Source organism: Pleurodeles waltl, chromosome 1_2 (assembly GCF_031143425.1).
Source record: "Pleurodeles waltl isolate 20211129_DDA chromosome 1_2, aPleWal1.hap1.20221129, whole genome shotgun sequence".
Lineage (NCBI taxonomy): Eukaryota > Metazoa > Chordata > Amphibia > Caudata > Salamandridae > Pleurodeles > Pleurodeles waltl.
Genome location: NC_090437.1, coordinates 984,090,230 through 985,243,662, shown reverse-complemented (window position 1 = coordinate 985,243,662; position 1,153,433 = coordinate 984,090,230). Strand labels below are relative to the sequence as shown.

Sequence of the window (1,153,433 nt, the reverse complement as noted above, 5' to 3'; positions counted from 1 at the left end):
CGACCTGACAAGTGTACCCACTTTCCAGGCCTAAACCTTCCTTTTTACTACATGTAAGTCACCCCTAAAGTAGGCCCTTGGTAGTCCCATGGACAGGGTGCAGTGAAATGTAAAAGGTGGGACATGTACTGATGTGTTTTGCATGTCCTGATAGTGAAATACTGCCAAATTTGTTTTTCACTATTGCAAGGCCTATCTCTTTCATAGGTTAACATGGGGACTGCCTTTAAATATCTTTTAAGTGCAGTTTCCCATTGGAAGCAGATATAGATGTGGAGTTCGGGGTCTTTGAATTCACAATTTAAAAATACATCTTTTGGTAGAGTTGTTTTTTAAATTCTTTGAAAATTACACTTTTAGAAAGTGGGCATTTTCCTGCTTAAGCCATTCTGTGACTCTGCCTGCTTGTGATTTCTCTGTCTGGGTCAGACTGACAGTTGGGCTGTTTGTGAATCCCTTCTAGACAGTGGCACAAAGGGAGCTGGGGTGTAGCTTGCATATCCTGATGGGCCATCTGAGCTAGAGTGGAGGGAGGAGTAGTCATTTACACCTGAATGGGCTATGCTTGCCCTCACACAATGCAGCCTCCAATTCCCCTGGTGTGAATCTGGAGCCAGGCCTGGGCAAGGCAGGAGCTTGTGAACAACAGAAACTTCCTTTGAAGTTTGCCTACTTCAAAGGCAGAAAGGGGTATAAGTAGTGGACCCAAAACCGCAGATTTTTAGATTACTTCTGGAATCAAGAGGAACCTCTGCCAAGTAGAAGAGCTGAAGAGCTGGAGGGAGGTGTATTGCCCCTTTGCCTGTGACTATGTTGGTCTGCAGTTGCTGTTTCTGCCTGAAAGAGGACAAAGACTGGACTTTGTGGTATATTCCTGCTTGTGAAGAATCTCCAAGGGCTTGAACTGATCTTACCTCCTGTTTTGAAGTCTCAGGGCCATCAAAGACTTCCTCTGCCAGCACCTGGACTCTCTGCTGAGACTCCTGCCCTGCCAAGTAGTGCCCCATCCTTGAAAGGTGAAGTTGGCAGAACAGGGACTGAAATCCATGCACAGAACATCGTGCAGGCAAATTTTTGATGCACCACCTGCAACGCAGCTCAAAAACAATGCTCCACCTGCATAGTGGCTGGGAGATCGATGCATCAAGGCTGGAGAAACTACGCAACAACCGCTTGCGGCTGCTGATAACCACGCAAACCCCACACAGGGTAGTTTTCTAACACCATTCGACTGAATTTCTCACGTATCGTCGCTGGGCGTCAAAGTCATAGTGAACCTGTGCAGATCCATAGTACCCTGTCCGGAAATCGACGCATCGCTCACTTGTGGGACTGAAAAATGACACATCTCCGACCGGACCAGAGAAGAAATGACTTACGGCCTCACTTGCGAGTAAGGAATCGATGCATCGCTGACTTTTCCAATGCACGCTCGCCCGTGAAGCTTTATTTCTGACACAAACCAGGTACTTTGTGTAAAATAAACTTTTCCATAGAGTCTATGGTGTAAGACTCTTAGGTGGTCATTATGAACATGGCGGTAAACACCATACCACCGGCGGTGGCAGTAACTACCACCAACAGGCTGGCAGTCAGGACCGCCAAATAATGAAGCACATGAGAAACACGTAGCGGGCCATCCACCCACGGCCATCTTTGTAGTCCCGACAAGGACGGAGGAGGCCGACCATAGCCCGGCAGAAAGGCCCTAACCGCCCACTAAATAATAAAACACCAGACCGCCATCAGTTCCGGGGTGCAAACTACCACCAGGCAAAATGTGGTGGAAACGAACAATATAAAAGGAGGCACACAGAAAATGCCGATGCAGAAATGGAGCGAGAGTTGGAAATAATGCCAGTGCTGCTCCTTGCCATATTCCTCTAGGACCATGACCGACGACGAAGATGACAACGGTAAGTACCGCAGCCTAGCACACATGGGAAAAAAGGGCACAGTTACACAACCCACCCCACCCACCCTGCAATGCACTCCCAACTCCTCTCACATCCCAAGCCAAACATAACATAACAAAATGTACTTACCTGACACAAGCCAACAAAGACCTGCACTAAAGGACACACGTGCACACCACACCCCTACAGTGAAATGCAAACAATGTCACTATATTGTGTCAAAAGCACTACTGGGCACTGAAATTCATTTGACAAATCAAAACTAATGTCCAAATAAGGCCATTGGCCAGTCCATCGGTAAGTCCCTGTAGGGTTAATATAGCCCAAACTTGACTCCCACCTGAGCAAAGGGTACTCCAATGGAAAGGGGCATCAATGGGGCAGCCAGGCACCTCAGGGAACAGGGGCAGGGGGTGGCAGGGTGGTGACTTACGTCTGGAAGGGGGGCTTGGGCTCAGTTTTTGGATGTTTGGGCTTCCCCTCGGAAGTAGAGGGAGTGGGCTTGGACCGGGGGTTGGCAGTGGGACCTGGTGCAACACAGGACTCCTTCTTCTGGGGAAGGGGCTTGGGAATGGGAAGGTCAGGCTGGGACAGACTTGGACGAGGAAGGAGTGGACTGGGCAAGGACATGGGCATGTTTAGGGTCAAGACGGGGTGGGCCAGTGGGTTCAAACAGGTCAACACCGGAGAGGAAAAGCTTCTTAGGCTGGGAGGACTTCCCCAGCTGGGCCTCTCCGGTCTTCCTGACCCAGCGCCTCAGGTCCTCCCAATGCTTCCTGCAGTGGGTGCTTTGCCGATTGTAGACCCCCAGGGTCCGCACCTCCTTGGCGATGGCTTGCCACAGGCCTTTCTTTTGATGGGAGCTGACCTGTATGGGACACACAGAGCAAATCAACAGACGTCAGTATGTGTGCACCGAATACAATTTCCATGTTGTTCCATATGGAACACGCATTGCTAACAGGCATGTTTTCAACTCACAGGCAGGATGTGACAGACAATCTACGGCTGGCCAGTCACACATCGGACACACATGCATACAGGCATCCACCACAATCACACACATCTAAGCATGTCAGATTCCAACTCACCTGCTCCTCTGGTCGCCCATACAACTTCGCATACAAGGGTAGGACCCCGTCCACCAGCTTCTCCAGCTCCTCCGCTGTAAAGGCCGGGCCCGTTCCCCTGTAACTCATGCCATCTTAGGGACCAGAGTCAGGTCACAGCAGCACATGCAGCGGAGTACTACCCTTCACAGGAATCAGGAGTCAAGTGTCAAGGGTTTGACAAAATGGCGTAGGTACCGCAGCGGTGAATTCCGTCACCGCCGGCGCTCATGATTGGCCCAGGTTCCCCATTGACAACCATGTAATCCAATGATCAGGTGCACGACGGTGAATACCGCCTTCCGCCATGACGACTAACGCCAGCGGAATGAAGTCACTTCCACTCTATCATACCTGGATGGCAGGAGGCTGCCATTTTGCTACCACAATGTCTCCATAGCCTGGCCAGGGCCCTCATCCAGGGACCCAATCTCTCTCCCCTTCATCGCTTGCTGACATGAATCTACAATCCTCACATGTACCCATCTTTGGAAGTGTGTCCACACTGTCATACCATTATGACAGAGTTAACCTAGCCTACATTTGCCTGATGGTGTACCTCATACATTCCGTTTGAGTGTGTTACCTACGTGTCGCACATTTTAAAATACAGTGACATCATGGGATGCAAGTGTAAGTTGACTCCAGAATGTGTTTCTTTACTCCCCCATAGGTACAGACCCATGTGGCGAGGGAGGGCCCCATCCGTATACAGACCCATGGTAGATCTAGAAACTATGGAGGAACGTCACATCGTTATTACCTACAGACTCAATAGAGCTACAATCCATGACCTCTGGGCATTAATGGATCCTGTACTGAAGCCAGGCAATCGAAATCAGCATGCCATCCTTACAACTGTGCAAGTGCTATCGGTGCTCCATTTTTTGGCTACGGGCTCATTTCAGGTGATAGTGGGCATAGGTGCTGGGATCTCACAGCCAATGTTCAGCCTCATCCTGTCCCAATTCCTGGATGCATTCTTTCAACACTTGCAAACAAATGTCCAGTTCCCCCAAAGGGCTGCACTTCCCACCATCAAATCAGGTATTTATGCTTTCGCTAATATCCCACATGTGATAGGTGTCATTGATGAAACCCACATAGCTCTCATACCCCAAGGATTGAATGAACAGGTGTATCGGAATTGTAAGAACTATCACTGCATGAATGTATAATTGTTGTGTACAGCTGATCAGGGCATTTCACATGTGAATGCCAGGTTCCCGGGATCAGTCCATGATTGATTTGTCCTAAGAAACAGCAGTGTGCCATACATGATGGAACAACCACAAGGGGATGGAGGATAGCTCATAGGTGAGTATGTATGAAACTGGATTAGTACATAGGTAACAGCCAGGCTGTAAGTAAAGACAGTTTGTTCAAGTCCTCTTTCACACACTTTTGTAGGTGATTCTGGCTACCCAAACTTGCAATGGCTCCTGACACCTGTGAGGAATCCCAGGACAGATGCATAGAGGAATTATAATGAGGCTCATGGACGTACTAGGAGGGTGATTGAGCGCACCATAGGTCTCCTGAAGGCTAGATTTCATTGCCTTTGGGGGATCCCTGTGCTATGTCCCTGACAAGATGTTGTGACGGGCCGGACTGGGCCAACCCGCACAATGCCCCTGCTTGTGCTGGCGCTTCTTCTGTTGACTCGGATGTGTCTCTGGGTTCTACCAATCACGTTGGCCGGCGTCCGCACCAGCGGAAACCTGGACATTTAAATGGCCAGGCATCGCGTCTTGAGGAGGGGAAGGCGATTGAGAGGGAAGAGGACAAGAGCAAAACGACGGAGGAGACGGCAGAGGAGGACAAGGACGGGAGTGAAACCTGAGACGAGAGCGGAAGACCCAAGGATCTCACGAAGCCATCCGCTCCACTTGAGTTCGGACGAAGAGAGAAGACCAGGAAGTCGGCTGTCCCAATCGGGGACGAAGAGAGCAGGCTCCGGGGAGCAGAACGCGACTACCCGCCACGCTTCAGGAGAAGCGTGGCAGAGTCAGGTACGTGGATGTGGACGTGGCCTGAGCAGGGTTAGGGAGGTTGGGAGGGGGAATTTGTGTAATTAAATTTAGGGCTATAAGGCACGTAACATTCAGGATTAGCGCGCAAGGGTTGGAGGGCACGAATTGTGGAGGACCAAAGGCACGAGGGAGGGTGCGTGGGATTGAAAATATAAACAATGATAGTAGTGCAACAAGAACCATGTTTGTGAATATAAAAGATAAAGAAGTGCCAGTACTAAAGGGACAGTATAATCAAGAAATGTAAGAGAAAACACAGAGAAAAAGGGACAGAGGAAAACCCAGAAAAAGCCATCCCAGAACAGAAAGGGGAAGGAAAACAATAGATGACAGAAAGAGAGAGAGAGAGAGAGAAGAAATAGTGCACCAAAAGACCAGGAAGTAACAACAAGCGGAAAAGGGAAAGACAGAGGCAGGAAGAGAAACCAAAAACCACGAACACTTACTGAGACTATTCTTCTTCTTTCCACATGTGCTTCCCTAGAGACCTAATGGAACAAAGAGAAAAGAGGAAGAGACCATGAACCCCTGCCTGGAACAGAGACTCAGAGAGTGGAAACAAAACAAGACATCCATCCATCACAATAGACTGTTATAAGCAATCAATAAATACCACTTACCTATACATCCGACGAGTCCTGTGTGATTACTAGCACCAATCCTGCAACAAGTGGCGTCAGAAGTGGGATTAGAGACACCCCATAATGGAGGAGAAACCCACTATGGCGGACATAATTGCACAGCTGGTGGAGGGACAGCGACACCTGCAGATAATGTGGGAGCAGCAAATGAAGGAAGCCAGAGAAGAACGAGAGGCCCTACAGACCGCTCTCAAGAGCCAAGCCACAATAATGGCGAACAATCAACTGGTACATGAAACAGCCTTGGGAAAGCTTACCGACACCATAGCACACACGAAGGTGTATCCCAATTTACCCAGCAGCGTCTTGCAAAGGTACCAGGAACATGAAGATCCTGATTCCTTTTTCACCAACTTTGAGAGAGTAGCAAGCACTGCTAGTTGGCCGGAGGAGAAATGGGGACATTATATCGCACCTCTACTGATGGGGCGCCTACAAGCCACCTATCAAGCTATCAACCCCAGTGGTACTCTTCCCTATAAAGATATCAAGATAAACTATCATCCAGGGCTGACCAATGAAACAGCTATCGATCTCGCTTGTGCATATCACAGGGACCCTGATTTCAGAGCCAACCCTAGTAGACACCCAGCCCCTTCCCCTGTGCGCCCGACTGTAGGAAGAGGAACAACACCAAGACCAATGGTAGACCAGGGACAAGAGCATACCCTATCGAACAATCCCGCTCCCCCCACCTATCCAAACATGGGTCCTCAGTGTTACAACTGCTCTGAGTGGGGTCACATAGCACGATATTGCCCGCATAAAAAGGATATGGAGGAACCTATGGAGATCGGAGTCGTAAAAGGAAGAGTCTTCTGGGCTGGTGGAGACAAACCTACCTACACTCTCCCTATCGTTCTCAATGGCGTGAAGAGGACAGCACTAATCGATTCCGGGTGTAGCCAGAGCGTCATACGACAGGAGTTGTTGGAACACGGACAGGGTCTACCCCAGGCACAAGTTTTGATCGCATGTGTACATGGGGATCAAAGATATTACCCGGTAGCTCTAATCCAAATACAGTGGAGAGAAGAAAAAGAAACCCTCAGAGTAGGGGTGCTGCCTCACCTGGAAGAGGACATTATCATAGGAACCGACTATAGGGATTTTCCCATGTTGTTAACAAAAGCAGGTCAGGAGCACACTCTTAAAACCTGGTGGGAGGAAGTTCCCTTCAGAGCGGGCGAAGGAGTGAGTCGAAGCCCAAAGGTACCCCTCTGCAGACGACAAAAAAGGATACAGCGACAACAGTATGTGCAAAACCCCAGTACAGTAACCCCGTCCTAGCCCAGAAGTAGCAAGCAAGGTGTGTACCGTTTCAGGGGACTTCCGACAGAGTCAATGAGACAACCCCTCATTGAAAAATGCGTGGCAACAAGCCCTGAACCCAGAGGAACATGCGGGAGGTCCAAAATTCATTACACACAATCATCTCTTATATAGAATCCCAAATACAGAGGAGGGGCGGCAGAAACAATTGATAGTTCCCAGTAGTCACAGACAGCAGGTCTTGCATCTAGCTCATGGGGACAATGGAGAGGGACATCTCGTAAGGGAAAAAACAGAGGAGGCAGTGCTCAGACGTTTTTATTGGCCTGGAGTTTTCGGGGACATACGTAGGCACTGCTCTGACTGTCCAAAATGTCAATTGTACAATCCATCTCCACACCCAACCGCTCCGCTCCAGCCCTTGCCAGTCATAGGGACCCCCTTTTCCAGCGTAGGCATGCACATTATCGGTCCCCTCACCCCGTCCAGTAGGGGACGACAATATGTCTTAGTATTGGTGGACTATGCCACCCGTTATCCAGAAGCTATTCCCCTCCCTAGTATACACACTAAAGTGATTGCACAGGCAATGATTGATTTCTTTTCCAGGGTAGGTTTCCCCAAGGAAATATTAACCGACCAGGGGACCCCTTTTATGTCTAGACTCATGGCCGAAGTAAGCAAAACACTAGGAGTGAAGCAGATCAGAACCTCAGTGTACCACCCACAAACAGACGGTCTCGTGGAGAGGTATAATAGGACAAACAAATCCTTACTCAGGAAGAGTATTACCGAAAGTGGTAGGGATTGGGAAAAAAAATTGCCCCTCCTACTTTACGCTATTCGCACACACGTTCAGTCCTCTCTAGGACACAGTCCCTTCAAATTATTGTTCGGGCGACCTCCTCGAACTCTTCTCGAAATGCTAGCCGAGCAATGGGAAGAGTCCGATGACGAGGTAAAACCTCTTGACTTACACCCGGGAGTTGAGGGATACTCTCCATACAGTGTGGGGAAAAGCCCACAACACCTTACGGGAATCACAAGAGAAACAAAAAAAATTGTATGATACTAAAAGTGTACTCCGTAGTTCAAACGTACGGGACAAGGCTTTAATTCTCCTTCCAAGTTGTGAAAACAAACTACTGGCCCGATGGCAAGGACCCTACGAAGTTATTGAGCAGGTTAATCCTTTCCCTCGCAACATCATACTGAAGAGTCTTTTCCTCAGACAAATTCCACCCTCACAGACGCTCATCTTGAACAACTAATACACCTCATTGAGATGTACCGTGATGTCTTTTCCAAACACCCTGGACGAACGCAGTTAGCAGAACACCCAATACAAACCAAGAATGAGGCTATCTCCCGACAATGCCCCTATCGTGTCCCAGAAGTAAAATAATCTGTTATAGAGCAAGAGATACAATCAATTTTGGAGGCTGGTATCATATAACCCTCCAACAGCCCCTGGTGTTCCCCAGTAATGTTGGTACCAAAACCGGATGGGAGTACTCGTTTCTGCGTAGACTATAGACGAGTCAACGAGTTAACGTATTTTGATGCGTATCCCATGCCACGCATTGACGAGCTCTTTGAGAGATTGGGCCAAGCCCGATATATGTCCACTCTAGATCTTACAAAAGGGTATTGGCAAATCCCGTTGCGAATAGAAGACAGGGAAAAAACTGCATTTGCAGCTCCATCAGGTCTCTATCAGTTCACAGTCCTCCCTTTCGGGCTCCACGGGGCCCCTGCCACGTTCCAAAGACTTATGGATAGGGTTTTACGACCCCATCGGCAATACGCGGCTGCATATCTGGACGATATCGTCATATACAGTAACACCTGGACTGAACACCTAGAAAAGTTGAGGGAGGTCTTACAGGCATTACGAGAAGCCCATTTAACCGTGAACCCAGAAAAATGGAAGTTGGGTTATACCAATATCAGATATCTTGGTTATGTATTAGGAGAAGGACTGGTTTGTCCTCAGGTTGAAAAAGTAGATGCCATCAAACAGATGCCCGTACCACAAACAAAGAAAGATGTAACGGCCTTCCTCGGCATAGTTGGGTACTACAGGCGGTTTATTCCTCAGTTTTCCACAGTAGCAGAACCACTCACCAATCTGCTCAAGAAGTCCTGTCCCAATACTCTAACCTCCCTCTCCGAAGCTGCACGACGCAGTTTTGAACATTTGAAAAGTGCCCTGACTACAAATCCTGTATTATGCTGTCCAGATTTCCAAAAGCCTTTACTTTTACAGACTGACGCCTCTGATGTGGGGCTTGGGGTGGTCTTATCCCAAACTCAGGAGGATGGATCCATACACCCAATACTGTATATTAGTCGAAAGCTCCTCCCGAGAGAGGCCCACTATCCCACAATTGAGAAAGAATGTTTAGCCATTAAGTGGGCTGTGGAGTCCTTGCGGTATTATCTCACTGGTCGGACATTTACCCTTCTCACAGATTATGCGCCCCTCACCTGGCTTGCTCGCAACATGGACTCTAATGCTTGTGTCCTGAGATGGTTTCTTTCATTGCAACCCTTCTCCTTCCAGATTATGCACTCAGCTGGCAGCCACATGCTGAATGCTGATTTCTTGTCCCACTATCCGGCTCCTGAGCGTCATCGGCTGCCGCTCTCTAGGGGGAGTGTCTGTGACGGGGCCGGACTGGGCCGACCCGCACAATGCCCCTGCTTGTGCTGGTGCTTCCTCTGTTGACTCGGATGTGTCTCCAGGTTCTACCAATCGCGTTGGCCGGCGTCCACACCAGCGGGAACCTGGACATTTAAATGGCCAGGCATCGCGTCTTAAGGAGGGGAAGGCGATCGAGAGGGGAGAGGACGAGAGCAAAACGATGGAGGAGACGGCAGAGGAGGACGAGGACGGGAGTGAAACCAGAGACGAGAGCGGAAGACCCAGGGATCTCACAGAGCCATCCGCTCCACTTGAGTTTGGACGAAGAGAGAAGACCAGGAAGTCGGCGGTCCCAATCGGGGACGAAGAGAGCAGGCTCCGGGGAGCAGAAGGTGACTACTCGCCATGCTTCAGGAGAAGCGTGGCAGAGTCAGGTACGTGGATGTTGCCTGAGCAGGGTTAGGGAGGACGGGAGGGGGAATTTGTGTCATTAAATTAAGGGCTATAAGGCACGTAACATTCAGGATTAGTGCACAAGGGTTGGAGGGCACGAATTGTGGAGGACCAAAGGCACGAGGGAGGGTGCGTGGGATTGAAAATATAAACAATGATAGCAGTGCTACAAGAACCATGTTTGTGAATATAAAAGATAACTAAGTGCCAGTACTACAGGGACAGAACAATCAAGAAATGTAAGAGAAAACACAGAGAAAAAGGGACAGAGGAAAACCCAGAAAAAGCCATCCCAGAACAGAAAGGGGAAGGAAAACAATAGATGACTGAAAGAGAGAGAGAGAGAGAGAGAGAGAGAGAGAGAGAGAGAGAGAGAGAGAGAGAGAGAGAGAGAGAGAGAGAGAGAGAGAGAGAGAGAGAGAGAGAGAGAGAGAGAGAGAGAGAGAGAGAGAGAGAGAGAGAGAGAGAGAAGAAAGAGTATACCAAAAGACCAGGAAGTAACAACAAGCAGAAAAGGGAAAGACAGAGGCAGGAAGAGAAACCAAAAACCACAAACACTTACCAAGACTATTCTTCTTCTTTCCACATGTGCTCCCCGAGAGACCTAAAGGAACAAAGAGAAAAGAGGAAGAGACCATGAACCCCTGCCTGGAATAGAGACTCAGAGAGTGGAAACAAAACAAGACATCCATCCATCACAATAGACTGTTATAAACAATCAATAAATACCACTTACCAATACATCCGACGAGTCCTGTGTGATTACTAGCAGGTGTGTAAGATAGTGGTGGCCTGCTGCATGCTGCACAACTTGGCTTTGAGGAAAGCTACCCCCCTTCTGGATGAGGAGGGTGCTGTACAACCAGCCCTGCGACCTCAGAGAGGGGATGAGAGTGATGGTGAGGAAGAAGAGGGGGAAGATCTCAACTCAAGGACCCAGCTAATCCGCCTATACTTCCAGTGACTCTAAGGTACTGTTCAATGATGCTGATTTATTCACTGCATAGTTTCAGTCTGACTCAAGTGATAAGTAATGTAGTGTCTATTGTCAATGACAATGCTAACTTATGACTGAGGTGGCATGTCCTAGGAAACCCAATATTGTGTACAGTGTGACATACTTTAGACGCTATAGTCCGTTGGATTTCCTCCTGCAATAAAGGTGTGATTATGATATCTGTCTAATGCATCATATTGACGAGGGACATACTATTTGGGTGCATAGGTGTATTTATTGAATGGCAAAATATAGATAAGTTTTGGGACAGTGAAAGGGGTTGGGTACATGGTGCAAATACATACTCAGGTACATATGCTCAGTTGTTGGTAGCACTGGGTTTTAGTCCATGTGGCCATTGGAAGTTGGTGTGATGGCAGTGGCATGTCAACAAGCTAGCTCAGTGGCACACAAGGGAGACAGTTCAGGGCAGAGTCACTTCCTGACGCTGGGCTGGGTCTTGGCTGGTGTTTCAGTGGCATATCTGGGTCTGAGGGCACATTTGCAAAGGTGAAGCTGGGCTGCAGGGTTAGGGGTGCTGGTTTCCTGTGTGTCCTCTGGCAGTGCCACTAGTCAAGTAGTTGCTGCAGATGTAGTAGGCAGGGCAGTGTCCTGACTAGTGGTCGGGGCTTGCAGGTGGGTTGAGGTCTCAGACTGGCTGTGGTACTGGTGCTGCAGCACCCCTGCAATGGAAGCCATGGTGGCATTGAGCTGTTTCCATTGCTCTGTGGCCTCCTGGTGGTGTTCTACCTGCAGCCTCTGATTCTGCTCCAAGGTGGCGAGGATCTGGCCCATCCTGTCCTGGGCATGGTGGTATGCTCCCAGGACCTCGGATTTCACCTGTTGCATCCATTCTTTGGCCACCCACCTGGGTCACTGATGCCCTCCCACTGGGCCTAGCTCCCTGTGCCTGTGTCCCCTCCACAGGTCTGGCAGTCCCACTTGCACTGGGCCCTTCGTCATCCTGCCTGTTGGTGGGTGGAGACTCTGGCCTCTGTACATGTGGGCCGCCAGTCCGTGGCCGGGAGACACTGGTGTGGGGTCATTTGGCCAGAGTTAATGATGGCAGCTGGGTGGTAGGGGTGTCAGTGGTTTCCTGGGTGGGGCTGCTGGAGGGTGACAATCCAGGACTGTGTGATGGGACAGGGAGTGCCTCTATTTTAAGGCATCCGTCAGCACTCTCCTGAGTGGGGCCTCTGTCTTCAGGCGGGGCACTGGCACTTGTTGACTTCTCCATCCGGGTGGCATGGGTGGTGGTGCTTGTGTGTGGGGGAATAGACAGGTGGGTGTCAGGTACTTTATCGGCAATTGCTGCACTGCTCTGCACTATTTGATGGTTCTATTCCCCTGTTGTGGCATGCAAGGTCCCTTTGTGTACATTTAGTTGCATTTTATGTGGGGGTGGAGGTGCATTGTGGGTGCTGTAGTGCCACTGGGAATCTATGCAGGGGTAGGCTAGTGTGCCTAGGGGGCTGGATGGTGTTCTGTTTGTGGGATTGTTGGCATGCAGGGAAGTTGGATGTGGGTGTTGGGGACTTGGAGGGGATTGTCTCCTGGTGGCAGTGAGAGGGATGGGATGATACATGCATTACAGGTGTGGTGACTGTTAAGCTATTGTAGTTGACTTACCCGAGTACAGTCCGTTGAGGCCCTCTGGGTGCAGGATACCCAGGACCTTCTCCTCCCAGTCGGTGTATTTGGGGGGTATAGGTGGGGGACCACCACCAGTCTTTTGTACTGCGATGTTGTGCCTGGATGCCATTGACTGGACTTTTCCGCACAGGTCGTTCAATCTCTTCCGAATGTTGTCCCTTGTGCGTGGATGGTTTCCCAATGCGTTGACCTTGTTGACTATTGTCTACCATAGCTCCATCTTCCTGCTGCACCTGTGCCCTGAATAGTTGTGGCTCGACCCTGAGTATTTCGTCCACCATGGTCCTTAGCTCCCTGTCTGTGAAGCGGGTGGTGCTTAGGGGATGCCATGGTGTGTGTTGTGGGTGGTGTGTTGTAGGTGTGCTGGTAAGGGTGCTGTTGCGTGGTTGTGTGTGTGGCTTGTGATGGTGTTTGGGGTATATATGTGTTTTGGTGGTGTGTCTGTTTGTGTGACTTGTGTGATGGTTAGTTCAGTGTATGCATGTTATGTTGTCACTATCTATCTTGCTATTGTGATGCAAATGATTGTGGTGTGTGTATGTGAGTGTTTTTATAGTGTTGTGGATGTATGTCAGGTGTGTGGCTTTCAAACTTGCCAATCTGTGCATTTGTTGTTGGTAGGTCCCATTGTTGACGGTGGCGGTCCCTACCTCCAATGGTCATTTGACATTTATTATCCGCCACGCTGATTTGTGCATCATTATTTGGTGGGAGGATTTGTCTGCATGGCTGTGGCGGGGTGGGGTGTACTGCCTTTCTGCCATCGTAGGCCCTGGCGGTGGGAGGAGGTTGCAGGATATTTGGAGGTTTGAGTTTTTTACTTCATTATTCAGCGGTGTGCAGTCTGCCACCACAGCGGTCTTCTGCTCACAGTCGCTATGGCAGTCGGCAGTGATTCCCGCCAAGTTCATAATGAGGGCCTTATTCTTTTGAAAATTCATATCTTGACTTGATTTTTGTTGTTTTAGTCTTGTTTGATGTAGATAAATATTACCTATTTTTCTAAACTGCTGTGGTATCCATTTTGTATTGTTTTCACTGTTTTACTGTGTGTGTTGGTACAACTACTTTTCACATTGCCTCTGAGATAAGCCTGATTGCTTGTGTCAAGCTACCAAGGGGGTGAGCAGGGGTTATCTTGAGTGTGTATCTCCATTACCCTGATTAGATTGAGGGTCCCTGCTTGGACAGAGTGCAAACTGAATGCCAACCAGAGACTCTATTTTTAACAGGTAGTGAGGTAACAGATTACCAGGGACTTTAGAATTTATTTGTATGGGAGGATTTGCCTAGTCTGTGGTTTCCAGAGCTGCGGCAGCGCATGATTGACAGCAGGCTTACTGAACCCAGGAAGCTTGCTCAGGAGGTGGACCATTGGGTGAGTACCAGGGTCCATAAGAAGTTGTATGAGGGAAACTCTGTCAGTGATGGGCAGGGTCCCCAACAAAAGAAGGAGGTGGCGACAAGGATAAAAGTAAGGAGTTCTCTAAAGGGCCCCAAACTAGTTCCCAGGATAAGGATTCCCAGACCCATGTTAAGAAGAAGAGTTGGTTCCCTTCAGGCAAACCTGCAGGGAAGCGACCCATCAAGTGCTTTGCCTGTGGTCAGGAAGGGCACATTAGAGGGCGTCCCAAATGTCCTAAGCGGGCACAGCCCCCCACCGCTAGGCAGACACATGGGGTGGCCAGTGTGCACTTGGGGAGGAATTGGCCCCAGTTAGTGATGGGGAGCCAGCTGAGTTAACCCTAGTCTTCCTGTGTAATGGTGCGGTGGTCCAGAGAACCCTGATAATACAAAGAAGTACAGGCAGTGGGTGACCATCAATGGGAGGTGGGTGGAGACTCTTACTGACAGAGGAGCCAGTATGACAACAGTTCGCTGTCATCTGGTGTCTCAAGAGCAGGCAGTCCCTAATGAGGTCCACCAGGTTGTAGCGGTAGACAACAGTGAGCGCCAATGCTTGGTAGCTCAGGTTCCTTTTGAATGGGAGGGGTCTAAGATTCCTTGAGGGTAGCTGTGAGTCCATCCATGCCTGTTGACTGTCTGCTAGGGAATGACCTAGAGCATACTGCCTGAAAGGAGGTGGGGCTCAGGTCCCACTTGGAGATGTTGGGATTGCCAGAGTGGGTGTGCGTGACCACACTGTCACTGGCCGCCAGAGAGGGTAGTCAAGAGTGTGAGAAAGTAGCCTCTTTCTAGCCTTGTTACCCCCACTTTGGGCCTGTTTGTGAGTGTATGTCAGGGTGTTTTCACTGTCTCACTGGTATCCTGCTTGCCAGGGCCCAGTGCTCATAGTGAAAACCCTATGTTTTCAGTATGTTTGTTATGTGTCACTGGGACCCTGCTAGTCAGGACCCCAGTACTCATAAGTTTGTGACCTATAGGTATGTGTTCCCTGTGTGATGCCTAACTGTCTCACTGAGGCTCTGCTAACCAGAACCTCAGTGGTTATGCTCTCTCATTTCTTTCAAATTGTCACTAACAGGCTAGTGACCAATTTTACGAATTTACATTGGCTTACTGGAACACCCTTATAATTCCCTAGTATATGGTACTGAGGTACCCAGGGTATTGGGGTTCCAGGAGATCCCTATGGGCTGCAGCATTTCTTTTGCCACCCATAGGGAGCTCAGACAATTCTTACACAGGCCTGCCACTGCAGCCTGAGTGAAATAACGTCCACGTTATTTCACAGCCATTTTACACTGCACTTAAGTAACTTATAAGTCACCTATATGTCTAACCTTTACCTGGTAAAGGTTAGGTGCAAAGTTACTTAGTGTGAGGGCACCCTGGCACTAGCCAAGGTGCCCCCACATTGTTCAGGGCCAATTCCCCGGACTTTGTGAGTGCGGGGACACCATTTCACGCGTGCACTACATATAGGTCACTACCTATATGTAGCTTCACAATGGTAACTCCGAATATGGCCATGTAACATGTCTATGATCATGGAATTGCCCCCTATATGCCATCCTGGCATAGTTGGCACAATCCCATGATCCCAGTGGTCTGTAGCACAGACCCTGGTACTGCCAAACTGCCCTTCCTGAGGTTTCACTGCAGCTGCTGCTGCTGCCAACCCCTCAGACAGGCATCTGCCCTCCTGGGGTCCAGCCAGGCCTGGCCCAGGATGGCAGAACAAAGGACTTCCTCTGAGAGAGGGTGTTACACCCTCTCCCTTTGGAAAATGGTGTGAAGGCAGGGGAGGAGTAGCCTCCCCCAGCCTCTGGAAATGCTTTCTTGGGCACAGATGTGCCCAATTCTGCATAAGCCAGTCTACACCGGTTCAGGGGACCCCTTAGCCCTGCTCTGGCGTGAAACTGGACAAAGGAAAGGGGAGTGACCACTCCCCTGACCTGCACCTCCCCTGGGAGGTGTCCAGAGCTCCTCCAGTGTGCTCCAGACCTCTGCCATCTTGGAAACAGAGGTGCTGCTGGCACACTGGACTGCTCTGAGTGGCCAGTGCCACCAGGTGACGTCAGAGACTCCTTCTGATAGGCTCCTTCAGATGTTAGTAGCCTATCCTCTCTCCTAGGTAGCCAAACCCTCTTTTCTGGCTATTTAGGGTCTCTGTCTCTGGGGAAACTTTAGATAACGAATGCAAGAGCTCATCCGAGTTCCTCTGCATCTCTCTCTTCACCTTCTGCCAAGGAATCGACTGCTGACCGCGCTGGAAGCCTGCAAAACTGCAACATAGTAGCAAAGACGACTACTGCAACTCTGTAACGCTGATCCTGCCGCCTTCTCGACTGTTTTCCTGGTGGTGCATGCTGTGGGGGTAGTCTGCCTCCTCTCTGCACTAGAAGCTCCGAAGAAATCTCCCGTGGGTCGACGGAATCTTCACCCTGCAACCGCAGGCACCAAAAAGCTGCATTACCGGTCCCTGGGGTCTCCTCTCAGCACGACGAGCGCGGACCCTTGAATCCAGCAACTCTGTCCAAGTGACTCCCACAGTCCAGTGACTCTTCAGTCCAAGTTTGGTGGAGGTAAGTCCTTGCCTCACCTCGCTAGACTGCATTGCTGGGAACCGCAACTTTTGCAGCTACTATGGCCCCTGTGCACTTCCAGTGGAAATCCTTTGTGCACAGCCAAGCCTGGGTCCACGGCACTCTAACCTGCATTGCACGACTTTCTAAGTTGGTCTCCGGCGACGTGGGACTCCTTTGTGTGACTTCGGGTGAGCACCGTTTCACGCATCCTTGTAGTGCCTGTTCTGGCACTTCTCCGGGTGCTACCTGCTGCTAAGAGGGCTCCTTGTCTTGCTCAATGTCCCTTCTACCTCCTGGTCCAATTTGCGACCTCCTGGTCCCTCCTGGGCCACAGCAGCATCCAAAAACGCTAACTGCACGATTTGCAGCTAGCAAGGCTTGTTGGCGTTCTTTTGGCGGGAAAATACTTCTGCACAACTCTCCACGGCGAGAGAGATCCGTCCACCAAAGGGGAAGTCTCTAGCCCTTTTCGTTCCTGCAGAAACCTCAGCTTCTTCTGTCCAGTAGAAGCTTCTTTGCACCCACAGCTGGCATTTCCTGGGCATCTGCCCATCTCCGACTTGCTTGTGACTTTTGGACTTGGTCCCCTTGTTCCACAGGTACCCTCGACTGGAAATCCATCGTTGTTGCATTGCTGGTTTGTGTCTTTCCTGCAGAATTCCCCTTTCACGACTTCTATGTCCTTTGGGGAACTTTAGTGCACTTTGCACTCACTTTTCAGGGTCTTGGGGTGGGCTATTTTTCTAACCCTCACTATTTTCTAATTGTCCCAGCGACCCTCTACAAGGTCACATAGGTTTGGGGTCCATTCGTGGTTCGCATTCCACTTTTGGAGTATATGGTTTGTGTTGCCCCTATCCCTATGTGTCCCCATTGCATCCTATTGTAACTATACATTGTTTGCACTGTTTTCTAAGACTATACTGCATATTTTTGGTATTGTGTACATATATCTTGTGTATATTTCCTATCCTCTCACTGAGGGTACACTCTGAGATACTTTGGCATATTGTCATAAAAATAAAGTACCTTTATTTTTAGTATAACTGTGTATTGTGTTTTCTTATGATATTGTGCATATGACACTAAGTGGTACTGTAGGAGCTTCACTCGTCTCCTAGTTCAGCCTAAGCTGCTCTGCTAAGCTACCATTATCTATCAGCCTATGCTGCTAGACACCCTATACACTAATAAGGGATAACTGGGCCTGGTGCAAGGTGCAAGTACCCCTTGGTACTCACTACAAGCCAGTCCAGCCTCCTACAAAGAGGTCCTGGAGCCTGAAACAGTGGCCCATGTGCCTGCCAAGAAAGGAAGGGGCAAGGGGCACAGGAAACTCGCTCCTGAAATTCCCACTGTCCGGGAGGAGGCTGAACCTGAGGGTGGCGCCCTGTAACCTACGTGAGAACTGGGGGACCTGCCTGAGCTGACCGGTTGGCAGCAGGAAGGAGGCCCCACCAGGGAAGAGTTCTGCACGAGGCAGAAAACATGCCCCACCCTTGAGGGCCTTCGGAAACGGGCCGAGGCCCAGGCAGTTGGTGACACCACTGGAACTCACCTACTTTACTGGGAGAATGATCTCCTGTATAGTGAGCCTAAGGTTGATGAACCTGGGGCAGTCTGTGTGTTGGTGGTACCCCAGTGTTTCAGAGCCTTCCTACTGGGTCTGGCTCATGATGTGCCACTGGCAGGTCATTTAGGGCAGGACAAGACCTTTAACAGGCTTGTCACACCACTTTTATTGGCCTCAGATGCGTTCTGCAGGACTTGTCAGACCTGCCAGGCAAGTGGCAAATCTGGGAAGAGGTGCAAGGCTCTTCTTCAACACTTTCCTGTTGTGAGCACCCCTTTTGAGCTGGTGAGCATTGACATTGTGGTGCCTCTGGATCTCAAGACAGCCATAGGCAACAGTTTTATCCTGCCTAGGTGGACCATGCCACCTGGTACCCGGAAGCAATCCCCCTAAGGATTGTTACTGCACCCACAGTGGCCAGGGCACTGATGGGGATCCTTTACCCGTGTGGGTTTCTCCAAGGAGGTGGTATCTGACTGGGGTACCAATTCTATGTCGCTATACATGAAGGCTATGTGGACGGTGTCTGGTGTAACATACAAGTTCACCACACCTTACCACCCCAAAGCAATGGGTTGGTTGAGACATTCAAGCGTACCCTGTGGGGCATGATCATGGGTCTCTTTGAACCCATGAGACATAAGTGGGACATCTTGTTACCATGTCTGTTGTTTGCCTACAGGAAGGTACCATAGAATGTGGTTGGCTTCAGCCCCTTTGAACTTCCGCATGGGCACCCTTTGGGAGGGCCTTTAAGTTTGGTAAAGAGGGCTGGGAGCCAGCTCCAAGGAAACCCCTGCAGAATGTTTTCAGTTACATGCTGGCCTTCAGGAACCAGACAGCCCGCTTTCGGAAAATCGCACAAGAGAATCTGGAAGCAAGCCAGGAAAACATTAAATGCTGGTATGACCAAAATACCACTCTGGTTGAGTTTCAGCCTGGCCAGAAAGTGTGGGTGATGGCCGCAGTAGAGCCCTGTGCTCTCCAAGACTGTTGGTCTGGGCCAATTGAGGTTAAGGAGCACAAAAGTAGTGTCACCTACCTGGTGGACATGCAGACTCCTAGGAACTCTTTAAAGGTGTTACACGTGAACTGCCTCAAACCGTGCATTGAGAGGTCTGAGTTGTCCATGCTCTTGGTCTCGGATGATGGAGTGGAAGAGGAGAGTGAACCTCTCCCCGACCTCCTGTCTGCCAAAGAGCAGGATGGGTCAGTAGAGGGTGTGAACCTCTCCCCTACTCTGACCCCAGAACAGCAGAGGGACCAGTTACTGGGTCAGTTTGCCTCCCTGTTCTCACTCAACCCTGGGATCACCCATTGGTGCACCCACAATATTGACACTGGGGATGGTCTACTTGTCAAGCACTTGTCTTACAGGGTGACTGACAGAGTGAGAGACAGCATCAATGAGGAGGTCTCTAAGATGCTGGAGTTAGGAGTGATTGAGCACTCCAACAGGCCTTGGTCCAGTCCTGTGGTTCTGGTCCCCAAGGCTGCTCCACTTGGTGTCACACCTGAACTTAGGTTATGTGTTGACTACAGGGCACTGACACACTCCCATCCCCCGAGCTGATGAGCATACCCTATCCGCTGAGCTGATGAGCTCATTGACCGGTTGGGATCTGCCCAGTTCCTTAGCCGTTGTGATCTGCTGTCTGGGTACTGGCAGATCGCCTTAACCGGGGGTGGGGGGCAAAGAGAGGTCAGTGTTCTCAACAACAGAGGGGCACTACCAGTTTTGGGGCATGCCCTTTGGGTTGAAGAACGTCCCTGCCACCTTCCAGAGACTGGTCAACAAGGTCCTGGTGGAGTTAGAGAACTTCAGTGCCGCCTACCTACACATTACTGTTTCAGCTCCACCTGGGAGGACCACTTGCACCACCTCCAGGAAGTGTTGAAGGCCCTGCAAAGTGCAGGCCTCACTATTAAGGCCAGTAGGTGCCAAAAAGGGCAGGGGTCTGTGGTGTACTTGGGACACCAGGTAGGGAGTGGCCAGGTGGCACATCTGCAGGCAAATATTGACACCATTCTGGCTTGGGCACCCTCCAAGACTCAGACTGAGGTGAGGGCCTTCTTATTACTAACCAGATATTACAGGAGATTTGCCAAGGAGTATGCCACCATTGTTGCTCCCTTGACAGAGCTGACTTCCAAGAAGCAGCCACATCAGGTGATCTGGACTGAGGTGTGCCAGGCTGCTTTTGACACCCTGAAGGAGGCCATGTGCACAGCACCAGTGCTGAAGGCTCCTGGCTTTTCCAAAGAGTCTGTGCTGCAGACAGATGATTCAGAGCATGTTGTGGGAGTTGTGCTCTCACAGCTGAACTAAGAGGGCCTAGACCAACCTGTAGCCTTCATCAGTAGGAGGTTACTTATTAGGGAACAGGGGTGGAGCGTATTCGAAGGGAAGCTTTTCCTGTGGCCTGGGTGCTGAAAAAGCTAAGACCCCACTTGTTTGGGACTCACATCTGGGTTCAGACAGACCACAGGCCCCTCAGATGGCTACTGCAGATGAGGGGTGAGAACCCAAAACTGTTAAAGTGGTCCACCTTCCTACAGGGAATGGACTTTATGGTGGAACACCGCCCTGGAACAAACCACGCCAACACTGATGGTCTTTCCAGATTTTTCCGCCTTAGTGAAGAGAACTCCCAAGGGGTTGGGTAGTTCTCCCCACTTTCAGCTGGAGGGGACATGTGTTAGACCTGACAGCTCTTGCCATGATTTCCCTGTACTCTATGCTTCTGACCTCCTGTTTTTTGACCCTGTGCTGCAATTAGTTTTGACTGGTTTTGATACTCTGGACACCGTACTACTCCTAACCAATGCTAAAGTGCAAGTGCTCTCGGTCGAAATTGTATTGGGATTGGTTATCCATGATTGGTATATTTGATTTACTAGTAAGTCACTAGTAAAGTGCACTAGAAGTGCCCAGTGCCAGTAAATCAAATGCTACTAGTGGGCTTGCAGTACTGATTAAGCCACCCACATAAGTAGCCCTGTAAACATGCCTCAGACCTGCCACTGCAGTGTCTGTGTGTGCAGTCTTGCACTGCCAATTCGACCTGGCAAGTGTACCCACTTTGCAGGCCTAAACCTTCAATTTTACTACATGTAAGTCACCCCTAAGGTAGGCCCTTGGTAGCCCCATGGGCAGGATGCAGTGTATGTAAAGGGTGGGACATGTGCTGGTGTGTTTTACATTTCCTAGTAGTGAAAAACTGCCAAATTCAGTTTTCACTTTTGCAAGGTCTCTCTCTGTCATAGGTTAACATGGGGACTACCGTTAAATATCTTTTAAGTACAGTTTCCCATCAGGAGCAGATGGAGATGTGGAGGTTGGGGTCTCTGAATTCACAATTTTAAAATACATCTTTTTGGTAGAGTTGGTTTTTAGATTCTGTTTGAAAATACTTTTAGAAAGTGGGCATTTTCTTGTTTAACCCTTCTGTGCCTCTGCCTGCTTTTCTATTTCACATCTGGGTCAGACTGACAGTTGGGCTGTTGTGAATTCCCTCTAGACAATGACACAAAAGGAGCTAGGGTGCAGCCTGCACATCCTGATGAGTCTCATGGGCTAGAGTGGGGCGAGAGGAACTGACAAGAAAACACCTGAAACACTGTGCCTGTCCTCACACAATGCAGTCTCCAACCCCCTGGTGTGTGTCTGGGGCCAGGCAGAATCTTGTGAACAATGGAGACTTTCCTTTGCATGATGCCTTCTTCAAAGGGAGAAATGGGTATAAGTAGTGGACCCAAAACCCCAGAATTTCAGATTACTTCTGGGTCAGGAGAAACCTCTGACAAGGAGAAGAGTGTGATGCTTGAGGAGGACCTGCCACTCTGCCTGTTGCTTTGCTGTGCTGGCCCACTGCTGCACCTGCCTTAAGAGGGAAAGGACTGGACTTTGCTTTCTGAAATCCTGCTTGTGGAGTTTCTCCAAGGGTGAGTTTGCCGCCTGTTAAGAAGTCTCAGGGACATCAAATACTTTATCTACCAGCACCTGGGTACCCTGACTTACCAAGTCGTGCCACTCTAGTTCCTGGGCCCTTGGAAGTGAGTTCTGGTGAGAAAACAAGAAGATCCAGGCACACCGACTCTGGACAACTCCAGAACCGGCACCGCTGCATGATAACGCGCCGCTGCCTGCAACCCGAAGCCGTGCATGGTCCCCGCTGGAGTGCGACAACCCTGACCAACACCGCAGGCCCGACGCCAATGTAGCCTTGGAGAAGTTCTGCAACTCTATGGGCTCCTAAGTGTTGTGTCACCGACGTCTGTGACATCTAACTCTGCTGTGGCACCAGCAGACCCGTCGTGTGACCATGACTCCATGAGGATGCCCAACGTGTCTTGACTGCCGGATTCATCAACCCCTCCGGATAATCAGGGACCGAAGCCTCACACTGAATCTAGGAATGCCTCTCCTCCCCGACTCCGTGCACTGGCTTGTTTCTTTGTTACCAAAGGTACTGTACCTGGGGGTCTTTGTGACTCCATGACCGGCACCATTGGCATCAGATTGTTGGGAACAACTCTGTCACTACCCCGCGATAACTCTAAATTGAAGCATTGGTGTTCCTAAGCGCTAAATTCAAGTTTCATCTTTAAAAATGTATAACTTTGCTTTTGTATGTTGGATGTTTGTTATTTTGGTCTTGTTTTACTCAGATAAATATTGGCTATGTTTCTAACCTGGTGTTGAGTCCTTTTGGGGTGTTTTCACTGTGTTACTGTGTGTAATTGTACAAATACTTTACACACTGCATCTGAGATAAGCCTGACTGCTTGTGCCAAGCTACCAAGGGGGTGAGCAGGAGTTATCCTAGGTGTGTATCTCCCTTATCCTGACTAGAGTGAGGATCCTTGCTTGAACAGAGTGCATACTGACTGCCAACTAGAGACCCCATTTCTAACATGACCCCTGAGTCTGACAACGAAAAACATAAGTCCCAACCTTCCACTGCAGATTGGTAGGGCAGTTTTAAACTGCTAATTGGACTTTGCCATTTAAATCAATTACATATTCCAGACCACCTGTGTTAATATGTATGTCACCCCTACAGCAGGCCTATCGAGTCCTAAGGCAGGGTGCTGTCAATTAAAAAGTAGGACATGAATTCTAATGTGTCCTAACGGTAAAAACTCCATAATGTTGTTTTTTACTGTAGAAAGCCTAGTAGACCCACTGGTGAGTGCAGGGTTACACGCTGATAACTCAGCTGCACTAACTTCTGCATGGGGTTAGTAAAGTTGATACTTTAAGGTATCAAAGTAATTGTTGCAGCGATCTCAACTTGATGCCCGAGCCAAATTTGATGTAATGTAACTTCTAAGTAAAAGCAACTTTTAGAAAGTTGGCACTGTGTTGCCTAAGTCTACCAGGAGCCACGTTTAGATTTTGGCCACAAGAGAGCCTTCTGCCCTCCTGTGGAAACATGTGAATGAGTCCCAGGAAAGGAAACAATAGAGGCTTGCCGTTGGAAGAGGTGTCACCTCTCCATGGCAGGAAGCCACACAGGGTGGGAGCCCAAAAGGCAAACTTCAACGGGTAGGCCGCCTTTGAAGGGAAAATGGTGGGACACACGAGAGGGCCTGCTGTTTATTCAGCTTGCAGGGTTGGCACCAGGGATGGAAAGGGGAAATCAGCTGCCAAACTGTTTATTCCGTGGGCGTGTAGCCCTTGGGTTGGAAGGGTGGGCTTCCGAGCTCCACACACAGGGAGACGGTTCTGCCATCTTGGGAATTAGCCAAATGTTGCATCCTGCGATAGCCGGTGCCACACATTGCAGGAAGTTGTCAGAGGGCAGGGAAGGACCTAGTAGTCCATTGGCTAGTAACTGCCACATCCCCTGAGGGTATTTTCTGGGCATAAACAATAATTCCTGGTACCCAGACAAGAGATCACATGTGGAGTGGAAGGAGGACCAAAGAAGGAATCCTCTGCTGTTTCCTGGACCTGGCAAGAGTGACTGCACCAGCCACTGGACTGCACCTGCTGATTTGTGGGCTTGTAAAAAGAGGACTTTGCCTGTGGTGTCTCGCTCATGGAAAAGTCACTTCTGGGTCGCAGTTAGAAGAGATGAACTACTGGAGAGTTGGCTGAACTCCGGTTACTGCACCAGGGCCACGAAACCTGAAGAGGCCTGTCTTGGCAAGTCAGAAGGCACCATTGCTTGACTACCACTGCCTACTGACGTACAGCACACATGACTGACACTAGCCTTCTCCAAAGAGAATAGATGGTTTTGTTGTGACTGGGGACCTGTAATCCAGTGGCAATTGGACTTTTGGTGGACAGGACTTCAAGGGACATCTACCCCTGTGGCCAACGTCACTCCACCAAGACTGTGGACCAAGGAGTAGCTCCAGAAACCCTCTGTCGACTACACAACACCCTCAGAATCTTACAGCATCTTTGGCATCCTGTATTCCAGTGGAATTTGTTTTGGTGTCTAAAAATTCATGAAAATAAGATCTATTTTTATAAATTGGTGTCGGATTTTCTTTGTGTTGTGTGACTTTATTTAGTTGTTTGGGTACTTCTAAATGCTTTACACTTGTTCCTTTATTTAAGCCTGACTGCTCAAAGCCGCAACTACCCAGAGTTGAGATAAGGTTTCTACAAATGAGCTTGACTATACCCAAGATCGTATTGTGAGTGTATTGCCTATTGCGGTCTCCCAACCACATCATATAATACACTACTTTCCTCACAATACCTGTTTTATATAGTATGATAGTTCTATTTCATCCATTACATAATCTTAACCAGTGAGCTGCCCGTTGAGTGTAGATAAGTAGTAGAGGTGAATGTAATAATTTGTAGGGTTAGGTAGGCAATATGTAATAATAACAATGCACTTAATGTGACAGTGTAGTAGAAGGCAATGTACCAAATGTGATATTATAGGAGGTGGATATTTCGACATCGATGAAGTGTCATACATCCCAGACAGGCCACTTCTTTTAATGATAAAAGGAGGATCGTCAGAGCTTCTCTAATGAAAGATATTTAAGTGTAAGCAAAGTTGACTGTATTACAAGTGTGGCTCACCCTCATCGACTAAGGACTGTGATTACTAAGAAAGACATTCATAGATGGTCATTAATGATGTTGATTGCCGTCTAAAACCATAACTCTGAATTTACCCAAAATGCACTTCAACCTAGGCCCTCGGTATCTGCTCGATCATTCCTGGACTGCCCCAAGGCAAACGGGGCTCTCTGGGCAAGTAGGACTTTGGCTTAGTCCATCTGGGAGTCGAATAAAGCATCTGTCTATAGAATGTGCAGTGCAAGATGCAAGATTAACACACATTTTAAGGCAGGTTACATGGAATCAAATGTTAACGCTGATGACACTGGCTTGGGTTTTCATTAAGCGTTTTTTCATCCAAGACGACACTGAGATTGTGTATCTTGGTCTCAAGGTTAACTTCCCGATTAATATCGATCTGACAATGTGCATCCCTCACCTGGCACACATGACATATCAGCCATCGCCCCTAGATAGAAGGAAGAGGGGTTTCAATAAAGCACACGATTGACTTTTGCATGGCTCCTCGTCTGTCTCTGGAGTCATAAAGGATCTGTTCCCCAGAGCTAGCACGAGCATTGATGATTGCTGAGCAACATCCACTGGAATGTGTCTAAAGGCTCTTGAGATCAGCGTGCCTTCAGTTCAAGGCACTTTGCACTACTCAGAAGGCAGGATTCAGAAAGGCCCCAGTGCTTAATTTGTGCTTGTTGTTTCCGGTGCTGAGCACCAGCACTTATTTTTGAGGGACGGGGCTTAGTTGTCTGCCTGAGGCATTTGCAGCGAGCAAAAGACACATATGGGAAAGCCGGAGGAAGGGAAAAACAAAAAATCGTCACAATGAGAGAAAGCAGAAAACTGCAGGAGTGAGCTGAAGAGGCAGGGAGTGGTTTTAAATGGATTAAAGGGGCCCGAGATGGCTTTGGGATTACAGTGCCTCAGTATTCAGTGATCGCACATTTCATTGCTGCAGCCGGGTGTTTAAGAGGAGGGCTTTGAGCACCGGCACGTTTTTATCTACAAATTAAGGACTGAAAGGCCCCCATCTGTCCCAGCCAAGGTACTAGTGGTCCCAAATTTGATGCCGCTACCCCTTTTAATTAAGGGGGTCATTACAACATTGGCGGTAAAAGCCGCTTAGAAGACTGCCAACACACCACCGCGGCTGCAGAATTCCACCACGGTCATTATGACCCACAGCTCGAAATCCGCCAAAATCCAGACACCCACACAAGTCCGCCACACCAAAGGTCAGTGATAAACTGACGATAACAAAACCTCCACCGTCACGCCAACAGGAATACGGCCACACTATCACGACCCACGAATCCACGCGGCGGTCTTTCAACCGCGTTATTCCATTGGCGTTACACACCTCCGTGCTTAAAATACACACACATTTACAAAACACATCCACATTAGACAATTCGAAATACACACACCTGATACACATACACACACCACTCCCACACATCCAATACAATATAAAACACACACCCAAATCACCCACAAACCCTTACAACTGCGACAGAAGGCCAGAGAGAGACACCACCAGAAAGTACAGTATCATCCACAGGCACCCTACACCATCACTCACACAACATCCAAGCACCTCACACAACACACCTCTAAATATCACCCCACACATCACAACACACACCACCCCACACATCACCCACACCACCCCACACATCACCCACACCACCCCATGGCCCCGCAAAGACACCCCAGGTTCTCTGAGGAGGAGCTCAGGGTCATAGTGGAGGAAATCATCCGGGTAGAGCCATAGCTATTAGGATCACAGGTGCAGCACACCACCATAGCTGGAAGATGGAGCTATGGCGAAGAATCGTGGACAGGGTCAACCCAGTGGGACAGCACCCAAGAACAAGGGATGACATCAGAAAGAGGTGGGATGACCTACGGGGGAAGGTGCATTCCGTCGTCTCAAGACACCACCTTGCGGTTCAGAGGACTGGCGGCGGACCCCCACCTCCTCCCCAGAACTCACTACATGGGAGGAGCAGGTCTTGGCTATACTGCATCCTGAGGGCCTCGCAGGAGTAGCTGAAGGAATGGACTCTGGTAAGGCAAATAATTTACTACTTCATCCCCCATCCACCTGCATGCTATCACATAACCCCACCCTCACCCCCATCACGCCAACTCCTCACGTATGTCCCAATATCACAAACCACACATCCTAAACCCAAGCCCTGCATGTAACACCAAAGCCTGGACACCCATCACCAAAGCATGACCACTGCACATACCCATACACCCCCCTAAACCATTATCACACAAGGTCCTACACAGGAATGCAAGCACTGGGGTACAGGGTCACCCACCCATTGCACACCATGGCACACACAGATGCAATAATCATGCCTTTACACCCCTGCAGGACCCCTACCCAACGTCACCGGACAGGAGGGTCCAGACATGTCCACTCCACCCACAGAAAAGGCCCACAGTGATGACAGCAGATCTGTCCAACTGGATCTAGATGACCAGCCCGGCCCATCTGGGACCTTGGGACAATCGGTTCCCCTCACACTGGCACAGGCCACTACAGAGCTTCCCCCCTCTGGAAACACCAGCACAGCACTCACCCAGCGGGCCCATCCCTCTGTCCCCATGACACGTCAATCAGCAGTGTGTCCACCACTACAGGGAACCCAGGCTAACCCACCATCCCAACAACACCAGGGACCTGGGGGCAGTGGTAGTGGGCACACGGTTCAGGGGACAGAGGCCCAGGAACACAGGGGAACTGGGAGGGCTGCTGTGCGACAGGGGGAGGACAGGCCCAGGAAACCCACTCTCCACGAGGCCCTCTCCAACATCATGGGAGCCTACCACCATTCCCAGGAGACTATGGCAACGGTACTGGCCAAGTTTCAGGAGACCCAGCGGCTGCAGGAGGAAGAGTATCTGGGCTTCAGGGAGGAACTAAAATCCATCAATTCCACCCTGGGCACCATTGTAGGGGTGCTGAAGGAACACGTCAACACCAGGAGGGACACTGTGGCACAACAAGGGGCCCCTGACACTAGCCTGGACGATGAACTTCCCACCACCTCTGCCGGCGCTAGTGGACAGGAGGCACCGCCAAAGGACCACGACACCAGCACCCCACCCCTTGCAGATGGAGAACCACCCCGCAAGCGGTCCCTGACATCCAGGACAAAGACAGAAAACAATGCCAAGACCCCCGCCAAGAAATGAGACCACCCTGAATGTCATCCTTCTTTCCCACTTTGTCACCCTGTCCATCCTTAAACTGCCTCTGCTCCACTTCCTATGACCCTTTGGACAATGCACCTGTGAGACTAATAGACTGGACTCTGCCATGGACATTCCTCCACCATCACCCCTGACCATTTACCAACCTCCTCCACAATTTAGCACTTAAGTAAACACCCTTAAATCACAAAACAATCTGGAGTCAGTCTGTGCTTTCACAATTGTGTATTTGCAATAACTGAGGGAAATAGCAATGTCCATTGTATTGTCAACATACCAATGTCACACAGCTCTAGTCCATGCGGAAACAAAGCAGATGTCACACAGTGGGACCCACATCTATGAAATCATAAGGGAAAGTGACAACTCAGTGACCATACACTGGGTGAAAATGACAGACAGATGAGAGGTAGTAGAATTAAATCAGATGTAGCAGGCAGTGTTGTCTTCTTACCTGTGTCTCACTAGAAGTATTGGTGGATCATCATGTTCCTGTTGTCCATGTCCTCTTCTTCTGCTTCCTCGTCTTCACTGTCCACAGGCTCCACAGCTGCCACAACACCTCCATCTGGACCATCCTTCTGCAGAAAAGGCACCTGTCGTCGCAAAGCCAAGTTGTGAAGCATACAGCAGGCCATGATGATCTGGCATACCTTCTTTGGTGAGTAGAATAGGAAACCACCTGTCATATGGAGGCACCGGAACCTGGCCTTCAGGAGGCCGAAGATCCTCTCTATAATCCTCCTAGTTCGCCATGGGCCTCATTGTAGAGTTCCTCTGCCCTTGTCCTGGGATTCCTCAAAGGGGTCAGTAGCCATGTGAGGTTGGGGTAACCAGAGTCACCTGCAAATGGCGAGGGACAACTGTTAGACACACACTAACTCATAGGGACATCCCCAGACACCTATTCACACTGTATAGGATCCATGTCCTCACCTAATAGCCACACACGGTGCCTCTGGAGTTGCCCCATCACATAAGGGATGCTGCTATTCCTCAGAATGTAAGCGTCATGCACTGAGCCAGGAAATTTTGTATTCACATTGAAGATGTACTGGTCGGCCAAACACACCATCTGCACATTCATCGAATGGTAACTCTTCCGGTTACTGTACTCCTGTTCACTCCTGCTTGGGGGGGGGCAAGGCTACATGTGTCCCATCAATGGCACCAATGATGTTGGGGATATGTCCCAGGGCATAGAAGTCACCTTTCACTGTAGGCAAATCCTCCACCTGAGGGAAAACAATGTAGCTCCGCATGTGTTTCAGCAGGGCAGACAACACTCTGGACAACACGTTGGAAAACATAGGCTGGGACATCCCTGATGCTATGGCCACTGTTGTTTGAAAAGACCCACTTGCTAGGAAATGGAGTACTGACAGCACCTGCACTAGAGGGGGGATTCCTGTGGGATGGCGGATAGCTGACATCAGGTCTGGCTCTAACTGGGCACACAGTTCCAGGATTGTGGTACAATCAAGTCTGTAGGTGATGATCACATGTCACTCCTCCATTGTCCACAGGTCCACCAGTGGTCTGTACACCGGAGGATGCCGTCATCTACTCACCTGCCCCAGCGGACGTTGCCTATGGAGGAGAACAGCGAGCAGAGAGTCAACCAACTCTGAGGTACGTAAACACAACTTAATCGAAAAAAAATTGCAAATCGACATATGGCTGTATGAGTGTTTAAGCAAGGCCTACATATGTGTGACACAGTCCAAAATAATGCCATGTGGGCCCCTGAAATGGCGGCTGCCTGACCTGTAAAGTGGGACAAGGGGATATGAGGTAACTGCGCTGGCGTTGTACACTGTCACGGTAGGCAGTCAAATACCGCGGCGCAATCCTGCATTGGTTAACATTGGACCCTTTGGGTCACAGGAGCCAATGATGATGTACGCCGGCGGTGACAGTACGCACAGCCGCGGACAAGACCGCTATTTTCTCTCTGTTCTATCACGTGATACCTGATCTTCGACAGGAGAGGACCTACACTGCAAGTGCTGCTGTGACCTCAGTCTGGAAGAGACAATGGCTCGTGTGTCTGGGGAAAGAGCCCCTGCCTTCAGCACGGAGGAGTTGGAGAAACTAGTGGATGGGGTCCTCCCCCAGTACACGCTACTCTACGGTCCTCCAGACAAACAGGTGAGTACACTGTGAGCATGCTGTATGGGCAATGGCTGTTTGGAGTGGTGTGGATGAAAGATAGGGGGGGAGAATGAGGCGTGCATGAAACGACAGTGAGTGCATGTGCGTCATGGCAAGGGTAGGGATGCGGGCCAATGACTGTGACAGTGTGGACGGTTATATCTTCTCCTTTTCCCCTGTACTATTCCTGTAGGTCAGCGCCCACCAGAAGAACGACATTTGGCGTGCCATCGCCAAGGAAGTCCGGACCCTGGGGGTCTACCACAGACGGAGCACCCACTGCCGGAAAAGATGGGAGGACATTCACAGCTGGAACAAGAAGACGTTGGAGGCCCAGCTGGGGATGGCCTCCCAACGTGGGCGGGGCGCCTGTCGCACCATGACCCCCCTGATGTTCCGGATCCTGGCGGTGGCGTACCCGGAGTTGGATGGGCGCTTGAGGGCATCACAGCAGCCACAAGGGGGTGAGTACACTCTAATTCAGCTGATTCAGCGTGCATTGTAGGTGTCTGGGTGGGGGAGGTGGGCTGTGGGTTCCCCTAGGCCAGTGCAAGTTTAGGAGGTAAGGTCCCTTCTGAAGGCAGGCCCTGTGGCACCCCACCCCACCCCACCTGTGTACAGAGCCAACTACACCTAGTCAGGCTCTTGTGACATCCATGTGTGCAGCAATCGGGCATAGCTTTGTAACCCATGTCCCTGTGATTGATTAGGGAACTCCAAGTGCACGGCGTAGTGCAGGGGGCTTCTGTGTCTGTAGTGTCCGCCAGCGGTAGCGGTATTGCATGCACTCAACATGTCTTTCTTGTGTCTTCCCCCCCCTTTTTGTGGTCTCCCTGTTCTTGTGTGCATTAGCATCATCAGGCGGAGGAGCAGTGGCACAAGCGCAGGAGGGAGCTGCATCCCACATGGCCCTTGAGGGCGACACAACGGAGTCTGAATTCATCAGTGGGACAGAGGTCAAGGGGAGCTCCACGGCGGGGACAGGAGCTGAGACCAGCGATACGGACTCTTCCTCTGATGGGAGCTCCCTTGCTGTGGCGGGCCCACCTGTGCCCCCGCATCTACAGGTACAGCCGCCACCCCCCCTACCAGCACTGCCCTTCCAGCAGCCCCTCAGCGTTTGCCCCGTGGCCGCTCACCCAGGAGGGTGGGCATCTCCTTTGCCCCAGGCATCTCAGGCCCTGCCCCTGTCACCCCTGCTGCCCTCAGTGAGGAGGCCATTGACCTCCTCAGATCCCTCACTGTTGGGCAGTCTACCATTTTGAATGCCATCCAAGGTATAGAGAGGCAGTTGCAACAAACCAATGCATACCTGGAGGGCATTTGTTCTGGTCAAGCAGCCCAACAGCGAGCTTTTCAGACTCTGGCCTCAGCACTGATGGCAGCCATTGTCCCTGTCTCTAGCCTCCCCCCTCCAACTTCCTCCACCCAGACCCAAACCCCTGTACCTCAGCTTATTCCAAGCACACCATCAGACCAGCATGCACACACGTCAACACACAAGGGAAGCTCAGGCAAACATAAGCACCACACATCCCACAGGCACTCACGCAAGCATCATACACATGCAGACATACCAACATCCACTGCCTCCAATGTGTCCCCCTCCGTCCTCCCTTCCTGTCTCATCTCCACTCACACCTGCATGCACTACATCATCACTCACCACCCCATTTCCATTCACACATCCCCTGTGTCCCCTCCCAGTGTGTCTGTGAGCCCACCTCCCAAGGTACACAAACACAGCCACACACCCACCCAACAGCCATCCACCTCACGACAGCCTCCAGCCCATGCACCTTCACCCAAAGTCAGCACACATACACCTCCTACAACCACTACCTCTTCCTCCTCTCCCAAACCCCCTCCATCTACCCATCCCAGTGTGCCCCAAATACTTTTCCTGTCCAACCTTGACCTCTTTCCCTCACCTCCCGCACCCCTGCAGTCTCCTAGGGCCCACCTCTCCAGGTCCCAACCCAGCACCTCAGCCACAACATCTGCGGGAACAGTGGTGCCAGTAGTTACCGGCTTCTAGAGTGCGCCAAGCAGCAGGGCAGCCAGTGTGGCAAGGAGCCAGAGCACGGACAGTCCCCCCCACTCAAATGCATAAAAAGTTGGCCAGTGCCCGGCGGGAGAGAGGAAAAAAATCTGCCACCAAAGCCGCTCCCAGGAGTACAGTTGAGAGTGTGGAGACAGCTGCTCCACCATCCAAAGTGGGGAAGGGGCACAGTAAAACCAGCAAGTCTGGGAAAACCTGCACGGCGGACAAGACCGCAACAAGCACCGCTGCCAAGGACACCGCCGCCACCAGCACCACTGCCAAGGACACCGCCGCCCCCAGCACCGCTGAACAGGACACCGCCGCCACCAGCACCGCTGCCAAGGACACCGCCGCCACCAGCACCGCTGAACAGGACACCGCCGCAACAAGCACCACAGGCCAGTGAGCGCCAAAGATTCCAAAGCTACTGAGGCCGCCACAAGCAGGATGAAGCACTCTGGGCACAATGCCCCCTCCAAAACCAGTGGAGGATGACATCCACTACCTCAGTCCTTGGCAGGATGAAGCACTCTGGGCACAAAGCCCCCTCCAGAACCAGTGGAGAAGGGCATCCACTACCTCAGTCCTTGGCAGGATGAAGCACTCTGGGCACAAAGCCCCCTCCAGAACCAGTGGAGAGATCCATCCACTACCTCAGTCTTTGGCAGGATGAAGCACTCTGGGCACAAAGCCCCCTCCAGAACTAGTGGAGACTGTTATCCTCTTGAGAGACTGTGGCTTTGCACTCCCCAGGATAAAGCAGTGGACAAACCACCCACTGGAGAGACTTCAGAGACTGTGGCTTTGCACTCCCCTGGATAAAGCAGTGGGCAAACCACCCACTGGAGAAACTTGAGAGACTGTGGCTTTGCACTCCCCAGGATAAAGCAGTGGGCAACCCACCCACTGTAGAGACTTGAGAGACTTTGGCTTTGCACTCCCCAGGATAAATCAGTGGGCATGGAGCCCCCTTGTGGATCTGGCATTGTGCACTCATCCGGCTGAGGTGTCCCCCCTTCCCTTCCCCCTGAGGTGCCTGTTTTATTTATATCTGATGCCCCAGCAGTGTTCTCTCCGTCTTGTTCGGGTATTGAGTGTGGGCCTCGTCCATGCATTTTGGGCCCAGTGGTCCACGGACTATGATGGTGGAATCCCTTGGACTTGTATTCTTGGTGTATATATTTGTTTATAGTGTGAATATCTTTATATATATATGTATATATTTTTTATTCATGTATTTGAGTATATTACAATCATTCGACTCATTTCCTTTTGTCCTTGCATTCTTCCAGGGGGGGTTTGGGGGGTGTAACTGTAATGTATCATGATGTATTAGTGTGTGTGTTGTCATGGGTGAGGGTGGGGGTGTTGCGTGTTGCGTTTGTGTGTCTCTCTCTTTTCCCTCCCCCCTCCCCTGTGTCATAGGTGTAGTACTCACTGTGGTCTTCTCCGCCGTCTTTGTTGTTCCTGGTATAGAAGCAGGAAGATAAAGGCTGGTAGTATCTGGAGCTCGGGTTCCATGGCGTCCTGATTCCTCGTGGGATGTGTAGAGGTGAGCGTTTTCCCTTCCAAGTCCTGTTTCCGCCGTGTTTTTGTTCGTGGTGAATCCACCCCGGAAAGGGTGGAGGATTGGACTGTGGGCGGTACATTGTCCTCCGCCTGTCTGTTGGCAGTTACTGCTGCGGTGTTTGTTTGTACCGCCTTGGCGGTCGGAGTGTTAAAGTGGCTGTCTATGCAGGCGGTTTCCACCACGGTTGTGATACCAATTTTTTTTCCGCCGCCCAGTTGGCGGTTTTACCGCCGCTTTAACACCGACCGCCAGGGTTGTAATGACCACCTAAGTGTCTCCACGTGGTGATTGTTTCTGTACAGGTGCAGTTTAAGTCCTAGGTTTACCATACATTCTTGAGTGCATTCGCAGGACGAAAGGTAATGTAAAACTGCACAAACTGCTGCGCTGATTAACTTTAAAGTGCAAAAACTATTTTGTGCCAAACGTTGATGCGAGTGCACTGCAATAACTTTGCATTGCAGATCAGCAAAGCCCCTCATTATCCATGTAACGGAGTGTAACAGGCAGGGACAAGGGGAACACTCTTTGGTTTCCATACAAGGCCAGATCTACTAAAATAGTGTGACGTTGGTTTGTGTGAAATGCTACAGTCATGTGATGTAAACATTGCATCATATCTCTGCACATAAGATATATAATTAACGGGGGCGTGGCCGAGGCGTCAAGATGGCGGATGCACTTCTGTAGTGCTTCGGACCCCTCCATCATCCGCCTCTAACTGACACACCATCCAGCCCCATCGGATGACCCTCTTGGTCCCTGTGACCTCGCTGTAACGGTGCCGCTGCTCCCTCTGTGGGGTTGATGGGCTTTTCGGCCCGAGATTTGCGGGCCGCGAGACCGGGGCCGGAGGGACCCAAAATGGCGGACGACAACTGAGGCCGCGCTCCTGGGCCTTCGGAGGAGAGACGAGCGGTGGTGACTGCCCGCCACAGATCGGACTGGGGCCGGGGGTCCGCGTCATCTGGTGCCGCCCCGGCAGTTTGGGGGTGTTGAACCTTTTCCCCCCCCTCCTTTGCATCCCACCCGAGGCCGCGGGCGGCCGGGCCGGAGTTGGAGCGATACTCCTCGGAGGCCCCCCCGTCTGGACGGGCACTGTGGACGCTCAGCCCGCTGCGCCCTGGGGCCCTGTCGGAGGTCCCCCGGGGTGGACTTTGCGGCCCGGAAGAGCATCGTGGGACCGGAGCCCTCCTCCCCCTCTCCTGTTGGACGTGACATCGGGGAGAGGACCCGTCGGGGGACGGACGGTGAGTCTCTTGCCGGCCCGGCCAGCAGTAATCAAAGCTGGGGCCGCTGGGGGCATCGGCGCACACCCGCTGGGCCCCAGGTGGGGGCCGGCCCGTGCTTGCCCTGCCTGCTTGCCGGATCTGTGCCGAGGCCAGAGACTGATATCCGGAGACAAACTGAGCTGAAATCCTCCTTCTCCCCCCCCCGCTTTGGGACGGTCCCATGCTGGCCCAACCGGCGGTACGCAAGGCCGGAACGACGGGAGGCGGTGGCATACAAAACTGGGCCCGGAGGGGAGGATCGGGATCCGGCCTATTGCCTGGAACTGCTTTGGGCCCAGTAGCTGATGAAGGGAAACAGTTGAGACCAGGTCGTGGGGGCCAGCCTTAGATCCTGCTAATATTTCACGGAGGAACCCCACAAAATCACGCTGCGCATTCAGATATTGAAACCTCAAACCGGGGCCACGCCAGACTTGTAATGGGCAAAGACAGACCAGCACGACAAACGATGGCTCAGACCCGCATGGACCAGTTTACCACGGGTGCCACCGGGCCTCGAATGGAGGACCAGACCCCGGGCGGGGGCAACGAACAACAGATGGCATCCGGGGATTTGGCGACAATACTCCAGGCAATCCAGGCTTCCCAAACAGCCGTCGAATCCAAAATTGGGGAGGTTAGAGTGGACGTGGCCCTGGTCAGACAAGACCTCCGCAACGCCACATCCTGTATCACAGAGGCCGAATCTAGGATCTCCACGGTAGAGGACGACTTAGCCGCCCTCAAGGCCCAGGTTTCCGCGCTGACGACTCGTACCTCAGAGCTGCATAGGAGAGCCGAAGACGCTGAGAACAGGTCAAGACGAAACAACCTTCGCCTGGTGGGCCTTCCTGAAAACACAGCCGAAACATCTCTTGTCCAATACCTAGAGGACTGGCTCCGCTCCTGGATCCCCACGGATTGTCTCACACCATGGTTCGCTATCGAGCGAGCCCACAAGGCCTTACAGGTTAAACCCCCGCCGGGCGCCTCACCCAGGTCAGTGAAACTACGCCTCTTTAACTTCAAAGACAGAGATGTGATACTACAAGAGGCACGTACAAAGGGAGACCTCACCTGCAACGGAGCTAGGGTTCTTCTGTTCCCAGACTACACGCGAGAAGTTCAACAACAACGCCGCTCATTCACGGAGGTGAAACAAAAGCTGAAAGCCATGGATATCCAATATCGACTCTTGTTCCCAGCGCAATTCCGTCTGGTCTATAACAACCAAACCCAATTCTTCGACCACCGACTGCTGCCTGGACTTGGCTGACAGAGGAGATCCCCCTGGGCCTCTCCGGGGGTGGCGTGGGCCCATCCCGGGGTCTGGGACCAGACCGACCCGGGGGACGGCGGCTGGACTGACGCCGCTGCACACGATCTCGACGGCATGGGGCGCCGATGGGATCCCCTGCAAAATCACCCACAGGATCCCACCGGGCAAAGCTGCGGGATCTACTTACGGACCGCAGCCCTGGAAGCTCCGGTGACAGCCCCGTGGTGGCGGGTGATGGGCGAGCCCGGCCCGGGCCCCTGGAGGACTCAGACTTATCACACAGTCCGGTGCTGTGAACCCGCTGGCGCCGGGAGACACTTGGAGGGGAGTCCCTAGCGGACTAACGGGGCATAAAAGTCAAGACAATCTTATTGTTACTTATCGCAATTCTAGACTTAATCCTAAAATGGATGGGTCCACCATGACTATAGTTACCGCTACCTCATTAGTTTAGAGTACACCTCACCAGTTCCAGACGGGAGGTAGTTATATGGGCGACAGATGCTTCTGGGGGGAAGTATGGGGTGGGGAGGGAGTTGGGGGGCAAGGGAGTTCAGGCCGAGTTGTACAGGCCACCGGTACCGCGTTTAGGTCACCAACACGTTTAATTTGAATTTTTAGGTCTAGCAGACAGAACAAGAACTATAGGGACTCAAATGGCCATGGGAAAACAGGCACCCCACAAAACCAAGGACCAGGCGAGGGCTTCCCAATATTTCAGGGTCCACTGGAGGTAGGCCCGAACGAATATGACGAACACCTTTTAAACACTCACCCCCCATGAACCAAATACAGGTTATCTCATGGAACATCAACGGGCTCCTAGATAAAAGAAAACGCACCGCCGTACTCACGTACGTACACAGACACAGGCCAGACGTGCTTCTGTTACAAGAAACTCACCTTCAGGGAGATAACTGTCCCTTCCTGGCTCGCAGGGGCTTTGACAGAATCTACCACGCCAGGTTCACCCGTGGCTCTAGGGGAGTTGCTATACTTCTTCATAGATCCTTCCCCATAACAAATATACAAGCACAAAGAGATCAACATGGCGATACATAGCTATCACAGGGAAAATTGAAGGGAACACGATCAATATGGTCAGCCCCTATGTCCCCCCCACATTGGTTCGAAAAACTTTAGATGATCTCTCCCAGCTGCTTCTAAATCTACCACCAGGGCTCACAATGATAGGAGGGGACTTTAACTCCACCCCAGACCCAACAATAGACGTGACCGGCCCAATCTCTGTGCATAGACACACAATGGCAACGGGGCTCAGGGGGTGGCTCTCGGCGAAGGGGCTCTGTGACGCCTGGCGAGTATGGCACCCAAGATAGCGTCAATTTACCCACATGTCAGCCGCTCATGGTTTACAATCCAGGATAGACCTGGTCCTTCTTCTGAGCACCGACTGCGCAGCTCTCTCCCACGTTGAACTGTTGCCGAGGGGAATCTCTGACCACGCTCCACTCCGATTCATTATGGGTCACACCCAATCCCGGATTTGTCCAATGTGGCGACTAAATGCTTGGTACCTCCAAGAGCAAGGTTATGTGGAACAGATACGTGAGGAAATAAAAGAATATTTTGAGCTGAACGAAGGGTCTGTGTCATCCACAGGTATTTTGTGAGCGGCGGGTAAGGCGGTGCTAAGAGGTAGGGCCAAACACCTGATACGGATCCAAGAACCTACTCGAACCCAACATATCGAAAAGTTGGAGTTAAGAGTCAAAGCCCTGGAAAATGAAAATGAACTAAGCCCGACAGATAAAACAATAAGACAAACAAGCTTACTCCGAGAGGAAATAAGAGACCAATCCCTAGAATCGGCTAAATACATATGGAGAGCTAGCACTGCAAAAATCTACGGCTAGGGTGACAAGACCGGTAAAATGCTACATTGGCTGGTATCTCATCACCAGGCCTCTAGGATAGTCCCCGAAATTCGAGATGGGGAGGGAAACACTGTTGTTAAACATGCAGAAATCGCAAATGCCTTTGCCACATACTACCAAACTCTTTATCAAGCGTCGGGACGGGTCAATATGAGTGTAGCCAGACAGTTACTGGACGAAACCCCCCTCCCGCGGTTGTCAGCGATAGAGGCAAAGGCCTTAGACGAACCGGTTGACACAGAAGAAATCCAGATGGCCATTTTGGCCCTGGGCACTGGGAAAACGCCAGGACCCGACGGACTCCCCGCAGAATACTATAAGGTCTTTAGAGAGGAATTAACACCGCACCTGTTGAACCTCTTCACAGAGGTTGATAGCAGTGGTGTCTTCCCCAGAGAAATGGATACAGCTACCATTGTGGTGATCCCTAAGACCCAACCCCCCTCATTACTCTGTGCTGATTACAGGCCGATCTCACTTATCAATACAGAGATAAAAAAAATTGCAACCATCCTTGCCACCCGTCTTAAAAAGACTCTTCCCCAACTTATAAACCCAGATCAATGTGGCTTCATGGCCACTCGCAGCACTCGGCATTGCATCCGCCGGCTGCACATAGCATTAGCTGAACGCGGCCTCTTGACCCGGGACCTTGCCCTTTTACTCATTGACTTCGAAAAAGCCTTTGACTCAGTTGATTGGGATTTTCTCCGTTTGGTACTCCGATGTGCAGGCCTGGGCCCTAGATTCTGCCGCTTGGTTCAGGCACTATACATCAACCCCACGGCCTGGGTGTAGGTTAACGGTTCTCTGTCGTCAACCCTAGAGATTCACAGGGGCACACAACAGGGTTGTCCTCTATCCCCCCTTCTATTCACCTTAGCCATTGAACCCCTGGCGCAGATGGTGAGATCCGACCCAGTATATAGCGGCTGGCGATGGAAGCACTCCCAGGAAGACAGAATAGCGCTTGCTATACATGGAAGAACCTAGGGGGTCATTCCGACCCTGGCGGTCCATGACCGCCAGGGACGGGGACCGCGGAAGCACCGCCAACAGGCTGGCGGTGCTTCCTGGGCCATTCTGACTGCGGCGGTAAAGCCGTGGTCAGAAAAGGGGAACCGGCCGTTTCCCGCCGGTTTTCCCCTGGCCCAGGGAATCCTCCATGGCGGCGCTGCTTGCAGCGCCGCCATGGGGATTCCGAGCCCCTTCCCGCCATCCTGTTCCTGGCGGTTTTTACCGCCAGGAACAGGATGGCGGGAACGGGTGTCGTGGGGCCCCTGGGGGCCCCTGCACTGCCCATGCCATGGGCAGTGCAGGGGCCCCCTAAGAGGGCCCCATAATGATTTTCAGTGTCTGCTCTGCAGACACTGAAAATCGCTACGGGTGCCACTGCACCCGTCGCACCCCAGCAACTCCGCCGGCTCCATTCGGAGCCGGCTTCATCGTTGCTGGGTCTTTCCCGCTGGGCCGGCAGGCGGCCTTTTGGCGGTCGCCCGCCGGCCCAGCGGGAAAGCCAGAATGGCCGCCGCGGTCTTTTGACCGCGGTGCGGTCATTCGGCGGTGACCGCATGGCGGGCGGCGACCGCCGCCCGCCGCGGTCAGAATGACCGCCCTAGTGTAACGGGCCCGAGATGCCTCAGACTGCTGGAACGCTATGAAGTGGCTTCGGGTCTGAAAATTAACCCTGCTAAATCCATACTAATTCCGCTTGCACTCTCACAAGATTGCTTTGATTGGCAGGAGCACATACCATTGCGTAGACTAAGCTTTAAATATTTGGGCATCTGGGTATCACTACTGCCAGAACTAACATGGGCCAAAAACTTGACTCCCTTGCTCTCACGCATAAAAACCGATCTCCAGAAATGGCACACTTTACCATTAAACGTAATGGGCCGAGTGGCTCTATACAAGATGATGATTCTGCCGAGGCTCCTCTACACTTTTCAAAACTTCCCCCTACCCATCCCCCGCTCATGGTTCAAGGCCCTTGAAAGAGCCACAGGGATATTCTTCTGGAAGGGTTCCAGACACCGCGTAGCGGCCCATCATTGCAAAAGAGGGATTTACGATGGAGGTCTGGGTGCCTCCGACCCCTACCTTTACTATCTAGCCTCCCAATTAATAGTGATACACGACTGGTTTAATAGGGGATGGGGGGAACCAGCCTACCGAGTAGAACTGGAGATCCTAGGGTTTTCTCGCCTTCTAGACATAATGTACGGGAACACCCTGCCCCGAGAAATGAGAGAAATTACCAAAGTGATTTTTCAGGCATGGCGAGCTGCCCTGAGATATACCCACTGGAACACCACTGTTACACACCAAACACCACTGTGGAGAGGGAAATGGCTAAGCGCAACTGCAGCTCTGGAAGGATTCCGGGAATGGGATCTGGTAGGCATCTCCCTGGTTGGAGACGTATGGGCAGGAGACTCCATGAAATCTTTTCAAGACTTAAGGAGGGATTTTCAACTAGCCCAAACACAATTCTTCCGATATCTCCAACTCAGACATGCTTTAAAAACCCACATACCGGCAGCAAGTTCTATACCAGACTTTAACCCGCTAGAAGCCAAATTACTCATGGGGAACCTGGGAGGGAAAGGGGTTTCCCAAATTTACAAAACACTAATCAACAATGCCCCCGGGGACGTGAACCTCATTAGATCCAGATGGGAGACATGGTTGGGAGCCCTAGAGGACACAGAATGGAGAGAGGCTCTGATGGCACCCAGGTCCTTAGTAGTGTCGGCCAGGCTCCGCACGGTGCAATTCTATTACTTACACAGCGCGTACTTATCTCCTGCTAGGCCATTCTACGCAGGTCTAAGACGCTCAGCCCAATGCCCAAGATGCTTGCTCGAACCTGCAGATTTTTTCCACATGGTCTGGTCATGTCGAGTGGTTCAGTCCTACTGGGAATCAGTGTTTCGAGTGCTAGAGAAAGTCTTGAATGGTGGAATACAAAGATCCACCAAACTGGTCCTACTGGGTGTGTTGGAGGGCATGAGAGGAACACGGGCTCATCGAGCTCTGGTGGCCACAGCCCTGCTGATAGCTAAAAGGGACATAGCAGCAACATGGATCTCCCCCTAGGCCCCAAAGCTCCATAAATGGAAGAAAGGGGTAGACTGGTGCGCGACCCAAGAAAAGGTGGTGTACGACTCTAGAGGGTGCCCGGGGAAATTTGAAAAGATATGGGGAAGATGGATAGACTTGCTGCCATAATAGAAGATGGGAACCTGGCCGAGACGGCAGCACTGGTAACAAGGCAATGGTCCAACCCCACAGTTCTAGACTTTGATTTCCCACTTGGTATCTGTTTGGAATATACAAATGTCCTTAACTCTGTGTGCAATGTTATATGGAATAGAACTGTAAATGCTCCCTGCTTGACCTACCACAGTTCTTTGTTCCTTGTTGCTGTTTTATCATTTTTCTCAAAAACAATAAAATATGTTTATAAAAAAAAAAGATGTATAATTATCACAAAAGTACACATTAGGTAGCATGCCCTTGAATGGTTGTCCTTAAGTTTAGAGTTTTACTGAGAGAGTACTTCAATATAAACATCACATAAGGCAGCAGTGGGTCGTCTTCACACTGTAGCTCAATGCCTAGAGTCACAATAAAATATTGTTTTTAACTCGAGCACAGCTGATGATATTTTTGGTGCATGACTTGCTAAATATAGTGCTGCACATATTTCCACATTTTCACGCAGCACTGCTGATCTTCATGCAACACCCTAATGCATGAATACTAGTAAATCTGGGACTAAGACTCTCTGAAATGTATTATTTTTGGCCTTACCACTACTTTTTGAAGTAAACAGTTCCATTAGTTGTCCTGGATCTGCTAGCTTTTACTGTTTGAGGTTTCTTCCTTTTGCAACAATACAATGGTGACCTTGCTTTCTGGAACAGGCCTCATCTTATTCTTTGGAATAATCTTGAGATCTGAGAGACGGAGAACTTCTTAAGGTCTGGATTTTGTTATTGACTCCTGTAGTAGGCCTCGTTGCATGGCATGGTGGTGATCGTTCACTGCCAAGAAACCTCACAGACACACCAACGCTCTAAAGATGTTGCAACACGAATACATACATGCCAACCTTTCAGGGCGACCTGATCCAGTCAGCCATATCCCACCACTAAGAAATCCCATCCTGGTGGAAGAAGAACTGCTACGGGTGATCTAAGGCTCTGGTACTCCCTACTGACATGCATCATGTATATTAGAAAGCATCCATTTTCAACAGCATTCTCCTTTGAGAGAGCTCAGGACTACCTGCTTGTGGCATCAAATTTCTGATCCCTCCTTATACCGCACGCACCCAGGGCTGGACTGGTTATTGGACCACTATGTTGTTTTCCAGGATTACTGTAGGCTACCGACTCCTTTCAGAGCTGGATGAACAGCCATGAGTCAAGCACTCAAGCTCTCATGACCCATTACAGTTACGGTCTCCTACAGAGTAGGGCTGGTGTGACTATTACTGACCGGCTGGTTTTGGTTTCCAGTCCACCCTGCCTTTTTCCATCCCTGCACTTTTGGATCCTGTGCCTTGTTGGTTGTATGGCACATGCTAATCAAAATAATGCACAGCACACAACCTGGAATGGCATTCAGTACCAATAGTTTCCTGCTTCAGGTGTTTAACAGTACCATGGGTAGGGTCTCATTGGTGGTTAGTCTGGCACCATAAACAACCCATTATTAATTGACTATAATTCTCAGCCGACTTAGCTCAGGTTGTTTTTTTGGAATCGACCAGCTAGGCATGAACCCACTATGGAGTCAAACATAGAACGTTGCCTGGAAGAGCAAATATTGGTGGAGTAACTTTAGTATTATTGGAGACGCAAATCGACAAAAGGGCACTTATTTAAAAAAATATACGTTTTATATCAAAAAGCAAAACCAATTTGTGTTCTGTTTACAGAGACGAAGCAGAGAGGACTCTTTCCTATAGATGCCTAGATACCTTGACAATGAGTCTGTAATGTCTACTCCTCGTGGCTGAGCCTCACGCTACACACACGAGGAGAGATTCTATTGGAGAACGGTGCTGATGGCAGTTGCTCTCAGCCTCCCTCCTGGTCGGACGTACACAATTAACCTTATGTACTCACCGCTTCTGCTTCCTGCGGTTCTTTTCACTGGCAACAAGGGACTTCATCTGCTGACTTCATCGACCGGGAGGAGAGGCGACTCCGGACCCTGTTTATTCCATGCAATGGATTCCGAGGAGTGCGGCGTGCCCCACGTTTCAGCTGCGCCGTGTTGGACTTGGCAGCGTCGTCATCTTAAAGTTGTTGGAGAACCTCTGTGTCAGTTCGGCTTTGGGTGTGGTTTCTTTCCCCGCAGGGGGTTTCCAGCAATTGGGAGCTAAGTTTGTTTATTTTGCTGCATCCCATACACATGTTATCAGCTGTGTACCTTGTTGCTAGGCAACCAACACGTCTCCAGGGATCCACGGACTGCCTGCTTTGTATCAAGTTTTCACCAAAGCGTGTGTGCTTAGTTGGGCACTTAGAAGACATCCTCAGTTCTGTTGCTTCTGCTATATAAAAACTGTGCGTTTTTGTGCCTACATTCAGATTTCAGCCATGATTTAGTAAAAAAAAAAAAAAAAATGATAAAAATAAATAATCTGCCATATATTATAATATGGAGGGATTTGCAGCTCCAACATTTTTCCTTAATTCTCCTGGTGAACCTATCACATTTGGAAAGAGGGTTTTGAGGCATACGTTTTGGCTGTTGGTGGTGATATTTTCACATCATCTAGAAAACTTGCCATGTTAAAACACTGCTTAGGAGCTGAGGGCAGACACATTTTAAAATATTTGCCTGATCTGGGGGATGAAGACTCAGAAGACAGAGACGAGTATGACCTTGCTATGGAACAGTTGGGTGAAAATTTTGGCAAGAAAAGGAATGTAGTGGTGGAGTGGTTTAAGTTCTTAAAGAGATCTCAACTTCCTGGTGAATCGGTGGAAAGTTATGTGGCTGGGTTTAGAGCCTTGGCATCCTCGTGCAACTACAAATTTTTCCAGGAAGAAAAGCTAAGGGACCAGCTAGTTCTAAAGGCTCACACCAAAAAAATCAAGGAAAAGCTACTTAACACACAAGATTTAACTTCACAATTAGCAATTTACATAATGAAAAGAGCAGAAATAACTGATGAAGGTCTAAAAGAATTGTCAACTCCGTCAGGAACATTGAACTCTATTTATCTAGATGGAGCCAAATCTCAAACAAACAGATCAGCCGCATGCATTTTCAAAATCAATTGAAAGGGGTGACTTAACATGCTTCAAGTGTGGCTTAAGGGGACATTTAGCGTCTGACCCACGTTGTCCTGCAATGGGCCAAACTTGTCGGAGGTGCAAAGCTAAGGGTCATTTTGAATGTGTATGCAAGCAAGACAATTTGCTGATAGGAAACCTAACGGGGTGGCGAATTCTGTGGAGGGTAACGATGTTGAAGATGTTGGTCAAGAATATATTTTGCAAATTGTGGATGTTGGTTGTGTGAGGAGGAATGGTCCTCATTGTGTCAGTATCAATGGTGTGGATATAAGAGTGATGGCTGATTCAGGCGCACGATATACCTTAATTGGGAAAGAGCACATGTCAAAAGTTCCAGATCGAGAAATCAAACCTCCTGACGTGACCTTAGAAGCCTATGGAAATAAGCCTATTGATTTGGTAGGATTCCTAGAGGCTAGTCTGGTGTTGTAGTGTGTGAGTGCTACATCCAAAGCATATTTTGTTGAAGATGGCGCAAGTCTGTTGGGTTGGCCACAACAAAAGGAATTGGGAATTCGCCTGGATCCTAACCACCCCAAACAAGTTCTTTGTATATACACGGAAGTTAATGCTGTTCAGAATCACACCTTTGTGGAAGAGTACCCACAGGTCTCTAGGAAGGGGTTGGGCAGACTAAAGGGATTCATGCATAAGATTATTTTGAAGCAAAAAGCCATTCCCAAGGCTCATAAGCCTCGTCCCGTTCCTATTGTTATGAGAGAACCATTGCGTCAAGAACTAATTAAGTTGTGTGATCCGGATGTTATTGGAGAGATTGAAGCATCCGAGTGGCTGGCTTCAGTGGTTATTTTGAGGAAGGGTAATGGGGATTTGCATTTATGTGTGGATCTCAGAGATCTTAACGCAGCCATCTGGGTTGATAGGCACCCCTTGCTAAATAATGGTGAAATGCTGACTATGTTAAAGGGGGCCAAGGTGTTTTCCACTCCTGACTTATCATCTGCTTACCATCAGATAGTACTGCACCCTGATTCTCGAGCACTAACATCCTTTATTACTCCCCAAGGTGTGTTTAGGTTCAAGCACATGCCTTTTGGTTTAGCCTCTGCGGCAGCCGTCTTCCAGAGGGCCATGCATCATCTGTTCAAAGATGTTCCGTCTGTGACGTATTTCCAAGACGATATTTTAGTGTTTGGAAGAGATCGTAATGAACATGATTGTACCATGAGAAGAGTGCTTGATATTTTGAGAGATGGTGGACTATCTATCAAACTGGAGAGGGGCAAAATTGGAGTACCCGGGTTGGATTATTTAAGTCATTGGATAGACCAGAAGGGCATATCTCCTAAATTGAAGTTGGTGTCGGCCATTGAGAATGCACCTTCTCCAGGTAACAAGGATCAGCTTAGATGATTTTTGGGTTTGGCTGAGTACTATTCGAGATTCATTGGTATGTTTGCTGATAAAACAAAGTGTATGAGGAAGTTGATTTGCAACAAGGAGCGATTTGTGTAGACTGAGGAGTGTGAATCAGAATTTGTGGAACTGAAAAGGTTGATGGTGGTTGCACCTGCACTCAAACCATTTGACACGAAAGATCAGAGCATTATCAACACAGATGCCAGTTGTGTTAGTCTAGGCGCCATATTGCTACAGGTGAGAGAGGGCAGAGAGGTAACCATTGCGTATGCTTCCAGACCTTTGAAAGATGCAGAAAAGAATTACTCCACCATTGAAAGAGAAGCTCTTGCTTGTTGGTGGGGTGTTAATTATTTCAGAAAATATGTATGAGGTATAAGTTTTGTGATTAGGACTGACCATCAACCCTTAATTGATGTACACTCACGAGGAAGGAACGGTGCTGACCGCAGTTGCTGTCAGCCTCCCTCCCGGTTGGACGTGCACAATAAACCTTATGTACTCACCGCTTCTGCTTCCTGCGGTTCTTTTCATGGTCGTTTTACCTGATAGTTTCAGCCCATGTTGTATGCGTGGCAAGGCCTTTAATGGCCAGACTTGTAATGTCCCTGTTCGAGTGAAATGGCGCTTGCCCCATCCCACCGGCCCCTCCTTTCTTTCCCTGCACTCCTGCGTTTATTACCACTTTCACTATGGGTAACGACAGCAGTAAAAGATAAGGTCAGCTGGTTACCTCCAGTCGAGGAAGACAGGATGGTTTCACTGCTCTGATGTAACATCACCAGTGCCTGACGCTGACTATCCTTCGACCGAGAGAAGCTGCCGGACACTCCCCGGTGACAAGCTGCTTCCAGGGTGCGACGACTGATACCTCACACCTCACCTAAGAAGTTTCCTCCTGCTCCTGTCCACGCGAGCCCCGCCCCACGTGTACGAGTCTCCGGGGAGGCGAGACGCCGAGGAAACTTAGTGAGCGCGATTCTCCGAGCTGCGCGCAGGTGATCACCGGGCTGACAGGGCGCGAGCGACGCACTGTAGCGCTTTGTTAGCGAACAGAGTCAGAAGCCCTTCGAACCACAGCACTGCCTCTGAAGAGCTGTCCGACTCCCAATTACAGAGGAACATTTCTCCATTGGGCGGCATGGGGCACACGGATCCGATCATACTGTCAACAATGAACAGCTGTGAAAAAGGTGAGCCACCTTACGCATTACAAAGTACACCTGTGTGAACCTATCGCCTGCGACTTCGCAGATATGTGGGATAGTATCTCTGTAGGCAAAATAGCTGCTGAGATAATCTGCTTTTGAATGTCCAACGCTGTACAGAGATTACGAAAGGAAATGCTGTGATTTATATAGATGTCGTTGTACAAAATACATCACGTTTCAACCATTTCATCTTTACTTTTTATATTGCTGACGTTATTTATGCTCTACGTGGCTTTGACGCAGACGCCACGAAGGAGAAAGGGTGATTGATACTTACTAACCCTCAAAATATAAACTCTAAAGAAAAACATTCTGAAATAGCCGCTGTCCTTCTCCTTCTAGATTACTCGGGTTCTTTGGGACACGGAGTTGTCTATGGAGGACTTCTGAGCAAGAAGTAGTGTACGCAACAAGGATGTAATGTAGCCCCTGCCGTCCCTGCTGTGCGTGGTTCCCATCTCAGCCCATCGGGGGCTCCTCTGACCCAAAGACCCTTGTTCATGTGTGATACCAGGTCACTAAGGGACATTTCAGGTGCTCCCCTTTAATATATGCAATTTGGGGGTAGTGGCATAATTTTGTGTCACGCCAGTATTGCGACAGCCACAGTTTAGCACACACTAAAGTTTACGCTGAGGAAGCAATATATATATATATATATATATGTATATATATATATATATATATATATAAATATGTAAACAGAAGACTGTCCTAAGTAATACCTCAGTGGATTAGGGTATTTCGAAGAATAAACAAGTAAAAAGGGAACATTAGGAAAAAAGAAGCATTCCAATTGCCTGTTTTCGGTGACAGTACCTGGTGCAGAAAGTTAAAAAAACACAGGATGTCAGTATGCTGCTCTTTTTATTTCAGGTGGCAGGGAAGGATGTACAGTCGTATTGGAGGGATGGGAAACATATTATTTTAGGTTGGTGACTATTCTGGTGAAAGAAGTCTTCTCTCATTGGGAAAGGACTGCGACTGAGAAGGCAGACAAGGGGTTAATGGGTGGTCCACATGGCATGTCCTGGGTGGCAGTGGTTGGTCAGAAGATTGAGGTGAAGAGGTGGCTTGCAAGTCTAAGAAGTATAGGCTTTTGTACAGAGGTTTTTGTTTCGGACCTTCTAACCGACTGGAGGATGCCAGTGACCCCAGTTCCAATGCCAGGATGCCAAGCACATGAACTGAGACAAAGGCAGGTGGGTTATAGAGGCCAAGCAGTTTTTGGGCTACTGCGTGTGGTAGTGTGATCGAGTATGAGGAGGTGGGTTGGGTGAGACGTATAGTTGCATACTTGCGATATCAAGGCACTTGAAGAGGCCTCGTTTATTCCTTGAGGGCTATGCGCAGTGATGGGGCGCGGGTGAAGGTAGAAGGTTCAACAAAGTGCACTGGAGAACACGTACACAAGGCTGTTCTTGCAACTCTAAACTACAACATGATAATCAGGCTGCCCAAAAAACGTGGATGGACTGGAAAATCAGGTTGTCGATTCTTGAAGCAAAGCAACACAAAGTTTGAAAGCGCCCACGGGTCCTCAGAGAATATTGTGGGCGCTGGAAAGGCACAGTTAATAATCTAACTCCAGCCTGACAGTATTTCGACAACTTTCCCCCAAGCAGTCTAAGAGGTTTATTGACTATTCTAACTTAAGTCCTGGAATATTTTCGTGAAATTTAAAAACTCCTCAGTTATTAAAAACAAAAACAAAAAGGAATGAAAAGATGTAATTTTGCACCACCGGAAGTGCTGCCCCAGAGGCATCACTCAAGGGATTTAACTAAGAAAACCGACATAGCTGGTCCATTAGTGTAGCTTAGAATGGCCAACAGTCAATCTATAGATACTCGACTTGCAGGGAGAATATTATGCAATGAAACAGTTTTCGCGTGAAATTTATTCTTCTGCTAATCCTGCTTTCACTGTTCTTTACAGGTTGTAAATTGATATTGACACCCACTGAAAGGTTACCTGTTGTCTAAGTAACAAACAAGCACTGTAGAGATTGCTAGACAGGTAGTTCTCGCTGTGTACATCGTAAATGTCCTGTCGTGCCAGCCACGCCTTTTTGATGTGGACTGTCTGGTTCCAAGAACATGTTTTCTTTGATTATGTTAGTGTTGGGATCCACCTCATGTTTTCCATGGCAGCCAGCAGTGTTGAAGCTTGTTGTGAGAAGAAACTAAGAGGTGGCAACTGAGAATGCAGAGCCAATGCTGCAAAACGTTCTGAAAAGAAATATACATGCACAGTAAACAATTAAATTAATTAAACTGGCAGTAGCAGAAGGGCTGGTCTGAGAGGTCAGGGTGAGGGATGTTTTTTTGGCAGTTTGTTGGCCTGTTCTATGATCTAGCGGCCCAGTATTTACTATTTATTTCCCGGATATTACTACAGACATTTCCTGCATCAAGCACAAATGCGAGCAGACCCTCACACCTTGCAAAACACCTGTGATATATAGCTTGTTTTCAGAAGTTCAAAGCTTCCCCGATTTGCCAATGTGGGTCACTTGTTATAGCTATGTAATTCCCTAGTCGGGGATCGCTTTTATTTTGGTGCACGGGACTATTTTCTCTCCGTGTCCGACCCTGTACGTAAATATGACACTATTGTTTTGTGAGTGTGGCCAGTGGAGAATGAACCAAAAACGATAATGTATGGTGACATAACTAAAGATGTGGGCAGAGACTGGAGATGGCGGCTTTTTCCAGGGCAGGAAACTGACTTGATTTGGCTTATTACAAAGCATAACAAACATCACCTGAATGATCTCTTGGCACTTTTGGCTCTGAGCTCCACCAGAACTGACTACAGAAGTAAAAGAACATTCGGGTTCTTATAGAAGCGGAGCAGGACATCTTAATCAAACAGGAACGATTTAATTGGTGGTACACAATATCTATCTAGAAGTTTGCCCTCGCACGAGTTTGGGCAACGTTGGGATTCTGAGCTGTGGCATAGGTACTGTGTGGAGTAAGTACTCCACGGCCTCATTACAGCAGCCGCACAATTTTCCTAGGCTATTTTGCCACTAAAATCTGGCAAAATTACCCTGGTTGAAATAGTCAGAGAATGGATGTCACATACCTTAATGGTTGCAGTGTTGAAGTGTAGTTTTTATAATCAAAATGAACGTGAAATGCAAATTAATGTGTAATGATGCCGCATAGAAAATGTTTTAATATGTTTTCAATCTACGTGTGTGAAATGTGCCCACGGGGAGTGGCCACCAATGTATACGATGATAATTGAAATTAACTAATAATGAATTATTAATGTTCTAATGTGTGATTCTGTATTAGCATTAAGAGTTATATGTTAAGGTTTTGCTAAATTAATCACTAGGCCTTAGTTAGCATGAGTCGGGCCTAGCTGCCCGGTTTCATATTAAATGTGTTTTTCTAACGTGCAATGTGCTGACTTGCTGAAGGACATGTAGTCGTACTTTTCCAGAAGCTATAAGATGTGTGGAACCATAGTAAATTCTTTCTCATGAGACTCGACTTGCTCAAGGAGACATTCTTGCCGAATGCAACAGTGTAAACTTGCAACAGGTACAAGGTCGCCTGAACTGGTATAGACAATGGGACTACAGACTAGGACCGGAAGAAGAAAAACTTTGTACCTGACATTCTACCCTTTGGAGACGTCAATTACAGGAGCCAATGAACTACGTGAGAACTGTTCTAAAGTGACAATCCTAATAAGGTGACGAGCAAATTATTGGATGGAGATAATGATGCACCAAAATGTAACCAATTGGAAATTAGGGGACTGTACAGCAAGATTGAAATAATCTTGTGTCACAAGGAGAAATCAGCCATTATGTGCCATTCTTTCCGGTTACCGAGCCACTCTGTCACTCTGTCTTAAAGACTTTGCTGTTTTACTCTTCAAACCATCCTTACTTTTGCCTTGCCCGATTCATACTTTTCCTCCTTATGAGGGAAGTGTCCCTTATTACTTATCTTGCTGAACTTTGCTGCGTTTCCTGGCTGATGGCGAATCAACTGATGTCCTGAGGATGAAGACTGACTCTGAATGCTGACCCATTACGGAGGGTAACTTTATAATGATGAAATTGTGATTGTCTGTTTGCCTTTTCTTTCTAGGTACCAACTGCTTCTTTTTGGTAGAGACCATAGTTAGATGTTTTCTAAATTTGTGTTGCTAAAATTGTTTTGCATGAAGCCCAACATGCGGATGCTAATTCGAGGATAGTTAAGGGGTTTACTAAGACTGACGCAAATAGACAAATGACTGAATCAATGCTTTGTTGAATACTGCCCTAATGATACTCTGCTAAAATTAATCCATGTTGACGTCGTGCTTTGTTCTAATGTTTATGATTTTTGCTTTGATGAAATCTTATTCGAGTTGCCATATTGTGACATTGCTGATGTGTCTTCTGGTGTTGAGACTAATAAACTTACTAGTAGAAGTGTAATCAATAGGGAATACATATCATAAATCTTACTAAACTGTGTGTGGTTATTCATGACCGAAAGGTTATGGTGTGCTTCAGTTCTTATTGATGTCATCGATTGAAGAGATTAATTTGCTATTGTGAATATTGATGAGGTTATTGATCTATTGATTGATATGTTGATTAGCTATCAATTGTTACAGGTAAATTCTGTTTTCATATAATAGGGAAGAAATGGGCTGTTAAATACCAGGTTATACCGATTTGTGTTCAGAAATCTTCAAAATCCGCATGTTATGCCCAATTTTTAGGGGGGAAAGTTGTAGTTGGTGGAACTCATTGCACCTGTTAAAAACCCCGGGGTATTAAATTATACCAGGTGCAATAGACACCTTCTTGCCGCCTGTAATCAAGGCCTAAATATTGTGTTTCTCATTAGAAGTATAAACTGCACGCATTTTTTTCTTTCCTGATTGCTTCTGAACTTTGCCTTCTGTTTATGAATGTCTTTTTGACAGCGCGAAAATGGAGCACTTTTTTCTCTACTGGCTTGTTTTCTTTATGTCTGGGTCCCATCCCTAACGCTGGGACCTGTTGCTGCAGCTCAATCCAGCAAGGCCGACACTGGCTACTTATGGAACAATAGCAAACCAACAGGCAATGGGGGTTGTGGCACTACCAAAGATAAGACATCTAGCACTGGGAGTAACTTCCCACAGAGGATCAACAGCTTGCAAAAACATTAGCAAAGCCAATAGTTCTGACTTTCATGTGGTAAAACTAGACAACAGAAACGTATGCATGCTGTGGTGGCAGTAAAGAGGTTAATGATGGTGGGGGCAATGTTGGTGGTAGTGATGATAGTAGTAATGGTGGTAATAATGGCTTGTACTCTAATACTACAAAGAAAAACGTAAAAAAAGCCCAGTACTAAAAAAATTCAAAAGGATTGCTTTACATATACAATGCATTTATATGAGATGAAAAATGAATGTGTGATGACTGACTGTATTTTTCATATGTAAAGTGGTCCTTTGCCAATAGCAATACAAGCCCTCCATCGGATGTGGAATGATACTCCATGGAGGCAATGACATGAGGTGAGAGAGTCGTACCTCTCTGGGCGGTACTAAAGCCATATCTGGTAACTCTTTATTTTGTTTACAGCTGAGCTGTCAAGCTAGCAAGCGTGGCCCATCCTAATGGGAGAAGGTGTCATGCCCCTCATTTTTTTGCCCAAAAAGAAGAGTGTCTGTCAGGCTCAGCAAGGGTCAGCCTGACAGACACTCTTTATTTTCAGGTCAGGCACCCAAAAACTAGACATAAGTTAAATGTGCAGGCTCCTGGCTCCCTGAGCTGAACTTTGCTGGGCTGAAGATGCCCCAGCTCCTGTGGGCGTGACATCTTCAGCCTGGCAAAAAACCTCAAGGCCCCCCCTCTTGTGACAAGGAAGACTGTTACTGATTGCCTTGGACCTGGGCATTTCAGTTCTAAACCCTGAAGTGCCCAGGGCTGAATATCAAACACTGATACCTCGTCTCAGAGTAGGTTGGGGTCAGCAACTCTCACTGACTCCATCTTTCTCTGTGATGAGTAGGGACTGCTGCCTCCATCCATTGGCTGACCTAAAGTCAGCAGTCCCAACCCTCCTGGACCTCTGAGACAGAGCTGCATAGGTGTTACTTTTATTTTTTAATGTTTGGTGCTTTTGTGCATGAATATATGGGAGTGTGTGTTGTGAATGGATGTGTGTGTGTGCATGTGTGGGAATGCATGTGTGGGATTCAGTGTTTGTGCCCTATCCATCCCCCTCCCTGCTATACGTACCGTCCTGCTACTGCAATCTAGATGTGAAGATACCCCTGCACAGCCTAATGCTAGGGCACTTAAAACAGACGTCTAGTCTTCTTCACTGCAGTGGTTGTACTAAAACTAGAAGGTCTGCCTCTCAAAACGGCCAGACATTTTCCTATTCGAGGCTGACCAAGGAAAGCAGACAAATACCTGATCCGTCACCCTCGAAAGGCAGCCAGGTCACTGCTTGTCCTATTCAGAAGTGTACAGCAGAAAGACGAGATTTTGACTTTTTTTGCACACTGGCAGGGAGCCAGATGTCTTTCTTATAAGTAGTTTCAGCTCTAGTACTAAATATGGATATTTTTGGCAGATTAACTTCTTCTGGCTGGTAATCTCATGGAGAAATCGGAAGGCAGGATTGGTGCATTCCTGAAGTCCCTGAAAACACCAGTCATGAAGGTACTCAACCCAAGACAAAAAAAATGTGGACCGCAGTGATTCAGACACAGCTTTAAGATGGACCAGTAAATGCAGACCAAGGTGCTAATCTCTTTAACATTCCCAACCTGACCTGCATAAACATCCAAAAAGGTGAACTGAAACACCACTACTCCCCCAGAAACATCAGAACCAAATTCCGATCTGTCCTCTGGGAAGAAAATATTGGTTAAATTGAAAGAAGGTTCTCCCTACATTTGTGACACAAAAAAATCTCCTTATGCCCACCATGCTTACATACTTCAATTTACTGCACAAGAAATGCCCTTGGCCTTCTGTAAAGTCTAATGACACCTGTGCTTACCAAGTCTGGATTCGTATCACATTGATCAATGTATAGTTAGTTAACTAGAATCCCTTCCCTAGAAACCTGGAGGCCGAGTAAGTAACACATATGGTTTTCTACTTGAAAACACTTTTGCTAGTAGGACATTCTTGAACTATGATGTATATGTGGTTAACACGGTTGACCTGTAATAGTATGGCAGCATTCGTTGTTCAGTCTTAAAAAACCATAATGTGTCATTCCTAGCTGTGGGGAAGCCTTACTTATACAGGCTTTGGTGTCTGCAGGTGTCCCCTCTCTATGTATGATGCTTCAACAAGTCTCACCCTTCACTGACATGACTATTAGTATGGCATGTTCTGTCAGGTATGTAGCACTTGTTATATGTTCAGTTTTCTCACAGGCTTGTAGTGTACTTTCATGAGCATTGGTGTTGCATGTATTCCATTTGAATGTAATGTGAAGCGTCCACATACTTACACAGATTCCAGAGATAGGAAATCACATGAGTTGGCGATGCCAAGACTTCAAGTAATGGAGATTGAAAATCCTGTGGAGTGCCTGGATTGACTTGACCACGCCAAAGGTCTCCAAAAGCAAATTCGTACGTCTAGTGTCCTCCAACAGCATAGGTTGAGAAGGGTGAGCTAGATTAGGGGAATTGTATGAGCCTTTCATATCTGGAAGCAGAGTCCTAACTAAACCTCATCATAATGGAAAGAGAGCCACACTCCCCACAAGAATACCTCGCAAGACCGTTCTTTATCAATCACACTGGAGTTATTCCAGACGTTGAAAACAGGCAAGGATTAATCGAACACCAAGAAGAACATGCCTTTGTTTTATCATTAAGCATTATTAGGAAGCCATAAACAAACTGTGTATCAGTTGAGTAGTAGTAAAGGAGTCAAAACCAGGAACAAAGTACCTATGTGACTTGCACATCATAAAGACAGGAAAGACCATGGGAACTGCTGGTCATCAAAAAGCAGCTTTTTTCCTGGAGGCGTTCAATTACATTTCAAACAAGGAGAGCAAATGCCATGTTTCCAGTCCACCTAACCCCCCATATTAATAGTCAACTTTAACTTTTGTGTCTGTAATAATGTATATTGATTCTCCCCATTTGCTTATTTTTCCAGTTTTTACTGAGTCTTGCTAGTGCTTGTAGGTTCTTCCATAGACCTACCAATTAACCTGCCACAAACTCTATGGGATGCTGCTCTGGTTGTCTTTCACCATTGCCTGTGACAGCCACGTGAGACCCGTAAAAAGTGTTTAAAAGAGCCACTCTGTGGTTTTGGCATCCCTGCTGTGTACAGCAGCAGTTTACTTGTGCATCAACCAGCAGGTATGTGCTTTTCTCCAGAATGACAACATTTACACGTTGTTATGGTCAGTTTGACAGTGCAGCTGTCGCCCGACAATTATGTGAAAATCACTAGAGAGGGGCTTTGGATCTACCCACATGCTGGTACCCACCACTACATGTGTTGATTGGACAAAAGTTGTATGCATCCACTAAAAAGTGCTTGCCCTCCATGCAGCTGTGATCATTTTGTTTATTTATTTATCCAGCTACCTAAGCTTGAACTTTCAGGGGCACACACAAAACATTGGAATGTTGTTAAAGTGTGTTAGACAACAAGATCATTTATGTTGGTTTTCTCTGGCAGCAGCACAGATGAAAGGAGGGCAGTCATTAACCTACATGGGTTTTTAGGTCTGGCTTGACAGAGCAATTGTTACCTGACCTATTAACCTACATTGATATTATTCTAAAGTTATTTGCTTCCACATAAATATATATTAATCCTCGAGCTATTTACATATAAAGCTTTACATTAGTATACAGCATTCCTTTTAAGTCAGACCTTTTGGCATTGCCAATGCTTGTTTAGTCGCTTAAGAAAGATGCCAGGCATTAATGATCTCTCAGCTCTGTTTTCTACTTGAAAGAAGGTAAGGCCTTTTCTCCCAGCGTAAAATATGAAGAAGGTCTATCCTTGGATAGAATGCTGTAGAATCTGAGTAGGACTTTTTAGACACACTTATCTAAAGGTACTGGTCAGGTTTTAAGAATCACTCACACACTCATGACATGCAGAGAAATTTTATATAGCGCCAGCCAAACATTATTTTATAACATTATAAATCATCCTTTGATCCTATCAACATTATTTTTGGTAATAATTATGCAGCATTGTATGTCATCAAACGAAAAGGTTCAGTGGTTTTACAGAAAGTGTGCGCCAATTTTTAATTTATTTGAAACGAGGTCATCTACTGTTTTTAGCCACTGAAGAAGCAGGGCGGCGCTTCAATACAAAATGGTAACAGTAATTTATCTCACCGGCCTAGCATATGGAAGTAATTTACATTCTGGGGAAAAATGTGTACAAGACTTGTCACATGATCTTTATTTGCCCAGAGTCAACGATGCACACTAAAAATATTTGTGACCATTGTTTTTAATATAAAATCGACATGGCTATGACTTTATTGTAAGAGCTCTCTTTCAGAGTATCAGTTTTAAATTGTATGTGTGGTGATTGTATATGTTTTTAAATCCATTTTCTAAAAATTGTGATGTATTATTTTAAGTGTTGTACATTAAAAACAATTAACAAAAAAAACTCTACCTACCTCAGGGTTTTTTCTGTAATTGAAAAACATATATAACCAACAGGTGCCAATATGGGATCTCTTGCAATTAAAGGGAATATCTAGGTTAGAAATACTTCACTATGTAGGAAAAACAAATGGATATTCACTTGGTGATAGCTTAGATTTCATATAAGACAAGCTGCCAGTAGGCTGAGGCTGTTATTTGATGATAAAATCAATTGCAGAATCTCCCCTGAAATTCGAGTGTAACCTGTTAGGCATCTTGAATTACGCCAGCGTGAGAGCAGGAGAGTTGATATTCTACATACGACTTTTCTTTAAAAAAAAAACAACAGCAACCCAAGGTTGGGTGGGTATGAAACAGTCTTCGCTTTCGGGAGGATTTGCTAAGTTCGCAGGAGAATACACAAGTGGAATTTCCTCTATATAGTTTGATGGAGGAAATCCCACCACTAGATTTCCCTCCATATTTGGTGCTTTTTCAGAAATCTGACGATTGAAGTACCTATGTGATACTCTTGTTTGACTTCACTCTTTACTGTTCATCATTACACACAATGGCTTCCAGGGTGTGCACCTCAATATCCCAGTTTTGGTTTATTTTAACCACCGTAACAAACTAACGACCTTTGTGCCGAAATTGATTTCTGTACAGTATTTCTGTTTAAAATGATGTGGCTGCTAATAATAAATATCTAATTAATACCTTTACTTTGAATTCGAGTTAAGCTATAGCAGCAAAAATAATTTGAAACCCTGTAAATGTTTTTGCACCTCTGCCGCAAGGGCCTAAATAACAACCTGTTAGGTTTCTAGGCGCTGGCCTTCTGCCAGGGCCCAATTGGTCCTTGGAGAAGCCACGCGCCTCGGCAGCCTTGCCTTCTGCAATGCTGTCTGTACTATTTTATTAACACCCCCTCTTCTCCGTAGTATGCCCGCCGACCTGCCTCCCTTCACTCCAGCCCTGCATGATGTAGCTCTACCTCCAGTATCCTGTGGCTTTACAAAGCTCTGATGCTCTGATACTGCCATCTGGTAAGAGTAGGGCTATCAAAGTGAAGCTCGGGTCAGGCACAAGGGACAGGCAAGGCTCGCATTTTCCTGAAGGTTTAGGTAACTCCAACTCCAACTTTACATAGAAAGAATACCAGAGCGATGGGAAAGTAAGCAAAGAAAAAACGCGCACCAAATGCCCAAACAAAATTGGCTTATTCTTAAAATTGTAATAAAAAAGAGACTTTGCCTTGTCTTTCTACTGTTCCACGTGTATAAATGTTGTTAGTCACCCTGTGACGTGCACTCAACACGTGAAATGAGTGCCAAGCAAGATGGCCATGCCTCAGATGCAAGGGACACAGACATGCAGTTATGCAGAGCAGCAGGATGAATGGAGGCATCCATCCCAATACTACGACAGGGGTGTCCAAAGTAAGCTTTTCTGTGGGAGTGGCGTGCTACTCGCCAAAAAGTGTTTCAACACTTCTTCAGGGATAGTAAGCACTATATAAATACAATTACAATTACATATCCCGTGGAGTGTATGAGATTGGGTTCATTAAAGAAAGATCCCAAGAGAGCCTCTGAAAGGTGGAGGCTGCCCCCCAAACACCTCATCACAACTGAGAGAGCGAGCCCACAACATGCGTCACAAGACCACCTCTTTTCAACATGATCTTCAGCCTGGGGCTCTTTGTCTTTTAAATTCACACTGGAGCTATTCCAAATGTAGCAAAACGCAAAGAGTTCTGATTAAAAATCAACACCAGTGAAGTGTTTTTTTTTGTGTCAGAACGGCGCTTATGCACATTATTATGCATTGTTTAAACATATAGACAAACAATATATTGGTCCATCAATATTGGGGAGGCAAAGCGAAAATGTAGTTACACGTAAGGAATTATTAGTTTGGTGAAAGTGTAAAGAAATGTCACAGTAGAACACAAAACACCCAGAAAAAACGTAGGAACTACATAAACATGTAATTCACTTCAATCAATTAGCACAGAACTCCTTGGTGGTTTCAGGCAAGCGTCCTTTGCCGTTTCTTTAGTTTCCGGATTTGCGATCACCCTTCAATCCTATTTGCTTTTCTTTAAGTAAATAATAGGTATTTGCTTTGCTACAAGACGTAGAAAGTAGTTTGTAGCAGAGACGCCATGGCACGTCTATCAGATGCCCTATAGCTGTTGCATTTGCTGCAGTACGTCTCTAGGACTGTATAAATTACCCAAGGGTTTCCTACAGAGAGAAGGGCATTTTTTAATTCTTTTCATACTTTCTTGTGGAAAACGTTCCAACGACCCACAAGGGGAATCTCTTCCTGAGCTACAATATCCATCAAATAATACAAATAACAAACCTGTTCGAACCTTTATTCATAATGAAAGGACCAGAATGTCAATTCCCTAAAAGTGAGCAGTGGCAGGACTCAAGTAAAAAGGCTATGCTCCAGGGGATGGACAACCACAAGATGGAAAAGGCAAGCCATTGAAAAAGAAGCAAGCAAACGAGAATGCCAATAACCCAGCCAATGATAAGCACTGGGTGGGCTTTATGCCTACTGTACTTTCATGGTAAGCTGAAAGTATGTCTTTTGCAACCAACAGCCTGCGCTGTCTGGTAGGTACGACCTCAAAAAGAAGACAATTCCAAGCAGTAGGTGACTACAAAAGCAAGACAAAACTTGCCAGAACCATCTATTAAATCAACACCAAAGTGTTTTGTAAGGAAACAAATATAAGAGTCAAGCAGTAAATGTAATTTATGAGGATAGGTAAGTTAAATTTGCTTGTAAGGAACATTTCTAAATTTCACTGAAATTGACAAGTTACATCAAATCTATATGATTTAACAATGCAGTTGATATCTATTTTCAATTACACTATAATAAAGCCTATCTTTGGTATAATAGTCTCTGGCTCATGTGCTGTCTTTTGGGCGACATATTGATATTTTACAGTGGGCTTAGAGACTGCCCGTTGCTTACCATTGGCTGGCTTCAATGTCACTCTTATTTGTTTGCTTCTTATTTGTTAGAGTGTGTGGCCTTTCCTTCCTCTTCTTGTATTTGCCCCTCTCCTGGAGCACAGACACATTTCTGTGTCCTTACACTTCTCACTTTTTCAGGAGCTACTTTTTTCTTTTTGTTTGCACACTCCACAAAAGTGCATGTGTTTTTTAGCTGTCTTCCTCCTGTGCTTCGCTTCCCCTCTCTGCTCTCTCTCGCCTGTGAGGGTCTCCCCTGCCTGTTCCATGATGTGCTTCCCTTCAGGTGCTCTCCTGCACATGTGCTTCTCCTCCCTCCCAGCTCCACGTTGCTCTCTTTCATTCTCTCTCTTGGCTGTGTGATGTTCTGTGCAATGCTCCAAAATGGTCCCCCTCTCGACTGCTTGCTCTTCTTGCACCCTGTGTATAGCTTCATCCCCACACAACCCTCCATGTTGCATCCAGCTCACTGTGTTGCTTCAGCCCCCACTAACTCTCTGTGTTGCTTCCAAACCCCTGGCAGGTGTTACCTGCACATTGCTTCCAAGGCCTGCATACACATTGTTTCCCTCCACCCACATTCCAAAAAAAAGCATTTGTTTTTTCTTTGTGTTTGCTGATCCGACTAGGATGAGACAAATAAAAAAAAAAGCAGCTGTGTCATTTTGTAAACATGTCCATGCGTGGTGCACATGCCTACAAATTGACACAATGGACTGTTTTTTTTAATTATATAGCCATTCTGCACAGCTTCAGAAAAATAACTGTACAGAATGGCTAAAAGGTATTTACAATGCCAAAGGAGATACCTGTTGGCCTAACCTATACTTGTTTTCTTAAGTGAGATGGATTTCTTTTAATATATTTAATCCTGATGTGCAGCCCTATGGTGGTTTTGGAGCAGATGGCTGGAGAATACCAACCGGCAACAGTGTTGTTTGTGGCCCAGGAGGTCAGTAGTAAATTGTCTGGGACTGGAGTGTCTTGAAGGGAAGTGTGAAGCTAACAAGTGTAATGCTTAATTTGAGCCGATAGTTGCAGGTGGGATGGGTTCCTTAAAATACTTTGATTCAGACCAAGAAAGGGCAAAATACAAAAAGGGGAAAAGAAGGAGGAGACAGTGACAAAGGGAGAAATCAGGTATTAGGAAAACTTGCAAGACTTATATAAAGAGGCTGGGTGTATCTGGTGGTGCATTAATTACCCCCAGGCCCCACCAGTCCTCTTCCCATTCATTACATATGGAGAAAAACCTCTCTCCGTGATAGAGAAAAGAACACAGGGAATGCTATAACCCTTAGCCCACCCCTCCCAGCAGGTGTAGATAATATGTACCTTCCCGTGACGACTGGGCACGAGGATTGAGGTGAGCTGCTTCTGCGCAGCTGGAGTGGCGTTGTCGTTCTCCTGTCCATCCTCCAGCTAGGTGGGAGGTTGGTTGTGCTGATGGTGCCCTCCTGCATGCTGAGCTCGCAGGAAGTTGCCTTCTTGCTGAGAACCAAACAGCTGTTTGTCGGACCTGTTGTTCCGGCACTGTGTTTCACTTCTCTGGACCTTTGCGATGCACATCTCCAAGGTTGCATGGCGGCTTGTTGGAGACATGTTGTTGGTGCTGCTGCAGGAGTCTAGTTTGGCAGAAGTGGGTCTCTCCCCTCACCCTCCTTATGGGCCGGCCTTGCTGTTTGGAATTGCCTGGCTTCCAGACTCGTCAGATCAGGCCCATGCCAGTGCTGCAGCTGAGGCATTTTCTGCCATACCCAGATGATTTGGGCAGCTTTATAAGGCAGGGAACCTGGGGGTAAGTACCACATAGCGGAAACTTCTTTTTGACATTATTGGCAAGGAGGCTCGTACTGCTGTTTAGGCCTGTTTTGTGGTGTGCTTATGTGGCTGTGATGGGAAGCCTATGCATAAGAAGAAGCATGTGCTGTGTTCTCTTCTTCCTCCATTACTTCCTCAGCCTCCTTCTCTTTTCCTCCTAGATCTAAAAGGTGCAGAGAAGCTGAGGATGCACAATTAAAGAGACTGATTATGGAAACCCTGCTGGAGAGTGGAGGACACCCGCAGGCCACAGGGTGCTGTCCCGGCAGTCACTTCTCCTTCCTCAGGATCAGATAAGGAGGGGCCAGGTCCTGAGTAGCAGAATGGGAAGTATGTTTTCAAAGGGATGTTGCCTGACCTCAGTAGGCATGTTAAGGGTAATATGGGGTTCCCTGAGTAGGAGATGCCTGAGACTTCGTCGGGGTCCTTGCTGCATCAGTTTAGGAGCACCACTTCTGTGGATGTCCCCGTGCACTCCTACATTCAGGAGGTTCTTAAGCGTGAGTAGAGGGATCCTGACAAGATTCTGTTGACCTGTTTTATGGCCAAGTTGTATCTGCTGCAGGATATGCAAAGGGACTTGCCAGACTCCATCCCTATTGACTCTTTTGTGGCCAGGTTGGTGGGCAGGACATATTTGGCTCAGGATGCACTTGTCAAAGACCCTGTAGACAAGAGGGTGGATGGATCCCTTAAGAAGGTGTATTTAGGTGACCATTTGGTCTTTCTGGTAAGCATCTATGGCACATATGTGGCTCAATCCAAGATTTTGGATCTGAAATCCCTGTATCAGGCCTTGGATGCAGCCTCTGAGCCTCAGGGTTGCTGGAGCAGATTGAGTGCCAAGTGGAGTATCTTTCAGATGTTTCCATTGATGAGGGCTTCTGCTCTCTCTGGTGGGGCATGTGTGGCGGTCCATCAGAACCTGGTGTTGAAGAACTGGTGGACAGTCTTCTGCCCTGTGGCTGCCCTTTGAGGATAATGTGTTTTTTGGGGCTGAGCTGGAGGAGAAGCTGCACAAGCTGTTTAAAGAAATTAAACATTCCTCCTCACTGAAGACAGTCTCTGGTGACAGGCAACCTTCCAAATGCAAGTCTCCTTTTCGTCCACCTTCTCAGCAGCAGTTTGTCCGGTCCCAAGGGTGGGTTCCTGCCAATAAGGAACAGGATAAGAAACCCAAGTCCCCACCTCCAAAGCCTCATTCCTGACTACATGTTGGTGCAGGACGGTGCAGTAGGTGGTCGCCTTTAATATTTCCTCCAGACTTGGTTGGAGTGTACTTCCGATGTCTGGATGTTGAACTTCTTGAGCCACAGCTACAAGGTTGAGTTTGGGGAAGTTCCTTCTTCTTCATAAGGGCATACGACTCCTTGGCCCTCCGCCTCTGTCAAATGGGATGTTTTGTCACACAGGATTTGTTCGCTCTCAGAAGAAGGCCTCTCTGGAGGTTCCTCCTCTGGAGCAAGGCAGAGGGTTCCATTCCATCATCTTCCGGGTAGCAAAGTCTACTGGAGGTTTCCGGCTGGTTTTGGACTTGAAAACCCACAGCAAAGTTTGCATCATGTCCCCTTCAAGATGGAGACTTTGCAGTGGATGATTCCATTGGTGGTTCAGGGCCATCTGATGTGCACCTTGAATCTGCAGTACGCCTATTATCATGTCCAAGTCTATCCACACTCCCACCATTTTCTGCAGTTCTGCGTTCAGGGAACTCATTACCAATTCAGAGTTCTTCCATTTGGCCTCCAAAGGTTTTTAACAAGGTGGTGGCTCCCCTGGTTACTTCTCTCCATCTCAGGGGAATCCATTTGTACCCTTATTTGGGCGATTGGCTGGTTCATTTCTCATCAAGGGAGCTTCTTCTTCAGGATCTCCTGGTGATGTGTGCCTCGTTCAAGGATCATGGGAGCCTGGTGAACTGGGAGAAATGCCAGATGATTCCATCACAAAATCTGAAGTTTATTGGGGCACAATTTCGCACTGACCTCAACAGGGCCCTGGCACCGCTGTCTCTGGCTCAGGAGGTGATGGCTTTGTCTTCGGTTCCGGTCCGAAGGTGGTTCCATTTATTGGGGTACATGGCAGCTGCAGTTTTCACTACACTCTGAGCTCGGTTTAATCTCAGGTCTTTGTGGCTTCATCAGCTGTTGTTTTGGGATCCACGATCCAGGGACTTCGAGCAGTTGGTCCTGGTGTCTCCAGCACTTCTTCCCAAGTTGGAGTGGTGGTCAATGTCTCCAAGCTGGTTCCAATGCATGGTTGCATTGCAGCCAGATCCTCCGCTAGTCCTGATCATGGATGTCAGTGCTTTTGGGTGGTGAGCCAATCAGCGGGGCTGGTCTCTGCAGGCTCAATGGTCCTTCCAGGAGGAAACTAATGGTGGTCTTCAGGGCAGTCATGGAATTCCAGCATCATCTGGTGGGGCACAACTTGGTGGTGTGCTCACACAATCAGGTGACTGAGTTGTATCTCAACAACCATAGGGGGATACGTTCCTAGTTCCTAGTTCCTCAATGGTGTGGCTCTGCTTGTTTCCCAGTGGGAGGAGAGGCATCTTCAGTCTTTAGTGGCAGTTCATGTGAGGGGTGGACAGTGGAGAATCGGATGTCCTCAGCCAGTTCTTCCCTCCACGCACAAACTCTCTCTCTCTGGAGGTGTTTCTTAAGGTTGCAGATGGTTTGGTGTACCTTTCCTGGACTTATTTGCTTCCTGGCTCAAAGCTGAGGTTCCTAGGTTTTGTACTCCCAGCTGGCAGGAGGGTGTCTGGGGGGTGGATGCACTGACAGTTCCACTGCTGCGCTGACAGTTCCATTGCCGGTTGTCTTTTGTATCTGTTTCCACCGTTTGCTCTCACCCCCAAGTTTCTGGCTCAGTTGATGGGGGAGTCTGGAATGGTGATTCTGGTGGTGCCATTTTGGCCACATCGCTCTTGGTTTCCCACTCTCAGGCTGATGGCTGTTCAGGGCCAGTGAATGGTTCCCTGCTCCCCTTCTCCTCTGCGGCTGTTTCCCTCTCGAGCTCTTTGGGGGCTTTGGCTTTCGTCTGGAAGTTGAAAGGAGGGGGATGCATCGCAAAGGGGGTCCCTCATCCCTTGGCCATCCTCATCCAGTAGTCCTGTAGGCCTTCCACATTAAAATCTTATGCCAGGCATTGGGTTAATTAACAATGTTGGTGTAGGCCTTTGCAGTTGTCCTCTTCGGAGTGCCCCTTGACGGCTGTTCTTCACTTCTTATGTGAGGGTTTTGAGAAGTGCTTGTTTGTGTTTACCTTTCAAGCCCAATGGGCTGCCATAAAGGCATTTTGCTCTCCTTGGAGTAACCTGGCTGATGTGGATGATCTAGTGTCTAGGTTATTGCAGAGCTTTTCCCTTGGTGGAACCCTTCTTTCCCTTTTGGGACTTGCCTTTGGGGCTGCATGCTCCTGCCCCTTCTGAACCCCTTCTGTCTGCCCCTTCTGAGCCCCTTGATCTGGCGGACATTAAGGGCCTGATTTAGAGTTTGGCGGATGTTACTCCATCACAATTGTGACAGATAACCCGTCCACTGTATAACTGTTTCCTTAGGCTATAATGGGATTATAATATGGCAAACGGGCTATCTGTCATGTTTGTGATGGATTAATCCCCTCTGCCAAAATCAAGCCCTAAGTTTGCCACCTTCAAGATGGTTTTCTTGGGGGCAATTACTTCTGCCAAGCACATTGGTGAGCTGGGGCCCTGATGGCTAGGTAGCCCTTTCTGTCTTTCTGTGAGAATGGGGTTGTGTTGAGGTTGGATTCAGATTTTATTCCCAAGGTGGCTTACCAGTTTCATCGTTCCCAGGAGGTGGTTTGTTGCCAAGTCTGAGAGGAACTTGGCATGGTCCTTGTTAGATGTGAAGCAGGCTTTACAGGTGAAAAGGAACATGTCCTTTCAGAGGACTGCTTCTTTATTTCCTTTGGTACCTCCTCAGGGGGGGGGCAAGGCCTCCTCTTTGTCTATCAGTGAGTGAATCAAGCAGCTTATTGAATTGGCATATTCTTTGGCGGGGGTTCCTCCTCTGGCGGGTGTACAAGGGCACTCAACGGGGGTGGGCAGCTTTCTGGGCTGAGCTTCGGTGGTGTCCATTTCAGAGTTTTGCCAAGCAACCACCTAGCAGCCTCCAATTCTTTTGTTAAGAATTGCCGTTTCCAGAATGTGTTATGTGATGAGACAAAGTTTGGGTTGGGTTTTGCAGACTGTATGCTCCTTTATCCTTGTAGTGTAGTCCTTGTCCAATTCATTATTCCTCGCCCTCCCACTCAGATGGCCAGTCTTCAGGTTTGACAGCTTGGTAGTTCAGAACAAAAACTAGGAAGGTACGTATTTATGTACTCCTGGTGAGAGGAGGTGGTGTAGGGGTTACAGCTTCCTTGTGTTCTTTTTCTGTCATGGAGAGAGGTTTCTCTCCATATGTAATGAATGGGATGAGGACCACAGGACTAGGAGTAATGGAGATTACTAGTAAGTAATAGGACAGTACTCATAAGGTGGAAACTCTGTCCTCATGAGAATCCAAGTGAAGAACGCTCCCAACTCACAGCCCTAATGCCAGCACTCCTACCAGTGACACAGAAACTGCAGATGCTCACTCATTCAGCAAGATCAGCTTCTCCTTTGAGAGTGGCAGGAAAATGTGCAATGTAGAGAAGAAAAACGTAAAATGTCTCCATTGGAAAAGCTTGCTGGTCTTGGTGAATGGCTTTGTGCTGTATTCGTTTTTCCAGGCCTAGGATGGAGGGTCTTTATCTGCAATTCATGTCTATCACAAGATTATACATTGTTGAGACATGCAGATCACAGCTGGTAATGTAGTTGTATGAGTTGAGCATTTATAACTCTGTGTGCTACCTACAAACCACAGAAGTAAATTGTACTAAAGGCTGAATCTGCCTTCTGTACAATGGTTAAAAAAGAACTATTAGTAACTCTTGTTCTTACAGTTCTATGGAATGACAGAGGCCAGCTAGCAGTAATAGGCAACTTGTAATTCAGATTTGTGACATTGACACTTTCACAAATGCTTATTAATTTTCTTTCATTCTATCAAAACCTAATAATTACATTTTTGCTGCCTTGTGGTGGTTTTATTCATGCATGTTGATCTGTTACAGTGTCATTGATAACAGACATCTGGGTGGGTGAGCGCCATTCAAAACAGACATAAAACATACATCATAAAGTTACCTATTTCTCAGTAGATACTCTAGTCCCATTTTTCACATGGGCATGGTTTACTACTGAGGAAGGGAAGAAACAAAATCTAAAGTGCATTACATTTCTAAATCCAAAGTAGGGCTGTAAATTTCATACAGTGTCATAGAAGAGGGGTACTAGAGAAAACGTAAGAGTGCAAGGGAACTAGCCTGAAACACCTTAGCTACTCTAGAATGAACCAGAATAATGTTCTTTTTGCTTTGATCCAGGGAGATCCTGGCAACTTCACCCAGGTGGATGTGTCGCTTTTCTCCTGAGATGTTACTTTTAACTTGACCTTGTGTGATAGCAGCATAGGCATCTTCAGGCAGAGGAGCTCCTTTCTTATCTATAACCATCCTCTTCTCCACACTTGCTATTGTGTCTTAAGTTAGCAAATGCCAAGATTTTCTTTGCTTTATAAATATGCTACTATGGTTCACAGGTCTCATTTTTGGCGGCTATTGGAAAACTTGAGGCTCTTACATTGGGCATTAGCTCACCATTGTTGAATAATGTCCTCCATCAGACCGGATTTATGGCTACATATCATAAAAATCTGCAACACTCTTCTGAGCCTCTGCTGGGTTGTGCTCTTTAGTCTTCACTGATACTGTACATTATTTCAGTGCCTCTTTTCGGCGTAGCCATGAGGGACTCCATAGCCTTAAGTATGGTCTTCACGGGGCGGGCACTACAGACATTTACAATCCGTTTATGAAGATCACTTCTAAGGATGATACCATCTGCTTCTGGTGTATAAAAAGAGTCGTGGCAGGCTTTCTTTGTTAGTTCCTCTCTTCCAGTGTTCCCAGGTTCTCAAACATTGGTACATTGGGGAAAAGGCCCTGCTTACTTTTTTTCACTCTTGTGTTGTTCATTTCAGGAGAGAGTGGGGACCAGCTCCCCCACCCCATTTCTCGTCTTGCTGTTTGCCAATGTGAGAGAGTAGAGCTTCTCCAAGGCAAAACCCGAGTCTCACATGTCCTGATGGGATCATCCAAAAAACCCTAGGCTCACATGTCCTGATGGGATCATCCATAAAACCCGAGGCTCACATGTCCTGATGGGATCATCCACAAAACCCGAGGATCACGTGTCCTGATGGGATCTTCCACAAAACCCGAGGCTCACATGTCCTGATGGAATCATCCACAAAACTCGAGGCTCACGTCATGATGGGATTGTCCAACTCTCCACTGTTTCTCCCTTGTTCCAAAGCCTATTGTACTAGGATGCTTAGATTGGTACCTTTATGGGACGCAACAGCTTCATTAGTGAATGACCATCTTGGCCTCTGATTCGCTCTTTTCCCTTATCCCACCTATTTTTGAGTAATAAGAGACCATGCATTGACAAACATGCAGCGTATTTATGTCATTATTTATAATTATTGTATATATTCGGTGTTCCATTTCTAAACGGGTCAGAAGGAATTTGCATGACTATTTTCCCAAATATAATTCTTTAATGCAGACTTAATTTTCTCTTCATCTCGTGCAAGAATGAACCTATCATACCATAGCCATACTAGTGTGTACTGAGGAGACTTAGGTCGCAATGCAGTGAAGTGTGTTGTTTTGTGCTTCAGTTCGTAGAACAAAATCGTTTTTAGATGGGATGCCCTAAAAGTTTACAGCTGAATATCCAGCCCGCGCCAATGTGCGCCTGCGCTGAATATCCAGCCCACACCAATGTGCGCGTGCGCTGCCCTGACCTTCCCACAGCCGCACAGACCAGCTAAATATTATACTGACTGTAAATGCTCCCTCTCCGTTTGTTGGCATCGCGGGCTGCCTGACTCAACTCGCATTACAGTTCTAAAGTCCAGCCGACGTGGAGGCCTGCTTTGATAGCACTGATTCAATCAGGGATAGTGACCCAGTGGACTGTGTGTTCTCATTCCTTTTTTCAAGTCAGATTGGCACATAGGTCTGCTACTGTGCATCATTCGGGACTTTAGATTGTAATTATCCGTCCAAGAAAGTACTACACCAGTTCTTATGTTTTTTTGGTGAGCCTGGCCCAATTCATGGTCAGGAAGTTCTCAACGAAATGATGTATCAAATCTATGCATAAGGGGATCTTAGGGTGCTTTACATTCTATTAACCCCTTAGCTGCTGGGCCGTTTCCCCCCAGTGCTGAGCCCTTTTTTGGCTATTTGGGGTAGTTCGCGCTTAGGCCTTCATAACTTTTTGTCCACATAAGCTATCCACGCCAAATTTGCATCCTTTTTTTCCAACATCCTAGGGATTCTAATGGTACCCAGAGTTTGTGGTTTCCCCTGGAGGAGACCAAGAAATTAGCCAAAATACAGTGAAAATTTCGTTTTTTCCAAAAAAATGGGAAAAAAGGGCTGCAGAAGAAGGCTTATGTTTTTTCCCCTGAAAATGGCATCAACAAAGGGTTTCTGGTGCTAAAATCACCATCTTCCCACCTATCAGGAACGGGCAGACTTGAAACCAAATTTTTCAACACAAATTTGGCATTTTACTGGGACATACCCCATTTTTACTATTTTTGGTGCTTTCAGCCTCCTTCCAGTTAGTGACAGGAATGGGTGTGAAACCAATGCTGGATCCCGGAAAGCTAAACATTTCTGAAAACTAGACAAAATTCTGAATTCAGCAAGGGGTCATTTGTGTAGATCCTACAAGGTTTTCCTACAGAAAATAACAGCTGAATTTAAAAAGTATTGAAATTGAGCTGAAAACAACAGCCATTTTTCTTTATATTTTACTCTGTAACTTTTTCCTGCGATGTCAGATTTTTTAAAGCAATATACCGTTATGTCTGCTGGACTCTTCTAGTTGCGGGGATATAAAGAGCTTGTAGGTTCATCAAGAACCCTAGGCACCCAGAGCCAATAAATGAGCTGCACCCTGCAGTTGGTTTTCATTCTATACTGGGTATACAGCAATTCATTTGCTGAAATATGAAGAGTGAAAAATAGGTATCAAGAAAACCTTTGCATTTCCAAAACGGGCTCAAGATAAGGTTTTGAGGAGCAGTGGTTATTTGCACATCTCTGAATTCCGGGGTGCCCATACTAGCATGTGAATTGCAGGGCATTTCTCAAATAGACGTCTTTTTTACACACTCTCTTATATTTGGAAGGAAAAAATGTAGAGAAAGATAAGGGGCAATAACACTCGTTTTGCTATTCTATGTTCTCCCAAGTCTCCCGATAAAATGATACCTCACTTGTGTGGGTAGGCCTAGCGCGCGCAACAGGAAATGCCCCAAAACACAACATGGACACATCCCATTTTTTGACAGAAAACAGAGCTGTTCTTTGCAAATAGCCTACCTGTAGATTTTGGCCTCTAGCTCAGCCGGCACCTAGGGAAACCTACCAAACCTGTGCATTTTTGAAACTAGAAACCCAGGGGAATCCAAGATGGGGTGACTTGTGGGGCTCTGACCAGGTTCTGTTACCCAGAATCCTTTGCAAACATAAAAATTTGGCCAAAAAAACACTTTTTCCTCTCATTTCGGTGACAGAAAGTTCTGGAATCTGAGAGGAGCCACAAATGTCCTTCAATCCAGCATTCCCCCAAGTCTCCCGATAAAAATGGTACCTCACTTGTGTGGGTAGGCCTGGTGCCCGCGACAGGAATAGATCACACAACGGTCAATGTTGGTCCTTACATGAGGCAGCTGTTGACCATGGGGTGATCCATTCCTGATGCAGGCAGTAGGTGTAGGCACTTAAGTGGGGTAGTGTTTTTATCAGGACAGGTGAGGAATCACTGGGTGGTAGGAATTTTGTGGATCCCAGCATATTCCTGTAGTTTGTGTGACAGAAATGCGAGAAAAATAGAGTTTTTATTCAACATTTCAGCTATTGCAGGGTATTCTGGGTAAGAAAACTTTGGGGAATCCACACAAGTCACACCTCTGTGGACTCTCCTGAATGTCTAGTTTCCAGAAATGTTTGGGTTTAGTGTGTTTCTCTATATGGCCGCCGAACCCAGGACCAAAAACACAGGTGCCTGCCTTACAAAACCAGTTTGTTTTGCAATAGATAATTTTCCTGTCTCCACAATACGATTTGGGCGGTGGAATTTGGGGCTGAACTAAATTGGGGAGCTCCCTAGAGAGCACTCTCTCTCTCTCTGCTTACCGCCGCATTCATCTGCTCTCTGGGTTGGGCTAACCCACTATTACCCAGTTGCACAGACTGCTTGCGAAGGGACAGCAGGACTGTCCTCATCACCTCCCTCATAATGTACTGGAAGAGGAGTTATCGAATGGGACTCCTCCGACTGAAAAATCACTCCCAGAGTCTGCGCCATTGCCCTATCCCTCAGATGCTGTCTCAGTATCTGATGTCTCAGTCTCTGATCCTATGTCAGAGCTGTCCTCTATAACCCGAGTGACGGCAGCAGTCATCCATCAAGATGCCATCTCTGCTATTGGCTAAACTGTTGCGCTAAAACACTAGCCTACGTAGACAGTCACAAAATCGATGGTGTGTGTGAGATACGTGCAACAGTAGAGGCCACCTTACCTGCGCTTCTTCCCTCAATCAGCACGTTCTTTCAAGACACTCAAAAAACACCTTGTCACATACCATTCATCACAGTCTTTTAGCACCTCCTGCGCCCAGTCCAACAATCATTATTGGTGCTCCCACTCCCTCCTCCTCGGATTCCCTCATTACCACCCAGCAAAAGTGCCCTTCATCTCTCCATAGCCGCCCTCCACCCCGCACATACATTTCATTTGTATTATAGCGCAGGTAATGGCTGACTTTACTAATGTACTCAGCTATTTACATAAAATACAGATTTGCTCTTTGCAGAAGGCATATAAACCTTCTGCGCTTCTTTATGGCACTAAAACTGCCACTAGAAAAGTCTGACCCTTTTGTAGCAGAAACATAATCACAATACTTCCCTCACTTTTTTGTTGCTACCTAAAAGCTACAGTTGAAAAGCGTCAGTTGAAGTATGTGCATTGTTTTGAAGACGCAAGCTGCAACTCCAAGACAACTGGAGGCAAATCTATATATAGATATATATATCACTTTTATATGTGGGTCGGGTTTTCCTGGGGGCCGATCGCAGCCCCCAGGGAAACCACACACGTATTGACAAAAGTGATATATATATATATATATATATATATATATATATATATATATATATATATATATATATATATACACATATATCTATAAATCTATCTATAGATATATCCATGTAGATAGATATATCTACATAGATATATCTATATAGATCTATATAGAGATATATATATATATATATTTTTTTTTGTTGTTGTATGGTTTCCTTGGGGGCCAAAATGGCCCCCAGGGAAACCCTACAACAACTATAAAAAAAATATTGCCCCCACAGGGGGTCGCCCTGCCCACGGGCAACCCCCTGTCCATTTATTTTCTTTTTGTTTAAAAAAATAAAAATAAAATTTAGCCCCGGGGGGGAGGGCGCGATCGTGCCCCCCCCCCCCCCAGGGGGCACCTACCTTATTTTAAAAAAAAATATGCCCCCGGAGGGGGAGGCCCGTTTAGTGGTGTTTCCTGGCCCCCAATTGCAGCTGGGCTGCGATCGGGGGCCAGGAAACACTTTCAGAAGGCCTCGTAAGAAAGGGGAGACTCTCCCCTTTCTTACGAGGCCTTCCTGAAACTGTTTCAGGAAGGCAACTGTTTCAGGAAGGAAACTGTTGCGATCGGGGGCCAGGAAACCTGTAAGTGTTTCCTGGCCCCTGATCGCAGCACAGCTGCGATCGGGGGCCAGGAAACACTTTCAGGAAGGCCTCGTAAGAAAGGGGAGACTCTCCCCTTTCTTACGAGGCCTTCCCAAATGTGCTGCAAGCTGCTTCCTGCTCCGATGGGGAAATCAACATTGTAACGTCTGGAGACACAGAAGAGCTTCTGTGTCTCCCAGGGACAAAAAAAATAAATAATAAATCCTTGGGTGCGACGCACCCGAGGATTTATTAACCCCCTCCCTGGTGTCGGCCACTGGTCGTGACCCGCACCAGGGAGGTAGTGTGGGCGTCGGCCAGTGGCCGACGCCCTCACTAAAGCGGTTAAAGAAGTTGTCGCCCGTGGCTAGGCAATCACCACCACTGTCTCTACGATGATAATTGCCACCAGTGCCTTCACCAGGACCATTGCTATCACTGCTTACATAACATCACCCCTGAGGAAGGGGCCTTGTCGCTGTGCCTCAGGCAGAGAAAACGTTCTCCACACAAGCAAGGTCCACATTTGAGTGAAAGACACAATTTCTGCCCTTTACGAAATGTGGAATTTTGTATTTATTATAGAAAACAATATATCATGTTATTGATTAGCAGTTTTTGCTATTATGCATTGATTGTCCACTAGCCCCTGGTGAAAACAAACAAAAGTTTTTTCGAGATTAGCGAGATAACCTCCACTGCACCAAGCTCACACTTCCCCTGCCTCATTTAAGGGTGTTGGTACTGATGATTGACTGTCAGTGGAGCCTACAGTCAATTATAGGAAGTGACCCAGCAGGGTTGCCGTCTGATCTTTCATGCCTCACGCTTTATTTAAGGCGGTCCTCTGGTTGCATAGTTTCTTTTTCCATGTCCAATATGAAAGGTATGGAGGTCCAGCCAGAGAAACCAAACAGTGGCCCCCACACTTAAGGAGAAATCATCCTGCACAACATAGCCATTGTGGTGCTGTTTTTCACAAATCCTCACTTTGTAAGCTTTTTTGTGAAAAACAATGAATGCCAAGCTAGCCAAAAAGAAAAAAAGAAACAACGGCAAAGCAAATAGGTCTCTGCAATCCAAGAGCTATTGGTGCTGTCAATGTGTTTTAGTCATGTTGAATAGCATCACAGCTGCTGTTCAGCATAGCTGAAAGACATGGAAAAAAGGGTTCTGATGTATCCAGTGCTGGCAACACCAAAGCACTACTTTTTCATAGCGCTACTATTTAATTTGGGAGTAGCTATGAAGTATAGAACAACTACCTGTGCATAAACTCCTGACACAAACTAGCCTGGAGTGCAACACAGACAGCTCAAGCAACTGGATGGTCATGAATGCCAGACAATGAGCTAAGATACGTTTGAAGAAAAAGAAGCTACATCGGGCACTCTGGGGAAAAAAGGGCATGATATAGTGACATTTTGAGGTAAATTAAAAGTTATTTAGAGTGCCACGTCTCTAATTTACTTTTGTGAAATCGAGCACGATTCCCAGTGGGCAATAACTCTTTACTCCCGTCTCTAATGTTAGCAAATCGGGGGACTAAAATGGCTTCTTTTTGAGTCGCAAGCAACCTATGTAGGAGGTGCTATTTTAAGCACATCACAACTTCTCCCATTTGGACTACACAGGAAGTCACTGTGACAGTTTGCCATCAGAGCAGTGCTTAATTTGTGCTTGTTGTTTTCGGTGCTGAGCACCGGCACTTATTTTTGAGGGCCGGGGCTTATTCTTCTGCCCTAAGCATTTGCTGCAAGCACAAGACACATATGGGAAAGACGGAGGAAGGGAGAAAACGAAAAAGCGTCACAAACGGAGAAATTAGAAAGCTGCAAGAATGAGCTGAAGGTGCAGGGAGTGGCTTTCTATGGATTGTAGAGGCTCGAGATGGCTTCAGGATTACGCTGTCTCGGTATTCCGTGTTCCCACATTTAATTGCGTCAGCCGCGTGTTTAAGAGGAGGACTTCGAGCCGGCACGTTTTTGTTTACAAATTAAGCACTGCATCAGACATGGCCAGTGTTGTGTATAACATTGGACATTGTATAACACTAGACATTGTTTAGGTGTTCTTGTATGTGCACCTATGCTGTGTTTGTAGTGTTCGCATCTTTGTTATGCATGCATCTGGATGTGTATATGTGTTCACATCTTTGATAAGTGTGATAAAAGGCAAATGGACGGGGAAAAACCGAACACGATCGAGGGCAGGGGTGGTATGGGGATGATAGAGAAGAAACAGACAGGGCAGAGGGATGCAATGGAAAAGCAGCAACACAGGTACGGGAGATGGCCTGAAAACACAAGTACTCCTATGGAGAGCTTGCAGACAAATTCAAAAATAGCTCCAAAAAACGGGAGCAATAGGAGACAAGTACTTAGGCCGTGCTCTATGGGAGGGCCAAACTCAAGAAGAGGACATGACTCCCGCAAGCCATGATGAATGGCAACAAAGCAAATGAGAGTGGGGCTCAAGCTCACCAGTGGTAAGAAACCAGCGGACTGTAAGCCCACTGATTAAAAATAACATGTCTCGAAGAGACAGCTCGTGCGGTGTCTAGCCGAGACCTAAAAACAGCGCCTGCTCAGCATTCTTTTCTGACAATAGTGCTCCTACCTTCTCATTAAGACCACTTTCACTAGAAATAGGGCACTGGTGTGGCAGTCAATTGAAATTAGGGTAGCAGGTCGACCAGGGGGTGGGTAGAGCAAAGGCCTCTGTCAACCTGATGGTCATGCGAGATGTCTGCTGGGCTGTAAATCACCTAAGAAGCTCTTTTTGCACAAACCATACTATGAGGTAATCATTTGTTGCAAAGTTAATGGCCACAGACATTCTCTATTTTATAGCTAGGCTCTTTGTGTTATCACCGTCCTCACATTACAGGTATATCATGCATTGAGGCAATTGTAAGCAAGATAAATAAACTATTCAGATAGTTAAGCACAGTAAACAAATTAAAAATGCATGTTACCTGTATGGCAATTTCAATTATTTTTGCCAAAAGGCAAACATTTATTTCACGTGAAAGCATCATGTACACTAGGTACATTTTCTCTTCCTGGGCTAGGAGTTTTAGTCTTGGTTTGGTTCAGTCCATCATCCATCCTATAACAATGATATTAAGAGCGAAATACCAAGACTAGAAGCGAATATTTCAGTGTCCATGGAGCAATCCGCCAAAGTAAAGTGTGTTATATCACAGTATTAAAGTTAATAAGTTACTGAATTCCAGTGTACCAAAAGCAAACACGCCATGGATGGAATGGGCATGCAAGAGAGTACTGCATTGTTTTCATGAACTGATATTCAAATAATGGATCAGCCTACAGTTCGCATACATTGATTGGGGCAAATGTTCAGCAACTTTCAGTCATTGGCTTTGCTGCCTGTGTCATTCACTTTTGGACCATGCTGCACGACAGCTGTTCACTATTTAAGGTATCAGACAGTGTCAGTAATGGCATTTTGCCTGTTTACATCTAATTCTACTTCTTGACAGAATAGACAGTAAGATACAATGGAGTCCTCTCCAGTTATCATCACCGTGCATGACATACCATCCCTAAATGGAGTTGTGTGCAGCACATGGTGTTGGGAGACAGCAGTACCTCACACATGCTGCAGCAAATAAAGGATAAACGTATCTAGCAAAACCCAGTAAAATTGCCCCTCGAGTCCAATGTACTTTAATGGGATTAAATCCAAACTAAGATGTCCAATATGATCTTGCATTAATTCTCGCAAAATGCCAAGATTATCTTGCATGAGACATAGATTTTGAAGAAACATGCTGGCGCAACAGAAATACTTCCTTGGTAAAGCAATAATATGCCCAATTTCTCCAACTCACACAGTAAATAAAACGAAAATGCATTGGAGCATGAATGTCATTTGGGGGTCCCAGCTGCGACCCATGGCTTGTCCCTTGCGACCCCTGGCACTACCTTTGCGACCTTTAGCCTCACAGGAGGCAAAATCAGGAGGTAAACCGCGTTTACTGCTAATTTTTATTACACTAATAGTGAATAATAGTTTATTATTCACTATTAGTGTCGTAAAAAGTGGAGCAGCAGGATCTGGAACAGACCTTCACTGTTGTTTAAGGTAAGGGAAAAAACTGGGTTTAAATGTATGTTGTGAATGTGCATGTGGGTGAGAGTGAATTTGTCTGGGAGAGTGTGTATATGTGTGAGCATGTATGTTTGCATGTATGATTGTGTGTGTGAGAGTGAGTAAATGTATGTGAGTAAGAGTGAGAGAATTCAAATGAGTGAGTCAGGGTAAAAGTGAGCTCAAGAAACTGAGTGAAAATTAAGTTGTGCAAGGAGTGCTAATGAGTGAGCAAGACTGAGTGTGAGTGAATGAGTGTAAGTGAATGTAATTACGTATAAGTGAGAATGTGTTATGCTTGCAAGTCTGATGTTGGTCCTGGCATGTTGCTTGGCAAAATGCTGACACTGGCATATTGAAGGCAATACTTTCATATGGCATACCTATGGCAAATGCTAGAGCTAGCCGCAATATAGGTACATTTTGGCATAGGCCCCAACGGAAAAATATCAGCACTGACATACTGGAGACCATTCTTGGCATAACTGTTACTAGTGGCAAATAGCTGACACAGGCACACTGGAGGGGATTCTTGGCATATGGCAGGACAATGTGGAATATGTCAGGGGACCATCCTTGAAAAAATGTGGTCTTCAACATATTAGAAGTAACATTTTACATAAGGACCACCGATAATACATGGTCAGCAGTATTAGCAAAATTCTGGCACTGGGAAATTGAATGTAATGCTCCGGCAAAAAGGGCACCCATTGCAAAATGCTGGCCCTGGCAATGAAGGTAATGTTTGACATATGGGGCCCACACAGGACATTTTAAAAACATAACTGGAACTGTCTGAGTTCAATAGCTTGGCACACCACAAAAGGACTTCAAATGCTGTATTAGAGCCCATTTTTTTTCAAAATGTTCCCTGGGAAAGAACACCCGCCCTCCAGTGTCCACTAGAAGACATCATACTCACCTTGCTTGTTTACAACAATTCAAGTAACTGTTCACTTAAGTTATTATAGCTGCACTTTTATGTAGATGATAACCAAAAACAGACATTTGTTTGTGCTATATTAATCAGGCAGTTATTGTGGAAATTCACCAATGTTTATTATTGTGATTTCATTGGGATTAAGGTCATATGACATAACTGTATAGGAAGATTCAAAGTCAAAGGTCATCATCACTTCCTGTGACATCCTTAAGGTCAAAGGGTATATGATGTCACTTCCGCTACCCCTAACATTTTGGTGACTCGACATCCATGCATAGAAGTCCACCAATCATGAGTAGGCAATCAGTGTGAGCAGTTACCCCTGCAATTTGGGGGAAAACACAATTAATGTCAAATTTTATAAGTCCTGGGCAGTCAGAATGTAAAATCTATACAGTCAGTAAAAAGCACAAAAACTGAATCCCGTGAATACTTTTTTCCTATATTCTCTCTGAGCCTACCAAATGGCAGCATGCATAAGTTTCCTTTAAATCCACCATTGCATTCTCCTCTTCACTAAACAAGCTTTGTCTTGTCTTGAGTCCCTCCTCTCTCTAATCTGCAAAGTGCAACACCAACTCTGTGGCTTCCACTCTACTCCCACCTAATAGACGCTGACACCATAATCACTGTGCGTCACCTTCTCAAGCCTAGACCTGCACATCCTTGAAATCCCAGAGAGAAGGCCTATTTGCATTGCCAATCCTCACCACTCACCTGAAAAAACACCTGGCCCAATGTCCTCAGTATAGCAATTGAATTCAACTTTTGACAGAGCCCCGCAGAGCCGGGAAAAAGATTGTGGCAGCCAGTGCCACACACTTGACTGTTTGGGAATAAACCCATACTCCAGGATCTCATGTTCATAAGACAGACATAAACCTGGATGTGTTGGGGTGGGTGGTCCTATTTTATAGTCCATGTGCTACAACAGGGGAGGACCAGTGCTTAATTTGAGCTTGTGGTTTCTGGTGTTCGCCCCAGCACTTAATTCTCAAAACTGGCACTAATGACAGTCCACCACGTGTTGTGCCTTCTGTCTAATGTTGAGATGAGCACCACAACAGTCTTCACTAATTCAGTATTGTAGGAAAGTGCCCTTGTTGGCATGGTTACCCCCCTACTTTTTGCCTGATATTGATGCCTACTTTGACAGAGAGTGTGCTGGGACCATTGGCTACTGCTCTCTGACTGCTGTAACTTCCCTAAATCCAGGATTTAAGGGCTCCCCTGAACCTAGTTCATCAGATTCCTGGCAACCTCACAAGAAAGAAGAAAGAAGGACTGCTAAGCTGAAACCCCAGCAGAGAAGAAGGAAGATGAAAACTGACTTGGCCCGGTCTCACCGGCCTGTCTCCTGCTTCAAAAAAGGCCCTGCAAAAGAAAGTGATGCATCCAGAGGACCGCCTTCATCACAGAGGACCAAGAACTCCCGTGGACAGCGGCCCTGTCCAAGAAGAAACTACACCTAAGGACTCCAAAGCCTCCCAGCATCTGCGAGTCCTGATCTCTCTACACCTGACGCCCATGGCCCGTGTTCAGGTGGTCCAACTGAGTAGGGCGATACCCAGGTGATTCCGAGCAAGTGCCTACCCTGGGTTGGCCTCTCCTGTCCCCCACGCCGCCGCCTGCAGTGTGAATCCAGAGGACCCCCCCCGACCGCAACAGCACCGGATGAAAATACCCATTGCCAAAAGGTACATTGCACTCACAGCCCCCTGGCCTTGGGGAACCCGATCTTCAGTGCAGCAATGTTCAGCAGGCAGCCCTCCTACTTGTCCAGTCTGTGGTTCTCCGGGACCGACCCCTGGACCCAGCCTGCAGCATCTAGGTCACCCCCGGGGACCCCTCATAGGAAAGCATTGGGAGCCTGACACTGTTTGCACCCTGCTGCCTCTGTACCGCTGAGGGTGTGTGATTGGTGTTAACATGTGCCCCCCCCCCCCCCCCGGGTGCTCCTCTAAACCCGCCAGGTCTGCTCTCCGAAGACACGGGTACTTACCTGCAACTAGGCCTGATTCCGAGTGCCCCCAGTCTCCATAGGAGCCCATGTTAAATTTGTCTCCTCTTTGAACTCTGCACCCGGCTGGCCCCATGTTGCTGGCGGTGGGTTAACTTGAACCTCAACCTGTGGACTTCCTAACCCCTGGAGACTGGAACTGTAAGTCTTGTACTTACCTGCAAATCGTGCTAACTTTTCTGCCCCCAGGAACTGTTCTGAAAATTGCACTGTCAACTTTTAAAACAGATTATTGCCATTTATTCAAAAACTCTATAACTTGACAATTCTAATCAAAGTGGTATCGATACATGTGTGGAATACTTATTTATTGCAACTTGAATCTTGCGGTTCTAGAAATACATTAACAAAAGATATTTTTGCTATATGAAAACCATTGATCTGGAGTTAGTCACTAAGTGTGGGCTTCCTTTATTGTCTGCGTGTACAACAAATTCTTTGCACTACCCTCTGATAAGCCTAACTGCTCGACCACACTACCACAAAAGAGAGCATTAACATTGTCTACTTTAGCCTCTGTTAAGCCTCTGGGGAACCCCAGGACTTTGTGCACACTATATCTCATTTTGATATAGTATATGCAGAACCAGCTTCCTACAAATATAAATTAAAATGAGTAATACTTGCAGCCCACCCCATTCTTATACATTTGGGTGACCTTGAAGAGTCTGACTAGGAGTGCAATGGTTATTAGTTGTTTGATACTGTTATAAGCAGCGCTGGCAGGCACAATAGGTGATGCAGGCTGCAGTAGCCTCGTGAGAATGGCCCTGGCACTTACATTTTTACAAATTATGCACTGGGGAGGACAGGGGAAAATAAAGATTTCAGGAAGCAAAATAAAAAGACATCTGTCTTCATAAGACAGTGCTTTTACTCTAGCCAGGATTGCACAGCACAAAGCACATCACTTTCACTGGACAGCAACTGTATGCAAGAGGGAGTTCTGACATGGCGGTGCCGGTTCGTAACACCTCAAGGCCACTCCATCCTTGCATCAGATAAAGGCTGCAGAATTATTCTCAAGGTGCGCTTCTGCCCATTGTCCTCTCGGGAAATGTGTGCAGGCAATGTTTACATGCTTGTGGTCAGCAAAATAACGTCAGAACGTGGCCCCTGGTGAATAATTACCCACCTTCTCTGTATGTCCTGTTTTGTTAATTGAACTTAACACTCAGAAGCAAAACAAAGAACTATTTCCAGCAGATTCCGATGCCTTTATGCCATTCATTAGTCATCTGTTTTAGTTCTCGGCTGGTTTCCGTGACATAAAATAAGTGATATATTTTAAACATTTTATTATGTGTGCCTATGCCATTTATTAGCACGTTCATGGTTATTTAAATTAGACACAGCTCTGAGATTTGGATAGGATGACGAGATCTCTGTACGCGAAAGTAGCATTTCAGTGAAAACTGAGATGACTGCGGCAACCATACACAGGCTCCCACAGGTGTGTATAGGTAACTAAAATTAGATGTGAGTAATATTAGGCAAGAGGATAATTAGGCGTGGAAAGTGGTTGTTTGCCAAGTTAATCTGAAAGCAGCGCTCTATATTAAGAAAACATAAACAAACAGTACTCCTGTTATTATGTTTCAACGTGTCCAATTTATTAAGGCACTTTTAACACTGCTTATAACAAAGCTAATAGGCTTGGCTTTTGTATAGTACATGCACAGAGTCGTACACACACAGCACATACAGTCACAAATAGAGAATGCACACATATACACACAGCATCACTTCTAAAGATATGTATTTTCAATTCACTCAAAATGCATACGTAGCCCCGTGCGGTAGGAGGCATAAGCCGATGTGCACCAGCAGAGCATGGGATGATGTACAACAGGGGGCACAGGATGATGTAAATCAGCAGGCCATATATTTATGTTCAACAGCAGGCTGTGATAGAGGGTATAGTGTGATGTGCAGCAATGGCGTTCCGGAGAGCACTGACTGCTGTGCATCGGGGTGCACTAGGTTTTATCAGGAGGTGGACATGAATTACTGAATAGCCTGGAAGCGGTGGGCATTGCATATGTAAGGGGAACAGGGCTGTGTGCATTATGGAGGCACGTGGTGATGTACAGTAGAGAGCACATGTGTGACAGGTGGGCACAGGGGGTGCAAGGATGGTCTCAAGTTATCCCACATCAGATTTGAGCGGCTCAGTTCTTAATTTGAGCCGGCGGTGGCTGGTGGGGGCCACCAGCACCTATTTATGAAATACACAGATTGGTAAAATGGAGAAGTGAAAGATGGCAAAACCTTCAAAAATGGAGAAAGCAGGAATTTGCAAGAGTGAGATAAAGGGGCAAAGAGTTTCTGATAGTGAATTAGGAAGACATGAGGTATCTGAGCTTCGGCACCGGCACTTTCTTTAAAAAAATAAATACTGGAGTGTCTAATTCCGTTTTGTTTAGGTCTTGCTTGGAGACAACTTGAATTGTGTACCACACGTCTTGCCATTATGTTGATGAGCTATCATTCACATTCTGTATCAGCCCAGAGTTACCGTCTGTTGGACCTGGCCCTTTCTACAGGGTCATTCCCCAAACTTTTTGCCTTCCTCCTCTTAATTTTTCTGACCCTTTTGCTGAGTTATGACTCTGGTCACTTTATCACTGCTGATCAGTGCTAAAGTGCATGTGCTCTCCCTTGTAAACTTGTTATGATTGACATATACCTGATTGACACATTTAATTTGCCTGTAAGTTCCTTGTACAGTGGCATTCCTATACCCAAGGCCTGTAAATTAAATGCTACTAGTGGGCCTGCAGCACTGCTTGCTCCACCCACAGAAGTAGCCTTTCAAACCTGTCTCAGGCCTGCTAGTGCAGGGCCTGCATGCATTTTTTGTCTGCCACAGGAACCTTGCATTTAAATTTACTTGCCAGGCCTGTAACTCCCCTTTAACTACATGTAAGTCATCCCTAAGGTAGGCCCTAGCTAGCCCTATAGGCAGGATGCGATGTATGTAGGAGGCAGGACATGTGCCTAGTTGTGTGGCCTGTCCTGGTAGTGACAAACAGCCTATTTGGTTTTTCACTGCTGTGAGTGCTGCTTTCTCATAGGATTGCATTGGAAATGCCCTACCTTATATCTGGGTGGTACTCTCTGGTTCTATGGGGGGTAGCATAGGCAGGTTTGGTATGGTTGCAATGGTAGTAAGAAATGCTGCTTACTGGTGTAGGTGGGTTTTTTATTACCATTATAGAAATGCCACTTCTAGAAAGTGGGCTTTTCTCTGTGCGTATAACTCTAGTGTTTTGCAGCTTGACTCCAATCCACGTCTGGGGCAGAGTGACAGGTGGGCTTTGTGCATACTTTTCAGACCGCCTGTCCACAGGGAGAGTGGAGGTGTCACAAAGGTACATCTGCTTATTGAATGGTCTTCCTGGGCTGAGAGAAGGAGAGGTGGGGCACATCTGCATTTGTCAAGGCTGTGTCCTGGCCTCACACAAAGGGCTCATTTACCCCCTACTTATGTCTGGAGCCTGTGCTGGAGGAGAGAGGGGATACTCCTAGAACTAGTTAGAACTGGTTGGATCCCCTGCACCCCCTTTCGTGGAGACTGTGCAAAATGAGTACAAGTACAGGGGGATTTCCCCCACATTTTTAGACATTAATGGACTCCTGAACCATATACAGAATTATGCTGGAGGGACTCACTAGGAATTGCCTTGGACTGCTGCTGTTGCGCTGACCTGTGGCCTGCTGGGTCAATAGGAGAAACTGCCACTGTCTGCAACTTTTATGCTGGCCTGGTTGTTGAGCCGTGCAGCCCTGTGCTCCCCCTTTCTGTCTCCGGGGCTGGGTCGTGTGCCCCCTGTTCTCCGGCCGTTCTCCCTTTTACTTGCAGCACATAGAAGCACTGCTCCGGTTAGCACACGAAGAGTGCTTTTACCTAATTTTTCTTCCAAGCCATGGAGAACATCCTGTGTGCCCCCTTCTAAGCGCATCCACATTGCTTCCCCTTGTCTCCTCAGGCAAGGAAAAGTCTGTGTCACCAGGTGTGCCTCCCCACAGTGTGGATAGGTCGCCAGGAGCAGAAGAGCAAGCGCAGACAAATTGGCTGCTAGTGGTGCCCCCGGGGCACTATTGGAAACTGCTTTCTGGCAGCCCATCACTGCTGTGGCCCGGGCAGGTACAACAGACCACCTGGCCAGGGCTCTTTCTCGGAAGAAGGACACCTGCTGGTCGGGCTGGAGAAAGAAGACCCCTACTGGCCCGGAGGCCGTCCCGGGAGGAGGCGCTCAAACTCCATAAACCAAGTCTGGCTGCCTTTGTATGGCAGCAGCCCCCTCCCCCTGTCCCGGTGCTGCTATAAATGGGGCACCCACGGAGGGCTTCCCCTGGCTCCCCACCACTTGGGAGCGTGGAGGACCTCAGTGGCAGGACGCGAAGCGGACTCCTCATTGGAGGACCCATCCCTGCCAAGCTTCTGAGGGGGAGCCGTATTTTTCTTGCTGCAGGTGTGCAGCAAGATTGGCACCCTACAGACTTTATCTCCCTTTCCTGGGACATAATTCTTTGGGGAACTTATAGGAATGGCAGTCAGGATTGGAGAGGGAAACCTCATCGGAGGGCCCGTCCCTGCCGAAGCCTGCCATTACCATAAGTGCGGTAGTAGCAGTCCCAGAGCTTGCGTGGTGAGCAGGGTTGAAAGAGATCCACCATATAACCCTTTATAGGAGCCCAGGAGCACTGGCCCTATACGATTGAGCTATGCTTGGGGCCGTCATGATAATGTCTTATCCTTCCTGAAAGTATGTTCATTCTGACATGTGCCTATTAACAGATGTTTTCACTCGTTTTCACATCATAATGATGCCTAGGAGTTCATGAGGGTATGTTTACTATGACATGCATTTTTGACATGGGCCAATCAGGGAATGTTTCACCTTGTGCGCATTCATAGTGATACCTAGGCATTCCTAATAGTATGGTTATTGGGATGTGTATTCTTGTAACAATGACAACCTGACTACTGCTTATGTTGCAGAACAACCAGTAACCTATTTGTTTTATTATGACTACTGTTGGTTTTCACAGAGTAATAGTACCTGGGTAATGTTCTGTCAACTGCTTGTATAGCAGGGTATTACTGACACATTGTGTTTGGTCTAATGATGTTTTGTGCAATACAGTTTATTGTTACATAACTTGGTGTTGTTTCCTTTGTGGTGTACATATTGGGTCAAGTGTTGGGTGTGTTGTGCAATTGCTTTACACATTGTCTCCAGGTTAGGCCTGACTGCTCGTGCCAAGCTACCAAGGGGGTAAGCAGGGGTTATTCTGGGTGTGTAACCTCATCACCCTGACTAGAGTGGGTGAGTTCTGCCTGGCTTAGGTGCATATCCTAGCCAACCAGAAATCCCATTACTAACAGCATCCATTGATTAGGGAAGTGGCTCAGCCCCCTTCAGTCACTGGCTTTGTTGCCTGTGGTATTCCCTTTTTGACCAACCTCCACAACAGCTATTCACTCTTTGAGGAATATTAGGCAGGGTGAGTGATGGCATTCTGCATGTTTACATCCAGTTGCACATTGGAACAAGACAGTAGAAGACAATGGTATCCAATCCATTCACAATTTTTTTTGTTTTAAATCTTTATTGGAAATTAAAGGAAATTACAGAGTACATTGCAAGATATCGCCCATATGCTTCATAACAGGGCTAGTTTTACGGTTAACATATGAGGGTTAATTACCATCTGAGGCGGTTTGAAATATATTGAGTAAGATAGACTAAAAGATAATATGAATAATATGATATGAAGTGGGGGTAGATAGGGATGGGTAGAGGTGGGGTTGGTGGAAAAATTTATTAGAGATGAAGATAGGTAAGGGAGAAGGGGGGAGGGGAGTGGTAGAGGTGGACAGAAAGAAAACTCAGGGGGGAGGGGGAAGGTTAGGTCAGCGAGCCAGGGTGGATTAGAGAGCATGTTGATAATTTCCTTCGTATCATGAAATATTATGTGAGCTTATGTATATTGTTAGAAATGGGGTTTTTGGTTGGCAGTTAGGTTGCCCTCTGTCCAAGCAAGAACCCTCACTCTAGTCAGGGTAAGTCACACACAATCCAAAATCAGCCTGTGCTCACCCTCCGGTAGCTTGGCACGAGCAGTCAGGCTTAACTTAGAAGGCAATGTGTAAAGCATTTGTGCAATAAATCATACAACACCTAGCATAACACCACAAAAATACACCACATGGTATTTAGAAAAATATATAATATTTATCTGGGTATCTTCAGGTCAAAACGATCAAAGTTGCAATATGAATTTGTAAAGATATCACTGAAAAGTGATATAAAGTGTCTTAAGTCTTTAGAAAGTAAACAGAGTCTCTTTCAAACACAAAGTACCTGGTTTCTGGTGGAAAATCTCCTCAGAGGGCCACAAAGGAAGAGGTGCGTGGAAAAAGGGTGTGTGTGTCGATTTCTCCCCAGCACACACGGACTTGCGTCGTTATTTTCCACGCGGGGAAGTCGGGCGTCGTTTTCCGGCGCGCGGACAGTCTCTTTCTGTGGGTCACGGGGATTACCAGATGTCCCGGGTCTGTGCGTGGATTTTCCTGCTTGTTTTCCGGCTGCTCGTCGTTCTGCGGGGCTGCGCGTCGAAGTTTCGATCTCACGGCAGGCGTCGCGTCGATTTCTCCTGCGGAGTCGGGCGGCGTTGTCCTTGCGAGGCCGTGCGTCAAAGTTTTGATCTCACGGCAGGCGTCGCGTCGATTTCTCCTGCGGAGTCGGGCGGCGTTGTCCTTGCGAGGCCGTGCGTCAAAGTTTTGATCTCACGGCAGGCGTCGCGTCGATTTCTCCCGGGAAGTCGGGCGGCGTTGTCCTTGCGAGGCCGTGCGTCAAAGTTTCGGTCGTCCCGAAGGCGTCGCGTTGATCAGCGTCGGTGTGCGGCGTTTTTCTTGCCGCGGAACAAGCTGTGCGTCGAAAAGTTCGGCGCAAGGAGCGTCCAAGAGGAAGAGTGAAGTCTTTTTGGTCCTGAGACTTCAGGGAACAGGAGGCAAGCTCTATCCAAGCCCTTGGAGAGCACTTTTACAGCCAGGCAAGAGTTCAGCAAGGCAGCAGGCCAACAGCAAGGCAGCAGTCCTTTGTAGAAAAGCAGACAGGTGAGTCCTTTGAGCAGCCAGGCAGTTCTTCTTGGCAGGATGTAGTTTCTGGTTCAGGTTTCTTCTCCAGCAAGTGTCTGATGAGGCAGGGCAGAGGCCCTGTTTTATACTAAGTTGTGCCTTTGAAGTGGGGGTGACTTCAAAGAGTCTCTAAGAAATGCACCAAGTTCCCTTTCAGCTCAATCCTGTCTGCCAGAGTCCCAGTAGGGGGTGTGGCAGTCCTTTGTGTGAGGGCAGGCCCTCCACCCTCCCAGCCCAGGAAGACCCATTCAAAATGCAGATGTATGCAAGTGAGGCTGAGTACCCTGTGTTTGGGGTGTGTCTGAGTGAATGCACAAGGAGCTGTCAACTAAACCTAGCCAGACGTGGATTGAAGGGCACAACAAGATTTTAGTGCAAAGAAATGCTCACTTTCTAAAAGTGGCATTTCTAGAATAGTAATATTAAATCCGACTTCACCAGTCAGCAGGACTTTGTATTACCATTCTGGCCATACTAAATATGACCTTCCTGCTCCTTTCAGATCAGCAGCTGCCACTTCAACAGTGTATGAGGGCAGCCCCAATGTTAGCCTATGAAAGGAGCAGGCCTCACAGTAGTGTAAAAACGAATTTAGGAGTTTCACACTACCAGGACATATAACTACACAGGTACATGTCCTGCCTTTTACCTACACAGCACCCTGCTCTAGGGGTTACCTAGGGCACACATTAGGGATGACTTATATGTAGTAAAAGGGGAGTTCTAGGCTTGGCAAGTACTTTTAAATGCCAAGTCGAAGTGGCAGTGAAACTGCACACACAGGCCTTGCAATGGCAGGCCTGAGACAGGGTTAAGGGGCTACTGAGGTGGGTGGCACAACCAGTGCTGCAGGCCCACTAGTAGCATTTAATCTACCTGCCCTAGGCACATGTAGTGCACTCTACCAGGGACTTACAAGTAAATTAAATAGTCAATCATGGATAAACCAATCAGTAGTACAATTTACCCAGAGAGCATATGCACTTTAGCACTGGTTAGGTGTGGTAAAGTGCCCAGAGGTCAAAAGCCAACAACAACAGGTCAGAAAAAATAGGAGGAAGGAGGCAAAAAGTTTGGGGATGTCCCTGTCAAAAAGCCAGGTCCAACATATATGTATGTATGTGTATACTTATACTGTGGGGCGCGAGGTCCAAGATGTTAAGTGTGGAGTATCCAGGATGTGGGTGTGGTGGAGGGAATTGAGCGGTAATTCAGGACGTAATTGCCACTTTTATTCAAGTGACCAGGGAGGGGGGATCAAGACGGGTAAGCTCATAGAGGTGTCTATCACGGGATGTTTAAGGTATGTAACTCCAATTTATAAATGTTTATGCGCGCTGTTGTTGGCCTGTAGTACAATCCGACAGGAGAGTGATGCCCCGGCGCATTCGGTTGATATATTTCCTGATGGTTAAAAGATAGCCGAAAGGGGCAGATATTGTGTGGGTCGGTTGTGTATAGAGTACAGTATGGGTAAGTTATCTGCTGTTGCCTCTCCCGTACCTTGGGGATCACCCCTCGTTAATTGGGAGGAAGCAGGATCGAGGGAGGTCTGGGTGGGTGTCCCTGACAGCTTTAACCTCTTAGGAGCGGATCTAGTAATTCTGCACTGGTCGGTCTAATGTAAGCTGGATAGAAAACAGGGAGAGGAAACTTCGGCTTGAGGGGGGATTAAGAAGAACGAGGCTATAGAAAAACTGTGGGGGGCCAAGGGGTTCTGCCAGAGATAGGTGGTCTAGGAGTCGGAGAAAAAAGGGTGTGCGTTGACACAGGAAGTGAGAATGGAGGTGGAGATTGGCGAGATGGGGAATGAGAGGAAAGGAAGAGAAGAGGGGGGGACCAGGTTGACGTCCGTCGGCTGACCACCAGCTGATGTGGAATGGGGGGGGGAGGGTGGGTGGTAGAGGTGATAGCTGTTAAGAGGGGAAAGGCTTTTGTCAGTTACGGTCCTACTAGGAAAGGTCCATTCACCATTACTGTGCATGACACACCAGCCCTGTAGGAAGAAGTTGTGTGCAACGCAAGAGGTGGGGAGACAGCAGTGCCCATGCATGACTGTAAATAGAGGATAATGCATGTCAGTGCCTGCTTCCTTCAATTTGCTTCAAAGTTGTATACTTTTGGAACTGTTTTCTTTTTATGGCCATTTACTCTGACTCTATTGACTCAAGGACAGGCCTGGAAGTGACTGTTTGTTGTGAGGCTTGAGCCCACCCCTCTCCTGGTTCTCTGCAGCCATGAAAGTCCTATGCACTATATTGTGTTTCCGAATTCTCTTGAAGTTCTCCATGGAAGCTCTGTTTACATGCTGGGTTGTGAAAGCTGAGCCCAGCCAGAGTCTGCAGGCAAACCAGTTAGTCAGACATGGTATGGCTTTTTGGACAACTGAGGGCTTGTAAATGGTCATTAACACCCATCCTTCCCGGGTGCTCTCATATTTCATTTCACCTTCTGCTTTCCATGCGGTTTCTGTGCATTGCTATAGGTTGAGTCCCTCAGTCATGGGCATCTGAGGGGGTCCCACTTCCGCAGCACCTGCCACCTGTGCTTGTTTTGTGTTGCTGTTATTGGAGATTGAAAGGAGGTTGTCAGCATGCCTTTAAGGAGTAAGGTGTGTAGGGGAGACGACACCTATGGACTGGGGAAAGCAGGGGTTCCTCATAGAGCCCCATCACGTCCCATTGGTTCACTGTGTTGCTTTCCTGACATTGCCGTAGTTTTTCACAGCCTACCCATTATTTACTCCTTCATAACATTACACTCATTGTGTACTCTTTTGTTGCTAATTCAACCCTGTGCCTGATTTTCTTGATGAGTTTTGGCCCTGCAATGTGTAGTTTTTATGTTCCTTTTATCATTTGTGTAGCCCATTTCTGAGTGTGTTACTATCATTGCTGAGTGCTGTCTTATTCCTAGACGTGTGAGCCTCTCGCCGACAGTCACACCCTTCCTTTTCAATGACACATAGGAGATATGCACTACATACAAACAGGAGATCATTATGAAAAGCATTTCATTTTAAAAATGCTAGACCTATTGGCTTTGACAAAGGTTGTTTTCTTTGCATTCTTGGACTAGCAATATTTTTCCACCTTAAAATAATCTAGAAGGGAAAAGCGAGGCAGTTAAAGAAGTTGAAGAATACATTCCCGCCTTTCTTTCTAATTCCTTGAGTGGTTTGGTTCAGATAGGACACGTCTTGTGAGTAGATACACTATTCATATAGACCCTTTGTACGGGCACCAATTGGTACCACACACGGGCACACGCACATGCCCAATTGAAGTTCAGGCATACATGTCCTTTTACAGTTGTAATATGAGATTCTTTCCGCCAGCAGTGAGTGTCTGGCTACACGCATCTCGAAATGTAAGCCTTTATTTGTGATGGTAAACGATCAACTAGGCCCAACTTGGCTGACTATCTAATGCGTTATGTGGGTCGCTTGCTAGTTATGCACATGGCAAATGGACAGAAGATACATAACACATATTCTTCCATTTTGTACTTTACACTTTTGCCTCATTTTTTTATTTCACTTTTTTGTCTACTTTCTCTGTGTCTAGATTCTGACCAGAAACACGTGCAACAGTTACATTTATCTTCATTTACGCTGTCCCTCTCAAACGTTTTTATGAGCCCTATTTACATTTCAGACTCCGTTTCAGTCTCCAATGCAATAAATCTTTGTAGGGGCGTGGATCGATATGAAATTTAAAGAGCTACGCAATGTTCTGGTCATATGATTGTTGTGAAGACTGAACTTCACCTACATTGATACATAAACTTCATTTCTGAAGTAAAGCATTGGCCACTCAAACAGCCACAAAGCCCATATTACCTCCATTATGCGTTTTTTCATATGAATCAGGTAACAGGCGCATTTGTATAACGCACATTCAGCCATTGGCTCTCTTGACAGATAAGGGACATTTAGCATTACCCAGCTCAGTGGGACACATGTTATCAACCTCAGAAGGATGAAATGCTGAGTGACCCCACAGGGATTTGAAGCTGCGAGCGTGAGCTCAAACGCCAATCTCCGCACAGGATGCCTTAGGCCCCTGAGCAACCTGACGTGGCTGGGATCTAATTGTCACAGCGAGAAGATCTGCAAGGTAGGCCCTGCTGATGGCGAATACGCCATTCATTGTGAGGTCCAGGCCTAAATACATGCAGTTATCGGATTTACACGTGAAGATATAGCGTGCACAGTATAACTACATGCCAAAACAGAAAACTACCCCGGTGCTCTACGACCTCACTGGGGTGAGCTTAAAGGCCTCCGAAGTAACTGGATGTGTAAGGAAGGTTGCGGCGCAGGAAAGGGAGCTGGAGCCAGTGCGGTGCGATACAGGTATCCTGGTGTACGGGGCAGAGTCCATCTGGCTGGAAGTAAGCAACTTACACCGTCATGATTTTGACAAAATAAAGAAAACTAGAGTTCACAGCCCCAGAACTTGATTACTTGACAACGCGGGAATTGGTAAACATGATTGTTTGTATGTCTGGTGGCCAGCAAAGTGAACCAGAAACAAAATCAATGCAGTAGTGCCAGTCAAAGATACACAGAGGTTTTGAAAAAGGCGGAACCTGCAGGGCCACGACCATGCACCAGTAACAGACCTCAACCAGGTCAGGCAACGGTTGGTGGCTGATCCCATGTTCTCAAACTGCGTCACACTTTAGTGAATGTTCTCTCTTTGGTGGCCATCCATGGACATGACAGAAGCAGAAGGTGCATAGTAAGCTAAACACACCATTATAACTTCAGGGTAATACACACAGGCATGCAGCACAGAGCAATTCCATTAGCAAGAGGCTGGCGACAGATTTCTCTCATCATTAGAGGTAGGAAGAGCAAGAAGTTAAAGGGTGGCAAGAGAAACGCGCCCTGCATAAAGGAAAAAAACTGACTGCAATGGCAGCATCTGCAGATGGTGTTTCAATGTCACACAGACAAGCAATCAACAGACACCCGCTTGCCCATACAGCACCAGCATTCCTTGTGCCATCAAACCATGCCCTTCTGGGTTGGTGATCTCATTTTCATCATCAATGTCTTCCTCTCCTAGGAATGTTATGTTACATCTGATCACTGTGTTGTGCAGGAAGCCACCTCGTGGCACTCTGTCACAAGAGAATATAACGTGGTACCACTAGTGATATGCAAACCCTGGAATCTAGAACTCCAAACTAGAATGGAACACTCGATGATGTTCCTAATGTGGATGCGTCCATTGTTGTTTCTTGCTTCATGTGGTGTGGTTGGATGTCATAACGGATATGTAGCCATCGATGCAATGGGTATCTACAATTACCTGAAAGTTTGTAACAATGTGTTGTTGCCCTGATCAAGAGTATTTGCATCATGTGTGCAGGCACTGGTTTGTGGTGACAAATGCAGCAATGTGGGTATATTGTGGCATGTGTACTTGTTTTTTATGTGTGAGTATTGCTATATGTTTTTGTTTTTTTACATGATGTATATTTCGCTCCTACGTGTTAAGGATAGTGTGTCATAGTATTTTGGTGTACTTCATCTAAGTGCAGTTATGTGTAGAAACAGGAAATCATGCGCACACATGGGTGAAACTTAGATCACCATTGCAGAGCATTTGGGCACTTACAGAGTGGTTTTGTTTCCTGATGTGGTACAGCCCTTCCCTAAGTTTTGCCAGCACAAACTCGATGTAGGTGCGTCCAGTGGCGCTATCCATACTAAGGAAAATTATTATGTACCTTCAGTGAATTCACAGTGCATCTGTCGGTGGGAAATTAGATGTGGCATCCTTTTTGCCTTAAGAAAGCATTCATGACTTTTTGCAGGAGGTGGCTAAATGTCTGATTGTGAAATACTATTCACTGAGGCAACAGTATGGCGGCAGGCAACAGTGGCACAGTAAAGTAGGTCACCTAAAAGGTTCATGTGCATTTGTGTGTCTGTGTTTGTGCGTACAGTGAGTTGAGGGTCTGATGTAGTCTGTGTAAACATGTTGGCTGTGAGTGTGGGTGCTACTGGCATACTTTGTGGGTTTGTTCTATATTGCAACCTCACATTCGTTTATCCCCTATTGCTCCTCCTGCTTGGATTTTGTTCAGGATTCTGGTCACTTTTATAGTACTGGATGGCAATTAACAGCTGTTCCAAGTGTGCTCACTGTAATCACCATCTTCTCTCAGGCTGTGCCTAATTTTCATACAATGTAACCACAACCTATAGAGACAACCCTAATTTATATTAGAACACTGGAATGTTGGGAGCTCCATTGGAGGCAATGGAGTGCTCTGGGCTTTTCTGGCTGGCCGTCACAAGACAGCCGGCCAAAAAGACATGCGCCCTTTAAACTGTGCACAGCTCATTGCTGCCACTCAGCAGCAGTAGCCCCGTCCCGTCCTGAAACTCAGTTAAGGATGGAAAATAAAATTGTAATAAATGAACTTTATTGCCATTTCTTCATCCCTGAGGCGTATCTTAGGCAGAGGGGTGACGCTCCTCTGCTCAAAAGGAGGACCCACTGCTGATACTCACCAGTAAGCTGAATAGCTCTAAAAGAAAGAAAGAGAGGTATCTCACTAGATTTGAAAGGGATAGCCTTCTTTGTACCTAAAAAATAGAGTTACCATGCATGGTGTGGAAATTAATCACGGGGCATGGAAGTGGAAAGTAATCACAGGTCAAGGACCTGACTGACTGGACCTCTGCTGAGATGGTGATCATGAAAAACTTGCTTTACTCTGATCGTTCTTCAAGGATAGTGTGAGAGCAAGGCACGCTGAAGAGAATAATGAGTGAACGTCCTGGTTGGTCAACCTTGTGGTGTGATGGGCAGTCAGTTGAAATGAGAAGTGAATATGTGTAGATGGAGTAGAAACGAGCTTCTGGAGTATTTGGAAAATTGTGTAACACTATGTCCTAGTGATGATGTGTCGTTTATTACCTCAATGTGGTGCGTACTTAATAAGATGGAAAATTCATCAATATATTGTTTAAACGTAGATCTCCTTGGTGGCATTATAAAATCTGATAGCCTACAATTACTCTTAGTTAATAGTATTTCTCAAATAGTAGAATGGTACTTTGCCCACTGCTACAAAACAGTATACTTTACCCTACATATCATAAAATGGATTGTGAAGCAGAGTAAATTAGGTACAGTGTTGAATGAATGACACATCTACTTTAGTAGTTCCTGTTGTAAGCTATACAGCTATTCATCCGCAAAGCTTCCTGTTCTGCTGTTTCCATCCTGTGCACTCATTCAACTGCCGTGGGTGCTCCTCTGTGCCATAAAGTTTTCAGCAAAGTGGAATGAACCTGCCATAGAAGAGACACTGCAAACAAAAATATTAAATATATTCCATGCTAGTAGAAGTGTAGGTACTTCTTTTTTGGTATAGCTACTCCCAGATAAAACAACAATTGTCTTTTGAGGTCTAGTTACCAGGAGTAACCATTGTCTTATCCTGGTTTCACTGCTTTGCTCTTCATAGCACACAAATTATGTGACCGGAAGTCTTAGGGTGTGTTGTGTTTGCATTAGCGCACTGTATTACTGTGCCTCCACCCTTCTAATTACTAGACTGTCCACAAGCAGTTATGGCTACATCACAACAAGAGAGGCTGTCCTCATCAATAGCTAAGTGATCTAAGCTTTCTCGGTTACAGAAATCAAGAACATTGGCACCATCGGATGGATACAGTTACAATCACAGAACAATTGTTTTGCACAAAACGTCTAATAGTCAAACAGAAACCGGTTACACGCATGTGTTTCACAACAAATCAGTTACAGAGGCATGTGTACTGCTTTAGAACTAAATAATTGTTATCCTTCTTGGGTGTATGATGCTGGATGCAGCCTACTGCAGGACAAGGACTGTAGTTGTAAGATTGGGTTACAGGTTCAAGGGGGTGGTAAAACCCTTCTCAAGCAGCAACCACAATTCTTCTCAGGGTGAAGTTACACACAAACCCTAAATTAACCTGGGGGCAATGTCTGCCAAGATGGCCGGCTAGATGTGCCTTGCTCCTGCTCCTACTGTGGAGAATAAAAACCTGCCTCATCCTGAGACCCATGTGCATATTGCACCCCAATATGACGGGTGCTTATGCTATTACTAGACTAGATTGCTGAGGACCTGAAATCAGTCAGTCACAAAGCAGCGTAGCTGGGCTCTGTAAGGTGGGAGGAACTGGTGGCGGTGCGGCCTTCAGAGACACTGCGGCAGAAAAATGGAAACATGCCTTTTATCCGGATATGGAGGTGCCCACACAGCGGTGACAAAAGTGCAGCCCTCCCCCTGACTGCTCCTCCCTTGTGGTGTGAGGAGGTGAGCCTGTGAGGAGCTGGACCTTGGCCGCCGACCCCCTTAGAATGGGGACTGCCCAGGGAGGGGCGGATGGTGGGTGGTGGATACCTCTGGCCTGAGGACTACCTGACCCCAAGCATACAGACACATCTGGACACTATATGAAAACTGCCCCCAGTGAAAGGAGCAGAGGTATGTTTTCCCTGTCTGCACGCCTGAGGTGGGGTTGAGATGCCTAGCTGAGGAGTATGTGCTCAGACGGGGAGCGCCTGGTACGGCTGACACACCCGACGTGGCAGAGACTGGATTGGGCTGAGGAGCAAGGCTGTCTGTATGGGTGCGGGTGGTGTGGCCTTAACAGCGGTGCGGTTGGCACCTGAAAATTCTGGAGATCTGATTAGCAGGGCAGCGAGAACCTCAATGACTGCCGTTGATACCTGCATGGCCCGGGTGGGCATCTGGGGCTTAGGACACCGCTAATGGCTGCTGGAGTTTGCGGATATGCGAGGTGAAAGTTGACCAGCTAAGCCACCTGGGGAGCTTTTGATTGGGAGGACTGCAATCTGGGCCTACATGAGAACTGGTGTGGCCCTTGTGGAGGGGCTGATCTACCTTTAGCCGTGACTGCAGTGTTGTCGGCAGGTTCTGACTACCAGCAGCTGGCAGCATGCAGAGGAGGAAACAAGAGGCACAGGATGCACTCTTAGGGTGGCAGGAGTGGCTGAGACTGTGAGTGACCGACCCCCTGACTCCCCAGGGATAGGACTAGATGACTTGGCTTTCTCAGACACTGAGAGAAGTTGGGAGGTGACAGCGGAGTGCCACTGTAGGGAATGGCATCATTGTAATTGCAGAGCTCTGGATTGTTGAGTTGCTCTCATCTGGGGCCTGGACTTGTGGAGCTGTACTCATATATACCTGAAGAATTCTGGTGGAGAACAGTGATGCACAGAACCCCTGTGGTCCCCTGATAGCTGTTCCAAGTAATCCTTGTGGGGAGGGTGAGGTGATCCCCTGGTGTGCTGTGGTGACGACTACTGGGAGATGAAGAACTTTGACCTGCCAGTATCACACAGTTTTACAGACATTGAGCACCTAAAGGTGACTGTACACCTTTGGGTTTTGGGACTCCCCTCATGGTTGTCTGATCCCCGAATGTGTACTGTGACACTATGGGCAAAGAAAAAGGACAAAAAGATACGCAAGCGAATAAAATTGACCAATAGACAATCCAGGATCCAGGACCCAATGAGCAGTTGCAGGGGGAGGGCCCATTGATGATTCTAGTAACCAGTCCTGGGCTACTGCCGAAATCCTAGCGGCCATCCAGAGCACTGGAGCGTTGTTCGATTCCAAGATAGAAGCAATTGTGATTGACTTCAGGCATCTGTGATTGGATCTGCGAAAAGTGACAGAACGACTAACAAGTACAGAAGATGATATTAATGCTCTCAAGAAAGGCAAAGGCGGCAGGACTCAAATGCAGTGCATCGCAGGTAGAGGAGCGGGTGGAAAATGTGGAGGGGCACTCACACCAAAATAGTTTTTCTGAGTTGAATTTGAGGTAACTTGGGTTAAAGGGGTGGGCGATTGGGTGGGTTTCAGGACCCAGTGACCGCAGGTTGTGTCAAGGGATTTTCCCCGTACTGCCTGAGGAAGGGCTGGGAGAGGGAACCATGGGGGAACAATAGCACTTAGCACTGTTGTTTTACTGGGTGCCTCCTGCTACTTATTGGTGCAATAATGCATTACTGTTGTTTTACCAGGTGCCCTCTGCTACTTATTGGTGCTGTAGGAGAATAATGCAGTCTTGTGCTCGATCTAGAATAGCCAGGTTACTGGTGTATGTCTGTCATGCTTGATAAAGGGACAAAATGCAGATTCCTCACATGGAATGTGAGGGTACTTAATAAACCTGAGAAAAGGTGTATGATGCATGCCTACCTAAGAAGATATGGGATGGTTATAGCCTTTCCCCAGGAGTCCCATGTCTGGGGGTATTTTATTAAATGTTTAAGGTGAAGGTGGAGGGGGCAGGTGTTTGCCACATCTTGTTAGGGATATGCACGAGGTGCCCTAATATGGATAGTCCCAGAGTTCCCTTTTTGAAGTCACATGTGCAAGTGGACCCAGAAGAGAGATATGTCATACTGATGGGTGAATTGGATGGACAAGGGCTGTGCTTAATTAAAGTATATGCACTGAATGTTGATTGTAGTACATTCTTTGGTACGATGATGACAGCGACGCATGACCAGTTCAACACAATAGTCCTAGTGACAGTTGATTTTAATTGTGTGATGGATGGAGCGATTGATAGATCCCCCCTCACCAAGACACCAAACCAAATATGAGGACAGTTCTTGCACAATTGCAGTTGAGTGTGGGCATGATCAACATTTGGTGCATGCAACATCTGCACATGCATGCCTATTCATGCTCTACCCCTGTGTCTGGCACCCACAGTAGGCTTGATTTTTTGTCTTATTCAATCCACAGCGTTGAAATCTGCGTTAGATACATCCTATGTAGGACCTTACATAGCCAACCATTCACCCCTCTTGCTAACATTCTTAATATCATGCACACCTCCCGCAATACCCCTCTGGTGGCTTCGGGCAGAGGCATTGATGGACCCCATTTTCCATAATACTTTGTTAGAGGCGGTGGGCCAATACTTTGATACTAACTGGGAAAGTGCATGCAGTAGGGCAATAGAATGGGATGCACTAAAGATTGTCCTCAGAGGTGCGTGCACGGCTTTGACGGTAGGCATTAGCTAAACATTGGAGAGAGAATTGACTCAAGGCGAGACATTGTTGGCAACACTGGAAAAGGCACTGCCTGATTCACCAGGGGCACTAGCTAAATGGAATAGACAGCGCCACTGAGTGTGCAAATTATGGAACCAATTGGGCAAACATGTTCGCCATACTAGCCACTGAAGGCTACATATGGAAGGGAATAGGATGGGTCAATTATTGGCCCCACTAATAAATCAGAAACTATAATACAACCAGTACTAATGCTGCATGATAAAGTGGGCCGGATTATCACCACTCAACAGGCCACCAATGCGCTCTGTGCTGACCACCTTCGGTGCGTATATGCAACACCCCACGCCATGGACTTCCACTTACATTCAGGTTATTTAGCCATGCTACAGCTCCCTCAACTAATGTCCGAGGTTTTTATTGCGGTGGGAGCCGCAATGACTAAGCAGAACTTATTAGGTGCCATTGATGCACTAAAAGTGGCTAAGGCGCCTGGGGGGACGGGGTACTGGCAGAGCTTTACAAGTCCTTCACAGGACCCTTTTCTAGATAAATTACTGCTGGTGTACACAGAGGCCTTAGAGAAGGGGGTACTTCCAGATTCTATGCGAGGAGCACTCCTAGTACTGATTCAGAAACCAGGAAAGGATCCACTGGCGGCGGGATCTTATCGCCTGCTGTCTATGCTAAATGTGGATCAGAAAATTCTTAATCATGCATTAGCATCAAGACTTTTGTCATATTTATTAAGTTTAGTCGTTACAGATCAATCTGGATTTATTCCTCGCTAGGACACATTGGGGGTTATTCTAACTTTGGAGGAGGTGTTAATCCGTCCCAAAAGTGACAGAAAAGTGTCGGATTTACCACCAGCCGTATTACGAGTCCATTATATCCTATGGAACTCGTAATACGGCTGGTGGTATATCCGTCACTTTACCGTCACTTTTGGGACGGATTAACACTCCTCCAAAGTTAGAATAACCCCCATTATGCTTTATCTGACATTTGAGACATGTCCTCCATACCCTTGAATTAGCAGACAACTTCTATGCGCTGGTCTTTCTGGACATCCAACAGGTGTTAAATTGGGTAGACTGGGACTATATTTGGCAGGTGCTTATTAGGGCTGGGACAAACTCTGCCCTCCCATTCTGCCAGTGATGCCCATCTAGGCACCCTAAGTTCTGTATTGTGTGGCTGTCTGGGAGCCATTCACAAAGCCCAACAGTCAGCTACACCCAATCATGTGACCCAGAGACAGGCTACAGGCACTAAATGGCTAAGGCAGGAAAATGCCAATTTTATGAAAGAGGCATTGGTAAAAAATATATATATATTTAAATCTGACTTTAACATAAGTTAGGACTTTTTATTACAATTCCAAAGACACAAAACAATAACTGTTTAACTGCTCCCATTTGTAAATTACAGCTTATTAAATGTAATAGGGTAACTCCAATGTTATCCTATGAAAAAGATAGGCCTTCCAGAAGTGAAAAACAATTTTAAGAGTTTGTCACTACCAGGACATATACAACCTAGAAGTATATGTCGTACCTTTTAGGTAATCTGCCCCCTGTACTCTGGGCTGCCCAGGGTCTTTTCTAGGGGTGACTTATATGTATTAAAAAGGAAGGTTAGAGCCTGGCAAAAGGTTTATTTTGCCAGGTTGAGGAGGAGGAAAGCAAAACATTTTGGGGGAAGACCACCCTGAGGCTGGCAGGTCTAACAGTGTACATATAAGTGAATTGCGATCTGTGCTCTCTGAAGGAGGCTACCTTATTTTGTAATACATTGAGAAACTCTGGATACCTTTCAGTTTTTCTAACCTAGTATTCTCCCAGTTGACTCTCAAGCATTGCAATAGACCGGGTTAACAAGAGCAGAATGGGGTTAATTGTTCCTTTGAAGATGTTCTCACGTGGTGAAATCTCTTCTCAACAAATGCTTATACAATCACTAAATGTATGGAAAATCCATTACAGATTATTTGAATAGAAAATGTCTAAACAAAGTAAAATGTATTTTCCTTATGACAAAAATCTACAAACATTTGTTTGTGAGAAAGAGGGAATACATGCAGTGATTGCACCCCCAAGAACTGACCAACTGATTTCACTGGATAACCGCTGGAATTTTCCTTCTCTATTTAGACTTTTTGCTAAAATACAGTAACACAGAGCCCTGGGTGACAAGGAACAACGGGTTCAATTTACTAACATTGTAAATTATGATAACTGAATCTCAGATCAAGAGGTACAATCAAGATGTACAAAGAAGCAGAAAGTAAACATATTAATTCCATTTTACACAATATTCATGGATGGCTCTTCATTTAATACGTAAATAGAAACTTGCAAAGCTTAAAAACATGTTTATACTTGTAGGACTTGTCATTTTAACATTTTTGCACTACTCTCGGTGTGGATTGCACCAATATATTTTACAGGGGTTAAGTAAGAGGGTCTCTTCAAAGTCGAGGGGCCACATGTACAAAGATCCAGTTTTGCGACTCTGCCTGCTCTGACAAACTATTTTCGCTGCCATTCACAAAGGGGAAGGGGTGCCATGGGGACCCCTTCCCATTTGCGAATGGGTTAGCACCAGTTTGAAACTGGTGCTAACTGTGATTGTTTTGTGACCGTGCTTGCGGTCACAAAACATTCATACACACCATTTTGATTCAGAATTAGGAAGGGACGCCCTTGACACTCCCCTTCCTAATACCAAATCGCAAACCCCAAACTGCGATTCAGTAACAAGTTACCGAATCACAGTTTGGCTTTGTACATCCCAAAAATAATTTTTCAAGTCGCAAACGGGCCAATTCTGCGAATCGGCCTCTTTTGCTACTTGAAAAATGCTTCGTACATCTGGCCCTCGATCTCTATTTTTCCCTATGTAGGTATCCTGAGAAGGGGGTTATACACCACCTGGTAGAAAATCCAACATATCTCTCTTACATGATTTAGATTTACTAGGAGCTGCAAGTCCACACATTTGGAAACTTTAATCCATTACCCAGATCCCTACAAAGAAGACACATTTCAAATCCATATCATTTATTTGACCAAACCCCTCAGTGTGTAGGTGCGTGCCTGCTGCTTTTGTCTTCCATCATAAAATGTAAACATCTCAGTGTATGCACACCCTCTCGAAGAAAGCTGTATATTTCATTTTTTCGTGTTCAGTATTTGCTTTTCTCAAGTCTGTGGTTTCGGTTCAGAGACATGTTGTGAACTTGGTTATTCACCCAGTGCCAAGGAAGCGGTTTCATTCAGTGTTACTCAAAAGTACCTGCTTTGTGGTTGCTTCTGTAGGACACAGGTACTGTTTGTGGCTGCTGGGCAGATTACCCGTCAAGATGATGCCTCGCTTAAATACTTACACCTCATCCACTAGCTGTCCTTAATTTCCAGACTGGATCTGTTAGAAAAATATTACAAACTATCTGTGGTCAGCCTTCTTCATTTAACTGCATCCTGCTTGTGTTTTATGGTTTAAGCAGTGGAATACCACAGTAGGATGTCAGGTCCTGACCATAAATCGGGATCACATTCCCACACTATAGTCATCTTCGGCTTCATTAAAATATAGTATATGATTGATTGATATTAGATGTGAATCATAGCCCTATAATCATATATGATATAACCGGTGACAAAACACGTCGTCGGCAGTCACTTGGTACGTAGCTGAAAGAAAAAAACAATACTTAAATACTGTCTTGTAATTTAAAAAAACAAGAAATTTTACCTTTTATATTACTTGGTATTCTTTGGTTTAGTGTGGCATGAATAGATATATTTGAACTGGAAAATATTTATTAAAACCAGTAGCTCGAAGTTCATAGTTTACTGTACAGACGTCTTTACTAAAAGGAATAAAACAAATTGAACTATTCATGTTAAAGTCAGTCAGTGGAAGTATTCTTTAATAGTTTTTTGTAATTGCTGTTTTAAGAAACAGATTTTGTCTTCTTTAAAGGGGTTTAGAGCTACTCTTTGTACTTCTCAGCTAAGCGGAACTTAATACATATACATGTGAGAGTGAGGCATTAATAAAGATTGACTACTTTGAGGGGTTTCTTTTGTTCATTCAAGGTGAGTCATGCTAGGGTGCATAAGAGGCTTAGTTGACCAAAAACAAAAAAACTAAACTGAGGGAAGTAATTGTTTCGAACTGGATGGCATGTGTAATTTATTGTCAGTAGTATAAAAAGAAGCACACTTTGCTGACTTCCTTGGACTTAATAGCTGTGTTAATCCTTTCTGGATCTAGCTTTGCAGATGTAACACATTTGAAACAATTGATTTTGAGGTGTGAACTTGCAAATGTAAATACTGTTCTGTTGTTTTATACTGCGAGATAACTGACTGAAACCTTTTTATTTCAATATTGACATATCTGCAAATGAGTGACACACTTGACAATGAAACACTCACTGTCTGTGAGAATTTACCTGCTTTATAGTGGTGCTTTCTTGGTCCTGTGGTACAGCACACAAGGATATTAAGGGCTCTTTAGTGTTTCATAGTTATCACAAAAATGAGTGACAATTGTGTTACTGTCTTTTCTTATGCTGCCACCTATTAAAAGTGTGTTAGACCTGTCAGCCGTTGGTGTGGTCTTCCCCCAAACTTTTTGCCTTCTCCCCTCTTGTTTACTGAAATTCTTTTTTTGTTTGTTTTGGGACTCTGTGCACCTTACCATTGCTAATTAGTGCTAAAGACCTTGTGATCTGTCCTCTAAACATTGGAAAATTGGCTTACATCCAGTTGGCAGCTTTTGCCAGGCCTAAAGTTTCCTTTTTAATAGATATGTCACCACTATGGTAGACCCTAAAGAGTCCATAGGGCAGGGTGCATTGTGTTTAATAAATTAAGACCTGTGTTTTTACATTTTAAATGTCCAAGCAAAGACCCTCACTCTAGTTAGGGCAAAAGAGAAACACACCTGGTTAAACCCCACTCACTCCCTTGGTAGCTTGGCACGAGCAGGCAGGCTTAACTCAGAAGCAATGTGTAAAGTATTTGTACCAAAACACACAGTAGTACAGTGAAAAACTACAAAATGGACACCACACCACTTTAGAAAAATAGGCAATATTTATTTAAATCAAACATGACCAAAACAACAAAAATCCAACATATGAATTTTCACAAGAATAAGAGTCTTACTACATAGAAAACAATGGAAACATTTATTTTGCACAAAGTACCTGGTTAGCGTAAAAAATAAAGCAGCCCGGGCAAGCGTGCCTTGGAAAAGGCAGCGCTGAGTCAATTCCTTCCTCGCAGGGAGGCCGTGCATCATCTCTTTTCTGGTCGGGTTGGCGTAGCATAGTTTTTCTACCTTGCAAGAGAGCGATGCGTTGATTTCTGGGCGGGGCACCTCGGATCTGCGCAGACTCGAGATGACTTTGACGCCCAGGGACGATGCGTGGAAAATCCAGTCACACTGTTAGAAAACTGTGCTGCGTGGGGCTTGCGTCGTTATCAGCAGCCGCAAGAGGGTGTTGCACATTGTTTCTCCAGCTGATGCGTCGTTCTCCTAGCTGCGATGCCGGTGGAGCAGCGATTTCAACCGCAAAGCCAGCGGTAAGTCGTTTATCAGCCACGTTGCACATGGTACACTGAAAATGTCCCCGCACAGCGTTCTGTGCGTGGATTTTCAGCTCTTGTTCTGCCAACTTCACCTTTCAAGGTCCAAGAGACTGAATAAGACACCACTTGGCAGGGCAGGAGCCTCGGCAGAGAGCCCAGAGGTTAGCAGAGGAAGTCTTTGATGGCCCTGAGACTTCAAAACAGGAGGCAAGCTTAGTTCAAGCCCTTGGAGATTCTTCACAAGCAAGAATATACCACAAAGTCCAGTCTTTGTCCCCTTTCGCAGGCAGAAGTAGCCACTGCAGGATAGCCCAACAAAGCACAGTCACAGGCAGGGGCAGCACTTCTCCTCATATCTTCAGATCTTCTCCTTGGCAGAGGTTCCTCTTGGTTCCAGAAGTGATCTAATTTTCAGGGGTGTTGGGTCCAATACTTATATCCCTTTCTGCCTTTGAAGTAGGCATACTTTAAAGTAAATTCTCTGTTGTTCACAAAATCTAGCCTTGCCCAGGCCAGGCCCAAGACACACACCAGGGGTTTAGAGAATGCATTGTGAGAGGGCAGGCACAGACCATTCAGGTGTAAGTGACCACCCCTTCCTCCAACTTACCACAGATGGCTCATCATGATAAGCAAGCTACACCCCAGCCCCCTTAGTCCCGCTATCTAGTGTGGATTCACAAACAACCCAACTGTCAAACTGACCCGGACAGGGAATCCACAACCAGGCAGAGTCACAGAATGATTTAAGCAAGAAAATGCGTACTTTCTAAAAGTGGCATTTTCAAACTAACAATCTAAAAACCAACTTTACTAAAATATGTATTTTTAAATTGTGAGTTCAGAGACCCCAAACTCCAGCTTTCTATCTGCTCTCAAAGGGAATCTACACTTGAATGATATTTAAAGGCAGCCCTTGTGTTAACCTGTGAGAGAGATAGGCCTTGCAACAGTGAAAACTGAATTTAGCAGCATTTCACTATTAGGACATCTAACACACATCAGTACATGTCCCACCTTTAACATACACTGCACCCTACCCATGGGGCTACCTAGGGCCTACCATAGGGGTGCCTTACATGCATAAAAAGGGAATGTTTAGGCCTGGCAAGTGGGCACTCTTGCCAAGTTGAATTGGCAGGTTAAAACTGCACACACAGACACTGTAGTGGCAGGTCTGAGCCATGTTTACAGGGCTAGTAATGTGGGTGGCACAACCAGTGCTGCAGGCCCACTAGTAGCATTTGATTTACAGACCAAGGGCACCTTTAGTGCATTTTACTAGGGACAAACTAGTAAATCAAATATACCAATCATGGATAATCCAATCAACATTACAATTTACACAGAGAGCATATGCACTTTAGCACTGGTTAGCAGTGGTAAAGTGCCCAGAGTCCTAAAGCCAACAAAAACAGGTCACAAAAAATAGGAGGAAGGAGGCAAAATGTTTAGGGATGACCCTGCAAAAAGGGCCATTTCGAACAATACTTTTTTCACTACTGTAAGGTCTATCCTCCACATTGTTTAACATTGGGTTGCCTTATTATATTTAATGGGATAACTCTTGATTTTGGAGTTGGGTATCAAGTCACAATTCTGAAAATAGAATTTTTAGAAATTTGGTATTTTCTTGTCCTAACCGTTTGGTGCCCGCAGCCAATATCCTGGGTCACCTGACTGGCTGTAGTTAAACTCTGGATAAACCTCCCAGACAGTGAGATGACAAAGGGGGAGTAGATACTGGCAGGATGTGCCATCCTGCCAGAATGGAAGGGGTCAGTCCCCTGTCCCAATTACATTTCAAAGAGGCTTCCTCCTGCACACTCAGGAAGAACGTGACACCAGCCTATTGTCACCCCAGGCCTAATGGAGCCTGGGCAATGGGAGGGAAGACAATGCCAGAACCAGATGTTGGAGAAGTCTAGAAGTTTCTCCCACTTCAAAGGTGGCATCAGTATAAAAACTGGACCCTCAGACCAACTCTTCAGTACACTCCTGGTCCTGGGCCTGGACACTATCTAAGAAGGACTGCTCTGCTCTTTGAGGCCTTCCCTGCTCTCAGAGAAGGAAGACTGTCTCAAGGGTCAGTTGGCTGACCTCCTGTTCTGATCTACAGGGCCCCAAAATCTCCATAGACTTCCCTGCAACTACCCAGCTAGCCTGCTGCAGTGGACATGCCTGGACCTACAAGTAGACCTGCCTGAGTCCTGCTGCCCTGTGCCTGATCCCCAAGAGGTGCCTCCCCAGGTTCTGGACCTTTGGCTGGATTCAGAGACAACTCCTCCTGGGCTAACTGAAGGTTTCACCAAATCTGGTGCAAAGGGAAGTGAAGCAGGGACGTGAAGCCATGCAAAGCCTTACCGCACAGCTGCAAGCTTCATCGGAACCAATGCTGACCATCATGAACCCATGCAAAGCTCACAGTACAGCTGAAAGCTTCACCCGAACCAATGTCAAGTGAACCAAAACCCTGCAATACCTTGCCAAACAGTTGCAAGCTTCATCGAAATGAACACCAAGTGATGCAAAGCCCTGTAAAGGCTTGCTGCACAGCTTCATTGGAGCCAATGTCAAACCATGTGAAGCCTTGCACAGCAACGCCATGCAGACTGTGCACCAAGGACATAAGGTCAATCCTGAGAGGGTCACAGTTGGTCCTGTGCTCGGCCTGCACTCCATCCTGGTTGGCCTGAACTTGTGATTTCGGCCTGGTCCAGCATGACCAGAAACTCTGAGTTGACATTACTTTTATCTAAACCTTTAAAATTCAATATCTCCAGTTCTACTGATTGGACTTTTGTAGTTGTGGTCTCAAATTATTTATTAAATCATCATCTGTTTTTCAAAATTGGTGTGGGATTTTTCTTGTGCTGTATTTGCATTTTATTATTGTTTGTGTGCTGCATAAATACTTAACAATGTGCCTCTGAGGTAAGGCCGACTGCTTTTGTGCCAAGCTACCAGAGGGTTAAGCATGAGTTAATTTTGTGGTTCATCATGCCAGGAATTGTGGTTGTTGCTTGAGAAGGGTTAACCACACCCCCAACCAATCTCACAAAGTGATATTCAAATACTGTATCACTACCTTGAATTTGCCCTGCCCATTTTCCAACAGTCAAAAGCTTGTCATAAGAACAGAACTGAGTGTTGTAACTAACCCTGATGAGGAATGACTTCTATAGGAAAGTGCTTTCATGTGTTTTTTGATGGGCTTGTCGTAGGAAAACAACTACTGTGGGCCAAAGAGATTAAGGCTGTTCTTGATAAGATATTTATTCCATTGACTTGTGTTTCTGCCACTGATTTTTGTTTTCTATTATCTTTGTGGAAATGTTTCATTTCATGATGGTGTCTGCTTTATTTGTAATTCAGAAGGCTAAAGTGTTCTCCATAGCAGCTTAGCTTAGAGTTGGGGAGTCGAAGAAAATACTCCAACAATTTCCTGTACTATACTCTGGACGCATACTTACTATCCCTGTGTGAATATACTTCCTTCACTGGATTCTCCTCTGGATATAGCATACTCCCCACAAATTAGAAGATTTTCAATAAAGACTCAACTCTAACTCCGGCGATAAATCTCTGGAGCGTTTTATGGACTAACAATTGAGTGCCCATTAATACTGATTTTCCTCACTGTATACAGTGGGTCTGGTGTCTACCAATTAACACACTTCTTTCAAAGAGCAAAAGGCTAAGAAGACAGTAGAATGACTAGACCTTCATTCTTGAGGCATTGAATGTTTTGTCTCAATACTTCATTCAGAATTGCTCCAAGGACATGTAAAATCCGTCATCAATTGACAACTGGAAAAGATGCATAAAGACACGCAGAATTTTAAAATTAATTGCTAACCTCTTTCAAAGTCAAAGCAAACTGAGATAGACGTCTAAGCCGGGGATTTTGAGATAAAGACATTCCCTAAGCCTCTAGAGTCATTAATCACCAATGAACTGAGGGCAAATCAGTAATGTTATTTTAATTAGATTATTGCAAAGCAAGCGAGTAGTGAGAGGTGTTGTGTTTAAACATTTCTCATTGATACTAAAAAGTCCATTATGTAGATGGCTAGAGGGCGGAGAAGCATTATGGCTACTTTTTGTCTTTATATGAAATCTCTTAAATATAGAGAGAAAGACCATGCTAGTACTTTTAAATATTTAGTCTTTCTACTATATTTATGGTGGTATAGGGAATGGGTAACAAAATGCACAATGGGTTAGTTTACCCTGGTTTAATTGCCCCCTCATTATAATATTCTGAAATACCGAAAATTGGAGTAAACATTATGCTTTAACACTGTCCTTTAAATTATCCAAATTATTATGGTATAAATGAAAGCTATAATTAACCTTTGAACATTGTGGCATTATTAATTATACATTCATTGGTATCCAGGATAAAATGGGGGAAATGAGTGACGTGCCACACCTCAAATGTGTTTCCTGTCTTTGGTTTGCTCAATGTCAACCTCAAAAGGGATTGTAGGTGCTAAAAATACATTAATTTTCTGAACTTGACATTTTGGGAATGCTGCACGAGTCCCTTGATGCTTGCCTGTTTGCATTGTATTGTTAGTTCAAACAAGTGAGCAGAAATATATTCTGAGGTTTACTTTGTCTGATGCTGTGATAAGGTCAGGCTGTGAAAGCCACGCCCATGTCATCCGCTCTACGAAAAAAAACTACGGAACGTTTTTCTGCGTTAAGCATTGCTTGGGTGGACAGTCAGTAAAATCTGAGCCATTGGTTGATGTACACAATGTGCCATTGACTTTACATTTCAGCTTGGTGATGGGGCCTAACTTACTCATACCGCAGCTGTTAATGCGCTAGGAGCAGTGGCAGCTTCTTTGGCCCTGTGGGGTGCCCACCTCCCACTGCTGTGCGCTGTCACACCAGGCATTTGCTTTAGATTGGCATTGCTATATTCCTCCATCTCAGGCTCTGACCAGGTCTGTACGGAGGCATCAGCTGATACTTTTAAAGTGGCACAGACCCGCCAATATGCATCCCTCAGCACCGGGGGACACTGGTGTTTTTGCCATTTTTTAGTATCTTCACATATGCCCACGGACATTGTCAGTTTGCTCCCACTGGTTTTTTCGTTGACTTCTTTCAATATATGGTTCTGGAAGGGGTATTGTAATTTCTCCGTTTTCTTGAGAAATGAAAAAAGGATAATATTTCTGGTGTTGTAAAAGGTGTAATTATTCATTCCCTGATTGTGGTGTTGTGTTGGGTCACAGTGCTGCGCGCTGAGCACTGTGTCTGGATTCCTGCCCTGCCATAGGCTGCATCTTTCATTCAGTGCTGAAACAGAGGCAGATCATGGGCAAAGTCGGAGAAACTAGCAGTGGCCACAACAGGCCCGAGGAGAGGGGCGCTCACCAACAGCTAATGATTTGTCTTTATTGGGTCACAGGGAGTATCATTCGTATAACGAGATGTCTTTGAGTCCTGGACATCGCAGCTTTCATTTAAAAAGGTGCAACTTAGAGCAGATGTATTCCATTGTAACACCACTCACCTTTTGGGGGACATTGTGCATGCATTATGTAGGCGTTTTACAAAGCAGCACCCCACATTACATCGGGCCAAAATAAAGAGATGTAACATGTTTGGGACTCTTCCTCATTGTGATTGTTATCTTGAAATTACCTCTGCTTTTGAGAACACTAAAGAACAGACATGGGTTCATGGACGAATGGATGGATGGATTGAGTGAGCGCACAAGTGAGAATGCATACAGAATGGTTCAACGAGTGAGCCAATTCGCAGGCAAATGGCTGGATGAATCAATAAGTATTTCTGAATAAAATGGATGTGTTGTTGCATTACCACTTTCACCTTGCCAATCACTTATTCATTCATCCATCCTTGTGCTTAGTCACTGACCCATTTATCCATCTGTATTCACTGTCATTCACCGACTCATCTAAAGCCTGCATTCAGTCAGGCATTCATTAATTCAAACCTAAACAAACAGACATACAAACTCTTCACCATTTAACAAGCATGCTGACTAATACAAAGCTGCAGTTGTTCGTTTTGCCAATGGTTGTTTAGACATTTTTCGCATAGTACATTGACTACGTGCTTGATTTAGAACTCAGTGGACCGGTTACTTCATCACAACGGTGACAGATATCTGTCTGCCAAAATCTAAATCACATAGGCTAAAAGCGTGTTAATTGGCAGACACCAGCCGCAAACCGGACCCACAAGTTCAAGTTATAGTGAGGCTAGAATGGGATTTAGATTTCAGAGGACAGGATATCCGTCATCATTGTGACCGAGTAACCCGTCTGCTGAGTTCTAAATCAGGCCCTATATCAGCACTATAGTTTTTTGTATAGAATGCGTATGTTACGCTATAAGCGATCACTGCAACAGGTAACCTCTGCAGGTGTATGTTTTACTTGTTATATGCAGTTTGTTCCATGGATGTCTGTTCCTTTTCCCACAGGAACCGTGCTGCCGCTGACCTGCCCTTCCAGTTCCTCATTAAAGATTCTGTGCCAGATCATCAATGTGTCAGAACTCCAGTCCAGCGATGCTTCTTCAGTAACCAAGAATGCCACTAAAACCGCCCTAAGCACTGTGGCATCACTAGAAGGAAAGTACAGTCTTTATATAGGGCTTGCACTTGCAATAAGTTCTAGCATCTTTATCGGTTCCAGCTTTATATTGAAAAAGAAAGGACTGCTAAAAGTGTCTGAAAAAGGAGCGACTCGAGCAGGTAATGACCTTACCTATTATTTTTGCATAGCACATTGCATATTAGTATTGAAAAAATGTAAATAAAGTGCAGTTATATTAACAGTGTAAAAGATAAACCCTTGAAAATACAAATGTTGGAGTAGAATGTAATATGTACCCAGCAAACATTCCTTCATGTATGACACTTAAACGATATACCTCGTCTTCTAAAAGGCCAGAATACATAGCGTCAGTATTGGCAGGCAAGGACTTAATCAAAGCTCTGAAAAAAGAGGATGGACATTGTAAGAAATGAGGAGGCAGTTCATACACAAGTCAGAGTCAAAGAAAACTCTATGGGCCTGATTCAAAAACAAATTTTTTTTGTATGTTAAGTAGTTCTACAGTAGCACTACTTAAGCACTACAAAATGCAATTCGAACACCTACAAATGAATGTATACAATTCCATGTTAAAATATATATATATATATATATATATATATATATATATATATATATATATATAAATATAAAATAAATAATTTGATACAATGGTTTAATAACTTTTTTATTTAAAAATAATTGCAACTTTAATTTAAAAATAAAAATAAATGTAATTAATTTAAATGAATTTATGATTTGTTTTCTAATGTTTAGTACATAAATAAGGATAAACATTTTTCTTGAGGTGTGATTTTTTAAAATATAATTATAAAAAAATATATAAATATATTCAAATTAATCAAATGTTTGATTCAGAATTAAGCTACTAGTGTTGTAACTTTTTTTTATACTGTGCTACTTTTAAAATAAGTTTATAAAATTAATTTATATTAATATTTAACAGAAACATATTTTTACTACTTTCTTAAAAAGTTTATTACACTCTAAATTTCCTATACACTTTTCCCACTCCACTCCTGACGGCGGCGAACTCTGCCTACATGTGAAAATATGGTTCCATCCACTGTTTTAGGCTTTGTAGTAAATTCACCCTCAGAAATGATGAATAGCTAAAATGAATAAATGTACTGAAATGTTTAAGAATAAATGTCCACAGGTGGATTTACTCATGTGTAATTTTACGTTCGTGAATAGGCCTTGTGAGTTTAAGTAGGGGTTGCAAATGAGATGTCCTGATCAAATAAGGAAGGAGGTGCCAAGAGGATGAGTAGAGATCTGGGAGTGAAACAGGTGTTTAGGGTCTAGAATCAGTTTTAGAGCTGCTGGCTGCCTACATCTATTCTGTATGGCAGAGTACCAGCAGCAATTAATGACGGTGTTAAAATTAGTGCCATGAGTATAATAAAGCCATTCTGAATCTTGGAAGGTCATAAATCGTGGAAGCAGGATAAAATGATATCTTCAGCCATGGAAATAAAGCTGAGAGAAATTGGCATGGACAGAAGGAAATTGGTGGAAGCTATAGTAGGGTAGAGGGTCTGGCTATAAGACAATGTGTCAGAGTGCAAGGGATTGGATGTCACTACCTTTGCACAAACACCTTTGCTCCACTTAGAGCATGGTTTACAGAAATTAATGGGCCGTGAGAAATGGTTCATTGTCTATTAACGGTGCCTGATATTGTTCAAGCAGGTAAATCTCGTTTGAAATGATTAATGCTTTTTCCAGTAAGAAGGTAGGCAGATTGTGAGTGGAACTTGAATACAAGTCACAGAACATGCATTTCAAATGTTACACAGTTAACGAATGCTTACTTTTTGGTATAGTGGATCTAGCCACATGGACAATGTAGTGCTTCCCACAAAAACTGGACAAGTACATACATGAGAGACGTTTGAAGAGGGTGAGAAAAATAGGGAAAGGGAACAAGTTAGACCATTACAATGCAGTCTGAACAGATGCATGTGTAATCCTTTCCAGAAGGACTGCAAGTTATTTTTAAGTCCTAGATACTCTGGAAAATACGTTTAGTGTCTTTGTGCTTGGCAAGGAAAGAACTAGTACATCATTTTGGATATTTTTCAGTTGTGTAATTTCAAGGATTAGGCGGCATTTACTTCTAGTGCTTGTTTATCATCCAGAAAGGTGTAACTTACCTTCAAGTTCCTGGGGAAGAAAGGATAGAGAACTCTGCGAGAGACGCATATTGCTTTGAAGTGATTCTAAATTGCAAAGGCTAATTCCCGTTGTCCTCTGCACATAGCATAAGATGAAATAAGAGTGAATGCAGGAGTTTTTCTTCTTGTTCATTTTGAATTACAATTGGACATAGTCTAGCCTGTAGCATGGCCAGAGATTTATAACTGTCTGTACTTCCTGTACTGGAGGTCCTCAGTGAAGGAAACATTTTAAATAGTAATTTATAGAGCCAGTGCGAAGCACAGTGCAGATGACGCCAGCTTAGTGAATTTGAAGTAGCCCAATACCTCTTGGATGTACTCTTGTACATAGTAGCTGAATGCAAAGTCAATAACGTTGTTGTGACTTGCTGTTTATTGTGAGTGTGCCATTGGCATGTAGCACCCTAAAGCAACAAGTTGGGATTGCATGCAGCTCATTTCTTCATCTAACCCAGAGATCCCTGGAGGCGGAGCAGACCAGTCTTCTTTTGCTCTTGGCTGGGGGATTGTCACAGCACAATGACCTTGGACTGGTGGCAAAGGCCTGTGGAAACTTAGGGCCTGATTTAGAGCTGGGCGGAGAGGTTACTCCGTCTGACAAAATCTTATTGGATTTAGATTTAGGCGGATGGGATCTCTGTCACAGTTGTGACAGAAGAATATATACAATGTGTTAACAAAAGTATCAATAACTCCCATTGATCATAACGGATAAGTATTAACATTTAAAATGTCAAGATACATTGAGAGAGTAAATTCTGAATAGTGTTTACAGGAGCATGGTGTATCTGGATAATCGGAGGATAAGCCAATAGACATATTATTCAACATAACAATTTAACATTACAACCGTGTTCCAACCGTGAAACAACACACCACCAATAAGCCAGGAAGACTCCCTTATATTATTCCTGGAGATAATTCATGAGGCAGCCTGTCCTGTTTTGAAATCTATTTTCAGATAAATGGGAATTCTTGGAAAGGCAGAAAGCATGTGAGCTCAGTGGGGAATTGGCTTCTCCAGTTCATGTTTAATGAGGTAGTTCACAGCTTTGCATTATAAAGGGAAATCCCTTAATCTAATTGATGGGATTCGAAGCCACTAATAATTTGAAATCTTCCTGAAAATGACCATTTCGGCGTTAAATTCCACTGAGATGCCACAGCCTATTAGTCTCAGAAACATACGTGCTCGCAAGACATAGTGAGAACATGTTTAACCTATGTTGAAGTCTTGCAACAACTCATAACTTCTCTGCCCAGGAATCTGACTGTAGGTTCAATGTGTCTAACAATAGATCATGTTTCTCTAATACAAAAGGGCACCTTTGACTCTATTGTGAATAAATAAATGTTTGACCTTTAAGGGGAAATATCCAGTGTGCTTGTGTTGAGGGGAAAACCTCAGGCGGATCCAGTACACAGATGCTCAGGCTTTACTGAAAAGCTTGTTTTAGCAGCATTTTAGCATACACTGCAAATGTATGCAGAGTTGTAGTATCATTTGTTGTTGCATTATTAGTTATCTGAGGTTCCACCTTTATGATATAACAAAACAAGCACTTGAGGTGATTGGGCCCATGCACACTTCTATGTATATGTTTATTTTCTGCATTGTTAGCAAGCAGCACCTGCACACTTGGTATTTGCCTTAAAGTAATAGACTCTATTTCGTAAAGGAATGGAAGTACGATCCTGAGATCTTGAGGGTTTACCTGACATCATCCTTAAACAACACCCCTTCCTCTGGCAGTTCTGCGAAAAATCTTGGTTTCCAGCTGAATCAGGGTCTATTTAAGGACCCGTAAATTGATAAAACCTGGACTACGTGTCTTGTTATGCTAAAAACATTGAGGACAATCATTCCATTTCAACCGCAAGACAATTGGGCACAGGTCCTCAGCACTACCATCTTTCTCTGGTTCAGATTATCAGAAAACCGTCTTCTTGAACCTGCCAGAATATCACAAAACTGAATGCACCACATTCAAAATATGACTGTTTAGCTTGCTACTGGGCTCTATGAATTTAATCCTGTGTCTGAAACATGTACATCTCTCTACTGACTTCTGGTAAAAAAAAAATTCAAGTCCTCTGTATGATGCATCAGGTGCACCATAACACCAGCCCAAAACCATAACACTTACCAGCCAGAGCTTGGAGTCTAGACCTCCGATGCTCTTCAAGGTGCTTTGTTACTAACACTACCTTGGAGGCAGACCTTTAGCATTCTGGGTCCAAGCTTTAGAACTACTTGCCTTTGAAACTACATTAAATACATTTCCAACCTGTGTCCTGTAAAAATAAAAAATCAAGTCTGCAGGCATGTTCCATCGATGCACCCAGGATCTAGAACAACATCCACGTGATTGAGCAGGATTGGCAAAAAGCTGCTCCAATTCAGGAAGGAGTTGCAGACTCACCTCTCTAAAGAACACTACATCTCAATGCATTAACTTCCATAATCCAGCTTCCTCTCCTATAAATCGTTGACTTTATGGCTGTCTTTAATCATGCTTTTTGACTAAGTTTGCACATTAAAAATACCATTTGCACACATACGTATATATATATATATACAAACATGTACATGTTTTGCAAACAATTGAAGACACTCCTGTTCTGCTAAACATTGCCTACTCTTTCATTTCTTCTTTTTATCCAGTCCCTAGTTGTCCAAGCACGATGATACCAGTGAGCCAAAGTGCCCTTTGGCAATAAATACTTTGTAATATTAAAGAGACCGTAATGGCAGACTATATTCTTGTCTTAACAGAGGTGGCATACGCTTTATTCAGAGGATTTCATTTGGCTAAAGTACATAGGAGCCAGGTAAAAACCACACATACATAGATCCCCCCATTTTGTATCAGGTGTACAGCAGCACATCTCTATGTGAACAGGAGAATCGTCTGCTGTTCAGTGGTACATGGGCTTTTTTTGGACGATGGAAGCCCAATATGCACTAGCTGACAGTCACAGCAATCAAACTGCATTCCGCAGTTCTAAGTTGCATAATCACCGTGGAAACATAGACTTGTTTACATGCCACATGCACAGCGTGCAGGACAGGAAAGACTGGCTGCAGGACTTGCCAAAGGTGACAGTAAGCACGCACAGCCCATGCAGCAAAGCCAATAGCTGTGCTCCGTGAGATTTGAGGGTGTAGGTTAGGGCACAGAGCACTGTCATTTTGAATGTTCAGAGATCCGTCTGACTCCAGTAAAATATGCTGTTTGTCCCATGTAATTTGCCAACATAGGGACACAAATTGAGCAGTACCTGCTTGTTGTCTGCGTGTTGTCTGCTTTCTGTTCAGGGCAGCAACATCCAGGCAGCCAGGAGGGTTTCTTATTTTAGAATCTACCTGAGCCCAAAACAAAGGCCAAATTTAAAGGGCCATCTGTCCTTCTTTTGTTCAGCTATGATCCTGGCTGGGAGCTATCTGGAGCCTAATATCTACACGCCAGTACAATGAAGGGAAAACGAAGGCAAACAGCCTGTTACCACGTCACAAGTACTTAACAGAAACTATAATTTCAAGGCAAGATTTTGACTTTGTTCCATCACCGTATATAAGAGATATGCATGCACTGTAAGAAGATGAAATGTATCTCTCTGAGTACTTACACAAGTAACAATTTTTTTGATTTCATAATTTTTATAGCACTGCTCATTCCAATGAAGGGTGTCAGAGCGCTTTATGTCAATCATACACATTATATATTGACAATAAATTATACATGTGTAAATCAGTGTACATGGTGTTACAGAAAACAATGACAGTTTCAAGGTGTAGGAGTCACACATCGTAAGAAACCCTTTTATCAGCCTAATAATAACAACACATTGAGAAGAAACAATAGGATTCCAAACTCATGCCTTCGACATAAATACAAATCTGTGATCTGCATATTACATGGTGTGTTTTGCATGAGGCACCACATTAACTCTGTATGGGCCAGATGTAGCAAAGGTTTTTACCCATTCTGTGTCTATGGGAAAAAGTGTTTGTACATATGGCCCTATGTTACTTCACGAGTCAAAACTGTGTCTGCGCAAAACACAGATCTCTCGAGCAAGTGCATTAACCACCAGAGTTATATTTCCATTATTATTATTATTCCATGAGATTTTTCGTGATACCTGCAGCAGGTGCCTTAATTCGATAAGATATTTAAAAATGCAGCCTTAAAAATCAATAGCCAATTTCTCAGTGGTAGAATTGAAAAGAAATAAACTTAGTAGTTGACAGGCTGCTTTGTGTACCCCCCCCCCTTGTGACTCCACCCCCTTTCTGGAGCCATACCTTGACCCCCAATTTATGGGTTCTCGGGAAAAAGTTTTTTTCCAATTCAGCACTGCTCATACCTCTTAATTTGAAGGCTGCGGTACAACTTTCTACATTTCGATTTCCCTGCAACGTGTATCGTGCCCCTGTAAAATATATGTTCTCCTCATGCTCAAAGAAGTCAGGAACAGCTGCCACTCCCTTGCTTTCCACCACCTGCTGTTTGTGTGAGTGAGGAAGACGGGCAGCTGACAATCCATCTTCCCAAAGGATGCAGGCATAGCTGCCACTGACTCCCAGCAGCAGAGGGAGGAAGGAGGGCTAGCGCCACACACCCAGTTCTCCCAGGCCAGTGGCCAACCCTGAGGATTGACTGACATGGAGCAGTGAATACAGGTCCCACTACATGGGGTTCTGTCACGAGGTCCTGGCTCAGGCGGGGGAGCAGATCAGTAACTGACAGGGCAGGGAACAATGATATCAGCTCATATTTGTACCCCCTTCCCTCTTGCTCTTTTATGACCAGAGTTGGGCGGGCTCAATGGAGGTTAACCAAAAGTGCTTTATAGGAGCTGGCTAGGTAGGGAGCCGTAGAAATCTTGTCCCCATCACTTGATTTTTGTTAAATGACTCTTGAGTTAGTTCCCTCCACCCAAATTGTTGTATTCTCTCGTCAAAGGTACAAATTTAGAGGGATATGTGCACATTATGGTTTTTCAGCATGGTTTTTTATTCAGGAGCAGCTTTTTGTGAGCTGACAAATAGCTTCTGATTAAATAAACGCGCCTCCTAATTGGATTTGCTGTTGCATCAGGTCCTGCATCGATTTACAAATCAAGCTGTCATTTTTTCCAAATTTCAACCTTTTGAAAACAGCAGGACAAATGAACACCAAACCACAAAAAGCACAGCAAAGGCAATGCTCTCTATCTACTCCAAAATGTAGTGCAAAGTCGTCCAGCGACCTTTTATGGTCTTTCAACAAATATTTTGTGTATTACTTTGATTGGGGACACACATTTTGGGATGCTCTTTATACATTTTGCTCCTTTGACCAATCTTTATGTAACATTCCAAGATCAATCTTAAGTGAACAAAAACAGGTAGAAAATGTAATGCAGATTTCTCCAATCAGACAATAGTCGTTAGCTCAATAAGCTTTTCGTGTGGACTAGATGCTTCAACCATAACTAATTGTTCCCGTTCAAGGCAAATGCTAGCACGGATCAGCTTATGGAAAAGGAAGAGGACATTATTCTGTTACATTTTTAAATGTCCTACTCATTTTCTGATGAGACTTATTCATTCTTTTGCAGGACAGGGCGGATTCACTTACCTGCGGGAATGGATGTGGTGGGCAGGACTGATCTCAAGTAAGTCACAGTATCAATGAACAGTTATCCAAGGATAATTCTGCTAACACGGTATCTGACCAATGCCCCCATCTCATGTGTAACAGGCCCAAACATTCTGTCTTTTGTGGCAACAACACTTGACATGTGGGAACTTGTAAGCACTCAACCTCATTGGGAAAATACTCATAGGTCCAGGGTGAAAGGTTCTTTTAGCTAAAAAGTGAGGTGACCACAGCATTTCTCTCTATAAAGACTAAGGGAGGGCCATGCTAGTTGGGCAATAATTCAGCATGGGTGGCTTTAGGGGTTCTGTCATCACATGTATTTGCAAATGAGAGGCTGAGCACTGTACCCACTGTCCCCTTGAGACACCACTCGTGTCCAATGCAAAAGTGTATTCTGAAATTTTGTGTCAGTAAAGAATCCAGGTGCCTAGTATGAGATTTTCTCTATATACAAGGGGCGGAATGAGTCCATTGTCTCAAAATTAACGTGGACTAAATTATCAGCGCCCTTGGGCCAGCTATACAATTACTTTAATATTACACCATTTGTGGTCAACAGGAGTAAGGATCTAATTGGCATCAACCTTTTTTCATCTTTCTGTGTCTACCTCTCCTTTACTTTTCAAACAATGTTTCAATATGAAAAAGTGTGTACAGTGTTGCACGTTGGTATACTGCATGCTTTCAATTGTTCAAAATGGTACAACAATCGCATTGTTTCATAAACGTGTAAATGAGTCCACTCAGTTCCTCATTAGATCAGTGCAATCCCAGTGCTAATTGAATATGCATTAAATAATATCACCATGCAGCGGGTGGACTTAGGAATAGGGGATAATTACGCATATTTTAACTACTTCCAAGTTGCACAAACTAGGATTTTGCATAGTTTCCCACCATAAATACCAAAAGGTTCTACCAACATCATAAACCTGATTCGAGTGCAATTTGGAGTGGGCACCAAACAGAGAATTCTGTGAAACCCCCACTCAGCCAACAACCACATTCCATGTGAGGATGGACGACAAAAAATCACTAAATTAACCTGTGCTTAACTCTCTAGTAGTTTTGCACAAAAGCAGTTAGGTTTAACTTAGAGATAGTGTGTAAAGTACGTTTTTAGAACACAAACAGTAATATAGTGAAAACATAACACAAGAATATTCCTAAACCCAGTTAGAAATATAAAGTGCATTTTAATTAATGCAATGACACCAAAACAAATTAAATCCAGTCAGTAGAACCAAAGCTATTAATTTATTAATGTTTTTAGTGCAAAATATCACCTAGAAGATCAAAGCGCCAACTGGCTTGTTGTGTAACACCGGGCCAAAGTCAAGAGTCGAGGCCAACCGCGATGGAGCAAGGGCCAGATACATGGGGTGGATCGAGCCCTGTGTTGGCTTACCTTCGGACTTAGACTTTTTTTAAAGAAAAGTGCCTGAGAAGATTGGAGCAAGACAGCAGACAGGGTTGAAGGAGGAAGCACTGTCGTTGGGGAGCCGCTGGATTGAGTTGTGGTGAAAACTTTTACCTTCAGACTTCCAGCAGGATGAAGCTGCATGCTGTAGCCAATGAGGGCTCCACGTGGCTGGATACCTTTGCCGAGATTTCCCACAGTTGAGGAGAGGGACATAGAGGGAGCTACAGCGTTGTCAGGCGGACAAGAGTTGCCTTGGGCGAATCGGCTGGCAGGCAGGTCCTGGTCTGCTGTCGGTTCTCTGGGCACTTTTGGATGAAACATTTTCTCAGTCCTAATTTTTAGGGTTAGGCAGGAGTAGCACCTCTATCGCTATTTCCAAGGGTCCAGTACCTGAGGGGTACCACTATGGTGATTAAGACTCACTCCAGCAGAGGCCAGGTGTAGGGTTCAAGGTCTCTGGAGCTTGGTATGTCCATTTTGCTCACACAGGAGGCCAGCCAGCTAGCCGCTGGAATCACTTCTGGTGGTTCTGGGCTCATGTAGCTGGTCCAGTTCTCCTTCAAGAAGCAAGGCAGGACTTCAAGCAGCAGGGCAGTCCTCTAGCAGCAGCAGGGCTGTCATCTGAGGGTCCAGACAGTCCTTCTGAAGTCTTCCATAGGTCCAGGAGTGCACTGAAAAGTTGTTCTAAGGGTCCAATATTTATACCTGATGACTGCCTTTGAAGTGGGAGAACGTCCTGGACTACCCCCACATTTGGTTTTGGTAAGTTCTTCCCTTCCCTTGCTAAGACTCCAAGAAGTCTGGGGTAATAAAAGGCTGGTGTCATATTCCTTTGTGCATGCCGGATTCTTTACCTTTGAAATGCAAGTAGGGCCCTGTTTAGCAGGAATACACAAACCAGAACAGGTGAGCCATTCACAGTCATGTGACACATGGCACTGGTAGCAGTATCCAAATGGTTAGGGCAGGAAAATGCCAACTTCCTAAAAGTGGCATTTTCGAGATTATAACTAAAAATCTGACTTTACAATTGAAGAGGATTTTAAATTACAATTCTTGAGTCCGAACATGATATTTCTACCTGCTTTCAATTAAATGTAATAAGGTAAATCAATGTTTTTCAACATGAGGGATAGGCCTCACCTTAATACAAAAATACATGTGTGAGTTTTTCACTACCTGAACATGTAAAACCTACACCCACATGTCATCCTGTTTTAAATACAATACACCTTAGCCTATGTTCCTTTAGGACTTACCTTAGGGGTGACCTATATGTATCAAAAAGGAAGGTGTAGGCCTGGCAAAAGATATATTTTGCCAGGTAAAATTGGCAGTTTAAAACTGCAGTACAGGTTGTAGTGGCAGGACTTAAGAAAGTTTTAGAGTGCTAGTTTTGTGCTACTTTTGTGGGTGGCACAATCAATGCTGTAGTCCTACTAGTAGCATTAATTGTACAGGCCCTGAGTAGGTATAGTACCATATATTAGGTGCTTATGTGTAAATTAAAGGTGCGAAGCAGATGTAGGCCAATGTTACTGTTAGACCTGGCATCCTTGGTGTGGTCTCCTCTAACGTTTTGCCTCTACTTCCCAGGTTGTTGCTGTGTGCTGGACTCTGTTTTTGCTGTTTTGTTACTCTGGGCACTTTACCGCTGTTGACCAGTGTTAAAGTGAAAGTGCTCCCTATGTGAAATTGTGTGTGTAATTAGCTTTTTCATGATTGCCATATTTGATTTACTAGTAAGTCCCTAATAAACTGCACTAGAGGTGCCTCGAGCCTGTAAATCAAATGTGTCTAGTGGGCCTGCAACACTGATTGTGCCACCCACTTAAGTAGCCCTGTAAACATGGCTCAGACCTGTCACTGCAGTGTCTGTGTGTGCAGTTTTTAAACTGCCAATTTGACTTGGCAAGTGCACTCACTTACCAAGCCTAAACCTTCCATTTAAATACATGTAAGACACCCCTAAGATAGGCCCTAGGTAGCCCCATGGGCAGGGTGCAGCGTCTGTTAAAGGTAGGACATGTACTTGTTTGTTTTTACATGTCCTTACAGTGAAATTCTGCCAAATCAGTTGTTCACTGTTACAAGACCTATCTCTCTCATAGGTTAACATGAGGGCTGCCTTTAAATATCCTTAAAGTGGAGTTTCCCCTTGAGAGCAGATAGCAATTTAGAGTTGGGGGTCTCTGAACTCACAATTTAAAAATACATACTTTAGTGAAGGTGGTTTTTAGATAGTCAGTTTGAAAAAGCCACTTTTAGACAGTGAGCATTTTCTTGCTTAAACGATTCTGTGACTCTGCCTGTTTGTGGATTCCTTGTCTGGGACAGACTGACAGTTGGGCTGTTTGTGCATCTCCCCTAGACAATAACACAAAGGGTGCTGGGGTGTAACCTGCATATCCTGATGGGCCATCTGGGCTAGGCTGGAGGGAGGAGTGGTCACTTACACCTGAAAGGGCTGTGCTTGCCCTCACACAAAGCAGTCTCCAGCCCCCTGGTGTGCATCATGGAGCCAGGCCTGGGCACAGCAGGGTCCTGTAAACAACAGAGACTTTTCTTTTAAGTTGGGCAACTTCAAAGGCAGAAAAGGGTGTAAGTATTGGACCAAAAACCCGAGACTTTAGATTACTTCAAGGATTTAAGAGGAATCTCTGCAGGAGAAGAGCTGAAGAGCTGAGAAGTGCTGCCCCTGCCTGTGACTGTGCTTTGTTGGGCTATCCTGCAGTTGCTGCTTCTGCCTGTGGAAGGGGACAAAGACTGGACTTTGTTGTGCATTCCTGCTTGAGAGGTATCTCCGAGGGCTTGGACTGAGCTTGCCTCCTGTTTTTGAAGCCTCAGGGACAGCAATGGTTTCACCAACCAGTCTCTGAGTCTGCATGTTGTGGACTCTAGGTTGTCAGATGGTGCCATTCCTGTTCCTGGGCTCCTGGAAGTGAATTTCTGGTAAAATCCAGTGAAACGACGGCGAACTACTCCGTGCAACTTTGCTAAGGACGCCGCTGCATGAACCCCGTGATGCCGCCTACACCTGGATCCGTGGTTCTCACTGAGATGGGATGACCCCCCCATCAACATAGGCCCAATGTCATTGCAGCCTCTGATGTCCACACAAACTCGTAAGTTGGTGTGTCGTACACCTGACGTTCATGACACCCAACTCCATTGCAGCGCCTGTGACCCTGTGATGTGATCGTGACCCTGTGAGGTCGCCCCGCAGCATCTTGACTTCACTGGACTTCGACTTTGCCAGAGGTTCCCAGTGACCGACTTCTTGCAACCGCCGCCGCCTCTACTGCAACGCTCCGCAGCAAGGACCCGACGCCTCTTCCTGACACCACATGACACGCTACATCAGATCCAGTGACGCCTCGCTCCCCGACCGGCCTGTTTTCCACACATTTTTTGCTAAGGTACTGTACCTGGGGGTCGATTTGACTCCGTAAACAGTGCCAGTGACATCGCATTGTGGGAAACGACTCAGTCACAACGCCGTTTTAACATCTCATTGCAGCATGTGTGCCTTCAGTCACTATTTTTGTGGATTTTAATTGTATTTGGTCTTGTTTTATTTATATGAATATTTATTATTTTTCTAAACCTGTGTGGTGTCCATTTTGTAGTGTTTTCACTGTATTACTGTGTGTGTTTCTACAAATACTTTACACATTGCCTCTGGGTTAAGCCTTTCTGCGCATGCCAAGCTACCCAGGGTGAGGTTAACCGGGTGGGTTTCTCCTTTACCCTGACTAGAGTGCATGTCCTTGCTTGGACCGGGAGCAACCTGACTGCCAACCAAAGACCCCATTTCTAACAGTTGCCATGTTTAGGGAGAGAGCATGAGCATGTTTGCACTGGTAAGCAATGGTAACATACACAGAGTCTTTATGCCAACAAAACGAATTCTGAAAAACAGGAGGGGTGAAGGCAAAACATTTGGGGTGACACTGCAGAACTGGGCCTAGTCAAAACAGTTCATACACTCGAGCATAGAAATGTTCATCCTTTTTTGCTTTAGTGCCTCACTCAATAGTGAGTTGGCACCTCTCCCTTCAAGTCATCGTGATCCACAATCCCTATCGGGGAGCAGTAAAGGTGTGTATCAAATAATGTTAGTAAAGTACTCCCTCCCCCTTAAGATCAAGTGCACCTCTGGTGCTCAGGCGCTTCTCCATGGGTTGCTACCCAATTTGTGGTGACTGTCTGAGTATTGTCCACACCCCATCTAGCAAAAGCAGTGGATCTGGGTTCGTCAAATCCTCTCCACTTTTGTGCCTGGTGAAAATGAGCTTCAAACCTCATAGTATTTGATATCTTCCTGCCAATAGCTTAAACATTCATAGTACCTGGCCATCCAACTTTTAGGTCAGCTTGGATCATATCCTTCTTGTCAGGCTAGGTATCCTGGCCTATCGGGGTTCATGCCTCTGTTTTGGATTGATGTCAGGTCTCTATCACCCTTGTCAGACAGAGCAAGACAAAGGCCCAACTGGGCTACCCAACATACAGCACCTATGTATGCCACTCTGTTCTTTGAGAGACTAGTTCATCTCTACATTTGACTCATCTCATCTTTGTTCTCCTATTAAACACGAGCGCACCTGAGGTCAGTCACGCAGCAGTAGTACACTCCTTCGCACCAGAACCAATAGCCTTATTAGCACTTGCATTATTCTTCCTTCCTGCATGTGATTCATTGTTAGCCACTCCTAGGCTTTCAGCACCAATAACCTCATCATCACGTGCATCATCCTTTCTCACATGGGTTCAGCAACAAGGCATTTGGTGCAGCCCTGAAATATCTGTGGGAACGGTGAGTCAGCAAAGGCGTGTCTCAGAGGCAATAAAGAATTGTTTTTTGTTGCTTAGACAATAACAATTTTGATTAGTGCAATGACAGTTTGAAACAATTATGTTTCAATTAATGTAACTAAGTTAAGGAATATTTAGCTCGACGTAAATAGGTGTTAATTATGTGTCCTGAACTTGTGTCTTTTCTTACTTTAAACATGTAGTTCTTTGTGATTGAAATTAGATGAGTTTTGGTTGGGTTAGGGTAGAATTAGAAGCTTAGATTAAAATTTTACACATCAAAATTAAAAACAAATAATTAAGAGTTGAGTGGTTTGTTTTTTTTTTACATTAAAGAGTTATAATTCATTGCTATTAGAAAAATATGTGTTTTTGCAAATAGTTTGAGAAATGTGGTTAAAATAAATTAGAAGACTTTTAACGTTTAGTGTGGAAAGGTGACTATAGGGACAAGATGGCAAAAGCCATACTATTTAACATAGGATGATTAATGGGAGAGAAGGCAATAAAGATAGAGTGGTCTAGGACTGCAGAAGACATGTCAGAGGAAGTTAAAGAGAGGAAATAAGTTCAAAGAGAAAGCCAAATTTCAGTTCAGTTTCATGGATGGGTGGGCCATCTTTTCAAGTTTACAGAGCTTTCTGTTACGTTCTTCTTCGAAGTAGGAATCGGGTACAGTCCTGTTACAGTTGATGTGCTCTCCCATGGGACTTTGAAAGTGGTGTAGAGTCCTCTCTCGGTAGACAGGAGCCAGTACTTGTATTGGATCTCATCTTTGTGGATAAGTATGTTCCTCGGTGGTCACATTGGGAAGGACTAGATTTAGCTTTTAAAAGTTTCGGATGGTTTTCAGTGTCTTTTATCATTGCTGGGAGGGAGTTCCATGATTTAGGCATGCCTTTGACATCCGAGCATCACCTCACTGGGCAGGCTTGTGTGCTGATCGTGCTGTTGATTGTATAAAGTAACTCCATTCGCTTGCGTTGGCTCCCAGTATCATTTGACAGCAAAACTGTAGTCGAAAATAGCTGACACATGCGAAAGTCCCTTTTGTGTTGTCCCCAGTGAGGTTCAGTAGGGGTGCTTGAAATGATGACAGATTGTATTTATATATGCATTTCCCTTGAAAATGTTTGTTGCTCTTCTATTTTGTATTTGAAGAGTGCTATTTTTAATGTTTTTAATACGCAATGTTTTACGAGTAATTATTTATGATGTTGTGGGTTGTGCAATACAATATATTAAATGATACATATATTTTTTTCTAAAACCCGTGTGATATGGGTATATTTTGAAGTGGAGAGTGTGGAGAATGAATGAGTGTGTTGAACACAGGAGTGGAAGCTGTATATGGAGTAGTGGTATCTGGGAAAATCTTTGTTTTGCTGTTCATACAACTCTGTTCCCTTGAAGTTGAGGGGTTACTCTCTAGATTTGTCAAAGGAGCTTTAGCGCAGAATGCCTTTCTGGCAAGAGGGTTACTGCCAGAATGATATTCGACGCAACTGAACCATAGCCAGCACTGCATATGAAAAAAAATGTTTCCAAATACATCATTATAACAGTGTTTCTACATTAAATAGGCGGGCTACCACTCGTATGGCTGTGTTCTGATGCAGCCTTCTCTTTCTCGTTTCTGTTGCTTACATTGAGTGGAGACCAGGAAGAGAAGCGTACCAGTGGTCTCAAGAGGACCAGACCCCCAACATGCCCTCGGTAGCGTGTGAAAGGATAAAATACACCTCAAAATCCTTATTTGCAATGTGTTATTCAGGTTTCCTTCAGTCTCCTGAGAAGTAAGGGCACCACACCAATCAAGCTAGCTCGTCCTTTAGTTGCCCTGGTGGGTTTTGTTAAACTCTTTATTTAGGTTGATTAGTCACATTGTACAAGGGCGCATCACTGCACCTTTCGGGGTTAAAGAGTGAGTGGATTGCATTAGGGCGTGTGAGTGAGGACATTGATGATGCTCTTTAAATGCTGTTCCTTTTTTAAACTATGAAAACAGGTAGGTTTCAGCACTTGCATAAATTGTACATGGTCTGCTCAAGGCGAAGCAGTGATGTAAGGGTCTTCCCACGGATGATAGGGTTCTAACGTCACTCAGAGCTGCACTACATATTCCCCATCTTTAGTTACCGCGTTCATGAACACAGTGCTGTGCATATATCAATCAAGGAACTTCCGACAGCAACTACTGAGCCATATAAATATGCAGGGCCTATCAAACCCCTTTCCTGTCGCTCACTGTTTACGGTGCCAGTAACAGTATCATATCAACTGCTTCAAGCATAACATTCCAGAAAAGGCTTTTTGCAAAGACATTACAGGCAGTGCTTAATTTGCAAATTAAAATGTGGCGGTGCCCTAAGCCCTTCTCTTAAACACGCGGCTGCTGCAATTAAATGTCAGAACACGGAATACTGAGGCAGCGTAATCCTGAAGCCATCTCAGGCCTCTTCAATCCATTTAAAGCGACCCCTTGCCCCTTCAGCTCACACTTGCAGCTTTGTGCTTTCTCCCATTGTGACGCTTTTTCATTTTTTTCTTCCTCCTTCTTTCCCATATGTTTCTTTTGCTCGCAGCAAATGCTTGGGGCAGAAGAATAAACCGGCCCTAAAAAATAAGTGCTGGTGCTCAGCACCGGAAACAGCAAGCACAAATTAAGCAATGATTGCGGGTGAACAACAATTACCTGTGATTCCCGGCCTTTGGGTGCTCCTTTTGTCCTAGCCTGTAGCAAAAAAAAAGATTGCAGGTGCTTATCAACATTGTTTGTGGCATGCCAAGAAGTGAGGCAACAGTCTAGCAGAGAGCAAGCAGATTTTAGTGAACTCTGTGGTGACTTCCTGAAGGCAAACAAGCACGTGCAAAGTCCATTGTTCAACTGTTAATTATTGCCTTCCGTGGTTTTGAAAACTTGCTATCTAAAATGGCCCAAAACCCTTCCTCATTGGCCTTTCGCCAAACCGGAGTGGCTTAACTTGTAATTGTAATTTTATTTATATAGTGCTTACTACCCCTGATGAGGCATCAAAGAGCTTTTCGATGAAGTAGCACGTTACTCCCGAACCCAAAAGGATTAGTGGTGGATTAGTATAGGGAAATATGAGTACAGTATTAGTATAGGGAGGTATGAGTTAATTTGAGCAGAGGACATGTGAGTTTGTTAGTTGGTTTGAATTGAATAATGGAGGGATAGAGGAGGGGAGAATCCAGAAGTGTTAATTGGGAAATCATAGTAGTAAGATGAGGTTTGAGGAGAGGAGAGGATGGAAGAGTCTATACAAAGGGGTTAGGGAGATCATAGTAGTAAAATGGGGTTTGGGATGAGTCAAAGGAAAGATAAATGAGGGAGAATGTAGTAGAATTGTTTGGGAGATCATTGTTGTAAACTGAGGTTTGGGTGAGCCAGGAGGGACAGAGGAGGGAAGAGTCAGGGAAGGGTATTTTGAAGATCATAGTAGAGGAATGGGCTTGGGATGAGTCAGAGAGTGCAGATAGAAGATTGATAGAGGTATATGGTGATGGTCAGACAGAGTAAAGCTTTCAAGAGAATACTTTTTTTCACTATACAACAGGATTAGAGAAGTAAATATATAGATACATGATCACATAATTAAGGGAATAAATGTGTAAGGAATATAATCTATTGAGATTTAAAGTTGTATCATATAAACACAGGCTTTCAAGAGTTACAGTATTTGAAGTTAATTTATTTGTGTACTTTTATAATATAATTTTATCTTTCTCAATATTTCAATGGTGAAACACTTGTAGATAAATAGTTAAGATAATATTTTCCTATTGTGATAGTTAAAATAAAAACGAGATTTATAAGCATCTAATCAAGCAATTTACATAAAAATGATGCAATGATCTATGAACATGTCAAGTGTACAATAATATACACATATATACGCAGAGATACATGTACATAATATATATACACACATATACCTACACATACGAATACTTATATTTAACTGAAGTAAAAAATACATTTGTTAAACAAGCCTAAAGGGTATGTATATATTTTAAGATAACATAGTTATTATACATATTTGTACAAAGAATACACATATCAAGATATATACACACAATCAAATTATAACATGTTTACATACTTGGGGATATGAAGTCCATTGCTGTTTGAGTATGGTGGTTATGTAGGAAAGAGCCAACTCTTGGGTAGTCTTCTGAAGATAAGATAGTTAACTGTGGATCTTATATTTGGGGGTAATGAATTCCATAGTTTGGCTGCTTGAACAGAGAAAGATGTACTTGATATTGTCTTTTTCTTGTACAATGGTGTTTTGAGGGAAGTTACCAATCTTGAGTGGAAGTTTCTTTGTTGAATGCATGTGGTGATTGATTTGTGATGAAAAGCAGTCCTGTTCCATGTATTGCTTTGTGGATGATACAAAGCAGCTTTGAGGTGGATCTTTTTGCAGCCAGTGACCAATGGAGGACCCTCAAGGCAGGGGAGGTGTGGGCTAGTTGCTTTACAGGTAGGAGTAGTCTGGCAGCTAAGTTCTAAATGTGAAGTAGTTTTTCATAGTAAATAGAGATGATCCATGGTAGGGAACATTGGCGCAATCCTGTTAAGATAGTACAAAACAGATAGTAGCCTGCACCTTGTGTGACATTCCGAGGTGAAGAAAGATGCGACCCAGAGTTTTCATCTTGATGAAGCTTGATCTTGCTAATTTGTCCACTTGAGCATTCATTGATAACTTGGAATCCCTGGTAATTCTGAGGTTTCTTACATCCTTCGATAGTTTAGGAGGTGGTCCTAGATCGGCAGGCCAGTTGCAGAGTGGGTCATAATTTTTCCAATCACCACATGTGAGTATTTCCATTTGGAAGCAGTTTGAGATGGCTCTATGTCATCTACTGATCAAATGCTCTGAGGCATCTGAAGATTTTTGAGTTTGTACTGTATTTGGGGCATTCCAGTTTAAGGAGTATTTGTGTGTCATCTACATAGTTGTAGCATGTGAGTTGAAATTCATTGATCTTTGTCGGTAATGGCATCATGTAGATGTTGAAAACCATGGGTGAGATGGTTGAGCCTTGAGGGGCCCCAGCTTTTGTGAAGTAGAGTTTGGATGAGAAAGGGGGGCACTGAGGACATTAGTTTCGTTTTGAAGATAGTGTGTCAAAGGAAGCTGAGATGTCCAGGAGAAATAGTGCAGCAAGATCATCCCAGATGGCGATGAGGGCAGATTCAGTGCCTCTTCCTGGGTGGATTCCAGTTTGTTAGTCTGAAAGTATGGAGTTGTCGTCAATAAATTGCGACATCTGGGCGAAATCTGCTCTTTCTATCAGTTTGCCCAGGAAAGCGCCATTTGTGATTGGTCCGTAGTTGTTGGGGTCATGCAGGTCCAGGTTTGTTTTCTTCAGTAATGGGCTTATGTATGCCCTTTTAAGATCTCCAGGAAAGATTCCTACAGTTAAAGAATTATTGATGATTCTTCATACTGGTGTGGCAGCAGAGGTAGATAAAAGAATATTCTTGAAGATGTGTGGTGGACAAGGGTCAGAAGGGCTGGGTTGGCTTACTCTTGGAGGGGATTTGTGGTTGGTGCTGGTGGTTTAAATAGTAGTCCAATGTGCCCGCCTTGGTTGTGTAATGATTTGCCAGTTTGTCTGTGAAATCTTGAGTCATGGGATGAGTTCCTACCATTCATTTAGGTTTTCGAAATTTGTTGAGCATTCTGCATACTGTCTGAGTATTACCTTTTTTGAGCTTTTTGATTGTTGATTTGTATATTCTGTTAAGTTTGTGTAGTTGAAATTTGTCTTGAATGTTATTTGATTTAAGCCATGTTTGTTGCAGCCTTCTTTTTTTTTTATCTTTGTATTTCTCCAAGGTCGTTGGTTTCTTTTGTCGTGTTTTGTTTTTCTTAGTGGTGTTAAGATATCAAAAACTTCCTGTAGCCACTTGTAAAGTTTTTGAAAGGAGCTTATTTATTCTAGATCTGTGTTGGCTGTTAATTGTGTTTCTAAGAGTTAAAAACTCAGTTTGGTCCATTGTCGATTGATGGATGTATGTAAAGCGGTCTTGGGTGTGTTGATGTGTGGTGTATCTACTGTATGTTGAAAAGTTAGCAATGTGTGTCTGACTATGTGACTGGTGTGATGCTTTAAATGGTAACTAGTCATGGGTTTGCAAAAATGACATCTAGGATGTGTCCAGTGAGATGTGTGGGATTATGTACAATCTGATGTAGGTTCAATGTGACTAGGCCAGTGATTATAGCTTTTGGATGGGGCATATTGGGTTTGTCAGACCAAATGTTTAGGTCTCCACAGATGCATAGGTTGAAGTATAGTGTTATAAGGTTTGAAACTGTGTCTAAAAATGTGTCTGGGAATGTAGAATTGCTAGGTGGTGGTCTGTAAAGGAGGAGGAAGTTACAGGAGTTAGTTGGTCTAGGGTTGCATCTGCTGAGGAGGGCCTTACAACCTTGTATGGAGATGTCTGTTTTGCTGAGATTTATTGCTTGTTTGAATATAAGCGTTAGTCAACCTCTTTTGCCTATACTGTTTTGAGTGATGGTTTGATAGCCTGGAGGAATGGCTTCATCCAACACTGGGGCCATGTCATCTCCCAACCATGATTCAGTTATCAAGAGTAAGTCAGATTGTGTATCTGTTAGTAGGTCGTAGATGTGGTTCTTGTTTTTAGATGGTGATCAAGCTATTATGAGTAGAGTTTAGAGATTTTGTTTTGGTGGTGGTGTGATTTTGTTTTGTAGAGGAGTTATCACATTTTTTTTAACTTGTAGCAAGTGTGTTATTAGTGCTGATATTAACTGTATAAGGGTCACAAAAATGTTGTTTTTCTATATCGTTTTCCTCATCCAGCAGGCTTAAAAGGCATTTTGTTGGGTCTGATCGTGTCGGTGGTAGAGAAGGTAGTTGAGAGTGAGACAGTGAGTTGTGTTGTTTTTGTAGAGTAGCCTTGTTTTGTAATAGACATGAGTATGCAAAATTGTGAAGAATGGCATGTTGTTTAATTTGCTTGCATCTGTTTAGCGTGGAAGGAGTATGGGGTAAGGGTGGTGGTGGAGCATATGGGTCATATTGTAAAGCTCTAAATTGTGCAATGAATGAGAGGCAGGTGAATGAATGTTGTTGTGTCGGGGTGTTTGTGGTAGATGTTGGTGAAGAATGAGAGTTTTGGAGTAAAGTTGGTTACGGATTTGTATTATTTGTGTAGCCATGAGGGTGTGAGTGGGTGTGATGGAAAAGGTTTTGAAAGTGTATGCGAATTTGATGTGTTGATGTGTGTGTAGTTTTGCTTTTGTGCAGTAGTGGGAAGAGATATAGACATAGTGCTGTTTTGTGAAGGATTTGTATGTGAGTTACTGCTGGTGAGTGGTGTTTGAAAAGTACAGGGGTGGTGATGTGTTTTGGAGAAGAGTGTTTCTTGTGAGTATGAGGGGATTGACAAGAGTTATGATTGTTTGTATTACATTAGATCACTGGAAGAGGTAATATGTGTGGTGGATTAGAGTGTACGGAATCTATAGTTGTGTGCAATTGTAAAAAGAGGAGGAGGATGTTTGTGGATGGTGTGATGGAAGACTGAATATAGGTTTTGTCATGATAAGAAAGGGGACTGTTATGAATAAGTGGAGGACAGAGCTGGTATTTTGTATGAACAGGGAGTGTGTCTGGATGTATAAATGTTTTGTATAATGTGGTTTTATGTTTGTTTGTAATGTGTGTCTATGTTAGTGATATAGGACAGAGTTGTGTTTTGTGTGAGAAAGAAGGTACCATAGTGCTGGAGTTAGGGTACAATGGTATATAGGTCTGGTTTGTGTGGTTTTGTAGTGAATGTTGAGACATTGAAATCTGTGTGAGGTTTGCGGTGTATGAGTAGAATGCCTTTGTTGATATTGTGTTTGGGTGTTGGAGGATGTGGCAGGATCACATCCTTTCTGCAAAATTGAAAAGTGGGCAGCATCTCTGGCCCTAGGGCTGGCCCGAACATGCCGAAACAGGCAACTGCCCTTGTCCTCTCCATCCTTGCCCAAACAAGCAACTGCCCTTGTCCTCTCTGCCCTTAGCCTCGGCGCCCAGGCTGAGATGCCCTGAGACCTAGCCTTACATAGCCCTGTTGGCAATGGAACACTACCCCTAACCAATCAGAATCCAAACTGTAATCCCTAGAACCAATGGGAGACCTAGCCCTGTTAACCAATCACAGCCCTAGCCTAACAGCCAATCTAAACCAAAGCCCTAACCCTAGGTCCAATCGGAACCCTAGCCCTAGCACCAATGAGAATGCAAACCCTAGACTTTTACTCACATAGTAAACCCTAGCCCTAAAGAGCTGATCAGTACATAAACCCTAAGCTCTTAAGCCAATAGAAATACCAGCCCTAGCAACTAATCACAGCAACAGATGCAACAACCAATAGAACCTTATATAAGGAGCAAGTTACCTTAAGGCCAGGCTCCTGTGGCAGAGAGGAGGGAGCTGCTCCTCTATTCAGAATCTTCTTGGATATAGACACGCACAATCCACACTTCCAAGCTAGCAGATTCTACTTATCAGTTAAGGGGCAATTTTGAAACCACTAAAATACTGCTTGTCGTGATCTCAAATACATCACTTTTTCAAGCAACAAAACAAGTGGTGCATAGCCTTTCCAAACATAGTTTAAACCACAGAGCAGATTAAGCAGTCTCCTAAACACTCTTATTAGCCACTGAGGTGCATTTAACCTTTTGTAAGCCTGAGGAAGGGGGTAGCCTAATGCAGTCTTTGTGAAAAAATAGGAAGGAAAATTCAAACAGTCACAAGTAGAAAAAACAGCAGTTTAAAGGCACCAGGTTTTGCAGAAAAACAGGGAGCCGAATATTAACAGACACGGGTAGGGAAAACACTTTTTTTTTTTTTTTTTTTTTTTACAAATAAGAAGAGTACATAGAAAATCTGTGATCTTACCACCTTCTTTGACTCTTGCGCACTGTTCTATTTAGGTTACAGGCAAGCTGGGCTCACAAAATAGAGGTGGCTGTCTTGGGGTTCCATCCACAACCTTAATACACTAGTTCACATAAATAAGGCTGTGTATATTTTTGCAAAGCATGTTTTTTTTATCAGGGAAACAGAAAAAATGACCACAAAGAGTAGATCAAAACATTTTTCCTGTAAAATTTCAAAATAGCACAAGTATACACAATAACTAAACAATCAAATTAATTGTTTTCTTCACATTTTAACTAAATAAACACATGCTTGCACTCGGAGTCAATAACATAAGATCAAAGGGGAAGAAGAGAAGTGTTCAAAAGTGAAATGCACACTAGAAAGAAAGGAGGGAACATAAAAAAAAAGAAAACTCCCAGAAGACATCCCACCTTCTGAAGCATCCTATCTATTTCTGAGCCCAAAACATCAAAATAAAGATACTTTGTATATCCTGTACATCCGTTTTGTAACAAAAATAAAACATTTAGGGGGTCATTCTGACTCCCGCCGGCGGCGGTAACCGCACGCCCGGCGGGAGCCGCCGAATGACCGCACCGCGGTCAAATGACCGCGGCGTCCATTCTGGCTTTCCCGCTGGACTGGCGGGCGACCGCCAGAAGGCTGCCCGCCGGCCCAGCGGGAAAGCGCCTTCAACGAGGAAGCCGGCTCCGAATGGAGCCGGCTGAGTTGAAGGCGTGCGACGGGTGCAGTGGCACCCGTCGCGATTTTCAGTGTCTGCTTGGCAGACACTGAAAATCAATGTGGGGCCCTGTTAGGGGGCCCCTGCAGTGCCCATGCCAGTGGCATGGGCAGTGCAGGGGCCCTCAGGGGCCCCACAACACCCGTTACCGCCATCCTGTTCCCGGCGGTGAAAACCGCCAGGAACAGGATGGCGGTAAGGGGGTCGGAATCCCCATGGCAGCGCTGCAAGCAGCGCCGCCGTGGAGGATTCCCTGGGGCAGCGGGAAACCGGCGGGACACCGCCGGTTTCCCGTTTCTGACCGCGGCTGTACCGCCGCGGTCAGAATGCCCATGGAAGCACCGCCAGCCTGTTGGCGGTGCTTCCGCAGTCGTTGGCCCTGGCGGTCGGTGACCGCCAGGGTCAGAATGACCCCCTTAGTGATTTATTTTCACTCTTGATAGTGTAGAGGACGAAAACAGATAAAAAGCTTTTATTTGCTGTAGTAGTGTTCTGCAAAGCCAAAGTAGTGATGATCTAACAAGAAGCATCAGTAATATATTATTTACATATGTATTTTTAATTCTGAACCTTTCCGGCCATAAGAGGAAGGGTGCAGTGCATTATGGGGCGCACCGTGTAGTATACTTAATTTGTAGACATCACCTTCTCAAGAGCACTCGCACTTCTGTTTGCATCTAAACGATTATCCCACCAAACGAGTCAATAGCCTTCATCACAATTTTTTGTGGACAATCTAAGTGGCAGTACAGCACTGAGAAGTGATGGCACCTGTAGGTGCTGTTTAGCACTTGTGTTTCAATGGCTGAGTGAGTGCTGTATTCTCAATGGGTATTACACTACTGATGCTTAAGAATGGAGTAGGGGATTGTTAAGAATACGCTTTTCACTTCAAAGATTCTTCATAAACCTTTAGACCCCAGAAGCTTAAAACTGCCTGGAATTAATGTGACTTCGAAGTGATTGTCACCACAGCCAAGTGATCTAGTGCCAACCACAACAAATGCTGGGATTTCTTGTCTGATTGGGGGGTGGGTGGGGCAGAGAGACATGAAAGGAAAGGCTTTTCCATTCTGCAGCCCGATCGCATAGTGATCGGGCTGCAGGAATGCCCACTAGACACCATAGATATTGTTTACATAAGGTAAACAGTAAAGGGGAGCGACTCCTTGGGCAAGGGTCGCTCTCCTGGGTAGCTTTTTTTTGTTAGGGCTTTTCTGCCCAAACCCCTCCCTCCCCCCCCGGGGGCAGATCAGCTTATTTTTCTTTTCTAGGGGGGGCAGAAACCACTAGACACCAGTTTTTTTTTTTTACAGTTTGAGAGCAACCCCTTAGGCAAGGGTCGCCCACCTAGGGGCAAATGTATTTTAGGCCATTTCTGCTCATCTTGGGGGTGCAGAAACCACAGCGGGGGCAGAAATCCCACCTGAGACCAGGGAAGAATTGTTTTAAAAAAAGAAGGTGAGGGTATGGGGACAAAGCTGTTCTGCCCCCCCGGTGGGCAGATGGGGCAATTGTCCTCGATCCACTCCCCTGGGGGCAGAAAGCCTACTAGATGCCAGGGAATTGAAAAAAAACAAAAAAATAGTGGGGGGGTGGCTACCAACCAGTACGGGCATGATTATGCCCCCACCAACTGAAGGGGGTAACAGTCTTTCAGCTCTCCCCCACACACTAAAAATATCTTATCCCAACGGGAAACAGGAGGACATTTGATTATTTTGGGTTTTGATTTTACATTTGGGCCATGGGAGCTTGGCTAATTCTAAAATAGTCCCACTTGGAATGGTGAGGGCTGCACTTTCTACGAGATCTAGACACATCTGAAAACTAAACATCTGGGTGAGTCCAGGGTGGTGTGCTTCACATGCCCCCATACCATTTTCTTCCCCACAGTGCCCTGCAAACCTCCAACTTGGCTTGAAATCACACATTTTCACCACATTTTTGTGATGGATACTTCTGGAATCTGCAGGAATCCTCACAATTCCTACCACCCAGCATTGTTGCACATATACCAATGAAAATTCTGCCCCTCTTGTGCCTAAGAATTTTTTTTTTCAAACTGCCTTTTTGGACCAGCTTTGGTTCCCCCTCAATTTTGCCATGTTTTTGGCTCTTCCCTGTCACAGGCGCTTAGCCTACCTACACAAATGAGGTATCATTTTTATTGGGAGACTGAGGGGAACGTTAGATGGTGGGAAAGTTGTCATGGTCACTGATTCCACACAGAACTGTGGGGAAAATGTGATATTTTAGCTACACTGGAAGTTTGCTGAGGAATCTGGATAAGAAAACACTGGGGGAGCCATGCAAGTCACAACTCCATGGACTCCCTCGGGTGTCTAGTTTTCAGAAATGTCTGGGTTTGGTAGGTTTCCCAAGATGGCTGCTGAGCCCAGGACCAAAATGGCAGGTGCCCACGCAAAAACTGTTTTGTATTTGATAATTTTGATGTGTCCTTGTCTTGTTTTGGGGCATTTCCTGTCGCGGGCACTAGACCTAACCACACAAGTGAGGTACCATTTGTATCAGGAGATGTGGGGGAATGCTGGGTAGAAGGAAGTTTGTGGCTCCCCTCAGATTCCAGAACTTTGCAGCAACGAAATATGAAGAAAAAGTGTTTTTTGGGCAAATTTTGAGGTTTGGTAAGGATTCTGGGTTTTAGAACCTGGTGAAAGCCCCACAAGTCAACCCCATCCTGGGTTCCCCAGGTATCTAGTTTTCAGAAATGACCAGGTTTGCTAGGTTTTTCCAGGTGCTGGATGAGCTAGAGGCCAAAACCACAGCTAGGCACTTTGCAAAAAACATGTCCGTTTTCTTTGGGAAAATGTAATATGTCTATGTTGTGTTTTGGGGCATTTCCTGTCGCGGGCACTAGGCCTACCCACACAAGTGAGGTACCATTTTTATCATGAGACTTGGGGGAATGCAGGGTGGAAGGAAATTTGTGGCTCCTCTCAGATTCCAGAACTTTCTATCACCGAAATGTGAATTGCACATTTTGAGGTTTGCAAAGGAGTCTGGGTAACAGAACCTGATGATAGTGCCACAAGTTACCCCATCCTGGACTCCCTTATGTGTCCAGTTTTCAAAAATGCACAGGTTTGGTAGGTTTTCCTAGGTGCCAGCTGAGCTAGAGACCAAAATCCACAGATAGGCACTTTCCAAAAGACACATCAGTTGTCAATGTAAAAATTTGATGTGTCCATGTTGCGTTTTGGGGCATTTCCTGTCGCGGGCACTAAGCCTACCCACACAAGTGAGGTACCATTTTTATCATGAGACTTGGGGGAATGCAGGGTGGAAGGAAATTTGTGGCTCCTCTCAGATTCCAGAACTTTCTATCACCGAAATGTGAATTACACATTTTAAGGTTTGCAAAGTATTCTGGGTAACAGAACCTGGTGAGAGCCCCACAAGTCACCCCATCCTGGATTCCACTAGGTGTCTAGTTTTAAAAAAATGCACAGCTTTGGTAGGTTTCCCGAGGCGTTGGCTGAGCTAGAGGCTAAAATCCACAGCTAGGTACTTTCCAGAAAACACATCAGATTTCAATGCAAAAATGTGATGTGTCCATGTTGCGTTTTCTGTCGCAGGCATTAGGCCTACCCACACAAGTGACGTACCGTTTTTATCGGGAGACTTGGGGGAACACAGAATAGAAGAACAAGTGTTATTGCCACTTGTCTTTCTCTAAATTTTTCACTTCCAAATGTAAGACAGTGTGTAAAAAGACATCTATTTGAGAAATGCCCTGAAATTCACATGCTAGTATGGGAACCCCGGAATTCAGAGATGTGCAAATAAACACTGCTTCTTAACACCTTATCTTGTGCCATTTTAGAAACACAAAGGTTTCCTAGGTACCTATTTTTCACTCTTTATATTTCACCAAATTAATCGCTGTATAGTTGGTATACAATGAAAACTCATTGCAAGGTGCAGCTCCTTTATTGGCCCAGGGTTCCTAGGGTTCTTGATGAATCTACAAGCCGTACATATCCCCGCAACCAGAAGAGTCCAGTAGACGTAACGGTATATTGCTTTAGAAAAATCTGTCATAGCTGAAAAAAGACATAGAAGAAAACTTGGACAGAATTTGCTCTTTTTCCACCCCAATTTCAATATTTTTTTATTTTATCTGTTACTTTCTGTAGGAAAATCTTGAAGGATCTACACAAATGACCCCATGCTGAATTCAGTTGTGTCTACTTTTTGGAAATGTTTAGCTGTCCTGTGTCTACTTTTTGGAAATGTTTAGCTGTCCGGGACTCAGCATTGCTTTCACATCCATTTTTGTCACAAACTGGAAGGAGGCTGAAAGCACAGAAAATAGTAAAAGTGTGGTATGTCCCAGTAAAATGCCAAAATTGTGTTGAAAAATGTGGTTTTCTGATTCAAGTCTGCCTGTTCCTGAAAGCTAGGAAGATGGTGATTTTAGCACCATAACCCCTTTGTCGGTACCATTTTCAGGGGAAAAAAAACACAAGCTTTCTTCTGCAGCCCTATTTCCCATTGTTTTTACAACAAAAATGTAGCTGTATTTTGGCTAATTTCTTGGTCTCCTCCAGGGAAACCCACAATCTCTGGGTACCTCTGGAAAACCTAGGATGTTGGAAAAAAGGACGCAAATTTGGCATGGGTAGCTTATGTTGACAACAAATTATGAAGGCCTAAGCATAAACTGCCCCAAATAGCCAAAAAAGTCTCGGCACCTAAGGGGAAAGGCCTGGCAGGGGTTAGGTGAAACAAATAGAGATATAGATGTTACGCTATTAGGAGTGACATGGTGTGCCCACCAGGTTTCTCTCAACATTTCATTCAGGGCTGTCTTATTCAAGAGCGCACACTGTGGATAATTTGTATCATCTTATTCATATTCTCTGCTACACCATTGGCTTGAGGTGAATAGATGGCTCTCTTGAAATGAGTTATTGACAATTCCTTATGAACATTTTTCATTTCACGGATACAAATTGCACCCCAATATCAGTTATAAGAGTTTTCGGACAACCCCTCCCTAGCAAATTGTCTTTTTAAAAATGTGATTACTATTTTAGTGTTTATCATAGCCACACACTTCGTGACCACCAACTTAGAAGTATAGTCTACCAGCAGCAAAAAATATTGTTCATCATTGGCTAGCAGATCAAATGGCCATGCTATATCAGGACTTAGCTTAGTCCATGACTTCACTTGAACCTCAACAGGTGAGAGAGGAACTGTGTGAGTTTTCTTTGTTTTGTCATTATTCGCACAATGCCAACAATCCTTTACCACCACTTCAACCTCTTAATCCATTCTTGGTCACCATTACCATTCAGGCAAATGAGCCTTGGTCATATTTCTCCCTAGATGTCCTTCATGAGTCAACTTAATTAACTTCTATCTCAAAACATCAGGAGGTACGACCCGTTCCCCTTTAATACTTTCCCATCACTAATGCTAAGTTTATCTTTTACACAAAGAAATCCTAACATATTAGTTGGTATATCTTTCTTGTTTGGCCAACCATTTAAAATGAGTTATTTTAATGTGGATAGTTCTAAGTCGTTTGAAATACCATTATCCCACTCACTTTCCTCCAGGGCTTTCTTACATACCCAATCTACAGCTACTTCTTCACACACATCTACACTCTGGTTGATTGGCAGTCTAGAGAGACAAACTGCCATTGCATTTCCTGCTCCAGGTATATACTCAACTGTAAAATTATAACTGGTCAATCCATCTGACCACCTCCTGATCCTAGGGGATACATTCTCCATCTCCTTACATAGGAACATATGAGTAAGTGGTCGATGATCCGATCTGACCACAAATGGTATTCCCCATTAACAAAACTTAAAGTAGATAATTGCCCAATATACAGCTAAGGTCTCTCATTGAAAAACTGAGTAATACTCTTCAGCTCCTTTTAGCGAGTGAGATGCAGAAGCTATCACTTTCATTTCACCATCCACCATTTGGGCTAAAACTGCACCCAAACCCTTCAGACTGGCATCGGTCAATAAAATTGTTCTCCTGTGAGCATCAAAATGTCTCAAAGTTGGTAATCTTCCAATGCTGCATTTAATACTGTTGAAAGACTGATCACATTCTTCAGTCCAGTTGAACTGGGCACCCTTCTTTAGCAGAAACCTCAATGGTCGAGAAACACTAGCAAACGTTTGGATACATTTTGAACAAAATTCTGCCAAACCAAGAAATTATCGTACTCTGTCTTTGTTTTCTGGTTTGGGAGCTTCCACAATACTGTTTGCCAAATCAATTTTTGGACTTATACCTTCACCTGAGATAATGTGCCCCAGATAAGTTACAGTGGATACGCTGAACTTACAATTTTCCTTTTTTATCACCAAGCCTGCATTCTACAAGTGCTCCAGCACCTTCCACAATACTTCTTCATGTTCACATTGGCTTCGTCCATAGACCAAACTATCATCCTGGAAAAACAAAACCTTGTCCAACCCTTCTAACACTTTCTTCATGACCCTTTGGAAGCATGCCTCTATAGAAGCCAGTCCAAAGGGCACCTGGATTAATCTAAATGCTCTCAAAGAGGTTACAAATGATGTTAATGGTCTAGAATCAGGGTGGAGCATAATCTGGTGGTAAGCAGAGGACAAATCCATCACAATGATTAAAGTCAGAGTTTCAGAGATATTCGGTAATGGTTGACGATCAACCCAGATGTGTTTATTAGATCCTCTCAAGTCAACACACACACAAATCCTTTGGTGCTAGAACTATGGGGATCAACCACTCTGAGCACTCAATTTCTTCAATAACTCCTATTTCCATTACATTTTTAGATTCTTGTTTGAGTGGTGCTAACATCATATGAGGAACTATCCTTACTTTAGATACACATGGTATTGCACTGTTGTTTAGAACAATTCTATGTTCAAAATTCTTTAGTAACTCTAAATCATCTCCAAATATTTTAGAAAACCTAGAAACTATCTTATCTGAGAATCCGTCATTCGCCACTATTAACACTTTCTGTTTGGAATTTGGATTTAATATTATCCCCATGTCCCTTTGATGCCTCCAACCTAAAAGGTTTTCACACCTTTTAGCTATATACACTGTACAAGTTGTTTCACGCTCATCCAACTGAATTCTCATCACTGAATAACCCAAAACATATTTTTTCTTTCCTCCATACCCAACAGGATTTATATTTGGTAGTAGTAATTCAATTTCTCCATTCCCAAATATTGAGTTCCATTTCTTGTCACCAATCATCATGTATGGTGTTCCAGAATCAGCGAGTACAACAACTTTTTTCCTCCCACTACAATTTCACATTCCAGCATTTCTATTGCATCTGCGCCCACACATCTATCATCCTTTGTACGGAAAATAATTTTTTCTTCAAATTGTTTTTCTTCTTCTTCAATACAACTCACTACCTGTTGTTTATTCCATCTACTCCATAGTTCCCTTTCTTACCACATCTCTTGCAGACTTCTAACCTTGCAAACCATTCAGGACTATTAGAAATATTCCCTTCCGTCCCACATCTAAAACATCTCACACCTCCACTTTTGTTGATGTTAGACTATCATTTTTAGAAAATTCCTTCTCAAATTTTTTATCTCCCTCCTTGCTCTTCATTCTCTCATGTTTGTCTACTTCCGTCTCTATATTTCTACCAACTCCCCTTATTTAATTCACAGACTCATCCACAAGCATGTTGCCTTTTTCTTTTTCATCATGCATTTTACACACCCACATACTAGTATTCTCCATTCCTTCAACTATAGATATTGTCTCTTATCCCATCATGCTAGACAGAACGTCACATGCTCACGATGCCATCATTATTCTCGCAGACAGCAACAAGAGCACATCTCTCTCCCGACTCAGTGCCTTCAACCAGTCTCACACATACCAAAGTTCACTCATGCCGCGGCTCAGTTCACTGCCTTTAACCGGTCGTAACACACACCAAAGTTCTGCCCACACCTCTGGTCACCAAAAACATACACAATGGTTCCACTCTCTCTTGGTGGCTCCCCACTCACCTCAGTGTCCACAATATCACTTCATAAGACGCTTAATATGTATTGCATGGGTTCCGATTCATCTAGGATTTTGGCAACAGCTTCTCCCTCATTGCCAGTGTTAAGAATACACTTTTCAGTTGAAAGATTCTTCATAAACCTTTATTAGGTTTGTAGCATGTTTATTCAACCTCCTCAGGCAGCGAACCGATCGTAACTGACCACATTCAAATTTCCTCCAGAAGCTTGACACTGCCTGGAATGACGTGACCTCAAAGTGATTGTCACCACATTCCAGCCAAATGATGTAGTGGAAACCACAACAGGGATCTCTTCTGAGGGAAACACCTTGATGAGATCTTAATGAGGGAGTTGGATGGCTGACCCAGGGATGGGGACTGGCACTGACAAATATCTGTCTTCTCTGGCCATCTATCTGGTGTTGGAATTTCTGAATTTGAACAATAACTTTTTTTTAGATCTTCTTTGGACATTGGCAGAGAGCAGGTGTCTGTTTCGCGCCTAGGTGACAAGTTTGAAGTGGAAGGCTGTAGCATCACTAAAGAGGCAATGAGCCATTAAACTTCATATGTCCTTTCGCGAAGATCCTGTTAAGGTCTTTCTGCGGCCAAGATACTTTATTTTACTAAGAATATGGGTCACAGATCACCTCCCTTTAGGACTCTGCTAGGCTGAGCAGAGAGTATTTCTATGATCAATAATCATGAGGGGGGCGCAGTGTGGAATGATGCTTGTGGGAGATAGTGGGGAGACGTTTCTTGAGTACCCTGAGGTGCAGAGGGTCCCATTGGCACGTCATTAAATTAGCTAGGCATACTGAGGTCACAGTGAAAGAATGCTCTAAGTACCTCTTGCATTTGTGGTGAACATGGAAGAATAATGCAAGCACATTGGGGTATGCAGAAGCGTGCATCTAAGTGCACATGGGTGGAGCATAGCATCAAGATTACAGACAATGGGTCATTCACTTGTAGATGCACTTGGATACATGTTTGGATGGTATAGGTCAGAATAAAAGCAAACTCAGGTTGAAATCAAGTGACTTCAAATTTGAACCAGTTTTAGGGTGAAAGGTCATTGAGTTTTTTTGATCTCCATTCAGGTAACGTATTTGGGCACATGATTCATAAGTGCTACTTAGGGACTGCCAGGTGTACAAGCTGCCATCCGTGTTTCCCTCTTTTTACACCTGGCACTGTCTTTGGTACCACTGGTCGCAATGGTAAAAAGGCAGCAGGAGGAACAGAATACAAACACCCTGAAGAACTCTGTTTTATTTCTGTATGTTCGTCTGCATGGTAGTGCCGTAAATCGTCAGTACAAACCAAGAGGCTGTTGATGGGCTAAGAGTGGAAAAAGAAGAGAGACGAATGTGTATGTCATCTGGGGTGAAAGGGTGCATTATGTCACATTCTATACCCCTGCCATTTTGGCTAATCAGAGTCCATTTTGTAAGGCAAAAGCCTGAAGTAACAGCAACTAAGGCTAGCACCTTGTGGTTAAGCGTCATCACACTCAGCCTAGCAGATCTACCTTTGTTAGTGCTGTCGGGTACAACTGGCCTCTGGAAAAAAAATGTAAATTCAACACCTAAATTGTATCTGTTGTACACATGAGCCGGTGTTGTGTAATATTTGGTATCCCCTTTGAATCGTGTATCACTTGGTCTTCTGCTGTTTTCGGAAACAAAACTCTGCCAGAGCAGGATCAGACAGAAGCAGCAGATCTCTTCTGTGGTACCACATTAGCCTGCAGGAAGAGACACTTCAAATGTTTTTCAACTGTTCTTGTTCTGTGACAGAAGTATTTACTCAACTCTGCTTGCAAAGGTTCTTTTATATGGTGCATGTACTTGAAATGTCCATTTGATGACAAGCACTCTGTCCAGGCGTCTATCTGTTCTTTCTTCTTTCATTATTCCTATTTTCTAATCTCAAGAAAGGTATGGAACGCTGCACACCTTTGTAGTCTGGCTTCAAAAGTCTTTCTGCATGCTAAGGTATCCTGTTTCTTCCGCTACTACATTCTTTAAAAAGAAGAAAGGTGCAGAAATGTGGCTTAACTAGATGTACAACAAATCACATGGGCACCTACCAATCAACACACTTTTCCAGTTTGCATGTGTTTTTTCCATGCAAAAGTCAAATCAAGGCATGAGATGTGTATATCCAGATTCTCAAAGTACTGCTGTGCTAGCACAGTTTGTGCTGCATTAGTGCAATGTATACTATGCCCATGTTGTAGGGGAAGAGTGCAATGGACTCTGGGGTTATTTTGCTATGTTAGACCTGTCAGCTCATGGCATGGTTTCCCTAGCCTTTTTGGCTTGTGACCTCCTGTTTTGATCCGGTGCTGAATTTAGTTTTTGCTGGCTTTAGGACTCTGGACACTTTACCACTGCTGACCAGTGCTCAAGTGCAAATGCTCTCTGTCTAAATATTATTGGTGATTGGTTGATCCATGATTCACATATTTGATTTTCCAGTAAGTCCCTAGTATAGTGCACCAGATGTGCCCCAGGCTTGTAAATCAAATGCTACTAGTGGGCCTGCAGCACTGATTGTGCCACCCACGTTTGTAACCCTGCAGACATGTCTCAGGCTTGCAATTCCAATGTCTGTGAGTGGAGGTTTAAACTGCCAGTTTGCCTTGGCAAGTGCACCCACTTGCTAGGACCAAACTTTCCCTTTTACTACATGTAAGTCACCCCCATGATAGGCCCAAGGCAGCCCCATGGGCAGGGTGTGATGCATTCAAACGGTAGGACATGTACTGGTGTGTTTTACATGTCCTTGTAGTGAAATACTGCTAAATGAGGTTTCACTGTTGCAAGGACTATTTTTCATGGGGATTGTCTTGAAATATATTTTAAGTGTAATATACCATTGGGAGAAGATAGATATGTGGAGTTTGTGGTCTCTGAACTCACAATTTAAAAATGCATCTTTTGGTGAATTTGGCTTTTAATTTGCAAGTTTGAGAATGCCACTTTTAGAAAGTGAGCATTTTCTTGCTTAACCATTATGTGCCTCTGTCCGGCTGTGGAACATACGTATGGGTCAGGATGACAGTCTGCAGTTTGTGAATTCGCTTTAGACAGTCACACAAAGGGAGCTGAGGTGTGCCCCACATATCCTGGTGGATCTTCCTGGGCTTCAGTGGTGAAAGAGCTGGCACTTGCATCTGAATAGGGCTTTGCCTGCCCTTACACAATGCAGTCTCCAACCCCCTGGAGTGTGTCTGGGGCCAGGGCACTACAAAGACTTTCCTTTGAGGTATGTGTACTTCAAAGGCAGAAATGAGTATAAGTATTGGACCTTTGAGTCCACAACTTTAGAACACTTCTGGATTGAGGACATTCTGCCAGGAAGAAGAGCTATATGCCGTAGGAGGGACTGCCACTCTGCCTATTGCTTTGCTGTGCTGGCTGCTGCTTGCAGCTTCTGCCCTGGGAGTGAAAGGACTGGGCTTTGCTTTCTACACCCTGCTTTCTGTGGTTCTCCCAGGGCTTGAACTGAGCTTGCCTCCTGTTAGAAGTCTCTAGGACATCAAAGACTTCACCTGCCAGTGCCTAGATTCTTCTGCTGAGACTCCTGACTTGCCAAGTGGTGCCAACTCCAGTCCCTGGATCCTTGGAAGTGTAAGCTGGAGACCTAAAGAAGAAAAACGATGCACCAATGCGTTGCATCAGAAAAATTGACACAGAGTCTGTCCTGTGGCTGAAGAATCGATGCAGCACCTGTCTCTCGGCTGCAGAATCAATACAGCGCCAGTTTACCCACGGTTTCATCACCACAGCTTGTCTGGATTTTTCATGCATCGGCCCCGGGGTGTCAATTTCTCATCGACCCTGCACAGCAGTAAGGAACCAAGGCTGTGTGTTTGGAAATCAATGCATCTCCTTTCCTGTGAGGAAAGAATTGATGCATCACTTCCCCTGCCAGAAAGGAACCAAAACATCGCCTCTCCTGCAAGGAAACAATCAACACGTCACCTGTCCTGCACAGTAAGGAACCAACGCATCACTTTGCTTTTTGGCACCTCATCTCCCCTGCGGTCCGCATTATCTTTGTTGTTGACGCATCCCAGGTACTTTGTGCTAAAAAGATACAACCATTGATTCCTGTGGATTAAGACTTACTAAAACCTTTAAAAAGTGATATCTTTACTTGTGTATGTTGGAATTTTGTCATTTTGGTCTTGTTTTATTCAGATATATATTGGCTATTGTTCTAAACTTGTGTGGAGTCATTTCGTAGTGTTTTCACTGTGTTACTTTGTGTGCATGTGTGTACAAATACTTTACACATTGCCTGTGGGATAAGCCTGACACCTCGTGCTAAGCTACCAAAGGTATGAGCAGGGGTTATCTTAGCTGTGTGGCTCCCTTGCCCTGACTAGAGTGAGGGTCGCTGCTTGGACAGGATGCAAACCACTGCCAACTTGAGACTCCATTTCTAACAGTATGTCAGATGTCAGGACTACTTACGTTAGCAGCTCTTCATCCCTCCAGACATGCATGAAGAAATAAATAATAAATACCCAAAAAAGAGGCTGACCGGATGCTTGAATGCTGTGGCTGAAGGGCCTGACATCTCTGATGCATGTGATTTAATGGAAAAATGAAAACTGAGAAAACACTTTGGAGCAAACCAAATCAAGGAAAATTAATTTTAAGGAAATGCAAATAAATAAAAAATGAAAGGAAACATTTTAAAGGAAAGACTGTTTTAAGGCAAAATCCACAATTATGTTAAACTTGGCGGCAAATAGGACCAGTGAGGAGCTCTTCGGTTCAGGGATGAATAATGTTTAGGAGTGATGAGGGTTTTTAGGGTTCGGGAATGAGTGGAGTTCAGTAACAGAAAGGGGTTTTTAGGTTCAAGGATGGGTGGAATTTAGAGGAGGTGACAAGCTTGTAGAGTTCACAGATGAGTGGAGTTTCCACGTGTGATGTGTTTTTAGGGTTCAGGGATGGGTAGAGTGTAATGGGTTGAGAGGTTTTGGGGTTCATTGATGGGTAGATTTTAAGGGTGGTAAGGATTCGGGGATGGGTGAAGTTTCGATAGAGAAAGGGGCTCTTAGGGTTCATAGATGGGTAGAGTTTATGGGTGGTGACAGCTTTTTAGGCATCATGAATGGGTGGTGTTTATTGAGGATTGGGTTGTGAGGGGTCAGGGATTGATGATGTTTATGGATGGTGAAGGGTCAGCAAGTTAAAAGCATCCAAAGTAATTGTTGGACATTCTAAAATATATAAATCAGAAATAATGCCCCATGAAGTAAAACACAGAAATAAATACCTCAGATTAAACTTTTTCTGAAAGATCTGTAACCTTTGTGTTTATGCAGTAAAAAATAGGTATGCAAAACCCAATTTCGAAATAGACATTCTATGAATTGGTTTGTCTGAAATAGTAAATGCCATTCATTCTGAAAATGTCCATTAAACAGTTTGGATGAAATGGTTTCTGAGTAATGGTTTTCCATCAAATTGTTTATCTATGAAATCACATACCACCGACAGTACAGCAGGTGGCCTTACCTCTTTGTCCTCTCAAAATACTCATGTCTCCCTTGTGACTATAGAACCTGTTTGTTATAGGCCACTAAACATTAACCTGTGTATGTTGCACATCAATGATATGTGCTTCCAGCTTCAGAAATTGGGTATATGGATACTATTTCTGTGTTGCAGGATAAACATTGTCTGTAGAACACAGGGCACAGAACAAGCTACTCATACTTTATAGGTTAGCAGGATTATTATGGAAGTTTTCTCATGACTCACAATATGTTTGAGTGTAAACAAATATGGGGCCAATAAGTGACGCTTTATAAGTCTGAGAAGAGCCAGTGAGCTCCTGCTTTTTTGATACATACAGAAAATGGTCTTAGTGCCAGGCTCCTTCAGCCATTGGCCTGTGTAGGCTAACGCCTTTCAGTCTTTGCATGTCCAATATGTCTATCATGTTGTGGGTCTGCACACTGCATTTTGCAGATGTTTGCATTTTCTAGTTAGCAAAGAAATAAGTTGTGGGCTTTTTTTAAATCTGTCTTCTTTTGTGCTCACGATTTCTTTAAATTTGTTATATTTTAATATCAAAAATATGTCTTTTCCATTTACCAAAACCTCAGAGGACGGTCAAGGACATTCTCATTAGTCTCGAACTGGTTTGAGACTGAATACAAACCTCTGTAGAGTACATTTTAGCACAGAGAACTGGATCTGGATGACTTATCCACGCTGTGCAAAAGAAATAAAGAGACACATTGTTATTTTATTGTCCTGATATTCTAGCACTGATTCTTTTCTATCTATTTTGAACATTTATACTCTTATTAGGTTTCTGACCTAATGTTGTATTAGAGAGATGTTAAAGAACAAAATGTAGAACTAGAGTATTTCCTTTTTGTTATTTCTGTTGTGAATGAATTGTTGGTCTTCGTTCTTACATAGTTTCTTCTTTTCCTACCAAGGGGCCAAAATGGCAAGGGAGATCTAAGCACTGAGACTGAATGAAGAAAGATTCTTATAGTTATTTAAGAGTTGAGCTATAGCTTATGGAAGGAACACAGAATTTAATTACTTTTGTGTTAGGTGCCCACTAATGTTAGGATTTGCATGTATGTTGCCCTTGTTGTATGATGTGCTGGAGCTGTATGGTGGACTTTGGCGCAAATTGTGATGTACTTTAGCTCCACATCTCTGAATGCAGATGACTACACTTATAGTTTAAGTACACAGCATTTTCAATACACAAATGTATCAAACTATTTGCATTACACAAACGTATCAAACTATTTGCATTACACAAATGTATCAGTTTACTATGGTTTTATTCTCCTCTTTTTCCACAAATAGTGTTTTTTTTTTAGCTGCAGGGATAAGTACCTAAAGCTATAGGATACCACAGTCGCAGTCATTGTGTAATGTGAATCTTAGCTGCAGCTCATGATAATTCCACTCACTCCATGGTAGCTGAGCTGGCATGTAACAGAGTGCTGGAGTACAGGCTGTGAACAGACTCAATATCACTTTCGTAGTTGACAGTTTTTCTCAAACCTTCATCTCATGAAAACTTGTAATGCTTTTAACCATAATATGAAGTGAATATCACCCTCGGTTTTTAAAATCCACTAACACAGACATAAACGTGTACATACTTTTTGTGTTTATAGTGGGAGTTGGAGAGGCCGCCAATTTTGCAGCCTACGCCTTTGCACCTGCGACTCTGGTCACCCCTTTAGGTGCCCTCAGTGTTCTTATCTGGTAAGTACCTACTTTCAGAATGTCTTTTCGGAAATTGCTTGACAGCAGCTCAGTTCAGCTCATCAGATTCTTATTTTCGTTTTGCAAGTGCTCACAATCTTTAAGTTTATTGGGAAGTGGAGGATTGGGCTGGTTACAACATGGTATCAAATTGGAGTTTGCTTGAAGATGCACAAAGCTCAGGCATGTGTTTAATACAAAGTCAATGACTGAGTTTGTTACTTTCTTGTTCTGATGACGATATAGTGTTAAAGATACAAAGCAATGATGACTCAAAACTTTCACTTAGGCTGCATCACAGAATGCATCCAATGTGATTTCCTGTCTCAACATAGATGATGTGTTTATGTTTAGGATTTATAAAATCCCCCTACTTTTGAATCACTGCATATGAGAACATCCTGGCGTGGGTTATGTACCTGTCAGTGTTACATTGATCCAAGTCGGATGATGAGATGGGAGCCAGACACATTTCTGTGACGAAGAGGCACTTATGATTGTCTTGTGCAATGAGGTTTGCTATGCTTTTATATATATATATGTATATATACTGTAGATTGCTGTGCTTATATGTATATTGGCATATATAGATGCTTGTTTTGGGTATTTGTATACAACAAATCTAGTCAAAAGGCAGTGGAGCTCTGTATAGGCTAAAAAATAAAAGACAAAGGGGGTTATGCTAACTTTGGAGGAGGTGTTAATCCATCCCAAAAGTGACGGAAAAGTGACGGATTTACCACCAGCTGTATTACGAGTCCATTATATCCTATGGAACTCGTAATACGGCTGGTGGTATATCCGTCACTTTACCGTCACTTTTGGGACGGATTAACACTCCTCCAAAGTTAGAATAACCCCCAAAGTCATCTACTGATTCAAGCGGTGGCTGGATTCTAAAAGCAGAAGTGGACTGTTACTTCATCATGATATTTTGTTCTTTAGAGAGGTTTGTGTCAACTTTTTGAACTGGAGCAGTAGTAAGGGTGGATTTCTATATCCCGGGTGCATAAATAGAGTAGGCCATTAGCCTTGTCTAGATAGGTGGGGGTCCCAGCAGTGAGGGTTTTGTACATAATGCAGCTGCTTTTGAAGATGGTGGGGGCATCCTAGCTTCCATCCAAATGCCCAAGGTGTGGTAGCCATTGGCCCAAACACAGAGGAGCCAGAGTGTGAAGAACTATACGGATATGGGTGTCTGATGTGGGGCGAGTGTGACCTGTGCTAATGTAAATGAGGGTCAAACAGGGAAAATGGGCCTCCCATCACCCGTTTGGTTAGGAAGTAGTAGGCATAATGGAAATACATTGGCAGCCTTGCACCCCTGGGCGCTGGCGTTACTGCACCTCCTGCACTGTGAATGACTATGCAGGTTAGTGACTAAAGCTTTGAATGATCAGCTCAGTGTGCAACCTCAAGTTACAGTTAAATGTTGTGTAGAATTGATTCAACCTTTCATCCTTCCGAGGTCAATAAAAGAATGATTGTCAGTTGAGCAACAATAACATCTGTCATTTACAAAAATATGAAATTCAAAAGTCTATGTGAGTGCTTTGTGGAAAGCAAATTGTTACATAGTAACAACATGGAGGCATGTCAAAAAAAATTGTACAACAAAGAAGCTGGAGCGACCTGTCACTGGGGTCAGAGGTGGTGTGATGTCACTTCACCAAGCCCTTATATGATTTTGATGATATACCGCCGGTATCTGTACCTCTCGCATGGGGCATACATTCAACTTTACAACAGAATAATTATTAAGGACCGTATTTGTATTTTTTGCCTCAATCAGCTCTGTACTCTCATCATATTTTCTAAATGAGAAGCTTAACCTTCACGGCAAGCTGGGCTGTGTCCTGAGCATTTTGGGATCAACAGTGATGGTGATCCACGCTCCCGAGGAGGAAGAGGTCACATCCCTGCACGACATGGAAATAAAGCTGAGAGACCCAGGTATGTTTTGTACACCCCTAGACGCGGTTGGTAAAAAAATGCCATGCGTCTCTTTGCTTTTCCTTCGCTTGCAGGACTTTACTTGCCAACCCTAGTGGCTTAGGAAGTGGGCTACTGCTACAGCCTGCAGATTGCTTTTGGCAAGCTGTTGAACCTGTTAGGCTTCGACTACAAGTGCCTCTGTAACTCATTTAGGGCCATATGTATGAACACATTTTCCCATAGACATAGAATGGGTAAAACCCTTTGATACATCTGGCCCTTAGTGCCTTTAATGGATGCAGCCTGCTTGTAAAACAAAACGTTTCCTATTTGGGAAAGCTAGTGTAGTGATGGAGGAATGCTGTGCTTCGCCAACTATATTCTGAGCATTCACATCCAACCACAGAGGGTCGCAAGTTGTGATCTGCCTGACTAATATTCATTACGCTTTCTTTTTGCAGTGCCCTGTGAATGTACCGTTTGTGATGTAACATATTGGTCCATAGGTGGCATCGAGGATTCGATTTTGATTTGCAAAGCAGTCAGTGTGCAAACTGCACTCCCCTGGCTTTCTAATAGGAATAGTACATATGGTCTTAAGTCCTTTCCTTTTATGTATGTGTCATAGTATATAATGGACCGTGCCCCCCCTTCTTCATTTTTCTGGCAAGTTCAAGATTCATGTCGGATTCTCATTCTTGTTTGTGACTATCAGTTTTAAAGTTAATTATTGCTGAGTGTTATTGTTGCACCCATCGTCCGTTCCTTTGCTTGCAGTGGGTACATACAGGTACTATCCACAAACACAGCCTGCACTGGAAATGCATTTATCAGGGAAGTGAACTTGTTATTATGTGCTCTTTGGAAGGGAAAGCACCTTTTTACATCTACTGAAGCATGTATTTCAATGTCCAAACAAGGTTTCATATTTTCTAAACAGCTTTAGTTAAAAATTGTGGTGTATTATTAGAGTGGAAGTGTGAGGATTCTAACTCATTGTTTGAAACAAAATATCCAGGATCATTTGATTTGGGGAGCATGTCGTCCAATAATATAAAGTGGAACTAGTGGAGTTGGTTCTCAATCCAGATCATAAACATTTTGCAGCTTCCTGCACACAATGCATTCTTATTGTTTTTTTATTATTTGCACTATTTACTACAATGTGTATTTGAGACTATCAGTGGTAAATAATATATCCTACAGCACCATGGGTCAGGATCATTTCTCAGAACTTGATAGAATTTTCACAAGAACTGAAGCCAAGGGTACACCCTTTAGCATTCCCAGGAAATTTGTAACAAATGGCATATTTTGATGTACATTGAACCAGTACTTTTTGCCAAACTAAGAGAGACTTCACAGTTTTACTGTGGAGAGACTGCAGGATCTCGCCTAACACATTATCTGTGAGGTAAGCAACAAATAGATATTTAACAATATTCAACATTAACATTGGTGAAACCTAAACAAGCATAAGAATAATTTTAAAGGCAGTTCTAAACAATCAGGGACACACAACTGAACACAGAGGAACAATTAGTAGTACTGGTAGGCCATAAAGACAATGTGGAGAGGAGCGGGGGCAGTTAATCCTGCGACCATAAAAGGGGCGTTAATGTTATTTTCTTACCCAGTCATTGGAGCAGTACCTGACTGGGTGACAGCTTTTCCCTCGTCCAGGAGCATCCGTCCTGAGTGCACAGATGGGCATTTGAAATGCTTTTTGGCCCAGAGACAATAGCAAATCACTTATACATCACTTAAAGGATTCCTTTCCCCTTCTCTCCATGTGTCTACCATCACTCTAACTTTGTCCTTCCACGTTCTATATCATTCTATACGGGCCTGTCCACTCGCTACTTCTCTCACATTCTTCTCTCTGTATCAGTCTGCCTCTTCTGTTCATACTCTCTTTTCTTGCCTTTTCTTCTTTTCGCACCCTAATGTCTTCCCTTCTTTCTCTCCTACATGTCTGTCCCCTAGTCCTATCCCTTGATCCTCCTCTGTCACTCACTTCTTCTTCCTCCATCTTATTGCCCTCCATCTCCAATCCTCTTTACCTTAATCCCGTTCACAGTTTTACTGTGTATCCCTTGCTATTTCATCTCTTCGTTTATGTATTTACCTCTTTTGTCACTCCCTCCCTCTATTTCTCTCTCTGTCTCTCGTTATATGTCTCCCTCTCTTTGTGTCTCTCTCTCACACACACGCACACATACACATGTTGTTTGCAGAAGACTAGAATCCTTTTTGGTCAGTTATATAACATAATCGTTCGGATTGTCATATAATGCGCATATGCAAAGTACAGCTTATGTTATTGAGAATGCAGCCATGTATATGTTTTTGTCTTGTTTCTCGTCTGGCTCATCAGAGATAGTGTTCACCACCTGACTTGACTAATTGAAGCCCAGTAAGTTCCAGATTCGTGGTGCAAAGCCTGAGAAGGATTGTCTAAAGTTTGAATTTTCCCAAAGATTGGAATTCTCTCAGCTGAGGTGCTCTTTTGGTGCACAGGTCTCAGATTCCAGCTGAGATGGCAAGACCAGGCTTTATCTAGGCTTTATAGGTTAGGGAGGCAGTCATGAATACCCAAGATGCTTCTATCAGTGGGAGTAGTCATAGGATACTATGGTAATGGCTATGGGTAATGGATGTGTGAGTTTTTGACAAACAACCAGTTTGATGGGCTTAGTGCGATAACCTTTATTTTTGTAATTTTATTTATTTTATGAACCAATGAGTACATTATAAACACTGTACCAGTAACAAATTCAAACAAATGAGCCATCATCTCAGACATGTTGGTAAACAAAAAAAAAATCACAGCTATAATGCCATACAAATGGATTAATATGTGTAGTAGAGTACAGTAGGAATACATGTCTGCTAATCCTTCTCTCCGGTGCCATGCACCTCACCTCATAGCCGCCTTTTTATCCCTGACCCCCAGAGTCCTATCGAGCCCCTTAAGGATCACTCTCCATGTGTGCAAGTCCTCCTCAACACGTTCATCCCTCCTACACTGACAAAGCCTGATTTCCTCCGCCACCACCCATTCCTTCACATCTTTGATCCATCCCACTCCCCAGGTCCCACCGGGCTCATCTATTAGATGGCAACACACGGTCTCGCTAACAACATGGCCAGTTGTACAAATTTTCACTCCATTTTCCTACCCTTTTGTTTCCTGACAACCCCCAATAGACATGTAGTTGGCTGCTGATCCACACTAGCTTTCAACACACTGCAATCTCTGGACCACTAATCCCCGCTAGGGGTACACTGGAGGACGATACAAGGCTAAGTGAAGGAAGGTTGCAGGTCCCCACTGACATGGGTGACAGCTATCTGTTTTCGTGGGGACAGCTCTATGGAGGCACACCAGGGTAATATATGTGCGATGTATATAGTTAAAGTGTACTATTTTGAACTGTGCATTGCACGTACCCTGCTTGACTAGTGCGCAGATACCCTTCCAATGGTCATCTATTGGTGTGCCCAAGTCTGCCTCCCAGGGTGCCTTACCCCTAAATATGGTCCTAGGCATATCTGCAATCATAGCTCTAGATAAGTGATAACCAAAATGTCTTCCCCCACCAAATTCCAGTAACATCTTAAACAATTCCGGATATGTGGGTCAAATGTCTCTCACTATGTCCACAATACATGTTTGGATTATACATGTATATAATAAGAACTGCCCTCAACCCACTCCAAAGGTCTCCTGTGCCGCTCCAAAGGTAATGAACATCTCACTGGGGTCGAGGTCACCCAGTGTTAAACACCTGCCTGCTCCCCAGGCACTAGTGTCAACCACAGAGGTCAACTGACGGAATACTTGGAGATCCCAGAAATTGAACTCCTGTGCAAAGAGGGCACATTTCAGCACCACTTTCACTGTCCGTTCGAACAGTGACGCTGTATGATTAATTAAATATGGCACCCAGGGGGCACCTCTCCCACCCCATGGAGTAACTTCAGTAGGGTCCCTTCCCTTGTGTCGTCCTTTTCCCAACTGTCCACGTCGGACAACAAATGCACTGCATGTTGCACCTGAGATGCTAAGTAGTACATTTCCATATTTGGCAGTGCTAATCCCCCATCCTCTAAGGGTAAGTGAAGAATATTGTGAGTCACCCTACAGTGACCTACCGCCCACACCAAAGTTGCCAATAATGAGTGTAGACATTTAAAGACTGCCCATGGTAGTGTGTCTAAGGAGTGCTGCAGAGAATATAGGCAGCTTGGCAAAAACACCATCTTTGTTACAGCTACACGTCCCATAAGGGACAGAGGGAGTTTATTAAAGGATTGCACAGACTTAGTTAGTCCTTTTGTTGCCCGATCACTATTGTCTTGGTTTCATTTTGGACAGTATGGGCCACCATAGTTCCCAAATAGCGGAAACTATCAGTTTCCCATTGCAAGGGCAAACCTGGCAGTGTGATGGTGCTCCGCCCAACAGTAGTATTAGAGACTTAGTCAAATTAATATGCAGTCCTGAAATGTCCCCAAAGGTATCTAGGTTTGCTAGGAGCAATGGCAGTGAGTCCCTCGGGACAGTCAGCTAGAAAAGTGTGTCATCCGCGTAGAGCGAGATTAAGTGATTCATACCACCCACTCAGATTCCCTATCTCCCCATGTCCTGTCAGAGTCTCAGACCAAGATCTCCAACACCATCGCAAACAACAGGGTTGACAATGGGCACCCCTGCCTCGTACCCCTTCCAACCCCTAGCCTGGGGTTCCGTGTAAAGCAGGCTCACCCAATGTTGGGGTCCTACCCCCATTGCTTCCAGGACCGCCAGGAGATACCGCCAGTTCATGGTGTCAAAAGCTTTTGGCAGTATCAATGGATACCAAAGCTAATTCTCCCTCCCTGTCCTCCACTTTATGCAGGACATGCATTAATCACTGATTATTCATTGTGGATTTTGCACAGAATGTTCATGTCTATATTTATCATCATGAATGGATGGTAGGAGGTTGGGTCGGATGCCACTGCACCGGGTTTCAATAGCATTGCACTGGTATCCTTGTGCATTGATGTCCAGAGCACTTTCTTCGTTAGGGCTTGTACATAAACCTCAAGTCAATGGGGAGCCACCTCTACTATAAACCAGATAAAATTTGACCATGAAGCCATTATTTTCAGGTGTCCTCCCCATAGTAAGCGACTTTATAGCTCCGCAAACGTCTTCCAATGTGAGGTCTGAGTCCAGTTCCTGCTCTGCCACTGTACTCAGCCATGGAATCTGTATCCCTGACATATAGTCCATGAGACGTTCACAGTCCGGGTCCCCAGTGCTTTTATAAACCCACTGCAGCTGCTCCTGAAACACCTCCAGTATGGCACTTTGTGTCCACACCTCCCACCCAGGCAATTTGAGCACCGGGGCTCGGGGCACTTTGCGATGGAGGAGCCAGGCCAAGAGTTTTTCCGATCTATCTCCTTCCCGATGAAGCAGCTGTTGCTATGTTTTCAATGTATATTGCTCTAGTCTGTCTCTAGTTTTCGTCAGGTGCCTTAATAGTTCCGTCTCAGTTTCCTGCCTGCTTTCTCACCTGTCCATCTACCTCTGCAAAGATACCAATGCTTCCTCCTGATGAGTTCAGCTTGTAGGGTGCGTCACTTCCAACAAAAAAGATCCAAACATCTATCCCAAAAGAACTGCTTTCAGAGCCTCCCATTCCATCATGCGGCTCTGGGTAGTCATCAATGTCACCTGTCAGGTACTCTGCCACCGAATCCCTGCCCACCTGGAACCACAGAATCTCAAAGGGGAGTCTCCATGAATAGGGAGATTGTGGGCTACCCCTCCATTGGAATTGACATGCAATCAGTGCATGATCAGACAAATAACGTATCAGATGTACCACCTCCTGTACTCTAGTAGCAGTGTGTTGCTTTACTAATATTCGGTCTAGCCTGCTAAAGGTACTGTGTGTGGCCAAGTAACGTGTACTCCAGGCGCCCCAGGTGAGTGTCCCTTCAGATGTTTCTGAACCCCATGTGTGTCATAATTTCAATAGGACTGTTTGTCATCATAGGTTTAGTGCCCTGTCAAGGGGGATGGCGGTCTATGTCCCCATGCACCACCCAATTAAAATCACCCACCCAGATCCTTTCCCACTGGAGGCGACAGTGCATCTGTCAATGAGGGGAAAAAGGAGTTGTCATCCATGTTGGGATCATATGAATGAAAGAGTACCAGTTCCTTGCCATCTAATGTACCCTGTACCATTAAGTATCTGCTCTTCACATCAGCCTCCATGCATGTTAAGGCAAATGGGACCCCGGGAGCTATCCACACCAGCACCCACCTAGCAAACGATAAGAAAGTAGCACTGTAAGTTTGTCCCCTCCATTTTTTGGCAAGTTTTGCAGTTTTGGGCTCCGTTAAATAGGTCTCCTGGAGATATGCTATACTAGCTCTGTGGCATATGAGAAGCGATAGCACTTATTACAGGTGCCAAGCCCTCTTACCTTCGAGGGAGAAAGTTTATAGGTATTATTAAAAGTCATTATGTTATAGGTTCTGATGTCCCCATTGTTTAATCACCCATATGTTAAAATGGCTATTACCCCACCCGGTGTAACAGCACAAAAAAATTCTCATATAGAACTTGAGAAACAAACTTCCCACACCCCTCCCATGGGCAACAATAGTATCAACATATGACTACAGGAGCCAACCCTCAGTCATGTCAGGACAAACACGACACCCTAGTAAATCCTAGGTGGATCTACTAAATGAAACAAGGGACTAGCTTCCTCCCCAGCCAGGTACCCTTACTATCCCCCTATTGGAAACCTCAGGTAGTAGACACACCTATGTGTGTCACATTAAAACTACCAGAAGCAATTGTGCCCCAAACACAAGGACAATTTTTTCACCCCATTGTGTACAATGAGAATCAACAACGATTTTGTCATACAAAACCTTTTCTGTGATACTGTCTTTTGTTTCCTGAATAGTTCTCCAACTGTGCAAGTAATAAATTACTACTTAACAGTCCCAAAACAGTTCCCCTTAACCCTCCCAGTTTCTGCCCTCAACAAAGGCCATATCTGGGATCATGTCAGATGTGGGTCTCGGGACCCCCATTCTGAAGTCACAGACGATGACCCCTCCCCAGAGGATGCCTGTATTGTCAAGTGCATTGCACCATGTTTCCCTGTTCGTATTCTGTCTGAGCCTCTTGGAGACAAGTTTAAATTGTCCGAGCTGGTGCATGTCTTTGCTGGAATAGCACGTGGGTGCGTTCCCCATTCCCGTCAGCTATTAGTTCCACTATCTGGAGTAGTAGCAACTTTCTTAAGTTCAAGTCACTCCCAAACATCTTCATGTCTGTCAGAAAAGTGGGCTTTATCATCGTGCAGGACTTTAAACTTGGCCGGATAAGTCCATAGCTCTCAGTTTCTATTTAGCGGCCATGAAGGATTTGCACTGTTCCTGAACACGTTTTGTGTAATCCGTAAAACTTGCTGTGTTACAGTTCTCAAATCGAGGGACTTCTTGTTTCTGAGCTGCTTTCAAGATGCAGTCCCTGTCCCTATAATTGTGTACTTTAGCTATGATGGCCCTAGGAGGGGGTCTGGGAGGCGGGACCAAGGTTCAGTGGGCTGATTCGATTACAAAAATGTCCGAAAGACCCCTTGGTTTTAGAGTTGATCTGGTCCATTATTCTAAGAAGCGTTCAGTGGACGAGCCCTCTGCTTTTTCTGGGAAGCCCAAGTGTGATGACGTTTATGATTTTTTGATGTTTCATTATTTTTCTGCACTTCAATTATAACATTCATTATTTTCTCATGATAAAATGTGACTTTTAACTCAATAATTGGGTTTAAAGGTGGATAGATAGAGATTATATATTGTAATTTCTTTATTGTTTCCATAGTCGTCATACTTGAATTTGACACATAGACTAGCATATATTTTTGTCTGTACTAGGTAGCTGAGTAGAAACAACTCAATAGTTTAGTGTTTAATTTTCTCTCTTCCTTTTAGTTTCCAACGTGGAATTTAGGTAGTTAGTCAAGGGACCATTATCTTTATCAGATCTAGATAGTACCGAAGGTTCTATCACCTATTGTGAGTTAGTTTAGGGGGTTACAATTGTAAGCGTCTTGTGAGCCCCTGCTGAAAATAGGCCACTTGTTTATTTCATTCATGCAGAAATCTAGTTACAACGTTTCCACTATGTGGTCTTTCCATTCTGTGCTAGAAACTATTTCTAGTGTCATTCCCACAACACCAAGCGCTAATGTTGAGTTCAAGATTGGTATCAGGAGAAGAGCAGGATTTAATTCTTAACAGGGTGAGATGAAAATAAAAAGATAGGATCAAATTCTGTACTTTTCCTCGATGTATGAGTTCTTGCTCCACCAGTACTATGGGACTGAGTGCTGTCTCAGAATCGAGGTACGGTCAGCCTTGTGTTTTCATTTTTAAGTACCAATGGCTCCCTACAGAAGCTGAATAACGTTGAGAGAGTTGAGCATTGGGGACTCTGCAGGGCACTGGGATACGTCCAGTTTCACAGAAAAAAGTTGAACACCTCGATTATTTTTCCATCTGTATGTATGTAAGTACTATGTGAGATTTGTATAACCCAAACCTAACTGAAAGAGGAGCACTGTTCAGAATCAAAGGTAAAGATGAGTCCACGTGTGACTCGAGGAGTAGCTGGTGTCTAAGAGTAACGGTGGTCTGTTACTTCATCATGGTGTAGTGTTATTTAAATTTAACAAGTGGCTCTTCAGCTTTTTATCAAATTGCAGCAGGCCTAAAGTAGGCCTTATGGACACCGGGATGTCGTTCCAGATCCTGGGTGTGAAAGTGGACAAGGACTGTTGCCTTGTTTGTTTTTCACTTCTTTATCTCTAATTTGATAGTGTCCTGCTACCGGCATGTAGATAGCCACCAGGGTGTGTGGGTTTTACAGCCAGATAGGCATGGATGACAATCGTTATTACTGCAGATGGTGGGGATGGATCTGAAGATAGTGCTGGAGTGCAAGAAAAACCAGTGGAGTTCTGTCAGAATAGGGGTGATGTGGTCATATTTCTTCAGGTCCTCCATGAGGTGTGCAGCTGTGTGTATGGTACCATCAAGTGAGGCCAATGAGAGGTCTGGGAGGCCTTGGAGCAGAGCATTGCCAACATCCAGATGCAAGAGTACAAGGAATTGAGCAGCAGTTCTGATGTTGCCTCCTTGGAGCAGATTTTTCAATTTTTGTAGCAGAGATAGCTGGTCTGAGGTAGTCTTGGTTTTATTGTTGTTCTTTGAGGTTAGGGTTGTGATCAGAGTGAACCAAGTGACTTGACCTTCTGTGAGTGCTGTGGTTCAAATCTGTCCAGGAGCATATAGCTAAGGCAGCCTTTGATTATTTGTTGCTTGATGCTCGTGAATAACAGGAATTCTGTTTAGGTGGGGATAAGCTTCAAGTATGTGCTGGACATCCAGGCCTGGGTGAGGAGCAGGTCATTTGCTCCCATGCAGGTTTATGTTCAAGGGGTCAAAGATAGTGGTAGGAAGTCTTTCTTTTGCTGTAGCATATATGAATCATCAACTAGTACTTACTGGCATGTGGTTTCAGTACTGCAGCCTGACCTACTGACCCAACCAGTAGTCCTCTAGCAAGCTGGTACCTGTTATGTGTTTCCATGAAATGCGTGAAAACACAGCTCTCCTAATTCATATTTTAGTAATTAACATGTGTTTTGTCAAAAACTGTTGCGACTTTCTATGCTGGCTTCTGGACTCTTTAGAAGTTAAAAAAGCAAGCCCCCTTTTTACTCTCTTGGGAAAATTTAAATAATGTGACTGGTCAAATGACATAGCATCTTGTGATTATTAATTTCTTTTAGATCATTATGTCTAATAGTAATAATTTAGATATATTCACTTGTGATATCTTGGTTTGTGGTAGATTGTGTATGTTTATGGTTCTTTGTTGGAGTTCTGTACTTTTATTAAATAAGGTTATTTTGTAGAGTGTTTCATACCTTAAGGCACTTGAGTGATAGGAAACCACAAAGAACTAGAACTGTCATATCTCTGTTGTCTCGAGACAGATGAGTGCTGCATTTTGTAGAATCTGCATTTTCCTGATGTTCTGAGTTGTGGCTCGAAGGAAGAGGACACTCAGGGCTGCCAAATAAGGCAAGACGGGCATAATGCCTGAAGACCCCGTGCTTTTCCAGAGCCCCAGCGTCCTGGTTCAAAATATATTTCTAGATTTACAAACCAATGCCTTTTATTATTTTATATATTTAGAAAGCAACGCTATTTTAGTATTAGTAATGAGGAGCAATGTTTTTTTTTTATTAGTGATAATGATGAGGTTGCCACTAGATGGCGCCAGATGCTGAATAAATAAGGAAACACCTCTTCTAGTTCCCTAGAAGACATTTTTCCCTGGGCTCTGCAAATATTTCTGACATGACTGAGGGCATTGCCATGGTCTACTGTTGCTCCAGCTATTGCTCTGGCTAGCCTCGGCTTTCCAAGCTGTTCCATGAGAATTCTGCCTATCTAAGGAGATTAATTCGCTAGCACGAGGAACATACGATAGAGGTGATATTGTCATCCAGGACCATCCTTTGGTCAAAAATGGGGCCCATAGGTTAACGTTCTAATTAAAATGCATTTCTGCATTAACCCACTCAACTTAAAGTAACTGTTTTTCCTGTTTTAACTTGGCCATTGCCTACAAGAAACATTACCGTCTCATCTGCCGTCCCTGTCCCAGACCTAACATTTTATTTCGTGTCCTCACTCGAGGACCTGCTTCAAAAACGTCTCCCTTAGAAGCATTTCTTCAAAGCCTATTCTGCTTAGCCCCACCCCTTGGCTTTAACCTCACATCAGGCTCTGCACACACCATGTAGTGCCAAGCAGCCAGGGAGTCTCAAGCCGGTGGATGGTGGAAAGGACTGGGGCTGTTTCCTAACTCTTAACATTCTTACTTGAGGATTTGTTTCTTCTTACCTATGATATTTGCGTAGAATGTTTGGAATTAGTCCATGATACATGTGATTTGAATTACAGTGTTGTTACTTGGCTATATCCTTGTAATGTTTGCCTTGGGGATATTTATGGGGTAGGTAAAATGATTATGTGAATTGAGAGGAAGCCACGACCTTTGCATTTAAGACTGTGTTGGATTACGTGCATGGGGCCCTTTTGTGGGGTTTGTTGCAATTTTGATCCTGCTCTATTTGCTGTTTTCAAGGTTTTGTGGTGAGGCATCATGGGCAGCTGAAGAAAATCAGGGTTGAGAGTCTTGGGCTGTGTGAAACAAGCTGAGCTTCAGTTTGGGTGGGCATTCAGGTCAGGTTGCAGCGTTTAGGCAATACAAATGTATGTGACTTATTTTCTAGCACCGAAAGACATGGCTTGGTCTGTGTGTGGAGAGGGCACATAGCTGGAGGAAGTAATTACCTGGTGCAGTGAGAGATCCAGCATCGAGTACTTCAATGCTCTTGGGTCTGAGAAAATCAAAGCACTGAGTGTCTGAGGAGGTAGATCTAAACTTTTTTCTGAGTGAAAAACTGAGCAACTGAAGAGAAGTGTGAAGAAGCAGCAGGCATGTAATGGTTTGCAAATGTTCTGCCCTTATATATGTTTTCTATATAGTTAAAACCAAATGAACGCATGTAAAGTTAGCCTTTATATATTTCGAACGTCCCTCTGCTAGGTGAGCAGTGAATCCAGTGGTGTGTTATTTTGGGCTAACTGGAAGCAGGTGGCTTCGCGTCAACACACTTCATCACCGTTGCCTTTCACGACCATTCATTCAATTTAGTAAAATAACATTTAAAGGGAACGTGGGGGTAATACGCCAGCGCGTGACGACGGGGGCAGACTAAGATGATCCTTTTTCATAGTCCTTATAAACGGAAGTGGGAAGGGTTTATTAATGAACCTTTGCTTGCTTTATAGTTAGTTGATCGGCTGTGCTCTATAGCCTTTTGGAGGCGACAGTACAAACACAATATTTTAACCACAAAGGTAAAGTTGAAGAAAACCACACCTTCAGCTCTAACATAATAGACAGAAAATAAAGGATATATAAAAAAAAGTCCCATTAGAAAATGTAGTGAAATAAAATATACATGCATAAAGGTCGGGATATAAACGCTGTGATGTACATGCATTTCAATTAGAAAAAAGAATGTGTAGCGGAAATGAAGTTGAAATGTACATTCTATACTACCTGGCTACAAATGAAACGCTTAACCCTCTTCTCAGTCCTTCACTCTGGGCTGTCTTAACCCCAAAGCTAAACCTTGTCCAGTGCCTCATCAAACCTGCCTTATTCAAATTAACACCATACCTAAACCTTTGAGTAAACACGATCCATGAACCTACAAATGATCTCACACAGCTTCTTTACTCCCCCACTCCTTAGTCAGACTCTAACACTGTACCAAAACTTACCACAAGCACTTGTTAAGTAAAAATTACCCTCTCAGCCGTCTCCAAGTCTGGAACATGTTTATTAACTAAAAGCAAAGTTGGTAAGCAGGAAACAAACCACTGTAGCTTCACCCCCACCAGGTTACTGAGCATATAATGCTAATATGTCTAGAAATCACATTACTTTTTTATATAAAGATGAACTCACATGGTTAGCAGCGAAACTACAGATAACAGAAACTAAGGCAGGTGGCCAGGATCCTACTGAGAAACAGTGGAAAGACCTTCAACGAAAGTAAAAGTAGAGGCTTCTCTACTGAGCTAACAGGATTCTACCCTTTTCACTTATGAGTACTAAGGTGAAAACGAGACGTTGGTACTTGCAGACAAGAAGACCTGCACATTTTGGTATAACACAGGAGTATATTATGAATGTGGCTTAACAACAAGACTAATGTAAAATCAGTAGTTAAATAGGTGTAAAACTATGCTCACATTACACACTTACACACCCTAACCTTATCCATTGCCTCACCTCGAATGTCCCATTCTTCATTCAAACTCTTTACCCTATAAATAAATGCAACAGAAATACTTCCTTTAACACCATTCCATAACATAAACCGCACCATAACCATCAATCATATCCCAGATTTTTTAGAACTAATCAATAACTGTTTTTAATTTCCGTTACTTTATACACTCTCAAACATTTTAAAAATAATTAGGCATTTCCATTTTAACTTGTTACATACCTTGACTTCATAGCTATATTTAGACTTCAAATCCAATTACAAACCTCTGTTTTTGGTGCCTTTATTGCCACGCATAAGGGCAGAACTTTTAGACGGGACAGTAGGGTAGCGCATAGCAGTAATTTAATGTACTTAGGCCCATATTTATACTTTTCTAGCGCCGCATTTGCACTGCTTTTTGACGCAAAAGCAGCACAAACTTACAAAATACAATTGCAACACAATTGTATTTTGTAGTTTGCGCCGCTTTTGCGTCAAAAAATGATGCAAATTCAGCACTAAAAAAGTATAAATATGGGCCTAAGTGTAGTAATAATTGAATAGCCTGAATCTAGGGTGCAATAAACAGGGCGGTGGGTCAACTATGGGGGTTTTCGTGAATGATACAACATGATGTACATCAATGGGGAATTTATGCATTTGTAATACACATCACATATCTTCAATGGCTTTTCACATATTTTCAATTTAAGGCAACTTAAAATCAAATCTTACTTAAAGCCATGCACATATACACTCATTGTGGCTCTCTGTCATTCTTCCATTCCTTTTCCTGCTAAAACATACTCACTACATTAGTGAAACTATTTCCCACCTACTCTACCAACCAAACACAATGACATTTTGGTAAAGCAAATAGTAAGAAATTACCCACTTTATCGTTGAGGGCATTGATCCTAACAGAAATGCTTTGAAGTGTTGGAGATCACTAGTAGCCTGATGTTTGAATTGTTTTTTTTGTCTTCCTTGCAGCTTTTCTTGGCTTTGCAACAGTCATGATTGTGGTTTCATTGGTGCTGATTTTCGCAGTGGCTCCGAAGAAAGGTCATGCAAACATATTGGTCTACATTTCCATCTGTTCAGTGATTGGTGCCTTCTCTGTTTCATCTGTCAAGGGCTTGGGCATCGCAATAAAGGAACTGGTCGACTTGAAGCCGGTGTACAAGGATCCGTTGTTCTACATGCTAATGGTTTCTTTAGTGATCTCTGTCAGCACTCAGATCAACTACCTTAACAAGGCACTGGACATTTTCAACACCTCCATCGTGACTCCTATTTATTACGTGTTCTTCACCACCATGGTGGTCACCTGCTCAGTCATCTTGTTCAAAGAGTGGAACAGCATGAGCGCGAGTGACATGATTGGCACCCTCAGCGGCTTCCTCACCATCATCACTGGCATTTTCCTTTTAAACGCTTTTAAAAACACCAACTTAACTTGGAGCCAGATCAGCACCTCTATCAAAAAGGACAGAGCCGAGACCACGCTGGAGCATGAGGACCAACATAATCTGCTGGAGAACATTGAAAGTTCGCTCCTAGTATACGAAGATGACAACCTGTTTTTCAACAAAGCAAATGAAATTCACTAAGCTAGCCTGCCTAGCCAGGAGCAAGACTGCTTATTGTTCCACAAAGGAAATGGCAGCTGTCTTTGCTTGTACTTTGGACCCTGCGGGTTTGGCATCCTGCAACATTGCTTAGTAATGAAGGCTGCTTGTACATGTTCCAGACGTTTTCATAAACATCATGTTATGTTTTCAAAAATGACACTACTGAAATACACATTTTATTAAAATACCCAAAAAACATAAGGATGTGGCACGGAGATTCCAAAAACTCCTAATTCTGCTCGACATGTTTTTAAAGTAAAATATGTTATGCCTCGGGTGCAGAAAATGTACCGACTCTTGTTTCAGAACTGCCTTAGAAACTGTATAAATTACTAGTGAATTGCAGCCAGATCTACTTTTTATTGCACATATCACTTGTGGACTGTTTTTACTAACCCTTAATCACTTGACTTGAAATTCGACAGCGTTTTGGAACTTAACAATAAGTCGAATCTCTGCAGAACTTTTGCCAGAAATGTTTGTATGTACCTAACATTAATAACCGTGGTACTCTTTGCGCTGACTTAGTGCTCTCGGTTTTTCACAAGTACTTCAGGTTTTTCACAAGTACTTCCAGGCACTAAATATTCTATTTAAAGCGGTGAGCTATTGTTATTTGACTGTTTCCTTCATAGTGTACACTTTGGCAGTTGTAGGTGTGTGTACAGAACTGCTGTGGAACTTTCTTCTCTGAAGGAAAACGTGGTGCAATCTGCAGCTTTGTCTTAACTTTTTAACATGAGCCTTCAATGTTAGAATGAGACTTAATATGCTACAGACACAGTTTAACTATTCATAATATTAAAAGATGTGTAAGTAAGAGGTTATATATATTTTTATGAAATGTTCAGTTTTATTTTTTACGCATGGAAAGTAATGTGACTTTCCAAGGTTTCAAGACCTTACATCAAGTAATATATGTACATAAACAAATGACTTGCATCATTGAAATAGGACCTGGGTCATTCACATCAAATTAGAAACAAATGAATTTTTTTTGTTAATGTGAATTTGTTTTATAGGAAGTAAGAGGTACCCAAGTCACACTGAGAAAATAGGACCCCTTTGGGGATAAAATGAAATAAGCTGACTAGACTGTTCATTGTGGTGGACAGACTGGGGAGGCCAGGGATTCAGAACCTTAAAGATGCAGGCAGTGTGTGCAAACATTATATAATTCCTCAGGGTAAGTGCAAAGTGTGCGTTGTTAATAATATGAATTACAAAATTGAGGTTGGTCTGCCTCTGTGCACCTTAGTTGACAGCACTCACTTAGAGAGATAAAGAACATTGGCCTATGTAACAAATGAACTATAGTGTCTAAATAAAAGCTAAATAGCTCACTCTTGTTGCCGGGGTTCCAGCATGGCACCAATAAAGTTTGAGTTCACAAAGGCACTCGGTTTCTTGTCACACATTGCTGATGTGAATAGTTATTTTGCAGCCTAAGGACCTGATGTGGAGGTGCAAATAATATATTATGACTTGAATGCAGAATCTGGCATACTTAGGCATTTTCTCCTCTGAGGTGACTTGTCTTCATTCTCGTTCATACATCTCCCTCTGACAAAAATGGAAAATATGTACCTGTAAAAATGGCAAAAACAGTACACTTGTATGCTCCTCTTCATCACATCTTGCAAAGTGCTGTAATTGAAACATTACATACCATGTTGTACTATACAGGGAGTGCAGAATTATTAGGCAAATTAGTATTTTGACCACATCATCCTCTTTATGCATGTTGTCTTACTCCAAGCTGTATAGGCTTGAAAGCCTACTACCAATTAAGCATATTAGGTGATGTGCATCTCTGTAATGAGAAGGGGTGTGGTCTAATGACATCAACACCCTATATCAGGTGTGCATAATTATTAGGCAACTTCCTTTCCTTTGGCAAAATGGGTCAAAAGAAGGACTTGACAGGCTCAGAAAAGTCAAAAATAGTGAGATATCTTGCAGAGGGATGCAGCACTCTTAAAATTGCAAAGCTTCTGAAGCGTGATCATCGAACAATCAAGCGTTTCATTCAAAATAGTCAACAGGGTCGCAAGAAGCGTGTGGAAAAACCAAGGCGCAAAATAACTGCCCATGAACTGAGAAAAGTCAAGCGTGCAGCTGCCACGATGCCACTTGCCACCAGTTTGGCCATATTTCAGAGCTGCAACATCACTGGAGTGCCCAAAAGCACAAGGTGTGCAATACTCAGAGACATGGACAAGGTAAGAAAGGCTGAAAGACGACCACCACTGAACAAGACACACAAGCTGAAACGTCAAGACTGGGCCAAGAAATATCTCAAGACTGATTTTTCTAAGGTTTTATGGACTGATGAAATGAGAGTGAGTCTTGATGGGCCAGATGGATGGGCCCGTGGCTGGATTGGTAAAGGGCAGAGAGCTCCAGTCCGACTCAGACGCCAGCAAGGTGGAGGTGGAGTACTGGTTTGGGCTGGTATCATCAAAGATGAGCTTGTGGGGCCTTTTCGGGTTGAGGATGGAGTCAAGCTCAACTCCCAGTCCTACTGCCAGTTCCTGGAAGACACCTTCTTCAAGCAGTGGTACAGGAAGAAGTCTGCATCCTTCAAGAAAAACATGATTTTCATGCAGGACAATTCTCCATCACACGCGTCCAAGTACTCCACAGCGTGGCTGGCAAAAAAGGGTATAAAAGAAGGAAATCTAATGACATGGCCTCCTTGTTCACCTGATCTGAACCCCATTGAGAACCTGTGGTCCATCATCAAATGTGAGATTTACAAGGAGGGAAAACAGTACACCTCTCTGAACAGTGTCTGGGAGGCTGTGGTTGCTGCTGCACGCAATGTTGATGGTGAACAGATCAAAACACTGACAGAATCCATGGATGGCAGGCTTTTGAGTGTCCTTGCAAAGAAAGGTGGCTATATTGGTCACTGATTTGTTTTTGTTTTGTTTTTGAATGTCAGAAATGTATATTTGTGAATGTTGAGATGTTATATTGGTTTCACTGGTAATAATAAATAATTGAAATGGGTATATATTTTTTTTTGTTAAGTTGCCTAATAATTATGCACAGTAATAGTCACCTGCACACACAGATATCCCCCTAACATAGCTAAAACTAAAAACAAACTAAAAACTACTTCCAAAAATATTCAGCTTTGATATTAATGAGTTTTTTGGGTTCATTGAGAACATGGTTGTTGTTCAATAATAAAATTAATCCTCAAAAATACAACTTGCCTAATAATTCTGCACTCCCTGTATACAGCATCCCTCAGTTGTGCAACATCACTGTTGTTCCTCCTGCATCACTGCTCTGCTTTATTGAGAGAAACTGGAACTATATTTTGTATATACAGTAAAAATGAAAGTGGGCCAGACTCTTTCTATCCAAACAATTGGGTGGACTAGAAACATTCCCGTAATTAGGGCACATGCTTTATAAAAAGAATGATAGTATTGCCATATTGCCATAGGAAATCCATATTGGATTGATGAGTATCTCTAGCTCCGTCAGCATTGTTTTAAGCTCTAATGTGGAATCTGTGGCATTAACAATTGTTAAATAAAAGTACAAATGCATTGCAAATCCACCGCCTACCTTTAAGGATGTGATCCATATTCAGTTACGTATATAGCAAATGATCTGGCATTGTTTTTAACTGTTCGTTGTTTATATCCTTTAATGTTGTACATGTTTCTCTAGAGTACAATTTCAGTGAAAAATCCAACACATTATTGGTAGGCTTGTACACCCTTTTGTTTGGTGGATTTGGACCTCAATGTCTGTAGGGGATTTACAATACATTCTTGGGGTAAAAGAGGGTGGACTGGTGGTGTTTTCTTGAATTGTTCAATCTGCCTGTCTTACACTCCTGACACAAAATATGTTTGCTCCGATATTATTTTTCTAAATCAGGACCGCTGTGTTAATAAGAACTTAAAATAACTTAGTTTATGTTGTTAAATTGTGTGTTACTAAGATAAAACTCAAAGATTAAAGCAGACTTTTAAAAAATAGATTTTTTAAAAATTTATATATGTATATATAGGCTTTTTATGGGCATTATCCATTTTTAAATGTATTTATGGTAGCCAAGAGGCAAAGTATAATGTTTCCTACATGGCACATATTAATATCCTACAGAAAATGGTGCAGGTTTGGTTACAGAACTTTTTAATGTACCACTACTGTCAATGCCCCCTATAGACCCATTATTCCAAACACGTTCCCTATGGTTTTTCTGAAATCTATGCTTGTCGATTAACTCCTGAAAAATGGTGTTACTGTCTTTAGGTTTTCAGTTCAGAATTTAGAACATTTAGAAGTAGCAATTCTTTGATGTGCATTAATGCAGTTTAATCTTAACTCACTCTATTGACCCTAGGCTCAGTTACTTAAAGCTGAATGGTGTCTGTTAAAGAACGTAGGAACACTGGTCTCCTTTCAAGATGCTTACTCTCATAGGTGTTAATTAATGTTAAATTCACTTCTAAGCCTAAATTCTTTTGAGACAAACTTGCCTCTTACATTTCAGCAACAATATGTTCCTTGTTCTTGCTTAATCGTGTTATGCCTCCTTTTCCCTAGTATGCCTCCATGAATCTTGGAGCTTAGGCAATGCCAGTTTCACTTTGGCTGGGGTCACAGGATTGTGAAATTAAGTAAAGCCTTATATTGAAAAGTAAGAGACTAAAATATTAATCCAAAGCAATGTCGTTTCAGGAAATGTACAGGAAATTGCAGTGGAGTTGGGAGAAAGTTAGCCAGTGTCAAATTGTGACCCACAGCGAAGTTCAAACACATTATGCAAACCCGAAAATGTATTGTTTCCTAAAAATAATTTCTTGTATGCATTACTTTAAAATATAATCCACAATATCAATATGTGGTAGAATATTCTTTCACATGTTACCTCTTTATACTGGAAAATGTTTGATTGTTAAGAATTCTACTTCCAGTTTTTTTCATACTCAAAAGCATTTTGTAAAAATACAAACTCGTTGGAGAAAAATGTTGGCCTACACCTGTAAAGTTTCTAGGAATGCAAGATTAAAGTATACCCAATTCAATTATTTACACATGACATACTTAATGCCACACAGGCTGCAGGCCAAATATGGGGGCACACTAAACAATGTCCGAGGTGTTCTTCCCTGGAGTTTGATTTTGGCCATATGCATGGAGCTGTCCTGTAATTCATAAATTCTGGGAAACAGTTGTTGACATGTTGAATGAGGTACTCTGTCGTAGTCTTACATGCATACTAGAGACCTGCTTGATGGGACTGTGTCCTAAGCCTAGACCGAAAAAAGTAGGCAATAGGTTTGTTGATCTGGCCATGGTAATAGCCAAGCGATGCGTTGAGAAACAATGGAAATCAGGGTTGGGTCAGACAGTGTCAAGCTGGAAACAAGAAGTAACAAGCTGGGCTACGGTTGAGGAACAGGCACTAGTTCAAGATGACAAACAGGGGATATGGAGTCAGCCACTGGCAGGGCCTTGGTCGGACATCTTGGGAACCTGGAACACCGGTCTGAAGATACTGAAGCAGAAACAAGTTCAGTTGCCCCTCTCACTTAAGATTCTAAGGGTCACTGCTAGCTGATAATGCTGAATGGGACCAGTAGGCCTTGGGACCTATATCTACAGCCTGACAGTTCTAAGAGAATTCGTAGATGAGGCTGACTTTAACTGAAGGCAAGGGGTATGGCCTCTATCTTCGGGACCCTCCCCCACACATAAGCTCCTCCACACTGGCGCAGACAGATGATAACCAGATCAAGCCCTCTAACAAACGTTCACAGAAAATGCACAATAATGATAATAATAGACCCCCTGGAAAGACCATAGTTTGGTTTGAAATGTTATTGGTTTGTAATACAGTTTGATCCATATTGGGCTGCCATTGAACCTAGTAGATCAGAATGGCTGAACTGGATGGCAGACAGGGTGTACACTCGCTATTGAGCTGTTGCATAGTTTCTTATGGTGGGATACGAGAGGTCCCCAAGTGTGACTTATGCTTACGTCGCAGCAGAACTAGAACTGATGGTGTTTACAGGTAATACTTTTGCTTGGCGATGTACAAGGTTGCAATGTGTATGTTACAAGTTAATGCAAATTAAAACAAATATGGATTTAAAAAAACTTTACACTGTTGCATTTGTTTCAGTGCTCTTCCCTCAGCTCCACAGATGTGTTCATCGCCTTCACTGACACTGAGGTCATTTTCCATAGTGCCACAATAAGACATGCAAAGGACAATTATCATCTTCACTTGGGAGGTTTGATAATACTTGAATAAATAGTTTTATGTGATAGTATATGTCCAAATAATAGAGATATGAGCTAAAATAAAAAGCTAAAAATAAAATACCACAATGCCAAACAAAAAATTAAATCAAGTTGAGAATTATACATTTCAAATGAAATTCTGTACTTCTAAGATATCCATCGTTATTTAGCTATGAAGATTAAATCATGACATTCTTAACCCAGTTACAGAATAAAGCCACATTTGTCCCACAGCCGGATGGCACTATTTTCAAACTAATACTCCAGTGATGACTCTATAGCAAATGTATAGAGCATCTCTAAAGAATTTGCCCCAGGGTATCCTCAATTAGAAACAGCCTTTGTGAAAATCAGAAATAATACAAAAACAAGTTTTGGAATTGCTAGTAAATCTCCCATTTTCAAAGCAATGGAAAACCTTTGACTTTGCTAATGCTTTTCGTGGATGCTGTTGTACAGCTGCAAAAAAATGTTTGTTTGAAAATGTGGAGCACCACTGGCAAATAAAGATGATGATATATACGCATGCACGTGTCACCATGCATCTGTGTGTAATGTCGTAGTTTTAACTCTTGCTCTAGGCAAGACTGCTGGTTAAAGGATGACAGTACTTTTGCTTGTAGGCAACAATGCCTATCCTACAACAAGTCGCAACTGTTGTCCCAACCTTACCTGCTCACTATGCACCTCACCAGAAACACAATAGTAAAAGGTGATTTGTGGCAGCCTTTATGCATGGACTTGAGAATATGACATCTCAGGGAGTATCTTGGTTAAACGGAGATTACCCCTTTCTCCCAGATATATCATGTCTCATACAAACACAGGCAATGACAAAGATGCAGTAAAGTTTCAATTGTTTTTATTTAACACAACTGCAGTTTGCGATATAATGCATGGGCTGCAATGATTAGGATAATGAATTATGCCAGAAACGGAATTGTGAAGACGAGAGTCATTATTACAAAGACCTCCACCATCTTGCAATGCATGTAAAAGACATACGAGATGTAATATGCCCTAATACACTAATGTGATAGGCCTAACCTCCTGAGCTGGGTTTCCAAAACCTAATCTGCCAATGCCATGTCCATAAGAGGAGCCCCCAACCCTTGTTACCGTGGAATGAGGACTCTATCTCAGACTCTGCAGGGACACGAAGACTGGGTCAGCGTCAAGACGACGTGCTGCATCGGTATCAGCGATGGTGGCGATGCCCTCTAGTCAGAATCCCTCTGATTATCTGTCTAAAGTGCGATGTATTTATACAGATCTACCAGGACCCCTGACGTAGCTGTGTTCCCAAACAATAGATAACAGACACGCTTGGGGCGGCAATTCTTATAAACAATCCCTCAAAAGTATAGAGAGGGAAAATCCCTAAGTGTGAGCACCTACTGTTTGTCTTTTTTGCTTGATCTTGACGCCTTAGCGCGGTGGCACTGATAATGCAAAACATAGCAAGTGGCCTAACTATAAACAAGGCAGCCATCTTAGATGAATTAAATAATTAAATGGGCTAAGACAGAGCAAGCTAAGTAGGTTAAAAGTCACTAGGTGACGGGGGCACGAGTCTGCAAGCCAGAGGCTAAGCGAACTCCTGTTATCCCATCAAAACAAACTAGGATTCATTACACTAACTGTTATAAGGCTGTGCAAGATGGATGGTATTTAAAAAGTAGTACATTTGTACTTAGGTTTTACATGTCCTGGCATGAAACCCCCCAAAGTTATTTTTCACTGCAGAAAGGCTAGCTCTCCCATAGACACTGGGTTACCATAGTATAGAAAACGTATGTCCTGCATCTGAAGAACACCTTCTCCATCACAATGTTTCTAGCAATTCAGCAAGTATAACTGATGTCTGAATGAAGCCCTCCCTCCTTGTTATGCATGCACCCTCAAGATATTTAGAAGAGCATTGTGACTGCCAGGAATAAGCCAGGAATGATCCCATAGTCAGGTGGCCACTATCCAACGCTGAGATTGAAGATAGGCATGGCAGTGTGACACTTCGGCCCTTATTTTTGGGGTTTTGACCAATGGCAGAGCTGCAAGTCACCCGGATGCACTGCCCTGTGTCAAATAGAAAGGGCAGGAATGCATTGTGTCTATGCAATAGGGCTCACTCCTGCACTTTCCGAATGCACTGGCACTGTTTTGGCAGCCTAGTGCCAACGCAGGTACCCTTGCACCATGGTAGAAGGATATCTGCATTGTAGACAAGATTGTTTTAGACAGGAGGGGCACCTTCCTGCACAAAAACAATCCTGGGGGGCTTTTCCCTCTTTCTATGTGTGCTGCAGAATGCAGTGCTCGTAGAAAGAAGCGAAAACGAGGAGGAATAAAGACATTTCACCTTTTTGAGCCTCCCCTGGGGAGACTTAAGGTTTTGGCGCATCCCCAGGTTTACAAGGTCTTGTAAATATGGGGATGCATCAAAATCCACACGTCCCTAGCGCAGAGTAAGGCAACTCTGCGATTTGCGCTGCCTTGCCTTACTCCTTATCTATGAGGCCATTCAAAGTCACGCAGAGGTGGTGCCTGCACATCACATATCTCATCACTGCCTGGCCCTGACACCAGAGCAGCGGAGTCAAGAAATACGCACAGTAATAGGTGCACCTGTAAGAATGTACCATAGAACTCTGCAAAGAATAACAAAAGTGGCAGGATGAATTATAGGTACGTTGCCCTTTTATGGGCTTTGGCAGGGGCGATTGGGCACAAAACAAATTATACGTATTATGGAAGTGGATGATCCAGAAGCAGTGCCATCTCATTAGCAAAGATCTGGGCCAAGGAAGAACGATGAGATAATCTATAGTTACATATGTTCCACACGCATGCACCAGGGATACTTTCAGGTCTTGTGATTCTGTGCCTTTCATTCAGTACGTTGACATTAGAGGAAGCGCCTCGGTTCCAATGGAGGTTTCCAGAGCTTTTGTTTGCTGGGCCTACCCTACATCCCAGCCTTTGGAGAAGCAAAGAGAGGCAAAGGAATGCACAAGAAAAATGTCTTTTCTCATTGAGAAAGCGAAAAGAGTACCATGGGGCGGATGAAGACACGTCAGTGTATGGCTGAAGCAAGACACATATCCTGCTGTACATTCGAATGAATGAGGATGTGGCAAACCATTAATCCCATTAGATCCGCCTGCAGTCGTTTAATGTCACAAAGTGCCAAATGAGGTGTGAGTGATTTGTGTCCTTAGATGAAGAAAGGAATGGGTAAATAGGGACATCATTTTTTAAATACACTCACCATATTTATACTTTTTTAGCGCCGCATTCCCGCCGTTTTTTGACGCTAAAACGGCGCAAACCTACAAAATTCAATTGTATTTTGCAAGTTTGCGCCGTTTTTGCGTCAAAAAATGACGCAAATGCGGCGCTAAGAAAGTATAAATATGGGCCTTTTAAGTGCCTCCCACAAAGACGTCTCAATTGGTGCAGCTGTGACTAAAAGCAAACTCAAGACATTTCAAAATAAAAAGATAACTGTGCTGTATCGAGCTCCAAATCTATCTCACACGCTTATATTCGCTACCGCTGGACCAAAGAGTGCTTCTGTAAATAGGAGGTGCAGACACACTTCCTGTGAACCTAGAGAGTCGGAATGAGGCAGCACAACCTATCCTGGGAGATGCACATAGTTTGTGCTGTCCTCAGATGACTATTTTCATGCAAATCCCCCTTTAGCATTTAATCCACACCAAAGACTTTCGCTCCCTACTTCAACAGCCGATTCTACAGAAAGCAAGCGAGACCGCAGGGACTGTAAGTATTAATAGCCTGAAAACCCTGATTAAAGCAAGTGCCGACCTCTGGAAAAGTAGTATATTTATACAGTTTCATCCCTGTCCAGAATAGTATACCACTTGTTTCTTTCATAAAGGGACACAGGCTCTTATCACGTTTTGTTTTTGTTTAACAGTTGCCTAGTATATGTGTATGTACTTGTTATCCTGAGGTAGCAGCAGCTCTATTTTTAGTGCACAGAGTGTTTTTTTTTTAAAAATGTACGCCCATCAAGAACTCTTTAGAAAAACAGAAAAGTATGGATGGAGATTTAGGCCTTCACCAGAGTTTACTTTTACATGTTTCCCAATTCGACGGGCTCAGGTTTCTAGGCGCACATCTGGTAATATCATTTGACTTTTTTTTAAAGTCTCCTAGTCGCCCCACCCCCATCACCACCCCTCAGAGTTCCCCACAGCAGAAAAGCCCGCACAGGGGGAAAGGAGCCCTCTGTGCAAACACACGCTTATTTTTCCTCAGAGTGGAAAGATTTTTTCCCATGAAGAAAGACGTTCTCCTACAGCTCACCAAATGTGGGGGTGACCACCTGTTCTCCTTTCGACCCTGGAAAGGTCCAGCTGTGTGCTAGAGATAATCTCTTACCATTTCCAGGATGGAAGGGGATAGAGAGGAGTTTGCAAAGGTCCACAAACACACACATTTGTGGCTGTTCCAAAATTTACAAGGCAAACCACAACATGGAACACTCTCTTTCCAGTGCTTGAGTGGGATTTATGAGTGTAGATTTCACCACACTTGCAGCAGAGAAATCTGCACTCATAAAAACTTTGAATTCCTGGCAGGGCAAGAGAGTTAAATTAAATTGTAATCTTAAATTACAAACACATTTATCTTTGCGAATAGGCCGTATATCTTTGAGGTTCCTGACCTCATCCCTAGCTTCTGAGTAGAAACTATATGAGAAGACTAAGAGGATATAGGTTGTGTGTCTCTGTACCAATGTATTGTAGAGAGACATTAGCTTTTTTGTACCCCATCCCAGTATCTTAATTGCCGCATAACGTCATGATAGAAAGTCTGAGTCCATTTATCCAGATACAACTACCGTCCATAGTAGGGTTCATTCTCCTTCCTCCCTGTCGATGCTCCTCCAGATCCAAGAGGTGAAATTCGTAATCAGTACAGAAAAAAACATGAATTTCTACTTCTGAATGAGATTCTGGTATCTAGTCAGGTTTACAATATCAGTAAAGTTCACTCGATAACTGAACAGTTCTATTTAGAGCTGCATAGGATTTCAAAATCCTTTGTGCAAAATATTCAGGAAGAAGAAGGTGCTTTACTGAACCAACCCTCATGTCATATAAAAACGTTTTCTACAGCTACTTTAGAATGAAGACCTGCCTTCAATACTTTTCCAGGAATACTGTTTGACTATAGCGCTGCTATTGAATTGTATTGTTTACTATTCTGTGCATTTCTAAAGCTTGGAAATCACCCGGAAGTGAATCCTGGCACTGACGGAAGCTGGAAGTCTGAAGCCAGCAGACTTTAAAGAGCTGCATCGAGGAGCAAAGTAAAGAGCTTTTCAGTAGTCGAGGTGGTTGTCATTCGGATGAAGTTTGGCTGGAAATGAGTTTCAAAGCCTAGAAGCAATTACTTGAGAAGGCCCGCCCTCTGGCCGTACGAGCAAATGGAGCACGTAGTAAGGAGACGTATAACTGAGAATGTGAGGTTTGCAGCACAGCAAGGCAGAAATTTAACTTGGAGATATAAATGGGCCTAGTTTATGGCAAGCTCAAGGACAAAGTACAGTGACCTGAATGCAATCCATTTAGGAAGAGGGAATCAATGCAGAGACCACCTGTGAGCATTGACAAGGTCTGGTTGTGTACACCAAAGATGAGTCTCAGTGCTCCATTTTGAATTCTTTGAAGATGGGCAAGAAGACAAGCAGAAAGCCCTGGATAAAGTGAATAGTGGTACTCCAGACATGCTCATTTAATGACATGTTAAATTAATTGCCTGACCTCCATCCGACAGTATGCCATTGGAAGAAAAGGAACAGTTTTATACAGCAGTCAGAGGTGGAAGAAGGAGGGTGCAGAGAGCTTACAGACTAGCCAAGACAAAGAAAGATCATTGTGAACGTGAATGCCTACTTTTCTGACCTTGAGGACTGGAGTGAATTCACAGCCCAGGGGAGAGGGGTGATGTCCAATTTGTTGAGTGTATGCAGACTAATAAAATCTCAGTTTTGTGGTTGTTAAGTGTAAGAGTTTGTAGTCATCCAGGAAAAACACTAAAAGGCAGCTCTGGGAGTTAGAATAAATTGACAAGAATTTGTCTTTAAGATGAACAATCAACTGTGTATCATCTCCGTATGTCATCGTGGTGTACTCAAAAGATTAAAAAAGTGGATCCAGGGGCAATAAATAAACATGGAATAAGGAGGGGTTAAGGGAAGAGCTCTAGTATTCCACAAGCTAGATGTTCAAATTTAGATTTGTAGGGGGTAAGATAGGCAGTATAGGGGCTGTCTTGCAAGTAAAAAGATTTTGCAAGTAAGAGGATTTTGATCAGATCCTGACCTACTGTATGAGAGCTAACAAGATGTGAATCACTGTGCATAGGTCGCTGAAAGATCTGTGATAATCAAAGCTGCTGATCTCCCTTTATCTACTGTAGGTCTAGGGTCATCCAGGATTGAGACTATGACAGTTTGGGTGCTGTCAGAAAGACTAATTACACTAGATCAAGGATGTGATTAGTCTCCAGAAATGTGGAGAGCTGACTCTTACCTTTCTTTTCAAACATCTTGAAAGACATTGAAAGAAGGGACATAGAACTAAAGTTGTTAGGAGTGAAAGATTTAAAACAGGTCTCTTAAGCAGCAGTATTACCAGCACTTGTTTAAGGCAAGGAGGGACTTTGCAAAGTGACAAAGAAGGACTGCAGAGCTCAATCGGAATCAGACTACTAGAGCAACAGCAAAGTGTAAGATATGGGTTGGGAATGGATCTTCAGGAGAGCCCAACTTAAAAGAACAAATCAAATTGGGCAAGCGTGCTGTTGAAGAGCAAAGTATTCGGGAAGACAGGCAGAGGAGGGAGGACTTCTTCCCAAACATAAGTACAGTTAAGGGCTGGGAGGAATTATATATGGATACAACTTTGCCCTGAAAAATGTGAGAGTTACAGTGGACCTCTGAGGGGGAAATTGGCAGTCTGCAACAGGAAAGGAATGTCAAATAAGAGACAATTTGAAAGAGTTCTTAGGAGGCGTTTGCTGTCTCATCTGTCATGGTTGCAAAATAGATGGCTCTATTTGATTGTAGTGATTTATAAGAGTATAAGGTTGTCTGATAGACAAAGCATTTCCCAATCTGCGCAATCTGTACACTCTAATTTTTTTATACATGACCCTGGCTTTTAAGCTCTGGATTGTACAAATGTGCAGAGGAAGTAAGTCTGGCTCTGAGAAGGTTTCAAAGTAGCTATGTAATTGAAGACATTGGTGATCCAGCTATTAAAATCAGAAAATGAATCAGAAAGCGAAACAGAGGGAGTGCGAAAAGCTTGGCTGAGAGCTGTTCGATGCTCATCTGCAGGAATTTTATTTTAAGAGTGTTTAAGCGCTAGAAAGTCAAAAGCTGTAGAACAGAGCAGAGGACAATGATAGATCAGTCAAAAGGCCTTAGAAAGTGATCAGTGCAGGGTAACGGTAAAGGTTGCGAACAAAGTTTGAGAAGGTCCAGGGAGTGGTCAGCCAGGTAGGCGATACTGCTAGGAAGAAGTGAGAGACCTAAAGAAGAGCTAGGCCCAGATTTACTAATGCTTTGCACAGGGTTTGAGTTACTTTTGTATTGCTAATCCTGCACAAATTGTTATGCTGGGATATACTGATTTGCATGGGGTAGTTTCCCAAAGTAACACAAAAATGTGCCTTATGCTGCTTTGCATTATTTTGCATCAAGTGGGCATTCAGTGAGTGGTCCTTGGTAGTTCCCATACTACCACCATGGGTTTTGATGAAAATCCTTATCTACAAACATTTGTGGAGAGGAATGTCCACCAAAATCTTACACCCCCACAAGCAAGCATAACGTGGAAAAATGTTTTAATTTCTCTGCATTTATACTACTTTGCATGTATGGTTCATTGTACAGCAGACACAAAACGTTTTAAAGACATTTTTGTACTGTAAGAGTGACCTTCCAGTACAAAACCTCTTCCTTACAGAATGCAGACACCCTTGCTGTATGGCACAAGTGCGTGTGTTTTGGCCAATGACAGCCTAAAGAGCACCATCACAGGAAAATAGGAAAAAAACACCATATCTTAGTAGATATGACACTGTTCTGCTCTCTCCTTTTCACACAATTCAGCATAGTAACACCAGTTGCTATGCTGTGTTGTGTGAAATTTTCATTAAGTTGGGTCCAAGAGTCCCAAGAAAATATGGTGAATATCTAGGTGAGAATCAGTGATCAGTGCTGCAAGTCCTAGAGCATTATTGCAGAGTGAGCTGGCATTGATAAAAGTGCAATTAAACTCACAAGACGGGACATAAGGTGTAAGCTTAGGACCAGGCAAGGAGTGGGAGACAAAGCAGGGTAGTTATGGACTGTCTATTAAGTTGCTGGGGTGATAGAACAAAAGGAAGCATTTAGGGTTAGGAATTAAGAATGAGAGTAGAAAATGTGCTTAGTTGTTATCTTCTTATGTTAAGGACTACAGGCAGCATTTCTGGTGTAAGGCATAGCCATCACATATATGGATACAGATGGGCTTGTCTTTAGCGCACTGTTAGACCTAACAGCCTTAGGGTGGTCACCCCCTAACTTTTTGCCTGCCTCCCTCCACTTTTCTGACACTGTTGTTGCTGGTTTTAGGACTCTGCACACTTTAACACTGCTAACCACTGCTAAAGTGCATTTGCTCTCTCCACGAAACATGGTAACATTGGTTATTCCACAGTTGACATATTTGATTTACTTATAATTCCCTAGTAAAGTGCACTACATGTGCCAAGGGCCTGTATATTAAATGCTGCTAGTGGACCTGCAGCACTGATTGTGCCACCCACAGAAGTAGCCCCTTAACCATGTCTCAGGCCTGCCATTGCAAGGGCTGTGTGTGAAGTTTCACTGTTCCTTCGACTTGGCATTTCAAAGTACTTGCCAAGCCTTAAACTCCCCTTTTTCTACATATAAGTCTCCCCTAAGGTAGGCCCTAGGTATCCCATAGGGCAGGGTGCTGTGTAGGTAAACTGCAGGACATGTACATATGTGTGTTATATATCTTGGTAGTGAAAAACCCATAAATTTGTTTTCCACTACTGTGAGGTCTGCTCCTTTCGTAGACTAGTATTAGGACTGTCCTCATATACTTTTTGAGTGGTAGATTCTGATCTGAAAGTGATAACCAGGTCATATTTAGAATGGCCAGAATGGAAATAGAAAATCCTGCTTATTGGTGAGATTGGATTTTATATTACTATTTTAGTGAGCAATTCTCTGCACTTAGAACCATCTGTACCTTACAGTCTGTCTCCAATCAACGTCTGGTCTGTGCTGGTTTACAGCTTCCTTGTGCATTTCACCCTGACAACCACAAACACTGGACACTCAGTCACATCTGCACTCATCTGCATACTGAATGTGTCTTTCTGCGCTGGAACAGTGAAGGGCCTGACACTTACATTTCAAAGGCCCGTGGCCTGCCCTCAAACAAAGGACTGATAACCCTCCACTGGGACACTGGCAGACAGGACTGGGCTGAAAGGGAAACTTGTGCACTTCAAAGTGAGCCATTTAGCATCACAGGAGGGCCAGACGACTCCGATTCCGTCGAAGCATGAGCTTTCTCTAATCATTATCTCATGTGACCCTTGCTTTGATGCCAGAGAGTGGGTGACTTGTTTAGCTGCTTCCCCAGCAGCTTCTTATCGGCAGGATGGGCAGGTCGCCAGTTGTCAAGATCGTCTACAGGACTGCAGGATCACCCCACTAACCAGTCCCCCGGCAGCACAATGGACCCATAGATTAACTGGAAGCATTTGTCCGATGTTACCCACGAGGTCATCTAGTGGGGCCCGTGACACCAGCTCTCAAATTGAGCTCAACAAGGGTGAGCTTAATCGCTTTTTGATCCTCGTACCTTCAATCTGAAATTACGGGTGGCGCCGAGGTGGAACCCAATTATGTGATTATCTCCAAGACCACTGTAAGTGGCTCTGCTTGGCCACAGTTTTTGAAAACCCTCCAATCCACTGTGCTGACTTTGAACTGCTGCAGCACTACGGAATCCTGGCTATTACTTAAACTGAAAAGTGGATTCTGCACAAGAGGTCAATGGATCGAAGCGACATATATTTGAGGGGATGTCATCAATGTGGAATGTAATCATTAACAATAATCAATATAATCAAAGATCTCGAACCTCAAACAATAACCACACTAGTTTATTAAGAAGAATTTTAAATTTTATTTCCCTAGATTAACAACGCTAATGTCACGAAAATAACTCTCAAACACAAATGGTAAGCATATAAAATTAATAATGGTTGATCAGAACGTCTAATATATCTAAGTTTAATCAAAACAATCAAGCAAATAATCTCCAAAACAATAACACTGATTAGCAACACCAAAATTGGTACTAAGGGCAATTTATGCATTAGTACAACATTCAAATGTGTCAATATAAATCTTGAGCATTCAGTATTAATGACCTTACTAACCACAAATTAGTATCAACATGTTGGGCTTCAAGTAAAAGAATTTAGAAACACAATTTTGGAAAAATCTCTTTAACTCAGGTTATTATGAAAAAACATAATTAATATGCAGCAATCAGATTGCAAGTTGCAGCTGGTATCTGGCAAACCAAAAGAGACACTAATAACAAACAGTTGCATACTTTACCCAAATCGATAACAACATGCAGACTACTTCAGCAAGGGGACACCATCAGGTATGTCTTCAGAAGAATCGGGCCTAACGACAGCTAAACCCACACTGCTAATACGACTTGGATCATCAGTAGGAATTCTGGAATTTAACGACTTCGATCTAAAGACTAGCATCTTCTAACTTCTAAAAATCCTACTCAAGTTGTTATATTAATCTTCAAAAAGCTTTTGATTGGTCAGTTCATGGGGTGCTTACGTTTCAACCAATAGTAATTTTAATTGATAACCTAAAAATGACGACATCACATGTTTTCTCAACAGTAACTTTTCCTCTTCCGTCTTGTTTGTAGCTCCATTGTACAATTTCTTCTAAACTTCTCTTCTCAGGAAGAAACTTTCTCACTTGCTACGTCCACTTCCTTCCTCGAGGAAGAAACCACATATTAGTAACATTCTCAAACAATAGAACACTCAACTTATTCAAGAATTCAGTTTAACATGACCTTGTAAGACGTAATGCAGCAACCCACTAGGGGTAGCTGTGGACACATCTATTAGGGCATTGAATACACTTTTATGTAAGCATTGAATTATGACCAATAACTATAACATTTAATTAGAATTTTACTCAGTTGAGAACAGAAAAATGAACTGTGGCGACCGTTTTCTAAAGTCACCCGTTTTCACATGTTAATTCAACATATAATTAATATGCTAAAACCATGAATAAACATATTAAAAAATTCACACTCTCGCAGAACTGTCACTCTGATAAGCTGGACGTCCAAGTTGATTTGTTGAACACATTGGCCACTTATGTAGTTGGGATTGACCACAAAATAGAAAATCAAAATCAGCTAATTACTAGAACCCAAACAAGCTCCAATTTTGTTCAAGCAACATGCTGCTGTTCCTCAATTATTGAAAGTTTATCATCTCTGCCTACCTTTTTGAGTTTGGTTCTATCTCAAATTAAGAGGTTCTCTGCAGCTCCTGTGCCTCTGGTGCCCCAGCCGAAGGTCCTATTCCAATTCGGCTCGGAAATGAACCAAACTAAAGACATTGGACAACTATTTGTTTTCAGCAAAGAGTGAAACAATCACCATCCCCCTATGCCCCCCTCCCGGCCTGCTATTACTGGAGTCTTGGAGCATGACACTTCAGCCAACTGTGTTTATAAGGACTCTCTTCTGCCTAGAATCGATCCTATGTAGCCTGTTCTCTCACATTATTCTTGCACTGCACCACAACCTGATTCAACACATCCAACTTCTCCAGGAGCTGATTGTGCAGTTCAGCACCTGTTGAGTAAGAGGGAGGGAAAAATAGGCTCAGGAAACAACGGAACAAAAGGCAGAGCCTACCTCCCCAAGGGTCCCCAAATAATGCTCAACTGTTGGTTCGACTTGTTGCACAGCAGCCGCTGCAGTCGCAGGAGGTCTCTAATGTGACTTCGCTGACTAACCCTCTGAAGGCCATAGAAGGCGGCTCTTTACCATCTAGTGAGCATATGCAGGGCCCTTCGGCCAGTACTATTCTGCAGGAAACAAACTTTCCTCTCAAGGATCCTTTGATTCCTGCTGAGGAAGGCAAAATTGGCAGTGTGTCTGATCCTACTGTCTCACGCCGGGGGGGTGGAGTGCCCTTCCATACTGCAGTTATTCTGTTAAACTTCAAAGCAGCCTATGGAATTACAGATGGTGAGGTTTTAGGCTCTGGTCCCTCTATTTCTTATAAGTTGCCTTCTGATAGTAACTGTAGCCAGTCTTTAAGCCTGCTATCAAGCCACCACACGTCTCCTATTGACACCCCGGGGCTGGGGGTCCCTCTGGGCCCGTTCCACACAGTGGAACAGTTACAGCCCAGGTCTTTTTTGTGTCCCTCAAAGGCCTCATTGGAGTGTACAACCACTAAACTTTTGTTTATACCAGAATATCGCTCAAGGTGCCCTCACGATATTCATGAGGGAACATCTTACGACTCTTCAAGGCAATCTCAGAACTGAGTAATATTGGTTCTACTGACATTGTCTCTATTGAATTTCTTGATTCAAGGGAGTCTCAAGCTGAGGAATCTACCCTGGTTTCATTATTCTCCGCCCCAATAGCTCAGTCCATTCTTGCCAAGAAAGACATATTCCACTCTTGGGATATTATAATTATTCCCTACAAGGAGTCGGGCCATCCTGTGCTCTTATCTGAATCCCAAAGTTTGACGGCTCCTATAGCACTGAAGCCTTTTTCAATTTTGAAAATTGCTCTGGGCAGCACCTCTACCATCAATGGCACTAGCAGCACAGGTTCCAGTTCCCAGGGGGTGATCAATTGGGATTGGTTGCTCACTGCTCTTTTCTATGGGCGCTCCCAATGACCCCCAAGGGTGGAGGGATTAGCGTCAATGTTTGAATGTTTGCCCTATGTTCGTGGAATATTAATGGGGCTGTGCATAAGTTTGAATCGGCTGATTTAATATCTTTTTTAAACAGTTATGATGTAATCACCCTTCAGGACACCTGGGCTGAGATCAGTTGCCCATTGCCGGGGTATTTAGAAAAATGGAAACCTGCTCATAGAAAGAGTTGAATGGCCGTGCTAAGGGAGGGTTGGCCACCTATGTCACTGTTAAACTAAAAGGGTGTATTTTGCCATTGTCTTGGGATTACAATTGGATTCAGGGGATTGTGATTAGGAACAGGAGCTTGCAGCAAACCCTCATAGTAATTAATGTTTACATTGCTCCTGGTACAAAGGAAAAAAGAGGGGGGCTGCATCTACTGATGGAGATTCTGGGTGATCTAGCTGGGGAATATCCATGTGCTGATTACCTTATAACTGGTGGTTTTAATACAAACCTGTTTCAGAACACTATAGAAGCTCTTGAAGGTCCTGATCTTTGTAAACGCCAGTTAGTCCCTGAACAACTGAGGCCCCAAGGTTACCCACACTGTCCATTGCGAAAGTATGTAGAAATGCATTTAAAAAGCATGGGCTTTAAAGTTCTGAATGACTGTTCACATCATGATGCCCCTCCATGTTGGAAAGATCGGACGAACGACCCCACTCTTACTTGTACTACACCATTTGTAAAAACAAATTGTTTCCCCTTATTGAAATGTTCTTGATATCCTCCCAGAGTGAGAGTGATCACCGTCCCCAAATTGTAACAATAAAATCTAGTTTTAATTTTCATGATGTCATGCAGGCTGTGGGTGGCAGCGTTTGTTCCGAGTCACTAAAACATATAAAATGGAACTCTTCTATTAGCGTCACAGTATTGGTTGAAAGTGTTAATTTTTTAGATTCTGAAGGATCTGGTTGTATGTCCCCAATTAAGTTATGTGATAAATTCTCTTCCTTCCTATGGTCAAGTTTTCATCAACCTGCTCGTAATTGCACCTCATTCTGGCCCTTCGCTATTTTTAGGGAAATTAGGAGTTTAAAGAAAGCGTGTAACAGATTAGCAAGGCCAATTAGGAAGGGCCCTGATTCTGAGTGTCTATTAATTAGATATAAGGAAATGAGGAAAGACTATAGGAAGGCTATTTATGATGACCATCAGAACCATCTCAATCAGTTTTGGGCTAAATTTTTAAGTGCGAGTAAGGATCAAAATTCTAAAAAGATTTGGTCCCTTATTAATATCCTATAAAGTAATCAAAGGGGTATTGGCACTGTTAATATTTCTGTAGGGGTTTGGACGTCCTACTTGATTAGTCATTTCTCTGCAAGTGAACAGGATGGGAAATTGTTGAATGAGGGGGCTTATTGCACCATCGCTGCTCTGGTCAAGTCTCGTTAACAGTCCGCTGGGTTTGTGTTTCCCCCTCATGGAGAGAAGGCTTCTTTTTAATTTTTAATCATGTCTCCCTCGTATCATCTCAAGGGCAAAGCAAGATGGAGCCCAAGGTCCCAATGGCCTTCCTCAGAAGCTGTTCAAACAGGATTCTTCCTTTTGGGCAATTCTGACCTCAAGAATTCCTGAGTTCTGGTGCTGTGCCATTCTTCATCTGCTATATCAAAGCGGTTCAAGGTTGGATCCTGCTAATTTTAGGATGGTAGCCCTGCTTGACAATGAGGCCAAGTTTTATGCCAATCTTCTGCTGCAAGATCTTTATGCCTGGGATGAATCGAAGGGACTAATCCCTATTGTTCAAAGAGGGTTCTCCTCTGCTTACGGCACATCGACAAACCTATTAGCCCTTTCTATTTTGTTTGATAGGACGATTCCATCAGGCTTTACTGTATTGTTCATTTCAAGGCAGCATTTGTCCCGATCCCTAGGAGTGCCCTCTGGGCCAAACTACAAAACTGAGGTATTCCTTCAGTGGTCGGGTGCCATTATGGAACTACATACAGATACCAGGGTCCGTATTAAATTAGGTGGTGGTTGCTCTCTTTCCAGAAAATATTTCACTGGTCGTGGTGTGAAACAGGGTTGCGTGCTTGCGCCCCTACTTTTTAATCTGTTTATTGCAGATTTGTCATCATCTCTTGACGCTGTTAAGTCTCATCCTGCCAAGATTGGTGGTCTTAGGCTTAGCTTTGCTTTATGCTGATGATCTTGCATTGTTCAGTTATACTAAGATTGGCCTTCAATGACTACTTAACCAACTTGCATCTTATACTCCTGTGAATCAATTAGAAGTCAACTTGCTCAAAACTAAAGTGGTCTCCTTAGGAAGAAAAAAGCATTTGGGACCCAGTTGGTATTACAAGAGTAGTAAACTCGTTTCAGACCAGTCTTATAAATATTTAGAGGTGTATTTCGACTCTAGAGGTAGGTTTGCCAAGCATTAGAAGGAGTTTGAACTTAAAGCTGTGGCATTGCAGGTGGCCTTTTCTAAATTATTAAAAGTTTTAAAGGGGCCGAACCTTCTCCCGCTAATGGAAGTTATGAGCGCAAAGATTATCCCCTCATTGTCTTATTGTCAGGAAAGTGTGTTGGGTAAAGGCTCTTGTTTATTAAAAAGGGTGGTCAATAAGATCTACAAGAGAGTTTTCCATGTATCGCATCTCGCTTTCCCCGTGCAGGTGCGGTTGGACCTTGGGCTTCTAGATCAGCTGAGAGTCGGTGCCGGAGGATTCCTGAAGCTTTGCCATAAGCGCATCGGGCCAAGGAAGGTAGCTTGGAGGCAGTTCTGTGGCAAGAAATCAGTGCGTCAAAAACGAAGGGGTCCCATTTTCATTTTTTGGTTGAATGTAAACGGCGATTGGAAGCCGATGATCTCTGGGTAAGCAACCCCCCATTTCTTGCTCAAACTGGGTGTCAAAAAGATTATACAGTTATACTCGTACCACTTGAATCACTCCCTACTTGCCAAACGTAAGCATGTATGGTCGGTAATCAATTCCTTTAAGCCAGGCACCCCATCTAGCTATTTCTCTTGCTCTTTTGGGTTTCATTTGAAAGAGGCCTTTATGGCCTTAAGGGTGGGCGATTGTTTTTTTAAAAAACATTTACCCCTATGGCGGTTAACCCCAGGAGAGGGGGTGATGTGCAGGGGTTGTGGTAATGTGGAAGTAACAATTGAATATGTGGTATGCTTGTGTCCACCTCTACTTAATAAACATATATCTCTGCTTCGTAGTAAGTGGGAGGAACTAGGGATTCGCTCCTGTCGACAGGCCATTATTAAGTCCTTGGATCCTGCAAATTTAATGTTGAATGTGTTATTGACCAAATTTATTAAAATCGCCCAAACCAAATTTAGGGGTACTGGGAGCAGTGGATAATTATGTTTGGAATTTTCACCCACTCTTACATCTTTGGTTTGTGTTAATTCATCAGGTTGCTGAGCTTCAATGTCACACTTTGGGGTGTGATCCTTATTGGTATCTAACTTAATGATCATTTAACACACTAAAGCACTTTAGGGCTTTAAGCCCCTCTGATTATTATGCATCATGTGGGGTTCTGGGCTGTGGCTGTCCGACCCTATTTTTTTTAAAGGTTTTATATTACTATGTAGGAATGTTTCTTACTGTGCTATGTGCATTTAAAGTATGGAGTGTTTTAGTATGTATTTAACATTCAATTGCAAATGTATTATTGATTGGTCTTCTTTTTTGTTTTAATTGTATTGGATTTTATTATCTGTACAATAAATTATTCGTTCATTCATTAATTCATTCAGGTAAAATCTTTCTAAGGAATCACTCGGTAATGGCATTGTGGGGACCAGCGGGGTATCTAACTTGTGAATTATCCGAAGAGCTTGTGATGACCAGTTGTGTCTAGGGTCTGCATCTTCTGAGTGTTCCACATGTTCTACCAGAGGAGGCTGTTATCTGTCTACTTGTCACTCTTGGTGGGGGACTGTCAGTTGGAGCAGTTCATTTACAAGGCTAAGCGGTGATCCACCTTGCTCCATGTGGGTAGTTACTGATGATAGTTCTGGTCTTACCATAACCTACATCTATCAATGAATAAAAGAAGCAGCCTCCTAAATGTGTCCAACGTTGGTCCTGTGCACACACCATAAACCATCCACGCCGTCATAATCAATCAACCCTTTTCTGAGGATACTTTTAAACAAAAATGTTCACAGAGGAAATAATTTACTGTGTATCTGATTACACAATTTTCTTTTGTACTAGACATCTGAAAGTATCTTACTAAGCAGGGGAATCATCCACTATGTTGGTAAATACTTTCATATAAGGTGTAGTCCATCATGTATGGTGTATATACTGATTGGTTCTTCAGCCATTTTGGTCTCAAGATTAACTGCAAAAGCAGCAGACTGCAATTACCAATGCTTCTACGACATATCTCACAAAGTTACTGTTTATCTCACGGCCTGATCATGATCAACAATTTTGGTTCACAGTTAAAGGTACCTTACCAGTTAGTCTATATCCGAATTTACTTTTTTAAAATTATTTTATTTCACTTATGTTGATTTAAATGTGGGTAGTGTGTTGTAGGGGTGGTTAATGGATGCCTTTTAGGCTTATGGTTCTTTAAGGTATGCAAGTGATAGTTGATCAAGGGATCTTTTTAATGTTTTGATTGTGTTGTGATATTTAACAAACCAGTCCACCTCTTCTTAGTGAAAGCATAAAATTCTCCTACTACCACATTTGGAAGTTTGCCAAATAAACTGGACATTGTTCTCCTTCGTTCGTAGTTACCACAGACTGACATTGGCTAGAGCCTCTTTCAGAATGCACAAGAAACCATTCCAGCATTCTCATTTGCATAAAGTAATGACAAAATTATCACACAATCAAAAAATAAAATTGTTTAAAATGTACGTACATTGTTGACGTGGTGAGGTGCTACTTTTCAAAAATGTACATCATTAGCTGAAAAATCATTAGCAATGCTAGGCCGTTAATAGTTACTGTTCTTAACCTCGTCCTGAAAAGATTTGGGTCATTATTTGGAGATTGGGTGAAGGGAGAACTGGCATAAATTCATGCAAACCTGTCCCCTGTATGAGGATGAATCTTGGGGTCTTATGGCAGTCAGAGATTAATGGGCATGACTTGTAATAATCATTTAACACTGATGACCTGGAGCCATAATACTGTTGCACTCCAAGTGGATGATCAAGAACTCCCTTTTAGTACACGGCTCTCTCCTTGTGGGCCTCTTATATTATGTCATGCAATATATATTAAGCATCTGCTCTAGGAAGGTAGACGCAGGGTCTCTTCCTCAATGGTGAGCCTTGTAGTAGTTCACTGAAGGCCAGAGAATTAAGTGAGACACACCTTGGCTGGAGAACATTGATTCTCAATTTACTTTTGCTCGATAGTAGTAATAATTATTTACAGTGGACTACATTTAGAGAATTAAGCACTGCAGAAGTGAAACTGAGCTCTGTCACAAGATAGCTAAATAGCAGTTCTCCATTTTTGTCTTTGAGGAACTTAGAATTGGTGGTTTGGTGGTGTTATTCTTCTGTCAATTTTAGATGTTTTTGTACATTTTCCCTCTCTGTATTCCTAAATGAATCTGCATAGTTACTGTTGTCTTGAACTATTACTCAAGGCCTCGGTTAGGGTAGCTTCCTGTACTGAAGGGTTTGATTAACAGTTGCATTCCATAGGGAATTTTATCCCTCACAAAATGACAAAACAGCCTAATTTTCACCATTGCCCTCTGGATCGAAGGAGTGAAGGATGGTCCTATTGGTTGCAAACAACGTTTCACAAAACCTGGAACATGGGATCCAAGTCTTCAGACAGCCTCTCATGATTTTCTGCTCTCAGTCATGGATCTAGAGAGTAATGCAAAAAAGTTTCCTGTGCAGAAAACTCCTACATCTTTACAAAGGCACATTTCTGCAGAAGCAGACAAATGGCTCCGGGTATCCTCTTCTGGTTAAAGCCTGCAGAAAGACAATCTGTGATGCAGAGCTGCTTGCCAGAAATGCTGTACACTTGAAGCTCCTTCAGAAGTTAGTGTGAGGCATGGGGCCAAGACTTAATGCTGGGCTTTCTAGATGTTTCTTCCATTTTGGCCAGGTCTGATAAGCAGCACCTCTTAATAATGAATGAAGGCTGCTGGCTTGCTTCTATAAATAAATGTTGCCAAAGGAGCTCAATTCCATTGTGTGCACTAGACTAGAGTTTTAATTTTAAAACACAGCTTTAAAATGTATTCCTCATATACTAGTGTTCTTGAGTGTGCCAATCATTAATGAAAGAGAGTCTGATGTTCCACTAACTACCCCTGTAGTGTCTCATGGAATTGATTGCTACCTAACACACATCTTGCTCACATATCCCTCAGTGGGTTGTTTGCAATACAACCTTTTTTCAGATTTTTTCTGAACCAGGTTGGCACATTGAGTTTTTGGTGCCACAGGATCTAGACAACTGAACACTTTATTTCTAGAAACTCTACAAAATGTATCAGACTGGATGTACAACATTGGTTTATAAGTTGAGAAGAGTGGAAGCCCCACTTAATAAATAAGCACAAACATTGTCAAGGTGAACCACAAAGTCACTAAATAAACCTGTGCTTAACCCTCGGGTAGCTGAGCACAAAAGCAGTCAGGCTTAACTTAAAGGCAATGTGTAAAGTATTTCTTCACCATTCAAACAGTAGTAAAGTGAAAACACAAGACAAGGAAAATGTATTAGAACAAATTACATAAAAACTACAAAAATCAGTAGAACTGAGTTATGAGTTTCAGAAGTTTTAAGTGAAAATAGCACCAAAAAGTCCAAAGCGCCACATGTGGATATCTGGTCATGCTGGACCAGATCAAAGTCACAAGTTCAGGTCAACCATGATGGCGAGCAGGTCAGATACAGGCACCAGATTTGCCCCGGTGAGGAGTCTACCTTCTCAAAGTTCAAATCCACATGAGGAGCTGCAGATGGAGTTTTGCATTGGAGGGGACCCCAAGGAGATCGTTGCTGATGCAAGGAGCAGGTTGGGCATCGCAGCTGTTGTGCTGTTGTGGTGCGAAGAGTCAGTCGTCACAAGAGCTCTGCTTTGGCAGTCGACACAGAATGTCACTGCCGATGTGGGCTGTCATGGCTGAGGGGAAGAGTAGGCATCGCTGTGATGTGCGTCAGACAGGGGCATATTGTCATGGCGCTGTAGCAAATCCTGAATCAGCCTCTATCCCTCCCACCATTTTACAGAAAGGGTATCTTTGATAAATGACACACCTTTCTTTAGCTGCATGGCGGTTTGCCACATTCTCCTTTACGGTATACTTGGCAGTGGCCGACCCACAGATGCTGTCCTCCGAGGCATTCTTCTCTTTGGGGCCTTCTTGCAGGTAGACATGTTATGCCATGGAACTGCTTGGCCTTTCCCTTCCCAGGGTTCCTTGGTGAGATCGTTGGAGAACTGAAGATGGCCATTGCTCTGCAAGTTACTGAAAGTCTTTCGCAAATTAATATGGAGACTCTATAGCTCCATATTGATCCAAGAGTAACTTAGAAGACATTAAGGTGGTCATTACAACCTCGGCAAGACCGCCGAGGGACCGCTGTGCTGAAGACCGCCAGTGCAGGTGGTTTTCCGCCCAGCGAATTATGACTGCTGGTAACCCTCTGTCCTTTTCCGGATGGAGAGCCGCCAGCAGCCATACTGGCGGTCGGCGGGGAAGTGGAGGTTGCTCTGCCACGTCAACAGAACACCGCCCACCGAATCACGTTCCGTGATTCGGCGTGGCGGTGTTCTGTTGACGGGGTGCTGGTGGCGGAGCAACCCCCATGGATCCCGTCCCCTCCCGGAGGATCAACGGACCAGGTAAGTTGATCGTCCGTTAGGGGAGGGGGGTTGGCGGGTGTTGTGTGTTGTGTGCGTGAATGGAGGTGTGAGTATGTAGAGGGGGGTGTGAGCGCGGGAATGCATGCAGGGTGTGTTGTGTTTGGAAATGTGTGCGTTTCTGTCTGTATGTATGTCTGAATGGATGTGTACGTGTATGTCTGTATGTGGGTGTGCATGTATGATGGTGTGTGTGGCTGTTGGCATGTTTGGTGATATGTGTGCGGGTATGTGTGTTGGTGGTGTATGCATGCGTATACGGTGTGTGTCTGGGTTGCAATGTTGGGTGTAGGGGTGGGGAGGGGGGTCCTGCTACCTTTGGGGGGTGGCAGGGGTGTGTGGGGTGTGGGGGGTATGGGGGAGGAAGCGGGGTGGGGGAGACCCCTATCAGTGCCAGGGAAGGAATTCCCTGGCACTGACAGTGGTTACCCCCATGGATTTCATGGAGGTTCCCAACCCCATGAAATCCATGGCGGTCAGCCGGGTCGTGATACCACCGGCGGTCTTGTGACGGCCGCCGGGCTGGAGACCCAAGTCTCCAGCCCAGCGGTCGTCTCCGCCCTGGCATTCGGATCAGAGAAGTGGCGGATGACCATGGCGGTAACCGTCATGGTCATAATTCCAATTTTTTACCACCAGCCTGTTGGCGGTAAGAACGCCACTTCTCCGCCAACCGCCAGGGTCGTAATGAGGGCCAAAGTCACTTTTAAACTGCAATATGGGTTTGGGCTTCTTGAGATTTACTGCTGTTGTATACATTCCACCAGCGAATATGGAATATGGGTTGGTTCCTGTGATCTGAATGCTACAGTCCAAATGTTCTCAGAATAATCCAAGAGCAGTTCTTTGGCATAGTGGAATGGAGATTTCAGAAGTTAGTCATAATGCTTTACTATTTCTGTTGGTAGTAAATAATCAGCAATAAAATGTAGCAAAAACATGGATGAGCCCACCTAAAAAGGGGAATTTTCTCACAATTATGTACCAGGGAATTGAATGTGCCCCAGTCAGGCTGACTGTGAGAAATTGGGTTGTTGATTGACCAGAGTGTGAGACCTGGTGAAGCAACAGCTGCAATCCTTTGCAGGGTGAACCACAAAAAGTCACTAAATTAGCTTGTGCTTAACCCTGGGTAGCTTGCCACAAAAATCAGTCAGGCTAAATTATAGGCAATGCGTAAAGTATTTATGCAGCACACTCACAGTAATAAAGTGAACACACAACATAAGAAAAATCCTACACCTATTTAGAACTATAGGGTAAATGTTAATAAATTATTTGACAGCAAAACAACAAACATCCAGTCAGTAGAACCAGAGTAATGCATTCTTAAAGTTTTAAGTAAAAACTAGTGCCTAAAGATCAAAGCACCAACAAGGAACATTTAGTTGTGCAAGACTAGGTCAAGTAAAAAAATATGAATGACTGCGATAAAGCATGGGTCAGATGCAAAAAGTGGATTGGCCTGGTTAATGCGTTCATTCGGACTTAGAAGACATTTCAAGGACAATTTTCTGAGACGGCACAGTTCAGAGGGTAAGGCTGCAGGCAGTGTCAGAGGAGGGAACATCGTCATTGGGAAACCCTGGGTGGAAGCTGCGGTGAAGATTTCTACATTTAGATTTAGGCCCTCATTCTGACCTTGGCGGTCCGCGGAGAGGCGGCGGTCGGACCGCGAACAGACCGGCGGTCAAAAAACTGGCATTCTGACCGCGGCGGTCACCGCCGCGATCGACCGCCACTTCCCCACTCCGACAGCCACGGCGGTCCTGACCGACAGGCTGGAGTCTGCGCACTCCGGTCCGGCGGTCGACCCAAGACCGCCAACGGTATCATGACCCTGCTTACCGCCGCGGTTTCTGGCGGTCGGGAACCGCCATGCGAACCATGGCGGTAGGCACTATCGGGGCCAGGGAATTCCTTCCCTGGCACTGATAGGGGTCTCCCCCACCCCCCACTGCCCCCGAGTCCTCCCCCCACACCCTCCACCCCCCTGCCACCCCCCAGAGGTGGTACGAACCCCCTCCCCACCCCCACCCCGACATGCACATACACGCACCCCGACATGCACACACCCCCAACATGCACATATACACACCCCCTACACACACACATACACAACGGGGACACATACCCGCACACATACATGCCGACATGCGCACCCGCCGAACTACACACATTGCCCATAGGCACAGCAGCACTCCCGCCCGCATGCACGCACTCACACACACCCTCTACACACTCACACGCACACCCCCATGCACGCACACATCACACAACACCCCCCCACCCCCTCCCCTCACGGACGATCAACTTACCTTGTGCGTTGGTCCTCCGGGAGGCGACAGGAGCCATGGGGAGGTGACCGCCAACAGAAGACCGCCAACAGAAGACCGCCACACAGAAATGTGGGTCGTAATTCTGTGGGCGGTGTTCTGCTGGCGTGGCGGTGGAGGTTGACCAGTCTCCACTTTCCCGCCGACCGCCAGTGTGGCTGCTGGCGGTTTTCCGGCGGAACGCTCCCAGTGGTCGGAATGCGCACAACGGCATACAGCCGCGGTCGGCGGTCTTCACCGCGGCGGTGACTCGGCGGTCTTGCGAAAAGACCGCCAAGGTCAGAATGACCCCCTTAGTCTCCTTTTAGGCAGTCAGAAATCTCCAGCGGTATGAAGCAGGAGGCTGTAGCTGAAGGCAGTTCCAGGGGCTCGAATACCCTTTTGGTGAAGTACCGCTAAAGAGGAATTGCTGCTGTAGAGAAGAACATAGCAGGAGGAGCCACAAAGTCAATCTGTCCAGTGTTGCACTTCAGGCGAATAGGCGAGCTGGCAGGTCCTGGCCTCCTCTCAGTTCTATGAGCAGTTTTTGGCCAAAAGGTCCTAAGTTTTGGATTTTGGACATCTGAACACCTTTAGCACCACAACCAAGGGCTCAAGACTTGTGGGATACCACGTGAGGTTTCAGGACTCACTCAGGCTGGGACCAGGTGCAGGTTAAAGATGGTGGGAGCCTTTTGTGTCCCTGTGGCTATGAATAGGAGACCCGCAAACTAGCCCATGGAGTCACTCTAGTGGTCCTGGGTTCAGGTGAAGATGCACTTCTCAACAGCATGGCTGGCCTCTAACTGTTCAAGTCAGGCTCCAGCATCAAAGCAGTCCTTTCAGGTACAGCAAAACAGCCTAGCAGAGTGCATAACAGGTCACATCAGCAGCCAGTCGTCTGAGAATCTTTCTGCAGGTCCAGGAATGAACTGAAGAGTGGGTTTCAGGGTCCTATTTTTATACCTGGTACCCCTACTTTTGGAAAATGGGAGAATCTTCTAGAAAGTGTCTTTGGACTGCATGATAGAAGTTGCTGACTCATGTGCCATGGCTCCAAGCTGACTGCAGTAACAAGGTGGAGGTGATAAGTTGCTTGCGTGAAGGAATAACCCAGGCTATCTAGTTGCAAGTGGGGCTATACTTAGCTTCACCCCTCTCCCCCATCCTGCCAGCAGATGGCCTAGTCAGGCACACCTAATCCCTCTATTGTGTGACTGTCTGGAAGGAATTCACAAAGTCTGTCAGTTACACCCAGTCAAATTACCCAAGACAGGCTGCAGGCACAAAAGGGCTAATGGCTGTAAAATACCAACTTTGTAAAAGTGGCATTTTCAAACTTCTAATTACAAATCCGACTTTACCATTAAAGAGGATTTTTCATTACAATTTCATAGATACCAAACATGACCTGGCTACCTTGCCCCAATCAAAAGTTAGCACCTATTAAATGCAGTAAGGCAACCTAGTGTTATCCAGGTAAGCCTCATGGTAGTGAAAAGGGAATTTAGGAATGTATTTACCACCAGGACATGTAAAACTAAAAAGTATATGTCCAACACTGTAATTAAAATGGCCCATGCCCCATAGGCTGCCAAGGGCCTATGCTATGGGTTAAGTATATGCAATAAAAGAAACATTTAAGGCTTGGCAAGTGGGTTGTATTGCCAAGTCGAACCAGCAGTTTAACCCGTTCTGTGCCTTGGACGAGGTGACCTCGTCCAAGGCTACAGTTCCCGTGTGCCTTGGACGAGGTCACCTCTTCCAAGGCATGGGAACTGAGGGGAGCGCTAGCGTGCCCCCCCTGTGCGCCCCCCCACGGCGGGGATGGAAGGGGAAGACCTTCCCCTTCCACCCCCGAAACCCTCCCCCCGGCAATCTGATGACGTCAGCGCGCGCACAGCGCGCCGACGTCATCAAGTGTTGCCGGGACGCGCTGGAAGCCAATTGCTTCCAGCGCGTCGAGGGGAAAGGACTGTAAAAGGTGAGTCCTTCCCTTTTTTGGGGTTTTGGGGGGGGGAAAACAGACACAGGGGGAAAGGAAAGGGTTTTTCCTTTCCCCCTGTGCCTGTTTTCACTAGATTCCTGCTCCACGATCGCGGGCAGGGCCCGCGATCATGGAGCAGGAATCTCCACTAGACACCAGGGATTTTTTTATTTCTGTTTCTTTTGGGGGCGACCCCTTGGGCAAGGGTCGCCCTCCTGGGGGGGCTATTTTTTTTAGTATTTCGGCCCCCCCTGGGGGCAGATCGCCGATTTTTCGGCGGATCTGCCCCCTGGGGGGGCGAAATCCACTAGACACCAGGGATTTTTTTTTATTGTGTTTTTTGGGGGCAACCCCTTGGGCAAGGGTCGCTCTCCTGGGGGGCTATTTTTTTTCTGTTTCGGCCCCCCCGATGGCAGACCAGCCATGTTTTTGGACGATCTGGCACCCGGGGGGTTGGAAGCAAACTAGGCGCCAGGGATTGTGTGGTGTGTGTTTGGGGGCACCCCTTGGGCAACGGTCGCCCCCCCCAAAGTGGGGAAAGTTCGTATTGGCCATCTCTGCCCCTTTTGGGGGCAGATGGGCCTATTTTTGTAGGCCCATCTGCCCCCAAGGAGGGCAGAAACCACCAATACGCCAGGGATTTTTTTGTTTTCCCTTTTTTTTGTTTTGTGCTGGGGGTGCCTCCTTTGGGAAGGGTCCCCCCTAAAGGGGGCACAGAGGTGTTGCCCATTTCTGCCCCCCTTGGGGGCAGATTGGCCAATTTCTTTACGCCCATCTGCCCCCGAGGGGGGCAGGATCCACTTAGGTACCAGGGACAACTTCTAAGTTCTTGGTGGTGGGGTGTTTGTCAACTGGCGAAGTATTTGTATTTGTGATTATAACAATTTATTTCTTCTTTTTCTTCTAGTTCAACGCTTTTGCTTCCTTTGCTGTGGATCCTTGCGGTTTTGGCAGTAGTTGTCCTGCGGTTTGCATAGTTGCATGTTTTAGGTAAGTGAAAGCAATTTACTCCAAAGGAGTATTGTTGACATGCATGAATGACATGTTTGTAGGTGGTGTACTAAATGCAGTATTGTGTGTTTGAAATTGTCCTTAGATTTGAGCACAATGATATTTGTGTTGTCATATGTCTAATTTTCTTTTTTCTTTTTTCTTTTTAGTGGGATATCATTGGTGATTGCTGTGTCTGTGCAGAGTAGTTGCTTGGTGAGTAGCTTTTTCAGGCAAGTGAGTGGTATAGTTTTTTTAGTACATAACTCTTTGTGATAAAGCTACACTTTGTTTATTACTTATTTTAGTGCTAGTTGTTGTTGGCAATCCATTTGTTGTTAGTGAGGATCATGGCTAGCCGCAGAGTGATCGCTCAGCAGGTTGTTCGCATGCTCTTTGAGTCGTCTTCAGACCATGATTACGAGACTGACTCTGCATCTGAGGCAGAGGAGGAAGCAGGAGATTCTGGAAGTGAGTTTTCTGTCCGAGAGTATTCTTCTGATGAGGAAGCTACTCTCAGTGCAGATGAAGGGCCTGTGTTAGAGGAGGACATTGATGTGCCAAGAGTGCAGCAGCCTGGGGCTGAAGGGTTTCCCATTAGAAGACCTGACACCTGGATTGCCCCAAACATGGAGCAGCCACAATTACCTGCATTTACTGGTCTCCCAGGGTGTAGAGTTAATACGGAAAACTTAATGCCTGACCATTTCTTTCACTTGGTTATGGACGATGTATTTTTGGAAGAGATTGTGGAGCAGACAAATGTGTATGCAGAGCAATATTTGCGGGACAACGCTGCCAGACTTAAGCCTCAGTGTAGAGCTACTCAGTGGGTTCCCACATATCTGGAAGAGATGAAAAAGTTTTTAGGTTTGTCTTTTTTGATGGGGTTGATCAGGAAGCCGTCTCTGGCTTCTTATTGGTCTACTAGTCCCTTGATGGCAACGGCTATATTTCCTGCAACTATGACACGTAATCGGTATTTGCTTCTTCTTCGTATGCTGCATTTTGTAGACAATGCTTTAGCCTTGCCACAAGATCACCCTGATTGTGACCGTCTTTTTAAGATTAGGCCTGTCCTTGATTATTTTGTAGATCGGTTTTCAGAGGTCTATGTTCCAGGCAAAGAGATAAGTGTGGACGAGTCTTTGGTCCTTTTCAAGGGGCGTTTAGTTTTTAAGCAGTACATTCCTAGTAAAAGGGCACGGTATGGGATTAAATTGTATCTGCTGTCAGAAAGCAGTACAGGATATGTTTATAATTTCCAGGGTCTACACTGGTAGGGATTCCAGTATTGACCCTCCTGGTTGTCCGGCCACTTTTGGAGTAAGCGAAGAAATTGTGTGGGAACTTGCTAGACGGCTGTTTAACAAAGGTCACCATTTGTACGTAGATAATTTCTACACTGGAGTGCAGTTGTTCAAGGAGTTGTTTAGAGTGGACACTGTTGCTTGTGGCACAATCCGTTCTAACCAGAAAGGCTATCCAAGGGAGCTTGTCTGTAAAAAACTTGAGAGGGGACAGTGCAGTGCCTTGCGGAATAATGAGCTGCTAGCTCTGAAATTTTCAGACAGGAGGGATGTGTACATGCTATCTACCATCCATGATGAGAGTACTTCCCCTGTGACTGTTTGGGGTCAGGTTGCGGAAGTGCGCAAACCTGCGTGCATTTTGGACTACAATAGGCACATGGGTGGTGATGATAGAGTAGATCAGAGGTTGGAACCTTACACTGCTCTTCGTAATTCTTACGTGTGGTATAAAAAGTTGGCCCTACATTTATTTCATTTGGCAACTTTTAATGCCTTTATTGTATACAAGGATTGTTCACCTGAGTCAAGGATGACATTTGTTAAATTTCAGGAGTCGGTGATAGAAAGCCTTATTGTGGTGGAACCGGCAAGAGTTCCTAGAGTAGAAGTGGTGGAGGATGTGGCTAGATTGAAAGATCGGCACTTTCCAGATCACATTACTCCAACTCCCAAAAAAGACTTGCCCACAAAGAAATGTAGAGTATGTGCCCGGAGATTAATCCGGAGGGAGAGCCGGATGTACTGCCCCGAATGCCCTTCAAAGCCTGGGCTGTGTGTGCCCAGCTGTTATAGAAGTTACCACACAAAGAAAAACTTCTGGGAAATACCGTGAGCGTAAACTGTCTGTTTTATATTTTCATATGTTTCACGGTTGGCATCTCTGTCATGTTTTTTGTTAGAGCTTTTGTGTTTGTAGTTTTGTGCCTATTTTATAATTAGCTAGTGGTTTCTTTGTTGTTTATAAACAAAAAAAAAGTGATGGCGGTGTGCGTGGGGTGGCGCTTGGCTGGCGGTGTGCGTGGGGTGGCCCTTGGCTGGCGGTGTGCATGGGGTGGCGCTTGGCTGGCGGTGTGCTTGGGCTGGCGCTTGGCTGGCGGTGTGCTTGGGGTGGCGCTTGGCTGGCGGTGTGCTTGGGGTGGCGCTTGGCTGGTGGTGTGCTTGGGGTGGCGCTTGGCTGGCGGTGTGCTTGGGGTGGCGCTTGGCTGGCGGTGTGCGTGGGGTGGCGCTTGGCTGGCGGTGTGCGTTGGGTGGGGCTTGGAAGGCGATGTGCTTGGGGTGGGGCTTGGCTGGCGGTGTGCTTGGGGTGGCGCTTGGCTGGCGGTGTGCATGGAATTTGGCTGGCGGTGTGGGTGGGGTGGCGCTTGGCTGGCGGTGCCAGCCAAACGCCAGTCCACATTCTCATCAGCTGGTGTGATTCTTGTATCAGGCATGTGGGCGTATGTAAGTGAGGGGCCCTTGAGTGGTGCGGTCTGTCGCAGTGTCTGGCAGTGTGAATGGTCTTGTGCGTGTCATGTATGAAAGGTGTGTGAATGGACTGTAAAGTGGTTGGTGCCTTCTCACGGCTTTACAGCTCACGAGCTGTGAGTCATTGGTTCAGTTTTTTGCCTTTCAGTTATTAACAGTGCATTTCATTTTTGTGAAATCTCTTGTTAATAAAATTTGATCCACTGAACCATCACTCACCCTCGTGCTAAATCCAACCAGTATGTGTGGTAAAAATGACAAAACCTGCTCCGCTGTAATCAGGCGTCGCAGCACACCTGTGACACGCTAGGTGCCTCGGGTGGGACCCCGATGATGAAGCATGCCACCAACTTGATTGGTGGGTGAGGGGTCTTTTTCACATAACCTAAGTGCGTTTCTTTTCACAATTTTAGTGTTTGGCACATCACGGACGTATGTGGACACATCAAAATGATATATTACAAAACTACCTGTGTTTGGGGGGGAGGGGCCACATATGTTTTTGGTCCTGGGTGCAGCCTTCATCTAGGGAAACCTACCAAACCCAGACATTTTTTAAAACTAGACACCCCAAGGAGTCCAGGGAGGTGTGGCTTGCGTGGCTCCCCCAACATTTTCTTACACAGACTCCTCTGTAAACCTCAAAATTTGCTTAAAAAAGCATATTTTCCTGACTTCTTAGTAGGATCACCATTCCAGCACAAAATTCCTACTCCCCAGTTTTCCCCTCAGTCTCCCAAGTAAAATGACACCTCACTTATGTGGGTCCCCAAAGCAGAGTCAGTCTAAAGATGTATAAAAGAATATGTCCTTATAAACTCGCTGTGCTATCCCCTCTATCTCTACAAGTTTTGGGCCTTATTCTGTTGAAGGCACCTGGTCCACCCACACAAGTGAGGTATCATTTTTATCGGGAGACTTGGGGGAACGCTGGGTGGAAGGAAATTTGTGGCTCCTCTCAGATTCCAGAACTTTCTGTCACCGAAATGAGAGGAAAAGGTGTTTTTTTAGCCAAATTTTGAGGTTTGCAAAGGAATCTGGGTAACAGAACCTGGTCAGAGCCCCACAAGTCACCCCTTCCTGGATTCCCCTAGGTCTCTAGTTTTAAAAAATGCACAGGTTTAGTAGGTTTCCCTAGGTGCCGGCTGAGCTACAGGCCAAAATCCACAGATAGGCACTGTTTTCTATGAAAAAATGTGATGTGTCCACGTTGTGTTTTGGGCCATTTCCTGTCGCGGACGCTAGGCCTACCAACACAAGTGAGGTATCATTTTTATCGGGAGACTTGGGGGAACGCTGGGTGGAAGGAAATTTGTGGCTCCTCTCAGATTCCAGAACTTTCTGTCACCATAATGTGAGGAAAATGTGTTTTTTTAGCCAAATTTTGAGGTTTGCAAAGGATTCTGGATAACAGAACCTGGTCAGAGCCCCACAAGTCACCCCATCTTGGATACCCCTAGGTCTCTAGTTTTAAAAAATGCACAGGTTTGGTAGGTTTCCCTAGGTGCCGGCTGAGCTAGAGGCCAAAATCTACAGGTAGGCACTTTGCAGAAAACACCTCTGTTTTCTTTCAAAAAATGGGATGTGTCCACGTTGCGTTTTGGGGCATTTCCTGTCGCGGGCGCTAGCCTTACCCAAACAAGTGAGGTATCATTTTTATCGGGAGACTTGGGGGAATGCTGGGTGGAAGGAAATTTGTGGCTCCTCTCAGATTCCAGAACTTTCTGTCACCATAATGTGAGGAAAATGTGTTTTTTTAGCCAAATTTTGAGGTTTGCAAAGGATTCTGGGTAACGGAACCTGGTCAGAGCCCCACAAGCCACCCCATCTTGGATTCAACTAGGTCTCTAGTTTTAAAAAATGCACAGGTTTGGTAGGTTCCCCTAGGTGCCGGCTGAGCTAGAGGCCAAAATCTACAGGTAGGCACTTTGCAAAAAACAGCTCTGTTTTCTGTCAAAAAATGGGATGTGTCCACGTTGTGCTTTGGGGCATTTCCTGTCGCGGGCGCTAGGCCTACCCACACAAGTGAGGTATCATTTTTATCGGGAGACTTGGGGGAACGCTGGGTGAAAGGAAATTTGTGCCTCCTCTCAGATTCCAGAACTTTCTGCCACAGAAATGTGAGGAACATGTGTTTTTTTAGCCAAATTTTGAGGTTTGCAAAGGATTCTGGGTAACAGAACCTGGTCAGAGTCCCACAAGTCACCCCATTGTGGATTCCCCTAGGTCTCTAGTTTTAAAAAATGCACAGGTTTGGTAGGTTTCCATAGGTGCCGGCTGAGCTAGAGGCCAAAATCTACAGGTAGGCACTTTGCAAAAAACACCTCTGTTTTCTGTCAAAAAATGGGATGTGTCCACGTTGTGCTTTGGGGCATTTCCTGTCGCGGGCGCTAGGCCTACCCACACAAGTGAGGTATCATTTTTATCGGGAGACTTGGGGGAATGCTGGGTGGAAGGAAATGTGTGGCTCCTCTCAGATTCCAGAACTTTCTGCCACCATAATGTGAGGAAAATGTGTTTTTTTAGCCACATTTTGAGGTTTGCAAAGGATTCTGGGTAACGGAACCTGGTCAGAGCCCCACAAGTCACCCCATCCTGGATTCCCCTAGGTCTCTAGTTTTCAAAAATGCACAGGTTTGGTAGGTTCCCCTAGGTGCCGGCTGAGCTAGAGGCCAAAATCTACAGGTAGGCACTTTGCAAAAAACAGCTCTGTTTTCTGTCAAAAAATGGGATGTGTCCACGTTGTTCTTTGGGCCATTTCCTGTCGCGGGCGCTAGGCCTACGCACACAAGTGAGGTATAATTTTTATCGGGAGACTTGGGGGAACGCTGGGTGGAAGGAAATTTGTGCCTCCTCTCAGATTCCAGAACTTTCTGCCACAGAAATGTGAGGAACATGTGTTTTTGAGCCAAATTTTAGGGTTTGCAAAGGATTCTGGGTAACAGAACCTGGTCAGAGCCCCACAAGTCACCCCATCGTGGATTCCCCTAGGTCTCTAGTTTTCAAAAATGCACAGGTTTGGTAGGTTTTCGTAGGTGCCGGCTGAGCTAGAGGCCAAAATCTACAGGTAGGCACTTTGCAAAAAACACCTCTGTTTTCTTTAAAAAAAATGGGATGTGTCCACGTTGCGTTTTGGGGCATTTCCTGTCGCGGGCGCTAGGCCTACCCACACAAGTGAGGTATCATTTTTATCGGGAGACTTGGGGGAACATAGACTAGCAAAACAAGTGTTATTGCCCCTTGTCTTTCTCTACATTGTTTCCTTCCAAATATAGGAGAGTGTGTAAAAAAGACATCTATTTGAGAAATGCCCTGTAATTCACATGCTAGTATGGTCACCCCGGAATTCAGAGATGTGCAAATAACCACTGCTCCTCAACAACTTATCTTGTGCCCTTTTTGGAAATACAAAGGTTTTCTTGATAGCTATTTTTTACTCTTTATATTTCAGCAAATGAATTGCTGTATACCCGGTATAGAATGAAAACGCACTGCAGGGTGCAGCTCATTTATTGGCCCTGGGTACCTAGGGTTCTTGATGAACCAACAAGCCCTATATATCCCCGCAACCAGAGGAGTCCAGCAGACGTAACGGTATATTGCTTTCGAAAATCTGACATTGCAGGAAAAAGTTACAGAGTAAAACGTAGAGAAAAATCTATGTTTTTTTCACCTCAATTTCAATATCTTTCTTTTTCAGTTGTTATTTTCTGTAGGAAAACCGTGTAGGATCTACACAAATGACCCCTTGCTGAATTCAGAATTTTGTCTACCTTTCATAAACGTTTAGATTTCTGGGATCCAGCATTGGTTTCATGCCCATTTCCGTCACTGACTGGAAGGAGGCTGAAAGCACAAAAAATTGTAAAAATGGGGTATGTCCCAGTAAAATGCCAAATTTGTGTTGAAAAATTGGGTTTTCTGATTCAAGTCTGCCTGTTCCTGAAAGCTGGGAAGCTGGTGAGTTTAGCACCGCAAACCCTTTGTTGATGCCATTTTCAGGGGAAAAACCACAAGCCTTCTTCTGCAGCCACTTTTTCCCATTTTTTTGAAAAAAACGAAATTTTCACTGTATTTTGGCAAATTTCTGGGCCTCCTTCAGGGGAACCCGCAAAGTCTGGGTACCTCTAGAATCCCTAGGATGTTGGAAAAAAAGGACGCAGATTTGGCTTGGTTAGCTTATGTGGACAAAAAGTTATGAGGGCCTAAGCGTGAACTGCCCCACATAGGCAAAAAAAGGCCTGGCACAGGAGGGGGGAAAGGCCTGGCAGCGAAGGGGTTAAAACTGCATTCAAGCTGCAGTGACAGACCTGGGACATGATTACGGTGCTACTTAAGTGGGTGGCACAATAAGTGCTGCAGGTCCACTAATAGCATTCAATTTACAGTCCCTAGGCATATGGTATACCACTCTACAAGGAACACATAAGAAAGTTAAGTATGCAAATTAGGTGTAAGCCAATCAAACCATGTTTAGGGGAATGAGCACAAGCATGTTAACACTGGTTAGCAATGGTAAAGTGCATAGAGTCCTAAGGCCAACAAAAACCATTTTCAGCACAATAATGGAGGGAAGTAGTCAAAACGTTTGGGGGAAGACCAACCTAAAGCTAACAGGTCTGACTCCGACTAGTTAGATTATGTCATGGCTGAGCAACCCCAGGAAGGCCAGAGGTTGCTAACATCCACAAAGCTCATCTCCTCCCTTTGGACCCTAAAACACTTGTAAGCAAGCAATGCCACCATTAGTTTCCCTCATGCGGCTCTTACTTGAGGGCAATGGTAGCATTAACTCACACACATCTACATTTTAATGTAACACTTTATTGTAACACACAGTGGCATACATTGCATATATGTGTATAGTAGTTGTGGTCAAATTATGGTCAACCTCCTTCATGCTCATTAATTTATATGGTCCCTATGTAGGCATACCCAGCTTTCATTTCATGATTATCCTATATAGATGCTCTGTGATCAAAATGCAGATATGACAGGAGGAGATGGTCTCAATCCTACCATGAATCTGGTGTTGTACAGAGTTCAGCAAAGAGTTAGACACTGGACCCTACCCCCTTCTGTGTATCAATGGTATAGATAGAGAGTGGACATGCGTAGTTTAGCTCATAGTTGGATGCAAGGATCTGAGAGAAATGTTACAAGTTACTCATTGATTCAAAAGATCTTCTTGCGCATTGATGACTGGTTGATATCTTGGGCTGTAACAAGATGGGTGTCAATGGAAAAATTATCCTGATGACCTTCTCACGTCAATCAGTGATGGCTAATCAGTGAGATTTTTAGGTTTAAAGCTGATAACTTAACTAATTAGTCCTTAAAGTCAGAAGCTAGGGAAGCAAACGTTAAAAAAGTTTTCAAATCAGTTTGGTTTGAGAAACTTCTGAGGTTTCCATATGGGGAGAATGTATTTCTAAAGAGAACAGATGTTGTACGTTTTAGAGGTAGAATATAGAATTGGAAGAGCAATACAAAAAACTCTACATGGTGGCATACATTTGTGTGCATTGGCTGTTTTCATTTGATAGCAGAGGTGACAATGAACTTTATAGGTAACAATGTGCAGTTTACTAGATACGACGAGAGAGGAAAAACAACAAAACAAATTTAAGGCCACAGTACAATACTATTAGTAAACAGTTTTCTGATGGGTCAATGTTCTTTCAATGGTAGGATATTCTAGATACTTTTAATATTCAGTCTTCTGACCTAACCTCGTCTAAAGCATGATTAGCAATAGCTAGGGCATAATCCATATAATGCCATGAGTGGATAGATGATGTAAGTGGAACATTACCAAGGCCCATTACTGAAGAGGACGTAATAAATACAGTGAAATGTTTTGGTGTTGAGAAGGCTCCAGATGTGATTGAACGTATGGATGAATATTTGAGGAGTATCAAGATTTAGCTCCTTTCAAAGATATCAAAATTGGCTCCCTTTGATGTATGGCAATGCAGGTTGTTATAATGGCACACTTAAAGCTAGGCAAAGATAGGCTCTTTGTATAGGGCTCTTTTCCCTGAATAAAATGGATAATAAACTCCCTGCTAAAATAGTAGCAAATTGACATACAGCCTTATGGTTTCCTTAGTACTGCCAGTCCAGGTGAGTTTTAATCAGGAAGATCCACATTGAATCCATTATCACACTATTCATTCGATGCCTTCAATTGGTCCTTATTAACTGGAGAGACTTGCTATGTGCATTTGATTCTATGAGGTAGTCATACCATATATAGGCCCATATTTATACTTTTTCATGCAAAACTGCGCTAACGCAGTTTTGCGTGAGAAAGTATACCACCGGCTAGCGCCATTCCAAGATGCCAGCCGGGCGCCTTATTTATGGAATAGCGAAATCCATCGCAAAAGGTGGGCTAACTTCAAGGAAAATTACGTTAGCCGGGTGGGGTGGCGGTATGGAAGAAGGGGGTTTTGCACCAAAAATGACAATAGGCTGGTTAGAGTAAAAAAAAGATGACTCTAACCAGCCTAGCGTCATTTCTTGATGCTAGACCTACCATACCACATGACTCCTGTCTTATATAATACAGGAGTCATGCCCACCACCCCAATGCCCAGCACAGGGGACAAGGGTCCTCTGGGCATGGCCATTGCACCCAGTGCCATGTATGGGGACCCATTTCAGGGCCCCCAACGGCATTTTAAAAAATAAAGCAAAATACTTACCTCTGCTTACCTATACTTACCTGGGATGGGGTCCGCCATCCTCCGCTGTCCCTTAGGTGTGAGTAGGGGTGTCCCTGGAGCCTGGGGAGGGCACCAGGTCCCCTAGTGCCTGCCCTGACCCAGGCGTTAAATAATGGCGCTAAGCAAGGTTAGCGACATTATTTAGGCCCGCCTCCCTCCCGCGCACAATTTTTTGGAATGGCGTTAGCCGACAGTGTATTTTTTCTTGCAAAACTGCGTTAGCACAGTTTTAAGAGAAAAAGTATAAATATGGGCCTTAGAGTCATTTTTGGCCAGGGAACGCCTACCTTGCATCTCATTGGCACAAGGTAGTTTCCTGCTAGCAAACAATTAGGTTAACTCTATAACTTTGGCGCTTGACGGGTCTAGTGCCAAAGTATAAATATGGAGTTACGTTTGCGCTGAATTAGCGTAAAATAAATGGCGCTAATTCAGCGCAAAGCTAATATGAATATGCCCCATAGTGCTTTAAAGAACAGACATACACAAAAGCTTCCTTGACACAGCTAAGCTATACATTGTCTCACAAATGGGGGGGATATACCGTCTGTCATATTACAATCCCATAATAGCCTATGGTGATCGTAATACGGTAGACAGGCTATCCGCCATGTTTGTGATGGAGAAATGCAATGACATTTGTAACAGAGTAACCATCCACCAAACTGTAAATCAGGCCCTAAGTCCTCTCAGCAAGCATCTGGGAAAGTGTGGGGCAAGGGCAAAGAGGTATGTACCTCTCAAAGTCCAAAGGAATCTCCTAGTGCAACAAACTGAAATCAGTTAAAGTCCAGTGGTAACGCCTATGGATCTGAAGATTTCATTGTCCAATCCCTTTGCATCACATGACAGTCATCTGGAACATGCTTGGTAGTTACCAAAATAGTCCCGGGAAGGTATCCGTTCTTGGTGTCCTGTACGACTTTGCAACAATATGAACAGGGCTAGTCTTCACATTCTCAGCCTCTAAGTGTACCGACCTAAAGGTTAATTTCTTAGGCCCTCAATGAGTAAAACAGTAGCACATCTATTTCCAAACCAAAATTTCATATTAAAGGCCCCTGAAAAGAAATGACAAGTTAGCAGAAAAGAAATCAGTTTCCCACATTAATGAGGGTTTGGGCCTATCATGCCTAGTGTGGCTAAACTAAGGCAAAATTAGAATTGGACACTTTATTCAGATTAATCATAACGTATAAACTTTTCAATTATAAAACTGTCAGTAATAATTCTCACTTAAACTTCATGTTTCACTAGATGCAAAAGAAAGATTTCTTCAAAATTGGCTTAACCATTAATACATACATGTTATGAAAATCATTATCATTTTAAGGGTAAATACTCTAGTAACATCAAAATTAGTGTAAAATCTTAATCAATAGCTACATTTCAATTAATATGGTTATATCACACACATTTTTTTTTCTCTACTGCAGTGAATGCACCTCGATATGGTCTGTAAGTGCACCACTTCACATAATTAGCTTGTTGTAAATTCACACATTATAACCCCTTCGCTGCCAGGCCTTTTCCCCCCTCCTGTGCCGAGCCTTTTTTTGGCTATTTGGGGCAGTTCGCGCTTAGGCCCTCATAACATTTGTTCACATAAGCTACCCACGCCAAATTTGCGTCCTTTTTTTCCAACAACTAGGGATTCTAGAGGTATCCAGACTTTGTGGGTTTTCCTGATGGAGACAAGAAATTAGCCAAAATACAGTGAAAATTCAGTTTTTTTCAAAAAAATGGGAAAAAAAGGGCTGTAGAAGGCAGCTTGTGGTTTTTTCCCTGAAAATGGCACCAACAAAGGGTTTGTGGGGGCAAGATCACCATCTTCACAGCTTTCAGGAACAGGCAGACTTGAAATGGAAAACCCAATTTTTCAATACAATGTTGACATTTTACTGGGACATACCCCATTTTTACTATTTTTTGTGCTTTCAGCCTCCTTCCAGTTAGTGACCAAAATGGGTGAGAGACTAATGCTGGATCCCAGAAAGCTAAACATTTCTAAAAAGGAGACAAAATTCTGAATTCAGCAAGGGGTCATTTTTGTAGATCCTACAAGTGTTTCCTACAGAAAATAACAGCTGAAATAAACAAATATTGAAATTGAGGTTAAAAAAACAGCAATTTTTCTCCACGTTTTACTCTGTAACTTTTTCCTCCGATGTCAGATTGTAGAAAGCAATATACCGTTACGTCAGCTGGGCTCTTCTACTTGCAGGGATATATAGGGCTTGTAGGTTCATCAAGAACTCTAGGTACCCAGAGCCAATAAATGAGCTGCACCTTTCAATGGGTTTTTATTCTATACCGGGTATACAGCAATTCATTTGCTGAAATATAAAAAGTGAAGAAAAGGTATCAAGAAAACCTTTGTATTTCCAAAATGGTCACAAGATAAGGTGGTGAGAAGCAGTGGTTATTTGCACATCTCTGAATTCCAGGGTGCCCAAACTACCATGTGAATTACAGGGCATTTCTCAAATAGACGTCTTTTTTACACACTGCCTTACATTTGGAAGGAATAAATGTAGAGAAAGACAAGAGGCAATAACACTTATTTTGCTATTCTGTGTTCCCACAAGTCTCCTGATAAAAATGGTACCTCACTTGTGTGGGTAGGCCTAGCGCCCACGAAAGGAAATAGCCCAAAACACAACGTGGACACATCACATTTTTTCACAGAAAACAGGGGTGTTTTTTACAAAGTGCCTACCTGTGGATTTTGGCCTCTAGCTCAGCCGGCACCTGAGGAAACCTAGCAAACCAGTGCATTTTTGAAAACTAGACACCTAGGGGAATCCAAGATGGGGTGACTTGTGGGGCTCTGACCAGGTTCTGTTACCCAGAATCCTTTGCAAACCTCAAAATTTGACCAAAAAAACACTTTTTCCTCTCATTTCGGTGACTGAAGGTTCTTGAATCTGAGAGGAGCCACAAATTTCCTTCCACCCAGCGTTCCCCCAAGTCTCCCGATACAAATGGTACCTCACTTGTGTGGGTAGGCCTAGCGCCCAAGAAAGGAAATGGCCCAAAACACAACGTGGACACATCAAATTTTTTCACAGAAAACAGGGGTGTTTTTTACAAAGTGCCTTCCTGTGGATTTTGGCCTCTAGCTCAGCCAGCACCTTGGGAAACCTAGCAAACCAGCGCATTTTTGAAAACTAGACACCTAGGGGAATCCAAGATGGGGTGACTTGTGGGGCTCTGACCAGGTTCTGTTACCCAGAATCCTTTGCAAACCTCAAAATTCGACCAAAAAAACACTTTTTCCTCTCATTTCGGTGACAGAAAGTTCTGGAATCTGAGAGGAGCCACAAATTTCCTTCCACCCAGCGTTCCCCCAAGTCTCCCAATAAAAATGGTACCTCACTTGTGTGGGTAGGCCTAGCGCCCACAAAAGGAAATGGCCCAAAACACAGCGTGGACACATCACATTTTTACACAGAAAACAGTGCCTTCCTGTGGATTCAGGCCTCTAGCTCAGCTGGCACCTGAAGAAACCTAGCAAACCAGTGCATTTTTGAAAACTAGAAACCTAGGGGAATCCAAGATGGGGTGACTTGTGGGGCTCTGACCAGGTTCTGTTACCCAGAATCCTTTGCAAACCTCATAATTTGGCCAAATAAATACTTTTTCCTCTCATTTCGGTGACAGAAAGTTCCGGAATCTGAGAGGAGCCACAAATTTCCTTCCACTCAGCGTTCCCCCAAGTCTCCCGATATAAATGTACCTCATTTGTGTGGGTAGGCCTAGTGCCCACGAAAGGAAATGACCCAAAACATAACGTGGACACATCAAATTTTTTCACAGAAAACAGAGGTGTTTTTTGCGAAGTGCCTACCTGTGGATTTTGGACTCTAGCTCAGCCGGCCCCAGGGGGGGCAGAAAAGGCCTAAAATAAATTTGTCCCCCAACTCCCCCGGGGAGCGACCCTTGCCTACGGGGTCGCTCCCCCTGCATGACATTGGCGCAAAAAAAAAAACGGTGCCTAGTTGTTTCTGCCACCCTTGGAGGCAGATTGACCTAAAATCCACTGATCTGCCCCCAAGGGGGGCAGAAATGGTCTAAATACAATTTGCCCCCCCAGGGGAGCGACCCTTTCCTAATGGGTCGCACCCCATCTCTAAAAAACAAAAAAAAACAAAAAAAACACAAACAAAAAATTTGCCCTGGCGCCTACAGGTTTCTGCCCCCCACGGGGGCAGATCAGCCTAATAACAATAGGCCGATCTATGGCCTAAAATAAATGTGCCCCACCCCGGGGAGCGACCCTTGCCTACAGGTTCGCTCCCCTTGCGTGACATTGGCGCAAAAAAAAATCCCTGGTGCCTAGTTGTTTCTGCCCCCCTTGGGGGCAGATTGACCTAAAATACGCCGATCTGCCCCCAAGGGGGGCAGAAATGCTCTAAATACAATTTGCCCCCCAGGGGAGCGACCCTTGCCTGTTGGGTCGCTCCCCATCTCCAAAAAATCAAACAAACAAAAAAAAACCACAAAAAAAAACATTCGCCCTGGTGCCAATAGGTTTCTGCCCCCCCGAGGGCAGATCGGCCTAATAACAATAGGCCGATCTGCCCCCGGGGGGGCAGAAATGGCCTAATAACAATAGGCCGATCTGCCCCCGGGGGGGCAGAAAAGCCCTAAAATAAATTTGCCCTCCTATTCCCCCCAGGGAGCAACCCTTGCCCACGGGGTCGCTCCCCTTGCGTGACGGCGCAAAAAAAAAGATCCTTGGTGCCTAGTGGTTTCTGCCCCCTTGGGGGCAGATTGACCTAAAATCGGCCGATCTGCCCCCAAAGCAGGCAGAAATGGCCTAAATACAATTTGCCCCTCCAGGGGAGCGACCCTTGCCTAAGGGGTCGCTCCCCATCTGTAAAACAACAACAAAAAATCCCTGGTGCCTAGTGGTTTCTGCCCCCTAATTAAAATAGGCTGAAATGGCCTAAAATAAATTTGCCCCCCAGGGGAACGACCCTTGCCTTAGGGGTCGCTCCACTTGCGTGAAATTCACGAGAAAAAAAAAAACTCCCTGGTGTCTAGTGGTTTCTGTCCCCCTTGGGGGCAGATTGGCGTCATAAAAATAGGCCAATCTGCCCCCAAGGGGGGCAGAAATGGCCTAAATATAATTTGCCCCCTATGGGAGCGACCCTTGCCTAAGGGGTCGCTCCCCACCTCTAAAATCAAAAACAAAACAAAAAAATATTTTTTTTTTTATGCCTGGTGCCTAGAGGTTTCTGCCCCCCCTGCTTTACAATCCGGCTTTTGAAATGCTCAGAGAGACTTCAAAGGGAAGGAAATACATTTCCTTCCATTTTAAGCCTCTCCAGGCCTCCTCCACATGATCAGAAGAGAAATGCTTTGCGCTAGCTCTCCCTCCGGGCTCTGTGCCCAGGACGTAACCAGTACGTCCTGGGCACAGAAGGGGATAATTCAGTGATTATCACATATAGATCAACATTGTGACATCAACGGTAGCTGCCAAATTTCTGCTGCACCACCCATTGTAAAAGAATTACCACTTTGGATGCATCCCTATCACCTACTCTGTTTGTGAACCACCATCCAAATTCATCTACAGCAGCTGCCATTCGGGGACACAAGATATGAGCCTCCTGTACATGGAAATATATTGGGCAGGCCAGAATGGGAAAATCAGGGGCAGGTTGTCATATGGCTTCAGTTACAATAGATCCAGGTTAATGGAAATTATTTTGTAACTAATAAGGTCTCCAGAACGACATTGCCACCAGTGCTTATTCCCATTGCCATTGAGCTATTGGCCTGCTTGTTGCATGAGTTTCGCGTGTAAGGAGCCTGGAGTTACAAAATAGGAATTCGCTAGTTTATTGTCAGCTGACTAATTTTGCTCTTTATCAAGAGCACATTTAAAACAATGAAATTAATTTATATTTATTTCATTTATACCTTTCACAGATTTTACAATGCTCAACTGAGATAGAAACGAAACCTAACAGAAAGAGAAACCTCTCCTAATATCTGTGGACTAAGGAGAGCACCAACAAATATAGAATGTACAGGAAGAGCTTAAAATATTAATTAAAAAGCAGCAATGGTAGTGCAACCACTAATAATGATGCTGTGGAGAATGTAAAAAACATACCACTTTCCAAACATAGTAGATATCCAAATTTGAGATAAAGAGCAAGACTTAAAAGACTTAAAAGAAGCAAGAACTAGCTCTTCAACACCAAGAGGGATAATATTAAGAGACTTAGGGCCAGATGTAGCAAACTTTTGCGAGTCGCAAATGGCCCGAATCGCTATTTGCGACTCCGCAAAATCGGAAATGGGATGCAAAAATTTGGGGATGCAAAATTTGCGACCCCATTTAGCGACCCGCTAATAGGAAGTTGCAATTTGCGAGTCGCTAACCATATGCAATAGCAACGCGCAAATTGCGACTAGTCGCAAAAAGCCCAGTTTGCATGTCCAATTTACCACTAACTCAGAGCAGGTGGTAACCATTACCAAAGTATAAAAGGAGACCCAGAAGGCATCTGGGTTACTCAAGATGGCGGAGATATACCTGATAGCAGTGAGGAGGAGAGCCGACGCAGCCCAGCAGAGGAGGAGGAGGAACCAGAGACAGGAGAAGATTTACAGAACAAGACTCTTTTCCAGCAAACTGAGGAGGAAATCTATGATAAATATAGACTTAGCAGCGCAGCTATACTAGATTTAATAGATTTACTCAAACCACAGCTAGAACGCCAGACTGTGCGCGGCTGCGCCATCCCTACGCATGTGCAAGTGCTATGCTCACTGCACCTCTTGGCCTCGGGGAGCTATCAGGGGGTCATTGCTGTGGCAGGTGGGGTATCCCAAAGGGCACTATCAAGGTTCTTCAGGGCATTCCTAGATGCCATACTCACATACAAGTCCCGATACATATACATACCCAGGAATGAGGCAGAAATTAACAGCACCAAGTTGGACTTTTACCGGATTGCACACTTTCCCCATGTCTTAGGGTGTGTAGATGGGACACATATTCAAATATGTCCTCCTGCAAACCTGGAATATCTGTTCTGCAATAGAAAGTGTACCCACTCACTCAATATTCAGGTGGTATGTGACGCCCATTATGTCATCACTGACATGGTTGATAAATTTCCAGGCAGTACTCATGACTCCTACATTTTTAGGCACAGTGGGATACACCAACGCCTGGAACGTGGGGAGTTTGGAGACGGATACCTCCTAGGTAGAGCTGCATACACCTTGTAGACATGCACACAGACCAATGTGCAAACCAACCATGACTTGCTAACAGTGTACGTTTTGTGTCCAACAGGTGACAGTGCATATGCACTACGGCCATGGATACTGACTCCTTACTTAACACCCAGCAATGAATGTGAGAGGCGATACAACAGTGCACATAAGAGGACCAGGAACTTGATTGAAAGAACCTTCGGATTGCTGAAAGCACGGTTCAGATGCCTCCACCGAAGTGAGGGTTCCCTCAGTATACCCCCAAAACAGCATTCAAAATAGTTGTGACATGCGCTATCCTGCACAACATTGCCACCCGACGTGGGCTACCTCTCACCCCTGCAGACCCAGATTCTGAGGATGAAGAACTTCCTAATAAACAATTGCCTATTAACTGCATACTTGACTACATTGCCCATAATGCATCATGCTGGTGTTTGCTACTCTGAAATGGAGCTATCTTGGTTGTGCATGCCCCTGTGTACATGGTGGGTGGGGGTATGGCATTGATGGGGGTACAGGTATATCACATGGTACTCACCGGTTGATGGTCCGGGCTCAGAGGTGTCCAGTTCTCCAAATCCAGTTACAGACTCTGGCTCCAGGGTCTCCTCCACCCTTTCCTCCAGGGGTGTGGGTGGTGGTATGGTAGATGGTCCCCCTCCTGTGCCTCTCATCTCCCGGAGCCTTTCTGCCACCCTCTCCTCGGTCCGGGAGCGGAGGTCGTACCACCTCTTCTTTAGTTCATCCACACTCCTGTGGCTGACCCCCAGGGAGTTTACCTTCTCCTGGATTTCCTGCCAAATTCGTTTTTTGGCAGAGTCTGGCACATTGAGGGCTGCCTTCCCAAAAAGCTCATCATGGTGCTGACAGCACTCATCTGTGAGCACCTCCAGCTCCTTCTCTGCAAACTTGAGCTTTCTCTTCCTGGGAGTGTCAGCCATTGTTGCTGGTGCTCTGTTTGCTGTGCTGCAGTTAAAATGGGTGTGGTCCTCCCTCCTCCCAGGTGTATTTGTAAACTTCCTGGCTGTGATGTCATCATCATGTGCCAGGAAGTGTTTTCCTGAGTGTTCTGGAGTGGTTTCTGGAGTGTTCTGCAGCACCTGCTTTCAATTTTCAGCACAGTCGCAATTTGCGACACCCACTCGCAAATTGCGAGTCCGTTTTTTGCGCGGTCGCAAAAAGCAACCTCGCAAACAGCGGACTCGCTATGTGCGGTGCGACTCCGGGTGCGAGTCGCAATTTGTCCGCGCAATTTCTACCTGCATTCCAGTTAGCGACACGTAAATTGCGAGTCGCACATGCTCGCAAATTGCGAGTTGCTAATTTTTTTTTACCTACATCTGGCCCTTATTTCTCACTTTTGTTGAAGAAGTCATGAGACAGTTGCCCTAGCTCTTAAATCTAAAGAGAATAATTACTGGAAACATTAAAGAAGAAAAACGAGCCACTGCTGCCTTTGAAAGATGCAGTGAGCTAGATATACCTAACATCCTGAAATTAGCTCACACAAAGGAAAACCTTATCCTGTATGATACAGGATAAAATAGGAGTAATAGGTTTTAGCACTACTAGCAATACCATTATATACACAAGGCACAACATAGTAAATGGAAGGCACATTCAGTTCAAGTTGTCCAGCATCCTTTGGACAGATCTATACAATACATTGATAGTATTGTACTATCAAACTACAATTTTACAACTAATTTACTCTTATTACCAAGCAAACAAAACAGGATATACATATATATAGTAGTAGGTAGTTATAGTTAGAACCTAGTTTCCATAGGAAGAAAGTTTTTTGTTTTGTTAATAACTTTCATGCCGCTTGTCGAATCTTCACGAAATTTTCAAAACGTATATTTCAGTCAGTTCAGCTGCTGTCTTAAATGTTTTGGGCTGATCCGTGGAGTGGGGGCCGAGAAAAAGGTGAGTCCCAAAACGTGTTTTCCCCCATGCATTTTACCATAGGGATTTTAAACAAAACTACAGCCCAAACCGCTGAACAGAATTACACCAAATTTGGCAGAAAGCTTGCTCTTGGTTCGGAAAGCACACTTGTTGTGATTTGGTGTAAATTTATTCAGTGGCTTGAAATACATAGAAACAATTTTTTTATGGTTTCCGAGATCCGCTGATCCATCCGTGGGGCTCAGCAAGCCATAAAAAAATTGTAATATATATATATATATATATCTATATATATATATATATATATACACACACATACGTATGTGTATATATATATATATATATATATATATATATATATATAAAACAATCACACATCCACTGAAACAGTAAGGCAAACACTTGCACAGTCACTAACACACTCAGGCAGACAATCTCACACCTACTCTCACATCCAGACAGACACTCTCACACCCACTCTCACATCCAGCCAAACACTCTCACACCCAGATGGACATTCTCACATCTACTCTCACACCCATACAGACTCTCACACACTCACTCACTCACAGATGAACTCAGACTCTGATGAATCCATTTTACTTCTTATTGGGACTCCGGAGTTTAGCTTAGCCGTTGGCTTGCAAGCCTGTGCCCTATCACCTAGTGACTTTTAACCTACTCAGCTTGCTCTGTTTTATTTCATATATTTTAATATTTCTTCTAAGATGGCTGCCAGTGTTTATATTTTATAAAGATGTTTTGATTTGCATTATCAGTGCCACTATGAGAAGGCGTCATTATCAGCATGATGTACATAGGTATTGTTATCATGTCCCTTTCTCACTTACACTTGCTGGGGATTGTTTATATAATTGCCGCCACAGGTTTGCCTCCTTATCAGTTGTTTAGGAACATACCTGTGTCAGGGATCCAACATGAGCTGTATAAATACATTTCACACAGAGAAGGCCATTGGAGAGTTCCTTCCAGATGACATCTACACTGCACGTCACCTTGCTGCAGAACTCAACCTTTGTGTCACCACTGAGTCTGACCTAAAGACTTCGGGCCATATTTATACTTTTTGACGCAAAACTGCGCTAACGCAGTTTTGCGTCAAAAAAATTAGCGCCGGCTAACGCCATTCTGAAGCGCCATGCGGGTACCGTATTTAATCAATGACGTTAGCCGGCGTTAACCGCCGGCGCTGCCTGGTGTGCGTGGAAAAAAACGACGTACACCAGGCAGCGCCGGCGTAGGGGGATATGGAGCTTGGGCGTCAAAAAATGGGGCAAGTCAGGCTGAGGCAAATTTTTCGCCTCAACCCGATTTGCGCCGTTTTTTTCGACTCCCAACCCCCATAGAAATGGCTCCTGTCTTAGCAAAGACAGGAGTCATGCCCCCTTGCCCAATGGCCATGCCCAGGGGACTTCTGTCCCCTGGGCATGGTCATTGGGCATAGTGGCATGTAGGGGGGCACAAATCAGGCCCCCCTATGCCACCCAAAAAAATAAAAAAAAATACTTACCTGAACTTACCTTAATGTCCCTGGGATGGGTCCCTCCAGCCTTGGGTGTCCTCCTGGGGTGGGCAAGGGTGACAGGGGGTGTCCCTGGGGGCATGGGGGGGCACCTCTGAGCTCCTTCAGAGCCCACAGGTCCCTTAATGCCTGCCTTTTCCAGGCACTAAAAAACGGTGCAAAAGCGGCCGTACGTCATTTTTTTGGACCCGCCCACTCCCGGGCGTGAATTTTGCCCGGGAGTGTAAATACGGCGCACATGCCTCGGAGTCAATTTTTTAGACGGGAACGCCTACCTTGCATGTCATTAACGCAAAGTAGGTGTCCACGCTAAAAAATGACGCAAACTCCATGGACTTCGCCGCTAGACGCGTCTAACGCCAAAGTATAAATATGGAGTTAGTTTTGCGCCGGAATTGCGTCAAAAAAAACGACGCAATTCCTGCGCAAACAGAGTATAAATATGCCCCTTCATTCCAAGGTAACAAGGGTTGGGGATGCTTCTCATAGTCATGGTACTGGCAGATTAGGTTTATTATGCCTAGCTCTCATTAGGGTAGACATTATACTTTCTATTCTAGGAATTGCATATCTCATGTTTATTGTAAGATGATTGGGGTTTTTATATTCACAACTCTCATCTTCACAATCCTACTTCTTTTACCGTTCATTTTCCTAATCATTGCAGCTCATGCAATATATCACAGATTACAGTCTTTTCAATAAATATATTGAAAACCTTCCTGCATCCCCTTCATTGCCTGTCAGTGACTGAGACTTGTTGCTAATGAGAGAAAAGGGTAACTTCCGTTTCACCGCGACTTCCTTGAGAGGTCTTATCTTAAGTCCATGTGTAAGGCTGCCAGAAATCACCTTTGCTTTCTGAGTTTTGGTAAGGTACTGCTTGTGAGCCGGGAGAGTTGGGCCAACAGTTGTGACTTGTTGTAGGAGTGGCTTAGATGCCTACAAACAAAAGTGCTGTCTCCCCTAGGAGTGAGAGTTCAACTACGATAAGACACTCATTCAAACACTAATGCACCCACTCACAGATTTACTTAGACATTCATACACTCACTCACAGACCCCCTCAGAAATTCATGCACCCACTCACAGACCGACTCAGAAACTCATGCACTCACTCAAAGACGCCCTCGGAGACTCATGTACCCACTCACAGACCTACTCAGAAACTGACACACCCGTTCACAGACCCAATTAGACAATAACTCCCCCATTCACAGTCCCACTCAGAGACTCACACACCTACTCACAGACCAAAACTGACCCTCAGGCACCCACTCACAGAGCCAATCAGAGACCTACGCACCCACTCACAGACACACATAGATACTCATGCATCCACTCACAGAGACACTCTCACACCCACTCTCACACCCAGCAACTCCCTCTCACACCCAGACATTCTCACACCCACATAGACCCTCTTACACAAACTCTCACACCCAGACAGACAATGTCACACCCACTGTCACACCCAGACACTCCCTTTTACACCTATTCTCACATCCATAGGGACAGTCCCTGAGGCCAACCCTTAACACGCATGGCTGAATGCCATGCGCAGGGGTGGTTGGATTAACGTATAGTAATTAAAATTACTTAACATTAAAAAAACATTGAAATTCACTGAATAAATCAAAGGTTACATTAAGGTTATAAGTAGGAAATAGAATTTAAAAAACCTAGAAATTCACTTTAAAAAACAAAGATTACAGGGACGTTATAGTTAGATTCCAAATTTATTCACCCAAAACCAAAAAAATTTAGCAGTAATAGTTATAGGTATTTCAAGTAACTATAATTTACGCCCTAAGGTAACTATAGCTGGCGCCCTCGCCAGCTAATTACCCCAGACATTACAGCACCCATGACAACTTTTATAATGTCAATAAAAATATCAATGAAACATTAGCAGTTATAGTTACTTGAAATATCTCTAACTATAACTGCTGAATTTCTATGGTCTTGCATGAGTAAATTCAGAACCTAAGTATGACGTTCCTGTAACCTTTAGTTTTTAAGTGAATATATATGCACACACATATATACACATATACATTTGTATATATATGTATTTACTCAAAAAACTTGCGCACAGAGGTAATTATAACTCACGCCCCAACTATGCACTGTTTTCTCATCAATAATTTATTGTAAATGTTGCAGTGATATTATCAATGATGGCATAGAAGAAGTCACAAGTGATGTAATATGTGAGCTATTTAGAAGTGTGTGATGAGGGTGTGATTGATAGTTACCTTAGGACATGAGTTATAGATACTTGAGATAACTGGAACTATAATTGGTGAAGTACTTTGATTTTTAGAGTTCAAAATGTTACATTGTTACTGAACATTTCACTTAACTATCATGTTACTTTGACCTTTGTTTTTTTCGGGTAATTTCTAGGGTTTTTTAAACATATTTTATTTCTATAAGTAAAGCCTTTGTGCGGTTATGGTGAGGGGTTGGCTCAGGGCCTGGCCTACAGCCAGGCCCGAAGGCCATCCACCTCAGGCAGCCAACCCCATGCTACACCGGACCTTCAGGCATGCGCAGCAGGGGATTGGCCACATTACAGCCCGCCTCCTCCACAGGCAGTCAAAACCTCCCCCCTTCCACACCCAACACCCTATATATAAAGTAGATAAATTATCTTTATCCCAAAAGTACCACTAATTGTAATCAAATGTATATTTTAAGAATGCACACAGTGAAATGTTTATTATTATTGATTACTTTAAAACAATTAAGAAAGATTTATTAAACTTCATGTCTGCTACTGTTTATTTTTACATAGTTTTTATTATTACATTTTGGGGTTGAAAAAGTGAAAATATATACAGGTTTCTTAGTCAACATTTTAACATTTTACTCCCCAAAACATGCAATTATAAAAAAAAACTACATAAAAGCTTTATTTTGTATGTGATATTTCTTTGTGGCACACAAAATGCAACCAGCCCCTAGGTGGCACTGCAGTCTATGCTGTAGAGAAAATGCTCCAAACTGGGAAATACTTTAAAAAAATATGATAAGTTCTCCTGAAGCCAGAGACTTTAGTTTTTTTTTCTAGTGCTGTTGGGGATGTGGGGCTGCAGAACTCCCTGCAGCTCTCCCCAACAACATAACAGATCCCTGCCCTTTCCAGGGACATCACCAAAACAAAATGTAAGAAACGAACCCTCCCAGATCATTATGGGGTGCTCCTTGAAGGGGCAGTGAATAATGAATGAGGGGTGATGGTGTCCCCAGGGGTTGGGGACACAATCACTGAGCTTGCCCTGGGAGATGGGGTCCCTGAAGCCACTGTATGACTCAGATAGGGGGCTGCTTGGCCTCTCCAGCTTAAGATACCAGCCCCAGTAGATGGGGTCCCTGTGGCCTAGTAAATATATATATACATATAGCAATGGTATCATCAATTACACCCTGTACCAATCGGTGTTCAATGGAGCCAAGGGAAGCACATATTTGAGCCTCTGTCTTGCCCTGCTCCTTCCTCTGATATGAAGAGTATTTTAATATGTGCCCTCTACAAAAGTCTTTGGGTGCGTCCTGTACCAAAAGGGTAGAGGCCGAGCTGATGTTTAACTTCAAATAGTCCCTCAATTCCCTATTCAAGGAATGGATGTATTCAACATCAAGGACGAGTCTTCTGTCAAAGGTCCACGCACAGGAGTTGAGTGGCAATTAATTATGATTGGAAATCACCCTCGAGTTCAACTGTATTTTGAGAAGTGATAGCAGAGACTGAGTGACAAGGAAAATATCAGTCCGCAATAGCGAATTATGTGGCATCAAATAACAAGTAAACTCAAACTCCGTGGGGCGACAGTTCTGCCAGACATCTACAAGGGCAGAAGAAGCCATTAATTGTTTGCCTCCAGTGGGTCTCCTGCAAGCAGGCAATATGCAGGTGTAAATTATATAATTTTTCATTAGTTATTTTGCATTTATGGGGCACCTTAATACCATTCACATTCCAAGAGAGGATGTGTATTTGCTGATGATGCCACACACAATTCACAATTGTTGTAACCTGTCCAAGACCTGACGCACCCTAGAAAAAACACCAGAAGGCATCCTCAAATTCCACCAGTGACCACCACTCATGATCACACAAGTCTTTAATGTCTCCAGTTTTTGTTTTTTCCTACAAACACTTCCCAAATTGTGCTCCTTTTTTAAAAGGAAAAACCTGTGTAAACATCATAGCTTATTCCCCCCCCTGAAAAACCCTCCCACCGGCCCCACACCAACCGGATCCATACCCCACCAAGCCAACGCACCAAACATGGACCATTCCTCACCCATATGAAGCACAGAAAAGATATCTGACCCTGCAAATTGCCATACAATTCAAAACCCTCCTAAAGAGCTTCAAAGCCTAGTTTACAGATGAGAAAAAAAGAAACAAAAGGAAAACAAATGATGTCAGAGAGAAGCCACAAATTAGAAAATCAAAAGAATTGACCAAAAAAAAAAAGAGAAAAAAAAGACAATAGAAGAGAGGAAGATGATCCCCCCTTACTGTGAGCTACAAGTGAACATAAGAGTAAAATAAGAACATGAATAGAAGCAGGAGGACTATTATAAATCAAGTGTCTGCTCGAAAAACCCTCTAGTAACAGATCAATGACCAACCAAAAAGGGTAGATCTAACAACATGTTATTTTTGCAGAATTAAAGCAAAAGTACATTTGGCCCTTGTACTTAATACAGACAGTAGTAGGTCCCATTAACAAGTCTGTAGCCCCATGTTTTTGAAGAGCTGGGGTATGTTCACAGAATTGCCACCCCTGACTATGATCTCATTAAAAAAGTCAGAGCGAACAAAAACCTTCCACATGCTTTGATTGGTGACCTTGGTCACGCTATCCAGAAGATCTCCTGCCGCAATAAAAAGTTGCTGACATAGATTAAGATAGCCCATGGATAACGAGCCGGCTGACCATCCTTAGGCGGGTTGAATGGAAAGCAATGAGCCCTTTGGATCATACTAGCCATGTCCCATTTGTTAAGGAGCGGGTAAAGACTTCCTGAAGAGAGGAACAATGTGTCCTATGGGTCATCCCTTTGGCCCCTTCAGGAATACCAAGGAACCTGGGATTATTCCTGCAAGATATATTCCAAGTCCTCAACCCTAGACCAGAGAATAGCCAACTGAGATTACTGCTGCAAGGAGTCTAATTTTACTTCCCCGTCTGCAACCTACATGTCCGCCTGAGTTGTCTTATCTTTGCCAAGACGTTTGGAGAATGTCCATATTCCCTCAAGAGTTTCCTCAATACAACTTGTGTCTTGAGATCTGTAGTTTTTAGTGTGTGAGAGTCCTTGCAATACTCCTCTCTATGCTGTTGTAGGAGGTTGTAGATAGCACATAAATTAGGGGAGCCAGGCTCAGCAGTGGCAGTAGTTGAAGTGATGGGGGGGTGTACCCCTTACCCCAATGGCTGGTATTGGGGGAAGAGTGACAAGAGAGGTTGAAGAGGTGATTATCTTTAAGGCCGGAGGAGAAGTATTTGTTTGTGGGGGTAAGATCCATGGCATCAGGTCCCACAAGAGTTCATCCACAGAGCCTGATGCAGAAACCACAGGATCGAGGGCCCCCTGCAAAGGCGATTGTGACCAATTCTTCGATTTGGGTGGTTGTAGTGAAGCCAGACCTGGCCTCTGATCCAATGTTGTTTGATGACAGGCTGCCTCCTTTATCTTTAGCACTATCTTTTGCTTTAAAAGACAACCAACCCTTAAGACTATCTGTAGCAGCAGTACATCCCGGTTCGTAATCCTCTGAGTCAGAATCAGACAAACTCCCAGCATCTGATAATGAGAAAAAGGCCTCAGGGGGCTCCTGTGGAGCAAAAGCCTGAAATGAGGGTTGTTATGCAGTGGCAACAGTGTCTGTGTCAAGACCACCCGGTGCTACTGTATCTGCAGGGTCCACTGATGTACCAGAAAAAGTACGGTAGCAGGCTTTTGTCTTCTGGGGCCCTCTTTGATAAGGCCCATGCTGAAGCCCAGGATCAACTCCAGTAGGGATTGTGGCTGGGGCTGCCGCCCCTGATGGCAACTCTTTTGGGCTGGGAGCAGGGGTCCCAGACACAGCGTCCCCAGAAATATTCAGGGGAGGCACCATCCTACACCCAGTCACACGGGCTGCCACATGAAAGGGAGAACTATAGCAGTCTATGGTTCTCTGAGAGCATGTGATAAAGTTTACTTCAGATAGAGAGACTGCATTCATATTGACCAATAAATACAAATTGGCACCCAGAGTCTTGTACTGATTTTGCAATGTACAGGTCTCACCAGCAGGCTGCATGGCAGATGGCTTTACCCCTCTCCATAGCAGAAACTCCTCGATTAGTTGCCTTAGCAACCAGGGCTTTAACAAGCTGGAGTCTCTTCCTCCCCATCCTCCATGGACTGGGGTGCTAGAGAGATTCAGCCAACAATACCTCCAATGGCCAATGAGTTGAGTCCATTTTCACTTTCATTTATATACACTAACATCCGTCTTTCCCACAATGAAGCATTTTGGGTGCTGTAGTCATTAAAATATATAGGACCAAGACATTACAAAAAATTTAAAGACTCACACATGAGTGTCTGAGACCCTCTGGCCACTGACATCACAATATGTTACAATAATGTTAATATAATGTATTTGCAAATAAACCATGCAGAATATAAAGAAAATGATAAACAATCAAGCTACTACATGGTTGTTAGTAAACTCAGGCCTCAAGGCACCAAACATGTACAACTTATGACATTATGGTTGAATATTACACAAGATTATCAGGATCCATGACGGTATAGTACCATTAGCTAGTGCTGTTTTTAATCACATTCGACAAATTGGATCCTACAGTATATAGCTTGAAACCATGTTTATCAAGCAGCATATTTCGATTTAATATGATGAGGTTTGTACATGGAAAGTTTCAGGGTGATCGTGAACAAGGGGCTGAGAAAAAATGGGGTTCCAAAATTCTGTTGGCAGTGCTACCAAAAAAACTGCTGAACCGAATTACTCCAAATTTGGCAGGAAGCTAGTTCTTGGTTTACAGATTGTGCTTTTTGTGATTTGGTGTAAATCCATTCAGTAGTTTTTGAGAAATTAAGCTCCACAAATATTTGTATACCTGAATGGTTGGCTTTGATGCTCCAGTGGGAACCTGGGCTCTGACTGGCTGTCAGCAACATGAGAATAATATTGCTGGCAGCCATTACACGACCCGAAGCCAAAATACAGATAAATTCAGCACTTTGTGCTGCAATCCAGTGAGAGTCCTGCATGATCGCAACACAATATATATATATATATATATGTATATATATATATATATATATATATATATATATATATATATATATATATATATATTACTTAGTGCCAGTTGCCACTAGGTAGTTATAGTTAGGATCATGTTTACAATTGCCACTAGGTAGTTATAGTTAGGACCATGTTCCCATAGAAAAAGCATTCTTTGAATTGCCTATAAATTTGATTCCGTTTGATGAATCTTCACAAAATTGGCCAAAAAACATATACTAGTGATTCTTGCACAAAAAGGTTTGGGGTGATCCGACAAGTGGAGGCCAATAAAAAGGAAGCGTCAAAAAGGTGGCGTTTCCCATGTTAATTCCCATAGGTCCTTTAGACACAACTAAAGCCCGAACTACTGGACGGAATTACACTAAATTTGCCAGAAAGCTAGCTTTCAGGACGCAGATTACACTTTCACTTATTGGGTGTAAATCCGTCCAGTAGTTTTTGAGATATTAAAGGGAAAATACATTTGTATATCTCTGGCCTTGACAACTTCGCAAAAAAAGACAAGCTTGTGCATGGAAATGCATAGCTCTGACTGGCTGCCAACACTTCAAACCAGGAAGTGTTGGCAGCCATCTTGGAACAAGGGGGCAGGGTAGAGTCACCCTGACCGCTTACCTCTGGTTTTCCTTGGCGGATCCGGTGAACATTTAAAAAAAAAAAAAAAACTGGCTTGTGGCTCTATAACCAACCAACCCCACACTACGCATGGCCAATGCCCATGCGCAGCAGGGGTTGGACGCAGGGACGCTTTTTTGGAATATTTCAGATTCTTCAAATGGCGCCAAAGATAAAGGCAAGTAAAAAAACTTTTTTTTAATAGAAACATGGTCCTAACTATAACTATCTAATTGCAGAACCCCCCCCCGCAGCTTCCCCTGGACTACCATCTCTCTGGGACAAATAGTGAAAGAAAAGAAATGCAGGGGGGCCATGTGGCTCTCCTGCAGCCATGGGGACTGCCACCTCCCCGGGGCTTATGTATTGATGAATGAAGGGGTTCACATGCCCCCTCCACAGCACCGGGACAACCACCACCCTGGGACAATTTATTTAAATTTTGGGGGGCCGCACCCTCCCCAGCCCGGAGGACCACCACCTCTCCAGGGCTAGTTACATGAAGCCTATATGTTTGGGCATGTTTTTGACTTGCCTATATATTTAGAACTGTGTGACGAATCTTCATAACATTTTCCAAAAAAAGTATCAAGTTTAGTCTTATTGTGCATGGAAGGTGTCGGGGTGATCCATCAAGTGGGGGCCGTGAAAAAGGGTGGTAAAAAAACGTGTTTCCCATGTTAATTCTCATTGAGTCTTAAGACACACCTGCAGCCTGAACCGCAGGACAGAATTACACCTAATTTGGCAGAAAGGTATCTTTTGGTCCGGAGATCACACTTTTAGTTTTTTGATGGAAATCCATTCAGTAGTTTTAGAGAAAATAAAGGAAATCCAAATTTGTATAACTAGACAAAGTCTAAGCACAGATCTCATGGTGAGATCTGTTTCGCTGTCAGCACTTCAGCCAGGAAGTGCTGGCAGCCATCATGGGGCCAATATACATGATAGCACCCCATTGAAATTCATTGTAGTGAATGGCAGGTTCTGAGAGTCACAAAAATGAGAACGTATACAGTGTGATACATTTTAATTACAATATAAATCATTTGTTGATGGTACCATAGTAATTTTCGGAATTGTTCTAAGGTGATTTTAGCCGGCTGGGATTCCATGAATCATGTTTGAGAGAAAACAGTTTTCTCAAGATTTTCCATTAGAGGTGTTCAAAGGTACTACAGAAGCTAAAATGAGAGCATTTTTTTCTGTAAATTCACACTATCTTGCTCAGCCATATGAGAATGAAGTCTGACATGTAATTTCAGCAGGAGCAGCCTGTCTGTTGATTGCCTTGTGTTCTACTGCAGCCTCCCAGAGTGTTCTAAAGAACAACTGGAGCGCTTACAGTCTTACTTATGACAAACGCGTGGCACACCTGAAGCCATTTTGATTGAATCAAACTCGTAAAACTTAAATAATTTAATTTAGAAAGGAACAGAATAAGGGTGTTCATTTTATCATAGAAATTATGGGTAGTGCTGTAGAAAGAAAATGTAGGGCATATTTAAAGTGAGTTCTTAAATATCTTTCTATTCTATTTCATTAAAACATTCTCGAATGCGGAATGAAACATGCACTTTCAACATCAGCAGCAGACTGCCAGTTAACTCCCTGGTGATCAGCAACTTACAGTGTTCTAATGAGCAATTAGAGTGCTAATATTCTGAATTTATGCCAAAAATGTGGAATCAGAGTGGAAAACTAAAAGCATTTCTACTGAGGATACAGCAGTTAGAGAGGAAATTATGGAGCTTCATAACAAACAAGTCTTCCAAGATGGCCACCAGAGAAAACAAAAGAGTCCAAATGTAGCACACATACCACCCAAATTTAGCCCAAGTGTAGCCCAATAGCAGCAGTGGGCAAAACACTTAGGTGGTCATTACAACCCTGGCGGTCGGTGTTAAAGCAGCGGTGAGACCGCCAACAGGCCGGCGGAAAAAAAAAATGGAATCATGACCGTGGCGGAAACCGCCAACAAAGACAGCCACTTTAACACTCCGACCGCCAAGGCGGTACAAACAAATAGCGCGGCGGTCACCGCCAACAGACAGGCGGAAGACTTTGTGGCGCCTACACTATTACAACATACCAATCCGCCATCTTTTCCGGGGCGGATTCACCGTGAACAAAAACACAGCGGAAACAGGACTTCGAAGGGAAAACGCTCACCTCTACATACCCCACGAGGAACCAGGACGCCATGGAACCAGAGCTTCACATTTTCCCTGCCCTTATCTTCTTGCTCCTCTACCAGGAGCACGAACGCTGGCGGCGAAGACCACGGTGAGTACTGCACCTACGACACAGGGGAGGGAAAAGAGAGTGATACACACACACACACGCAACACGCAACACCCCCACCCACGACAGCACACACACTAATACAGCATGATACATTACAGTTACACCCCCCCACACCCCTCAGAAGAATGCAAAGACAGAAAGGAAATGAGTGTAACCATTGTAATATATTAAAATCCAGTACGCTAAAATATATATACACCATTAACAAATATATACACCAAGGATAGTAGTCCAGGTATTGCTCCATTGAAGTCCGTGGAACACTGGGCCCACACTGCATGGGCGAGGCCCACACTCAATACACGAACATGACGGAGAGAACACTGCAGGGGCATTAGATAGCAATAAAACAGGCACCTCAGGGGGAAGGGAAAGGGGGGGCACCTCAGCCGGTTGAGTGCACAACGCCAAATCCTGGGGAGTGCAAAGCCACAGTCTCTCAAGTCTCTACAGTGGGTGGGTTGCCCACTGTTCAATCCTGGGGAGTGCAAAGCCACAGTCTCTCAAGTCTCTACAGTGGGTGGGTTGCCCACTGTTCAATCCTGGGGAGTGCAAAGCCACAGTCTCTCAAGTCTCTACAGTGGGTGGTTTGCCCACTGTTCAATCCTGGGGAGTGCAAAGCCACAGTCTCTCAAGTCTCTACAGTGGGTGGTTTGCCCACTGTTCAATCCTGGGGAGTGCAAAGCCCCATTCTCACAAGTGGATAACAGTCTCCACTGGTTCTGGAGGGGGCTTTGTGCCCAGAGTGTTTCATCCTGCAAAGTACTGTGTGAGTGGATGCCTTTCTCCACTAGTTCTGGAGGAGGCTTTGTGCCCAGAGTGCTTCATCCTGGTCGTGGCGGACTCAGTAGCGTCAGTGCCCTTGGTACTCATGGCCCAGCGGTTCTTGTGGCAGAGGTGTCCTGTTCAGCGGTGCTTGTGGCGGAGGTGTCCTGTTCAGCGGTGCTTGTGACGGCTGTGTCCTTGGCAGCGGTGCCTGTGGTGGAGGTTTCCTGTTCAGCGGTGCTTGTGGCTGCAGTGTCTTGGCAGCGGTGCCTGTGGTGGAGGTGTCCTGTTCAGCGGTGCTTGTGGCGGCGGTGTCATTGGCAGCGGTGCCTGTGGCAGAGGTGTCCTGTTCAGCGGTGCTTGTTGCGGCGGGGTCCTTGGCAGCGACTGAGTGAGTGGAGACGAGACTGGGAGGGAGGAGGGAGACAAGGAGGAGGGGGACACAGTGGAGGCAGTGGATGTTGGTGTGTCTGCATGTGTGTGATGCTTGTGTGAGTGCCTGTGGGATGTGTGGTGCCTATGTTTGCCAGAGCTTCCCTTGTGTGTTGAGGTGTGTGCATTCTGGTCTGAGGTACAGGGGTGTGGGTCTGGGTGGAGGAAGTTGGAGGGGGGAGGCTAGAGACAGGGACAATAGCTGCCATCAGTGCTGGGGCCAGAGTCTGAAAAGCTCGCTGAAGGGCTGCCTGACCAGAATGAATGCCCTCCAGGATTGCATTTGTTTGTTGCAACTGCTTCTCTACACCCTGGATGGCATTCAAAATGGTAGACTGCCGAACAGTGAGGGACCTGAGGAGGTCAATGGCCTCCTCACTGAGGGCAGCAGGGGTGACTGGGGCAGGGCCTGAGGTGCCTGGGGCGAAGGTGATGCCCACCCTCCTGGGTGAGCGGGCACGGGGCAAAGGCTGAGGGGCTGCGGGGAGGGTGGTGCTGGTAGGGGGGGTGGCGGCTCTACCTGTAGATGCGGGGGGCACAGATGGGCCGCCACCACAAGGGAGCTCCCATCAGAGGACGAGTCCGTATCACTGGTGTCAGCTCCTGTCCCCGCCGTGGAGCTCCCCTCGCCCTCCGTCCCACTGGTGAATTCCGAGTCCGTAGTCTCGCCCTCCAGGGCCATGTGGGATGCAGCTCCCTCCTGCTCCGGTGCTACTGCTCCTCCGCCTGATGATGCTAATGCACACAAGAACAGGGAGACCACAAAAAGGGGGGGGACGACAGAAGAGAGACATGATGAGTGCATGCATTACCGCTACCGTTGGCGGACACGACAGACACAGAATGCCCCTGCACTACGCAGCGCACTTGGGGTCCACTGTTCAATCCCTGGGACATGGCCTACAAGGCTATGGCCGACATCTGCATACATGGATGTCACAGAAGCCTGACTAGGTGTAGTTGGCACTGTACACAGGTGGGGTGGGGTGCCACAGGGTCTGCCAGAAGAAGGGGACCTAACTAGCACACTCGCCCTGGCCTAGGGAAACCCACAGCCCACCTCCCCCACCCAGACACCTCCACTGCGCACTGAATCAGCTGAATGAGAGTGTACTCACCCCCTTGTGGCTGCTGTGATGCCCTCAAGCTCCCATCAAACTCCGGGTACGCCACCGCCAGGATCCTGAACATCAGGGGGGTCATGGTGCGACAGGCACCCCTCCCATGTTAGGAGGCCATCCCCAGCTGGGCCTCCGCTGTCTTCTTGCTCCAGCGGCGAATGTCCTCCCATCTCTTACGGCAGTGGGTGCACCGTCTGTGATAGACCCCCAGGGTCCGGACGTCCTTGGCGATGGCACGCCATATGTCCTTCTTCTGGTGGGCGCTGACCTACATGAATTGTACAGGGGAAAAAGAAAAGTTATTACCAACTCCATTGTCACAGTCATTGGCCCCCATCCCAACCCTTGCCATGTGGCACATGCACTCACCATCGTTTCATGCACGCCACAATCTCCCCCCCCATCTTTCATCCACCCCACTCCACACAGGCATAGCCCATACAGCATGCTCCCAGTGTACTTACCTGTTTGTCTGGAGGACCGTAGAGTAGCGTGTACTGGGTGAGGACCCCATCCACAAGTCTCTCCAACTCCTCCGTGGTGAAGGCAGGGGCCCTTTCCCCAGACGCACGAGCCATTGTCTCTTCCAGACTGAGGTCACAGCAGCACTTGCAGTGTAGGCCCTCTCCTGTGGAAGATCAGGTATTGAGTGATTGAACAGATAGAAAATCACGGTCACGTCCGCGGCAGTGCGTACCGTCACCCCCGGCGTACATCGTCATTGGCTCCTGGGACCCATAGGGTCCAATGTTAACCAATGCAGAATTGCGCCGCAGTCTTTGACCGCCTACCGCAACGGTGTACAACGCCAGCGCAGTTACCTCACATCCCATTGTCCCACTTTATAGGTCAGGAAGCCGCCATTTCAGGGGCCCACATGGCTTAATTTTTAACTGCGTCACACATACCTAGGCCTTGCCTCAACACTCATACATGCAAATTTCAGATTATGAATCGTGTTCTGTGTAAGCTGTGGGTACGTACCTCTGAGTTGGTTGACTCTGTGCTCGCTGTTGTCCTTCATAGGCCCCGTCTGCTGGGACATGTGAGGAGATGGCGGCATCCTCCAGTGTACAGACGGCTGGTGGACCTGTCGACAATGGAGGAAAGGCATGTGATCATCACCTACAGGCTTGATCGTGCCACAATCCTGGAACTGTGTGCCCAGTTGGAGCCAGACCTGATGTCAGCTATCCGCCATCCCACAGGAATCCCCCTCTAGTGCAGGTACTGTCAGTGCTCCATTTCCTTGCAAGTGGGTCATTTCACACAACAGTGGCCATAGCCTCAGGGATGTGCCAGCCTATGTTTTCCAACGTGTTGTCCAGAGTGTTGTCTGCCCTGCTGAAACACATGGGGAGCTACATCGTTTTCCCTCAGGTGGAGGATTTGCCTACAGTGAAAGGTGATTTCTATGCCCTGGGATATATCCCCAACATCATAGGTGCCATTGATGGGACACATGTGGCTTTGGTACCCCCCCCGCAGGAGGGAACAGGTGTACAGAAACCGGAAGAGTTGTCATTCGATGAATGTGCAGATGGTGTGTTTGGCAGACCAGTACATTTCCCATGTGAATGCCAAATTCCCTGGCTCAGTGCATGATGCTTACATCCTGCGGAATAGCAGCATCCCTTATGTGATGGGTCAACTCCAGAGGCACCTTGTGTGGCTATTAGGTGAGCACCTGGAAGCTAGTCAGTGGGAATGGTTGTCTGGGGATATCCCTAAGAGTTAGTGTGCGTCTAACAGTTGTCCCTCGCCATTTGCAGGTGACTCCGGTTACCCCAACCTGTCATGGCTACTTACCCCAGTGAGGAATCCCAGGACAAGGGCAGAGGAATGCTACAATGAGGCCCATGGGCGAACTCGGAGGATTATAGAGCGGACCTTCGGCCTCCTGAAGGCCAGGTTCCAGTGCCTCCATATGACAGGTGGATCCCTATTCTACTCACCAAAGAAGGTGTGCCAGATCATCGTGGCCTGCTGTATGCTTCACAACTTAGCTTTTCGACGACAGCTGCCTTTTGTGCAGGAGGATGGTCCAGATGGAGGTGTTGTGGCAGCTGTGGAGCCTGTGGACAGTGAAGACGAGGAAGCAGAAGAAGAGGACATCGACAACAGGAACTCGTGATCCTGCAATACTTCCAGTGAGACACAGGTAAGAATACAAACCTGCCTACTGTATGTACTTTAACACTACTACCTCTCTACAGTCTGTCGTTTTCACCCAGTGTATGGTCACTGAGTTGTCACTTTCCCTTATGATTTCACAGATGTGGGTCCCACTGTGTGACATCTGCTTTGTTTCCTCATGGACTAGAGCTGTGTGACATAGGTATGTTGACATTACAATTGAAAGGGCATTTTGCCACTGTAATTGCTAATACACTATTTCGAAATCACAGACAGACTCCAGATTGTTTTGTGCTGTAAGGGTGTTTATTTAAGTGCTCAATATTGGAGGGGTCTGTAAAATGGTGAGGGGTGATGGTGGAGGAATGTCCGTGGTAGAGTCCAGTCTATTAGTCTCACAGGTGCATTGCCCAAATGGGCATAGAAAGTGGAGCTGGGGCAGTTTGAGGATGGACAGGGTGACAAGGTGGGACAGAAGGATGACAATCAAGGTGGTCTTATTTCTTGGCGGGGGTCTTGGCATTGTTCTCTGTCTTTGTCCTGGATCTCAGGGACTGTTTGCGGGGTGGTTCTCCCTCTGCAGGGGGTGGGGTGCTGGTGTGGTGGTCCTGTGGCGGTGCCTCCTGTCCACTATCGGCGGCGGAGGTGGTGGGCAGTTCATCATCCAGGCTAGTGTCAGGGGCCCCTTGTAGTGCCACAGTGTCCCTCTTGGTGTTGAGGACTTCCTTCAGCACCCCTACGATGGTGCCCAGGGTGGAATTGATGAATCCGAGTTCCTCCCTGAAGCCCAAATACTGTTCCTCCTGCAGCCGCTGGGTCTCCTGAAACTTGGCCAGTACCGTTGCCATCGTCTCCTAGGAATGATGGTAGGCTCCCATGATGTTGGAGAGGGCCTCATGGAGCGTGGGTTCCCTGGGCCTATCCTCCCTCTGTCGCACAGCAGCCCCCCAGTTCCCCTGTGTTCCTGGGCCTCTGTCCCCTGGACCGTGTGCCCACTGCCACTGCCCCCAGGTCTCTGTTGTTGTTGGGGTGGTGGGTTAGCCTGGGTTCCCTGTAGTGGTGGACACACTGCTGATTGACGTGTCCTGGGGACAGAGGTATGGGCCCGCTGGGTGGGTGCTGTGCTGGTGTTTCCAGAGAGGGGAAGCTCTGTGGTGGCCTGTGACTGTGTCAGGGGAACCGACTGTCCCGAGGTCCCAGATGGGCCGGGCTGGTCATCTAGATCCAGTTGGCCAGAGCTGCTGTCATCACTGTGGGCCTCTTCTGTTGATGGTGTGGACATGTGTGGACCCTCCTGTCCGGTGACGTTGGGTAGGACCCGGCAGGGGTATCAAAGGATGTTTATTGCATCTGTGTGTGCCATGGTGTGCAATGGGTGGGTGACCGTGTACCCCAGTGCTTGCATTCCTGTGTGGGACCTTGTGTGATGGTGGTTTAGGGGGTTGTATGGGTATGTGCAGTGGCCATGCATTGGTGATGGGTGTCCATGCTTTGGTGTTGCATGCAGGGCTTGGGTTTGGGATGGGTGGTTTGTGATATTGGGACATGTGTGAGGAGTAGGAGTGATGGGGTGAGGGCGAGGGTGGGGGTATGTGATGGCATGCAGGTAGGGTGGGGGATATAGTAGTAAAGATTTGACTTACCAGAGTCCATTCCTCTATCTACTCCTGCGAGGCCCTCAGCATGCAGAATCGCCAAGACTTGCTCCTCCTATGTTGTTAGTCGTGGGGGAGGAGGTGGGGGTCCGCCGGCAGTCCGCTAAACCGCGATGTGGTGTCTTGAGACCACGGAACGCACCTTCCCCGTAGGTCGTTCCACCTCTTCCTGATGTCATCCCTATTTCTTGGGTGCTGTCCCACTGCGTTGACCCTGTCCACTATTCTTCGCCATAGCTCCATCTTCCTAGCTATGGAGGTGTGCTCCACCTGTGATCCGAATAGCTGTGGCTCTACCCGGACGATTTCCTCCACCATGACCCTGAGCTCCTCCTCAGAGAACCTGGGGTGTCTTTGCCGTGCCATGGGATGGTGTGGGTGATGTGTGGGGTGGTGTGTGTAGTGATAAGTGGGGTGATATTTTGTGGTGTGTTGTGTGAGGTGCGTGGAAGTTATGTGGGTGATGGTATTGTGTGCCTGTGGATGCTTGGTAGTAGTTTGTAGTGTCTCTCTCTGGCCTTCTTTCGGTATTTTGGTCGTAGGGGTTTGTGGGTGATGTGGGTGTGTGTTTTATATTGTAATGGGTATGTGGGAGTGGTGTGTGTATGTGTATCAGGTGTGGGTATTTCGAATTGTCCAATGTGGCTGTGTTTTGTAAGAGTGTGTGTATTTTGAGCGTGGATTCGTGGGACGTGATAGTGTGGGCGTATTTCTGTTGGTTTGACGGTGGAGGTTTTGTTTTTGCCAGTTTATCACTGACCTTTGATGTGGCGGACTCCGAGCAGTGGGTCATAATGACAGTGGCGGAATTCCGCTGCCGCAGCGGTGTGTTGGCGGTCTTCTGTACGGCGGTAAGCAGCATTTACCGCCAATGTTGTAATGACCCCCTTAGATTTTTAGCTTTTTATAGCAGTTTTATGTAGCACAGACTTGACCTGAAGGTATTGGAGTACTTTACAGGAGCATCAGTTACATTACACAAGGACACATTAATTGTGATACATAAAGATAGCAAATCATTTAAAAGTGCTTTGTCGCTATTTGAGAACTCAGAAAATATGTCCTCATTTTAGTTTTTTAGAACACCAACCATAATTCCTATGGCAATAAGACCCGCTCATTTTTATAATTTCTAAAGTAAATGATTTAGGTATTACAGTTTCAATTACATCAAGATGACGTCAGGCGTACTACACCTTTGTGATAAGTATAGAATGTTAGCAATCTAGTTGTTCATTAATATATTGTGGAGACGCAGAGGTCAGAGACACAGACTCAGATAATTGAGGGCAGAGAGGAGGGTGCAGAGGCAACAAGTTGAGCACCCTGGGCAGGTGGGAGGGGCAGTGGCAGTACAATGAACCATGGAGGGCCCAGGAAAGGAGGGGCAGGAGAAACAAACCAACCATGCAGGACATGTAAGAGAGGCTGTGACAATATAATAGACCATTGAGGAAAGGGGCTTTAGCAGTACAACCATTCATGCCAACAGACCCCATTCAGGCAGGAGACCTCTGATGCTTTTAAGCCAAAAGGGGCTTTATGTAGCTGTCTACTGCCTAAATCTCCTCTTTTTCAATGTAAGTCAATGGTGAAAATCAATTCCCCAGGTTTTTATTTCAAAGTCTCCTTCTCACCAGTTCAAAATGTGAGGCTGGATCTGTACCTGTCACCATTGGCCCAACTGTACCTTTGTTTGCACAAGAGAATAACAGTGCTAGTGGACAGGGAGTCCTGAGTCAAAATTCAAAGAGGGGAGGAATCAATGAGAATACCCGAATAGTCTCTCTTGTGGGACAGACCTTTGACAGAACAAGATCATTGATAGAGTTTAGTCCATTCAGAGTTCCTCTGGATACAGCAATAGGGTCGAACATAAGTCATAGCCTGAAATTACTGACACTGCAGTCTCTGAATGTAGTTGTTCAACCGTTGCCTAATGATCAGCCTAACAACGTTTTGTAGCAGGCTTTAACTGCCTAACAATTGACTGAATGGTTAGACAAGCTGAATACCTCGCAGAGTGCTCCTAGGGGAGAGGAGTACTTTGACTATACAGTATAAGACTAGGGATAGAACTGTGTGAGCACATTGAAGGAACTATGGGTGTGAGCAGACTTGAATCCTATACTGAATCAGAATTGAGATATCTGTGCCCGAAAATTACGAGGGAAGTGAGCAATGTGCATCAGAAGTTAGCATATTTGGCAGAGAAGTACAGCATAGAAATAGAGAAAACAAAACATTTGAAAACGAGTTACAGGTTAGATTTTGACTCAAAAGATTTTGAACACATGAGATCTGCCAGAATGGAGGCACACCTTAGGGAGTTACTCCAATGTATCCAGACATGAGGGGCATTAGACAAGTGGGAAGACAGATGGGTAAAGAAGAGAGATAAAAGAAAAAGAGATTAGATGGATCCTACTGCAAATGTGCAGCAGGGTAAGGATCTGGTGAAAATGTTACCAATGAGAGAGATTTCAGGAGGGAATTTTGTCCAAGTCCCTTGGAGCGAAGTGACATTCTATCCTTTACAAATTATTATCCCAGGTTGAAAGAGAAACCAGTAGAATGGTACCAGTAGACAGACAGGTTTGTAAAACTTGCAAAATGCCTGTGGGAGGATTTGAACACTCTATTAGAGATAGTAGTCCCAACTGATTTGTGGATGGAATGCAAGAGGAGTATAGATTGGCCGACAAAAGAACCAGAGAGAGATCTGACTACAGGTGCACCATCTCCCGAGGTAATGAAATATTATTACAAAGTGATTGAATTTTTGAAAACGAGAATTTTGCCCAAAAACATTGACTGGCAGAGAATAGACAGGACAGGCTCAGGAAGCAAAGGAGTCGATACATGCATATTATGAGTGATTGTTGCAGGCATTTAAGCATTACAGTGGTACAGAAACAATTGAGTCAAAGGACATGATTCATTTTGTGTTTAGATTTGTAGAAGGATTGAGACCTGAAATTAGACAGATGATTAAGAGTCATTTGATTTGCTGGCAAGCAAAGCCGATTGATGAGGTATTGCAGTATGCAAAATATTGTAGTGACGAGATTGAGTTGAGAAGAGAAAGTTGAAAGAGGGGGCGATGGTGAAGCAGATGAAAGCGGCACAAACAGGCATGCAAGGGAAATTTTCCACAACAACAGCAGAATTGGTAATGGAAACTGTAGCCCCGATTTGAGTACTGTAGTGGTTCAGAATGATGTGCAGGGTTAAAGAGATTGTTGCATGTCACTCTTGTGGAGTGGTCGGACATTGGAAGCAGGAGTGTCCGATGATGGTACAGGAAGGTGTTGTTCAGCAAACAAGTGACATCAATTTGTTCCAGAATATGAAGACTCAGAATGAGAGGTCATAATCCAAATTTTCATAACAGTGTGAATCAAATGCAAAATGTTCAACCCATGCAGCAGGTGCAAATGCCACATGTGCAGCTGGCACAATCGCAGCCAATGCAACAGCAGGTTCAAATGGTACCTAGACAGCAAATCCAAATACCGCAAGCCCCAATGGAACAGGAGCAAGTAATGCTTCCTCAACAGGTCACAGGTCAGAAGCTTAACCAGAGTAATAACACAGTACAGCAATTCCTGTTACACAGTGAGAATGGAATAAACTATGATTGGGTGAATGAGAGTTCGGATGATGAGGAATGTGTGCTTGCAGCTTCCTTAAAAGTAGATCAGAAGGTTCCATATGTGAAGGGCAAAGTAATAGGTCACAAAGTCTCATTCTTGGTTGACACAGGAGCTACATGCTCTATGGTGAGAACTGCAGAAGTTCCAAACCTGCCACTTTCAGGAAAGACAGTCCAGATTGTAGGGGTAGCGAATCAGTATTTGGCTAATCCAATCTCAGAACTGGTTCAGGTTAAAATTGGCAACTTTAAGGGATCACACATATTCGTAGTCTGTGACTCAAGTCCAGTAACCCTCCTGGGGAGAGACTTGCTGTGTAAAACCGGGTGCTCAATTACTTGCTCAAATGATGGAATGGAGATACAGATGAACAGTGATGATGAGAATGACCCAGCTCCAGAGGCAGAGTGTGAAGTAATAAATGAGGAGTACCCCCTGATTAGTTTCTTTCCAGTATTCACAGTAAAGGACATTCCTCCTGACTTGCAAGGAGCAGTTAAAGAGAAAGTGTGGGATTTGACAGGGAAAGAGATTGGCCTGATAAAGGGAGTTGAGCTAGTTAAAGTTCTGATAAAGCTGAACCTAATGTTTCCCCAGATTCCCCAGTACCACATGCCACAGGATATTATTGAGAAGGTTGCTCGCATAATTGCAGAATTTGTAAACCAAGGGGTCTTGAAAGAAGTGATGAGCAGCCCATGTAATTCACCGATAATGGGATTGAAACCTGTGGGAAAGTACGGATTGTTCAGGATCTGAGAAAAATAAATGACATTATGATCAAATGTTTCCCCGTAGTACCAAATCCAGACGTGATTTTGTTTCAGATTCCATGTGATGCTGAAAGGTTCACCATCATAGACTTGTCATTAGCCTTGTTTTCTGTGCCTCTTCATGAAGATAGTGAACTCTTTTGATTAAAATTTTTAGATCGAGTTTGCTGTTGGTGTATAATTCCTAAAGGGTTTTCAGAGTCACCTTCCATATTCAACCAGATCTTGAAAAAGAAACTGGAGTCACTGGAAATGCCTTTCCAATCAACATTGATACAGTACATTTATGATTTGTTGATTGCATCCAAAACAAAGGAAGAGTGCAAGTCTGACACGATTGTCTTACTAAACCATTTGGAAAAAAATGGGCATAATGGCCCTCATTATGATATCGGCGGTTTTTACCGACGAGATTCGCGCTGGTAGTCAATAGAAGACCATCAGCACGACTACCCCCTTCCGCCGCCCACATAATGTTTTTCTGCTGGGCGGAAACAGTGTTTCCGTCCGCCAGCCCAGCGGTGAAAAGGGCCGTAACATTGACAGCGGCTCCAAATGGAGCCGCCGCCAATGTTGGTGTGCGGTGGGTGCAGCTGTACCTGTCGCGCAGATCACTGCCATAAATCGGGCAGTGACCTGTGCAATGGGGCACTGCACGGGGGCCCCAGCACTGCCCATGCCAAGTGCATGGACAGTGCAGTTGAAGCAGCTTTACCAGGCTGTTTGCGTGCAGTTGTAGCGGTTGGACAGAGCCCTGCACAGTGTAAAGGCATTGTGATGGGACATCCCTTGACTATTATAGTCTCCCACTCCATTGAAGTTTTACTTACCTGGGACCACAATGCAGTACCTGACAGGTGCCAGATTGACTCACTATGAGACAAGCATCTTGGGGTCACCTAATGTGTCATTGAAAATACATACAGTACTTAACCCGGCAACCTTACTTCCGAATGAAAATGTTGAAATTAAAAAACTGGAAGACATTGAGCATGATTGTCTTGAAGTAACTGAGTTATGCACAAAACCGAGACCTGACATTAGACACCCGATTGGAAGAAAATGACCAAATTGTCTTTGTTGATGCTTCCTGTCTAAGGGACAATACGGGAATACTGAGAGCAGGATATGCTGTGTGCACAATTTCTTACTATACTTGAAGCATCCTGGCTTTGAGGAGTATACTCTGCACAAGTAGCTGAACTGATAGCCCTTACTAGAGCGTGCCATGTTTCTGCGCAGCTTAAAGTTACTATCTATACGGATAGCCAGTACAGATTTGGAATAGTACACGGTTTTGTCCAGTAGTGGTCACAGAGAGGTTTCCTGACCTCTTCTGGTTCACCAGTGAGAAATGGTGAGAGAATTCAATAGTTGTTGCAAGTTATCCAGATGCCTGAAAAGATTGCCGGAGTGAAATGCAGTGCACATCTGAAATCGCAAGATTTTGTGTCAATGGGAAATGGATTTGCGGATCAAGTTGCAAGGTTTTGTGCATCGAACTGTATATCGTTCAAAGATAAGTGGGAATTGTTACCTGAAGAAGATGAGACATGTCCAAGTTATGCATTACATGTAATAGATACTTTGGAAGAACTGAGAACACTGCAGAATAATGTTGACAGGGAGGAAAAACGGTCATGGATAAAAATGAAATGTGTACAGCAACAGGATGAATTATGGGTTTCAGAAGAAGCTCAATTGGTTTGCTGAACATTTTGTTGACTCAAATGGCTAGATTTTATCATGGTGAGGTGCATGTTGGGAGGGATGCCATGATTCGACTGTTCAAGCAAAGTTGGTTCAATCCAAAATTTAGACAAGTTGCTGAAGCACTTTGCCATTGTTGCATCGCTTGTAAACAAAAGAACGCGGGAAAAGGGACAGTGGTCAATTTGAGCCACATTGGAAGAGCAGGAGGTCCATTCAGCAGAATGCAGATGGATTTTATTGAGATGCCTGTGTGTGGAGGATTGAGATATGTCTTGGTGATTGTCTGCATCTTTAGTCATTGGATTGAAGGTTACCCCACACAAAGGAATGACAACCTCACATTAGCAAAACTACTGGGTATGGAACTGATACCATGTTTTGGGTTTCTGATCTCTTTCAAATCAGATAGAGGAAGTCACTTCAACAATGAAGTAGTCAAATTACTATGTGCAGCCCTAAACATTGAGCAGAAGTTGCATTGTAGTTACGGCCCTGAAGCATCAGGACTTGTGGAACAGATGAATGCTACCTTGAAATCAAGAATGGAGATAATGTGTGTGTCCACGAATCTGAAATGGCCAGATGCACTACAGTTACTTATGATAACAATGAGAAACACACCTGACAGGAAGACAGGATTGCCACCGCATAAGATCCTCATGGGCAGAGCAATGAGGTTGCCACCGGTTCCTGCAAATGCTCGTGTGAACCTAACAGATGATATTGCTGATGTGGTTTGCTCTTTCTCTCATCAGGTGGAAGCCACCACACTGCAACCGTCTCAAGACCAAGGACACAACGTGAGAGCTGGTGACTGGGTTGTGAACTGAAAACAAGTGAGGAAGATGTGTTTGGAACTACCTGGAAAGACCCTTTCCAGGTAGTTCTGATCACTACCACAGCTGTGAAGTGCACTGGAGTTCCAAACTGGATCCACGCAAGCCACACGAGAAAAGTGGCCTGTCCTCTGGACAATGAAGAGGAGTTGTTGAGAGTACCAACAATGACCAGACCGACCTCAGAGCCGGAAAGAGAAGAAAGAGGAACTGAGACCAAATCTGAGCAAATTGAGAACAGTTCAGCCACTCCTGTGAGAGATGAAGGAGAAGACCTCCAGGAGAGTTACAGTGAGCCAATCTCAATTGAGGCAGCAGGAGAGTCAAGTCAGAGGAGGGCTCTCCCAGAAGTAGACGATTTTGAGAGACAAAGAGAGCAAACGCCAGACACTGAGGGAGAAGGAGTTGAGGCGGATCAAAGCCAATGTGTTCTGACTCCCGCTCAACCTGTTGCAGGTCCGTCAAGAGAAAATCCTGCAGAGCAAGAAGAAGTTTCAAGTTCAGCACTTGAAAGAGCATTGACCAAGGGTCCACTGAAAGGAGATAAGTGGCCGGAGTCACAAGCAAAGAGAAAGGAAGCAACTGTTGTGACAACAATTGAGGAGGAAGTAGATACAACAAGGAGAGAAGATCTGAGTGAAGGAGAGTTGAATGGAGATTGAAAGTTGAAAAGAAAGAGAATGGCAAGTCGAAGGTACGCTGGTCCTGAATGGGTGTATGCAACAACAAGTGAATGGCAAAGATAATTTTTGTCTTTTTGTTTTGATCGAGACATTATAGGTCAACATTTTGGCCCTTGAAAGAAACAAATGAACTGAACAGTTGAAATTACAAGCTGAGAAAAGGACAAAGGAGAAAATAAATTGTTGAAAGTAACTGGAAAAGACTTTTGAAAATCTGATTTGACAAGATAGCCTGATTTGACAAGCTGCTAAACCGATTTTTGACAATTTTACTGACTTTGACAAAGGATCCTGGAAGTGATACTGAAAGCTGTAAATAATTGCTGAAAGAAGATTGAAGATTTTGTTTTGTTTTTGATTTTTGCTGCATAGTTACTACTTTTCTCTTCTGCTTTCTGATTCTTCACAGACCATGAGTACCGTAGCCAGCAGGGTAGGAAGAATATGTGCCTTAAATACATGTGTTGGTTTAGCAATTGTGTACGTGATATTGTGCTTGATATTGATTTTCTGAATGAGTGTTCTTGACAAGAGTGAAGCCAACCACACTTCAGCTTTAGGGACAACTACTGCTCTAAAAATAGAGAAGTTCAGGCTAAATGAGAAGTATCTGCACGTAGACAATGCACAGGAGAACTTTCTTCTGTTTTCTATTGCTTATTGAATGAGTATATTGAGACAATGGATGCGAGAGATTGTTATGTATGCACGCAGATGTCTTCATCAGTCGAAAAAAGGAGTTACCTATCATAGTTTGCCCCTCACTTATGGGATAAGTTGTAGTCTGTTACTAACAAGATTCTATAAACAGGAGTATATCCAGTATTTCTGTTCTAACCATGATGTTGTTTTAATTTGTCCCCATAATTAAGTACCAGAGTAGAGTAGCTAAGCAGAACAATAGGAGTAGTGAGAGGATTCTTTGAGCCTACATTAACTTTTGGCACAGCATATGGGCACAGGAATAACCTGACATGCTTGCTCACGCCACTAGAAAAGAGCTTCTTAGATCAGGCAGATGACAGGAGAAAGGCATTAAAGGAGAAGTTAGAAAAGGACTTTCAGAAATGATTATGCTTTTAGTGATCCTAATGGATACAGAAATGGCTGCGGTAAGATATATGACTCTTCAGAACCACCTTGCGTTAGGCATTCTTTTAGCAAAGGATGGCGGAGTTTGCAAAATGCTTAATTCGATGCATTGCTGCTCGTATATTCCTGATAATAGCAGAGAAATTAGAAGCTTATTTACTAATCTGACTAATGAAAGTGCTAATTTGAAAGAATTGAGAGAACCAGGTGTTTGGGAGAAAGTTGGTAAAGGTTTTCCTGCAGTGGGAAATTGGTTCAGCAACATTGGGAGCGGGATAATACTCAAAATAATACAAGGGATATTGATTTTTGTTATTTGCATAATTGGAGCATGGGGAATATGTAAATTGTGTAGCATGATTAAATTAAAGAAAATGAATAATGGTCAGAGGAGGGGAGAAATGAAAAGGAAACATTTGTTTAGGGAAAATTCAAGGAGGGAACGAAGATCAAAAGGGATAGAAATGACACATTTTAGCTGAAGCAGAAAATGTGTGTGGAAAGATGTAGATGTGATGACATATTTAGTTATCAGAGGAGGGATTATTAATACTGAATTTTACTAATGAATATTCATGTATTCTGAGTGTTGAATTTGCATAGAAAATGAGTTAACGTAGAGAAATAATACACACATTTGAAATTGTGCCTACTTGAGTGATCGTCAATATTCACGAAGTGTTCTTTTGAACAGCTTATTAATGTAAAATGTTGAGCTTACATTTGGATTAATGTAGTAGTATGTCATATTGAAGGTTATGCATTATGTATTTGCTTTATTAATCGTAGGCCTTAATTTAGCGAGGTCTTCGGCCTAGTTGCATGGCCTCATGTCAAGCTGCAATTCTTAGGCGAATTATAAAATGGCTGCTTAGAGAATTAAATTGTGATTTTTCACTGCGTTGACCAAATGCTGGTAACTTAAATTATTTCTCATGAGAACTGCTTGCTAGAATATGCTGTTCTAGCTAGGGATACATTGTATAACTTAGTGTGTGTAAAGAAGACCTTCCCAGGAGCAGACAATGGATGCACTGACTGGAGTATAATCAGTAACATCGTCTTATACCTTGCCTCAGTATGGTTCAGACAGTCTTCATCAATTGGACATCAGTTTGGTCAGCAAAGCATTGGAATTCAGTATTAAAGTTCAGGAAAAGTAAAGTATTTTTGTGCAGTTCGGAAAAGAATAATAACTAAATGCTCAAGAGGAATGGGGAGAATGGTGTATCTCCTCTCTGTGAAGTCTGGCTAAGTTAGATTTCCTAAAACTACTTCCCTTTTCACCATTGGTGAAAGAATCGTATGTTTAGATTTAGTGCAATGAAATTAGAACCCCAAATCTAAGAATTTGATAGTACGCGGTTCACATGTCGATGACTGGCTCCTCTTCTCCTGTTCCCATCATTGAGCTTCTCAGGTATCAATATTGTATCAGATTGTTATGTCTATTTGCTTTTGTCCCTAGGTATCAACCGCTAATTTTGATAGAGCCGTAGTTAGAAGTTTTTCCAAATTTGTTTTGACTAAATTGTTTTGCATGAAGTCCAAACATGCTATTCTAATCTGAAGGTTAGTTGGGGAACTGACTGAAGATGCCCGCTACATGTAATAACAGTTGATGTATTTTCGTCACTGAATCTAAATGTATGCCATTTTGTTTGCACAGTTATTCTTGCTATTGATATATACTGTAACCTTGGAATGTGTAGTGGTCCAAGCTTTGATTAAATTGAGATTCATTTGGAGAATTTGGCAGCCAGTATTGTTTCTGTATGCTTACCATTTGATTTCGAGATTATGTTACATGACTTTAGCATTGTAAATATAGGGAAATAAACATTCAGGGGGTTATTCTAACTTTGGAGGAGTGTTAATCTGTCCCAAAAGTGACGGTAAAGTGACGGATATACCACCAGCCGTATTACGAGTTCCATAGGATATAATGGACTCGTAATACGGCTGGTGGTAAATCCGTCACTTTTCCTTCACTTTTGGGACGGATTAACACCTCCTCCAAAGTTAGAATAACCCCCTCAATCTTTTACATAAAGGTGTGGTTATTCATGGCCGAGAGGTTGTGGTGTGTGGAAATTACTGACTCCTATTGATTATTGATGTTATTGATTGCTACTGATATTGATTTGTATTGGTATGGGGTTACCTGGTGGGAACTATTTGAAGCACAGTCAAAAGGTCCATTGACCTACAATACGTCCCCTTATAAATTAACCCAATAAGGTCAGACGCTCTAACAGAGGAAACAGGGCCATGTGCATGAACAACAGACAGCAGAGGGGAAAGAGGCAAGGACAGCAAGCTGACCATACCGGACAGACAGGAGGGACAGCAGCAGCGTAACGGGCCATGAAGGACACAAGGGCAGGGGTAGTGGCAGCACATCGGACCATGCAAGGCAGGAGGGAGGGGGCTGGTGCATGGACTCGGACAGCAGAGGGTAAGGTGGAATTGTAAGGGCAGCAAGCTAACTGTTTAGGGCAAGTGGGAAGGTCAGCGGTAGAAAAACAGCCACACAGGGCTGTAATGAGGGAGCAGGGGCATGGACTTGGACAATGGATGGCAAGGAGGGGAGGCACTGGAGCAGCAAGCTTGGCAGGACACTGTCAGGCCAGGGCCTGCATCCAACACTCTCCCACTGTGCATTGCGATGTGCATCTTACTAACGTTAAAAAAAAAACTAGAAATTCACTGAAAAAACAAAGGGACGTTATAGTTAGGAATAAAAAGAATTTAAAACGTAGAACTTCCCAAAAAAAAAAAAAAAGTCTACAGGGACGTTGTAGTTAGGTTCAGATTCTACATGCACAAAACCAGAGAAATTCAGCTGTTATAGTTAGATTTATTTCAAGTGAGTATAACTCGTGCTCTAAGGTAACTATAACTCTCACCCTTGCAATGCACTGCTAATTACTCCAGTTGTTGCATCACTCGTGACATCTTCTTTGACATCATTGATAATATCACTGTAACATTTGCAGTGAAATTACTGATGAGAAAACTGTGCATGGCAAGGGCGCATCTTGCCATGCACAGTTTCTTATCGATATTTTTATTGCAAATGTTGTAGTGATAATATCAAAGTTGTCATACAAGATCTTGTCAATGACATAATATGTGGAGTAATTCACTGTGCATGGGGAAGGCGTGAGTTATAGTTACTTGGAAGAACTCTAACTATAACTGCTGAATTTCTATGGTTTTGTACGAGTAAATTCAGAACCTAACTATAATGTACCTTTAGTTTTTTCAGTGAATTTTTATGTTTTTTGTAATATAAAGTAATTTTAATTACTATATGTTATTCCAACACCCGCGACGCATGGCCTTCGAGTGCGGTGGGGGATGGACGCAAGGCCTGGCCTGCAGCAAGGCCTTGCAGTCAAGCCCTTATAACCACCCAACCCCACGCCATGCATGGCCTTTGGCCGTGCGCAGCCCAGGTTGGCCACAGGGCCTGACTCTGTCAGTGGATCTGTGAGTGGGTGCGTGAGTGTCTGAGTGGGTCTGAAAGTGGGAGTGGGAGTCTATGCTTGTGTCTGAGTGGGTGCATGAGTGTAAGTGCATGTATGAAAGAATGAATTAGTGTATGAATGAGTCACTGTTTTTTTCTCAAACGTTTATACATTTCCAAACAGTTTGTGAAAATTCACAAATTTTCACGAATACCATGCATGGTGATGCAAAATTTGTTTAAACCCATAATTTGCTCATAAAACACACCTATATCACACCACTAGGGTCAGGGTACCTTCCCCCCTTATGTCACTTTTCACCACTGGGGACCGTGTCCCGTGAAATAAATTGGCGGCCGCAACTTTCTAGTCAGGTTGCGGTTAGCCAATTACAGCGCTTCTTTTCACATGTGCATTCTTGAAAGGTCACAAATTGTCACGATTTATTCATGAGATAACCGCAAAGTCACTGGGGCCAGTGATATACACATTTGTTTTCCTTTTAATTTCTCATAAACTACTGAACAGATTACACCAAATAAGCGAAAGCACAATCTGGGTGCCAAATTTGCTGTAATTCCGTCCAGTGGTTTGGGCTGTAGTTGTGTTCAAAGCTCCTATGAGAATCAATATGGAAAACACACTTTTCTTTACCTCAACCCCTTTTTTTTTGGCCCCCGCTTGATGGATTACCCCAAAACTTTCCATGCACAACAAGAATCTCTGAAACACTCTGTTTGGAAAATTTCGTGAAGATTTGTCAATCAGTGCCAAAGATATAGGCAAGTCAATAAATGCCTTTTGTATGGAAACATGGTCCTAACTATAACTACCTACTGGTGACGAGAAACAGTACAGTAGCCACTCTGTAGTTAGAGTTACCAGAAATATGAAGTTTTCTGATTACGTTGTTTGATGGATCATCATGAAAATTTGCAGAACTTTGGCTTTTTCTACAGTGATCCAAATTTGTGTGGTGATTCATCAAGGGGGAGCAAAAAAAGGGTGGTCTGAAAACACATTTCTCCCCAGTGCATTTTCAATTGACTTTTTGGACTTTTTAGACAGATGTATCACCAAAATGGCTGTTCCGATTTCAATTACGTTTGGTAGGAATATAGACTATGGTGTGAAAAGGATCATTTTAGGTATTTCAAGTTGATTGGTTAAGTACGTTTTCAATTATAAGGAATAAAAATATAGTGATATTTGTGAATACAGTATACAGCAGAAGTACTACAGTACTACCACGGTACATGATGATGAAAAAACACAATATGATTGGTTAATGAAAGGCTTTCCAAAATGAAAAAGCAGTCATTTTGTTTACTCTACACTTTAGCTTTTAAGATGTAAAAAGCACTTTAAAATTGGAGAATAGTGTACAGAAGAAAATGTGTATTTAGCGCAGTCTGAAGTGTTAGTAAAAAATAATTGTATTCATATATATTATTTTTAAAAGTGGTTATGGGGTACTGCTGTACTACTGTGTAGTTTATAGGAAGAACATGCAGGAAAAAAACAAACTAGACAGCAATAATGCTTTTTCTGAAGTATAACAATTACATTAAAAACAGCCATTTATGGTCACATGACAATGTGAACCAATAGATAAAAACATTAATAAATACATTGAAGAAGTTCATCTTCCTATCACTGGTTAATACCAAAAAATGGCTATACCCAAAGCCCAGTAACAAGACAATTATAACCACATGACTATAAAAACAAACAGATAACTGGATAACACACACAATTAAAAAGTAAAACAGGATCTCATTGGGTAAAAAAACATTGAATTTAACGAAAAACCAAAGGCTAAAGCTTAGTTATATTTGGAAATATGTTATTTATTGTAACTATAAAAAACTAATTTAAAATAGTCAAAATAGTCAAACTTTAGAAATTGCACAGTGATAGTTATAACAATAGATTTTATCTTCTACCATCTACAAATAATAGTATAACTTTAAAACCTCACCATTTAGTGCTAACAAAAATAAATTACATCCCACATGAACTATAGCCCTTCCTACATTCAGTGGTTATACTATTCTGCTAGCTAGCTTATTTAGGTGGTCCTGTCGCTAGCGCAGGGATGTTCCTTCTGAAGTAGTCGCTCACTTTACAAATGTTGTTGTTGTTGTTATATAACATTTCCCAAGTAACTGTAATACGAGCTCTAAAGTAATTATAACTCATGCCCTCGCCAGTGCTAATTACCACCCATATTACATTACCTATGACACGTTCTGTGGCATGATTGATAACATGACTACAGCATCTGAAATTACATCATTGATAACACCACTGTGAATGGCAAGGGCTCAAGTTATAGTTATTTACTTTTACTATTTTATTTCCCCACTAGATATGCTTCCTTTCAGCCCTGAAGCACCTTTCTGGGTGTTTCAATTATAGTTATAACTTTAAGTTACAATTTATACACCACACCAAACCACCACCATTTAAAGTATTTGAAAGATACTTGTCAATATCTATGATGATACTCCATGCATTCAAGCCCCATATGATGGTCTACTGCACTTAACCTCAAGGGCCATTTTATTCCTCCTCAGTGGTTAGTGAATTATCTTATCAATAGCATTGTTCTCTGTTTTCCTTTTTCTGCTGTCCATGCCCTAAATCGAGGAGTCAGGATATGCAATGCAGAAACCACTTTTTAGGTTTGGCCTTAGCCAAGACACTCTGACCCTCATTACGAGGCTGGCATTCTTAAGACCGCCATCCTCGTGTTGGTGGTCCAACCGCCGCATTTAGACCCTGGCGGTTAGACCACCAGGGTACCTCCAGCACTGCCGGGATCCATGATCTGTGGTGGAGATCATGCAGCGCCGTCCTGCTGATTATGACCTCATTCTCTGCCAGCCTTTTCATGGTGGTCTTACCACCATGAAAAGGCTGGCGGAGAACAGGTGCCGGTGACCACAGGGGGACCCTGCACTGCTCATGCACTTGGTTTGGGCAGTGCAGGGGTCCCCTTGCCCAGCGCCATCGCAATGTTCACTGTCTGCTATGCAGTCAGTAAATATTGCGAAGGGTCTGGTGCACCCTGCAGCAGCAGCATTGCCGCCGGCTCGATTACGAGCCGGAGACAATGCTGCCGCCTGTTTCCCACTAGGGTAGTGGGCAGAAACCTTGGTTTCCGTCCGCCAGTCCAGTGGGAAACTCTTACTGGGTCCAGCGGGGAGGTAGCCAAACCATCCCCCGAACTCCTAATGAGGCCCTCTATTTTTCAAAATAAATACTGATTAAAAATACGTACATATACATGGTATATAGTGGGGCTTTCAATCCGTTCTCTTCAATCACTGATGTGGTTTAGTGTCATTTACATTTTGCTCCACCATCTACATTGTACAGCATAGGGCAATCAATCAGCTTCCTTCAGCCACTGGCTTTCCTAATTGTGAGTCACAGGATTTTGCCTAGGCACAAAGTTGTCATCCCCACAATAAGCAGTGCACCACAGTGATAGAGCGCCTTAGGCTGTTGCAGACTCATGATAACTGCAGCAGTGAAGACTAAGCAGTTGAAGCAGCTAGGATGACTTTTTTCAACCTGTGTTGATTGTCGGAGCTTCTGAAATACAGGAGGTTTCTCTGAAGTTATGTTCTAGGCAGAGCCCCCCTATGGGCACAAGCACACACTTGCAAGGTACCTAAACAACCTTATCTGTAAGTCTGTCCCCACCGAGTTCCACACTGGTGCTGATCTCTTACATTAATACCTGTTTTTCCTTCTTTTGTCTTTACACAATCCTGCCCATATATTATTCCTGTATGTCACCGTAGCGTCGGATGATTTTGTTAATTGCACCACTTTTCTGTAGGGAGAGCAGCCCTACTGTCTTTTGTAATTTGATTTACTTTGTTGTACTTTAGTTAGGTATTATTAAAATTGATTAGATTGGCCTTAGCTCATGCTGTGCATTTTACATGATGCATTTAGTTTGATCACAGCAATCTTGACTTGCATATTCTCTGTGACCAACACGCTCGTGCTCCACTGAATTCCTGCCCACCAGCTTTCCCAGATGCACGTATTATAAAGGAAAGCTAATGTCTATCTGTTTAAATAAATACTCACGCAGATCTCCCAGGCTTATGCTCTGCACCCATGGCATTGTACTCGCTTGGTCCTCGTCTCATGCAATAATTTGACTGCTTTGAAGTTTTTTTGGCAGTTCTGTGTAGGGATACAGCCTCTTTAAAGATGTTTTCTTGCTAATAACATAGCAGTGCCACCCCTATTCCTTTATGGTGTATGCCAAAGTGTGATGTACAGCACGCTACCTTTAGCCAGAGTTCTAATGATGCAAAAAATGTGTTGTGTGATTATATATGCAGAAAAACATCTCCTTGCAGTCTTCACAGCATTGAAAGTTTCAGAAGGTTAATACGAAAACACCTACTCATAGATATTGTAAGAGGGCATGTGAAGAGAGACTAAATTAAGCCAAATGAGTAGTTTGGAAGTTGAATTGACATTGTTGTTAGGGGTTTGCTTTTTATTTACTTATTTGATTATTTTATTACATTTTTTATTTTTTAATATTTTAGTGCAAACTCATTTAAGTCAACATCTGAGCACTTTACAGACTGTGTTGATGTCAAAAGTAAAGGCTGACCAGGATGGAGAGCGGTTTGGATACAAGAAAGGGACTGGGCCTGGTCAGCCCATACCTTTGGACTTAGAAACATTTTGAAGCAAAATGTATGAGAAGATAGAAATTCAGTGAGGCAAGGCTGCAGGAATGTCCTTGGAGGGATCGTCATCCTTAGACGGTCGTGAAGCGAAGCTGCGGTGAATATTTTTATAATCGGATTTAGTTGCCAAAATGGAAGTCAAAAATCTCCAGTGAGATGAAGCAGAGGGCTGTAGCCAAAGACAGTCCTCCAAGGTTGGATACCCCTTTGGACCGCAGAAATGGATTTGCTGCCGCAGCGAAGAATGTAGCAGGAGAAGCAATGAAGACAATCTGACCAGTGATGCACCTTAGGCAGATAGATGAGGAGGTGGGTCCCAGTCTCTTCCTGGTTCTCAGAGGAAATTTTGGCAAAATGTTGTCTTAGTCATCAGTTTTGGAAAATGGCCATATGGGCACTATTAGCACTGTAACCAAGGGTCCAGGAGTGGATGGAGACCTCTTGGGGGTACAGGAGTCAACCAGGCTGGGTCCAGGTGCAGGTTCAAGATAGTGGGAGCCTGTTATATCCCTATGGCTATGAACAGGAGGCCAGGAAACTAGCCCTTTGAATCACATCTTTTAGTACTGGGTACAGGTGCATATGTAGGGCTTCACAGTAGGACTAACCTCTGATGGTTCAAGGCAGGTTCCAGGCAGCAAAGTAGTCATCCAGGTACATCGGGAGTCTGGCAGAGCACATAGCAGATTACGGCAGCAGGCAGTCCCCTGAGAGTCCTTTAACAGGTCAAGAAGTGAACGGAAGAGTGAATTGAAGGTTCAAATTTTATACCCTGGTGCCCTTCTCCTGGGAGGTGGGAGAGGCTTATAGGAAGGTTCTTTAAAGTGCATGGTATCTCCTGACTCCCCTGCCATTGTTCCAAGCTGGATGCAGTGACAATACCGGGTTGTTAGGCCTTTTGTGTGGAGACAGGACACAGCCTATTCAGGTGCAAGTGAGGCTGTGCTCAGCTCCACACACTCTCCCATCCTGCCAGTTGATGGCCCATTGAGGCACACCTAATCCCTCTATTGTGTGACTGTCGGTGGGGGGATTCACAAAGTCCAACTGTCAGCTATACCCAGTCATGTGATCCAAGACAGGCTGCAGACACAAAGGGCTAAAAACAGAAAAAAGCCAACTTTATAAAAGTGGTATTTTCAAAATTGTAATTGTACCATCAAGTAAGGTTTGCCATTACAATTCCTTAGGTACCAAACATGGCATATCTGCCTCTTCTCAATTGGGAATTACAGCTAATTAAATGTAATAAATATTCCCCAACGTTATCTTACGGGATGGTTAGGCCTCACAGTAGGAAAAAAGCTAATTTGGGAGTTTTTCAGTAAAAGGATTTGTAAAACTTAAAAGTACATACCCTACCTTTTAATTACGCAGCACCCTGCCCTATGAGCTACCTGCGGCCTGCCTTAGGGGTGACCTATATGTAATAAAAGTGGAGTTTAAGGCTTGGCAAGTGGGTTTCAATGCCAAGTGGACATGGCAGTGGGATACTGCCTTCAGGCTGCAATGGCAGGCCTGGGACAAGTTTTAAAGTGCTACTTAAGTGGGTGGCCAATAAGTGCTGCAGGCCCATTAGTATAATTTGATTACAGGCCCTGAGTATATGATATACCACTCTGCAAGGGTCTTCAAAGTAAATTAAGTATGCCAATTAGGTATATGCCAATTAAACCATGTATAGGGGAGTGCGCACAAACACTTTAGCACTGGTCAGAAGTGCTAAAGTGCACAGAGTCCTAAGGCCAACAGACGCAAAAAAACAGCAAAAATTAGAGACTAGCAGACAAAACATTTGGGGAAAGACCACCTTAAGGCTGACAGGTCTAACAGTATTGAATGAAGAACATGTACAAGTTTCATCATAGTAAATATGCTAATCAGTTCAGCCTTGACCCTGATGATTTTAATAATTTCACCCCTACAGTTAATAACTTCACCCCTTATAGTTTCTAGTGTGAAGAGACCTGAAAATTTTGAGAAGTCAGCGTCAGCATTTTCTCCATATGGAATAGCGCACTATTTGTTTATGGGAATGCTTTATCAGTTAGTAAATAAATGAGTCATTCGTCTCTTAAAGGATATATGTATGATACCTATTATGGGACTATCCAGACCCTGAGAGATCTTGTTCCAGTATTCGAGGTGCTGCCCCCGAAAAGGATTGGTTGAGTTTGTAGTTAAAAAATATTGTCAGGTCAGCAATAAGAATACATCCCTGTCTCCCTATTAATTTAAAGATATTGAAACCTATAATGCACAAAAGAACGAATGAGCTATGTATCCATTATCCCTCAATGCTGACTTCTCTCTAATCCTATCAGTTATCAGGTTTGGCCAAAAGACAACTTTGCTTGGGTGAACAGCCACATGGTTTCCAAAATATCCTGGTTAAAAAAAAAAAAAAAATATATATATATATATATATATATATATATATATATATATATATATATATATATATACACATACTACCAGGGGCGTTCAGTCCCACCACTTCATCACCTGGTCTTTCTGAAAATCTCCAACGGCTCCATTAACAGGGGTTACCAGGCCTTTCAGAATCACGAGCAAAATTGATTGTCATAGCAGCTCAATTCACGGGTGAAAATCCAAATTGGAATGCGGAATAACGAGTGGATATAATGTGTTAAATTCGATTCCCCCATTATTCCCTATTGCTAAGTGGAACGTCTGGATTCCATCCTTAATGCCTGTAGGGCGGTTTTAAGGCCAGGTGGGGTGGTTTTATTTACGGTTGAGTTCCCTGGCATTACCACTATTTCATGCATCGATTTCGCTAATGAGGGGTCACTTTTATTTTGGTGCCTGGGCCTATGTTTTTGTCCCAGTCCGACCCTATATAGAACAAATCTTTCAATAAACACTTGCAAAAGCATATCCTTCAGCTGAGCACTACGGAGCTTGGTTGCCTTTCAGCTCATTTAACATGGGCGTGTTGAGGTTCTCAGTTCTTCTTTTCAAAACACTCATAAATGCAGTCACACATTCAACAGGCAATCTTGAGGTGTCTACTTTTATCACAGAAATACATGGGAAAGGAGCAAAGCATGGTCCAGATGCTTAACAATTTAGTCACAATTGGATGCCCTTCAATGTATTTCAGACTGCCGTTTTCCCACTGGTTACCAAGCAACAACGAAAATAAAGCCTGTAAAAGTAGGTTGCTGAGATAAATAATACACTTTCGTTTGCCTTTTCATCAGTCTTTGAAAGCAATGCTGTGCTCAAAGGCTTAGCACACATTGCACCTCCTGCCTCACACACTTGCCATCTAACTACTTAGCCATACTGTAGTACTTCAGCCCTAGCAACAAACCTCGCTCAGCATGCACAACTTGGTGAGTGGAGTGCAATGTTCGTCTGTAGCCTACATTTATGGCAATAGCTACCAATTAAATTTTCCAAAGGCAAATCAAATATCACTGACCACGCTGTTAAAATTCTAACAGTTTACTTTGAACACGGATTTTCTTGCTACTAAGTGCACTCTGGTTTTTCATTCTGTCACTTATAAGTGGGTGTGTGTGGCTACTGAAATTTGTAAACAGCTAAGATCTGCAGCTTTGTCTGCTGCAAGAGTGGTTATGTTGCATGTTTATTAACTAAAGTCCAAGATTTGCTGTAACATGTACCATTTTTCGTTTTGTTCCTGAAGTTTGTCTGTATTTTTTTGTGTTTAGCAACAACCAGAGGGGCCCCAAGCCAACAGGGACTTCCCAAACTGCAGACTGGGGCCTTTCAGGATCACTCTTGTGTGAACCCTGTGCCTGTAGACCCAGCCCTCTTAATGTTAAGGCTGTGGCCAACTGGCCCCTTGTTGGTTTCAGCATGAATACTTAAAGCCACCCAGGGAAGCCGCTCATAAATTACGCTGAGAGGCTCTGGAATATATAGCCCCTTAGGCGCATATTTAGCAAAGTCTTACGTTGCCCTTGCACCACGCAATGGAGAGCAAGAGCAGCACAACTCCTAATTTAGAGTTATCAAGCCACGCAAGGCCACTTCTACCCTGGGAATGCATTCCATTGGTGGAAAGTGGGTGTTCCACCCATAGATTTTGACGCACTCCCAGATTTACCATTACTGGCAAAACCAGGAATGCGTTAAAATGCTACTCCTCCCCAGGTGAGGCATAACAAAGAGAAATATCTTTATTAATAAATGCCTCTTAGGATTGTTATTGTGCAGGAAATTGTTCCCTTCCTGCACAAAACAATTCTGCATACGATGCAGGCACCCTTGCACCATGGTGCAGGGACGAATGTGTTGGCGCTAAACAGCATATTGTGCCCCATCGCAGGAACAAGGCAGGGATGCACTGTACTATGTTAAGTGCAGTGCATTCCTGCTTTTTCCCTATCACGTAGTGCTGTACTGTGCAACTTTTTAACAAATATGCCCCTTAGTGTTTATCTTTTTACTAAATATATGGACCCTGGTTTAGAGTCTGGTGAATAGGTTGCTGTGCTACAAATGTAATGGATATCCCCGCCACCTTATTACGAGTGCATTATATCCTATGGTACTTGTAATAAGTAGAGCTGGATATCCATCACGTTTGTGATGGAGAAGCCCTCCACCAAACTCTAAATCAAGACCAATCGAAAACATTATACACAGTTAAAAATGGTCTAACCCTTTACATATTAGTACGAGTGTATAGCGGTGCAAGGGTTTTGTGGCAATAACCGGTGCACCTCTGTGTAGGATTACCTGTAATCGTGAATATTAATATTCATGTAAAAAGAATAGCTTTTGCACAGTGAGGGATGGGAGCATCCTACAGTGGGCAACCCATACATCACTTCTTCTTCCTGCTCCTGTTTTTTGCTTAATGCTTATCTGGACGAAATGTAGTTTTGCCACAGAGGCATCCCTAAAGAGTTCACCTGAGCCTTTGCAGGTAGGCGGAGGCACGTGCTATTCTATGCTCCTCTTTGACGCAGGAAAGACCAGGCAAGTCTGGCTCAACTTTTGAAATTGTGAGGGTGTATTAACACTGCATTATATTGATAACCCTAATATCGACTTTCTTAAACCTCTATATAAATAACAAAAATATTGACAACAAAATATTGCAGTTAGAAATATTGTTAAGCAAAGATTATCCAATACAAAGATATATATAAAAAGTCTCTAGTACACAGTAAAAGTAGTGCAACACTACCTAAATTTCGATAACAAAATTAACGAACACTGAGATATTTGAAAAAATCCCCTAAAAGTAACGCATATAATAAACTACTATACCATGTAATAAAACTTACATAAAATATTACCTTTTTAAAAATAATATTTAAATAATATATATGCAGATAAAAAGAACACATGAGGAGTGTATCAAACGGAGATAATTTAAATTAATCAATCAGAAACTAGTTTACAAGAACCAGCCAATTGAGTTAGTAAATATTCATAACAGGCAAACAAAAAAATTCTCAATCCTTCAGACAGTTATAAAATGCATGGTGGTAAAATAACAAAACATGTGATGTGTCCAGAGCCCATTCAGGAGTACCACCTACTGCATCAGAATAACCCCAAAGTGCATGACATACAGAAATAATGTTATCAATGTATTGTGCAAACAAACCTCCAGAACCTGGTTCACTTACGATGTCCCTCCCAACAATAGCAACTCTCCAGGAACATTATAACCTGGGCGTAACTGCTGCGCCAGTCTACGAATGGTGCCGAAACCTGTTTCCCTTTCAGACTAGGTTGCTTACTTCTTTTTTTGTACAGACCTTTTTCCTTATTAAACATTACTAACAATCGCGCAAACCACTGTTGAAACATTGGAGGGGCATTATCTAACTAGGATGATGCAATGCACAAGCCAACAACCACCATGGAGATAAATACAAACCGCTGGGCAGGGCCAGGAACTGCATCATCATGTACCCCCACCAGCATAAGCTGAGAAGTTAACACAATCTTCATACACAAGCAAGAATCGAAAAATGTAGGAATCTCATTCCTTAGTGGTTCCAGGGAGGGACAGCTACAAAACATTATGTATAGCGTCAGCCTCAGGGAGCTAACAACATGAGCAAGAAGTACCTGCTGTCCCTCCCCACCTAGCAGTTTTCCCCGCGTATAATACAATTCATGAATGGTTTTTATAATGTTGTGCTTGTAAATTAGGTGATGAAGTAATGTGGTACGAGGCAACTTTAGTGATTCCAAGAAAGAGCAATTAGCCATCCCAGTTTGCTTTGCCATTTTTCTGATTGTGTTTCTAGGTCGTCCAATAGGGCATTCAAATCTTTATAGAATTGAGTAATCGACCCCCAAAAACTGTTCCAACAGCTCTACATTATGGAAACCCCAAGACCCCCACCTTCAGGAATTAAAAAGTCTCGGATTTGAAGTTATGTTAAAAAAAAATTCTGGGGCACCTCATACCTATCCTGCAGCTCTTCAAATTAGATTAGTCCAACCTGCGTACCGAAATCACCTAATCTCGTAACTCCACTAGACTCCCAACCGGATACTGGACATCCCCGGAAGATATCTGGAAATACTGGGTTTCTTTGCAGCAGGGTATAATGATCTAAGTGCCCTAGCCCCAGCTTTTTACAAAATGAAATCCAGATCCTACGAGCTCCTTGTAAGGTCTTAAACCGCACTTTCTTAAAGTAGCAGGGCTCGACTTGTCGCAAAAACAGCCTCTATCTTTGTTCCCAAGCAGTATCTCAAACATAGGAGGGAAACAGACCCCCGTCTGACTGTACCTTGATCCCTAAAAAGTGGGCACATATATTGAAGAGCCACTGCCCAATAATAAAGTTTTAAGTTCGGTATTGCCCAGCCACATCTTTCCAAAGGGATGGTAAGATATTTGAGCACCCTTCTAGTTTTGGAATATGCCCAAATGAACCCTGAGATCATAATATTCATGACCTTAAACCAATGATTACTAAACTCAAGAGGAATGGCCCTAAACAAATACAACACTTAAGGCAGAAAGATCATCTTAATAATATTGCTGCGGCCCACTATAAACATATGTAAATTGTCCATCCTATGCAGATCCCTATTTACCTTCCCAATGGCAGGAGCTAGATTAAGTTCAACCAAGTGACCTGATTCGCTGTCATGGTAATCCTCGGGTACACAGCTCTTTCCACTACCCTGAAATCATCAAAATACAAATAGCTATTTATTACTACCTGGGTTTCACTTTAATTAAGTCGGTAGCCTGAAAAAAGCCCAAAGGCCTGCACCTCTCATTCAATTTCCAATGAGGCCCTACTGGGTTAAGTGTAACAATAGCCACATTGTCTGCATAGACAAGCACCTTAATGTCCCAGCCTTGATTTTGCATAAGTGTGATCAAAGGATTCAGATGTAATTTCCAGATAAAGGGGCTAATATATGGCACAAACAGTAGAGGGGAACAAGGACACCACTGTCTGGTACCTCTTCGTATTTGAATTTCCCCTGACTGCCCTCTCATCAATTGTAATCTAGCAGTTGGTCTTTGATACACTGCCCTCACCTCTTTTATGTATCCAGGTCCAATTCTAAATCAGCCCATAACTGTCTACAAAAATGTCCAGGATACCCTATCAAATGCCCTTTCTGCATCTAATATTATCAAGGCCAGGGGATCCCAGACACAGCTGAGGCGTCAAAGAGTGTAACAACACAACAGGCATGATCTGTAGTTCCCCTCCTGGGTATAAACCTGTGCTGTGCTGGCAAAACTAACTTAGCTATAACTAGACTAAAGCGTGAAGTCAAGATTTTAGAGTAGATTTTTGTATCACTGTTATTACGAGTTATTGACCTAGACAATCCTGGCTCCTGCAGTGATTTACCCTTCTTTGGAACAACAATTACATTTGCTGTAGACCTTCAGTCTGGAGCTGGCAGACCCTATTGAATCCACTAAAATGTAAATAGCGGTCCAACTTTAGCTGCAGAAAAAACACCTTATAAACTTCTAAAGAGATCTTATCCACTCCTACTGCCTTTCCCAAGGCAAGTTCTTTTTAGCTATTTTCACTTCTTCCAGCGAAAAAGGGGCTTTATGAAATTCCCTATCATCTGCACTAAGGGGCATATTTAAAAGCCCCTAGAACCACGGAGCGTCACCAACATTAAGCCACTTTTTGTGGCTTAGCTCCACCTTGTAAATATGGGCCCTTCACAAGCAGCACTTTGTGTGGAAGGGGTGTTCAATGGGTGATGCTGTGGGCGTGCCACAGCAACACCCATTGCATTTTGATGCTGCCTCAAATTTATGAGTTTTCATAAACCTGAAGCAGCGCCAAAATCCAACGCCACCCTGGGGGTGGCGTTAGCATAGCGCAAGGAGGAGAAATGCTTTCATTTCTCCTAGTTTTTTGCTCTTTCTATGTGTGCTGCATCCTGCAACACACATAGAAAGAGCAAATCGCAATTTAAGATTGTTTTTGTGCAGGAAGGTTTTCCTTCCTGAACAAAAACAATCTCCCCCTCAATTAAGCTATCCTTGCACTATGGTGCAAGGGTGGCTGCGTTGGCGCACCGCAGCAAATTTAGTGCCGGCGCAGGGGTAAACACATGGGTGCGTTGTATTCTTTTAAATATGGCACATCCCTGCATTTTGAAAATGATGGTGCGTGACAATGTCAAATTTGGCGCAGTCCCACATATTGTCATTTTCTGCTAAAAAGTCTCCCAAATGGAACAGAGTCAAGACAGTGTGCTGAATCTTCTTCTACGCTATTGCTTTCCACCTCTTCTTTGTATAGCTTCTGGTAGAACCCCCTAAATCCATCTCAAATTCCATTGGAGTCAGATACCAGGCTACCACAAGAGTCGGTTATCGCCCTTATTTCAGACAATGCATGTTTTTGCTTGGTCCGAACCACCAGCAGGTGGCCCACCCACTCACTGTATTCATAGAACTCTCTTTTCCTAGTCATGTTTTATCAGTGACTTTCCTTCCTGAAATATAAGTAATCACTGCCCTAGCTAGTGCTACCTTGCACTGAGCCCCATCAATATCCCCCCTTTTGGAGGCCACTAAAATTCACTGCAATTCGGCTTCCTCAAGGGCCCTGTAAAGCTCAGTGAGCTGCCGCCTTTCCATCTTTCGGCAACACAGGCTAAAGCTGAGAGTTTCGCCTTGTATTCCAGCCTTGAGGGCATCCCACAATGCCCCAACTGATGCACTCCCTTGATTAATATCCATACATTCTGAGATCCAATCACTCATATGCTATATATAGTTATCATCTAAAAGTAGTGCCCACTCAAAAGTCCAATACTGTGGCATAGACCAGAGGCGCGCCCCACCTAGCTCAAAGACCAGTGGATTATGGTCAGACATGACCCTGGGGAACTTTCAATCTGAGACGCCTGCAGAGTGAGATGTGATACAAAAAATAGCCCAAATGAGCTTGAGAACTGTGTGACGCAGAATAAAATATATGCCCCGGGTCTTGTGCTCTGAGTTTATTCCAAGCATCAATTAACCCATGCTTTTCCCCTAGATGAATGAAGAACCCTAAAACCTTTGGCTTACTACCTTTATAGAACCCTGTCGCTTACTCTTGCCAAACCCCACTTCCATTAAAATTAAAGACTCCACATAATATTATTGGCCAGACTGCCAGTTCGGTATTTAACCAGTTGAAAACTGATGGGCCATTAACTACTGACCTGTATACTGGTCCTAAGGTATATATACCATTCAATTATAACACTCTACAATCTATCACCTTCCAAACCTATCTGATTTTGTGTGGACAAATCTACAGAAATTTCCATAAGCCATAATAGCAACTCCTAGTGTCTTCCCCCCTTTGTTGCACACCCAACCAGTCTAAAGCCTAGAGTTTCCAGCAGGTGTTTCCTTGAATCTTCTATATACGTCTGCTTTAACAAAGTATGTCCTCCTGCCATACTTTTAAATCTTGAGCAACTTTCCTCCTCTTAAAGGTATTGTTCAACCCACAGATGTTAACTGATGGTCTCCATCCCTTACTCATGCCCCTTGAACCAAAAGTGATACCGTGATATGGACCTTCTGAATTTCAGTTGTGGACCTACTTCCCCCCATATACTGTCATGACCGGTTAAGTATTAACACTTCTCCTTGTGTGTTGAACGTGATACATTTCCTAATCCCAATTCCATTTGGCAAATTCAGGAAAGGTCCTTCTCAGAAGGTTCACCATAAAAGCCCTTATGTCACTGCCTTCTATTCCCTCTGGCAAGCCCAAGAATCTCAAGTTATCTCTCCACTCTGTTTTCAAAGTCCTCCATCTCCCACATCAGGTCACACATCTGAACCTACTGCGTTTCCGATTGGCCTCGCAGAACCCTGACGTCTTGTTCCAGTGTCGTGGCTCACTCTTCCACAAAGACGATCCAATCCCCTATCTTGACACAAGTCATATTGATTTTCTAATGGCCCCTTGGAGTTTCTTAGTGTCAAGACATGCCCTGCAGCTCTCTGTTATGGTCTCATCTTACAGCTACGTAATAGAGTTATATATAAGACCCAGTGAGGGCTCACCTCCGACTACTGAGGCCTTGCGATCACTTTCCTGCAGGGATGGGCTCTTAAGTTCAGAAAGGTCTTCTGGATCTATGTAGTTTCAGAATAATCCATCTCATCTTTTTCCCCCATTGTTTCATTTGTTTGACAGTTCTGCATGGATCATCAAGAGTTCTACTAGACCTCTCCTCTGAGCTTTCTGAGACCTCTGAAGCCCCTGAACCCCCTGATGTCCCAGACAGAAAGTCTTTATCTGGTTCACAGGAGCTTTAATTAAGGAATTTAGGGCCACATGTACGAAATATAGGATTTGTGACTCGCAATTTGCGAGTCACAAAACCTTATGTTCAGCAGTGTCAATGACACTGTTTGCTATTCACAAGGGGGTCACAAATTACCTACCTCATGAATATTCATGAGGTAGGTCGCAATTCGTGACCCCTTTGGGAATGGCCGCCCTCACAGGGATGGTGGACTACCGGAGACAGCAGACCACCATGTCTGTGACTGCTTTTAAATAAAGCATTTTTTTTTTAAATGCAGCCCGTTTTCCTGAAAGGAAAATGAGATGCATTTCAAAAACAAAAAATGAAACGTTTTTGTTTCATTTTTTCAGAGCAGGCAGTGGTCCATAGGACCACTGCCTGCCTTGAAAAAGTGTTCTCAGTGCCATTCACAAAGGGGACGAGGTCCCATGGGGATCCCTTCCCGTTTGCGACCGGGTTAGCACCAGTTTGAAACTGGTGCTAACTGCAATTGTTGTGTGACTGCATTCGCGGTCACAAAACAATCATACATGGGACTGCGACTTGCAATTAGGAAGGGAACACCCCTTCCTAACTGCGACTCGCAAACCCTTTTTGGGATTCGGTAAATAGTTTACCGAATCACAAAAATTGGTCTGTACATCCCAAAGTGCATTTTGCACATCGCAAACGGCCCGATTCGCCGTTTGCGACGTGCAAAATACTACGTACATGTGGGCCTTAGATCCATCAGTTAGTGAAAAACATTTTCCCCGTCCTCGGGGGAATCCACCATATTACTGCAAGTTTTAAGAAGCTGGTAAATGGGCCCTGGTTCCCTCTGGGCTTTAGGGGCCCTTAAGTGGGCATTTGAGGGCAACAGATAATCAGCTGGCTAGTTGGCCCACAGGGATTAACAGTAGCCAAATATGGTGTGTCAAGAGAGTATCACCCTGCCAATTCTTCCCACTTCCCTCGCTGTTTTCTTTGCTACCAAGTCCAGTGGGACCAGTACCACTACCCCAGTAGACTTCATATTAGCTGCTTCTGTCACATGTAAGGTGACCCCTATCGTGGGTGAGCCCCCCAAATTGACTTGTTGGATAGCTGGTGCTGAGGCCTCCTGAATCAATGTGCCTTCCATCATTCCTTCCAGGCTTCACTGGTTCTCTTTGTCAGCTTCTTGTGGCAGCGGCATACAATGAGTCCAGTCTGATCAACAAAAAGTGCAGAAAGGTCAGAGCCCTCATCCGCCCCCCCCCACTGCCATCATTTGCTTGCCTTCTGTTCATTCACACAGGCACTTACTCTACAATACAACCACTCACATACCAACTCATTTACACAAACATCCACTCAAATAGCGACTACCTCACCCATACAGCCACTTACACAGCCAGTCATTCACTCATACAGCTATGCAGACACCCACTCACTCACTCATACAGCCACTCTCCAAGCCACTCATATTCCCATACAGCCACTGACACACCCACTCACTCACCATTATAGTCACTCACACAGTCACTAACTCACCCACACAGTTACTCACATACCTACTTATAAACCCACACAGCATGCATACACCCACTCACACACCCATACATGTACTCAGACACCCACTCACCCACGGATACACACAGCCACACAGCAACTCACATAAAATATGTTAGAAATAGTATCACTTATTATTAGTACAGAAAGTATACTATTTTAACTCTTGTAGTACCTTGGTCTATGTGCTTAACACTCATAACCTTTTAGAAAACACTCACACTCACTGGATAATTTTATCAGTGATGTCATCAGTGATGTCATTTGAGATGTCATTTCAGATGTCATCAGTGATGTCACTGACCATGTCACGAGTGATGTAATATGTGAGGTCATAAGTAGTGCATTGTGGGGGCATAAGATATAGTTGCTGATTAGCTCAGGTAACTATAACTGCTGAATTTGACTGGTTTTGTACGAGCAAAATGTGAGCTTAACTATAAACCCCTGTAACCTTTGTTTTTTCAGTGAATTTATGAGTTTTTTAAATTCTCGTTCCTAACTGTAACGCCCCTGTCACCTTTGTTTTTTTTCAGTGAATTTCTAAGATTTTTTTAATGTTGTTTCCTAACTATAACATCCCTGTGACCTTTGTTTTTTTAAGTGAATTTCTAACGTTTTTTTACTTTTATTTCCTAAAAGTAACCACTAATCTTTGACACTGAGTGTGTGAGTGAGTGCATAAGTATCTCAATAGGTCTGTGAGTGGGTGTGAGAGTGTCTGAGTGGGTCTGTGAGTGGGTGCATAAGTCTCTGAGTGTGTGGTGAGTGGATGACTACTACCTACTACTTTATATATATATATTGTTTTCTATGCTTGGTAATAGGAGTAAATTAGTTGTAGAATTGTAGTTTTATACTATGATACATCCATGTAATATACATATATCTATATATATATCTATATATATATATATATCTATATATATATATATATATATATCCTCCTGCGATGGTGAAACTCACATCAATACAATATTCTCCAGCAAGTCCTGGACTAGTGTTCATGGGGTGGTGAAACGTTTATTGACATATCTAAAATGACAGATGCATTTCGGCTTTCTGCCTTCTATAAATGTTGCGATTTTGTTTTAAAGGGACTTTTTTTGGTAAAGAAAACTGGTGATTTCACTAGCACAATATTCATTATCACAGTAAATGGACAATTGTACATATCCCCCCTGGAGTTACTTCAGAACATGGCGGCCATCTTTGCCTCACTTTGTTAACGTAGTAATATAGCATAACATGCAAATCGTTTGCCAATCAGTAAAAATTCATTTCAATATCTGGAGTGTAAATAAAATCTATAAACCATATTCCAAAATTTCAAAGGGAACTTACATCAAGTACAATTGGATTCAAGGATGTATTCATAAATTCAGTGCCTCCTTTTCATTACATTCAGAACAAACAAATTATTTGACAGTGCCATGAATTAAAACATTGGGCAACTTCATTCTTGCCCTGAATGGGCTCATTCACACATTCTGTTAGTGTCCCCAGATGCGCCCAGAAACATGAAAATGATATTCAATCAAATCTTGCACAAATGATAATTACTTACATTTCAAAACATGATTCATTGTGCAACTGCAACCTTGCCTTGATTGGGCTCCAATTATATAAACTGGTATTGTCTCCAAATGCACCCAGAGACATCAAAATCATATTTTTCAGTCAAATCATATTAAAATAATAAATACTTTCATTTAAAAATATATTAGTCTCCTAAGTGTGAAGGCAACTCCTTATCTCTATTTAAGTCCTTCAGTACCTTTGTTTGGAGATCAATAATGAACCTTGACTCCTCAGAGTCTGAAATGGCACAGACGCAGATTTCTCTGGAGGGGAAGAGTCAGGTGCACATAGTGCAAGTAAAATCCAAGACCCTTTCTTCAATGAATACTGTCTAAACAGACAATCGTGGCAGCAGACAGCACAAAGCAACAGACCACCATAAGGAAAGGGAGCAGGAAAACAAGATGGGGAAGAAGGAAAGGTTGGAAACATAGTTTCACAGTTACAAAGAGCAAACAGGGAGGAAAGAGGAAACAAGTTCAGAGAATCTCACTATTGTGAACTTCATCCCTCAGGAATTGACAAAAAGGGAAGAATTGGTGTTCAAGCTAAGTCTAACTTTCTACTCCACGCTGAAATTCAATTACACACAAACGCACATCAATTTATTTAAGTTTGTAAGAAAGATTAAAGCTTCATAAACATTTTAAATCGAGAGGAGAAATGGATATGAGAACAATTATGAATGTTCATAATTCAACAGATGCACTAACAGAAGAAGATTTGAGTGCCCTTCTGATATTGTAGAATCTTCAAAATGAATTGCCCTTTTCACAGGATGAGCAGGAAATGACAGCTGAATCATTGGAACAATTGGGGATCAAACAAAGTAGAGGAAAAAGTAAATTAAAACCCAAATAAAAATTTGCACCGCAGACCCCAGTGGTAGCAGTGGACATTTTTCACGAAATTGTTAACAAGAAATTGATGGATTTGAGAAACAAAGGAAGTAGGAACAGAAATGGCAATATCTCCCAGTATCAATGGAGGGCATTGGAGAATCTGAGAAAGGATGACACAGTGGTCATTAAACTCTCAGATAAAGGGGGTACCATTGCTCTCCTTATGAAAGACTATTATGAACAGGAGGCATTCAGACAACCTAATGACCGGCAATGCTATCTACTAAGAAGGAGAGAAGAATACTTACAGAGCATAAAATAATTCCATATTATGCTAGTGAAGTGGTGAGACAAAGGAATGTTGGATGTAGATGAGTTCCTGTATTTTGAATGCCAATACCCTCAGACTCCAACTTTTTATCATCTTCTAAAAATTCACAAACATGCCACATGTTCCCCTGGGGTGTCCAATAATCTCACTGAAATCTAGTTTATTAGAAAAAGCATCAATATATGTAGATTATTTTTTGTTTCCTTTTGTGAAAAACATTAGCTCATATATAAGGACACAGAGGACTACCTGCAGCAGATTGAAAATGTACCATGGGATGATGAGTTCTTAGTGATCACAATAGACATAACACGCATATACGTGAGCATAGCACATGAAGATGGTTTGGAAGTTATATACTTCTTCCTATGAAATGAGCCTTTAAAATTTTATGAACATAACAAAATGTTGATACAGCTTATAGAATTTTGTTTGAGAAATAAACCTTTTTTGTTCACAGGCCAGTATTATAGACAGATACAAGGAACATCAATGGGTACCTGCTTCACTCCCAGCAATTTATTCATGGGCTGGTGGGAGAAGCAGGTATCCTGGTCGGAGGACAATGATCACTGGCTAGAAAAGGTCAAAATGGGGGTCCGATATATCAATGACCTCTTTATTATTTGGAGGGGAACCAGAGAGTCAGCCCAAAAATACATTTTACCCTCAATTCCAAAAGTGAAAATTTGAGATTAACAAGTGAAATCAGTTCAGAGCAAGTAACGTTCTTGGACCTGCAGGTATTTGTTGCAGATAAGAAGATGTGTACATCTTTATATAGGAAGTCTACTACAGGGAATTCCCTAGTACATGCCAGAAGTAATCACCCTAGTAAGTTGAAATGGAGCATCCCCTTCAGGGAGCTCCACTGCACAAAGAGGAACAGTAGCCGGGAACAAGAATATGACCTAGGGATGTGTGAGGGAAGTGATGGAGAGGTCTGAGGTCAGGGGATATCCCGAAACATTATTAAGGACAGCAAAAGCGAAGGTACAAATGATTAAAAGAAAGGACGTCTTAAGAGAAAAACCCAAGTCGGAGGGGGATCAGAACTGAGATTCATAACAGATTTCTCAGAAGACACATCTGAGATCGATCAGATACTCCATAGATATTAACATATCTTACAGGGTGATTTGATACTAGGTCTTGAATTACCATGTCACCCAGCAGTGTCCTATAGTCAAAGCACATTTCTTAGAGATTTGCTGGTGCATAGCCATTTCAGAAACAGGTAGTAAATCCAAGTAGAACAGGGTGGGAGGTGGAAATCCAAAACGGATCTGTCTTTTTAGTTTTGTCAATAAACTTTTTGTTACCCTGTGAGTGCTGGTCCCCATCTTGCTGGAGAATATGTTGTCTCAAGTAACTATAAATCTTGCCCTACAGTAACTATAACTCATGTCCCGGCAATGCACTGGGTTGCTATCAAGTATGTAATTTCAGGACTCATTAGGGATGTTATCAGTGCAGTCACTGACATGTCAGTAATATTGTTGGTGTAAGGAATGCATGCAATGATGTGAGTTACAATTACTTTAGGGTATGAGTGAATTTCGGTGGTTTTTAAGTTTGAAATGTACACTTTTCCTAACTATAACAACACTTTAACCTTTGTTTTTTTTCAGTGACTTTCTCCATTTATATGTGAGTACCAATTTAAAGAGGTGTCATTTTAAGTAAGGCAGACTTACTGGCTTTGTCAAAGGGTCGGAACACCAAAATATGAGAGACAGGCCCTTTGGCTTTATCAGGAGGTATAATATATATATTTATACATATATAAAGCAGGTCCATTGACTTTGTCAAATGTATATTTTATACACAGACTCATTGCAATTGTTTTTGAGTCTTTTTAAACATTGTTTCAGACAACAAAATGCAGCCATAGACCCAACCACAAAAGGTCCCTGCACTTTAGCTAAAGAGAATGCAGCTCCAGCTAGGAGTGGTTTGAAAGTAATGGTAAGCTCTCCTGGGTCTCTCTTTGCTTTTTCAGTTCCTGATTAAATGCTTTTGGTTCAATGCACTTAGTAAGTGTCTCTTATCCTGCCATTTTGTTCTTCTCTGGCTGTTCCACACTAGAACAACTATTTTGCTGAGTGTATATGTAGGAAAGTACCATCTTTCTTGCCATTTTTACCTGTATGTCAGTATGTTTGTTCCTGTCTCACTGGGATCCTGCTGGTCAGGACCCTAGTGCTCATAGTTTATGGCCTAATGTGCGTGTCTGTATAGTGCTTGACTGTGTCACTGAGGCTCTGCTAATCAGAACCTCAGTGCTTATGCTCTCTCTGCTTTTAAGTGTGTCACTATAGGCAAGTGACTTCATTTATCAATTTCAATTGGCACACTGGACCCCCCTTATAAGTCCCTAGTATGTGGTACCTAGGTACTGAGGGCATTGGGGTTCCAGGAGATCCTTATGGGCTGCAGCATTTCTTTTGCCACCCAAAAGGAGCTCAGACAAACCCTTCCACAGGCCTGCCATTGCAGCCTGCATGAAATAGTGCACACACTATTTCACAGCCATTTTTACTGCACTTAAGTAACTAATAAGTCACCTATATGTTTAGCCTTCACTTGCTGAAGGTTAGGTGCAAAGTTACTAAGTGTGAGGGCACCTTTGCACTAGCAAAGGTGCCTGCACATAGTTCAGGGCCAATTCCCGGGGCTTTGTGAGGGCGTGGATGCCATTACACATGTGCACTACATATAGGTCAATACCTATATTTAGCTTTACAATGGTAACTCCGAATATGGCCATGTAAGGTGTCTAAGATCATGGAATTGTACCCCCATTCTAAATCTGGTATTAGGGAGCCAATTCCATGCCTCCTGGGGGCTCCACTATGGACCCACAGTACTGCCAAACCAGCTCTCTGAGGCATGCAATGCAGCTACATCTGCTGCCACCTCACAGACATGGGTCTGCCCTCCTGGGGTCTGAGCAGCTCAGTCCAAGGAAGGCAGAACAAAGCGTTTCCTTCAGGAGAAGGGTTTTACACCCTCTCCCTTTGGAAATAGGTGTAACAGGCTGGGGAGGGGTAGCCTCCCCCAGCCTCTGGAAATGCTTTGAAGGGTACAGATGGGACCCTCCTTGCATAAGACAGTCTACACCAGTTCAGAGACCCTCAGTTCCTGCTCTGGTGCGAAACTGGACAAAGGAATGGGGGGTGACCACTCCCCTGCCCATCACCACCCCAGGGGTGGTGCCCAGAGCTCCTCCAGTGTGTCCCCGACTTCAGCCATCTTGTTTTCCAAGGTGTGCGGACACTCTGGAGGCCTCGAAGTGGCCAGTGTCAGCAGGTGACGGTAGAGACCCCCCCGATAGGTCCACACCTGATAAGGTAGCCAATCCCCCTATCATGACTATTCAGGGTCTCTCCTGTGGGTTTCTCATCAGATTCTGCTTGCAAGTTTCCATCAGGAATCCTCTGCAACTACTACTTCATCCTCTGACCTCGGATCGACTGCAGACTGCTCGAGGATACTCTGTAACAGCAACAAAGTATCCAGAAGGACTACATTTCCTCTGCAACTTCAGCTCCAGCCAGCAACTGCAACAGTTTCCACAGTGTGCACGCTCTGGGGACTGGGGACTCCCCGTCTTCACCCTGCACCAGAAGGACTGAATAAATCTCCAGTGGAGTGACGGAGTAACTCCCCTGCTGAAGCAGGCACCTTCTAAGTCGATGACCGGTTCACTTGGACTCCTCTCCTGGCGACGAGCATGCTCCTTGGAAACAGACTGTCCTGAGGTCCTGCTGTCCCAATTTGGAGGAGGTAAGACCTTGCCTTCCCCGAGAATGACAGTACCCCTATGCACCACATCTTCTTCACCTCCTGTGGCCTCTGTGCACTATTTGCAGAATTCCTTTGTGCACAGCCTAGCCAAGGTCCCCAGCACTCTATCCTGCGACGCTCAACTTTGTTGTTTTCTGGTGGCGTGGGACCTTCCTTTGTAGTGCTGCACCAACCACATTTTGCACCTCCTTTGTCCCTGTCTCCTGGGACTCCCGTGGGTGCTATCTGTTGTTCTTAGGGCTCTCTGAAGTGCTGAGAGCCCCCTCTTCCTCCTCACACAGAGTTGAGGCCCCCAGGTCCCTCCTGGGTCCAGATAGCACCACTTTGATGCAAAACGCAACTTTGCTGGAAACAAGGCTTGTTGGAGGAATCCAGCACCAAAACTCGCCTGCATCCAACTTCTCTCCGTGGGACATCCAGTGCATCATGCAGTAACCCGCTGACATCTTCTTGGGTGCATTTCTGCAGTCTTCGTCCAAACTGGGACTCTTCTTTTGCACCCTCTTCTGGGTTGGCAGGGGCTCCTGTCCTTCCTGGAACTTCTTTCAAGTTCTGGATTTGGTCTCCTTCCTTTGCAGGTCTTCAGGTCCAGGAATCCACCATTTGTTATTTGCAGGTTTGCTTGGTTCTTGCAATAACTCCAAACATGACTTGTAGTGTGTCCTAAGCAAACTTGCAGTACTTTATTCCTGCTTTTCTGGGCTCTGGGGTGGGGTAATTTAGTTACCTTTACTGTATTCTTACTCTCCCAGCGATTCTCTACAAACCACACTTGTCGAGGGGAAATTCGTGATTCGCATTTCACTTTCTTAGTATGTAGTTTGTGTTGCCCCTAGACCTATTTTCTCCCATTGCATTGTATAGCATTTCCTATAGTTTGCACTATCCTGTGTCTAATTACCTACCTTACTTTGGTGTCTGGTGGATATATTGTGTATAATATTTACCTCCAGAAGGAGTATTGCCTCTAAGATATTTTTGGCCTTGTGTCACCCAGATAAACTACCTTAATTTTTGGTAACACTGAGTATTGTCTTTACTTGTGTATAAGTACTGTGTAACTATAAGTGGTATTACAGGAGCTTTGCATGTCTCCTAGTTCAGCCTAAGCTGCTCTGCTATAGCTACCTCTATCAGCCTAAGCTGCTAGAACACTACTACATTTCACTAGTAAGGGATAACTGGACCTGGTATAAGGTGTAAGTACCCAAGGTATACACTACAAGCCAGGCCAGCCTCCTACAGTATATTATCTAGTGCTTGGGCAAAACAATGCATAGACAATCCTTCTGTTATTTAAGGATGACTGCATCACAGTCTTGCAGCACCAAAGCTGTCCACGCCCACCACGTGCCCAGGGCCCAGCATGCTGCCCTATCCACTCCTCACATGGACTGTATTACATTGAGTCATGGTTACGGTCTGTTGGTAAGACACTGTCTGTCTTTCTGCTCTCCTAACTTTAGGGACTACTGCTTAACACAAACTTCCAAATTCTATCATTTTGTGTGAACCACAAATAACTCATAGTTGAAAACTTCATAACTTTCCAAACCTGTGTACTCGTAGTTGACAAGGCATCAAATATGCATTGGTTAATACAAGTTCTCTGATTGCTCATGCAGTTGATGTCTGCACTCAGCTGGAAGAGTCTAAGCTGGATTTCCTGTTTGTAACTGAAACCTGAATAAAAGAGGGCTCGTGTCCTGAGATTTCATAGCCATTCCTCAGGGTCATTAGCACAGTTAACTGCTCTACTAGAATAGGGGGAGGAGTATCATTGGTACAGAAGGAGACTTTCAATTGGTCTCTCTGGAACATACAGCTTTTGTCGGATGCTGAATTCCAAATGATTTAGTCAGTCATAATTGTTCAGTTAAAACATTGATAATCTACAGAACCCCGGGCACAGGAAAATACTTTTTGCTCTCACTGTAAGAGTCAATTTCCTCTGCTTATCTTGAAAACAAATGTCCTGATCGTACTTGGTGGTTTCAATACAATTTCAATTAATATTATGGATACTAATAATATACACCTTACAAATGTGTTCTCAGTAGTCATACTAAACCATGCCCAGCCACCCACACACCAGGCAGGGCATACTCGACCACATTTTTCAAAAATCTAATCATATTGTTATTGACTCGATCATGGAAGTTTTCTGGTCGGCTAAATAAGGTTGACTGTTGCAATTCAATTCAAGTCAATTAATACCGTACGTCCATAAAAGTTTCAAAACAGAAGAACACAATATTATTTTAAAAAGACACAACTGTTAAAACACATAAAAAATACATTTAAAAAAGCGGTGCATATTCCGACCAATATATAACGACCCCGTCAAAACACTCAATAAAAATAAGAACATTATGACTAAAATCGATATGGGCCATACATTTAGGTATGAACGCATCATCAGCTCTAGGGGACACAGATAAGCACAAGCGAGCAAGGTTAATTCAAGTCAGCATAGTGTTAGGTGCCTTCAGTTTAACTTTTTAGAATGAGCCCACATGCAAGACAGTTTCAAGATCAGATAGTTGGAAGGCTAATCTCACTTGTCTAATGTCCCATCTCTTCTTTCTTAAAATCGGCATTATTTTTATTTTATTGTATATCTATCATAAAACATGCAGAAAAACGCAAAGTGCAACATGGTTTGACCTGATGTACCAGCACAGGTTCATGAAACATCATCTAGATGATATGAAAAACCTAATGGAAAACATACCAAATTTTTACGGTATCTGCCATAAAACGCACCTTAAGTGAGCGCTCCCAACGCCCACGCACCTGCAATAAATAGTTAAAAGTGTAGTTTGAGAAAATCCCACTCAAATATCCTGTTACACTTGACTTAATTTTCATTGCTTCCCTGTTGATTTTGTGACACCTCATTTGATAAAGCATAGCGAACGTGTGCCTACTGAGGCTATTACAGAATTCAGGCTTGGCAAAAGCACGCAACAGCCCAATCCAGCAGAAAGCAGATTTTACATAGGCGAGCCAAGGAATACACATAGCTCTCTCACAGGAGAGACAGTCTCTAATGACGTCCCTTGTCAGACTAGCCTGTTCGTTTTTCCAAATAGCCAGCCACAATAATGCCGGTCGTACGCTGATGAGATCTTCCAGAAAAGGCAGGCCCATCTCTTCATGACAAATAAAGCTAGATGATGAAATGGGGACTGCAAGAAGCCCCCTGGAAAAATTATTTTCTTTGTGCTGAATAGCTGCGCAGACCGAGATGCCCCAGATTTCTGCCCCATACAAAGCAACAGAGGTACATTGAGATCTGTAGATCTGCAACAGTGGACCGAGCAGGCCAACTCCCACAGGTTGGAGGAGGCTAGATAAGGAGCTAATTGCTCTTGACACTTTTGCTCTATGTTAAGAGATTATGATACCCAAAGCCCAGAGGGAAAAAAAAGTAACCCCTAGGTAGCAAAAAGTGCCAGTGCAGCTTATCTGACTACTCCCGATAGAGAGGCTAGCCAGCCAGCTACATTTAGGTCAACGTGCCATAAGGTAAGACTTAGAGAAATTGGTGCGCAGATCTAAAGTAGCCATAAAATCCACAGACGCAAACACCAGGAGATGCAGTGCCTTTGACATACGAGCCATAAGCACAGTGTCATCCGCATACAAAAGAGTAGGTCACAATGGCCCTTGGGTTTAGGTCTGATAACGCGTCCCAATCTTGATAATTTTACTTACATAGGCATTCGTTTTTAGGCCAATGAATCTTTTGATCCTGGTTGGGGACTCCTCAAGACGAGATAGCTCATGAATATCTCATAATAAGAATCAATAACCTAATCAATACTGGCAATAACTAATCAATTCAACTAATCAATAACATTTAATAAGAACCAAATGCACCAGGACCTCTCAGCCATGAATAACCACACAAATCTAGTAAGATTTTGTATATTTATTCCCTGTTTGTTACAACCCACTAGCATATTCATTAGCCTCAGTACCAATAAACACATCAACAAAACTACAATATGGCAACTCAAATAGGATTTTATCAAAGCAAAGATCATAAACATCAGAACAAAGCACGAAGTCAACATGTATCAAACTTTTAGTAGAGTGTCATTAGTACATTATTCAACAAAGCAAAGATTCAGTCATTTGTCTATTTGCACCCGATTTAGTGAATTCCTCAACTAACCTCAAATTAGCATTCGCATTTTGGGCTTCATGCAAAACAATTTGGCAACATGAATTTGGAAAACATCTAACTATGGTCTTGATCAAAAGAGCAGTTGGTACCTAGAAAGGAAAGGCAAACAGACAATTTCAATTTATCATCATATAGTTACCCTCCGTAATGGGTCAGCATGCAGAGTCAGTCTTCGTCCTCAGGACAGCAGTCGATCCGCCATCAGCCAGGATAGAACAGCAAAGTCTCAGCAAGGTAGGGCAAAAAAAACTCTTCCCTCGTAAGGAGGAGAAGCAAGTATCGGGCAAGGCAAGAAAGGTGAGGATGGTTTGAAGCATCAAACAGCAAAGGCTAAAACTGGATATCAGAGTAACAGCAAGGATGTCCCTCTAATGGCTGATTTCTCCTTGTTCCACCGTGTTATATCAAATTTGTCGATCGAGTTCCTAATTTCCAATTGGTCAATATTTGGTGCATCATTATCTCTGTCCAATAGTCGATTGATCACCTTACTAGAATTTCCACTTAAGACAGTTCTCATGCAGTTTATTGGTTCCTGTAATTGACGTCTTCATCGGGTAGAATGTCAGGTAAGAAAAGTTACACTCGTCGCTCCAGTCAGTAGTTCCATTGTCCTTACCGGTTTAGGCGACCTTGTACCTGTTACGAATTACACTGTTGCATTCGACAAGAATGTCTCCTTGAGCAAGTCAGGTCTCATGAGAAAGAATTTACTACCGTTACACACACATTTCTCTAGTCTCTGGAAAAGTACAGTTTCATGTCCTTCAGGAACGCAGCACATTGCACGTTAGAAAAATCACATTAATATGAGACCAGGCAGCTAGGCCCCCACCCTCGCTAACTAAGGCCTAGTGATTAACTTAGCAAAACCTTAATACATAATTCATAATGCTAGTACAAAATCATACATTAGTACAGTATTTAATTCATCACTAGTCAATTTCATTAATCATTGTATACATTGGTGGCCACTCCCTGTGGGCACATTTCAAACACGTGTATTACACTAACACATTTTCTATGCGGTTTCAATACACATTATCTTGCAAGCTTTTCACGTTAATATAGATTATAAAAGTTACACTCCAACAGGTCCATCCTGTGTGACACAAAGTAGAGATGGTTAAAGATCATTTATATACAGTACAAACAGAAGGGGAGCTAGGACACACCCCTCGACACACATTTATGTCCCCAGAAACCCGCTGCCCTTTGTCTGCTGATCCTTATTCTTGCCCTCATGTCAGTGTGTAAGTAAGCCAAGAAACTCACTAGGACATCATCTAACCCACACAAGATGAGCATGTGCCAGAGCTTGGAACTGTTAACACAATCAAAGGCTGAAGATAGATCCATGAATGGCAAATAAAGTAGAACTTGTTTGGCAACAATGTATTTCCCAAGGGCAAGATTTAAGTTCAAGCACTGCACAATTTGCCCAGTTTACTTCTAAACCCATACTGACACGGGTAAAGAACCACCTGTGTCTGAATCCACTCTTGGATTCTATTATATATAACCCTCCCCAGGGTTTGTACAGTAGAAATCAAAGAGATTGGTCTACAAGAACATAGAAGGGAACGATCACCTGTCTTAAAGATGGGTACAGTGATTGATGTGGACCATGAGGGGGCAACATAGAGTGAGCGAGATTTTCAAAGACATTGGCTAGCAAGGTAGCAGGAAGCTGGGGTAACAGGCATATATTTACATCTCAGTTCAGCCACTGTAGACCAAAAGGACTTACCATCTTCCACAGCAGCCGCATGTGCCAACGGATCTCAGTGCTGGGTGCAGACTTCACTCCATCATTTCGTGGTGACCTCCTCATAGTAATTCCTTGTGAAAGCAACATTGACGCAATCTCTAGGTTTAGCTGCAAGTGCCTGTCGCAGCTGACAATTGGCTAAGTAGCAATCATAGTTAAACCATGTCAGGGAGTTAACAATAGGCCAGTAAGGCTTCAACAGAGCCTTCCTGATGCTTGGTTATCTGTGGGGCGTTAGCCTTTCCTGCAAGGCATACATCTACCAGTTCTCGATTTTTTGCTGATAATAAGACCAAAAAATCAAGAAGGTTTGTGGAGTCACCATACTAGCCTAAGATTATCTGTAGAGAGCTAGAGACTACTTGCCCCTATGTCCACCCTAAGTTTTTCTCATGGGGCCACAGAAAAGGGTACTGCCAGTGGGTTATGGTCACCATAATTAGACTGTTTCACTTGCTCATGAAGAAGGGTAAGACACTTGGCTACTAAAACCTCTTACCATCCATGGTTCAAACCCAATATTGTAAAAAATAAAATGTAAAAAAAAGTACTCACTCAAATGTCCAGTTAGACAACGATGTTAATAGATATAGAAGTTATTTCAACAATTGGATTTCCAATGCTCATTTGAGGTTTTACCTCTAAAAACTGGCAAATCAAATCATAAAACTCCATTGGCACTATGATATTCTAAAGAACTGATGCTGGATGAAAGAAAATGCAAAGACTTAGAAAGGATTTGGAGGCTCAGCTATGCCGAATCTGAGAAGTCTGCATATAAATTAGAACTAAAGGCAAATAAAGCACTGATAGAAGCCACACAACATATTGGCCAACAACCCCACAAACAAATTTATCTTTCTTTATAAATCCCTAGTTAATGGCAAGGCTCATAGGCCTAAAATACACCATACCCAAAAGCTTTGCTCAGAACTGACTGCTCAGAAATGACCACGTTTTTCCAGAATAAAATATCCTCTTTGACTTGGGTCTACAGCGGAATCCCAGGACTATGCACTCATTCTCTTTACATTCTGGACTGACTGAATGTTCCCCATAAGATCCTTGTCCAGCAAATATTTTAAAATTATTAGCCCCAGCTCTCATACCCATAATAATGACCATTTGCAATAGATCATTAGCTAATGGGATTATCCCCTCATTTTGCAAAACAGCAGCTGTCACCCATATTTTAAAGAAAAAATCTCTAGATCCCACCATTCTGGCAAATTATCACACTATCTTCCTTTTTTCACCAAGATTTTAGAGAGCTGGATGAATTCCCAGCTATCCAATCTTATTGAAGGAAACATTGTCCCTAATAAATCTCAATCTGATTTTAGGACAACATTTAGTACCAAGACCATGCTCACAGCTGCTTCCAATGATATTTGAATTATCTTGGAAGATGGCAGCACAACAGTCATCATCCCCCTTGAGTTCTCCAGAGCATTTGATATGGTCTCACATACTACTATCTTCGATAGACTCAGCTCTGTTGGTATTCATGGAAATGGTCTTCAATGGTTTGAATCATTCATGAATGACAGATCACAGGCAGTCTAATTAGCACTGTGTGTTCCATTCGGATTTAAAAGACCTACTCTGTGGGGTCACGCAGGGCTCTGTTCTTAGCCCAACACTTTTTAACATTTACGTAGCTCCACTGACCAAATTGATTATGTCTTTCGTTTCTCAGTTCTATGTCTATGCGGCTGATACTCAGATCATAATATGGATGGCATTCCAGCTCCCTACAAGACCAATTCAGATGATGTCTAATGGCCGTAGCTAGCTGGATGAAAGCTAACTCCCTTCATTTGAACTCTGAATAAACGAAAGTTTGGTGTTTGGTGTTTGGCAGCCTCTCCTGTTGGTCTACCTCTTGGTGGATTCAGTCACTAGGGACCTGTTCCAGCCTGCAATGTTCGTAATTTGCGAGTCATATTTGATGCCAAAATGTCTTTAGAACCTCATGCAGAAAACTCAGATCTGTGACTGGCGGGGGCAGTGTTTGAAAAGTTTCAACACTCCACACATAATTTTATTTTTTGATGTTGCTATGTGTGACCTAAGTGACTAGGGTATGCCTAGATATGGGTCCCTTGTTTGCTGCGCCACTTGATTCAAGCAAGCCTGGGTAATTAAAAGTGATACTCTGACACTGGTCCCAGGATGCTTGTATTCTGTCCAGGGAGGACCTGGCTTGGCAGTTCAGGCTGGACTGCTCCCATAGGGAGCAGGGTCAAGACTGATTTGCATATGACTGGGTCCAAATTGGGGAGATGTAGCAAGCAAAATAACGATGGATTAAACCCATATCTGTGACTGGAGGTGAGTGTTTGAAAAGTTTCAACACTCTGGCCATCATTTTGTTTTGTGATATTGCTAGGAATATTATGACCACTTGTTACCTGGTTATGAAAGTGCTAAAAATATCTTACAGTTTATTCCACAAACTAGGCAAATATTAATACAATTATTGATTATTAGCAGTCTAGATTACTGTAATTTACTGTATGTCAGCCTCCCAGTTTACTTGGTACACAGGTTGCAGGTAATTCAAAACACCACAGCTAGACTTGCATAGGCCTTCGTAAACTTGACAACAACTGCACTCATCTCAGAAAACATCATTGGCTCCTAATAAAGAAACAATCTTGGTATAAAGGCCTCTGCTTCTGCCATAAGACTTTATATCCTGCACACAACTCTAACTACATTTCCTCCATGTTCAAAAGATACACTCCTCTTAAGTATCACAGGAAAAGACTTGGTAGATGAGCTTTTTTCAGGTATGGAACAATCACTCTATTGAGAAACGTTCGAAGCCCAACCTTCTAAAATTCAGCAAGTCTCTAAAACACTTACCTACTTGCAGTGCAGAAATTCTGAAATTGTAGGCAAACGTTTGCAAGCATTTGGGCTGTTAGTAGATTGCCTATGGCTCGACAGTGAGCTAATGCAGAAAGCAATCAGTGGAAGAGTTCAGAACAAAGCATCTAGTGCCATTAAAGTTAGTAGGTTACAACTCTGAGTGGGGTTTGCAAAATAATTGACCCAAAAATAAGCCATTTTCCTAGGTAAAAGCATTGATGCCACAACTGAAGACATTATTATTGAAGTTGCAAGTTTATGGGTCCTAAGAAAAGACTCAGGCATCATTACGAATCTGAAGTACAAGGACCACCAGACTCACGGTGGCGGTCAGACTGCCGCACTCCAGGCGGTTCGACCACCACATTAGGACTCTGGCGGTCGGACTGGTAGGGGACCGCCGAGCCCACCAGGAACATAGTTCCTGATGAGCTGACAGCAGTCGGAGCTGTGGTCAGCTATGGCAGTGCTGAGTTCAGTACTGCCGCGCTGATCACAAGTCCAGTTTGCTCTTGCTTTTTCATGTCAGGGACACTGCCATGAAAATGCTGATGAGAACACAGTGCAGGGGGCTACAGGGGGTCCTATGCACTGCGAATGCCCACTGTATGGGCAGTGCAGGGGGCCCCCTGCCCAGCACCCTCGGAAATCGCATTGTCTGCTTTGCAGACAGAGTGGGTTCCGAGGGTACTGTAGTGCTGCGGTATTGGCCTCAAGAACAATTCCCTAGTACCTTTCCCTCCGGGCAGACTGGTAGGAATGTTATAATACAATGTTTCCACAGGTCAGCCTAGCAGGAACATCGTAATATGACGGGGAGGTGAAGCAGTTGGGTTGACGGTCGCCTCATCCCTGTGAGTTTGGCAGGCAGATCGTCTGACCGCAAAACTCATAATGATCCTCTCAGAGAAATTTGTTAGGTTTCAGAGAAAGTTATTGAAAGAACTGATCTCTACAGTCCAGAGAGCCCCGATGGTAATGTTGCAAAGGATGTGTGACAGAATAGCAGAACAACCAATATTGAGATACACAAATATCAAGTCAAAAATATTGATTACAAAACTATTGTCTACTTATACTTATAGTGGTAAATACAAATGTCTCGGAACATAAATATTGTTTACACTAATATCATTTAAAAAGGTACAAAAATAACGATTTTGATAATGTGTATAGTATAAAAGAGTAAATCTTAAATATTTTAACATAAATGTAAGGTCAATTAAATCATTTGAAATAATATTTTAAAATCTGCATATATAAATTAATACTCAAATAAAAACACACGTATATATGTTTATATATACATATATAGAATGTAACACTTAATAAAAATATATATTTTAATTTATTGGTACCGTGCAACGGTAGAGATAGTGTTGGACTTCGGAGGGGTTACATTTACTATTCCCTCTCCAGTCTGCTGTACAGTAGGGAAAGCGTTGGACTTCGGAGGAGTAAAATTTACTACTCCCACTTTGGTGTGTGCAACAGTAGGGAAAGTGTTGGACTTCAGAGGGATAGAATTTAATATTCCAACTCTAGTCTGTGCAACAGTAGGGAAAGCGTTAGTGTTCAGAGGGATTCAATTTACTATTCCCCCTCCAGTCTATGCAACAGTAGGGAAAAGCATTGGAATTCAGAAGAGGTACATTCACTATTCACACTCTAGTCTGTGTAGCAGTAGGGAAAGTGCTGGACTCCAGAGGGATAATATGTACTATTCCCACTCCACTCTGTGCAGTAGTAGGGAAAGTACTTCACTTCAAACACATAACATATTTTAATAGTTTACTGGAAATACATAACTCTAATTAGGAAAATGACATATATAAAAATAAAAAACAAACAATTTACATAATTATTTTTTTAAAATATGACTTAAGAAATGTTATTAATTCATCATTTAATTAATTCCCACTCTATACTCCCACAAACCTAGAAGCCCACATTTAAAATATAACTAAAATAAAGAAGTATAGCATGATTAACATATTTAATAATCAATTAAATAATTATTAATAAATGAATAATTCATTGTTAATGAATTATTACTTATACTTAAATGACTTACCCCATGCCCCTAGAAACACAACATCCCTCACTCAATATATACTTTAAAACTATAATTACATTTGCAATTTGCATAATTAATCATCAGTTAAATGATTTATAATAAATAAATAATTGTTAATTTATTACGACTTAATTTCCCACTCTATACCCCTACAAACCAACAACTTGCACCTAATATGTAACTTAAAAAATAAAATTACTTCACAATTTACGTAATTAACCTCTTGTATGTGTGTGTTGGTCAAAAGCTGACACACGCACACCCTCCCTGGGTGTGTCTGTGGGCCATTGACTGACACCGAGGAAGGATGAAAAGGATCCTCTGGTGCTTTTTTCTTTAAAGCAGGGAGGGATACAGAATCGTTTCTGCATCACTCCTCGTCCCCATTCATTTGTGACGTCGGCATGGAGTGAGCGTGCTGATGTCACAAATTTCCCCACCGGAAAGAGGAAGGAGCAGGTAAGCCCTCTCTTCACTATGGTGGGGAAAAAAGGCCCAAAAAGGCTTCCTCACGTTTCAGAGAGGCCCTGTTTCAAAGGGGAGAGTCTGTCATGAATGTCAAACAGTGGTCAATTATATATACAGCAACATACAACCTTGGAATCTGTTCAGTGTCTTGTTCTATGTTGTTGTAAATGCTTGTTCACTATCTGAACACTGCGTTGTCTCCACTAATTTGGACATGTAAGAAGATGTATATTGTCCTTAAACTAAAGATGTAAAATAAATCATCATAGAAGACATTGGGCCCCACTATGAGTTTGGTGGTCGGAAAACTCTATCTGCAAAACTCCCGACAGGGTGGCTGCCACCTATGTGCGACCTCCCCGTTGGAGCTATTATGGGTTTCCTGCTAGTTAGTTGGGCAGAAACGTAGGTTACAGTATTGTCTCTGGCTCGTAATTGAGCCAGTGGCAGTGCTGTAGCCTGCAGGGTGCACCAGGAAAGCAGACTGTGAACATTGCGAGGGTGCTGGCCAGGGGGGCCCCTGCACTGCTCATGCCAAGTGCATGGGCAATGCAGGGGCCCCTGCACCTGTTCTCCGCCAGATCTTACATGTCGGTGTTACTGCCATGAAACCGCTGGTGGAGAACGAGATCATAATCCCCAGGGCAGTACTGCTTGCAGCGATGCGTAAGTGGATTAGGATCTCTGCCGCCGCCAGACAGCCAGGATCTGAGATCCTGGCAGAGCTGGCAGTCTGACCACCAGGGTTGCAATGTGGCAGTCGGACCACTGCATTGGAGGCGGTCCAGACCGCCACCGCCAGTGTAGCAGTCTATAGACAGCCACACTCGTATTGAGGCCCATTATTTCCTGTACCCTTTTTCAATGCCTTTGGGCATTACACATTTTCATCACATTTCTGTGACAGAAAGACAAGGAATTGGTGTGCAGTCACAGGTTTCCTACCACCCTGAGTTCCCAAATGTCTCCCGATAAGAATTGTACTCCACTTGTAGGTGACTCAAGAGAAAATGACTCAAAAGGCTCTAAATCGCTATGCTGAGACATAAGGAGTAGGTGCGCTATTTGGGCCCGTGATGTGGTGCCACCTATGCAAACCTACAAACCACAGACATTTTTGAAAACTAGACAACCAATAGAGTCCAGGGTGGCATACCTTGCATGGATCACACAAGGTTTCCTTACCCACAATGCTCTACAGACCTCAAACTCTGGCTGATATCATATATTTTCCTTCCTTTTCTGTGGTGGAAACTTCCAGAATCCAATAGAATCCACAACATTCCTACCACTCTGCATTACTTGACTTGTGCCAATAAAATGATGCCCCATTTGTGTTGCTGGGCCTCGTGCCTGATAAAGAAACAGCTCAAACCAAGATCAACAGGAGTCCTTGCCAGGGGACTCCAATTGACCTTGGTTTGATCTGTTTCTGTCATGGACAATAAGCCTACCCACAGAAGAGAAGCAACATTTTTATTGGGAGACTTAAGGGAATGCTGGGTGGGTGGAGGTTTGTGGTGTCCCACAGATTACAGAACTTTTCATCACAGAAATGTGGGGAAACCATGTTTTTTCAGTCAAAGTTTGGGATTTTGGGTAAAAAAAAAACTGGTGAGAGCCAAGCTAGTCAGCCTACCCTGGACACCCCTAGGTGTCTAGTTTGAAAACACCTACAGGTTTGCTAGAATTCCCTAGTGCAGACTGAGCCAAGTTCCAAAATCTACAGCTACCTACATTGGGAAAAAAGGGTCAGTTTTTGGTGGAAAAATGTGATGCACCCCTGTTGAGTTTTGGGCCATTTCCTGTCACTGACACTAGGCCTGCCCACTCAAGGGAGGTACTTTTTTATCTGGAGATTTGCGGGAGCACAGGCTGAATGGAGGTTTGTGGCTCCTTGCAGATTCCAGAACTTTACATCACAGCAATGTGAGAAGTATATGTCTTTTAAGTCAAAGTTTGAGGTTTGCAAGAGATTCAGGATAAAAAAAAACCTGGTGAGAGCCAGGTCTTAAAATTAATTTTAAAAAAAATCTTACCTGCTCCTTGCACGCAGTTCCTCTCCTCTGTCTCCTCCCTCAGGCACAGGCTCCCAGCCTGCCCTGTGGCCAATCCTTATGCTCAGAGCAGCATCAGAATTAGCTGGGAGTGCCCTGGCTGGGCATTCCTAGGCAGACGGGGAGCCTGTGCAGGCTCTCTCCAGGCCAGCATCCGTGTTGCTGGGCTGGAGAGAGCCTACAGCGCATGTGTGTTTGGCCGGCCCCAGACAGCCGGCCAAACACACATGCGCTCTGAGGGGAGTGCACTCCCCTCGGTGCTCGTCACCTCGTGGCCCCGCCCCTTCCACCACGAAGGGATAATAAACATATTATCCCTTCGTGGTGAAAGGTTTGTAGCTTCAGCTCCTGGCGGAGGGGGGCGACGCTCCTCTGCCCATATGGAGGAGCCCTCCTTGGATATAAGTAGTGGACCCAAAACCACAGACTTTTCGAACACTTGTGGATGAAGAGGAACCTCTACCAAGGAGAACAGTTGAAGAGCTGGAGGAGGAGTACTGCCCCTTTGCTATGTGTGCTTTCTGGGTTGTCCTGCAGTTGCTGCTTCTGCCTTAGAGGCAACAAAGACTGGACTTCGCTGTGTATCCTGCTTGTGAAGTTTCTCCAAGGGCTTGGAATGAGCTTGCATCCTGTTAAGAATTCTCAGGGACAGCAAAGACTTCACCTACCAGCCTCTGGGTTTACTTGCTGTGGACCCTAACTCACCAGATGGTGCCTATTCCAGCTTCTGGGCCCTTGGGAGTGAAAGCTGGTTGAAAATCAAGAAAAACCAAGTGCACAGACGCTGGACGATGCCCTGAGTGACCCCGTGATGCTGCCTGAAACCAAAGCCATGGTCCCCTCTGCAGTGCAGTGACCCCGACTGACATCGCAGGCCTAAGGCCGTTGCAGCCCTGCTAACGTCACATGACTTCATGAGTCCAGAGTGTTGTGCCAATATGTAAACCCGCTGGTGCTAAATAGGGAGAAGCAGAAATGAGAAAAAGTAAGGTGTTCCCCTTTGTTTGACAACCTATACACAACTATAAATCAAAGAGAAACACCACAAGTGTGTGAGGTGTTAAATTTGTATAGTCAGATGTCCAGGGTACGAATTCACTATGTGACAGCTGATGCCATGAGTTCTATTATTCAGATTTTTAGACAGGTGTATTACTGTCTAGTATATAAGTAGTATACTATATAGTACAATATTAGTATAAAGCAGACTGGTTAACTGATGTCTTTTCTGGTGTTATGCAGACCATAGTCACTCTTCTTTCTTATTTTCCATGCTTCATTGAGGTAGTCATCCATACTCTCTTGGTGATATATGGATTTTGATCTTGAGATACCCTCTTTAATAAAATAAAATGTAATGGCAGCAGAACACACAGTGAGGTGCACTGCATACTAGTGGTTCCAGATGCAAGCAGCCTCCAACAGTCAGTAAACTACATATTTTGAGACAAACGCTAACTAAAAGCACTCCAAAAGAGGCCACTTGAAAGCCACATCAACACATCTACCTATTAGGGAGTCAGCCCTTTGCAATGATCTTATAGATAGCCATCAGGTCCTGAGAGCTCTAATTTGCTATGTCTTGTTTGGCTATTGTCCCAGTGTGGTGATCCCAACACAGAGCCTTTGCAATCTGGCTTCCACATGCCCATTTGCTGACTCCACTGAATATGGCACCACAGTCGGTGGACATCCAGGACATCCTTGCCTCATCTCTAGCCCATTCTCATTCCTACCTGCTCAAGCTATCTTTTTGATAGCATATTCCCAGCTGCTTTTTTAATATGTTGGTCCTATCTGGATAGAATGTGCTTTAGAGATTCAATGGTAATGATGTTAAAACACTTAACCAGGTTTTTACCTTTTGACAGCAGCTTGAACACACACTTTCTGTTGATATTTCGCTAACAAACATTTAGTAGGACTAACTTTCTAAGAGGATGAGGCATTGCCTCTAAATTGCAATTCTACTAAATGAAAGACGGTCAGGAGAATACTCTTCCTGATCTTCAAGGTCTTCGTGGTTCTATCTGGTGAGGCATTAGTTTAGCTGATCACCTATTGTGTTGATTGGTGGTTTGGACAGTAAGGGAAGAAAAATTGACTATCATCAGAAATTGCCATCTGGCCAATAAGTGGCCTGATAACAATATGGAAATTTCCAGGAATTATACATTTATACAATTTACACCTATACATTTACACATTTGGCAGCACACAATCTTAGGAGTGTAGCTTGTTCAGTTTAGAGTAAAATGAGGTGGTAATAATAACCCTGCACTGGCAGATCAGCAGCTAACACTAAATGTAAAAGCGACCTTTGTAGTGGTGAATAAGTTCTGACCTGGCTAAAACATTTGTTTTATATAAATACGAAAACCTTGGCATGTTTAACACCCTTTTCCATTAAAGCTTTTTTGGGTGTTAGCTCATGTTTCCTTCAGGTAGTTATTTGTAAATGTTCTAATAGTATGGAAATGTTTTTGTAAGGAGTCCTAGATGAACATTATTTCACCAACTGCTGTAATGACCAAGCATTGGTCTCTACTGCTCACGGTTGCTGCTGCTTCAGAAAACTTTGCTTGTTCTGCAATTATTCAACTTCATCCTTTTTTTATTTGCAGTTTTATATAGCACCAACTTGATCCAACATTACAGTACACAAGAACACATTAATTTGTTAAATGCACAGAGGAGATTTTGGGTCTGATTATTACTTTGGCGGTCGAACGAGCCAACCACCAAAGCTGCGGGGAGGAGGCTGCAGTCATACCAGCAGCCTCCCAGTAGTCATATTACAATGTCGTATTATGACATTTGCGCTGGTTAGACCTGTGGAATGCTGTGGCACAACCGCACCCTCGGAATGCCCACTGTCAGCATTCCGAGGCTGCTGGTGGAGTACCTCTGCCCTGCCCATGCCACCGGCATGGGCAGTGCAGGGGCCCCCCAATGGCTCCTAGCACTGTCTTTCCACCAGCCTTTCATGGCAAGGATCCCTTCATGAAAAGACTGGCAGAGAGAGGACTTGTGATCACCACCACACCACTGAACCCAGCGCCGCAGTTGCTGCCACGATTCCAACTGCCCACCAACCCATCGGGATTCATGATCCTGGAAGTGGCATGGTCCCCTGGCAGTGTATCCGCCAGGGTTTGGCCTTCCTCAGAGTGCCAAACTCATAATTAGGCCCTAAGTGATTTGCTCAGAATCAGAGGATGTTTAGCCGACGCCGGGAACTGAACTTGGTTCACCAGCTCCAAAGTCAGAAGCTCTGGCAGTTAATCCACATACTCTCCATCATTGTAATCTTCATCAACATCCTGAGATCGGACTTTGCCTTCTCTTGCTTCCAAATACAACCAGGCCCTCATTTTGAGTTTGGGGGGTGGTAGAGGCCGCCCGCCAAACTCTTTAGGGCGGAAAACAGTCACTCCGGTTTTCTGCCCGCTGGCCTTATTATGAGTTTCCCGCTGGGCCAGTGGGTGGAAACAGCATTTCCACCCGTGGGCCCAGTGGTAAACAAGTCACAACATTGTTGCACACAATGTTGCAGTGCGTCGGGTGCAACAGCCTGGCAGTGAAAAGCACAAAAGAGCTGTCCATGGTGGCCCCTGCACTGCCCATGCAACTGGCTAGGCAGTGCAGGGGCCCCCATAGGGCCACGGGCACCCTGTCTCCGCCAGCCTTTGCATGGCAGTGGAATGGCCATGCAAAAGCCGGCGGAGAGGGAATTCGTTTACTGGCAGATAAGGACTGCCAACACTGGCAAACTGTCGACCGGCAGCAACCTGATGGTGAAGGCGGTCGGACCTGGGTGGCTCTGCCATGGCCATAATATGGAGGCCGGACTGCTGTTTTAGCAGCGGTCCCAGGACCGGCAGATTCATAATAAGGACCTCAGTGTCTTATACATGGTGAGAAATACCCCCTGTTGTGAAAACAAAGGAAATCGGAAAGTGTGATTGCATGTTTCCAAGTGCATTTTTACACTGTGTACAATTATTCATTCTAAAACTGAAAATACACATCCATGCTTGGAATTACATATGCCGATATGCATTTTTAACAGTGGGGCTCAGAATGCGGATGGATGTTTTGAATTTTTTTAGTATGCCTTTTTTTGTGATCACACGAAAACTATTAAAAACTGCAGTTAACTAGACACAAAATAAATGTTAGTCCCTCATGTGCATCTATATTTCTTAGGGCCCATGAGTATCCTGAGTCACAGTACATTTGTGTTTTTAGCTTTTGAGACAATTCAAGAGGTCTTACAGATAAAGTAGATATTTTTAAGAACTTTCACGTGGTCCCTTGTCTCTAGAGAAACCAGTTCTAGTACCTGAACAAAATGTACAGCAATTGCATTTTTTCTTCCCGTATTACAAGCATTGCATGAGCGGATCGGTCTAATTTACTAACAACAACATAGTAAACATTTTCTCTCTAAAAATCAGAATGACTGTACATAACTTCAACTCTAACATGGTCATCTCTTACCCTGAACATCTTACTAAACCTATTCTTACACCGCTTTCTATTTGTCGCTGGTCTATGATCGTGTACAGGTTGTGACACCACAGTGGAAACCGTAATTCAATTTATTCCTCAGTTCTACTTTTCTCCATTAAGCACCTGCTGGTTGACGTTTTTGCCAAGAAGAGGAAACTCGATTTATCCCCTGAAATGAAATAAAACAGAATGGTAGCAGAACACAGCGTCCTGAACCGTATACCAATGCTTCCGGCCCCAATCAAACTCAAGCAGGCAGCGAGGAATGCTGAGACATGGAAGTAAATAAAGTTGTCAGACAGTGTCTACAGGTATAAATTCATTCCTTCCCAAAAATTCTCAACAGCCATAGGGCCCTATTACGACATTGGTGATCCAAGGACCGCCAATGCCGTTGCGGTGGTCCGACCACCGTATTACAAGGTTGGCCGGCAGACCCGCAGACCCGCCAACCTACCGCCGGCCCTGCTGACGATGGGCTGACGACGGCCGCAGGTTGTAATCAGCCAGGGCGACGCTGAGCGCTGTGCCGCCCTGCTGATTACAACCTTGTTCTCAGCCAGTCTTTTCATGGCAGTACCACTGCCATGAAAAGGCTTGCGAAGAAGAGATGCAGGGGGTCACAAGTGCAGACAATGCACATTTTGAATGTGCTGCTGCCGCCACTTTCCCTCTGGGCTGACTGGCAGAAACCTTGGTTTCCGTCGGTCAGCCCAGCATCAAAACCTTAATGGGGCCGGCTGGGAGGTTGACAGCTTGGCGGCGACCATCCCGTGGGGAGTTTGGCAGAGTGCCCGTCTGCCAAACTTGTAATAGGGCCCATAATATGCTCTCCAAGTCATGCCTTTCATTTATGAGCATTCTAGATGGACCTAGAGGTCTGCAGAAGTCATCAATAATAATGTATTTTAATGACTGATTACTGGAAGCATTTCCTATTGTTGAGTGACTACTTTTTTCTACAATTTACACTGAAAACAGAATATCTTTTGCTATAACTTAGGCTCGTCTTTTTATTTTGTGGATGCTTTTCACCTTTGTTTATCCAGTCTCCCCTCTGGCCATTGTCAGTATCTATGTCAGTATCATTCAAAAACAAGCAGTGACAAAGGCAATTGGTGAAGCATCTTTATAAGTGGTAGTGCTTCTCCATTGATTGGTAAGTTTGTGTGTTTCTGCAGATGCATACTTGGACGGATGTGAGAAACAACAGTGGATTGATGAATGGGTGACTGAGTCCATGGACTGACGAATCGTTCATGCACTCAATTAACCATCCATCCATCTATGTATTCATCAATCCAAGCATTCACCCAATCCTTCCATGCACTTCCATCCATTTATGCAATCAAATATCAATGGACTCACTAACCCAGGAATCCAAGTAAGCACTACGGGCCAGATGTATCAAGCCTTTTTGCATTTGCAAACGGTGCGAATGCCCGTTTGCGAATGCAAAAATGCCTTTCAGTATTTATGAAAGGCATTCGCAACGCAAATTTAAGGCATCGCTAAAATAGCGATGCCTTAAATTTGCGAGCCTGTTTAGAGAATCGCAAATTGAGATTCTCTAAATAAGAAATCGCAAATAAGGAATCCTTATTTGCGATTTCTAAACCACATGTAACAAAAAATTCCTTAATGCGAATACGGCATTAAGGAATTGCTATTACCACCAAGTTGAACTTTTTGCATTTTTAAAATTGACATGTAACGCACACATGCCCCTTTGTCATGTGTGCGCCTTACATGTCCTGAAATATTTTATTGGGGTGCAGCAGAGGGGGCCTTAGGCCCCCAGCACCCTGGGGTTTTGCATTTCCTAAATTTCCAGTTAGGAATTTGCAATTAGGGAAATGCAAAAAATTAGCAAACATGGGCGTACAGGCCCATAGGTGCGAATGGGGTCTGTATCACAATTTGCGATTTGGTAATAGCATTTGCGATTTTTAAGAAATTGCTATTACCGAATCGCAAATATGATACATTGCATTTTGCAAATCAGAAATAGCAATTTCTTAAAAATCGCTATTTCCAAATCGCAAATGCCTTTTTTGTTACATCTGGCCTGTAAATCACTCACCTCTGCCATTCTCTGATCCATCCTTGCTTCCAACGGTTGATTCATCCTTGCACTCACTTATTGACCCATTGAGAAAACTACACGTATGGATATGACTCTCCATAAAATAGTGCTTCCACTTTTTAAACAAGCATAGGCCTCGCTCGGGACACCCAGTGTCAACCTATTGGTTTCATTAATGGTTTCTTTTCCCCAGGTGGTCCAGTGCATTAGCACAGGTAGCCATCTGGAAATAGGTTTTCCTTAAGCTTAAGAAAAAGCATTCCAAGAAGTCCGCGGTAGCACTGACTAGCAGTGATCATGGAATAGTTTTCCTTGAAGTGAAACCATTCAAAATTGGCTACTGTGCATTGGCATATGCACGGGCTGCCACATGTCAATGTTTTAAAGCAATTCAAAATAACCATCTGCTGATCTAGTGGCATGCTTTGAAGAAAGTGAAGAGAGTGAGGAGAGGTAAGTGGGCACTGGGAGTTAAATTTTACTAATAAGCAGCCCTATCAAGTACCACACATCAGGGGTTAGATTAACTCACTTTAGTGCTGGTGTCCGCAATCACAGCACTAAAATGCATTAGTCACAAACATTACATCTCCTGGTAATAAATTAAATGTACAACCAGGAGCTGCTTATCAAAAGTAGTCAGTGTGTTACGGCTTGCTCTGTGCAGCCCTAGTTAGAAAGAGCTTACTCGTCCCAGACTGGACCTAAGAGAGAAAACTGCAGGTGTGGCCCATCCTTTAGGGCAGAGGGGCCACACACCCCTACCTTTTGCCCCTCATGAAGAGTGTCTGTCAGGCTGAGCAAAAGTCAGCCAGACAGACACTCTTCATGTTCAGGTCAGGCAGCCAGGAGCAGACATGCACGATTTGCACAGACTCCTGGCTGCCTGAGCTGAACTTTGCTGGGCTGAAGAGGTCACAGCTCCTATGGGCGTGACCTCCTTGGCTCAGCAAAGGTGCCTCGAGGCCCTCCCCTGGGTGACGAGGTAAGCGTCACCCATTGACTTCGACCTGGGCGCTTCAGGTTTAAGCCCTGAAGCGCCCAGGGTGAGTGTCAATCAGTGACACTTCGTCACAGAGTGGGGTGGGGTCAGCAGTCTCACTGACCCCATCCCACTCTGTGACAAGGCTGGGACTGCTGCCTTTCCTTATTAGCTGACCTAAGGTCAGCTAGTGAGGGAAGGCAGCAGTCCCAACCCTCCTAGGACCTCCTAGGCTGAAAGTAAGTGTGTGTGTGATCGTTTTAAATGAATGTTTGGTGTGTGCGTGTATGTTTGAATGTTGATGAGTGTTATAATGGATGTGCGTGCTTGTGTGTGTGTGTGTGTGAAAGTGTGAGTGTGCTTCCCGCCCCTCCTCCCTGTTAAAACTGCCAGCCGCCACTGCAAAACTGTCAACTTAGAACAATTTGGCTTATTCAGATTTTCCTTTGTTTCCAGTAAAGAAATTGAACAGCGGCCAGGTCTGGCCTCTTTGGCCACATGGATCAGGTGTCAGTGAAAACAACTTAAGCAAAATAAAGACTGGATCCTGACCCAGGCTGCTATGGATCCGGCACCAACAGCTGTTTTCTAGAACACCGCAAGAAATGCTTGTCCAGGGCGGCAGCCCTTTTTTCAGGGACCCAGGACTGTCTCCTCAAGGTCCACAGTAATCAGCAGATACTCTAGCGGAATGGCCCATTCTCTCTCTGGCTTCACTCAGCTCCCTGACACACACAGCCAAATGCTTTCATCAAGTATGGTGAGTCACTGACACCCGTCGGACAATGGAAAGTCTTTGTAAATAAGTAACAAAGTGTGGGGAGAAGGCTATTGAAAGGGAGAGGTGGGGCGACCTGGCACATTGTGTCTTCTTACCTTGCATGTTTGGGGCTACCCACACGCCCCATAAGAATAATCTATCCTGTGAGCCTCTAATGAGCCTCAAACGGAGCTGCTAAACCTCACACCCCTCTGAGACTCCTCAACAAATAAGTGCTTATGTGGTCTTCAAAAGTCTGTGACCAAGAGACCTCACCTCTACCACATACATGTACAATCCAGACGTGATGCTGTCAGTGAGACGTCTGGGACAGGTCCAGGGTGGGAAGCAGTAGACCAGGCAATGGCATGATCTGTGGCAGTTTCTCTGAGAAGAAGATGAACAATTTCAGGCCCTGGGGGAGAAGAGCTGAGAAACATCCTCAATGCAAAAATGACTTGGAATACAGGGCAGGCTGATAATTGACCAGGAGGAGGAGAGTAGCAGATCAAACATTTGGTTATCAAATAGACGAGTACACTATCACAATCATGTTTAAAACCACATTGTTTATTTTTCCTCTCCCAACGTCATGGGCTGAATGACAGACAATCGTGTCCTGATCACAACTTCTGTGCCAACTTACTTCCTAACCAACACTAACAGCTCAGCAACAATGTTCAAATCAGTTCTGTGTAAAGAGTTATCACCAAATACTTTCAAAACAACAAGCTTATCTCTTCCAGCGCTTGGGCACAAACCAGCAACATGGGGGCCCTTCTTTGCTGATTTAAGAGTATACAACACAGGCTGATTGGGCCTGCAGCATGTTCCTATCAACGCTCTCAATTACTAATTGAGAATGTTGATGCACAATATCGGGCCCTGTCTGAGTCATCGTAAGATCTTGTGAGTCTTCCTAAGAACTAATCAAATGAACATAAATCTGCACAAGACCAGATTCCAGATTAAAATTTCATGAGTTTATTGAAAATTATGATAATTACTGAAAGCAAAAAGTAATTAGTTAATTAGTTTTTCCAAATCAAATAGTCAAACTCATAACATGCAATAGGACTAACGTAAGGTTAGCCTTTGAAGAAAACCCAAGGAAAGAACTAAATTCAAAGGAAATATACAGGCTAGCACACAGTTTGCTCATTTAAAATTCAAGGAGATCTCTAAGTATAAATTAATAAACAGACTAGAGCAGAGTCTGCCTTCTAAGAAATAAGCCTAAGGACTGAAATCTCCAAAGTAAATCATTTTTATAGGATACCCAGGCAATAAAAGCACAAACATTCACATTGTGACAATATGCAAATGAGCTGTACTAATATGATTATTTTCCATAGCTACCATCCCATAATCACCAAAGACATCATCTACTTCCAAATGGGAATGATTGGATAAACGAGTACATAATCTAACTCCAAAGAGAAAATAACTATTAAACAATAAGTGAAACATTGGACAATGACATTCTTTTGCACTTTCCTAATAACGAAAATAACCTTGCAAATTAATACTCTTCATTCTACTGGAAAGAAGCTGGATAAGTGTTACTTAACACGTTTAACACACAGATACCATGAATTGCCTCTGAATTAAAATGATTTTCTGAAATAAATCAAACTCCGAGGTATGCTGAGTTTGAGTACAGCAAATTAGGGAAATGATTTCACATGTTTATATAACACAGCTTTACAATTGTCTGTTCAGCTAATAAATAAAACATACACAACACACCAGCAGGGAACCTTGAAAAGTTACAAATTAAAGACATTCTGAACAGTGCATCCTTTAGCTAGCTAAACACAACTATTACATTTCAGACACCACAATATAAGCTTCGTTTGCATAGGATAAACTCTCCCAAAAAAACCCAGCCCGGTGATGTTATATTAAACTACTATGGCATTTCCTTCATCATTGCTGTTTTTGTCTACTTCTTCTGTAAGGCTTCCATTCATCAAAGGCTTGTGCTTTTACATCATCAAGCAAAATTTCTCCTTTCTTCCTTCATATTGTGGAAATCCTCCTTCTTCAGTGATTATACTTCAAACCTCTAATACAAATAGGTTTAACCACTTTAAACAATAGTGCTATTTGTGATTATGATGAATACTATTATTAACCCTTTAGCAGCTGAGGCTTTCTACACCAGTGCTGAACCATTTCTAGGCTGTTTGGGGTAATTCCCTCCTACACCTCCTTAACTCAATAACTATTTTGCACATCAGGTATTTATGCCAATAAGAAGTCTAAGGGTATCTAGCGTTTGTGGTTTCCCATGGAGAGGACCACGAAAATAGCCACAATATAGATAATTTCTTCTGAGGGGTGGAGAATGGAAAAAAATGTTGCACAAGAAAGTGTTTGTTTTTTCCCTTAAAAATGGCATAACATTTTTTTCCTGTGCTAAAATCACCAACCTACTTCCAGTTTGTGGTAAAAACAGTGTGAAACACATAGATGATCCTAGAAAGCTACACGTTTCTGAAAAGTAGATACAATTTGGAATTCAGCAAGGGGTCATTTGCGTATATTACTCAAAGTACTACCAAAGAAAATAACTGTTGAAATAAAGAAAATATTGAAAATGAATATGAAAAATCAGGAATTTGTAACAACGTTTTCATTTACAACTATGGTCAATTCGCAAAAGCAATCTACTGTTACATCCACTAGATTCTTCTGGTCGTGAGGATATATAGGGTTTGTAAGTTCACCATGTACCTGAGGTACCCAGACCCAGCACCTGAGCTGTACCTAACAATGGTTTTTCACTGTTTACCAAGTAGAGAGCAGTTCATATGGTATTCATGTGGTAACAATATCAAGAGTAAAAATAGGTATGAAGGAAACCTGTGTATTTCTGAAATGAAATGTACACCAGGTACTGAGTTTAAGAGCAGTGATTATTTGTACATCTCTGAAATTATGGGTACCCATACTAGTATGTGATTCAGAAGGCATTTTGCAAAATGTATTTTTTCTTGCACACTGGCTTTTAACTGGAAGCCACAAATGCTGAAAAATTCAATTAGTAATAACAAATGTTCTACTATTATATATTGCCACACATCTTCCAATATAAATGATACTCTACTGGTGTCGCGGGGTCCAGCACCTGTAACACAAGATGTCCCAAAATGTCTCACATTTATATAAGGATAGGTCTGAAATGTATGAGGAGCCATACATTTCCTACCACTTAGGACCTAATTAAGAGGCTGGCGGGCCAACCACCAGCCTCGTGGGGAGTAGCTGGTGGTCTCCCACCTGGCCCTATTACAATGTTTCCACTGGGCAGACCAGTGGAAACCTCCATATTTGGAGGTTTCTGCCGGGCAGTCCAGTGGAAACAGTATGGCGCCATTGGCCTGGGATCCACATGAAGCCAAGGCCAATGCCGTTGCACAGAGGGGGCACAGAGGGGGTCTACTGAGCACCTTCTGAATGCCCACTGTCTGCTGTAGCAGACAGTGTGCATTCTGTGGGTGCTAGGCAGTAGGCCCCCTGCACTGCCCAAGACATGGTCGGAAGTAATGCAGGGACCGCCCCTGTGGCACCCAGCACTGCCTTTCTGCCAGCCTTTTCATGGGGGGGACCCCACCCTGAAAAGGCTGGCGGAAAGAAGACTTGTTATCATCATGGTGGTACTGAACTCAGTGCCGCCGTGTCTGATCATGACTCTGACCTCCGCCACACCATCGAGAACCAAACCATTTTCTTGATGGCAGTCCCCTGGCAGGCCGAGTAGCAGGGTTGTAATGTGGCAGTCGGACCACCAGGAGTGCGCAGTCCAACTGCCACCACAAGTCTGGAAGTCTCAAGACAGCCAGACTCGTAATGAGGCCCTTAGTGTTCTGCCATATCTTACAACACAAATGGTACCTCAATTGTGTGGATGGGACTAGTGCATGCAACAGGAAAGGGCCCACAATACCACATGGACAGTTACATTTTTTCCACTGAAAACAGATAATTTTTTGCTATTTTGGTAGTTGTGGATTTGGACCCTGGCTCAACTGTTATCTAGGGAAAGCTAGTAGACACACAAACTTCTGTAAATTAGACACTCAGTGGAAGTTCAGGGTGGTGTGACTCATGTTGATCTCACAATATTTTCTTACCCACAATAACCTGCAAACCGTAAACTTTGCCTAAAATAATGATTTATTTATATTTGTCTGAGGGAAATTTCTGGAATCTGTTGTAATCCAGAAATGTACTATTCCCCACAGTCTCCCAATACAAATGCTACCTATTCTTGTGTGGGTTGGCTCAGGGACCGTGACAGGAACGCTCCTAAAACTTTATAAACATCAAGATTTCCTGTCCCAAAATGACCTGATCTGGCAAAAGGGACAGCAGCTGCATTTGGACTCAGGCTTCACCGCTACCCAGGAAAACCGACCAAACTCAGATATGTCTTAAAGCTAGACAGCCGGGGGTGTCTAGAGTGATGTGCGTCATGTGCTCACAATGTCCTTCAAACCTCAAACTTTGCCTAAAATTGTGCATTTTCCTAGCATAAACTTCTGCAATATACAGAGATCCACAATATTCCCTCCACACAGCTTTACTCCACTTGCCCCGATAAAAACGTCAGCCCACTTGTGTAGCTGAGCCAAGTGCCCACAACAGGAACAGATCAAACCAGGGTCAATGGGAGGTATGGGTAGCATTAGCCAATCACCAGGGGAGCTGTTTCCACCCTTTCAAAATAACTCCCCACGGTGTAGTGGGCAGTCTGTCCCCGGGGTCAGATTGGATATGAAAACTACTTTTCTGTCCTTGAGGGGTGCAGAAAGTCTGTTGGTGTAATTGAGAGTTGGGGTCTAGGCCCAGGTCCTGGGTGGGCCACCCTTACCCCATTTTGAAAAAAACAAAACTCCCTGAGGTCTAGCAGGTTTTCTGCCCCTTGGGGAGCAGATTGGAGGTACAATAACTCTTATCTGCCCTCTGGGGGCGGAAGAACTGTTGGGGTTTTTTGGGGCTGGGTACTCGGCTCAATGCCTAGGTGGGCCACCTCCACTACTTTTTCTGCTTCCTAAACAAACCTCAGTTATCTAGAATGCTTTCTGCCCTCAGGGCAGATTGAAGGTAATTACCTTCTAGCTCCCCCAAGGTGGACAAAAAGACTGTTGATGTTACCTGGGACATGCCATGCACACTAATCATCATTCCACAAGAGAAAACAACATGCCATACACGCTAATCATAATTTCATAAGAGAAAACAAAAAGCTCTTCCCTACCACTCCATCCTGACATTTAAAAAAGGAAACCCTCTGCTGTGAACACCAGAGCTTCATTTACAGTCCTTCACAGCGTCGACCAATGGCAGATGCACACACTGGGAAGTGAGTGCAGGCATCGACTGGTGGCTGATGCCCATACTTAAGAGATTAATATTATTATATTTTTTGGTAAACTACCAACAATCTCACTAAACCATGCAGTTATCTTCTGAAACCATGTACCCATCCTTCCCCATATTATAGGCTATCTTATAGTATTAATCATAGTCACCGTGTTATGTTATCAATATTTTTATTAACTTCTCTCTATTATCTGGAATACAGGTGCAGCAATGTTGCACCCTAATTGCACAATAAACATCACCTTCTTTTGCTAAAAGTATATCTAAAGCAAGATGGTTTTAAATAACCATGAAATAGATAGCAAACATCTGTTCATTAAGTTGTCAGTACACCAGCGCAAACAACAGCCAAATGTTCCACAGAAGTAGATACTTGTCTAAATTTAGCATCATTTAAACTTACATCAAACACCTGTAATATATAGGCCCTCATTACAACCCTGGAGGTTGGTGATAAAGTGGCGGTATTACCGCCAACAGGCTTATAACCATGGCGGTGAGAACTCAGATAGACAGCCACTTTACCACACCGACCGCCAGGGCGGATACAACAGCCACCACGGCGGTAGACGCCTACAGCCAGGCAAAAGTCAATGTCCCGCCCACCGTGTTAAGACACATCAATCCGCCACCTTTTCCGGGGCGCTACCAACGACATCAAAAGCCTGGCGGAAATAGACCTCAGAAGGGAAAGGGCTCACGTTTGGAGACACAGGGAAGAACCACACCGCCATGGAGCCTGAACTTCAAATATTCCCTATGATATTCTACGTCCTGCTCCACCACGAACAACAGCGCCAGCGAAGGCGACCACAGTGAGTACAGCCACCTAGCACACAAGGGAGGAGGGGAGGAAAACGAGAGTGACACATACATGCAACACACAAACCCCCACCCCAACACCATACACACAACCAGCTACAGTAATAAAACATATTTACCCCATACCTCTGAGGAATATTGCAAGGACTACAGGAATGTGATAAAGTGACTGTAATAATAACAACACAGTAGAAATACGAAAAGTCAGTCTCATGGTATATACATATGTACAGTTCAAGGGACACTGCCCAGTCCTCATTGTGCGTAGGCCACAGTGCCACAGGCCAAAGTCCAAGGCCCCACTTGTCACCTGCACCAACACAGAGAGAACCCTGCAGGGGCATCAGTTGGAAAATAAGCAGGCATCTCAGGGGGACGGGGGATAGGAGGCACATCAACCAGCAGATGGAACAAAACCACTGGTTCTGGAGGGGGCAACATGCCCTGTGCTTGGTCCTGGGGAGTGCAAGGCCACAGTCTCTCAAGTGGGTGACTTTGCCACTGGCTCTGGAAGGGGAAACATGCCCTGTGCTTGGTCCTGGGGAGTGCAAGGCCACAGTCTCTCAAGCGGGTGAGTTGTCCACTGGTTCTGTAGGGGGCATTGTGCCCTGTGCTATTGATCTGGGGGAGGCTAGGGTTGGTGGGTGGCTTACCCACTGGTTCTGGAGGGGGCATTGTGCTCTAGATCCTGGGGAAGCTGGGGTTGGTGGGTGTCTTACCCACTTGTTCTGGAGGGGGCATCATGTCCTGTGCTCTTGATCCTTGGGAGGCTGGGGTTGGTGGGTGGCATTGTGCCCTGTGCTCTTGATCATGGGGAAGCTGGGTTTGGTGGGTGTCTTACCCACTGGTTCTGGAGGGGGCATTGTGCCCTGTGCTCTTGATCCTGGGGAGGACGGGTTTGGTTGGTGGCTTACCCACTGGTTCTGGAGGGGGCATCGTGCCCTGTGCTCTTGATCCTGGGGAGGCTGGGGTTGGTGGGTGTCTTATCCACTCGTTCTGGAGGGGGCATCGTGCCCTGTGCTCTTGATCCTGGAGAGTGCAAGGTCACAGTATCTCAGCTGGGTGCCATACCCACAGGATTTGCAGGGGGCAGGCCGCACAGCAGCCCATGGAGGCAGGACTGCATACCATCCGCCGGCGGTGATGGCTGCTCAGTGGTGGTGGTGCTGCTGCTGGGGGTGGGGGGAGTTCCAGCCCATCCCCTGCAGCCTCGAACGACTGCCCACTGCCGGTGGTGGTGCTGCTGCTGCTGCTAGTGGTGGGGGAGCTCCAGCCCATCCCCTGAAGCCTCAGACGGCTGCCCACTGCTAGTGGTGGTGCTGCTGCTGCTGCTGGTGGTGCCAATTGCTGGTAGTGGTGGTGCTGCTGCTGCAGGTGGGGGGAGGTTTCAGCCGATCCCCTGCAGCCTCGGAAGGCTGCCCACTGCTGGTGGCGATGCTGCTGCTGCTGTTGGTGGAGGTGGGGGAGGCTCCAGCCCATCCCCTGCAGCTTCAGATGGCTGCACAACCATGGTTGGTGGTGGGGGCTCTGTCTGAATTCCTGCACCAGGCCCCTTGTCCTTCCTGCCTACTGGTGTATGCCCCTTGCCCTTCCTGCCAGCACTTGGGTAGACCCCTTGCCCTTCCTGGCAGCACTTGGGGCAGGCTCCTTGCCCTTCCGGGCAGCAGCTTGGGCAGGCACACTTTCTTTGAGGCTGGCTGGTGCCCTGGATCCTTTCCCACCACAAGTGAGTGTGGAGACTACTGGGCCCGTGGACTAGGTGGCTGAGGTGCTTGCCTGGGTTTTTTCCACCCTGGCCAGATGTGAAGGACGGGGGGAGGGGTAGGGAAGAGATCAATGGTGGAGAGGAAAAGCTTCTTAGCGACACTGGGGCGGGAAGAGGGAGAAGGTTTGGGAGTGGAGGAAGAGGGATTGGTTGTAGGAGGTGTCTGTCTCCTGTGTTTAGGTGCAGGTGCATGGGCTGGATGCTGTTGTGAGGCAGATGGCTGTTGGGCGTCTGAGTGCTTGCGTTTGTGTACCTTGGGAGGGTGGGGTGACAGACACAGTGGGAGAGGACACAGGGGACGTGTGCATGGCTTTTGTAGAGGTGTCTGCAAGTGAGGTGTGTGTTTTGCTAGGTGTGGTGGTGATGCTGGTAGTGGCTGAGGATGTAGTGCATGCAGGTGTGAATGTAGACGCAACTGGAAGGGAGGTGGAGGAGGAGGGGGACACAGTGGAGGCAGTGGATGTTGGTATGTCTGCATCTGGATGGTGTTTGTGTGGTGTTTGTGTGAGTGCCTGTGGGATGATGTATGGTGCTTGTGTTTGCCTGTGCCACTCTTGTGTGTTGTCCTGTGTTCATGCTCGTCTACCTGTGTACTTGGGATAGGTTGGGGTTGAGGGGATTGGGAAGAGGAAATTGGAGGGGGGACGGTAGAAACAGGGACAATGGCTGCCATTAGAGAGGAGGCCAGAGCCTAGATTGATCTCTGTTGGGCCGCCAAGCTAGTGTGAATGCCCTCCAGAAATGCATTTATCTGAGTCCGAACTGTCTCCTCCAGTCTCCACCGTGGTGCTCCCCTCGCCCTCCATCCCACTGGTGCCCTCAGCGTCGGTGGACTCTACCTCCTGGGTCCTGTGGGATGCAGCTCCCTCCGTCGCCGGTGCCTCTGTTCCTCCGCCAGATGATGCTAATGCACATAAGGACAGGATGACAAAACAGAAAGGGGGTGGGAAGAGACAAAGGATACACTTGGTCAATGGCTGCACCAACACTACCATTGGCGTACACACACTGTCACACCACACTCAGGGAACAGCCCTACGCACTATGCAATGCACTACCTGTGATAATGCTAGCCACCAAGGCATGGAGAGGGGCACATATCACCAAATTCAGCACACCTTGGACCCACACAGCCCTGACCAGTTGTGGATGCCTACAAGCTGGGTAGCAAGATTATCACTTAAGAACTCTGCCCACCATGGGACCTACTCTGCAATGTCAGGCCTGGCCTAGGGGCACCCACAGACACACATCCCCCACCTGGGTACCCCTCTACCATGCATAAGTAGTGAGGATGGACACTGTACTCACCCCCTTGTGGCTGCTGTGATGCCCTCAAGTGCCCATCCAAATCTGGATAGGCCACCGCCAGTATGCGGGCCATCAGGGGGGTCAGGGTTTGACGGGCACCCCTTCCACATTGCAAGGTCATCCCCAGCTGGGCCTCCACCGTCTTCCGTGCCCAGTGTCTCTGGTCCTCCCACCGTTTCCGACAGTGGGTGCTCCGCCTGCCGTAGACCCCCCGGGTCTGCACGTCCTTGGCGACGGCACGCCATATACCCTTCTTCTGATGGGCGCTGACCTACAGAAAAATACACACAGGAAATGGTATCAGTCAGACCGTCCTGCCTGTTACACTTATGGCCCACCATACCCCTTCACATCGCCATTTGCACACACAGGGCCCAGCACACAAGCTACCCCAGCAGACATCTAACCCCCCCCACATGAGCCCTTCACACAACACTCCATGCATTCATGCCACATGCATCGTGCTCACAGTGGACTCACCTGTTGGTCTGGAGGCCCATACAGAGTCCGTACTGAGGTGAGACCCCATCCACCAGTTGCTGCAACTCCGCCCAAGGTGAAGGCAGGGGCCCTTTCACCAGTCACATGAGCCATGGTAGGTTCCAGACACAGGTCACAGCAGCACATGCAGTGTAGGTCCTCTCCTGGTGAAGGTCAGGTAGCAAGTGAGTGATCAGATAGGAAATGGCGGTCACGTCCGCGGTGGTGCATACCGTCACTGCCTGCCTACATCACCATTGGCCACTGTACCCCATAGGGCCCAATGTTATCCAATGAGAAGTTGCATGGCGGTTCACGACCACCTCCCACAACGGCGCAGAACGTCAGCAGAATTACCTCACTTCCACCTGTCCCTCCACACAGGACAGGCGAACGCCATTTCGGGGGGGGCAGGCCATGGTAATAACTGCATCACAGTTAAAAATAAGACATACAGGACAAATACCACTTACCCATTACAAAATAACATCATGCATTGTGCTGTTGTGGATACAATGTTCAGTTTGTGACCAGCTCCTCACTCTTTTGCCCCATAGATTGCTACAGCTGCGGATTAATAGGAGATGGAGACATACCCCCATGTACAGACCCCTGGTGGCTGGACATGGCAACTGTGGAGGACAGGCACATTGTCCTCACCTATAGTCGTCACAGAGCTGCGTGCCCAACTGGGGCCTGACCAGATATCTGCTATCTGTCACCCCACTGGGATCCCCCCTCTTGTGCAAGTCCTATCTGTGCTCTATTTCCTGGCAACTGGTTCTTTCCATGTGACAGTGGGCTTGGCAGCAGGAATGTCACATCCAATGTTCTCAATAGTACTGATAAGAGTGTTGTCTGCCCTAATTAAACACATGTGCAGCTACATTGTTTTCCCCAGGTTGAAGATTTGGCCACAGTGAAGGCTGACATCTATGCAATGGGACATATCCCCAACATAATTGGGGCAATTGATGGAGCACATATTGCATTTCCCCCCCGTCAAAATGAACGGGTGTTCAGAAATCGAAAGAGTTTCCACTCCATGAATGTGCAGATGGTGTGCTTGGTGGACCAGTACATCTCTCATGTCAATGCTAAGTATCCAGGGTCTGTGCATGATAACTTTATCCCGAGGAATAGCAGCATCCCAAATGTGACAACCCAACTTCAGAGGCACCGGGTGTGGCTAATAGGTGAGCCCTGGTTCCCACCCAGAAGATGTTGGTGTATGGGTATGGTGTGGGCCATATAGGATCGTGTGTGGCTAAATGATGTCCCTCGATATTTGCAGGTGAATCAGGTTACCCCAACCTATCATGGCTACGGACCCCTGTGATGAATGATGCCAGGACAAGGGTAGAAGAACGTTACAATGAGGCACATGGGTGAATAAGAAGGAATATCGAATGTACCTTTGGCCTGCTGAGGCCAGGTTCCGGTGCCTCCATCTAACAGGTGGATCTCTGTGCTACTCACCCAAGAAGGTCTGCCAGATAATCATGGCATGCTGCATGTTGCACAACCTTGCCTTGAGATGCCATGTGCCTTTTCTGCAGGAGGAGGAGGCTGGAGATGGCTGTGTGGCAGCAGTGGACCCTGTGGACAGTGAGGATGAGGGAGCAGAGGATGAGGACAACAGAACTGCAGTGATTCAACAATATTTCCAATGACACACTGGTAAGAAAGTGGTACTTCACATTTCATTGTCATTTTTTGAATTATCTATGGCACTGGCATGCTGTTAATTCCCACTTCTTTGCCCACTCACTGTACCCTTTGGCATCTCATTTTGCAGATGTTGGTGCCCCACTATCAATCCTGGTGTGATCACTGCAGCCAACTACAGGTCTTTACTATGTTAACATTGCTGTACAGTTGAATTGCAATGTTTGAACCTCGTTAAACGAATACATACTTAAAACATTTGACATACTCCATTCTTTTTTTTTTTCAAAGTGTGTTTATTGAAGTGCTAAGAAGAAGAGGGGCATATGCACTGGGATGCGGTGATGATGGAGGAAAGTCTAGGGTATTTTTCCAGTCTTTTTGTAGCACAGGTGCATTGTCCAAGGGGACATAGGAAGGGGAGCAATGGCAGTTCAAGGTGGACAGGGTGATAGAGTGGGACACAAGGGTGACAATCAGGAGAGTCTCATTTCCTGGTGGGGGTCTTGGTAATAGCCTCTGGCTTCTGCCTGGATTGCAGGGAACGTTTGCGGGGTGGTTCTCCTTCTGCAGGGGGAGGGGTGCTGGTGACCTGTTGGCCCTGTGGTGGGGCCTCCTGTCTACTAGCAGCAGCGGAGGTGGAAGGCAGGTCAGATGTCTGGCTAGCGGCAGGGGCCCACTGGTGTGAGACTGCCTCCCTCATAATGTTGGCCATATCTGCCAGCATCCCTGCAATGGTGACCAGGGTGGTGTTGATGGCCTGCAAGTCCTTCCTGATCCGCTGGTACTGTCCCTCCTACAGCCGCCTGTTCTCCTGCACGTTGTCCAGGTTCTGACCCAGCGTATCCTGGGAAGGTTGGTATGCTCCCAGGATCCCTGTAAGTGCCTCCTGGAGAGTCGGTTACCTGGGCCTGTCCTCCCCCTGGCGCACAGTACTCCTCCCAGTTTCCCTGTTGTCCTGTGCCTCTGTCGCCTAACTGTGTGCCCACTGCCACTGACCCCCGGTCCCTGATTGTCTTGGGTATGAGGTGTGCCCTGGGGTCCCGGTAGTGGTGGACACATAGCTGATTGGCGTGTCCTGGGGACAGAGGTATGGGTACGCTGGGTGGGTGCTGTGGTGGTGTTTCCAGATGGAGGAGGCTCTGTGGTGGTGTGTGACTGGGCCTGGGTAACCGGCCATCCAGAGGTCCCTGATGGGCTGGGTTGGTCATCCAGATCCAGGCGACCAGAGTTGCTGTCATCACTGTGGGCCTCTTCTGTGGGGGGGACTAGATAGTGCTGCCACCTCTTCGCCGCTGACATTGGCTGGGGTACCTGTGGGGATGTAAATACAGTGTTATTGTGTTTGTGCATCGGTGGCTTGCCCTCTTTGTTTGTATTTGCCCTGGCATCTTTCACTTGTGTACCTTGGTGTATGGTGGGATGATTAGTTCTCTCTAGTGTGCATGCTTTAGTGATGGTTTTCCATGCAGGTCTGGTGGTGTCCATGCATTGATATGGCATGCAGGGCTTGGCATTGGGATGAGTGAGATGTGATGGTGGGGGTTGTGTGAGGTGGTGGAGTGATGGGAGTGAGGGTGAGGGTGGGGGTATGTGATGGCATGCAGGTATGGGGGTGATAGTAGTATAGAGTTGACTTACCAGAGTCCAGTCCTCCTGCTACTCCAGCCAGGCCCTCAGGATGGATGATTGCCAAGACTTGCTCTTCCCATGTTGTTAATTGTGGGGGAGAAGATGGGGGTCCACCGCCAGTCCTCTGTACAGCGAGTTGGTGTCTTGCTGAACGTACCTTCCCCCGTAGGTCGTTCCACCTCTTCTTGATGTCGTCCCTTGTTCTGGGGTGCTGTCCCATGGCGTTGACCCTGTCCACACTCCTCCGCCATAGCTCCATCTTCCTAGCAATGGATATCTGCTGCCCCTGTGCTCCAAATAGCTGTGGCTCTACCCAGATGATTTCCTCCACCATGACCCTTAGCTCCTCCTCTAAGAATCTGGGGTGTCTTTGTGGTGCCAAGGGTGTTATGTGAGCTGTGTAGGTGAAGGTGTGTAGGGTAATGTGTTGGGGTGTGTGATGTGGGGTGCATCGGTGGTGTATAGGTGTAGGTGGGGTGTGGCTCTGGTTTTGTCTGTAGTCGTGGTGTCTGTCTCGTGCCAATGGTTTGTAATGGTAAAGGGTTGTGGGTAATGTGGGTGGGTGTTTTATAATGGTGTGAGTGGGTGGGTGTGGTGCATGTATGGGTGTCAGGTGTGTGTAGTTTGAATTGTCCAATGTGGTGTTGTTTTCTATGTGTGTGTGTATTTTGAGCGCGGTGGTATGTATCGCCAAAGGTTTACCACTGTTGAATGTCTGCTGTGGTGATTCGTGGGTCATAATGTGGTGGGCGTTGTTATGTTGGCATAACGGTGTGGGTTTGGATACCACCAGTTTATCACGGACCTTTGGTGTGGCGGATTTGTGTCTGTGGCTGAATAGTGACAGATTGGTATACATGTGTCATATTATGGTGAACAGATATCCGCCACTGCGGCAGTATGTTGGCGGCAGTCAGCATGTCGGTAAGTGGGTTTTACCGCCAATGTCGTAATGAGGGCCATAATACTTTCACATATCACTCTTTTATAGTTCACTTTAGTCAAAAACAGGATATATTTTGGGATATAACGATGCTAAATAACAATAACCTATCCAAGCGTTAGGAATACTTAAATATGTTGTTTTATTACAAATGTAATAGATTCCTCCAAATATTCGATTTTTACCTAACATATGCTAAATGTTTTAGCTATGAAAATAAAAGTTCACACGCTCATAGTTGAAATGCCCCAATAATCAGACTTCATTCACATCATACACACAACTGCTTTCTTCTAAGTCTAGGATGTATCTTTGAATTTTTAAACATAGCTTTATCTTTCAGGGGAAATTCCATTCCATCAGCACAAGTCATCCTAAATTCTGTAATAAAGTTACGATCTGCATCACTCAGCTTACATATACTTTTTTCAATTGTATCGTTTGTACATGCACTATAAAATAAAATGGGATGATTAAATATATTAGTTATATCTAGTCTTAAGTCCTCAGATATTTTATCTATGGTAACATCATAGTCTACTTCATGTTCATCTAAGTGATTCTAATTCACTATTAACAAGTCATAAATGGAAGATGACAATCCACACCTCAATGGAAGCTGGATATACGTTACACCTTCAGAAACAGATGTTAAAAGCTATAACAATAACAAACATTCATTATATCTTGATATGTCCTCAACAAGTATGCATAACTATTTTCCCCAATCTCTTCACTATAAAGATCTCAATAATATACTTTAGGAATGTCAGTGTCATTAATATGTTGTGAAATATTTGTCTGGTTTAAATATATCGAGCAGAGAAATGCAGGCTCAGTGGATACCAACTAAGATTATCAAAATGAAAACCATAAGAACTGTTTTGAAAGCCAAACAAAATATTTCTTTACATGATGCTATAATCTTCTGTTTAAAAAATATATAGCCTTTCAATCTCAAAACCAAGGTACAAAATTAAAAGTCTTCAGGTCTTGTGCAGTAAACAATTCTAGGAGCACGTAAATATTTGTTCAGCTATTAAAAATTAAAAAAATTAAAAATGTCTGGGAGACAGTTTATATGGGCATAAAGGAAAACAGCTTAAAACAGAGTTATAGAAATATTATTCTGATTACTAAATATGTGAATGGATCATTAGATGATAAGTACAGGCACAAAACTTTCAGAAATGTTAAATGCTAGTAAATCTTAGACTGCAGCTAGTTAGAAAATGCAAGCAAATAGCAGGAGAGTTATTAAAGGCGGTAGCTGAAATCCCTGTTTTCGAACAAAAACTATACAAGGATAAAATTAATCTCAAAATCAATTCAGTCTCTTCAAAACTGAAATTAAAAACAGTTTTCACTCTTACATCAGGAGGTTACTTAGCATCCGTTATTTCAGTATTCAGTTAAGATGTCTCTTCATGGGTATTCATCAAACAATCAAGTAAATGTTATGTTATGTCAATTTCTATAGCGCGTAAATGATCCGTGAGTGTATGCAGGTGCTTGAGCAAGTGTAATGTGGCCCCCGTACAGTTATTCGAAAAGCAGGTCTTCAACTTCTTGCAAAACTCCAGTGAGGAGGAGGCTCTGATGTTTTGTGGGAGGTTGTTTCATGTATTTGACGCAATGTAAGAGAACCAGTGACCTCCTGTTCTGCTTTTGTGAATGCAAAGGTGTGCATGAGTGAAAGTGAGGCTGAGCGTAGGTGTCTCAAGCTGGTGAAAGTGTATGCGGCTGTTCAGGTGTTCTGGAACAGTGTTGTGCAAGGCTTTGTATGAGGGCATCAGGAGTCTCAATTGGCTGCGTTTATGAAAGGGTAGCCGGTTTAGCTCTCTGAGGTGGGTTGAGATGTGGGTGCAGCATGGAAAGTTGAGTATGAGTGTTGCTGTGGAATTCTGGATGGTCTTAAGTCTGTGTAGGAGCTGCTTGAAGATTCCAGCATACAGTGCATTGCCATAGTGGCACCTGTTGTGATAAGCACTTGCATGGTGGTGTGTCTGGTGTTCTGTGACAGCCACTTGAGGATCTTTTGTAGCATATGTAGGAGGTGGAAGCAGGTAGCACTAGCTGAGTTGACTTGTGCTGTCATGTTGAGCTTATCATCCAGCATGATTCTCAGATTTCTAGCGTGGTCTATGGGTGCTGGTGTTTGTCCTACCTCTGTCAGCCACCAGGTAGTGTCCCACGGAGAGGTCCTGCTTCCGAAGACCAGTACTTCCGTCTTGTCAAAGTCGAGCATCAAGCACTTGGCTCTCATCTATTCTGCTACCATGATCAATCAACTGGCGAAGTTAGTTCTGATGGTGATTGTCTTGTCTGTCAGGGAGAGGATGATTTGGGTGTTGTCGGCATAGGAGATTAGGGTGATGCCTTAAGATAGGATGATGTTGGCAAGTGGTATATTCCTTTCAAAATTCTGACATTGCAGGAAAAAGTTACAGAGTAAAACGTAGAGAAAAATTGCTGTTTTTTTACCTCAATTTCAATATTTTTTTATTTCAGCTGCTATTTTCTGTAGGAAAAGAGCAATGTATACATCAACAGACTAGTGCAGAGTCTGCCTTCTACGAAATAAGCCAAATGACTGACTCATCTCCAAAGAACAGCATATTTTATAGGGTTTTCCGTAAATAAATACATACGAATTCAGAACATGAAATTATGTCCAGGGGCTGCACTAATATGATACCTTTGCATCACCACCAACCAAATTATTAATTTGCAATCACTAAAGAAATCAAACTTCCAAATGAGTATGAATGGTTGAACAAGTACATAATCTGCTCACCCTTCATCCAATGAGTTTGAAAGTCCGGTAAAGGCCATTCCCACTTCTGTGGACATTGTATCATTTGTGACATAGCCAGTCCTGAGTCTCTCTTGTTTCCCTCAAGCTCTCCTACACAGTCCAGTCCTGTTTTTCTCTTCCTTCCCTAAAAGGTAAGTGTTTAGTAGCATTGCCAAGGCCAGTCTTCTCTCTTCTCCCTGCCAGCCGGAATTACCTTACTTCTCAGTCCAGTCCTGCTTCTTTAGCCTATCCTTTTAGAGAATGTCAGTCCTATCAAGGCGAATCCTGTCTCTTTAAAGAGTAGTTATGCCCAGGCCAGACCTGCTTCTATCTTCTACCCTTCAAAGAGCTTGCGTACTTCAAAGACTAGGCCGGCTCCATACCGGAATGGTGAAACAGCACAGTGCAAGCAAATTGTGACAAAGACTTCAACAGCAACTAGACATTGTATAGGGTATTACTTTATTTTGAGCACAAGGTGGGAGTTTTGGTAAGATTGTTCCATATGTTTGCCTCCGTAGCTAGGACTAACAATGATGTAGGTCCCGAAACGTACCCTTTACCAAAGGCCACAATAACCACAGCTGATTTTCTAGTAGGTCTCCCAATGATCCAAAGTTGTGTGTATTTTGTATCCAAAGATTAACATAATATTGGATCAGTATGAGATCTAGTATGTAAATCAATTGATAGATCAATCAGAGAAGATTCCATTCCAAGAAAGATATATTAGAGAATATACATTGTATGGTATGTGACATAAGTCCCTGTTCTTTGTCCATGTACACCTGTTTCTGAGGTCTGCTTGAGGATGGCTTGGTCTTTCTGTAATGGGTAGAGTAAAATCTTTAAATGAGACTCTGCTCAATGGGATCAGAAATTAGAGCAGAACCAGGCACTGCCACTGCTCTCCATGTCTTTCTAAGTAACTAGTCAAATCATTAACAGCTTAGTCAGAAAATGAAGATTCCATCCACTCATCTAGGTTTTCTAACACAACTAAAATAATTAGGTGTACCAAGTCTGTCAAGAAAGACATAGGATAAGTAGTAACAATCTTTCTAACTGAAAGTAGTAGAGGAGAGAACTGAAGGGTGAGGAAAGGACTGTACCATAATGGCAGGAAGTTTAAACGGGCAGGAGAAAAATGGAGAAGTGGAGAATGTTCTCCCTTTCTCACTGAACTAAGGAACCCTTGTTCTGATAAACTGACTGACAGTAAGTGAGAAGGAGTGAGTGTAAGAGTGAATGCAAGTGATAATGAGTGAAAGCAACAATTAATGTGAGTGAGAGGGAATGTGAGCAAGAGCAAATGAATGTGAATGAATTAGTCAGAGTGAGTGAGTATGAGAGAGTGAGAATAAGAGTGCAAATGAATGTGAGTGAATGAGAAAGTATGAGGGACTAAGAATGAGTGAGAGTGGGTGCAAATTAATGAAAATGAGTGAAATTAAGAGTGAGTGCAAGAGAGTGAGTGAGAATGAATGAGTGCAAGTGAGTGCAGACGAAGTGAGAGCGAGTGTGGGAATGAGTGTTTATTACTTATTGTAAATGAGAGCAAGTAATAATGTGGTGTGATGCTTGCAAGCCCGCAGATGGCCCTAATATTCTGAAGGCAATTTTTAGCTTATGGAGGTACCCATGGCAATATACTAGTGCTGGCAATTCTTAGCTAATAAAGGAGACTTGGAAAAATACAGCCACTGGCATACTGGAGACTATTCTTAGCATTACAAGCACTAGTATACTACAGGTATTTCTTGGCATAATGAGCACCCTAGCTAAAATACTGGCACTGGTATAGTAGAGGATATTCTTGGTATACAGGGTAATTGTGAAAAAATGCTGGTGCTGGCATACTTGAAGAAATGCTTGGTATAGGGGACACCCATGGCAAAAAGTTGGTAGCACATTAGAAGTAATCGTTGACTTAAGAGGTTACCCTTAGCATATTATGGAAAAAGGCTTCTGGGGAATGTCGTGTTCCATTTGTTTGACACAGCATGAAAGGGCCTTCTTTTAATTACATCCTTTTTTATACCAAATGTATGTGAAAATGGTGATTTAAAATGTACTATTTGACTCTTAAAAAATGGTTTGTTCCATACTCACTAGAAGAGGTCTGACTAGTTCACTGCAATTCAGATCAAGTATTACCACCCACGCCTACACTTTCAAAGATCATGGCAGCACCGTAAAATAGGCGGTGTTTAAAATAAACATTTGTCTTTGCTGTGTTGTATATTAATCATGCGGTGATGTCATTCAGGATCAAGGTCATGTGGCTTCACTTCCTGGGAAGATTGAATGACATAGTCACCTCCCATGATGGCTTTAAGGTCAAAGGGTGTGTGATGTCACTTTCGTTACCTCTGACATTTGATGTCCATGATTACAACCAAATTTATTTTATAGGTTGTGTTGAGCTCAGCATAATAATATGTAGTGGTTCTATTATTTTGACAGTTTTCCCTGGCTGAAGCTCTGCTGGGTTTGTTGTTTTGGGCATCCTCTTTCCCATTGTGTCATCCCTTTGAGCTTGTTGCATTTTGTGAAATTATTCTGAGCAATTTGTGAGCAAAGCAGAGTTTGTGAAATCCATCAGGCACTGTGTGGCTCAGATATAATTTGTAAAACCCCACGAACATTCTGAGAACAAAATGCAATTTTCAGTGCTTTCCTTTATTACATATAATGTAAATGGTTCAGTCAGGGCTCTCCTGGGAAACTGTCGATAAAGCATATTTTGCCAAGTCTCACATGAATAGAAGCAATTCTATGGAGACCATTAATGTAGCTTATAGAAAAAATTAAATGTTCATAAGAAAAAGCAAACGCTGCCAATAACATCTCTTATGGACTGAAAATTCCAGCTGATCTGGGGCAGAAAACCAGTAGTTCTTACGTGGTTCACCAAGTAGAGACAAGATGTAATTAAAAAAATCCCCGTGCATAAAGAGAAGAGATATCGCAAATATTGTGATTTATATGAAAGGCAAATACTGAATTGAAAGCCACATTCCAACTTGAATAGAAATATTGTGAAAGGTGAAGGCGGTTTTCTGCTTTTCAATTGGTTGCTAAGTACTGCTGACATTCGTACTGCGCGTGTGAGCTTTGTAGGGACAAACTAGACAGAAATGAAATATAAACATATTCAGGTATAAAGCGCAGCACAGCCTGCCCGTGCATAAATGATTTCAACCTGACGGCAGAGACTATTTGTTCGGCTTTCCAGGGGAAACTTGCACAGTGTGCTGGCGGATTTGAGGAGGTCTCCCTGCGGCACACAGGCTGCCCCGTTCGTGATGTCAGCACAGCCAACTCCTTCTTATTAAAGCGCTGCCCCCCCCCCCCCCTCCTCATAGAGAACACGAGGAATCTGTGGTACAGGCAGGAAACACAGCTTCACCCAACTCTGAGGGCGAGGAGAGACAGCTCAAAGCCAGGGATCCTGCTGTCAGGACTACTGCTAATATTCGCAGCGCCTCCATCAGACATTTAGCGCCTGCCGCACAGGATCTTTGGGTAGGTATAACAGTTCAATTTATTTTACGTATACTTGTATATTTTCGTGTTTATCCTTCTGAACTTCCTGCTCTTGGTAAATATGTTTTATTTGCAAGAGGAGTATATCGTAATGGATCTGGAAATAATAGTGAAATCAAGACCGGTTTGTGATATCGGGTGCGGACAGCAAAGCTTTCAGAAGCGGATGGGTGACAGAAAATCTTCCGCGTCCAGTTTTAACACATTCCTTGCACTACCATGAGCAGAGGCGTAGCTTAGTCAATAAGATTGGGGGCTGGGGGGAAGGTGGTGAGCTTCAGATTTCCCGAAAGTCACACTGGGATTTCTTGTTAAAACACATTATGGGCCAGATTTACAAGAAAGTGCCGCATCAGCTGTGATGCACAACTTTTCTTGCAACCCCCTAATGACCCCATGTGTGCGCCACATTTACAATAGGGCACACCCTGGCGCATGATAGGACAAGCATCAAAATTTATGACGCTATTGTGGTACTTTGTATGATTAGCGCCTTAAATTGTTGTGCTAATCCTGCAAAGTAAAGGGAGGCCCATTGAAAGTAGCGGGCACATTATTTTAATGTCTGCTCTGAGCAGGCTTTAAAAATGCCGCTAAAAATGCTGCAGTGAAATGTTGTAAATTTCACTGCACCTTTTTTATGGGCCTCCATGGAGGGGAGCACCTCCCTTGCATACATAATGCTGGCACAGGCATAATGTGGCGCAAAGTGGCACAATGCAAGCATTATGCCACTTTGTAAATATGGCAAAGGAGAATGGCCTCCTTAACGCCACATTAGTGTAAAAAAAAATGTTGTTAATGTGGTGCCAAGAGGCGCTAGGGCCTTGTCAATCTGACCCGATATGAGAAGCAGGACATGACTAAGGAATTAAGGGGCAGTGGAGAGAGGAGGGCGGATTGTTAGGGTGATTACAACACAACATTTTTCAAGCTCACATTTTGTAAGGCCTTCAAAACAGAGACAAGATTGTGTGTATTGTTGTCAGTATGTGGCATGTAAAAGTCCCAGGTGAAATCTAACAGACACTTCACCATACCCGACTGAAAGCCCTTGTACCCAGCTATTTACTACAGAATAACATTTTTAGAAGGGTGTAACACCACAAACACCCTACATGATACGACACCCCCAGGCCGTGAGGTCCCTGTCCATCCTTGGGGTGTGTGTGTGCGTGTGTTTCTCTGTGTGTTTCTGTCTCTAGTGCTGAGCAGGTGTGTGTGCCTAGCTCTGTCTATTGTGGTGTGGTTAATTGAAATACTAGGGCTTTAGCTTCATGTGGAATTCAAGAATAGAGGAGAAGACTGATGTGGAGTGGGAGGCCGTTTCACCCTTTAGGAGCGATAAAAGAGAACGCCTGTCCTCCTAATCTGGTTCTGTGCATACATGGGATATGCGCAAGTAAGATTACTGCAGAGTGGAAGTGTCTGGGTGATTGGTGGAAGGAGATGCAACTGTTGAGGTAGGTGTTTGAATTGAGCATGTTTATGTATTAGGAGCCAGTGAAGCTACCTGAGGTGAGGTCTGATGTGAGTTCTGTGTGGGAGGTTGAGGGTGAACCTAGGTGCCAATTTCTGCATGGGTTGTAGTCTTCTAGTAAGCTGCTTGGTGATTCCGGCATAGAAGGTGTTCCTATAGTCCAATCTGCTGGTGACTAGGGCATGAGTGCCAGTATTTCTAGTGTTACCTGGGAGTGATTTGAAGACCTTCCTCATCATCTTCACGGTGTGGAACCAGGATGCAGTGATGGCGTTGACTTTGCGGTCATGTCCAGTTTGCTGTCAGTGATAATACGGAGATTCCTGGCGTGGACTCTGGGTGTGGGTACAAGTTCAGCCAGGCACCAGTTTGAGCCCCATGATGAGGTGTTTTTGCAGAAGATCACTACTTCTGATTTGTCAGTTTTGAACTTGAGACAGTTGGCTTCCATCCAATTAATGACTTTGGTCGTGCAGGAGAAGAACATGTTCCTCGTGTTGGGAGTCTTGTCTGAAAGGGGCAGTAAGAGTTGTGTGTCAGTGGCGTAGGAGAAGATGTTGATGTCATGAGTGTGGGTAATGTTGGCCAGAGGGATCACGTACGCATTGAAGAGGGTGGGGCTAAGTGAGGAACCTTGAGGAGGTCCGTAGATGAGTTTGCAGGATTCTGAGTAGTAAGATGCCACGCTGACAGCTTGTATTCTATCCATTTAGCAGGAGCAGATCCAACAGAGAGCAGGTCCTTGAATGCCAATCTTGTGCACATGCTTGATGAGGATTGGGTGTTAGATCATGTCAAATGCTACTGAGAGCTCCAGAAGAATGAGGGCTATTGTGTCTCCTCTGTCAAGGATGATGCGGATGTCATCTGGTCATAGATAAGTGCTGTTTCTGTAACGTGGATGGGCCTGATTCCAGACTATGTGACATCAAGGAGCTGGTGGTTGCTGAGGTGGTTGGTGAGGCAATGTTTGATTAGTTTCTCTGAGATCTTTACAGGGTGTGGTAAGAGGGAGATGTGTATGTAGCAGTGGCAGAGGGTCGTGGGGAGCCACACGCACACACACACACACATTCACTCACACCCATGCATTCACACACACACACACCCATTCACAAACCACACTAACAAATGCACATATGCATTCAAACTCTACACACACAAATTCACCAAACATAAAAATGACATAAAACATACCTTCACTGTAGAGAGGGAAGCCTTGGAGCCTTCAGGGCTCAAAACTGAAGCACCCAGGTCATCAAATGGGGAGGGCCGCAAGGCTCTTTTCAATGGCTGAGAAGGTCACGCCCACAGGGCTGTGAAATTCCCAGTGTGGCAATGTTCAGCTCAGGCAGTCAGGAGCATGCACATTTAGCGCATGTCTATCTCCTGGCTGCCTGACCTGAACAAGAATAGTGTCTTAGGGATAGACTTTTTTTAAAGTGACAGATACTCTTCCTGCCAGGAAAAAAGTGAGGGTGTGGCCCCTCAGCCTATTTGGATGGACCACTGCTGGTCCTTAGTTAGAACATGTGTTTGGGTCAGAGGATGGTTTCTTGATTAGGGGAATGATGATGACATGTTTCCAGGTGTCCTGAAATATGGCTAAGTTAATGGAGGCGTTGAGGATGGGTGTTAGTGCTTCTCTCATCACTAGGAGTCACTTGGTGAAGGTGTGGTGGGGCAAGGGTCAAATGGAGCACCTGAGTAGATGGTCTTAATGGTAGCTGCTATTTCGACGGTGGTGACAATGAGCCACATCTTTAGGGTTTGTTCATTGGCCATGATAGAAAGTTGAGTTGTGATGGTGACAGGGTCCGGTTGAGGGTTGCTGTATTTGGAGATGATTTTGCTACAGAAGAATTCCAAGAGTTTGTTGCAAAAGTCTTGTGAAGGAGTTGATGTTGCTGGATCAGCAGAGGCACAGTGAAATCTTTGATGATGGTGACGTTTTCCTTGCTGCTGTTAGTGCTGGCGTCAATGCAAGGTTAGGTTTAGCCATGGTTCCTTGAAAATGACAAGGTCCAGAGCGTGGTCGTGCAGTAGGTCTCATATCTCCCTGGCATGTTTAGCAACCAGGTGTTGAAGAGCATGCATGAGAGTGTGGCATTTTGTCTGAGTGGTGTTTGATATGTGTGAGGTAAGCGGGTGGCTGGTTTGTGTCAGTGTCAGTGAGTGGGGTAGTGGGTGCTGTTGGTGCTGAGTGATGGGTTTTATCAACTGGGAGTGCATGAGATCTTGCAGGAGTCATGAGTGAACCTTCCTTCTTTGTTGAGGGGTGCAGTGTGGCTGCAGTGCAGAGAGTGGCAACCAGGGTTAAAAGCACAGAAGAGCGCAGCAGGTTAGCAGTGGGTAGCGGGTGAACTAGGGTTCCTGGAGCTTTGTGCAGTCCTTGCTCAGATGGGCACAGATGGGCATGCCCCAGCACTTCACTGGCACGTCAGGGACATTACCACTGTGCATGTGTGCACTGTAGCCACCATTAAATAGATTGTGGGAGGAGGGAGGCACATGAAAGTAATGTGGGTGGAATGCTGCGATGTCACTTCCTGCATAGATGGATCATGAAAAATCCAATTATGCCACTTTTTGTACAGATGACTAATGGAAAATCCTGTGATGTCACTTCCTGTGCAGATGGGCAATGGAAGTAAACGTGTTATTTAATTGAGCAAGAACTTCACTGCCAGAATGCATGGTGGGATCTTAATGGCACAAACATTTAGGTGGTAATACTGAAATGCTTACGTTTTGCTTCTCATGAATTTTAGTGTCCCCTCACCTGTAGGGTAAACAGATAGCTCCATGTCACTGTGACACCACTTTTCCATTCCTGAACTTTGTTTTTTTTTGGTGGGGGGGCTCAAGGGGATTTTGTATCCTCACAAATTTTATTTTTGAGTGTTAGTATGATGTGGTCCCACTGCCAGACTCTCCGCTCTGCCAAGTGCAGGATGGAGGTGAGCTACTGACTAGTAAATTTCCGGTTGGAGGTAATTGCTCTTTTGGCAAGCAGTAGTACAATAACTTTAAATTTAGATTCCACTTTATTATGGTTAGTGTGTTTAAAAAGGCGAAGGAGAAGGTACTCGGGGAGACATATATTGTTACAGTCAGTGATGTCCAAAAAAAGACTAGAATACATTGCTGCAAAAGATTAGTAAATATTAACGATCCCATAGCATGTGGTTTATTTCTGCATACATGCCAACATTATAGAGGGGGAAAGTGGGAGATTTATACAAAATAATCGGGAGAATACATTTCTCCCATTGACTTCAATTAAAACAGAGACAAATTCAGGTGGGAGACAGCCAAAATAAAGCCATTTTTGTCTTAAAAAATCTGTAGTCTTCCACCTGTCATGGGTCTTTTGGCATCTATGTATCTGTATCGGATTTCTAAAATCTAACATCTAGGGAATTCGGAGCTACAGTTTAGGAAGAACTTGTTACTGGAGTTAAGTATTCCCGATCCAGGATATAACATTTTATTGGTGCAATGCAGGATATTTTGTGCGGGTATTTTAGGGGTTTGTCCTACTCTTTATCACAGAGGGGCCCGCCTAAGTCAGTCCCCCAGCCTTCCCTTAGTGTAGTCAGGGAGGGACAATAATTTGATTTTAAGGCTTTCCTAAGCCATGTTATCAGCAGGCCTCCTGAGCCAATGGTGTGTAAAATCTGTATTGGTTTATGGACAGGTGGTTCTGTGCTAGTGATGCCCCAGTGAGTGTATTGTGCCCCAATTAGTCTCCTGTAAGTTAAGAATTGCCCGAAGTGCAGACCGTACTGATTACACCATCCTGGAATAAGTGGCCGATTGATAAGAGTCCAACAGTTTTTCAGCTTTTGATGACATTACTGGAAAGGTAGCCTTTAAATTCCAGGATACTTTGCAAGGTAACAGTTAGGGCGTACATGATTATTTGTCTCATAATATTTAAGCATCTCTTAAAGCAGTGGAGCCACACACGATAGACAGGATATATAGGCAGAATCGTAAAAAAAAGTGCAGAAAGGGAGGAAACATTATTATCTGAGCAAGAGTAATTCTGCTGAGTACAAAAAGTGAGAGGGATTTCCAGAACGATTTCTGGGGCCTAAGTGATGTTACAACTTTGGATAAATTACTGTCAAGCAAGTCTTGATGTGTGTGGTGTATTTGAATACCAAGGTACCAAAAGTAATGGGTTTCCATTTAACTGGTCTGCTACCAATGTATATAGTGTGCGATGTGCACCCAGAATGTAAGGGGAATAGAGAAGATTTAGACCAATTAACACCCAAGCCAGATGCCACTTTCGATTCCTGTAATACCCATGCTATTGAGGAGATATCTATGTGCATCTCTCTGATACACAACATCACATCATCCACCTACAGCGAAATGGTAAGTGTAGCATCTGCCAACACAATGCCCTAGGTGAAACCCAACAATCCATGTTTTGCAGCCAGTGGTACCATTGCCAAGATAAACAGTAGATGCAACAGGTGGTAGCCCTGCTAAGTGCCACTGACAACCTTGATCACCTCAGATATCAGCATACCCATCATTAGTCTAGTTGTGAGCTCAGCATACAACACTAATCCATTGCATCATATTTCTGCCCAAACCAAACCCAGCCAGAGCTTCAAGCATCTACGGCTACTCATGCCATAAGGTAACTATAACTCGTGCCCCCGCCATGCACAGTTTTCTCTTTATGAATTTTACTGCAAGTGCTACTTTGATATTATCAATGATGTTTTCAAAGATGTCATGAATGATGTATTATGTGGGGTAACTAACAGTGCATGGCGAGGATGTGAGTTATAGCTACCTTAGGGCACGAGTTGTAGTTACTTGAGATAACCATAACGCAACTGCTGAATTTCTATGTTTATGTGCATGCAAATTCAGAACTTAACTATAACGTTCCTGTAACTTTTGGTTTTTAAGTGAATGTCTATATTTTTTTAAATTCTATTTCCTATCTATAATGTCTCTGTAACCTTTGTTTTTTCAGTGAATTTCTATGTGTTTTTTTAACATTAAGTAATTTTAATTATTTTACGTTAATCCGATCACTGTTTCGCACGGCCCATGGCCGTGCGCTGCGCGGGCTGGCCGCAGAAGCTAAAATGAGAGCTTATGTTCTGTAAATTCACACTATCTTTCTCAGCCATATGAGTCTGACATTCTCAGTAATACATGTACTTTCAGCAGGAGCAGCCTGTCAGTTGATGATTCCTGTGTCCTACTACAGCCTCCCACAGTGTTCTAAAGAACAACTAAAGTGCTAATAGTCTTACTCATGACAAGTGTGGCACACCTAAAGAAATCTTGATTGAATCAACCTGGTAAAACTGAAAACATTTAGGGCCTCATTACGACCCTGGCAGTCTAATGACCGACAGGGTCGTGGTGGCGGTTGGACTGCTGCCAATGCGGCGGTCTGACAGCCATATTACGACTGCAGCGGTAGTGCTGCGGTCGGACCGTCCGCACCGCCCTATTATGACTTGCAAGCAGCGCTGCCCTGGGGATTACGACAAAATGCTGTACATTTTATACTGAGGAATGTGTAGTATTGAGGAACTAGTGAGCTTTATAACAAACAAGTCTCTCAAGACGGCCACCAAAGAAAAAAGAGCCCAACTGTAGCTCAAATATCACCCAAATTTAGCTCAGAAGTGACAGAAGTGTGCATTTTTTTTTTTTTTTTTTGTTTTGTAGTTTATATAGCTCAGAATTGTCCAAGGGGTACTGGAGTGCTTTACATGAGCCCCTAAATGTAACAAATAATCAAGTGATCAACTGGATAAAAAAAACATAAGGATAAGAAATCATTTATACGTGCTTTGTCGCTATTTGAGAACTCAGAAAATATTTCCTCATTTTAGTTTTTTGTAGCACTAACCATAACTTCTATGGGAAGAAGACCCTCTCATTTCTCTAATTGCTTAAGGAAATGATATGGGTATTACAGTTTTGGTTACATCAAGATGATATCCGGCATGCCACACTTGTGTAATAAATATTGAATGTTAGCAATCTAGTTGATCATTAGAATGCTGTGGAGAGGTAGAGGTCAGGGGCACAGACTCAGATAATTGAGGGCAGGGAGCAGGGTGCCAATGCAACAAGCTGACCAGTCTGGGCAGGCGGAAGGGGAGAGGCAGTGGCAGCACAATAGACCATGGAGGGCAGGGGAAAACCTGGCAGGTACAACAAACTAACCATGCAGGACAGGCAAGAAAGGCTGTGGCAATATATAAGAGATCATTGAGGTCAGATGGAAGAGGCAGTATAACCATACATACCAACAGACCCAATTTAAGCAGGAGATTCCAGATGTTTTAAGTTTATCTGCCTCCTGCCTAAAATATTCTCTTCTTCAATGTAAGTTACTGGGGATAATCAATTGCCCAGGTTTTTTTTCAAAATCTCCCAGAGCAACTAAATAACGTTGCACTCACGGGTTCCACAATTTCCCAAATTGTTTAGTGACAATTTCCATCCACATCGCGCCAAACACCACCATCGATGCATTTAGAAAATCACATTCTTGATCACGGTAGCTCATGGTGAAAAGTGTTCTCTCTGTTAATTGGTAATTTTATGCCTTCATTTCTAACAATGCATTAAGGGAATGGAAGTCCAATATATATTAAAATATTGTGGCCCTCAATATGACCTTGGTGGTGAGTGATAAAGTGGCGGTATTACCGCCAACAGGCTGGCGGTAATCACTGTCAAATTATGACCATGGCAGAGAAAACTCCCATAGACAGCCAATGTACCATACCAACCGCCAGGGCGTTAACAACACTGATAATGGCGGTAGTCAACAACAGCCACACAGAAGACAAAGTACCGCCCACCATATTTTGACCCTGCAATCTGCTAGGATTTCCGGAGCAGTACCAACGCCATCAAAAGCCTGGCGGAAACACATCACAGAAGGGCAAAGACTCACCATTGGAGACAGAGGGAAGAGTAACGCTGCCATGGAACAGGAACTGCAAGTCTTCCGGATGCTCATCAACGTCATGCTCCACCTGGAACACCAACGCTGACGAAGACGACAATGGTGAGTACAGACGCCTAGCACACGAGGGAGGGAGGAAAACGAGAGTGACACATACGCACAACACACACCCGACACACACACACCATACACACAACCAGCTGCAGACGAAAAACAATGGCACACAATACATGGCAGAATAATGCAAGGACAACAATAATACAGTAATGGGAATGTCTTGATATAAACAATGCACCGATTGTACGAAAAACAGATATGTACAAATGTACACAAAGGGCCAATGCCCAGTCCAAAGTACTAAGTGCCCACATGGCCACAGGGCACAGTCCAAGGCCCAACTCGAATCCTGACTTCATTCGAATAGAACTCTGCAGGGGCATCAGTTTGCAAGTGGGCAGGACCTCAATGGGGTGGGGGGGCACCTCAGCCGAATACGGGAACAAGCCCACTGGTTCTGGAGGGGGCTCCATGCCCATTTCTCTTTGCTAGGGAGTGCAAGGACACAGTCTCTGGAGTGGGTGACTTTCCCACTGGTTCTGGAGGGGGCTCTGTGCCCATTTCTCTTTGCTGGGGAGTGCAAGGCCAAAGTCTCTGGAGTGGGTGACTTTCCCACTGGTTCTGGAGGGGGATCCGTGCCCATTTCTCTGTCATGGGGAGTGCAAGGTTACAGTCTCTCAGGTGGGGAACATGCCCACTGCTTCTGGAGGGGCGCCTTGTACAGCAATCCCTTGAGGGGCCTACATGGCTTCCACTTGTGGTGATGGCTGCACTGTGTCATCTGCAGTGAGGGCTGCACATTGTCAGCAGGTGAAGGTGCCTCCTGGGCAGCCTCTGCTGGAGGTGAGGGCTGCACTGTGTTGGAAGGTGGAGGTTCCTCCTGGGCAGCCTCTGATGGAGGTGAGGGCTGCACTTCCTCAGCTGGTGGTGAGGGCCCGTGACAACTGGTGGTGGCAGTGGTGGTGTCATCCTGACAGTCTCTGTTGGAGGTGAGGGCTGCACTGTGTTGACAGGTGGAGGTGCCTCCTCTGGAGGTGAGGGCTGCACCGTGTTGGCAAGTGGAGGTGCCTCCTGGGCAGCCTCTACTGGAGGCGAGGGATGCACTTCCTCAGCTGGGAGTGAAGGCCCGTGACCACTGGTGGTGGTGGTGTCACCCTGAGTCAAGGGCTTCTTCCCCTTCATGACAGGAGGCGTGGGATGCTCACCCTTCCTGGCAGGGGTTAAGGGCTGCTTCCCCTTCATGGCAGGATGTGCGGCCTCCTTAGCCTTCCTGACAGGAGTTGAGGGCTTCTTCCCTTCATGGCAGAAGGTGCGGGCTCCTTCCCCTTCATGGCAGGCGGTGTAGGATCCTTAACCTTCCAGGCTGGTGGAATGGAATCCTTCACTGACTTACCACCACTGTCCACGTGGACTGTTTGGCTGAGGTGCTGGGCTGGGCCGTTGGGACCTTGCTCTTAAGGGCAGGACGGTGGGGTAGGGGAAGAGAAGAGGTCAAGTTGGGCAAGGAAAAGCTTCTTAGGGACTGTGGGGCAGGATGAGGGAGGAGGGATGGGAGTGGAGGTTGAGGGAGTGGTTGTTGGAGGTGTATGTCTGCTGGACTTGGGTGCAGGTGCATGGGCAGTGTGCTGATGTGAGGTGGATGGCTGTTGGATGTGTGAGTGCTTGCGTTTGTGTCCTTAAGGAGGGGGGATGGACAGGGTAGAAGAGGACACAGGGGGCGCGTGCATGGATGTTGTGGAGGTGTCTGCTAGTGAGGTGTGTGTGCTGCTTGGTGTGGTGATGCTGGTGGTGGTGGATGTTGATGCAGTGCATGCAGGTGTGAGTGTGGACGTGACTGTGAGGGAGGTGGAGGAGGAGGAGGGGGAGACAGTGGAGGCAGTGGATGTGGTTGTGTATGCAAATGTCTGGTGTTTCCATGAGTGCTTGTGGGATGAAGTGTGGTGCCTGTGTTTGACTGTCCCACTCTTGTGTGTTGTCTTGTGTGCATGCTCAACTGTATGTGTGCATGGGGTGGGTTGGGGTTGAGAAGACTGGGACTGGGAAGTGGTAGTTGGAGTGGGGTATGTAGGAACAGGGACAATGGCTGCCATCAGAGAGGAGGCCAGAGCCTGACTCGATCTCTGTTGGACTGCCAATCCACCATGGATGCCCTCCAGGAATGCATGGGATTGCTGCATCTGGAATGCCAGCCTCTGGATGGCATTCACAATGGTTGACTGCCCTACAGAGATGGATCTCAGGAGGTCAATAGCCTCACTTAGGGCAGCAGGACTCACTGGGGCAGGGCCTGAGGTGCCTGGGGCGAAGGAGATGCCCACCCTTTTGGGTGAGCGGGCACGGGCAACTCGAAGAGGGGCTACTATGAGGGCGGTGTTGGTACAGGGGTGGCGGCTGTAACTGCAGCTGGGGTGGTCACGGAGGTGTCCGCCACCACCATGGAGCTTCCATCGGAGGAGGTATCTGAGTCTGTGTTGTCGCCTCCTGTCTCCGCCGTCGGTGGACTCTGCCTCCATGGTCCTGTGGGATGCAGCTCCCTCTGTCGCCATGCCCCTGCTCTTCCGACAGATGATGCTAATGCACACATGGACAGGATGACAGAAGAAAAAAGGGGGTAAGAGAGAAAGAAAACACTGGGTCAATTACTGCACCAACACCACAGTTGGCATACACAGCACCGTCACACAAAGGGATCAGGCTTGAGCACTATGCATTGCACTGCCAGTGATTTGGCTAGATGCCACAGCAAGATGAGGGCCACACACCGCCAACTGCACCCCTCCGGGGACCCACAAAGCCCTGACTGACATGGAATGCTAACAAGCTAGGTTACCTGCATTTGCCAAACACCCATTACCCTTGAGCTGGATCATGCTGCAATGTCTGGACTGGCATTAAGGGCACCCACCACCCCGGTCCCATGCCACCAGCCAATTTTTGTAGTAATGCCCACTGTACTAACCCCCTTGTGGCTGCTGTGATGCCCTCAAGCACCCATCCAGCTCTGGGTAGGCCACATCCAGTATGCGGGCCATCAGGGGGTCAGGTTCCGACGGGCACCCCTTCCTCGTTGTGAGGCCATCCCCAGCTGGCCTCCGCGGTCATCCATGCTCAGGGTCTCAGGTCCTCCCACCGTTTCTGACAGTGGGCGCTCCGCCTGCCATAGATCTCCAGGGTCCACCCATCCTTGGGGATGGCCCGCCATAATACCTTCTTTTGATGGGCGCTGACCTGCCAAGGTAATACAGACAGGAGGACACAATTACACATACAATCCAGTCTGTCACACATATGGCCCACCGATCCCGTTTCCGTCACCATTGGCACACACATCGGCCGGCGCACACTATGTACACCACCACAAGACATTCCCCCCAATGACACGATGCTTGCACACACATCTCCATGCATCCTTCCCACATGCATTGTGCCCAAGGTGTACTCACCTGTTGGTCTGGAGGCCCACACAGCAGTCCGTACTGGGGTAGGACCACATCCACCAAACGCTCCAACTCCTCTGAAGTGAAGGCAGGTGCCCTTTCCCCAGTCACAGGGGCCATGGTAGGTTCCATACACAGGTCACAGCAGCACAAGCAGTGTAGGTGTTCTCCTGTTGAAGGTCAGGAAACAAGTGAGGAATCAGATAGAAAATGGTAGTCACGTCCGCGGCGGTGTACACCGTCACCACCGGCGCAGACCCCCATTGGCCACTGTACTCCATAGAGCCCCATATTATCCAATGAGGAACGCCCAATGTCGGCGGTGGTACCTCACTTCCACCTGTCCCTACATACAGGACAGGTGGTCATCATTTCATTTTTGGCCGACAACGGTCATATCAACCTCAACTGCATCACAGCCTATATTAGCACAGACCTTGTTTCCCACTGTCCTATCACATAAATGCACTATGTACACTGAGGTTGGGGTTCCATTGTTCAAATTGTGACAGCCTACTCACTCTTGTGTCCGTTAGATACCTACCGCTGCGGGTAAATAGGAGGAGGAGACATACCCCCATGTAGAGACCCTTTGTGGACTTAGCTACACTGGAGGACAGGCATGTTATACTCACCTATAGACTGGACAGGGCCACAATCACATAGCTGTGTGCCCAGTTGGAGCCTGACCTGATATCTGCTATCCATCATCCGACTGGGATCCCCCCTCTTGTGCAAGTGCTATCAGTGCTTCATTTCCTGACAACTGGTTCTTTCCAAGTGACAGTGGGCTTGGCAGCAGGAATGTCACAGCCAATGTTCTCAATCGTGCTGGCAAGAGTTTTGTCTGCCCTGGTGAAACACATCTGCAGCTACAGAGCTTTCCTCCAGGTAGAAGATCTGGCCACTGTGTTGGCCGGATTCTATGCAATGAGACATATACCCAATATTGTTGGGGCCATTGACGGGACACATATTGCGTTAGTTACCCCCCACCAGAATGAACAGGTGTTCCGGAATCAGAAGAGTTTCCACTCAATGAATGTGCAAATGGTGTGCCTGGCTGACCAGTACATCTCCCACGTCAATGCTAATTATCCTGGGTCGGTGCATGATGCCTCTGTTCTGAGGAATAGCAGCATCCCAAATGTGATGGCCCAACTACAGAGGCACAGGGTGTGGCTAATAGGTGAGCCATGGTCCCCACCCACTGTATGTTAGTGTATGCCTTCAGGTGTCATCCCCAAATCATTGTGTGAGGCTAAATGTTGTCCCTCAATACTTGCAGTTGGCTGCTGACCCTTGTGAGAAATGCCAGGACAGGAGCTGAGGAATGTTATAATGAGGCACATTGGCAAACCAGAAGGATCATTGAAAGGACCTTTGGGCTCCTGAAGGCCAGGTTCAGGTGCCTCCATCTGACAGATGGATTCCTGTGCTACTCACCCGGGAAGGTCTGCCAGATAGTACTGGCATACTGCTTGTTGCACAACCTGGCCCTCAGACGGCATATGCCTTTTCTGCAGGAGGAGAAGACTGGAGATGCCCCTGTGGCAGCAGTGGACCCTGAGGACAGTGAGGATGAGGAGGCAGAGGATGAGGATGAGGACAACCGAACATCAGTTATACGTCAATACTTCCAATTACACACAGGTGAGACAGTGCAACTGACCATTCCTCTAACTATTGATGTTTTCTGTGTGGCTGTAGCATGATGACATTAACTTCCATTGCATCTCAACTTACTGTCAACTATGGCTTGTCATTTTACAGATGTTGGTGAGATAACAACTGTGCACTGATGTGATGATTACAGACAGCTACAGGTCATTATTTCTATGCTCTCACAGTGTTCAGATCATTTGCACTAGATGTGACTGTTTCCATAAATGCACATTTTCAACACATAAAATACTATTAGTCAGGTTGTGTTCAAAGGTGTTTATTGTAGTGCTATGAAATTGAGGGAAAATTGCAATGGAATGGGGTGATGATGGAGGAAAGTCCAAGGTATTGTTCCAGTCTGTTTGTAGCACAGGTGCAGTGTCCAAGGAGCCATAGGAACAGGAGCAAAGGCAGTTCAAAGTGGACAAGATTACAAGGCGGGACACAGGGGGGACAATCAGGTGAGTCTTATTTCCTGGCGGTGGTCTTGGCAAGTGTCTCTGACTTCTGTCTGGGTAGCAGGGAATGTTTGCAGGGTGGTTCACCTTCTGCAGGGGGAGGGGTGCTGGTGGCCTGTGGGTCCTGTGGCAGGGCCCACTAGCTGCAGAGGAAGTGGAGGGCTGGTCAATGGACTGGCTAGTGGTAGGGGCCCGCTGGTGTTCTGTTGCTTCCCTCATGATGTTGGCCATGTCTGCAGCAGCCCTGCTATGGAGATCAAGGTGGTGTTGATGGTCTGCAAGTCCTCCCTGATCCCCTGGAAATGTTCCTCCTGCAGCCGCCTGTTCTCCTGCACATTGTCAAGGATCTGGCCCATTGTGTCCTGGGAATGCTGGTAGGCTCCGAGGATCTCAGAGAGTGCCTCCTGGAGAGGCGGTTCCCTGGGCCTGTCCTCCCCCTGGTGCACAGCGGTCCTCCCAGTGTCCCTGTTGGCCTGTGCCTCTGTCTTCTGAACGGTGTGCCCACTGCCACTGACCTCAGGTCCCTGATTGTCTTGGGGGCAAGGTATAGCCTGGGGTTCCTGTACAGGTGGGCACACTGCTGATTGGCGTGTATTGGGGTCAGAGGTGTGGGTATGCTGAGTCGGTGGTCTGGTGTTGGATAGTGATGTGGGAGGGTCTATGGTGGACTGTGAGTGGGCTTGGGTGACTGACTGTCCAGTGATCCCTGATAGGCCAGGTTGTTGGTCCAGATCCTGAAGTCCAGAGTTACTGTCATCACTAGGGGCATCATCTGTTGGGGGACTGTATAGTCGTGGTACCTCCTCTCCGCTAGGATTGGCTGGGGCACTTGTGGGGATGTAAGTGATGTATTATGCTTCATGTCTGTGACATATTGTACATCCCTGGCTTCCCCTCTATCGTTGCTGTTGCCCTGTCGCCTTTGTTTGTGTATGGTAATGTATTGTGGGATTGTTAATTTCCCTATGCTGTGCATGCTTTAGTGATTGGTGTCCATGCAGGGTTGGGAGGGCTGTCCATGTATTGGTATAGCACGCAGGGCTAAGCATTGGGGTTAGTCACATGTGTAGGTGCATTGTGTGGGATGGAGTGGAGTGATAGAAGTTGGGGTGAGGGGGTGTGATGGCATGCAGGTATGGGGGGTGATAAGTGGTAAATGTTGGCTTACCAGTGTCCAGTCCTCCGGTTACTCCAGCGAGTCCCTCAGGATGCAGTAATGCCAAGACTTGTTCCTCCCATGCTGTGAGCTGCGGGGGAGGAGGTAGGGGTCCACTGCCAATCCTCTGTATGGCGAGATGGTGCCTTGCTGCACGGAACGTACCTTCCCCGTAGGTCGTTCCACCTCTTCCTCATGTCGTCCCTTGTTCTTGGGTGCTGTCCCACGGCATTGACCCTGTCCACGATTCTCCACCATAGCTCCATCTTCCTGGCAATGGATATTTGCTGTACCTGTGTTCCAAACAGCTGTGTTTCTACCCTGACAATTTCCTCCACCATGACCCTTAAATCGTCATCAGTGAAACGGGGGTGCCTTTGTGGGGACATGGGTGTTGTGTGGTGTGTGTTGGTGACAGTGTGTTGTGTAATGTGATGGGGTGTGTGATGGGTGCGTGAGGGATGTATGGGTGTATGTGGTGTGTGTGTCTAGTTGTCTCTCTGCTGTTTGTGTCAATCTCCTGGCAGTAATTGTTGTTTATAAAGAGTTGTGGGCAATGTTGGTGTGGGTGCTGTGGGTGGGTGGGTGGGTGTGGTGTGTGTATGAGTGTCAGGTGTGTGTTTTTAGTATTGGCCAATGTAGTGTTGTTTTGTATGTGGGTGTCCATTCTGAATGCGGCAGTATGTACCACCAATGGTTTACTGCCATTGAATGTCAGACGTGGTCATCCGTGGGTCATAATGTGGTGGGTGTTGTTCTGTTAGCGTAACGGTATGGGTGTTGTTATCGCCACTTTAGCACTGAACTTTGGGCTGGCGGTTTTGTGTATGTGGCTGTATTCTGTTGGATTGGTGTGTGTGTGTCATAATATGGGGAACAGATATTTGCCACTGCGGCGGTATGTTGGCAGCCGTCACCCTGGCAGTAAGCGGGATTTACCGCCAATGTCATAATGAGGGCCTGTGACATCAAATCCAACATCTGTAAGCAAACCTGGCTTTCCTCCTTGCTTACTCCGAGTCTTCATTTAACAATTAATGTCCTGTTTCATGTCAGCTGTCAATATAATTTGGCCACAGTTGGTTATGTTTGCTCATAATATTCAAAATTCTCTACATTCCCAATGTTAACTTGCTTGCTATTAAAATGTCCTTACATCAAATTAACAAAGTGGTGTGGCTCCCACGCCCATTTTACTGATTAGGGCTGCATTGATATACATACTGCTTATTTCAGGACTCATGCTGACCAATACCAATGGGGAAATTGATCCCACTATTAACAGTCCGTGACAACAAGGAAGTGTTGGCAGCCCTGTTGGGATCAGCTTCAGGCGAGTCCCAGACAAAAATGTAAAAAATAAGAAATGGGGCAGGATAGGGACACCTTGACCCCTTAGTTCTGATGCTGGGGTACCAGAGGGATCACGTCCCCAGAACAAACAAATATTATTTTTTTGTCATTTTTAATGGGAATCGCAGCAGATCCTGTGCTTGTTTCACTAAAGCCCACGGGTGGGCCAGGTCCTGGGGCATTTACATTTTGAATGGGGGGCTGCCTGTTCCCCCCCTCCGCAGCGCTGGGAACCGCCACCTCCCGGGGGCTTTATAGAAAATGGATGTGGGGGGACACCCAGCCCCTTGCAGCCCCGGGTACTGCCATCTCCCCAAGGCACAAGATTAAATCCAATGTGGGGGGGGGGGTGCACACACACACAATTCTGGGAACCACCACCTCCCTGGGGCCCTGTAGAAAACTATAACTTGCACCCTGTCATGCTCAGTTTTGACATAATCAGTGATGTTATCAAAGATGTCATGAGTGCTGTAATTTGTGGGGTAATTAGCAGTGCATGGTGAGGGCAGGAGTTATAGTTACCTTAGGGCACGATATAGAGTTAATTGAGATAACTGTAACTATAACAGGTGAATTTCTATGGTTTTGTACGTTTAAAATGTGAGCCTAACTATAACGTCCCTGTAACTTTAGTTTTTTTCTGAAAATTTCTGGGTTTTTTTAAATTCAATTTCCTAACTATAACATCCCTGTACCCTTTGCTTTTTTCAGTGAATTTCTATGTGTTTTTTAGCATATAGTAATTTTCATTACTATACATTAATCCAACCACTGCTGCCCATGGCCAAAGGCTGTGCGTGGCGGCAGTTAGCCAGAGGGCCTGGCCTGTGGCTAGGCCTTGAGGCCAACTCCCTATAAGCACCCAACCTTGCGCCGGGCATGGCCTTCACCCAACCCTACTCTGCACACAGCCCTTTGTTGTGCGCAGGGGGAATTTCTGAGTGTGAGAATCAGTGTAAGTGGGTGTATCTGGGGGCGAGAGTGGCTGTGAGAGTCTGTCTGCGTATGAGAGTTCATGCATCAGTTTCTTAGTGGGTGCGTCAGTGTCCGTGCAGGTCTGTGAGTGGGTGCATGAGGGTGTCAGTGGGTCTGTGAGGGGGTGTGTGAGATTCTGAGTGGGTCTGTGAGTGGGTGCGGAGGGTCTGAGTGGGTCTGAGAGTGGGTGTTTGAGGGTATGAGTGGGTCTGTGAGCGGGTGCATGAGTTTCTGAGTGGGTCTGTGAGTGGGTGCATAAGGTTCTGAGAGGGTGTCTGAGTGGGAGAAAGAGATCGAAAGAGAGAGAGAAAGAGAATGAGAGGGAGAGAGATAGAGATAGAGAGTTTTTTAGGCTTTGATGAATGATGTACTTAAAGTGAGATATTTTTGGAGAAATTGAAAAGAAAAATGTATTTGACAATTAAAAAGAGTGACATCACTTTTTAGTATGAGCCTTAAACTTAAATTAAAGGAGGGAAATAATCCCGGACATACCTGGAGTATAACTCCCAACTTTCAGTGTGAACGTCTGAGACCTTAACCATTAGGCCATAGGTGACACCTTATATATGTTTTTTGCCCTTTACAGGCCTGTTTGACAGATCTCACTGTCAGAAAGCAGACTTTGTTTGCTTTGGCTTGGTGGGAGCGGTGGGCTCCCACCAAGCAAAAGCAAACAGCTTTGTTCGGGGGTGGGCTGACCGGGGATGACGGTCCCCAACGCCACCAGTGGCTCCACGAGGGAGGCTGCATAGCCACCCCCCAACAATCTGTTTCGCCCCAGGGAAGTGGTGATCCCCAAAGCTGTGGGGGGGGGAGGGGCAAGCACCCCCACCACACTTCATTGTAATTTGTGCCCCAGGGAGGTGGCTGTCCCTGGGCCTGCAGGGGGGGGTCGCTTGCCCCCCCACATTCAATCTTAATAATGCCCATGGGAGGTGGTGGCTCCCAATGAAGCAGGGGGCCGCGCAGTCTCCCCCATTGAATTAAACATGCCATGAGGAGGTGGCGGTCCCCGGTATGTAGTGGGGGGGCACGCATTCAATCTTAATTATACCCCAGAGAGATAGCGGTCCTTGGGATGTGGGTGGCCACATGGCCTCCCACACATATTTTATGTATCACCCTGGGGGCCCCAGGGCAGAGGAGGAGGCCATTGGCCTCCCCCACACATAAAAAGCATTTTGCCCTGGGGAGGTGGTGGTCCTCAGGGCCGGGGGGGGCACATAGCACCCTCGCACATATTGCAAAAATCTCCACCTGGGAGGTGGTGGCCCGGGGCTGTGGGAGGAGTCCGGGAGACTCCCACACATTAAAAATTTTAAATGTCTCCAGGACCTGGCCCACATGGGACTTTAAAAAAAAAAAAAAAAAAACAAGCACGGGAGCCCACTCTTGTTTTTTTTTTGCTGCAAATTTCAGAAATCACGAATTCACTGCAAATTTATTTTTTGCATGATTTGTTTGCTCTGGCGGGGTTCCTTTGGGACCCCACCACCACCAGAGTTAACGGGTTAGAGTGTCTCTACTCTGGCCCTTTCTCCTTTTTTTGGTGTTTTCTTTCTGATGGCTGCCAACACGTTCTAGTTTGAAGTGTTGGCAGCCTATCAGAGCTGTGGTGTAATTCTGTCTAGTGGTTCGGGCTGTAGCCTTGTTCAAATGTCCTATGGGAATTAACATGGGAAACACAACTTTTTTTACCCCCCTTTTTCTCAGCCCCTGCTTCACGGATCACCTGAAACTTTCCATGTGCAACAAGAATCACCAAGGCACTTTTTTGGATAACTTTGTGTAGATTTGTCAAATGGTGTCAAAGTAATAGGCAAGTAAGAAAACTAGATAATATATATATATATATATATGTATATATATATATATATATATATATAAATTTTTATATATATATATATATATATATATATATATGTTTATATATATCCAAGAAAGAAGTGACTCAAACAGATGATCTCATTAAAGAACAAAAATATATTTCTACTACAACGTTTCAGCTTCCGCCTTCCTCAGGTAGTACAAGATGGTTTGCTCAGTGGCTTCTTTCTTGGATATTACATTTTCTTGTGGCTCTTTGTATCCTTTGGGATCCAGATTTTTGCCCTGGCTGGCTGTTGTTTTCTTGTGATCCTGCATCTTCCAGTATATGTTTATATATATATATATATATATATATATATATATATATATATATATATATATATATATATATTGACTGAAAAACGAAGGTTACAGGGACGTCATAGTTAGGAAATAGAATTTAATAAAAACGTACAAATTCACTGAAAAAAACAAAGGTTACTGGTGCATTATAGTTAGGTTCTGAGTTTACTCATGCAAAACCATAGAAATTCAGCAGCTATAGTTGTAGTTTTTTCAAGTAACTATAACTCACGCCCTAATGTAATTATAACTTGCACCCTCACCATGCGCTGCTAATTACCACAGATACTACAGCAGTCATGACAACTTCTATAAAGTCCTTAAGAGTATCAGTAAAACATTAGCAGTCACATTTTTGAAGAAAAAGCTGTGTATGGCGGGGTGCAAGTTATAATTACCTTAGGGCTCGAGTTACTTGAATGAACTCTACATGTAACTCATTTTAGTATTCATGCTAATTTTGATGTTTCATGATTGTAATTGATATTTTATTATATCCATGAAATAGAATGTATCATTATTATTGTCATTAACTCCCCAAATGCCACACCAAGTTTGAACTTTCCTCAAAGTATAGGCTTTACCCATAAAGCAAGCCACATAATCCACACTCTGTTTAGGGCAAAATGCAAACTATGCAAACTATGCCCTCTCCCACATTTCAAGCTTAATGATTAGCCAATTCAGTGACAGCATTTGATCTGTCATTATAAACCAATGCTCATTTGGCTTTACGGTCCTTCACAGATGATTTTAGTAAATCTTTTATGCTAAACCCCACAACTTATTTAAGCAATAATGACCCCAGTATCTTATTGTGTCTTGTTTCCTTTTCTCCTAACCAGGACCCTCTTGAAGAAACATGTAACATCTTTTGCATTTATATTAAGTTCAGGGTGGCACTATATTTACTGAGAGAATTTGTCCTTTCTTCAGGTAATCAAGAAGGGAACCCAAGTGACCTACACTAAATACAGCTCTTAACACAGTTCAAGTAGATTATCTGTAATACAATGCAACTTTGATTCTACTTGTATGGCTTTTAGTGAAGATATAAAAAGTGGTAGTGTTAGAGAGGTATTCTTACAAAATACAACATAAACAATGTTGCTAGACACAGATATTTTGTTGATGTCAAGAATATCATAGGGCAGAATAAAGAAGGTAGGAATAGTGTGTTCTTAGTTATTTATGGCCTCATTACAAGTGTGTGTTCCAAGGACTGCAACATTCACATTGACAGTTGGGCCACTGAACTCCAGGCGGTCCGACTGCCAAATTACAACCTTGACGGGTGGTTCTGCCTGAAGACCAGCGTCCCTGCCAGGAACATTGTTTCCGACATGGTGACGGCATTCGGGGTTGTACTCAGCCAGAGTGGCGCTGTCTCAGTGCCACCTTGCTGATTATAACCCCACTTTCTGCCAGCCTTTTGATGGCAAGGACCCGCCATGAAAAGGCTGTCATAAAGCCAGTGCTGGGAGCCACAGGGGGCCCCTCCACTTTCCATGGAAGGGCAGTGCTGCCCCCCCACCCTGGTCCGTCAGAATGGGCACTCTGCTTTGCAGACAGTGCGCATTCCGAGGGTGCTGGTCGGTCCCCTCTGTGCTAGGGTTATAGGACTCGGCTCCCTATGTGCCCAGCGGGAATATTTTGAAACACTCGGAGGACCTCACCACCATGGTAGTGGCTTCCTTCCCATGAGTTTAGCGGTCCCGTGGAGAGACCACCAAACTCATAATAAGGGCCCTTAATGTTGTTTTTAAATAAAAGTGTATATAATATTGTTTATTAAATATTATTGTATAAAATATGTTTTTTTTAAAGTAGTGTGATACATTTTTTTTTTAGTATTATAAGTTATTAGCATTGGAATAATATTTGGTTTTAATTTATTTTATATTTAATCAGAAATTGTTAATTTTGTCCCATGTTGTTGGGTTTGTAGGGAGTTAGGATGGGATGCTTTTTTAATTGTAAATTATTACTTTAAATCTATAATGATCTTTAATTTAATTTATATGTTTGTGAAAAGTAGATTAATAGTCATTTTATCTATTTGTTGTTTTTAAAATAATTGTTAATTGGGCAATCAATGTATTCATTTTTTATTTCAGTTAATTGTTATTTCTTAGTTTCGTAATTTTAATAGATTTATTTTAATGTCATAATTTACTTTTTGTATTAGTTATGTTTCATTAATGTTAATTGTCCCTCTGTGTTTTAAAGCATTAGGGTAGCAAGTGCTTTCATTGAAAATATTTTTCATTTGTTTAAAGAAGTGTTGTTTGATTTGTAATATAACCTTTATCTTTATTACATTTATGGTTATTTGTTTTATATTTAATGAATATGTTTATTGTTTAAGTTTTAGAATTGTATCTTTTGTCTATATATAAATGTTGATATTAAAAAAGCATGAGTGGGAGTAGTAAATCTGACCCCTCTAAAGTCCAACACTTTCCCTACGTTTGTATACTTTGGAATGGGAATAGTAAATTTGACCCTTCTGAAGTCCAATACTTTCCCTACTGTTGCTCATATTGGAATGTAAATAGAAACTCTTATTCACTCCCCCAAGTCCAATACTTTACCAATTGTTACTAGGATTGGAGTGGAAATAATAAATTTGACCCCTCCAAAATCTAACGTTAGTCCTACAGTTGCTAAGACTGGAGTAGGAATAAGAAAATTGAGCCCTCCAAAGTCCATCACTTTACCTAATTTGCTTACGCTACTGTTGGTCAGGTTGGAGTGGGAGTAATGAATTTGAGTCCTCCAAGTATAACATTTTAGAAATGTTTTTAAGAATTGTTTCTAGAGTTATACATATTTGTTTGAATTGTTAGTTTAATGTAGACTTATTTATTATTTATTTTTGGTAGTAATATATGTTTTATTAATTTATTTTAATTTAAACAATGTGATTCTATATTGTGTTTAATATTTTAGTAGCTAGTATTTGGAATAATAGTTAATTATTAGTACGTTTTATTAATTATGTTTATATAATAATGTTATTTTTAAATGTTATATATATTTTATGGGATTATTTTATAGCTTTCTTGCAACCTCAATTTTGCTTTATAAATTACTGTAAGAGTAAGACAATCATCTGCCAAGCGAGGAAAGTTAAAACATTAGTGATTGGTATATGCATCATTATTTAATGTTGTAGTTTTAGTATAACAGTTCGGTTAAACTATTTGTAGTGCGTGAGTACTACAGCAGTAGTTCTAACATACTAAAGAATACTATTTGCAGTACTACAATCAGTGATCTCAGCCTCTTTCCTGCGTGCCGGAGATTTCCACTCATGTAGTTATATTTGTTGTAAATTGGAGAGACATAGGGAAATTTAAAAAGAGGTCTATGGGGGGACTTCTTAACACAAAGACACGCCCACAAAAGAGGAAGAGCATTGCTATTCACAAATTACACTTCTAAAGTTACAACAGCCGTACAAGTGTCAAAATGTGCTCAGGTGTCCAGCCCAGCCTTGAATTAAGTCATGCACCGCCCATGAATACTCACAGGTACTGCAACACACTTCCATAGAAAAATGGAGGCAGGGAAATAAAATAAAACACCATAGGAACAAATGGAAAAGAATAAATTATATCAACTTTTAAATTATAAATATTTTATTAGTGTTAATTATATATAATTATCTTCATTCTAAAGCATAGGCAACGTTGCCAACAGGCTACTGCCGACAGTGGCCGGTAACATACACTCAGACCAAAGTAGGTTTCTGCCCAATCACATCAACTCCCTTAACCCAATACAACTCTTTGATATCATGAATGTCATCACAGCAGAGGGCCCACTTCTGTGGTGGCCTCATTAGATATAAAGAAGATGGCCTTCAATACTTTTGAAAGGTCGTATCTCTTGGCCATATTGCTAAACCTGAGAATTGGCCTGGGCAGTTACTAAATCTCCTGTCCATTGCTCTCACTGGGCATGTCATTTCAGAACAGTGGTAAATAGGCAGGGTTAGTAGATTAAGGGCATTGAGTAGGAAATACTGCAAATGTATATAGCATATTAAATGGCAAATAATATCCATCTATGCGGAAGATGCACTATTCTATCTGCACAATGGGGAATCCAGTTTGGGCGAGGTCATGACATTATGAGAAATGTTTAGAAAGATGCCTGACTTAAATATAGGCTGGTCTAAATTGTACATCTTCCTGCTTAGCCCCCTATTGGACTTGAAAACCATGTCAATTTCCCCCAGTGGAGGACTGACAAGTTCAAATACTATAATGTGTATCACTCGTTTAGACGTGAACTTCATCGCAATCAATTTAGACAATTCAGTTACGGTTGCGCATTATTCCAACGCAATTTGGAGCAAGTTCCCACGGTCGCAAAGGGAACGGTTAGTGACAGCCAAAATCTTAATATTGTCCAGCCTATTGTCACTTTTCTCTGCATTCTGAGAAGTGCCGGAAAGGGCATTTTTTACCATCTGCACAGTCTGTTGGCAGTGTTTATATGAATATCCGGAAGAGAAGGTTGGCCCAACATGAAGCACAATGGCCCATATACAAAGGAGGTCTGTGTGCACTCCACACTATACAGGCAATTATATTGTGAATCACTTATAAAGGCTTACAAGGTGGCTTGAAGATGGAATCAACTCAGAGAGAGATGATATACTGGCTGGGCTGTAATCTGATACCATGCTCGAGTACATAATGAACATCAAGAAAACTCATCCCCTACCCTTGAAATTACTAAGGGCCTGATTGCGAGTTGGGCGGTTGAACCACCACAACTCCAATATGGTGGTGGTGTGGCGGCCATCAAGGTGGAGGCCTCACCACCGTGGAGTTACGATGTTTCCCCCGGGCTGTCTGGCAGAAGCAGTGGATTACCACATTTCCACCTGTCTGCCCTGTGGAAACACTGAGATGATCTTAGGCCAATGCTGCCTGTAAGAAATGTGGTCTTTGGTTGTCAGTCAGGTTACCCCCTGTCCAAGCAAGGACCCTCACTGTAGTCAGGGTAAAGGAGAGTCACCCTCAGTTAACCTCCACTCACCCCCTTGGTAGCTTGGGATGAACAGGCAGGCTTAACTTCAGAAGCAATGTGTAAAGTATTTGTACCAACACACACAGTATCTCAGTGAAAACACTGCAAAATGAAACAACACAGGTTTAGAAAAATAGGTAATATTTATCTAAATAAAACAAGACCAAAACTACAAAAATCCAACATACACAAGTCAAGTTATGAATATTCACAAGAATAAGAGTCTTAATCCTTAGAAAACAATGATAACGCTGTTATTTCATAAAAATGCCTGGGTAGCATCAAAATACAGCTTCACGGGCGAGTGAGCATCGAAAAAGACCAGTGATGCGTCGATTTCTCACCTGCAAGTGAGAATGTGCGTCATTCCTCCTCAGGTCGGGTTGGTGTGCATTGTTTCTTCCTGCCCGCAGGAGAGCGATGCATCGATCTGGACGGGAACTTGGGTTCGGGCAGGCTTTTCGTTGATTTTCTGCACCCAATGATGTTACGTTGAAAATCCGGTTGCACAGTATCACAAAATCGCGCTGCGTGGGGTTTGCGTCATTATCAGCCTCTGTTAGTGGGTGTTGCAGATCGTTTCTTCAGCAGCATTGTGTCGATCTTCCAGCCGCGATGCAGGTGGAGCATTGATTTCAGCAGAGAAGCCGGCGGTGTGTTGTTTATCAGCCGCGTCACGGAAGGTGCGCTGAAAATGTCCCTGCACGGTGGTCTCTGCGTGCATATTCAGTTCTTTTCTGCCAACTTCACCTTTCAAGGGCCCAGGAACTGGATAGGGCACCATTTGGCTGGGCAGGAGTCTCAGCAGAAAGTCCAGGTGCTGGCAGGGGAAGTCTTTAATGGCCCTGAGACTTCAACAACAGGAGGCAATCTCAGTTCAAGCCCTTGGAGATTCTTCTCAAGCAGGAATGCACAACAAAGTTCAATCTTTGTTCCTTTTCACAGGCAGAAGCAGCAACTCCAGGATAGCCCAACAAAGCACAGTCACAGCCAGGAGCAGCACTTCTCCTCAGCTCTTCAGCTCTTCTCCTTGGCAGAGGTTCCTCTTGATTCCAGAAGTGATCTAATTTTCAGGGGTTTGGGGGCTCTTCTTATACCCCTTTCTGCCTTTGAAGTAGGCCTACTTCAAAGAGAAGTCTCTGTTGTTTTCAAGATCCTGCCTTGCCCAGGCCAGGCCCCAGACACACTAGGGAGTTGGAGACTGCATTGTGTGAGGGCAGGCACAGCCCTTTTCAGGTGTGAGTGACCACTCCCCTCCCTCCTAGCACAGATGGATCACCAGGACATGCAGGCTACACCCCAGCTCCTTTTGTGTCACTGTCTAGAGAGAGGTGCAAACAGCCCAAATGTCAAACTGACCAAGACAGGAAATCCACAAATAAGCAGAGTCACAGAAGGGTTTAAGCAAGAAAATGCCTACTTTCTAAAAGTGGCATTTTCACACACAATCTAAAAACCAACTTCACTAAAAGATGTATTTTTAAATTGTGAGTCCAGAGACCCCAAACTCCAGATATCTATCTGCTCCCAAAGGGAATCTGCGCATTAATATTAATAATATTTAAAGGCAGTCTCCATGTTAACCTATGAGAGAGATAGGTCTTGCAACAGTGAAAAACAAATTTGGCAGTATTTCACTGTTAGGACATGTAAATCACATAAGTGCATGTCCCACCTTTTACATACTCTGCACCATGCACATGGGGCAACCTAGGGCCTATCTTAGTGGGGCCCTACATGTATAGAAAGGGAAGGTTTAGGCCTGGCAAGTGGGTGCACCTGCCAAGTTGAACTGACAGTTTAAAACTGCAGTCACAGACACTGCTGTGGCAGATCTGAGTCATGTTTACAGTGCTACTAATGTGGGTGGCACAACCAGTGCTGCAGGCCCACTAGTAGCATTTGATTTACAGGCCCTGGGCACCTCTATTACACTGTACTAGGGACTTACTAGTAAATCAAATATGGAAATCATGGAAAGTCAGTTACACATACATTTTACATAGGAGCAATTGCACTTTAACACTGGATATCAGTGGTAAAGTACCCAGGGTAACAAAAGACAGCAAAAATAGAGTCCAGCATACATCAACAAACTGGGAAACAGAGGCAAAAAGTTAGGGGAGCCCACGCCAAGGATGCCAAATCTAATTCTGCCACACACAGTACCCTTGGAATGCACACTGCTTCCGTAGCAGACAGTGTGCATTCTGAGGGTGCTGGCAGGGGTGGCCCTACACTTCCCACAACGTGGTTGTGGACAGTGCAGGGCTCCCCCTGTGGCCCCCAACTTTGCCTTCTGCCAGCCTTTTCTTTGTGGGGACCCTGCCATGGAAAGGCTGGCAATAAGGGAAGTCGTGATCAGCATGCCGGTGCCGAACTTGGCACTGCTCTGGCTGACCACGACTGTGACCACCGCCACCCTGTCGGGATCCCTCGTAATCTGGCAGTCAGACTATCAGGATTGCGGCGGTTCAAGCACCACCACAAGTGTGGCGGTCCGTGGACTACCAAACTCATAATGAGGCTCTAAGTGTGCCTAATCGTTGTTAGCAATACTGCTTGAGAAAAATTAAAGGCAATGTACCCTTCTACCTAGACATACCATTGTAGTGCCAACCTAGATTTTGCCAGATCATAGAAGCTCATGACGAGCAGCCTTAGTTGGAAATGGGTTTTGCCACATTGGGGATTTGTATGAGAACAGATTGATATGCTCCTTTGATAACACAATCAAGTCAGTAAAGGCCAAATTCCGATTATGTCTTTCTTGTTGGAGCCACATTGCAGAGGTGCTCAAGAAACAACTTTCCCCCCAAGGTCCAATTTCCTACACATTATTCTCACACATGGGCACAATCACAAAATGATAACACTGCTACACAGTGCATTACTGCCCCATTTCTTGTCAGATAACCTAGAACTAAAACCAAGATGGGAATTCCAGACAGGCCAGGAGATCACTCACACAAAATGGGAGAAATGTTTAGGATGCAAAAGACTAAGGTGCACAAAATTCAATTACTTTAATTAAGTATACTTGGTCCCCTGGCAGATGGATCAAAAGTATGAGGGAGCAACACTAACTGCCCCGGGTTGCCCAGCTAAGATTATGATATGCTGTGGGAGTGACCAGTGATAGTCCATTAATAGGAAGATATGCTGAACTCAATTGTAGAAATTACTGGGACACATATTGACTTTTGTTCTCTCACGTTTATTAGGTTTACTGACAAGATCAAAGAAACTAAAGCATGTGAAATAATTCATATTTCTGGCTTTGGTGCTTGCAAAGAGACACATGGCCATGGCACAGAAATCCCCAGTGGCCCCATTGATAAAGATGTGGTTGGATGAAATTAAAAGATTAATTGTACTCAAGACGTGCACGTTCATTACAAGTCTAAAACAGATGTGCAAAGGCACATCTTACACTAGTTGGGACAGTATTTTATTAGCAGTGGAGGAGAACACTTGACGAATGTGACTATTACTACTCCGAACTCTAGAAATGTGAAATGCTGTATGCTAGATGCCAACTTCAAGCAAACTCACTGTTAAACATTGTACCGCTTAAGAATGTACACCAAACCATGACATGTTACTATGGTCTATTTTATCAAATGTAAAGATGAAAACGCTAGCTAAAAATATATATAATATATTTTTTAAGTATAACAATAGATGTGTTTTTTAAAATAAACTTTTAAACCAGCTTTTATAAAATCAAAACAATTTAAATTAATTCAATAGATCTTCTAACAAAATTTACTACGTATGATTAAAAACTATAAATGCTAGTGCAATTAGGATTTTTAAATTAGTGCTTAAAATGATTTATAAATTAAATTAAATTATATATGTAACTGGATTACTTAATACGCATTTTAGTTGTTGAGTTAATACCTTTTATTACTTTTAGGTTAATGATGTTTTAAATTGAACATTAAACTTTAATAATGTTCCCTCTTCTTTGAGGAAGATCTTTGCCATGGTGCCGTAGCTCTCCACCTAGGTACTCAAAGTTACTAGTAGTAACTTTACACTCATAAACCCTTTATAGGATTCTCTGCTTCCCTGATTTCAGGGGGTAGAGACATAAGTCTACACCTAGGTGTAGCTCTGCATTCACAGATGATGAATAGAACACACGTGTAGAGTCACATATAGCTATAGTAGAACAATATACGCATGAGTAAATATACACATGAATATTTACCTTTCTGTAAATGCCTTTTTCAATATTAAAGTATACTGCAGGTGTTTTGTGTTTTATCTTCAGGTCTCTTAGTTTAGAATTGCTACTGTAATAGCTGATGATATATGTATGTATATAATCGGCATATAATTCACACACATAACTGTAATTCTTGCCTGCCTTAATTAGGATGTGGGGTAGTTAAGAAACATTAATTTGAGTCTAATACTGCACACAGCCAGGATGTAGGGAGCACCTATGTGGTATCACTAGGTTAATGTCCCTTCTGCAGAAGTCTATATAATGCATGCAGATTCATGCACTTAGCCTTTCATTCTTCAGGAGTAGGTTGTAGTAACGGATGGGTTCGGCTAGTGACGCAGACGACTTTACTTCTGTATTGTAGTCCCTGGCTGCCCTTGCCGAGAGGCTGTGATATATATGTCTATATTATTTTGTCGATGACAGCATAAAAGGTAAAGCTGTACGCAGTTGAATTATTCTGAGACACTCCAAATTCTTTTGGAAAGGAATTATTCTATTCCTTCGTTTTAGCTTATTTCCCTACAGTAGTGAATGATCACACCCTTTTGTTAAAAGAGATGCGTGATGCATGTCTTGGAAATACAGAGACACAAAGATGATTTCGTGGCTAAAAGCACATATATATATCACAATACTGAACTCAAACAGTGCCAAGAGGTTATTTTTTTAGGATGTAATTTATTCTCCCGTTTAGTCTAATTTCCCATCAGGTCGTTTTGGCGTTGTTACCTTGCTTCTTACCTACATTTTATAAATTCATGATTTTGCTCTAAATTATTTTCGAGTTTATTTATGGGGATGTGAATTGAGGTTGTTCATATGTTAATATTAATAAGCCACTCCGACAGATCGAAGGAACAGATACCATGAGCTACATCTTTGGGGTCCTGGAAACGCAGCTGCGCGTGTTGATAAACAGATGGGACGCTTCAGGCCCTAAATTCAGAAGATGCCACAACAGGAAAGGAGCAGAATCTGGCCTGTCCTGAATTTAGAAAACCACGTTTTCTCACTCTGCCTAAACCTGCAAATATATGTAATGCAAATACATATAATACAGCAGTAGAATTTACACACTTTGCATCTGAATGCCCTGTACCTCATGTTGAGGTGACGAGATACAGTAAAAGTATTTTTGTAAAACATGTTGCTGTTCCTTAGGTGCTAGGTCTTCACTATATGAAATGTGGGTTTTTCACATACAAGGCCAAATGTACTGAGATGTTTTGTGGTCGTAAAGCCTGTGTTTCTCAAAATCACAGTATTTCTGAATCACAAAATGGCTTTTGTGACCCAATCAGAACTGCAAATAAAAGGAGATTTGAAAGAGGCTGATCCTCCTGTTTGTGAGTCACAGATGTATGTATCAGTGGATTGAGACTGGAGTCTAGCTTGCAAACCACTGATCGGTTACAACCCCGCACAACGGGGTGGAAATTGATTTTCAAGGGGGAATTATTGTGAGTGGCCTCGGAGGAGAGAATGGACCCCCTATGTCTTCCCTACCTGGAAATATTTTTTAAAGTACCACCTTCATGGGACACAGGACACTTTAAAAAATGTCTATTCAGAGGAATTGATTATAGTGATGGCAGTCAGATGTGGTTTGAATGTCGGAATCCCTGATGTGCAGCCATTCTAAAGGGTCACGAAATGCTTAGGGCATATTTATCGTAGTTTTGCATCACCCTTAAACCATGCAAGAGGGAGACACAAAACCTATATTTACCAAGTCACGCAAGGAAACCTTGCATGGCCCTGCATGGCTTGTTAAATATGGAGTACCGCAAGGCAGTTCAAGTCAATGCCTTGTGTTACTCTGACCTGGGAAAGGTCAAAACAATCCAGCCTACAATGCAGGCACTGCCTTGGTGCTAGGCAGCAGTTTGCATGCCAGTGTAGGCAGAGAGCAGGAGGGCACTGTATAAAGTTAAATAAGGTGCATCCTGCCCGCTCCCTTTTACGCAGAGCAGCAACATGGCTTCCTGTGCTATATGAAGATTTGATAAATATGCCTGTTAGACCTGTCAGCCTTGGGGTGGTGTTCCCCCGAACTTTTTGCCTATCTGCCTCCATCCTTTCTGCTAAGCAGTGCTAAAGTGCATGTGCTAACTCCCCTAAATATGGTTTGAGTAGCCTATACCTGATTGGCATATTTAATTAACATGTAAGTCCCTTGTAGAATGGTATAGCATATACCCAGGGCCTATAAATTAAATGCTACCAGTTGGCCTGCAGCCCTTATTGTGCCACCCACTTAAGTCGCAGCTTAAAACTTGTCCCAGGCCTGTCATTGCAGCCTGAAGGCAGTGGTCCACTGCCATGTCGACTTGACATTTAAAACCCTTTCCCAAGCCTTAAACTCCCCTTTTATTACATATCAGTCAACTCTAAGGTAGGCACTAAATAGCCAAAAGGACAGGGTGCTGTGTAATTAAAATGTAGGACATGCACTTGTTAGTTTTACATGTCCTAGTAGTGAAAAACTACAGAATTCGTTTTCTTACCACTGAGAGGCTTACCCCTCCCATAAGGTAACATTGGGGATTCCTTATTAAAATTATTAAGTTGTAATTCCTAAACCACATGTGGTAGATATATCATGTTTGTCACCTATGAACTTAGTGGTAAAGTCAGATTATCATCACAAATTAGAAAATACCACTTTTAAAAAGTTGACATTTTCTTGCCCTTAGCCCTCTGTGCCTGTAACCTGCCTTAGGTCACACGACTGGGTGCAACTGACAGTTGGGACTTTGTGAATTCACCCCAGAGAGTAACACAATAGTGGGATTGGGAGAGCCTCAATGGGCCGTAAACTAACTTGAAGGGGGGCAGAGCTAAGCACAGCCCCACTTACAACTAAATAGGCTGGACTCTGCCACTAAACAACAGACTTACCGACCCTGTATTGTCAGTGCAGCCAGCTACAAGCCAAGGCAGGGGAAGCAGGCAATTTCTGAAATTTCCAAGAACCTTTCTGAAAACTTCACCCAGCTTCTAGAAGGACACAAGAGTATAAAAATAGGTCTCTCAGACCTTCTCCTCAGTTCACTACTGGAATTGCGGAAGGACTCTCAGAGGACTGCATGTGCACTCTGCCAGACTGCTGCTGTCACTGGAAGGTCTTCCATGCTGCTTGGAGACTGCTTGAAACTTACAGAGGCCAGCCCTGCTGTAAAGCCCTGCATAACCACCTGCACACAGGACTTCAAAATGACTTCAAGGGCTAGTTCAGCTGGTCTCCTGTTCTGAGCCATAGGGACATAACAGGCTCCCACCATCCTAAAACTGCACCTGGACCCAGACTGAGTGAGTCTTGAACCCCCAAGATGTCTCCATCCATTTCTGGATCATTGGATGTGGTGCTAAATGTGCCTAGGTGGCCATTTTCCAAAACTGAGAACTTTCTATTTTGAACCTTAAACTTAAAAAATTCAGAACTCTGGTTCTACTAATTGGATTGTCATAGTTTTTATGTCAAATAATGTATTAATATTTTCTCTATTGTTTTAAATTGGTTTGGGATTTGTATTACGTTGGAGTTTCACTGTATTGCTGCTTGAGTACTGCATAAATACGTAACACATTGCCTAGCTACACCGGGTTGAGCACAGGTTAAATCAGTGACTTTTTGTGCTTCACCCTGCAAGGGACTGTGGCTGTTGCTTGTCCAGGGCTCACACCCCGGTCAACCAACAACCCAATTTCTCACAATGCCCAAAGTCTCACGGCAAAGGTTTAGCAACCTGCTGGGGGTATGCATTTTGCCACTGATTAGTACACCAGTCACATCACAAAATTCAGCCCTTTTCACAAACTTATCAAAGTACAATTTGCATATTCTTGTGTCCAAACTTGGCTTTATACATTTGACCCAGATGATTTTTTTTTACATATACAAGGTAAGAAAGAACTGTGAAAACAAAATATAAGCAGCATGGTGTGCATTAATGTTTTATAAAGACTTCATGTGATAAGCCTTGCCCCGGTCAACCTCAACGCAAAAACAACAAGGGTTCTCCATAGTACTAAAAGCATTCTCAGATACTGTTGTCAAGTCATTCAATAAGGTAGAACAACGTGAAGAGTTTGGATTATTTATTTTTTTGCACAATGGAGGCCATGAGTGTTTGTCTCAAGGCAGAAATTCCAGTTAACCAGTTGGAAAATGGTGTCTACTGGATCTAGTTATGGCTAAAAGGATTTTGTACACTGGGCTATATGCGTCCAGGTAGAAAAAGCAATGAGACCTCTATTCGTCACATAACAGTATTAGATACCCGCAACAGTTCCAAGGTGCATCTGGAATGTTCTCTGTTGCAGTACAAACATAAAAAAAAATACGTCAGCAGCTCAATTGAGTACAAGACATGTATAGCGGCAAATTGGATTTACCTTCTGAATCTCTGTCTTTTTGATCTGAAATTCTGCACTTTGGCACTTTATTCATTCACAACTCTAAGCAGTGTGATGGATGAACTAGAGTGACAGAGAGATGTGCATTTTATAGTTTTCAGTAAACTAGCACCTTAGAACAGCTTCTTCTTATGATCATGGTCCATTTAGCTGATTTCTGAATTGGGATATCCATTCTAGATATTTTGTTTAAAGTTTATGTTCCATGGTATAGGTTAGAGAAAGATAAGGGGCCAGATGTATGACGATTTCATTTTGCAGGTCTCTAATTGCAATTTTCTGCAAGTCTCAGACACATTTAGCAATTCCCAATGGGGTCGCAAAGACCTACCTGGTCAATATTCATGAGATAGGTCGTAATTTGCAACCCCACTGGGAATGGCCGCACTCACAGGGATGGTGGCTTTCTGGGTACAGTAGACCACCATGTCTGTGACTGCTTTTTAATAAAGCAGTTTTTTTATTTATATGCAGCCCGTTTTCCCTAAAGGAAAACGGGATGCATTTCAGACAAAAAAATGAAAAGTTTTATTTTCTTTTTTTCAGAGTAGGCAGTGGTCTGTGGGACAACTACCTGCTCTGAAAAAATATTTTCGCTTCCATTCACAAAGGGGATGGGGTCCATTCGGGACCCCTTCCCGTTTGCAAATGGGTTACAACCCACTTGAAGTTAGTAGTAACTGCGATTGTTTTACGACCACATTCACGGTCACAAAACAATCTTATATTCCCCTCCGACTCGCTACGAGGAAGGGACATCCTCAGCACGCCCCTTCCTAATAGCGACCAACTTTCCTATTCTGCGAGTTGGTAACAGGTTACCGACTCACAGAAAAGGATTATTACATGGGGAAAAGCCTTTTTCCAGTCGCAAAAGGCCCCCTAACTTTGTGCCCCCATTTTTCACTTTTTGTTGGTGTTTTCCTGACTCTGATGGTGCCCTAGGTACTGCTAACCAGTCCCAGGGCATGTGCTCTATGTAAGATAAATATGCAAATTAGGCTACTTATAATTGGCTATGTCAACCTACCTATAAGTACCTAGTATATGGTAGGGCATGTAGGTTTAGGGACCTCAGCATAGGTAATGCACCCATAGGTAAACCGCTGAGGAGCCCAGGGTCATTTTAAAGGCAGTCTTGCCTTGCTGGCTGCTTTTAAAGTAAAGTTAAATACATATTCAAATTTGGAATTAAAAGTACTTCCAAAGTCTTAAACTACCTTATTTTTACATATAAGTCACCCCTAAGGTGTGTCATATGTGCCCCTAGGGTTGGGTGCCTTGTAACTATAAGCAGGGACCTTATAATGTTTTTTATAGGCCCTAGTGAGGTAAAATAGCCAAATTACTTTTTCCCTCACTGTAGTGAATGGCCTTCATAGGCTAAAATAGGGAGACTTTATTTTAATTAACAAAGTACCCTTAAGTGTCAGATACATCGAGTTTGGTATCAAATTAATTTTTATAATAAATCCCACAACTTACAATTGTTGAATTTAATATAACTAGTAAAGGTAAAGAGTTTTAAACTCTACCTGAAAAGTTCCCAACTGGAGCTCTGTAGTGCCCTTCTCTGATTGGCCATCCTCTGGCAGCCTGGCCAGGTTGCCTTGATGAGGTGTGAAATGGCCTGGGCTGAACACAAAGAATGTAAAGAATGTGCCTCAACAGATGGGGAAGCAGGAAGGGGGAGGGCTGCCACACTGGTCATTTAAAGACATGGGAAGGACATTTGGAGCATCCCAGCACCTCCCTCACATCCTGCAACACCAGACAATTAGGTACCCTCTTGATTAGATTAGGAGAGGGCAGGAAAGGGTTGTGTTTAGGATTTTCTAGCTACACCAGTGGGTGGCCTCAGCCAGGTGTAACATCCACAAATCTGTTTCACCCATGATGGATTTTTGAAGAATGTTGCTCCCTGGGATTGATTTTTGCCACACTTCCCAGGAAGTGGTCATCACAGGGAGAAGGACCCTGCCCCCTGTTTTTCACCCAGAAGCAAGGATAAATATAGCAGAGCTACACCCACTCTTCAGACCCCTACCTCCTGGACCCCTGACCTGCACCTGGACACTGCACTCTGGAGGACTGCACCAGCTGCACACTTGGGCTCCACCACAAGAAGGACTTAGCCTGGCTTCAGCTGGTTCAAGGAGGAACTACCTGTTTGCTACAGGTAAAAAATTGCTAACCAGAGTCCACTGTCTCAGATCCTAAAGAAACTGACCAGCTGACCACTGTCCAGTGGCCAATTTGGAGTTTGAGCTAGGTGCATTCTGGGAGTTGTAGTCCTCACCCTAAAGGAGCAACTCAGAGCTTCTGGAACCTTGGGTTGAGCTGTGGACTTCTAAAAGACCTTAAAAGACCTTCTGGAAGAAGATCCGAAAGTTTGGATAAAATTGAAGAACATTTTTGAAAAACTACATAGAGGGACCTACCCGCCACAGGGACTGTAGCCGGCTTGCCTCAACCACAACCCGGCCTGACTTGCAGGTTCGTCCCGCTGAAGAAAATCTCAGAAAAAGTGACTAAGGCCCAAACTTATACTTTTTTAGTGCTGCATTCCCGTCATTTTTTTACACAAAAGTGGCGCAAACTTGCAAAAATACATTTGTATTTTGTAAGTATATGCCATTTTTGCATCAAAAAGCAGCGCAAATGCAGCGCTAAAAAAGTATAAATATGGGCCTAAGTCCGAATGTAGAAAGTTGACCAGGACATCCCGCACAGTGTATCCGATGAGGGCTCCAGGGATGTCGGATCAAGATTCAAGTTTGCCCGGTCGACAGATTTTCATCTCAAAAAGTCATCTAAGTCAGAACGAAAAAATCCTAATTGAATTCTCCTACAACACGTATCCGAGGAAGGGCTCCAGGGAGGTCGAATCGGACTGGTGACTTCATCCCACTGAAGAAAATCTTCAAGAGAATGACTAAGTGCGACCCAAGGCCTCCCGTTCGCTTTAGCCGAGCAGGGCTCCATCACAGTCGGCCTTAAATTTTGACTTTGCCCCTGTCAAGGTGTGACCAGATGACCAGATTAGCGCTATTCGTTTCTATGTGCTAAAAACACTAGCTCTTTAAAAATTCATATCTCCGGTTCCCTTTGTCCGATTTTATTTGTTTGGGTATCATTTTAAAGATAGAAATATAATCTATTTTCATAAATTGGTGTTGGATTTTTATTGTGTATTGTGTTTTACTTATTTACTGTTTTCTGATTTTTACATGCTTTACACACTTGTCTCCTAAGTTAAGCCTTGTCGCTCATTGCCAAGCTACCAAGGGTTAAGCTGGGTTTGATTTATTGAGACCTAACTGGACTGAAGTGGAGGATAGTGGCCTATTGCTAAGTGTAGGTACTTACCTGCCCTTACCAATAATCCACTTTCCAACACATCCCTAATCTCATTGTAATTGTCAGATGTCAAAAATCAGTCATAGTATGTAGTTTGTTGGAATCTGCAATGGTGGACTAAATTAAAGTCCTGCGTTGGCCAGTGGCACATGGCAGATCTCTTCAGATATTCTTGGCATGTTCAGTTGGGGATGGTTGGTTTATTGCTGTGAACTGGTACAGTACTGGATGATTGACATAACCCGCAGCAGTACCGTTTTCTGTGAGTGTGAGAGTGTCATGCGATTTAAGCACATTATTATGCAGTCTGTATGTACTACATTCATCTGCTTGACTGAGTGTTAGCCTTGTGAGCCTTAAAGTTCACCTATTTGCCCTGGGTATAAGAGGTAGCAGGTCCAGTCCCTTGGGTGACTGCGCCTTGCATGCCACACACAGGAGAGGTGAATAGGGATACAATGGACTCTGAATCCAGTAACATTTTAAATCCCTAGAAATATCTGATGGTCTGCAGATCAGGTATATAGATTGCTGAATGCTGGTATCAAGATGTGAACAAAAATAGTGATGTCACTCCTTGAAAACATATGAATAATAGTAAGAAAAAAAATCTAAAAAAAACATAGACAAGCAATAAATAGTATTTATTTGGCCCTAAATCTCAATGACAGTGTCACACCAGAAAATGTACAGATGGTCTTTCTCTCACATGATGTGGAGAAGGTGTTTGATAAAATTGACTGGACATTTCTAAGTAAAACACTCAAAAGGTCATGATATGAGGAGTCACAGATAATGTGAAAAAGTAGAATGGCCATTTTTAGCCAAACCTTTATACACCCACCATGGCTACGACTCTGAATGAGGAGAGAAAATCATTTCTTATATTTTAGTCATATTGTACTAAAACACTGAGGCATGTTAGAAGGAGCGTGGTTGAGGTTACATATTTTCCTTCACCAATATCACTTATATGAGATAATCTTGATTTTGACCCAGGACATCTAGACAAGTGCTCAGATGTACGGAGGCAATATTAGGAGATATATTTGATAATGGACACCAGAGAAATCAGACTCCCTCCAGGCTATTCACAAAGGTAATGTACACTTGTGAGCAAGTTCATTCTTACACGTTTGAGCAGGTCTGCTACTTTTGGCTATTTACAAACTCTTAAGTGTAAAGTTACTCAAAAATGTAGCCGTACACATTTGCATTCCTTATAAAAGGGGTTAAAGTCAAATTTACGAGTGTAAGTTGCCACTGCTAAAAAAGAAATAGTAGTAAGTCAAGCACCACACATAGTCAACCACTGATACTGCAACACCCTTCCATAGAAACTATTAGAGACCAGGGCTTAAAATAAAACCCCACAGAAAATAATGTAAAATTAATTAAAACATTTTAAAATAGGTAGACATATAAATAGATATAGTTTCTTGTTTTATAAAAATATAAAAATGCAATATTTGTATTATTTAAATAGTAAATATTTAGCAACCTTTCTTTAACCTATAGGTTATTGTAACATTAACTTGTATTTAAATGACGTTAACCTACTTCTAATTAATTCTGTACATCAATTTTAATAGGTATTAGTGTATAATAAAAATATTATATTTGTACTTGAGGTGAGAATTTGTTTTTTAATTTAAATGTCAGAAAAATAAACTGTTTAATTTAACTTAGTAACATGATTTAACCGTTTAATTCAAAATTAATTTAATAGTGCTGTACCATTTTTTTCATTTTGTACTACATTTAAAGAAAATATATAAAATTAATGTGCATCAATATTTAACAAGAAAATATTTTTACTCATTTATTATAAAACGTATCATACTTTCTAAAAATGTTTCTATACTTTACTACTGGCAGATCTCCCTGTTGACTGTGCAGTAGCCCACTGGTAATGTGTAGGAAACATTTAAAATAATTAACTCCAACAAAAAAGGTAAACATATTTTTGCACTAGATATTCATTTAAATTAATATAGGACATCTGTTTTAAATGTACAACAATACTAAAAATTCTACATCACTATTAACCTAGTTTTGAATTAAACTGTTAATTAATATAAATATATTATGTTAAATCATAATTATTTTTCTAACGTTTAAATTGAAAAATAAAATTATAAATTCCCACTTATAGTAAAATATAAATTTTATCAAACTTTAATAATTATTAAAAGTGATGTATAGAATTAATTAAAAGTAATTTGTTTATATATATTTTTTTTAATTACCTTAATTTATAAATTCAAAACATTTTGTTAAAATATTTTATGTGTGGCAGGAAAAAGACTGTCAAACTTATAGAAAGTTAGTGTAATTTGAAGATGATGAGGAAGGGAGGACAGGGGACGACAATGTAGATTTTCCGAGTATTTTATGATGGAAAGTCTTAATTTTAATAGACACGGAGGCGAGTATTATGCTTTCTTTTCCTGCTTTATTTCAAATAGCAGCCAAGAGAAAACACCAATCCCAGAGGTTTGCATAACAGGCAACCAATGGGAGATAAGATCAATAACCTTAACCAATCAACACACTATACAACATAAGATATACCAATCCTCACTGCAGGCAGCCCTCTTTTCAGCTGCGAGACTGTCAAGAAAATGATTTGAATAAAGGTACAATACAAGAAATTAGGCATATTGCGAGAACCAGTGCATAAAAGTCTTGAATTCTGTCCAGGTTGGGCGAGTAGGACGACTTGGCAGGATGGTGAACTGAGAAATCCATCTTCGATGGAGATTGTGCTGGAGGAGAACTTTGGGTAGAAACAGCATCAAATGAATTAGTTTGAAGAGGATGCTGGAGTGTTAGTAGTAACTAAAAGCGTGGGAAAAGAACAACATTAGTACAGTAAGCGGTGGATAATACTCGCCTCCGTGTCTTTAATAAAATTAAGCCTTTCCATCATGAAATACTCTGAAAATCTACATTTTATGACAAGACCGGAGGCTCCTATTATGCTTGTTTAAAGCATGTTAATTACTACAGAAGTTGCTGTATTAACAGGTTTACAATAAAATGTGCGAAAAGTAAAATCATTTTACCAATCTGCCGATCTTAGAATATCTTCTAAACGTGATCCAGCCCAAAAGGCTTTTGACGCCATAGCCCCTCTAGCAGAATGGGCTCCAAACTTTGATGTGTCAATGCCTGCTAATGACATTACCCATTTGACCCAACGGGCTAAGGTAGGGGAAGATACAAGTTTGTAAGGTTTCCTGAAGGAGATTAAAAGTTGGAAAGCCGAAGATGTTCTAAGATCTGCCATTTTTTGTTCATAAACCTTTAAACAATTTCCCACACAAAGTTTCGGATGATTGGGAAAGAAGGGGTAGAACACAGAAGTAATGTTGGTTTTTGTACGACGAGAGACATTGAACAGTACACCAGTAGGAGTGAAGTGACAAGCTGAGATGTCCAAGGCTTTCACATCAGACAGACGTTTGATAGAAACTAGACAAAGTAACATTGTTAGTTTGGCTGAAAGCATTTTCAAAGACAATAAGTTATTATCCTGCCAGGATACAAACATTTGTAAGACAAGATTGACATCCCATAGAGCGGTGTATTTGGGAATTGGAGGATTGGAGAATTTTACTCCTTTCAAGAGGCGACAAATGATAGGATGTTCTCCTACAGGTTTTCTGTTTATAAAAGGATGATGCAGTGAGATAGCTGACCTATATATATTAATGGTCCTGTATGATTTGCCGGCGCTAGCTTGTGAAGCAAGAAAATTAGCTATCAGAGTGAGATCTGCTGAAAAGGGATCACATGCTTTTCTCAAATACCAGCTAGTCCAGATGGACCAAACTGATTTGTAAGCCTTGGAAGTGCCTGGAGCCCAGGAATTGTTGATGTAGGTTGAAGCTTCGAGTGAAATTCCTGGATAAGATGAGGAAGACCTGAAACTTTCGAGGCGGATAGGAGAAGGGACGCGTTGAGAATGAGATCGTGAGGGAGACCTTGTGGATTGAAAAGGAGAGAACGGAAGTAGGGCAGAAGTACAGGGAAGTCGATTGATAATTCGAGAAGTGTGGGATACCACACTTGGGTTTGCCACAACGGAACAACTAAAACTACTGTGGCTTTTTGACGACGAAGATGAGAGAGAACTCTGTTTATCATGATGAAAGGAGGAAATGCGTAGTTTATTGAATGGGAACACTGTTGAAGGAATGCGTCGGTCGCTAAAGCTTGAGGATCTGGCCTCCAACTGAAGAAACAAGGGAGTTGAACATTTAGACGGGATGCGAAGAGGTCTATATGGAAAGGACCCCATTTGCGATGAATAGAGTTGAAGACCGAAAAGTGAAGCTGCCAGTCGCTGGAGTCGGAAAGATGACATGAATACCAATCTGCAACTGAGTTGAGTGAACCTGGCAAGTATTCTGCTCGAACTGAAATTTTTTGTTGAAGGCAGAATTCCCAGAAATTTTTTGCTAGTTCTGCTAGAGGTTTGGATTTGGTACTGCTGAGGTGATTGATGTATTTTACTGCCGTGAGGTTGTCCATACGCAGAAGTACGGAACAACAGACTCTGTTTTTGGTGAAGCTTTTGATTGCAAAGGAGCCTGCAAGCATCTCTAAATAGTTGATGTGCAATGAAGACTCCTGCAGAGACCATGTGCCTCCAGTCGATATTTCCCCACACCTTGCACCCCAGCCGGTTAGGTTTGCATCGGATTCTAAGACAAGATCTGGGGCTGAGGCAAAGATGGTCCTGCCATTCCAAGCTTCGAGATGGTCGAGCCACCATTGAAGTTCTGTACGGATTTCGAGGTCGAGGGGGATGAAATCTGAATAAGCAAGACCTTTGCGTAAATGTCGAATTTTCAATCTCTGAAGAGCCCGATAGTGAAGAGGACCTGGAAAAATTGCCTGTATCGAGGAAGAAAGAAGACCTACAATCCTTGCAAGAGACCTTGGGGAGAGAGAAGTCTGCTGTAAAGACAGGGTTATCTCTGATTTGATACTTTTTATTTTTGAATTCGGAAGTTGTAACAGGCCTTGAGAGGAGTTGACTAGAAAGCTTAGGAATTCCATTGTCTGTGACGGAGTAAGTATCGATTTCTCGTTGTTGAGTAAAAAACCTAGATTTGAAAGGAGTGATATGGTGTAGGACAGTTGAGACCGAAGGATAGAGATGACTTGATGCATAAGAAGGATATCGTCTAGATAGATTATCATTCTGAAACCTTGAGATCGGAGAAGATCTACTATAGGTTTCATTAACTTGGTTAAACACCAAGGGCCGATGAAAGCCCGAAGGGTAGGCAAGTAAATTGATAGGTTTGATGTTTCCATTGGAACTGGAGGAACTTTCTGTGAGAGTAGTGAATAGGAACTGTTAAGTATGCGTCTTGAAGATCCAGACGGACCATCCAGTCGTTTAGAAGAAGCAAGTCTCTTAAATGAAGAATTGTTTCCATCTTGAAATGTCGATAAACAACAAACTGATTGAATTGTCTGAGATTGATGACTGGCCTGATTTTTTTGTTTTTTCTGATTACTAAGAACAGGGGGCTTATGAAACCGGATGGAAGAGGACAAGCAGGTTGTATAGCTCGTTTTTGAAGGAGATCTTGAATTTCGGTAGAAATAAGATTTGACATTTCTTCTGCAAAGCTGAGGGGAAGAAGGGGAGAAGGTTGGAAGGGAGTTTCGTAAAATTCTATTAAATAGCTTTTGACTGTGTTGAGAACCCAGGGGTCTGAGGTAATCTCTTTCCATTTGTGGAGAAACTTTTTTAGACAACCCCCTACAGAAGGATGGCCAGAAGATTGGCTTACCTGAATTGTTATAGGACCTGCGTTGGTTCCTGCCTCTGAACCCTCTGGAATGCTGGGGGTAGAATTGTGGCCGAAAGTCTTGTTGTTGTTGATAGTTGTAAGACCCTCTGAAGCCTTGATTCCTGAAGGACCGGCCGGTGGAGCGGCCTCTTCCTCTACCGGCCCTGGCAAAAACCTGTGAGTTAAACACCTTTTTAAGCTACTGCTGTGCTTTGTCCAGTGAGGCAAAGGTGGTAACGTATTTGCTTAATTCCTTGATAAAATTATCTCCAAAGAGCAAGCCGTCAGCCTTAGCTCCTGGATCCATAGCTGCTAGATTCGCTAGCTTAGGATGTAGCTTGAGCAATAGTCTTTTTCGACGCTCGTGCGTCATAGCTGAGTTTGCGTTACCAAGCAGACAAACGGCTCTCTGAATCCAGAGGGACAGTTCTTCAGGATCAATAGACCCTTCATTGATTCTTGCGGATTCTGCTATGTCAAAAGTGCGGGATAAGGGACCGACCAAATCAAGGACTTTATCCTGGCAGAGGGCCCAGGCTCTGTCTACCCCTTTTCGGGGGTCTTTGCCGAATTTAGAGAAAAAAGTTAGTAGGGACGGATCTATAGAAGGGGTAGCAGTAATGTGAAGGGGAAGAGAGGGTCTGGGACACTCAAAACGCAGTTTGGCCCGTACTTGTTTATCTAGGGGAAGACGTAGTTTTGCTAGAATGTAACTCGCAACATGTTCTGAAGGTAGCCATTCAGTAGAATTGGGGTGGTGAATTAAGCCAGGATCAAACATGGGATTGCCATCGGAATCCAATAGTGGGGCGTGAGCTTGGTCTGCTGATGCTGATTTAGACTTTTTTGGAGGAGGTCCAGTCCAAAAATCAGAGGTATTAGCATCCTCATTGTCTGAGGTAGAATCATTGTCGTCCTCATCATCATCAGTGTCTCTAATGTCCGCAATCAAAATATTATGGGTGTTAGACACATTTTTTGTTTTATTTTTATTTTTGGTACCCATAACTTTATTCCCTCCGTACTAGGAGGCCTGTGAGGAGCTTCGCCCTCTATCCTAAGTGAGTTTGACTCACCACCTATTAGTTCAGACGAGGCGTTAGCCTGATTAAAAGAAGCCTCTGAGGCTTTGCGCTTTCTGCTTTCCCCTGCAGAATGGGCCACATGTGATTGGGATAGACAGGAAGACACAGTAGATTGAATTTGCTTGGAAATTTTTCCCATATAAGCAGAAACTGCTTTTTTGACAGAAGATTGAATACAATTATTAAAGTTGTAAGAAAAATTCTCTTCAGAATCTTCATTTGCTGAGAAGAAATCTGAAAAATCAATTTTTTTCTATGGAGAAAAAATAAACTGGTAAATAAGGGGTTAAAAAATTTGAAGGGCAGGGCTTTAGAATAACAACGTGTGACTCACCAGGAAGCTAATGATTGAGAGGCCGGAATAACAAGCCACGCCTCACCAGGAAGTATTGGAGGTAACAGTCGACGAGATGCAGAGCGAAGGTAAGGGCTGTTGAGATGATTAATTGAGCAAAACCAGAACAGTGAAACGAGCGCTTCAACACGAATGCGCTCGGGCTGCTGAAATGTTGAATTCAGCTGAAACCGGTGAAGAGAAACGAGCGCTTCAAAGTGAATGCGCTCGGGACTGAATAGAGGGATTTTTAATGCTTGCGTGAGCCGGCGTTCAGAATAGAACGTTCACGGCTCCGCGAGTAAAGGCGCCTGAAGAGAAAGCTTGGTGCCGCGCGCGTGCTGTTATTTTAAGAAATACACCTTAAACAGAGTTAACTAAAACACGCGTAATACAATAAAACATGTCATTAGTATAAAATGAAAATAGAACAGTAAACGCTATCGAAAATTGAAAACTGTATGGAGCAACAAAAGATATACTTATCTTGACTGCGAGCAGCAAGAAAAGAGGGCTGCCTGCAGTCAGGATTGGTATATCTTATGTTGTATAGTGTGTTGATTGGTTAAGGTTATTGATCTTATCTCCCATTGGTTGCCTGTTACGCAAACCTCTGGGATTGGTGTTTTCTCTTGGCTGCTATTTGAAATAAAGCAGGAAAAGAAAGCATAATAGGCGCCTCCGGTCTTGTCATAAAGTTAACAACGGAACAGGACAACATTGCAGAGGAAAACAGAGATTGGTGGGGGAGGAATAATGGGAGGAGGGTGCAGGTGGTAATAATCCCAAGAGCAGGATGATGTCCCAAATACCATTTATTCCTCATAACAAAAATATGTTTCATTACCAAAGAGAACCAGCCGGCAACTCCAGGACCTCATATTCCATATCCCCACATCACAGAAAGCTAGATATGTGAGGATCCATTCAGAATTACAGTACAACATAATAATTTCATGGAGACAGTTACTCTACAGCAGATTTCCACCAGTCCATTTTCAACCTGCAGCTCGTAGACCCAGCAAGGTAAAGGAAGTCTTGTCTATAAACATGGAGTACAACAACATCGGCCCTGGAAGCCAGCAGGATCTCAGGGGCTCGAGACAAATCCTCATTCTAGGGACATAAGCTTACATGATGACTGTAAATGCCACTGTGAAACAGCTGTTAGAAAAGTACGCGAGTTGGGATGTAAAGGACCATGTTGCAGGAAAGATTTTTCGTGGTTCTGGTTAAAGTGCTGTGGCAACAATAAATCTGATAGAAGTCTGGTCACAGAAAATAAGCAATGCACAATAGAACCCAAATTAGTGTGTAAAGGAGGTATACCGGCCAGTTCTGTGATTGAGGAAGAAGATGGCTGATTTGTTTCTTTGGGTGAGCTGGGAAATGCTGTTATTTTTGCTGAATCCCACTTAAAATGTCTTTCACTCCAGTACAAGCTAATGGGGAAATTACATTCCTCAGATTTTTTCTCTAATTCTTCTTCTTAAATGTAGGAATGTACAAAAGGTAAGACCTAGAGCGAATATACACTATGCTAGATTCATGTTTAGGGTCATATTTGTGTGTATGGCAAAGTACCTGAAGATGTAGCGACCTTATGTCAATGTACATGTATGTCAGTGTATGTCACTAACACTCCGCAAATACCTATAATGCAGTGCTTAATTTGAACTGGTGGTTACCGGTGCTAGGCACCAGCACTTAATTGTGAACACTGCCACTTGTTACACTCCACCAAATGGTTGCTCTGTCCCTCTCATTCCGAAATGAGCACAACAGTTATTTAAAAACTTAATATACATCATAAGTGAGTAATACCTACCACCCAAGTCAATCTTAAAGCTTTGGGTGGTCTGAAATATTCAGAAGTGTCTCACTTGTAGGAGTGTGATGGTAAGCATTTGTGTTGGTATTGTGTTGGTAATGTTATTGGAAGTGTTGGAGGCAGTGGCTGGTGTAATGCAAGCTGCAGTAGCCTCGTAACAGTTCCTGGCGCTTTCTCACAAATTAAGCACTGCTGTAATGTAAAATGGGACTATTTAAGGGCGAATTTGCTATGTATTTACACAAGGCCCATGAACTGCGCTATGGCAGAAATGTTGCGTCAAGCAACTTGCCCCACAAATTATTTTGATTAGTTGATGAAAGTTTATCCCAAATAGCTTTGTGCCAGGTATCACCAAACTACTGATAATCAGTTCAAATAAAGCATAATGGAGTGTAAAGCCAGGTCTAATAAAGTGCCAAAAAATGGGGAAGCATAACATTGCTTCAATTGCCCAAGTACCGATCAATTTCTGTGTAATGACATGTTTTATGTGGTTTATCCTGAGCAGTTGTCTGTTGCTCGATTTTGTACAACGGTGCAATGCCTAGCACATTTACTATTATAATAAGGGAACTTACTGCATTGTTCCAAAAGGAGAAAGCTGAAAAGTTCCATATTTAAAAAGATATGGAGCATTTCTGCTCTCTTCTTATAATGGTGCACTGTGTGTTGCCTAACGCCAATGCAGACACCCTTTCACCACAATGCAATGGTGCTTGTGTTATGGAAGGATTGTTTTTGTGCAGGAAGGAATTCCCCTCTGTACAAAAACAATCCAAAGAGGCATATTCTTCTTTCAATGTGTGCTGCAGCACACTTGGAAAGCAGAAGTAATGAGGGTAAATAAAGATATTTCTCCCATTATGTTTCCCATTATGTTTCTGTCTGGTAGGCACACCATTTTGGTGAAAAACATCCATGCTCCACACATGCCAGGCCTACCCGATGCAAAGTAATACAAGGCAGCTCTATGTGTTGCGTTGTGTTACTTTATACTAACTAAACCACATAAAGCAGTTTTGCATAGCTAAGTAAATGACAAAAAAAATTGTGCTGGGTTGTTCCACAAAAGTGATGCAACCTTGTTGCAAAATCATAGTAAATCTGGGTCTATTTTCTTTACGTACATGGCTGACTATATCATTAAAATGTGACACTTTGGAAATATGAACATTTTTACCACTTATTCAGTCAATTTTCACACTGCTCTACCTTTTTGTGATTTTGAGCCTTAGCTGAGCAAGAGTAAATGGGACAGAATCCTCTGGGTCTCAGCCTCGACATTACTTTAAAGCAGACATTAAAATGGGTCACTTTTGAGCCCTGGATTCGGGTCCTTAACTTTTTCATACAGAAACAATGACAGATTTCTGAACAATGAGTGTAAAATGAGTGTAAAAACATGTTGTTCTTGTGCTGCTTATATTACACATGATTGAGTTAGTTTGGAGGTCCGTGGACCCCCATGGCAGTAGCAGTGGTCCAACCACTGTTGGCTTGGTGGTCGAACCACCATATTACGATGCATGCAGTTCCATAGAGTAAAGACAGCCGTGGAGCGCCGGCACCGCCATGCAGGGCAGACTGCAGCGGTGGCGAGATAGGCCAATGAGGCTGTTGGTGCCAGTGTTTCCGCCAGACACATCATGATGTTGACTTCTGCAGACTTGACTATGGCAGTACAGCTCCACATCCCAGCTGGCAGAAACAGAGATATTAAAGGAAGGGACTCTCCTGAAGGCAGCGTCACACGTCCTGTGCTACCCCAGATACCACACCCACAGAGATAGCCACAACTCACACCATACCCCCATACACCACCCGAGCACCCACAGACAAAGGCACCACATCCACCATACATACCCCAGGCACTACTCCAGCACCCACAAACACATCCACCACACCCCCAGACACCACCCCAACACCCACAAACACAGCCACCACTCCCACATTACCCGGCACATCCATCTCACAGAACCCCAAGAAATGCAACAGACACCACCCAAACCCAAGCATACCTCAGACATGCACACACCAGCAGCAACAACACCCACAGGCAAGACAAGCACTCCCTCAACTTCCCAACCCCTAATCCCTTCTGAAGACCCTACCTGTTTTCCCAAAGAATGTTTGCTATTGACATTGCCCTTTCCCCTGTGATCCCCACCCCCTCCCAAAAAACAAAAAAAAAACACCCACATCTCAACCTATCCCTTCCACATCAAAGTCCTCCCCTGTCAGACCTGCCCCTGCAAGCAACCATACCCCTGCCACCCAAAGAAGGCCACCCCTCCAAAGGAGAAGACCACCCCTCCTAAAAAGAAGTCCTCCCCTCCAAAGGTGAAGACCGTCCCCCCAACCCCATCCACCTATTGCCAGTCTGACCCCACCCCACCCAAGAACTATCCCTGAAGTGCCTGTATGCCAACTTGATGCCCCTTCCTGTGGAGGTTCTTTGGCAGTGATCAGAGTCAAGCTGGTGCACAGAGCCTGGACTTTGCAATGGACTGGCCAGTTGGTCTTTGATCCTCATCATTATTTCTAATAATAAATCCAAGGTTTTTTTTAGTACACAACAGCCCTGTTGTGTAGGTTTCTACTACACAATCAACAGTGCTGTGTATTGTTGGTCACAGATGCCATAAAACAGCGATTTCTGGCTCACTGCTGGTGCCGGTATTTTTGGTGGTCAGAACGGACCATCAAAGTTCGAGTGGCATATGAGGAGCAGATAGTTGGGTGATGCTCAAATGCATGTTGTTGACGCATGTGTACACAGCCATGGGGGTCACATTTGGCCCTTGAGTAGCAGACAGCTCTAATGGGTGTAATGTTTTTCCAGTCATTCCTGCTTTGTCACATGGACTTATGTCCTATACACACTGTATGTTGGCGTGTACACATTGACTAATGCTCCAACACATTTGATGTCACAAATAGGTAACCTGGGAGAGGGAGGAGGCAACAAGCTCCAGTCTATTGTCCACTGCCAGACCTTCAAACCCTGGAAGAACATCACATCATCAAACAGTTCTGTCTGAATTATCAAACTACTGCAGAATTGTGTTGTCAGTTGGAGTCAGATCTAATGCCTGAAAACACTAATCCAACATGCATACCACCCATTGTGAGACTCATGGCAGTATTATACTTCCAACATACAGTGGCCAAATCTGGTGGCATGTCCCAACCGATTATGAGTGGTGTGTTAAGAGATGTGCTATCAGCACTGATGAAACACGCTGACAGCTATTTCAGGTTTCCCAGATGTGAAGATTTGGCCAATGTGAAGGCTGATTCCTACGGTTTTGTTCACCTCCCACATACGGTGGGAGCCTTGAATGTCACACATTTTGCCTTTATGCCACCACAGGCCAGTGAACAATTCTATCAAAACAGGAAGAACTTCCATTCCATCAATGTGCAAGTTGTCTGTTTGTCAAATCTCTACATCTCTAACGTCTGTGCCTGGTTCCCTGATTCAGCCTATAAATAATTTGTAATGCGGAATAGCACCATACCCCAGCGGATGTCACACCTGCATCCGAGAGGGCCTGGCTGGTTGGTAAGTCATATCTGTCCTGATTTTGTGTGCGCACTGTAAGATGCACACAGTCATGAAGTGAGTGACTTATTGTGGCACCCCTCTCTGATCCCAAAACAGGAGAGACAGCATATCCCAACTGTCCTTAGTTGTTAACACTGGTAAGGGATCCAACTACGCCAGGGGAAGTCCTGACGACATCAACCATATCCAATTTTGCCTATGCTACAGTACACTGTCTGATATGTCCATTCCTACAGGGTTCTGGGTGTCTGTACCACTATAGTTTCTGGCCTACACAGTCTTATATGCTCATGTCTCACTTTCAATGTTACTGACATCTTGACAGCCTATGTGGTGAACAATGTAACAAGATGTCTTCTTCAGACACTTGTATTTATGTGTTAGTGTGTCATGGTTGTAATCCTGAGCTGGGCACTGTGTACATGCAACATATCCTTGCTTGCACAAGTAGCTTGTTTCTTTACCGTATGGTTCACGTAGTCTTACATATCTACATAGCTAAATGTAAAATTAAAGGCATCAGACAATGAGTTTGTGACGGGTGTTTTTATTTCATTGCTCATACATACAATTAAAATTGGGACATAAAGAAAAATAAGAGTGAAGTGAAGGAATCACTTATAGTAGATGAAATCATTGGAGTAGATGCCACACCATTGGGAGTCGAATGTCCAGAGTAGTCCCCCCATTGGAATTAGAATGTTGTTCAGGATCAGTCCACAGAGTAAATGTGTGGCACACAAAGGAGGACATTGAGTAAGAGGTCACCTACTATTAGTGGTGGGCGTTTTGCCATCTGCACTTCCTGGATTCTTTGCTGGGCATCCCCACTTGCGGGAGGCATCAGCTGTGGCAGAGACAGGGGTGTCTGAAGGTGGTTGTGCCTCTGGTTGTCATGTAGCTGGCCCACAGGAAAGGGTAGATGATGGGGTAAAAGATCTGCTCAGGGTGGTGTTAAATTCCCTCAGTACCTCTGTTAGGGTGCCCATGTTGTTGTTATTGGCATACATTTTTTCTATCATGACCCTCTGCAGCTGCTTCATTTCCCCGAGTTCAGTTAACACCTGGCCTATCACACCGTGGGACCCCAAGACATGACTGATATTGTCACGGCAGATAGCACCCACAGTGACCTCACTCCGCTGACCCACAGCATCCCTCCTATTAGACCTGGCATCCTTGGTGTGGTCTCCCCTAACTTTTTGCCTCTACTTCCCAGGTTGTTGCTGAGCACTGGACTCTGTTTTTACTGTTTTTGTTACTCTGGGCACTTTACCACTGCTGACGAGTGCTAAAGTGCAAGTGTTCTCTATGTGGAATTGTATCTCTAATTGGCTTTTCCATAAGTGGCATATTTGATTTACTAGTAAGTCCCCAGTAAAGTGCACTAGAGGTGCCTAGGACCTATAAATCAAATGCTACTAGTGGGCCTGCAGCACTGATTGTGCCACCCACATGAGTAGCCCTGTAAACATGGCTCAGTCCTGCCACTGCAGTGTCTGTGTGTGCAGTTTTAAACTGCCAATTCAACTTGGCAAGTGTACTAACTTGGCAAGCACAAACCTTCCCTTTTTATACATGTAAGGCACCCCTAAGGTAGGTCCTAGGTAGCCCCATGGGCAGGGTGCAGTGTATGTTAAAGGTGGGACATGTACTGATGTGTTTTAAATGTCCTAAAAGTGAAATACTGCCAAATTTGTTTTTCACTGTTGCAAGGCCAATCTCTCTCATAGGTTAACATGGGGGCTGCCTTTAAGTATCCTTAAAGTAAAGTTTCCCTTTGAGAGAAGATGGAAATATGGAGTTTGGGGTCTCTGAACTCACAATCAGTCGCGGTTCGCACTGCGTGAAAGGGATGGGGCGGCACGGGGGTGCGGCAGGGGGGTCTGGTGAGTATAAAAATGTAATAAAAAAAAACCAAACACTTACCTTTTCCTTCGCGCCACTCCTCTCCTCCGACACTTGCAGGATGGCACAAGCTCCCACCCTGCCCTGCGGCCAATCCTGATGCTGCTCAGAGCAGCGTCAGGATTGGCTGGGAATGCCCAGCCAGGGCGCTCCCAGGCAGACTGGAAGCCTGTGCAGGCTCTCTCCAGCCCAGCAACTGTGTTGCTGGGCTGGAGAGAGCCTAATGTGCATGTGTGTTTGGCCGGCCTAAGACAACCGACCAAAAACACATGCGCTCTGTGGTGGAGTACTCCTCGTCACCCCTGTGGCCCTGCCCCTTTATAAGGAAACAATAATAAACACTGCTTATTATCGTTTCCTTGTAAAGGTTTGCCCCTGCCGCCCTAATGGAGGAGCCACACCTGCTCACAATGAAAAAATACATCTTTTAGTGAAGTTGGTTTTTTGAATGTTAGTTTGAAAATGCCACTTTAAGAAAGTAGGCATTTTCTTGCTTAAACCATTCTGTTACTCTGCCTGTTTGTGGATTCCTTGTCTGGGTCAGACTGACAGTTGGGCTGTTTGTGCATCTCCCCTAGACAGTGACACAAAGGGTCTGGGGTGTAACCTGCATATCCTGATGGGCCATCTGGGCTAGGCTGGAGGGAGGAGTGGTCATTTACACCTGAAAGGGCTTTGACTGTCCTCACACAAAGCAGTCTCCAACCTCTTGGTGTGCGTCTGGGGCCAGACCTGGGCAAGGCAGGATCTGTAAACGACAGAGCTGTTTCTTTGACGTTGGGCAACTTCAAAGGCAGAAAGGGGTATAAGTATTGGATCCAAAACCCCAGATTTTCAGATCACTTCAAGGATTCAAGTGGAACCTCTGCCAGGAGAAGACCTGAGGAGACAGGCTGCCCCTGCATGTGACTGTGCTTTTTTGGCTATCCTGAAGTTGCTGCTTCTGCCTGAAAAAGGCAACAAAGACTGGACGTTGTGGTATATTCCTCCTTGAAAGGTATCTCCAAGGACTTGGACTGAGCTTGCCTCCTGTTCTGAAGTCTCAGGGCCATAAAAGACTTTCTCTACCAGCACCTGGACTCTCTGCTGAGACTCCTGCCCTGCCAAATGGTGCCTATTTCAGTCCCTGGGCTCTTGAAAGAAGAAGGTGGTGGAAAATCAAGAAGAACGAAGAGGCCTTCATCCAGGGTGGTAATAGGAGTCTGTTCAGTGGCCTTGATGTGCCGAGTGGCAGCTCGACCTGTTGATGAAGTACATTGTTACTGGTTGAAGTCTGACATCTACCTTCAAAGGTTTTGTGTTACAGTAAGCAGAGACATTCGACATTCTTAAGTGTTAGATTAACCTATTGTACCATGTCACCATGGTACTGGAGTATTTGACATGGCATGTGTGCAGCTTGCCTAAACTATTAGACTCAAGCTGCTCATGGGATGTGCAGATCAGTTGCACTTTGGATGATGGAATGAAAATTACATCTTAGCAACAGTGAAGCCAACACAGTGGACAGCCAACATCTGCCTTTGACCATTTTGAGGCCAAATTGAGTGAGATACAGGTAAACACAGAACTTTGCTGTATATGTAACTTAAGTCATCATGTGTGCAGCGCTGTGTCACTGTGTTTGCTGCCACTACCAATCTGATGATGCAGCTTAAGGCCTTCAGAATACTTGGTGTACACACTTGGTAAGGTGTCATTCCTGTCCTCAATAGTTTAATCTTGGGATAGCAGGTCAAGATGGAGCTAGGTAGACAAATAAGTCTCTGAGTTGAGCATGATCTGTATATCGCTCAGTCACAGGTGAGTAAACTTCAATTGAGAGTTACCAAACAGGTGCATTTGGGCAAGTGAACACTTGGCTGATGTTTAGAGTTACTGAAACAGGGCCTCCTGGCCTTAGAAGTCACGTCACTTCCTCTACTTCACACAATTGACAAATGGTGTCCTCCGAGGTGAGTAAACTTCAATTTAGAGTTAAAAAACAGGGGTATTTGGGCACGTGAACACTGGGCTTATGTTTGGAGTTACTGAAACAGGGCCTCCTGGGAGTTGCAGTCAGGTCACTCCCTCTGCTTCACACACTTGACAAATGGTATCCTCCCAGGTGAGTACACTTCAATTGAGAGTTAACAAACAGGGACATTTGGGCACGTGAACACTGGGCTGCTGTTTGGAGTTACTGAAACAAGGCCTCCTGGCCTTGGCAGTCAGGTCACTCCCTCTACTTCACACACTTGACATATGGTATCCTCTTAGGTGAGTAAACTTCAATTAAGAGTTAAAAAACGGGTATTTGGGCAAATGAACACTGGGCTTGTGGTTGGAGTTATTGGAACAGGTCCTCCTGGGAGTTTCAGTCAGATCACTCCCTCTACTTTGCACACTTGACAAATATTGGGTATTACATATCTGTAGGCAGACTGCATTTAGGTTGGAGCATACATTCCCATGTTGAGACATACCATGAGCCCTGGGATGGCTTTATGTTATTGGAAGACTTACGGGCATTATTTCAACTTATGATATGTGATTGACCTTGGTAGCAGTGATGTTGGGTCCAACAATGTACATTGACAGTGTTACACCTCAGATATAATGGGTATTGAATGTTGGTGAAGTACATGAACAACACAGTGGCAAAAGCTGAGCTGTGAGCATGCAGAACATTGCAGTTTTGCAACAGGTTTTGTGTTGTAGCTTACTAGACTCCACTCCCCTCAGGTATTCCTGCCAAGCCCTCAGGATGCAGGATGGCCAAGACTTTCTCCTACCAGGGAAAGAATATTAATGGAGCACTGGGAGGACTACCGCAAGTCTTGTGGGCCTCTAGTTGCTGCCTGGAGACCAGGAAAAGCACCATGCCTCTCAGGTCACTTCACCTCTTCCTAATGTCCTCCTTTGAGTGCAGGGTAGTGAATAAAGCATTCACTCTGTTGACTATCCTTTGCCACAGTTCCATATATACTGAAAGAAGTATGCTAGAGTTGGACTCCAAACAACTGTGGCGCTACTCTTGTGATTTCATCCACCATGACTCTCAACTCGCCTTCAGAAAAAGAGGGATTTTTGGGACGTGACATGTGGAAACCAAAGTGGGTGACAGGGACTTAATTTACAGGGGAAGTGAAATAGGGAGTGAATGGACAAAAGTTAGTGCAAGGTGTTAAATGGGATGGGATGGTGAAAAAAAAGGGTGCCTTCACTATGAAAAATTCAAAAAATTCAAAAAACTGTAGTTGGTGTTCTTTGTCTTCCAGTGGAGATGCAAAGGATTGTGGTCTGTGAAGGGGTGTGTTTTATAATGTGATTTGCAGTTGTACCCACTGGGCCAATGTGTGTTAGATGTGCTGTTTTTGAATTCATGCAATAGGCACTTGTCTGTTGCATTGCTGAGCGCATACCGTAGCTGTCAGCTAGCTGGCATTGGCTTGCCGCCGCAAGGGGACCTCCACAGCGACTGTTTGGTTGTAATAAGCTCGGCCGTTGGTTATTGCACTGATGGTGCTGGAGGTTGGACTGCCTACATAGCAGACTGTTGTGCCGCTGGCAGTCTGCCTTTTAGCTTGGCGGGCAGCAGTTCTGGCTGTATATACGGCAGGCTAGGGAACACCTGCGCAGGGGTCTTTATAGGACCACCAACATTGTTGTCATGTGGTCTGACCACCAAACTCGTAATCAGGCCCATAATCTTCATTCAAAATGAGTGGGTTTTTTTCCAGGATGTTGTGCCACCATTTTTTTGAGGCAGCATGTTATTATTGTTTAGGGCATAATTTGAATTAAGTTGCATCCAGGTGTTTATAAGGGGTCACACGTGAGTTGTGGCTCAAGGCAGTGAGTTTCTCTCAGTGCTTTTCAGTGGGGCAAATGGTGTTCAGAATACGTGATCATCCAATCCATGGCCTGTCTGAAAAGCACACAGAGGAATGGTCATGTATGCCAGTTGCAGTTGTGATTCTGTGTGAGTAGGATGGTAAACTTTAGTTTATATGGTCAAGCCGTTGCGTTAGTTATATAGGCCCCTATCCCTTCCAGGGGGCCCCTCCCCACACACACTTTTTTCATCCCACTTAAATCCCTGTGAACTACCAAACCACTTAAAAACAAATACTAGGTAATATGATGTGTCGTGCTCAATCACATTTCTGGTCACTATTTTTAGAAAAGTACGTGGTGTGTCTTCGTGGTTGGGAACAAACATACCGTGCGGAATTAAATGAGCGCAGCTCTATACATCTAAATACAAAAAGCTGAATTAAAAATGAATCCTATTGTGCCCTCTTGTGTTCATTTTTAGAACATAAGTGTTCTTCGTCGGTTTTGGTACATACTAGCCATACATTGAAGCATGTATCATATTGGTAATTACCAGATAATAAAAGGCAACAGAAAATACCTCAACTTCAAGTATTTTGTGGGTGATATCATGTCTCAACAGTAATAATATATAACGTAAGTATGTAAGGAAACAACTGTACCTGGCGTCTTTTCGCACTGTATCGATTACACTCACATCCTGTTTGTGACACTCAAGTGTTTCAAGTGCGGTGCATGTTTTGCATGCACAAATAAAATACAAATTGTTCTCTGTAAACTGCTCTACTGCTTCTTACTCATATATCCGCTTTAGATCAAATTCAGTGCTTAATTTGTACATGAATGAGTGCTGGTGCCCGAGGCTCTGCTCAGAAGCTCCCTGCTGTGCAATTAAATGTCACACACTGCATACCAAGGCTGTGCAGTTTTAAATCCACCAAATGCCTTCTTAATCCACTATTGGACACCGTCTACACCTTTATCTCACTCTTGTAGTTTCCTACTTTCTCCCTTTTGACGTTTATTGTCTTCCTCTTCCTTTGTCTTTAAGCTGTGTGTGCTTTTTCCTCTCTTGCTTTTGGGAAATGTCTGATGCAGGAAAATAAGTGCTGGTCCCTAAAAATGAGTGCTGGTGACCCCCACGGGCACAAATTGAGCACTGCACAGCAGAGATAAGATGGGTTTCCAAAGCCTTGCAAAAGGCCAAATGGCCATCAGTTAGGTGCGCAATAGTGAATTTTTCAGGTGCAAATAAATACACTTTTTAACTTGAAATACGCAAATGTTTAAGTTTAAATAGTATACATAAAATAAGCACAGGTTTGTAGTAGTAATCATATTTAGATATTATAAGCCTATGAATGAAGTGAACAAGTGCTAATTTAGATTAGCCTAATTTTTAACGTTATATTAATGGAAGCTTCACGCTGACATTGAAAGGCCTGTTTTTCAGCGTTAAACTGTTGTTTGCACAAAATGTTATTTTTCTCTTTTGCGGCAAGCTGTACATTTGCAGGAGCCTTCTGTTAGTTAACTTATAGGCGTTTGCTTTGTATTAGACAACTGATAGTGAGGTTCTCACCGGGAGGGGAGGAGAGGAGAAAACAGGAAGAATGATTCATGGGAAGGACTTACTAAACTGCGCAATGTGGACAATGTATCTTTTCAAGGACTGTCTGTAGATTATTGTGCAGTCGAGAGAAGATAGGGAGTTTACCTCTTCTCAGAATTTTACTGAAATCCTATTGAACAATGCAGAAGAGAAAAGAAAACATGTTACCCCCTAGAATATTGTGTGTAAGGGCCTGTTCCTAGAGCAGGACAGGGCTTTTTCCTTTGAGCTTTTCTCTTAGAGGAAAGGTTTATTTTTTCCTTTTGATATTTTCTCACGTGGACATGCTGAAAACTCATCTCTATGTTTCCCTTATACCTCTCTACATGGCAGGCTGCTTAGACCATTTCTTTGATGTCTTCTGATTTATAGCTGAGAATACTTACCAGCTTCACATGCAAAGGCTTTATGCTTATGCATTGATTTTCTCATTAGAATCCTTTATTGGTAATTTGAACTGACATCTTATTCTACCTTATTCCAATTTAATTTAGATTATGGAACTTTCTTTATGGAACGTGCTGTATTATTACAATTTTAACTGTGATTTTCACCAATATTTACTTTCCCTTATACTAAAATATTGATTATTGGATTATATTATCTATCTGCTAGAGACACCTAGTACCAGATTCCTTACCTTAGAATTTCCCAGCCATTAGACTGGAGCCGGAAGATTTTTTGTGGGCAGTACCCCTGCGGTTCGGTAGGTGGCTTCCTTCGGGTTCCGCACGTCATCATTGTTCTCTCCGGAAGTGACATTGCGGTCATCTATATCGGCACCACCTAGGCACACAAGCGTCAGTACTTTTCTTTCTGTGCCCGTTAGCACTGATCGGGAGAACAGCTACCCCTTTGTTGATTTTTGACAAAAAAAATCGACATTTTGTCAAATTCTTTTTTGAATGTGTCAAGGAAGACAGGTTTTAAACTGTGTGGTGCCTATCACTGCACCATGTCAGTTACAGACCGCCATCTGGTCTATTTGTGGTGTCTCGAGCACAACCACAACTCCAATTCATGCTCAGACTGCCAGGCCATGCCACCAAAGCCTTTGAGGGAGTGGTCCCTAAAGCTGCCTGCTACCTGGCAGGTAGTGCCACATCACAATTCTCCTCGGAGGTCTCGGTCCCGATCGAGAGGAAGGTCGCAGGACCGATCAAGGAGCCTTAAGTCCCCTTTGTCCCACTCGTAGGCCTCAGAACATTCTGGGAAGAGACACAAGAAGTTGAAGCGTGCTTTGACTTCTCTTCGTCTGTCAGTCAACGCAATGACAATGGAACATTGGTGTTCCAGGCACGGTGTTCTGGAGCTATTGACAGGTTTGACTCTGCCTCCCTGCTGCCAGAGCAACCCCAGCTAAGGTGAAGGAGTTCTACAAGGCTAAGTGCCACATATTCAAGCGGGCCGACCCCTCCGGAGCACATTTGGGCCCCACGGGGTTGGAGAATGCCCCATCAGGTTCCGTGCTCACAGCTCCGGCCTCGGCTCTGATGGGCCCCCGTGGATCCAATCATGAACCGGGAACATCGTCGGTCGTACCAACGCAACCTTCCCCACACTGGTTCTGACGCCGATGCTCTCGGAGCCACCGGTGCCCACCAGAAGTGCCAGCCCTATTCTGATCTCCGATGATTTAGAGTCAGAATGACACCAATCATTGCTGAACAGGACCCTTGTGCCTAGGTTGCTACCTGAGCCATTTTGTGAGGTGCGGGCAAGGGAGAAGAATAAGGAATACTACTTAGAGGGACATGCCTGTGCACTGGATACCTCTCCAGATACTGGTTTGCTCTCTCCCCCTACTGTGGCTATGGAGGAGGGAGCATCATATGCCATGGTCGTGAAGAGGGAAGTGGAGGTCCTTGACCTCGAACTACCCTTGTTGGCAGTCAAGACTACCATCTTGATGGAAGTGCTATAGCCAGGAGCTTCCTCCTCCAAACTCCTGCTCCCTTTTAATGAAGCACTTACTGATGTCCTGCTGGCAATCTGGTCAAAGCCCGGCACAGGGGCTCCTGTGGCCAGGACAATTGCCTACAACCATCGCCCTGCACCTGGGGACCCATGTTTCCTCACCCAACACCCCACCTCCCCTGGCACATTCACTGCCGCTCCCCCAGACACAGGGAATCCAACAGGCTGGATACCTTAGGCAAGAAAATGTTTTCTTCCACCAGCCTGGCATTGCAGTCGTGCCTTTACAGCAGCTACTCCTACACACTGTGGGACACGGTTGCGCAAGTGTTGCCACAGGTCCCAGAGGAAGCCTGGGCCATTCTCTTCCAAGAGGTCAAGGATGAGAGAGATGCAGCCAAGGGCATCATTTGGTGTGGTTTGGATACGACTGATTCACTAATTCACTGGGCAGAGTGGTTTGATCACATCACGCCTGGTTGAGTACATCTGGCTTTTCAGTGGATTTTCAGACAAACCTTATGGACATGACCTTTGATGGTAGACCTTTGATGGTACCTGTCTCTTCGTAGAGAAGGAACATTCAGAACTGGAGTGCTTCAAAGACTCGCAGGCTATGGCCAAGTTCTTGGGCTTCTCAGTGGCACCACGTACCAGTCTGCTTTTTGTCCCTTTCATGGATAGGGAAGTGACGTGCCACTGCGCCAACCCTATGCCAGCCACTATCTTGCGCAAGCTCCCCGCGTTATGTGTGGGCACAACATATACTGACCTCGCGGATCAGGCAAGCCAGAGGTCTGCCACAAGCATCAACCCCCTATCACTCCTAATCTGACCCTAAAAGGTCATGGGGGTCCAGTTGGTGGGAGAATCCAACATCATCTCCACCACTGGCAGCCCATATTATGTTTCAGATGGATCTTGCAGATCATTCAGAGGGGCTACTCCCTCCCCGTCAAATCCTCCCCTCCTCCTATTCTGCCACAACACGACCAGCTGATGGAGGATCATCTATTGTTGTTCCATGAGGAAGTCACAGCTCTCTTGGCCAAGGGAGTCAAAGAGAGTGTTCTAATATCAGTAGTAGACAGTGGTTGCTATTTCAGCTACTTTCTGATACCCATCAAGAGCAAGGGTCTTGGGCCTATTCCAGACCTCTGAACCCTCAATCTCTTCCTCAAAAAGGAGAAATTCAAGATGCTCACTTTGGCTCAGGTCTTGCCTGCCCTAGATCAAGGAGACTGGATGATAGGTTTGGACTTGCAGGATGGGTATTTCCATATTCCCATGTTGCCTACCACTGGTTCAAGTTAGGTCACAAGCAGTTTCAGTTCACTGTGCTCCCCTTTTTCCATACCGGTGCCCCTCGGGTGTTCACCATGGTGATGGTGGTGGTCGCAGCTTATCTGCAGAAATTAGGGGTGTCAGTCTTCCCTTATCTCGACAACTGGCTGTTGAAGGCGGGCTCGCTCCAGGCTGTTGTCTCCCACCTCTACACGATGGCGGACCTCCTGCATTTGCTGGGATTCACAATTTTTTAAAAAAACATATTTTTATTGCCATTTGAATAAGACTGTAGGTCATCAATATTACAACGACTATCACTTATTATTGGCACCAAGATTGTAGTCAGCATTTCATTCCAAAGTAATACCACTATATTAAGGTGAAATTGTTAAAGAGCAATGTAGCATCTGTGTAAAGAGAGTCTAACAATGTGTGATAGCCTGTACAATATATGGGGAGGGCTGTAGACATATAAGAAACCCCGAAACCAGGGGCAAAGAGGAAGAAATAAAAAGGGGAAAGTGTATGGACTATAAAAAAAGACAGTCATTTGCAAAGCCAATAGGTTTCGCTTTTGCCTTTTTTCCATGTAACTGGCTTTCAAATATTAGAAAAATGTTATATATGTTTGTTTAATTAAATTAAAAACAAACATTATTATAACATTTTCCTAATATTTGTAAGCCAGTTACATAGAAAAAAAGAGAAAGGAGAAACATATTGGCATGCACGTTAGAAGAAAGAAGACGAAAGACAGCAGAAGACAAAAGATGGCAGAAGGCGGAAGGACACAGAAGACGGCAGAAGACAGAAGGCGTGGGAAGACAGAAGGCAGAAGAAGTCAGAAGACAGAAGATGGAAGACGGCAGAAGACAGAGCCATGAGGAGACAGAAGGCAGAAGAAGACAGAAGACAAAAGACAAAAGAAGGCAAAAGGTGGAAGGAGACAGAAGACGGGAGAAGGCAGAAGGTTGAGAAGATAGAAGATAGAAGATGGAAGAAGACAGAAAACAGAAGATGGCAGAAGACTGATGATGGAAGACGGCAGAAGACAGACCCTTGAGGAGACAGAAGGCAGAAGAAGACAGAAGACAACAGACAAAAGAAGGCAAAAGGCGGAAGAAGACAGAAGACATGAGAAGACAGAAGGCATGAAAAGACCAAAGAGGTGAGAAGAGTGCAGATGGGAAAAGAGTGCAGACATGAGAAGACAGAAGTTGGCATGCGGCAAAGAAGACAGTGAAAACAGAAGATGGCATGCAGAAAGAAAAAATAAGACGAACGGCACTGAAGAAAGAAGACAAAGAAGAAGGCATCAAAGAAAGAAGACGTCAGCGAAGTAAAAAGATGGCATGCTGGATGTAAAAATAAGACAGCAACGAAGAAAGAAGACAGAGAAGATGGCAGTGAGGAAAAAAGACGTCAGTTCCTTCAGTGTTGCAGCCAGAGGAAGGACACTGGGCAGTGTCCAATGAAGTGACTGGAAGGAGTACTTGGTCCACAGGCAAGTCGACGGCAAGGTCGACGAAGAAGATGAAAACGACAACAGGAAGTGATGTGAAAACAACTTGCTGGCCAATCCGAAGCAGGTAAATCAGAGCGACGTTGTAGTAAGCCAATGGTAAATTCAGGTAAGTAAGGGGCTGGTTCCAAGCCCCTTTTAAGTTTTTTTTTTTTTTTTTTTGCTAACAAAAGATTTTTTTAAGCAAGCGAGCAAGAACACGTGCAGGCAAAACCTAAAAAACAGTCCCCACTAAACCGTCAGAACCTACGTGCAGCCTATTTCTAAGAAAGGTAGAGAGGAATTACCTATCTAAAGGAAGGACGGAAGGGACATGGTCACGCCCTTGTTAACAAACTTGCCATTCATGTGGGATCGTGTCTTGGTGTATCAATGGATGGTGGGCCATGAGATGCGATTCCCGTCTCCACCATGATAGGCGCAATTACAGATTCCATCGGGCAGCACCGCCTCTATTCCACATCCCCTGGGGTGGGTTGTGTATATCCTCATCTGGGACGCTCTTCTGATCAACAGAGCTGTTGGTACCAGTCTCTTCCAGGTGCTCCCAGGAGTCCAGAACCTCAGACCATAGTCCCACTATCGGACATCTCCAAACCCCACTTAGTCTCCTCCCTGAGCAGTGCCCTCTCCTCAGCTATTGCCCATTGAGTAATATCTACAATCCATGTGTCCACCGCTTGTCCCATCCTGGATTTTCAAGCCATAGCAATTTGTCACTTGGCTAATACCAGAGCGAGGTCAAGAAAACCGGGTGTCCACCCTGCATTTGGGGGCAGTCTATCAAACAGCCCCAGCAGACAGACCTCCAGAGAGGGCTTAAGAGAGCATCCCAGGGAGTTATCCTGTGTGTTCATTCCCGCATTTCAGAAGGAACGGAAACCAGGACAGTCCCAGGTCCTGTGTATAAAATAGGCATCCAGTTAGTTGCATTTGGGACAACTGCATGGTTCTCCACCATACACTACTTGAAGTCTATGTGGGGTCATATATGTCATATGTACATAATTAAATTATGTGTATTTTAACCTTGTATTCCGCAAGACTTTTTAAGGGTCGGCTAGAATTTTATGCCAATCAGAGTCAGAAAGTTCCTGTTCAAATACACCTTCTGATTGTCCCCACAATGTCAGCAAAGGCCTCTGGGTCATCTCAACAGCGATCTATAAATCCATGCCACTAGATGTCTGGAGTTACCGAAGGAGACCAAGAGTTGAAGAACTACTTAGGTGATTGGCTCTTTGTGGTCTCTAGTCCATAAGTCTCTGAAAGTATGGATCAACGCTTCATATAGGAGGAACTGTCCCTGTGGCAAGCCATAGTCAGAAACCAAGTTTTCAAATAGTGTTAGAGTCCCCTGTTGGAAGCAGTCACCTACAGTCACAACGCCTGCATCCATCCAAGTTTATAATTGTCTATCTGTTAAAAAGGTGAAAGGGTGTCCCTGTAGGAGACTTACCAATGGCAGCACTGGGGCGTAGCGGCACCCCAGCAGTCTTTTGCATGCAATGTCTCCAGCAATGTATGGCAACTGGATTGAGAATTCCGGTTCTCAGATGGAGCAGTCGGCCCAGCAAGGCGCCCAGGTGGGCAGATGATCCCATCGCACTCAATTCATTCAGGGGTGTCCCATCAAGCCATAGCATGATCCACTGGAGTTGGGAGGCTAGGAAATACAACTCAAAGTTCGGGGCACCAAAGCCCCCTTCATCTATTTGGTGCTGTAGGGTCTCCAAGGAGATCCTCTTGCAACCTCCATCCCAAACAAGGTCCCTCAGAAAATAGTTCAGCTGGAGAAACCAAGACGCCGGGACTGCAACCAGGAGGTTGACAAAAAAATAAAGCAGTCTTGGTAACATAACCATCTTTGATGGGGGCAATCCTGGCCATAAATGGCAGTTGGAGAGGATGCCAGAAGGGGACACAGGATGTAAGAGGCTGGAGAGCTTTTCCGAGATTACCCTCCTGCATATCTTCCAGTGAATGGAAGATCTGGATACCTAAGTACCGGAAGGAAGACTGGACCACCCTAACTCAAGGAAGAGGTCCCAAGGCTGTTAGACATCTGGAGTTATGGGAAACAGGTGTGTTTTAGTCTTGTTAACCCGAAGTCTAGAGAGCGACTCAATGTCTTGAAGGAGAGTCAATGCCCATGATGAGCCTGCAGTCGCATTGGAGAAAAACAGTAGAAGATCGTCGGCATAAAGTGAGTCAATGTGTTCACGGCCTTCTATCGTCAGGCCTCTTCCTGCATCTTTGAGGTGTGAAAGTTCAGCGAGCAGTTCTATAACTAGTGCAAACAGCGGGGGTGACAGAGGGCACCTCTGCCTGGTACCCCGATCAACCCTGTATTGAGGTGAGACAACTTTTCCTGTCCTGACCAGGGCTGTCAGGGCCATATAAGGGTGTTGGATCCAACTCATCAAGTGTTCTCCCACTCCCATCTGTCCCATCACTGTAAGCAGGAAATCTCAACGAGCTGTGTTGAAGGACTTTTCAAGGTCTATTGACATCAGCACAGCCCGGGGAGAGGAGCGTTAATCCAGGTTATGAAGTACATGATAGAGCCTCCTTAGATTAAGAGAGGTATTAAGGGCGGGGATAACCTGTTTTGGTCGTATGAATTAGGGCAACAATATGGGGAGAATTCTCAAGGCAAGGATCTTGCTAAGTATTTTAAAATCCATGTTTAACATAGAGAGGGGTCTAAAATCAGACGTTTGGGCCCCCGGGGTACAAGCCTTGGGGAGTGGGATCACAACTGCATCACGGACAGAGGCGGGCAACTCTCCCAGCTAAAAGAACTCCACGTCCATAGCTTCAAGCCTGGGGGCAAAGGTCCCGGGAAAGGTGGAGTAAAACTCTGCAGGCAATCCATCTGGCCCTGGCATCTTGGCCAATGCCATTTCTTTAATGGCAAAACGGATCTCTACCCAGTTCTTCCTGTGCCTCCCGAGGAAGCGTCCATAGAGGCGGTCTCTCCAGGAAGGTCCGTTGAGTCTCCAGCGATACCTGGCCCCGGTCACTATACAAGGTGTCATAATATTCCCTAAAGAGGGAACTGATATCTTCAGGGGAATAGAGGGGGTTTCCCATGACTGTTCTTATATGGGTGATAGGGGCTCCCTGAGACTCTGGTCTGATAAGCCATGCCAGTAGCTTACCCAGTCGGCCATCTTCATCATGCACCCTAGCGATATAGGTTTTATAATCATGGCAACGCAGCCACTCCAGAATGGCCTTGTAGCAGTCCTGGGAATCACAGAGACTCCCAGGGGCAGTGGTCACTGCTCCCAGAGCATTATCCAATTTGTGTAATTTGCTGTCTAGGGTTTGAAGTTCATTGTGGAGTTCCAGCTGAACACCAATTGAGTGGCCTAAGCAGCTTCCACAGACCACCACTTGAAACCCATCGATGTTGAGCCTTGATTTTTACTAAAATAATCGGAGATCACTTCACCCAGGGAGTGTCGGAAGCATGTGTCTTCCAGGAAAAGTGGATTAAGGTCCACATTTTGACCTCGGCGGTAAAACCCGCCTACCGCCGTGGCGAAGGCCACCAAAAGACCGAAGTTTTAGATTTTTATAGTGCCAAAAAGTGCAAAGGGCCAATTGTGGGAATCTGGTCGCACTAGACTAGATCAAAATCAAAAGCTAAGGCTGACTGCAATGGAGCTACAGGATACGAGAACCAGGTTTCCCCCAAAGAAAAGTTTAACTTCTCACATAGGGCATGATTTATATTTTGATGAATGAGCTATCCGTCACAACCATAATGTATATCTCGTCTGCCATATTAAAAGTGCCATAGGATATAATACACTTGTAATATGGCAGGCAGGATATCCGTAATTTTTGTGATAGAGTATCCTGTCCGCCTAAATATAAATCAGGCTCTTAGGCCCTCATTATGAGTGTGGCGGTCTCAAGACCGTCACATTTGCGATGGTGGTCGGACCGCCGCAGACAGGTTGGGCCGATCGCCCTACTATGACTGTGGCAGATGGGCCACGGTCCGACCGCTAGCACCGACAGGTTGCCACCTGTCTACAGCCTTGTGGTCTCGGCAGTTACAATCCACCAGGGCAGCGGGCTCACCACTATGCAAAGGCTGGCAGGAAGGAGGTATCGGGGGCCCCATGGACAGCCCCATTGTGCATTTCACTGCCCGTATTATGGGCAGTGAAATGTGCGACGGATGCCCCACAACCTTGCCGCCGGCTCGACTACGAGCTGGCATCAATGTTGTGGTGAGTTTTCCGCTGGGCCAGCACACGGAAATGCTGTTTTTGCCCGCTGGCCCAGCGGAAACCTCCTAATAGGGCGGGCACCACACTGTCAGCACTGGCGGTATGCTGGCTGCAGCGGCTTTGGTGGTCACTTAATGAGACTGCCAAAGTCGTAATGAGGGCCTATGTCTTTTTTTCTGGAGGAATTGTTGCACAACCTGGGACTCTCTAACCCAGTTCTACAAGGTTTGGCTTCCCAATCTACTTGTGTCTAAGTTCAGTGCACCATCGCTTGTACAGGGGAGTCCAGGTTATTGTAGCTCCACACAGCTCACTGTGCATACCTGCTGGTGTGGTGTCCCTGCTTTCTGGGTTACTAACAGTCCCGTATAGGTTCAGGTACGCTGTGGCAATTCAAACCTAATTTAATTCTTTAGAATAGCACACTCAAGCACTGCTCTAAGAAAAGGTATTATATACATTTACAAGTGTTTTATTTCAGCAGTCTCATTCTGTTGCTTAGTACATGAGTAATAACCTCATAGAATATAAATAAAACAACATTTATGCATGTTATAAGCAGCGAGAATAACATTAACAGTTCTAACATGACTAGAATGTTCCTAGCACCCTATCACTCTAAAAACTCTTTCTATGGACTAGACTATAAAAGCATGGGGTAGCTAAATTGCCTTTAAAGTGTCTTTGGTCCCAGCACACTGCATAGAATTCAGCTGGAAGAAAGTGTTTTCTTGGAAGGGAAATACCTGCCCAGCTTTGCCCAGCTCCTTTCAACTCTGTATGTATACTCTTGTCATAAGAGTGGATGCTATGGCAGCCTGGCAGGACCTCTCAAGTTAACCTGGTGGGAAGGCCTCTTGATTTCACTGGTCAATTCATGGGGTTCATAAAGGGCTGAACACTGACTTTTACCCTACATTAGGGTACTTTCCACTTATCCAAGACATAACTGGTCTAAACCAGCATGATGAACATATATCAACTCGGACTACATGTTCATTTTACATATCTCATGTGAAACCTTGAAATGTAGATATCACGTAGCTTGTAGCGGACCTGTGTCGTCTTATCTGATAGCAAAGTCATTGTTTAAATGAATTGACATGCTGAATGTAGACCAAAGGCTGGCAGGCTTATTTAATATACTCAAAATGGAGGTTGGCTTTGGGATTTTATGACAAAATATTTTCAGAAGCAGGGTGAGCTGCCAGCTGGACCTAAAGGAGGGCTTGACGTTGGTGGGGTAATGTTGGTCCTGTTGAAATTGTGGGGCTTAGGAAGTTTTCTGGAACTTGAGCTGCTTCCAACAAGTTGAATCCAACTGGTGATGCAACGTCAGTGGCTGCATTCTGTCACCGGTCTTAGGGGTTAGGACACAGTCTCCCAAAAACCACCACAGGGTCCAGGACAAAACTAAATGGAACTTCTCAGTTGAACTCAGAAGTTTCTTGTGCTTCTCCCAGCTTTTGTGTTTCTAGAGCTTAACAGAGGACTAGCCATCTAGCCCTTGGAGACCACTCTTCAGTCCTGGGTACAAGTGAGAGCGGGTCCAGATGTTGGGGTCACTCTCCACAGGTTATTGTATGTGCGGCCCTATTTCTGAAGTCAGCTTTCAGCATGTGCAGTCTTTGTTCTGTCTAACACAGGTGTTCTGACAAGGTTATGCAGGGGTGCCACTTCTGTGCCAGTCACAAGTATATGAGTATAGAGGACTCTCTAAGTGGCAGCCCTAGGGTCATGTTTTCACTTTGTCACTGTAGTAGGGGCATACTCTGTGTTGCAGTTAACTAGGTACAGGTCCTGGGTATACTGAGTGCCATATACTAGGGACTTAAAGGGTAAGTTAAATATTGCAATCAGGTTTTAGCCAAATGTCCATATACTTTGGCAAGAGCACATCTGTCCAGTACTGGACTTCCGCACCTTACTGTTCAGAGTCAGTAAATATAGCAAATAGTAGGAGTGATCCTGCAAAAAGGGCCTTTCCTTACACAAGCCCACTACAATTCAAAGGCAAAGAGCAACAGCTATAATCTTGGGAGTTCTACTTGAATTGTCAGTGGAAATAATATGCAAATCCCTTGGCATGTGTAGGTGTAATTTCCAGCCTCACATCCTTCTGTCTGGAGCAATACATGTGGGGTTTGGTCTCCTACAACACTGTCAGGCCTTTGTTCAAATTTTACCTTGGACTAGACTGGGTCTCAATCCAGCTCTTCTCTAACTACAACCTAGGACATGAGGGCACTTCTTCTGCCTTGACCTGGAATAGGCTAACTCTAGCCTACCCATAGAGTCACCCCAGCAGGAGTGTAGCAGGAGTGTAGCCTCCCGCTTGACCAGCAAAGTCAGATGGCCCATCTTACCTTCCAGGGCAGACTTTGGTCCTCATGAGAGGGCCAGTGCTGCCCCAAAGGCAAGTAGCCAACAGAGACCGCTGGAAGATACTGTTCTGGGGAAACCAGCCTGTCCACCACTGGCACCTGTACCCCTCAGTGCAGTGGCAGGGACCTCGTTTTCTGTGATCTGGTGGATCTGGTGAATTCTACCACATTCAGGGATCACCAGTTCACCAACTCGGCCCACCTCCTAACTAAAGGCTACTAATATTTTTGCATCTAGAGACTCTTACCCCGGCTACACTAGTCACCCTAATGGTAGCCTTCCTTTGAGGGTATGAGGCATCCTCCTTTTTGGACCTTGACTGTTTGCAGTCATAGTGCCTCCCCTTCTGAAAGAGGTTCCATCCCTCTGGGTTACGAAGTTTCTGCTTGCCTGGAGTGGGTTGGGTCTGTTCCTCTTCTTCAGGCCTTTTGGGGTCCTAAGGAGGTCTCTTTTGGAGACGTGTTGCTCCACTCCTTTATGTTTTATGGGCCAATCCCCCAACCTTCTTGGGCTCACCCTTGTGGGATTTTTTGGTCACACTGGTGCATCGTCACTCATCAGCTGTATAAGTATGTTCTTTGAAGTTAGACAGCTTTGAATCTATTAGATGCTGATGTAGCTTCACTAAAAACAATAGCTCTAGATGTGCAATTTTGCAACCAGATTGTACGGTGCATCAGGATGAACCATAAAAGTCATTAAATTAACCTGTGCTTAACCCTGTGGTAGCTTGGCTCAAAAGTATGTTAGAAGCACTGTGTAAAGTATTTATGCAGCATACAAAAAGTAATAAAGTTAAAATACAACACAAGAAAAATCTCAACTTGTTGCAAAAACACAATACATTTCAGTGAATATTATAACACCAAAACAACTTAAATCCAATCAGTGAAACCAGAGTTATGAATTTTTAGAGGTTTTACTAAAATCTAGCACCTAAAAGATCATAGTGCCAACTGCTAGCATCTAGTCCTAGTCACACAAGACCAGGTCAAGTCAAAAGTAAGGCTGGCCATGATTGAGCATGTGTCGGATACATTAAGTTGATTGTGCCCGGTCTCCTTTGAACTTAAAAGATATTATTTAAAAAAATCCAGTTGAAGGTAGAGTTCAGCTGGGCAAGGCAGCAGGCTTTGTCCGAGGTGAAGTTGTCGCCATCGCAGAGCGCTCAAAGAAGTCTCTGTGAAGCTGTCTACATTGGCTGTTTTTTCAGGCTCAGGAGGTCATCGTTGATGGGGAGCCTGATGCTGTCAAGCCCACTGAAGAGTTTTACCTTTAGATTTAGACAAGTTTTTGAAGTCAAAAACTTCCAGTGCGACGAATCTGCAAATTGTAACTGAAGAGGACTCTACAAGGCCAGAGACCATTGCTCGGAGGTCCTGCTCAACATTATTTGCTACTTTGGAGAAGAACATAGCAGGAGCTATGGGGGGATGTGGTGTGGCTTCTCAAGATGGCCGACCATAGCTATTTTATCGTTTGTGACCTGTGGCAAGCCCCCTGTCCAGGGAAGGGAAAGGTGACCTTAATCAGGGTGGTCTCATGCTGGGGCTGCAAACTCCCAGAGAGCAATGAGGAAGAGTCCATGAGGTGCCCACTGGCCTGGGCCACTCTGCAACTAATGGACCCTGTCGAATTGGCAGCAGTGAATCAGTGGCCCTTCGGGGGACTTCAGCACCCCTGAGACTTGCCACCCGCGAGAGCTGCACAGCGCATTGACACAGGGTAGGAACTTGCAGTATCCCGTACAGTGCTGGACTACTCTGCCATCAGCGACTCCTATCGGCCTAGCGTCGGAGGCCTGCACAGAGTGAGTCCTGCACCCCCATGCACTGAGGAAGAGGCTTCGGTGCGGCAGACCCCAAAGGCACCCAATCTCCCCCAGCCATTATCTATAGCATGCAGGTGAGCCCTAAGCTGAAATTCACTCGGCCCGCATCATGGAAATCTACCCTAAGAGGTGAAGGAGGGGCCAACAAGTGGCTCTGCAGCATTGCCGGAGGCTGGGACTTTACCACCTGCCTGGTTGCGGGACAGCTCACCCCTCTCACTGAGAGTGAAGAAAGGTGAGGTAAGAGGTCCTGCTCCCCCACAGGGACATTTGCCACTGGCGAGGCCTCGGGCATGACGCACGTGCCAAGAGCAGACTCCATGTCTCTCAGGGTGCTGGGAAGGCCAGAGATGGGCCACCGCTGACATGAAGGCTGGCACGCCTGTAGATGCCAGATGGCAATGGCGGAAGAGAACCACATGCCTGGAGGACCACAGGAACAGATGGCAGACTCCTCCACCTCTGAAGGAGAGCCACTTGTAGCCTGCAGTATCCAGTATGAAGTGGGGGCCCCAAAGACCTTCTAGGCCCTCAACTTTGGATAGGGGTCCCGCCTCAGAAAAGCTAAGAACTGGCTCATGGTGAAAATTGACAGGGGGCTCCACAGCAAACCACCACTTCATAAGCCCTTTAACTGCTGAAGTCAATGAGGGGCAGCCTGCCCAGTTTTGCGGGGCATGATCATACAGGTACTGAGAAAGGAGAAGCAATCAGCCATTACCACTCCCCTGGTGTTCCACCAGTTAATGTCTGCATCCAAATCAGACATGAACTCTCTCGCCAGCGAGGACGACAATGCCTCAGCCTCTTGCCATCACTTGCAGACAACACCTGTCCCTTGTGCCACCCTACAGATGGCAGATGAATACTATAGGGGAATCTCTCAACATGACTGTCTGATTGCTGGCCAGGGGACTGGGGGGTATTGAGGTGGGGGGTCCCTGCCCACCCTGGGTGTGGGACACCTCCTGGCCTAAGGGATTACAACTCTTCCACCACCCCCAAACACTGGACAAATGGCACCCATACAGGGGTCTCCCTAGAGACCAGCCAAGGGCCCAGTAAGTCATGAGCAGCAAATCCTCGTCACCAATCCTCGTTAACATTGTTGTCCCATTTTCTCCATGACCGGGAAACCACTTCACACACAAACCTACTTCTTCACCTACAGTGTTTCACCTTTGTACATCAGATTATATCAGTGCATTGCGAAGTAATATTTTAAAATTTATAGTTTTCAAACATGAATTTCGAAACGTTAATTCTTGCCCCAACCCTTACAATAATACCAAAGGTGAACCAAAGAAGCAAGTCAGTTGTTATGTGAACTCTTTGGGTGACCTGGGTTCCTAATACAAATTAACAACATTGTACTTGATTACATCAAACACAGGAGAAAGTCTTGCATAGCACACATCCTTGAGTCATTTATTTCGAGGTCCTCTTATTTGTGATAATGAAGAAAAATGAGAGGTAGTGAAATAAAGTAATTGCCTAGGATCACACAATTTGAAAAAGTGGGGAAGCTGGGATTAATCCCAGATATTTTGGTTCCACATTGTGAAATTCAGCCACTAGAAGTACATGCTTCGCTTCCTCTACGCCCACCTCACCGCCAGCTTCCCACACTCCGCTGGCATCAATGCAGCCCTTAGTCACATCACAGACCAAACTTATTGGCCCCTGGGTAAATGTTAGAGAGTACCCATGGTCTAGTTGGTACTCAACTGACCTGGTCTGGAGAAACAGTTTGCTATATTGGGACCCATATTTGTCATTCCCAGAGGGACCTATTCGAAGGGAACCTAAAGAGGGCTCTCACAGCCATTAAATCTCAGACTAAATTCTGGAGGTGCTTGCTCCTGGCCCGTACAGGGTGAATCACCCTCTCAAAATAATAATCCTCCCCCAATTATTGTACTACTTCATCAACATACCAATATACCCCCCACAACAATTCTTCTGCAAGCTGAATTGCCTGCATGGGAAACTCTATTGGGACGACAAGCAACACCATATTACCCTTAAGAAATTCCAATCTCCAATGGGGCAGGGTGGATGAGAAGTCCCGTAATTCGAATCAATCTATCTTGCAGACAACCTTCAGTGGGTGTCTCACTGGCTGGCTAGCATTGCCCTGTATGAAAGCAGTGCTAGTGGAGGGCCCCTATCGCTTGATGTCCTCAACTAGCTTGCCCAGTTTGTTCAGGGTAGGGATCTAGCTGCATAGGACAACAGGTCGACTAACGCTGTGGGTGATCTTTTTCAGGACTGACACTTACTAACATTCGATCAACTACAGCAGGATCAGGGCCTCCCTCTAGGACAATTCCTCATCTATGGCAATTATTGGCTACATGCCAACAGCCGTGGCACAGGATGTACTAGGAACACCCCCTTGCCATGCCGTCATACACATGTCTTACCCCATGGGTAGAGGGCGTCATTTCATAACATGTAAATAAGATAGTTCTAGAAAACGTAGAAATCCCTTTAGCAACCCTTCTGAAATAAAGAGAGGATGACATTGGGCGCCCCCTCCACAACACGGAGCGGACAATGGCACTTGAGCCCCCACAGGGAATATGATACAATGCACAACTCAAGAACATCCAGTAAATGAAATTACACAAGGCCTTCCTCACCTAGTCAAAACATATCTTTTTATTGGTTTTTGAAATGCAATATAGAATTCGATATACAAAACATTTCCTCCCAGGGAGGGCATTTAGAGTCAATGATGGTAAATTACAGCAGTTTGAAGGTAGTGTATCTAATCGTTAGATGTTCTAGTCATCATCCGGAGTGACAATCGCAACTGCCATGAAATCTTAAACTGTACATGAATTTTCAGTTAAGGTAAGGCCAGTGATGAGTAATAGTATATAAAGCCTTCCGCCTGCTGCTATAGTGTATTCCACTCCCCAAGGGAATCAAACCTCCCCGCTCCCCCCATCTTTCCCAATTGCCGCTCGAGTGCCTGGTGAGTGCTGATTATCAGTAAATGTCTAGGAGACTGTAACTCCTTGTGGGGTGACAGGTTATATGTTCCGTTCATGTATATGGTCAGTATGTCCCTGTCTGAGTGTATTATTGCTTCCTTACAAAGTGTGTGGTGTCGGGGGGTTGAGCTGCCAGGTCAGTAGTCCTTCAAAGCAGTCAGGCGTCCAATGCTTCCTCTCCTTGCTGTACCCATTCATTCACCAGAGTGCTCCAAGCCCCGGCCCTTTCCATGGGGCCTTGGCCCTTCCGTGCCTCCCTGTGCATAATGGTCTCTTCTGCTTTAGCCCACTTAAGGACTTCCCTTCTCCACATTTGTACGTGTGGTCCTGCTGCTGCTTTCCATGCCATTGCAATGGCCAAAACTAGGGCTAAATCTGGGAACTGATTAGTATATTTATGTTTGGGTTGGTGTCAATATCCTCTCAGCAAGCAGTGTCTGGGGTTATCAGGCACTTCTCGGTCAATAATGTCAGATAGGAGTTGTGTTATCTTGCACCAGTATTCCCATAGGGTTGGGCAGACCCAAAACATATGTATAAATTCCGCACCCTCCTCATGGCATCTGGGGCATCCAGTTCCCAGGGCCCAAAGTGCCTCTTGATTCTGCCAGGGGTCAGATATGCTGTATGTAGGACATATGTGTTAATCAATTTAAATCGAGCATTCCTATAGGCCCTCGGGATCCAAGTCAGTATTTCCTCCCAGTCTCTGTCCTCTATGGCGACCCCCAGATCAGTTTCCCATTTTAGTTTAAGAACTGTTAGTGGGAGTGTCAGTGTGGTTCTAATTGTTCTGTAAAGGTAGGTCACTGCTCTATTTGTCCCTGTTGCGCTAACGAGGTATTGTGTTATCTCTGAGATAGGTGGTTCCGAATTATCAGTGTGCCAGTGTTTACTCATCGGATTTGTGATTGCTCTGTGGAGCAGGAAGTTCCCCGCTGGGATCTGATATCGGCTTCGAAAGTCCTCGAAGGGCAACAGGGAGTCTGCCTCGTACAGAGTGCCCAGGGTGGTGGCTCCTGCCCTCTCCCAATCCTTTATTCCACCCTAGTTGCCCTTATGTGGAAGTGCTAACAGGCATCGCATCAGCATCTCGGGGGCATAGGGCCGGGGACACTTTGGCGGTCATTCTGACCGCGGCGGGCGGCGGTCGCCGCCCGCCATGCGGTTACCGCCGAATGACCGCACCGCGGTCAAAAGACCGCGGCGGTCATTCCAACTTTCCCGCTGGGCCGGCGGGCGACCGCCAAAAGGCCGTCCGCCGGCCCAGCGGGAAAGCCCCTGCAACGAGGAAGCCGGCTCCGAATGGAGCCGGCGGAGTTGCAGGGCTGCGACGGGTGCTGGCGGGAAGGGGGTTGGAATCCCCATGGTGGTGCTGCAAGCAGCGCCGCCATGGCGGATTCCCTGGGCCAGGGGAAAACCGGCGGGAAACCGCCGGTTCCCCTTTTCTGACTGCGGCTTTACCGCCGCGGTCAGAATAGCCCAGGAAGCACCGCCAGCCTGTTGGCGGTGCTTCCGCCGCCCTCCGCCATGGCGGTCATGGACAGCCAGGGTCGGAATTACCCCCTTTGTCTTACGGAGGTGTTGTCTCCAACATTTATGGATTACTTCCAGTGCCTGGGATCTAGGAGGCACAGGTGGGGCGAGGCCTAAAATGACTCTAGTCAATTTGGGCAGTTCGGGGGTAAATGGTAATATTTTGTGACCAGGCATCATACGGTCTGCCATCCATCTGGTTAGCCATTGCAGTTGGCCTGCTAAGTAATATGCCTCAAAGTCCGGGACAGCCAATCCTCCCTCTTCAATAGCCCTTCTCATCACTGTAAGTGCTAGTCTCCTCCTGCCCGTCCCCCAGATAAATCCCGTTATCAGAGTCCCAGTCCCTAAAGAAACTCTCTGGAATCCATACCGGCAGGGTTGTGAAAAAATATTATAGTCTGGGGAGGGTTATCATCTTGAGAAGTTCAACTCTGCCCGCAACCGAAATGGGCAGTGTGGTCTAAAACCCCTTTGAGCCCTTAATGCCCCTCAGCGCACGCTGAATATTACTGTCGAACAGGATATGGCAGTCATGGTATACACAGACTCCTAAATACTTTAGACACCTGGGTTTCCATTGTAATTCTCCTATATTCAGGGGAGGGTTCCTCCCCTCCTCAGTCGGAAAGAGACTGGATTTCTGCCAATTCACTCTCAGCCCAGACAAATCACCAAAGTCTCTTAGCAGCACCTGAGCGCCCTGCAGATCACTCTCCATATCCTTCAAGAAGGGCAGGAGGTCATCTGCGTATAATGCTATATGATGGGTCTGATTTGCCAGAGTGATACCCCTGTATGTTCCACTCTCCCGAGCCTTGCAAGCCAATGGCTCGATTGCTAATGCAAATAGCAGAGGGGAAAGGGGGCAACCCTGTCTAGTTCCCCTCTCTACTCTATAGCTATCAGAGATGGTGGTGCCTGTTCGAACTCTAGCCGTCGGTCCAGCATACAGTAGTTTTGTCCAGGCTATAAAACGGTTTCCCACCCCAAACCTGCAGAGGACCTCATATAAGTATCGCCACTCCAGACTGTCAAACGCTTTTCCAAAATCAATAGCGCAGACTGCCGCCCTACTTTTATCATATCCATCACCCTGTATTAAGGCTAGGAGGCGCCGTATATTCTGTGCTGTTTGGCATCCTGGAATAAATCCAGCCTGATCTGCGTGTATTAAATGTGGCATGTGTCGCATGAGTCGAACCGCTAGTATTTTACTCAGTATCTTATAGTCTGTTGCGAGCATCGATAACGGGCGGCAAGAAGCCACATCCGTCGGCACCTTCCCCGGTTTTAAGAGCGGTATTATCAGGGCTTCTTGAGCAGACACAGGTAATGCCGGGCTCTCAGCTGCCGCCTCAAAAACCGCCACTAGTCTAGGTCCCAGTTTGGATAAATAGGTCGAGTAAAATTCTATTGTGTTTTATTACGTGCCATAGAAGTGATAGCTTCTCTCATTTCCGACACCGTAATCAGCGCTCCCAGCTCGGCCGCATCCAAGGCCGACACCTCAGGGAGTGGTAAATGTTGTAAGAAGGCCCGTATTTCCTCAGGGGGGGGGATGTGTCTTGCTAGTGTATAGATCCACGTAATATTTCCGGAATTCGTCATTAATAGCCGATTGGGAGTTAATACAAACACCTCCGGGTTGTGTAAGTTCGACTATTACCTAGCCCCTCTTTGCTGGGTTCGCCAGCCATGCCAGTAGTGGTCATCCTCCGCATGCGTTCGTGCTAGGAAGGCTATATAGTCGAAACAACGCAGCCTGTCAGTTGCTAATATAGGGCCTGATTACAACTTTGGAGGACGGTGTTAATCTGTCCCAAATGTGACGGATATACCACCTACCGTATTACGAGTTCCATAGGATATAATGGACTCGTAATACGGTAGGTGGTATATCCGTCACATTTGGGACGGATTAACACCGTCCTCCAACGTTGTAATCAGGCCCATAGTGTTTTTGCGCGCTGATACGAGCAGTGCTCGCAAGTCTGGAGTTTTGGGGCATTGTCGATCTAACTCTCTCTGGTTGCTTTCAGTGTTCTCTATGTCACGCAGCAGCGCACGTCTCTCCCCGGCTGCCGCAGAGAGACACCTCCCTCTAATGACTGCCCCGAATGCGTCCCACTCTACCAATGTGGAAGTAGTCGATCCCTCAGTAGTTTCGAAGTAAATATCTATTGCCAGACCAATGGTGTGCTTAAACGCCTCATCCTCTAACATAGAAGGTTGAAGCCGCCAAGTAGGTACTGGTGTCTTTGCCCAGATCCACTTCAGGGTGAGGAGAAGAGGATTTTGGTCTGAAAGTGTGCGACTGAGGTATTCGCTCGTATGTGCTGGTCTATGTATCTCTGATGAGGAGAGAAAAGAGTCTAATCTGACGTGTAAATCGTGCATGGGAGAGTAATATGAATAGTCTCGGTGCATTGCGTGTTGGACGCGCCAAGTGCCTACCAATCCCCAGTTTTGTTGCCATGTCCGGAATGAGTGGGCCGTTCTAATGGTTGGGGAAGAGGGCAAAGGGGGGTGGATCTATCCAGTGTTACATCTGCTATGCAGTTGAAGTCTCCGCCCAAGACTATCGGCCCGCTAGGTGTCTTGCCAGATTTGTTGACAGGGAGGTCAGATAGGCTCCTTGATCAAGGTTGGGGCCATATATACTTCCCAGTGTTATCTCCCTACCATCTAGTTTTTCTGAGATCACAGTGTATCGACCCAGTGGATCATTGATGGCTGATGTATGTTGGTAAGGTACCCCTCCTTTAATCCAGATCAGTGTCCCCCTAGCAAAGGCCGAGTAGGTAGTCAGAAGATTCGACCCCTCCAGCGCTTTTGGAGAGCCTGACTTTCTTTAACATCTAAATGTGCCTCCTGGAGCATCGCTATATGGATTCCTCGTCGAGCAATAAAGGAGAATACCTTGTGACACTTGGCCATAGAGCGCATACCCCTAACATTCCATGTGAGAAATGTTATGTTCAATGCACCATTCATCAGACATGTAGTAGTCTCCCCTTGATTTAAAAATATGCATCTTGCCCAGGCAGCTCAGCGTATTTTGTAGAATAACTGAATAACTGGTTCCCCAACTTCCCTTCCCCAAGGCAAAGGACATAGGCCAAGCGGAGGTAATACCGCCAACAGGCCGGCGGAAACAAAAATGGGATTATGACCATGGCGGAAACCGCCAACATAGCCAGCCACTTTAACACTCCGACTGCCACAGCGGTACAAACAAACAGCTCGACGGACACTGCCAACAGACAGGCGGGAGACAATGTACCGCCCACCCTATCACAACACGCCTATCCGCCACCTTTTCCGGGGCGGAACCAACGCGAATAAAACCACGGCGGAAACAGTACACAGAAGGGAAAACACTCACATCTCCACACCCCACGAGGAACTAGGACGCCATGGAGCCAGAATTGCAGATAGTGCCGGCAATGGTCTTCCTGCTCCTCTATCAGGAGCTCCAACGACGACGGCGACAACCACAGTGAGTACTGCACCTACAACACAGGGGAGGGGGGAGGGAAAAGAGAGTGACACACACACGCAACACGCAAAACCCCCACCCCCACCCTCACCCACAACACCATACACACAAATACATGCAGCAACATTACATATACACCCCCGCCCCCCCTTGAATAACGCAAGGACAAAAGGAAATTATTATAACGATTGTAATCAATAAAAATCCATTAGTCAAAAGTCAAAATCCAGTATATACAAATATGTACACCAACTCCGGATAGTGCACCAATCATTGTCCGTGGACAACTGGGCCCAAAATGCATGGGCGAGGACCACACATGATACCTGACTCCAACCGGAGAGAACACTGGAGGGGCATCACATAGAAAATATACAGGCACCTCAAGGAGAGGGGGAGAGGGGGCACCTCAGCCTGATGAACGCACAATGCCACAGCTCCATGCCCATTGATGTATCCTGGGGAGTGCAAAGCCACAGTCTCTCAAGTCCTTTCAGTGGGTGGTTTGTCCACTGCTTTATCCTGGGGAGTGCAAAGCCACAGTCTCTCAAGTCTTTTCAGTGGGTGGTTTGCCCACTGCTTTATCCTGGGGAGTGCAAAGCCACAGTCTCTCAAGTCTTTTCATTGGGTGGCTTGCCCACTGCTTTATCCTGGGGAGTGCAAAGCCGCAGTCTCTCAAGTGGATAACAGTCTCCAATGGTTCTGGAGGGGGCTTTGTGCCCAGAGTGCTTCATCCTGCCAAGGACTGAGGTAGTGGATGAGATACTCCACTGGTTCTGGAGGGGGCTTTGTGCCCAGAGTGCTTCATCCTGCCAAGGACTGAGGTAGTGGATGCCTGGTGGTGTTTGTGGCGGTGTCAGTCGCAGTGGTGCTTGCAGCGGTGTCAGTCGTGGCAGTGCTGGCGGCGGGGTCTGTGGCAGCGGTGCTGATGACGGGGTCTGTGGTGGCGGTGCTGGCGGCGGGGACTTTGGCAGCGGTGCTGGCGGCGGGGTCTGTGGCGGGGTCTGTGGCGGCGGGGTCCATGGCGGCGGTGCTGGCTGCGGGGTCTGTGGCGGCGGTGCTGGCGGCGGGGTCTGTGGCGGTGCAGGTGGCGGTGTTCTCCGCCGTACAGGTTGGCGTCGACGTGGCTAAAAAGGTGTGACACTGGTCCCTCAGTCAGTGCTACCATGCCCTCTCCTGACCTGCCCTTCAGTTTTTGGCCCTTCCCCACCTTTGATGGTGGCGCAGCTGTCTTGCCACTATCCCCTTTTGTTTTTCCTGACCCCTTGGTGGCAGGTGTTTTTGGCTTCTCCCTCCGGGATGTGGGCACCTTTTTCACCTTGGCAGGTGGCGGAATGTCATTGCCCTCGCTCCGTGGCACACTGGCAGCCCTGATGGTTGGTGCACTCCATGACCCCGCAGTTTCTGGCACCACTGTGCCTGGGAATGTGGTGGCTGAGTTGCTGGGCTGGGACCTGGAAAGCCTGGGCCTAGGGAAAGGACGGGGGGAGGTGTAGGGAAGAGGTCAATATTAGCCAGGAAAAGTATTTTAGACACACTGGGATGGGTAGATGGAGGGGGTTTGGGAGTGGAGGTACAGGTAGTGGTTGTAGGAGGTGTACGTCTGCTGAATTTGGGTGAAGGTGCATGGTCTGGAGGCTGTTGTGAGGTGGATGGCTGTTGGGTGGGTGTGTGCCTGCGTCTGTGTACTTTGGGAGGAGGGCTCACAGACACACTGGGAGAGGACACTGGGGATGTGTGAATGGTAGTGGGGGTGGTGAGTGCACGTGAGCGGTGTGTGGTGATGGGCGTGCTTGTGATGGAGGTAGTGGCTGAGGATGTAGTGCATGCAGGTGTGAGTGGTGACGAGACTGGGAGGGAGGAGGGAGACGTGGAGGACGGGGACACAGTGGACGCAGTGGACGCAGTGGATGTTGGTATGTGTGCATCGGTATGATGCTTGTGTGAGTGCCTGTGGGATGTGTGGTGCTTATGTTTGCCTGAGCCACCCTTGTGTGTTGATGTGTGTGCATGCTGATCTGATGGTGTGCTTGGAACAGGCTGAGGTACAGGGGATTGGGTCTGGATGGAGGAAGTTGGAGGGGGGAGGCTGGACACAGGGACAATGGCTGCCATCAGTGCTGAGGCCAGAGCCTGAAATGCTCTCTGTTGGGCTGCCTCCCCAGAATGAATGCCCTCAAGGTATGCATTTGTTTGTTGCAAATGGCTCTCAACACCCTGGATGGCATTCAGAATGGTAGACTGCCCAACAGTGAGGGAGCTCAGCAGGTCAATAGCCTCCTCACTGAATGCAGCACGGCTGACTGGGGCAGGGCCTGAGGTGCCTGAGGCGAAGGAGATGCCCACCCTCCTGGGTGAGTGGGTACTGGACACACGCTGAGGGGCTGCTGGGAGGGTGGTGCTGGTAGGGGGGGTGGCGGCTGTACCTGTTGATGTGGGGGGCACAGAGGGGCCCGCCACCGCAAGGGAGCTCCCATCAGAGGAGGAGTCACTGTTACTGCTGTCTGCTCCTGTTCCCGCCGTGGAGCTCACCTCGCCCTCCGTCCCACTGGTGGCTTCAGACTCCATTGTTTCGCCCTCCAGGGCCAAGTGGGATGCAGCTCCCTCCTGCTCCGGTGCCAATGCTCCTCTGCCTGATGATGCTATTGCACACAAGTACAGGGAGACCACAAAAAGGGGGGGGGACAGAAGAAAGACATGTTCAGTGCATGCAACACCACTACCGTTGGCTGACACTACAGACACAGCAGCCCTCTACACTACACCATGCACTTATAGTTCCTAGATTAATCACATGCCCATGGAGTACAAGGCCTAAGCCCAATTGCTGCACACATGGAAGTCACAGGAGCCTGACTCGGTGTAGATGGCACTAACCACTAGTGGGGTTGGGGTACCACTGAGCCTGCATCACAAGGGACCTGGCCTACCAAGATCACCCTGGCCTAGGGGAACCCACTACCACTTCCCCCACCCAGACACCTCGTAATGCGCGCAGAGTCAGCTGAATGACAGTGTATTCACCCCCTTGTGGCTGCTGTGATGCCCTCAAGCGCCCATCCAACTCCGGATACACCACCGCCAGGATCCGGAACATCAGGGGGGTCATGGTGCGACGGGCTCCCCTCCCACGTTGGGAGACCATCCCCAGCTGGGGGCCGCTGTCTTCTTGCTCCAGCGGCGAAGTCCTCCCATCTTTTACGGCAGGGGTGCTCCATCTGTGGTGGACCCCCGGGTCCGGACATCCTTGGTGATGGCACGCCAAATAGCCTTGTTCTGGTGGGCGCTGACCTAGAGGAATAGTACAGGGGAAAAGGAAACTCTTTACCCGTCCGGACCGTCATCTTCTTTGGCCCACGTTCCCTTGCCCTGACTCATATACACTCACCGTACGCACATGCAGGCCTCAGTCCCCCCCCCATTTATCTTCCATCCACACCACTCCAAACAGGCATTGCCCATGCAGCATGCTCACAGTGTACTCACCTGTTTGTCTGGAGGACTGTACAGTTGTGTGTTCGGGGGAGGACCCCATCCACTAGTTTCTCCAACTCCTCCGAAGTGAAGGCAGGGGCCCTTTCCCCAGACACATGAGCCATTGTCGCTTCCAGACTGAGGTCACAGCAGCACTTGCAGTGTAGGTCCTCTCCTGTTGAAGGTCAGGTATCAAGTGAGTGAACAGACAGAAAATGGCAGTCACGAACGCGGCGGTGCGTACCGTCACCGCCGGCGTACATCGTCATTGGCTCCTCGGGCCCATAGGGTCCAATGTTAACCAGAGCAGGATTGCGCCGCGGTCTTCGACCGCCTACCGCAACGGTGTACAACGCCAGCGCAGTTACCTCATATCCCCTTGTCCCACCTTACAGGTCAGACAGCCGCCATTACAGGGTGCCACATGGCATTAATTTTAACTGCGTCACACCAATGTAGGCCTCGAATACACACAGTAACAGGCACATTGCAGATTAATAAATGTGTGCAAATGACATTTTGTGATACCTCAGTGTTGGCTGACCCTCTGCTCGCTGTTCTCGTCCATAGGGCACGTCTGCCGGGGCAGGTGATGAGATGGGGGCATCCTCCGGTGTACAGACCGCTGGTGAACCTGTCGACAATGGAAGAGAGACACGTAATAGTCACCTACAGACTTGATCGTGCAACACTCCATGAACTGTGTGCCCAGTTGGAGCCAGACCTGATGTCAGCTATCCGCCATCCCACAGAAATCCCCCCTCTAGTGCAGGTCCTGTCAGTACTCCATTTCCTGGCAAGTGGTTCCTTTCAAACAACAGTGGCCATTGCATCAGGGATATCCCAGACAATGTTCTCTACCATGTTGTCCAGAGTGTTGTCTGCCCTGCTGAAAAACATGCGCAGCTACATCGTGTTCCCTCAGGTGGAGGATTAGCCCACAGAGAAAGATGACTTCTATGTCCTGGGACATATCCCCAACATCATAGGTGCCATTGATGGGACACATGTGGCCTTGGAACCCCCTGCAGGAGTGAACAGGTGTACAGAAACCGGAAGAGCTACCATTCTATGAATGTGCAGATGGTGTGTTTGACCGACCAGTACATCTCCCATGTGAATGCCAAATTTCCTGGCTCAGTGCATGACGCTTACATTCTGAGGAATAGCAGCATCCCTTATGTGATGGGCCAACTCCAGAGGCACCGTGTGTGGCTAATAGGTGAGGACAAGGACCCTATACAGTGTGAATAGTTGTATGGGTATGGGGTTGTCCCTACGGGTTAGTGTGTGTCTAACAGTTGTCCCTCGACATTTGCAGGTGACTCTGGTTACCCCAACCTGTCATGGCTACTGACCCCAGTGAGAAATCCCAGGACAAGGGCAGAGGAACGCTACACTGAGGCACATGGGCGAACTAGGAGGGTGATTGAACGCACCTTCGGCCTCCTGAAGGCCAGGTTCTGGTGCCTCCATATAACAGGTGGTTCTCTCTACTACTCACCAAAGAAGGTGTGCCAGATCATCGTGGCCTGCTGTATGCTGCACAACCTGGCTTTTTGATGGCAGGTGCCTTCTCTGCAGGAGGAGGGTCCAGCTGGTGGTCTTGTGGCAGCTGTGGAGCCTGTGGACAGTGAAGAAGAGGAGGCAGAAGAAGAGGATATTGACAACAGAAACAACATAATCATGCAATACTTCCAGTGAGACACAGGTAAGAAGATGTCACTGCCTCCCACATCTCATACTATTGTTGGAGCTAGCATAAGTATGTAATTTTCACCCAGTGTATGGACCCTGACTTGTCACTTTGCCTTTCCATTTCACAGATGTGGGCCCCACTTTGTGACCTCTGCTATATTTCCTCCAGCCCTACAGCTGTGTTACATTGGTATGTGAACAATTAAATTGACATTGCAATATTCCATGGTTATTGCAATTACACGTTTGTGAAAGCACAGACTGACTCCAGATTGTTTTGTGATTGAAGTGTGTTTATTTCTGTGCAAATAAGTGGTGGGGGTTGTAAAATGGGCAGGGGTGATGGTGGAGGAATGTCCATGGCAGAGTCCAGTCTATTTGTTTCACAGGTGCATTGTCCAAAGGGGCATAGGAAGTGGAGCAATGGCAGTTGAAGGATGGACAGGGTGACAAAGTGGGACAGAAGGGTGACATTCAGGGGGTCTCATTTCCTGGCGGGGGTCTTGGCAATGTTCTCTGTCTTGTTCCTGGACCGTTTGCGGGGTGTTTCTCCATCTGCAGGGGGTGGGGTGCTGGTGTCGTGTTCCTGTGGCGGTTCCTCCTGTCCACTAGCACCGGCGGAGGTGGAGGGATGTTCATCGTCCAGGCTAGTGTCAGGGGCCCCTTGTTGTGCCACAGTGTCCCTCCTGGTGTTGACAAGGTCTTGCAGCACCCCTGCAATGGTGACCAGGGTGTTGTTAATCGACTTCAGGTACTCGCTGATCCCCAGATAGTGTTCCTCCTGCAGCCACTGGGTCTCCTGGCCAGTACCGTTGCCATAATCTCCTGGGAATGATGGTAAACTCCCATGATGTTGGAGAGGGCCTCGTGGAGAGTGGGTTCCCTTGGCCTGTCCTCCCCCTGTCACACAGCAGTCCTCCCAGTTTCCCTTTTTTTCCTGAGCCTCTGTCCCCTGAACCGTGTGCCCACTGCCCCCAGGTCCCTGATTTTCTTGGGTTGGTGGGTTTGCCTGGGTTTCCTGTAGTGGTGGACACACTACTAATTGACGTGTCCTGGGGACAGAGGGATGGGCCCGCTGGGTGGGTGCTGTGCTGGTGTTTCCTGAGGGGGGAGGGTCTGTGGTGGCTTGTGCCAGTGTCAGGGGAACCGACTGTCCAAGGTCCCTGATGGGTCAGGCTGTCATCTTGATCCAGCTTTGCAGAGCTGCTGTCATCACTGTGGCTCTCTTCTGTGGGGGGACTGGATATGTCTGGTACATCCTGTCCGGTGACATTGGGGTCCTGCAAGGGTGTAAAGGCATGATTATTGCATCTCTGTGTGCCATCGTGTGCAATAGGTGAGTGACCCTGTACTCCAGTGCTTGCATTCTGGTCTTGGTCCTTGTGTGATATTTGGTTTGGGGTCTGTGTGAGTATCTGTAGTGGACATGCTTTGGTGATGGGTGTCCATGCCTTGGTGTTGCCTTGGTGTTGCATGCAGGGCTTGGTGTTGGGATGGGTGGGTTGTGATAGTGGGGCATATGTGAGGTGTTGGAGTGATGGGGGTGAGGGTGAGGGTGGGAGTATGTGATGGCATGCAGGTAGGGTGAGGGATATAATAGTCGAGTCCTCCTGCTACTCCTGCGAGGCCCTCAGGATGCAGTATTGGCAAGACCTGCTCCTCCGATGTTGTTAGTTGTGGGGGAGGAGGTGGGGGTCAACCGTCAGTCCTCTGTACAGCAATCTGGTGTCTGGAGACCACAGAACGCACCTTCCCCCGTAGGTCGTTCCACCTCTTCCTGATGTCATCCCGTGTTCTGGGGTGCTGTCCCACTGCGTTGACCCTGTCGACGATTCTGGGCCATAGCTCCATCTTCCTTGCAATGGAGGGGTGCTGCACTTATGATCCGAATAGCTGTGGCTCAACCCGGATGATTTCCCCCACCATGACCCTGAGCTCCTCCTCAGAGAACCTGGGGTGTCGTTGAGGTGCCATGCTGTGGTGTGGGTGATGTGTGAGGTGGTGTGTGTTGTGATGTGTGAGGGGATGTGTTGTTGTGTGTTGTTTGAGGTGCGTGGATGTTGTGTAAGTGATGATGTTGTGTGTCTGTGGATGCTGGTGTTGTTTATGGTGTCTCTCTCTGGCGTGGTATCAGAATTCTGGTAGTAAGGGTTTGTGGGTGATGTGGGTGTGTGTTTTATATTGGATTAGGTGTGTGGGTGTGGTGTGTGTATGTGTGTCAGGTGTGTGTATTTCGAATTGTCCAATGTGGTTGTGCTTTGTAAATGTGTGTGTATTTTGAGCGCGGCGGTGTGTACAGCCAATGGAATACCGCGGTTGAAAGACCGCCGCGTGGATTCGTGGGTCGTGATACTGTGGGCGTATTCCTGTTGGCGTGACGGTGTCGGTTTTGTTATCGCCAGTTTATCACTGACCTTTGGTGTGGCGGACTTGTGTGGGTGTCTGTATTATGGCGGATTCCGAGCTGTGGGTCGTAATAGCTGTAGTGGAATTCCGTGGCCGCAGCGGTATGTTGGCGGTCTTCTGCACGGCGGTAAGCAGCATTTACCGCCAGGGTTGTAATGAGGGCTAAAATGTCTTCGCTCAAACTTTTAAACAACAACAGTGTTTCAACCATGATCATAGTCTCCGCTGTGTGGCCCACAGCGGTTGTGGAGGTGGTGCGCTCAGTTCTCCTCAGTCGGAAGGCCCGGGATTCCTCCGGGCTCGCCCTTCCCGCCATCCATTAATGTACCGGGTAGTGTAAGGGAAAAGTTTTCTATGTAGGATGTCGACCTTGAGATTATAGGCAAGATGCGTTTCGCCTGCCAAGCCATCTCATCATATGGAGTTTCTGCTAAATGACTGTTAGCGGCGGTGTGGGCAGTCTGTACCAGTGCTTCTTATTCAGATTATTTCATCCGCTGTTCCAGGGGTAATCATAGGTAGGATAACACTCAATTGGGTGGAGGTCGCAGTCTTGTTATCAGAATCCAAATGGTCATCTTCTTTCTGTGAGCTCAAGGGTGAAGCCATGTTTGATCTCCTAGTTCCTTCACCCAGCATTGCCACCGCTTCCACCACACGTCGTCTTTCTTTTTGTACTTCATCTGGGTTAGGTGGGTCACTTCTTTGTGTTACCTGTCGCCTTCTCAATCTAGGACGCCTTTGTTTCTTGCGAGTTGTTAGTCGGGTCTGGTGTTGTTTGAGATTCCAACCAAGACCAAGTATCTTCCGGTGTGGAGAAGAATTCTGTGCCAGTCGGGGTGACCACCCGAAGTCTAGCCGGATACAGCATTGAATAAGGGATCTCCAGGTCGCAAAGTTTGCGCTTCACAGAGTTATAGTCCGCTCGTCGTCGTTGCACGTCCCGGGAGAAATCTGGGAAGATGGATACTTTACTGTTCTCAATTGTCAGCGTACCCTGCTGCCGTGCTTGACGCAGTATGTGATCTCTGTCTCGAAAGTGGAGAAGTCTAGCTATCACTGGTCTCGGGGGAGCCCCCGGAGGTGGCATTCTGCTGGGTACTCTGTGAGCTCTCTCCAAGGCAAAAAATGTGGACAGCCCCTCCAGGGCAACAACTGACTGAATCCAGGTCTCCAGGAACTCCACCATGTCAGGGCCTTCACTTTTTTCCGGGATCCCCATGATTCTGATGTTATTGCATCTCGCCCTGTTTTCTGCGTCCTCCGCTCTACTCTCCAGCGCTTTGACCAGGTTGTCCATTACATTCAGCTTGTTGTTTGCTAGCGGCAGGTTGGGGATTGCTTCTACCAGGTCTCGTTCTGTCGTGGTGACTCTTTCTGCCAACCGCTTATGGTCATCCCGTAAGAGGCCCAGATCTATGCTTAGTGTGTCAATCTTGACTTCCAACGCTGTTCGGGATGCGGCTATGGCTTGAAGCACATCTTGGAGAGTCGGTTCAATGTTTTCCACCTCTGGTACATTATGTGTTATCGGGCTGTGCTCCCTGCGCGCAGTCTGGGGTGTAGGAGTCCTCCCATGTCGCTTTCTCTTTTTTTTTAGCATCTTCCCCATTGTATGGCAAAGCTTATTTTCCCAGTGCTCGCTCCCCTACTGTAAGTCCGACTTATAAGGTGATTTATTTTTGCAGAGAAGAGCCAGTGTTCGGTTTTAGTTAGTTGTTCACACCACTGTGCTATTGGGAGTTCAAAAGCTCTTCTTATTTGTTCTGTGACATCACCCTTCAGGGCCCTTGGCTGCGTCTCATGCGCTGTGTTTATGTCTCAGCTACTGGTCCGATTATTGGGCTCGCCAGTCCCTTTTTAGTGGAATCACATGCGTTGTTTGCTTAGCGTGGGCCCAGGGGTTAGTATCCTCCCTATTGCTCTAATCTGTCATTACCCCTGACCTTACCGATACATCTCGCTCCTACCGGCCAAGTCGACTGAAATGCTCACTGTCCATTGCGCCCGATGGTCTCTCACTGTCTGCCAGGTTCCGCGAGGCAGCATCGCCCCAGTCTTGCCGGGGCTCCGTTTGGTAGCGAGTCGCAATCTGTGTTGGATACCTCTCCGGCCCGCTCAGTCGCCTTTTCCCTCCTAAGCGCGTGAGCCCTCGTGGCCCTGAGTTTACACCCTGGAGCTCCTGTACCCCTTTCCGGGAGTCCCACAGCTTCCTTTCCCGTCCGATTCCTGCGCCTGATGGTCCCTGCTATTTTCGGGGCATGCTGTCTTAAAACGTCGCTGTTAATTCTCGCTCTCCGGAGCCGGCTGCCATTTTGGATGCACCGCGAGACGAGAGTAAAATAATTAGTTTAAGGTTTTATTTCCAACTCTGGCGGCTCCTATCAGGGTTCCCAAGGTCTTGGGGAAGTCAGCAGCATATTCTCTGCTTAAATCCGGTTCAGGATGGGTCAAGGACGTGGGTAAGCGGCCCGGGTCCCAGAGCTCCCTAAACTTGCGGCTTACTCCATGCAAGTCCTGGCCACCAGCCCTCACCTAGTCAAAACATAACCACATTATCCCAGTTACCCAAATCAGAGATGCCGGTCCAACACAGCGGACTTCCAAAACATGCTCTGGTTCTGCCTTACACTGATGCATTACTGGCAGGTCGTCCACAACGCTCCTGTCATGATCACAGAACTCCCCCCACTTGAATATATGGGCAGCAGCTTCCTTGGGGATTTATAACAGGGAAGAATCAAACAGTGCAAGCTTGATTTGTAAATCTGGCCCTCCTACTCGTGAAACACTCCATCACACTACACTGGTGGAATCCCCAATCCCCTACACTCACCCAACCGTGTAAAGCACTACTGAGATGGGGAGAGGCCGAAAGTGCTAACCTTCACCATGAAGAGGCACGGTGCCTTCACATAAAGCCTACTGCTGCAGCATGGGACAAAATGCTAACACAATTCTGAAAAATTATATAAGAGGATGAAACCCCCTTCAAGACAGCCAATAAGGCACTCATACCTCTTCCGCCCACCCCGTCCGTCCTGACCCTGGACTATGGGGCACCACTTGAGAGGCTAGGACTCATTCCAGCAGAGGCCAGGTGTAGTGTTCGAGGTAGCGCTTAATTTCAGCTGGTGGTTTCCTGTGCTCAGCATCAACAATTATTTCTCAGTACTGGAATTAATGACAGTCTACCACATAGTGGTGCTGTCTGATTTTGAGATGAGCACAACAACAGCATTTAACAATCTAATAGAAATTAAATGTAGCTTTGGGTGGCCTGGACTAGTCTCAATAGTCACACTTGTTGGAATCTGTGTAATGGTTATTAGTTGTGTTGGCACGGATATTGGCAGCACTGGCAGGTGCAATGGGGTGTGCAGGCTGCAGTGGCCTCCTGAGAATTTTTACAAATTATGTGCTGGTTCAATGTCTCTAGAGCTTGTTATGTCCCTCTACCTCCCACAGGAGGCCATTCAACTAACTCTTAGAGTCACTCAGGTAGTCCTGTGTTCAAGCAGCAAAGCAGGCCTCAGGCAGCAGGGCAGTCCTCTGGAAAGCAATGCAGGCCTCAAGCAGCAGTGTAGTCCTCTGGTAGCAGCAAGGCAGGTCTCTGGGGAGCAAGGCAGGCCTCAAGGAGCAGGGCAATCCTCTGGGTGTCAAGGCAGCCCTTCAGAAGAATTCTACAAGTCCAAGAATGTACTTTTAGGATACAATATTTATACCTGGTCCCAGCATTTGAAGTGGGTAGAACATCCTGGGCTATCCCCACATTTAGTTCTGGAATGTTCTTCCCTTCCCCTGTTAAGGCTCCAAGACGTCTGGGGTAACAAATGACTAGTATCAGGTTCTATTGTGTGCTGCATTCACCCCAAGTGTCAGTGGGGAAGGAAACAGCTCCACTTCCAGCCATGCTGCCAACACCTAGGGGGTGATTCTAACTTCGGCGGGCGGCGGAGGCCGCCCGCCGAAGTTCCCCCACCAAAATACCGCTCCGCGGTTGAAAGACCGCTGAGGGTATTTTGGGATTTGCCCTGGGCTGGCGGGCGGCCGCCAAAAGGCCACCCGCCAGCCCAGGGCAAATCAACCTTCCCACTAAGATGCGGCTCAGAATTGAGCCGGCGGAGTGGGAAGGTGCGACGGGTGCAGTTGCACCCGTCGCGTATTTCAGTGTCTGCTAGGCAGACACTGAAATACTTTGTGGGGCCCCCAGGGGCCCCGCGGCACCCCCTAACGCCATCCTGTTCCTGGCGGGCGAACCGCCAGGAACAGGATGGCGGTAGGGGGTGTCAGAATCCCCCATGGCGGCGCAGCAAGCTGCGCCACCATGGGGGATTCTAAGGGCAGCGGTAAACCGGCGGGAGACCGCCGGTTTACCCTTTCTGACCGCGGCCAAACCGCCGCGGTCAGAATGCCCTGCAGGGCACCGCCGGTCTGTCGGCGGTGCTCCCGCCGACCCTGGCCCCGGCGGTCTGAGACCGCCGGGGTTAGAATGAGGGCCCTAGTCTCCTTTGTCACACTGTCTGGGAGTAATATATAACACAAATAGCAGAGCAATTTACAGTCAGGTACCCTGGGACATTGGCAGTAGGCACCAAATGGTTAGGGCAAGAAAATACCAACTTTCTAAAAATGGTATTTCCAGAATTGTGACTTAACCTTTCTTAGCATTAAAGAGGATCTTAAACTACAATTCATTTGAGTCAAAACATAAAAATTTCCACCTGCTCCCAATCCAATGTTAGCATTTATTAAATATAATAAGGTAACACAATGTTAATCTATGGGTGAGGTAGGCCTTACAGTAGTGAAAAATGAAGCTAGGAATTTTTCTCTACCAGGACATGTAAAACCTAAAATACATGTCCTACTTTTTTTTTCTAATACAATGCACCCTGCCCTATCGGCTGTCAAGAGCCTACCTCAGGGCTAACAACATATTAAAAAGGAATGTTTAGGTCTGGAAAAAGGTTTATTTTACCACATCAAAATGGTAGTTTAAAACTGAGCTACAGGTTGAAATGGCAGGCCTAATACATGTTTTAAAGTGCTACTTTAGTAGGTGGCACAATGTGTGCTGCAGGACCGGTAGTAGTATTTCAGTTACAGGCCTTAGGTACATGTAGCACCTCTTTACTAGGGATGTACTAGTAGATAACATGTGAAAATCAGATGTAGACCTATTTTACTTGTTTAAGGGAGAGAGCACGTGCACATTAGCACTGGTTAGCAGTGGTAAAGTGCACATAGTCCTAATGCCAACAAAACTAGTTCAGAAAACATGAAACAGGAGGGTTTAATGCAAAATGTTTGCAGGAAGAACACAACAAGGATGTCATGTCTAACAGTAAGTGGTTACCTTGAATCCAGCCTTCTAGTGCCTTAACTGAGACATCCACAAAATCTACTCAAGACTGCTGTGGGTCTTTGGGAGAGTTTCTGAATTATTATTTATTATAGTGTTCAGGTGTGAAACCCAACTTCTCTATCTGGGCACATTTCATGTGTGAAATGTTGCAGCCTCTCTTCTTTAAAGTCAGAAGCCTTATCTATATATGCAATAGGGGACAATACCCACAGTAAAGCAACCCGGTTGTGGACCCACCTTGCATATCCTGCAAGCCTTTTAGAATAAAGAAAACCATTTATCAATGTTATTTCCCTCCACAAAGCTAGGAACAGTGCCTTTGGGCATGTGAGGGCAATGAGAGCCTCCTGAAAACATCTTCTGTTCCGCTGTAACCATTTACTTTGGGCGTCGAGCCCAAGCTGACCCGCATTTTTTGAGGGCCAGGCTCTTCTCCTTAAGGGCAGGGTTTTTTCCTTCAATTCCTGGGCTTCTATGCCAGCTTCTAGCTTCCTTTGGTGGAGAACACTTTGAGAAATGCTAGTGCAGCTGAGCTTCTCTCACTCCCAGTTCTGGAGGGTACTCTTACAAATGTTTGCTGAGACATGTTGTCCCCTTCCTCATTCTCCACCTCTGAAGTGTCCTCTGTTTCAGAGGTGATCCTGGCTAGTTTAGCTTCCCCTAGGCCTTGAGGGCCTTGACAAAGTCTCCTTCCTCTACCTGATGACCCAAGTTGAGTTGCCTGCCCCTGCATAAGGACTTCTACTCCACCACTGTGAGGGTGGGCAACTTAGTCAGATTGAGCTTCCTTTGTTCCCTTTACAGTTTAAAAGGTGCAAAAACTTGAATCAGTAGAATTATGAAAAGTCAAAAAATGACCCAATTAATGACAATCTAATTTGCTTTGTGTCAATTTAGGGATTTTTAATCTCCAGATTACAAAATGATTGGTACTGCTAAACACAAGTACTGAACCTCCCCCAACCCCAGCTGGAAAATCAATGTGAGAAAGTGGATTATTAGTTAGAGTGGTTGTGGGACTTTTTCAAGTAATAATGTCCCTATTCTGTATCAGATGCAGTTAGGTTACCTTACTTTAGAGTTCAGCTCTGTCCTAGGCAGCTGAGGCACTGAGAAGTCAGGCTTAACTCAAAAGATACAAGGGTAAAGCATTTACTTTATCAAAACAATGAATAAGTCAAAGACACAACACAATAAAATTCCCATTCTTCTTTATAAAAATAGTATAAAATGAAATGGGCAAATAGACACTGAAACAACAAAAACTGGATCTAGGGAAGCAGAGATATTATTTTTATGTGTTTTACTGTTTTCTAGCACCAAAAAGTGCAAAGCGCCAACCATGGGTATCTAGTCACACTTGACCAGGTCCAAGTCAAAAGTTAAGGCTATCTACAATGGAGCCCAGGTCAGCTACAGACACAAGGTTGAAACTGGTAAAAATTTACCTGCTGACTGTGTTTTTTCTGGAGGAATTTTCTTGTCTGCAGGGTGGGCTGCCTGCTGGATCTAATGGAGGGCTCAGCAACAGTGGGGTGCTACTTGGCATTGGTCCAGGTGAAATCCTCCGCTTTGGGATTTACAAACTTTTCTGGAACTCCAGTAGCTTTCAGTGAGGCAAGCCAGCAAGTTGAATGACCAGTGATGCAATGGTGACTGTAGTTTGGCAGTGGTCAAACAGTAGGCTCTGGTTCTTATGGAAAGAGTTCTAGGTGCCTAGTCTTGCGATCTTAGGAGGAAAATAAATACACTACGATACCAGCCAATAGTTCACAACCTTTGAGCACCACTTAAGGGTTAGGTCCCAGTTTCCCAATCGCCACCCACTAATTCCAGGGAAACTGCAGTTGGAACTACTCAGCTTGAACCAGCAGTTTTGGGGTGCTTTCCAGCATTTAGGGTAGTTAGCCAACTGGCCCTTAGAAATCACCCCTGGATATATGTGGAAGCAGGTCGAGCCCCTGGGGTCTTTTACCACAGATTACAGTAGGTGTAGTCTTATTTCCGAAGCCAGGTTTCAGCAGGTGCAGTTTGTGCGTGGGGAGGACTCCCTAACCAATTTGAGTAAAATTCCCACAGGCAACCCTGCCCACTCTTATATCGTTTCCTGTGAGTTTCGCACCAAACAATCCCACAGTGCATATCTCTTCCCAAATCCAAGATGTTAGAACCTTTCTGCCATGGGTCAGAGCTATGGGCACACCCTGAAGTGTTTCCATTATAATTAGCAAATTCTCCTGCAAAACCAGTTCTGGGACAAGTTTCCCCTTCCCTGGGAGTGGTGACACACTGGCTACTTAGACAATGGTAGTGTCAGGACTAAGTTGGTGGGCACACCTCCAGGCCATCCTGCCAGGAGGAGGTCAGACCTCCTCCCAGCCAAGCCTTTTTGTTAATTTTTCTTAAGAACACTTCACACCACCCAGCAAGCTGCCAAGTAATTATCTCTGAAAGGGCTACGAGAGGCTTTAAGCAGGAAAATGCCAACATTCTAAAAGTGGCATTTTCAGTATAGTAATTGAAAATCTGAGTTTACCATTGGATTGGATGCTACATTCCTATTGGTTTGAGTCCTTGAATCATGGTGCTAGCTATTCCTAAACTGAAGTTATACAATAGAAGGTGCTTGGAGAACCTTGCCACAGTGAAAAACGACTTTGAAGAGTTATCACTGCCAAGACATGTAGAACTTGAGTACACATGTCCTACTTTTTAAATACTGTGCACCCTGTGCTATCAGCACTTAGGGCCTACCTAAAGGGTTATTTATAGGAATTAAAAAAGAAGGTTAAGCCCTGGCAAGGTCCCCCTGCTAGAAATAAACCTTCCCCTTCTCACCCTTACTCCCCTCCCTCGTCCACCACCTCATCTGTAGGCTTGTGCACACATTTACAGCTGCTCAGAGACGGTGGCACGTGTATGTTGCAAAGCTGTATGGGATAAGGAATTCCACGTGGTTTTAAACTGGAAAAGTCAGTCTCACGCAGAAATTCCACATTCTTTTGGGGTTTACCCATAACGGTAAAAACGCATGCGGTTTTACCATGACCACAGAGTTGAGCAACTCTGAATCACAACTCTAGAACTCTCTGAAGAATACTCCTCCATCCCCATCCCGTTTACTTCTGCACCACCCCATGCTCTGCCAACCTCCCCCAACCATCTTCCTCCACTAACAGCTCCCTCCCGTCCATCTTTTACCACGGTGTCCAGCACCAACGTGCAGAACTCCTTTGCTTTGTAGCTAGGTGTGCACTCTATAAGCCTCATACATACATAATACCTATATTTATGCCACTCTTTCTCTTCTTTCCAATATAAATACATCCCAAGCGCCCTCTTTAGACTGAATGGGCTGTGTGTCTCCTGAAATTCCTGGATTATGCATGCTTTTTCTTTTACAATTCTTCCTGGTTCAGGAATCCTATTCTTTCTAGTCTTCTAAACAGTCTCTAACGCAATCCAGTGGTATAACTAGTGTAAGAAATTGAAGTGTTAGACAATGGAGAAGGCAGGCTACAATTTTGATGTGAGCTTTGATTTAGCTCCCATGAGACAGCACATTACCACACAAGGTAAAATGGTGGGTGAAGAATCTCTAGTACTCTCTTGATAGGTTGGCACAAGTGTCAAAGTCGCTCAGAGGAAATAAATGCAGTACATACACAAGTCTTCTATATCCATGCTCCTCGTCCAGTCATTACCTATAAGGTGAATCTCACCTATGATCAAGGAACTCCAGGAAAATGCTGTGAATGCAACTATGTCCATACATAACTGGGTGTTGTAAGTGGGTTGGCATTCGCAGCATCCTCCTGTTTTATTCTGACTCTCAGAATACACAATAAGGTCTCAGCAGGGTTTATACATCCAACATTGGCTGGTTTGGAGCACGTCTTTGTATATCAGAGTTTCCATGTGATTCATTTAAGGCAGTAGGGGGATTAGTTTCATTTACCGAAGGATTCACTGCGTAGCACACATGTAAATTCAATCTCCCAGCACTGGGTTCTGCATCTGGGGTACTTTTAGCATCCATTGCTGCCAAGAATCTACAGATCGCAGCCTTGGCAGTATGCGCATACATGTTCACGTCTAGAAAGATTACTGTTGCGGATGCGCACACCATCACTTTTTCGGACAATGGTGTGTTTTTCTACAGTCACCCTGGGCAGGTAAGTTGTACAAGAGGAGCATTGTTTTGTGTTTCTGTACACTCAAACACACTTATCGTTTGATGGTGTTTATCTCGCTTCTAGTAGCCAAGGGGAAACTTGACAGGAAGTGTTAACATCTAGAGGCCTCTTCCTGTTCTTTCCATCCCCCATCCTAAACCACAGAAAGATAATCTGAGGACGAGAGGATAAAGCGGTTAATTATGATAACTTCTGCTCTCTTAAAAGATAAATTACTCCCTGGGCATTTCATCAAGAGTATGTTTGTCCTGAAACAGTGGCTAGTTCAGAATGGTTTGATTCAGAGAGTAAAGACGTGGAGGTAAACCCTGCAGAGTGTAGGGGAAACTATATTGGAAAAGACTTTCCAAAATATTATCTTATCTTTGCTACTTGTAGACTTTTGCTGTGAAAGCAGCTGTCCAGTTCACTGTGTGAATCATTAGCAATTCTACTTGTCAGTTGGGATCTAATTTAGTTTTGGGAGGTAGAATACTAGATTTTGGTCAAGACTGCTGCAGCTCTGCCTTGGCCTTAGTGAGCTGCTCCTCTTAAACCTATAGCTGGCAAGGAAACTAGGTCGACAAACCTAGCATTAGCACAGGAGCTACATTGTATCAAACAATAGCTTAAGCTGCAATTGATACATCTGATACAGTAAATTCTCTGAGAACATACTGGTGAACATCAGAAGGCTGCCAGCAGTCATGATCATTGTTACATGCAAATGCAAAATGACCTTTAGAATAACTCCTGATTCATATTGATGTGGTTTCTGAGCACGATAAACTATTCTGTGTCCTTTCTTGGCTTCAGAAAAGGCAAGGGCTGTCTAGTCTTCCTTTTTAACATCCCATAATTTGCCTACTTGTAAAGAAAGATCAATTCATTTTAACTGGAACAGCTACTGGACACTTAGGCCCTCATTACAAGAGGCCAGGTTAATTGTAATATATGTGGCAGCTGTTCTTACTGCACCTATCGTAATTACATGCTTTTTAATAAATATTAGGCAGGTCAAGCCTAGCAATATAAAAACACCCAGCATTTACCACAATATGCAACTTTTAGTGCAGTAAGCATCACATTCCACATGGTTTTCTCCAAAGAATGAATCATAATCAGGTACAATTTCACCCAATAATTATTTCAGCAGAGTCGGATTTTATCAGATGCAGCAAATATTACACCAACTACTGGGCTACTCACAATGAAGGCCATAGTGTACTATGTGATTTTACTGTGTCATCCTGTATCTTCTTTCCAAACCTACATCCACATCCTAGAGTACACCATGGTTATAAAAGTCACCCTTGAGAGACTATTATACAGTGCAAGTTCAGAGTAATCAATTGGAGAGCAATAATGTTTGAGGTCCAGGGACACCAGTGGTGAATGGCTGACCCCTGTGTAACTACTGTTCTTAAATAATTAGTGTGACTGGAAACAAAAAATTCTTACATGTAGTGTGTGCATAAAAATTGTTGTGCAACTTTGGAAGATCCTCTACACTACCATTCAAAATTAGTAACAAGTCATCAAGGTAACAGAAGTTAGGGGGTGATGTGGCAGGTGGTAATGTAGTTATTCTATGAATTGGTATCGTACAGCAGTGCCATCCTTGTTCCCATTATTGTTCCCGGTCTATTGAAAAATGGGGCTTACCAACAAATGTAATATAAGGCATTTCAATAAAAACGTTTCAACAGTGGGTATAACATGACAACTATTTTTTTCATTACAGGTGACAGTTTCAGCAAAACCTTCAAACATGAACATCGTCATTAAGAACATCGCCGTCACTACAGCAATGGTGGCCTGGTCCCCAAAACAGTATGCCTGCCCAGACAATTTTTACAGGGTACTTTATCGCACCACCTGGAATGGTATTTTATCTAGTTTTTCAAAACAGAATTTTCACCGTGAAGAAATGGTGCCTGTGGGCCACCGTTCCCTTTCCCTTCGGAAGTTAAGCCCCGCCACAAGCTATGTCCTCTGTGTCACGTGCCATGGGACTCACCCGTCAAGGGACCAGTGCACTGTGTTTCAGACCTTAGCCCGGGGGGCTGTATCACCAGCCAACAAGAAGGTAGATCTGTCTTTGGTGATCTGGCTCTTCAGCAGTGCTCTTCTCATCATCATAGCAATGATACTGCTCTATGGGTGCATCCGCACCTGGTGCAGGAAGAGGAAAAGCAGCGCAACGGATTGTGGGTTTCCGAAATCAGACAGCGAAGGGAAACCCAAAGCATGGCACGCCACTGAGGCTGAAACAACACTCACTGAGGATATCTTTGAAGTTCCAACAGTGACTGTACTGGACAAGATTTCAGAATCAATATCAGACATCTTGCTGCAAAAGACACTGGAAGGAAAGCACGTTTTACTGCCTCACCGAGCTGATGCAGATACTTTGGCAATCCTGCCCCAAATTGTTTCTGAATGACCCAGTTCTCTTCACGAAACATGGTGTTGGCACTTTACCTGATAATATTTGGATTACTAGATTTATGTTCTGCCTATTAGCCTTTCAGCTGTTTTCATTAATATTTTTCTTAGTGGTTATATTCACTCTTAATTAAATGGCTTTCTGGGTGCATCGGAGTATGCTGTACTACGCATTCGTTTATATAAGAAGTTGAGAAATGCCCATGCACTTAATATGAAAACTTTCTATACATTGAGATAGACAGATATGTTTCTCTACACGTACAGTCTGGGTTACTAACCGCCATACTTTCCTTGAAAATCATATCTGTTAGAAATGGGGTTTTTGGTTGGCTGTCAGGTTACCCTCTGTCCAAGCAAGAACCCTCACTCTAGTCAGGGTAAGTCACACACAATCCAAAATTAGCCTGTGCCCACCCTCTGGTAGCTTGGCACGAGCAGTCAGGCTTAACTTAGAAGGCAATGTGTAAAGTATTTGTGCAATAAATCATACAATACCACCATATAGCACCAAAAAAATACACCACACAGTGTTTAGAAAAATATATTTATCAGGATAATTGTAGGTCAAAACGAATGAAGATGCAATGTGAAATTGTTGAGATATCACTGGAAAGTGATATAAAGGGGGTCATTCTGACCTTGGCGGTCCATGACCGCCATGGCGGAGTGCGGCGGTAGCACCACCAACAGGCTGGCGGTGCTTCCTGGGCGATTCTGACCGTGGCGGTAAAGCCGCGGTCGGAAAAGGGAAGCCGGTGGTTTCCCGCCGGTTTCCCGCTGGCCCAGGGAACCCGCCATGGCGGCGCTGCTTGCAGCACCGCCATGGGGATTCCGACCGCCTTCCCGCCAGCCTGTTTCTGGCGGTGTCCACCGCCGGAACTAGGATGGCGGGAACGGGTGCCGTGGGGCCCCTGGGGGCCCCTGCACTGCCCATGCCACTGGCATGGGCAGTGCAGGGGCCCCCTAACAGGGCCCCACAAAGATTTTCACTGTCTGCTTAGCAGACAGTGAAAATCGCGACGGGTGCCACTGCACCCGTCGCACCCCTTCAACTCCGCCGGCTCCATTCCGAGCCAGCTACATTGTTGAAGGGGCTGTCCCGCTGGGCCGGGCGGCGGTCTTCTGGCGGTCGGCCGCCGGCCGCGCGGGAAAGCCGGAATGGCCGCCGCGGTCTTTTGACCGCAGTGCAGTCTTTCGGCGGGAACCGCTTGGCGGGCGGCGACTGCGGACCACCGCGGTCAGAATGACCGCCAAAGTGTCTTAAGTCTTTAAAAGGCCAACAAAGTCTCTTTCAAGCACAAAGTACCTGGTTTGGAGTGGAAAATCTCCACAAAGGGCCGCAGAAGAAGAGATACGTGGAAAAATTGGGTGTGCGTCGATTTCTCCCCAGCACACACGGACTTGCGTTGTTATTTTTCACGCGGGGAAGTCGTGCGTCGTTATCCGGCGCGCGGACAGTCTCTTTCTATGGGTCGCGGGGATTACCAGATGTCCCGGGTCTGTGCGTGGATTCTCCTGCTTGTTTTCTGGCTGCGCATCGTTCCGCGGGGCTGTGCGTCGAAGTTTCGCTCTCACGGCAGGTGTTGCGCCGATTTCTCCTCTGGAAGTCGGGCGGCGTTGTCCTTGCGAGCCCATGCGCCGAAGTTCCGGTCGTCCCGAAGGCGTCGCGTCGGTCAGCGTCGGTGTGCGGCGTTTTTCTCGCCGCGGAACAAGCTGTGCGTCGAAAATTTCAGCGCACGAAGAGTCCAAGTGAAAAACAGAAGTCTTTTTGTTCCTGAGACTTCAGGGAACAGGAGGCAAGCTCTATCCAAGCCCTTGGAGAGCACTTTTACATCCAGACAAGAGTTCAGCAAGGCAGCAGGCCAACAGCAAGGCAGCAGTCCTTTGTAGAAAAGCAGACAGGTGAGTCCTTTGAGCAGCCAGGCAGTTCTACTTGGCAGGATGTAGTTTCTGGTTCAGGTTTCTTCTCCAGCAAGTGTCTGATGAGGTAGGGCAGAGGCCCTGTTTTATACCCAAATGTGCCTTTGAAGTGGGGGAGACTTCAAAGAGTGGCTAAGAAGTGCACCAGGTCCCCTTTCAGTTGAATCCTGTCTGCCAGGGTCCCAGTAGGGGGTGTGGCAGTCCTTTGTGTGAGAGCAGGCCCTCCACCCTCCCAGCCCAGGAAGACCCATTCAAAATGCAGATGTATGCAAGTGAGGCTGAGTACCCTGTGTTGGGGGTGTGTCTGAGTGAATGCACAAGGAGCTGGCAACCAAGTCCAGCCAGACGTGGATTGTAAGGCACAGAAAGATTTAAGTGCAAAGAAATGCTCACTTTCTAAAAGTAGCATTTCTAGAATAGTAATATTAAATCCGACTTCACCAGTCAGCAGGATTTTGTATTACCATTCTGGCCATACTAAATATGACCTTCCTGCTCCTTTCAGATCAGCAGGTGCCACTTCAACAATGTATGAGGGCAGCCCCAATGTTAGCCTATGAAGGGAGCAGGCCTCACAGTAGTGTAAAAACGAATTTAGGAGTTTTACACTACCAGGACATATAACTACACAGGTACATGTCCTGCCTTTTACCCACACAGCACCCTGCTCTAGGGGTTACCTAGGGCACACATTAGGGGTGATTTATATGTAGAAAAAGGGGAGCTCTGGGCTTGGCAAGTACTTTTAAATGCCAAGTCGAAGAGGCAGTGAAACTGCACACACAGGCCTTGCAATGGCAGGCCTGAGACATGGTTAAGGGGGCTACTTAAGTGGGTGGCACAACTAGTGCTGCAGGCCCACTAGTAGCATTTAATCTACAGGCCCTAGGCACATATAGTGCACATTACTAGGGACTTATAAGTAAATTAAATAGTCCAATCAGGTATGATCCAAAGTTACCATGTTTAAAAAGGGAGAGAGCATATGCACTTTAGCACTGGTTAGCAGTGGTAAAGTGCGCAGAGTCTAAAAGCCAGCAAAACAGGGTCCAAAAAGTGGAGGGAGGCAGGCAAAAAGTTAGGGGTGACCACCCTAAGGCATGTCAGGTCTAACAATATCCCATACTAAAGTATGGGCAGGGTCGGACTGGGACAGAAAATAGGCTGAAGCACCACAATAAGAGTGGCTGTCCGATTAAGGAATCAGTTAGCTAATAAGTACCCCAATTTTGAAAATAGGGACAGTATTGAACTTGTACACACACACACTCTACATCTGTGTTGCAAGGTAATGGAGAGTGCATGCATGTGTGCTTGCTTCTGGCAGGGTTTGAAGTAATACCAGGGCAATTACTAAAAAAGGCCCACCAGACCATAACACAGGCCCAAAAACAGGCACAAACCTGGCCCACGCCCTGACCTGTAAGACCAGCCATTCTGGCACTGCCCTATTGACCAGCACGACCTTGAATTTGGGTTTCTGCTGTAGAGGTGCTACTTTCTTGTACATAATATTTCGTAATTAGTTTCTAAGTCGAACATTCGACACAACACATCAGTGAAGATATGCAAAATACCTTCATTGATCGTGTCAGGAGCGATGGTCACTAGAACCAAAGTGGCCACACCAGAATTATATACAATGAAAAGCATCATTCGCAGGACACAAGTCGGGGGTACACGCAAGTACGCAGCACCCTCCCACTATTTTCACAAGGTGGACACTGTCCACCCGGCCAAGTAGTTGTGCCACATTGTGATATGCTGAACTCGTCTTGGTGTAATGTTTTAACACCGCAAAGCATTCAGCAGTGCCTGCACGTTGTATGCTTTCCTTCTGGGCAGCAACGTGCAGGTGGCAGTGGGGGGACTTTTTTATTTTAATTTCGAGCTGGGGCCACAACAAAGGCCAAACTTAGGTGGCTGTCAGGACTCCTTTTGTTCTCGCTGGAGCTATATGGAGCCTCACACATTCCTGCAAATGCAATGGAGGGGAAACAAAGGCTCACAACTTGTTGTCACTTCAGAGGTACTTAAGAGAGACATGATTTTGACTTTTAGCAGTCCCTGGATATAACAGATATGCATGTACCGTAAGAATGGCAGGTATGCTAGTCTGTTCCTGTATTTACATAAATACCAATTTAAATATCAATATTATGTTTTATTTCTTTTATAGCACCACTTGTACCAAAGCAGGGAGTCAGAGCACTTTACATCACATGTACACATTATACATTGACAAGAAATCATATACATGTAAATCTATGTACAGGGTGTGTTACATAGGATAGTCAGGGTTACAAGGTGTAGGAGTCACATGTCCTTCATAGCTCACTGTGCTATATTAGAAGGATTAAAATTTATGAACTGCAATTAGCAAAAGGATCTCCGTGTTAACAGCAATAGCCCACTTACCTTTCCACATAAAATAAAAATCTGTCATGATGCGCTTTAGATGAGAGACGTTAAATCTCTATCATACTTTGATTCAAAACTGGAACTAGACATGGCACACATCTCTTCAGTAAATGTGTTAACCACCAGAGTTATCTTACCATTATAATTATTCTCTGAGACTTATGGGGCATACAAAGCTCTCTGCAGCAGGTGCCTTAACCCCATAAGTTTTTTTTTTTTTTAATGCTGTCTTTGCAACCAATTAGGCTGAAGAGGTCTATTGCCAAGTTTCTCCTTGTTTCAGATTCTTGGTGGCAGAGATTTAAAAAAATAAATGTTTGCAATTGAGGCCCAGATTTTGCATCAGGTTGTGTCACTTTTTTGGCACAACCCTGACGCAAAATCTAATTTGTTAAATCTGGTAATTCACTAAAATGTACTCCTTATAGGCCTGCTAAAAATGTGTGAGGTCTAAAGGTCAGATGTCACTTCCTGTGATGACACTTGTGACGTCACGATGTCACATGCTGTGATATCGTGTGCCATGTCACTTGTATATAGTCTAACTTGGTTAGTACCCCCACTTCTTTTTTTAGGACTAGTGCCCTGAACAGTTGTTTAACTTTAGAGGCAGCCACATTTGATCATAAATAGGGATGAAAAGCATTGGGGTGTTGAGCTGTCCGCACTTCGGTGCAGCAAGCAAGCAGGTTTAGATTTAAAATTTCTCCGTCAAAGTAATATAGTTCTCACTCTCATGATCTTGGATATCACCACTGTTAACCCAGACGTTCCACTGATAAATGACTCCGTTGACTGGCCAAAAAGGGTGAAAAACTCTACGTTGAATAAGAACGATTTTGCCAAGAAATGAAACAGATCAGAATCCAAAACAACTTGAAACCCCAGTGGAGGATTTAACTAAACAGTAACAGAATAGATCTTGTTCGGGTCGCATCATATGTTAGAGAAGCTCATTACCAGACGGTGAACATGCTTCGTGGACATTTGCAGGTCTCTTCGTTATCTTTCCTTTCTCTCCCGGTGGTCTTGAGGCACTACGCACCTATGTGCCTTCGAATCCTTGTGTTAAAACACCAGGGATCACAGCTCTGTGAAAGAGGGCGGAGGATGGAGAGTCGAAGAGAAAGGAAGAAGGACTCGAATGAGAGAAAAGAGAGAAGGGAAAGGCATAGCCCGAGAGAGTGTGCGTGCACGCGAGCGAGTGTGCGCGCCCGAGCACTCACCAAATAATGAGAATCTCACTTCCACGAAGAAAGGGGTAACATAGGAAAATCCCTTAATTTTTTGACAAGCAAAAGAAGCGGTGTGTGTGTGACAATGACGGGAAATTGATTGTTGAGGTCGTGCTGAAGGTGACAGGTCGATGGTGCTTTGATAAAGACAATCTAAGAACTACCATGAAAGATCGAGCATATCAGGTTTGTATTGAATTTCCAGGTAAAGCGTTCATACTCGCTGTAGGGAAGAGTAGCGGGTTTAATTTACCACTTAAGGCTCCTTCTGTAGGAGGCCATTTCTATCCGTCGCTATTCGGAGGTTGGTGTTAGGGCTAGATGTACCAAAGGATTTTAACCATTCTGTGTCTATGGGAAAAAGCTTTCGTACATATGGCCCTTAGTCCGGGGAAGTAAGGCAGGGTCCAGACACCATGGGCCAGATGTAGAAAGCATTTTGCATGGCGCAAACGGCAAAATTTGCAGTTTGCGCCATGCAAAATGCCGTTTGCGATGCACATTCACAATTTGCGAGTCGGTACCGACTCGCAAATTGTGAATGCGACTCGCAAATAGGAAGGGGTGTTCCCTTTCTATTTGCGACTTGCATCGCTATGCTAAATTGCTTTGTGACCGCGAATGCGGTCGCAAAGCAATTCACAGTTACACACTGGTGGTAACCCATTCGCAAAAGGGAAGGGGTCCCCATGGGACCCCTTCCCCAACTGTGAATGTTGCCAAGAAGGGTTTTTCAGAGTAGGCAGTGGTCCAAAGGACCACTGCCTACTCTGAAAAACCGAAACCAAAAGGTTTCGTTATTCTTTTTATTTTGCAACTCGTTTTCCTTTAAGGAAAACGGGCTGCAAAATAAAAAAAAAACTGCTTTATTTAAAAAGCAGTCACAGACATGGAGGTCTGCTGACTTCAGCAGGCCACCATCCCTGTGAGTGCAGGGACTCGCTATGGGGTCGCAAAATGCGACCCACCTAATTAATATTAATGAGGTGGGGCTTTGCGACCCCATAGCGACTCGCAGAAGGTGTCTGAGACACCATTCTGCATATGGTTTTGCGACTCGGAAATTGCGAGTCGCTCCGAGTCGCAATTTCCGAGTCGCAAAACCTAGCTGTGCTACATCTGGCCCTAAGTTATTGACCTTATCTAGCTCAGTAGACGCACGTAGGTGTAGTCCAGGCAGCAGAGGCAGAAAAGGAACCAGTTGAACGCCTCGCTGGATATTCCAAGATTACAAAGATGCGAATAGCGTCGTGTGGCTAACAGTACTGAAAGTTACTGAGAGGCGAAGCAAAACGAGTATCAATGACAGCCATTCATAATATATAAAAGGAATGACGGGAGACATGTGAGATCGAAACGGTGGCCTCGGGAGCCATGACAGACTGTCAGGTTGACAAACACCAAATGCTCAAGGATCTGGGACAAAAAACAGAAGTTGAGCAAATGGGTAATGTTTGTAAGAGTGGTTTGTTTGGTGGGCCCCCAAACTTTTTGCCTTCACCCCCTCCAATTTTGCTGCATTCATTTTAGTTGAATTTAGGACTCCGTGCACTTTGCCACTGGTAACCACTTGCAAAGTCTTGTGCCCTCGCCTTCAAACATGGTAAAATTGTTCTACAACTAATTGGCACATATAGTTTACCTATCAGACCCTAGTAAATGGTACTCCATGTGCCCAGGGCCTGTAAATTAAATGCTACCAGTGGGCCTGCAGAACTCATTGGCCATCCCTAAAGTAGCCTTTTCAAAACATTGCTCATGCCTGCCACTGTTGCATGTAGTGCAGTTTTAAACTGCTATTTCAGTCTGGTAAAATAATCTGCTTGTCTTAAGCCTTCCTTTTTAATACTTATAAGTAACCCCTAAAGTAGGCATTGTATTTAAAAAGTAGGACATGTGGGGGGGAGCCAGAGAGCCCGGCCGAAAAAGGACCTCCACTCAGTAAGGGTCTTACAGGCAAATTATTTTTCCATCTACTATCCTTCGTGTTTCCTCCACACAGGCTGGTTGCGACCCGTTCTGGGCCTAGCAGGTCTGCTTGGGAGTATCTCAAGGCTCCTTGGCCGGCTGAGTGGCTGTTGACCCACCGGGCCTGCCTGCTGGTGACTGTGCCTCCTTGCCCAAGTTGGGCAGCTGGCCAGGATGATTGTGACCTGCTGTGGACCTGCCCAAGAGCCGGCCATCCGCCTGACCTGAGTGTGGCTGACAGAGAAAAGGACTGGGGAGGCCTGATCCACTAGATGAAGGAAGCGACTTCATAGGGGTCTGGTACGTTGAAGTCAAGGGAGTGAGGACTGTTCGTTTTCTTTAATCTCACTACAGAGACTCCAGCAAGGCTGCCACCTAAACCAATGACGGCTGTGGTATGTGGCAGGACCTGAGTCCCGTGTCATGAGACGCACGCCAGTGAGCCACATTCTGGTCGGCAGACCACACAAATTCAACCCCCTTTGTTTGTGGCTGAGTTGGCTCTGTACGAATGGCAACTAACTCCTTCTGTGGGTCCCTGCCTCGCCAATTGCGCCTTCTTGGTAGCTGGGGCTGCTACCCCTGGTGTGCCTGCTAAGCTGAGACTTGAGGCAGGAGGCATTGCACAACGCTGCTTGGGCCTAGTTTGGGGCCGATGTGACCTCTAGGACCATGTCGGCCTGCTTCGTCCCCCCCAGTAGTCCATTACTGGGGCTTCGTGGGGCCTAGAAGGTACCCTGGGTTCACCTCCTGTTTGCTTCTGATGTGCGCCACAATTGAATGTAGAGATGGCTCATGCTGACCTGCGGGATGGTCAGCAGCCAGGTAAGGGGGCCAGAGAGGGTACATTCATACTATTTTTTTTACCTTAAACATATTTTAACTGCCACAGACATTAAAATAGACCTGCTGCAGAGATAGAGACACAGTTCTGAGGCTGGCAAGGGATCAGCAGTCACTCAACTACAAGGAATTTGCGATTTCCATCTTCCCCGCCTTCACCATTGCTGTGCAGGCCGCTAGGAGAGACTTTCTACCAATTAAGTGTACGCTTCAAACAACTGGCAAAGTAGTCACTGCTTCACCCAGCCAAACTGCGAATCCACCATCAGTGGCGGCTTCTCCTAAGTGGGCGCTGGGGCTCCGCTCCATTTATTGTTCAACCAAAATGCTTTTTCATTTTTTTAGTAACTGTTAAAAAATAACGATAAACTGAGGGCAGCTCTTCAACAGTACTTATCTCAGTCGCACTCGCCTCATGTTGTAATCCTTATCTGATGTTGCAGCTATCAGCAGGCTGCTCAGCCTGCCGTTAATCACAATTTGCCGGGCTGACGAGCTCACAGCCCTGAGGCCTGTGAGGTCATCAGCTCAGCAAAATCAATGTCCCCGAGTCTAAGCTCCACCTCCTGATGATGTGGGTGGAAAGTTAGCCCCGGGCGCTTGAGGGTGAAGCACTGTAGCACCACAGGCTACACGTCAATCAGGAACTGGAGCGAAGCCACCCCACCCTTTTTACCAATCGTCACAGGGTGGGGTCAAGCCTCACTGACCCCCTCCTCGTCCTATGACGAGTTGGGAGAGGGTGGAATTAGAGGCTGCAGGTGCAAGCAAGGCATTGGAGTTTGCGCAGAGTTTTGATTATACGATGCAGCTGCGCTTGTTCCAGCTTCTTGCTTTCTGCACTGGCCCTCGAGTGCATTGCTGTGCCTGTGCTGGTGACGGAGACTTCAGGGAGTGTGACTCGAGTTTGCCTCAGGTACAAGAAAAGAGTCTGGCAAACCATATGGACTTACTGCTTAGCCCAAGCTCAATACGTGTAGGCATGTGGGGTGGATGGAGGGGGGGTGCCTAAACTTTATTTGCCCGTCACCTCAAAGTAACTGCAGATAATAAACATGCCTTAGACGAAAAACAAATGCATATGTCTTTATCAAGTGCAATATTTCACCTCCCCCTCTCCTGGCTTACAAAGATGTTTAGTCATCCTACTTCCCAGACACCCTCACATTGTTCTCAAGTCTGCTCCCCAGTGAGTGTCTCCCGAATGCATGCCTGCACTCCTTCACATCCACATGGTTAAACACCAATGGCACTGGACCCACCAAACCTTCCTGTCCCAGCAGAAGATCGAGTGCTTCGAGAATATAGAAAGGGCATAGGGAGGGTTGCAAAGATTGGTCTCAGCAGAGCCGGACATCAGGGCTGGGCATAGAGCATTAAAGGTGAAGAGGAAGTGAGAAATGGAGAAGGACCACTCCCAAGCTAGAGAGGCAGCAAACTGGAAAAGCGGGAAGTGCAGGAAGCCTACCTGTAGGGTGTTCATGGGTGTCTGGAAACACGGAGAATTGCCAGATGATTCCATGCTATAGGAAATGTAAAGTTTCCAATGCTGGATATTTGCAAACCATTTTCACATGAAGTGTACAATGACTACACGAGCAAAGGATGCATTATGTTTCAGAACGCTTTACTGGCATGACAAGACAGACACGCAGTGACAAAGTAAACACAGTACCTAATATGCTTTACAGATTACACTTTTAGGGCCAGATGTATCAAAGGGTTTTACCCATTCTGTGTCTATGGGAAAATGTGTTTGTACATATGGCCCTTAGTGTGTTATTTATTTTTATTGTTGTCTGTGGGCAGTGTGGTTTTGATACCACCATAATTTTGTCTTTGTGCGACTGATGTTTGTCTGGTCTTTGCTGGTTCCTGTCACTGTGGCCGATGTTTTCTGCGTGCAGCACTCCTTCGGGCTTGTTTCTTTGCAACTACTATTGTACTTCTAATTTCTCCTCAGGCTACAGCATAGACTTACTACATAAACATAGTTTCTTTGCTCTTGCACACGTTTGTGTGCTTCAAGCTTGATCTTTTTTTTCTAGAAGTGGGAATTCCTGTCTGATCTTCAGATGACATTTATATGAGCAGTGTGGGGGTGAAGAAGAGTGTGGGTGATATGAATGTGGCTGTCATTATGGGGTTTAAGATTACCATTTCTGACTTGGCCTGAGTGGTGTACTTTTGTTTTAGTAATGACGGTTCTGGGTGCGTGTGTCTGAGATACAGAGGTTACGTGTGAAAAGAGGGGGAGCTGTGAGTGACTCCATCTTGTATGTTTGTGAGAGGGCTGTTGGCATGTTTGGTGACTCTTGACGGGTGTGTTTGTGACGACATGGGCATGCTGGCCTGAGTGAGGGAGTGATCCCAGTGTGCTTATGATGATGGAGAACATGTCACTCTGTTTGTTTTTTATGTTTGTGACTATTTTGTGTCTTGTCTGTTTAATGTGTTCTTTAGAGGTTTTATGTTCAACCTGTCTGTGATGATTGTGCTTTTGGGAGTTTGAGTTGTGCTGGTTCGTGTTTAATGTGTGCGTCTGTGCTGCATGTGTTTGCGGTATGCCTCACTGATAGCTCGAGGTCTGGCCTGCAATGTGCATCCATAGTTTGCAACATCACGCTCTCTCCCCTGGAGAGATTTGGAACACTAAAACCTAATTGTGTATTTACTTGCTGCAGAGGAAGATGGTAGCAAAAACACAGGTCACAAGTGTACCTAAATATATATATTGTTTCTAAACAAATGTGATAAGGGGAACACATGCTTCGAGCGTAATCATCTGAAATCCCTCTAGGTAGGGTTCAATTTCATTGTTTATTAGCTTGTCCAAGTCATTACAGAAGGTAACTAATAAATTACTGAGCAAGTGTATACCCACATCCAAATGCCAGCCATGTGCAAATTTTTTCCTTTTTAATTTCAAACTCAATCCCGACCAGTAAGGTCTTGCAGGCAACACAATGACATGTAGGTAATAAAGATTGTTCTATGATCAAAATCGTCACTACCTGCCCCTTGCACAGAGAGTTGTCAGGGCTATGATAAAGCTGAGCTCAGGTAGTTTCTGGGCTACCCACAGCAGGGTAGTTTGCATCCCGGGGTAACCACAACAGAGACAGAAAGAGGTGCAAACTTTCATCACCTGTCTATGAACAGCCACATTTAAGTGATCAGGAAAGAGCCAAAAGGATGGCCTCAAGTGAAGGATACTTCTCACCGTGAACAGCAGACTGCAGTCCCAAAATGTACTCACCCCCATCCATACTATCTTCTAAGTGTCTGTGCTTCCGGAAGACTTGCTAGCAGCCCCTCTCAGCAAAAGGACCTAATTGAATTTCTAAAGGTGCCATCTACTCTCTCCCTGCTTCCCTGTCTAGATCTCCTTCCTTATGCCTCCGGAATATCAGAAATAGATTTCCACCTTCTGCAAAAGCAACCTCATCCCCAGCTTATGCACATGGACAGGCCATAGACTTTCAAATAGAGCCCACAGGCCTCCATTACTCTCTTTAAATTATACTTATCCATCTACCACACTGATAACATACACAATAATGCATCACATACACTTGAGAAGTTAGCACTAGGGAGCTTCTTTAGCTTGTTCTCTTCTGATTATTAAAACTAATGATTTTAGTCTGCACCAATGACACTAGGCTTGTGTGAAATTCCGTTTATGTGGCATGATATTGAGGATTTCACATTACACTGTTTCTGTGAGATTCCCAAAATTAGACCATTAAGCCATGTTGCGTAATTATGCTGCACTTGCAGCAGAATTATATAGCGGGAACAACACAGAACAATGAGAATGCAACCTGCTTTTGATGCAGCACTTGTGTTCTTGGTCCTTTTTTTAGCATGAAATGTGTCATTGCATTAAAACGGGACGTGGTGATGCATGTACTAAATGCGTCATTTGTGTTATATGCAGTTCTGCATATTTTCATATAATTTTCCCATAATTGTGCCTAACTATATAAAAGCAAATTTCACAAATTTCACTCCTCCCTAATTGTTACTAGCCCAGTCCTGTCAAGTCACCATGTTTCCCTAAAAGTCTTGCCCTCTTGCATTACAAAGGCTGCAGCCGGCACATGCATCTTTAGGCTTTCCTTACCCTGAAAGCCTGTTTGCTCACTAATGGAAAAATGATGGTTTTGAGAGAGCGTATTTGATATTACATATTATAGACGTGAAATGCTTATGTCTAACAATGCTGTATTAATAAAACATTCATTAAAAGCGTATTCATAAAAAAATTGAGAATCGTTCATATGTATAAACTAATGTCAACTGTAAGGAATAATCGTTTATAGTTTGCCTAACTGAGCACATTAAAACGTATAAAACTGCATTAATTAAAACTCGTATATCTTAAGTTAGCATGAGCCAAGCAGGAGCTGTGTAGCTCTCATATTAAAAGCGTATTTTTCCTGTCTCTTCAGTGTGCGGACTTGCAAACGACCATGACCCAGCTATTGTTCTTTCTGTATTAGTTTGAAACATGGGGACATTTTCCCATCCGCATGCTAGCATCTTTTAGTATAAAATGATTGTGCTTCGAAACATTTGTAGACACTTCCAAGGACAATGAGACGAGGGAAAGAGAACTTTTAACCTGAGACGTGTGCCAAGCTGATGAAGTAACCCCGGATATGCCACCTACGGAAAGTCGATTATGAAGACCAATCAGAAGACCAAACATCATCGAGAGATGACAAATGCATTACTTAATGTATAATTTGATAGGTTAAAAATGATGGGGTGTATTGACTATCCAATAGAATTTTGGGGGAATGAATTACTAGAAAGGGATAAAAACCCATGACACAGGAAATAATCATCCATTAGGTAGGGAATGATATTGATTACATCCCGAAACTCTGTCACACTATTCTGTGACTTGAGACTTAGACAAACCATCCTTGCCATACTGCTGCCCCTTACACTTTTCTCCTTACGAGGAGAGTGTCTTGCCTCTAACTTAGATAGACTGACGGCGATCTAACTGATGTCCTGAAGACGAAGACTGATCCTGAATGCTGACTTAATCAGAGGGGGGTAATTATAAAATTGCTAATGGAAATTCATTTTGCCTTTCTTTCTAGGTACCAACAGCTGTATGTTTTGATAGAGAACTTAGCTAGAAGTTTTCCAAATTGGTGTTCAAAATTGTTTTGCATGACGCCCAACATGCTAATGCTAATTAGAGGTTAGACGAGGTATTCATTCTGACTGACAAACTGACGTGACTGACGTGGTGCTATGCTGAACTAGTATCTTAGAAAGTTTCATGTGTTATAATCCGCTTATATCTATCTGATTGTCTATGCTAGTGATCTTTGCATTATCGAAAGCTTATTGTGGTTGTCATCTTGTAATCGTGCTTATATGTTTATTGACTTTGAGATTAATGCCTTTGCTACTAGATTGTAATCAATAGGGAATAAAATGTATTAACTCCATTAAGGTGTGGTTATTCATGACTGAAAGGTCATGGTTGCGCCGAATGTTTATTAATGTCTAAAGTAAGAGATATTTTGGTGTTAAACGTTGACAATGTTATTGACATATTGATTGATATTTTGATCAGTTATCTCGTCCTACGGTGTCTCACCACTGGGCCCAAAGATTCATTGGCCTAAAACGAGTCCTGATGTGTATAAATTGACATAGACGGACGCGTTAACAGTTTCATTTTACGCCCCGCCACTTTCAAATTTCACCAGCCGCCACTTTCCACCATTCTGGAAAGACTCAATACTTTACAGATGCAAAAGAAGCTGCCAAATTTGTTAAAACTATTCCACCGGCTAGGGCAGGGTCCTCGCCTAGCGCTCGAGACTCGGACTCAGGACATGTGAGCGATAATGATTGAGTAGGCCTCTCCCCGCACAGGGCAGGTTGATTTGCACTAGCTAATGGTTTGAAGTGGGAGTCCCTCCATGATATTCTTCCAGTGTAATCACCTGCAACACTGTGCACCACCGGTGCTCTTAGCACTGTGAATTGCAATACGTCTATAGAGGAGCCTTGCTGGGCGGGCTCTGGTTACCCTAACATTGTATTCTATGGGATGATTCCTGAGTTGATTATTATGTTCTTAAAATGTGGAGAATGTTTTGAGTGGGCTGGTGACATTTGGCCCGATTGGGGGGCTAAATTGGGAGGTGGAGGTTGGGGAGCAAGTTTATTGAGGTTGAGAAACGCATTGTTTGAAAATTGTTCCGGTTCATCTTTACCTTCCTTGCCACTCAGTACGCAATTGCTGGCTCACTTGTATGTCAGCCTCACGTGTGTGATCAGTGATAGCGCACTTATACATAGCTTCAACTGCCGACACTTAGATGTGTAACTTGGAATGTACCGGGCCTTAACGATAGGCGAGAGGTGAGACATGCTTTGGCTTACCAGCAGAGACACTGTGTAGACATGTTCGTGCTGCAGGAACTTCATTTGACAGAGGGAACACAGGCGTGTCTGTGAACGGGGTGGGCTGGGGAGTGACATGTTCCATATTATTCTAATTACGCATGAGGGTAGCCATAGTAATCCGCAGGGGCTTCTCTTGGAACACACGCAGAGTTCTCTGCGACTGACATAGGTGATATGTTTTACTTTCCGGCACATTGTACGGTCGCCCGTTAAAGCTCAACTCCATCTATGGTCCAAACACGGATGATCCCCATTTTCCGTTAAGGTCTGGAGAATGTCAGACACGCTTGGACCGGGAATGCTTCTCTTGGGGTAAGGGGTCTTCAATGTGGTTTTGGATCCCAAAGCGGGTAGTTTTAGTGACTCTAGGCACCCACACTGGAATGCTGCTGCGCAACTGCGTCCTATAATGGTCTTACTGACTTATGGCACTCCTGCCACAGGGACAGCACGGAGGGCACATGTACAGCCATTGCTCACGCAACATGGTCGCAAATTGACTTTGGCTGGCCACAACCGATGCAGCTGCATGGAGGATTCATGTCGCACACCTTCTGTAGATATTATTCGACCATGTCCCTGTCCTGCTGGAGGTAGCCCTTCCGACTATAAAACGAATGACTTTATGTGGTGACTTCTGGCTGAAGTGCTGCAGGATTAGATGTTTCGAGATGAGGTCAGGACACCCATTGTGGAGTGCTTAAAGCACAATGCTGGTTTGGCGTCATCTCAGTCTGCCTTGTGGAGACCGCTGTTGTTCACGGGGTATGCATAGCAAAGGAGGCAGGCACGCTGCGAATGCTACACGGGGACCATAAGCATCTTGAAGACAAAATCAATGTATTGCAATTACTGTATTTTGCAAATGGCAGAGCATCTACGGTAGCAGACATCTGCGGCAAACTCAATGAGTTCAAAGAGGTGGCGAAAAGAGAAACCCTTTACTTAGGTAGAGAGGCTTGCGATTGGTGGTACGGTGAGGGGGAGAGAGCTGGGAAAACATTGGCTAGCCTGCTAAGCAAGCTGTCAGCAAGCAATTATATAGCGTAATTGCAGGACGATAACCACTACATGCAATTGGGGTTGAGGCCATACAAAGGGTGATGTTCAACTTTTATTTTACACTATACACAACTATATAACATTACAAAAGAGGCCCAGCTAAAAGAACTACCACAGGATGGACAGGAAAAAGGATTTTCCTGTTAGAAAAACCCTCACCCACCAGGTATACCCCTTGGTGGCATGCTTTATCACTGGATTTCTTCCCGTTCTGCTATGGAGCGGGGTGTGCTACGACCTACGGGATACGTGGGAGCACTGATGTAGTCTCGTCAATGTGAATCACAGGAGGGATAGCAGTGGTGGGGTCTTGGGTGAGTTAAAAATACCTGTCTCCTAGTAATTCCAATGATTTAATAGATCTCTTTGGAGGCGGTATGATTAAAAAGGGGCTGTGGAAGTGGGCGATGTAATGTACCTGACTTCCTAGTCTACATGTTTCGGAGCCTTAAGCCTAGGCTCCTCTTCAGGACCAAGGTGGACTCCTGGGTGCCACTCCTTCTTTGACTACCTCTAATGAAAGCATAAATAATAGATGATCTGTGGTATGGTACAATTCACCTTACTAATGTGGTGTCATAAGATGATACCTATCGTTTATGGTGTCCGTCATTGATACCTGTGGAAATACAAGAGAGGCATAGTTATCATAGCCCCCATTTGTAATGGGCCGCTATATATGTTGTTTGTGGGTGTGGTGCCACCTATTTGCAAACTGCACCCCACTCGTGGGAAACGGCACTCGTGAATATCAGGACTGAGAGACTAAAGTACTCTCACAATCAACGGTACAGGACATACTACATTTAAAACTTTTAAACATGTAAACACCTGAAACACACCAAACAGCACACATGTGGTGGATGCGTAACCTACTCAGTAGCATTTGGATTCTCAAATCATAGCTACTCTGGGAGGGGTGTGTGCTTGTAGTCACACTCTAAAGAATTGGCAACGTTTTAGAATTGATTCATCTTACCGTATCTGTAGCGCCATGTAAATAATGTTCAAAAGGCACTTACTTCCTCAAAGCGAAACTCCTGCTCTGTACTTAATGTTCACCTGCCCGGGGTCTGAAACCTGAATGCTCACATGGGGAGCCGAGTTTAAATGTGCATCTCGGCATGCTAAAGCGTGCAGCACTAGACCGCTAACTTCCCCAAGATGGCGGCTTCCCACAGAACGAAGGGGGGTCTGCGAGGAACCTAAAAGTAGGTATCCCTTGTGGGCGCCTGTAATTGAACAGAGGTCATTGGGGCTTCATGGGCTTACAGAGGCAGAACCGGGGATTCCCATATTGTTTTGATAATTATTTTGGAGTTTATTTCTTGTGTTTAATGAAGGGTTACTCGTTCCCTTCTTACTGTGATGTATATATGAGTGGCTAATATTTATTGTTGAGGGTTTGCTCGTTGTGACACTATGGAATGTAAAGGAATGAGATGGACATAGGACCTTTTGTTCTGCCTAGGTGTACCATTCATTTCAGGAGATGTGTATCCGAATAATGATTAATGTGATGTTAATACTTTGTCAGCTGGCTCCAAGATATGTTCTCATTGAGGCCAAATTGGTGTGTCCATAATTTATAAACCCATCGTTGTTCTTTTTCGAACAGTGTAGACTCACAATTAATCTCTTTATGGTGTTCTAGGATAACCCACTGGTAATCCTCCACTGTGTGTGCTTTCTCTTTGAAATGAGTGGACATTTTAGTCGTAGCCCGTCCACATCTTAGGTTACTACGGTGTTCGCAGATGCGAGTCTTAACTTTGCGGGTGGTCATCCCCACATAATGTAGGTTGCATGGACAAGTGATCATGTATACTGCTCGTCGAGTATTACAAATGGAGAAGTCTCTAATGTCTCATGTTGTGCTGTCATTAAAGGTGACCTGTTTAGTGACCTTTGTTAGATGGCACACTCTACAGTTCCCACATGGATAATGTCCCTTGGTTAGTGGTAGGTAGTTGATATCTTCTGGTTTACTACGGAGATGGTGTGGGCAGGTGTGTACAAGCATGTCTCTAAGATTCATTCCCCGTTTATGTGAAAACATGAGTTTAGGAATATTTAATGAGCCACTATTGAGGATGCGCCAATGTTTGTTGATGATCTTGCTTTCTTGATTGGAGACTGTAGGAAAGTACCATCTTGTCTGGCATGTTACCCCCATTTTTACTTGTATGTATTTTTTTTTTGCCTGTGTCACTGGGATCCTGCTAGCCAGGACCCCAGTGCTCATAAAGTGTGCCCTGTATGTGTTCCCTGTGTGGTGCCTAACTGTATCACTGAGGCTCTGCTAACCAGAACCTCAGTGTTTATGCTCTCTCTGCTTTTAAAATTGTCACTGCAGGCTAGTGACTAACTTTACCAATTCTGAATGGCACACTGGAACACCCTTATAATTCCCTAGTATATGGTACCTTGGTACCCAGGGTATTGGGGTACCAGGAGATCCCTATGGGCTGCAGCATTTCTTTTGCCACCCATAGGGAGCTCAGACAATTCTTACACAGGGCTGCCACTGCAGCCTGAGTGAAATAACGTCCACATTATTTCACAGCCATTTTACACTGCACTTAAGTAACTTATAAGTCACCTATATGTCTAACCCTCACTTAGTGAAGGTTAGGTGCAAAGTTACTTAGTGTGAGGGCCCCCCTGCGCTAGCCAAGGTGCCCCCTCATTATTCAGGGCAATTTCCCCAGACTTTGTGAGTGCGGGGACACCATTACACATGTGCACTACATATAGGTCAATACCTCTATGTAGCGTCACCATGGTAACTCAGACATGGCCATGTAACATGTCTAGGATCATGGAATTGTCACCCATTCTGGTATTGGGGGGACAATTCCATGCATTCCCGGGGCTCCAGCACAGAGCCCGGGTGCTGCCAAACTAACTTTCCGGGGTTTTCTCTGCAGCTACCGCTGCTGCCAACCCTCAGACAGGTTTCTGCCCCCCTGGGGCCTGGGCAGCCCAGTCCCAGGAAGGCTGAACAAAGGATTTCCTCTGAGAGAGGGTGTTACACCCTCTCCCTTTGGAAATAGGTGTTAAGGGCCTGAGAGGAGTAGCCTTTCTTGGCCTCTGGAAATGTATTGAAGGGCACAGATGGTGCCCTCCTTGCATAAGCCAGTCTACACCGGTTCAGGGATCCCCCCAGCCCTGCTCTGGTGCAAAACTGGACAAAGGAAAGGGGAGTGACCACTCCCCTGACCAGCACCTCCCAGGGGGAGGTGCCCAGAGCTCCTCCAGTGTGTCCCAGACCTCTGCCATCTTGGATGCAGAGGTGTGAGGGCACAATGGAGACCTCTGAGTGTCCAGTGCCAGCAGGTGACGTCAGAGACCCCTCCTGATAGGTGCTTACCGTTCTCTGTAGCCAATCCTCCCCTGAGGGCTATTTAGGGTCTCTCCTGTGGGTTTCTCTTCAGATAACGAATGCAAGAGCTCACCAGAGTTCATCTGCACTTCTCTCTTTGACTTCTGCCAAGGATCGACCGCTGACTGCTCCAGGACGCCTGCAAAACTGCAACAAAGTAGCAAGAAGACTACCAGCAACATTGTAGCGCCTCATCCTGTCGGCTTTCTCAACTGTATCCTGGTGGTGCATGCTCTGAGGACTGTCTGCCTTCACCCTGCACTGGAAGCCAAGAAGAAATCTCCTGTGGGTCGACAGAATCTTCCCCCTGCCAACGCAGGCACCAAAATTCTGCATCACCGGTCCTCTGGGTCCCCTCTCATCTTGACAAGCGTGATCCCTGGAACACAGGAGCTGGGTCCAAGTGTCCCCGACAGTCCAGTGGCCCTTCTGTCAAATTTGGTGGAGGTAAGTCCTTGCCTCCCCACACCAGACAGCAATCATGTGTACTGCGTGAACTGCAGTTGCTAGGGCTTCTGTGCACTCTTGCAAGGATTCCTTCATGCAGAGCCTAGCCCAGCTCCCCAGCACTCTGTCCTGCATTGCCCAACTCGCTGAGTTGGATGCCGACTTCGTGGGACCCTCTTTTGTTGTGCTGAGTCGACCGTCATGCTCATATGTTCTGAACGCCTGTTCAGGTGCTTCTGTGGGTGCTGCCTGCTTCTGCATGGGCTCTTTGTGTTGCTGAGTGCCTCCTCTGTCTCCTCTTCCAAGGAGCGTACTCCTGGTCCTTCCTGGGCCCTGGCAGCACCCAAAACCTTCATCCGCGACTCTTGCAGCTAGCAAGGCTTGTTTGCAGTCTTTCTGCTTGGAAATAACTCTGCATCCTCCAGCACGTCGTAGGACATCTTTTGACCAAAGGAGAAGTTCCTGGCACCTTCTATTTTTGCAGAATCTTTGGCTTCTTCCACCCGGACGCAGCCCTTTTGCACCTTCATCCGGGGTTTAGTGGGCTCCTGCCCTCCCTGGACACTTGCGTGACTCTTGGACTTGGTCCCCTTCCTTTGCTGGTCATCAGGTCCAGGAATCCGTCTTCAGTGCTTTGCAGCCAGTTGTTGTCTTTGCAGAATCCCCTATCTCGACTTTACTGTCTTTCTGGGGTAGTAGGGTAACTTTACTCCTACTTTTCAGGGTCTTGGGGTGGGGTATCTTGGACACCCTTAGTGTTTTCTTACACTCCCAGCGACCCTCTACACACTACACTAGGCCTGGGGTCCATTCATGGTTCGCATTCTACTTTTGGAGTATATGGTTTGTGTTGCCCCTAGGCCTATTTTCTCCTATTGCATTCTTTTGTGTTCTACAGTGTTTGCACTACTTTTCTAAGTGTCTACCAGAAGGAGTGTATTTTATTGGGAGAAATGGCGCACCAAGGAGAACTAGCTTATACTGAATTAATCTAACATCTATATCTGCAACGGTGCACTACAATGAGTAATACACCCAAAAAACCCAAACAATGACTAAATGAACAGTCAATTATCCTTATGCAAATACTGAGGCACCCGTTGAACAAGTGAACAATTGTACCAAAATTACATGCTTTCACCCCTGTGGTAAAAATAGTATATATATCAAACGATTTTTTTAAACAAATATTGTTATAGTACACGGCTCAATGAAAAGCAGTAAAACTAAAAACAGTAATACCTTAAAAATTACCTAGTTTTTTTTTAATTTCCAAACCAATAATTATATGCTCCCCCTAATAATACATTGCACAATCCCTAAAACAACACAAAAGATATATGTAAGTCCAATGTCTCTCAAGTTCACTGAACGAGCAAATCGTAATCCATATTAACTTCCAAGTCCATTATATTTGATCTTGAGTGTTCCTCCAAATTTGTTTACGGCCTTAAATTTAAGCGTAGCATCCAATAGTCCTTATAACGACACCTCAGCCAACGCGTGTTTCGTCGTTTGACTTCTTCAGGGCTGGAATGTAGTTGCTTCTTATATTTGCATATCTAAGTCCCAAAATCATCAACAACCAAAATTACCTTCAATCAAGTAATATTTAAATCACTCAAGACGTGCATCATCAGTGCATAGTGAAAGCCAGAAAACAAAAACCTGTTGAGTGAATTAGTATCCAACGTCCCAATCAAAAACTCAAAAAATCACCCTATTAAACCGTGCAAGTATCCACAGTGATAACATTCCCTATACAAGCTACCATAATCACCTGTGTACATGCAAAATAATTGATTAGAGTATGAAGTATAATAGAGAAGATGTAAAGTAGTACAAATGAGAATATAATGTGACCCTTGTGTACTGTCACGTTATAATTAACAAATCACCTGGTAATATCCCAATTTAATATGTGCCATTAGCACTTTACCTCCAGATACACTGTATCACAAACTCCATTAAACTTCATATGACTTCGAACCCACAGTCAAAATGTTTCAAAGGACTGCTGCCCCAATACACTGAACTTCAAACGCAGTCCACTTCCTACAAACAAATATATCATGAGCCATTTCCTCATCTTAGTACGTAATAACATTGATGCCATATCTACATCTTAAATATTACGTAATGTCGCTCCTCCGTGCAGCCCAAATTTAATACCTTATAGAGAAATAGTTGTTCCTCCGGCCGCTGCCGAAGTAGACACCACCTCCGTATGAAATTGCAGAGAGACGCGCACCCGCTATATGCGGCGTGTCCCTGTAGCCGGCATATTTAAATCTTACGTACTCAGAGAAATAGATGAAGGACCAAGAAACCTAATCTTAGTCACTAAAAATAAAAGAGGGACTATGCCCCACATTCGAGTACTAAGGCCCATATTTATACTTTTTTAGTGCTGCATTTGCGTCATTTTTTGACGCAAAAGCGGCTCAAACCTACAAAATACAATTGTATTTTGTAGGTTTGAGCCGCTTTTGCGTTAGAAAGCGGTGCAAATGCTGCGCTATAAAAGTATAAATATGGCCCCAAGTTTCTCTCCACATCCAAATAGATGATGGACCAATCAACCATTGTCCTTCATTATAAATAAACACAATAGAAAAAGAAACTGCCCATCATTAACCCAGTATAATTCCTAAATATCCCCAAGCCACCATAATTATAACGTGACAGCTATAAATTTTAGCAAGGAGAGAAAAATTATAAATTAAATATAAACTGAGACCCAGGAAGATATATGGGTGCAGTACTGTCCATATAAAAAGAAAGAAATTAAACAGATCTAACATCTGATTATTCAGCCATCCCAATATGTATAATATAATACAAAATAAATATAAGCAATGTCAATACATGACAATTTCAATCCCACAGAGGTCTTGATGTTAGTATCTTTCTTCTCCCATGATAACCATCATGTACACAAGAGCTTCCTTTACCATATTAAAGAGTACATAGTGAAAACATACTTTAGATTTGCTGTTAGATTCATTTCCCCACATACTTTCATTGGTACCACCAATACCAACCATAACACAGTCATTTTGATAAAGTTCTTTGTTAAATGAAACAGAACATGACAAACCATGGTATCTATAAACTTAATTTGTGTCAAAATCAGATTCCTAACACTAAAAGTAAAACCCATTTACGGGTCAGTGATTAAGGGGGTCATTCCGACCCTGGCGGTCCAAGACCGCCAGGGCCGGGGACCACGGAAGCACCGCCAACAGGCTGGCGGTGCTTCCCAGCCCATTCTGACCGCGGCGGTAAAGCCACGGTCAGAAAAGGGAATCCGGCGGTTTCCCGCCGGTTTTCCCATGCATGGGCTGAATCTCCATGGCGGCGCTGGAGATTCCGACCCCCTTCCCGCCATCCTGTTTCTGGGCAGTGCAGGGGCCCCCTAACAGGGCCCCACCATGATTTTCACTGTCTGCTTAGCAGACAGTGAAAATCGTGACGGGTGCAACTGCACCCGTCGCACCCCTGCAACTCCGCCGGCTCCATTCAGAGCCGGCTTCATTGTTGCAGGGCCTTTCCCGCTGGGCCGGCGGGCGATCTTTTGGCGGTCGCCCGCCGGCCCAGCGGGAAAGCCAGAATGGCATCCGCGGTCTTCTGACCGCAGAGCGGCCATTTGGCGGTTCCCGCCAGGCGGGCGGCTCCCGCCGCCCGCCAGGGTCAGAATGACCCTCTAAGTCCCCAAAAAGTATTCCAATTCCCTATCCGAGTTCAATCCGTCTTCTACTGCCCTTAAGCGCAGTATCCACATTGCTTCTCTTCTACGTAAAGTCAATTCCCTATTCCCCCCTCTCGGGTCTTTCAATATCTGTTCGCACCCAAAAAATGTAAAACCAGTTCTTGCGGTCTGAGACTCACAGTTCATCATATGTACCACTAAAGGATATCTAGTATCTTGTTGTCCTAGGGCTCTTGCATGTTCACCAATTCTCACTTTTAGAGGTCGAATTGTACTACCTACATAATATCGCTCACATTTGCAAACAATTATATACACCACAAAAGAAGTGTTGCAATTCATACTCGACCTAATATTAAATATTTCACCTAGTGAGTTAGAGAATTCTTTCTTTCCAAGACAGGCCCATTTACAGAGTCCACAATCTCCACATTTGTAAAAGCCTACTCTCTGTGCTGACAGCCAGTTAACCTTGGAAATGGTTTTTGGAAAGCTAGGACTTAAAATTTCTTTTAGTGATCTACCCTTACGGAAAGTGAAAGTTGGTTTATTAGTCAGAAACTCAGTCATCATTTCATCTTGGAGTAGAACATGCCAATGTTTAGTGGCATATTAATTCAAAATCCCAGTACAACCTGTAAAATCCGTTATTAATCTCACTTTTCCTCCATTGTCCTTCTGTTCATTCTTATTTTTAGATTTAAGTGTCATCTGCCATGGAACGTGTCTTATTCTGTCCTGTGCCTTTTTAATTATGCCTGGCTGATATCCTCTTACTATAAAACGATTCCCCATTTCCTCAATACATTTTTCAAATTCCACATCATTACTGCAATTTCTTCGTGCTCTAATCATCTCACCATAGGGAATTGACAATATTTGGTGTCTAGGATGTGCACTTCCCGCATGTAACACTGAGTTACATGCAGTAGATTTCCGATATAATTTGCTCTCTATACGACCCTCATCAATATACAGTTCTACATCCAAAAACTCTATGCGTGTTGCACTATATTGGCATGCAAACCGAACATTCATATCGTTAGAGTTTAGGTAATTGACAAAGTCCAATAATTGGTTAACACCTCCTGTCCATAACATGATACAGTTGTCTATATAACGACCCCAATAAAGAATGTGTGTCTGCCATTGTGCGACTCCTGAACCCCAGATCCACCTCTCCTCATACAGGCCCATGAAGAGCCCTGCATAGGAAGGGGAGAATCTGGAGACAATAGCCACCCCCTGTTTCTGTCTGAACCAGTCATGTTCAAAGATAAAGAAGTTATTATCAAGAATCATAGATATCATATCTAGTAGCATCCTAGTGTGTTGCCACCAATTTGCAGGTTGATTATTCAAAAAATACTCCATGGCTTCCAGGCCTACATTATGTTGAATACAGGTATATAAAGACATCACATCCAAAGTAACCAGTAACATAGTTTCCTCTCATTCCACATCATTAAGAATACTCGAGATGTGCATTGTATCCTTAATATATGAAGGTAAATTTTGAACTATGGGTTTCAAAAATACATCCACAAATTCAGATCGTTTTTCAGTTGGACCACCAATACCTGAAATAATAGGTCTGCCTGGGGGAAAGGGTAGGTTTTTGTGAATTTTATGTAATGTGTAAAAACATGAAAATCTAGGTTTCACCACCTTCAAGTACAAGTATTCATCCCTGCTCAGTAGATTAGATTGATACCAAATCTCCAATTGTTTATTAATATCACCACACAATTTTGGTATTGGATTAGAGTACATCTTTTCATAACAATGTTCAACCTCCAATTGGGATCGTATCTCCTGAACATAGTCTGTCCTATTCATTATGACAACATTACCTCCCTTATCGGCTTGTCTTATCATAATCTGGTCATTCTCACTTAGCTCCTTAAGTGCTCTCAATTCCCCTTGATTTAGATTGCTTTTAGATCTAGGTGAACCCTGTTTAGATTTGTGTAAATCCAAGTCCCTACATACTAAATCAAAAGAAATATCTACATTTCTATTGTCAAATGACTTGGGAATCCATTTTGACCTATTGTTTAGGCCACTCCTTCCACCAATATTACAGGTAATGTCTAAGGGCCAGATGTAGGAAGCCTTTTGCGCCTCGCAAACGGCGAAAAACGCAGTTTGCGAGGCGCAAAAGGCCTTACGCGATGCAGAGTCACATTTTGCGAGTGGGTACCGACTCGCAAAATGTGATTCCGACTCGCAAATAGGAAGGGGTGTTCCCTTCCTATTTGCGACCGCATCGCGATGTTGAGTTGCTTTGTGACCGCGAAAGCGGTCGCAAACCAACTCGCAGTTACCATCCACTTGAAGTTCAGTGAACTTGAGAGACATTGGACTTACATATATCTTTTGTGTTGTTTTAGGGATTGTGCAATGTATTATTAGGGGGAGCATGTAATTATTTGTTTGGAAATTTAAAAAACTAGGTCATTTTTAAGTTATTACTGTTTTTAGTTTCACTGCTTTTCATTGAGCCATGTACTATAACAATATTTGTTAAAAAAAATAGTTTGATATATATACTATTTTTACCACAGGGGTGAAAGCATGTACTTTTCTAAGTGTTTTACTTACCTGATTTTGGTCTGTGTGTATATTTTGTGTATATTACTTACCTCCTAATGGAGTATATCCTCTGAGATACTTTTGGCATATTGTCACTAAAATAAAATACCTTTATTTTTAGTAACTCTGAGTATTGTGTTTCCTATGATATAGTGCTAAGTGATATAAGTGGTATGGTAGGAGATTTGCATGTCTCCTAGTTCAGCCTAAGCTGCTCTGCTATAGCTACCTCTATCAGCCTGAGCTGCTAGAACACCTCTAATCTACTAATAAGGGATAACTGGACCTGGCACAAGGTGTAAGTACCACAAGGTACCCACTACAAGCCAGGCCTGCCTCCTACAGAGACTATGTTAAATGTTGTGATAGATATCGGTCTTTCCTCCTTCTCTTTTTGGGGAGGGGTGTCCAGAAGGGCTTCTCTGTTGTTAATGCGAGCTCGCTTCATGGCTCGGTTGATTATTCTTGGGGAGGTATTTCCAAGCCTCCAGTTTAGATGCTAAGCTCTGGGCTTGTTCTTAGTAATCTGATATCTCTGAGCAATTCCTTCTCAATCTGAGAAATTGTCCAGACGGTTGGTTCTCTCTCAAATGGTGGGGGTGAGCACTATCAAACAGGAGTAAACAGTTTTTGGCTGACTAAACAAGGTTGCCCTTAATACCCATTTTCTTCGCTATAGCCATGGAGCTGATTGTGACTTGCTCACACAACACCACTCCCACCGTGGCCTGACCCGGCTAGGTATTAGTTTCCATATATGCAGATTATGTTATTCTACACGTCAGAGATCCACAAGATAACTTAGATGTGCTAAATGGAGAATTTATTAAATTTAGAGGCATAGCCAGAAGCACTATAAACTGGGCAAAGTCAATATTATTTTTTCTTACAAATGCGACAGAGGAATGCTTGTCTGAGTTCCCACTGCGTTTGGCAAGTGGGCTTGTTCGATACTTGGATGTCTGGCTGAGCAGAGATCTAGATGAGCTTTGGAAGGTGAACTGTGGCCGCCCGATGACCTGGCTGCGGAGCGAGTGGAGGTCTGGACTAAGCTCCTACTGTTGCTTACTGGAAGGCTGCCCATTGCTAAAATGGTCATACTCACTAAATTTTTCTACCTATTCCTTAATCTGCCATTACCGTTGCCAATGTCTTTTAGGACACAGCTCCGGTTGCACTTGGTGGCCCCAGCCTGGGCAGGGAAGCAGCCTAGGTTAGAATGGGAGATATTAACCCCTCCTTTTGAACATGGGGGATTGAGAGTGCCAGATATGGATCTGTATTATTTGTACGCCCAGGGATAGTTCATGCATTAGTGGCACTATCCCACTCAGATCCAGGCTCATACTGTGCCTAAACATCATCACATGGCACCTTGCCCTCGACTAATGGGACTTTATCTTGCTCCTAAGCAACAAAGGAAGGAGACTGACACTGTGACCTGCGTAGTGTGGGCATAAAATGAACTGAGGTGGTGTGCGCGATTTTGCTGTGTATTTGCCCCCTCTATCCCGCTCATAGGGCACCCCTCCTTCCCTATCACGCTGGATGCTGGCACCAGTGGTAGAATGCGTCACTTACAGCTGACAGTCAAGGAAGCCATACACCCGAACAGCACCTTCATCACGCTGTTGCAGGCCCTGCACGATGCTCATATTACGCAGCTGGACATGATCACATACCTCCTGACAGCCGTATTTGACCTCAAAGAGCTCCCTTCAGCTACAGCCTGCAGGTTTGTCCTGCTGCATAAATTTAAGCACCAGAAAAACTTCTGAAGGTAGAAATCTTTACGAGGTCGATGATGATCATTGACAACAATGACTTTCTTGGCCTGAAAATCCAGCTTTTCTCTCCCACAGGTTTTCCTACCATCGTCCATGGCTTAACCAAGACTCCATTCAGCATCTCCCTGTTGTTGACAACCTCCTCTCAGGTACTGCCTGCTTCCTTGCCCCGCTGAAGGCTCTACCTTCAGGAAATCTTCATGATTTTTTTCTTAGTCTGAAAGTAACTCTTTCACCAGGTTGAACTTGGTGACTGGATTCGGCCCACTGTCAGCCTTAACTTGTGACATAGTCCCAGTCTTGCGTGACCAGTTGGCATATTGTTCTTTTTGGAACTATTTTTCACCAAAAAATCGTAAAATTCATATTGTTAGTTCTACTGATTGTATTTAGTTTGTTTTCCTGTCATTTTATGTATTTAAGTTTACCAGTTTTTCTAAATTGGTTTGGGATTTTCTTGCATTGTGTTTTCAATTTATAACAGTTTGTGTGCTGCATAAATACTTTATATGTTGCCTCTAAGTTCCGCCAGACTGCTTTTGTACCAGCAACAGAAAGTTAATCATTAATTTAGTGAGTTTTTGTGGTTCACGCTGACAAGGATTGTGGTTGTTGTCAGGGAGGGGGCTTCCACCCATGCCATGCTCTCATCAATCAAGAACCCAATTTTTATACTTCCACCTTAGTTTTCTTTAGGTGTGGCAGGATGAACTAGTTTTCAAACATGGACAGTGGCACTAAGTCCATAGCTGAGTCTTTGCTTTATAGGAGCTGAAATAATCTAAAAGTGAGCATAAAGGATTGACAGTCTGTAGCATAGATATAAACACTACAATGGTACTTGGGAGAAAGATGAATGTCAGGCAGAATGGAAGAAAGCAGCTAGGCATACAAAAGGATTAGAGGTGAAAAGAGCAGCGCTGTCAACGTGCAACAATTGACTTTGCTGTCAATGATTAGCATGTGGCAACCTCTAAAATGGAGAGGTATGTTTGAGTAGAAGAAGGGAGCTAAATGTGTGAGCTAGTTGTTGCATTTGCTAATAATATGAAATGATGAGGTCTTCAAAGCACATTTTTGCAATGCTAAGCATACATGTGCAGGCAACAAATTGTGGTTTTTAGTCTGCAAGATTCTCTGGGTAATATATTTTTCTCTTTGTTTGTGGACGAGTGAACACACTGTTTGTAAGTAAAGTGGGTTCTGCCTGTAAAAAACATAGGCGGTCATTACAACATTAGCGGTAAAAGCCGCTTACCACTGTGCAGAAGACCGCCAACACACCGCTGCGGCCGCGGAATTCCGCCACAGCTATTATGACCCACATTTCGGAATCCGCCAAAATTCAGACACCCACACAAGTCCGCCACACCAAAGGTCAGTGATAAACTGGCAAAAACAAAACCTCCACCGTTACGCCAAAAGAAATACGCCCACACTATCACGACACACGAATCCACGTGGCTGTCTTTCAACTGCGGTATTCCATTGGCGGTACACACCGCCGCGCTCAAAATACACACACATTTACAAAACACTACCACATTGGACAATTCAAAATACACACACCTGATACACATACACACACCACTCCCACACACCCAATACAATATAAAACACACACCCACAACACCCACAAACCCCCACGACAAAAAATTCAGAAAGAAGGCCAGAGAGAGAGCACCAGCAAGAACAACAGCATCCACAGGCACACAACACCATCACCCACAGAACTTCCACGCACCTCACACAACACACCACTACATATCAGCACACATATCACCACACACTCCACCCCACACATCACCTACACCACCCCATGGCACGGCAAAGACACCCCAGGTTCTCGGAGGAGGAGCTCAGGGTCATGGTGGAGGAAATCGTCCGGGTGGAGCCACAGCTATTCGGAGCACAGGTGCAGCACACCTCCATTGCAAGGAAGATGGAGCTATGGCGAAGAATAGTGGACAGGGTCAACGCAGTGGGACAGCACCGAAGAAATCGGGAGTACATCAGGAAGCGGTGGAACGACCTACGGGGGAAGGTGCGTTCCGTGGTCTCAAGACACCACCTGTCAGGTTCAGCGGACTGGCGGCGGACCCCCACCTCCTCCCCCACAACTAACAACATGGGAGGAGCAGGTCTTGGAGATTCTGCATCCTGAGGGCCTCGCAGGAGTAGGTGGAGGAATGGACTCTGGTAAGTCAAATCTTAACTATTACACCCCCCACCCTACCTGCATGCTATCACATACCCCCACCCTCACCCTCACCCCCAGCACCCCAACTCCTCACATATGTCCCAACATCACAAACCACCCATCCCAACACCAAGCCCTGCATGCAACAACAAAGCATAGACACCCATCACTAAAGCATGCCCACTGCACATACCCATACAACCCCCTAAACCATCCTCACACAAGGTCTCACACAGGAATGGGAGCACTGGGGTACACGGTCACCCACCCATTGCACACCATGACACACACAGATGTAATAACCATCCTTTTATACCCCTGCAGGACCCCTACCCAACGTCACGGGACAGGAGGGTCCACACATGTCCACACCACCAACAGAAGAGGCCCACAGGGATGACAGCACCTCTGTCCAACTGGATCTAGATGACCAGCCCGGCCCATCAGGGACCTCGGGACAGTCGGTTCCCATCACCCAGTCACAGGCCACTACAGACCTTCCACCCTCTGGAAACACCAGCACAGCACCCACCCAGCGGGCCCATACCTCCGTCCCCAGGACACGTCAATCAGCAGTGTGTCCACCACTACAGGGAACCCAGGATAACCCACCACCCCAACAACAACAGGGACCTGGGGGCAGTGGTAGTGGGCACACGGTCCAGGGGACGGAGGCCCAGGAACACAGGGTAACTGTGAGGGCTGCTGTGCGACAGAGGGCGGACAGGCCAAGGGAACCCACTCTCCACGAGGCCCTCTCCTCCATCATGGGAGCCTACCACCACTCCCAGGAGACGATGGCAACGGTACTGGCCAAGTTTCAGGAGACCCAGCACCTGCAGGAGGAACAGTATATGGGCTTCAGGGAGGAACTCAGAACCATCAGCTCCACCCTGGGCACCATCGTAGGGGTGCTGAAGGAACTTGTGAACACCAGGAGGGACACTGTGGCACTACAAGGGGCCCCTGACACTAGCATGGACGGTGAACTGCCCACCACCTCCGCCGGCGCTAGTGGACAGGATGCCCCACCACAGGACCACCACACCAGCACCCCACCCCCTGCAGAGGGAGAACCACCCTGCAAACGGTCCCTGAGATCCAGGACAAAGACAGAGCACGATGCCAAGACCCCCGCCAAGAAATGAAACCACCCTGATTGTCATCCTACTGTCCCACTTTGTCACCCTGTCCATACTGAAACTGCCCCAGCTCCACTTCCTATGCCCATATGGGCAATGCACCTGTGAGACTAATAGACTGGACTCTGCCATGGACATTCCTCCGCCATCACCCCTCACCATTTCACTACCCCCTCCAATATTGAGCACTTAAATAAACACACTTAAAGCACAAAACAATCTGGAGTCTGTCTGTGATTTCGAAATAGTGCATTAGCAATTACAGTGACAAAATGCTCTTTCAAGTTTAATGTCAACATACCTATGTCACACAGCTCTAGTCCATGAGGAATCTAAGCAGATGTCACACAGTGGGACCCACATCTGTGAAATCGTAAGGGAAAGTGACAACTCAGTGACCATACACTGGGTGAAAACGACACACAGTAGAGAGGTAGTAGTGTTAAAGTACATGTAGTAGGCAGGTTTGTATTCTTACCTGTGTCTCACTGGAAATATTGCTGGATCACTGAGTCCCTGTTGTGCATGTCTTCTTCCCCTGCTTCCTCGTCTTCACTGTCCACAGGCTCCACAGCTGCAACAACACCGCCATCTGGACCATCCTCCTGCAGAAAAGGCACCTGTCGTCGCAAAGCCAAGTTATGAAGCATACAGCAGGCCACGATGATCTGGCACACCTTCTTTGGTGAGTAGAATAGGGATCCACCTGTCATATGGAGGCACCTGAACCTGGCCTTCAGGAGGCCGAAGGTCCGCTCGATCACCCTCCTAGTTCGCCCATGGTCCTCATTGTAGCGTTCCTCTGCCCTTGTCCTGGGATTCCTCACTGGGGTCAGTAGCCATGACAGGGTGGGGTAACCAGAGTCACCTGCAAATGGTGAGGGACAACTGTTAGACACTCACTAACCTAGAGGGATATCCCCAGACCCAGACAACCATTCCCACTGACTTGCTTCCAGGTGCTCACCTAATAGCCACACACGGTGCCTCTGGAGTTGACCCATCACATAAGGGATGCTGCTATTCCGCAGGATGTAGGCGTCATGCACTGAGCCAGGGAATTTGGCATTCACATGGGAGATGTACTGGTCTGCCAAACATACCATCTGTACATTCATCGAATGATAACTCTTCCGGTTTCTGTTCACCTGTTCACTCCTGTGGGGGGGTACCAAAGCCACATGTGTCCCATCAATGGCACCTATGATGCTAGGGATGTGTCCCAGGGCATAGAAATCCCCTTTCACTGTAGGCAAATCCTCCACCTGAGGGAAAACGATGTAGCTCTGCATGTGTTTCAGCAGGGCAGACAACACTCTGGACAATACGTTGGAAAACATAGGCTGGGACATCCCTGATGCCATGGCCACTGTTGTGGAAAGGAACCACTTGCAACTTGAGGGTGGATTCCTGTGGGATGGCGGATTGCTGACATCAGGTCTGGCTCCAACTAGGTACACAGTTCCTGGATTGTGGCACAGTCAAGCCTGTATGTGATAATCAAATGTCGCTCCTCCATTGTCGACAGGTCCACCAACGGTCGGTACACCGGAGGATGCCGCCATCTCCTCACATGTCCCAGCGGACGGTGCCTATGAAGGACAATAGCGAGCACAGAGTCAAACAACTCAGAGGTACGTACCCACAGTTTACACAGAACACCTATCATACACAAAAGGTGGCCTGTATGTGTGTTGAGTCTAGGCCTAGGTATGAGTGACGCAGTTGGAAATGAAGCCATGTGGGCCCCTGAAATGGCGGCTGCCTGACCTATAAAGTGGGACAATGGGATGTCGAAGACCGCGGCGCAATGCTGCATTGGTTAACATTGGACCCTATGGGTCCCAGGAGCCAATGGCGATGTACGCCGGCGGTGACGGTATGCACCGCCGCGGACGTGACCGACATTTTCTATCTGTTCAATCACTCAATACCTGATCTTCGACAGGAGAGGACCTACACTGCAAGTGCTGCTGTGACCTCGGTCTGAAAGAGACAATGGCTCGAGTGTCTGTGGAAAGGGCCCCTGCCTTCACATCGAAGGAGTTGGAGAAACTCGTGGATGGGGTCCTCCCCCAGTACACGATACTCTACGGTCCTCCATACAAACAGGTAAGTACAGAGGGAGCATGTTGTATGGGCTATGCCTGTGTGGAGAGGGCTGGATGTAAGAAGGAAGGGGGGAGAGTGCTGCGTGCATGAAAGACGGTAAATGCATGTGCCACATGGCAAGGGTAGGGATGGGGGCCAATCACTTCGACGGTGCAGTTGGTAATAACTTCTCTTTTTCCCCTGTACATTTCATGTAGGTCAGCGCCCACCAGAAGAAAGATATTTGGCGTGCCATCGCCAAGGACGTCCGGACCTTGGGGGTCTACCACAGACGGAGCACCCACTGCCGGAAAAGATGGGAGGACATTCGCCGCTGGAGCAAGAAGACGGCGGAGGCTCAGCTGGGGATGGCACGGACTCGTCCTCTGATGGGAGCTCCCTTGTGGTGGCGGCAACATTTGTGCCCCCCGCATCTACAGGTACAGCCGCCACCCCCCCTACCAGCACCGCCCTCCCAGCAGCCCCTCAGCCTTTGCCCCGTGCCCGCTCACCCAGGAGGGTGGGCATCACCTTCGCCCCAGGCACCTCAGGCCCTGCCCCAGTCACCCCTGCTGCCCTAAGTGAGGAGGTAATTGACCTCCTCAGGTCCCTCACTGTTGGGCAGTCTACCATTTTGAATGCCAACCAGGGTGTAGAGAGGCAGTTGCAACAAACCAATGCATTGCTGGAGGGCATTCAATCTGGTCAGGCGGCCCTTCACCGAGCTTTTCAGACTCTGGCCTCAGCACTGATGGCAGCCATTGTGCCTGTCTCTAGCTTCCCCCTCCAACTTCCTCAACCCCGACCCAATCCCCTATATCTCAGCCTATCTCAAGCACACCTACAGACCAACATGCACACAGGTCAACACCCAAGGGAAGCTCAGGCAAACATAAGCACCACACATCCCACAGGCACTCATGCAAGCATCACACACATGCAGACACACCAACATCCACTGCCTCCACTGTGTCCCCCTCCTCCTCGTCTCCCTCCTCCCTCCCAGTCTTGTCTACACTCACACCTGCATGCACTACCTCTACAGCCACTACGTCCCTCTCCAGCACACCCACCACCACACCCCGCTCACCTGGAGTCACCACCCCCACTACCATTCACACGTCCCCTGTGTCCTCTCCCAGTGTGTCTGTGACACCCCCTCCCAAGATACACAAACGCAGGCACCCACCCACCCAACAGTCATCCACCTCACGACAGCCTCCAGCGCATGCACCTTCACCCAAAGTCACCAAACGTACACCTCCTACAACCACCACCTCTTCCTCCACTCCCAAACACCCTCCAGCTACCCGTCCCAGTGTGTCCCAAAAACTTTTTCTGTCCAACCTTGACCTCTTTCCCACCCCTCCCCCACCCCGTCCGTCTCATAGGTCCCGAACTAGCACCTCAGCCACAACATCTCCGGGACCAGTGGTGCCTGTAGTCACCGGAATGTGGAGTGCACCGGCCACCAGGGCAGCCAGTGTGGCACAGAGCCACAGCACAGACAGTCCCCCACCTGTGAAGCATCAGAAGTTGGCCAGTGCCCGGCGGGAGAGGGGGAAGACTCCAGCCACCAAAGCCGCTCCCAGGGGTACAGGTGGGAGTGTGGAGTCAGTTGTGACACCTTCCAAGGTGGGGAAGGGCCACAAGAAACCCGGCAAGTCTGGGAAGAGCTGCACGGCGGAGAAGACCGCCATCATCCCCGCTGCCCAGGAGGCCACCGCCAGCACCAGCCCGGCTGCCCAGGAGGCCACCACCAGCACCAGCCCAGCTGCTCAGGAGGCCACCGCCAGCACCAGCCCGGCTGCCCAGGAGGCCACCGCCAGCACCAGCCCAGCTGCCCATGAGGCAACTGCCAGCACAAGCCCAGCTGCCCAGGAGGCAACCGCCAGCACCAGCCCAGCTGCCCAGGAGGCCACCGCCAGCACCAGCACCAGCCCAGCTGCCCAGGAGGCCACCGCCAGCACAAGCCCAGCTGCCCAGGAGGCCACCGCCAGCACAAGCCCAGCTGGGCCATGAAGGACCGCCAGCAAAAGGCCCTCTGGGCCATGAAGGACAGCCAGCAAAAGGCCCGTTGGGCCATGAAGGACCGCCAGCAGCTGAGACCCTGCAATGGAGACCGCCATCTCAAGCAACGCTGAACAGGGCACCGCCATCTGAAGCACCGCTGAATAGGGCACAGCCATCTGAAGCACCGCTGAACAGGGCACCGCCATCTGAAGCACCGCTGAACAGGGCACCGCCATCTCAAGCACTGCTGAACAGGGCACCGCCATCTCAAGCACCGCTAGCCCATGAGCGGCAGGGGCACTGACGCAACTGAGTCTGATGCACTCTGGGCACCATGCCCCCTCCAGAACCAGTGGAGACTGTCATCCACTACCTCTGTCCTTAACAGGATGAAGCACTCTGGGCACCATGCCCCCTCCAGAACCAGTGGAGACTGTCATCCACTACCTCTGTCCTTAACAGGATGAAGCACTCTGGGCACCATGCCCTCCACTACCTCTGTCCTTAACAGGATGAAGCACTCTGGGCACCATGCCCCCTCCAGAACCAGTGGAGACTGTCATCCACTTGTGAGACTGTGGCTTTGCACTCCCCAGGATTGAACAGTGGGCAGACCACCCACTGTAGAGACTTGAGAGACTGTGGCTTTGCACTCCCCAGGATTGAACAGTGGGCAGACCACCCACTGTAAAGACTTGAGAGACTGTGGCTTTGCACTCCCAGGATGAAACAGTGGGCATGTGGCTCCCTCGTGGATTTGGCATTGTGCACTCAAGCGGCTGAGGTGCCCCCCCTTTCCCTCCCCCTGAGGTGCCTGTTTTCTTGGTATCTGATGCCCCTGCAGTGTTCTCTCCGTCATGGTCAGGGATCTTGTGTGGGCCTCGCCCATACCGTGTGGTCCCAGTGTTCCACGGACTATCTTAGTGCACTACCTGGACTACTATGCTTGGTATTTATTTTGTACATGGTGTATATATATATTTCTGCCTACTTGTTTAATATATTACAATGGTTACACTAATTTTCTATTGTCTTTGCATTCTTCGAGGGGGTTTGGGGGTGTAACTGAGATGTATTGATATGCATTTGTGTGTGTTGTAGTGGGTGAGGGTGGGTGTGTTGCGTGTGTATGTCCCTGTTTTTTCCCTCCCCCCTCCCCTGTGTCGTAGGTGCAGTACTCACCGTGGTCTTTGCCGCCGGCGTTCGTGCTCCTGGTAGAGGAGCAGGAAGACGATTGCAGGGAGAATTTGGAGTTCCGGGTCCATGGTGTCCTCGTTCCTCGTGGGGTGTGTAGAGGTGAGAGTTTTCCCTTCGAAATTCCTGTTTCCGCCGTGTTTTTATCCGCGGTGAATCCGCCCCAGAAAAGGTGGCGGATTGGCCTGTCATAATAGTGTGGGCGGTACATTGTCTCCCGCCTGTCTGATGGCAGTGATCGCTGCGCTGTTTGTTTGTACCGCCGTGGCGGTCGGAGTGTTAAAGTGGCTGTCTTTGTTGGCGGTTTCCGCCACGGTCGTAATTGCAATTTTTTTACCGCCGGCCTGTTGGTGGTTTTACCGCTGCTTTAACACCGTCCGCCAGGGTTGTAATGACCACCATAGTATTTTCACTTTTGGGCCTTTGGTTTCTGGACCTGTACTGTGGCGTGAGACTCCCCAGTGGACTCTTACTCAGTGACTCTCCTAGGTTTGTGAAGAGTGCTGAAATGCGCTGAAAGAGGGCGCACTGTAGGCCCATGTTGAAACTGGAACTGCCTGACTTCCTAATAAAGTGGGCACTGTGGGCTCAGGAGGCGGAAAACACTGGGTGGCTGAAGAACGCAGGTGTAGAGTGTGGTTTTCTGTACAGGACCTGTGGGGGTGCTGCTGAGCAGCTGAGGAATCCCAGGTCAGTACACCACTGGTCTGGGCTGGAGGACAGGCCCACAGCCAGTTTAATATTAATTCATCAATTATGTCTAGGATACATCATAAAAATAATTTGTACCCAAAATAATTTGCCACTCAAAATTGCACTGTTTAAAAACAATTCAACACATTTAAAAGAATAAGGCGTAGAAATTGTGAGGGGTTGATTTGTTTGTAAGTGATTTGTTGAGGGGTCCATGATGAATACTGTGCATGGATAACTGTGGCAGTGTCTGCGTGGAGAGACACTGCTGTAGAAGTATCTTTGGGAGTAGTGTCTTTCAGTGTTAGACTGGCCTGCTGGTCAGTCGGGCACTGCCATATGGGCCAGCTTGAAAGGTCAGTATGTGGGTCTTCATGTTTGGTGCCATGGGCGTGACAAAACCAAAAAACAGCCCGAATGGCTAGTCCAACACTGGTGTCTTTTAGAATTCTGTAATGCTGGCAAACTAGAGGGGTGGATTGTGGGAGGCAAATTAGTTAGTAAAGAACGTAGCCATTACGAGTGCGGTTCTAGAAAGCAGAGCAAAGTGGGAATAGTAATATTTTTGTTATCATCGTAGACATTTGTTTGCTGCATTAAGTCATGGTGGAAGGACTTCATTTTGTGAAACTTGATGGCGTGGGTAACATTGGGAGCAAAGGAGAGTAATAAGGAGATCTGTTTCCCATCTGTAGGTTTGGTCTTAAGGCTGGGATTTAATGTCAAGTCTAGGTCATGTGACCAAGTGGTATAGTTCATAAAGCCCAGGGGCACTAAGCATTAAGACAGGCACCTCTCATTTTGTAGGGTACATGTGTCAAAGGGATGCAGTTAATACAGGATGTAGGCTATAAACAAAATTGGGACTAAGGCACTTGAAGGATATAGGTACCAAATGGGCCCAGTTCACACTAGGAAAGTAGTAAGTCCCATGAGCGAACCCTGACAGATCCCCAGCACATATTGGCCTTGCAGTGACTGCCCACCCCAATAATAAGGAGCAATATCTTAATGAGCTAGCACCAGGGTTCCTTTCACATAACCTGCAGACACTGCCCAAAGGAGCCTGTCATTATGCAGCTGTCTTTGGAAAATGGTTGTGCAATGAGGACTTAGTAGCAGTAAGCAGTGCGTGGTAGATGATACAAAAGAGTTTTAAGCAAACTATACTTGTAAAATGAAGCACATAAGATCAGTGAATATGTAAATACTGTACGTTCTCTACAAAATATGCATATTTTTTATTTTATTTTATTGTTTCTGTATGCAAAGTATTTAGGCTTTTTCCCTGTGGGCTAATGAAAACTTTTAGCGTATTTTTATTTTACTATGTGAAGCCGTTCGAGTGTGTGTCCAACTTTGAAATTAACAGATCTGCTCTTGGAAATCCCTGTTCTTCAGTAAGCATGCATTCCTTTCTTTTATAGTATTTGTATACCATGCTTTGTTTTGGTCTGTTACCTGTTCAAAATATGCAACATGATCAGCCACATTAAAAAATAAAAAAGGAAAATGACGTAGCGGTAGTTCCACAGCAGGTGACGTGGCTTCCACCGTGTTCTTGCTGTGTTACAATAATTTTCAAATTCAGTAAGTGCACAAAGGGCCTGATCACGTCTGGCCGGTGTTACTGCACCAGGATTTCTACCGTGTGGGAACACTGGATCTGATAATATTGCTTGAAGCTTTGGATGAAATAGCAGCCAAGTCTTTCTCAATTTCCTCCCTGTCCTTTTGCCACAGCAACCGGCAGCATACAATGCAGGATCCTAGTCTATTGCTGAGGTAGGAGGTTCCCCCTCAGGAGTAGGCAATTCAAAGGGCAAGTGTTCATACTCTAGAGACCACGGTGCAGTGTAATGGCCCAAGCTTGGACTATCAAGATAGCATGGGCCTCGTTTGTTCTAACTTTCGTCAGAACTCGAGGCAGGAGAGTCAATAGTGCACATATATACACACAGACTGCGTTTCTTCGCTGGTAGAATACATTGCCTAATTGCCTACCTGGTGGAATGTCTAGCAGGCAGCAGTCTCAACACTCAACATTCTTGGCAGTTGTGAAAACACCCAACCAGGGCATATCCCACTGGTGGAAAATGTTCTTAACCACCCCAGGATGAAGATGTGATTCATGATTAGTCAGGGAAAGCATGCTCAATTTCTCTGTTCTAGCATTCTGAGACCCTGACGGTTGGTTGCCAAAAAAATCTCCTTTTGATCCAGCCACTTCCAAAGCAGCAGGGCTTCCTGGTACAGGTTCCAAGACTTAACTTTGCCTTACTTGCTACAGTACCACAAAGTGATTGTGTTGTCCATGAGAACCTGCACCAGCCTTCCTTTGATAGTAGAAAGTTGGGCTTTTAGAGCCAGCTGGATTGCTCGAAACTGCACCAGGTAATGTGGAGCTGTTTCTCTGCTGGAGACCACAGACCATTGATTTCTACCTCTCCCAGTTGACCCCTTTTAACCAGGAGATGATGCATCCATCATTACTGTAAGCTCTGGGTCGGGAAAGGAGAGAGATATGCCAAAAGTTAGGTTAGTGTATGTCTGCCAACACTGAAAGTCCCGGGCCATCTCCTCCAATACATGGATAGTGTCAGACAAACTGCCCTAATGCTGAGCCCATTGAACATTTAAGTTTCCACTATAAGGCCTGCATGTGCCGTGTGGCACATTGGATGAGGACGATTCCCGAGGCTAGGGGACAAAAATACCTCAAACCATCCTCACAGAGACCCATGGAGTGAGTCTGGAACATCGAGATCGTATCCTGAATGTCCTAGACTTGCTGCAGATGTGGAAAGATCTTGAATGCCATTGTGTCTAGGACAGCCCTTAGAAAGGTTAATCCGTGCTTCCCCCAGTTTCCCGGAGCCGGAGCGACCCGCCCAACTTAAAGAGTTCTATAAGACCATGCGCCTCATCTTTGGGTGGACCGACCCCGATACAGCGCCTTCGGGCCCAAGGGGTTCGGTTGAGGAGCCTTCAGTTTCCGCGCCCGCGGCTCTGGCCACCGAGGTCCCCTCTGGATCTGCACCGGCGCTGGTCGCACCCTTGAGACCTTCCCCAGCGCCGGGTCGATTGTTGACACTCCTGACATCGGTAGTGGCCACTATCGGCGTCGACCTGATCCTTATCCCTGACGACTTGGAGTTGGAGCGGCGTCGGCTGACGCCACCTTTGTCTTTGATGGAGCCTATTCACCCCAGGTCAGATTCAGACCCTTTTCCCTATGGGTACGAATTCGGGGAGGGATTGGGGGGGGTCCCTGGACCCTTATGACTGGGCTCAGGAATTGAGCGACACCACTGGTCTGGATACTTCTCCAGGTGCTGGCATGCTGTCTCCTCCTACCAAGGCTACAGCGGAGGGAGCTACTTATGGTATGGTGGTCAGTAGGGCAGCTGAGGTCCTTGGCCTTGAGCTTCCTATGTTAGAGGTCCAGGCCAATCTCCTGACGGAGGTGCTTCAGCCTGGGGCTTCTACCTCAGAACCCCTTTTGCCATTCAATGAAGCCCTCACTGATTTTCCTTTTGGGTACTTGGTCCAAACCAAACACAGGAGCTCCTGTGAATAGGACTATTGCATGCCACCATCGGCCTGCTCCGAACGACCCTAAGTTCCTGTCCCAACACCCCAGGCCTGAGAGTCTTGTCATCCAGGCTTCCTCTTCCTCAGGAGCAAAAACAACAAGTGATGGACGGAAAGCTGAACATTGTCAAACACTCACCCCCAGTCATAGATCTGGGTTTAATCCATCGTTCTTTTGCTCACCATGCCACCCCAGTTTGGACCCAGCCATATGCAAATCAGTCTTGACCCTGTTCCTCATGGGAACAGTCCAGACCGAACTGCCAAGCCAGGTCCTAACTGGACCGGAAACAAGCATCCTGGGACCGGTTTCGGGGTTTCACCCCTCATCAGCCAGGCTAGCTTGAATCCAGTGGCATGGGAAGCACGGGACCCACGTCTGGGCATACCCTTCCCACTTAGGGTGACAAAGCAAAAACAACAAGTGATGGACGGAATGCTGAACATTGTCAAACACTCACCCCCAGTCATAGATCTGGGTTTAATCCATCGTTCTTTTGCTCACCATGCCACCCCAGTTTGGACCCAGCCATATGCAAATCAGTCTTGACCCTGTTCCTCATGGGAACAGTCCAGACCGAACTGCCAAGCCAGGTCCTCACTGGACCGGAAACAAGCATCCTGGGACCGGTTTCGGGGTTTCACCCCTCATCAGCCAGGCTAGCTTAAATCCAGTGGCATGGGAAGCACGGGACCCACGTCTGGGCATACCCTTCCCACTTAGGGCGACAAAGCGAAAACAACAAGTGATGGACGGAATGCTGAACATTGTCAACCACTCACCCCCAGTCATAGATCTGGGTTTAATCCATCGTTCTTTTGCTCACCATGCCACCCCAGTTGGGACCCAGCCATATGCAAATCAGTCTTGACCCTGTTCCTCATGGGAACAGTCCAGACCGAACTGCCAAGCCAGGTCCTCACTGGACCGAAAACAAGCATCCAGGGACCGGTTTCGGGGTTTCACCCCTCATCAGCCAGGCTAGCTTGAATCCAGTGGCATGGGAAGCACAGGACCCACGTCTGGGCATACCCTTCCCACTTAGGGCGACAAAGCAAAAACAACAAGTGATGGACGGAATGCTGAACATTGTCAAACACTCACCCCCAGTCATAGATCTGGGTTTAATCCATCGTTCTTTTGCTCACCATGCCACCCCAGTTTGGACCCAGCCATATGCAAATCAGTCTTGACCCTGTTCCTCATAGGAACAGTCCAGACCGAACTGCCAAACCAGGTCCTCACTGGACCGTAAACAAGCATCCTGGGACCGGTTTCAGGGTTTCACCCCTCATCAGCCAGATTAGCTTAAATCCAGTGGCATGGGAAGCACGGCACCCACGTCTGGGCATACCCTTCCCACTTAGGGCGACAAAGCAAAAACAACAAGTGATGGACGGAATGCTGAACATTGTCAAACACTCAATCCCAGTCATAGATCTGGGTTTAATCCATCGTTCTTTTGCTCACCATGCCACCCCAGTTTGGACCCAGCCATATGCAAATCAGTCTTGACCCTGTTCCTCATGGGAACAGTCCATACCGAACTGCCAAGCCAGGTCCTCACTGGACCGGAAACAAGCATCCTGGGACCAGTTTCGGGGTTTCACCCCTCATCAGCCAGGCTAGCTTGAATCCAGTGGCATGGGAAGCACGGGACCGACGTCTGGGCATACCCTTCCCACTTAGGGCGACAAAGCAAAAGCAACAAGTGATGGACGGAATGCTGAACATTGTCAAACACTCACCCCCAGTCATAGATCTGGGTTTAATCCATCGTTCTTTTGCTCACCATGCCACCCCAGTTTGGACCCAGCCATATGCAAATCAGTCTTGACCCTGTTACTCATGGGAACAGTCCAGACCGAACTGCCAAGCCAGGTCCTCACTGGACCGGAAACAAGCATCCTGGGACCGGTTTCGGGGTTTCACCCCTCATCAGCCAGGCTAGCTTGAATCCAGTGGCATGGGAAGCACGGGACCCACGTCTGGGCATACCCTTCCCACTTAGGGCGACAAAGCAAAAACAACAAGTGATGGACGGAATGCTGAACATTGTCAAACACTCACCCCCAGTCATAGATCTTGGTTTAATCCATCGTTCTTTTGCTCACCATGCCACTGGGACCGGTTTCGGGGTTTCACCCCTCATCAGCCAGGCTAGCTTGAATCCAGTGGCATGGGAAGCACGGGACCCACGTCTGGGCATACCCTTCCCACTTAGGGCGACAAAGCAAAAACAACAAGTGATGGACGGAATGCTGAACATTGTCAAACACTCACCCCCAGTCATAGATCTGGGTTTAATCCATCGTTCTTTTGCTCACCATGCCACCCCAGTTTGGACCCAGCCATATGCAAATCAGTTTTGACCCTGTTCCTCATGGGAACAGTCCAGACCGAACTGCCAAGCCAGGTCCTCACTGGAGCGGAAACAAGCATCCTGGGACCGGTTTCGGGGTTTCACCTCTCATCAGCCAGGCTAGCTTGAATTCAGTGGCATGGGAAGCACGGGACCCACATCTGGGCATACCCTTCCCACTTAGGGCGACAAAGCAAAAACAACAAGTGATGGACGGAATGCTGAACATTGTCAAACACTCACCCCCAGTCATAGATCTGGGTTTAATCCATCGTTCTTTTGCTCACCATGCCACCCCAGTTTGGACCCAGCCATATGCAAATCAGTCTTGACCCTGTTCCTCATGGGAACAGTCCAGACCGAACTGCCAAGCCAGGTCCTCACTGGACCGGAAACAAGCATCCTGGGACCGGTTTCGGGGTTTCACCCCTCATCAGCCAGGCTAGCTTGAATCCAGTGGCATGGGAAGCACGGGACCCACGTCTGGGCATACCCTTCCCACTTAGGGCGACAAAGCAAAAACAACAAGTGATGGACGGAATGCTGAACATTGTCAAACACTCACCCCCAGTCATAGATCTGGGTTTAATCCATCGTTCTTTTGCTCACCATGCCACCCCAGTTTGGACCCAGCCATATGCAAATCAGTCTTGACCCTGTTCCTCATGGGAACAGTCCAGACCGAACTGCCAAGCCAGGTCCTCACTGGACCGGAAACAAGCATCCTGGGACCGGTTTCGGGGTTTCACCCCTCATCAGCCAGGCTATCTTGAATCCAGTGGCATGGGAAGCACGGGACCCACGTCTGGGCATACCCTTCCCACTTAGGGCGACAAAGCAAAAACAACAAGTGATGGACGGAATGCTGAAAATTGTCAAACACTCACCCCCAGTCATAGATCTGGGTTTAATCCATCGTTCTTTTGCTCACCATGCCACCCCAGTTTGGACCCAGCCATATGCAAATCAGTCTTGACCCTGTTCCCCATGGGAACAGCCCAGCCCGAACTGCTAGGCCAGGTCTTCCCTGGACTGGAAATAAGCATCCTGGGACCGGTTTCAGGGTTTCACCCCTCATCAGCCAGGCTAGGGCTAGGGCAGCAAAAAAACGATGGATTTAGGCCCAGATCACTGTACTGGGGGTGAATGTTTGACAATGTTCAGCATTCCGTCCATCACTTGTTGTTTTTCCTCTTCTTCAGGCACATTCCCTTCTGCACCCCTAGACAGGGAATCAAAAAGGCTGGAACAGAAGTTGTTTTCTTCCTCCAGTCTCGTGCTGCTGTCTGTAAACACCGCATGCCTTTTGGGCCGCTATATCCACTCTTTGTGGGATACGATTGCACAAGGCCTGCTGCAGATACCGGAGGAGGCCCGTGCTATCGTCTCCTAAGCTGTGAATGATAGGAGAGATGCAGCAAAGTTCACGATCTGTTGTGGGCTGGACACAACCGACTCTCTGGGCAGATCGGTTGCTATGACGGTGGCCTTGAGACGCCATGCCTGGTTGCGTACTTCTGTTTTTTCAGGAGATGTCCAACAGTCCCTCAGGGACTTGCCCTTTGATGGCTCCCGTCTCTTTGGAGACAAACCGGACTCAGCCTTAAGAGAGATTGGAGGATTCCCGGGCTACGGCTTGGTCCCTTGGTCTTTCCTCTGCCCCCTGCAGTCCTCTTTTCACCCCTATCATGGCCACGGAAGTGGCTCCCTGTCACGTCCTCCACCCAGCCACCGTGCCACCCATGCTGTCCAGACTCTGCGTTGCCGAGAACGTGGAATCCCACGTGGGCGTGGGACAGGGAACCAGAGGTCTGCCCAGTCCACCTCTCCCCCCGCTGCAGACTCCAAACCCTCCTAGTCCATTCACCCACTTCCATCCAGTTGGCAGCAAGATTCACCATCACCTGCTTCACTGGGAATCCATCACTATGGACAGGTGAGTTTTGCAGATCGTTCGAAAGGGCTATGCCCTCCCTTTCAAATCTGCTCCACCAGCCATGCCTCCATCCTTCAGTCACCTTCCAGAGGATCATTTGGCACTTCTCCGCCAGGAAGTCGCAGCTCTCTTGGCCAAGGGAGCTACAGAAAAGGTCCTTGTGCCCGAAGTTGGTCGTGGTTGTTATTCCTGCTACTTTCTGGTGCCAAAGAAGGACAAGGGCTTACGTCCTATCCAAGACTTTCGGGACCTGAACTACTTCCTCAAGGAAGAGAAATTCAAAATGCTCACCCTGGTTCAGGTTCAGTCTGCCTTGGACCCAGGAGACTGGATGGTAGCGTTGGACTTTCAGGATGCGTATTTCACATCCCCATCCTGCCTGCCCACAGACGTTACCTACGATTCGTGGGAGGTCACAAGCACTTTCAGTTTACCGTGCTCCCCTTCGGCCTTACCAGCACCCCTCGGGTGTTCACGAAAGTGATTGCGGTGGTTGCAGCTCATCTGCGCATGTTAGAGGTGTCAGTCTTCCCCTACCTCAACGACTGGCTGTTGAAGGCGGACTCGCCCCAGAATGTCATCTCCCACCTTCAGACTACGGAAAACCTGCACATGCTGGGTTTCACTATAAACGTGCCAAAGTCACTCCTGACTCCCTCTCAGACGCTCCGCTTCATCGGAGCTGTTCTGGACACAGTGCAGTTTTGGGCTTACCCTCTCGAAAATTGAGTCCAAGACATTCAGGCTATGATTCTGATCTTTCGGCCTCAGTCTTGGGTTTCAGTGAGACTGACTCTGAGGGTGCTGGGCCTCCTGCATCCTGCTAGTAACACATGCCAGATGGCATATGCAGGCTCTGGAGTGGGACTTGAAGTTCCAGTAGGCGCAGCATCAGTGGAATCTCTCCGAAATGGTCCAGATCTCAGAGGGGACTGTGAAAGACCTGCAGTGGTGGCTTTCGAATCCGCATTGGGTCCACGGCAGATCCCTCTCCCTTGCCCAACCAGATCTATCTATAGTGACATATGCATCACTTCTGGATTGAGGCGGCCACATGGGAGAGGTGGAGATCAGAGGCCTCTTGTCTCCGGCGGAGTTTGGGCTCCATATCAATCTTCGGAAGCTCTCTCAGAGGGAAAGTAATGCAGGTGTTCATGGACAATATTACCGCCAGGTGGTACTGCAACAAACAGGACAGAGTAGGGTCCTGGACCCTTTGTCAGGAGGCACTATGTCTCTGGACATGGCTGGCACATCAGGGCATTACCCTGGTGGTTCAACATCTGGTGGGCTCTCTCAACGCCAGACCGGACAAACTCAGCAGTCACTGCCAGCCAATCACGAATGGCGTCTCCATACAGAGGTGGCACAAGATCTCTTTCAGTAGTGGGGAAGGCCTTGGTTAGATCTGTTCGCCTCTGCAGAGAACGCGCAATGTCAGCTGTTTTGTGCGTTGGAGTTTCCAAGGCGGCACTCGCTCTGAGACGTTTTTTGTATCAAGTGGAACTCCGGCCTCCTTTACGCCTTTACGCCTGTACCACTTCTGCCCAGAATTCTTAAGACCATTGGGGATGACCGGGCCCAGGTCATCTTGGTGGCTCCGGATTGGGCACAGAGAGTCTGGTATCTAGAGCAATTGAGCATGTCCATCGATCCTCCACTCAGACTGCCTCTTCCGGCGGATCTTCTGTCGCAGCAACAGGGGACGGTTCTTCACCCGAACCTGTCCAACCTCCGCCTTCATGCATGGAGCTTGAGCGGCGACAGCTGACGACTTTTGATCTTCCACCCGAGGTCTGCAATGTTATCTTGGCAGCCAGGCGTCCCTCAACCAAAACTGTATCCGCCTGTCATTGGAATAAATTTGTGGCATGGTGGACCAAGAAATCTGTTGATCCCCTCTCTGCCCCTCTATCTGAGGTTCTTCTGTTCATTCGTTCTTTGGCCCAGCAGGGCTCTGTTTTGGGCACCCTTAAACGATATTTATCTGCCATTTCAGCCTTCCTTAGGTTACCTGATCAGCCCTCACTTTTTAAATCTCCTATTGTGAGTAGATTTCTAAAAAGCCTCACCAATTTATTTCCACCCACTCCATTTATCATGCCTCAGTGGGACCTCAATCTTGTCCTTACTTATTTAATGTGTACTCCCTTTGAGCCGATGCACTATTGTCCCTTGAGGCTCCTCACCTTCAAAACTGTCTTTCTTGTTGCCATCGCCTCTGCTCGCAGGGTGAGTGAGCTTCAAGCCCTTTTGTCTAAACCTCCATACTTGACTGTGCACCCTGACAAAGCGGTATTGCGCACTAAGGCTTACTTCCTTCCAAAGGTGGTTGCACCTTTTCATGTAGGCCAGTCCATCACCCTGCCTATTTTCTAAGCACTCCCACATCCCTCTCATGAGGAGGAGAGACTCCACCGTCTGGACCCAAAAAGAGCGTTGGCGTTCTATCTTAATCATACTAAAGATTTCTGAGTGGACGACCAACTCTTTGTCGGATATGTGGGTGCAAAAAAAGGCAAAAGCGTACCATCTCTCGATGGGTGCTTCTTTGCATCAAAATGTGCTACGCTTTGGCGAAGAAGCAACCCCCTGAGGGCTTGCGTGCACATTCCACCAGAGCAACTACAGCTTCCACTGTGTTAGCATGCGGAGTTCCTGTCCTGGATATCTGCAAGGCAGCTATGTGGGCGTCCCTGCACACCTTTGCTAAACACTACTGCCTGGACAGTCAGATCCTATGGGACGGCTACTTTGGTCGTTCGGACCTGCAGGACTTCCTAGTATGATCTTGGTTCGCAGCCCACCTCCAAGGATGGCATTACTTGGGTATCTATTCTAAGGTAAGGAATCTGAAACTAGAAGTCTCTGTCAGATGTACAAGTTACTTACCTTTTTGTAACGAAATGTCTGGTAGAGACATATTCTAGTGGCAGATTCCTTACTGCCCACTCATCCTCCCCGCTTGCAAACTGATTTCTAGGGACAGGGATTCCCCTTTCAGGTCCTTAGCTCTGGCGCACCAATCCCAGTGTTCTTAGCGGCTCTGCGCTTTGGCATGGAAAGTCGTTTAAAGAAACTGATGTCACTGAGCGAAGGCAGCGTCTATATACTACTCCCAACATCATCACAGCGACTACGACGCCAACAATGCCCACGGAGTCAACCGATGCCACCTACTGACGTGCAAGGGTATTGCTGGAAGAAAAATCTCCGGATGCAGTCTAACGCCTGGGGGAAATTCTAAGGTAAGGAATCTGCAACTAGAATATGTCTCTACCAGATATTTCGTTACCGGAGGTAAGTAACTTGTACTTTTAGATGTGAAGCACCAGATACACTAATGCATATTAGAAAATTGGAATGTTTGGAGCTCCATTGGATCCAATGTAGTGCTCTGGGCTTTTTGAGCATCAACATTCCATTGTTCTTTATTCACAGCAAGAGTTGTGAACAAAGGCCTCACGGAGCCCGAAGGGATTTTGTTTTACTTATTAGAACATTCTGCCCTCTGGTGGCAAAATGTTCTAATAACCTTATAGCCCTTCATAGTGCGCTCTCGGCTTTTACTGGCTGGTAAAAGTCCAGGGCATCAACCTTCAACTGTTCTTTGTTCACAGAAACAGCTTTGTTTTTTTTAATTAGAACATTCTGCCCTCTAGTGGCAGAAAGTTTTAATAGCCTAATAGCCCTTCATAGCTGGGCTATACCAGCAATTACTCCTGCTCCCCTGTTTGAGGCCCTTGCCTTCGGCTCGAGTCTTTAACACTGGAGCGGGCCTTTAATTAATGGCCGGTATAGCCTGCTACGGCTGGCTCTAAGGCTATAATAGTAAGCACGCAAACTGTACATTCTTATGTCTGAGAACTTCTGCACATCAAACTGGTTGTTTGTATTCATTGCAAACAAAGCTAGACCACTTGTGTCTAGTCTTGAAAGACACTGCTACGTCAGTCTAGTGCACTTTGCTGAGACATTAAATCATACTTTATACCAAATTAAACAGTAGAAATATATATTGTACTAATACATATTATCTTACCAGAATTAGGTGTCTGACCTCAGGCGTCTCTTGTGGCCCTACTAAACTGATATATGCTGTTTACAGTTTTGTTCACTCACCATTATGCGTGTGAAGATGGTCTCAAATCAATGATTCACAACCAATTATTATAGTCTAGACTGGCCCACCCACCAACATTTTTTCATTTCTTATACAATAATGTATAATGAACACTAATAATGATTTATTTCCTATTGGAACAGAAAAACTCTATCCTAACTAGAATCTGGCACAGGGTTGTACAAGTATAATGATGTTCAGTTGGAAGGAAATACGTTTTCTCTTTAATGACAGCATTTATATTTCTCATATAGTGTACTTATTTTTAGCTCTCATAATGCAGCGGGACGCGCGTTACCTTGGAAGGGGGACTCTGTGTCCCAGAAGCTGCCAGGAGGAAGGGGCGGAGCCAAAGTGTTGGACTTTTTTGCTTATGCAGGGTCATCCCCAATCTTTTTGCCTCCTGTCTCCTATTTATTCTGACCTGTTGCTGTTGGTTTTTGAACTCTGGGCACTTTACCACTGCTAACCAGTGCTAAAGTGCATATGCTCTCTGGGTAAATTGTATTGTTGATTGGTTTATCCATGATTGGCATATTTGATTTACTAGTCAGTCCCTAGTAAAGTGCACTAGAGGTGCCAGGGCCTGTAAAACAAATGCTACTAGTGGGCCTGCAGCACTGGTTGTGCCACCCACATAAGTAGCTCTGTAATCATGTCTCAGACCTGCCACTGCAGTGTCTGTGTGTGCAGTTTTAACTGTAAATTCGACTTGGCAAGTCTACTCACTTACCAGGCCTAAACCTTCCCTTTTCTTACATGAAATACACCCCTAAGGTAGGCCCTAGGTAGCCCCAAGGGCAGGGTGCAGTGTATGGTTAAGGTAGGACACATAGTAATGTGTTTTATATGTCCTGACAGTGAAATATTGCTAAATTCATTCTTCACTGTTGCAAGACCTGTCCCTCTCATGGGTTAACATGGGGGCTACCTTTAAATCTGATTAAAGTGTAGATTCCCTTTGGGAGCGGATGGGCATGTGGAGTTTGGGGTCTCTGAGCTCACAATTTAGAAATACATCTTTTAGTAAAGTTGATTTTAAGATTGTGTGTTTGAGAAAGCCACTTTTAGAAAGTGAGCATTTTCTTGCTTAGACCATTTCTGTGACTCTGCCTGTTTGTGGATTCCCTGTCTGGGTCAGTTTGACAGTTGGGCTGGTTGCACCTCACGCTAGACAGTGACACAAAGGGAGCTGGGGTGTAGTTTGCATTTCCTGATGAGCCATCTGTGCTAGGAGGGAGAGGAGAAGTGGTCACTCACACCTGACAGGGCTGTGCCTGCCCTCACACAATGCAGTCTCTAACCCCCTGGTGAGTGTCTGGGGCCTGGGCACTGCAGGATTTCACATTCAAGAGAGACTTTACTTTGAAGTAGGCCTACTTCAAAGGAGAAATTGGGTATAAGAAGGGCACCCAAAACCACAAACTTTAGAACACTTCTGGAAACCAAGAGGAACCTCTGCCTGGAGAAGAGCTGAAGAGCTGCCCTGCCTGTGCTTTGTGGAGCTATCCTGCAGTTGCTGCTTCTGCCAGAGTAAGAGGGCAAAGACTGGACTTTGTGTGCCTTCCATCTTGTGAAGATCTCCAAGGGCTTGATTTAGAGCTTGCCTCCTGTTGTTTGAAGTCTCAGGGACAGCAAAGACTTCTCTCTACCAGCACCTGGAGTCTCTGGAGAGACTCCTACTCTGCCCTGTGGTACCCATCCATTTCCTGGGACACTGAAAGGAGAAGCTGGCAGCCTAAGAGGAAGAAATCCACTCACAGAACGCCGTGCGGGGAAAAGATTGACGCAACTCCAATTTGCGGCTGAAGAATCGACACGTGACCGGCTTCGTGGCTGAAAATCAACACTCACCTGCAACGCGACCGAAGAATCGATGCACCGAGCTGGGAAAACGACACGCAGCATCGCTGACGGAGGCTGGGAGATTGCAACCCGCGCTGCGTGGTTTTCGGATCACCATGCGGCTGGATTTCCGATGCTGCCACATCAGGGCTGAATTTGTGTTTGCTGATTCCGGTGCTGAGCACCGGCATTTATTTGTGAGGGCCGGGGCTTATTCTTATGCCTCAAGCATTTGCTGCAAGCAAAAGACACATATGTGAAAGACGGAAAAAGGAAAAACTAAAAAGGTTCATAAAGGGAGAAAGTAGAAAGTTGCAGGATGAGCTGAAGCGGCAGGTGTGTCCGTAAATGGATCGAAGAGGCCCGCGATGGCTTCAGTATTACGCTGCCTCAGTATTCAGTGCTGGCAGATTTAATTACAGCAGCCTTGTGTTTAAGAGAAGGGATTTGAGCACCGGCACCTCTTAATTTACAAATTAAGCACTGTGCCACATACTACTGATATTGCAACACGAGCTTCGCCTGGTTACGGCGTTATAGGTAAGATTTAGCACCCCGATTTTCTTGATCACTGCAGCCTGTTTTTTATTACTTGTCACATAGTCTCATAGTCTCCTTGTCTCTTGCGAGTCTACCTATTTCCTCATTACCGGCTACGTTAATTGCCAACACGCTACCGCCATTATTACTCTGCATTCGAGCTTACTGCTTGTTATTTAGGGCAGCTTATTTTACTTTGTTTTTACTTCACCGCTTTTTAATATAGCGTTTATTTCACATTTTTACTTGTGCGTTTTTTCATGTGCGTTATTCCTAGCGTTTTATGCTTTTACACGTACTCTCGCACCTTGCCTTACCCACTACTACCGCTGTAGCCCCTATTTTATGTTTTACTTTAATCTATGCCTCCCCTTGCTTTCAGGACTTTACCAGGACTTACCATGGTCCTGTGAAATATATTACCTATTTTATTTTGGACACAACCTTTCACTACCATGTGATTTTTTAATTTAGCTCTCTTTCTCTACACTGACTGGAATCTCAGGTAACTCTACTATACCTTACCCTTCCCTACATCCCCCTTTAGTTTAATTGCCTGCCTTTCATTTACCTGACAATTTTTTGTCCTCTCTCTCTTACTTTCCATCAGTACTGTCTGCACTTTCCTCTAATCAATATCTTCCCTAATTTGCAGTTATCTTAGGTAGGTCCTAGTCCGTCTGTTTTCCTTACCGTACTCACGCATGCGTACTTTCTTTCACTTCTTATTAATGTGACGGCTTTTACATTAGTTATGGGCACTGTATATATTTTTTCCAATCTCAGCATACCTCATGCCTACACCTTTCATCTCACAGGCATGTCTTATCCAAATTCATGAAGTGGGGATGTGTGTGTGGAATTCTTTTCTGATGCTTTTTCTTAAATTCGACTACTTCGCTTTCAATTCACGATGGTGATGGCTCTTTTTAGTTAAAATCATTGTACTTCCATTGCCATGTCTGTTTACAACTTAATTTTACACTACTTACCTGGATCACTTACCAACACTTTTTGCACATAGTTCTATGTTTACAATTGACTAGTCGAACAAAATATATATTGTAGGTACATCTTTTACAGCCTTGAAGAAGTCACGGTGTGACGAAACATGTGTTGGCTGTGCTTGATGGAGCTGTTATTCTACTCTCAAGACTGTTGTTCAAAATAAAGAAACAGTGATTCACTTAATTTACCGACGGATTCTTCATCTATCTTAATTTACTGGTTTACTGCATTACTATTTTATACTTTGTGTGCTGTGGTCTGCTTTGTCTTTTGTCGCTTGTGTATATGGATACACATCATTTGTGCTAATAGGTAGTGAGGCACTTGACCACTTGCACCATCTGCTACTTCTAAAAAACAGATTCACTTATATCATTTGGTTACCTACAGGAGGTGCAGTACTTTATACCACCACTACCCGTATATACTCGGCAGACTGTTGACTTTCCAACTAGGAATCCTAGGAATCCCAATTTAGGGCATGATATGGGTAATGGTCCTATTATTATGCCAGATTTGGAGGGGGGGGATTGACGTTATGTATGGAGATCTTTAGTGGGTGCAGTAGAACCCCCAAATGTTATTATAAACATGAAATATCAGGGTGGAAAGACCACAAAGTGCTGTCTTATTTCATGGAATGTAGCAGGGTATGAGACTAAGCTATCATACCATAAATGGATAAAGTTTTTGGTACATTATGATTTTATTTTACTTCGAGAAACTTGGTCGGATGGGCTGGCAGCCTGGGATGGATATCAAGGGTTTGCAATCCCGTCTGCACAGCTCAAGGAGGTCGCCCTAAAGGGGGTCTAGTTACCCTAATCCAATTCTTTAAAATAGCGAGAGCGTATCAAATTACCTGCAAACATCAGGGTATATAAATTGTTTGGGTAGTTTTTCCACAAAATTTAATGTCCTGCTGGCAAATTTTTATAATGCTGTCTGGGACTCTGGATGTCAAATTAGGGTCCTTTTTTCAGTTCTACAGATATTGAAGTGTAGATTGGAGGGATTTGGTTTGGAGTTCCGTGGTGTTGTGTCAGGGGATTTTAATGCCAAGATAGGGCGGCATAGTATATTGGTGAATCCTTTTGAGCAGGATTATGAGGTATAGATAGCTGATGGATCACAGGACCAAGGGGCAGGGACCTGACTAAGGGCCTACGGAGTCCGGGTCTTCTGAATACTTGTGACATGGAAGTTGTGGGTACACATCAGGCCCCACCTTTTGTAGGCAGAGGGGCTGGAATGACAATTGATTACATCTTTGTGTCCCCATTTCTAAAAAAAATTGGTTATGCATGGTGAGGTGGTAGAGAAGCATTTTAGTGATCATAACCCCCTCACGATTTTCTTTAATTTTCCTGAGATCTTACGCAAACTAGGGTGGGGAGGGCAATTTTTCGGTGAGGACTAAGGATCAGGGTAGGAGACATGGCTGGAAATAGGTAGAGAGGGTGGTGGGTGAAAATATAAATCTGATTACAGGTACACTTTTGGCTGAATCACCTAGATCAGGGGAAGTCACGGATGCCATGCTTAGAGTAAATGTAGCTTTTGATGGAGCAGATATGTTAATTAAGAAATTTCTAATGATTAATGTGTGTTTATTAATAAGAAATGTTCATAGAGAAATTAATTTAAGAAAATAATGTGAGCATTTGAAAATGTGCCCTCGGGGAGTGGTCACCATGTGTATTAACAGATGCAAAATAATGGAAAAATGTATAAGAAAATGCACTAATATGTCATAACGAAGCGTATAACCTATGTTTTATATTAATTCATATTCTTAAATTAGCCGGACTAAAGGCCTAGTTCCACTGGGCCTTGCTTGCTCTGAACATGAAGAATTCGAGTGTCTTGCACATGACTGGTAACTGGGGATGCCAACCTTGAACCGCTCAGAGTTCAAGCCGCTCAGCTAGAACATTCTGCAAATGTACCGACGGACAGGAGATGATGAAGACAATTTGATACAATTATGTGTAATGTAGACTAAATGCACTTTCCCAGGACTTGAACAATAGGGGCACTGACTAAAGACTCGTATTCAACAATTTAGTTACCAGAAGAGCTGGATGATGTTCTCATCGCAAGAAGAACCAATCAGTTTTATGGGACACAAGACATATGCAAAATCAAAGATTTGGTAAACAAAAACTATAGGTTAGAGTCATAACTTCCGATAGACTGACCAATTAGCAATTAGTGGGATGAACTGGGAGACCCTAATAAAAAGTCATGACAAGGGGTGAGAAATCAGAACTGCGAGGAGAAAGTTGATGACGTCAGGAGACGTTGTCCGAGGTGTTGACATTGGGCTCATACCCTGTGAGCCTGATCCGTAGCTGCCTATTGATGACCTGAAGACGAAGACTGGCTTGTTGCTGATCCATCCTGGATAGGTAGCTGTGAAAATGCGGCTGACAATTTGTGCATTTTCTTCTAGGTCCCAACTGCGCTGTTTTGTAGAATTTCTCTCTTTTAGGTAGATTTTTCCAAATTAATGTTTTTCACTCAATTGTTTTCGCATGAAGACCCACATGTTGGTGCTAATCTTGGTTAGGTAGGCTGATAGGGGAGACGCTGACAAATGACTGACAAATTAGTTTGCTGAATTGCATCATTATTGCTGATATTCATTGACATTGCTGCTCATGTTTACCTTGGAGAAAATGTTTTCTTTTTGATGAACTAATAAAGATTGATTAATAAAGACATAATTAACAATTGATTAGAATTGTAATTAATAGGGAATAAAAAGTTGTTAACCTTTTCCATGAGTGATGGTTATTTCTCATTGGGGGGGTGTTTTTTCTTGTAGTTTACTTGAGGTGGTTAGCGTGTTCTATTGATGTTGATTACTGATTTAGTAATTACTGCATGACTAAAGATTCAATGCGATTCAAAAGATTCAGCGACCTATACGCGTCCCCTTGTAAGTTTACTTACTAAGGACCAGGCGCGCTAGCAGTTTTTGGTAGCAGCTTGATGGTTAGTTTCCTTGGGGAACTAGTTATGTGGTGATTACTAGTTATGGTAGTAGTTTAAGTTAGGGTTAGTTGTTCGTATTTTATGAAGTTTGAAATTTTGTTTTTCTGAAATGGCAATTGTAGCAAAGATGATGTCCCCTTAAGCCCAGAAATGTTAGTGCGAAAGTGGTAGGTTGCGCTTGCACAGGCTTAAGCAAATTGCAGGTGAATTGTGAGGTATGGGAGGTATAGTAGTGAGTCTGCGTACTTCAATTGAGGTTAGTAGGGGTGTGTGTGTACTCCGTAGTATGAGTAGGAAAGTCATCGAATTTCATGTGTGTGTGGTGCTTTGTGCTAAAAAATTATCCACGTGGTTGTTGGTAATGTACGGACCCTACGTGGTCTAAGACTCTGGAGTATATTGACAAGTGTAGGAGACACTTGGTTATATGTTGTAATATGTCTGGTTTAGTAGATTGACCGGGTGTGGTCAACAAGTCGGTGTGTGTGATAATTGGGCAAAAGATATTTGGCGAGTTCTATGTGCACCAGGGGAGACCCATTGATCAGTTGAGAGTAAAATTTGCAGGTCGAATTTTGCTTGTGAACGTGGGAGGCTGAGAAAGAGGAATAGCTAAATGAGCCAAGAGAGCCATTAGTGAAAATCTGTAAGGTCTCTGAAGCGATTGTGTCCCTTCCTATAGTAAACCAGCAGGTTTGTTTTTGTTATTGGGTTTTGGTAAGTGCTCGGAATAATTTGCATTAGTTGTGTGAATCGAGTCAAGGAGACCCACTCAGCCGCTGTGTGTGAGTGTGACGTCAGAGTGTGCCGCGCTGGGATAGGTCAGTTACTGAGAAGAGCCACAAGCGGATTGGCAGCAGTCCTTAAGAGGCAATTGGTTGAGTAAGCAGAATAAGGGAATCTTGGGAGTAAAAGTCATTTCATTATTGAAACACAAGTAAACAAAGCAGGCAAAATTAAGTTTTTTAAGGCATTTAAGAGTGTGATGAAGGGTAACACTTACATTAAGGCATCAGTGGGGGAGCTGACCCCCCCGGAAGATTCTCCGGCTTATATTGTGATGGCGGAGCGAGGTGTAGCACCGTGTTTATGGTTAAAGCAATGGTGTAAGTTAACAAAAAAACAGGGGTCTTTAGCGTTTCCAGAGCATGGAACCTTTAGTTTGAGAATTTTGGATCAATTGCGAATGTCATTGTACGACATGAAGCCATTACCGAGACCAGCACAGTATGAAGCCTTAATGGTCTGGGAGCTAGTGGCCAGACAGCAACAAGAGATGAAGTTCAAGAGGAGGATGAAGCAAGTAGAAAAATCATTAGCTGAAGCTAGATGGGATTGGGAACAAAGAGATGGAGAATGGCGACATTACAGGATGTCAAATTGTTTCCTGCAATTACAGAGGGAGACGAGGCAGAGAAGGAAGATAGTGCTAAAGAGGATGAGAGTGGAAGAAGAAAGAAAAAGAGAAAGTCTTATGTGGACGATGACAATTCTGATGTTGAGGATCTCATTATGCAGCTGTTATGAGATCGACCTCCACCTTTAACAACCTATGCGGGGGTCCAGGCACTAATGCTACTGCCCCTACAGCTGCTCCGGCACAAGCCCAGGAGGCCAAGGGAGATGTACAAGCAGAAGGCGGACAAATACCAGGGGTAGTACAGAGTACACCTAATGCAGGAACTACTACTGTAGTTCAAGCACAGATACATCCACCTTCGGTGCAGAGAATCTATCCAGATGTGCCAGTTCTTGAGACGGTATTGAATATTATGGTACCAAGGGAGCAGGTGCTCCTGGAGCCAATGCTGATTCAGACAGATCCAACACCAATTTTATTGCCTTCAGCTCAAGCACAGGGTCTACCGAAGTTTACACCACTGACAGGAATGCAATCAGATATCACACCAGTCATGAATCAGGCAATGGGGGTAACATTCCCACCATGTGCAAGTGTTAGGGCATCTCCAGATGCAATATCGCTACCAATTACTGTTGGTCCAGCTGTACCCTTATTTGCACAGAAGAAATCAGATGCAGGGGAGCAGAATGAATTGACACAGAGCCTTGTACGAGGGGAGTGAGTGATCCTGTGCTGATAATGTTGTCTGCAGGACAAACTTTCAATGGATCTAGACCTTTAATGGATCTTAGTCCACTTGTAGCCCTTCTGGATGCAGTAAATGGCCCGAATGTGAGTCAGAGTTTGAGACTTCTGACACCGCAAGCTTCAAGTACGGTGGTGCAACAGTTACCAGTGCCAAATGCAAGTAACATTTCATTACAGGGATTGTCAGCTCAGCAATTAAGTGAGTGGTTAGGCAGTCAAAACACTCCTCAAAATGCATCCAAGGGCGAAGACCAGATAAATCGTGTAGGGTTGAATATAGAAGCAACCAAATTAGTCGAAGGAACAATGGGTGTGAACAGATTAGAATCTTACACAGAAGAAGAGCTGAGGTACTTATGCCCAAAGATTACAAGAGAAGTGAGTAAAATACATGAGAAATTGGCAGAGCTAGCAGAAAAACATGACATTGACATTAAGAAAACAAAGCATTTGAAACGCAGCTATAGATTAGATTTTGAGGCGAAGGATTTTGAACACATGAGATCAGCTGGAATGAAGGCACACTTGAGAGAATTGCTGCAGAGTGCACAAATTTGGGGGGCATTAGAGAAGTGGGAAGGTTGATGGACAAAGAAAAAAGATAAACGAAAACGGGATTCGCAAGAAGGGGCTGATGGTGTCGATAAGGGAGAATCAATTAAGATGCTTCCGATGAGAGAAATTCCAGGAGGGCAGTTTGTTCATGTTCCATGGCACAGGAGTGATATATTATCATTTACAAATGATTATCGAAAATTGAGAGAAAAGCCGGTTGAGTGGTATCAACAGACAGAAGGATTTGTGAAGCTTTCTAAATGTTTGTGGGAAGACTTGAACACGCTATTGGAGATAGTGGTGCCGGCAGAATTGTGGGTTGAGTGTAAGAGAGCAGTAGACTGGCCAGCAAGTGAACCAGAAAGGGATAAAATAACAGGTGCACCTTCACCTGAGGTAATGAAAAATTATTACAAGGTGATTGAGTTCCTGAAGACGAGGATTTCTCCAAAAAACATTGATTGGCAGCAGATTAATAGAACGGTCCAAGAGTCTAAAGAGTCAATACATAACTACTATGAAAGAGTGTTGAAAGCATTCAAGGAGTACAGTGGTAAGGAAGCAATTGAGCCAAAAGATATATTGCATTTCGTATTCAGGTTTTTCAAAGGTCTGAGACCAGAGGTAGGGCAAATGATTAAGAGCCATTTAATTTGCTGGCAAGCAAAGCCGTTTGATGAGGTGTTGCAATATGCAAAGTACTGTAGTGACGAAATTGAATTGAAACAAAAAGAGGTGAAAGAGAAAGCGATGGTGATGTAAATAAAGGCAGCTCAAACAGGAGTGCAGGGAGCTATAGTACTGCCTATACTGCCGCAGCAGAGAGCTGTTATGTTTCAACCTCAAGTGAGGGGTAGAGGGCGTGGAATGGACATGATGCATTGTCCGGACTTAGGGACTGTGGTTGTTCAAAATGACATGTAAGGAATGAAACAGATGTTACCGTGTCATTTGTGTGGAAACGTGGGACACTGGAAGCGGGAGTGTCCGATGATGGCGCAGGATGGTGTAGTTCAGCAAGATGGCGTCAGTACATTTCAAACTGTGAAAGTCCCAAGAATGAAAGGATTTATTCCTAATGCTCAGAATCGAGGACAGAATTTCTTACTGGTGCTGCAAATGCAGGTGCCACGCGTACAATTAACACAATTACAGCCAGTACAGCAGCAGGTCCCTATGGTACGTAGACAGCAAATGCAAATACCTCAAGCCCGGTTGGAGCAGCAACAGGTGATGCTTACTCAGCAGGTCACAGGTCAAAGACAAGACAATAGTAATACCACAGTACATCAGTTTACATTTTATAGTGAGGATGAAATAAACGAAGAGTGGATGAGTGGCAGTTCGGATGAAGGAGCTTGAATGCTTGGTGCTTACCTAGATCCCTAGAAGTAGATCGGAGAGAGCCTTTTGTGAAGAGGAAAGTGATGGGTTACAAGGTCTCATTTTTGGTGGATACAGTAAGAAGCATAGAAGTCCCAAATGTACCTCTTTCAGGCAGGACAGTTCAAGTTGTGGGTGGGTGTGGAGAATAGACAGTTGACCAATCCGATCACAGAACCAGTGCAGGTTGAAATTGGAAATTATCAAGGATTGCATAGATTTGTGGTGTGCGATTCAAGTCCTGTATCCTTATTGGGAAGAGACGCACTGTGCAGGACAAAATGTTCCATCAATTGTTCAGACACAGGTATAGTCCAGACAAATAGTGATGATGAAGAAGAGCAGGCAACAGAAATGATGGTTAACAATGCCTATGAAGAATACTCATTGATTTAATTTTTCCCAATGTTCACTCTGAAAGAATTGCATGCAGATTTACAGGGAACTGGGAAGGAAGAGGTCTGGGATCTGACAGGAAAAGAAGTAGGTCTGATTAAGGGAGTAGAGCCGAATAAAACCACTTTGAAGCCCAATGCAGTGTTCCTGCAGTTACCACAGTATAACATGCCACAAGATGTTTTAAAGAAAGTCGCACAAAACAAGGAGTGTTGAAAGAAGTGCTGAGCAGCCCATGTAATTCACCGATAATGGGTTTGAAAAAGCCATGTGGGAAAGTACGAATTGTACAGGACTTGCGAAAAGTGAATGATATGGTGGTTAAATGTTGTCCGATAGTGCCCAATCCTTCATTGATACTGTTTCAAATTCCTTGCGATGCAGAATGGTTCACAGTGGTAGGTCTGTCACAAGCTTTCTTTTCTGTGCCTCTCCATGAGGATAGTCAGTTTCTTTTTAGTTTCAAATTCCTGGACAGAGTCTACAGCTGGTGTAGGCTTCCACAAGGGTATACAGAGTCACCATCACTGTTTAATCAGATTCTGAAAAATAACTTGGAGTCGTTGGAATTGCCATGCCAATTGACTCTTGTGCAGTATATTGATGACTTACTAATCGCATCCAGAACAAGGGACGAGTGTAAACATAACTCAATTGCCCTGTTGAATCATTTGGGAGAATTTGGACATAAGGTTTCACCTGTGAAATTACAGTATTGCCAAAAATCAGTAAAATATCTGGGACATCAGATTGAGAAGGGACTAAGGAGAATCTCCAGGGAAAGAGTTACCATGATTCTGCAGAGAAGTCCTCCGACTTCACAGAGAGATGTCAGAATGTTTCTGGGAATGATAAGGTACTGTAGACAGTGGATTCCAAATTTTGCTGAAATTACCAAACCCTTACAGCAGTTGACACATAAGGAAGTTGCAGAGCCCATTACCCTAGATGAGGACCAGATGAAAGCATTCACCGAATTGAGACAGAGTTTGTGCAGAGCTCCAGCGTTGGGAATGCCTGATTACACAAAGCCTTTTACGTTGTTTTGTCATGAACGTGATGCTTGTTCTTTGTCTGTCTTGACACAGGTCCATGGAGGTGCTTTCCCCCAGTAGCTTATTTTTCAGCTACCTTGGATCCGGTTGCAGCAGCTTTACCAGGTTGTCTGCACGCATAAGCCGCAGTTGGTCAAAGTCTTTCCCAATGTGAGGGGGTAGTCATGGGATACCCTCTGATGGTAATGGTACCACACTGTTGAGATTTTACTGATGAGAACAAAAACCCAATATTTGACGGGAGCAAGACCGACAAGGTATGAGACGAGCATATTGGGTGCTCCAAATGTAACATGGAAAAGATGTTCAGTGCTGAATCCAGCAACATTACTTCCAAGCGACACTGTTGAAATTGAAAAAGAGGAAGATATTGAGCATGATTGTCTTGAGGTGACTGAGCTGTGTACAAAACCGAGGCCTGATATTAGAGACACGCGTTTAGAAGAAAATTACCAAATTGTCTTTGTTGATGGTTAATATATCAGAGATGGGGCAGGAACCTTGAGGGCAGGGTATGCTGTGTGCACAAATACAGGCACACTAGAAGCTTCATGGCTTCCAGGTGTATATTCAGCACAAGTAGAAGAATTAGTAACTCTTACTAGGGCATGCTATGTTTCTGCAAGATTAAGAGTCACAATCTACACCAATAGACAATATGGATTTAGTATTGTTCATGATTTTGGCCAGTTATGGTCGCAACAAGGTTTTATGACCAACTCCAGTGTGAAAGGGCGACCGAATAAAAGAGTTGTTGTATGCAATTCAGTTACCTGAAGAAATTGCTGAGGTAAAATGTAATGCACATCAGAAAACACAGGACTAAATTTCCTTGGGAAATGGATATGTGGATCAAGTCGCAAGGTTGTGCGCATTGCATTGTATATCATTTAAAGACAAGTGGGAACTAATGCCAGAAGAAGAAAATAATTGTGCAAGTTTTGCTTTAAAGATAATTGACACACTAGAGGAATTGAAAACAATGCAGGAAAATGCAGACAAGGAAGAGAAAAAGCTTTGGGTAAAACTTAAATGCATTCAAAGACCAGATGAGATTTGGGTTTCTGAGGAGGGCCAGATGGTAATGCCAAACAGTTTGTTGACTCCGATGGCCCGTTACTGTCACGGCCAAGCACATATTGGAAGAGATGCCATGGTTAGATTGTTCAAGGTTGATTGGTTTAATCCAAAATTCAAACAAGCAGCAGAGGCAGTATGTCATTGGTGTGTAATCTGTCAGCAACTAAATGCGGGAAAAGGGACAGTGATAAATTTGAGCCACACTGGAAGAGCAGGAGGACTATTCAGCAGAATGCAGTTAGATTTCATTGAAATGCCCGCATGTGGTGGATTGAAGTACGTGCTGGTTATTGTGTGTGTGTTTAGTGATTGGATTGAAGCATACGCCACACGTAGGAATGACAGTCTCACAGTTGCAAAGCTGTTGCTTAGAGAGTTAATACCATGGTTCGGATTTCCGATCTCTTTAGAATCAGATAGGGGAAAACACTTCAATAACGAAGTGATCAAACTCTTATGTGCAGTATTAAATATTGAGCAGATGCTGCACTGCAGTTACCGCCTAGAAGCATCAGGACTTGTAGAGCAAATGAATGGTACACTAAAATCAAGAATTGCCAAAATGTGTGGCGCAACAAATCTGAAATGGCCAGATGCATTACCTTTGGTATTGATGTCAATGCGAAACATACCTGACAGAAAGACAGGACTGTCACCCTACTAGATTCTCATGGGCAGAGCAATGAGGTTGCCAGCAATTCCAGCAAATGCTCTTGTCAATATTACAGATGATATGGTGTTGGACTACTGTAAAGGTCTGGCTGATGTGGTACGATCTTTCTCTCAGCAGGTGTAGGCTATCACCCTGCCACCCATCCATGACCCAGGTCTCAATCTGAGAGCTGGAGATTGGGTAGTCATCAAAAAGCATGTTCAAAAGACTTGCCTAGAGCCACGTTGGAAGGGCCGATACCAGGTGGTGCTGACAACTACGACAGCTGTGAAGTGTGCAGGACTGCCGAACTGGATACATGTGAGCCATACCAAGAGAGTGGTGAGTCCGCAAGAGCATGAAGAAGTGCTGTTGAGAGCACCAACAGCTGCAAAACAAGTGGCTCTTCCTGAGCCAGAACTGGAGCAAGCTGAGCCTGAAATTGACCCAGACCTGGTGGAAGATGGGTCAGTCACCCCAGTGAGAGACAAAAGTGCAGAAATATAAGAGGGTGAGCAAGAGTCTAACTCAACTGACACAGCAGGAGAACCAAGCATAAGAAGGGTTCTCCCAGAAGTAGACGGTGCTGAAGCACAAGCAGAGCAAGTACCCGATCAACAGGAGGAAAGAGTTGAGACGGATCAAAGCCAAAGTGGTCCGACTCCTCCTGAACCCGTTGCAGGTCCATAAAGAGAAAACACCATGGAAAAAAGAAAAAGAAAAGAATCCAGTTCTGAAAAGAATATTAACAGAAGGGACAAGGAAAGGAGACAATTGGCATGAATTGCAATTTGGAAAGAAGAAAGAATTGGTTATAAACGAGCCAATAGAGGAAGAAGTAGATACTAAAAGAAAAGACGAACTAAGTGAAGGAGAATTAGGTGGAGAACGAAGGTTGAAAAGAAAATGAGTAGCAAGTCGAAGATACTGGAGTCCTGAGTGGGCATATGCAGCAACAAGTGAATGGCAAAATGAGTTTATGTCCTTTTGCTCTGACAGAGAATTTCTGAATCAGTATTTTGATGCAACCTTAAGGGACTTAATAGACTGAGTTGTTGAGCTAATCTGAAGAATTTAAAAAAAGAGACTGTTGAAATAAACCTGGAAAAGACATTGATGACCTGATAAGACAATTGAGAACTCTGATGTGACGATCTGCTAACTGATTTTTTGACAAAGGTTTTTGACAAAGGAGAGAAGGGTTCCTGCATGTGAAACTGAAATGTGAGAAAAGAACCATTTTTGATTTTTTTCTGTTGCATTTTTAATTAAGAGTTATTTCTACTTTCTGATTCTTTACAGATCATGGCTGAATTAAATAATCACGTTAGAAATATTAGTTATTGCAGGTATTTGAGTGTTAGAGTGGCAATTATGTGTGGAATTATGTTTATAATAATGATTGTGGGAATGTATATTCATGAGATGAAAGAAGCTGCTATCCTGTTCATGAAACTACTACACTAACAGCTTTACAGAGGCTCAAGCTAGATGAAAATTATTTGCATGATTATACTAATGCACGAGGAGAGCTTTCTTCTAATGTTTTCTATTGGATGTTAAGTGAGTATGTGGAGACAATGGATGCAAGGAATTGTCTTGTGTGTACGCAAATCCCTTCCTCTGTGGAGGAAGTGGTTACGTACCGTAGTCTACCTCTGACGTACGGCATAACTTGTAGTTTGCTATTAACCAGATTCTATAACCAAGAACATATTCAGTATTTCTACTCCAATCATGATTTAGTATTTTCTTTTGTACCCATCATTAGATATTTGAGTAAAATAGCTAAGGAGCATGATATAGTATTAGTTAGGGGACTCTTTGAACCAACACTAACATTTGGAACTTCTTATGCTCACCGTAACAATCTAACCTGTTTATTAACTCCATTAGAAAAGAGCTTTATAGGGCATACTAATGATAGAAGGAAGGCATTGAAGGAGAGACTAGAGAAAGGGCTGGAGAAAAGGACTTATAAAAATGACTATGCTTGCATTGCTATTAAAACACAAGGGAGATTAGACTTAGATGCATTACACGTAGGGAAGCTTTGTGTATATATAGGCCAAAATCGCACACTGACACTTTGTTTGTGGGAACGAGTGAATGTAGGCATGTCTTTTTGTTTCAGAGTAAATGGACTTTTATGCTGAATGGTCAGGACCCTGTGATTCCTGGAATTTACTATATTTGTGGACTAAATGCTTATTACCGTCTTCCTAGAGGATAGTATGGAACATGCTATTTGGGGATAGTTTTCCCTAAGATATATCAGATAGAGGATCTAAAGAAGATACCGAAAGTGACTGAATTCCATCACGAGCGACAGAGGAGGGAAACTTCTTCTGCATTTGTAGGGGATATTTTTGGTGCAAAAATTCCTTCTGTAGGAGTTATTTTGAATGCAAACAAGATATGAAAATTGTCTACTATAGTGGATAATATACTGACGAACTTTACAGGGGCAATACTCCTGTTAAATACTGAATTGGCTGCGGATAGAGCTCTGACGCTTCAAAATAGGCTTGCTTTAGACATAATTTTGGTGAAAGACGGTGGAGTCTGTAAAATGATTAATGCTAGGCATTGTTGTTCATTCATACCTGAGAATAATAAGGAGGTAAGAGACTTAGGGCCATATTTATACTTTTTGACGCAAAACTGCGCTAACGCAGTTTTGCGTCAAAAACATTAGCGCCGGCTAACGCCATTCTGAAGCGCCACGCGGGCGCCGTATTTATTCAATTACGTTAGCCGGCGTTAGCCGCCGGCGCTGCCTGGTGTGCGTGAAAAAAAACGACGTACACCAGGCAGCGCCGGCGTAGGGGGATATGGAGCTTGGGCGCCAAAAAATGGGGCAAGTCAGGCTGAGGCAAATGTTTCGCCTCAACCCGATTTGCACCATTTTTTTCGACTCCCAACCCCCATAGAAATGACTCCTGTCTTAGCAAAGACAGGAGTCATGCCCCCTTGCCCAATGGCCATGCCCAGGGGACTTCTGTCCCCTGGGCATGGTCATTGGGCATAGTGGCATGTAGGGGGGCACAAATCAGGCCCCCCTATGCCACAAAAAAATAAAAAATAAAACACTTACCTGAACTTACCTTAATGTCCCTGGGATGGGTCCCTCCATCCTTAGGCGTCCTCCTGGGGTGGGCAAGGGTGACAGGGGGTGTCCCTGGAGACATGGGAGGGCACCTCTGGGCTCCTTCCGAGCCCACAGGTCCCTTAACGCCTGCCCTGACCAGGCGCTAAAAAACGGCGCAAAAGCGGCCGGACGTCATTTTTTTTGACCCGCCCACTCCCGGGCGTGAATTTTGCCCGGGAGTGTAAATACGGCGCACATGCCTCGGAGTCAATATTTTAGACAGGAACGCCTACCTTGCATTTCATTAACGCAAAGTAGGTGTCCACGCTAAAAAATTACGCAAACTCCATGGACTTTGGCGGTAGACGCGTCTATCGCCAAAGTATAAATATGGAGTTAGTTTTGCGTCGGAATTGCGTAAAAAAAAACGACGCAATTCCGGCGCAAACAGAGTATAAATATGCCCCTTACTTACCAATTTAACCAATTCAAGCAAGGATTTTAAAAAATTGAAGGAACCAGGGGATTGGGAGAAGGTTGGAAATGGATTTGCCTCTGTGGGAAATTGGTTTAGTCAAATTTGGAATGGGGTATTATGGAAAATTGTCCAGGGGATATCAATTGTGATTGTTTCCATATTAGGATTATGGGGTACATGCAAATTATGGCAAAAGATATAATAGAGGAAAACTAGAAATGATCAGAGGAGGGAAGAATCACCTAGGAGACAAATTTATAGGGAAAACTCAAGAAGAAGGCAAAATACATTTGAGACAAATTTGTAAAGTGTTGGCAAGAAAGGTGTGATGACATATTTTGTCATCATAGCAGAGGGACTGATGGAGTAGATGTGTTAATTAAGAAATTTCCAATGACTAATGTGTGTTTATTAATAAGAAATATGCATAGAGAAATTAATTTTAGAAAATAATGTGAGCATTTGAAAATGTGCCCTCTGGGAGTGGTCACCATGTGTATTAACAGATGCAAAATAATGGAAAAATGTATAAGAAAATGCACTAATATGTCATAACGAAGCGTATAACCTATGTTTTATATTAATTCATATTCTTAAATTAGCCGGACTAAAGGCCTAGTTCCACTGAGCCTTGCTTGCTCTGAACATGAAGAATTCGAGTGTCTTGCACATGACTGGTAACTGGGGATGCCAACCTTGAACCGCTCAGAGTTCAAGCCGCTCAGCTAGAACATTCTGCAAATGTACCGACGGACAGGAGATGATGAAGACAATTTGATACAATTATGTGTAATGTAGACTAAATGCACTTTCCCAGGACTTGAACAATAGGGGCACTGACTAAAGACTCGTATTCAACAATTTAGTTATCTGAAGAGCTGGATGATGTTCTCATCGCAAGAAGAACCAATCAGTTTTATGGGACACAAGACATATGCAAAATCAAAGATTTGGTAAACAAAAACTATAGGTTAGAGTCAGAACTTCCGATAGACTGACCAATTAGCAATTAGTGGGATGGACTGGGAGACCCTAATAAAAAGTCATGACAAGGGGTGAGAAATCAGAACTGCAAGGAGAAAGTTGATGACGCCAGGAGACGCTGTCCGAGGTGCTGACATTGGGCTCATACTCTGTGAGCCTGATCCGTAGCTGCCTATTGATGACCTGAAGACGAAGACTGGCTTGTTGCTGATCCATCCTGGATAGGTAGCTATGAAAATGTGGCTGACAATTTGTGCATTTTCTTCTAGGTCCCAACTGCGCTGTTTTGTAGAATTTCTCTCTTTTAGGTAGATTTTTCCAAATTAATGTTTTTCACTAAATTGTTTTCGCATGAAGACCCACATGCTGATGCTAATCTTGGTTAGGTAGGCTGACAGGGGAGACGTTGACGGTGACAAATGACTGATGAATTAGTTTGCTGAATTGCATCATTAATGCTGATATTCATGGACATTGAGGCTCATGTTTTCCTTGGAGAAAATGTTTTCTTTTTGATGAACTAATAAAGATTGATTAATAAAGACAAAATTACCAATTGATTAGAAGTGTAATTAATAGGGAATAAAAAGTTGTTAACCTTTTCCATGAGTGATGGTTATTTCTGATTGGGGGATGTTTTTTTCTTGTAGTATACTTGAGGTGGTTAGCGTGTTCTATTGATGTTGATTATTGATTTAGTAATTACTGCATGACTAGGATACTCCATGTGACTCAAAAGATTCATCAACCTATATGCGTCTCCTTGTAAGTTTACTCACTAAGGACCAGGTGCGCTAGCACTTTTAAAGAATGTTTGATTGTAGCTACTGAGTCCTCTTGTAAGTACAAGGGTGGAGGGTTTAGCAAGCCCTGTTATGAGGCAAAGAAATCCCTGAGGAAGGCTCTAAATGAACATCCAAGAGATAAGGCCCATGTAAGAGATGCGAGGACTCATTATAAAATTGTTTTGAGGGCGAGAAAGCTACAGCTCAAGGAGCTTTCCTGGAAGAAATTGGAACATGTTTTACATCATAAGAGCCCAGGCCTGTCCTGGAAGGTTGTAAATAAGAGTTCCATTGAGACAGAACCATCTGAGGGCCTGGGCTGTGATATTGCCCCTGAGGTTGGGGTGAGCCATTTTTGTAGGATTTTTCAGGGGAGCCCCTTAGGAGAGAAAATGGGAAAACAGTATGGTGATCCCCCCAATTTAGCTATTAGGTTTACTCTCTTAGAGGTAAGGGAGGTGCTGCACAGCAGTGCTAGCAATAAAGCCCCGGACCCTGATACTATCCCAATGGAGCTCTACAAATATTGTCCTCAATGCAGCAGTTAGCGTGGGAATCCCTGCTACTTGGAGATCGGCATGTATTACACCTGAGTATAAAAAGTCCAATCGAAATGATCCAAAGTCATATCGTCCAATCTCACTTCTTGATTCCTCAGCTAAAATTCTGGGTCAGAATATTTTAAGGCGTATTGAGGATTGGATGGCTGAAAATGCAATTCTGAGCAGGGTGCAATATGGTTATAGGGAAGGGCTTGGTACCCAGGAACAGTGTTTAAATCTGCTCCTGCTAAGAGGGGCACTTTGTATCTTGCATTTATGGATCTTAGTTGTGCCTTTGATAAGGTTAATCCGAGTAAGTTGTGGGAGAGGCTAAACTGGTTGGCATGGATCCCCAAATCGTGGAGCTGCTCAGTTATCTCCACCTAGGAACAAACGCAAATGTGAGGGTTGGGCCAAATGGGGAATGCACGGAATCGTTTGAGCTTAACAGGGGTGTACGCCAGGACTGTGTCCTGGCTCCTACCCTTTTCCTTCTGTACACAAATGGGTTGTATGATTTGTTAGCTCAACGATGTAAGGATGCTCCTAAAATCAATGGTAAGAGTGTCCCGGTATTGATCTATGCTGACGATACAGTCCTTATAGCCCGCACCATGAATGGTCTTCGTGAGGCGGTCAAAGCTTTCGAAATTTTTATGTCAACTCTAGATTTAGAGATAAATTGTAGTAAATCACATTTTATGGTGTATGGCAAACCGTCCAGTAGGGCGGGAGGGCTGAAGATAAATGAGCAAGTAATTAGTAAGGTTCAGGAATTCCCCTATATAGGAGTTAATTTTGATGATAAGGGCACCTGGAAATCCTGTATCTCTAGGAGAGGGGTGCTTTTTAATGCCACAGTAGGTGCCATGTTTGAGTTTGCTGTAAGGGTGGGAAATAAACCTATTAAGCCCCTGTTTGAAGTTTACAGGCGCAAATATCTCCCAGTTCTGTTGTATGGGGCTCCACTTTGGGGCTATATGGAAAATAGAGCCCCTGTCATAGAGGAAAATCGCTTCTGCAGAAGGCTGCTAGGAGTTGGCCAAAATACCTCTGGTTTTTGTTTGCATGCTGAATTGGATCTAGACTTCATAGAAGATACCATCAAGATTGCTCCTTTCTTGCTGTGGATCTCTATCTGGACTAATGACTTTGCCTCCTTACACAGAAATCCTGCGAGATTGCATGTTATGTGATCATGCGAAGGATATTCCCTGGTTGATGTATATAAGAAAAGTAGCCATTGCACTTGGGCGTCTAGATATGTTTGAGGCACCAGAGGGTCTAATTATCTCTGACAAACGTTGGGCAAAGGAAAATGTCTTTAAAATCTCAGGGGACAAGATGGACGAGGAGGAACTAAGTTAAAAATCAGTGAGGGATTTTATAATGCTAAAGATGGGGTGGGCCCAGAGGCATATCTCTTGGAGATAAGAAATGTTAGGGAAAGGACTCTTATTTCGCAATTTCATTTGGGGATAATTAGAAGTAATTTGTGTTATAAAACTGTGCCCCTGTGATGGTGTGTCCCTACAGACCTAATTAATTTTACTCTGTTCTGTGATTTTTATGCTCCCTTTAGGCGACGTTATTTACACTCCTTGCTGAGGTCCGGGGGTTTTGTGCAATATTGCCCAGCTTTTTTGAGGTTGTGTATGGCTTCTGATGTGCTGGTGTGGCTGGGGTAGCATCTTTTCTTAAGGGAGCTATAACCTGGCGGAACAGCCTAAATTATTTTTAGGTGTTTTTAAAAATGTGTATTCTTATTCGAATATTATGTGTGCAATGAAATTTTGAATGTCTTTTTTATATGTGTTAAAATTATCAGCAGTCCATGAGGTGACAAACCTGATGGTTTAATGCACTTCTTTTTACATTTTGTTTAAAAGTATTTATTGGGTAGGTTCTTTTTTCTTGAATAATGATTGTTAGTGTTATGTGATGTGTTGTTTATTTTTTTTTATGGATGATAATTTTGAAGCCGAATAATTATTATTATTTTTTTTTAATAATGAACACTTTAATAATGACTTATTTCCCATTGGAACCGAAAAACTCCATCCTAACTAGAATCTGGCACAGGGTTGTACAAGTATAATGATGTTCAGCTGGAGGAAAATATGTTTTCTCTTTAATGACAGCATTTATATTTCTCGTATAGTGTCCTTATTTTTAGCTCTCATAATGCAGCAGGAACCGTGCTATTTCATGAATTATGAGCAGCTGTTATCAATGCACTCAACGGCAAGCTACACAGTGCCTCCTCCCAACAAAATGTGTAGCAATCCTAATGAGGATGCGATTACTTCAGTTCATGCCAATAGTTTAGGGTCAAGATTATTATAAATGGTAACCATTTGAAATAGTCCATATATTATCTGTACAAGACGATTATACCACATACTTTTAGGCACAACATCATTGGCACTGCATTTCCCTATATACATTTAACTAGTTTTCATTCAAAGCCAGAATGCATGCTGTTTAACATCAAAAGTTTTTGGAGTGCCATCATCCAATGCTTTGCCACACTTATAGGTGCCACAAGACATATTCCCAGTACAGACGCTAAAGTCCCATTTCCAACACTGGCATCATTATTTAAAGTTAGAAACTCAGCATTTCTAGCTTACATCAAAACTGAAATAAATTTGCGCACTTCTGGCCTCTAACTTACATGGTGATTTTGTGAACACTCACGGAGTACTGGAAGCACACTACATATCATGTGTAAAACACAAAGGGGGTGATTCTGAGACTGGCGGGCGGCGGAGGCCGCCCGCCAGTCTTCCCCCGACAAAATACCGCTCCGCGGTCGCAAGACCGCTGAGGGTATTTTGAGATTTAAATCTACCTTCCCACGAGGACGCCGGCTCAGAATTGAGCCGGCGTAGTGGGAAGGTGCGACGGGTGCAGTTGCACCCGTCGCGTATTTCAGTGTCTGCTTTGCAGACACTGAAATACTTTGTGGGGCCCTCTTACGGGGGCCCCTGCAGTGCCCATGCCATTGGCATGGGCACTGCAGGGGCCCCGCGGCACCCCCTACCGCCATCCTGTTCCTGGCGGGAGACCCGCCAGGAACAGGATGGCGGTAGGGGGTGTCAGAATCCCCATGGCGGCGGAGTGCGCTCCACCGCCATGGAGGATTCTCCCGAGCAGCGGAAAGTCGGCGGGAGACTGCCGACTTTCCGTTTCTGACCGCGGCTGAACCGCCGCGGTCAGAATGCTCGAGGGAGCACCACCAGCCTGTTGGCGGTGCTCCCGTGGTCGGTGACCCTGGCGGTCATTAGGATGAAACAGCTCCCAAAACTCAGCTAAACATTGTTACGGCATTACTAGGATTAGATAGCTCAAAACTGGCTAATTGTTTATGTATAATTTATTAGAAAAACACAGTTTGCATTGTATCAGTCAAAAACAGAGAAACATTACAACAGTACAGTGTAAATATTATGTGACATGCACTAATATTGCTTGAGCAAGTTAGTTAGGAATCCCTATGTGTTGGACCTGGCTTTTTGACAGGGACATCCCCAAACTTTTTGCCTCCTTCCTCCTATTTTTTCTGACCTGTTGTTGTTGGCTTTTGACCTCTGGGCACTTTACCGCTGCTAACCAGTGCTAAAGTGCATATGCTCTCTGTGTAAATTGTACTACTGATTGGTTTATCCATGATTGACTATTTAACTTACTTGTAAGTCCCTGGTAGAGTGCACTACATGTGCCTAGGGCAGGTAGATTAAATGCTACTAGTGGGCCTGCAGCACTGGTTGTGCCCCCCACCTCAGTAGCCCCTTAACCCTGGCTCAGGCCTGCCATTGCAAGGCCTGTGTGTGCAGTTCACTGCCACTTCGACTTGGCATTTAAAAGTACTTGCCAAGCCTAGAACTCCCCTTTTTCTACATATAAGTCATCCCTAATGTGTGCCCTAGGTAACCCCTAGAGCAGGGTGCTGTGTGGGTAAAAGGCAGGACATGTACTTGTGTGGTTATATTTCCTGGTAGTGTAAAACTCCTAAATTCGTTTTTACACTACTGTGAGGCCTGCTCCCTTCATAGGCTAACATTGGGGTTGCCCTCATACACTGTTGAAGTGGCAGCTGCTGATCTGAAAGGAGCAGGAAGGTCATATTTAGTATGGCCAGAATGGTAATATAAAGTCCTGCTGACTGGTGAAGTCGGATTTAATATTACTATTCTAGAAATGCCACTTTTAGAAAGTGAGCATTTCTTTGCACTAAAATCTTGTTGTGCCCTTCAATCCACGTCTGGCTAGGTTTAGTTGACAGCTCCTTGTGCATTCACTCAGACACACCCCAAACACAGGGTACTCAGCCTCACTTGCATACATCTGCATTTTGAATGGGTCTTCCTGGGCTGGGAGGGTGGAGGGCCTGCCCTCACACAAAGGACTGCCACACCCCCTACTGGGACTCTGGCAGACAGGATTGAACTGAAAGGGGGCTTGGTGCATTTCTTAGACACTCTTTGAAGTCACCCCCACTTCAAAGGCACAACTTAGTATAAAACAGGGCCTCTGCCCTACCTCATCAGACACTTGCTGGAGAAGAAACCTGAACCAGAAACTACATCCTGCCAAGAAGAACTGCCTGGCTGCTCAAAGGACTCACCTGTCTGCTTTTCTACAAAGGACTGCTGCCTTGCTGTTGGCCTGCTGCCTTGCTGAACTGCCTGGCTGCTCAAAGGACTCACCTGTCTGCTTTTCTACAAAGGACTTCTGCCCTGCTGTTGGCCTGCTGCCTTGCTGAACCCTTGTCTGGCTGTAAAAGTGCTCTCTAAGGGCTTGGATAGAGCTTGCCTCCTGTTCCCTGAAGTCTCAGGACCAAAAAGACGTCTCTCTTCCTCTTGGACGCTCCGTGCGCCGAACTTTTCGACGCACAGATTGTTCCGCGGCAAGAAAAACGCCGCACACAGACGCTGATCGACGCGACGCCTTCGGGACGACCGAAACTGTGATGCACGGCCTCACAAGGACAATGCCGCCCGACTTCCCGGGAGAAATCGACGCGACGCCTGCTGTGAGATCGAAACTTTGACGCACGGCCTCGCAAGGACAACGCCGCCCGACTTCCCAGGAGAAATCAACGCGACGCCTGCCGTGAGATCAAAACTTTGACGCACGGCCTCGCAAGGACAACGCCGCCCAACTCCCCAGGAGAAATCGACGCGACGCCTGCTGTGAGATCGAAACTTCGACGCGCAGCCCCGCAGAACGACGGGCAGCCGGAAAACAAGCAGGAAAATCCACGCACAGACCCGGGACATCTGGTACTCCCCGTGAACCACAGAAAGAAACTGTCCGCGTGCCGGAAAACGACGCACGACTCCCCGCGTGGAAAATAACGACACAAGTCTGTGTGTGCTGAGGAGAAATCGACGCACACACCAGTTTTCCACGTACCTCTTCTCCTGTGGCCCTCTGAGGAGATTTTCCACCAGAAACCAGGTACTTTGTGTTTGAAAGAGACTTTGTTTACTTTCGAAAGACTTAAGACACTTTATATCACTTTTCAGTGATATCTTAACAAATTCATATTGCAACTTTGATCGTTTTGACCTGAAGATACCCAGATAAATATTATATATTTTTCTAAACACTGTGTGGTGTATTTTTGTGGTGTTATGCTATGGTGTTGTATGATTTATTGCACAAATGCTTTACACATTGCCTTCTAAGTTAAGCCTGACTGCTCGTGCCAAGCTACCGGAGGGTGAGCACAGGCTGATTTTGGATTGTGTGTGACTTACCCTGACTAGAGTGAGGGTTCTTGCTTGGACAGAGGGCAACCTGACTGCCAACCAAAAACCCCATTTCTAACATTGGTGATCAGCGGTGAGGATAGGACTTGTGTTTGAGCAGTGACATACAGTAGCGAAGTATTTCACTACCTACCCACAGTTGAAGGTCAACTTGATTTTTCATCTTTTTTGGCTTTTGATTCTCTGATGTCCTCCTGGATATACTATTGATATTGTGGACTTTGGATTTTGGTTTTTGCTGGTAAGATCTTATCAGAATGGGATTGCTTACCTACTCATTCTTTGTTCGTACTGACCACCTCACTAAGGCTGACCTAAGGAAGCTTTGCAGAAAATTGGGCCTTCCTGTAGCAAGGAGATCTACTAAGGCGGAGATGCTACATAACTACATAGTCTGGGGGGAGGAAAGATGGGCAGAGAGAGAGGCAGCAAGAAACCAAATGACTAAGTACCCCTCAGATGAGGCGGAGGACTACGCACATGAGGAGGAAGACTGCTCACATGAGGAGGAAGACTACTCAGATGAGGAAAGAGACCCAGAGATAGATGAATGGCTCCGAAGTCAAAGGCGACAGGAGCAACAATTAGAGGAGTATCTTGCAGGGGTTGAGGCAAAAAGACTCTTAGCCCTGGAAGAAGAAAAGATTGCAGCTCAAGAGCTGAGCTGTAAAGAGCTGAAACTGGAGGCCGGAAGGGCTGAGTCCAGTTCAGATGGTGGCAGCAAAAATCTTGCATCTAGTACTGCTGAAGAAGGGCACAAGCCCAGAGATGTGGTGCCCAACTTGAAGAAGGGAGTTGACACACCCCAGGCGGTTCAAGGGTATGAGGTAGTTCCCGTTATGCACAGGGTCCCTGAGAAGGATTGGGGAACTGGCACAGGGAGTCATATTCCTACTGGGGGGAGGGACACTTTACTGACTCTAGCAGAGAGTGACAGAGAAAAGGGTTCCCCCCCTGGTGGACGTCCTGGATATAGAGTGTAGAGACATCCCAGAAGAGTATGGGTTGAGTGTCAGGGACAGACAGATACTGTCTCACCAGTCTCAGGAGGGTGAGGTGGAGTGCTTTTCCAAGGTTGAGTTACTGGGTGGTTGGGTGAAGGGTACTGTGGTTAATACATGTGAAGGGCAGAGTGATGTAATTGCTGGAGAGCATATGTCTGGTCCTTATTTTCCAGAGCTACGCCAACACCAGGTGGAGTGTGAGTTCTCTGACCCCAGGGAACTTACCATGGAGGCAGACTTCTGGGTGAGTACCAGAGAGTCTGAAGAGGCATTTGGGGGTGCTCCTGAAGGGAGTGGTCTAGGTGGTTCCCAACCGAGTGAGGTGGGAAAGGATTGTAGTGTCCCAGGTAGGTCCCAGGTCCTAGAGGGTTCCATGAGGGAACACCAGGAGGGAAGCCTAGCCTGTACCGTAGGGCCACCTTTTGAGGGAAGCCCCGCAGTGTCAGAAGAAATTGGGGGGGTGACTGTAGCCAGCATCCCAACAGTTCTGGTGTCTGGAAGTACCCCTCCTAGTGAGGGGGTGCAGAAGTCCAGACTTAGGGTTGAGAGGGGGTTGCAGACCCCAGTGGAGGACCTTGAGAGTCAGGGGTCAGCTCTGAGAGCAGAGCCCCCCAGGAATGACCCAGGTGAAACCGTTTCTGGTTTGGGGGAAACCCAGACTCTGCCGGATGGGCAGAGGTCGGGAGACCTGCGCCAACCAGACTCTTGTGTGGCCCTTGGGGACTGTGTGTCCCTTGTGGGGGGTGGGAGTGCCCCCCAGGAAGTCCTGGCATGCCAGGCAAAGATTCAACCTCAGGGTGGTGACTCTGGGTTGGATACCCAGGTTCAGAGGTTAAACTCTGACCTGGTGGGAGGTAGGTGTGCCTCCCAAGAAGCCCTGCTGTGCCAGGCAATTGTCCAACCTCAGGGTGTTGACTCTGGGTTGGATGACCAGGTTCAGAGGTTAAACTCTGACCTGGTGGGGGGTAGGTGTGCCCCCCAGAAAGTCCTGGCGTGCCAGGCAATTGCCCAACCTCAGGGTGGTGACCCTGGGTTGGGGAACCAGGCTCAGAGGTTAAACTCTGACCTGGTGGGAGGTAGGTGTGCCTCCCTGGAAGTCCTGGCCTGCCAGGCAATGGTTCAACCTCAGGGTGGTGACTCTGGGTTGGCTAACCAGGGTCAGAGGATAAACTCTGACCTGTTGGGGGTTGGTGTGCCCCCTAGAAAGTCCTGGTATGCCAGGCAATGGTTCAACCTCAGGGTGGTGACTCTGGGTTGGATACCCAGGTTCAGAGGTTAACCTCTGACCTGGTGGGAGGTAGGTGTGCCTTTCAGGAAGTCCTGCTATGCCAGGCAGTTGTCCAACCTCAGGGTGTTGACTCTGGGTTGGATAACCGGGTTCAGAGGTTAAACTCTGACCTGGTGGGGGGTACTAGTGCCCCCCCAGAAAGTCCTGGTGTACCAGGCAGTTGTCCAACCTCAGGGTGCTGACTCTGGGTTGGATAACCGGGTTCAGAGGTTAAACTCTGACCTGGTGGGGGGTAGGTGTGCCCCCAGAAAGTCCTGGCGTGCCAGGCAATTGTTCAACCTCAGGGTGGTGACCCTGGGTTGGAGAACCAGGTTCAGAGGTTAACCACTGACCTGGTGGGAGGTAGGTGTGCCTCCCAGAAAGTCCTGGTGTGCCAGGCAGTTGCCCAACCTCCGGGTGGTGACCCTAGGTTGGAGAACCAGGTTCAGAGGTTAAACTCTGACCTGGTGGAGGGTCAGTGTGCCCTCCAGGAAGTCCTGGCGTGCCAGGCAATTGTTCAACTTCAGGGTGGTGACTCTGAGTTGGATGGCCAAGTTCAGAGGTTAAACTCTGACCTGGTGGAGGGTCAGTGTGCCCTCCAGGAAGTCCTGGCGTGCCAGGCAATGGTTCAACTTCAGGGTGGTGACTCTGAGTTGAATGGTCAGGTGCAGAGGTTAAACTCTGACCTAGTGGGGGGTAGGTGTGCCTCCCAGAAAGTCCTGGTTTGCCAGGCAGTGATCCAGTCTGAGGGTACAGACCCTGGGCTGGAAGACCAGGTTCAGGGTGTCCTCCCGGACCTGGAGGGAGGGGCTACTGATAACAGTGCCCCTACCATGTTGTCTTCTGAGGAGGCCACTCCTAGTTGGAGGGTGCTGGACCCCAGAAGGGAGGGCAGGGGGAGGGAAGCCTCACCCCGGGCCCTAGTCCAACCTGAAGGTACAGACCCCAGGTTGGAGGACCAGTTGCAGGTTAACAGCCCGGCACTGGTGGAGGAATGGTACAGGGCGACTTCTATAAGCACCCTGACCATGTTGAACTCTGGGGGTACCGCTCCAGGAGGGAGGGTACGGAGCCCTAGAGGGGAGGACCAGGTTCAGGCTGTCATCCCTGACCTGTTGGAAGGGAGAGTGGTTAAAGGGTGCCCAGCACCTGGGGCTACCGCCCCCCACTCTCCACAGCCACAGTGGTGGGAGAGCTTTGAGAGGCCTGGGGCCTGGCTCTCATCCCTGGCAGCTGTCAGTAACCACTGTGGCTTACTGTCCGGGTGGACAGAGTTATCCCTGGGGAGGGGACAAGTGTCACACCCCGGGGGTAGAGTGGGCAACACCACTGTGTTGGTCATGGTGGTACTATCCTGCTCCTGGGATACATCTGTGAGCCATGTAAGGTTAGGTGCTGCACAGATGGGATCCGCAGGTAAGGAGAAAGGTTCCCCATGGGTTGGCTTAGTGGGCCCTGAGAGTATGGACAGAGGGATCCAATTGGAGTCAGGAAGGTGAAGAACTGGAGCATGCCCCTGCTGTTGTGGGCCTGGGTCCTTGTTCTGTCGCCTCAAACAGGGAAGTACATCAGGATAGTGATTGTTCTCCCCTGGCTTTAGGCTGGTAGAGGGTCATGTTGGACCTGGCTTTTTGACAGGGACATCCCCAAACTTTTTGCCTCCTTCCTCCTATCTTTTCTGACCTGTTGTTGTTGGCTTTTGACCTCTGGGCACTTTACCGCTGCTAACCAGTGCTAAAGTGCATATGCTCTCTGTGTAAATTGTACTACTGATTGGTTTATCCATGATTGACTATTTAACTTACTTGTAAGTCCCTGGTAGAGTGCACTACATGTGCCTAGGGCAGGTAGATTAAATGCTACTAGTGGGCCTGCAGCACTGGTTGTGCCCCCCACCTCAGTAGCCCCTTAACCCTGGCTCAGGCCTGCCATTGCAAGGCCTGTGTGTGCAGTTCACTGCCACTTCGACTTGGCATTTAAAAGTACTTGCCAAGCCTAGAACTCCCCTTTTTCTACATATAAGTCATCCCTAATGTGTGCCCTAGGTAACCCCTAGAGCAGGGTGCTGTGTAGGTAAAAGGCAGGACATGTACCTGTGTAGTTATATGTCCTGGTAGTGTAAAACTCCTAAATTCGTTTTTACACTACACTGAGGCCTGCTCCCTTCATAGGCTAACATTGGGGCTGCCCTCATACACTGTTGAAGTGGCAGCTGCTGATCTGAAAGGAGCAGGAAGGTCATATTTAGTATGGCCAGAATGGTAATATAAAGTCCTGCTGACTGGTGAAGTCGGATTTAATATTACTATTCTAGAAATGCCACTTTTAGAAAGTGAGCATTTCTTTGCACTAAAATCTTGTTGTGCCCTTCAATCCACGTCTGGCTAGGTTTAGTTGACAGCTCCTTGTGCATTCACTCAGACACACCCCAAACACAGGGTACTCAGCCTCACTTGCATACATCTGCATTTTGAATGGGTCTTCCTGGGCTGGGAGGGTGGAGGGCCTGCCCTCACACAAAGGACTGCCAACACCCCCTACTGGGACTCTGGCAGACAGGATTGAACTGAAAGGGGGCTTGGTGCATTTCTTAGACACTCTTTGAAGTCACCCCCACTTCAAAGGCACAACTTAGTATAAAACAGGGCCTCTGCCCTACCTCATCAGACACTTGCTGGAGAAGAAACCTGAACCAGAAACTACATCCTGCCAAGAAGAACTGCCTGGCTGCTCAAAGGACTCACCTGTCTGCTTTTCTACAAAGGACTGCTGCCTTGCTGTTGGCCTGCTGCCTTGCTGAACTGCCTGGCTGATCAAAGCACTCACCTGTCTGCTTTTCTACAAAGGACTGCTGCCTTGCTGTTGGCCTGCTGCCTTGCTGAACCCTTGTCTGGCTGTAAAAGTGCTCTCCAAGGGCTTGGATAGAGCTTGCCTCCTGTTCCCAGAAGTCTCAGGACCAAAAAGACTTCTCTCTTCCTCTTGGACGCTCCGTGCACCGAACTTTTCGACGCACAGCTTGTTCCGCGGCAAGAAAAACGCCGCACACCGACGCTGATCGACGCGACGCCTTCGGGACGACCGAAACTGTGACGCACGGCCTCGCAAGGACAACGCCGCCCGACTTCCCAGGAGAAATCGACGCAACGCCTGCCGTGAGATCAAAACTTTGACGCACGGCCTAGCAAGGACAACGCCGCCCGACTCCCCAGGAGAAATCGACGCGACGCCTGCCGTGAGATCGAAACTTCGACGCGCAGCCCCGCAGAATGACGCGCAGCCGGAAAACAAGCAGGAAAATCCACGCACAGACCCGGGACATCTGGTACTCCCGCGAACCACAGAAAGAAACTGTCCGCGCGCCGGAAAACGACGCACGACTCCCCGCGTGGAAAATAACGACGCAAGTCTGTGTGTGCTGAGGAGAAATCGACGCACACACCAGTTTTCCACGTACCTCTTCTCCTGTGGCCCTCTGAGGAGATTTTCCACCAGAAACCAGGTACTTTGTGTTTGAAAGAGACTTTGTTTACTTTCGAAAGACTTAAGACACTTTATATCACTTTTCTGTGATATCTTAACAAATTCATATTGCAACTTTGATCGTTTTGACCTGAAGATACCCAGATAAATATTATATATTTTTCTAAACACTGTGTGGTGTATTTTTGTGGTGTTATGCTATGGTGTTGTATGATTTATTGCACAAATGCTTTACACATTGCCTTCTTAGTTAAGCCTGACTGCTCGTGCCAAGCTACCGGAGGGTGAGCACAGGCTGATTTTGGATTGTGTGTGACTTACCCTGACTAGAGTGAGGGTTCTTGCTTGGACAGAGGGCAACCTGACTGCCAACCAAAAACCCCATTTCTAACACTATGCTTATGTTTACACGTTCCACTAGCAAAAGTGTTCTGCTACCAGCTTCCTCATTTTAAGGTACGTAACTTCAGAGAATAGAATTTTAAGTCCGTAATATAAATGGAAAAGTTTAGAATTTCATCATACAGGAAAGCTTTGCAGAAAAACGTTTTGTATTTTATGTGAGTGAAAAACACGTATATAGACTTTTTCAGTATCTTTATTTAATAATTACACACATTCAACATCATGCATAAAGTTGGTTCAAACTAAAACGTGAGAGATGCCACGGAGAGAATGGTAATTGTAAATATTAGAAATCTGAACAAACCAAAAAACATTCTCAGAAAAAGTAGAAAAATAGAATGCACATTTTGACAATACAAATTAGCGAAATACAAGGTCTTCAACAATAATTTAAGTGGCTATTGAAGTCCTCCACAAAAAAATAACATACTGCTAAGTAATTAGATAATCACATTTCAAATGTTATATAGTTGCTTCACAATGAATTCCACTGCAGTTTCACCGATTGGCACAATAGCAACGTGCAAACAATAGAATATAATGCCAAAATCATGATTTAGATATGTGTTCTATATGCTGTTTCTCGCTCAGCCAGCCCCATAAAACATTTAGACACGTAAGAAAAAAAAACAATATATGATTAGCAAAAGTGTGATCCAGTGACAAATGCTGATAATGATTTGAAGTAACCATACTTCATATATATTAATCAGTAAGGCAAATAATTACTATCAGTATTGCGTAGACTAGAACTTTTTATAACAGAAATTTAAACTATTTTTTAATCGCTTTCCACCCACTTTAACATACATGGGTGTCAGCATGTTTGAAGTATCTGTCAGATGTTCTGATTAAAGATACGCAGTCCTGATTTACAAAAAAGTTGTGAATTTACTCCTGTAAAGTTAGTTCTTCATTTGGAGCAACATCTAACTTTCTGTGAATTCCCCCAAAAAATGAAAGATGTACTTCCACAAATAAAACATTACAAATTCAGAAATTTAGCCGATGTACATTTACAAAAAGGAAAATGTAATTAACAAGAGCATGAAGTTGCTGACATATTTCACATTTTATATTGGTTCCCAAGCAAAACACTTTTCCCAATGTAGAAATCTCTTTTCAGACTCCCAAACAAATTCTATGTGCTCTCCTTTTTACCCAACTAGAGAACAGATAGTCTGCTTTTCTTGTCAAAGGTAAGTAAGCAACCATTTTCAGGAAGAGGGAAAAAAAAAGAATTGTGACTATCCACAAACCTGCCAGTTTATGGGTTTTACACTCTTTTGGCAGGTATCCTCACCCTGGAACATATGTCTCATAAGGCAATTTTCTTACATGTAAACTGAAGAATATAAAAGAGCAAATTCATGTTTTGTGAATTCCACATTTTAATTTGTGTTCATGAATGATGATAACTGTCTACTTAATGTCTCTTAGAAGCACAAATATCTTTGTGCATGGGGTACAAAACACCTAATTTCTGAAAGAAACATGAGAAATGTGTTGCTCAGAGCATGAGTAGGAATCCACATTCATGATATCTTAAAAAAACACAATTATGCAGTACTGCCGGCAGCATCAACAGAAAAGTCAAGTAATGTGTGGCATGGAGACAACACTGCTGTCCCGGAGGTGATCCTGGTAACGTCGGCAACAGATTGCAAGCAAATGAAGAGTAACTGCATATTCCCCTTCAAATATGATTCCTGTTCGGTAGAAAGTGAACCTCTTCCTTTTCCTTTACTGTCAGCTTGGTCATCTCAAAGACAAATACTTTCCAAATAATATTTTAGGAAAAAAACATGAAATTAAGAAGAAATGTGCATTTAGCGTCCTTCTGTGAAAAGAATGACCCTAACAAAAAATATGGTCCATTTGATATACATATTCTATATGGTAACATGAAAAGTACTACCATGCTAAATAAATATATTTACATTTACTTACAATATAAATATGTTTTTCGATTATAAAACAAATATGTTTTGCAAATAACATAGGAATCTAATAGTCTTCATTGTCTTATTTCAAAAAGTAATAATAAATCGTGGTCTGCAAAACATTAGGTGAATGTCTCTGATAGGGATGGATATGTGAAGGAAACCCTTTGTGGTCAGATTAGTCTCCGCTCTCCAAGACCTGTCCTATCATCTGCAGCAAATCTCCAAACGTGGGTCGCCCTTCCGGCTTCTGAAAATAGAACATTTTTTTGTGAAACAAAATAAATCATTTGAATTAATGTATAAAAAACTGAAACTTAACGAGAGTTGTTGTACTCAAGAAAGTAGGCAGTGTGCATAATAAATTCTGGGTATTATTAGCTTGGACAACATTAAGAAAAGGGCTTCAGTCCAATTCTTGGAAAAAGGGTCAACAGATGAGTATTCAAGTAAAATAATATTCACTCTGAAGATGTGTCTGAAAACCTTCAAGATTGGGTGGCATTGAACTTCCTGCACTCAACCCTCATAAAGTCGAACTCATTCTCATTCGAAGACAGTTTGGTACCATATTAATATGTCCAAAATGCTATCTGACATAAATATGGTGTTCTGTATAACTTTCACAAAAGTACAGCTCCAATGGAGTTAATGATATAAAATCTATACTTGATGAGACAAAACATTTGTATACAATTTTTAGAAGATAGCGTTTCTGTCAGGTGATATTTTTGCATACAATATTCTCACATGCAACCTGAAAAAAACAGGAACACGAATCTTATAATGGATAGCTAAATTAACTGCAATCCAAGGGCTCCAACCCATTTAGCAAATTAAATAAAATTCCTTTAAACCTGGGCGCATTTCTCTGCAATTAAGTCCTCACCAAACAATCACATTGCTAAGATTGTCAAATCAAAAATATTCTCCATAAAAAACGAAACTCATTTTCACATAGTGATTCCAACTTTGGTATGTAATATTACACATCGACTATGGAAATTCCACACTTTCAAGTGTAAAGCATTTATGTAGCAAATAAACAGCAATAACGTGAAAACACAACACAAGAAAAATCTAACACCAATTTAGAAAAATAGAGTACATTTTAACACAGTGTTTGACACCATACTTAGTAAAATATTTAACACCAAAACAACAAAAAACCAATCAGTAGAACCAGAGCTCTGAATTTTTAAGGGTTAGAGTGAAAACTAGCATCTAAAAGATCAAAGTGCCAACCGAAGACATCTAGTCGCATGAGACTGGACAAAATCGAAAGTTATAGTCGACCACGATGGAGAGCAGGTTGGATAAAAGAAGTGGATTCTGCATAATCTCTGCTTATCTTTGGACATAGAAGAAATTTTGCAGAAAAATGTCTGAAAAGGTAAAGTTCAGCGGGGCAAGGCAACTGATCATGTCTGAGGAGGAGGCATCGCTTTCAGGGAGCTGCTGGCTGAATTTGCAGTTTAGACTTTAGGAAGTCTGAGATCTACAGCAGGAAGAAGTTGCAGGCTGTAGCAGACAAGGGTTTCCTTGAGGCCAGATACCACATCTCTGAAGAGCCACTGAACAGGATTTGCTTCCGTAAAGGCAAACGTAGTGGGGGGTGCTGTGAATTTAGGCCAACTGACGATGCACCTTGGCCAGATCAGCAAACATATCACCAGTCTCCTCTCAGTTCTCAGAGCCTTCTTTGGTCAAAAATTTCCTAAGTCCCAAGTTTTACATTTGTACTTTCCGGGCACCTTTAGCACCACTTCCAAGGGTCCAGGAATGGAGGGGAACCACTTGGAGGGTTAGCACTTACTCAGGCTTTGTCCAGGTGCCTGTTCAAGGTGGCTAGAATCTTTTCTGTAACTGATTCTCTGATCAGGAGGCCAGCCAACTAGCCCGTGGAGTCACTCTGATAGTCCTGGGTTCAAGGTGAAGTGCAGGGCAGACCTCTCGGGCTCATGGCAGGCTTCAGGCAACAAAGCAGTTCTTCTTGGCGCGGCAAAGCAGTCTTCTGAATCACTGGAGTCTTCTGAGGCCTCTGCAGCAGGCAGCCCTGTCAAAGTTCTTCCGCAGGTCCAGAAAGTGAAGTGAAGAGTGGGTCTGAGGGTCCTATTTTTATACCTGGTGCCTCCTTTGAAGTAGAAGCGTCTAGAGATTTCCCTTTCAAAAGTGCTTGGAACTGCTTGCCCCTGCCCTGGCTCCAACCTGGCTACAGGCACAAAAGGCTAATCTGAAGTTCTCTCAGCCTACTGACAGGACTCTGCCCAGCTCTGCCCTCATCCTGCCTGAGATAATCCAGGCACACCTAATCCCTCTATTGTGTGGCTGTCTGGGAGGAACATACAAATTCCAACTGCAACTCACACCTAGTCATGTGACCCAGGAACAGGATGCGGGAACCAAATGGTTAGGACAAGAAAACATCTGCTTTCCAAAAGTGGCATTTTCAGAACTGTGACTTAAAATCCAACTTTACCATTAAAGAGGATTTTAAATAACAATTACTCACATGCCAAACATGACTTGTCTACCTGCTCCCAATCTAAAGTTGAAAATTTGAATGCATATGGCCAACTTTGTAATAACAATGCACCCTGCCCTATGGGCTGCCCAGAGCCTAACATAGGGGTGGCGTTTATGTAATGAAAAGGGAATTGTAAATTTGGTAAGGGGGTTATTTTCCCAAATCGAATTAGCAGTTTAAAACTGCTTACAGGCCGCAATTGCAGAACTGGGGCATGTTTTGGGATGCTACTTCAGTGGGTGCCACAATAAGTGTTGCAGGCTTGCAAGAAGCATTTAATTTACCAGCCCTTTGTATACTGTATACCACTTTACTAGGGATATTAAGTAAATTAAATATGCCAATCGGGTGTAAGCCATTTTTATCATGTTTTATCAAGTGAGCACAAGACCTTTAGCACTGTTTATCAGTGACAAAGTGCACAGAGTCATAAGTCTACAGACAACGAATTCTATAAAAGTAGGAGGGTGAAGGCAAAACAATTGGAAGAAGACCACCCTATGGCCGGCTGGCCTAACACTCGCTTTAGAATTAAATTATTTAAAATAGTTAAAAATATAAATAATTATACATCATCGTTAAAAATAATACATATTTAATTGTTGATTATATATGATACATATATTTAAAATAATTTTATTTAATGTATCTTTATTCCCAATGGGGTTTTATCTTAGGCCCCTACCTTCACTATTTTACATGGGAAAGCGGTGCAGTGCCAGTGGGTGTGTAGTGTGTAAAAGCGTGAGCTACTATAAAAGTGTAAGTTACTACAAAAGTGCAGTTTGTGAATACTGAAATGTAGTAACCTTACTCAAGAGTGTAACCTTACTCAAAAGTATAGTCTGTGAATCAAGAACTCAGTTCTCTGCCCAGCTCATTGCTAGACTCTCCAATCTTGGAATATTTCAAAAGTTGGATCAGTTTCAAAAGAGTCATTTCCTGTCTTTCAAGTCTAATAAAATAACTGCACTCTAAGTCCATAAGACAAATATTCTAAGAGCTAAATGGGAAGCTAATTCATCAAAGCACTATCCATAAAAGGACACCATCCTGGGATTCCTTGCGAGAGTCCTACAAAATCAGTTTCTTTAAGCTGCTACATGACTGGCACTGGTCACCGCTAAAACTATGTTTAGCCAATCTTATCACTGGCCAGACTGCTGGAAATGCGGAGAACCCAGTGGGGGCATGATGCATTTAAAGTTGTCATACAATGCATTACAAGTATTCTAGCAAAGCCTGGTAAGTAAAATGTGCTGCTTCATTTCTCCCCAGCACTAGTCATACTACATGACACCTGAGAGTACACAGGAAGTTCCTACCTAGAAAAATGGGTCAACACTTGCTACGTAGTAGCAAAGATAACCATCTTGAGAAAGTGGGGACAACAATCTCAACTCAGCCCTGAAGACTGGATGAACGAAATGGCGACAACAGAGACAAACAGGTCATCTACATATTGTAGAAGCAATCCCATAGCTGTAAATTTCTTTGACACGCTTTCCTCCCATCTTTGATTGAGTAACACCAGTACAGCTAAGGACCTCAGTACGCAATTCCTCTTCTTAAGACTTTGAAAGCTGCATTACCTATTGCGCTGAGCTGCTGAATTCGTATTTTAATTGTTTTAAAACCAAAACAATGTTTACAATTCTAGTGACAACCTATTGACTGAAGATGCACTCATTATGGTGTCAGTTTCTACTTCCCTACTTATATGGTTGGATTGCCACATACATGCTAATTTTACTTACTGTTAGATTGGCTGTGGCTAATGCTCAAAAACTGACTTTTTTTTCCTAAGCCTACAAATGTTTCTATCTATAGCATTTCTTCTCTAGGTTTTTCTAATATTGCACAAGCACCCTAGGTTGTCTCTTTGCAATTAACGTTTTATAAACCATAATAAAGGAATGATATGCATTGTATTAATCACACAATGCAGTGGATGATTGTGGTAATCTATGGCACAAGCTCACAGCCTGTTTGTTTCTTACTGCTCTTCGAAATGGCCTAAGAGCAGCACAAAGCTCTGTATGAAACCAGTATTATTTTCCCTTTGTGCGTTTTCTTTTGGAGATATGTGGTTTAGTAGCAGTATTTAAGAGCTCAGTGTTGTTGCATTCAGTGTGTTTTTGAACTGCATTCAGTATGAACTACTTTTCTTCTAAGCCATGTTGCTTTCAACCTCTCCAGTGTTTGTACCTGTGGCCTGGCTGTAGCCTGCTGAATCTGCTGGTCTTCGGTGCCTCTCGTCTCTGTGGTCCTCCTACAGCTCCCTTCTTCAGCTTACTGTATCTGTGCTCTACGAAGTCCCTTTCCTCCTGTCCTCTGGCTGCAACTCCTGTTCCTGTTCTCTGGTGCTCATTCTATGGCACTTGGCTCTGTCATTGTCACTTCCCCATTCAGAATGTTCAGACCAGAGTCTGATCCTGCTTTTATACTTATCCTTTTTACAGCTCTGCCGCTTACATTCCTGTGCACTCTTCTCATAATAGAAGTGTTCAACTCCAAACATGCTCTCCAGTCCATGACATCAATCAATAGCATCTTGGGCACTGCAGTAAGTAGCACACTAACCATTAGAGTCAGTACCTGCCTGAGAATTCCCCTCTGTAGCACCATGAATGTTCAAGACCACAGCACCCTGAGCACACCATTCTAGAGTGCTCTGAGCCGTCTGGAGCTGCTTGAGCAGTACAGTACAGCCCATCCTGAGCATTCAGGAGCTTCCTGAGCAGTCCACCACAGAGTACCCTGACTATTTCAGTCCACAGAACTCTGACCTTTCTAGTTTGTGCATTCCACTCCAGAGCACACAGGCCATTGTAGTCTGCAACATCCTGTGCATTCCAGTTCAGTATCTACAGCATTCTGGTCTACAGCATCCTCAGCATTCCTTTTCAGTATCCTAGGCATTGCAGTCCGTAGTGCCCTGTGCAATCCAGTCCATAGCACTCTGGCCATTGTAGTCCACAGCATCCTGCACATTATAGTTCAGTATCCTCAGCATTCCAAGCCATAACATCCTGATCATTCCATTCAATAAGGTCCTTAGTACTTCAGTTTCTTATATTTGTCTTTTGTACCTGTTAACTAACTGCAACGTGCCCCGCTTTTATCAGGATTTGCTGTATAGGTTTGTGGTTGTCTCTTATCATTCTCTGTGCTACGTATACAATATTTTGTTTCGAGTTTGGCCATAAATTTCTCTGGAGCTAAACTCTTCATTTTCTTATCCCCACATATCATCCTTTGTGGCCTGTTTCTTAAAATGTACTGGTTGCTGTTATATTATGCAGATTTGTGGAGTGCACTATTATCCGAGAGGGTATCCTGGAGTTGAGCAGCTGTGATTCTAGCCAAACGAAGGCTTAGTAGTACTCAAGAAGCCAGGTCTTCAAATTCTTGCGAAATTCAAGAAGTGAGTAGTTTAGAGGCAGGTCATTCCATGCTTTAAGAGCAATGTAGGAAAAGGCTTGGCTAATGCATCCGGTGCATCTGGGTTTCAGTATACATGGCATGTGTGCAAGTAGCAGTCCGGTCGAGCAGCAGCATTTGGATGGTTTGTGAAAGCACATTTGAATGTTGAGTATGCTGGGCCAGAGTTATGTAGTGCCTTGAAAGTGTAGGTGAGGAGTTTTAACTGTGCTCATCTGTGAATGGGGAGCCAGTGGTGTCCCTTCAGGTGTGGTGTGAAGTGAGTGCGGTGCAGAAGCTTAAGAGGAAGTCTGGCTGCTGAGTTCTGAATGGTCTGCAGCAATCTGGTGAGTTTTCTATTGATCCTGGCATACAGGGGGTTCCTGTAGTCCAGACTGCTTGTGACCAGGGCGTGTGTGGCAGATTTTCAGGTGCTGATTGGGAACCATTTGAAAATCTTCCTCTGCATCGTCAGGGTATGGAAGCATGAGGCATTGACGGCGATGACTTGGGTGGGAATGTTGCATTTTCTGTCAATAACAATCCTGAGGTTTAGACAAGGGTGGTGGGTGTTGGTCCTAGCTCTTTTGGCCATCAGGTAAGAGTCTCATGGTGAGGAGCATTTACCAAAGATCACAATTTTGGTTTTGTCTGTGTTTTCAGACAGTTGGTCTTCATCCAGTAGGCAATGTCACTCATACATGCACTGCACTTGATCCGGGGACTGGTCGTCTCGTTCGTGAGGGAGAGAATGAGTTGTGTGTCATTGGCGTAGGAGAGGGCGTGGATCTTGTGAGAGCAGATGATGTTGGTTAGAGGGATCATGTATGCATTCAAGAGGGTCAGGCTCATAGAGGATTCTTACAAAACTCTGCAGATGAGGTTGCTGGCATCCAAGGTGCACAGTCTCAGTCTGACAGGAAGGAGCAACTCCATTGGAGTGCATGCCTTGGATTCTGATATCATATAGGTGATAGATGACTTTGGGGTGGGAGACCATGTCAAATGGTGGGGAAAGATCCAGGAGGATGAGGGTCACTGCACCTCCTCTGTCCAGTAATGTGGATGTCATCTAGGACAGCGATGAGGGCAGTTTCTGTACTGGGGTCGGAGCGGTAACCACACTGATTGTTGTCTAGGAGTTGATAGTCATTGAGGTGTTTGGTGAGGCATCTGTTGATGATTCTCCTTAAGACTTTGGCCATGTTGGCGAGTGTTTAATAGTCTGCAAAGGGTTTCTTCAACAATGGGAGGACAGTTGCGTGTTCCAAGCGTCTCCAAAGGTCACAGAAGAGGTGGAGGCATTTGGAATGGGTGTGAGCATGGCACCAACGGGGTGCAGTCCTCTGGTGTAGGCGTGCTCGGGCAGGGTCCGATGGGGCCCATCAGTTGATGGAGTTCATGGTTGCGGTGGGCTCCTTTGATGTGATGATGAGGCATGTAGTTTGCATTGGTTCTTTGGAAAGAACTGTAAAATATTTGGTGAGATCTGTTCCAGGTTTGAAATTGCTGTACACGGTGGTGATTTTGTCACTGAAAAATTGAGAGAGAATGCTGCAGAGGTCCTACTACACGATGATTGAGTTGGAGGGTGCCGCTGATGAGGGGAAATCCTTCACAATGGCAACAATTTATTTGCTTCTGTTGGCGATGGCGCTGATGAGGTCTTCCAGCATGGCATGTTTGGTGGCCGAGATCATTTTGTGGTGGCATCTCAGGGCAGGTTGGAACATGCTCTAGATTTATTGTCCAGGCTTATTCTTCATTTGTGCTCCAATTGTTTGCAGTGGTGTTTCAGCAGTCTGAGATCCTTCGTGTACCAACTTCCCTGGGGTCTAGATATTGTTGTACTTCTGTGTTTGAGAGGGGCCAGGTAGTTGGTGCTAGAGGTGATTCAATTGATGAAATTCTTGATGGTTTAGGGGAAGCTGTTGCTGTGTTCAGTTCAGTGGGTGTTCCAGCTCTTGTCAGTGATACTGTTCTAGTTTTGATGGGCTGGTCTTGCGGTGGTGCGTGCACGTTTGTTGGATTGGACTGGGATGCTGAACTTGATGAGGCTAAGGTCTGTCAAGGAGTCTGATGAGGGCTTGTTGACTCTAATATTGTCAAAGGTGGTGACATTAGGTTCCAGACGGGGCGGGCAGGCAACGTAAATAGATCCCATTACTCAATGAGTGAGGCCCAGACTTCAAAGGTCTTCCATGAGTGATTTTAAGTCTTCCAGATGGGGTGACCTTAGCTATGACATGAAACTTGAGTGACAGGCGTTTCATACTGGAGGATGACATGCCCATGGAGGTGGTGCAGCTGATGGGGTTCTTGTGTATGATTGTGATATTGCCTTTGGATTTGGGAAGTCTGTCTAGCCTGGAGACCTTGTAGCAGCCAGGGGGTGGCTGTGGCAATGTCAGGTGCTGATGCAGGGTTCAGCTAGGCTTCCATGAGCAAAAATAGGCCAGGGAAGTTGTTGTGCAGCATGTCCCAGATCTCTGTGGCATGTTTGGTGGGTGAGTGGGTGTTGAGTAACATGCATGTGATTGTGGATTGTTGAATGGGTGGTTGCATTTTGTGTGAGTGTGAGAGACTGGGGTGTTGGGTGGTGTTAGTGCAAGTGCTGTGAGTGTTGGGTGTGGGTAAGTACATGATAACTTGCAGGAAGCACAGGAAAACGCTCCTTTGGCATTGTGTAGAGTGGGGTTGTGAGCATTAAGGGTCACAGCAGGGTAGCAGCAGGAGAACCAGGGTTCCCAGTGCGGTGTGAAGTCCAGCTGTGGACATGCGCGGTTGGGCTTGTCTTTGGCACGCCAGCGGTGCATCTGCAATGCAGCCTCTATTATCTAGGTCCCATAAAGGGGAAGAGTGATGTCACTTTCTGTGCAGAAGGATGATGGGAAATCCAATGATGTCACTTCATGTGTAGATCGATGATGGAAAACATAGCAGACACTGTATTCCTCCTGATACTTCCATTGTCATGAGTATTGTTTACTGCTCCTTTCTATAATAACCATTTACTTGTATTTATTAATACAGTAGGCAGAACCTCAACATTAAAAGAGTATCGGACAGCACTGGTGTGTCAACAATCTTTCCTAGGCAGTGAATGAGTGATTGTATTCATACGAAGTGAGCCTACTCTGGTAACAGCCCATGTCCTCTTCGATTTAGTGCACAGCAGCAGCCAGCTCTTCAGTTGGATAGAAAATGAATAGAGTTTGGGATAGCCAGACTGGGTTCTGAAGAGCATCCGAGTGTTGTACACAAGAGTTATTCCTCCAAATGTGATACAGAAAACTGGTGCTACAACAAGCATAGCAGTACGTGCTGTTGAATGTTTTGTCAATATTTTACCCATAATTGAGGTGACAGAGCACACATTTCAATGTGCATATAAATGTTCAAATTCTTTAATTTGGCGATTGTCAGAATAACAAGTATACTTAATATGCATATCAATCTGAGGAATTAGTCTCTTCACTCCAGATATTTGCAAAACTGTTATCCTAGGTCATCAGAATTTTATAATGAGCTGCACGCAACCAACTTCGCATCAAGGCACATATACAGGCATTTTGCGTCACTGTTATTGCATATTCAGTGGGATTTAAACCAAAACGAATCTTTACCAACCAATAATACAAACAAATGCTACAGAAATAAAATGGAAAACACATTGCACAGCAAACAGAACAACAATACCAGTTTGTTTCATTTCTTCCAAAGCTTCTTTGTGCTATTCTGTATGGCACCAGACGCACAATTAGTGCAACTCAGATTTGCCACCAATGGCCAATAGATTTTACAACAGATTTAATAAACACTAGAAACGTGCTGAGCTAGTTGTGGGAGTTTACCAAACAGTACTTTTTTCCCAATAGTCTATTCTGCTGCAATTCATACAGCTGGGTCTTTGCACTGCCGGGTAGAACCTAAGACATAAGGCTAACCGTCTGAGCAGGGAGATCATGATGGGATCACTCACATATTAATCCCTTCCCAAATGGTGCCTTATGGATCAGCATTTTGATGCTGTACACACCTTGATGCATATGTGTGTCCAGGAATAGTTCATCTTGCATGGGAGGCGGGTGGCCTTGTGCCATCACAATGTTGTAAGCTCATGCCAGACCTATGTCAATATGACTGGAAAAATCAGCACCTGGGTTATGTTGTTAACTTTAAATGCACACAGTACAACCTTACCTCATGCCAGCAACTCATCATTATCTGATATACGCTGTTATCTGCCAGCTTTGGACGATATAGCCTCTGCCCGTGTGTCACCCTGGTCACCACTTCCAAGTTGGTGTTATTCTCAAAGGGCATCTTGCCCTCTGTAAAAACCTCCCACATTAAAACTCCTGGAAAAGAATATACAGTGACGTGAAAAAGAGCTGAGGTGATAGTTATCTGGTCAAAAAGACATCCAACCCACGAATTAAAGAACAAAAAATGTTTCATATTTCCAAACATGTAGACTCGTTTTTAGCAATCATGAGAAACAAACTTACCAAACGACCAGACATCTGATTTGCTGCTGAATCGGCTATAATTAAAAACCTCTGGAGGAGACCACTTCACAGGAAATTTTGCCCCTGATGAACTTGTATACTGGTTATCGATGACGTACCTTTAGAAACAGAGAGCTCTGTTAGAGACTACACTTTTAGATTGCAATACAAACTGATTAACTGGGGACATGAAATATCGGGCTAATGGTCTCTGATATACAATTCCCAGTACTTTAAAAATCGGAGTTCAGGTGTATGAGAAAGTGATTCATTGGTTTGGACTCCTCACTCATTTAGTCTCAATTAGCCTTTCCGAGGATGCCCATGCCACTGTATATTCCTCCCTTGGCACCTTTATAATGCTGGAGTCCTCTCAATAATGTGTGCTATCAGAAGGCATCACACCATCCTTATCCAGGCCTACTTCGATGGCTTGCCTGGCCTGCCAATAGGCAGGTTCAGTTGCAAGCCCTATGCTTTAATCACAGAGTCGTTGCATCCCTTTCACTAGCCACTTTCCTGCTAATATCGACTCCCATATTTTTCACTCATCAAATAACTGCTTCTTAGCATTCCCAGAATCCACTGAGAAACTGAGGAAGAGATTTGCCTTTTCAGCTTTAGACTTCTCTGTTTTTTGCCTCAAAAATCTTTCCCAGCCACAAGTAACACACTCACCTTTCACAGTGAGTTACCACCCCTGCTGCCTAACCACACAGTGGCAAGCTCCTACGTGTGTTACACAAGCAGTAAACTTCTCATCAGTAACATCATTTTCACAAGAGCTATGCACTATTGTTCTGAAAAACACTCAGTAGGATTCTGACTTCGTTTAAGCAATCATCCTATTTTTACTATTTTTTCATGAATGGCTCACACACTAGGACATCTGGGTGCTGCTGTACACCGCCTAGTGCACGTGCTCTTCCGTAAACACTTGGACAACAAAAGGGATTGCTTCGAGGTTATTTGTAATAAGAATGAAACAGGTCGGGATAAAGTAATGAACACCTCAATGTTCAACAAGCAGCTCCTTATAAGAACGTTTATTTAAGCAATTATTTTACACAGGAAGGAAATGCGGCAACACAACACTGAAATGTATTCCTTGTTTGTATATAAGGGTGTAGGAGAGGATACATTTATTTCACAGGATAATCAAAAAAATCGTAACTATCAAGAGTGCTGGTGCTGTTGATGAGTTACCTGAGCAGCCTCCTGTGTACACAAATCACACACAATGCACACATTATGTGCAGGAGCCATGTAGGAAAACTACACAAAAGTTTTGTAACAAGAGAAAAAGATGCAATTCAAATGTGTCTGTTTGGGAACTAAAGTGAAACGTGACATTTACAATATAGGCCCACGGAATAACCCCTACCTTGCCATCCCAAAATCTGACACCTTCACTTCTCCCGACTCGTTCACTAAACAGTTTCTGGCAGCCTGAAAAACAAATCAAAGTAATTTTAACAACTGGTCGAAAAATAAACTTCCTGCGTAATAAACTGAACAATGCATCTTATTCATACAAAGACATACAGTCTTTGTATAAATAAATCCATTAGGGTGGAGGAGCGTGGCCCTCCCTGCCAGCAGTAGCCGCTGCAAATCCTTTAACAAATGAAACGATAATAAACCATTTTTATTATCGCTTCTTTTGTTAAATGGGGGGGGCATTGGGGATGACGAGATGATGCACTCCCCTTACTGAGCATGTACATGCGCAGTAGGCTCTCTCCAGCCCGGCAACACAGTTGTCGGGCTGGAGAAAGCATGCACAGGCTCCCAGTCTGCCTGGGAGCGTCCTGGCTGGGCACCTGTGTCTGCCTGCAGCGACTGGAGAGGAAATAAAATGTTTTCTTTAAATTAATTCGTCCAACCCCCCTTACCTCCCCTGCGCTACCCCAACAAAGCCCCACGAGCCACTCCTGATGACATGGGCACAATTGTGAGCTTGTTAAATAAGTTTAGCTTCTCCAATACCCTCTTCCCCGTCAACACCACCCTTCCTCTAATCCGCATACCTCGGCGGTACCCAGATCTAATTTACCACCAGCTCAGAGCAGGCAGTAAATGGGAGTGTTAATTGACACAGAAATGGGGCTAACGTGCTGAATTTTACTCAGAAAACCGAGTCCATGAGGTTATTCTCTATTCCCTGCGGATTATTTCACACTAGGTGGTTTTAGCTGTAATGATATTAGCAAGAATTGATCATTAATTCCTACCACCTGGTGTCAGTACCTAAATCTGCCTCACTTGCACATGGGGGACTCAGTTGGCTTATAGATATCAATCTTTCAGTATTAAAACCAGGTAGAGCCTGCATATCCCCACAACCTTAATGATGAAACCGAAAAGGGCTGTGCATTTAATTACTAAATCTGAAGGTGATGCAGGTGAAATAGCATCTCTTATTTACGCAGGTTGTTTCCCCCCCCCCTAGGTGGATCACATCATGACAGAGTGTATTTTTCTGATAATGAGAATCCAACAGAGTTGTACTATTTTCATAGGGAAAGAATAAAGGCCTTAATAATTATGTTATTCAATATAATTTTTTATATTTTCAGGTCAGAGTCTGGGAACTGCATCCTACTTAAAATGGGCTGAAACCAGTCACTTAACCCAATCCAAAAATATAGGCCAGGAGACTGCACTCACTGGATGTCTTAGAGCTACAAAATTCTATTCGAAGCAGAAAGTTAACTCAACCGGAACTACTAAATTGCTTGAAAAAGAGTGGCAATCCATACATTGTATATAGAAGCAAGTTGACTGCTGTTAGACTAAGGGCCTGATTTAGAACACAGCTGATGGGTTACTCGGTCACAACGGTGACAGATATTCCGTCTGCCGACATCTAAATGCATAGGATACAATGGGATTTAGATTTCAGCGGACGGGATATCTGTCACCGTTGTGACGGAGTATCCCGTCCACCAAGTCCTAAATCAGGCCCTAAATACCATGGCAAGCCACAGAGCAGAGCTTTGCTGGAGAAGCTGCGGAGAAGAGCACAAAGTCACACATACTCTGGCACTGCCTACAATGGAGGAGTGCCTAGAAGCAGGTCCTAAATGAAACTATGGTGTCCTGCCTGTCAATCTTTTATAGTGCCTGCAGCAAGGCGGTGTTGGGCCAAAAACAAGATGAAAAATCGAACACACAACAGTTTTGTCAGGCTTGTCAAGGGTCTGTCTTGCAGACTCCGCATCAGGCCACAAATTTTTACCAGCGCCTGGTATAAATGAACTTCATGGAATGGGACCTGTGGCTAGGAAGATATACAATACTTCAAGTGATGGATCAAACACAGTAACCTGCTGCAACTCAATCTCCATGCATGAAGGTGTAAAGTGGGCTGTTTATGATGAAGGAGCTTGCCCTGCTGCTGCGACAGATGCTCCTTCCAAAGCCACAGCCTGATCGGCAGGCAGATGAGCATGTCCAGAAGTTCTGGGTACTGCATTCTCCTGGCTCAATCAGGAGCCACCAGGGTGACTTGGGCCCAGTTGTTCCAGACCTTTTTTTTTGTTTTAAACTGCGTTGAGGGGGGCAAGGACGGGAAGTCATACTGAAGTCCTGTGTTACATTCCAGCCAGAATGCATCTCCTATTGAGTCTTTCCATCGAAACTCCAACAGACAAAACTTTCAAGACTGCGTTTCTCTACTGTGGCAAAAAGACCTATCCAGGGTTCTCCCCCATTGTTGAAAGATGCCCTGTGCCACCATGGAAAGTAGAGGCTATTCATATTTTGCACATGTCACCGGCTGAGCCCGTCCAACATGGCATTCAAGGATCCCATGACATTCAAGGACCTTGCCAGGTGGTTCACAAAAAATGCCGATGCTCCAGCCAACCCTAGAGATGCAGAATCTCTTGGCACAGTACTGAGGACCCCACTCCACCCTGCTTGTTGCAGTAACACATGGCAGCTGTGTTTTATGTGAGAATCTTCAGCACCCTCCCCTTGATGGATGTCAGGAAGGCTTTCAGCACTAGATGAATGTTCCAAAACTCTAACAGACTGATGTAGAGCTGAGTTTTCACCAAACTATTATAGTCCTCTTATCTCACCCTCCCTTTGATTAGCCCCTAACCAAGCAGTGGCATATCCATCAACACCACAGCTCTGGGAAGGGAAGGGAAGGGAAAGGAACCTGTCACTGGTCCAATTATGGTTGAGTGTCCACTGCTACAGATCATGTGCAGTCTCCTCCGAAATTTGAATAGCATCTGATGGGCTTTCTTGGGCTGGACTCACTGGAACCACACATTCCAGCATAGAACCCGCATATGCAAAGTAGGATGCAATGGGCTAAAAGGTCAAGCACCATAAGACCTGCTCTCAACAAGAGCCGGGATCATAGGCCAAATATTCTGGACTCACTGCAACAGAAGGAAGACCCGGAACTTTAGAGTATCCAGGACAGCTCAAATTAAAGGAATCTTCCACAAAGCAGTCAGGAACCCCAATGATGTCAGGAGGTATGCCATCCTGTGGAGTTGGTCTCTGACTGACTTTGGTGAGCCCGCCTTTAACAGCCAGTCATCGATGTAGATGAAAACTGGTATCCCTGACCACCAAAGAAAGGAACCGATCAGGATTTCCAGGCAGAAGATTTCTCACCTTAGAATAATCAGTCCACACAGGGCTACATGTCACCACCTAGTGGCACAATGGAGCGTTGGCGGCAAAAGCTTTCTAGATCCAGTCTGATGCCTGGTGAATATTCTAAGGGGAGGCATCTGTGGTTAGAAGTATCGCTCAGAAATTTCAGTCAAGCTTTCTGGATGCAGTCTGATGTCTAATGCATGTTTTCTAGTGAAAATCTGCGGTTAGGCGTATCAATCAGAAATATTTGTTTCTATATCAAGTCTCCTTAAAAAAAAAGCAGTCAAGCACAGCAGCAGGCACATAATATGCTGCTTTGCTTGACTGCTTTCTTACAAGACTTAATAAAGTAACACGTATATTCTTGATATTGAATGCAGCCTCCAGTGAATTGCTGATGAATCCATTTAAAATGTAGTGCTACACTATGGAGTGGAACTTTTAGTTGCTGAGAGGATATGTCTGCAGCTTTGTTTGGAATTTATTGACTAGGTTTGATTATAACATGGAATAAATACGGAGAAGAGAGATTACAGTACATGAGAGAAACAGAAGATGAGACAATGTATAGAGTGAAATACATCCTACTAGAAATCCATCTAATACATAATAAAAAAGGGATACCTTATTTTATATTACATTTGTGTGAATTTCTGATACTAGACATAAATCAACTAAAAGTGATAGGCAACAAAAACGTTTGGGCATAACTTATCTTACCAGGTCTCTGTGGATGAAGCTGTTTTCCTCCAGGTAGTGCATCCCATCGCAAACATCAAGGCACATATTAAGCAAAATGTCCTTATGGAATTGCCCATGTCTTTGTCGAAGATAGTTCAAGAGACAGCCATGATCCATAAACTCAGTAACTATGTACAGAGGTCTTGATTTCGTACATACACCATAAAGTTGGACTAGTTTAGGATGTGTAAGACGCCTGAAAAAATAATATTGAACAGCATCTATATAGCTGTCTTTACACATGTATACAAAATCCTCTATCGGAGGGACAGAGAGTTAAATCAGTTGTTTTTTCGAACTACATGAATTCACAAAAGAATGTGCTCAGTATTGGAGCCAATATCTCTTATCAAATGAATAAATTACTTACCTCCAAATAAAGCATCTTTCAGAAATTAATTTTATACAAAAACATCTGATCAAGGTGTTCCAACACATTTTTGTCTTTTAAGACATTCATGATCTTGACTTGTGCCGTGCCGAAGGTCACATGACTAGGCTTCCACCACTGTATGCTTGCTTAAAATAGTGTTTTCCTTCATCAGTACTGAAGTTCCATTTAACATGAGATTGGCCTGACATCGCAACAGGGGCTGCTCCTCCATTAGGTCAGAGGAGCGTCTTCCCCTGGCCAGCCCCGGCAGCTGCAAAACCTTTAAAAGAAAAGGATAATAAAGATTGTTTATTATCCTTTTCTTTTAAAGGGGCAGGGCCACAGGGTTGAAGGGCAGCGCCCAGCACTTCCCCTCACTGCATGGTATGTTTGGCCAGCCGTCTTGGGCCGGCCAAACACACATGCACAGTAGGCTTTCTCAAGCCCAGCAACATAGTTGCCGGGCTTGAGAGAGCCTGCACAGGCTCCCAGTCTGCCTGGGAGCAGCCTGACTGGGCTGTCTCAGCCAATCCTGATGCTGCTTTGAGCAGTGTCAGGATTGGTCGCAGGGCAGGCTGGGAGCCTGTGCCTGCAGCAGCGATGAGGGACAAAGGAGCGACGAGCGGTGGAGGAAGTTAAGTGTTTTTATTTTGATATTTCTTTTTTATTTACACCCCCCGTGTGCGTGCTGCCCCGCCCCTTCACATTATCGCCAGCCACGACTGGTTGCAAGGACGAGAATGGGAGGTATCAAACATTAGTACACAGTCCAGTACACCCTAAGCTGCCTGTAACAGCAAGTATCATCCCTGTCTGGTCACATGTATACTTGTGTTATGTGGCTGATGAAGTTCACTTATTTCCCCATACCACAATGCGTCTTGCTATCTTTGAATGCCACATGAACAGCAGCAGAGTGGTTCTGCCTGCAGGAATCCCTCTGCTAAACTACATTTTGCCCTTTCAGTATCTATGGAATAGTTGTAGCTAGTTACATAATATTTACTAACTGCATGTATTGTCCGTCAAACCCCTCAAATTGGGGGCAGATATTAATACTTTAATTTGTAAATGGGATTAGCAATTTAAGCTTTTCTACTGTCCTTCCATGGGTAATTACAAGCTTAATAACACCTCTGGACCATGGAGGGAATCTAATTAAGATATGCAGATGGGCATATCAATGCCCAATTACCAGCCCAGCTTCAAATTATTCTCGCATGATAGAGGGATTAAGTGGAAGGAGATATTATGGGTCTTATATGGAAAAGTTACACAAGTTATGAGCTGAATTAACATTAGCCTTCTCACTACTAGAGCTTTAAAGGACCTAGCCCTGATTCATTGTTATCTGGCAGATGGAGTCATCTATGTTGGCAGGGCAGAGGAATTAAGGTGTGCCAGGCCCAGACTATCCACCCATCAAATTTAGAAATGACCCCCAAGCTGGCAGTCATTTCTAAAGCACTGGCGGGAACCACTGTCCCGGTGGTTCCTGTCAATGCTTTTTAAAGTTTGCCACGGGCCCTATGAACATGACGGAGCCCTCTGTTTGAATTTATTTTTTTTTCAAATAGAAAATACCCCCATTGTAATGGGAATTTTCTCCTGTGGTGAGGGGGGCATTAGACAGTTTTCACTGCCTCTTTCTGCCAGGGTTTTCCTGGCGGTGATAGGCAGTGAAAACTGACCTCTATGTCCAGCCATCATAGTGGTGTAACCAAAGTAGACACGCAGGACTCTCCATCATAATTACACCTTGGGTCTGCCCACATCTAAATTTGATAGGCAGACCATAATCTTGGCAGTAAGGAAAAAAGGAAAATACGCATCCAGCTTATCATTTTGACATTTTCATCTCCTTAAAGGCTGATCAAAGAGACTTTAAACCAGGACAATTGTTCTTCAACACCACTTTGCGCGACACAGGTTTTGTGTTGGACCTGGTGTGCTGATTTTTCATTTGAAAATGTTTCCAAGCCTGAAGATATAATCCCTGACTGGATTAGCATTTATTTCAGCACTCACTCGATGGCCTTACTTCGGCTTTAGGTCCGGGTGAAGATAACTGAGGTCCCTGGCATTGTGCTATTTTCACTCAAATTTAAAAACTCGGATAGATTTTTATTACGATGACCTTATACACTGTTCCTTATGGAAGAGTTAGTTTTTTTTTTAGTAACTCTTATACATCTTTGCTTATTATTTTTCTTTTTTTGGTACCCTTGTTTATTCCATGGGAGACCATGGGCAACTATTTAAAATTATTCATGAGCTGTCAAAGAACATAAGAATAGCATTTAGCTGGTTTGATAATAAAAACAGGTCGTGGTGTACATTTCTCCCACAAGCTTATTTTCAGACTTGTGTGAGATGATGTACAAGACTACATGGTAACAGGCATTCCTAAATGCCTTTCATCATTTTACAGTCAGATTTAAGGTGAAACCCAAGGCAAAAAAGATCACAATCCAGTTCTTTTTATTTCCTATCCTGTCAAGCGTTCACTGAAAGAGCTAAAAAGGGACGTTCAGTAGCTGTGGATGTAACTACAACAGTTGCTACTATGAAGGAACTATAATAACCAAACTAAATTGTCAAAATATTTTTCCATGAGAGATGCTGTAATTTTACCTGTCTTGATATGGGAATATCAAATAGTATCATCACTAGCAGGGCATTAACAGGAGTAGCTACAATGGTGCTGTCATTAGCAGCGTGTCAGACTCCAACAATAGATCCTGCGGAGGAATGGTAATAACCAACCTAAAACGACAATCTAGCTTTTCAAGGAAAATATAGCACTTTCTGTGGCTGGCGCAAAGGATCATCAAACTCTATCATCACCATTTTTATTATTCTAAATGTGATTTTCATATCAGATGGACTTTGGAAAGGAACAAATGACAGGCTAACATTGGGAGCAAAATATTAATTCCATGGGTGGTCCTCAGCATGCTCATTTGGATTATGAGTGTCCTCAAAAAGAGGATGTGACAAAGCACTTTAACCTCTTTTCCATGCCTTTATATTACCCGGGATCTTCCTTCAACTACTGTAATGTTAGTTGTTTTAGTTTCTGTACTTTTCCTGTCCACTTGCCAAATGTCAAAATTTCAGAAAACAATTTGTGGATACCGGGCATAATAATAATAATAATAATAATAATAATAATAATAATAATAGTGAAGCTTGTAAAGAGCATAGCTACTTCAAGGTGAAGTGTCCCAGTGCTGGGGCCCAAGATCCCATGTGCTACACACTCACAGAAATTAACAGATCAATTCTACCAAACAATAAATCATTGCTGGCTATGAGAAAGAGGGTGGCTAGTGCTTCCTTGGTACAGACCACTGTTATTTAGCTTTGAACAAATGAAACATTATGCCATTTTTTGACAATCAGTCTGTGCAGTTGATGATGAGAAATAAGTTGCTGATGGAGACAAGACTATTTTTTAGGGTCGAGCCTGTGATAGCATGCACTAGCACATGTGCTCACTTGCGAGACGCTGTAGTAATCAGTAAAGGGCTTCCAGATTGCCCTTGCTTACTATTTGTTGGTTGCGGTTTCAGTCTTCCTTTTCTGCTTTCTAAATGGCCGGTGCGGGCTTAAGGTCACTTCCACTCGTTCTGTGGAGCAGGGACCAGGCACAGATTAATCAAACTTAATCCATGCATGTCCGCTGCTCCCGACATGATTAAGGTACTATTTCTTATCTGTGTGCTCTTGCCCTATGCCAGCGATGGTGTACAAATAATGCGAAGGGAGGGATTAGCTCCCAGGCTCCGCTCCCCGCCGACGAAGATATGCCTGTGTCACTGCCAGAAGAAACATGCTTTAGTTGAACTTGTTTTTTTGACAACAGCTAATCACTTTCCACTATAGCAGCGTCAGGAATTCCCAGTTGGGCGCTCAGCTACAAGTTCCTCTTGAATCACCTGAGTCACCTAATTCAAAGTAACGGCCAGGATGAGTGGGTGTGGAGGCAATACATAAAGCTTGCGTGCCTCATAGGCCACACACTACCCAAATGGTAGTGATAGGGTACCTCACTACCAGGTGCAGGACTGGACGGTCTCCTTCACCCTTCTTAGCCAGCATGTCTGCCGGAAGGCCGCAGAGCAAAAACTGTGCCCTCCTCATCACCGTGACGTCCTTACACAACTGCAAACTCTTCAGAGACCTCTATGGCCTGGGCTTCATGCTGATGGAGCACTTTGACTTGACAGTGCAGGAGGTTATGGACACCTATCACGAGGGTATGCTTTAGGTCTGCTCATTCCGTGGCTGGAACTGCTCCACTGATTCTGTAGTGTTGTGCGAGCCAATTAAATAACTGGGAAAGGTGAGGGTCTGGCTTGGATCTAAGAACGCTCGCACTAGTGGAGCCATGGCAACATTTGCATGTAAAGGGTGCAACAAACCTCATGTAAAAATCTGGAAAAGTATTTGCAGAATTCAAAAAACGTGTATTTCTTAAACATAAGGAAACGTTTCACCTCAGTATATCAGATTGTATTCGTGCATTTAAGGATGTTTATTAACGCGATACGTTTTAGACATGAACTTGGAAACATTCACGCCTCACTTCACATTGATGACAATGTCATTAGTTGTCATCAAGAGCTCATTGAAAAATAATAAACAAAAAATAGTGCACAGACACATCAAATTCCACTTCATCCAAAAATAAAACAAACAATCATGTAGGACCAAAGTCAGAAGTGGAAAATGATCATCTAAAAATCATGCACTACTTCTAGTGTCCATCAAACAGAAAGTGTGTGACTGGCAAAATCGTTCCCAGCAGGACAAAATAAAATTGCAAAGTTTTAGTTTTTAGAGTTAACTTTATTTTATCTTCCCAAGTTTTCTTTTCTCACTTAGCAATTATGTTTTGTTTTTGCTTGTAGGCACTGCTATCAAAAGATGACGATTATCTTGTTCTAAATATTGCAAAGCGGCATTGTTTCTTTCCTATGTGTAATTTCCAAATGTATGCTTCAACACATAATCGCGCAGTATACCTCAATCCACCCCACTCCAGTACACCCAACACACCTCACCCCAACTCACACCAATCCATCCCAATCCAATCCACCCCGCTCAATCCAATCCACCTCATCCAAACTCTAATCCACTTCAAACCACTCACCCAAATCCACTCACCCAATCCAATCCAACACACTCCAATCCTCCCAATCCACTACAGTACAAACTACCCTACTCCAATCTGTCTCAATCCAATCCAACCCACTCCAATCCAGTCCATCCCTTCCAATCAAATACACCCAAGTTCAATCCACCCCATCCCACCCCAGTTCAAACCAGTCTAATCCATCCCCACCCCACTCCATACCAATCTAATCCACCCCACTCCACTCCACTGTACTCTAATGCAATCCACGGAGTCCAATCCATTCCACTCCAATCCACCCGACTCCAGTCCAATCAATTCTAATCCAATCCACTCCACTCCAATTCATTCAAGTCCATTCCACCCCACTCCACTCCAATCCAGTTTAATCCACACCACTCCGATTTACCCCACTGTAATCCAATCCACCTCAACCACTCAACCCACTCCACACTATTCCACCCCACTCCACTCTACACCACTCCAATGTACAACACTGCATCCTCCAACAATCTCTACCACTGAACTCTACAACACTCTACTCCTCCTAATCCACTCTACTCCAACAAATCCATCTATGACACTCTACTCCCCCACTCCACTCTATGACACTCTACTAACTTTTAGCCATGGTGAACAGCAGCCACACTGGTGTACAACATGGCAAAACACACTGCCAAAGCCAATAGCAATAGCTTGTATTGGAAAGACCTATTGGCTTTGCCAATGCTTGTTGTCAGCGCAGCAAGAATTGTCCATGATCAGAGCTTTGACAGCAGAGGAAGAGAGTGATTTCACTAAGACAACGTAAAACTTTACATCCCTAGAAAATATTCAGCTTTACAATGGACTTATAACAAAAGGATCACATTTTTATCACAAGTCCTCAGGGGATTCGACTTGTATCCTGAACCACTAATGTTGTTGTTCCTGGTGACGTCATGGGAGAAGGGCTTACTATCAGGAATTCAAGTGAACATTTGAATGACCATCTTTGTAACCTCTTTAATTATTCTGGCGTTGAAACTCCAAACAGCGGGAGTATTTGAGTCTGCTGCAAGCATTCATTATCTGCCTTCCCACTGTGTTGTATGCCTTTCTGTTCCGGATATTTCATCCCCTTATTTCCTCTGCCTCCCCTTTATTGAATTTTCACTATCTCAGCTCTCCTATGTTAGTTTGGTTTTGGGGACTATTCCTTGTTAAGGTAAATTGTTTGCACTGTCTATGCTTAAACCATCATAGGCAGTCTAAGATTTGCTCAGTTGCCTGAGGTTCCTCACGTGTCTTCTTTGTGTGGGGATTTATAACAACCCCATCTGCCAAGGAATTCGTAAGCAAATGCTTATAATAGTCAATGGTCATCTGTCTGCTTTTACAAATCCGACAAATGTATGTTTATTTGCACAAAGACTGTATACCTGCCATTTCTGCCAACACAACTGATGTCCCAAGAAGCAGACAAATGGCGCCTGTGCCTCCCACTCTCTCTCACTCTCAATTTTCGCCTCATTGTTTCTGACTGATGTGCATACGTTTAAGCATAAACAAGGAAGGAGCAATACCAGTGGGATTCTCCACAATACGCCATTGCTCTGTCATCCGAGGTTGACACTCAAGTCTTCTAAATGTTTGCATTTTAAGAAAAAGAGTTGTGTCTTCTTGTGTCTTGTAAAGGAAGAGCAGAATACAGAATACCACATCCAAATGTCCTTCTTCCAAAGATTTAAACTCCTTACCTGATGAGTTGGAAGTATGGTAGAAAGAATAACTGTTCTACTAATAAACTTACAACAGCTATGTTATGTCATTTGTCCCTGGATCAACAGTGTGACATCGCAGAACATGCACAAAGAAAGATGTGAATGATCCATTAAATAATAGAGCTGCATTTGAGGCAATTATGAGTTAAACAGGCTCTAATCTTTAGAGAATGAGTCCAGAATTGGCATCAAAATAAAACAGTCCAAGTTTTGCATTAATACATAACAATTCTGAGTGTATTTAACGGTACGTTAACATTTAAAAAAAAAAAATAGTATATTTATGTAAACCTCAACATTATAATTTTTAAACTAGGTTATAAAAAGGCTTCTAAAGATTTTCCATAGTGTTCTGTATGTGTTTTTAGCTTTGCTTGATTTCTCATAAATTAAAATAGAAAGGACTTACATCATCACTTTAGCTTCTTCTATGAAGTCTTCCTCATGCATGGCCCCTTCCCGAATTGCTTTGATTGCCACCTTGTACTGAGCCCTCCATTTGCCCAAGCGCACCACTCCGAACAGCCCACTGCCTACTTCTTTCATGAATGTTAATTCTGATGGGTTTATTTCCCATTTGTCTAAAAGAAGGAAAATACAGATTAGGTATCATAAATGTGTCCTTGAACGATGTTTTTATAATAGGGAATTGGGCACAATGCAGTCTGTCTTGTGCCACACAATCAAGTTCACAAAAAAAGCCCTATTTTCCAGAAAGGGTTGCATGTTCTACTAGTGTTACAGCTTAAGGGCAAATGTGGTAAACAAAACAACCCCAGAGCTGATGCATCCTTCCCATTTGTGTTGTAAAAGTAACTTACTGAAAAAGTATGATCTGGGCATTCTCAGAGTGGTCAGCAACACAAATACAGATATCAGTGCCTTGTAAAAGGGAGCAATTATCAGAGAAAGGTTGACAAATCAGGAAAGAAATGTGAGCAGAACTCTGTGCAACCTGGATGTTCTTCTCTGGTGTTGCAGGGCCTCTCACTGTGCTTTTATCGTCAATATCATTGTGCTCCCAGTTAAAGCTCACCGATGAAGGCACAACCCAAAGCTGGTGTCATCCGTGTTCGTGGCCATAACCTGGGAGCACAACATGCTGGCATAATGACCATACATTGCTTTACATGTCAAGATTCTAGCTAGGATTATTTCCCTTTGATTCAATACAATGATGTTGTTGTTCTTAGTGTGTCGTGTGTGTGTGTTTGTGCTGTCTCAAATCACCGTTTCAAAAGGACAGTAGTAAATTGTCTCTTAGGGCCGGGATAAGTTAGAGCTAGAAAACAAATTGAGATAAAAGGAGAAAGGAAAACAACACTGTAAAATCCTGATCTAGAATAACTTTAATGTTTGTGTATGCAAACAAATCCAGTCATTTCCATAAAGGCCTTGCTATCTTAGCTGTTTTTTATGGCTGCACAAATGTGATATACTTTTTCATTAATAAGTCCTAGGCTTGAATTTTAGACTTCAATCAAATATTCTATACACGCTGAATGTTTAACAGCCAAAATCTCTTATTTTTTATGAATGGAAATAAATTAGTCAAGCAAATCTTTTGACAGCATTGCGTCTGACAAAACTGTATAAGGTGTCATTACCATAACTGAACCCAGCGGTTGTAGGTGCAGCCTTCTTTTTTGGACACACTGGATACCGTAATCTTGTAACAAGACCTAGGGTAAAACATATTTATGATTAACTTTTATTGTACAAGTTTAATTTAAAATACACGTGTAGTTTTTATGCCTGAATATCATGAGGACCAGCCGAGCCCCAGAATACCAATGTTTTGGGAGCCAATACTCCTATGAAGTATTTGGTTTATGATTTTCATCTTGCTCAGTAGCCAGAGGCAGGTGTACTCAAACCTCCTCGATCTCTTGCTTAAATGCATGTTTTGCTGGCTTATTTGACAATCTTAAGTACAAGGAAAAATACAATAAATATCTTCATTTAAGCGCATTTTCTCAAGGCGACTGGCAAAGAACGCCGTGCGCCACGTTTTGATTAATTTATGTAAATAGGCTCTTCAATTTGAATTGTTTATTTGGTCATCTTCAAACCTAGGAACGTATAAAATACAGATAGGGTGGAATACGAAATCCCTTAAGAAGTAAAATATTAATAGTTTTAAACCACAAGGGTTATCAGGATCTTGGCTGCCTGTGAGCGCTTCCAGACAACCGGATTCTGGAATAATTTAATCAGTGACTTCGTTATTTCACAAGTCTGAAAGCAGACAGTGGGGTGCAGTTGTATCTCAGGCAGGCAGGGTATGTATGAAGAAGTGAATGGTAACACAGTGACGTCACATACCAAACTCTCAGCAAGATGGAGCAGAAACATGGTGGCCCAGGACTCAACACTGTACTGGCACACTCTGCCACGGTACTGGGTGGACTCATTTGTGCACTGTATTGCAGGGTGAAGCACAGAACGTTTGCTAGAAAACCGAGCAGTTCCCAGTCAATGGTCAAGTCAGGCAGTAGCTAGTTTGTATGCTGTGGAAGACGCACGTTTGTCCTGTTATTGCTGTGATGGTAAAGGCATTAGACATTGCTCTGCTACTCCACAAAGCACCACTCGGTGCTTCTGCAGCATCGATGGATGACAGACCATATCAATGGGAGGCAAAGAAACTCATCATGTGGAAATGCAGGTACAAATTTTATGCAACAAGGAGAAACTGACCTCACGCTTCCTTGGGGACAGATGTGCTAAGGCGTCGCTGCCAAACCCAATGGGATGTTGTCTACACAATGAACATTAATGCGTGAATGCGCCCATTAAACGCAGGAACACTCCTAGCATGTAGATACTTTATTGAAGGTCATCGTTTATAATGAGAGGTAGTGGGACTTAATCTACCTGCGAACTTTAAGTTACTTTAGTTTAAATATATAGTTTTCTATCTACAGATACCCATAAAGTGGCGGACTGCACGTAATCAACTCCAAATTGGACTTTGGACAGACACTTTTTGGGGATGGGGAACTGCCAGAAGCGCAACGAAAACAAATGATCAAGAATGCAACATATTAACTAATTTTATCGGTTGAGAAAATGAATCATGCTCCTGAAGTTAGTGGCATGGCAAAGCGAATTACAAACGTCCTACGTAAGTACATCTGAGAATTACATTTAAGATGAGGAAGATGATGAAGCATATCACCTTGCATGAGTGAGGGTTCACTTCGTTTTTTGTTGTTGATGAAAATTACTATTCCAATTATTCTCTCCTAATGTTTGAAATAGGGTGTATATGTTTATGGTTGTTATTACACTCTTGTTTTACTCGACACACTATCTTTCTTTCATTCTAGTGATCCTTGAGGTTAGCTGAGTTATCCTCCTTGCCATTCACCACAAAAAGTGAAAATTGTGGGAGGGCAGAATATTTGAGGTTCTTGGCCCAAAGGTCTGGAACCACCAGCCAACTCATGCTCAGTAGGAACAGTCTCAGATATAATTTCGGGAAGCAGTAATAAAAAAGGCTCTTTTGATGATCAGCCAGGAGCGGCTAGGGCGGAGGAGCATCCCCCCCCTCACCCCACGCAGCAGCAGCAGATGCAAACCTTTTACTACAAAATGATAATAAGCTATGTTTATTGAACTATAGATAATCGTTTTGTAGTAAAGGGGGCGGGCCACGGGTGTGACGAGCACTGAGGGGGAGAGCTCAGCACTCCCCCTCATTGCGCATGTATGTTCGGCCGGCCGTCTCGGGCTGGCCAAACACACAAACCCACTTTGTCTCTCCAGCCCGGCACTGTGTTGCCGGGCTAAAGAAAGCAGGCACAGGCTCCCAGTCTGCCTGGGAGTGCCCTGGCTGGGTGCTCCCAGCCAATCCTAACGCTGCTCTGAGCAGCGGCAGGATTGGCCGCAGGGCAGGCTGATAGCCTGTGCCTGCAGCAGAGGAGTGGTGGTAGTGGCAGCGGCGACAATGCAGGTAAGTGTTTTTTTTTTTTTTTTTAATTAATACCCCTCCCCGTGCGAGCCACTCCTGTGATCAGCTCTTTCACAATCTGCTCTTAGACATAAGGCGATTTGTGCGATGTGTGCTTTAAAAATAAAATAAGCATATAAATGCTAGAGAACATTATAAAAAAGTCCTGGTGATTCGGGAATTTTAGGAGGAAAACTGTATGGAGATGGAAAAGACAGACAGGAATGGGCAGAAGATAGGTAAGGTTTTCTCTGTAATAATATTCAAAAGGGGAAACAAGAAAAACACTAGCCCTAGGAGTCCCTGTGGTTAATTCGATAATAGTAATTCTTACAGCAGAATTAAAAACAAGTTATTAAAATACACTGCAGCAACACCGCTACTCTGTCAATGTTTTCACCATATCAATCTCAATTTTGCCACACAAGATATTGCTTTGTCCTCCTCTCCCTTTACACCTGATAGAGCGTTCCGTACTAATAATTTACCTGTATTTTGGACGCTCTTTAGGCCGATGAATCTTTTGGCTAAGTGAGACTCTCTTCACCCGAGATCAGTCAATTTGGTGTAATCAATAATCAATAACGAACATAAGCAATGCCCTGATCAACATAACACTTAACAATTAATCCAGAATACATTTCGGCGAACCATGACCTTTCGGCCATGAATAACCACACCAGTTTATTCAAAGTTAGTGAATTTATTTCCCTATATTAACAAAGCTAGCACAATATAGATGTGTCTCAACACCAAATGATAAACGTAAATGAACATTAATAGCTGTCCATACGACGAAAAAGATGCAATCTATGCAGCATTTGAATAACGAGGCATTCGATAATAGCAATGCAAATCACTAAAACTATAATCTGTAATGAGCTAATTGCATACATTTAGTCAGCATAACAAGGTCTCAAATTGCATCGTGCAACAAAAGGAATCCTCATCTAACCTCAAATCAGCATCGGCATGTGGGACTTCATGCAAAACAATTTAGCAACATTAATTTAGAAAAACTCCAACTAGGGCTCTTATCAAAAATCAGCAGTTGGTTACCTAAAAGAAACACAATGCAATTGTACAATTTCCTTTCATATTTACCAATTACAATCAGCATTCAAGGAAGTCTTCGTCTCACAGGTACCGTTTCTCGATCAGCATGGGACGGGGCAAAGGGGCAGGGGTGGACGGGGCAGTTGCCTCACGGCGGCAAGATAAACTACTACTACATGCAAAGGGATAGATCAAAGTTAAAATCTCTAGGGTAAGAATCATTTAAGTCTCTTTCTCTCGATTAGAGAAAGCATCAAAGTCTCTTTCAAAATGGCGTCGCAGCAAGGTGGGCCATAATAGCTGCAAAATGGCGGGTAACGGCAATAATGGCTGCAATGGCTATAATGGCTGTAATAGCTGTAATGGCTACTTTCTTCTCGTGCACCTGGTTTAAATAGACAACAGTTCAAATCCAGTAGGGTCTTCCATTGGAGGGTTCATAGGTTGGCTTCAAATTGTCCAATCAAAAACAACAGTTCTCAAGCTTTTACTTAAGCATACATTATCCTTGGAGACGGGTACGTAAGTTGCAACATTTTATACCAATTAACTCATTTTCAGAGCTTCCATTGTCCGCACCTGCAGATTGACCTTGGAGCAAAGAGAAAAATGCCAGGCTGGCACGAAACCTTAAGATAAGCATGTGAACGATCTCAGTGGAAAAGTACAGCTTCAAGCAGAAATACACGTTTAATAGCACATTGGAAAAATACGAGCATCACGGTTTGTGAGACCAGGCAACTAGGCCGAAGCCTCCATTAAAGTAATGCTAAGCTAAAACATTTCAAACAAGCAAATCATAGCACACGTTTATGATTATGTCGGATTAGTGCAATTCTAATACATCACGTTATATAAAGCACGCTTATAAATGTCGGCAACTACTATGAGGGCACATTTTGTCCCCGTGCAATCTTTATTAGTTCGGTTAAAGTCACTCTTGATTATTGCAGCACTACGTTTAAGCGTCAATAAATGAAAAACCTTTATTTCTGCGTCATCAATCCCTCCTCTGATGACTACTTGTCATCACACAAAACTATTCCCACAAATTTTATTCCATTAAAATTCTGTCAGTTCTCTTTTCCTTTTAGTTCCCCTAGTTTTCGCTTTATATTCTTCTGCCATTCTTTTCATCATTTTCTCTTCCTTCTTTTAATTCTTGCCATAATCATTATTATTCCCCTTTTTATTCCCCAAATTCCAAATATGCAAATTAGAACTATTAGAATTCCCTGTATTATTTTTAGCAATATTCCATTCCAAATGCCACCAAGCCAATTTCCCACTGAAGCAAGTCCCTTTCCAACCTTCTCCCACACTCCTGGTTCTTTCAATTCCTTCAAGTCTGCACTCTCTTTTGTTAGATTAGCAAGCATAGTTTTAATTTTCACACTGTTGTCGGGAATATACGTGCAACAGTGGCGCGCACCAAGCATTTTGCAAACGCCGCCATCTTTTGCTAAAAGAATGTCTAAGGCAAGCCTATTTTGAAAATTCATAGCTCTTTCCGCTGCAAGTTCAGCATCTATCAGGATTATAGCACCTGAAAACTTTGTCAACGTGTTATCCACTATAGTAGACAACTTTCTTATTTTGATGGAATTCAACACAACTCCCAATGAAGGAATCATGGCTCCAAATATATCTCCTACCACAGCAGCTGCGGTCTCTCTTTTCTGGATACGATGGGATCCAGATGTCTTTGGAATCATCGATAGGTCATCCAGTTGATAAACCTTTGGGAACACTATACCCAAATAACATCTTCCCCACCATCCCTTCGGAAGACGATAATAGGCATTATACCCACAAATGTAATATACACCTGGTATGACAGGGTCAAGTCCGTTCATCATGAATGTCCATTTGGCCTTAAAGATAAACGTATGTTTACACTCACTCGCTCCTACGAAAATGTTATCATAATAAGATTCACCTCGATATATACAAAATTTCCCTACATGCCAAGCATCTAAAGCTATTCTCCCTTGTATCTTTATTGCGGCAAAATCATAATGATCTACTGAAGTCCTCTTACTTAGCTCTTTTTCTAATTTCGCATTCATTTGTGCCCTTCTATCATCTGTGCGATCTAAAAAGCTTATTTCTACTGCAGAGAGCGAGCAGGTAAGGTTTTCCCTATGAGCGTGAGCCGTTTCAAAAGGTTGCATTGGCTCGAAAAATTCCCTCATTATTTTAGCATCCCAATCTTTAGCAATCTGGCTTAGCTGCGCTATTATAGGAACATATGCAAAGGTAACATCATAATTCGAGTAAAAATACTGTATGTTAGTTTGACCATAAAATCTAGAAGTTACTATACTACATGTAATCCCGTATGTAAGAGGCATGTGGTGATAAGTCACCCCTTCCTTTACTGATGTCGGTATCTGTGTACTCACATAACAATCTTTCGCATCCATAGTCTCAACATATTCTGTTAGCAAGCGATAGAAAACATTATACGAAAGTTCTTTCTTATCATGCAAGTGTCTCTCATCTAATTCTAGTCTTCTCAATGCAGTTAGTTCAGTGACAGTAACAGGAGCAAAAGTAGAAGCATCAATTTTCTCATTCTCACCCTTACCATGCATTCCAAGCACAATTGCCATTATTATTAGTACACATGCAATTACCAAGCCTATACACGCATATTTACAATATTTCTTTCTACTGTTTTGTGTAGCCATGATCTGTATAGAATCAGAGAGCTAGAAGCACCTATAAAGAAACTATTTAGCAATTCAGTTACAAAGCTGAACGAGCTCAATGTTCACACAGTTTTCTTCAAGAGGCCAGTCACTTATCGGTTAGCAGCATTTGTCTCAATTCGGCAATAACTCAGTCTTTTATCAGTTCAGCAAGTGTCTTATCCGGTTTAGCAATGTCTCAGCTGGTTGTTTGTATCACGTTAGATTGTAGCAAGCAATATCATTTATTACCCTTTCAATCGACAGAGTCCATAAAACTTTTCTTTTCTATTGGTATCTCTTCTTCTTCGTTCTCGAGGCTAAGAGATACGAATTCGTCAGTCCAATCGTCATTGACTACATATGCCCATTCTGGACCGGAATATCTCCTGTTTGGTATCCTTTTCCTTTTCAATTTTGCTTCTCTTTTCGATTCTGCCTCACTGGTACTCTCCTCTTTTGCCAAGTCTTTTCCTTCAGTTGAGGATGGTACCACAACAGTCACTTCCTTTCTTTTCTCTTTCACTTTTGGCCTTTCTCCGTCGTTCAAATTTTCTTTAGTCCTTTGTTTTATTGGTGATATACTTAGTCTCCTCTTCGCACCGTGTCCATTTGATGGACCTGCGATCTTTTCTGTGGGAGCTTGAACTGTTTCGTTCTGTTCTGCCTTGTCCCCTCCTTCTGGGGAATCAATCACGTTCTCCTTTTCTTTTTCTCTATCATCTGCTTCTGGGAAAGCCCTCCTCTGATCAGGCTCTCCTTCTTTTTCACCTCTTTCGAGCCCTTTGTCACCGTTACTTTCTTCAGACTCTTTATCACTTTCAGCTGCTTCAGGCTCTTTGTCACCTTCAGCTGCTTCAGGCCCTTTGCTACCCTCAGCTGCTTCAGGCTCTTTGTCACCTTCAGCTGCTTCGTCGCTGTCTGAGGTTTCTCCTTGGTCTTCCCCAAGTGAATCGGTTGCTTCGTCCTCAGAGAATATTTCTCTCTCTCCTGTTTCTGCCTGTTCACTTTCAGTTCGTGTTTGCTCTGTCTCGGCGCTCAGCACTGTTTTATCAGGCACTGGCAGTTTCAGCGCTTCAACTTCCTCATCTGTGGGACACAACACTTTCTTTGTGTGACTGGCGTGAATCCAGTTGGGAACTCCCGCACACTTCACAGCGGTAGTTGTCGTCAGGATCACTTGGAAAGGGCCTTTCCAATGGGGTTCCAGACACGACTTTCTCACGTGCTTCTTTACCACGACCCAGTCACCTGCTTTCAGTGTGTGTCCTGGACCTTGGATCGGTGGCAAGGTGGTTGCTTCCACCTGGTGAGAGAAAGAGCGAACCACTTCAGCCAGACCTTTGCAGTAGTCTAACACCATATCATCTGTAATATTCAAAAGCGCGTTTGCGGGAACTGCAGGAAGTCTCATAGCCCTGCCCATGAGAATTTCGTGCAGAGACAATCCAGTCTTTCTATCAGGGGTGTTTCTCATTGACATTAACACCAAGGGCAATGCGTCAGGCCATTTCAAATTTGTCGATGCACATATTTTCGCCATTCTTGATTTCAATGTACCATTCATTTGTTCCACCAGTCCTGAGGCTTCAGGGCGATAGCTACAATGCAGTTTTTGCTCAATGTTCAGCGCTGCGCAAAGTAACTTTATCACCTCGTTATTGAAGTGACTTCCTCTATCTGATTCTAAAGAGATCGGGAATCCGAAACGTGGTATTAACTCCCTCAACAATAGTTTTGCAACTGTAAGGCTGTCATTTCTACGTGTGGGGTATGCTTCAATCCAGTGACTAAAAATGCACACAATCACCAACACATACTTCAGACCTCCATGCACAGGCATCTCAATGAAGTCCATCTGCATTCTACTAAACGGGCCGCTCGCCCTACCAATGTGGCTCGCGTTCACAACCGTTCTTTTCCCTGGGTTCATCTGCTGACAAATGACACATCGATGGCAAACTGCTTCTGCAGCTTGACGAAATCTGGGGTTAAACCAATCAGTTTTGAACAATCTTATCATGGCATCTCTCCCTAGGTGAGCCTGCCCATGATAGAACCGCGCTAGCTGCGATAAGAGACCATTTGGCAAAACAAATTTTCCCTCATTTGAAACCCATAACTCATCTGGTCTCTTTATACATTGTGATTTAATCCAGGAATCTCTTTCATCCTCCCTGACATTATTCTGTAATGCTTTTAGTTCATCCATTGTATCTACGACCTTCAAGGCAAATGCTTCAGCTGGTTCGAGTTCTGGTTCACTTATCGAATTCCATTCATCCCTGAGTAATATACAGTTCAAGGCACAAAATCTTGCGACTTGATCCGCATATGCATTTCCCAGAGAGACATAGTCCTGTCCTTTTGTATGAGCACTACACTTTACCACTGCAACTTCGGCTGGCATTTGAATGGCGTGTAACAATTCCCTTATTCTCTCCCCGTTTTTCACTGGGGACCCTGAAGAAGTCAGGAAACCTCTCTGTGACCATAGTTGTCCAAAGTCGTGCACAATTCCAAACCTGTACTGACTATCAGTGTAAATGGTGACTTTCATCAATGCAGACAGTTGACATGCTCTTGTAAGGGCTACAAGTTCTGCTACTTGTGCAGAATAGACTCCTTGAAGCCAGGACGCTTCCAAGACACCTGTTACAGTACATACAGCATATCCTGCTTTCAAAATTCCCATCCCATCTCTCAGACATGAACCATCAACGAAAACAATTTGGTCATTTTCATCAAGCTTAGTATCCTTAATGTCAGGTCGAGGTTTTGTGCAAAATTCAGTCACCTGAAGGCAGTCATGCTCGACGTCTTCAGCGTTCTCAACTTCAGCATTTTCACCGGGAAGCAAGGTTGCTGGATTCAACGAAGTGCACCTTTTCAGCTGCACATTCGGTGAGCCCAGAATTATTGTCTCATACCTTGTGAGTCTTGCTCCAGTCATGTGTTGCGTTCGGGAGCGGGTCAAAAGTATCTCAACTGAGTGAGGGACCATGACTGTTACTGGGTGTCCCATCACTATTCCTTCACTCTGAGTGAGGCTGATACCAACTGCTGCTACGGCGCGCAAACACCCTGGAAGTGCTGCTGCGACCGGATCCAAAGTAGCTGAAAAATACGCTACTGGTCTGTTTATGCCACCATGAGCTTGAGTCAAAACAGACAAGGAACATGCATCACGTTCATGACAAAACAATGTGAAAGGCTTTGTGTAATCAGGCATACCTAAAGCTGGAGCCCTGCACATGCATTCTTTCAATTCGATAAAAGCATCCATCTCATCTCCTTTCAGCTCAATTTGATCCAAGGCATCCTTCTGGGTCAGTTTCAGTAAAGGCTTTGCTAGAGTTGAGAAGTTGGGAATCCACTGACGACAGTAGCTCACCATTCCCAAAAACTTCCTCACCTCCCTCCTTGTCTTTGGTGGACTCATTTGAAGTACACTTGTTATTCTTTCCTTCATTATTCTCCGTGACCCTTTCTCTATCTGGTGACCCAAGTACTTCACTTTCTTCTGACAGAACTGCAACTTTGAAGGAGACACCTTGTGTCCATTCCTTCCCAAATGGTTCAACAGAGCAATGGTATCGGCTGTGCAGCCACTTTCTGTCTTTGATGCAATCAGTAAGTCATCGATGTACTGTACTAGGGTTGACTCGAATGGCAATTCTAATGCTTCCAAGTCTTTCTTTAGAATCTGATTGAAAATTGACGGTGACTCAGAAAACCCTTGAGGAATTCGACACCAACTGTAAACTCTGTCTAAGAATTTGAAACAAAAGAGAAATTGGCTGTCCTCATGAAGAGGCACCGAGAAGAATGCTTGGGACAGGTCGATGACTGAGAACCACTCGGCATCGCAAGGGACTTGGAACATTATCACAGCTGGATTTGGTACGACAGGGCAACATTTAATTATGATGTCATTTATTTTCCTCAAGTCCTGTACAATTCGGACCTTTCCACTCGGCTTTATTAATCCCATGATTGGTGAATTACATGGACTGCTTAACACTTCTTTCAGTACTCCCTGCTTTACAAATTCGTCAATGAGTTGGGCAACTTTCATGAGGGTGTCTTGTGCCATGTGGTATTGTGGGGTCTGGGGAAAGGTTACATTGGGTTTTACAGTCACTTTCACTGGTTCCACTCCTTTCATCAATCCCACCTCTTTTCCTGTCATATCCCACACTTCCTTTCCGACTGTTTCCCATAATTCAGTTGGAATATCTTCTTCAGTTATCATCGGGAAAAGACAAATCAGAGGATACTCTTCATCGACAGTTTCCATCTCATCCCCCTCTACACTGTCCTCTTCTTCCCCATCACTGCTCGTCTGAATTTTTATTCCATCGTTCGAACACATAATCGAACAACCCAATTTGCACAATAGGTCTCTCCCTAACAGTGCTATCGGGCTTGAGTCACATACCACAAACTTATGTAACCCTTGATAGTTACCAATGCTGACTGGTACCGGATCTGTAATTGGGTTTGTCAGGTGCCTGTTTGCTACTCCCACCACTTGAACTGTTCTCCCTGAGAGTGGCAAATTTGGTACTTCAATGCTCTTAACAGTTGAACGTGTGGCTCCTGTGTCAACCAAGAATGAGACACAATGACCCATTACTCTTCCCTCCACGTACGGACCCTTTTGATCAACTTCCAAGGATGCTGCAAGCACACAATCTCCTTCCTCTCCTGAACTTTCACTCTCCCATACATTGTTTATTCCACTCTCACTGTGTAATGGGAACTGTTGTACGGTGCCATTTATATTCATTACCTGACCCGAGACCTGTGGAGGAACCATCACTTGTTGCTGACTCATTGGTGCCAAAGGTATTTGCATTTGCTGATTAGGTACCATGGGAAACTGCTGTTGCATTGGCTGCATTTGCGTCATCTGCATACGGGGCATCTGCATTTGCTGCGGCTGCATGGGCTGTAATCCCTGCAGCTGATTTATGGTCTGAAAATTTGGGTTTGGACCTCTCATTTTTGGTCCCCTCATTGTCTGGAATGCATTGACATCATTGTTTTGCTGACCAACACCTGCACCTTCCTGCACCATCATTGGGCACTCGCGTTTTCAATGTCCGACAATTCCGCTCGCGTGACACGGCATCACCTTTTTCAATGCCTGCACACCATTCGGAGTCACAACAGTGTTCAAATCCGGACCATTATTCACAAAACCTCCTCTGCCTCTGCCTCTCGCCTGTGGCTGAAACATCATATTTCCCTGCAACTGCGGCTGCGGTTGCGGTACCTGCTGTTGGAACCCTTGCAACCCTTGCAAACCTTGCAGACCTGTCTAAGCTGCTTTAAGCTGCATCATCATCACTTTCTCTTTCAACTTTTTCTGTTTCACTTCAATTTCGTCACTACAGTATTTCGCATAATTCAACACCTCATCAATAGGTTTCGACTGCCAACAAATCAAATGCGACTTTATCATCTGACTTATCTCTGGTCTCAGCCCTTCCACAAATCTAAACACAAAATGAAGCATGTCCTTCGCCTCTATTGTTTCCGTGCCACTGTAGTTCTTGAACGCTTTCAACAACCTCTCATAGTAACTATGAATCGACTCTTTAGCCTCTTGGGCAGTTCGATCGATCTTCTGCCAATCCACATTTTTCGCGGCAACCTTCGTCTTCAAATGCTCAATCACCTTATAGTACAGGCTCCTCACCATAGGTGATGGTGCACCCGTATCCCTGTCTCTCTCTGGTTCACTTGTCGGCCAACCTACAGCTCTTTTGCAATCCTCCCACAAATCTGCCGGAACCACAATCTCAAAGAGAGTGTTCAGGTCTTCCCAGAGACATTTTGCAAGCTTCACAAACCTGTCAGTCTGTTGATACCATTCAATCGGTTTCTCTCTCAGTTTAGGAAAATCATCCGTAAAAGACTGAATGTCGCTTCTGTGCCATGGTACATGTATTAATTTTCCCCCTGCTGTCTCCCTCATTGGTAACATGGTTACTGCATCACTACTCTGTGGTCTTTTCTCGTTGAGCTCTGGAACACTGTCTTTCCTCTTTTCCTTTCTCTTTACCCATCTGCTTTCCCATTTGTCTAAGCACCTCCACACTTGTGCACTCTGCAACAATTCTCTAAGGTGCGCCTTCATGCCTGCTGACCTCATGTGTTCAAAATCTGTGGTCCCGAAATCCAACCTGTAGCTCCTGCTCAAGTGTTTCGTCTTGTCTATATCAACCCCGTTTTTGTCAGCTATTTCTTGCAAGCTTCTATGTACCTTGTTCACTTCTCTCGTAATCCTGGGACATAGATACCTCAGCTCTTCTTCCGAGTAGGACTCTAACCTATTCACTCCCATAGTCCCTTCCACCAATTCTTGTGCTTCCATGTTCAACCTGACCCTATTCAGATAGTCTTCTCCCTTCCCACTGGCTGAGCTTTGTGTGGAATTCAGACTGTTGAACCACTGTGTCAGCTGTTGCGCATTCAACCCCATCAGTGTAGCATTCACATCGACTGCCATTGATGGTTGCGGCAACTTTTCAGTGTTCGATGATAGCGGTATCATCAGTGGGGGACTCGACCTCACCCCTGTTGACTGAGCACATATGGGACTAAACTCCATCAAGGACCCAGATCCAGTTGGCAGAGCCGCTATCGGAGTTATCCCTGGAGTGTTTTCTATGCACCTCCTTTCTGTCCCATTCTGCAGCATTGATCCCTGGCCGCTCATACCCAAGTTAGGCTGACTGTACAAAGGTACCGGTGGACCTACAGTAATGGGTAGTGATATCGCATCTGGGTTCTGTCCATTTCCCATGTTCTGAGACATGTTCATTCCCACACTATGGGTCATCATTGCCGGCATGCCCATCTGACTCCCCGTCATCTGAGCATGTGCGTTTCCCCCCTGCATCTGCTTTTGAGGCATCAAAAACTGGGTTGATTCAGCTTGTGCCAGTGTTGGGTTGTGACCATTCTGTCCTCCCATTACGGTTGGATCTAGAACCATTCCCGTACTGTTGTCACTGCTGTAGTACCTTGGGACCTGCGGCTGATAATTTTCTGCTGGTTCCAGTATGGGCACATCTGGATATATTCTCCTAACCTGCGGTATCTGCGGGGTGAACAGTAAACTCGGGTCCTTAGATCCCGATGATGCTCCTGAACTCTGAGTTTCACTGTTCTGTACCGGTGCCGGAGGGGCAGAACTGGTACTTGGACCTTGTCCACTCTCTGCATAAGGTGGTGGACGGTCGTTCAGCAATTGCATGATTAACTCCTCATCCTCTAACTCCTCTTCTCTTCTCAACTTTTCCTCGTCCTCTCTATCCTTGGAACACCTCCTGTTTGTCTTACAGGTAGCTTTCTTACCTGTCTCCTCTTCTTCCTTAGTAATTGCGGGAAACAATTTTATCCCCTGCAATACATCTGACCTCCACACCTTCTGTGCATTATCCCACCTAGCGTCCGCTAGTGTCTTTTCTACCTTCCTTATCCTAGTCTCGAACTTATTTTGCTGCTGCTGTCTAGCCATTAGTTCCCAAATCGCTAGAGCCTCAAACTGTGCTGGCCTTGGAGGTACCTTCATGTCGTACATCGCAAATCTCAAATTCTCTAGGATCCTTATATTGAATGTCCCATGGACCGGGAACGCTACGCTCCCATGTTTCTCTGTCAGCTTGTGCCATTGCTTTAGCCAAAGGCACGGAGCTACCCCCTTTTCCTCCATTACAATGTAAGCTGGTGTACCTTCGGGTGGCGTCTCCTCTCCTACGCTCGCTTTAATGTAAGACTCTCCCTTCATCGCACTCTTTAATGCTTTAAAAAATTTAATTTTCTCTTCTTTTATTTCACAAAATATGTAATCAATAGGGTGACTTTAATTCCCGGAATACTCTTCGCTTGCCTTTCCCCTTCCAATCGAGTCTCACGGACTGCGTCCAATCCGTGCGCGACCCTTCTCTGCAACCAACCTATCCCAGCGCGGCTCCTAGTGACGTCACACACACACACACTGCGGCTGACAAAGCCTCGCGGCTCGTCCTCCTTCACTCAGCTCCTCTCGTAACAACTTCTAGAATGTATCGCGAGCAACCAAAATAATAATAAAACAGATCTGTCGGTTTACTACAGGAAGGGTAACACAATCGCTTCAGGACCTTAGGGATTTTTCACTAGCCTCGGCAGTTATTCCATCTTTCTCGGTCCCCACTTTCGCAAGCAAATCTGACCCGCAGACTGCTCTCAACTTGTCAGTGATCTATTCTAGTGCACTTAGAATTTTGTCAAAGCCCGAAGTCGAAGTTTCTTTCACTCCCTTAACACACGTACCGACTCGTTGACCACGCCCGATCAACCTACTAAACCGACCAGACCACAACATAAACAAGTGTCTCATACACTTTTCAACATACTCCGGAGTCTCTTGACCTCGCAGGGCCCGTCTCAACAACAACAACCACGTGGACCTTTTTATGCACGAAGCGCGACATGCACATGAAGTTCGACGACTTCCCTACTCTCACACTCGGAGTCGCACCTCCGCTATTTCTATGAAGTTCGACGACTTCCCTACTTCTACACTCTGAGTCGCACCTCCGCTATTCTCTAAAATCCTCGCAACCTTTTCACACAATCTGCGGCAATAAGCTGTGCAAGCGCAAAATCCTAACTTCTCTCATACCGTCACTAGTACCACCAACGCCGATCTCACACCTCCATTCTCTTCATTCGCAAGCTCCGAGATCCCGGGAAAGTCGCGGTGGACTTAGCCCATCATCATTTTCTCAATCTGTTTTACCCAAGAAAATCTAATTCAACTTCTCGAGTGGGATCTCAAAAGTCGAAACCGTTAATTCAACACCATGTATGTCTCGAGTGGGGTCCCAAAAGTCTAAACCGTCAATTCAACACCATGTATGTCTCGAGTGGGGTCCCAAAAGTCTAAACCGTCCTCTGCTACCATCTACTGATAGAGCGTTCCGTACTAATAATTTACCTGTATTTTGGACGCTCTTTAGGCCGATGAATCTTTTGGCTAAGTGAGACTCTCTTCACCCGAGATCAGTCAATTTGGTGTAATCAATAATCAATAACGAACATAAGCAATGCCCTGATCAACATAACACTTAACAATTAATCCAGAATACATTTCGGCGAACCATGACCTTTCGGCCATGAATAACCACACCAGTTTATTCAAAGTTAGTGAATTTATTTCCCTATATTAACAAAGCTAGCACAATATAGATGTGTCTCAACACCAAATGATAAACGTAAATGAACATTAATAGCTGTCCATAACGAGGAAAAAGATGCAATCTATGCAGCATTTGAATAACAAGGCATTCGATAATAGCAATGCAAATCACTAAAACTATAATCTGTAATGAGCTAATTGCATACATTTAGTCAGCATAACAAGGTCTCAAATTGCATCGTGCAACAAAAGGAATCCTCATCTATCCTCAAATCAGCATCGGCATGTGGGACTTCATGCAAAACAATTTAGCAACATTAATTTAGAAAAACTCCTAACTAGGGCTCTTATAAAAAATCAGCAGTTGGTTACCTAAAAGAAACACAATGCAATTGTACAATTTCCTTTCATATTTACCAATTACAATCAGCATTCAAGGAAGTCTTCGTCTCACAGGTACCGTTTCTCGATCAGCATGGGACGGGGCAAAGGGGCAGGGGTGGACGGGGCAGTTGCCTCACGGCGGCAAGATAAACTACTACTACATGCAAAGGGATAGATCAAAGTTAAAATCTCTAGGGTAAGAATCATTTAAGTCTCTTTCTCTCGATTAGAGAAAGCATCAAAGTCTCTTTCAAAATGGCGTCGCAGCAAGGTGGGCCATAATAGCTGCAAAATGGCGGGTAACGGCAATAATGGCTGCAATGGCTATAATGGCTGTAATAGCTGTAATGGCTACTTTCTTCTCGTGCACCTGGTTTAAATAGACAACAGTTCAAATCCAGTAGGGTCTTCCATTGGAGGGTTCATAGGTTGGCTTCAAATTGTCCAATCAAAAACAACAGTTCTCAAGCTTTTACTTAAGCATACATTATCCTTGGAGACGGGTACGTAAGTTGCAACATTTTATACCAATTAACTCATTTTCAGAGCTTCCATTGTCCGCACCTGCAGATTGACCTTGGAGCAAAGAGAAAAATGCCAGGCTGGCATGAAACCTTAAGATAAGCATGTGAACGATCTCAGTGGAAAAGTACAGCTTCAAGCAGAAATACACGTTTAATAGCACATTGGAAAAATACGAGCATCTAAACCGTGAGACCAGGCAACTAGGCCGAAGCCTCCATTAAAGTAATGCTAAGCTAAAACATTTCAAACAAGCAAATCATAGCACACGTTTATGATTATGTCGGATTAGTGCAATTCTAATACATCACGTTATATAAAGCACGCTTATAAATGTCGGCAACTACTCTGAGGGCACATTTTGTCCCCGTACAATCTTTATTAGTTCGGTTAAAGTCACTCTTGATTATTGCAGCACTACGTTTAAGCGTCAATAAATGAAAAACCTTTATTTCTGCGTCATCACACCCTTGTCTCTCGTTATCCCCATCCCTCATCCAAATGCTAACTGGGAATAGTTCTGCTGCTGCTTGCTTTGACATGTTTGAGAGCCAGTGCAGATCATTCACATATAGAATGCTGTGACCTATTTTATTATCAAACACAACCAAATGTATTGGCATATAACGTTCTAAAACAGGTTGCCTCACTCTTCAGATCAATGCAGTCGCCAGTAGCACAAACAAACAGCCAAACATGTTACCGAGGCTACTGAATTCCAGCAGCTGGATCGAAGTAGCAAATATTTTGTGCAAACCCCATCAAACTGCAAACTCTGCTGTGACGGCAGCATGAAAGCTGCCTTAGCTCGGACAAAAAAGATATTGCAAGGTTTGAAAGCACTCACTTGGTGCTCAATCAACGAAAGATTAAAATTGAGCTTCCCATGCATTATTCCCAGGGAATCCTGTAATACCGAAGAGGCGTGGAATAAAATGGCTGTCACCTGTAGTGCTCTGGTTCGACCTACAGCTGTTTTGACTCACCCTAGTGGCGATGGGTTCCTGAAGATCACCAATTACCCACTCATCCACAGCCGAAACAGTCACACACTGGCGGATGGGAAGCCATCAGGATTAGTCAGCGCAGAGGCTGCCACAAGGCGAATGTATGGAGCAGTTACTGGCCACAACCGAAGCACGGCTGCCTCTGAGTCGACACCTTCACTAATGTACCCGATCACTGAGGCAGCCCAGCAACAGGCTGAATGCGGCAAGCCACAAAGAGAGGCCAGGACATCGGCGGCAGTGGTGACACTCGTCCTATGGGCTGACTGCATAAATGAGTCCACACTAGTACCGTATGGGCTGACCTCTGCCTTCTCCATCCCTTACCTCCTACCCAAATATCTTGTGCCTTTGTGGTTAATAAGTAACTTCCAGTGCAGTTGGGACTCATTTTGGCACTCAAGCTCTCCTCACCTCCTTTGCAAAGGAGGTACCGCTGTAAGGAAAAGATCATCACTGCAGGTAAACAATGTACACAGACAAGCCCACCATGAAGGGGCGTGAAAACTGGTGTTTAGTAGCAGCATTTGATATTTCAAGTTGACCACTCTTGCTGTGCCGTTGCTGGGACACAGGCAACTCCAGAATTTGATATAGTTCACATATGTCCCCCTCTTGTGGTCCTCTGTCACCTGGCCAGTGTTTCATTCCCCCATGGCACAGTCATTGCAGTTCCACAATCACATACAGGAGTGTACAGTTCAAGCCTTCTAATAAATACTGCAAACACATTTGGATCTTCACTGTCCTGTCTGTGGTGCACTGCAGAAAGAAAAGATAACTTCTATTCATAGAAACAACACAAGGTAAGCTAAACAACAAGCAATTGATCCTGCTATCATCGCAACCATACAGCCTATGGACGAGCTCACATCTATAAAGTTGTCTATTGGGAAAGTTAAAGGAGTATACTGGCTAGAGAAATTAAGTCCATTTATTCTGACATACCCTCATTTAAAATCAGATTAGATTCGATTCCGCTAAAATATAAAACAACACTTTTGCAGCAACTGTTAACGCCTCTTCTAGTTTGGGCTACTGCGAGATCACTTACAAAGAATAAGGTGTTCTGTTTACAAGGCGAGGTGAAGCCATGGCCAGTACCCATCACACAGCATTCCTGCTTTCCATTATGATTGGCATACTTCTGCTGCTATTTGTGTACATCTGTTGCTGAACTACCTCTGCAACACCCTAACTAAAGGTTGCCACAAAGGCATAGTCCCACTGACGAGGATCCGGCTGTGCATCGTCTGCTCGTTAAGGGGCGGAGTCTCAAAGTCTCAGAACCCCCGGAGCTGCTGCCGGAGCGGTGAGCGGTGTGGTGCTCCCTTCACTGTCAGGGATCTCGGCTGACTCCCGGTCCATGGCCCCAGAATTCCCTGGTTTCACTCGCCGCTCCCCCTGTTGGAGCCCCTGCCGGAGCCCCTGCCCTGAGTCGGAGTTGGAGTTGGTGCAACCGTGTCAACATCGCGGCTGCGGCCGAGGTTGCACTGCAGACGCATAGCTGTTAAGCTGCACTGTTGAGCTGCTGTAGTGCCTTGGTGGCCCTGGACAGGGCAGGGGCCGGGGGCACGCACATCTTGCCTGCCCTCCTGCTGCTCGTGGACCCTGTTGAATTCCCGGATTTTGGCACAGGGGCTTCAGCTCCCTGCTCGAAGAGCCCCAAAGGCCCTCAAGGCACTGAAGGTCTGGACAGTTTTTTGTTGTTGTTGTTGTTGGTCCCAGCCCCTGGTAGCCCCAGCGTTTGGCAGCCTCTGGTCGGGCTAGCGAGGGCCCTGCGCAGGGTCACACATCCCACGACAGATGACCCTGGGTGGAAGCACCAAGAGAACCCCTGAGAGAATTCCTGGTTGCAGTCTATCTCGAGCCTCCTAGGACTCCCAGAACTACCCAGGACCGGAATTCATAGAGGACGGCGGCCTAAGGCAAGTGCACAGCATTCTGCAAGCAATGTCAAGGTGTTGGGGCTCCAATAAACTGAAGCTAGGCTGCAGGCAACCTGTCTTTGACGGAAGCGGCTGGTGTTAGGCCAGTGCGGCTTGTCTGGACCGTGTTGTCGTGCTTCTCCTGCTCCCCCTGTCTCTCCTGCTCAATCCAACTTAATGGGTCTCTACTATTCCTTCTCTTTCACCATAAGCTGCAAGTCTTCAAGTGGAGTACTGACACCCCTCAAAAGGGCTACAAGCGTTTCTAAGAACGTATTACGCTGAGTTACATCTCCCTTTGACCCGAGCTTTGCCAGATAAGAAAGGACTTCTGGAGTCTGCTTTAACATGAGGTCTTTCAAAGTAAGGAATGAGCTCCCAAACTCTCAAAAACACAAGAAATGCTGCCCCAGTAATGCTATTTTGCATTTTCCATCGACCCCTGAAAAGTGGACTCATCCTCTTTCACCTACCGCAATTACAGCGGCCACTTCTCCACTGGCTGCCGATCCGTCCAACCCAGTCACTTTGAAGTCTCAACTCTCCGTTGTTCACATGCCGCATCCATGTCCCTCAAAACTTCGTGAATCTTCGTTTCTGGATTATTTCAAGAAAAAACCTAGGCAGGATCCTCCGGCAAACGCTGCGGAGAATGCGCTGGTGCCAGGCTGGGGCGTCTCTTCGGAATCTGCAGTCATTGATGCCCTACCTATGGCTTGTGGTTATTTTACAAGAGTGGCTCAAGTTCATTGTCCTGCTTTATCCGCCTTCTCTCAGTCAGGATCTCAGGATGAAGTATGCCATTCGCCACCCTATGAGGGCCAGCCGGCCGTGTCCTTGTCAAAACACAATCTTTCGCCAATTATTATTTCCAGCGATCATTCTTTCAATGTTGGAGAGTGGGAGTCCCCCTTGGTAGTCTCTCTAGCTGTCCTCCTTCGGCAAGGCGGGCTGGCTCTGAGTTGTCACGTTCCTCCACAGGACTGCAGTATTTCTACATCATCTAGTCCACTGGCAGCCCAATGGATTCGTAGTTCAACTGGCAGTATTCGTCCAATGTTACCAATAAGGTCCTTTAGTGGGGCAGGTGACCCTAGCTCTCAAATGGAGCCTATCAAGGGCGAATTTAAGGACCAATCGCTCCTTGATCTTTCCTGTCTTCAACACGATTCTTCGGGAGGGGCTGGAAGGGCACCCAACCCTGTGCCGTCCTCTTTGGTAGCAGCAACTGACTCTGTTTGGCCTCAGCTTTTTCTAACTCTTCAATCCACTGTATTGGCCTTGAACTATCATTGCGATAAGTTGGATGTCCAAGTTGATTTTCTGAATACACTGGCCTCTTACGTAGCTGGTATTGATCAAAAAATAGAAAATCTTAACCAGCTTATTTCCAGAGCTCAAGTGAGCTCCAATCTTGCACAACAAACATGCTGCTGCTCTCCAATTATTGAAAGTCTTTCATCATTGCCCACCTTTGTAAGTTTGGTTTTATGTGAAATTAAGAGGAAATCTCCAGCTTCTGCTCCTGTGGTGCCTCAGCCGAATTCAAGCTCCCATTTTGACTTGGCTCAGGATCCTTTCAAACCAAAAACATTGGATGACTATTTCCTTCCAGTCAAAAATGCAACCTCTATCAATTCTTCTCGGGTAGCTGCTACGGGAACTTTGGAGCATGTTACTTTGGCCAATTGTGCTCCCAAGATCTCTCCCTTACTTGAACCTGAGTCTATGGTGCCTGTCATCGCCCACCCCCCCGCATTCTTGGTCAACCAGCTTCAACACATCCAACGCCCCTAGGAGTTGATCTTGGGGCTCAACATTTGCTGAGCAAGACGAAAAAAAAAGACTCCGCAAATATCGGAATAAAAGGCGGAGCCAATCCCCTCAAGGATTCCTAACTAAGGCTCAACCGTTGGCCAGTCTTGAGGCGCCGCAACTCTTGCAGCCGCAGGTGGTCCCCAGGGTGTCACGATTGCCCTGTTCTCCGTTAACCCCATTGGTTGGTCCTCCTCCCTCGATTGAGCTTGTTAAAGATCTTTCAGCTGCAGTCACAGTGCAGGGAACTGAACTCGCCTTCAAGGACCCTTTGACTTTGGTTGAAGAAGGCAACTTAGGTAATGCATTGGATACAGTAGCCTCACTTCGGGAGGTGGAATGCCTGCCTGCTCCACAGCCACATTGTTTGAACCCAAAACTGTCTATGGAAATACCGGTTAAAAGGGCCCTGGCCCCTGGTTCTCCTAATTCCCTTAAGTTGCCTTTTGATAACATAAGATGCCTTCCTGCAATCCTGCCATGAAACCTTCAGTCAGTTTGTGCAGACATGCCGGCCCTGGGGGGTCCTGTAGGCTCACATATTGTAACGGATCAGTTACAGCCCTTATTCCCCCTGCACCACCCAAAGGCCTTTTTGGGGGGTATAACCTCAAAACTTGTGTTTATTCCTGAATATTGTTCAAGGGGGCCACATGACATTTTGAATAGGGGAACATTTTGAGGCTCTTCAATGCTATTTCGGATCTTAATTACATCGGCTCCAAGGACATTGCATCTATTGAATTTCTGGACTCAAGCGGGTCTAGTTCAAGAGAGTCCACACTGGTTTCCTTATTTTCTGCCTCAATAGCTCAGAGAGTACACAGTAATGCACCTAAATAGTATGGGCTTTAAAGTCCTGAATGGGCGCTTATGTGACAATGTGCCTCCCGGGTGGACAAGATCGGATGGTTGATCCTACTCCTATTTAGATTATACTGTTTGCAACAGTGAATTGTTTCCCCTTATCGAGAAGTTTTCGATTTTGCCTCGAAGTGAGAGCGACCACTGTCCACAAATACAAATTGTATCCATCAAATCCAGATTTCCTTTGCATGATGTTATGTGGGCGGTGGTGTCTGCTCTGAATCTCTAAAGCGCATAAAATGGAATTCTTCTATTGGCAGCATAGTGTTATCTGAATGTATTAACTTTTTTGATTCTGAGGGAGCGGGTTGTGAGTTTCCAATTCTGTCTTGGGCCAAACTTTCCTGTCTTTTGTTGTCAAGGTTTCACCGACCTGCGCTTAATCATGCTCCACCTCGGTCCTTGGTCATTTCTAGGGAATCCAGGAATCTAAAGAAAGCATGCAACAGACTAGTAAGGGCACTCAGGAAAAGTCCTGACTCCAAGTGTTTACTTATTAAATATAAACAATTGCGGAAAGACTACAGGAAGGCTGTTTATGATGACCACCAGTCCTACCTTAATCAGTTTTTGGCTAAACTTTTAAGTGCAAGCAAAGACTCAAATCCTAGGAAATTTTGGTCCCTTATTAACAATCTAAATAGAAATCAAAGAGTCATTGGCATTGCCAACATTTCTGAAGGAGTTTGGACGTCTTATCTGACGACCCATTTTTCTGCAAGTAAGTCGGATGGGAAATCATTGAAAGTGGGGGCTTATAGCCCTAATTCTGCTCTGTCTAAGATGTTTCCCATGCCCTTTCGGTCACCAGCTCCAATACAGGGGGTGAAGAAGTCCTTTCAGTTACGCCTTCCTCATATTATTTCGAGGGCTAAGCAATTTGGAGCTCTCGGCCCCAACGGTCTCCCGCAGGCACTGTTCAAACAGGATCCTCTCTTTTGGGCTAACCATCTTGCCCATCTGTTTGAGCACTGCCTTTTGACTTCAACAATTCCTGAGTCTTGGCGGGGTGCCATTCTTCGTCCCTTACATAAAAGTGGTTCAAGGTCAGATCCCACTACTTTTAGGATGATAGCCCTGCTGGATAACGAGGCAAAGTTGTATGCCAGTCTTTTGTTGCAAGATCTTCGTGCCTGGGCCGACTCAAAGGCCCTAATTACTGCTGTTCAAACAGGGTTTTCTGCTGGCTCAGGCACTTCGACAAATTTGCTAGCACTCTCTATTTTGATCGATAGGATGATCTTATCAGGCTTAATGCTGAATTGCTATTTTGTTGATTTTAAGGCGGCCTTTGACTGAGTCTCCCTGAGGGCTTTGTGGGCTAAACTGCAGAAGTGGGGTATCCCCCCAGTACTCCTTGGTGCCATCATAGATCTTCATACAAATACTTGGGTTCGTATTAAGCTCGGAGATGGGTGTTCTCTTTCTAGAAAAATCCCCACCTTTTGTGGTGAAACAGGGCTGTGTGCTTACTCCTATTCTTTTTAATTTGTTTATTGCAGATCTATCAACGTCTCTCGATGTTATGTTGTTAATTCTCATTCCCCTAAGATTGGTGGCCTTAGGCTCAGTCATCTGCTTTATGTACTATTATGTACTATTTAGTTATACTAAGATTGGCCTTCAATGGCTGCTTAATCAACTTGCATCTTATACTTCTGAGAATCAACTGGAAGTTAATTTGCTTAAAACCAAAGTGGTTTCCTTTGGAAGGAAAAAACATTCAGGTTTCAGTTGGTATTAAAAAAGCTGTAAACTTGTCTCAGACCAGTTTTACAAGTATTTAGGGGTGCATTTTGACTCTAGGGGCAGTTTTGTTAAACACAAGAAGGAGATCGAACTCAAAGTTGTGGCATTGCAGGTGGCCTTATCAAAATTATCCAAAGCTTTATGGGGGTCGACCTTTCTTCCCTTAATGGAAGTTATGAGAGTAAAGATTATCCCTTCATTGATCTATGGTCAAGAAATTCTGTTGGGCAAAGGTTCCTGCCTTTTAAATAGGCTGGTTAATAAAATCTATAAGAGTGTCTTCTATGTTCCGCGCCTTGCCTCACCTGCGCAGGTACGGTTGGAATTTGGGCTTCCGGATTTGGCGGCAGTTGGTGCCGGTGCTTTTTTGAAGCTCTGTCATAAGCTGCGCAGTGCCATAGACAGCCGTTTAGAGGCAGTCCTGTGGCAAGAAATCAGTGAGTCCAAATCGAAGGGATCATACTTCCATTTTTTGGCCGAATGCAAATGTCGACTTGGCGTTGATGTTCTCTGGGAAAGTAACCCCTCCCATTCTCTTTTCAAATTAGGCGTAAAAAGGCTTGTTCAACAGTATTCGTATCACTCAGATCATTCCCTCCTTGTTCAACGGAAGCATGCCTGGTCAGTAATTAATTCCTTTAAGCCAGGTATGCCTTCTAGCTTCTTTTCCTGTTCTTATGGTTTTTGGTTGAAAAGGGACTTTTTGGCCTTAAGGATGGGTGATTGGGATTTTTTGAAACATCTACCTCAATGGCGGCCATCCTCTGGGGAAGGGGTGATGTGCAGAGGCTGTAATAATGCGGAGGAGACTCTAGATCATGTGGTCTGTCTGTGGCCAGCTTTACTTAATAAGCGTAGATGTTTGCTCTGACGCAAATGGAATGAATTGGGAATTTGCTCCTGTCGACAGGCTATTATTCAGTCTCTGGACCCTGCTAACTCAATGCTAAATGTGTAAATTTTTTAAAATTGCTCAATCTAAATTTAGTGGTACTACGAGCAAATGATAGGCAAGACTGGAATTTGCTTTTGCCACGCCGTTGCTGTTGGTTAAGTTGTGGATTTTAATGGCATATGCTGGCACTCATTGTAGTCTTTTTTAATGTACTTTGCACTTTAGGGCCTGAGCTTATGTATTTTATTTTGTTACGCATTATGTAGAGTTCCGGGCTTGGTGGTTTATTCTATTTTTATATTTAGGACTGTTTTTATATTTTTAGGTAGGAATGCTTTCTTCTTATAATGTGTGTTCTAATTATGATGTGTTTTAGTATGTATTTAGCTTCCGCTTGTATTTGTATTTCTTTTTCCTTCTGTCCAATTGTATTGGATTTTATTATCTGTACAATAAATATGTTTACACACGATTCCACTAAAATATAAATCACAGATATTGAGGATCAACTGCAAAGTGCACCTGGTAATTAAGAATCAACCGCAAACTATACCAAATAAAGATCTGTTCATCTGGAAGACAATACCTGGAAAGAGAACATTCATTTTTTTGGGGGCCCGAAAGAAACATGAGGGTGATGGTATGCATTTCTTTTTGGTGTAAATTCTTCCTGATCTACTGGATGCCTCTGTTATACCACTACTGGAATTCCAAAGGGTGCACAGGTTGCACTCCTGCCACTCCGAGAAGAGGAGCAACACAAGACCAATTATCATTTATCATCTGCATTAGCAACAGGATATAACTGCAGTCAAGCAACATGACCCATACAAAATTGAAGAAGACACCACAATTGACTTCTCACAGTACACCTACCTCAATAGGAAGGAGCTCCTGACACCGTTGTTCAAGCTATAAGAACGGGACACACTTGTTGGCCTCTAACAACTGGTCACCATGCTCATTTCAATTGATAAAAAGGCTGGAGAACTTTATGATTCATCGGATCTAGAAACATTTCATGGAGTGCTACAGATATGTCGTTCATACCATCATCTTTGGATGGTAAAGCCTGTGAATGGAAAAGCACTCCTTGTCGCCTTTCCAGATCCACAATTCGGCTAATCCAAGGCATACAGGGCCAGATAGGGACTTAACCACTGATCGTAATCCCTTTGCACTAAAAGACAAATCCAGGTCACCACTGAATCACCAGGAAACTGTAGCCATTACCATCTCTCATACACAACTGCATGTACAAATCCCCCTGCAGACCTCATCATTGCAGGCCCTTTGCCCTCTTTATTCTCAACTTCTCTGTCCACCCACACAATAGAAGACATTGTATGTCTCTCTTGATAAGATGTAGTATTCTGGACCAATGCTTTTTGCCCAACCACTGTTCTGTCTTGATGTGAGTGACAAACAGTCTGTGGCCCTCCTACTTTTTCTTGTCATTCACTTGAATCAAGTCGTTGGGCTGCGTGCTTTTAGTTCTACTCCTCAACTCAGCACAAAAGCAAATGATGTTGATAAAAAAAGTTTTGACCACACTCCTTCCTTACCCGATCTGCAGTCCCATTTTAGTCTCACTGCAGCACTACAATAGAAAAGAATGACTGTCCCCACCCTTGGGCACTATGTGCACCATGTACTCCCTATTAGCTCACCACTCCTCTACTCACCACACATCCAGTGGTCCACACAAGCTGACCTCTGACATGACGTGCATCGCATTGCTCACTGCCCTCAGGTGTGCACAAAAAAGGATTTTACACAAGGCGTGCCTTCAGCTGGGTCCACTACTTGAGTAGAGTGGAGTAGAGTACAGTGTAGTAAAGCATTATATAGTGTAGTGGCATGGTGTGTTATTTAGTAAAGTATCTGGAGCAAGTCAAGTAGACTGGAGCAGCGAGTTGTAAAGTGAAATGGTGTGTCAAACAGTACCGAAGGATGTTGTAGACTGTCACAGAGTTGAGTAGAGTGTTTTAGAGGGAAGTACAGTGTCACAAAGTGGAGTATTATCAAGTGGAGTGTCGTAGAGTGCAGTTGAGAAGAGTGTCGTAGAGTGGACTGCTGTGTCATATAGTGGAGTGGCATAATTTAGAGCGAAGCTGAGTGGTGTATCCTCGAGTGTCATACAGTGTAGTACACTGGCGTAGAGTGAATGGGCATAGAGTGAAGTACAGTGGCATAGAGTATAGTACTACGTTGCAGAATGGACTTGCATACAGTGGAGTAGAGTGTAGGACAGTGGAGCAGTGTAGAGCAGAATATAGTACAGTGCCGTAGAGTGGAATAAAGTGGAGTATAGTGTAGCGGAGTCACTGGAGTGGGGTAGTGTGCAGTGGAGTAAGGTGTCATAGAGTGGACTGGTGTGTCACAGACTACAGAGGCGTGGAGTGCAGTGGAGTGGAATTGTGTAGCATACAATCGAGTAAAGTGTCATAAACTGGAGTACTGTGTTGTACAGTAGAGTGTAGTGGTGTGTTGTAATGTGTTGAAAGTGATGTAGACTACGGTAGAATAGGTAGCATACAGTCTAGTTGATTTTTGTAGAGTGGAGTTGTGTACAGTACAGTATTGTAGATTGTGGTGCAGTGGATTAAAATACAGTGTTATAGAGTACAATGGCACTGAGGGGCATAGAATAGAGTGGCATACAGTGAAGTAGTGGAGTAGACTGGAGTACTGTGACACAGTAGAGTGGAGCAAAGTAGCTTACAGTGTCATATACTTGACTAGAGTATCGTAGTGTAGAGAGTGTATTGGTGTGTCATAGAGAAGAGTGGCATGGAGTGGAATGTACTGGTGTAGCATAGGAAGTAAACTGTTTTAAATTGGAGTGGAGACTCGTACAGTAAAGTGGAGTACTGTGTGATACAGAAAAGTGTCATATGGTGGACTACAGTGCTGTACATTGAAGTGTACGGGCATAGAGTGGAATATAGAGTTAGACACTGGAGTGTATGGGGATAGAGTGGAGTAGCACGTCGTAGAGTGCCATGAAGTATGGTAGACTTGTACAGAGTGGAGGTACATGTGGTGGAGGAGAGTGTCATAAAACGGAGCGGTGTGGAGTGGCATGACATACAATGTAATGGCGTAGAGTGGTTTACTGTAAATTGGAGTAGCATACAGTGGAACAGGGTACAGTGGAATACTATATAATGGAGTGTACAAGAGTGGAATGGCATAAAGTAGAATACCGATGAGTGGAGTGGTGTACAGTGGACTGGTGTACAGCGGAGCAGGGTACAGTGGATTAGCCTTGAGTGGGGTGGAATACTTTGACATGGATTAGCGTAGAGTTGAGGGAACTGTTATAAACTGTGCCATCTCATACAGTAGAGTGGAGTACTATGTCGTACAGTGCTGGAAACTGTTCTGGAGTGGAGTGGAGTGTTGTACAATAGAATATATGGGCATATATTTGAGTGTACATTTAGATGGATTGTACGGGGATAGAGTAGAATTAAGTAGAGTGGCATAAAGTGTAGTAGAGTTTTGTAGAGTGGAGGTATATAGAGAGAAGAAGAGTACACTGTAGTGGCCTAGAGTGGAGTAGCATACAGTGGAGTGGCATAAAGTCGAATAGCACAGAGTGAAGTAGCAAAGACTGGAGTGGCATACAATGGAGTGGTGTACAGTGTAACAGCATATAATAAAGTAGCGTACAGTGATGTGACAAAGTATAATAGAGCATAGTGTAGTAGCATACAGTGGAGTGGCGTACAGTGAAGTGGTTTAGACTGGAGTGGTGTACTGTGGTGTGGGTACAGTGTAACAGCATATAGTGGAGTGGAGAACAGTGGAGTGAGGTAGAGTAGAATACCATACAGTAGGAGAGCAAATATTGAAGTTGCGTAAAGTGTAATTGCGTAGAATGGAGTGCCGTAGAGTGGAATAGCGTAAAGTGGAGCACAGTGGAATAGCGTAAAGTAGAGTAGCATAGAGCGGAACTGCTTAGAGTAGAGTGGGAGGGGTGTAGAGTGGAGTGGTGTACACTGGAGTTGCAAACAGTGGATAAGAGTATAGTGGATTGTCATACAGTAGAATAGTGCAGAGCGGAGTGGTGTACAGTAAAGTGGCATAGACTTGATTAGTGCTTACTGGAGTAGAGTACAGAGCAGTAGACTAGAGTGGTGTCCACTGGAATGGGGAAGAGTGGAATAACATACAGTGGAGTGACATACAGTGTACTGGCATCCAAAGGAATAGCGAAGAATGGAGTGGGGTAGAGAGGAGTGGCATGCACTGGCATCACGTCGAGTGGAGCAGCATAGAGAGGAGTGGAATACAGTGGAATAGCACTGAGTGGAACGGCGTAAAGTGGAACAGCATATACTGAAGTATCATATAGCAGAGTTGCATACATTGAAATGGCGTACAGTGAAAAGGAGTAGATTGGAGTTGCATACAGTGTAATAGCGTAGAGTGGAGCTGTGTACAGTGTAACAGAGTAGAGTTCAGTGGAGTAGAGCATAGTGTTGTACAGTGGAGTGGCATAGATGTAACAGTGTATAGTGGAGTAGTGTGGAGTGGTGTATAATCGAGTGTTGTAAACTGGAGTGGCATATAGTGGCATGGGGTAAACTCTAATAGCTTACAGTGGAGTAAGATCCAACCAAATAGCATAGAATGAAGTGGCAAAGAGCGGAGTTCCATTCACTGTAGTGGAGTAGCATGCAGTGGAGTGGCATACAATGAAATAGCGTACAGTGGAGTGATGTAGACTGGAGTGGCATACAGTGACGTTGCGTACAGTGCAATAGCTTAGAGTGGAGTGGCAAAGAGTGGAGTATCCTTCTTTGGAGAGACAGAGTGGCAAAGCGTAGGGTGGAACAGTGTATAGTCGAGTCGCTACAGTGGCATGGCACACGGATGTATGTGAAATTTAGCAGTAATATAGATTATGGTGTTCAGAATAATGCAAAACAGGGAATTGTGCGGCCTTGTGTTTTTCCAGAATTATCAATCAACGCAGGGCCACACATGGTGGCCTTGCATTCCTTTGAAAATCTGTCTTACGTATTGTATTGCCCAAGTAACACCAAGAGTAAAGCAAGGGTATCGCAATCCAGTAATGCAGCTATGCTGTAGTTATATTTTGAACTATGGTATAGAGTGATAATTTTGCAGTATACCGTGGCACGTGGAGATGACAAGCCAGTATATAATTTCGAAATTACTGTTTTTTTAAAATGAAACGGCAGCCATATTGTTTTTACTAAATTTTAGATATGTTCAGTGTTAAGACCTTAGATACAGTTTAAGTAGTAGGTCATTACCTAGTACCACTTTATTAAAGTAGTAATAGGTATGGAAATGTATTTGTATACCTTTTATACATTGTTAAATAAGATTCTGGCCATGTGCAATGGTAGTTTCACAAAATTTTGAGAAATTCCATAAAAGTACTGCTGTGACAGATGTTACTAAGTTTAACTGCCTTATAACTTAAACAATACTTGCTCTAGTTAACTGCAGCAATCAAAAAGCATAATCTCTGCAACACAATGTTTAATCCTACCAAATTTCATGTAAATCCATTCAGCTGTTTTTGCGCTACGTCAAATACAATGTAAAATGTATTGGTGGAAAAACACGTTTTGGGACGCCCTTTTATCTTTACACCCCCTTAACGATTCACCACAAAAATGTACATTATCCCAAAATGTAGAAAATGTTATAGGTCTGGAAAGTTTTGTGGCGATTCGTCAAATAAGTGGAAAGTTATTAAGGAGGAACTATCCAAGGAATTTTTGCCTTTGGAATACTAACTATAAGTACAGATTGGCAACCAGAATTAATGTTATTTCTTTCTTTTATCTACTGTATTTGTTATGCATTTGTTTATTGGTTTACATAATCATGTGACCATAAATGCATCTTTTAGTTGGCATGTAATAACTCTAAACCTTTACATATGTAGGCTAGTTTATGGTTTGGACTCCTTGCTACTTTTAGTGCGATTGTGCTACAAATCAAGCCCAAATTACATAAAAGACAATCGGTGTTATAAAAATTAAGATTATTTTTTGTTTCCGAATGGCCAATTATGATATCTTCCATGTAGTATTTTGTGTAGCTCACTGCTAGGTCACTTTTCTGTTTTGTTGCACAGGAGTACATAAGGAAGATGGGTTTTTTGGCTTGTTGGACACAGTTGGATTTTGTGAGCCAGAGAGCATGCAAAGAAAATTTATACAGATTAAGAAGTATTTTGTTCATACATGGGTCTTTCAGTTGGTCATGTTGTAAATCTGAAACTTTACATATGCAGTCTAGTTTACTCTTTGAGTTTCTTTGCTATTTTTAGAAGGATTGTGCTACATGTGAAAACCAAAGTGAATGAAAGGCAATTATTGTTATGGTTATAAAAACTGAGATTTTATTTTCCTAGTGGCCAATAATCATGTCCTGCAAATAGAAGTTTGTCTGGCTCACTGCTAGGGCAATTTTTTATTTTGTTGCACCGGCGTGCATAAGATAAGATGGTTTTTGTTTGGCTTATTGGGCCAGTTTTATTTTTTGAGCCAGAGAGCATACAAAGAAAGCATATGTAGATTAAGATACATTCTATTCTTTGTGTATTTGTATATAGATGTCCATTAGCATGGGACCATAAATGAGTGCTTCAGTTGTTCATGTAGACTCTTTACAGATACAGTCTAGTTTATTTTTTAGGAATTCCTTGCTACTTCTAGCAGTATTATGCTACAAGATATTCCTAAATTGAAAAACTGTGTAACTTAACATTTACTTACTCTACTTACCTGCAGTACCCCCACAGAACCATCTGTGCCCCCTAACATGTAATACTACAGAATTTCATAAAAATCCAGTGGGCGTTTTTTGCGCTATGAGAATATAAAAGTCTATCGAAAATGCATTGAATATGAAGCCCATTTTGAGTCTCGCCCTTTATTCTTTGCACCACCTTGATCAAACCCCACAAAAAATTCAGTCGTCCCAAATTGAAACAGGGGCAAACGTTTAAGGCACATTCGTTTAACGGGTGCAAAGTTATAAAGGGACAAAAATGTAGAAAAGTCCTATCTCTGGTAACCCTAACTATAACTACCACTCTGTATGTTTATTTAAAAAAATATATATATATATATATATATATTTATATATATATATATATATAGTGGCCATTAGGTAGTTATAGTCAGAACCTAGTATGTGTTTTACTTGCCTATATATTTGGCGTCAGTCGATGAATCGTCACAAAATTTCTAAAAAATGTTGATGCTCACGAAAGCACTGTCTGGGAGGTTTCTGGGTGATCCGTCAAGTGGGGGTCCTAAAACAGTTTTTCCCCCATGCATTTTTCCATAGGGATTTTGAACAGTAATAACGCCCGAACTACTGGATGGAATTACACCAAATTTGGCAGAAAGGTAGCTCTTGATCCAGAAAGCAACCTTTTTGTTATTTGGTGTAAATCTGTTCAGTTGCTTTTGAGTAATTAAAGAAAAAGCACATTTTTATATATAGGAAAGAGAAGGCTCCGCAAACCTTCCCAATCTTGTGCTGAGATATGACTGGCTGCCAACTCTTCAATAAGGAAGTGTTGGCAGCCATCTTGGGGCTCGGCTTCACCTGAGTCCCAGACAAAAATATAAAAAATAAGAAAAGGGGCCAGGGTAGGAACATCCTGAACCCTTAGCACTAGTTTCTGGGCTCTTTTCTGGGAAAATTTGTAAGCATAGGATTCACTATGCTAATCTATATATTTTTACATTTGGATAAAAACAAGTGTGTGTGTATGTGTGTGTGTGTGTGTGCGCAGGTGTGTGTGTGTGCAGTTGGTTATTAAAATTATCACAGTAACTGAACTGTTTTTAAACAACACTGTCAAAGTTTACCTATAATAACAACCCCCAGCATCTGGTACCAGACAGCACAATAGTTCATAGTTTGCCTTCACCCAGTATTGCTGCTAGATCAATTAAGCTTCTAACTGAAATCGGGCAGTCGGAAATATGTGAACCCACATCGCTTGCTTAGGTATGTCCCCACTACTTTCTGATGCATCAAATAATTGAATTCAAAATTATTTGTCTCATTCACAAGGCTTTCAATTGAAAAAGCCCACAAGGTGTATAGAACCTAGCCAATCTTTACCGTTCCACAAGAAACCTAATACTTTTCCGCTCAACCAAGCCCAAAAGAATAAAAAACTAAGGAATAACTGTAAATTTCTTTGATCAGCACCTTGGGAATGATCTTGACCTAATCTTCAGAAATCAAGTGAACTACTGAATCCACAGAAAGGATCTGACAATCCTCCTATTAAGACAAGCACATCAGTGTGGACAGGAACTGATCAGACAACGACCTATGTTTTCTCAATTTAGCTCACTTATCTTTATCTCTGGCACTTTTCTTCTTTTGCACTATAAAAAGCTCTTAAATAAAGAAAAAAGTACTATATAACCCCCTTAACAAATATGTTTGCTTCAATAATTATTAAATGCTCCACTGTGATGTGCGCCTACTCCCTGAAACTTCCTCCTGATTGATCTTCTCAATCTGCCTCACCTGTAGATCGACCTTCTTGGGGAGGCATAGTGACTGGAATAGATATGGAGCTTGTAGCAAACTGCTACAGTGCTTTCACTCACATCTCCAATCTCCATCAAAGATGAGGATTCCTAAAGGGCTTCCTTTTGGCATGTTTCTGCTTTCTCATGACTGACTCCAAGGATTACTTGGTGGACTGTTTTGTTGAAGCAGGTTTTAATGGCTGGTGCTACAGTACTGGTGTTAGGCTCAAACATAGTTAGAGTTTACACCAGCATGTAAATCCTTTCACACTCTGTGCTAAGTTTACTAGTATGCCATTAAGGCATGCTCCCCTCCCTAACTTTTTTGAGGCATAACATACAACATAAAAACAGTGTTTTAAATCAAGAGAACTTTGAAAAGGAATCTGACAATGGTCACTGCCCATTTCATGTTATAGTAGCTTAACAGCCGCAATGTTATGTTCTAGGCTTTTTCATAGGTCAGCTGGAATAGATTTAAGTATGTCAACGTACCTGCGGCATTGTGCTTGTGATACTCAATCATCTCTGGAATGGATGGAAAGGTGTGTTTTTCTGCAAGGTAGTGCTGCTTTGGAAAGGTCGATGTTTCTTTTATGTGGTAATGTCTTACTGCAGAGGAGCCATCTCTTAAAATTAGAAACACATTGAAGGACAATGAAAATATATCCTTCGGTACATTTGTGACATAGCATCAAGAGAAATAAGAGTTTGATGATCATACGTGCTAATTTCATAGCCAAATCTGGAGTCAAGGAAACCTATGAATTTTTTAAAACATGAACTTCATGTAACAATGCGAAAGCAACCTCGACCTTGTTGAGGACAGCTTGGGGAATTTTGTGTCAAAGAAAATTTTGAAAAACAGGGCCAACCCATGCATTTTATAGTACGATTTTATTAGCTAGCAGTAAATTCTGAATAACATCAAATATTCCAACATTTTAAAATTGTAGGAGCTAAAAAATATTATTTCTCTACAGCAGCAAACAATGCATGTGCTGATAACCAAAAAATGTGTCAGAACAGGGGCACTGTAGGGACACTAGGTAATATTTGCGACAGAGGAGAGGCAGCGCCCATCTGACATTGTCTGACTCATCCTAAATTCTGTGCGAGAGAAACTACATCCAGTTGCGATTGCTGCAAATCTCAAGGAGAGGGGTGGGGAGAAGGGAGGGATAAAAATAATTACCAGTTCCTGCCGCTGCCGACCGCCTCGCTCTTCTTCCGATGGTGTTGGTGTCCCAGCAGTCCCTGGGACACCAGCACAGACTCCCCCATACAATCCTGGTGCTGCTCTCATGCTATACCTAGCATGAGAGCAGCATCAGGATTGGGCTGAGTGGCTTGGTCTGCCGCTCAGAAAGTGCAGTGTGTGCAGTTTCGCCAACCCGGCTGTGCAACACAGCTGGGTTGGAAAAACCTAAGTGTGCATGTCACTTTGGCTGGCCTAAGACAGCTGGCCTAACCAACATGCGCATTTAGTGCACTCACTCCACTCCTCCTCCACTCCCCTTCCCTAGCCTAGCCCCAGCCCTCCCTGCACATGCTGGCCGAGCCAGCAGCTGAAAAATAAAACAATAGTAAAATATTGTTTTATTTTACTGCTGCTGGCTCAGCCAGTGGGGCAACGCTCCTTTACCTTTGCCAAGGAGCAGCCCCTGACTACACCAATTTTCAGGACAGTGACAACTGTGTGCTCATCCTTCCTTATGTGCCAGTTAATAATTTACTTAAAATTGCTGCTCCAGAAAATAAAATCCCACTAGAGTCAATGTTATTACATGTTGTTTCCATCAACAGGATGCCTGGGGCTAGTATTGTATGTCACAAGTTTGCCAATAAAAATTGATGCTCAAAGATTCAGGAAGCTAGAGCTGATTAGAGGACACTACTCAAATTTTGATACAAATTAAGAAATACTCAATGAGCAAGCAGGAGGGGAGTGATGCTGAACTGTGTCAGCACAGCAAAATGCTTAAAGTTTAGCTCCCAAAGACGTTGTCTAATACAATCACACTGACTACAAAGAGCCCATTATAGCAACACACTGAAAATTAAAAGCGATTCACAAACTGCACTTAGCAGTATGTTTTGCAGTACTACAGTAGTACTACAAAGCGTACTACAAAGTGCTACTCACAAACTGCACTTTCAAGTAAGACTACCACTGTTCGTTATTCACAAACTGCATTTCTGTAGTAACATGCACTTTTGAAGTAACTTACATTTTGAAGTAAGTTCCTTACTTCAAACCGCTGACCCCAGGGGGCTGAAGGGAACTGAAAAACTACAGACCCATCCCTCTGCTCCTTTTCCCAGTCAAAGTAATGGAAAAGGCCGTCAACCAGCAACTCACCAAATTCCTCACGACACAACAAATCCTAGACCCATCCCAATCCGGATTCAGAAGCAACTAAAGCACCGAAACAGCACTCCTAGCAGCCACTGATGACATACGCATCAGACTAGACCACGGAGTCATAGCCGCACTCATCCTCCTCGACCTCTCTGCTGCGTGTGACACAGTCTCCCACTCCACCCTCTGTGACAGACTACACAATGCTGGCATCTGAGATAAAGCACTGGACTAGATCAGGTCCTTCCTCACCCGAAGAACACTTAGGGCCTCATTATGTCCTTGGGGGATATCCCACCCACCATTTTGCAAGTTCCATAAGATATAATGGAACTTGTAATACGGGGGACAGGATATTAGCCAAGTTCGTAATCAGGCCCAGAGTGTCAGATTACCACTGTTTACATCTGAACCCAAAGACATATGCTGCAGAGTGCCCCAAGAATCATCACTCAGCCCAACTCTTTTCAACATCTACATCTTCCCCCGCCAAGATCATCAAAAAACACGGGTTAAACAGTCTCCTACGCCGACGATGCCTAGCTGTCGCAACTAAAAGTAGTTGCACCTGGATGGAAGCCAGCTGCCTCAAACTCAACTTGAACAAGACAGAGATCCTCGTAATCGCCTCCACTCCTTTCCCCTGGAACGACTCCCGGTAGCCCACCGCACTGGGAAACGCCCCCGCTCCCACGGAGCGCACATGTAATCTGGGCATCATCCTGGACTCCTCTTTATCCATGACCTGCCAAATCAACGCTGTCTCGTAGTCATGCTTCCACACCCACTGACTCCTGCGAAAGATTTTCAAGTGGATCCCTTCTGACACAAGGAAGACAGTCACCCACGCAGTCGGCACTAGCAAACTGGACTTTGGCAACACACTCTATGCTGGCATCACCAAGAAACTACAATCAAGACTACAAAGAATTCAGAATGCAGCAGCCAGACTCATCCTGGACATCCCCCACTGTCACATCTCCTCCCACCTCAGAGACCTACACTGGCTCCGCATTACATACAAACTACTGATCCACACCTACAAGGCACTACACAACATAGGACCAGCACACCTCAACCGTTGGCTCGCCTTCTACGTTCCCAACAGACATCTCTGTTCTTCCCAGCTTGCCCTTGCAGCTGTTCCCAAGATCCGGAAAAGTGCAGCAGGAGGAAGATCCTTCTCCTACTTTGCTGTCCGGACATGGAACATGCTAACTCTCAAGCTCAGGCAAACAGCATAATTGAAGCAATTCAGGAAGGACCTCTTGACTTGGCTCTTTGATTGAGCAGGGCACCCACAAACAAAGCCTTGAAACCCTAGGGGTGATTAGCCACGCTTTAAAAATCACTGATTGATTGGTTGATTGAGAGGGTGTTAGAGTACCAGTAGTAGGCAATATGTAGCGCTGACATTACTACAAAAATCGAAGTTATTACAAAAGTGCAATTTGTGAATACCAAAAAGTAGTACATTTACTCAAAAGTGTAAACTTTCTCAGAAGTATGTTACCTTTGTGAACCAGGCCCAAAGTCTTCATAGGTGCAACATACACATTTGCCCAAGTACCCTTCCTGCGAGTTGCACTGCACAGCAACTGCACTTCATAGTTAGAATTAACCAAACAAAAGCATATCTTGCATGCACCAATAAATGTCATTGTTTCGGAAAAAAAAAGGCATGAATCTTAGCAATTTACCTATCACCTACAAGAATGTGCATAAGAAGTGAGCTTGCTCCGAGGGAGTCTGCGGTAACTCAAGTAGTCAAACAGGCACAACCATTTGTCATGGTAGAGGTTACTTTGTATTCTTTGCACTACTCCTGGCATATTAGGATGCCATACCTATTATCTTTGCTAAAAGGAGTACATGTTGCCAAGCTACTTCTCTGGGGCCAAATAATCTCAGGAGAAAAAGGGGATCCTCGTCACAAAGATTGCCTAGTATCCCTTGAACCAGATGCTATTGCGAATTCTGATGCTAAATATCTTCTTTTAGGGCTGTCATATTCAGGGAGTAGTCGGGCTGAACAAAAAGGACTTGCACTTGAAGGCTCGTCATGATGTAGAAACTTTGAGCCAGATGTAGGAAATTGCGTGCTTGCAATTTCCTAATTGCGAATTTTAGGGATTCACTATTAGGAAATCGCAAACTGTGATGTACAACAGTGTGTTTGACACTATTAGCGATTCACAGGGAATCGCAAATGGACCTGCCTCATCAATATTCATGAAACAGGTCGCACTTTGCAACCCACTGTGAATGGATACAATCAGAGGGACGGTGGCATGCTGAGCTCAGCAGACCACCATGTCTGTGATTGCTTTTTCAATAAAGCAATTGTTTTTGTACTGCAGCCTGTTTTCCTGAAAGGAAAATGAGATCCATTACAAAAACAAAGATGAAAAGTTTTCTTTTCATTTTTTAAGAGTAAATGGTGGTGATTGGGACCACTGCCTGCTCTTAAAAATGTTTTCACACACATTCAAAAGGGGAAGGGGTCCCTTGTCGACCCCTTCCGCTTGCGAATGGGTTACTGTTAGAAATAGGGTTTTTGGTTGGCAGTCAGGTTACCCTCTGTCCAAACAAAAGCCCTCACTCTAGTCAGGGTAAGTCACACACTATCCAAGATTATCCTGTGCCCACCCTCTGGTAGCTTGGCACGAGCAGTCAGGCTTAACTTAGAAGGCAATGTGTAAAGTATTTGTGCAATAAATCATACAATACCACCATATAGCACCACAAAAATACACCACACAGTGTTTAGAAAAATATATAATATTTATCAGGATAATTGTAGGTCAAAAAGAATAAAGATGCAATGGAAAATTGTAGAACTATCAAAGGAAAGTGATATAAAGGGTCTTAAGTCTTTAGAATGTAATAAAGTGTCTTTCAAGCACAAAGTACCTGGTTTCTGGTGGAAAATCTCCTCAGAGGGCCACAGGAGAAGAGATGCGTGGAAAAAGGGGGTGTGCGTCGATTTCTCCTCAGCACACCAAGACTTGCGTCGTTCTTTTCCACGCGGGGAAGTCGGGCGTCGTTTTCCGGCGCGCAGACAGTCTCTTTGTGTGGATCGCTGGGATTACCAGATGTCCCGGGTCTGTGCGTGGACTCTCCTGCTTATTTTCCGGCTGCGCGTCGTTCTGCGGGACTGCGCGTCGAAGTTTCGATGTCACGGTAGGCGTCGCGTCGATTTCTCCTTGGAAGTCGGGCGGCGTTGTCCTTGCGAGGCCGTGCGTCGAAATTTTGGTCTCACGGCAGGCGTCGCGTCGATTTCTCCTTGGAAGTCGGGCGGCGTTGTCCTTGCGAGGCCGTGCGTCAAAGTTTCGCACTCACGGTAGGCGTCGCGTCGATTTCTCCTGGAAAGTCGGGCGGCTTTGTCCTTGCGAGGTTGTGCGTCGAAGTCTCGATCGTCCCGAGGGCGTCGCGTCGATCAGCGTCGGTGTGCGGCGTTTTTCTCGCCGCGAAACAAGCTGTGCGTCGAAATTTTCGGCGCACGGAGCGTCCAAGTGAAAGGAAGAAGTCTTTTTGGTCCTGAGACTTCAAGGAACAGGAGGCAAGCTCTATCCAAGCCCTTGGAGAGCACTTTTACAGCCAGACAAGAGTTCAGCAAGGCAGCAGGGCAACAGCAAGACAGCAGTCCTTGGTAGAAAGCAGGCAGGTGAGTCCTTTGAGCAGCCAGGCAGTTCTTCTTGGCAGGATGTAGTTTCTGGTTCAGGTTTCTTCTCCAGCAAGTGTCTGATGAGGTAGGGCAGAGGCCCTGTTTTATACCCAAATGTGCCTTTGAAGTGGGGGAGACTTCAAAGAGTGGCTAAGAAGTGCACCAGGTCCCCTTTCAGTTTACTCCTGTCTGCCAGGGTCCCAGTAGGGGGTGTGGCAGTCCTTTGTGTGAGAGCAGACCCTCCACCCTCCCAGCCCAGGAAGACCCATTCAAAATGCAGATGTATGCAAGTGAGGCTGAGTACCCTGTGTTTGGGGTGTGTCTGAGTGAATGCACCAGGAGCTGTCAACCAAGCCCAGCCAGACGTGGATTGTAAGGCACAGAAGGATTTAAGTGCAAAGAAATGCTCACTTTCTAAAAGTGGCATTTCTAGAATAGTAAGATTAAATCCGACTTCACCAGTCAGTAGGACTTTGTATTACCATTCTGGCCATACTAAATATGACCTCCCTGCTCCTTTCAGATCAGCAGCTGCCACTTCAACAGTGTATGAGGGCAGCCCTAATGTTAGCCTATGAAGGGAGCAGGCCTCTCAGTAGTGTGAAAACGAATTTAGGAGTTTTTACACTACCAGGACATATAACTACACAGGTACATGTCCTGCCTTTTACCTACACAGCACCCTGCCCTAGGGGTTACCTAGGGCACACCTTAAGGGTGACTTATATGTAGAAAAAGGGGAGTTCTAGGCTTGGCAAGTACTTTTAAATGCCAAGTCGAGGTGGCAGTGAAACTGCACACACAGGCCTTGCAATGGCAGGCCTGAGACAAGGAAAAAGGGGCTACTTAAGTGGGTGGCACAACCAGTGCTGCAGGCCCACTAGTAGCATTTAATTTACCAGCCCTATGCACATAAGGTGCACCTTACTAGGGATTTATAAGTAAATTAATAGTCCAATCAGGTAGGATTCCAGGTTACCATGTTTTAAGGGAGAGAGCATATGCACTTTAGCACTGGTTAGCAGTGGTAAAGTGCGCAGAGTCTATAAACCAGCAAAAACAGTGTCCAAAAAAATGGAGGGAGGCAGGCAAAAAGTTAGGGGTGACTACCCTAAGGCTGTCAGGTCTAACATGTGTCCCCCCCAGCTGAAAGTGGGGAGAGCTACCCGACCTCCTGGGAGCTCTCATCGCTAAGGCGGAAGTACCTGGAGAGACCATCAGCATTGGCGTGGTCAACCCCTGGGCGATGTTCCACCGTAAAGTCCATCCCCTGTAGGGAAATGGACCACCTCAAGAGTTTTGGATTCTCACCCCTCATCTGCATGAGCCATCTGAGGGGCCTGTGGTCTGTCTGAACTAGGAAGTGAGTCCCAAACAGGTAGGGTCTCAGCTTCTTCAGTGCCCAGACCACAGCAAAAGCTTCTCTTTCAATAGCACTCCACCTCTGTTCCCGTGGTAATAGTCTTCTGCTAATAAAGACTACCGGTTGATCTCTGCCCTCCTCATTTAGCTGTGCTAGAACTGCCCCTATGCCATGCTCTGAAGCGTCTGTCTGCACGATAAATTCCTGGGAGTAGTCAGGGGCCTTGAGCACGGGGGCCGTGCACATGGCTTCCTTCAGGGCGTCAAAGGCTTTCTGACAAGCCTCTGTCCAATTCACCAACCTAGGTTGCTTCTTGGACGTGAGTTCTGTCAAGGGGGACACAATGGTACCATAGCCCTTGACAAACCTGCGGTAGTATCCGGTGAGGCCTAAAAAGGCTCTCACCTCAGTCTGGGTTCGAGGTGGTTGCCAGGCCTTGATAGTTTCGATCTTGGCCTGGAGTGGCTGCACCTTGCCACCACCTACTAGGTGTCCCAAGTACACCACGGAACCCTGCCCAATCTGGCACTTACTAGCCTTGATGGTCAGGCCTGCCTGTTGCAGGGCCTGAAGCACCTCCTTGAGGTGGAGCAGGTGTTCCTCCCAGCTGGAACTGTAGACCGCTATGTCATCCAGGTAGGCTGCACAGAAGGCATCCTTGCCAGCCAGGACCCCGTTAACCAACCGTTGGAAGGTAGCGGGGGCATTTTTCAATTCAAACGGCATCACCCGGAACTGGTAATGGCCGTCAGGGGTGGAAAAGGCGGACCTTTCCTTAGCCCCCTCAGTCAGGGCGATCTGCCAGTACCCTGAAGTAAGATCAAACGTACTCAGGAACTTGGCAGCGCCTAGCCTGTCCACGAGCTCATCAGCTCGGGGGATGGGGTGAGCATCAGTCCGTGTGACTGAGTTGAGACCCCGGTAGTCCACGCAGAACCGGAGTTCTGGCTTCGCGCCTGGGGTAGTAGCCTTAGGGACCAACACCACTGGGCTGGCCCAGGGACTACTGGACTTCTCAATAACCCCTAGCGTCAACATCTTGGAGACCTCCTCCTTGATGCTGGCCTTCACCTTATCTGACAACCTGTAAATTTTGTTCTTCACAGGGAGACTGTCACCGGTGTCAATATCATGAACACAGAGGTGGGTCAGTCCAGGAGTAAGGGAGAAGAGGGGGGAGAACTGCTCCAACAGCTCATAGCAGTCTCCTTTCTGGTTTAGAGTCAGGGAGTCAGACAGAATGACCCCGCTTACGGACCCATCACCTACTTGGGCAGAGAGGAGGTCAGGGAGAGGTTCACTCTCCTCTTCCATTCCTTCATCTGTGACCAGAAGCATGTTGATCTCCGACCTCTCAAAATGAGCTTTTAGTCGGTTCACGTGGAGCACCCTTAGGGAGTTCCTAGGGGTTTGGAGGTCCACTAGGTAAGTGGCCTCCCCTTTCCGCTCCTTTATTTCAAATGGGCCAGACCAGCGGTCCTGGAGAGCTCTGGGCTCCACTGGCTCCATTACCCACACTTTGTCTCCAGGTTGAAACTCTACCAGAGTGGCCTTCTGGTCATACCATTGTTTCATCACCTCTTGACTGGCCTCCAGGTTACTTTGGGCCTCTTTCCAGAAGCGGGTCATCTGATTGCGGAGGGCCAACATGTAGCTGACCACGTCCTGAGGGGGTGTCTTTGGAGCGTTCTCCAATCCCTCCTTGACAATGCTTAAGGGTCCCCTGACGGGGTACCCATAGAGAAGCTCAAAGGGACTGAACCCTACCCCCCTCTGGGGGACCTCTCTGTAAGCAAAGAGAAGGCATGGTAGGAGGACGTCCCATTTACGCCTCATGGCCTCAGGGAGGCCACCAATCATGCCTTTCAGGGTCTTGTTGAATCTCTCCACAAGCCCATTAGACTGGGGGTGATAGGGTGTGGTGAACTTGTAGGTTACACCACACGCATCCCACAGATGCTTCATGTACGCGGACATGAAGTTAGTGCCTCTGTCAGACACTATCTCCTTGGGGAATCCCACACGGGTAAATATCCCCATCAGGGTTCTGGCTACCACCGATGCAGTTACGGTCCTCAGAGGGATTGCCTCTGGGTACCGGGTGGCATGGTCCACCAAAACCAGGATAAACCTGTTGCCTAAGGCAGTTTTGGGGTCCAAGGGGCCAACAATGTCGACGCCCACCCTTTCAAAGGGGGTGCCAACGACAGGAAGTGGAATCAGGGGGGTTTTAACCCTCTTTCCTGCTTTACCACTAGCCTGGCAGGTAGGACAAGCCCTGCAGAATTTGTCTGAGTGTGTCCTCATTTTGGGCCAGTGAAAGTGGGTGACAAGCCTGTTGAAGGTCTTGTCTTGTCCCAAATGTCCTTCCAGGGGAATGTCGTGAGCCAGACCCAGTAGGAAGGCGCGGTAACATTGGGGGACCACCAGCACACGTGCTGCCCCAAAGACCGGAACCCTAGGCTCACTGTAGAGGAGATCATTCTCCCAATATAGGTGGTGATTGCCAGAGGCGTCACCTGCTGCCTGGTTTAAGGCTTGTTTCCTCAACCCTTCTAGAGTGGGACACTCTTTCTGCGCCTTGCAGAATTCCTCCCTGGTGGGTCCACCCTCAACTTGCCAGCCAGCAAGCTCAGGTAAGTCACCTAGGGTGGCAATGTCTTCCCCAGTTGGCTCGGGAGTCTCCTCCTCAGGAGCCCCGTCAGCCACTGTGGGAACTTCTGGGGCCGGTTTCCCGCGCCCCTCGTCCCTCCTCTTGGCAGCTCTCTGGGCCATCGTTCCAGGCTCCAGATGCCCTTGACTTCCCTCTCGGTCAGCCATGGACCGGGTGGTCATGCAGACCCACTCAGGTAACCCTAACATCTCCAGGTGAGATCTGAGCTCTACTTCTTTCCAAGCAGTATGCTCTAGATCATTGCCTAACAGACAATCTACAGGCATGGCAGGACTCACAGCTACTTTCAGAGTACCAGAGACCCCCCCCCACTCAAAGGGAACCCGAGCCACCGGTAGGTGACTCTCGCGATTGTCAGCGACTATGACCTGGTGGAATGTATTAGGGATTATCTGCTCTGTGGACACCAGCTGACTCTTGATAGTAGTCATACTGGCTCCTGTGTCACGCAGAGCCTCCACCTTCTGCCCATCAATGAGGACCCACTGCCGGTACTTGGAAGTATTTTTAGGCATGTGGACCTTGGACATCATTTCTCCTTCTCCCAGGGACACTAGGGAAATCTCTAACTGTCCCCCACAGCTATCTGGGTCCATCTCCCCCCCGAGCGCTACACTAGTCAACCCAGGGACCTGTCCAGTAGTGGACGGTGCCCTCTTGGGGCACTGGGGATCGCCTTTATAGTGACCATATTGGTAACACTCCATGCATTTGGGGCTAGATTTTCCTGACCTGTCAAATGTCCCTGGCTTTTTCCCAAATTTGGAAAAGGAAGGGTTGCCACCCCCTCCCTGGGAATTCTTTTGGGGGCCTTTAGAGAGTTCCTTATCTGTAAGTTTATCTCCCCCCTCTTTCTTCTGTTGGGAACCCTGACCACCTTTGTGGGAGTCCCCCCCCAGGTACCTTTTTGGACACTCTGGTGCTAACCCAGAGGTCCGCCTCCTCAGCAAGCTTCCTGGGATCAGTCAGCTTACTATCCACTAGGTGCTGGCGCAAATCGGTATAAGTAACATTAAGCATATGCTCTCAGGATCAAGTCATATAAACCTTTATAATCTGCTACTTTGTTGCCCCGCACCCATCCATTCAGTGCCTTACTAGAGAAATCAAAGAAATCTACCCATGTTTGTGTGGTTTGTTTGGTGCTGTCCCTGAACCTCTGACGGTATCCCTCAGGGGTCAGCCCAAACTTGGCAAGTAAAGTGGCTTTCTGGAGTGGGTATGTGTTTTGATCCGGTGGATCCAATGTGAGAAGTGTGTCCCTCCCCAATGGCGGCACATAACCCCACATAGCTACCCCCCATTGCCCTTCAGGAACCTCATGAGCCCTTAGTGCAACTTCATAAGCAGCTAACCATTTATCTATGTCATCTCCCACCACAAAACTGGGCACCACATTTTTGGGTATACGAACCTTCTTTTCTCCAGCAGGTCCTGTCTGTATGCTGCCACCATTATTGCTGGATTCAGACTGTCTTGCCTTGATCTCCAGCTCCTTGAGACTCAGTTCATGAGCCAACAATAGTTTCTTTTCAGCCAACGCTCTTTCAGCTTCCACTTGTTTGGCTGCTCTTTCAGCTTCTGCTTGTTTGGCTGCCCTTTCAGCTTCTGCTTGAATCTGTTTGGCTGTTCTTTCAGCTTCAATCTGTTTGGCTGCTCTTTCAGCCTCAGCTTGTTTGGCTTCTCTTTCTGCCCTCCTCTCCTCCTGTTGTGCCTCAATTTTCAGTTTTGCCATTTGCAATTGGAACTCCCTTTCCTCTCTCCTTTCCTCTGCGGTCAGGCTTTGCATGGAGACACTGCTCCCTGGTCTGGAAGGGTGCACAATTGCAGTGGTAACACCATCCATAGATAGTGAAAATCCTTCTGAGGGGCCATTTTCCGGCTCCTCTTCCTCATCATCCTCTAAATGGGCTTCTGCCCAGGCCCTCAGCGCCACTTGAAAGTCCTCCTTTCTGGAGGCCCCTTGGGTGGGTACCCTTAATGCCCTGCAGAATCCTCTTAGTTGTTTGACCGTGTATGTATCCAACTGGACTAGGTCAAAGTCCCCTGTCTGAGACCCAGTCAGAGACATGTTGAGTGAGGATTTAGTTTTTGAAAATTGTCAGGAAAAAAACTGATTTTCAAAAAGAGATAAAAACCAAGTTGACCTTCAACTGTGGGTAGGTAGTGAAATACTTAGCTACTGTATGTCACTGCACAAATACAAGTCCTATCCTCACCGCTGATCACCAATGTTAGAAATGGGGTTTTTGGTTGGCAGTCAGGTTACCCTCTGTCCAAACAAAAGCCCTCACTCTAGTCAGGGTAAGTCACACACTATCCAAGATTATCCTGTGCCCACCCTCTGGTAGCTTGGCACGAGCAGTCAGGCTTAACTTAGAAGGCAATGTGTAAAGTATTTGTGCAATAAATCATACAATACCACCATATAGCACCACAAAAATACACCACACAGTGTTTAGAAAAATATATAATATTTATCAGGATAATTGTAGGTCAAAAAGAATAAAGATGCAATGGAAAATTGTAGAACTATCACAGGAAAGTGATATAAAGGGTCTTAAGTCTTTAGAATGTAATAAAGTGTCTTTCAAGCACAAAGTACCTGGTTTCTGGTGGAAAATCTCCTCAGAGGGCCACAGGAGAAGAGATGCGTGGAAAAAGGGGGTGTGCGTCGATTTCTCCTCAGCACACCAAGACTTGCGTCGTTCTTTTCCACGCGGGGAAGTCGGGCGTCGTTTTCCGGCGCGCAGACAGTCTCTTTGTGTGGATCGCGGGGATTACCAGATGTCCCGGGTCTGTGCGTGGACTCTCCTGCTTATTTTCCGGCTGCGCGTCGTTCTGCGGGACTGCGCGTCGAAGTTTCGATGTCACGGTAGGCGTCGCATCGATTTCTCCTTGGAAGTCGGGCGGCGTTGTCCTTGCGAGGCCGTGCGTCAAAGTTTCGCACTCACGGTAGGCGTCGCGTCGATTTCTCCTGGAAAGTCGGGCGGCTTTGTCCTTGCGAGGTTGTGCGTCGAAGTCTCGATCGTCCCGAGGGCGTCGCGTCGATCAGCGTCGGTGTGCGGCGTTTTTCTCGCCGCGAAACAAGCTGTGCGTCGAAATTTTCGGCGCACGGAGCGTCCAAGTGAAAGGAAGAAGTCTTTTTGGTCCTGAGACTTCAAGGAACAGGAGGCAAGCTCTATCCAAGCCCTTGGAGAGCACTTTTACAGCCAGACAAGAGTTCAGCAAGGCAGCAGGGCAACAGCAAGACAGCAGTCCTTGGTAGAAAGCAGGCAGGTGAGTCCTTTGAGCAGCCAGGCAGTTCTTCTTGGCAGGATGTAGTTTCTGGTTCAGGTTTCTTCTCCAGCAAGTGTCTGATGAGGTAGGGCAGAGGCCCTGTTTTATACCCAAATGTGCCTTTGAAGTGGGGGAGACTTCAAAGAGTGGCTAAGAAGTGCACCAGGTCCCCTTTCAGTTTACTCCTGTCTGCCAGGGTCCCAGTAGGGGGTGTGGCAGTCCTTTGTGTGAGAGCAGACCCTCCACCCTCCCAGCCCAGGAAGACCCATTCAAAATGCAGATGTATGCAAGTGAGGCTGAGTACCCTGTGTTTGGGGTGTGTCTGAGTGAATGCACCAGGAGCTGTCAACCAAGCCCAGCCAGACGTGGATTGTAAGGCACAGAAGGATTTAAGTGCAAAGAAATGCTCACTTTCTAAAAGTGGCATTTCTAGAATAGTAAGATTAAATCCGACTTCACCAGTCAGTAGGACTTTGTATTACCATTCTGGCCATACTAAATATGACCTCCCTGCTCCTTTCAGATCAGCAGCTGCCACTTCAACAGTGTATGAGGGCAGCCCTAATGTTAGCCTATGAAGGGAGCAGGCCTCTCAGTAGTGTGAAAACGAATTTAGGAGTTTTTACACTACCAGGACATATAACTACACAGGTACATGTCCTGCCTTTTACCTACACAGCACCCTGCCCTAGGGGTTACCTAGGGCACACCTTAAGGGTGACTTATATGTAGAAAAAGGGGAGTTCTAGGCTTGGCAAGTACTTTTAAATGCCAAGTCGAGGTGGCAGTGAAACTGCACACACAGGCCTTGCAATGGCAGGCCTGAGACAAGGAAAAAGGGGCTACTTAAGTGGGTGGCACAACCAGTGCTGCAGGCCCACTAGTAGCATTTAATTTACCAGCCCTATGCACATAAGGTGCACCTTACTAGGGATTTATAAGTAAATTAATAGTCCAATCAGGTAGGATTCCAGGTTACCATGTTTTAAGGGAGAGAGCATATGCACTTTAGCACTGGTTAGCAGTGGTAAAGTGCGCAGAGTCTATAAACCAGCAAAAACAGTGTCCAAAAAAATGGAGGGAGGCAGGCAAAAAGTTAGGGGTGACTACCCTAAGGCTGTCAGGTCTAACAGTTACCATTTACTCTGCAGAGTCGGTAGAATATGAATGCTTTGCAACTGCATTCCAGTGGCAAAATATTCATACTAGTGCTGTTTGTTTTAGGAAGGGACAAGCTAAACACGATCCTCCCTAATACCGAATCACAAGAGCAAAATGTGATTTGGTAACAAATTACAGAGTCACATTTTGCCTTTGGTACATTTTGAAAAGTATGGGTCATTTGTGACGGGAAAAATGCTTTATAAATCTCGCCCTTAGATACAGGAAACCATTAAAAATAATCAACGCATGGAAGGTCCAGTCAGTACTTTTTAAAGCAAACACAGCTTTTATTCTCTCCAGATACAGTAATTTGTAGGTAAAAATAATTCTTCCTTGGTTAGGGACTACATGGTTTTCTAGATATAACAGCAACTTTTTTAAATCAGTTACTTGTGGAGGTGTGTGGTTTCACGGCCTACCTGTGGGGAGACTGGCTATATGCAGTCTGATTACAGGGATGGAAAGTGCAATGATGGGAGCTAGGGGTATCATGCGTGTCAAAACACTGGAGGAGCACATGGCAAGCTTCAAAGGCTGCAGACTGGAGATGAGAGGCTGACAAACATGAGTGGTGAGTCATCGACTAGCATGCATGTGAAAATATTCAATATAGATAATATGCCGCCATACTAGGACACTGCTCAGGATGCAACATTTCAGTATTCTGAGCACTTCCAAGGACCGCTGCTTGAACAGAAATGATTTGGGAGAGGACGGGGCCAACAAAGGACAGTATCCAAATGGAGGACGGGCTCAACACATTTCCTCCTAAGGTTTTACAAGGGGCAGAGCTGGTGGACAAGGTTAGGAGTTTCAATGCCTATTAAAAGAATGTTAAAAACCTAGAGTCTGACTCTTTTCTTCAGTAACAGGCTCCTGAGAAGATTGACCATCTACTAGAAACCACATAATACTATTTCGTTCCTCACGCTAGGATGGATATGGTGTGTCTCATGAACCCACATAACCTCTGTGCCAGAAATTCTACGAGCTCTTTGACCAGTCAATAAAAATTGCACTGAGTGGAACATGTTCAGTCTATGCTTGATTCCTTGATGACTTGCGTAATGTAGGGCACAAGGAACTTCTGGGCTCCAAAAAACACATCTGCCATTCAAGACAACTCAGATGCGGCTCTACACGAACAACCTATCCCCTCTCTGCAGCTGCTTCCTCATATCAACATCAGGCCAGACTCGTAGAATGCCCGTGCTCCACAGTCAGAATCCCTCACTTATCAGCATTTGAGCACTGATCTCCAAAGCAGAGTGTGGACCCTTGCCCATTGAGTTCATAAACTGAGTTTTAAGGGCAGAAATATAAGAAAACTGATGGTATGGAAAGCATGCCAAGGCCCAGATGCTTTACTCCTTTCTATGTCTGTTCTAAGACATCAAACTCTGCCAACTCTTTCCTTAATTCTTACATTATGAAAAATGTGCTCTCCTGTACTTTAAGCCTCTTTCAATCCTGTAACTACTCTCATCACTTGTGAGTTTTCAAAGCCTTCCAGATAAAGGTTTTATTATCAAAACCTGTCAGTTCGGAGTCACACCATATCTCATCTACTTCCTTGGATTTATTGCAGTATTGTATTTGGATGACCGCCATGTATTCAAGATCTCAGGTAATGGAGCCCTCTATTCTCTCGTTTCTCAATTTTTTTGACGTCGAGCTTGCAACATCTCTGCTGCTCTTCACTGAGCTGTTTCACGTTGTCTTTATCTGTTTAAAGACTGAATCTGATATGACAAGAACTTATTTGTTTTGAACGTTGTGCCTCTCCTTATCAGTCCCCGAATTCCTCTGTATGTCCTGTGTTGCCTTGTCGCATCTTTAGATTACTGGATAATAAACCTCAATGTTGGTTTCCCCAGTCTTGAGCTGCTCCTAGGATTTCCCCTTCTCAACTGCCTGACCTTTCAAAACTTGCACTCTGCTGCATTGAATCTTAGTTGCCACCTGTCTGACCAGTTAGTCAGGTTTCTTAGCAACTTTACTCATTCTTTAATTGCTATAGGGCATCAGGTACATATTACATCTAAGTGTGACTTTCAAAGAAGCATACCTGTCTTTACATCCATGAAAAGGAAGGGCTGTGGTACCTTACAGGTGCCACTCCACTGGTCACACCCCTAACAAGGCTTAACTACATTTACTAGCACAATTTGTTTCTGATCACAGTTCTTCAGCCAGCTCAATGAAAAAAACAAGAGCTAGGAAACATCACTTTTGAAAGAGGTCTCCTCCTTGACCTCACTTTTCGCCCTTCCTTCAACCTACTTCCTAAGCTACTGGTCAAGTGACTAAACTATATATAGGTCGGTAAACAAACAGAAAAGAAGTTAGATATTTGCTGCAAAATGACATTAGAATCAGTTTAATACAAATCAAATTAAAATAAATAAAATGCTATAGCTCGGAATGTGTAGAAACATGGACAGGAAGGCTATCTTTCCTACGGTGCATGTTGACAAAAATGTCTCATTCCCGCCTATGACTGGTCATCTAAAGAAAACAGAGCAGAAGAAGGAAGGCCAGGTTTCTCATTTCTCAAATACAGTTTTAACTATGCTCCATGACCTGTCTTTCCTCTTGGCTGCTGGTTCTCGAGCTTCCACAATGACGTCTGAACTCAACTGGAATAAATGATTACAGTTGAGCAGCACCGTCACTTTTTAGGGGTTGAGCGCGCAAAGCGCTCTGTCCCTGGTGTAATCTCTCTGTGGGCTTTTAACCAAGCCCATGTCACACCCCTCAATTTGGTTGGTTCGTGGGCTTGCCTTTTAGAATTTGCTTGATTTAATTAGTGAAAGGCATGCATACGTCATGCCTTTTCTGGTGTTTAGTCCGCCTCAAGCGCACCGGCCAACTACTGAAAAATACGAGGCTCCATGTTTTCAGTATGGTTCCTGGACTACTTTTTCTCTTTATTTCATAGGCAGAGCGATCTCCCTGGGCAGTAGTTGAGCGCTTTGCATGACGTCAACCCTGTTACATGGATATTTGCACTTTTGCCAAGTACATGGATGATTGCACTACTGCTGATGCATTTCACTACGAGCCAACTTCTGTTTCCTTTACTGTGTCTGCTTTGCACTCATGGTGGGTCACTTATGTGAAACTGTTTTACTTTTCATTTTCAGTTTATGTGGCAAGAAAAGTCCGGTTAGGAGTTCACAACGCTAATACCTTTAACTTGAGCAAACGCAAGACGCATTGCATTGCAAATGCTTGTTTATTACAGAGACAAGAGACTCTCTTTTTTCCACGGATTGCTGCTCTCATGTATTAGATTCATGATACATTTTTTTCCCACAAATTGGATCAAAAAGATCATGTCTGGAAACAATCAGCACTGCCAAACATGCCAGAAACCAGCAGCACTTTGCAAGACATGAGGACCAAAATGCGGCCCAGGTAGTATAACCGCCGTACAGCTCTGAAAGCAGCCCCCCAAGCCTGCAGCCCACCCGGAAAACCGAGTGGCACAAAGGCCACCCCGGCCCTGGAAGACATGGTGTTGTATGCATTGGAAATTCTTGGGTTGAAAATTTTCCACTAGTCTTACTTCCTTAAATGTAACCTCCTCTTCGCTTTCAAGGAGGTTCAGCTTACAGGCCTCTTTTTGGCAGCCTCCTTCCGCCTTCTTCCTCCAACATGCGGTTCAGATCAGTCCTTCAGGACAGCACCCGCCTCCAGAGAGCGGTTCACCAGGGCCCCCGCTAATCTCCCTGCGTGTTCCTACCTAGCCTCAAAGCACCTTTAATTTAGCTGGTTCCGGTTAACTTCGTCTAATGTAAATGGATATAAAGCATACTTTCTGTGGATAGGGATGGATGCAATGTGCATGACAGTCTTACACAGTCTGCTTGAATGTTGTGAGCGAAAAGTCAATTTTGGAACGTAGTACAGTGACAATAAATAGTGTCTAAGTATGACCTGTATTATTGTGCAAGTCATCATACATGTGCATTGGCTGCTTCCTTTAACCCTCAGCTAATTTACAAGCTTGAAAAAAATGGACAGCGCCCACAATGTCACCACAAAGGCCCCTTGTTTTTGCCCATCAATAAAATCCTTTTGTTTACACAAAGATCATCAGTTCTGTGTTTTAGGGAAATGAAATGCAAATCAGATGCGAAACTCACCCTTTAAACTTTGTATACAGAGACACAGTGTACATTCCCATTTGGCTGGAGTCTCTCACCATGAAACCACCTTCCTTGTCCTAGAATCCAATCACAAAGAAAGTTTTACATAGAAGGACAAGCATATTGTCTCTAATTCTATTTGCATTCTGGTCATTTGTTTTCCACGCTGATAATATCTACTGCTTACCGGAACACACACAATATCACACGCTTCACAAAGGCACCAACGCTGTATATGAACACCTTCGCAGTCTCGAAAATACGGATCACATTAATGCTATGCCACTGCGCTATTCACGTATCTCTAATTTGGTCTAAAACGCTTTCTGTTTTTTATTTTATTCGAACTCCACTTTCGTTTTGGTATCTTCCGGTGCATTCAGTTTTTCTTGCACTAGATATTTTACTCAGTTTCGGTGTCTCTACTTTTTGGTCCTTTGTGCGACTAACTTTGAAGAATGTTTCGTGGGCGCTATTGTATCACACCGCTTCGGCAGTATCCATTTACTCACACTCTTTCTACTGCCATTGTTATTGTGTTTTTCACGCTGCCAGTCTGCCTGGTTTACTTTACAGTCTCCCTGTGTATAACTATGCTGCTGTCATATCTTGATAGGAACAGCCAGGTCACATCAGATACTAAGGGCCCGATTCGCAAAAGGAATCTACGACCTGTAAAGTTAAGAGTGCAGAGTCGCCACACCGGGTAGAGATTCCACCACTAGTGTGGCACTCATAACTTTACGAGTCATACATACGTCCCGCTGTGAATCGGGCTCCATGGAGCCTGAATGAGTCTCATGCTAAGCAATATTTCCAGAGGAGATACCATACCACATGATTCTGAGTTGTCCGAAGGTGACCGAGGTGTCCGAGGGGACCCAAAATCTTCAGGAGCAGAAACACCAGACCAGGTTTTACTGAGTGTGAATCGTCATCTGGTAAGACCTAACTGGAGATTGCACAGAGGCAGGGACTCTAGGCGGAGGAGAAGCCCACTCCCGCACAACTACTGCAAGCATCCCAGGCAGAGTTCACATCAAACAGGACCGCTTTAGTGCTGGTGGCGCCCAGTGCAACAGTCTTGTTTGGTGCCCCTCCCTCATGACCTCCTCCTTAGATTCCCTCACTACCCCCTGCAAAAGTGGCCCCCCCACCTCTCCATATTACCTCTCTCACATACATTTAATTTGTTTTAAAGCGCTCGTAAAGGCTGGCTTGACTTACACACTCAGCTATCCACATAAAATACCGATCTGTTCTGTGGAGCAGGCATATTACCCTCTGCTCTACTTTGTGGCGAGTCAAAACTGCCACTAGACAAAACTCAGATCGCTCTCTTTCTAGCAGGAACATTAATCACAAGAGTTATCTTGACATTATTATTGCTGCCTGAAAGCTGGACGCACAAGGAATACTCTGCACCAGGTGCTTTTAAATGGTAAGTTAGTGCTGAACACGGCATCCCCTCCCCCCAGTAGCCCCCCTCAAGGTCACCGCCCAGTGTGTGTCAAGTCTGAGTGAGTCTTAGTGAGTCTGAGAATGAGTGGGACTGAGTGAGTCCTTGTGAGAGTGATTCAGACTGAGTGAGAATGATTGTGTCTGAGTGAGGCTGAGTCAGAATGAGTGTGAATGAGTGAGTCCGAGTGCCTCAGATTGAATCAGAATGAGTATGACTGAGCAACTCAGTGAGAATGAGTGAGATTGAGTGCAAATGACTGAGGCTGACTGTGAATGAGTAAGACTAAGTCACAGTGAAACAGAGTGAGTCAGAATGAGTAAGAATGAGAGAGACTGAGTGGGACTAATTGTGAATGAGTGAGACTGATATGGGAGAGTCATAGTGAGATTGAATCAGTATGACTACAACTGAGTGAATCAGGGAGGACAAGTGAGTTATGAGGAGAATCAAGGAAATTAGGTGAGCATGAATGAGACTAAGTGGGAATGAGTGAGTCAGAGTGAGGCACAGTGAAACTAAGTGAGTCTCAGTGAAACTGAGGGAGTCGGAGTAACATTGTGTGAGTCATAATGAGTGGGGCTGACTGAGAGTAAGTGGAACTGATTGAGTATGAGTGAGTCACAGTGAAATTGAGTGAATTGGAGTGATAGGGTGTTGGACCTGGCCCTTTTTACAGGGTCATCCCCAAACTGTTTGCCTTCCTCCTCCTATTTTTGTGACCTCTTTTTGATGGCTCTAGGACTCTGGGCACTTTAGCACTGGTGATCAGTGCTAAAGTACATGTGTTCTCCCTTCAGAACTTGGTATGATTGGCTTACACCTGATTGGCACATTTAATATACCTATAAATCCCTTGTACAGTGGTATCCCATATACTCAGGGCCTGTAAATTAAATGCTACTAGTGGGCCTGCAGTGTAGCTTGCGCCACCCACAGAAGTAGCCTTTCAAACCTGTCTCAGGCCTGCCACCGCAGGGCCTGCGTGCGCAGTTACTGCCACAGGGACCTGGCATATACATTTACTTGCCAGGCCTGGAACTCCCCTTTTACTCAATGTAAGTCAGCCCTAAGGTAGGCCCTAGCTAGCCCTATCGGCAGGGTGCTATATATGTAAAAGATAGGACATATGTCTTTATATACTACATGTCCTAATAGTGACAAATTGCCTATTTAGTTTATCACTACTGTGAGTGCTGCTCCTCTCATAGGATAGCACTGGAAATGCCCTAACATGTCTAAGTGGTATTGTCTGATCTATGAGGGGTGTTGTGGGCATGTGTGGTATGGTTGGAATGGTAGTGAGAAATGCTGCTTACTGGTGTAGGTGGATTTTGTTTATTAACATTGTAGAAATTACACTTTTAGAGTGAGCATTTCTTTGTGCTCACAACTCTTGTGTTTTGCAGCTTGACTCCAATCCATGTTTGGGAAAGGGTGACAGCTGGGTTTTGTGCATACTTATCAGAAAGTCTATACATATGGAGGGTGGAGGTGTCACAAGAGTGCATCTGCATACTGAATGGTCTTCCTGGGCTGGGAGAAGTAGAGGCAGGGCACACCTGCATCGGTAAAGGCTGTGCCCTGGCCTCACACAAAGGGCTCATTTACCCCCTACTGATGTCTGCAGCCAGTGCTAGAAGAGTAAGGGGACATTCCTGGAACTGGTTAGTGCTGGTTGAAACCCCCCTCACCCCTTTTGTGGAAGCTCTGCAAAGTGAGTACAAGTACAGGGGGTTGTCCCCCACATTGATAGAGCACTTTTGAAACTAGGGCGGAACCTCTGCCAGAGGGACTGCTGGACTACACAAAGGACCTATCTGGACTGCTGTTCTTTTGTTGCCCTGCTGCCTGCTGGGTGGCCCAAAGGACGCATCTGGATTGCTCTTCTGTGTGTTGACCTGCTGCCAGCCGCTCCCTGAGTGTAGAGTCCCTAGATTCTGTTGGACTGCCAGGAGGAACCGCCAGAGTGACTTACATGTGCTGGCCTGAATGCGTTATCCTAACTACAAGTGTTCTCCTGGGAGTGGCTGGCATAGGTCAACCAAGCCGCTTCACTCTCACTTTTAATAGCGGGTGAAAAGCACTTCATAAGGGTGGTATAAGTGCAGGGTGAGAGCACATTGTAATTTTAACCTTGGTGAGCACTTCCCATGGTGCAAGCGGACCAGAGAATGACTCAGCGAACTACGCACCTCGAGAACCCCCCTCAAGGGGGGCCCCATTTGTCTGCCTGGAGCGCTGCTCCAAACGAAGCGACCACTGCACCTGGAGAACCCCCCCTAATGGGGCTCTGCCATCCAGACCGGAGTCCATCTGCCAGAGAAGCGCCCGCTGTACCGTGAGGACTCCGGCCCCAGCACTGCCCTACTCCTTCTGCATGCTGAGGGATGTCGGGGGAGTCAGCGCGAGCCAGGCGCTGGTAATTGGAGTGTAGCTGAGGACCCGTCTGAGGTGGTGACGGCGGGGAGAAGGCACTGTCTGGGGCACCGCATGGCTAGAGGACGTGGGCAGCAGCCCCCATCTCCATTGTAGGGAAACCCTCTCCCTGTGGCAACTGGCCTGGAGAACAATCTGGACTTCGGGAGGAGGGGAAGGACATTCGCGATCTCCCTACAGTGGCTGCGCCGCATGCCTGTGGGCAACAACACCAACACCGCTCATGGGGAACACGTGACTGGGCAGCGGTCCCTGTCTCTTTTGGAGGAGGGCTCCCCAGAGATACCTATCCCTCGCAGGGCGGGAAGGGAACCTCAACGGAGGCACCGTCCTGCTGAGAAGGAATAACACCGCTGGTTGGGCACGACAACAGAGCCAGGAGGCTTGTCATCGGCTACCATATACCCTCTAGTGAGGGCGCCTGCTGCAGCCACGTGGCCGGTCAACTCTTTCAGGGAAGAGAGGCTCAGAGAGACCCCTTCGCCGCACATGATAGGGTGGGTGCCCCCCTCCTATTTTGGAACAGAATTCTGGGGGCATCAGTAGCGCGGCCCACAGGACGGTAGGGAACCCTTGACGAATGCCCCATTCCTGTTGGGCCAGCTCACTACTGCATTACCCCTTAGAGGAGAGCAGGAGCTCCTGGATTGGAACAGGTGTGTCTCTGATTACCGTAACATGTGCAAAAGGAGTGCAGGAGCACAATTGCCCTCACAGGAGACACTCTTACAGGGGGAGATTAACTTGTCATTGGCAGGACATGCCTACATCTCATTCTTGCCCTCGTTCTTCCTGCTGCATTGTTGCTCATGACCTGAAGTTTTTCTCCTGCCATGTGCCAGATGGGAATGTTTCATTTTATGGGCATTCATGACTGTGTCTTGGCACCTCTGATGATATGTTTATTCTGACATGTGCATTTCTGGTGATAATGATGACCTGACTACTGCTTATTCTTTCACAGTACTAGTAACCTGTATGATGTTCTGACAACTGCATGTGGATCAGGGTATTACTGATACATGCCACGTGTGGTTTAATGATGTTATGCAATACAGTTTATTTTTATATAACTTGTTGTAGCGTGTCCATTGGGGTGTATTTATTGTGGCACATGTGCTGTGTGTGGTGTGCAAACGCTTTGCCTCTGGGATAAGCCTGACTGCTCGTGCCAAACTACCAAGGGGGTGAGCAAGGGTTATCTTGGGCATGTAACTCCCTTGCCCTGACTAGAGTGGTGGGTTCTGCCTGGCTGAGGAACATATCCTAACCAACCAGAAACCCCATTTCTAACAGAGGGACTGAGTGAATCAGGGAGAACAAGCAAGTCATGGGGAGACTCAAGGAAACTAGGTGAGAATGAGTGAGACTGACTGAGCCAGAGTGAGACTGAAACAGTGAAACTGAGTGAAACTAAGTGAGTCAGAGTGAGATTGAGTCAATCTGAATCACCTAGAATGAGTGGGATTGAGTGGGTCTAAGTGAGAATGGGTGCGACTGCATCAGTCAATGAAACTGTGTGAGAGTAAGTAAAAGTGACTGATGACTAAGTCAGAGTGAGAATAAGTGAGAGATTAAGACTGACTGCAGCAAGTGTGAGCAAACCCCTCAAACCTTACAAGTAAGTGAGCCAGTCTCATTCACTGGAATTCAAGCCAAGGATTACGTCCCACCACTTTTAATGGTCACCATCCACCACTGGTTGTCTGCTATTTTCTACATGAGCCCCCTCGCCAACATCGTACGCAAGCACGACATCATCATCACCTCCTACGCCGACGACACCCAACTTATACTCTCCCTCACCAAGGACCCCGCCAGCGCCAAGACCAACCTACAAGAGGGTATGAAGGACGTCGCAGATTGGATGAGGCTCAGCCGCCTAAAGCTGAACTCTGAAAAAACGGAAGTCCTCATCCTCGGCAACACCCCGTCCGCCTGGGACGACTCCTGGTGGCCCACGGCCCTCGGCACCGCACCGACCCCCACAGACCACGCCCGCAACCTCGGCTTCATCTTGGACCCTCTTCTCACCATGACTAAGCAAGTCAACGCCGTGTCCTCCGCCTGCTTCCTCACCCTCCGCATGCTCCGTAAGATCTTCCGCTGGATCCCCGCCGACACCAGAAAAACCGTGACCCACGCCCTCGTCACGAGCCGCCTGGACTACGGCAACACCCTCTACGCCGGGACCACAGCCAAACTCCAAAATCGCCTGCAACGCATTCAAAACGCCTCGGCCCGCCTCATCCTAGACGTACCCCGCAACAGCCACATCTCCGCACACCTGAGACACCTGCATTGGCAACCAGTTAGCAAAAGGATTACCTTCCGACTTCTCACCCACGCACACAAAGCCCTCCACGACAAGGGACCGGAATACCTCAACAGACGCCTCCGCTTCTACGTCCCCACCCACAACCTGCGCTCCTCTGGCCTCGCACTCGCTGCTGTCCCTCGCATCCGCCGCTCCACGGCGGGTGGGAGATCTTTCTCCTTCCTGCCGGCCAAGACCTGGAACTCCCTCCCCACCTGCCTCAGGACCACCCAGGACCACTCCGTTTTCCGGAGACTCCTAAAGACCTGGCTGTTCGAGCAGCGTTAACCCCCCCCTTTCTTTTCCCCTAGCGCCTTGAGACCTGCACGGGTGAGTAGCACGCTTTATAAATGTTAATGATTTGATTTGATTTGATAATTGATTTCTTGTAGTTGTTAAATGTACTCACATCTGAATTTGACTTTGATCACTTCCAATTCAATTTTCTATCCAACCAGTGAGTAGACATAATCAGACTTAAAAGGGGAGATGGAGGGTCAGATACTAACTGGTTAGAAGAGGGACACTCTGATAAACTAGGAGTACTGATATCACTATGGAACCATTTTGTATATATGGATATAATCTTGCATGCATCTTATCTTACTATATGGGAGCCTACATGGGTCCCCCTCACTGTGGTGTCACACCCTCCTCTTCTGGGTGTCATTTAGACAGTTAAGGTGTGATTCACAAATGTAGTATATACTTTTGATTAACTTTACTCTGTTTTGCTTATTCAAAAAAATCTGAGTGTAAGTTGCTACTAAAATATTTCCACACACACATGGCCAACCACTGGTACTGCAACATCCCCCCACAGAAAATAATGGAAGTAGTGAATTCAAATAAAACCCCATTGGAAATAATGTTACATTAATTTACTAAAAATGGAAAATAAATAAATAAATATAATTACATGTTTTTTAATGCTGGTTAAACAAACGGAAAAATTCTACATATTTATTAATGATAAAATACCCTATTTTTTATTCAACAATTAATGTAACAAAACTACATTAAATTGTAACTAAATTAAGTTTAATTATTCTATGCACCATTTATATTAATTATTAATGCCTACAATAAAATACTTTTTTTTCTTTAGGTGTAATTTTTTTTAAAATTTAAACTACAGAAAGATACTTTTAATTGAATGTAATATATTTCTACTAATCAAATATTTATTTCATAATTAAGTTAATAGTGTTGTGGCGTTTTTTCTTTATCTACATTTAAAATAGATATCTAAAATGAATTTACATTAATATTTAACATAAAAATATTAATATTTATTTTCTATTTAAATAAACTTTGTCCCCTGGACTTTACCTTATAGAATTCATTTTACAAATAAGATTTTCAGAAAAGACCTCTTTACTGTCTAGCTATTATTTAACCTTACAATGCTGAAGTAATGTTAATGACTGACCTTTGTGGATGCCATGTGTACACTGAAGGGTCTCTAAAGAGACTCTTCTATTTGTATATGTGTTTCTCGCTGTGCCTGCACACAACTTTGAAGCGGAATGGAGTTAGAAAACACAAGTATTAAATGCTAGTTTGTAGAGGAAGACAAAGTGTGAGTGCAATATGGCCAACGTTTAACATAAGATAGTCCTGGAATGCTCATCCTAAATCACAAGTAAGGCAATCTCTTTTAATTTGCTGATTAAAAGAGGCACAGGGATTAGACCAGATTGAAGCCATAGCATCATTAGCAAGAGTTGAAGTGTGCCCTCTTTGAATGTTAGGCCAAACTCTTCATGACAGGTACAATAGGGACATCTGAGGGGCTGGGATAACAGTCACCAATAAAAATGGTTCTCTTTAATTTAAATGCACAGAGCTTGGGCATAATACCATACACCAGACCAATAGGTGGCTACAAGCAAATGTTGAGTTTTACAGATCTCTAAACATTAGAACATGAACGATCACTAGGCCATCCTGCCCACATTCAGTCAAGTAGGTGTTCAAATTGTTAATATAGCAAATAAAAAGTATCAGTGCTAAGATCCAGCTCTGTCACACCCTCATTCTAAACCAAATGCATTACAGCATTCACCTTACGTGCCATATCTTACTCATAAGCCCATCTGCAGTATCATAAACCACAACCTCGACCTGTTAACATGATCTAACGTTCTAGACAGGTCCTTGAAGGCCAGGTACAATGAACTGCGCCTTGATACTACATATTTCCCAAGAATAAGTTTGGGTTCAGTCACTGCTCCATTATACCTAGGCATTCTCAAAATCATACTGACAAACACTAAGGATATTTTGATAACTAACCCAAGGCCCTATTGTAATAAAGACCACTCTTCCCAAACCTTTAGCTGATGAATCAATAAGCAAAACTGTCCTACAACAGCAATGGTCATGACGATTGCCCCTTTTAAAGATGGGTACAATCAAGGAGCTCGATCGTGAGGATGGTAGGTTACAAATGCTCAAATTGTTAAACAAATTAGTAAGCAAGGGGGGCATAGATCATTGTTCCATTGTTGTTAGGAGTAATATTTTAATTCTTTTTAGGGCAAATCTTGTTAAATTTACATTTGTTTATCTTTCATATCTCTGTATCAATATATGGACATTAAGATATGCGTAAAGCTCACCTCATTTTTAAGGAGTTGTTCTGCCTTACTTCTAATAATATTCCTGCAATACCATCTGATAGAAGTGAAAAAAACAAAAAAGAAAAAGGTTAAACATTAATAAATGGTGGTAAGGGCAAGCTTTTCCAATCATGCATACTCAGGTGTGACGTAACATTAAACATATAAGACTTTTATCTGGGTAAAGTCAACACAGTATTTGTTTATCACTATTAGCTTCCACATAATATTATGTACATCTAGAGCATAGTTCAAGCTTGAGGTGTCAATCAAAACCTCCATATGGAGAACATTTGCTAGTTGACACTTAGCCAATGTACACAATATGTAAAACATGGCCCCCACCCACACAGATATCTTTTTAGACAAGCACAAAATGGGGTATAAAGAGGTGGTGCAGGACAGCAGTATTTAACATGGCAACTATGATGATGCTGGCCACCCAAAAAACATAGGCCTGGCCCTCTGTCACTCTTGTCCTCTTCCCTCAGTATGCCAGTATGCTTCATGGAAATACAAAGTGCCCCAAAAAACAAAAACACAAAGGCCCAGTCCATAAAAGCTGGAGGCAGACCTTACTTGCAGTATCACTGCCATCCAGAACCTCCAACCATCCCTGCTAGTGGCCTGCCCATTAGGGGTCCTGTCAGCTTGATGGATTAGCAGCATGCAGACCAGCAGTTGCAGACCTTGTGACATCTGACCAGTTGACAAACTCAACTGGTAGTTAACTGGCATGGTGTCAAAACAGTTGAGAAATGCTACCATAAATCTTCAATGTGTATAATAGCTTAATATAGAAATCACATAGAACTGATCTATGTTTTATACAAATGGTAACAAGATGAGCAGTCCTAATTCTTGGTATTCACAACCTGAATATTCCAACTTGAGCCCAGCTGTTAATGGTAGATATTTACAAGGCTTTGTAAATAGTTTAGTATGCAGCTCATAATATTACGCAGGTACACCTTCGTAGCGAGAAACTGTCACTGTGGTCCGTGCACCACTATCAGTTTGTCTTGTGTGTGACAACTACTTCCTTCCTGCTTGCCTGGTTTGCAAAAAGATCTAGGACCACAACAATTAGATGTCTTTGCTCAAAACCTGCAGTAATTTCACTCTCTGAGCTTTAACTTCACAAATGACTGGGGATACATCTCCTGTATTCAGAGGACTTTTCATGTAGCACTGACAGCATGCAAAGTCCTCAACAAGTTACCTTCAATACCTTGAGAAAGCTCCAATGCATAAGAAGCCTGAGAAAAACACGTAAAGAAGAATTTGAATATCCTAATTGTGGACTTCACATATGCAACTACAATAGAAATGTGCTATGGACGCCAAACACAATCAAAGCTTTCACTTATATCGCATAGGAAGGTCACTCCAAAGCAGATGTCAGCAGCGACCCATAACCTAAAATATAGCTACCATATTTATCTAGGTAGTTCTAGCCTGGGCCACCCATACACCCTATTTATTGTAGAAACAAGATGAGATATCTTTGGTTCACATGAAAATTTGATAAGACTTGTGGTGTGCATTTTGGAGGGGTCCGGAAAAAAACTCTTCCATATTCCAAATGAAATCCACAAAAAATCCTAAACTATTAGGGAGGCCAAGGAGAAGGGGTGTTAATGGACAGTATGAGGGCTTTAATACCAGTTCTGAAGTCACTTTCTGGGAGAATTTTGAGTCCAGTAAAGAAAGTTTGTACCACACTATCTTGATTTTTCCTGGTGAGGAGTTTCTTGATGAATAAGTGGGTGTCCAGGATGAATCTGAGTACGAATTCTGTTTTGCTGTGCTTGAGCTTCAGATCTGCATTCAATTCTGGTTTGGAGATGACTTGTGCATAATCAGGGTATTGATACATTTTTATGTTGTTATCAGAGGGTAGAGTTCCAAGGGGGTCATTGTAAGAGGCTGAAGGTGACGGGGAAGAAGACAGAATACTGGAGGACTCCACAGGAGGAAGGATCTTCTGTGCCCTGGAGGTGCCCATGTGAACAATCAGGTCAGGAAACCGTTTATAGCTTGGGTTTTTGCCTGAAGCTGCTAAAAAATCTGTCATCCAGGCGTTAATATTGCAGTTAGATTACTGCAAAGCTCTGTATTTAGGAGTAGCGTAGTCTCGGCTGAAGAGGCTCCAACAGGTACAGAGTTCCACAGCCAGGCTGCTGCTCAATCTTCCTAGAAGAGTTTCAATGGGCACGGCCCTGCAGAATCTTCACTGGCTCCTGGCTGAGAAATGGGTGTACTTTAAGGCACTGCGCTTTTGCTATTGAGTATTTAATTAAACCTTATATTCTGTCAAGGTGTCAGAGGGCTACACTGGTGGAACTTCTGCCTATAAAGAGAGTTTGGATTGGAGGCTGCCCCTTCAGCTGGTTGACAAGCAAACTATGAAACTCTTTGCCATTACATATCAGAAAAGCAAAGTCAGAACTGTCTTTTCGGAAAAATCTAAAACCATGGCTGTTCAGATAGGAGTTTGTTCTCTGAGCGTGTTCTTTTTCCTGTTCCTGTGTTGCTTACCTGGTTGTTTTTGACCTTTTCACCCCTGGGACACCTCTTCGAGGGAGCCATCCATGCGCTTTTTAAATTGCTTACTATTACTGTTATCAGAGGTAGTCTCTCCATTGAAGCAAGAAGAAATAGTAAACACAATCCCCCCTGAACTGCTGCTTTCTTGTTTTTAAAAAACACAATTGTAGCAAAATGTGTTGTAAAAATGTATTTTCTATACCATCACTTATTATAATGTAAACAATATAAACATTTTTACTTCTTAAAAATTATACTACACTTTTCTTTACTCCAATAATATTTTTATACAGGACCTTGGTGAATTGAGGTACATTTACCACAGTGGTGGAGCACTATGCTCTCCCACACTCTTCAAATCATCTGCACTAAAGAGAAAACAAAGACATGCAACCCATTCGCACCTTGTCCTTGCAAGAGTCTTCCATTCATGGTAGGCTGGTTCCCAGGCCATCAATGCCCATCCACCATTTTGTGGTGGACGCTCTTACTGCAACTTTCATTCCCTTAGCTATCAGAACCCCTATTTGAGCCCTGGGAGCTGTAGGGCAACAGAGACAGAAGCAAATAGAGGAGAGACAAGAACAGAAACAAGCACTCCGTTCAGTCTAAGCCCTCCAGTCATCAGTACCACTGAGGAGAAAACAGCAGCCACGGCCCGAGTCAGCTGTGATCCTTGAGCCTTTCACAAGTCTTCCAATTTAATGTGAGCTGATGACCACTAATACCAGGCACTTACCTGCTATCACAGCAGACTTCCTCCTCCCACTACCAGTACTGATGCCCTTGTATGTGCCCAGCACGTGATGCCATGCATGCAAGGCTTTATGGTCAAGCTGACTGACTTAATTATAAACCCAAAAGAAATTACGTACTCCTATCGTACACTGTGGGCCTGATTATAAAGGCAACTTACACTTTTGAGTAAGTGTACACTTCTGAGTACATTTACTGCCTTTTGGCATTCAGAAACTGCCCCTTTGTAATAACGTCCACTTTTGTAGTAATTTCAGCACTACACATGGCCATCCACTGGTACTGCAATACCCTCCCCTAGAAAAGAACAGAGGTAGGGACTTACCACAAAAGAGCAAGTTACAACAAAAAGTGTAAGTTACTAGAAAAGTGCAATTTGTGAATACCAAAAACTAGTAAACCTACTGAAAAGTGTAAATTACTACAAAAGTGCAGTGTGTGAATACTACTTTGTAATATGTTTTGTACTACTGGCGGTACTACAACATATAAGGCAAAGTGTACTTTGTGAATTAGGCCCATCATGTTTACTATCTACAGCATTTCTGGTAGAAAAGCTCTTGCTCCTCAAATACAAATCATTTAAAAAGGACTCCTCTCATGTTGGCGGGGCGTAGAATAGGGTTGGGCGGGAACTGTATTATGGTATGATCTGACATGAGGATTTTGATGTGCACCCTTTTACACATGAAGACTAGACAGGCGCCTAAGTCTGCTCATTGTCATTGGGGCAAACATAACAAGGAGCTACTTTACACCCATTAAAACTTGCTTCATTAAGTTTAATGTGAGTAGAATCCCATGGGATCTTTGTGTTTACAATGAGTGCAGACTCAATTATTTGTGAAGCTCATCAATTCAGGCTCATCGTTGTTGACCTTGTAGACTTTCATTTATTTAAGGGGAGACTCTTTGTACTCCCTGTTCTATTCTTCTTTCTTTCAATTACCATTCCACACCCCTTCCGAGGACTTCTTGAAGTCTATCCCTTCTTTACAAAGAGGCTATCCCAGGTGTTGCATTACTTTTCTTCCTTTTCCCACTACATCTCCACTCCTCCTGCGGTCTCCTCAGTGTTTTTTCCTTTACGTTCTTTAATTGTCCACTCTTACCTCACATCTTCTGCAGTGTAACATCTCTCCCTTCTTGTTATCATTATATCTGGCTGTGGCTTCCAGAGAATGCTCCATTTTGGCTCACCAGTGGCTACTGTAATTATTCTGCCTTTGTTGTTTCACTTCCTGCTTCTGTCTCCGTCTCCCACTGCTCATCGATTGTATGTACGAACAATTTCCTTTAACAAATGATTTCAACCTGCACTATACTGCTGTAGTACCAAGATAAAACATTATTCTAGAGGATACACAATGGGATGTACTTCATGTATTGTCCCCTCAATAAATCAGTAACTTGAGTAACAACAATGCACCATCTACAGCATGACCTGATACAGGGTACCTAACACTTAACTAATCAGTGGAAAAAGACATTTAGGGATGCCGTCTTTGAGAAATCCCTCATAATTCACTCATAACATTTATGTACCAGACCTTTAAACCTTTAAGGTATAGCACAGTATTTCTCAAAGTTGCCTGCTGTGCAACAGTGGCATTTTATACACTACATGGTTAACTGGGGGATGATTGTGCGTGGTATGTCATTAAAGTCACACTCCTTTAATACTATTATGGTTTTCTTCTCTTTAAGTAACAAAGAGTTTTTGATGAAAAAATTATGAAGAACAATAATACAATTTTCTAAACGTCCAATTGCTTTGCCGAAGTTACAATGGAGTGGCCTGCAAAATTTGGACTTAGAAAGTTTACACAAGCAACAATGCTACTTACTCATATTGGTCTAGGTTGTTTGATTTTTTCTCTGTTACATAATTACTTGGAATATATCCTTCCATTCTGAAAAAGAATAAATACACATGTTGTCACTGTCTATAGAAGAGAAATATAACTATTTTCATGAATGGGCATAGCATAACTACATATCAAATGTTGAGTGTATAAATCAGTAATTCTCATTACAAAAGACTAGTTATTAACCATCAGTGTCCATGTCCCAGTGGAGTGACAAATTCTCAAAAATTCTCAAAAATGGAAAGCCCTCCTTAGTTTTAGTTTCACATTAGTATGACACAATATAACCACCTGCCCCTCAAACCCCTCTACCCGCTTTTATATTATCTGTGTAGACACACACAGTAGGCATCAATGTATTTATAGTTATTGAGGATTTATAACCAATAATCATTACAGGAAGGATATCCAGTAACACGAGTTACCTGTACATAATTTAGACATTACCATTTATTTCACTCCTCTTCATTCCTTTATTTACATAGATTACGGAACCAAGGCCCTGATTTATACTTCTTTTGCGCCGCATTACCGTCATTTATTGACGCAGAAGCAGCTCAAAGGTACAAAATACAATTGTATTTTTTAAGTTTGCGCCGCTTTTGCGTCCAAGAATTACGGTAAGGCGGCGCAAAAAAGGTATAAATCAGGGCCCAAGTATTTTAAAGGGCAAGAAGATTTTTTTTTATTTTCTTCAATTTTTACTGTTCGCTTGATACACTCAACTCACTCCACCTCTGTTCAAGACCATTTTGGTGGTTCATATACTTTGCAGCAATACTGTGCAGCAGTGTCAGAAGAAGAATTACAGTGCAAACGGGCTATGGGGATGCATACCCACACCCCGGAAGTACTTGTGCAACACTGCTGGAGAAAGAAGAATCCAGCAGAAAGGGATGGAAGACCCAGCTCTACACTAGCTATGACTGGTAGGGAGCGGGAAGAGACAGGTCCTGGAAAGGGTAGGTCACCGAGAGAAGGTATGTATCATTGGCAGCACGGATGGGTGGATAGGGTTTATTTGTAAAGGGGTATCTATTTCTAAAGAAGCTGAAGAACTATGGAAGGACAAATATTCAAAAGAAGCACTTTCACATAACCATTTCTTCAGTAACATTTGTAGGAATAGGTAAACATGCTGGCAGATGACTCTGATTATTATCCTTACACCACGTTACAGCATCTTCCCACATGGGGTACAGTCACTGAACGATCTTTATTTCAATGGACATATTGCTGTGCTTGAATGCTGTAAGGCACTGATATATTTGCAGTCACACTTTTGATCACCCGCGTTTAACCTTATCAAGGATTCCACGGATATTCAAAGACATGATGCGAACATGCCCCAGCGGGTCATCCTGTCTACCTAAACTCATAACGTTTTAGGGTGTGTGTAGTGCGTGTCTTCACATAAACAGGTGCAATGGTGGATGCTGTGATAGTGCCAACATATAAAACAACTAGAAGAAACTTTCCCCAAAAACTTCACCCCACCCACATACTTCACCAACCAGTAGGTATCTATTACGGACAGCGATAACACAGGCCCCAACAGGGGACCCAGTGGTTCACGTCCAAGTGATCCCAATGCCCCATGAAGGGTAATCACCAGTGAGCCGGCTGGTACTGTCACTGGTGGGAATGGGCGCTCACGGTGTTGCACACACTGCAACACCTGCAATACAAAACATACGTAAGCAAAACTCCATGTTTTCCCGCCATGACTGCGGGGAAGTCGGTGCAACCCCAAGAGGCGTCCAGTTTCTAAGCGTCATGTGCCCTTCTCTCGCCTGCTGCTACTCCAGGAGAAGCAGGATCTGTCCCTCCACCTCAATGTGAATTTCTTGGGTCGATTCTTCGCCACCCTGCGAAGAGTCTGAGTCAAAACGCGGCGGGGGCATCATGAAGGCTTTAGGGTCACGTTTTCATCGGTCCAGCGACCAACATCGCATTTTAATTAATTATTTTACACGTCTGTATAAACAAGAGCTAGCAGAATATACATTTGGGAAATTACACTCAGTTTCAGATGAATAAGCAGAGTCAGACAGACTTCCGTTCAGCTCAACGAGCAACTTAAAAAAAATATCTATTTTCAGACAGCAGTGAAGTTTGTCTGCAGACACTTAGGACTACAATTAATTGTCAGTGTATTTTTGTGATTTTCACATTTGTCTCTCTGGGGGATGGGATGAGAATCGACCACAGCAGAGTATTCCTTTATTATAAAAGCATTAACTCCCTGAAATGAATTTAAAACCATGGTCTAGCCACGGTGGTTAGGCCTGTAGCTAGGGACTAAAAATGGGCCTACTGGTATTTGGAGAGTGTTGGGCTGGTGGTTCTGCCTCTCTTAGGTTACATCTCTGGGACTGGCTTTAACAGAGACAATAGAAATCTGCATTCCAGATCAAGATTAAGAAAATAAACTACCAACATAATAAAATAGATTATTACCATGTGAATGTGTAGGGGGTTTTCATTAATGCATTCTAAAAAACAGGTCGCCAGCTTGCCAGTTATCAAATGAATTAATAGAAACTTAGGAATATCGCCAGTGTATTCCTAAATGTAAAATGGTCTTTCTGTGCACGTTGATACTTATAAAAGTGTGTGTGTTGAAAGTTTTCAATTTTTATAAGTTCTGGTCTCAGATATAAGGCTAAGGGATTACTTTCCACTAGATAGTCTCTTGTAAATAAATAATATGCATTTCATTCACACACTACGGCATCCCCGCTGTTTAGTGTTGTGCACAAATATAGCTGCCCGAGAAGATTCTTGCGATAGTTTGAATTTTGTTATGTTTACTGAGGTGCAAGATGAGAGCAATTTAAATTTAGTATTGTAGATTGACATGGCCTTGCGTGTGACAGCTGAACACAAATGTGACTCTGCTTACTGACAGAAAGGCAGAACCGCTCTGGCATTTTCGTGCTGGAGATTAGCACAATAACATGTACTGCAATTTGGATGTTTTTTTTTTAAGTTGCCTCGTGGAAAAATTGACTGCATATTCCAAAGGCATATATTTTGGTCTTTTGCTTATTGAAACTGGTTAACCTACTCAGGACTCTCATTTATAATGAACTTACTGTATTTTCATTCTACTGATGCTTGAAAGAGTACGTGCATTATGTTTCCATCCATGGTATTTAAGTGAAGGATTACAATCAGCGAAGGAGTTCATCTTTATAAGCGCTAAATACGAGGGAAGTAAAGGCCATTGCCATTGACAATAATGCTTACATTAAATACACTCTGGTTTCTAATTTCCCATACATTAGTAGATTACTCAGAAAGATCGGATTTGTCTAGTGGTTTTGATTCTGTGCCTCTCGTACGTTCATGACCTGATGTTGAACCTGGAAAAGATTATTAAGGTAGCAAGCTGCCCCAGTGACACTAAATCAGTGCTTCCAAAACGTTTTAGAACCATGGTCCGCATTTTAGAACAAACTTATGCAACCCACCTAGCTGTGATGGGCATGATTTTTTTTATGGCAAAGCATTGTGTGCTAGTGGAGCACAGCACAGTTTCCACTGAAATGGTCACTAAATTTGCACGACATACTGATAAAACTATACTGCATACAAATTACAATGTGTGTAAATAAACATTACACAGTGAATATTTATCATTTGTGCATCACCAAGTAAAGTGTCTGGATTGGTTTAGATCCTATTACAATCTATATTCCCAACACACCTCAAAATTACAAAAAAATGTGCTTCACTTTTGCTTTCCTAACTGCTGAAGGTGTACAGTTTATTTTCGTGTATTTACATGTTGTTGTGTGTTACACAACACAGCCATTCCTTTAACACTTCCTGTTTGCTAGCACGATTGTCACATCATTCACTTCACTTTACCTTCTCTGCCTGAAAAGTGAGAAAGTTTGTAAACCCTAATCCCATTGTTAAACATAAGCACCAATGTGTCAGAAGACATACCCTGACATTTTACTTGTCTTTGAGGTACAGCAAATGTGACAAGATAAACACAGAATTTTAAGACATCTTTACTTATTGCTTGGACTTACACAACTCACCAGTTTGGGTGACCCACGTGACTATCATTTACTTCCTTCTCATTGGTCAGTACCTCCTTCTCACACTTCTCTTTGTGTCTTCCTGTTTTCCATGAAGCATTGACCAAGTACTGCTCCCTGTTTGCGGCCAGTGTCCTTCCACTGGCCACAGTTTTGCAGAGGTACTCTTTTGATTTTGAGTCTAGCACTCCTCAAGATTTTATATGTTTGTTGGCTCTCTCTAACACCCTCCATGCCTCCCACTCACTCTTCTGTCCCTGTTGATTGCCCCCATTCCTCCCACCACCTCATGCAACCTTCTTCCTTGTCCTGTACCTCCCACTCCCTCTCGTGACCTTGTTGCTTGGCCCTGTCCTTTCCACCCCCGGCTTTGTCATTGCTTGCCCCCATCTCTCCCACACCCTGCTATGTCCTTCTTTCTTGCCCCCCATGGTAAAAAAAGTCCATGACACTTTTTGCGATAGCCAAGCCACAGTGCTTTTTCCCTAATTGTTAGCCAGAAGATAAAAAAACATAATAGCACTACCTCGGGTCGACCCAATTCTTTTCTGTATTTTAAGCCATGTTGCACAGCATCTAGAGCAGACAATTGAACAGAGGCTATGATCAAGAAAGTTCAAGGCAATGCAGCAGAAAACGAGAGGGGCTTTGGGGTCAAAAAGCAACAACACAGACAATGGGAAGAACGTCAAGGGCAGAGCAACAGAGCATACTACATGGAGAGAGCGAGATGGTGTGGGCAAGCCCACAGGGAAGGAATAGGCAGGGGGAGAAGTAAGTGAGGGAGCACGCTGAAAAAGACATACTCTGATAGAGTGTTTGAATACATAAAAGTAGCCCATAAAGGGAGAGGAAACAAGTAATACATTCATGCGTCAGGGGAGGGATACACACATAAAAAGGAAGGAAGTCTACAGCAGCTGACGAATAAAAAGCAAGTAAATGAGAGTGACAATGAAGCCAACCAATGGTAAACAATGGGTAGTCTCTAAACCCACTGACAGAAACAAAAGGTCTCAATGAAACAGGGCATGAGCTGTCTGGGCAACACCTAAAAATGTGATACAGGGTGCTTGCTTACCCATATTTATCTCTTGCTTTCCACCAGTGAAGGTCATTCTTTTCAAGTATGGTATATTCTTCTCCGGTCACCAGCTTCAGATCATGTGATTCAGTAGCAATGAAATCAAACAGTGCTATTACAACAACTTCTTCCTCTTCTTCTTCCTCCTCTTCATCTGGTGGAGGGGGTGGAGGAGGTCTTGGCTGAAATAAAAGAGTCCTATGTTTATAAAAGTGTGAATTACTCTGAATTAAAAAGCTCAAACATATAAGCAAGTGGTTCTTAACCTTTTGACTTCTGTGAACTCCAACATAATCATTACAGGAATCCAGGGAGCCCCACTGAATCATTATTGGAATCATGGGACCCTTAATGAGTCATTATTGGTACCTTATAAACCGTTTTGATAGCTTGAAATGCAAAACAATGCACAAAAAACAATCAAACGCACTGAACAAATACACAAGTGAATACATATTTTATTTGATTAACAAACAAAGATACAGAAATCAAAATGTTTAACTTAATGGGCAGGCTGGGGCTTTTCTAAATTCAATTAAGTTCAATTAAGGCCACCCATTGTCTATATTATATTCGTTCTGATGCACTTGCACTGCTCCCGTAAATCAACCTGAGAATTTCAACTTAATTTTTAGTCTCCAGTTTCAAATTCCTTCACAGTTACAGAATATTTTTTTAAAAATCTATTTTTACAGTTTGCTTGTTAATTTATTTACACTTTTTAAATTTGTTAATATTATTTCGTTTTTAAGCAGTAGAGGACCCTCTAGGAAGGCGTCACAGACCCCCAGGTGTGCCTGGACCACACGTTAAGAATCACTGATAAACCATAGTGTACTTGAGTTCCGAATCCAGCAGCTTTATTTTGCTTGGAGCGGCCTTCAAAATCATGGTTTGTAGGGAGAATAAAATGTTATTTTTTCTTATACTGTATATTAAGAGAAGATACCAAACAGGCGCTCACTCTACCACTTATCGATACCGCACATGCGTCTTACTAACTTTCAGTCTGTAACATCCAGGAAATTGGACAAAGTAAAAGTAGAATGTCAGAAGACTAATATAGCATATGAACAATATGGCAAACGGAACACAGCAACGAGAAGGATAAGAACTCATGCAAGGTATTTATCGGATGAAGATGGAAAATAACAAACTAACCTTCAACTGTTACATCTGTAGCAACATAAGATTGCTGGTAATCTGGTGTGAGGTTGCAGGGCGGAATACGCTTACCTCTGCAGGTCCTGACCAATGCCTTACGCAGATTCTCCTGAACATACGTGTCTTTAAGAGCCAAAGAGACTGGCGATGTGCGCAGTGTGCTCGCCGCCTGGACGTAAGCCTCACATCTCATATTGGTGCACTATGGTAAACACCTGAGAAAAGATGAGAAGGACTACACGTCTCATGGACTCATAGGAATCTCACAAGACTTGTAAATGGCAGAGGTCATCATCCATATCTGTGCACTGCTCTTTGGTAGTTTTCACAAGTAAACTTCGATCAGGAAACTCATAATTTGCATTTTGTTTACTTCACGAGGAGATATTTGTTAGGATTAGGATTTCAATATTCATTTGCATTGCTTATACAAGAGGAGCCAAATAAATCTTGTCTTGAACAGATTTAAGATTGTTCTTAGAAAAAGTATGGTTTCAAAGTATTGATTAGATCAATTAAATGTCTACTGAGTGTGTAGGGGAACCACGTGATATTAATGGACGCCTTTCATGTTACAGTTGTCAACTCACTACATTGAAATCAATCAATACCAGGGAGGTTTAGGCTTATTATTTATGATAGCTCTCTTTAGAAAACAATATATAATAGCTCAGCATGTAGTTTGTAGTTATTATATCAAGTTTAAATTCATTTTAGGTCGGAGAGAATATTGATTTTTGTTCCGGAAAATAGTGGAAAATACAGCCAATTTCAACAGGAATGTCTGTTATAATATTAGATATCAGATGTCAACGTTTTTTAATTTAGTTTTAACCACTTTTTTTTGCTTTTAATATCTTGAGCAGAACTTACAGCTACCACATCAAGTGCCACATGAATGTACACAGTCATGGAGTGTTACCTTGGGAACACAGTAAGCTGCATTTCGAGTTCAAAAGTACGAGGTTCATATAGCATTAGTGTTAACCACCAATAGACAATAAAGAACAGTCTTGTGATGCCATTTTTCAGAAGATAAGAACGCTTTGCTGATATATGCCTTAATTCAAAAGGCAGGGTCGCTGCAAGTCCAGTAAGAGCATAGGCTGCTCATTAGGCTAGGCATGTTAGGTTTGTAAAGCGGGTCAGCTTCGAGATCTATACCAGTATGCTTGGAGCTCTATGAGTAAAGTCTCCCAGTCTGTTGCTATTGGGTATTTGCGAAGGCCACGTGCTTCCTCGTGGTGCAGTGCTACTGCCTCTGCTCGGCCCCATTTTGCGCACCAGTGGGTAACGTCAGGTAGGAGTGAGGCTTGCCAATGCATGGCGATTCATCGACGTGCTATGAGCAACTATAGGTCTATAAAACGAGTTGTGGCCTTCACAGTTTTTGGGTGGTGGAAGAGTCACAGTAGAACTCCCGGCTTTGTGCCAAATTTTGCATTTCGGAAGACTTTCCTATGATATAAAAGTACAGTCTCCCATTCTTTGTCAGTAAAGTGTTGTGTATGCAAGGGCTCCGGTGAGCCATGTGACAAGTTTCTTACCACCTCCCATAAGGTGTAGTGTGTGAATCAAAGGATGTTGGACAGTTTCTGAGTTTGAGATACCCCACAGCATTTCAAGTTTTGCCATTAAATGGCCGTAAGCTAAGAAATGGCCTCTTGGTAGCCCATATGCTTCACACCGTTGTTCAAAAGGCGTACGCACTCCCTCCTGAAAGAGGGCACCTAACGTGTCCACTCCTGCTTCTGTTAATCTTTCCTCAAAGACGGATATAGCGTGTATTGGAATTTCTGATGAGTAGGGTGGTATTTGTAAAAAGAACAGATGATGGACGGAATGCTGAACAATGCAAACATTCACCCCAGTCACAAAGATCTAGGTTTAATCCATTGTTTTTGTGGTATTTGTGGCAGGAGACGTAAATTGCGGAGAAAACTGTTGTTAGCAGCTCGCAGTAGCCCCTTAGTCTCTCATGGGACACATGCATATGGGAGAAAGGACTGGAAACTACATTGCTTGCCTGTGTCACAGTAGGATAACTGGCGTCTTCCAAGCCAGTGGGCAGGCCACTGCAGCTGCGCAGACCAGTAACAATGTTCACAATTAGGTGCACTTACGCCTCCCATGTGCACTGGCAATTGTAGCTTGCGGAGTGCTACTCAGCATCATCCCTTATTCCTTAGGAAGCTCCCCGGCGCAGGGTGTAGGGCATGGAAGGTGGTCCACGGGATGCTAACCAGTGAATTCTAGAAATGGTAAAGTAGTCAGGGTAATATGACTATTTTAGCCAGTGACACCCGACCCTGGATTGCAAGGGGGAGCGAGTTCCAAAACATCATCTGCGACCGCAAGGACACAATAGTTCTCATTAGGTTTCCGTCTATCAAGACTTGCATGCTATAATAAACATCAATTCCGAGATATCGGAATGTGCAGGGTTCCCAACAGAGCAGTCACTTATCCACTGCAGACTTGTGTGGGGGGCAATTATAGTGTTAAGGATATAGACACAACTTAGTCCAGCTTACACGCAGGCCAGACGCTGCCGAAAATTCCTGTACAATTTTCTGTCTTTGCATAATACCTTCTAGTAGGTCCCCGACATAGATACATTGTTCGCATACAGAGAGACTATATGGCGGTCCTCTCCTACCCTGATGCCCCAGTCACAGCCTTTTTGCCCCAGTTGCTGCGCTAGAGGTTCCATAGTTAAAGCAAATAGCAATGGGGATAATGGTTATCACAAATGCATGCCGCTACTCACTTTAAGGAGGGGACGATATACACTGGCCAATATTTACTCCAGTTGTCGGTTTAGTATAGAGGAGGCGTGTGAGTGCCAGTATATGCCCTGTAATACCAAGTGCTGTTAAGGTCGAAAACAAATATTCTCAATTGACAGAACTGAATGCATTCTCCAAGTCCAGAACCAGGCATGCGACATATGGCCACTGTTCCGGAGAAAGCTCAATCACTTTTCCAGTGTTTACGTATTTTTACGTATTTTTAAAGAGGTGGATTTGTCAGGTATAAACTCATTTTGGTCTGTGTGTATTAGACGCATCATTAGCCCATAGTGGTGGTTTGCCAGGACCTTGCTCAGGATTTTAAAATCCAAGCCCAACATTGATAGGGGATGGTAGGAGACCAGTTCTTAAGGGTCTTTCAGTGGCTTTAAGATTGAAATTAATAAAGTTCCTGGAGGGACAGTGGGAGTCGGCCTTCCTCAAGTACCGTCTGGTAGAGCTCTAGTAATGAGGGAGCTAATTGACTTGCATATGTTTTATAGAACTCTATAGGGACCGCATCAATCCCTGGTGTTCTGAGAGTGGATGCTCTCCTTATGGCACCGGAGATTTCTTTAACCGTGAGGGTTGCGTTGAGGTCATTTCTTTCCAATGGGGTGATTGTCGGGAGTTCGACAAAAGTCAGGAATTCGGTAATTACAATCTGTCAGTACACAAGCAGGGGGTATTATAAGGCTTGATAGTGTGTTGTAAATGCTGCATCTATCTCTGCTTGAGTTAAGACAACATCTGTAATAATTGGCCTTGAGGGGCTCGCACTCCACAAATGCCATGCTAGTAAGCGGCCTGTGTTTTGTCTTGGTAAGTGCAGAAGTCAAAGCTGCATAGTTGTTCTATTAATTGTGCGTGTGTGGGGAGGGCTTTAGTCAGGGTTGGTCATTTCGTTGGGTTGTGTCTAGCCATGGACTCTAGCACTCCCAAGGTAGACTCAAGTTGTGACAAGTCGTTATGCAAGGTCGTCAGAACGCCGACCGTCGTTCGGATACTGTGTCCCCTGATCACCACCTTCATAGCCTCCAAATCTATTAACTTAGAAGTGGATGTGCCCCAGTTGGCTGTAAAGTAATTTGTGAGGGTCTCATCCACTGTCTCCCAGAATGCCGGGTCTTCAAGCAAGGCAGGTTGGAGTCTCCACGTAGCTACTAGGGAGTTGTGGGGGGTCCCAATTCTAGTTACAGCTGCAGGGCATTATGATCTGAGAAGGTTTTACCCAAATATTCCAAATCCAGTGCCGTCAGGTAGCCGGGTCGCAGAGTATGCGATCTAGATGGACAAATAAGTCATGAGGGGGAGAGTAATAGGAGAATGCCTTTGCTAAGGGGTACATCGATTTCCAACAGTCCAGAAGGGACCAATGCTGGAGACACAGAGAAGTCGGTTGCAGTAATTATTACTCAGGAATATGGGAGAGGCAGATAGGACCGGTCAAGGCTGAGGTCAACTATACAGTTAAAATCTTCTCTAAACATCCAAGGCATGTGGGACTACTTAACCAATACGGTAGGCAGGTGTGAGAAAAAGACCAACTGAGCCGCGTTAGGGGCATATATGCTACCTTGAAGAATCCTCCTCCAGTCCAGTAGTCCCTCTACCAAAACGTATCTGCCCTCAAAGTCAATCATAGTATCGAGGGAGTGAAAAGGTGCTCCCGGTCTGACCCAAATAAAAGTACCCCGGGTAAAGATGAGTATGTGGCGCAAAAGCATTGGCCCGCTAATGCTTTTGATGGCAAATTTCTTCTCCTCGTATAATATGAGTCTCCTGTAGGAGCACTATCAGTGCACCTCGTTGTATTGCTGTTCAGCGTGTCTCTTCCAGGGAGTGCCTATACCCCAGACATTCCACGTAAGAATGTTTAAACGTGCCATCGGAGCAATTTGTGTGTAGTAACCTTCGCTGTAGCGCACGCAGAACCTAACATGGCAAGAACAAGTTGCACAAGAAAGGATAGTAAGCCTGGAATGAAAGGAAATAGCAGCGCACAAAACATATCTAACTGCAAAAACAATAACCCCAACTCCCAACACAGGGTCACTCGAAATCCTTCAGTCGCCCAAACAATTAGCAATTTGTCCCATAAACAGGGAGCTCCAGTTTGTGCACTGGCATGCAGCGTACTCGCCTCAGAGCTAGGTGTTGGGTGGGCAGAAGCATCATATTTCCATCATTCTTGTTAAGGGGACCTATATTAGACTCTGTCTGAGGGACCCATTGTTGGTGGTAGGGAAGTCATTTATTCAATATTATATCCATCATGGATGGGTGTATAGCATCTTAGTGGCCATTATCATAAGAGGTCATCGGCTGTCTAAGGAGCCACCTCGGTAGCAGCACTGAGGACATACTACTGGCGGAAAGCATAAAAAACATTGTCCTGTATCTCATCTTTTATCCGGCAGGCTGACTGTGAGCGTGACTGTCACGGACAGGGCTCGGGCCTGTGCTTCCTTCGTTTGTTCAGGTATGAGCACTTCTCGTTGGTGCAGCGTTCACGGTTCCTGTGGCGCGAAGTCCGGCCTTCGCAGCATGGCTTAGGAGATGGAGAAGATGCATTAGGGGTTTCAAAGCGGCGTTGATCAACCCAGTCCGAGGCATTCGTTGGCTCCGTGAAGAAATATGTTTTGTTATCCATAATGACCTCGAGCTATGCTGGGAAGAGGGGCGACTACGGCAGCCCCGCTTGCTGTGGTTTGCACTTCACACAGAGAAACGACGCCCTATGGTGCTGCACCAAGATGGTGCAATCTGGGAATATGAACACTCTAGCTCCATCGTATTGCAGTGGTTCAGATGTCCAGGTGGTCTGTAGTAGAGCTTCCCCGTCTCTATAGTTAATTACCCTGGCCAATATGGGTCTTGGGGATGGTCCCAGTGGTGGGCGGTGTGCCAGGACCCTATGAGCATGCTCAAGCAGGAAATGGGCAGATAGTTGAGGAGGCGCCACTACCATTGAGGAACTGTACTGGGTCAGAGCCCTCAGGAAATCCCACGATTCAAATGGTATTATGATGGGAGCGCTCTTCAGAATCTTCCGCTTTGGTTTCAAGACTGTCGCGGGTCGCAGGTGTAACGGGGCCGGGCCGGCGCGCGAGAGGGAGAGCACAGGGGAAGGGGGAATTAATAAAATATATTTGAAAAAAAATAACTTACCTCTTCCATTGGGCCGCAACACTTCTCTCCCTCGTCGTCACCGCAGGCACAGGCTCCCAGCCAGGGTGCTCCCAGGCAGACTGGGAGCCTGTGCAGGCTCTTGCCAGACAGCCTATTGTGCATGTGTGTTTGGCCGGCCCAAGACGACCGGCCAAACGCACATGCACTCTGAGAGGAGTGCACTCCCTTCACTGCTCGTGACCCCAATCCCTCCCCCGTTTTACAAGGAAAGGATCAGAAACATGGTTTATTATCCTTTTCTTGGGAAAGGAATTGTAGAGGTTGCTACTAGAGGGGGGCGACGCTCCTCCGCCCAAGCGGAGGAGCCGCCACTGTTTCAAGAGTTTGGACCTTAGCTATGAGGGTGCGGAATTGCTCCTCTAACACGTGGACTGCTGGACGAGTTTCTTTAAGTTCATGTTCTGCATGTGTGACTCTGTCTGTTAGTCTGCACTGGTCGGCTTGCAAAAGTCCTAGCTCCACTCCTACAGCATCAACTTTAATGCTAAGATCCTGTGTAGTACTCAATATGGCTTCAAGTTTAAGTGGCGGAGTGGATTCTGGGGGACCTGTGATGTCGTCAGTGCGCTGCTATGAAGATCGAAGGCCTGATCTGCCTTTACGCTCTAGCTGTTTTTGTTCTGAGCTTAGGAGGGACTCCCAAGCCTCGAGTGCCAAAGGCATTGACCCGCCAGCCCCCACAGGCCCCATCAGGGTTTATATTAGGGCGGCACGAACAGTCCCGCCTATGGCAAAAGACATTAGGTAATGCTGTGTTTTCGTACCCGCTCTACTGAGGCACAATAGAGGTTGGTCCAGGTGCTTAGGGGCTCAAACGCCTCTCACTGATTGCACACTACAGTGATGGTGGCACAAGCCAAGTCCCCCTGGTCGACTAATGGCCACCCACCTCTCATGTGGTGCTGTGGTGCATGGCCTGTAGGAGTCAAAAGGGAGATGACTGGTGGGGTTAACTTCAGCTCTCAATGTGCCGATAGAGAACTGTAAGTGTCTCTCAGTAGCGCTTGTGCAGGAGGTCCCTGGGGGTGTGCTGTAAAAACAGTGCCAGCCCAGAGGGCAGAGATCAGACTGCCCTCACTTCTCTTCTACAGGTGGCATCAAGTCCTGTGCCACTTACCACACCAAACAAACAGCACTGGGGTGGGAGGGCAGGCTCAAGGGAGATAAGAGATAGCAGGGGAGAAAAACTGGAGGAGTAAGAGGGCAGGCAGTGGCTCCAAAGCGGCTACAGCACTTACAATGTTATTCACCTCCCAGTGACTTGGTCGCATGGGCACAAGTCCGATTCAGCACTCCCAGCGGCTATGGAGACCGCTGGAGCCGCGTTCTCACCAACCAGCAAATGCCAGCCTCTTCCACACATCTGCCGCAGTCCCAGGCATCACAGGATCAGAAGGGTGTTCGCACACCGCAAAGGATCGGCTCTAGCTTCAGGCCAATATTTTCTTGTGGTCCAGCCCACAGCAGGGTCGCCACTCTAGGTGAGGTGCAAACCCCTGTCACTGGTAGGTGAGTTTGTCCCAAGTACTTGTGGGGCCCAGGCCGCGCTACAGGCCCGCTGAGCTCCTCAACAGTTGCGGCACCCAGGGGACTTCGGGAGAGTGCAGAGCCAGCAATTCAGGGACTCTGCAGCTCTCGTGGCCTGAGGCATTGGGAAAACCGGTCTTTTAGAAGATTGTGGCAGGTATATTAGTCGATTCTTGGCCACCCCAACAGAGCCAAATTAAAATCTGTCTGCCATCTTGTGGTGTCTAGCCATGCCCCATCAGATGCTATAGTTAAAACCATAACAATGCTACAAGTATTATCTTATCTTTAGATATCAACTCTCTTGCAGTGCAGATCAAGCTCAGATGTGCAATCAGGCAGTGTTACATTATGTAGTGTCTGTGTTTCTCTCTCTTATCCAGTTTCCTCTCTGTGTTTCTTATTCTAAATTACGTGTTGCAAGTGTGAGGTTGGTTGTAGGTTTGGAAAACGCCAGTTGCTCTCATTGCTCCAATCAATCCTATACTTTTATCTCCTTACCAGGTTTCTCCCTCACTCCGACACTGTTCAATATGTATGCCACCCTATTGGCCATGCTCATTGGCTCACACAGTTCTTCATGACATATGCTGACAATGCTCAAATTCTAACCTGTTGTGGCACTTCTCAGCCTCAACATCACCTCGTTAGTTTCTCGTCTTTCAGAAGTGGTAACATGAATCCAGAAAAACCTACTGACAATCAATCCTGAATAAAGTGGAGACCTTCATTATCCGAAAATTTGATTTGATCACCCGATCTTGCACCTTGTCTTATCCCTATTTCTTTAGTTAGGCCTCTTGGTCTGCAATTCAACTAGTTGGCCTGTCTTCCACCTGAAATTGTTAAAGTCCTTCTTGTTTCCATCATCTTGATTTACTTAGTAAAATCACTCCTTCTCTTGTGCTCCCAGAACATCAAATCATGGTGCCAGCTGTTATCCTGTGATGAGTTGAAGACTGCAACTCTTTGAATCTTTGCCTCCCCATTATTAATATTTGTAAGCTGTCCAGAATTTAAATACTACAACACAAGTAATGTCATTTTATGCCTATGGCAGCTTATATATTTGTCATGACCAGTGGAGTCAATATCATATCTAATCAAACTGTTGCATAAACCACAACTCTGGTGTAGCTCTACAAGATTTGCTTTCCCACCCACAGGTGACATACGTGAACTTAGTTCAATGCACCAGTGCTGAATGCTAAGGACAGGTTATTGTAGCCCCGCAGAACCCCACCCCATACATTCTTGAAGTGGGATCATTGCTTTTGGGTTATTAACTAATTTCGCTCTTTACTGTATCACACACACAAATGGAACTAAGAAGAATGAAAGCATTTAACTAAAAGCATGTATTACAACAGGGTGAACCGGTTTCTCAGCACATTTAAAATAACCACACAGAATATCATAAAAACAGCAAATAGGCATGTTGCGAACAATGAAAAAGAATTAACATTTCCAACAGTTATAATCTCATTTAAAAAATAACTCCCTAAAATCTTGTTCTATGTGCTACACTGGGAAAGCATGGAAAGTAGGACTTGCAATCTACACTGCAATGCAATGCATACCTTGTTGACATCTAAAGCTGTGGTTAACAGACCGGTGTGAGAGCAGTGTTCCTCGCAAAAGTTAAACACACAAACCAGCAGCATCCCTTCTTCTGGCCTCAGCTTGTTAGCATCAAGTGCAATGTAGTATCTTATTGGAGAGCTGGCAGCAGTCAAGATTGTCTCGGGATGCATCTTGTGCACTAATCTGGGTGAAGGACCTCTCCTCCCAGGTGGTCAAGGGGCAGTCCTAATATATTAAATCTTATCTGAATTAGAATTTCTGACATAAATTTAGAAATGTGTGACATAGATTATGGGTATCAAAGTGAGCATCCCAAATGCATCCTTATGAATATATAAGGTAAATGGATGTCAATTCACAATATACTATTTGATCTATACGTTTGGGCTTGTGGTTATTTGACCTCGACATTGTGATAACTAGACTATCTGAATGACTTGACAGTTCTTGGAAAGATAAGGTCGGACGACATATGCGTCAATGGCAGGCATGACAGTAATAATGCATAAATTGAGCAAAATGACTACTCCCTTTACCTCAAATTGAGAAAACAGTAACTCTAGTTATGTAAGATGGAGTCAGGTCTACTTAAAATGGAGTCTGACTTTTAAGAAGACATCTGTAGGCAATAGTCTTCAAGTATTTATTACACCAAAGTTAACATTCACAGCACAGCCTCCCAGGTTTCACCTCCCAGTCCAACTTCCACCTAGTTGCTCCAGGTTACCCCAACATTCACCCGATGACACTGCAATGAACAGAGCACCATGGGGCAATTTACAACATATCTTCCCCTTAATAATAAAAAGAAAATGGAACTAAATATGAACATAATTAGAAATAATCAATATAAAGTCTGTAGTGCCTAAATGTCCTGTAGCCGGTACAGTTTTTTCATCATGCCCCTGAAGAAGATAGTGCAGATGGCTGAAAACATGTCTGCATTGCAACATCATAGGTTTATGCAAGATGCAAAGATTGGTAAAGATTGTGGTAACTAGGCCGTATGGTCTAACCACGTGGACAATGCATATGCCGGCCGCTGCTTCTGTCAGCAGGATTCCCACTTGTGACGTAGCCACATGATTACAAAAACAGTGAATTACTGCGGGCACTACAAGCTATCGAATGAATTTTACATGCTAGGGATCGCAAGCTGTTGAAAGCACTTCTCGTGGTGGGGACACCCTCCTCGTGCTGGCAACAATCGCAGCACAAGAATGAGCAATGTAACCAGTAAATTATTTTCAACTTTTTTTCTGAAATTTCTTCTTTATAAGAGTACGGTACATGAGCAGCATGGATAAGTATTAGACTCGCAGATAAGGGATGCATCACCCAAACTTAGCTTCTTTCTATGAATTCCAACTTCCCCATTACCAATGGGTTTAAAAAGCAGAACAGCACGCGGGGTTCTTTAACACAGATGGATGCAGTCACTCTTCACCACTGTTAAAAAGACATCTGTAGGCAATAGTCTTCAAGTTTTTATTGCATCCACCAAGGTTGACATTCAAAGCACAGCCTCCCAGGTCTCACCTTCCATCCAACTGTCACCTAGTTGCTTCAGGTTATGCCAACATTCCACCTGATTACATTGCAATTAAAGGGGCAGTATGAGGCAGTTTACAACACAGACTTTAGGGACTTTACATCACAACATCTGGAGGAATACCATGTGGAATCAGGGCTGAAGACGATTTGGGCAAATCTTTGCCTTTCTGCCCTCTGAGCCATGGCTGGTGTTGATAGAGACGCTTTAACAGAATTGGGAATAACATGGCAACCTGAAGGCGTGAGCTACTTAGGCATTTATGTATCCCACACAGAGGAAGAAGCGATGCGAGAGAATATCACACGAGTAGTAGAAGGAATACGAGGATCCATAGGATTTTGGATTAGGTTGCCATTGTCATTGACGGGCACTTATAAAAATGGTAGTCCTCCGGTTAATGTTCATATTTGGCGGATAATGCACTCTTTGGTCAGTGCCATGATGGGTCCACCCTGTATTTTGACTATTCATAATTTGTATATTGGAATATATGTCCTGACCACTACCCACCCCTGAGGCTGGTACTCTGTTACTATCAAAACATGCCAATGTGAATGATGCTGAATTGACTCCACTGTAAATTAATCTCACCGTTTTTTCAATAAAAAATACATTTAAAAAAAATGTTTTTTCAAAAATATACTTACAATTACTTACAGGTAGTACATAGACTAAAAAAGATCTTTGCTGCAATTTTTGGTTTTGATAACCAATCATTCTCCCCATAAAATAAAGAGGATAGGATGGATGAGTTTGGATGGGTTCTGAGGGTGATACGATATCTGACTAGAATGGAAAAGCAAGGGCCAATGAAACTCAATCCCTAAAGTTTCCACCTACATAGATGAATACTTGTAGTATTCCGTGTATTCGCATTATTCGTATGTCAGAGCTTGTGTCTGGTATGCTGATGGTGAATGATGTAACAGCATATTGGTGTGTAGTACTATGTAACAGAATATTGGTGTGTGGTCTACAAAGGTAGCTAGGAGAAAGGGACAGCTAGAGGGAGTTCGGAGCCCTGACAGGAGCTGACTGCTATTACTGTAATCCGAGGGCCTAACGTGAAATAAAGACCTTACCTCCTACTTTAAGGGCTCAGACTCTTCTATGAAGACCCTTTCCTCTAACTTTAACACTACTCAGGGCCAGGTCCAGGATATTCAATGCTGTCGTCAGTGAAAATATCGGAAGGATCTCTGTGAAACCTGGGTATTTTATCCACAGGTAAGAGGATCGATGAAAGTGTCTATCTCAAAAATGACATATAGAGAAAGTAGAGAGTACCAGCATCTCCCCATAAATCATGTTTTAGGGCAGTTATTCATCTAACCAACATATGTGGATAATCCACAATGAAGCAATCGCTTCTTCAAGCCAACTTTCCACTGTTAGATGCTATCAACTCTTGGTAGATTGTGCCCAAGATGAACAGGAGAAGAGGTTTCTGTGAAAATATGCAACCAATGCCCTATTTCCTTTTAGCATACATGCCAATAGACGCAATTCGGGCCGGACACTCCCAATTTTTTAAGACAAAAATGGCTTTATTTTGTCTCTCTACTGCCTGAAATTGCCTCTCATTTAATAGAAGCCCTGGGGGAAATACATTCTCCCGATTATATTCCTAAAATTTGCCACTTTCTTCTTCTAAAAAGTTAGCATGTATGAAAGAGGAAGCTCCAAAGATTAGTGTTTGCCATAATTTTTGCTGAAATTGAATCACAGCTGAGACAAGTGTTCATCTGGTGATTAATACAAATGCATTGTAAGCAAAACAAGTAAGTAGTCACAGGAAACTATCAAAAGTAGGATCAGCATTCTTGAAATCAGATAACATGTTGTGTAGACAGTAGCTGAGGCACACGCATAAGGAAACTGAAGGGCAAGCAAAATCCCCTTTCCAAAAATATATGTATTCTGAGCTGCATCTGCAACTGAGATGCAAACACTTCATTTCCTTCTAGGGAAGAAAAAAATTGCACATCTGAGAGTAATCCTGTAGAAAGAAAGGGACTCGGAATGGCATAATGCGTACCTCAGCTATTTTGTTCTGCAAAAATATTACAAAACCATACCTGACTGAGAAGGACCAGCAGTCTCGAGGAAGAGAGGTTAAGACAGAGCATAAAAATGCATATATAAATGAAATTTTCCATATAAACAGAATGTTATAGAAATACATTTTAAAAACCGAGGATGATGGCTGTAAAAGAATGTTCAGGCCAAGAAGGGCAAAAAGAAGCTAGACAACAAATTACTGAATTTTTGAGATACAAGTTCGACTTCTTCCAAAGTATCTTACAGCAGCATTATATTGTTAATGAACAGTTTTACAGATATTTCACGTTATAAAGAAATAGCCAAAATTGCAAAAGTTAACATCCATAGTCATCTGAAGATATAAAAGTTGCATGTGTAATATAATAAATTGTCAAAGAAAATTTGTTCTCACAAACCCACTCTGAGTCAGCAAAATTCCCCTAAGAGAGATCACAAAACAGAGAGCAAATAACTGAGTTTCTCACAAACCATAGTGTTTTGCCAAGGTACTCAAATGTTCGTATGCTTATGTGGATCCCCACGGCCTTCATTGGTGGGTTCTTTCAGAACCATGTACTTATTTGTAGGTGGATTCTTTCAGAATCACGCACCTACTCATGTCGTGGAACTAATTCTCAATCAGAAGCAGCTAAGCCGCATGCTAGTTCTGCGCTATGTTGCACTAGGCCAGACACAAGTATAAATTAATAAATGATTTTATGTATCTATTGGCATCCAAGTCCTACATAATAAGCTACAACGCCAACATATGTCCTCTGTATGAGTTGGCTTAAATTTGGTGCGGAGATACTGAGGGACTGAATCTCTGATTCTGACGTGTAGCCCCAAAGCAAAGTCTGGTGATTATGCTCTTGTCTCCAGAATGGGACAGACGTGCTTGGACTCAGCAATACCATATTCTTTACCTGGCAGTTTTTCCAGATTTTGGTGAATAAAGTACTATGAGCTGGTGAAAAAAGTGTCAGGATTAGGACCACAGGAAGGGGGAGTGAGGTTGATAATAAATACCTATACATATCTCCCCCATAGTATGCCTCGTAGCCCACAAAACAAAAAAAAGGGTGCCTAGTTTTTCCAAATGGTACATGCAAGAATTCAGTGTTGCATGTACTTACAGTGACTAGCCCACAAAAGCTATATTCAGCTGTAAGAGCAGTAGCTGTCCTATGAGGAAAACTAAAGTTCAGAATAAAATCATAACTCTGCCATCTTTGGTTAGGGACTAGCTACCGGAATAATTCTGACACAAATTTTAATATTTATGGAAAATTCAAGTCAGTGGTGAAGTCACTTTTTAATAAATATTTAGGAACTTTTAAAAAGTTAAGACTTTTTCTGTCTGAACTTCCAGTAGGTTATGTAGCATTACCCAGTTAGCTCCTGTCAGTGTTTTCCCTAAATAAGATGTGAAGACTGTTCTCTTAGCAGAAATAATATATTACACCTTTTAGCAGGGAGCCCTGGGTCTGAGGTAGGACACTCCTATCAGCCCAGGAAGGGCAGCTGGGCAGGGTTCAGGAACATCCTTAACTTGAAAAAGACCATGGTGATGCTTGCCCCTTCATAGTTAAGTGTAAAGGGAGACCTGTGGAAGAAACAATTTTGTGTACTGGGCCATCTGTAGCAAGTTTGGCACCAGATCTGTGGGTGGGGGAGCTGGCCCCATAAGCATTTGGTGTAGTTGAGGAGGAGGGGACTACTCATTTCCCTAAACACTGGTAGCTTGGCAGCAACCTCCGAGGGCAACAAAGTGCAACCATGTTGGATTTGTCCAAGAATAATGCACTTTGGGATACTTTGCAGTAAAGCAGACATGAAGTGCTGCAAATGTGGTATGGGTTGCACTTGAGAAATTTTTCTCACTCTTAGGGAGTGTCTGAAAGTCATCACCAACCACTGGCTAGAAAATCTTAAAAAGGTGGAACCTTACCCACACCTCTTCAGAACACTCTCTGGACCTGTAGATCAACAGAAGAAGACGGGACTTGCCTGTTTGAGATCTGTCTGGATGCCTGAAGGAATGAACCTGCTCCCTCTTGTACCCAGGACTAAGATGTGGACTCCAAAAATTCTACGGGGATACAAGAAGTTACAAGAAGCCTTTTTCTAGATTTGCCCAACTGCCCAGGAGTAACTCAACCTGGACTGGACCTTGCTGGTGGTCTCTGGTGGAGTACGTCCTGTTCCCTTACTACTGTCCCTGATGCCTTGGGAGCATTAGAGGTGACCAAATAAAATTAGCTGCTCCGGAAGTCTGAAAAGTTAGAAACATTTTTGGACTTTGGTAATTTATAGTCAAACTTTAAAAGTAAAGAGGATTTTAAATTACAATTAAAATGAGTGAAAGAAGTATTTTTGACTGATCCATAATGAAAGGATCACTTACTAAATGTTATAAAGTAAACCAGTGTTACTCTATGGGGGGCTAGCTTTGACACAATGAAAACAACTTTGGGTGTGGGGGGGGGGGTGTTTCACTGCCAGGGCATGTAAAACTTAAGTAGACATGTCCTAAGTTTTAACTACCATGCACTTTCACCCTTGAACCATTAAGGCCTACCTTAGAGGTGACGTATAAGCATTAACAGGCACTGGCAAAGCCAACAGGTCTCACTATGCAACAGCTATTGGTTTTGCCAATCTGTTTTAGACGTGTTGTACACCAGTGTGGCCGCTGTTCAGCATGGCTAAAAGTTAATGGCGTAAAGGAGAGTGGTGTGGAGTGTCATGGAGTAGAGTAGCGTGGAGTGGCATAGAGTGGAGCTGAGTGGCGTGAAGTGGCATATTGTGTTGTGGAGTGTCATTGAGAGAGTAGAGTGTCGTAGAGTGGAAGAGTGAATAGTGGAGTTAGTGTCAGGGTGGAGTAGAGTGCCAGAGAGTGGAGTGGCATAGAGTGTCATAGAGTGGAATGGTGTAGAGTGGGGTGCAGAGTGGAGTAGAGTGCTGTAGAGTAGAGTGGCATAGAGCAGAGTAGATTACATAGAGAGGTGTGGCATAGAGTGGAGTACTGCTGTACAGTGGAATAGCATAAGGTGCAGTAGAGTGGAGCTGAGTGTTGTAGAGTTGAGCAGATTGTCCTAAAGTGGAGTGGAGTTGTGTGCCAGAATAGAGTGCAGGAAAGTGGTATGGTGTGTGTAGAAGGTGTTGAGTAGAGCATCTTAGAGTGGAATAGTGTTTCAGAGTGGCACAGAGTGGAGTACAGTGCTGTGGAGTGGCACAGGGTGAAGTAGAGTGTCAGAGTGGAGTAGTGTTTAATACAGTACAGTGTCAAGGTGGAATATCGTGGAGGGGAGTGTCGGAGAAGAGTGTCAGAGAGTGGGTTAGAATGAAATGGCATAAAGTACATAATAGACTGGATTAGAGTGCAGTGGCATAGAGTGCATTGGTTTTGAGTAATGTGGTGTACAGTGCATTGGCATGGAGAGCAGTCATGTAGAGTATCATAGAGTGGTGTAGAGTGGCAAGGCATGGAGTGCCACAGTGCAGAGTGGCGTAGAGTGGATTGTCTCAGAGAAGAATGAAGTGGCATAGAGTGGAGGGGTGGAGGGTAGAGTGCAGAGGTGTAGAGCGGAGTAAAGTGCAGCGGAATACAGTGGTGCAAAGTAGATTAGAGTGATGTAGAGTGCAGTGCCGTAGAGTGGAGTGATTCAGAGTAGAGTGGCATGGAGTGCATTGTCGTAGAGTGCAATAGAGTGGCATAGAGTTGAGTGGTGCAAAGTAGACTGACAGAGTTCAGTGGTGAAGAATGCAGTCCTGCAGAGTAGTGCTGTAGAGTGCAGTGTAGTTGCCAAAGAGAGCAGTTACATTGAATGTGCTGGTTCTGACTAAAGTGGTGTAAAGTGCATTGGCAGAGAGTACAGTGGTTTAGAGTGGTGTGGAGTAGAGTGCAATGGTGTAGAGTAGGATGATGCAAAGTAGAGTAGAGTGGAGCAGCATAGATAGTGGTGTAGAGTGCAGGTTCTGACTAAAGTGGTGTAAAGTGCATTGGCAGAGAGTACAGTGGTTTAGAGTGGTGTGGAGTAGAGTGCAATGGTGTAGAGTAGGATGATGCAAAGTAGAGTAGAGTGGAGCAGCATAGATAGTGGTGTAGAGTGCAGTGGTGCGAAGTGACTTACAGTGCAGTGACAAATAGTACAGTGCCATAGAGTAGATTGTTTTAGAGTAGAATAACATGACGTGGAGTGGTACTGGGTAGAGTGCAGTGGCATAGCATGCACTAGCATGGTGTGGTACAGGGTAGAGTGCACTGGCATAGACTGCAGTTGCACAGAGTGTTGCAGAGTAGAGTGGAGTGGCCAAGACCGGAGTGGTGTAGGATGCAGTGGCGAACAGTGCAGTAGTGCATAGTAGAGTAGAAAGGCATAGTGTGTAGTGGCGTGGAGTGCATTGGTGCAGAGTGAATTGACATTGAGTGCAGTAGAGTACAGTGTAGTTGAACAGAGTGCAGTGGCGCAGAGTACAGTGATGTAGCATTCAGAGGCTGAGAGTGCAGTATTGCAGAAAAGAGCGGCGTAGAGAGCAGTGGCATAGAGTACAATGGTGCAGAGTAGAAAAGAGTGGTGTAGAGTGCAGTGATGTAGAGTACAATGGTGTATAGTGGCACAGAGTGCTGTGGAGTAGAGTGTTGTAGAGTAGAGTATAGTGATGTGTAGTGTTGTAGCGTAAAGTGGTGTACAGTGCATTGGCATAGAGTGCAGTGGTTAGAGTAAAGTGCAGTGGCATAGAGTAAAGTGGTGTAGAGTAGATTTGAATGGCGCAGAGTAGACTAGAGTGATGCAGAGTATAGTGGCACAGAGTAGATTGTTTCAGAGTAGGTCGAAGTGGTGTAGAGTGGAGTGGCATATGGTAAAATGCAGTGGAGTAGAGTGGTGTAGAGTGCAGTGGCGCTGAGTGCTGTGATGCAGAGTAGATTAGAGTGATTTAGAGGGTATTGTCATAGAGTGCATTGCCATGGAGTGGTACAGAGCAGAGTGCTTTGGCATACTGTGAAGTGGCATAGAGTGCAGTGTTGCAGAGTAGAATGGCATAGAGTGGAGGGACTGTGGAGGTGTAGAGTGTAGTGGCGAACAATGCAGTGGTGCATAGTAAAGTCGAGTGAGGTAGAGTTTAGTGGCCTGGAAGAGAGTGGTGCAGAGTAGAGTAAAGAGATATGGAGTGAAGTGGCGTAAAGTGAAGTGGTGCAGAGTAGAGTGCAGTGACGCAGCGTGGAGTGGTGTAGTGTGCTGTGGAGTAGGGCAGAGTAGAGTAGAGTGAAGTGAGGTAAAGTGGAGTATGCATGATGTGGTAGTGCGCTGCCATTAGATACATCACATCTTCAATTGAAATGACCATTACATTTGTACAAACAAGAAGTGTTTCTAATAAAACTATACAGCACAAAAACGATAATTTTTTGGCAGTGTCATCACCTAGCACATTGATTTGTTTTGATTGTATTAAAATGTTTATTTCCACCACACTTTAGAATTACCCAAAAAATTGCTTTGTTTGTGCTTCCCTAATTCTGGAATATTGTGAAATATCTGTGCAGTTCAGATAGAGACATTTAAATTTTGTTGAGTGCTGGCAAAAAAAATACATTGTACGACCTTCCGTCCAGCACACCCTGAGTAGCCAGCATAATTGGCACATAAATCCTCTCACTTTGAAGTCAGAGAAAGAAAAGGAAACACCAAGTTCCTTCAGAAGATAGAGCCTGATGTTTGATGTTTTTCTTTGAAAACACAGCAAATGTAACAGATACGAACAAGATCTGAAGGCCTGTTTACAGGAACCGAGCACTGGTGGAAGAATACCATATATAGGCTTTGGGCCAAGAAGGGACAAACTCAAGCTCGACAGCCAAAAACAAGACAAAAGACAGTAAATAGAAAGCAAGCAAGTGTGAATTAGAAAACACCAATCCAATGGTAAGCAAAGGGCAGAATGCATTCCCAGAAAGTCTTTCTGAATGTCTCCAAGATGCTGACCTAATAACTGGGCGAAGAGATGTGACCTATGAGCGAAAGCTGTGGACTTTGGAACTGGGAATACATGTTTGAGTGTTGAGTCCCGGAATCATCGTAGCATCCTGTGACACTGGGCAAATCATGTAATATCCCTGTGCCTTTAAAAATGAATCTGACCTTCTGTGATATAATCTGGAAAACATGGATACAAAAATTATGCAAAACGTTAAATGGTACTCTTGGTATCTACCATTTTAGGTGGGGATCTTAGAAAGGAAACATGTCAAAGGAACTATTGCAATCTTAAATAACAGGATTCAGTTAAAGTCTTTAGACATTGACTTAGCAGAGTACCATGAAATGGATGTTTCAGGAATCAAGAATTCTGACCTCAGTACTACTAACCTTTACGGTTGCATGCAGATGCAGTCTCCTTGAATAGTTATATACAAGTGTAAGTATATGTAAAAATACAAAAATGTAATGTGATGCATCCTATAAGTGCTTACGGAAACCAGGATGAATTTTTGGTTTATAAGTAAAATGTTTGACAACTTATCTGGCTATTTTTATGTTCTCGACAGGCCTGACAGTTCTTCTAAAGCAAATATTCACTTGTTAACTTGTAAAATTATACACGGCCAGTTTTATCATTTCTTGGTACAAGAAAGTAAAAAATACAATAGCTTTCCAAGCCCATGAACCCGTGTGTTTGCCAGGAGGTAGTAAAGTGGCGCGACAGCAAGACTTCACAAAAGGAGGAGCAGGGGGAGAGCAGACCGAAGGACCCTCCCTTGATGAAAGGAAAAGCTGGTGGATGAGAGGGCAGACTTTAATCATGTAATGAAAGGGGAGTATAAGAGAGACAGTGAGCATGTGATGAAAGAAGGAGAGGAAGAGAAGATGCAGTCTGTAATGAAACAAGATATAGGGGAGGAGAAGAGGGGCAGGGCTGTGATTAGAATTAAAGCATAAAAAGAAATGTTAAAAAAGAGAGAACTGTGTTAGAAATATTGCCTCTGGTTGGCAGTCAGTGTGCACTCTGTTCAAGGAGGGACCCTCAATCTAGTCAGGGTAAGGGAGGTACACAATTAGGATAACCCCTGCTCACCCGCTTGGTAGCTAGACACAAGCAGTCAGGCTTATCTTAGAGGCAATGTGTAAGGTATTTGTACCATCACACAGAGTAACACAGTGAAAACAACACAAAAGGACTCAACACCAGTTTAGATAAATAGCCAATATCTATCTGATTAAAATGAGACCAAAACAACAAAATTCCAACATACATCAGCAGGGTTATGAATTTTCAAAGATTAAGCTTCAATATAGCACTTAGAAACACAAATGCTTCAATTTGGTGTTATCATCGCGTTGTGTCGGAATCCTTCCCAACAATCAGATGGCTATAGCGCAGGTCACCGAGTCGCACAGACCACCAGGTACAGTACCTTTTCAGAGTGAGGAAACAAGTCGGTGCACAGAGTCGCTGGATCTGGTGCGGTGTCGGTTCCGGTGCTGCGGAGCACTGGAGCAGAGGCATTGGTGCAATGCATCAGGTCCTTGCTGCAGCACAGTGGTGATGAGGCGGGATCTGTGCGAAGCGTCAGTTCCTGACGCAACGGCAGGGTCGAGGTCCATCGGGTCAAGACGCAGTGGGGTGACCTCATGGGCTCGTCGCACGCCAGAGGGCTGCAGGCGCTGCGGCGGAGTCGGGTGTCACTGTCGTCGGTGACATGGCACTCAGGACTCCTGTGGTCTCGGTGCGTCAGTGAGGCTCCAGTGGCATCAGGCCTGCGAAGAGAGTCGGGATCGTCGCACTCCAGCGGAGACCACGCCTTTGGTTGCAGGTGGCGGCGCAGGGTCAGGCAGCTGTGTCAGTCCGGGCATCGTCTGAAGTTGGTGCACTTGGTTTTTCTTGATTTTCAACCAGCTTCTACTCCCAAGGGCCCAGAAACTGGAATAGGCATCACCTGGTGAGTTAAGAGTCCACAGCAAGTGAACCCAGAGGCTGGTAGTTGATCTTTGCTGTCCCTGAGACTTCTTAACCGGCAGCAAGCTCAGTCCAAGCCCTTGGATAAACTTCACAAGCAGGATACACAGAAAAGCCCAGCCTTTGTCCTCTCTAAGGCAGAAGCAGCAACTGCAGGCCAACCCAGCAATGCACAGCAAAGGGGCAGTACTCCTTCTCTAGCTCTTCTCCCTGGCAGAGGTTCCTCTTGATCCAGAAGTGTTCTAAAAATCTGGGGTTTTGGGTCCACTGCTTATACTCATTTCTGACTTTGAAGTAGTCAAACTTTAAAGGAAAGTCTCTGTTGTTTACAAGATCCTGCCTTGCCCAAGCCTTGCCCGGACACACACCAGGGGGTCAGAGGCTACATTGTGTGAGGACAGGCATAGCCCTTTCAGGTGCAGGTGTCAGCTCCATCCTCCCCACTCTAACCCAGGAGACTCATCAGGATATGCAGGACACTCTCCAGCTTTCTTTGTGTCACTATCTAGAGGGAATTCACAAGCAGCCCAACTGTCAGTCTGATACAAACATGGATTTCACAAGCAGCAAAAGCCACAGAATGGTTAAGCAAGAAAGTGCCCTTTTTCTAAAAGTGGCATTTTGAAACTGATAATCCAAAAACCAACGCCCCAAAAGATGTATTTTTAAATTGTGAATTCAGAGACCCCGAACTCCACATCTCTATCTGCTCCCCATAGGTAACTACACTTACACCTTAGGGGTGCCTTATATGTACAAAATGGGAAGGTTTGGGCCTGGCAAGTGGGCACACTTGCCAGATCGAATGGGAAGTTTAAAACTGCACAGACAAACACTGCAGTGGCAGGTCTGACCCATGTTTCCAGGGCTACTCGTGTGGGTGGTACAGTCAGTGCTGCAGGCCCACTAGTAGCATTTCATTTACAGGCCCTGGGCATCTTGAGTGCACTTTACTAGGGACTTACTAGTAAATCAAATATGTCAATCAGGGATAAACCAATCACAATTACAATTTAGTTAGAGAGCATATGCACTTTAGCACTGGTTAGCAGTGGTAAAGCACCCAGAGTCCCAAAGCCAACAAAAAATGGTCAGAAAAATAGGAGAAAGGAGGCAAAAAGTTTGGAAATGACCCTGCAGAAAGGGTCAGGTCCAACAAACTGGATCTTGTGGTGAAAGGAGGAGCAGGTGAGATCAAACGAAACAGGGAGCCTTTTGAGAAAAGACAAATAGAGAGCGTGTGACGTCAGCCAAGGAGCCTATAATGAAAGGAAGAGCAGGGGAGAGAACAGACTGAAGGACCCCCTTGATGAAAGTAAAAGCTGATGGATGAGATGGAAGGCTGGACTCATGTGATGAAGGGGGAGAATGGGAGAAACAGGAAGCACATGATGAAATACAGAGAGTCTGTAATAAAAGAAGATGCAGGGGAGGAGAGTACAGGCAGTTGTGAAGGAAATACAAGCATAGAGACAAAATAAGAAAAAAAGAGAGAAATGGATCTTGTGATAAACGTTGGAGTAGGTGGAGGACAGACGATACAGGGAGCCTATTGAGAAAAGACAAGCAGGGTAAGTGGGAATCAGACAGAGAGCCTTCAATAAAAAGAGTGGCAAAAGGGCAGTTGAAAAAGAGGGCCAGGTGTGAAAAGGAATGACAAAAGGAATGGGGGGGTAAAGGGGGCAGAAGGTGAGAACCAGGGAGAACATAATGAAAGTGGGGACGGAAGGGAGAGGATGGGGCATTTGTTCAGTGTGCTGGTTTGTTAAGGGAGAATACACAAAATCCATTATATTTCAGGGACATCTGCAGTGAATCAGTATCTGGGAAACTGCTCTCCGCTCTGACAATATGATATCATGTTTTATTGTGTGTTCTATATGTTATCCTATGTGGTTCCATGATATGTTAAATTTTACTGAGTTACCTTAGTTTGTATGACACAATACTTTGTGCTGTGTGTTTATTGTATGTGGTGTGCTTTGTGTAGTCTTATGCTGTGTTTGGTTGTGTTCTATCAGCTCTATATATTGTGCTTTCTTGACGACTGTGGTGCAGTGTAGTTCCTGTTGGGCTACTGTGTGTGGCATGCCGTCTTACGTTGTGTTTTAATTTGGGCCACATTGTTTGCAATAATTTGTTATGGTGTATAGTGCTGCTTTCAATTTGTTGCTTTACACTTTATTATACCTTGTTCATGAGTGCTGTGTTAGTGGCGATTGCTGCATACAAAGAGAGCCCAAACAGCGGACACTCCACAGACATAAAAGCAGGAGTAGACTCTTGAATCAACCGAGGGTCACAGATTACTGTCTAATGAAGAAAACACATTCAATGTGTAACTAATAGGAATTAAATGCATCTATTTCATACAATCATTTGTGCTAAATAAAATATTTCCTGCTTGTGACTGTTGACAAATACTGTGCTGGAACAAATAAAGTCTTGTCTCCAGCTGTGTTCAGTCATCCCTGTCAAAAAAGCATTGATAAAGCCAATAGGTCTCAGCTACACAAGTGCTATTTACTTTGTGAATGTCTTTTAGCTATGTTGTACATCAGCGTAGCTGTGCAGCATGGCTATTATTAAAGTTGTCAAAAATGTGCAATGACACGGCCACCGCAGGTGCCACGTCATAGCACTTTTTATTTTTGGGTAGAAGCCCGGGACGGCCAAGCATGGTTGGACTGGGGGGGGGGAGAGTGGAGTGAGGCTGGTATGGGAAAGCGAGAACTGAAGGGTGGGGGCAAAGGGGACAGCAACATGAATAAGTGGTGGGAGGGGAAAGCACTTCAATCAAGGCCCGATCAGCGAACGGACACCAATTAAATGTAATCAATCTGTGCTCGGTCCCTATGATAGAGATGGGAACAGAAGTGACGCATGGCCTCTGCTGGCCAACCAGATTGACATGGGCTCTTAACAAATGGTAAGCAGCAGGCAGGCTACAAGCCCTATATTGTATACAACTGAGTCTCGCAAGCAAGAGCGCATATTCATGCGCTGTCGCAGGTTCAACCCTAAAAAGGAAGGTGAAGGCCTACTGCGCACACAGGTTGCAATGGCAGGCCTCAGACAAGTTTTACAGTGCTACTTTAGAGGGTCGCACAGTGGGAGCTGCAGTCCACTAGTATCACTTAAGCTACAGGCCTTGGCTACATGCAGTAGCACATATTAGGGACCTAACAGTAAATTAAATGTACTAATAAGGTGTACAGGAATGTTACCATGTTTGGAAGGGAGAACGCAAGCATTTTAGCACTGGTTAGCAGGAGTAAAGTGTGCAGACTTGTAAAGCCAACAAAAATGGGTTCAGAATAAATAGGGTACTGAAGGCAAAATCTGGGAAATGCCACGCAAAATACTAATATTGTCATCAAAGAGTGCCCATGCATGAAGCCGGTCTGGGCATAATGGATAGAAGTACCAATGACTTGAAGAAGGCTATTTGCTATAGTTTTAGCAAGTATGTTTATTTCGTTATAAATAATGGAAACTGGTCTGTATGATGTGCATAGATGGCCTGGATGTCCACGCTTCAGGTGTGCTGAAACTATGGTCCCTCGCAGATCAAAAGGTAATTCATCATCAGGAGCGATCTGTTGTACATAGTGAGCCAGAAACATGAAGAATCAGTTTCAAGAATTCCATTGGGAAAGAAGTCACTAGAGCCCGGGGTGTATGCCCAACTAGACCTCTTTCATAACTGCACTTATCTTCTCCAGCGACCTAAGCATCCCCAGAAGATCTCTCTTCCAAGCACAGCTTCTTCACAGCTAAGTAAAGTTCTCTAAAGACATGATGCAGTAGAGGGTGTGGGGGAGGCGAATGGGATTACACATTGCCAATCAGAATGAAGAAAATACATTAGCAGTGCATGAAGTTTCGTACCTAAAAGACCTGCCTCACTTTTAATTATTCCATACCGAGCACACTTGCTTTCAAGAGTGCCGAAACCTCCTGTTCCTCTTTTTAAATCTCAAAACGTAACCCATCACCAAATCAGGTTTAAAAGTCTCTAGAAGCAATATATTGTTTTATTGGTACATATGATAAAATGTCAGTTAATATTTAGACTGTTTTACATGCATCAAAAACTAGAAAAAAATTACTACAAATTCAAAGTGAGTCATTATTTATATACATTCATATAACAATACGTATTCAAAGCACTATAAATAAGTGAGCTTATATGTACAAGTAGGAAAATGCTCCTCACCCAAAACTGCACACTGGGACACTACTGTCCAATGTCTAATTATGTGGTGTGACCCCCTGAAAGCATGCCAAATTGGCTCTGCTTCTAACTGGCATATTTAACTTGCCTGTTGGCCCTTAGAATATGGTTTAAAGTGTACCCATGGTCTAGCGAACTGCTGCACATATTGTGCCACTACTAAAGTGGTAATAGAAAACATGTCTCAAGGCCTTTAAAACTAAAAATTTGACCTGACAAAATAAACCTTTTGCCAGGCTCAAACCTTCATTAGTAATACTTAAGCCACCTCTAAGGTAGCCCCAAAATGCCGATAGAGCAGGGTGCATGGTATTTATAAAGTAGCACATGTGTATATTATTATTTACATGTCCTCACAGTGAAAAACCTCCGAAGGCATTTTTCACTGTGTCAAGGCTAGCTCTGCTACAGCAAAGCACCAGTTTACATTGTAACACCATATAATGCCTAGTTTCAGTTTGAGAGCTCCTTTAAAAACAATTCAAGGACTCATTTAATAGTAATTTAAAATTCAACTTGTGGTCAAGTTGGATTTTACATTACTATTTTTAAAATAAAAATTAAAAATAATAACAATTAGGTTGCTCCAGCTTGGAGTTTTTCCGCAGCAACAAATCCATTTCAGCTGGATGTTGTGGAGAAGGTATCCGGCCTCGTGGCCTTGTACTGCTGGAGAAATTCAAGCTCCAAAAAAGTGACTACTTGACCTCTTCACTGGACAAAGGCACGAAAAATATCTGGCCGGTCACAGATCTTCCTTGTCACTGAATTGTGAATGTCACCGGCTTGGAGCTTTCCTGCCAAGCTTCACTATGACTTTGCTGATGACTCTCCAGTCTTGGGGAACCCATCTTGACTACAGTCTGCTGCCTTGTCTCGCTGAGGATTTTTGACTTCCATTTCAAAGACTAAGGGCCTGATTTAGATATTGGCAGAGGGGTTACTCCATCACAACGGTGACAGATATCCCATCTGTCGAAATCTAAATCCCATTATGTCCTATTGGATTTAGATTTCAGTGGATGGGATAACCTTCATCCTTGTGAAGGAGTAACCCCTCTGCCAATATCCAAATCAGGCCCTTAGTCAGAAGGTCAGACTTAAAACCGAGACGAACGTGGTCTCTGTATCCAACCCACACTCCATCGCGATTGGCTTTAAACCTTACCCATGTCGTGGTCTAGCGTGACGAGTTTTTTTGCGCTTTTTAGCACTACGTTCATCTATAACTTTTTCTAAAATACACACATTGGCTTTTTTTTTTTTTTTGGTGTCATTTTGTTTATTAATATTTTCTATTTTTATAAATTGCAGTAGGATTTCTACTGTGTTGCGTTTTCAGCTTTTTAACTGCTTTCGTACTTCTAAATATATTACATAATTTCTTAAGTGGAGCCTGTCTTTTCTGTACCATAACTACCAGGGGTTGAGCTCAGAGTTAAATTACTGAAACCTTTACTGGACCTAAGTATTGTGCCATTATTACCCGTGATGGACTGACAATCAGCAGATCCACTGCCTCACAGTACTGAATGCCTTAACTTTAATACTTTTTTTGGTGATTATCGCCATTCACCAAAAGATACACATGTACATATATAAATTAGCAAATAAAATACAGTAGAATTAGGAACCAAGTACTCAGCGAGGATATATTAAAATGTATAAAATACAGTCAGATAAAAGCAAAGTCAAATTTACACCAACACTTAAAAAAGAAGCATTACAGTTTAGTTACAATAAAGAGATTTCTCTTGATCATTCTAGTCCTTATCCTCCCGATCGACACCAAATACTTCGAAATTGCAAAAACAACAGTTTGTCTAGTGTCCATCTGAAGAATTCTAGAAGCTTCTCCACAGTCCTTAATTCCCAGAAAGCGACATAAGGGACCTATCCATTTCCTTCCCTGGCTTTGATACATAGGACATGAAAACAATAGATGTTCTACAGTGTCTCCCCAAATATTGCAAAAGGGACAATAACTAATACTAGTATTCTTTACCCCAGCCCATCTTGCAGTATACGGGCTAAGGGGAAGAGTCCCAAACCTGAACTGTAAAAAAAAGCTTCCTTGCCACAAAAGGATCAATTTCATCCATAAACACCTCACATTTATTTTTTTCTTCAAGAGACATGTCTGTGTTATGGATCCCAAATTGGGTTGTCCGCACAATAAACCCTTCTGATGAGACCAGTATAAACATTTTAGCTACCCTTTAGGAATTGCATTTGCCTCCTGTGGTGAGTCCAGAGACACTCGAGGCCAATATTTATCAATGTTGCACGCAAATACTTAACCCAGTAGATGTTATCCACTCCGAGCAAGCGCAAGACCTCTAGCAATACCAGCTTGTATAAATTCAGTTTTGGGGTTGCCCACATACTCCTCCAAAACAATAGTGGGCGTAATCATACTTTATCAAGAACCGGTTTCAGGCCTAAGTCCATTTGTAAAGGGAGCAAGGGTGTACTTATTGGTTGATCCACCCTTTGCCACATAAAGCAGTTCTCAGTTTTAGTCAGATGGAGCATCCCCGCCCCCCCCCCTCCCCCCCAGAGCTCGGCTCGATACAGTGCACTTCCCAACAGGTGACGATTATAAACCTGTAAGACTCGGGAGGCTAGCTGAAATTGTGAGGCAAATAACACCTTCAACAGGCCCCCAACTTTTTCATCTATCCCAAGGCCACACCTTGCAATATGAGGTTGCCACTTTAGATGCTCTGTTAAAATGATGCCCGATACTCAAAAGTGCTAACTCTCTCAGGAGGACTTACTTTGAGGGTAGGATTTGGGCACGTAGAATCAATAGAATTAAAAACCATATATTTTGTCTTGCCAATAATAATGTTGAGACTTCTTAGCCTACAGAAATGAACAAATCTATCAAGGATTTTCTGGAGGCCCATAGAACTTTTGCATATTAGCAGAGTATTGTCGCAAACTTTAGGGCAGGGATCCTAATGTTTGCAAGAGAAGGGGCATCAGATTCACAGTGATCCACATCCTGTATCAAATCATTCATAATCTATGAAAACAGGAAGGGCACCAAAATGCACCCCTGACTCCCCTTGTCACCGGGAATCCGACTATCATCTGTCCTCTCTGCCCACACCGAACTTGCACATAATTATTAGTATGCAACCTGGTGATTATATTTAGAAGATAAAGTGGAACCCCCATATCAGCAAGGGTTTGCCACAGTATGGGGCGGGAGACTAAGTCAAAAGCTGACCGGTGATCAACAAATACTACATAAAGCTGCCACCCCCATCTGCACAAATTTCCAATCAAGTAATATAAAATGAAAAACCTGGTCCAAAGTACTGATTCGCTCCCTAAAGACTGCTTGCAATGGGGTCAATATATCTAAGGCATTCATCCATTCCTGAAGCCTATTCAGAATTACCCTAGCAAAGAGTTTCTGGGCATTGTCTATTAGACTGATAAGCATGTAATTTGATGGATTCTCTATAGGGCCCTTCTTATATATGGGTATAATTGCAGCTTCAGTTCAAGTTGACAGAATGGGGCCCCATTGAGAATAGTGTTAAATAAGACAGTGAGGTAGTGATGACGCAGAGAAAGAAAGTCCTACATATATCCACATATTTCATAACCAAATTCGTATAATGTAGTGTGATTTTAGTGAAGAAAATAATGTACGAGGGAAATTGGGCCCTCAGAGTCGTTCGCCAATATTATAATCGTGCTTTATTAATCATGGAAAATTGAAAAATGTATTAATCCGTCATAATTGCAAATGTGTGTTATGATTTCTTATTGAAACTGTTTGTGCTTAGCTTAAATTTAGTAGAGGCTTTGGCCTAGTTGCCTGGTCTCAAATTCTAACTGCGTGACTTTTCCTTGAACTAATGTAACATATATTCACGTTTAAAAAGTTGTATTTTTCCAGTAGAAGATGACTAATACACTTATCTCCAAGGTTTCGTACTAGGCCAGTTTCATCCCCTTTGAAGCAAGGTCAGTCTCTGCAGGTGCAGACAAAGGAGGTACAGATATCAAAATAATTGGCAACCCATATTGCAACTTGTGTTCCAAGGCTCCAAGGACAATCTATGCATAAATGAGTGCTAGTAGAAAGGCATTTTTCATTGGTCAATTTGAAGCCACTCTATGAACTCTCCAATGGAAGACCCTGCAGAATCTGGAATGTTTCTTATTTAAACCCACTGGACAAAGAGAAGTCAGCCATTTTTTCCTCGATGCCATCTTTGAAGCCGAATGCCAGACGCCATCTTAGACGACATCTTGATGCCCTTTTCTCTATTACTGAGAAAGAGACTTTGAAAATTCTCATCCTAGAGACTTTAACTTTGAATCGCCCCATCTTGCCTATGCAATAACTTTGCCCATTCTCCTTGCTGCTGCAAGGAAACTTGCCCTTAACTTTGCCCCCTTGAAATTCTGCCCCATGCTGACCGAACCGGTACCTGCAGGATGAAGATATTCTTGAATGCTGATTGTAATTGGTAAATATGAAAGGATAATTGTATTATGCATTGTGTTTTTCCCCCTAGGTACCAACTGCTATTTTGATAGGGCCCAAGCTAGAAGTTTTCTAAATTCGTGTTGATTAAATTCGTTTTGCATGAAGCCCACACATGCCAATGCTAATTAGAGGTTAGTCAAGGTATACAATTAATGCACCATGTTGAATTGAAATCTTGTTATGCTGACCAATGTACGAGATTAGTCAAATACAGTTACTCATATTAGTGATTTGCATTGCCATAACTGAATGCACCATTATTCAGATATTTCGTAGATTGCGTTTCTTCCGCCGTTATGGACAGCTAGTAATGTTCGTATACATATATCATTTGGTTTTGAGACTTATATACATTGTTTTAGCTTTGTTAATATAGGGAAATAAATTCACTAACTTTTAATAAACCGGTGTGGTTATTCATGACTGAAAGGTCATGGTGTGTCGAAATACCAACTGTTATTGATTCCCAATGTGTTATCTCGATCTATTAATTGAGTATTGACTATCGCGTACGACAGTTATTGATTATTTATTTAAATAACCCGACTATTCGAGGATGAGAGCCCAACTTGGCTAAAAGGTTCACCGACCTCCAACGTGTCCAGGTACAGGTAATTCATAAGGGCTGGATGCGTTATCAGTAGGAAGCCCATATATCAACCTGATCCATGAACAAAATCACCAGGGATTTTATCCAAACCAAGTACTTTATGACGCAAAAATTTTTAAATGGCCAGCTTTACCTCTTCGGAGCTAAAATTAACATCTTCTTCAGCGCCATAAATTCATGGTAACAGTCCCTGGGTGGAATAAGCTACTTCACAACTAATCAAGGAGCTATCACCAAAATGCAACTCCGACTGTTCTAAACATTCACCCACTGAACATAAACTAGAGAAGTGAGCAACCCAATCCCCCATAGCGATATTATTTTCCACCGGTATAAACCCTGCATTAGACCCTCTAGCTACTATATTCCCGAAGCTGGAGAAATCTTTCATCTGCACTGCTACAAGGAGGTTTTCCCAACTCTTAGTTTCCCATTCTCTTTTAGATTTCCATACAGTCTCTTTATACGCTCTTCTAGCTCCTTGGATTGAGGGCCTAATGGATGTTTTAACCGCACCCATTAGTATCTCACAAGACACACTACAGTGCACATTGAACCATGTCGGAGTACAGCACCTCTTATTGGTGCCAATAACCTCTCTAAAAAAATCGGCTCTTAAGGCTCTAAAACAGTTACACATATGGCCTAGTAAGGGTATTTAAGGTTAAACTATGAATCATAGCCAAGGGCAACATTTCACTCATCGCCTCTGAGACCACCTTGTATATGTTACCAATTAGTTGTTTCAAGAATGACTATGTGCTTTACTTATCCCTATGCCTGCTTGGGGCCACCACCAATAATCTATCAAAAGGGTCATTGGCATCTGGCTGCAAAACTGAAAATAAGTTCCTGAGTGTTAAGCTAACACATTGTGATCACTGTCCTGGAGAGTTAGAACTATCATATTTATAAACCTTGACCACAACTGAACATCAAGCAAGAAGTAATCAATCTGGCTTGTGTGGTGCACTCTATTTTAAGTATGCCTGCCACCTTTGCCATTACATGCTCTTAGCGCACCTTTTAATGCAAAGGGATTAATCTGCAAATTAATCTTCAAGATCAGAGGAGTCCATCTTTTTAAAGGGGAGATAGATAATGCGGGAATCTCTCAATGTAGATCGTCCTTAGTTGAGGAATATTCCACATGGGTGTCCAAGGGTACAAATTGGAAATTAAAATCACCCCCTACTATTTTTACAATGTGGCCCGGAAGATCAGAGATATGGGCTGAAAACATTTGCAACACTGTTGACTCTGTCTTACTTGCTGTAGGTCCACAGTAGATGTTATAAATACAGCAAGCAACCTAAGTTGGCAACATAAGCAAAATACACAACAAATCCAGGCTAAATGTCACTTAACCAAGGCGGAACATAGGCAACATTGACCATGTTTCCTGAAATATACAGGCGTCATATGAGTCAACAAATGTGCACCACTCAGAGCAAGCCATCTTTGATGACAGTCCTACTAGGTTCCAGACATCAACCTCTTGCAAGCCCCAGTCCAGGCTGTACTCAGATTCTCATTATCGAGGGTGGTTAATATATCATCCCCATTCCCTGACAAAGAATCACTGTCTCAGTTGTCTCTCTTCTTGTATCACTTCAGGGTTGTCCTCAGAATCAATCTCCCTATTTCCACATATCTGCCCAGATGTTACAGGACTAACAAGATCAAAGGAGTACACTCAGAGGGCGTATGAGGGGAGCCACAAATAGTTAAAGGCCGGGGCATAGCCATACCCACAGATATTCTTCCTGACTCATTGGCTTCCTTCTCCCTACTAAATGCCACACCCATAAGTTCACTCTCTTGGCCGACTTGTCAATCATTCTCATCCAGTCCTGTAAGGTATGGAACCTATTTTGGAGAGGTGGGTCGAACTGTGCTTGTTGCCTAGCCAAGGGCTGACCTGGAATGTAGGCCCTACTACTGATAGTAGACTGTGTTGGATTCCTATAAAAAGATGCAAGCGGGAGAAATTAATTAAGCTTGATCTGACCACACCAGCTCTAGCCATGGATAGTATTTCCCTTGCTACCGCATGATTGCGAACGTTAACTACCACTGCATCGCCCTGGAGCTGTCTTCTCAAATGTCTTATTCCACCCAACCTTCGCACAAAAATGATCTCATTTTTAAAATCCCATTTGCCACCTACATTATATTTTAACCAGTAGGTGACCTTACTTTTTAGGGCCGATACTGATTCAGTTGCTCCAGTCTTTAAGCAGGGCACATTAGTTAAAACAATTACATAAGGCAAGATGCGGTGGGAGGAGGGGATCAATGACTGGAAGAACGGTTGCTTTAGGAGAGAAGGGTTTAAGTTGCCTAGTTTCAGGAACACAACTTCCAACCTCCCCGATCACTAGATTTACATCCCCTCTTGGTGCCCCAGCTGAAGTCAGTACCTAGTTCACATCCCCCTCACGTCACTACCCCTAAGATTTAGACACGGTTTTAAATTTGCGTCTGAAATAATAAGAGGTCTATTTGTGCCTGCAGGGTTTGCGTTGGTTGGCAATGAGCATAAATTAGAGGGCAATAAATTTGTTTCTAAAACATTTTGTCTCAAAATGTTACCAATGCCCCCAAGTAGCATCAATACCCTCAATTTGTCCTCAATGTCAGATAACCTCTCAAAAACCGGTCGCAGCTTAGCGTCTAATAATTCACTGAAATCTCCACATAGCCTATCCCACAAATCCACGCTAGGTGCACCCAAACTATCTGTATTACCAAGCCCAGCTACCACCAAATTCTGTTTTGATTTAGTCTGCTGTGATATTTGCAATTTTTTCAATCTCTTAACCATGGGTTCTAAAACGGGGGAACAGACATCATTAGAAGCATTATTGACAGTACTCCCTGAAAAATCTGACCTCACTTCAGGGCTATTACGTGCCCACCTGGCATTTTGAGTCTGGCCTTCCCCAGTTGGGTCCACTGGTTTCTTTCTTGTACTAAATTTGCAGATGATTCTTCAGATCTCTGAGGGGGGCGAAATAACTAGCATCGGAGAGGTCATGGCTTCAGACGCAAGCGCGAGCCGTCACTCTGCCAACTGAATTTCATGTGAGACCAAATCAACAGCTCGAACCAAAAAATGATCTATAGTGGAACGTGTTTGAACCCTAGTTCCTCTAGTAGCACCTAAATCCACCTTTTTTTTCCCAATGGCCTTAGATACAATGCATAAGAGCAGCTGTCAAAATTAAATAACAAGCCTCAAATGGCATACCAAGTTCGTTTCGGACCTTTAAAGTGTCCAAAAGACAATGACTATCAGAGGGAGGGCCCAGCAACCGCCTCTAACAGGCCTGTCTTGGCCCTGTCCTCACACGGGCGCAGTCTGGGTGCATCCTGCGCAGCGGGCAGCCGGCGACCAATTTAAAGCACCTTTTGGAGCAGTGCATGTTGTGGAATGAAGTCCCACCCCAACACGTGTGAAAGTTCAAGTGTGGGCCGGTTTGCAGAACACCAGTAAAACACCAATAAGAGCTCCCCGGGCAGCTGGCGTCCAATTTAAAGCACCTCTTAGACCAATGAATGCTCGGGATGAAGTCCCCCCCAGTGCGCATTGTGGTGCAAGTACAGGCCGGTTTGTAGAACACCATTTAAACACAAGTAAGAGCTACCCGTGCAGCTGGCGTCCACTTTAAAGCACCTTTTGGAGCCATGCACGATGGGGAGGAAGTCCCACTCCAGTGCATATGATAATTCAAGTATGGGCCGGTTTGTAGAATACTAGTGAAACACCTGTAAGATCTCCCCCCAGTACTGAATGCACATCATTCATTTTCTAGAAGAAAACATTTACTTAGCTTCCTATAGTGTGTTAATGGATCCTAAACACTCCACCCTATATTAATTGAAACTCTGTCCTCTGCATTCATGTCAGATACAGAATCCACTGGTGCTATTTAGAGTCTTGCTTCATTTTCTAGTAGTGGGATCTGAGTCTCGCCAGTAAAGTAATCAAAATAGATACCCCTTATAGGTTTCACTCCAATAAAGATCCTAATGAAAATTCCAGCGTCACTATTGCCAGGACCAGCATTATGGCCCTCATTCTGACCCTGGCGGTTTGTAACCGCCAGGGCAGAGGGCAGAGGAAGCACCGCCAACAGGCTGACGGTGCTTCCGGGACAATTCTGACCGCTGCGGTAAAGCCGCGGTCAGAAAAGGGGAACCGGCGGTTTCCCGCCGGTTTTCCCCTGCCCCAGGGAATCCTCAGCGCCGCCATGGGGATTCCGACCTAAACCGCCAGGAAGAGGCTGGCGGGAACGGGTGTCGTGGGGCCCCTGGGGGCCCCTGCAGTGCTCATGCCACTGGCATGGGCACTGCAGGGGCCCCCTAACAGGGCCCCATTAAGATTTTCAGTGTCTGCAAAGCAGACACTGAAAATCGCAATGGGTGCCACTGCACCCGTCGCACCCCAGCAAATCCGCCGGCTCCATTCGGAGCCGGCTTCATCTTTGCTGGGGCTTTCCCGCTGGGCCAGCGGGCGATCTGCTTGAGATCGCCCGCCGGCCCAGCGGGAAAGTTGTGATCACCGCCGCGGTCATTTGACCGCGGTGCGGTGTTTGGGCGGTTTCCGCCCGGCGGGGTCGAAATGACCCCCTATATCTCTTAGCCTTTTCAGGATTGAATTAGAAACGTTTCACAAAATATTACCTAAATTTGAGCAAAGGCATACTATGTCCTCCCATGTCCCTACCATGGTGAAGCAGCATGTACACCAACATCCTTATCCATGAAACATTTTGCCAGCCATTTGGAACTACATCACAACCTATACTGAATTCTTCTCTCAGTTGGCCCTTTTGCGATTGAGAGACCTATGGCACATAGATCCTATCACTTGGGGTACGGAATCTGCTAATAACCTACCTTTTCTAAATGAAATACGTTTTCCTTTCCAACCCAGATGCATTAGGGGTTGTGCTTGTAATAGAAGTTTGGGTTCCTCGTTTACAAAAAGACCACACTTTGCTGACCTATCTGGATTTTTCACAAATTTCTTCTATAAAGCTGTGAACATGATAGAATTAAAAAAAAACTCTATAGAAATGCCATACCGGAGACGTATTTAGCTCTATTTTCTGTCCAAAATGGTACATGTTTACGATTGCCCTTTCTCCTAACCATTTACCTGGCAAATTTGGGTTCTCCAGATTAGTTGCAATTGCAGTTGTACCATTCCGACATTTTGAAGACTGATTGTGTTAACTATATGGAAACTGTTATTTTTTTAATGAATTGTGCTGTTGAAGAAAATTCGAAATAATAAATACTTAAATTGGATTGAAGATTTTCATTAATTACCAAAATCTATTATCGGATTACCTGAAAACTGGAACAAAGATGCAGATGCCAAATAGTAACTGACAAACACATCATCAAACCGTATATCAAGATATTTCTAAGCCATCCAACTATTTAACCAACTCAAACGAATATATTCATTATCCTATTTAGGTCTCGAAAGACCCTGGGATTTAAATAATACAGTAAACTTCAGAAAAAAAATCCTTTTTAGAGTAAACTCACATTTCCAAACGCAAAACCAATGTGTTCACCCACTGAAAGGCACCCGAATTCAATGTGATAATGATTTAAAATATAAACAGTGTGTGGTTAGCCCTCTCTGCTCATAGTCAAAGTCTGACATTGATAGAGGGGGCATTTCCAGTTGCACACATTTGGCTAGTTTTTGCTGTTCGTTCTATTCTGGTCCTTGTGTTGCATCTGAGATAAAATATACTGAATACAGTTTAAGGGCTGTGAATATTTTGTTAGTAAGATCTTATGGCTGTCCCAGGAATGCAGTCGTTACCAGTCTCGGAAGCTGGTGGCTGCTGGTGTGCTCTTGTTGAAGCAGATATGCTAATTAAGAAAATTATTAATGTTCTATATGTTATTACTAATGAGAAAAATGTGTAGAGGAAATAATCTTAGAAAATTAATGTGCATGTTTGAAAAATGTGCCCTCGGGGTATGATCACCATGTGTACTAAAACGACTGAAAATGTGCAAAATAATGAAAATATTTGAGAAAAATTTAATAATATGACATAATGAGACATATAGCCTATGTTTTACATTAATTTATAGTACTAAGTTAGCTGAACTAAAGGCCTACTTCCACTGGGCCTCACACTCTTGAAACATGGAGCAACCGGACGCCTTGCAAAGGACTGGAAACCGCTGTATGCAACCTTGACCCGTTCAAAGTTCAAGTTACTTAGCTAAAATGTTCTGCAATGTACCGGCAGACAGGAGATGATGTAGACAATTTGATACACTTATGTGTAGAGCAGGCTAAATGTACTTTCAAGGACTTGAACAATAGAGGCAATGACTGGAGAGCCATTTGCAACAAGTTTGATACCTGAAGGGCCGGATGATGAGGACATCGCATGAAAAACCAATCCACTTCTTGTGACTTGGGACATATGAAAATTAGTAGATTTGGTAAACAAAAACTATAGGTTAAAGTCATATCTGCTGACTGACTGACCAATTAGCAATTAGTGGGATGGACTGAGAGACCCTAATAAAAAGTCATGACAAGGGGTGAGAAATCAGAGTTGCGGGAAGACAATTGATGACGTCAGGAGACGCTGTCCGAGGTGCTGATATTGGGTTCACACTCTGTGAGCTTGATCTGTAGCTGACTAATTGATTACCTGAAGATGAAGACTGACTTGTTGCTGATCCATCCTGGATAGGTAGCTATGAAAATGTGACTGACGATTTTGTGCCTTTTCTTCTAGGTACCATCTGCGCTGTTTTATAGAGATTCTCAGGTAGAATTTTCCAAATTGATGTTTTCTCTAAATAGTTTTTTCGCAAGAAGACCCCCATGCTAATGCTAATCTTGGTTAGGTAGGCTGTTAGGGGTGACGTCGACAGTGACAAATGACTGACAAACTTAATTGCTGAATTACTTTTTTAATGCTGGTATTCATAGCTTATGGTATTGTATTGTCGCACATGTTTTTTCTTTAAGAAATAATGTATTTCTATTAATGAATTAATAAAAGTTTGATTTGAATAAAGATTGAACTAACGAGTGATCTAGAATTGAAATCAGTAGGGAAATAAAAATTGTTAAACTCTTTCCTGCATAGTGGTTATCCTTGATTAATATGGTTTATAGTTGTTTTTCATAGAATGTTTCTTGATTATTGATGTTAGCTACCGTTTCAGTAGTCACTGCATGACTAGGATACTCCATGCGATTCAAAAGGTTCATCGACCTATACGCTTCCCCTTGTAAATTTGCTTACTAAGGACCAGGCGCACTATTACTCTTAATAAAGGCACTATACCAATAATAACTGGGGTAATACTTCAGGAAACCTCACAATCTGACGCAGAGATACTGTAATTTTCAGATTTCAAATATGAAGTAAGGTTGTTGGTATGTAATCCTTTTCCACAGCAGCATTTTGTACCTCTGTCTCATATATGGATTTTCCTGAATTTGAAGGGGAGGGTGTATGATCCGCAGTGCAGAAAAGAGGGAGATGGGCACGCCTGGTGCGACTGCACTTAGCAAGGACGTTATCACATGTGATCTCTTAATCAGCACATGATCTAACAACTCTATGACATAGTAAGCATTTGTGCTGAGTTGCCTACCGGGAACACATACAGTTGGTTCCTGTCTTACATAACAAAGTACCCATCTTTTATAAGAGTTACATGGTCAAGATTTTCACGTTAATTCTGCAATCCCTGGTGAATGATGGGTTACTCTTAAGAAAAGAATGTTAGTATAGTGTGGCATAATGCTTTTGGCCATCCAATTAAATATGTTTTACTGCGGTACAAAGATCCCTACAAATGCTACTGTGGGTGATTTCCCCTTGACTAAAAGCTTAATTGTGAAAAATACTTATTTTTCCACTATCTCTTAATTCCATTCAGGGACGTATTAAGCAGTTTGTGTGATTTTTATACCTAAGAGTTAGTTATAAGAACTGCTCATAAAAACTTTAAGTACTGAGCTGCATACACCGGTTTCACAAGATTAAATGAGGTACATATGACTAATAGTGAGAAACATACTGAAGAGCTCCCTAACCTCTGTCCCCCTGGAGAAAGAAGCAGGTATTTCTGAAAGGGTTTATTGCGTCCTAGCCAACAACCGGCGCTCTAAGAGGCACCTGCCCCACAAAAGAAAGCTGCATTCAAACACATCTTCAAGCACCTGGAGGCTGCAATAAAATAAGGAAATCCCACAGACTGTCATTCCAATAGTGACTTTATTAACATCAGACACTTTCTCTGTCTGCTTTACATAGCTCTGATAATGTTCACTGTCCTCGCCTTCACTAATGCACCTTCTTTTCCAACAGTTTAACTTTTTCAGTCTTTAACTGGTGTATGTAAATACCGCAATTTAAGAAATAACCTAACTAACACTAATTCCCTCGTGTGAAATCGCTCGTAAAATAACCTAGTCTAGGGAGCACTTGCTGGGATCCATGGAACCGCACTGTCTGCTCAAGACTGAATTGGTTCCCGTTCTCCAATCTTAAGTAAAGAAAAAGAACGTTTTCGAACAATCAGCCAGCAGTTTGGAACAAAAGACTAGGAACATGGACACTTCTGGGAAGCACTTTGCAGGCGAAAGGAATTGCACTTACGGACACCCTTTCCAGGAAGAGCGGGGCCTGCGCTTCTCTTCTGAACTTGGCGACACAGAGCTTGCCTTTGTCTCACCATCGGCGAGGCAGCTCCAGAACAATGTAAAAGGAACACAGACACAATACAACTAAATATAACCTTAGGGTGACCAGATTTTGAGGAGCAAAAACCGGGACATGTCAGACATAAAAGAAGGATTAAAGACTTTACACTCCCTTTTATTTCTGGCCTGTTCCCTTTTTTGCGTAGCTTTGTGAATGTGTGCCTATACATGTGTGTGTTTACATATGTATATATATTATATATTAATATATATATATATATATATATATATATATATATATATATATATATATATACACACACACACACACACATTTACAACTCTGCTGGGAGCAGACAGGGTACTATGTTGCCTGACAGTAAGGGATAAATTACTTTAATCATTTCATACTTTGTAGGCGTCTGTTAAAGGAGAGCATACCTTTAATTTATTTTTCCCTAGATAATCTGACCTTTGCCCCAAAAACCGGGACATTTATGTAATGATCTGACCTTTGTCCAGAAAACAGGGACATTTTATTAAAATTAAAAGAAGCGTCGGGACACCGGGACAGTCCTCTAAAAACCGGGACTGTCCGGGGTAATCCGGGACGTCTGGTCACCCTACCTTCAATATAAACGGACCGAAAACAAAAGGCAGTCGGGTACAGGCACGTGCTAGACAGAAATCCTAGCAATATTTATAAGGATGCTTGAATTTCTTGCCAGTATTTCATTTTGTTCAAACCTTATGTATTATTTAATTTTATTCCCCAGTGTATTATTTATTAATCCGCAATCTCTCTAGGAAACAAATGGTCAGGGAACTCTAGGGATCTAGACTGTAGTACCACATTGTGAAGGCAGAAAAGTTACAGGGAAGTGAAATACGATGCATAAAGAACAGGAGGCTACAGATCAAAAAGTAACTAGTGACACATACCGGGGATACGAGAAAGGAAGTGGGACACAATAAATGGAAACAGCATTACGACAATATGTTTTTAAAACCTAATTCAGTAACAGCGATGTGCTTACCTTTGGTTGAGGTGTTGGAGGAAGAGGTTTTCTTGTAACTAAAACAGAAAAATTGAATAATTTGGTTGGTCCTAGTTTAAAAATATAAACATTCCTTTGCTTGCCAGCCCTTAGTATAGCTGCTCAACTGAAATACAATGGTTTTCAATGAAACATGAAAAATAATGGCTACGTATTCAACAAGCAATTGCAAGTCAACATATGGTCTATAAAGAGCAGCACATTCCTCAGATATAGCACCTATCTAGAATTGCATGAAGTATTAAGCAATTGACACTTGTCAGAAGAAATTTTGGGACTGATTTTCAAAGGAAATTGGCAAATCTGCTCTCCCATGTTTGCAACCTTGGCAGTGGTGAGCATTTACAAAGTGTTGGAATTCACAAAGGTTTCCAAAAGCCATCCGGGAACTCTTCAACAGTTGACTAGGGGTTCATCCAATTCTGAGCCTGCCGAGGTCCTCCCTGCAGCATTTAAACTCATGTTGAGAGTAGCTGGAGCTCACTTCATGACCTCTTGGGCAGTTGGGAACTCAGGAACGGACAAAACACTACCTCAGGCACCAAATCCGCACAGGTGACAGTGCTTGGCAATTTGTGTATGGCGTCTAGGGCAGCTGGGTCGCTGCACGGTTTCTGCCCCACCAGTTAGTGGTCCCACTACAGCTGCTGGAGGAGAGGGTAACCACGGTCTTAAGGAAGGATTGCAGCTTAAATCTGGAATCTGTGGCTCAGGCCATGGCAGGCTTGAGAATTGTCTATGTTTAAAGACACTCTGTACCTTTCTCCCTTGAGGTACCACTGCGTCCACTTGGATTTTTGAGCTGAAGGGAACAGCTAGCCATTCCTTGATGACAATTAACACATTTTGCCAGTTCATTTTTTAGTACTTCCGTGTCCTGGCTGGGCGTAGGCATGAGAGACCACAGGCAACACAGTCAATTAAGGGGATTATGGGATATGAAACAACATACTTTCTCAAGCCCTCTGAAGATGTAAGCAATTGCTACACTCAAGTTATGAAAAAGGTGCAGATTCTAACAAAGTCAGGCATTTACTGCAGTATTTTATTTCATCATCACTAAACTAAATTTCATACGTTATTACAATTCACAGAACATTCCAGGAATACTCATATGAAGAATCCCAGCAGCAGTTTTAGAATTGTTTCGTGCGTTTAAAAACATGTGACATTTACTTCAAAGGCAGGCATAAGCCTGAAGCCTGCTGTGGTATATCTATAGCGTTTTACATGTCATGAGATGCCTAAATTATTTTTGAAGGTTTGCACTTTTTATAAAATGCTTCTTTTCTTCTGCACAAATACGTATCCCCATGAAGAAACTCTTTTATTCCTGGATGGAGATTTAGTCCCACTCTGAACAGGAGTAAATCTCAAGCCATATCAAGGGTGGGAATGTGCTTGGCAGGATTAGATGTTTGTGGTTGTTCAATGTCTTATTCTTGATATCTCTTGCTAACAATGCCACAAAGAGTTCGTTCCACACAATCAAAACACTACATCGCATCATCCCATACCTTCCGACATAAACATAAACTACAAGTTATCCTCACACTCGAAATTTCCGAGCATGACTACACCAACGGCCTATACTTTGGCACACATCCATTTTTTACAAAATACAACTCATCCAAAATGCTTCTGCATGGCTTCGTCGCTGCCTTCACCCAAGAGAACTCATAACCCTAGTCCTGCAATCATTCCACTGGTGACCTATAGCTATGTTCAATGCACTCTGCACTGTCCACAGGGCCGCCCAGAAAAAGAACAGCTATACCTACAAGTTAATTACAAGTAATACAAACCAAACAGAACAATGCACTCCAGGCTTGCACCACTTTTCCTCGCACCACCGTACTATAAGAAATCTGTAGGAGGCATTGATTTATCAGAACAAGCTATGAACATTTGAAGCTCACTACTACCCAGCATTAGAGGCTCTCAGGAGCATATACACTTTGAAAACTTGGCTGTTTCCTAGATAAATGAACCTCCTGCAGACAGAAAACAGAAAACTGTCACAAACTCCAGCTCAATCCTCAGCTTACAACCCATGAACTGGAAACAAGTCAACCAGCAAACGGCTTTCATTATGCAGGTAAGCAAAAAAGGGCTGACCTAAGAGTCACTGTAACAGTATATAGTTATGGACTTCCATACATACCTGTTATGGGCCACAATAATAATAAAAACATATTATGCAGCGGTCAGCAACAAATTGTAACTTATACCGATTAAATTCATATAAATACATATCTGCTATAAGGATTGACCATCACCCACAATGTAGAACCAAAAAAATCAAACATAACCAAACAAACAGACATGGAATAACTGAAGAAATCAGTCACACATTATTGGACTTTTTTTGGAGGAATTTTTTATAGTTCATTCACTGCATCACTGTGGGTCTCAAATATATATACAATCTGATCGCTTCTTTGCACTTTTTATCTTTTATCATCGGATAAAAGATGATAATATAAATGCCAATGCGTACAGTTATTTCCACTTCTCTTTCCCTCCAACCATGCAAGTAAGGAAACACAACTATCCATAAAATCTCAAACTGGACAACCCAGTGCAGTAACCAGCTAAGCAGACCATATTGTATGAAATACCATAAAGGGACCTGCAGAGCGGTTCAAAGGTAACAGCATAATAAAACTGCACACCTCTCTCTTACACTTCATCATCCAACACACCACTTTGCGCTGAGTCCAATAACACAATAACAGTACCTCGGTGGTCATCACACATGACATGGAGACAGTTCACAAATAGGATACAAAAATAGCATCCTTCCAACTGCACACCCTACATGGGGTACCATAGTACTCATGTAGGCAAGTGCTACAGCGTCCCATGTAGGGGTAGTAAGAGCAGCCTCTAACCGCAGGATGTGATGTGTAGCTTGGTTTTCTCCTCGTCTATGGCAAGGCCCTTTCTCGTTTTATTATTTATTGCATAATTCATACATTAATACCAGACAATCACCTGTAATGCAGTGCACAGTGCCTCATTGACTACCCTTAGTAATTACCTCTTAGGTATAAGCCTAGATGTTTCTGTGGTATATTGTCATAACAACATAATGCTACTAAAATAAAGTTTTTTCATGCAGAAGTACCTACACAAATCGAGCACTACCATAACAATCAACATGAACAGAATAGATTGGGAGAAGCAGTCAGTAAGTCAAATCACAACATTTTAAATTCTCCCCAAAAAAGAGATGTAGTGCATTTAATAATCAAATATAAATGCTTCAATACACTACAATATGACGCATTAGGTCTCATAGGTGGGTAAGGGAACTGATGTCACATTAATGTACAATATGTACAATCAATTGGAAGTCTAAATTAATAATTATTCAAATAATTCCAAAGTACATAGCACATAAACACATAAATGTGTTTGTATAGTGCTAAGTGACATACAATACATGGGATTCTGCAATTCCATATAAAAATATGTTTCTAATTTTCTTAGAAACAGTGACTTGTGAAGAACTTGTGTCAGAACTCAACTATGATAACTTATTATAGCTGAGTCCTGACCACAATGTCTCCTGCCACAGGCAGTAGCTGATGGGAAAAGTGGGTCAAGTCACAGGCCAAGTCACGGAGCATAATTAAAACAGCTATTTAAAGGAAAACAAATTGCTTTTCTTTCTTGTGCTCTGTTTTTCTAGCTGCCAATAGATAAGAAGAAATTAGATATTTATGGTACTATGTTTATTTTTTGCACTCCTCGTGTAATTATTGAAAAGTTTGAATCTTTCTTCATGTTTTGACAGCTCCCTTTGAAAAAAGAAAAAAAAAAAAAACTTGTATTAAGCTGCTTATTATATCTGTTTGTAACAAATATCTACCAGCTCTTTTCATGTGTTTAATTTTTCACTAGATATTCTATTTGTATCATTTGTGTTTGCAAACATGCGTTCTCTTTCATTTGAAAGAGCTATGCACCAAACCAAGGATTTAAGTGGTATGGGGAAATGTGATGGTGTGACCATGTATTTTAAAGAAGAAAGTACCTCCTGCCATACATGATATTGATACCGCAGGTCATCTTGGAGTTCCATGATCTTCTAAAGGACTTGGCCTTTGGCCTAGTTCTTGTAAATGGTCATAGAACTACTTGGTTACTTGAAATATCCTTATAATGTATGGCAGGGGGTATTTTATCCCATAAATCTTAAATACTGTCCATTCCAATGTTGCTCACCATATCACATATAAGCCTTTTTAGCAGTTGCATACACCACTAAGAGTTCTCACCAGAACTAAAGGTGTGACCTCAAGCTATATCTGATCTCTGTAACTAAAGCATGAACCTACTACACTCCCTTTACTAGGCATTGTGAGAAAGTCATCCTTTTAGCAGCATGTTCACCCCAATGTTCCTGACTAATGCTGGTGGTAACTGACCCTGTCTGTGCCCTGGGCTCTTCTAAACAGACCTAGGCCTTAAATTAAAGGTATGTGGTAAAATGGTACAATTATCATTGGCAATTACAGGCCCCTGTAAGTCCCTAGTAGATAATAGGGCACGGGGGGTTCAAACTACCTATATGTCCCTAGTATACAATAGGGCTTGGTGGTTTAGAGGCCCAGTAGATTTCCTGCACTGGAGTGTACACTGCTGTGTTGCTGTGTTGCCTGACGTCATTTTCAAAGGCAACCCTGCCTTGCAGCCTGTCTTTACAAAGCAAAATGTGTGCAAATTTGACTTTGGAATTAAAGGTACTTCCAAAGTGACAATCGACCTTGTTTCTACATATAGGTCACCCCTATGGTCTCCCATAGGTGCCCCAAAGGCAGGGTGCCATGTAACCATAAGCAGGGACATTATAAAATATGTTTTATATGCCCTAGTAAGGGAGAAACTGCACCTTATACTATTCCTCATTGTAGATACTTTGCTCCATAGGCTTATATGGGAATATTTGCCATAAGCATAAGTATCGCTAGGAAGGAGCTCAATGTCTCATGAAAGGACTCAAAAGAATGGTAATGATAAATCCAACAACTTACTAGTTTTGAATTTATCATAGATAATACAGAAAATAAGTTATAAGACTTTATTTTCTGTAAGCAAAATTCTAGCCTGTTAGTGGCCTCTCCTGATTGGTCAGCCTTAACAGGAATAGCCAGGCTCTTTAAGGAGGTGATAAGTGGCCTGCACTGAGAAGAGGCTATCTGATGGGGGGAGGTTGGCAGATGCTGAGGCCAGGCCAAGAAGGGGGCTTCAGGTCAGAAAGGAATGCCAGCCAGGCCTGCCCTCTCACCCTGCACCCCACAGATAGATAGCAGACCCAGGAAAGTGCAGATGTCCAGAGGTGGGTGTTAATGGAAATGAGCCACATCAGTAGTTTGGTTTAACCAGGTCTTGCTCATGTGAAGGAAAATTGCCCATCTTGGAATTTTAAAGTGTGGTACTTTATGGAACAAGACAATGCCACACTTTTGAGGAAGCTATTGTGCTTTTAAGTGGCACCCTCATTGGACAAGGGTGCTTCCCTGCTTGTCCCCCATGATGATTAAATAAAAGTGGCTGATCTGCATTGCAACTCACATCTGCTGCCCGAAATCACAAGAAAAAGAAGGAGCCTGGTCTGCAAACCAGAGGACTGCGCTATGAAGTACTGCTCCTGCTGCACACAGGAACCACAACCCTAAGGACTTTGTCTTGCTTCAAAAAAGACTCAAATGTGGACTCCCTGAAAGCAACGGGTTAACAGAGCTTCACCTGCACCATCTCCATTAGGAAGACCCCAGCTGAACAGCCTCCAGGGGCCTTTGAAGGAATTGGCTAAGTGCATTCTGAGAAATGTAGTCCCAGGGAACATCTTAGAGCCTCTGGACCCTTGGATTGATGTTGTGGACTCCCAAAGAACCCTGCTGGAAACAGAAAGAAGAAGGACTGCCATGCTGAACTCCTAGTCTGCACTCACAAGGACAGCATTGACTGTGTCCCAGTCCAGTACACCCTTTTTGTTTTTACCCCTTGAGCGATATTTGCTTCTAAGTGCAAGTTTTACTTTAAATCTCCCAAAATTAATATCTCTGGTTCTCTATGTTGGATTTTTGTCATTGCTGGTGTCATTTTAAAGATAAAAATATTTCTTGTGTTTATAAATTTGAGTGTTGGGTCATATTTATTTACTGTATTGGTGTGTTTAAACGCTTTACCTACCTGTCTCCTTAGTTAAGCCTGTCTGCTCGTTGCGAAGCTACCAGGGGGTTGAGACAGGAGCTGATATTTTGAGACCTTGACTGGACCTAACCCCCTTCCAACAGGCATCAAACCAGAAGACTGATTAAACACATGGATATTTTACCAGTATTCTAAGCTGAATCCATCTGAATGCAAACCGATCTCTGTCATAAGTGCCTTCACCCACTGAGCTATCTAACGAGCTGATATCCTTGGCTTGTTCACATAGTTCTTATGCGAGCTCAGAAGATTAATGTCCCTATGGTGGGAATCTGTGGTGCAACCATCATTTCTGCTTGAGTAAAGCTGTCGTCATTTGGAAGCTCTGGTCAACAATTCGGTTGTTGCAATGTACTGACCTAAAGCAATAATTAGGATGATCACAGCTGGAAATCAGTCTAATTAAGCTTAAAGATGGTTGCGAAATGCACAACTTGACCAGCAGCTTGAACCCATTTTTTAGTTGAAAAAATGTGACCATTTTCTTGCACTTAACCTCCAGAATTGAGCAGGGTGGCTCTTTCCCTCCACAAGAGGGACATAGAGGATGGCGGTTTGGCCCTCCTGGATATGCAATACTACTATTTCGCCACACATTTGCAGTATGCCGCTCAATAGCTTGCCGTGCCCATTAATTGGGAGAAGCGATAGAGTCAGACATGTTTATGGCCCAATAAAGGATGAGTAGTTGTATCCTAGCAAGGGTTTGTTTCCCAGAGGTGGAAGAAGCCTTTAAGGGAGGGCAGGGGTACTTCCTACACTATGCCAAGCTAGAAGGTACAGCGGAGGTGGTATGGAGTGGTTCCCGCCTTCCCAGCTGTTGGGTGGCCTACTACGGTGGGGTGAGGGTAGGCATAAATCAATCACAGTCTTGTAAAGGGCACTACTCACCCAGAGGGACTCAAAGCGCTGAGGGGGGACCTCAGAGATCAGTTGAAGAGCCATGTCTTGAGGTTCTTCCTAAACTGAGGCAGAGATGGCGACTGCCTGGGGTGCGGTGGTAAGGTGTTCTAGCTATTTGCTGCCAGGTATAAAAACGATCTTCCTCCAGCTGAGGACTTCTTTATTTGGGGTACACTGGTGAGTGACCGATGGGACGAGCGGAGGGGTCTGGGAAGGGAGTACCTGTTGACGGGGTTTTTGAGGTAGTTGGGTCCGTCATCGTGGAGGGCTCTGTAGACGTGTATGAGGAGTTTGGAGTTGACCCTTTTCTCGTCAGTGAGCCAGTGGAGGTTCTTCAGGCTGTCCTCGATATTCCACTCTACGATGACTTGAGATGCTTGTAATTGGAAACTAATATACTGCTTACTTTTGTTGTGCAACGTATGTAACTGGTTTTTTTTTGTCCTCTTGCACTGCTTGTGTTGTTTTTTAAAACCAACTAGATTAACCCTTCACACAATGCATGTTAAAGTGTGTGTATGGTCAGCACATTCTTATCAGAGCAAAAAACACTCATTAAAACTTTGAAAGGTCTTTGTAGCAGGCACTGACAAGAGTGAAGAGGGGTTGGTGGGTCTCATGATATGGATGCGTTTGTTGGCCCAGTGCTGGAGTGTCTGGCTCAGAATATAGTAGCAGTCCAGTCTTCTGAAATACAATTCCTTGTAAGGAGAAAAGTAGAACATTAAAGGCCTAATCTAGGTTAAAATGCACCATTTGTCTCAACATTTTTTTTAGTACATATAGGGATAGCCTTCCTCTTCCTATGAAATTCTTTAAGTCCTCTTTTGGCTTTATCTAATTTTTATGATCCTTAAAATACACCTTCAGACATAAAGTTGCTTGACTATCTCTTGAAGAACATACTAAAAGGTATGCAAGCCCAATACAAATAAAACTGAGCTGTTGAGTGCCTGGAACAATTCAAATCTTTGGAACAATGCCCTGTGGACCCCGTGTAAGGGGGCACCTTTTGTGCCAACTGCCAAAGTCAAGTCTTTGAGAGACCTTTCTGGGTGGGGGAGGTGGGGTTCTGAAAATATGCAGTTTGCACAGTCTCTATTTCTTGATTCCACCTGCTTTACCTTCTTCTAAAAAACATACCACCAAAGCCGCCTAGTCTATTTTCAGCAAACTGAAGTTAATATCTTGTATCACACTGCCTGAATACTTTATAATCCACAGTTACTGACAAAAACCTAAGAGAGAACCTGTAAAACCCAGCCAGCTTCTATCACAGTCCCTCTAGGCACACCCAGGAACAAGGTTTTATTGAAGGTAATCGAACCTCAGGTATCAAAGTTCAGTCCATAAGAGGCATTACTGGTTAACACTCCGACCCTGACTTTCTGGTTAGGCACATTAGGTTAAAGCATGCTCGGTGGAATACTTACTGTCTCCAAACAGATTGTACTCTTCACAGCCCGGTGCTAATTTGTCAGTTTGTCTGCAACATTGGTAAATGCCTTCTGTCCAAACCTGAGGGTGGTACTTGGCCAATATGTTATTGTTATTCTTTATCACTGCAATTGAGAAAAACAAGTCTTATCAATAAAATATTTAAAGACATACAAGCGTTTAGCAAGGCACATAAAACTAAGCGCACACTGCAATGTATTCAATTTTTGTAAACATGAATTGTACGTCTTCGTGGCCTTTGGGCATAAGGGATAAGCCCGGTGTCTCTAGCAAATAAAGTTGTACGAGTCCTCGTTTGTTTGAAGTAAATTTCGGAGTTTCATACAGGTATCCAGGAGTACACCTCTGAACCTGCAACAGTCACCGGTTTCTAGAATTACCTGTGTAAAACACTCGTGCGCTCCTATTAAGTCTCAATAGTGAAGGCACCTCCATTTGCGCAACTGGATATTTATAGATGCTCCCAAACTTCTATGGCATTTTAACCCACTACATTTCTTACTAGAAAAATGATGTGAATGTAAATATTTGGACATGCATAAAACGCGTAGTGTGAATAAATTGGATTTAGACTGCTAAAAAGGTGGCTATTTGTGTGCCTAAACTGAATTTAAATATGTAAATGAAGCCTATTAATTGTACTTCTCGCGATCAAGGACCTGATTATAATCAGGGCCATTGGAATTATGTGATTTGGTGGCGGCGGCGTTCCCCACATATTTATGAATTTGCTGCATTTACCACATAATCCGTCATCTACTGCATAATCTGCAGATTTAAAAAAAAAAGCTTTTGTTTCTAGCCAAAACTGATCAAATGTTACTGAAAACGTGCCAACGCCTGTTGGAGGGCAGAAGGCCCTTACAAAGACGGACCGGTCCCCTCTCTGTTAGTTATGTATTAGGCGGGAACTAAAGAGATGAATCCTTTGTCCAATCAGTGTTATCGTGTAAAAATAACACGATCGGACTATAATACCAGACCACATCATTTGCCTTTTCTAGTCACATAACTTAGTACCCCTCTGCCATATAATTTCAGTGGCCCTGACTATAATATAAATACAGAGAAAGCCAAGAAAAAGACCCAGGTGGCGGTAAGCAAGTGGCAGATGCACTTCAGACACATTTTAATCATGAACTTGAAGTTTTTCACAGGTCATTTACCTTCTTTTATGTTCTTCACCCACTGGTATCTGCTATCTGCATTAGGAGCAAAAATATACAGGGTACTGGAGTCGTAAACAACCTGAAAATAAAAAAACATAGAACAATCAAATAAACGGCCAATAAAAGAGAAAATCATTTTATCATCCTCACTGAAAAGGATCAAATACATTTGTGTTAAGATTACAGTAGTGGCCTCGATCGTCTGCAACAGTGTAATGTTTATTACAATTATTGTATTCACTTTCTACGTCGTCATCTTCGTCCTCCGCTGCACCTCCCACTGGCTCCAGATGCCCTTTTTCCAATGAGTAACTATTTCCTGTCCACAGGCTCACTGTATAAGATTTCTATTCTTCCTGTCTATTGGAGAAGGTTAGAAGAATGCAATCTGTGGGTGTCCGGAGGCACCCGAATATATTCAGCGAGGAGTGTCAATGGTGCACTTTGTTCTTTGTAACTGCTTGAAAGATGAATATGCCACGTCCACAGATTATGAGCCACCTCCCTTCTCCCACCAGCTACCAACAATCTGGCCACCACAGGGTGAGTGAGCAGCCTCTAACGCCAGGATGTCATCTGTGGCATGGTTTTCTCCTCGTCTATGGCCCTTTCTCATTATATCATTTATTGTGCAATTTGTACATAAATAACACATGATCACCTGTAATGCAGGGTACAGTATCTCATGAATTACCATTAGTATTTACCTCTTAGGTATAAGCCTACATGTTTCCTGTGGTATATTCTCATAACAACATGACGCTACTAAAATAACACTTTTTCATACAGACGTTCCTAAGCAGACTGAGCACAACTATGATAATGATCATGAACAAAGTGGGAGAAGCACTTGGTAAGTCGAGTCACAACATTTGAAATTCTCTCAGGAAAAGAAATGTAGTGACATTTATCAATCAACTAAGTCCTCAAAATAGATAACTCTTCTTGCCTGATAAAAATCGTATTCTTTATTTTCATCTTGACAAGTTCAAGTAAAACATGGACACAGCCAAATCGGTTCATCCCAAAGATGCTAGAACTTCTTCAGGGTACATATTTTGCATCCAAGCACTTAATCCATGCAAGAGGAGTCTAATCCTCAAAAGTTACATTGAAAGAGTGCGCTCGTGCTTCCAAGCAGAGGTGTCAGAATACGACTGTGTTCTATTTTCAGGACTTCATCGATTGATAAATACCACTACTTTCCTTTTGCTGAGAGAATTTCAAATGTTGTGATTTGCCTTACCGAGTGCGTCTCCCGCTATGTTCTGTTCATTAGCAATTTGGGTGTTTTTGGAATGGTAAACCCAGAGAGGATAGCACCGGCGTTCAGGAACAACCTTGAGTGTGGTAACTTTTACCACAACTGTTGTTATCGAACCTATTTATATAATAATCTTCATCACTAATGTGGGATTCACTAACCGCTTCTGTGCCTAGGTCTTCAAAGAACTACTCATGATTAGTGGTCACCATGCCACCCTGCTCAGCAATAGTTCACTAAGCAACCAAGCCCAGCATTTGGGTTGCTGAGGGCTTTCACTCATCAATGGGTTATTATGCACCTACACCGAGCAACAAATAGCCTTACCAGACAAACACCACATCCAGGCACAAAACGATGAAACCCTGTCTCTCCTTTGAGAAAGGACGACCATCTACATGCCAGGGAGATATACCCATCCCAATGACATTTCCTGCTGACAAGTCAGTGGCTAAGCCACATGTAGTAATGGTATTTAGTCATAGTAACCTGTCACTATCAACATCAGCCTGATTCACCAAATGTAGTTATCAGCCAGTTTCCGGCTACATTTTGAGGAAGTTCAGCCCAACAAGGAAATTGTAAGAATTTGAATTACTGCTTGAGAGTGGTGGAAGCCCCACTCAAGAAACAGCCACAGTCCATGTCAGGGTGAACCACAAAAGTCACTAAATTAACCTGTGCTTCATCCTCTAGTAGCTTGCCACAAAGCAATCAGTATTTATGCAGCACAAAAACAGTAATAAAGTTAAAACAAAACACAAGAAAAATGCCGAACCAAAAATAAAGTACATTTTAATACATAAAATATCAGAATGAAATAAATCCAATCAATAGACCAGAGATATTGCTTTTTAAAGTTTTAGGTAAAACTAGTGTAAAGAAGCAGAAAGCACCACTCGTGGTTATCCGATTGCACTAGACTGGGAGGGAAAGTCACAAGTTCAGGCAGGTTGCAATGGAGTACGGGTCGGATACAGAGACCAGGTTAGTTCCGGTGAAGAGTTACCTTCTCAAGTCCATCGTGAAGAGTTCTGATCACATTGGAGGGGGCTGCATGGAGGAGGCTTTCGGCATGAGGAGCAGGTTGAGTGTTGTGGACGTTTGCTATTGTCGGGCAAAGATTAGATAGTCTGGAGTTTTGTGTTGGCGGTCATCACCAGCAGTCACTGTTCAGCATCAAGAGCAGGTATCATGTTGCCGGCCACTGCAGACAATCAGTGACAGTACAAAGAGCGGGTCTCACTGGAGCGTTACAGTTGCAGTCATTGTGGACGGTTACCTTTCGACATGAAGAGGTCACTTTACAGTTGCAAAGAACCCTAAACGTCTGTATCTTAACTTTTCTTCATGAGGAATTTTCACTGATGCCAGCCAAGGCCCCAGGACTTGGGGGCCCTCTTGGGGATCAGGACTCAATCCAGCAGAGGCCAGTAAGAGATGCAGGCAAGTTCAGGGAGGTCCAGTTGGTGCTGGCCAGCTGGGGAGTGGTGGGGCAGGCCGTTGGAAGCTTGTTGTGTCCCTGTGGCTCACACAGGAGGTCAGCCATTGAAGTCACACTCATTAGCCTGTGATCAAGGCAAGTAGGTGTAATCTTCTTCCTTCAGACAGCAAGGCAGTCTCTCCAGCATGAGGACAGCCCTTCTGGTAGCAGGGTAGTCTTACTTCTGAATTGTCCACAGGTCCAGGAGTGTTCTGATGAGTGGTTGTGATGGTCCTATTTTTATATGTAGTGCTAGCCTTTATTTGAGGGGATCCTTGCTCTACCCCCAAAGCTGGATCTGGTCAGTTCTTCCCCTCGTACTAACTCCAAACGGTCTAGGGTGACACAGGGAAGGGTTATGTTTGGTGTCAGTTTTCCTTGTGCGTGCTGAAGACAGGGTCCTTTGAAACTGAATCAGGGCAGGGTACAGCTTCTCCCTAGCCATCCTGTCAGGAAGACCTTCTCCCCTCATACCTATGGTTCCTTTGTCTTACAGTCTGTAAGCAATAAATAAACCCCAACAACAAAGTCATTCACAGCCATGTAACCTATGACACTGGCAGAAAGACACATTTGGTTTAGGCAAAGAAATGCCAACTTTCCAAATGTGCCATTTTTAAATTATAACTTAAAATCTGACTTCGCCACTAAAGAGGATTCTAAATTACAATTCATTTGAGTGTAAAAAACACTTACTCTTAAAAATACCATTCACCTGTCTGATGGGCTTTAAGGCCTACCTTACTAGTAACTAATGAATAATAAAAAAATAAGGTTTGGGCCTAGTAAAAGGTTTATTTTGCAAGGTCTAATTAGCAGTATATGACTGCACTTCAGGCTGCAGTGACAGGCCTGGAACATTTTTCAAAAGACTACTTTAGCAGGTGGCCCAAGAGGAGCTGCAGCCCACTAGGACCACTTAATTTACCGGCCTTGGGTACATGTAGTACTATACACTAGTGACTTAAAAGTACATTAAATGTACCATTCAGGTGTAGGCCAATTTTACCATCCTTTCAAAGGACAGCACAAGCACCTTACCTCCGGTAAGCAGTGAAAAAGTGGACAGATTCTGAAAACCAAACAAATAGAGATTCAGAGCAGGAAGGCAAAAATCTGGGATGACCCTGCAGAGTGGTCCAGCTCCAACAGAAATTACAAATGATTCAAGGAGTTCTGCCTTGAATCTGTGCAAGTTGCAGATTTCCTACTGTTGTTCTGTAATTCTTTGTTAATTTCAAGTTACGCCTATATGTAATGAGCAATCTATGTATGGCATAGTGATATCTGAACTTCTGAAATATTTTTTTATGAAAAAACACTTCTACAACTCCACCAGTTTTGGAGGACATTGCAGCAGTAAATCTGTGGCCAATTTAATGGAGGAAAACGACCAACAAAAGGTTTGAAAATACCCACAAACCTGTGAGCCTGGGTACTCGCCACCATCTGCTGGAGTCCCAAGCCTGAAACTCCCAAAAGCGATTCAATTGTACAAATGTAATTACCCTTAATTTAATGTAACAATGTCATATAGAGAGCAAGTGAAAAATCGCCTCTGTGCATCACAAACGTGAATTTGCCTCTGGAAAGATGCTATTTGCATACTTGACTCAGACTTAAGTTCCCACCTTTGGATCGCAGGATAGCACAGGATTGCTTGGACCTAATCCAAAATTTCAATGCAATTTTTCACCAGTCCCATAATACGTCACGTTTATAGTTCACTTCTCAGTTTAGCACGCATGATTTACGGTTGATTTCCTCAAGAAAATTCACGAACGTGCTCACTATATACCTTTTTAAAAATAAAAATAAATGCTCCACATGAGACAGATCACTGTGTGGTAATGGATGACTATGCGCATCAAATAAAAAAGTTCACTCGGGTCCAGGCTCTGTGATACGATGAATACTGTAAAGTCACCCTTCGCTATTCCATGTGGCTTAAAAGGTTCCGTCATGGGACTCCAATGCAGGAATGGCGTGGTCTCAGCACTGAGAACCTCCTGAAATGACTGCCTGCCCTCCTCGTCTAGATTATTTCGGACACTGCGCAAGGCTCTGTACCTTATTGATTTTATCTTATATGTTCTTGGCACCATGTTGGGTGTTATTTTAATTTATGGCTTCCATGGTGATCTGATAGTCATGTTAGACAAGAACAATACTTGGTAGAAGCACTGTGCGACCTGCTTCAAGATTAGACATTTCTCGGGTGCAGTCGGTATAAGAAGAGGACAGAAATAATCCTAGCATTTGCCGACTAATTCTCTTAACATATGTGGTTTTAACCTTCAAACTTCGCTCGATTTCTGAGTGGTCACCCACTGTAGGAGCTTTGTGCCATTTCCCCAGAGGCAATTAAGCAGCATTGAGCCATTTTCACTGGGCATCACAGGAGCCTTTGCCATTTCCACATGGCAGCAAACGAGCCTACGCCATTTCCGCCGTGGCACAAAGCCTTGCGCCATTTTCAATCGGGCAGCGCAAGAGACTACGCCATTTTTCTCAGGGGGTACCAGAGGAGTCTACGCCACTCCCGCCGGGGCAATACAAACTTTCCTAAGCGCTGAAGTGGAAAGATAGGTCGAAAGGCAGCCTCTGTAAACGTGCCAACTGCAAGCACACAAGTCAGACATAACATAACCAAAGTTTAAACGTATTTTTTAGCATGTCAGTGGATGTATTGCAAATAAAGGAGAATATGGTTCACTGTAACCTCCTGAATTATAATGTGAAATAGATATTTACAATCAATCTATTCTGCCCAGATGCACCCTTTCGCCTCAACGTTCACCCTCATAGGCACACGCACTCCATTCATTCATTCAGCCTGCCTGGGTTCAGGCCTCTCCATCACTCAGCCTGGCTCCACGCCGCCTTTCCACCTGTGCCAATGCCCAGATTGCTGTGGGTATTGTGTCAGTATCCTGTGGTTGGTGGTTAAGTGTTTATTCAATAAGTGCATAAACAGTCGGAGCGTCTTAAAAAAGCGTCTAAGTTGCTTTAATCGAGTTTTGTTATAAGAAATGACTGCTAGAAAAACAGTTTTTAGAAGCTGCAACTAAAAATCGGTTCGAAAAGATGCGCTTTAAAAACAATACCGGGAGAAAATCAGACCTAATGGGAGGAGAGCTACTGTATTCTCGCCAAGGACTTCAACTGTGCTAATAAAATGCATACGTGAAAAACGTTCTAATCCCCTCCGAGCAGCCGATCAGACCCACAGTCGAACATTCTTTTTTTTAAAACACTATTACTGCTTTTTCAAGTAAAACAGAGAAATACAATAACAAACATTACACGTGCCATCTGTCTATAAGTCTCTCCCCCGAGTTCCAACATTATCGTTCACAAAACCACAGTCGAATAAACCACAGTCGAATATTGAAAGCAATGGAGATGAATGAATATGGACCCAAGCTACTGACCCTAGACCCAGAATTTAACTTCTGGTAAAGCACGAAAACGCTGAAATGCAAATGTTAAATGTGACATTGCGGCGCATGAAGGCTTGATGGAAAACAACATATTAAAGCAGCACCTCAAGTGTGGTAAGGTTTGGGCAAACCAAAGGCTAGGGGAGTTTTCAGGTGTCTTTCAAGGAATAGACACGGACAGAACCGATGGTCCAAGTAGTAAGCTTCCGCTGCCCCGTTGTTTTTATGTATACCACAATTCAGTGGTACTCTTGTTTCATCAGTGTTAGAAATGGGGTCTTTGGTTGACAGTCAGGTTACCCCCTGTTCAAGCAAGGACCCTCACTCTAGTCAGGGTAAAAGAGAATCACCCTCAGCTAACCCCTGCTTACCCCCTTGGTAGCTTGGCAGAGCAGTAGGCTTAACCTCAGAGTGCTAGGTGTAAAGTATTTGTACCACCACACACAGTAACTCAATGAAAACACTATAAAATGACACAACACCAGTTTAGAAAAATAGGAAATATTTATCTAAACAAAACAAGACCAAAATGACAAAAATCCGACATACACAAGTCAAGTTATGAATTTTTAGAGATTAAACTCAAAAATAGCGCTTAGAAACAAAAATGCTTCGATGAGATGTTAACACGGCGTCGTGACGTCGTTCCCAACAAGCCGACACCAGCGGCCCCAAACACGGAGTCGTGTAGACCCCCAAGTACAGTACCTTTGGTGAAGAGTGAAAACAAGCCGATGCGCGAAGTCGGGGATCGCGGCGTCTGTGCGAAACGTTGAATCCGTGCACTTCAAGCGGCGTTGGTCACGACGTGGTGCGGCGACTTCCACGGAGTCGCGGACTTCAGCGGGGCTGCAGTGGCGTCGGGCCTGCGAAGAGCGTCGCGTTCCAGTGAAGGTCACGGCGTCGGGTGCAGGAGGCGTCACCGGATTCAGCAGCGGCGTCGGTCCGGAGTCGTCCGAAGTCGATTTCCACCAGCTTTCCTTTCAAGGGCCCAGGGACTGGATAGGGCACCACTCGTCAGAGCAGGAGTCTCTCCAGAGGCTCCAGGTGCTGGCAGAGAGAAGTCTTTGCTGTCCCTGAGACTTCAAACAACAGGAGGCAAGCTCTAACTCAAGCCCTTGGAGATTTCTTCACAAGATGGAAGGCACACAAAGTCCAGTCTTTGCCCTCTTACTCTGGCAGAAGTAGCACTGCAGGAAAGCTCCACAAAGCACAGTCACAGGCAAGGCAGCACTTCTTCCTCAGCTATCAGCTCTTTTCCAGGCAGAGGTTCCTCTTGGTTCCAGAAGTGTTTCTCAAGTCTGTAGATTTGGGTGCCCTTCTTATACCCATTTTAGTCTTTGAAGTCACCTTTCTTCAAAGGGGACTCACACCTACTTGTGAAATCCTGCCTTGCCCAGGCAAGGCCTCAGACACAAACCAGGGGGTTGGAGCCGGCATTGTCAGAGGCAGGCACAGTCCTTCCAGAGGAGAGTGACCACTCCACCCCTCCCTCCTAGCAGAGATGGCTAATCAGGAAATGCAGGTTACACCCCAACTCCCTTTGTGTCACTGTCTAGTGTGAGATGAAAAAAAACCCAACTGTCAAACTGACCCAGACAGGGAATCCACAAACAAGGCAGAGTCACAGAATGGTTTAAGCAAGAAAATGCTCACTTTCTAAAAGTGGCATTTTCAAACGCACAATCTCAAAATCAACTTTACTAAAAGATGTATTTTTAAATTGTGAGTTCAGGGACCCCAAACTCCACATGTCCATCTGCTCTCTAGGGGAATCTACACTTTAATCATATTTAAAGGTAGCCCCCATATTATCCTATGAAAGAGACAGGCCTTGCAACAGTGAAAAACGAAGTTGGCAGTATTTCACTGTCAGGACATATAAACCACATTACTATATGTCCTACCTTATCCATACACTGCACCCTGCCCTTGGGGCTACCTAGGGCCTACCTTAGGGGTGCCTTACATGTAAGAAAAGGGAAGGTTTAGGCCTGGCAAGTGGGTACACTTGCCAAGTCGAATTTACAGTGTAAAAATACACACACAGACACTGCAGTGGCAGGTCTGAGACATGATTACAGGGTTACTTGTGTGGGTGGCACAACCAGTGCTGCAGGCCCACTAGTAACATTTGATTTACAGGCCCTGGGCACCTCTAGTGCACTTTACTAGGGACTTAACAGTAAAACAAATATGCCAATCATGGAGAACCAATTACGTACATATCTTAAACAGGAGCACTTGCACTTTAGCACTGGTTAGCAGTGGTAAAGTGCCCAGAGTAACAAAAACAGGAAAATCAGAGTCCAGCACACATCAACAACCTGGGGAACAGAGGCAAAAAGTTAAGGGAGACCACACCAAGGATGAAAAGTCTAACACGTGTCCCCCCCAGCTAAAAGTGGGGAGCAACTACCCAACCTCATGGGAGTTCTCATCACTAAGGCGGAAGAACCTGGACAGACCATCAGCATTGTCGTGCTCTGTACCAGGACGGTGTTCCAGCGTAAAGTCCATCCCCTGTAGGGAAATGGACCACCTCAACAGTTTTGGATTCTCACCCCTCATCTGCATTAACCATCTGAGGGGCCTGTGGTCGGTCTGAACTCGGAAGTGAGTCCCAAACAAGTAGGGTCTCAGCTTCTTCAGTGCCCAGACCACAGCAAACGCTTCACGTTCTATGGCACTCCACCTACGTTCCCTGGGTAGTAACCTCCTGCTAATGAAGGCTACGAGTTGATCTAGGCCCTCTTCATTAAGCTGTGAGAGTACTGCTCCAATACCATGCTCTTAGGCGTCTGTTTGCACAACAAACTCCTTGGAGTAGTCAGGTGCCTTCAGCACAGGTGCTGTGCACATGGCAGCCTTCAGGGCATCAAAAGCGTTCTGGCAAGCCTCTGTCCAGATCACTTTCTTGGGTTGCTTCTTAGAAGTCAACTCAGTTAAGGGAGTAACAATGGTACCATATCCCTTAACGAACCTCCGGTAATATCCTGTGAGACCTAAAAAGGCTCTCACTTCAGTCTGGGTCTTGGGAGGCTCCCAAGCCAGAATCGTGTCAATCTTAGGCTGTAGGGGTGCCACCTGGCCACTCCCCACCTGGTGTCCTAAGTACATCACAGAACCCTGCCCTATTTGGCACTTGCTCGCCTTAATAGTGAGGCCTGCCTTCTGCAGGGCCTCTAACACTCTCCAGAGGTGTTGCAGGTGTTCCTCCCATGTGGAACTAAACACAGCAATGTCATCCAGGTAGGCGGCACTGAACTCATCCAGTCCTGCCAACACCTGGTTCACCAACCTCTGAAAGGTGGCAGGGGCATTCTTCATCCCAAAGGGCATCACGTTGAAGTGGAAGTGCCCATCTGGGGTAGAGAATGCTGACCTCTCCTTTGCCCCCTCAGTTAAGGCAATCTGCCAGTACCCAGATGTTAAATCAAACGTACTGAGGTACTTGGCAGCTCCTAACCGATCAATGAGCTCATCAGCTTGGGGGATGGGGTGTGCGTCAGTCTTGCTGACCGCATTGAGACCCCGGTAGTCCACACAGAACCTAAGTTCTGGAGTGGCACCAGGAGCAGCAGCCTTTGGGACCAATACCACTGGGCTGGCCCAAGGACTGCTGAAGTGCTCAATAACCCCTAGGGTTAACATTTTGGAGACTTCCTCCTTAATGCAAGCCCTGACCCTGTCAGTCACTCTGTAAACCTTATGTTTAACAGGTGTACTGTCCCCAGTGTCCACATCATGTGTGCACAGGTGTGTGACTCCTGGGATCAGGGAAAACAGCACGGCGAACTGTCCCAACACGTGGCGACAGTCCCTCTGCTGTTCCTCAGTCAGGGAGGGGGAGAGGATCACTCCCTCCACAGACCCATCTTTCTCTCCTGCAGACAGGAGTTCAGGAAGAGGCTCACTCTCTTCCTCCACCCCGTCATCTGTCGCTAGGAGCATGGATAGCTCAGTTCACTCAAAGTGTGGTTTGAGGTGGTTGACATGTAGGACCCGCAAAGGTTTCCTGGGGGATTTCAAGTCTACCAGATAGGTGACCTCGCTCTTTCTTTCCACCACCTCAAAAGGCCCAGTCCACTTATCTTGGAGAGCCCTAGGCTCCACTGGTGCCATGTCCCACACTTTTTGTCCAGGCTGAAACTCAACCAGAGTGGCATTCTGGTCGTACCACCGTTTCATATCCTCCTGGCTTGCTTCCAGGTTCTCCTGAGCGAGACTCCTGAAGCGGGCAGTCTGGTTTCTTAGTGCCAGCATATAGCTAAATACATCCTGGGGTGGTTTACTAGGAGCTTTCTCCAAAGCCTCCTTCACCAGACTGAGCGGTCCCCTCACAGGGTGGCCATAGATGAGCTCAAAGGGGCTAAAGCCAAGTCCCTTTTGAGGCACCTCCCTGTAAGCGAACAGAAGGCATGGCAAGAGGACGTCCCATTTACGGCTCAAGGGCTCTGACAGGCCCTGAATCATGCCTTTCAAGGTGCGGTTGAATCTCTCAACCAGACCATTACTTTGGGGGGTGGTAAGGTGTGGTGAACTTGTACGTTACCCCACACACCTTCCACAGAGACTTCATATAAGTGGATATGAAGTTTGTACCTCTATCGGATACCACTTCCTTGGGGAACCCCATGCAGGTAAAAACTCCCATCAAGGCACGTCCCACCACGGGGGCAGTGACCGTCCTTAGAGGAATGGCTTCTGGGTACCGAGTGGCATGGTCCACCAAGACCAGGATGAACCTGTTGCCCATGGCTGTCTTGGGATCCAGAGGCCCCACAATGTCAATTCCTACCCTTTCAAAGGGAGTACTGACTACAGGTAAAGGTTGGAGGGGAGCTTTGCATTTCCCCTCACTCTTGCCACTTGCCTGACAAGTCTGACAAGACCTACAATAAGCAGCTGACTGCTTGTGCATCAAGGGCCAGTAAAAGTGGGAGACAAGCCTCTTATAGGTCTTGTCCTGCCCTAGATGTCCTGCCAAAGGCACGTCATGAGCCAAACCCAGTAGGAAGGCCCTGAAGCACTGGGGTACCACCAGCATACGAGCTGACCCAGGCTCAGGAACCTTAGGCTCACTATACAGGAGGCCATCCTCCCAATATATCAGGTGAGTACCTGGCGCCTCGCCAGCCGCCTGAGCTGCAGCCTGCTGCCGCAGCCCCTCAAGAGTAGGGCACTCCTTCTGCGCTGTGCAGAATGCTTCCCTGGTGGGTCCCCCTTCCTGCTGCCACTGTGACAGCACAGGGACCTCCCCCAGTTCAGCCACCTGCCCCCCTGTAGGTTCCGGGGCGTCACCCTCAGGCTCCACATCCTCCCGGACCGTGGGAAACTCGGGGGCCGGTTTCCCGCGCCCCCTGCCCTTCCTCTTCTTGGCGGTCCCCTGGGCCACTGTTTCAGGCTCCAGGGGCTCTTGACTACCCTGATTGGCTGCCATAGACCGGGTGGATACGCATACCCACCCAGGCAGACCCAACATCTCCAAGTGAGACCTGTGTTCCACCTCCTTCCAAGGGGAATCCTCCAGGTCGTTACCTAGCAAACAATCAACAGGCATGGTTGGACTCAGAGCTACTTTCCAGGAACCTAAGATGCCCCCCCATTCAAAGGGAACCTGCGCCACTCTGCAGAGGCGCTCAGAGTTGTCTACCGCAACTACTTGGTGAAGTATCCGGGGATCAATCTGCTCTTCAGACACCAGGTGACTCCTCACTGTAGTCACACTAGCTCCTGTGTCTCTCAGAGCCTCTACCCTCTGTCCATTGATGGTCACCCATTGCCTGTACTTCTTAGTGTTATCCGGCACTAGGTTTCTCTGGACCAATCCACTGTCCCCTAGTGAGACAAGGGTCATTTCTGCTGGTTCCCACCCACCTGAAACCAACTCCTCCCCAAGCGCTACACTGGCCAAACCCTGGGACGGTGCACCAGTGGGTGCCGGTGTACTTTTGGGGCATTTGGGGTCCCTCCTCACATGACCCACCTGGCCAATAACACTTACGTGGGGGGACCACCTGCCACTGGCTTCCCTTTGGACAACCATGGCTTCTTTTCACTGGGGGGTTGGGAATCCTTACCCTGGGAATCAGTTTGGGGCTCTTTAGAGAACTCCCCCTGTTTGCCCTTACCCCCCCTTTCTTCTGAGAGGGACCCTGCCCACCCTTGGCATGGTCTCCCCCATACCTCTTTTGGAACCTGGTGCTCTCCCAGTGGTCCGCTTCCTGTGCATTCTTCCTGGGGTCAGTCAGCTTGCTGTCAATGAGGTGCTGGGGCAGCTCTGGAAAACATAAACTGTACAAGTGCTCCCAAGCAATTAAATTGTAAAGCCCCTCATACGTGTTTACCTTACTGCCCTTCACCCAACCATCCAGTGACCTGCAAAAAGAATCAACACATTCCAACCATGTTTGGGATTCCTTTCTCTTGTAGGATCTAAACTTCTCCTTGTACTGCTCAGGGGTGAGACCATACCTGGTGAGTAAGGCCTCCTTCATGACAGGGTAGGTGAGATCCTGAGCATCCCCTAAGGCTGTCAGTGTGTCCCTCCCCTCTGCCTCAAAATGCTTCCACAGGGCTGCCCCCCAATGAGCTTCAGGGACCAGGTTCATGTGGAGAGCTGACTCATAACCCTTGAACCACAAGTAGATATCATCCTCCCTCTTATAATCCCTCACAAGGTCTTTTGGGATGTGTACCCTTCTCTCAGGCTGCACTGTAGGATTGCTGCCACCATCTCTACTGGACTGGCTTCTATGATCCATCTCTCTCAAGCTAAGCTCATGAGCCATCGCTAACTTCCTCTCCTCAAGGGCTAGCCTCCTCTGCTCCAATTGGTACTCCCTTTCTGCCTGTCTGTCCTGTAACTCCTCAGGTGTCAGACCCTTGGATGAGACACTGCTACCTGCCCTGGAGACCTTCTCCCTGGACATAACAGGCCCACCCACAATACCATTGTGTACTGAACACTCTTCCTCATCCTCCTCATCTCCCTCATCCTCTGTGTGCCCTTCAGTGCTCTTGGCTGTCACCCAGGCCCTCAGCGCCTTTTGCAGCTCCTCCTTCCTGGATGAGCTCTTAATGGGTCAGTCAAAACTTTTACAGAACTGCTTCAACTGAGCTTTGGTATAACTCTCCAATTTCTCATGGCCAAAGTCAGCTCCAACTGATGCATCTCCAGCATGGGACATGATGAAGATTCAAAAACAAGTGTAAAGTTCCAAAGGCAGGAAAACAAGTTCCCAAATGAAGTTCCAAAGAAAGTCAATCAAGGAATCAGCGAGAAACAAAATGAATGCAGAGCAAAAACAGTCCAAATAGAAAAAAAACAAAAATCACAAGACTAGTAGTATGTGGTCACGTAGTGGTCTGAACTCAAACAGTAGTGTACACTTAATTACTGTATGTCAAGTACAAATACAAGTCCAAATCCCAACCGCTGATCACCAATGTTAGAAATGGGGTCTTTGGTTGACAGTCAGGTTACCCCCTGTTCAAGCAAGGACCCTCACTCTAGTCAGGGTAAAAGAGAATCACCCTCAGCTAACCCCTGCTTACCCCCTTGGTAGCTTGGCAGAGCAGTAGGCTTAACCTCAGAGTGCTAGGTGTAAAGTATTTGTACCAACACACACAGTAACTCAATGAAAACACTATAAAATGACACAACCCCAGTTTAGAAAAATAAGAAATATTTATCCAAACAAAACAAGACCAAAACGACAAAAATCCGACATACACAAGTCAAGGTATGAATTTTTAGAGATTAAACTCAAAAATAGCGCTTAGAAACAAAAATGCTTCGATGAGATGTTAACACGGCATCGTGACGGAGTCGTTCCCAACAAGCCGACACCAGCGGCGCCGAACACGGAGTCGTGTAGACCCCCAAGTACAGTACCTTTGGTGAAGAGTGAAAACAAGCCGATGCGCGAAGTCGGGGATCGCGGCGTCTGTGCGAAACGTTGAATCCGTGCACTTCGAGAGGCGTCGGTCACGACGTGGTGCGGCGACTTCCACGGAGTCGCGGACTTCAGCTGGGCTGCAGCGGCGTCAGGCCTGCGAAGAGCGTCGCGTTCCAGTGAAGGTCATGGCGTCGGGTGCAGGCGGCGTCACCTGATTCAGCAGCGGCGTCGGTCCGGAGTCGTCCGAAGTCGATTTCCTTGGATTTCCACCAGCTTTCCTTTCAAGGGCCCAGGGACTGGATAGGGCACCACTCGTCAGAGTAGGAGTCTCTCCAGAGACTCCAGGTGCTGGCAGAGAGAAGTCTTTGCTGTCCCTGAGACTTCAAACAACAGGAGGCAAGCTCTAACTCAAGCCCTTGGAGATTTCTTCACAAGATGGAAGGCACACAAAGTCCAGTCTTTTGCCCTCTTACTCTGTAAGAAGCAGCACTGCAGGAAAGCTCCACAAAGCACAGTGACAGGCAAGGCAGCACTTCTTCCTCAGCTATCAGCTCTTCTCCAGGCAGAGGTTCCTCTTGGTTTCAGAAGTGTTTCTCAAGTCTGTAGATTTGGGTGCCCTTCTTATACCCATTTTAGTCTTTGAAGTCACCTTTCTACAAAGGGGACTCACACCTACTTGTGAAATCCTGCTTTGCCCAGGCAAGGCCTCAGACACACACCAGGGGGTTGGAGTCTGCATTGTGAGAGGCAGGCACAGTCCTTTCAGAGGAGAGTGACCACTACACCCCTCCCTCCTAGCAGAGATGGCTAATCAGGAAATGCAGGTTACACCCCAGCTCCCTTTGTGTCACTGTCTAGTGTGAGATGAAAAACAACCCAACTGTCAAACTGACCCAGACAGGGAATCCACAAACAAGGCAGAGTCACAGAATGGTTTAAGCAAGAAAATGCTCACTTTCTAAAAGTGGCATTTTCAAACGCACAATCTCAAAATCAACTTTACTAAAAGATGTATTTTTAAATTGTGAGTTCAGGGACCCCAAACTCCACATGTCCATCTACTCTCTAGGGGAATCTACTCTTTAATCATATTTAAAGGTAGCCCCCATATTATCCTATGAGAGAGACAGGCCTTGCAACAGTGAAAAACGAAGTTGGCAGTATTTCACTGTCAGGACATATAAACCACATTACTATATGTCCTACCTTATCCATACACTGCACCCTGCCCTTGGGGCTACCTAGGGCCTACCTTAGGGGTGCCTTACATGTAAGAAAAGGGAAGGTTTAGGCCTGGCAAGTGGGTACACTTGCCAAGTCGAATTTACAGTGTAAAAATACACACACAGACACTGCAGTGGCAGGTCTGAGACATGATTACAGGGTTACTTGTGTGGGTGGCACAACCAGTGCTGCAGGCCCACTAGTAACATTTGATTTACAGGCCCTGGGCACCTCTAGTGCACTTTACTAGGGACTTAACAGTAAAACAAATATGCCAATCATGGAGAACCAATTACGTACATATTTTAAACAGGAGCACTTGTCCTTTAGCACTGGTTAGCAGTGGTAAAGTGCCCAGAGTAACAAAAACAGGAAAATCAGAGTCCAGCACACATCAACAACCTGGGGAACAGAGGCAAAAAGTTAAGGGAGACCACGCCAAGGATGAAAACATTCTAACAATCAGTATAAGACTAACAGAGTTAAACAGGTGCAAGTCAGGACTCTTCTGTTTTAGAAAGTGAGAATTTCTCTGCACTTAAAATCCATCAGTGCATTACAGCCTGTCTCCAATCAACGTCTGGGCTGGGCTGGTTGACAGCTTCCTTCTGCATTTCACCCAGACAACCACAAACACAGGATACTCAGTCACACCTGCACTCATCTGCATGCTGAATGGGGCTTCCTGGGGTGGAGGGGCATGACACATTTCAAATTCTAGTGTCCTGTCCTCACACAAAGGACTGCCAAACCCCCTACTGGGACCCTGGCAGACAACTATGTACTGAACGGGGAACTTGTGCACTTCAAAACCACTCTTTGAAGTCTCCCCCACTTCAAAGGCATTTTTGGGTATAGAAACTGGGTCCCTGACCCCACCAAATCAGACACTTCTGGACCAGATCCTGCAACCTGTCAAGTGGAACTGCCTAGCTACCCAAAGGACTCACCTGGACTGCTTTGCTGTGAAGGACAGCTGCCTTGCTGATGTCCTGCTGCCTTGCTGGCCTCTGACTCTGCTGAGAAGAGCTCTCCAAGGGCCTGGATTGAGTTTGGCTCCTGTTTCCTGAAGTCACAGGGCCAAAAATACTTCATTTCTTCAAGGAAACTCCTTTTGCGCCGAAAATCGACACACAGCCTGCCGGAAAGGACACACAGCCTGCCCTGCAATGAGAAAACTGCAGCACAGCTGAGCCGGAACGACGCAGCCTGATTTCCTGAGTGAAGAATCGATGCAGCGCCTGCCGTGCAACAGCAAGTTCGACGCATTGCCTACCAGATCAATGCAACACCTGTGACTTCTTTCCGCACGCCCAGGATTTTTCCCCACATCGTTCCTGGGTGCCAAAAGATCCCCGCATCGCAGTGAGTAACCCAGACTGTACGCCAGAAATTGAAGCAAACCCCCTTGCAGCGGGGAAAGAAATGCCGCATCGCCTGTGCCGCGTCAGAAAATCCGACGCACACCTTATTTTTCCACACATCTCCTCCTCTGCGTTCTCTGTGTGTGGTGTGCAAACAAGAGACAACTGTTGATTTTTAAGATTTAAGACTCTTTTTAACAGTGCAAAAGTGATATTTCAACTTGTGCTTATTGAATCTTGATCGATTTGACCTTAATTCAACCAGATAAATATCTTATATTTTTCTAAACCTGTGTAGTGTATTTTTGTGATGTTTTCACTGTGTAATTGCATGATTTATTGCACAAATACTTCACACATTGGCTTCTAAGTTAAGCCTGACTGCTCAGTGCCAAGGTACCAGAGGGTGGGCACAGGATAATTTGGATTGTATGTGATTTACCCTGACTAGGATTATGGTCCCTACTTCGACAATGGTGTATACCTCTGCCAACTAGAGACACAATTTCTAACATTGGTGATCAGCGGTGAGGATAGGACTTCTGTTTGTGCAGTAACATACAGTAGCCACGTGTACAATACCTACGCACAGTTAAAGGTCAACTTATTTTTCTCTTTTTACAGCAATTTCTTTCTGCGCGACATTTTTAATCCCCATCCTCAACATCATGTCTCTGGCTGGGTCTCAAGGAGGAGCTGGAGAGTTTGACCAAGACAAGCTGGAGACATACACAGTCAGCCAGCTGAAAGGGTTCTGCAAGGGGATGGGAGTACCTACCCGGGGTGCCTCCAGGAAGGAGGAGTACAAAAAGGCACTGAAGACTTGGGCAGAAGCACGTTCACAAGAGGATGTTGAGGTGGAGGAGTCAGAGAATGGCTCCCCAGAGGATTCGCCAATAGCAGTGGGGGGGTGAAACCCCTGGATTTGTGCCCCCTGCTAAATCAGGGAGCAGTGTCTCAAGTCACGGCCTGACCGCAGAGGAAAGGAGGGAAGAGAGGGAATTTCAACTGCGATTGGCAAGGTTAAACATGGAGGCAGAGGAGGGGAAGGCTGAGAGAGAAGCCAAACAAGCTGAGACTGAAAGGAAAGGAAAATAAACTACTTCTGGTTCCTGAACTGAGATTAAAGGAGCTGGACCTTAAGTCTAGGCAGCCTTATTCTAGCATCGATGGTGGCAGCATACATACAGGACCTGGTGTAGACAAAAAGGTTCATATACCCAGAGATGTGATGCCAAGTTATATGGTGAGAGATGACATTGGCAAATGGTTGGATGCCTGTTTATTTGCACTAACAGCTTATGGGGTTCCTGAAAAGCAATGGGGGGGCTCTTGTGGAAACATGTACCAATAATTTGGGGGGACAAACTTCTCACAATGCCTTCTAAGTTAAGCCTGACTGCTCAGTGCCAAGGTAGGAGAGGGTGGGCACAGGATAATTTGGACTGTGTGTTATTTACCCTGACTATGTTTGTGGTCCCTACTTGGACAAGGGTGTATACCTCTGCCAACTAGAGACCCCATTTCTAACACAATTGTATTGTAATACACATGTCACATTGATGGTTTTAAAACAACTGTTGTACTTTAAGTCGATTGTTTACACTTGTTAGCAGTAAATAAGTCCCACTGAAAGGATAAAACACGTGCTGGCTGTTGTGCACTATGAAAAGAATAAGCTGACTGCAGCGCCAAGCAAAGACATTTTATATTTATGAGAGGAAGAATAACTAAATAATGTTAATATGTGTCTTTGTATATCATTGTGGATTGTTCTGAGACTGTAAACGTGATATTGAGATGTACCACCAATCTGTATTATCACATAATGAACTGTTCTTTACGATCATCTCAATTTGCACAGTAGGTAGTGTGTTGCATGTGGTTTGAGCACCCTCCCAATCTGAATAGAAAAAGTATATAATTACATATCACAAGATATGGATGTGCAGCTTTGAATTTCCTAAGGCTACCATAGGTTACGAGTAGATTCCTCAACAGAAACCGGTGTACATTTTGCTCTGGCTACAGGTTTTTTACTGGCTGGGGAAAAATCTTTAAAGGAACCAGGAGACAAGCAACATTCCACACGCTGACATACTTCATACACTAGCTCGCTGATGCAGAGAATGGGGACTCAAAACTGGGGTTTTCAGGGAAGGTAAGATACTGGTTTCAAGTCAATTCTGGAATGCAACCCATCACATCCAAGAACAAACCACCTAAAATTGTACTAGGGACTCCAAACCCAATTGAAGCAGAGTTGCTTGACTGCAGAAGGGTAAAGGAAACTGTCCACAGTTGCAAGTCAACCTGGTGTCTGATGTACCAGGGTTTTTGGGCAAAATGTCTGTAACAGAAAGGCACCAGACATAGTTCAGGTGGGCCAGTAAGACAAAAATCGGTCCTGGTAAGTTCAGGATGCAAACTTGTTCTAAGAAACATGAGAATACTGCATGGTTGCCACCGGAGGTAGCCCACAAACTTTTATTGCTTTGCAACAGGTGGGAGGAGTCCGATTTCCAGTGAATATCCTCAGGATATGAAGCACACACTAAGGAGGGTCAACCAGTGAAAGCTGGAACACATTAGTTTAAGGGTAACATCTGTAACTGCGATACCTCTTGAATACTTCAGAATTCACTGTTTCTAGTCACACACAATGAATATCCGAGTAGTTCTCCTCTCACATCTGAGTGAAGGAGACACAGATGTCACAGAACCTCTTCAATGATACTTTTATGGTCTACCAATAGGTCACATACCCATACAACTAGATGAACTCTAGGGCAGATGCACCATCACAGGTCAGGCTTTCCAGGAGAAGTAATCAACTAGTGCCTCTGGAATCTCATATTCACTCATGATGTAACCTGATGCTAGCATGCTTAGCATGTGGTCTATGTTGGCTGGGATGCAGATTGTTGTGGCTACAAGGAAGGCTTTCTCACTGACTCAGCCTTCTTTTCACATATCTGTCATCTGAGGTATTGCTCTGTCTTCTCCCAGGGCAGCAATGCTCAACACTTGGTAGTTCAGCTCCTCATCTCCCAAGCAGAGGCAGAAGCTTCAGCTTTCTATTGTGTCCATTTGCTAAGCAATGGTATCGAAGCTACATGTCTCTCACAGCTGATGCTGGAGCGTTTCATCCCAATGAGTACAAGGTAATTTCTGAAGAGATCCAGCATTTATTCTAAGCTTGTGCTACTGGTGGGAAGTGAGGGAACTTCTTCACAGGTATTTATTTCTACCTTCTAACATTGGTGGGAAGAGGTCACTTGAGATATAGGGCAGTCTTCCCAAACAGGATAGAGCTGATCATGAGTAGAATGAGGCCTGCTCTGCCAGTCAATAAAATTATACAGAGCAGGCTAAATTGGTGTTTTCCAATTGATATGAGTGGGCTGATCTCTTGGCTGAATATGCATTGCAGCCCATACACCAGACACTTTCAAAACAACAGAAGGGTTTCCAATGCACTGCCCAAAGGGCTGCTCCAACAACACAGAATCCGGAATGCATTAAACCTAAAGTAGGCAATCTACATCATGTTCTAGGTGCCATGTGTGCATTCACACAGCACACAATCTTCGTAATATATCCAAGCAAGTGACACAACAAAACACAGCAAACGATCATCAGAAAGTGAAGAATCCCAGTTTTGAGAAAGGGAATAGATTTTAAGAATAGGTCCATCATACACCAATCCCAGTGTCACAGGAATCAGCTGCCTCCAAGCATATATCAGTGAGAGGAGTTCATGACTACGCTCTAGATTACATTTGAAGGTTCACTTCCAGTGCATGTCAAGCCCAGCACTGCTCTGTCTTTAAACAATAAAAACAAGTTAAGAACTTCCAATAGGCTTGAACACGTTAAGGCCGCTGTGGCAAAAACAAAGCATCCTGCTTCAGAAAAGATAAAAGATGAAGAATGACATACTAGACTGCACAATGCAAAGCCATTGGTCCATATTCCGGGGCTTAACAGCTGCTTGAAATGACAATCTCCATGACTAGTCTTCTGCTTTGCACAAAATAACATTTAAACCAAATACTACAATTAGATAAAAGATCAAAAGATAGAAGTTGTTTATAATAGTGTAATTCAACAGTTTCTTTGCTCTGGTATGTATCCAAATGGCCCACTATTTTGATGCACTACAATACAAAATTGTAAGACTGAAAATGAAATGTAAATGAGTAACACACCTTTGAGAACTTTTCATTAACATAACAGATGCTTTTGTGTCAAGGCAGTGATAAGAATAGGTTGTTGTGCTATTCACCAGGGATCCTAAAGTGGATCTGCTTTTAATCGATTGAAAAGCATTCCAATGGTTAGAGTGCACAATCACTGACTGTTTCCTCTTTTGCATCACAATAAATGGAATATATGTTGGAACCACGAATGCTGGAACCACGCATGCCTAAACAACGGGGTCGGAACAACGACTGCGTTGTTACCACAAATGCCTTTGCCACGAATGCCTTAACAACGATTTTTCGTTGTAAAGGCATTCCTGGTAAAGGCATGTGTGGTTCCAGCATGAGACCCCCGACCTTGACTCCCCAAACCCTAAAACAACTGTCCCCCAACTCCCCACCCCAACCCCACCCCTAAAAACAATTCTACCCCTACCCGACCCCACCCCAAAACTTAAACTACCTCGCCCCTAAAACTACTGCGACCCTCCATACCCTAAAAACACACTGACCCCCTACCCCTGCCCCTAAAACTACTGCAACCCCCACACCCTAAGACCTAAACTACCCCGACCCCCCACCCACCCCTAAAACTACCCCTAAAAACTAAAAATACCCCAACCCACCATCCCTGCTTCTAAAACTACTGCGACCCCTCACCCCCTAAAACCTAAACTACCCCACCCCTAAAAACAAAAAATACCCTGACTCCCCCACCCTGCCCCTAAAACTACTGCGATCCCCCACTCCCCTAAAACCAAAACTACCCGACCCCCTACCCCACCCCTAAAACTACCCGTAAAAACGAAAAATACCCGACCCCCACCTCGTCCCTAAAACTACTGAGACCCCCCACCCCACCTAATATCTAAACTTCCCCGACCCCCCACCCCTTACACTAAAAATACCCTGACCCCCCACCCACCTCTAAAACTACAACAACCCCCACACCTAAAACCTAAACTACTGCGACCCCCCACCCTGCCCCTAAAACTACAGCGACCCCCCAAAAAATTAAACGACCCTGACCCCCCCACCCCACCCCTAAAACTACAGGTAAAAACAAAAAATACCCCGACCCCCACCTCGTCCCTAAAACTACTGCGACCCCCCACCCTGCCTAAAACCTAAACTTCCCCGACCCCTCACCCACCCCTAAAACTACAGCAACCCCCCACACCTAAAACCTAAACTACTGCGACCCCCCACCCTGCCCCTAAAACTACAGTGACCCCCCAAAAATTAAACTACCCTGACCCCCCACCCCACCTCTAAAGCTACAGTGACCTTCAACCCCCCCAAAACTTAAACTACCCGACCCCCCACCCCCACCCCTAAAACTACTGCAACCCCCTAAAACCTAAACTACTGTGACCCCCACACCCCACTAAAACCTAAACTACCCGACCTCCACCCCTAAAAACTAAAAAGAAATACCCCACCCGCCCCTAAAACTACTGTGATCCCCCACCCCTAAAATCTAAACTACCCGACCCCAGCCCCTAAAAACTAAAAACACCCAGACCCCCCACCCCGCCCCTAAAACTACAGCAACCCCCACCCCTCCTAAAACTTAAACTACCCCGACCCCCACCCATAAAAACGAAAAAATACCCGACCCCCCACCCACTCCTAAAATGGCTCCAGCCCCACTTACCTGACAGCGTCCTCCTCAGAAGCTGTCTCCCTTCTAAGGTGACCACAAGTCCGTAATTTTCAAGGACTGCCCGTAATTTCGCCCTGTCGTCCGTTGTCCATGAAGGATTACTTAATGGACAGCATTTGTCTGTGATTTTAGCCTTTGGGCAAAAGCACAAAACTTAATTTAAGTTTCCCCAGCTGGAGTGTGAGGGAGGGAGTCTCTGTCGTTTGATCCCAAGGGAGGGGCAGACAGATAAGAAGCAGGCCTTCTTGCCAGGAGCCTCCTTCCTGAAAGAAATGCCAATGTGGGGAACTGGTGAATCTGCAAATGTGAAGGGGCTTGGAAGCCTGTATTGGCTTTAAAGGAAGGAGTCACTTGAAGCTTTCTGAGGGCAAAGATATTTTCTTTTAGAGAGGTACTGGAAGGGTGTTTTTCCAAGCTGAGCTGTGGAGTGTGTGTTTTTAATGGGCATTTATACAAAAAATATCTGCACTAAATATAATCTGTATATTACTGAAATATATAGTTTAGAAGCACTTTTTATGTTTAACCTAAATTCATATGCACATTTTGTGGCAGCCTATATTATGATCTGTGTAATACATGTTCAAAATAATGACTTGCACATTCACAGTGCTTTCAGGGACCTTGGGACCCCATAGTACTAACAAACATTGGCAAAGTCAAAAGGCCTTGTCTATGCAGGAGTTATTGGCTTTGCCAATGTGTTTTAGCCATGTTATACACCGGAGTGGCTGCTGTTCAGCATGGCTAAAAGTTAGTGGCATAGAAGAGAGTGGGGCAGAGTATCGTGGAGTGCAATGGTGAAGAGTGGAGTAGAATGTTGTGGCGTGGCAGAGAATGTTGTGTTTAGGAGTGGCATACAGTAGAGTGGACTGGAGTAGAGTGCATTGGCACAGAGTGTTGCAGAATACAGTGGTGTAAGGGTATTGAGTGCAGACGCATAGAATTCAGTGGCATACAATGCAGCGGCATAGAATGCAGAGGCACAGAGTGGTGCAGAGTAGAGTGCAGTGGAATGGTGCAGAGTAGAGTGGTATATAGCACAGTGGCATAGAGTAGAATGGTGTACAATAAAGTGGCAGAGTGTGCAGTAGTGTACAGTGGTGTATAGTTCAGAGGCACAGAGTAGAATTGAGTGGCGTAGCATGCAGTGGCGTAAAGTGGTACAGAGTAAAGTAGCATAGAGTGGTGCAGTGCAGAGTAGAGTATAGTGCTGTAGAGTGCAGTGGAATGGAGTGATGCAGAGTGGAGTGGCTTAGAGTGCAGCGGCGTAGAGTATATTGGTATAGAATGCATCACTACAGAGTACAGTGGTGTAGAGTACAGTGGCAGAGAGGGCTGTGTTGCTGAGTAAAGTGGCATAGACAGATGTGGCATGGACTACAGTGGTGCAGAGTAAAGTGCTGTGGCGTACATTGCAGTTGCTTAGAGTGCACTGGCGTAGAGTGCAGTAGTTTAGAGTGCAGTGGGGCTGAGTTGCGTAGAGTACAGTGGCGTAGAGTGGAGACGTGCAGTGTAGAGTGCAGAGGCCTAGCATGGAGAGGTGCAGGGCGAAGTCCAAAACTGTAAAAAAACAGTGCAGTGGCATAGAGTAGATTGTTTCAGAGTAGAGTGAAGTGGCATAGAGTGCAGCGGTGTAGAGTAGATTGTTTCAGAGTACAGTGAAGTGGCATAAAGTGGAGAGGTGCAAGGTACAGTACAGTTGCGTAGAGTGGCATCAAGTGTAATGGCATAGATTAAAATGGTATAGAGTGCCATGGCACAGAGTGCAGTGGTGCAAAGTAGATTAGAGTGATGTACAGTGTATTGGTGTAGAGTGCAGGGGCATAGAGTTGAGTGTTACATAGTAAAGTGCATTGGCATAGAGTGCAGTGGCGTACAATACAGTGTTGCAGAGTGGCACAGAGTGAATTTCTGCACAGTGAATTGGTATGGGCTAGACTGGAGTGGTGTAGCATGCAAAGGTACGGAGAGCAGTGGTGTAGAGTGCACTGGCAGAGAGTAGAGTGGTACTGAGTAAAGTGGAGAGTCGTACAGTGATTGTCATAAAGTGGAGCGGTTTAGAGTGGAGTAGAGTGAAGTGTCCCAGAGTGCAGTGGCATGGAGTGGTGTAAAGTGGAGAGATCCAGAGTAGGGCGCAGTGGTGTAGAGTAGAGTGGAGTAGTGTATACATTGTGTATTAGCACACTGGCATTACAGGCAACAAGTTTTTGATTGAAATGACCATGACAATGGCACAGACATACAATTTTATAATAAAACTATACAGATAACAGACAATGATGTGTGGAAATTGCATCACTCATTGTAATGATTTGTTTTAATCATATGAAGGTACTTGTTTCCAGCGCAGTTCAGAATTAACAAAAATGTGCTTCATTTGTGTTCCTAATTCTGATTTATACTGAAATCCTTCCACAGTTCATTTAAATGGTTTCATGTGATAGAAAAAACTCTTTCCTACCCACAGTATTCAACAAGATTGTCACAAAAATCCTCTCACTTTGAAGTCAGAGGAAGAAAAGTAAACACCAAGCTCCCACCAAGACAGAGCTAGACATTTGACCATGTTCTCTGAATGTGCAGCAAATGTGACGAGATAAGAACAAAATGTACAGGCCTTTTTTACAGAAAGGAAACACTATGAAGGGTACTGTAAATAAGGTTCGGGCAAGGGAAGGGGTGGACTCAAGCTGGACAGCCTAAAACATATAAAGCCACCAAATTTAAAGCAAGGAAGGTGAGTTACAAACCACAAAGCCACTGGCAAGCAACAGGCAGAATACATTCCCAGGGAGGCTCTCTGAATGTACTTGAAGTGGCAGCCACGGGATACTTTGTGGGGAAAGTCCAGTATTTTAGCCCACTCCGTATCTTGCACAGGCTTGGCCACACCAGTCTCCTAGGTAGTATGGCGAGAAGGCCTGCAGTGGTCTCCATGTTGCAGGAAAGGTCTGTAAACCCATCTTATCAGTTTGCCATCAGACCCTGTGGTGTAGTGCTTCTGGTACACCTTAGGTGGGGTTAGTGATAGGTGGCGGACATGAACTACTAGGGCCTTTTAATGATTGCTTAAGGTGTTTGTAAGCAAGGAGTTGACCTGGGTGAAGATGGTAGTCTGCCACAAGAGTTTGGAAATTACACCTGTAGCATGCCACTGACAGAGCTGACCTGAGCGCAGCTGTCCTGTACCCATGGGAAGGCCTAGCAGAGGCAGGAGTGTAGTTTTTTTTTGTGTCAGTGAGTTTATAGGTTCTAGCAAGGCAAGAAAACCTGGGCAGGATAACCTCGGATGGTGTTCTGTAAAATGGTCAGTAGGAAACCTTGAGTAGAGCAGTAAGCTCTCCTTAAAGTCTTTATGGATAAACCCCATCTCATGCATAGGGCGGCAATACAGCCAGCGAGCCACCCGTTGGAGCTGTGCAGATAAATAATAGCATTCTAAGTCCAGAAGGCCTAATCCACGTGCAGTCACAGGTATCTTTAGAGAGGAAAGGGATACCCGACTGCGCCCCAGCGACCAAATCTGATGTGTGGTTTGTCTGAAGAAGAAATGAGGGAGGTCCAGGGGAAAGTTTGCAGAATAATACAATAATCGGATAGCACACCATCTTCATTAGTGCTACGTGGTCCATTACTGAAAGCGAAACAGAAAAGCAAAAAGCAAACTGGGATTGGGGGGACAATGTTTGCCCAGATTTCCATTGTGCAGAACAATGGGGAAATGTAGATATTAATCCCTCTGTATCAATAGGTAACTGGTTCCCAGTTCAATTTGAGGTCTAATTGCATACAACAGGGAAAACATTCCCATATGTTAAAAAACACTAATTGTATTTTAAAATCGTTCTCATTTTCTTACATTTTGTTTGTGCAATTTACAGCCCAAATAGTTTGCAGATTCTCCGTGTACTCTGCCACTTAGGGATGGGTCAGATCCTTGGTTTGGCTTTTGCTCAATTACAAAACCATTTAAAGACATGGGCAGTGTGGGCAATTGCCTAGCACAGCTTTTCAAGGGGTATGACCTCTGCTTACCCTTCACAAGCACAAACCGCAGACCATTGTACCAGAAGAGTTTGCCAGGTGGGTGGGTGCTGCTTATTTAACCACTTGACGGTGCCTCTTCTGTTTCTCTCCTCTCTGTTAAGACAACTTTCCAGGTACGCAACACCTTCCAATACTCTTGCTGGATCCATCTTGTCTCATTTTAGTAATTGTCCCACCTTGTTCTTCTCTTCCCTATTTATTCAGTCTTAGCAACAAACCCTTGAATATTTGCTTTGGATCTCCCATCTGATCTCAATTTCATCTTCTTTCAATCTCTTTAATTGGTAGCCTGGGCTCCCAGTTCTGAGATAAATGTAGAGTCCCAGATGTACACTCTATTGCTGTGAGACTACAGACAAGTTGTGGGTACCTCATATCCTGACATTAGGTGTGAGAATGTTGCCCACAGCATCTGCTCTGACTCATCAGTTTTTTAAAAGTTTAACCCCTTCCCCGCCACGGACGTAATGGTTACGTCCATGGCAGCGCCCGTGTGGCGCCATGGACGTAACCATTACGTCCAGGGACTGGCAGTCGGGGGAAGCGCTAGCGCTTCCCCCGAGGGCCGCCCCCCAACACCCCCAGGCCAGGGCTGAAAGGGGAATCCCTTCCCCTTCCCCTTTCACGCCCACCCCCCCCGCCCCCCCCCCCCATGACGTCAGCCCGCGATCGCGCGCTGATTTCATGGAAACGGGGAATGACGCGCTGGAAGCCATTTGCTTCCAGCGCGTCAAGGGAGAAGGTGAGTATTTCACCTTCCTGCGGGGTGGGGGTGCTCTCAGAGAGGCATCGAGGGAAAGGAAAGGGTTTTCCTTTCCCTCGATGCAGGAATGCCCACTAGACACCAGGGATTTCTGTATGTGTGTGTGTGTGAGTGAATATTAGTGTAGGGGAGCGACCCCTTGGGCAAGGGTCGCTCCCCTTTGGGGGCACATGCTTTTTACGTCGTTTCTGCCCCCCCTGGGGGCAGATTGGCCCTATTTTTAGGCCGATCTGCCCCCAAGGGGGGCAGAAAGCCACTAGACACCAGGGATTTTATTGTTGCTGTGTATTTTTTGTGTTGGGGGGCGGCCCCTTGGGCAAGGGTCGCTCCCCTTTGGGGGCACATGTATTTTACGTCGTTTCTGCCCCCCCTGGGGGCAGATTGGCCCTATTTTTAGGCCGATCTGCCCCCAAGGGGGGCAGAAAGCCACTAGACACCAGGGATTTTATTGTTGCTGTGTATTTTTTGTGTTGGGGGGCGGCCCCTTGGGCAAGGGTCGCTCCCCTTTGGGGGCACATGTATTTTACGTCGTTTCTGCCCCCCCCTGGGGGCAGATTGGCCCTATTTTTAGGCCGATCTGCCCCCAAGGGGGGCAGAAAGCCACTAGACACCAGGGATTTTATTGTTGATTTGTATTTTTTGTGTTGGGGGGTGGCCCCTTGGGCAAGGGTCGCTCCCCTTTGGGGGCAAATGTATTTTACGTCGTTTCTGCCCCCCCTGGGGGCAGATTGGCCCTATTTTTAGGCCGATCTGCCCCCAAAGGGGGCAGAAAGCCACTAGACACCAGGGATTTTATTGTTGATGTGTATTTTTTGTGTTGGGGGGCGGCCCCTTGGGCAAGGGTCGCCCCCAGGGGCCCTCATGTATTTTTGGGCAGTTCTGCCCCCCTTGAGGGCAGAGAGGCCTATTTTTTTTAGGCCTTTCTGCCCCCAAGGGGGGCAGAATCCCAATAGCGCCAGAAATAGTATGTATGTATGTGTGCTTTGTGTTGGGGGGTGGCCCCTTGGGCAAGGGTCGCTCCCCCCAGGGGCGCAATGTATTTATTGTCGTTTCTGCCCCCCTTGGGGGCAGATTGGCCCTATTTTTAGGCCGATCTGCCCCCAAGGGGGGCAGAAAGCCACTAGACACCAGGGATTTTATTGTTGATGTGTATTTTTTGTGTTGGGGGGCGGCCCCTTGGGCAAGGGTCGCCCACAGGGGCCCTCATGTATTTTTGGGCAGTTCTGCCCCCCTTGGGGGCAGAGAGGCCTATTTTTTTTAGGCCTTTCTGCCCCCAAGGGGGGGCAGAATCCCAATAGCGCCAGAAATAGTATGTATGTATGTGTGCTTTGTGTTGGGGGGTGGCCCCTTGGGCAAGGGTCGCTCCCCCCAGGGGCGCAATGTATTTATTGTCGTTTCTGCCCCCCTTGGGGGCAGATTGGCCCTATTTTTAGGCCGATCTGCCCCCAAGGGGAGCAGAAAGCCACTAGACACCAGGGATTTTATTGTTGATTTTTATTTTTTGTGTTGGGGGGTGGCCCCTTGGGCAAGGGTCGCCCCCAGGGGCCCACATGTAGTTTTGGGCAGTTCTGCCCCCCTAGGGGGCAGATATGCCTATTTTTTAGGCCTTTCTGTCCCCAAGGGGGGCAGAATCCCCATAGCGCCAGGGATACTATGTATGTGTGTGTGTGCTTTGTGTGGGGGTGTGGCACCTTGGGCAAGGGTCGCCCCCCCCCAAAGGGTGCAATGTAATCTGGGTGATTTCTGCCCCCTCCCCTTGGGGGTAGATTGGCCTATTTTTTTTTAGGCCCATCTTCCCCCAAGCAGAGAAGACTAGACACGGGAAAATGAAAAAATGGTTAGTGGCGGAGTGTTTGTCAACTGGCGAAGTATTTACTTTTATGATAATAACAGTTTTTCTCCTTTTTGTTTTAGTTCAAAGCTTTTGCTGACTTTGCTGTGGCTTGTTGCAGTTTTGGCAGTAGTTGTCCTGCGGTTTGCGTAGTTGCATGTTTTAGGTAAGTAAATAAATTTACTCCAAGTGAGTATTGTTGCAATGCATGAATGACATGTTTGTAGGTGGTGTACTGAATGCAGGATTGTGTGTGAAATTGTCCTTAGAGTTATGCACAATGATTATTGTGTTGTCTTATGTCTAATTTGCTTTTTTTTTTCTCTTTTTAGTGGGATATCGTTGGTGATTGCTGTGGCTGTGCAGAGTAGTTGCTGGTGAGTCAAGCTTTTTCAGGCAAGTGAGCAGTATAGTTTTTGAGTTTATAATTCTTAGTGATAAACCTATACTTTGTTACTTATCTTACACAGTGCTGGTTGTTGGTGGTGTATTTGTCCAGTTAATTTTAGTAGGAAGGATCATGGCCAGCCGTAGGATGACCGCTCAGCAGGTTGTTAGTGTGCTTTTTGAGTCATCTTCTGACCATGAATATGAGACTGACTCTGCATCTGAGGCAGAGGAGGAAGTGCAGGATTCTGGAAGTGAATTTTCTGTCAGAGATGAATCATCTGATGATGAAGCCACTCTCAGTGCTGATGAAGGGCCTGTTTTAGAGGAGGACAGTGATGTGCCAATGGTGCAGGAGCCAGCGGCTGAAAGGCTTCCCATTGGAAGACCTGACGCATGGGTTGTACCAAACATGGAGCAGCCACAGTTGCCTGCGTTTACTGGTTTTCCAGGGTGTCGAGTTAATACGGAAAACTTTTTGCCCGTCAACTTTTTTGAGTTGTTTATGGACGATATATTTTTGGAAGAGATTGTTGAGCAGACTAATTTGTATGCAGAGCAGTTTTTGAGGGACAACGCTGCCAGACTTAGGCCACACTCTAGAGCTAGCCGGTGGATTCCCACAAATCTGGAAGAGTTGAAAAAGTTCTTGGGTTTAACTTTTTTGATGGGGCTGATAAGGAAGCCGTCGCTGTCTTCATATTGGTCTACTAGTCCCTTGATGGCAACTGCTATATTTCCTGCCATCATGAGTCGTAACCGGTATGAGCTTCTTCTTCGGATGTTGCATTTTGTAGATAATGCTTTAGCCTTGCCACGAGATCATCCTGATTCTGACCGTCTTTTTAAGATTAGACCTGTCCTTGATCATTTGGTAGATCGGTTTTCAGAGATCTATGTTCCAGGGAAAGAAATATCTGTAGATGAGTCTTTGGTCCTGTTCAAGGGTCGTTTGGTTTTTAGGCAGTACATTCCTAGCAAGAGGGCACGGTATGGAATTAAATTGTATATGCTGTCAGAAAGTAGTACAGGATATGTTTATAATTTCCGGGTCTACACTGGTAGGGATTCCAATATTGACCCCCCTGGTTGTCCTCCCACTTTTGGAGTTAGTGAGAAAATTGTGTGGGAACTTGGTAGACGACTGTTTAACAAAGGTCACCATTTATATGTAGATAACTTCTACACTGGAGTTCGGTTGTTCAAGGAGTTGTTCAGAGTGGACACTGTTGCTTGTGGCACAATCCGCTCTAATCGGAAAGGCTATCCAAAAGAGCTTGTCTGTAAAAAACTTGAGAAGGGACAGTGCAGTGCCTTGCGGAATGATGAGCTGCTAGCTCTGAAATTTGTAGACAAGAGGGATGTATACATGCTAAGCACCATCCATGATGAGAGTACTTCACCTGTGGCTGTTTGGGGTCAGGTTGCCGAAGTGCGCAAACCTGTGTGCATCTTAGACTATAATAAGCACATGGGTGGTGTTGATAGAGTAGATCAGAGGTTAGAACCTTACACTGCTGCTCGTAAGTCTTATGTGTGGTATAAGAAATTAGCGCTTCACTTGTTCCACTTGGCAACTTTTAATGCTTTTGTTGTGTTTAAGGATAGTTCTCCAGAGTCAAGGATGACATTTGTGAAATTTCAGGAGTCTATCATAGCTAGCCTTGTTGTGCTGGAACAGGCAAGAGTTCCTAGAGAAGCAGTGGTGGAGGATGTGGCTAGATTGAAAGATCGTCACTTTGCTGAGCACATTCCTCCCACGGCCAAAAAAAACTTTCCTGCTAAGAGATGTAGAGTCTGTGCTCGAAGAGGTATCAGGAAGGAGACTAGGATGTACTGCCCTGATTGTCCTTCAAAGCCTGGGCTGTGTGTGGGTGGCTGTTTCAGGAGCTACCACACACAGAAGAATTATTGGGAAATTCCGTGAGCGTAAACTGGTGTTTTATATTTTTATATGTTCGGTTTCACGGTTGGCATTAGTCATGTATTCAGTTAGAGCTTTTGTGTTTGTAGTTTTGTACTAATTTATGATTAGTGGTTTCTTTGTTGTTTAAAAACAAAAAAAAGGGGATGGCATGTGTAGAGTGGCGCTTGGCTGGCGGCGTGGGTGTGGTGGCGCTTGGCTGGCGGTGTGTGTGGGGTGGCGCTTGGCTGGCGGTGTGTGTGGGGTGGCGCTTGGCTGGCGGTGTGTGTGGGGTGGCGCTGGGCTGGCGGTGTGTGTGGGGTGGCGCTGGGCTGGCGGTGTGTGTGGGGTGGCGCTTGGCTGGTGGTGTGGGTGGGGTGGCGCTTGGCTGGCAGTGCCGGCCAAACGCCAGTCCACACACTCATCAGCTGGTGTGATTGCTGTATCAGGCATGTGGGCGTATGAAAGTGATGGGCCCTTGACTGGCGCTGTCTGTGGATGCGAGTCTTGTAATGTGCTGGGCCCGTGGCTGGCGGCGTGAATGGTCTAGTGCATGTCATGTATGAAAGGTGTGTGAATGGACTGTAAAGCGGTTGGTGCCTTGTCGTGGCTTTACAGCTCACGAGCTGTGAGTCATTGGTTCAGTTTTTTGGCCTTTCAGTTATTACCAGTGCATTTCACTTTTGTGAAATCTCTTGTTAATAAAATTTGATCTACTGAACCATCACTCACCCTCGTGCCAAATCCAACCAGTATGTGTGGTACAAATGACAAAACCTGCTCCGCTGTAATCAGGCGTCGCAGCACACTTGAGACACGCTAGGTGCCTCAGGTGGGACCCCGATGATGAAGCATGCCACCAACTTGGTTGGTGGGTGAGGGGTCTTCTTCACATAACCTAAGTGTGTTTCTTTTCACAATTTTAGTGTTTGGCACATCACGGACGTATGTGCACACATCAAAGTGATATATTCCAAAAATACCTGTGTTTGGGGGGGAGGGCCCACCTATGTTTTTGGTCCTGGGTGCGGCCGTCATGTAGGGAAACCTACAAAACCCAGAAACTTTTTAAAACTAGGCACCCCAAGGAGTCTAGGGAGGTGTGGCTTGTGTGGCTCCCCCAACATTTTCTTACCCAGACTCCTCTGTAAACCTCACAATTTGCATAAAAAAGCATATTTTCCTGATTTTTCTTAGTAGGATCACCGCTCCAGCACAAAATTCCTACTCCCCAGTTTTCCCCTCAGTCTCCCAAGTAAAATGACACCTCACTTATGTGGGTCCCCAAAGCAGAGTCCGTCTAAAGATGTATAAAAGAATATGCCCTTATAAACTTGCTGTGCTATCCCTTCTATCCCTTCAGGTTTTGGGCCTTATTATGTTGCAGGCACCTGGGCCACCCACACAAGTGAGGTATCATTTTTATCGGGAGACTTGGGGGAACGCTGGGTGGAAGGAAATTTGTGGCTCCTATCAGATTCCAGAACTTTCTGCCACAGAAATGTGAGGAACATGTGTTTTTTTAGCCAAATTTTGAGGTTTGCAAAGGATTCTGGGTAACAGAACCTGGTCCGAGCCCCGCAAGTCACCCCTCCTTGGATTCCCCTAGGTCTCTAGTTTTCAGAAATGCACTGGTTTGGTAGGTTTCCCTAGGCGCCGGGTGAGCTACAGGCCAAAATCCGCAGGTAGGCACTGTTTTCTCCCAAAATTGTGGATGTGTCCACGTTGCGCTTTGGGGTGTTTCCTGTCGCAGGCGCTAGGCCTACCCACGCAAGTGAGGTATCATTTTTATCGGGAGACTTGGGGGAACGCTGGGTGGAAGGAAATTTGTAGCTCCTCTCAGATTCCAGAACTTTCTGCCACAGAAATGTGAGGAACATGTGTTTTTTTAGCCAAATTTTGAGGTTTGCAAAGGATTCTGGGTAACAGAACCTGGTCCGAGCCCCGCAAGTCACCCCTCCTTGGATCCCCCTAGGTCTCTAGTTTTCAGAAATGCACAGGTTTGGTAGGTTTCCCTAGGTGGCGGCTGAGCTAGAGGCCAAAATCTACAGGTAGTCACTTTGCTAAAAACAGCTCTGTTTTCTGTGATATGTCCACGTTGTGTTTTGGGGCATATCCTGTCGCGGGAGCTAGGCCTACCCACACAAGTGAGGTATCGTTTTTATCGGGAGACGTGGGGGAACACTGGGTGGAAGGAAATTTGTGGCTCCTCTCAGATTCCAGAACTTTCTGCCACAGAAATGTGAGGAACATGTGTTTTTTTAGCCAAATTTTGAGGTTTGCAAAGGATTCTGGGTAACAGAACCTGGTCCGAGCCCCGCAAGTCACCCCTCCTTGGATCTCCCTAGGTCTCTAGTTTTCAGAAATGCACAGGTTTGGTAGGTTTCCCTAGGTGGCGGCTGAGCTAGAGGCCAAAATCTACAGGTAGTCACTTTGCTAAAAACAGCTCTGTTTTCTGTGATATGTCCACGTTGTGTTTTGGGGCATATCCTGTCGCAGGCGCTAGGCCTACCCACGCAAGTGAGGTATCATTTTTATCGGGAGACTTGGGGGAACGCTGGGTGGAAGGAAATTTGTAGCTCCTCTCAGATTCCAGAACTTTCTGCCACAGAAATGTGAGGAACATGTGTTATTTTAGCCAAATTTTGAGGTTTGCAAAGGATTCTGGGTAACAGAACCTGGTCCGAGCCCCGCAAGTCACCCCTCCTTGGATTCCCCTAGGTCTCTAGTTTTCAGAAATGCACAGGTTTGGTAGGTTTCCCTAGGTGCCGGCTGAGCTAGAGGCCAAAATCTACAGGTAGGCACTTCGCAAAAAACACCTCTGTTTTTTTCCAAAATTTAGGATGTGTCCACGTTGCGCTTTGGGGTGTTTCCTGTCGCCGGCGCTAGGCCTACCCACGCAAGTGAGGTATCATTTTTATCGGGAGACTTGGGGGAACGCTGGGTGGAAGGAAATTTGTAGCTCCTCTCAGATTCCAGAACTTTCTGCCACAGAAATGTGAGGGACATGTGTTTTTTTAGCCAAATTTTGAGGTTTGCAAAGGATTCTGGGTAACAGAACCTGGTCCGAGCCCCACAAGTCACCCCTCCTTGGATCCCCCTAGGTCTCTAGTTTTCAGAAATGCACAGGTTTGGTAGGTTTCCCTAGGTGGCGGCTGAGCTAGAGGCCAAAATCTACAGGTAGTCACTTTGCTAAAAACAGCTCTGTTTTCTGTGATATGTCCACGTTGTGTTTTGGGGCATATCCTGTCGCGGGCGCTAGGCCTACCCACACAAGTGAGGTATCATTTTTATCGGGAGACGTGGGGGAACACTGGGTGGAAGGAAATTTGTGGCTCCTCTCAGATTCCAGAACTTTCTGCCACAGAAATGTGAGGAACATGTGTTTTTTTAGCCAAATTTTGAGGTTTGCAAAGGATTCTGGGTAACAGAACCTGGTCCGAGCCCCGCAAGTCACCCCTCCTTGGATCTCCCTAGGTCTCTAGTTTTCAGAAATGCACAGGTTTGGTAGGTTTCCCTAGGTGGCGGCTGAGCTAGAGGCCAAAATCTACAGGTAGTCACTTTGCTAAAAACAGCTCTGTTTTCTGTGATATGTCCACGTTGTGTTTTGGGGCATATCCTGTCGCGGGCGCTAGGCCTACCCACACAAGTGAGGTATCATTTTTATCGGGAGACGTGGGGGAACGCTGGGTGGAAGGAAATTTGTAGCTCCTCTCAGATTCCAGAACTTTCTGCCACAGAAATGTGAGGAACATGTGTTATTTTAGCCAAATTTTGAGGTTTGCAAAGGATTCTGGGTAACAGAACCTGGTCCGAGCCCCGCAAGTCACCCCTCCTTGGATTCCCCTAGGTCTCTAGTTTTCAGAAATGCACAGGTTTGGTAGGTTTCCCTAGGTGCCGGCTGAGCTAGAGGCCAAAATCTACAGGTAGTCACTTTGCTAAAAACAGCTCTGTTTTCTGTGATATGTCCACGTTGTGTTTTGGGGCATATCCTGTCGCGGGCGCTAGGCCTACCCACACAAGTGAGGTATCATTTTTATCGGGAGACGTGGGGGAACGCTGGGTGGAAGGAAATTTGTAGCTCCTCTCAGATTCCAGAACTTTCTGCCACAGAAATGTGAGGAACATGTGTTATTTTAGCCAAATTTTGAGGTTTGCAAAGGATTCTGGGTAACAGAACCTGGTCCGAGCCCCGCAAGTCACCCCTCCTTGGATTCCCCTAGGTCTCTAGTTTTCAGAAATGCACAGGTTTGGTAGGTTTCCCTAGGTGCCGGCTGAGCTAGAGGCCAAAATCTACAGGTAGGCACTTCGCAAAAAACACCTCTGTTTTTTTCCAAAATTTAGGATGTGTCCACGTTGCGCTTTGGGGTGTTTCCTGTCGCCGGCGCTAGGCCTACCCACGCAAGTGAGGTATCATTTTTATCGGGAGACTTGGGGGAACACTGGGTGGAAGGAAATTTGTAGCTCCTCTCAGATTCCAGAACTTTCTGCCACAGAAATGTGAGGAACATGTGTTTTTTTAGCCAAATTTTGAGGTTTGCAAAGGATTCTGGGTAACAGAACCTCGTCCGAGCCACACAAGTCACCCCTCCTTGGATTCCCCTAGGTCTCTAGTTTTCAGAAATGCATAGGTTTGGTAGGTTTCCCTAGGTGGCGGCTGAGCTAGAGGCCAAAATCTACAGGTAGTCACTTTGCTAAAAACAGCTCTGTTTTCTGTGATATGTCCACGTTGTGTTTTGGGGCATATCCTGTCGCGGGCGCTAGGCCTACCCACACAAGTGAGGTATCATTTTTATCGGGATACGTGGGGGAACGCTAGGTGGAAGGAAATTTGTGGCTCCTCTCAGATTCCAGAACTTTCTGCCACAGAAATGTGAGGAACATGTGTTTTTTTAGCCAAATTTTGAGGTTTGCAAAGGATTCTGGGTAACCGAACCTGGTCCGAGCCACACAAGTCACCCCTCCTTGGATTCCCCTATGTCTCTAGTTTTCAGAAATGCACAGGTTTGGTAGGTTTCCCTAGGTGGCGGCTGAGCTAGAGGCCAAAATCTACAGGTAGTCACTATGCTAAAAACAGCTCTGTTTTCTGTGATGTGTCCAGGTTGTGTTTTGGGGCATATCCTGTCGCGGGCGCTAGGCCTACCCACACAAGTGAGGTATCATTTTTATCGGGAGACGTGGGGGAATGCTGGGTGGAAGGAAATTTGTCGCTCCTCTCAGATTCCAGAACTTTCTGCCACAGAAATGTGAGGAACATGTGTTTTTTTAGCCAAATTTTGAGGTTTGCAAAGGATTCTGGGTAACAGAACCTGGTCCGAGCCACACAAGTCACCCCTCCTTGGATTCCCCTAGGTCTCTAGTTTTCAGAAATGCACAGGTTTGGTAGGTTTCCCTAGGTGCCGGCTGAGCTAGAGGCCAAAATCTACAGGTAGTCACTTTGCTAAAAACAGCTCTGTTTTCTGTGATGTGTCCACGTTGTGTTTTGGGGCATATCCTGTCGCGGGCGCTAGGCCTACCCAAACAAGTGAGGTATCATTTTTATCGGGAGACTTGGGGGAACATAGAATAGCAAAACAAGTGTTATTGCCCCTTGTCTTTCTCTACATTTATTCCTTCCAAATATAGGGGTGTGTGTAAAAAAGACATCTATTTGAGAAATTCCATGTAATTCACGTGCTACTATGGTCACCCCGGAATTCAGAGATGTGCAAATAACCACTGCTCCTCAACACCTTATCTTGTGCCCTTTTTGGAAATGCAAAGGTTTTCTTGATAGCTATTTTTTACTCCTTATATTTCAGCAAATGAATTACTGTATACCCGGTATAGAATGAAAACGCACTGCAGGGTGCAGCTCATTTATTGGCTCTGGGTTCCTCGGGTTCTTGATGAACCTACAAACCCTATATATCCCCGCAACCAGAGGAGTCCAGCAGACGTAACGGTATATTGCTTTCGATAATATGACATTGCAGGGAAAAGTTACAGAGTAAAAAGTAGAGAAAAATTGATGTTTTTTTCACCTCAATTTCAATATTTTTCTTTTTCAGCTGTTATTTTCTGTAGGAAACCCTTGTAGGATCTACACAAATGACCCCTTGCTGAATTCAGAATTTTGTCTACTTTTCAGAAATGTTTAGGTTTCTGGGATCCAGCATTGGTTTCATGACCATTCCGGTCACTGACTGGAAGGAGGCTGAAAGCACAAAAAATTGCACAAATGGGGTATGCCCCAGTAAAATGCCAAAATTGTGTTGATAAATTGGGTTTTCGGATTCAAGTCTGCCTGTTCCTGAAAGCTGGGAAGCTGCTGAGTTTAGCACCGCAAACCCTTTGTTGATGCCATTTTCAGGGGAAAAACCACAAGCCTTCTTCTGCAGCCCCTTTTTCCAATTTTTTTGAAAAAAACGAAATTTTCACTGTATTTTGGCCAATTTCTTGGCCTCCTTCAGGGGAACCCACAAAGTCTGGGTACCTTTAGAATCGCTAGGATGTTGGAAAAAAAGGACGCAAATTTGGCTTGGTTAGCTTATGTGGACAAAAAGTTATGAGGGCCTAAGCGCGAACTGCCCCAAATAGGCAAAAAAAGGCCTGGCACAGGAGGGGGAAAAGGCCTGGCAGCGAAGTGGTTAAAGTCCACTAGAGGCTGAGGTGAGGCAGATGTTTTTGTTTAACTTGTTTGAACTAGCAGAAGGTCACTTACCTTTATGTTTCCCCAGCTGTTTGCCAGGGGTTTTAAAATGTTTAGAAACATAATCAGAATTTTATTGTTTCATTCTTTACAAGAAAGATTTGGTAGATTTGGGTACAGGTGAGGGCCTTGGCACAGTGATGTAGGGCATTAATTTTCTACTGAACAAGGACGTAATGTGACACCTGAATGTAGCATACCAGGAGGCAATCACAAAAAAATCATAGTGAATAAATAGAGCTATGTAGAAAATAATAAATAAATGCACTGATGACCTAGTGAGGTATGGCTTCTCCTTGGATGTGTCTGTAAAACATATGTTTGTCTTTATTTTTTTACCTGAATTTTGACCCTTTGTCCTGAATTGTTGTCCTGAATTTTGACCCTTTGTCCTGAATATTAAACAGTTGTGTCCAGAATTTGCCTCCATGCCAGGTGGTCACCCTACTCCCTTCTTCTGTGCCTTGATCACGCAAGTGAGTTGTTCAGCACATGCGTGGTTAACCCACAGAAGAACGAAGTCGTGGTTAACAAAGGCGTTGCTCCGCTTTCGCTGTTCACAAAAGTGTTCTTCTGGAGTCGTGGTTCGGGATGTTTCCCCAATAAATATGCTAGCCCTGTGTCAGGGCAGAGAACAATAACCATAGTTTAACTGTAGAAAACATGACCCAGTGAAAAGGGATACAGAGATCACCTTAAACTTAAGCATAACTGTGCAGGAGCAGTTAGAACTAGTAGAGCTGTGCAAAGAAGTATTAACGATAAACCTAAACATTTTTGGGGGGAGAAAAATTCTCAGTAGAAAATTGTAGCTTCCTAAGATTGGCACTAAAGAAGAGAGTGGTGTATTCAGAGAGAAGGCGGCTCTCTTTTTGCCCTGGTTTAACCCACGATAACTTGAACAAGATGATGGTGCTCATCAAGGTAAAAGGATGGCGGGGAAGCGCCTGGTCACTTTCTTTGGCTTCTTTATGAGGATGAGAGTTGCAATGCCATGTGTTCTTGCGAGGGGATTCAGGCAAGGCCCTCCTAAATGCCTTGCCTGCAGATACTGAACAAGAATGAAAGAATGCTCACCTGAGTGTGGAAGCAGAAGAGGGAGAGTTGTTGCCTGGGTGGCCAGGGGTCTCTCTTATGTGAAAGAGAGAGCTATGAAATCTGGGAAATCATTTTATGTATGCTGTGAGGTTTCATCGTATTTATGACTCTGCTCTCTTCTCTCCACCTTCGGAGTTGGTTTCAGATCCATTTTATTACAGTAGGTGGCAGTATAAAAGGCACTGGGCTAAGCACTAAATGTTTATTTTCTTTAATGCCTAAATATTGGGGCGGAGACGATGCAATGGAGTCACAGAGACAGAGAATTGAGGTACAGCCTGGCACTAATAAACAGATTTAATCCGATGTGGCTCTAGACTTTTTTTTTACTTTATATCACTGATGGAAGCTGCACTGCCAATTTATCCACTGGAGAGCCTCTCTTCTGGGAGCAAGCAAAGTACAGACAAGCAGCAAGACAGTAACCAAAGTAAATGGCAGCAGTTACTATGGGTTTCAAGAAAACAGGATATCATTTTAAGAAGTGAAATCTGTCCAATATATGACCAAAGATCCCTAATTATAGTCATTGATTCCAAAGCATAGTAAATGTGTCACTTGACAGATGTGTACAGATTATGCTTGTTTTTCCAGTGCTTCTTCTAGTGTTGTTAAATATCTACTGTCTGTGAGCATTCACATTGACATCCACCATACCCTATTCTCACACAGCAAGCATACAAGGACATTACAGAGTGGTGTGCTATCAGTGTTCAAACAGTAAAATGATCATGGTCACCCAAATGTATCTCATGTCTAATTAATTTTTACCAAAGATAGATGATTGCCCACTAATATAGATGTGTTAACAGCAGTCACTGGTCCTGTGCCCATGGCGTCTGGGCTTCCCGTATGCCAGCGAGTCTAACCAAACTCTTGACAGCACCCGAGTGGACATTATTGTAATAAATTCTTAGGTGTCAAGGCCCATCTGAGAAGACAACTGATGTGGGTTTTGTAGGAGGCTATGAGGGGTGCTAATCTCAGTGTGGTAACCTTTAATTATTTGTAACATGACTACTTAAAGGCTAAATCCTATTTTGTTTACACTGGTGTCTGCATGATCAGCTTACTACAGGCAGCTTCTATTTATAGGCCTTAATGGATGGTATCCCACTGGCACATCAACTAAATATCTCTGCTGAACCTTGGAATTGAGGATCCTCTGCAAACGTGGCTGTTAGGAATCCTGAGAGCTAGACCCTTAAATGTGTGGCTACAGTTGCAATGGGAGGTCACTCCTGGTCACAGCCTTATGTTGCCATAGTCTTTAGTTTAGGCATCACAAATGGTGTTGTCCCAAAGATGTATGCTTGGTGCACCCCCACTCTTTCGGATCCTTTACATCGTGGGTAATTACAACAACTCCACTTGCCCATAGGTAACACATCAAAAGTAGGTAATAATAAAAAGTTAAGTGGAAAGGTTAATTAAAAAAAAACAGGGTAAGGTAAACCTAATTTAAAAAATAAAAAAAGAGGATGTAATGACACACAATTAAGTGGATCTGATGGTCTGATCCACAACATAGTGAACACAGAGATATACATACATCCTGGAAATAGTTACATATATACACTTGTAGAATTGCAATGCAAGTCACCTACATACATTTCTCAAATGGCATTGTTGATGTGTTTGACATGATGGTGTCACATTTAAATCTTACCCTAATGAGACATACAACCAACCTGTTTATGACTATCTTTCTTTAGGTTGAGCTCCTTCAAGTACCTGAGTTCGAGTTCTTCAGTCTTGAATGTTGTTTGAAAGATTACTCCTGAACGTTTCTGACAGATCCTGTGTTGTGCAACCATGATCTGAACCAGCAAAGGTCACCCAGAGACATTTGGATAAGATAAAGCAACCATCTTGGGAACATATTAAAAATTAAGATTACAATCTGTCCTTTCCGCCCTAATCACAGCAATTGTACAATAACATTAGGCTAGCCATTTTGTTTTTAAAATGGCTTATGGGGAGGTCAGTGAGACTGCCTATTTGACTTTATGCATACAAATGCTGTAGACAAAGATAATATGTTCTTACTTTTCTTTTGCCCTTCATATGAACAAAGAAGAAAGTCATGGGTCAACCCCGTTTTGAAGCAATGACCTAACAACCAGAAATCAAGTGTGAACAAATCAAGCATATTAAAACGAAATATTCTACTGCTGCTTGGTACAGGGTGCTTGGAGCCAGAGAAAGAACACCTTTAAGTCGCAATAGTGTACGCTGGAATAACAATTGCAAATTTATACCAAGATTTTCAATATTTTTAGTGCTAAAGATAATTGGAAAATACAATTTATCTTTATAGAATATGAAGTGTATGTATTAGTGTTATGGTTAAAAACATCATAGAAAATCGTTCGGTAAATCAAGCATTCGCAGTGGTATTCTAATCCAATAATTTGAGTCCAGGTGTTTGTCTATTGCATGTTTTTATTTTAGTAGGATTTTTATTTCCCATGAATAATTTACTTAATTTTGAGGTAATAATGAATTGCACACACGGAAAGAAGGTCTACTCTGTATTTTTAAATGTGTTTTAGAATAGCATGATTTAATGTTCTGGAGGTTCATAAAAACGAATAGTTAACAAGAGATGCGTGGCAAATTTTTATTATAATCCTTTGATATATTATGATAATATACGTCTTATATAGTCAAAGTCACATACAATTATTATTTTTATGGTGAATAAGGTACACAACATTGCCTGGTTTGCAGTTGTATATCCAGCAAACACACATTGCAAGGTTCAGGGCATTGTGCTCACAGACTTTGCCTCTACTTCCATCTCAGGTGGATATTTCAGTTCTCATTGGTTCTTTTTCAAAGGTAAATTTGCTTTTGCTGAGAGTTTGTGCGAGATACTTAGTGGCGCTCACGAAAATAGTGGAAGCACTGTAAAAATGTATCTCACTTCCGTTTCCATGCTGAATTATTGGCTGTAGGTTGTTAATAACTCATGTCAATGGTGTCAGTGCTGAGTGCTATGTAAACATGGACGTTACTCATTCTGTAGTTATGCTGTCTCTGAATTGGAGCACAGCGTTAATGTGTAATCTCGATGCACAGCCAAATTTCCTGTCAATAAGCCTGGCCGAGTGTCCACTCAAAAAAGATGAATGAGGTAAGATAAGCAGCTCGTCCTTTGTACTCTGATCAGAATACATGCAATATTACTATATGGTCTCACCAAAAATCAAAGAAAATATTAGAGTTAATTAGCGAAAAATGCGTTCTTTGCTAATATTTGTTGATTGTTCCTGTATGTCCACAGCTATTTTCAAGTGTCAATTGCTCCCTACAGACATGGTAGCATCTATGAAAAATAGTTTGCCTGTGAAATTTCCATGGGGGTATGTGATGCTGTAGTAATTAACTGTTTGAGAGACTGACTTCGTTCTTTCTGTTTAAATCATGAAAATGTAATTTATAAAGCAGAGATATGATAATAGTTTTTTAGAGACTATTTTAGTACAAATCTATGCTCTAAGCCTGACATAAGAAGACTAGTGTGCCATCTGTGTACCCAATGCTATTCCCCTCTTATTAAGGGAATTGCTCTAATTGAAACCGACATTCTGTATCAGTAGAAATCCTGTGATAAGACAAACAGAGCTAGTGTTATTTTGCTTTAGGGAATTACTGGCAGATGTCCTCATAAGAGGTGACTTCCAAGGTGGCAAAGACAGTACATGTGACCAATATTGGGACAACCATATCAAAAAGGTCTGACTTAAGGGGTAAGCAACAAATGACACAAAATGACATTGAGAGGTTCAGGATGATATGCAAACAGGAGGTGTCCTTTAGTGGGTATTCTGGGGATGTTAAACTACACAGATAGATATCTGAGAGTATTAAAGAAAAATATCACCATTACAAAAGAGAAGAATGTTAAAATTAGTTAAAACCAATTTCATCAATATTTAACCAAAACAGAGAGAGCATAGGCAGTAATCAGAATCATATAACTACAAATTCATCAGTTTAGTTAAGTAGGTCATCCAAGGGAGTTGTGGCCTAATAAACCAAATGATATATCAACCCACATATAGGCATCTGTTTTTCCAAGTAATAATATTAATTTATCTATGCTGTAGCTTCTTTAGCAGCCTGATACCCATGGAATGACTAAGCCCCACACAGAGCTGTAAATCACACGTCTTTAGACCTCTGCATACCTGTGAATGCCAACATTCTAAAGCAATCTTTCACACATTCTACTCTAGCGATGATGTCATACACTGATAGGGAGTCCTTGGGGAGCCAGAAAGGCTCTGTTCTAAATCATGCAAGACACTGCATCCCCCCCTCTGTTTGATACAAAATTGCAAACTTTTTTAGAATATCATGAGATGGAAAGAAATATATACATATATAGAAACATGTACAATTAAATCTCTTCAATTAATCTTCTTGGCACTTTTATTTGTTGACCCGATCTGGTTACTGGAAGTTGTAAATGTTTGTCGTCAGTGTCAGAAATTGTCAATGATGTCATTGAGTTTTCAAAATCAGTCTTTCTTTCACCATCTTGAGTTGAAGACCGATGAAACACAGGCCTGAAGTGAGTGAAGTCTCTGGTAAGGGACTTTCCAGGTCGGTCAGCAGTCATCATGGGTCCTTTGGTAGACACTACTTGAAAAGGTTCAACATCATAAGAAGCATCAGATTTTCTTTTACATAGCTGTCAAGCGATCACCAAATCTCATTTTCAGAGTGAGAGGTCTTTCGTATTTCGCCTCTTTTCTGCACACATTTTAATTTTCTGTTTTTGAACAAAGTCCCTTGTACAAATCACATTTTCATTTGTAATTCTCTCTGTGGTCCATTGGGGTATCTTGGTTGTTCTTGCTCTCCTGAGCATCAAAATTGCAGGACTTTCACCTGTGGTCGAGTGGGGTGTCGGAGGAGGAGCTTGTAAAGTAGAGTTTCACACTTTTTTTCGTCTGAGCTTCTGAAGATGTGCACATTGCACTGCTTTCTTTAGCGTACTCATAAGGTGCTCAACAAGTCCATTGGCCTGTGATGTTTTACGTTTAGATGCCCCAGAAATTCTTTAAATTCTTTACTGTTGAAGGGTAGACCATTGTCGGACTTCAAAATGGCTGGCAAACCCCATGTTGCAAATATGCAATAAATGTTTTCGATTACTCGGCCAAGTGTTGTGGATGAGAGATATTCGACTAAGGAAAAACGTAAATATTCATCTGTTATCACCATTAAATGATGTTCATTGTGAAGTGACCAAAGAAATTCATGGCTATTCTTTACCAGGCATGTTTAGGGAGTTCTGACATGTTTAAGTATGTTGAGTGACCATAGTTGACAGGCAATTGCGTATGTGACAAGCTTTAAGATCCTTTTCAACTCTTTTATCTACGTACGGAAACCAAACTCTGTCTTGGAGCGCTCTCTTTGTAGCAACAATACCACCGTATCCTTCATGAGCCACTTCTATCACCTTTAGTCATAGACTCTCCGAAATTAGGATTCTCAATCCTCACAGAATAACTCCTTCCTGAGTTATGGTCAATTCATCTTTGGCATTTTTGGACTTTTGATATTCGCCATCTTATCTGAGAGGTCGAACATGTTTGTTCCACAACTGATGTGTAATAATGTCTTTCAATTTGAGCAGGCCACTGTCATGACTCATAGCAGTTAGAGTTTGGGCTAACGATACAGCAGCTGGTGTACTTGACTTGACAATAAAATTGAAGTAGGCCTCAGCTTTTTGGATGGAATGCATTGATCTTGAATGGACACTCTCGAAAAGTAGTCAGAAGGATTTTGATACTTACCTGGTTGATGCACACTTGTATAACCGTACTACTGCAGTCATAGTCCCTCTCATTGAATTTGAGTAGGTATCTTGGCCTTTGGATTGCCGAATATGGTCAGCAAAATTTTATGATCCTTTATCAGCATAAAAGGCTTCCATACAGGAATACATAGAAATGCTCACAAGCCCATACTACAGCCAAACTTTCCTTTTCAGGTTGTGAGTAAGCATGTTCTGTTGGAGAAAAACTTCTACTAGGACAGGCCACAATATGTTGTCTTGCATTTGGGCATCCACTATGCTGTGCAAGTACAGTGCCTAACCCAACAGGGCTAGCATCAACCACAATCTCAGTGTGGAGCTAGCATCAACCACAATCTCAGTGTGGAGCTAGCATCAACCACAATCTCGGTGTGGAGCTTTAGATGGAAGTACACCATTTCTATAGCATTTTCTATGGCATGTTTGATTCACTTTAAACTCTTTTTACATTCTTGTGACCATTTAAAAGAAAGAATAGTTTATGTTAACTCTTGTAATGTAGCACTGACAGTGGCAGTCTTTTAAGTATCATGAACATTAGCTGCCCATTCCATTAAATGGACATTCCGTTGAGGCATCTTGTGGGGGTCCAGCTATTGTTAAAGCTTCTACCGTTGCAGGATAAGGTGTCATACCACCATCATAAAATATACGGCCACAGAATTTCAATTTTGTTTTATTGAACTCAGACTAATCTGCATTTAAAGTCAAACCTGCACCACTGATCAACTGACATACTTGTGTGAGGGGTCTAGTGTGCTCCTTATGTGCAGCTAAAAAAAACAGTATATCAGCTCTATAGTTTAATGCATTTACAACAGTTTGTATGATGTGCTGTAAGGAATGTCAGTGGAATATTCAATAATGTCATACTTAACTAATGACTCAAGTTCTTTTTCAACAGCTTCTTGTAAATGAAAAGCAACTCATCTATGTCTCCATCCTCATTAATATGCAGTTTTACTTTCGTAGTCTTTAACTTTCCTAAACCATGAAACAATGAAGGGAGTCAACTGACTGTTTTGTGATGAACATTCATGTTGTAGTTCATTGAAATGAGTCCAATGTCAACAGCCCTGACCTGCAGGAACCGGGCCCCTCAAGGAAAATTCATGGCTTCACCTTCCTCTCACCTCACTGAAGATTACTGGAACTGTTTTGCTCAGAGGAATCCCACACTCTCCCCTGGCCCAACACTACCCTGCCCCTTGCAGGTGAGGTGGTTCTGTCCGCTGGCTGTATCCCTGGCCTGCAGGGACAGGGTCTCCAAGGCAAAAACATAAACTACCTCTCACTGGCAATTACTGGAACTGTTCAGACTGGAAGAGCTTGAGACTCTTACCTGCCCCATGTAGGGAAGGTTTCCTTTGCTGATGCCTGGAGCCTGGGCCTGTGGGAACCATGCCTTCACTGGGGATTATTGGAACTGGGTTCTCACTGGGGATTATTGGAACTGTTCAGTCTGGAGGAGCCCAAGACTCCTCCCCAGTCTGAAACTATCCTTCCTAAGGGAGGCTACATAGCAGTCTGCCTGGATGAGTGCTAGATTCCTCCCTTGTCTGGCACAACTGTGCCACAGGAAGGGCTGGCTGCTCTAGCCGGAGCCCTGAAGACCAGTTCCCTTCAGACATAAGTGCTGGCCTCACCCCTCCTCTTGCTGGTGATGCTTGGAGCTAGTTTACTTGGAGGAGCCTCAGACATCGCCAAAGTCCGACACCACCCTACCATGGAGAGGGAAGATCACATGCACTCCCTGGCTGGCTGCTGACAACCCAGCCATTTGGCCTAGGATGCCCAGGATGATACCCGTCTTCATGGAACTCAGGCAAGGCTTAAGCTCCTCCACCTTACACCCCCTGGGCCTAAAAAAAGCCATTTCCATCAACTACTAAGCATTCATAAAGCAGAGCTTTTCGAACTCAGGGGGAATAAGCTGCAGGTGGCTTACTAATACAGACCAAGGCCACAAGCCTTTTTTGCAATCTGTGCAAACCAGGTGACAGAGGGGAGCAGTCGAGCAAATGTGTGAAATTAGGTGTTTGACCTGTCATCCTTGGTGTTGTTTTCCTCCAACCTTTTGTCTTCAATCCTCCTGTTTTGCAGACTTCGCATACTTTACCAATGCTAACCAGTGCTAGAGTGCTTGTGCTCTCTCCCTTCATAAAACATTGTAAAATTAGCGTACCCACAAATAGCATATTTAACTTACTTGTAACTCCCTTGTAAAGCGGTGCTACATGTGCCCAGGGCATGTACATTAAATGCTCTGAGTGGGCCTGCAGCTCTTATTGCGATCCCCACTTAAGAATCCTTTAAAAACATGTCATTGCAGCCTGTATGTGGAGTTTAAAATTACCATTTCAACCTGGTCTAAATATTGTCAGGCCTAAATCCTCTTTTTTAATACATATGAGTCAGCCCTAGGGCAGGTGTGGCTGGCGGCTGGTCTTTTTGTATTGCTTCCAGACTGTGAGACAAAGGGGGAATAGATGTTGGCAGAATGTGCCATCTCTAACTTGATAGGTGGCGGAACTGTCACCTACCACACTTGCAGATCATAAGGACTTTGCCTGAGCCACTCACAAGGCTTTCAAACAAGTCTTTTGTGCACCCAGACAAGCTGGGGCCGGGGCAGAGAGGAAGAAGATTATGAACACCTCTGGGGATGAAACCTTCTACAAACATCTCCTACTGCAAAGCTGGCACCAAGTGTAAATATTGGACCATCAGACCCAACTCTTCAGTACACCTCCGCTGTGCTGCTCTGCGGCAATAAGGACTGCTGCTCTACTGCCCTCCTGCCTGAGTGAGAAGGACTGGACCCGCATCTTGAACCCATGACCATCAGAGTGACTCCAAGGGCTAGGTGGTTGGTCTCCTGATTAGAGACCCAGGGACAGAAAAGGCTGCAACCACCTTGAAAACTAAACCTGGACTTGCCTGCTATGAATCATGCCCTCCAAGTGGTGCCACTCCAGCCAGGACCCTTGGAAGTGGGCCTGAAATTGCTCTCCCAGCCCAGCTGTTGTCCTAAGAGAACCAACGCAGGGCAATCCATCGCCTCGCAGGTTCACATGGGAACCAGCTACCCCGGAGCACAAGCACAATCTCACAACTCCTCAAAACTTCAGCTCCATGACATATGCTTGACGCAGGACCTAGCACCACAACCCCGCTGATCTTGGAAACAGCTGCTGCTCAACGCATACTCGACACAGGACCTCACATCAACCTCACAGCTCCTCAGAACCGCCCTTGTGCGACACATCTTCGATGCAGAGCACTGCATCCCAAGCTCCTCAGAAATGCCTCTGCGTGATGCACCCCAATGTAGGACCTTGCACCTACTGCTGCGTGATGCATCTTTGGTGTGGTATCTGCAACTAGGATTTAAGGTACTTTGTTCAGCAGGCCTAACTTGGTCCCTTTATCCGACCTGCACTTCAGCATGACTAGATAACTGTTGGTGCTTTGTGCTTCCAAGCACTATTTTATCTAAACCTTTAAAGCTATATATCTCTGGTTCTACTAACTGGACTATTGTCATTTTGGTGTCAAATAATGTATTAATTTTTACTCTATTTTTCTAAGTTGGTGTGAGATTTTTCTTCAGTTGTGTTTTCACTTTATTATTGTATGAAGTGGTGCATAACTACTTTACACATTGCCTCTAAGTTAAGCCTGACTGCTTTGTGCCAAGCTACCTTAGGGTTAAGCAACGGTTAATTTGGGGTTTGCTTCTCTGACAAGAATTGTGGTTGCTGCTTGAGCAGGGTTTCATTCCCTTCAACTAGAAACTCAATTTCCTACATTAGGGATCGACAAATTCAAGAAAACATTATTTGCCAATGACATCTGTCCTCTCAGGAGCATCTGGTAAAATCCTTGTTGCCTTTACTGGGGGGCTTCTGAGGTTTTGTGTGATTTATGGCTTTGAAGTTAACAGTAATAAATCCAAAGCTCTGAACAGTGATACTTCACAAGAGGGCTTGGTCCAGCTCTGGGACCACTCACCATTTAAATTGAGCTCCTCTTTTACCAAGAATTTGGGGGGTCAATTTGCAGCTTCAGTTCTTCCCCCAAGCTATTGCTGCAGGAGGGTAGAAAGAACTTGCAGGTTTTGCATTACCATTTTTCTCATGTTTCGGGAGCATTTACATTTCTAAACAGATTGCCATACCCAGAATTGTCTTCTTCTTTCAGTTTTTGCCTCTCAAGTTTCAAGAAAACCACGAATTCAACTTCAGTGGTTCGCTTCAGTGGATTTGCATGGATTTTATCAAGGGATAGTGAAAGTTATGGTCCCGTCTAGGATAGAGTTAAAATCAGTTAGAAGGGGAGGCTCAAGTGAACCAAATGTAACATTATACTAACAGGCTTCACATCTTATTTCCAGGAGTGGTACAAAGCAGAGACAGAAAGCTACAGGTAGTTACTGAATCACACATTGATAGATATATCCTGCTGGGATGTCCCCTAACTTGGCCGCTTGTCAGTATGATTAAACCCTTGGTAACAGCACTTTCATGAGAGTCTGTGATTCAACAGGGTTGAAATATGGTTTGACAAGCTACCCCTCACCTTATAAATCATTGGTAAGAGTTTAGTCCAAGTCTGGATTGATAGAAATGACAAAAGGCATGATGTACAAAAATTGTGTTTTTATTTAGGAGGGGTCCATAATATATTTCAATCAATTTAGGAAAGAATTGGTGTAGGAAAAGCAGACAGCTTTATGTACTCACAAGCCAGACACTAGTTCAATATTGCCAAACATTATGGAGGGTGCTACACCTCTGCTGGCACAGTTTAAGAAACTGCTCTGAGATGTCACAGAACAATCGTTAAAGTTCTTTTTGGAGGGGCATTTAAACACACCATTGTCCAATACTAAACACAAGGAATATGTAGCGCTACAGGGAATGTATGCTACGGATGCTACAGAAAAACAAGTTTTGGATGTGAGCACAGGTGCTGGCTCTCTTTGGTGAAATGAAGCAGTTTGTTCGAGTTCTGCAACCTGTAGATCAGTCCGTATGCTTTGACCGGACAGTCACTTTCTCAGTAAATGTTTTGTTTTCAGAATTAGCACCACTTGAGGAGAAACACATTCAGGATGTCATAGCACAGATATGCAGGATTCAAGAGCACCATGAAAGCAATTGCAGTCGCAGGGGCTCATTAGAGTGAATTGCCTTAGCTCTGCATCTGGCTGGTGGACGGATTAGGGCACAGGCAAAAAAACTCCTGTCAGGCAGGTCTGGCATTTGCGACTCTGGAATTCCTTCCTCGGATCTGTGATGTAGCAGATTTCCTCTGGTCTTCCTCTGTGGTGATCAGCAGAGTGGGCACGCAGGCAAGTTACAGGTTCAAGTTAGCTCATCTTAGGTATGTAGGGTGGCTGGTAGACCCTTGGGTACACTCAGATCAATGCCAGATGCACTCCCACAGCAGTCCACTGCTCTTGGGATGCTCCTCTTTCAGGACTCAGCAGTTGGGCTTCTCCTCCTTGGGCAGAAAGATCTAATGGGACCAGTCATTCTGGCAGACAGCTCTTATGAAACATGTGGCGCCTTTTTTGTCTTCACAGCAGGCAGGCACCCAATGCTCATGCAGTCCCACAGCTCTCCAGTACAATGTGCAGACTTGAAGTTATGTCTGGTTGCCTCCACATTACAGGTGATACCAGCCTGGTTATTCAAGGCAGAGGTGCACATTGGTTTGCCATGCAGAGGACATTCCCTTTACGATATGGATTAACAAGCACAGGGGTTAGAGGTGGCAGGAAAACGCTACTCCATTGGTATTGGACTCCATGATGTCTCCATGTTGTGGATTGAAGCTGGTTGTATCCGTGCTGGAGGGAGTGTGGGCAATTGTGTACAATTAATTACATTCTGTGGGAATGCACCCATATAAGTGAGTTTTGGAATGCAGCTATACTTGGTAGTACTGGAAAATCCTTGCAGCACACTGCAAGGCTAGATGCCGGATGTAGCTTTGGGGATTAAGAGAAAGATTTTCTTAAATTATAGACGTGCTATAAAATCCTGACATTTAATACATTCTAAAATGCAGATTAGTATGAGTAAATTCTGCTAGCTACCTCTCAAAGGACAGCACCAATACTTAAGTGACCAAATAGGAAAATAATAAATCTGCAATATCTTACAAAGTTTTGATGAATATCCAGAGGACTTTAAACTTTGACCTATGCCTTCTGCAAGAGAACACTACCACTAGTATCATCCAACAAGTGAGACCACCAATTAATTTAAAATGAAGTAAACAAAGCCCATGCCATCTGTACCTGCAGCAATCTTAAAAAGCTGTAAACCAGTTGAATCTTCCTAATCCCCCCAGTTAAGCTAAAGGGGCAATTCCTAACTTCTTACAAGGCTACTTTGGGGCATGTGAAAAAAAGGTTCCCTAATGAAATACAACCATTACGACAGCATCAATACAACCAGTATGGCAGCATAAACAGTTTCACAATGCTTCATTTCTCATTTGGTGATAGAGGTCTTCAATTCAAATGTGCGTGCCCAATTCACAGAACTCCTTTAATTTTAGAAGAATAGCTTATTTCTGAACATTCAGGAGTAATTAAAGAGTACTCTAAGAATAAGTCACACCAGCTGTGCTCTTTGTGCCCAAGTTAAAGAAAAAAACGTGTGAAATAGTGCCATATGCACCACACCTACTTAAAGGCTCCTTCAGAAAGACAAAATTATGCTGAGTATTTTTAACGATGTGAGACACTATGCTCAAAATTAATATCTTAAACTAGCTCAACCATATTGGTAAAAAGTAGATAAAAATGAGTTATGAAATTGGTCTGAAAGGCCTTAGTTTGCGCCACGTTATCCATGAGCAGATGTCGCATAGCACCGATAATTTCATTTTTATCAATAAGACAACCTAAACCTGCGACCAGCTCATTCAGTACAGGGAGGTAAACATCTCAATGTTTTGTCATTTCAACCTCACTAGAGGCCATATGTAATAGTAAATAGTTCAGTTCTTAAAACTCTTTACTAGTCGCACAAATAAAGGTCGCAAATTTGTACCAGTATTTTGCAAGCAGTAAATAGTACATCTGGCCCTAGGTCACTTGTCCTCTCCACAGAAATCCATATAATATTGTTGAAACACCCTCACTATTCTTTCTCGTTGAACCACTAACCTATCACAAGCATCACACACCCCATTAATGTTGATGCTTGCAAATGTTTCCAATCACTTTGGAGATGACGATGAAAAATGGCCAACTGACCCAACAAATTCATAGAACTCAATCTGACTATCTTGACCCTGTGACACTGAACTTAACTTGCTGTTTTATCTTGCAATTAGAGTGCAAATGCAATTATTCTAGGAAGGGAATGTGGGCGATATAATGGTAGCTAGATAGTATGTCAGGATTAAGTTGTGGTTTCCTCATGTGGGCAGAATTTAGCCTTTTTTAGTGATGTTGTTAAGAATGTATCAATTGGATGAAGGCACGATGTCCTCTTAAGTGAAAGCCTTGAATGAAACCGTGAGAGTGTGAATTTAATATCTGTTCCTGACATGACTACCAACCTAAAGCATGGAAGAAGAGGATATGCCCGCAGAAGCACAGCTTTTTATAACCTATGTACTTTTGAGACATACTCACTCCTCTTCACCCTCTTCTCCTTTCTATTGTTGTGCAGTTTAGCAACAGAAAATGAGTATAACTAATACAATTCCAAGAGGAGGGCAGTAGGTATTTTTGTAGAATCATGCCACAAACATACACCTTTTACTATTACTAAAAGTAAACTTGGATGGATTTTATGCAGCACAGAAAAACAGAATATGAAATAGATTGATAGTTACTTGCTCCATTTCGAAGGTTTAATAGTTCGGGTGTACATTCGTAGGGGTTGCTACATTCAATAAGGCTCACAAAGGGTTAATTCGGGAGGTGAAGTACTTGATTTATTACCACTATGCTACAGTTTGTAGATAGACCCAACTCACAGACCAGTATCAGCTATGCTTCAAGACTGGTTTACTATCCAAATCAATCCAGTGCATATCTACACAATCTTTAAAATAGTTATACATTCCGAATTTAACTTTCCCTCAAGCTCACGTGCATGGCAGCAATGTCACAAAAATCTCCAAGGTTAATCATCATATAGTGCCTCCTAACACACCCACTTTACACCAGACCACACCCAAAGTCGCACCAGCAACCAATGCCGATTCCTGGAGATGCGTCAAGAGGTCGAGAGAAGTCAACGTTATGGTATCAATGGCTGGGTTTGCCTCGATTTGTATAAAAAAGAACACAAGAAAATAATGAAGGGGGGGAAAAGGAGAGGATTAAAGGACGTTAGGGCACAAAGTTAAAACATTACAGTACAGGTACTAGTAGAGGCACAAGGGCATATGCATGTTTAGAAGTATAGTTAGGGGAGAGGTACTTGGGCGTAAGTAGGGCTAAGGTTTGTAGGGCTAAGCAGGGATTGAGATATTGTGGGATAGCAGGCACACAGGCGCTAGACTATACTAGGGGTGGAGGTATGGGTTATACAGAGGGGTAGAGGCATGGGTATAAGTAGAGGTGTTATACAGATAAGGATAAGGGTATAGGTTGGGTACATGTGTAAGATTATTGCCAGGAGTAGAGATAGTCGGCTTTAGACAGAGATGCCAGAGTACAGGCATGTGGTAGCAAACGTAGGGTACTGGTGGGGGGTAAAATATTAGGGTGTAGGTAAGGGAAGATGAGCTAGGGCACAGACAGAGGTGCGAAGGCAGGGGTAGAGGTTGGAGGGTAAAGGTGCGGGTAAAGGTACTGGTGGATGGGCAGCAGTGGAGGTGCTAGGTACCCCGCAGTGGTGGGGGTAGTACCGCATGGGAAGAGGTACTCGCGTACAGCTGGCATACAGAAACGAGGTTACAGCTGGGAGTAGAGGGATTAGGGTGCAGGAAGCAGGTGGCAGATCAAAACCATTTGTGGAAGGAAGATGCAGGTGGGGTATAGGAAAAGGGATGGAGAACAACAAAATAAAGAGTAGAACTGGAGGAGGAAGGAGAAGAGTTGAGAAAAAAAGTGATTAGTGAGATCCTGGTTATGTACAAGAATAATATGTCTGACCTGGCGTAGGCAACGTCCATTTATTTTGATAGAAAATACAGCTACTGGTCTTTGTGTCAAACCCCTTTTGCCTCTGGTTGTTTGGGCTTAGCCCTCTCAGCCACTGTCTTGAGACATTGTCAGCCACATCTTGTTTCCGCTCATAAGAGTATTTCTCTCTTATTCTCATGATACTGACTATTGGATTACATCGTTTGCCCCCTATGGAGTGCTAGCATTGCCGCTGGGTGCTTGAGATACATCTGCCGTGGACTATTAGCTTGAGCACAGCATCACAAAAAGAAGGCTTTCCCCAGTAAAATACCACATCGACTGGATTAATGAGTCACGCATATTTTTCTGTTATAAATAGCAATGTTTTAAATGGGTTGATTTGCGGCTCAATATCGTGTTTATTACGCTGATTAGTGTTTAGCTATTGCTGCTTGTGCTTAACCAGACTGCAATGTAATACATTTTCATTCAGCTTTGTACGCCTCACGGGCGCATGCAATGTTATAGTGCCCGTCCATTTAAAAAGAGCCTTTGACGCTCATGGGCTTGGGATCCATGATGTGAATTTCACATGGGCCTTCCCTCCAGTGTTGTACAAAGCAGTTTCTTCCGCTGCCCTCTTGCTAGCTTAACAATGAGGCCTGACCTCAACAAGATGTCTGACCGCTCACCAGGGGCGTCGCCAAAGCCCCACTTTAGCAGCTACAGCGGGATCCACTCCTCTATCTGAAACTCCGCAGCCTAAGACTCAAATAACATGACTGGGTTGATGGGTGAGTGAATGAGTGGACGGATGGATGGCTGAATAAAAGGGTGGATGAGAAGGTGGGTGGATTAAAGGGTGTAAGGATGGACGAGGAGAAGAAAGGATGGATTAGTGAAAGGGAGGGTTGATGGATACGTGAAAATATGGATGGATGAATGAAAGGGAGGGTAGACAGATGAATGGTGAATGGATGGATAAGTGAAAGGGTGGATGGATGGGTGGGGTGAAAGGTTGGATGGAGGAACGGAATAAAAAGGCTGGCTAGAAAGATAAGCAAAGGATGGACGGATTGATGAGTAAATGGAAAGCGGATTGAAGCCCCAACCTTAGCAGCTACAGTAGGGGTGGAGTTCTTGGTGGGCCTCTTCTTTTTGTAACTTGGCAGGCATCGGTGAATGATGGGTGGCCGAGTGAAAGGATGGATGGATGAGTAGACTGATGCTTGAATGAGCGAAAGGCTGGATGTAAGGATGGATGCGTGACAGAGATGGTGGATGGACGGCTGAAAGGATGAATAGATGAGTGAAAGAAAGGATTGATGAGTCAGTGAAAGGATGGATGACTGAGTGTAAGGGAGGGTGGATTGAATGGTGATGAGAAGAAGGATGGATGAGAGTGAGTGAGGGAGTGAGTAAGTGAAAGGATGGATGGGATAAGTGAAAGATGGTGGATGGGATGAGTGAAAGAAGGATGGACAGATGGATGGAGTGGAAGGATGGATGAGCAAAAGTATGGATGGGTGAGTGAAAGGATGGATGGAAGGAAGGATGAGTGAAAGAATGGATGGATGAGTGAAAGGAAGGGTGGACGGCTAGATGGATGAAGGAGTGGATGGAAGGATGAGTGATAGAATGTATGGGTGAAAGGGAGGGTGAATGGACGGATGAGTGAAAGCTTGGATGGCTGAGTGGATGGATGGATGAGTGAAAGTGTAAATGGATAGATGAGTGGATGGGTTGAAGGATGAGTGAAAGTTTGGATGGACGGCTGAGTGATAAGGAGGCTGGATGGATGCAGTAAAAGGGTGGCTCGATAGATGGGTAGAGTGAAAGGGTGAATGGATCTATGTATGACCGAAGTAAAGATGGATGAATGAAAAGATGGATGGATGGATAAGTAAAAGGTTGGATGGAGTGATGGCTGAGTGAAAGGGTGGGTGGATGGATGGAGGGATAGATGGATGGATAGGTTTGATGGCTAGGTATGAAGATGGATGGATAGTTTTGGATATGGATGAGTAGACAGACGGAATGGTGAAAGACCTAATGATAGAAGAAAGAATGAATGATGACAGAGTGTTAACATGAAATTGTGAATATCAGAAGGTGGGTGGAACAATTAAAAGATGAATGGATAGATGCTTCTATTGAAGAGAAAAGATAGCTATTCTGGGGATGGTTGTGACGGCTTGTTTTGTTTACTTGGTGCCATAAGAGCTTTGGTTCAAAGTGGGGAGGTATTTTAATTTTCTGGCTGTACCCTTGATGCTCAAACTGGAAACACAGGACTCCCAGAGGGAGTTCTATTGTATTATGTAATAAGCTCCAAGATGTGTCTGCATTCTCAGTTCCTCATGTTTTTCTAAAAGCTGTATCTATATGAGCCCTTCTGTGGACGTCAAGTCACCAAAATGCCAGGGGTAACGAAAGTGACATCACACGCCAATTGACTTTCACTCATTTACACATACACATACTCTCTCACACACATAAACACACCCTCACCTGCCAGCACGCCCACAAGATGCATTTAAAAGCATTCTTTACTTACCTCAGCTGCCAGGGAGGGTCATATTCTAGCTAACTGTACATCATCTTTTATTTCAATGATAGTGAATAATATATTATTATTCACTTGTGTTGTAATAAGCAAAATTGACAGAAAATAAGGAGAGGGGAGGATCTGCCCCAGTGTTCCTGGTACTGATTTTGCCACCTCTGAGGCCGGGGGTCACAAAGGCAGTACTAGGGGCTGCTAGGGGCAATCCAGCAGTCGCAGCCGCGACCCCTGGCGATTCCTAAATAACATCCATGAGCTCCAAGCACCTTAGTAACTGGTGTGTAGGGATTTATCAGTGATGTGACATGAGCCATAAATGTTATTGTAAAAGAACCCCTGTTAGAAATAGGGTCTTTGGTTGGCAGTCAGGTTACCCCCGTCCAAGCTCCGACCCTCACTCTAGTCAGGGTAAAAGAGAATCACCCTCAGCTAACCCCTGCTTACCCCCTTGGTAACTTGGCACGAGAAGTAGGCTTAACTTCAGAGTGCTAGGTGTAAAATATTTGTACCAATACACACAGTACTTTAATGAAAACACTACAAAATGACACAACACAGGTTTAGAAAAATAGAGAATATTTATCTAAACAAAACAAGACCAAAACAACAAAAATCCACAATACACAAGTCAAGTTATCAATTAAAAAGCAAAAAGAGTCTTCACATAGTTTTAGACACATACTAACACTGTTAGCGTGAAAATGTACCCTGGGTGTGTCAAAAAAAAACCTGCATGGGCCAGTGTACGTCAAAAAGGGCTTGCGATGCGTCGATTTCACTCAAGAGCGAGACCTTGAGTTGTTTCTCCTATCGTCGGGTCTGGCGCGTCGTTTCTTCTCTCCGCAGGAGAGTGATGCGTTGATCCATTCAGCACTCTCGGGTCTGGCCAGGCCTTGCGTTGTTTTTACACGCCCAGCGGTACTTGCGTCGGAAATTCAGCCGCACGATGATCTGAAAACAACGCAGCGCGGGTTGCGATCTCACTAGCCTCCGTCAGAGATGCTGCGCGTCGTTTCTCCAGCTCTGTGCGACGATTCTTCAGTCGCATTACAGGTGAGCATCGATTTTCAGCTGAGAAGCCAGCGGCGCGTCTATTTCCCAGCCGCACATCGGAGTTGCGTCACTCTTTTCCCCGCAAGGCGTTCTGTGCGTGGATTTCTTCCTCTTAGGCTGCCAGCTTCTCCTTTCAGGGTCCCAGGAACTGGATGGGCACCACAGGGCAGAGTAGGTGTCTCTCCAGAGAACTCCAGGTGCTGGAAGAGAGAAGTATTTGCTGTCCCTGAGATTTCAAACAACAGGAGGCAAGCTCTAAATCAAGCCCTTGGAGATTTTTACAATATGGCAGGCAGACAAAGTCCAGTCTTTGCCCTCTTACTCTGGCAGAAGCAGCAACTGCAGGATAGCTCCACAAAGCAGTCACAGGCAGGGCAGCTCCTCTTCCTCAGCTCTTCAGCTCTTCTCCAGGCAGAGGTTCCTTTTGGTTTCCAGTGTTCTAAAGTCTGTGGTTTTGGGTGCCCTTCTTATACCCATTTTGCCCTTTGAAGTAGGCCTACTTCAAAGGAAAGTCTCTCTTGATTGTGAAATCCTGCCTTGCCCAGGCCAGGCCCCAAACCTCACCAGGGGGTTGGAGACTGCATTGTGTGAGGGCAGGCACAGCCATTTCAGGTGTGAGTGACCACTCCTCCCCCCCCCTCCTAGCACAGATGGCTCATCAAGAAATCCAGACTACACCCCAGCTCCCTTTGTGTCACTGTCTAGTGTGAGGTGCAACCAGCCCAACTGTCAAACTGAACCAGACAGGGAATCCACAAACAGGAAGAGTCACAGAAATGGTATAATCAAGAAAATGCTCACTTTCTAAAAGTGGCATTTTCAAACACACAATCTTAAAATCAACTTTATTAAAAGATGTATTTTTAAAATTGTGAGCTCAGAGACCCCAAACTCCTCATGTCCATCCGCTCCCAAAGGGAATCTACACTTTAATCAGATTGAAAGGTAGCCCCCATGTTAACCTATGAGAGGGACAGGCCTTGCAACAGTGAAAAACGAATTTAGCAATATTTCACTGTCAGGACATATAAAACACATTACTATATGTCCTACCTTAACCATACACTGCACCCTGCCCTTGGGGCTACCTAGGGCCTACCTTAGGAGTGCCTTACTCATAAGAAAAGGGAAGGTTTAGGCTTGGCAAGTGGGTACACTTGCCAAGTCAAATTTACAGTTAAAAACTGCACACACAGACACTTAAGTAGCAGGTCTGACACATGATTACAGAGCTACTTATGTGGGTGGCACAATCAGTTCTGCAGGCCCACTAATAGCATTTAATTTACAGGCCCTGGGGCACCTCTAGTTCACTGTACTAGGGACTTACTAATACATCAAATATGCCAATCATGGATAAACCAATTACATACATTTTGTAAAGGAGCACTTGCACTTTAGCACTGGTTAGCAGTGGTAAAGTGCTCAGAGTAACAAAAACAGCAAAATCAGAGTCCAGCACACATTCACAACCTGGGAAACAGAGGCAAAAAGTTAAGGGAGACCACGCCAAGTATGAAAAGTCTAACAACTCCCCTTGGGTCTCAACACAAAGCAACATTCTCTACAGTTTTTTGTGTCTGGGTTTCTACCCAACATTCTTCAGATGGCCATTCAGCATCTACGACCTGGTCTCCATTACAGCACCAGTCGTATGATTTAACCACTTCCACTGACAATGCCTCTCGTCCAAATAACAGTCCTATGAACTCCTTGGAAGGGCTTTTATCACTGGTACTTTTCCTTTCTCATAAGGTGGCACTTCACAGTATGGACCATTTTTTTTAACCTTTTAATGTATATTCTTAGATTTGTTATTAAGTGGTAGTTCCTCTTGTTTAACGCGCAGGTGCCATGTTGAATATATATTTTTTTTTTTACTGCGTCCAGGTGTTCTTTTAAAATATTCTGAGTTCTATGACGTAACTGAATGCACCTCATTTCTTCTACAAGACGCCTTGGCTGGACATGTGTCTGCAAAATTAGAAACTTGGTACCTTTTATAACCCCGTCCCTGCTCAGCCCCTTTGTGAACCATTCAAAACTTTTTCAACTTGAGTTCAATTTGAATTGCAGGGAAAAAAACCTTCCTAAGCTGGCAGCCAGGACTGCAATACTAAGCGATAAACAATCCTTTTTGACTGTTAACCCTTTGTACGCCACGGGCGTAATGGTTACGTCCGTGTACCAGCCCTTGGGTGAAGCGCTAACGCTCCCTCTGAGGCCCACCCCCCCCCCCAGGTCAGGGTTGGAAGGGGAATCACTTGTGAGGAAAAAGTGTTTTTGTCCAAATTTTGAGGTTTGCAAAGGATTCTGGGTAACAGAACCTGGTGAGAGCTCAACAAGTTACCTCATCTTGGATTGCCCTAGGTGTCTAGTTTTCAAAAATGCGCCGGTTTGGTAGGTTTCCCTTGGTACCGGCTGAGCTAGAAGCCAAAATCCACCCCTAGGCACTTTGCAAAAAAACAGCTCTGTTTTCTTTGGGAAAATGTGATGTGTTCATGTTGTGCTTTGGGGCATTTCCTATCGCGGGCGGTAGTCCTACCCACACAAGTGAGGTACCATTTTTATCGGGAGACTACAGGAAACACTGGGTGAAAGGACATTTGTGGCTCCTCTGAGATTCCAGAACTTTCTGTCACCGAAATGTGAGGAAAAAGTGTCTTGGATTCCCCTAGGTGTCTAGTTTTAAAAAAAAGTGCAGGTTTGGTAGGTTTCCCTTGGTGCCGACTGAGCTAGAGGCCAAAATCCACAGGCAGGCATTTTGCAAAAAACACATGAGATTTCAATGTAAAAATGTGACGTGTCCATGTTGCGTTTCCTGTCGCACGCATTAGGCCTACCCACGCAAGTGAGGTACCATTTTTATTGGGAGACCTGGGGGAACACAGAATAGCAAAACAAGTGTTATTGCCCCTTGCCTTTCTCTAAATTTTTTCCTTCCAAATGTAAGACAGTGTGTAAAAAAGACGTCTATTTGAGAAATGCCCGGTAAATCACATGCTAGTATTGGGATCCCGGAATTCAGAGATGTGCAAATAACCACTGTTCCTCAAGACCTTATCTTGTGCCCATTTTGGAAATACAAAGGTTTCCTTGATACCTATTTTTCACTCTTTATATTTCAGCAAATGAATTGCTGTATACCCGGTATACAATGAAAACCCATTGGAAGGTGCAGCTCATTTATTGGCTCTGGGTACCTAGGGTTCTTGATGAACCTATGAGCCCTATATATCCCCGCAACCAAAAGAATCCAACAGACGTTACGGTATATTGCTTTCACAAATCTGACATCACAGGAAAAAGGTACAGAGTAAAACGTGGAGAAAAATGGCTGTTTTTTTAATCTCAATTTCAATATTTTTTTTATTTCAGATGTTATTTTCTGTAGGAAAACCTTGCAGGATCTACATAAATGACCCCTTGCTAAATTCAGAATTGTGTCTACTTTTCAGACATGTTTTGCTTTCCAGGATCCAGCATTGGTTTCACACCCATTTCTGTCACTAACTGGAAGGAGGCTCAAAGCACAACAAATAGTAAAAATGGGGTATGTCCCAGTAAAATGCCAAAATTGTGTTGAGAAATGGGGTTTTCTGATTCAAGTCTGCCTGTTCCTGAAAGCTGGGAAGATGGTGATTTTAGCACCGCAAACCCTTTGTTGACACCATTTTCAGGGGAAAAACCACAAGCCTTCTTCTGCAGCTCTTTTTTCCCACTTAAAAAAAAAAAAAAAAAAAAAAATCTCTGTATTTTAGCTAATATGTTGGTCTCCTTCATGGGAACCCACAAAGTATCGGTACCTCTACAATCCCTAGGATGTTGGGAAAAAAGGACGCAAATTTGGCATGGGTAGCTTATGTAGACAAAAGGTTATGAGGGCCTAAGCCCGAACTGCCCCAAACAGCCAAAAAAAAGCTTGGCACCTGAGGGGGAAAAGGCCTGGCAGCGAAGGGGTTAATAACATTCAGAACCTGATAATGCTCTGTTTTTAGAGAAACAGAGACAGAAGAGCACAAGATCTCACAGTGCTTATAGAGCAGTGAGAAAATTAGCAACATTTCTCAGAAAAAAAATAAAACCTGTAGGAAATCCGCCTGCCTCAACATTATTCAGAAGTGTTTCAGGTTTTGAACGTGTATTTTTGAGGGCATGACTAAGGTGATTGCATCAACAAAGGATAGGAGCTGAAGTCAACATCTTGCTAATATACATCATTTAATTCCTAGACCGGGTCCCTCTGCCCATCCCCCATTTTGGCTCAGATTATTTGCTGCCTAGCCTTCGTATTTAGGTAGAGGCTCAGAAACCGGATGCCAAAGACTTATCATGGTTACTAAATAAAGCCGGTGACTATCATACTCTCCAAGCATCAATCAGTGATCCATATCCTTTGTAATAGTCAGCTCTAGCTCTGTGGGTGTGGGGGGCTCTTTATATAATATAAAGGCTTGCTTAAATGAAACTGAGAGGAAATGTTACATTGTAAAGCATTCTAGTCCAATAACAATGAATATAAAATATACTTTTTAAGGGGGGTTAAGTGTTCTACCATGCATTGTAGGATAAGAGGCAATGGACTATTTTCTTCAGATTCCTAGAAAATCTGGAAGGAATGCTTGAGAAAGGGAATGCTCAAGAAAAGAACTAAATACTTGAAGATAACTAAGCATTCATACTAGAATTAATGACCTTCATGATATATAAAATCTATTTTCTGGTGTTTAGAAGATTATTTATACACATCACTGTCACATTTAGGGGCTCAACGTCATCTCTTAGCTATGTGAACGTTTAAGGAGGATGTTATTTTAAACAACAGACAATGGCAAGATGGGTTGATATCTTTGATGAGATACATCGATGATTTGTTTCTGATCTGGCAGGGGCCTAGAAAAGTATTACAAAGGCATGCGAAAGCATTACACTTGGTAAATGAAACAACAAATTAACCTATACAATAGATTAACACAAGATACAAATTGTGAAGGCAAATGTTTGCAATAAAAGATTGAAAGTGGCAGACTACCTTGTATACTAACGCGACTGATAACCAACCTCTAGTTTTGCACAAAGGAAATAAAAACATTAAAGAAATATTCAGAAGAGACTTTACAAATCCGCAGATAAAAAATGTTGATCAAAAATTAAAAAATGGCAACTACCTCTGGCAAAAATTTTAATAATCGGTCAAATAAAATCAAAGGATGTTCAATACAGCAACTAAATAGATGTGAACAAGTCAGCAGTATGCAACCAGTGATCTGTTAACACCATGTATTGTATTTATTTGATCAAGTGCCCATGTGTAAACATTTATTTGGGTGAAACTACCGAAACTATATGAGTACTAGGGTGTCGCAAACAGGGAGGTTAATTTCAAATTGTGAGAGTTTACGAAGGGGGAAGGTGCCCTGGGGACACACTTGCACCCCTATGGAGGACCAAACAGTCAGAGGTATATATCACAGATGTTCGGTGGCAGATGTACACATAAATGCAAGCTAATAGCAGACATACTTCAGCAACTCTATGGTTAAATGTATGCCTTTCAGGCCACTTCTACAAGGGGAGGGAACAAGATAAAACAAATCATTACTTATAGGAATTAACAACGGCATGGTAGGAGATCAAAATAGAGAAGTGTTAATGGCTCCATTATCTCCTGAAAACATCAAGCAAAAGGATACCGGGGAGGGGAGAGGAACAGATGATCTCACAGCTGACTTATAAAGAGTATGGAAATGTGGTAACACCACATTTAATAACTGTTAGAAATTGGGTTGTTGGTTGTTTGGGGTGTAAGCTCTGGTCAAACTGCAACCACAATCGGTCAAGGTATGGAACATGCAAACCCCAACTTAACCTGTGTTCGCCCTCTAGTAGATTTGCACAGAGCGGTCAGTCTTAACTTGAAGACAGTGTGTAAAGTATTTGTGCAACACTTCAAACAGTAAAACAGTGAAAACACCACACAAAGATGACACCCACACCAAGTTAGAAAAATAGAACTTGAATTTATAAATACAACAAGACCAAAACAGCTCAAATCCAATACATAGAACTTGAATTATGAATTTTTAAAGGATAAGTTGTAAAACAGTGCTTAAGCAAGAAGCTCCAACCGGGGATATCTGGACACAATGGACTGGGACAAAGTCAAAAGTTTAGGCCAACTGCAATTATGCGCGGGTGAGCTACAGTGACCCAATTAGGCCCACGGAACCAAAGTAACTTAAATCCTGATTACAGAGCACTACATGAGTCCGATACACATCTGCATTGTGCAGCCAGGGTGGTGTATCAGTTCCGAGATGAGAGGAGGCTGTGGTGCGAGATCATGGTGTGTCGACGTTAAGGATTCTGTCGACAGGGTTTGCGATGCAAAGACCGGTGTGAAGGATGTGTTGCTCAGTCGTGATGATGCATTGGTTCCGATCCACGCAGTGGCAGTCATCGATGAGGGATGCGAGGACCTTGCACAAGGGAAAGGCTTCGGGCAGTGGTGGTTCTGAAGGCGATGCGCTGGTCACAACGTGCAGCTGTTGCGTCAGCTCCAACCAATACAGTAGAGGATGCACTGGCTCTTATTCACGCAACATTGGTGATGTGTTGGTTCTGCTCCCGCGGCAGAGGATGTGTCAGTTCCACTGGAGCAAACACCTCAAGCCCACTTCCATGGGTCCTCGGCTGGGGTGGCACCACTTGGCAGGACAGACTCACAGATGGCAGACTTCAGGTGCAGAAGCAGGGTGGCTGGAAGTCTCTTATTTCCCTGTGACTTCAGATCAAGAGGCCAGCCAACAAGCCCCTGTAACCACCCTGGATTCTTCAGTGGAGAGATGCAGATCCAATACTTTTCACTCCCAGGCAAAAGGACAGCAGGCACAAGTCAGCACAGAAAAGCAGGAGTCCAGCAAAACAGAAATCCAGCAGAGTGGCAGGCCTTTAGCAGCAAGGCAGTCCTTGTTCCTAGCAGAGTATCCATAGGTCCAGAAATGTACTGAAGTAGTGATGTCTGAGGTCTGGTATTTATACCTTGGTGCCCTGATTCTGGAAGTTGGGAGGCGCTTCTAGACTAGCTTTGAGGTGCATGGAATCCCCTTTCTCCTTTGCCCTGTCTCCAATCCGTCTGGAGTGATAATACAGGGTCGTTAAGTCCTTTGTGTGGGAGCAGGACGCAGTCTATTCAGGTGTTAGTTAGGCTGTGTCCAGCTCCTCCCTCCCATCCTGCCCAGGATGGCCCATTAAGTTACACCTAAGCTCCCACTGTGTGTGGCTGTCTAGGAGGAATACACAAAGCCCATCTGTCAAATACACCCAGTCATGTGACCACTGACAGGCTGCAGGCACCAAATGAGCAAGGCAAGAAAATGCCAACTTTGTAAAAGTGGCACTTTCAGAATTGCAATTTAAAAACTGACTTCCCCATAATTTAAGGTGTTAAACTGTGCTTCCAGAGACACCAAACACGAAGGGGTAATCTCTTCCCAGTTGGAAGCTAAACTTAGACGATGTAATAAGGCAACTCTGATGTTATTCTATCGGGGGGATTGGTCTTGCAGTAGTGAAAAATGAATTTAAGAGTTTTCTACAACCAGGACATGTAAAACTAAAAAGTACATGTCCTCATCTTTGAAAACATTGCACCCTGTCTTCTGGGCTGCCCAAGGCCTAATCTAAGGGGACATAAAAAGAGGAAGGTTTGGGCCTGGCCAAGGGTTTATTTTGTCAGTTCTAAATGCCAGTTTAAATTGCACACACAGGGTCTGCAATGACAGGCCTGAGACATGTTTTAAGTGCTACCTAAGCAGGTGGTGCAAGCAGTGCTGCAGGCCCACTAGTAGGATTTAATTTAGAGGCCTTGGGCACATGTTGTGCACTTTACTCGGGACTGATAGGTAAATTAAATATAGCAATGGGGGAATAAGCCAATATTACCATGTTATAAGGAGTGACCACGTGCACTTTAGCACTGGGTAGCAGTGGTAAAGTGCTCAGTGTCCTAAGGCCAACAAAAATAGGTCCAGCAAAAATGGAGGCAGAGAGGCAAAAAGTCTGGGGGAAGAATGCCATAAGGCTGACAGGTCTAACAATAACTTTATTTGAAGAGTTAGCTAGGAGGGGCTGCCTCCTTACTTCACTGATAAAAGCTATTGTTGGTTGTGATCACCAAACCAAACAAACCATCTGATGTGTGTTCCTCCTAAAGGCCTTCATCACTGCTTAACAGAGATATTAAAATCCTGCTTAAAATCTTAGTCAAGTGTATGACCTCAATTATTCATGCATTAGCAGTTAGGGTATCCCGGGATGCTCAATGGTGCACAACTAGAGAATCTTCTTTGACGCTGTTGTACGGCTGAGAGCTGGTGTAAGTGGTAGCTTTTTTTCTAGATGCCAAGAAGGCTTTTGATTTTGTGGGATGGGGCTAAGTCTTTGCAGTCCTAGAAAAAGATTTGATTGAAGAAAATTCAATTATGCTACACTAATACCACTATCAGAATTAGAAGTAATGCCTTTACAGCCAATTCAATCCCTGTTCAGAGAGTGATGAGGCAGGGCTTGCCTCTATACCCATGGTTGTATGCTATTGCCACTGAGATGCACCCTGGGGGAGCGATATGCTCAGAAGGGGCTAAGCTTTCTAGGCACTAAACAGATTGTCTCAGCATGTGTTCATGACCTCATATCATATATAAGGGACCCTGACATAAGTATCTTGCCTATTATTTTATGATACTCTGCTTTTGAATCTCATGATGAAAAATAAATTGCGACAAGTTTCAGATTTCTCCGCTCACAGATTCTACACAGCAATGTGCAATTGAGTTTCCTCTAAAGTTGGCCCAAGAATCAGTGAGGTATCTGTTGATGAGTAGGTGCTGGATTACTGTATTAAAGCTGCAGACATCTATAGTCAATTGATGCTGCCTGCATCAAGACCAAGGGATATATGGGCCCTGTTAAAGTTATATCTGTTATCTGCATCCCACATAAGTTAGAAATTGAAGTATAGGAACTGACAACAGTTAAGAAGGCACCAATTAATGTTGATTAACTGCTTCGTATCCATGTTGATTGATACAATACATGTGCCCTGTATGGTTGAAGCTGACGAGAACTGAGCAAAAGGTGGGAAAGACCAGCATAAATGTTTATACTGCCAGGATTATTGATGCAATGCAATGCCAGTGTCTGAATGTACTTTGTATAAGATGTAACTCTTGTTAAAAAAATAAATAAGTTTTGAACAGAAAATGTGCCTAGTCAGGAGCAAAAATGCATTGGCTGTCTACGTAGGTAAGACTGAATTAGCCCTGGAAATTGATAGCTCATTCTCTTATACCGAGTTTGCAACAGAAACCGACTCACATTGGCCCAATCCTTACTCTTAAGAAAGGCATGTAGAGCTACATAGAAGGTATAGGATATGAGCAAGGGCTATATATCAACCCAATTGATCCTTCGAACATCGAGTGCAGAGCAACTATTATTATATGGGGTGCCTTTGAGAGAAGAAATTGAGTGAACAAGTACACTGTCAGCTCCTTCTTTAACTCAGGAGACGAATGGGGCGAATCAGAGAGACAAAGATCACTTATTAGAGAGCCCGAGGCTGTTCACTAAGAAGGCATTATTTCCGAGTCATTCTAAAGATGGCCCAGTATTTGACTGTGGAGGACAGATTACTAGATTGCTAACTATGGTAGCCTAGTACACTGACCAATGAACAGGATGTGCACCAGATGGGTATACCAGCACTGGTCGTTCATGGTCAGGATGGTGTGGTGAAACCTCTTTTGCCCTTTAACGAGGATAGCGGCTGCATGGGTGACAGCTTACATTGGGGCCAGGATGTGTCAGGGAGCCTTGTGAGTAGGGAGCCCCCATCGTTAAGAATTAAAAGGGCAACAGCCTGATCACTGCACATAACTTGGGCTCAGGAAAGTGGAATTTCATGTCCCTTTAAAAAGTATTGAGAGTCCATATAGAAGTCTAGGGATTTGGCACACTTGTTAAGAAATGGGGGAGAGGTTTCTGTTTTATTTTCTGAGAGTAATGTCTGGATCTGAGAACTCATAAAAATGAATTATGAACCAACTGGCACTACTCACCTCAACAGCAGAAGGAGACTATTTCAATCAGAAACAAGCTACAGAAATGCTATGGGGTAGGACTAACAAGAACAGGGAGAAAAGCCATCAAATAAGGTGCAGGGAACTGAGACAGACAAGAACGACATTCAAACCTGAGCCAAGTGCTGACCCTAAGCCCACTCTACGATTTCATTGTACACATTAGATCTTCAATAGCACACAGCTGTCTGTGGGGGGCAAAACCTAAAAATGAAGGTCATATCAATTTGTATTTTACTTATGAAAAGCCAGATATAAAAATACAACAATCATATTCATGAACACCACTGGCATATTGGCCTAGCTCTGCAATTTCAAAACACTGAAGAATGGGTTCTTAAATAGCTGATCAGAGAGAATTTCAACCAGACAAACTGCCAGTGTTAAGGCTGCTTACTCTAATATCTGGGATAAAATCTAAACAGATTATGAGGATGAAGGATAATCTGTTATTCGGTGCTACCCTTTATAAACCTTCTATCAGGGACGAGCAAACAAAGCAATTTGATACTGGTATAAGATCAACAAACTACAAAATGTTTAGCTGGACTGCTTACAGGTGGTTTTAACTGTAAAATGTATGTGCATTATGTGACAATATTTGCAATTATGATTCAGTGGGATTATCTAGTGCACTGTGGGATCTCGGCTACTTCTAGGAGATCTTCCTTGTAAGTGCCTGGCAATAACAGAGCAAAACATTTGGAAAAGGTGGGGTCATTTTCCGAAACAAAAGGTGGATACTGTCTATGTGATGACGCGGGTCGCGGTTGGATCGGCGTCCCGCGTTTCGGGCGGCCGGTTCTGCTGTGGGCCACTTTTTGGGCTGCATCCTGCTTTTTGGGCCGCAGCTTGGTGTGGAAGTCCTCTGATCTTTTGAACCAAAGTGTTGTAATATATCTAGATGACATTCTGGCATATTCCCGTTATCCCAAACAACATACTAAGCATGTTCCTTAGGTTTTAGAAAGACTCTGACAAAACAATCTGTACTGTAAGCCTGAAAAATGTGAGTTCAACAAGACCGAGGTTCAATATCTTGGTTTCGGTATCAATCAAGCCGGCATCGCCATGGACCCAGAAAATGTATAAGCCATTCTTGACTGGCCTTCTCCTGCGTCTATTAAGGAGACTCAATGCTTTCTAGGGTTATCCAATTTTTGTAGACAATTTATAAAAGACTTTGCCCAACAAGAAAGTCATATAACCCAGACCATCAAAAAAGAAAACTTAAAGAAGGGTTTCATTTGGACAGAAGATGCAGAAAGGGCTTTTCAGAATCTTAAACGTGCCTTTACACAATCCCCAATATTACATCATCCTGACACTACTAAAAAATTCATAGTGGTCACTGATGCATCGGAAAGAGCCATTGGAGCCGTGTTACTTCAAAGACAAGACGACTATGGCTTGGAACATCCTGTCTTTTATATATCCCATGTGCCGTCAGATGCAGAACGCAACTATTCTGTGTTGGAAAGGGAACTGCTCACCTTAAAAGTGGCCTGCAAAGAACGGAGTAATTTTTTTATGGGTACTAAGGAGACATCTGAAATCAGAACTGATCATCGCAATTTACAATGCCTCCGTAGCTTTCAATTTCGAAAAAGTTGTCAAGCCAGATGGGTATTCTTTTTCAGTCGATATGATTTTGTAGTTACATACATACCTGGGTCCCAAAATGTTGTGGCAGATGCTTTATCCCGCTGATATCCGGAAAGCACGATTGCTTTTTCTCCACATATCATAGAACCTTGTCGAATAGATGGAGTCGTTCAGTAATTTCTTGACCGCGTGAAAAAAGAATATCAGAATTTACCTCTTGAAGAATGGAACGCTTTAAGTCCTCACTTACAAAAGAAGCAGGAATACTACTATCATCAAGACACCTTGTTTCTGCCTACTAAAAAAGAGTGCAAACAGAACCCTTGCAAATGTGTCACAACTCTGTTGCTGGACCTCGTGGAATTAAGAACACACAGGATCTGCTCCTTCGTTCCTTTTCGTGGCAGACTTTAAAGTCTGACGTTGAAACATATGTAAATGCTTGCCCAATCTGTGCTCAAACTAATATACCTCGAACTAAGCCAGCAGGTTTATTGATGCCCTTGCCTGTGCCATCTGTTTCGTGGCATATGTTGTCCACAGATTTTATATGTTCTCTGCCACCTTCTGTCATAATGGTAACTGTTGACTCATTTACCAAAATGGCTCATTTTACTGCCTTAAAGAAATTACCCACAGCCAAGAAAATGAGTCAAATCTTTCTACAGGACATATTCCGCCTGTATGGCCTTCCTCAAATAATAATTTCTGATCGAGAACCCCCTATATGTGTCCCGTTTTTGGAGATCTTTTTGTAAATGTTTACACATAGATGTGGCTCTATCATATGGATTCCATCCTCAGACCAATGGTCAAACGGAACATCTAAATCAAGGACTACAACAATATCTACGCTGTTTTTTTAATGCGACTCAAAGCAATTGGTCCTCGTATCTACCATTGGCTGAGTTTTCCTATAATAATACAGTCCACAGTGCAACAAGGACCACACCTTTTTGTTTGTACTTATCGTTTCCATCCTACGCCTTTTCCTAATATCACTCGTGAACACTCCACTGTCCCAGCAGTTACATCATTTGCTCGAAGTCTCTGCCATGTACAGGACACGATACCAATCTTTTAGCTACAAAACATTATATGAAGAAAGTAACTGATACTCAGCGTAGTCCTGCACTATCTTACCAGCCTAGGGATAAAGTATGGCTTTCTTCTAAGTTTCTGCTCCTTCGCTTGTCTCAGAATAACTTCAAGCCACGTTACTATGGAACTTTTAGAATTCTGCATGTGTTGAATCCAGTCTCTCTTCGACTTCGTCTACCACTCACTTGGAAAGTTTATCCAGTTTTTCATGTGTCTCAAATCAAACCTTTTGTTCCTGATCCCTACCATAGACATGCCCATTGTCCTCCTCCTCTATGAGGAACAGGAGATTTGTGATTCCTGCATTTTTCGGAATCGTCTTCAGGTCTTGGTTCACTGGAAAGGATATCCCATTTGTGATTGTTCTTGGGAGGATGCTTCCTCTGTCCATGCTCCCCGCATGGTCTGCAAATTTTTTCAGCATTTTCCAAACAAACCTGGGGTTCTGGGGGGGTACGTACAGTGATGCCGCGGAGACCAGCGGCGTCCCCCTCGTGGGCCACGGTCAGATCGGTGCTCTGCGTTTCGGGTGGCTGATTGTGCCGCGGGCTGCTTTTTGGGCCGCAAATACTTTCTGGGCCGCGCCGTGGTCTGGAAGTCCTCTCCTGGGGTCTGGGTCACGCTGCGCTCATTCAAGGCCCCCATAGTTTTGCTCACCTGCTTTCTGGATTTCTTTTTTCTTCTTTTCTTTTTCTTTTCCTTTTTTCTCCTTACTTGGCCATATCTTCTTCTTCCCAGGAGTCTCTGTTTCCTTCCCTGGATGCTTTGCTTACCACCTTTTCTACTCTGGCTATTTTTCCATTCACCTGTATGTGGCTTTTCTCAATCCAAGATGGTGTTTTTAGCGCTTCCTGCATGTCACTTCCTGTTTGTCAATATATAAGCTCAGAAGGTCTTCTGTTCCATGGCCTGCAAACACTTCCGTCCTGGTGGTGCTCCTCGCTCCTGCTTCCCGTGATTTGAGCCTATCCTGTTTTTGCCTGCAATTTTTGTTGTTCCTGATTAGTTATTTTTTCTCAGTTTTTTCCTTTTGCCTCTTTTCAGGAGGTCCTGTGATCTGAGTTTTTTTTTCCCAATATTGTTTTTTTTCCTTGGTGACTCCTTCTGAAGGTTACGGCCTGCTAGGCGTTATACTGTCAGCAGCACCGTGGCTACTGGAAAGGGTCGCCCCTACGTTGGCCAATCCAGAACAAACAAGAAACCAGATGGTGCTCCGAGACTGGCAGATTGCAGCGGTAAGAAGCGTGCATACCGTGACAGTCTAGGGCAGATGCCCAAGAGATGCTCTGCATGCCTTTGGCAAGAGCAATCATGTCCTTCCTTTCTTCTCTCTCTTTAGGCCCTCCTCAGAAGTTTGAGGTGCCCGAAACAATGCCTTGCTTTTAGTCAGTGCTTCATATCACAGTTCTACCATTTCTAAACGTTGTAAATCAAACAAATGGGTGGTATTACGATCATCAAATGTAAGGGTCTTTTATTTACTACTGACATTGGATTGATCAGAGGCTGATAGAGTGTTTTTTGGATATGAATTTGGTACCCACAGGCCACAACAAGGTTGAACAAACAGCATTTACTTCACTATCCGAACTTCCCAGCGGCATAAAATAAAACAGACATATTCAACAGAATACAACAACTGTAATTCCGGAGACAATGAAGAGGACCAACAGGTGACCGTGACTCGGAATTTCAAGTTAAAATTATACATTTCATAGCATTTCACTCTCTTGCCAATCAGAGATTAAAAAAAAAATGGTAGCTGCGAATCTGCTGAAAGAAATCACCATTATGAGTTCTACTCTAGTTTTCCCACATTTTAGTTTGCAGGCAGTGAGTATTTTTTAATGATCCCAAATTGTACAAAGTCATGGGTAACATGCAGTTTTTTCATAGTTTTCCGGAAGTTATCAATTCGAAGCGAATATGAAAAGCAATATATATGCTTCAATTACACGAAAGAGAACCAGTTAACGGGGATGTCCTTTTACAGTCAAGAACAAACTCTTCCTAAGTTTTCCAATGGGTACGTTTTGCTGCATCAGCAAATTGTTGAAATGTTTTTAAGTTGATAAGAAGCGGCACAATCAAAAATGACAGAAACAAACAAGTTGGAAAGAAAAAGGAAAGAGAAAAATGAGGAAGTCAATGAATGATCAGGAAAATGCAAAAGGGAAGAAAAGAAAAATGAAGGACAATGTGTACAAATAAAAAGATGTAAGAAAGAAGTAGTTGGCAAAGAAAATGCAAAATACTGGAGTAAAAAGGCAGACTCGGATAGTTGGACACGGAGGCAGAATCGGGTTATTGTACAGATAAGGAAGGGTCTTTGGGAAATAGCAAGATTTAAGATGCGCATAAAGCCAAAGATGTACCTGGAAAGGGTATTTGTTCTGGCAAGGAATAATCCCACCATCATTCTTTACGATCTCCACACACTTGATTTTTGTAACATCAACAGACCCCTTTTTGCTTTTTTTCTGTTTAAAAGAGAAGAAAATGGGAATTAATATACGGACAATGTAAGAGTGTTATTTTGAAGTAACTATTTCCTTATAATAGCAACTTATTCTAAGAATAAATATACTCTTAAGAAATTCAAGTGTGGCGTGGGTAGGATCTTGGCAACAGTTCTGAAACTGATGCTGACCAATAGCTAGTATCCACTGTGTCTGGATGTTCTCCTCTCACCCTAATGACTGTACAACCTAGAATCTAAAAGATTTACAAATAACATAACACAATGCAATAACAGTGGCATTTATAAGAATGTACTAGTAATTATACACCATATGACTACATTCATCATGAGTGTGCAGTACAAGTGTTTGCTGGTTCTGACAAGGAACAATCTTCCATAGCATCTCAGATCTGGTGCCTGAAACTACAAGGGGAAGAAGGATTGCCATGCTGGAACTCTCTTCTGCATCCAAAAGACTAGTCTCTAAAGGACAGCTCCTGCTGCATACTGGGAACTACAGCCTTGAGGACTTTGCCTTGCTTCTTAAAGGAATAAGGATTGGACTCCCTGAAAGCATCAGGTTAACAGAGCTTCCCTGCACCATCTTCTACAAGAGGTCCCCAGCGTGGAGTGTGCCCAGTGGACTTTTAAGGATTTGGCCAAGTGCATTGTGGAAATTGTGGTTCCAAACTTTCAAAGACCATCTCAGAGTCTCTAGGCCCCTGGATATATTTTTGGACACTTTGAGCCCTCAAGGGGAACTTTAGGAAGAAGTTTGAGAAGTTTTGAGTAACTTTAGGATAAAGCTCCATGAGTGGACCGACCACATGCCGAGAATCAAGCCAAGTACCTTAAACTGCGACCCGGCCTGAATTTCAGGTTTGTCCTGCTAAAATCTGCAGAGCTCTAGACTTTCAGGAGTTGAATGGGGCCTTGCAGAAAAGCAAATAGATGACATTGCATCAAAATCGGCTAGCTGGTGAGGACTGCATGACCAATAGAAAAATCCTTCAGAAAAATGTTCAAGTCCGAAGGTACAATTTTGACCGAGGCCTTAGTGTATCTGAGCAGAGCAGTATTTTGGTTGGCCTCAAATTGTGACTTGGTCCCTGACTAGCACAACCAGATGTCCCCAGTTGGAGCTATTGGATTTTATGCACTAGAACGTACAATTGTTGATTTAATGTTTAAAAATTCACATCTCTGGTTCCCTATATTGGATTTTTGTAGTTTTGGTCAAATTGTAAAGATAAAAATATTTCCTATTTTTATAAACTGGCTTGGGATTTTTATTGTGATTTGTGTCTCACTTAATTACTACATTTGGTGTTTTTAAATGCTTTGCATACCTGTCTCCTAAGTTAAACCTGCCTGCTCGCAGTCAGCTACCAAGGGTTGAGCCAGAGGCTAATGTATTGAGACCTTGACTGGAACTTATTTTGGGGTGGGGGCCTTGTTGCTAGTGGTAGGTGCAAATTTATCCTTACTAATTATCCACCTTCCAACAGTATCAAACATCTTGTATTATTAAACCCTCACTGATTCCAATGAAGGATTTATCAATACATGCACACAGAGGGCACCTGAAAGGTGCCCCCTGAAAAACCTACCAACCGCTGGTGTGCTGGCTGACTAGTCTAAATTACCCTGCCGCCAACAAACTTGTTTGTGACCCCCAAGGTGAGAGTCTCCGCTCTAGGGCGGTCAGAAACAAAGCCTGCTCTGGCATGGGTGTTAACACACTGTTCCCAAAAGGGTGGCCTGTAAAATCTGCATTCAAGGTAGGGGGCTTCAAAGAGCTCACTGCCCTTGGTATGCAGATTTGGTTTCCCTCAGAGGAAATGCCGAACCCCCTGACCCAGTGACCATTTGGACAAGTGGAAAATGTAGTAGTCAGAGTGGCGTGTCCATCCTCAGGTCATTTCCACACCTGAGGTGATGAGGACTCAAAGTTTAAAAGTCTGACATCTTGGTGATGGCAGAACTAGGAACGCTGGGATAGTGTTATGCCAACTTCCCACAAGAAGTGGTCATATTGGGGGCATAGTGACCCCAGGGGTAAGTAGACTATTGGCTACTACCCTGCATTCCCCTAACACTCCTAAATTCAGTATTTAGCAGAGCCCCTGGAACCAGAAAATCAGATCCTGCAGACCTGAAAGAAGAAGAAAGACTCTGAAGAGATGCAAAAGCTAGAACTGAAGATCAGTGATGGATTCTGCACCAACCCTGCCAGCCTGCCTGCTAACTTTGACAATCGTGCCAAAGACGCCTCAACCTGCAGCTGCTTGTGCCTCCAAAAGCCAGGGAGGACTGCAAGTCTTCACCCAGGAATCAGGAACTCCTGTGAAACAGTGGAGTTGCTTGGAGGCACCCAAGACCTGAGAGGATCCCGGACCGCCAAAGCCTGACAGAAGACAGCACTACCGCACCTGTGTCTCCTAGCTCAAGTTGAAGTGGGACATGGTGTCAGTGTGGTTCCCAGGCCCTCCACAGACGAAGCCCTCCTTGAATCCACCCACTGTTGACTTTCGATTTGCCTGCAGCCTCTTTCTGCAGGCCCCACTCCACAGCGACCACCTCCTGTGACAGAAATCTGACAGACCACTGCACCTCTGCACCTGGTCGCCCAAGACCAAAGAGAAGAGGACCAAAGGCGTCCCTAGGTCCCTGAGTCTCGTGAGACCGGAGCTCACCTGTTGGTTTGGTAAGACTGGACCCCCAGGCCATGCCTGCAGCCTCTTTCTACAGGCCCCTCTCTACCACAACTGCTTCCAGTGGCAGAAACCCTACAGTCCAAAACACCTCTTCACCAGGCCGCCCTAAGCAAGAATGCCTTCATCAATATTTTTTAGACAGCGTTTTCTGCAATATAGCACTTTTTTATTTTCAATTATGCTACACTGGAGCTAGCGCTACAATATAATATGGCTAAAAAACACTGGAAAAGTCAATAGGTCTCACATTGTCGAGACCTACTGGCTTTGCCAATGCTTGGTATGGAATGCCATATGGTAAGTTATAAGTATTTATATAGTGTTTACAACAGCTGAAATGCTAATGTTATAGAAAGGAGAATGCCCTTGCCAACGTGTTACTGTGTCCAGATTTAGAAGCATTTTAGGACCATACAAAAACTGTGAAAATGTGCCATATAAAACCGCTACACGTAACATAAGTTGTAGGTAGACAGAAAAATCCAATAGGTTACAGATTTTATAACAGTGATGTTTTAGGGTATGTGTTACTTTGGGTGGAATGGTTACAAAAGAACCAAAAAAGCACTCCTGACTGACTGTTTAGCAGTAAAATACAGCAATAATTGGTGTTTAGTGGGCTTCCTAGACCTTTTGAGACCTCTGCTACTGCACCTGCTGCAACATTCAAATCATGGCCCTAGTGCCTGCAAGGCAACTGTGCTTGTGACTACTTGCCCAGCAGCAACATATGGAAATAATCAGAATTTAGTGGGTTTCCTAGAGCTTTTGGTCCAGTGCCACTACTTCTGCTGCACCATTCAAATCATGGCCCTAATGCATGCAAGGTAACTACGCTTGTGACTGCTTGTTTTGCGGAAACATATAGCAATAATCGGTATTCAGTGGGTTTCCCAGAACCTTAAGCCCCTGTGCCACTGCACCTGCTGCAACATCCAAGTCATGGCCCTAGTGCCTGCAAGGTAACTGCGCTTGTGACTGCTTGTTCAGTGGCAACATATAGCAATAATCAGTGTTCAGTGGGTTTCCTTGAGCTTTTGGTCCCTGTGTCACTGCATTTGCTGCACCATCCAAATCTTGGCCCTAGTGCCTGCGAGGTAACAGGAGTAAATTGTTTATATCCAGTAATGTATGCGTTACAAGAAAGGCTCAGTTGCAGACGGAATAAATAATTATTTTGTAGGTAAACATAAACACAAAAGCTTTCATAAAAAGTGCCTTTAAACTTATCCAACTCTCCAAAACGAGTTGCTACAGATGTCATAAATAAAGCATATGCTTTACACATCAAAGTGAAAACCAAGCATTGTTAAATTGTGTTACACTGTTACTGGCTCTTTCCTGTGAAAAGATCATATCCTGTGTTTGACAGTGAATAGGTCATGAACAGTGTAAATTGCCCAAGATCACCATATGTAGGGCTGACGCTGAGACTGAAATGCGGTTTTGTACTTTGTTCTTAAAAAGGCAGTTTCGCAAGTTAATTGGACTCACCAAAGAAGAAGAATTTTGCAAAAAAAATTCAAATGTTTTGTGCAAATGAAGCGTGAGATACCTTTTGAGATGGTTATGTCTAAAATAAAAAAACAAATGGGCACAGACAGACTCCATTGAGAAAGTATGCTGCATTCCTCTTCCCTATAAACACTTTCACTTTGAAGTCAGCAGAAAGCAAACTAACCAGGTTCCCATGGAAACACAGCTTGACATTTGAACTTTGTCTCTGAATGCCCAGAAAACGTGATGAGATTTAAAGTTCTGTTGACAGAAAAGGAGTTTGTGTTAGTATTCAGTGAACATGGCTTTCTCTTCGGGTGGGACGGACTGAAATTGGACAGCCCAAAGCAAATAAAGCCATCAAATGGGAAGCAAGAAAACGTGAGTTACATACCATAAAGCCAATGGCAAGTGATGGGCAGAATGTATCCCCGGATCAACTTTCTGAAACTCCCCAAGATGTCTTTCCCATACGACACAGCTGCGCTTTATGGTAGGCTGTGGCCCAAAAACCACTTACACTAAAATAGGGTGTTTTCCTTTGACTCTATACTTGTAAGAACATTCGAGCCAAAGGTTCATGAAACTATGTACTCCTAATTATTGGTTCCAAAACCTCCACTTAATACCGTTTACAAAATTGATCCCAACATTAATTAAGGGGATATGACACTATGGTGTAAAGTAAAACTCAGATAATGATTTAATTTTGATAATAATGTATTGAAAGGTGCTTGAAATGGATTATTCTAGCATCTAAAACTATTTATTAGGCTTTCAAATTTTATTTTTCACCATTATTTTTTAGGCTTTTCATTTATGTGACACTCTTGTACAGTTAATCTAATGGATCAGTTGTCATAAATAGACTTAAAATTAACCAGACCAAAAAGTTAAGCTAAGATCCTCACCAACCATTTCTGACTTTGAACCTCAGTCTCAAGCAATGGATCAGCTACCTAAAAGTGGGAGGTTTTAGGGACCGTAGGTAAGTATATAACCAGTAACTTAATAGCAAATATCAAGGAATTCTACAGTAGATAATGAAGGTTTAAGAATCTATACACAGCATCTATTCTAATAAGTTCATTTGGCACAGAACACCTTTTAACCATTATCATTTCACCCCAAGATTGAGTATGCAGACAAATAACATTATTGCACTCTCTAACTTAATTGAATGAATGTTAGAGCAGCATTCATTCTCAATTTAAAACAGAATTAATAACTCAGTACAGAAATAAAAGCTCCATAGATATTATACTGCCATCTTAGATTCACCTAAATGAGGAAGAAAATCTTTTTAGGTGGCTTGACTGAACAGATGTATCCAAGGCGAACTGTTACACATTCTTTGAAAGATGCACAGAATAGGATTTGCCTTCACTCAGAGGAGCACTGTTCACTCATCTCTTGCTATTAGCTACTTAGGCGGTCATTCTGACCGCGGCGGTCGGCGGGCGCCGCCCGCCAAGCGGTTCCCGCCGAAAGACCGCGGCGGCCATTCCGGCTTTCCCGCTGGGCCGGCGGGCGACCGCCAGAAGACCGCCAGCCGGCCCAGCGGGAAAGCCCCTTCAACAATGAAGCCGGCTCCGAATGGAGCCGGCGGAGTTGAAGGGGTGCGACGGGTTCAGTGGCACCCGTCGCGATTTTCAGTGTCTGCAAAGCAAACACTGAAAATCTTTATGGGGCCCTGTCAGGGGGGCCCCTGCACTGCCCATGCCAGCGGCATGGGCAGTGCAGGGGCCCCCAGGGGCCCCACGACACCCATTCCCGCCATCCTGTTCCTGGCGGTAATTACCGCCAGGAACAGGATGGCGGGAAGGGGGTCGGAATCCCTGCAAGCAGCGCCGCCATGGCGGATTCCCTGGGCCGGCGGGAAACCGGCGGGAAACCGGCGGGAAACCGGCGGGAAACCGCCGGCTCCCCTTTTCTGACCGCGGCTTTACCGCCGCGGTCAGAATCGCCCAGGAAGCACCGCCAGCCTGTTGGCGGTGCTTCTGCTGCCCTCCGCCCTGGCGGTCATGGACCGCCAGGGTCGGAATGACCCCCTTAGTGTATCACTAAGCCTCTCAGGAAGTGCTTCCATTGGACTATATGAGGGACTATTTTAAACCAGAAAAGTACACGCAATCATCACGCTATTTGCCATATTCAATTATTTATCCTTTGACTGCATTATTTATAGAAAACAATCCGGTTTTGCTCACTTTTTCCCCTTCATTGGCAAAGCCAATATGGCAGACTTTAATGTGATAAACAGCTTTTGTGCATGCAACAAATGTAAACATCATTTGTGATGTTTGTTTTTAAATGCAAAGGGACATTAATGCAAGACCTACTTGTTTTGCGAGTAGCAAACCTCCAACTTTGCTAGAATACAGCTGCTTCTCTTATTCTTCTAGACAATACCACAGAGTGTCCTTGGCATCATTCCATGGGCCTGAAAATCTAGACCCTTCTTTGTGAGAGTTGAGAGACCAGCCATAAACAATTGGTTTAGAGCAGGTCACTTTAGTCTCATCTCCACTGATACTCTTCTATGATCTGACTGGGAAAGACAACCTGTTAACATGTTCCTCACTGAATGACCAACGTAATCTGAAACAAACCTCAGATTACAGCAGAGGATTGATTCACACAGAATTGCTACTGGTTCGAAGACACCTTACCTGACCCATGGTTTGGAGACACACCTAGCACACCCACCCTGACGTACAGTTCTTGAGGTGCAATTTTGTATATTTTGTTAGTGGTAATGGATGTTCACTGCTTCAGGCAGGTAGCTCCCCTTTCACCGCTGCCTCGACTCCAGGTGCCCAGGTTTTGGTTCTGAAATTACTTCTTTTTTTCCCCTCTCCCCCGGCCCTTGCCGCTGCATCCCCGCGGCCCCGCCCTCCCCCTCTACTTCAGTTTTTCGTTTTCACACAGCTGCGTCCCTGCGGCCCCGCCCCCCTGCTCTCCCATTCGTTGTCTCCCCTCCCTCCTCCCTGCTGCCACTCCCTCCCACCTCCCCTCTTATGACAGCCACGGCGCGGTAGGCAGAGCGACCCTTGACCATGCTTCAGGCAGGTCGCTCCCCTTTCACCTCTGCCTCGACTCCAGGTGCCCAGGTTTTGGTTATGAAATGACTTATTTTTTTCCCGATCCCCCGGCCCTTGCCGCTCCGTCCCACCCCCCCCCCCTCCCTCCACTTCAGTTTTTCATTTTCCCACTGCTGCGTCCCTGCGGCCCCGCCCCCCTGCTCTCCCATTCGCTGTCTCCCCTCCCTCCTCCCTGCTGCCACTCTCTCCCACCTCCCCTCTTATGGCGGCCGCGGTGCGGCCGCGCGCAGCGGACGCGCCTAATGAAAGCCCGTCCGTGCCCAGACCGCGCCCAGTGCCAGTCCCCCTGACCCTCGCGCCCCCCACACCACCAATCACCGCTACACAGCCAATGACCTCCACGCCCTCAATCCAGGACGCTCCTCCACCTGCTTCCAGTCCACTCCGAAGCACACCAAAGGACCCTTCTCCGGCAGAGCCTGCAACTTCACCTGTACCCTAACCACCAAGCTCCGACACAGAGCTGCAGACAACCACCTCAGCTGCATTCTGCTCAACATCCGCTCCGTCCGCAAGCACGCAATCAAACTATGGGACCTACTGACCTCATCATCACCCGACGTTGCATTTCTCACCGAAACCTGGATGAATTTGGCCTCGGAACCAGACATAGCCATAGCCATACCTGAAGGTTACAAGCTCACTAGAAGAGACTGCACCAAAAAACCAGGAGGAGGAATCGCAATAGTCAACAAAAGCACGATCAGAGTCTCCACCAGCTCCCACGACACCATCAACTCTGCCGAGCACCTCCATTTCAAATTCCAAGTCAACGACAACACCACCCTCAGAGGAACACTGGTCTACAGACTACCGGGCCCCCGACCTCACTTCTGCGATGACATCGCAGACATCATCAGCGCCCAAGCCCTCACCTCAACTGACTACATCCTCCTCGGCGACCTGAACTTCCACCTAGAAAACAACAAAGATATCAACACCACCAACCTACTCGACCACCTCGCCAACCTAGGCCTCAAGCAACTCGTCACGTCGCCCACTCACACCGCAGGACACACACTCGACCCCATCTTCTCAGCCAGCAACCACGTCTCCTTCAGCCACACCACCGAGCTCCACTGGACCGACCATCGCTGCATCCATTTCTCCTTTCAGAAGCCGGTCACTCACCACCTCACCACTCAACCCCCCCGCCGCTATTGGAACAGAATCTCGACAGAACAGCTGATCTCCACCCTCGCCCAGGCACCTCCTCCTAGGACCCGGGACCCCAACTCAGCTGCCACCAACCTGCATCAATGGATAGACGACTGCGCCAACACTCTTGCGCCACTCAAACAACCCTCGGACATCCACCACAGATCCAAGGCCAGCTGGTTCACCCCGACCTACAGGCCTCCAAACGGGAATGCCGAAAAATGGAGAAGACCTGGCGCCTTGTACCTACCAAATCCAACCACATCGCCCTCAAGACTACCATCCGCACGCATCACCAGCTGAAACGCACCACCAAAAGAACCTACTACAAAAGCCGCATAGACACCAACGCTCACAACAGCAGAGAGCTCTTCGGCATCATCAAAGAACTCTCCAACCCCAGGCCCTGCTCCTACGACCCCCCGCCGTCACAGGAGCTCTGCAACTCCCTCGCCACTTACTTCCGTCGGAAGATCAAAGACCTCCACAACAGCTTCAAACCCCAGACCCACCAACCACAGACAGCCACGAACCCAACGCACCAAGCAATGTTAACCCTCTGTGCGCCTGGACCCACGTCAACAATGAAGACAACATCAATACCATGGCCTCCATCCACTCCAGCTCCCCCTCGGACCCCTGCCCACACCAGATCTTCAACATAGCCAGCGACATCATCGCCCCCCATCTCCGCACCATCAACAGCTCCTTCGAGACAGCCACCTTCCCGGAGAGCTGGAAACACGCCGACGTCAACGCCCTGTTGAAGAAACCCAAGGCGGGCCCAGATGACCCCAAAAACTACTGGCCCATCTCCCTCCTCCCCTTCCCAGCAAAAGTCATTGAGAAAATCGTGAACAGCCAACTATACCGCTTCCTGGAAGACAGCAAAGCGCTCAATACCTCCCAATCTGGATTTCGCAAGAACCAAAGCACTGAGACCGCACTCATTGCTGCTACAGATGACATCAGGACCATGCTCGACAAAGGCGAAACCGCAGCACTCATCCTCCTGGACCTCTCCGCAGCCTTCGACACCGTTTGTCACCACACCTTTGGAACACGCCTCCACAACGCCGGGATCCGCTGCAAGGCCCTCGAATGGATCTCCTCATTCCTCTCCGGCAGAACCCAGAGAGTCCGCCTTCCACCTTACCTGTCCGAATACTCCAAAACCATCAGTGGCGTCCCCCAGGGATCCTCCCTCAGCTCAACACTCTTCAAATTTTACATGGCTCCTCTCGCCAACATCGCAAGATCCCACCACATCAACTTAGTATCCTATGCAGACGACACCCGGCTGATCATCTCCCTCACGAAAAACCCTACAACAGCAAGAAACAACCTCCACAATGGACTACACGCCATCGCAAACTGGATGGAATCAAGCAGCCTAAAATTAAACACACACAAAACAGAGATCCTCATCTTCGGCAGCAACCCCTCCGCTTAGAACGATTCCTGGTGGCCTACCTCCCTAGGAGCCGCACCCACACCCACCACCCAAGTACAAAACCTGGGAATCACCTTGGACACAGCACTCAGCATGACTCAGCAGGTCAACGCAGTCTCCTCTTCCTGCTACAACACCCTTTGCATGCTCCACAAGATTTTCAAGTGGATTCCCATCGCCACTAGAAAGACTGTCACCCACGCCCTGGTCAGCAGCCGACTGGACTATGGCAACGCACTCTATGCAGGAACCACGGCCAAACTACAAACAAAAATGCAACGTATCCAAAACGCCTCCGCCCGACTCATCCTCGACATCCCACGCAGCCACCACATCTCTGCCCACCTCAGAGACCTACACTGGCTACCCGTATTGAAGAGGATTACCTTCAAACTACTCACCCACGCACACAAAGCCCTCCACAACACAGGCCCAGCCTACCTCAACGACAGACTCACGTTCCACACTCACGTCTGCCAGCTCCGCTCCGCTCCGCCATCCTCGCCCTCGCCTCCGTCCCCCGCATTCGCCACACCACCGCCGGAGGAAAATCCTTCTCTCACCTCGCCGCCAAGACCTGGAACTCCCTACCGCTCCACCTACGCCAGACCCAGGACCTCCTGACTTTCAGGAAACGCCTCAAAACATGGCTATTCGACCAGTAGCTCCCCCCGCGCCTTGAGACCCTAACAGGTGAGTAGCACGCTTTAGAAATTTCGTGATTGATTGATTGATTGAATTTGATAAAAGCCATATCAGATATTAACACATACTCTTGATTAATTAATGCTGTTTTAAATTCATGCATATGTCACGGGGTATGTGCACTACAGGTCGGGACAGTCTGATACCCCATAAAAAAACCTCCCCTCCTTTTTGGCTTCTTTCTTTAGTTGAGGTTTACACTATTTTTAAAAATCTCAGCTGTATTCTACAATTTTTCTGCCAATTTCTAATCATTCCAGTCACACATTTCAGTTCCCTTTTTGAAGGGATCAGTTTTAGTTTTCGCTCATACACACTTCCTGTTTACCAGCCACCCGCACTGAAAAAAATGAATGGCATCTATTCTCTTGAGAGTTGTCATGTGCACTAATGTCCCTGCAGAAAAGAAACAGTACAAGCGCTTCCGAGTCCACAACAGGAACACCAACCTTCCGCCTGCTTTTGTCCATACATTCAACTTTAATTTTGTAGATAGTGCATAGAAAAACCGCCCTCGCTACCAGTTGTAGTGGGAGCTGCACAGTCAAAAACCAAGTGCAAACGAACAAAACAGAAAATAAAACAAAGATTGATAGAATCAAGGACAGGATAAAATGTTTGCCTCAGAAGAGAAAAAACTCACATTTACTTAAATTAATCTCAGGGAGAAAAGGAAGCTCTTAGCAGGGTCAGGCTCTAGAAAGCCCTATTGGAGAATCTGGAGACCTCCACACACTACTGCCCGTTTCTCTCTGAAATTCCCAGTGATATAGAGACTGTGGTCCAGATAAGAGGGCTTACTGAGGGCAACTTCCTTGAAGGCTCTGTGCCTTAATCTGAAATTATCAAAAAGAACAAATGATGGACTGAATGCAGAACAATGCAAACATTGACCCCCAGTCACAGATCTGAGTTTAATCCACTGTTTTTTGCTCAGAATGCCATCCCAGTTGAGATCCAGTCATATGCAAATCAGTCTTGACCCTACTCCTCATGGGAACGGTCCAGCCCAGCCCAAACTACCAGGCTAGGTCTGCCCTGGACTAGAAACAAGCATCTTGGGACAGATTTTGAGGTATCACCCCTCATCAGTCAGGCTAGCTTGAATCCATTGGCATAGTGAGCACCGAACCCAGGTCTGGGCATACCCTTTCCACTTAGGGCGACAAAAGCAAAAAAAACAGATGATGGATGGAATGCTGAACAATGCAAACATTCATCCCAGTCATAGATCTGGGTTTAATCCATACTCTTCCCACCTAGGACGTGGGTCGCAGGCTCACTGCACCACTGGGTTCAAGCTAGCCTCGCTGTTGAGGGGTGATACACCAAAGGCGGTCCCAGGATGCTTGTTTCGGGTCCAGGGAGGGCCTTCCCTGGCAGTTCGGGCTGGACTGTTCCCATGAGGAACAGGGTTAAGACTGATTTGCATATGGTTGGTTCCTAACTGGGGTGGTGTGGTGGGCAGAAAAACAATGGATTAAGTCCATATCTTTGTGACTGGGGGTGAACATTTGCATTGTTCAGCATTCTGTCCATTATCTGATGTTTTGCCTTAAATTGAAATTATGGCAAAGGCAGGGGAAGAGCCACTGAAGAAAAATTAATAAAGGTGTCATGTGGGCTCATTTCCTATAACCCATCATGAGCAGTGCAGTCACAACTAAAAACACACAATGTGCATTCATTTGCTTTTTTAGATTTTGGAGAAGGGGCACAAATGTTTTAGACTATCATTATGAGAAAATAAGCCAAAGAGATAGATTTTAGAGGTAGCTTCACATATTCTTATTCTGACAAAGAGAGATCTCATTAAACTGCATGAACAGTTGGGGACATTTAGCCATCTTTGAGTGGGGGTCTCTTGTGGCAAGCACCCAGAGCTGATGAGTTTGGCCCATTGTGGATCTCCTTGAATGTCTAGAACAGGACATGTGAAGTAGGAGGAGATGTTAGACTAGGCCAAAAACATGTGTTATAGTGATCTGCTGGATGGTGCTGAACTGATAGGAAAAAACCATGCAATTGAATGCTCTAGAGCCTCCCTCTATTTTGAAGATCATAAAGGCAGTAGGCAGAATGGGCAGGCACCAACACTGCCCTGCCTACCACAGACCTATTTTTTTCCATTATCAGATCCTTTAACCAGCTCCTATGCCCAAAACCCCATGTTCCTCCAGCTACAGAGAAGACAGCCTGATCAGCAGTGCCAACAAATAGAGCATTGTGACTAGCTTCCCTCCTCTACACCATTAAGCAGCTAGTTAAGCCTCAGGTAAGCCTCAGCCATGCCTCCAAACTCCTGTGGTGAGCAATACACACTCGCCAAGGTTAGCAACGATCACCCGCAGGTGCTCATTGCTGATGGGGCACCTGCAGAAATTCAAGATGGTACCATTTTTATAGAGGAGGTGGGCACTGAAGATATCTGAGACAGCAGGAATCAGAACAAGTATTGTCAAAGCCAATAGGTTTCACCTCTACGAAATCTATTGTTTTGTCAATGTTTTTTAGACATGTGACACAGCAGCTATAACTGCTGCGCAGCATGTCTTAAAGTTTTTAAAAAACACGATGATGCAGTCACAGCTGAACTTTAATGTGGTCAATGCTGGCCACGATATAGTGCTTTAAAAAAAATAAAAAATAAACCTTTAAGACATGCTGCACAGCAGCTAGCACTGCTGGTTGACGTCTAAAAAACATTGACAAAACCAAAAGATTTCGTGCAGGCGAAACTTATTGGCTTTGCCAATGCTTGTTTAGATGAGTGACCGATGTCTGTTGCCGATTTCCCAGCATCACACAATTTGCCTGTATTTTCAACTTACGACTCTGGGTGCCACAGCCAATAACTTACCCCTTGACCCAGGTTGTTCGTCCTCCGCTATGTTCTGCAGGTTACTTCCCTGTATATCAGCACTGACAGATATTGAACCCTGTGATTTGAACTCGTCTTTCCCGAGATTTTAAACTCAGCCTTGCAGGTACTATGATAAAGGTGTAAAATGTACACTGATGCCACATAATGCCTTCTGTAAACTTACTTTTAGAAAACTTAAATTCCTATGGTGCTTTGCTTTCTAGTCCTTGCAGTCTTATTTTATAGCAATTGTTTAGCTATACTCCACTAGGGCTGTCATGTTTGGCTTTGCTATTTTACAAAACCAATCTTGTTTGATATTGGTTTAATCATGAACCCGGACTACTTCTCCCAGAGTGCATTATTCATCAATTGGAATCCCTCAGCTAGAAACATTTTACATGTTAACAACTTGGAAAACGTATGTACAGCAGTGTAGTCCTCTGAATATAATGCCTTTCTGGACTTATTTTCTAAACATAGGCGGGAAGACATGGAAAGTGTATGTACAGGGGGGTCTAATGCCTGCCCAAGGGACACGCAAAGCTTCACAATTCATCCACTTGTCTCTGCGATCCTCAGGCCAGCTCGTGACAGGAAGCTGCAGAGCCCTGCGCGGCTCCGTACTCCCCCCCTCTCTGCTGCTCCCGGCTCCTTGCAGTAGGGCAATACAGGGGTGAACTGCAGCTTTGTAAGAGCAAGGCACGGGCGGTGATCTGTCCCCAGGCTACGAAACAAGTGCACATCTCAGGCCCCCGCACAGAGAGGACGTTGGTTGTGGGTGCTTTGTGCATCTGCGAGAAAAAGGCATATATATAGAGAGAGAGAGATATATATATATAGATATATACGTATATATATCTATATACATATATATATATATAGATATATACATATATCTACATATCTATATATATATATATATATATATATATATATATAGATATAGATATATGTATATATATCTATATATATAGCCTTTACCTCTAAAAATGCAGGGATGCGCCGTATTTAGGGAATACGGCGCACCCCTGCGTTTCCCCCTGCGCTGGCGCTAAATTTAGCTGCTAGCACCAACGCAGGCATCCTTGCACCATCGTGCAAGGATGTCTGTGTGTTGAGGGGTGTGACTGTTTATGTGCGGGAAGGTGTCCCTTCCTGCACATAAACAATCACTAATGGCATTTTTAAACTTCTGTGTGTGCTGCACAGTGCAGCACACACAGAAGTGCTAAAGCGTCGTTTTCAAATGATTGTGTGCAGGAAGGGACACCTTCCCGCACATAAACAATAATTTCAGGCATTTTACTTTTTCTATGCATGCAGCAGAATGCAGCACACATAGAAAAAGCAAAAAAACGAGGAGGAATAAAAGTATTCCTCATATTTGCGCCCTGCTAACGCCACCCCTGGGAGTGGTGTTAGATTTTGGCGCTGCCTCAGGTTTACGAGATTTCATAAATCTCAGGCAGCGTCAAAATGCAATGGGTGTTGCTGTGTCACGCCCACAGCAACACCCATTGCACGCCCCTTCCACGCACAGTGCTGTGTGGGAAGGGGCTGTTTTTACAAGGTGGCGTTAAGCCGCAAAAAGTGGCTTAAAGCCACCTTGTAAATACGGCGCTGTGCTTAGCGCCACAGGAGCGTCACTAAAAGTGACGCTCCTGCGGCGCTAGGGGCTCTTAAATACGGCCCTAAGTGTCTGGCTCAACATCCTCACCGAGATCAGAACTGCTCCTACCTTCCTGCAATTCATACAAAAAATGATGATACCCCTCTACACAGAGCACTGTCACGTCATTAGTTTAGTACCTCCCTCTTCCATTTTCCTTGTTCATTTTTAAATATGTATCCTGGGCTTGTCTCCCTCTTTTCAGTGCCCAGCTGCACCATATTAGTATACGTTCATACATACGAACAGTGGAAAGAGAGGAGAAAAGACGGAAAGTCCTGTCCAATAAAGTATGTTTCATGAAGTCTCATGAAGGAAGCAGAAACAACAGCCAGTGCGATGGGGCAGGAGAGACGGAGGATAATGGTACTTCAGAAAGGACCTTTTTACATTGTGGGAAACCCGCCTTCCAAATAAACACAATAAAGGAAGTGTCAAGGCAAGCAACTAGAAACAAGAAAGGTGACTACGGATTCTAATGTAGATAACTAAATAAGAAACAGTCATATAAAATGCAGATTGTAGCACAGGAACAGGTAGATGTATCTAGGAAGGTTATGTTTCAAAAATGTAGATCACAGGGAAGAAGTTGCATGGGTAATAAGGGGGGAGAAGCCTGGACGGGTAGGAACTAGGAGGGAAGTTTCTGAAGGGGAAAACTGAGGTATATGCAGAACGCAGAAAGAAATGTGTTATTTTAAAAACTGAAGCAAATAAAATGTGCACCTTGTGTCTGACCATAAATCAAAAGGCAGATGCTCTATGGTGTCAAAGACAGGAGAAAGCTTCAGAAAGGAAAGGAAATGGTATTTTTAAAGGCAGGATGTGATGGCGAGGTATGGAAAATAATGACCAGAACACACGAGGTACGCACGCAGAAACATGGCTCATCACCACTTCTTTGTGGTGAGTGAATGGAGGACAACGCGTGCAAAAGACAGGTGGGAGTCAGGAAGCAAAAAATAGCCTGACAAAGGAGTGACGCAGCGGAAAACAGGAAGACGAACGCCATGCTTTGAAAAATAAGAGCTGCTTTGAAGAAACGGAGCAGAGGATGGCATTTACAGCAGGAATCGTCCAAGACAAATGCCTCACATCTGTCGGCTGGTTCTCTCCAAGTGTTTGCAGGAAAACTGCACACAAAGCAGAAGGGACGCAAACTACCGTTTTAGTAAATATACGGAAGGGTATGGATACCACATTTTAGCAGACAGTCTAGGCGAGAACTCAACGTAAGTCTATGCATTTAAATGGATTAAACACAATCATTGCTTAATCTGTGTCGTTGGTTGCCGGTTGTTGGCACTGGCTCTCGTTTTAGGGACTAGGACTTATTTTTCATCATCAAATTGTCACCCAAAGTGGAGCGGGGAGGGGAAGTCCGGAGGGACGGGGCAGAGAGAGAGAGAAAGGCAGGAAGAAAGCAGGAATGAAAAATCAGCAAGAGTTAAACAGAGAGCCAGAAATACTGGAATGGTGAATGAAACAGGCCTCCAGTGTGAGTCTTGATATTCCGCAGTCACTCGGCAGTAGTGGGCTCCTAAGAAAAACAGGAAACACTTTGGGCCTCTACACCACCTGTTTTGTTACTTTTTTTTTTTTTTTTTTTTACATATAAAGCACTGCATAAGGCCTACTTTTTTGAACGATAAAGACAGAAAATGCATAAGTCTTTTAAAGGGCAGTCGCTGCGAGCCAGACGGTCACACATGGAACCAGACAGTCTAAGTGAATCCCGGCAATGAAACACAATTTGCTGTAGGTGGGATATTTAAAAAAAAACTCCTTTTAAAAAAAAACCTCCTGTTTAGGTCTTACCTGAGGCAGCACATGTGCTGTTGCTTGCAACATTTTTTGTTAACGAAAACTTTTTTTGTAAAAAAAGGGCTTAAAGCCTGCCGTTACTTAACATTGGTTGGCTTCATGGTCACTCTCATTTCTTTTCTCTTCATTGGTCAGCAGCAGGTGGTTTAATTTAGCCAGTCTTGCTAAGGCCACTATAAAATGATTTGGGATTCACCTTCTTTAGATTCGACACGGACACCAAAGCACTGCGGGGAATCAGCTATGTGTGCTTTACAACTCCCTTCCCCTTCTTGGCTACAGTTTACCCATTTTAATTGATGCTCTGCAGTTCTTTCTTTGTGCTATTTCTGAGGCACAGCACTATCACTTGACTATCTCCCAGGCCATAAACAGTGAACAAACATGTTGTGGCCTGAAAAGAAAGGGCTTCTATGGCATTGGCAACCCTCTCATTATACTCCTAACTTGACAAGCTCCCCACCAGGTAGAAATTCCTTTACATAATTTATTCTTTTAATATTCATTTATCAAAGAAGGAATGTCATTTGTGAAAGAGTGCTGTGCCCGAAGCTCTGCTCGGCAGCCCATGGCCAGCACAACTAAATGTCGTACGCCAAATACCAAGGCTGTGTGTTCTTAACTCCAACTCTTTAATCCACTACAAAACCCTTTTTCTTTATCCCCCACTTGCAGGTTCCTGCTTTATCCCCTTGTGACGCTTTTCCATCTTTCTCTTCCTCCGTCTTTCTGTTTGTTTGTTTTTCCCTACCTTGTTCTCAGGAAATGTCCGATGGGCATACATAAATGCCGCTCCTCAAAAATTGGTACCAGTGGCCCCCACCAGCAACTACCGGCTCAGATTAGGCACTGATTTATCCACTTTTTCTATTCTGAACTAGCTTGCAGAGTGTGTTCTGCTGTACAGTAGATGTCACTTCCTTCTGTTCCAATTGATGCTTCCTATTACATTTGCCGACTGTGAACTAAGTTATCGAGCATCACTATTTATAATCACCGATGTACCGAGGCTGTGTGCACACTGAAGGTGGTTGTACAATGAGACCCTAAGTGCTCACTGGAGGTGGTTTCATGATGACAGCCTGTGTGCCCACTGGAGGTAGTTGCATGATGGGACTCATGAGTAAGGTTACAAGATGACGCAATGTCTTTGGAGTCTCTGTGTCCCAGTCCTGAGCATCCCTCTATGCCCAATGCATTCTGGGAGCAGTAGGCTTGGTTCACCTCAGTTGCCAATTTGGATTTCACTTGACACATATTCAAAACAGGCTGAGCTTGAACCCTGCAGGCAGCAGCACACTCCAGTGACAACTCGCAACTGCAGTAACGCACTTAAGCCTGTTAGCTTTTTCTTGACTCCTCTAATTGTCCCCTTGTTTTTAGCTGTTGCCTTTTCACCCCAGCTTACACAGTTCTCCAACAGAGACAAATGATAAACGAAAAGAACGAGTTAGTTACCTTCGGTAACGACTTTTCTGGTGGATACATTAGCTACCTGTGGATTCCTCACCTAATGAATACTCCCATGGCGCCAGCATTCGACGGAAATCTTCTTACTAGTCTCTGCACGTCGACGAGGACGTCACTCTAGCCCACGCGACGCCGTCTGACGTCATACAGGCCATAAGAAGTCCTCGACGACGTGCGGACGTCAGTACCAATCATTTTTTACGTGCATGAGAACAACCAGGCAATGCAATGAAAGAGCAAGGCAACATCCCCTTACATTGTAAAAATACACAACATTGCATAAATAACTGTAAATCTTTTATATATATATATATATAACTCTCTCTTTTTTTAAAAAATATATACACATCAAGTATATACACAACAATATGTACATATATATATAAATATAATATATACAACATCTATTGCACCCTCAAAGACCAAGAGGAGCGTACTCAAGGATTACTTGGTAAGACCAGAAAGGCAACGGGGAGGCGGGTGGGACCGTGAGGAATCCACAGGTAGCTAATGTATCCACCAGAAAAGTCGTTACCGAAGGTAAGTAACTCGTTCTTCTGATGGATACAACTACCTGTGGATTCCTCACCTAATGAATAGAGTCCCAAAGCAGTACCACGCCCGGCGGTGGGTGCCTAAATGGTCAAACCAAGAAATCCTGCAGCACTGACCGTGCAAAATGGCCGTCCTTTCTAACCTCACAATCCAAACAGTAATGTTTTGCAAAAGTGTGAAGGGACGACCAAGTTGCGGCCTTGCAGATGTCGACCACAGGAACACCTCTGGCCAAGGCCGAAGTGGCCGACTTAGCTCTGGTGGAATGAGCTCTAATGCCCTCAGGAGGATCCTTCTTTGCCAAAGAGTAACAGATTTTAATGCAAAGAACAACCCACCTGGATAGTGTTCTCTTATGGACTGCCTTTCCTCTCCTCTTGCTCACGTATCCAATAAACAGCTGATCCTCCAGCCTGAAGTCCTTTGTTCTATCAATAAAGAAGCTCAACGCTCTCTTTGGGTCCAGACGGTGCAGTCTTTCTTCCTCTTTGGAAGGATGAGGCGGAGGATAGAACGTGGACAAAGTAATTGCCTGAGCCAAATGGAAGGGTGAAACAACCTTCGGGAGGAAAGCAGCCTTGGTCCTCAACACCACCTTATCCCCATAAAAAGTTGTATAAGGGGGCTTTACTGATAAGGCCTGCAACTCACTCACTCTCCTTGCTGATGTTATAGCTATCAGGAAGACTGTTTTTAAAACCAAATACCTTAAGGGGCAAGAATGCATAGGTTCAAAAGGGGACCCCATAAGGAAAGTCAGGACCAAGGACAAATCCCATTGCGGCATAACAAATGGCTTTGGAGGATATTTATTTAGAAGACCTTTCAAGAATCTGATAACAATAGGGGATTTAAATAAAGATGGTTGGTCTGGAAGACATATGAAGGCTGACAAGGCCGATAAATAACCCTTAATGGTAGCCACTGCACAACCTTTCTGCGCTAGAGACAGAGCAAAAGACAAAACGTCCGATAGATGAGCATGCAAAGGATCAATCTGCCTCTCTCCACACCACGCAACAAATTTAGACCATCTATTAGCGTAGATAGATTTAGTGGAGTGTCGCCTGGCCGCTAATATAACATCCACTACCTCAGGTGGGTGAGAGAAGGAACTCAGGTTGCCCCGTTCAATCTCCAGGCATGTAGGTGCAGACTCTGGAGGTTGGGGTGTAGAACCTGCCCCTGCGACTGCGAGAGGAGGTCTGCCCTGAAAGGGAGACGGAGCGGAGGGCACATTGAGAGTTGGAGAAGGTCGGAGTACCATACCCTCCTTGGCCAATCCGGAGCTATTAGGATGACCAGAGCCCGGTCCTGGCGAATCTTCCTCAATACTCGAGGAATCAAGGGTATGGGAGGAAACGCGTAAAGCAACTGGCCGCACCAGGTTATTTGAAACGCGTCCCCCAACGCTCCCTGCATCGGATACTGGAGGCTGCAGAATAACGGACAATGCGCGTTCTCTCGAGTGGCAAACAGATCTACCCGAGGAAACCCCCACCTCTGGAAGATTAAACGGACTTGATCTGGATGGAGACGCCACTCGTGGTCTGCCGAGAAATGGCGACTGAGACTGTCCGCACGCACGTTCAAGACTCCGGCCAGATGGTTTGCTATCAAGCAAATCTGATGGTCCTTTGCCCAGGACCATAGTCGAAGAGCTTCTCTGCAGAGAAGGTACGACCCCACTCCTCCCTGCTTGTTTATGTACCACATCGTGGTAGTATTGTCCGTTAGGACCTGTACCGACTGACCACGAAGGGAAGGGAGGAAGGCCTTGAGAGCCAGACGTACAGCCCGTAACTCTAACAGATTGATGTGAAACATCTGTTCCTCTGGAGACCAAAGACCTTTGGTCTCCAGATCCCCCAGATGAGCTCCCTACCCTAGAGTGGAAGCATCCGTTATGACTGTGGCCACTGGTGGCGACTGCTGGAACGGCTTTCCTTGTGAAAGATTGTTGCTTGCAATCCACCACTTCAAATCCACAGCAGCATCTCTGGAGATCTTGACAGTACCCTCTAGATCCCCTTTGTGTTGAGACCACAGCCTTCGGAGGCACCACTGAAGAGCCCTCATGTGCCAGCGAGCATGCGTGACCAACAGAATGCAGGAGGCAAACAGACCGAGCAGACGAAGGACCTTGAGGACTGGAACTACCGCTCCATTTCGAAACATCGGAACCAAATCCTGAATATCTTGAATCCGCTGAGGCGGAGGAAAGGCCCGACCCAATGTTGTATCCAGTACTGCCCCTATGAACAGGAGGCGCTGAGAGGGCTCTAGGTGAGATTTGGGCTCGTTCACCGAAAAACCCAGGTCGAACAACAACTGGGTTGTTGACTGCAGATGATGCGACACAAGCTCCGGGGACTTGGCTTTGATCAACCAGTCGTCCAAGTAAGGGAATACTGCTATCCCCTTCCTTCTGAGTTCTGCCGCAACCACCGACATCACCTTCGTGAAGACTCGAGGTGCTGAAGTAAGACCAAATGGAAGGACCGCAAACTGATAGTGCTGCGATCCTACCACAAACCGGAGATACTTCCTGTGTGACTTGAGTATCGGGATATGAAAGTAAGCATCCTGCAAGTCGACAGACACCATCCAGTCTCCCTTGTTCAACGCCAAAAGCACCTGTGCTAGGGTCAGCATCTTGAACTTTTCCTGCTTGAGGAACCAATTCAAGATCCTCAGGTCCAGAATTGGTCTCAAACGACCATCCTTCTTGGGAATCAGGAAATACCTTGAGTAACATCCTCGACCCCTTTCCTGCTCTGGGACCAACTCCACTGCGCCCTTTGAAAGGAGGACTTGTACCTCCTGTTCTAGCAACAGGAGGTGTTCTTCTGAACAATAAGAAGGGCGGGGCGGGATGAGGGGCGGGAACTCCCGAAAGGGAAGGGTGTAGCCTTTTCCCACAATACTGAGAACCCAAGTGTCCGTTGTAACAGTCTTCCATTTGGTGAGAAAATGCTGTAATCTTCCCCCTACCGGAGAGGAGTGAGTAGGAAATGGTGGAAGCCTAAGGCTGCTTCCCCTGCTGCACCCTGCCAGAGGATGAGGAAGAGGCAGAGTGCTGCTGAGAGGCTCCTCTGGTGCGGACCCTACCTCTCCCCCTAAAAGATCTATAGGGATGGGAAGAGGCAGGTTGCTGATATCTTCCCCGAAAGGAAGAGGAGGAAGAGCCACGCCCAAATCCACGAAACCTCCTGAAAAATCTGGAAGAGGCCGTGGAAGAAGGAGCTTGGAGCCCTAACGACTTAGCCGTGGCCCTGCTTTCCTTAAAACGTTCCAAGGCCGAATCAGCCTTGGCCCCAAACAGTTTGTCCCCATCAAACGGGAGATCCAACAATGTGGACTGTACATCCGCAGAAAAGCCCGAGTTACGGAGCCAGGCCTGTCTCCTTGCCACCACAGTTGTGCCCATTGCTCTGGCTACCGAGTCGGTGGTATCCAGTCCCGTCTGGATAATCTGGGTCGCAGCAGCCTGGGCATTTGAAACAAGATCCAAAAGACCCTGGGGAAGCTCTGTAAACGATGAGGAAATGTCATCCATCAGAGCATGAATATACCTCCCCAGGATACAGGTTGCATTGGTGGCTTTTAAAGCCAGACTGCAGGACGAAAAAATCTTCTTAGACTGCGCCTCTAGCTTCTTTGAATCTCTGTCCCCAGGCACCGTCGGGAAAGAACCAGGCGCTGACTTGGATGAACAGGAGGCCTGCACCACCAAGCTCTCCGGTGTAGGGTGCCTAGATAGAAAACCAGGGTCAGTCGGAGCCGCCCGATACCTCCTGGCTACGGCTCTGTGAACTGCTAGGGAAGATGCCGGCCTCTTCCACACCTCTAACACCGGATCCAGCAGAGCGTCATTAAATGGCAACAGAGGCTCCGCCGCGGCTGAGGCCGGATGTAGCACCTCTGTTAAAATGTTTTGTTTAGCCTCCACCACCGGCAAAGGCAGGTCCAAAAAACTAGCTGCCTTCCGTACTACTGCATGAAAGGAAGCAGCCTCCTCAGTATATTCCCCCGGGGACGAAAGATCCCACTCAGGGGAAGTGTCCAGCCCACTGGCCGACTCCAGTCCACGCAGCCCATCACCCGAGTCCTCTAGCTCTCCTTCCTCCAGGGCTCGTTGGTACTCCTGCTCTTCTAATACACGGAGAGCACGTCTCCTCGAATGAAGTCGTTGTTCAATACGCGGAGTCGACAATGCCTCCGCCGAAGTCGAAGATCGGCGCCGATCTTCAGAAGCCACCGACGCCGCGTCCGGCGCCACAGGTAACTTCGGCGCCGACGAAAGAGCAGCTGAAGCAGATGGACCCACCGGAGTCACAGGCCGAAATCCCGACGTCGACGGGATGGAAATCCCCGGGGCCAATCCTTCTGAAGCCACCGGAGCGGCCACCGGCGCCGACACTGGCGCCGAGCCCACATTCCCAAAAGGGAGAAAGGGCATAAAGGATGCCGGCCGAAGAGGCGCAGGATCACCCAAAGAAAAGGCCAAAGGCCCAGCCGGAGCACCCCCTGGAGCCATCTGTTGGAAGATGGCATACATTGCATTCAAGAATGCGGAACTATCGGCTCCAGGGGTGGGAAAAGCCGGATACTGAGGTGCCTGTCTCGGAGGCGACCCCGACGCCGGCCTCGGCGTCTGCGCCGGAGAAAACACTTGAGGCTCCAATACCTCAATCACCGACGCCTGTCCAGGTGAAGTTGGAGACGCCGGAGAGGGCAACGGCGTCGAAGGATGCGGCGTAACCGTGGGACTGATCTCCCATGTCCTTCGGCGCCGATCCGAAGACCTGGAACGAGTCTCCTTCGAATGACGCCGAGATTCTCTACGGCGCCGGGAGTCTCGATGACGCCGATGTCTTGGAGAAGAAGACTTCTTGTGATGTTTCTCCTTCGATTTTGCCATAAACAGCTTCGCCTCACGTTCCTTGAGGGCCTTTGGATTCATGTGCTGGCATGAATCACAAGTCGAGACGTTGTGGTCGGAGCTCAAACACCAAAGGCAATCGGAATGAGGATCCGTCACCGACATCTTGCCTCCACACTCACGACAAGGCTTAAATCCAGACTTTCTCTGCGACATTATTACCACAGCGAAAGACTACGCAGCAAAAATACACTGTAACCACAAAAGTAACAGTTGCTCCCTCGAAGATAACCGTTTCGAATGCACGGAAAAAAGGGAACTGACGTCCGCACGTCGTCGAGGACCTCTTATGGCCTGTATGACGTCAGACGGCGTCGCGTGGGCTAGAGTGACGTCCTCGTCGACGTGCAGAGACTAGTAAGAAGATTTCCGTCGAATGCTGGCGCCATGGGAGTATTCATTAGGTGAGGAATCCACAGGTAGTTGTATTAATCAGAACATGCAGTTACTTTGGCACAGGTACTCCACCTACCAGGCCAGAACGTGTCACCCAAGGTTAAGTAGTCTCATCTAGCATCTTGAAGGGTAACGTGGGTAAACACATTGCAAATAAGCATTGTCAAAGACAGCAGATCTTGCTCAGGTGAGACCTATTGTCTTTGCTAATGCTTGTTGTAAACATGGGCTGCTATCCTAAAGATACTTTGCTAAGCACTGAGATTTCTCCTACACAGAACAAGCAGTACATACATCAGAAACTATGGTGGGGAAGAACCCCTTGTAGCAAACTGTCAATACAGCAGAACATACAGTAAAATCAGGCTCCAGTGATACAATAAAACTATAACAAACTTTCAATAAATATACACTCTGTTTACTGCTAAATAAAGATTAATTTCCTAGTTTTTCCTCACTGCAGATAATGGTCTAATTCCGGACTGTATCTGGATACAGATTTAACTGAAGATGGGTGTTAACCACAATCCCATGGTCACAATCTTTATCCAACGGGATTCCAGCAAATTGAAGTCAACACTGGAGATTTCACTCCGAATTATGGGGGTCATTCCAACCTCGGCTGTCTTTTTTGAAGACCGCTGAGGGACCGCCGTGCAGAAGACCGCCAGTGGTGGCGATTTTCCGCTCGGCCTATTATGACCGTTGGCAGCTCTCCGTCCTTTTACCGACGGAGAGCCGCCAACAGCCATACTGGCGGGAGGCGGGGAAGTGGAGGTTGCTCCACCTCCACCGCCCAGCGAATCACGTCCTGTGATTCGCCGTGGCGGTGTTCTGCTGGCGGTGTGGTGTCGGCGGAGCTGCCCCCATGGCTCCCGTCCCCTCCCGGAGGATCGTCGGACCAGGTAAGTCGATAGTCCGTGAGGGGAGGGGGGTGGGGAGGTGTTGTCTGTTGTGTGGGTGCATGGGGGTGGGCGTGTGTGTATGTAGAGGGGGTGTGTGAGTGCGTGTATGCTTGCGGGGGTGTTGTGTGTATGGGAATGAGTGTGTGTATGTCTGTGGGTATGTCTGTATGGATGTGTGCGTGTATGTTTGAATGTGGGTGTGCGTGTCTGACTGTCTGTGTGGATGTAGGCATGTATGTTGGCGTGTGTGCGTGTAAGTGTGTAGGTGGTGCCTGCGTGCGTGTCATGTGGGTATGGGTGATGTGATGTTGGGGGTCAGGGTGGGGAGGGGGGCCCTACCACCTTTGGGGGGTGGCAGGGGTTGTGGGGGGTGTAGGGGAGGGAGTCGGGGTGGGGGAGACCCCTATCAGTGCCAGGGAAGGAATTCCCTGGCACTGATAGTGCTTACCGCCATGGATTTCATGGCGGTTCAAACCGCTGGAAATCCACGGCGGTAAGCCGGGTCCAAATACCGCCGGCGGTCTAGTGACGGCTGCCGGGCTGGAGACCCAGGTCTCCAGCCCAGCGGGCGGAACGGAGAACCGGCGGATGACCATGACGGTAACCGCCATGGTCATAATTCCCCAAAGTAAGACCACCAGCCTGTTGGCGGTCTTACCGCCGGTTTAACACCGACCGCCAGGGTTGTAATGACCCCCTATATTTTTGTAGAATTAGGTTGTGGTAGGCTTTTGATTCTTGATCAAAAGTATCACACAAAAATCTAAATTTGAGACAGCATTGCTTTGTGTACTTCTTTCATAATGTTTAGTACCTCAGCTGCAAAACGATGCCAATGTTAAAACGTCCTTCCTTTATTTCAAATGTAAACGTAGGATTGGAATATATTACAATGTAGAATGTTATCTTATAAATGAAATTAATTAGCCTGTCTTCTTACTAACTGACCTGACATAGAGCTCAAGATGTTCCTGCCTAATATCCAAAGTTGTACTTGGGCAGCTCCTTCAAGGTCTTCTTCTACAGAAAACGTTAAATCGTTTTATTTAATTTTTTGTATATTTGTACTGGCTGTTAAATGTGACAGTCCACGTGCAAATGAGCAAGACAGAGAATATATTTCGAAATGTTTAACCACAAGCCAAGCCAAACGGCTCAGGAAGTGATGACACAACTCGCTGAAGTCTTAAGATATGCTGAGACAGCATCCTGGATCCCAAAATAATGTCCTGTGAGTGACAGCCTTAGTAGGCTTGGGGGATGTAAAAATAATTAGCGATATTTGATCAAGTGTGCTCTTGGCCCTACGACACCAGTCACAAAAGCAAAACCCACAGGCCACTGTATGGGTACAGAGGCGCCCATTTGTGGATTTGGAGCATTACATGTTGTTGTAGGTGGATTCATGCATGGTCTGCACTTTAACAGGCAACTCCCAATCTCAATCTAAGGCGATTTAAAGTTATTGTACTCCTTGACATTTCACTGAAAAGAAATAAAATGGAAGAGATGCCACGAGATGCTCGACAAATGCAGGTGCTGTTCACATTCGCACATATAGTGTTAATGTGCAAGATACACAAAAAGACAACGCATTCCAGGTCTCCGTTTTATACCAAAATGGAGAACAGGGAGTAGGTGTGCTCTGTAACCAGTTTGCGGGACGGAGTCATGCAGTAGCCCAGAGGAGCTCAAGATTCAGTAGACAAGACCTTGTTCGGGTACACAGTATCTTGCAGGGCGGGAGATAGAAGGTTTTAAGACAATCTGTTTTTTCCAATACTGGGCTCACAAATTAACGCCGCACTGAGATTTATTGAAATTATGAGATTAATGCATCGAAGAGGATCTCAACAACAGGCTAAAATGAAACCGAAGAAGCCGAAGGTGCATCAGGTGGACTGACTGCATGAGCTATAGGACTTTGGAGATATGGATCACTTACTTTTAGAGGATCGTTTCACTTGAAAATTTGTGCTAAGGGTGTCTGTATAGCACATTCCCACAGTTTCTATGGTCTCAAAGCGCTTTAAGAATATAGATGCCACTGTGGGTCTGGGACCTGTGTCAAAGTGGCCAGTTGTTGGTGTCCTTGATTGCATTTTGTACTGTTTAGAGGTAAATCATGTTGGATAGTGGTCAGCGGGGATTACAGTGTTGTTTGATGATTCGTTTCAATGGGGATGTCAGCTGATCAGTGTCATGGGTCTGCATGGGGTATTGAGTGGATTGGTATGAGTTCCGAAGGGCACCGATGTTCGTTCTCCTTCTGCCAGAGCAATGCCTGCCGACTGCTCGGTTTGCGCAGTTGTAATAATTCCAGGCGCCTATGCCCAGTATGTAGCTTTGATGACATTCTGTGCGGAGCAGAAGATATCCATTGGTATTAGTACGTCATGACTGATAGTTACGGACGACCAATGGCTGCTGAAAGTGGGCTGATCGAAACGTGAATGACTCCAGTTACTGAGGGGAGCTGACTTTTTGCCATGTACATCACTGTAGATAGTCTCCCGGTAGACCTAAATGCCTTTCTGCGCAACTACCCGCTGCTGTTTGCAGCTGGCCCTGTCTGTTCAATGAGAAATGTTGAAAATAAAATACGAAAAAAAATAGATTCTCCTGGGATGATGGCATTTATTTTTTAGGACTCGATACCGAAAGCTCGATCCCAGACGTCCTATTATTTAAAAGGTGTGCATAGCGAGTCACTGCAATGCTTCTCTCGTATGTGAAAACAGAAGGGCTGTCCCCGCCATTGCTGTAACTCGCTATCAACAATGGGCCCTGGCGATTTCTATAGGAAATGGCAAGGCTGGGATACAGTGCCAAACGCTAGGCCTTAAGAGAGTCACTTTGACACTTTCAAAGGAACAAGGAGAGGAACAACCCGTTTCCTCTCCCTCCCTGCTAAATTTAATCATTTACACATTTAACAATGAGGATGTGTTTCTCCTAAAAGCCAGAGTCAAAGAAGTACGTCTAGCACAAGAACATTACTGAAAATTGAGTAAAGATTGAGACCAATAAAAACGACGCATTTTCCTTGAATTCTGCTGCTTCACTGACCGGAAAACGTCTTAAGACTCGAAAGGTCATCCAATGTAGTAACTTCCGGCTATACCCACAGTGATAAAAGGATGCGATGATTGCCTGTTTACTGCGACAAAACCTGTTTGGAAAGACTGTCTGTGTATGATGAAGGTCTGGAAGACATTCTCACATAAAGGATGTTTCACTGTCCTGGTAATTCCCTGAAAAACGAAAAGCATGTGCCCACCCAATTTTTGAACTTTAGAGAAAAGATGCCTCCCTCTTCAAGATAATTTTACAAACTAACTGGAAGGGAAAAGGTAATAGCCAAACATTTAAGGGACTATTCGAGCAATCAATCTTAATTGTCTCCCGAAAAGACACGTGGTGCATTTTCAAGCAGAACATATATCTCATCCACTGAAGAGGAGGTTCCCAGTACAATGCCTAGATCACCTTTCCCACCACTGCTGCAAAGTCCAGCGGTCCCTAATTGTAATAACGTCTCATGATGTGATGCATCACCTAATTTGTGCCACTTGTACCCCAGTCGCGCACTTGTTAGTTATTAATTTATTTGATGGCTTTTACCCAAAGAGCCTCACAAAGAGGACACAAGAGGAAGGAGCAAAAGCGGGGGCTGTTCACATCCGCACATAGTGTTAATGTGCAAGATACACAAAAAGACAACGCATTCCAGGTCTACGTTGTAGTAATGGCAATGTCGTAGTTTATCTTTAAGGAATGTTGGAATGTTGGCAGGGAGTAGAATGCATGATGTAAGGAGACAGTTAGATTTTTATTTGAGAAGATACTGGAGACTGAAAAGACGCTTTATGGTGTGGGGGACTATGAATAAAGATACTTACGCTTGTAATTGAATGAAGAGTCATCATTACATACGTTTAGTAACAAAATGGACGACCAGGAGTAGGTGTGCTCTGGAACAAGCTTACGGATGGAGTCATGCAGTACAAACGCACTGCAAGAATAGTCTTGTAATATCGGTGATGGAAGGCAGTCAAGCTGAGTGGAAACACTGAGCGAGTTCAAGGAGGTAGTTCATTTTAAGTGTTTCTTTAAAAGAATCAACGCAGTTACCGGCCAATTATTCCATTGTTTTGGATTTAGGAGACTAAAGTAATGTCAGAAGGAAGTGACTCAGGGTGGCCAGGTGCAAATAGAATACAAAGAAAACAGTAAAGAGGGAAGGGACCTGGTGGAGAGTAGGCTGACACAAGAGAACAGAGGTCAGAGGGTGAGAACGAATGGGTAAAAACAAAGAAACAAGATACAAAACAGAGATAACTGAGTCAGTACCAAGATGTCAGCTGGCAATACGTATGCAACTTTTGAAAAGCGAGAAGAGAAGAAAATGCAATAATATATTACATTACAACCAATAAGAAAAGCCTGAAAAGGCATGCGATCTACTACATGATTATCAATCAAGGTTTATACCACACCAGGGAACTGAGGCCACTCTTATTAATATTAGAGAAGAATGTCTTGCGGCTCCTGTGTGCTGGTCCTCTTGGACCCCTTGGCTGCCTCTGAAAGAAAATCACTCCTCGAAAGATTGGCCACTTCTGCCTATGTACCTGGCACTGCATTGTCCAGCGGGGCTCGAAAAATCATAAAAACATTACTAGACATGAAGGTCGAGTAACAAAAATTCTACTCCACCGAACTGTAGTGTACTTGACCCGCAAATAGGTCTCAAATTGTGTGATCCTATGCAAATAGTTTAGAGTCACCTTTTTCTTCATTCTCACATATGAATGCACCTTCAAATATGTGAGGTCAGCATTTCTGCAGTACAAAAAACCCTCTTTTGTTTGATTAAGTAGACTAAAGTTTGCTGCATGCATCACAAGAATCTAGATCACATATCCATGATGTCTAGCCCACATAGCCTAGAACAACTTTTAGTTTATTAACAACATTGCCATCAGGGAATAGTGTTTCTCAGTTTGTTTAAACACTCAATTTTAATAAATATATTACTAAACCATGATGTGGTAACATATTGTCATCTACACACAGTAACTTTCCAAGAAATCTCTAAAAACCTCTCCACTAACTTGCAGCTTTACTGATAAAATTATATAGTGTGTTAACAATCTTTGAAAATTGGGTTTCAGAAAACATATACTTTGCACACCAACACAAAGTATTCTGATTTGTTTTCATCCTATAAACATATTTTTTTTCATCACACAGAAATATAAAAAAGGCCATCACAACTACTGTAATATATGTTGAAATGTCTGCACAGTTGACTCAGTCATTTAAATGTTGTGTGTTAGAAAAAACCTGACCCCCCCATATATATATTTTTTATTTTACATTCTAAGCAGCAGGTCACACAGTTCACCCTACAAAGTCCTGGAACCCTGCAGTCAGAAGGAAAATGAATTGTAAGAAAAACGGACTTTTGACCTCTGTCTGTGAACACAGAGCAAATGTGACATAAGAAAAAGATTTAAAGGCACCTTTTATTGCCACTCCACTTTTCAACTGAACAGAACACCTGTTCAGTGTCAACTCGCCAGAAGGGACCAGTAAGTATTAAAATAGCTGGACCTGATCAAATAAGACTGGGTGGTCAATGGATTTTTCGAGCCCTGTCCAGGTTTGGGAACTTCCTGCTAATCCATTCCCACCAAGCGACCCTGGACCTATTCCTCTTGCAGACCATATGTATCCACTGTGGAGTCCCTAAGGCTCTGATCTGTCCTGTCACATATACATGGCATCCCTCATCACCACCTTGAACTCTTATGAGATAAGATTTCACGTGTCTGTAGATGATACACAACTGTATCCGAGGCTGTATGACAAACCTAGTGAGCTCAATTTGTTTCAATGCCTCACCTATTTCAACTAGTTATACTTCAGTGGCGAGAGAGCAGCAGTCCTAATGTCAGGGCAAGTCAACACCTTCCCATCCCTCCTCCCTGGCCTCCTGAACTGGGTCCTCTGCCAAGGCCTGTGACTAAAACTTAGAACTCTGAGGTACTCAACGACAGCAATCTTCCATTCATCCACCATTTCCAACTAATACAGATTTAGCCTTTGCCACACAACTCCCAGAAAATTTCCCTGATCATTAAACAGTCCAAAACTACACCACCAACCTTCACTCAGTAGAATAGGCAAAACAATATCACACCTGCTCTAAAATGTCTTCACTGGATCCTAGTAAAAGAGTGATCAACCTTCACAAGCCTCTGACTGTGTATGAAGCACTACTTGATTATGGACACTTCCACTTCACAAAACTGTTAAGCTTGTACTTTCTACATTCTACCCAGGAACGTAAAATCTCCTAACAAACAACTCCTGTCAATGAGATACAAAATATTTGGTGGTTGTCGTGAACAGGAATAGGAGTCCATCCTGTGGAGCTCCCTGCTTTTGGATCCATGACTGGAGGAATGATTGTGTCAAGTTCAGGAGACAGCTGAAGGTCCACCTAATTACACGGCATTTGGCTATTGACCCTTCCTGTACCTGAAGTTCGTAGTCTTGTCAATCGGACACCTAAGACTAGCATTCCTCCCACTGGATGTGAATTTCTTTTGTTAAGACTTCACTATCTTCATATGTTCACTTTGGTTAGTATTCCTACCAGTTAGTGGTCTGAGACCACCATCAAGGGGTGATGAGAGGTCTATAAATAACTAGATAGATAAATAAACTAACAAACACACACAAATAATTAAATAAACAAATAAATAAATAACAAACAGAAATCAGAGGGAATGACTGTTTGGAGCCTCGCTCATTAAAATACTCTTTTTCACTATGCCAATGTTACAGAAATATCCTACATGAAAAGGTACAGACTTAAGTAGAGTAAAGGTCTCATATTGCGATAACATGCTAAGGATGAATGCTCCTGAAGGTACAAGTGTCTGCGCTCCCAAGCGCATATGTCGCATGGTTAGAACCCATGGTAAGAGTAAACCTGGTCTTAGTTACTATAGTTTCAAGGGCTAAAAATAATACAGAAGTGGTCGGTGAGGCCTATGTTCTTATTTCACCTTCCTGATGACTTTCATTTACTCATCTGCTGCCAAAAGGAAAGAATCTCACTGAACCTTCCTTACTAGGACAAATGATGTAAGAGGGAAGTTGTCTATGGCGCACGAATCGTCTGACGCACCCTTTTCCTAACAGCTCATTCCTGTGAGTCGGTATTGGAGTGCTGCATTATTTTTGTTCCTTCTGTATTATACTCTTGTATCCATCTTCCTCCCTCACCCCTTTCTGCCCCCATTCTCACTGCTTACAATGTTTCTTAGGCCCTGTCACAAATCTATGCCTGTTGTTGCATGCTCTGTGAGGTGATGGCCCACCTGATATACTATTAGAAAAATGCTAATTTCTTGGCTCTTGTAGAACTATTTTCAGCTTATATCAATCACTCTACCTCAAAGACAACTTCTCTTACAGAACACACCATCTAATAGACACAGAGAAGCAGTCAAGTTTATTTCAAATGTGTATACAATGCATTTCCAGGATGTAAAGAGGTGCGTAAGTATGCACTTATTTACATTTTGTCGATGGTCAGACGTCTTAGCGAGCTAGGCTCTTTTGCGAAAAGAGCACTTTGCCACAAACGCGGCAGCAGAGTACTCTCTCCACTAAAGTGATGTACCACCCACCTCATTTAGAGATGGACGGAACTTCAGTATGTAGATGGCAAAGATTACTCCATCTCTGTTGCCTACAAGAACCTCTGAGAGCCGAACAAAGGTTTGGCCATGCATCCACCTGCCTCCTTTAGAGTGAAAATGTTTGCTTTTTACATACAGCTATACAAAATGTAACAGGATGTGAAAGCAAAAACATTTATATGACCCCCACCCTTTGGGAGAAAACTCCAATGGACAAGGTGTCACCTTTTTTTGAAAAACGAAATCACACTTTTGGATTTTGTTTTTGAAAATAAAAAAAACATTTTCAAAATTTGACCTGCGGCTTCACAATGTTGACGGAGCCATCCATCAAACTTTGAATGCATTTACAGGAACAGTTGAGATGGCAGTTCCTGGAAATGCAAGAGATGTCTGCTAGGCCCGTGGACATCTATAATTTTGGCAGACAGAGTATCCTCACTATTGCAGGCCGTTAGTGTCCAAGTGGTGACTTTCATATGGACTCACATGTTAAAGGCCGCTGAGATGGGAAGCTGGACCTGCTGATGGTCTGGGGGAAAATATATGACACTGCTGATGTTCCTGCATCACACCTTTTATGCACTGACAAGAGGATAAATTACTATCTGGAGAATTTTGTCCTAGCATGGCTGGTGAACTCATATGGGGAGACTTACTGCTATCCTGGCTGAGGTTGCGGTATATACAACCTAAGATCTGAGTACTTTTAAACAGCACATTGTCAAATCTGGTGGCCGTAGCTCGGGGCACAAGGCAAGGATGTACCTTATCCCGTTAATTGTTTGCAATTGTGATGAAACCACTGGCTTGTAAGCTCTGCCAACAATACTCTCACAGACACTTACATTTTACATCTCGTCGGACAGTTAGATCGGTATGTGGGGATGATGTTCTGCTATTCATCAGAGATCCTATAAGTAACCTTTCTCCACTGATCAGGGTGTTTCTGCAATTTGGAGGTTCAGGTCTCAACATCAACTGGAAGAAGTTGTTACTATTTCCCCTCACAAATGGAACATGTCAGTGCCAGTTGGAATACCCATTAATTTGGAAACTGGACTTGGTGAAATATTTGAGGATCAAGGTCTATCAAGATATAGGGACAATACTGAGGAACAATTATTGAATGGCTATGTCAAATCTTACTGAACAGATGGAATGCTGGATCAAGCTCCCCTTGACTTTGAAAGGCAGAACTGCCCAGATTGAATGGCGGTACTCTCAACATTTCTCTATGTATTCCATAATATTCTGATCTACCTGTCACACCCATTTTTTTGCAACATTACTATACAAACTGAGCAGGTTGGTGTAGAGGGTAAAACTGCCTAGAGGTAAATGGACAACATTATTGAATGGAGAGGGTGAGGTACAAATCTTAGATTTCAGATTGCACTACTTATGTGCCCATGTTAACTCGGCTCAACATCGGTACAGGTGTTGGTCAAAATGGATATAGCAGAGACATACACTTGAAATGATACTAGCAATCCTGAACTTTAGGAACACTAGAAATATCACTCTAGTTAACTGCTCTACTAGGGCATTGGATACACTGAGCAAACGTGCAGGACTGGGGGTGCGCTATAAACAGCTAGCAAAACTTGATAAACTAGTGATGGGCGATATGCACCACGAACATTGATTTATCTCCTTAGATGAGTTATATATATATATATATATATATATATATATATATATATATATATGGGCATTTTAGATTTTAGGGTGGGCACGGGTTTTGGGGTGGTAAGGGCATTTTTAGGTTTTAGGGTAGGTATGGGGTTTGGGGTGGTAAGGGTATTTTTAGGTTTTAGGGTGGGTATGGATTTTGGGATAGTCAGGGCACTTCGGGGTTTTGGGGTGGGTAAGGGTTTTGTGGTGATAAGGGAATTTTTAGGTTTTAGGGTGGGATTGGGTTTAGGGTGGTAAGGGGTGTTTAGGTTTTAGGGTGGGTATTGGTTTTGGGGTAGTAAGGGCAGTTTTAGATTTTAGGGTGGTTATGGGTTTTGGGGTGGTAAGGGGTGTTTAGTTTTTAGGGTGGGTATGGGTTTGGGGTGGAAAGGGCATTTTTAGGTTTTAGGGTGTGCATGGGTTTTGGGGTGGTAAGGTTATTTTTAGGTTTTAGGGTGGTATGGGTTTTGGGGTGAAAAGGGCATTTTTAGGTTTTGGGGGGGTTAGGGCATTTTTAGGTTTTAGTGTGGGCATGGGTTTTGGGGTGGTAAGGGGTGTTTAGGTTTTAGGGTGGGTATGGGTTTTGGGGGGTAAGGGGTGTTTACGTTTTATGGTGGGTATGGGTTTTGGGTTGGTAATGGCATTTTTAGGTTTTGGAGTAGTAAGGGGTGTTTAGTTTTTAGGGTGGGTATGGGTTTTGGGGGGTGGTAAGGGCATTTTTAGGTTTTAGGGTGTGCATGGGTTTTGGGGTGGTAAGGTTATTTTTAGGTTTTAGGGTGGGTATGGGTTTTGGGGTGGTAAGTGCATTTTTAGGTTTTAGGGTGGGTATGGGTTTTGGGGTGAAAATGGCATTTTTAGGTTTTGGGGCGGTTAGACCATTTTTAGGTTTTAGGGTGGGCATGGGTTTTGGGGTGGTCAGGGGTGTTTAGGTTTTAGGGTGGGTATGGGTTTTGGGGTGGTAAGGGGTGTTTAGGTTTTGGGGTATTAAGGGGTGTTTTTTACGGTGGGTATGGGGTGGTAAGGGGTGTTTAGTTTTTAGGGTGGGTATGGAGTTTAGGGTGGGTATGGAGTTTGGGGTGGTAAGGGCGCTTTTGGGGTTTGGGGTGGGTAAGGGTTTTGGGGTGGTAAGGGCATTTTTAGGTTTTAGCTTGGGTTTGGGTTTTGGGGTGGTAAGGGTATTTTTAGGTTTTAGGGTGGGCATGGATTTTGGGGTGGAAATTGTATTTTTAGGTTTAAGGGTGGGTATGGGGTTTGGGGTGGTAAGGGGGTTTAGGTTTTAGGGTGGGTATGGGTTTTGGGTTGGTAAGGGCATTTTTAGGTTTTAGGATGGTTATGGGCTTTGGGGTGGTAAGGGGTGTTTAGTTTTTAAGGTGCGTATGGGTTTTGGGGTGGTAAGGGCATTTTTAGGTTTTAGGGTGTGCATGTGTTTTGGGGTGGTAAGGTTATTTTTAGGTTTTAGGGTGGGTATGGGTTTTGGTGTGGTAAGGGCATTTTTAGGTTTTAGGGTGGGTATCGGTTTTGGGGTGGTAAGGGCATTTTTAGGTTTTAGGGTGGGTTTGAGTTTTGGGGTGGTAAGGGCATTTTTAGGTTTTAGGGTGGGTATGGGTTTTGGGGTGGTAAGGTTTTTTTAGGTTTTAGGGTGAGTATGGGGTTTGGTGTGGTAAGGGGTGTTTAGTTTTTAGGGTGGGTTTGGGGTGGTAAGGGGTGTTTAGATTTTAGGGTGGGTATGGGTCTTGGGGTGGTAAGGTAATTGTTAGGGTTTAGGGTAGGTAGGGTTTATGGGTGGAAAGGTGTGTTTGTGTGTGTGTGTGTATATATAGATACAGATATATATATATATATATATATATATATATATATATAATGTATGTTATACTTACCTCTAGTTTTTACCAGGCATATGCCTTTACAAACTATGCCTTTACTATGAAATTTTCGTGGTAAAGACATTCGTGGTAAAAGCATATGCATTGTAAAAACATTTTGTGGTAAGTGCATGCGTGGTAATGACCATGCATTGTACTTACCGCGTTGTAAAGGCAGGCATTGTAAGTGTATGTGTTGATCCATCATACAACCTTTGCAAAATATTGGGGTTGCAGCCCCCCATCGGCTATCAAATGTGGGATAAAAGAAATAGTATACCGTAACAACCAACGTGAGGCATACTATATGTTACTCCCAATTCAGTGGAGACCTAAAAATATATGTTAGGAGTGGAAAAGAAGCCTTAAACAATGGATCGCTGGTTTATACGTGTTGCAAGAGGTCTGGATGACAATGTAAGAAGGTATATGTTATATCAAAAGATGGGAAAATTAATGAAGGTGGTAATGGCCATAGTACAGGGTACATAACGTTATGGTGTATTTTAGATTTCGAAAAGTTTGTGTTAATTATATAATATGAAGAAGATGAGCAAACTGTTGATTTACAATACATGTAATCTGTTGTAAACACAGCAAATAGAATATGTTAAAAAATGTAAAAGCATTTTTTTAATGTATGAACCACAATGACATAGGAATACAGTCACGTCTACCAGTTTCTTGGCTTACAGTGCGTGGTTAGTCGAAAAACGAACTGCAAATGGAATGGATAAATATTTTCTTAGCAAAAAGCTTAATTATCCCTCTTGAACTGCAAAGACCCCAACAGAAGTACATTTGTTTCTCAACTTAAGAGGACTCCCCTTGGACAATAGCTTACTGTCATTCCATCCCCTGTCCCCAAATAAGAAGTCTACATCTCGACTTACAATAGAAGTATTATAAGTGAGGCTTCTGATGATCAATTGGAAGTGCTCAACACACTTTCTATCTCTTCTTCGAGCTTGAGAAAGTAGCATCTCTCTGATATAACTGTAATAGAGCAAGCCTTTTCACCTGCTAGGTTTGATAAGAGGAATCAGATTCCGAACTCACTCCCTTCTAACTTACTATACTCCCACCAATCATCCACCCAAGGAATCCAGAGATATCCTGAGATTCAATGCTTTTAGATATGCTGTCAGTAAACATTACCGTCCAAATTTAATACGTCAGTTTTAGGGATAGTGAGCCTCCCTCTCACCATGCCCTAACGTAACTATAACTTGTGCCCTCACCATACATTCCTCACGACATGCTCTATGACATCACTTATAACATCACTGCAACATCTGAAAGTGCATTACGGATGACAAAACTGCGCACGGCGCAGGTGTGACGTATAGTTCCTTGAGGTAACTATAACTGGTGAATGTCAGTGTTTTTACTCCTTTAAAATGGTATGTTTAAGTGACATTTTCTGGCCTAACGGTCAGTCAGTACCAGAGCGGCCTGGCTCCGGCACGTAGGTAACCCCCATGGTATTCCCTTTGGCGTGAGTGTGACTACAAGGGAAAACCCCCCCCCGGCTCTAGCCAGACCAGAGGCAATACGCCCCCAGCTCCGGGGCCTACCCCACCGTGAACTACCTGTTCAGGTAGGACACACACTTTTACTTTGAGCACCGTACTTATTACACGTGCTCTGACCCTGATGAATGCCCCTGACCTACCAGCACTTAGTGAGGGCAGAAACATGTTGGTCATGTACAACCCCTTTTAGACTCCAAGAGACATTATCCTCTAACGAGCCTTTCCCCTTAGTTTTAGCCTTACCAACATGCACCACTATTAAAACTAACAAGAGCCACCGGTGACATGTTAGGTAATGTTATTATTCACCCCCTCTGGATCACTGTAATTATCCAGTCAATTTAATTTCAGCACTCCCTCTGGTTCTTTTAACCAGAGGTCGAGTCCGCCTGAGTAGTATCATCTTACTTAGGTGGGGCTAGGTGGTCATATGATGAAGCATGACACTACTATGTGTGTGAGACCACCTAGTCCGTAAAGGAAAATCCCCCGCCATTCCTGTAGGTCAACACAGCACCCCATATCAAGCAACCTAAAATAACCAGACACTGGTTAAAAGACTAACCCAGTCTTACCCCCTGTTCCCACTACCCCACACCTTTTGTGATTATATAGTTTCTTTTGGGAAGCGGTGTGGGTTAGCCTTGCTTCCCTTGCTCTCTTTCTGTGTATTTGTAAGTGACATTTTCACCTATCATGTCTCTCTAGCCACTGATTTTCCAGTGAAAATGTGTACACATATTTGAATTGAAAGTGTATTGTCTATAATGACAGTGCGCTACCACACCATGCATACGCCACTTTACCACACTCCACTGTACCCTGCACCACTCCACTACACTCTACTTTGCACCACTCCGCACTATGCCACTCCAGACTATGTCACAGAACTCTATTCTATGGCACGTTAAACCTTTCTACTCTACTTTGCACCACTCTACTCTATGCCAATGTACTCTACCCCACTGTACTCTATTATGCACCATTGCACTCCTTGCCACTGCACTCTACACCATTTCAGTCTAGCCAGCTTTATTCTAGTCTACATCACTCCACTGTACCCCACTCTACTCCACAACACTGTACTCTATGCCCCTGGACTCTATGCCAATGCACTCTATTCTGTACCTCTCCACTCCATGCCTGTGCAGTCTATGCCAATTCACTTACCCCACTCCAATCTACTCTGCACCATTGCACTCTACACCACTCCACTCACCACCACTGCACTTTATGCCAGTGCACTTTATTGTGCATCACTCCACTCTACGCCACTTCATTCTACTCTGAAATAATCTGCTCCATTCCACTCTGCGCCACTCCACTCTACTCTACACCACTGCACTCTATGCCACTGTAATCTATGCTGCACTACTGTACTCTGTACTAGAGTCACTTCACTCTACTCTAACTACTGCACTCAATGCCAATGCACTCTACACCACTACATTTTACTCTCCCAACACTCTACACCACTGCGCTCTACGTGACTGCACTCTATGCCATTGGATTATACCTCACTGCATTTTCTGCTCTCTCTACTCTGCATCACTCTACATCACTGAATTCTATGACAGACCACTCTGCAACACTGCATTATCTGCCACTGAACCCTGTGCCACTCTATGCCTCTGTGCTCTTTGCCACTAAACTTTACTCTGCAACACTACGCCACTGCACTCTACTTGACCACACTCTATACCACAGAGGAAACAGTTAACATCATGGACAGCACCCACTCCGGAGCCCCCTCGGACCTCTGCCCGCACCACATATACATCAGAGCCAGCACAACCATCGCCCTGAGCTTTGTAACACAATCAACTGCTCCATCAGCACGGGCACCTTCCCTGAGGACTGGAAACACTCTGAAATACACCCTCTCTTGAAGAAACCTTCGGCCGATCCATCAGAACTAAAGAATTTCCGTCCCACCTCGCTGCTACCCTACCCAGCCAAAGTACTAGAGAAAGCAATCAACGCACAACTATGGAATTTCATCGAGGCCAACAACTCCTTGGACAGCTCCCAGTCTGGCTTCTGCAGCAATCAAAGCATGGAGACATCCACCGGTGACATCCGATTACTCTTAGACAGCAGCCACACTGCGGCACTCATACTCCTCGACCTCTCAGCAGCTTTTGACACGGCCTCCACCAGACTCCATGACATAGGAATCCATGGAAGAGCCCTGGAATAGATCCACTCGTTCCTCTCCGGGAGGAGGCAGACGGTCAGACTCCCGCCCTACACCTCCAGACCTATAGGAGTCAACTGCGGAGTCACCCAAGGATCCTCACTGAGTCCCACGCTGTTCAACGTATACATGGCCCCTCTTGCTGCCATCGTCGGAAGCCACAATATGAACATCGTGCCATATGCCAATGACATGCAACTCATCATTTCCCTCACCGAAGACCCGGACACGGGCAAAAGGAACTTTCACGCAGGAATGGAAGCCGCCGCCACCTGGATGAGAGAAAGCTGCCTCAAGCTCAACTCCGACAAGACGGAGCTCATCATCTCCCGAAACGGCACCTCAGCTTCCGACGACTCCTGGTGGCCCATATCCCTCAGCACCTCACCTGCACCGACCGAACACGCCTGCAACTTAGGAATCATCCTCAACTCCTCCCTATCCTTGACCCACCAAGTAAACTCTGTTGCCTCCTCCTGCTGTCACACACTCCGCAAACTCCGGAAGATCTTCAAATGGATCCAAGCAGACTGTCGCAGGACAGTCACTCACGCCTTAGTCCCAAGCAAGCTTGACTACGGCAACACCCTCTACGCCGGAACCTCAACCAGGAACATCAAAAAACTTCAACTCATCCAGAACGCCACTGCCTGACTCATTTTTGACTTCCCTGGCTGAGAACACATATCCCAAACCTCAGGACCCTCCACTGGTTACCGGTGGAGAAGCGAGTTACTTTCAAGCTTCTCACCCACACGTACAAGGCCATACACAACGCAGGACCAGCCTACCTGAACCACCGCATCTCCTTACACACCTTCCCCCAAGTCCCTCCGCTCTGCCCAGATGGCCCTGGCCACCATCCCTTACATCCACAAAACCACCGCCAGAGGGCGATCTTTTACCTACACTGAAGTGAATTGCTGGAACAACCTCACCCTGCTCCTCAGACAAAGCCCATTGTCACCATCTTCAGGAAGAACTTCAAGACATGGCTCTTCGGATGAGACCCCTCCCCCCCAGAAACTTGAGACCCTCACGGGTGAGTAGCCGCGCTTTACAAATACTCATTGATTGATTGAGACCATTGGACTCTGAATCACTACATTTTATGCCGTTCTATTCTACTCTGTACCACTGTACACTATGCCACTGCTCTCTATGACATTGTACTCTGCACCACTCTACACCATTTAACTCTATGGCAGACCATTCTGCAACACTGCTCTCTATGCCACTGAACCCTGTGGCACTCTATTCTATGCCACTGCGCTCTTTGCTACTATACTCTATGCCACTTCACTCTGCATCAATGAACTCTATGCCACTGTACTCTACCCTGCACCACTCCATTCTATGCCACTTCACTCTACGCCACTCTACCCTGCACCACTGCAATCTATGCAACTGCACTCTACTCTGTGCCACTCTGCTCTACTGAACTGTATGCCACTACACCCTATGCCACTGCATCGCTCAACTCTACACCAATCCACTCTAAGCCACGCTAATCTACTCTGAACCACTAATAAATATGACACTGCACTATGTGACTCTACTCTATACCACTGCACTCAATGCCACTTCACTCTACTCTGAAACAATCTACTCTATGCCACTGCACTCTATGCCACTCTATTCCACTCTGTGTCATTCCATTCTACACTACTGAAATCAACCCTGTGCCACTCCACTCCTCTCTACTCTGCATCACTCTACTCTATGCCACTCTATTCTAAGCCACAGCACCCTACTTTACTGAACTGTACGCCAATGCACTCTACTCTGCTTTATTTAAAACCAATACACTCTACACTACAGCACTCTATGCCAAACTACCCTGCACCACTGTACTGTACGCCACTATACTCTACAATACTGTACTCAGCAACTTGGGAGGTGAGGCCTTTCTCTATGCCACAGCATCTCTATGCAACTCAACTCTACACTATTGCCCTCTACATCACTGAATTCTATGCCACTCTAGTCTACTCTGCACCACTGTACTCTAAGCCACTTTACTTTGCACCACTCTACATTATGCCACTGCATTCTGCACCAATGCACTCTATGCCACTCTACACTACACTACTCCACTCTACACCACTCTATTCTGCAACACTGCACTCTCTGCCACTGAACTTTTCACCACTTCACTCTGTGCCGTTGCACTCTATGCCATAGCACATTAAGCCACCGCGCTCTACTCTTCACCACTCTACTCCAAGCCACTCTACAGCACTCTACACAATGCCGTCTATGCCAATGCACTTTAGGCCACAACACTCTGCATCACAACACTCTATGCAAATCAACTTTACACCATTCTAATCTACTGTGCACCACAGCACTCTATGACACTGCATTCTATGCCAGTTCACTCTAAGCCTCCCTGCTCTGCACCACTCCACTCTATAACAATGCACTCCTCCCCATGCTACTATGAACCGCTACGCTGTTTGCCACTGCACTTTATACCACTCCAGTCTAGACCATTCCACTATACTCTGCACCACTCCACTCTTTGCCACTCTACTCTGCAACACTGCACTCTATACCACTGCCCTCTACTCTGTACCACTTCACTCTATGCCAGTGCACTCTGCGCCACACCTTTATGCCACTGCACTCTACCCTACACCACTCCACTTTACTCTGAAACAATCTATTTTACATCACAGCAATCGATGCCACTGACCTCTATGCAACTCTGCTTCAGTCTGTGCCACTCCACTCCATGCCACTGCACTCGACGCCACTGCACTCTATGCTGTACCATTTAAACCACTCTACTCTGCGCCACTGCACTCTACACCACTCCACTTGAAGCCACTGCACTTAATGCTATTGCAATGCACTTTGAACCACCAAAAGCAATGCATGCTACACCCTGCACTCTATGTAAACTACTCTGCACTACTGTATGGCATGCCGCTATACTCTACTCTGCAAAACTCTATGCCACTGCACTCTATGCTGCTGTACACCAGTGCACTTTACAACACTCTGCAAAACTGCACTCTTCTCCACTGAACTCTATGTCACTCTACTCTGCACTCTATGCCACTATATTCTATGCAATTGCACTCTACTCAGCACCACTCGACTCTACACCACTGTATGCCAATGCATTCTATTCCACTACATTTTATGCCAGTCTACTCTGCATCACTCCACTCTTCGCCATTACACTCTACACCACTCAACTCTGCAAAACTGTTATATGCAACCACAAACATGCCACTTCACTCTACGCCACTCTGATCTACTCTGTACCACTGCATACCAGCGCCATATATGCCACTCTACTCTATGCCACTGCACTCTATGCCTCTCTACTCTACAACTCTGCACCACTCCACTCTACCCCACACCACTTCACTCTACTTTGTAACAATCTACTCTATGCTACTGCACTCTATACCACTCTACTCCACTCTGTCACTTGACTCTACACCACTCTACATCCCTAAACTCTATGCTACTGCACTCTACACCACTTTACTCAAAACAAACACACTCTATGCCATTCTACACTGCACCACTGCACTTTATGCCACTTCAGTCTAGGCCACTCCACTCCACTATATGACACTCCACTCTACAACACTCCATTCCATTCCATGAATCTCTATTCCCTTAAATTCGATCCCACTTTATGACACTCTACAACCCTCTATGTCACTACTCCACTCGACCAGGCCCTACGCAACTCCCTCTACACCACTTTTTGCCATTTTACTTAACTCTAATCTAGGACACACTACTCCACTCAACACCACTTCACTCTATGCCACTCTATTCTATGCCACCCCACTCTATGACACTCTACTCCTCTCTATGCCAATCCACAGAACGCTACTCCACTCTATGCCATTCTGCTTTGCTACACTACTCCACTCTATGACAATCTATTCCACTCCACAACACTCTATAACGCTCTACTCAACACAATACGTCTATGCCACTTTACTGCACTCTATTCCTCTCCACAACACTCTACACCACTCCACTGTACTCCATTCTACGCCACTCAACTTTACGGCACTCTACACCACTCTATTCTACGCCATTCCATAACACTCCATTCTACACCACTTTATTGTACGCTACTCCATGACACTCCCTTGAACCCCACACCACTCTACGACTCTCTGTGCCACTCCATAACACTCCATTCTACTCCATGGCACTCTCCTATACACCACTAACGTGTAGGCATTCTGAACAGCAGCCAAGCTGGTGTACAATTTGGCTAAAACATATTGGCAAGCCAACTGCTCTTGTGTAAGCAAGGCCTATTGGCTTTGTCACTGTTTATTAGTATTAGGCACATATCTACAGTCACAGCTGCAGTATCACAGACAAGCAGATTAACTTTCTTTCTTTTGAAAGGTGATTAGGCTGAGAGATGAGGGGATTTCTTATTTCTATTCATTGTGCAACACAACGAAAACACGTAACATCTGTCTGATTGCAAGTAGTTTAATGTTATTCTGTTTCTAAGGCCACCTCGGTTGGCTTCACTGGCCCTATGTACAGACAGCATGGGCACTGTAACTCAACTGTAGAAAAGCTTTGTGAGGACACAGCAGCTGAGCAATTAATGGCAGGATCATCAGGAGTGGCAGAGTGAGGGCCCCCGATGGATGATTGTGGTGGGGGATATAAACATGACCAAAACAAACAGATCTACTAATTGGAGGGGCACCATGTAGTCTTGCTGGAGTTTGCTGTTCACATAACGGCCCTTTGTTCCCATAGAGGGCCTGATTACGACCTTGGCGGATGGTATACTCTGTTACAAACATGATGGATATCCCGCCCATGGTTTTACAAGTTCCATAGGATATAATGGAACTTTTAATATGGAGGGCGGGATATCCGGCACGTTTGTGACGGAGTATCCCAACCGCCAAGGTCATAATCAGGCCCTTAGTCACTGATGTCTTTAGAACTGAATACTGCAATATGAATAGTGAAGTTTTGAGTGTGTTGAGATGATCAGACTGCTAAAGATAAGGGCATGTTACAGAATATTAGCATCCAGTTTTTGTTGACAAGAATGTCACAGGAAGTCCCAACTGCGTTGGGTTAAAGTGAATGAAAGACAATACTAATACTGTACTATACTGTACTATATTTATGCGTTTCTAGATCTTTCACGAAAATGAGGAATGATAATAATAATGAGTGCCTGTTATATATATATATATATGTAGATAGAGAGAGCGAGAGAGAGGAGCTACTCAACAGGATTTCCCAGTACTTTGATAATAGGTAGGGCAACCTGGACCAGAACAGTTTAAAACAACCAAGTTTTCCAGCCCATACGAAAGGCGGCTATGGAAGTACCGCTTCCCTGGGACTCAGGGAGATAATTCCATACCATGGGGCCCAGGAAAGAGATGGAACAGCCACCCATCCAAGTGCATGTGACTCTGGGGGCTGTGTATAAAACACTTGCTCGAGCGTGGGAGAGGTAGTATGGAACCACCAGTTTTTGCAGGTACTGTGGCCCAGAGAGGGAGCTGATGTTCTGCATAAAGCAAAGAGCCTTATACTGGATTTGCTTGTCCACTGTGAGCCAATGAAGGTCTCAAAGAAGGCCATACACTGAGACGTGTTTTGGGAGTAGGAACAGAAGCCTGTGGACATTGTTCTAGGTCACCTGAATGTGTCTTACCACGGCCTTATCTGCCCCTAGAAAGAGGATGTTGCCATAATCAAGCTCATGCCTAGATGATTGAAAATGGAAGCATTCACAAGATCTTTTTTAGCCATTTGATGATGGCAAAACATGTTGAGGCTGCTTTGGCCACTTCTGGTTTCATGGACAGGTTGAAGTTCAGCCAGAAGCCTAGGTTCTTCACCTTGTAAGTTGATTCTGGAAGAGCCCCTAAGGTAGCAGGCCAGTTTTGAGGTCCCTAGAGCGGGGGATTATTTCCCAGTACCATTACCTCAGTCTAATCATCATTTAAGTTTAGAGAGTTGGCATTCATCCAGAGGAGACAAGCTCGAGGCAGAAGTTTAGATCTCCATAGTTGTAGTTCTGCTCAGACATCAGGAAAAATATGATTTAGGTTTTGTCTGCTTAGGAGAACAGGGTGAGGCCACAGCTTTCCAACACGTCCGCCAAAGGGCGGATGTATACGTTAAATAACATAAGGCTTAGGGCTGAACCCTGTGGTACTCTCGAGGTAAGGCCATGAAGGGTGGACACTGCATTAGCCGAGAAGACCTGGAAGGTGCAATCTGCCAGGAAGAAGGTAAGCCATGCCATCCCTTGGCGACCCATTTGAGTCTTTGTTTGCAAGGGTTTGTAGTTCTGAAGGACTTGAAGAAAGGAGCTATTGAAATCCATCTCAGTCACACTCATTTGCTTCTGCAAGTTATCTGAATTGTGCCATGGTGTAGTCTGAATGAATACGAGCACTGAGCATCACCCCTCTCTTTGCGCTAGTACACATCCCTGTGTAACTCCCTACCAGAGCACTCTGCCAGCTTAATCTTCACCATGGGCAGCCACCCTTTACCTTTACTTCTAGAATATTCTACTGTTCCCCTTGCTTCCACAGTATTGTACCTCTTTCACCGTCACTCCCAGTGTACTGTGCCTCACCACCTGTGCTTGCAGACTGATTTGCATAATCACAGTTGTTACAAAAGTTATATTTCCTCGTGTCCTTCAATATTAGTATATAGAATACTCTACCAAGCCGACGTTGCTTCTAGAGCACTGCACCCTTTCTCTTTGCCTCCACATCACCACTGTTTTCCTATAACAACATCCCTTTCTGTTTGGCCCCAAAGTGCTATGCCATGGCTCCAATATTTCAGAGTATTGCACTTTGACTACCAGAGTGCTCAGCTTTGGCACGTTCAGTTTTGCTACTGGAGTACCATGCCCCTTTCACCTTAAATATTTGACATTTCAGTCCCTACATCACCACCCAACTCCCTGTTTCCATTGAACATTACCATGTGCATTTATGGGCTGAAGTAAACTGGTGTCCCTAAAGTACCTGCAAATCATCATTTAGTGTGTGGTGAGTTGCATTTTGACTTTCTCGGTCACATTTACAAAATTCAGATGCATTCAACCCCATTTCAAAAGTAACCCAGGAGTATTGCAAGAGTACGTTAGAGCAAATTCTTTATGAATTGGGTTCATTGCCTTTGCTGTTGATTGTATGATTCGTACAGGAGGAGAATCAATCATTAGCTTTTCATGGCATTTCCTCAAAAGTCACACCAAAGATATCAAGGCATCCATTGAAACAGATATAAGAAGAGGCTGAAAAAGGAGATGGTAGCTGTTGGGAAACATGAGGGGTACACGGGAATGTACATTTGAATATATCCTTTCTGAATTTCGAAAAGTGCACAAACAACTGATTGACTTTCTTGTCTATCTTGTTTGCTTGCTTAGATGGCTTTCCTTCCTCTTCTTGTGTTTGTTTCATGGATCATAGATTATTCACCATGGTTTTAATCGTATGATTTTTATCCTTCCACTGCTTGAATTCCAGGGAACTATTAGTTTTCTTTCATCACTCCAAGGGAGTGCACATGCTTCTTGCTTTCTCCCCCAGGTGCTGCATCTTCCTCTCACCCCGTGCTGCTTCTCTATCACACCCCCAGTGCTCTTGGAGTTGCTCTTCCACCTAACCCAAGCTTAACAGTTGCCTCCTGTCCTGCTGTTTTTTTAAACCTACACCCTCCTTTCCCCCCACAAACACACACAGCATCTTTGCTACTTTGCTACTTCCCAACCCTACCTTTTTGAGCTTTGTTGCTTTGTATTCAGTTGATCCCCCACCCTCCGAGTCTCATTTTCCACATTTAAAAAAATGTATTTTTGTACTTTTATTGAGGTTCTAGCATCAGCAAGGTGCTGCTGTGTTATTCCTTTCTTTACAATGCACTTTGGAACACCTTCTGTTAATTTCCAACTCCAAGACAAGTGCCCACCATCTTCGAACAGTAATTAAAAAACAACCTGAACTGATGAATTTCAAGGTGTTCTCAAATGTGATGATAAAGGGAAAGAAGTTAATTCAATAGGATCACACGATTGTGCCGAGCAAGGAAGCTGGGAATGATCCCAGGATATCTGATTGTGGAATTAAACACTAGGGGGGTTATTACAACTTTGGAGGAGGTGTTAATCCGTCACAAAAGTGACGGTAAAGTGACGGATATACCACCAGCCGTATTAAGAGTCCATTATATCCTATGGAACTCGTAATACGGCTGGTGGTATATCCGTCACATTTGGGACGGATTAACACCTCCTCCAAAGTTGTAATAACCCCCTAGATGATTATCTTTCTGTCCCTTTTTACATCAAAGATTAATGCTTTGTCTTTATTTTGAGAAGCTTCAACTGTGCAGAGTGTAAATACAAGTATTACATAATAAATTAAGTTGAAACTAAAAGCCTTTCAAGAAAATGGTGACTAAGTTAAGCAAGGGCAGTAGAAAACCACATGAAAACTTGACTTGTTTTTGACTCAATGTCCCAAATCAAGTCTAGGTCAATCCTTCAGTTGCTGACCCACCTCTAGTAGATTCTACAGATATGATAGATGTATGTATTTGTGAGATCAGTATATATTTTTCAAATTCCTAACATTTGCCCATCTGAAAGCGCAAAATGGGCTGACAGATTGCTAGAAATCTGTGTGCACAACTTGTAATGAATTCCAGAAAAGACCTATCATTGCTATTAAACCATACATGCCACCCTCCCGATTCGGGCGGGAGACTACCAATTTTAAGGCTAGTCTCCTGCTTCCCATTCCCTGCATGTAAAAACCTGATTCCTCTGCAGGCTTCAGCTGGCATGGCCTGGTCTTGTGTAACTCAAAGTATGCACTGCCAGTAACCTGCTCCTGCAGGTCAGGAAAAAAACAAATATTTGTGTATCTAACATCCGATCCTGCAGCAGCAGATATGAAAATCCCATACATAACAGTAACGCATTTCAAGCACCAAAAGAAATCAAAAGGGAAAATACATTCTCCTGATTTTATTCTCGAAATATTCCACTTTTCTCTTCTAAAATGTTGGCATGTATTATAAACTCCAAATGACGCTGGTAGTAAGAGGCAGGGTACACATCTGATATCTCTTTTCTCTGCATTACGAAAGAACAAAACGTGCAGTGAAGGAACAGTCAAATACTGATTTATCTAATGGGATTTCTGTTTCTAAATGGAACAGATCCCTCAGACTGCTAAATTTAAGCTCCCTATTCATTCACCACATACACATTACAGGTGAGATTGCACAATATACACATACAAATCCTTAAAAACACTGTACTTTTCAAAGCCACTAGTTAAAATGTACAACATGTTATAGGACTACCCTCCTATATATTAAAGGCTACTGGATTAAAAATATTTCCATTTGTGTTTATATAGTGCTTTACTCCCCTTACAAGGTACCCAAGTGTACTGCGGATGGACAACGCGCTATACCACAGGGATCTGCTTGGTTGGACCAATGTTGAATCTCAGTGTGGCCTGTGTGGGAAGTGTTTTGTGGCCATATGTACGAACACATTTTCCCATAGACATAGAATGGGTAAAACCCTTTGCTACATCTGGCCCTTGGTGTAGTGTCTGCTAGAGTTTTTGTAGAAGATAAAATACATGAATTAAAAAAACATGTATGATTGAAAACTAGGCCTAACCAGAAGCTGCATTTAAACATGCACTTTCCTTTCCAAAATTTGCATGACCTGTGTTTGCTCCACTTTCTTGATTTGCTTTCGCTGATAAATTCTAACATACTTTAGTTTAGCAGAAATGTTTCTACTGTAACCTTTGCATGGCCTATGCATGGCTCTAACCTCCTCCTATAACAGAGTCAGCTATATTATTTTGTATCTAGCTGACCTGCACTGGAGTTCCAAAACTTGATAAACTAATCTGAAACTTGCTTCTTTATGAATAAGCTTATGGGTGTGAAGATGCGTGTGAATGGAAGTGATGAAATAAGATTGAATTTAAAACTCACGCAAGAGTCTTGTTTTCCATCGAGTGAAGCACATGGGAAAGAAGGATTATGTTTGCAGAGTAATATTAAAAGAAAAAGAGTATGTGTAAACTGCTCTTTGTTCAAAATGTCACACTGACAGAAAGTTTTCCATTTCCAAGAAAGCAAGGTACCTGACTGGATGTCTAATATCTTTAATGAAACTACTGTGTTAAATTTTATTTTTCATGTTACATATGTGTTCCCAGAGGAAGAACAGGAGAAGTATGTGGAGGAATTGGCTGTTAGGCAATGGCAGACTTTAGCAGACTCACTCTTAGAGCCAGACCCTCTCTCTCTGAGCTCTTGACACAGTCAGAGTTGTTTCTTGCTCAGACTATTCTCTACCTAGAAGTCTCTTACAGTAATCTGTATGACTACCCGATAGCTTCGCAGAACAGGCTGCTATTAGATTTGTTATTTTCTATATTCATAGACTAAAAGGTTTTACTTGACTAATTTAGAATATTAGAATAGGGACATACTTTGGGACATGCTTTATGCTATGTTCTGTAATAATTTTATTTGACTAATAAAGACTCAAAACTTATGATAAAACAAATATTTAAAAACTGAAATCAACCCTCATTATTGACTCCTGAAGAAACTGAATTTGAAATGTAAATGTTTTGAGAATTGCACCTTGTAACTATAATCATTCCCAAGATCCTCCTCTTGGTCCCTAAGAGGTGCGGAGTATTTTATAATTTCCGGTTTCTCCTCATCTGAGAGTGATGCCTGGGTGGGGAATGGCAAGAAGCTGAGTGACAGATTGAGCACATGCAATAACGTTAATTCATTGAATTCACTGATTAGTCTGATAGAGATTGTCTTTAAGGTATTCACCCATGTGAGATGGGTGCAGGCGACATCATGCACTGAATTCAGCGAGGCACTGTAAATGATCTGAGCCCATCTGAGAGTGATAAAGAGTAAGAAGCATGAATGCACAGAAGTGCAGCTATCATACTATTGTTTGAGCTGCTCGAGAATGAAAGAGGAGTAACCCACAGGAGCGCACTTGTTACAGACAGCCAGGATAAATGCTGTATAAGGTCCATTCCACAGCACAAAATTGAGCAGCCCGTGAAATGCACAAATCCAGAATAAGTGCTCTACAGGCTCTATTCAAAGAGATACTGGAGTAGCCCACAACATCCACTATTTACAGGCAGCCTGGATACAAGCCCTATATGGTCCAACCAGAAATGACAGAGGACAGAAACATGGACAGTGCCATGATTAAAGGCTACCAGAGTAAATGTCCCATTGGGTCCACTGAACGGAGACAGGAGAACAATGCACTGGATACAGTCAATATAAATGATATAGGGGGTCATTACGACCTCAGCGGTCTTTTCAAAAGACCGCCGAGGCTGCGGGAGACAGAATACCGCCATTGCCGGCGGTATTTCTGTCTCCCTATTATGACATTTCCGCTGGGCCAGCGGACGGTAACAGTGTTACCGTCCGCTGGCCCAGCGGAAATGTCACATCAACATTGCAGCCGGCTCGTAATAGAGCCGGCGGCAATGCTGATGTGCAGCGGGTGCAGTAGCACCCGTCACGCATTTCACTGCCCGAAATTCTGGCAGTGAAATGCGCGACGTGGCTATGCATGGGGGCCCCTGCACTGCCCGTGCCAAGTGCATGGGCAGTGCAGGGGCCCCCAGGGGCACCCCAAGTCCCCTTACCGCCGGCCTTTCAATGGCGGTGTGTACCGCCATGGACAGGCCGGCGGTCGGGGACTCATAATCCCCAGGGCAGCGGTGCTTGCTTATGACCGCCCAGCGGAATCCTGGCGGGAAAATGGAGGGGCCGGCGGTATGGCCGTGGCAATTCCGCCACGGTCATAATTGCTGGCGGAACACCGCCAGCCTGTTGGCGGTGTTACCGCCAACATACCGCCGGCCACCAGGGTCGTAATGACCCCCATAGAGTCTACTGAGTCGCATCGAAGAGTCACCCATGGGCATGCTGCCAAACTGAATGTTCATTAGAAGCTTCCCATGAATGCTAGGATGGTATTCCACAGATCTGCAATCTACAGACACGCACAGGTTAATGGCACAGTAGCTGATGCAGCTGGGAGAGGGGCAGGGAAGAAAGAACTCCACAGTCTGAAGGCGTGTCTACAGTGTCTTTCGCCCAACATGGAAAGAGAGGCAAGTGCTTACATTCTGTTACTCCTTAGAGTGAGGACTGTCACTCAACGTAAGGCTGTCAAGGCACCTTAAGTTAAAAACTGGTTCAGTTAAAAGCTGGTGAGGGACGTGGCAACCGGGCAGCTGTGCAATTGGGATTAGTGTGGCAAGTAACATGCTGAAGAATGGGAAAGGAAGTTCAAGACTTGGGGCATCTGTTGCATCGGTCACTGCTCTGTCCGATATTCGGCCATCTTGAACAGACTGGCCTACAGGATATAGAAGGAGCAGTGATATTTTCTTCACTTTAGATCTTCTTTTAGGAGGAGTCTGTATGTTCGTTGTTGGTAGTAATAAATGTAAAAAACACATGTATAAAATACACGTGATCAACTGAATTCTGACCGCGCAGTTTTGCTATGCACGCTATATAAAAACGCATACAATCAAAAAAATACTTCCTCTCGATGTGTATGGTGCTGTGCTACATACAACACGTTCTGGGCTCATGGAAAGAAAGTAATATTGATATAAATGACTGACTCAGCTTCATCTGCAGGACTTTCCGTGTGACCAGTGGTCACGCTGCAGAGCTGCAAGAGCTAGCTCTGTGGAGAAGCTGTGGTTGCACAGACGGATGTAAAGAAGAGAAGAAATCCAGCAAAAAAAAAAAATGAAACTGCAAAAGGAACTACCAAATAACTTGGCAAGTCGCAGGCAGGCAGGTGAGCCTCTGATATTTGCATACTTTCCTCCAGGGGAACAAACGTGCTCAGTGGTAAGAAGCAGACCAGACAATAGGGAGTGAATGTCGGTGGGAGGGGGACACTTCCTGTACAGTTATCGCTCATCATCATATATGTGCACAGGAAGCATCTGCGGGAGAGAGGAAGAAAAACAATTGTGCAATGGAAAGTCACTAAAGGTAGAACTTTCACCAATTATATTTCACCTACACAAACCTATATGCCGTCGTTTGAGTTCACGACCACTAAAGTCAGAGCTCCGTACTGAGCCCAAAACACCGCTGGACTCTACTGTGACATATAAAACACTTGGTGAAGGTCTTTGTTACTGCCCGAGATGATGGCGCATCAATAGGCTTGGCTTTACCTTAAAATTCTTTCTTGGTATCTGTCAGCTTGGCCCTTCAATATTCTGCTTTTTAACTAAAGTGCCAATAAGTACAACTGAATTAAGTAAAAGTAACACTTGTTATTTACAGTGCTTAAAAACAACAGAAGTGCGTTGTGGCTTCATTTGTATAAGTATTATTGTTATTTAAACTTCATCCTGGACTCTGTTGGTCAAAAAGCTGTCTCTTGATGAGTCCACAAAATTCGCCTTACTTTTTCTCGGTGGCTCTCCGCGATTATATGATCCGAGTAGTTCTTCTTCCCATAAGCTGCTATCTTTTCTGTTATTCATTACTCTTAGAATGATCAATTATAGACATGCGACTCCGGAACTTTACATTAAGATGAGGAGCGCACATGACCACATCTTAAGATGCCAAGAGTGATCAAGATCGTACTACTGATACCAAGTCCTGCTTAATGTAGGTTTTTTAGGTCTGGCGTTATCCAAGATCTTTGGATTTTAGTAAAATTATAAATACCAAATAATATACTTGCGGACAGTGATGTTCAATCAGTTCTCTTCATTTATTGGTCTGTTTTTGTGTCAGTCACATTTTTTAACCACCCACTACACCACACAGCATGGGGCAATGGTCAGCATGCTTCAGCCAATGGCGTCCGCGCATAAAGTATTTCCTTTCAGTGGCAGGGACTACTGTGACAATGCATGCCTTTTGAGTTAAAAAACGCTTTACTTTTTACTAATCTTTATTTGGTAAGAGCAGAGCAGCCCCCGCAATAATGTTTTATAAAAACGATGGCTAAATAAAACAAGCATTGACACAGCTAAAAGGCTGGAAGCCAACGCAAGACTGACAGTATTTGCCAATTTTTGTGTGACTTGGTGATTGGGCTGAAGGTGCCGAGTGCAAAAGTTCACCAGGATGGAGCTTGTAGGGTTAGAGCTTCCTACTATTTGAAAGCATATCTATGCATTGAATTTTATTTTGGGGTAGTAACAGAGTGCAGGCCTGGCCAGGGGGTAGCTGAGCACTTTCATAGCAACCACAATATACAGCGCGCAAGGAGTATAGACATATGATACACAGGGGCTGCTCCTTTGCAATGGCGAAGGAGTGTCGCCCCCCTGGCTGAGCCAGGAGCTGAAAGATAAAACAATATTTCTTTATCGTTTTATCTTCCAGCTGCTGTCTCAGCCACCAGCATGTGAAAGGAGGGGCGGGCTGGGCCGGCCTCAGGCCTGCCAAACACACAAGCACACTTAGGTTTCTCCAGCCCAGCTGTGTTGAACAGCCGGGCTTGAGAAACTACACAGACCACAGGGTTGTGTCTGAGCGGCAGTCCAAGCCACTCAGACCAATCCTGCTGCTTTCATGCTAGATTTAGCATGAAACCAGCACCAGGATTGCTGGGGAGCCTGTGCTGGTGTCCCAGTGAATGCTGGGACACCAGAAGAGGATCGAGGCGGCAGGAGGTGGAGGTGGCACGTTTAAAAAAAAAAATTATCCCCCTGCCCCCATCTCTCCTTCCCCCACCCCTCCCCTCCCCTTGAGATTTGAGGCGGTCGTCAGTGATGATACATAATATTTGGGGTTTTGGCATGTGTTAAGGTCTTAATAACATGGGTGGGGGCAAATGGTTAAGGGAGGGTGTAGCTGGGAGGCAGTTTTAATGTACTAAAAGACGGGTCTTAATTGTCTTCTGCTGTGTTGCAGCCTGAGGAAGAGTCCATGGTGTAGCTCTTTGCAGGGTTTCACACTATAGGAAGAGAATGAAGTAGTTTCAGAGTGGAAATACAATTTTATTTGGTTGGAGATCAAGAAGGATAAAACGTGCATGACAGTTTTCAAACCATATGTTCATGATGCACGAACTATGCAGTGGAGCACAAAGGCTGGACGACAGGGCAGGTGCTGTATATAATCTTGGTCAGAATTGCCCATTTTAAGGCAGAGGAAACACAATGCTTTGATGAGTACAGAATTAATTGACGATTAATGCTCCAGAAGCAGGCCTATTTCAAAGCTCCTGCCAGCACCTCCGAATCTAGCACTGATAACTGAAGAAGGCTTCTCTCGGTACAAAGGCTAATTATTAAAATGCTAATTAATAAAATTACATGGAACAAAATTAAAGTTACCCAAATCTAATTTTAAATACCTTAGACCACTTGTTTGGGGATCCGGGAAACCCTGGGTTTCCACAACATCTACCCTAGGGGTCTGTGACTGCTTAGAAAATTAAATAATACTAACAGATTAATAAATGGTATATAAGTAAAGAAGCAAAATGTAAAATTTAACATTTTAAAATGTCCTGTTAATCTGAAGGAATCTGAAATTGGAGGCTGGTGTCCTCAGAATAATTCACAGGAACAGTGCAGGTGCATCAAACAGAATCAAGTATAGAGAGTGGGTGGCCTCCAATGAATCAACAATTGAAACTTTGATTTTATTTGTATTTGCTTGAGAATTAAATAAAATATGTAATCATTTCTATACTTCTTTGATGAATGTTTTATTCTGTATTTTTGTGTATTGTTTTGTGGCTCAAATAATCGAAATTGCTGAGGCCTAAGTCCCTGAATTCTAATAATGACTCAGTGGGGGTCCTTAGATTCCAGTAATGATTCAGTGGGGGGTCCCCGGATTCCAGTAATGATTAAATGGGGGTCACACAAGTCAAAAGGTTAAGAGCCACTGCCTTAGACCCCTTAACAATAAGAAACAAATCTGACAAGTTGATAATACACTCCCTTTTCTACCACCCTATCCCTGCCACATTCGATTTCTACCTTAAGTAACAACACAGAAAGGTAGGGGATTCCAAATTATTTACTAAATACATCCTGAGCACTGTGGGATATCTTCACTTTAGAGGCAAAACTTTAAAAAAACTCTAGACTAATTATGTGTCACGTGAGCCATATGGGTGCTATTCAATTTTTTTGAAGCAATCAAATAAGAAGAAATATAAAAATACTCACATGGACAAAAGCAACATTATTTATGTATCACAAAACAAAAGAAACAAGTCGATGCTCACTTTTGTTTCTTTATGGTCTGCCCTAATGAGTTTGAAATAATGTAACTCCTTGATCAATTCCTCTTCCTCAGAGCTCTTCCTCTCATCTCTTTCTTCCCTTTGCATTTGATCCACTTTCTTGCCACACCACAATTACAATCCTGTGCACTGTGTTGTCCCTTTATCAATGACTAACTAAACCACTATCATGTCTGCGAACCCGTAACCAAACAATGGAATGGGCATGTGAGGGGCGGCAAGAGGAAAAGAAAAGGAAAGTAAAAAAATATATAAAGCACTATGACACACCCAAGGCTGGTCAAGTCATAGCATTCTTTTTGTTATGACTTTTGGGGAAGGAACTACAGACAATGAGAGGGTGAGAGCGGGAAGGATGAAGCAACAGGAACAACGGGAGGGGCAAAGGGGAAGAAGCAACGAGGAAGAAGCATGAGGGGGTTGAAGGGGAAGAAGCCAGTGCTTAATTTGTAAATAAAAATGTGCCGGTGCCCAAAGCCCTCCTCTTAAACAGGCGGCTGCTGCAATTAAATCTGCGAGCACAGAATTCTGAGGCAACGTAATCCTGAAGCCATCTTGGGCCTCTTCAATCCATTTAAAGGCACTTCCTTCCCCTTCAGCTCACTCTTGCAGCTTTCTGCTTTCTCCTATTTTGACGCTTTTTCGTTTTTCTCCTCCTCCGTCTTTCCTAGACGTTTCTTTTGCTCGCAGCAGATGCTTAAGGCAGAAAAATAAGTGCCGGCCCTCAAAAATAAGTGCCGGTGCTCAGCACCGGAAACAATAAGCACAAATTAAGCACTGGAAGAAGCGCATTCTTTACTATTCTTATTCATGCTTATGGTAACACGAATGTTATATCATAAATAGCCCTGTGTCATATGTTTGCAGTGAGAGTCGTTTGGTTGTGTGTGTGTCACATGGTAGGTAATGATGTTAGGGAGGGCAGGGGCATCTCTTCTTTTATCCGCCAACCTCATGGAATTTTGCGAAGGGCGTAATAGCACGCTTAACTTTACTATTTTTCTGGCAGCTCTCCCAAAGGTCTGGGTGATTGGCATTTCTGCAGGGGGGAGCCAGAGCGTAGTCAGCTGTGTCAACATGGCATCAATTTTTCTGGTGTGAGGGGAGAGGGAGCAAGGTGTGTACTCCTTCCTGTCGGTGGGGTATGGGGTTTTGGGGTGGTGGGAGGACCTGGGAAGGAAGCAGGGTGTAAGGGTAGTTAAAAACAAGTAGGGGCAAAGTGACAAGGACAGCTCAACGAAGGTTCATTGCAAGAGTCAAAAGATTTCAGCGATTATAGGCAGCTATGTTGCATGTTTCATGATATTCAAGTGGGGACTTTAGCCAGCCCAGGGAGGTTCAGCGAGGCTGGATAGGGGCGAAGATTGATTTTGTATGTCAATGATGCCATTGAAGATAACAATTATCACTCGTAATGCGAACGGTCCAAAGAATAAACAAAAATGCGGTGGTTTATTAAAGTGGATTGCTTCCTTTAACCCGGAGGTGATCTTTATAAGTGTTTCCATTCCTGTCAAATATTCACAGGCATTTTTTTTGTGGCAGGGGGAATGGCAATGAGGGGGGTGGCAATATTATTTTCGAATACTCTAGATTGGGAGATAAAAGAGGTTCTTAGGCACTGATATGGGTAAGAGCCAGTCTAAACCATTGATTAGTCTCCTAAGAAAACCCTCACCCACCATGGTTAACCCCTAGTGACAAGCATCATCACTGGGTCCTTCCAGTTTTGCTGCGGAACGGGTGTGCTGCGACCAATTGGCAACGTGGGAACACTTATTGTATGTTTGACTACGATGGTATGTGAATAGGAGTGGGGGAGGTGAAAAGTTAAAAGTACCTAACAGCTAGGAGAAACTATGTTTTTAATACCTATTCCAGTGGCTGTATAATTAAAAGTAGGGTGAGTGGAAAGGGTAGGTTATGCTATCAGCCTAACTTTCTAAATGAGGTCTACACGAATACACATTCTATTCTGCTGGTTTTCGGTCTGCTTCTCAAATAGGCTTCTTCCTCTTATAAAAGCTTTTGAAAAAGGGGAAGGCCGAGACATTGGTTAACTCTTTTTCAGACCACTCTATACTTGTGCTGGAAGTTAATTGGGAAGCAGGGGAGGTAAAGAGGCCACGATGGCAATTTGAGAAGTCATTGCTCTCCGATCATACTTGGCTAACTGAAATGCAGCGGTTCATTTGGGATGTTTTTTTTAGATTAATTTTAATACCTCTCCCATTTTCATACTATGACAAGCATTTAAGGCAGCATTTAGGGCACAGGTAGTATCTTACAAGGCTAATTTAGCCGGGACCTGGGCTCACAAGAGTCAGAGTCTTCAGGCTGCAGCGGAGATCGCGACCAACTTAACAGAGTTAAACAAGAGCTTAGGGATTTTTTTCTTCTAGAGGCAATTACAAGAAGCAAAGCTTTTCAACAGAAGCGCTATGAAGAAAGTCAGCATGTGGGAAAGTATCTGGCATGACAAAACGTCAGCAGAGCAGCTAATCAGTCAAATTAAAGATCTAGCTATGGGGGTGATCTAGGCCAGTACTGTAGGAACAGCGAAGATACTTCATCATTACAGGCAGATCTTCGAAGAGGATTAAGCTGTAATGCAAGAATGATTGGCTGATTATTTCACCTCAGTGCAGCTACCCCAAGTTTCCTCTAACCAGAAAAGTGCTCTTTCAAAGCAAATAGTGTCAGGGGAGAAAACTTCCGCTCTTAAAAAGTATGGCAAATGCTAAAGCCAGTGGAACTGATGGTATTCCCACCAAAGTCTATAAGGCCTTTGAGGAAGAACTGCTTTCATTTCTAACAATACTCTTTGATCACATAAAGGAAGCTGCATCCATTCCAAAGACTTTTAAAGAGTCAGTAGTAGTGAGCTGCCTGAAGAAAGATATGAATCCATTAGACCCCAATTCCTATCACCCCATAAGTTTGCTGAATGTTGATCACAAATTATTTACGAAAGTTTGGGCCAAGCGCCTTGCACCCTGTGCTCAGCAGATAATCCATCAGGATCAAAATGTTTTCTTGTCCAGTAAGGTGATGGCCATCATTTCCCATTTTCTGCTCCAGGCTATTGATTAGTTTACAATCAACAATAAAAAGGCTGCAATACTAATGATGGATGCCTGCTGAAAGAGTGTCTGACCTTGTCAACTGGCAGACGCTTTTTGTTTTATCCTGGCAAGATTTGGAGTTTCGCCTTGCTGGAAATGGCCTTTCTGCAGGGTCACCACCAAACATTTTGCCTTCCTCCTCTTCTTTGTTTGACCTCATTTTTGCTGGTTTTAGGTCTCTGCACACTTTACCACTGCTAATCAGTGCTAAAGTGTATATGCTCTCTCCTTAAAACATGGTGACATTGGCTCATACTCAATTAGCTTATTTAATTTACTTGTAAGTCCATAGTCAAGTGCACTACATGTGTCCAGGGGCTGTAAATTAAATGCTACTATTGGGCTGCAGCACTGGTTGTGCCACCCACATAAGTAGCCCCCTAACCATGTCTCAGGCCTGCCTCTGCAGTGCCTGTGTGTGCAGTTTCACTGCCACTTCGACTTGGCAATTAAAGTACTTGCCAAGCCTTAAACTCCCCTTTTTCTACATATAAGACACCCCTAAGGGAGGCCCTAAGTAGCCCACAGGGCAGGGTGCTATGTAGGTAAAAGGCAGGACATAAACATTTGTGTTTTATATGTCCTGGTAGTGTAAAACTCCTAAATAAGTTTTTACACTGCTGTGAGGCCTGCTCCTTTCATACGATAGCATTAGGGCTACCCTCATATACTGTTTGAGTGGTAGATCCTGATCTGAAAGGAGTAGCCAGGTCATGTTTAGTATGGCCAGAACGGTAATACAAAATCCTGCTTACTGGTGAAGTTGGATTTTATATTACTATTTTAGAAATGCTATTTTTAGAAAGTGAGCATTTCTCTACACTTAAATCCTTCGGTGCTGTCCAATCTACGTCTGGCTAAGTTTAGTTGACAGTTCCCTTGGCATTCACTCAGACAACCCCAAACACAGGATGCTCAGTCACACTTGCACACATCTGCATATTGAATGTGTCTTCCTGGGCTGGGAGGGTGGAGGGACTGACACTTACATGTCAAAGGACAGTACCCTGCCCTCACACAAAGCACTGCCACATCCCCTACTGGGACCTTAGCAGACAGGATGGAACTGAAAGGGGACCTTGTGCACTTCTAAGCCACTTTTTTTGGAGTCTTCCCCACTTCAAAGGCACATTTGGGTATTTAAGCAGGGTCTCTGACCCTACCAAAGTAGACACTTCTGAGGTAGACACTCTACCTTACAGACACTTCCAGGAGAAGAGAATCTGAACCAGAACCTGCAACCTGCCCAGAAGAACTGCCTGGCTGCCCAAAAGACTCACCTGAATGCTTTCTGTGAAGGACTGTTGCCTTGCTGTTACCCTGCTGCCTTGCTGCTCTCTGGCTGTGCTGAGAAGTGCTCTCCAAGGGCTTGGATAGAGCTTTCCTCCTGTTCCCTGAAGACTTCATCTCTGCAAGAAGGACTCCTTGTGCGGCGAAAATCTACGCACAGGCTGCCAGAAACTACGCACAGCCTGCATCTCAGTGAAAATTTCACCGCACGCCGAACTGGAACGACACAGCCCGACTTCGCAATGAGAAGTTCGACGCAGCGCCAGCGTAGCATCTGGAAATTCAACGCAAGGCCAACTGGATCGACGCACAGACGAGCCAGAATGACGCAGCCCGACTTCCAGAGAAGCAGCGTCTGCAGTGTGGTAGAAATTTCCACACAACGACCACCAGATCGACACAGCCCCTGTGAATTCGTCCTGTCAGCGCCAGAAACCCACCCATCATCCCCCAGGGGTCCGAAAACGCTGCAACCCGAAGAGGATCCAAGACCGAGGGCCGGAAATAGAAGCAAAGCCTTCCTTGCGTGAAAACTAAACAACGCATTGCCATGTGCAGCCCGAGAAATTGACGCACACCTCCCTGTTTTCCACGCATCTCCTCCTCTGCAGTTCTTTGCGGAGATTTTGAATGCAAACCAGGTACTTTGTGCTTGCAAGAGACATTTATTGCTTTTAAGAGGCTAAGGACAATTTATATCATTTTTACAGTGATATCTCAACATATACTTATTGCATTTTAATCGTTTTGGCCTGCATCTTATCAGATAAGTTCTATATATTTTTCAAAACACTGTGTGGTGTATTTTTGTGGTGTTCTACTGTGTTATTGAATGATTTATTGCACAAATACATTGCCTTCTATGTTAAGCCTGACTGCTCAGTGGCAAGTTACCAAAGGGTGGGAACAGGATAATTTGGATTGTGTGCGACTTACCCGGACTAGAGTGAGGGTCCTTACTTGGACAGGGGGTAACCTGACTGCCAACCAAAGACCCTATTTCTAATACACCTCCAATGATTACTATGCTTAAAGAGCTTTATAATGGAGCGGAGGCTAAGATCATTATTAATACTAAAGAAGCAGGAGTTTTAAGGATAAAGTGGGATACTCGGCAGGAGTGTCCCTTGTCCCGGCTGCTTTTTATTCTTTTTATAGAGCCCCTAGTGGTTAGGATACGGGCCAACCCTTTGATTTTGCCTCCTAGAGATGGGATGGCGAAGGTCAAACCTTTTGCTTACAACGCAATTTTACATTTAAAGGCTGAGAGATTAAGTGCCTGATTACGACCTTGGCGGATGGGATATTCCGTCACAAACGTAGCTGATATCCCGTCCGCCGTTTTATAAATTTCATAGGATATAATGCAACTTGTAATATGACTGATAAGATATCTGACATGTTTGTGATGGAATATTCCTTCTGCCAAGGTCATAATCAGTTCCTAAATATCCAGAACGCCATTCAAGAAATTACCTGCCTTACACAAATAGGCGGGTATAAAGTCAACCAACCGAAAACTGATCTTCTTCTGTTTAATGCAGCTCGTGCTGTACTCCCTGCTAGTATGTAGCTGATTCCAAATCGTTCGGTTAGATATTTAAGTATTTTTGTGTCAAACAATTACTCCCAATTATTTCAGCTAAATTACAGGGCCATGCTGCTGAAAGTTAAAACTTTGTTGCAGAAATGGACTCTTCTATCACTGATTGGTAGGGTAGCATTAATAAAGATGTCTATTGTCCCCCTATTTTTGTTTTTATTTTCTAATGCCCCCCTGAGAATCCCAAGTTCATATTTTAATGAAGTGAATAGTGTCATTAGAACCTTCATATGAGCAAGCAAGCGGCCAAGGTTAAAATCTCAGTATTACAATCAGTCATCTCTCAGGGAGGTTTAGCACTACCGCATCTCCAGACATACAATCAGGTTGCGTTAGCTGACTATATGGTCCAATCAGCATCAGACTCCCCGGTTTATGATAACTTACCACTAAATTTAATTATCACTGAAAGTAAAATTAAGCTACCAGTCTTTTTACATCCTGCAGAACTTTCCAAATAGACAAGGTATAAGACACTATTAGTTTTGTCATTACATATCTTGGCTTTTTCTTGATCATGGGGCATTCCGTCTTGTTACGCTTTTATGTCATTGCAAGATTGCGATATTTGGAGGCTGTCATTATCCAAACATATTTTAAAAGATTCGGAGGAACTCGGATTCAGGGCACTGCCTGATTTCTTCAACGGGGCAAACTTGATAAGATGGGATTGTGTAGTTCCGTAATTTGGTAATCAGAGCCAATTACTCTGTTTTAGCTTTAATCAAATTAGCAGTTTTTTAAAGAATATATGGCAATGAATGAGTGTGGTGGCTTAAAGGATATCGTACAAATGTTACCAAATTGACAGGTGTAGTGACTTGTTATTATCTTCTCCTTCACCATGCCAATCAAAAATTACTTCCCGAATTACTGCAGAATTGTTTTCAGGAAACAAATTGTAGATTCAATGGTGAGGAATGAGAGTTTCTTAGAGAGGTTGTAAACAGATCGTTAAAAGCAGCCAATTTTAAACGTATGGCTTTTCTATATAGGTGGCTAGCATACTATATATCTCATGGGTTACATAAAATGTTTTTTTCTGTGCCCGACCAATGCTTTAGGTGCTCCGCAATGGGGGGATGGGGGGGGGGTTATAGGGGGGAGGGGGTAGATCGAACCACATTTGTTCTGATAACTCTAGCCTTCAGCAGTTTTGGCAGAAGGTTTTTCATGAAATCAGGTGTTATGTCCATACTGAGATTTCTCCGACACCGATGCTAGTGTGTGTTTGGATTTTCGAATGAGGTGCGTCGTTTGCAAAAATACCAGCAGTATTTCATATCAATCGCTTTTGCAGTGGCTCATTCCCTGATTTTGTAGAGCTGCAAAGCATCAGCGGCCCCAGTGTTTCATCAGTGGCTCATCAAAATGAAAAGGACACAAGTGTTTGAAGAGGCTTTTGCTAAGAAGATAGGGGTGGTGAAGAAATTTGAGGCGATATGGGCAGCTTTTATAGCACTTTAGGTCTCACTGATATGGGGACTTTTATTTTTATTTGTTAATCGCCTTGGCACCCTTTTCGTTAGGCCTATGTCTCTGAGCCCAATGGGAACATTCCATTATTTAGCGAGTATGACCCCCGCAGCTCGGGCTAGAGATACTCCGGTGACTTTATTTAATGGGTCTAGTTACTAATACTAAGCTCTAGTCATAGTTCCTCTTATTAGAATGAGCGATATTTGATATGGGTTTATACTTTTCGGCATTGACGTACTGATGAACCTCGAATAATAACAATTGCTTAGGAATGTAGTTTATTATCACGTGAATTGCTCCATTGGACACTGTTTGTACATTAATATCAACGCTTTCCCTAGTACATCTACTGGCTTTGGGGAGATGTGTACTTGTTGTATTGGGTATTGCTGGTTGCTGGGAAGGAATGTAGAAAGTGGAATGCGGGGTATGAGGGTGGCGTTCCTGGCCGTGACAGTTACGAAGCTGGCGAACAGGGAGCCGCACGTTGCTGTATCTAAGATCATTAAACCTAGAGTTATTTCACCCGACCTGGATTGTGCCGTTTTCTTCCCACGACTGCTCTACAACATATTATTTTGGCGACGACTCACCGGTCTACAGGTACAGCGCGTGCTGTTAACCCAGGTGTGCCTGTTTTGCCGCTGGCCTTCAACGCAGCAGTGGAGGTCCTGCTGTTTCTGCCGTTCAGTGTGTTTACGATATCGGCATTTCAGTTTGTGTTGGCTGCAATTGTCAAGCGACGCGCAAGGTAATTTTAGAAGTGCAACTTCCATACCTGTGTGGTGTTGCCAGGGTTACGGTGACACCATTCGATGCGCGCAGAGCTGCGCATTTAAAAAAAAAAAAGGAACTGGTATCGACTAACGAAGAAACTGAGAAAAAGTGTAAAAGGACTAAAATATTTCTCTTGGTTTAGCATGGACATAGAAAGTGGACAGGAGAGTTTAATAACGTTATGGCAGAACTGTGAATACTAGAAGGTCTTCTATTGTGTAAAAACACACTTTTATTTTTTCCTGCTAGGGAGCCGCACGATGCTGTATCTTAGATCATTAAACCTGGAGTTATTTCACCCGACCTGGATTGTGCCGTTTTCTTCCCCCGACTGCTCTACAACAATACTCCATGTTCTGGATATTATTACTCAGACAGAACTTGCACTTTCATCGCTATTTCGCTTCAATAGGAGATAGGACTGATGACGATACTAACTATGCTACCTAATGATGATTCTGATTGTCTTTTATTGATGCTGCTGCTTTTTGTGCGAATGCCTAAATATTATATTTCTAAGGTGTTGTATTAAGTATCGATTTGTACTAAAGGCACTGTAGTACTTTATTAGCTCAAAATCCTCCTTTCAAATGGATTGCAGGATATGTTTTGATTTTGCTTTCTATCGTCATTTCTGTTACGGATAATGATTGCTTCTTTACATGCATTTAGCTGCTCCTTTCTGCTCAATAAAAATAAAAATAAAAAAAAAGATGTAAAGGGGTAGAAAGGGTAGAAGCAACAGAAGCGCGGGGTGGGAGGGGAAGAATCAACAGAGCATGGGGGGCGAGAAGAAGCAACATCGAGCACGGGATGGGAGGTAGAAGGGGAGAATGAAACAGAGTGGGGGTGAAAGGGGAGGAAGTAAAATGGATAACGCTGGGGGTAGAATACAAAGAAACAAATAAAGAAAATAGTACCTGAATCGCAGAACAAGCAGTGGCTGGACAATGGAAGGAGACTAATCAAGCTAAATCAGTAGGTAGTTGGTCCTTGCACCACACAAAAGAAGGGGAATTGAAGCCGGAATATGCTGACTAATTAGGAGGATGCAAAAACAAAATGACAATGAAGCCAACAAATGGTAACCACTGGGTGGAATCCAACCATCTTATAGTAGACAATGCCGCTCACAGGGACAATGTATGGTAAGCAAGACCTAAAAACTGGAGTCATTTTAGGCTCTGTGAATTGGCTTCTCTAAAAGTAGTATCCTGAAGCCCAGGCTCAAAGTAATTGATTGCTACCTAAGAAACATCTAAAAGTGAAATGAGAGATCATACATGTAATAGTAGAATAGTTCAAATATACATTAATCTCCTCAAAGACAAGGTAAAATGTAGAAAACATTTAAAAAGTTTACCTAAATACATAATTAATAACACCATTCAGCTAATGCCTGCAAAACCTACACTTTCTGAGAAGAGTGCCAGTATGATCGAGGACATCAGACATATAATTAAATGGCAAGCAGTGAAAAAGAAAGAAAACTATTACAAAGTCCAATTAAGCCTTCTTTTCTTCAAATTCAGACTTTATTGCTTCTTCTCCACTCTGTGCCTTCCTTCCTCTCCCTCTCTGTCATCTCTCAACATTCTATCATGCACTTCAGATCCTAACCACCTTCCGATCATTCCATACTTAATCTCCCACGGAGGGGGGGGCGGAACATACCATTATGAACTAAGTTCTACCTATACCTAATACATTTTGTCGCTAATGACATCAATAGACTAACAACAATATTTATCTAATTACTGTACCTTCATGAAACTATTTACATATAGGCTTATTAAATTATAACAGTGAACTAAAACATAACACATCTTCCCCACACAATAAAATACCAAAACAAGAAGGGAAGGAAGGGAAGGAATTTACATTAGAACGGAATCAATTATATCTAAAAATTGTGGTAATTCCAGAAATCCAGGTGTCTTTCATGTTACTGTTGGACTATCTAGTGTAATCCTTATTCCATACAGGAGGCTTGGTCACTCGACTACTTGGAGATCTCTGTATACTGTTCCGGAACTTTATCTGCATAGGTTCCTCCCATGTAGGGATTTTGTCTGCATTCTTGGCATTGATAGGTACATGTCTTGCAACTCTGTCCATGCTCCAGCATTGTCCATTTTCTAAAATAACAACATTCTTCTTTACCTTAGAAATGCAAAATGGTCCCATGAACTTAGTCTCTTTCAATCCTGTTCTCGAGTAACCAGCCGGTTTTCTGATCATCACTTTATCCCCCACCTTTCAGCATTGTTTTTTTACCCCAAATTTGGCATTATACCTTTCCCTATATTTTTCTTGATATTTTGATATATTTGTATTGGCACATGGAGATGTATTTTTACACCGTCTTCCCCCACCCAACCATGAGGGATAAAATTTAGTACATGGTTCTCTGCCTCGTAATGCTGAGAAGGGTGATATTTTCGTAACAGAGTTGGGAGTGGTATGATAGGCCCATAACATTTCTCTAATGGCATTTTCAATATTCAATCTGTTAACACTTGCTAATTGGATACATTCTTTTATCATTCTATTAGCTCGTTCTACTAAGCCATTGGCTCTGGGGCAATATAAAGCTGTGGTGTGATGTTTTACCCCAAATGAATCCAAAAACTGTTTCATTGGGCTTGAAGTCAATTGGACCCTATTATCCTTTATGAGGACTTCTGGAATTCCTTCTATGCTAAATACATTTTTCAGGAAGTTGATGACCGATTCGGTGGTAATATGGTTAACTAATTTGGTTGTGATCCAATGAGATTGGTAGTCTATAAGTACGATCGCAAATTTTGTAGGTAGACCAGTATAATTAAGGGAAATAGATATATTTGCACACGTAACAGTAACACAAAAAACATTCAAGTTTCAATGATGTATTCAGATCATATTGCACATCTAATATATACAGAAACAAAAATCAAATTGTTTTGCAGGAGAAGAGAATCGAAATGGATCATGAGACTGGGAGCAGTAGAATGTGGTTTGAACACAGATTATGAGTTGGAATATTTTTTAGGTGATAGATAGTTTAATTGAGAGCAGGGTCTAGGTTTCATTTAAAAAAATTGTGTAGATATATATGAGATTTGTCCTCTAGAATATAATACATTAATTTAATTATACTACATTTGCTCTATAATAATCTAGTCCGTTTTAAAAGAGTAGTATATATTTATCTAGACATAATGTATTTATAGTATAAGAGTGGAACATAGTGAAATACATGAGACACAAGGTATATATTAGCTCTTATTATATGGAGTAAGATACATGCAATAAAATTTATAGGGAAGTTTGATAATATACTATTTCTGCATTTTACTTATTAGTTTTTTCAAAAAAATGGTGAAAGCGGCATATATATTACTGCTGGAGTAGATTGGAACATTATAGCTGCAGTTGACAACATCGGGGAAATGTTATTGTGATAACAGAAATATTGAAAAGAAGTCTGTCATTAGTTTCTACCATCCCGGAAACGGTGATGGGAATGTTTGAAGTCCGTCCTCCATTTCCATCTTAAGGAAAGACGTATAAATGGCTGGAGGTTACGGAGCCTCGGTTTCTAACACTGGAGCCGAACAGGACGGCAAAACAATAGCGTACTCGCTTACGTTAATATATTTATCAGGTAAGAATAGAATACTAGGACTATGAATATAACTTTTAGGTTATATTATGGGTGATTTTGGATTTAAGGACAAGGATTTATCAAATATTGCATTCTTCATATAATTTTATAGGGATACAAAGAAGATTATAATTAACGATTGGAGCTACTAAAAAGAAAATAAAGAAAATGTAGGCATACTGGGTGAGTGGTATATATATATACATTGCAGTAATGTATATTTTTTAGATTATACTTAAAAATAAATGTTTGCTGAAGAGTTATAATATTTTACATGTGTTTAAAATAGGATATAAGAAACAAACAAATAAGCTATAAAGGATACTATGGTGTATAGATAACAATCAAGGTTACTCTGAAGGTATGATTACTTTAAATATAGCTTGAGAAACTTGGCTAAGTTTGGGGAGCATCCTCTATGAACACACTACAAAATAGGGTGACCTGTGCATGAGATGTACACTTCTGTCTGTCTTGTGATGTAAAGGATATGCATGCACACTTTGGATAACTAGTCACAGTTTTTCACACATGGTAGTTGGATTTGTAAATGTGGAGTAGTAATACTAAACCTGTTACAATCAAGTAATAGATATATACATATATTTCCACTGCCAAGCATGTAATTTTGCCACAATGCAACTAATCGAATAGTTTGTGGAATATACAATATATGTAATGTATAACATTATGTGCACAATGTTATTATAGGAGGTCCTGACGAAATCCAGGGGTACTCCCCGGATGAAACACGTGTTGACAAAGGGACAAAGGAGGAAGTTGCTGGACTGAATGGTAACTTTGGAACAAATTACATAAGACAACACAATTTGACTAAGGGATAAAGGAGGAAGTTGCTGGACTAAATTGATAACTCCGAAATTAATCATATAGGAAACTCAATTTGGACTTGTAGATACTATTTTTGGACTGTGGAGATAATACAAATATTTTGGACTGATTTGTGTGGAACCTATATTGGAAGAAGATTTGATTGGAGATTGGACTGCAAAACAATTTGATTTTTGTTTCTGTATATATTAGATGTGCAATATGATCTGAATACATCATTGAAACTTGAATGGTTTTTGTGTTACTGTTACGTGTGCAAATATATCTATTTTCATTGTTGACAACATGATGTTGTCTTTTTGGGGGATGTAGAGGGTTTGACCCCAATCATTTGCACCGTATGATATTGTGAATTATAAATATCACAGAGTTGGAGTGGGACGCGCTTATCACTCACTACTTACCCTCTCTTTTGATGTATACCAGTATAATTAAGGGGCCCAATGATGTCTAATGCTAATTTAATCCATGGCTTGACAGGAATCTGAACTGGGGAAATAGGTGTTTTGCGTATTATCTTGGACTTGTCACTTAGAGCACAAAAGGAGCATTCTTTAACTTCGTTCTCAATCATGGAATCCATATTGGGAAACCAGAATCTTTCTCTTACTCGGGCCTTAGTAAGACTTCTCCCTAGATGACCCTCGTGAGCAAGCTTTATTATTCTTTGTCTGAGATTCTGAGGAGGTATGATTTTGTCATTCCTGAGAATATAGTCATCTTTTTCATTAATTTCTAACCTTACCTTCCAATAATCTTTGATGATGTCCTCTACGTCTTTTCTCACCCCGGGCCATCCCTCTCGTGCCTTCAACCTTAAAAGTGCTAAAGAATTATCTTGTTGGTATGCAGATTTCCACTCCTCATCACTAATGGATGGTAAGTCAACTGATAAAATAGGGTATTCTATAGTGTCAACATTTTCTATACAGTCCAACGGTGTTCTCGATAGGAAATCAGCTGCACAGTTCTTATTCCCTGGTAAATACTCCACTGTAAAACAGAAGTTTTCCAGAGCTAGAATCCATCTGGCTATCCGGGGTGTGCTATTATTAAACCCCTTGGTGGAAAATACATATACCAATGGTTTATGGTCAGTGCGTAATATGAATTGAGTGCCCCACAGGAAAAATTTAAAATGCTTCACTGCCCAGAAACAAGCAAGGGTCTCCCTTTCTATTACCGAATAATTGGCCTCAGCTTTGTTTAAGGTCCTCGACGCAAACACTACTATCCTTTCCTCCCCATCAATAATTTGCGACAAGGTGGCCCCCAGATCCAACTTGCTGGCATCGGTTGTAAGGAAGGTTTTCCTACGATGGTCGAAATTACACAAGTATGGAGCATTCACAATGGCGGTTTTGATTTTCTTAAATGCCTTGTCATGGCCTTCATTCCATGCGTAAGGAACTTTGTTTTTAAACAGCTCTCTAAGATCTGCAGAGACAGTTGAGAAATGTTTTACATACTTTGCCATAAACTCAGCAAGGCCTAGAAAGGACCTTAGTTCATCCTTGTTTTTTGGTGCACTGGCATTCATTACTGCATCAACAAGGGAAACTTTGGGTTTAAAGCCGTCCTTTGAAATAACATGCCCTAAGTACTCCACCGAATTTACTTTAAGCCTACACTTTTCTTTCTTTAGTGCAAGTCCTGCTGCTTTTAATTTTCCTAGGACAATTCTAAGTATTTTGTCATGTTCAGTTTATGTTGCTCCATATATAAGTACATGGTCTTGGAAACATAGGGTATTGGATACATTGCCTAGGATGTTCTGCATAAGTTTTTGGAAAACTGCCGCAGCTGATGCCAGCCCAAAAGGCATTCTGTTAAACATGTAGGATCCAAATGGAGTAGTGAATGCTGTAAGCCATTTGGACTCAGGGTGCAGTTCAACTTAATGGTATGCACTCGAGAGGTCTAGCACAGAGAAGTATGAAGCTTCCCCCATAGTGCTTAGTATTTCGTGTATTCTTGGGAGAGGATGCCTTTCAACCCAGATATTCTTGTTTAGGTCTCTTAAATCCACACAAATTCTGATCTCATTGTCATTACTTTTCTTGGCCAGTACGATGGGAGCCAACCATTCAGAGCATTCGATGGGTTGAATAATACCCTGTGATTCTAACTTTTCTAATTCTTTTTTGACTAACTGTTTCAGCAAGTGTGGAATTGGTCTAGTTTTATGCACAACAGGCTTATTTTTGGACTTGAGTTTGATTTTATGCTGAAAGTTTTTCAATAGTCCTAACCGCTCACAAAAAATGTCTGGGAAGTCTTGAATGAAAGCTTCCCCCGAATTAGAATTTTCAATACATAGAACTTGTTCAGGATTATTAGGATCTAATGTTATCCCCAGTTCCTTTTGATGTTTCCAACCTAATAGATTGGAACCCTCCTCTACTACATATACTTTCCCAACTATGGATCTATCCTTGAAGGAAATGATACTTTTAAACATGCCTTTTAATATAATTGGGTCTCTGTTGTAACCTTTCGGGCTTATATCTGGATTTTGTAGCTCTATTATGTTACCATTTTGAATTCTGTGGAAGTTATTTGCATCTATTATGGTGAAAGGGGAACATGAGTCAGCATACATTTTTATGTTCTCATTGTTGATTGCAATTGTACATATAGAGTATTGGGTGTTGATTTTATCCTCACTATTTACCTGTAGGATAATTTTTTTAATTAATTGCGGTAGTTCTTCCGATTTTTTATTATTCCCATACTTGGGACTATCTTTACATACCCTCGCAAAGTGCCCTCTTTTATTGCATTTCCTGCAAATTTCAGATCTAGCTTGGCAGGATGTGGAATTAGCAAGGTGATTGAACTGTCACATCAAAAACATGTAAAATTTGTTTTGTTCACATTATACTTTTGGGGTTGTTTTTCGTTACAATTCACTTTTAGAATTTTCCCCTCTTTTACTTCCTCCGTTACTTCATTTACATGTGTTTCTGGGGAAGGGGAATTAATTTCCTGTAGGCAAATTGCTGTATGTTCAATTGATTTTGCTAATTCGATTGCTTCTACCAATCCTGGTTGCTTTTGTAGAAGCTTTTCTTGTATTTTAAGGTTGTTAGTACAACAAACTAATTGATCTCTAATTAAAGAATCATTTAAGTCTCCGAACTCGCACAACATACTTAATCCCCTTAAGGCTGCAATATAGCTTGTTACACTTTCCTGTTTGCCTTGACATCGGGAAAAAAAATTATGTCTTTCTAATACCACATTGATTCTATCTCCAAATTGCTTTTCTAGCTTCGAGTATGTAGTAACATACTCATCTTGGGCTTGTCCCTCAGGGAACACAGGATCAGGGAGGGATTCATATATTTTCCTTCCATGAGTTCGTAAATTATGAAGCAAAATATGTTGCTTCCTAATGGGGTTGAACTTATCCCCTCCGATTGCAATTAAGTAAGATTCAAAAATCTTAAACCAATCTTTCCACGGTACATTTGGTTCACCCATCTCATTCAAGAATGGAACTGGTTGTGACATTCCTGCTGCTGCCATTGTACTAGGTTATTATACAAGCCCTCAGAAACGATATGAAATATTAATACATTCTACTATAAAGGATTAGTTGTGTGGTAAGTTTCTACTAATACTGAGCCATTATACTTAAATTAAAGTTACAACTGAATTCAAACAAGCAGATTGTATTTTGTAACCATAGATCAATATGTGGAAAACATGAATGTGCTAACTTCCTAATATAAATTAATTGTCCCTTGAGGAATCAAACCATCAATATATTATTATCAGTTGTGCCTGTCAGCGTCGGGAAATCAGAACACAATTATGCGAGAAACACTTCTTATTTTGCTGATAAGCTGTGCCTGTCAGCGTAATTGCTTAACAGGCGAAAATGTTGTGCCTGTCAGCGATGTTTTTTTATTTACTGTTTTAAGTTGTAGCTGTAAGACGTAAAATTGCAGTCACAGTGTTCCTTGAACTCCGTTTGACCTTGACATTGACCGAATTGTTGCTTGTGCTGAGGTATTCGCGCTTGTGGAATTTCAGTCAGGCATAACGTAAACAGAACCCTCGCCGTTTAACTTAAATAGAAGGCTCACAGAAATGCCGTTCGCCTTTGCCGCAGAACTCCAATTCGATGTAACTGACAGAACTTCACTCACCAATGCTGCGGTGCGGTTTCAATTATGATTCCGAACAAAATAAGCCGAACTCTCCACAGAAATGCTGTTCGCCTTTGCCGCTGAACTTCAGTTCGATGTAACTGACAGAACTTCACTCACCAATGCTGCGGTGCAGTTTCAATTACGATTCCGAACAAAATAAACAGAACTCTCTGTTCGCGCTTGGCTCACCTTTCCTTGTTTGCTTTTGCCTGCTGACAGAACCTCACTCGATAATTGCTACGGTGCGGCTTCAAATACGAATTCCGGACAAAATAAATAGAACGCACTTCGCTCACCTCGATTCAGAATCTCACTCGAGAAACGTTGCGGTGCGCCTTTCACTTTGGTTTCCAGTCAAAATAAACAGGATCTCTCCGTGCCAATTTCTAGTCAGAGTAGAATGTCAGATCTCAACTCGAGTACATGAGGATTTTAAATCTTCGAGTTGTTCTTGTACTAAATAGATTACTTTTACTAGAGTAATCTATACTTATTGCTTGACTCAAATAGAAGGACACAGGATAGGTGGAGTGTCACCAACCTGAAAAGGGGTGGAGAAGAATGTGCCCCCTTACGCACTCCTCGTCGCCAGTATTACAAAGTCCAATTAAGCCTTCTTTTCTTCAAATTCAGACTTTATTGCTTCTTCTCCACTCTGTGCCTTCCTTCCTCTCCCTCTCTGTCATCTCTCAACATTCTATCATGCACTTCAGATCCTAACCACCTTCCGATCATTCCATACTTAATCACCCACGGAGGGGGGGCGGAACATACCATTATGAACTAAGTTCTACCTATACCTAATACATTTTGTCGCTAATGACATCAATAGACTAACAACCATATTTATCTAATTACTGTACCTTCATGAAACTATTTACATATAGGCTTATTAAATTATAACAGTGAACTAAAACATAACAAAAACCTATTATTTTTAAGTTGCTTCATTGTTTAATATGTTTGCTTTAAAATATATGAGCAAACTGTCAGTCAAAGTTTCAATCCTGAGGTGTAATTTTTCCCGGTCAACTTTCTGATGTTGAGTACTGCAGAGAGCTGGGTAGCTCTCACATATATAATTTACAGTGCAAAGCAATTACACAATTATCAAGGGAAGCACTACGGAAAACATGACATAATTATTATTACACTGTGTCACAGAAAAGTAGAGTGATATGTTATATGTTAGGACCGGATTGTCCTCTGTATGGTAGATAGATGTGCACTTCTGCCCTGAACTACCCACTGCAAGTGAGTCTGGTACCCTGGCTTTATTTTGATCTAGCGCCAACAAAATCATGCATGTGCACTCTGGCCTTGCTCCAAAATTGGCCCAAACCCCAGGCATTTTTTTGTGTTCCTAAAACTGAGCACAGTGCCAATAGGCCTATTTGTGTAAACATCTGCTCTTGTGTCATGCCCACATCTGTGTTGGCATACCTGCATGGAAAAACAGTGTGTGTTGCATGTGTGATGCCTGCTAGTAGGACTGCAGGTTGGTCATGAGAATATGCATGTTCAAGTCAGTGGGATCTATTTAGGATTGCCTCTGCACAGCACAGCACAAGATGGATGTGTTGATATAGCCTCCTCAGACAGTACAAGAGTATTGCCTACATTCCTGGACTGATGGGAGAAGCATCAGACACGGAATGTGGACAGAAGGAGATAGGTTTGCCCTTAGAAATTCTACGTGGCCTGTTTAATAGGGGACTGCTGATTAGTTCTTCTCAAGCACTGCCATTTATGAAATGGTAGCTTGGCGGGGGAAGAGTCAGCAAATTCAGTTGTGAATGAGAGAGAAGTTTCTAGGACATTCTCCTCAATGGCCCAGGAGTCTGATGAGAGCTAAGTTCAGAGGTTCACCATCATTGTGCTAATGTTATGGGTACTGAATTGTGGAGTGGGCATTATCACTTAACTCTACACTGCAGAAAGAAGATAAACATATGAAAAGGAAATGCCCACACAGGTTGCTGAGGTGTAGACAGTGGACCACATTCCCTTTCTGAAAACTCTGTTAAAAGCAGGACCATACCACTGGGTTCCAATTCCAATGTACTTTACTGACCAAGTGCAGGAGTACTCTGCAGAGCATGCAAAAAGCTGCAGTGATCCAGGGCAAGTACTCAGGATAGCCAGTCTCCCAGTGATGATGGGGCATTGCCTGAAAGCTGCACATTGTGTTGAGGAAGCTGTGAATGTGCCTGAGGGCATGCCTGCAGAGAGAGTAGAAGGAAAGTGCCTTACTCTACAGGAGCTGTTCAGGAGAGAAGTGACCAAGAGGACATACACCACAGCTTAGCCAGTGGTGTATGTCTGAAATCAATCTGCATGAACCTGATGTTCTCCCTACCTGCGTAAAGAGCAGGTTCATTACCGACGGGTTTCCTGAGCACCCACTGCTGTGATCGCCACAGAGGAGCTGTGCTGACCTTGCCTTCATTGTTCTCAAGGACTACAATCCAGCAATCTGGACAACAGCGAAAGGATTCCCCACCAGGAATTCTGAAGTCACACATCTAAAGTGCATTTGCTCAGCCGCTGTAAACTTTGCGGGTCACTGAGTTGAGCACTGAGCAGAGCACAGAACTGTTGTGGATCAACAATTCTAACAAGAGTTGGGTGTCGTCTGCGTTAAGCAAACCAATTGTGACTAAGAGAGCCAACCAGTCTTGTCAAAATATAGGCATGAATTGAACAAGGTCAGGCTCAATGTCAACCCCGTGGGAACCCTACCCAGATGGATTTGGCAGGGGAGCGAAAATCTAGGTTGACAGTCTGTTTAGCTTTGCTAGAAAGGAAGCAAACTACTTTGGAACCATTCCTTATAATCCCATCTCTGGATTATATGCAGAATGGATTTCATGCGCACCAATGCAGTTGTGACTCGTGCATCTAACGGATGTCATTTGTGGCTTCACTAAGTGTCATCTATGTACTCAGACCTTTTCTGAAGCCCGACTGAGGCGGGTGAAGTAACTGATTAGAGTAAAAAAAATAGGCATAGTTTGAGTTTTTACCGATGATTCTGTTTATTTTTTTTAGAGGAAGGAATAACACTGTCCAGTAATTAGTCATAATAAGGGGGTCTAAACACGACTTCTTTAGGCGTATTTTCACCATAGCTTCTTCCCAGGCGGGCGAACAATCCCCTTAAGTAATTATAAGTTGCAAAGTTGTGTAAACACTAATAGCAGTGTGTTTATATATTTTTTTTAGTTGTACAACGGGCATGGATAGGTTGAGGCAAGGTACTGAAGGCGTTTTCCTCCTCATGGTGATGGTTTTATTGGAAGCACATGATTTAGGGCTGACGCTCATAATTTCTGAACCCTGGATGAGATCTGATTGCTTCAATTTTGGAGTAGGGTTCTGTAGACACAAATCCCAATCTACAACCTGTAGTTTATTCCAGGTCAGAATCAAGAAGACACATGGGATGCCTTTTTTAAAACCATTTTAATCAAGCTTTTGAACTCTATTTCTGTTTTAATCAGAAGCATATCAAATAATTTTACAATTTAATAATGTTTGACATTTTGCTCTAATCTTGATTGCTAATATATATCCATCCATATAACCAGCAGATTACTTATTGCTAAGACATCCATATTATTGTGGGTGAATGATATTCTAAATAAATGCTGTTAAAAAGCTAATTTACATCCAAAGTCAAAGCACTAAGAACTTAGTAAACATCTTTAACTTTCCCACACACATTTTAGTAAGGATCTATCAATAAAAATCTAGAAATAAAAATAGAAGTAACAAACATGCTTCTTACCTCTGGGCGACCTTCGTAATAGGTTAATTTTGTGTTCGTAAGTACGAAAAATCGCTCCTTGTAATTTAAAGGTGACGTCCTTTTCTTTTGTTGTGATCTTTTAATCAGGTTCTCCTCAATAATAATTTCCGAATTCATCTTGGCCTCCTTACGACTGCTTCTCCAGCCATTGAAAATACTATCCTGCAATCTAAAGAAAAATATCTTAGACAATGACTGCAACATTATCTTTCTCATTATGAGGATGAAGACTGCAACATGTTTGTCTTTCAAACTTTAGAAAAATGGCCATTCATCATCCACCAACTGTCAATTTACAATATAGCTCTGAACCCAAAACCTTTAAAGCTTCAAAGGAAATACAAAATCAAATAAAAGAAGGTCGGGTCTTTGGGGTAACGATATCACAAAATATGTAAGTGCTCTAACTATGTAACCTACAGCAGGAGAATGTAGCTGTATAGCAGCGCAAAGTACTCTCCGGACGGAGATTACTGAAACTAACAGTGTGACTATAGTTAGACTTGAACTTGGTTAGAGCTGTCCGAAAGAACTCATGCTATATATTTTTCACTAAAAGATAAAAGAAAGAGAGAGAGAGAAAGAGAGAGAGCGCTTTGCATCAGCCCTATTCAGCCCTTTGCTGCATATGTTTTGCACGCTTTGTCATCACTTTTGTGCGGTTCGCACAAAGGCCAGGGCATTTTGTGAATGGTTAAACTGTGTTGCTGGAACAATTTTCAGAGTCGGGGTGCTAGCATTAATATTAAATTGCTGAAGCCGTAAGGATTGTGCAAAATCAAAGCACCACACAAAGAACAAGTATAGCAAATGTGTTCTCAACAGGAGAATGGTATGGGTGTAGTATGTAGCCAGCAGTGCATCTTGGAGCACACTATCATAAATATATCACTAGAGCATTGTGTGGTAGTGCAACATCATTTACAGACAGCACATTGAAATGGCCACAAAATTTGCACTGATATGCAGTTTTATGAGCCAAAACTAAATAGGGCCTCAGTACGGCTTCAGCGGTCTTTTTGTAAGACCGTTGAAGCCGCTGCCATATTATGAGTCATTGGAGGACTTCCGCCCATTTATGGGCAAAAGTCCAAATCTGAAGAGGTGGTTGCATCGCCAGCACAGCCACGCCAGCAAGACTCTGCCCACCATATTACAAGCCGTAATACAGCTTGGCAGAGTCTTGCTGGCTTGGTGGTGCTGTTGGTGCAAGATCGCCAGGACCCATCCCCTCCAGGACGACGTCCTCGACGGAGAAGATAATTGGTCATCTGAAAGCGGGGAGAGGGTGTCTGTGGGTGCATGTGCGCGTGTAAGCGGAAGGGGAGTGTAGTGAGAGTGCGTGTATGAGGAGGGGTGGCGAATTCATGTGGGTATGCGACTGAATGTGAATGTGTGCGTCTATGTGCGCATGTATGGTGGTGTCTGAGTGCGTGAGTGCGAACAAGTGCGGCTGTGTGTCTGCATGTTTGTAAGTGAGTGGGGGTGTATGTTTGCAAGTGAGTGAGGGTGTCTGTGTGCATGTATGCGTATACCGAGGTGTGTGTATGTGAATGCATGCATGCGTGAAGGGGTGGGTGGTTGTTTGTAAGTGTGTGGATGGGTGTGCATGTGTGTGTATGTGTGGGGGTGCATGTACGGGCGACAAGAATGGGGATTCCTGTCACTGGGTGCCACACCATGGAAAGCCTGGCAGTCTTCAGTATTGTAATCCGGCAGGCAGGCTGAGGCCTGCCACCAGGTTGAAGGTGCACACCGCCGTCCGCGTCGGTGCGACCGCACCGATGGGACAGGCGGCATTGTGGAGGTTTGGCTTCTGCCAAACCCTCACCTTGTGATGTGGTGGTCTTTACCACCCGGTCCGCGGTGCTAAGACAGCCACAGCGAGGCTGGCGGTCTGATAACTGCCAGCCTCGTAATGAGGGCCATAGTGTGCAAACTATGGAAACGGTTTTTCAGCACCTTTTTACCATTCACACATCACTAAGTAAATCTTCTAGAGTTGTTTAACACTATTAAAATCTTTGTTTCCCTCACACTTCAGAATCACCAAGAAAGGCTTTATTTGTGCTTTCCTAACTGCACATACACTGTAGTTATTTTACAAATATTTAAATGTTGCAGGTTGAAAAAAATGATATCCTTCATCTTCCTTTCACACTCCCTGTACCCCAGCAAGCTTGTCAAACACTTCACTTGACAAAATCCTCTAACTTCCCAATTCGACAAACAGGAAAAACACCAAACCCCATGTTGAAAGAATAAGCAACAAGTTGTATGAAAGACATATCCAGACATTTTATCTGTGTCTTCGAATGCACAACAATGTGATCAGATAAAAATACAATTTAAATGCACCGTTATTGTTTATTCATCTTCTAAACTCCAGCACAGTTTTTTGGGGGTGCTGCAGCAACCCCTCTTCACCTCTACTCCCAGCCTCTATGTGGCTACTGCCTACCGTTATTGTCTCCACTAGGTTTTGGTGATGCAGTATGGCCCTTTTGTTAGACTGTGGGTGCTTGGCTGTCCCAGTGGCATTTTAATCACTGGATTATATCTTTTTGTTTACGAAGTTCTTGTTGTCTAGTTGCCTGTCATAAATACATAGTGATATTCACTAATCACCCATGTTCGCTCATTTGTTTTACTTTGTGGTCCAGATAAGATGCTGTTGGAGGTACAGCTTTTGTTGCTCACTAAATGAAGTTGTGCACACACAAAGGCGGTCTTCAAAATGCAGGAAGAAATACTGGTACTTTCTCAAAGGTAACTAAAATTCAATATTTCGCTGTGGATGCCTTTATAAGTCACCACTTACAAAGTAAATGTAACTTTTGGACCAATTTTCATAAAACTCTTATTTAAAGGTACAGCTCAACTTTGCAAAAGCAGCCTGCTCAGCAAAGAAGTCCCACTCCCAGCTTCCATTTTGTTGTAGCCCAAGACTTTGCTTTGTTAACTTAGTAATTGTCATGCTGCAAATGTAGTGTTATCAAGCAGCTTGACTTCAGTTTTAATGTTGCTGTTATGTGGCAGGTAAATCATGTTGTATTGTAGTTGTAGTGATGTATTCGTATTATTGTAGTTCTGCAATTGTATTCTTCAGTTGCAGTTCTGTACTATTAGTATTATAGCAGTTGTTCTGTGGTGGCAGCTCTGTAGATGTAGTGAGGTAGTACTTTGGCTGTAGTGCCGGCTGCCCTGTGGGGGTGTAGTTATTAGTTCTGTAGTTGTGGGGCTTTCATGGTGTAGCTGTAGCACTATAGCTGCAGGGTTTTCCTCTGATTGTGGCTTTGGTGTTATTCTTTTGTTGGTGGTGTTGTGATGTAATTGTGATACTGCTGCAGCACTGACTTGTTATACTGTTGTACTAGTGATGTTATACTATTGCCTATTTTTCTAAAAATTAGGAAATTATCTATGGTGGCAATAGCCCTGAGAAGCAGCAGAGTGGTTATCATCAAAGTGACATTCCATACGGCTATATGCATGTTACAGAAGCATGGAAGGGCATTCCACAGAAGAAAGAACTGGTAGGTAAGGCATGAGGGGCTTGCACGACATAAACATGTACGAAGTTTGAGTAACTATGGTTGTTACAGAAAGCTCACTGAAATACACCTACTGTACGGAGTTTATAAATATAAACATGATTTATATAGTCTCTAAGATTGCCATTGATTAATAAACCTGGGTAAATTCATTTCTGGGCTTAGATGATTTTGGCAGCCATGAGCAAATGTGAAATGAGAACATTAGTAGCTGAAGATCACCAAAAGCACTATTCAATACTAGACTGTAATAGTGGATTTATTGTTCTAGAACACATGTACACCCCCACATGACCACCAAATGGGTAGTAACTCGCCATCTCTACAGCAGTTGGTTAGAAACCCAGAATATATCTGGTGTTCAACCTAGCCAGAGTCCTGTACCTTTTGGAGGGTGTGTGTGATTTGAGCCTTAAAACAGCCTGATGGAGCAGAGGCAGTCATTTGACGTCTGTGCAAGGGCAGAAGAAGGTTCCTACTGCAGACGTTGTATGTAATACACAAAAGAGTTGATACAAAAGATTGCGGCATTGTGTGAAAGAGTGGCCACAACCCAAGGACTGTTCCCATCCCTTGTGACAGAATAGAGTAAAGGGCCAGATGTCAGTTGGCAAAATCATGATTCAGAGTGGGTCGCAATCTGACCAACTTCATCAATCAATTCAATTCAATTCAATAAATTCTTTATTCTGTTAAAACCTTAAACCATGAAACACACAAGTACATAACTAAATATATAAAACAATAAAATATCCTGCATACTTATGAAAACATAGCAAATACTAAAACCCCATAATAGGTATAAATTAAATTGTCCAGCTAATCAGCGCAGCATTAGACATCAGACACATAATTCAAAAGCATGTTATTATAAATCACAAATCCTTACCCATTCTTAGCTCAATTTACATAAACTTCACAACAGCCCACCAGAATTGCTAATGGAAAAGCCCGAATGTAGATGAGTGCCTGTCTGCACTGATGAAGATTGGCACTCTTTGAGATGCGAACCAGATATCTTCTCCTAATTGGCACATAAAATGCACAAAAAATAAAAAGTGAATCATCGATTGTTTGGCGTGGGGGAAGGGCATTTGCACGGAATCAGCAGCAAATTCCTAACGTAAGACTGAGCTGTAGGAAAAGCAACTAAGCAATGGACTATATTCAGCCTCAAATACGCCAACAGAAAACTATGTTTAACAATTCTGGACCCAAATAAGATAAGGTTCGATGTCTAGAGTTGTCCGAATAAGCATCTAAGTTGAGACAGTACTTTTCAGTCTTTCTGTACGCTCCAGGCACATCACAAAATATTTTGCTTTGACTGCATCTTTACACACAGAAGCAAGAGTCTCAAATTCACTACATAGCTTTGCCAAATTCAAATTAAGGCTGAGTTCTTCTTTGTATGGTTCCCAGGATATTTTCAGGGAACTGTGTGCCTGTAAGCAGTCACTCAATACTAAGTGGTTAAAGGTTGTCTCTTCTCTGGTCCAAATACTGAAATAAAGAAGAAGATGTAAAAGCTTAATATAATTTGTAATGTAATCTATGCCTAGCTGTAAGCTATATAGTTAGCTGTGAACTGTGGTATAGATAACAAACGTTTCAAAAGCCCATCTTCTACCAGCTGTGTAACATCTGCTGCTCTCACACCCCAAGCCCCTGTATCATAGGTAGCCACTGACACACATTTCATCTTATATACTGCAATCAATTCTTTTAAGGGTTTCCAACACAGTTTTGATGTAAACCGGAACATGGCCTCTACAGAGTTTGCAAAAGCAGTCACCCTGTTTCTGACTATCGACCTCCGGTAGCCCTTTTATCATCAAAGAGAGCCCCTAGATAGGGAAAGGTGGACGAGAGGTAATTTTATAGACGTTTACAAACAAAAGATGCATTTTGAGTTTCTAAGGGCCCAGAACAATTACATGTGATTTCAGCTAGTTGACAGTACGGTCTACATCCTCCCTAAAAAGACAACTTTTATCCAAAAGTCCTGGAGACCAGGCGAGGTCTGAGCTAGGAGCACCACATCACCTACGTACAAGGCTGGTATTTGACAGGAACCTGCTATTGGAATATCCAGACCAAACCTGACAAGGTATTTATCAAGTCCATTGATATAAAGGGTGAAAAGAAAAGGGTAAGTATGCACCTCTGGCAAACCCCGCTAGTGATGGCAAGCGATTCAGTTGTCTCACCCCTCAGGCCATACTTAAAGCTTGCCATCACCCCTGTATACAATTGCTTCAAGAAGGTGATAATGCCATCAACTCCCAAACTTTAGAGTGACTGACACAATCGAATGCTAGGCTTAGGTCAATGGACGCAAGAAACAGAGTACTAACCCTATCTATGCAGTATTTACTAATTAGAAATGAAGGGTTAATCACTGCTCAGTGGCCCCCAAACCAGCTCTGAAACCAGACTGCAAATCAGACTAAATGTTATTTGCAGTAGTCCACCCATCCAGCCTATCTAAGAGGATCCTGCCCGTGACCTTAGCTGTATTGTCTATTAAGGAAATTGGGCGATCACATTTGGTGTACACTTTACTACCCTTCTGCGAGATGGTAACCATAGTGACATAAGACCCTGAAAGTGGAGGGCTTTGGCTAGCAACTCTCTTTAGAACATTTGTTAATACGGAAATGCAAAGAGATGGATCACCTTTCAAAATGCCCCTGGGAATTCATCAGGACTCAGTGCCTTGCCACTGGGTCACGTTTTTCAAAGCTGCCTGTAAGATATGGAGATCAATTGCCAGGCAGTCTGGTGGTCCTGCTATGTTCTTTGGACAAACTCGGACTACTCCCTAGATCCTGATTCAGAATTGACCTTAGTGAAATTAGTAAACCGAATATTGGGTGGGATTACACTGTCCAAGACCCAACGCAGGTCCTTCCTTAAAATGGAAGGAGTTAATGACCTGAAAGAAAGCTCTTGGTTGTTATGAGCTTTTGAGCACTGCTTTTCAAACCATCTTGAGTGAACAATTTTCTTAGCAGACCATACTGGAACCAACAGTAACTCCCTGATTGAAGCACCGTAATCTAGACAAGTAAAAATGTCAGTGCACTTTGGGTTGATCAACTCACTCAATACTCTTCCTTTGTCAGCACAAACAAGAAGTCGGTTCAAGAAACAGGATACACCATACTTCATACCCCAGAAAAAAAACAGTCAAATAACTACGGTCACAATGTGCATTTTCACGTACAGTGTAATCTAAAAAATACACAAATCTCCGTCTCCAGGGAAAAGAGGATAAACTAATCAAGCTGGAACAATCTCACCGAATGAATACTGACTTCAGCGAAGGAACACTAGAAAAAGCATTGATGGTAACAATTATCTAACAAATTGTTTTGCTTCTTTGAATAGAAAATAGAGGCTGTTCAGGCAGAACTTATCAAAAAGAAGCAAAGTTCAGGAGTATGAGTGGGATCTTCGGCCTCTATTTTACCTAATTCCGAAACTGCTTCCTTGGATTTTTAATCAGATACATTACAGGAATCTGAAGGTGCTATTATGCACTGTAAATCCCACTGCCATTTAGATTCCAATCCTCCGTCAATTCTTAGGAATCCTATTGACATTATAAACCCCACTATGAATCAGGGGTGGCTCCTCCATAGGGGCAGAGGCGCGTCACCCGCACCAGCAGCAGCTGCAATTTTTTTTCTCCAAAAATGATAATAAACTGTGTTTATTATTGTTTTGGAGGAAAGGGAGTGGGGTCACAGGGGTGACGATCAATGAGGGGGAGTACTCAGCACTCACCCTCAGAGCGCATGTGTGTTTGGCCAGCCGTCTCGGGCCTGCCAGACACACATGCACAGTGGGCTCTCTCCAGCCCAGCAACACAGTTGTTGGGCTGGAGCGAGCCGGCACAGGCTTCAAGTCTGCCTGGGAGCGCCCTGGCTGGGTGCCCCTGGCCAATCCTGACGCTGCTCAGGCTGGGAGCCTGTGCTTGCAGAGGAGTGGATGGAGCGGCGGAGGTAAGTGTTTTTAAAATTATTTTATTATTTTTAATTTAATGCCCCTTCCCCGTTAACCCTGTTTCCCTCCCCCGCACGCCGACCTGCCCCTACTGCGTCACGTGAGCCACAACTGCTATGACTGATATTGTGAATAGCATTTCAAAAGAAAATTATCTATCTATTCTATCAAGGAGTCATTTATTAAAACTATGCAGATCCTTGTCTAGTTCCCCTGTTACATTTCGGGGAGAGAGATCCAGACATTCGCTAAAGCTGGGTTCCTGCACTATGCTATTAGGATCAAAGGTATTATCATACAAATTAATTAGTAAAAATTACGGTGAACTACATTCCATCCATACACGCTTATATGTAGGTGAGGCAGGAAAGCTCAAATGACTTCTCAGAAATACAACAGAGACAAAGGTAGAGAGCCCTTCCTAGGCCCACCCAGCGCTAATGGGCTCTGCAGGTGAAAAATCATTGGTAAGCCAATCTAAATGTAGTTTTGTGAGGGCCCAAGTCTCTTAGCAATAGTAAATATCGAAGTTTTTGACAAAAGCCAGCAAATCTGGGTTCTGTAAGTTGGTGCCCCGACTAGCTACATTCCAAGAGACAAAGGTATAGGGCGGTTTAGCATTCAAACTACAGTAATGGTCAGGCACAGAATGTGAGATAAGGATATTAGACACCAAAGTTAAAGACTTGCTCAAGCTGCATTCGTTTAATTGTAATAGTCCTTTGGCAGGTGTGCTCTGAATCTCACATCATGGTTGTCAGATGACTGGCTCAAGCCCGGTTAGAGCTGAAAAAAGATTCCTCGTTGGAATGGATGAGCACGATAAAGCAACTTCCCCTCACCCTACCTCTAGAGCACAGGCAGCATCATGGCCGGTAATTCTAAAGTCTGGAGGATAGAAAAACCCAAGGGGGAGTGCCTCAAGTCTGTTGTAATCCAAAAAGAGATTGTTCAACCTGGGCAGTAAATTACAAAATTACACACAACATTTTAATTCCGGCAATTGATACTAACATAATCATGGGGATCAGATTCGGTGTGTTACCCACCCCTGAAAGTCTGCATACATGACGATCTTGTTGTGAAGTAAAAACACAGCCCCAACACCCCTCTTGAACCAGTGAGTAACTTTGGTAAGTCTGTGTTGATAATGCTCACACAAACCCTGACAAATCAATGTGACCGCTCCCAAGATAATGGTGTACCGAGTTGCCTATAATGGTAATTGCAGTACACATTGGGCTCTCACTGGCAAAGGCAAAGTTCCTGTGGGCCGAGAGGAACCCCCACCAGAAACATTACAATTTAGTGGCATGTTGTCCACCTGACCAGCAGTAGCACAATTTCCTACACTACCTACACCCTGTCCCCAATCACTTGGGGTTGACGTATAGGCGTCCATCTTACTTATAGTTGGGCGTTGGCAAATGCTTGGCAATTGAAGCAAAAATATAACCCTTGATTGCTCCAAGCCTGTTATTATTAAGGGAGTCCATAAAATCATGAATACATCTTTCCATGGCCTCAGATTTGGAGCAGAGGCTGGAAATAAGGGCAGCGATATCCCTATTCCCTCCTTCCACACTCAAGGCAACAGTGACAACTGTAGTATGGTTATTAGATTCTAACGAAGTCACATGGGATGCCTGCTTCTCCCTTCCACATCTCGCATCCTCCTTCTTTTTGCCTGGTGGTGATAAACGCCTCCATGGCGCCTGCAGTGGCTGTCCCCACAAGTGAACCTACAGCACCAGTTGAAAGGATGGTTGAAAGAAAGTAAAAATGTTACGCCATTTGGCAGATCTTCTATTAGCAACTTGCTTGGCAAAAAATGAACACTCTTTGGCAGAGTCTATCTGTTTATCAAGGACACCGTTTCAATGGTAAGAAATTAGAATTAGAAACAGATGATCATTACCTGCAGTAGTTGATATTTGCCTTTTGGTCATAGCTCAGCTGAAATAATGAGACAGACACCTCAGATGAAAGGATATATGGGATGTCATAACTCTAACAATAATGGACCAAGGGGGTGGCCCGGCAAAGCCTCCTCTGGGCTCTGATGAGCACAGGTGGGCCAGCTCTTTGCTCGGGCAAAACCAGTGCCATGGGATATTCCAAGCCCTTTAAAAGCAAGGTGCACATTGGAGCCCCTCCAACTAAGGGCTCTGTGAGCTGATGTCTTGTTGGCATTTGAGCCCCCTATTCAGTCTGCAGGCATTCGACATTGCAGGCATTCGACATATTCTGAGCACTTCTAAAGTGCACTGCATGTTGGAGCCCCTCTGCCTTCTGCTCAGGGCTCTGTGGGCTGATGTCTTGTGGGCAACTGAGTCCCCCACTCCGTCTGCAGGCTCATCAATATTCATGAGGTAGGTCACAAATTATGACTCACCATGATTGGTGATCATCAAAGAGATGGTGATCTCTGGTCACTCCAAACAATTTAATTTTTTACGTTCACACTTTTGCAAATAGGTTACCTTCTCCTTTGAGCAGCTGGTAACTTCTTATTGGTTTACAACCAAAACTGCAGTCACAAACCATTGATACATACCACTGTGAATCACAGTATGGAAGAGATCCCCTTACACACCCTTTCCAAAGTTTTTTAAGCTTTTCTAAATTCATTTAGCATTTGAGTAATTTGTTCCTGAACTTCTTAATGGGGTTAGTACGTAACAAAAGCCTTTTAGCAAATTAAACCCTGTGAATTGCAGGCTCTGTGACCACTAAATGGTTTCATACATCTGGCCATAAAATACTGGTTCTCATGTTCATGCTTTTTTGTATCTTGTCCTTTTTCAATTCACCATCAATCACCACATGTCAAGATCCAACACCCTAATAAGTCAGTGTATCCTTGAGGGTTGCATTTTGGAACCCTCTGGTAAAAAAGCAACAAGAAGTAGTGTAGAAACTCTTCCACTTTTCTTTGCACAGGTCATAATTAGGTTCCATCCCCACTGCATTACATCAAACCAGCTAGGCAACAGAGAAATTGAAAAATAAACTGACATCAACAGAAAGATCATGAATGCAACTAAAAGTAATAGTGGGATATCGCCAGTTCCTGTGAGCATTGAAGCATTACCCAACCACACATTTCACTGCACTTCTGTTCAATCTCCATTTCCACTTTGCAGGTACTCTTGTTCAATATTTCATGGCCACCATCCTGGGTCTTAGAAAACCTTGCACCTGCTGCAAAGATGGCACTTGTTGACTGAAGTCTGCTGACTCCGGCTCCTGCAATCTCATGATTCCTCTTGTTTGTTTGTTTGTATGATGACAGCACATACTGAGTATTCTTGCATTTGAAGCAAGTAGCGAATCACGAATGTAAATATAGACCAATAAGGGATCTTTCTTTAGATAGGTGAGTGGTCATCAAACTCATCTCTCTTCTTTCCGGCCACTTTTTCTGGGTGAGGCACTACTTTAATGTCACAAAGTAAATAATGAACGGTGATGTCATGGCATTCCCTACCTGGTTTTCGAATCTTCTCCTTTGCCTTGAAAAAATGGGTCCCCTTCAGAATATCTGGGACAAGGACCTTTCAGTGGTAAAAGGCATTCATTCCTCTGTGAGAGTAGAGTAAATTACTCTGAATCAGCAGCACATCAGAATTTTTAAGCACTGTATTGAACAGTCAGCGCACATAGGGGGTCATTACAACCCTGGCGGACGGTGTTAATGGTGCGGTAATACCGCAAACAGGCCGGCGGACAAAAAAAGGGAATTACGACCGTGACGGAAACCGCCAACATAGACAGCCACTTTAATACTCCGCCCGCCACGGCGGCACAGACAAGCAGCGCAGCGGTCACCGCCAACAGACAGGCGGAAGACAATGTACCACCCACAGTATCACGACCCGCCAATCCACCACCTTTTCCGGGGCCGATTCACCGTGGATAAAAACACGGCGGAAACAACTTTTGCAATGGGAAAACGCTCACCTTCTAGACATCCCACAAGGAAGGAGGACACCATGGATCCAGAATTACAAATCCTACCTGCCCTTGTCTTCCTGCTCATTTATGAACACCAGCAACGGCGTCGCCAAAGACAACAGTGAGTACTGCACCTACGACACAGGGGAGGGAGGAGGCAAAAGTCAGGGACACACACACGCAAAACACCCACCCACACCCCCACCCTCGCACATTATAACACACACAGCTATGCATGTCAAACAACCCACAACCCCCCCGGAAGAATGCAAAGACCAAAGGAAATCATTCGAAAAATTGTAATGTATCAAAATACAGGTACCAAATATATACAGATAAATATATACACTTCCAAAAGTATATACATTACGAGAAGCAGTGCAGGTATGCACATATCAATGTCCGTGCACCACTGGGCCAAAAATGCATGGGCGAGGCCCACACACGATACCTGTCCACAAACAGAGAGAACACTGCTGGGGCATCAGATAGAAATACAACAGGCACCTCAGGGGGAAGGGGGGGCACCTCAGCCGGATTACAGCACCACGCCAGATCCACGACGGGGCTCCATGCCCATTGATGTATCCTGGGGAGTGCAAAGCCACAGTCTCTCAAGTCTCTACAGTGGGTGGGTTGCCCACTGTTCCATCCTGGGGAGTGCAAAGCCGCAGTCTCTCAAGTCTCTACAGTGGTTGGTTTGCCCACTGTACCATCCCGGGGAGTGCAAAGCCACAGTCTCTCAAGTCTATACAGTGGGTGGTTTGCCCACTGTTACATCCTGGGGAGTGCAAAGCCACAGTCTCTCAAGTCTCTAGAGTGGGTGGGTTGCCCACTGGACCATCCTGGGGAGTGCAAAGCCACAGTCTCTCAAGTGGATAACTGTCTCCAACGGTTCTGGACGGGGAATGGTGCCCATACTGCATTTAGCTCCCCGTGACGGTTCCTGTACCGTCACAATCCCAGCTGTACATGGGATAACGATGCTTGATGTGGCGGTGTTTCCTTGTTCAGCGGTGCTATGCCATGGCGGTCTCTGATCTGTTCAGCGGTTCTCTGCCCTGTTCAGCGGTGCTGTGCCCTGTTCAGCGATCTTCACCATGGCGGTGATTCCCTTGTTCAGCGGGGCTTTGCCATGGCGGTCTCTGATCTGTTCAGCCGTTCTCTGCCCTGTTCAGCGGTGCTGTGCCCTGTTCAGTGGTCTTCACCATGGCGGTGATTCCCTTGTTCAGCGGGGCTTTGCCATGGCGGTAACTGATCTGTGCATTGGTGTGTGGCATGACGGTCCCTCATTTTCCAGCGGGGCTGTGGCAGCCGGGGCCCTCCTGGGCACTGACTCTGGCGGGGGTCTCCTGACCAGTGACGATACTCGGGCCCTTCTGGGCACTGACTCTGGCAGTGGTCTCCTGACCAGTGACGATACTCGGGCCCTCCTGGGCACTGACTCTGGCGGTGGTCTCCTGACCAGTGACAATACTCGGGCCCTCCTGGGCAATGACTCTGGCGGTGGTCTCCTGACCAGTGACGACGGTGCTGGCGGTGGCGCCCTGGCCGCCGGGGAGGATGGCACCCTTCTCCGCCGTGCTGCTCTCACCAGACTGTGCAGACTTACTCCGGCCCTTCACCACCTTTGGAGGAGTCACAGCTGACTCTGCGACCAGTTTTGCCGCCAGTAGTCTTCAACCTGTCCCGTCGGCCACTTTCCAACTTTGGGTGCTTTACAGGGGGTGGACTGGCAGTGCTTTGGCTCCGTGTCACACTGCCTGCCCTGGTGGCCGGTGCACTCCACCCACCTTGAACACGCACCACTGGTACAGGAGTCTTTTTGGCTGAGGTGCTACTACGGGACTTATGAATTGGAGGGATGGGGATGGGGGCAAAGAGGTCAACGTTGCTGAGGGAGAGTTTCTGACGAACACTGGGATGGGTAGCTGGAGGGGGTCTGGGAGTGGAGGAAGAGGAGGTGGTTGTAGGAGGTGTCACTTTAGGTGTTTTGGGTGCAGGTGCAGGTACTGGAGGCTGTCGTGAGGTGGATGGATGTTGGGTGTGTGGGTGCCCGCGTTTGTGTACTTTGGGAGGGGGCGTCACAGACACACTGGGAGAGGACACAGGGGACGTGTAAATGGGAGTCGGGGTGGTGAGTACAGGTGAGTGGGGTGTGGTGCTGGGTGTTCTGGTGCGGGTCCTAGTGCCTGTAGATGTAGTGCATGCAGGTGAGAGTGTAGACGAGACAGGGAGGGATGAGGGAGACGATGAGGAGGGGGACACAGTGGAGGCAGTGGATGTTGCTGTGTCTGTATGTGGGTGATGCTTGTGTGAGTGCCTGTGGGATGTGTGGTGCCTATGTTTGCTTGAGCTACTTTTGTGTGTTGAGGTGTGTGCATGCTTGTCTGTTGGTGTGCTTGGGATAGGCTGGGGTACAGGGGATTGGGTCTGGGTGGAGGAAGTTGGAGGGGGGAGGCTAGACACAGGGACAATGGCTACCATCAGTGCTGAGGTCAGAGATTGCAGGGTTCGCTGAAGGGCAGCCTGACCAGAATGAATGCCCTCCAGAAATGCATTACCGTGTTGCAACTCCCTTTTGTACACCCTGGATGGCATTCACAATGGTAGACTGCCCAACAGTGAGTGACCTGAGGAGTTCAATGGCCTCCTCACTGAGGGCAGCAGGGGTGACTGGGGCAGGGCCTGAGGTGCCTGGGGCGAAGGTGATGCCCACCCTCCTGGGTGAGCGGGCACGGGGCGAACACTGAGGGGCTGCTGGGAGGGCGGTGCTGGTAGGGGAGGTGGCGGCTGTACCTGTAGAAGTGTGGGGCACAGATGGTGCCGCCACCACAAGGGAGCTCCCATCGGCGGACGAGTCCGTGTCGCTGTTTAGGGATCCGGTGCCCGACGTGAAGCTCCCCTCGCCCTCCGTCCCACTGGTGCATTCTGAGTCCGTGGTGTGGCCCTCCATGGCCATGTGGGATGCAGCTCCCTCGTGCTCCGGTGCCACTGTACCTCCGCCTGATGATGCTGATGCACAAAAGAACATGGAGAGCAGAAAAAGGGGGGGGACGACAGAAGAAAGACAGGTTGAGTGCATGGCATACCGCTACCGTTGGCGGACAATACAGACACAGCAGCCCCCTGCACTACGCTGTGCTCCTGGCCTCTACAGATGCAATTCCTGGGATCTGGCCTACATGGCTATGGTGGACATCTGCACACATGGATGCCACAGGGGCATGTATACCTGTACTTGGCACTCTACTGCGGTGGGGTGGTGTGCCACATGGCCTGCATTACGGAGGGGCCTAGCCTAAGGAAGTCGCCCTGGCCTAGGGAATCCCACAGCCCTACTCCCACACCTAGACCCCTCAACTTCATGCAAAGTCCCCAGAATGATTGTGTACTCACCCCGTTGTGTCTGCTGTGATGCCCTCAAGCGCCTATCCAACTCATGGTAGGCCACCGCCAGGATCCGGAACATCAGGGGGGTTATGGGGCGACGGGCACCCCTCCCACGTTGGGAGGCCATCCCAAGCTGAGCCTCCGCCGTCTTCTTGCTCCAGTGGCGAATGTCCTCCCATCTATTCCGGCAGTGGGTGCCCCGTCTCTGGTGGACCCCCAGGGTCCGTACGTCCTTGGCGATGGCACGTCAAATGTCCTTCTTCTGGTGGGCGCTGACCTACATGACATGCACAGGGGAAGAAGAGAAGTCATTAGCAAGAGCACCGTCAAAGTGAGTGGCCCCCATCCCTGCCCTTGCCATGTGGCACATGCATTCACAGTCCTTCATGTTCACTGCACTCTGCCCCCTTCCCTCTTACAACCAGCCCTCTCCACTCAGGCATAACCCATACAACGTGCTCCCTGTGTACTTACCTGTTGGTCTGGAGGACCGTAGAGTAGCGTTTACTGGGGGAGGACCCCGTTCACGAGCTTCTCCAACTCCTGAGCAGTGAAGGCAGGGGCCCTTTCCCCAGACGCAGCGGCCATTGTCTCTTCCAGACCGAGGTCACAGCAGCACTTGCAGTGTAGGTCCTCTCCTGTCGAAGATCAGGTATCAAGTGATTGAACAGATAGAAAATGGCGGTCACGTCCGCGGCGGTGACGTCCGCGGCGGTGCGTCTCATCACCGCCGGCGCACTTCATCATTGGCTCCTGGGACCCATAGGGTCCAATGTTAACCAATGCAGATTTGCGCCGCGGTCTTCGCCCGCCCACTGCGATAGTGTACATCGCCAGCGCAGTTACCTGACATCCCACTGTCCCAGTTTAGAGGTCAGGCAGCCGCCATTTCAGGGGCCCACATGGCTTAATTTGCAACTGCGTCACACATACCTAGGCCTACAGTCGACACACATACAGGAAGATCTTTGTCTTTGGTGTCATGTTCTGTGTATTTGTGGGTACATACCTGGGATTTTGTTGACTCTGTTGTCCTTCCTAGGCACCGTCAGCTTGGACATTTGAGAAGATGGTGGAATCCTCTGGTGTACCGACCGCTGGTGGACCTGTTGACAATGGAGGAGCGACATTTACTCATCACCTACAGGTTTGACCGTGCCACAATCCAGGAACTGTGTACCCAGTTGGAGCCAGACCTGAAGTCACCAATCCGCCATCCCACAGGAATCCCGCCTCAAGTGCAGGTGCTGTCAGTGCTCCATTTCCTTGCAAGTGGATCGTTTCAGACAACAGCGGCCATGGCATCAGGGATGTCCCAGCCTATGTTTTCCAGCGTGTTGTCCAGAGTGTTGTCTGCCCTGCTGAAACACGTAAGGAGCTACATCGTTTTCCCTCAAGTGCAGGATTTGCCAACAAAGAAAGGTGACTTCTATGCCCTTGGACATATCCCCAACATCATAGGTGCTATTGATGGAACCCATGTAGCTCTGGTCCCCCCCCCACAGGAGTGAACAGGTGTACAGGAACCGGAAGAGTTATCATTCGATGAATGTACAGATGGTATGTTTGGCAGACCAGTACATCTCGCAGGTAAATGCTATGTTCCCTGGCTCAGTGCATGACGATGGGTCAACTCCAGAGGCACCGTGTGTAGCTATTGGGGGACTCTGGTTACCCCAACCTGTCCTGGCTATTGACCCCAGTGAGGAATCCCAGGACCAGGGCAGAGGAATGCTACAATGAGGCCCATGGGCGGACTAGGACGGTGATCCAATGCAGCTTCGGCCTCCTGAAGGCCAGGTTCAGGTGCCTCCATATGACAGGTGGTTCCCTATTCTACTCACCAAGGAAGGTGTGCCAGATCATCATCGCCTGCTCAATGCTTCACAATCTTGCTTTGCGACGCCAGGTGCCTTTTCTACAGGAGGATGGTCCAGATGGCGGTGTTGTGGCAGCTGTGGAGCCTGTGGACAGTGATGAGGAGGACGCTGAGGAAGAAGACATAGACAACAGGGAGTCAGTCATACGGCAATATTTCCAGTGACACACACGTGAGAACACTTACCTTTTTACCATTAAATTCACTTTCACAGTTCTACCTCTATCATGTCTGTCATTTCATAGCAGTATTTGTTCACTGAGTTGTACCTTTCCATTACGGTTTCACAGGTGTGGTTAGCAACGTGTGTCATCTTCTTGCATCCTTCAAGGACTTGTAATGTGTGACATAGGTATGTTGGCTATAAAAATGGAAAGCATGTTGACACTGTCATTGATTATACATATTTACCAAATCACAGACTGACTCCAGATTGTTTTGTGGTTCAAGGGTGTTTATTGCAGTGCTCAAAAATGGAGGGGGGTAGTGATGTGGTGATGGGGGACGGTGGAGGAATGTCCATGGCAGAGTCCAGTCTATAAGTCTCACAGGTGCATTGCCCATATGGGCATAGGAAGTGGAGCTGGGGCAGTTCCAATCGGGGCAGGGTAACAAAGTGGGACAGGGGGAGGACAATCAGGGTGATTCTCATTTCCTGGTGGGGGTCTTGCCATCTTGCTCTGTCCTGTTCCTAGATCTCAGGGACCGCTTGCGTGGTGGTTGTCCATCTGCAGGGGTTGGGGTGCTGGTGTGGTGGTCCTGTGGCGGGGCGTCCTGTCCACTAGCGCCGGCGGAGGTGGTGGGCAGTTCATCGTCCATGCTAGTGTCAGGGGCCCCTTGGAGTGCCACGGTGTCCCTCATGGTCGTTTGTATGTCCTTCAGCACCCCTACGATGGTGCCCAGGGCGGAGCTGATGGTTCTGAGCTCCTCCCTGAACCCCATTTACAGTTCGTCCTGCAGGCGCTGGGTCTCCTGAAACTTGGCCAGGACCGTCGCCATCGTCTCCTGGGAGTGGTGGTATGCTCCCATGATGGAGGATAGGGCCTCGTGGAGAGTGGGTTCCCTTGGCCTGTCCGCCCCCTGTCGCACAGCAGCCCTCCCAGTTCCCCTGTGTTCCTGTGCCTCCGTCCCCTGGACTGTGTGCCCACTACCACTGCCACCAGGTCCCTGTTGTTGTTGGGGTGGTGGGTAGTCCTGGGTTCCCTGTAGTGGTGGACACACAGCTGATTGACGTGTCCTGGGGACGGAGGTATGGGCCCACTGGGTGGGTGCTGTGCTGGTGTTACCAGAGGGTGGAAGGTCAGTGTTGGGCTGTGCCTGTGTGAGGGGAACCGACTGTCCCGAGGCCCACGATGGTCCGGGCTGGTCATCAGGATCCAGTAGGGCAGAGCTGCTGTCGTCACTGTGGGGCTCTTCTGTGGGTGGAGTGGAGTTGTCTGGACCCTCCGGTGTGGTAACGTTCCTTAGTGGTCATGGAGGTGTATAAACGCATGATTATTACACATGTGTGTGTCATGGTGTGCAATGGGTGGGTGAGCGTGTACCCCAGTGCAAGCATTCGTGTGTGGGGGCTTGTGTCATGATGGTTAGGGGGTTGTTATGGGTATGTGCAGTGAGCATGCTTTAGTGATGGGTGACCATGCTTAGTTATGTCATGCAGGGCTTGGTGTTGGGATGTGTGGTTTGTGTTATGAGTACATTAGTGAGGAGTTGGAATGATAGGGGAGGGGGTGAGGGCAGAGGTGTGTGATGGGATGCAGGTAGGGTGGGGGGTATAATAGTTGAGATTTAACTTACCAGTGTACATTCCTCCACCGACTCCTCCGAGGCCCTCAGGATGCATAATGGTCAAGACTTGCTCCTCCCATGTTGTTAGTTGTGGGGGAGGAGGTGGGAGACCGCCACCAGTCTGCTGTACCGCGATGTTGTGCCTGGAGACCACAGAACGCACCTTCCTCCGTAGGTCGTTCCACCTCTTCCTGATGTCCTCCCGATTTCTTGGATGCTGTCCCACAGCATTGACCCTGTCGACGATTCTTTGCCATAGCTCCATCTTCCTGGCTATGGATGTGTGCTGCACCTGTGGGCCAAATAGCTATGGCTCTACCCGGAGGATTTCCTCCACCATGACCCTGAGCTCATCCTCGGAAAACCTGGGGTGTCTTTGGCGTGACATGAGGTGGTGTGGGTGATGTGTGGGGTGATGTAAGTGTTGATGTGTGTGGTGATGTGTAGTGGTGTGTGGTGTATTGTGCGTGTAATGTTGTGTGGGTGATGGTGTGGTGTGCCTCTGTGTGGTGGGGTTGTCTCTTGCTGTGCTCTCTCTGTCGCCTTCGTCTCTAATTATTGGTCGTAAGGGTTTGTGGGTGATGTGGGTGTGTGTTTTATATTGCAATGGGTATGTGGGAGTGGTGTGTGTATGTGTCTCAGGTGTGTGTATTTTGAATTGTCCAATGTGGCGGTATTTTGGAGATGTGTGTGTATTTTGAGCGCTGCGGTGTGTACCGCCAATGGAATACCGCGGTTGAAAGACCGCCGCGTGGATTCGTGTGTCGTGATAGCATGGGCGTGTTTCTGTTGTCGTGACGGTGGAGGTTTTGTTTTCGCCAGTTTATCACTGACCTTTGGTGTGGCGGTCTTGTGTGGGTGTCTGAATTTCGGCGGATTCCGAGATGTGGGTCATAATAACTGTGGCGGAATTCCGCGGCCGCAGCGGTGTTTTGGCGGTCTACTGCACGCCGGTAAGCGGCTTTTACCGCCAATGTTGTAATGACCCCCATAGTCTTCTAATATTCAGCTAAACATCTACAGGGATAGTCTCAATGCATAGCTTCTTCTGTTACAAGCAATTTTGTGTCTTTGACCTTCACCAAGAACCGCTGCTTTTGAAATTTCATGAGGTTTGAACCACATCACATCCTGCCCAAAACCCTGTTCAGTCGCTGTTTTCTCAACTGTTTCCATCAAGGCTTCAGCTGTGTGATAAATGAGACCTTCTGCTCAGTGTAACATTTATCTTATTTAACCATCATGTTTCCTGGACAATACTGAAAGCATTAATTTTGAAAAACTGCTGCACTTGTTAAAAAAACATCTATATGTTGATACTTCTGCTGAAGTATCAAAATATAGATGATGATGATGTTCCTGCTGTCCTATTCTCCCACTCTCACAAGCTCCTCCCTGCACTTGTCTATTGAAATGGTGAAGCTTACGAACATGCCACCAATTCTACAAACCTGTGAAATTGGGGGTAAATGAAGCAGGTGTAGCAAAGCCAATGTTATATTTACAGCACGGCTCCATGCAATTTCATATCTGGTTTAATTTGATCACCACTGTGTGCCTCAGGAGCAGGACTAGCTTGAGACAGTCGTGACGAGAAAGGTGGGCATAAAGACAAGACATGTCTAGCAATATCCTACTTCTTCAGTACACTAATAATCATGTTTATGTGTGTTATTATAACCCCAATCTGGGTCCTGTCACTCCCTAGCAGTGACACTTTCATCATTCAAGGCCTCTTAACCAGTACCCTGGGTCGGAAGGTCACCTCCCAGCAAGATATGATGGCAGAAAAAGACATTCTATGGTCTCCTACTCATCCATGTCTCAGCTCCAAAGCAGCATTCATTGATCACAACAGAGGTAGGCATTAGGGTGGACTGAAGGAAAAAAATAGGCCACTGGGATGCTGATGTTGAGGGCAACATCCAAAACCATGGTCCTCCTTCAGGTGGCGGGTACCAGCAACCGAAGCTTGGAGGATCTGTGTACCATGATGCAGACTGGGTTAGACGAGATCAGGAAAGCAGCCATCTCAAGCAGTCCCAAGCACCTGGGCCCTCTGCTGTAAAAAAAAGCGCCACAACCTGTGGAGGGGAATCCACTGTACTTTATTTACTCCAAACCACCACCACCTTTGTGGGCACACCTTGAACAGCAGTACCAATATCATGAAATCAGGAAGTCTAGTCAGCTAAATGAGGACAGTAGTCTTAAAGTGAGGTAGTGGTTAGATAGCTACTGTAATTACAGGAATTTAAGGAAATTCCATAGATGGCCTTCAGGCTTTTGAGCCTTCTGGCACCATGGCAGTCTCCCCTCGCTAGCCCAGAGCTGAGTGTCATCAGTGCCAATGTGCCCCTGAGTCTGATGCAGGTGTGGTCAGACAGCAAACTAAGACCTAGTGCACTCTCCCGCAGCTGGAAACATTGCCAGGAACTCACTAGGTTCCTCTACTCGTAGACAATCAGGTCAATTTGGTTCAAAATTAGGGGTACATTGGGGTAAATCGGCTTACTATGCCAAGTAGTCAAGGAGCTACATACATACAAAACATGCTGCAGCCTTTTTAAACAACTTTCCTTTTGAAAAATTAAACCATGAATAAACATAATGTCAAACAATCAGATGAGACACTACAGGAGCATTCAGATGCCCACTCAGGCCCTAGTGGGATTTTTTCTCTATGGTTGCAACTAACCCATACATCGATTGTGTTCACCGATACTCCTTTTCAATACGAGGCACAGCTGAGAACCTTTTTAAATAAGAATTGAAGACTGTTACATTTTCCCATAAGCAACATAAAATCATATATGTTACACAGGATTATAGGTTAGATACTTCAGATGATTACTAATTTCTTTGATTAAAACTGTATGTGTAAGATTTCTTTCCTAAAAGGGGTTAAAACAGTCACATTTTGTTGTTCTATTGCCAAAAAAAGGTGAATATTGAAGTTTACCATTAACAGGAAATTCTCGTTGGGTGTGTCGGTCCATACAACCTTGCTTATGTCTTCCTCTCCACACACCAAACACTGACTTTCTTCCCCACATCCTCAGCTTATATCTGCTAACATCTCACAATCACTTCACGCTTTCTTACTGTCTCTCTTGGTTATCCTACATAGCTGAATGGACTAGACAGCATTATCTATGTTAATGTCCTTCTGTTTTCAAGTATATCCCAATACCCACTGTCATATGTCTTCCAGTCTTTAAACCGTAATCTCTTCAGTCTTTGGCGGAATCAGCTCCCCATAAACACTCTGTTCAACCCATATGTTCTGCCACAAACCTGCTTCTTAGGGCCTTTCTTCAACATTGTATTTCCTTCAAATAACCAATTCATTAACACCCTGCTTTGGCTCTAAAGTACCTTTTAAATCATTAAATAAACACAAGCAAAAAACAACGCACCTGTGCAAACACTGTGGGGAAAAATCAATGTCAAGAAATATGCCCTTTTTTCTGTACATAGTCATTTCTATTCTATTCTATTCTATGATTCTTGTAAAGCATGTGGCTACCCAAAGGCCTCCCAGTGCTAGAACAGTCATCAGATCACCAGATCACCAGAAAAGGAACTAATTATTACACAGCCAAGTTTTTAGGGCCTCACAAAAGAAACGTTAATGGATCAACTGACATAGTTCAAAAGGAGGGGTATTCCAAAGTTTGGGGGCCAAATAGGCCATTAAGTGGCCTCCTCAATGTGATCTACAAATCGGGGGCACTTTTAGCAGATATGCTGAAGAGGAGCTAAGAGATCTCCCTAGACTATATGGGGTGGCTAAAGGTCTTAGCAATAGGTGGCCTCTCTTGGGAAATGATCTGTGCAAAATACATAAGGTTTTGAATTGCATTTACTGCTCCACTGGGAGCCAGTGTAGATCTTTGAGAGCCTCTTTTGCAGACTGGTGCCCTAGGAGGTTCATAAGAAACCAAACAGCGGCATTCTGGATGACCTACAACCTTTTTGATCACATAGAGGTGAGCTGAGGTATAAGGCATTACCATCATCCAGGCATGAAAATACATGAGCCCGGACGATCAATCTTCTGGCTAAAAAGGAAGAAGACTGAGAACCTTTCTCAGCAGTCTCAAGATACCATAACAATTGGCAGAAAGTTTTTTTCACCTGGTAGTCCATTTTGAGGCTGGAACCCAGCCACATTCTGAGACCTTTATCGCAATTTTAGGGCTAGGGAGCCTGTCCAGGCAGTCGAGCATGAGAGTCGGAACCTTACTGCTGAAATAGTTACCCAGTAGCATAACCTTCGTCTTGGCTTCATTAAGCTTCAGTCTGCAGTTAGCCATCCATCTGGCTACTTCCTGAAGACATGGGACCAGACTGAAGTGGCTTGAGCTGGGGTCAATGGAGATATCACCAGCTGAGTGTCATCAGCGTAAGAGACCAATGACAACTCATAGGAGCGCACAATTTCAATCAGAGGGTACATATAAAGATTAAAAAGGGTGGGACTCAGGGAAGACCCCTTAGGTTCCCCACATCTTAGAGGAAGACTGTCAGAGTAACAGGATTGATCTAACACCTGAAACGTTCTATTTCCAAAAAGGAGGAAAGCCATTTCAGTGCACAGCCCTTTTTTCAAGTTGTGCTGCCTTTTTCATATTCATTTTGTGGCCATGTACTCTCTGGACTGTGGTCAAACTCACTCATCACTTCAATTTAATTTCCTGTTAATGGTAAACCTCAATTCCTTTACCTTTTTTCTGCAATAGAACAACAAAATGTGACTATCTTACATCCTTTTAGCAAAGAAACCTTACATGCAAACCCAGCAAGAATGATATGTATTAATCATTTCTTTTGAAAAATATAGTCAAAAAGGCAGATTCTTTAGCAAATTCTGCTGGGCGGATACTTGTACTACAACAAGGTTGTCACTTCTACAAGGAGTTTTTGCATTTCATTTTTATGGGATCCATCTTTGATTGCACCGGACCCTAGGCAGACATCTGTCCTACACTAAAACCTGATCGCACTACCAACAAATCCAGAAAGGTAGACTTTCTTCAAAGAATCTATTCTATATGTGTGCTCAGATTGCTGTTGAGGATACAGATTTAATAGATTAAGAGAGCCTTGACAAGGCTTTTGATCCATGAATGCAACTTGCATGCATGTTCCTCCATGCAAAAAGAGGCCAGTGCAGTGAAATCAACCACATACACAAGTAAGGGGGCAGAAGAGCCAGCCCACATTGCTTCCAGGGACCTGATCACTCCAGGAGTGGAATGGAGCACGGTGGTGCTCAGACTGTCTTTCTTCTGTGTCCTGGAGAGAGGCAAGGGATCCATTTTGTGCTCCCCTGGTCTAATCCACTGCAAGCCATAATCGTTCCCCTCACCCAGGGAGACAGCAAGATGTAGGGATGCCAGGGCTGCACAGTACTTGTGCTCCCTCCCCAGCTCTCGCAAAACACTGGCCGCTTCTTCAATGACACAATGAAAATCCAAACAAAGTCACATCGAGTAAACCCATGTTTTATATTAATATGAAAGGAAGTGTGGAGTTCTGTAGAGGGTACAGTACTGAGTGTTTGTTTCACGTTGGACTTGGATTGGTTGCACCACTAGAAAAGCTGATGAAATATATCCCAGTTGTGTCCTACTACAGGGAGGCTTGGGATAGTCATTGGAGCCAGCTATGTTAGGATCAAGTACATAATTTAGGCATCTGGAGCCCCTTGGTCCCTTTTTTGTGGGCTCGGGTTGGAGCTGTCATGTGTGGCACTGGGAAGCTTGTGGCTGCATCATACAGCCCCTGTCATGCCTCTGGTCCTCCACTGGAGCCCAAGCCTTCCCAATGCAGATTCTGATAGTAACCTGGCAAAATACCTTCACACTCTTTTACACTCGAAGCGCCCAATGGCTGTTATGTGGGCTGGTCTAACGTATGAATGACACTGTCAACAACAAAGCTAATGGTTGTAGGAGGCTAACCTACTCTACAGATGTCACAATCTGAATGACAGTATATCGAAGTAACGAATGAATGTGGCTAACTCAAAGCCTAATTATGGATTACTATTTTCTACCATTCATTCTGTACTATTTTTAAAAGATCTGACAAATTAAGCTGCCTTTGGGATCGAGTTCCCCTTTCAGTTGGTCAGACTCTTAAACGCATAACAAAAACAAGGAGTCACATTTTCCAAGTCAGTTGATCAGAGCAGCTGTTTTTCCATACAGTATTATTTAATCAATCTCAGGCAAATAAACAACGCTGTATAAAGAGTGTAATCATTAAGGTCACGCTGGGATGCACATCATTAATTTTGGCAATAAGGGCCTACACACAACATTGAAGACCCCCTAGACAGGGATATTAACTTTATCTCTCAAGGCAGACTTCACATTAATTTATAAACTTGCTGCAACCCATCTGAGAAGTCTGACGTCTGGACACAGGGCGCTATGAAAGCGGAGGAAACCGTGCAGCAAAGAGGCAGGGTGGCAAAGGTCACTGAAGCATGCGGTAAAACTGTCAGCGTTGTGAGTGTGAAGTCTCACATTCTAACAACAGTGAATCTTGTAAAAACAAATGTTGCCTGAGACCGTGTTAAATCTTATAATATATACCAAACAAAAAAATCAGCAGTAATACCGAGTCACAACTGTAAGTTAGAAATGCTTACTGGCTAATTTTCTACATGGAAAAATCTACAATATTCCTGAGGTGCTCTAGATATGGAAGAAAAGACAAAAACAATGTGTTTTTTTAGTATAAAAGGAAAATTCAAACATATCCATTACACCTGGCAAAGTAAGATCCTGATTCAAGGCAATTGCAAACCTGCCACTAATATGTACTTTTGGTTTCCTTATTGCTCATGGTCTTACATCTTGTACCAGCATCTTCACTGGCACACTGTTCCCTCTATTAATGCTCCTACACATCGGCGCGCGCTGGAAAATAACTCTTATGCAGGCGCTCCTAACAAGAAAGACAAAAAGATTTGCTTTGTGCTACAAAATTGGTCAAACTGGGTGACTGGATTCTGGCGCAGATCGCATTATGCTGAAGTCTTCAATTTAAAAGCCAGAGCAAATCTCTCAGTTGCACCCACTCTTGTCACATTCCGCTACCTGGTGAAGTCAAAAGGAAGAACACATTGCCCAGTGTGGAAGTAGCAAGATATTCAGACATAACTCTTCCAGACATGTTATTCTTAGGAGCACTGCCTCTCTGACCACAATGGTTATGCATGTAACATTAACTGAGGGAAAATATATATTCGGCTTTAGTTGTCAAAATAATATTCCTGCAGAGATAGCACACATGTTCCTGGAGCAAGTAAATGCACTTGCTTGTGTACATGAATGTACACCATGACATTCTGTTAGACATAGCAAGATATTTAAAAGATGTTGTCTTTCACAATTCTATAACATAATCACCAACATTTGTGCTCTCTTTGGCCTCATTCCCTCCAACACTTTTTTTTATCAAAAGATTTTAATGGGATTTTATGAAAAGAGAACATATTCACGAAAAAAGAACGATAAAAGTATCTTGTACAAGTTGTATTAAAAAGATTTTACAAGTTAAAGTTAGATGGTTGATTGTTTGAGAGACAAGTTTAGAGCTCTGTTGATGGCTATGTCAAAGGGGCAAAAGATGGGGGAAGAAGAGGAGGACGAGGCATTCTGTGCCTGGCTTTAGGTAGGTGCAGAGTGAGTTTTGTGTTGGTCAATTTTGGGGTGCCCCTGATGAAGCAGAAAATGAAGGTTTTACATTTATTAGCGCTTAAACGTAGTACTGCATTAATCATGTGTGACTTTAAAGATTGTACGGGGACAAAATGTGCCCTTAGAGTAGTTTGCCAAAATTATAAGCATGCTTTATATAACGTGATGTATTAGAATTGCACTAATCCAACATAATCGTAAACGTGTGCTATGATTTGCTTGCTTGAAATGCTTTAGCTTAGCATAACTTTAGCGGAGGCTTCGGCCTAGTTGCCTGGTCTCACGGTTTAGATGCTCGTATTTTTCCAATGTGCTATTAAATGTGTATTTTTGCTTGAAGCTGTACTTTTCCACTGAGATCGTTCACATGCTTATCTTAAAGTTTCGTGCCAGCCTGGCATATTTTCTCTTTACTCCAAGGTCGATCTGCAGGTGCGGACAATGGAGGCTCTGAAAGTGAGCTAATTGGTATAAAATGTTGCAACTTGCGTACCCATCTCCAAGGATAATGTATGCTTAAGTAAAAGCTTGAGAACTGTTGTTTTTGATTGGACAATTTGAAGCTAACCTATGAACCCTCCAATGGAAGACCCTACTGGATTTGAACTGTTGTCTATAAAACCCAGGTGCACGAGAAGAAATTAGGCCATTATTGGACATCCCGCCATTTTGCAGACTTCGTAGCTATTATGGCCCACTTTGCTGCGACGCCATTTTTGAGAGATACTTTGATGCTTTCTCTAATCGAGAGAAAGAGACTTTAAATGATTCTTGCCCTAGAGACTTTAACTTTGATCCCTTTGCATGAAGTAGTAATTTTACCTTGCCGCCGTGAGGCAATTGCCCCGTCCACCCCTGCCCCTTTGCCCCGTCCCATGCTGATCGAGAAACGGTACCTGTGAGACGAAGACTTCCTTGTATGCTGATCGTAATTGGTAAATATGAAAGGAAAATTGTAAAATTGCATTGTGTTTCTTTTAGGTAACCAACTGCTGATTTTTTGACAAGATCCCTAGTTAGGAGTTTTCTAAATTTATGTTGCTAAATTGTTTTTGCATGAAGTCCCACATGCCGATGCTAATTTGAGGTTAGACGAGGATTCCATATGTTGCACGATGCAATTTGAGATCTTGTTATGCTGACTAAATGTATGCAATTAGTTCATTACAGATTATAGTATTAGTAATTTGCATTGCTATTATCGAATGCCTTGTGATTCAAATGCTGCATAGATTACACTTGTTTCGCCGCTATGGACAGCTATTAATGTTCATTTATGTTTATCATTTGGTGTTGAGACACATTTATATTGTGCTAGCTTTGTTAATATAGGGAAATAAATTCACTAACTTTGCAATAAACTGGTGTGGTTATTCCTGACTGAAAGGTCAGGGTTCGTCGAAATGTATTCTGGATTAATTGTTAAGTGTTATGTTGAGCAGGGTATTGCTTATGTTCGTTATTGATTATTGATTTGATGCAATTGATCGATATAAGAGTACAGAGAGTTCCCACTTAGTCAAAAGATTCATCGGCCTAAAGAGCGTCCAAATACAGGTAAATTATTAGTACGGACCGCTCTATCAGTAGATGGTAGCAGAGGATGGTTTCGTCTTTTGGGACCCTGTACTCCTAAAGGACATGGTGTTGAATTAACGGTTTCGACTTTTGACACTCCACTCGAGAAGTTGAATTAGATTTTTCTTGGATAAAACTGATTGACAGAATGATGATGGGCTAGGTCCACCGCGACTTTCCCGGGATCTCGGAGCTTGCGGATGGAGAGAACGGAGGTGTGGAAACAGCGTTGGCGATACTAGTGATGGTATGAGTGAAGTTAGGGTTTTGCGCTTGCACAGCTTATTGCCGCAGGGTGTGTGAAAAGGTTGCGAGGATTTTTCTTTCTAGAGGATAGCGGAGGTGCGACTCCGAGTGTAGAAGTAGAGAAGTCGTCGAACTTCATAGAAATAGCGGAGGTGCGACTCCGAGTGTGAGAGTAGGGAAGTCGTCGAACTTCATGTGCGTGTGGCGCTTTGTGCATAAAAAGGTCTACGTGGTTGTTGTTGTTGAGACGGGCCCTGCGAGGTCAAGAGACTCCGGAGTATGTTGATCTATGTTGTGGTCTGGGCGGTTTAGTAGGTTGATCGGGCGTGGTCAACGAGTCGGTACGTGTGTTAGGGAGTGAAAGAAACTTCGACTTCGGGCTTTGACAAGATTCTAAGTGCACTAGAATAGATCATTGACAAGTTGAGAGTAGGTCTGCGGGTCAGATTTGCTTGCGAATGTGGGGACCGAGAAAGACGGAATAGCGGCCGAGGCTAGTGAAAAGTCCCTAAGGTCCTGAAGCGACTGTGTTACCCTTCCTGTAGTAAACCGACAGATCTGTTTTATTTTTGGTAGCTCGCGATACATGCAAGAAGTTGTTACGAGAGGAGCTGAGTGAAGGAGGACTAGCCGCGAGGCTTTGTCAGCCGCAGTGTGTGTGACGTCACTAGGAGCCGCGCTGGGATAGGTTGGTTGGAGAGAAGGGTCGCGCACGGATTGGACGCAGTCCGTGGGGCTCGTTTGGAAGGGGAAAGGCAAGCGAAGAGTATTCTGGGAATTAAAGTCACCTATTGATTACAAATTTTGTGAAATAAAAGACGAGAAAATGAAATTCTTTAAAGCATTCAGGAGTGCAATGAAGGGGGAGTCTTACATTAAAGCGAGCGTAGGAGAGGAGACGCCGCCCGAAGGTACACCAGCTTACATTGTAATGGAGGAAAAAGGGGTAGCTCCGTGCCTTTGGCTAAAGCAATGGCACAAGTTGACAGAGAAGCATGAGAGCGTAGCGTTCCCGATTCATGGGACATTCAATATAAGAATTCTAGAAAATCTGAGATTCACGATGTACGACATGAAGGTACCTCCAAGGCCAGCACAGTTCGAGGCTCTAGCGATTTGGGAACTGATGGCTAGACAGCAGCAGCAAAATAAGTTCGAGAACAGGATAAGAAAGGTAGAAAAGACACTAGCGGACGCTAGGTGGGATAATGCACAGAAGGTGTGGAGGTTAGATGTACTGCAGGGGATAAAATTGTTTCCGGCAATTACTAAGGAAGAAGAGGAGACAGGTAAGAAAGCTACCTGTAAGACAGACAGGAAGTGTTCCAAGGATAAAGAGGACGAGGAAAAGTTGAGAAGAGAAGAGGAGTTAGAGGATGAGGAGTTAATCATGCAATTGCTGAACGACCGTCCACCGCCTTATGCAGAGAGTGGACAAGGTCCAAGTACCAGTTCTGCCCCACCGGCATCGGTACAGAACGGTGAAACTCAGAGTTCAGGAGCATCATCGGGATCTAAGGACCCGAGTCTACTGTTCACCCCACAGATACCGCAGGTTAGGAGAATATATCCAGATGTGCCCATGTTGAAACCAGCAGAAAATTATCAGCCGCAGATCCCAGGGTACTACAGCAGTGACAACGGTGCAGGAATGATTCTAGATCCAACCGTAAGGAGAGTACAGAATGGTCACAACCCGACATTGGCACAAGCTGAATCAACTCAGTTTTTGATGCCTCAAAAGCAGATGCAGAGGGGAAATGCACATGCTCAGATGACGGGGAGTCAGATGGGCATGCCGGCAATGATGACCCATGGTGTGGGAATGAACATGCCTCAAAACATGGGGAATGGACAAAACACAGATGCGATATCACTACCCATTACTGTAGGTCCACCGGTACCTTTGTACAGTCAGCCTAATATAGGTATGAGCGGTCAGGGATCAATGCTGCAGAATGGGACAGAGAGGAGGTGCATAGAAAACACTCCAGGGATAACTCCGATAGCGGCTCAGCCAACAGGATCTGGGACCTTGATGGAGTTTAGTCCCATTTGTGCTCAGTCGACACTGGTGAGGTCGAGTCCCCCACTGATAATACCTCTGTCATCGAATACTGAAAAGTTGCCGCAACCATCAATGGCAGTCGATGTGAACGCTACACTGATGGGGTTGAATGCGCAACAGCTGACACAATGGTTCAACAGTCTAAATTCCACACAAAGCTCGGACAGTGGGAAGGGAGAAGATTATGTGAATAGGATGAGGTTGAACATGGAAGCACAAGAATTGGTGGAAGGGACTATGGGTGTGAATAGGTTAGAGTCCTACTCGGAAGAAGAGCTGAGGTATCTATGTCCCTGGATAACAAAAGAAGTGAACAAGGTACACAAAAGCTTGCAAGAAGTAGCTGACAAAAACGGGGTTGATATAGACAAGATGAAACACTTGAGCAGGAGCTATAGGTTGGATTTCGGGACCACAGATTTTGAACACATGAGGTCAGCAGGCATGAAGGCGCACCTTAGAGAACTGCTGCAGAGTGCACAAGTGTGGAGGTGCTTAGACAAGTGGGAAAGCAGATGGGTAAAGAGGAAGGAAAAGAGGAGGGACAGTGCTACAGAGCTCAACGAGAAAAGACCACAGAGTAGTGACACAGTAACCATGTTACCAATGAGGGAGACAGCAGGGGGAAAATTAATACATGTACCATGGCACAGAAGCAACATTCAGTCGTTTACGGATGATTTTCCCAAACTGAGAGAGAAGCCGATTGAGTGGTATCAACAGACTGACAGGTTTGTGAAGCTCGCAAAATGTCTCTGGGAAGACCTGAACACTCTCTTTGAGATTGTGGTTCCGGCAGATTTGTGGGAGGATTGCAAAAGAGCTGTAGGTTGGCCGACGAGTGAACCAGAGAGAGACAGGGAGACGGGTGCACCATCACCTATGTTTGATGAGCCTGTACTACAAGGTGATTGAGCATTTGAAGACGAAGGTTGCCGCGAAAAATGTGGATTGGCAGAAGATCGATCGAACGGCCCAAGAGGCTAAAGAGTCGATTCATAGTTACTATGAGAGGTTGTTGAAGGCGTTTAAGAACTACAGTGGCACAGAGACAATAGAGGCGAAGGACATGCTCCATTTTGTATTTAGATTTGTGGAAGGGCTGAGACCAGAGATAAGCCAGATGATAAAGTCGCACTTGATTTGTTGGCAGTCGAAACCGATTGATGAGGTGTTGAATTATGCGAAATACTGTAGCGACGAAATTGAAGTGAAACAGTAAAAGTTGAAAGAGAAGGTGATGATGATGCAGCTTAAGGCAGCTCAGACAGGTCTGCAAGGTTTGCAAGGGATGCAAGGGTTCCAACAGCAGGTACCGCAACCGCAGCCGCAGTTGCAGGGAAACATGATGTTTCAGCCACAGGGCAGAGGCAGAGGCAGAGGAGGTTTTGTGAATAATGGTCCGGATTTGAACACTGTTGTGACTGGTGTGCAGGCAATGAAGAAGGTGATGCCGTGTCACGTGTGCGGAACCGTCGGTCATTGGAAACGCGAGTGCCCGATGGTGGTGCAGGAAGGTGTAGGTGCAGGTGCAGGTGTTGGTCAGCAAAACAATGATGTCAATGCATTTCAGACAATGAGGGGACCGAAAATGAGAGGTCCAAACCCAAATTTTCAGACCGTAAACCAGTTGCAGGGATTACAACCTATGCAGCCGCAGCAGATGCAGATGCCTCGTATGCAGATGACGCAAATGCAGCCAATGCAACAGCAGTTACCCATGGTACCTAATCAGCAAATGCAAATACCTTTGGCACCAATGAGTCAGCAGCAAGTGATGGTTCCTCCACAGGTCTCGGGTCAGGTAATGAGTACAAATGGCACAGTACAGCAGTTCCCATTACACAGTGAGAGTGGAATAAACAATGTATGGGAGAGTGAAAGTTCAGAAGAAGAAGGAGATTGTGTGCTTGCAGCATCCTTGGAAGTTGATCAAAAGGGTCCGTACGTAGAGGGAAGAGTAATGGGTCATCGTGTTTCATTCTTGGTTGACACAGGAGCCACACGTTCAACTGTTAAAAGCAGTGAAGTACCAAATTTGCCACTCTCAGGGAGGACAGTTCAAGTGGTGGGAGTAGCAAACAGGCACCTGACGAACCCAATAACAGATCCGGTACCAGTCAGCATCGGTAACTATCAAGGGGTGCATCAGTTTGTGATATGTGACTCAAGCCCGATAGCACTGTTAGGGAGAGACCTATTGTGCAAATTGGGTTGTTCGATTATGTGTTCGAACGAGGGAATAACAATCCAGACGAGCAGTGATGGGGAAGAAGAGGACAGTGTAGAGGGGGATGAGATGGAAACTGTTGATGAAGAGTATCCCCTGATTTGTCCTTTCCCGATGATAACTGAAGAAGATATTCCAGCTGAATTACGGGAAACAGTCGGAAAGGAAGTGTGGGATATGACAGGGAAAGAGGTGGGATTGATGAAAGGAGTGGAACCAGTGAAAGTGACTGTAAAGCCCAATGCAATCTTTCCCCAGACCCCACAATACCACATGGCACAAGACACCCTCATGAAAGTTGCCCAACTTATTGACGAATTTGTAAAACAGGGGGTACTGAAAGAAGTGTTAAGCAGTCCATGTAATTCACCAATAATGGGACTAATAAAGCCAAGTGGAAAGGTCCGACTTGTGCAGGACTTGAGGAAAATAAATGGCATTGTAGTCAAGTGTTGCCCTGTCGTACCAAATCCAGCTGTGATAATGTTTCAAGTCCCTTGCGATGCCGAATGGTTCTCAGTCATCGACTTGTCACAAGCATTCTTTTCTGTGCCTCTTCATGAGGACAGCCAATTCCTCTTTTGTTTCAAATTCCTAGACAGAGTATACAGTTGGTGTCGAATTCCTCAAGGGTTTTCTGAGTCACCGTCAATCTTCAATCAGATTCTAAAGAAAGACTTGGAAGCATTAGAATTGCCATTCGAGTCAACTCTAGTACAGTACATTGATGACTTACTGATTGCATCAAAGACAGAAAGTGGCTGCACAGCCGATACCATTGCTCTGTTAAACCATTTGGGAAGGAATGGACACAAGGTGTCTCCTTCCAAATTGCAGTTCTGTCAGAAGAAAGTGAAATACTTGGGTCACCAGATTGAGAAAGGGTCACGGAGAATAATGAAGGAAAGAATAACGAGTGTACTTCAAATGAGTCCACCAAAGACAAGGAGGGAGGTGAGGAAGTTTCTGGGAATGGTGGGCTACTGTCGCCAGTGGATTCCCAACTTCTCAACTCTAGTAAAGCCTTTACTGAAACTGACCCAGAAGGATGCCTTGGATCAAATTGAACTGAAAGGAGATGAGATGGATGCTTTTGTTGAATTGAAAGAGTGCATGTGCAGGGCTCCAGCTTTAGGTATGCCTGATTACACAAAGCCTTTCACATTGTTTTGTCATGAACGTGATGCATGTTCTCTGTCTGTCTTGACTCAAGCCCATGGTGGCGTAAACAGACCAGTAGCGTATTTTTCAGCTACTTTGGATCCGGTCGCAGCAGCACTTCCAGGGTGTTTGCGCGCCGTAGCAGCAGTTGGTATCAGCCTCACTCAGAGTGAAGGAATAGTGATGGGACACCCAGTAACAGTCATGGTCCCTCACTCAGTTGAGATACTTTTGACCCGCTCCCGAACGCAACACATGACCGGAGCAAGACTCACAAGGTATGAAACGATAATTCTGGGCTCACCGAATGTGCAGCTGAAAAGGTGCACTACGTTGAATCCAGCAACTTTGCTCCCTGGAGAAAATGCTGAAGTTGAGAACGCTGAAGACGTCGAGCATGACTGCCTTCAGGTGACTGAATTTTGCACAAAACCTCGACCTGACATTAAGGACACTAAGCTTGATGAAAATGACCAAATTGTTTTTGTTGATGGTTCATGTCTAAGAGATGGAATGGGAATTTTGAAAGCGGGATATGCTGTATGTACTGTAACAGGTGTCCTGGAAGCGGCCTGGCTCCAAGGAGTCTATTCTGCACAAGTAGCAGAACTTGTAGCCCTTACAAGAGCATGTCAACTGTCTGTATTGATGAAAGTCACCATTTACACTGATAGTCAGTACGGGTTTGGGATTGTGCACGACTTTGGACAACTATGGTCACAGAGAGGTTTCCTGACTTCTTCAGGATCCCCAGTGAAAAACGGGGAGAGAATAAGGGAATTGTTACATGCTATTCAAATGCCAGCCGAAGTCGCAGTGGTAAAGTGCAGTGCTCATACAAAAGGACAGGACTATGTTTCTCTGGGAAATGCATATGCGGATCAAGTCGCAAGATTTTGTGCCTTGAACTGTATATTACTCAGGGATGAATGGAATTCGATAAGTGAGCCAGAACTCGAACAAGCTGAAGCATTTGCCTTAAAGGTTGTAGATACAATAGATGAACTAAAAGCATTGCAGAATAACGTCAGGGAGGATGAGAGAGATTCCTGGATTAAATCACAATGTATAAAGAGACCAGACGAGTTATGGGTTTCAAATGAGGGAAAATTTGTTTTGCCAAACAGTCTCTTATCACAGCTTGCGCGGTTCTATCATGGGCAAGCTCACCTAGGGAGAGATGCCATGATAAGATTGTTCAAAACTGATTGGTTTAACCCCAGATTTCGTCAAGCTGCAGAGGCAGTTTGCCATCGATGTGTCACTTGCCAGCAGATGAACCCAGGAAAGGGAACAGTTGTGAACGCCAGCCACATTGGCAGGGCCAGTGGGCCATTTAGTAGGATGCAGATAGATTTCATTGAGATGCCTGTGCATGGAGGTCTGAAGTATGTGTTGGTGATTGTGTGCATTTTTAGTCACTGGATTGAGGCATACCCCACACGTAGAAATGAAAGCCTTACAGTTGCAAAGCTATTGTTGAGGGAGTTGATACCACGTTTCGGATTCCCGATCTCTTTAGAATCAGATAGGGGAAGTCACTTCAATAACGAGGTGATAAAGTTACTTTGCGAAGCGCTGAACATTGAGCAAAAACTGCATTGTAGCTATCGCCCTGAAGCATCAGGATTGGTGGAGCAGATGAATGGTACACTGAAATCAAGAATGGCGAAAATATGTGCATCGACAAATTTGAAATGGCCTGACGCATTGCCCTTGGCGCTAATGTCAATGAGAAACACCCCTGATAGAAAGACTGGATTGTCTCCACATGAAATTCTCATGGGCAGGGCTATGAGACTTCCTGCAGTTCCCGCAAACGCGCTTTTGAATATTACAGATGATATGGTGTTAGACTACTGCAAGGGTCTGGCTGATGTGGTTCGCTCTTTCTCTCACCAGGTGGAAGCGACCACCTTACCACCGATCCAAGGTCCAGGACACGCACTGAAAGCAGGTGACTGGGTCGTGGTAAAGAAGCACGTGAGGAAGTCGTGTCTGGAACCCCGTTGGAAAGGCCCTTTCCAAGTGATCCTGACGACAACTACCGCTGTGAAGTGTGCGGGGGTTCCCAACTGGATCCACGCCAGTCACACAAAGAAGGTGTTGTGTCCCACAGATGAGGAAGTTGAAGCGCTGAAACTGCCAGTGCCTGATAAAACAGTGCTGAGTGCTGAGACAGAACAAAACCGAACTGGAAGCGAACAGGCAGAAGCAGGAGAGAGAGGGATATTATTGGAGGGCGAAGAGTCCGACTCACTTGGGGAAGACCAAGGAGAAAGTTCAGACAGCGACGAAGAAGCTGAAGGTGACAAAGAGCCTGAAGCAGCTGAGGGTAGCAAAAAGCCTGAAGCAGCTGAAGGTGACAAAGAACCTGAAGCAGCTGAAAGTGATACAGAGCCTGACGAAAGTAACGGTGACGAAGGGCTCGAAAAAGGTGAAAAAGCAGGAGAGCCTGATCAGAGGAGGGCTTTCCCAGAAGCAGACGATACAGAAAAAGAAAAAGACAACGTGATCGATTCCCCAGAAGGAGGGGACAAGGCAGAACAGAACGAAACAGTTCAAACTTCTACAGAAAAGGTCGCAGGTCCATCAAATGGACATGGTGCAAAGAGAAGACTAAGTATATCACCAGTAAAACAAAGGACTGGAGAAGGTTTGAACGACGGAGAAAGGCCAAAAGTGAAAGAGAAAAGAAAGGAAGTGTCTGTCGTGGTACCAACCTCGAGTGAAGAAAAAGACTTGACAAAAGAGGAAAGTACCAGCGAGGCAGAATGGAAAAGAGAAGCAAAATTGAAAAGGAAAAGGATACCGAATAGGAGATATTCCGGTCCAGAGTGGGCATATGTAGCCAATGACGATTGGACTGACGAGTTTGTATCTCTAAGCATCGAGAACGAAGAAGAAGAGATACCAATAGAAAAGAAAAGTTTTATGGACTCTGTTGATTGAAAGGGTGATAAATGATATCGCTTGCTACAATCTAACGTGAAAACAAACAACCAGCTGAGACATTGCTAAACCGGATGAGACATTTGCTAAACAGATGAAGACTGAGTTATTGCCGAATTGAGACAAATGCTGCTAACCAATAAGTGACTGGCCTCTTGAAGAAGACTGTGTGAACATTGCGCTCGTTCAGCTTTGTAACTGAATTGCTAAATAGTTTCATTTATAGGTGCTTCTAGCTCTCTGATTCTATACAGATCATGATGCAAAACAGTAGAAAGAAATATTGTAAATATGTGTGTATAGGCTTGATAATTGCATGTGTACTAATAATAATGGCAATAGTGCTTGGAATGCATGGTAAGGGTGAGAATGAGAAAATTGATGCTTCTACTTTTGCTCCTGTTACTGTCACTGAACTAACCGCATTGAAGATATTAGAAATAGATGAGAGACTCTTGCATGATAAGAAAGAGCTTTCATATAATGTTTTCTATCGCTTGCTAACAGAATATGTTGAGACAATGGATGCGAAAGATTGTTATGTGTGTACACAGATACCGACATCAGTAAAGGAAGGGGTGACTTATCACCACATGCCTCTTACGTACGGGATTACATGTAGTATAGTAATGTCTAGGTTTTATGGTCAAACTAACATACAGTATTTTTATTCGAATTATGATGTTACCTTTGCATATGTTCCTATAATAGCGCAGCTAAGCCAGATTGCTAAAGATTGGGATGCTAAAATAATGAGGGAATTTTTCGAGCCAATGCTACCTTTTGAAACGGCTCACGCTCATAGGGAAAATCTTACCTGCTCGCTCTCTGCAGTAGAAATAAGCTTTTTAGATCGCACAGATGATAGAAGGGCACAAATGAATGCGAAATTAGAAAAAGAGCTACATAAGAGGACTTCAGTAGATAATTATGATTTTGCCGCAATAAAGACACAAGGGAGAATAGCTTTAGATGCTTGGCATGTAGGGAAATTTTGTATATATCGAGGTGAATCTTATTATGATAACATTTTTGTAGGAGCGAGTGAGTGTAAACACACGTTTTATCTTTAAGGCCAAATGGACATTCATGATGAATGGACTTGACCCTGTCATTCCAGGTGTATATTACATTTGTGGGTATAATGCCTATTATCGTCTTCCAAAGGGATGGTGGGGGAGATGTTATTTGGGTATAGTGTTCCCAAAGGTTTATCAACTGGATGACCTATCGATGATTCAAAAGACATCTGGATCCCATCGTATCCAGAAAAGAGAGACCGCAGCTGCTGTGGTAGGAGATATATTTGGAGCCATGATTCCTTCATTGGGAGTTGTGCTGAATTCCATCAAAATAAGAAAGTTGTCTACTATAGTGGATAACATGTTGACAAAGTTTTCAGGTGCTATAATCCTGATAGATGCTGAACTTGCAGCGGAAAGAGCTATGACTCTTCAAAATAGGCTTGCTTTAGACATTCTTTTAGCAAAGGATGGAGGCGTTTGCAAAATGCTTGGTGCACGGCACTGTTGTACTTATATTCCAAACAATAGTGTGAAAATTAAAACTATGCTTGCTAATCTAACAAAAGAAAGTGCAGATTTGAAGGAATTGAAAGAACCAGGAGTGTGGGAGAAGGTTGGAAAAGGACTTGCTTCAGTGGGACATTGGATTGGGGGAATTTGGAATGGAATATTACTAAAAATAATAGAGGGAATATTAATTGTAGTGATTTGCGTATTTGGAATTTGGGGAATAAAAAGGGGAATAATAATGATTATGGAAAGAATTAAAAGAAGAAAGGAAGAGAAAATAATGAAAAGAATGGCAAAAGAATACAAAGCGACAACTAGGGGAACTAAAAGGAAAAGAGAACTGACAGAATTTTAATGGAATAAAATTTGTGGGCGTGGTTTGGTGTGATGACTAGTAGTCATCAGAGGAGGGATTGATGAAGCAGAAAATGAAGGTTTTACATTTATTAGCGCTTAAACGTAGTACTGCATTAATCATGTGTGACTTTAACCGAACTAATAAAGATTGTACGGGGACAAAATGTCCCCTTAGAGTAGTTTGCCAAAATTATAAGCGTGCTTTATATAACGTGATGTATTAGAATTGCACTAATCCAACATAATCGTAAACGTGTGCTATGATTTGCTTGCTTGAAATGCTTTAGCTTAGCATAACTTTAGCGGAGGCTTCGGCCTAGTTGCCTGGTCTCACGGTTTAGATGCTCGTATTTTTCCAATGTGCTATTAAACGTGTATTTTTGCTTGAAGCTGTACTTTTCCACTGAGATCGTTCACATGCTTATCTTAAAGTTTCGTGCCAGCCTGGCATATTTTCTCTTTACTCCAAGGTCGATCTGCAGGTGCAGACAATGGAGGCTCTGAAAGTGAGCTAATTGGTATAAAATGTTGCAACTTGCGTACCCATCTCCAAGGATAATGTATGCTTAAGTAAAAGCTTGAGAACTGTTGTTTTTGATTGGACAATTTGAAGCTAACCTATGAACCCTCCAATGGAAGACCCTACTGGATTTGAACTGTTGTCTATAAAACCCAGGTGCACGAGAAGAAATTAGGCCATTATTGGACATCCCGCCATTTTGCAGACTTCGTAGCTATTATGGCCCACTTTGCTGCGACGCCATTTTTGAGAGATACTTTGATGCTTTCTCTAATCGAGAGAAAGAGACTTTAAATGATTCTTGCCCTAGAGACTTTAACTTTGATCCCTTTGCATGAAGTAGTAATTTTACCTTGCCGCCGTGAGGCAATTGCCCCGTCCACCCCTGCCCCTTTGCCCCGTCCCATGCTGATCGAGAAACGGTACCTGTGAGACGAAGACTTCCTTGTATGCTGATCGTAATTGGTAAATATGAAAGGAAAATTGTAAAATTGCATTGTGTTTCTTTTAGGTAACCAACTGCTGATTTTTTGACAAGATCCCTAGTTAGGAGTTTTCTAAATTTATGTTGCTAAATTGTTTTTGCATGAAGTCCCACATGCCGATGCTAATTTGAGGTTAGACGAGGATTCCATATGTTGCACGATGCAATTTGAGATCTTGTTATGCTGACTAAATGTATGCAATTAGTTCATTACAGATTATAGTATTAGTAATTTGCATTGCTATTATCGAATGCCTTGTGATTCAAATGCTGCATAGATTACACTTGTTTCGCCGCTATGGACAGCTATTAATGTTCATTTATGTTTATCATTTGGTGTTGAGACACATTTATATTGTGCTAGCTTTGTTAATATAGGGAAATAAATTCACTAACTTTGCAATAAACTGGTGTGGTTATTCCTGACTGAAAGGTCAGGGTTCGCCGAAATGTATTCTGGATTAATTGTTAAGTGTTATGTTGAGCAGGGTATTGCTTATGTTCGTTATTGATTATTGATTTGATGCAATTGATCGATATAAGAGTACAGAGAGTTCCCACTTAGTCAAAAGATTCATCGGCCTAAAGAGCGTCCAAATACAGGTAAATTATTAGTACGGACCGCTCTATCACCCCCTAAATCAGATTTTTGTGGAGGGGATTATTAAAATTAATGACAGTCTGTGTATATGGTTGATGTAGTGATCATAGCTATGGGTGTGTTTTACATTTCAGATATATAGGTCACGTTTATTCCACAGTCTGTGTGAAGACTGGGTGTTAAAGTCCGTGTTGACTGCTGATTTGTCTGCGCATCTGGCGAAGCAGAGCTAAGCCCACCAGATGTGTTGACCTACAACACTACTTTGATTGGGTCATCTTGCACACTGGACACAATCAGAGGTTCACAATGGTCCATTTAATGACCCACGCAAAATAGTAAAAATGCAAATAGGTGCACAGAAAGTTTGCACCATTTTAACTCAAGGACGCCAATTTCAAAGCGAAATACTTGAAGTAAGGCAGTTAAAGCAGCATTGGTTTTAAAATGAATTTAATCCGAAAGATAACAGGAGCATAAAACAGACGTGTATCCATAAAAAGGGGCACAAAGCTCTCTATGGCTCCAACTGTCACAATAGAACATGGAACACTATGACATCATAGAAATGATGACAAGATGTTCCATGCTTACACAGATCACCACATTATTTCCCCTTTTTTTTTTTTTTTTTTTTTGAAGACTGAATTAATGAAGACTATAATAAAACAACATCATAACTAAAGGAAAAAAAAAATACTTCCACATTACTGTAACTTGCTGTAATATACATATGTTGAAATACATAAAACATGCATATAAATATCATGCTAATATTGCTAATACACAACAAAATCTTGAATTTTTTTAGGTTTGTGACAAATTCTGGTACTTATTCTATTTTTATAGTACCCACTACCTGGACTACTTATTTTGCTAAAATGAGTATTCTCAAGCCGTTTTGTATTCTCAACCTGTGTCCGGGCAACCGGATCAAATGCAATACGTGAAGTACTCCACCAACTCCCATCAGATAGCTTTACCGCATTCTTACGTATTTCACAGATTTGTTGCGAGTCTTTATATTTGGATAAACCCTTTTTAACTAATACAGGATTCTTTACTTTTACCCAATCACCTACTTGCAACTCCTTAAACTTAAATCTGTGATTCTCGTCTAACCTCTGTAAACTACTCAAATTGGCATGGTGTTCTGCAGCTTACCAGGCCCCTTTCATGTCACAACCTTCATGGAATAACTTTATCATCCAAAAAGGACATATTTCTGTAGAAGCTAATCTTCCTCTCATCAGTTCAAAAGGGGATTTCCTTGTGGCAACATGAGGTGTGGTTCGATAAGACCATACTAGCTCCTTTATTGCCTGATCTACTAATGAGTGATTCCTGTAAGAAGCTTGAATACAGTCTACTAAGACACGATTAAATCGCTCTACCATGCCATTACTTTGTGGATGATAAAGTGGAGTTCTTATATGCTTGATACCACATTTACTCAAAAATTGGAACATCTCTGATTAAACAAATTGAACTCCATTGTCAGTTAAAATTTGCTCCGGGAAACCTTCACGACTGAAGATTTTCTTAAGACAATTAATCACCACTTAAGTAGTAGGACACCTTACCGGTTCAACTTCTACCCATCTGGATAGATGGTCAATGATAACCACAAAATATCTCATATCAGGAGGCAGAATGTGATAAGGGCCAAGAAAATCTAAACCAAGCTTTTGCCAAGCTCTCGCGGGAGATGGAACAAATGCACTAGTCACACCTTCAGTAGTTAACACCTTATCACTGGTGTAACATCTCGTACAGTTTCTCACAAAATCATCAATTTCTCTATCCATCCCTGGCCACCAAAAATCAGATCTTAACCTTCTTTTAGTAATCATGGCCCCTAGATGACCAGCATGAGATGCGGTAATCAAATTCCTCCTCAAACATAAAGGTGGAACTAGCTTCTTCCCTCTAACTAATTTGTCACCTTCGATGGACAATTCTTCAGAGATCTTCCAAAAAGGTTGTAGCTCTGAAGGTAGACATTTTTCTTTAGGCCAGCCAACTCTGACCATGCGCATTACCTCACACAACATCTTGTCATTCAACACTGCCTTTGTCCATTCCTTTTCATCTAAAGGCATGTCACTTTCAGTTACACAGGCAACAAAGCATTCCTCTATCTCTGTTTCCCATTCCTGTTCCTCACTATCCTCTACAGGTAATCTAGATAAACAGTCTGCCCTCCTATTTTTCCCGCCAGGAATATATTCAACTGTGAAGGTAAACTCCAGTAACTTGGCAAACAATCTAGCAATTCTCGCCGTTGAACGCTTCCTTTTCCTGCCCGATAGTATTTCCACCAGAGGCCTGTGAGCCGTTTTCAACGTGAATGGTCTACCCCACAAATACTGCTTACATTTCTCAATGCTCCACACACAAGCTAGAAGTTCCTTTTCCATAACAGAATACTTGCGTTCAACTTGTCTTAGTGTTCTTGATGCAAAACCCACTGTACTTTCTCTCCCATCGTCAGATAATTGAGAAAGAACAGCTCCAAGACCATATTCACATGCATCCATGGTTACAACCGTACTTCTTTTTTCTGAAAACGGTTGTAAAACAGGAACATCAACAATTTCACGTTTGATCTGTTCAAACATTCTGTTACATTCATCAGACCACGTGAATACAGAGCTCTTCAAAGCCACTCTAAAACATTCTGTATTTTTGGCGAATTTTTTTTGGAATTTAGCATAAAATTCACATAAACCAAGAAAAGATAACAGTTGGTCTCTAGATTTTGGAGCTGGTGCTTCTAAAATGCCTTTGACCAAACTTGGTTTAGGCTTAACACCTCCCTGGCTTTGAATACACATTTGTCTCCTCTTAATGTCACACCTCTATTTTCTAAAGTACATAGAACCTCTTCTAGAATCTTATCATGTGTCAATTCATCACATGAAAACATCAAAATGTCATCTTGAAAGATCACTACGTTAGGATTATTAGGAAACATGTCCGACATTATTCTTTGAAACACTGCGGCCGCCGAAGCTAAGCCAAAGGGTAATCTGCAGAATTGAAAAGTTCCATCAGGAGTAATGAATGCTTTTAGATGTCTAGAATCCACATCTAAATCTACTTGATGGTAGGCTGACTTTAAGTCCAGTTTGGTGAACCACCTAGCAGAACCAATCTTAGTAATTAAATCATCAATTCTAGGCAAAGGATAACTGTCCACCCATATTGCCTCATTTACACTCCTCAAGTCCACACACATTCTTAAATCACCAGTTTTTTTCTTGGCTAAAACTATAGGAGATAACCATAATGTTGCTTCCACTTTTTCGATCACCCCTTGTTGACACATTACTTTTAATAGATTGGACAAATCAGATCTGACGTTTAGAGGGACATTTCTTAATTTATGTTTAACAGGAACAGCATCATGCTTGAGTTTTATCTTATGTGTATAATTGGTGATTTTACCTAGCCGTTCACAAAATAATTTTTTTAATTTCTGTTGCCAATCAAGTACCTGACCAGAAGCAACTTTTTCTATTACAACAGGTTTATCTTGACCAGGCTTGATGGTAAGGTTGAATTCTGCTTGATGAAGCAGCCCTAAAACATTGATACCTTTCTTGGCAACATAAATCTTACCTTGCAAAGTCTTATCTAGGATAGTCAATGATGCCCAAAAGTAACCTAATAAGTCAATTTTACTGCCCTCAAATGCAATAGTGACCACATCTGGAGGATAAAGAATCTTGGAGGCCCAACTTTCCTTATACCTGTCTTGTGCTATTATAGTTAAACGGGCCCCTGTATCTACTAATAATTTAATTTTAATCCCTTCAATAATAACATCAACATCCGGATCAAATACAACCTTGTTGATACCAATAACATCCTTGACAACTAACACATACTCATTCATTCGTTCTCCCACAACACTTTCAGTTTCATCACTCAACACACAGCTAATGTTGTTCTTTCTGGCACTCCTGCATACTCTCGCAAAATGCCCAGTTTTGTTGCAATTTCTGCACTGTTGATGAATTGCTGGGCAGTTTTTAAAAGATGACACATGCATGGAAGAACCACATCTATAACAAATTGGTCTCTGATTAAACTTATTCTTGACTGAAGAGTTGGCTGTTCTTTTTACAAAATGATCTTGTTTCTTGTTGTTGCTGTTCTGTGCATAAATAGTTGTTGCAGAAATAGTTGTATTGGACATAGAAGCTTCCAATTGTTTGGCGTCTTCCATCGAACACTCAATGCTTTTAGCAATGTCAATTGCTTTGTCTAATGAAGGATCCTTGCATGTTAATAATTTCTCTTGAATCCTTTTCGAATGACATCTGGCAATTAACTGATCTCTGATGAGTTGCGATGTGAAGTTCTCGAATTCGCACTTAGCTGCTAACACCTTCAACGCAGTAATGAAAGAGTCAATACTTTCACTGGAGCTCTGTGATCTCGTGAAAAACTTGTAACGATGTACTACAATGTTCTTTGTTTTAATAAAATATTTATCTAACTGTGCAATAGATATTTCAAATTCATCCAGCTCTCCCTCTTCAGCCAACTCATAAGCCGGTAAATGATCAAAAATGTTCTGACCTTCAACCCCCAAATGATAATATAATAAACTTTTTTTTCTTTCTGGTCTAAATCTGTGGCCATCTATAGCACCGAGATATGCCTTTTCCATTCAAGAGGTGGGTCACCCGGATCCTGTAGAAAAGGTGCAGGTGGTAAAACGTTTTGCATGTTTTTCTCTATTTCAACAAGTTTGTATTGCTTCTTACATATGTTTGTGTTGCTTCTTAAATTACTTTTTCTTTTATATTTATTTCTTCTAGATGTACAGGTGAAGTCACCAACTAAAATATGGCTGAAAAATGAATGAACAACCTATAAAAGTCCTTCATCTATTGCCATGCTAGAGTTAAAACTGAAACCCTTTTCTATGTTTATCACAAAACTCTTTTTTTTTATTTTTATGAAGTTCAGTTTGAGCGATCACCGATCTCAGGATTCAATGGACTATGACATTCAATGTGAACGATCGCCGGTCTCAGGTAAGTGTTTTTACTTCCTTCTATTTTTTTTTAAACTGACACGCGCTCGTATCGAGACGCGCATACAATGTAAAAATGAAGATTGCACGCGCTCAAGCAGACGCGCGAGAGAAAGCATTCAGTCTCCACATGAAGCTGGTTGTACTCGTGCCGCGCCGCCGAGTGAAACTGGTAGCGTTTGTGCAGTGACACAAGCGAATATGCTCAACGTATAAGTAAAGTTAAAGTCTTTTGCACAACCAGTATAGCACGCCGCCCACACGCTCTGTGCCCCTTGACAGTTGAAAATTTAATAAAAATAGCTCACGTAAACGCCGATGACAGTTTGGTGGAGACCGAACTACTAGTAAGAAGCTTCAAGCGATCAGTTTCCAGTGTTATCAATCCATTTTGATCCTCGTCGCCATTGAAGTAAGGCAGTTAAAGCAGCATTGGTTTTAAATTGAATTTAATCCGAAAGATAACAGGAGCATAAAACAGACGTGTATCCATAAAAAGGGGCACAAAGCTCTCTATGGCTCCAACTGTCACAATAGAACATGGAAGACTATGACATCATAGAAATGATGTCAAGATGTTCCATGCTTACACAGATCACCACAATACTTTCTGCAGGAATAGCAAGAATCATTATAAGACTATCAAATAAGTAAAATAATTGACATGAATAAAAGAGCACATAGCAAACACGGTGGAAAAAACACAAAGCTTTGAAGCAAAATAGCCATTTTCTATATCCACATGTTTTCTAAACTATGCAGCAATAATATGGAGAACTTAAGGGGCACACCCGCGGAATCCTGACTGCAGAGCTGCATCAACAGTTTGAGTTATCTATTCAATACAAGTGCTAGTTCAACAAACACTGACAATGCTCACAGGTCTGACTTTTTTATATAACTGATAACACGCACACACATAATGAATAAATGAAAACTACCAGACTTAAGAAACACAAGCTACAACGATGCCTAGCACTAACAGAAATGAGCTAGGAGGAGCAGCAGTGCTAGTTAGAAAGGCAAAAGAGTCAAACTTTTTAGCTCCTTCCTAAATGCAAGATTGTTAGATGACCATTGAAGAGAAAGAGGCGGAGAATATTTGTGTTTATAACCAAAAAGAGATAACATGGCAGCCCATTTACTAAGGATGAGCGCAGCATGCAAGAAAGAATGCACAAAGTGAATCTCGGCTGAACATATAAAGGTCCCTGCTCATGAAAAGCATGAAGACAAATGTACAGGGGGCTGATCACTGAACACAATGGTAATGAGCCCCTGCAGGTTTTTTTTTTTTTATGAAGTTCAGTTTGAGCGATCACCGATCTCAGGATTCAATGGACTATGACATTCAATGTGAACAATCGCCGGTCTCAGGTAAGTGTTTTTACTTCCTTCTATTTTTTTTTAAACTGACACGCGCTCGTATCGAGACGCGCATACAATGTAAAAATGAAGATTGCACGCGCTCAAGCAGACGCGCGAGAGAAAGCATTCAGTCTCCACATGAAGCCGGTTGTACTCGCGCCGCCGCGTGAAACTGGTAGCGTTTGTGCAGGGACACAAGCGAATATGCTCAACGTATAAGTAAAGTTAAAGTCTTTTGCACAACCAGTATAGCACGCCGCCCACACACTCTGTGCCCCTTGATAGTTGAAAATGTAATAAAAATAGCTCACGTAAACGCCGATGACAGTTTGGTGGAGACCGAACTACTAGTAAGAAGCTTCAAGCGATCAGTTTCCAGTGTTATCAATCCATTTTGATCCTCGTCGCCATTGAAGTAAGGCAGTTAAAGCAGCATTGGTTTTAAATTGAATTTAATCCGAAAGATAACAGGAGCATAAAACAGACGTGTATCCATAAAAAGGGGCACAAAGCTCTCTATGGCTCCAACTGTCACAATAGAACATGGAACACTATGACATCATAGAAATGATGTCAAGATGTTCCATGCTTACACAGATCACCACAATACTTTCTGCAGGAATAACAAGAATCATTATAAGACTATCAAATAAGTAAAATAATTGACATGAATAAAAGAGCACATAGCAAACACGGTGGAAAAAACACAAAGCTTTGAAGCAAAATAGCCATTTTCTATATCCACATGTTTTCTAAACTATGCAGCAATAATATGGAGAACTTAACGGGCACACCCGCGGAATCCTAACTGCAGAGCTGCATCAACAGTTTGAGTTATCTATTCAATACAAGTGCTAGTTCAACAAACACTGACAATGCTCACAGGTCTGACTTTTTTATATAACTGATAACACGCACACACATAATGAATAAATGAAAACTACCAGACTTAAGAAACACAAGCTACAACGATGCCTAGCACTAACAGAAATGAGCTAGGAAGAGCAGCAGTGCTAGTTAGAAAGGCGAAAGAGTCAAACTTTTAGCTCCTTCCTAAATGCAAGATTGTTAGATGACCATTGAAGAGAAAGAGGCGGAGAATATTCGTGTTTATAACCAAAAAGAGATAACATGGCAGCCCATTTACTAAGGATGAGCGCAGCATGCAAGAAAGAATGCACAAAGTGAATCTCGGCTGAACATATAAAGGTCCCTGCTCATGAAAAGCATGAAGACAAATGTACAGGGGGCTGATCACTGAACACAATGATAATGAGCCCCTGCAGGTTCTTCAAGTGTGTGGAAATGGATGATCGAGCAGGAATATCAATAAAGAATCTGATGACTGAGTGCAGTTTTACTTGAAAAATATTTTGTCATGTGTCGCTAAATTGTCCATTGTCCCTTATCATTCCCCTGTTAGACTATGGCAATGCATTGTACCTTTGCTCCCCGAAATACGTGATTAGAAAGCTGCAGGTGGTGCAGAATGCTTCTGCCCGTCTTCTCTTAAATACACCGAGACATGTATCAGCCAAATCGGCTAACTCTCTCTTCACTGGCTCCCAGTGGAACAATGCATAAAGTTTAAAACCTCGTGCTGTGTCCCAGGTCTTTACACAATAGAGGGCATCCTTTGCTAAGGTCATTAGCCTCTTTCCATATGCCTGCTAGACAGCTCAGGTCCTCGTAAGCGACCTTAGCCTTCATTCCCAGAGTAAAAAAATCTAGATGGGATGGAAGTTCCATGTATTATCTTGGAGCCAAATTATAGAACTCACTGCTTTTTAGCCTTCACCTTAACAGCCATGAGCTTTCCTTTCGGCAAGAACTTAAAACCTCAGATTACTTTGTAGAGGTCCGCTACCAGCGCAGGGAGGCCTTTGGGTAGCCATGCGCTTTATAAAAGTCTATAACATAAGATAAAGAGCCACTTTCTAGATAGAGGAATAATAACAGCCAATGTATAACAACATGAGAGGTGGAGAGAAATACTCCTTTGGGTTAATCCAGTCACAAACCAATGGCTGAAAGATGATGACTCAAAGCCCTCTCTGTGTATTGGGAGCAACAGGCTGTCAGGCCAGACTTAAAAATTAAGTAGCTATCTAGAGAGAATGTCTTACAACAGCACACTCTGTAACCAATTGTTCAACAGAGGAAGAATATACTTTCTAGTAAACGAATAAAAAAATACATAGAAGTGAAGTTGCATTACATTTGGAAGAGAGGAACAGATTACCTTTATTGTGACAGGCATTTACCTGTATTATGGTAAGGTTTTCAAACTAAAAGAAATGACTTTAGGCTTTACATCTGCACTTCAATCATTCTATGGTCTGGCTTGAGATCACAGACAATTATGTTTAGTACCACTAGAAATGACTTTGGCTCCGACCATGTGTTGGGAGCCGGGAGAACATGTTTTGACTAGGCAGGAGTTGTGTGCTTTCACAAAAAAAGTGCTCATCCTCCACCAGTTATGATCATTTTAATTATCCAGCTGGCTAAGATGGAGCTTTCAGGGGCACATACATGGCATTGTAATGCTGTAAAAGTGTCTTAGATAAATAAAGACCAATTATGGTGTTTGTCTTTTCCAGCAGCAGCAAAGATGGGAGAAGGGCAGTCAGAAACCTACATTGATTTGTAGGTGTGGCTTGACAGTGCAACTCTACCCTGACCTTTTCACCTACTTTAATATTAGTCAGCATGTCTTTGCTTCTACACAAATACATATGCTATTTACTTATAATGCTTCACATTAGCATGCGACATTCCTAAACAGCCAAACCTCCTGGCATTGCCAATGCTTGTTACTGTTGAATGCGGGCAAAATAACATTTATTTGATCTGCACTTCGCTTTTTCTAATGTCTCACAATACAATCAACCGCTTGTATGTTTATCATTGCAACAATAGTTGGAAGGATGTTGGAATGAGCTATGACCAGCCACAGTGTTACAAAAAACATTCTGGTTCCCCCCAACCCGAACTCTCTCCCCAGTGCCCCCAGGAAACAGCCTGAAAGGTTCACTACATTTACCTGAATTATTGCCAAAGGCAGGGAACTGCTAATACAAAAAAATACAGAAAACGTTATACACTGCATCATCCATGGACAAATCTGAAAAAAACCAGGAAATGCAGCAAAACACTTCTTTCTAAATCATCTCCAGAAGCAACAAGATCCATAAACATTGCTTTCAAGTTTTCCAAATCTAGCCACGGGGACCTCATATAGTCCAGGTTTTTGCTTTGCATTTTAGGACTTGCAGTCCTATTTACCACACTTTAAAATCAGGTCTACAATTCCCAGTATACAAAGCAGTAGTTGTCTGTGGAAACTTGAGCACTCTAAAGAAACATTGCAAAAAGGCAATGTAGAAAATGGTTTTTCATGGATCATTAATGTAGATGTGGGAGAACCCCAGTCCTAAGTACTGGTACATCACCTGGAAGGAGAGTGTAGGATGAGCCCCAGTATTATCGAGTCAGCAAGCTTGAGTAAAAATGTTAGTTTCCTGCCACACAAGAGGCCTTTCTCCAAATCTTCACAGCGAACACAATGGACTCTCTTGTTGTATGTTGCATGTGCTTTCAAGCATGAGGAACAGTCAGAGGAAGGAGCGAGCAAGAGAGAGACGGGAGAACAATGGAGGGGAGGAGAGAGACAGGGGCCTGGAGAAACATGGGGTTGGGTTAGAAACAACAGGCCGGGGGGTCTAGAAACAAAAGATAGGCACCAACACCGAGAAGCTGAGTCAAGCACTGCTCACTGCTTCCCAGTGGTGAAAATGAAGTCGAACTGTTAGCAAGCAGAAAACAAGCTTAGTAGTGCTAGGATGCTGGAGACAAGAGATAGGTTTTTGCCTCAGCCTAGGCTACAACAATGGTTTTCCTCTTCTCATTTTGCTGGGGCTGCCGTCAGGGTCAGGTCGCTGTGACTTTGGAGCATAGCTCAGTGAAGGATCACATTTGCAGCCCGAGCTCAGCTGACGTCGTAATACGCCTTTTCGCTGTGCACAAGGATCTCTGCCTTCTTTTTTCAGAAACAGCATTCATTACACAAACACTTGCAAGATAACGTTCTCACATCCAGTTTTAAAAAGAGTCAGAAAACAAGACTGTGGCCCTCATTCTGACCTTGGCGGTCTTTTCGCAAGACCGCCGAGTTACCGCCGCGGTGAAGACCGCCGACCGCGGCGGTGTGCCGCTGTGCGCATTCTGACCGCTGGGAGCGTTCCGCCGGAAAACCGCCAGCAGCCACACTGGCGGTCGGCGGGAAAGTGGAGACTGGTCAACCTCCACCGCCACGCCAGCAGAACACCGCCCACAGAATTACGACCCACATATCTGTGTGGCGGTCTTCTGTTGGCGGTCTTCTGTTGGCGGTCACGTCCCTATGGCTCCCGTCGCCTCCCGGAGGACCAACGCACAAGGTAAGTTGATCGTCCGTGAGGGGAGGGGGTGGGGGGGTGTTGTGTGATGTGGGCGTGCATGGGGGTGTGCGTGTGAGTGTGTAGAGGGGGTGTGTGAGTGCGTGTATGCGGGCGGGGGGTGCTGCTGTGTCTATGGGTAATGTGTGCTGTTCGGCGGGTGCGCATGTCGGCATGTATGTGTGCGGGTATGTGTCCCCGTTGTGTATGTGTGTGTAGGGGGGGTGTATATGTGCATGTTGGGGGTGTGTGCATGTCGGGGTACATGTATGTGCATGTCGGGGTGGGGGTGGGGAGGGGGTTCGTACCACCTCTGGGGGGTGGCAGGGGGGTGGAGGGTGTGGGGGGAGGACTCGGGTGGGTAGTGGGGGGTGGGGGAGACCCCTATCAGTGCCAGGGAAGGAATTCCCTGGCCCCGATAGTGCTTACCGCCATGGTTCGCACGGCGGTTCCCGCTCGCAAGAAACCGCGGCGGTAGGCAGGGTCATAATACCCTTGGCGGTCTTGGGACGACCGCCGGGCCGGAGTGCGCAAACTCCAGCCCCGCGGTCATGACCGCCGCGGCGGTCGGAGTGGAGAAGTAGCGGTCGGTCGCGGCGGGGACCGCCGCGGTCAGAATGCCATTTTTAATACCGCCGGTCTGTTCGCGGTCCGACCGCCGTCTCTCCGCCGACCGCCAGGGTCAGAATGAGGGCCTGTGTATCTTACCATACTAAAAAGCTTTTGTACAACTAAGCTTTCTGAAGTGTATAATATATGTTTTATTGGCATTGCAAATAAAGGCAATGCAAGCACAGAAATCTATTTTTAAAACGAAGATAAGCTGCAACACTTGGATCGGAAACCTGGCAAAAGACGACCGTAATAGCCCAAATAACTGGATACTGTGCAATTGCAAATGTCACAGCGAAAGTCTCTGCTTTTTATGCTCAACTTGAGTCGAGGAGTAGGAAGGAGTGGGAAGAGGGATGTGGCGATACGGTCAGAGTAGCTGACATCGGAACTAAGGAACAAATGGCCTGAGCATCAATGTTGCTTCAACATCCTGTGATTCTGGATAGTATAACTTAATCTCCTTGCTTTAAAAAACAAGCACACTTGAAATGATGCTCATACAAGGACTTTAAATAAAATAAGTTGAACAAAAAAAACGAGGAGATTACTCAAAAGACCTGAGAGAAACAAAACAAATGGAGCTTACAAGCACACTTGAAATGCGTGCTGACACAATGCCATTAAATAGAAGAGGTCGGACAAACAAAAAAAAGATTAGGAAAAGATAAACAGTAAACAGTGAGCAGGCAAACCTTATACAAGTAGTTCCCACCACCAAGGTGAATGAAAAGGAGCACTTGCACTTGGGCCATGGTAAACTGATAATAAAAACACACAAGGAAAGAACAGGAAATAATATGCAACAACCAGTAGCAACGAAGGGGCCTCTCGAAACATATGCATGTTTTTATATTTATTACTTCCTTTGTGCAGCAGTTTTAAAAGCACTACAAAGTTCCTTGTACATCCAGCAGCTTTCGGGTAAATATAAAACAATCAAAATATCTCTGGTAAATAATGTACCTGCTGAAGAGAGATGGGAGTTTTGTCTAGTGGCAGTTTTGACTCATCTAAGGTAGTGCAGATGGTTAATATTGCTGCTGAAAAGAACGTGTTTCATGCAAAGAACAGTACTTTATGTGCATAGCACAGTGGGTTACTCCGTTTGTCACAGAGAATCTTTTGTTATGTGTAGTTCATAAGTTACAATTGTAATCTAGCACAGTGAGCTATGAACTGCCATCAAAGAGCTGCATGCAAACTGCATGGCACAAATTAGAACGATATGTTTTTTCCCAGTCTTTCATTTTCCTTATGCTGCTAAAAAAGGTTTGCTTACATATAAATGCATTCTTATTATTAAAGTCAACACTAACCTCTGCATTATGTTCTGAATCCTGAGTTTGTGCTTCCCCATACCAAGCACTATTAAAAATGACTACCTGTGTGGATGACCTGTGAACCCTACAACTTGTAGTCCCCTGTATAATGCTCCAACACCCTACACTGGTATGAGAGGTGCTATTAAACAAATTAATTACATGTGACAGAGAGGCTATGGAGAGATGAGAGGCCCTTATGGTTTTACTGACGTTCCCCACCACATATTTATGTGAAAAAGCTTTTTCAGATCTTATGTACCTAAAAAATAAAAACAGAAATCAATTGAGAAATGTAGAATCTGACCTGTGGATTCAGCTTTCCTAAATAAAACCAAAGATTGAAAAGTTAGTCGCTGAGATGCAACGTCAACCTTTCCATGAAAACATTTTGCACATTTTTTCAATATAGAATAATTATATTTTTATAATTCGAGTATGTGTTTGGTGTGTACTTGTTTGTGTATTTTTTGAGAATTACTGTTTTGATGTTTGAAATTTAAATTGAACAAATTGCTTGGGGGTCCCCGGCTTCTTTTAATGAGTTCATTGGGGGTCCTCAGGAGCCAAAAGGTTGTTAGTCTATTGCTTTAGTTCCTTATATTAAGTTTTATTGCAGGAGCTTAGAAATGGCTGCAACAAACAAATCACAACCCCCTCAGTTTTTGTCCGAAGTAGGGGAACCCATTTTACCGAGGAAAGGGTGGAGAAATCTTTTTGATTCTATTTGGTTGCTATTGGATGGGAGAAATTCTCAGCAGCCAGGAAGCAGGTAGTTTTACTACATCATTTAATAATAGAGGGACGCCACATTTATGAGAGTTCAGAGGTGATTAATATATGCAATGGTGATGGGGAATATGAAGTATCTATCACCATGTTAGAGAAGCATTTTGGACCGCATTTTAATACAGTTATGGAGAGGCACAATTTTTTACGAGGGTCCAAAACAAGAAGGAACTGGTAACTATGTGGCTCCTTTAAGGAACCTTGCCCATACTTGTGAATTTGGCGATTTAACTGAGTCCCTCATTAGAGATCAACTTGTGCGATGTACAAATGATTCCAGAGTACAGGAAAAGTTATTAGCAAAAAAACACTTCACTTTGAAAGGTATGGAGCATGCATCTGGCTGGATAAAAGAAATACAAGTAAATACCACATGCTTGGTGGATCGGATGTCTAAACCTTCTGATACAATGGTGACCAATATATCGTTTGGTGACAGAGTTCCAAACAGTACCCAAAAGAACGTTCCTATGAAATATGGGAGTAATGATTGTGCTGTTGGTTCCAGTGTAGGCAAGGACTCAAAATTCAAATGTTTTAAGTGTGGTAGTCCAAACCATCTTTCAAACAGTCCTCAATGCTTAGCCCATAATCTTTTATGCCGTAACTGTGGGAAAAGAGGAATTTTTGCACAGGTTTGCAAAAATACAAAAGTACATGAGGTATTAAATGTACCAAAAGAAAATCAAAATGTAATTTTACATGTTGTACCATCCTCTAATGATGTAAATCAATCGAATGGGGTAGTTGATAATGGACCTGTAGTGATGCCTGAATGTATAGCTGAGTTTGGGGGTAAATGTATCAGTGTGTTAGCCGATTCAGGGTCCTCATTCACCAGGGTGGGAGACATAAATTGGGAGAGAATATATGGAACATGTGGAATCTCACTCTTACCCCTGATATCAGTCCTGAGGGTACGGAGGAGTGAAGACTGACATGATGGGATATGCTGTGATGGTACTTCATTTTCAAGGAAGGGAGACTGTAGAATAAAAACTATGTGGCCGAGGAGTGAAGATTGACATGATGGGATATGCTGTGATGGTAATATATTTTCAAGGAAGGGAGACTGTAGAAAAAAGCTATGTGGCCAAATGGGGTGACAACTTGTTGGGATGGAGGAACAAGAGAGATATGGGCATTATCTTAGATCCCAAGGTTCTCAATCAAGTGAGGATGGTGACCACTCTGGGAGAGGACAAGGAGTGAGTTCCCAGAAGTTATTAATGATCAACTTGGGTTACTTAGGGGTTTTGAGCATAAGATTTTATTGACAAGGGATGCCAAACCAGTGGTGCATAAGGTGAGAAAGGTACCAAATTTGACAATTAAACCTCTGGAGGAAGAGTTAAACAAATTGTTGAAAAGTGAGATTATTGAAGAGATAGAGTCGTCGTAGTGGCTGGCCTCAGTAGTCCTTGTTCCCACGGAGAATGGGATCAAAATCCACATGTGTGTTATCTTAGAGATATCAGTCAGCACATCTGAGTAGACCTCCAAACCCTGCTAAATATCACAGAGGCTCTTACAACTCTTAAGGATACCAAAAGGTTTAGTGTGATGGACTTATCTGCCGCTTATCGTAAGGTCATGCTGCACAAAGACTCCAGGACTCTTACTTCTTGTCACACCTTTGAGGACATTTAGGCTCAGAAGATTACCATTTGGTTTAGCATTGGTGATGGTGTGTTTTCAAAGGTTGACGAAACCAGTGTTAGAAGGCATTGAGTCAGTGATGATTTTTCAGGGTGACATCATGGTATATGGAAAGAACAAGCAGGAGCATGACATGATTTTAAGGCAGGTGTTAACCAGGTTAAGGGACAAAGGACTGACCAAAAGAAGGAAAAGTGCAAATCTGAAGTAAGATCAGTTGGTATCTAGGTCACACCATTTCTGGGGAAGGAATCAGTCCCAAAACTGAATTGGCCAATGTGATCATTGTGGCACCGTCTCCAGACAATAAAGATCAGATCGTATTTGGGTATGGTGAAGTATTACTCCAAATTTAGTAAGAACTTTGCTGGTGTTGTGCAGCCTATCAGAGTGCATCTTAAAAAAGGGGTAATATTTAAATGGACAGAAGAGGCAGAGAAGGCTTTTAAACCGGTGAAAAAGAAAATTTAAAATATGCATGCATTAGGCCATTTTGATGTAACTAAAACACATTTTTAACAACTCACACCAGCATAAGGGTCTTGGTGCAGTATTATCATAAGGAAAGAATGGGGAGGAAAAGGTGGTGGCCTATGCCTCATGCTCACTGTAAGGAGGTGAAGAAAGATTTTCAGTTATCGAGTGCGAAGCTTTGGCGTGTACCTGGGCAATACATGATTTCAAGTTTTTCTTGTGGGGGTTACTGTTCATTCTCAGGACTGATCATAGACCTCTTATACAACTGTTGGCATGCAGAAGCATAGACAACGTATCCACGCACACAAGAAGGTGGGTAGAAGCATAGATGGATTTCAATATTCGGGTGATGTATCTACCGGGGGTCAAGAATGTACCGGCAGATTGTTTATCACGGTTACCTTTTGAGAAATCAAGCTGGATTGAGGAGGTGACAGATCCTCTCATGTGGGTAAGGGAAGGAGCATTTAACAAGGATGAGTGGATCTGTCAAGCATGATGTAAGAGAAACAGTAAAAAATGTGGTAGTGACAGGATGGCCAAGTTTCAAGGACCTTGAGGAGGGAGCGAAAGGATTTTGGAATGTACATGAGGATGTGAGAGTGTGAATTTTCTTATATGTTTATTAATGATTTTCATATTAAAATGTGTAATGAACTAACGTGTAAAACGAGAAACCTCTGAAATATTTGTTTTTCTGTTCTTGGCCAAGCAAAATTAAATTCAAACACTGTGGTTATTTTCCATGATTCAAAGCTTTCATAATAGGTGTTTTCAAAGCTTGTGTAGATGTATCCACAACTACCCTTAGTGGGTTTCAGTGTTGCGTCCTACAAGATCGTGTATTAACTGAGCATTGCATAAGTTCAAATGTCCTATTGTTTGGATATGTTACTAATATCTGGTCTTTCCTCGAGGATGGAAGCAGAAGGATACAGTAAAAGTTTCTTCCTGAGAACAAGATATTCAAGAGGCGATGAGACAATGGAGTTACAGACGAGACGGAAGAAGTAAAGATACATCAGGAGAAAATGTTATAGTTAGCGTAGATTTGTTAAGTTTTGGGTCATCAATTTAGTTGTCGATTGGCTGAAATGAAGCCACCCGATAGACTGACCAATCAGGAGTTGATTAGATTTTAGTATAACAACCTGTGTAGAATGATTAGAGTCTTCGTTCATCTTTCGTGTTCCAATGCTATTCTTCTAGAGTAGACGAGGTTCAAGACTAGCTGTCGTTAGACCCAAACCTTCTGATGAGATAGCTGATGGTGTCCTCAAGCTGAAGCTGATCATTTGCTGCTACTACTATTGTGGTAATGTATGTTATTAAATGTGAATTGTGTCTCTCTTGCTTTCCAGGTACCAGCTGCAACTAATTATTTTATTGCTGCATATTAATATTTTTTTTTATATATCATAATCAAGTTCTAAATTCTTTTCACATGAAGCCCAACAAGTAATGCTAATTTGTGGTTAGTTAGGGAATTAATCTTGATATGCTCATGACTTGTCCTGAGATCATTTGATGCTGAACTAATGCATTATTTGCCATTATTACCAGTTTCTGTATTATTAATAAGTGTGATTCTTTTGGAGATAATTTGTTTAATTATATTAATTAGATTAAGATATATACGTCATTTTAATCAGCCGCTATTGATCTTATATGCTTATCATTTGTGTTTGAGAGTTATTTTCGTGACACTAGCGTTGTTAATATAGGGAAATAAATCCATGATTTTGAATTATTAAACTGGTCTACTTTATAATATTGTTTGTTGTTTTTATTGATGGATCTCACATCACCCATTGGTGACATCCCCTCAAACCTATGTCACTTCGATCCATCGTCCTCTAGCGCTGAATCCACTATTCATTATTGATAATAGCTAGAATTCTGTGGCGCGGTAACAAGGACCTGTGCATTGATGATGAGGATCTTTTCCGGGGTAATCAAATATTATCCCTGGCAGGACTAAGAGAGAAAATAGTAAATCTTGCACACAGAGGGCATTTAGGGCGAAATCTGACCAAGGCAGGGAAAAGATAGTGGCCAGGTTTGGACAGTTAGGTTGAGGGAGTAGTGAAAGACTGCATCCAATGCTCAGCAAGTGACAAGTCTAAAGGGTTGAGAACTTCTCTGTTGTCAGTAGTAGCAATTCCAGAAGAACTCTGGACTAAGTTGGGACTAGATATTGTAGGACCGTTTGATTTGTTGCCACCAAATGAAAGATTTGTTTTGGTGTTAGTTGATTATACATCTAAGTGGATCATGGTGAGTTGTGTGAATATTGTAACCACCAGAACAGCTTTAGAATATCTCAGGGATGTGTTAGCTTCTGAAGGAATTCCTCAATCTATTGTCACAGACAATGGTGTCCAGTTTGTATCAAAGGAAATGATAGATTTTGTGGAGGAACTAGGTATTGCTTATTTACGTATGGCACTGTATTCATCACAGGCCAATGGTTTAATTGAGTCCATGAACAGGTTGATTAAAGCATAAGCTCAGCAGTGGAGAGGAGGAGGAAAATACAAGCAGCATTTTGACAACAAACATAGGGGGTCATTCTGACTTCGGCAGGCGGCGGAGGCCGCCCGCCAAAGTTCCCCCGACAGAATACCGCAGCACGGTCAAAAGACCGCCGCGGTAATTCTGAGTTTCCCGCTGGGCCGGCGGGCGACCGCCAGAAGGCCGCCCACCCGCCCAGCGGGAAACCCCCTTCCACGAGGATGCCGGCTCCGAATGGAGCCGGCGGAGTGGAAAGGGTGCGACGGGTGCAGTTGCACCTGTCGCGTTTTTCAGTGTCTGCTATGCAGACACTGAAAATCTTTGTGGGGCCCTGTTAGGGGGCCCCTGCAGTGCCCATGCCATTGGCATGGGCACTGCAGGGGCCCCCAGGGGCACCACGACACCCGTTCCCGCCAGCAAGGTTCTGGCGGTCAAAACCGCCAGAACCAGGCAGGCGGGAAGGGGGTCGGAATCCACATGGCGGCGCTGCCTGCAGCGCCGCCATGGAGGATTCCTCAGGCCAGGGGAAAACCGGCGGGAAACCGCCAGTTTCCCTTTTCTGACCGCGGCTTTACCGCCGCGGTCAGAATTGGCCTGGATGCACCGCCAGCCTGTTGGCGGTGCATCCGCGGTCCCCGGCCGAATGACCCCCATAATGTTTGCAAACAAGAATGGCATGTAGGGGAGTGGGTTCTCATACAAAGGCCAGGTTGGACACCCAAGGGGAATTCCAATTATTGGGATCCAAAGCAAACAGCTTGATTGAAAAAGAATGAAGTGGTGTTAAATGATGGAGACATCTGGAGTATGTCCAGGTTGTAAGGTGTGATGGAAGAGTTAGGTATGGCAATAGTCTAAATTAAGCTTATAAAATGGCAGATTATGGGCCTGCAGAAAGTCATCACAGTTCTCGCCTGAGAAAAACTCACTCTTACTTGTTGGATTATAATTTAGGTGACCTACGAGCTTTATGGAAAATGTTCTTGTTTATACAATATTTGGGGTGTCAATTCAAATTACTATTTAGGTATTATATGTATGGAAGCAAGTTGCTTATTTGAAAAAGTTATGTTGATTTCATATTTTGTACTTTCATTAAATTCTCCTATTCTTGGTTTTAGTTTTGTATAATTTATTGATGTGGGATCATATTTATTTTGTCAATGCATTGTAATTGTTTATGTAGTATGTCAATGCATTGTAATTGTTTATGTAGTAGGGGAGCTGTGCTGTGGCTTGTCTTTGGTATGTAACTAAGTATTTCATCTGTGAGGTTCCAAGGACATCATAGTAGCAGGGTAGAATGTTGGGGGGAGACAGAGAAGAAAAGTCCTTGGAGAAGAAGGTTGATAAAATGCCTGTCTCTCTATTGATGGGAATAAATACTTGACACTACACGTCTGTTCAGCATAATATCTTAGCAAAAGGCTTACTTCCCATATGTTTAATTCATTTTCACCAAGAATGCAAATATTAAAAGACCCTCAAAATAATAAACGTTTACCCAAGATACAACGTAAAGTAACATTGCCTCTCTTTACAGTATGTGACAAATAAGGCAGCACCTCAAAAATATACAGAAATGCAAAAATGTTTTCTCTAGCCTTCCAACTACATTCATTCAGTATTATAAATACAATTTCCTGCCTCATGATATTTGTTTCTTTAACAGTTCACCAGTGTTTACGTGGATTTATTTTTTTCTGATCGTACTGGCTATATGGTTTGTCTTTGAAATTATTAGGTTGCAACTGCTATAATTCTGCCTTTATTTAACCAACAAATGCACACTTGATGTCTTTAGAGATTTCTGTGGGTTAAGTAGCCATGTACATTAAAACAATATTAAACATTAGCACTGTAGTATTACTAGCATATTCACTTTCACAGTGTGAGAAATTGAGTTGCTGGTTGACTGGGGTGTGAGCCCTGGTCAAACAGCAACCACAATTCTTGTCAGGGTATAGCACAAGCAACTCTCTGTCTGGTAGCCTGGCACAGAGCAGTCAGGCTTAACTTGAAGGAAATGCATAAAGTATTGGTGCAATACTTCAAGCAGTAAAACAGTGAAAAGACCACAGAAAAAGCATCCCACACCACATTAGGAGCATGGGCCAGCTACGGGGCCCCTGCTGGGCCCACTGAACCAAAGTACCCCATATCCTAGTTGCAGAGCTTTGTGTTGGTTCTGAACCACGCTGTCAAGGAGATGAGTCAATTTTTCCCATGCAATCGAGATGTGGCAAAGTTCCCTACGCAGTGATGATGATGTGTCAGTGGTGAGATGCGGTGGAGCGCAGGAGGGGGTTCTGGCTGTGTTGACATCAAGATGCTGGGTTGATTCTGATGGCCCAGTGGCTGCGATGTGGAGTGTCAGCATCTTTGTCGAGGTTGTTGTCGAAAGGGATGTGGGGACCTTGGCCGAAGAAAAGGGTTTCGAAGACAACCCATTGATTTTGTCCATGCAACAATGCATTGGATCTGCCAACGCAGCAGAGGATGCATCGGTTCAGCTGGAGCAAACACCTTAGGTCCATTATTAAGGGGTCAGGACTGGGGTGGTACCCCTTGGCAGGACAGATTCACAGATGGCAGACTCCAAGTGCAGGAGCAGGGTGGAAGTCTGTTATGTCCCTAAAACTTCTGATTAGGAGACCTGTCAACTAGCCCCTAGAGTCACTCTGGTTTCTGAGTTGGAGAGATTCAGGTCCAGTCCTTCTCATTCCTAGGCAAGAGGGCAGCAGGTACATGTCAGTAGAGCAAAGCAGGAGTCCAGCAAACAGCAGTCGAGCAGAGTAGCAGGCCTACAGCAGCACTGTAGATACTCTGCCTTTCTGGCAGAGTATCCGCAGATCCAGAAGTGTACTGAAGTGGTGGTGTCAGAGTACTTATGCCCAGTTGCGCCTTTGAGGTGGGGGAGACTTCAAAAACATGCCTTGCCTTTGAAGTGCAGAGAGTCCCTGATCTTCCTGCTCCAGACTCACTACAGGGGGTTATGCAGCCTTGTGTGTGTGTGTGGATAGAACACATCCTATTCAAGAGTAAGTGAGGCTGTGCTCAGTCCGTCCCTTCCATCCTGCCCTGAATGGCCAATCATGGCCCATCAAGTCACACCTAAGCTCCCATTGTCTGTGGCTCTCTAGGAGGAAGACACAAAGCCCACCTATCACTCCACCCCAGACATGTGATCAGATACAGGCAGAAGGCACCAAATGGTTAATCTAAGAAAAGGCCAACTTTCTAAAACTGGCATTTTCAGAACTGTAATTTAAATTCTGACATTACTGTAAGTTTTGATTTTAAATTGTGATCCCAGAGACACAAAACTCAAAAAGTTCATCTCTTTCAGATAGTGAATTACACTTATAAGATGTATTAAGGCAGTCTCAATGTTAACCTATGGGAGAGATAGGCTACAGGAGGGCCTATAGTGAAAAACAAATGTTAAAGTTTTTCACTACCAGGACACGTAAAACTTAAAAGTAGATGTCAAACATTTTAAATACTCTGCACCCTGCCGTTGCGGCTGTCTAGGACCTACCTTAAGGGTGACATATGTATGAAAAAGGATGGTTTGAGTCTGGGAAAAGGTTTACTTTGCCAGGTCAACATGGTAGTTTGAAACTGCACATACAGGTTCTGGAGTTGCAGACTAGAGGGTGGTTTAAGGGCTACATAAGTGGGTGGCACAATCAGTGCTGGAGGCCCGCTAGTAGCATTTAGCTTACTGGGCCTGGGCACAAGCAGTCCCCTCTACTAGGGACTTGTAAGTAAATTAATATGCCAATTAGGGATACACCAATGTTATCATGTATTTGGGAAAGAGCACAAGTACCGTAGCATTGGTACGGTAGAGCGCTCAAGTGCGCAGAATCCTAAGGCTATCAAAAACAAAGTCAGCGAAAACAGGGGGTATGAAGGCAAAAGGGTAGAGGAACCATGCCAAGGATGCTAGGTCTAGCACACCATCAGCAGCTATTACACATAATTTTAAAACTCATCACTTTTTTTCACACCGTAAACATACAGCAGACACAGCAGTTATGATTGATAGCATGGAGAGACACTCAAAAAGTCTAGTTTCTTGGGGCCTGATTCACGAAGGTACTTATGTGTAGTAAAGTTACAAGTGCGGAGTCCATTAGCAGACTCTCCGCACATCGCACTATCTGCAGTGCGACGTACAGAGATTCCGCCCGAGAGCGGGAATTCCACCATGAATGTAGAGGCTCTATGCTCGTAACTTTACTACACGTAAGCACTTTCTTGAATCAGGCCCTGGATTTCTAACATCTTATAAAATGCACAGGGAAACACATTGATTTCTGTCTCTGTGTGTAAGAGAATAATTAAAAACGTTAAACTCGGAAGAACCTTGATTATATTCCTAACGGTCTATAGGCAATCACACCAGGGCCTTCTTTTTTGTTGAGCTAAAAAATGGTGAAAAGACCCACACAAAAATGTCAATTAGTCAAGTTCAAAGTTGTGTTTATTTTAAGGAAGAACTGAATATTTATACTTTCTTTTTCAACACGTAGATAGTTCAATCGGGATACTTGGAAGTAACAGCCAACACGTGTTTCGCCCCCTGATGGCTGTTGAGCCAGGGCTTTCTCAAGGCTGTGAAAAATGTACAAAGACATATATAGTAAAAAGTATAATAAAATATAATATAATGAAATGCTAAAGAAAAGAAGGGTGCTCCCCGAAAATGATGGTTGATTGCTAACAAGCAAATAGGTCAAGCAACCAAGTCTAAATGTGCTCCCCAGGTGGTGAGAAAAAAGAAAATGTACTTTGAAGGAACAAAATTCCAGTTAAGATCAAAACATTAACTAATGAGAAAGACAATCAAAAGTGAGATATGAGTTAACCGTTGTAAGAATACAATAAGATTGAATTAAGGGTATACTCAAAAGAATAACTCCATTGGTAAATGGTTTAAAGCAAACAGTGAGTAAAAGCATGCTGGCACTCTCCTAGTTATTATGTTAGTACATAGAACTGATAATAAAGTGAAGAGGAAAAGTATCCGATATATATATCTCTCAGAATAAACAGCAAAAATGGAAAAAATGCATACCAGTAGTCAGATGCATAGGAGTACTTCCATGGTATATAAAACAATTCTTTTTTGTTGCCTTGTTTCTAGAAAACCAGGCTAAAATGCAAATGGTCCCTACACTATACAAATGAACAGTCCTTATCTTCCTGCCTGCTTGAGGTGCAAATGACCCAACAACTCTAACTGTTTGTCTGACTCTGGGTTTAAAAGGACATGCCACCAAAGCAGTTTCCAGTCTGAATCATCACTTTATCTACAGTAACATCAATTTTATGGTTATCACGTGCTTGTGGCTTCCTAGGTACGTGCGACAGATGGTGTCTTTGTAGCACACAACGCTAAATGCATTTATCATCAAAAACAAGAATGGTATAAAGCCACACACACACACTCAACAAGCTTATAAAAGATAAACTGAAAGAATAAATGCAGAAAAAAGAAACGTCACTGCTTAAATATAGCAGCATATGCTCATAATAAAAATAAACATATCAGATGGTGTCTCGCAATAGTATTGTACATAGGCCCTCATTATGACATTGGCGGTAACTGTCGCCTACCGTCACGGCAACGGCCGCCGACATACCGCCGCCGTGGCTACCAGCCGTCCACACGTATTATGACCGTCTACGGTATTCTGCCAGAAGGCTGGCGGAATACCGCCAACGGTCATGGCGGCGGACGGCGGTAAGGTGGCGCAGCCGACAGCAGCACCGCCATACCACCAAAACACCGCCGACTGTATCAAGCAGGTAAGTTGGGTTCTCTGACAGGAGAGGGGGTAGGGGGTGTTGTGTGCGAGGGTGGGTGTGTGTGTGTGTGTATGTTTTGGTATGCATGCATGCGAGTGTGAGTCGCGTTGAATGAGTGCGTGAATGACTGAATGTAAGTGTCCGTATATGTTGTGTGTTGTGAATGCGTGTGTGCAACAAAGTATGTTTGTGTGTGTTGCGGTGTGTGGGTATGTATGTGTGCATGCATGTGTGTATATCGGTGCGCGTGTGGGTGTGTAAATGTGCGGGGGAGAACAGGAGAGGGAGGGGGAGGGTGAGGAAGGAGTTTGGGGATTGGGAGGGGGGCGGGGAAGACCCCTATCAGTGCCAGGGAAGGGAGTCCCTGGCACTGATAGTCCTACTGCCATGGTTTTTGCGGCGGTAAGATTGGCACGAAAACCATGGTGGTAGGCCGGATCGTAATCCCCAGGGTGGAATTGTGACGGCTGCCGGGCTGGAGACCGAAGTCTCCAGACCAGGGGCCGTTACCACCCTGGCGGTTGGTGTGTTAAAGTGGCTGTCTGTGCTGGCGGTTACCGCCATGGTCATAATCCCTTTTTTTTTACCGCCGGCCTGTTGGCGGTATTAACGCCGCTTTAACACCGACTGCCAGGGTCGTAATGAGGGCCATAGTGTATCATTGTTTTAAAGCTCCAGCATGGCAGTCACGTTTAGAACTAATGTGTTGGCCATCTTGCAGCAGTACAACAATGATACACTATGCAAAATACCAGTTCAAGATCATACTGAACAGACATCTTGTAGTAGCACAGGGCATAGTGTACATTTTTGTATAGATCCAAAATGGCTAACACAATGCTTCCAAATATGCTGGCCATCGTAGATGGGTAAAACAATGATATACTGTTGACAATATATGTCTGCTAGGTTTAGAAGCAGTGGTTACACAGGAAACGGCAAAGCTAAAAGAGAAAAAAAGAAAGGGGACATATAAATGGAGAAATGGAAAGCTAAAGGACCGGCACACCATTCTTAATACCAAAGCATAATCCAAAAACATGCACATGTGATCAGGACAGATGCCGTCAAAGGAACCCACTGTATGGTGGTCTGAGTTTTACTGTGCATAGAAACTTAATGTGGCAGGCTCCTGCAAGCAGCAGTAGTTGGATTGAAAGGAAGTCAGCTGTGACATAAGCCTGCAGCAGGGATGCATAAGAGGCATGCTGCAGGACTGTCACACTGCAAACACAGTTTGTCTTCGGTGTCGGCTCCCGTGGGAGGCCAGTAGCTGTCTTTCTGGCGACAGGTAGTTGACCTCAGTCTGAAAGAGTAGGAAAGAGCACGTCAACATGACATGCTCATCATAGAGGGGTGTAGGGAAACAGGACACATAAGAAATCTTTCAAGGAGCAGGACTTTGTGTCGGGTTTGTGTTGCTTTTTTAACACAAAGAGAAAACAAAGTGTTGGGTTGATATTTGTAATCAAATACAAATCAGGATTTGAAATGGAATGTAACCCAAAGTAACACAAAGCAGCACCATGCTCTGCCTTGCATTACTTGGTATCAAAGGACCGTTCCATGGTGGTGCATGGGCGTTGCCATAAATCCGTATCTGCACACAATTTTAGATTTGCGCCAAAATCCTCTGCCTCCCTGACGAAGGTGTAGTGAGAAGAAATCTCATTTTTCCCCGTTTTTACCTCTTTGCATGTGTGCTGCATACAGACAAAGAGGACAATGCCTTATAGCATACTTTCTGTACAGGAAGGAACCCCTGCACAGGAAGGAACTATGCTGGCCACAACGCAGATAATCTTGCACTATGGTGTCGGCCTTGGCATGAGGCAGCAGAAAGTGCACCAGAGCAGGGAGAGAGCAGAACAGCATCACATCCTAGTAGATGTAGCACCGTGATGCTCTTTCCCTTTCACACAATGCAGCACAACTTTACTTACAGCATTTCTTGGCTTATTTGTACCTCTGGCTCCTTGTGTTTTGTTGTATTCTTCATCTCCATTGGTTCAATCCCTCATAAACCTCTGGTCAATGAACATGCTCAGAGATGCCCTTTTGATCCATTCTTCCTCTCAGCACACCAATAAGGAAGCTACCTAAATTAGAGATCCTCGTTTTCTTTGCTTTTTGTTTTTAATTTAGGTATTAGTCGTGTTAAAATATGAATGAAAACAAAAGAGAACAAACAAGGAGAGAAAAGAGTTTAGTCACATTTTCACCATTCAATAAGAGTTAAACATTAGACCACCATACATTTTTGAGAGAATTTAGATTATCTTCCATACAATTCAACTTTCAATGATATGGATGAGTTTCAGTGTCCAAACCTTAACCAAACATGAAACTGAGGGAGCTCAAGATTCTTAAATTTTGTGTACTGTGGGTACAGATAAGATTACTCGTATAGTTGGGGGGAAGGGCCTTGCTAGCCAAATTGGCTGTCATGCTCCAACACTGGAGCGAATTTCCTGGTGCTGGTGTGTACCCTGATAGGCTCCAGCAAGGCTCTGTGTGTCCGCCGGGCTCCCTGTGAAAGCAGGCCCTGTCAGGAAAAGCAGCACGACCAGGGATGACTGGCGGATGCCTTGAAATGATGATGCAGCCCCAAGGGAGTCTTGCAGAGTAGACCTCTTAGCCCCAAAGGCAGCACCAAGACAGCTAAGTGGGGAGGTGATGCTGGCCCACCAGGGCGGCAACTCAGGCGTGTGGACCCTTGAGAACCCTTGTAGCAGGTGTTGTGGAGGGGGGAGCACCACAGGCGCCCAGGCCAATGGAAGGGGGCCCAGCAGGGTAAGGGTGTAGCCTGGGATTGGCACTATACAAGGCCAGGACGGATGGGCCTGGAGAAGGATGCCCTCCCGACTGGAGCCCACCAGACTGTTCCAGGGTCCAGAGCAGGTTTCTGTGGTGGCTGACCCACAGGTGGATGCATGACCCAGCCGCTTAGACCTAGGACGGAGAGACTGGCTCTTCCGAAGGTAGGGGAAGCTTCAGGAGTGACTTGCTATTGAGGGGAGGGAGTGCTGGGGACATGTCCTTCATGGCAACTTGCAGAAAGGCCCTCCCCCCCCCCGGTCGACGGGCGAATCTACTCTACTAATAGGCCCCGACTGCTCATGCTGCCCTGCCTTGTCTGGGAAACCGGGGCAAGCGGGTTAGGCACCCACCCACCAACTAATTCTACAGCCAGGAGTGTTAAGGCTGGGTGAGGAGACCTCATGGACATCGTTGAGCGTGGTGGTGGCAGCACATCGTTCAGCACCGCCACCAGTGCCATAGGCCATGATAAGGCATCCTGAACACAAGCTAAAATGGTCAGACACGCCCCCCCCCCAATGACTGCAAGTGGTGAAGTCCACAACTCACACCTGCAGGATGGAAACAATACCGCAATGACGCAACAGACCATTCAAGAATACAGGTCGGCTCCTGAGACCAAAATTGTGGAGCAACATAACTTTACTTCTGCAAGATCTCTGCAACACCGTGGATCATGCTACTGGCGCAGAAGGCCAGATCTACAAACTGAAGGACACGGTATGGGAGCTCTCCTCTGTGGTCACTTGCCTCTCCCAGATAATCAAGAGCCTCATGGATCGGGCAGAGGACACTGAAAACTGGGCCCACCGCAATGACCTATGATTCATAGAGTTCCCAGAGGGCATTGAGGGTTCATCACCAGAAATGTCTCTTGAGAAGGGGATCAAGTCATGCTGGACAACAACCACCTAACCTCATGCTTTATCAGTGACAGGGCCAACTGGTCCCTGGGCCACAGGCCACATCCAGGGCTTCCTCTGTGCCCCATGAGCCATATTCCTGAACTATAGTGGTAAGGATGTGATCCTAAAGGGGGCAAGAGCGAAAGGATAGCTCCTGTTTCAGTAAGGACGCATTCAGATTTTTCTGGACTATACAAGGCACATACAAACACAGCATAAATCATATGGCAGGGTGAAGCAGAAGCTCGAGACTATGAATTTGCAATATATGCTTCTCTACCGTGCATGAAATGCCTCACGGAGCGGTGCTCATTAGTGCTGCACCAGCACCCAAAGTGGCAAACAGTCGACACCCCGCCAACAGTGAGGCTAAAAACCAGAGGATAGATTGCAATAAAATATTGAAATCGATCCAAACACAGGAAACAGGGCCCATGGGATGCAGACACCTCCACAGACTCAGAAGAGGATACACCGGTATGGGTGACTACTGACGAGACTAAAAGTCCGATTTAGCTCTTGGCAGTATTACTGCCAAGCCGCGTTGGCAGCGGACCAGAAAAGACCATGACGTCAGCTGTCTCCGGCCTGCCATATTTAGATGTATTGCGGAAAAGCCAAAGACCACCACAATGGAGTGTACTCTGTTGCGCTAGCTGCAACCTGCAGCCAACGAGGCGGTCTCCAATACTGACGATTAGTACTCCGCTGCCATCTTGACGGCGGCATCTCGCCAACCCCATTTACACACACTTGAGATGGCAGCCTATTTACACACACACACACACACACAGTTGTGCTGGTGGTGTGTCAGCGGCTAGCCCATGACAGCGGGAGTCCGTTGTGGGACCCGTCCAGTATAGTACTATGGCTACGGACACTGGTTGGATGCTAGTATTCCACACCTATTGTAAATTGGACAATTGTGAATACCTGCGAAACAGACTATAAAACACACTTCATTTCAGACCATGACCCTTGCCATCACACTGCAGGAGACTAGACAGTCACCAGATTTCTCAACACAGGAGACAGGTTTTTTCCGTTTTCCTCTCCCTCTGTGTGTTTTGTTAAATTGACCTTATTTCAGTACATACCTTTCATTTTCTGGGCACTAGATTTGTTAAGCAAAAATTCACAATGGCAGGGAGGAGAAGTTCCCGTTTCACAGAGGGAGAATTGTCTGTCATGGTAGATGGAATCATTAGAATAGAGCCAGAATTGTTTGAAGCACATGTCCAAAATACAATCATTTCCTGCAAAAGGCAAATGTGGTCCAGAATAGTTGACGGAGTGAATGCTGTAGCCAATAACCTGCGCACACAGGAGGAGATTAGGAAGTGGTGGAACGACCTGCAGGGGGAAGTTCCTTCATTGGCCTCCAAGCTCCACATGGAGGCCCAGAGGACTGGTGTTGAATCTCCCCTTCCCCCATCACAACTCTTTCCCTGGGAGGAGAAGGTCTTGCAAATCCGCCACCCTGAAGGCTTGACTGGAATCCCTTGTGGAGTGCACACTTGTAAGTTTGAACTATGATTGTCTCTCTAATCACTAATGGAGTTCTGCCCTTACGTTAGACATTTAGAATGCTGCAACAACCTTATCAACACCAGATATAGCTAATTTTGACTAACCAAAATATGTTGTGTCATATAAATTACAAGCAGCATGGCTGTAGTTGGCCTTCTAACATAATGCAATATGTATAGTCAAGATTGTGTGTAGTTCCCCATGGATCATCCCTTACATGGGCTCTGCCCACTACTATGTTGTTGTGCTTCCAAAAACAGGTCCAAAGCTACATCCATTTTCACAGAAAAGCATGGTGTTTCTAAGTGTTACTTTCTTCTAGTTACATCATATCAATATGAGTACAAGTTGTAAATGTGTGTTTATCTCCAATATAATCATCAAAAGTGATATGTGTAACTTACATTTTAAACAAGTATTGTCTATGGTGTCAACAGATGACGACAATTACCATGATGCTTTGTTTTTGGATCTGAAAAATAATAGTGGAATGTAATGTTGTTTCACCGTCCTTTACTTCCATGTGTACACACTTTTAAAAAACTAGTGCATTTGGCTAGTGTACAGTGGCATTAATCCTTATCTGACACGATGTCATGCTATCAATTAAAATATCACCATGTCATGCTATGGATTAAAATATTACTTCTTGTATATCTCTACCATGTTGACACCTCCTCATAGGTACACCGAACTGATTAAAATGCTTACATTATTCACTGTCTTTTGAATCCAAGATATCCAAAAATGTGTTGTGGCATGCTGAATAGAATTAGTAACCACACATTGGTCAAATTTCACTGTCCATAGGATGACCAATTACAGTTTTATGTGCATTATGAACCAATTTGTATACAATGTATTGCAGCCTGCTAGGCCTTGGAATGGTCCAGTGCTACCAATCTACTCACCAATGTGTTGGGTTGAATGTCTATCACATGTAACTTACAAATCTAAAATAACTCTTTGGCATTTCAAGACATCTCTACAAAATCAGCACTGGAGTTGTCATCTGTGTAAATCAGGCTGCATGGGTAAATTCATGAAAATACCACAAAGGCCTAATTAGTTTATCACTCTCCTGTTTGTTAGGTTGGCCCTTTTGTAGACAAAGATGCATGAAATAAACAAACTATATTTTAATTACATATCCTGTGTAACCTTTACAGGTTCAAACACCCGGCCCAGTGTACCACCGTCAGCCAGCCAAGATGCCTTCACTCCAGCCCAGGAGCAACCCTTCAATGAGGACTCAAATGCTGCAGGATGACCACGAGACCGCTAGTCCATCTGTTTTGCCTGGCCAGACAGCTACAGTGAGTCAAACTCGGTCCACACCTACATCCCCCACCACAGCTGCAACAACATCCCAATGTGAAGACACCTCCCCTTTCTGTGCACCAAAGACAAAACACCAATTCTGTGCCCTCCAGTCCTGGCTACTGTTGAGACACCAACAACACAGCATCATATTATGCCAGGACCCAGTGGGTTGGGGCACAGGCTAGTGGGAGTAGGGCTTGACAGAGGGAATCTGTGGGCCAGCCAAGGGACGCCACTGGGGTTTTCGTTAGCCAGATCACCATTGACCAAGTCGTGGGATCAGTCCAACAGTCCCAAGACATGATGGGCCAAGTTATAACTGACCTCTAGAAATTCAAGTAAGTCCAGTGGCAACACATTTAGGAACTACAGAACCACAATGAAAAAATGAGCTCCCTGACTGGGGTTCTATTTAACATTTACCACCATATGTGCAGGGCTTTCCTGTACCGTCTGCCCCTGTCTGTGATCCCTCCACATCTGTTCAAAGGACACCACTGCCAGCCACAGTCAGGGAGGCCTTGTCACATGAGGAGCCTGTTCCTACCACCTCAGTCCCTGCACCTCTGCCCCCCTCCCCAGAAGGGGCAGTTATCCAGACCTGAAGGAAAGAATGGAAAGACCAACACCACCACCTCCAGGAGACACAGAACCTAATTTCCTCCGAGTGTGTCTACCATCCACTCTATGGACTATTTCATGGACACATTTACCTTTTCTGAGGACTGTTGTATTTTGGACATTTGACTTCAAACTTTTTTGGCTCTACTACCATGTTTCCATCCTCCATCATAGACTCTTTTTTATTTATTTCATTTTTTTATAATACACCTCACTTTTGTTTTTGTGTTATGATAAGAAATGTAAAGGACACGGAATACGAGACTCTTGTTAAATTATGTGTGGCTTTTCCTTTGCCATGTCCATCTTCCACCATGATGTTGCCAAAACCTTTGAACATTTAGTTGGGAAAAATGTTGCAATTACAAAGAGGTGAAGTGTTAACCAATTTATTTGAAAAAAAAAAACACCTGAGAATGTATTTAGAACATAAAAATGTTGTCAAGATGTCCTTGTAGAAATTGAATCTGGGTTACAACAACCAGTCCTAACCCCAACAGTCTATACCATTCAGGGTTATATCCTCCATGACCTTGAAACCATGTAGGAAAGGGAATATGCAATAGGAACCAATTAAATAGGCAAACTATCACTGCTGCATGGCCTCTGGTGGAGCCATACAACCAGCCCTCACAATAGGAATCCTAGATCAATAACACCAATAGTCTACACCATGGGAGTAACAACATTTGAGGCCACATGACCAGTAGGACACTGTGGCAGTATCTGGTGCAATGACACATTCACCATTCAGTAGTGTGCTAACAAAAAGTTCAATCATCTATGATGAAAAACATTAACAGCTACCAAAATTGTCCACAAATTAAAGATTGAGACAATGTGAAGGAAGAACAGTATGCTAGGGCTTTATATGTAGTTTGAGCAACTAAAGTGATGCATATTGCCTTAATGGCAGCATCACCCAAAGAACAGGTCAGATACAATCTTCTGAAATTCCATACTGTCAGAGTGCAAGTTATCTCTGGAAAAGATGTGTCCATCCCAAGTTGATGGCTGTCCCAGGATCAACACATGTTCAATTTGTACTTCCAAACCACACTTCCGTTGGTGATTCTAGTAGTAACATCATTGCCAAAAGGAGGCATGTCTCAGCCCCTTTCTCTGGGAACTGTCAAATGCCCCAACAAACATACTTTATCAAATGTGCCCCTATTGTTACAGCAAACATTGATAAAAGATCCCGTCATGTACAATTGTCCGAGCACTTAGTAAATGAAGAAAGGCTCAGGGAAAGGGCGCAGGAGAGCGACTTTACATCGACAGCCCCAACAACCTTTGAGGCTATCTGACCTCAAAGCAGTAACAGCCATATGATGCTCCAGTTGCAAGTAGCCCCTACGAGCCCTCCGTTGACCCTGCGCAACAGTGATCCAAGTTCCACAGTAACCTTGCTGCACCCGGAATATAGATCAAGAGGCACATTTGACCTGCTGAACCGTGGGAAAATTTTATGGTTGTTAGGACAGCTTCCCGAAACCATAAATCTTTCCTCTGTGGATATGGTGTCAGTGGCATTTATCCCTACCTTGGCACCCCAGACGAATGAAGTAACCAAAGGAACCTGGACCTCGGCAGAGGTAGCAGAGCAAGTGCTTGGAGTAGGTCCTACACTCATGAGCTGGGGGATACATATAACCGCGGCAATACACCCTCCCTATCCACATCCTCTATTAAATCGACAGGGTGGTCAAGGGTCTCAACCATCATCCAGTGCTTCCAACAAGACCTCAAGGAATTCAAGGAACTCTCACGGCACAGCATGGCCCAGTACAGCATCTCTGCCCTGTTCTGGGGGCACCATTTTTCTCTAACTACTGGAGCTAGTTACGCAGCGCACTGAGCATAGGATCACGGCAACCATGATGGGACGGGTCCAACATCAGCAACAAAGAGGACAAGTCCAATTTTACAATATGTTCCTGGAATATTAATGGGCTACTGGACAAACTGGAGGACAAGTTGCTACTCAACTACCTAACGTCATTCCAGATAAATATGCTGCAAGAGACTTGGACAGAATCCCCTCCTACAATTACAAGATTTGTGAGTTATCATGTCACGACAACAAGGAGGGCTCGCTTTGGGTGCTTGAGCGGTAGACTCATCACATATCTCAGTTCAACAATGAAGGGGCACCATCATATGTCTCCAGTAACGTGTAGTAACCTGTTGACAGTTTTTCTCACTGTGACACAAGGCCCCTCCACCCTCCATCTAGCCCTAATGAATATCTATATCCCGCTGGGAAAACTTACAAATTAGAAGCTGCACATCAGCTGAAAGAGAATATTGAAGAACTAGTCAATAACGTTCCATGCCCCCAACTGATCTTAAGCGGTGATTTTAACATGAACCTGCTGGGACCTTAACCCTCTGACAAAGCCACTTTGGCACAGAACTTTCTCTTGCAGATACCAGACCAAGTTCTTCCTGGAACTTGCAAGGGGAACAACTCATAAAAGAACTTGAAGCAATGGGACTCCGATCTGCCAACGGCCGCTACTGTATGGACCAACCCCCCTCATTTACATTTTTTTTTTAAATCAAAAAGCCTATCAATAATAGACCACACAATTTTATCCCTACCCCTTTTCGGCCGAATTTTGAAATTTCAGGTAACAAGCAGAGGGGAGAGCGATCACTTACCGCAAGAGCTGCATTTTACTCACCCAATTGAACATCACGAACCTTCGGACACGTTGCAGCGAGCCACATATATATCTAATGGGAGACGAATTAAGTGGTCCACCAAGACCACTCCTGCGCTGGCAGAGACAGCCAAACGATTATGGTCCCTTAAATCAAACCTCACAGACCCTGAGCAAGCGCCACAAATAACCTGGGAGGAGTTTGCAGTAGAGCTTCTGGCATCCTACCATCAGCAGCTTCAAGGAACAAGACCCCACAGCTTACAAAACCCTTCATCAAGAAGGTATACAAAGAAACTTAAACGGAACTTAAATTCTGCCTTTCGCCGTCTTCAGAAAGAACCTAGGAACGAGGCCCTGAGAGCGCTAGTATCTACCTCTAGACAGGCCTACAGAGGCCACTTATGGACACATCAAAGAGACAAGGCAGATGTGCTGGCAACAAAACTTTTGCACGCATCAAAGACAAATCGGCATGTGCATTTCTGGAGGCTTATAAACAGCCTAAGCTCTGTAACACACTCCCTCCTTTTGATTAATATCTCTGAGCCCACCTGGCATCAGTATCGCTCACTCCACTTTGGCCTTTCAACCAAGCGCCCTGTAGGCGAGGCAAAAGCATCAGCCTGTATCTCCTCCGGCTCTCCAAAACAACAACTCAGCTGCTTTTCAGTTTCCTCAGAAACAGCGAGGATGAGAATTATTAAGTGCCGGAATGAGGGAGCACTGGGATCCAGTGGCATTCCTGCCGCCCTTTACAAAGAGGACCCAGATTTCTGGGCAAAACATCTCTCAACACTCTACAATTGCATTCTTGCTACTAACATCATCCCGCGAGCATGGAGAGGCTCAACTATCACCCCCATCTATAAAGGGGGTGTGACTAACGACCCAGCAAATTATCGATTAATAGCACTCCTAGATGTCGAATCAAAAATCTTTGCAGGAATTCTCTTGGAAGAGCTCAAAACATGGGCTACTGTGAACAACCTGATCCCGTTTAATAAAACTGGATTCTCTAAAGGGGTGGGCACGACTGCCAATCTTATGGCTGTCGCACTATTATTTGATCAATGCCAACGTACCAATAAGTCCCTCTTTCTTTCTTTTCTAGACTATAAAGCTGCATTTGATCGAGTAGAAAGAGGGAAACTCTGGTTTAAACTCGCAAGCTGGGGCATTCCCTCCCAGCTGTTGAAAGCAATAGTCCTTCTCCACACAGATACCTGGGTGAGGGTCAAATTGGGTGGTGGGACACACCTTTCCAGGAAAATTCATAAACTTCAGGGTCTGCGTCAGGGATGTGTACTTGCACCCCTTCTCTTTAATTTATTTTTGGCTGACCTACTGGCGGAGTTGGACAAGGTGAACTCACTTTCATCAAGGCTGGGTCAAACTATCATGACAAGCTTGATGTACGCCGATGATCTCATCCTTTTCAGTCACACTAGAATAGGCCTGCAGAGGCTACTTAACCCAACAGCTGAATTCTCTGGAAAAATGCTATTCTCTTTAATTTGAATAAATCAAAAATCATGCCCTTTAAGACGACTGGGCGGCTGCGATATCAGTGGTACTTGGGTAACAATAAGGTTGCAACAGTGCACAAATACAAATACCTAGGGGTTCTTCTTGACAGCAATGGCTCCTTTAAACCCCACCTGGAGTCCCTCAGTCAGAAATACATCTCGCTTACATTTGCGTTCAACATCGTTAAAAAAGCAACTGGCTCTTCAACCTACCTGCTGCTATTAAAGGTCATCCAAGCCAAATTAATACCAACAATTACACATGGCAGCGAAGTTCTAAGAGGCCGCGGCGACGACCACTTGGACAAAACTATCACCAAGCTTTTCAAGAGATTGTTCAGCTTACCAAATTATGTTTCACCGGCCCAAGTTCGCCTGGAATTTGGCCTGGTTAGGCAATCTCTAGCAAAGAAAGGGGCATTTATCAACCTAAGCCATAAGCTTAAGGTAGCAAAAGAAGGCTCGCTAAGCTCTCTTATTTGGGCGGAAATGATTTCGGACTCAACCTCCGCCTTCCGTCTTTACCTCAAGTCCTCCTTGACAACACTGGGCCTGGTAGATCAACTACTTCAACTCAGCTCACATCAGCTTGTCAAACGTGCAACAAAAGTAAGTGTCAAGTCTCTCTCACATCTTCAGGACAAAGAGGCTTTATCGAAACAAAGCCATGCCTGGCTGGTTCTGTCATCATACGGCTCTCTAATCCCACCGCTGTATCTGGGAGCAGCAGTTAATCCGCAGATTAAAGCAGCCTCTATGAAATACCAAATAGGCTGCCTTCCAACACATGCCCACCGCAATTCAGCTGAAACATTTTAACTCAAATCAATTTTATTGCTGTATTCTAAGATTCCCTTGCCTTTTGTTTTTTTTTCTTTTCTCTTTCTCTTCCTTCTTTTCTCTTTTTTCTTTTCCTTCCTTTTATTTCTCTCTCCTCTCATGATTTTTACTGACCGAACATGTGATAAATAAAAAATACAATAAAAATACAAAAAACTTCCAAACAGCAACATCACAGCAAATGTCTTAACTCTGAAATATCCAAATGAATATGACATTGTGAAGGACACTGAAACAGAATAAAAAGGGAAAATTAATTTGACCACATATTAAATTAAACTCAATTGACAAGTCATGAGGACTCACATACTTAGCCCAAGCAAATTTAACCTATATCAATAACCACATTACCCAATGTAGGGAAACTCTGATCCTCTATCATCTTTGCCTTGAATTTACCTCCACTGACCATTTCTAATAAATTACCAAGGAAGACAGATCCTTTCCCTAGGTCACAAGATGTATTGACATTGGAGGCTAAAATTTGTAAAGGTAAGCTTACACTCAGATAAAGAAGTGGTCCATCACATCTTGACGCAAGTCAACTCCTTCTTCACCACTGTCATCTTCAATGGGCATTTTAACATCCTCACCCGGGGTCTCATCATGGTCTGCCTCCTCTGCAATTATAGGGATGACTCTCCTCAGAGCGATGTTATGGAGAATGCAGCAAGCAACCATGATTTGGCACAACTTATCGGGTGAATCGAGGAAAGCTTCACCGCTCTCGTCCAGACACTTAAAGTTAATCTTCAAGAGCCCAAAAGCCCGCTCCACTGGCCTCTGTGTTCTTCCATGGGCCTCATTGAAGTGGACTTGCCCTGGCGTTGTTGAATTCCTCAGCGGTGCCAAAAACCACAGCTAGTTAGGATACAATGAATCTCCTACACCAAAGCAACACATCAACAGATTACTCACATTTCAAGCCATTGGCCCTTTCTAAACTAGGATTCAGGCAAAAGATATTGTACTTGCCAACAAGCCAGGCCCTCTCTAGTCCAAGTTGTGACATATGTTTAGGTATATTGCTGTTCCGTGGTATGAATGAATCATGTGTTTACCCAGGGAAGAGGGCATACGCACTTGAGATGTAGAAGTCTGTTAAGCAGACAATTTGCACATTGATGGAATGGAAGTTCTTCCAAAAGCAGTAGACCTATTCCCTTGCGTGTGGTGGCAACAAGGTAATATGCGTGCCATCTATTGCTTCAATCACATGTGGCCAAATCTTGTGGACGTGGGAATTGGCTGTAGTTGTTCGGGGTTTTCACAAGGAAGCAAGGACTTCTTGTAGGACACCACTGAAAGTTGGCTGTGATATGCCACCACATACTGCTACAGTGCACTGAAAGATGACTAGCTACAAAATGCGGTACTGCTGTGACTTTTACTATTGCTGTTATGGTTGTTGGATTCATATTGTGAGGCAGGAGATCAGGATCCAGCTGTTGACACAAATTCAGATACGTTTGCCTATCCAGACGATATTGCTTAATGTCAACCTTTTCCTCCATGGTGGCAAGGTCTGGAAAGGGAAATACATGAGGCTGTCGCCTCATACCCAAGGCTTGGTTCAGACGTCTGCATGCATGGAAAAGAAACAATCAGATGAAATGGTCAAACCATACTTTTAGTGTCAAAACTCATCTGAATCCTTGGCAACAGCAGAAATGTCATTGGGTAACACATGTACACACTGAAATCAAAATATATGGACTTCAAAAATCTGAATAAAACCTTTTTTTTTAATAGTATTGTCATTATGTGCAAATAATATATTTGACAATATTTTTTTTTTTTTTAAATACCATCAACTGAGGTAGTACTACCCCGCAGCACTTTCGTTGTCAAACACAGTCCAGGTTCACATTTTAACCCCTTCGCTGCCAGGCCTTTTCCCCCTCAGATGCCAGGCCTTTTGGCTATTTGGGGCAGTTCGCACGTACCTTACTTAAGCTACCCACGCCAAATTTGCGTCCTTTTTTTCCAACATCCTAGGGATTCTAAAGGTACCCACAGTTTGTGGGTTTCCCTGGAGGAGACCAAGAAATTAGCCAAAATACAGGGAAAAGCTTTTTGTTTTAAAAAAGAGGGAAACAAAGGGCTGCAGAAGAAAGCTTGTGTTTTTTCCTCTAAAAATGGCATCAACAAAGGGTTTGCAGTGCTAAAATCACAATCTTCCCAGCTTTCAAGACCAGGCAGACTTGAATCAGAAAACCACATTTTTCAACACAATTTTGGCATTTTACTGGGACATACCCTATTTTTACTATTTTTTGTGCTTTTAGCCTCCTTCCAGTTAGTGTCAGAAATGGGTGTGAAACCAATGCTGGATCCCGGACAGCTAAACATTTCTGAAAAGTAGGCAAAATTCTGAATTCAGCAAAGGGTCATTTGTGTAGATCCTACAAGGTTTTCCTACAGAAGATAACAGCTAAAATAAAAAAATATTGAAATTGAGCTAAGGAAACAGCCATTTCTCTCCACGTTTTACTCTGTAACTTTTTCCTGCCATGTCAGATTTTACCATTACATTTGCTGGACTCTTCTGGTTGCAGGGATATATAGGGCTTGTAGGTTCATCAAGACTCCTAGGTACCCAGAGCCAATAAAGGAGCAGCACCTTGCAATGGGGTTTGTTGTATACCGGGTATACAGCAATTCATTTGGTGAAATATAAAGAGTGAAAAATAGGTATCAAGGAAACATTTGTAATTCCAAAATGGGCACAAGATAAGGTGTTGAGAAACAGTGGTTATTTGCACATCTCTGAATTCCGGGATCCCCATACTAGCATGTGAATTACAGGGCATTTTGCAAAGAGACGTCTTTTTTACACACTGTCTTACATTTGGAAGGACAAAATGTAGAAAAGACAAGGGGCAATAACACTTGTTCTTCTGTTCTGTGTTCCCCGAAGTCTCCCGATAAAAACGGTACCTCATTTGCATGGGTAGGTCTAATGCCTTGGATAGGAAACGCAGCATAGACACTTCACATTTTTACATTGAAATCTGATGTGTTTTTTGGAAAGTGCCTAGCTGTGGATTTTGGCCTCTAGCTCAGCCAGCACCTAGGGAAACCTACCAAACCTGTGCATTGTTGAAAACTAGACACCCAGGGGAATCCAGGATGGCATGACTTGTGGGGCTCTCACCAGGTTCTGTTACCCAGAATCCTTTGCAAACCTCAGAATTTGGCAAAAAAACAATTTTTCCTCACATTATGGTGATAGAAAGGTCTGGAATCTGAGAGGAGCCACAAATTTCCTTCCACTCAGCATTCCCTCAAGCCTCCCGATAAAAATGGTACCTCAGTTGTGTGGGTAGGCCTAGTGCCCGCAACAGGAAATGCCCCAAAACACAACATGGACACATCACATTTTCCCAAAGAAAAATTGCCTGTTTTTTGCAAAGTGCCTAGCTGTTGATTTTGGCCTCTAGCTCAGCCGGCACTTACGGAAACCTAGCAAACCTATACATTTTTGAAAACTAGACACCTAGGGGAATTCAGAATAGGGTGACTTGAGGGGCTTTTACCAGGTTCAGTTACCCAGAATCCTTTGCAAACCTCAAAATTCGGCCAAAAAAACACCTTTTCCACATTTCGATGATGGAAAGTTCTGGAATCCAAGAGGAGCCACAAATATTCTTCAACCCAGCATTCCCTAAGTCTCCTGATAAAAATGGTACCTCAATTGTGTGGGTAGGCCCAGTGCCCGCGGCAGGGAATGTCCCCAAAACACAAGGTGTACAAATCACATTTTCCTAAAGAAAACTGACCTGTTTTTTGCAAAGTGCCTAGCTGTAGATTTTGGTCTCTAGCTCATCCGGCACCAAAGAAAATCTAGCAAACCTGGACATTTCTGAAAACTAGACACCTAGGTGAACCCAGGATGGGGTGACTTGTGGTGCTCTCACCAGGTTCTGTTACCCAGAATCGTTAGCAAACCTCAAAATTTGGCAAAAAAACACACTTTTTCCTCACATTTCGGTGCTGCAAAGTTCTGGAATCTGAGGGGAGCCACCAACTTCCTTCTACCCAGCGTTCACTTGTATGGGTAGGCCTAGTGCCCGCGACAGAAAATCCCCCAAAACACTCTGGAGGTCATTATGACCTCGGCGGGCGGTGATAATGTGGCGGTAGTACCGCCAGTAGGCTGGCGGTACATACCACCACATACCACACCGACCGTCATGGCGGTAGCAGCCGCCGGGCCAGAGATAAGAATCTCCAGCCCGGCGGCAGCTAATGTACCGCCTGCGGCATTTCGACCCTGCCTACTGCCATGGTTTTCAAGGCATTCGTTATGCCACAAAAACCATGGTGGTAGGCCCCACCAGTGACAGGGAATTCCTTCCCTGTCACTGATAGGAGGCCCACCCAACCCCCCAACACTTCCCAGATGCCACACACCCCCCTCCATCCACGTTCCCCCCTCGAATCCCCCAATCCCCCATACATGCACACTTGCAGACACGCACCACGCATACACAAACTCACTTACACAGTCATACACGCATGCATCCGTTCATTCACGCACACATCCGTACCACATTCACACTGACACGCATTCACAGTTCTATTCCTACACGCATTCTCACACATGCACACACACACACTCAAACAACACTACACACACATTCACATTCACGCACACACTCACACATTCATGCACACACCCCCACAAACACACACAAACCCCCCAACCTCCTCCCCTGTTGGAAAAATGACTTACCTGCATCCAGGGGGTCTTCCAGCAGGGGACAGGAAGGGGCGCTGCTACCGCCAGCAGCGCCCTCCAACAGAACACCGCCAGGCCATATTATTTTTCATAATACGGCTGGCGGCGGTCTACTGGCACAGCTCTGCTGGTAGTAGCAGCGCCACCTTAACACCATTCGCCAGTATGGCCACAGCAGGATTTCCATCCTTGTTATGGCGGAAATCTGTCTGTGGTCATATTTTGGCTGACGGATGTTAGCCGCGGTGACGGTCTTTTGGCGGACGTCGCCGCGGCAGTAGGTGGCACTTAGCGCCAATGTCGTAATGTGCACCTATGTGGACACATCAAAATTATGAAACACAAAACAACCTGTTTTTGCAGGGGCTGGGGGGGGGGGCACCTGCGTTTTTGGTCCTGGGCTCAGCAGCCATCAAGGGAAACCTCCCAAACCCAAACACTTCTGAAAACTAGACACCCGAGTGAGTCCAGAGAGGTGTGACTTGCGTGGATCCCCCAGTGTTTTCTTACCCAGCATCCTCAGCAAACCTCAAATTTAGGTAAAAAAATGTAATTTTTCCCACATTTCTGTGTGGGATCACCGCACTGGCACAAATTTCCTACCACCCAACGTTCCCCTCAGACTCCCGGTAAAAATGATACCTCACTTGTGTACATGGGCCAAGTGCCTGTGACAGGGAAGAGCCAAAAACATGTCAAAATGTTAGGGGGAACCAAAGCGGATCCAAAGGGCAGTTTAAAAAAAAAAAACATTTTTAGACTGACAAGTGGGGCATATTTTTTATCGGTATAGATGCAACAATGCTGGGTGGTAGGAATTTGGGGATTACAGCAGATTCCGGAAGGTTCCATCACAAAAAAAGTGGGAAAAATGTGTGATTTCAAGCAAAGTTGGAGATCTGCAGGACATTGTGAGTAAGAAAATGGTTTGGGGTGCATGTGAGGAACACCACCCTGGACTGACCCAGATGTTTAGATATCAGATGTGTCTAGGTCTCGTTGATTTTTCTACATGGCAGCGTCCCAAATTCTAAAAAGTGCAGCCCTCACCATTACAAGTGGGTTGATTTTGAGAGTTAGACAGGCTCTAATGGTCCAAATGTAAAACCAAAACCCAAAATAATCGAATGTCCTCTTGCTTGCCGTGGGATAAGATGTTTTAGTGTGTGGGGGAGAGCTGAAAGACTGTTAGCCCCTTCAGTTGAGGTGGGGGCATAACCATGCCCATACTGGTTGGTAGCCACCACCCCATTATTTTTTCTTTTTTTTTAATTCCCTGGCATCTAGTAGGCTTTCTACCTCCTCCCCCTGGGGAGTGGATTGGGGGTAATTGCCCCATCTGCCGACCGGTTGGTAGAACAACTTTGTCCCCATTTATTTGGGGTGGGGGTTATGGCCCTACCCCTACCCTCATTTTTTTAAAATAAAATCTTCCTTGGTCTCTGGTGGGCTTTCTGCCCCCCTTGGCGGCAGATGGGCCTTACAAAAATAGGCCCAATGTCTGAAATGTTTTTGCAAGGAAATGTTAAATCACCTGAAAGTAGAAGCTGTAATGTGCGGCCATGTAACACACAAATCCTATTTCATCACACAAACTGCAGGCCACTGACTACCAGTGGCTAGTAGACAGAGTTCCAGCAGTATAACTGACAACATGCAGCCAATGTTGAAATGATAGTGATGTTGAGGGAAAAATGTAGTGGGTCAGCAGTTGCCTGATGCTGTACTGTCACATGGGATTCCAGGACATAATGTGTGTTAGGCTGGTCTGTATGGTTTAAACCTGTTATGGAGCCACATATAGGTAAACGTATTTTAGGTGCAGCAAGTTCAGATTACACTAGCTCACCATCATCCATCCCAGTCTGTCCCATTCCAAAACACACTTGTTCAAACAACCCACAAGTCCCTATTCTCATTGACACATAGCAACCCTTCTATCTTGCCCTCAGTCAAATTACTCTACTGGTTGGCCACAAGAGACATAGAATCCAGGGTAGTGCATAGGCTAATGCATGGAATGGGGTCAATGGTGGAGACGTCCCCGGAGACTATGCATCCATTTGCACAGTATTAAGAGACTCTTTATGCTGAACAATCCTGGACATCACGGGAGACTACCTCTCTGCTCATAGCAGGCATACCCCTGTCTCGACTAAGTGCAGAAGATCGTGTAGACCTGGATCAGCCAATCATACTGGAGAAAGTGGGTGAGGCACTTTCAGAATTTAACCTGGGTAAGACACTGGGGCCTGACGGATTTCCGGCAGAGTACTGCTAGAAGATCTTCTCCTTTGTCCTGGACCGGATCTTCCCCCTATCCTGGACCTGTTTTTTGAGGCCACTTCCAAGGGAAGTGTCCCACCAGAGATAGACCTCGCAACAGTGGTGATCCTCCCAAAGAAGCCACAATGCCCTTCAGACCTATGTACCTCTTACAGCCCTGTGTCCCTTATTAATACTAAGGTAAAGTTTTACGCTAATGTACTGGCCATTAGCATTCTAAAAATTCTGACCCGCCTGGTCAATCTGGACCAGTGCAGCTTCATCCCGTACCAGAGTACCCATCATTGTATGAGGGGAGTTCCTTTGGTTCTGGACACTACTACTCCTTGGGCAGGTCAGCGGTTCTCATGCTCATGGACTTTGGAAAGACCTTTGACACTTTGTAATGGCCCTTTTTGGAGGAGGTGCTTAAAATGGGCTTCGGTCCGTGTTTCAGACGTACCTTAAGGCCATCTATGGAACTGATCAGGTACAGGATAGAGTCAATGGAGCCTTGTATCAGGTCTAAAGGGGTACCAGACAGGGTTGCCCCCTGCCCACCTTATTTGCCCAGGCCATGGAGCCATGGCAGTCTGGGTAAGCTGTGACATACAAGAATGTGGCTTTGACCGGGACCTTGTGATGGAGGATAGGATCGCCCTGTATGCGGATTATGTCCTTTTGTTTTTATCTCAATCTGTTGTTATGGGGCCCTGTCTGTGTCAGATCCTGCCCTCCTTCATTTCAGCTTTCAGATTGCAGGTCAACTGTGACAAATCTCTCTTGGTCCTCCTTACAGGGAGACCGACAAGGCGAGACCTAGAACCACTGCCTCTCCATACGTGGCCTTAGCTTCCTTTACTTGGGTGTGCAAATGTTATGGATGCCAGAAGTTACATGGACCCTGGCTCTTCTCTCTCTGGTGTCTTACAGGCCCAAGAGGACACAACATGCTGGGGTAGGCTTCCCCTTAATGTTATAGGTGGAACTGCCCTGTTTAAAATTATGATACTCCCCCAGTTATCATCCAGAATTTCCCTCTTCCTCTCCCGCAGACTTGGTTTAGTATCCTATTGAGAGAAATAAAGCAGTTCCTGTGGGTCGACAGCCCCCCCCCCCCAAAGTCGCCTTGGGAAGTGCACCCAATCTATTCATGATGGTGGGCTGACTGTGCAGAGATCCGCTTCCACTACTGGGCAGCACACTTGTTAGTAATACATGACTGGCTTCACGGCGGGAGGGAGGACCCAGCATATCAAGAAGAACTGTCCCTAAACGGGATGGACAACATCAAAGACATCCTATGTAGGTCACCTATCCCAGAATTAATCCCGGAAATGACTTAAGTGATCCTGGAGGGCTTTGCAATGTTGGACATACTGGAATTGGAGGATCACTATAAAGACTCATCTGTGGATGGGCACTGTATGGACCGAGTGGCGCGTCTGGAAAGATTTCTGGGATGCGACGTATCAGAATTTCACATTGGCGGATATCTGGGTGGGTAACCATTTCAAATCCTTCCAGAATCTGCACACTGAAATCCACATGTATACATCCTAATTCTTTTGGTGTTTACAACTTAGACATGCTCTCTCTGAATATCAGGAGGTGCTAGAAGATGTCTACAAACACAGCCTAATGGAAGCTAGCCTCTTTATGGCTCCCCGGTGAAGGCAAGATCTCTTGTATATACACACTCCCCTGACCACATAGGCCCCTTGAGGGCAAAAAGGGAAAAATTGTTGTGTTCAGTGAATGAACTGGACTGGGGAAACGTGTGTATGATGCCTCACACACTCAATTTAAATATCTTCATCAGGCCTACCTTGCACCCTTTTACCTCTGGTAGGCCAGGATATATTTCTGTCACCTTAATGTCTTCTGTGCCCGAAGGTGATTTCTACCACACAGATAGGCCTGCCAGGTCATCAGCCCGTACTGGTCACAAATAATTAGCACTCTTTCCTACTTAGTGGGTTCACATATCAAAGTCAACCCCAGAATAGCGATACTGGGGATTTTAGAAGACATGGAGGGGCCCCAAAAGGGCAGGACACTGGTGTGGCTGGGCACACTTCTCGCCAAATGTGACATTGCTAAAAAATGGAGGTCACTCTGGGTACCATCCCTTGTGGGTTGGCAGAAGCGCCTGGACTGGTGCGCTAAACAGGAACAAATAATTTATAAGGCATGTGGCTGTCCGTGCAAGTATGACAAGGTTTGGAGTAACTTGTGGGATTACCATAATCTAGATAGGTAAAGTCGATAACAGCAACTGTGATTGCTGGGGACTTGATCCCAAAGTGATGTGGTGGGATAGATGTTTTTTCAAATGGATTGTGTACTTTATACATTTTATCAAGAGCCAAGTTATAGATATCAAAACCTAATAAAGTTTTGCTATAAAAAAGTTTACTCTAATAGATTTTGGTCAGGCAGCATACTTTACTCCAACTCAAAACCGAACCAGAATCAATCAGATTGCTCGTTCTCAGTTTATAGTTATGTCACACCTGCTTCATTATATGCTATGAGCAGCTGACTTTAAATGATGTATCCTATATAACAGGACAAATTCCTATTTTTGTTTACTTGCTTCAAAAATGTATAGGTATCACAGCTCACAGACTCAGTAGTCCCTCTGTGTTTATTTCACCCTGCAGCCTCTGCTCTGCTTTTTATTCCCCATGACTGCTGGCAACGTATGAGCCCTAAGAGGTCCCTACTTCAAGCACCTTTAGTTCTCCTCACACACTTCTGTCTGTACGATGTACCTAAACATAACACCTGTATCATGTTGACCCAACTTCCTTCTCACCCCTTTGCAAAGACTATTTTCTTGGCTCATCCCTTGGCAATCTTAGCCACAATGACATATTAGCTACCTCTTCCATCCTGGTGTCTGTACTCATAAGTAATGGTTAGTTCCCAAATGAGATGACGAAGATGGAGCAAAATCAAGTAGGTTCTCTCTCTTTAGTGCCTTAAAGTACCACTGAGTACTGGCTGGACAAGTAATCACAACCAATTCTAAATTTGCTTTCAGATCACCCGAGCCACCTGATTTATAGGGTAGAAATCTCCTAGAAAGCTTCATCAAAGCTTGCATTCCACCTCAAATGATGAGAAGTTCCCTTATCCCACCAGTAAAACCCAGGTACTTGTGTCACTTCTAAAGCTCAATTACAAAATGCAATATATAGAACCCAGGTCCGTTTTCTGAGATGATGGCTAGATTATGATAAATTGCTCAGGACCACCTAAACTACTTTCACACACAGTATGCCACTCCTGCAGTAGTAGGGCAGTCTGAGTACCAGAGTTTGTCAATTTACATTGAAATATCAAAACTGAAGTCCAGTTATGGATGCTGGCATCTCACGTTCCTTCATATAAAGGATGTCTACACACTTTTTGAAATCCTTGCAGCTGGGACTTACCCACTTCTTGAAGAATCTTGCCATCTCTTTCCTATTCTTCCCTTTAAAACATACACTTTCACTTGTCATTTATCCTGGATTCATCAAACTACACTGTCTAACCATACATTGCAATGTAATCCTCCATGTTTAATGTCAGTTGCTACTTCTCTAGTGATTACATCAGGAGTTATTATATTGCAGTCATTACATCGGGTGTGTTAGAAATGGGGTTTCTGGTTGGCTAGGGTATGCACCTAAGCCAGGCAGAACCCACCCCCATTCTAGTCAGGGCAAGGGAGTTATACGTCCAAGATAACCCCTGCTCACCCCCTTGGTAGCTTGGCAGGAGCAGTCAGGCCTATCCCAGAGGCAATGTGTAAAGCGTTTGCCCAACACACACAACACAAATAAATAAATTGAATTTAATATTTTAAAAAAATTTAATTTATAAATTAATGTAATATTTTTTAATTATATGTAAATAATTACTCTTAATTCTATACATCACGTTTAGTATTTTTTAATACATACAATTTGTTTTTATAATTTCAATTTCAGAAAAATAATTTAAAATTAATATACGTAAAATAACTATTTTAAATTTTAATTAAGTTACTAAGGCTGTGATTATAATAAATATATAAAATTGATTGCATTTAAAATAAATATATAAACTTAATTTACGTTTATACTTGCCATAAAAATATTTTTACAAGCTTTTTTCAAGTTTAAAAAACTTTTTTACTTTACTCCAGACTTTACCACAGGGCAGTCACCTGGCTATGATAAAGGTAACATATAAAAAAAATTGAATAAACTTGAAAACATTAGTAAAAATATTGTTATGTTGAATATGAATGCACATTAATTTTCTATATTTATTTTAACCTTAGAACACAATAGGAATGCTACAGCACTTTGAGTTGCATATGTTGTTTAAATAAAAAAAGGTCATTACAATATTTTATCATCAAATTTTTATTTTTTAATTATTTTTACATGTATTTAGTCTTTCTATCCAAACCAAACTGTAACTACACAAACATTTGAAGACATAAATTTATAGTTACACCCTAAATCTATAACTTACACACCTACTATAACTCGCTCACCTCCGTACACACTGTTGGCAAGTTGCTAGCTACACTGGATTAGCTATGTTTGTGTAGTTAAAGTTTGCTTTGTATGGAAAGAATACATAAAGTTTCCCTAACTATAACGGATCTTTAACCTTTGATTCTTTTCATTGAACTTCAATGGTTATATTTTTTAATTAAAAAGTATTTTATACCGTAGAGTGGAGTTTCATTAAGTGGAGTGTTGTTAAATGGGCTCTCATAGAGTACAGTGGAGTAGAGTGTCGTAGACTGCAGTGTCGTAGAATGGAGTAGAGTACAGTGGAATAGGTTACAGTAGAGTGTGGAGTGGTGTAGAGTGGAATACTGTAGATTGCAGTGGTGTAGAGTCATTTATAGTGGAGTGGCGTAGAGTGGGGTGTCATAGAGTCAAACAGCATGCAGTGAAGTAGTATAGAGTGTAGTGGCATAGAGTGCAATACCGTAGAGCAGAGTGACATATAGTAAAGTGGCATAGAGTGGAATAGCACAGAGTGGAGTGGCATACAGTAGAATGGCAGAGATAAAGTGGCGTAGAATTAAATAGCATGGAGTGCAGTGCCACAGAGTGGAGTGGCATAGAGTGAAATGGAGTAGTGTGGCAGAGAGTGGTGTGGAACAGCATGGAGTTGAGTACTGCAGTGTGGAGTGCCATACAGTGGAACAGCATAGAGTGGAACAGCGTAGAGTAGAGTAGTGTAGAGTGGAACAGTGCAGCATGGAACAGAGTAGAGTACAGAGGAGTAAAGTGCAGTGGCCTAGAGTGGAGTGGCATAAAGGGGAGTGGCACAGAGTACAATAGCATAGATTGGAGTGGTGTAGAGTGGGGTGGCATAGAGTCAAACAGCATGCAGTGAAGTAGTATAGAGCGTAGTGGCATAGAGTGGAATACCGTAGAGCAGAGTGGCAAAGAGTGACATTTAGTAAAGTGGCATAGGGTGGAATAGCACAGAGTGGAGTGGCATACAGTAGAATGGCACAGATAAAGTGGCGTAGAATCAAATAGCATGGAGTGCAGTGCCACAGAGTGGAGTGGCATAGAGTGAAATGGAGTAGTGTGGCAGACAGTGGTGTGGAACAGCGTGGAGTTGAGTGCTGCAGTGTGGAGTGCCATACAGTGGAACAGCATAGGTTGGAACAGCATAGAGTAGAGTAGTGTAGAGTGGAACAGCGCAGCATGGAACAGAGTAGCGTACAGAGGAGTAAAGTGCAGTGGCCTAGAGTGGAGTGGCATAAAGTGGAGTGGCATAGAGTACAATAGCATAGATTGGAGTGGTTTAGAGTGGGGTGGCAAAGAGTACAGTGCCCCTAAGTGAAGTGGTGTTGACTGGTGAAGACTGGAATAGTGTAGAATGGAGTGGTGCACAGTACAGTGCTGTACAGTGGAGTGCCATACTGTGGAGTGGTGTAGAGTGGAATGGCGTAGCGTGGAGTAGTGGAAAGTGAAGAGGTGTAGTGTGGAATGGCGTTGAATTAAATACTGTAGAGTGGAGTGACGTACAGTGACATATAGTGGAGTGGTACAGGTTGGAATACCATATAGTGGAGTGTCGCAGAGTGGAGTGGTATAAAGAGGAATGGCATAGAGTGGAGTGTCAGAGTGGCATCGCGTGGAGTGGCATAGAGTGGAGAAGTGCACAGTGGAGTGGCGTACAGTGGAATGTCCTAGAGTAGGGTGCTGTAAAGTGAAGTGGCATAGAGTGGAGTTGGGAAGAGTGGAATGTGGTACAGTGGAGTGGCATAGTGTATAGTGGCATAGAGTGGAGTGGTGCACAGTGGAATAGCTTACAGTGGAGTGACAGAGAATGGAGTGGCCTAAAGTGGAATACTGTAGCCTGGAGTGATGTACAGTGATTTACAGTGGAATGGCGTAGAGTGGAATAGTGTAGAGTGGAGTGGAATAAAGTAGATTGACGTAGAAGAGTGGAGTGGCACACAGTGGCCTACAGTAGTACAGTAGTGTTCTTTAGAGTGGCGTAGAGTGGAGTGACGTACAGTCGAATAGCGTAGAGTGAAGTGGCATAGAGTGGAGTGGTGTACAGTGGTATAACATAGAGTGGAGTGGCGTAGAGTGGAGTTGTGCAGAGTGGCGTAGATCTAAATGGCGTAGAGTAGAAAAGAAGAGTGTTCTGGCATTGAGTATAAAGGCGCACAGTGGAGTGGTGTAGAGTGGCACAGCATACAGCAGAGTTGCATAGAGTGGAGTGGCACAGTGCAACCCAGCATACAGTGGAGGGGCATAGAGTGGCATAAAGTGCAGTGGTATAGAGTCGAATAGTGCAGAGTGAAGTGGTGTAGAGTGGAAGAGCGTACAGTGGAGTTGCGCAGAGTGGAGGTGCACAGATTAGAACAGCGTACAGTGGAGGGGCATAGAGTGGCATAGAGTGGAGTGGCGTAAAGTAGAATGGAATTGAGTGGAGTGGCATAGTGTGGAATACCTTACAGTGGGATACTGTAGAGTGAAGTGACGTACAGTGGAATAACGTAAAGTTGAGTAGAGTAGAGTGGAGTGCAGTGGACAGGAATACTGTAGAGTGCTGTAGAATGGAGTGGCATAAAGTGGAGAGCTCCACAGTACAGTGGTGTAGAGTGACATGGCGTAGAGTCAAATTACATAAAGTGCAGTGGCGTAGAATGCAGTTGCGTAGAGTAGAATGGTGTACTGTGGAGTGGTGTAGAGTGGCACAGAGTTGAGTGGCAGAGACTGGAATGGTGTACAGTGGAATAGCATATTGCGTACAGTAGAGTCATGTAAAGTGGAGTGGCATACAGTAGAGTGGCAGAGATTGGAGAGCCTTGAAATGGCGGGGAGTGAAGTGGTGAAGAGTGAAATACTGTTGAGTGGAGTGGCATAGAATGACATTTAGTGGAGTGGCGAAAATCAGAGTGGCTTGTCCTACAGTGGCGTGGCGTGTGATAGATAGGAGTGGCGTGTCATAGATTCAAGTGGCATGTTGTTCTAATGGAGTGGCATGTCATCAAGTGGCATGTCATGGAGTGGTGCTTGTCAGACTGCAGCGGCGTGTTGTAGAGTGGAGTGCCATGTTCTGGCGTGGCATGGCATGGAGTGTCTGAGTGGAGTGGATTGTCGTCGAGTGGAGTGGGTGTCGTAGATTGGAGTGGCGTGTCATACAGAGGAATGGAGTGTTATACAAATGGCGTTTTGTTTTGTAGAGTATTGTTTAAACAGAAGTAACGTGAAAATGGCTGAAGAAATGTAGATAAAATGTGTCCGAAATATAGATTATGGGGTGTAAAGGGTTCCTTTTGGTAGGAGAGTCAAACTGTTTTAGTAGTAAACTTACAATTTTGTTTAAGTTTATGATTGTTTGCTATAAGGGCATTGTACAAGTAGTATCTTTACAACTGCGGAGTCTCCACACACACTTCACAGTCGTGAAGATAGTACTAGTAAAATGCATTTATATATATATATATATATATATATATATATATATATTTATTTTATTTTTTGTCCCCAAAACAAAGCGCAGCACTCCAAAAGCCTTCGTCTAATTCTTCGGTACCGTGATCAAGACTGCGATAGTCGAAACGCGTTGGTGGTGATGATGGGTTGCTTTGGAACACATTAAAGAACTAGACGAAGTCTTTTGGAGTGCTGCACTTTGTTTTTGGAAGAAAATTAAATGCAGGGAAATGGTCCATCCCTGACGCAAGCACCAGCTGTGGAGCGCGCCGTGAGAGGACTGTTTTTAAAAAAAAATATATATATATATATATACATATATACACATACGTACATACATATATATTTTAAAAGTAGAAATAGGTTAATTCAACATTATTTCCTAAGAGTTGTATTTTAAGTCTCTGCCTCCATTATTTTCTATGGGAGGCTGTTTCAGTATCAGTGGCTGGCAATGGCAATGTGTGGTGCTGGAATTATTACTGCTCCTTTTTCGCTGTAATAACTTTACACTCATAATTTTGGCTACACCGCCTGTTTCAGGGGGTGGAGACATGTAAGCGTACACTTTGGAGTAACTTTACACTAGTAAATTGTCTATAACGAAATCTAGTAAAGTGTCTCAAAAGTGTAAAAGTAAACATACACATGTAGATTTTTTCATGTAAGTTTACCTCTGTGAACAGGCCCCTTAAACAGCACTGATTTCTAAAGACTCTAGGGATGACTTTGTGGTTTGGCTGGGATGTGAATCATGTAATGAGATAATTTGTGCAGCACATTCACCCAAATGGCCTCCAGACGCTAACCTGCATATACAACTAACTATGAAAGCAGAGATTAATAAAAAATTGGCATACATGCATGTCTGAATGCATCTTTAAAGTAGGAGGTGGTCTGTCAAGTAATGGAGTTCAAGACATCCTAAACAGAAGGGACTACTGGAAGAACATGACGGCCCGGGCATTGCTTAGCAAAGCGTGGGACTTTCAGGAGAAACTAAGAAGCTGAACGAAGAGAACATAAAGTGCAAGACATTAATATTTATATGTGACAGTGGCAAAAGGCCCCAAAGAGCACAATGCGCATGTTTTTAAAGAAATATTAGCAAAAATTAGAAATATTTTGTTTTAGGGGGAGCAGACCCAAATTTCCAACTACCTCTAGAGCCAAGGTATTCCAACTAGGGGGCCATACTCCCAGGGACGAAAATGCCTCTTAGTACTTCTAAATGAAGATGGGTTGGAAGCTCGGCTTTGATTATTTATCGTGTTTGCGTCTTCATTTGCATGTACTGTCTCAAGTGCTTAAAAAAGCATGGCAATTTAATCCTGAACTCTGTGGTGGCAGGGTCAAACTGGTGGCTGAAATAATTAAAATATTCTTAAGTATTTTGTTGTTTTTGTCCTCTTTAGCCAAAGCATATAAAACAAGCATTTTCAATGCAATGAGTCTCGCATTTGTTGGAGTTAGAGCTATTAGCGTTGTAAAGCTAAAAAAACGCAGCGCGATCGCGCTATGTAAAATGCAGCGCGATCGTGCTGCGTGTAAAATAAACAGATAAAGTAGTCCGGACTCCAGGCTGAAAACATTGAGCCTCGTATGTTTTTGGTACTTTACCGGTGCTGTGTAGGTGGGCTAAACACCGGAAAAGGCATGACGTATGCATGACTTTCACAAATGAAAGCAAGCGGATTTTAAAAGGCAAGCGCACAAACCAATGTAAGTGACTGAGTGGCATAGGCGTGGTTTAAAGCACAAAGAGAGATTGCAGAATGGACGGAGCACTTTGTGCTAGCCCATAATAAAGCACACATATTAAGTGAAAAATAAATACAAATTAAACTAATGGTGGGCAAGGCATCTCTTACGTAATGAAATCTCAGTTGGATAATGCAATCACTGCAAATGTCTGCCTGTGAGACCAGAGAGTCACAGAACTGAATCTTGGTTGGTGTAGTTTGGAAGAGTGACTTGTGTATATATAATGCTAAGAACCAGCCAGTAACAGCAAGCGCACTCAGTATACAAGTCATTGTTTTTAAATTAAACACAGTAGAAGAAGGTCCACTGAAATCATGTGGCAGTAGCGGATCAAATTATGTGGCAGGATTGACTAAATTAAGCAGCACAAAAAGGAAAATTATGTGGCATAATGCGCTTCATTTTGTGGCAGTATTATTTTAAACTTTGTCATTCTTACACATGGTTGCACTGCCTGGACAAAGATTTCATCTGATTAGTGCTAGTTAAACATATAAACATAGCAATAAGATGACCAGTCGACCTTTGGAAATGTCCTCCCAGTGCACAGGGACAGAAGTTGCTGCGTTTTTAGCAACATCTGATCTGTTTGTGCAACAACATTTTTTTTGTTAAAATCTACAGATTATTCAACAGATGACAGATTGTGTGGAAAATGCTAAAAACTCTAAAATCACAATTATAAATCCAGACCCCCTGGGTATAAAACCGACTGCCACAAAATGATAAATGGCCTGATTCAGAGTTAGGCGGATGGGCTACTCTGTCACAAGCGTGACAAATATCCCACCCACCATATTATGATGTCCATAGAATATTATGGAATCGTAATTTAGCGGGCCAGATATCAGTCACATTTGTGACAGAGTAACCCCATCCGCCAAACTCTAAATTAGGCCCTTAGTGCTTAAGAAAAAACAAGTGCTTTCAAAGAATACATTTTGTTAATAGTTAATCAGACTGCAGCTAGTTCAAACATTTTTATAAATCTATTAAAAGGACACTTTCTCATTAGTGAAGCAGGTGGAGTGACACTGGCGCCCAAAAGTGTGCATCACAGTTATGACTGTTGCGCTTTACAAAAGAGGCATGGGGACTCATTTTAATTGCTAGCATAGGTCTGAGAGCACTCTTGCTTCAAAGAGGTGGGCAACACGTGGCATCATCTTTTTTCTGAAAAGGACAGAGTCTGTTCCAAGACTGGAGTAATGGTCCTGCATGGTGGATAAGGGGTGAAAGAGGAAGAGGAAACAGCCTGCTACTAGGTGTCACAGCTATTATTAGTGCAGCAGGTGCAGCTGCACTGGGGCCATGGAGCGCAAGTGCACACAACACCACAATTATGAGCAGTAGTGTTTATTTGTTCAATTTCTTGCTGGTTTATTCTTTTAGAAGGCTCACATTTAATGTGGATTATGAGCTAAAGAAAAACTACCCCAGAAATAACCTCCTACACCCTGCCCCCACAAGCAGCCCTGCCCACCCCTCCCTCAAATCGTGTCACATAATTTTGGAGCGGGACCACACATCACATTTTGTTTATGGGGTCTCAGGGCAAAAATGTTTGAAGACCTCTGCTTTAGAGGAATAGCACGGCCCTTGGGGCATCGAAGTACAGGCAGTTCACACAGCGTAACAAGCAATGTTACATTTTATCACAAAAGATGTGTAGAAAGTTTAAGGAATTTGTGCCCTCAATTTAGTAGCTACAAGATATAAACACTGCTTCAAAAAATAAGTACCACGGACATTGACAAGGCTTATCTGTGCAAGAACAGCAGAATGTCGTGGCAAAATTCCAGCTTGTTTCCCTAGAAATGATTAACTGAAGGGGTCATAAAACTAAATGTACTTTAAAGGGTCATGCTGTCCAATGCCACACTGCTTTGTTCATAATTCCTGTTTTGCATGAACTTCCTTATGATTACATCTGAAAATTAACGACCATTTCACCAATACTTCTCATCAGTGTCTAAGGAATGCTCCATGACTGATACCAAAGCACTGCAGAGTACTAAACATCTGGCATAATCACTTTGTGACCCATGCTTTCTAGGTAATGTCACAAGACACACCCGAAGCTGAACGAACACACAGGTTACTTATCTGCAGAGTTCAGGGAAGTTATTCCCAGAAAACAGACCGATGTCTGCCGCCAGTGTTTGACTCTCCCTAGCTGGTCTTCTGCCTTTGCATCTTCGTCCTCTTCCTGCATGAACATTTCCATCTTCGAACACGTGCGTTTTTAAAATATAATTTAATGCGTTTTCACAAGATGCACTAAAAGTATTAAACTTCATCTCATTTTCCAAAACGCTTCGTAAAGCACATCAATGTTGGCATCCCCACTTAAAATACTGAATTGCACAAACCAGTCACAAAACACACCACCCATTGTGTACTAATGAAATAACCATAAACATCTGCACATCTTCAGGAAGGGCACCCACACCAGCTCAAACTTTAATTACACGTCTCTAATTTTGATAGTAATTCACTACAAAGCTACTTGTCTCCTCATGTTAACCTTCCGTATCTCTCTAGCTTACAGAAGTCTTTCAGTTCCACCAACCGAGTCCTTTTGAACTAACATATGAAAGACCTTTTTTAGGACACTGGTTTGTGGTTGCAAACCATGAACTGGAAAAAATCACAGGATTCCCAACCACGCAATCGTCCCCTCTGTGAGTCAGAAAAGTCTTTTTGACTCAAAAAAGTGGTTCTGCAAAGGATTTCAAAGCACAGATAAGAGAGGGCGCAAAAAGAAGTCAAGCTGTGAGGCTCCAAGGTTTGTATCAATGGTCTGTGACCACAATGTGGTGGCAAACCATTGGAAAGATACGGACACCCAAGTTGGAGTGGTAAATGATTTGCCAAGTGAAGCTATGCTTGTTGGGACAGTTTTCCCTTTGTGGATCGTGTTTTGGAAGCCTTCAGGTAAGCAGACAGTGGTCCATGGCATCACTGCATGCCCCGTTTGATGTTTTCCAAATTGGCAATAATTTTTTGAAAAGCAGTGCCTTTGACTTTAATAGCCATTGGCTGCTCAAAAATGTTTTCCATTTGTGAATGCAAATGTAGGGTTTGAGGGCTGCTGTTTCTTGCAATCTATCATCTCAGCATTCACAGTCAATCACAACGGGATAGAAATTAGGAATATGGTTAATTAATGTTCATTAGGCAGATAATTTTGTGACCCCCTGCGAATGGGCATTTTAAAATCTGGACTAGCACACTGGTCACATCGCAAGGTGACAGGCAGGTCACAAAAGTTGGTATGTAATTTATACCCACTAATTGTGAGCTGCTTGTGCAATCATTAGGGACCAGGTGTATGAACGGGTTTTACCTATTTTGTGTCTATGAGAAAAAGCTTTAGTACATATGGGCCATGGTCCATAATTCCATAAACTGTGGCAGAGGACCTTCAGGCCGTCTCAAATTATAAGAAGTTATGCTCCTCCAATCCCACCTTGAACTTGATATCAGGTGTCCAGTACATGCCTCAAAGTCCTAGTCCTATTCTGGACTGAGTTACCAAAATTAATTCCATACCCTGAGTCTCCAGCTTCATTATCGTAGAACACTTGTTCATCCTTGAAAGTATATATAAATCTTAACTGAGCTAAATTAAATAGCGTTACCATGTAGAAACGATTTCCTTTTATTACTGATTCCTCATTATTTCAATATTAAATAATACATATATCCGGAGAGAAATCCAAACTTTATTTGACTTTTGGTAATACAGGGATGCATTTATGAAGCTCAATGATTACAAAATGTGTGGCGTAACTATAGCACCATACATGTTCTCAGTGGCAGCTGGTGACATTGCAAAATGGTGGGACATAAACGTTGTGGCTGAGTGTTATGGCTACACTGCCTACCCCTTGGGGGTTGTTAAGGGGTTTGTTTTTGGGAGAGGAAGTGTCCTTAGTGTGGTGCCTTTTCTGTCTACATCTCTGACACCACGCCTTAGTTGCATCCCTGCTTTTACCCTAGTGCCCACTTTTGTTTTGTGAGGTGTCTTGGGGCCCACCCACCTGGACAGGGTTTTGGGGGCCTACAGAGGATTCTTTTGTAACCCCTTTTTTCGTCACCCCCAGTGGAAGTCTTGGTCACCCTAGTCTTGACCCAATGGCCTGCGTTCTTTCCCAGTGCTTGGGGAGAAATTGGTCCTAGCTCCACCAGCTATTGATGCAACTTGTCATTGAAGCAGTTACTTAAAATGTGTTCTTTCATAAACAAGTTTTAATGGCCATCATAGTCATGCACTTCATTTCCAGTTACCCAACCATCTTGTGCTTTCACTGAGTAGTTTACAAATTCAACTCAGGACTGGCTTGAGGTTTTGTGAGCCCCCCTAAATCTAATTCTATACTCCTCAGTGGTGAATCCAAAAGCCCTCAATCACAGTAGCCTTCATTAGGTCATAGGATTCAGCATCTGTTCCAGTGAGTGGGAGGAGCCTATCACTACACATACCAGTGAACAGTTCTCAAAGAAGAGCTCCCCAGTGAGACTATTTCAACTTTCTGGTTCCACGGGCCCTCTCAAAGGCTGTGAACCACTTGGTGATGTCATCACCTTCCTTATATTTGCTGACAATCCCTTTGGGGATTTTAGGGGTGTCAGAGTGCTCTCTGTGTCTAAAAAATGTAATTGCTACCACCATTAATGGGTGCTAAGCCCATTTCTGATCTCTCCCTTTCTAATCTTTTGGCCATCCTTACTAAAAGGAGGTCCTCTTAATTGAGGCTGCCCTCAATGTTCCCAGAGGAACTGGACTATCCTGTGGAAGGCCCAGATCCTGTGAGTACTATCCTTGGAGTCAGGGGGCATTTGGACCCTGTCCTCCCTAGTTAGGTTAGGAGGGGGAGTTAATCCTCCTGATTTCTAACCTCTTACCCATCTGAGGGAATGTCTTCCTCCTTAGTAGGGTGTTCCTTTCTATACTCTGCCAAGAGCTCCTGGAGCTTGATCTTGGTAGGGCTGAAACCAGTTTTGATTTTTCCGAGGCTGCAGAGATTCCTTAGCTCTCTTTCATCCAAAGATGGAGGCAAGGGGTGGGGTTGAGTTCCACCACCATGTCCTCAGAGCTCTTCATTCTGTTACTAAGGTTGGGGATTTCTTTTAAAAACTAAAAAGTACTTCTAGCTACTTACCTCTAACTACAGCAACTTTTGAATCTAAAAAAGAAATGCCAAAGGGGACTTAACCCTGGAAAAAATTGCCAATTAAAAATCAATTCTGGAACTTAGTCATGTGATCAGATATTGTCCAGCAGTAGTCCAGCAAATGCAAAGTCGTAGATCCCACTGCTGATCCACCAATGTAGGAAGTGACTCTGTATATGCTATACCAAAATGAGGTATGGTGTGTACAGAGTCCAGGGGTTCCCCAGAGGTTTATCAGAGGCAAACGTAGGTAATACTAATGCTCTCTTTTGTGGTAGTGTGGTCGAGCAGTTAGACTTATCAGAGGATAGCATTGTTGTACGTATACAGTCAAGAAAGGAGGCAGACACTCAATGACTAACTCCAGGCCAAATGTTTTTATAAAGCAAAAATATATTTTGTTACTTTATCCCTATAACCAAAAGATCTTTGTTGCAGTAAGTACAGCTGTAGGTAAGTATCAAGCATATGTATCAATTGTACTTTGAGTTTTGCAGGTAAAGCCATTTACAAGTACGTAACAGTTTTCAATTTCAAAAGTTGACAGTGCAATTTTTCATAGGAGTCTACAGAGTGCTGGGGGGGTGGAAGTGTTAGCATAGAAAACAGGTAAGTACACGACTTACAATTCCAGTCTCCAGGATTAGGATGTCCACAGGTCAAAGTTCAAGTTGACCCCAAAAGTGCACCACCAGCAACTCGGGCACGCTCGGTGCAGAGGTCAAAGTTGGTGACGTGTTTGCAATGGAATCCTTTGAGGACTGGGGGGACTTGGTAGAAAAGAGATTGCTGTTAAGTATCCGCGGCTTCAGGACACAGGCCTGGGGAGTTTAGATAACCACCAGTGGGGAGGGAGGACCACAGGTCAGCACCAAACACATACCCTCAGCGGAACAGGGGTGGCCAGGTGTAGGGTGCAAACACAGCATCGGGCGGAGTAGACAGGATAAACAAGGCTTGCGGATCAGGGGAGGCTCTGGAATCCTTTTGGTGATATCTTTCTGAACAGGGCCACTGTCGTCTGGAGTTCTTGGTCCTCTGCTGGCCAGGCAGTCCTCTAATGGTTTGTAGAGGTTGCTGGTCATGCAGGATGCTTCGCCTTTTTGTAGCAGGGGTCTTTGAAGCTACAGACAGGCCGGTAAGGCTGGGACCAAGTCAGTTGTTGTCTGGAGTCTTCACTGCTGGGGTCGGCTTAGCAGTCCTTCTTCTTTCTTCTGAGGTTGCCAGGAATCTGTTGATTGAGGTTCAGGGAAGCCCCTGAATACTAGATTTAGGGGAGTTTCAGGGGTCAGAGGGCAGTAGTCAATGGCTACTGTCCCTAAGGTGGCTAAACCCATCCGGTGTCCACTCCCTTTGGGGAGGGGGGACACAGTCCTAACCCTATTGGTCCCTACCCTCCAAAACCAGGAGGAGGATTCTGCAAGGAGGGGGTCGCTTCAGTTCTAGACACCTTAGGGGTGGTCCTAGCTGCGGTGGTCACTCCTCCCGGTTTTACCTAACAGGAAGCCTGAGACTTTGAGGCTCACCACCAAGTGAAGCACCTCCACCCAGAGCAGGCTTGGTTTCTGACCCCAGAGGGCAAAAAGGCTCTCACCCCATGGGGTCAGAAACTTGTCTGTTAGTGGCAGACTGGCACAGACTGGTAAGCTCTGCACTAAAGGTTTGGGTAAAATACAGGGGGCATCTCTAAGATGCCATCCGTGTGCATTTTACAATAGATCCAATACTGGCATTAGTGTGGGTTTATTGTGCTGAGAAGTTTGATACCAAATTCCCAGACTTAAGTAAAACCATCATGGAGCTGTGAAGTTTGTAATGACAAACTCCACGTACTTAACATGGCCACACTGCACTTACAATGTCTAAGAATGGACTTAGACACTGTAGGGCAGTGGTCTTCAAACTTTTTAATGCTACCCCCCCCAGTTGAAAAATAAAAATCATTGGGCCTCCCTTCAGAATTTTTCACAATTATTTTAGAAAGATGGCAATGTTTAAATATGTTTAAGTCTATTTAAACATTACAGTTAAGTATTGTTACCTTTTTAAAACTGCAATAACATGCTTCTGCTTAAAACAAAGGCCTGTTATCTGTATAATATTTCTTTTGGCCAGAATTTTGCGCCCACCCTGGGATCACTGGAAGCCCCCCTAGGGGGGCCCGCCCCCCCAGTTTGAAGACCTCTGCTGTAGGTGGATATTGCTCATGCAGCTATGCATTCACCTATGGTATAGTGCACCCTGCCTTAGGGCTGTAAGGCCTACTAAAGGGGTCACTTACCTATGCACAGGCAGTGTGTTGTGGGCATGGCACCCTGAGAGGGATGCCATGTTGACTTTACCTTTTTCTCCCCACCAACACAAACAACCTGCAATGGCAGTGTGCTTGTGTTTCGTGAGGGGTCCCTTGGGGTGGTACAATATATGCTGCAGCCCTTAGGAACCTTATCTGGTCACAGAGCCCTTAGTACTACTTGTACCTTTTACAAGGGACTTATAGCTGTGTGCCAGGGGTGTGCCAATTGTGGAAACAATGGTACAGTTGAGGGGAGGAACAAAGGTGCTGGAGCCTGGTTAGCAGGATCCCAGCACACACTAAGTCATGTTGCATCAGATATCAGGCAAAAAGTGTGTGTGGGGGGGTTAGTGCAAACTAGAGACCAGTTTCCTACATCTATCTTTGCAAGGGAAATAATATAGAATTTAGTCTGGATAAGAAAATATGAGGCCTTCAATTTAAAGAAAACCAGTGGGACTGAAGCACAGGGACTCACAGCACCAATCAAGGCTAGGGGAGTCCATGAGTGTCAATCTCGTGCACCTAGCTTTGGAAAGACATCCAGTTGTAGGGTACTAGAGCAGGGAGATTTTTTAAATTTGACTCAGAAGACAAGATACTTTTTCTTCTGAAAGTGGAGAATTTCCCAAATTGCATTACACCACATGCCAAGTTTTGACTTCATGGAAATATAGCATTAATTAAGATTTTAATTTCATTGTTAACGTGTAATATTGCTATAGATGAATTATGAACTGCAGAACGCAGTTGCATTAAATCTAAAGTCTCACCGTATTTTCCCCATTGTCCATAGAGTTTGAGGAAATTCCAGTTTATATTTAATTCATAAAACCCTAAAGTTCTGTCCTGTCGCCTTTCTTACACTGTACAGTGTAAGGACATTTAGCTCTGTATTGCAGCGTATGGATTGAATGGTATCCTGTCATATTTTAATTTTGAATAGCAAAGGGAAATTGCAATAGGCGTCTGTGAAATCATTTTATAGTGCATTATTTTTTGTGTTGGGGTGAGTGATTTTTTGTGTGCCAGTAGTCTGCATAATTTATATTACACGCACTTGTTGAAAGTCTTGAATGTCAGAGGCACAAACCTTTGCTCAGGCATCGCAGGAGACAGGGTTGAAAGAAATTGTTTCATGGGCAGCATTTTCTTGTAAACCACTCATCTGCCAGTATTATGTGTCGCTTTGAACACGTGGGGACAAATTCATAGGCAGAAGGCAGCAGAAAAATCGACTTCTCGATAAGCTGTAATCAAGTTATGGATGACAAGAATAAAGACAAGTCTCCTTTTGTGGTTTTCAGGAATTTACCTACCCCATCGATTCAGCAGTGGGTGAGCATGTTGGCAAACGTATGGGCTTATAGCTCTCAGTAAGTCTTTCTCAGTTGTCTTGCTTAGCCATGTCTTTTCCACCCTTTATTCTGTCATGCGCAACGGGTTGGGCATGGAGAAAGGAACTGTGGCAAGGGACAGAAAATGGCCAATGACTGCATGGCTTCCAGTAAAGCTACGCAGTGACTGGACATGTTCTGTGAAGCCAAACCTCCCACCCATTCGCTGTCAAAAGACTACTAAAACTAGGCCTACTGACATCGATAAGCCAATCCAGATGCTGCTCCCTTGCTGTTTATAACAATAAACAGCATGAGGGCAGCAATAGACTTGGCTGGAGCAGACTGAACCAACGTTCTTAAGGAGACTGGGGAGCTTGCAGCTGTGATCCCCGGCTCACTAAGTTATGGAGATAGGAGAGGCCTCCGGTGCTCATGTCGGGCTGATCACAGAATGACACCCGTCCAACACGACATGTGCACTTTACTTAAGCCCACAGTGGACCCATCCTGCTGTGCTCTCAACAATGAATCCCTACCCCGCATGCACACTCATGATGATGCTGCAGCGGCAGCCCGCTTGCAGTGTGCACTGTGACTCAACCGTCAGCCCGCGGCTGAAATAAAAGTACAGCCGCCGGCGGAACAAAATAAACCAAAACTATTTAATATTTTAAATTATATTTTTAATACTGGGGCTAGAGGGTAACAAATACAGAAGGTCAACCCCCCAATGCTCCCATTGAGGAACCGCACCTGCATGTTGTGTTTCTTGACAAGATGTGATACCTTTTTGATAATCCAACTGCTCTGTTAAGTTCACAAAAGCTATAAACGGAACTAAGATAATACAAATCAATATCCAAAAAGGCCAACTCCACTCTGTCCAGCATTTTTCCAAGGATCTGGTAACAAAACTGCCAGCCGCACATAATTCTTTGAAGCATGCATTGTATTAAGTCCCTTAAGTGTTACTGCTCTTAAATATTTCAGGATTTCAGGAAGCCCGTCTGTTTACTGCTGATGAATTTCATTAGCGGAATCATTGTTTGTACAACAATTGCAGTGAGAATTTTATATGTCCTTCGAGGTATAAAGTTGGCAAGTAATTCTCACACAGCTCTATATTTTATCCTATTCTGGAATCATCATTTAATCTCCCATTACTGGAGACATACTTGACCTATTTTTTTATTCAAAGAACTCAAGAGCATGTGATCAATAAAATGTTGGTTACAAAATATTGGATGGTTACATTTATTACTTATTTTTTTCGATAGTCCAACTACAAAATAATTAATACTGGTGTAGAGACTAGGAATCAAGAATGTGTGCTGTTTTTAACGTGCTCTACATGAAGGACTTCTAGGTATATTATTTGCCAATTTTCTAATAATAACTTGATAGATACTATCAGATTTAGCACACCTATCGATAAGAAGAGTTGGTATGTGCATCACTAACAAAATTGTATTGTATGTTACATACAATGAAGAATTACACCATTGTTTAGGGTAGATCATTATTTTAGAGAAGCCAGCTTGAATGGGCCTCTTAAATCGGGGGGAGGGGAAATTGGGCGGGGTGTAATTACACTGTGCTTTAGGATACAAGCTATATAAATACGTACATAATGTTTATGACATTTTCTGTTATCCTTTTGAGTTTTGAAGGACTGCCAAACACCCATTTCAATTTGGGGTAAAGTACTCTTTCCAGGTTTTCCACATTCCCATACTTTGATTACAAAATACTTAGGGCCTCATTACCAGTGTGGCGGTCCAAGGACTCTGGCCAGTCCACAGCCCAATTACAATCCTGGCGGGTGGACCCACCAGGGGACTGCCCTCCACGCTGGGAACATGGTTGACGGCGGTCTGAGTTGTACTCAGCCAGGGCGGCGCGGAACTCAGCTCCGCCTGGCTGATTACAACTCCCCTCATCACCAGCCTTTCCATGGTGTTTTCACCAACCTGGAAAGGCTGGCGGTTAGAGTGTGCTGGGGGCCACAGGGGTCATGGGCAGTGCAGGGAGCCCCATGTCCAGCACCATTGGAACGCACAGTATGCCGCATTCCGATGGTGCTGGTCGGCCCCCTCTGTGCTACGAGATAGCACTCGGCTCCTTTAAGAGGGCCAAGTGCTATCTCGTAGCACTGCTCCTGCCAGTCTGACCGGCAGGAAACACTCTATTGTAATAGGCAGGGGGGTTTGACACCACCACCATGCTTTGGCGGTCCCATGGTGGGACCGCCAAAGTTGACATGAGGCCCTAAATCTTTGATAGCTACCAGAAATCCATTTTCAAGAGTTCTGGTGCCTTTCCTGCTATTGAACTGGTGTTAATGTGGCTGTGTTGCAATGTTCGTGATTAGTGAAGGATGATTCCATTGTGCTGTATGATGGGCTGGAATGCTCTGTATATCTGTATATTTCATTTCTAAATTTGGTAGTATTTTTAGTGAATATGGTGTGGCCTAGTACCTTTGCTATTCTGATCTTTTGTCTTTCTTGGCATAACACTCTATTTTTCATTTACCCTCCCTCTACAGCTCTTCCTGTTATGTCATAGGTTATTATTAATTCTTGAGTTTTATTTTGGTGGAAATGGACGGCGTGTAGTATCTTGCACTGTGTATCTAGGAGTGTATTTGGGTACTTGAAATCCCGGATGTCAAAATGTGGGCATAATAAAAATAAGTGCTGCACGCTAGTAACACTAAAATACAAGAACGACTGTGGGTAAATGGTGACAGCCCACTTGATGAAGTATTGGCTGCAGTGCATAAGTCCCAGATTTCTGGAAGGTTCACTAATGTTTTGATAAAGAGTGATACAGAATGTGAATCTGTGCGCAAGGTGACAATTAATGGTAGAGACAAAAATTATTTCCAACAAACTAAGGGTAAGACTAGAGGAAAGGAAGGTCTTAAATGTTTTCAGTGTGAGAGCAAGGAACATTTAGCATACAACAAGGACTGCTCTGCTTTAAAACTGAGATGCAATAATTGCAGCATCACAGGACATTATGCCAAGGACTGCAGAAAGAAAAAAAGTAATGTTAAATATGTTAAGGATAAGGGCAATAGTTTGGATGACAGTGACTCAGATGCAGACATAAAGAAATCTTCTAATTTTCTGAATCTTCAGAAAAATGTTGTTTTGAAAGTGAATGACTCAGGAATGAAAGATAAACTGATATGCAACATGACTATCAGAGGAGTTTGTGTTTACATGTATGCAGATTCAGGATTGCCTTACACAATTGTGAACAAGGATGTATGGAAAGAAAAGTTCATCAACAGTATTGGCACACATCTGCAGGAACCAAATATACAACCAGAAAGTCATAGTGGAGAAAAGATAAAATTGCTTGGGTTCAGATGGTTAACCTTCTGTTTTAAAGACAAAGTGAAACTTTAAATCGCTAAAAAATGGCCAACTGTTTTAGGTTGGTGAGACCACGGAAAATTGCACATCATTTGGGATCCAAACAGTGATGAGAAAGTGTTAGTTCCGGATGAAGGAGTCACTGTAGGAGAAACGCCACACCGTCAGTTTCCTAAGGTTTTCTGTTTTGAGCACAATATTGTACTTAAATGTAATGCAATGCCGAAGGGTCATAAGGCAAGCAATGTTCCCTTGTTGGTAAGAGAGGAGGTTTCTAATGAACTCTAAAAATCTGTAAAAGCTCATGTAATAGAGCCCATAGAATCTTCTGATTGGATTTCTAAATAGGTGGTGGCATGACAAAGTAATGGAAAAATCAGGTTGTGTGTTGACCTCCACCATTTAAATGAACAAATTGTAGTAGACCGTTTTCCCTCACCAAAGATGAATGAGATTAATGAGATGGTTGTAAGTCTAAAAGGAGCAACATGGTTTCCAAATGTAGATTTATCATCTGCATACCATCAAATCTCATTAGCTCAACAATCCAAGCATTTAACGGTATGGCTGAGTACTGTGCTAAGCTCATCACACAATTTGCAGTGAGTACTTATAACATTATACAGCTGTTGAAAAATAAAACTAAATTTGAGTAGTCAAGGGAATGTGAAATCAAAAATAGTATTAGCAATGTGGCTTCACGCAGCAATTTTGATCCTGAATTGAACAATGTTATCACAATGGAACCAAGTAATAACGGCCTAGGAGCAATGTTAATGCAAAGAAACAAGAGTGGTGTGGAGAAAGTTATCTCTTTTGCTTCAAGATCTTTGTCTCCACCAGAAGAAAAATACCCCATAATTGAGAAGGAAGCTTTGGCATGTGCATGGGCTTTAGATAATTTTAAGGCTTTTATGTGGTGGAAACTGTTAGTCATTCAGTGTGATCATAAGCCTTTAGTTAGACTATTAACAACAGAAGGAACTGTCAATGCATCAGCTAGAATGGCAAGGCTTTCCATGTGAATGCAAGAATACATTTACAAAACTGTATATGTAAAGAGAAAGACAAATGTTGTAGCTGACTGTCTCTCATGCTTACTTGCTCTGTTAGAGAAATGTATGGATGATGTGTGGGATGATTTTCAAGTTGCGCTAGTTCATGATTGTGGGACACCAGCATTAAAGAGACGTGAATGGAAGGAGAGGTACAAGAAAGATAGTGTGTTGCAGGAAGTATGTAGATTCATCTGTAGTGATTGAACAAGGAAGGACTACCTTGATAAGGAGGGGAGATCATTTTGGGAAATTAGATCAGAGCTGTCTGTGGATGGTGAGTTAATTTTCAGAAGGGACAAAATTGTTCCTCCAAAAGGAGTCTGGCAAATTATTTTGGAGTTATGTCATGAAGTCCATTTTGGAGTAGTTATGGTGAAATCTGCAGTGAAGAAATTTTTGTGGTGGCCTGGAATTGATTTGGGTATAGAGAGATTTGTCAGGGAGCACTCAAGCTGTGCTTTTGTTGACAAATTGTTACGCACATTGAGGCCTCCGATGAGTGACTGTTGTATCCCTAAACATCCATGGGAATCTGTTGCAAACTGTTTTATGGGGCTGATTGGAGAATCTCAGAAATATAGTATTAATAGACCTTTTTACAAGATGGCCCGTTGTGGATTTTGTTGACAGGGCAGACACTGATTCAGTTTTGAAATGTTCGGATGCAGTTTTCATTCCAGAAGGAATTTCATCCACTATTCTGAGTGATAATGGTGTACAATTCTTGTCCAAGGCACCTAAGAAGTACTTAGATAGGGTTGGAATTATTCACAAGACCACATCACTGTACAATCCTGGTGGGAACAGCATGGTTGAGAGATTCAAACGAGTAATCAAGGGAGTGATTCAATCAGCAATGTCATGCAATAGCGAATGGGAAGTGCAAGTCATGAAGTCAGTGTGTGCTTATACAGTCACCACTAATGAGTTCACTGGTTTATCACCTTCTGTAATCATGAGGGACCAATCCTAGGTTGAAAGCTAACCCTGGATGGTTTAAAGATATTAAGGTAGAGAACTGGTCACCTGAATTGGAGCAGGATAGGTTCCTGTAAATGCATGACAAAAATAAACACTACTATGATGACAAGCATAGTAGTAAAACAGTGAAGTTAGAAAGTTGGGGATTGGGTTCGCATCAAGAAGCCTTATAAGGTTCCTAAAGATAGAAGTCTGTTATTTGATCCTGCGATGATGATAGAGGTATTACAAAAAGCAGTAAGAGTATAAAGTGGTAAAGTGTGGAATATGAAGAGAGTAGTGATGGAATCACAGGGATTGTGGAAGGATTGGGAAGTGAGTAAGGGAAGATATTTTGACTGGTTGGAAGGTTCAAATCTATCTTCCAGAGCCTCGCCAGAGTTGGGATGGAAAGTTCTGGTTGTGATACTGTGGTGAATGGTAATGATTTGGTAAATGATGATACTGTGGCAAATGGAAATGATATGGTTAATTATATTTCTTGAAAAATGTATGAGGTACTAGGAAGAGTAGAATGTAGAACCTACAACTATAAGTTAAGTCCACAATGTGTGAATGAAGAACAAGGAATTTATGTTACCAGGAGGGACAGGAGATTCCCTGGTTGGCTTAATGAATATACTGTAGAGAGAAAGGAGTATTAATTAGTGTTGGGATGTAGCTTATTATTATCATATTTTTATGTTTTAACATTTTGTTTTATTGTGTATTTCATTAGATAGTACTTCTGCATGTCACTTTTAGTTTATTCAGAAGGGAGGGGATGTGTTATGGGTTTTACTATTGTTCTAATAAAGAATGTTTCATTTGTTGACGCATGCAGGATTGCGTGGGAGCACAGAAGACTGCAGGCTGAAGAGGCGCTGACCTGCCTTCCCTTATTCCCTCATAGATACATAATAAAACCTGAATCTAAGAAAAATAACTGAATAAATCTTCAACATAAAAACACCTCTTTTGGTGGAGGTGGGTGGTACAGGAGGGTTTGGATGGTGTGGATGCTTGCCGCATGGTGGCAAAGGGCCAGTTAGTGGCCAAAGGAGATGTTGCCAGACAATGGATTGCGTTAATCCCCCACCCCCACCTGGACTCAAAGAGCGGACGTGTGGAATAGACTTTAGCGCCGAAGCTGAGCAAACAGTTTATAGGGCTTGTGGGTGCCCATGCAAATACCATGCATCATAGGATGCCTGCTGGGTTACTGTGAATGAGAACAGGAGGGGATCTTGGGGCTGAGCCCATCGATACCACTCTGGATTTATGCATCTTAATGATGGCTTCTGTGTTTTAACATTACATGCCTGTACTGTGGTGGTATCGTTTTAAAAAAACTGTTCTCTCTTCTTCCTTGTTGAACGCATTTAAAAACTGCCTCTTCCTCCTTGGATTTGAATGCTCCAAAGTGCACAGTAGGGTTGGAATGTAAATTGTGCAGTTACAGTTTGAGCAAACATGGTTGTTATGCAACTCTACAGTAAACTAGCACGTAATGTGGGTTACTATTACTATCCAATGACCCCTCAATGGATGTTGTATATGGAGCTGTCCCTGGAAAAGGTATGCTCAATGTGCAAAGAAGCAGCAGCCATCTCACATGTATTGTATTGTATTGTAATAGTATTTATATAGCACTTACTACCCCTGACGAGGCGTTGAGGCGCTTTTCGGAGAGTAGCACGCTGCTCTGGAACCCAACAAGAATTAGTGATGGATTATGTGTACACAGACTTTACAACAAACAGGTACACAACAGTGTTAGCAGTATAAACGTTCACCCTGAGTGATTCACTTACACTATCAGGCTTTCCATCACAGTCCCCAAGCATCAGTCACCTTTGTCTGTAAATGTGTGCTGATGACATTATGTTGAAAACTGCTGTATCTGACCAGTGTGTTGCGCTTCATGCTCCCTCTGAGCAAAATCCTATTAAGCACAATTGTGGTATCAGCTCGCACTGCAGAGCATTTCTTGAGACCCGCATTCGAAGCACTACAACAACCAGATATGGCGGTCAATATACCCCTGCACACCACAATGCTACTCAGTAGAACCTGCCCCTCTTGCCCGACTGCCATAGTTGGATCTTTAGCCTGGCAGTGAGGGAATGCTTCCTTAATTAAATGTTAGCATGACTACAACTAATGTGCACTTTCTAGCATTCAAGATTTGCATACTGATGAGTCTGTTACAAAACAGGTAGATTCATGGTCTTTGTTTCTTCCACTACACCTCCCTAACAATACTGGGGGTGGAAATACTCCAGATTATGTGGTTTTGCAGAATGGGCGCACCTGCACTGATACCAGCATGTTTGTGACAAGTATGTCCCCTGGAGACCTCAAGTGCTTGCAGCAAGTGCAGTCTCCAGCTAAAATATACCCCGAGCTGCAGTATCACTGAGGGGGCCGGTAATGTCTGTTATGGCCACCATCCTGACTAATGAGGAGGCCCCGCGTCACAGAACAATAGAATAGGTGAGAAACTAATTTTTGTAAACAATTATTTATTGATTTAGGAAGCCTACAGTCCGATGTAAGAACCTAAAGTCCCAAACAGTTAAGGTACGTAAATAGATAATCGTCTAAATGACAAAACAATTTCAGGAATACAAAACAGAACATTAACAGTGGTGGATAACGTCTAATATCATGTCTATAAAGAATCAGCGTATCTTCATCGCACCTCCCCCTCTACCACAGTGCCATGATTGCTTGACATTGTCCACCAGAAGAGCTTGGCCGGTAAGGGGTTAATTCGGTTGCTTCAAAGTAGTGTTGGATCATATCTGGCTTGTTATCAGAATGCTTCTCAGTAGAGTTTATAAATGATGAGCACTGCCCAACTATCCATTTCGTTAAATGTATTTGTAGAGAGAGAGAGAGAGAGAGAGAGAGAGAGTGTGTGTGTGTGTGTGTGGGTGCGCGTGTGTGTGTGTGTTTGTGTGTTTCCAGCGATAAGTGCCAGCTATAAGCGGAACACTACCCAACTATCCATTTTGTAAAAATGTATTCGTAGAGAGAGAGTGCGTGTGTGTGTTTGTGTGTGTGTATTTGTGTGTATCCAGCTCTAAGTGCCAGCTATAAGCTTAAACCGTTATAAGCACTATTGAGGGGGTCTGAGTGACCCTCATAGTTGACTCCAATGATGATGGGTTAAATTAAATTATATGGGCAAAGCGTCATTGGTTTCCTAAGGCAAGTTTTTTTCAGGGAAGGGTTTCTCAATCACATAGTATACATAGAGGGTTCATGAAGTAATAGGAAATTAAGAGTTTGTAAAGGGAACATGGTATTTCTCACATCATCAAAACAATGGACATTATCTCAGTCTGAGAAGGTATCTGCAAAGCAAGCAATTTGGATGAGGTTGTGGGCCTAACCCACAACTCTCCGTAATATCACAAGAAAGATCCATTTGAGCTGCAGAGGGAAAGATTTGTGGTGTCAGATTTATACCCACATTAAGTGAAGTTGTGGGAGAAGTGGCAGTCCCATCGCATGAGTAGTGAGAAGGTGGAAGTATGTGAGAATATAACGCTGAAGCAGTTTGCAAAAAAAGTAATTTATGGTTTTAGAAAGACAATGATGGAATTTAAAATTGGTGTTCTGATTTTGTACGCATCAAAAGTCCCATATTCATATCTTAGGATGGCAAATTTTGGGAGCCATTCTGCAAAAGGAACAATATTTGACTATCTACCTGGAGGCCTTAAGTCCAGGTAATGCTAAATTATCTACGATCCCTTTCACCTTCTATAGGTCACAGAAGTTATTTTTCTGAACCTTTCTCACACCCTTGCTTCAGATGACAATTGGTAGGGCTTGATAATGTTTCACAATATTTGTCTTACTTCTTGGGTCTCTTGTGAGAAATAGGAGGCGTCCACTACATTCATTAGCTGCTGAATTATATCCACCATTGCTTGTACTTATTCTAGACTGATGTTTCCTTCCCGGAAAGCATTAGTGTCTTTTTACCGGGATCAACGTCCATTTCAAGCACGAAGTGAAAGGCTAAAGGTGTCTGAAGTGCAAGTTACTTATCTGCAATCCAAATTATGCATCATATGAAAGGACTATTTCCGCATCCCCCAAGTGCACGCTTCCAGAACACTTGCAACATGTAAAACCATATCAAATGGTGGAAAATTGGCACTTTAAAGGAAACAGTTATACATAGAAACCAATATAAGGTTATATTTTCCTGAAATGTACAGTATTTCCTTTTAAATGAAAACAGAACTTGCATCAAAACTACAATCCAGCATGAACTCTAACCTTGCTCTCTTAGGGGAACCGTGAAAACATCTGGAAATCAAGGAAAAGGCGGCCGGATAGCCAGAATACACAATAATGACAATAGATCCTGTTGCCTTAAGGAACCTTGAAGTTACCATATTGTATTATGCCTTGCACCTAAAGCTGCTCCACATCCTCTGTTCTTTTTCTGTCTCATGTAAGGAGGAAACAGGACACGGATAAGGTTTTTGTCACCTTTTGTTGATAGTTTTCTCTTAAAGACCTTTCTTTCAAAGGTTCTGGCATGGTACTTAAAGTAAAAGGTAGAAAGGGACTTGACAAGGAAAGGATAATGTGGCAATAGCTTTGTCAGAATAATTGTTTTTTACGTATGTCTCCTCAATTGGTCAGCAATAAATGTGCAAAGGGGAACAAGATTCAACCTTTGGTGATGCTTGAATTTCAAGGGTACTGTTCCAGATGTATAAAAACGCTGCTTTGATATCACACATTTCAATTGTAGTGTTTAATATCAGAATAATTCAAGACATACCTTAAATTTCCATTCTTGCGTCTTGGAGAATGATTCTGCATCTATCAACATAGCTGTAAAACAAAAAAAGTTTACTGTTTTATGAATGACGAAATCTTAAAAGTTGACTGTTTTCATCTGGCATGGGTTCAATAAGATTAATGAATTTCAGCATTAATTGCAAGCATATGTATGGGGTAAAAGAACTCAACGCTAGAAACACAATATATAGTTCAAGGAGGGCTGAATCCATGCACGGTCCCTGATAGCAGTGTCCCAGTGGTGTGAAAAAAGCAACAATTAACTGACCACGCAAGAGTGTGGCGTCTGTCAAAATGTGGGATCCCCTGCATGGACACCCAAATGATGCCTGATGGTTGAAGGGTAATGTCCACCCGCTTAAAGTCAATTTCTCTGTCTCCCCCTGCAAAGTTCCATGAATGCAGGTCACCCGTGGCACCATTCTCAAAGGGTGCAGCTCCAGTTATACCATGACCCACTAAGTGTGTTAACTGTTTTGGTATACCAGCACCTTCTAAAACTTGCTGCAACACTTTTTGCTCCCACCATTTATCTCAGGAACAGCTTTATCAGGGGAGTGCTGACTATGTTGAACTCACACACCTTGGGGACCAACACATTGTAGCTGAACGAGGTAGGATGAAGATGCCTCAGGCTGTATCTAGTTGAGATGGACCTGAGACCATTTCTTTTGGTATCCAACAATGTCCCGTGACTTTCTGCTGCCCAATTAGACTTCACAGATCTCCCTGTCGCCTCTCAGCTGCTTAAATGTGCAGTCATCTAGACCCTGGTTAGTCACACCCCTTGATTTTCGCTTTAAACATTACACTTCAGCTGGAGCTCAATTCCTCTTTGAATTCACATGCCCTTCTTTCGAACCTTTGAAGAAGAGTCTAAATCTGCTTCTATTGATGAAATGCCTACTGAACTAACCTTTCTCTCTCTTAATGTCAAGGCCAGACAGGCATTTTATTCCACCTGGCATTCACCCGATGGGTTGGAGCCCTTTGAAGATGGTTTTGAAAGCCCATGGCTGCTTCTGGTGTCTGTCACTTTCCCAGCTCCCCCTGGTTCACTGCAGCAAGCACAGGGAGGCATCAAGAGGGCGAGGAAGAAAAGGAGAGAGGGAAAAGGTAGAGAGAAAGCAATCGCTGAGGGAGAAGAGGGAAATGACAGAAGGAAAGAGAGAAATTGTGTAAGGAGATGAAGGGAGCAAGACTGATTTGGACACGTTTCCCGGGCTGCTTTTGGTTATCTACTCTGACCCTGCTTCATGTGATCTGGAAGTCTGATACTGAGCAGTGGTGTCTCTGCTGTCCAGTACCTAACAATTTAATGAACCACTATTTGATTTTTCGCAGTGGGCAATGTAAAGCGCTCTGCTACACTTGGGTCTTGTTCATGCTATATAAAACTGCATATAAATAAACGTGTAATTCTCAACAAGATTGCTCAAGTTACTGTTTGTTAAAGTAATGAATCTAGGCTGTTAAATGTATGTTCTGTACATTGAGTGCTGTATGTTAAATGTAGTGCTAATTTTCTTTTTGCAGAAATAAAAATGGAAAATAAATGCACAGAAATTTTGGAACCTGATGATTTACAAACATTTCAGAAAATAAATTCAGTCAAATCAACTGCAAAAGAATAAACGGCTCCAAAATAAAACTTTCAAATATAGGTGTCACAATAGCCGTTGATTCTTAAAATGTCTTTTCGGGAAATATTAACAACCAAACTACCCTAAATCACGCTATGAATATACCTATTACTAACATAAATGTGATGCATAAATAATGTCAAAACTATGCTGGGGGCTAAAGGACACACAGGGGCTAGTAGGCCCCATCTGTCCCACTGATGTCCTGGAGTCCATCCTGCTATGACTGTGCAAACTGGGTCAACTAAAACTCTTTTCATGGTTGATTCTCAAGGTAACAAGGAGAGGCGCGCAGACGATTCTCAGGAATAGGGGTGGTAGTAGGGGGCCAAGAGTTTAGAACTCAACAACCAACCAACAGGCAAACTAACAATGTTCAGTCCAGTGCTTATCTTTTATTGGAAAATGCTTTAATTCCACAACAGAAGTTAATATCAAACAATTCAAAAGGCATGTTATGCAGGGTGACCAAAGCTGCATATTAACAGTGAAACACTACACCGCTCCTTCAGCAAAATTATGCTCAGGTGCAGATTACTCAAAATATTCTCACTTTTGTCATTCAAAACTCAGTTCAATGTCTCTGATGTATTTATTGTTGGTTCAGGCTGCTCTCCAGACAAAACATTTATGTAAAGTGGTGCTGACTCCAAGCAGATTTACCTACAGCAAAAGTACAATGAAGCATAAGATCTCTGCGCCTGATTGCGATCAGCCTTCCGTAAGGAGTACTGAGATGACAGAAGCAGAGGCCTGGCCTAGACACTTCCTCACCTTGAACAACAGAAACTGCAGCCCCACTGCAGCCTCGCTAAGCCATCTACAAAATAGCAGTGCTCAGGAGAAGTAATCAACAACCCCAGGCTAACAAAGTCTTCATGGAATTTCTAAATGAAGCCATGTCTCCATCCTCCCCACTTCAGTGTCTGGGTCTCTACCCTCCAACTACAGCAGAGCAGGCAAAATGCTTCCACTGTCTGGAGAAGATATCCTTAACTTCTACATTGTGCTGTGCTAAAACCACAGGTACCCAAAATGCATTAGGGTGGCCTCGGTATTCAGGCTCATAGACGCAGTCCTACTACCATACATGTCATGCATTCACTGTACATGCAGATGAACTCACCATGTACACAGGAAATCAGTGTAAGGTTCTGAGTTTCCCATAAAAGTAAAAATTTACATAGCAGGGGATAATGGACCTCACTGACATAACAAATCACAAAACACAGGTAGGCTGCCATCACCACTTTACATAATACACCCAGAACAAGGACAGTAGTCCACTTTACACTATGAGGGTGCACTTGGTGTGCTCTTCCAGGTCACAGGATAGGCCCTAGGCCTCTCCTAAAATGGAGAGGAACAGGCCTAGTTCTCTATGTTCACAGTAGAGTAGTGTTAGAAATGGGGTCTTTGGTTGGCAGTCAGGTTACCCCCTGTCCAAGCAAGGACCCTCACTCTAGTCAAGGTAAGTCACACACAATCCAAATTATCCTGTGCCCACCCTCTGGTAGCTTGGCACTGAGCAGTCAGGCTTAACTTAGAAGGCAATGTGTAAAGTATTTGTGCAATAAATGATACAATACCACAATATAGCACCCCCAAAAATACACCACACAGTGTTTAGAAAAATATATAATATTTATCTGGATAAATGCAGGTCAAAACGATGAAAGATGCAATAAGTAAATGTAGTAATATAAAGTGTCTTAAGTCTTTTAAAAGCAAACAAAGTCTCTTTCAAGCACAAAGTACCTGGTTCACATGAAAAAATCTCCGCAAAGGGCCGCAGAGGAGGAGATGCGTGGAAACAAAAGGGTGTGCATCGATTTCTCAGGGCCGCACACAGTGATGCATCGTTTAGTTTTCACGCAAGGACGGCTGTGCGTTGATTTTCCGTGCTCGGTCGTGGATCCTCTTCAGATTGCGGGGTTTTCCGACGCCCCGGGGACAATGAGTGGATTTCCGGCGCTGCTAGGACGAAGTCACAGGAGCTGCGTCGATTCAGTAGGTGTTGCGTTGAATTTTCTACCGCATGGCAGGCGGTGCGTTGATTCCTCTCTGGAAGTCGGGCTATGTGTCGTTCCGGCTCGGCTATGCGTCGATCCGGTGAGCCCGTGCGTCGAAGTTACGGTCGCAACACTGGTGCTGCGTCGATCTTCTTGCTGCAAAGTTGAGCTGCGTCGTTGAGGGTCGGCGTGCGGTGAAATTTTCACCACGATGCAGGCTGCGCGCCGTTTCTGGCAGGCTGCGCATCGAATTTTGACGCACAAGGGGTCCTTCTTGTAGAGATGAAGTCTTTTTGGTCCTGAGACTTCAGGGAACAAGAGGCAAGCTCTATCCAAGCCCTTCGAGAGCACTTCTTCACCAAAGCCAGAGAGCAGCAAGGCAACAGGGCAACAGCAAGGCAGCAGTCCTTCATAGAAAGCAGACAGGTGAGTCCTTTGAGCAGCCAGGCAGGTCTTCTTGGCAGAATGCAGGTTCTTGTTCAGGTTCTCTTCTCCAGGAAGTGTCTGAGTTGGTAGGGGCAGAGGCCCTGTTTTTATACCAAAATGTGCCTTTGAAGTGGGGGAGACTTCAAAGAGTGGCGTAGAAGTGCACCAGGTCCCCTTTCAGTTCAATCCTATCTGCCAGGGTCCCAGTAGGGGGTGTGGCAGTCCTTTGTGTGAGAGAAGGCCCTTCACCCTCCCAGCCCAGGAAGACCCATTCAAAATGCAGATGTATGCAAGTGAGGCTGAGTATCCTGTGTTTGGGGTGTGTCTAAGTGAATGCACAAGGAGCTGTAAACTAACCCCAGCCAGACATGGATTTTAAGGCACACAAAGATTTAAGTGCAGAGAAATGCTTACTTTCTAAAAGTGGCATTTCTAAAATAGTAATATTAAATCCAACTTCACCAGTCAGCAGGATTTTGTATCACCATTCTGGCCATCCTAAATATGACCTTCCTACTCCTTTCAGATCAGCAGCTACCACTCAAACAATGTATGAGGGCAGCCCCAATGTTAGCCTATGAAGGGAGCATGCCTCACAGCAGTGTAAAAACTAATTTAGGTGTTTTACACTACCAGGACATGTAAACTACATAGGTACATGTCCTGTGTTTTACCTACACAGCACCCTGCCCTCGGTGTTACCCAGGTAGAAAACGGGGAGTTTTAGGCTTGCAAGGGCTTTTAAATGCCAAGTCGAATTGGCAGTGACACTGCACACACAGGCCTTGCAATGGCAGGCCTGAGACATGGTTAAGGGGCTACTTAAGTGGGTGGCACAATCAGTGCTGCAGGCCCACTAGTAGCTTTTAATCTACAGGCCCTGGGCACATATAGTGCACTCTACTAGGGACTTGTAAGTAAATTAAATAGCCCAATTGGGTATGATCCAGTGTTACCATTTTTAAAGGGAGAGAGCATACCACTTTAGCACTGGTTAGCAGTGATAAAGTGAGCAGAGTCTAAATACCAGCAAAAACAGTATCTCAAGAATACGCCGGTATACCATGCAGTGGACATTCCCGTCCCAGCAAATTGTAACAAAAAGGATGGTTTTAGGCACTTCTAGGGCAACAATTTCAAGGGAAGGTTATGTGAGTGAGAGGCAACCACCACCTCTTATCTGGAGGGATAAGCCTGCATTTTCCTTTTGCCTGTAGGGTTTTCCTTTGATTGGGCTTTACAGAAGCCAGTGAAGGAATGTTCCACAGTATACATCCTAAGCAGACAGGCTCATAGGTATGTACTTCTTCAGAAGCTAAGTCACAGTCTACTTTGGAACTACATTCCAGTGCTGCCAATGAAGGGAACCTCTGTAGGTCCATCTAGATATTGAGCTTTTCTGAAAACTCCAGGAAACCGACAGGATTTTGCAGGGTCTTCTCAGTCATATATGCTGGTGCTCAACTGACAGTAAGAGTAAAGGTTAATCACGTTTTGTCTCACTCATTCGCTACTGAAAGAGGGAATCAACTTGGCTGCCCTCTATCCTCCTTCTGTTCACCCTGCACATTGGGCTGTTATCTAGACTCTTGGGAACCAAGAGGAATATGTGGGGTTTTCTCTGGGCATGTATTCTGATGACCTCTTTATCTACCTAGAGCACCCACAAGTGTCTGGCTTGCATTCAATACAAATCCTAACATATTTTGAAAGATTATCCAGACTGTGGGTCAACCTTATTCGCGATCAGAAGTCTCACAGACACATATTGTGGTCCCTGAAATTTGATGTAGTAACAGAAGACTTTATTTACTTGCAGTTTCCTCGTCAATGCGAAGGTGGGCATGTAATATTCTTCCCCTGGTGGAAATTATGAACTGGGATCTACACCACTGGCCGTCTTTCCCACCATCTATTCTTGGCTGCATCACAATCATTTAGATCATCTCTGTGTCTCCATATAGAATATGTTATGCAGTCACAGCACCGAATTCCTCATTCTTTTTTTCGGAAGAATCTACAGCTTTCTTTGTAATATTCTTCTGGGGCACAATGCTCTGCATATCTCCAAGTCCTATAGCTATAAGCCACATTATGATGAAGGCATAGGCAAGATGGATAAGGTTCCTTACTACCAGACATCCCCGGAGACTGCAGAATTACTGTGTATTTACCAGTGAATCATGGGTACAGCTCCTTATCTAAATGGAATTTAAAATCTGACTCAGTTTCCTTTACCGTCTATGTCACCATCAACATTTACGTGCCTCTATGTTCATTATCGTGCTTTATTGATTTCTCGTGAAAGTGTCATAATGTTCATATCTGAGGCTTTGTTGTTCTCCGAGTCCCCTGGTTTGCACAACTTTTGCATACCAAAAAAAAAGACTTATTGAAAAATGAGAGTCAGAATACCTGCAACATTTTCAGCAGAGGTTGAACGTAGCTGCCTACTCCTATCAAGAAGGTGCTGCAATTTCATTTTGCAGCGGCAAACACAGGATCCAATTATGGTCCTGCCCGCAAGTGGGAACTTTAGAGGAACCTTTTGGGAACTAGAAGCAGGAGCTCTGCGCTCTTCGACTCAAGAATTCCTGTGATTTGCGCACAAAGAATGAATATAGGGCCAGATGTAGCAAAACTTGGTTTTGCGACTCGGAAATTGCGACTCCGAGCGACTCGCAATTTCCGAGTCGCAAAACCATATGCAGAAAGGTGTCTCAGACACCTTCTGCGAGTCGCTATGGGGTCGCAAAGACCCACCTCATTAATATTAATGAGGTGGGTCGCAAATTGCGGCCCCATAGCGACTATGGGCACTCACTGATATGGAGGCCTGCTGTAGTCAGCAGACCTCCATGTCCGTGACTGCTTGTAAATAAAGCAGTTTTTTTTTTTTCAAGTGTAGCCCGTTTTCCTTAAAGGAAAACGAGCTGCACTTAAAAAAAAATCCGAAACCTTTTGTTTCGGAATTTTTTCAGGGCAGGTAGTGGTCTCTTGGACCACTACCTGCCCTGAAAAAATAATATGGGGTCCAGTCACAAAGGGGAAGGGGTCCCATGGGGACTCCTTCCCATTTGCGAGTGGGTTACCATCCACTTCAAGTGGATGGTAGCTGCGACTCCATTTGTGACCGCGTACGCGGTCGCAAATGGAGTTGCATACCACTGTGACTCGCAAATAGGAAGGGAACACCCCTTCCTATTTGTGACTCTGAAATGCATTTTGCGAGTCGGTCCCGACTCGCAAAATGCATTTCTGCATAGCAAACTCCGGTTTGCGACTCGCAAACGGCGATTTTTGACATTTGCGAGTCGCAAACTGGTTGCTACATCTGGCCCATAGATCCTTTGTCTATTATGACCATTGACAACTACCTGCTAATTTTGCAATATCGAAACACACCTCAAGATATTGCCATGTTTGCCAACCAACAATCAACAATTCTGAATTCCAAAGTTATATATCCACAAAAAACTTGCCGTCATTAGTGCCAAATGACATATAAAGCCAACCCTATTAAATAAAAGAAATGTACAAGCAATGATTAGGGACAAACATGCAGAGTATAATTTTAACCACATTAGTCTAAAAGTACAAATGCACGGAAAATATGAGTTATCTGAAAAACTGAGATTATGATTATAGTTTTAGATTTTCTGAACTCCACAGGAATTAAAAATAATCCTCAGAGAAAGATAGAAATGTGTTTATTTGCATAATTACTAAAAACTAGTTTGATTTTTTGTGTCAGCCTCTGTATTTATGTCCTGTGTAGTTTTATGACAACACTGGAGTAGTGACGTAGCAACCAAGTAGTTTAGCACCCTAGTTCGTTTGACAGATTTTGTTAACCATAAAATAGAGATGAGCAAATCCGAGAATCCCTACAGTCGATGAGCCAAGAATCTGGCTTCATGTAAGAGTTGCCACATAAACTCTGCAATATACTGTACACCATAATAAAATAAGATGACTAAAATGCTTTTTTTCAACATTTCGAAGTGTCTGAATTAGTACATAAGATATCAAAGCATTGTGTACCATTTTTGAAAGCAATAGTTATAAAAACTTTGAAACGTTCAAGAATATTTTATGCCCTGCCAACGTTGTCACAAGTGACCCAAGAAGTGTTTAGCATGCCCACTATATATTTGGCAGCAAGTTTTTTATAATGCACAGATCCTGCACTGTATTCATTTAATGTGGTCAACGTTCTGATCCTGCGTTTGAACTCCACTTTCTGTGGAAATATTTCAGCAGCATTCTGTAAAATGTAAGGCTTCACTCGGCTTTCCTACGTTTTAGCAGTTATTGTCCTATAAAAATGCATTAGGAAGTGTTAGGGGTACTCGGCATGGTTGTATTTGGGAGCCAGGGACAAAGTCCGAACCACACATTTGGCTCGCGTCAGATTCGAGTCTTGCTCGACTCGTCCACAACTAACACGCGCCAAGCCTTTTTTGGAGTCTAACCACTGAATATTCACTGAGGGAAAAACGTTATGCACTTAGATAATTACTGACATACTTTTACAAATAATTACAAATAAAACAGTATACAACTCAAACCCAGATGTCCCTAAGCACTTGAATAATACACGCTACTCATTTAATTTTCCTAGCAAGGCATCATGTCAGACTGAGTTCACTTCCTAGGCAGTGGTTGTAACCAGCTACCAACAGGCTAGATTGGCAGAAATTAGGATGTTTCCTTTTGCACTGCATTAATATCCCTTGAATTGAGGTCTACTGGAGTAGAAAGTCACCCCTGTTGTATGCCACAATGGAAGTTGTGCATTGTGTGAATGTCAAAATGAAACAAAATGACGCCATTCTGCAAACGTCCGTGCCTTCAGCATAGCTAAATTGCCTACCAGCCTACGCTCTCCGTAAAAAGACAACGCGGGAAACAACACAGTCCGTCTCCTCTGGGATACCTTGAAACATTCGGCCATGGCCATGGTGTGCATCAGAGGATGCAGTTACTGGAGTGGGGTATTTCTTATGGTGAAAATGAGCCTTTTCTGTTTGTCCTATGATAGGTCTAGTCATCTATGGCCAGAGTTAAAAAAAATAGCATGAAGGAAAGGGTGAACTGCAGGCACATCTCAGAAGAAAAATGCATCTCCATTGCCAAATCCCAAACATTTGATTTCTTTATAGGGTAAGGAAACATCCAAGTTAATAAAACCCCTTACAATACTGTTTACTAATGGTGGAGATAGCCAGAGGGTATCACTGGAGTTGATAGGGAGACTTTCTGTTTGGAGCATATCTGGCTAGCCTCTGCTGAACTCCTGCTTTTCATCTGATGACGTAATGTGTGATGTATGTTGAAAACGCCAATAAAAAAGGTTCTAAAAAAAAGAGATACCCAGAGGTTTTGTATGTTAGAAATGGGGTCTTTGGTTGGCAGTCAGGTTACCCCCTGTCCAAGCAAGGACCCTCACTTTAGTCAGGGTAAAGGAGAATCACCCTCAGTTAACCCTCGCTCACCCCCTTGGTAGCTTGGCACAAGCAGGCATGCTTAACTTCAGAATCTAGGTGTAAAGTATTTGTACCAACACACACAGTAACTTAGTGAAAACAGTACAAATGACACAACACAGGTTTAGAAAAATAGGAAATATTTATCTAAACAAAACAAGACCAAAACTACAAAAATCCAACATACACAAGTCAAGTTATTAATTTTAAAAGCTAAAGAGTCTTAAATCCTTTAGTAAACAGTAAAAACACTGTTAGCGTTGAAAAGTACCTGGGTAGCGTCAAAATAACACGCATGGGCGAGTATGCGCCGAAAAAGGTTAGGGATGTGTAGATTTCTTACCCGCAAGCAAGACCGTGCGTCGTTTCTCCTTCTCCGGTCGGAGTGCGTCGTTTTTCCTCTCTGCAGGAGAGCGATGCGTCGATACGGGCAAGCACTCGGGTCCGAGCCGATGGTGTGTCGTTTTTCCGTGCCCAGCAAGGTTGCGCATCAAAAATCTTGACACACGGTATCCGCAAAACCGCGCAATGTGGGTTGCGACATTATCAGCCTCCGTCAGCGGGTGTTGCGCGTCATTTGTCCAGGTGCGTGCGTCGAAATTCTGCTGCAAAGCCGGCGATGCGTCATTTTTCAGCCACGTCTCGGAAGGTGCGTCGAAATTTTCCCCGCACGGCGGTCTGTGCATGGATTTTCAATCTTGGTCTGCCAGCTTCACCTGTCAAGGCCCCAGGAACTAGCTAGGGCACCAGGTGCTGGCAGAAGTCTTTGATGGCCCTAATACTTCAACAACAGGAGGCAAACTCAGGAAAAGCCCTTGGAGATTTCTTCACAAGCAGGAATATACAACAAAGTCCAGTCTTTGTCCCCTTGCACAGGCAGAAGCAGCAACTGCAGGATAGCTCCACAAAGCACAGTCACAGGCAGGGCAGCATTTCTCCTCAGCTATTCAGCTCTTCTCCAGGCAGAGGTTCCTTTTGATGTCCAGAAGTGATCTAAAGTCTGTGGTTTTGGGTGCTCTTCTTATACCCATTTTGGCCTTTGAAGTAGGCTTACTTCAAAGGAAAGTCTCTCTTGTTTGTGAAATCATGCCTTGCCCAGACCAGGCCCCAGACACACACCAGGTGGTTGGTGACTGCATTGTGTGAGGGCAGGCACAGCCCTTCCAGGGGTAAGTGACCACTCCTCTCCTCTCTCCTAGCACAGATGGCCCATCAGGATATGCAGGCTATGCCCCAGCTCCCTTTGTGTCACTGTCTAGAGAGAGGTGGAAACAGCCCAACTGTCAAACTGACCCAGACAGGTAATCCACAAACAGGAAGAGTCACAGAATGGTTTAAGCAAGAAAATGCCCACTTTCTAAAAGTGGCATTTTCAAACACACAATCTTAAAACCAACTTTACTAAAAGATGTATTTTTAAATTGTGAGCTCAGAGACCCCAGACTCCACGCCTATCTGCTTCCAAAGGGAATTTACACTTTAATCGTTTTTAAAGGCAACCCCTATGTTGACCTATGAGAGAAATAGGCCTTGCAACAGTGAAAAACGAATTTGGCAGTATTTCACTGTCAGGACATATAAAACACAGTATACCTTAAACATACACTGCACCCTGCCCAAGGGTCTGCCTAGGGCCTACCTTAGGGGTGTCTTACATGTAAGAAAAGAGAAGGTTTAGGCCAGGCAAGTGGGGAGACTTCAGGGAACAGGAGGCAAGCTCAATCCAAGCCCTTGGAGAGCACTTCTCAGCAGAGCCTGAAGGCAGCAGGGCAACAGCAAGGCAGCAGTCTTTTACAGCAAAGCAGTCAGGTAGCTTCTCTTGGCAGGTTGCAGGTTCTGGTGCAGAGTTTCTTTCCCCGAAAGTGTCTTGTCAAGAAGTGGCTAACTTCAGAAGTGTCTGAGTTGGTAGGGTCAGAGGCCCTCTTTATATACCCAAATGGGCCTTTGAAGTGGGGGAGACTTCAAAGAGTGGCTTAGAAGTGCACAAGGTTCCCTTTCAGTTCCATCCTGTCTGTCAGGGTCCCATTATGAGGTTTGGTAGTCCATTGTGTGAGGGCAGGCCACTGTCCTTTGGCATGTAAGTGTCAGGCCCTCCACCCTCTCAGCCAGGAAGACCCATTCAGTATGCAGATGTGTGCAGGTGTGACTGAGTATCCTGTGTTTGGGGTTGTCTGAGTGAAATGAACAAGGGAGCTGTCAACTAACCCAGCCAGACATGGATTGTAGGGCACATAAGAATTTTAGTGTAGAGAAATGCTCACTTTCTAAAAGTGGCATTTCTAGAACAGCAATATGAAATCCAACTTCACCAATAAGCAGGATTTTCTATTACCATTCTGGCCATACTATGACCTGGTTACTCCTTTCAGATCTGAATCTACCACTCAAACAGTATATGAGTGTAGCCCTAATGCTATTCTATGAAAGAAGCAGGTCGAACAGCAGTAAAAACGAATTTAGGAGTTTTACACCACCAGGACATGCAGAACACACACATTCATGTCCTGCCTTTTACCTACATAGCACCCTGCCCTATGGGCTACCTATGGCCTACCTTAGGGGATGACCTATAAGTAGGAAAAGGGGAGGTTAAGGCTTGGCAATTAATTTTAAATGCCAAGTGGAAGTGGCAGTGAGACTGCACACAAAGGCCCTGCAATGGCAGACCTGAGACATGGATGGAGGACTACTTATATGGGTGGCACAACCAGTGCTGCAGCCCACTAGCAGCATTTAATTTACAGGCCATGGGAACATGTAGTGCACTTGACTAGGGACTTACAAGTAAATTAAATAAGCCAATTGGGTATGAGCCAATGTCACCATATTTTAAGGAGAGAGCACATGCACTTTAGCACTGATTAGCAGTGGCAAAGTGCGCAGTCCTAAAGCCAGCAAAAAATGTGGTCAGAAAAAGAGAAGGAGGAAGGCAAAAAGTTTGGGAGTGACCCTGCAGAAAGGCCATTTCCAACAACAGGTGTAAATAGCTTTTCCTTTTAGCAAACCGTTCTGTTAGGGGGGTTGACTTTATAATTATATTTCTTAATTTCTTTGTACATGAGGAAAATGCCTCTCAAGCACTCTCTGCATTTACTTAAATTAAAAATACAAAGTTGTCTTCCCTTTGCAGGCTTGTAAATCTAGAGTGCTTTCTTTGAGACAATCAGTTCGGATTTGCAGAGCTTAAAGCCAGGGCTTCTAACCCATCTTTGCCTAGCTTGTGACGGCTCACCTAATCACAGCCACAGTTAAACTAAAACACCTTTCAAGTGCAATGTTCCTTGTCCACAAAATGCAGAAAATGTATTCATGTATTTACACGCGATGTAAACTGAATACCTTCAGCTTAATTAGGATGAACAGCTTCTGTTTAAGATAGGCTGCTTCCACCTCCCCATTGGTTGTCTCTCTGTCTGTCTCTCCAACTTTGACCGGTTGTCAGGAGTTACCAGAGAAGCAGAGTCTCATTGTGCTTGCGATGGCGTCAGAGAAATGCCGACAGTTGGTGATTGGTGCTGGCGCCGGGGTCACTTTGGTGGGAGAGATGGTAGTGAAGAGGCAACTTTTGGGCAGTTTTGGAGAGCGCCAACTTGGCAAGGTTGCCTAGCAACGTTAAGCTAGTTCTGGTCATAGCCAGTATCTTGAGTTCGCATTTCTTCACATCCCACATTATTTGGTTTCCTCCATGAGGAGTGGCGTTTATTAAGACCACTGTGAGGCTTGTGGTTCCCCCATTTGCAGGCTCAGTCACAACCTTATCCCCCATGTATACTCTCACGCACCCATTTGCAGATCTAATCTGACTCTCATACACCCATTCACAGATTCATTCACACCCAGACGCACCCATTCACACGCAGTTACACTCTCATGCACCTATTTGTAGAATCACTGTGTCACACACTCATTCACAGATAAACTCACACCCTGATGCATCCATTCGCAGACTCACTCACACCCTCATTCACCCATTCACAAATCCACTCACACTCTGACACACCCATTCGCAGACCCTGTCGCTCTTGTGCACCCATTCACAGACCCACTTACACCCTGACGCACCAATTCGCAGACCCAGTTACACCATCATGCACCTATTCACAGACCCAGTCACACTCACATACACCCATTCACAGACCTAGTCACTCCTTTATGCCTCCATTCACAGACCTACTCAAACCTCCACACACCCATTGGCACATCCACTCACATCCTCATGCAACCTATTACAGATCCAATCAGACCCTCACGCATCCATTCACAGATCCACTCACACATTTCTGCACCCATTCAGAGTCCCAGTGACACCGTCACGCACCCATTTGCAGAGCCAATCACACCCTCATGCACTCATTCATAGATTCACTCACTCTCTGATGCACCCATTCGCACACCTAGGCACATCATCATGCATCCATTCACAGATCCAATCACACCCTGACGCACACATTCGCAGACCTAGTCACACCTTCATGCACCCATTCATAGATTCACTCACACTCTGATGCACCCATTCGCAGGCATAGGCTCACTCTGATACACCCATTCAGACCCACTCACCTCCTCATACACCCATTCATAGATCCAGTCACACCCTTACACAAAGACTTCGTAGACCCAATGACTGTCTCACGCACCTAATCACAGACTCAGTTATAGTTTCATGCACCCATTTGGAGGCCCAGTCACGCTCTCATACACCCATTCACAGATCCACTTCCACTTACACCCTAATGCACCCATTTGCAGGTGCAGTTACACCCTCCTGCACCCATTTGCAGACTCACACACTGTCATGTACATATTCACAGATACACAGATACACTCAGACCCTGATGCACCCATTCGCAGACTCACTCATACCCTCATGCACCCATTCACAGATACACTCATACTCTGACGCACCCATTCACTGACCCAGTCAAACCGTCACACACCTATTTGCAGGCCCATCCACACTTTGATGCACCTATTCGCAGACCGAGGCACATCTTCATGCACCCAATCACAGATCCAACCATACCCTGATGCACCCATTCGCAGACCAAGTCAGGCCCCCATGCACCCATTCGTAGATGCACTCACACTCTGATGCACCCATTCGCAGACGTAGGTAACCCTGATGTACCCATTCACAGGCCCACTCACACCTTCATACACCTACTCACAGACCCAGTTACACCCTCACACACTCATTCGTAAACCCAGTCACACTCTCAAGCACCCAATCACAGACCTAGTCATACTCTCATGCACCCATTTGCAGACCCAGTAACAGATCACAGATCCACTCACACCCTGACGCAGCCATTCGCAGACCCAGCTACACCCTCACATATCCATTTGCAGACTCACTCACACTGTCACGCAGCCATTCACAGATTCACTCACATCCTGATGCACCCATTCGCAGACTCAGTCATACCTTCATAAACCCATTCAGATTCACTCATACCCTGACATACCCATTTGCAGATCTAGTCATACCTTCATGCACCAATTCACATATCCACTCAGACTCTTATGCACCCATTCACAGATCCACTCATACCTTCATGCACCCATTGAGAGACCCAGTAACACCCTCATGCACCCATTCACAGATTCACTCATACCCTGATGCACCCATTTGCAGAGTAACTCACATCGTCATGCATCCACTCACAGATCTACTCACACGACGTGGATTCATCCTGATGCAACCATTCACAGACCCACTCACAACCTCATACACCTATTCACAGACGCAGACACACCCTCACACACCCATTCCTAGACCCAGTCACACTTTCACGCACCCAATCACAGACCCAGTCATACTCTCATGCACCCATTTCCAGACCCAGTCACGCTCTCATACACCCATTCACAGATCCACTCACACCCTGACAGACCCATTCGCAGGCCCAATTAAACCCTCACACACCCAATCGCAGACTCACTCACACTGTCACACCGTCATTCACAGATTCATTCACAACCTGATGCACCCATTCGCAAACTCACTCATACCCTCATGCACCCATTCACAGATTCACTCATACTCTAACACACACATTTGCAGATCTAGTCATACCTTCATGCACCCATTCACATATCCACTCAGACCCTTATGCACCTATTAACAGATCAACTCAGACCCTCATGCACCCATTCAGAGACCCAGTAACACCTTCATGTACCCATTTACAGATTCACTCATATCCTGATGCGCCCACTTGCAGAGTAACTCATATCATCATGCATTCACTCATAGATCCACTCACACTGATGTACCCATTCGCAGACCTAGTCACACCCTCATGAACCCATTTATAGATCAACTCACACTCTGATGCACCCATTTGCAGACGTGGGCTCACCCTGATGCAACCATTCACAGACCCACTCACATCCTCACATACCCATTCACAAACCCAGTCACACCCTCACATACCCATTCTTAGACCACTGAAAGACTGATTCATAATTGTACACATGGAGTGAGAGACATACTCCTATATATGTTTGTGGACTTCTTTCGAAATTAATCTTTGGTGTCTAATGTTCAAAATTGCTTATATAAGTACTTATCAATTTTGAATGGGTTGGTGTGTATTGAAAGCCTGCTTTTGTCTTGTATTTTTGTGGTATATTCGCAAATATTGCGATGTTGTCGCGAATATTTTGAAAAATAAAAAAATATATACCACAAATGAACAAGAATTTCAGGCAATAAGGTGGCTCTCACAAGGGCCTTTGTGTTCATTGTTAGAATGAGATAGTTACATGTAAGAATGGATGCAGAATTTCAGGTTTGAAAGAAAAACTCTCTTGCCTTCATTTGTGAAGTGCACACCTTCACTTATATATATACCATTCATGTGAAAGGGCAGGTTGTTGTTGTACATACAGCCCATGTTATGGTCCCTGAGCAATGCAGAAACAGTTTTATAAACATGTTTCCTGGCTTTGTCCATCTGCGGACAGATTGGAATTGACCAGTTACTTTTCTGACTTTGGCATATGTTGGAGTACACGAAGATAATGTGAGGGAAAAGTGTCATCAACTGTGCAAAGGTATCCTTCATTAGGATTTCCTGACCTACACAAGTCAATGTGCCCAGTTCATTACCACCACATTCCACAATCATCAGGTGAGGGGGTTGGCAATCTCTAATTCTTTTAACCAAAGGCAGCAATTTATAGCACTTTAACCCTCTCTGGACAATCCAATGAATATCTAAATTAGCCAAACCTAAGTTCCTGTCAATGCCACTCTTTCTAACAGCCTCCCAGCCCAACACACATAGCTGTGTCCAAAAATCCACACTCTAACCATTTTGAAGTGAAGCAGTAGTAGCAGTCACAAGAAGGCTGGAGCTGAATGAAGCTGTTTTGAAAACAGAATGTAGTCAAAATGGAGGTCTGCTCCTGACTTAAAAAATGCATTCTTTTGATTGGGTACTGTGAGTATGTAGGTGACTGAAGTTAGTAAGTATTTTGAAATGATTAGCAAGTAGTTTTTTCATTGGTTGCGGTAAAAATAAAATTTGTACTGCAGTCTTAAATATGGAATATACCCCTTATAGACTGTACAGTGAACTACTAGTTCTAGTGGGTTTCTATGGAGACTGTGCTAACAGTGTATTGGGGGAAGGGTGTTAAAAAGAGACTTCTTTCTTTCTAAAAATTAAAAGAGTTTGTTCTCATTATTGTGTGATATGTGAATGCTAATAAAGTGTACTATGCTCTTGAAGTCATAAAATTACAAATTTAAATTTGTTTTAGACACCAGTTTTTTTAGCGAATTAGTCGAGATCATCGGCATGCAACTTTTTTTTTAGAAAAAAAGAATTACCAGATAAATTAAAACAGGCACACACAATACCAAATAAAAACCTACAAACTACCAACTAACATTATTTAAAGTACTCTAAAACAGAATTTTCCAGGAGACTGTACAATCTGTAACTATTTCTCACACAGGTGAGTATTGCAGGCTCAGATTCAGGTGTGTATGGTTTATTAGCATTTCACTATATGTAGTGCAGTATATCACCAATGTGCATACCATCTTATTGCCTAGACAAATAAGCATTATTTTACATAATATATAACTTACTGATACACTTGCTCACTTCTGTATACCCATTGGCTAACTCTGATAGTCACTAACTTATCCTTCCACCACTCTCACACTCATTCCCTCATCCATGCAACAACTCACATACCCATGTACACACTTATATACCCTGTCACTCATGTACTCAGTCAGTAATTCAGTTGCAAATTTAAATACACTCATACACCTATTAATACATCCACTAAAATACTTATACAGCCGCTAACAGACCCACTCACGTACTCATGTACCCACTCTGAATTTTAGATGGACAATTACACACCCACTGACATACCCGTACTACTACTCATACAACTACTCACCTACCTATACATTACCTATACATCCAGTAACACAGGCCCTTTAAATTTTTCAAGAAGTACTTACAAAATAACATTCTAAAAAATCTTATAAAATCACTAAAAAGGGATATTATGGATGTAACACCGAAAAAATAGAATGAAAGAAAACCTTAGAAATTCAGTGAAAAAAACAAAGGTTACAGTAATGTTATAGTTAGAAAATGAAATTTTAAAAAACCTTAGAAATTCACTGAAAAACAAAGGTTACAGGGACGTTATAGTTAGTAAATAGAATTAGAAAGACTTTAGAAATTCACTTAAAAAAAACAAAGGTTACAGGGGTCATAGGTAGGTTCACATTTCACATGTACAAAACCATAGAAATTCAGCAGTTACAATTGACTAAGTTAACTATAGCGTGCGCCCCTTTAATGCACTGCTTATGACCTCACATATTACATCACTCATGACATGGCCAGTGAAATCACTCATGACATCACTGATGACATCTTAAATGACATCACTGATGACATCATCCACAAAAATGTTGACACACCCACGAATACCCCCATACAAACAATCATACATCCACACACACAAGTATTTACATACTCATTTATAGACCCTTAACAATACTGACACACAACCACTCACTCACTCACACAGCGACTAACACACAAACTCATACACCCAACAAACACTCAGATAAACCCTAAACAGTCCAATCCAGCCACTAACATACACACTCACTTACCCATACAATCAGTCACATACTCACACACTAAGCTATGCAGTCAGAGACATAGCCACTTGCTCACTGATACAGACACTTACACATGAATACTCACCCATACAACAACTAACACACCCACTCACTCACCCATGCAACTAATACACCCACTCACTCTCCCATACAGCCACTTATACACCAAGTAACTTCCTTATAAACCTACTCAAACATCCACTTACTCTCGTATTCAGTGACTGAGGCATGCTCCCACTTATGTACATATTAAATCATACACCCACTCACTCACTAACACAGTCACTGACTCACCCACTCACCAATAGTCACTAACACACCCACTCACTCATACTAATACTCACACACCCAGTCACTCACCTGTACAGGCATTCATACACCCACTCACTCACCCATGCACCCACACACACACCCGCTCAATCACCATACAGGTACTCACAGAGCCATTCACTTGGCCATAAAGTAATTGACACATCTACACACTTATGGATGGACCTACTGATACTCCTTCTCACTCACTCATACACTCAGTCACTCAACCACTCTCCTACTGATGTAGGCGCAAACACACTCTGTCACTCTCCCATACAGTCACACATTCACTCACTTGCACAGTCATTCACACCAGCAGTCACTCAATCAACGCAGCCACTCAAAAACTCACTCATTCGCCAATACAGATACTTACACACCCACTCAATCTTCCATACAGGTCATAAGCAGTGCATTATGGGGGTGCAAGTTGTAGTTAGCTCAGTTAACTATAACTGTTGAATTTCTATGGTTTTGTAAGTGTGAAATGTGAACCTAACTATAACGCTCCTGTAACCTTTGTTTTTTTCAGGTGAATATATATATATTTATATGTATAAATCACAAACCTAAATACTGCACTTCTGTACATGTTCACAAGGAAAGATGCCGTCAACATATGATTGGAGGGGTTTCTGAGAGCAAAGGAAGCTGGCATTGCATTGTGATATAGTGTTCTTTCCAAAGGAGTACCTCCAGTGTACCTCCAGTGTTTTTTTTTTAATTGTAAAATTCTGGAAACACCTGAAATAACGGTATAATTGTACTTGAACTTCACTTAGCCAATGCTAGAAGAATGGTTCTGTGCCTGTAGTTCAGATGCTAGAAGAAGAGTTTTGTGCCTGTAGTTCAGATGCTAGAAGAAGAGTTCTGTGCCTGTAGTTCAGATGCTAGAAGAAGAGTTTTGTGCCTGTAGTTCAGATGCTAGAAGAGCTCTGTGCCTGTAGTTCAGATGATGTTTACTAATCTTGTGCCGATTAAACTACCTGGATTTATACTGAAAGGTGTTCAAGTGATGCAACCTCTAGCAAAATAGTCCTGTTGCATATTTCGCCGTGTTAGGCTTCACCTCCCCGAACATATAGATCTAGCCCCACTCTTCTTATTTTGCCTGCACGCCAATACTGTTTTAATACCTCCTCATGTAAAGGAGAGTAATAGTGCGAGATTATTCAGCACACAGTCAAATTAATTTGCAATAAGTGTTTGGAATCTGACAGCTGTAAATCTACATTTCATTATAGAAAAAAGTCTGCATTTCATTATAGAAATGAAACTCTGCATCTAGAAATAAAAGGTACATTGGTGGTCCACTTTAAAAATGGATGAAATGCAGTTTGAACGCAGCCTGCGATTCACAATTAGTATAATTCAACTACATGTTTTGCTCTTTTAGAGACTATTGTTCATCCCGGCGTGTATTAGTGAGTCAGCCAGTGAGACAATGAGCAGGTGAGACACTGCGGTCAGTAGTGTCAGGCACGGCACAACAGGGCACACGGAGTTGCACAGGCCGGAGTTGGAGAGAAGTTAAAGACAAAAGCGAGGAGAAAAGGCGCCAACAGACTGGGGGCCAACTTTGCAGGCGGCTGTGCCCTAATGACAGAGATTGTCTTGGCCAATGTCATGTGTGTTACACGTGAGAGCATCTGTCTGTCACTTACCAGTGGATGAACCTATAGCTAAAGATTTGGATATGTTATTTCACCCAAGGAAGGGAAGTCTGCTAGGCCTTGAATTGCCTATAACTACGAACACCTGGCAGAGGAATGCAGCAAGTAATCGCATAGGCTCTGACAGGAAAAAGCATTTGAAAAAGGCCTGTTCTGCCATGCCCACTTCTCTCAACACTGTTTTATTCATATAATGTACTATTTCTGGCATCTGATCAGCACTGCGTTCCAAGGGAGCGAGAGAAGGGAAGCCAGATATGCTGATGCTCCACACCTGTAGGCTGCCAGGTAATAGGTCAAATTCTCCCGGTAGCAGTGGTGGGGGAGGTGTGATACACCCCACAGCTTTGACAGGACATGCTGGCCAGCTGTTTGTGTGGCCCAAGTAGTGTCTCTGGCCTTGACACTATCGCCCGTACCTCATACACTGCAGTTCCCTGAAGGCCTGGCAGGGATGCAGGCAACAGACACAAAGTTCACCCACTCCCAATACTGTTGGGCACGTGCAGACACAAAATGCCATCAATGAAGATATTGGTCCAATCACTGCATGGCTGTTCTGTGAGCTGACCCATATTGTGAATGGTGCTGTCAACAAAGCAATGAGTAAATAGTGCTGGCTCGTGGCCTCACTCTATGTGTGCCGAATGACACTCCAACAGAGCAATGGCTGAAGGCTGCGGATCAAAATCACATCTATGTATCATTTTATGTTCAGCACTCTGCTCACTTTTTCCTAGGATCACGCTGTAAATTAGCACATACACGCATACATGCTTATATATTATTACAAACCTACGACAGGATGGTTGGAAAGATTAAATCAATGCCTCTTATACATTGGATATTCTCTCTAAAATCCATTTCCATTACTTCAGCACATCTGTGGCGTTACAAAATAAAGCAACCAGTATTAGTTGTGGTCACATTCTAGGTTGAGCTCAAATAAATAAGAACCACAAAACACATTTCATCTAACTAAAAAGTGTTGGGTGGAAATGAGTCAATCAACGTTTTAACCAATAGGAATTTCTCTGGATAGTAAACAATTTAATAATTGCATTGTTTGTCTTTCAGCAGTGAGCGCATGGTCCTCACAAGGACCAACTGACGTTTTCTTAGCAAGACTCATTAAGACAAAACTGTGATGGCTTAAAAGCTGGATGCTACCCTGGATGCTAAAATGTGTGTTCTGATAGAAATGTCAAGTTAATAATTGAATGACTTCACAAGAACCTACATGTGAATCCAACCTGTTGCTAGTGATTGCCCCTTTCCACAGCACACGTGTCAGTGACCTGTATCTGGTCTCTTTTGTGTGCTTATTTTCATTTGTGCCCCAGAGAAACCAGTCTGTAGCGAAAACAGCTTGAGCATACAATTCTTAATACAACCATTTCTATATCTCTTTGCCATTCCTCATGTTTATGTATGCATTTACTTGCAATAAGAGCTTGTATTTAATTTCTTTTGCACTGCTTCTCCCCATTCTGTCTCTAAGGGTTGGTTGGCAGGATAGCAAACAGTCACATAGCTGCAAAATGGCACCACGTGTGATACCTCACTTAATTCAGGCTATTTTACCAACAACATTTAGCATGCTGTGACTTAATTACAAGTAATAGGAAACAAAGTGCTGATGGATAATAAGCCAGTAACAATAGAATATGTCAGACATGGCAGAGAGCCTCCTGGCAGCACTATTGTCACATGTTATGCTATGGTACACCTAATTTATAAAGCGCGCGTACACCAAACAAGGTTTCATGGCGCTTGGGGCACAACACCCTAAAGGCCACAGGAGCTACCCATATGCTGTCCGAAAAGCCAGGTTTTCAGGAAAGATCTCAAACTCGCATGTGAAGCTGAGGCTCTGATGTTAATAGGCAAAGCTTTCCCAAATCTGGGGGCAAGTACGGAGAACATGGATTCCCTCAGTCTTTTCCACTTCAAAGATTTTGAAACACAGACTTCAGATTTCGCTTGGGGGTATAGTGAGATTTAAAAATAACATACCCGTTTTAATAGAGGGTTTTCTGCACTAGTCAGTGTAATTTTACCAGTAAGGGTCTGGTATGCCAGAATCTGGGCTGGCTCTAAACCAATCTAGCCACTTGGTTTTGAACAAGCAGTAGTATCTGACTCAGACACTTGGGAAGGCCCAGGTAGAGGGAATTCGTGTGATCAATTTGTGACATGACAACAGCAATTTTTTTTAACTTTTTGCAGATGAAAGAAACAGGCCAAGGTCTCTGCGCTAATCTGAGGCTTTAGTGAGAGGTCTTCGTCAACCATAATCCCAAGGCTTTTTACTGCACTTTTTGGAGTGGGAGAGGCACCCATCTCCCTGGGCCAAGTGGAAGGATTCCATTTCTACAATTTATTTTTATTCATCTTAATCTCAGTTTTGTCTGAGTTCAGCTCCAGCGGAAGGCAGTTCATCCGATCACGGATGAAGAGCATAGTGCTCTGAAAAAATTGATCAATGCCACAGAATCATTCACATTAAAGAGTAGCTGCCAATCGTCAGCCTAATTATATACCTTACTTTATGCCTCTGTAGGGTATGAACCAATGGGTGGATACACAGTTTGAATAGCAAGGTAGACAAAGAGCCCCGAAGTACTCCACACTCAAGTCTGATGTTGCAGGAGCAGAAAAGGGAGCAACGGACCGACTGATATCAGTCAGACAGAAAGGATGTCAGCCAGTCTAAGGCAGCCCCCTCAATCCGGCAGCCTTGACACAGTCAGTGAGAATATCGTGATCCACTGTGTCAAAGGCCGCCAATGAGTTCAACAGGACTAGTGCCTGTGCCATCCTTTGTCTGCTTGTTCTCTCATGTCATCTACTACAGATAGTATAAACACTTCTGTGGAAGGGGCAGCACAGAAGCCTGCCTGATGGGAGTCCAGGAAAGAGAAGTCTTCTAAAAAGGAGCAGCGATGGTAAGCAATATGGCTTTTTAATATCCTGGCTGAATAAGGTATGAAATAGTTCTTCAAGAGCAATGGATCATTCCCAGCTTTTTTCAACAATGAAACTGCTACTGCTTCTTTAAAAGTATTGGGAACCATGACCTGGCTTGACAATAGATTGAGCAGAGAGATCACTAGATAGGGAAACTCAGAGAAAACAGTTTTTTGGATCCAAGGGTGGCAGATATCATTAGGAGAGCCAGAATTGACCTTGGTCATCAACTTCAACATATCTTTAGTGATAGCTGGATATGCTGTCAGTTTCATCAGATTTATATCTTCCAAAGGGCCAACCTTAATAGACGGGCTGGGGGGATGCTATTTTTTATCATCTGAATTTTTTTGATGATAAAAAAATGTAAATCACTGCACAATTTTTGAGTAGGGACCACTAGTGCATTTAAACTGTCAGGGTTTGCAAGTTTGGTAACAGTGTTTAATACTCTTGTGTTTTTTGCCGACCTTAAAATTTTATTAGAAAAGTAGGAATGTTTAGCTTCCAAGATCAATTTCTTATAAGCTTTGAGCTGCTGACTGAAGCTTTCCTTTTTGTCCTGTGAATATAGTTTGCGCCAATGTTGCTCACATTGGCGCAATACGAGTTTCGTTTTCTTTCAGTCATCAGTATACCATCTAGATGCTTCATGATGGCGTATTGATTTTGATTCCCTGGCTGCCCTGAGCCAATTGGAGATAGCCCCATCAAGGTTTTGTGAACTATTGCTGCCCGAGGGTTGGGACTGGGTCAAGGATTTACAGAAGTTATTAAAATTGACTAGCTTCCAGTTTCTGTAGGAAGTGCCTGGACTCACATGACAGGATCATATCTAAAATGCTGGACAGAAATGAGGCAGTCACATATCAGAACTCATTTTGGAGGGGCAGCAGAACTGGGGAATAGACAACCATGTGCCAGGATAGCTTCTGAAAATCTCATAATGGTAGGTAAGGGTCAATGTAGAGCTGTATGGACTTCATACTAGGTAGATATGAAGAGTCTCGATGACTGAGTGCAGTAAGTTCTGGAGTTCTTTATCGCCTTTTTGTAGCTTTCAACATTCCTGGATATTACCACATAACAAGTATTCAACATCTTTCAATAAAGGCTTCTAATTATTCATTCAATCTTTAATTTACAACAGAAGTCCATGTCGTGTACCTTGACTTCATTTTAATGTTCCCCATGAACTAGGAAGTATTAGGTGTATCACCCCATCTACACTGTAGAGAAAGAACCTGCAAACAAACGATGGTCCTTTTATTCTGCAGGCTCTACTTGGACTGATTGGAGAGGAACACTTGTATAGGGATGGAATGCTATACAAATCGTAAACCTGCCTCCTATTTCCCTCCCTCTCCCACTGATTGAACCAAACCCTGGGAGGGTGTATCCTGAAAGATGATGCAATATTCTGAATAGCGAGAGGACGTGTTAAATCATTATTAACTCTTAACCCATGTATGTGGTAGGCAGAATACTCCAGAAGTGTGGCCCATGGTTCTCGGTCGTGTTTTTTGCCAGAGACCCAGACCCAGCCAAGAGCTGAATCTCGTTCCTCCATCTCTGCCACTTTCCCTGATGTGGGAGTCAACCTTGGAGAATGTCTTGTACTGCAGAAAGCAGACATTTGGCCCTTCCAACCATTTGGTTGCAGAGTTTATTTTGTACCTACTCCAAATCTGTGAGTGAGCTTTCAGAACTATGCAGATAAGATCTGAGTTTATTAACACTGTGTCACTCCCTTTAGATCTCTGTAGATGCCTCCCCACAGGTCTACTTTAAGAGAAACATCTAAACATGTTTTTCCCATGTACTGTGCTGTTGAATACTTACTAGCTAGGAAACGCATGTTTTAGGAAAATGGATGTACTAAATCGTATAGTTGTGGCCCTATTGTGCAGCACACTCACATTTACTATCTTGGGTCCAGTCAGGAACTTTTACTCAACCTTAAGTTCAATCCTTGGTAGCTGTGGCTCAGAGCAGTAAAGCTTGGCAAACGAACAATGTGTAAAGCATTTAACATCACTAAACAGAATAAGAAAGTCACACAACAAGGAAGAGACATGACAACAATTTATAAAAATAGAGCTTGTTTTTATGAATTTTAGAGCCCTTGATCATCAAACTCCATCAGAGCGTTCCAGAGATGTGAATTTTTAAAGCATTTGAAAACTTTGAAATCAATCATAAACAAGCACTGGTAAATCAAAACGTTGAACAGTTTTTGAAAAGTTTGGAAAAGTTTGTATTAGTCAATTTGGCAACTTCGACCCGGGTGGAGTGACTAAATCCAACAGAATAGAGGTCTAGGAGGCCAGTAGGGATTATTAAAAAAAAGTTACCTTGCCACCAGGGTGTTGTTAAAGCAAGTTTCAAACTTTACAGGACAACTGCCATTGACTTCTATGGAGTGGTCCTGATGCTGAGTGATGCAGGCTTGAATAATCAATTTACTTGTGTGTGTGTGTGTGTGTGTGTGTGTGTATGTGTGTGTGTATATATATATATATATATATATATATATATATATATATATATATATATATATTTATATTAGATACTTATATAACACAACCCTAAATGACACACAGCAGAACGCTGTACATGATCAGGACAGGTCAAGTGATGCTCCTAATGCTGTGCAGTCCAGGTGGGTGAAGTCCAGTCAAGTCCTCGGTCCACAGATGTGTGTTGGCACTCTGCCCATGGTTCTTGGGGTTCTACGAAATCCTCTATGCAAGGGTTAAAGGTCTGCTGATGCTTGGGGACTTTGTTATTAGTGGCAAAGACAAAGTAGAGTGTGCAGTGCAAGCACTGTCTTCCCAGTCTGCAATGGCAGCTGGATAAGGTGTTTTCACTTTGTCACACACAGAGTGGCGCAACCAGTGATGCAGCTCTTGCGTGAACAATCTGCCTTACATGCCCTGAGTACCATATATTAGAGACTTTTAAGTAAGTCAGTACATGCCAATTGGAGCCCCCCCGATTAAACATAACGTTTGAAAAGGGACTGAACACTGCCAGTGAGGTCTGGACAGCAGGTCTCAGTGCACTCTCAAAGTCGAAACCCAGCAGACAATAGTCAGAATGGGGCCCACAATTGGGGGGGAAACTACAAAAAGCCTATTTTCCTACACCTGTGCACAATGGGTTAAATTTGTGCAGCCGTAATCCCTTGCTGAATGTTCCCCAAGTCAGTCACATGAGATTTGTTTATGAATGACTAAATGCACTGTGGAAGTGTCACTTACATCAGGCTCACCTCTGAAATGCTAGAATAGTTTTGATAGTTAGCCACATGGAAGGTTTTCTTGCACATGACCGACACACCCAGCACTACGTGAAAATGACATGTAAATGTTATTTTAAAAATGAAGTTGAGACTGTATGGGTTTAGTGCCTCTATTAAGTTACTTAACCAGTACATATGATGGCAAATGTTAATATCTCAAGCCCTGTCCTGACATAGCCCGCAAATATCAAATACATAAAAAGAACAATACTAATTGACACAATATGGGGCCAGATGTACAAAAAATGGTTGCAAATTGTAACAAGTATTTTTGCATCCAGTAAACAATTCTACGAGATAATCTATATACTAATAGGTCAGTTTGTAAAATTCTGAATCAGAGTGGGTCATATTTCGAACTACCTCATAAATATTAATGAGTTATGGTGCAAATGGGACTCATCAAGATTGAAGGCCATCACAGTGATTGTGGCCTGGTAGGATCAGCAGATCACTATTTCTGGGATTGCTCTTTAACGATGTGAACTTTTTTATATGCATAGTGTTTTCCATAAAGGAAACTGGGCGGCATTAAAAAAAAGTTTACTTTTTTCTAAGGTTTGTTTGAGACTTGGTGGTGGTTTCTTGAACCACTACCTACTCCTCAACAAACCTTTTTTTAAATTCACAATACATTACCACCTCAATTAAGGAGTTTGTAATATTTCAATGTTTTGTGACCAGGTTGTAGTTGAAAAACATTGATACATATCATACCAGTTCGATATTTGAAAGGAAAGCCTAGAAGATGCCACTTCCAAAAATCGACTTGGTAAGGGGTTGCAATCCCATTTTGGGAGTCAGTAAAAGTTTATTGACTGCTAAAATGGAGTTTGTACATTCAAAAACACATTTTACTGGTTGCAAAAACTGAATTACACTATGTGTGATAGTAAAAATGCTTGGTACATCTGACCCAAAGTTTACAGAATTGTGTATAGACAATAATATAGGTAAAGGGTCAAAGAGGAATAGGTGTTACCCATATTTTACATTAAGATTTTCTTCAATCTTATAGAAGCCTGGAAGACTACAAGCCTTTATTTAAAATACAAATACATAACCTCTGTAATAAATAAATCAAGGAGAGGTTTGGAATGTAAAAAGAGGGGGAATACAAGGGGAATGTTCTGAAACATTTTTCAGGCCTCACATTGTCCATTGAGTCCATATCTCCAGCAGAATGAGAAGCCCCAACTGAGGGGGTGGCTGCAAACAACGAAGAAGAGTTAGATGCCGTTTGAAGAGAAACAGGAGACTTAAAACCTATAGTTTGAGATAGAGGAGGAATGGAGATGTACTAGAGACATTACAATCATCAGGTATTTGGAACCTGAGAAAAAGGTATTGCGGCTCAGGTGTAGTTTTAGAATGGGTAGGTCAGAATATAAGAGTTCGGGAAACACCATGCTGTAAAATCTTAACAAAGTGATGGTGAGCTCGATGTACTATCTTGCAGTGGAAGTAGAAATGTAAACAACTTGACAGAAAAAATAAATACCAGCAGTACTTACAGGAGTTTAAAGTTAGAGTAAAGACAAATAGTAATGAAAGGAGCAGAGTATCTGGCGCTGATAGTAATGGGAAAGATAAGTAGCTGCAATGGGGAAAAAATACTTGTAAGACATCAAATTACAAGTATCCATCTATCTGGAAAATACTTTTACTTACAACTGCATCACCAAAGTAGCAGACTGGATGAGTCTGAAACCTAACACCGACAACACAGAAGTCATGATCTTCGGAGGTCCTGATTACCTGGTGGCCAGTGAAGCTCGGATCCACCCCGACCCCTGTGAACTCTGGGATTATCATCGACAGCCAACTCAGCATCAACGCTCAAGTAAATGCCTTCACAGCCTCCTGCTTTCACATCCTGAAGTTGCTGAGAAAAATCTTCAAATGGCTCCCAAATGGCTTCCAACCAGCACCAGCAGAACTTTCATTCACACTCTTGACACTAGCAAGCTGGACTGCGGGACACCCTCTATCCCGGAATCAACAAACAATTTATCAGACAACTTCAAACTATACAGACCTGAGAAGCTAGACTCACTCTCAACCTACCATGCCACATGCACATCACACTGAACCTCAGGAACCAATACACAAGCTAGCACAAATCTAATTCCTCACACACACCTTCAAAGCACTACACAATATGGGCCAGGTCTCCTTCAAAAGCTGAATCTAATTTCACAATCCAACCAGACACCTCAGCTCAGCTGGACTTCTACTTGCACACATCCCATGCATACACAGAACCAGAACTGGCAGTCGAGCCTTCTCCTACATCACTCCCAAATCCTGGAACGACCTGCTATTAAACTTCTCATCAGCCTCTTCAATTATTGAATTCTGCAAGAAGCGGATGGCATGGCTTACTTACTTATGCCTTCTACCCCTCCTGGGGTTTAGGTCACCAGCCAGCACGCTCCAGTGATATCTGTTTTGGGCTTTTCTTTAACTCTGACTTCGGGTGTATCCAATTTCCCTGCAGTAAGTTTTGAAGCCTTGGTGCCAGGTGTGTCTTGGCCTTCCTCTTTTCCTTAAAAGTCATGGTATTTCAAATAAAATAAACCCCTTACCAGGGCAAGGCCTGGCTAAACAAACACCGACAATCTCCTGTGTAATAGTGTGTTTTACTAATAACCACAACATAACAGATCAAGGGAAGGTTTAGGTTTTCTCAGCAATGCATTTGACTTTGGAATAAAAGTTCAAATTGCATAAGTATTAGGTACATGGAAAAGGCCTAGACTGAGATTAAAAAATGATTATCAATACCAGGATGTGGCTGCAATCTTTGATTATGTGGGGTTCAAATTTTCTGAGTTGCTCCCGGGAAGCACAAATGGAACAATCAGGCTACCTCTTTCTCCAAACCACCGAGCTACACTTAGCCTTTTGTTAATGGAGAACAGTTGGAGAGTTTGAGGGTGGGCTGTTCAGATGGAAAGTATTCATAACTGCAAAGCACAGAGCTGAATTGTGGAGACCATAAGTAAAGTAATAACTGATCTTGTGGCTCAGTGGGGTAATGCATCCACTTCTGGGGTGGGCATGTGCTTAACCATGTTGTCACAGGTTTGATATTGGTGGGTCTACTCAGACTTTCACCCTTCTTGAGTACAACTGAGATAGGTAGCAATAAACATTTATTTAGTTTAAGGTAAAACTCGCCTATGTGCCTTCCAAGAACGTTTTTGAAGACCTGCCTTGATCTAGAGAAAGAAGATGTCACTGTCATTTTTGTGTATGTCAAACAAAATCTAACCGAAAAGGGCCTTCCAGGTACACTGGCAGCATTTGTAGAGTGAGATTAAGGCAGTCTATTCTTCGCATTGCGAAATGCACTGTAGGTGCTTTTCAGCCAGGGAACTTCGTTTCAAATGCAATTTTGGAAAAGCAGGAGACATGTAGGAAATATAACTATAGGCCCTGCACATTGCTGGAACATATCGGTCACATGGCAAAGTGGACCATGGAAAAAGGTAACTTTTTTTTAGCACTAATTTTAGTGAGTTTTAACAATAACAACATACATGAATCCATTTTACTTTACAATAGACACACAATCAGTGTACATACATCTGATGCTAAGGTCCCACATCTAGGCCATGATATGTCCACCATTTGCCCCAAATCTTTTCATGCTTCTGGGGGCATTTCCTTGCTTCATAGATTTTATGTTCCTGTTCAGCACACCATTCAAGACCCCACCGTCATGCTGCCAGGGAAGGGGTACCCGATGATTTCCAATTGCCTACTATGTCCCACCAGCGTAGCCACCCATCCTCAGCCCTCCAAATTTCTCCAAAAGACACAGCAAAGCAATTCTGGGGGTAAGGTCCACAGGGCGACGAAGATGACAGATAATTAGCGTCCTATATTCCCCCAAAAGGAGGCTACAACCAGACGAAAAGGGTAACTTTTGGCGTGCAATGGCGCTATGGAAAATCCCAGGTCACTTCCAAGTCACTTGTACCAATCACAAGTTTTTAGGGTTAAAATGGCATAAACCTTTTCTGGAAGATCATTTCAAGAGGCATGCATACAAGAACCACCATACTTTTCAAATCCATAGAATGTATTTATAACACGTGGAAGAGATTAACAAGCCTATAAACTCCTGTCCATTACATTATTATAGCACGTGCATTCTGACGTCAGAACATGCCTGTAGTAGGAAAAGTATGCACCTAGTCCCCTGTAACAAGATATCACAGGCGACGAGTGACGTCACTGTGCTCCAGTGGCACAGCAAGGTACACTCTGAGTGAAGGAAGCTGGTGGCCTGAAGCACAACCTCTCCACTAGCAGCAGTTTTTAAAACAAACTTACTTAGGAGAGACAGAGATGAGGGAGGCACACTCCACCCTCATTCATTACCGCAGGCACTGCTCCAGAAAGAACCAGCACCGCACCATTTCCACCAGGAACAACAATTATTTATTTCACTGGCACTGTTCACAATTGTGCTTTATCAGCACAGCCTGGAGCTCAGCTGATATAGCACAATTCAAACCGCAAAGGAAAATGTGTCACAATACAATGTGTGACACCTTCAGTCAGTCCTCCCTATTTAGTCTGCACATGTCGCATACTAGGAGAAGATTTTCTTTCACTATTGAAAGTATGGACACAAAGATAACGAAGCAAAGTGGTGTTTCCTACAAAGCCTGGAGTGGCTAAAGGTGCCATGCGTGATAGAGACCACTTTAAGGATGTTGCAAGTCAGCTCGGAGATCTATGACCAATAATGGCCTCGTACCTCAGTTTCACAAGGATTTATATAGAGTTCACTAATCCTAATGAGGCACTGAAGCATGTACTGGAACGGATAGCACGTTACCCCATAGGAATTTTACAGCATTTAAGATTTTATCATGCATAGGGAGTTACAATTGTCTTGCTGTTTATCACAAATCTATCAGCGATTACAAGCAGCCTGCAGTGCAACCTGTTATATAAAGCTATCCCAAGCTATCATGCACTCATTCATGCAGCATGTCACATAGTGGTTGGTTATGCAGTCAGTCATGTAGATAGATGGTCATGCAGGTGATACTGCATGCAGTTGTGTAGTCATCAAGCACATGGTGGAAGTCAGGCCTGTGATCATGCCAGCTCTCATGGCTGAGGTCATGCAAAGGTCAGAACTGTAGCAATATCCATGTATAAATGAATGCACACGCATGCATATATATGCGCATACGTTCAGCCCAATGGCAGTCTAAAAATTAGTATAGCTCTGTTAAACCGAGAACATGGATAACTTTAACTAGTCATGGGACACCAGTTCTGTCTGATTTAGTCGGCTGGGTGTCTACATATTAGTATTATCACAGGTTACAGGTTTCTCGTTGATCTGAAGGATGGAGACAGTTTCAATTACAATTTAGTTTTTATTAGTCATATTAATGATAGCAGAGTGGAGTTCTTATAGTGACCATTGCCTTCTGTGGCTGGACCTTTAGGTTCAGGTTCCCGTAACAGCATGATTAGATTAGTAATAATGCACGAGTAGCGCAGTGGGCAGGTTTATGGAAACTGATGCATTTCAACTCTAATAGTCCTTACCAGAGAGGAATAGTGGGGGAAGTGTCCTAATCCAGTTTTTGTTCATAGGCTAATTCACAAAACCTTTCATTTTGATCTATGTGGTCAGGGAGCTTCTCAATGAATGACTTGCAATATTCATATAACTTACAACAGAGTATTTTATGCCATACATATTACTGCAAAAGTAGCGGAGTGAATATCAAAATATTTACTACTCAAACAGAGACTAGTCAAAGGTATGATTGAATTATACGATTTTAAAATGTGAATGAAAGAAGAACCAGATTCCCAAATGTTCACAAAGTACCAGAATAGAAGACAAGGTGCAGATGCTGTTTTTGTAATGTAGGGTCAAGTGTCTTTATCATAACTTAGCAGATGTAGTGCAATGGAATGGAAACACCCTGAAAGCGTGCTTGCAATCCTTGGTCGTATTCACTCTTTTTTATGTATACTGTATTACAATGATATGATACTGTAAAGCCAAATTACTAATAAAAGAGTGTAATGTAATCTGCGTAATGACCCACCTTTCTTGCAAATACTGTTTTATGAACAGACTAGTGTTGTTTTGATAACCTACATTTCAACATATATGGCAAGATTAGACCATGTTCATGCTTTTGCTCTAAAAAAAAGGTAATTTGTCTATCTCAAGTCAGCTAGAGCAAGCAGAAGACGGCTGACTCGTGCTCAACTTCCAGCTGTGTCTGTGATCACCAGACAGCATAAGCTGTTTTTAAGAAAGACCTAAAATGACAACAGATCAAGAACGGAGGCAGTCCAGTCAATTACATTGAAAAAGGACTGTCAGGCAAGAATTGTCCAGCTCTTAGTGTGGAAAACATCTCAGTTCAGCACTAACATGACGAAGCATCATTTTGCAAAGTAGCACAATTCACAGCAATGGAACATAAGCAATAGAGAAGAACAAAATGTGAACTATACTGTAACTTTCTATAGCATACCACACTCTCGCATTAGCAATGCAATAATTTCCCTCTTAAGCAACATCAAGCTAAAACCAACCAGTGAAGAAATGACAGTCAGCAAAATAAGACTGGCAAATCCACTCAATTTCTGACTGATACCCCTGATACTATGGGACAACTCACAAACCTATAAGGATACTCCGCTTAGAGATGGTCACTGGCAGACATGGTTCATTCAGATAGAAGACATTTGTGTTGTAATACGAAGCCTGGTCACTATTCCCTCACGTGGAAGGAACCACCATTCCAGTCTGGAGTACAGTGCAGAACTGGCCTAATGTTAACTTCATAGCACTCTCCTAGTATTCCACTTTTATATGAAATCAATTACTGGGTCTACAAGAAAACAGAATGTTACCAGTCAGAAATAAGTGAGCAACAGAAATGTAAGTGAATAGCACACAAATGCCGACTTCTGTATCTTCTCTAGTGGCTCCTGCCCTTCCGACACTCTCAGTAGATCCAGGACCTTCACCAGTGGTCCATCTGGATTCATTTGTTAAAAACAGCAGCAGTGATTCTGTCTGTGAGGTAGAGTGTTATCATATAAATGTCTTTTTTAATTTTAATATTTATTAGTATTTTGTTAAACAACAGGAAGCAGCACTACAAACATTCGGGCTCTACTGAGCTCACCTTTAGACATCTGTTGTATAACAAAACCATGCCTGGCCAAGAACATGCTGGGCAATTGGTACCCAAGGCCCTGCTACCTAGCTCCAGTAAGGTAGCTCAGAAAACATTACGACTACGAAAAGGTTACATTTGATCTGTAACCATCAATAAGGATTCAAGTTTCAATAATTGGACAAGGCATGTGGGGGGTGTTTATATGAATGAAAATAATCAAAGGGGTAAATAAAGACACTCAGGAGGGGTACAAAAAGGAAGTGAAATGGTAACCATGGCCTAATTCCCAAGTGGAAAGGGAAGAAATGTGAAATGTGAGTGGGGTGACAGACGGGTGAGGGTTACTGCGGATCCCCTGTGCAGCATAGTTTGGAGATTTACAGTGTATGAAAAAGTATAATGGTGAACCAAGGCATTGGGGAGAATCGACAGTAAGACAGGAATAGAGAAGGGGATTGAGTGATGTGCAACACACACAGGAAATCACAGGTGTTTAGGCTAGTAAACAAACACCCACAGAGGCCAAAGTCTACTACTATAGTGGAAACCTGCATCGCAAAGTGCCTCCACACAAAAGATCCTCATATCCAGTCCCTTATCCTTGGTCCTCATTGTGTGAATTAGCTAAATAGGCTTTTATTTAGTATGAATACCCTGGGGAATGACCCTCGGCACTTCTAGATCCCCCTCTACAAAGGCTCATCAGGCTACCAACAGCTCACTAGCCTCCAGGGCAGCTCCTCAACTGGCTTGTCTTCAACACATCTCCAGCCCCATTATCTAGGCTCTTTCTGCCTTCACTTCTGTGTCTTTTCTCTGAATTTGATTTGTAGATTCCATAAGGCATCCTCTTCCAAATGCTCCTTCCGCCAGACCCTCACTGATGTAGACATTTCATCTCACTCCCAACAGCAGTGGTTCTCCCTCTCTGCCCCTGTTGCTCCAGAGTGGCTCGGAAATTAGTCTGTATCATTACTCAGCAGCTTCTCTCCAAGCTGGATTTTATGTTCCTCCAGTGATTTCATAGAGTGCTCAAAATGTCCAGCTTTTCTGGCCAACAAGGAGATGCCTGTGGCTAACCTGGAAAATGTTTAAATAAAAGAGACGAGTATGGGGCTACCCTTATGGTGCCATTACTTCCAATGTCTGTATCAATCGTTAGGCTCTTCCAACGTGGAATACCTCTTCCTAGCCTACGTGGGTTTAATATTTTCAATATGGCTGTCTGAATAAAGTTAGGCGTAAGCTGCATCCATTTTTACCACGAGTAAACTTGCATATATTTCCTAAGTTCAGCTAGTAAAGTGTTTGGAATTCATAAAATAATAATTTAAAACTGTACAGAGAAATCAAGAAAATTGATCAACATGATCCAAGGCCTTTGTTCCTGCGTTAAAATACACTTTTTATCATGAAAATGTATTCGTAAATACAGGAAATTCAGTGTAGTGCTAGATCAGCACTTGAAAGAGGAACCCGAAGTCATGCAAATGTACAATTAAGACTGCAGATTTGCCTCTGCATCTGTTTTACAGCTCACAATAGTAGTCTTTAACAATATGGAAACAAAGGAACAGGAAATGAAGGAAGTGGCTGTAAAGGCAGGTCTTCAACACTGCCAGTTACACTGTTTCATAAAGACATGTTGTGCCACATAAGAGAAAGACTTTAGTTAAACAGAAAACAAAGATGAGAAACCCAGAGAACAGCCTAACGTGAACACTTCCCTCCAGGATGAAGGGTGGAAAGAAAGTGTTCCTCCTGTGATTGCCAGTAAGCGCTCTGCCACATATCAACTGTTACTTCTTATTCACGTCGTTCTTAAGCCTAAGGCTGGTTGCCCATGGGCCTTATGCCACTGCTTGCTTCAATTCAGTCCCCCTCCACTGCCAACGCTTTACCAGCTTCCTCTGTCTTCTATGGTGAGAGCACCCATGAGAACAGGTTGTAACCTAATCCCTACTCCACCTACATCCCAAGGCAAATTCCTCACCTGAACTTTCCCTTGTATACGTCCATTCTCACACGGAATAAGGTTTATAATACTGCAAAAAATGCCACTGTAGAGATAATTACCTACATGTAGCTTGAATCAGGATGACACCGGGGGTGTGCGAGGCAGAGTGATATTTATACCTCGGTGAGTTACAGAGATTATACACATGCCAGAGACTAGGGTATAGATTCCACAGCTTATATACAGAGACACCATTCGTTTAGTTCTAGTGCTTAGAGTTACACAGCTACACAGCTTATATATATATATATATATATATATATATATATATATATATATATATATATATATAGGATGGAAAACCAACTGCAGCTTAAAGTGAGCCACAAGATAACTGGATAAAAACATGAAAAGAAAGGGAAAACAAGTCAAAAACTCCAAGGAAGAAATGGGTGGGATACCAGTCCATGCAATGGGCACCAGCACTTGGAGAAGAGATGGTGTGGAATTGAAGAACAAAGACAGGAAAAGTAGAGCAGTACCTGGAGGCTTCAAGACTTTGGTCACATGCGACACTAGGCAGCAATTATGATAGTGGTTAATACATTGATCCACCAATATAAGACAACAGTGAAAACAAGATTCATCAAAGGTAACTGTGTGAAACTCAATGCGTACCTTATGAACAACAAGAGAGGAAGATGAAGTGATGGGATAATACATTAGAGGAAATGGCAGAAGTCAGTGAGGTACGAATCCACGTGGACGATCTAGCTACATCTAGCAGAAGTGAAGACTGACAAACTGAGGCACCGGTCTGGACTATAAAGAGATAAACGGTTTCGCAAAAAACAAGTGAGAGGGAATAATTTTGAATCTGAACTGTAGATGTGTCATAGAAAGTGTAAAAGAGAAAATAACAAGTCTATAGTTTCTATATATACAGTGTATATATATATATATATATATATGCAAGAAATGGCACAAGAGAAACCATTCAAGAACACAGCTACATTGGACCGAAGACGGTGCTGAAACTAGAACAGGATACAGACGCACCAAAATCAGAGTGCAAGCTGATGAAAAGCACGGGTCACATTGGGTTTGGGAAAGGAGAGTAACACATGCACTTGCAGCCCCTGCGGTGCAGAGGGTCCCCAATCCCTCAAGGGGCCACCACTCAGCCCCAGGCCAAGGAATATTTGTGATATGTGGTATACGCAGGGCCATTCATCATCAAATTCTGCAGGGGAGTCCACCATTTTGTGTTACACCATTGGTTTGGGCTTACATACACAAAAGGTTGTATCTGTGCCCCCAAATAACAGAGCTCAAATCACGGAACCATGACCGCATGTTATTGAAAGCAGAGAGGTCACATGCTGCTGCTGACAATCTACCACCTAGCTGGTTGTTCCACATCATAAGAGTGGATTTTGAGTGGGGAAATGGGTGCTTTTGAGAACCAGAAGCTGATTACCTGAACAGAGAGCCGGATCATGGGCATCTACCCAAGAAAAGAAGAACCACAAAAGCAATTTCAAACATATGATGGCTAGTTCAAGAAATCCAATAGTTTCTGCCAGATAATACCAAAATAGAAGGAAAGGAAGCAAATCGTAACTGGCATCCGCCTGCTAGGCATAAAAGCTTTGTATAATTACTGTATCATAGGTTTTGAATTTTCCATTTATTTTTATATATCTCGGAGGAGATATGTTATATTTGAGCAATGATAATTTTTGGGCACACATTCATTCTGTGTTTTGTTTTATGTTGTCAATGCATGCTTACATAATGAATTCTGCAAAGCGGAGCTCTCTTGGAGCAAAGTTCTGTACAAGGGGTCAGTTGCTATTGGTGGTGGTACTATGCTGCATGAATAAATCTTGTTCCTAACTACTTTGGAGTATTTTGCTTTCTAACAAGTGGCAACGATTCGGAGAGGTACTTGCTACATTCTGCAGCACAGGTGCGGTGTCCTCCACAGGAACCCATGGATGAGTCCTTGGGGGTTCTTCCCTTAACCCAATTACTGCAATATGGAATTAGCGAGGTAAATACTTCAACTTGTTTTTGATAGTCACTATTGAGAACATCGTTGGGCCTATGGAATTGTGTAGCGGTGAGGTAGTTATATTTTGACTCTTTATAACCATCTGTGGCATTGTTAACAGTACAGTCTAATGTGTATCATTTGGATTAGCCTGCGCCGATTCATCGCATATAGCTGTGTCCTCGCACTCTCTATTGTCTAGATTGCATCAGCAGCTGCTCTTCATCATCTGAGGCTGTTTATCAGGACGGATCCACGTCATCACGCTGTGTTACCCGATGTGCGGCGGCACCATATTGGATTCCCTTGATGATGCCTTAAATATAGTCAGGCCGATTTATTATGGTGGTTTACACGGATTCTGTTTGCAAAAGAATGTTTCATTACTGAAGTATCTCAAACTACACATTTGAAACTGATTTTAAGATCTTCAGTTGAGGTAGATATTATTTTGCTTATTGGTCTCAATAATTATATTTGACATTTCTTTTTGTCTATCAATATTATTGGGACAACATGTAATTTAAACCACTAGTTATGTTTTTACAGCATAAAGATGATCCACCAATTCCTTGGGCATGGTGGAAGGAGGAATTCATTGCTTACATGAAAGTTATTGAAGGGGACACTATGCCTCCAGAACAAAAAATAACATATTATTGCATTGTTTAGGTTAGGAAAGACAACAATGGTGTTCAGGATGTTACCACAAGTCATGTCCCAAGAAAGCCAAGGAGATACTGATATTTTTTAGTAAACACTGTTGAGACTAGAATAAAGATGTAACCCTATTTAGTATAGCTTTGAAAAGATTTAAATTCTATACCGGAGCTCCGACATATGAAGAAACATTTGATGAAGTTCTTACTATGTTAAGAGAGCTTTCCATGAATTGCAACTTTAATGAAATGTCTGATAAAATGGTCAGAGACCAAAAGGTCAAAAGCAGGAAAATTCAAGTGCGCTTTGGATGATGGGGGGGATGTTATAACTAATGCTGAGGGGGTACAACAGTCTGAGAAATGGATAATGTCTGTACATATTTGTAATAATATGCGCAGTAGGGAGAGTGAATGTGTGTGCATGCTAAATAGTGGTACTCCACATAATCTGCAGCATGAAGGAAATATGACAAGTCAGTGTGTTTCAAGTGTGGTAGTGCTAATCATTTAAACTATTTTCCTCAGTGCCCAGCAATAGGAAAGGAATGTAAGAAATATAGGTGAGTAGTACATTTCACACATATGTTTAAAGATCAAAAGAAAGGTTCTTTTAACCAGAAAAGTAAAGGTTGCAATGTATGCGAAGAATAATATGAGTGTGTAAGGTGGGGTTGTGAGTGTGAACATAGTATAGAAAATGTGACTGATAAAGCGGTGGAATGTGCATTGATGAAGTTGGAAATGGTGTTGAGAATTGTGACATGGCACATCCTCTCAAATGTAATATGAACATACAATAGAAGGATTTGGAACTGATGGCAGATTCAAGATCACTGTGGATGATCATTACCCAGGAATATTTCTTAAATAAATGTACTGAATTGTGGAGATTGGATGAATTAAAAGAGTATGATATAGCAGAAGGTTTTAATGGTACTACAATAGATTTTGTGGGGTATGTTGAAGTGAGGATTACATTCAAAAACAGGAATGTTCAGATCAAGCTGTATGTTGCTCTCAAAGGGTGTAAATGTCTTCAGATGTAACGATCAATGGGCGTTCGGTATAACAGTTAATCCTAGAAGCAAAGAGATGGTTTTACTCATTAACAATGCTTCAATGAAAAAATTGTGAAGGCTACTCACAGAGAATTAAGGTTAAAAAAGGTGCTAAACCAGTCAAACAAAAACTCGGAAATGTACCCATCGATGTGAAAGAAGACTTAAAAAACATGTCATTGGGAATGTTTAATGAGGGTATTATTAAAGAAGTAGGTTATTCGAATGGGTATCACCCATCATTCCTATGACTAAAGGAGATAACAGTTTAATATTATGCATTGACCGTAGGGTGTTGAATGCCAATATAGTAGTGGGTTGTCACCATCTAACTCAGATAAATGAAGTTGTGTGCATGATGGAAGGAGCAAAAACCTTCTCTACTTCAGATCTGAGGACAGCATAACATCAGATTGAGTTGACAGAGGATTCACAACATCAACCTGTCTTCCTTACAATGCAGGGAATAATCTAGTTTAAGGGAATGCCTTTCGAGTTAGCTGCTTCAGCATCTGTATTCCAAAGAGCAATGTTCCATTTACTTAAAGAGATGGATGGGTTTGTAAAAATACTTTTAAAATGATATTCTCATATATTCAATGAAAAGGAACATATGGAGTACATAAAAAAAGAGTATGCAGTTTTGGAAAAAATGGATTGACAATGAAAGAGAACAAGTGTACATTTTTTTGTGTTTCTGTGGTAGACATACCTTGTCAGGTGAAGGGGTAATTTCAATTAATGCTATTGTGAAAGCTCCTGCTCCTGATATCAGGGAAAAACGTACTGTGTGAAAACTATAGTGAGTTTATAAAACATTTTGCTGCAAAGATGAAAGCTCTCAGAGAACGTACTTGTAAACATGTGGAATTTGCATGGACCAATGCTCAACAAGTTCCTTTTGAATTAATCAAAACTGAGATTGTGGAAGAACTCCCTTTGAACCCCTTTATATGAACAAAGAATGTATCATCACTGTGGATGCAAGTATGTAAGGAAATGCCTCCTTGGCATGGTTACCCCCTGACTTTTTGCCTTTGCTGATGCTATGTTTTGAATTGAAAGTGTGCTGAGGCCTGCTAACCAGACCCCAGCACCAGTGTTCTTTCCCTAACCTGTACTTTTGTTCACACAATTGGCACACCCTGGCATCCAGGTAAGTCCCTTGTAACTGGTACCCCTGGTACCAAGGGCCCTGATGCCAGGGAAGGTCTCTAAGGGCTGCAGCATATCTTATGCCACCCTGGGGACCCCTCACTCAGCACAGACACACTGCTTGCCAGCTTGTGTGTGCTGGTGAGGACAAAACGAGTAAGTCGACATGGCACTCCCCTCAGAGTGCCATGTCAACCTCACACTGCCTATGCAGTATAGATAAGTCACCACTCTAGCAGGCCTTACAGCCCTAAGGCAGGGTGCACTATACCATGGGTGAGGGCACCAGTGCATGAGCACTGTGCCCCTACAGTGTCTAAGCCAAACCTTAGACATTGTAAGTGCAGGGTAGCCATAAGAGTATATGGTCTGGGAGTCTGTCAAACACGAACTCCACAGCACCATAATGGCTACACTGAAAACTGGGAAGTTTGGTATCAAACATCTCAGCACAATAAATGCACACTGATGCCAGTGCACATTTTATTGTGAAATACACCCCAGAGGGCACCTTAGAGGTGCCCCCTGAAACCTCAACCAACTACCTGTGTAGGCTGACTGGTTTTAGCAGCCTGCCACACTCGAGACATGTTGCTGGCCACATGGGGAGAGTGCCTTTGTCACTCTGTGGCCAGTAACAAAGCCTGCACTGGGTGGAGATGCTAACACCTCCCCCAGGCAGGAGCTGTAACACCTGGTGGTGAGCCTCAAAGGCTCACCCCCTTTGTTCCAGCACCACAGGGCACTCCAGCTAGTGGAGCTGCCCGCCCCCTCCGGCCACGACCCTACTTTTGGCGGCAAGGCCGGAGGAAATAATGAGAATAACAAGGAGGAGTCACTGGCCAGTCAGGACAGCCCCTAAGGTGTCCTGAGCTGAAGTGACTCTAACTTTTAGAAATCCTCCATCTTGCAGGTGGAGGATTCCCCCAATAGGGATAGGAATGTGACCCCCCTCCCCTTGGGAGGAGGCACAAAGAGGGTGTACCCACCCTCAGGGCTAGTAGCCATTGGCTACTAACCCCCAGACGTAAACACGCCCTTAAATTTAGTATTTAAGGGCTCCCCTGAACCTAAGAATTTAGATTCCTGCAACTTAAAGAAGAAGAGGACTGCTGAGCTGAAAAACCCTGCAGAGAAGAAGAAGACACCAACTGCTTTCGCCCCAGCCCTACCGGCCTGTCTCCCTCCTTCGGAAGAAAACTGCTCCAGCGACGCTTTACCCAGGACCAGCGACCTCTGAATCCTCAGAGGACTGCCCTGCTTCCAAAAGACCAAGAAACTCCCGAGAACAGCGGCCCTGTTCAACAAAGACTGCAACTTTGTTTCCAGAGGAGCAGATTTAAAGACCCCTGCAATCCCCGCAAGAAGCGTGAGACTTGCAACACTGCACCCGGCGACCCCGACTTGACTGGTGGAGAAACAACGCTACAGGGAGGACCCTCCGGCGACTCCAAGACTGTGAGTAACCAAAGTTGTCCCCCCTGAGCCCCCACAGCGACGCCTGCAGAGGGAATCCCGAGGCTCCCCCTGACCGCGACTGCCTGACTCTGAAATCCCGACGCCTGGAAAAGACCCTGCACCCGCAGCCCCCAGGACCTGAAGGATCGGAACTCCAGTGCAGGAGTGACCCCCAGGAGGCCCTCTCCCTTGCCCAGGTGGTGGCTACCCCGAGGAGCCCCCCCTTGCCTGCCTGCACCGCTGAAGAGACCCCTTGGTCTCTGATTGAAATCTATTGGAAACCCGACGCGTGTTTGCACACTACACCCAGCCGCCCCCGCGCTGCTGAAGGTGTACTTTTTGTGCTGACTTGTGTCCCCCCCGGTGCCCTACAAAACCCCCCTGGTCTGCCCTCCGAAGACGCGGGTACTTACCTGCTGGCAGACTGGAACCGGGGCACCCCCTTCTCCATTGAAGCCTATGTGTTTTGGGCACCTCTTTGACCTCTGCACCTGACCGGCCCTGAGCTGCTGGTGTGGTGACTTTGGGGTTGCTCTGAACCCCCAACGGTGGGCTACCTTGGACCCCAATTTGAACCCCGTAGGTGGTTTACTTACCTGCAAGAACTAACATTACTTTACCTCCCCCCGGAACTGTGAAAATTGCACTGTGTCCACTTTTAAAATAGCTATATGTGTTTTATGTAAAAAGTATATATGCTATTGTGATTATTCAAAGTTCCTAAAGTACTTACCGGCAATACCTTTCAAATGAGATATTACATGTAGAATTTGAACCTGTGGTTCTTAAAATAAACTAAGAAAAGATATTTTTCTATACAAAAACCTATTGGCTGGAATTGTCTCTGAGTGTGTGTTCCTCATTTATTGCCTATGTGTATGTACAACAAATGCTTAACACTACTCCTTTAATAAGCCTACTGCTCGACCACACTATCACAAAATAAAGCATTAGTATTATCTCTTTTGCCACTATCTTACCTCTAAGGGGAACCCTTGGACTCTGTGCATGCTATTCCTTACTTTGAAATAGCACATACAGAGCCAACTTCCTACAAAGTATATATGGCATTGAGGGAGTTTTATCTCAAAATTGTGAGAAAGATGTGTGGAATGTGGCTTCTGCCTCTCAAACTGTCAATGATACTGAGTGGAGGTACACTGTAATAGAAAAGGAGTTTTGTTGTGTGTATGGGCCATTGAACATTTCCATTCTCGGTTTGTTTTGCAAACTGATCATAAACCGCTAGTAGGGGGAGGCTGAAATGCCACTGAATGCATTGCCAGATTTATGTCAAGATTGCTGGAGTATTGTTTTAGGTGGAGTTTGTACCTGGTAAGAAGAATGTAATGGTGGAATATCTTTGTAGACTGCCTTGTGATGATGACTAGAGTGATGTGGATACTGTTGAGATGAATATGGTGGCTAGTGTATCAGAATTTGCACCGGATAGGTTCAAGAGCATAGAGTAAGAGAAATGGAGAGAATATGATGATAGTGATAATCTACTGCAAACAATGACAATATTTGTGGTAGAAGGATGGCTTGGGAAGATAGATGTGCCAGCGGGCGTTGTGCCGTTTTGGAAGATGACAGGGGAGTTGCAAGTGAAAGATATTATGCTTTTCAAGGGAGTTATGCTGGACATTATTCTAGTCTTAGCACATGAGGGACTTCCAGGTATGTCCTCTATGTAGCGACTGATCCGTACATATTTTTGGTGGGTAGGCCTCGACAGAATGGAAGACAGGATGGTAGGAGAATGTGAGGTGTGTGCTAACAGTAAGAAGATGTTGAAAACTGTGCCTGCTGCTGCTCAGCCTGTGGCCAAGCAAGTATGGTTTGATATTTCAAAGCCTTACCATTCTTTACCACATGATGCTAGTTTTACATTAGTTTTGGTGGATCACCATTCAAAGTGGCTGAAGATAAGTTTGTTGCCCATGATACTACTAGTGCAGTCACTGAATTCTTCAAGGACATTTTTGCAAGGGAAGGATACCCAAAAGTATTGGTCACTGATAATGGTGTTCAACTTAAGTCTCATAAAATGGAGACTTTTTAAAGTACAGTGATATTCGTCAGTCAATATGGTTTTAAAAGAGAGTCTCACTTGCCACATGGTTTTTAGTGGAGACTGGAAGGATAAGTTGAGAGAGAAAATGTGGTTGTACCTTATTACTCCCCAAAACACGATGGAAATCAGCCCATTTAGATTGTTGAAGGGAAGAGATCCTTCGGCCCAATTGTGCCTGTGGTGGTTCAGGAAGAAGAATGTGATGGAAAAGAGGAATCCGGATTAAAAAAAGAGGTTAATCTGAGAGTAAAAAGGAAGCAGTTGAGAGTCAATCAAGTATATGATGCTAAGAGGAAGGTTAAAATACGTTTGTTTGAGGTTGGCGAGTGGGTGAGACTACGTAAAACCTGGCATTTTGGCTGAAGGCACACCAACATTTTGTAAAGCAATGAGCGTGGTCGAGATTTAGAATATAAGTGTGGTTATACAGGATAGTAAAGTGTGAAATGAGAAGAGACAAAGTGTAAGAATAATGTGTTGGTTGGTAACAACCAGGGTGAGAGGAGATTTTTAGTGAAGGTCAGTAAATCATTACAGGCAATAGATAACTGCCGGCACAATCAGTTCACTGTTACCAATGGGGTGGATGAAGTTGTGGAACTAAATGTTGCACAGAGTTGAAGGTCACGAGCGAGAGAATGATGAAATCAATCACTCTGTGGCTTCTAGGGTTCAGGAAGAAATTTGCGACAGGCATCCACCTGTTAAACATAAAAGCTTTGTATAACTGCTGTATTATGAGTTTTGAATTTTCCATTTATTTCTATTTATTTCGGGGGGAGATATATTATATTTGAGCAATGATGAATTGTGGTTACATATCCGCTGTGTGTTTTGTTTCAATACTGTACAAAGCTTGCTTACAGGATGAATACATGAATGTTTAGCTCTGATGGAGCAAAGCTCTGTACAAGGGATCAGTGACTTTTGATAGTGGTTCTCTGCTGCAAGAAGGAACCCTGTTTCTGGCTAGTTTGAAGTATTTCACTTTCTTACAAAATACTATCATTGTAATATTATAATTGTATCTATTGATTCATGGCAATGGTACCGGAAATAAATGAAAATAAAAAATAAGATAATTTACATTAAAACACATAGGGCCACATGTATCAAAGTATTGTTTTGCATTTAGCGAATTGTAATAAATTGCTGTTTAAGAAATGAAAAATATGTAAGAAAATAGCGATTCCCTGATAGCTATTCCCACAGAGTTGCCATCGCTAATGGGGAATCGCTATTAAGAAATGCAACTCCATTCGTGCCTATGTACCTTCAGGCCAGTAGGTGCGAATGTTTTTGCATTTCCTAATTTGTGATTCCTTATTAAAGAATCGTAAATTAGGAAATGCTAAACCAAGGGCTCCAAGGGCCTATGGCCCCCTTTGAGGCACCCCAAAATTTAATTGTGCACATGTGAAGTGCACAAATGCCCTAGGGGCAGTTACATGGCACTATTTGTTCAAATGCATTTTGATGCATTTTTAAAAATTGCACATGGTTACCAACAACTTGGAGTTGGTGGTAACTGTATTTCCTAAATGCCCAGTTTGCACTTAGGAAATGCTTGATACATTTGCATAGGGAATCGCAAATAGGAATTCCCTATTTGCGATTTCTTTTTTTAGCTATTCCTTAAAATTGCACTGCGAATGCCTTTGATACATTCTGTATGGCTATTTTGCATTCGCAAATGGTGCAATTTTGCGATTCGCACCGTTTACGAATGCAAAATAGTCTGATACATCTGGCCCATGTTTTGGCTGATGGGGTATGGATGAAAACAGTGCGTCTTGACTTTCAAGACATGCTGCCTCATGATCAAAATAAATAAGAAATTAAATGACAATAAAGTGCATCGTAACATTTTTTACTCATGACTAAATTGAATACGTTAAGACAAGATTGTATTTGAGATATATTTATCTTTTGGACTCCATACAAGTAGTATTCTATAGTAGTTGCCAACCGAGCTATATGTTAATTATTGAAAACTACTGGAACATTTGTTGGTAAACAGAGTAGATGAGTGACCTTATGCACAACACCGGGCCATTGTAACTAAGTTGTTTTCTTTTCTAAGTGCAGAGCTCCGTAGGGCCAGGGTCTTCTATACAATCATTTAGATTTTCAAAATTCTCAGTTGATTTCATCTGTAGACGTAATATTCAAATGCAAAATATGACGTTGGTTATGCACACAAAAAGCCCTGCTTCACATGTATGATGTGCACAACGTATGTAGATTATGCAATGCCGTCAGGATGGTGGATGATGGTCTAGACATGCGCATTATTACTTTAATGTTTGCATGGACTTGCCTCACCTTGCCATACACAGCTCACTCGCTGACAAATGGCACCTAACCACATGCAGTTTTAGTGGCTTTCCTCTGAGAACCCAATTAAGAGCCTTCCTTTACTTGGTGGTTCAGAGTGAAGGACACAGGCATTTACTTGCCGGTCTTCTAGTTATTAAGACTGGGTTTAGCTCTGTGCTGTATTACTAACTTTGGAGACATTGCACGTGCTTAACCAAATAATACCAAAATATAAACAGTTAATGGATCAGAAATGCACCGTGAGATGTCGTAAACAGAACAGAACACGCCTGTGATTGTTGTAGATCTATGTCCACCACTGAAGCTTCTTAAAAGGTAAGAGGTTCCTGGGTACCCTCAGTACTTCTAAGCAGTGATACAATATTTCTAATGAGAGAGTACCAGCACTTCTTAGTAGTTAATAGAGATTGTGAGATATTGAGGACCAGCACCTCTATACTTCTACTTCAAGCACTGTAACATTCCCTTCCTAAGCTAGTGGGTGAACAGATGCTGGGTGGAGCCCGGGTCATTATGTTGATTATTCAGTCAATATCCTTCCTCTTTTATCGCCAGTGTCATGGAAGGACAAGAACCAAATGAGATGAAATATGATTCTTGAATATCTTTGAGAAGTGCATGTCTTTGGGAGCCGAAATCATGTATAAACTGGCACAATTTTAGAATATGATGTTTGCAAAGGGCCAATGATGCAACGTTGTTTTGGGAAAAAGGTGCACAACGAGAGGCTAGGATCTCTCTGTTGAGAGCCAGTACTGAACAACTTCTGAATGGTGTATGGATGAGAATGATATCAAGTATGCAACTTCCTCTTTTATGCAGACGTGTAAAAAGCGGTAGATTCTGCCTGGCAGTTGGGCCACACTGAAACAGGTCAGGCAGCAAAGTTGACAAGCTAAGCAGAAAAAACAGTAATGCTACAAAGAAATAATGCGTGTGTAGGTTTTCCTGGCAAATGTTTTTTTCCTCAGCAACAGAAACTGGTATATTTCTAATTTTAGCCTAAAAGCTATAAGTCCCTGTCCTTGCTTAATAGCTCAAAAGCTGATTGCTTACTGGCATTATCAAAATAGAGACAGGTGATGAAGGTACCATCAGAAACTCAAAATGTACATGTTTTGGGGGTCTGTAAGTCATTTGTAATGGATGAAGTCCAAAACTGCTGTGGCCTTGTACTAGACAAGGCAAAACAAGAATAGGCAAGGTCAATGGGTTACCTATTAGAGATGCTGACTTTGTCTGTGTTTTAAATCATGCTGTAGAGCAGCCCAGCAGCACCCCTCCATACCCACAGTTTCAAACAGACAACAGAGTGTGCATGTGGGGGTTAAGGAAGACAGACAATGGAGGGTGTAACACTGTTGGGACAACCACAAGGACAACAGTGGGTAGGGCCTGTCGGGAAACAACATGGCCAAAGGAGAGTGGTTTGGAGAAGTGGGAGCAACGACATGGACAACGGGGAGTGGATGGGATGGACAGTGCAGCAACACATACAACAGAAAGTCAGTGGAAGGGGTAGGCAACCACCCAGACATTTTAGAGTGGGTGAGAGAGGCAGGCTCAACCACATGGACAACAGAAGAGACCGTGAAAGAGACACAGAGGGGTGAACTACATGAGGGGGGCAACTGAAAACCACACACTCTGAGCGCGTAAACAAAAACAAAATAGGTTGTGTCAGAAAACAATGAGTAATGGAAAGACACAAGTAATGCATCCAATTTCCAGACAAGGGACCAATATCTGAAGAGGAAGGAAGCTTACAGAAGGTGAGGAATAAGAAGCAAGCAAATGAGAGTGACAATGAGTGGTAAGCAATGTGCAGCCGCTAAGCCCCTTGCAAGGCAACAAGAGGTCCCGCAAGAAACAGCGCATGCGCTATCTATCTGATAGTAGGACGCATTTGATGTCAGCACAGGGCAAATTCCAGCTTTATCAGTTTTTGTCTCCTTCCAATTCTGTGTAAATTCCTTTTGAAGTGGACTGCTGCTATTTTACAGCATACAATACCGTGTTCCTGTACTCGATTTCATCAATGGTTCTTTGATAAACATTGCCCAAGAAGAAAAACATGCTTTATGATGTTTAGTTTGCAGCACACTTGTAACAGGTTTATTTAAACATAGGTATTGTGTAATTCAGGTTTTAGTATCCAATATTTTATACTGTGAACCCTCTTTCCTTCCTTCCATCTTCTTTCTGCCTTTCTTTCCTTCTTTTTTGTCTTCTTTTTCCCTTTTCTACTTTCTTTCTTATTTGCCTTCTTTCTTAATTCTTTTATTTATTTTTTATTTGTCTTCATTCTTTTTACCTTCCTTTCTTTTTGTATCCTTATTTCTTGCCTTCTTTACCTTTTTCCCTTATCTTGATATTGGCAGTTCTAATTCTCATGGTTTAATCTTGTTCATCACACTTCTTGGAAAGCTAATCGTCCCTTGTGGTGGAACAACCTTGAATTGCTGACACTGTCAGTTTGGCTCCAGAAAATGATGAAATCTGTTATTTCATACAATGTTTAGCCAAATATAGTGTTAGTTAGTGGTATGTGATCATACATTTCTAACGCTTTCCTTTGGCTTAAGATAGTTATTGGTATTTTCTTATGCACTGGCCAAGCAAATATGGTAGTTTGCTTTGTGCAAGCTGCTCAATAATTTATACATTGAAAAAGAATATTCAACATAGACAGACAAGCTTCTTTATTTACTTGCCTAAATGCATGGTAAGGGATGCTGCTCATAAACAACAAAGTATTGTGTGCCTCTCTTCTATTTATAATGTGTAACTTATTGTTATCACTTAGCAATAAGTGAGAAAGATGGTGGCTGCAACGTGCTAACTTTCAGTTGTTAAAGCTGGCAAAAAGTGACAGGAGTTACAATAAAACATCAAAGGATGACTGGATGATCCTGCAATTTTTTATTGTGGGATATCCAGCACCCAAAACACGTGCTGAGTGAAATATCAAGATTTGTTGTGAAATTGGGTGGAAAGTATCATAAAATTCACCAATCTTGCTTTGCCTGAGACAGTACTTTATTTGTAAAGCAAGCAAAAGGACTACCACAAGCATCAATCGACAACAGTCCAAAGTGAAGTGGAGACAGAAAGCTGACCTTGGGTAAGAGGAAAGCAATACGACTAGACTGCCCACAGGTATCAACAAAAAGGTGAAAAGGAGATCTGGCCTATAGCAAATAACATGGAGTCACCACCATCATCCCTCAAACAAAATAAAGATCCAGATGACGAGAAATACTGTGTCCCCCTCAAAGAAGAGCAGAGTGTGATGGCGTATAGGCCTCGTGCCTCACCTCAGAAAAGTCAACCAGATGACAATAAGTAGGATGGTTAAATGTCACAAAAACCACTCTGTCAAGACTAAGGGGGTCATTCTGACCCTGGCGGTCATTGACCGCCAGGGTCAACGACCGCGGGAGCACCGCCAACAGGCTGGCGGTGCTCCCAAGGGCATTCTGACCGCGGCGGTATGGCCGCGGTCAGAAACGGAAAACCGGCGGTCTCCCGCCGGTTTTCTGCTGCCCTGAGGAATCCTCCATGGCGGCGCAGCTTGCTGCGCCGCCATGGGGATTCCGACCCCCTCACCGCCATCCTGTTCCTGGCAGTTTTGCCCGCCAGGAACAGGATGGCGGTGAGGGGTGTTGTGGGGCCCCTGGGGGCCCCTGCAGTGCCCATGCCAATGGCATGGGCACTGCAGGGGCCCCCGTAAGAGGGCCCCTACAAGATTTTCAGTGTCTGCGGTGCAGACACTGAAAATCGCGACGGGTGCTACTGCACCCGTCGCACCCTTCCCACTCCGCCGGCTCCATTCGGAGCCGGCTTCCTCGTGGGAAGAGGTTTCCCGCTGGGCTGGCGGGCGGCCTTCTGGCGGTCGCCCGCCAGCCCAGCTGGAAACACAGAATGACTGCGGCGGTCTCCTGACCGCGTAGCAGTATTCTGTTGGGGGAACTTTGGCGGGCAGCCTCCGCCGCCCGCCAAAGTTAGAATGACCCCCTAAATGTAAATAATCTCAAGGTAAGGAGTATCCTTTGATATGCAATGGTACAATGTGTATATCGCACTCAGTCATCACGAACCAGCAGAAGGTCTGTGTGCACGATGTCTGCATCCACGTTTTTTTCTTTGGTCAGGATGGTAGCTGGCACCTTCTCTGATAATACCACCCAACAAAGTCCCAAGGAGGAACGTCCTCAGTTCCAAAAAAATACATTTTAAGAGGAATAAAATGACGTTTACGTCAGCAACAGAAAGAACATGAGGGTTCTAAGTACCTAAGTACTAAGTAAGCTACTAAGTACCTAAGTACGACAAACATCTGGTGTTAACAAGGATATCGAAACGATAGACAGGTGTGAGAGGAATAAGAAAGGTAAAGATTAGCTATTGGTCGACTCTTAATGGCTGCTATCCATTCTCAATACGGATAACAAAATCCCAAGCAAAATATTGGTCAACAGGATGTTGCAGAACACGACTACACTGGTACATACCGTTCAAACCTGATTCATCCCTACCGGATGCACACTACCAAACATCCATCAGCTTATCCAGGCCCTCAACGGCTAGAGCCTGATGCTCTGGTCATGGCGGTAGATATACAGAAAACATTTGACTTCTTGAGGTAGGACTTTTTATATGCTGTTCTTTTGTGGATGGGGTTTGGAGTGCCCTTTGTCAGATGGAATAAACTCTTGTACTCCCTATTGCTGGCTAGGGTTAGGACAGGCTCAGTAATTTCTAAGGTATGTGGTGTGGAATGTGGTACTCAACAAGGCTGCCCCTTCTCCTTGCTACTCTTCTTGTTGGATCTGGAGCCGTTTGCTGTTGATTTGGAGGGTGTGGCGACGGCACTGTCGAGCTTTGAGTGACTATCAGGACTGGAGGTGGACTGCCACAAGACGTGCCTTCCACCCCTCAATCCATACGGAGGTGACTTGTCCCACTTCTGCCATCCCGGTGTTGCATTGGGAGAGCCACTCCTTTCGATACTTAGGGATGGACGTAAAGAGAACATTGGGGCTACTTCGGGAGGGCAAATTTATCAGGTCTCTGTCAGTGGCATGGAGCTCAATATCCTTTTGGAGCACCCTACCACTTTTGCCTCACAGGCGGATCGCCATTTCCAAAATGGTTCTATTGCTGCACCTCTTAAACTTCTTCGTGGCACTTCTAATCGAGCTCTCTGGGGCCTATTTACGGGAATTGGATAGTAAGCTCACCACACTGTACTAGGGCACGTTACGGCGCAGGGAGGCCCTTCAAAAGTTGCAAAAACCAGTGGACGATGGAGGGATGGCTGCACCTGATTTTGAATTGTACTTCTGAATTGCTCAACTACAGTGGTTCGCTCACTGAACGGCGGTGATCTGGGAAGCAGTGGGCAGTTGGGAGCGCGGGATGCCTATCAGAACCCTTCTAACCCCTATATTGATGCACCCTACTACTGTCTCATTAACTTGTGGGGAGAATGTCCTAACCCGTACGGCACGCTACACATGGGCAAGAGCACTGCAGAGGACACATTCCGGGATCTATACTCTTCTGAGCTTCCCTTGTTGATGGCCTGGTATTGGCAGCTCCCCGGTGGCTTGCTGGGTTGGAGGTTTGGCCTGCAGCAGGTGACAATATTAAGGGGGATTTGTTCACAGGAGGCGAGTTGAACGCTTTTTCGGACCTTAGAGAGTCATACAATATCCTGGCAGGGCACTTTTTTTTATATGGGGATTTAAAGGGTCGGATCCGTAAATGATGGAAGATGGGCCCCCAGAACACAAATGTCTCTGATACCGGTTTGTCATCTCGGGATGAATCAAAGCGATTACACTGCTGTATCGCACACTGTTGCAGGGCACACAGATGGATCTCTTGTCCCTACGGCGATTACATGCTATGCTTCCAGGGGTATCAGCGGACTGCCCTCGTTGTTCATCAGAGGCCGGATTTTCCATATGGTAAGATCCTGCCTGATCTTGACTGCGTATTGAGATTCTATAATGTAGGTGACACAGATGGCCACTGATAGACAATTTGCCTGCTCCCCGCAGCTCTGCTTGTTGAGCCTACATGAGCACAGTGTAGCCCGGAAGGCGACTGACTGGTTTATAGACCTAGCTCTGATACTGACCAGGAGGCAACTGATGATGAATTAGAAGCCTACCTGTGTCCCAAATTTGGGCTGCTGGGGTAGAGAACTGAGTAAATAGGCGGAATATGAGAGAGTAGTGCTGTGAAGGTAAAAGGGTTGCAGAGAGTTCCCTTACTTCCTGCAGAGGACGCTATACTAGCTGCTTGCCCGAGTTTGGACTGTCCAGGGAGGACCAGAGATATGGGGCTATCACCATCTGCTTCCATTTCTGCGTGTTTGTCTCCTGTATCCGATGTGATCGTATCACCTGTTGCCCCCTAGTTATATCATTAGGCTGTGTGGGTTCAGTAAGTATGTGTACTGTGTGTCATGCTTTTGAATGCAATGCTTGGGTGAGGGGGTAATGGCGGGCGCACATCTACAGCCTAGGGCGAGCACTACAGGTCCCCGTTTCCAGATTAAATTGGTGAATCCTTGTTTGGCACTGGACTGATTATTGCCATTACCCGCTCTCGGATACCCGCTGTGCCAGGGTACATACCAGTGCTTAATTTGTAAATAAAAACGTGCCAGTGCTCAAAGTCCTCTTCTTCAACCTGCGGCTGCTGCAATTAAATGTGTGAACACGGAATACTGAGGCGGCGTAATCCTGAAGCCATCTCAGGCCTCTTCAATCCATTTACAGCCACTCCCTGCCCCTTCAGCTCACTCTTTCAGCTTTCTGCTTTCTCCCTTTGTGACGCTTTTTCGTTTTTCCCTTCCTCCGTCTTTCCCATATGTCTTTTGCTCGCACCAAATGCTTGAGGTAGAAGAATAAGCCCAGGCCCTCAAAAATAAGTCCTGGTCCTCAGCACCGGAAACAACAAGCACAAATTAAACACTGGTACATACATATTTTACTGCTGTCATACTAGCAGCCACCTACCTGGTTTGTTAACATTAAGCAAATGCTCACCACACTGATGTTTTGTTTGCTTCCTCTATGTGTGATTGCTTAACAAAAGTGTAAAAGGAATTAGGATTTGGTCTGGTACAGGCAAAGTACTTCCAAAGACCCTGCAGAGAGTTGATGCATGTGCAGTGAGAGTTGTAGAAGGAGTTGAGCGTACATGTTTGCTTGTCCACCACACCACCTGAACCCTGAAACTAAGTGACCTTGTTTGCTTGTTTCCTTTCCAGTACCTAACATAACATTTCTAGCACATTATTCTCTTTAGTGCGTAATATTAAGTGGTAGTGTATTAGCTCTCTTTCGAACGTAGGTGTTCAATCAAACCTGTGTGTTTGAGTGCATTCACAAATCTTTGCAAGTCACTGGATCTGAACAAAGATTTACTCCTTTCAAGAGCAGGCGTAAATCCGTATCCAAGGTGTTAATGTGGAGGGAAACCCACGAAAATGGCCGAGGGTGTAAGGGAAGTGATTTCTTCATGTGGAAAAACACTTTCCCTGTACTTTAAAAACTGTTAAAATGTGCACGTTTACTTTTGCTAACAGTTTACACCTACGTAAATGTATGATAACAATGTAGATGCTTCTATGGGTCAGCACTCCGGAAATGTTTCGTGAATTACAAAAAAACTGCAAAAATAGATGTAAATTGGGTCCTAGGTTTCCAAACAATAGCCATCTTCTCTAAGAGAAGAAGAAAGGGAATGGAGTAAGAGGTATACAGTGGGAAAAGGAAGAGAGGAGGTTAAAAAAGTGAGAGGCATAACGGTCAGAGGAATAAAGAGTGGCCAAAGAGAAAAGAGGAATGGATGAAAAGAAAGGAAATACAAAGGAAATTTAAAGCACATGGCCATGCATTATTCTGTAGACTTTTTATAGAGGGCATGCTCTTCTAATTAAGTCTGTCTGCGCTCTAGTATTTGACAGATGAAGTTTCCGCACCATTTGTTTATAGTAAATAATTATGTTTAGGTTGCTAAGTGGCAGGACAAATACATTTTAAAGTTTGAGCAGAGGAATCAGCTAGCCATTTCTCTCGTGGTCACTGACATTTTCCTCACCTCAAGAGAAGAAAGTCACACAGGAAATCACAAGTTTCATTCAGTTCAACCTGAATATGGAACTGAGTACAATGCAACACACGAGTAAAACACTTAGTGGAAGTATTTTGGCAAAGTGTAGGAAGCAAGAAAAATCTGGCATCAATTGTGTCCCAATTCTCATTTTTTTGCGTTGAAACGGTCAACTAAAGACGGCGAATCTTGAATTATGGAGACACAGTATTAAAACAGAGATGCCGGCAAAATCTCAATGAAGACCAAGAATATATCCATAGGTATATATTCCATGTTTTAAATTTAAAGTGGCCAAATTCAGGTCTGAAAGCAACTGTGACCTGGAGGACGCAGCGAGTGGGTGTAGTATAAAAGATGCACAGATCGGGAGGAAGAGATGTAAATAGACCAGGAAATATTACCCAGAGAACTCACCTTGGAAGGGAGCAGGAAACCGAGCTCTAGCATCTCGTGCCCCACCATACACTTTGCCATTGGCAAGTAGCATAAGCGAAGGACCAGCTGGTGGATGGGGCTTGTTCAATGAGTCCTGTAACAACACATCCCACTCGCCTGCTTCCAAGAAACTAGAGACATACATGCCCGCATGACACCAATTTGGTGGGACCATATCTAAGTACTGCAGCAACACACATGTGACCTGTTGTATCTGAAGTAATGAAAACCTCATCCTCGTCAAACAGTTGCTGCCTAAAATATCTTCTTGGAGTGGAGTTTGCCAAAATGATATGCACCAGGAGAGACATAGAATTAAATCAGGTCAGTTACCACGGCATACACACTGATATTAGTGTTATTTGTTCTTCACATTTGTTCAGCTCATTTCTCCACAAGCCAGGCACACCATGCCAGCTTACATCAGATGGTCATAATCAACGAAATTTGTTAACATTAAGCAAATGCTCACCACACTGAACAGCAGACAAAGCACCAGTCACAGTGATTGGGCTCACACATCTGCCTATTTACTAGCGTTGTGAGGACAGCGAGGGGATATGGGTAGACACATAGGGAATCAGAAATATGGCATTGTCTGGTGTTCCTTTCTTCAGGCCAGCACAATACAATCAGAAGCAGTGTGGTGGTCCCTGTGGTCCCTGTGCAATAGCCAAAGCGATCCCTTTTGTTCTCTCATCACAGCATCCACCACATTGGTTGTTTATGCACCAGTGAAATACTCCTAGAATGTAGTGCAGCCTGAAATCATGTGGTACGGCCTCTACTGCAAAATACTCCCTAGATGTAACTCTACCAACTACGAGGTTCCTGTTCCCTCCCTCCTCACACTAAAGCAAATCCCAAAATAGTTGATGTTGAGCCTGTCTTCTCTGCTATCTTCAGGTCATCGGCGTTACCGTTCACCACCATGAATCCTCCAGTGCATCCACAGGCAATTCTCACACCCCGCAAGCCGACAAGAATTTGAAGATATTACTGCAGTTATCAGCCCCGCCCGTTGACGGTATAAGAAGATATCCCAATCTCTATTCAACTTTTATATTAGACGTAACAGGAACAGAGAAGGAAATAAGGGAAACCAATAAAAATGCATTGGAAAGTGGGAATTTTATGGCAAGGTGACACAGCTACCATAAGGAGTAGCGGGGTTCAGCTGGCTTGGAGGTAGCATGTAGTGACCCATCATTTAGACAAATCACAGCAAAGCTGGATGAAGAACCTACAGATGTGATGCGCTGGTTTAAGAAAGAAACGCACACAATTACCATGAGGGACATATTTTGGAATGTCGATTAAAAGTTAGAGATAAGTGACATGCATGCTCAAGATGGTCATTGTCTGAAAAGTTACATGAAAATGAGTCAATTGGCAGGACAGGAAAAAAGTGCAACCTCTATCACAATGCTGCATTCGCAGAATAGTGATCGCACGGAAGTGTGGCAATAGTGTTGTCGGTAAACTGCTTTCAAATGGCAGAGAAACGTTCTGCTTGAGCGATGTGTTGATGGAATACTCAGAATAAAATAATTTCAATGACTGACAGCAGCCCCACCAAAGGATTTACATTTGTAATCCTCCTCCCCACCCCTAAAAAAAAAAAAAAACGGTTATTCTTAGTCGTAGATTGCTTCTAAAGTTAAGTTCCTGATGAAAGAAATAACTGTAATGCATGTTCTCCATGTTACTCATTCTAATCAGTATACTGCTGGTTACTTGTACAAAGTGCCCCAATTAAATAATTAAATAATTAACAGCCTGAAGAGGCCAAACATATATGTGATCCACCAGCAGGAACAGAAGGGCAAACAATTCAAAGATTCACAAGTACAAACGCCAGAGTAAAGATCAATATTGTGAAAAGTGCTAATTATAACAAGAACTAAATAACAAAGAGATCTGAGCCAAGAACCTGTGCACGAGCCGAGCCTTGAAACATTTGACATGTAAATCATGCAACAGGCAAGACGCAACATTATTAACAGCTTAACCCTCCCACCTTGGTGCTTTAGATAGTACCACCACACTGAGGGGTGTTTATTGAAAGTGACAGTTTATAAACATTAACTAAGAAACCTTTCTGCCCTCACGGCAATGACACGAGTGAACTGAGGCAAGTCAGGTGTCATATACACTTTAAATGTGGCCTACATTCTTAATACAAAAGAAGTATCATTGTGGTCTATTAAACCAAACACAAGAGGTTTTTGTACAACGCAACCCCGAACTCACTTTTTTTGAAGAGGCTCTCGTATGTGAAAATGAAGAAAAAGAAAGGTCTGTGAAATAAAATATTTGCCTAGGATCACACAATTTACAAGCAAGTCTGGCGGAATTTATCAAAGGTTTTTCTTGTTTCAAACTGTGCACGTCCGTCACTAGATAGATGCGTTTGACTTTCGGCACCCGTTTTTCATCAAAGGTTAATGCTTTCTCTCCAGTTCTTGGAGAATGAGGTCTGAGCGTGGGCGGTAGGTAGAAACCACATTAAAGCTCAGCTCGTTTTGAGCTTGTGAGTCCAAGAGGGCCTCGAGCTGAGCCAAAACCAGACATCTAGCACGAGGCTGCCTCGAGCTCGCAGTGGGTCGCCTCCACAGCTAGTAAAACCACGCCCTCCTCCAATCACCATGGGTCTGCCTCTCCTCACGCCCTTTTACTTCCCAGCAACCCCTAAAGCAAGTTTCGAGCGTCTAAATTTACCGGCAACTTGAAAGGGTTCAGCAGCCTTGTCTGTCTTGCGAAATCGCATTTGGGCATCGGAACAGGAAGTTAGCAGTCAAAAACCAAAGTGAGGCAAATTAACATGCTTGACTTTTTACTGGTAGACTCTAAGTTCTACCTAGACTTTCAGGTTCAGTGAGCAGTACTTTCATGCCTTGGGCCCGACTCACTCATCTCTGAACATGGACAAAAATAGATTTGATTATACACAGGTTCGAACTATTTGACAAAATGCTGAAGATTCGTTGAGAACCGAGACACTCTTCTCTACTCTGCACCACCCTTCTCTGTACCACTCTACTCTTAACTACTGCGCTCTACCCAAGTGCACACTCCACAACTGTAGTCTGTCATGTAGAGTGCAGTGGCATAGAGTAGAGTGAAGAGGTGTAGAGTGGAGTGGTGCAGGGTAGAGTGCAATTGTGGGGAGTGGCATAAAGTGTAATGGCATAGAGCAAAGTAAATTAGAGTGCAGTGGCATTGAGTGCAGTGCTGCAGTGTGTCGTAGAGTACAGTGGGATAGAGTGGAATAGTTCCACGTAGATTGGTGTGGCCTAGACTGGAGTGGCGTAATTTGCAGTGATGAAAAGTGTAGTGGTGTAGAGTAGAGTGGCAAAGCACGGATTGGAGCATAGTAAAGTGGTACAGTGTAGAATAGAAAGGCGTAATGTGAAGTGGCATAGAGTGCAGCGGCGTAGAGTGAAGTGGTGCATAGTGCAGTGGCGTGGAGTAGTGTAAAGTGGAGTGGTGTAGGGTAGAGTGCAATGGTGTGGAGTTGTGCAGAGTAGAGTGCAGAGTCTTACAGTGGAGTATTCATGGCGTAGTAGCACACTGCCATTACAGACAATACATTTGCATTTGAAATGACCATTACATTTGCACAATAAGAAAAGTAAACAAGTGCCCTTGGAAGACAGAACCTGACATTTTACCTCTGTCTTTGAATGCACAGTAAATGTGGCGAGATAAGAACAAGATTTACAGGACTGTTTACAGAAAGGGAAAACATGGACAAATACTGTAAATAAGGTTTTGGCAAGGAAGGGCATGAACTCAGGCTGGACACCCTGAAACAAATAAAGCCAGCAAATAGAAACCAAGAAAATGTGAGTTACAAACCACAAAAACAATGGCAAGCAATGGGCAGGATGCATTCCTAGGTCAACTTTTTGAATATCCACAAGATGTCTTTAGCAAACCAGACAGCTCATAAAAATGCACACTACACCACTACACTCTATTCTGTATCACTGTACTCTACACCACTGCTCTCTACGCCATTCTATTCTACTCTTCCCCACAGCACTCACTCTACTCTGCAACATTGCACTCTCCACCACTGAACTCTATGACACTCTTCTCAGTACTACTCCACTCTACGCAACTGCACTCTACTCTGCACCACTCTATGCTACACTCCACCACTCTGGGCCACTGCCCTCTGCATCAATCAACTCTACGCCACTCTACTTCTCTCTATGCCACTCTATTCTGTGGCACTGCACTCTACACCACTGTACACAACTGCACTCTACACCACCTCACTCTATGCCACTCCCTTCTAATCTGCATCATTCTAATATGTGCCATTGTACCCTACTGTGCACCACTATAATCTCTGCCACTGCATTCTACACACTACATTGTCTGCCGCTGAATTCAATGCCACTGCACTCAATGACTCTGCACTCTACACCACTATACTCTGCAACACTCTACACCAATTTACTCTACACCAGTCTATTCTACTCTGTGCCACTCCAGTGTATTCTATTCCATGCGACTCCACACTATGCCACTCCAATATTCGACACTCTTTGCCACTCCACTCTACAACACTCTACTCCACTCTTTGCCTTCCACTGTACGACACTTCACGCCACTCTCCTCAACGTCACTAACTTTAAGCCATGCTGAACATTAGCCACACTGGTGTACAACATGGATAAAACACATTGAAAAATCCAATAGCTTTTGCATAGGCCAGACCTATTGGCTTTGCCAGTGCTAGTTTTTTAAGAGTTTGTGAACTTTAGATCTGTGAGCACTAGGGAACAACCAGAGATACAAAGCATCATCCCATTCTGACAGGGCAATGATGATCAAGCGGTTCACCAGAACCCATAAAGCTTTAAGAGCATTAGTTGATAGTGGGCCTTGGGCCTCTCAATTCTGCAATGCACTGGTGCCTTGTTTTTTTGTTTCAATTCCATGTGTGCTCTGAGAGCTTCAATCATTATGCTTCAGGAACATAACGTGACTGCATACATTAAATAGTGTGTTTAGCACGGGCCCTGGTCTCATTCCTGTATAGCGTTTGTCATCTGCTTTAACTGCTGCCTGTACTCACACTAGATGCTGAAATCACTGTAAAATTACATTTTCATTGTACCATTTTTGTGTTACACTGGTGTATAACGTTTTTCTATTGGTTACTGGGTGTTCAGTGATTTGTCGCGGTTTGTACTGCAAACATTATAGATGTAAGCTAGGCATCGAAATAATCAGAGCTGGTGATCTGCAAGTTGCTAGCAATTTAACAAAAGACAGCCTGATGTATGTCAAAAAATAGTTAATTTGGGTATAGGAGTGTCTGAACGGATAAATGAAGGCAGTAACATATTTAGCAGTAAATATACAATGCAAAAACGCAGGTCAACTAATAAAAAGATGAAGTAACAATCACATCTCGTTCTGGTATGCAGTAAAAAAGACAAACTGAAAGCCAGCAGAAAAACTACTTATATTCTTTCTTAATTATAATTAAGTCATCACTCATATAAAAAAAAACTCTTATGTCTAGGGCACTGAAGTTTAGGAGGTCCAGATACTTGCTAGGTTTTCACGCTATCAGCATAGGATACATTTAGAATGAATTAAAGAAGAAACACTTTAGAGAGTTCATGGTAATTATAAAATACTTCCATGGCGCTAACCCTTTCGGATTCGCTTGAAAATCCCTGGTGTCAATCTAGAAACAGAATCGTATTATCAGTCTAGAAAGTCAGTCCTGAAGACCAGAGCAATGAAGAGATACACATCGCACTCTATGCCTCACCATCTGGTGTAACTCTCCAACGGTAGTGGTCAGAGATGGGAGACCCCTTACTCGTTGCTGCAAATCATGATGTTCAAACTATACTGTCAACAACCAATTTCATCGAAACATCCAGTAGCACTAATGCAACAAGCCACAGGATCTCATCTGACCTGAGGTCAGCCACTGCAAGCATTAGCTTATTGAATGATGTAGATCTGACCATTGTAGGTTTGATGTGCACAGCGCTTGCGCCTTTCATGGCAAACATACCGTATTCTGTACTTACTTTGGGGTGCTTTGGGCCAGCCTCCGTCAGCTACCGCTTTATTTTGCTACAGAACCCTGAACCATTGGCTTGATAAATTGTCAATCCCACATCGTCACATAAATGTATTTTATCCCACCGTTTTCCTATTGGCTGTTTTGGTGTACCATTTCACTTCTCATGGAATGCACACAGGACTAGTTTACAACCGAAATCAGTAATCTAGATGCCTTATACCAGACGTAACTCTTGGCAGAGGCACGTGGAAGGTGCATGTTACAGAAAAAGGGTTACTTTAGTTTCTAAAGCATTTCTTTAGTTGCTTTCGTCTGCGTTTGCTTCCCAGTACACAAACAAGCACTGGTAAGTCACCCCATGCAAATGTCAAACCTAATGGCTCTACCAATGCTTTTGTTAGATGCTTTTTTTAAACTTAGAGGGGTAATGCAAGCAGTTATGAACAATAACACTGTATAATGAACAAACATTCGGTGACTGAGGGAACAAGTAGCTGAAACGGTGATTTGGAAAGATGAACCAAAAAAAATGTGAACAACCTATAGCCTTTACTGGAGCTTGGTCAACTATTTGTCATGGCTCCTATGGCGAAATGGCAACATAAGAAAGCCCTAACCTGTGAAAATTATGTTTGACCCTTGTACGACTGAAGAACAAAAGTCCATACCAAATGTTCTGTTCACCCGTGTTCATGTAATGTCTCTTTGACTATTTATATCTATCTCTAATTTGCCATAAAACGTTAGACTTTCTAAGGAAAATAAGCCCCTTCATTCCAGGCATCAGTGGGGCATGCAGGGACAGGGGTTACTGAACGTGAAGAGAATTTGGGAGAGGATTACCATAAAGCAGATTCCGGGCTACAGGCAGTGCTCCTGGAATGAAGTGACGGGGAGGAAGGGGAGGAGGACATGTGGGAACAAAAGGGGCCCATGGAAGAACAGCCTAAGGGATTACTCATCACAGTGAAGCCGCCCTGGAGAGTGTATGGCAGACAGGTCAGGTGTAATTGGACAGGCACAGGGGACGAGGGGGACGGGGCCTTGGGGTTCAGGTTAAGCCTGGTCAGAGGGAGTAGATGAGGTTTGGCAAGAGTCACATCCATGCGATGCACGTTCAGCAATGGAGAGGTGGGCATCAGCGGGATACAGGGAGGGTGGCACTCTTTTCTTTTTCAGGAGGGGTCAGCATGGGACAATGCTGATTCGGGAGAGCCTTGTGCAGCTTGGCGGTCCCGAGGAGAAGGGAAGACGGGGCAAGGGCAGGTAGCTCTCTTTGATCTCGACAAAGAGAGTGAGATCAAGAGCTCAGATGGGGCCCATTAAGGAAGCCTACTCAGTATTGCGGGACGGAGGGGGCTGTGCAACTGGCAACGTCACTGCAGGGGAGAGGCAACATCCTGGCTCTGAAGAGGAACTGAGAGGGCTCACTACGGCCCCTCAACGCCAACAGGTGGAAGAGAAGACGTCACATGCAGACTTATCAGTTAAAGTAAGGGCATGGACAGGGATTTCAGGTATGTATGATTTGGAGGAGGTACACCAAACAATACTGAACAATGACGAGAAGAGATTAGAGACGAGGATGAGGAAGGGGGAGGGGCAAGTCAGTGGTGGCAGGCAGGGGAAAGGAGCGGGTGGGGGTTTCAACTCATCGAAATGTTTCTAAGTCGTTGCAGGTAGCAAGTGCTGCAGGGAGACCTGACTGACACTGGGACGCTCTGCAGTGGAAGGAGCTGGCGAGTAGTGGGGAGGCCTGCTTGCATAGAGGTATTTATGTGCTGGACGACAGTGTGGGGTAAGACGGTGTCAGTGGCAGTAGAAGCGAAGTAGCCTGCTGGTAGTCAGGAGGCTGGCTGCAAAGAGGTATTTATGTGCTGGACGACAGTGTGGAGGGGGGACACAACATTAACATCAGGTGAGGGGCTGGGGACAGAAGAGGACAAAAGCCTACATGTGACGATGGGTGCAGGTAGCCGAAAGGAAGGAAAAGGCGAGGGTGACAAAGGGGTTGGACAGGACACGGGGTGAATAAAGGCATCCTGGGGGAGACAATATACAAAGATACGGAGGCAGAATCCAAAGCAGTGCAACGCAAGAGTAAGGAGTTGAAGATGAGGAAGCTTCCCTATATGAGAACAGCCAAGCCATTGGGGTCACACCTTATGTTGTTCACAAAGGAAAAACTTGGAAGGGAGAATATGTTGAGATGTTGAAGCTCCTACATAGGAAGCTGCGGTCTAAAGAAGAGTTGAAGAAAGAAGAATATGAGCTGGCGTGATGACCCAAGGTGCTGGTTACAATTGAAAATTGGATGGCAGCATTTCTGATAATCGCCAGTGTATATTGCGAGATATAACCAGAGAGGTCTGTGGCGCTTTTCACGTATATGAATATCATCAAAAAGGCACAGATAAACTACAGAGAGTACGCTTGGGTCCAATACGATAAAGTTTCAGATGCATAAGGTGCTGGACCCTGAGGTACAATGGGAGGAAATTGAATCTGACTTGTGGCAGCCTACCATGGGGCCTGACAAATTTAGGGAAACAATATTTACAGTTATCGGGCTCCCCATATCACCTCTTTCAGGGCCATGGGGTTCACAGTTAAGGGGCAGACCAGCGCATTTGGGAGTGGTTCCAACCAGGCCTTGTTGGGATTTCAACAAAGGGATATGCACACAGGAGTATTGTAAGTTCAGACATGAATGTTCCAAGGGAAGACATCCACTGGTCAACTGCTTTGGGGCAGGCAGGGCAGGGGGTGCAGGTTGACAAGGAAAGCAACAGCAGGAAGTGGAGGACAGCAGCAGGGCAACTGGCAGCAAAATTTCTGAGAAGGTAGGGGGCACAAAGCTTTGGGGTGAAAAGCTCTTACTCCAGTTGAACTGGACAGGTTGAGATTTTGGTTGGCTCCTTATGACCGCAAGGATGAGGCAGACATATTGTTGGGCAGCTTTACATGGGGGTTTTGACAGGGCTTCATTGGCTCAAGAAGCAGTACTGGGCTGAAAATCTCAAATCAGCAGGGTCACACAAACAAATAGAACAGGACAAACTGGACAAAGAGGTGTAGAAAGGTTGCATGGCAGGCCCATTTGAGGATTGGCCGATGCAGAACCTTATTGTCTCACCAACTGGGGTGGTACCGAAGAAGAAGAAAGAGCAGTTTCAGCTCATTCAGCACCTCTTGTGGCCAGAGGGCAATTCTCTTAACAACTTTATACTGGAGGAACAAGTGTCAGGCTCATACACCTCTCTGGATGTGGCACTGGCTATGGTGGAGGAAGCCATACAGAGGCACTAATGGCAAAGAGTGACATAAATCATCCTTCAGTTTGCTGGCAGTACACCCTGATGACTTCGAGCTCCTTGGCATTCAATTTAATGGTCGCTAGTGTGTTGACAAAGCACTCCCAATGGGATGCTCTACATCTGTGCCCTTTTTGAGTGTTTTAGCACATTTCTATAATGGGTATTCACTAGACAGACAGGCTATACACAGATTGTGCATTACTTGGACAATTTCTTTGTGGTGGGTGCAACCGCATCAGGGGATTGCCAGAGTTTGTTGGACAAATTTCAGGTTGGTACCTGATAACGGTGGGGCCTAGCACTGTATTCACATTTCTAGGCATGGAGATTGACACTGAGGCAATGATGATTGCCTCCCAGAGGACAAGAAGGTAGACATGAAGTTGCTGTTGAATGACATGTTGCGCAAGCAAAACGTGGAGGTGAAGGAGCTACAGGTGCCATTGGGTCACTTGAATTTTGTATGGCAAGTAGTACGGGCAGGTAGGAACTTTTGTAAGTACTTGGGACTGGCCTTGTTGGGGAATGGGCTACTGTATCACCATGTATACCTAGCAGCGAAGGTGACGGAAGATTTGCACTTGTGGCAGCTCTTCCTAGAGTCCTTTAATGGAATTCCTTTATGGGCCTGGTAGGAATTAGAATGGGAGGCTCAAATATTCTCTAATGCAGCAGGTGGCAAAGCTTTTGGCATTTATTGGCAAGGAAGCAGGAAGTAGGGGATGGAACAGGGACAGCATAATGCGTGCAGGTAGATGGAAGTCAGATTGCTATCCGCACTAGATGCGTGTTGGGGGAGACGCTGGGCTACAGGGGAGTGTCTGATTTTGTTATTTGTGTCTTGCAGGTTCAGTGCCAGGTCTGGAAAATTCCGGTCTATTTAGTTGGTGGGAAACTCCTTAGTCAGATGGGCACAGAAACAAGCGAAGGACAGCAGTTATGGATTGGATTTGGGTTTGAATACAGGATTGTACCATCTGCGCTGTGAGGGAAAAGAGGGGGGGGCATTGGGGAGAGTTGCTACCATGTATGAAAAGATGTCTTGTGAAGGGTCAGTGTCCAGATATTTTGCTATTCCACAAATTGCTATTGCTATTGAGAGGGCAAACTGTGAGGTTATCAAGGAGATGCGTTAGTTCTGCAGTAGCAACTGCATTACAGTGTTGGAGCATACTAACCTGAGATTTGAGGATAAAGAGTTTTTTTAGAGGAGACAGAGTTTACCTTCATTGGCATGGAGCTCTATCTTTTCCGGATCAAGGACAGATTAAAACAACAATTGAATGTTCATTAGTAAAGCCCTAGTGAGGGGGTGGGGGTCAGAAAAAGTCTGAGGGCCTTTTTCTGCGTGGTGGGGGCAAGGCAAGTTGCCATGGTTTAAAGAACTTTAGGGTTGTTGAAATTGGCAGTCCAGGTGGTTAACAAAGGGTAGACAATAGCAGGCCTAGAGGTATCTGGGCCATGTTTGGTATACCATCACCCATTTAATACGTCAAGCCACCATTTTATAGGGTTAACCAATGGCTGGTGTCTGAAACAGATAACTTTCCCTCTCCCCCTCACCCTCTACCCCCCCACCCCCACACACACAAAAGCAGTTTTACCCAGGGATCCTTTATAGTGGTCACTATTATGAGGTTAGCTAATTGGGAAGAGATGCGCAGGGGTATTGTGTATGATTAGGGCGTCGCTTTGGAGCAGGTGCAGTAGTGGGGGCATGAAGAGTTGCTATGGTTTAGAGAAATGTAGGGTTGTTGAAACTGACAGTCCAGGTGGTGAACAAAAGGTAGACAACTGCATGCCTAGACGAGCCAGGAAGTTAAACCTTTATTAAGAATTGATGTTAGTTGCAGGTTCTGTGTTTTGCTAATTAGAAGGCAGTGTAATGAGTATAAGCAGTTTAAACAGCATAAGGAATGCACTGTGGCAAGGACAACGATAGGGGGATGAGAGGAGGATTTACATAGTTGATGTTTATGTATAGTGAGACAGGTAGTTTTGAATGGCAAAGGCCAAGGTTTCATTGTAAGTGCACCTGTTTCCAAAGAAGCGGCTTTTTTCACACATAAGCCAGGTGTCTGTGTTCAGTAATACACCTCTCTTCCCCAAACTAATTTCTATTTGCTCTCATAAATGAGACAGTACATACACACAATCTTAGGACTCATTGAGGTAGATAAAATAACATCGGTCTCATTCTGCACGTGACTTTTAGATCAGCCACCCTCATTTCAAGACCTGTGTGGCAAAATATATAAGGGAATTGGCAGGAAACACCAAACACCAAACTACTCAGCCTTGTGAGAAAGTGATATGATTGGTTGCAATAGAGTGCAATGGCCTGCTCTTGGTGCACCTCCCTGAGTATGTTCTATCACGCGTTCATTTAGAAGTGAGGAAGATGGGGGGCTGGAGGGTTTTAAATTCAGTCTACAGGTCATCTACATGCTGGGGCTGCAATCTGCGAAAGATAGCTCGGGGTTAATGCTTTGCTGCAAAGACAACCTTGGCCAGCAGCTTCCAATCCGGGTAAGAAGGCTCGTGGATAGCAAGAGAGAAGGCTTAGGCATTCATTATTGTGCTCAGTGGATGCTGCAGTGGTCTGGTGAAACGTCCGATGGCCAAAATGTTGGCCAATCTGAAGATCACATATTTCAAACCTTAGTGATAGCAGAGAACGTGCGAACGTGCATGACGTGCTCTAAACACGGACAGTTCGAGTACCTGCAGGAGACAAGACTACGTAAACTGCAGCTCAGAGTTTCCTCATGCGTGCGTGCATGCATGCGTGCTCCCAGCCAACTGAGGGCGCTGGAACTGGCGGTGCAGGACCTAAACAAGCAGACAGGGGGACATAATACGACTTTAGAAGCACACGATGTGCAGTATACCCATTCAAAAACATAGCTAGGGTAAGCAGCTATAAGGTGTCATTTATAAGCATAAACACCAAAGGATACTCAATTGAACAAACTACTCCATTTACTCATAGCTGCCAAGTTTCTCCGGTCCATGCGTAATGTGCTGCTTCAATACAGGTTTTATTTTTCTTTGTATTATCGGACTTGTTGTCTTGTTTAATTATGGAATAAACAGAACTACAAGTTCCAGAATTAAAAATAAAAACCTGGATTGGGACAGTAGATCACGCATGAACCTGGTAAACTTGTCAGGGCTGTTTACTATACAGACCCCTGTTTGTTTCTCTGAGGGCAAAACATGAGCATTGAGAATTAACCTAATGACACTCTGGCTGGGACACAAAAGAGGGTGAAAGGAGGTTATGAAAAATATATTGGTTTTCTTACTTTCTTAAGTTTACAGATATTTTGAAAATTGTAACCCTCATTCCAAGTACAAATGAGGAGGATTTTGACAGGATTCAAATGAAACAGGACGTACACGTCACTCAAGAGCCATTCTAACTTATTTTGATCTAGATGTTCTCTTTTCACAGGATATATGCACCATTATAAATACATTTGCTCATGCAATTTCCATTTCCGTATGCAAATAGCTTGATTTTTCAGTACACATTCACACTGCTGATATGTTATATGACTCAGTGAGATGTAAACTTACCCATGAGTAGGGTGGGGGCAGTGTAGGTTGGGGATGAACTGAAAAGCTCATACATACGGACAAACCTGAATGTATTTAGGGAGTCACAACGGTTTTATCTGCCTATTCCCACTTTCTATTGGGTTGAAGATTTACGTTTGCCAAGGGAAAGGTGGGAATGGGAAGAGAGCATCCTCAAAATTGTTGGGAGTTTTAACACGTGCCACACTCAGAATTAAGTTTTGAAGTTTTGTTAATATAAAGAATACAGCCATTGTTATAAATCAGGGAATAACTATAGCAAATCACCTGCTGATGGTGCAGAGCATTGCAGAATCAATGCATTTTAATTGACAGAACATTTAAAATACTCTCTACTGCAGGATTCTCCAACGAGTAGCTCGGGAGATATTGGTAGCTCTTCAGCTACCTGTAAGTTGCTCTCCTGTGTGTTGTCCATTCTAATAAATTAGAATCTTTTGCTTGGATGAATTAATATTGGTATATCAAAACTGAGAAGAGATGAACATGTGTATATTGCAAGAACTCATAAACTGATGTTTGATGAAAAAAGGCTGAATTTCTAACATATATTTAAAACTGATATTTGAGTGATAAATGACTGGGAGACCTATTACCACCGTTATTACCTTGGTGCCAGGAGCACTGCAGCTATCTATGGCTGTTCTGTATTACCTTTGAAAGGCATTCCAAATCGACAAAGCCCTGCCAACTCTGCTTGATGCACTGACACAATTACTAGTGGGACTCTTGCAGATGGTGACCAATAATGTAATCTTGCTCGATCACTTGGGGTCACTTATAACTATTGACCTTAAAGTCATCTCAGTTTTGATTCAACTTGAGTATTCAAAATAGAGCTCCGAGCACATCCAAGTATCAGAAGCAGAGCTCTGAGTCAGTCAGTGATGTGCACCATGATTTTAAATTGGACACACAATATCTTGATGGATCGCTTTCACACCCGTCATTAAAAGAGACAAGTTGAGAAAATAAAGTGACTGTGCTTTGATTTATGTGTAGGTCTTTGAGTTTAATTTATAATGGTTGTTTCTGCAGATTTTCCAGGCCATCTAAATGGATAATGCGTTCTCTATGAATCAGTTTTCCACATTTCATACTATATACGTTTTTGTGGAAACTGAGTTTTAGAACTCATCACTGCTCCCCATTCCTTCAAAGGTGTAGGTGAGTAGCACATGCAGAATGTAGGGCTCTGCATTCTTAGGCTGAAACATCTTGGCTATTTCTACACTTTCTTATTTAGTAACATCATGAATGCTTAAACCCTTATGATGTTGACCAATGAAGTGACTGATTGGTCAACACTCTCTTTCTGAAAATTGTTCGAGCACCACTGCAGCCAACCACATTGTGTGCAAACCAAGGAACATGTGTGACCATTTAAGATTTATTCTTCAAGACTTCATCTCAGGTCATTGAGCTATAACACCTCGATGATCATGAGAGGTTCCAAAATGTAGAAGTAGGAAGTGCGTTCTCTGCAGTTGATCACACACAGTGGAAGCCACCACCCAATTACACCAGGCATATTAGGACTGAAGAGTTGCCTCTAAGCCCTATATGTTAGGACAAGAAGGTCCCAGCAAATCGTGGGACACAGGTATTCAGCATGTCAACAAGACCCTGAAGGGCAGGGGGACAGCCTTTTATTCTAACACATTAAGCCTAAAAATCAAACGTATTTTCTCAAGCAACTTCAAACCTTTGTGTTCTGGCGAGTGCCTAATGTGCTAGGAGGTCACATGCAGTAATCAAGCACTATATATAAACCACATAATATAACTTTTACTACTTCCTTTTACAACAATGTAAACACCGATAGTTATCACAGCCACATATCCATATTGATTGATTAATAAAGACAACTCTCACCCTTCACTGTAAAAAAAAAAAAAATTCACTGTTGGAATCTTACATGCTGTCTGTTTAACTGAAGTGGGTCAGGCTTGTCAGTTGGTGAACGGCTGCTAAATTTTTCTGCATTTCCTCTCAATTACACACTACTTCAGGTATGCAATCTTGAAAGATGATATTAGTGAGAAAAACCTTTTACCTTGGGAAGTAAAATTGTAAATGCTAGACGGTACCAGGAAGTATCTACACAAATGGACACCTACTCTGATACCGCTACATGTTACATATCACAGGGCAGAAATATACTCTGAACACTAGAGGTGGGCACCCCAAAAAGGTTATTTAAAATCCAAACCAGAAACAAGCTAGGGGCTTGGCTCCAAGAGATCATGCATGGGCCGAGCCATGAAAGTGTTTGGTATGTAAATTGTGCAACAAAGATCATACGTATAAAATATTATATAAAGTATCCTTAAAATTCAAAGAAGGGTATTTCTTTAACATGTGAAAGTGTTTCATCTTAGTAAGGCAGATTATAGCACTGCATTGAGAGGCATGTATTAAAAGTGATTTTTAAACATGAACTTAGAAACAATCATCCTCCCCCTGCCCTGGTGACAATGGCATTGATGAACTAAAAAGGTATCTTGTCATGTGCACCCTTCATGTGACCTAGATTCTTGTTACACACGAAGGAACATTATAGTCTATTAAATCAAACATGAGAGATTTTTGTACAGTGCACACCCTGAGCTTATCATGCTACCATTTGTGATAAAGAGAAAAAGGGGGCTTGGCGAAAGAAAATATTTGCAAGGGATCACACAGTTTGGTCAAGCAAAGAAGCTGGAATTTATCTCTGTTTTTCTGATTTCACATAATTAAATTCAGCTACTAGATCGGTGTTTCTTTCTCTCTTCTGTTGTACATCAATCGTTAATGCGTTGTCTTCAATTCTTAGTGCAGGAGGTTACAGCGTGGGTGGCAGTCACATGAAAGCGTGGCTCGTTGTGGCCTTGCGGGTCTAAGAGAACGTCGAGAAGAGTCATAGCCATGCATCAGGCTCTAGACTTCAGTGGCTGGCCCACCTCTACTGCACACCGGCCACAGCAGCAGCAGGTCAGAGACATGCTGGGCAGACTTCACTGCTCTGTCTGTCATCGCAGCATACTGTACAGACAGAAGGTTTTGATCTCCTAGCTATAATACCATATAAAATGGACAATATAAGATTTGTGACAATGAGATAAACAGCAAGAACAAAGAAAGCAATTGTTTTCCACTACAACAGGCAAACCACCTTAGCAAAGAAACGTGAGTCAGAAAGTGGTACTCTGAAGCAGTATGTCAATATATTAAGCTTTTTCCAACATGTTTAAGGCAAAAAACACAGTTGAGAACAGAATGAAACATCTAAAGTGAAGAAGTAAAATGGACAACCATGGGGTTTCAGCCTTCTAGAACCAAGAGTATAGGGCCCAATTCAAAAGGCCAATTTCAGTCACAAAAGTATTTTCATAATTAAAAGTTGCAGAATCTACATTTGCAAGTCATTTGTAACAGGTGACTTTGCAGGAGTTCAGAAATTTACAGTTGCATAATTTTATGCAGGAGTAAATCCCACGCTAGAGGTGAGGAACGACTGATGAAGGCGTGCTTTTTCTTGAAAGTTTTGGAACAACCAAAAATATTTGTTTGTGGCTATAAACTAACAACTCAATTCAAATTACTTTATTCAGTCATATTAAAATAGGCGACAAAAGTACAGTTCAATCACATACAGAAAGGTGAAGTAAGATAATACAAATTCACCTAAAATGCTATTAACAAAAACTTTCCACAAAAAGATTTGCCACGCTGGCAATGGTCAGAGATTTACACCAGTGAAAGCTGGAGGAAATTCATTCCTCTTGTGGGAAGGGAACCATAAGACCAAACTTCACGAAGGTCTGGGAGGGGGTTGCCCCACTGAGAAAATAATTTCTCTGTGAAAATAAAATGGACAACTGCAAAGTAGTCCACTTTCTAACCAAGCAGAGATTTACTGTGAGTGTAATCCCACAATGGAAAAAGTTACTGCCAAAATAATCTGATGGCTTTTCTATGAGTGTGCTGGGAAAGCTATGCCTCCTGCCGCTTTCCAGACGTATTATTTGTAAATTCTGTGAATAGCCAGAAGTCCTAAATCTACACCCGTGCACAGAGGTACGTGCAGGGGTGGAGACTTATGACTTCTTTGAGAATCGAGCCTTTAGGTGGAAGGCTGCTTCAACACTCAAACCAGTTCCTTTGTAATTACAGTGCCACACAAGCTACCAGCCGGGAGAAGGGCGAGTACACTCCACCCTTAGCCTAGGTGATTGATGGAAACCCATCTAAACAGGCACAGAAAACAAGCAACTTTCCAGCATGGCCAAACAAGATTGACTGGTTTATAACATGACAGAGGCAGGGAGCTAGGGGCACTAAATCGAGTGAAATAGTTTTATTTTCGTTTTTTTCCTCTCTCAAACCAAACCACCTTGTTTTTATACAGTGCTTCACAACGCGCTTCCAGACTTGGTAACCTTTAAAATGTTTTGTGTGCAAGAGGAGGAAGAAAGGCCTTTAAAAGGGCAGGATCCGGAAGGGGCGTGCCCTCTTTTTTTCTCCTGGCCTCGGCCATTTCCAATCGGACATTGGAAAGTAGAGGAGGACTTCTTTCGTGACGGCCATGAAACTAGAAAGAGGTTTACACCTTTTAGTAAAGAAATTCTATATTGACTCTCTATTTACAACAGAGGTGTGAAGACTATTGTTTTAGTGGCATGGGAACACAAGAGGTCTCTTCTGGAGCTATGGCTCAACAAGATTATAAATGAGAAGAACAGTAAGGAAGCAGATCATTTGAGAATCTAGGTGATATTACATATTTTGGTTTACATGGATGCAGGGTCATGAAACAAATGAACATAGAAGAGATGTCAAAGTGATACTCTTAATAGGTGAATAAGGTTATTGGCAGGCGGCCACCAAGTGCTGAGAAAGGGAAAAACACCAGCTCCGAGTGATTTTCCTAATTTATGTATCAGCCTGCACATTAAAACACCAGTCATGCTGGTATAAAACCAGACAGGTCACAACCCTAGGCTGAGCACTCCAGAATTAGGAATAACTGACAATACGGCTGCAAGTAAATCCTGTTTTGGAGAGGGGAAGAACTTCTCTTCAGCTGCCTTACAATATACCCATTGTTCGCTGCGCAAATCTAGGATAACCACACCAGAAAAAAGGACAACAGATAAGCCAATTGCAAGTTAGTCCTGTTTTAGAGAGGGGAACACTTCTCTTCAGCCTCCCCACAATATACACGTTGAAGAAGACCAGAATGAGGAATAACAAATTAGGCTTTTCGAAACGACTCTTGCGTTTTTTTCCCTTCTTTCCAATATTCCCTCTGTTTAACAACATTGTGGAAACTAGTATTAGAAATTGGACCTCCTACACGATTCCTAACCATTTGTTTGAACTACACTCAAACTAACCATCATCAGCCTGATAGCAAATACCTCAGAAAATGAGAACTCTGATTCATATACTTCTCCTAATCCTCACATTACTCTCATTCACCTCACATTCCCTCGTTCACTCAACAATGCCAAATATGTTAGAGAAAGCATGTGTCAACTCATAAGATTATATCCTCTCTAAATCTTTTGCGAGCTTCCTTAAAAAAATACAAACATAATACCCTAGAAGAATTCCCAGACACCCTGTTTGCTGATCAATACCATAGCAGCCAAGAGAAGCTCAAAACTGACCTCATATTCTTCCCCAAAACATCTCATCCTAAACCCACATATTCCATATTATATTTAATGTCACATTACCTTATAAAATCTACAAGGTTACAAGCTCAAAATCGCTCCCTCCACTGCTTCAACGGATCAATTACCGTCTCCACATATAATAATGGTAAGATAAAGTTTCAACCCATTGATGCCTGTCCCTCGCTATTCGGCCACCTGTTTCATTCCCTGCTCCATGCCTTCAAACAAGGTCAGCCCAACTCCTCATTCACACACCAACCAGCACCACACACACCACCACCAGGCAACAACACAATGTTTATTGAGGTATACACTGATTTTGCAAGTAACCAATCAACACAAATTCATCAGAGTTGCCTTTCTAGATGATTTTATTCTTCACTGGAGAAACACAGATGATTCTTCAGCGAATCAGCTTGCCTCCTTCCTCTCTGCAAATGCTCTGGTACAACAAAACGTTATACCAACTGTTGGATAATGTCCTCTCTGAAAGGTCACCCCAAACTTTTTGCCTTCCTCCTCTTCTTTTTCTGACCTCATTTTTGCTGGTGTTAGGACCCTGGACACTTTACCACTTCTAAACAGTGCTAAAGTGCATGTGCTCTCTCCCTAAACCATGGTAACATTGGCTCATACCCAATTGGCATATTTAATTTACTTGTAAGTCCATAGTAAAGTGCACTACATGTGCCCAGGGCCTGTAAATTAAATGCTACTCGTGGGCCTGCAGCACTGATTGTGCCTCCCACATAAGTAGCCCTTTACCATGTCTCAGGCCTGCCATTGCAAGGCCTGTGTGTGCAGTTTCACTGCCACTTTGACTTGGCATTTAAAACTACTTGCCAAGCCATACACTTCCCTTTTTCTACATATAAGTCACCCCTAAGGTAGGCCCTAGATAACTTATATGGCAAGGTGCTATGCAGGTAAAAGGCAGGACATGTATTTATGTGTTTTACGTGTCCTGGTAGTGAAAAACTCCTAAATCCGTGTTCCACTACTGCGAGGCCTGTTCCTCTCATAGACTAGCCTTAGAACTGCCCTCATATACTCTTAAGTGGTATATTCTGATCTGGAAGGAGTAGCCATATCTTGTTTTGTATTGCCAGACTGGTAATAGAAGTTGGATTTAATATTACCATTTTAGAAATGCCAGTTTTGGAAAGTGGGCATTTCTCTGCTCTTACTGCCATCTGTGCCTTACAGCCTGTCTCCAATCCATGTCTGGTCTGTGCTGGTTGACAACTCCCCTTGTGCATTCTACCCAGGCAACCATAAACACAGAATACTCAGTCACATCTGCATTCATCTGCATACTGAATGGGTCTCCCTGGGCTGGAAGGGTGGAGTGGCTCCCACTTACATTTCAAAGACCAGTGGCCTGCCCTCACACGAAGGACTGATAACCTCCCACAGGGACCCTGGCAGACAGGACTGGGCTGAAATGGGAACTTGTGCACTTCAAAGCCACTCTTTGAAGTGTCCCCCAATTCAAAGGCATTTTTGGGTATATACTCTGGGTCTCAATTGGTTTTGTGACAACAAGAACACCAACATCTGCACATTCAGCAAATCGGCAATGAAAGTACTACCCCCATTAGTCTCAACTCCTATGCCTGTGCCTCCACTGCTTCAACAACCTCTCTCTTTTACTTGATGAGGTAGTTCCACTCTGAAGCAAAAAGCAAAGACCTACACCACCTGCCCCCTGCTTTAATAAGGCCTTATATGAGGAAAGAAAAAACCTGAGATCTCTGCATAAGAAATTAAAACAGGCACCTCCCACCACTAATCTGGTATACCTCTGCAATGCAATATGACGTTAATAAAAGCACATATTTCGTGAGAGATCTAATCAATTCAGTTCCCTTCTTTACTCAGCCAAAATGCGACTGAAACATCTCTTCAACTTGATCAAAACAGCCTGCAGCCCCCTGTGCCCACTTCCACCACACTCAATGACCCCTCTAAGAGAGCAGAAGAGTTTGCACGATTCTTTGATTATAAAGTGAAATTTCTTATGTGTTAAGAAGATCATCCTTTCACCACTACAGTTTGCAAAGCCAAGAACATCTGGCAATTCTTTGACCCAATTGAGCAGAACATTCTACTTAAATTAAAAACAACATTAAACCCATTCCCTCAACTCACTTTGCAGACCCTATCCCAAGCAATATCACCAAAGATTTCCACATACGCACACTCCCTTACAGGACAACACTTGTAAATTTCTCTCCCAGCCAAGGATCTTTTACAGAATCTCTCAAAACAGGTCCAGTCACCCTACTTCTCAAAAAACCCTCAGCGGATGTAAATGACCTCATTAATTTTCACCCTTTCACCAATGCACCTTTTCTTGAAAAAATCATTGAAAGATGTGTAGTGGGACAATTCACCCAACATTCACCACACACATCAAAGACAATAACCTTCTGGAAGAATTCCAACACGGCCTCAATCAAGGATGCAGTACTGAAACTCCACTGCTTCAAGTTGTGGACAACATTCTTCAAATTCTACATTTGGGTAGCTCCTGCATCCTTATCCTCCTCGAGCTGTCAGCAGTTTCTGATACAGTATATCACAGTAGGCTTCTAGACACAGTAAAATACAGGATGGGCTTTGACGGTGTGGTCCTAATCCTTCCTCATGGACAGATCACAGAGGATTAAAATGACAACTGTCTATCCTTACTGAAGGTAGTCAGCAAGCTCTATCCTTGGTCCTACCCTGTTCAACCTTTATGTCAAACCTCTGGGAGTCCTGCTAAGGAAAGCTGAGATGCTATACCATCAATATGCAGATGACACCCCAACTCTACCCAAAGATTTCGGCCCATATGTATGAACACATTTTCCCACAGACACAGAATGGGTAAAACCCTTTGATACATATGACCCTTCATTTATTTATAAATGGCATCTCTCATCTTGCCAATACTTTAAACCCCATTCAAGACTGGATGACCTCTCAGAATCTAAAACTCCACCCATCCAAAATTGAATTCCTCCTCATCTCCTCTTCAAATTCGCTGTGCCGGTACAACCCTGGATGGATACGCTCAACGTTCTCAACAGCAAACCCATCATCATTGACAGTGCAAAGTCTCTGCGAGTCACTCTGGATAAAAGGTTCAACCTTCAAACCCAAATCAGCACCTGGCCAGGAATGTGCGATACCAACTATGCCTTTTTTGGAGAATTTGCCTGCTACATTCCTGAGAAACACCAGAAAATTCTTGCTCAATCACTAGTTTCAACTACTCTAATTCTCTTTAGACAGGTCTGCCCAACACTCCCTTCACCCCTCTGAAATAAGTCTTGCATTCAGTGGGACGCTTTGTATATGGGCTGTAAAAAAATAACCACATGTCATCAATTCCTGTCACCCTTTGCTGGCTTCCCACTGAAGCCAGAGCGATGTACAAGACTGCCCGTACCTACAACAAGGTATCGCATTCATTCACTCCTCGCCATCCAGCAAACAAACAAACTTTTGGGAGGCACCATGCAAATGCGAAATGCAGAACCTTTGTTGTTGGAGCCTCTGACCTTTACAAAAAGACGACTTATGACACAATCCTTCTCGGTTAGTGCAGTTAGAATATGGAAATCCTTACCCCCAAAAATGCATACCACCACATCACTGCCGGTCTTCAAAAAGGAACTGAAAGCCCTTCTCCTTCAAAGATCTTCTGACAAGCTGTACCCTTAGGCAACCTATATCAAGATATTTTATTCAAGACTAAATCTATCTTCACTGCTCCTGTGTCAACTCACCTTGCTGCCACTACCTTCACTACGTGCCTCCTCCTGTGATATGTTTATAATACCTATAATTTGTATATATTATGCACCTTTGTAACAAATGTAGCAAGCAAATCCTTTTGAAATCTTTGTAACTTTTTATCTCTTGGAATGAAGCCTATTTTATTGTAAAGAGCTCTCACGCCAATGGGTAATGTCCACGCTATTTAAAAATGCATAAGTAAATAAATGGAGAAATAGGGCCAATGACAGAAGGTGGGTCTTGGAGCCCAGCACGGCCTCCTGAGCAGACTTTTCTGCCCTCTCTTAACAGGCCTCTGACGCTGCCACAATTGTGCCAGGGAGGTTGCAAAACAATCAGGAAAACCCTCTCCGTGCAGGGGGATCCAGTTCACCATGTGCTCATCATGTGGTGTTGGGTCTTTACTGGGAGATCACGTGACAAGAGCCATTATCTTTTGACATATGGTGCCACGATGCTGTTTGAAGCACTATAGATAGCATGTGGTGTTATTACCCAAATTAATAATACTCAAATGACTGCCCTCTGATGGATGGAAAACTGACTTGATCTTGCAGAGGTATGAAGGTATGATGTACAGTTCGCTGCAGATGTCAGCGGTGAGCATTTACCTCATCAATCCTTTATCAAGTTTAATGGGCCACACACAGGTCGAGTACTTTGACAGCACTGCACCATGGATTGCAGCCCTCGCCCTTCAGCATCCTGCAATAAGGCTAGGTCACATCAGCAGAACGCACATTGCTAGTCTGCCTTAAGTTGCAAGAGGCTTTTGACTCGGGAATCCCCCACAATCCCTTCTCACATATAACGTACATGGTAGAAGTGGAAGAAGTTAACCTTTCTACATTTTCCAGTCACATTTTCGTTCTGAAAACTAAAACCGTATTCTCCTCTCAATCCTTTTGCAGCCATTTTTGGGCCAATTTCATCCTGCCACATAACTTCCTAGAATGAGACAATGTATTAAACAAATATGATAGATTTTTCAGGACAGAATTTTAATACCATTTTGGCGAGGCCCTGTACAGTCTGTACAGGCGCGCCCCGATATGGCAGTACGGCTTCTAAGTGCTTTATGATGGGAACGCGAATCGGAGTAAACTTGATGATATCACCCAAGTATGCTCTTACGTACTCCTGATGGGGTCATAGGAGATGGCCCATTAGTTACTGGACTGTGGAGCCCAAATGTAACACTCTGAACTGAAACTGGCCTCTGGGGTTCGCAAAGGCTATCTTGTGATGGCCACTCTACCTGAGCATTTTCTTTCAATATTATTTCAGGGTGTCTACGCTTCGGATACATTTGGCACTTCTCGGTGGCTCTAATGTCACAATTACTGTTATCATTGGACAGGTGACTGTTCTACCCCCAATGTAGAACATAAAACTGGAGAATACCAGGAGCCATACAAGTAAAACAAATAGCTCTCTTCTTCCGTGATATTATAAGCATTCTCATGGTAAGAGGTATTTGTCTCCAATAAAGTCTTTGTGGTTTAATATGCAACAAATATATTTAAAGGGTATATTTAAAGGGTTGGGCTACCACAACTGTGCTAAAAGCAGTGCTTAAATTGTGCTTGTTGTTTCCGATGCTGAGCACCGGCACTTATTTTTGAGGTCCGGCGCTTATTCTTTTGCCTCGAGCATTTGGTGAGAGCAAAAGATACATATGGGAAAGACGGGGTACAGGAAAAATGAAAAGGCGTCACAAAGAGAGAAAGTAGAAAGCTGCAACAGTGGGCTGAAGGGACAGGGAGCGGCTTTCAATGGATTGAAGAGGCCCGAGGTGGCTTCAGGATTACGCCGCCTCAGTATTCCGTGGTCCTGCATTTAATTACAGCAGCCGCATGTTTAAGAGGAGGGCTTTGGGCACCCGCACGTTTTTATTCACAAATTAAGAACTGGCTAAAAGCAACCTGAAAGAGGACATACCAGCCACAAGTCACAGCAATAAGGCTATATTACCTACCATCTCACATAATTAAATGAATACGGCTTATTTACAGTCAAAGCAATGTCCCCTTATGTTCCAGGTATCTCTGTGACCCTAAACAAAAACTGTAAGGAGCACGAGTGAAGTTACTGTATATAAACTAAACGATACCAAAGATATTCAAGTCAGTCCGTTGCCTTTCATGGCAGTGCAATTTTCCTGAGCTTAGCAGGAGGCAGTATTGTGGGGAAATCAACATTGCTATTGTTCCTTATGAAAAGATTTCTCGTGGTCAACCACAAACATGATTCTATTCATGACACAACTGGACAGTGGCGTCATTGACACTCGAAACAGTGCAGAGTTTTAATATACCTCTATTGGAGAATCATTATCAATACAAGACTTGCTCAGTTCCACCTAAACTGTAATTAATTCCACCTATACTTCAAAGACCTCTACTCTTGAGACGTAGTACAATTACTGGACATCCACCATTACATTAACGATTGACTACAGAGATTGCCATGCTGAGTACAATTACAAAGCCCTATCATAATCCTTCATTTACTCTTTACCCATCTGCAGATAGTAATGACGACAAAAGCCCTATCATCCCTTACTCTTTAATCCTGATGCAGATTCTACTGATGACAAAATCCCTATCATAATCATTCCCTTACTCTTTAATCCATCTGTAGATTCTAAAGACGACAAACGCCCTAGCAGCAAAACTTGTTTTAGTGTTCAACTGCTCAGTTTTTGCGGTTTCCAAGCACTGTTAACAACAGGCGTTATTACAGTCTAAATTAATTGTGCTCCTTATAGGAACGTTAGAGGTCACTAGTATCTTTCTGCAAACAAACAAGTCTCTTTGTGGTCAGATGCACAATATCGATTTGCAAAAGAAGATTTCATATCCAAATGGGTTCCATTGACATGGTATGTGGCGCCTGCCCACTTCAGCATCTTGTCAAGCACTGCATAACATGCTGACCCATAAATGACTGAAACTTACAGCTATGGCAGTGACATCAAAGTATCTAAACAACTCGAGGGAGTGATCCCAATCTTCAACAAATTTCTGCAGATTTGAGCTTGAATTGTTTCTCCAAATGTATTCATGTTTAATTACGCCTTTCTCACTATAATGCTTACAATTCAGGTGATCCATGAGGCCTATGCATATGTAATAAAATAATCAGGCATACGGCTGTTACTTAAATAAATATGTAAATCAGTGCATCATAGGATGCCTATATTTGCACAAATTCTGTGATTCATAAAACATGTGCTCGGACTTGTAGGACAAGCAGAGAATTACAGACATACTCTGGTACCTCACTCGTACACCAGAGGAGCACACACGGACACACAATCCACAGATTCCTGGGTTTTATGGCTTCAGAAAAGAAACATCTTCACATTTCCCTTGCATTTTTTTCTCCAAGCAGTAAATTTTGCAGTCAAGGCATCAGTTCCCCCTACAAATAAGGGCGTTTTCGGAAACTATTCCACAGAAGGTGCATGCATACGGTGAGTGGTTTTATGGTACTAAGGGTGGGAAATGCTGATAATGTTTCTTAATATCTGATGAGTTGCCACCTTGTGGGTGCTTCCATCATCACTAGATAGCCACGGTGGCACATTAACCTGTATCCTTTACTGACAACGGGTGGTGGAGGTTTGTTTGAATGTATGATGTTAATCTTTTGGCAGACTCTCAGTACTCTGATCTCAAACCCACGAGGTCGTTCATCCTTGAACCCAGAGTAGTTACAACAAGTCAGGGCAAAGGGCTGGCATTATAATAAACAACTTGACTTACTTTAGCAGTCTGCCTGGCAACCATGCCCCCTTGACCACTGGCTTAATGAAATCCACAAAACTTAAAGAAATTCACAGAGAATTAAATGATATTCACAGAGAACAGCCAACGCTTTCCTCCTCGCTAATAGGGTAACAGCCCATAGGCCAAATGTTATTTAAACTATAACAAGCAACCAGATAAATACTATAATGTTTTTTGGGGTGCATATTCCAACCCTAGAAGGTAAGACATTGTTTTCTTTTATGTGCTGTGTCTAATTTCTCCCGCCACACCTCCCCAGGAGCACAAGACAAGACAATGGCAAGCGCTTCGTCGCCCCACATAGGGATAGTAAGCGCTAAATAAATGCTGCGATGCAATACAACTCCCTGTAAACAGCTCTGAATCAACATTTAGTTTATAAAATGGAAATCATTTGAGTCATACAGGGTCCACGCTCCAAAAACCGCGCCCTCTCCCTAAGTAAACCTCGACGCTCAGCCTTGCCACCCCTGGAGGGTCAAGTGTACAAAGAGAACGAGTTGGTTCTCAAGGTGGACTGTAACAGCAACCGATTCCCTGGGACGCCAGTGTCGAACTAAAGTACCCACCGAGGACACCGCCTAGTAAACAATTCCCACCCCAGGCCCTGGAGAAAAGGCCTCGCATATATCTTTCAACGCACGACTTCGTGGAACAAGAAACAGCGGAACGTGAGAAAAACTCACTTCCTTATAGCTGACGCTTGCCCCACAGGGAAAAACTACAACAGGCCTGAAATATGCCCACGTGGCCGAAAGCCGAGAATGGTGCAGGGAACAGTCCTTATCCGGCGTCTATAAAGGATAGCTTACAAAACAACAAGGAATGCTTACTTCGGGTACACTAGTCTGGAGTAAGACAGCTCAGCGAGTTAGCTGCTCGCTGTTTAGGTATGCATGCAGCTTGTCACATGTTCGACTTTTGATAGGACTGATTCACCTTACATCCTTCTGAGGTGGATCCATTGACTCAGTCTCTACAAAAACGAGTATATGGGAAACCATTCACTCTAACATTTTCCCTTCAATCAGCCATGCAGTTAATAGGTACGTTTTTCTCTTTCCTATTTGATTTTGTTTAGCACTGCCAGCCTGGTGACATTAGGGTGCACGACATTCACTGTAAGGTCTTTTCTATGGATCCCAGGGCACTTAGAGGTTAGTGGGCAGTATTGTATGTGGGCTCATTTGTTAAACAATGTGGTCCCAGTCCCACCAATACTGCTGTAGACCAATGAGATAACTATATCACTTGCTTTAGACGCCCGACGCACCAGAAACAACAAAGTTGAACAATCATTAGTTACTTTTGGGGTGCTTGTGGTTAGAAACTCAGATACAGCTTAATGAAAACAAATACCACGAACTCAATGTTCATTTAGTGCTGTACCCTCAAAGAAGAAGATAATTTATTAGTACCATGGCACTGAAAATAAATGTGGCCCAATAGCATGTTATTTAGAACAACTGTGCTAATAAACTCGCAAAATTCAGAGATTACTAGGAATTTGCAGATAATTTCTAAATAAATGAGTGGGCGCTATCCCTTGCCGTACATGCTGTCCAGTGCTTTCTAACTCAAAACATGCCTGGTCCTACAGAGACCCAAAACTAAATATCACACCGAGTTCCCCGCTGTATAGCACCTTGCTTCTCTTCTCACTTGCAAATTAAAAACATTGAAAAATAACTGGGATCACTCAAGCCTTTCATAAAAAGTATTAAACACACTGTTTACAGTTCCATACGCAAAGTGTATCAGCGCCACAAAACATTTCTGGTGTCCCCGACACTTGCAAACTGGAGACATGTCTGAGTCCCATCATCAGTTCCATCCACATACCCAGTAACCCCTTCTCCTCGGTCTCCCAAATTGAAACTACACCTAGTTCTGCTACCCCCGAGACCAAAATATACTTGACGTCTCGCATTGCCCCGACCCAGGTACAAACCATATCCAGTAAACTGGTCACTCAGGCACACGGTGAGTTACTGTAGTGCAATGTCATGTCGTTTCTTTAAGGAAAAAAGTTGAGGACAGCATGAACATTTAAATATAAATACTGATTGAAGCAAAAAGTTGTCACGTTCTTGTTGTAGGGCAACTGACACATCTAGTCTTTAACAAGGAAATTAGTTGTAGTCACGTATACGGTCACAGCAGAACCCTGTTTACCTCTCACCCCATATAGAATACTACACTCCATATAAACCGACACTGTTGTACTTTTTAACAATATATGGTAAACATATTCTGCTTGTTGCAACTTTTTTAACTAAAGAAAAAAATCGGAAAACAGTGAAACGGCTGGAAATATTTGCCACTTGTGTATGCCTGGAAACACTGAGTGGTGAAAATTCTGGAACTCCCGTTAAGCGCGTGGGATGATGAACAGCTCATGCTGGGTGAAAGGGCGAACTAAGCTGTTAGGAGATCACAATAGGATGAGGAACATTGTGAGGTTATGCGAATAGATAAGGCCAAAGCACATGTATTCCTGGGCGATTTCAGTTAAACTGTGGAGAAAATATACTGCTGGGATCGTTTTGCAAACTAGCCACGAAGTAATACATTGACTGTCGTGGCGTCTAACTCAACCGCTAATTACATTTGAAATCAAATTCCAAAAACAAACTAAAAAGTTGTCAAATCTAAAATAGGACTTTTTCTGGTCCCTGATAAAATGCAATAGAGGTCAGAAAGCATTTTTTGAGACAGTGGATGTAGAGTTTGCGAGCAAAGAATCAATCCCAGCTCAGAGTCAAGAACTCTAAATTACAGTTCCACAAATCTATTGTCCAGTAACTTGCAAAATTAAATTGTGTTCTGGAACTGAGTTCAGATTTTCACCTATTCTAATGGGGATTTAAGATAAATCACCTTTACGGGGCGGAGGATCAGAAAGCGCCGTGTAAATGGTGCAGGGCAATCCCCTTGGACCACATTTGAGCCCCTTCTTTACGGAGAAGCTGCTTTTGGCTCCAAGCCAAGAGCCGTTCAGCTGGTCAGGAAAGCCGCTGCCCACTCACCTGTCGGCAGCTGTGCCCCACCACAAGCACGCCGGAGACGCGCGGTCCAGCGGTGCGATGTGGTAGCTGCTGCCCCATGCAATGCGTCTATCTTCGGCTCTTCCTGCAAGGCGCGCGCAGCTCTCAAACACAATGCACAGGAACAAAATACTACTGACGGGGCCACTCTGGCAACTGCAACCCTCGAAGTCGAGACTTCCCGAAGTTTGACACCTGCTGCTGCTGCCTAGGAGTACTGCAACTGACTGCAAGCGATCCCCAGGCTTCAAAGGGCGGAGAGCTAACAGCAGCAACTAGCAGTCGCCCAACCGCACCGACCAATCGAGATGATGTATGTCTCAACCAATGAGATGGCGGATGTGACTCAGGTTACCCATCCCACTTGCTGAACCGCTGAACTTTATTTCTCGCTTGAACTTACCTTTTTAGTTTCCTCTTTCATAACTTCCTGCTAGTGTTTCTCAGAGAACGCGGTTCACAATCGAGATGGTATTGTTTACTTCCGTCTGTTTGTTACTCTTAGTGACATGTCTAGAAGTGAATTTTAGGCGAGGGATATACATTGGGCCACAGGTAAAACGGGTGGGCTATATATTTAATCAATAAATAACAAGTTTAAATCTGACAAATATATATATATATATATATATATATATATATATATATATAAACATATATATATATACACACACACACACACACACTGAGGCATAATGACACTTTATGCAGACAGTCAAATACTAATTAACATGTCTCCTTGCACTCGTTTACCCTCCCATATATCTGTAGGTTACCGTCTTCAGCTCGTCCCAAAAGATCAATAGTCGTAACAGCTTGGCTTAAGGTAACTAGGCTAGGGTAAGAGACAGGAGGAATTGGACAACAAATGTACCAAATAGGCAACCAAGATAATTGGCTGCACAGTGTTTCCAACAGCAGCTGCTCTGAGTCCCAAACTAGAACCTTCCCTACGCCCCCACTTCCTCCTTCCTCCATGCAATGGACGGAGCTTGGAAGCAAGGCTCAGGGCAAAGCAGTGCTACCATACATTGAAAACAAATGTCAAAGCTGTGGCACTGAAAGTTGCCAGAAAGTGAAAAAAACAAATTAATAATGCTGGTCTTCTCTGGAGGTCTGACTTAGACAGTCCAAATGGATAGGGCGTAAATGCACGCAGCTGGTATGACGTTGGTGTTTGAGTCTACATTTCTACCTTTGATAATAAGACATCAAATTCATGACGCGGAATTCAAGCCAGACCAAGTTTGAGACTGTATCTGCGCATTTTCGTCAGTGATGTTACATACATATAAATAAATGTAGGAGCCCTGGGCGAAACAGTGGGAAAAGCACTGTGATGAAGGGACCAAGTGAGTCATCACAGTAAACACTCACAGCGGGATCAGTGGTATAGAGGTTGGACCCATTGAAGAATTATGGGGGTCATTCTAACCCTGGCGGTCCAAGACCGCCAGGGCTAAAATGACGGGGGCACCGCCAACAGGCTGGCAGTGCCCCGCTGGGCATTCTGACCGCGGCGGTTTGACCGCGGTCAGAAGTGGAAAACCGGCGGTCTCCCGCCGGTTTTCCGCTGCCCATTTGAATCCTCCATGGCGGCGCAGCTTGCTGCGCCGCCATGGGGATTCTGACAGCCCATACCGCCATCCTGTTCCTGGCGGTTCGCCCGCCAGGAACAGGATGGCGGTATGGGTTGTCGTGGGGCCCCTGGGGGCCCCTGCAGTGCCCATGCCAATGGCATGGGCACTGCAGGGGCCCCCGTAAGAGGGCCCCACAAAGAATTTCACTGTCTGCATTGCAGACAGTGAAATTCACGACGGGTGCCACTGCACCCGTCGCACCTTCCCACTCCGCCGGCTCCATTCGGAGCCGGCGTCCTCGTGGGAAGGTAGTTTTGCACTGGGCTGGCGGGCGGCCTTTTGGCGGTCGCCCGCCAGCCCAGTGCAAAACCCAGAATACCCTCAGCGGTCTTCCGACCGCGGAGCGGTATTTTGGAGGGGGAAGTCTGGCGGGCGGCCTCCGCCGCCCGCCAGACTTAGAATCACCCCCTATATTTGGGCTAGTCTTTAAAAACTACCCATTGCTCCTTTACTCCATGATCCAACTTGAGATATTTGGTAGGCTTGCAATGTTTCATGCTGCATACACATATATGGTGGTAAACCGAAATGCACTATTGCCTCTCTGTTTTGTCTATATTAGTTAGTTAGAGCAAGCTTGCACATTTTAGCTTTTTATTTCATGGTGAGAAAATATGTTTGCCATTTCGATGGGGAGAATACAATTATTTCATGCACGGGAGTCTTGGCATTAAAACGTCTAAAGTTCGTTGAGAAACTGGCTCCTTCAGTTGCTAAAATCCAGTTGAGGAGAGTAAAGATTGAAGCAGATGTAGGGAACAGGGGAGTCTTCTTCCTTCTTCGGGATCTGACTTGCTAGCAGTCCAGGCACACAAAGATAACTAGCATGTTATTAGTATGTGATCCCAATAACTCCCTAAAGCTACACACACACACACTTTTACTACAGTACTATGTAATTCCATGTCACTGCAGCCCAGATGTCTTAGGTGAACACCCATCCAGGATCTCAAAAGACTCACAACCCCAGCACAGGGAGAACACAAATTGGCCTACAAGGAATTTGGACAAAGTAGTGGATAGGGGAGACAAGGGCAACACGAGCTTTCTTCGGGGAGTACACTCAATTCTTATTGGGGTATTCAAAAATGAAATACGAGAGGGTCTTAAAATAGCACTATTAACCACAATTGGCAAATTGGTACTGACACCGGCAGAACGATACGTTTGGTTTAACAATCCATTGGCATATAAAGATCGGGACAAATCCCAGAAATTACCAAAATAACAATCTGGAATCCCACGCCAAGATGTCTGAGAGGCACTGCAAGAAACTGTGGACGAAAGGGAGTAGACAAGGGATAACATACACCATGAGTGAAAAACATCGAGAAGTAGCCAAATCAAGAAAGCCATTTCGAGAAGTTACTGAATGAGGCAAAAACAAAAAAGTTAGGGGAATACAAAAGCTTTGAAGAAACTCTCTGAGCTTTTGCAGGTAAGCTTTTCTCACAAATGAAGTTATTTGAGATGTCATAAGTGTTGCTCTGATGAATGCTATAATTTTACATGGTATAAGTGATTTAACATGGAAGGGTATAAGCCGTGCATGGAGAAGGTGCAGGTTTTAGTTAATGTAGTGTGGTGAGTGAGGTGACAACAATGGAGACGTAGGTGCACGACTTATAGTAATTTGAAGGTTGTGCATAAATTCTAAATTTAAGTTGTAACTATAATTTTAGAATTTATACTGTTTGTCTAGTTTAAGCTGGGCTTGTATAGAAAGAATAAATAGAGTTTTCCTAACTATAACTGATCCCTAACCTTTGTTTTTTTTCCATTGAATTTCAATAGTTTATAGTGTTGTCTAATGGAGTAGCGTAGAACAGAGTGGTGTACAGTGGAGTGGCATACACTAGAGTGGTGCAGGGTGGACTAATGGCATACAGTGGAATAGCGAACAGCGGAGGGTCAGAGTGGCGTGGCATAGACTGGAATAGCATAGAGTGGAGTGGCTTTCAGTGCAGTGGCATAGTGTTGAATAGCATGTAGTGTGGTAGCGTAGAGTGGAGTGGCGTACAATGAAGTGGCGTTGACTGCAGTGGCATACATTGGAATGGGATAGAGTGGAATAACATACACTGGAGTGACATGGAGTGGAGTTGCTTGCAACATAATACATACTCTGGAGTGGCATAAACAACAGTGGTGTACATTGGAGTAGGGTAGAGTGGAGTTGTGCAAAGTATAGTGGGGTACATTGGAATAGCGAAGAGTGTAGTTCAGTGGTGTGGCATATAGTAAAATAGTGTAAGTGGAGTAGCATATAGTGGAGTGGTGTAGAGTGGACTGGCACAGTGAGAAGTGGCATACAGTACAGTAGAGTGGAATAGCACAAAGTGGAGTGGCGTAAAGTGGAATGGTATCAAATGCAATAGTGTACAATGGAGTGGCATCAAGTGGAGTATCGTATGCTGCAGTGGCATACAGTGGAATAGCATACAGTGGGCTGTGCTATAGCGGAATTGTGTGGATTGGAATGGACAGAGAGTGGAGTGGTGTGGAGTACTGTACAGTAGAGTGGTGTACAAAGGAGTCACATAGACTGGAGTGGTGTACAGCAGAGTGGGGTGGGGTGGAGTGGAATGCCATACAGTGGAGTGCAGTAGACTTGAGTTGCATACAGTGTAATCGGGTAGAGTGGAATAGCGCACAGTGAAGTGACATAGAGTAGAGTGGTGTAGAGTGGAGTGGGGTACACCATAGTGCTGTACAGTGGAATACTGTAGAGTGGAGTGGTGTATAGTGAAGTGGCATACACTGCGGTGGACGACACTTGAGTGAGGTAGAGTGGATTACCATACAGTGGAGTGGCATTGAGTGTAGTGGCATTTAGTGGAGTGACGTAGAGCTGAGTGACCTAGAGAGGAGTGGCATACATTATAGTGGCTTAAAGTCAAATAGCATATAGTGTAGTGGCATAGAGTGTAGTGGTGTAGAGTACAGTGTGCAGTGCAGTGGCATACAGTGGAGCATCATAGAGTGGAGTGGTGTGGTATAGAGTGGCATACGGATGTAGTTGAAATTAGGTAGGAATGTAAAATATGAAGTGAGGTGTAATGCAGACAGCGATTTGTGCTGCAGTGTGTTTATCCAGATTTACCAGTTAAGTCAGGCCCATACATGGTGGCCTTGTTTTTCTTTGAAAATGTCACTTAAGTATTGCATTGGCCATGCAACAACATGTGTGACACAAGTGTAAGGTAATACAGTATTAAATCAGGGTGTTAGTGATACATTGTTCTAAGGTATAGCACAGTACTTTTGCGGTATACCATGGTACATGCCGATGGGAAGCCATTATATCATTTTCCCCAGAGTTTGGCTGTATTTTAGTTTAGGACCTTATATATAGGTAAACTAGTAAGTGTTCTTCTTTTTCTCTACCTATCACCACTTAATTAAGGTGTTAATAGGTTTAAGAATTTTGATTTTTCTATCTATTTTTAAAAGATTTATGGTGTAGCACCCTAGTAGTTAGTGTAGGAGGACGGCTCAGTATATGGTGTACGCCTATAGGTAAGGCACCCTGTACTGAGTCCAGGTAACCCTAAGTGATAGTGTAGGCAGCTCTGGATAACCAGAGCTCTCATATGGGTAGCTGTGGAGAGCAGCTAAGGCTTTTATCCAGGAGGGTGTAAAGTGGTTGCAAATACCACACAGGTCAGTCAGTGAAGTACACACAGGAAAGAACCACACCAGTGTTAGAAAAATATGTAATATTAATAATAACACACACACTAGAACAAACTTTGGTTTATCTCCTAACTGAAATATGGTCATACAGAAATATACTTAGCAACAGGTAAGTACAGGCATAAAATAACATGGGCCCCCTTGGGGGAGGGTAGTGGGGGAGGACAATATACCAAAAAAATTGAATGTGAAAACCACTCCCAACCCACACGATCACCCAAGGATCCTTAGGTCTGGGGAAGTACTAAAACCCCAAAACCCCCAAAGGTAAGTTGGTAGGATTCTCCAGGTGCCCATATGCAGAGTAGAAATCTCGGGTTAAAGTCCACAGGCTAACAGGGGGAAGTTGTGGTTGGAGTTCTCATTTTTCAGGACCCTTCCCAGAGGCCTCAGAGGAAACGTGTTGGGACAATGGAGGTTGGATAGTGTGGAGTTCCTACACTAAAGGAGCTCAGGTGCATAGGGGTGAACTTTTGTAGGAAACTCCCGCTGAAGTCAATGGGCACCTTGGTTATCCAGCTGCTGTCATGACCCATGGACCAGGTCGGTGGAACACAGGCATAGATTCTGGAAGAAGAGGACCTAAGGAGAGAGGGGACCACCCAGAGGTGCCCAGGCGGTGCAGGAGGGCAATGCCCACCTTTCTCAGTGAAGCTTCCTGAGGGACGGTGAACAAAGAAGTGCAGCTGTGGAGTACAGGCGATGCAGGAGGATCCCAGAAGTAGTACAAGAGCTGTCCCACACTGGGCATCAGATTGCAGAGGGGTCAGTGGCCAGCAAGGCAACCAACAAGCCCTGGTAAATGCAGAGAAGTGTTGCATTGAATTTGGAGGATATGGGGGACCAGCAAGGTCCAGATGACCCAACCTTGGCAGGTAGGTCAGAGCCATCCTCAGCAAGCAGGAGAGCCAGCAGGAATCACTGGAGCCCCCTAGCAGGACCCTCTGGCAGCAGGCACAGGGGGACCTCAGCATCACAGCAAAGAGGGATGCCCACGTCGCAGGAGTTGCAGAGAGGACATTGCTCTTGGAGATAGAGGGTGCTAGAGGCCAGGGTTTCTTTGAGCTAGGAGTTTTTTAGGACTGAATAGCCAACAAGCCTTGGCAACGACAAGCAGACACAGTTTACAGGGGTTCAAGCCAAGCAGCTTCAGTGAGGGACCACAAACTTCCCAGTTGTAAGGAAGAAAGGTCAGACCTCTGGAGAGCCACTGAACCACCATCTGTGTTGCAGAGCCTTGGAGAGTCCTTGGGATAGCAGGATCCAAAAGCCAGTCATCGTCTTTGAGGTGCCTGCAGATGCAGGGGAGTGACTCCTTCACTCCAAGGGAAATTCCTACTTGCTTTCCTAAGTGCAGGCAGAGTCCCAGTGACTCTGGAGGATGCATGGCCATGGGGGATGCAGAAGTCTTTGCAGAACTTGGAAACAAAAGTTGCAGTAGGAGCCCTCCTACTGGTCACAATCTTGCTTCTCATTCCAGCAAAGAAGAGCAGTGGTTCCGGTGTCCAGGTTGCAAAAGTGTTTTGCAGAGGTGACTTGCAGACAGTTCCTGAAGTCTTGCAGATGAATTCAGGGACCCACCCTCATGGGAGCCCTTCATTAACACAGGAAGGGGGTTGGACACTTACTGCAGTGACCCACCTATCAAAGGGGGTCAAGGACATCACCCAGCTGGACTCACCAGTCAGATGCTCTCTAGGGCCTCTGCTCATCCTATTTCCAAGATGGCAGAATCAGGTGGCCACCTTGCAGAGCTCTGGGGGGCGGTCACTCCCCTGTCCTTTGTGTGGTTTTGCACCAGAGTGGGAATTGTGGGTTCCTGCACTGGTGCAAACCGTTTTATGCAAGGACGGCACCAGATGTACTCTTCAAATGAGTCTGGTGGCGCTCAGAGGCACCCCCACCTCTGCCCAGAGACACAAATTTCTAAAGAAAAAGTGGTCACACGTCTATCTTACAGGAAACCCTTTGTTCTGCCTTCCCCTCCCCAAGTTAAGCTCAGCAGCAGGAGGACAGAACAGTGTCTGAGAGACGCAGCAGCACAGGCTGGCATGCAGACCCTGCAAGGCTGTACAGGCAGACATCAGGGATCCCCTAGGGAACCCCCAGAGTACATGGTATCATGCAACTAGCACTAGAATTGGTGTAGTTGCATGATTCCACCACGTTTGATACCAAACATGCCTATATTTGGTGACGCCTTTATGTGGTTGTACAGCTTGTGTTGATCAGTGTCCACTACATACCTTAAAATGGCTTCCCCACACTTACAAAGCCAAGGAAATGGACTCTGGGGTTTGTAGGGGCACCTCTACTCCTGCAGGTCTTCCCTCACCCTTAGAACTATGCACCCTGCCCTTGGGCTCAAGGGCATAACTTAGGGGTGACTTAAACGGTCATAATGCAGTGACCATGATGAGGCAAACCTTATATCTGGAGTGAAAGGTACATGCACCATTTCACACATGCTGCAATGGCAGGCCTGTAGTCACAGTTTGCATGGGCCCTCATGGGTGGCACAATACATGCTGCAGCCCATGGGGCACCCTTAGTGTACCAATGTCCTAGGTACCTAAGTACCATATACTTGGGACTTACATGGGTGTACCAGTATGATAATTGTGGGGTGTAAAAGTTACCATACAAATACATTTAGAGGAGAGATCACTGACACTGGAGTCCCATTTAGCAGGACCCCAGTGTATTACAGTCTAAACACACTGACACCAGGCAAAAATTGGTGGTAACTATGCCAGAAATATGCTACTTCCCTGCATAACCCCCTCTCAAATGAAAGAGGATAAGACTAGCCTTACCTAGGTGAGACTTCATTTTCTGGAAAGTCCATCTGGTTATTTCCAGGTCAATGTCCACTGAAAAGTCCATCACCTGTAGGGAAATGGACCACCTAAATTTTTTGGGATTTTCACCCTTCATCTGTTTAAGCCACAAGAGGGGCTTGTGGTCTGTCTGAACAATGAAGTGAGCGCCAAACAGGTATTGGCCTTAGCTTCCTCAAGGCCCAGACCACAGCAAAGGCATCCCTCTCTATAGCTACCCAACATTTCTCTCTGGGGATCAACCTTCTGCTGATGAAAGCTACGGATTGATCCTGTCCCTCTTCATTAAGTTGATATTCCTATTTCCCATTCATCCTCCTATTTCCTATTTTCTATTCCTATTTCTGAAGTATCTGTCTGAACAATGAATTGTTTGGAGTAGTAGGGCTTTTAAGAATTGGAACTCAGCACATAGCCTTTTTCAGGGCATCAAAGGCCTCTTGACAGCTAGTTGTCCAGTTTACCATTTTAGGCATCTTCTTGGGTGTGAGATCAATCAAGGGGGTCAAAATGGAGCCATACCTGTTTACATATCTCCTGTAATACCCAGTCAGGCCCCAGAAAATCTCTGACCTGAGTAGTTTGAGCAACCCAATCCACAATGGTCTGGATTTTGCTCTGTTAAGGTTGTTCTCGGCCTCCACCTACCAGGTGGCCCAAGTAAACAACATTGCTCTACCCTATCTGTCATTTTGTAGCCTTGATAGTGAGGCCTGCCTTTTCCAAGGCCTCAAATACACTCATGAGGTGGACCAGGTGACCCTGCCAGGTGGAGCTAAAGACAGCAATATTATCTAGATATGCTGCACTAAAGTCTTCCAGGCCTGCCAGAACTTGATTCACCAACCTCTGCAATGTGGCAGGTGCATTTTTCAAACCAAAGGGCATCACAGTGAAGTGAAAATGCCCACCAGGAGTGGTAAATGCCGTTTTAGGTTTAGCAGTGTCAGTTAATTTGATCTGCCATTAGCTTGCAGTCAAATCAAAAGTAATGAGATACTTGGCTGCAGCCAGGGTATCAGTCAACTCATCTGCCCTGGGGATAGGATGGGCATCAGTCTTAGTGATTGCATTGAGGCCTCTGTAGTCTACGCAAAACCTAATTTCTTTCTTTCTGCCCTGGGAATGAGGTTTGGGTACAAGTACTGCAGGACTAGCCCAAGGGTGTTCTGAAGGCTCAATAACCCCTAACTCAAGCATCTTTTGGACCTCTGCCATGATGCAATCTCTGATATGGTCAAGCTGCCTGTAAATTTTGCTTTTGACAGGCAGACTACCACCTGTGTCCACATCATGGGCACACCAGGTGGTCTGACTGGGTGTCAGTGAAAAGAGTTCAGAAAACTGACTGAGAACTTGTATGGAGTCAGCTTGTTGCTGTTCAGTGAGACAGTCAAGAAAGACTACCCCATCCACTGAACCATCAACAGGGCTGTGGGAGGGAAGATCAGGGAGAGGGTCACTCTCTGGTTCCTGTCCTTCATCAGTCACCATGAGTAAGCTCATGTCAGCCCTGTCAAAATAAGGCTTTAGGCAATTCACATGAAGCACCCTCTGAGGACTTCTTGGAGTGCCTAGGTCAACCAAACAGGTGACCTCACCCCTTTTCTCTACAATTGTGTCGGGGCCACTCCACTTGTCTTGGAGTGCTCTTCGAGCCACAGACTACAAAACCCACACTTTCTGCCCTGGCTGGTAAACAGTCAGCACATTCTTTTGGTCATGCCATTGCTTTTCCAGCTCCTAGCTGGCCTCAAGGTTTTTATTGGCCTTCATCATATACTCAGCCATACGTGACCGTAGGCCTAGTGCATAATCCACAATGCCCTGTTTGGGGGATTTAAGAGGTTCCTCCCATCCTTCCTTCACAAGACAAAGAGGACCCCTAACTAGATGCCCAAACAGAAGCTCAAATAGGCTGGAACCCCAACCACTGGTTGTGGAATTAAGGGGGGCTTTGTAGTGCCATCTGACGTGACACAGGAGCCACAAAACTCCTTGTTGTCTTCAGACATGTGGGGCCAGTGAAAGTGTTGTACAAGATGTCCTGCAAGGGAAATGTCATGTGCCAGGGTCAATAAGGATGCCCTACACTTCTGTGGTATCACCAGCTTCCTGGTAGCACCAGGTTTGGGGTCTCTATCACCAGAACAAAGGAGACAGTTTTCCCAGTAGATGCTGTAGGATCCACTGACATACCCTGCCTGTTCTGCAGCAGCTTTCTGGCTGAGACCTTCAAGAGAGGGGAAGGATTTCTGCTCTAGACTTAATCCCTCCCTGGAGGGGCCCCCTGCTCTGAAAAGCTCTGCCTTGTTAGGCCCCAGCTTCTCTGGGGCAGGTTCCTCAAAAGGGGAAAGATAATCTCCCTGTGGAGACTGATCTTCACATGAAGTCTGGGTAGAGGGTAACTTTTTACCCTTCCTACCTCTCATCTTGGGAGCAGTCTGGGCCATTGCTCTAGGCTCATATGCTCCCTAGTCTCCCTGTTTCTTGGCCTGTGCTCTAGTTTCCACAAACACACTCTCAGGGATGCCCAGCATTGCTACATGGGCCTGTAACTCCACTTCAGCCCAGGCTGAAATCTCCAAATCATTGCTCATAAGACACTCTATAGGAATGGATGAGGACACTACAACCTTTGTAGGGCCAGTAACCCCACTCAGCTAAAATTAGCCATTAGGCGGCACTTAGTGATGTTATCAGCGTTGGTCACTAGGTAAGTGTGCCCAAGTAAAATGTATTCAAGTGACACTAGTTTTTCAGTCACCATGGTGACACTTGCATATGTGTCCCTGTAAGCCTCTGCCTCAATACCATTAACAAGGGGATGCTGCCTGTAGTTCCTCATATTAGGAGACCAGGCAGCCAAAATGGCAAGGTCAATGTCAACTTCTGTTATCAGGACAGCCTCAGTTGTTCCTCTGACTAGCCCAGAGTCCACTGTAGTACCCAACGTGAACCCAGCTTTCACCTTAGATGTGGTACTAGTGCTACTGCTAGGTGCACTAGGGGAAGTTTAGTACTATTCTTAGTGTTATTCTTGGGAAAGTTTGGATCAGCTGTCCTTTGGCCATTTTCTTTGCAAAGAAAGCACCAGGGTTTCTCATTAGAGGAAGGGGAGGATGTGGACACGAAGAAGACTCTTTCTTTTTGTCTTTAGGCTTCACCTATCCTTCTCTAGGAACTTAGAAGAATAATTTTTCTTCTGGTCACCCCCACTATGAGTTTTCTTACTCACCATGGTGCGCACCCATTTGTCTGCCTTCTTTCCCAATTGTTGGGGAGAGGTCAGCTCAGAATCCACCAGGCATTGGTGCAGTTTTTCAGACACACAGGCGGTCATTCCCGCCGAAAGACCGCGGCGGCCATTCCGGCTTTCCCGCTGGGCCGGCGGGCGACCGCCTGAAGACCGCCGGCCGGCCCGCAGGAAAGCCCCTTCAACAATGAAGCCGGCTCCGAATGGAGCCAGCGGAGTTGCAGGGGTGCGACAGTGAAAATCTTTGTGGGGCCCTGTTAGGGGGCCCCTGCACTGCCCATGCCAGTGGCATGGGCAGTGCAGGGGCCCCCAGGGGCCCCACGGCACCCGTTCCCGCCATCCTGGTTCTGGCGGTGGACACCGCCAGAAACAGGCTGGCGGGAAGGGGGTCGGAATCCCCATGGCGGTGCTGCAAGCAGCGCCGCCATGGCGGATTCCCTGGGCCAGCGGGAAACCGGCGGGAAACCGCCGGCTCCCCTTTTCTGACCGCGGCTTTACCGCCGTGGTCAGAATCGCCCAGGAAGCACCGCCAGCCTGTTGGCGGTGCTTCCGCTGCCCTCCGCCATGGCGGTCATGGACCGCCAGGGTCAGAATGACCCCCACAGTTATTAAGTATGTGCTCTCTCATGATCAAACTGTACAGCCCTTCATAGTCATGTACATTACTACCATGTAGCCAGCCTTCGAGAGCCTTAAGTGCACAGTCTACAAAATCAACCCAGTCTTGAGAGGACTCCTTCTGGGTTTCCCTGAACTTAATCCTGTATTCCTCAGTAGTAAGCCCAAACTCATCAATCAGTGCCTCTTTCAAAACTTTGTAGTTTTCTACATCCTCTTCTCTAACTGCTAAAAGTTTCTCTGCTTTTGTCTGCAAATGAGAGCCACAGGATAGCTGCCCACTGCCCCTGAGGAACCTTGTAGACTTTACAGGCCCTGTCCACAGCAGTTACCCATTTGTGGATGTCATCCCCAGATTTGTAAGTGGGAATGCTGAGATTCCTAGAATCAAAGTGTTCCTCTCTGACTCTGGAGTCTCTTGTGGTGCGCCCATGGAGTTCTAACCCCAAATGTTTCCTCTCCCTCTACACCACTAGGGAGTACCTTTCAAGAGCCAGCTGTTCCCCTTTCAGCCTTAAGCTTCTCAAGCTTGAGCAGGTGGTAGCCCCTATCTAACACTAACGTCTGAGTGATTAGAGTAGGTGGACTCAGCACAGGATGCTGAGGAGAGTGAGGATGATGTGAAGGAAGATCTGTTCCTCCTAGTAACCCTCTGGACCCTCCCAGGGGGAGTAAAAGTGGGCCTACCTAGAAGGAGGAAGTCATAGGGAAGTCGCAGTTGGAGTTTCGAGTTTTAGGACCCTTCCCAGAGGACCCAGAGGAAACCCATTGGAACAAGGGAGGTTGGATAGTGCCCCCACTTGTGGATACCCAGAACTGTTGAGTACCTACACCAGGGAGCCCAGGTGCATAGGGATGAAGTTGTGTCTGAATCCCCCCCTGAAGTCAATGGGGATCTTGTTTGTCCAGCTGCTGTTGCGACCCGTAGACAAGGTCGGTGGACCCCAGGCATGGATCTTGGAAGAAGAGGACCTAAGGAGAGAGGGGACAGAGTCCAGGTCACCCAGAGGTGCCCAGGTGGTGCAGGAGGGCAATGCCCACTCTTATCGATGATGCTTCCTGTGGGACAGTGGACAAAGTAGTGCAGCTGTGGAGTCCAGGTAATGCAGGAGGATCCCAGAAGTAATCCATGAGCTTTCCCATGCTGGTCGAGAATTGCAGAGGTGTCAGTGGCCAGCAGGGCCACCAACAAGCCTTTGCAAATGCAGAGAAGTGTTGCATGGAATTTGCAGGATTTGTAGGGACCAGCAAGGTCTAGATGACCCTTCCTTGGCAGGTAGGTCAGTGCCAGCCTTAAGCAAGTAGAAGAGCCAGGAAGAATTGCTTGAACCCCGCAGCAGGACCCTCTCACAGCCGTCACAGGGAGACACAGGGAGGCCTCTGCAGCACAGGAAAGAGGGATGCCCATGTCACAGGAGTTGCAGAGAAGATGTCATTCTTGGAGCTGGAGAGTGCTGGAGGCCAGGGCTTCTTGGAGCTAGGAGGTCTTCAGACTGAAGAGCTAACAAGCCTTGGCAACAACAAGCAGACACAGTGCACAGGGGTTCCTGCCAAGCAGCTCCAGTGAGGGACCACAAACTTCCAAGTTGCAAGGAAGAAAAGTCAGACCTCTAGAGAGTCATAGAACTATCACCTGTGTTGCAGGGCCTTAGGGAGTCTATGGGACAGCAGGATCCACAAGCTGGTTGACGTCGTTCAGGTGCCTGCGGATGCAGGGGACTGGGAGATTCCTTCTTGCTTTCCTAAGTGCAGCAGAGTCCAGGTGACTCTGGAGGATGCACGGTCACAGGGTTTCAGAAGTCTTTGCAGAACTTAGAAGCAAAGTTGCAGTAGGAGCCCACCTACTGCTTACAGTCTTGCTTCTGGTTCAGGTGTTCAGGTCGCAGAAGTGTCTTGCATAGGAGACTTGCAGATGGTTCCTGAAGTCTTGCAGACAAATCCAGAGATCCATTCTCAGATGAACCCTTAAATACCCCAGGAAGGGGGTTGGACACTTACTGCAGATTCTAACCTATCAGAGTGGGTCAGGGACTTCACCCATTTGGACTAACCAGTCAGATGCTCCCAGGGGCCTCTGGTCATCTTATTTCCAAGATGGCAGAATCAAGTGGCCACTTTGCAGAGCTCTGTGCACCTCCCTAGGGGAGGAGCTGGACAGGGGGTGGTCACGCTGGTGCAAACTGGTTTATGCAAGGAGTTCACCAAATGTGCCCTTCAAAGCAGTCTGGTGGCACTCAGAGGCACCCCCACCCCGGTCCAGAGAGACCTATTTCTAAAGAAGAGGTGGTCACATCTCTATCTTACAGGAAGCCCTTTGTTCTGCCTTCCCCTGCCCAAATTAAGTTCAGCAGCAGGAGGGCAGAACAGTGTCTGGCGTCGGCAGCAGTACGGGCTGGCATGCAGACCCTGCAAGGCAGACATGTGGAATCCCTTTAGGAACCCCTGAGTACATGGTTTCGTGCAATTAGCCTTGGAATCAGTGTAGTTGCATGATTCCACCATGTTTGATACCAAACATGCCTATGTTTAGTGAAGCCATTATGTAGTTGGACAGCTCTTACAAAGCCCAGGCAATGGAGTCTGTGGTTTGTAGGGACACCTCTATTCATGCAGGGGTGCCCTCACACTTAGAACCATGCTCTCTGCCCTTGGGCTGAAGGGCCTTCCTTAGGAGCGACTTAAAGGGTCAGAGTGCAGTGACCAAGATAGGAGGCAAACCTTATGTCTGGAGTGAAAAGTACATGTCCCATTTCACATAGGCTGCAATGGCAGGCCTGTAGTCACAGTTTGCATGGGCCCTCATGGGTGGCACAATACCTACTGCAGCCTATGGGGGACCCTTAGTGTACCAATGCCCTGGGTACCCAAGAACCATATACTTGGGACTTACATGGGTGCACCAGTATGCTAATTGTGAGGTGTAAAAGTTACCATACAACTACATTTACGAGAGAAGGAGCACTGACACTGGGGTCCTGGTCACCCAGATCCCAGTATGCTGCAGTTTAAACACATGGACACCAAGCAAAAAGTGGGGGTAACTATGCCAGAAAGATGCTACTTTCCTACAGTTAGCAATTACCTGTATCTCTTTTACCAAATTTACCCTTTTTCTTTCATCTTTAATTTATTTCAACTTGCAAGGTATTTTAGCACAATTTGTGCGCAGCATCATAAATGGTTTTTTTAATATGTAAAAATTGGAAAATACACTACAGTATACTATATTAGTAAAATATAGTGTATTACAGTGTTTTTTTCATTTTTTAAAATATTTATTTTTTCCTAATATTTTGGATCCGTGGTACTCCCAAGGCAGTACCGCAGTACTCCATAATATTTTATTGAAAAGTAGTAAACATTACAGTCATTTTTCTAAAATTATTACAATCTTAATTAAGTGATACCAGGAAGGGAAAATTATAAAATGTACTACTTACCTGTATTTTACACCCAAACCCAGTACACAGCAAATCGCAATCAACCCAACTAGGCTGCCTTTGACTTTTGTAAAGGTCGTCATTATCCAATGAGATAACAGATATCTCTACATTTTACCTCTTTATAATTTCCAAAATGCTTATCCTACTTCCTCTAACCTGAAAAAGGATCAGTTGCACATTGTAATGTATAATCCTGCCAAATTTCATCCAAATCCGACTGGCCATTTGCCGTTACATCCAAAACAAAAAGTCAATGGACATTGAGGACAAAATATGTTTTGGGACCCACCTTTTTAATTTTCTCCCCTTTGACCAATTGCCATGCAACCTTTCATCATCTGCCAATGTAGAAGGAAGAATAGGTCTGAAAAGATTTGTGGAGATATATAAATTCACTAAAAAACCAAAGGTTACAGGGACGTTATAGTTAGGTTCAGATTTTGCACACACAAAACCATAGAAATTCAGCTGTTATAGTTAGAGGTATTTCAAGTAACTACAACGCACACTCTCGCCCTGCATAGTTTTCTCAATAATTTTACTGCAAATGTTACAATGATATTATTAATGATGTCATAGAAGATGTCATGACTGATGTAATATTTGGAATAATAAGTGCATGGCGAGGGCGGAGGTTATAGTTACCTTAGGGCACGAGGTACCATCAAAAAATGATTTATATTGTAGTTAAAATCTTTTATAAACCTTTATATGTTCTCCTTTTTGTGACCCTCAAAACCTGCCATTCACTACAATGCATTTCAATGGGGTGCTATCATGTATATTGGTCCCAAGATGGCTGACAGCACTTCCTGGTTGAAGTGCTGACAGTCAGTCAGATCTCACCATGAGATCTGTTTTTAGACTCCGTCCAGATATCTATTTTTCTGTTTCCTTTAATAACTCCAAAACTACTGAACAGATTTAGACCAAATAACAAAAAGCATGATCTGCACACCAAGATCTAGCTTCCTGCCAAATTTGGTGTAATTCCATTCAACATTTCGGGCTTTGGTCATGTCTAACCACCCTATGGCTAAATGCATTTTGTGACCCACTTTTTTCTCAGCCCATGCTTGACATATCACCCCAAAACTTTCAAGACAGCAGCTGAACCAACTGTCATATTAGTTTTGAAATTTTCGTGAAGATTCATCAAAGGGCACCAAAGTTATTGTCAAAACAAAAAATGCTTTTCCAATAGAAACTTGGTCCTAAAGATACCTACTGACAGCCGCCAGTAGGTGATAACTTACGCCCCACCATACACTGCTTATGACCTCACATATTACATCACTCATGACATGTTCTATGACATTTATGAATTTATGACATCACTGATGGCATCTCAAATGAAATAGACATTTTATTTTATAATAGAAACAATAGTTTTAATTAAAATACAACAGCTAAAATTAGAATTAAATAAAGCACTTGTCAGTATTCTCTTGAAAATATTGCATTCAACTAAGTTTATATATGTAAGCATTGCTTGAAAATAACCTTAAGATACAGGAGATGGCAGTGTTAAGTTAAAATACAATACATACAATGCTCAGCTTTCCGTTTCTAAAAGTAATAATAGAGTGTGTGTGTATATTGTGTCAGGTTTTATAGTGCTGCTCCAGGCTATATCTTTTAAGGACATTTACTTTCTCTTTGCACAGCAAACACATAGCTTTCTCTTTTGGACTTTCATCAAAAAAGTACTCTTCTTCCCACACAGCCTGGAACACCCTGTGTTCACTCTGTACAGATCTGGGTAGTTTGCAAGACTTGGTTGCTCAACTGCAGGCCATTGTGGGGATCTTTAACTAATGTAGTGCAATAACTAACAAGGACTAGGAATCAGATTTTCCACCTCACAACCAAATAACCAACTCTGTCTCACAACTGATGGACCGACATGTCTCACAACTGATGGACCAACACCTCTTCTAACGACCAATGGCCCGACACATGGTCTCATGACCAATGGGCCAACACCTCATCTTACAACTAATGAACCAAACCCTCGTTTAACGACTGACACTATGTCTTGGCTGCAGACCTCTGTGAGTAATACCAAAACAATGCTATTAAAAAAAAGAAAGTGGTGTTTATAATGTGAGACATGCACAGTCTCCGCATACCCAAAAGAACTGAATATGACCTTGTGTAATGCAACTGGTGCTCATATAAAGTTCTCTAATACCTTCTGGTCGAGTTTATAGTATCTAAAAACTGCCAACAAATAAATAAGGCAACATTGCCACCTACAGGCGTAAACACTGTCCATGCAGTATCCTTTTTCGGTCAAAGTCTACCAGATAGCGCAGTGGGCATTCTGCAAGCTTCACTGGAACTGCATTCAGCCCATTCCTGACTATTGTCTTTGTGGTCTGTAATTCACATTTTCTTGCTTTCTGTTTGCTGGCTTTATTTGTTTTAGGCTGTCCAGCTTCAGTTTGTACCTCCTGTTACCCGAAACTTGTTCCCTGTATTTTTCCACAAACTTGCATTCTGTAAACAGGCCTTTTAGATCTTGTTCATATCTTGTCACATTTGCTGTGCATTTAAAGACCTTAAAGAGGTCACATGTCAGCAGGCTCTGTCTTATGAGGGAGCTTGGTGTTTACTTGTCTTTCTCTGACTTCAAAGTGAGAGAATTTATGTGACAATCTTACTGAGTACCCATGTGAGAGGAGTGGGTGTAGAATTATTTTTTTTCTAGCACACAACAAAAAAAAGAACTGTGCTGTTGTTTCAGAATATATCAGAATTAGTGCAAATGAAGCACAGTTTTTGTAATTCTGAAGTGTGGTGGAAACAAATATTTAAATATGATCAAAACACATTAATACACTAGATGATTACATTTGCGCACATTATCATTTGTGTGCAGTAAAACTGTATTTAGATGCAAATGTGATGGTCATTTCAAGTGAAAATGTGCTGTCTGTAATGGCAGCGCGGTATCAAACCATGAATTCTCCACACTACGCCAGTCTATGCCACTTCACTCTATGACTCTCCAGTCTACTCTACAACATGCTTCTACACTCTACGTCACTCACTCCACGCCACTCCACTCTACGCCCCTCCACTCCACACCACTTACCCCAAACCACTTCAGTCTACCCCACTCTACTCCACTCCACCCCACTCCACTCCACTCCCATCTATCCCACTACACTTCAGTCTACCCCAATCAACCCCACTCCACTAGCTACAATCTGCTCCACTCCATTCTACCTCACTTCACCAAATGTATTCCAATCCAGTCCAATCAACCCCATGCCAATCTATTACACTCCAATGTACCCCATCACACTCAATTCTACCCTGCTCCAATCTACCCCGCTTCAATCTACCCCACTCCACTCCAATCTTCTCTACTCCAAACGACCTGACTCCACTTTAATCTTTCCCAATCTACCCCACTCCACCCCAATCTACCTCACTCCACTCCAATCTACTCTACTCCAGTCTACCCCACTCTACTCTAATCCACTCCAATCTACCCCATTCCAGTCTACCCCAATCCACCCTACTCAAGTGTACCCCAATCCAACCCATCCCACTCCACTCCAATCTACTACACTCCACCAGATCTATCCACCCCAGTCCAATCAACCTCACCCCAACCTACTACACTCCAGTGTACCCCACCCCACCACACTCCATTCCACCCCACTCCAATCTACCCTACTCCAAACTGCCAAACTCCACTATATTTCTCCCTAATCTACCCCACTCCATCCCAATCCACCCTACTCCACTCCAATCTACTCCACTCCGCTCCACTCCACCCCACTCTACTCAAATCTACCCTACTGTTCTCCAGTTTACCTCAGTCTATCCCACTCCATTCCAATCCACTCCAATCTACCCCATTCCAGTCTATTCCAATTCATCCTACTCCAGTGTATTCCAGCCCAACCCATCCCACTCCAATTTACCCAACTCCACTCCAATCTACTCCACACAAACATACCCTTTTCTACTCCACTCCAATCTACCTGACTTCATTCCAGTTACTCCACTATTCTCCAATCTACCCCACTCCAATCTGCCACACTCCATTCAAATCTACCCCACTTCACTCCAATCTAACCCACTCTACCCCACTCCAATCTACCCCTCCCCAATGTACCATACCCCAATCTACCCACTCCAATCTACCCCTATCTAATCCACTCCACTCCAATCTTCCCCACTCCACCCCTCCCTACTCCAGTCTACCCCACTGCACTCTACCCTAGCCCAATCCACCTATCTCCACTCCAATCTACCCAATTTCACTCCAACCTACCCAATGCAGTCCAAACTACCCCACTCCAAACTCCCTCACTCAAATCACCCTTCTCCAATCTACCTCACTTCAATCCACCACATATACCCCACTATGCTCCACTCCCAATCTACCCCACTCCACTCTTCCCCAATCTATCTCACTCCACTCCAAACTTGGCTCCACTCCAGGCTTGACTCCACTTTAATCTACCCCACTTCAATCCACCCAATCTGTCCCACTCCACCCCAGTCTGCCATACTCCATTCCACTCTACCTTATCTACCCCATTCCACTTCACTCCAATCTACCACATACCACTGAAATCTACCCCATTCCAGTCCAAGCTAATCCACTCCACCCCACACCAATCTACCCCACCCCACTCTTCCCCAAACTACCCTACTCTAAACTATCCCATCCCAATCAGCCCACTCCGATCTATCACACTTCATACTACCCCAATCTACCCGCACTCTATTCCAGTACACCCTACTAGAATCCACCTAATCTACCCCACTCCAACCTACTCCAATCCACCCCACTACACTACAATTTACCCCAATATCTCCCACTCCATTCTACCACGATCTAACCCGATCTACCCAACTCCTACTGCACTCCAATCTACCCGCCTACCCCACTACGCTCCAAGCCACTCCAGTGTACCCCGCTCCAAGCTACCCCACTCCACCCCACTCCAATCTACCCCAGTCCATACCCACTCCATTTTACCCTAATCCACGCTGACTCCACTCCTACACTAATTCTACCCCAATCTACCCCACCCCATACCACTAACTTTTAACCATGCTGAACAGCAGACAAACAACATGGCTAAAACACATTGCCAAAGCCGATAGATCTCGCATAGGCTAGACCTATTGGCTTTGCCAATGCTTGCACCCAAAAGCAGGATAATAGGTCCCTTTCAGACAGTGGCGCAGCAGAGTTGTAATGAATCATAATGCATGCATGCAAAATTGGCACCCACTCCGTTCACTTGATAATAACAACAGCTATAATTAGGGTGCAATCCCCTCTCGCGTAAACTGGCCTCAGTGCCACTGCACCTCCTGCACTATCGACAGCTCTGTCCTTTGTTTGAGAATTCACTAGTCCCTTCGTCCCTCCATTAAACGCGCCCCAACGGTCAACGTCGCTACAGTTAGTCTTTCTTTGTTTTCTTTCCCAACCGACCGTATGGAAACCGCACACAGAAAAATAAGAAATAAGCAGTAGTTAATAGGGTTCAAGTGTGATTTTGAAAATAAGTGACAAACCATATTAAAATCAGCACTTTTAGAACACACCTTACTGTCCAGGCCGAGGAGGAGATGCTTGGTGCGTTGTTCAAAGCCTTTCTTACCACATTTAACGCATTACAGCGGGTCTCTCTGCAGGAGGAATTCTCTCTACTTTTGTCCTCACAGAGAAAATGTCTGTAGCTTCCAATTTTCAACAAGCATTCGCAAAGCCACAGGTTTAGGATGATCACCTGGCATAGAGGCAAACATGGAAGTCATTTAGGGGTTACCAGGGGTCGCAGTTGAGACACCCAGCTTGCCCTTTGCGACCTTTGGCACTGCCTTTGCGACCCCTGGCCTCAGAGGTGGCAAAATGAGTGCCAGGAACACAGGGGCAGCTCGTCCTTATGGACGTTGCTTGGGGCTTCATTTCTTTGTGTTCAAATAGCTTTTTGCTACATTAGTAACGACTATAATAATATAGTATTCACTATTAGTGTAGTAAAAATGGAGTACAGTTAGCTGAATATGACTCTCCTTGGTAGCTGACGGAAGTAAAAAAATACATTTACATGTATGTTGTGCACCTTTGCAGGTGAGAGTGTGCTTATGTAAAAGAGAGTGTGTGTATGAGTGAATGTGTGTGGTATGCTTGTGTGTGGTTGAAAGTTAAGATGAAATTTCATGTGATGTCACTTCCGCTTCCTCTGGCATCTTGGTGAATTGACGTCCATGGAGGCAAATTCTACACAGGGCTGTAAAACGTCAGGACATAAGGTTAAATTTCAGGACAAAAGGTTAATTTTACAGACACATACCAGCAGAATGCCATACCTCATTACTTTATCAGTACATGTATTTACTAGGCTTATTTTTTAAATATTACGCTACTTTTTCACTGGACTCTTTATGTTATTGCCGCTATGTTACAGTCAGGTTGTGCAATATGTGTTTGTTCAATTATAAATGAATACCCCTGAGCATAGTGTCAAGGACAACACTCCTACCCAAATCTACCCAATCTTTCTTGGGGAGAAAGCAATATAAACATTTGAATATGTTTCTAAACATTTTAAAACCCATGACAAACAGTTTGGGAAACATTAAGGTAAGTGACTATTCCACCTTCTGCTAGTAAAGACAAGTTGAGCAAAAACATCTGGCTCACTTTGCCCTTCACAAACGTCAAACCTTAAAAAATGAGAAATAGAAAAGGATCACAAAGGATCACATGCAATTATTTGAAAGATTTCAGGAGTACTCCACGATCTTCATTCAAGGGTTGTGTCAGACAGTGCACCACCATGTGCTGCACAGGGCACCATTATCCATTGTGTTGTGGGCCCCAATAAATGGTATAGTGCATTTCCACATCTCCATACATAGCACACTGCACCACCATCCGCAGAACAGTGTACCACCACCCTCAGACCAGTGCACCATCACCAACTGTGTAATGTTTGTTAGTGCTCTGGTGGAGACAGTTAGGGCTAGACCAGGCCAGGTTTAGTGTTGCATCAGAGGGACTTCCTCAGACATGTAGCGTCACTTGTATGTGCCACATACACAGCCAGCTGGGACGTGCGCAGGATCCTGGAGAGAACTGACCAAGAAGAGGTCGTCAGAAAATGGCAATATTGTTAAAAAAAAAAATGTAAGTGCAAAACAGGTAACCTTCAGAGTAAAGGACAGTAAGCTAGTGCCTGTTGTCATGCGTGAAATGTAGCATAAATGGAAAAGTGGAGAGATGCAAAGAACTGTAATATAAAAAAAATCCTTCTATTCGGAAGGGTAGTAAAAAAACCGTGAAAGAGCTGGGTAGCAGTGAGCCTCTACAAGGCTTTGTAAGGTGCTGGAATAGACAGACTGCAAATTTCCATGCGTGGTTATAATTTCAGGCAACAAGCAAAGCTTTGGAATTTCTTCTACATGTCCCACAGTGGTTTCTGATGTTCTGCGGGTGACAGTACTACGTGGAATGGAGGTCAGCGGTGAGGATTACGGTGTGGGGTGGCCAGTGACATTTCTAAAAGGAGTTAGTGCAGTGAGGATTACAGTGGGGGATGACCAGTGACATTCCTAAAAGGAGTTAATGCTTATATAGAATAGAACATTACATTCAAACCTTTAGGCATAGCCCTATTTATAACTTGCAAATAAAAGAAGCACATCCCAGCAGGGTCTACTTTACATTTTATTCTCTCAATTGCAGCAAAATCAGTGGGGCTGAGTTTTCTAATAATCACTTGAATCAGTTAATGGAGTGTCTGCAAGATAAAATGGCAGATTGATGGCAGTGCTTATTTTCCACGCAGGCATTTAAATTGAAAAAGCAGATATTTTGTTGTGACAGGTATGTTCCTTGCATGGTACACGTATGCTCCTCTGTCTGTATACTACATGTATATCTGGTATCCTGCCTTTTTATTTTGGACCTGCCATCACGCTAATATAAGCACGTGTGCAGAGGCTTAGACCTGTCACTCATCACAAGAGTTCAGGCACGACTAATCATATCTAAAATGTAATACCAAATCACTGCACCTAAGTCTGATTCATGCTACTCATAATTACTGTACACAGGGTAGCCTAGAACCAAGGAGAAGACTAGGGGATGAAGGACAGACAGGCATAGCACCCCAAACCACGTATGTAATGTAGTGTGTAGTATTTAGTACTTTGTTCTTGTAAAGATAAAAACTCAGCTGGACATCAACTTTATGGTGTCTGTTGCTAAATGGTGGAGTGCTGAGGGGCCTCCCTGAGAATCCTGTGGCTGCTTGCCATTGCTTCCCTGGGAGTCAAGTGCAAAAGGGATGTATTTGGACAAGTTTGCAGAGCCATTGTACTGTGGGCCCCACCAAATCAGTGGCAAATGGCCTCAGCCTCCATGGCAGAATCATCACCATAGGCTTGAGGAAAACACCTCATTGGATCTTAAACATCAAATTACAGAAATCTCTAAACATGCCTTAGAAAATAGCTAGGTAGGAGACAAGGAATTTGATTTTCTTAATACACAAAACCCAAGCATTCCAGTCTGTTACATGTTACCAACAATTCATAAAAACAGCCAAGATCCACCAGGACGTCCCATCTCATCAGGATGCAGATCTATCCTGGAAACATTAGTCAAATATATGGACTTTTTTCTTAAGCCATTTGTGGCTGCAACTAGGGCCTTCATCCGCAACTTGATGAACATCACTGAAGAAATATTGGTATTGTTGGACATCGAGTTGTTATGCACTAATGTTCCCCAGGATGAGGCCATGGTAGTAATGAGAGATAACCTGAATAAAAGAGCCACCCCACACCAGGTACCCACCAATTTCCTCATGGAACTAGCAGCCTTGTGTTTGGAAAGGAACTTCTTTGTGTTTAAGCAAGAGCTTTGTTTACAAACAAAAGGAGTAGCTATGGGGTGTGCATTTGCACCGGAAATAGCTAATATTAACATGTCCTACTTTGAAGAGATATGGATTTATGGGACAGACAATAGATATAAAGAACACTTTAGAGCAACGCATCAATTTAACGATGGTATTTTTTTATTTGACTGAATTTCATCATTGGCTGAATGAAAGATTCATTGACTTTCATTTCACTATGTCTAAAAGCAGAGAGAAACCCAACTTCTTAGATTTATGGGTCATAGTAGAAGACAATAAACTCATAGTGAATCGATGCAAGAAACCCACTGACAGGAATACACTGCTCCATTCCCAAAGCAGCCACCCCAGAGGGTTAAAAGAAACCTTACAGATAATTCCTAATCATACACAGAAACTGCACACTTACTGAGGATTACTTTCATAATGGTGAAAATCTGAGCAGGAAACTGATACAGAGAGGCTACCCTAAAGAATTAGAATTAGAATGCTCTTAAGAGGGCATGGTTCACTCCCAGAGAATGTTTGCTGTTTCTAAAGGACAGATCACAAGAAACACCATTGACTTGTGTACTGACTTACTCTCCAACAGCTAACAAAATCAAAATAACTACTAATTATAATGTGAAAATTGTAAAGAACCTTGGAGGTCCCCAAGCCTCTTTCTGCATTTAAAAAGGACAATAATTTACGGCAACATCTAGTTAATGCAACCTGCAAAACGGAGTAAACATCCTTAACACAATGGCCATTATAAATGCACCAGTTGCACAGCATGAAATTTCACGCAAAATAGTAAGGAGGTATTGATTAACGGGCAGACTTGGCATCACAATGCATTCTCGAATTGCAACACAAGAAATGTTGTGTATTTCATTAAGTGCCTATGCAATAAAGTATGCATTGGCCAGACTACTCAGCTAATTAAAACCAGGATCCTGCAACATAGGTCCCGAGTAAGGTGCAAGATACAGGGAGCCTCTTCGGTGCAAAAAAAGCACAGAAAAGTACAGATAGAAAACAGTCTCTCAGAGTTGAAGCTAGATTGATAGCTAGATTTCACAAAGCCTCACAAGAACTGAACAAACACGATGAAGTAAAATATTATTAGACCTGACAGCTCTTGACGTGGTTTTCCCTGTCTTTTTGTTCTGACCTCCTGGTTTTGATCCTGTGCTGAATTTCGTTTTTGCTGGCTTTAGGACTCTGTGCACTTTACCACTGCTGACCAGCGCTAAAGTGCAAGTGGTCTCTGTCTAAATTGTGTTGATGATTGGTTTATCCATGATTGGCATATTTGATTTACCAGCAAGTCCCTAGTATAGTGCACCATATGTGCCCAGGGACTGTAAACCAAATGCTACTGGTGGGCTTGTACCAAAGAGTGTGCCATTCAATTGAGTAGCCCTGCAAACAAGTCTCAGGCCTGTCTTTGCAGTGCCTGTGTGTGCAGTTTTAAACTGCCATTTCGACCTGGCAAGTGGACCCACCTTCTCGTTTACTACATAAAAGTCACTCCTAAGGTAGGCCCAAGACAGCCCCATGGGCAAGGTGCAGTGTATTTAAAAGGTTGGACATGTATTGGTGTGTTTTACATGTCCTCATAGTGAAATACTGCTAAATTCGGCTTTCACTATTGCAATGCCTACCTCTCCCATAGGGTAACATGGGGATTGCCTTGAAATATGTTTTAAGTGTAATTTCCCATTGGGAGAAGATGGAAATGTGGATTTTGGGGTCTCTGAACTACCAATTTAAAAATACAACTTTTAGGGAGAGTGGTTTTTGAATTGTAAGTTTGAAAATGCCACTTTTAGAAAGTGGGCATTTTCTTACTTAAACATTCTGTGCCTCTGCCTATTTATGGAATACACGCCTGGGTCAGGATGACAGTTGGGCTGTTTGTCCATTCACTCTAGACAGCCACACAAAGGGAGCTGAGGTGTGCCCTGCGTATCCTGATGGCCCATCACCAGGCTGATGTGTCTTCCTAAGCTAGAGTGGTGGGAGGAGCTGATACTTGCACCTGAATAGGACTGTGCCTGTCCTTAACACAACGCAGTCTCCAACCCCCTGGAGTGTGTCTTGGCCCAGGACAGATAAGACAGGGTCTTGTGAACTACAAAGACTTCTCTTTGAAGTTTGCCTATTTCAAAGCCAGAAATGGGTATAAGTACTGGAACTCTGACACCACAAGGTTAGAACACTTCTGGACTGAAGATATTCTGCCAGGAAGAATAGCTGGATGCTGTAAGAAGGACTGCCACGCTGTCTGTTGCTTTGTTGTGCTGACCTACTGATTGCTGCTTCTGTCCTGTGAGTGAAAGGACTGGACTTTGCTTTCTACATCCTGCTTTTCAAAGTTCTCCATGGGCTTGACCTGAGCTTGCTTCCTGTTAAGAATTGTCAGGGACATCAAAGAATTCACCTGCCAGTGCTTGGGCTCTCTGGCTGAGAGTCCTGACTTGCCAAGTGGTGCCAAATCAAGTCCCTGGGCCCTTGAAAGTAAGTGAGCTCTGGTGCAACTCAAAAGAAATCAAGCACATTGACACCAGAATGACTTCAGAACCAGCACCGCTGTCCGACTCTGCGCTGCCGCCTGCACCAGAGCTGTGGTCCCCACTGAGTGCAAACACCATGACCTGCAACATGGGCCTGATGCCGCCGCAGTGCTTCCAAAGTCCCATCTTAGCTTGAGTCCCAAGTGCTGTGTCACTGACGTCCATGACACCCCACTTCGCAGCCGCGCCTGTAGCCCTGTGGTGTGATTGCGACACCGCAAAGCCGGGCCTTGCATTTTGATGTGCTGGATTCATCGACCCCACCTGGTCATAGGCAACTGACGGCTCGCCACTGACGCCACATCACCTCCCCTCAACCGCAAGAAATCTACACCTCACCTCCTCTGCCTAGCAGTAAGGAACCAATGTCTCACCTCCCTAGTAGAAGTAAGGAACCGATGCCGCACCACTCCACCGACGCCTCACCTCCCCGACTCCATACAACATCTTTATTTCCTCATTGTTTTCCAAGGTACTGTATCCGGGGTCCATGGGACTGCGTGCGTGGCCCCCGCTACCTCGTGAATGGCGTCGGACTGTTGGAAGCGACTCCATCAAGATGCCATGGTACTAAGATTTAGGGGGTCATTCTAACCCTGGCGGTAAAAACCGCCAGGGCGAACAACCGCGGTAGCACCGCCAACAGGCTGGCGGTGCACCACTGGGCATTCTGACCGCGGCGGTTCAGCCGCGGCCAGAAACGGAAAGTCGGCGGTGTCCCGCCGACTTTCCGCTGCCCTTGAGAATCCTCCATGGCGGCGGAGCGCGCTCCGCCGCCATGGGGATTCTGACACCCCCTACCGCCATCCTGTTCCTGGCGGTTCTCCCGCCGGGAACAGGATGGCGGTAGGGGGTGCCGCGGGGCCACTGGGGGCCCCTGCAGTGCCCATGCCAATGGCATGGGCACTGCAGGGGCCCCCGTAAGAGGGCCCCAAAAAGAATTTCAGTGTCTGCCTAGCAGACACTGAAATTCGCGACGGGTGCAACTGCACCCGTCGCACCTTCCCACTCCGCCGGCTCAATTCTGAGCCGGCGTCCTCGTGGGAAGGGTGTTTCCCGCTGGGCTGGCGGGCGGACTTTCGGTGGTCGCCCGCCAGCCCAGTGGGAAACCCAGAATGACCGCCGCGGTCTTTTGACCGCGGTACGGTCTTCTGGCGGTTCCCGCTTGGCGGGCGGCTACCGCCGCCCGCCAAGCTCAGAATCACCCCCTTAGTCTTTGAAAATGTGTATCTTTACTTGTGTATTTTGGATTTTTGTTGTTTTTGTATTGTTTCATTCAGATAAATATTGGCAATTTTTCTAAACTGGTGTGGAGTACTTTTGTGCTGTTCTGTGGTGTTTTCACTGTGTTACTGTGAGGGTGTGTGTGTGCATGTGTGTGTGTGTGTAAATACTTTACACATTGCCTCTGAGATAAGCCTGACTGATCATGCCAAGCTACCGAGGAGGTGAGCAGGGGTTATCTTAGCTGTGTGGCTCCCTGACCCTGTCTAGAGTGGGGGTCCCTACTTGAATAGGGTGCAAACCACTGCTAACTAGAGACCCCATTTCTAACAAATATGTATTATTGTCTGGTTTATTTGTAACTGTTATGCTTCATAATGATTCTAAATTATTGTATGTAAGTTGTTACATGTCACTTCTTAAAATGTCGAGTGTAACGTCCAGCCTCTATCTGGCCAGGGTAGATTTTAACATTTTGTTACATACATGAATAACATCGGGGACACTCAATCAAGATAGCACCCACCCCCGGGCTAGTACAGGAACTCTGGAGGGATTCACACTTATATATTACATATCCTAATCCTCATTTCGAAATGCAAGCCTCCCTCATTCATAGCTGGGATAAGAGCAATGAGGACAGCACTTGAATTCCAACATGGGGGCTACAGTGGTTAATTACGCAGACTAGGATGTGCGGACTAGCAGTCCCAACCCAGTAGGCCGAGTGCTGGTATGTCACGTCCAGGAGCAGGCACCATTCATATTCTTGCACCCGAGCCTCTTTATAGAGGTGGAGTTAATCAAACCAGGTTGACCGAGACGCTGCTACCCCCTGCAACACGCAGAGCCCGAGAGGGAGACGGATTCGCTTGGCAAGGGAACCTATTTCCACTTCACCCGAACGGACGACAAATCAGCTCTGAGTAAGTGGGCACCTCAGCGCCCAATTTCCCCGAGCCTATGTGCCCATATCCATGAGTGATTCTGAGTGGGGCTTTAACCCTTGTATTTATTATGCCTTCCCCCAACACAGCTAGGAGTGTGCATCTGGTGAGAAACAGTGGGTCACACTGCAGGGAGAATTGGAATCCCTCGCTTCTTCAGACCGATTTGAAACAACAGTAGTGAGGTAGGAGCAAAGAGATTCTATATATAGGATTTGGTTTATTCACCTTGGGCACCACGCAGTTATTGACACTAGAGCACCCCATGGGATTTAGTTCCCAAGTAAGTTACTCACCTTGGCACACCACCAGTTTGTAGAGGTATACGGCCAAACATTGAGGTAATAGAGGCTGGATATTGACACTGGCTTTGCTTTGTCCTATTCTGATGCACAATATGAAATGTACAAGCATGATACTCTGCCTTTGTGTATGCGTTTTAGGTGTGATGTTCATATCTTTGATTATTCCACTTTCTTCACCACTCGTGCCATGTTGCATGGTCACTATAATAAATGAGCTAGTAAATGAGCACAAGGCGGAATGTAGTCATTCTAAATTTTAGACCAATAATGATAATGTTTTTTTAATGTTTGTTTTTCTTCAAGTAAGGAACACTCACTCCTTACATAGGCTTGAAAAAGCTATGAATAATAAGGACAAAACACGTCAAAAGTTTATCCACAAGTAGTCCACAACAAATGATCAAGCTTTTGGGGAGAAGAAGACCATCAGCTTAAATCCTAATCACGTGTGAGATAATCCGGACATCAGGCTGTTGGTCTTTGTATTAAGTACTACCTGCATGAACAGACCAAACAAGATGGACTTAACAGAGTTGCCCGACACCTTTGAAAGCTTGAGATATAAGGATAATTAGAACATTGGAATGTTGGCATGTCCATTGAAGACAATGGAGTGCTGCGGGCTTTTACTGGCCGGTAAAAGCCAGCAGTGCCGACATTCCAATGTTCGCTTTGTTCACAGCAACAGCTGTGAACAAAGCCTCACGGAGACCAAGGGGATTCAGATCCCCTCGGGCTCCGTGAGCAATTTGTTTTATTTCATAGAACATTCTGCCCTGAGTGGCAGAATGTTCTAATAGACTTAGAACCCGCCGTAGCGGGCTCTACCGGCTATTAAAGGCCCTTTCCCTTGTTAAATGCCCTCGCCTTCGGCTCGGGCATTTAACGCGGGAGCGGGCCTTTAATAGCCGGTAGAGCTCGCTACGGCGGATTCTAAGGCTATATTAGAACATTGGAATGTTGGCAGCTCCATTGAAAAAAATTGAGTGCTCCGGGCTTTTACTGGCTGGTAAAAGTCCGCAGCGCCAACATTCCGATCTTCTTTGTTCACAGCAGCAGCTGTGAACAAAGCCTCACGGAGCCTGAGGGGATTTTAATCCCCTCCGGTTACGTGAAGCCTTTGTTTTATTTAGGAGAACATTCTGCCCTTTAATGGCAGAATGTTCTAATAGCCTTAGAACCCTCCGTAGCGGGCTCTACCGGCTATTAAAGGCCCTATCCCTTGTTAAAGGCCCGAGCCGAAGGCTCGGGCCTGTAACACGGGAGCGGGCCCTTAATAGCCGGTAGAACCCGCTACGGCGCGTTCTAAGGCTATAGTATAGAACAATGTAATGATTTTATTAGATAGTCACATAATGGTGAAATGGTGATACTCGGTTCTTTAAAATCTGTTTATATACCCATAATATTGGTACTTAAGTAAGACATATTGACTCTGTACCCTAACAGCGTCTGTTAGAAATTGAACTAAAAATGGAATATGGGAAAATAAAAAAAACACGAATCCAATAATAATTAATGTATTATTGTTGATAATGTATAAACATAAGGATCTATCCCTCAAGACTAATTTTTTATAATTTTGTCTGTTGATATGCCCAAGACTGAAGAGGTGGAAGTTGGGCAGCCCCCGTAATTTTCAGGTATATTTCATGCACAACAGACACCGAACAAGAGCCAGTCACAAATGCACCTTCAGAGAAGTATATTGGGGGTAACAGCTACCTGTGCCACTTGCTTAGTAAAAGCAGTGTAGAGAATGCATTCATGAGGGGCTCTGAGAAAGCATAGAGGCCAGAAAGTGGCAAATGTATTGTAACTACCTATGACACTAGACTGCATGTACAATAATTGCATGTGTACAAACAAAGCAGAGCAGATAGTATGGGCAATAGTCTCATACCTCATCTCAGAATCTGAGGTACCCAAAACTTATCTGCAGTCTCACAGCAGCAAGTGGGCCCGACTGCTGCATTAGAAGGTGTGTCATGGACTCTACATTTATTTAAAAACTGGTAGCCTGGACCACCAAGCAAAGAGAATTAAAGTGCAGGATGGAATTGCGATATATGGGACATCAACTGATGAAAAGGGTTGTTGCTAATAACCAGACTAATAAGGAAGAGAAGAACTAGGTGGAACAACTCCTAAAATCAGACAAGATGGGACCACCATGAGTATCAGAAAGTATTGCATACATTGAGAGTAGTACAGCAAAGAGACCAGAGACAGAAAAGGATCTGTCAAGTGATTAAACAAGAAACACCGACCCTGACAAACTCTGCTGGTGCAATGCTGCATTGGTGGTGCTTGTGGAGGGAGGGAGTAGGCCAGGCCACGTGGAAGTCTTGGCCATGGGCAATTGACTACTCTGTCCATGTCTTAAAAGGGCTCTGCAGTCAAGCCAAGGCCAAACTAGTGGTCTGGCTCTTCCTTAAATGGCAAAGAACAAAATGTACGAGCATGATAAAGATTTTAAAAAGTTGAAAGTGTTTCCTTAATATATATAAAAAAATAGTAATGCTCCATTTTATTTAATTAGATCATAACATTACATTAACATTTTTATGAATTTTCTAAACATGAACTTTGAAACATTTATCAACACTCCCGCCCAACAACACCATGAATGAACAAAGTGAACCAGTTGTCTGAGGTCTCTTGTGTCATAGCCAATAATATTGTTATGGTCGGTGGGTCATCGCAGGCTGTTATAACACTTACAAGTGAGGTTTCTGTACATGTTCCATCTGGAACTGAATTCTTGACAGTGAAGTGAATTGATTTGACCTAGATCACACAATGTAGTTGAGAAGCCATGTGTAATACAAGTTTAAAATGATGACTTACACATTCACAGTGTTTTCTGTCATAGGTTGGGACCTCATTGCACTACAAATACACTATTCACCACTGTGCCTACAACTAACCGAGCATCAACAACCTCCATTGAGTCACCTTGGAGGATGAAAATCAGGTGAAACGTTCCCAAGATTTAAACATCTTAGATTTACTTAACTTTGGAGACAGGATGTAGGCCTCTTGAAAAAAAATAACTGAGGGATTATAAATTGAGATCCAGTCCTCAGTAGCCATAGCGTTTTTTGTTATTTAACTTGTCAACATTAAAAAGAGGCTGTTTAATTTAGCCATCATTACAAAAATAAAGGAAATCCCATTAAGTCACGTCACCCTTCTCTTGCTTATTTGCCCACAATCTACTGACAGTTCTGACAGATTTAATAACGACTCTTAATATCATAAAGCACATTATGGAACATCAAAGTGTCCAAGGCTATAGAAGTGCCTACATAAAAAGTGCCAAGTGCATATGTGGCTGATCCAAATGTTCTGAATACGGCGTAGATAATAACTGCTTTTCTCCCTCGTACCTAACCTTTTCTTATGCGACATCCAGTGAGTGCCCACCCACCCTGGGGTAATATGATTGGTGCCCCTGCCCCAAGCACCCGCCCATGACCTTATCCCTGACTGAAACCCAAAACTGATCAACTTCTGGCACCATAACAAGTACCAGAGGTTTCATTCCCTGTGAGAAGCCCCCCCCAACACCTTGTGACACTTTTTCTTTCTTAACAGCATCAAATCTGCATCCTAACTATGTTCAATACAGCCTTAACGTATAATAAACATAATAGTGATGTTACAGTTTGATCCTGTATTATTGCCCTCTTTTAGGTCTTTTAGAAACACTTGAGCCTCTGAGGCTTGCGAGAACACCTGTAAGTGGCTATTAAGCCTAGACAAAAATAAATCTCATGCACTCCAAAGTAACTGATAACGACTCCCTTTGTATTCAGTCTTCTTATGTTCTTTATTTTTTATTATAATGTTCAGCAATTTTCTGTTGCTTTCTCCACACACTAGCCAACACATGTTTCATCTTAAGAGGTAAACACACCAACAGACTTCATCAGGGCGAACAATGTGTAGGAATCACACATCAAAGATCTGCGTGTAAGTGTTGTAGTCGAATTTCTAGAAATAAAGAAGTGACACAACTCTGATGGCAATATAGTATATGGTTACATCAAATAAAAATATATCCGGGAGTACACCTCAGTTCTGTAACTGAAACCATACTCAACTCAGCTCTTACAAACAGCATCTTTTATAGTCTTGGTCCACAAAGGAAACTTCTCATATTCCCAATTAACACAGTAGCTCAATATTTTGTTATCTTATTCATCCTTGGCACAAGCAATAATTCTCTAAAAAGCATCTGACTACTTGTCACTAAAATGCAGCTGTGGCGTCCTCTAACGAGGACATTGGCCCTCATGACAACCCTAACGGTAAATCCCGCTTACCGCCGTGCAGAAGACCGCCAACAAACCGCTGCGGTGGCGGAATTCCGCTACAGCTATTACGACCCACAGCTCGGAATCCGCCATAATTCAGACACCCACACAAGTCCGCCACACCAAAGGTCAATGATAAACTGGCGATAACAAAACCGACACCGTCACGCCAACAGGAATACACCCACACTATCACGACCCACAAATCCACGCGGCGGTCTTTCAAACGTGGTATTCCATTGGCGGTACACACCGCCACGCTCAAAATACACACACATTTACAAAACACAACCACATTGGACAATTCGAAATACATACACCTGATACACATACACACACCACACCCACACACCCAATCCAATATAAAGCACACACCCACATCATCCACAAACCCTTACCACCAGAAACTGAAAGCAGGCCAGAGAGATACACTACCTTAAACAACAGCAGCATCCACAGACACACAACATCATCACTCACACAACATCCACTCACCTCAAACAACACACAACAACACATCCCCTCACACATCACAACACACACCACCTCACACATCACCCACACCACATCATGGCACCTGAACGACACCCCAGGTTCTCTGAGTAGGAGCTCAGGGTCATGGTGGAGGAAATCGTCCGGGTAGAGCCACAGCTATTCGGATCACAGGTGCAGCACACCTCCATTGCTAGGAAGATGGAGCTGTGGCGCAGAATCGTCAACAGGGTCAACGCAGTAAGACAGCATCCAAGAACTAGGAATGACATCCGGAAGAGGTGGAACGACCTACGGGGGAAGGTGTGTTCCTTGGTCTCCAGACACCAGATTGCTGTACAGAGGACTGGCGGTGGACCCCCACCTCCTCCCCCACAACTAACAACATGGGAGGAGCAAGTCTTGGCAATACTGCATCCTGAGGGCCTCGCAGGACTAGGAGGAGGACTGGACTCTGGTAAGGCAAATCTTTACTACCTTATCCCCCCACCCCACCTGCATGCCATCACATACTTCCACCCTTACCCTCACACCCATCACCCCAACAACCCACAGATACCCCACCAACACAACCCACACATCCCAAAACCAAGCCCTGCATGGACCAATGCATGGACACCCATCAACCAAGCATGTCCACTACAGATACCCACACAGACCCCAAACCAATTATCACACAAGGACCTAGACAAGAATGCAAGCACTGGAGTACAGAGTCACTCTCCCATTGCACATTATGGCACACACAGATGCAATAATCATGCCTTTACACCCCTGCATGACCCCTACCCAACGTCACCGGACAGAAGGTACCATACATATCCAGTCCCCCCACAAAAGAGACCCACAGTGATGACAGCAGCTATGCACAACTGGATCAAGATGACCAGCCCGGCCCATCAGGGACCTCGGGACAGTCGGTTCCCCTGACATTGGCACAAGCCACCACGGAGCCTCCCCCCTCAGGAAACACCACCACAGCACCCACCCAGCGGGCCCATCCCTCTGTCCCCAGGACACGTCAATCAGCAGTGTGTCCACCACTACAGGGAACGCAGGCAAACCTACCAACCCAAGACAATCAGAGACCTGGAGGCAGTGGGCACATGGTTCAGGGGACAGAGGAACTGGAAAACAGGGGAACTGGGAGGACTGCTGTGCGACAGGCAGAGGACAGGCCCAGGGACCCCACTCTCCATGAGGCCTTCTCCAACATCATGGGAGCATACCATCATTCCCAGGAGACGATGGCAACGGTACTGGCCAAGTTTCAGGAGACCCAGCGGCTGCAGGAGGTACACTATCTGGGCATCAGGGAGGAAATGAAGTCCATTAACACTACCCTGGTCACCATTGCAGGGGTGCTGCAAAACCTTGTCAACACCAGGAGGGACACTGTGGCACAACAAGGGGCCCCTGACACTGGCCTGGATGATGAACAGCCCTCCACCTCCGCCGGCGCTAGTGGACAGGAGGCACCGCCACAGGACCAACAGGCCACCAGCACCCCACCCCTTGCAGATGGAGAGCCACCCCGCTAACGGTCCCTGAAATCCAGGAACAAGACAGAGAACATTGCCAAGACCCCCGCCAGGAAATGAGACCCCTCCTGAATGTCACCCTTCTGTCCCACTTTGTCACCCTGTCCATACGTCAACTGCCCTTGCTCCAGTTCCTATGCCCCTTTGGACAATGCACCTGTGAAACAAATAGACTGGACTCTGCCATGGACATTCCCCCATCATCACCCCTGCCCATTTTACAACCCCCTCCACTTATTTGCACAGAAATAAATACACTTCAATCGCAAAACAATCTGGAGTCAGTCTGTGCTTTCACAAATGTGTAATTGCAATAACTATGAAATATAGCAATGTCAATTTAATTGTTCACATACCAATGAAACACAGCTGTAGGGCTGGAGGAAATATAGCAGAGTGCACAAAGTGGGACCCACATCTGTTAAATGGAAAGGCAAAGTGACAAGTCAGGGTCCATACACTGAGTGAAAATGACAGACTTATGCTAGCTCCAACAATAGTATGAGATGTGTTAGGCAGTGACATCTTCTTACCTATGTCTCACTGGAAGTATTGCTGGATAATGTTGTTTCTGTTGTCGATATCCTCTTCTTCTGCCTCCTCTTCTTCACTGTCCACAGGCTCCACAGCTGCCACAAAACCACACCAGCTGGACCATCATCCTGCAGAAAAGGCAGCTGCCGTCGCAAAGCCAGGTTGTGCAGCATACAGCAGGCCACGATGATCTGGCACACCTTCTTTGGTGAGTAGTAGAGAGAACCACCTGTCATATGGAGGCACCGGAACCTGGCCTTCAGGAGGCCGAAGGTCCGTTCAATCACCCTCCTAGTTTGCCCATGTGCCTCATTGTAGCGTTCCTCTGCCCTTGTCCTGGGATTTCTCACTGGAGTCAGTAGCCATGACAGGTTGGGGTAACCAGAGTCACCTGCAAATGTCGAAGGACAACTGTTACACACACTCACCCGTAGGGACAACCCCAGACAACTATTCACACTGTATTCCTTGTCCTCACCTATTACCCACACACGGTACCTCTGGAGTTGCCCCATCACATAAGGGATGCTGCTATTCCTCAGAATGTAAGCATCATGCACTGAGCCAGGAAATTTGGCATTCACATGGGAGATGTACTGGTCGGCCAAACACACCATCTGCACATTCATCGAATGGTAGCTCTTCCGGTTTCTGTACACCTGTTCACTCCTGCGGGGGGTACCAAGGCCACGTGTGTCCCATCAATGGCACCTATGATGTTGGGGATATGTCCCAGGGCATAGAAGTCACCTTTCACTGTGGGCTAATCCTCCACCTGAGGGAACACAATGTAGCTACGCATATGTTTCAGCAGGGCAGACAACACTCTGGACAACACGTTAGAGAACATTGGCAGGGACATCCCTGATGCAATGGCCACTGTTGTTTGAAAGGAACCACTTGCCAGGAAATGGAGTACTGACAGGACCTGCACCAGAGGGGGTATCCCTGTGGGATGGCAGATAGCTGACATCAGGTCTGGCTCCAACTGGGCACACAGTTCATGGATTGTTGCACGATCAAGTCTGTAGGTGACTATTACGTGTCTCTCTTCCATTGTCAACAGGTCCACCAGCGGTCTGTACACCGGAGGATGCCGCCATCTCATCACCTGACCCAGCGGACTTGCCCTAAGGACGAGAACAGCGAGCAGAGAGTCAGCCAACTCTGAGGTATCACAAAATTTCATTTGCACATATTTATTAATCTGCAATGTGCCTGTTACTGTGTGTATGCAAGGCCTACATTGGTGTGATGCAGTTAAAATTAATGCCATGTGGCCCCCTGAAATGGCGGCTGCTTGACCTGTAAGGTGGGACAAGGGGATATGAGGTAACTGCGCTGGCGTTGTACACTGTCACGGTAGGCGGTCAAAGACCGCGGCGCAATCCTGCATTGGTTAACATTGGACCCTATGGGTCCCAGAAGCCAATGACGATGTATGCCGGCGGTGACGGTACGAACCACTGCGGACGTGACCGCCACTTTCTGTCTGTTCCCTCACTTGATACCTGACCTTCAACAGGAGAGGACCTACACTGCAAGTGCTGCATTGACCTCAGTCTGGAAGCGACGATGGCTCATGTGTCTGGGGAAAGGGCCCCTGCCTTCACTTCGGAGGAGTTGGAGAAACTAGTAGATGGGGTCCTCCCCCAGTACACACAACTGTACGGTCCTCCAGACAAGCAGGGGAGTACACTGTGAGAATGCTGCATGGGCAATGCCTGTTTGGAGTGGTGTGGATGGAAGAAAAATGGGGGGGGGGCTGAGGTCTGCATGTGCGGATGGTGAGTGTATGTGCATCAGGGCAAGGGAGGGAACGTGGGCCAAAAAGGATGACGGTCCGGGTGGGTAAAGATTTTCCTTTTCCCCTGTACTATTCCTCTAGGTCAGCGCCCACCAGAAGAAGGATATTTGGCGTGCCATCGCCAAGGACGTCTGGACCCTGGGGGTCCACCACAGACGGAGCACCCACTGCCGGAAAAGATGGGAGGACCTTTGCCGCTGGAGCAAGAAGACGGAGGAGGCCCAGCTGGGGATGGCCTCCCAACGTGGGAGGGGTGCCCGTCACACCATGACCCCCCTGATGTTCCGGATCCTGGCAGTGGCGTATCCGGAGTTGGATGGGCGCTTGAGGGCATCACAGCAGCCACAAGGGGGTGAGTACACTATCATTCTGCTGAATGTGCGCGCATTACAAGGTGTCTGGGCAGGGGAGGTGGGCAGTGGGTTCCCCTAGGCCAGGACGAGCTTTGTAGGCAAGGTCCCTTGTGAGGCAGGCTTTGTGACACCCCAACCCCACTAGTGGTTAGTGCAATCTACACATAGTCAGGCTCCTGTGACTTCCAGGTGTGCAGCAATCGGGCTTAGGCCCTGTACCCCATGGGCATGTGATGAATCTAGGAACTATAAGTGCATGGCGTAGTGCAGAGGGCTGCTGTGACTGTTGTGGTGTTGCATGCACTAAACATGTCTTTCTTCTGTCTCCCCCCCCTTTTTGTGGTCTCCCTGTTCTTGTGTGCAATAGCATCATCAAGCAGAGGAGCATTGGCACCGGAGCAGGCGGGAGCTGCATCCCACTTGTTGGCCCTGGAGGGCGAAACAACGGAGTCTGAAGCCACCAGTGGGACGGAGGGCGAGGGGAGCTCCACGGCGGAGCAGACAGCAGTGACAGCGACTCCTCCTCTGATGGGAGCTCCCTTGCAGTGGCGGGCCCCTCTGTGCCCCCACATCAACAGCTACAGCCGCCACCCCCCCTACCAGCACCGCCCTCCCAGCAGCCCCTCAGCGTGTGTCCCGTGCCCGCTTACCCAGGAGGGTGGGCATCTCCTTCGCCCAGGCACCTCATGCCCTGCCCCAGTCAGCCCTGCTGCCCTCAGTGAGGAGGCTATTGACCTCCTGAGATCCCTCACTGTTGGGCAGTCTACCATTCTGAATGCCATCCAGGGTGTTGAGAGGCATTTGCAACAAACAAATACATACCTGGAGGGCATTCATTCTGGGCAGGCAGCCCAACAGAGAGCATTTCAGGCTCTGGCCTCAGTACAGATGGCAGCCATTGTCCCTGTGTCCTGCCTCCCCCCTTCAACTTCCTCCACCCAGATCCAATCCCCTGTACCTCAGCCTATCCCAAGCACACTATCAGACCAGCATGCACACACCTCAACACACAAGGGTGGCTCAGGCAAACATAAGCACCACACATCCCACAGGCACTCACACAAGCATCATACCCATGCATACATACCAACATCCACTGCCTCCAATGTGTCCCCCTCCTCCACGTCTCCCTCCTCCCTCCCTGTCTCTTCTCCACTCACACCTGCATGCACTACATCCTCAGCCACTACCTCCATCACCAGCACGCCCATCACCACACACCGCTCACGTGCACTCACCACCCCCACTACGATGCACACATCCCCAGTGTCCTCTCCCAGTGTGTCTGTGAGCCCTCCTCCCAAAGTACACAAACGCAGGCACACACCCACTCAACAGCCATCCACCTCACAACAGCCTCCATCCTATGCACCTTCACCCAAATTCAGCAGACGTACACCTCCTACAACCACTACCTCTACCTCCACTCCCAAACCCCCTCCATCTACCCGTCCCAGTGTGTCTAAAAAACTTTTCCTGACTAATATTGACCTCTTCCGTACACCTCCCCCTCCCGTCCTTCCCCTAGGGCCAGGCTTTCCAGGTCCCAGTCCAGCATCTCAGCCACCACATCCCCAGGCACAGTGGTCCTAGCATCTGCGGGGTCATGGAGTGCGCCAACCATCAGGGCTGCCAGTGTGCCACGGAGCGATGGCAAGGACATTCCGCCACCTGCCAAGGTGAAAAAGGTGCCCACATCCCGGAGGGAGAAGCCGAAAACACCTGCCACCAAAGGGTCAGGGAAAACGAAAGGGGATCAAACGAAAGGGGATGGTGGCAAGACACCTGCGCCACCATCAAAGGTGGGGAAGGGACAGAAACTGAAGGGCAGGTCAGGAGAGGGCATGGTGGCACCGACTGAGGGACCAGTGTTACACCTTCTGTCCACGTCGACGCCAACCTGTACGGCGGAGAAAACCGCCACCTGCACCGCCACAGAGCCCGCCGCCAGCACCGCTGCCACAGAGCCCGCCGCCAGCACCGCTGCCACAGAGCCCGCTGCCAGCACCGCTACCACAGAGCCCGCTGCCAGCACCGCTGCCACAGAGCCCGCTGCCAGCACCGCTACCACAGAGCCTGCCGCCAGCACCGATGCCACAGACCCCGCCGCAAGCACCGCCGCCACAGAGCCCACTGCAAGCACCGCTGCCACAGAGCCCGCCGCAAGCACTGCCGTGACTGACACCGCCACAAGCACCACCAGCGGCCCCGCAACATCCTGAGCCAGTGGCACCACCGCAGACATGGCTGCCATCCCCAGTGGTCAGTCATCCGAGGCTGGTGGTGAGTTCCAGGAGCCTGGCCAGCTTCCGTGAAGCATCACTGTCATCACAGTTGTCACCTGCATATGGAATGCGTAGCCGCAGCAGTGTGGGGTATGTCTCTGCCTCCATGGCGTATCAACCTACCTGTACCTCGGCAATCTCGTGGCACACACATCCAGGCAACAATGCAGATGGAGCACTCTGGGCACAAAGCTCCCTCCAGAACAAGTGGAGTATCACATCCACTACTTCAGTCCTTGGCAGGATGAAGCACTCTGGGCACATAGCCCCCTCCAGAACCAGTGGAGTATCACATCCACTAACTTAGTCCTTGGCAGGATGAAGCACTCTGGGCACAAAGCCCCCTCCAGAACCAGTGGAGAAAGGCATCCACTACCTCAGTCCTTGTCAGGATGAAGCACTCTGGGCATAAAGCCCCCTCCAGAACCAGTGGAGAAGGGCATCCACTTGAGAGACTGTAGCTTTGCACTCCCCAGGATGCAGCAGTGGGCAAACCACCCACTGGAGAGACTTGAGAGACTTTGGCTTTGCACTCCCCAGGATAAAGCAGTGGCCAAACCACCCACTGAAAAGACTTGAGAGACTGTGGCTTTGCACTCCCCAGGATAAAGCAGTGGCCAAACCACCAACTGAAAAGACTTGAGAGACTGTGGCTTTGCACTCCCCAGGATAAGGCAGTGGGCAAACCACCCACTTGAGAGATTTAGTGAGACTGTGGCTTTGCACTCCCCAGGATAAAGCAGTGGACAAACCACCCACTGGAGAGACTTGAGAAACTGTGGCTTTGCACTCCCCAGGATGCAGCAGTGGGCAAACCGCCCACTGGAGAGACTTGAGAGACTGTGGCTTTGCACTCTCCAGGACACAACTGTGGGCATGAAGCCCCCTTGTGGAGCAGTGGCTTTGTGCGTTCTTCAGGCTGAGGTGCCTCCCCTCCCTCTGAGGTGCCTGTATATTTTCTGTGTGATACCCCTCCAGTGTTCTCTCCGTTTGGAATCAGGTATCTAGTGTGGGCCTCGCCCATGCATTTTGGGCCCAGTGGTCCACGGACAATGATTGGTGCACTATCCGGACTTGTGTAGTTGGTGTACATAATTGTATATACTGGATTTTGAGTTTTGGCTTATGGATTTTTTTTATTACAATCGTTACAATCATTTCCTTTTGTCCTTTGGGGGGGGTGGGGGGTGTATATGTAATGTTGCAGCATGTGTTTGTGTGTATGGTGTTGTGGGTGAGGGTGGGGGTGGGGGTGTTGCATGTGTGTGTCACTCTCTTTTCCCTCCCCCCTCCCCTCTGTTGTAGGTGCAGTACTCACTGTAGTCGTCACCGCCGTCGTTGGAGCTCCTGATAGAGGAGCAGGAAGACCATCGCCGGCAGGATCTGCAGTTTGGGCTCCATGGTGTCCTGGTCCCTTGTGGGGTGTGGAGAGGTGAGTGTTTTCCCTTCTGCGTACTGTTTCTGGCGTGTTTTTATTTGCGTTGGTTCCGCCCCGGAAAAGGCGGATAGCCGTATTGTGATAGGGTGGTAGGTACATTGTGTTCCACCTGTCTGTTGGCGGTGTCCGCCGCGCTGTTTGTTTGTACCGCCGTGGCGGTCAGAGTGCTAAAGTGGCTGTCTAGTTTGGCGGTTTCCGCCACGGTCGTAATCCCTTTTTTTTTCTTCGCCAGCCTGTTTGCGGTATTACTGCTGCTTTAACACCGACCGCCAGGGTTGTAATGAGGACCATTATCTTTTAATCTCACCCTTGGAACTCTATCAGTGTATCCTCCCTACGCCACTTCCATGCTCTGAAGTTTTACGGCCTGTCCTCCTCAATCTACCAACCTTGACGCACATAAACATATTGGGGGTCATTCTGAGTCTGGCGGGCGTCAGAGGCCGCCCGCCAGACTTCCCCCCTCCAAAATACCGCTCCGCGGTCGAAAGACCACTGAGAGTATTTTGGCTTTTGCACTGGGCTGGCGGGCGACCGCCAAAAGGCCGCCCGCCAGCCCAGTGCAAAAAACCCTTCTCACGAGGAGGCCGGCTCAGAATTGAGCCGGCGGAGTGGGAAGGTGCGACGGGTGCAGTTGCACCCGTCACGAATTTCAGTGTCTGCAAAGCAGACACTGAAATTCTTTTTGGGGCCCTCTTACGGTGGCCCCTGCAGTGCCCATGCCATTGGCATGGGCACTGCAGGGGCCCCCAGGGGCCCCGCTACACCCCATACCGCCATCCTGTTCCTGGCGGGAGAACCGCCAGGAACAGGATGGCGGTATGGGGTGTCAGAATCCCCATGGCGGCGCAGCAAGCTGCGCCGCCATGGCGGATTCAATAGGGCAGCGGAAAACCGGCGGGAGACCGCCGGTTTTCCCTTTCTGACCGCGGCCAAACCGCCGCGGTCAGAATGCCCTGCGGGGCACCGCCAGCCTGTTGGCGGTGCTCCCGCCGACCCTGGCCCCGGCGGTCACACCCCCATTGTGTCTCCCTTTCAGGTCTGCCATGACTTACACCTCCTCCTAACACTTGTATCAGAAAGTGACTCAGGCTCTCGTGTGTGTGACCTTCTAAATTATCTGTGGTATGCGAGGGCCGGCTGTAACTGCTTTGCCCTGCACCTGGCCTTCCCCTCCGTTCTCCTGTCTGTCCCTGTACTCCATTCTAACATGGTACCCAGGTTTAGCCCTGTACTTCTGTTGCACAGTATACACTTCTGCACGTTTCCCTCTTAAGCCATGTGTTGGCCAGAGTGGAACTTCTTTCTTTTTCTTGAGGCCTATTACAGTGTGTATAAAAAGAATTCTCACAATACCTAGGCATCACACATCAAAGAACTGTACTTGGGTGTTTATATAAGGAATTCCGTTAGGGAGAGTAGCCTGATGAAGTCTGTTGGAGTGTTTACCTCTTAAGACGAAACACATGTTGGCTAGTGTGTGGGGAACACAACAGAAAATTGCTGAACATTTTGATATAATTAAGAGACATAAGAAGACTGAATATAAAAAGAAGTCTTTATTGATTACTTTCAAAAAGAGTATTCAAGTCCTCCCACAGGTATTTTGCAAGTTTCACAAACCTATCTGTCTGCTGATACCATTCCACTGGTTTCTCCCTCAACCTGGGGTAATCATTTGTAAATGACAAAATGTCACTTCTGCTCCAAGCGACATGTACAAAATTCCCTCCTGTCTCTCTAATTGACAATATTTTTACTGGTTCTTTTGTTTGCAATACATCTACAGGTGGAGTATCTGAACCTTTCCTATGCCTTTCTCTTTTCTTGACCCATCTGCCTTCCTATTTTTTTAATGCTCTCCAAATTTGTACTCTTTCAAGTAATTCTGTAAGACGTGTTTTATCCCTGTAGACCTCATGTGTTCAAAATCTTCAGTCTCAAAATGTAACCTATAACTTCTTTTCAGGTTCTTTGTTTTTGTAAGATCTATTTTGTATTTATCTGCTACTTCTTGCAATTTCTGATGTACTTCAGCTGCTCCCTCTGCAATTAATGGATACAAATATCTCAACTGAGCTTCGGTTTATGATTCGAGTCTATTTACTCCCATTGTCCCTTCAAGAAGCTTACCTGCTTCGATTGACAATCTCGGTTTGTTCAAAACTTAATTTCCTTTATTTTTATTCTCTGGGACTTTTAAAACGCTCAAATCTTCTAACTATTTTGTTATTTCCTGTGTAGTCAGACCCTTTAATAAAATATAATCAGGCTGAACACTCAGTAACTGCTACTGCATTGGGCTCACGCATTGAGGAGTTAATAATCTCATCTCCTGGCCACTGCATGATCCATTTTTTTCAGAATTTCTAACAGGAGTCAAATATATTAAAGATTTTGACCTATTTAGAGACTATCCTATAGATGACATTAACCCAATGTTTTCACTCTGACTTTGAAGTCATTGATTCGCTACACCCCTGTTGCCCTGGAGATATAAAGGCATAGGTGGACCAAATGTAATTGGTGCTGAAATCGCATCTGGGTTCCTGGTTTCTATATTCTGAGACTGTATTATTCCTGTATTCTGCATTTGTGACAATAATATCGGAGTAGGCTCTTTCTGAATCAATCTCAGCTGGTGTGGATTCTGACCCGAAGATAGTACTAAATTAGCAGTTGTTTTTACAATGGGTACATCTGGATAAATCACAGGAACATTAATCTCTGGTAGCTGTCTATTATCTGTTGACTGATTAAAGCTACTCTCCATCTGTATTTGCACTAAAGGACTAGTCTGTCCTGAACTCTGTGAACTCTGTCCTGAACTTTGATTCACGTTAGGATTAACCTGTACGGACCTCCTAGTTGTCCTGTGGTCTCTCTGGACTGAACTCTGTGTCACTACAGCTGGTATCGGTGCAGTAGGATTTATACAAGCAGCACTTGAACCTTCTTGAGCCACTTATGGTGGTGGATGATTTCTCAAAATCTGTGTAATAAACTCATCATCGTCTGATTCATCATCATTAAACAAAACCCTTTTAGGCTCTTTTGATGTCTGCTCTTCAACTGCTGAAGAACTCTTTTTAGACTTCTTTGAAATCGTGTTTGTCTCTTTCTCATTGTCTTTTGACATTGCTGGAAACAATCTAACATCTTGTAAGGTATTGAGTCTCCACTGTCTCTGCTCACTGTCACATCTAGCTTCCGCTAGTGACTTCTCTGCCCTGCTCATTCTTCTCTCAAATTTAAAACATAGCTGCTGTCTAGCTACTAGCTCCCAGATTGCTAAGGCTTCGAACTGAGGTGGACTTGGTGGAGGTCTCAGACCTTACTTATTCTGTTTCAAATTCTCCAAAATTCTCAAATCAATGTACCATTTTCAGAAAAAGCTAAACAACCTTCTTTCTTTGTGATCTTAATCCAGTGTTTTAACCAAAGACATGCTCCGGTACCCTTTTCCTCAATTATGATATATGCCAGAGTACCTTCTGGCAGACAAATTTCTCCTTCCCTTGCCGGAATATACTCATCTCCTCTAAGAGCACTTTTTAAAGCTTTGAAAAACTTAATTTTTCAAAAATTTTATTTAAAAAATCAATAATCAGGAAGTGACTACAATCCCACAATTCTTTTCAGCTCCCCTTGTCACGTTTGTCTACTAATCTGTGCGTGACCCTTCTCACTAACCAACCTATCTCAGCGTGGCACCAAAATTAACGTCACACTTACACACATCAGCTGACAAAGTCTTGTGGCTTGTCCTCCTAACTGAGAAACACTCAAACTTAATGAAAAAAATTAATCGTGAGCACTTCTTCAAAACCAAGATAAACAAAATTTTCTATTTTTTACAGGCAGGGTAACACAATCGCTTCAGGAACCTTCTAAATTTTACTGTCGGCTTTTCACTTTTGCTGTTATTCTTTTTTCTCAGTTCCCCAGATTTGCAAGCAAAATTGGTGCACATAGAACTCGCCAAATCTCAGTCGAAAGTTACCAAACACTCAATTTAACTTGCAAACTCGACTTACCAACCACGCCCGATTGGTCTACTAAATAGACAAATTAAAATAAAAATACCAAGTTTCTATTCTATTTCATTAAATCTAACAACAACACGCTGAGAACACACCTTATCAACCTCGGAAAACTCCAAGAAGGGGAGAAAGTCACTTTGGGCATTTAACAATTCATTTTATCAAATTTGAACATTTTCAAAAAAATAAAAATAAAAACACACCAATTAATTTTCACAATTTATGATGCAAACAATGACATCATTTAAAGAGATACTAACCGAACTCTGCTACCAAAACTGTTAACGCAGAAAAACCCTAGCTATATTTTAGTCACAAAGGACTAGATAGTGGATTTCACACACTAGGTTGATGAACTGAACTGAATATGCTTTAAAGAAAATGTCATCTAGAATACGTCATAGACATCACATAAAACATATGATAATCAATTCAACATCAATAACCACACCAGTTTATTAAGAAGTTAATGATTTATTTCCCTATGTTAACAACGCTAAAGTAATGAAAATAATTCTCAAACACAAATGATACATGTAGAGAAACAATAAAGGCTGATTCGAACGACAGATATATCTAAGTTCAATCAATGCAAAAAGACAAATTGTCTCAATGGTTATTACACAAAACCATAGTAACAGAATCTGAGCAAGAGAAATTGAATACATCTGATAACAATAAGACAAAAAGCATCAATGACTATTTATGAGCATGTGACTAACACCTCACTAACCACTAATTAGCATAAACATGTTGGACTTCATGTAAATGTTTTAGTAACACAAATTTGGAAAACATCTAACTATGGTGCTATAAAAAATAAGCAGAAGTAAATAAACATTTGCAGTTGGAACCTGAAAAACAAAAGACAAATAATTCACAGCTCATACATTTACCCAATTATTACAGTATTCAGCAACAAAGTCTACTTTGTCAGGAGGGCAGCAACATCAGGCACCAACATCAGGATAGGAACAGGTAGCATCAGGAATAAGAGTAGGGGAGATGGTTTAGAATTTGGACTATAAGATACACTAAACCATTTAAGCGTAGGTTCAGTATTGAACAGACATAAACTGATAAAGTACCAGAATGTCAATAGACTATTTGGAAAAACATGAAATGCCAAAATGACAGCTTATTAAGTAAGTCTCTGGAACTTAGGATACAAGTCCGAGAACATCAGAGTAGGAACGCTTGAATGACCACAGTGACTGAACATTAAATTAAACTTGTTTAATGAAAATGATTGGAGAAAGTTATGACCAATCAGAACAGATATAAAAATTGTATAAAATGTATGTTCTAAGCTGTTCTATTTGTTGTTATTTCATTGACGAAAACAAAACAAATACAGTTGTATCTTGCGCATCCTCTTCTCCGGCTTCAATGTGGACTCTTTGTTTTCATACCACCGGAATACAAAGCCACAGGAAAATGTTTATAAAATATATCACCACACCATTTGTTTTCCCTCAAGGAAAGACATGCGAGTTAGAAACATAACTACACACAAATGAAGTCAGTCAGGCCGCGGAAAGATAATCAGGAAACAGAACACACTAGAAACATTTCATACAGCATGCATTGTAAAGTGACCTTACATCTGCTTTTACTTCAGTCCAGTAGAGGTCACTATAAACACACACTTCGGAAAAGACAGAATAATTTCATCAGCTTAAGTTAGCATAGAAAACAAAATATAGGCCTTACGCTTGATGGTGGCCATTAAGTTGGTCACAATTCTCATAAACACAATATTATAATCAAATTAATTCACACATTAATCTGTAAGTATAATTTGTAGTCTCTGTTGAGCCTGAATGCCCTGATGAGGCGTCTCATTGGAAAAAAAACGCCTTAAGTGGAGCATTCTGATGAAACATAGGAAACCTCTCAGTGAGTTTTGCACCTGACACCTGAAGAAAAGCAGCAACTCCCACTGAATCCTTCCCAGGTTTGTCACTATTAACTATATCCTGTAAATACTGGAAAGTAGGAGTGGTATTCTGGGAAGAAGGGGATGCATTCTGGAGGCCTCAGAGTTTTTAAAATAAGCCTGCACAATGGCAAGAAAGCCATTCTGATTCTTTTAGAAATCATCAGCATTCAATAGCGTTTCACACGACATCTTGTTGGACAGAGGAGAATCTGTGGGTATTGTGGGGAATACCAAAGATTAACTACGTTTCTACCTAAAACACAGATTGCAAGCGGTTTTTCTACCCACATTCAGATCTGGCTACAAAAAATTTAATCATGGGGATCTCAAAGCTCAGCCTAGAGTCCAACCTTATTTAACATATGCCTGTCTCCATTGGCTAAAATTGTTGAGTAGTTAGGCTTCAATGTAGTGTGTTACATTGATGACACTCAACTTATGCTCTCTTTTAGGCTAATTGACATTGCATTAACTAGTGGCATAACAAAACTTGTGGGGGGCCCCCCTGCAAAGAGCATGGAGTGGCCCCCTCTGGACTCACTCAGGCCAGGAGCTATGCTGAGGGGGCCCTCTGGAGCTTGGAGGACCCCTTGCGCCGCAGGGGCTGCGGGTGCCTTTGTTATGGCCCTAGCCTTAACTGGCAATTTTCAGTCGGGCCTCTCCGAGGTCGAATCTGGAAGCATAAAAACTGTTTAAAGCTTAATTCTAATAAATCTGAGCTTCTGATTTTGGGAATGTTGACCCCTTCGATCTGCTACAGAGGTGGCCGTCCCCTTTTGGTGAGCCACTGGCTCCAGCCAAGTGGTGAAAAATCTAGGAGTACAGTTTACCAGGATCTCTCTTTTAAAGATCTAATTACAGCAGTGACAGAAACATGTTTTGGCACACTGAAATCACTGAGAACAATCCTGAATCTGCTACCTCTTCGGACACGTAAGCCAATTGCACTGGCCTTAGTCAATTCCAAATTAGGCTATACAAACTCCTTATACCTGTGCGTTCCTGCCTATCTAATTGTGAAGCTTCAATTGGTCTGGAATGCAGCATCTGAGCCATACTTAAGGTGCCTAAGTTGCAATCAATTGAGGCAGGCCTTAAGTTATTGCATTGGGTCCCGATTAAAGGACGTATTAAGTTTTAAGCTATTTATGCTGCTCCCTCTAGGCAGGAGCAATCTTGTCCTGTTTCTCTGTCAGCATCGGTGCAGGAAGGGAAACAGAACACAAGTCTGCTGTCAGACATCAGGAGTATTTTTTAAGCTCCCGTCCACTGGGAGCAGACATTGTGTTTGCTCCCATATGGGGAGAGATTAAAAAATGCTCCTGCCAGACAGAAGCAAACACATGTTTCCTTGTCTGCCCGGTGCGGGCAGGGAAACCACTGTGTCCCGGGGTTGGGCTCCCTGCGACACAGCAAGTGAGCCAGCCCCAGGGGATAGGGTCCCCCAGCCATTAAATAATGTGACGGCCCTGGTGAATGGAGTCCCTAAGGCCTTTTAAAGAATCTGGGATGGAGGCCATGCAGCCCCCTCATCTAATTAAATAAATTAGGTCATGGGGATGAGGTCCCTGTGGCCGGACACAGGTCTGGGAGGGGGCCCAAACCCGCTTCCCCTAAAAAATAAAATTAGGCACAAGTGTTTCAGGGCCCCAGGGCTGATAACCGCTCAGGAGGGGCCGCGTGTCCACCTCCCCTTAATAACTAGATTAAGCCATAGTGAACAGGGGTCCCTGGGGCTAAAAACAGCTTGGGAAGGGGGGGCCACATGCCCCCTCCCCTTAAATATACACAGGATGGGGTTCCTACTATATACATGGGCGGGGAGGGGGCCCTACTGACACCCTCTAGGAAACTTGCTATCTAGTGTACCAAATGTAGGGGTACACTATGCAGATAGTACAGGTGCCCCTTACTGGTTTACAGGGGTAAAAGTGACAATCCCAAAAGCTCTCTCTTTTGTGGTAGTGTGAGCAAGCAGATAGGCTTATCAGAGGGTAGTGTTAAGCATTTCTTTAACACATAGGGTCAATAATTGAGACACACACTCAAGAAGGAACTCAATACCAATTGTTTAGAGAAATTGTTACTTTGTTTATATTATGGTTCAACACCAGAATACTTTCAAGAGAATAAGTATTGTTACAGTTTTATGTAGATTTACAAGTAACACTTCTAGTCAAATGTGCTTGTATGCGGTAAAGGTTTCAAAGTACTTTTACTGCATAGGGGTCCTTGCAATCAGTTCTAGGAGGTCCCCTGTAGGTAGTAGGATGCTAGGGGTGTAAAGTCACAAACAAGACCAGTAGTTCAGTTTTACCTGCCCTGGGGCATCTGGGTGCAAAGGTGCTAGTCGAGTCAGGTTCCTATGCACTGCATACTTGGAGATAAAGGGGGGCACCTAGAAAGAGATTGCAAGGGGGAACAAGTCTGGGAGCTCCCAACAGGGGGCTTGGTTGGTGGCCATCTTGGGAAGAGGGGGACACCACTGGAAGTCATGGACCCAGGCTGAGGCGCTCACATACAGAGGATCTTTAGCGGCAGTGCTCCTGTGTCAATGCGCACACTCTTCTTTGGGTGACCTGTAGAGAGAGAAAGAGAGACAAAGCAAGGCAGCTAGGCGACTGAGAAGGATGTCCTTTACGATGCTGACATCCCTTTCTGGCAGGTCTTCGAATGCGCTGTTGGAGTCTGGGATGGGCCTGAACAAGCCTTGGTTGTTGCAAGGGGTCTGGTACCCCATGTAGTGGTGCACCTTAGCTCCAGTTGATGCTGATGTCTTCTCACTTGGAGGGGAGACATGACTGGCCTCTTGGAGGATGGTGACCTCCTCCTGGTTGGCTGCTGCATCGGTGGACCAGGTGGTCAGCAGAGCGGTGATCAGGACTTTGCAGTTGGTGCCTGCAGGAAGCAGGGAAATGGCTCCCCCACTCCAAGTGAGATGCTGACAAGCTGGTGAAGTGCTGGAGAACCTCTGAGGGTTTTGGAGGCCCCACAGTTGTAGGACTAGTCATGATGTCACAATTGTCGGGACAGGAGCAGGCAGGCAGGCAGGCAGGGTTTCGCTCCTAAAGTTTACCAGTCGTCCACAGTTCCTGCTCTTCTGTGTTCTCTTCCTCGTAGTGTCAGATATTCTGGTGTTGGGGGGGGGGCACCTAAATACTCAATAATGGGGCATTTACGGGAGTTTAGAGTAGTAGCCAATAGGCTACTTACCCTTGGGGTGACTACATCTCCTTTATGACCACTTCCTGGAGGGAATGGGCATATGCCCATCCCAGAAGGTCTAGTTCCACCAAAAACAAGATGGTGTAACCCTTTTGAGAGTGTCCACTTTGAATAGTCCACCATAGGGTTGTGGCTAGCCCAAAGGTGGTACATGCCTACTGACTAACTAATTTCTGTCCTTTCCTGATGCTAAGGGGGCCTCAAGGCAGGGGGTGGCAACACCAAAGTCTCGGTGAGCTGAGGTTACATACCAAAGGCGGCAGGGTCTTTAAAGTCCCTGGCCTTGGTATGCAGATTTGCTAGCCAATCTGCTGGAGTAGGTGACAACACCTCTCCACAGAGCAGGCTTTGTTTCTGTCCTCAGAGCATAGGCTCTCATCTCCAGGGGGTCAGAAACCTGTCTGTGATGGCAGGCTGGTCGAGACCAGTCAGCCAACACACTCAGAGACTAGTGGGGTTCAGGGGCCACCTGTAAGGTGCCTTCTGGGTGCATGGCATAATAAATGTGAGGTTGGACCAGCCTGGATTTATTAAGATGAGGTATTTGATAACAAACACCATAGGTTTCAGTAAAGCCATTATGTAGCTGGGTAACTCGTGATGGCGAGTGTGCAGCACATACCTCAAGTTGGCTTCCCTGCTCACTTGCAATGGGCATCAGAGGGTCATATCTGCTCATGCAGCTGTATCTAAACATCAAAAATAATGCACCCTGCCTTACAGCTCCAAGGCCTGCTGCAGGGGTGACGTACATATCCTTAGATGCAGTGATTGGGTCATGGCACACAATAGATTTGCCATGTTGTGTTTTCACCTGCCTTGCACCAGAACACACAGAGTGCAATGGCAGCTGCATGCAACTTGATTTAGGAGGTTCCCTGAGAGTGTCATAATAAGTGCTTCAGCCCTAAGGGACCCTTTCTAATATCCATGCCCTCTGTACTAGTGTAGGAGGCTGGCCTGGTTTGTAGTGGGTACCTTGGGTACTTACACTTTATACCAGGTCCAGTTATCCCTTATTAGTGAAGTAGTAGTGATCTAGGAGCTTAGGCTGATAGAGGTAGCTATAGCAGAGCAGTTTAGGCTGAACTAGGAGACATGCAAAGTTCATGCCATACCACTTATAGTTTCACAGTACTTATACACAAGTAAAGACGATACTCAGTGTTATCAAAAATAAAGGTATTTATTTGGGTGACACAGTACCAAAAATATCTTAGAGACAATAATCCTTCTGGATGTAAGTATTATACACAATATATGCACTAGACACCAAAATTAGACACGTAAATAGTCATAGAACAATGCAAACAATAGGAAATGCTATAGAATGCAATGAGAGAAAATAGGTCCAGGGGCAACACAAACCATATACTAAGAAAGTGGAATCTGAATCATGAATTCCCCCCTAGACAAGTGTAGTGTGTGCAGAATCGCTGGGAGAGTAAGAATACAGTAAAGGTAAGTAAATTACCAGAGCCCAGAAAAGCAGGAGTAAAGTACTGCAAGTTTCCTTAGGCCACACTACACCTCGTGATTGGGATTTTGCAGCAACCAACCAAGTCTGCAAAGAACAACTGCTGGATTCCTGGACCTGAAGACCTGCAAAGGAAGAGGACCAAGTCCAGAAGTCGAAAGAAGTTCCAGGAAGGACAGGAGCCCCTGCCAACCCAGAAGAGGGTGCAAAAGAAGAGTCCCCAGTTAGTTGAAGACTGCAGGAATGCACCCTAGGAAGATGCCAGTGGGTCCCTGCATGATGCAAAGGATGTCCCACAACGTGAAGATCGTTGGAGACGTGATTTCGTGTTGGAAGTCGCCAACAAGCCTTGTTTACGACAAAAGTTCGTTTTGCGTCAAAATGGCACTGTACGGACCCAGGAGGGACCTGGGGGCCTCAACTCTGTGTGAGGAGGAAGAGGGGGGCTTTCAGCACTTTAGAGAGCCCTCAGCATGCCAGCCAGAACCCCAGGGAGTCTCAGGACACAGAGACAAAGGAGGTGCAAAACGCGGTTGATGCAGCACAACAAAGGAAGGTCCCACGCTACCGGAGAACAACTCAGCAAGTTGAGCATTACAGGATGGAGTGCTGGGGACCTGGGGCAGGCTGTGTACAAAGAAATTTTGTAAATAGTGCCCAGAGGCCTCAGGAGGTGAAGAAGACGCAGTACACAGGGGTACCGTCGCTCCCTGGAAAGGCAAGTTCTTACCTCCTCCAAATTGTGTCAGCAGACCTCAGGACAGTCTATGCCAATGATGACCACCCTCTGTGTCTTTAGGAGCACGCTTGTCGCTGTGAGAGGAATCCAAGGGTACCGGTCGTCGACTTGGAAGGTGCCTGCTGGATCAGGGGAGTGACTCCGTCACCCTACGGGAGATTTCTTCGGCCCTTCTGGTGCAGGATGAAGACAGGGAGTCCTCAGAGCGTGCACGCCATGGAAACTGTTGTAGTTGCTGACTTGGAGCTGAGGTTGCAGAAAAAAAGTATCTCTTGTGGATACTTTGCTGCAGTTACAGTGTTCTTGGCGCAGGCTGTGGTTGATCCGAGGTCAGAGGATGCTGAAGTAGTTGCAGAGGATTCCTGAAGGAAACTTGCAAGCAGAATCTGAAGAGAACCCACAGGAGAGACCCTAAATAGCCCTGAGGGGGATTGTCTACCTTATGAGGTATGGACCCATCAGGAGGGGTCTCTGACGTCACCTGCTGGCACTGGCCACTCAGAGCCCTCCAGAGTGCCCCCACTCCTTGCAAAGCAAGATGGCTTAAGTTTGGGACACACTGGAGGAGCTCTGAGCACCACCCCTGGTGTGGTGATGGACAGGGGAATGGTGACTCCCCTTTCCTTTGTCCAGTTTTGCACCAGAGCAGGGGACAAGGGATCCCAGAACTGGTGTAGACTGGTTTATGCCAGGAGGTCACCATCTGTGCCCTTCAAAGCATTTCCAGAGGCTGGGGGAGGCTACCTCTCCCCAGCCTGTAACACCTATTTCCAAAGGGAGAGGGTGTAACACCTTGCTCTCAGAGGAAATGCTTTGTTCTGCCTTCCTGGGACTGGGCTGCCCAGACCCCAGTAGGGAAGCACCCTGTCTGTGAGGAGGCAACAGCTGTAGCTGCAGTGCAAGCCTCAGAGAGCTGGTTTGGCAGTACTGGGGGTCCATGGTGGAGCACACAGGATCCATGGAATTGGCTCCCCAATACCAGATTTGGAATGGGGGGGGCAATTCCATGATCCTAGACATGTTACATTGCCATATTCGGAGTTACCATTGTGAAGCTACATATAGGTATTGACCTATATGTAGTGCATGCGTGTAATGGCGTCCCCGCACTTACAAATTCCAGGGAAATGGCCCTGAGCTATGTGGGGGCACCTTTGCTAGTGCAAGGGTGCCCTCACACTTAGTAACTTTGCACCTAACCTTCAGCAAGTGAAGGTTAGACATATAGGTGACTTATAAGTTACTTAAGTGCAGTGAAAATGGCTGTAAAATAACGTGTGCGTTATTTCTTGCAGGCTGCAGTGGCAGGCCTGCGTAAGGGTTTGTCTGAGCTCCCTATGGGTGGCAAAAGAAATGCTGAAGCCCATATGGATCTCCTGGAACCCCAATGCCCTGGGTACCTAGGTACCATATACTAGGGACTTATAAGGGGGATCCAGAGTGCCATTTGAAATTAGCAAATGAAGTCACTGGCCTATAGTGAGAAATTTGAAAGCAGAGAGAGCATAAGCACTGAGGTTCTGATTAGACGAGCCTCAATGACACAGTCAAGCACTATACAGACACACATATTAGGCCATAAACTATGAGCACTGAGGTCCTGACCAGCAGGATCCCAGTGAGACAGGCAAAAACATACTGAGACATACAGGCAAAAATGGGGGTAACATGCCAAGGAAGATGGTACTTTCCTACAACTAGGGGTACCTTTTATTAGGGACTTACAGAGGTAGAGGTGTGTGGCTAATTGTTACTTGTTTTAGAGAAAGAGCACTGGCACTGGGTACCTGTTTAGCAGGGACCCAGTGCACATCAGTGGAAAAATCTCAGTGAGCAAAAAGTGGGTGTGACCATGTCCAAAAGGGGCACTATCCTACACCCCCTTTTAGTATTACTAAAATTATATGGCGCCCCCTTTTTTTGTTGCGATTTTCAGGGAGTCATGCAGAATGGGACAATTTTTGCATCCTGAGATGGAAAACGGATAGGCCGCTCTAGTCCCACACCCCCTTGTTGCCACCATTACATGTATACAGATTGCCACTTTTCTGGTGATTCCACTCTATAGTCGACCAGGGCTGCATTTTTTTCCGAAAACTCTTCATCATATTTCAACTATGCATCAGATGGTACATTTGCTGTGCCTCGTGTATCTTTTGCTCATAAAGCCACAGCGCTGCTGAGCTCTGTGGGAACGTCTCCACTATGACTCAGACCATGGTCCTAAATGTGTGCAGCTAATTTTCTATGGATTGCTCTATTCTGACTTTGTGTCTGTCTTTCCTGTCCTTCTGTTTCTCATCATGACTCACTAGGTTAAGGCCCACAGGCCTGATTTCTAGAAGGGAAAAGATGTAAATAAATTATTTCCTCCGAATTCTTTTTTGATTAATAGGGAAATAAAACTTGCCTGTCCTGTCTCCCTGGCTGGTATAGGAGGGTCGTCCGGGAATACCTTCCTGTATTTACTGGCTAGTTTATTACTAGCTGTGAGTTGGGCGGGTCTGCAGAACCGTGCTGTTGTCAGGTTAAGTGCCTTCACCAAGCCACCTACCCGTGTCGCTCCCTGTGAGTTACACAGCAGATGCTTGCTCCTCTGCAGTAGACAGATCTGCACCCGCACTGCCGCTTCCATGCTGCCGCTGTCCCACCCTGTTGGGCTGTGGACCCCCTCCCGCCAGATGTTCACGTGGTTTTGCCCTTGTCCCTCTGGGTTACTGGCTAACTTCCTCCTCGGCACTCAAGTGGGCACGCCCCCTGTAGGCCTGGCCAGTAGCTTGTGGTAGGTATGTCACCAGGTGAACTGTCAGGTTGGGAGCATAAGTAGCCTTCCAGTGCATTGGAGGAAGTTGCTGGCCTGCCGCAATCCATGCCTTGGAAGTTACGCAGCCTTGTTCCCTCCTTGCACGCCTGGCCCTGCTGTGCCACCATGCTATCTTTGCAGGTGGCTAAAGCTACTTGCTGGGTAGTCGGGGTGCCTATAAGCATTAATATCATGAGTCTGTGTTAGCAGGCACTTTGGCCAAGGTTAATTAGCTGAGGTAATGTTCACTACTAATTTTTTAATCCATGGGACACACAGCGCTGCTGGCTGTGGGACCTGTTCCCCCAACCCACTCCCCAGTGCACTGCTTGCGTCCCCTGCTCTTGGCTGCTAACCAGTTGGCTGCCACTGTTCTTGTGTGCTCGGTGGGATTCCTGATAACGCGTCCAGCCCTTATAAATTACCTGTACCTGGACACGTAGGAGGTCGGTGAATCTTTTAACCGAGTCGGGCTCTCCTCATCCTCATTAGTCGAGTCACTCAGATCAATAACCAATAACTACTGAAATCGGTAATTAATACTCAATTAATTGATCAATATAACACATCGGAAATCAATAACAGTTGGTATGTCAGCGCACCATGACCTTTCAGTCATGAATAACCACACCAGTTTATTAAAAGTTAGTGAATTTATTTCCCTATATTAACAAAGCTAGCACGATGTATATATGTCTCAAAACCAATTGATATATGTATATGAACATTACTAGCTGTCCATAACGGCGGAAGAAACGCAATCTACGTAAAATCTGGATAATAATACACTCTGTTTTAGCAATGCAAATCACTAATGTGACTAACTGTATTTGACTAATTGCATACATTCGGTCAGCATAACAAGATTTCAATTCTTCATGATACATTGAATGAATACCTCGACTAACCTCTAATTAGCATTGGCATGTGGGACTTCATGCAAAACGAATTTAGTCAACACAAATTTGGAAAACTTCTAGCTAGGACCCTATCAAAATAGCAGTTGGTACCTAAAAGGAAAAACACAATGCATAATACATTTATCCTTTCATATTTACCAAATACAATCAGCATTCAAGAAAAGTCTTCGTCCTTCAGGTACCGGTTGATCAGCATGGGGCAAGTTTCAAAGGGGCAAAGTTTAAGGGCAAGTTTCCTTGCAACGGCAAGGAGAATGGGGCAAAGTTACTGTATGGGCAAGATGGGGGGCAAATCAAAGTTAAAGTCTCTAGGGTGAGAATTCGTAAAGTCTCTTTCTCTCAGATAGAGAAAAGGGCATCAGGGTGTCGTCCAAAATGGAGTCTGGCATCAGGCTTCGAACTGGCATCGAGGAAAATGGCTGACTTCTCTTTGTCCGGTGGGTTTAAGTAAGAAACATTCCAAATTCTGTAGGGTCTTCCATTGGAGGGTTCATAGGTTGGCTTCAAATTGTCCAATCAAAAATTGTCTTTTACTAGCGCCCATTTATGCATACACTGTCCTTGGAGCCTTGGAACACAAATTGTATCATGGTTTGCCAATTATTTTACTATCTGTACCTTCATTGTCCGCACCTGCAGAGACTGACCTTGTATCAAAGGGGATGTAACCGGCCTAGCACGAAACCTTGGAGATAAGTGTACCAGCCAGTTTCTACTGGAAAAATACAACTTCAAGCAAGAATATATGTTTCATTAGTTCAAGGAAAAAAAATCACGCAGTTAGAATTTGAAACCAAGCAACTAGGCCAAAGCCTGTACTAAATTTAAGCTAAGCAAAACAGTTTTCAAACAAGAAATCATGGCATACATTTGCGATTATGACGGATTACTACATTTTTAATACTTCGTGATTAATAAAGCTCATTTATAATGATGGCGAACTACCCTGAGGGCACAATTTCCCTCGTACATTATTTCTTTATTAAAATCACACTTCATTATATGTATTGATTACACGGTATACATGAATATATATCGGACCTTCTTTTTCTGCGTCATCAATCCCTCCTCTGATGACTAATTATGTCATCACATCAAATCTACCCACAAATTTTATTCCATTAAAATTCTGTATAGTAATTTGGCACTTCAGTCAATTCCCTTTTTCTTTTAGTCCCTTTTGACTTCTCCCTATATATTTCCACCATTTTGTTCTCTATTTTCTCTTCTCTTTTTCTTTTGTTCCTTGCTTTTAACATTTTGAAAGCTTTCCATGTTCCCCAAGAGCCTAATAAACAAATTAATATTATCAATATTCCCTTTACTATTTTTAGTAACAATCCGTTCCAAACGTTGCTGAGCCAATTTCCCACGGAAGCAAATCCCTTTCCAACTTTCTCCCAAACTCCGGGTTCTTTCAATTCCTTTAAATCTACACTTTCTTTAGATAAATTTGTAAGCATCGTTCTAGTTTTTCCACTGTTGTCTGGTATATATGTACAACAGTGACGCGTGCCAAGCATTTTGCAAATGCCGCCATCCTTTGCTAAAAGAATGTCTAAGGCAAGCCGATTTTGAAGAGTCATAGCTCTTTCTGCAGCAAGTTCAGCATCCATCAGGATTATAGCTCCTGAAAACTTTGTCAGCATGTTATCCACAATAGTAGACAACTTTCGTATTTTGATTGAATTCAATATGACTCCTACTGAAGGAATCAATGCTCCAAATATATCTCCTACCACACCAGAAGCTGTCTCCCTTTTCTGAACACGATGTGATTCAGACAGCCTTGGAAATTTCTTTAAGTCGTCTAGTTGGTAAACCTTTGGGAACACTATTCCCAAATAACACCTTCCATACCATCCTTTAGGAAGACGATAATAGGCGTTGAGTCCACAAATATAATATACTCCAGGAATAACTGGGTCTTGTCCATTCAGCATGAACGTCCACTTAGATTGAAATGCATATGTATGTTTACATTCACTCGTTCCCACAAAAACTGTGTCATAATATGATGGAAATCTATGTATACAAAATCTTCCTACATGCAATGTATCTAAAGCTATTTTCCCTTGTGTCTTTATTGCAGCAAAAGCATAATTATCTACAGACGTCCTTTCGTGTAATTCCCTCTCTAATTTCTCCTTCATTTCATTCTTCCTATCATCAGTGCGGTCTAAAAATTCAATTTCTACTGGTGAAAGCAAGCATGTAATGTTCTCTCTATGTGCGTGAGCTGTGTGAAAAGGTGACATTGGTTCGAAGAATTCCCTCATTAATTTGGCATAATAATCTTGAGTTATCTTACTTAAATGCCCTATTATGGGGACATATGCAAAAGTAACATCGTAATTAGTATAGAAATAGTGAATGTCTTTTTGAGCATAAAATCTGGAAGCTACTATACTACATGTAATTCCATACATAAGAGGCATGCTGTGATACGTTACCCCTTCCACTACTGAGGTAGGTATTTGTGTACACACATAACAATCTTTCGCATCCATGGTCTCAACATACTCACTCAGTAAGCGATAGAAAACGTTAGATGAAAGTTTCTTCTTATCATGCAAGTGTCTCTCGTCTTGCTCGAGTCTCTTCAGAGCTGTTAGTTCAGTAACGATAATAGGTTTAGAAGTAGAAGAATCATTCGTCTCACTCTCACTTTTACCATGCATTCCAAGAACTATTGCTACGATTATTAGTACGCATGCGGTTATTAAGCCTATACACATGTATTTACAATACTTCATTTTACGCCCCTGTGTAGTGAAGCTAGTCATGATCTGTATAGAATCAGAAAGTTGAAGACACTTTATCAAAGCGTGTTTGCAGGTATTTACAAAGCTGAACGAGTTCAATGTTCATACAGTTTCTTTAGCAGCTTAGTCTTTTATCGGTTAGCAGCGTTGTCTCAAAATCGGCAAGTTAGCAATGTCTTAGCCGGTTGAAAAGTCAATCAAGTTAGCAATGTCAAGTTAGCAATGTCTTAGCCGGTTGAAAAGTCAATCAAGTGATCAATGGTTTCAATCAACAGAGTCCATACAGTTTTTACTTCCAAAATGAAGTTCTGCCTCTTCGTTCTCAAGACTGAGGGATACGAATTCGTCTGACCAATCGTTATTGGCTACATACGCCCACTCCGGACCGGAATACCTCCTGCTTGGTATCCTTTTTCTTTTCAATTTTGCATCTCTCTTTGATTCTTTCTCACTGGTACTTTCCTCTTTGGCCAAGTCCTCTTCTTCACTTGGTGTTGGTACTACAACAGACACTTCCTTTATTTTCTCTTTCACTCTTGGCCCTTCACTGTCGTTCAACGTTTCTCTAGTTCTTAACCCCTTCTGTGCCCAGGACGTAATGGTTACGTCCTGAGGCACAGTGCTGCTGTGCCCTGCACGTAACCATTACGTCCTGTGCACAGAGCCCAGAGGGAGCGCTCTCGCTCCCTCTGTGGGGTTCCCCCCCACCCCCCCCAAGTCAGGGATGGAAGGGGAAGCCCTTCCCCTCCCACCCCCGACCCCCCCCAACCCCCCCTGTGACGTCAGTGCGCGAGCGCGCGCTGATTAGTCACAGGGTCTCCCCCATCGCGCTGGAAGCAGAGCTTCCAGCGCGATTGAAAAAGAAATGCTTTTGCATTTCTTTTTCAATCCCATGGGGGAGGCCCCGAGAGGCTTCAAAGGGAAGGAAATGTATTTCCTTCCCTTTTAAGTCTCTCACAGGTTTCAAAAGCCGGATTGCTTGCAATCCGGCTTTTGAAACCCCACTAGACACCAGGGATTTTTTTTTTTTCCTTGAAATTGGCAAAAGGGAGCGACCCCTTGGGCAAGGGTCGCTCCCAGGGGGGCATTTTTTTAGGAAGGCCTTTTCTGCCCCCCCTGGGGGCAGATTGGCCTATTATTAGGCCGATCTGCCCCCAGGGGGGGCAGAAACCTCTAGGCACCAGGGACCTTTTTTTTTTTTTTTTTTTTTTTTTGTGATGATTTCTTTTTTTTTAGGTGGGGAGCGATCCCTTAGGCAAGGGTCGCTCCCCTACGGGGCAATATATATTTAGGCCATTTCTTCCCCCTTGGGGGCAGATTGGCCTATTTTGATAAGGCCAATCTGCCCCCAAGGGGGGCAGAAACCATTAGACACCAGGGAGTTTGTTTTTGCGCGCGAATGTCACGCAACAAAGCGACCCCTTTGGCAAGGGTCGCTCCCAGGGGGGGCATTTTTTTGGGAAGGCCTTTTCTGCCCCCCCTGGGGACAGATCGGCCTATTATTAGGCCGATCTGCCCCCAGGGGGGGCAGAAACCTCTAGGCACCAGGGATCTTTTTTTTTTGTTTTTTCTTTTTGTTATGTTTTCTTTTTTTTTTAGGTGGGGAGCGACCCCTTAGGCAAGGGTCGCTCCCCTAGGGGGCAAATTATATTTAGGCCATTTCTGCCCCCCTTGGGGGCAGATTGGCCTATTTTGATGAGGCCAATCTGCCCCCAAGGGGGGCAGAAACCATTAGACACCAGGGAGTTGTTTTTTTTTGCGTGAATTTCACGCAAGGGGAGCGACCCCTTAGGCAAGGGTCGCTCCCGGGGGGGGGTGGGGGGGTGGGGGGGGATTATTTTAGGCCATTTCTGCCCCCCTGGGGGGGGTAGATCAGCCTATTTTGATTCGGCTGATCTGCCCCCAAGGGGGGCAGAAACCACTAGGCACCAGGGATTTTTTTGTTTTTCTGTTTTACAGATGGGGAGCGTCCCCCTTGGACAAGGGTCGCTCCCCTGGAGGGGCAAAATGTATTTAGGCCATTTCTGCCCGCTTTGGGGGCAGATCGGCCGATTTTAGGTCAATTTGCCCCCAAGGGGGGCAGAAACCACTAGGCACCAGGGATCTTTTTTTGCGCCGTCACACAAGGGGAGCGACCTTGTAGTCAAGGGTCGCTCCCCGGGGGGGGGCTAGGGGTGGGGGGGGCAAAATTATTTTAGGCCATCTCTGCCCCCCCTGGGGGCAGATCGGCCTATTGGTATTAGGCCGGTCTACCCCCAGGGGGGGCAGAAACCTCTAGACGCCAGGGCAAATTTTTTTTTTGTGTTTTTTTTATTGGTTTGGTGTTTTTTTTAGAGAAGGGGAGTGACCCATCAGGCAAGGGTCGCTCCCCTGTGGGGCAAATTGTGTTTAGCCCATTTCTGCCCCCCTTGGGGGCAGATTGGTCGATTTTAGGTCAATCTGCCCCAAGGGGGCAGAAACCACTAGGCACCGGGGATTTGTTTTTTGGCGCCAATGTCACGCAGGGGGAGCGACCCCGTAGGCAAGGGTCGCTCCGGGGGGGGGGGGGTGTTCGGGGGCAAATTTATTTTAGGCCTTTTCTGCCCCCCCTGGGGGCAGAAACCTCTTGTTGCCAGGGCAAATTATTTTTTTGTGTTTTTTTTTTTGTTTGTTTGGTTTTTTTTAGAGATGGGGAGCGATCCATCAGGCAAGGGTCGCTCCCCTGGGGGGCAAATTGTGTTTAGACCATTTCTGCCCCCCTTGGGGGCAGATTGGTAGATTTTAGGTCAATCTGCCCCAAGGGGGCAGAAACCACTAGGCACCGGGGATTTGTTTTTTGGCGCCAATGTCACGCAGGGGGAGCGACCCCATAGGCAAGGGTCGCTCCGGGGGCGGGGGGTGGATGTTCGGGGGGCAAATTTATTTTAGGCCATTTCTGCCCCCCCTGGGGGCAGATCGGCCTATTATTAGGCCGATCTGCCACCAGGGGGGGGCAGAAACCTCTAGGCGATAGGGCAAATTTATTTTGTGTGTTTTTTTTTTTTGTATGTTTGTTTTTTTAGAGATGGGGAGCGACCCATCAGGCAAGGGTCGCTCCCCTGGGGGGCAAACTGTGTTTAGACCATTTCTGCCCCCCTTGGGAGCAGATTGGTCGATTTTAGGTCAATCTGCCCCCAAGGGGGCAGAAACCACTAGGCACCGGGAATTCGTTTTTTGGCGCCAATGTCACGCAGGGGTAGCGACCCCGTAGGCAAGGGTCGCACCTGGGCAGGGGGGGTTTGGGGGGGTCAAATTTATTTTAGGGCATTTCCCCCCCCCCCCCCCGGGCCGGCTGAGCTAGAGGCCAAAATCCACAGGTAAGCACTTTGCAAAAAACACCTCTGTTTTCTGTGAAAAAATATGTTGTGTCCACGTTGTGTTTTGGGCCATTTCCTTTTGTGGGCGCTAGGCCTACCCACACAAGTGAGGTACCATTTTTATGGAGAGACTTAGGGGAACGCTGGGTGGAAAGAAATTTGTGGCTCCTCTCAGCTTCCAGAACTTTCTGTCACCGAAATGAGAGGAAAAAGTGTTTTTTAGCCAGATTTTGATGTTTGCAAAGGATTCTGGGTAACAGAACCTGGTCAGAGCCCCGCAAATCACCCCATCTTGGATTCCCCTAGGTCTCTAGTTTTCAAAAACGCGCTGGTTTGCTAGGTTTCCCCAGGTGCCGGCTGAGCTAGAGGCCAAAATCCACACGTAGGCACTGTTTTCTATGAAAATTTTTTATGTGTCCACGTTGTGTTTTGGGCCATTTCCTGTCGCGAGCGCTAGGCCTACCCACACAAGTGAGGTATCATTTTTATCGGGAGACGTGGGGGAACGCTGGGTGGAAGGAAATTTGTGGCTCCTCTCAGATTGTAGAACTTTCTGCCACAGAAATGTGAGGAACATGTGTTTTTTTAGCCAAATTTTGAGGTTTGCAAAGGATTCTGGGTTACAGAACCTGGTCCGAGCCACACAAGTCACCCCATCTTGGATTCCCCTAGGTCTCTAGTTTTCAGAAATGCACAGGTTTGGTAGGTTTCCCTAGGTGGCGGCTGAGCTACAGGCCAAAATCTACAGGTAGGCACTTTGCTAAAAACAGGTCTGTTTTCTGTGATGTGTCCATGTTGCGCTTTGGGGTGTTTCCTGTTGCTGGCGCTAGGCCTACCCACACAAGTGAGGTATCATTTTTATCGGGAGACGTGGGGGAACGCTGGGTGGAAGGAAATTTGTAGCTCCTCTCAGATTCCAGAACTTTCTGCCACAAAAATGTGAGGGACATGTGTTTTTTTAGCCAAATTTTGAGGTTTGCAAAGGATTCTGGGTAACAGAACCTGGTCCGAGCCCCGCAAGGCACCCCTCCTTGGATTCCCCTAGGTCTCTATTTTTCAGAAATGCACAGGTTTGGTAGGTTTCCCTAGGTGCCGGCTGAGCTAGAGGCCAAAATCTACAGGTAGGCACTTCGCAAAAAACACCTCTGTTTTTTCCCAAAATTTAGGATGTGTCCACGTTGCGCTTTGGGGTGTTTCCTATCTCCGGCGCTAGGCCTACCCACGCAAGTGAGGTATCATTTTTATCGGGAGACTTGGGGGAACGCTGGGTGGAAGGAAATTTGTAGCTCCTCTCAGATTCCAGAACTTTCTGCCACAGAAATGTGAGGGACATGTGTTTTTTTAGCCAAATTTTGAGGTTTGCAAAGGATTCTGGGTAACAGAACCTGGTCCGAGCCCCGCAAGTCACCCCTCCTTGGATTCCCCTAGGTCTCTAGTTTTCAGAAATGCACAGGTTTGGTAGGTTTCCCTAGGTTCCGGCTGAGCTAGAGGCCAAAATCTACAGGTAGGCACTTCGCAAAAAACACCTCTGTTTTTTTCCAAAATTTAGGATGTGTCCACGTTGCGCTTTGGGGTGTTTCCTGTCGCCGGCGCTAGGCCTACCCACGCAAGTGAGGTATCATTTTTATCGGGAGACTTGGGGTAACGCTGGGTGGAAGGAAATTTGTAGCTCCTCTCAGATTCCAGAACTTTCTGCCACAGAAATGTGAGGGACATGTGTTTTTTTAGCCAAATTTTGAGGTTTGCAAAGGATTCTGGGTAACAGAACCTGGTCCGAGCCCCGCAAGTCACCCCTCCTTGGATTCCCCTAGGTCTCTAGTTTTCAGAAATGCACAGGTTTGGTAGGTTTCCCTAGGTGCCGGCTGAGCTAGAGGCCAAAATCTACAGGTAGGCACTTCGCAAAAAACACCTCTGTTTTTTTCCAAAATTTAGGATGTGTCCACGTTGCGCTTTGGGGTGTTTCCTGTCGCCGGCGCTATGCCTACCCACGCAAGTGAGGTATCATTTTTATCGGGAGACTTGGGGGAACGCTGGGTGGAAGGAAATTTGTAGCTCCTCTCAGATTCCAGAACTTTCTGCCACAGAAATGTGAGGGACATGTGTTTTTTTAGCCAAATTTTGAGGTTTGCAAAGGATTCTGGGTAACAGAACCTGGTCCGAGCCCCGCAAGTCACCCCTCCTTGGATTCCCCTAGGTCTCTAGTTTTCAGAAATGCACAGGTTTGGTAGGTTTCCCTAGGTGCCGGCTGAGCTAGAGGCCAAAATCTACAGGTAGGCACTTCGCAAAAAACACCTCTGTTTTTTCCCAAAATTTAGGATGTGTCCACGTTGCGCTTTGGGGTGTTTCCTGTCGCCGGCGCTAGGCCTACCCACGCAAGTGAGGTATCATTTTTATCGGGAGACTTGGGGGAACGCTGGGTGGAAGGAAATTTGTAGCTCCTCTCAGATTCCAGAACTTTCTGCCACAAAAATGTGAGGGACATGTGTTTTTTTAGCCAAATTTTGTGGTTTGCAAAGGATTCTGGGTAACAGAACCTGGTCCGAGCCCCGCAAGTCACCCCTCCTTGGATTCCCCTAGGTCTCTAGTTTTCAGAAATGCACAGGTTTGGTAGGTTTCCCTAGGTGCCGGCTGAGCTAGAGGCCAAAATCTACAGGTAGGCACTTCGCAAAAAACACCTCTGTTTTTCCCCAAAATTTAGGATGTGTCCACGTTGCGCTTTGGGGTGTTTCCTGTCGCCGGCGCTAGGCCTACACCCGCAAGTGAGGTATCATTTTTATCGGGAGACTTGGGGGAACGCTGGGTGGAAGGAAATTTGTAGCTCCTCTCAGATTCCAGAACTTTCTGCCACAAAAATGTGAGGGACATGTGTTTTTTTAGCCAAATTTTGAGGTTTGCAAAGGATTCTGGGTAACAGAACCTGGTCCGAGCCCCGCAAGTCACCCCTCCTTGGATTCCCCTAGGTCTCTAGTTTTCAGAAATGCACAGGTTTGGTAGGTTTCCCTAGGTGCCGGCTGAGCTAGAGGCCAAAATCTACATGTAGGCACTTCGCAAAAAACACCTCTGTTTTCTTCCAAAAATTTGGATGTGTCCACGTTGCGCTTTGGGGCGTTTCCTGTCGCAGGCGCTAGGCCTACCCACACAAGTGAGGTATCTTTTTTATCGGGAGACTTGGGGGAACATAGATTAGCAAAACAAGTGTTATTGCCCCTTGTCTTTCTCTACATTTTTTCCTTCCAAATATAGGAGAGTGTGTAAAAAAGACATCTATTTGAGAAATGCCCTGTAATTCACATGCTAGTTTGGTCACCCCGGAATTCAGATATGTGCAAATAACCACTGCTCCTCAACACCTTATCTTGTGCCCTTTTTGGAAATACAAAGGTTTTCTTGATAGCAATTTTTTACTCTTTATATTTCAGCAAATGAATTGCTTTATACCCGGTATAGATTGAAAACGCACGTCAGGGTGCAGCTCATTTATTGGCTCTGGGTTCCTTGGGTTCTTGATGAACCTACAAGCCCTATATATCCCCGCAACCAGAGGAGTCCAGCAGACGTAACGGTATATTGCTTTCGATAATCTGACATTGCAGGGAAAAGTTACAGAGTAAAACGTAGAGAAACATTTATTTTTTTTTCACCTCAATTTCAATATTTTTCTTTTTCAGTTGTTATTTTCTGTAGGAAACCCTTGTAGGATCTACACAAATGACCCCTTGCTGAATTCATAATTTTGTCTACTTTTCAGAAATGTTTAGGTTTCTGGGATCCAGCATTGGTTTCATGCCCATTTCTGTCACTGACTGGAAGGAGGCTGAAAGCACAAAAAACTGCAAAAATGGGGTATGTCCCAGTAAAATGCCAAAATTGTGTTGAAAAATTGGGTTTTCTGATTCAAGTCTGCCTGTTCCTGAAAGCTGGGAAGCTGCTGAGTTTAGCACCGCAAACCCTTTGTTGATGCCATTTTCAGGGGAAAAACCACAAGCCTTTTTCTGCAGCCACTTTTTCCAATTTTTTTGAAAAAAATGAAATTTTCACTGTATTTTGGCCAATTTCTTGGCCTCCTTCAAGGGAACCCACAAAGTCTGGGTACCTCTAGAATCCCTAGGATGTTGGAAAAAAAGGACGCAAATTTGGCTTGGTTAGCTTATGTGGACAAAAAGTTATGAGGGCCTAAGCGCGAACTGCCCCAAATAGGCAAAAAAAGGCCCGGCACAGGAGGGGGAAAAGGCCTGGCAGCGAAGGGGTTAATTTTACTGGCGATATACTTGGTCTTCTTTTTGCACTGTGTCCATTTGATGGACCTGCAATCTCTTCTGAAGGAATTTGAGCAGCTTCGTTCTGTTCTGCCTTGTCCCCTCCTTCTGGGGAGTCAATCAGGTTTTCATTTTCTTTTTCTGTATCGTCTGCTTCTGGGAAAGCCCTCCTCTGATCAGGCTCTCCTGCTTCTTCACCTGTTTCGAGCCCTTTGTCACCGTTACTTTCTTCAGGCTCTTTGTCACTTTCAGCTGCTTCAGGCTCTTTCTTACCTTCAGCTGCTTCGTCGCTGTCTGAGGCTCCTCCTTGGTCTTCCCCAAGTGAATCAGTTGCTTCGTCCTCAGAGAATATTTCTCCCTCCTCTATTTCTGCCTGTTCGCTTCTAGTTCTGTTTCGCTCTGCCTCAGCGCTTGGTACTTTGTTATCAGGTACTGGTAACTTCAGCGCTTCAACTTCCTCATCTGTGGGACACAACACCCTCTTTGTGTGACTGGCGTGAATCCAGTTGGGAACTCCTGCACACTTCACAGCGGTGGTAGTCGTCAAAATCACTTGGAAAGGTCCTTTCCAACGGGGTTCCAAACACGACTTCCTCACGTGCTTCTTTATCACGGCCCAGTCACCTGCTTTCAGGGCGTGTCCTGGACCTTGGATCGGTGGCAAGGTGGTTGCCTCCACCTGGTGAGAGAAAGATCGAACCACATCAGCTAGACCTTTGCAGTAGTCTAACACCATATCATCTGTAATATTCAAAAGCGCATTTGCAGGAACTGCTGGAAGTCTCATAGCTCTGCCCATGAGAATCTCGTGTGGGGACAGTCCAGTCTTTCTGTCAGGGGTGTTTCTCATTGACATTAGTACCAAAGGCAATGCGTCAGGCCATTTCAAGTTTGTTGATGCGCATATTTTCGCCATTCTTGATTTCAATGTGCCATTCATTTGCTCCACTAAACCTGATGCTTCAGGGCGGTAGCTACAATGCAGCTTTTGCTCAATGTTCAGTGCTGCACAAAGCAATTTTATTACTTCATTATTGAAGTGACTTCCCCTATCTGATTCTAAAGAGATCGGGAATCCGAAACGTGGTATTAACTCTCTCAAGAGTAGTTTTGCAACTGTGAGACTGTCATTTCTGCGTGTAGGGTATGCTTCAATCCAGTGACTAAAAATGCACACAACCACCAACACAAACTTCAAGCCTCCATGCACAGGCATCTCAATGAAGTCCATTTGCATCCTGCTGAATGGACCCCCTGCTCTTCCAATGTGGCTCAAATTTACTACGGTTCCCTTCCCTGCGTTCATCTGTTGGCAAATGACGCAACGGTGGCAAACTGCTTCAGCAACTTGACGGAATTTGGGGTTAAACCAATCAGATTTAAACAACCTAATCATGGCATCCCTCCCAAGATGAGCTTGTCCATGGTAAAATCTGGCTATCTGTGTCAAAAGGCTATTTGGAAGAACGAATTTCCCTTCACTTGAAACCCATAATTCATCTAGTCTCTTTACACATTGTGATTTGGTCCACAAGAGTTTCTCATCCTCACTGACATCATTCTGTAGGGATTTCAATTCGTCCATCGTATCTATCACCTTTAGAGCAAATATTTCGCTTGGTTCGAGTTCTGGTTCACTTATCAGATTCCATTCATCCCTAAGCAATATACAGTTCAATGCGCAAAACCTTGCGACTTGATCCGCATATCCATTTCCCAGAGAAACTTAATCTTGTCCCTTCGAATGTGCACTGCATTTTACCACTGCTACTTCTCCTGGTAGCTGGATGGCATGTAACAATTCTTTTATTCTTTCGCCATTTTTCACTGGCGATCCTGAAGAGGTCATGAAGCCTCTCTGTGACCACAATTGTCCGAAATCATGCACTATTCCAAACACGTACTGGCTGTCAGTGTAAATGGTAACTTTCATCAATGCAGATAGTTGGCAAGCTCTAGTAAAGGCTACCAATTCTGCTACTTGTGCAGAGTAAACTCCTTGAAGCCAAGATGCTTCTAAAACACCTGTTACTGTGCATACAGCGTACCCTGCTTTCAATAAACCCAGTGCATCTCTTAAACATGAACCATCGACAAAAATAATTTGATCATTTTCTTCCAATCGGGTATCTTTGATATCAGGTCTTGGTTTGGTGCAAAATTCAGTCACCTGAAGACAGTCGTGCTCGATGTCTTTAGCGTTCTCGATTTCAGCATTTTCACTGGGAAACAAGGTTGCTGGATTCAATGTAGTGCACCTTTTCAGCTGCACATTAGGTGATCCCAGAATTATTGTTTCGTACCTTGTGAGTCTAGCACCAGTCATGTGCTGTGTTCGGGAGCGTGTCAAAAGTATCTCAACTGAGTGAGGGACCATGACTGTTAAAGGGTGTCCCATCACTATTCCTTCACTCTGAGTGAGGCTGATACCAACTGCGGCTACGGCGCGCAAGCACCCTGGCAGTGCTGCTGCGACCGGATCCAAAGTAGCTGAAAAATACGCTACTGGTCTGTTTACGCCACCATGGGCTTGGGTCAAGACAGACAAGGAACATGCATCACGTTCATGACAAAACAATGTGAAAGGCTTTGTGTAGTCAGGCATACCTAAAGCTGGAGCCCTGCACATGCATTCTTTCAATTCAATAAAAGCATCCATCTCTTCTCCTTTCAGTTCAATTTCATCCAATGCATCCTTCTGGGTCAGTTTCAGTAAAGGTTTTGCTAGGGTTGAGAAGTTGGGAATCCATTGGCGACAGTAACTCACCATTCCCAAAAACTTCCTCACCTCCCTCCTCGTCTTTGGAGGACTCATTTGAAGTACACTTGTTATTCTTTCCTTCATAATTTTTCGTGACCCTTTCTCTATTTGGTGACCCAAATATTTCACTTTCTTCTGACAGAACTGTAATTTTGAAGGAGACACCTTGTGTCCATTCCTTCCCAAATAGTTCAATAGGGCAATGGTGTCGGCTGTGCAGTCACTTTCTGTCTTGGATGCAATCAGTAAGTCGTCAATGTACTGTACTAGGGTTGACTCGAATGGCAATTCCAACGCTTCCAAATCTTTCTTTAGAATCTGATTGAAAATTGACGGTGACTCCGAAAACCCTTGAGGAATTCAACACCAACTGTAGACTCTGTCTAAGAATTTGAAACAAAAGAGAAATTGGCTGTCCTCATGAAGAGGCACCGAAAAGAATGCTTGTGACAAGTCGATGACTGAGAACCACTCGGCATCGCAAGGGCCTTGAAACATTATCACAGCTGGATTTGGTACTACAGGGCAGCATTTAATTATTATGTCATTTATTTTCCTCAAGTCCTGCACAATTCGGACCTTTCCACTTGGCTTTATTAGTCCCATAATTGGTGAATTACATGGACTGCTTAACACTTCTTTCAGTACTCCCTGCTTTACAAACTCATCAATGAGTTGGGCGACTTTCATGAGGGTGTCTTGGGCCACATGGTATTGTGGGGTCTGGGGAAAGGTTACATTGGGTTTTACGGTCACTTTCACTGGTTCCACTCCTTTCACCAATCCCACCTCTTTTCCTGTCATATCCCACACTTCCTTTCCGACTGTTTCCTGTAACTCAGCTGGAATATCTGCTTCAGTGATCATCGGAAAAAGGGTAATCAGAGGATACTCTTCATCGACAGTCTCCATCTCATCCCCTTCTACACTGTCCTCTTCTTCCCCATCACTGCTCGTCTGAATTCTAATTCCATCGTTCGAACACATAATCGAACATCCCAATTTGCACAATAGGTCTCTCCCTAACAGTGATATCGGGCTTGAGTCACATACCACAAAATTATGTGACCCTTGATAGTTACCAATTCTGACTTGTACTGGATCTGTGATTGGGTTCGTCAGGTACCTGTTTGCTACTCCCACTACTTGAACTGTTCTCCCTGAAAGTGGCAAATTTGGCACTTCAATGCTCCTAACAGTGGAACGTGTAGCTCCTGTGTCAACCAAGAATGAAACGCGATGACCCATAACTCTTCCCTCCACATATGGACCCTTTTGATCAACTTCCAAAGATGCTGCAAGCACACAATTTCCCTCCTCATCTGAACTTTCATTCTCCCATGCATCGTTTATTCCATTCTCGCTGTGTAGTGGGAATTGATGTACTGTGTCACTTTGACTCATTCCCTGACCCGTGACCTGTTGAGGAAGCATTGCTTGCTGCTGATTCATTGGTGCTAAGGGTATTTGCATTTGCTGATTAGGTACCATAGGAAACTGCTGTTGCATTGGCTGCAATTGTGTCATTTGCACACGAGGCATTTGCACCTGCTGCGGTTGCATGGGTTGTAGACCCTGCATCTGGTTTATATTGTTTTGAAAATTTGGGTTCGGACCTCTCAGTTTCGGTCCTCTCATAGTCTGAAATGCATTGACATCATTGTTTTGCTGACCTACACCTTCCTGCACCATCATTGGGCACTCCCGTTTCCAATGCCCGACAATTCCGCACGTGTGACATGGCATCACCTTCTTCATTGCCTGTATACCATTTGGAATCATAACGGTATTCAAATCAGGACCATTATTCACAAAACCTCCTCGGCCTCTGCCTCTCCTCTGTGGCTGAAACATAGCATTTCCCTGTTGCTGCTGCTGCGGCATCTGTTGTTGAAACCCTTGCAAACCTTGTAAACCTGTCTGAGCTGCTCTGAGCTGCATCTCCATCACCTTTTCCTTCAATCTTTTCTGCTTTGTCTCAATCTCATCACTGCAGTATTTTGCATAATTCAACACTTCATCGATTGACTTTGACTGCCAACAAATCAAATGCGATTTAATCATCTGGCTAATTTCGGGTCTCAGCCCTTCCACAAACCTGAACACAAAATGGAGCATGTCCTTTAGCTCAATCGTTTCCGTGCCACTGTAATTTTTAAACGCCTTCAACAATCTCTCGTAGTACGCATGTATAGACTCTTTAACCTCTTGGGCTGTTCTGTCAATCCTCTGCCAATCCACATTTTTCGACGCAACCTTGGTTTTCAAGTGCTCGATCACCTTGTGGTACAAACTCATTACCGTAGGTGATGGCGCACCTGTGTCCCTATCTCTCTCTGGTTCACTCGTTGGCCAACCTACAGCCCTTTTACAATCTTCCCACAAATCAGCCGGAACCACAATTTCAAATAAGGTATTCAGGTCTTCCCAGAGACACTTCGCGAGTTTCACAAATCTATCCGTTTGTTGATACCACTCAATCGGCTTCTCTCTTAATTTGGGAAAGTCATCCGTAAAGGATTGAATATCGCACCTGTGCCATGGTACATGTACAAGTTTTCCCCCTGCTGTCTCTCTCATTGGTAACATGGTTATCAGATCGTCATTCTGTTGTTTTTTCTCATTTCGTTCTGAAGTATTTTCTTTCTTTTTGTCCTTTTTCTTAACCCACCAGCTTTCCCACTTGTCTAAACATCTCCAAACCTGTGCACTCTGCAGTATCTCTTTAAGGTGTGTTTTCATCCCTGCGGATCTCATGTGTTCAAAATCTTTTGTCTCAAAGTCTAACCTGTAACTTCTGCTCAGGTGTTTGGTCTTACCTATATCGATCTCGTTTCTGTCTGCAATTTCTTGTAACTTCTTATGTATGTTGCTCACTTCTCTTGTAATCCTAGGGCACATGTATCTTAGTTCTTCCTCTGTGTATGATTCTAATCTGTTCAAACCCATTGTTCCCTCTACCAGTTCATCTGCCTCCATACCCAACCTTATTTTATTCAGGTGTTCTTCTCCCTTCCCGCTTGATGTACTCTGTGGGGAGTTCAGGCTGTTGAACCATTGTGTTAACTGTTGCGCGTTCAGTCCCATCAATGTAGCAGTTACATCAACTGCCATTGACGGTTTCTGTAATGTTTCAGTCTGTGAGGTTAACGGTACTAATAGTGGTGGATGTGACCTTACCACAGTTGACGGAGCACAAATTGGAATTGGACTAAATTCCGACAAGGACCCAGATTCATTTGGCAGTGCTGCTATCGGAGTTGTCTCTGGAGTGGTTTCTATGCATCTCCTCCCTGTCCCATTCTGTATCATTAACCCTTGGTCGCTGGTGCTTGAATTTGCCTGTATGTACAGTGGTACTGGTGGACCTACAGTGATAGGTAGAGATATCGCGTCTGGATTCTGTCTGTTCCCCGAATTCTGTGGCATGTTAATCCCCACATTGTGGTTCATCATTGCTGGCATACCTAACTGGCTTTCTACTACTCGCACTTCTTGTGTCTGCTTTTGGGGCATCGAGAACTGTGTTGATTCAGCTTGAATCAATGTCGGTCTCTGATAGTTTTGTCCTCCCTGCGCCATTGAATCGGAAGTCATTCCCACATTATGCTCATCGCAACAGTGCCTTTGAACCTGTGGCTGATAGTTATCAGCAGGTTTCAATGTTGGCACGTCTGGGTACATTCTCTGAATCCGTGGTATTTGTGGTGAGAAAGGCATGTCAGAGCTGCTCGGCCTCTGAGATATTCTCAAATTTGGTGTTACATTACCCTGTATTGGTTCTGGAGGGGCAGTACTAATGCTTGAGCCTTTTTCGCTTTCCACATATGGCGGTGGGCGATCATTCAGCAATTGTATAATGAACTCCTCATCATCTGACTCGTCTCCTCTTTTCGAGTTTCTATTGCTCTCTCCCTCTCTGGACTGACTCCTGTTTGTCTTACAGGTGGCTTTCCTTCCTTCCGTCTCCGCTTCCTCGGCAACCGCTGGAAACAATGTAATTCCCTGCAATACGTCTGATCTCCAAACCTTTTGTGTGCTGTCCCATCTAGCATCCGCTAGTGTCTTTTCTACTTTTCTTATTCTTGTCTCAAATTTCTTTTGTTGTTGGTTTCTAGCTATTAGCTCCCAAATTGCTAATGCCTCAAACTGTGCTGGCCTTGGAGGTACTTTCATGTCGTATAGCGCAAATCTCAGATTTTCTAAAACCCTTAAATTAAACGACCCGTGGATAAGGGAACGCTACGCTTCCATGTTTCTCTGTTAATTTGCACCATTGTTTTAACCATAGACATGGCGGTACACCCTTTTCTTCAATGACGATGTAAGCTGGTGTACCCTCAGGCGGTGTTTCTTCTCCTACATTTGCTTTAATATAAACATCTCCCCTCATGGCACTCTTAAATGCTTTGAAAAATTTCATCTTTCCGTCTTTTGTTTTTCTAAAATATGTAATCAATAAGTGACTTTAATTCCCGGAATACTCTTCGCTTGCCTTTCCCCTTCCGATTGCGCTTCACGGACTGCGTCCAATCCGTGCGCGACCCTTCTCACCAACTGACCTAACCCAGCGCGGCTCCTAGTGACGTCACACTCACACACTGCGGCTGACAAAGTCCTGCGGCTTGTCCTCTTTTCATTCGGCTTCACTCATAAACTAATTTCTGCAATATAACGCGAGCACTTAACCAAAAGAATAAAACAGATCTGTCGGTTTACTACAGGAAAGGTAATACAATCGCTTCAGAAACCTTAGGGATTTTTCACTAGCCTCGGCAGTTATTCCATCTTTCTCGGTTTCCCACTTTCGCAAGCAAAATCTGACCCGCAAACTTTACTCTCAACTGATCAATGAACTATTCTAGTGCACTTTAGAATTCGTCAAATCTCAAAGTCAAAGTTTTCTTTCACTCTGCAACATTCATACCGACTTGTTGACCACGCCCGATCAACCTATTAAAAACCGACCAGATCACAACATCAAACAAGTGTCACATACACTTTTCAACATACTCTGGAGTCTCTTGACCTCGCAGGGCCCGTCTCAACATCAACAACCACGTGGACAATTTTTCTGCTCAAAGCGCTACACACGTGAAGTTCGACAACTTCCCTACTCTCTCACCTTTGGAGGAACAGTCCTCTAATATCTTTTAACCCCTTAAATCCTCTCAAACTTCTCAATTAATCTGCGGCGATAAGCTGTGCAAGCGCGAAACCCTAACTTCACTCATACCGTCACTAGAAATGCTGAGACCATTCTCATACCTCCATGTTCCTCATTCGCAAGCTCCGAGATCCCGGGAAAGTCATTGGGGACTTAGGGCATCATCATCTCTCCAACTTGTTTTATCAAAGAAAATTCTAACCTGACTCTGTCTATTGTTCGGATGGGGTCCCAAAGGGCTAAACCATCAATCTCTGCTACCATCTACTGATAACGCGTCCAGCCCTTATAAATTACCTGGACCTGGACACGTAGGAGGTCGGTGAATCTTTTAACCGAGTCGGGCTCTCCTCATCCTCATTAGTCGAGTCACTCAGATCAATAACCAATAACTACTGAAATCGGTAATTAATACTCAATTAATTGATCAATATAACACATCAGAAATCAATAACAGTTGGTATGTCGGCGCACCATGACCTTTCAGTCATGAATAACCACACCAGTTTATTAAAAGTTAGTGAATTTATTTCCCTATATTAACAAAGCTAGCACGATGTATATATGTCTCAACACCAATTGATATATGTATATGAACATTACTAGCTGTCCATAACGGCGGAAGAAATGCAATCTACGTAAAATCTGGATAATAATACACTCTGTTATAGCAATGCAAATCACTAATGTGACTAACTGTATTTGACTAATTGCATACATTCGGTCAGCATAACAAGATTTCAATTCTTCATGATACATTGAATGAATACCTCGACTAACCTCTAATTAGCATTGGCATGTGGGACTTCAAGCAAAACGAATTTAGTCAACACAAATTTGGAAAACTTCTAGCTAGGACCCTATCAAAATAGCAGTTGGTACCTAAAAGGAAAAACACAATGCATAATACATTTATCCTTTCATATTTACCAAATACAATCAGCATTCAAGAAAAGTCTTCGTCCTTCAGGTACCGGTTGATCAGCATGGGGCAAGTTTCAAAGGGGCAAAGTTTAAGGGCAAGCTTCCTTGCAACGGCAAGGAGAATGGGGCAAAGTTACTGCATGGGCAAGATGGGGGGCAAATCAAAGTTAAAGTCTCTAGGGTGAGAATTCTTAAAGTCTCTTTCTCTCAGATAGAGAAAAGGGCATCAGGGTGTCGTCCAAAATGGAGTCTGGCATCAGGCTTCGAACTGGCATCGAGGAAAATGGCTGACTTCTCTTTGTCCGGCGGGTTTAAGTAAGAAACATTCCAAATTCTGTAGGGTCTTCCATTGGAGGGTTCATAGGTTGGCTTTAAATTGTCCAATCAAAAATTGTCTTTTACTAGCGCCCATTTATGCATACACTGTCCTTGGAGCCTTGGAACACAAATTGTATCATGGTTTGCCAATTATTTTACTATCTGTACCTTCATTGTCCGCACCTGCAGAGACTGACCTTGTATCAAAGGGGATGTAACCGGCCTAGCACGAAACCTTGGAGATAAGTGTACCAGCCAGTTTCTACTGGAAAAATACAACTTCAAGCAAGAATATATGTTTCATTAGTTCAAGGAAAAAAAATCACGCAGTTAGAATTTGAAACCAAGCAACTAGGCCAAAGCCTGTACTAAATTTAAGCTAAGCAAAACAGTTTTCAAACAAGAAATCATGGCATACATTTGCGATTATGACGGATTACTACATTTTTAATACTTCGTGATTAATAAAGCTCGTTTATAATGATGGCGAACTGCCCTGAGGGCACAATTTCCCTCGTACATTATTTCTTTATTAAATTCACACTTCATTATATGTATAGATTACACGGTATACATGAATATATATCGGACCTTCTTTTTCTGCGTCATCATTCCCACAATAGACACTGCTGTGTTTGCTTCATGCTCTTCCAGGGTGCTTATGCCTAGGTCTTTATCCTTGACCCTTTCGCTGATGAGGAACTTGCTGGGGCCCACCACTTCCCCTAAGGCACACCGTGTTTTCTGCAAGTGTGAGTGCGGTTGGATGCGTGCACTTCTGATAGTCTCTGCATGCCATAATCCTCAGTCTTTCGCTTGGACAATGCTGCCCTGTGCCTTTTCAAACCTGGCTCGCCCATTGTGACCCCCACTCACTGCCCTGGCGTAATATGCCCGAGAGCTGACGACTTGGCCAAGCCGAGTACTCTGTCACTTGTTGTTTCTTCTCCCTAAGGCACAGGATCTCCTCCTCCCTGTGTGTCCCGTTTCCGATCTGCCCCACGTGTCAGTCCTGTGCGTGCCCCTGCTGTTCATGGTTCTGTGGGCTGGGCTCTGCTGAATACCGCAGACTTCGTCTTCATCGCGGCGGTAATGGGCAGGCTTTCGCTGCTGCCTGCGTGGATCAACTGCCTCGCCATCGCCTGATGCTGTTCTCTGCCTGCTGCCATCCATAGCTTTGTCCCAACCTACCTCTTGCTGTGGGCCAGCTTCAGCAATGCCTCACTCGCCACACAGCTGGGTACCTATGGATGCCCAAACAACTTCCTACTAGCCAGCCAATGATCAGCAGTCGTTCATCTCGCTGTTGGTCCGCGATGTTTCCAAGCGATCCTTTGAAGGTCAGGTGGCCACACAAAACAACACTTACGGTCAGCAGTTGACCATTGACCCATCCGGCTTCTCCTTTTGGCTTCACAGAGTTTGCTCACTCGTGCAGTGGGGATGGGGTCAACCACCCTTACCAACTGCGCAATCCTCTCTCTCCCCACAAAGGCAACAGACTCAACTTCTTGGGATAGGATGTAGCAAATTTACTTCACATGAAACAAGGTGGTATAATAACCACTGGCGTCAATACCATTACACAATAGAAAATATAGCGAAATACACAGCAAACATGAATTTTCACATATCCTACTTAGAGCCCCATTTGGGGGCAGCATAGTGCAAAAAGACCATTGGAGATAATGTGACACATCAAACATTTCTAACAGCTCCAGAGACCGCAAAGCGCATTGGTCCCTGCCGGGGCATCCTGAGACTCTTGGTCACACCCCACGTAACATAATATAATCTCCTGGGTACCCGAGGTAGGGCTAGAAGTGCAGGGCCACCAGCAGGTCAGCCCCCCTTCCACCCAGCCTCACCCCTGCAAATCTTCTCCCGAAGGAGGCAGCCAAATGGGCAACTTAGTGCCCTCAAGATTCTGTGCCGTTATTCGGCTAAAATAGGCTCTGATGTAGACCTGTTTAAGACTCAGTAAGCGACCTCCATGTTGCAGCACATCAGGGGACAAAGAGGGGGTCATCCAGTGTTCACCCACTTTTAAGGGATAAAACTTTACCCCCTCCCCTCCGTCCCATACCCGTGACCACTTCCGGTCACAACCCATCTCAGGCCTCCCACCCCCTCGACGGTGGAGCGACTAATGACACCCACCAGCAAATGGCGATGGGCTCTTAGTCATAGTGCACTCACTCGTGCAATGGGGATGGGGTCAACCACCCTTACCAACTGTGCAATCCTCTCTCCCCCCACAAAGGCAACAGACTCAACTTCTTGGGATAGGACATAGCAAATTTACTTCACATCAAACAAGGTGGTATAACAACCACTGCCATCAATAACATTACACAATAGAAAATATCGCGAAATACACAGCAAACATGACACGGAATTGCACATATCCTATTTACATCCCCATTTGGGGGCAGCATAGTGCAGAAAGACCATTTGAGATAAAGTGACACATCAAACATTTCTGACAGTTCCAGAGACCGCAGAGCGCATTGGTCCCTGCCGGGGCATCCCATGACTCTTGGTCACACCCCACATAACATAATATAATCTCCTGGGTACCCGAGGTAGGGATAGAAGTGTAGGGCCACCAGTAGGTCAGCCCCCCTTCCAACCAGCCTCACCCCTGCAAGGCTTCTTTGGAAGGAGGCAGCCAACTGGCAACTTAGTGCCCTCAAGAACCAGTGCCGTTATTCGGCTACAGTGGGCCACAGGGCGTAGAGGTCACTGGCGAATCCGACCTCCCCCCACACAGATCCATCTTTTTTATGCCATTGCCCAAAAGCTTGTTTGTAGGAAAGCCTCAAGCCCAGCCCCTGACAGGTGAAGGCCTTCTTCGTCAAATAATTCAAAATTACCCATGTGTAGTAGCCCATGCCTGATTGTGTCTATGGATGCCATTTTTAGAATAGCCTTCTCTGAATGGTTTAGCTTTCTCACTGACTTGTTAATACTCTCTGGGTTAGCATCACCAGGCCATAGAGCCCAGGGGATGACCTCTGACCACAATAACATGGTGCCCAAGAGCAAACAGCGCACTTTACCAAAAATCGATATGAGCCGTTCACGGACTCCCCGCCGACCCATTGGGATCATGTAATTCCCCCCGACATGACCAAGGAGAATGTCCAGCTTGGTAAGCCAGCCAACCTCAAGAGCTGCACTCAACAGGACTGGCAAGTGTATTAAATGAAGGCCGGCCACACCCAACCAATGGTGCTCTGTTTCTGGACTCATCTCCCAGCAGATGTTATGGAAGCTCTCTGCTGCACTGCTGACTACTGAATCCCCAAGCCAACAAACCTTGATGTTTTTTCCTGTAATGAAACAAACGGAGGCTGCAACTCACCGTCCTTCAAAGTAGTGGTGAGGGAACAAGATGGGTTAAGAGGGGGGAGAGCTCTACCACACTCCCCCTATGCCAAATGAGGTCTCATGTAGCGTTCAAAGCAATTGGAAATCCATCTTCCAATAGCCTTAATTCCCTCTGGATACATTCCCATTCCTGCCACAGTTGTAGCTGCACCAGTCCTATAAGAGTGTGAAGTAAAACCTACCGTGGGTGCCCTCAACACTCCTAGGGCCTTCTGACAGATCCGTGTGAACTGTGCCCTAGCCATAGGGGCCCCATTTGCATGTATCAGGAAATTAAATTGGGATGTCCCTCCTGTGGTCTGACTCACAGGTAATCTCTAGCCAGAGAAACCAGAAAGTCATAGCCGAGTGGTGTCTCACCTAGCTGTACTCATAAGCCCTTACACCCAGCATTGGTTTTGGATCTTCTGACTAACAAGCTCAGTGAATGCAGACCAAGTACCACATCCTGTCACTTAATCCCTGCTTGTGTGTCAGCCTGTGACCTAGCTACCAATTCTGAAATTCAGAAAGCTCCAAATAATGCCACAGAACAAACCAAGCTGAAAAGTCTGACCTCAAAGGGGGAAGAACATACCTTGGGTAAGACTCCTAAAAACTGGAGTAGTCTATTTACATGAATCGGTCTCTTGTTGTCCTGACTGGCGGGCACTAGCCTCTCACACCCCTTAATGGCCTTTTTCACTCTAAAGTCCTTAGTGGGGTCTGCCACACCCCATAGACCAGCAAACAACGCAATTGCTGACAGCTGATGCCTCACTGCTGCCACTAACTTACCAGCCTTCCGTTGCACACCCAAAAAAAATATTATGCTGGCCTGTTGAAAAAGACCCTCTTTGCTACACTCTGGCATGGTGGCCCGATATGTCCATCATGCAACTTCATATGCTCGCTTAGTCCGGGACAATGGGACACCAAGCTTCCATAGGCTCACAGGGAAAGGTGACATCTCCTTGTCTGCTTATGGTAGTTGAGTTCTGAAATCTGTCAACTTAAAACGAGACAGGGCATCAGCTCTTGACCTCTGTAACAAGATTTGCTGTGAAGTGCACATTCTCAGCGAGGCAGACCTGAATCATAGCTTTGAGAAGGTGCAGGACGAGTTGGCACTGTGCTCTTTGATTATTAATGGCTGAGACGACTGACATTTTATCTGACCAAAAAATTATTCTGCTGCTAGAGAGCTGAGACCTCCATATATGCAATGCCACAATAATGGGAAAGAGCTCCAGGAATGTCAGGTTCTTGGTCAAGCCTCTTTCGAACCAATCCTCTGGCCAGTTTTGCATGCACCACTTGTTCCCCAGAATGGCTCCGAAAACAACGCTCCCTGCCGCATCTGTGTACAGGTTTAGTTCAGCATTGCTCAGCGCCAGCTGTGGCCAAATCACTGATGCATTAAAATCCTGCAAGAACTCCACCCAGATATGAAGGTCCTCTCTAACATTTCTTGAGAGACGGGTGTGATGATGCTTGGCTTTCAAGCGAGTCATGGCCCTGGCGATGTTCCTGGAAAAGACCCACCCCATGAGAATGGTCCTGAGTGCAAAGTTAAGCTGCCCCACCAACCTATGTAACTGATGGAGGGTCACCTTGGTTGAGCTCAGGCAATCCAATAAGGTTGTCCGGAATTCAAGAACTTTATTAGGTGGGAGCCTGCATACTCCCTCCTCTGAATCAATCTCAATACCTACCAAAGTCAGCCTAGTCATGGGGCCCTCTGTTTTCTCTGCTGCTAGTGGGACCCCCACTACTTACAGTAACTAGTTCTTGGAAACCTTGTAGGGCACGTTTGCAAGTCTGGGACCCTGGTGGATCCATGAAGAGGAAGTCATCCAGGTACTGAACAATGTTCTCTGACACCACCAGATCTCGAAATGCCCATTTCAGAAAATGACTAAAGGTCTCAAAATGTGCACATGCAACTGCATAGCCCATGGGCATGCACTTGTCCATGTACTTGTCCAGGGCCAGCTTGCCCTCAAACGTAAAACCTAAGAGGTGAAAATCTTGTGGATGCACTGGCCTGAATGCTGACTGGACGTCTGACTTGGCCATAAGGGCCCCTCTACCCAGAGCTCATAGCTTGTTGAGAGCCTCATCAAAAGACGTGTACGGGACCGTACACCCGCTGGCGTCTAGCCCATCATTAACTGAATGTCCTGGGGGACAGGAAAGGTTGTGGATCAGTCTGTAGTTACCAAACTCTTTCTTAGGTACCAGACCCAGTGGGGAGCAGACTAGATTCTCTAATGGTGGCTTGAGGAAAGGGCCAGCCACCCTACCTTTCTGCAGCTCTTCCTAAATATTTTCTTTGGCAATGGCAGGCTGCTCTAAGACAGACTTTTGATTTTTAGAGGGGAGAGGGTTGTGAATAACGCTGGCTGGTATGCGAAACCCATCTCTGAAGCCATTGTAAAGAATACGTGCCTCCTCAGTCTTGTATCTCCCCAGCAGATGAGCCAGGACATGCAAACGTATGAGGGGTTACTGCTTTGATTAATGAATGGTGCACCAAATTTTGCTCTTGGAGATTATTTCTGGGGACAGGCCTGACTCCTGAAGACTTTACCTGTCGGTTCCGTGTGTGATCATGACGGGGAAGAAAGGCTTTCTGCGTTGTTTGAGTCAGACTAATGAGGTTTAGTTGCTTGGTCCCTGGGTTTTCCAAATTTTTTGAAGCATTTTGCTTCAGGGTGCCCTTGCCCACCACATAAGGAGCAGATGTGCTTGCATTTACAAGCAACCCTCAGAAAGCATTCTTTCCAATTGAATTGCCAACAAGCGTTTCTCTTTTCCTCCCTCTTGTCTACTGGAACAAAAGGAGTGGTTCAACTTAGCCATATTGTGTGCCACTTCAAATTCGGCATGCCACAGATTAATTTCCCTCTGATCCCATGCAATTTCGGGGCGGAAAGCCTTTATCTGCCTAAACTTCATGTTGTACTGCATCCAGGCTGTCCCAGGGAAGTCTGATGCCGTACTATGAATGAGGGAAATATAACCCATAATTTGAGGAGCCACGGAGGGAAACCTTTCAGTAAGGATAGCTTCATAAATGGCAAAGCCTGTCACCCAGTTCCTCAGTGATCTCTCCACCCACATTTTCTTGGGCCAAAAATCTCCAACAATAGCTTGCCTCCCCTTCTCTGGCAGCACCCCTGCATTGATAAGGTCAAAAAATCACAAAATTCTCCTTTACATATTTTTTCTTTCATTTCTGCTGGTACATTCCACACTATGGACCCAGGTTGGCAGATTGTTGGATTAGCACTTCTGAAAACTAGTTTTGGCAAATGGGAAATGTGGGCAGCTTGTGGGACAGTTAAGCCCCCTACCTGCCCATATGCCAGCACCTGCTGCGTGCTTGACGGCACTGGCACTACATTGGTGGAAGGATTCCCTGGAACTATGACCCACCCCTGAACATCTTGGCCACCACTGAGACAACTGCCCTGCGAAGCACCCGGTGTGCCAAGATGAGATGTCACACTGGGTACTGTATTCCCCCGCCATACTATAGCTGCTGGGTTGCCATGGCCCTTAACTGTATACGCAGGATTTGTAATTCTGAGCACAGGCTGCTGAGGCCCGAGGGAACTTACTGACAAGGAGGGTTCCGTCTGGGGCACTGTCAACAGGTTAGTTACCCTCTGAATCTGCTGCACCAGTGGCGGTGCCACCTGCCCCCTAGGGTCAAGCGATTGAGATGGTTGCTCCACCTTCCCCTTAGTTGTCTTGGCATGTTCAGTAGGCAAAATAACCATTGTTTGCTGTTATTCCACCCCTACGTTGGTGTTGCCAATTCTGCTACTCCGCAGGGGAATCAAAGCTTGTGTACCCACATTGCACCCCCCTCTTAACCTGGATGCTGGCAACTCACCGTCTACGCTTGTTACTGCTACACTTGGGGATGTTGTTGTTAACATGGTCTTTCCTGAGCCCCCAGCAGCCTCTCTGAACCTAGTTAGTGCCCACCTTGCCCTCTTTGGTGGCTTCCTGGAACTGTTGGCCCCTTCGGCAGATCGTGGACCATCTTCGACTCCCCTGAGGGCCAAGTCCATTCCATGCCGTTGTGCTGCTGACAATAATTGCATGAACTGCCTCTGTGCTGCAGGGTCGACCCCATCTTGGACCTCTTGAGTTGCCTCGGTCAGACGTTTTGCTCATGAGCGCGCTCGCTTAGGTGCCATCCTAGAAGGTAACAAAACCACTATTACTGATGGTACTTAGAGTGTGCACGAGGTACCCAGCCCTTATTAATCCTGGTGGAGAGAGTACGGGCAAACAAAAGAGTCCTTAGGAGTCTTATCTCTCATTTTACCCCATAGCTACGCACCCTGAACATGATTAATGACCTTCTGTCTGTCTCCCCCGTCCAAGCCAAGATAAAATCCATCTAAGCCCATCCTCAGATCTGCTCCTCTAAAATTGTCCCAAGGCCCCTAATAACTCCAAAGGCACTCACATGCAATCTGAGCTCAGCCAACTTGGACCCCCAGCCATGGCTGCACTTTTTTTCTAGCCTTAGTGAGCTATACACCTTACCTTAGAAAAATGGTCCTGGACCCTCAAGAATCTTATCCTTAGGGTAGATTAGATGCTATAGGTGTTACTAGAATACAACAATAAAACAGTAGCTTGAATAAAATCATCACAGCCGGTAAAAACCAACTACCTCACCTTCTCCGTCTCCAGCAAGATAATCTGCTTTGCCCTTTTGTAATAACCTGGCCCTAGTTTACGGTCAGCAGCAAGCCTCCATTAACTATAATATAGATGGCCATTACTTGTTGTGGCCACTAGATGGCGCCAATGCACTATTTCTCTATGCCCCTTCAACACAAAAATTAAAATGTCGCGGTCAGATATGATATAACCAGCATACAAGATACCTGCACTTGAATAAACATCAATGTTAAATAATCGATGGCTGATGACAAGCCTAAACAGTTGTTATTGCACTCACCGCCCCTTAAACTAAAGAAACTGATCACCATTGCTAATAATTTTTAATCGATCTTGTATGTAAGGCACCCTGATCAAAGAATGTTCTTCACAAGAACACTTGTGTCTTCATTCATTTATTTTTGCTCCTGCACCGTGACTCTGCGCGGGAACAGGAACATGAGCCACTGTATAAGTGATGTGCCATGCCCCAGATAACCTCTTATGTCGAGGCAATTACCGCCCTCATGAAGCCCAAATCCACTCCAACTTTAAACCAAATCCCCATGAGTTAATTGTAACGCAAATCCAAGTGCTATGCCAAGCCCCCCCCCTTCCGTGCTGCTCGCTTACCTAGTAGACCACAAGAGCCAGCAAGCGACCTCCTTGTTGCAGCACACCAGGGGACAAAGAGGGGGCCATCCAGCGCTCGCCCACTTTTAAGGGATAACACTTTACCCCCTCCCCTCCGTCGCATACCCAGGGACCACTTCCGGTCACAACCCATCCCAGGCACCTCACCCCCTCCACGGTGGAGCGACTAATGACGCCCACCAGCAAATGGCAATGGGCTCTTAGCCAGGAGGTCATGGTCTCTTCCAGGTAGTGGCCCCTTCGAATGGATGCCTAGTAAAACTGAACACGGGTTTTCCCACACAATGGTACTGCTACCTACTGAGAATGAGGCTGAGAGGGAGGAGGGTAAAGGGAGTGCGCATGCTAACCCCTTCCGGGCCCACCTGGCCCGTTCTTTGTTCACCACCCCTCCTCACTTCCTCTACTTCACTCTTGTTGCCCTGTATGTTCTGGAACCTACTGGGTGAGTTAGACTTGGTCCTCCGAGGGTCCAACTATGCCTCCCTGGCCTGCTCCTCTTCTTTGATCAAAGTGTGCGTATATTAGAATCTCTTGTAACAAGTGCCTCTTGCCCTGTTACCTCAAGTCAAAAAGGAAGATCTTCCTGGAGTCATTCTGAAGTCATCGGATGACTTCAGCTGAGCTATTCTTGTAATTATCTGGGGAAGTCATCCCAAGCCATCCTGAAGTATGTGTATAGGGCGAAATATTTAAATGAGATGACTCTAGAGTCATCACAAAAACTACTCTAGGATGGTGTTCTGATGACTTCCCTGAAAAATGTGTGAATATCTTTAACTACTACAGGATGACTTCATGACAATTTGGGGATAACAGGAGACAACTTCTTGAATACCTGAGGATTACTTTATGACTACTTCAGGATGTGTTTGTATTACTTCATGATGACTTCATGAGTACTTCAGGATGTGTTTGGATTACTTCATGAGTACTTCAGGATGTGTTTGCATTACTTTTTGATGACAACATGACTACTTCAAGATGTGTTTACATTACGTATGATGACTTCTTCAAGGTGTGTTTGTTCACAATGACTGAGGAATTCTGGATAGTTTTTTTTGTATTTATCTTTTTATTCTAGCACAATATCACAGTGATCACTCAAGGTAATTTTCACAGATTAATGTTTCCTTCCTATCCATTTGACTTCGGAGTGTGATATTAACAAAATATATAAAGCCCCTCAATTAGAGAATCTCACAGATGCACCAGACACACTACACACCGCAATTCCAGTAACTGTGCCACAGTAACCAGTGATTACGATTAAAACCAGATGGTGAGGAATGTGTGGGAACTGTGTTTTAACAAGTCATTCTACTTTTAAATGTGCAGACTAATCTTTTACCCACTATTCTCACCCATGATACCCCTTCCTTCTTTTAGCTACTACAAGCTGTGAGTGGTGACAGTTAAGTGGTAACAGTGAGAGATGAGCATTATGAGGAGCTGTGAGAGAGAGGATGGTGATTATTATGAGTGCACTTCATTGGTTCTGAGTTATGTGCAAGTACGGTATGCTAAGCAGGAAATAGAGAGCTATGTGAGCTTTATTGTGAATGTCTTTCGGTAAGCTGCTGGTCAACTATGAGTGGGTACATTTGCAAGTCGTTGGTGTTGTGTGGGTAAATAATGTATTGAATGAGTAATAAAGCACTGGTAAGCAACAAATGTCAGTGGAGTAAATACAAGGGTACTGTGAGTGAGGGATCTGAGTACCTGTGGGTGAATGGCTGGATATACATGACGTGAATCTCTACAGTGTTGTCAGGAGATGACAATATCAGCCAGTTGCGCAGTTTGTGAGTGCGACCAATTGGTGTTGAGTGGTTATGAGTGATGTTCAGAGAAACTGTACAAAACAGAAACTGAGTTGTGATGCATGGTTAAGGGCAAGTAGTGAGAGTGGCTGAAAAAATGATGGTGTCACTGCAGGGAGACTTTTGTAAATGGCATTGCATGGTTCTGGTCAGTAAAAAGTGTGAGGAGTAAACCTAATGGCTGTCAGTGAGAAGAAGGTGTCAATAAGTGGTACTGCACGAACTTGACGGCAAATAGTGGTCTGACTGGTATGTTATGTGGCATTTGGGATGTGAGTGGTAAGGATATGGTAGAAGTGGCTATTGGTGAATGGGCACTGCGAATGTGCAACTGCTGTGGGAGATGGAATGAGCCATTTTAAGTAGTGGAAGTCTTTGGTAAGTGGCCTTTTGTGAGCTATATAGTGATCTGAGTGGCAGAAGGTAAATGGTATAAGTGTTGTGAAGCTATTAGTAAGATCAGGTTTTAAATTCAAGGGGATGAAATAAAGAGTAGATTTTGAGAAACTGTATATGGTGAGCATATATTAATGCGGATCAGAGTAGAAGTAGAGCAAATGTTGAGTGGAGAAAGCAGATATCAACAGGGGATGTGAACTGAGGAACAAAAGAGCATAGAACACAGTGTAAGTAGTATGTGAAGACAATATGGAGAACGGCATCAAGTAGTGGTTGTGGATAATGGAACATTACAGCAATGGATTGAAGATTGTGAATTTGGCATATGAAGTGTGGTGTTCAGAGCAGAAGTGAATGTTGAGAGTTGATAAGGAGAACTTCTGTACAGCTGATTTACGTAGTTGAGATAGAAATTGAATAGCTGTAGAAAAAGAGAGTGCATGTTGAGGACATAGATGAGAATATAAAGATCTTGTGTTGAAGGAAAAGAATAGACGTCGAGGATAAAGATCTGGTATATACATTGCAGACAGCAGATGCACACGGCAGACAGAGGATGGCGAGTATAAATAGATTCGACAGATTGTAGAGAGCAGATGGAGAGGGTCAGCAGTGTATGTTAAGGGGATGAAAAGTGAATGTAAAGGTCGGAGACACAATGTAGAGACTAGAGAACAAATGTAGTGGCTGAGAAAGTGGTCTGATTTAACGGGTAGAGAAAGGATGTAGAGGGTGGAGCTCAGACTATGTGGAGAGGGAATGTTTTGTGTGGAAAGTGTTGTGGAGTGCAGATGTACAGAATGTAGAGTTGATGTGGAACCCAGAGAGTGGATGTTTAGGATAAAGAACAGATGTAGAGCATGCACTGCAGATGTGATGTGCTGGTAGGGAGAACAATTGGAGAGTGCATGTCGATCGTGGTGAGTCGATGTACACGGACACAATGTGGACAGTAGAGACTGCAGGAAATACAGCATAGCTGGTGGGGAGAGCCCACATCTGTAGAGGAGAGATCACATCTAGAATTAGACATGTGTACAGGATTGCACACAAATATAAAGGAGGGGAAAAAGTAGCGGCTGAGGTGAACATGTATAGCTTAGAAGGAGATTGTGGAGAGTGACAGTAAAATGGAGAGCATGTGCAGATGGGAGAAGCTTGTGCAGGGTTGATCCACAAAGTAGATGACAGATAGATGTACAGAGTGGAAAGAGCAAGTGAAGGACAGATTTGAAGGATAGAAAGTGCACATTTAGTGTGGAGAGCACGGGTAGAGGGTGGAGCACCCAGAGGATAGTCAGAACATAGAGAAGACATGTGTAGTGTATAGACTAGACATGCAAAGCACATGCATATGATAGACTAAAGGGGAGAAGCACAGGTATAAATGGCAGAGTTCATGCAATGGGTACAGTGAAATGAGGAATGCAGATGTGCAAGGTGGAAAGCAAATGTAGAGTGTGCAAGGTGGTTTGGAAAATGCATATAGAGAGTGGATGTGTGCTGCAGAGATAGCATGTACAGGGTGGAGGGCACAAGTGGAGTTTGGCTTATGCATGTATAGGTTGGAGAGCGGATCTGGAGAGTGGAGAGTAGGAGGCAGATGGAAACTGGATAGGGAGGATGAAGAGTGGATGTTCAAGGTGGAGACCAGAGGTACAACATGGAAAACTGATGTATGGGGTGAATAGAAGACTACTGAGAGCAAGAGGAGGCTTCTGGAGGATGTAGACTGTGTGTGGGGCAGGTTTGGAGCATGTACGGTGAAGGTATAGCAGAGAACAGTTATACAATGGGTTGGGGGAATCAGAGAGAGTATATGGACTATGGATGGCAGATGTACAGGTTGAAGGGGTGGATGTAGAGCACAGACTGCCAATATGGCGAGGTGGAACACAGCTATAAAAAGTAGATGTGGAACTTCGAGTGTTTATGTACAGTGAGGAAAGCACGTGGATAGCGGAGTGTACATCGAGTGGAATGAGATCATAACTGTGTGGAAGGAACACATCTGGAGAAGACAACATGTACAGGACAGCAAAAAGATATAATGGGATGGGAGCAAAAGTGGCAGTTAGAGTGCACATGTACAGGTTAGAGAGTGGATGTGGTGTGGATGTATAAAATGGAGATTGCATGTAGGAGGGTGCAATTAGCATGTCAAGAGTGGTGACAGATGTTGAGGGTGTGCACACAGAATTTCAAGCGTATAGGGACTGCATTCTTGGAGAATGATTAGACAGTGTAGAATGGACACAGGCAACACATGTATAGTGTGTAGTGCAGGCACAAAACACTGATAGGGATGGTGGAGACATGGGAAGAAGCATGGCAGATGTAAAGTGGGTTTGAGAGCAGATGTCCAGAGTAGAAATTCAATTTAAAGTGTGCTAAGGATGTGTGGAGAATGCATATGCAGAATGGAAATGTGGAATATGAAGAAAGAATATTCTAAATGGAGACGACAAGAGGAAGTTGTACGATGCATGTACATGTTGTAGTGAATATGTGGAGAGTGGCTGTATAGGATAGAGGGTGGATGTATGTGCTGGGGCAGATGTAAAAACTGGATGTATAGGATCGAGAGCACATATAAGGTAGGATCCATGACAGAGTAGATAAACAGGGCAGAGACCAGATGAATAGAGTGGAAAGACTACCCGTGGAGAGTGGAGAGCACCTGTGAAGGACAAGGAAATACAGGTTTAGTGGAGAACATGTGATCAGGAAGGCAAACAGAGAGATGTATATTTATACACACACACACCAAGACCACCCCCCCAGTGTGGTGAGAGCTTTAGACAATAGACATGGAGCTGCGGTTTCACAGGAGGCAATGTGGCCTACTGGCTGCAGCTGGCGACCATGCAACATGCGGGACCAGGTTCAAAACGCCTGCCTCACCTCAGCATCCTGTGAAACCCCACAAATCTGTATGTGCCAGAAAAAACTAGCACTGGTAAATCCAATAGGTTTCATCTACATAAGAGCTACAGGCATTGCCAATGTCCTTTGTCCATATTATACAGCACTGTGGAGTAGAGTGGCATGGCGTAGAGTGCAGTGGCTTGGAGTTTCGTAGAGTGGCGAGGAAAAGAGTGGAGTGGACTGGCATAGAGTGCAGTGGTGTATAATGGATTGGAAGGGTAAAGTTGAGTAGAGTGACGTGGGGTTGATTAGAGTGGAGTGATAGTGTAGAATAGAGTGGCTTGGAGCGTAGTATAGTAGAGTGGCACAGAGTAGAGTGGTGTAGAGTAGAGTGGCATTTAGTGAAGTGGGGTAGAGTGGCACTGTGGAATGGATGGAGAGGTGTGGAGTGCATTGGCATAAATTAGAGTGGTGCAGTGTAGAGTGCAGTGGCGTAGAGTAGTACAGAGTAAAGTAGAGTAGCATATGGTGCTGTGGGATAGAGCGGAGGGGAATAGAGTGGTGCAGAGTGCAGCACCATGGAGTGGCACAAAGTACAATAGAGCTGTGTAATGTGCAGTGGTGCCGAGTAGAGTGCAATGGCGTAAGTGCAGTGGTGCCGAGTAGCGTGCAGTGGCCTAGCGTGGCTTAGAGTAAAGTGGTGCAGAGTAGAGTGGCATAGAGTGGTGTGGGATAGAGTGCGGTGGCGTAGAGTGCAGAGGCATAAAGTGCAGTGATATGGAGTGGTGCAGAGTAGAGTGGCATATAGTGCAGTGGCCTAGAGTAGTGGTGCAGAGTAAAATGCAGTGGTGTGTCAATGCAGTGGCGTAGAGTGCAGTGGTGCAAAGTGCTTTGGTGTAGAGAGCACTGGCAGAGGTGTAGAATACAGGGTAGGGTGTGGTATGGAAAACAAGCAACATGGAACGGGGGTGGGTGTATAGAAGCTATATGGAAGGGGATATGGGAGGCAGACTGAAAACACAAGCACTCAAATGGAGTGCTTGAACATAAAGAAAACAGTAGCTCCAAAAATGGGAACAGTGGATGGACAAAAGTTTTTGGTCCTTGTGCCAGGGAAGGGCCAAACACAAGAAGAGGGCATGACACCTGCATGCCGTTACAAACAGGGATGAACAAAATGAGAGTGAAGATGAAGCTAACAAATGGTATGCTGGGGGGGAGGAGGGGTTGTAAGCCATATGTAAACAATGTGTCTTGCGGTCTAGGCAAACCCTAAAACGTGTAACATAGCATTTGTCTGTTGTGAAGCCCCTTATGTCCTTGGGCAATTAAAGACAAAGCATTAGGGTTTGCTGTAATAAAGAGATACCCCAACACTGCCTGAATTTCAGTGTGAAACTGGAAAATATGGGATCCATCCAGTGTTCCCTCATGAACAAATTGTGTGATCATAGACATTTTTTTATATTTCACACAGACTCTGGTTTGTTTGTTTACATATGAGAACACCTTCAAATATGCAAATTAAGCATGTGTGAAGTACAAAAACGTCTTATTTTTAATTTAATAGCACATCATGTTGCTCCATCTGTCAGAATCAAGGACACATAGGACTCACATGACAACTGACTTGACTCTTAGATCACTAAAAGCATTGTTATCAGGGAGGAGGCAGGCATGCTTCTCAATGCATGTTTAAAACCTATTTTTTTAATAAATACTTCTTAATGCAGAGATATAATCTGATGTACCGAGGTGCAACGCTTCTGAATGTTAAAGAAATACACGTTTTGGAGTTTTGAAAACATTTTTTCACATTCTAATATGATGTTTATTGCATGACTTATGTGCCAAATATTTTCAAGGCTTGCCTCACCTACAGGCCCTTAGAGCAAGAGATGAGCCTAGCCTTTGCTTTCCCTGATAAATGTTTTGGCTCGCTCTACTCCAGGAAAGTGAATGCAGTGCATGCACTGCAGATTTGTTAGTATGAAAAGTGAGTGTGGGCCATGGAGAGGTAACGTACAAGGTGGGGAGTGCATTTCAAGTGTGGAGAGTAGGTGTAGGTATTTGGTGGAAGGTAGAAGTGGTGGAAAATAAAAGTAGTGGGCGTGCATTGTATTTACAGTATGGAGATTACATACAAGTGTGTAGTTGGCTATGGTGAAGGGCAAATATACGGGATAGGAAAAAGAGGCCAGTAGCAAATGTGAGCAGCGTGAACTGTAAGACTGAAGAGTGAATGTACAAGATGAAGGGCGTTTGTCTTGAGCAGAGAGCGAAGGTGACCAGCAGATGTGATGGTTGTTCATGTATACTGAAGAGGTCATGTGTGGAGGGCGGCAGAGTATGGTGGAGAGCAAAGCAAGTCAAAGAACTTGTGGAATGCAAAACAAATGTCTACTAGATCCTAAAGGGGGTAGATCTATACAGTGCCAAAAAGACCTAGAGGGTTGAAATGAATGGAGATCAGTACAGTATATTGAGAGTAAATAGTGTAAAGAACAATGCTGGGGCACCGTGGAAGCAGAGTGGATGTAAGAAGTCAGTGTACGAAGCAGAACGGAAATGGCGGGAAATTGCACCAGATTTATTTAAAGGACAGAATACACGAGGGATAACAATTAAAACGAGGGGGCTAATTTCTCCTTCTAATTTTATGAACAAAAGTGGTCATCCCTCACCTTGGGGGTTTATCATTAAATGCCTCAAATGTGCTCATCTCTCACCTTGGGGTGGGGTTAACTTTGAATGCCTCACTCACTTTGTTTCTCCATCGCTAGATCACCCATTGAACCCTTTCCCTTCCCACGGCGCTGGATTCAGTTTAAAACCGTCCCTGTTTGCTTGGTTCCTTTCAAATGACACAAAGAGCTCCGGCAGTGCTCTGCATGCAATTCCCTGGCTTTTTGCTCGATAAAAACGCTGCTCCAAAGCTCGTGGTTTCCCTCCTCGGTCTAGCTCAGCAGCATGTAAAACAAAGCCCTGCCTGACTATCGCGATTGCTGGATTGCACACAATACCCTTGATGATTGGTCAAGACGGCCAGGGGCGGGCAAAGGTTAACAAGGTCGGTTGCAAGAGCACTCTTGCGCTTCTTTTCAACAACCTTTATTGAAAACTAAGACCGACATAAAGCAAAGCTGCACACAAGGAAGAGTTTACGGTCATTTACTACAAGAAGCAATAGTAAAACTGAAAGCCTGCAGTGTATTCTGGAAACAAAAGAATACTATGTCATAGCGCCCAAGGGTTTTATTACAAATAGTTAAAAGTGTGCTATGATAATGAAATAATAACTGATTTTACACCAGTTGCAACGACTCCAATACATTTTTGGGTACATTTTAATTAAAAAAAACATTCACTGTTGTAGGCTTTCCAAAGGTTTGCAACAGTTTAATTAACATTTATGTATCTTTCCAGGCATAGTTATTGGTGACAGCACAGTTTGTTGGGTTAATGTGCCTGCAGCATAAATGTGTACTGAGTGTGAATATGCATTTTACGTTGTACACAAGCACATTACAGATCTTTGCATTTTACCATCCTGTCACTCACTTTTATTAATGGGATTGAGGGTGAACAGCCTCATGCACAGCGATTCCTATGGATTCAACTTTGTGGAACGGAGGAACATGGAGTTTAGAGACGACAGGTTTCAGCAACAGATTCAGCAGTCCATGTAAGGTAGCATCAGACACTCAACCAAATGAACTATTGTAACCATATTGAAATAAACCTGTGAAATACAAGTAAATCTCTACACCGGGTGCATTAATCCATTTGCGGGGATTGGAATTTCCAAGTTACATATAGGTTTCTTCTTGAGTGTAACCTTCAGCGTACACAGATATATTTAGCAGATGCAGTAAATCAGTGGTTCCCAACCTTTTGACTTCTGCGGACCCCCATTTTATCAATACTGGAGCCCGGGGACCCCCACTGAATCGTTATTGGAACACGGGGACCCCCAAGGAGTCATTACTGATAGCTGGGACCTAATATTATTACATTTTTTAAGCAGCCACGGACCCCCTGAGGAGGCTTCGCAGACCCCCACGTCCCCGGCCCACAGGTTGGGAACCACTGCAGTAAATCATTCTTCAGTCTTTCTGCGAGTAAAGCATGTGATGTATGCAATAGGCACTCAGCTCACTGAGTAATCTCCAGGAACAAACTTGTAAATTGCATGCTACACAATCATGGCTGACAAAGATTATCATCTCCCAACTGTGTTATATTATATGATTTGGACATGTGACATGCATGTTCACGTTGACCTCTAATTCATATTTCATTTTTTAATACAGTGCAAAATTGTGTGAATACTAAAATAGTGCTCATTTCAAAGTAATCAGCAAGTAATTATAAAATTACCCAGCACAATCTTTAGTTTGTCAAAAAAATACTGACCAAAATGATGCACGTGTTTGCAAAGTAATCGGCAACTATTCTTTTTTAAATTAGGAAGCATTTTAACTGAAGGCAAAATGTTCACGCTTATCAAGTCATTAACATGTCATTGTAAATCATCCTCAAGTCATTGGAAAAAATCACATCCCATGAAGTCATCAGATAGTCATTTTCAAGTCATCCTCAAATCATCAGGCTCAAGTTTCTAAACTTTGCTGATGACTTCAAGAGCTTGATGATGTCTGATGACGTGAAAATGACTTCTAATGTAGTTGGATGATCATCTAATGACTCTGGGATGGCTTCTAGAGTAATCCTGTTTGACTGGGGATATGTGCAGGCTGTGACTGATGGCACAGCTGTGGTCTGCTTCCTTCCTGCTGGAGTTTGTGTACTGTAGTCTGGGGAAATTCCTTAATTTATTAAACGGCATGCCCCTTGTGACCAGACCATACCCGCTGACAGCAGCAAGCACTGAGCCATGCCCCTAGCTGGAATGCAGAGCCAATGGATAGGGGAAAAGAAGGGCTTTTACTCTGTCAAGTCAGCAATAGGCAGCAGTCCATGTTCCTGGCATGATCTCTGTTTCAGGCTCACCTTTCCAAGTTTGACAGCCACTTGGCATTGTACTCCAAACTAACACAGTTGCGAAACACATTTAGAAGAAGGAATGTCTGGCAGCGCACTCAGATTGTTGGTGCCACTTGAGAAAAGGCAATTCTAGGCAAACCCTTCGCACTTGGGGCGACAAATGCAAAAAGAACAGTTGATGGACAGAATGTAGACCAAATCAAACATTCACCCCAGTCACAGATCTGGGTTTAATCCATCAGTTTTTTTGCTCACCATGCCATTCCAGTTTGAACCCAGCCATATACAAATCAGTCTTGACCCTGTTCCCCATGGGAACAGTCCATCCCGAACTGCCAGGTCAGGTCCTCCCTGGACCAGAAACAAGCATCCTGGGTCCTGTTTCAGGGTATCACCCCTTCTCAGCCAGGCTAGCTTAAATCTGGTGCCATAGTGAGCCCAGGATCCACGTCTGGGCCTACCCTTCCCACTCGGGGCGACCAATGCAAAAAGAACAGTTGATGGACGGAATGTAGACCAAATCAAACATTCATCCCCAGTCACAGATCTGGGTTTAATCCATCCGTTTTTTTTCTCACCATGCCATTCCAGTTTGGACCTAGCCATATGCAAATCAGTCTTGACCTATTTTAAAAATGTCACTTTTAGAAAGAGGGCGTTTCTGTGCCCTCACTGCCCTGTGTACATCCAACCTATCACCAATACATGTCTGGCCTGGGCGAGATGACAGCTACACTTGTGCATTCTCTTCAGACACCCACAACACAGGATACTCAGCTACATCTACATTTATCTGCATACTGATGGGTCTTTCCTGAGGAGGAGGTTAGGAAGAGCTCACACTTACATTTCAAAGGGTACTGACTACAGTCCGCACTTAGGGGCTGATTACCTCCCACTGACAGTCTGGAGCCAAGGCTGACCTGAAAGGGGGACATGTTCTTTTGTAGTCACCCCCCACATCAAAGACACTTGTCAGTATTAGGCCTCTTGATCCACTCAGACAGTACACTTCTGGACTCAAGGAAACTCTGCTGGAGTAAAGACTGCTGTGTGCCAGGATTGGTACCCTGCCAAAACTGACTGTTCCCATGAACTGCTACTCTGCCCTGCTGTGCTGCCCTGCTGCCTGATGATCTCTGCCCTGCACCCCAAGGACTAATGATCTCTTCAGAGTGTCTCAAAGGCCTTGCTAGCTTGCCCCCTATTTTTCCCCGAGGTCTAAGGGACATAAAAGACCTTGTGCTCCCAGCTCTGCACCCCTGAGACCAGGACTAGAGCTCTGAGTGTAGGAGTGTGGCGGGCACATCTTCAGAGTGAGCGCAGTGCCCCACCTTCGCACCTCGCACTGTGCGACTCAAGCGAGTCCCTCACCATTGTTCTCCGCTTGCCAGTTGGATTAGCGCTCCCACTCCCCGAGTGTCAGAGGAGGAGCATTCCTCGCTGGGGACGAGCATCAGAAGAACAGCACTTCTCAGTGTGGCCAAAGTGGGTGCCGCTCCGGGTCGTCCTGACAACCTCAGTGCTCTAAGTGCACAACCACCACTCTCCCCGACACCGCTGACAGCACCCCCAGCTTGCTTTGCCACCTCTGCACCGCCTAGCCATGCAGCGGCATGACTTACAGTCCAGCGGCGGTGATGTTCTCCGAGTGGTATAGACACCGGTTTACCACCAGATCCGAGCGTTCTAAAAGGATTTCGCTGCACTCCTCACAACTGACCCCAGTTCATGTTCAGTTGACCTAACTACTCTGAGTGGTCCTGAAATTTCTTTTCACTGCACTCCTTGCAGTGGACTAACGTGTTCCCTAATTACCATAAAGACTCTAAGATGAGCCCCGTTTTAAGTTTAAGCACTGCTTTTTGATTAACCTAAAAGGTGAATATCTTGAGAAATACTAATCGGATTCCTGTCATTTTAGTCTTATTTCAATCAGATAATTGCTATCTTGTTTTATAAACCTGTGTGGAGTCTTTTTGTGGTGTTCTCCCTGTGATTACAGTGTGTGTGTTGCACAAATTCTTTACACATTGCCTTCTAAGTTAAGCATGCCTGCTCTTCGCCAAGCTAACGGAGGGTGAGCACAGGTTAATTTAGTCTGTGTGTCTGACCTGCCCTAGCTAGAGTGGTGGATTCTGCCTGGCTTAGGTGTATAACCTAGTCAACCAGTAACCCCATTTCTAACACCAATACATAGGGTATATCTAGGGCAGCAGAACGGTATCTTGCGGGTTGCCGTATCTTGATTGGCACTTGCTAAACCCAAGTGCCTTTCTGGCGAGACCCTTAAGAGTGCTCTGCTATATTTGCTATTATTCTCAGCAGCTCTGTGGTGCTCTCATCAGTTCCAAAGTCCCCAAATGCCTGCAGAGCAAGAGAAACCAGGGCACGCAGGTGCCTATTTCAGTTGTGTGAGGTTTCACAAGCAGAGCTTGGCATGGAGTAGTCTCCGCCACCATGACTAATTCCAAGGGCTAAAAAGGTATACATGCGCCAAATGCTGCAAGCAGGTCCCAAAATTTGGAGAACACCTCAAAAAGGCAATTCCTCAATGGGGCTTGCACAAACAGCCGAAGGGGGCTGACCCAAAATGCATTTCTATACATTTTATATTGTGGATTGTGTACACATGAGGTTTGTTAGCAAAATCTGTCTGTAGCCAAACCTATAAATACAGCCTACATTGTAATTACAATCACTAGTCGCTTATTTCTGTATACCAAGACATAATTCATTAGGAACCAATGTTTACTCCCAAACAGAACCCTAATTGTTCTGTTTAGAACCATTAATAACCACGCTAAAATGGGCACAAATTATATGTGCACCCATTTTTAGGAGCGATTAGCATTAAGTTAAAAATGCCCTCCTTCTGTATTAGTTCTAGCATTTACCATCAGGTTTTTATTGGATAAAGCTGTAAATAGGGTGGTAACTTGCACACACTTGATGAAAACATTATTTACACGATTACAAAAAATAAAGGTATTAAGGCCCAAATAGTGCAAAAGTAAAAATGATTGTCAGTATAAAATTATTTACGTAACTTAGGCCCTCATTATGACCCTGACAGTGAGTGATAAAGTGGTAGTGGTACCGTCAACAGGCTGGTGGTATTACTGCCAAATTATGACCATGGCAGTGATAACTCCCATAGACAGCCAATGTACCTCACCAACCGCCAGGGCAGAAACAACACTCACCACGGTGGTAGCCGGCAACAGCCAAGCGGGAGACAAAGTACCACCCACCATATTAAGACACTGCAAACCAGCACCTTTTCTGAAGTGGTACCAACGCCATCAAAAGGCGCAAACATATCACAGAAGAGAAAAGACTCACCATCGGAGACACAGGGAAGATGAACGCTACCATGGAACCCGAACTGCAAGTTTTCCCGATGATCTTCTACGTTATGCTCCACCTGGAACACCAACACCAACGAAGACGACGAAGGTGAATACATTCGCCTAGGACACAAGGGAGGGAGGGATGAAAACGAGAGTGCCACACACACACGCACAACACACACCCGACACACACACCAGAAACACAACCAGCTGCACACTAAAAACAATTTGCACCCGATACACGGCAGAATAATGCAAGGACAACAGGAATGCACGAAAGTGATTGTATTCAAATCAACATCTAAAAAAATATTGATTTTCCAATGAAACAGATATGTACACATGTACACAAAGGGACACTGCCCAGTCCAATGTTCAAAGGGCCCACATGGCCACAGGGCACAGTCTAAGGCCCAACTCGAATCCTGATTTTATCCAGATGGAACTCTGTAGGGGCATCAGTTTGCAAGTGGGCAGGCACCTCAGGGGGAGGGGGAGGGAGGACACCTCAGTCGGATGCAGGAACAAGCCCACTGGTTCTGGATGGGGCTCCATGCCCATTGCTCTGTCCTGGGGAGTGCAAGGCCACAGTCTCTTGGGTGGGTGACTTGCCCACTGGTTCTAAATGGGGCTCCATGCCCATTGCTCTGTCCTGGGGAGTGCAAGGCCACAGTCTCTCAGGAGGATGACTTGCCCACTGGTTCTGGAGGGGGCAACATGCCCATTACTCTGTCCTGGGGAGTGCAAGGCCACAGTCTCTCAGGTGGGTAACTTCCCCACTGGTTCTGGAGGGGGCTCCATGTCCATTGTTCTGTCCTGGAGAGTGCAAGGCCTCAGTCTCTCAGGTGGGTGACTTGCCCACTGGTTCTGGAGGGGGCCCCTGGAACTGCAGCCCCTGGAGGGTGGCCTACATGGCATCTGCTGGTGGTGATGGCTGCAGTGTGGTGGTGGATGGAGGTGCCTCCTGGGCAGCCTCTGCAGGTGGTGATGGATGCACTTTCTCAGCTGGCATGGGGACCCCGTGACCGCTGGGGGTGGTGGAGGTGTCACCCTGACAGCCTCCGCTGGAGTAGAGGGCTTGGTCTCTTCCATTACATGGGGCGTGGATTCCTTACCCTTCCTGGCAGGGGTGGATGGCTTCTTCCCCTTCTTGGATGGAGGTGCAGGCTCCTTCCCCTACCTGGATGGAGGTGCAGGCTCCTTCCCCTTCTTGGATGGAGGTGCAGGCTCCTTCCCCTTCTTGGATGGAGGTGTAGGTTCCTTCCCCTTCTTGGACGGAGGTGCAGGCTCCTTCCCCTTCTTGCCTGGAGGTGCAGGCTCCTTCCCCTTCTTGCCTGGAGGTGTGGTATCCTTATCACCACGAGTAGGTGGTGCCATCACTGTCCCTGTGGACTGTTTGGCTGAGGTGCTGGTCTGGGTCTTTGGTACCCTGCTCTGACAGGCAGGATGGGGGGACGGGGAGGGAAGAGGTCAAGTTGGGCAAGGAAAAGCTTTTTAGGGACAGTGGTGCGGGCGGAGGGATGAGTGATGGGAGTGGAGGTAGAGGGAGTGGTTGTAGGAGGTGTATGCTGGATTTGGGTGCAGGTGCATGGGCTGGTTGCTGATGTCAGGTGGATGGCTGTTGGGTGTGTGAGTGCTTGCATTTGTGTCCTTACGGAGGGGGGGACAGACAGGGTGGGAGAGGGCAGAGGGGACGCGTGCATGGCTGTTGTGGAGGTGTCTGCTAGTGATGTGTGTGTGCTGTTTGGTGTGGTGATGGTGGTGGTGGATGTTGATGCAGTGCTTGCAGGTATGAGTATGGACATGACTGGGAGGGAGACGGAGGAGGAGGGGGAGACAGTGGATGTTGTTGTGTCTGCAACTGTATGGTGTTTGCGTGAGTGCTTGTGTGATGAAGTGTGGTGCTTGTGTTTGCCTGTGCCACTCTTGGGTGTTGTCTTGTGTGCATACTCGTCAGTATGTGTGCTTAGCATGAGTTGTGGTTGAGGAGAATGAGACTGGAAAGAGGTAGTTGGAGGGAGGACAGTAGAAACAGGGACAATGGCTGCTATCAGAGAGAAGGCAAGATCTCTGCTGGGCCACCAATCCACCGTGAATGCCCTCCAGGAATGCATTGCATTGCTGCATCTGGGATGCCAGCTCCTGGATGGCATTCACAATGGTTGATTGCCCTACAGAAACGAATCTCAGGAGGGCAATAGCCTCCTCACTCAGAGCAACAGGGCTCACTGGGGCAGGGCCTGAGGTATCTGGGGCGAAGGAGATGCCCACCCTTCTGGGTGAGCAGGCACGGGCAACTCGCTGAGGGGCTACTAGGAGGGCAGTGCTGGTACGGGGGGTGGTGGCTGTACCTGCAGCTGGGGTGGTCACAGAGGTGTCCGCCACCACCAGGGAGCTCCCATCGGAGGTGGTATCTGAGTCTGTGTTATCAACTCCAGTCTCCGCCGTGGTGCTCCCCTCGCCCTCCGTCCCACTGGTTCCCTCAGCATCGGTGGATTCTGTCTCCTGGGTCCTGTGGGATACATCTCCCTCTGTCGCCGGTACCCCTGCTCCTCTGCCAGATGATTCTAATGCACACAAGGATAGGATGACAAAACAAGAAAGGGGGGAGAGAGACAAAGGATATACTGGGTCAATAACTGCACCAACACCACTATTGGCATACACATCACCGTCACAGACAGGGAACAGGCTTAAGCACTATGCTTGCACTACCAGTGATATGGCTAGTTACTAAGGCAAGATGAGGGCCACACACCACCAACTACAGCACTCCTGGGACCCACTATGCCCTGCCTGAACTGGACTGCTACCAAGCTAGATTACCTGTATTTGCCATACACCCATTACCCTTGAGATGACCCACGCTGCAATGTCTGGCCTGGCCCTAGGGGCATCCACTAACACAGATCCACCACCCAGATCCCACCTCACCTGCTAAAATATGTAATGATAACCACTGTACTCACCCCCTTGTGGCTGCTGTGATTCCCTTAAGCGCCCATCCAGCTAAGGTTAGGCCACTGACAGTATTCGGGCTATCAGGGGGGTCAGGGTCCGACGGGCACCCCTTCCTCATTGGGAGACCATCCCCAGCTGGGCCTCCGCAGTCTTCCGTGCCCAGTGTCTCAGGTCCTCCCACGGTTTACAACAGTGGGTACTCCGCCTGCCATAGACCCCCAGGGTCTGCACGTCCTTGGCGATGGCACACCATATTCCCTTCTTTTGATGGGCACTGACCTGCAGTGGCAATACAGACAGGAGAACACCATTAAACAAACAGTACAGCCTGTCACACAAATGGCCCACCATACCCGTTTCCATCACCATTGGCCAACACATCGACCAGCACACACCATGTACACTGCCACAAGACATTCCCCTACCCCCCTTACACGATGCTTGCACACACATCTCCATGCATCCTTCACACATGCATTATGCCCAAAGCATACTCACCTGTTGATCTGGAGGCCCATACAGCTGTCCGTACTGGTGTAGGACCCCATCCACCAGTCGCTCCAACTCCCCCGAAGTGCATGCAGGGGCCCTTTTCCCGGTCACACAGGCCATGGTAGGTTCCAGACACAGGTCACATCTGCACATACAGTGTAGGTGTTCTCCTGCTGAAGGTCAGGAAACAAGTGAGGAATCAGATAGTGCTCCATTTCTTGGCCACTGGTTCCTTCCAAGTGACAGTGGGCTTGGCATCAGGAATGACACAGCCAATGTACTCAATCGTGCTGGCAAGAGTCTTGTCTGCCCTGGTAAAACACATGTGCAGCTACATTTCTTTCCCCAGGTGGAAGATTTGGCCACAGTGAAGGCCGGATTCTATGCAATGGGACATATCCCCAATATTATTGGGCCGATTGACGGGACCCGCCAGAATGAACAGGTGTTCAGAAATCGTTAGAGTTTCCACTCACTGAATGTGCAGATGGTGTGCCTGGCGGACCAGTACATCTCCCACGTCAATGCTAAGTATCCTGGGTCGGTGCATGATGTCTTTGTTCTGAGGAATAGCAGCATCCCAAATGTAATGGCCCAACTACAGAGGCACAGGGTGTGGCTAATAGGTGAGCCTTGGTCCCCACTAACTGTATGTTAGTGTATGCCTTCTGGTGTTAACCCCATAGGATTGTGTGAGGCTAAATGTGCTCCCTCAATACTTGCAGGTGACTCTGGCTACTCAAACCTATCGTGGTTACTAACCCCTGTGAGGAATGCCAGGACAGGGGCTAAGGAACGTTATAATGAGGCACAAGGGCACACCAGACGGATCCTCGAGAGGACCTTCGGCCTCCTGAAGGGCAGGTTCAGGTGCCTCCATCTGGCAGGCTACTCACCCGGGAAGGGCTGCCAGATAGTAGTGGCATACTGCATGTTGCATAGCCTAGCCCTCAGACACCGTGTACCTTTTCTGCAGGAGGAGGAAACTGGAGATGCCCCTGTGGAAGCAGTAGACCCTGATGACAGTGAAGATGAAGAGGCAGAGGATGAGGATGAGGACAAAATAACATCAGTTATCCGTCAGTACTTCCAATGGCATGCAGGTGACATGGCAAACTGCACATTTCTATGACTATTGATGTATTCGTTGTGGCTGTAGCGTGATGGCATTAACTTCCTTTTATCTCAACTTACTGTCACCTATGGTTTGTCATTTTACAGATGTTAGGGGTATAATAACTGTGTACTGATGTACTGACTACAGCCAGCTACAGGTCATTATTTCTAGGCTCTCACAGTGTACAGTTCATTTGCAATGGATGTAACTGTTTCCATAAATACACATTTTCAAAACATAAAATTCTAGTAGTCAAGGTGTGTTCAAGGGTGTTTATTGTAGTACTAATAAATTGAGGGGAATGTGCAATGGAATGGGGTGATGATCCAGGGTATTCTTCCAGTCTGTTTGTAGCACAGGTGCAGTGTCCAAGGGGCACTGGAAGGGGAGCAACGGCAGTTCAAAGTGGACAGGGTGACTGAGTAGGACACAAGTGAGACAATCAGGAGAGTCTAATTTCCTGGTGGGGGTCTTCGCAAGGGTCTCTGGCTTCTGTCTGGGGCGCAGGGAACATTTGCGAGGTGGTACACATTCTGCAGGGGGAGGGATGCTGGTGGCCTGTGGGTCCTGTGGCAGGCCTCCTGCCCACTAGCTGCAGCAGAAGTGGAGGGCTGGTTAATGGACTGGCTAGTGGTAGGGGCCCGCTGGTGTGCTGTTGCCTCCCTCATGATGTTGGCCATCTTTCTGCCAGCACCCCTGCTATGGAGATCAGGGTGGTGTTAATGGCCTGCAAGTCCTCCCTGAACCCCTGATACTGTTCCTCCTGCAGCCACCTGTTCTCCTGCACGTTGTCAAGGATCTGCCCCATCGTGTCCTGGGAATGTTGGTAGGCTCCCAGGACCTCGAAGAGTGCCTCCTGGAGAGTCGGTTCCCTAGTCCTGTCCTCCCAGTGTCCCTTATGACCTGTGCCTCTGTCACCTGAACGGTGTGCCCACTGACCTGAGGTCCCTGATTGCCATGGGGGCGAGGTGTGGCCTAGGGTCCCTGTACAGGTGGGCACACTGCTGACTGACGTGTCCTGGGGACAGAGGTGTGGGTATGCTGGGTGGGTGCTGTGGTGTTGGATACTGAAGGGGGAGGCTCTGTGGTGGTTTGTGAGAGGGCTTCGGTGACCGGCTGCCCAGTGGTCCCTGATGGGCCAGGGAGGTCATCCAGTTCCAGAAGTCCAGAGTTATTGTCATCACTGGGGGCATCTTCTGTTGGGGGACGGGATAGTCTTGACACCTCCTCTCCAATGACATTGGCTGGGGTACCTGTGAGGATGTAAGTGATGTATTATGCTTCATGTCTATGACATATTGTACATTCCTGGCTTCCTGTCAGGAATAAGGCTATGCGCGGTCCAGGTCCCGCCCGAAACTCTGCTGCGCGTATTTGCAGCGCTTCATGTGCACCACTTGTCATCCCTTCCTGTTCTACAAGTGGTCATCAGCATCACCAGCCCTGTGGTAAAGCTCACGTAGCTGCAGGGTCAGGACATTGATGGACAAGAGGCACTTATCAGTGCTATTCTATGAAGGGACTACAATTCCCAGGTTTTTAGAGGCAGCGGCCATCTTGGGGTGTGGCAGGCCTATAAAGCCCAGCCACACCCAAGCACCTTGCTCACTATTTTGAAGACTTCGATTCAGTCAGACCTCGTGGGGGTTTCTCTGAAGAAGAGCATATTTCCTGTAGGGCAGATTGACAGCAAGTCGGAGTATCCTTGTTTCCATGGTGAATTCAGATATCAGTAGGTCGTACTCGTACCGGTAAGGTCTTGATGAGTCCAATCTTGAAGGAAGTGGTTACTTCCAAACGTACAACGTCCCTTAGCACACCGAGCAAAGCGTTTCCAGTTCTCAGAGTAAAGCGGCCTTGGCGCGACGATCAAAGCGCTTCGGATCACAGGAGTAAAGCGCCCCTTAGCACAACGACCAAAGTGCTTTAGGCCACATGTGTAAAGCGCCCTTGGCACGATAATCAAAGCGTTTCAGTCCACATGAGTAAAGCGCCCTTGGCACGATAACCAAAGTGTTTCAGTCCACATGAGTAAAGCGTCCTTGGCAAGATAAATCAAAGCGTTTCAGTCCACATGAGTAAAACGCCCTTGGCACGATAAATCAAAGCATTTCAGTCCACATGAGTAAAGCGCCCTTGGCAAGACAATCAAAGCGTTTCAGTCCACATAAGTAAAGCGCCCTTGGCATGACAATCAAAGCGTTTCAGTCCACATGAGTAAAGCGCCCTTGGCATGACAATCAAAGCGTTTCAGTCACAGGAAATAAAGCGCCCTTGATATGACAATCAAAGCGTTTCAGGCTACATGAGTAAAACGATCTGGGCACGAGTATCAAAACTCTTCAGGCCACATGAGTAAAGTGCCCCTTGGCATAACGAGCGTAGCGCTTCAGACAAAGCAAATAAAAGCGCTCTCAAATCGCTTCATGAACAACAAGCAAGGCGCTTGCGCCCAATGAACAAAACACTTCAAGTTTAATGAGTAAACTTTCAGGCCTATGTAGTAAATGTGAAAACGTTTTAGAGATAAGCAAATTATAGTTTTCATTGTTTTTTGGGAAGCATAATATGTGAGATAAATATTTAAGTCTTTGAGAATTTCTAGGCTTAGATCAAAAGTTTATCTTTTGAATGCATAATTGTTACATGATTGATATTTACAGAATGACCATAGTCCAAAGCTCTTGCCATCTCTAGGTTTAGAGGTTGCAGTTTGTTCTTGTTCCATGATTCAAAAGAAGGGGCTATGTCCAATTCACAAAGGGTCTCAATCTGATATCACGGAGACGCCTTTACTCAAGAGTCTATTGGTGAGGTATACTGTTATGAATGAATGTATGCATATTTGTTCTAACCGTTTCTTTTCAGATCTCTCTCCCTGCAGTTCCCTACCCTAATTCCCTTTGCCCCACCTGGCTTCATCATAACCCTGTGCTCTAATAGCCTTCTGAGTTGGTGACGCCGGGAGGTGGGCCTTTTGTTCAGCAGCATGCAGATCCCGAGGAAAGGGCACTGTGACACTTCCTCTCTATCGTTGGTGTTGCCCTGCCACCTTTTGCTTGTGTATGGTGATGTATTGTTTAATTGGTAGTTTCCCTATGCTGTGCATGCTTTAGTAATGGGTGTCTATGCAGGGCTGGGAGGGCTGTCCATGCATTGGTATAGCATGCAGGGCTTGGCATTGGGGTTAGTCATATGTGTAGGTGCAGTATGTGGGATGGGGTGGAGTGATGGGAGTGAGGGTGAGGGTGTGAGATGGCATGCATAGGGTGATAAGTATTAAATATTGACTTACCAGTAGCCAGTCCTCCGGCTGCTCTAGTGAGACCCTCAGGGTGCAGTATTCCCAAGACTTGCTCCTCCCATGCTGTGAGCTGTGGGAGAGGAGGTGGGAGTCCACCGCCAGTCCTCTGTATGGCGAGCTGGTGCCTTGCAGCAATGGAACGTACCTTCACCCGTAATTCGTTCCACCTCTTCCTGATGTCGTCCCTTGCTCTTGGATGCTGTCCCACGGCGTTCACCCTGTCCACGATTCTCCGCCATAGTTCCATCTTCCTTGCAATGGGTATCTGCTGTACCTGTGCTACAAACAGCTGTGGCTCTACCCTGACAATTTTCTCCACCATGACCCTTAACTCCTCATCAGTGAAACGGGGGTGCCTTTCTGGGGACATGGGTGTTGTGTGGTGTGTGGTGGTGAGAGTGTGTTGAGTAATGTGGTGGGGTGTGTGATGTGGGGTGAGTGAGGGATGTATGGGTGTTAGTGGTGTGTGTCTAGTTGTCGCAGTGGTCTTGGTGTCAGTCTGGTGGCAATGATTTGTATTTGTGAAGGGTTGTGTGTAATGTGGGTGTGTGTTTTATAGTGCTGTGGGTGTGGTGTGTGTATGAGCGTCAGGTGTGTGTTTTTGGTATTGGCCAATGCAGTGTTGTTTTGTATGTGGGCGTCAATTCTAAGCGCAGCGATATGTACCACCAATATGTACCGCCAATGGTTTACTGTCATTGAATGTCGGCCCTGGTGATTCGTGGGTCATAAAGTGATAGGCGCTGTTTTGTTGGCATAACAATATGGGTGTTCCGACCGCCACTTTTGCACTGACCTTTGGGCTGGCGGATTTGTGTATTTGGCAGTATTCTGTCGGATTGGTGTATGTGTGTCATAATATGGAAAACGGATATTTGCCACCGCAGCAGTATGTTGACGGCCATCACTGTGGCGGTAAGCGGCATTTACCCCCAATGTCATAATGAGGGCCTTAGTCCCTTTTGGATCACAGCAACAGACTGTCCATTTTCTACTAAATTACATCATCGATTTGTCCATTCTCTTCTTTATTATTAGTGTCAAAGCAGAGATGCCGCTTGTCAAAACATAGTACTGACACTGGAGTAACTGCCTAAACACCATGCAATGTACATGAACAGTTGAAAAGTTCTTGCTTATTGTTCCAGAACAGAAGACAGAACCAATACAAGCAGTATGGCATTTTAGTATAAGGGTCATAAACAGTTAATCATAGCAAAGCTTTACAAACATTAAAAATGGAGGATTTTAATATTTCCTATGAAAAAGGGATACTTTATATTGCTTTTGTCATATTAAATGGTATTTGTAGGTTTAAAAAAAAACCGCTACAAGCAACAGTGTCGAAGGAACCTGCTAAGCAAAGTACAACTCCTCAGAGTCCCTGCACACTGGGTTTATGGTGGAGGTAGGCCACACTTGTGAGTACCCCGGATACACAGAGGAAACTGCTCAGGAGTTCTTGGGGTTCACAGTAGGTCACAATGATCTCTGGGTCTGGCTAGCTGGCTAGCCAATGGGTATTGGGTATTCAAAGCAGGATTTGTTCGCCTGGCTGAGTCCTCATTGTTTCAACTACATCTACAGAGGTCAAGCTCTCAGTTATACCATATCCCTCATTAGTGCAGGGTTTATGGGCTCGGTAGCTATTTGTGAACATCAGTGTTTTACTAAGCTGAATCCTCAAAACCTCATCTCTTTTGTGGTGAGTGGTGCACTATTCCAAGAGCATGCTGTGGACTTCAATGCTGTGCAAAGACAGCAGGGCAGGCCAGCAAAGTTTCAGCATAGCCTTGGCATAGTCTCAGTCAGGAGGAAGACCAGGAAGAGGTTTGAGATAGGGCCATCCTTACTGGGCAGCACTCATCTTCTATCTTGCAAATGTCACTCTTAGTGTATGAATAATAAGGGTTACAGTCAATAATAGGTAACCCTAGCAGATGCCATGGAAATTATCATGAATCTTATGAATACTAGGCAGGGTTGCGTCATCAATGTCCCTGAACATTATATGTAATTGAAAAAGAAAAGAAAAACAGAAGGGACTGCTAAGCATCTGGACTTCAATAAGGGGAGGCCAGTAGGGAAATTCTCTGGGCACGCTTATGCATCCCAAAAATGAGAATTCGATGCCACAGGAGGTAGAGCAGGACTACTCCCTCAAGACTACACTTGGGGGAACCAAAGCAAGTTCCTTCCATTCTCACAGCACTTTGGGCTTGTTTCTGAGATGCACCAAATTTTAGGGGTCCCAAGGGATTTCGGGCCTCACAAACTTTGACAAAAGCAAAAACTTAGCAGAAGCAGCTAGGGACAAACACAAAATGGCAGTGGTGGCACATCTGCATGCTGGCACTATAACTTTGTTCTTACAGTGCGTTTTCTCTTTTCTAAATACTTCATTAGCAGCAAGGGGCTAATGTCCTACAAGGAGAGTACATTGTCAGACAGCGTAGGTGTTCTCTACTTGAATAAACACCAGTAATTGTTGTAATGATACATTTACTATTGGATACAATAGGTGTGTAGGTATTTAGGCCCATATTTATACTTTTTTAGCGCCGCATTTGCGTCATTTTTTTTACGCAAAAGCGGCTCAAACTTACAAAGTACAATTGTATTTTGTAAGTTTGCGGCGCTTTTGCGTTAAAAAGCGGCGCAAATGCGGCGCTAAAAAAGTATAAATATGGGCCTTAGCCTTTTAGAGTTGGAAGACGAAAACACTACTGTAGGAAATTGGGTTACTGGTTGAGTGGGTGGAACTCTTCTCAAGTAGAAATCACAATCCTTGTCAGGGTGAAGTCACAAGCAATCCCCATATTATCCTGTGCTGAACTTTCTGGTAGCTTGGCACAAAGTAGCCGGGCTTAACTTAAGCGGCACTGTGTAAAGTATTTTTGCAGCACTTCAAACTATATTAAAGTAAAAACACAACACAAGAAAATTATCACACCAATTTAGAAAAATAGAGTAAATTGTTATAAATAAATCAAGACTCAAACAACAAAAATCCAATTAGTAGAACCAGAGATACGCAATGTTAAAGACTTCAGAGAAAATAGCGCCAAAAAGCACAAAGTGGCAACAGTGGATATCTGGTTGCGCCAGATCGAGATAAAGTCACAATTTTAGGATGACCATGGTAGAGCATGGGCCCACTAAAAGGACCCAGTTAGGCCACTGAACAAGAGTACCTTAAGCCCTTGTTGCAGAGCACTACAGCCAAGGTGATGTGTTGGTTCTGAGGAGCTGCAGAGCTGCGAGGTCCTGCATTGTTGAGGATCCCGTCAACATGGGCTTGCAATGGTAAGTCAGGTATCGAGGATGTAGCATGCAGTCTGCATGATGCGAGGCTGGTATTCGAGAACCTGCACCATCGTTGAGGCTGCCGTAGACGAGAAGCTGCGCACAGCGGTCGTTCTGATGTGGGCCGTGAGGGCAATGCATAGTCCCTTACCCTGAAAGAATGCTTGCAGCAGAGACAATGTGCTGGTCCTGTTTGGGTGTGCACCGCACAGCAGAGGAGATGCATTGGTTCCGCTGGATCCACAGATGGGTTGGCAGAGCACCGTCAGGCCCACTTCCAAGGGTCAAGGACTGTGGTGCTACCACTTGGCAGGGTAGGACTCACAGATGACAAAGACCAGGAGGTGGATTCAAAGTTGTAGAGCTTTCTGTCCCTGAGCCTCTACTCAGGAGGCCAGCCAACTAGCTGTATCACTCTGGGGTCCTGGGTTCAGCAGTTCCAGGACCAGTCCTACTCACCCAGGCAAGAGGGCAGCAGGTCAGCACAGCAGGCAGCAGTCCTTCAGGGCAGCAGTCCAGCGGAGTGGTACTCCTTTCAGCAGCATAGCAGTCCTTCTTCCTGGCAGAGTATCCACAGGTCCAAAGGTGTACTGAAGAGCTGGTGTTGGGGTCCAATATTTATACCTGGACCTTCCTTTGAAATTGGAGAAGTTTATGGAGGTTTCTTTTTGTAGTCCACAGGCTTCCTGCCTTCCCTGTCCTGGCTTCAGACTAACTACTGGGGTTATGCAGCCCTTTGAGTAGAGGCAGGACACACCTTGTTCAACTGTAAGTACAGCTGTGCCCAGCTCCGCCGTCTCATCCTGCCAGTGATGGCACATTCAGGCACACATAAGCTCTCTTTTGTGTGTGGCTATCTAAGAGGAATACACAAAGCCCAACTGTCAGTTACAACCAGGCATGTGACCCAGAGACAGGCTGCAGCTACTAAGGGGCATATTTAAGAGCCCATTGTGACATTCTAACACCACATTAGCTTCATGTTTTTACGTTAATGTGGTGTTAGAAGGCCAAAAATGCTGCGCCATATTTACAAAGTGCCGCAATGCATGCATTCCGCCACTTTCTAACCCTTTGTGCTACATTATGCCTGCGCCAGGCATAAAGTGTGCAAAGGGGGCGTTCTAACAGATATCCTTGCATCATTTGTTTCTGCACTTTTAACGCCTGCTCAAAGCAGGCGTTAAAAGGGGGCATGCCATTTAATACAATGGGCCCCTATGTACTCTGCAGGAGTAGCACTACACCTGCAGAGTACATCAATAGCCTCAAAAAAATAATGCTATTGCCCCCTACCCTGCGCCACGGTGCGCTTTATTTTAAATATGGCGTGTGCATGGTGGCAGTAGGGGGAAGCTAAAGGGCGCAAGAAATCTGGCGCTGCACTGTGTTACTTTGGCTAGTTGGGCGGCACCGGTCCCTTGACGAGGTGAGCGAGGGGGAGGGCTGCAGGCATTTCGTTTTGATGGAAAGACTGAAATTAAGCAGGTGAAGGATAATTTTAACCAAGATCTGTGTACTTATATCTGTGTTTACATTCAGTGTGTGACTACAGGGAGGTGCTCCCACCGAACTCCAGTTTTGGAGACTGACAATGATAACTCAGTAAGTGCATTCTCTAACACATATTGAGTAATTTGAGACCGAGGTCACGATAAGGGGTGATGGGCTTGTGAAGGATGTCGTTGCACATAAACTGCATTAATAATTCCCGATTTGGCAAGAAACTGAGCATGGAGTGCATGTTTTTGGATGGGGCTAACGGCACATGGGTACAATTATATTAATATGAGGATGCAAGAGGCAAGGTGTGGATTAAGTAGACTCTCTGCAAAAAAAATTAATTGAGTCTTTTTATTATTCCCTCATAGGAAATCCTGATTGTGTGTACTAAAAGAAAAGGGGACAATTGAACCCAGAGGCATATTTGGTCATGATTTGAAGGCACTAAAGGTAGGTATGAAATATGAGTTCAAGGGGATCGATGGTCCTGATAAGGCTGAGTGACCCGTAGGGGCGATGAAAACAGCCTTTAAACAACTATCTGGGGTGTTGGGGTGATCATGTCCCCGTTTCAGAACCTATTATTGATTTTTTTTTGTATCCTATCCGGTGAACCTTGGAATAAAGATTGAGCTTGATATCACTCGAGATATTTTTAACCATGTGAATTAGGTGCTTTGTGTGTGTTTGATCCCCATTTGTTAGTCTCTGTTATTTGTTTCTCCTCCCTTTTGCTCCAATCCTTACGTTGGCTAGCGTGGGAATGTGTTAGCATCGCCCTATGATGAAGCATGCCACTATTGGTGGGAGAGGGCAGTTTTTTCAAAACTAATATGCTGTATCTCTAGCCGGTGGGACCATGTTTGGTGTCTCTATCTTTTTCCTTGTCCTCTGTGTGTGAATGGTTCATTGATTGGGAGCTTGGGCAAGGGTTTCTCCCCTCACCACTTTGGTGTGTGTTGTCACTTTCGATAGTCTCTTCTACTTTTGTCAGTATCCCGAACTCGGTATTCAGTATTGATATTGGTCTGTTTGAGGCACAGAGGTCTTTGGGGCCGCCTTTCTTTGGGAATGCCGTGGGTTGCCCAATTAAATATACAACGAGCTGGAAATAGCATCTTGGGTGTCAATTCACCAAAATACCAGGGGTAGCGCCCTTCTTTGACCGCCTCTTTCAGTCACACATACTTATACATACCTACAAATTGACACTTACACACTCTCACATAAACACAGTCTCTTTCCCTCAAGCATGCACACAACATACATTTAAAAGCATTTTTACTTACCTCAGCTGCCATGGAAGGGCGTATTCCAGCTAATTGTACCCCATATTTATTACACTAATAGTGCATAATATTTTATTATTCTCTATTGGTATAATATAGATTGGCAGAAAACAAAGAGAGTGACGTTCCATCGACATCGGAGGAGCTGTCACTGTGTTCCTGGCACTGAATTTGCCACCTCTAAAGGCAGGGGTCGCAAAGGCAGTGTCGGGGGACGCAAAGGGTAATCCAGGTGTCGTAACCCCTAAATGACGTCCATGAGGAGCATCAGATCAGCAGCGCACCATCTCTGTACAACCGAGATGCACTCCCGACCTGACAGAACAGGGGCGCTGTGGAAAAACAGGGCGGTGATCTGATGCTATTTCAAGCCTGGCGTGCGTTCAATTGGGCACTGCCCTCTTGTTTACTTCCGCTCTACGCCTGTTCAAGCGTCGAACCTTACAAACAAAAGGACAGTGATGGTGCACTGCCCGCATTTTAACTCCAATAGCTTTGAATTGCTACTAAGAAGGCTTTACCTACAATGCTAAATCGTCCTGCTTTACTGCCCTCCTCAAAGGGTTGCTCCCTATCAAATGTCTTTTAACTCCGTCCTAGCGATGACATTGTGTACATAACCTTGGGGTCCGAATGTCGACGTATTATTCTCAACGCGCCATTGCTCTTTGTTGAATTATAGTATCAACACATAGTGCGCTCAGCAACATATGCCTATAGAAAAGTGAAGCTATTAGGTTATTTCGGCCATACGAGTGTTTTCATTCTGCCACACTTTCTGCACATTTACCCACTTCACCCCCGTGCCCTATCACCCTTGTTTGTAGCATTGAAAAGTAGTTTATGGTTGTAAAAAAAGGCAATATAATTATTTTGAATACCATTACTGAGTCCCGGTGTGTGTTTTTTCACAGTCAATATGATCATTGTTGAAACTATGATTCCAGAAGTTCAGCCTTTGGCAAAAATAAATATAGAATTCGTCTCTCGATAAAAAGATTGGCAGTTAAATAAACCCGAAGGAACCACTGTTTATCCATTCATGCAGCTGTCCCTGAGCTGTGTTTATATTAATAATTGTTTACTATGGCATGAGGCGCATTAAGGTCCTTCCATTGAAAGGGATTGCACCTCCCCACACGTGCAACATGTTAATTCCTTTCTAGCAGTGGTGGCCGGCAGATTTAGGAGGGAGGGGGGCGGGCGGGATACACACACACACACACACACACACACACTCATTCTTTCACACACAGACAGCACGCACATCCATTAACAACACTCATACCATTCAAACATGCACACACGCACCAAACATTCATTTTAAAAGATCGCACACACTCATTCTTTCACACACACGCACGCACATCCATTAACAACACTAAAACATGCATGCGCTCACCAAACATTCAATTTAAAACAACACACACACACACTTACCTTCAACCTCCAGGTCCCAGGAGGGTTGGGACTGCTGCCTTCCCTCATTGGCTGACCTTAGGTCAGCCAATGAGGGAAGGCAGCAGTCCCAGCCTCGTCACAGAGTGGGATGGGGTCAGTGAGACTGCTGACCTCACCCCACTTTGTGACGAAGTGTCACTGATTGACACTCGCCATGGGCACTTCAGGGCTTAAACCTGAAGCGCCCAGGAAGAGTGTCAATTGGTCACGCTTTGCTCGTCACCCAGGGGAGGGCCTCGAGGCACCTTTGCTGAGCCGAGGAGGTCACGCCCATAGGAGCTGTGATCTCCTCAGCCCAGCAAAGTTCAGCTCAGGCAGCCAGGAGTCTGCGCAAATCGTGCATGTCTGCTCCTGGCTGCCTGAGCTGAACATGGAGAGTGTCTGCCAGGCTGACCTTTGTTCAGCCTGACAGACACTCTTCATGAGGGGCAAAAGGTGGGGGGGGGGGGGCGTGGCCCCTCTGCCCTAAAGGACGGGCCGCCACTGCTGACCTTTGTTCAGCCTGACAGACACTCTTCATGAGGGGCAAAAGGTGGGGGGGGCGTGGCCCCTCCGCCCTAAAGGACGGGCCACCACTGGATAAACGTCCCTTTCATGGCCGGGCCCATGACCGGGAGGCCTCCTTGTTAATACATTCCGGCTCCAGCTTTCACAGTCCCAAGATCAAGGGAGCAAATGACTTTATGGTCGGAGGAAGGCTGAAGTTTTTTTCTACCTCAGTGGAACGATCTAATTCACAACTCCTGGGTACTCTCAATTGTAAAGAATGGGTATAAAGTTCCTTTCAAGTGTCCACCTCCAAACCGATGGTTCAAACCTGCGCCATTACCAAAACATAACTAGAGTTATATGCATCCAGTTAGCCTGTTAGTATACCCAACCCTCTTGTCAGAGCCAAGATTCTTAACATCAGCATTTGTTACGAACCAGTGGGGTAGGTGGGCAGAGAGGAGTTGAAATGTAGAAGCAGGAGAGTAGATACAGCTATGCACTCTTCTGCAGAGCGGCATGGGATTGCTGGCAGTGGCCTGTAACTACCCGTCAAGCAACTTAGAGCTGAATGAGGGAGCAAGCTTCTGCCTGAGCATTTTAACTTTTACTAAGTTTACTACCTTTCCAACTCAAAGCGTAATGATGTCACAAATGAGCTGGACTCGTTGTTTCTAGATCAGATGTGGTAATGGACATTGCAATGACAAAGGCAATGGTGAGGAAATGCTGTCTAGGTAACATGTAACATTTGTGCTCCTGTCTGCTGCAAAATCAAGATGTACAGAGAAAACTAAGTTAATGATTGTCATAGACAATTAGGTGGTGGTATTATTTTTTCATGAATCGTACCACCTACAATGAGCAAAGAGGTTCAAGTAGAAGTATAAAGTAGTTTTTTTCCTTAAAAGGCTGCAATTCTGCTTTTTGCCACTGGAGGGAAGTGTTTTTTCATAATGAATGATACGTAAAATCATGAACCATGTACAAAGCGATCTATTTTTAAACATTAAAATAAAATTGCTTGAATCATTTATGAATAAAACATCTACAGTCAGTTCTTTAAATTGGTCGGTACTGTCCGGTACTGAGTACCAACACTTTTTTATTTTGAGAGGGAGAGTACCGGCACATCTCAAGAAAAACGTAATACATTTAATTGGAGAGTACCGGCACTTCTCAGAAACAAGTAGGTACTCTGGCACAGTGTACCTGCACTTTCATTTTTCCATTTCAAGCAATGTCTACAGTGTTTTCTTATGACGTGAGATGGAGCATGGTGTTCAAAAGTTGCATTCACGAAAGTGATCACGAATTGCTCACCGCCTTTTTAGGTCGAGCATAGCAGTAAGCAAGCGCTGCGGCAAAAGAACGTCGCCCCACTGGCTGTGCCAGAAGCAGAAAAACAGAACGATTTCTATCGTTTTTAGGGTCGAGCCTGCGTTGCATGCGCTCACGCATGCGTATCGCAGGGGGACTCTTTTGTATTTAGAAAAGGGCTCGGAGCCCTGTCAACTTCACGTCAGTGCTTTTTATTGGTTCATGGGCTTCCCTAATAAAATCTGCTTGCTTTCATTAGTCGAAGGCACGCATAGGTCATGCCTTTTCCGGTGGCAAGCCCTCCTCGAGCGCAGCGACCAAGTACAGAAAACATGCGAGGCTCGCTGTTTTCCATCGGGCTTGTGGACTTTTTTTTCCCTAATTTAGAGCGCGATCTCGCTTGGCAGAAGACGAGTGCTTTACATACTTGATTTCACTTTTTCGGGTTATGTACATAAATGCACTTTTGCCCGATAGGTGAAAAGTCGGGTTAAGAGTTTACAACGCGATCAGCTCTAACATGAGCAAACGCGAGACCCGTCGCATTGTAAATGCTTGTATTTTTCTGCTTCTGGCACAACATGGCAGGGAGGAGCTGGGCTGGGCTGTGGGAGGTGTTAGGGGGGAAGAGGGGAGAGTGCACTAAGTGCACATGTGTTTGCCCGGCGGTCTGAGGCCGGCCAAACACACATGCAGGGACAGCTTTAGAGGGGTGCGACAGGCGCACTGGGCGCTGACAGGGTGAGGTTGCTGACCCCATGAGAGGGGGATCTGTGTCTAGCAATAATTTACAATTTAAGAGCACCTGAAGCAAAGTTTCATGTGCACCAGCGGTCAGGCAACAATAAAAAATTCAAGGTAACTCTTGTGATTAATGTTCCTGACAGAGAGAGATAGGATTTTTGTCCAGTGGCAGTTTTAACTCGTCATAATGTAGTGCAGAATATTAATATGCCTGCTGCAAAGAAGACCAGAACTGTATTTTATGTGGATAGCTGAGTGGATTTAGTAAAGCTAACCTTTACCAGAGCTTGTAAAATGAAATGTGTGTGAGGGAAGGCTATGGAGAAATGAGAGGCAGTGACTGCCGCTCAGACCAATCGTGATGCTGCTTACATGGTATGTATAGCATGTAATCAGCACCAGGATTGCTGGGGAGCCTGTGATGGTGTCCCAGCTGTGAATGCTGGGACACCAGAAGAGGATTGAGGCGGCAGGTGGCGGCAGCAGCAACGGAAAGAGGTAAGTTTATTTAAAAAAAAAAATGTATTCCCTCCCAGCCCCACTCCTACCCTCCCCCTGTTCCCCTCCCCCTTAATCCTTCCCTTGAGTTTTGCAGCAGCCGCTGCTGCCTAGTCTGTGGGCTTTAACCATGCCCATCTCACACCCGTCACTTTCATTCGCTCCTGTCCCTACCTTTCAAAAATTCCTTGATTTTGTTGGTAAACGCTTTACGTTGGTCCCGACTTGAGGCTGTTTTGTTATGCCTTGCAGACTGACCCTGTTACATGGATTGCACGATCAGCCATATATTTTTGTGTGTACGCACTACTTATTTCTTTTGTCTGTCCACTTCGTGCTCCAAGGTGCTTTGAAGTTTCATATAGTGCAAACTTGATCAGAGATATTCTTGGAAGCTTGTGTGTCGTGCTGTCCCCTTCACTCCTCCCACAACACTGCTTGCCTCTTGTTCTTGTGTTATTTCCTTCTGTTTTCATCACTACTGTTCCCCTTCCTCCTCTCATTCACCTTCTCTTGTGTGCATTTCGTACAATTTATTTCACTCATTGTCTTTAATACTCAAGGTTTCCGTTTGGTCATCTCATTTAAAACATCTAATTATCTTGAGGCTATCGCTGCAAGCAGTAAGAACAGGCAGCATGGTAAACAAACCTAATCCATTCTGCGCTTTAGAGATCCTGGTTGAGATTACCCATTAGGACAGTGATGGGTGTATTTCTAGCAGTATTGCTGCTGTTTCAGCCAGGGTCTGCACCAGCCAAGTTTCAATTATGTGGCTCTCTGGTTGCACACACAGATATCTGCAGTGATCACATTAATCAACAGAGTTTTCATAACATATAGCAGTGCATTTCCTGTTGATTAATTTTACTTGCATTTATTTTTCATTGAAGAGATGCATTATTTTATATGCAGTTACCTGTTGATGAAAGATCAGCAAAGTTGTTCATTAATATTTTGTTCTTCTAGCCATGCCTTTGACTTTGCCTTCAAGGTCACTACCGCACCTCAATTGTACTCAAAAGCACAGTACCCATACTTTTCAATACACTTCAACCATGGTGAATAGCTATGTAAAATCTGAAAAAGCCTTTGATATTCGCATATGGTGTTCTGCTTTCCCTTACCTTCACTATGTACCTTTTTAAAATATATTATGTCAGCATAACCTAAATGTATTTATTTAACAAAATGTACTATTCATCTGTTCAAAAATACTGTTCTCTGGTGTTAAACAGGATTGAGACAAAGAAATTAATCTAGTCAGTGACTAATTTGCATTATATGTATCTGTGAAACCTGGGTTCAAACCCTAGCTTCCCCCATGACTAAAGTGTGTGATCTAAGTCACATCAATTTACTTCATGAATCCATGCCACTTGATAGTGCCATTTGAGAGCACTTTCAAGTAATTCAGTTCAAGATAGAACCTGTACAAAACCATCACTTCTGTTTGCTTTAATAGTCAGTAATGTTCCTCCATCCATAACAATAGTATTGAGCCTGACGAAAGGGACACTAGACAACTGGTTCACTTTGTTCACTCACACCATTGCCAAGAGGGAGTGAATAAACATTCAAAGTTCATGTTTAGAAACTTTGACTTCAGATAAATGTCAATGTAATGCTGTCATCTAATCTACTAAACTGAAACACTACCAAATATTAAGGAAACACTTTGTACATTTTAAAGTATTTAGTATGTTCTTAAGCTTGTTTGTAGCATAATTTACATCCCAAGTATTTTGAAGATTCAGAATGTTCTTTGGCATTTAGGGATGAGCCAGATCACTAATTTGGCCTTAGCTCGACTGCAGAGCCAATTTAAGACATGGATAGAGTAGCGTAGGTTCACTGCCCTTGTGCTACTGTTAGCTAAACAAGAGATTGCCCTACACTGGGGCAGAAGGCGCTGTCTTTCCGTTCCCAACTGGTTGCGCAGTATGACATATTGTGACACCACAAGTGAAATATATCCTTCGCTTCAGCCCACTACTTCCCACTCTTGATACATATGGCAACCGCTTAGGGATTACCTTTTGCTACAAGAGAGTCACGACTTAGATTAGAAGGACCATTGTTAAATATGATACTGCTGTTTGTTACTCCCTAAAATCGTCTGCCCTCAATACATAGTACGCCATCTGGTCTTCATGCCCATGTCAAATGATGTCTTATGTATCTTCTCTCTTTGGACTGTTTTGCTTCTCATGCCATCAGATACTGATATTGATGTACCTGCTGATACTTTTACTACATTTAATGCCCGCTTACTAAGCATTATCCCTTACCTGTACCCATTTTTTGGGTATTGTATAATGTTTGTGACCTCCTTCATGCAAAATGATAAATAACGTTTTTAAAAAAAGTTATTGATACAGTACGCAATCGCCTATGACCAAAAATCCTAGGAGACCTGGCCCTTGTCCACCCTGCAAAATCACCACCAATGGACCATTGCACCAGCGGAGTTTGCCAGGGTGGGTGCAACTTGTTCAACTACTTGACAGTGCCTCTTCTGTTTCTGGCCTCTTTGCTGAGACCACTCTCAAGGTATGCAGTACTTTCTGTTACCTATGGTGGCCCATCCTGTCTGATTTTAGGAACTGTTCCACATAGTTCTTCTCTTCCTTATTTGTCCGGTTTTTAGCAACAACCCTTCGCATCAGTGGATCCCCCATCTATCTCAAAGTCATCCTTCTCTTTAATTCTCTTTGTCTGGTGGTCTAGGCTCCCCAGCAGCAGTCAGGCCTACTTGGTGCTGTGAGACTGCAGATGAGTTGTGGGCAGTGGCGTCACAAGCCCCCTGCTTTCTTATCCGGAGCAGGGGTGGGGGGTCGTTACTGGGCTGATGATATGCCAGCGTAGCACATTGTCTTTAGCTTCTTAGAGTTCATGCTGACAAGAAGCACCAGCACCATATATGCCTGTAACTGTTACTCAGGGTACTGCTGCTTTCTGGGAATTGTAGTTCAAAGACCTACATATCTAGCTTGGGCTTGCCTCTTTATTACTACCAACCCAAAATGGCTATCCCAAAGATCCTTTGATAAACATGTGATGCTGGATGAAGAGACGACGTCTGTCCTATCAGCTGCAGCAACAGTCCATGATGTAAGAAAATGGACAGGCCTCAGGCAATTGTTTGGATTTTATGTATTGTACGAATTAATTGTTTTTTCCATTGAATGGTGTTAATGAATTGTTATTGTCCTTTTTTATAGATGTTTTATGAATCTGTATCGGAGATTAAAAAACTTTTGTGTTGTCCTGATGAAGGTGGCTTGTAACAAGAATGTTAACTGAAACGCATCGATGGAACAATAGAGCAGCATCTGCTGTACACTGGGAGGCTTGATATGAGATATGGAAATGCTCATGGATCCCTGTTGATACAAACAGCAGATTTGTGGTCTTTCTAATAGACCAATTAATGTTTCTCAATAATGTTCCCTTTTGTTATTTTTGTTTAAGAACTTTTAATTGCTTCAGTATTTTTAACATATCACGATATTGGGATGCTGGGCATAAATGTAAAAAATAATTTTCTAATTGTTTACATTATATAATTTAATTCCTATATTTTAGTAAATTCTTGTGCTATTCACTGATGATAAAAAAATGTTTTTAAATGCAGCATGCATGTTGGGTAAAAGTGTAGTGTTGCATTTATTATGTTTTGTTCGTGAGGGAGATTTTGTGAATCTACTGTTAAGTGGTACCCTGTCTCCTTGGTGTGTGGGTCCCTCTCAAAAATCTCCTTTGTCAATAGAAAATGGACACAGCCACACAACCATCTGTTAAAATGACTATGTTGGTTCTAAGGTAGGGAGACTAGGCCTGTAATTGTTTGCATTGGTATTTAGCACCTGGTGAAAGGTTATGCAGTATTTATTGTCTGTGCTATGGAGGAGCAATTTGTAGCTCTACCTTGCTATTGGGTGTGCCACTTTTCTCAGAGAACCTTACCGACCATATATTCATGTGTTAAGATTCTGCAAAGGCTCGGGCATTATAATTAAATAACATTTTAAATACAATCACATAAACTCGTTTTCAACATGGTCTTTTAGTCTTATTTACTTGTATTAACTGTCAGCAACTGTTAAGGCAGCAACCGTACACATTTTAAAATGTTCTGTTAATAAATATGCTATTTAAAGTATTTACTGATAATGGGGAAAAACAGCTTATGGTGATTTTGCTAATTTTTGTTTCGACTGTGACATTAAAATGCTAGTCAAGCCGGTAAAAAGGGCTAAGTAGTAATCATACTTACCGAAGTAATCTGGATACAAATTCCAATGCAAAACCTTTAGTGACTGCTCCATCGCCATTTTCCAGACAGTGAATCAGGTAAAAATAAAACATGTACCAGGCTTCCTGCATAAGTTTAACATGCTGTGAAATGATCACTACCTTACTACGCCCGCCAACTAGGCATTGTATTTCAGTGCTCTCTGAACACGCATATGTGCAGGGCATTACCAGTCATTAATGAATGGTACCAACATATATTCTCCTCTCCATTTCCATCTCGTTTTTTGTAGTCTAACCTGTGCTCTAGCTCTCCTCTTTTACTGTCTCCAGACCTTCTACGTATCCCATGTCTATGTGTAAGCAATTCATCCAAATCCAGGCTTTTTCTTAGCTTTCTGACACTTGTCATCTTGGTTTAATAGTGGAATAAACAAGACTACAAATCCCAGAATGCAAAGATAAAACCTGGATTGGATGTGGAATAATTGAGAGCTCTGTATCTCCCTCTCCGAAGGCACTGCCTTTTTTCTCTGCATTATCTTTTCACTCCCCACTCTTCCGCACCAGCACTTTCTTTCTCTCTTATGCATTTACTCTTCCCTCTTTAGTTTACTATCAGCACAGTGACTTTGTCGTCTTGTTTCTCTCAGGTAGGGAGGCCAGGTCACTCATTCTTTTCTGTCCACACCTAGTCTTAGAGCATTCACTGCCTCCTGGGGCATCTGACTGCCTGGGGCGTGAGTAGAAACCAGCTTCACCTTCCCTGTCTTGATTCTGTTTATGTTTCATTAGAACTGGGACCCCACTAACAAACACTGGGACCCCACTAACATTGGAGTCCGTTGCAAGCTACTAAATGGAGTGAGTTTCCCAGGTAAATTAAGAGGTCACTGTACTTAACTGAGGTACATGTAACTTTTACATTCCTCCCAGATTGCTAGTCTTTGGGTTAAGGGAAACATCCTTAACACTTCCAGTGTTCTGAAAGTTGTCAATATACTTAATCTATTTCTAACAACTGTTTTGAGCTAAGTATTAGAAGTCAGAAAAAACACCTTGTAGAAATGCTTAGCAACTGGATACTTCCTACAAATTATTATTAATATCATCCCCTTTCCATGTAGATATTAATATATATTAGGTAAGCTCACTGAACTTTCCAACTTTCAAACCAGAAAGTTGAGGGTATAGTAAGAAATACACCTTCTAATTTAGCAGTCTACCACGCAGTATGAAAAAGATTAGAACACTTTTAGTTGCGGGGGGGGGGGGGCGCTTAATTTTAACTTTATGGGTTAGGTCAGCGGTTCTTAACCTTTTCACTTCTGTGGATGCCCACTGAATCATTACTGGAAACCTGGGACGCCAACTGGGTCGTTATCAGAAGCTGGGGACATCCAGCATAAGCACGTAGTATGGTCTGAACCTCAAAACAACACACAAAAATGTGAAAACTAGTATACGTCAAATAAATGCTCAAGTGTTGAAATATTTAGTTTGATTCAAAATCAAATATAAAAAAAACGATTTCACATTTTGAATTGTGCTTCTCATACCTTATTAATTTTAATGTATTTATTTTGAGTTTATCTAACACAGTCGTGGACCCCTTGGGTAGGCCTCTCGGACCAAAAGTTAAGAACCACTGAGTAAGTTCACAAAAGCTTTGCTCTGGTGCTGCAAAGGAGCGAATATCACCTTACTCTGTCCTTGCCGTTTTCATAATAGTGAACAGAGCAGATCATTTTTTACTTCAGACCTGATTACATCGGTGGTTTTGTACCAGATTAAAAAGTGAAAAAAACAGGTATGAAAAAAACTGTAAAACATGCCACATTGTTTTCATACTATCATATATTTAATACAGTTTTTATTTAATGAAGATAAACCCAGATTCATAATAAACCTTTTTAAAGAATGCAGCAACACACTACTTTGTCAGATAATAAAAGAAATGTATAAATCAAATATTGAACAACCTGCCAAGACGTTTTTTTATTGCATTCAACTTGTAAGCGAAAGTGGGGTGGGGGGGATTGCCTTCAGACCCTGTTGGAAATGTGAGATTATTTCCTGATGGCCCCTCAAAAAATGCTTGGAAAGCATGTAGCTGTTGCCCAAATGTGTTGAAGATTGTACTGCAAACAGCACTAATTGTTGCAATTAAAAAAAAAAAAATTGTATTGGTGGGAGATCCTCCCCCCCCAGCCCCTCCCTCCCCCGCATCCTCGCTACCTAAGGAGTTTCGAGCTTGCTTACTTCTCTTCACCACATCGATTTAGAATGAGTGTGGTGTCTAGCACCACACAAAATGAGACACACCTCAAGGGATTTAGTTTAGAGAAGGCCTTTATTGCACTTCATCCATCAGGCGTTCGCCAACTGCCACAGTTAGCACTTCCCAACATCCCTTTCCACACAACGTGGAATACTCATTGTGGAGTGTTCTACCTAAGAACATCACTATGTCATCATCCAACACTTCTCCCCTTTACACAACCCGATACACATAAATATATATATTTTGTAGTCAATGTCAATTTTATTGTTTAGTTAATAAAAACCATACCAATTTGTATCCATACAATGTTAAAATGTCCATCCATATACTAAAATTATTAAGATTAAAAGCCATGTTTAACTATCACATTAAAATTGTTTCTACGAAAGCAAGGTCTTCATTAAAGAGATAGTATAAAGTGAAAAGTAGTTTTAATGAACCTCTTTGGATTCAAAGTGCATAAACAGACGGATGGGGGTTAAAACAAAGTGCTCAATGGGAAAGTGCATTGTGCAAGAGAATAATATGTTTTGCAAGGAAGGTTTCGAGCTGCTAAGTCTGATGCCACTAGTTAACAGACATGTTGGACTATTTAACTCAGAGTAGACCTTTCATCTCACTACACTCCTATGTACAAAGAGGGCCCATTAAACTAAAGTGAATAAATGACTATAGCAGCAAAGAAAAGGTACTTTATATAGTGTCTAAAGAGGATTCGCTTGAAGTTGTCACCTTGATGATGCCACCGAACATTGCATGGTTGTAAGTTCTAGAAAGACTTTCCCATATCCCCCGCCAATTAAAAGGACAAAGTGCGTTGTATAGTGCAGAAAGTGGGTTCATTTGAGGAGTAGCACTTGAATGTTACCGCAGAAAGGAACAGGAGTGCAAAATCTAAATTCCCCTCCAAAATCGATATCAATGGACACCAAGGTCACAAGGGGGAAAGGATGGTTAAAATCCAGAATTAACAACTAATCAATCCACACAAATAAAGTTTAGGTGGAGCAAGTGGGGGTTGAGGGGACCATTAAAATGGTGAAGTGACAAGACTGTTGTTTTACCCAGCTAGCTATTCAGATAAAAAGTCATGCCAATGATTACCCCTCTCCCACTTACATTGCCACGGGTGGGCAACGGCCCCCTAGCAGGACTATTATCATGATTCAGGAATCCTGTGTGCATTACTCTATTATCAGCTTTTGGCTGGCGATAATATGCCAGTGCTCAGTTGTTTCTGGTCGACGTTGAACTCTGAGTTCGTTGACAAATTTCCCACACTGCGATAAAGTTGTTACATCAGTTTAGTTGAAACATAACGATGAAGCCTCCAGACATGTATGAACCGCCTGTGTCAGGTAGATTGGTTTCAACAGAGACCTCCTAAAGAAATCCAGCATGGGACAACAGCACAGGAGGTGCAGCCATGATTCAAGCTTAAAATTGCATAGCTTGCACGCTCCATTCTTTCCCCGATGGACCCATGCCTGGTTGAAGTCAGCCACTGGTAGGGCTAGCAGCCAGATATAAAGGATGTCTCTGCACGTCTGACCATTGATAGCCTCTGATAAATATGGATGTGGCTTCCCTACCAAGAATGAATTGTTCAAGGGAAGCAAAATACCAGGGGACCTTAGGGAAGATATATCCTGTTGATTCAAGATTAGCTTCAGGTGCCTATTGACTACTCTTTTCCAGGCTATGTAGGAGACAGCATTGGATTTTCACGTTTCACGTTGATGCTTCTATTTGGAAAGTGATAATGGCTTTTTGTATTTGCTGGTGCCACAGATTGCCTGGGGTCTCGAATACGACTTTCAGATGGGCTTTGAGTGAGTTGGCTGTCGCTTTCAGAACCCGAATGTAGTATTTCAATATATTTGACTCGCAAGTTAAGGTTTGTATTTACAGTCCAAATTCCATTCGGTGTCTTGTCCTACGAATGTGGCGAGGCAGATGAAATATTTTCTTGTAGCCTGTCTACTGTGCTTGCTCTAGACTGGGAGCACAGGTTCCAGGAAAGGCCTGGTGACCATATCGCAGGGCGAAGAGTTGCCTACACAACCCTATGTATAGGTCCTGCAGAGGCACTTTTTAGTTTTGTATTGAGACAATTGAGACTGTGTGTAATAGCTGCTCCTATCTTTTTCAGGGAGGCTAAGTGTATTTGGTAGTCCACATAACTTAGATTACTCATTAATACATAAAATATACTTTACATCAATAGCATATTCTGCTTAAAGAAAACAGAGCCCACGTTAGAAGTCTGAGATGAAACACCACGATCACTCTTATGATTGTCCACTGTTTTATTCTGAGGGAGAAGAACCACAACATGATTTTTGTTCCAGATGTTGCCATCATCTATCTTAATGGCATTTCTGAACAGCTTCACCGCTTTTCTCTCTCTTGAAAACTCGATCCCTGGTTGACACCCTATCACATCAACATCACAGGACAAACAATCTACCAGTCAGTTGTTAACTCCAGGCATGTGGTCCACTACAAAATCATACTCCTGTAATGAAATAACCCACCTTCTTATACGTGAAGAAATGGCATCTAAGCCTTTTTTTTAAAAAATTATTTCAAAGTTTATGATCTGACAATACTTTAAATTTCATACCCCAAATCATATTCCTGAATTTTCCGAAAGCCCAACAAATTGCCTGTGCTTCTTTTTCAATGACTGTGTAGTTTAATTCAGATCCCTTAAGACATCTAGAGGCACACACAATCAATTGTTCTATACCACCCCTCTTTTGGATCAAGATAACTCCAATACCTTTGGCACTAGCATCTGTTACAATTGTCTCCTGGTATGAACGCTTATAAACACAGAGCATCTTAAGATGACTTTTCACAGACAGAAACTTTCTCTGACAATTGTCAATTTCAAACAAATTCACAGTTGGTTTTATCAGCATAAAAATGTATGAATTTGCAATAATACTCAACCATATCTAGGAAAGACAGTAGTTCTTCCTTGTTACACGAATTCTTGATTTTCTCAATTGGTTCAACCAAATCCTTCTTAGGATACACACCTTTCCCTGAGATATGATGACCTAAATAATTCACCTCTCTCACCTCAAATTTACATTTGTCTTTCCTCAACGTTAATCCAGCTTTCCACAATTTTCCCAACACACATTTTGCTTGAGAGTCATGTTCTTCTTTTGTACTACCAAAAATTAGCAGATCGTCTTGATAGCATTTCACCCCTGAGACACCCTTTAATACTGTGTTCATGATTCTCTGAAATACAGAGGCTGCCGAAATTAAGCCCAAAAGCATTCTTGGAAACGTATATGTTCCCATGGTTATAATAAATGCAATTCAATTTTGCATTCCATGACTTCTCACTATGCTATGCAAAGCAAAAAATGCCACATCACCTCATCAGTGTCATCACAACAGTCTCTCCAACCAAGAGTGCCATATCTCTCTCTTCCAGCGTTCAAAAGTCACCTCAAATCAAGCTGCTAAGAAGCCAACAGTTTCTTCACAGCATATACAGGTAAATGGCAGCTGGTGAAGTTGAGGTGAAGTTGACAAGCATGAATGCACCCCATCCTCATCGCCAGATCGTGGTGTCTAGCACCATCCAAATGAGACACACCTCAAGGGATTTAGGTTAGAGAAGTTCTTTTCTGTACCTCATCCATCAGCCTCACTCATCGCCAAATGCCACCCTTAGACCTTCCCCACATTCCTTTCCACACAGAGTGGAATACTCATTTTTGAGTGTTCAACCTAAGGACATAGCTATGTCTTCATCCAACAATGATCTTCAAGTTGGGGGTATTTAAAGTTTCTGGATGCTTCCCCTGGTAGTGGGTCCCACAGATCCTGACATGAAGTGTGAAAATGATGCCTACACCATTTTCTCTGCCTTGTTTCTACAATTGCAGTTATTGTATAGACAGTGCTGTGTCATAGGCTGTTACGATATATCTGCCCCTTTCAGCCTTCTATGCTTTCTCAGAGCCCCACATAAATGTTTTCTCTATACTGCTTTCGCTAGGCAAGTGGCGCTGGCCATGACTCTCCTATATACTGCTCCGAAGGTGCATTTGTGACCTTTGTGACTGGCGGCTATTGTTGGGTGTCTGTTATGTAGACTATGAAATATGTAGGACTGCTGCCATTGCAGAAATAAAACCCTGTTGTCAGACCCTGTTCAGACGGCCACAGGGGCAGGCAGGAGCTAGTAGGCCTTCGCCATGGGGGTTGAGGTCATTTGCCACTGATGTGTTGGGATCCATTTTGCCATGGCTATGCAAACCTGCCAAAGTACAGTCCATCAGCACTTGACCCTCAGGGTAGCAATCACAAGCAGTCACAGGTTTCTCAGGAAGGTAACTCAGCACTCAGCAATTTACCAAGACACCATAAAGTTGATGTCCAACTGAGTGTTTATCTTTACAAGAATAAAGTACTTTAATCACACAGTTGTACTAAATACTACACACTACACTACAGGGGTGCTATCTTTTGTAGGCGCTATCTCTACTACACTCCCTATCCCTCCCTCCCTCCCTTGGTGTTCTCGTGTAGAGCAATCAAGAGTAGCGTGATTCAGGTTCAGAAGCAGTGGTTTAGCACTACAGTTCAAATACACTAAGGGCCTCATTACGACTTTGACAGTCCTTTCACAGGACCACCGAAGCCACTGCAGGCAAAAGATCGCCAGTAATGGAGGTCTTTTGTCTGCCTTATTAGGAGTGTTCTGCAGGGCCAGCGAGCGAAAACAGCATTTTCGCCCGCTGGCCCAGCGGAACACTCACCACAACATTGACGCCAGCTCGTAATTGAGCCGGTGGCAATGTTGTGGTGCGCCGGGTGCAGCAGCACCCGTCGTGCATTTCACTGCCCGAGATTTGGGCAGTGACATACGCTATGGGGTTGTGCCAAGTGCAGGCCCCCCCCAGTGCCCCTCTCGTCCCAGTGCTCAGAGGCGACCATAAAACACTTGCGTGCTTATGAACTACAAGTTATTTCAAGCGTCATCGTGAGTGGGTTTTATGAGGCTCTGTGGTATATTAATATATTATCATAAAACACTGGAAACTTCCTTGCGTTATTTGGGGACATGCACGACGTAATTATTGGTTTGGCAATAATAGGACTATTTTCATTGCTTGGCGTCACGAATATAGTTTAAACCTGAAGAAAGAACAGTTAATTGTTTTGAGATGTATTCAGGTCATGTTCTTAATACTTAGCGCCTGATTCGAAAAGATGTTGCCGTCAGTAGACGTAACGTATACATGTAGTACTTCCGGTTTACTCCTGATTTACAGAAGTAAGTCCACAGCAGCCCATATGCGTTGATTCACCAAAATGGGAAGGGGTGGCACAAGTGACATCACACACCTGTTGACCTCAATGACATCACAGGAAGTGACATCATAAGACCGTTGCTCCCGAATCAAGGGAATTGATGCCACATGACGACTATAATAACTAAAATTGATGGCACTGAAGCCGAGTGTTTAACTCAACAAGAAAAAGTATTCAAAACTCACAGGGAGATTCACAAAAAAAGGCATTTAGAAAATAGCGGTCACGTGCACTGGTATTAAACCTTGTGGAACATACATTCAATATGAAATATATTATTGTGCTTGATTAACTCCTTATGTATTGCATGCATAGTATGCACTGAGCAATTGATAGTGCATGGTGCAAGTCAACCAGGTACACTGAGCAGTGAGACATACAAGGAGTGAGCACACTTCAGTGCAATGAGCAGTGCACAGAGTGTATATAAATAGTGAATCATGCATGTTGCTCACTAGAAAGTGCACAGAATGCACTGAGCAGTGACTAGTGCACACTGAGTAACGAATAATAAAATAAGCACTATGCAGAGTGTAATGACGTGAGCAGTGCACGATGCACACTGAACAGTGTGAAGTACATAGTGGTGAGCAGTATGCACAGAGCAATGAAACGTGCACAAAAAGCAGTGTTGATGTGCTCTTTTGTCATCTCTCCTTTTGTTCATATTACTGATGTCTCATGCACACAACTTTGTACTGTTCTATTTGTCTACTACTTTGTCTACCTTTGGATGTTTCATATTCAACTGCATGTCGTACGTCACACTTACTCTCCTGCATTTAATTACGTCTGTCCTTATGTAGTACTACCATCTTTTGAGACACAGACATTGTGCCCCGTGCCTTTCTCTTTATTTCTGCTCACGGTATGGCTGGAGGAAGAGAAAGACAGCCACATAGAGGGCCAATCAGGACCAAAGCGGGCTGTAGAGAAAGCACTTTTGTATCTAGATAATACTTCAATTTTCAATGAGGAGTGTTCACCAGAGATGCACACCAGCCACTCTGTTCTTGTGCGGCCTAGAGAGGAATGAGACTGTGGCATCAGCCTCAGTCTTAAGTAAAGGCTTACTTTGACCCTATCCACCCCCCTGCATCATTTAATCATGTCCGTTTTTGTATAGTGCCAAGCGTAAAGGGCACCAGGGCACCAGTGGAATTCAGAGGTGAATAAGTTTATGTAGCTAATATATTTCTCTCCAGACTGCACAAGAACAGAGTTGCTAACACTCTGAAACTAATGCAGTGAAATGTCATTGAGAGGAATGCGCCAGGGCGGAGATACAGAGGCCAGCGCCCCTGCTCATCGACTCCAGAGTGGATGTGCCGGTCTGACTGTGGGGTCTGCCTGCACGATGTCCGCAATGTGCCATCTCGCAACGCAGGGCCAGCGCTAGGCATGGTCAGCATGGGCCCAGGGCCCTATGCCCAGCCCACCAAGATGGAGCCTCGCACCACGGTCAACCACCCATCCCCAACCCCCCAACAAGGGCCTCCAGTCCTACCTATGGAGCGCATTTCTTCCCTTTCTTCTGGGCCTTGCAGGCATGTGTAGCACTGCGAGGAATAGAGTACTCCCGGTCCTCGCAGCACGATACCACAGCTGCGAGGCCCAGGAGAGGCCCCCCTTATAACCTAGGATTCACAGCCTCACTATAGCTAAAAGGCCCATACCCATTTAGCAGGCTTGGCCTGCAATTTTTAATCCTGTCTGACTGCCCACACAAAAACACCAGATGATACCCACTGTCCCGCATTGCGGTGCCCCCAGCACTGGCAGGCAGCACTCATGGTTTCAGCCATTTATGAGCTATGAAAGAGATGCTTGTCAGTGGCAGATAGAGAGGCGTTACAGCTCCAAGGAGGCTCTGGAGCACCTTTAGCTATTAATATGGAAACTGCCTTGAATGACTGATTACGAGTTTTGTGGTCGGCAAATCCGACCGCCAGACTCATGGTGGGGAGACAGCCAGCTCCACTGGGCTGACCGACGGAAACCAAGGTTTCTGCCGGTCAGCCTAGTGGAAAACGTGCAGCGGCATTGGACGCGGCTCCACATGGAGCAAAGTCCAATGCTGTTGCACAGGAGCCCCCACTAGCACAGCAGACAGTGCGCATTCCAACGGTATTGGGGTCCAGGACAATGTCCTGGGCAGTGCAGGGCCCCCTGTGGCCCCCAGCCTTTTCATGGGGTTTGAACTGCCACGAAAAGACTGGCGGAGAACATGGTTGGAATCAGCACAGCGGCATTGACTTCAGCTCCACCATGGCTGATTACAACCACGACCACCGTCATCGCACCGGGATCAGAGATCAGGGCGGAGATGGCAGTCTTTTGGCGGCACAGACCGCCAATCTTGTAATGTCCGACCTCCACTTTGAGTTTGGTGGTCTTTGGACTTCCAGACTTGTAATCGGGCCCTTAGTGAAACCCATTTTTTTACATTTCTTTTTCAGTTTTATGTAGAGTGAACTCGACCCAAAGTTATTGGGGTGCTTTATATAAGCTCGTTACATTTTACAAGGACATATTATTTTTTTAGGCACAAGGAAAATAGGTGATTTGCCCAGAATCACAGGATGCTGTCCCATGCTCTAGAACTGTCCAGGGAGCATGCTCATGGCATCTATTTATTACAGTAAGCCTATTTCAAAGAGCTCCCATTTTGTCAGATCAGTAAATGAGGCACAGGGAGAGTATTATTTGCCCAGGATCTAACAGTTGGTTAAATTAGTAGACCCAGGAGTGCAGTGCACTGTTACTTGGTGCAAGGGCTATATATTTACTACTGTACTGCTTTTGGGCACCTCTGTCCTCCAAGGTAATATTCAGTCCATTCTTTAAGTCAAGCAGCAGTTTTCACATTCAATCAAAATACTCCCAATCCTACCAAAAAAGGAGCAGCAGAGCAATATATTCATAAAAGTGATTGCCCAAGAGCACACAATTAGGCTAAATTGGAGGCCAGAATTAAAAGCCACATTTCCTAGTTCCACATTTCCAACTAGTCCACTAGACCACAACTGGAACTAAGTTCTGATGGCAAGGCGAAGGGGCTGCCCCTTCCAGGGAATAGTCACTCTGTTATGGGCCCTGCTCAGCTTTAGAACACAGTATTTATTTCCATTGTAGAGCTGAGACTAAACATGAATAATGCTATTTCCATTGCTAAAACGTATCGACTGCACCAGGTCTTGTGGCAGTGGGTGCTTACTGGACAGTATACGTGGTAGATACTAATATTTAGCACTTGTGGTTCAAAGCTTAAATCTATTTAATTCCATTTAGACACCAGAGTTCAATTTCTAAACTTATCACTCAAAATTTGCAATAGAGAGCAGTCAAGGCTTACTCCATGAGGTAGTAAAGAGATTCGAATTCAAGTGTAGTATGAAAAGTAATAACCCTCTATGAGCAAAATCTCCAGCTGAGTTATCTTTTAACATGACCTGCTTTAGAGGGGGAATTTAGAATGACACCCTAAAAATCCTCCATGTGACTCATAGTTCCCCTGCTCTCCAACAAGCATCTTCTGATGTCTCTGCATGGGCACTTTTGGCCTGACTACGATCTTGGTGCACAGGATTACTCTGTCACAAATGTGACGGATATCCCGGCAACTGTGTTACGACCTCATTTTATCTTATGGCGATCGTAATACGGAAAACGGAATATCAGTCATGTTTGTGACGGAGTATTCCATCTGCCAAGATTGTAATCAGGCCTTTTGTCTCCACACATGCAGGTGTCTCCAAAGGCACAAATTGTCCTGTGAAATGATAATGGAAAATTGGCCACCTTTCTTGTTCCTCGCAGTGATGGCTGGAAGCTATGGCTACAAGGCCCAGGGAAGTGGCCTCTCCTTCTCTTGCAGCAACAGACTATGGATGTGAAGCCCAGGGCAGTGGGCACTAGGCCATAGCTCTGGGGCCAGGTTAGATGGGACCAACTCAAAGTGGTGTTATTGTCCCCAATTCTCAGCCTACTTGTGAAATGGCTAAATAAATGGTTGGCTCATTGTAGAATTACTCACTGCCACTATTTTCTTTCACTAAAACACTGCACGGTTTAAATAAGAATGATGTTCCTCTTTGTTAATTTAGAGCAAAATAAATGCTTTTCCTGGCCAGAAGCTTATGCCCAGTGAGATCAATTGATGTTCACCAGGGGGGCCTACCCCCAATTTGCAGATCTCTGCTCTACATAATTTGCTTTTATATTTTACACACTTCCAATTTAAGAGATTTTACTTTGTTGATGAGACAAGGATTTTTTTGTTCTATATTGTAACATCCCAAGGCGTTCTGTTAAGATTTCTGCACTTTTGCTCGGTTCAGGCATAAAAATACTGGCCATGGCAGTAAAAATAAATGACTAGAAGCAGAGGCCTGGCCTCCATCCTCTGGGCATTGCAGCCATGGTCCAGCTTTCCCCACTCCCATCCGGACATCCCAAAATCACGTCCAACAGCTGAATATTCAATCATTTAAAAAAACGACATCATGATACAAACCATCTACGCCTCCTATCACATGTTGACTGTTTCTATGACCCCTTACATCACTTTGTATCCTTTCGGCTAGGTGTGTGTGCGCTGTATAAATACATACATGCATACCTAAGGCAATCTGGAAAGAAATTGTTAACATACGATTAAAGATATAGGTTTTGGAGAGACATAGCCAACACTTTTTCATCCAGTGTGACTAATATAATGTATTTCCACTGGCTGAATAGAAATTTAAAATATGCACTTATTTTATTTGTGTTAATATTTATGGTTTTTTTTGTTTTACTGTCATCCGCACCTAGAAAGTTGCTTCGTACAAAGTCGCTTTAACAAAAGTAAATTGATGGCACATCCTGTGATGTCATTTCCTGTGATTTCATGCTGAATGGACATTACAGGGTGCTCACACACTCCCGTTCTGCACGGGCGGGGCCCAAACCCCCTCTTACCTCTTTGGAAGCCAAAACACCCACTGTTGGGTATGTCTCTCTAATCTTCATCCGTGGTTGGATAATTTTTTGCTTCAAACAAAACATAAAAAGCAAGGAGAGTCCTGGGCTGTGAGGTACCTCGACCGGGGTCCACGTCAAACACAGGTTTAGAGCAAACTGGGTGGAGGCCAGCACCCTTAAAACTTACAGGTGCCCCGAACACCGTGCCCTATGCACACATAGTTACTATGTTGCTATGTGTGAATGCGTGCAAGTGTGTGACTCCGCTCTGCAGCCAGCACAGTTGTACAGTGTTTCCCACTGCTTTTGTCACTTCTGAGACCAGTGGTCGCAAAGCCAGTGTTATGGGTCACAAGTGGCAAGCCAAGGGTCGCAGCTGTGACGCCTAAAAGACATCCATGCAAGAGCCCTGATTTACTCCAGTCTTTCCAAGCGGAAATCAAAGCACAATATTTGTCAATCGGGCCCTTAATTTCTTATATGTATGCTGCGCCTTCAGGTAGCTTGTTCTTTTTCACTTCGCAACAGCAAAAGAGGCAGCGTGCAATACACTTGAACTCAGTGGGATAGAACTACTAATTATACACAAAATGGAACTAAATAAAAATCATGTGCACTTAACGGTCACCGCAGGGATAACTAGTCCTCTTCCTCTGTTCGTTCATTGCTCATTCACTAGTATTTCATGGAGTTCAGAACATATGTATTTTCTCTTTCTGACTGTTTTAACAGCTCCACAATATAACGACTCAGAGACTTACCTCAGATTCTGCTGAAGTCACACTGTGTTGCCGTTAGTCTGGTTTAAGTTTTGCAGGACCAAGCTGATGTCTCAAGTCCTGAATATGGGGACACACTGATCGCCTGCTGTAGAGTTTATGCCGGGACTCCAGGTGCCAGAAGTTTCTTGACCTTGTCATGTAATAGTAATTGTAATAGTATTTATATAGTGCTTACTACCCCTAAGGAGGCGTCTTGATGACGAAGGTGTCTTCCTTCCCGGTGGCCTGGTGCCGCCTCCACGCTCTGCCCAGAAGCCCAGCCCTTCCAAGCCCATCGGAGCGGCCTCAGGCCTCCAGCCAGCACTCAACCCCAGCGAGTGCAATCTGCTCACATCGGACCTGCAAGACACGTTTTCTGGATGCAACCAGTATTTATTTGGTCCTGGGCACAGGATCCAAGCATCATTTCAACACATGTTGCACACATATTTGTCTCATGGCGCACCACGCATAGACTATACTGATTCCCCTGCTTTGCTTGTGTCCATGCACTAACTGCATCTGGACACCACTGTACATCCTCAAGGCCTGCTGCTGCTGCCTGACACATCCCGGTGGTCACACTCGTATTATCATGGGTGCTGCTTCACACAATCTTGAGTCATTTGCAGTACAGAAGTGGAAGTGAAAAGGAGGCCCCACAAGACCACGTGCGTCTGAGCTGCGCAACAGTGGCAAGATCCCAGAATCATGTGAGGCACACCACCTAGTTGCCACTAGTGGTCATCACGCTTGTCAACCCTGGCAGACGACCCTGCACCAGCAGCAATCAATCTGCAACAATCGCAACAGCACACCATGGTAGGAGCACTCGCACCATTCAGTGAACTGGTGGACTCCGCCACTGCATCCCCTCATTGGAAGATATGGATAGGAAGGCTGGAGAACTATTTTATTCCTACTCATGAACGCGACAGAGCTGTGATAAGGTCACTTCTACTGCAGTTTGGGGGCGACAAAATATATAAACTATTCAGACACCTCCCCAACACTGGCACAGCGGTAAGTGCACGTAATGCTAATTTCGACCAGCAACTGAACCCAGACTTTAAACAGTTTAAGCTCCACCAAGCACGCCAGGGGGATGGGGAGTCAATTGATCAATTCTATGCTCGGCTCAGAGAGCTTGCCAGCACATGCACGGCAGACAATCAACGTAAAGAGATTTGAGCGCAGATCATTCAGGGGTGTAGCAACAAAACGCTTAGAGGCCTCATCCTGAGGCGTCCCAACATTAGCCTGCATGACATCTTGATAATGGCGCAGTCACACGACCTATCCACTGCCAGAGCCACCGAAATGGACATGGCGATAACACAAACTCCTGAAAAGACCCCATGATAAAGGTGGAATGGGCAGATGAGGTTCAGACACAACCCACGAAAGGGAGACCCAAGATGTACACTGCTACAAAGCAAGGGGTGTGCTGTTCATACTGTGGGTGAGAAGAACATACTCTAAAAGAATGCCCGGCCCAATGGAGGGTATGCTCCAACTGTGGGAAATTGAACCACTTTGTGAGCATCTGAACAGGAGGCACACGAGGGAGAGGAGGAAGAGGAAGATAATCCCCCACGAGAGCAGTGAGATAACTGTCACTGGAAGGACGACAGTTACCGGCGTCAAGCCACCGTGAATCAAGGTACACCCCTGAAGACTCATCTCCTGAAGAAGAAGAAGTATTCCTCATCTCATTTACGAATGACCTAAAATGCCATTGAAGACCACAACCAACTTGTGTGATTGAGGTACCCGGGTCCCAGGTAAAAGCCCTCATAGACACCGGCGCCTCAGTCAACATCATGGGTGTGCAACAATACTGATGCCTTCAACCATGCTCAACACTAACGCCATCCAACAGTGAGATCTTCACAAATGGGAGCCTCACGCCCTTTTCACTAAAAGGTTGCATGGCAGTATGTGTCAAATCCAGAGACAAACAGATATAAGCAATGTCCCATGAGGTTGACAAGGAAGCTGACACCCTTCTCGGCAGCCATTCAGCAAAGGACCTAGGGCTAGTATTGTTTGCCAACAGTGTGAAAGCATTCCAGATAGAGGAAATACTGAGCCCGTTCCCTAAACTGTTTGTTGGCCAAGGGTGCCTGAAGGCCCCACCAATCAAACTGCACATTGAAAAGTCAGTGAAACCTTAGGCCCTATGACACCGTTGCAACCCGTTTCACCTCTGTCCACTGGTGGAGCAAGAACTGGACAAGCTGGAGAGCCAAGGAGTAATTGAGAAGATGTCAGGGTCAACTCCATGGGTATCCGTGATGGTGATTTCCGAGAAGCTGAAACAACCAGGGAAGATACATTTATGCATCGACATGCAACTCCCTAACCAAGCTATTAAGAGGGAGAGACAACTACCGCCCACCACAGACAACATAATTGCCAATCCTAATGGCTCCCGTTGGTGTTCCAAACTAGACTTAAATCCAGGATATCATCAGCCATGCCTCTCTGAGGAGAGTAGGTATATAAGCACTTTTTCAATGCACCTAGGACTGAGGTGATCCAAATGCCTAAGCTGCAGCATCTCCTTGGCAGCGGAAGTCTTCTGGGATGCCATATGGGAGAAATTATCAGGACTTCAGGGCATCATGAATGTGAGCGACGGCATAATCATCCACTCCAACACTGCAGAGGAACGCCACCACAATCTGCGGACACTCTCAACCGCCTAGCAAAGCATGGCCTAACGCTTCATAAGAAGAAATGCTCATTCTTCCAGAGCTCCATCAAATTCCTTGGATATGTCTTCAATCAAGAAGGTTGTTGTAAAGTCCCCTTTTTGGCTGGTCACCCCCCACTTTTTGTAGCTTGATGCTGTGGCCTTTGCCCTGTCAATGTATAGAGGCCTGCTAACCAGGTCCCAGTACCAGTGCTTTTTCCTTTAAATAGTACTGCGACTATTGCAATTCCAGTTGGCAAGGACTTAACCATCCCAGCAAGGCCCTAGTAAATGGTACCAGTGGAATCCAGGTCAGGGATGGTAAAGGGGTCACCAGGGCTGCAGCACTGATTTTGCCACCTTGCCTGACCCAAGTAAAAGTAAACCTGCAGAGCTGCAATGTCAGCCTACACAAGCAGCTCGCCTGCTCAAGTTTGACTCTGCCCTCACCACCTGCAGGCAGAGACCATTCACTGCTATAGCACAGGTCAGTCACCTCTAAGGCAGGCCTCCTGTGGCCCAGGAGGCAGGGTGCACTATGTTATGAGTGTGGACATATATGCACGAGCACCCTGTGGCAGCATTTTAAACTTAATGCTATCCCAAGTGACCAGTGGATAACATGGGCTGGCACCCGGGCAGTCACCAGATGTCCAGCTCCATGATGGCCTGGCCAATTGCCCCTGTGTTTGGTATCAAACACCTTGCTTTTTAAACCTGAGCATGGTTTTTGTGCCCAGGATTAACTAGTATGTACCCTGGTGGGGTCCTTAGAGGATATCCACCAAGATACCAGCTTCTCCTGCCTTGACAGGCTCTCCTGAGCCATTTGCCACCAAGACAAGAATATGCCCTTGTGCAGGACATATTAACACCTCCCCCGGGATTGAGACAAAGGACCTAGGTAGGAAGGAGGTCACACCTCCTTTCTCCCAGGAAGGCTAGTGTTTACAGTAAGGAAGGTGAAGAGCCTCAAATGCTTCACCCCCCTTGATGTGTAATCTCTTGTCCCTCATTCAAGGACAAAGCCCTTTCTGTCCTGACCATGTAGACTGGTGGAAAAATTACCTTTTCAGGAGGCGTACACCCCCAAAGACTAGGTACACCTTTAGGGTGGGCTAGAGGGTCTGTACAGCCGAAGAAGGGTTCCTTTCTGTCGGAAAACCCTAGGAATAGTGGGTTCTGGGTAGAAAAGTGACATACTCCCACAGAACGTCATCACTTCGCAGGCGGACCAATTGGCCACTGTCCACCGCACCCCTAAACCAGGATTTAAGGTTCTCCCCTGGCACCAGAACCTCAGTTCTGACTTTGGAATCAATAAGAGGCACAAAGAAGATGCTTCACTGACAACAGGACTTTGGACTCCGCCACAGCGCAAAGAGAGCACACTTAAGTGCCTTGAGAAGACTATATAGTGAAACCGTGTGATCCTACGTGTGCCCATGGTGAAAACTCGTTGGTCTCAGCAACAGGGACTCCAGTGGACGCCAGAAACCTAAAGCAGATCCCCCTGACTGTTGGTAAAAGTCACATGCAACCTGCAGAAGAAACATTGTGCTACGTCTCCAGAAGTGCAACCCATCGGGCCCCTTGTGAGTGAGCACAAAGAAAGTCAGTAACCTGCACCCTGGGAGTGGTAGGGAGGCTCTCACCAAGTTTTGAGCTGCTACCCCCTTCCAGGTAACCTCCAGCCCACACAGTAACTATGGGCTACTTTTGCCATTGCCAAGGCTTGTCTGTCACCAGCCCGCTAACCGACAGCTTCTCTGGCATCACCGACTCCAGAGCAGTTCTCCAGCATAGCGACCAATGTTAGCAACGACCCCACTCCTGAGAATCTGCATCTTGAAGAAGGCTTAGTAGAGAGGAGCAGCAAAGCATCTTTGGCGCGACCAGTCCCTGTGATTGACAGTTGCAAGGCCACCTCTGCACCCGGAGCCGGCGGACATGATGGTGAAGTTCCAGCTGGTGAATCCAGATCCTGGGACCGCAAGGGCCTCTACTTTCCAAAGGTAGAGTTTGAGTCCACCCCAAAGTGTACGTTTGCCAAGTGCTGCCTTTTGACAGCACCTGTGGATCCCGTCAGCACCAAGGACAGCGAGAGCACCTCTGTACCCGGACTCCCTAGACAAGGTAGCTAGGAACTGACTGATGAATCCGCAAGACCTTAACTCCAAGTGGGTTCACCAGAGCTCACCCTACAATTGACTGATTGCACACTAAGATTTTCCCCATTGACTTCAATGGGAGTCGTTTGACCATTAAAAGTACTCTATTTTTTCAACACTTTAAAATTCATTACTTGGGTTGGGTGTAAGATAAAAAGTTCATTTCAGTGTCTAAATTAAGACAAAAATCTGCTTTATTTTTCTAAATTGGTGTCAGATTTCTTGTGAGTTGTGCCATTTACTTATCGTCTATGTGGTTGTTGTGAAATGCTTGAAACATGTTCCTCTAAGTAGCCTGACTGCTCCTTGCTACATTACCAGGACTGAGGTAAGGACTTCTAGTGTGAACCCGAGGTCCACTTCTGGGTAGCATGCTGGTATTACATGGTAAGACTCCCCAGTCATATCACATAATACTGCCACCTTGCTCCAAAGGTGAACAGGTTGATCCGCGGACATCCCAGGCAATAAAGAAGGCCCCCGCACCAAGAACTGTCCGGAGTGCAGAGCTTCCTAGGCATGGCCACCTACTGTGGAAGATTCATACCAAACTTAGCCATGGTGGCTGAACCGCTCTGAGCACTAACCAAAGCTGATGCTCCCTGATCATGGGGACGTAAAGAAAAAGAGGCTTTTCAAGCACTGAAAGAAGCACTGCTGTGCAAGACAATAATGGTGTATTTTGACCAAAAAACAGTAGACGGCGCTCATAGTGGACACCAGCCCCGTAGGTCTATGAGCTGTTTTAACACAAGAAGTGGAGCCTAACAGGTGGGTGGCACTGGCTTTTGCAAGCAAGGCACTCACATGGACTAAGAAGTGCTATGAGCAGATTGAGGGAGAAGCCCTCACCATAAAATGGGCCTGTGGACATTTTCATCTCTACTTCTGTTGAAGGCCCTTCATAGTGGTCATCGACCACCAGCCACTCGTTCCCTTATTCAAGGGTAGTGCACCACATCCTCCCCAGGGATAGAACGCTGGGTCATCAAACTTCAACACTACTCAATGGAAGTAACCTACAGCCTGGGTGAGAAGAACCCAGCAGACTTCTTATCCCAGCACCTGCAACAACCTGCTGAGGAGAATGTAACCACTGACAAGGCAGCTGATGAATATGTGCAAGCATTGGTCCACAGTGCCTGTCCTACAGCCCTTGACCTGAAATACATTTTGGCTGTGACTGCTGGGAATGCTGTACTGATGAGGGTGAGAAATGCTCTTACTGGGGTCTCCTGGCAAGAGTGTATCAAAGATGCCAATGATTGAACCAGCCCAGACAAGGAAAAACTCACAAATTTCTGGAGGGTTCACAACTAACTTAGCACAACCCTGGATGGTATCATACTGCAAGGGCACTGGTTGGTGATCCCCAACAGCCTACAACAATAAGTGACGGAGCTAGTCCATGGGGGACATGAAGGCACTGAGAAGATGAAGTCACGAATGCGAGAGAAGGTGTAGTTTCCCTGCCTTGAAACTGCATGTGATGACATTGTGAGGCAGTGCCCTGCCTGCCAACTAACAAGTACACTTGAAGTGCTAGCCCTAGTGATGACGTAGGAACAGTGCACCACACCCTGGTCCAAAGTCAATCTTGATTTTGGAAGCTTCCCAGATGGAAGAATCACTTTGGTCCTGATAGATGGATGCTCCAAGTATCCAATTGTTGAAGTTATTGACTCCACTGCCTTTATCAATGTTGCACCCATCTTGGAGAAGGTGTTCGCAATGTTTGGACTCCCTGAAGAGAATAAAACAGACAATGGGCCGCCCTTCCAAGGAGCAGAATTTCACAACCTGATGAGGAGGTTTGGAATACAACACTGGCGAATCACCCTGTAGTGATACCTGGCGAATGGGGAAGTTGAGTGGTTCATGCGCACGATGAACAAATCCCCCAGATAGCCACATTTGAGGTAGTTGACCCAGAGCTCAGTCTTCAATGATTTCTGAAGGAAAATCGCGGAACACCCACTGCACCATGAAACATGCCCCTTGGTCATTAATGTTGAAGGGGACAAAATGTGACATCCTTCCAACCTATCCAGGGTGGCAGCCACCTCCATATTGCCCGGGAGAGACCAAAGGAAGAAGACAACAGACAAATGATCAAGCAAGCAAGATAAGACATGCACCTACATCCCGGTGATAGGGTGATCATCAGAGATAGGAGGCATGGCTGAAAATTCAGAATGCCTGTGAACCTGGGTTATGGATGGTTTTGAGTGTGGCTGGCACCACGGTCATGGCACAGAAGGGAATCAAGAATGTGGCCCGGAACATCTCATGGTTCCGGATGGCAACATTCGATAAACTCCCGGGAGGTATCTCGAACCTGGGTGACACAAACTGGGAACAACCACAGGATGAACATGAGTCAAGAGAACGAATATGAATTGAGAGACCTGACACCCCATGACACTCTTGCTGGGCAGGGCACCCCTGTACCTCAGTCGGACAGTACTCCTGCCACCCAGGATGAGGGGACTGATGTAGGTACTAGCGGTATAGTCTCAGGCCTACTCCAAAGCCAATTCAGAGACTAAGGGATTTTGTATGTCGCACAATGGACTGAACATTCACGCAGTGTGGGGAAGGACTTGTAATGAGCCACGCAGCTGTTAGGGGCAGAGGCCTTTGTCATTTGCATGCCTTGGATATGTACACCAAGTACATTCCTGGGTCAGGCATGGCCAGAGGCTATAAATAAATGGGGAGGTCACCTGTATGGGGTCTTCCACCCGAACTACATGCTATGGAGTGCGTGTCCATACATTTATGCCTTGCGCCATCACAAGTGGGCCCATATTAAAGAGGGGGTTTTACCCTAATGACCCTATTATACCTGGGTAGACTAGGACATAATGCAAAACTGTGGTACAATAGTAGGAAAACATTTAATCCCCAATACACCAATGAAACTCTAAATCAATCACTGGAAGAAAAATTAATTTCTACTCATCATTTAATTATATTTAGTTGAATGATAAAATAGCTTAAATCAAACATATTAGACATGTCACAATATCTCTACACAAAAATAAATTACATATCATACTAAACATATAAGACAAAACATGGTTATACATAAACCAATACAAACAATTATTCAACTGTTTCAATTCACCAAGATTGTACTCCAATCGTCCTTTTACTCTAAAAAAATGTGGTTATAAAGTATGCTTTAAATACTAATCCACATGAGAGATGGTTGCATCATGGTCACATCAAAACAACTGGTATTGGTATAACTATGTTTTGTCTTATATGTTTAGTATGTAGAAACTAATTGTTCTTCCAGTGATTGATTTAGAGTTTCACTGGGGTATTGGTGATAAAAAAAAATTCTACTATTGTACAACAATTTTGCATTATATCACACGTGGTCCCAGCATATCTGTGACCCTGCCAGTCAGGCCACCACAGCCATGTTTGGAGGAGAGAAGGAGGGGGTCACTGCACTTAAATAGCACCTTCTGGCCAAGCAGTGCGGGACACGCGGATGGCCTGTTGGGGAGTTTGGTCTTGTACTCTAGAGCCCAGAAGACTCTCTTGGCTTTGTTGGTAAAAGAAGTAGGGCCACTGCGCTTAAATATCACCTTCTGGTTCTGGACACACTGATCACCTGCTGTGGCGTTTGGGATGGTATTCTAAAGCCCAGGCGTCTCTTGGCCTTGTTGGTGTAGGAGGAGGGGTGACTGTGCTTAAACAGCACCTTCTGATCCCGCATCTCGGTAGGCGCTTATCGTCTGCTGTGGAGTCTGGGCTGGGACGTCAAAGCCTAGACGTCTCTTGGCTTTGTTGGTTTGGTGGGAGGAGCCATTCACTTACACAGTGCTTTCTGGTCCTGCAGCACCGAACGCACTGATCGCCTTCTGTGGACTTTGGGTTGCGTTCCCAAGCCCAGAAGCCTCTTGGGATTGTTAGGGATGGAGGTTAGGGGCCACTGCATTTTAATAGCATCTTCTGGTCCAACCGGGCACGAGATGCACCCTGTAATGTTGTGGCCGGAACCGGCCAGCACCATTGTGGTAGGAGCGGAAGGGGTGGGTGAAGGAAGGAAACCCCCTCTACCGCACCAAGATGAGGAAGGAAATAGCATATAGGGAAGTAAAAAGGCGGGATCGGGGAGTTGGACTGGAGTGAGTGAAATAAACAGAGAGTTAACCGTTATACCGTCTCAGGGTCTTTATTGCTGCTGTACGCCGGCTGCGCAGCATTACAATTGGCGACGAGAGTGGGCCTACCACAGTTGGTAGTGGCACCACCCACCGCACAACGAGCGACAATACTGAGCCCAGCCGCCGCTGCGCACAGAAGAGCCCGACCGGCTTACCTTCTGAGCCGTCACGGACTGAATCAACTGCCGCCCACGCCAGCCACCCTCAAGGAGCCCGACCGGTTCAACCTCCGACGCTGCCAGGGTCTGCCCAGCTGCCGCCCAAGTCAAAGAGCTGTGCCACCCTGGAAGGGCTGTACGCGCCTAGCTGCCACCACAATGAAGTGGCGACACCGCCAAAAGCGGCACACAGCAGCCCCACTGTGAAGAGCTGCGTCGCCTGAGGAGGGCTGTGCGCACGTGCGAGGAACCGCCCACGCAGGCCCTCAGCTGTTGCCAATTGACGATTGCGGCTCCAGCAAACTCCACAGCAGGCCCCGGACACACCCTGAGCCATCACAACAAAAAAAAAAGGAGCGCACCTCGCCCAAACGTGCACGCGGCGTTATGCAAGCCCCAACACCTGACACCGGCAAAGAAAAAAAAAAAGAACAATCACAGTAAGCATTTTTCTGCTTTTGGCCACAAACAATCGCACAGACTGTATGTAAGGAACTGGCATTAAGTGCAAGCCATAAGTTGCAGCTTTTTTTTTTTCCCTTTCCCCTTTTCATTAATCAGTGCAAGCAAGGAAAGGAAAGCACAAAAAGAAAAAAGAAAATATATATATATATATATAAAGAAACTAGCATGAGCATGTTAAATTAAACGTGCACTGTACCCTCCAACACACTCGCCACCTCACCACAACCAATCGCCCTTTACAATGGCCGGCATACCACCACTGGAACCTTTCACCATCACAGGTGCACCCCCCACCCAAGCCGTGAGGTGGAAAGTTTGGGTAGAACGCCTCAAAACATATTTTGAAGCACTAGATGTCAAACCAGAGAGGCGCAGGCCCCTACTTCTACACATTGGTGGCGCAGACATCCACAAAGTGTTTAAGTCCATAACAGAAGCGCTGCCACGGACATACGAAACCCTGAAAGGGGCAATTACCGCACATTTTGAGCCCTATGCAAACCCAGACTACGAAAGGTTCCTACTACGCCGAGCCCGCCAAATAACCGATGAATCTGTCGATGTCTTTTATGCCAGGCTAAAAGAATTAGCCAGCACATGCACACTGCCAGATGAGGAGGATGAAATCAGGGCACAATTCATCTAAGGGTGCTCATCATCAAAACTCTGAGAGCTCATATTACAGCAACCAAACATGCCAATAAAAGACATTCTCACGCTTGGACGATCTCAAGAACTATTACGAGCGCGAGCGGCCCACATGGAACAAGCACCAACTACCCAAGTAAAAGCAGAAGCAGCCAATGCAATAATGACAAACGCACCGCGACAAAAAGGAGACAACTACAAGGGAAAGCAAAGAAGCAGTTCGTGCAAGTGGTGCGGCGGCCCGGCACCACACCGGACCACCTGCCCTGCGTGGGGCAAAATTTGCAGCGCATGTGGGAAACACAGCCACTTTGCAAAAGTATGCAGATCCACACCAAGACCACCGACCAACGCCACAAGGAAGACCGTCAAAATGGTCAAAGCCACGCTGGACCCAGACTCAGACAGTGACATGGATAATGACCAACACACAGTCCATGTAATACACGCCGTTGGGGGACGACGCCTACCCACATGCCAGGTTAAGGTTCAAGGATCCCCAGTTCCCGCACTGGTGGACACAGGTGCGTCCATAAACTTGATGGCCATGGACATGTACAATAAACTACCCAAACCACTGCTGACACTCCGACCCACAAACATACAGGTCTTTGCATTTGGGAACAGCCGACCCCTAGAGATAGCAGGGGCGTTCACGACAGAAACCTCCCATGATACCACCGGAACAGCCACAAAAGTCTACATCTCGAAAGACGGCGCAGGATTCCTACTCAGCTGCCAAACGGCACAAGACCTCGACCTGGTACACTTTTCATTCAGCATGCATGTGAACACACTAAGGGCCAGATGTAGCAAGCCGTTTGCATGTCGCAAACTGCGAAAATCGCAGTTTGTGCCATGCAAACGGCCTTCAACGATGCACATTTACAAATTGCGAGTCGGTACCGACTTGCAATTTGTGAATGCGACTCGCAAATAGGAAGAGGTGTTCCCTTCCTATTTGTGACTCGCATCGCAATTCAGAATTGCTTTGTGACCGCGAATGCGGTTGCAAAGCAACTTGCAGTTACCACCAGTGTCACACTGGTGGTAACTTATTCGCAAAAGGGAAGGGGTCCCCATGGGATCCCTTCCCCTTTGTGAATGTCGACAAAAATATTTTTTCAGGGCAGGCAGTGGTTCTATGGACCACTGCCTACTCTGAAAAAAAGAAAACAAATGGTTTCGGTATTTTTTACATTTTGCAACTCGTTTTCCTTTATGGAAAACGGGCTGCAAAATGAAAAAAAAACCTGCTTTTTTTAAAAAGCAGTCACAGACATGGAGGTCTGCTGACTACAGAAGGCCACCATCCCTGTGAGTGCAGGGACTCGCTATGGGGTCGCAAAATGCGACCCACCTCATGAATATTGATACGGTGGGTCTTTGCGACCCCATAGCGAGTCGCAGAAGGTGTCTGAGACACCATTCTGCATCCGATTTTGCGACTTGCAAATTGCGAGTCACTCAGACTCGCAATTTGCAAGTCGCAAAATCGGATTTTGCTACATCTGGCCCTAAATGACTTAACGCAGGAATTCAAGACACTATTTGAGGGAATTGGCTGCCTAAAAGGGCCCCCGCTACGCCTCCACATTGATGAGTCCGTCACCCCACAGCGCTCAGACATCGCCGGGTAGCATTCCATCTGCGCCCCAAAGTGGAACGCGAACTCAAACTCCTGGAACAGGCAGGAATCATTGAGAAAGTCTCAGGCCCAACACCATGGGTGTCCCCCATCGTAGTCGCTAGGAAACCCAAAAAACCTGACGCCGTCAGGATCTGCGTTGACATGCGCATGCCGAACCTGGCAATCAAAAGGGAGAGACACCTGACCCCGACAGTGGATGATATCCTCAGTGAGCTAACTGGGTCATATTAGTTCTCAAAGATGGACCTCAGATCAGGATACCACCAGATCATGCTGCACCCTGAATCATGACCCATAACCACCTTCTCCACCCACAATGGCCTGTGGAGATACAAGAGGCTCAATTTTGGCATCTCTAGCGTGGCAGAAGTCTTCCAACACGTTATCAAAGAAGTCCTGCAAGGACTCCCGGGAGTCCTCAACGTGAGCGATGACATCCTGGTCCATGCTCCCACCATCGAAACACACCTGAAGAGGCTACGAGCCGTGTTCGGCAGACTACAACAAAAAGGACTGACGCTTCACCAGGAGAAATGCGAATTCTTGAAGCAAGAAATCTGTTTCTTCGGGTATTGGTTCTCAAAAAATGGAGTCGGACCGGACCCCCTAAAAGTCAAAGACATCCAGGAAGCTCCAGCACCCACATGGGTGTCAGGAGTCCGGAGCTTTTTGGGCATGGTAATGCACTGCAGCCGGTTCATGAAAAACCTCGCAGACATCACAGGGCCCCTACGACCGCTCACCCAAGCGAACCACCAATGGGAGTGGGGTAAGGAGCAAGAAGATGCCTTCCAAGCAACCAAAAGAGCACTTTCTGCTGACACCACGCTGGCATTCTTTGACCCCCAACGCCACTCACAGCTAGTAGTCGAAGCTAGCCCCACAGGCCTAGGAGTGGTGTTAGCACAGAGACAAGACGGTGGAGAGTGGGCCCCCATCGCTTTTGCCAGCTGCACGCTCACGCCAATGGAGCAGCGGTACTCACAGATCGAACGAGAAGCCATCGCCATCCATTGGGGGTGCCGCCATTTCCACCTCTATCTGTACAGCAAGCCATTCTCGGTGGTGACCAACCACAAACCCCTGTTACCCCTTTTCAATGGATCATCCTCAAAACCACCGCCAAGGATCGAGAAATGGATCCTGCAGCTCCAAGAGTATGACTTCGCACTTGAATACCAACCGGGCACGAAGAACCCGGCAGACTTCCTGTCTCGAAACGCCCACCAAACCACACCCCAAGAAGTGGAAGAAGCACAGGAGACAGAAGAATATGTGAAGCTGGTGCTTGAGCGCGCATGACCCCAGCCCATACCGCTCAGTGAAGTAGTAACAGCAACCTCTCTGGACGAATGTCTGCAAATTGCCATAACAGCCACCCGGACGGAGGACTGGAGGCCCCTCCAACACCCAGACTCTTTCCGCACACAAGAGGCCCAAGCCTGCTTACACGCGCTAACCAACATCCGCCATGAGCTCTCGGTGAGCGAAGAAGGCTGCCTGTTGAGGGGGTTCCGCCTGCTGATTCCATCCAGCCTGAGGGCCAGAACTGTATCCCTCGCACACGGAGCGCATCAAGGCATTGTCAAAACAAAGGCTCGCCTCAGGAACAAGGTGTGGTTCCCAGGTTTGGACAAACTTGTGGAAGACACAGTCAAAAGATGTCTCGTCTGCCAAGCCAGTGGCAACCCAGACCCCCCGGCACCGGTTATCACGGAACAAGGACCCTCAGCACCGTGGCAAAGTGTAAGTGCAGATTTTGGGAGCCTCCCTGATGGCTCACACATGATCATAGTAGTGGACGACTACTCACGCTATCCAGAAGTCGAGGTGGTGCACTCAACATCCGCACACACAGTAATCCCCAAGTTTGAAAAGCTGATGGCCACTCACGGGTTTTTCGGAGAGGTGCGCACGGACAATGGCCCTCCTTTCAATAGCCATGAGTGGACGGACTTCCTAACATCAACAAACACCAAACACTGGCGCATCACACCCCGGTGGCCACAGGCAAATGGGGAGGTGGAAAGGTTTGTGAAAACCCTGAACAAGGTTATCCGCATCGCCGTGGCAGAAGCAGAGAACCCCGAAAGAGCAATATACGCTTTCCAAAGGGAATACATGGTCACGCCTCATGCCACCACTGGAGCCACCCCCAGTCAACTCTGTTTCGGGAGGACAGTGACAGATGCTATCCTGCATCACCCATTGTGGGCAAATCAAAAACCACCGCCGGACAAGTCAGCAGTAAGGAGAGGCAAAACTAATGCACACGCGTCCAAGAAGCGGAGAGCCCGAGAAGTAACCGTGCAAATAGGTGATGCTGTCCTGGTAAAAGACTGCCACCCAGGAGGGAAATTCCGCCTACCTTTCGAGACACGGCCGTGGGCTGTTACTACCGTGAAGGGCACCATGGTACCAGCCCAGCGAGAATCAGAGACAGTAACCTGTAACGCAGCACTCTTCAAACGGGTGCCCCGAACGGCACTCAACAGAAACGACAGGAGCAGCACAGACGAAAGAGCAGCCTGAGATGTAGAACCCGCATGTCTGGAACCCACAAGCGGAGAACCGGAAAATACCTCAGAACACCTCACAGCTCGCCCGAGGGCAGAACAAAAGCAGAACCAGCTCGCAGGAGTGACGACACCCAACCAGAGTGTGGAAAGGATTCAGGTATCGGACCGGTCGAGAGAAGGGAGATACATGTTGAGGCGTAACCCAGGCCCCTCTCGGCGATACGTAGACTATGCGCGTGACTGTTCTGGCTGAAGTGCACCATGCTGCGCTCCATGCTAATTCTGACATTTGGGAAAATTCATTGGTAACGTAGCCTCCAGCCACCAAGTAAAAAAACAGAAAGCGACAGCTCCCCCAACCCCTATGTATGATAAACCACAATTTCACTCTCTTAGAATAACCAAGAGGAGATAAAAAAAATGTCAGTTGGGGAAAAAAGAATAGAAACTATTGCGAACGCTCTGGGAGATGTAGCCTCCCAGTTTGAGAAGCACTCTCTTGTAGTGGTGTCTCCTCGCATGGCTGACACCCCAAATGGAGACAGTGGTGTGTCATCTCGACCATGTAGACAGGACACAGTAAGTCATGTCTTTGCAACGTGGCCAGTGCAATTAATGCAGTCACAACGAGCTCTTGTGACCTGGGAATGCATGTGGATGACCATTTGATTCAGCACATATAAACAAAGTGGACTTCCTCGAGTGACCCGTAGTGATTGTGGGCCACATGTACAAAGCATTTTTCAGGTCGCAAACGGGCCTACTTGCAGAATCGGCCCGATTGCGACTAAAAAAATGCTTATTGGAATGTATAAAGCCCAACTTGCGATTCAGTAACTTGGTACTGAGTCACAATTTGGGTTCTGCTATTCTATATTAGGAAGGGACGTGTTCTGACCCCAGCAGGCCACCAACCCTGTGAGTGCCAGCCATTCACAAATGGGTTGCAAATTGTGACCTGCCTCATGAATATTAATGAGGCAGGTCCCTTGCGACCCATTTGGTATTTGGCTAACAGTGTCTCAGACACTTTTGTACATCAGGTTTTGCGACTCACAAATTGAGAGTCGCTAGGACTCGCAATTTACGAGTCACAAAACCTGACATTTGTACGCTGTGTCCCAATCACTGCTTTCACAAATGTAACCATTGATCTCCTGCCCTACGTAACCCTTTACGTAGTGGTCTTGAGCATTGTTCCCCCTCTTACAGGATGGGTCGTAGGAGAATTAAAGCCAGTTATAACACGAAGTTATGCATTGGATGAGTAGTCATGTTGATAGGGAAGCATAGGCGTCATTTAGAGGTTGTATCTGCGACCCCTGATTTGCCCCTTGTGACCTCTAGCCTCAGAGGTGGCAAACAGTACCAGGAGCTCAGAGGCAGCTCTTCCTTGCAGACGTCGGATGGAGCTCCATTTTCCTTGTTTTGTGTCAGTATTTTATTACACTAATAGTGAGTAATATATAATCCAATATTAGTGTAATACAGAATGGAGTTTAATGAACTGGAATATGACCCTCACTGAATATGAGGTAAGTGAACATACTTTTAAATGTATGGTGTGTGCATGCTTAAGGGTTAGAGTCTGTTTATGTGAGAACATGTGTGTATGTGTAAAAGTTTCTGTGTTAGCATGTGTGTATAAAAGTAAAAGGTCAAATTGTGTGTGATGTCACTTCCGCTCCCCTTAGCATTTTGGGAACTGACGATCATGTAGGGGAGTCCAGGGACCTCAAATTAGGAGAGTGGGTTGGATTGAGTCCAATCAAAAATGTTTGATGGTGACTGTGTGTTGGTAAATTTCAGCGAATCTGATGTTACAGCTCGAATATTGGCCCAATCTTTTATAAAAAAGTGGACTGGCTTTGTTATTATTGTGTTGCCAATAGGATTCTTTTTTATAAACCTTGTATGGACTTTGCTAGCCCCTCTCACTTATCCACTACATAACGTGGGGTCCCTATATTCATCATACAATCCTACATTGTAACAGGATTGAGACTTTGAATTTATTGGAAAACCGCGATTGACATCGCACAGACCACACACAGTCTTCCAATGGTAAAACTTTACTGAGGGGCAATAACTTTTTAAAAATTCTTTATTGCTTTTTATGCAAACAACAGTACGGCACAGTACAACATTATTCATCTGGTGCAGTAGCTCCAGGGGAGACAAAAAAAACGCAATGGTTATAACCCAGCAATACAGTGATGTCATCCAAGTAATAGCAGTGTCTCACCGGTAGCCCTCCCCATCAGAGTGAAGCAAGCCAGAAGTAGCCCCCACGTAGCATCCTACAAGGATTAGTCTGGCTGCACAGCACCAGATGTGAGCAGAACCTTCTGAAATGATGCCCAGATATGCAGCGGCTGAGATAATTCAGTCAATATATCACTGTACAATTCCATTGGCTGCCTAAAAAACCTGTTTCCGCAGCCATTCTTCTCTTATTGGTGCTTTGCCATAGCCCCAGTGTTTTGCCAATCATTTATTAGCCAACAACAGAGCAAGAGCAACAAATGTACTATAAGTGTGGGACATTTTTGGTTCCCACCCCAACAGTGCAACAAGTGGGATTATTTGTACCCCTGGGTCAACCATTTCCAGCAGTAAGCACGTAATCTGTGACCAGAAGTGTTGGATCTGTCCACATCGCTAAGCCAGTTGAATGAGTCTGCCTACCCCCAGCCACATTGCGCAAAGTTAGAGCTGTCTCTCAAACCCCATTTCCCCAACTTCCATGTGGTATAATAGAGACATTAGAGAAAACGGGTGGATGAGAGGTAGTCTACTGCTGGGGAGTAATTCTCTCGTTTGCGCACAGCAGCAGGTCCACACCTCATGCCTAATCTTCTGATTTAGATCTTTTTCCCATGCCACACCCACCTGCCACACAGCTCTAGCGAGCTATTTCTGTACTGCATTATAGATAAGGGAAATCCATTTTTTAGGACTGGTAGCAGTAACTAAAATGTCAAGTAGGCCAGATCTGTCAGGTTTCCGAGGAAACATCGGAGTCAATTTCTTGCTTGTCATTTACGCCTATAAGTTAGGTAGTAGTCCAGTGGCATAGGTGTGTGCTGTTTTGCGAGCGCGTCCATTTCAATACATCTTAAATTTGTGAAAAGGCCACCCCATTTGACTAACATTAAGTTGCGAAGTTGGGCACACACCTTGGGCTCTGATGTTACAGTGAACAAAGAGTGAGCCCGCAGTGGAGTTGCAAGGGTATACAAAGCGGCAGGGATAACTTCTGCAGTATCTTATCTTACGCCCACACTATGAACTGTATCGTGTTAATTTTGTTCACTCTGTGAAAAGCCTTGTCCCAGAGTACTGCATTTAGTGGATCTTGATGAGCTACATTAGATTTGACAGCCAGAGATGACAAGTATTTAGGGGGGTGGACTCAATATTAGACAAAGTGCACTTGAGCGCTAAGATAGTAAAGCTTCGTATCTGGCTGGGTGAACCCTCCCAGATGACATGGCAATGTCAATGTAGACCAGGCCATTTGTGGTTGTTTTCCTGCCCAGATTAGGCGCAGTAGCAGGGTGGTGAGGGTTTGGAAAAAATGTTTAGTCAGGGGAATAGGTATGTTCACAAAATAATAAAGAAACCATGGAAGAGCCACCATTTGTATCAAGCCAATGCGCCCTTCCATTGACAGAGTCAACCGAAGCTGTGAAGCGTTTCTGTCCTCCAGTCTAGAGATAGCCTTGCCATAGTTTAAGGTCATTACTTTCTCCTTATCTAGACTTATCCAGACTCCCACAGACTTGATGGAGAAGTCTGCCCATGTTAATGGGTATTACAGTTCAAATTGGTTTGTGTAGAATATGAGGAGAAAGGCATACGATTCTGCCCAGTTAATGGAGAATATGGACCACTCCCTAAAGTGAATGAATTCCCTGATGATGGGTGTTAGACTTTTCATCCTTGGCGTGGTCTCCCTTAACTTTTTGCCTCTGTTTCCCAGGTTGTTGATGTGTGCTGGACTCTGATTTTGCTGTTTTTGTTACTCTGGGCACCTTACCACTGCTAACCAGTGCTAAAGTGCAAATGCTCCTTTAAAAAATGTGTATGTAATTGGCTTATCCATGATTGGCATATTTGATTTATTAGTAAGTCCCTAATACAGTGCACTAGAGGTGCCAGGGCCTGTAAATCAAATGCTACTAGTAGGCCTGCAGAACTGGTTGTGCCACACACGTAAGTAGCTCTGCAATCATGTCTCAGACCTGCTACTGCAGTGTCTGTGTGTGCAGTTTTAACTGTAAATTCGACTTAGCAAATGTACCCACTTGCCTGGTCTAAACATTCCCTTTTCTTACATGTAAGACACCCCTAAGGTAGGGCCTAGGTAGCCCCAAGGACAGGGTGCAGTGTATGGTTAAGGTAGGACATATAGTAATGTGTTTTATATGTCCTAACAGTAAAATATTCCTAAATTCATTTTTCACTGTTGCAAGGCCTGTCCCTCTCATAGGTTAATATGGGGGCTACCTTTGAATATGACTAAAGTGTAGATTCCCTTTGGGAGCGGATGGACATGTGGAGTTTGGGGTCTCTGGTTTTGAGATTGTGTGTTTGAAAATGCCACTTTTAGAAAGTGAGCATTTTCTTGCCTATACTATTTCTGTGACTCTACTTGTTTGTGGATTCCCTATCTGGGTCAGTTTGACAGTTGGGCTTGTTGCACCTCACACTAGACAGTGACACAAAGGGAGCTGGGGTGTAGTCTGCATTTCCTAATGAGCCATCTGTGCCAGGAGGGAGGGGAGGAGTGGTCACTTACACCTGAAAGGGCTGTGCCTGTCCTCACACAATGCAGTCTCCATCCCCCTGGTGAGTGTCTCGGGCCTGGCCTGGGCAAGGCAGGATTTCACATTCAAGAGAGACTTTGCTTTGAAGTAGGCCTACAGCCTGAAGAGCTGAGGAAGAAGATGAGCTGCCCTGCCTGTGACTGTGCTTTGTGGAGCTATCCTGCAGCTGCTTCTGCCTGTGCAAGGGGGCAAAGACTGGACTTTGTGTGCCTTCCATCTTGAGAAGAACTCTCCAAGGGATTGATTGAGAGCTTGCCTCCTGTTGTTTGAAGTCTCAGGGACAGCAAAGACTTCTCTCTGCCAGCACCTGGAGTCCCTGGAGAGACTCTTACTCTGCCCTGTGGTGCCCATCCAATTGCTGGGACCCTGAAAGGAGAAGCTGGCAGCCTAAAAGGAGGAAATCCATGCACAGCCCGCCATGCGGGGAAAAGATCGACGCAACTCCGATCTGCGGCTGAAAAAACAGTGCGCCGCCGGCTCCGCGGCTGGAAATCGACGCTCGCCGGAAACGCGACCAAAGAATTGATGCACGGAGCTGGAGAAACGACGCGCAGCATCGCTGACAGAGGCTATGAGATCGCAACCCACGCTGCGTGATTTTTAGATCATCGTGCGGCTGGATTTCCGACGTAAACACCGCTGGGTGTGTAAAAACAATGCAAGGCCTGCCCAGACCCGAGAGTGCTGACTGGATCGACGCATCGCTCTCTTGCGGAGAGCAGACACGACGCGCCCGACCTGACGAAAGGAGAAATGACGCAAGGTCCCGCTCATGAGTGGAATCAACGCATCACAAGCCCTTTTTGACGCACACTCGCCCGTGTGGGGTTATTTTTGATGCACCCAAGGTACATTTTTGCGCTAACAGTGTGAGTGTGTGTTTTAAACTACAGAAAGACTCTTTTTGCTTTTTAATTGATAACTTGACTTGTGTATTGTGGATTTTTGTCGCTTTGGTCTTGTTTTGTTTTGATAAATATTTCACATTTTCCTAAACCTGTGTTGTGTCATTTTGAAGTGTTTTCATTAAGTTACTGTGTGTGTTGGTACATATACTTTACACCTAGCACTCTGATGTTAAGCCTACTGCTCTGCCAAGCTACCAAGGGGGTATGCAGGGGTTAGCTGAGGGTGATTCTATTTTACCCTGACTAGAGTGAGGGTCCTTGTTTGAAGAAGGGGTAACCTGACTGTCAACCAACGACCCCATTTCTAACAATGGGGTGGAGCCAGCTCTGCGGATCATGTACCTACAATGTAACATCACCCAAGTAAAACGAAATTAAGAGATGTCTATCCCCAAATAGTAGGGAGTATCTCCTATATTTTTGGCGCAGTATAGTCACAGGTGGTTCCAGTGCTACTAAGAAAAGATTAGGAGATAGAAGGCACCCTTGCCAGGTTCCTCAATGCACCTCAATAGGTGCCGAAGCCTGCCCATTCAAATACAATGTTGAAAAGGGTGACTAGGTCAAAGTTAAATTTAGAAAAACATCTGGTACACTGTCAAAATTTAAAGGACCATACCAAGTCAACTTTGCCTATGATAAGTGGGTGGAGTTGGTGAATGGGCAAAGATGGAATTTAAGGATGGTGGCATTGTATAAAGAAAAGTACATGTGAAATAAATCTGAATGAGGAGGAGGAGAACTAATGTGGCTATAGTGGTTGGATGTTGATGACAGGTGGAGAAACAAATGGAGGATCTCGTTAGAAGGACTAGAAAATGTTTAGATATGTAGAGCAATTGATTCTGGGAGTGCTCGGAGTGACTACAAGGAGCGAGAATTCTGCTAGACGAGTAACCCAAGGAAATTATAGTTGCTGTAAGTTCAGGGATCTAAGAGGCATCCTGCATGGTTAATAGACTATGAACCGTGAAGTGTAATGTTATTGATCACATTATATTTCATGATTATGCATAGTATGCGTTAAGTTTAATTTAATTGAAATCATTTTTGTTGTTAATGTATAGGCTTTTATGTTTGAGGGAAAGGGATGTCTTATAGCTTTAAGACTAGTTAGAATCATAGTTAGTATAATGTTTATGTTCAGGTCTCATGCAGGGTTCCCAAGGAAGGCAGTTGCTACCGAACTGGCCTCCTGGGAATACTACAGAGGGCCTGCAGTAAATACACATACTTAAAAAAAGACTTTGCTTCCTGTGCTTCACTAAATGTACCAAACCCAAACATTTCTCAACACTAGTCACCCAGAGGAGTCTGGGATAATGTGACTTGTATGGATCTCCTAACATATTTTTTTTTAATCCGAAACCGCTTGCAAGCCTCAAACTTTGACTAAAACATGAATTTTCATCACATTTACGTGAGGGAAGACTTCAAGGATATGTGGGTACCCACAAATTTAATACCTCAGAGCATTCCCACACTTGTCCTGCTAAACACAATAGATCTGTGAGAGGAAAGGCCCACAAAAGCAACATACTGACTCTTTTTTTTGCAGTGTGGATAGCTGTAGATTTGCAGCCTGAGCTGAGCCACTATCCAGAGCAACATCCAGAGCAACCTACCAAACCCAGACATTTCTGTAAACTAGACAAGAACATCTCATCTATAGCTTCCCAGAGGTTAAACATGCTAAGCTCTTCATGCTTGTTGCATGTTTGGTACATGTACATTTGGCAACGATTACAGGAAGCAAACACCTTGGAACAGCGTGCTGATGATGCCTACCACAGGGTTAATCCTTTTGTACTTAGAGTGACCAGATTTCGTTTCTCATTGACTAAGTGTAATGGGAGGGACAGGCTGTCTCCTCTGCTTCTTTCACACATTCCCTACATGCCTGGTCATCTTTTCAATCATGAAACAGGCTCTCTGTCCCTTTAAAAAAAAAAAGGGCTTCCAGGTATTGTGTCTCCCCTTTGCAGTAACAGTGCCCTCTTCCCTAAAACTAGCAGACAAAAGCAGCCTCATGCCCCCTTTTTTTTAAGTAAAACACTCATAATTGTGTTGCAGTGTGCCCATGATACCACTGGGCTCAGGTGCCATTGCACCTACTTCACTAATGATAGATCCGGCCTTACAAGGCGGGTTACCTTATCTGTCCTTTGTTAAAAACATGAGACCCATTCTCCTCCCCGCCATCCTCTGCTTCAATTTCCCCCCATCTTGGGCCATTACTCCAAGGCCCAAAGCAACACTGGCACAGTAAAGGTGCACTGGGCCTTAATACAAGCAAGGATGGATAGTAAAACAGCCATAATTAGGGTTCGTTGACCACTCAAACCTTGGGGCCTTAGTGTCAGTGCACCTGCAGATACCTACAGCCCTGTGCTGTGAAGCCAAGGGAGGAACAGCAACCTAAAAATAAAACCGTCCTTCACATCAGGGTCACATGAAACAAAGGAATGCAGAGAGAAACGTACTGATTTGGAACTCTCCAACCACAACCTTTCAGCAAAAAAAGACCCAACTGTGTAGCCAAATTGTTATATTGAACAACTGTTGGTACCGTTACTCTTGCCTCAGTTATTGCTTAACACTGTATGAGCGCAACAACACACATTAAAGGCTCCTAAAGATCATCAAAGTACACACAGATTGTAGAGAAGACATCTCACAGGATGTACATATGGGTATCATGGGTAGTTATTCACTGTGACCTGGGCTTCACATCATCGCACCATGCTGTTGTATCTTTAGGCAGGAACTCAGGGGGATGAAATGGGGAATTGAGTTTGTGAGAACCAAACAGCTCAGTGGTCACCCACTAATCCTGACCTACGTAAGCTCCTGCACGTAACTCACCCTGACCTGTAATCTGAGTGGAGTAGTGTTGAGAATACCGTCCAAAAACAACAGGTGTCACCAGTCCTCATTTGATATAGCACATTGTGAGCGCATAAAAGTAGAAATCCAACCATAGACTGTTTCTAAAGTTTAATATTTATACTCTCCGTGCATATTCATATTAAAAAGCCATCAACATGTGAAGACCTGTTCTGTAAAGAATAGTTCAACACGTTTCATTGTCAGTAGTTCAAGGCAATTTCTTCAGGACATGAGGACGTACAGAGCAATAGTGTACCCTTAAAGTAGTTGCAACTTAACTCAACAATGATTAGACATATGTGCTTATCAAGAGTAGGCCACCCATAGTGACTACTTTAACGGCATGGGACTCACCATCCTGTAGTAGGGCAGTAAAGACCATATCCTCCTTCCAAATCACTTCTCATTTGTAGTAGAAAAAAAATTAAATGGGCTCACCAAATGGAAAGAAAAATATTTGTTAGACCTGACAGCCTCAGGGTGGTTATCCCCCACCTTTTTCTTGCCTCCCTCCATTTTTCTGAGCCTGCTTTTGCTGGTTTTGGGACTGTGCGCACTTTACCACTGCTGTCCAGTGCTAAAGTGCAGATGTTCTCTAGTGCTAAAGTGCATATGCTCTCTCCCCTAAACACGGTAACATTGGTTCCATTTTATATATTTAATGTACCTGTAAGTCACGAGTAATGGCACTACATGTACCCAGGGCCTTAAATGCTACTAGTGGGCTGCAGCACTGATTGTGCTACCCACATAACTTGCCCCTTAACCATGTCTCAGGCCTGCCATTGAAAGGCCTGTGTGTGCAGTTTCACTGCCACGTTGACTGGGCATTTAAAACTACTTACCAAGCCTTAAACTCCCCTTTTTCTACCTATAAGTCACACTTACGGTAGGCCCTAGGTAACCCATAGGGCAGAGTGCTATGTAGGTAAAAGACAGGACATGTACTTATGTGTTTTACATGTCCTGGTAGTGAAAAACTCATAAATTCGTTTTCCACTACTGTGAGCCCTGCTCCTCTCATAGACTAGCATTAGAACAACCCTCATATACTTTTAAGTGGTACATTTTGGCAGGAAGGTGGGAGGGGCTCTCTATCTTTTTTCAAAGGCCAGTGGCCTGCCTTCACACAAAGGACTGATAACCCCCCCACAGGGATCATGGCAGACAGGACTGGGCTGAAAGGGGAACCAAAACCACTCTTTGAAGTCCCCCCCCCTTCCGATGCATGTTTGGGTATATAAACTGGGTCTCTGACCCCACCAAATCAAACACATCTGGATCTACACCTGAACTCTGTCAGAGGAATTGCCCGGCTACCCAAAGGACTCATCTGGACTACTTTGCTGAGAAGAAATGCTGCCCTGCTGTTACCCTGCTACCTGCTGGCATCTGACTGTGCCGGAAGGACTCTGCCTTCCCCAAAAGTGCTCTCCTAGGGCTTGGATTGAGCTTGCCTCCTGTTCCGAAGTCTCTGGGACAGCAAAGACTTCACCTACTAGATTTTAGCTAGTTTTCTGACTCCAGCGATGCCAGGAGCGATTTCAGCGACACCAGCACCGACACCTGCTCCCACTCGGTGGACATCGCTGCACACAATGATCGTGGCCTGCAACACAAGAACGATGTTGCCGCAACACCGCTGACGTCATGCAGGGTTATCGCAACACTATGAAGTTGAAACATCATGTATAGACCGACTGGATCAATCGATCCTACCAGGTCACAAGGAACCTACGCATCGCCACTGAAGCCTCACCAGCTCCCCCTACAACCAGATGGAACCAATGCCTCGCCTCCCCCTGCCTCGCAGTGTGGAACCAATGCCTCATCTTCACGGATGCCGTAAGGGACTGACGCCGCATCGGCCTCAGGGACGCCTCATCTCCCGATTCCGTGCAATGCCTTTGTTTCTTTGTTTTCAAAGTACTGTACCTGGGGGTCCGTGCAACTCCGTGACCGGTGCCTGTGGCGTCAGATTATTTGGAACCACTCTGTCAACGACACCATGATAGCCCCAGTTGGAGCTCCTGTGTTTCTAAGTGCTTTAGTGGGATTTATTCTTTAACAATTCATAACTTTGCTTGTGTACATTGGATTTTCATTGTTTCAACAGTATTTCATTCAGATAAATATTCTCTGTTTTTCTAAACCTGTGTGGTGTATTTTTGTGGTGTTTTCACTGTTTTATTATATGAGTTCTTGCACAAATAGCTTACACATTGCCTTTTAAGTTAAGCCTGACTGCTCAGTGCCAAGCTACTGGAGAGTGGGCACAGGATAACTTGGACTGTGTTGTGACTTACCCTGACTAGGATTGGGTTCCCGACTTGGACAAGGGTGTATACCTCTGCCAACTAGAAACTCCATTTCTAATAATTTTCATGTCATAGATCAGGCCATTTTATGAGCTTTGCATGTCACTCCTAACTGGCAACGGCTCCGATGTGGCAAAACAAGGGTGCACTGGGTCCTTGTGCAAGCATGGAAAGGTAGTAAAACAGCCATAGTTGGGGTTTAGTCAGCCCCTCACACTACAAAGCCCTGCTGCCATTGTACATGCAGCATCAGTGCTGTGAAGCAAGGTGGGGTGAAGAGGTAGAGAGCTAAAAAGGAAACAGTCCTTCACACTATATTGCCTCCTATCTAAAATAAATGTAAATGCAATTGGTTAATCACCAGATGTAAAGGGTGCTTTGGAGCCAGTATGGACTGTAATTGATAGAGTCATTTGAAGCTTCGTGTTGACACATATTTATTTGAAAGATACTCTAATGGTGTTAGCAGCTGAGTTGTGGAATGCGTCCCTTTAATGGATCATCACAAAAGTATTGCACTAAGTATAGCCTAATAACATATTACTAAAATATATATTTTGAAAGTACTTGTTTTATCTTAAAAACTTATAGCCAGATATATTAAGGCTTTTTTGGGGAAGCAAAGAGTCTAATTCACAGAACTGGGCCATTTGCAACTGCTAAATGGCCTTTTGGTATGTACCAAACACAGATTGTGATTCAGTTATTGAATTGCATTTTGAGGCTGCAATGTCAATTGCATTCTATTATAACTGCTCTTTTAGTTATTGGCTTGTGTATGGGCAGTGAACTAATTCAAAATGTTCTTGTGAGGAGACGAGTTTTAGATTTCATAGACCAGTCACTTTCCACCGGTGTAATGATTGGTTGCACGATCTATTACCTTGCCCAACTAGAAATCAGCACAGAGCACTTTATATGTAGCGTTTCTTTGCACTTTTTATTCCGACTGCAGTTCTCATACCTCAATTTTTTTACTAATTAAGTATTCCCTACGTCATTGACCTGAAGCAATATATTTCCTGCAATCCGTGGCCTCTGAGGAAATTATATTTTACCTTATATACCTTCCTGAGGTTGGTGATGAAGGCAAGGAATCTGCTCGGATAGCTTTTATGATGGCCGTTAGTTCTTTCTGTATGTTGTGTTCTATTCTTTTTAGAAAACTATTTCCGGCACTATTGCTGTGAAGTACTGAACTAATTCCAATCATACTTTTAAGACTTAGGGCCTGATTCTAACTTTGGAGGATGGTGTTAAACCGTCCCAAAAGTGGCGGATATACCACCTACCGTATTACGAGTTCCATAGGATATAATGGACTCGTAATACGGTAGGTGGTATATCCGCCACTTTTGGGACGGTTTAACACCGTCCTCCAAAGTTAGAATCAGGCCCTTAATATGTTCTCTTTGTATTAATTGCAATTTTAGCTTGAAGATGATATGTGCTGTTTCATTTACTTATCGGCTTACCTTGGACCCGTAGAAGCTTATAGATAGGCTTTCAAACTGACACATTCACAGCTGACGCATTTTGCAATTTGTGTCTTTTATTTTCTTCTCAAGGATCATAATAAGAAATTATGCAGCTTTAGAGTGGTTTATGAATAGTGATGTCTCACTGCTTATGATTAAGTTCACTTTTGTGGTTCATATTTATAAGACAGAATAAAATGATTGAACTTGAGTTTTTATTGTGCACAGACCATAAGTTGTTGTTGGGAGTGGGGTCTCTAGTTGGCAGTGGTTAGCACCCTGTCCAAGTAGCTAAGATAACCCCTGCTCACCTCCATGGTAGCTTGGCTCAAGCAGTCAGGCTTATCTCAGAGGCAATGTATAAAGTATTTGTATACACACACACTAACACAGTGAAAACACCAGAAACATACTCCACACCAGTTTTGAAAAATAGACAATATTTATCTGAGTAAAATAAGACCAAAAAAACTAAAATCCAACATGCACAAGTAAAGATACAAATTTTCAAAGATTAAATCTTAGTATAGCACTTAGAAACACAATAGCTCCAACTGGGGTTATCGCGGTGTCTTAATAGAGTCACTTCCAACATTCCAACGCCACTCGTGAGGGAATGTGGGCTGGTCACAGAGTCACACAGACCCCAGGTACAGTACCTTGGAAGATGATGACGAAACAAAGAGATTGCATAGAGTCGGTTAGGTGAGGCGTCGCTGGAGCTGGTGCAGCGTTGGTTCCTTTCTTCTACCCGGGAGGTGAGGCGTTGCTTCCTTACTGGTAGGCAGAATGGGTGATGCATCGGTTCATTATGGTTGCAGGGGAGGTGATGTGGTGTCGGTGGCAAGACGTTGGTTTCTTACGACAAGGTGGGGTTGATGAATCCAACCGGTCAAGATGCAAAGCGTCAACTTTGTGATGTCCCAATCACACCACGGGCCCCTAGGTGCTGCAACTGAGTCAGGTGTCACGGATGTCGGTGACACAGCACTCAGGACTAACGGTGTGGTGGGACTTCGGAGTCACTGCTGCGGCATCAGGCCTGTGTTACAGGTCGTGGTTGTTGCACTCAGCGGGGACCACCGCTCTGGAGCAGGCAGCGGCATGGAGTCAGACAGCGTGCCGGTTCTGAAGTCGCTCTAGAGTTGATGTGTTTAGTTTCTTCTTGGATGCACCAGAGATCACTTCCAAGGCCCCAGGAGCTGGATTTGGCACCACTTGGCAAGTCAGAACTCTCAGCTGGAGATTCCAGGCACTGGTGGGGGAAGTCTTTGTTGGCCCTGAAACTTTTTAACAGGAGGCAATCTCAATTCAAACCCTTGGAGACCCTTAAAATGCAGGATATAGAAAACGAAGCCCAGTTCTTTCACTCCCAGGACAGAAGTAGCAGGCCAGCACAACAAAGCAACAAGCAAAGTGGCAGTCCCTTGTGTAGCATCCAGCTCTTCTTCCTGGCAAAATGTCAGCATTACAGACATTTTCTAACTATGTGAGATCAGAGGTCCTATACTTATACCCATTTCTGTCTTTGAAGTAGGCAATCTTCAAACAGAAGTCTTTGTAGTGCACTAGACCCTGCCTTTCCTTGCCCTGGCTCCAGACACACTGCATGGGGTCTGCTTTGTGTAAAGGAAGGCACACCCCTATTCAGGTGCAAGTGTCAGCATCTCCCACCACTCTAGCTCAGGAAGACCCATCAGGATCAGCTCCCTTTGTGTGACTGGCTAGAGTGATTGCACAAACAGCTCAACTGTCATCCTGACCCAGACATGTATTCAGCAGACAGGCAGACGCACAAAATGGTTAAGCAAGAAAATGCCCACTTTGTAGCATTTTCACACTCACAGTTCAAAAACCAACTTTACCAATAGATATATTTTTAAACTGTGAGCTAAGAAACCCCAAACTTCATATCTCTATATGCTCCCAATAGGAAATTACACTTAAAAGATATTTCTAGGCAATCCCCATGTTACCCTATGGGAGAGTTAGGCCTTGCAATAGTGAAAAACAATCAGGACATGCAAAACACACAAGTACATGTCCTACCTTTTAAATACACTGCACTTGGGCCTACTTTAGGGGTGATGTACAGGTAGTAAAAGGGAAGGTTTGGGCCTTGCAAGTGGGTGCACTTGCCAGGTCGTAATGGCAGTTTAAACCACAGACATTGCAGTGGCAGGCCTGAGGCATATTTACAGGGCTACTCGTGTGAGTGGTACAATTATTGCTGCAGGCCCACTAGTAGCATTTGATTTATAGGTGTTGAGCACACACCGTGCACTGTACTAGGAACTTACTAGTAAGTCAAATATGCCAATCATTGAGAAGCCGGGACACTCCATGAAGTAACTGTGTGCTCTATAAAATACTTCATTCATTCATTCCATTTCCTTTTATTAAAGGCTGTGAGCCTGCCACTGTGTAACTCTTTAACCTTATCTGGGATCATGACAAATCGCTCTGAAAGGCTCCCTTAAGACCCCTCAAGATTATTGTGGAAACCATGTTCCTAATGGAACAATTTATTATGAGACGTCTTGAATTACTGCACTGCTCAAGTACCAACAAGAGTGACATCTTTCTTTGCTACTACTTTGCTAATCTTCACATTTTCTCTGACTGTGAATATCAAAGTTGTCTTTGAAAAGTTACGTTGAATTTTATAGGGGCAGCATGTCCCAAAATGGCTACCATAATGGCTGCCACTTAAACAGGAACCGGCAACCAGGGTGGGAGAGGGAAGTGTTGCGGTTTTAAATTGAAAGTGTGATGAATATAAGAAGGTACCTGTTGTGTATATTGCCATCAACAACAGTCTTTATTTCAGAATTTATAAGAATTTATCAAATTTCAACCGGCTACAGAATAACATACAATCATAATTCAGCCATTGTAAAAACATTATTGCTGGGTGCACTTGCTTAAAATGTTGATTTTTAAAAAGTGGTACAATAAAAACTCTTCGAGCCTGGGTACAAAAAAATTAACAAAATAGAGCGTATCTTGTGGAAACACAAGGTCGCGGCCACCAGACCTAAATTTGTTCCCTCATTTCATGCCTTGGGGAATGCCAGCAGCCAATGCAGATGATTAGATATGATCTTCGCCACTAAAAAACGATGATCACAATGAGATACAGAGGAAATATAAGGTTGCATTATGCAAAAAGTATATCCGCTTCAATAGAACGTTTGTGTAATTCCCGACCTTCTTTCTTTATCTGACATAGAGATGGAAAATATTTCCGGGTCCAATTTAGATCCGTTTTCCTTATCGGCTCAGAGCTGCCAAGCAGGTCGTTACGGCCCAGAAAAATTGGGTTGTGATCACTAAATACAGTGTCCAGAAACCTTGAGCCGGAGACAGATCTAAGCAGTGAAGAAGAAAGTAATTTAAAATAAATTTTAGAAGAACAGCTGTGACTTATAAAAATGGGGGATATAATACTAGACATGATTAATTAATTTCTATAATGAAAAAAACAGATCGTATTGGTGAATAGAATTCGAGAATGTAATGTTTCCCCATTGCATGTGTGTTCCATATGTAATGTGCCAGGTTTAATGGGGCAGGTTAATATTGATATAGGGCCTGACAAGTTTCCCTCACATAAATGGATATTAAAGTCACCCACTAACAAGTAACATATTGGGTTGGGCTTCTGTTCCTCAAGACAGTCCAAGAGAGATTTAAGACATTCAAATTATGCACTAACAAATTAGCATTATAAAAATCATTCAGTAAAAAAGTAACCGATTTGGGAAAGATGATTTGCACGCCTGGGTGTTGGTAGCACCTGTGTTGTATTCCAAGAGTTTAGCGGTGAGCGAAAGTGAGATCAAAGTAATCAGGTATACTTTGGCCCTACCCACATAAGATGGAATAGCTGGCAGTTAAAATGACTTATATCCACCTAGACAAAGGGAGTCAACCAAAAAAATTATATTAAAATGCTTGATAAACTCAAGTCAAATATGATCATATATCTTAATATTAAGACCTGGTATGTTCCAACTCAACAGCTCAAAACAATCAATGTTGGTGCTCCTAAGGGGGGGACTGTAGGCACGTCACCTGCCTGAAGTAATGGTCACATGACCCAGGTGCTGTGGCAATCCAGCCCTCTGCTGCTTGTTCCTGATTGCAATGGGTCCGTTCATCTAGTCGAAAACTAGGTCCCGGGGGCCCTGGTAGCCTGAATATTGGGTGAGAGTCATGCTGCACCTTCCGCTTGTCAGTGGATTCTGTGCGGTGAAGCTGTGGAAGGACGGACAAATG

The 1,153,433-nt window shown here is 44.7% G+C and overlaps 4 protein-coding genes and 1 long non-coding RNA gene across 7 annotated transcripts; 2 read left to right on the top strand and 3 right to left on the bottom strand.

Annotated features, from left to right (window-relative positions):
- The first annotated feature begins 47,244 nt into the window (after positions 1 to 47,244).
- On the top strand, positions 47,245 to 168,018 carry NIPAL1 (NIPA like domain containing 1). Its single transcript, XM_069201624.1, has 6 exons — positions 47,245 to 47,683; positions 110,471 to 110,743; positions 118,397 to 118,453; positions 149,595 to 149,685; positions 151,478 to 151,638; positions 165,562 to 168,018. Exons 1-6 carry the CDS (start codon positions 47,632 to 47,634, stop codon positions 166,179 to 166,181), a joined length of 1,254 nt encoding a protein of 417 aa, XP_069057725.1. The 5' UTR covers positions 47,245 to 47,631; the 3' UTR covers positions 166,182 to 168,018.
- A 14,781-nt stretch (positions 168,019 to 182,799) lies between these two features.
- Positions 182,800 to 216,412, bottom strand: LOC138295955 (myb-related transcription factor, partner of profilin-like). The gene is made up of 2 exons (XM_069234615.1): positions 215,993 to 216,412; positions 182,800 to 183,583 (listed from the first exon to the last, which is right to left on the bottom strand). Exons 1-2 carry the CDS (start codon positions 216,393 to 216,395, stop codon positions 183,564 to 183,566), a joined length of 423 nt encoding a protein of 140 aa, XP_069090716.1. The 5' UTR covers positions 216,396 to 216,412; the 3' UTR covers positions 182,800 to 183,563.
- Positions 216,413 to 313,105: 96,693 nt separating this feature from the next.
- On the top strand, positions 313,106 to 411,031 carry FNDC9 (fibronectin type III domain containing 9). Its single transcript, XM_069234602.1, has 2 exons — positions 313,106 to 313,253; positions 410,145 to 411,031. The coding sequence occupies exon 2, from the start codon at positions 410,172 to 410,174 to the stop codon at positions 410,844 to 410,846; it is 675 nt and encodes a 224-aa protein (XP_069090703.1). The 5' UTR covers positions 313,106 to 313,253; positions 410,145 to 410,171; the 3' UTR covers positions 410,847 to 411,031.
- Positions 411,032 to 491,634: 80,603 nt separating this feature from the next.
- Positions 491,635 to 987,311, bottom strand: TEC (tec protein tyrosine kinase). Of its 3 annotated transcripts, XM_069201615.1 has the most exons (19): positions 987,065 to 987,311; positions 902,264 to 902,316; positions 790,151 to 790,340; positions 712,727 to 712,831; positions 639,658 to 639,739; positions 638,467 to 638,595; positions 629,885 to 629,922; positions 588,947 to 589,131; positions 583,790 to 583,855; positions 578,637 to 578,691; positions 569,795 to 569,874; positions 551,630 to 551,763; positions 518,114 to 518,188; positions 516,916 to 517,087; positions 509,210 to 509,426; positions 505,248 to 505,312; positions 503,864 to 503,982; positions 503,556 to 503,713; positions 491,635 to 493,652 (listed from the first exon to the last, which is right to left on the bottom strand). In XM_069201615.1, the coding sequence occupies exons 2-19, from the start codon at positions 902,302 to 902,304 to the stop codon at positions 493,581 to 493,583; spliced, it is 1,983 nt and encodes a 660-aa protein (XP_069057716.1). In that variant the 5' UTR covers positions 902,305 to 902,316; positions 987,065 to 987,311; the 3' UTR covers positions 491,635 to 493,580. The 3 variants fall into 3 exon arrangements, with proteins under 3 accessions (XP_069057716.1, XP_069057718.1, XP_069057721.1); XM_069201617.1 differs by lacking the exons at positions 790,151 to 790,340; positions 902,264 to 902,316; positions 987,065 to 987,311 and adding an exon at positions 777,516 to 777,799; XM_069201620.1 differs by lacking the exons at positions 790,151 to 790,340; positions 902,264 to 902,316; positions 987,065 to 987,311 and adding an exon at positions 777,701 to 777,779.
- Positions 987,312 to 1,067,857: 80,546 nt separating this feature from the next.
- Positions 1,067,858 to 1,080,753, bottom strand: LOC138246859 (uncharacterized). The gene is made up of 2 exons (XR_011194334.1): positions 1,080,541 to 1,080,753; positions 1,067,858 to 1,071,558 (listed from the first exon to the last, which is right to left on the bottom strand). It is a non-coding gene; the product is annotated as an uncharacterized lncRNA (long non-coding RNA).
- Between the last annotated feature and the right edge of the window lie 72,680 nt (positions 1,080,754 to 1,153,433).

What these genes read in the sequence shown, in the direction of transcription:
- NIPAL1 (XM_069201624.1), top strand. Translation starts at nt 47,632, where the DNA reads ATGGGGCACACGGATCCGATCATACTGTCAACAATGAACAGCTGTGAA. An exon ending in AATGAACAGCTGTGAAAAAG is followed by an intron (nt 47,684 to 110,470) that starts GTGAGCCACCTT and finishes CTTTTCCCACAG; the next exon opens with GAACCGTGCTGCCGCTGACC. An exon ending in AAAAGGAGCGACTCGAGCAG is followed by an intron (nt 110,744 to 118,396) that starts GTAATGACCTTA and finishes ATTCTTTTGCAG; the next exon opens with GACAGGGCGGATTCACTTAC.
- LOC138295955 (XM_069234615.1), bottom strand. Translation starts at nt 216,395, where the DNA reads ATGGCTGACACTCCCAGGAAGAGAAAGCTCAAGTTTGCAGAGAAGGAG. An exon ending in TGAGCCCGGACCATCAACCG is followed by an intron (nt 183,584 to 215,992) that starts GTGAGTACCATG and finishes TCCTCGAGGAAG; the next exon opens with GAAGTGGACGTAGCAAGTGA.
- FNDC9 (XM_069234602.1), top strand. Translation starts at nt 410,172, where the DNA reads ATGAACATCGTCATTAAGAACATCGCCGTCACTACAGCAATGGTGGCC.
- TEC (XM_069201615.1), bottom strand. Translation starts at nt 902,304, where the DNA reads ATGCAGAATCATTCTCCAAGACGCAAGAATGGAAATTTAAG. An exon ending in AACAACCTAGACCAATATGA is followed by an intron (nt 578,692 to 583,789) that starts GTAAGTAGCATT and finishes CACTTCTATCAG; the next exon opens with ATGGTATTGCAGGAATATTA. An exon ending in TCACAAGCACAATGCCGCAG is followed by an intron (nt 518,189 to 551,629) that starts GTACGTTGACAT and finishes GTTTTACCCTAG; the next exon opens with GTCTTGTTACAAGATTACGG.